This window comes from Pezoporus wallicus, unplaced genomic scaffold, assembly GCF_028554395.1.
Source record: "Pezoporus wallicus isolate ANWC-B61680 ecotype Strahan unplaced genomic scaffold, APGP_CSIRO_Pwel_v1 contig_227, whole genome shotgun sequence".
Classification (NCBI taxonomy): Eukaryota; Metazoa; Chordata; class Aves; order Psittaciformes; family Psittacidae; genus Pezoporus; species Pezoporus wallicus.
This window is the reverse complement of record NW_026635704.1, coordinates 16678859-17786923: the sequence shown is the minus strand read 5'-3', so window position 1 is coordinate 17786923 and position 1108065 is coordinate 16678859. Positions and strand designations below refer to the sequence as shown.

At 39.7% G+C, this 1108065-nt stretch overlaps 17 protein-coding genes and 2 non-coding genes across 49 annotated transcripts; 10 read left to right on the top strand and 9 right to left on the bottom strand.

The window, feature by feature from the left end:
• Nucleotides 1–11217: 11217 nt before the first annotated feature.
• Nucleotides 11218–23908, bottom strand: CHCHD7 (coiled-coil-helix-coiled-coil-helix domain containing 7). Of its 2 annotated transcripts, XM_057397833.1 has the most exons (6): nt 23768–23908; nt 21481–21655; nt 18356–18828; nt 13376–13450; nt 12725–12823; nt 11218–11943 (listed from the first exon to the last, which is right to left on the bottom strand). In XM_057397833.1, exons 4-6 carry the CDS (start codon nt 13424–13426, stop codon nt 11842–11844), a joined length of 252 nt encoding a protein of 83 aa, XP_057253816.1. In that variant the 5' UTR covers nt 13427–13450; nt 18356–18828; nt 21481–21655; nt 23768–23908; the 3' UTR covers nt 11218–11841. The 2 variants fall into 2 exon arrangements, with proteins under 2 accessions (XP_057253816.1, XP_057253817.1); XM_057397834.1 differs by lacking the exon at nt 18356–18828.
• A 4-nt stretch (nt 23909–23912) lies between these two features.
• On the top strand, nt 23913–75088 carry PLAG1 (PLAG1 zinc finger). 10 transcript variants are annotated; one of them, XM_057397824.1, is made up of 6 exons: nt 23921–24010; nt 50920–51321; nt 53491–53723; nt 63929–64028; nt 67961–68319; nt 68913–75088. In XM_057397824.1, exons 5-6 carry the CDS (start codon nt 68078–68080, stop codon nt 70174–70176), a joined length of 1506 nt encoding a protein of 501 aa, XP_057253807.1. In that variant the 5' UTR covers nt 23921–24010; nt 50920–51321; nt 53491–53723; nt 63929–64028; nt 67961–68077; the 3' UTR covers nt 70177–75088. The 10 variants fall into 10 exon arrangements, with proteins under 10 accessions (XP_057253805.1, XP_057253808.1, XP_057253807.1 ...); XM_057397825.1 differs by lacking the exon at nt 50920–51321 and having other exon boundaries at nt 23915–24010; XM_057397827.1 differs by lacking the exons at nt 23921–24010; nt 50920–51321 and adding an exon at nt 42073–43122.
• An 8901-nt stretch (nt 75089–83989) lies between these two features.
• Nucleotides 83990–86433, top strand: MOS (MOS proto-oncogene, serine/threonine kinase). The gene has a single exon (XM_057397816.1). It carries the CDS (start codon nt 84857–84859, stop codon nt 85904–85906), a length of 1050 nt encoding a protein of 349 aa, XP_057253799.1. The 5' UTR covers nt 83990–84856; the 3' UTR covers nt 85907–86433.
• A 16928-nt stretch (nt 86434–103361) lies between these two features.
• On the top strand, nt 103362–106081 carry RPS20 (ribosomal protein S20). Its single transcript, XM_057397817.1, has 4 exons — nt 103362–103517; nt 104493–104592; nt 105419–105492; nt 105858–106081. Exons 1-4 carry the CDS (start codon nt 103515–103517, stop codon nt 106038–106040), a joined length of 360 nt encoding a protein of 119 aa, XP_057253800.1. The 5' UTR covers nt 103362–103514; the 3' UTR covers nt 106041–106081.
• Nucleotides 105271–105335, top strand: LOC130593015 (small nucleolar RNA U54). The gene has a single exon (XR_008970736.1). It is a non-coding gene; the product is annotated as a small nucleolar RNA U54 (small nucleolar RNA).
• A 1949-nt stretch (nt 106082–108030) lies between the features above and the next one.
• On the top strand, nt 108031–133457 carry LOC130592995 (kinesin-like protein KIF20A). The gene is made up of 18 exons (XM_057397820.1): nt 108031–108131; nt 109398–109472; nt 111155–111274; nt 112137–112275; nt 112374–112558; nt 115962–116058; nt 116527–116721; nt 116803–116914; nt 118490–118561; nt 119811–119957; nt 120408–120573; nt 121574–121744; nt 122446–122585; nt 124284–124449; nt 129950–130067; nt 130151–130215; nt 131874–131993; nt 133182–133457. The coding sequence occupies exons 1-18, from the start codon at nt 108057–108059 to the stop codon at nt 133455–133457; spliced, it is 2439 nt and encodes an 812-aa protein (XP_057253803.1). The 5' UTR covers nt 108031–108056.
• Nucleotides 133458–135454: 1997 nt separating this feature from the next.
• Nucleotides 135455–180871, bottom strand: LYN (LYN proto-oncogene, Src family tyrosine kinase). Of its 8 annotated transcripts, none has more exons than XM_057397808.1 (13): nt 180599–180870; nt 159463–159599; nt 158232–158280; nt 158034–158139; nt 157486–157584; nt 157289–157392; nt 155639–155788; nt 154207–154359; nt 148151–148333; nt 147185–147261; nt 141088–141241; nt 139157–139288; nt 135455–137085 (listed from the first exon to the last, which is right to left on the bottom strand). In XM_057397808.1, the coding sequence occupies exons 2-13, from the start codon at nt 159592–159594 to the stop codon at nt 136883–136885; spliced, it is 1542 nt and encodes a 513-aa protein (XP_057253791.1). In that variant the 5' UTR covers nt 159595–159599; nt 180599–180870; the 3' UTR covers nt 135455–136882. The 8 variants fall into 8 exon arrangements, with proteins under 8 accessions (XP_057253791.1, XP_057253795.1, XP_057253792.1 ...); XM_057397812.1 differs by having other exon boundaries at nt 159526–159599; XM_057397809.1 differs by lacking the exon at nt 180599–180870 and adding an exon at nt 180362–180439.
• A 29595-nt stretch (nt 180872–210466) lies between these two features.
• TGS1 (trimethylguanosine synthase 1) lies at nt 210467–238857 on the bottom strand. The gene is made up of 13 exons (XM_057397819.1): nt 238690–238857; nt 237645–237709; nt 235737–235909; nt 233349–234177; nt 231783–231900; nt 230766–230852; nt 229484–229655; nt 227405–227747; nt 226383–226556; nt 225333–225476; nt 223792–224008; nt 222583–222661; nt 210467–210748 (listed from the first exon to the last, which is right to left on the bottom strand). Exons 1-13 carry the CDS (start codon nt 238785–238787, stop codon nt 210632–210634), a joined length of 2616 nt encoding a protein of 871 aa, XP_057253802.1. The 5' UTR covers nt 238788–238857; the 3' UTR covers nt 210467–210631.
• A 27200-nt stretch (nt 238858–266057) lies between these two features.
• TMEM68 (transmembrane protein 68) lies at nt 266058–306908 on the top strand. 6 transcript variants are annotated; one of them, XM_057397804.1, is made up of 11 exons: nt 266060–266186; nt 272160–272490; nt 273981–274145; nt 275543–275736; nt 292113–292443; nt 294803–294967; nt 298908–299101; nt 301173–301233; nt 302780–302919; nt 305471–305617; nt 306067–306908. In XM_057397804.1, exons 2-10 carry the CDS (start codon nt 272199–272201, stop codon nt 305573–305575), a joined length of 1647 nt encoding a protein of 548 aa, XP_057253787.1. In that variant the 5' UTR covers nt 266060–266186; nt 272160–272198; the 3' UTR covers nt 305576–305617; nt 306067–306908. The 6 variants fall into 6 exon arrangements, with proteins under 6 accessions (XP_057253788.1, XP_057253787.1, XP_057253784.1 ...); XM_057397801.1 differs by having other exon boundaries at nt 305471–306908; XM_057397802.1 differs by lacking the exon at nt 266060–266186 and adding an exon at nt 270149–270261 and having other exon boundaries at nt 305471–306908.
• TRNAV-AAC (transfer RNA valine (anticodon AAC)) lies at nt 285156–285228 on the top strand. The gene has a single exon. It is a non-coding gene; the product is annotated as a tRNA-Val (tRNA).
• A 25753-nt stretch (nt 306909–332661) lies between the features above and the next one.
• On the bottom strand, nt 332662–553012 carry XKR4 (XK related 4). The gene is made up of 3 exons (XM_057397800.1): nt 552010–553012; nt 413464–413663; nt 332662–335909 (listed from the first exon to the last, which is right to left on the bottom strand). The coding sequence occupies exons 1-3, from the start codon at nt 552846–552848 to the stop codon at nt 334963–334965; spliced, it is 1986 nt and encodes a 661-aa protein (XP_057253783.1). The 5' UTR covers nt 552849–553012; the 3' UTR covers nt 332662–334962.
• Nucleotides 553013–560161: 7149 nt separating this feature from the next.
• On the bottom strand, nt 560162–769381 carry RP1 (RP1 axonemal microtubule associated). 4 transcript variants are annotated; one of them, XM_057397796.1, is made up of 59 exons: nt 769227–769381; nt 742171–742821; nt 740685–740856; nt 724911–725074; nt 722852–722938; nt 719827–719947; nt 714839–714990; nt 714120–714198; nt 713307–713382; nt 711717–711793; nt 711583–711614; nt 711318–711447; nt 708390–708493; nt 706269–706442; nt 705428–705640; nt 703408–703585; nt 701447–701578; nt 695504–695706; nt 691762–691851; nt 689370–689502; nt 688947–689098; nt 686571–686725; nt 683660–683718; nt 683292–683336; nt 678695–678858; nt 661938–662163; nt 651342–651496; nt 650671–650749; nt 647569–647650; nt 644727–644782; nt 644528–644560; nt 638306–638475; nt 631971–632187; nt 630401–630555; nt 629044–629257; nt 627657–627847; nt 625158–625368; nt 617528–617679; nt 614380–614458; nt 612700–612831; nt 612022–612203; nt 610917–611003; nt 607158–607290; nt 605662–605801; nt 600157–600409; nt 595713–595954; nt 593175–593298; nt 591397–591545; nt 579255–579462; nt 577592–577651; nt 577102–577280; nt 576333–576555; nt 571771–571925; nt 571563–571638; nt 569538–569616; nt 569036–569318; nt 567011–567089; nt 564102–564177; nt 560162–561513 (listed from the first exon to the last, which is right to left on the bottom strand). In XM_057397796.1, exons 2-59 carry the CDS (start codon nt 742807–742809, stop codon nt 561444–561446), a joined length of 8481 nt encoding a protein of 2826 aa, XP_057253779.1. In that variant the 5' UTR covers nt 742810–742821; nt 769227–769381; the 3' UTR covers nt 560162–561443. The 4 variants fall into 4 exon arrangements, with proteins under 4 accessions (XP_057253779.1, XP_057253780.1, XP_057253781.1 ...); XM_057397797.1 differs by having other exon boundaries at nt 577102–577277; XM_057397798.1 differs by lacking the exon at nt 569036–569318.
• A 32338-nt stretch (nt 769382–801719) lies between these two features.
• Nucleotides 801720–803323, bottom strand: LOC130592815 (transcription factor SOX-17-like). The gene is made up of 2 exons (XM_057397389.1): nt 802955–803323; nt 801720–802629 (listed from the first exon to the last, which is right to left on the bottom strand). The coding sequence occupies exons 1-2, from the start codon at nt 803250–803252 to the stop codon at nt 801722–801724; spliced, it is 1206 nt and encodes a 401-aa protein (XP_057253372.1). The 5' UTR covers nt 803253–803323; the 3' UTR covers nt 801720–801721.
• Nucleotides 803324–810892: 7569 nt separating this feature from the next.
• On the bottom strand, nt 810893–812519 carry LOC130592814 (transcription factor SOX-17-like). The gene is made up of 2 exons (XM_057397387.1): nt 812128–812519; nt 810893–811802 (listed from the first exon to the last, which is right to left on the bottom strand). The coding sequence occupies exons 1-2, from the start codon at nt 812423–812425 to the stop codon at nt 810895–810897; spliced, it is 1206 nt and encodes a 401-aa protein (XP_057253370.1). The 5' UTR covers nt 812426–812519; the 3' UTR covers nt 810893–810894.
• A 2525-nt stretch (nt 812520–815044) lies between these two features.
• On the top strand, nt 815045–1101448 carry ATP6V1H (ATPase H+ transporting V1 subunit H). Of its 2 annotated transcripts, XM_057397784.1 has the most exons (14): nt 815045–815055; nt 1056069–1056195; nt 1064474–1064576; nt 1066044–1066133; nt 1070228–1070341; nt 1071236–1071340; nt 1072221–1072274; nt 1074970–1075067; nt 1077053–1077245; nt 1080240–1080418; nt 1081218–1081343; nt 1082798–1082899; nt 1088802–1088915; nt 1101115–1101448. In XM_057397784.1, the coding sequence occupies exons 2-14, from the start codon at nt 1056092–1056094 to the stop codon at nt 1101173–1101175; spliced, it is 1443 nt and encodes a 480-aa protein (XP_057253767.1). In that variant the 5' UTR covers nt 815045–815055; nt 1056069–1056091; the 3' UTR covers nt 1101176–1101448. The 2 variants fall into 2 exon arrangements, with proteins under 2 accessions (XP_057253767.1, XP_057253769.1); XM_057397786.1 differs by lacking the exons at nt 815045–815055; nt 1064474–1064576 and having other exon boundaries at nt 1056081–1056195.
• Nucleotides 939853–948432, bottom strand: MRPL15 (mitochondrial ribosomal protein L15). The gene is made up of 5 exons (XM_057397792.1): nt 948275–948432; nt 944893–945050; nt 942182–942347; nt 941619–941742; nt 939853–940525 (listed from the first exon to the last, which is right to left on the bottom strand). The coding sequence occupies exons 1-5, from the start codon at nt 948371–948373 to the stop codon at nt 940188–940190; spliced, it is 885 nt and encodes a 294-aa protein (XP_057253775.1). The 5' UTR covers nt 948374–948432; the 3' UTR covers nt 939853–940187.
• Nucleotides 951967–962823, top strand: LYPLA1 (lysophospholipase 1). 2 transcript variants are annotated; one of them, XM_057397793.1, is made up of 9 exons: nt 951967–952109; nt 952719–952750; nt 955777–955842; nt 957544–957591; nt 958422–958492; nt 959079–959152; nt 959758–959859; nt 960774–960950; nt 962406–962823. In XM_057397793.1, the coding sequence occupies exons 1-9, from the start codon at nt 952041–952043 to the stop codon at nt 962457–962459; spliced, it is 693 nt and encodes a 230-aa protein (XP_057253776.1). In that variant the 5' UTR covers nt 951967–952040; the 3' UTR covers nt 962460–962823. The 2 variants fall into 2 exon arrangements, with proteins under 2 accessions (XP_057253776.1, XP_057253778.1); XM_057397795.1 differs by lacking the exon at nt 951967–952109 and adding an exon at nt 952253–952290.
• TCEA1 (transcription elongation factor A1) lies at nt 971930–999686 on the top strand. The gene is made up of 10 exons (XM_057397791.1): nt 971930–972087; nt 977899–977961; nt 980830–980935; nt 991022–991109; nt 992153–992301; nt 994144–994200; nt 995147–995301; nt 997160–997306; nt 998231–998302; nt 999344–999686. Exons 1-10 carry the CDS (start codon nt 972019–972021, stop codon nt 999350–999352), a joined length of 915 nt encoding a protein of 304 aa, XP_057253774.1. The 5' UTR covers nt 971930–972018; the 3' UTR covers nt 999353–999686.
• Nucleotides 1006561–1047724, bottom strand: RGS20 (regulator of G protein signaling 20). Of its 4 annotated transcripts, XM_057397787.1 has the most exons (6): nt 1047183–1047724; nt 1028764–1029111; nt 1014270–1014418; nt 1010601–1010687; nt 1009567–1009801; nt 1006561–1008060 (listed from the first exon to the last, which is right to left on the bottom strand). In XM_057397787.1, the coding sequence occupies exons 1-6, from the start codon at nt 1047303–1047305 to the stop codon at nt 1007872–1007874; spliced, it is 1131 nt and encodes a 376-aa protein (XP_057253770.1). In that variant the 5' UTR covers nt 1047306–1047724; the 3' UTR covers nt 1006561–1007871. The 4 variants fall into 4 exon arrangements, with proteins under 4 accessions (XP_057253770.1, XP_057253771.1, XP_057253772.1 ...); XM_057397788.1 differs by lacking the exon at nt 1028764–1029111 and having other exon boundaries at nt 1047183–1047713; XM_057397789.1 differs by lacking the exons at nt 1028764–1029111; nt 1047183–1047724 and adding an exon at nt 1027462–1027616.
• Nucleotides 1101449–1108065: the final 6617 nt, after the last annotated feature.

Here is a 1108065-nt window from a genome sequence, read left to right as displayed (position 1 = left end):
GTAATCTTATTCCCCCCAGTCATCCAGAAGGGTTCAACACTGAAGCTCAGTCTTTACAGTCTGCTAACAGGTTCTCTCACATCCATCAGTGAAACTAATGAGCATTCACATGTGTGTAAGTTGCCAGCTCAGATCTTTAGGAGAGGTTGTGTGGATGCTTCTCCATGAATCAAGGCTAGTTTATGGATGCAATGACTGAAATATCTTCATTGGGTTATATTAGTGGATAACACTGTTAGAAGAAATACAAGAGAAATAAAAATATAGTGAGGTTATTGAAGGAAAACTACTTGGTGGTGTTTCATTTATTTTGTAAGTGTCCAGAATTTTTTAAGAAAGTGCTCTTAGGAGTCTTTTTTCCTGTCGTCAGAGTTGCCGAACTTTAAAAATAATCAAATTGAAACAAAATATGCTTCTAATTTTAAGAGAACCAAATCAAAACTCCTTTTTAACTAAAACCATGTGATTAGGAAGGAAACAAATATTGTTTCAGCTTCAGAAACCAGGAAATGATGGCTCAGTCTAAGGAATATGTGTATTAAGAAACATAAAATTAACTTGGCAAGCAAATACCCAAATGCTACTGTTTCAAAATAAAACTATTTTCTAACTCACTTTGCTAACAAAACTCTTATTCCAGAGGCTGAAGTGGTGGCATCTAATATTGGTTTGCCTGATTATTTTGCATAACATCAAGAAAAACTTATTAAACCCTACCTAAGAAAACAGAGTAGTCAGCACATGCTGGGGAATGAAAGCAGAAGCGATGGGTTAGGGTGGGATCATGGGCAGTGAAAGCAGATGCCTTACTCTAATAAAATCCACACTAAGGACCCACCTTCATAATATGATGTAGAACTGTCATTCTGGCAGCCTAGTAAGCTGTGTTTAGCACTCAGAGAGTGCTGCCTACCCAGAAAGAGCAGGACATACTAGACAATAGCTGTAATGTAAATAAGGGGAATATAAACAAAGTCTTCTCCGATATCTCTTAAAGAAATCTGATCTTTATGCAGGTCAAGAGCTCGAGGTAAGGAGTGGAAAGCTATAACCTCTTTTTTTTTCTTTTTTTTTCCTTTGACCAAGTCATTTTGAGGTCATTTGGATAAATACTGCAGGAGTCAGTGTTATCAGCAAGCTGCCTGACAAAGACTCCGTGTCAGACAAAATCCAAAGCACATGATCTGTAATGTCTCATCCAAGACCCATTGTGACAGCATATCCCAAATCCCACGCACATCTTTCAGTAGGGAAAGTGATACAGGGAGGCAAATTCTGGCAGAAAAATTTCCATTCTTATGGTGCAATCATCTCTCTTTGGAGAAGTCACACTCAATTATAAAAAGCACCCAACTTTTGTGGTTCTCAGTCTTGATGGATAGAGATGACTTACTGTCCAGAAATGTTGAAATCTGTATTGAATATGGGCTTTTGAAAGAAGAACTCTGCATATGCCAAAGCATTCAGTATCCACAAAAGGGTTTATGCATGTGAATTTAACACAGTGAATGGCTCCTCTTGTTAGAAACTCCAGACATTAACTGTGAGGCTAGAAACAGAGTCCCAGGATGCTTTCTGGGGCTGTGAGAATTTCCTATTCCAGCCCCTTCAGGACACCTTATTACTTATGAAATGAAAAGCAGTGAAGGGGGCATCCAAAATAGCTCATCTTTCTTTTGGCTTCAACATTTTTGAGTTTCAGGGATGGTTGTGTAGCACAACATGAATCCCTTCTTTCAAAATCTGGAGAAGCAGCAGCACTGCAGTAAGCACACTGCTGTACTCCTAGGGAGCTGCCCTTTTTCTGCCTTGAAACTTCCCAGTGCCACTGGCTTCACTCCTTCCCCTCCAAAACACAGCATGAACCAGATAGCTTAGTAAGCACCAAACTATACTGCACAAATAAATTTATTGGGAAAGTAGTTGATTTGGCTCCATCTAGTTCAATGAAAAGCAGTTTATTAAGTGAATTCACTTACCTAAATTTGCTGAATATGTTCTTGTAATACCACATGTCGAATGTCCCTTTTAAAGCTTGTGCAAGAACATCTGTGGACCTCCTGTGTCAGAAACATCTCATCAAAAGTATTAATCCTTCACTGAGCAGAAAATATTATTTCACTTGGGTTAGTGCAGAATTTAGCAATGTAAAAGTTGGACTAGAAATAAATCACAAGGGAAAACATGCACATAAAATAATTCTCTGTAAGTGAATAGCAGTTCTAGACCTGATAAAGGATGCAAAAACCCCCATAAATGAATCCATTAACATTTTAAATTAGCAAATTGCTCTGATTTTAGAAAGTGTCAGTTTCTTGCTGCTTTACAGAGGCAAACTGGCAGCAATAATCAGCAACAACTGACCTCATGAGCACATTCACATATGACCAGCGTGCATTTCCAGACCTGTATAAAAATCAAGCATATTAGTACCCATTTGGGTCAAACTGAGCATGAGGTTTCCCCGACGCAAGGAGCAGCTGGCTGTTTGCAAACATCCAGCTTTACAGCAGCCTTTCCGGCAGGCTGATATCCTGCAGCTGCCAACTGGAGGAGTCCTAGAGAGATACTGATGCTCTCTGCCAACTCCTGGCTGGCAATTTTTCTACACTGCAGAAAACCAAAGCACTTTGTGAACTCTTCTTGTCCCACAGCGACTCTAAAAGAGCTGAGGTGTTAAAGTATTTATTAACATAATTGATTCTCAGGGTTTTGAACATTAAAATTTAAAGGGCAGAAACCTGATAACTGCTTTTAATGCACAGGTAGGTAAAACCTATCAGTGAGCCTTTTCAGTTTTTTTCTACTCCTCATCCATGTGGGCTTACAGCACTTAATTGCAGTGTGATCATATCTGGTACTAAAATGACTGGCACACTGTCAAGAAGACTATTTAAACTGCCCAGTTGGAGATGCTAGAAAATTGTGACTCCTTCTAGGTTTTATCTGTCTGCCATTTCATACAATACAGCAGAGACTAAGTAATCCGGGAGGTTCCTGGAGCAAGTGGAAAATAACTTCCTGACACAGCTGGTGAGGGAGCCAACTAGGGAAGGTGCCCCTTGAACCCGTTGTTAGTGAACAGAGAACAAATTGTGGGTGATGTGATGGCTGGAGGCTGCCTTGGGCACAGTAATCACAAAATGAGTTTTCAATTCTCAGAGAAGTAAGGAGGGGGGTCAGCAGAACTGCTGCCTTGGACAAAGCTAGTGAAGGGTCTAGAGCACAAGCTGGATGAGGGAGCTGGGGCTGTTTAGGCTGGAGAAGAGGGGTCTCAGGGGAAACCTCATCACTAGCTACAACTACGTGAAAGGAGATTGCAAAAAAGTGGGGTTTAGTCTTTTCACCAAAGTTAACAAACAATAGAACAAGTGGAAACAGGCTGAAATTGAACCAGAGGAGGTTTATATTGGATAAAAGTTTCCTCACCAAAAGGGTTCTCAAGCACTGACAGGATGCCCAGGGCAGTGGTTGAGTCCCCAACCCGGTAAGCATTTAAAAGACGTGTAGATGCAGCACTTAGGGACAGTTTAGTGGTGGACTTGGCAGTGCTAGGTTAGTGGATGGACTAAATCTCACAAGGTCCTTTCCAACCTAAACTAATTGATAATTCTAAGAACCACAGCCTTTGTGTACTCACAGCTTTGAATACCTAAGTCTCTTTTTCAAGCACAGAAAAGACTTGCTTGACCTGTGATAGCAGCTGTGGCTTCAGCATTTGCTCCTTGTCTTTTGCTGCTCTCTCAGACACTCTACATGATCCCATCCAGCCCAGGGGTAGGAGTGTGGCTGCAGCTACACCTTGAGGTGCCCAGCGTCTAGCTGGGCCTAAAAGCAACATTTTTTCCTATTGCTGCTTTTCTATTTTGTAGCTGGACACACTCTCCAGGCTGAAGCGGTGCACCAGCTCCATTGTGAGGATCAGAAAGAGGCACCAGCTGGAGGGGCAGGAACAAGGAACTTGGAATGGCAGTTGCTGAAGGGATGCACTGAAAATATGACCATCAAGTAATATGGCACAATGAAAATAAGTTTGCTTTTAGTAGACTTTACAATCATTCCCCAGGGCTAAAGGAGTGAAATGCTTATTCCATAAATCCCCAAAAGGCCAAGGTGTGGACAAAGACTTGGTCCATCAGCACTGCTGGCTCCAAAGTGCAAAAAGTGCAAAGCAGAACATGAAGCACCAGGGGCTTTTGATATCAAAGTGTTTGGCATCCACAGACTCTAAATGTCTGAACACAGAGACAACCAATAGGCCCTTAAGGATCTACATTTTAAATCCTAGAGTCAAAGTGGTCCTTCCACCTTATATAGATGGGACCAGCCCAGGATCTTAAACTGTCATCTTTAACTTATTTAAGGAACTGCTTTTGTTTAGCTGTCAAGTAGAATACTAAACCACAGCATTTCTTAGACCATAAGTAACATCTGTGCAAATCCGTCCACCACTAGGAGACGTAGAGGCAAAGAACTGAAGACTGATATTGCAGGATACGGCAAATTCATAGCACACATCCTGCTTTAGGATCTCTCCTCTATCTTCAATCCATCCTGATCACTTCAACAATTGTTCGCAACTCCAGAACCAAGGACTGCTCAGGGTTCCACGTTTCATGGCAAGAAAAATTTTTTAGATGTGACAAAGAAATATTACCAACAGGCTGTCTCTGTGCAAACAGACTGCAATCTTTTATCATCAATGAAAAATGTTTAGATTCTTTAGGCTTAAGTGTTTGTAAGCTTGAACTGATTTCTGCTCTTAGTCTAGCTTTGTCTTAGAGCTGTGAATTGCTTTTAGTATATTCAGCGAGTGTCTCTTTCTAACTTGGACATTATCTTTTTTCCTCATTATACATCACCTAATTCATATTAAAGTTCTTCTCCCATTTTGACAGACACTAATTCAATTTTGTTGCATTCATATGAAATAAAAATCTGACCCCTGACCTATACAGTTCCCTAACTGTATAGTTTGCAGGTACTTAACATTATCCACCACTCATATTCAACAGCTTTTACTGAAAAGCAGTTAATGTTTTCTCTTCATCCCTTCCAGTAAATCTAGAAAAAGGGTTGCTTTTTAAAAAAAGTTTTGTTGATTTGTTACTATTTTAAATCTAGAGATCCATAGCACATGTGAAATGTTGTTTTGCAATGACTGAGAAGGGGTTATTCTTATTTTACAGGGCAATGGACAACATTAATATTCCCTGGCACAAAGGACAGGTTTTGTGCCAGGAAACTGTCACATGAAGTATTAAACAGAACATAAACACGGCATAGTGAAGGTGCTGAAGTACAGGAATTTAAGAGCATCTTTCCAAAAGAAAAGGCTGAATTAGGAAACCTTTAAGAGAAAAAATACAAAGTATATTGGAGAACATGTGAATTTAAAATACTGAGTGGTGAGAGATAAACATAAAGGACTGTCAGGCAAAGCTGCATGCATTTCTGTTCCACTGAGGATGTTAGACACAAGATAAACCCTTTGCTAGACGAGAATGAAACACACAATAGAGAAAAAGCTAAAACAGAAGACAATTATCTGTGGTAATGTCTGCTGTAAAAGGCTAAAATGTTTTCCAGGTAAAATAAGAGTTTGGCATTGACAGAAAATGTTAGTTACACAGCAGCTTCTAAACATTGCCCATAGCTTGTATCCACTAATGTGACCCAGAATAAATATGAAAGGAGGCAAAATGTTTTTGAAACTGTTTGAAAATGAAAGCAATGTTAAAGAAAACAACAGGGATTGAGCAATTTTCATTTTTGTTTCAAGTCTGTGTTCTGCCAAAATCACTTAAATATCAGGAAGTATGCAGTGCACAGCTGTTTATCAAAGTAAAATAGGTAAAGAGGTAGCCCAAGGGTAGGTAGACTTTTAAGAGAGCAGTAATTCATCAGCAATTAATGTTTGAGTTAAAAAAAAAAACAAACAACCCAAGCAACAACAGCAGGTTCTGGAACAACCTCTAGATAGATTCAAATTAGGGCTGGGGCTCCAGACAGAATCTATTCAAACTAAATGTTGCAAATAAACATGGAGGTTGTGAATATGACTAATCCTTTGTGGTATAAAGTACACGGAAGTTAATGCAAATACCACTATTTACTTAGAAGTGGAAAAACCCTAGATATGAAAAACGATTCTCAAAATTAATTTTAAAAGAGTCTTCTTAGGGAAAAATAGATGTGTGCCTTTCTTCATTGACAATAAGGATTATTAGTTTGGGGAAAAAAAAAAAAAAAAAAGAACCCACAACAAAAGAAATCTGTCCAGCTGACAGAAGAGCCATGCCATCCAATTTGTCTGATTTTGTCAGATATTATATAACAGATTAAGGAATTGCTCCCATAGACAGCACTGGGAGAAAGCATTTCATACTAAATGGCTCTCATGCCAGTCCTCGTAAGAGATTTGCTAGGGAAGGAACTAGTAACAAGAACTAGACCATCTGCCACATTACTTCAGCATCAGAAAGGCAGGAAACATTTTGTAGCTCTCAGCCCAACTTTAGTGTTATTTTTATTGTTCCTTCAGTGCCACAGCTGTGTACAGGCTAACAACAAATGGCAGGTTGCTGCTCAAGGAGCCAACAGCCTGAATTACAGACAACGTACCACCATAAAACAAAGGAGACTGGAAAGCTCTTTTTAGAAAGGGCTATCAGAACTTCAAGGCACTGGAATAGGTTGCCCAGGGAGGTTGTGAATGCTCCATCCCTGGCAGTGTTCAAGGCCAGGCTGGACGAGGCCTTGGGTGATACAGTTTAGCGTACGGTGTCCCTGCCCATGGCAGGGGGTTGGAACTAGATGATCTTAAGGTCCTTTCCAACCCTAACGATTCTATGATTCTAACTTAAGAGATGTTTTCATTAGCTGCCTAATTAGCAGTTTATGTAGATACACAGGTAGTTTTGGAGTTTGCTGCTAAAATAGCCTTTTTTATTAAATCCCAGGGAATTAGCTGTGTTTTGTGAAAACAAAGAATACATTGTGTGAAATGTGTATTTTGGGTTGAAAGGAAAGATAGTGTCGCAAAAAATAGATTAAAATAATCAGTTGTATAATACATATATGAGCAGGGAAGATATTCCAGCCAGAGAGAATGGAAATTAGCTCGTGAAAGATTACTAGGCATAAGGCAATTAGGGAGGATAAAGCCATACAACAAAACCTCCAAGATGAACTTTGAACTTCAAGCATCGATGGTGATCAAAGTTAAAACACAGGGTTGAAAGCAGAGTAACTGATAAAGCAAAAAGATATTACTGACATCAGGATTTTATTGTACCTGAAGAAAAGAAGTTAAAATAATAATGCAATAGGAAAACGGTGTCCAGGGCAGAACATAGCCATCAGTGTGAAGACAAGAGGTTTGAGCTTATTGAAAGGGATGCTGAAGACAGGCAAGCCACAAAGGAATTTCAAGTTAGCAGCTCAATTGCCAAAAGCCAGGTAATCACGTGGGATTTGAGGATCATTACACTGAAGGCCTTAAGACTGAAAATCCTCAGAAAGGAATTTTAAGATAGAATGTATAAACCATACTACGGGTTTATTTTAATGACCCATTGTATTTAGTCAGTATAATCCAGTACTTCCCTCTTAGAATTTTCTTCTATCAAACAGGCTGCAACAAAAATATAAAAAATCTCAAGTAGCATGTTTCTTTTACTTTGCACTATTTTCAACACTTGCAGAACTATTTCCTCCAGTTGCCTCAAATTATTTCAAGAGAACAGCCTGCAATAGTGTACTATTTTTCTAAACTTTTTTTCACAATAAGATTACTTTTTTTCAAACCTCTTTTGAAGATTTGACTATGAAGGTGCAGATACTTTCAGCATGAGTTAGGGGCTGCCTCCAAAGGTACTGGAACAGAACAACATTGTATACTCTACATTCATCCTGTCTGTTCTGCAGAAGTTTTAGGGAAACCTTCCCTATACACATGGCCTTGGTAACAAGAGCGTGAAAGTTTTATTACGAGACCACTCAGAGCCGCAGAACATGCAGCTCCCTGCCTTTCAAAGCTTCAGCTATTAAACCTGAAGAAGTTTTCGGGACACTAGAGCTAGATGACTTCTAGCACCTTCAAGAGCACAGACTAATCCCAGCTGTGGCAGCACAAAACTTCGAGCCAAACATACCAAGTACAAACATGCACTGGGAAATAATGGGAAAGATGAGATGGTAAAAATGTACAGACAGGAGCCTGGACATTCACCTGAGCCTGACAGAGAGCCTGCAGCTGCTGCTTAGTGCTCAGCTGCTATCAAATGACCACAGTGAAAAATACTCTTTTCAGGACCATATCCCAAAGCTTCTCAGGCTATACAGAAACCTCCTGCTTTCCAGCAGTGCTTGAAACTGCCCTCCTCTTCTGTTTATAGAGACAGCACCAATCTTCCCTTTCTCCTGCATGATTTCTGTGATCTCTGTGGGAAGAGGCTAAAAAAAAGCTCGAAAAAGAGCCAGTAGTAGGTGGAGTGAGTCTGTTTTCATGCAGTCTGTTGTGCAACAGCACCATCCAGCTGTCAAAAAAAATAAAACATTATTGCCACTACGCAGATTTGGTCCTCGTACCACAAGCAAAATGAAGAATTACACCTATTAAAACCCGTAGGTCTTTTTCCAGCTTCTGAATTAATTATATTGGTCCACTGTGTTGTGTTTTCTGGCCTAGTACACAAGAACATACTTCAGCAAAACAGAACTCAGCCTAGTTTTTCTGCCCAGTTAAGACTGGCAGGCTACAGCTTACCTCAGTGTTTCAGTGAAGTGTGGAATGCAAACTCTCCAGTATGAGGAAAAAAACTGTATCTTTGGCTCACCATCAAATACAGTTAACCACACTAGAAAAATTAATGGAAACAAAATCAACAATTTCATACATAAGAGCCTATGTGTTAGCTATCATAACTTACCACTCTTGAGCCTCAACAGTGAAAGCAAGAACATCAACGTTCAGTTAGGGGGAAAAATGATGACAACTTAGACTTAAGTAATGAATTACTCAAGAATCATTATGACCTGAGGAAGAAAACTTCTTGCTTTCCAAGATTTTTCATAAAGTTGTCTTATTTAACAATAACTATAAGGCATATGCAACAGAAATAAATGAGTAAGTGGCATTCTCTGCAATGGTTAACAGACTGCCCAAACTAAACCTACAAGGTCACTGCTTAAATTGCCCCCAGTTCTTCATTAAAATCAATTCTGTCATAACACCCACAGGGAGCTTACCATGTGTGACCAGTGATGACCAGGAAGTCTAATATTAGAATACTGATCTTGCATTACATGTGCCTTAGCCTGTCCTGTGATCCCACATACTTGCATTGATACTTGAAAGCAGGGAACACATCTCCTTTTCTGACTTTCCAAAGTCCAGTCCAGTCACAGTTCTTTAGAAATACTTTGCAAAGTAGTATAGTGTGCCTATTATAATCTAAAGATAAGTCTGTCATTCTTTAAAAGAAAACAAAAACAGTGGAAACTTTCCAAGTAAACACTGACAGGAAAATTTTGTAAATGCAACTATTAGCCTATGAGAAAGGGCACTTTGACACTCAAAGAAAACCTGAAAGGAAAACCTAGGATAAATAATATTAAGGAACTTGAGCTTATGGAAGGAACAATCAGCATAACCACATCAAGAGGAGATGCTGGGTTTTTTGCATAGAACTAAAATGTACAGTATATTTTCATGTAAGCCCAGAACATAAGAGCATAGCAACAGGCAAACAGCAGCACTAGAATAGTAGGTAAAGCTGCAGAAGCAAAGAACATGCCCAAAGATACAGCAGAGGTGCCAAATGACAAACTTGTGCCAAGTAGGAGAGAAGGTGCCCTTAGACAGCAATGCAGCAAAACCAGAAGGGTCCAAAGAGACACAACCCTAAGGAAGAGGGGACAGTCAGCTCCCCAAAAACTACAGATGAACAAGATCATCAAGCAGAGGCATGGAAAATGAGGAAGTATTATGGTTAAGTTTGACTAATGAAAGCAAAGAGCTCTCTAAGACAGGTTGAACAGAGAAAACAAGACCTTCAAAAGGAGCTTTATTAGAAGTCACTGCAAGACTACATCATCAGATCCGAGACAAAACAAAACTACTAGTTAAAATAAAAGCTTGAATGAGAACTGACCAAAATGCTCAAATTGGCAAAAAAGAACTGGTGCCAAATGGACAAAAAAGGAAAAACCGGTATGTAGGACAGTATTGGAAGAAGGCGACAAGGAGGTGGTGGGCAATAAAGAGCCTTTGAATCTGTAATGAAAGTTTGCTCTCCATTACACACACAAAAATATCAGCAAAATTTTAATTTTAGGCGCAGAGAAAGTAATTTAAAATAAAGAATCTGACAATCTTGATTGAAAAAAACAGTCTATTTCCCTTGCCAGGAACTGACCAGGGAACTTGTGACATGGCTCGGAGGCTGCACAGCTATGCTCGGAGAAGTCAAAAAGCATAGAGTTACACACTCCTTCCAGTAACAGAAAGGGCATGATCAATCCATTTCAAAACTCAAGATGCATAAGGGGAACAACAGACAGAAAGAAGAGAGGAGCAAAAGCAGATCTCCAATTGTTACTAGTCAGGTCAAGTAACAATGGTGAAGGTGGAAATAGCATAAAAATCCCATTAGCACAGAAATAGGCCTCCAGTGGAAAGAAACAAGACAAGCCAGACATAAGGAGAAACAGGAAGCCATGAAGTCTTTCCAAAACAGTCTAAATAGAGAGACAACACTTTTACACCATCCTCCATGAGGTCAGCCAGAGTTCTGCCAATTTGATTGCAGTGAGTCCTAAAGGATTTAACATGGAACTTGAGCTCATGACAGCCTTTTGTGTGTTTTACCACAAGCTTTTAAGCCAAGACACCAGAAGGTACTAGAGGTAACAAAACTGTTTCCAGTAGACAGCAACTCATTTACACTTAGCAGTTGTTCAGTTTAGCTAAGGAATCAGTCTCACTTAAGATTAGAGTACCTGTTCAAACTGAGCTTTGATAGTCTTGTATGAGTAAGCATTTCCAAATCTAGGGCTTCAGCTGTCCAGAGAGCCTTAGAGAGATGTACTATAGTTAAACCTGCCATGTCACTCAGTATATGTTTACACGTCTGCGAGTCCCTCCCACGTGTCCACCAGTGAAGTATCTATTTACTATTCAGAGATGATACTATTCAGTTCAGACCCAAGGAGTTCAGTTCTATTTTCATCAATCTCTCTAACCTTGCAACAAGCAAACCTGATTTATTGCAAGCTTCTGCTCTCACTGATGACTGCAGTGGCAGACTTAATGACAAGCTTGTTGGATTTGGGATTTTAGTTCATGAATGGTCTTATTAAACTGGGAACACAGAATACAACTTGTGAAAACAGCGGTAAGATCACACACAGTAAATACACATTACTAGGCAGAATAGCTGGATACCAGCAACACGTTGCACATACCAGTCTCTTAACCTGCTCCATTGTTAGAACTACACAGCAACACTCACCAGTTCTCTCCTTTCAAACAGATTTTCTGTGAGTCCCGTTAATTTTATATTTAGCATTTCAGAGCAAGTTAGTTTCTACTTCCAAAGTACCTAGACATAATTTGTGTCAATACTGTGTCTTCCAGTGAGAGGCCAAGTTCCCAAGACAGGGAGTATGAATAAAACCAAGAAGTTTTATCCTAGAAAGCTCACACATTTCCAAATTTAGGAGCTTATTTTAATCCAAGATATGGCAACTGTAAACTCCAGTTCATGAAAGATAAACTTGCTGCCGGTAAATCTTCATATGTATGGTGAAAACAAGTCAAGCAACCCAAGTTTCTAGTCAGTAGGGCTTCCCCATTGATTCCAACATTTTCTTTCTCTCTTCTGCTGAAGGCATCTCTGGTTTCACTCCATTTCTTCTCCTTTGCATCATAACGGCATGCTGAAAATAGAAAATGACCATGAGAACACCGATTTCTCAGAAATCTCTGCCTTGGAGCTCTGAATAAGATCCTTTAATAGAAGTACTCTTTATATATCAAGAGCCTGATACTCTAAGTCTGATTAGCTGATAACTAAATGTGCTAGTACTTAATTGAAGAAATCAGATAGTTTACCTTGCTGCTTCAGAAAATAGTGTAATGAGAATACTGTAACTTCACTATGTCAACTAACATCTGTAAATACTCTTTTTATAGTTTGTGCAAGGCTAAGCTAGACAACTCTTTACTACTATGGCATGCGAAAACAGAGAACAGTTTAACTGCACATAGTTCCTCATGATGCTTCTCTTCCACAAGAGAGAAGGAAATAAGGACACCATCAAATAAGAATGAACTCTTCCTAAGCTTTATCTTAGGTTCAAGTAAACATAACCCAAAACAATGGAAAAATGGGAACTTACTTCAGTTTTTTTTCCATTACATCCATTTAAAACAAAACTTATTACTAGAAACATCTGACGCAAATTCAGAGGGAAACATTATCAGGTACTGCAAAAACACTCATAATGCAAGAGGGTAAATTTAAGAGAACCAAGTACTTTGATGTGCACCTGCTTAACTCTTTCAGCAATACGTACTGAGACTACCTAGGTAACTGCAAGTTACCATAAAAACAGCAGCAGTCAGCACTTAGTCTGCAGAGTTCAGAAAGCAGTGTGTCAGAAGTAATGTACTTAAAGCAAGGCAAAGAGTAAAATTCAGAAAATCTACTGTGCTTACCCAGAATTTTCTGCAGTTTCTGTACTTCAAGAAATAAGCAGTACACTTATCCTTATTATAGTTGTTGTCATCCATGCATTTATTAGAGGCATCTGTTTCCTTTATTAGGGAAAACATAGTTCAGGGCTGACGGAAGTTAATGTACTCAAAGTCTAACAATTCTAACAAGTCCCAGAACAGAGACAGGAGGCAGCTTCTCAGATGAAATACTATCAAAGAGAGCAGAGGAACATCTACCACAAAGAATAATCAGTAAGTCCAAGCAATGACTTCATTTGAAGATAACAGACATTAGTGCTCTTTAAATAGTAAGGATAGAGTCCATAGAATAGTTGTTTACAAAGATGCTTGGAATAACACACAAAACATTTCTAAAAATCAACCAAGCTTGTCTAACCAGGATTTCAGGCTCTGGTTTTAAGGACAGAAAATTGAAAAGACTGTTATCAGCTGTATTATTCCTATTTATGAGGAATTACTTGTTATTTCACACTTACTATAATGCATGATTTTCCCAACTTCAGACTCTTTAAGAAACTTTTAATGCAAAAAGCCAATGTGAGAGTGCTACTCATAAAAAAAAAATCCTCTAGAAATTGTATTATTTAACTTTAAAACATACAAACAGAAATCCCAATTTGATCATCTTACCACTATACATGGATTTACATCATGGTCTCTAAGTTGCGCATGCCTGGACATTCTGGACAGACACTTGTACCTTGGCTAGAAACAGAAAAGTAACAGGTTAAGTATCCACTTTCAATAGTAAATCAGGATTAAGTCTGGGCTTCAGCATGTAATAAAGGCCCTCCAATAACATACAGTTTGGCTGTCTTAAAAAAAGATAACAAACCACCCCCACCACACTTCTTTTGCAAAATACTACTTCAAAAGCACTAGCAGCAAGACAACTCAAGCAAGTTTAGCCTGTCATCAAGAGTGCTTATTCCCTAACAAACTCCTGCAGAAAACAGAGCCATGGCAGTGACTCTTACACCAGCCTCTCGTATCATTGAGGGAGTGACCTTGTCTAGTAGAAGTAACTCCACAGAACATGCTCACAGCCAACACACTGGAGACACTTAAATAGTGTGTGGGAGCAACGTACAAGTAAACTTGTCAAGATTTGTGGCTACTCCTTTGCTAGATCACATCTGTATCTCCACTGAGCTCTCCCAGGCGTAACAAGTGCCCAACCACCTCCTGTGCTGCTGTGTCAGATCTTACTTAACAGAAGAAGAAATGGTTTCACTGCAAGGAGGGACCAGACCCACTTACACTGCATATGACAGCTTGAATCATGTTTTTCACCAGTTCAGTAGTTTAATACTGACTCTAGGAACTGTAAGCTTGAAACAGAGTTCAGTGCCAAGAACCCAAACTGATCCAAGATGATGACATCAATATGAACAGCAGACCCTCATTCCCTTTACAACTTCCCATGCATTGCCTCAGGCACACATATGGCCATGCAGGTATTTGTTCTAAACAAACACGAAATCTAACAAAAAATAACGTTGACCAGATGACTGTCTTTGCAGCAAATTAAAGTACAGCTGATCAAGGAAACTGCTGAAGAACATCCTTGCTTGATCTTATTGGGGCTTTCCTAAAAACACTGCTGCTAATTCTAACTTAAACCTGTTTCTGTTCACATAAGAGACTGGTAACTGCAAAACTGTAGTAAAAAGCCAGTTTTGCTTGATACTAGCAAACAAAAAAGACCAAAACAAACAAAAAAAAAACCAAACAAAAAACAACAACAAAAAAAGGCAAATACTGCTCTTACTAGCTCACAGACAGAAAACAAAGTTTTAGATTGATTTAAAGAAATCACTCCACAATACACACTGTAAAGCACAAGCCTTTATTGGCACCAGGAGCACATGGGGGTTCAAACCTCCATACATAGGTCCAAAGAAGAGTACATCTTAGGAGTTCTTTTATACCTACTTTTCATCTTGATGTAATTTTACCTAAAGGATACATTCATACAATTCGGTTAAGTTACATAACTTGTGGTTTTCTCATCCTATTGTGCTAGTATTAATCAGGATTCTTACAGCTGTTTACGTTTGAACACAGTATGAGTGATTAACTGCTAATAACTGTGACCTACGTGCTTGGTTCTTCATTCAAATTGTTACTGTATTTTGCCATTAGGGATGTCCCTGCTTATAAGCAACTTACAAAAACAGACGCAAGGCTGCCTACGTACCAGAGTTCTAATTCACTGTGTATCATTCTAGACCAAGAGAACAGGTCCTTACTTGCAGACGGGCTTGTGTTGAACATGTGTGGTCATACTCTTCTTAAATAGCTGTTATGTCAAATAAGGCCTAATGGCTTGGTCTCAATCCTCCCTCTTCTTCAAAATTGTGCAAATTCTTTTGTGCAGTCCATAGTATGTACACTTGCTGAGCTACCGTGCGAACATTCCACCATATCTACAAATTAACAATAGTTAATAAGGCTATAGTCAGTATTAGCATAAGAACGGGGTGGACCAGAAAATTCAGAAGTTGAATTGCCATAGGAGATTGCCATTTTGTCCCTCCCAAGAAAATTTTGCACCAGTGGTGTTCTCCAGTTGTCTTGATGTTGGTGATGATTTCTTTAATTTCTTCTACATTGTGCTTAACAGTCCACACTGCTCACTGGGAAGTTTCACTGACCTTATGTATCATCTTCTCGAGGTCTGGGTGATGCAACATCTTCTTTGAAAAGAATGAAATTTCTATTTCATTCCAATTTGTAGGAGAGATGTATCGTGGTATAACACAGTTATCTGTATTAGTTGATTAGTTGCTACAGGGATGGTGTAATTAAAATCACATCCAATGATTTTGGTGAAATTTCATACAGAAAAGTTGGTAGCACTTGTTTCTTCAATACAGCTATCAATTGTTATATTCTCACACGCAGTTCTTATGCAAGAACATCCCTTTTCAATGGAATATACTTGGGAGCTTGAATGAATGACAGGGATAATTTTGAAAATGTAAGTGATGTCTTCAGTACAGAGAGAGATATCTTCATTTTCAGTTATAGCATTTTCACAGATGAACCCTAACTGTTCTCTCTGAGTACAAGCCTCTATGCTTATAGTTTGTCAATTCTGGGTCTTAAATTTTGCCCATACACTGTGTCCCATCGGTCTGACTACAATGGCTTGGTGTATGGTCTCTAGAGACAAACACAGGAAACATGTCTAATACTTTGTCATGTTCAGTTGTCAACACAAAAGCAGTAATTTCCCTCTGAAATGGGTTATATGTGAAATTTACTATTTCCCACCATGCTTGATGTTTTCTCAAAATCAGTACTATTTCTAACAATAATTGTTCATACTTCTTGTCACAAAAGTCCTGTTTCTCCTTCCCTAATAATAGCCACTGCAACAGATTGTAACCAGAGTTGTGACTGAATCCAGTCTAAAGCTAGAGACAGATTTCCTTGCAAATTCCCTATAAAATTAATAATGTGATATAGGTCCCGGGCAGTGTGTTCTGCTAACACTGTTGTAAGATCACTTGCCAACTGCTGTGTTTGGGCAATGGTCAGGTGAGATGATCTGAGTGAAATTTCCAGATTTCCTAGCTCCGAGGTAACTGTACTTAATTTATTTACTAAGACTTCTTGATCAACAGAGTTTAAGACTCCCATTCCTGATCTGAACCATCCCATCAAGTCCATTCTGTGTCTAGTACAGGGTATTCTAGACTGAATCCAGGCTCCCCATCCTACAAGGCTTTGGTTAATAATATATTCCAATTTTATGGTTGAGATATCAGCCTGATATAAGTCTTCCCCTTGATATTGTACAGTATACAGTCATACATAAAGCATTTCAAAAGGGCTTAGTTTCTCTTTTAATGCCAGTCTAACCGTTATCCGCAACAAGGCTAGAGGTAATGCTTGACTGCAGTTTAAATTAGCTAACTAATTGTAACTGCCAATCAATTTGTACTATCTGACTGATCTGCTGTACAACTTGTGCACAAAACCAAGTACCTCTATCTGAAAATATGGTCGCTGGTACTCCAAATCTGGGGGTTATTTCATTAAGGAGCACCTTGGTCAATTCTCGAGCCTTGTAGCTCCAGGTTGAAAAGGCTTCTGGCCAGCCAGAGAAGGTACCTGTTAGTACTAAAAGGTACCTGTACCCCCCTTTTCTGGGTAGTTCAGAGAAATCAATATGCCATTGTTTTCCAGGGACACTGCCCTTCCCAATTGTCCCTAAACTGGGTTTATTAGTAGTCTGGAGATTATTACAGAGGCAGAGTTTGCATTGTTTTGTTATTTGTGTTACTGTGGTGTACAGGTTACATCCCACTACTTGTCTCTTTAAACTATTATATAGGGCAGCTGCTCCCCAGTGTGTCTTATGTTCTTGAACTATTTTCCATAATATTTGTTCTGGCACTACTATTTGTCCTTCAGGAAGAACATAAATTTTATTTGTAAGTTGTGCCTTTAAATCCTAAGCTAGTTTTAAATCTTTTTTTGATTAAGAAATTTCAGAAGTAACACTTCCTATCTTTACAGTTAGTATTATGACCAGTAGGTTTACTACTTCTGCCGCTCTTTGCCTCTAGATCCACCAGTCGGTTCCCTTTATCCTGATCCATGTCACCCCTTGGTGTCCTCTGCAGTGCATCACTGCCACTCACTTCTGTAACTTTATAGCTTCAAGAAGCCTCAATATTTCCACAGAGTACTCGATTTGTTTTCTGTGAGAAATCAAAAGCCCATGCTCTTTCCACACAGCCCCATGGGCATGCACTACTCCAGACACATATTTTGAGTCTGTCCAAATATTAATGTCTCTTCTGTTGGCTAATTCTAGTGCTCTTTTTAGAGCAATCATTTTGGCTTTTTGCACCGATGTTTCTGCTGGGAGGGCTCAGGCTTCAATAGCTCTCTGAGTAGTGGTTACAGCATATCCTGCTTTCCAAACTCCATTTTTAATAAAGCTGCTTCCATCAGTGAACCAGGTTTCTATTTCCAGCAAGTGTTGCTCTTTTAAATCAGGCTAGCTTGAGTAAAAAGCTTCAATGGTTTCTAGGTAGTCATGAGTTACTGGCTCCCCGATTGCTGTGGCACTCCTGAGAAAAGAGGCTGGGTTGACAGTATTAGTAGTGACTATGTCTACATCATCTTGTTCTACCAATGTTGCTTGGTACTTAAGGAACCGAGAGGGAGACAGCCAGTGCCGCCCTTTCTGACCCAGTACTGCAGATACGTATGTGGTATCAGGACAGTCATCTTTTTCTCCCATAGTGAATTTTCAAGCTTCCTGGATGTTTCAGAACAGCTGCCGCTGCCCATGAGAGTCCAGGCCATCCTTTGCTTACTTCATCTAGTTGCTTTGAGAAGTAAGCTACAGCTCTTTTATAGGGTTCTATATTTTGAGCTAGGCCCTACAGCTATGCCTTGTCTCTCATGTGAAAATAACCAAAATGGTTTGGTGACATCTGGGAGTCTGAGGGCTGGGGCCCTCATGAATTCCTTCAATTCATTAAGTGCTTGTTTTGTTTCCCCAGCCCACTGTAATTCCCTCATTTCTGTTTGCAGCAACTGGTATAGGGGTTTTACTATAATTATAGATCCAGAGTTGACACCAACCTGTCATCCTGAGAAACATCCAAAGTTCCTTAGATGTCCTGGGCTGAGGAGTTTGGTAATTTGTTTCTTTGCATTCTTGTTCTAATTTCCGCTGTCCCCTGAGACCTCATAGACCAGGTAGGTGACTTCTTGATTCGTTATTTGTGCCTCTTTCTGAGTATCTTATATCCTTTAAGTTCGAGGAAATTTAACAGGCTTACTATCCCATTCCCTACAGCTGTTTAAGATTTTGGTGGCTATCAACAGCTCATCTACATATTGGAGCAAAACTCCTTCCCCAGTGGGTGCCATCCAGTCCTCAAGGTAATTTGACAGTTGGTTTCCAGATAATGTTGGGCTATTTTTGAAGCCCTGGGGTAACACGGTCCAGGTGAGTTGGGATTTCCAACCTGACTCAAGATTTTCCCATTCAAAAGCAAATAACCTTTGGCTTTCTGGATCCAAGGGCAGGCAGAAGAAAGCATCTTTTAAGTCTAAAACAGTAAACCAAACAAGATTCTCTTTGTTAACAAAGTATAAGGGTTGGTCACTATGGGATGAAGGTCTTCTACTATTTTATTAACAGCTCTCAGGTCTTGTAGTAATGGATAGCTTTTCCCATCTAGTTTCCAGATTGGCAAAATGAGGATGTTGTGTTTGGATTCACATTCTACTAAAAGGCCAAATTTGAAGAGAAAAAAAAAATAAATCACAGGTTTAATTCCTTTCCTATCTTCTAGTTTGAGGGGGTTTTGTTTGATTCTTACCAGTCGGGTCCCAGACTTCAGTCTTACCTGGATCAGTTTGGCATGCTTTGCCTTAATTGGTGTTCTGTCAGCCCACACTCCTGGACAGACTTGATCTAAGACATCCAAGGGGATCTGCTTTGTTACCTGTGGCTGGATTAGAGCTAAACTTAATACTTCCATTAACTGATCATCTTTAGTTTTCATTTGTATTTCATCATTTTTAAACTTGATCTCTGCTTCCAACGTTTTTTAAACAGATCCTTTCCTAATAAGGATTTTGGGGTGTTCGGCATATATAAAAATATGTGCATTCCTACCATTTTACCCATTTTGTATCAGAGATGTTGCATGTATGGTACCTTCTGTTGCTGGCCTTTCGCCCCAATCACGTTTAAAGATTCGCTATCAATCAAAGCTAACTGTTGATTTAACATGGAAAACGTAGCTCTGGTGTGTACTACAATTTCTACATTTGCGTCTTCTTTCCCCAGCTTCATTACAACCAGGGGATTGTCTGGAGTTTGATCCTCCAATTCCCCCTATTCTAATTCAGCAAGGTATGGGAGGTCCCCCTCCTCCCTTCCCAATTTGGGACACTGCCTTTCGTGTTTACAAAAACCACACTGATTAGCCCTTACCCTATTACTAGGAGCCCTCGTGTTATGACCTGAAAAGGACTCTTCCGATGCATCTCAAGGTTTTTCTATCTCCTTGATAATTTATTTCCCAAGACTGCAATGGTTGCATAGGTGATTGTTCAACCTGACTTCTTCCTTTCGTTTTTGTCTCAGTTGCAGGGCGTCTAACCTTAAATCAGTATCAGCCCAATCCAGGTCTAGGGCTTTATTGAAGATTGTAAATTTCTTTGCCATGCCTGTGGGATCTTCTCTGTAACTTCTTGCTATTGCTTTACAACTTCTTAAGTCTCCCATAGAGAAATTAACCTTTAGCCTCATGAGTCCCTCAGCTTCCCTAAGAGAGGTTTGCATCACACCTTTATCTTTCAATACGGGCAGAGCCAATCAAGCTCACAACTTGGCCCGAGTTCTCTGCTTAGCTGTGAAAAGGATGGTGACAGGGAGTTTTGTTGCCTTCCCCTCCCATGCTCTGGGGAAGGGGGAGGAGTTAATACTTCTGCAGTTTCCCTGGGACTAAGAAAACCTTCTAGCATTTCCTGAGGCCCCTCCTCCTTGTATTTCAAGCACCTCTGTCCTTCTATAGGATGCATGATTAGCAGCACCACTTCAACTTCTTGCTTTTTATTTCTTTTTTTCTAGTGTTAATACAAACAGAATTTGGTGCAATGTTTATCGGGTGCAATGTTTATCCCACAGTCTTTCTGCCACTCCGGATGGTCTCAGTGTGAAAAATGTATCTGCGTACATGACTTCATGCCACCTTCATAAGAAAAGCATTAACTATAACATCATACCACAGTTAAGGATCTATTTTCTGGCCATTTTTCTCCCCCTTCCAATTTATGCAATGGCCACCACTGGTTACAATATTTTATCAAGGTCTTTTTGCTCTTGCTTCCTCCTAGGGGATGCCCGATTTCCTTCCTGTGTGTTAAGATACATCCCAGGGGATTTTTAGTATAAAATGCTGACTTTCCTGGTTTCCCATTTGCACTTGCTTTGTGATAATATCACATTCCAATGATGATTGTGTTACTTGTGCACTCACTCCATGTTACTTTCGCTTTGTTCATCTCCATTTCCCTTATGGGAGAACAGAACCACAGATTGAACTCCACACTCACACTATACCTAACTGTATGTCTTTCACATACATTCACTCATTCCATACCATGCAGTTATAATTGAATAGATAGTTCTTGTTCCAGCAAATGCTGAACTATTTCTAATTGGATTTCATAACCAGGTTGCCCTTCCCTCATATTAAATTTCCCCAAAAATGCACACTGATTACAGATAACACAAAAATGGGTGAACACTAAACGCAAAGTGATAATCCTACCAATTCTACAGCAACATCCTCTATGGATTCTTCAACATACATTTAGTCACGTCTTAAAGACAGACTAGACAGAGTAGCATTTACTATGAGACAGACATTATTCAACAGATACAAGGTACCAAATTCAAAGGCATAAAACATATCCGTACATAATAAATTAGGAAGCTGATAACAGTAGCTAGGACTGCACAAATTCCAGCCTCTATCTACATACATGCCAAATCAGGACTATAGCCTGGAATCCAGGCAGGACTTTAACCTGCAATCCACACAAACGACAATGGGGACTCTAACCCCAAGCACCTATGTACCGCTAGCAGGTCAGTGCTGCAATACCCAGCATATGACTTATGGGTAGCCCTAAGCCACAAACTAAGTGTTTCCTTCAAAGTAATGTAGTGCTTTGAAGTTGTGTACCTGTCTCAGGGTCTTGTCCGTTCCTGTGATGATCCAATGGAAACGAGAAAGTCTCTCTGGAGAATTCTCCAGGGGCACCCTGAGGGTCCCTGGCCCCAGAAGGTCTCACAGCCGAATGGACAGTCTCCTGCCTGGATTGCCAACTTGATTCAAAGAAATCACTCCACAGTACACACTGTAAAGTAAAGCACAAGCCTTTATTGGCACCAGGAGCACATGGGGGTTCAAACCTCCATACACCTGCCCAAAGAACAGTAAATCTTAGGGGTTCTTTTAAATCTACTTTTCATCTTGATACAATTTTACCTAAAGGATACATTCATACAATTCGGCAAGTTACATAACTTGTGGTTTTCTTATCCTGTTGTGCACTTGGGTTAGGGCTACCACTATAGTCTACAGGCTAGTATCAATCAGGATTCTTACAGCTGTTTACCTTTGAGCTTAGTATTATTAACTGCTAATACCTGTGAGCTACATGCCTGGTTCTTCATTCAAACTGTTATCATATTTTGCCATTAGGGATGTCCCTGCTTATAAGCAACTTACAAAAACAGATGCAAGGCTGCCTACATACTGGAGTTTTAACTTACTGTATATCATGCCCTATCAGGAGGGCAGGTCCTTACTTGCAGACAGGTTTCTGTTAAGTGTGTGCGGTCATACTCTTCCAAAATAGCAAAGTTATGTCAGCTAAGGCCTAATGGCTTGGTCTCAAGATGAAGGTTCTTCTTTCAGTAAGAGTAAGGTATTCCAGGTGACTAACCCTTAGATTTTGCACCTTTTACAAGTATACTTTCCTGGTGCTTGAAGTATTGGATTTACTTTTTTTTTTAATTCTACATGCTCATTTTCTACAAATGGGCCTTTTAAAGAACTGCATCAGGAAGACTTAAAGGGAAAGGAGCATTAGTAGAAAACAAAGGCAGCATATCACAGTGGCTTATCTAAGTCAGCAGGACAGACACAATCTTTGTAGAGACTGGTTTGTGTCTGGCAAGCTTTAGAGGTGCAAGTACCACCTAAGCAGACGTGCCTCAAGGTGTGCGGTACTGACTTCAGTCTTACTCTCTGAAAGGCTATTTGTGAGTCATAAGATGTACCATCATCAGTGCTCATTATACAAGCTGCAATTAACATTTTCAACTTGATTACACTACCAGTCTGCAACCATGCCCAGTTTAAGGCACAATGCACACAATAGATTAAATAGCTACTTAGTGAACAGGCAGTTCAGGTTCTCATGAAGCTGCTTAGTTTGAAGTAGGCAAAAGCTTACACATACTTAGTTTACCAAAGTCTGACCACTCCAGTGCCTGTTCCTCCCTCCTCCGCCCAGAAGTACCTCAGGGTTTGAAACATTACCAGCTAGAAGGGCAGGCAGGTCACGCTGAAACGCTGCAGTGTGATTGAATGAGCAGTTGGGCAGGAAGCAAGCCTTCCCCTCCAGTCCGTACCCATGCACGGGCTTCCCTTCCTGCTTGCAGACTGCAGGTCTGAACTCAACCACAACCAAAGGCTTGTCTATGCCACAGTTCTTAATTATGCTTTAACACATTAACAGTTGTAAACTGTACCACAGAGAAATGAATTTGTTGCTAGCACTCTTTAGCCCTAGGGCTTTTTCAGTTCATAAACCATCAGGATATTTTTCTGTAGGCTCCCTCCCATTGAAAAGTGTTTGAGTTTTTCTAAACGTATATATACATACAAAATTACTAATTACGCTGCAATACAGCCCAACTCGTTAAACCTTAAACCCCGGAGCAAAGGCCGTATAAAAACCTTACCGTTTTTATCACTGCTAGAGCGGGGAGCGGGAGTGGGCAGCCGGTGGCTCCGGAAGCTAGGCACCGCTGAGCCCGCAGATCAGCCTCCAGACGAGGGCTGGGAAGCAAGTCAGGTGCGCGTACGCCGCCACCGGGACCGGCCACAGCCGGCGCCCACCACCCAGCCCCTGCCTCGCCAACGGGGGAGTGTCTGGAGGAGTCCGGTGGTCCGACCCCTCAACACCCCAGCCCGGCCCCGAGCCCCTCTGCCCGTTTTCCGCGGGGATCGACCGTTGCCCCACGGCCACCGGTGCCCCAACGGCAGAGGCGCGAGCGCAGCCTCCTCTCAGCACCACCTGCCGCCAGCAAGCGGTGCCCGGGCCCCGCCGCCGGGCCCAGGCGAGAAGGCGAGCGAGCCTCCCCCTTCTCCTGACAGGGAAGGTAAAGCGGCGCCCAGCCGCAGGCATGACAGGAAGGCGGACGGGCAGGCAGCGCGAGTCGGCTGTGGCGGCACTCACCTCGGTCCCCGGCCGTGTCCGCGGGAGCCCGGGACGGGAGGGGGGCAGCTCGTCTCCAATTCGAAAGACGTCAGCGGCTCGGGCAGCCCGCTTAAGTACGGGCGCAGCCTACCCCGCTCCCGGCCTCGCTGCTCCCCCCGGCCCAGCCGTCCAGCCCGAAATATGGGAAAAAAATTACAGAAAAATCGGAGAACACTGTAAAGGGTGGAAACGGGGCGCAGAGGGGATGCTGAGGCTCCCGCGGTGAGTCTGCTGCGGGTTTGGGGGGCAGACGCCGGGGTTTAGCAGGGAAATATCAGGGTTATTTAAATTATGAAAGGGGAGGAGGAGAAGGAGGGGGGAGAGGAGAGAGGAGCAGTGAGGAAAAGTTTGTGTTAACCATCCCTCCCTTCCATCCCTCTCTCTCTCTCTCTCTCCCCCCCCCCCCATCTCCCGCAGCCCCCCACCGCCCCGCGTCGGACTTCCCCGGAGGGGAAGAGCTGGGGTGGAGAGCTGAGGCGAGCGGTGCCCCCCCTTCCCCTCCCTCGGAGGGAAAAAGAGATGATTTTCAGAAAAAAAAAAAAAAAAAAGCCCTCTCTCAGGAGTTTCCTCCACTCCTCCCCTCCCTCCCTCCCCGCGGCGCTATGTTGGTTCGCGAGCGAGCGGGCGAGGCAGCGGTCTGCCCGGGGGACGGCCGGAGGGCGCGGGGTGCCCGCCGCCGCCGACCCCCGCGGCGGGCCGGGGCTGGGGCCGCGGCTGCGGCAGTGGGGCAGTAGCAGGAGCTGCGCGGCCGCCCCCTCCCCTCCTCGCCTCTCCGGAGCCTGTGCTGTGAATGCAATGACAGCGGCTAGAGCGGCGAGAGGGAGCGGAAGACATTAGAGACCGCGGTGCCGAAAAATGAGGGAAAAAATTAATATAAATTCGCCCCCCGCATCAAACCGGCCGAATTTCGCACAGAAATTTTCCCCGTGGACCCGGCTACCCGTGGGGTGTCCCCCGGACCTGGCGGCTGCGTCTTTGGGGGGATCCGGAGTGACTTTGGGGCACTCGGTTCCCCTTTCCCGTCGTTTTTTGGACAAAAGTTTTTTTTTTCGTAATAAAGAAACGAATTTGCCTGCTCTCCCCCTCCGAGTGGCCCAGAAGCTTTTCCCTTCCCCATCGATGTGTGTTTAGAGAAAAGTGTGGATCCAAGTAAGTGCTGAGTCGTGTTGCATTGGGGAGGGGGGTTTGCTAACTGAAAGCAGGAGAGATCCGGAGAGAGAGAGAGAGAGAGAGAGAGCAGGGACAGCTTGTTGTCAGTATCATAAACAACCAAAATGGAGGGAGAACTGAGGCATATAACAAAATAAAAATCAGAAAAAAAATGCCAAAAAATACCTAAAAATCGGGGCTGCTCCCCCTTTTCTTCGTCAAGGTAACAGAATAAAACCCGTGTCTTCCCGAGACCGTTTTAAGGTTTCAGGGAGCAAAGAGTTAATATTTATTATTTTTTTTTTTGTTGATGAATTCTTTGGAAAGGCAAAAGCCTCTTATAACTCGCCACCGACAATGAGAAAACGTGAAAATCCCTTTCAGGAGAGAGAGGTAGGGGGAGATGATAGTGCAGAAAGTGCATAACTTGGGGGTAATGTGGAGTGATTCTAGATAAGATAAATGCTATATGTACTGTTTTATAACTTCCTTTTAAGATGCTTTTTTGTATGTTTGGGGGTCTTGGGGAGATGGGGGCCCCTTTCTTTTCCTCTATTTTCTTTTTGTTTGTTTGTTTCTTTCTTTCTTTTATCACCACCTCCCCCCCCCCCTTTTTTTTTTTTTTTTTTTTTTTTTTTTTTTTTTTTTTTGCGTCCCTCCCCGGGCCGGAATGTAATGCCTTTGTAGTGTCACTTTCCTGATCTAATTAGGATGTGTGAGGCAAAGAGTAAACCTTTCCGGTTTATAAAGTGCATTTTCGTTGCCTTTGAATTTCCAGTTTTCCTGGTGGCTCCCTCCTCTCTTTAAACTGAATTCTTCAGAGTAGTGTGGGGTTGAGGTAATGCTCCATAGGGAAAGCAGAGAGGGCTCAGGCACAGGGCACCTCTTCTGCGGGTGGTTGCTGATTTCCCTGGCACGTTTAGTTCACCTGTTTGTCTCCTACAAAGAATGTGTTCTGCAGTCTCCTCGTTTTAATTATGCAAAATAATGATGCCTCATCTCGCCTCACATTGAAGTTAATGCGAAAGTGCTGCTGATGTTGGTTCCACGTGGGATCAGGGACATAGCAGGGCATTTTAAAGAGACAGGTTCTCTTTTCCTAGGGTTATCATCACCTCTGCAGAGATGATGCCTCTAGCAGAGGGATGGTTCGTTGTCTATTTTTGTAATGGAAAGGCGTCAAATCGGCCCTGGTTTGATAAATTAAGGCAAGATAATAGGGGAAAACGTGCAGACTCGTTTGGATGAAAGCAATTCTTTTGTGTGTCGCAGGTCTTCAGGGGAGTTCTCTTGGTGTGTCAATTAAAATGCTGCGTTTTGGAGAGCGTTTTTTTTGGAATGGGTGTTGCAGAAATGAAATGGTCTCAGGTTGTTTAATATTAAAACCTAGTGCTGTTCTGCTGGCTATGAACTCCCAGGGAGGAAACCTGTGTGCACAGGGCAGCTTCACAGGCATTTTGCAGAAGTTGTGAAGTACGTTATTTTTACTTTGAATAAGTTAAGTTTTGTTGGGGACACCTGAGTTTGTTGAAAAGTATTGTGGAGCTTGTTCTATGCTTAAACTTTCTGAACAGTCCCAAAAGGTTTGGAAAATTGTGAAAATAACTGTAGGTTTTAATTGGCCAGAGTAGGGGCTTTTTACAAGTACACCTTAGCTGTGTAATTATAACATCACTTGGAAGAGTTGCCTCTGGCTTTGTTTTAAAAAAGAAAAATCATCCTAAGTGTGGTCTAGTTTCATGTATATGTGTGCATGTGTGTGTGCATGCATGATTTTAGCATGGGTTCTGGCTGATACAGTTTTTTTGCTTAATTTTTAACTTATAAATGTTTGACTGTAATGATGTGAAATGCTTTGCTTTTCCCTATGTATTTTAATTTTTATTGAAATGTTCTATTTAAGAAACTTGCATCACCTCTTAACATGGCAATCTGGTATCTTTATGCGGAATTACAGTGTTTCTTTTACATTTGCCTTGTTTTTGTAGTCTTTGTATTCAATTCTAGATTAAAAATTGAATACAGGTATGTGGTTCTCAAGAGGGAAGATGGAGTACTGAACTTGTAGGGAGGCAGTTTCAGCAAATAGTTTTTTTTTTTGAACTTGTGAAAGTTGAGTATCAATTGTGATAGCTCTCTGTATTAAATAGCATGTGTTTGCAAATTGTCTGTACATTTTCTGCAAGTGTGACCGAAGAAGCTGTTATGTAGTAGTTGTTGACTGGCATAGTCTTGTGGTTAGAGATTTTGGAAGAAATTTCAAAGTTTTCCAGTGACTCACAGTTGTGAAAATTAAATCACACTAGCTACTCTTAGGCTAGAAAAAAGTCTCATTAAGGAAGACAGATTAATCAGTTTGTATAAAGGAATGAAATTGAACATTTTTTTCAAAGCTGTTTTTTATGATTTAGAGATCTCTTTTATAGTTTTAAAGAATTCATACTTCAAAGTTCCTTTCCAAATATTTCATACAGTGTTCTTTTTATTGACTGAAGTAACATTATGCTGAAATGCATAGAAATTTGATAAATTAATAGCAGCACACCATGTGTCGGTGTTTTTGATGTAGCAGGGTAGATAAGTACTAGTAGATGTGCAGAACTAACTTTATTCATAAACTACTTAATGGTACTGAGAGCAGTATTTAAGAACTCCTCAAATACTGTGTCTGTGATCATCAGTATGAAGTGTTTAATGTGCTACTACATTTTTACTTAATTAAGAGCTTCTAAATCATTAATATTGTAATCCTGAAAAAAGGCAGAAGCACACATTGTGGAGTATCTTTCTTGACTTACAGTTATGCATTACAAAGTAAATTCAGGGTATCCAACCATAGTATAAAATTCAGGACATAGGGGGGAAAGAGAGGAAAGGGTGTTCTCACACAATTTGATACTCTCCTGAGCTGGGTTTAATTTTAAGGTATAATCCAGATGGGGATAATGATGGCAGAAGGTAAATGTTGTTTAGGATTGTTTTTTACAAACTTACTCTCTTTTTTGTAGAAAACTGAATTATTCTTGCAGGGATGATGTGGTGTTTAATAAAATCAAAAGTAACTTTCAAAGTTTCTTATAAGAGTTAAGATAATTATCTGTATTATATGTTGCTTTGATTCTATACATTGTTCAGTATTATTTTTTCAAGATTTTTTTAAAATCTAAACATCTGGGGAAGCAAATAAGCTGTTGCTGCCAAAGTTACCCTACTTTTTGTAGGTAAACTGGGGAGTTATAAATGTATTAAAATCCCTTTTAGATACTTACCAATCCTATTCAATAATGCTTTAAAGTTAATAACTATGGTATTCTGTAACAGTACAGCAAACACAGAAATCTAAACTGACATGCATTCATCTTTTCTTGAATGCTTAGTTCAAGTGTGTCTCTTGGTGTGTACTTTTCATTTAGTAATTATCCTGAAAAATGAGTTTCCCAGTATAGAACTTTGAGATTAAATTAAGAAGCTTTTTAAAAGTTTGTGTCATTCCAAAAGGCACTGGATACAAAGTGCAGGCATTTCTAATGGTTGTCCATCTCCGCAGCTAGTCAGTCAAAATGGTGCCCTTAAGTCTCCTCCTTTCAGTGTAGTGCAAGTGTTTTAAAATTAAGGGTTAAAGTGGGCACTGCTCATGTTCTAAATAAACCACTGTTTGTAACTGTTCATGGTTATTTTGTTAAAAGAGATGTTTTACTTCAGAGTCTAAAGCATAAGTTTAACTTTTGTATCTGGAATCTCTCACATATTTAAAACCAGTTTTTGTCAGAAAGTACCTTTTGGGAGGGTTATTGAACAAGTTTATCTGTTTACAAAAGGGAGATACTCTGGAAAATGTGAAATATGTTAGAGCAATTAGACCATTCTCAAATCAATGTAGATTTAAAAGGAGCTAGTAGCCACCACCACCAAAGTGAGAGAGCACTTGTTTTCAAGGAGATACTCTCCAAATACCTGCTACCAGTGAGGATTTAGCTTACATTGCTTTTGAAAGAAAAGTGCAGTGTCTATCCACTGAACTGTTAAGCATCTTTCGCCAATTACCAAACATTTAGGTAGCCTTAAAAAACTATTTAAAAATAATTCATATATTAGAACAAAGTAACTTTTTATATTGATCAAAAGTAAAATGTTTACATTTCTGAAGTGTAAGGGATTTTTTTTTCATTTATCTGAAGATCTTCTTAGTAGAGGGTTGTGGTTTTTTCCTGCTAATAAAAAAATCACATATAGATTTAAAGTAAATTTATATTAATTTTTTAAATTGTATGAACTTGTAATTTGAATGTGAAAAATCAACTGTCAATATAATCACTTACACAGCTGCCTGTATTTTATTTTTAATTTTTCAAGGAATATAGGGACCCTTTATGTGAAACTCAGTAGATTGCAGTTACTAATGCATTTTAAATGACCTGTTGTCCACCAGACATCAAATGTGAAAAGTTCTAATTGTAAGCAAGTTATAAAAGCCTAATATTGAACAGAACTGGTAACTGTTACTGCAATTTCAGTTTTACTTTTATTTAGATTGGTTTGTTAAAGTGTTTTTTGTCTACTTCAGTATCAGTGTTCACCTGTTCCTGTCTCATCTTCGAAGGATGAATTAGCAGAAATGAATAGAATTAGATGGGGGGGTTAAATTTTTTACAAGATATAACTTTTTGAAAACAGTTATGTGATCATAGTTATACAGTATGGGGCCTTCTCATAGGGTATATTAAAACTGTTAATATTTAAGTGGACCCTGCATCTCTTGTAAACAGTTACTGTAGGATCATGGCATTAAAATTAACCGCTGCACATAGGGTTTTGAGAAGACTACATAAGTACATACTTAACAGTAAAAAGTGGGAAAGCTTATATAGTTATTCTGGAGTGGAAGGAATAAATCGGTTTCTATTATAGCCACCTTTGTAATAACTTCTGTCCCTTTCCTAATTCACTGTCTGTTCAGAGTGTAGAGATACCTTGTCAAATACATTAAAATACATGGCCAGAGCGATGGGCTATTTTATGCATGTCCAACTATGGTGGCTTTAGTAGACTTACAAGAGGGCACAAAGAAAGTAGAATGTGGCCCAGTGTGCATAATTTTATTTATTTAAAGGAAAGATGAAAAACAGACTAAAAAAAGACCAAAACACAACACCCCTCCAACAAACAGGTCTGAACTAGTATAAAACAAAAAAGTGAGATAGATAAAACAAATGTATGTAGACAACTGTGGCTGTAATATATAGAACAATAACTCAAAGCTCTGAAGTAAAATAGCTCAAATCAGCTTTGAGAAGTCAGATGGGAATCAGGAAAGTAAAACCTAGAACTGCCATCAGATGCAATTAAGAAATAACTATGTAAAGGAACTTGGAAAAATGCAGAAAGTGTCTGTTATAGAGAACTGAATCGCTATAATCTTCTTTTGCACTTAATGTGCTAAATTCCTCTCTTAATGGAGAATATCCCTAGAAATCAGATTAGAAAGTGCATAAGGGGAATTATTTGTCGAAGTTGTTTTTTTTACCAAGGTTAGGATAACTAATAATAATCTAACAATAATCTCTTCCCTATTATGTATATAATACTTCATTTGATATCATTTCACTGTGCAGATTGCATGTAGATTTACATATGATACAGGTAATTTACCTGGTAGCCTGATGCTGTGTATCACTAACTTTCACCCTAAAAGCTTTTCTTTATGGTTGTGGGTCACATTATGCTTTGGAGACTGTCAAATCTGAAGTATTTCTCATGAAACAAGATGTAGATGGTTGATTTTGTCTTCTTCATGTTTACTGTGAATTGCCAAGTAATGAAAGAACAAGAATGTCAGAAAACTTATCTTCCCTGTTCATTTATTGAGTATCTGCTTGTATACTGCATGATATCAGATTTACTAGTGCATGGGTTCTCTAAAAAGCCCTGCAAATCATCTGATTCTGAATTAATGAGATCTTATTACACTGAATGTTTGAGCAGCAGAAAGACCATGTGTATGCAAATCAGATTTCTATCCCAAGTGTTTCTCACTTCTAATAGAACTGTCTAAATCATGGTACCTGTATTTCTCATGGACGTTACATTTATACGTACTACAGATATACACACACCCCTTTTAAGGTAACATCTGGCTGTTTAGGGATGACATTATGTCTTTGCAATAGGATTTTCTTTTTTTCTTGGTTGTCGTTTGTTTTTTGTTGTTGTTTTGGTTTTGTTTTGTTTTTTTTTAAAGAGACCTGTTTGAAGGAAAGGCAGAAAGAGATTCTGGCAGCTCACTATTAAATTTCAATCAAGCCTGTATAGTTAGTAATAAAACATTTACAAGTTTGTAAATGTTAAGTTTCTTCAAACTCTTACTGTCACATGTGGAATTTTCATTTGTACTAATTGTTCATTTACTACAGCTGCCTACATGCAAGCCTTAATACTGTATTTACCACATGGAAGTATAGGTACAATATATGTAAAAGTAGAAATTGCCTACAGCTGTTCTTAGGTTTTCATAAGATGATACACTGCAAAGGTGTGAATTTGTGGTGCTAGCTACCAGCTACTGGCTCTCTTACCCTCACAAGTACTTCAAGAAGAGTGAGTATTAAACTAAAATAAACCAAATTTCAAATCCTGTCAGGATTTTATGCTGTGTTTAAAAGATAAATATGGACATTGTTCAAGCTTATTTTGTTTGCTGGAAGTTATTGTGGTCAATACATCCAGAACTTGTTTCATCTAAGACATTAGGAAATGGTGAACCACATAGCTTAGAGAAGAGCTTGGACATAGCTGATCACAATAAATGCCAATTAATTGGAATCTGTAGAATTTTTTTCCTCTGTAACTTGACAGTTTTCTTTAATTCTTTTGAATACTGGGTTTGTGTTTAGACTTACCACTTCTAATTATACCCCAGCACAAATATATAGCTTATGGCTGTATTTTAATCAGTTTCAGAAAAAGTAATAAAAATATTATTGCATCTGTCAAAGGATGGTGTTGCTACATGCTATTTTAAATGGTGTTTAAGTACAGTTATAAGCATACCAGTACAGTGAAATCAGCTTTGTTCCTAAACAGCAAAGTTACACTATTTATTACTTAAAAAGTTAACCGGGAATCATAATATGTTAATTATCCTAATTATTCAGGCTGGTTTTAATATGTGTTGAAATTGCTTTAAAATCTATATGTGAAATATTTATATCAAGCTCATTTAATTTCTAATTACTTGTAAAATGCAATGTTTTCCCTGTTGTAATTTGAAAGGGTTTTTGTCTTAGCTGGACGAGTGTATCCTTTTCTTTTGGATACACTCGTTCCTGAGCCCAGCAGTTCTTTCACTTGTTTAAACCTCTCTCATTCCCTCAGAATGAATTTGTATTTCATTAAGTGTTGGTCATGATAATTTTTGTACTAGAAAAAATGTGCTGAGGGGTACTGTGGAATTAACTTGTGCTGATGATGCTACAAGTATAAAAATTGGGTGTAGTATAACATGGGGAACGCAAATGTAATGGTATTTAGATGATGGGAATAGTCCCAAACTGGCTGAATGTTAAACTAGCCTATGAGGAAAAGATGTCGGGTTTTGCAGCCTTGTAGTGTTAATCAAATATGTGATATCACTATTCCTTATAAGAAATACTCGAACACTCTCCTAGCATCAATTGCTGTAGAAGGCAAACAAATCTAGATTACACTTTCAGAAATGATAAGCTATGAAATAGGTTTTGGAGGGAGAGGGAAGGAGAAATGGGTTTAGAGGTCTCCTCTGTAATACAGTATCATTTTACTTTTGAGAACTTGACCACTTAAGAATATTTGAGAATGTAAGTTAAGTCCATCTTGAGTAATACATTTCAGTTTCTAGTACAGTTTTTTTATCTATGCATCATGTAAAACAAACTTCTTACTCTTCAGTGTATTTAAATATTTTTACTGAAAAGGAAGTGCATTTAAAGCAGTTTTAAACTACATTGAGTATCCATTCATTTGGTTGGAGTAGAAAGGTGCTTTAGTTTGGCAAGGTTGAATATGTATTGTTATTTTCTATTTTTCTGCAGTTTGTCTAATAAAAAATACTGAGCATAAAAGGAGACTGGATCTTTCTTCAAGCCCTGAGTGGAATGCGAGCTGTGGTCAGGAAGGGGCTCTAATGGCTTGAATCACTGCTCCTCAGTCTCAAAATATTTAAATCCTAAGAATTTGTGATTTTGGCTGCATAGTAATGGTGCAGCCTCGAAACTGATAATACATTCAGTTATCTTGAGGTGAACTCCACAGTTCTTCATTAAGCAGGTCAAATTCCCCAAAGTTGTGTTTGAATAAGTACTAGAGTACTGTGCTGTGTGTTCCAGTTATCAGAAATCAAGGACTAGAAAGTCAACCCTGAGCAAACCCTCAAAGATGTCACAGATGACCTAAACCTCTCCTATTCCTTTCATAGTTTTTGTTGTTAAAATGTGGTTTAAGGTCAAATAACGCTTTCTGTAAGCGTCCAACATTTATCGTTAAGGAGGTAGTTGGATATTTGGTGGTAGTTTTAGCACAAAGGTTTTATGTAGGTAGCTTAACAAAAAACCTTAAAGGCAGGCAGAAATTTGCTGTCAGGTTTCAGGTGCTCTGTAACTGTTACCTGAAGTAGTACTTGAATCACATTTGTTTCATTCAGATATTGAGCTAGTTTCATTATTAATTCTTCCTTTCCCAATATACATAAAAATTCACCACCACTTTTGCTGCCAACAATGATTGGAGGATTATCTATCCATGTATCTCCCTCTCCAAATCTTTTGTAACTTAGGCCTTTGTAGGAAGGTAAGAGGTCTAGTGGATGGAGATCGTAAATGTATTTGTATCCTTCTTATGAATGAACTATTACTTAGCAATTTCCTTAATTCATGATGTGTTTTGGTGTTTGGGGGTACATCTGAGAGAGTATATAGTCAAAAATATGTATACTCCCTGACTGTGCATGGCAGAGATCAGGCCTGAAGAGCCTGAGTATTCTATCTTCTTGCTTTAGGTATTTGTAGACTTGTTATGTGATGATAAAAATGGTTTTTTGTTTATTTGTGTGATTTTTTTGTTGTTTGTTTGTTTTTTTCCCTGCCACTTGTTGCATTCATCAGTTGTTTAGGAATTCCATTTCTTGGTAGTTTTTTTGTATGTTGCAGTGGCTGGCAAAGTTTTTAAATCACCTGAACTACAGAATTTGTAGATGGAAGACATAGACTTTGTTTTCCTATCTGATCTTGACCAGATTATTTGAAACTTTCCTTGGCCTCTTCAGCAGTGCTTTGCTATAAATCAGAACAATTTAAATTGAACAAACAGTCAATAAAAATGCATGTCCTGGGTCCCTCTGGCAAAGCTTGTTAAAGTCCAGTTGGACGCTGACAGTTCTTTTCACTGTGACCTTCAGGGTATGCAGCCTCTACTTCATGCTTTCCAAATATCATCATTTCCATCTATCTAATTCTGGGTGGGTCATTAGTAAATGTACAGTAGTAACTGTATAGTCTGCAATGCTAACATTTTAAGCTTGTCTCAGAATGAAATCTGTGTTAAAGTGGAAATGTTTCTCAGAGAGTGAGTGGTACTTCCCCATCTGTTTATTTCTTGGTGTTTTGTTTTACTGTAATGCGTATTTGAGATTGTTTCAGGTAGCATTCATGAAAGCGGTTGATCTTTCAGGTTGTCAAGAATCAAGCTTGTCAGGGTTGGGGGTTTTATAGGTTGAAACCAGTAATTTTTTTAACATTATTTGGAAACTGCTGGTCATTAAGGCTACATCATGGAACAGTAGAATCATGTGCCTCTCAGCAGGCGATGCTTCTTAATGATGGAACTGCAGTGTCCTAAATGTGGAAGGGGTAGACCTGCAGTGAAGGACTGGTCTTTTTCTGTTGTGCGGACAGAGAACTGCTTTACTCTGACTTTAACAAATAAATCAATTATTTGGAATAAGATCCTTCCTTCACTCACTGACATGTTCATTTTTTCCTCCGCTGTCAGAAATGGGCACTTCAGGATGATTTTTACAAGTCTATCAACTTGAAAGGGCAATCAGTGTAACCACATACAAAGTCAGAGTGTTTGAAAAGGACAAAAATCCTTTTATTAAAGATCTTGGAAAAATATTTACATGTCTAAAAAGCAGAGACAAATACCTGCTATGCTAATCTGATGATACTTTATAACTAAGTAATACATGGATATCTGTTGTGGGAGATTCATTTAGCAAATGGCTTGGATCTCTCAGGGAATGTGTGTTGTATCAATATATTTATGAAAATAATACATAACCTACCTTTAGAGGAATATAGTTTTCACTAAAGAAAACATCAGAACTTGATCAAAAGAAAACAGAAAAAAAAAAATCTGTTTTGTCCATGTACATCCATTTTTGGGGGGTTTGTTTTTGTTTTTTTTTTTTGTAGTGTAAAGGTTAGGTACCTAGGCATGGTAGGTATTCAGGACCCTGCCATTATTATTTCTATGAGCTGTACAAACACCAGATTTTTCTACTGCATGCAGATAGTGTATTCTAAAGTGCTTTCTAAGGTTAGTTAGCTTGTTGGTTTTGTGAGTTTGAATTTAGAATTAAAAGTGACACATAGAGAAGTGGTATGGTACTGATGTAGTAGCACAAAGTATTTTAGTCCAACGTTGGAAGTGTAGGTTATAAAACCTGAATGTAAATACTGCATGGAGTTGACTTACTGGTAATGGGGATTGTACCTAGGAAAACAAGTGTTTTGTTTTGTCGGAAAATACTGTTTCTCTCTGGTGTATTTGCCTTTAATTGAATTTTGCTCAGTGATTTTTTTTTTTTTCCTTCTTATTTTCATGGAATTGTGCTCATGCTTTTTCCTCCAAACAAATACAAATAGCATTGTACTCCTGCTGCGATGATTATGCGTAACACCTCTGACTCAGCAGATCAAAAGTTATGTTTATTGGAAAACAGAATTAACATCTTATACTTTTTTTCCTAAGACCACTTAATAGCTTTGTCCAAAGAGATTATGCTTTTAACATGCTAATCCATTAAGCCATCATACATCATTCTGTAGGCAGTGTTTTTGTTCCAGGCAGCTACCTCTTACTAGAGTCCATCTGACAGGCTTCAGGTTATCTCAGAAAAATACTCATAAACTCAAATTCTTGAGGAGAGAGGTTTCTTTAATTGAATGCACAGTACATGCATTATCAAATTGCAGCCTTTTTTCCAAGAATTGTTTTACATGTCAGCATGGTTTGGCCTGCTTTAAGGCATTTTGGTTATTCAAGTCAAATTGTTGCTTAAAAATGGTATATGCAAAAACCTTTTCTCAGTGTGTGCAGTGTAGCAATTCCTAATTTTGATGTAGAATACTGTGTTGTGATAGCCAAATACCTGAGTGGAATGCTATACCAGTTGTAGGAAAGATAGAGTAAAGGAGGATGAGAATTTATGCCAGCTGGATTGGAAACTCTGAAGTTCAACTGCATTAGTAGTTTCAATTGCTAATCTTGCTGCATGTTCCTCTGCCACTTTATTTTCTGAAGTTGCATTTTCCTCATTCAATGTTTATAATTGCATACTGTCACTGTATAATGTGTCACATGAACATGGGAATTGGCAGTACTGACTTGGCAGAAAATTCTGTGAAATGCAAAAAATACAACAGAAAAATGTAGTTCTGCCTTATCTTTTGATTTCAGAAATCTTACATGTTAATTGTAAGAACAGTAGATACGTATGTGTCAGCCTGAAGTTTGACTGTAGGTTGACTGCCGCTGTGAACATCAGTGACTACTTTTTAACACCTACTTTTTAGGTATTAAATGCCAGTACAAGGAATTTGCTTGGATTTGCAAGTTGAGTTAGGGTGCAAAGTTTGCTGAAACAGCTTAGAAATAGCTATTTTCATTTATTGTTACAAATGCTGATTCAGAATGGCACAGGATAAGTGAAAACTTCAGTTGTTACTACTTGATACTATTCTGGCTAGTTACGGAGCTGCATTTAATGTTATCTGACAGATTAGAGTATTTAACTTGAAAAAATGCTGCTGCTCAACTGGTGAGTTGGGACATTGCCTACTATGATTTCCTACTGGCAAGAAGTCTGTAAAGACCATTTTAAGGAAAGCTTGGTTGTACGTGAAACTGACAGAGGTAGGTAAGGTTTGACATGCTGCTTTCTTCTTTAGGGACACTAAACACCTCTTGTAATTTTTGGGCCAAGGTATTTTTGAACTGGATAAGTGTGTTTCATATAATCTAAAAGAACCCTTGGTTTTGGTGGCATTAACTCTATACCTTGAAGTATGATTCTATGGGCTTTTTGTTACACTGGTAGTCTAAACACCTATGGCCGTAATACGAGCATAATACGTTGTGTTGTTGATCACTTCCGTATTCAACTATCTGCAAAGAACAGTGCCATAATAAACTGCAGTGAAAATACTGGAAAGAGTGTGATACAGAGCAAAATGAAACATTGTAGGGCCTACACTGAGGGCGCAGTGACAATCCACAAAAGATTATCCTCACAGTGTTTTTGCTGTAAGGCTGCGTGCTGTTTGTGTGTGATAGCACTTCCTATGTAGTGCCTGTAGATTATGTTAATAAATAAAGTTATTTTCCACAAGGAGATTTAAGTATCAGTAGACAGAAGCGCTGCATGAAAGTAACTGTGCCAGTCTTTCTGTAAATTGTTTTAAAATAGACTGTTGAAGAAGGTGCTGTTCCAAACAGTCACAGTTTAAGATCCTGATAAGGAAGGAATTGTTGTAAAGTGGTTTGTTCCGAAGCTGTATGCTGAATTGTCCTGGCAGATAGAGTTCCTGGTTCTTTCAGGGCTGGATTTTCACTGAGCAATTAGATGAAGTTACCTACATTTGAACTGAATCCTGAAGCTAACCTAGCTGGAGTGAAAACGATAATGCTGAAAACTGGTACATAAATCACTTTTTGGAGCTGGGTTTTTAACTGCATTAGTGAGAAATACGTTCTTTGACTCACCGGTTTAAATTGAAAAAAACCCACCAAAACAAAGCAAAACCAAAAAACCACGGAGAACAGTTTTGTGTGTGATTAGGATAGGGTATTACTCAATTTATACGTATGACCAGTGCAGAAACAGAGAATGTCTCTAAATTCAGCAAGTGGTGTGTGTTGCTCTAAAGGCAGCAAGTGACTCATGTGACTGTCTTAGCAGCTGGGCAGCAAGATTAGAGAGCTACTATGTACACATTCCCTTACTGAGGGGTCCAAGCTGTTGCTAAATGAAGTTGTATTCCTGCCAACAACTGAATAACGGGCATAAGAAAATATAGTAAATGAGTGTGTCATCAGGTTAGTGCAGGAGTTCAGGCAGTTATTAAAGTGAAAGAAAAAAAAACCAAACCAACAGACAACCAACCAAAACCCGAAACTTTTAACTTTTCCAAGATTCATATTTAAAAGTTTTTTGTCCTTTTTTCAAAGACTCTAACTTCATATGAGATTACATGTTAATTGTCCCTTTCAATTTGCAGATTTGCAAAAATCATATTGAAAGGGTTGTTTCTGACACCACAGGAAAAAAATAACGTGAGTGAAGAATCTTATTCCAGAGAACTCACTCACTTATTTGTAAAAGTACTAAAAATATGCTTTTATCATAAAGTATTTTGATTTGAACTGAAATTGGCAAAGCATATACTTCTTGGTCACTTGCTAATTTGAGGACCTAATTTGAAGTCTTATTCATGATGTTATTCGTCATGTATTTCCTAATTGTAAGAATTTGTGAAGTTTATTCCAAATTGTCTTTAAGTTTTCCTGGCATGCTAGTATGGATTAGTGGGATATGTATTCTTTTTATTTTTTTAATGTTTCCCTAATCTGATTTTTTTTCTTTTTTTACTCGGATACTTGCTTTTCTTAAGAAAGTTGCTAAACACTTGTGAGTGCTTTGTCCTTTATATATATGTATTTACAGTTACACATTGATATTTCAAGTGTTATTTATGGATTTATACTTAGAAGTGTCATCCTGTCAAACATCTCCTTAGGACTAACCCTCATAGAGAACTCAGTTGTGAGGACCAGAGGACATAACGCCTGACAGTTGCAATCAAGTAAATTGATACACAAATCAGGAAGACATAAATATGAATCTCCTTAGTGCTATTTTTAGTGTCAACTTTCAGACCATAATTATATTTTAAAGATGAGAATGTGTTTGCCAAAGCAGAACTTTTAAATGTAAAAAGCCAAGACAGATGAGAGGTCAAGCCCATGATAAATTCCTTATAGTAAAGAGGATCAGAAGAGTGTGTGTTCCTAGCCGTCATCACTGCATCCTGTTGCCCTCAAAAAAGATAAACTGGTTTTGATTTTTATGCTTCAGGTTTTCTGGATTTCTGCTTTCTCTCTTTTTGTGCCTAGTAATAACTTGTTTCCCACCTTGTTATTCATTCAAAGGTTGTGCATTTTTCCTCAACAGCGTCTTTTATTTATATCTCTAAGGAAAAAAAAAAGGGGGGAAACATAAAATAAGGTTGTCCGGAGATACCAGTGCATGTGAAAACTACCTTCTCAAGGTGGACCATCTGCTTTAATACTACTTCAAAACACCTTGTTGATCTGTCCCTTTTAGTTTTGCATGCGTTTAGGTTTTGCATACTCAGATCTTACTGTTTAGTATTTTGAAATATTTGATTTATAGGAAATGTTCAGTTTGGTTTTTATTTTGATTCATCCTCTCATGAATGTTTTATTACTATTCTTTTTTAATGTATCATTTCCTAGTCCCAGATTGCTTTTCTACTCTGCTTTCATAATTTTTCAGTCACATATTACTCATCGGTTGCAAAAGAAAAATGTTTGTGTGCTTATTTCTGCACAGTTTGATGTTGCTCTGTGACGCAGGAGCAGTAGAAAACAGTGTATTTCTGTATTGATAAGTAGTTTACAAACAAAGCACTAGCAGATTCTGGCCAAGGACATACCTGCAAAATATGTTGATCCTCTAACTATTTGAATGCTTCAGTGAATTCCTGTGTGCTATTCTTAACACATTCCTTGAGATGAACCATCAGAAATGTTCATCTGCCAACAGAGTTTCAGGTCCTGAGTCTTGCTGCCCTGTGTTACGTGCTGCAGCAGCTTCCTGGGCTCAGACTTCTCCTCTGCGGGGAAGAGCTCTGCCGTAATGCAGGTTGTGTTGAGCTGCTTCCCTTTCTTCTGCAACGTACTTGTGTTTGTTTAGAGCACCTTTTGCACAGCTGGAAGAATTATGTAAAATAAATAGCTGTCCTGAGGGGATATTTGCGGGAACTTGGACTTTGTCTTGTTTGTTCTTTTCAGAATGACGCCCAAAATTTCTTAGCCACAAATTTGTGCTGCTCCACTGAACCAAAGAGGGAAGTATCTTCACATGGATTCTAAGGAGGAAAGCTCTTAAGCGACCTCTATGAAAATAATACAGTCTTGTCTTTAATAAATTTGTTTTTCAAGTGGCTGAGGAGATATGTCATATTTATGTGAGGTTGCCACTTGTAGGGCAGGCATGGCTTAAGAAAGGAATAGGAAAGATTCTTGTTTGATGTAATTGTCCCCTTTTCCGTCATGCCATTCTGTATTAGGATAGGGAGCTATGGTGATGTTTGCTTCTTACGGTTGTTAGAAAATCACAGATATTTTGAAGGAAGTTGAGGTGCTGTTTCTGATGCTGCTTCTGTCCTTCTGATGAGAGTTTTGCAGTGTTGCTGTGGTGGTGTGTGCCACCTGCCCAATATGATTTCCTTTGGCAGGAAGACCTACAGCTAAGAGGAAAAGAAATCTCTTGGGGGAAGTTGATGGCGCTTTTTTTTTTTTTTTTTTTTTTTTTTAATAAAGCTCAGCCTATGCTCTCAGACAGCATTTGTTAGGGCTAGAGTTGCAGTCTCACTGCTTTGCTTGCACTGGGGAGGCCTGGCAAGTTGTCTGGAAGTTGTAAGTTGATCAGGAGTGACTCTTCAGCTCTTTAGTTTCAGATGTGATCTTGGTATTTGGCTCCCTTAAGGAGTGATGAGCTTCCCAGTGATCTGAGAGAATTTCAGTAGCCTTTGGAAGGAGAAATCTTGGTTCTGCTGTCCTCTGAGAAAGCAAGCCTTCTGGGGCAAGCTGAAAAGTAAAGCATGGGAAGGATTGGAGCCTAGATAACTGAAGCACTCTTCTCCAGTAACTATAGATACTGTGGTCTTTCACAGGAGAGCAGTAGAGAGGAAGAATGTTTGTTTCTAAGCACTGATGACTGGGTAAGAATAAATAGAACTAAAGGAGGCTTTTGGAGTTGTGTTGCTTTGTTCATGTCTTAAAAAAAAAAGTAGCATCCATTTTTAGGATTCAGTGTACTAGAGGCTGAAAAGAAACAGAGCAGGCATCTGCCCTTCCCCAGACAAGCTTACAGTGTTACTTGAAGGAGGAGAACTGAGACACATGGAAAGGAAAGGGGAAATGCAGTTAAAGTACCTGTGGTTGCATATATGCACCCTGTTTGAGTGTTAATATAACAACAGCAGCTGACACTATGAATTTTAAATAAAATAGTAAATTCAGCTGCCCCTCATTTACACAGAGCCAAATTATGTTCCTCTCAGTCATCACAATGGGCACTCCTATGCTATCCTGCTTTTCAGGCCCTGGATCGCTGAAGGCAAATACCCAGTGGGATGCTAGTTCTCGGAGCTGTATGTATCCTGCAGATGGGAGTTCACAAGCCAGTTTGCTGGCTGGAAACTTATACATGGATCTTGACAATGGAACATATTTATACTGAGTTCTGGTATGCTCCCTAGCACGTTTGATGTTTTGCCTCAGGCTCTGGATACTGTGAGAAATCCTGCCCTACAGCCGCAGTCCATACCCTAGTGAAACACCCAGCTGCTTGTACATTGTTTCTGACCCTTGTGATGGAGAGACACTACTTGCCCAAGCTTCATCATGACGCTTGTACTGTAAACACCTTGATACCAAACCCTGCAGTGCATACACAGGATAAAATAAAGAGTGAGAATAAAGTAAATGGATCTTTTGGGGTATTTTTTTCTGAGGATTGTTTTTTTAAGAATCAAGTTTCTGAGGGGTTTTTTGGGGTTGGTTTTTTTTTGAGAACCTGTTTTGAGATCATAGGCTGAGTTTTTCAAAACCATTGTCTTCATAATCTGTTTACAACACAACTTTCACTGCTTTCCACTGCAGCTGCAGGCACTAAGTATTTCTGCAAATCACTCCTTCTAGACCCATGCCAAGGACCTGGAAAATTAATGGCCTCTTCTGTAGCATTCAGTTTAGATGACACAGAGATCTCTAGTAGAATCTGAGTCCTCTAGGACAGTGTTCAATTATCTGATTCAAAAGATTGGTTTCTGAATGACTATAAAGGGCTTGTGAAATAAGTAATCAAGAAATTGGCCTGATTTGGGTAGAGTTCACAGAAATGACAGCTTTACCACTATCCCCATGTTAATTTCAAGTCTCCATACCAAAGGATGGGTTCAAAGCTCTAGGAATATGAAAAACCTGCCAGAAGCTTTTAACACAGACAGAACTTTTTTTTACATTAACCTTTATTTTTTGAAATGGCTGTCCTGTTTTGAATGAAAAAAAAAAAGTGAAGAACCAAAACACTGAACCAGACACTAACTTGTAAAATTTCATCCCAAACAATGGCAGTTTGGCAAAGTCATGATTTTTCTGATGTAGAGGAGTTTGTCTTACAATGGCAAGTGTTTGGCAGCATGGTGAAATGTGATCCTACTCATTTTGCCAATAGTAAAATATGCTGGATTTGAGTTAGCATTTGTACCTACTGAGAGCAGTATTGGCTCTTGTGCAAGTTAACAGAGGAATTGACCTGCTTTCAGATCAAGCTGTTAGAGAACTGTTATCGCAGATCTTAAGAGCCAAATCAAGGCCTTGACATGACAAATACTGCTTTCAATCAACCTGATACATGCTAATCAAATTCTGTATTTGCATTTTATACAATAAGAATAATTACACTTGTGTGGATATCAAAGCCTTGTGTTCTGTTTCTGGCAGTGGTAGAACCAAAGGTGTGAAAGGTGCAGAAGCAGGGCAATCATATCTGGCTGGCTTTCTCAGAGTATTCTTGTGATCTTCAGTAATTCGCTTGTCAAAGGCTTCCTGAGCCAGGCATAGTGGGTTTGTATTTACTAACCTTTACTGGACTTTTTCTGTAGCTACTTACTGTGACCTCTAGAGCCTTTGTAAACTCTTTAGGTGTCTAAACACCCTGTTGCAAGGAGTTCCCCAGCAGAAGCATGTGAAGAACAGTACATTTCCTTCTTGAGTCTGTGTCCTTGTCATCTCATTTCACATCTCCTTATTGGAAGAGGCAGTAACTACCAGTCTGTTCAGCTTCACCTGTCAGTCTCTAACCACTTCAGGTATGCCTGCATGTCATTCAGTTGCATCTCCCGTATCTACATGTGTATTCATTCCTTCAGAGAACTCTGCTTGCGTTGCAGAGCTTGATTTGATTTTCCATGATTTGTTACCTTTTCACCAATATGTTGTGTTTGTTCATGTGTCCTCCTACCACCCCCACTGTTACTCAAGTTTATGCTCACTTGCCTGATGTAGATGTCAAGCTTACTCTAGTACTTTGGACATAGGGAATTAATTGTTAGGAAAGCAATAAAAAAGGCAGAAATCTGTGGTGTGCCTGTCTCCTGAGTACTATACAAAAGATAGATGTAGAATAGCAAGAATACAGGACAAGGCAATGAATATGAAAATAAGTAGTGAAATGGCTTCCATGGAAGGAAGGGCTAGGTAGCCTAGTAAGAGACTACAAAAGGGAGAGTACAGTAGAGGTTTCATGTCACATGAGATCAGAAAGGAATCGTGAGTGGCATAGATGGGATGAAGAGGGAGCGAAATCATTACCTCAGAGAAAAGAGAAATAGTGGGATATGGGTTCAGAACAAGCTAAAAGAAAGCAGTTGTTAATAAAATGTGAAATTATGCTGCGGAACTCCTTGCTATTGGGTGGTGTGAGTAAAAAAGCTTACATGGGCGCAAGAGGGGCCTACCAAATTAGTGTCTAGCTTGGGAAGCCCCTAAATCACAAATGGTGATACTATCCAAAATACTATATGCTTGCCTCCCTCATGATGTGCTGTTGGCTGGTACTAGAGCAAGGATGCTGGGCTGTATGGGCTTCTGCTCTGACCTGCTAGGACCATCGTTGTGTTCTGATGAGTATGCAAGCGCCCAGAACTGAAACAAATCACCCAGAACTGGAACAAATCACCCTGCCTGAGCCAAATGCCTTACTGACACAGAAGCCATGTCTGTCTCTGTAAACCTATATAGGTTCACTTGCAAGCTAGTTACATTTTTTTTCCTCTAATCACATCCCTGTCTTCTGACATGTAAATTTAAAGCCAGTGTTTGGTTGCTTAGGAACCCCTTTAATTTCCAGCCTAAAGTTACTTTCAATAAGCTTACACTTACTCTTTATGCCAGCCCTGCTGATTGTCTCATTGGTGTACTTAAGATTTTTTTTTTTTTTTTAACTTCTGGTCCGATGTTTTGTTGTGCTATCCCAAATAAATTTTTGAGAATATGTATTACCAATTTATACATGGTGTTCCAGCAAGATCTTGATAGTCTGCTATAGTGGCATCTCTTTGTCCCTTTCTGCACTGGAAATACAGCTGCTTTTCCTAATTTTCCTGTATTTTCTTTCATCTGAAGCACCTCTTTAGTGATTTTTACTAGCTGCTTACAGGATGGTTATACACAAACATTCTCCTTCTCTGCTACTTCCAGCTGATGATTGGTCACTTTTCAGCAGAACTCCCTACTTTCTGTTACTCTTTTGCTGTTACTTTTCATCCCACTTCTGTCACTGCTGACCTTAAGATTTGTTGCCATTTTTCTCATGTGTTGTTTCAGTCTGCACTGTACTTCTGGTACCTCCTAGTCTTGTATTTTCTAAACATTTTGGTAGTGCTCATTTAAAAGCATAAAAAAAATTTAAATGTTGAATCAAGAAAGACTGAAGACCAGTCTTGGCAGAGGTCCATAAATAACATCCTTCCACCTTTCAGAAAGAAATCCTTGTCATCTCTTCTTGATCTGCTCTTTTTCCTGCCATACTGTTCTTGAACTAACCCTTCTCAGCTCAACAAACTACTGTTCAGGTGGTAATGTATCAGATTTCTTGCCAAGTGAGACTTGAACTCTTGTGCTTCCTTTGTATAAAGAATATTTTGCCATGTTGAAAAAAAGTTGGATGTTTGACATGGTTCAACTTTTAAGAATCATGTTACATTTTATTCGATTTTTCTCTTTACCTTCATGTTTTCATTCTTTCTTTGAAAACATGCTCCAAGTAAGAGGGCGTGATGTCATTAGGAGTTGTATGTCCAGATAACTTTTCTCTACCTTTCCTCAGTATTGAAATAAGGCAAAAAGTGTTTACTTGGATTTGATGCTGTTTTAAGACTCCTCCATCTCATCACATGGCAAATTTGCTTTCTGTTAAATCAGAACACAGTATTTCAGTATGAAAGGTAAGGTTATATACATACAGGTGATACTTTTCAGATTGACCTTTCAGAACCCCCTGTGTTGGTCTCCATGGTTGGTAGCTAACTCTGATGCAGAGGACTGTAAACCTCTACCTGTTTTCACTGTGGTGGAAATAGTGAGTTGGAACAATTGGCCAGTGCTTCTCTCTGTTGTGATTGTAGATGTTTGGCTGACTTAGTTCTGACCAAGTTTATTCAAGGAAATCTGTGCACTGCCAGTAAAATGAACTTAGTCAGTTAGTACCTCTCATCACCCCTGCTAAGGTGAGAGCATCTCACTGTGTTGTGATACTCAGTCTGTTGTGCTCAATCTGTTCTGCCAGGCTGGTTCCCCTCACTGCCCTCCTGGACCTTGGGTCTGCAAAACAGAGGTGGTGCCAAATCCCCTTGTTTAGTAGGGTGCTGAAATTTCTGCTGTTCTGATTCTGAACAGCTGCTCACTCCAGTTAGTGCCAGGATGAAATCTGTGGTTGCACTTTCTCAGTGATTGGAGGTTGGGCTAGAGCTGCGGGAATTCTAGCCTGCTCACCCCTGTACCTGAAACAGCTCTTCTCTGCCTCCTCTTGTGCTGGCACCAAAATACTCCAAAATTAGACTGCACTGAAACAGCATTTTTTCTGTAGGGTTAATTTGGCTCATTTATCTCTCTGGTCTGGTACTGTGTGGCCAGACAAGCACAGTGCAAGAAGGAAAGGGAGGGAGGGAGGAAGAAGCACTGTACCTAGAACTGTTTCAGTGTGGAGGTACACCTAAAATGCCTAAAGGTCTGGATAGGCTGACAGAGGGCTGCCCTGTGTTCTTTTCACCGTGGCAGCTGGACAGATGTGTCCATCTCCAGCCCCAAAGTGTTCAACAAGGTGCTGTGCTAGAGCTGTTGCCCCCCTGCCTCTGAACTGCTCATGGGCACTCGAGCCTGGCACTGCTTTCACTGCACAGCCCAGTCAGGAGAGCAGCTTGTGTCTGGCTGGCTCATAGTGTTGGCTGGGCACTGCTGCCTCTGCCTATGGATGCACCAGAGCTTGCTTGGGTGGAATTACCTAATTCTGGAGGTGGCTGCTTTGCTTTTGGGATTGGGTCCAGAGATGAGAAAGTAGCTGCTGAAGCTGCTTGCCAAGGCAGCTGTCAGATCTGATGAGGGATCAGGCCTTGAGGTTAACTGGCAGCAATTATCTGTACCAGAGCTATATCCATGCTGAGTGATTCTTCAGTGTTTTCTTTTGTGTTGGTTTTGTTGGTTCTTTAAAAAGTGATGTCTCACTGCTGGTTTCTGTGGCACTGTAATTCGCGGGAAGTATCAGCGCTTGTCTTTGCAAGTACAGGCTTTTGGGTACAAACAGTGAAGTTTTGGTGACAACTGTGGTAATAATGAGACTGAAATACAGATGCCTGACATGTTCTCATGTTCTGTTTTGGGTTACAGGCTCCTCTGAAAGCACATGTCTTCTTTGGTAAAGAAACAAAATTATTTCAGAAAGGGACATGTTGAAGTTATCAGGCACTTGTACCTGTTTTGGTAGTGTTATGTTGTTTTTCTTAGCCATACCTTCACATAACCCAAACTCTCTTTGACCATTTTATAGCTGGCCCTTTAGCAGAGGTTTCTCCCTAGCTCTAATCTGTGGCATCAGCTTATGTTAAGTGGCAGGGCTAGGAGAGAACAGTGTGTTTGGGGAGAGGGATGGTAGATTGTCATTGCTACAGGTCAGGAAGGAGTGTTATGTGTGGTAGATAATATGTAACAAGTGTGCCTTAGTAAGATGAGCTTCCAGCTCTCTCTGCCGGAGAAGGAGATGCATACCTTTCTTGACTCCACCAGATTCTGTGATATGATAGGAGGCAGGAAAGAAATCTAATTTCTACAGCCGAGTTTCAGTGTGTTACTTTCTCACGTGTTCTTTATGATAGAAAGCTTGGGTGGGTGCCATGCTGTCAGACTGTATTGCACATCATTGGCTGATCATGAATCCGCGCTTAGTGTTCACAAGTATTTCTTTTTTTCTTAAAGACTGCTTGTTTGTGCAGTTGGAAACACTGGTGGCATGGGCACAAGTCTGCACATCTCCCTTGTCTGCCCTCTGGTACTTAGATTTGGGTAAGCAGGGCAGCTGCAGTTTGAAATTTGTAGTTGTAACATATCTGGTAGCAGGTTGATTATTTTTTTCTCTTTATTGCTAAAACAAGTACCATAGACCACATTAGATCTGCTTCAGGTAAGTCTGCCCATTATTGTGTGCAATTACACCAAGTGCTTTAAAGGATTACTAGATACTATATTTTAAGAGATTGGTTAGTGGTAGGAAGTAAGGCTGCCAGTGAAATTTTTCTTCTAGAGTCCAAATGCAAAGATCTCGTATTAAAATTTATCCAGTTGTTTAGCTTTTCTTAACAGAAGGTTCATAGGTCACAGAAACAAGTGTAGTATGAAATTTCAAACCCAGTAGTCACCTGCTTTTAAAGCAAAATAGTAATATTCCCTCATTTTAGAAGGCAGTGCAGTTATTTAGCTACTGCTTTGTGCTGTCAAAATATGCCCCTGTTTGTTTACATTTGTGTGTATTCTGAATGGGTTTGATTTTTGTTTTGCTAGTTTTATTTTTAGCAGTAGAAGCCCATACAGGTTCCCAAGCATTTCACCTGCTTTCCTTCCTAAGAAAAGGTGACTGTACCATGGCTGGTAGTAATCCTCTCTGTATTCAGAGCTGTTGGACAGTGAGTGCCTTGCAGTGTAAGTCTGCTACTTTGCCTCTGCTTTGCTCCGTTTTGCTTTTTAGGCCTCCTTTTCATGGGGTTCCCCGTTTTTTCTTTTTTTCTTTTTTTTATTTTTTTTTTTTTTTTACCAGCTCATCACCTGCCAGATTGCTTTCTTGGTCCTAATCCACCTATAATTTGTCTCTGTTTCCCCTTCCTAAGTCTTCTTTTGCCTCTATCTCCAAACCTCACCTTCATCCTCATCTCTCCTCCCTCCCCCATCTTTTGGTTTTGGAAGAAGTCAGGAGGCGTGGTTAGATGCCAGAAGAGCTCAGTTATTACTTACACAGGGACACTTCATCCTGTCCGACAAGTATGCTATTTGTAGCCTTGAGGAATATAGCTAAAGGGCACAGAGTTTCCACTCAAAATTTAAGTAGATTAGATTATGTATACATATTTGTTGTGACTTGGCAGGTATCCCAGTGCCCGAGGTCTTAAAACATACTTTGCTATACTCGAGGCAAGCTTAACTGAGTGTTTCAGGAGATGCTCTGTAGAGAGCAGAGGCTGCTATTTGGGGTTCATAAAAGTGTTATCCTCTCTAGATTTCATACAGCACAGGAATTCCGGAATTCTAACTGCAGTTCTGTGTAGTCCTGTATTTTGTCCTGATATTAGCTACTAATAGATGCTTTAAGGGTGGCATAACAAGATTCAGAGGAGAAGACCCTCTCTTATTTAATTCTCTGGTGGTTTGGGTTTTGTCTGGGGAAAAAAGAGAGTTGGTGTTCCTCTTTTTCTGTAATCTTATTATAATTATGGATGATCCAATTATGTGTAGAAGTCTTGTCTGTCTAACTGTATGCTACCTTCTGGCAATAAATCTCACAGGCTAATACTTTGCTGATAAAAAATAAAGTATTGGTGTTTATTAGTTTAAAATCTGCTATGGTGTGGTTTTATTGAATGTCTTTGTCGCAAGAACTGATGAAAGCATCTGAACACATTATTTTAATATTTTTATCTTGTCCTCTTGTTTAAAAAACAAACGTGAAAATGCAGCCCCAGAATTCAGGTGCTGCAAAGATGCTGGAAGGAACTGTGAAGTTAAAACAGCTGTATTTTATGGAATTCTGTTTGGTACGGCACTTTTCCTTATAAGGTCCAATGACCAATTGTTTTGATTATTTAGAAGGAAAAAATTCCATGTGAACTGTTACTGAAAATGACTAACTTGGCATTAGTGATTTGTCGCTCTCTTACAGCATTTGATGCAATACTGAAGTTAATTAAGATAGCTGAAATATCCAGTTAGCCACTTAGTGCTTCAGACATTCGTATGTGACCCGTTTTTATTACATTTTCTTGCAAATTGCTAATGATATCTGTAAATAAGTACTGCTTCTGTTTGTAGTGGTGTTTTAACATCCGCCTTGTAAATAAAGATCAGCCTGTGTATTTAATAGAAAACTCCAACACTTGATTCACAGTGACCTACGGGCTTTTGCAGCAAGGAGCTGAAGTGGTTCCTTAACTTTTGCCATTAGAGCAGTGAAACCTTCAAAGGAGGAGTGTGGTGCTGCAATTGCTAATGGATGATGGAGGATCCGTGAGAGCAGAGTAACTGGGGCTGTATGTTGGGAACTAGGGATGGTTTGGTCAGGTTGCAGGAGAAGGGCATCCTTGACAGAGGTAGCCTGGATTTAGTTAAGTGGGTTTGCTTCTTTATTGAGCAAGGATTGCAGGTTGATAAAAATTGCACTAGCTGACATGCAGTAGGTATGAGCTGCTTTTGCTGAAAATTGCAGAGGGGTATGTGAGAGAGGACCAAGACTATGCAGATCTGAAATGTCCGTCCACCCGAATTGTTCTTTTGGCATATCAGTAGCTTAGAGAAGATATGCTTTAAAACAGTTATAAACTTGTTCAGACCCATTTGTGTTATTTTTTAGAGTAGTCTTTAAAGGTAGAGGATGAGAAATAATCCTTTGAATGCTTGCTTTTTTTGGTGTTTTTTTTGTTTGGTTTTTTTTTTTTGTCTTCTGCATGATATTCTTCCTGCATGGTAAAAATAAAGATTTGCCGTAACAAACAGAAACTGCATGCAAACTTTACTGTATTTTCAGGTTCTTGCTTTTATTTTGCTTTTCTAAGTATGAAAACATAGGATTCACTCAAGCAGATAATAGGTAGGATTGTTCCTTTGTAAACCTTAAAATGGAGGTAGTGAGAGGGAATGTCTAGGCTGTTGATCAGTGGGAAATAACTAACAAAATTTAATGCGGCTTAGTCTGCAGTAGGATGTTACCTTGAACACACTTCAGTTCCTCTTATGGCATCATGTGTCCATTCTGAACTTAATTCTCAAGGTTATATCAAAACGGACTGCTTATTCTAGCAAGTGCAGTAAATGCTTGTTGTGATGGGTTAGTTTCTACTCTAAGGTTTCTTTGGGTTTTGTTTATAATGTGCTGGAGTTTGCATTTACTCCCTTTTGACTTGCTGCCCATGTACTTTGATGCAGGGTCATTCTGACTGGAGGTAAATGCTCCACACATGTTGTAGGTAGTCAGGAGTTACCTTTTTATGGTGGGGGTTGTAAGCAAGTTTGTTGTAATGTCTGATTAGTTTTGAAGAGTCTGCCAAAGCTCTGGTGGTCTCTGATTCATCTGTCTGACCCTACTTAGATACAAATCATTACAGGATGAATAGGTACAGGTCACTGCCCACATAAATGAAAGCAAACCTGGACCTGGCCTTGGGAATGAATCAAAGGATGTAGCAGAAGAGAAACACAACGGAATTCTTGATCAGTGCCCTCGTAAGTGTGCTGGGCTGTGGTGTTGCAAGTGATACTGCTGCTGAATCCAGGAGTGATTTGTATTCCCCCACCCCCCACCCCCTCTGCGGGATGCTGCACAGTGCCATAGTAGAGGCCCAAGGTAACAGGATAAAAACCCAGCAAATAGAGGTCAGTCGCATCACCTATGGTATAGTGTCCAGCTGGGCCTGGGCCTGCTGCGCGCACTGTGACTCATCAGACATGAACAATACCCAAGAAACTGCTACAGGATCCTGCAGAGGCTGAAGGAGGAAGCCGATCTGGTGAGTATTGCATGCCCAATTGCACAATAACTTCACAGGAGGTGAAACTTCACAGTTTAAAAACTACTTTTTCTGGAGCAGAGCTCTCTTGCTCAGGTAGCAACTTTCCCTTTGCCATTCTCAAACTTAAAGCAGACTCCTGTTTTATTTATTTGCTCCTTGTCCCCACAGATGCACTGTCAGTCACTCACTGGCCACCTCTGCACTTCATTTGCTGTCCCTGCATCCCTACATTTCTCTAACCGTCTCACCCAGATTAACAGCCTTTACTGTTGGTATCCTCTATCCCAAAATTTTGCATGTCAAATCCAGCAAATTCTTTTCAGCTACCCTTGTCTAGTTACCAGTCCTGCTGTACTGAAGGATTTCTGAGAAACTTTACTATATAATTTCTCTTGTACCTCCATGTCTTCTCTTTCCCCCTTATTCTCTCCACCCTCTGTGTAAAAGATCCATCCCATGAGGTGTGTCATCAAGTTATCTTCACTGCCCAAGTCTTTGTAGCTCTGCCCTGTAGACACCTTGCCCTGTTTGGGAGGCCTGGAGATCTCTAGGGGAGAGGTGACCCTGCTCTTGGTGCTGATGACAGCGGTGAGCACTCTGCCCCTTCCCTGCCCTGGGGAGCCCTGGGGCTGTGGGGAAGGCAGGAAGCAGCCCAGCCCGGCTGGACACAGCATGGAGCATTCGTGTTCCAGCTGAGCTGGAGCCATGGCACGGTTCACCTCTGTGCTCCCTGAAGCTCAGCTCCATGTGTGTGTGCAAGGGGAAACAGTCTGGAGGCTGAACAGGACCATGTTTTGAGGGATGCACGGATGTAAAGGACAGATGGCATTACATGGGGCTCTGCTTCCTCCTGCTGCTGCCTACACCCCTGCCCATGCAACATGTCCTTCAGTTTAACAAGTGTTGGTATGCCTTCCAGCCAGTGTCATCTGTCACATCTGTGCTGCTGACTCAAGGCTTCATAGTTTCTCCAGTACCTGACACTACAAATACCAGAGCTCTTGATCGCACTTTCTGATGCTTTTATGTACTTTTTTTTTTTTTTTAAATTCTTGCTCCTCTCCCTGAAATGTCATCTTCTCATTGGTCTCACTTTAAAGCTTTGCTGGTATATTTCTTTGCTATGCCAAGTCCCAAACTTGTTGTACTTCTGCCTCCTCTCTCAGCTGATTCAATCTCATTTCCTCATTGCTAATCACAGCCTTCTCCAGCTTTGGTTATGCTGCCCCCCTGCTCCAGACCTTAGTCATGCTCAGTGTGTTTATAAATCTTAATGCAGCCTCAAATATAATGCTGTGCTGTTGCGGAGTTTCATTGGCATGCTCAGTCTTTGCTCAGGGTGAAATACACAAGGAATTTTGAACTGTGTTGCTGTTCTAAAACTTTTGTTTAGTAGAGTGAGCTTGTATCTAACAACTGCTACAGAATTGTCTTAACTTTGCAGTGTATTTTACAGTAATTTGTAGGAGCCATAAAAAGAGTGAAAAGAGTGTGTGGGAGGGAGGTTTGACACAAACATTGCAGGTAAAGGAGGTGTTAGCGTATTTCCTCATTTTTCTTTTTTGTTCCTGTCCCCCACCCCCACTCCCCCCTTCTTTTTTTTTTTCTTTTTTTTGTTTTTTTTCCTTTGAGGAAATGCTCCTCTAGCACTCCTGGATAAGGCTTGCTGATAGATAGCCTTGCAGTGTATTATCACAGTTTGCCTGTTGTTTTTATAAATGAGGCCCTTAAGTCTCCTAGGAATTTTCCTAGGGAGTAATATCCTTCAGCGTAAGGACAGCCAGTTGCACATGTGTGCAGTTACAAATGTAATGCCTACTGTTTTTTTTCTTTTTTCCTTTTTTAAAAAAGAAAAACAGATCCCAAAGCAGAACGCTTTATACTCAAATGCCTATCCGACAGTGTATGACCATTTCGAGTTCTGAAACAATAGCAACCAACTTACCCCATTACGTATGTCCCAGAAAAAAAGCCTACAACAGCATATGTAGTATGTGGAAGTAATTTGGAAGGCATCTTGCAGTTTTGAAGGGAACACGGTGAAAAGAAGAGTTGGGGGAAAGGAATTTGAATGTGGTCACAAAGAAACTCATTAGCAATATTAAAATAGAGATTGTAATGAGTGGGGTGACCAGTAACATCTTTATTTTTTCTGATTTCTCTTAGCACATAAAAAAGCTGCAGCCCATGTGAAGAGGGGAATTATTAGCTAAAAGATAGCCATCAGATTTCAGAAGATAAACAAAAGGTGGATCTGAACCTTGAAATTGTCAGCTCAGCTCAGCTCAGCAAGAGGTTGCAAAGGCAGAGTGGTGAAAGGAAGGTTTCCTGGAGAACTCCCAGAAGATTGAAATGGATTATACAGTTCTGGAAGGGGACAAGAAACAGGCAATGCAAAGGTGCTAAACGTAAACAGTTGTAACAAAACACTGGTCAAGCAGCACTTTACCTCCAACACCCTGCGAAACATGAAAGATGTTCTGTATTGAGACCACTGTGTCAGTTGAGCTAATCAGAAATGTTTCCTGGACAGTATTCAGGGTCATCTGGATGAGCACTCCTTGCATGACCTTTGTTTTTAAGGTCATTACTTTTTCATTGAAAAAATTTCACCATCAGTTAAGTCAGTAAATAAATCCTTATTTCTAAACACCTGTCTGAAAAATTAATTGAACACAACTATTGTAAGACTCTTCACAACTTTTTAAAAGTAAAATAAAACTAAACCATACCTTTTTGATTGCAAATGTTTTGCTAGCCTACAGCTACTTTCCTACAGCATGAAAGGAGCTCAAGCATCTTGTTGGAGAGCACTTTAGAGGAATACATTCTCTGGGACTCTTCAAAAGCATCTCCATTTCGTGTTTCCATCTGCCCTCCAGGACTTTTTTTCCCATTATGTGCATGAAACATTGATGCATGCCATACAGTCATAAGACTGTTTTTAATTCCATCTTTTTTGTCACCATCTTCCTTCCACCTTTCTGGAAGCCTGCTCCACTGGCAGTCTGCAGCTATTTAAGGCAGAGTCTTTCATGTGTTTTTTCTCCCATTGCTTACTGTAGGCTTGGAAATCAGGGAAGCAGAACCTACTAAGTTGTTTTGGTGTCTTATGGAGGGCAAATATTACCTTGCAGGACACAGGCCTTTCATCACTGAGCACCCACTGTTGACACTGGTGAATTCTTACTGTCATAAACTGTGTCCAACAGGACTGTGAAGGAATATGCCATTGTGTTGGTAAAGTCTTAAGCCTGTGTGTTTGGGAGGTAGAGCTGGGGTAGAGTAGGGCAACAGATACGCATTTCTCAACCTGCTTCTGTGCCAGCAGGAAACCCTATCCCTTCAAACAAACCTTCTCGTGCTCCATCTGCCTTCCTGACTTGGTTGCCCTGCCAATAATAAGCTGATTACCTTGTGATTTAGTGATAAAGTTGTTTGGTGACTACATCGTTACAACTTTTCATCAGGCTGACAGGAGCTCCCAGACTGATTTTCTGTTCCTGCAGCTCCAGGGTAGAATCTGTGTGGACTTCTGGCAGGTTCTGCCTTTGCTGCCTGAAACCCAATCCAGTAGTTGTTGCCAGTCACCTAAATCCAAAAATTGTACTCAAAGTGATTGTTCTGGATACTAACTGCCTGGCTTCATCTCCCTCTGCTATGTTCAGTCATGCATAACTGCTTTTAATTGTTCCTCAATCTGGCATAAAGTCTCAGAATGCTTACAGGTTCAGATGTACATCCCAAAATGTGTTGCATGACTGAAACTGAAGCAGAGCACTGTGAATGAACTGCACAATGCACTAAATGAGAGATGGGAACAAATGCAGAGCTATTTACTTACCTTGTTCACAAGGATGCCCTCATAGCAAAATGACATGCCAGCACTCTGTGAAGTCACCCTAATCAGAGTAAGCTGTTAAGGTGTATGCTAACATCATAGCATAGACAAAGCTGGTACGTGAACAGTCAGAAATACATTCAATATTTGTGCTGTGCAGGATCTAAAAGGGTCATTGATTACTGCTTTGAAAAGGGATTTGCTTTGGTATTACGCTAAGTATTCTGCACCTTTAGTTATCCTTTCCTAAGGCTTTTGTGTTTTAGCTCATGAGGTCACTGATATAGTCACCCAACATCACCGCTGTAGCAGTAGGAGTAAAGGACATCATGACTAAACATGACACTTTTTATTTAAGATAAAATTACAATAATCTAGTAAGTATTTTCTTTTCAGATGTAACAGCAGTTAGTCAACTGTAGGGTATCTTAGAAGATTAGCAGCTGCTTGGGAATTGGGCACTCTTTTTTGCATGTTGCCTTTCTTTGAAGGCTGGGATAAGAGGCAGAGGAGACTGGCAACCAGGATCAGCATTTTAATTGGAATACCTCCAATAAATCATATGAGAATCCAAAGTTACAGAACAAGCAGTGTTAAACCCTGTCACAGCTTTTGCTCCCAGCAGTGTTGTTCAGGCAGTGTGATATTCAGGGCAGGACTGGACTTCTGCTGCTTTCTTTGGACTACCACATATTTACCACCTACATCCAGGATGTGGTGTATGTGCTGGAGACACTGTCCTTTCTCACAGTCACTTCTGTCCTTCATGAGTTGTCTTTTGGGAGTCTTAGGGAGTTGGGAGTTCTTTGGAGGCATCAGCAAGATGTTCTGGTTCAAAAATCAAAGTGAACTTTATCAAAAAGGCTTTTTAAGGAAACTGAGGAGCCATATTGTAAAAGCAAAGTCTTTGTACAAGTAAATGACAGATTAAAAGGCAGGATCAAAGGGCAGAAGTAGATAGTCAATTCTCAGTTAACGAGTGTCCCAGTTATGTTCCACAGAGGTCTGTGCAGTTCAACTCATTTGTAAATGGTATCAGTAAGGGGATGAGCAATTGGGTGAACGAGTTTGCTGTGGAGAGCCAGCTGTGGAGATGAGTAGAAAGGCATAGAAGTGCTGAGGGCGGATGATGAAACTCGGTGTAGATAAATGAGGCTAACTGAGGAGCACTGGGCAGAACAATCCTGATTATATATGAAGGTAATGAGTTTGAGCTGAGTATTACTGTTGAGAAGTAAGATTTGGGGATTTGGTTGTGAGATCATGAGCTCATTGGTCACCAAAACACAACCCAAATGTCAGAGGAAAGAAATATAGAATAAAATTGATAATGTGATTTACAAGAGTGCATGGTCCAGTTCCCCGCTTAGTGCTATGTGTGCTTCTGGAGCCTTCATCTCAGAAAGGATTTATTAGAACTGGAAGAGGCTTAGAGAGGGTCAGCAAGGATGATGAGTTACATGGGGTGGCTTCCATATGAAGAACACTTCTGTGAGCTGGGGCTTTGGTCTGGGAAAGGAATGAATTGAGGGCAACATCATGAAGATCTCTGCAGAGGAAGGAAGAGGCAGACTAACCACTGCCTTTCAGAACAAGAACGTACACAGGAAAAAAACATCACACGTTTGTGACCTGTTCTGTACTTTTGGCTGTTACCAGAGATAGAATACTGGCCTGGATGTACCATTTATCTAGCCTAAGCGTCTAGTCTCATTTTAGGATGTCTTCAGACAAAGGAAAATAATATTCCTTCTGAACATCAGTTAACTTCTGATCATATTAGTGTATAATCTCATATGTACCTTTATGATGTGTGTTTGTGTTTACTTTTACATATTCAGGATTTGCTTTTGATTAAGGTTTATCATAGAGCCATAGAATGGTTTGGGTTGGAAGGAACCTTCAAAACTCATCTAGTCCAACCTCCTGCAATGAGCAGGGTCATCTTCAACTCGATCAGGTTGCCCAGAACCACATCCAGCCTGGCCTTGAATGTCTCCAGGGATGGCGCATCCACCACCTCCTTGGGCAGTCTGTTTCAGTGTTTTACCACCTTCATTGTAAAAATTTCTTCCTCACATCAGTCCTCTTTTAATTTAAAACCATTACCCCTCATCCTATTGCAACAGCCCCTGCTAAAAAGTTTCTTCACATCTTTCCTATAAGTACCTTCTTAAGTACCTTTTAAGTACTGAAAGGCTGCAATAAGGTCTCCCTGGAGTCTTCTCCAGGCTGAACAACCCCAACTCTCTCAGCCTTGACATGGTCCTGTATGCAGATTAAACAGTAACCAAACAGAAGCATCATCACTTTAAAAATGGATGCAGATTATTCCTGGGGGGTGGAGTGGGGTGGTGTGATTCCAAAGTATGTTTTAAACATTCTAACAGTAGTGATAATATTAACGTTATTTGTATGATAGCCTCTCCAAATTGTTAGAAAAACATCTCTTCAGTGCCATATTGATCCTTAAAAAGTCCATAAAACCACAGTTATCAGATAGGTTAACTCTAGGCTGCTCTTGTTTTCTTAAATATAGTCTATAATCGGGAATCCCTTAGAACATTTAGTAACCAAAACTGAGCTCTCAGACTTAAACTGAACTTAAGCAATTTGAAACATGGAAAGCCCACAAAGAAATGCTGAATTGTATTGTGATTTTTTTTTTTCCTTTAAATTACAGACTGTTAGGTCATGATAAAATAAATGTTGGTAAATTCATGTTCTGCTTTTCCAGAAACTTAAGGAGAAAAAGGCAGGCATGGTAGAATTTTTCCTCTATATTCTGAAAAAGGTTGTGTAATGCCATTTCTAGTGTAGCATATTAAAATAATGAGTTATTTTCTAAAATTAAAAATCTGGTTGTCCAAATCTTGTGACTGTAGTATACCTTTTAAGAATTGTGAGTGGTCTTACTCAAAATCGTGAAAAAAGCCATGTCATACTTCATACTCAAATCTGTATAAATACCTATTTTCATGGGGGTTACTGTCCCACAGCAACCTAGTGTTTTTTTCCTTCAAATGCTTGCTTTATTAATCAATAAAAGGTATGTATGTTTAAAACAAGTTTGCTAGTGTAATCTGTGTATTTACTGCCCAAAAGAAAATAAGTGGATTTCATCATTTTAGTGCATTTGTTCCCCTTGCTACCCATATTTCACACTAGTTTGAAAGGTCAGGGTTTTTTCCTGCTTTATGCATATTCAGTAGGTTTCTGTGTTTGTGGATGTATTCCAAAAAAACCCCAGAACACCAACAAGGACTTTGTTAAAATTTTGAGTTGATGAAATACCTAAATTCTTGTCTCTTTCTACCTTCTATGTAATACCCTTTGCATCATAAGCATTGTTCTGCATACAGTAGGTATTAGTAATGTGCTGTCACTAATAGACTATAACGGTTGCCTGGGTTTAGTTTCAGTGCTGATGTTGGGCTGTTGTTGGGCTGTTTCCCTGAGGGGTAAAGTCTTCTGTGTTATTATCTCTAAGTATTTCTTACGTTTATACCTAAGATCACTGGATAGATATTTTCACTGTTTTGCCCACATCATTCTGTTTCCCTGCAGCAGCTTTCATGGGCAGTTCTCCTGCTGCATGCTTGGAGTTGGTTGTGTCTTCCTGAAGCCTGTGCATGTTCTTGCTGCTGTCCTGCCATGCTCTCTCGGCCAGGCTTCTGTAATATAGGCTAGAGCTTGAATTCATGAAGGATGTCTCTGAGCTTAGCTGCCTGCTATAAGGAGAAGTCCTGAAGTTCAAGATAAGATAAATACAGCCTTGTATATATTAAAAAAAAACAACCAAACTATCTGTTCTTTTGCTGTTCGTGTGTGTCTGTGTTCCCCTTACATGACACACTGCTGTGTGGTAGGGCCAGTGTCTAAATCTTTGAATGGCTGTTTACAGTAACTGTTGCCCCAATATGCAAAAGGCCAAGTGGCTTCACCCACCTCTCAGTGCCACCTTGTCCTCCTCGGGCCTCAGCGTGGACCCCTGTGTCTTCTTACAAGCTGTTCCCTCGCAAGCTGAAGGCGAGGAGCTGTAGAGCCCTGTCTTAACTTCTGGCTGCTGTCCAGTAGTGTACTTGTTGGCTCTGACCCTCTTGCTGCCTCCCCTTTGAAAGGCCATGGTGGCTGCAGGCAGGGCTCTAGGGGTTGAGATCTGTCCCTCCTGCTGTCTTGCAGTGCTGTGTTTGTAGACAGTTGTGCCAGGTGTCTTCACTGCTTGGGGCAGAAACATGTGCATACATGTCGCTTCCTGTTCAAATCACTTCCAAATTTTACAATAAAATAGGCAGGAAATTAAATGAAGTATCACTTTGTGAAAGTGCAGCCGTGAGCCCCTCCTAGCATAGGCAGGCTCCCCAGTCAAACCCACCTTCTTGTTAAGTCTCACCCCAGCAATGCCTGTTCTTCCTCCTTGTCCTCCGCCATCAAAGCCTCAGCTTGAGCTTCCAGATGTAGGAGACCTCAGGCCATAGAGTTCTCACTTTGTTTCCCCTTTCCCGCTCTGAGATGAGGCTTTCTGCTGCAAAAAGCCTAGCATTTTTCCACAAAGCCTGTGAGATCTACTGCTCTGAGTGCTAGTGTGCAGTAGGCACGTTGATCCTTGATGAGCCAGGAAGAGTGGCTGAGCTTTGCAGGGCTGCAGGTCTCAGTGTGCTGTCCTGGAGCCGTCACCACTTATGCCCTCAGCCCCTTCCAACAGCTGTCATAGCAGAGGTGTTTGAAGGAAGGAAGGCTAAATCTGCACCTCCACAAACTGAACTGCCCAGTGAGAGACTTGTGTGTAAGCCCATAGCACAAGGAAAGCAGGCAGCTAAATGGTGTCCTTCTTCAGTTGCATTAACCCAGGGGTAGATCTCTTCGCCTCTGGAAGCACTGGTGACATTTGCAAGTTTTAGCAGCCTCAGCTGTGAGGAGCAGACATGATGAAATCTGTAGTTCAGTTCTGCTGCTCTTTAGCGGAGCCACGGTACATGGCTGTGTTGACTGATGCTTGCTGATGCCTCCTTCAGCTCAGCTCCCGCAGCTATCCTTGACTGCTTGGACAGAGCAGGTTTCCTCTGTGACAACATTTTTAGTCAGGTGACTAATAGTCTCCTGATACAGAAATGAAGAAAAATGGTTACTTATGCTACAGTGATTGTGGTTCTTCCAGGCACACTCTCCATAGAGGCACCACAAGCAGTTTCTTGTCCTTCTCTCTGAATGAGCCTTTACTGTTGGCAAACCTGAGTGAGAGAGGTTATCGGGCATCCTGAGCTTAATTTGCTCCCTTACCACCGTGAGCAGCAGCTCCTGGCTTCCTTGGGCTGCACATGTTCATCCTCCTTCTTCCCTACCCAGGATGCCAGTCTGTGTTTCAGCTTTCCACTCCTCACACTGTGCTCCCAGCTAGGACATCGCCTCTTGCCCACATATTCTTCTCCCATGGCCCTGCTCCCTTTCTTCAGCCACAGCAAACTTTGTCAGCTCCTCTACATCAGCATCAGGTTTGGGAACAGCAGGGCTATGTCAGCTACTGAAGAGGGAGGTTGTCACCTCCCAGAGCAGTATGTTGATGGCAGTGGCATATGTAACAGCTCTTTCCCCACGGCGTGAGTGAAGAGCAGAACTGGGAGCTGCTGTTGCTGCAGAGCGTGTTAGGTGGTGTGATGACATGCATGGCGCTGGTCAGGAACCCTTCGCCTCATGCCACTGCCAGTAGCAGTTGGGACGGTTCACAGGCACAGCCTGGGTGGACATTACTGTCTTCAGAGAACTTGATCCTGTTCATGTGAGTACATACTCACCTGGGATCTGTGTGGACAGCACTTATTAAAGAATCACAGTTTCCATAGGGTAAGTAACTGCTTTTCATTTTGTTTCCTTAAAGAAATATTTAAAACCCAGGATGACTCTGTAATACTATTAAATTCTTAACCAGTTCCACCATTATTATGACTAATGTTTCTAGGAATCTGCTTCTGGTTTAAAATGGATTAATACCAAGATTCGATTCGATTAATACCAAGATTCGATAGATTCACTATCCTGTATACAAGGCAGAACGACAGATACAGTGTTCTCAATGCTGTGTTCTCATTATTACTCTTATTTTGCAAGAAAATAACCATGAAACTGGTGTTGTCCTTTACTGTGCCTGGACATTTAAGAAAAGTAACAAATGCAAGTTAGGAGGAGGATTATTGGTTGCATTCATGTAATATCTTCATTATCCTTTTAATTTAGATATCAAATAATGTTTTAAAACATTTTCAAGTGTAGCTGTTTTTTCAGATTTTTAAACATGAACTGTGAGTTTTGAAAAAAAGTATGTTAGTCTTTTTTAATATTAAAACTAGGAGTAAAAGATTTAGCTTATGGTTTGGGGTTTGTTTTGTTTTCTTTGGCTTCTTAGATGGTAGAAATTCAAATATTGTCTAATCTGGAATTAACAGGGTGCCTGGAGAATTAGCAGAATTAGTGCCTCACAGATACTGGCAGAGATGATCTAGGAATTGTAATCTGACAAATTACAGCAGTTGTATTTTGTTACTACTTCGCAAAAGTGTTTGGGGCATGTGCTGTGGCAGTGCTTTCTGCAGTGTGATGCTTCTTTGCTTCACGTGGAAAATAATTTGAGCTTTGTTATTTGTTAAAAGATTGTTCCTAACTCATCTAGTTCAGAAGAAAACGTAATAACACTCTAAGCAGTTATGAGAAGGATGGTTCATCTTTGTTCGGTATTCTCAGATGTTTCCTACCTCCAAAAGCTTCTGAGAAAGGTGCTCTAAAATTCAGCATTATCAGAGACAACTTTTATATTCTGTGCAGAAGAAAATGTCTTTTATCAAATAGCTGATTTATTGTCACAAAGCATAAGAATTATAGTACACTTTGTGTTAATCCTGTCAAGTGTAGCAAATGTTTTCATTATTCATACAGACTTACCCCTTTTTGTGTGTATGTTGTTGAGCTCTGCTTAATCATGGTCTAGAAGCTGAGACCACAGCTAATAGTAGGTATAGCATTGACCTCGTCTGGATCCACTGCACTGTGATTTTGCTATATTAATAAAGTAATGAATAAAGAGTACCTTCAGCATTTTAACTCCATCTGATTGCTTGCTTACTTGTTTCAGTTTCCCCTGATACAAGTCTTTCCATGCCTCTAATGGCCTGTCTTCTGAGGGCATCTGCTTTTTGCTAGAGAGACTTTAGATGTGTGGTGAGAACTGAGTACTATAAGCATGTAAGAGAAAACAATGAACAGTGTTGAGAGGGCATTATAATATTTTAGGCAGAATTTGGGAGCGGGAGGCATGTGTAGTTTTGAATAGGGAATAGTCTGTAAATACCAGTAGTGGAGGGACTAAGTCCATGAGGACTTAGTTCATTACATTTGTGTGGCTGTCTTAAATATTGTCTACATAGTGTGAGCTACATTAGCAGAAAAATCTGAATAGTGAAGCTCTTCCTTTCTGCTGTGACAGTGGAAGATGCTGAGATAGGCATTGCAGGGTAACTAATTTATAAGGGTCTTGCTGGGAGAGTGAATGAGGAGTTATTGGCATTTTTGCCCTGAAAGAAGATGACTTGGGGACCTCCAAAAGAGATGAGAGTTGTGTTCACTTTCTTGCTTCTTAGTGGAAAACAAATCTCTCACTTTTTCTTTGGGTACTGGAGCCCCAAGTAAATGCTCTTCAACTGTCAGCTTCAGTTGGTTGCTCTGAAGCACTTTTGCCTTTAATAGACGTTCAAGGACGCTAGTTTGCTCACATTCATGCTTACCGTCAGAGGAGGCTGAGGCTGTGTGAAGCTGAACTTGGTACCAAAAGGAAGAATACTTTGATGGGGTGAATGGGAAGTGCGAAGGGAAGATGGTTTGTGTGAGGGAAATGTTACATTACTCCTGGGTTCCTGCCAAATACCTTCAGCCTGCTATGCCACGTGGGGTATGTGCACACTGCATAGGGCTTCGCCCTTAACTCTCTGCAAGAGTTGGAGGGGATAAACCTTCCCATTACAGTGAGGCACTGAACATTTTCCACTTACGCCTGTGTCATCCAGGAGGCCTTCTAGCAAGAAAAGGAAGACATTCTGCAAATTACAAAAGGATGGTGGCAAGGAAAAGGGAGATGTAAGGGAAATTCCAGAAAGGCCCTCTGGATTTGCTCAGGCACACCTAGACTTGCCTCCACTGGGATTTACCTGTAGCATGTACATCATTAAAAGGCTTTATTATTTTTTAAATTAATTTTATTTTCCTTTGCAGGTCACCTTTTAAGCTGCTATTTCCTGTATAATTAAGCAGAATGAAGGCATTAGGTTCTAGTAAAGTTGGGCCTAATCCAGAAATCTTCTCTTATTCAGTCCTTCCTGAGTAAGAAACTCAAGTCAGGGCCCAACATTTTACATGTTTTGCTGTTATTTCTAAATTATTTGTGGTCTGTGGAAATTATTGTTTTGTTTTTAACTTTATTGAAAACTCCTTTGCTTTTGTCTAATTTTATCTCTTTATGTGTTACTGTCCAGCATAGCATTAGTTGAAATGATGTAAGTATACTGCAAATTGAAGTGCGTAATTGCTACTGATAATGCAAGAACGATTGATTCCTACAGTTTATAATTAACAGTACATAATGTTCTGTGCATGGGTTGGATCTATTCCTTTTAACTTTTCCTTTCTGATTTTTTCCATCCCTCGGTCTTGTTGCATCCCAGCCTTTCTGAATGTACTGGTTTCGCTGGAGTCTAGTCCGTTCTTCCTTTTGTTTTTCAGACCAGTAAAAATGGGAAGTACTGGATTCTGGTTTCGTCCAAGAAGAGTCAGCGGAACTGGTTAAGACCAAAATCTGAGGACTTTAGTGGGCAAACATCAGGTGTGCATTGAACAGAGGCTGCTTTAATTCTGCTTTAAGTATATGCTTGTTTAAAGATAGTATTATATGAGGTTTTGTGTAATGTGTTTGTTATATTTGATACTGCATATAATCATTCATCCTGCAGTTGTGAAAGCACCAGTAAGAATCAGGATTTTAAGTGATAATATGTTGAGACACAAGCAGGCAATATTACTCATAAAATTCTTTCAGCTGGTCTTTGGAAAGTGTAATATTTGAGGATCAGTGGTTTTTTAAGTTTTATCTCCATTGCTCAGTCCACAAGAAAAAAAAAAAAGGTGGTTATTTGCTATTCAGAGATCAATATTGAAGTTCTTCATCTGTTGAGAAATGGTACTGAGATAATAGTGCATACATGTCTTTTAATAAAACACTGTCATTATCAAAGATTGGATCCACACTATATTTGTTCTAGTGATGCATATTTAAGGACATTTAAGCACAGTTCAAAGTCAGCTTAATTCATTTTGATCATCGAGGAAAAAATCCTGAATTCATCTTGTGAATGTTCTGAATTACTTCTGGTGCAGCAACTAGGTTACCTGAAGTTTTGGAGAAGATTGGCCTGAATATAGAATCAGCTGGGTTTAAAAAGACCTTTAAGATCATCAAGTCCAGCCATTACCCCAGGACTGCCAAGTCCACCACTAAACCATTTCACTGAAGGCCTCATCTACACGTTTTTTGAACACTTCCAGGGATGGTGATTCCACCACATCCCTGGGAAGCCTGTTCCAATGCCTGATCACCATTTTGGTGAAGAAATTTTAGCTAATGTCCAATCTAAACCTCCAGCCTGAAGTGTGATCTTTGCATTGAGAAAAGGAGGGGGAAGTTGTCAGAGTTGTTAATTTAAGCTAGTATGCTGTTCCACAGCAAGGACTGCTTTTGGCTTCACATCGGACCCTGCATATCACCCTTCTGCATGCCCTAACATCCTGCATCTCCCAGACTTGATGCATGTTCAGTTCTTCCCCACCTGTCCCCATCAACTCACTCCTATCCTCATGTTCTTAGATATTCCCAACCGCTATGCAGCGCTCCCTACACCTCCCTGACCCTATAGCCCCATCTAGGTTCTGTCCGTTGTGCCCCCTGCAACAGTTCACTTTCTCTGTTGTATCCTACCAGCTGTGCCTGCTTCCCTTGTCACCAGCTAGGCAGAGAAGCCACTTGCTGCTGGACTCTGGACCCAGCATGGTCAAATTAACCATGCTCCCCAGCCACAGACTGCAGAGGTGGTTCTCTTGCCCTTTGCTTGCTAATGCTGCCTTGTCCCAGCCTATAGATTTGGTAGGGAGGTGAAGGAGATCACAGCCTTTTCTTGCCCCGCTGAAACTAGGTGTCCTAGCGACGCAGTGAGGGTCATGGCTGCTGCACTGTCAGCTCGGTGTAGCAGGTCTTCTGTAGGTGCCTGCGTGGTATAGATATACTCTCTGTTAAGTAGATCAGGTTGGATTTTTTTCTCCCCCTGCCCGCAGACTTCATTTGTCAGAAGACATTAGACTAAAACAAGATTTCATTCTATTTTCAGGCCAATATGCATAGAAGACCAGTGTGTTTGTTTACAGGAAAGCAAAATTAATTCTATTACCAGATTCTGATTAAAGAGTATATTGGAAAATATCTTTCAATCCACAAATATATCACAACTTTGATGTGAATGAGACCTTCCTTTTGATTCCATTGGCGGCCTCATTGACATTGGACCTGGTCTTCATTTACTTCTGTTGCAGAAAATTGTTGCTCCCAAGTCTCCAAACAACTGTTTCATTTTTTCACTTATGAGCTAGATAGTTGGTTATGAGACAGAACATAAAATTAAGCTGATCCTTTGAAGACCTGTGCATGTTCCCATTCATGGAACGGATGTCTGCAAACTTTGTCGCATGAGTGGGAATGAGTCCGAGACAAATCTGAAATCATAAGAGTCCTTAAAGAAAGATCTTTAGTCACTGGGTGTCTTTAAAAAGGTTAGTGGTTCCATATATAACTGGGGGGAGTAAAGGTGGTCTTACAAAATGTCTCACTTAAAGATGGTAGTAGAGTTTAACCTGATATTCAAGGACGTTAGGTTGGAAGGCAGCAGATTTCCATCTTGGTGTGCCAGTACTTCTCTCCTCTTGTAAAGACGAAGGAAAAGTCATGGGGAGGAGGGAGGAAGAGGCATAGACAACATCATGCTCTGTGTATGCATTTCAAGTGGAGATGTCAGTCTGAGTATTTCGTAAAATGCAGACATTAAGGAGGTGCATCCCCCTTCTCCCCCTCCCTGCCCCTCCAGCCCTCCCATCCTGCCATGCATTGAGGAACACACAGGCTCACTTTTCTCTAGGACCACACTGGGGCTCTTGCAAGGACCATTTAGTTCTGCCCCCATTGCACCTGGGCACTGCTCAGGTCTCAGCTGAGCCTCAGCAGGGAGAGAGGACAGCTGAGGCCAGGCCCAGGCCGCCCTGAGCTCTTCATCTTCCCTCATTGCCAGCAGTGAGGAGCCCGCTCTGTTCATTGAGGAGGTGGTGCTAGGCTGAGCAGCTGCGGACTGGAGCTCCCTGCCCAGCTCCAGGCTCCCAGCTCCACCTGTCCCAGCAGCTGCTGGCGGGTGGCCGGCCACTGAGGCCCCGTCCCAGCCACAGCCTCCGGCCTCCTTGCTGCCCAGCACAGCCGCCTCTGCTGCAGCAGCTGCCCTGGCTAAGGCTGGAGCGGACAGCAGCTGTGGGCCATGACACCGGGGCTGGGGGGACGGCATGCTTTTGAGGGAGAAAAGCCACTCTTCAGGGCTTCCCAGCCCTGCTAAACGCTTGTGTTGAGTGCTGTCCTCCTGTTGTCTTCCTCATTCCCGCTGCCGCAGACCTCACACTCCACCTTTCCTGCACTGGGTTTTGGTATCTGTAGTAGCAGTTGTGCTCTGATGATGAAAAAATGCTGTAAGCTACCCCTGACAAAGGAGGGCTGTTGAGTGCCATGTAATAGCAGGTGCCCAGTTGCTACTATATGTTACCAGATGATGAATTTCAAGCTGTTCACCCACAGCTTAGACATGAGTATCATGCACCTCCTTTAGCCGAAAGTGTCTGGTTTAGTTTATGGTTTGCAATGCCCCAACAGGACTAAGAGCCTCCACCCTGAGCTAGCCTGAATCTGAACATTTATAGCCCCTACATCTTCTAGGATAGCATGAGGGGAGTGGAGGTCTCCATTACTGCACTGATAAAACCCTAATCTGTCTAATCTGTCCCTAATCCATAGGATTTCTGTTGTTAATGCATCAGGTCTCTATTAGCAAAGGGTAAGTTCACAGGAGAATTTCACCTGGCATTAGCATTCAGTGTCAGTGCTTATGTTTCAGTAGAGTAGATGCACAGATGTGCAATAACCTCAGCGAGGAAGTGCACCTGAGAACATGAGCTTTGCCCCCCCAGACTGTTAGCATTGGATAGTGCCACTTCTCGCCCAGGCTTTCAAACACTTCGAGCCTTACAGATTCTCACTGTGATAAGTGTGTGCATGTGTGCATGTGTGTATGCGTGTGTCTGTGCAAACACCACAGGCGTGCCTTTAATTCCTTTGAAATCTGAAGCTGCCAAAAGCCATCTGGGTAGGTAGGTAGGTAGGCTCTTTGCCTGGTGACTCCCATAATGAGACGGGAACTTTGCTGTTCTCCATCAGTACTTGAGGGGAAGGTTGCGAGGTGTGATTTCAGGGCATATGTGGATCTGTTCTTCCTGAGCAATGCATTATAAGAGTTGCAGCAAATAGTGTTAAAAACAAAAAACAAACCTGCAGGTATTACATTAGACCAGCTGAACCTAATTTTATTTTTAAGTTTTATTCAGAAGCATCACATAGCAAGTAAACTTCAAAATCTAAGTTTAGTTACAAACTAGTTGTTTCTTATTTTTTTTTTCCAGTCCCCTTTTGCTTTCTTTTACGACCACATGAAACTTGAGAAGCCATCTAAAGCTAAATCATTTAGTGGAGTTGGGCAATTCCCAAGTGTCCAACAAGAAGGCCTGGTTTAGGCTGCGATGGCCACTGTCATTCCTGGTGATTTGTCAGAAGTAAGAGATACCCAGAAAGTCCCTTCAGGGAAACGTAAGCGTGGTGAAACCAAACCAAGAAAAAACTTTCCTTGCCAACTGTGTGACAAGGCCTTTAACAGTGTTGAGAAATTAAAGGTTCACTCATACTCTCACACAGGAGAGAGGCCCTACAAGTGCACACAACAAGACTGCACCAAGGCCTTTGTTTCTAAGTACAAATTACTAAGGTATTAAACTCTATTTATCTTTCAGATTATATTATCTATTTTATGTTGGCCGTGTTAAGCCGTGTAAAAGTATATATTTGTACGCCTTCAGCTGATTGCAGAGAGGATGTGTTAATTAAAGTAGCCATTGGATTGTTTCTAGAATTCTAAATTACCTAAGTTTGCAAGCTAATGTCTTTGATTTTGTTTCTTAATTTGTTTTCTGCTTTTGTTTTCTGTTTGTTTTTATTTTTGTTTTGTTTTGTTTTTAAATGAGCATAGAATTTTCATTTGTATAAGGAATTGTCATGAGAAAAAGAGTATGGACTGAAAATTTTTTGGCTATGGACTTTTACATGAGTACTTTCATACTTGCCTATATGTCCCTGTTACACTAGCTAAAACCCACCAAAACCTAAAAGTGTCGATTTAAGAGAAATGGCTCGTGTTTTGCTATATTTAAATTTGTTGAACTGTCTATGTAGTGTCATGCTTTCAGTTAAAAGGTTCTGTTGCAAAGCAGCCTTTAGTGTAGTGTTTAGCTGCCATTAAAAAATGAGCACATGTGTTTTTTGATCAAAATAATTACTTACAGAATATATCTGTGTTTAAAGGCATATGGCTACTCATTCTCCTGAGAAAACCCACAAGTGTAATTATTGTGAGAAAATGTTTCACCGAAAAGATCACCTAAAGAATCACCTACATACACACAATCCCAACAAAGAGGCCTTTAAGTGTGAAGAATGTGGAAAGAACTACAATACCAAGCTTGGGTTCAAACGTCACCTGGCTTTGCATGCTGCAACAAGCGGTGACCTCACCTGTAAGGTATGTTTGCAGACTTTTGAAAGCACAGGAGTGCTGTTGGAGCACCTAAAAACTCACGCAGGCAAGTCATCGGGTGGAGTGAAGGAGAAAAAACACCAGTGTGAACACTGTGATCGTCGGTTCTACACCCGAAAGGATGTCCGTAGACACATGGTAGTGCACACTGGAAGAAAGGACTTCCTCTGTCAGTACTGTGCACAGAGATTTGGGCGGAAGGATCACCTCACGCGTCACATGAAGAAAAGTCACAACCAAGAACTTTTGAAGGTCAAAACAGAGCCAATGGACCTTCTAGATCCCTTTACCTGCAATGTTTCTGTGCCTATTAAAGATGAGCTGCTTCCAGTGATGTCTTTACCTTCCAGTGAACTGACATCAAAGCCATTTACAAACACTTTGCAATTAAATCTCTACAACACTCAGATTCAGTCCATGCAGAGTTCTGCATCTGCACACCAAATGGTTGCCACATCATTACCATTGGGAATGCCTTGTCCAATAGATATGGAGTCTGTCCACCCTCCTCACCAGCTATCGTTGAAATATCCACTCGGTACTACCTCATACGCAATTTCTATGCCTGAAAAAGAACAGCCATTGAAAGGGGAAATCGAAAGTTACTTAATGGAGTTGCAAAGTGGTATGCCTTCTTCATCCCAGGATTCTCAAGCATCTTCATCAAAACTAGGGCTGGATCCACAAGTAGGGCCACTAGATGATGGGTCTGGGGAGGTTTCCCTTTCCAAGGGCTCTGTTCCTATTAGTGAACCTCTAAACACCCCATCATTGGACTTTTCTCAGCTGTTCAACTTCATACCTGTAAACGGCCCTCCCTATAATCCTTCCGTTTCAGTGGGGAACCTCGGAATGAGTTATACGCAAGAGGAGGCACATTCTTCTATGACTCAACTTCCACCACAAACGCAGGATCCACAAGATCCTAGCAATAGTATAGGTCTTGGGTCTCTGCACTCGTTGTCAGCAGCTTTCACAAGCAGTCTAAGCACAACCACCACCCTACCACGATTTCATCAAGCTTTCCAATAGGATGTACAAAGCTGGCTTGTTACTGTCTATTTGTAGAAATGCCTTAGGTGACCTTTTTTAACTTAGTGCCTACTATAAGACATTATAAATTCTCTGCTTTTGTACAGTACCAATCTCATGAAGCCAGTAAGAAATTTAAATTAACTTTTTAAAAATGTTTTGAAAGTGTTTATTCTCAGCTGTGTTTACTTTGTTGGGTTTTTTTTAAGCAGTCTCATTGTATTGTTTTCATTTTCACTGCCAATTGACACATTGAAAATGCTCAGTAGACAGTCATCCCAAGCAAACTCTCAGCGCTCATCCCTTTGTCATAACTTTTTCAACCATACCAGCTATTCCATTTTATTGATGTCAGTGGTAGAGCTACCACCACTTTTAATATATATTTTACTATTTGCAAAGAATCCAGATAAAAGTATGTATCACAAAGATTCCTGAAGATTTGGGAAAAAAATATGTATTTCCAGTTCATTTCCAAACAAATCCTCTTCCCATATGGTGTCATGTCTGATCTGCTCTATAATGACAAATCTAAATTTTTTAAATAAATAGAGAATTCAGATTTTTCTGAAAACTTGTGTGTGTATATATAGAACTCCATATATACACATATACATATATATAGCATTTGACTTGTATTGAAGTCATTATAAAAGGTGTTGAGAATTTTTGCCATTTTCTGGCTTAAATTTTTTTGGCCTGTTACAGATAACAGATGAAAAACAAAATTAGTTTAATTCTCTAAAATCATGGCTGAACAGAATTTCAACAGAGAATCTCTTCTTGCCTGGATGACAAATGTTTCAAGTTGAATTTGGAACTCTGTTGTTGTGCTTTCATGACTCTGGTATAGGGAAACAGGCAAAATGAATGGCTGATCTTGAAATATAAAAGTGTTGTAATGTAGTAATGCAGAATATTTTGTCGCAGTTTTTGTTTTAATTCTTGCTGGTTTTTTCTCTGTAGTAGTATAGAAAGAGTACTTCATAGGAATCTTCCAGTAGTGTATTCACATTTGTAGGCATCAGTCTTCTCCCAGCTGCCACCGCCAAAGGGTGGTTCAAGTCCAGCCAGAAAGTGTGTATCTATTTTCAGTTCAAAACTAGTGTGCAGTCAGAGAGTGAATGTAAATTTGCAAATACCGGGTTTTGTTTTTGTTTTGCCTTTTTTCTTTTTTTTCCTGTTGAAATTATCTTTTCAGTTGTGTTACATGGTGTGTTATGTCCTCCTAAGCAACAAGTTAGATGTTAATCACACTTTCTACACCTGGGTACTTGGTTAGGGACTTTTTGCCCATTGCCAAGATTTAAAGACAGGACTCTTAGGAGTGAAGTAAAAGCATATTGCTTACACCACTTTTACCTAATGCAATATATTCTATTCCCCAACCCCTAATAACCAAAAGATAAAAAAAAAAAAAAAAACAAGCAACCCTGTGATGCATGAAAGCAAACTAGATTTGCTGTACTTCAACAGTAACGTTCTTTTCCTTGTCATTTTTGTACAAGGAATTAAAAAATAGAGATCAAGTACATTAGTATCTCTCAAACAATAATGAGAATTCGTACAAGGTTTTAAGTGGTTAAACTAAATATACTTCACAGAAACAAAAGTTGCTCCCATTTAAGGAGCTCATGCTCCGGATGTTTTATCAGTAGCTCCTACTTTTTTTTTTTGTAATTCTAGGAGCAATATGCAGGTGTAGTTTTACTATTTTATACGTATGTGTATTTAAATTTTATTACTAAAAGATAACATTTTTATAAATGTGTTTGTGTTCCAAAGGCATTAAAATAAGGATGTATTAATAAGGAAAATACCTTTTGAAATTCTGCAAACTACTCCTAGATTTTGGTTTTAGGAGCACGTTATCTCAAAGTGGGCTTTTAGCTCTGCTTCATGACTGCTTCCTCTGGTTTCTGTGAAACAGATTGCTCGCTTACATCTTTAGTTGAATGATTTGTTCAATATTGCTTCTTTTCTCTTTCACCTTTCTAAACGAAAGAAAAACACAGATGAACAGAGCACAAGGTGAAGCAACTGAATGTAACTCTGGTTTAAATTGGCAACCATAACGCAGCTAGGAGGAACTCGGGTTTTTTCTCAATCCTTTAAATCAGTCTGAGATGAAGATAAATGAACTTAATTCCTCCAGTGGTTTGGAAAGTTGGGAGTGTTCAGCATCCTGCAGCCAGCCCAGCGGTGTGGCTGTGCAGCCTCAGGCACACAAATTCCCAATCCATTGCGGCTGTTTATCAGGCTCAGTTGCCGATTAGACTTCATTTACAAAAAGAAACCCCAAACAGACACGTTGCCAACACCTATTTCTCAGCACGTAGCCAGAATCCTTACTACTTTGTTTTGTGCCTTAGCTTCCTGTAAAGGGATTGACATTTCACTTTGGAGTTAGATGTACATTTCACTTAAGAAACAGGGACCTCAGACAAGGTATTGAACCTCATTCAGTCAGGGTTTCAGTGGGTACATGCACCAAGCATGTTTGCCACTGGACTAGGATGTATGGTAACATGGAAGCAGACTGACACTGTAAGCAATACTACCACCACCAGAGTGCTTTTGAGTATCACTTAGGCGGAGTCACTATTGGCCACTACTAAACCATCACTTTTCAAACCCTGTCTTCTCCATTTCAGATGGATTCTTGGTGGGAGGGGGGAGGGCTGGCTGATCATGCACCACTCTTTGTGCAACTTCTAGACTTCTAGTAAGGTTCTTTTGTTTTCTTGTTTTGGTTTTGTTTTTTTTTTTTTTAATATATCTATTTTTGTGTACTTGTTGCTTGTGCTTTATTTAGTAGTAAATTGTGGAATAGAGTGATTTATTGTTAATTTGGCAGTAGCGGTTTTTAAAAACCATATACTGACTGAAACATGAGCCAGAGCTGATTGCTTTATTAAGCTAATAATGAATGTTAAGAGTACATATTTTCAGGATCATTTGCCTAGTGAGCTAAACTTGTATTATAGGCCAATATTTTTTAAAATAAAAGCTTGGTCAACCTCTATGTTACACATATTACAAGATATAGCACTTTCAAAAAGAAAACCTAAACCTTTTAAGAAAATTTCTTACAGGTTATGCTTTTTATTATAAAACCTTTTATTATAATTTGTTTCAAGTGCCATTAGATTACATATATGTAGGCCTTTGGTATAATGCTTTGTGTACAAAATGGTAGACATTGTAATTTTAAACAGGTACATTTTTACAGTGTTTTCTTATCAATTTGCTATATTGCACAGAACCAGTGTGTCTTTCTTAAGGGTTTTACAATGGTTTTTACTAGGTTTACATGTTTCAAACTACACTGTCTTCTACTGCCATTTTGAATATCAGTCAAACGAAAGGAGTTTGTCCTCACCAAATGCAAACTGTGTCCTCTGGAGTTCTGTATGGTAAACTATGGCAAAAATGTTTTAACACGCAGTATTTGATACAGATCTTTTTATCATATCCTGTCATCGCTATGCTGCTGTCTGAAGTTGACTTAGGGCCTTATCCTGCATCCGTAAAGGTCAGGGGGAGCAGGATTGCATCCTTCGTTATGTCTGTCTCATACACTGGTTTAGCAGCTCATCCTGTATTCTTCTCAGTCTGTAGATAAGCCTCTGAAATAAATGTACTTATCTAGCATGTAGTAGACCGCATAGGCTTAGCTGCCCATCCTGCATCCACCCAGCGTACAGTTAAAGCCACAGCCTATATAGCGTTATGCTCAACGTACAGATAATGCCACAGTAGTTCAAAATGTATTTGGATAGTCCCAAAGCTTTTATGCAATAAGGGTGTCTTACTTTTGTTGGAAGGCAGTGTCTTTTGATAACAGTTATCTAGCCCTGGAAGTGACACAGAACTATTGCTAATCATATGTAAACACTTTTCAGTATAAGCTTCAGTGGTACAGTTGAACCAGAGTGAATGTTTATCTCCTCAGAAACACTCCTGCAATATTGTTATATTGGATCATGCTGCTAATGTAACTTGGGATACAACTCCTCTCATGGTGCTACAAACCTCCCTGTCTCATTCAGATGTATTTTTACCCATAGAAAAAAGGACTATACTAGACCTATAGTTGTATGATATATTTTTATACTGTGACTTAATTTGTCATTAATGAACTTTGTGCAACACCACAATGTATTCATATGCACTTGCAAAAGTAAAATTTTGGACATGCAAATTTAAACGCTGACAAGCCCAGCTCTTGTTCACAAACACAGGTGACTGCTAGTTAAACTCAAATGTGGGCTTTTTATATGGTGTGGAGTGAAGAACATACTATATATTACTAAAAGCCTTTGAATTTAGACAATAACTGGGGGGAAGTATATTGGGGAATGATGACACACCCAAACCTGACTTGGATTGCTGAAATTATATTTTTAGCTAGTGGAAAAATGGTTTGGACTTTATGTTTTAATGAGAAAAGTTTTGAGTCAAAAATAGAGAAAGAAAAAAAAAAAGAACACAGAAAACCCTGCATTCCAGACTGAATTTGTATATTTTTCTTGCATTTAAAATTTGCTATCCTGTGATACGGGAAATTGAGTTGCTTATCATGTATATGTACTTTAAAATGTATTCACAAACTACTGTTGTATTTGTATAAAATATAGACAAAAAGATTGCATATATATTTTTGTGTATAAGCTCTGTAAAATAGCAATCACATTATGAAGCTGCAGCAGAACTTCATTTTAAACATTCACATCCAAAGAAACAGACTATTTATTGTCCACATACCCTGACTATAAAATATACCTTGCTGCTATTAAACAATAGTGCTGCAGCTTCTTGTGGCCTACAGTGTTATGTTTGCTGTACAAAAATATGTGAACTCCACAAAATATATCAATAAAATTACAGAATGGTTTTAGTTAATGAATAACTTATGCCTGGCATTTCAATAGATAACCTTGTTCTGCACGTTTGGGATTACAGAATGCATTCAGTTTTGCTCGGTGTAGTTATTCTGACTGTGCGAAGGTGTAATTGTCTTTCTAATTTACAGATGGTAAAATGTCATTTTTTCAGACAATCTTAAAGCAAAATTATCTGCATTTCATGATTCCACCAAGGAACAAACTGGATGATGCTACTGTGTCTGTGATGAGACACATCTGAACTGAAGGAAGCAAGTCAGCTTGCCCTCAAATTGCACTTTGAAATGCTGTGAAACACTGGAAGATGAGTTTGTGGATTTTGTAGTGGGACCAGTTGTCTGAGAGATGTAGGTGAGTGATTCTCCATCATTTCCAGATTAATGCAAGTCATTTACATTGACTGTTACAGTTCGCAGGATACACTGTAAGAGTGTAGCATGTGCTAGACCTAGTATGCGGGTTGTCTCTCTGAGATGCTTTCAGGAGACACTCTGTTGCTTTGGTCCTATAGATCTCCCATCTGCCCATGACACTGCCAAAGAAGTCTGACTAATGTACTGCGGGAAGAGGTGCTAGGCAGCCAGATGAGCAGAGTAGTAAGTGGAATGTGATTGCATGTATGATATCTGTGTTATATCCAGAGACCTCTTGGTGCAGTCCCTCCGGAGCTCACCTTGTTAAATTCAGAGCCATGGGCATCTTCCCTTTCCTCATTCCTATAACCATCCCTTTCCAAAACTTGCATCAAAAAGTACAGAAAAATAGTCCTTCAGCATCCTCTATAGCTGGTGTTGCTCCCTTCCAGGAGCAGAAGAGAAAGACTATTCTGTTTTCCCCCTTCACTCTCCTTCATATCCTTCCTACATACAAGCATGCCCTAGAATAAAGGGGGGGGGGGGGGGGGGGTGACAGAGAAATCCAGAATTGTGATGCTGAGCTCCTGATGGACTAGCAAGAACCAAGCAGCTACATGCTCTTGGCTTCCCTGCTTTTCAAATCAAAACAATGTATTAAATCAGATAGAAATTAGGTTTCCCAGAGCAGCAGTTGCCACAATTGGCACAGCAAGGGCTAGTGATCTCAAACAGGCAGTAAGGTAAGTTCTCTTGCAAAATCTAGTCTGTGCTTAAAAGTTTGAGAAGTGTATTGGAGGATTAGCTGCTGTTTATCATTATGAGCTGAAGCCTTTAGCAAATAAACAGCAGTGCTGTGTTTCTGTGTGTTTCAAACAACAGGGGAGGTAGTGGTGTTGAAAGTGACAGACCCCAGCGGTACTGTGAAGTTTCAAGTTCCTGCTGGGTGCTATATCCCAGGTAATTCAATATAAGCTTTATCTACTCCTAATAAAGGTGTAACGTCTTACCTGGTATTTTTATTTTTAAATCATAATATTTATTTGTTGTAATGGTCTGAGTGTCCTCAAGAAATGAACATTTTCAGAGAAATAAGTATTTAAAAAAAATATAATTAACACTTGTGTTCTTCAGTGTCATCATCATTCCACAGCCTTGTCTCGTTGAAGGACATTTATGTCGTAAAATCACCAGATACGAAGCTAGATTGCCTCAGAGGGGACTAAAGAAACATCAACTGTCAGCTGAGCACTCACTCTGAAAGCAGGATTTCAGTATTGCACACTGTGGCTGGGTGGGAACCTTTTTAACTGATCCATAATAGTTGCCATTGACACTGATTTTCACTGTTGCACTGAACTACAGTGTACAAAGAAGAATGGTTTAGTGTCACTGTCATATAATGAGGCAGATCATAGAATAGTTTGAGTTGGAAGGGACTTTCAATACTCATCTAGTCAAACCCCCTGCAATGAACAGGGACATGTTCAAGTAGATCAGGTTGCCCAGAACTGTATCATAGAATCATAGAACGGTTAGGGTTGGAAAGGACCTTAAGATCATCTAGTTCCAACCCCCCTGCCATGGGCAGGGACACCTCACACTAAATCATATCACCCAAGGCTTTGTCCAGCCTGGCCTTGAACACCGCCAGGGATGGAGCATTCACTGGACAACCCATTCCAGTGCCTCTCCACGCTAACATTAAAGAGCTTCCTCCTTATATTCAATCTAAACTTCCCCTGTTTAAGTTTTAACCCATTACCCCTTATCTTGTCACTACAGTCCCTAATGAAGAGTCCCTCCCCAGCATCCCTACAGCCCCCCTTCAGATACTGGAAGGCTGCTATGAGGTCCCCCCACGCAGCCTTCTCCAGGCTGAACAGCCCCAACCTTCTCAGCCTGTCTTCATACAGGAGGTGCTCCAGTCCCCTGATCATCCTCGTGGCCCTCCTCTGGACTTGTTCCAACAGTTCCATGTCCTTTTTATGTTGAGGACACCAGAACTGCACACAATACTCCAAGTGAGGTCTCACGAGAGCAGAGTAGGGGGGCAGCATCACCTCCTTCAACCTGCTGGTCATGCTCCTTTTGATGCAGCCCAGGATACTGTTGGCTTTCTGGGCTGCGAACGCACACTGAAGCCAGCTTGTGCATTTTCTCATCGATATCCTGCCTGGCCTTGAATGTCTCCAGGGATGGCGCATCCACCACTTCTCTGGGCAACCTGTGCCAGTGTTTCACCACCCTCACTGAAAAATTTTTTCTTCATGTCCATCCTGAATGTCCTTCTTTTAGTTTAAAACTATTAATCCTATTGCTACAGGCCCTGCTAAAAAGTCTCTCCCCATCTTTCTTACAGGCCCCTTTCTCTGGTTGATGCGTGTAAATAATGCAGAGAACCTGAATACTCACAGTTTCTGAAAATTAGTACATTGCTAAAACTTTTGTATATGTGTGTGTGTATGTATGTATGCGTGCGTGGGAGGGTAGCAATCAAATCTGGAAAAGTTGAGACGCTTGTTTCATTTCGGTTGACTTCAAAAAGGTTAAGTGTAAGGTGTTTGTGCTTTACAAGTCCAAAATGAATCATGCGGTTTGTAAAGGTATCTCCTAGTTAACACAGCGTGTGGTTTCCCAGGCAAGTTGGGAGAGCTGCTTCCAAATACATGATTAATCTATGGGTGACAGCAATTTATCTCCAGGGCGCAGTGACTCCCGGGGGAAAGGTGTTTGTCAGATACCCTTGTGGAGTGTTAGATACAATTTCAGTAGAAAAGGTCTGTATGCTGTGCCTCTGAAATTAAGCTCCACTCTGCCTTATTGGCGCTGTGTTAAATTGCTACACACATGGTCATGGGTGAATCCTTAAGTTCCCTCACAAATTATTACATTGAAAATACAGGCTCTCTACGGTTATATGCCACAAATGAGCAGCATCTGAGCTGTAGCATAATAGATATCAAATGACAAACACAGACTAAACTCCCCAACTCACTGATGTCTGCCCTCATCTGAGAATTGTTTCCACTTACTTTGTCACTGCCTGACTCCCTACACCAATAAAGCATTAGAGGATTGCCCCACAGTTTATTTGCTCCGTTCAGCTTAGTTACTGCTTCTTCAGCAGTATTTTTACAAGAAGCTTCTGCTTATTCACTGATGCAAACCTTGTAACAACGTACTTAAACTGTACAACCCCTTTTAATCTGGGAGTCTTAAAACCCTGTAACTTAGGGCAACTTCTGATAATTGTCTGTGGCCCATCAGCATGCCCAGGCCATCATTTCAGAGCCACCACATTTAGGTAATCCTCCAGCATCTCTGCAGCTCTCTGAAGGTGTGCTGTGTGCAGGGAGCCACTGCATTGCTATGGTGATGTGTCTGACAGAGTCACAGAGCTGGGCATGATGTGCATGAATGGGACTGTGCGAGCTGCTGGGAAAGACTGACCCTTTCATATTTCCGTCCTAGTCATCAGCATTAAATCTACATACCTGGGAAAGCAGCTGTCTCCAGGCAATGGAATCACACTAGTGTTACCCTCTGGGCCCTTTGCTGTGAGCATTTCATTCTTCTCATTAAGCATTGAAGCTGTTTTGTAGTCCTTAAGTACAAGTCTGAAATTCTGCCATTACTTCTTGTCATCATCCTGTCATTCAGCAAAGTCAGTTTTACCCCAGGGGCAAGACTGTAAAACCAATACTGCATAAGGTGCCTGCCATGTGAAAACTGTAAATCTGCCAGGATAGGTACCGTCTTTGCATGGCCAGGAAGTATTGCTGTCAGTGAGAGCCTACATTTCACATTTATTACCTTTATCCCTAAGTTTGGATTCCTTTAGCTTGTCTCAAGGTGCTCTTATGCAATTCTGATATTTATCACAAGCAGCAAGTACCAGATTGTTATCCCTGGTCCACCCTGGTCAGTGGTGGTCACCAAGGCCACAGTAAATACCTCACCTGCATTGCCAGTACCTCCAGTTAGAACCTCATGCACTCAGGTAAGGAGGGCCTTCACTTCGTGCTCTTGAACACATGGAGTAACCTTACTGGGAAGGTAAAAAGCATCAAGCAGCTGCTTGGCAATAATGTGGGTTTGAAACTTACTATTTATAAACTAGGGATTAGCCTTTGTAAATAATGTCTCTCATCAGTAAAATAGCATCACAATTCTTGTAAATGTGTTTGTTCTTTGCATTTGGGTTTACCTCTGACTGCCTTAATGAAACTTTGCTTTTATTTGCTATTCCAAGGTGGCATTTGTCTCACCAAATCAACAAAACTCTGAAACATGAACTGGATTCTCTTTTGGCATGTGCTTGTAGTAAAAAGCTTCACGTTAATCAGTTGGTGTATCTTCAGAGCGAGCCTGCATGGACTGGCTTCAAATAATGGTATCACTTACATCTGTGCAACTGATCATATCAGAACTGCTTTCAGGCAACTCTGAATATCATCTGAGGTAAATGAGGTGTGACTGGAAACAACATTTGGACAGTGAAACAGTATATCCATAAGGAAGAATGTAAGTTCATCATCAGATCCTAAACTGAGGTCATAGGGACTGACAAGTAAATGAAGAGAAAAAGAAAACTTTGATTTGAAACTGGGAAGAAAACCTCTCAGAAATCACTAAGACACAGGCTAAGGGACAGTGTGGTGTTGAGAGTAGGACTGTAATTTAATTACTTAAATTTGACTCCTTTAGCGAGATTATAAAGAAATCTAGTAGAAATACAGTGCTACCTCTATACTGTAAAACAGTTCTTAGAAGCCACTGGACAGTCATGCCTTCAAGGGTTTGTTACATGGTACACCAACCAAATGTACAAAGTAATGATTGTGATACACTCTTAGACTCTCTGAAATCAGTTCCAACCACCAGCTCTGTCCTTCTCCTGTTTTAGACAAAACTTTGGCTGTTAAGAACCACAATAGTAATGCATTTTGATTAGATTGAAACTCTGGTGTTTTGTACAAGTTCTCTATTGTGGTGGGTTACATCCACAGTCCTTTAAGGCCCTTGCTATTGAGGTTGACTTCTGTCCAGCAACTCAACAGCAATAGTAACTGACAGTGATGGCAACCAAAGAGTTTCTGTATTCCCAATATCCAAGTGAAATATAAATGCATGAACTGAGCAATTCTTCTCATCTGGAAGCACAGATTAGGCTGGGCAGCTATTGCAGCATCAGATGCACAGGCATGTTTTACTTGCCTGTGCAAGTACAATGTGACGCACAAGCTTGGAACAAAACCATCACTGCCACAGGTTATGGTAGCTGTGACAAACTGCAGCCCTTGGGACACAGACTGTCACTTGTGAAAGTTCCTGTTGCATTCTCTGCTGATGGCTTTTGGTTCATACAGCTTCCTTTTCCCTCATGGAAATATGAAATGGGAGCAGAGTGATTGGAGACTGCTATGGGTTCCCTGGATACCAGTTGTGATGCTATGGGTTCCCTGGGTACCAGTTGTGATGCTGTGGGTTCCCTGGGGCAGGGTGGCCAGGAGGGAGGGGGCAGTTTGTCCCCAGCAGCCCTGCTTGCCTCTGAAAATGGCTTCCTGGACCATGCTGTGGCCATCTCCTCCAGCCACTGGTAATGCTGGAGCCAAACAGGGCTGTGCAGTGTGTCAAGGATGTCGTACAGCAGTTGTGTCTTGTGGGAGGTCACTGGGCCTGAGCCATCAATGGGTTACAGGAAAATCACATTTATTAAAAACCCGCTTGCTTTTAAATCTGCTTTAATTGCATTCATGCTGCAAGACACTGCATGTCTCCCTGCTCCAGTCCTCAGCAGTCAGCTTGAGACATGACAATGAGTTGCATTAAGGCTATTTAATCCCAAAACACAGTTGTCTTCCAGTTTAGAAATCCAGTGTATTCCCCAAGAGCAATACAACCTGCCTGGAATGACAGGGGCAAACCAGAAAGGTTTCTAACCAAAAAGGGTAACAGGAAAATTTCCAAAAAAGGGACAACTGGAAGGAGAGGGGAGAACATGGAGTTTAGAAAAAGTACCATGGAAGGTCTGCTCTGTCCTTCCAAATGAGACTTCAGCCAATTTTACTGCTGTGTTCTGTAGCATTCAGAATCCCCAGAAATGCTCCTGTAGTTGTCAGCTTAACAAGTCCACTCTCAGGCCCTTCATCCATGCATCCTTCTGCCTAGTTCCTCTCCCTCAACCAACTTTCCCTTTGAACTTCTCTGACACCATAACCTGGTGAAAATAGGGTGTAACCAGTGCTCTCCCATGAGAAGGATGAGGTTCCTGGAGAATTCACAGCACAGATGTCTCCCTGCTGCTTTTATATACTACATGGCACTGATGTCCATGCTACAATTGGAGCCCTATTTGCACTCAGAAAATAGGCATAAAATTCCTTTCTCTCTCCCCTACAGCTTATTCTGCTTACTGCAGCTTTTCATTTCCATCACAACTGACCTGCTTGGAAAACATTCTCTGCAAAGATCAGAAGTGAAGACTTCTACATACAAGCATAAAATCATAGTGCCACTCAGAAAAGGAGCATAAAATACCTGCTGTCTCCATGGCTTACTTCACTGCACATTTAAAACTACACGCAAGCTCCTTTGGTCGTTCTCCCATCCCCAAAACTTCCCTGCATGTCTGATGTCATAGAATCATAGAATAGTTAGGGTTGAAAAGGCTCTTAAGATCATCTAGTTCCAACCCCCGTGCCATGGGCAGGGACACCTCACACTAAACCATGTCACCCAAGGCTCTGTCCAACCTGGCCTTGAACACTGCCAGGGATGGAACATTCACAACCTCCCTGGGCAACCCATTCCAGTGCCTCACCACCCTAACAGGAAAGAATTTCCTCCTTATATCCAATGTAAACTTCCCCTGTTTAAGTTTTAACCCGTTACCCCTTGTCCTATCACTACAGTCCCTAATGAAGAGTCCCTCCCCAGCATCCCTACAGCCCCCCTTCAGATACTGGAAGGCTGCTATGAGGTCTCCCCACGCAGCCTTCTCTTCTCCAGGCTGAACAGCTCCAACTTCCTCAGCCTGTCTTCATACGGGAGGTGCTCCAGTCCCCTGATCATCCTCGTGGCCCTCCTCTGGACTTGTTCCAACAGTTCCATGTCCTTTTTATGTTGAGGACACCAGAACTGCACACAATACTCCAGGTGAGGTCTCACGAGAGCAGAGTAGGGGGGCAGGATCACCTCCTTCGACCTGCTGGTCACGCTCCTTTTGATGCATCCCAGGATACGGTTGGCTTTCTGGGCTGCAAGCGCACACTGAAGCCAGCTCATGTTCATTTTCTCATCGACCAACACCCCCAAGTCCTTCTCCGCAGGGCTGCTCAGAATCTCTTCTCTGCCCAACCTGTAGCTGTGCCTGGGATTGCTCCAACCCAGGTGTAGGACCTTGCACTTGGCATGGTTAAACTTCATGAGGTTGGCATCAGCCCACCTCACAAGCATGTCAAGGTCCCTCTGGATGGCATTCCTTCCCTCCAGGGTATCAACCGAACCACACAGCTTGGTGTCATCGGCAAACTTGCTGAGGGCACACTCAATCCCACTGTCCATGTCAGCAACAAAGATGTTGAACAAGACCAGTCCCAACACCGATCCCTGAGGGACACCACTCGTTACTGGTCTCCAGCCGGACATTGAGCCATTGACCACAACTCTTTGTGTGCGGCCATCGAGCCAGTTCTTCATCCACTGAGCAATTCACCTATCAAGTTGATGTCTCTCCAATTTAGAGACAAGGTTGTCAAGTCCCTCCTGGAAGGGGCAAGGGAAGAAGAGCCTTTTGCTGTCAAGCAGTCCCATCTGCAGAAAGCCCTCTGCACCCCTAACTTCCTGCACTCTCACTTGTTAACAACTCCTAGAATGCATATTAGCACCTATTTATGTAGCTCCTCCACAGCCTATCTGTTTCACAGTAGCAGGTGATAACCCAAATACCCCATTCTCATTCAACTCTGGTCTAAGTTTGCTTCCCTGTGAATTGTGATGACAAATTTCTTCTGATCAAATTTCTCCTAAATCTCAGCACAAGGGAAGATATCCATCACTGGTTTCACTACAAAACCCTCTGGCTGAGCTGATTTTGAATTCAGGTAAGGTCAGAAGATGTCTTTGGGACATTATATGGGTCTGTTAGGGTGAGCAACTAAACCCATCTTAAGGTGGAGAATGCTCCAGTTCTGCTTGCACATGTTCTGAGCACCCCTCAACTCATACAGAGAAACAAACCAAAAAGAAGAGGAAATACCAGGAAAACTACTCAGGAACTGCCTGCAGAGTACCAAGGTAAACTCTGGAGAAACAGGCATGCTGATCTTTGAAGACCCACACCAGGATCTGTACTGGCAAAGCTGACATCCAGAGGAAGATTCTGAAGGGAAATGGGGACCAAACTTTCCAAGATATTTCTCAACACATGAAGAAAGATACTTACTAAAATACCCAAAAGCTCCATAGGTCCCATAATGGTGTTCTGTTGCACAGCAGGTACAGCAGGTGCCAAACACAAAGGCAGATAGCATAAACACTGTGAATACGTGAAAGCAGGGTGAAAAGAGCAAAACCTCCTTTGAAAACTACTGGGACCAGCAAGGTGAAATCATGCTTGCTTGATTTCTGCTACAGCAGCTCTGTGAATTTAGCAATAAGCTCACTAAGCAGGATCCAGAGATAAAATACACACCTGTAATAACTGCATGGGGTGCAATGGGAAGATGACCAAATGTTTATGTATAATTCTAGCTGCTATATCTAATGGATTATACAAAGCAATCATTTGTGTTTATGCTGCTACTAAGGCTGCTGTCCTGCACAGGCAAAGCTGAGCAGCTAAACAGGACTCCTTATCCTAGTCAGTTTAAGTGGCAAGTTTCTACAAACACACTTTTATAGCCGGTTATGCCTGCCACAGCCTCATCAAATGTTAGCAATCACAATTTCAGCTGCTTCCTCTGATATGACTTTGAGCTGTTTAATGTATCTGATGATCATTTGTGCCTGAAGCCATGGTGAAATGATTCACCAATCACTGCATTATTTAATCTCAGGGCATTTTTGCTAGAGGCATTCAATGGGCAGAACATCTTTCTTTCCTCTTGAGATTAGAAATGATGTGAAATACACGTGAGTTCATACCTTTTTAGCTTTAAATCCATTTGCCTTGACTTTCTAGAAATTTGCTTCAGGGGTGGAGAATGTTTCCAGGTGAGCCTCATTGGGTTCAGCTAGTTGTGACAGACGCAGTTCATTTGGGGGTGGGTGGGATGGAGAATGGTGAAGAGAGGATAAAAGGCTTTGAAAGCCTCTTCAGAGTCCTTTCTGCCAGGAAAACTTTTCAGTCTTCTGTTTTAACAGGCGAAAACAATTAGTGACAAACTGCCTGCCTGTTGTTTTCTCCACCTTATTATGCCATCACCCATTCCTCTTAATTGTTTTCTCCATTTTGAGTTTTCCCCATCTGCGGACTTGCGACCCTGCAGCAGCCCCTTAGTTATCCCTGGCAAAGACAGCAAGAGCTCTCTGGGAGGAACTCCATCTATCAGGACCCGCCGCTTGCCTCCACGCTTGGCCTGGTGCTCCATTGACTGGGATCAGCTCCGCCTCCTGCAGCCTCTTGGCTCTGGGGGTTTTGGTTCTGTCTACAAAGCCACCTACCATGGTGCCACTGTGGCTGTGAAGCAGGTGAAGAAGAGCAGCAAAAACCGGCTGGCGTCACGGCAGAGCTTCTGGGCTGAGCTGAATGTAGCCTGGCTACAGCATAATAATGTGGTACGTGTGGTGGCTGCCAGCACGTGTGCCCCAGCCAGCCAGAACAGCCTGGGCACCATCATTATGGAGTATGTGGGCAACATCACCCTGCACCATGTAATCTATGGCACTGGAGGTGTGTGGAGACAGGGTGAAGATGATGAAGGAGGATGTGGAGGGAAGGCCCTGAGCATGGAGGAGACTGTGTGCTATTCTTGTGACATTGTGACTGGCTTAGCCTTTCTTCACACACAGGGCATTGTGCACTTGGACCTGAAGCCTGCAAATGTCTTCATCACTGAGCAGGGAGTGTGCAAGATTGGAGACTTTGGATGCTCCCAGAAGCTGGAGGAGGGCTTGTCCCAGAGCCCCCATGTTTGCCAGCAGGGGGGCACATACACACACCGTGCCCCTGAGCTCCTGAAGGGCGAGAGGGTCACTGCCAAAGCAGACATCTACTCGTTTGGCATCACCCTCTGGCAGATCGTCATGCGGGAGCAGCCCTACCTGGGCGAGCGGCAGTACGTGCTCTACGCTGTGGTAGCCTACAACTTGCGCCCTTCGCTGGCTGCTGCCATTTTCCATGAGTCACCAGTGGGACAGAGACTGCAGAGCATTATCAGCTGCTGCTGGAAGGCTAATGTAGAGGAGCGCCTAAGTGCAGCCCAGCTGCTTCCCAGCCTCAAGGCCCTCAAGCAGAGCCTCTAGGAAAACTAGGGACTGTTTCCTTTGCTGCTGCCTCTTCTTTCCCCCTGCCTTTTCTCTGAACATGATGATTTAGCCCCTGTGTGATCTAAAGGTTTTGTTGCTGTGTTTTATACTTAAGAAAAAGAGAAACTGTTTTGATATTTTGCTGTAAGAAGATTATAAATAAATACATTTATCAAAACTGTGGGGTTTTAGCATGGAAGGGGATAGAGGCGAGGATCGAGACAGCAACTCTGGCTTTCTCTGGTTGATCTGTTGTGAGCTTCCTTGCTCAGGGAGAAAATGGGGAATGTGATGTGCAGAGAAATAGCTGTTTTCAAATAAGTCTAAAAAAGGGGCTGCTTCTGGAAGGTTCTTTGTACTTAATGCCTTTTGGTATTTCCAAAATGTCAGCTATGAATAGTTCTTTGCTAGGTTTGTGTGTTTGAGCTTTTCCTCCTCATTTACGAAGGAATGAGTATGCATCACAAATCAATGAATACAGAAAAAGAAATAGAGTGTCAGTGGGTTTTCTTCTTGTTCTTAGATGTACTTAATCTCGGTGAGTATGCTCTTTCTGAAATGGAAGATGTGAACTACCCATACACTCATCTAAACAAGGAACATTTTTGTTAGTCTAAGGCTATTAAGAGTAAGAACAATCATTAACAATTTGTGCCTTTGTGAGACCTCTGTGCTGCCAGGTGTATAGCTGCAACTTGCTAGTTGGCATATTGTAAACTTTATTTAGTTTGAAGTATTATAAGAGTATCTTGTATGGAATAGGAAGTTCCCAGGTTTTGGAGGTACAGGCAGAGTATAAAAACAAAAATAATTGGGAAAATATGAAGGGAGATGTATAGATACCAAAACCTCCTAAATCGTGGTCAGGGGGGTGTTACTCTTTGTAATGCATGGGTAAGTATTAGATAAGATACTTGAAATACTGAAAAGGAAAACTGATTAAAGCAGCAATAATGATCCTCTGCCACTGCTCAAAGCACTATTGAACTATACTCTGTACTGCTTATGTTTTCTCTGCTATCTTTCCTAACCTGGTTGCAATGTGTCTGAGAAAAGAAGTACTGAGAGAAAAAAAGTAGGCAATGCTGGAGACAAAAAGCTGCTCTGATCCCTGATTTATCAGAACTGATAATTATACATCTATTGAGCTCTGAACCCTTATCTGGAGCTAGGAAGATCTGTCTGCTGTAGCTGATATTGCTGTTCAGTTCAAAGACTCCACTTCTTGACACAGGAGAGTGAGTGATGTTTCAGTCAAACTGTTTTACTTTTTTCCCCTTCCTCCCTCTTGCTTCCATTCTGGAGAAAAATCCCAAAGGAATTAAGCAGGCTTCCTGATTTTTGACACACATCTGTTCTTAGCCCTGTGAAATCCTGGAAGTGAGCAGCTATGTGAATTTGAGATGATTCTTGTAGGTCTTTATGGTATTTGGCTTGGCCATTGAAATTAATGGTTTATAAAGCATATCTAAGCTTAATTATTTCTTGCTCTTCTGTCCCCCTTAATTGGAACTGTAAAATGCTTCGTGGGATCAAAAAACCAAAGGTAAATTCTGGAATAGATTTCCTGCGTTCTCTCTGTCAAAATAATTGTGCTATAGGAAAAGAACTTAGTTTTTTTTCATGTTGCATAACAAGAATCTCTTATAAAGCTTATCATAACAAGCCAGTTACCTTTTAAAATTATTAGCTGAGGGCATATAAGATAAAATGTTGGATAAAGAAACTGGCATGCCTCACCTTAACATCAAGCCTTAGATAAAAATAATTCTCCAGTCTTCAAAAGAATATAATAAAGAAATGGAATTAAAGCGTTTTAGTAGTTCTAGATACTTATGTGTTGTATTTATTTTGACAGTCTAGGTAGCTTGTTGCTTAAACTGCTACGAACTTGCTATTGTGCTTAATGATACTTTAGTATCAATAAGTGCTACTTGAGTCTCTCTGAAAAATCAAGCACCCTTCAAATTCTCTGTTGTACTTGACAGAAGAATACTGGATGGCCAAGACCTGCTCTTGAAGGTGTAATCAGCTCTGCAGATGTGTCCGTCCGTTTTACCGAGCTCCCTTTTGAATGGGAGTAAGAACTCTGCACAGCCCTCAAAATAGGCACATCATAACCTGCTGTCATAAAGATGCTTTCTATTCTTTAGCATCTGCAAAGATTTGATATGCTTCTTTTTGGTTGCTGATGAGCCTTGAGTTAATTCTAATCAAGGAACACCTCAGGCCTGATGGCTCAGAATCCATAGTTCTATGTGATAAGGATTATTTTGCCTATTTGCCTCACTTTATGTCAATCTACCTTGAATTTTCTCCTGCCACTTTGTAGCTGGCCCTTGCACTCATGTCCTGAATAAACAAATTTGCAGAGGGTGGGGTTATATTGTGGCTCACCCTTTTGCACTTCATTTATGGATGTGCTGAGCCACACATGACCCTGTGAAACACCAGTGGGAGCTTCCTAGTTGAGAGAACTGTCACTTTTACACTCTGCTCCTACCTTTTGACTTACCCAGCCCAGGATTTTCTCCCCTAAATATGGCTGCTGAGTACCTTTAAAAGTTTGCAGTGAAGGATTTTTCAGGTACCTTTGGAAATCCAAAGGGAGCAAACATATCAGCCAGGTCCTTATCTGCATGCTGTTTGTGCTCCTAAAGAATTCCAATATAATTCAACACAGCACAACTCCTTCCAAGCGAAGTGGTATTAGCAATATATGTCAACCATGTAACTAGGACAGAGGTTTTTTTAAAGAGTTTCATGGGCTATGGTCCTGGAGAGAAGAGAGCCTCAGGATACCTGGTTCATAGTCAAGGACTGCTTCTAAAAGCTCGAGATAGGTACATCCTGATGAGCAGAAAATCAAGCAGAGGTGACAGAATGTTTGCAAGGATAAAATATTGCTCCTGACTAAACTGAAACATAACAAATAAACATGCAAGGGTTGAGAGACCAGGAGAAGTCTGGAGCAAGAAAGACTCACTGCTGGTAGTGAGGGTCAGGTTAGGGAACATCCAAACAAATGACACATGCCTGAGTTCATGGGATCTGATGTGATGCACTAAGAATGCTCACTGATGTCACTGCAAGGCCACTGTTGATGAACTTTGGAAGGTCATGGTGGTCAGGAGAGATTCCTGAGGATTGGAAGAAAGCAAATCTAACATCTGCAAGATGGCTAGAACAGAGTATTTAGACAACTTCAAGCCATTCAACCTCACCTAAATCCCATGGGAAGTGGTGGGACAAATAATCCTGGAAACCACTGCCAAGCATACAAATGACAAAAAGGTGACCGGGAGTAGTCAGGGCAGATCTGTGAAGAGGAAGTTGTGACATGGTAGCCTTCTGTGATGAGGTTACTGGTTGCTGGATGAGAGGAGAGCAATGGCTGTTGCTTATCTTGACCTTAGTGTGGCTTTTGGCACCATTTCCCATTGCATCCTTGTGCAGAAACCGATGAAGTACAGGCTAGACAGTGAAAACTGAGAACTGGCTGAGCTGCTGGACTCAGGGGCATGAAGTCAGCGGCAATAAGTCCAGTGGGAGACCAGTCACTAGCAGTGTACCCCAGAGACTGATAGTGGTCCCAGCACAGGTTAACATCTCCCTTAAGTGTCTGTCTGGTGGGGCAGAGTGCACCCTGAGCAAGCTCACAAATAGTACAGAATTGGTTGGAGTGGTCAGTACCTCAGATGGTTGTGCTGTGTTCACAGGGACCTGACCAAACTGGAGAAATCTGCTGATGAGAATCAGTGCAGGGAGCTGCAAAGCCTAGCACCTGATGGAGTGCCAGGAAACCCCATGCAGCAGCACAGGCTGGGGGCAGATCGGTTGGAAGGCAGCTTGGCAGGAAAGCACGGGGAGCTCCTGGGAGGCACCAAGTTGAACATGAGCTAGCAATGCGCCCTTGCGGCAAAGGTGGCCAACAGCATCCCGGGATGCGCTACAAAGGGTGCTGCCAGCGCTGCCAGAAGAGATCGTTCCCCTCTGCCCACTCAGACCGGGTGAGACACATCTGGAGCTCTGTGGCCACCTTGGGATTCTGTCGGAAGAAGAAAGTCGTGGATGTACTGGACCAGGAGTGCAGTGAAGGGCCATTAAGCTGATTATGGGATGGAAACCTCTTCATATGAGGAGAGGCTAAGAGACAGGTCTGTTCAACCTGGAAAGCTCCAGGGGATCTTACCAGTTTGTGTAAATACTGATGGGAGGCAGTAACTGGAGCTAATCTCTTCTCAGTGGTGCCCAGTCACATGACAAGATGCAATGGAGACAAACTGAGACAGGAAACTCCATTTAAGTGCAAGAGAAAAAGTTTTACTCTGAGTATGGTCAAACACTGGTTACCCAGAGAGACTGGGGTATCTTCATCCATGAAGATATTCAGAACCCAACTGGACACAGTACCGACCAAGCTGCTCAGACCCTACTCTTAACAGGAGGTTGGACTAGACAATCTCCAAGGGTCCCTTCCAACCACAAAAGTTCTGAAAATACAGTAACATTTATAGATGCTTGGTTTTCAGACAGCTCCTGAGCTCTCCCGCAGAAGTGCTCCTAGCATGAGCCTATTTTGTGTTTCCTCCAGGTACAATACACATGCAAGGAACACACTTTGATTCTTTGCAATGGCTTTGTTGTTTATGGAGGGATCAAGTTTCAATGATTAGGTTTTGTTTTGTTTTTTTTTTCTTTTAAAAACCTGACACTGGTGGATCCACCAGGGAGGTCTGACAGATTCCTTTATATTCTGAAAACTGTAAACCATGGGGTTACTTTAGTTCCTTGAAGTTTTCTTCCATTTATTTTTATATTTAATCCACCAGAGTTTTATCCTTTCCATTTCCTTCACCTGGACTCAGCTTCAGGTTTTTAAAAGATGCCTTCTTGCTTCTAAAGCTGGCACAAAAGCTAATGAATGTAGCAGCACATGGCTCTTTGACTTTATCACACTTGCACACCTCCAGATAAAATGTTAGCAGAAGCACATGATGCTAGCAGAGCAGCTGCTGGCAATTGCATTACAACTCTTACAGGATTCTGTTCACCCATATTTTCCCACAAGTCTTTCTATAAGCTGGTTTTGTTCTTTATCTCTCCTTCGCCATTCATATGTGTGCAGCACAGTTCCAGATGATTAGCAAGACATGGTTGTAAGTCAGGATAAACCTTAAGGGCTACTCATGCCTAGTTTATTCTCTTCATTCCTGGAACTGATCACAAGCAGCTTGATCAGCCTGAACAGAAGATGTATTGAAGACCTGGAGGAAGTGCTACAACCAGGTAATTGTAGTTTATCAACATCTTGCTATGCTTTCTGAGCATGAAACTGTGTGAAGCCAGTGCTGAGGATACTTTGTATGGCTGCTCCAATCAGGCAGCCAACCAAACGTAAAAAGGGACATCACTTTTTCTTTCTCTGGACTAAATGCCTTCACAGTGTATATATGAAAGCATAAGGAATTTGAAAGGCTGAACTAGCATTCAAGTCCTGGTGGGGTCTGAAGGGTCTAGCAAATTTGGAAGTATGAGATCTGATATTGCACAGATTCAGCTGCTGCAGCATTAGTGTAAGTGTAGGCACAGTGGTATTGTAATAATTTTTGGGCTGTTCCCTCCAGCCCTCTGCCAGCCAGGTATGCTCTATTCAGAGCATGAGTTATGTGATGCTAAGAGGAGGCTGAACCTCCCCAAATAAGAGCAACCGTGCACCTCGACTGTGTTCTTAGGAAGGAACAAAACCTCCTTTTTCCCATCTGGTAAATGTCAGATCTCTTGTGTCATCAAATAAGTTCCACAGCTTCATACTATTATTTTAATTGGAAATAAATAATTGCTGTATTTAGGTTTGTTTGGTGGTTGTTTTTTTTCTGTTTTTTGGTTGGTTGGTTGGTTGGTTTTTTTCATAGCAGGAACTGAAGTGCCATTTCATGTGGGATCCCATGTCCCAGTGGCCATGTTCTCAAGGTGAGTTGGTTTTCTGATTTTATGTTCTTTGTCCATAAGTAGCACAAGCTGCCTTTCAAACTTCCACCTCTGCAGCACTGACAACAGTTAACACCTAACCTTTGAAAACCAGGTTGAGTTCCTGCCTCATACCAGTCTGGGGTAACCACAGCCTGCATGGAAACTTCAGCTAGATCTCATCAACCCAACTACCACATCTGGCTGCATTTACTAATTTCAGAAGGGGCACATAAAGAAGGTACTGTAAAGTGCCTGCATTCTCATATCTAATCATGGACAGCAGTAGCTTTGGACATACTAACCATGTTAAAGGTGAGATATTTTGTGCTTTTTTGTTTATACAATGCCTACTAAGGGAAAGCGTGGATTAAAAGTTCTAATTCCAGGCTTTTTTTTTTTCTTTTTTTAGTAACAAGTGGCATCCACTGCCTCCAGAAGCAACCCCCCCCCCCCCCCCCCCAGTCTCCTTTTTTCCCTGAAATGGCCACTTGTGCAAAACTTGACAGGAAGCAGTTAAGAAAGAGATTTTAGGTAATTTTATCTAATTCAAACTGAATCCCCAAAAGAGCCAAAACTGGTCAGTGCTGAAATGGATTTTGGTCAAATATTGTTTTTCATACTTTTCTTCATGATGAAAAGCAGCATCCACGTGCTCAGTTGAGTTCTGTGAAGTGCAACAATTACTTTAGTGGTTAAGTAATTAGAGGAAAGACAAGAATAGATAGCTAGGAGCATGGGAAGTACGCAGTTGTAATGTACAGCTTCTAGGAAGAATGAGAAAGAAGAAGAAAAAGCATGGAAGTGTAATTTTATCAATCTATCTGTATTACTCCTCACTTACTATAGGTTTAGTGGCTTTGGTTCCCAAATAGAAATATCAACAGATTTTTCATAATAAGTTTTTAAGCAGAAGCTACAATTCTGATGCTACTCTCTTTATTTGGGGGTGGGTTGGAGCATTATGGTTAAACATATTTGATAACTAAACAAGGAGGGTATCTGTTCCTCCTTGACACAGCTTCTGGCTTCCCATCAGCTAGGAGCCTCTGGAATCTTGCTCCTGGTTTGTTTCGTTGTTTGCTTCTCTTTCCTCAGAGGTTTCTTCTGTGCTCATTTATTTCCTATTTTTGTTATTATTTTACCCTTTAGTTTTTGGTTCCGTGCTTTATCTCACCCCAGAAAGAAAGAGGTAACACTGCTATCTTAAATAATAAAAATACTATGTAACTTGGAGGTGGGCACATCCATAACACAGAAGGTACGATGGGAAGCGTGAAGACATAAGCATATATGGGTGTCTTCTATACCCTGTGGTAAGATATATCTGCAGAACAGAAAACAAAACAATGTTTTACAGAATATACCATAAATATTTGTAAATTCACTGGGACTTCAGTGCATGCTTAATATTTGACTTGTATATCAATTTTTGCACCTTTAGCATCTGTGCTTATGAATTCATCCACTAGAACAAGGATAGAAATAGGACTAGAAAATTAATGGTTATTTTTTAAATTAACTGTACTTTGAACATTTTACTTAAACTGTATTTTAGCCATTTATCTGCTGCAAATACCTTAATGCAGTGCTCAAAGAGCCTCTTTCTATGCTTCAGTTAACCCAGCTGCAAAATATTTGTCTGCCTGTCAGATGAAAAGCCTTAAAACCTGTTAAAGGAGGAAAATGGAACAAAAAAAGACTACTGGCATCTCTCCCAGTCTGCCATCAGCTAAGAATGCCATGGGACAATCTGACAGTAGAGGCACCATCCGCCTCTGGACTTCTCTGAGCACGAGACTGAGTTTCGGTCTCTACCCAGCTTGAGGTTCAATAGCCTGAGTGTTCAGCAGAGAAGGGAGGTGATCGCATTTGCCTTTGCAGGGCACCTGGGATAATAGGGTAATTCATAACTTAATAAATATTCTACTGCACATGTGCCAGGCTACAAAGAGTGAAGTAGGCTGCAAACTGGAAACGTAAACGTCCAGATCTTTTTAAGGCCCTCCCCCCAAAAAGGGTGGAAGGAAAACCGGTTTTATTTTCAAGCCATATATTTTTCTCAATCACTGACTTCAAAAACAGCAAGAGGGTTTTGAAAGTGAAGCTGGCCCCAGAGACAAGTATCAAAAGTTGCTTCTGAACAGAGGTAGGAAAAACCTGACTGTAAATATGGGAACTGATAGGCCAGGGAGGCTGGATCTTTATTTTTTTGTTAGTAGTAGTAAATACTATATATATACATATACATATATATATATATAATACACGAAGTTTAGAGACCTATTGTTCACTGTGGCCACAACCTTGTTTCTCTCTTATCTAACAGTTCCAATAAAATGGCTTGCAGATAACACAAAAGCCACACGCAAAGTGTCTGAAGGAATGTATCAGTGCACTGACATGCCAGTAAGGTGAATGCCACCTGAGATTCTCTTTGTATAGAAGGCGAAAGAACTTCACCAGATCTCCCTTAAAGTTGTCAGTCCTTGTATAGCTTTTGGGAATGAAATGATTGCTATTAGATGTTTTCTAATTTAAAGGGGAGCAAAGAATATTGTTAATAATGAATTAATCATTCCTGTCAACAGCTGACTTCAGAGGAAATCAATTTCCTTTACATTTTTTAATTTTCACACACAGTTCTTTTAAAAAAGTTGCGTATTAAATTGCAAACAGCATTTGGAAAAGGGTCCTAACCATAAAAACTAGCACTATCTGAGCAATCATAGCAAGGGTAGTAGGAAAGAGCCATTTGCACAGGGACACAAGGGAGGTGGCTAGAGGAGGCAATGAGAAAAGCTAGGAACACTGAGAGAGGAGAAACCCCCAAAACCAAACCTGGATGCTACAAGCCTTTCAATCAGTGAAGCTCTCACTGAGAACAAAGTTAATGCTGGCACATGAATTTCTGTGCTCTATTCTAGACTTAGAGCTACCTGCCCACTGGGCTGTCAGCACCCGGGTGACTTTCAAACTAAGGTCTTGAGCTAGTCTTAAAATTAGACAAGACCACTGATTCAGTTCAGAGCGATCACTGGTCTTGTTTAGTTAAAACAAGCATAGCCTTCCCCTCACTCCCAGCCTTCCCAAATCCCACCTGCCCATCAAAATGAAAAACTGGCTAATTTTAAATGCTCTACAAACCATTACCTGCCCCCCAAGTGTCTGTGAGATTCTTTTCTTTCTTTTCTTGATGATTGCATTATGTGCTAATTATGGTGATGGCTACTTAGTGGTATACTTTTAACACCACAAATGGTTTATCAATGTATACTAGTACACAGGTAATGATGGATTCTTCATTGGAAAAGATTTTTCTTCTATATACAGAAGATTTTAAGAGTACAAAGTTCAGTTTCCCATATCAAAGGTGTGTTGTTCTTTTTTTAGGAAAGAGAAGAATAAATCCCTAAGTATTAGCATGAGCCTTTGTGCCTGCCAGAACAAAGTGACTGGCTCTGCCTCACACCAGGAACATCTCTCAAGAGTATATGAGACACAAGTCTTCCTCTACCTATGAAGGGACCCTCAAAAAGGAAATATACCTGCTGCTAAGGTGTGGGAAGGGGGCCACTGATAGAACAAAGTACCTGCTGGATGCCCTCAGAAACATCTTCCAACAGTCCTAATTACTGAAAGATTATTTAGTAATATACACATTTTGTAAATACAAGAAAAGCATGAGATCATCATGCTGAAAAAAACTACAAGTATTAATATTTCTGGATTTTTTTTTCAGGAGACATAGCTCAATCCTCAAAACCACCTTCTATGTATACCACAGTAATTCATTTTATTTGCCTAAAAATCGAATTAAATGCTAATACTACAATCTCCTCAGTTTTAAACCTGTAGACAGTACTGTTCCCCTTCATCTGCGTCTGGAAAACCTGTTGCTAGTTTTCACTGTGCATGGAGGTAGAAATGTTGGAAGTGCATTCATGTGCATCTACAGATAGTTGCTCTTACAACATTTAAGTGATTGCTGTGGGGGGCAAAAGACTTTTCTATTTTATATTATTTCCTGAGAGAATAATCAAACCACATTCCATATTTGTAACAATGATGTTTTAGACACTGGTATGAAAGGACGTGTACAAGCTTCATTTTCATTACAAGTAGGAACTTCTGACATCTATTTAGGTGAAAGATGAGTTTAATAGACATGCTGTTCACTCCTGTAAGTTGTTCTCATAAACAGAAGTGCTGGGTCTCCTATGGAATGACACTACAGACTCTACAGTGGTTGTTCCTGCCCCCCTACTGCAACCTTGTAATTGGTGTGCAGTAAACTGCAGCTGCCGCTTTGCCACATTAGCTTTCCAGAGAAGTCCGTGAGCCCTTTGAAACCAAAACTTCTTAATACTTGATGCCTCTTGGATCACTTTCATGTGACATTGTGGATCCGACCAGCTGTTCTGAACAATCACAGTGTAATGATTTCCTCAGTGGCTACTAATTCCTGTTTCCAAAGCATATCTTTAACAGCACAGCATCTTCTTTAGTTCCAGGTCCTAAGTTTTATTATTCCTCTTTCTATCAGGTTTTGAGTCATTTAACTTGGCTAGTACACAGAGGGTCAGGTCACAACAGCAGAAGCTTGACTGAATTTGCTTTAGTCTTTCTTTACAGATGCTGGTGTTGGGGAGGGGATTTTTTCACACGTCCCGCAGAAGTCAGTCTGACACCTGGATGTAATCTAGATAAAACCGTGAGATGCAACTAATGTGCTGCTCTAACAGTCCTGTTCCATCAAGATTGCCATCCCCCCTCGCTTTAAATCTCACCATCTATGGCAAGCATTTGCTAAATTTTGTGCTTGGAAATGTTCATCATCTGAAACCTGGTTGTATCAAGAACATCGCAAAGAGGAAACTAATCTTAACGGGATGAGGAAACACTTATCAGGAAAAAACCCAACAAAACCATGATGCAGCGATGCTGCATCCAGAGAACTTCCTCCTTTAGTTGTAAGGCAGTGTGTGGTCAGGATCATTCCCTAAATTATCCCTGCTCCATGACAGAAGGGCAGCACAAGGACCATGAAACAATTCCCTCCTACCCTGTCTCGACAAAGAATTAGATTAGATTAAACTGGTCTGGGGAAGAAAAAAACGTGATCAGTGGCTTCATAACTGGGATCTAAAACCCAGACAGAGCAGACAGAGGGTCATGGGCAAAAGTCCATGTGGACTACATGTACTGGTAAACATAATTGCTGTAAAATTAATCAACATTTTCTTCCTCAAGGACAGACATCCAACCATGCCAACATTCCGCTGCTGGTAGCTTCCCACAGAGTCTTTGCAGGAGGTAGACATCAGGACGAAAGACAACTCCAGAGTCTTTATTAGCACAGTACTGTGGGAGTTCGTACACACTGGCATTCACCCCTAGCTCCTAAACCCTCCAAGGGCAAAGTGTCCACAGAGAAGCCAGCCAGGTAAGCGTAGCAAGCCAACTAGCATCCTGGAAGCCATTTCCAATGCAGCTGTTAGCACAGCTTGCTGTGTTCAGTCTCACTGATATTACTGGAGTAGATGCAACTTTTCAACACATGCTACAAACTACTGCAGTCTTCTTCGAGTGTCTGTTTTTGCAAAGTGAAACAGATCAGGACAAACAGTGCCAAGCAGTGCTGCCTCAAGTGGCCAAATCTGGACCGGAGAGAATCCAGTAGCTTGGAATTAATTTTTTATACTTTATTAACCTTTCCACACATGAAGCCTTCCAAGGTGATTCCCAAAATAAAAACTGGATGCAAAACCACATTTTTTTTTCTGTGTGTCCACTAGTTCTGCTTTCACTGGACTGATGCTGGCGTGTTTTTTGTACAGGAATTGTGTGCTCCCCTCTTGGTAACATAGCCTGGATAACAACAGATGATACGGTAGGAATGTGAGGGTAAATAGTGTGTGTGAACAGAATACCCAAACCAGCATGTTCTGAGAGGATGTTTGCCCAAAACCTGGTAACACCAAGAGGAAATTAACAATAACAAAGCTTGCTTAAGACAATGATCACCCAGATTAAACAGTAACCAGGGGATTAGATTTCTGAGAGCCTTTAAAGGCTTGAAAACCAGCATGAGAATTTGTGATTGTTGTTAGAAACCCTGGGGTGGCAGCAGCAGGTGTTATTACTTCTAAAGCATGACAGCATCCTCACCATTGGACACAGTCCGTAGTTGCTCTGTACAGGCAAAGGGATGAGAGGATAAGATGTAACAGTAGGGACCCACTGCTCAAGAGCACATGTGAGAACACACAGGATACGCTTCCATTGGCACGTGCATGAGCTGCACAGGTACACATGCCCACACCTCCAACAAGAAGGATGTAGGAACAGGAGAATCTGCACTCCCAAAAGTGGAAGTGTGAATTTGTAACCCATGATTCTCACAAGAGAGGGGATGTGCATAAGAACTGTGTGAATAGGTGAGTGGGATCAGCTGTAGAAGGGTGTGTAAGAAATTTGTAGGTGCTTGTTAACACTTTGTAAGGATCTAGTACAGTGATTTCGGTTGTATTGCTGGTATCGATCCACAATATGCAGTTCACTGATTACTGGCAAATTACATGTTGCTAATCACTAAACTGCCCCAGTGCTGTCAAGACTCTGAGTTGCAGTTATTCTCTGCAAAAAGTTGCTGTTTCACTATTACAGATCTGACAGAAGCATCACATCTGCAGAGCAAGGAGTGGAGAAGCAACAAATATTCTTCCAGACAAGCACAGAAGATATAATTCATCAATTTGAAAAGACAACTGAACTAAGGCAAGACAAATTCAAATAACATCCTCCTCAAAGCAGTCCAGATGTACAATCCTGTTTCAATCCCGAATGTTCAAAGGCACACTGCAGTGATCTATCACAGATTTGGTGTCACCAGAAATGCTCTAGCATATTAGCAGCTATGTCTTTTTTGTCACTGATTTGTATCAGAAGAACAAGGCAAAACAAACCAACAAAGGCGAATTTTTGCTCTAACCAGGTCACTGGTATTAGAAGGCAAATGGACTATCCCTCAGGTATAAAGTACATATTTAGAAGGAAAGAGCTTGTGGTGAAAACTATGAAGTTCATGCTGCCCACCTGAAAAAGTCACTGAACAATCAATATCTGCAACAACTTTTGTCAACAGTAAAGAACTCCATCAAAGCACAATTTTCCCGAGTTCATGTTTTCCATGGTTACATGAGCAATTTTCAAGTTAAAGAGAGCTCAGCATTTTTAGGGCGGTGTGCATTTTTATATGGTAAGCTTTATGCCAGAATTGGCATGAAAATTTACAAAACTTAAAATGGACAGGCTAAGTGTGGTATGAGAACTCCAGCTGCAGGCTGGTGCTGCTCATGCACTCTGCTATTCTGTCCCACTGCTACCTGCAGAGAACATTAATTCCCAGTTACAACTACCCAGCTACACAAATCGGTCTTTGAAAAGGGGCTATTTTCAGTTCCAGTGGGTTTTCTTGAAGTTTCAATAGCTGAAGTACCTGTAGACATAATAAATACAGATGTTCAAATCCTAGAGGGGACAAAGGGATATTAACAGGCAATACCTAACTGCTGAACAAAGAACTTGGAGGAGAGTTCTGAGACATGCTACAACTGTGTAACTTCAAACTAACACAAGAGGATCAGCAGATATCTACAATTAAGACCAACCAGATGCTGAAGCCTTTCTTAAAAGGCTTGAGAACAGCCTTCATTGGATTGCCGCTGACTGGTTTAGATACTCCAACACTGACTGACTTATTTCCTGAAAAGCCTTGAGTATGACCCTGCTTCACAGGTATTTTATGACCAGAAGTTCAAACAAAACCTTTAGAAGTGTGTTGAGATCCCAAAGGCCTTGGAGAAGAAGTGATTTATAAGTAAATAGGAATATATTTTGGCAATATGTTAATCACCATTGAAAGCAAAGCCTAGAGGCTGGCATAACCCAGTTTCCAGGGAGCTGCCCACATCAAATAATTCCTATGACAAAGCAGATTTAAGGAAGTTACTGCGAGCCCTGCCAAAACTATCCACAAGCTACCTGTCTGAAATAAGCAGAATAAATCTACTCAAAAAAATACATGGTGTTTACAAGCCCATTTGCAAAGCCAGGGTGAATACATCTGTCCTTCCTGAACCATCCAAAGGTATATCAGAGTTCAGCATTCACCAGAAGACACCACAAGCCTTCATTTCAAGAAGTTCTTGTGATACTGAGGTGCTGAGTGACAGCAGGTATGTGCTCGTTCAGTAAACACTTCAGTCACACAGGTAAACTCATACCAGGATCTACTCTTAAATTATGACCACTCAAGCACTACAAAAAACATCTAGCAGATCTCCTCAAATACCCTTTTTGTCACATGAACAAAGGAAGACAAAAAGTTAACTGACATCTAGACTAAATGGGATAGATTTGTAGAACATTATGACATTGTTTCTAGGTAAAAACTGTATAATTTGGTCTGTCACAGAGGAGAAAACAAGCAAAAAGCAAACCACGAACTCTTTCCAGGCAAAAACCAGAAAGTGTCACGAATGCACACAGAAGAATATTGCGCATGTTAAATCATGAAATTAGCTATTAAATTGTTTCTGCTACAGACTAAGTCATGTTAAAAGCATGTCTTGCTTCTTAACAGTTTCTCTTCTTAATTACGTGTCATGAGGAAAACACTCCCGGAAGCTTAATCTAAAAAGCATACGCCAACAGTGTATTGTAAATCCAAACTCACAATCTTGTAACTAAAGTTAGCATTAGCTGGGGAGCAAAGCCTACATTAAAACCAATATGTAACCAAAGGAAAACCAGGCATAACACAAAATATGAATCGGAAGGCAAGAATGACAAAATACTCAAGAGGTCAAGATATACACAATGGATGTTTACTCATATGAACAGCATGAAGGAGTGTTTACAGTCTATTTCACAGAAAGCAGAAAATTCAGACAAAACTTCTGTTCTACATTTGCAGAGAAAACCAACATAGATCAGAAAATTCTAACAATAGCTAAGGAAAGCCTTAAATGTAGGAACAGAAGTAAGTCGGGTTTTAAATAAGCAGCTCCAGATAGCTTGCATCCAAGAATTTTAAGAGCTGGCAAAGGAGTGTTGTGTGCTGTTAATGTGGATTTTCCATAAGCTTTGAGAAATCTGGGGAAGCTAAGGAAAAAAAAGAAATCTCCAAGAAAGCTGAGGTGGTGCCAATACAAGAAAAATAAGAAAGAAAGGAACAAATTCAGGAACTTACTGTCAACCTTGCATTAATCTGACGGAAAAAAAAACAACTTGACTTTTAGATATAGGAACAAGAAATAAATGAGGAAATTCTGCTTAAATTACACAGTTTAAATGTATGGAAAAGATATTTTCAGATTGACTTTTTTTTCCCCATGCAATTACAGCATACATTTGATAGACAATAGGCACAGTGTTGATATAACACATCTGCACATTAACTTGTTCAGTAGGATGCAAACTGACACTGTTGCTCACGCAGAGTTCATAGTCAATAAATTAAAACTAAGATTACAGGTCTGTGTCATCATTGAGGACTCAGACATATTTGTAACTGAATCCCACAGGAATTAGTTCTTGGCAGCAAGCTACTCAGTATTTTATCTGGAAATAAAGTTTACTAAGAACTTTCATAAAAACTCTAAGTAAATAATGTAGCAAGACAGCTGATTGGGAACCATCTGGATTAATGGAAAACTCAGTGTTTCAGCATGATCAGTGTGATGTCACGTATTTAAGAGTGATGAATATAAAACACTTATGGATGGAAAGCTTCCTCAGGAAGTAGTTGGAATAGCTGATAACAGAGTAAAACCAGGTTGCTTATGCATAAACAAGTTCAAAATTGTTAATGTAATTGTTAAATGGCTCAGAAAACAAACCCCTAGAACCAAATTCTGCGCTTATTGCAGGGAGAAAGAAGCCAGAGAAACAGGACTACCATCAGAACAGATGTCTGAAGTACTGATCTCCATTGGCAAAAGACATGGCTGCATTTCAGGGAGCAGCAACAGGATGACAACTTCTGTATCCGTGTTTATTGGAACTGCTTTATCAGAGCTAAAGGTAACTGCTTTAGCATCTGGTCCAAAGAAGTTATTAGTAAACCAGGTATTTCAAAGAGCAAGTACAAATGAGCCAAGAGCAAAACAAGCCTAAAATTGAGCCTAAAATTGTGCATAAAATTGAATAATTGGCATTAAAAAATTAACTGCATCACATGAGGCTTAAGGACCATATGAAGACCTATAATGCATTTTGTAGGGAAAAATAAAATACTAAGTAAGTGCAGCATGATAGCTCAAATTAAGTTCCTACTACAACACCAAGCAGGCTTTTCTGAGTAACTAGTAATTACTAAGCCTCCAAAGGTGGCAGTAGTTTTGGTAACATTACACATGTCCATCATTACTGGACAAACCCCCAAACTAGAACATTATTTTTAAAAGATAATCACAGCGACACTACCATAGACCATCATTTCCTAATATGTAACATCTGTCTCTCCTGTTCAATAAACCCCTCAAGTAGTGATGTAATTAGGAACAGGCATGCTCTTAGCAGAACACTGGTTTTGGGTCTGTTATCAGTGCCCAGGCCAAATCAATGACTGTTTGCATTAAAAATCTTCTCTTCAATGCTTATTCTGAATAAATAAAGCAACTTCAATAAATAGGAATGATGGCTTCAAACTGAAGATGGTAGATTTAGGTATTCGAAAGTTCTTTCCTGTGAGAGTGGCGAGGCACTGGCATAGGCTGTGCAGAGAAGCTGCAGCTGCCTCATCCCTGGCAGTGTTCATGGCCAGGCTGGATGGGGTTTTGAGCAACCTGGTCTAGCGGAAGGAGTCCCTGCCTGTACCGGCGGGTTGTACCTGAATTTGCTTTAAGGTTCTTTTCAACCCGAGTCATTCTGTGATTAAGTTTAAGGACTTAAAATTTAAGCATGAAACCTGCACTTTTACTTCAAGCTTTTGTACCCTCACCTCCACTTTCAGTAAAAATGACTGGAAAAAAAACAAGTAAGAAAATAAAGGCTTAGATGGGAACGGGCTCGCTACCACTGGAAGCGCTGAAGACTGGCTATATCAAAACCCGGCACTTCTCCCAGCAGAAAGCCCAAGCGCGCTTGCAGAGGCAACCAGCCGCTGAGGATGCTGCGGGGAGCGGGACGGACGGCGCTAGGACCCATGGAGTGCGGGCCGAGCCCGGTGTGGGTGGCGCGGTAGCCCCGCGGACCCCCCGCTCACTCGGCACAACCCGCCATGAGCCCCGGAGCGGAGCTGAGCTGAGCGCAGCCCCTCTCCGTCGCTCCCGGCCCCCTCTCCTCTCACTGCCAACACCGCGACTAGCACTCCCAAAGCCACTACAACCCGACACGAAAAACCGAGATATCCCAACATCCCTCCCACAGCGCTTCCGGGCCGCGGCTAGGCGGGTGAAAGGTCCCGCAGCTCCCGGATGGAGGCGGGCCGTTCTCTATATAAGTGCCCCGCGCCGGCCTCAGCCTCCTCTCGCCGCGCCGCAGCTTCCTGGCTCACCGCTGTTCGCTGGGCCCGCGCCACTCTTTGCCCGCCCGGGAATAAGTCGGCCAGGAAGGCCCTGCTGTCGCTATGGTGAGGTGCTAGGGCTGGGGGTGAGGGATGGAAGGGACGCCGTCTCTCGCATCCAACGGGCCTGGACCGCCGCGTGTACGCTCCGCCGCTGCCGGCCCTCGGCCGCGCCCGAGCCTCGACGCCAGGGCAGGGCTGTGGAGCCTGGGAGGAATCCTCCACTGCTGAGGCGGCTCACTGAGCCTCTGGCGGGCAGGGATGGCTGTGCCAGGACGGTGGGAGCCCAGGCCGGCCGTGAGCTTTACCTCCTCGCAGGGCTTCCTTCCGGGAGCGGGGCCGCTGCCCGCGGGTGGAGAGGAGAGGCCGCAGCCCGGCGTGAGCGGTGGTGATGGGCCGCATGCGTTCGCCCTAAAAACCGGGTTCTGTTAGAGGAAGGTGCGTCAGTTAGTACTACGGGTAGTACCTCGTCAGTGTGAGAAACAGCGTAGTGCATCCACAGCTTTATAAAACCTTATTTTCTTCGTGTTTTCACTTTTATTTTATTCTGTTCCCCTGGCCTACATTAACACCTAGTTACTTGCAAAGGTTTGATTGTATAAGGTCCTCAAATCAGTTGCCTAAGTGGGCAGAATTACTCTTTCTGGCCAGATCCAGTTGTTGTTTTGTTGATGTCGTTGCTACGTAATTCGTGGCGAGGTGAAGTTGTATGTGAAATCTGAAATGTATGTTATTTCTTTGTGGCTGGGCAGCTGGCTGTACAGAGGCAAACCAGGGAGGGGTGTTTTGCAGTTTCCACTGTGAGATTCAGTTAGATACTAAAACCACTGATTTTCTTCAGAGCACTTAGGACTTGGCTCTTCTTTTCTCTTCCCACTACTTCTTCCATGCCGCCGTGCTGCTCAGATATGCCATCTAGTTAGTAAAATAGTCCCAGTGCTATATTGTTCTTTGCGCTCCGAAAGTCTGTTTTTAAGAGGCTGCAGATAGCGTTGTTTGCATTGACTGTAATGTCTGATGTTTGTAACTTCAATGTTTCAGGCGTTTAAAGATACTGGCAAAGCACCTGTGGAACAAGAGGTAGCGATTCATCGCATTAGGATTACTTTGACAAGTCGCAATGTAAAATCACTTGAGAAGGGTAAGTGATAGTTTTGTTTTTTTAATTGGGGTAATTTGTTAAGCAATAAGTGACATGTATAGGATCATAGAATGGTTTGGGTTGGAAAAGACTGTAAGATCATCTAGTTCTAACTCCTCTGCCATGGGCAGGTTATGATATGACGTGTTACAAACAGACTGTATTTACACCAGCTGTCTTTAGAGATGTTGGTGTTTGCCTGCTTGTAGGTGACTTGGCTCACAAAGTCAACCCAGAGTGCTTCATACACTGATGCGGAGATTCTCATTTAATTTTCAACAGAAGCTAGTGTTTGGGAGTTTTTATAATGCTGAAAACTAAATGTCACAATGACTAATATGACAGAGTGCAGCTTCTGTTTTATTTCTTGTGGGGGTTTCAGTTGTCACTGTTTGAATTTATTAGAACTGAAAGGCACCGGTTTGTTGACTGGCATTTTGCCACTCTTGTTGAGAAGAGTTTAGTTTAGAAGTTAAGTATTCTTTAAGAAATTATTTAATCTTGTTTATGACCTGGCTTTGCCAGTGTTTTAATCATGTAAGTGTTGTACAATGTTTAGTGCAGGATCTTCAGGCTGGTAATAGCTTAAATACAGCTTAAACTTGTGGTAGTGGCTTTTGCCACATTTGTAATGTGACTGTGCTTTACCATGGCGTAACTCTTCCACTTGTATGTGGTTGGCTATGAGGATGACCCTTCAGATGAATGCCAGTGATCACTTCATACGCTATTCTGAGCCAACACCTTCTTTGGAATCTTCACTTTAAAAAAAGGGGGGGGGAAATATACACACTATATACTATTTTGTATTTTTTTTTTTCCCCAGTCTGTGCTGACTTGATCAGAGGTGCTAAGGAAAAGAACCTGAAGGTGAAAGGACCCGTTCGCATGCCCACCAAGGTACCTGACGTTGTTTTCCTGTCTTAAAAGTTTGGGGGTTTTCTGCAAGTATGCACATACAACATGAAAAATTGAGAGTGACCCCATGTAAACATGTAATGACTTCACAAATTACTTTGACACTTGGGGCAACTGCTTAGTGCAAAACCTGTTGAATTTGGAAGGAGCTTTTTTGTTCTTTATTTTAATCAAGATTGAGGGTGGTTTTTTAATGAATATGGGGAAGGAGTATTAACATGAGTAGAACATAAGTAACTTTACAATGACGTTGATGTCAGATAGCGTTATTAGGTGGATTGATTTGATTGTAGATTAGTCTTCTGTATGCACCAACTCAGCACCCTGTACTTATGGTTCTTCCTCAGACTCTGCGAATCACTACCAGGAAGACACCTTGTGGTGAAGGTTCCAAGACCTGGGATCGTTTCCAGATGCGTATCCATAAGCGGCTCATTGACTTACACAGCCCTTCTGAAATTGTGAAGCAGATCACTTCCATCAGCATCGAGCCAGGTGTAGAAGTTGAAGTTACTATTGCTGATGCCTAAATGATGGCCATCGCTGAATAAAGTTGATTTACAAATTTTCATCACTGTTTGTTTTCATGTGCGTGCCAAGAGTCTTGGGTAGCCTCATGATGATTTTCATGAAGAAAAACAACAGGTCATAAAATGCTGTGTGAGACGATTATGATACTTCAGGAAGAGTATACCACTTGGAAACATCAGGAAGATGAAACTTGGATATCATTTTCTCTAAGCAGAGAAAAAATCTGTGGGTCCCTGAAGGCCAGTTTCTGTTAGTATAACTATGACCTGCCTGACAGATGCTTCTATGCTTAGTTTTAAACTTACCTGTATTTTTATGGGGCGCTCTGAAAAGCGTGGGAAGAACCTGACTCTGTGACACCAGGCAGATTAAGGAGATAAGCCGGCAAACAAGTAACAGACTATAAGTGTCTAGCTGAGACTGGCTGACTTTCCTGTGTAAGCTATTGACTTTCACCCAAGTAGTCTTCCCTCTGCTTAACCCAGTGGCCTTCTGACTGACAGCACTTGGAGGAATCTAAGAAGGGCTGGCTGGTTTTAATACCCTTTCTGTCTTTGATCGTTCCTGTTGATCAAAATCTGTTGCTATGAAATAGGGTTTTATTGGCTTATAGTTGGCTGTGGTTAGTGTTCCTTAAACATAGCTAATGACCTGAAGTCCCATCTATGTTCTTTGAGCAGCTGTGGGTCTTTCAAAACCAAGTTTTTTTCAGTGTTTTGAATATCTTTTCATCTGCCTCCATATTGCTTGTAGAGACATCCAACTTTACCTTTATGTCTGGGTCTTGTACCATGCAGAAATAAAACTCCCTACTTGCAGAATAGGTAGGCTCATACGTGAAGACTGGAGCAGCAGGCTATTTGCTGGTTGAGGCCCTCCCCACCCCCCTAGTAAGCCCTTTGCTTGGCCTGTCCCAGTTCTGCCTTTGTGTAACCTTGAGCGTTTTGCAGTTTGTTATGTGCTTAAGCTCACGACAATACCGGGTGGTGTTGAAGCAGCTCCATAATGGCAGTAATAACTTTATATATATTTTGATGGAAATATTTATGTATCAGTGTCTTCCCCCACGACACATGCTCAATCAGGTACTGTTCCTCTGGATGCCAAGATGGTGATGCTGCTGCTGCTGCCTTTCTTCGTTGAAACCCCTTTGTTTTCTGGTTTTGTTTTTCACCCCCGTACCTTCATATAAACGTATATATCAACCCTGTGCCGGCAGCGCACCCTGCAGGGCCCGTGTACCGTCTCGTCCACGTCCCCCGTTACCCCCCTTGCCCACACCGGTGCCGGTGGCTCGGCGGCTGCCTTGCGCTGTGCGGCGGCGCCCCCTGCCGGGCGTTTTGAGGAAGCGTTTTGTGCCTGTCCGGGCGTGTCCGCCACCGTGGCTCCACCCCGCCGCCTCCCGTTCTGCCAATCAGCGCCCGCCTTCAGCCGCTCAAATGCTGTCGCCGCCGTGGGTCGCTGTTTCCCGCGCGCGGTAAGGCAGTGGTAGTGGCTGCCGGGCCCGCGGCTCGCGCTGTGAGGCTTCGTGCGCTCGACTCGGCGCTGAGTCCAGGCCGGGTACCGCTCCCGTTGCGCCGGTGGGGCGGTTCCCGCGGGGCTGCCCGGCCCGGTCCGGTCCGGTCCCCTTCGTTTGCGCCTTTCCCGTGTGTCTGAGCCTGTGTGGCTCATTGAGGCAGGGCACGGTGGCCCCAGGGCTGAGTCCCTGACGCCTTGGGGGTGTTGAGCCTTTCAGGGGTGAGGGTTACGGGCTGTGGCGCAGCGCTTGCCGGTGGTTGAGGGTGATGCCCACCCGAGGCTGTCAGCATGCTTTCACTTGTGTGTTTTTCTGTCTGCTGTCAGTCTGTTTTTAAGGTTCCTCCATACACCCAAACTTACTTTCTTCAGAAGTGCTTGTTCATGTGCAAGCCACCTTGATCTCTGCTTTGCTCCCTAAGTATTTTTGCCTGTTCTGTAAGAAAATGATGTTTGTTTTGGTCTGTCTTTTTTTTCAAGTTCCTTTGCACAGAAAATGGATGATGAAGGGAAAAGCTATATTTCTGCAGAAGCACCTGATACAATGGAATCAGTTTCTTTTCTCAGCGTATTGGGTAATCCTTCACCTATGGAGTCAACTGTAGAGGAACGGCAGGTGTGGGTTGATTTTGTAGTAGGTCTGATTATGGGGGTTTTAAGCTCTTAAATACTTCTTTGGTGATAACTGCTGTATTTGCCTGTACCCCAGGATGTGTTTGGTTCTTCTGCTTGCTTCTTATTGCTACAAATAGGTCATAGCCATTAGCGAATGCTGATGATCAATGCTACACGATGTGTCATAGCAATGTCTAAGCTTTTGAGAAGGAAGGACTTCAGTAACTGCACTTTGAATGTAATGCAACTGTATCATTCCTTTTAGTAATCTAAACAAGCATATAGATGCTTGTTGAAAGCTTGCTAGGTGATTGGAAATACAGCTCTGTAACGCTGTGCTGCAGTACACTTCTGCAGATTGTATTGCATCCCTGCCTTTATAGACTTGTAGGTTTCCTGATAGGCTTACTTCCCTCAGGTGACTTAATTTTGTGTGATTAGTAGAATACTGCTTGTGGGAGGGATGGGGAGAGCTCTGGTTGAGCCATCTGCTGATTGAACAAGTTGCCAAAGTAGGGACTTTAAAGCTGTATAAGAAGGAATGCTGGGATCCCTCTAAAAATCTCCCAGCTATTATTTTACCTGGATGGGGAGACCTTTGTGTAATGGTGCAGGATGGAAAAGCCCACCTTGGCAACTGAGAGCTGTTTCATGCTTATTACTGTGGGGAAGATGAAGGGCTTATGCCTAGGTAGCAGTAACAAAGCTGTCTCTGGAGACTAAGAATATGCCAATCTGTTAACATGCTCCATACACAGTGGAAGTGAAATACTATAGAGCAGCTATTAGAAAATCCAGCTTGCATTCAATACAGAGTAACACCAGAAGGTGGAAGCAGTGCAATTTATGTCACTGTTACTGCCCACGGCAGGGGGGTTGGAACTAGATGATCTTAAGGTCTTTTCCAACTAACTATTCTATGATTCTACTGTGCTCTTTTAAAATCAAGATACTGGCTTTGTCCTAAAAGAACACTAAAAGGGAAGTGGGGGAGGAGGTAAGGAAATGCTACTTAAGGGTATTAGGAATAAAGAAGCAAATAAAAGCTTAGGGTCTGGACTTCACAAGTAAGGAAGAGGTGAGGCAGTGAGATAAAAAAGGAAATAGTACATTTGAGATGTATGCTGATATGACTTGGGGGGTGTTCTATTTAGAAAGTGGCCATTATGACTGTGGATTGTTTTGTGTGTGTGTTGGTTTTGTTTTGTTTTTTTTTTTATGAATAGGCATATCAGCCTTTGAAAGTCTTCTTGAGAGTGAGGCCCTTTTCTGTAGCGGAGGTTGAAAACCATGAACCTCAGGTAAGTTGTAGAATTAAGAAATGAATTTTTCTTTTCCCCCATAGAGCACCTAATATTGTAAGCTGGGACTTTCTTTTATAAAAGTTGTGTACTGCTTCCAAATAGAATTAGTGGACACCTGGGTAAATGTGATGTTTTTATCACATGGTAGAGACATGCCCGCCTGTAGCTCTGCAAAATTCCACCAGGTACTTTATTTAAATGATGCAGTTCCAGGAGTGGCTGGGGAACCTGACCCTTGGGTTTCTTTGGAGTGCTTGAACAGTCTGCTGCCTCATCATGGTGACTTATTGCTCATCCTGTGAATTTTTTTTTTCTATAACGTCTGCAGTTTATACTGTCAGATTCAGATGCTTCAGCGTTTTACATACATACATGTACACATGCAAACACACAGAACACTCCTCCTTCCTATGCACTGTCACAGTGCTTCCAGTTTGGTATCATTCATCAATCTGAGCTGGCTGTAAGGGTAAATTGATTTACAAAATCAAATTGAGTTGTTATTCCCTTTTGGAGTGGGAAATTTCTGACTACCTGGATGAAATTCTGTACTCTTGATACAACTGTCAGTGACTTTTGTGAGTCACCTGCTGGAGAGCAGGAAGCTGTGTTCTTTGGACGTAAACAATGTGTACCTTGTCAGAAATAGCCTAACTCCCACCAGCTTATTTGTGGGGTTGGCTGGGACAACAAGAGCGATGTATTACCAGCTGGATTCCAGCTCTACAGACCTTGACTGCTCATGAGCTTCTATAAAGCTGCTGGCACATGCTGCACATGTTGGATTCTTCTGTAGCCCTCTAGGATTTAGTACATTTGACCTGCATTCCTGTTTCTTGCTACGTGGGATGAATGTTAAAAAGCACAGAAGTTTAGACCCTGGCATAGTGAACAATTGATTGGTCTAAATTCAGTACCCAGCTTCTTAGAGCTTCTATACCAGTTGATAATCAGACTTCTTAATGGAGACTCTAAGAGCAGTACCTCCTGTGTAAATGCCTCACATGGATGATTGGTTTTACCAGCTCTGGATAGCCTCTAAATACAAATGTTAGATTTAGTTACAATCAATCCTTGCAGCTGATGCTTCAAGACACCGTTCCGCTACACGGGTAGTTCAGTTTGTATTTTTAGTACCCTGTCTGGTGTGAAATACTTTTTTCTGTGATACAGCATTCTGCATTTATTGAGTGGTAGGTAATTGTACCTCACCTATACTTGAAACTGATTGTTTCCTTTATTACTGATAATGCCATCTATCAATCAAAAGATAATGATTCAAACTTAATTTTATTTATGCTAGTCATAGTTTGTTTCTCACTGAAAATGATTGAAGTGGAAAGCCGGTAGATTTTTATATTGCTTTGTTTTCACAGCTAGGATTGTGCAAGCCACACAATATAAATCACAAAGTTTCTACCTTACAGGAAACTCCAGACAACTGCCTTAACTTTGCATACACTGTCTTTCATGTGAAGTGGGTATCTCTATAGTTGTTGCATGCTTCAAGAGAGGTTATATGTAAATTTTGCAGTTCTATGTAGCTCTGGTAAATAGATGAAAACTCTAGGCTTTTGAGGTTGGTTTGTTTGTTCTTGTTGGGTTGTTTTTTTTTCAGATTTCTGTCTTCCTAAATAATTTTGTGTGGTGTTTTGGTTTACCTTGTCTTGTCTTTTAAGTGTTGTCTAACTATTGAAGATCACCAGACGGTAATTCTTAATGCACCCAAAGAGTCTTCTGCAATGAAAAACAGTGAAAAAGGAATTGGTCGTTCTGCGCACAAATTCACGTTTTCTCAGGTAGATAATAACTGATTTTTCAATTGTGCCATGCAATGTGATTTTTCTCCTTGGAATTACGTGTGGTGGTATTTTCCTTAGCCACACCCTCTCCCCCCCATCTGCTTATTACTTACTGTTGGGTTGTCAAGAAAGCTATATTACAATGGAGATGCGTATTAGATGAGATAAGGAAGGTTCTTTGGTAGCCCTGTTCTCTTTGATTAGATGCTACAGAAACTTCTTGTAGGCACCAACTCAGTGCAGTTCTGCTATTCCTCAAGATGCCCTTATCTGGGAGTGTTACAGGAAATCACATGCTTAAAGGGACTTGTGTTTAGGAACTTATTTTTGAGAGAATAGCAGCCTAACTGCTGGAATGTCCTACGCTGGAAGTAGATTTCTTAACTCTATTACCTACTGCAAGAAACTCTGTTCTTGGAGTATCAAAATACAGCTCCAGGCCATTGAGTCATTCAGACCACTGTAATGCTGATATCAGTGGTGGGTGACTGGTGCAGAGTGAGGAGGGGAGCCGTGCATCACCAGCTGAGCTCTTGAAAGTACCCACTAAACAGTATGTGCTCAGTAGCACTGAGCAGTTTGTTTTAGGAATAGGAAAATATTAAAAAATAAGGCCAAGCCTGAGTGCCTCTCAGAATTAAACAGGCACCCTATGAAAACCCAACAGAAGATGTTGAATCAGCCAGGGTTCAGGCAAGACAGGAAATGAAGCTGGTATTGCCTTCTCAGCTTGCTCTGAAAAAGTAGTCACAACTAATCAGTGCTTAATATTTTGATATCTTAAACTACTTTGTGCCATTTACCACTTTTTTTTTATCCTTTTTTTGTTTGTTTTTTGTTTTTTTCCCCCTTCTCCAAGGTCTTTGGACCAGAAACTACTCAGAGTGAATTTTTTGAAGGCTCAATGAAAGAGATAGTAAGAGCTTATGTTAATGGAGTGAATGGACTGGTGTTTACTTATGGGGTTACAAACGCAGGCAAGACATTCACTATCCAAGGTATAACATATCTGCCAAAAAGCGTGTATGACAGCCAAGTGAAAATCCAATGAGAAGTTTAAATGAACATCTACATTTTATCTTGTGTTATTTTTAAGGGACTTCAAAGGATTTTGGCATTTTACCTCGCTCACTTGATGTGGTTTTTAACCACATCAGGGAAAGACATTATCTGAAGATGAACTTCAAGCCATATTTGAGCAATGATGTTAAGAAACTAGAAGATGCACAAGTTAAGCAAGAAGAAGCCATGAAAATGGCTGTTCTTGCATCACTGAAAGAGGTCAGTGACCAAATACTTCCTTGTTAATGAAGCTTCTTAAAAGCTTCTTGTCTAACAGATTATCTTTAAAATTTCTGTTTCCCTATTGATTCTTTGGGTAACTAAAGAATCTAACTCTGTGGATACTTGGTGAACCTTGGAATAAGGCAACTGGCTGGTTTTGGAGCTCAGGGTAAACTGGAAGAACTTTCTGCAGCAGGCAGCACACAGCTCAAACAAAAAAACATTGCAAAGCCAAAGCCTGGATTTCTATAGTGGAGCAGTTCTGACACTGGTGACACTAGCCTTTGAAAAAGTCTGAGAGCTAATGAATCTAAAACCCACTTAAGGTAATCTTCTTTTGGGTCAGGTTCCCAGGCTGGATCCCAGGGCCGTTGTTCAAATGCCAGTACTATTTTAGGAGAGATGATGGCAAAATCTTAGCAGGATTAGTGAAGAAGGCAGAAGTGTCCATTTTGGTTGAAGACAGCCTTAAGGCAGATTAAAAAGTTTGTAAACATGTGATTTATGTAACTTCATAAAGGAAGTTTTCTGATACAGCAAGTGAAGTGAGATCGCACAAAACAAATTTCCCAGAAGGAATACAGCCTGCTTTAGAAGAGTGTATGTATCTTTAACTCTGGTCTCTGAAGACTGTGAGTACAATAGAGAAGACTACTGTTCCAGCCTCCTGTTCTCATTATCTAGTCATTTCTGTTTCCAGTGTAAGAAATAGGTCTCGCTAGAAAATGGGCAGCTTTATGTGTGTGACTGTTCTGTATTTCTAAGCCCTGTTGCAAGTTGTCACAAGTTGTTTGTTTTTCAGAACATTTTAATCTGAAATGTGGTTCTGTGCATTTAATTCCAAAATGCAGTAGGCTCAGCTGATTTTCATTTAAAGCAACTCTGAATTCTGGAAAGTATAGAAATAGTGATTGACTAGGTTTTCTTTTTTGTGGTCTTTAATACCAACACAGTTATAGTACTCCAGTTAGCTCTGAAAGAATATCCTTCTATGAATCAAATTCATATGTAAACTTTGAATCTAAATTCTATTGCTTGATATAAACTCTGCAAACCAAACTTTGTTTAGTCTGAGTCTGGTTAACTTTTGAGGAAAGATCTCAGTCGAAAAATCTCAAAGATGCTAAAGATTACATATCTGAGAGTTTCTGAAGAGCTCACTTGCACTGTGTATATGTGCATGCGCAGGGGTGTGAGGGTCTTTAATATAAATTGAGATGGTCAGAAGGGTAGTAGGTAAATATTAAAAATAATTTTATGGAATTTATAAGTTTGCAAGAAGGAAGAAGAAGGACCTTGAGGTCTAGAAAGGGAGGTCAAAAATCTTATTTTGATGATAATATTTTACAAATATTCCTTTCTGTTAAATCACAGTCTGATTTCACTAATAGTTTAGTTACTGAATGTTGCAGTAGGTGATCTAGATGCTGATGCATTGTAGTAAAAAGCAAGACCACCATCAGGAAGGAAAAGTAAAAATACATCTAGAAAATAATACATGATGAGACCTTCTGTATTACAATGCTTCCACAGTGATAGCTCAGCTACCCCCATGCTGCTTGATAGCTTAGGAATGAATAGTATCACTGTTCAGATGCTCACTGAAGCTTGTAATCCGAGCGCAGATATGGTTTGGTGGGCTTGGTTTTGCTTTACGTGGACTTCCGTAGGCCGTTTTCCCAGGCTCAGTTTACATGTCATGCAGAAAGAACTTGCTATTCCTTTCATTCTCTCAGTTTAAACTACTCTGAGTTACTGCAATACCCTTGTATTTAATGTTCTACTGTTTGTTCTCTCCGCACTACTGATGCGAAAACTCTTGCTTGTTGTGGTTCACACCCTCTCTTTCCTTCCCTTTACTTATTCTATTCATGGGATTAAATACTGTTTTTTCCTGGATTAAATGCTGCTTTACTTGCATTCCTATTCCCACCTGTCCTTGTATTTGATATTAAATGTCAGCTTCTGTCACTGGCAAAAAATGTTAGTTCCTGTTCCCACTTGTTTTCAGGCAGTCATCTTCATGCTCTTTTCTGTATTTGGTTTTATGATTTGAAGAACAGTATAGCAACATAGCTAATTCGGTTTTGTTGAAACACCTTTACAAAAATTTATCACATGCACAAGTACTGTGGCGCTGGGTGTTTTACGTTCTGTTTTTGACATGCCTAGATATGCCATGTGTGTCAGTCCCATACCCTGCTTTAGAACTCGGCTTTGAACTTCACAAACAGAATTAATAGTATCCATGTTTGTGGTTATACTTGTAACTACTCAAGAAACATGGCCACTTATAAATGACAATGAAATAATATACTATTTATCTTTAAAATGAAAGACCTAAAAGTACAGCTTAATAATGTTCTAAAAAATTCCATTTTGGATATACCAAGTGAGTAACGCAGGCAGCAGTAGTCAGTCCATAATGAATTTAGCACTGCATTAAAATAGCTAGAACATTAAGGTTTACTTCTTTGATTCTGTTCTCCTCTTCTACTGTAGCTAGGATGGTGCTCTGTCAAGACTGGGTTTTGGGAAATTGGGGTGAATGTCCTGATGAAAATTTGCATTGGTTTATAAAAATGAGGAGGGAGTTAGTATGTGGATATGTTGGAATATCTAAATAGTGGGAGTTGCTTTGTTACACCGGTTTTCCTATGGGTAATGTGAAGTCTGTGCTTTGACAAGCCTTGGCAGGTTTTTAAATAATTTTGTTGATGTAAAGAAATTCAGCAAATGTGTGTACTTAAAGAGACTGTGCTGTTTTCTATATAGGACTTTTAGTGGCCCTTCAGTAACTCAGTATTAATTAAACCAACTTAGGCTGTTGCTTTATTAGATGTTTAAGGTCTTCATGAAGTTGTTTCACTTTTTCTGAGCTTTTAAAGTAAGCTTGACTCATAACCTCACAGACCTGGCACAAGCCTGTGATTTGCAAAAGTGATTTGTAACAAGCAGGCAAATTAAGACTCTCTGCTGCTTTATTCTCTCTGTTGCTCAGCACCCTGCCATCTGCCCCTGAGAGAAATTTACATCTTCAGTTCTCTTGATTGACTGAAGTACTGTTCAGATTTGCCCAATAGTCCATAAAGGCATTCTGGGCTGTCGCAGTCTGACAGAGGGTCTTGTTTCTCCCAGAACTATGAAGTAAGCCTCCTATGTTAGCAGCAGTTGGCCTCCAAAACAGGTTGCTGGGATATTGGAGAGTGATTGTTCTTGTGAGGGAAAGAGCATTCATTGATTTTGTTCAATATTATTAAAAACACTTCATCTGCAGTCAGAGTAAGGGTGGCTTAACACTTCATACTGTTTTGATATTTAAAGACTGGAATTGCTGTCATTTTTAACTTCTGCTGTTTTCAGTCTGTTCATATGGATATAATGGTCTTATTTTCTCAAGGAGACAGAAGGCAACTCAAATACTATAACAAATACGTGTGATGTGGAGTCGAATTCTTCCAACTGTACCTCAAAAAGTCTTCCTTCTGATTCACTAGGTAAAATACAGTGGAAAATTCTGAGGTGAAGGGGACTATAAAAATTTAGGAATATACATGGGTAACTGTTAGTGGATTAAAAAACCCTCTGTATACGTATATTTACTTTGTAGTATAGTCGTTGAACAAAATATTAATGGCTCTACTCTGGAAGAAGAGTAAATATGTGAAAATATTCTGATACCTTTTCTCCCCGAAGAGGGAAGCTTAGCTCTGCAAAGTAAATGTATAAACTTCTGGAAATGTACTGGGGGGGCAATAACTTAGAATTTGGGCATATCCTCAGTACAGGAGGATAGTGACTGCTGAGAAATGTGAGTGTTCTTGAGTGAACTCAAAATTATGCAGTACTGTATATCTAATTGTACAACACATACAAGCCTCCTCCTTTTAGAAGGTTCTGTATACTATAAAATTTATCAATATGTTGTTTAATCATTGAACTTTTCCTTTGTTTTGGGTTAGCAGAGAAGAACTTTGTTCCACTTGATAAGTACAGGACTAATATACACCAAAAGACACAAGCATCTGTGTGGATTTCCTTCTGTGAAATTTATAATGAATATGTGTATGACCTATTAAATGTATTATCTACATCAAAAACTCAGAAGCGCAGAGTCTTAAGGATTTGTGAAGATCAAGGAGGAAATTCGTATATTAAAGGTAATACTGTTTTATAACCTTAGCAGTTTCACAGAATATCTTTGATCATCAGAAATGTATGTAAGTGGTCTCTTTTCACAGACTTAAAGTGGATTAACATTCAGAGCACTGAAGAAGCCTGCAAAATACTAAAAATAGGAAACAAGAACCGAAGCTTTGCTTGTACTAGAATGAATGAGCAATCAAGTAGGAGGTTAGTTTCTCTAATTGTAAGCATACTCTGTTCCTTTTAAGGGGAGAAAGAAGGGGGGAAGGGAGGAGAAGACTCTAGAATATGTTTCAAATTAACCGCTCTTCAATAGTAGTTTAAGACTTTCCTTGATTATTCTGGGTATGTTACGAATTTCTTTCTGGAAGAAACTTTAATAGTAGCTGGACTTGAGTTGCTATTCATGCCTTTGGGTAGCCAAAAAGATCAAATCACAGTCATTTTTGAGTGCCAATAGAGCTATACATCTTGGTAAAAGCTAATGATGCTGAGTGGGAATGGCTGTGAAAGGATGTTGAAGGAAAAGATGGTTAGCTCTTCATCACTGGCAATACAATTCCTGGAAACTTGGAGCCTGTCAGTAGGGGGATGTAGGAAGGAGTTGTGCAGCACCTTGCAGTGCTGCTAGATTACCTAGATGCTTGCTGTGTTCTAGCTGACCTTACTTGTATATTAAGAAATAAGCTCCTAGCTTTTACCCAGCTCTGGAGAGGGCTTAGGGAGAATCTGGCTTGATGGAGCAGGAGGAAATAGAGAAGGTGGTATACTTTCTGTTGAAAATGCCTTTTTACTTGATTTTAATGTTCTCTTCTTTATTTGTTCTTTAAGTGTGGAAGGGCCATGTTGTATATTTATCTAATATAATGACAGTGTTACTAAGCCTACTTTTTCTATAAAAAGCAATAAGGTGTATTGTCCTCTGTTAGCTAAAGACAGCTGCCATTGAATTTCATGCTTTTACCTGAATTTCACTCTTACTTACAGTAGTGCAGAAAAGAACTGTGTGCTTTTTTTTTTGTCAGACTTTTGTGCCCAGAATGTCCTCTTTTTTGCTCCAGAGAATATGCTGACTTCCACCTAGTTTGTTTCTAAGTTGGGATGAGTTGTTTGTTTTAAGAAACTCCAATTCTTAAGTTGTGGGTTGGTTCTAGGAGTGAAGCACTGCTTTTAAAATATGTACTGGAGAAGTTTGTCTTCTGTGCTTCCTGATTTGCTGGGTAAACTGAGGACAGGGTACTTCTGGTTCTTCTTCGTAGCTTGATGTCTAGAACAGAATAACTGGATTTTCAAAGGCTACAAATTCAACCTTTCTAGAAAACAGAATAATTTCAGAACTGAGCAAATAACTGCAGGCAAAGTTACAGGGCTGTCCAACCTTAACTTATTTTCTTCCCCAGTACCTGTTCCTAATCAGTTCTTCAGATCTACTGAGTTCAGATACTGCCTGAAGTTTGTATATGAAGTGGCTACCTGAGCACTTATCCTCTGATCAGCTGACTTAAGTGAACTGGCTTGTTTATTGTCCAAGAGAAGTTTGTAGGTTTTATGTAACGTTTTTCCCTTCCTGTACTAAAAGAAATGGAAAGTCAAATACAACTTTTATTGTTGCTTTTTGCTGCCAAATGAATGCATTGCAAAGGTAACTAATGTAAATCGGTAAATTAATTCTTGTTCTTTCTTCAGCACTGAACTTTCTGTAGCATAAAGATTTTATTTTGCTTCAGTGACTGCTTAATTTTCATAATTGTGCTTATTAAAAAGAACTTCTTCTCATTCCAGTCACAGTATATTTTCAATCAGGCTACTAAAGCTAACTGATGAGCATCAGCCGCGTGTTCTTGGAGTTTCAGAGTAAGTGAATGCTTCAGCTGATTACCAGAATGTAAATACTTCAGAAAAGTTGGTAAGGTGTAAGTGTTCTAAACTGGTGAACTTTCTTTTAATAAGCAACTACTCCAAGAGCTGAAAAGGAAATTGGACTTCCACTGGCTGCATAAAACTGACTGGAAATTGGATAGGGACAGGTGTGGAAGTGTTTCCCTGTCTCTTACTCTGTTAAGGTTTGCCTAAAAGAGCCTGTTAAAACTCTCTGTTGTACAAAAATTGAGAGAAATATACATATATTGTCTAACAATGAGAAGGTGGAGACAGAGTAGTACTATGTAATACCACACTGTATTCATAGCCTTTCACATAGTTGAAATACGTGCCTTAATAATGTGTATAGTATTAGCATGTACTTATTTCAGCTGTGTGAAAGGCTCTAATCTTACAAAGGTTTTATTTTGTGTAAATAAATTTGTATAAGTGGGTAACAGTTTGATTACGTGAATTACCTAACTGCAGGGTATTTCAAGGGCCTTCTTAATATGAAGTGAAAATGATGAAATTCCTTGATTATGCAGGATAGTTGCCTCTGATTGTAACCTATTGTACCATTAGGGGCGGTTCAGTGGCCTGAGTTCAGTAGCGCATAATTGCTAGAGGGAAACAAAGAGCTCTAAGGTGATCTTGGGAGGCCTTCTGTCTTCTTACTTGGAATAGTGAACAAATAATTCTGTAACCAAAAGAGACAGATCACAGTGTACCCTGCATACTATCCTGCAATCTTCTCAGTGCTGCAACTGGTGAAAGTGACTGCAACATGCTTCTGAGCCATCGCCCCAGTGTGCAAAACTGTCTCAGAAATTCCTCTTATCTCTCCTGGAAGTACTTCAGTATTGCAACAAAACTTAGGTTACTGAACTGAATTCTTTATGTAAGAATGCCTACAAAGTTTTAGATGAATGCTACCAGCAGAGTTATTTGGATATGCTGAATAGACTGTCTTAGGAGAAGCAGTCTTGTTCAAGTATCTTCATATACAATGGGAAGATAAGATAGGTTGGTGCTGTTACCCTAAATACAGCATAGTGCCTTGCATAGTGCCTCCTGGACAAAACATCTACATTAAAGTACAACTTATTCTGTGATCTAGGTAGGCTGAAATGAGTCACTCATTTATACTTTAGACACATAAAGAATTAAAGACATGCAGTTCTGTTCTCATACTGTTTAAAAACAAGTTTATATGCATGCTCTGGATAATTCTTTCATGCAGGTTGTCTTTCTGTGACTTGGCTGGGTCAGAGAGGTGTAATAAAACACAAGCCTTTGGAGACAGACTAAAAGAAGCAGGAAATATTAATAATTCTCTTCATATCCTTGGAAAATGCATTGCAGCACTGAAGCAAAATCAAAATCCAAAGTAAGTGATAAGTTGTAAACAACATGCTAAGTTCTAGGCTGAAACTGCAGAGAATAAAAAAGGGCAACTAGCAGTAAACTACCAAGACTTTTTAGTGTGTGTATGAGCAAAACAAAGCTCCTGTTTTGTTCTCTTCCACCTCGAAATTATACACGTAAATTTGTCAGACAGCTGACGTGTCCTGTACTTAGCTTTTGGCTTGTTCCAGTATCTGCTTTGTAACACTAGGGAACTATGGCACAGACACTATACTACTTTTTTACTTTTAAATAGTTTAATTTGTTGGAGACCTTGGAGGTCCAGGAAAGACCTTGATATGAAATAGCTAAGGCTTAAATATGAGCATCCTACTGGATCTGTTTCCTGACAACAAGAATTAAGTTTAGTTACAGCTTCATGTAACTTTGCAATTTCTTTGTTTCACACTTTTATTACTCTTCTCCCCCTAAGGATGAAGCCAAGCTATATTCCATTCAGAGAGAGCAAGTTGACTCGTCTGTTTCAGCCATTCTTCTGCGGAAAAGGCACAGCTTGTATGATTGTAAACATTAATCAGCATGCCTCCACATATGATGAAACACTACATGTAATGAAATTTGCAGCTGTAGCCAAACAGGTTCATCTACTCTTTCTGCTAATCTGCATTCTTTGTTACCCTTGGTTTGTCAAATTACCAGGTTGTATGGACTCGGGTGTGATTTGGACTTTTGATGCATCGTACTAATTCTTCTGCCTGTGGCTTCTCTCTAAAAGGCTTCTGATAGTCTTGCCAGTCCTTACCACCTTCTTGTGGTAGTAAGTAAAGATAGCTGCAGCTCTCTGGCTTGTTCAGTTCTACACACCAACATTGTGAAAAAATAGTCCAGGTGCTTTCAGATATGTCTGGGTAAACTGTATATGAGCAAATGCAAGATGATGATTCAAGCTTTTGATGAATTGTTTAACCTGTGTTCATTTAAGCATCTGTTGCATGAGGTGGCAATTGCTCAGAACTTCTTGGACAGCTTGTGGTGGCAGTAAAAGAAGTAGAAGCTGCTTCTTGTAGGGAGTGGGAAGGTGGGCTATGTTGCATTTTTTGGCAGAAATAGTCTTTTTCTAGTCTGGATGAGTTCTGACGTTTTCCAAGTCTGTAATGGCACGTTTAATGTGATCTTGGAGAGAAAAAATTCTCTAATTCTTTTCAGCTGCAACTTTCATATGATAAGTGTGCACTGAGGAGACAAGCTTCTCCGATGTGTTGTCCTATGACATAAAATCTTTAACTCGCATGAACTGCTGAATCCTAGTTGCAGTATTTCAGGAAGGAACAAATGTTTTGGGGATTTGATGCTTTTCATTACCTTCCCAGGAGACTACACAAAGACCTTGTATTTTAGAAGAAGAAAACACCTTTCTAGAGAAGCATACTTGTACTTTGTTAGAGTATTGAGGTCTTATATTCATATTGATATAGATCTTTGTCTGGTAAGCAATATGTAAAATTATACTAATATTCTTGTAATCATTAAATATAATTTAAATACAACAGTACCTTCATGACACTTCTTCCTAGTATTCTGATATCTGCAATACTGACAGCATTGGTAGATCAGTGCTTTCAATTCTGGGTCTTTCAGGTAATCCAGACAATCCTACCAAAAAGTTTAGATACCTTTTCACCCAAGCTTGTTGGAGGTTGTGGCAAACCTATCATGCAGTTTGATGCTGGTACATCTGTAGATGACTTTCCTGACAGTACTGAAACCTATGCAGAAGAGGAAGTGGACATCACCATTCTGAGTCACGAGGTAGGTGCACATCTACTAAAGACTGTACCCAAGAAAGCCAACACTATTAGCTATATTAGAAGTTTTTAACTTAAGAGATGTGTTCTACTTGGGGTCAGGCAGACATAATCTTAAAGTGTTCTAGCTCTGAGGGATCAAGTGTAGTTGTGGAAGGCTGCCTGTGGCTTTCTGCTTAAGTCCTAGATTTGGAATTCAACTGATTGCTTAATGCTAAGAGTAAGGAGGCAGCATGTATATTTAAAACAGCTTTTAGCTGTTTGCGCTCTTTTGGGTGCAGCAGGAACAAGCTAAGATGCAGCATTTCAAAAACAAATCTATGCAATCTAACAATAATGTATTGTAAAGATCAATTAGGTTTTATACTAAATGGGTGTACAAATTAATATTTAAATACCAAAAGAGTAATAAATTTTTTGATAGCAGAAACCATCAAGATAGAGAAAGATCGTATTTGCAGTAGGAACTCAGGGGTCTGGACTAGGTGACCTTTGAAGGTCTTTTCCAACCCAAACTATTTTATTATTCTATTATATTTAACCTCTTCTGCAGCCCCCCCTGAAAATACAGGTTTGTAGAAATGCCCTCTGTGGATAGCTGTGTGTATGAATATTTAATTTGACATGCATATCATGTGTTTCATGTGATGTGTTGCAAATGTGTGTTTCTAGCTTGTGTTTTGAAAGGAAATATGTTGAATTTAGGATCTCTTGAAAACTACAGAGGACCTAAAGGAGAAGCTAGTTGCAGAAAGGCAAAGTAAACTCCTGCTGGAGGTGAAGATACGTAGAGAGATGGCAGAAGCAATGTTCCGACAGCTTTTGGAAACAGAGGAAGCTTGGAGGCAAGTCATGTTGCAGTTCCCTTCAAGATTGAAAGGGTTACATATATTACATTATATAAATGCATACATTTACGTATACATGTGTATGTATATACATATATGTATATGCAAGACATGTTTACTTATGTTACTTAGGGAAGTTAGTTCTGGACACTTTCAAAGCTTCTGATGAAAAGGGAAGAAGGAACATGACGATCAACTTGTACAGATCAGCCTCTTCCCATGTACAATGGAAAATTAATGCTGTTTTCTGTTTAACTTTGTTTAATTTGTGATTGCTGGAGATTTTCTGACTTGTTATTAGTATTTAGCAGATGTGGAAAATTGCTTACAGGTGCCCACTGGGGCTTGTGATGGTTCCAAAACTTACGCTTGGTTGTGTTAATACGCATGCATGTGCTTGAGGTATTTTTAAATTGTATCTCTTTAAGCTCTCCTGGATTCTTTCTCCTGGATGATTTGTGAACTGTTCTTAGTTTACAATCTTGTAAATTACCATGGCTGCATGCACTGATTTTGCTAATTTGGAGACTTTTTTCAAGTGTGTCCAAGTTGCTCAAACTGAATTTACTTCCTCTTAACTCTTCTCTTCCTGAAATCAGTTTCCTGCTGTTTGAATTGCTGAGACTATCCCTGAGTTAAGTTGACAGCTGGACACATGGTGGTTTAACACCTGCACTGACTTTAAAATTGTTTGGATGCTTTTTTGGCTGAACATATGAAGCAGCAGTGACACCTTTTCTCTGAGGTGATGTTCTGTGTCACTGCTGGGGCAGTAGAATTGTAGAATCATAGAATAGTCAGGGTTGGAAAGGACCTTAAGATCATCAAGTTCCAACCCTCCTGCCATGGGCAGGGACACCTCACACTAAACCATGTCACCCAAGGCTCTGTCCAACCTGGCCTTGAACACTGCCAGGGATGGAGCATTCACAGCCTCCCTGGGCAACCCATTCCAGTGCCTCACCACCCTCACAGTAAAGAACTTCCTCCTTATATCCAATCTAAACTTCCCCTGTTTAAGTTTGAACCTGTTACCCCTTGTCCTATCACTACAGTCCCTAATGAAAAATCCCTCCCCAGCATCCTTATAGGCCCCCTTTAGATCCTGGAAGGCTGCTGTGAGGTCTCCACACAGCTTTCTCTTCTCCAGGCTGAACAGCCCCAACTTTCTCAGCCTGTCTTCATATGGGAGGTGCTCCATCCCCCTGATCACCCCCATGGCCTCCTCTGGACTTGTTCCAACAGTTCCATGTCCTTTTTATGCTGAGAACACCAGAACTGCACACAATACTCCAAGTGAGGTCTCATGAGAGCAGAGTAATGTGTAATGTCTTGAAATAATAAGGTGAAATGAATTTGACATTTATCTTTAAGGGAAGAAATAAAAACTCAATCCCAAAACAACAATGTGAAGGACACTGCCCTAGAAATATACTTCAAATATCAGGCCTAATTGGGTATAGTTGTATCTATTGCAACATGTTGGTTGTTGTTTTTTGTGTATGTCATGTAGAAGTTACGCCTTGCTGCAAGTCTGTAGGATTATTGGGAATAGAAAGGAGAAAAGTACTTTCTCGGTCTCTTCACTATTTATGAATAGATGAATAACTTTGATATTGCCAGTTGAACACACATTATCAAATCGTAATAGTTAGAATGCTAATGTTTTAAATAAAACTAATATGTTCTCCTTAGCAACCGTTTGGAAGATATGAAAGACAGTTATGAAGAAAAACTGGAGAGCAAATTTGAAATGTATAAAGAGGCCATCAAGAAACACGCATATATGTGTGCAATGGAACAAATTGAAGACCAGTATGTTCCCATAGAAGAATTTCTAGCTGAACAAGAGAAAGTTGAGGTATGACATACTTTCTATATACTCATATATACTGCTAAAAACTGTGTGCTAGCCTCTTAACTATAAATTTTGCTTTTCCTTAACAGAATAATTCAAGAATCTTAAATATAACACTGAATAGTCATAATAACTAGCAGTTCAGCTTAGCTGTTCTGGTGTCCAGTGCTGACCATAGGGATAGAGATATCCTCTGTCTTACACTACCTGTAGTGTATACTTAATTTTTTCCAATCTTTGAGAACCCAGAATAACTAAATTCAAGTCATCCTTATCTCTGTAATGCAATGATTGGAACACCTAGATGGGTCATGTATACAGCAGTCTGGCTCTGTGGAGATCCTTGGGAATGTAGGGTGTAGAGTAAAAAGCTAGCCTGAAAGGGCAGTGAGGAATTGAATACAGGGTAGGTATTTTTTAAATATAATGTATTTCTGCTCTGAAAGTCTACATGGAGGATTGTGGGTTAAGAAAGTGCGATAAGAAATCAAATTTTATGCAGGTTTGAACTTAATCTCTTGAAGGCACTTAAACCTAGAACTGGTCAGAGTTGGCATCGGTAAGTTGCTGTTGCTTTTGCAACTGAGTCACGTTAGCTGTGCGCAACATCAGTCTTTACTTCTAGCCTCTATGTAGATGGCTAAGTATATCCAGGCAACAGACTGGGACCTGTGGGTCTCAGTCTTTTCAGAAGGTCTGTAGTGAAAGAATAGGACTGTGGTGTACACCAGAAGTGCTTTCTCACTGCATTTTCCTGTTCAGGAACTAAGATAATCTCTTACTCCAATAGCAGGCAGGTTCCTTTCAAGACATGAGGGAAGTGGGTTTCTGTTGGAGGTTGTGATGTATAAACACTTCTGCTTTTACAGCTCTCCATTCAGGTGCTGACAAGAAACACTACTGTGTAATTGCCTCTGTTTTTTCAGGTCCTTCACACTTGTCTTTCTTCTTCGTACTCTGGTTTTATTTTCACTTAGCTAGGGCTATGAATAGCTAGGGCTTATTTGCCGATGAGAGGGGAGGCTGCAGTGCAGAGCTCGGAGTGTAGAGAGTGCCTGCGCTGGTCTCCTGAGGGGAGGGTGCACAATGGGCAGGGCTGCACTCGGTGCTCCCTGGTGGAGGTGCTCCTGCAGCAGGTGGCTGAGCTGTGGGATGCTGTTAATAGACTGCGAGATGTCAGGGAAGCTTAGAGGAAGCAGGAATGCTTGCTCCCGGCCCAAACTGTGCAGGGGCCTCGAACTTCACCTCTGCCTCATGAAGGAAAGAAGGAGGCCGTTAACCTGGGAAGCTGGGAATTAGGGCCAAAAAAAAAAAACAACAAAAAAAAGGAGGAAAAGGATAACCAAAAGCAAGGCGCTTCCCCCTAAATCCCTGTCCCCATGCAGAACCGCTTTGCTGTCCTGCAGGAGGCTAATGAGGAAACGCACTCGAGCCAGAAACAGCCGGCTGATGCAATGGTAAAGAAGATCTCTACTGGTGCCGCTAGGAAAAAGCGGCGGGTTGTAATAGTAGGGGACTCTACACTGAAAGGGACAGAAGCACTCGTCTGCCGGCCAGACCCCGTCTTAAGGGAGGTGTGTTGCCTACCAGGGGCATGGATCAGGGATGTGGCAGAGAGGCTGCCTGCCCTAGTAAGTCCCACGGATTATTACCCACTCCTGGTGATAGATGTGGGTGTTAGGGATATAGATAGTAGTAGTCTGGGGAACATAAAGAAGGACTACAGAGCCCTGGGGGAGGTGGTTAGGGGCTCTGGAGCTCAGGTGGTCTTTTCATCAATTCTCCAGGGTCCAGGGGAGGACCTAAAAAAAGCTAGGAGGATTGACCAGGTTAATAAATGGTTAAAAGGGTGGTGTCATAGTCAGGGGTCTGGGTGTCTTGAACACGGGACCCAAGTTTGTAGGTCAGGTCTAGTGGGGGCTGGTGGAGCTGGTCTGATGATAAAGAAGGGAAAGAGCAGTTTTGGTAGGAGGCTTGCCAGACTGGTCAAGGAGGCTTTAAACTAGATGTGTTGGGGGAGGGGGGCATCGTTCCATCCCAACACACCCAGTCAGTTGCCAGAACCTATAATAAATGCTCGGAGCAATGTAGAGATATCCCAGCTGCTCCAGCCAATGAGCCGGCTTCATTTGGAGCTCGGCTCAGATGCCTCTATACAAATGCCCGTAGCATGGGGAGCAAACGAGAGGAATTAGAGATGTGTGCACAACTATGGGGATATGATATAATAGGCATCACAGAAACATGGTGGGATGGCTCCTATGACTGAAGTGTTGGAATGGAAGGTTACAGGCTCTTTAGGAAGGACAGGCCTGGCAGGCGGGGAGGGGGAGTTGCCCTTTATGTTAGGGATAGGCTGGAGAGCATGGAACTCTGTCTGGGGACAGGTGAGCAGTCCACAGAGAGTTTGTGGGTCAGGGTTAAAGGGAATATAGCTATGGGAGACATTACTGTGGGGATCTGTTACAGATCGCCTGATCAAGGAGAACCTGCGGATGAAGCACTCCATAGACAGATAGGTAAAGCCTCACGCTCGCAGGCCCTTGTTCTCATGGGTGACTTCAACCACCCTGACATCTGTTGGAAGGACGGTACGGCCCAGCACAAGCAATCCAGGAGGTTCCTCGATTGTGTGGAAGACAACTTCCTTCTGCAAGTAATAGAGGAGCCAACAAGGAGAGGTGCCATGCTTGACCTCGTGCTCACCAACAGGGAAGGGCTCGTTGGAAATGTGACACTCCAGGGCAGCCTTGGATGCAGCGATCATGAGATGCTGGAATTTGAGATCTTCAGGACAGTGAGAAGAGTGTGTAGCAAGCTCACTGCCCTGGACTTCAAAAGAGCAGACTTTGGACTCTTCAGGAACCTGCTTAGGAAGGTTCCATAGGATACAGACCTAGAGGGCAGGGGGGCCCAAGACTCTTGGCTGATATTCAAGGATCACCTGCTACAAGCTCAGGAGTGTTGCGTCCCAACCAGAAGGAAGTGCAGCAGGAGGGCTAGGAGACCTCCTTGGATGGATAAGGAGCTCCTGAGGAAAATTCAATTGAAAAAAGATGCTTATAACAAGTGGAAGGAAGGACAGGTGGCATGGGAAGAGTACAAGGATGTTGTCTGGGAAGCTAGTGACCAAGTTAGGAAAGCTAAGGCTCAGTTAGAATTAAACTTGGCTAGGGATGTTAAGGATAACAGGAAGGGATTCTACAGGTACATAGCAAATAAAAAACAGACTAGGGAGAATGTGGGCCCCCTCAGGAAGCTCTCAGGAGAACTGGATACACAGGATTTGGAGAAGGCTGAGGTTCTGAATGACTTCTTTGCCTCGGTCTTCACTGCCAAAGGCTCTGACCACGCCACCCAAGTCTTGGAAGGCAGATGCAGGGACAGTGAGAATGAAGACCTTGCGCCCACTGTAGGAGAGGAACTGGTTCGAGACAGTCTTAAAAATCTGAACGTGCACAAGTCCATGGGTCCTGATGAGATCCATCTGCGGGTTCTGAAGGAGCTGGCGGATGAAGTTGCAAAGCCGCTGGCCATCATATTTGAGAAATCATGGCAGTCAGGTGAAGTTCCTGATGAGAGGAAAAGGGGAAATATAACCCCCATTTTCAAGAAGGGGAAAATGGATGACTTGGATAATTACAGACCAGTCAGTGTCACCTCTGTGCCTGGCAAAATCCTGGAGCAGATTCTCCTGGAAGGCATGCCAAGGCACATGAAAATCAACAGGGTGCTTGGTGACAGCCAGCATGGCTTCACTAAGGGGAAATCCTGCCTGACCAATTTGGTGGCCTCCTATGATGGGGCTACAGAACTGATGGACGGGGGTAGAGCAGTTGATGTCATCCACCTGGACTTGTGCAAAGCGTTCAACACTGTCCCACATGACATCCTTGTCTCTAAATTGGAGAGACATCAGTTTGATAGGTGGAGCACTCGGTGGATAAAGAACTGGCTGGATGGCCGCACACAAAGAGTTGTGGTCAATGGCTCCATGTCTGGCTGGAGACCAGTAATGAGTGGTGTCCCTCAGGGATCGGTGTTGGGACCGGTCTTGTTCAACATCTTTGTCACTGACATGGACAGTGGGATTGAGTGCGCCCTCAGCAAGTTTGCCGATGACACCAAGCTGTGTGGTTCGGTTGATACGCTGGAGGGAAGGAATGCCATCCAGAGGGACCTTGACACACTTGTGAGGTGGGCTGATGCCAACCTCATGAAGTTTAACCATGCCAAGTGCAAGGTCCTACACCTGGGTCAGAGCAATCCCAGGCACAGCTACAGGTTGGGCAGAGAAGAGATTCTGAGCAGCCCTGCAGAGAAGGACTTGGGGGTGCTGGTCGATGAGAAAATGAACATGAGCTGGCAGTGTGCGCTTGCAGCCCAGAAAGCCAACTGTGTCCTGGGCCGCATCAAAAGGAGCGTGACCAGCAGGTTGAAGGAGGTGATCCTGCCCCTCTACTCTGCTCTTGTGAGACCTCACCTGGAGTATTGTGTGCAGTTCTGGTGTCCTCAACATAAAAAGGACATGGAACTGTTGGAACAAGTCCAGAGAAGGGCCACGAGGATGATCAGGGGACTGGAGCACCTCCTGTATGAAGACAGGCTGAGGAAGTTGGAGCTGTTCAGCCTGGAGAAGAGAAGGCTGTGTGGAGACCTCATAGCAGCCTTCCAGTATCTAAAGGGGGCCTATAGGGATGCTGGGGAGGGACTCTTCCTTAGAGACTGTAGTAACAGGACAAGTGGTAACAGGTTAAAACTTAAATAGGGGAAGTTTAGGTTGGATATAAGAAGGAAATTCTTTCCTGTTAGGATGGTGAGGCACTGGAATGGGTTGCCCAGGGAGGTTGTGAATGTTCCATCCCTGGCAGTGTTCAAGGCCAGGTTGGACGAGGCTTCGGGTGATATGATTTATCTTAGGGTGTCCCTGCCCATGGCAGGGGGTTGGAACTAGATGATCTTAAGGTCCTTTCCAACCCTAACGATTCTATGATTCATCATGTAGGGGTGGAAGAAAAGAGTTTTAATAGTGCTGTCTGTACTTATAGCTGCCTTATACATTGACCACAGGGCTGTGTAAGGAAAGAACCAGAGAATAAGGTCTTGGTAGCAGTTCAAATAAGAAACTGATGAAATCCCTAAGATGTGAAAGTCTTAACTGGAGCACAACATAAAATCTGAGTGGGCAGCTTCAGAGAGCCAGAATTAGATGAGTAACTTTTCTTGATGGTGACTCTTGTTTGATTTCCCACTTTGACATACTACTCTAGCAATCTAACAGGTACTGAAAAAGAGATTGAGATTGAAGCTTGGTTCTATGAAATATGTTCTTCCTATCTAGCAAGCTAACTGGCAACAGTGTTTAACACAGATGCACTAAAGCTTCCTTTCTGCCATGTGGTTACTCTTAATACAACTTGGAAATCTTCAGACTGGAAAAGTTGACTCCTGTGTAAAGTAACTTCCTCCTTTAGACAAATTCTACCATGTGCCCTTCTTTTAGAATAGAGAGAATAAAATACTCCAGTTGGAAAAGCAACTTGATGAACAGTCAAGGAGGCTGTTGGCTCTGGGAAGTCCGAATTTGAATTTACCAACTACTGAAAATAACATGGAACTAGGTAGGAATCTAATCTGGATATTTAAAGTTCTATTTACTTTTTATACTGTGTATGAACAAGAAAACTTTTCTTTTTGCCTATAGAACTTCTGAACAAGATGAAGAGAGCCAATGAAGGACTGCAGAAACAATGCCAAGAGAAAGAAGAGGTAGCTTTGCTCAGTATTTAACAAATCTAGGCATAACTGTCCTAAACTCTGGCATGGTTCAATGCTTAAAGCTCTGCACTCTAGACAAAAACATGAAGATTCTTGCAAATGAGCATCAAATTTACCAAAAAGCCCTTGCCCATTGTAGGTGATTTTTTTTTTTTTCCAGAGATTGGCTGTGTTCTGGTTTTAGTCTGTAAAGGCATCTACTACTGTAACAAGTTACACAGTGAACATGATGCGAGTTGGAACTAGGGAAGTATGTAGCCTTGTATTGGAATTTGTTGTAAACATTGCTGTCATGGCCTCAGTGCTTTCCTTCCTGAAATGCTGCCTGCTCATGCCCGGGGGAACAAAAGCAGAATGTGGTAACAGTTTAGATCTAGAGCCAAAATAGTGCCTTGAACCAATAGCTTCTGCAAGTACTGAACTCTGCTAACCACTTAAACTGAAGTAAAGGGTAACGTCTCTGTTTCTCAAACAAGTAAGCTCTCGGCGTTCTGAATAGTGTATAGCGGTGGAAATTATAAGCTTCAGGCTGTGTTATGGGGAAAAAAATTAAATCTTTTTAGGTATTCATTTTTGGTTGTTACCTTGAATGAACTTGTAAAGCTACAGTTAGTTTCCTGTGTTTAAAGAGGATGGAGAGGAGGGAAGAGACAAGCCTTGCTCCTTTTACTAGTAACAAATGGGGTTGGGGTTGGTGAAATAGTTACAGCTGGTTCTAATAAACCATGTAAATGGAAAGTGAACTTAAATCCTTTTCTATTGAGAAAGTGTTCTCCAAAAATATCTTTTTCCTCACGGAGTTTAATGTCTCGTGTTATGGCCCTGACATTTGTTTTCCGCTCATGTTCTTGAGAGCTCACATCCTTTTCCATTTCCTTTGTCAATTCTGGATTTCGATGAAAGTTTGGCTCTTATGCTTGATATGGGGATACTGTATTGACTGTGTGGCTAGAAAGTGCTATAATGATGGGTTTGCTGCCTGGCAATAACTGAAGCGAGAGCATTTTAAAGCAGTTGGTTCCATCATTGCCCTTCTGCTTCTTTGCCTTATGTACCTGTGAATATGTGATTAGTAATTCACTACTTTTTTTTCTTGCCATTCAGCCTTTAAACATGAGCAAAGGGTATGGTTTGGGTTTGTTTTAGCAATCTATAGATATTTTCCCTCCAACCTTGGAGAAGAAAATTAATCATAAAACTTTAATTTTGCTAGTTCAGAGTTTCTTTTCCCTCTCAGGACTTAATCCATCAATATTCCCATCAGAAAGGTGATGTTTTCTGTTGCAACTGTGCTTCAGTTCATTATATGAATAGCTTTAATAAGATGAGTGTTCTTTTTAACTACCCTTACTGAAAAGGAGCAGACTGTTCTAGAAATAGGTTAGTCTGTGCTGCTGGTCTTTAATTGATAGGTCTGTGTAAACCCAGTAGCTTAAGCACAATAGCCTTTTAATGCTCCAGCTGTATTCTGTCACCAGACACGATAGGTTGAGACATAGGAGACTGAGAGAAGCAGACTTCATCCTCATTGCTTTAATCTTGCAGTTTGCACTGCTCAGTATTAATTAGAAATTCTTACAGTGTCTGTATGAGTTCTAGTCATAACAGTCTTGAACTGCAGTGTGTGTGTGTGTGTGTTTTATTTTCAGCTTATAAAATCTCTGAAGTTAAAAATACAGAAATTAAATGAAACTCTGCTAGAAGCTAATGCAAACTACAGAAAAATGGCAGAAGAGAACAGTCAGCTGAAGCATACAATCATGCTCAAGGTTTGTCAGCAATTTAAAAGCAACTTTAATATTACTTGTATCTATAGTTGTACTGGATGCTTCTCATCTTTGTGTAAAAACACCATTCATCTTAGTAATTTCTTTTGATGTAATTTTTTTTCTGTCCCTAACTTCCTGACTGATGAGGTCAGAGCCTTTGTGTTTCGCTCCTTGACTTTGTATCTTGTAAGACAAGACTTGCTTTTCAGCTTAAACGATAGACAGACAATAGGGTAACTCTGTGCCAACAATTCCTGCTAATCTAAAGGTGTCACAAATAACTGCCAAGCAAAGAAAATACTTGGAACTCTAGCTGTGAAGCGTTTTGCTGATGGCAAGCAAGGTGTCAGTGGGTAAACGCTTGTGCAACAAGACCTGAGGACTAGAGCTTCAAAGCTATAGCGCTAGTCACCTGCAGAGGTAGCTGAGCTGGATAAGATAATGGGCAGGTAAACTACTTAATACTGAAAAAGAAGAATTTTTTCCTTCAAAAGTAGGGACTTCATAAAGCTGACAATGTCTGACCTCAAATATCAACTAGATTTCTAAATAAAATGAAAATTTTGAACTCTTGACACTATATACCTACATAAGTCTGCAAATGAAGCAAGGCCAAGTATAAGGCTGCTTAGTGATATTTTTCTCTTGAACATTAAATTACCTTCTGCATGATTTTTAGTCTGAGGCTGAAAATTATTCATCTTGAACTTTCTTAGTTGGTTCTAAGACATAGGAAGATGACTTTTTGTTAACTGTAAGGATTAAAGAGCATGTTTGAGACTCTGTTCTGCCTATTCAAAGCATTTATTCAGATCTGGTTAGTAGACTTATGACTATGATAAGAGTTTTGATTTGACCAGTTTTGCTTTTAGTAATAGCAGGGCAAGCTAGGAAAGCCTCCTTTATTTGGTTGTTAGAACAACAGCAAATCTTTGCAGAGTGTGGCCAAGCATTTTATCACCAGCTTCTTAGCCAGACTTGGTCTCTAACTATATATGATGGCCCAGTAGCTTGTTTTTTCTCTAAATTACATAAAAGTAATTCAGAAGAAATGGGTACTGAGTAGCTATTTGGAATAGTAATAACAAGTGTCTTTACTGGCATAATAAAATAATCTGAAACAGAAAATTAACCTCATGAAAAAGACTCTGGAGTGTTCATATACCTAACACAGACCTATCCTCATAGGATCAAGAAATGATTAGTCTTCAGAACTGGGCTAAACGTGTTCTTGAGCTGGAAGAAACAGTGTCTTCCCTTCAAAAAGAACTTGACGAACAGAAAAAGCATTTCTCTAAGGAGGAGCCAAAACAACAAAAGCCCAGGAAAGGTTTGTTGGCTAACCTGAAATCCACAGTAGCAGCCACTGCTATTACACCTCTTGGTAAAGGCTGGGGGAAGTATGAAGGTGTTTCATCCTCTTCAGGAAAACATGTACTGTTGGCTCATAAAGCAAAGGACTAATATTTGATTAATCAAAGTGTGCAGTTACAGGGCTTCTTTATCTTAAACTGTTGGTAACATCTCACTTGTGGACGCCATCTTCACTGTTGTGTTAACTGACAGAAAAATGTTAATACAGAACTCTTTGAATCAGTATTGAATTTAGAGCTATGTAAGGTTATATCTAAACTTGTGTTTTTAATGTAGATACAGGGATGTGATTTGGGAAATAAATACGTAATTTTAATTCTTGAGCTGCTTGAACTTCTATCATGGTCTTCTATACTGGTAAATGTGTGATTTATGCAAAGTGGGATGTTCATCTTCTGCTTGTTACCATTTCAAACTAACTATTTCCTTTCATTGTTGATTCCTAGAAATCAGAAGGCTTGTAAACATAATCTCAAATAGTTAAAATAGCTGGGTTTTTTTCAGTTAATTTTCGGGGTTTGACATGGAGAATGCCATCTTGGGACCAAACTGAGCAAACTGCTAGAAGAGGCAACAAAGTGAGGTTTATCTGGGTGCTTGCTGTTTTCTGGCTAGCTCAGCATTGTAAAGGAACTTGTTTTAATATAATTTGAATTTAAGTAAGAATAAGCACTAAGTTTTGAAAAAGTTATTTATAATAAATTTTTACATTGCTAAATTAAGCTCTGACTGTTCATTTTGTGAAGGTGAGAAAATCAGTGAAATGAAGGTAAAGAGCAGATTATAAGTTTTGAGGCCAAGTGATCATAGTGATTGGCATGCTCTTGAGTTGAAAGAATCATAGCCCTGGTTATATGACTTACCTAGTAACTCAAGGAAGGAAGACTGGAGCATGATGAAGTACCTTTCTTAAAGCTATTTCAGTTCAGCGAAGGTGAAAGTTTTTCCTAACTACTGTGAAAATACCATGCCTGTTAGTGCTGGAGGATTGCTTTAGAACAAGACAGAATCCATAAATAAACGGGGTTGATCAGTCCCTGTAAAGCTGTTCCTCGTAGTGGAAGGGGACCCAGTTCAGAGCAAGAACCTCGCCCTCCCTGTGAAGACGCTAGGTGGTGCAGGCTTCCTGTGCAACACTGAGAACAACCTTTCGCTGGTGTGAGTGCTCTTGCCAGGACTTCTGAGTTTTGGGCTGGTTTGTGTAAATGCAGTGATAAGTCATCACTCTGACATGTCTTTAACCAGGCTGGAGATGTAGCACTTGAGCCAGTGCTATTCTCATGTTTTGAATGGTTTCTGTTAAACACAGCTTATCTGGCTCCAGTAGTTCTACAGGCCTATAATCCCTCCAGGGTAGAATGTCTAAAGTAATATTCTGCTCCCACACAGAGTATTCCAACTATTAATATTTTGGTGTAGTTATACAATACACTGAGTGGAGTTCCCTTGAATAAGAAAGCTTTTTTGAGCAATTTGTACAAAGACCAGCAATATTCAAACAAATTAAAAACCCCTAAATCGGAACAGGCTAAGGCTGGAAAACCTTCTGCAACACCATTTCAGATGTTCTACTGCTACACCTTGACAGTCTGACAACCATCTCAGACAAGTGAATGTTAGCAACTTTATGTAATGCTAACTGTAGTCTCTTATTCTCAGAGCAACTGTTCCACCCTACTTCCCAGTGCTTTTGGTTGGCTACAGGAAATGGCTTGAAAGACAAGGTTATGGTAGTTTAAAAGCCTGTAATGAAGGACTGGGCAATTCTTAACTAATGTTTTCCAGAGCATTGCGGTGAACTGTGTTGGTATTACATTAAAGACTTTTGAGAAGCTCTTTTAAAAGATGGCTGAGGACTGACTTTGTCTCTTTCTGCCCTCCCGATCAAGCAGAAACCCTAACAGGGATGCAGAAATAGCTGGTTTGGTCCTTTTCAGCTTCTCAAAGCTGAATAGGCATAAGGAAAGCAGAATCCCTTAATCGTGTTAGTGGTGATGAACAGATGTTCACCTGTTCCATATGAAGCTACCACTATGGATAGAACATCAGCAATTCGTTTAATTTCAAATTACTGCCATACAACTTGCTTCAGATTAAGTGTTTATTAAAACTAAAAATCACCATACAATAGAAACTATTTACAATATTTAACTGATAGTCTGCTTAAACTGCACAGTTTGAATGAAACCAATGGAAAAGAAAAGCATGAATATTTATGCTGCTCGTTATAGGCACACTAAGGCTCAAAAAGGTTTTAAGCTTCTGCAAAGTACCATTTGCCTGAACAATTGGGTGGAGGGGTGGCAAAAATCTACTGGGTTTCAATTGTAAGAACCAGTGTCACTTGGGGTGTCACAAAAAAGGAAGCTATGCAATAGTTACATTGCAATTGCACTAGCTCAGCTGTTTTGGAAAGTAACTTGATAGAACACCTCTATAGGTAAAGCTTAGCAAACAGCATTCACTTTTAGGAACTGGACTTAGATAGCAACACACCTATAGTGTCACTGCAGTGTAACTTGACATCCTATAGTGTGTTTCCACAAGTTGTTTCTGACAGGACTAGAGCTAGTTTTAGCTTTAAAACACATTTTGAAGTTAGTTGATTAAAGCAGCAAAAATATAAGGAATAGTCTTGAATAACCACAGAGGGTTAAAATTAAGATTAAAATATTTTCACTGGTAACAGTCTCAGTGACTGCAATGAAAGTATCAATTTCCTTCAAAATCCTGTGCTTTGCCATGGACTTCGGATGATGACTTTCAACACAGTCCTAGGCGTGCTGCTGCTCCTGCTGTCTTGTGTGTTCATGTTGCACTTCTGCAGCTGTAATGGCTGTGTGATGCTTTGAGAATGATTTTAAACCTCGTATGAGTAATACAGCAGTAAAACAGAATCATCTTCGGTGTAAAGAATTACATACATCACCTTTCCTTAAAGGAAACCATGACACCATTCAGAAAGTCTTACAAGAGGTGACAGTACTCCAGATATTAATGTGAAATAACAATGATAACAGATATAAAAATAATTTTCACAAGATGCTGCATTTCAAAAAGGATGATTTATGAACATCACCATGTCTTAAATCTCCAAGTTCTCCTTCATGACTTTTTCTTTTGAAAACAGCTGTTCAGGCATCTTCTTGCCCCATTTATAGAGGTCTCTTAATAACGTATTGCATAACTTAGATTCCAAGAAGGTACTGGCAAACTGTACCAGTGCATGATGGCTTTCCTTCCTTCTCCCTCCCCACCCCAAAAAGCCCTCTTCCTTTGGGATGATTCTGCAGATGCCGAACACAGAGCATTTAAGGAGAACTTCAGGCTTTAGAGGAACTGTTCTAACCAAATAAAAATACTATTTTTTCTCTGCAGAATTACTCTTTCCTTCAGCATTTCAACTTCCACACTCAGTTAAGACATCCGGACTTGTGAAGTAATTGGTTTGAGCAGTCTGTCCAAATAGCAGTCTGTGCCTACGATCCATGTCAACAGAAAAAGTGTTCTTTGCTCTATGGTTGTTGTTGATACTGCCCTTCTGTTGCTGTGTAGAAGTCACCAAGCACACTCTGTAGATAATCAAATGTTGGCCTCTCTTCTGCTTTATCTTTCCAGCATGTTTTCATGATATCGTAAAGCTCAGCTGGACAGGTTTCCATGCGTGGCATTCGGTACCCACGCTGAAGAGCAACCATCACATCCGAATTGCTCATGCCTTCAACAAAAAAAAAAAAAAGTTTTCATTAAATGATCTAAATTCCTAAAGAATTTTTTTTTTCTTTTTTATCTACTTAATTCTAAAGATCTTCACCATAAGACAAGAATATTGCTACTTGTTAGAGGTAGTTACTAATATGAGTTCAATAACAAGGCTGAGGTGTGCACCGGTACCGAGGAACTTGCTCTGAAAATCCTGGGGGGAAGATTTCTATTTCCCCAGTTGAGTGCAGTGACCTCTTTTGTGCCAAGACTAACATGACTGTGGGAGAGATAGCAATTCTTGTCTCCAGAACGAGCTTCATTCTGTTTCTGTAACCAGTCCTGCTACCATTTGTTCTGCTTCCAGTGGTGGTGAGATTCACAGCAACAGCCCACCCTGGCATCAACCTTTGTCTCTACCTGCAGAGCTTCTCACCTGCTTGCTGCAGACTATGCATACTGAGACAGAGAGTTACTCTTGCCACGTCTGCGTAATTTTCCCAAGCCTGTCACATTTCTTCATGTAAGGTAAATTGGTCACCCATTTATTCTGCTATTCTGATTCTTCAGTATCAACTTTCAGTCTAATAGGCTGTTCCAATTTATACTTCTATTTAAAATAGACATATATTCCTCTTCCAGTTTAATGCGAGCAATGCTTGCAAACTATTGAAATCTTCCAGTATGCAGTCAAGAGGCTTGAACTTCTAATTGCTGGTTGACAAATAAATCCACAGTGTCTGGCCTATTTATGGTGCTCCTAAAAATGCTCTCATACTTATGAAAAGTACTGCCCAGACTTCCTTTAGAACAGATATTTTCCCACAGTAGTACAGCAATACCATGTCTGCTGTATTGACTGATTTTGTACTTAAAACGAAAATATGGTGTTGGAGTTTGTGGTTTGTAGTGCTGGTTTCCAGGTGAGCCCATAGGTTTGCTCAGGGAAGGATAATATTCAAGGCACCCAGAAATAACCTTGTGAGCCCAGCTCAGCATAGGACACTGTCTGGGTACACAGGCACTTTTTTTCCCATTAGCATGTATCCCACCTGTGGGAAGAACCTTGCATTACTTGGCTGCATACAATTCCTATCTGATCCTTCCTGGGGACATGAGCAGTGTTTAGAACACTTTGCGAGGACCAACTACTCAGTCACATATTTTATAGCCCTTACCTAAAAGCCAGCCCAGAGCATATATTTGAACACTTTGCCGTCCAAGCAGCCCTATCACCTCTTGAAGTCAAAACGGGCTACTCTTGAGCTTAAGTGCTCTCCTGGACTAGAACCTTACTGAACAATGAGGATGTCTGGTTTGGCTCTAGCTCTTGTATGGGAAGTTGGTATGTTCTTCCATAACATAAAGTTGGCCACCATCACCCTTTCTCCTCTGCCTGAGTCTCTTGTCTCTCTGTACCCAGGGGGTGAGCCTGCTGTCCATTCAGGGACTCAGATCTGCCCCTCTGCTGTCTCTGGCTGTTCAGGATGCAGAAAAAATGAAACAGGAAGCACGTAACCACTTCCCAGCTACCTAATGCAGCAGTCACAGATGATGTACTGTGCTCTCATACCTGAACTGTATGGAGCAACGAAGAGTAAATATTCCAAGCAGTACATCAACACTACTTCAGGGTCTGCTTTCATATTTGTTTGTTTAGCTAACAGCCTATTTGCTTGTGAAAACATGCTCTCTTAGTAGTTTCACATACTACAATATTTAAAACCCCAGCAGCATATGCAGCACCATTAGAACCTGTAGCACTGCATCCTTGCTGTGGGACTGTGCTGTGGACCGTAAAGGTGGGATCTGTGACAATGCTGTATTCACTGTGGTTTTAACCCCTTCTGAATATATAAAAATAACTACATGTTCATGGTGCCTTTAGTCTGTTTGCTAACATTTACCCCAGAGTCATACATATGGTGACTATAATTTTTCAAAGCAAAGTTCTTCAAACTGGCAAGACATTTTCCAGATCACTGCTGTTGCTACTGTCGGCTGCCAGCTCTTTCCTTGTATATTTTTCTTTGCTTTTTAACACCAAAGTGTACATACAGAGTAATGGTATAAACACACGCCCATACCTGGATAAGGAATCTTTCCGTATGTAATGATTTCATACAGGAGGATCCCAAACGACCACACATCCGATTTAATAGTGAAAGATCCATAGTTAATTGCCTCTGGTGCTGTCCATTTAATAGGGAATTTTGCACCTAAACCAAAAAAGATTACAGTCTCAATCAGTCAAAGGCAAATGTAAACACTCCATATCAAGTCACTAATATGTCTTAAATGACTTGCCTATGATACCCCTAAATTAGCAAAGTTCCCAGCAACTCCTTCTATCCAAGAGTTATCAGCAGAGATGTACTGCAGGATACGCGTTGCCACCCTGCATGTCCTGTGTCAGAGATGCAAATAAGATGCCGAATGTTACGTAGCACCTTTTAACTCTAAGGTATGGTGAATTTATGCTAAAATTAGTCACCATTTTCCCTTCTGACCAGTGGTCAGGCAACAATCTTACAATTCCCATCACCTGGAACTTTGCAATACTTTAACTACCTTTTCCTATTTTAAAGAAAGTCAGTCTAGCTTCCACATACCCCAGCACATTTCACATTCAGCCATAGGTGCAAAGGCAGTAGCAAATGATAGCTTAAGAAGTCATACCTTTAAATATTGTCTTTCATGTCTAATTAACTGATTCCAGAAAATCGCATATAAAAGCAAACTCCTTACAGTTAAATAAGAAAAGTTCAAGCAACCTTTACTGGGAAATATGTTAGCTCTTCAGACCATGAAAAGTAAATACAAACAGATTGTCTCTCTGCCTTTTTTAGTCTGCTCTATCATTTTGATGCAAAATACCAGGTAAGCTAGGAAACTTTTCTGAATGGCAGAAAACACATCAAAGAAACTTGGCATAAAGAATTTATAACCAGAAAGGTTCATTTAATCAATACAGAATGTCCAAAGCTAGCTAAAAAACACAGATACGGGTTCTCTACCTCTGAAAACTGCTTTATGAGACCCCTCCATCTGTTCTATTGAACTACTGTTACTCAGTGACTGCTGAACAGCTCACCTTCCTTTAATCTCAACTGCAATGCACTGTTCACTTTCTTCCTCATACCTTAGTTCTCCCCCCTTTCGTCCTACATGACCACAGTTTCCATCCAGACTGTGTAAAAATATGAGGTAGTGTCTTTAAAACAAGAGGGGGAAAGCCAGGCAACAAACCTGCTCTGCAAAGTTACCAGAATGCAATCTGCGCATGGAAGCATAAATAAAAACTTTTCACTACAAGTTGACTACTCACTTCTTAAAAGGATCCTTGGCCAAATTAGCAAAACACACCTGGCAAAACCTAGACAAATATCTTTAATATCACAATTTCCCCTCTTGCCAGTCCTGACCCTGCTGCAATGTTACCTCCCACCCATGTGCCGAACAGGACCCAGGTTTCCAGCGTCCCTACACTGTTCAGTGCTGCTGAACATGCAAATCAATGCTGCAGCTCCTAAAGCAGCTTCAAAAGATAACCAGATCTGCTAAAGGTTTCCTTGTTACCAGCAACCACACCTGCTAGGGCTTCTTCCTTTCTCCAAGTGAAAGGAGGCGTGTATGGCACTTCAGGACGTGATGAGAAAATATGAACGTATTTTCTTGGCATTTAATTCAGAGGGGTGGAAGCTGTGGCTGTGCAAATAATTTGTGCAATTTAGAGAAAACTGATTGAAGTTAAGTTTTTTTTTTTTAAACTTTAATAAGTATTTTTTTTTAATTTTCTTCATTCTTCAGATTTATTTCAAACAAACTTTTCAAAAAGCCTGGGGAGCACAGACAGGTTGCTTGTTTCCTTATTTTTTTTAAAAGTTGCTGGCATTAGAATGGTGCCTCCAGGAAGTTGCTACAGCGTTTTCTGTCCTTGGTGACCATATTATTGTTGGATCCATCCCCACTGCCTCCCAGAAGCTGAAGTTTTAAAGACGAAAACAAAAGTACATACCTTCCCTTGCTGTGTATTCATTGTCTTCGATGACTCTCGCTAGCCCAAAATCAGCAATTTTGCACATCAGTAAGTCCGAAACCAGAACATTCGCTGCTCTCAAATCTCGATGGATATAATTTTTTCTTTCAATGTATGCCATCCCTTCTGCAATCTGTTACCAAAAACCAAGTATTTTGATATTTTAACACCACACAAACACATCAGCGGGTCTCTTTGTTCTTTCAAGGTATCAGCAAAGCCATATCCATTTATTCATTACCTCTGTCTTTGGAGCATTTTTCAGATGGAAGCAAGGAATGGGAGATTGCCAGGGAAAACCTACATGTAGATCCAGTCCTGCAATACTATACTTAAGTAGCAGCTTCCAAAAAATTGTTTGGGTGAATAACAGCTGGCAAGATCAGAGACATGTGCTAGACATATTTCCTGAAACAAAATCTTAATTAAAATGTTCCTGAGATTTCTACTAAAATATTTTCTTTTCCAAATTATTGAGTTTTCTTTCCAATTTCTAAGAAAATATAAGGAATTAATAAGTCAAACAAGGTACAGATGTTCTTTTAAGGACTGACAAAACAACAGTGCAGATAAGGTAAAAAAACCCCCACAACGTTCTATTTACTCAGAATAGGCCTCTACAATCGGGAAACAATTACTAAGAGAGGTCAAACAACTTTATTTTCTTCTACAACAACATGTAACGAGGAGTGTTTAACAACAGCCAGCTCTCAGACACAAGTAAATTTAATTTGTCTTTCAGCAGCCCAAATTGATTTCCAAACCAAATTAAAGATGATTAATGTCCTCAAAATATGCACTGGGGATGATCTTTTCCCCAGTATTTGCTCAGGCTGCCGCTTTACTTTTCAGAAAAAAAGAGAAACTGAAATAATAGTTTCTAAACTCAGAGCAATAAAACTGATGTGTAGATGGTGTTCTGACCAAAAGAGGAGCTAGGAAAAAGGGAAAATAAACCCCGTGCTTGTGAGCTGCCAGTTTTTCTCTTCCTTGTGAGACTAGTGCTGGGTCATTCCCAGGCAGGGCCGTGGTCCAACCTGTGCCAAACATACCTCTCCAGGATGTCTGTGGGTGACAGAGAGCTCACTCATGGCCTCATGCTTTGGGGAATGCACGAGCTCTCAGGTTTGCTAACAAAGCACCAGTAAAGCAGGAAGGGTCCTCCTCCAGTGCCAGTCCCTGGCACACTCATACACGGGCTCTCTCCACCTCAGGAGAAGGCAAGTGCATGGACACCTTCTCAGCTCCAGAGGTGCTTGTTTTAGCCATGCAGTAAAGCAGGCAGGAGCACCTGACTGAACCTTAAGAAAACATTAACATCACTTCTGCTTACCCATTTTTAAAAGGTCCCTGAGGAAGGTCCCCTGTGAAGGCACACACTGCCACCACTTACAACACAAACCACACGTTTGTGTGTGAGGTCTTCGTTCCTCTTTTTTGGTTTAGGCAATGGAAAAATAGAGCCACTTGCCCTCCCACCTCCTTCACTGCAAACCTCTTCTTATAAACTGATATATTCTTCAGAGCAGACTGCTACACTGCCCTTATACAATGTGAGGGGAGGTAGGGATGGGGGGGGGGGGTAGGTGTGTGGGGTGTCTCACACTAAATCAAAGAGCAACCCTGATGATGAAGGGAATGAAGAACACCTGCATTTCACTTTTTCTACAAATAAGACTTTTCATAATGCAGGAAGCAACTACTACTGAAAAATTGCCACATAGGGTCTTACTAAAGACTTACAGACAAAATAGAAGAGTAGTATTCGATTCAGAGCCTACTTTAGCTTCTCTCTCCTCCCCATGCCACTACTGGGAAGGAATAAGGGATGAAAGAGAAGGTTTTGCTGCAAGATCAGTGCTGAGATTGAACTAACCAGCTTGGCAGATATGATCAAAATGCAGACAGGTCCACTAGTATCACCAAAACCACATCACCCATCACAAAGAAATCAACTTTCCTCCTACTTCTTTGCATGGATTTAACATTTGGGCAAATTGCTGTCTGGGGAGACATTCACTTCACAAAAGAGACATTTGTGATAGCAGTATTTAGTTTCCAAGCCCAACCAAGCAAAGCCATAGGAAAGACCATTTTATTTCCTCTTACTTGTGCCAGACTCACAGAACTCACCATCTGATTAGTCACAAACGAAGAATGCAACATCAAGCAATCAGTAAGTTTTCAGCAAATACAGACTACATTTCCGTGAAACGCCAGGACAATGGCTTTGACTGCACTGAATCAGAGAAATTCAAAGAAGCCACGTATGTGCCAGCATCTGGGCATACAAAAAATTCCCCAGTAGGAAAAGAATAATGGGCAAGGAATTTTGAATGGGACAAGGAGTGGAAACACAGCAACTGGACAACTCAATTCACACATTAAACCTTTGCTTGTGGGAAAAGAAAGAAAGAAAAGAAGATTTTTTTTAATCAAGGGAATTGGTGCCAAAGCCCATGTGATGACTCTTTGTTATAATTGTTGGGTTTTCATTGCCAAATGATATATTAAAGGTAGAGAAATTCACGGAAACAAAAGAAAGCCTTTTCCCTTTTCTGTTAATGATCATTGGTACCTGTCAAGACTGTTCGGCTACATGTAGTTACTACTCAGGAACAGGATGGGTAAGGTAATTTGGGCTTCTGGAATCTGTTTTGTGTCCTTTAAGAGAAGATTCTGCCTACACTGCACAAGTGTTACTACCAAGAAGGGAGCAGTTTCCCCTTCACCTTTAATGAAGTACTGACACGCTTCCAGAAATACCCAAGTTAAATCCTTTCAAAAACAACCAACCACCAAATCTCTGAATACTGGAAACAGGGTAAGAATGCAAGAAAAGTCTTCTGGAAGAAATAAATGACTCCGTAAGTCAGCCTCCATACTGCAGGCTGAAAGTCACATTCCAAGTGAATGATGACTTGGAGCTGCAGTTCTGCACGCAGCTCTGTCACCCATTTGGGGCATGGTTTCAGCCGGCAGTGCTCCTTCCTCTCTGTTTCTGCTCTTCCTATCTATAAAACAGGGTAATTACTTAACTTGCTGGAATACTTGTGGGTCATTTCACAAACAGGTATAAAACTCTTGAAAATTCCTGAAAGAAAATGGTAACAAAATCATGGAGCAAGCAGTGTGGCTTTGAAAACATGCGTTCCCTGCTTTCAGAACCACTTTTTGTAGCTTCTGAAGGTCTTTGGAGAAAGCAGCAAAGGACTTTGAAGCAGGGAGGGGAGAACCTAATAAGTTGCCATTTCAGAATAGGACTGCCTAAGGACAAGGAAGAGCTGCACCTTCTGAAAAGCAAAAGTACTTGGTTCCAGCTCACAGATGTCCTTGGTGAAACATCACAGCTAATGCTGAACAGCACACAGAGAAATGGGCAGTCCTGTGCTTCTTTCTATTTCAGAAGGTGACATCCAGCTTCTGTTTTGATTTGGGTTTGCTTCTTTTTTTTTGCCATAAAACCAGAGAATTTCTGGCTTCCTTCATAGCTCCATTTTTAAACTCAAAACCGTGCTTGATTTCGACTTCCATTCCAAGGTCTGTGATCCTCTTTTGCAAGAGTTATCACAAACCAACCATGTTTTACAGACAGTTTGCATTGCTGTTTCTCCATGCAGAAAGAGGTTTACAGCAACAGGTGTAATTGAGTCCACTGTGCGTTTCCAGGCTGTGTGCAAAAATGTGGAGTACTAAAGAAGCCAGATGGGTTTGCTTAAGGTCAACCTAATAGGATATTTTTACATCATGCTGAGAACATATGTCATGTTAAGAAGAAAAAATAAATGACAAGGATCATGAAAAAGAGTGGAATGAAAATGAAAGGAAATGAAATGATGGCAAAATATGAAGTTTTCTTGTTATGTATGTTTGTTTGTTTGTTTGTTTGAAGGAAAGCAAGTTTTAAACAACCTGAAGGGCTGACAAGTGCAGCCTCATGGGGTAAGAGCTTCAGGAACAAGCAACCAGCAAAACCCCACAATTATTAAGTGCAAGGGCAATCACACCATAAAGACAGTGCTTCATGAGAGAAACGTGGCCAAATCATACCTGGCCAGAAACACTCCAGTACAACAAAGACAAATTACAAAGTATAAAAAAAATACTCCAATATGACAGAAATCATAAGAGCTACCCACAAAAAAAGTGCTACAAATTGTAAGTATAAGTGGGGATTCATTAGTAACAGGACAAGACCAAGGAAAACATTCACATAAAACAGATGGAGAAGACTACATACAAATACTACGGCAAAGTTTTTAAATGCCTGCCTTTGCTTCTGTCTCTACTGAAAGGGCCAAGGATGCACGCATGGTTAATGTGAGTGACAAAGGCGCAAAAACAGGGTGGAAAAGGGAAAGAAGTGGGTTAGGACAGTTCAAGTGCGTATGAGTGGTTTATGAGGCACCTGGAAACTGTCAGTAAATCCAAATCCACACATCCTGACTTGCCTGCAAAATTAGGCAGGCAAAATGAGGAAAAAATATAAGTGCTGAATCAGTATTTAAGTTGTGCCTAGTTTTTATTTGGTTACAAATGAAGTGCACTCTGGGGAAAGAACAACAGGGTGTGACTACAATTCCTGAAACATTGAGAAACAACTAGGCTCTCCAATCCCCTCCTGCTCTATTTTAAACCAAAATCCTGTAAAAGTGATTACTTAGAGATGGTTTGAAAGTTACGAGTATGCTCAGCAACAGCTCGTATCATCTTCCTAACCACAACCACCAGGCATGTGTGTGCTACACGGCAGACGTAGATAACAAATTTGCAAAAGCAGCAGGAAGAGTTTATACATGCAAAAGGTTCACTGAATTTGCACCATACTTTTTCAGCAGATCTCATCAAACAGAAGCAAATATGATTTTAAGAACTGTGAAAAGAAGAACTGGGAGCTCTTTGGGTACATATCCCATGGAATAGAAGAGTTTCAGTTGGAAAGACCCTCCAGCAATCATCTGGTCCAACCGCTTGACCGCTTCAAGCCACTTTAACCAAAAGTTAAAGCATGCTGTTAAAAGCATCGTCCAAATGCCTCTTAAACACTGACAGGTTTGGGACATCAATTACCTCTCTAGGAAGCCTGTTCCAGTGTTTCACCATTCTCTCTGTAAAGAAATGTTTCCTAATATCTAATCTTCTATTCACTTATATAGCAATAGTTATATTAAACAACTACATAATATAGTGATTTTTCTTTTATAAATCCCTAATGTTTTTTTACATGCTTTCAAAGTTTTCTCATCTTTCGCCATGGATTATAACAAGTTAGTTATAGGGTACAACAGTCTGTAAATTCTAACGCATAATAAAAACCCCAGAAAGGTCGGTGAAACAATAACCTACCAGAAATTTTTTCATTGCCTATTAGTAACATGAACTACAGCTTGCAAAAGTTGCTCAATTCTTACTCTACTTTCTTATATGCCTCACTGGACATTTAATGCTGGCAACTCTACGAGGTGGAACACTGGGCTCCAGACACTTTTGATCCACACTTTGACACACACAAATCAGTCTGAGGTCTCTCTCTACGTATTTCATTTATGACATGGAATGACCAGTATATTTTGAAACAAACTTCTTGGTTCGTAAATAAGATTCTGAAACATCATTTGACTAGATCTCATTTATTTCACGGTAATTTACTAAGAGTTTGAAACCCACCTATAGTTCTCTCAGCTTAAGAGAAGTTTCACAAATTGACCTTAGAAGTAAAAATGATGTGGTTTATTAACACTGAAGGAATCTCGTAAGCAGAAACTCACAAATGTGTACTTACACTTCCAATTCACAGCCATGTGAACTGAAAGCAGCTTTTCCACCACCATCTAAGCAGGGTACCACTGGCATCTTTAGCAGGTCACCAGCAGCAAGTTAAGCCTAATTTCACATCTTTTGTTTGAAACCTATTTTATCTATTCCCTCCTTTCAAGCAACCTTATTTTCTCAGAGCAAAACTTATCTGAAAATTAAAATATTTTTTAATGCAAAAGCCCCAAAGTTGCCCAGCTGGGGTTTTAGACTCAAAGAGAAATAAACCCCATTAATTTTGAGTATATTTCTTAAAATTTACCTGAGCAGAGAAATCAATCAGCTTCGGAAGCAACAATTTACTGCCTTCATCACTCTTCAGAAAATCCAGCAAACTTCCTGTTAAAACAGAGAAAGACCAACTCAGTGCAGCTTATTACTGAAATAAAGGTCACACCAGGTCCCCGATTTTCTTGATCACAAAATTTTTGCAGGCAAGTGTTTTGATGTATTTTCAAGTTGACTACAGTAAGGCAGTCTCTTTACGTGGTTTAACAACAATAGCATCCAAGCCAGCATGTCAGGCATCCAAGTGTTGCCATTTTCCTGGGTGTAGAAAACTCATCAGACCTTACCTTACTTCAGTGGTATTGACTCTGATAAGTACCCTAGTCTATAGACTATCAGGAAAGCTGTCTTAAGAGAATCCCACATATCAATCCTTTCCACATCATAAAAACTAAGTGGCTCAACACTTGTTTATGAAGTTAGCAGCAGAATTTCTTGAAAACAGAACAGCTCAGGAAAATATAGCACCCAAGACAATCTAAGAAGGAAACTTCACTTACTTTGTGTAGTAATGCTCTAATAAAGATTGTCCTTTTCTAGCAGCACAACCATCCTGTCAGGACCACTCACCACTCACCTTATTACCTATGTACTTACCAACTCAAGAGCCACGTAAGGCCATTTCTAAGGTTTGTTTTAATTGCCTTGCTATGACTCCAGGTACAGAAGTCAGGTAGGGAGCCCAAAGAAACCAGAGGTATTTTGGGGTTATGCTCTGCATCTTAAGCAATCACAACCACAGCAATGAATCATGAAATTAAAGCCTCACCCCTCCTCTAGGACAGGTGTTCTTTCACTTTATATTGAAGCATTCAAAAGAATAATGCTAAAATCCTAAGTTTTCATTTTTTATTCCTTCCTTTTTAAAGAACTGGGGCTAACTTAGAAGAAGCAGAAGAGTTTACTAAAGCACTGCTCACAGATCCAACACTCTTCTCACCTTTTGCCATGAATTCTGTTATAATATAAATAGGCTCTTCTTTGGTCACTACAGCGTAAAGCCTTACAAGTTTATCGTGCTGAAGTGTTTTCATGAGGTTGGCTTCCTCCAGGAAGGCTTGCACAGACATCGTTCCAGGCTTCAGAGTCTTCACAGCCACTTTTGTACTATTATTATAGTAACCTAAAAGGAGGGAATACGGTCAGTGCAGTCCAAGTCACTCTGTGCCACACAGCACTAGGAATTTGTAAAGCAGCTGAGGCTGGATTCCAGTAATAGCTGAGAGGCTGAGAGCAAGCGCCAGATGTAGCACAAATATTTATGCTAGAATTCCTTTTTATTTTGCAACTGATACAAGACTGCAGTGCAAAATAATCCATTCCTCATTTCCAGAAATCATTTATCTGAAAAAAACCCAAAACAAATAAAGCAAGCAAATCATCTTCATACAAAGTTTTCATGTACAAGTAGCCCCTAAAATATTCAGTCAAAAGATGTTTTAATGAAGGTTCACTTAACTTGTCCCAGAATCTAACGGAGTCCACAGATTACTTGCAAGATTTTAAATTCCATGATTATAGCCATTTTATGCATGTTGGTCTCATGCTTATAATCCTCTCTGTAACCCTCAGTGCTCAAAATGAAGCATTACAGGAAAGTGCAATCAAATAAGTGTTCTTATGACCAACAAAGATATGCTGCCAGGACTGCAATCCTGCAGTGCTCAGGGCAAGATTTAAAACGAGATTTCTTATCACGTAGCCCATGCCAAGAGTGGAAAAGACCATGGCTCCTTCATTTCTCTGTTTATCAAACCTGCTAATGTAATATTCTAATTATATGAAAAGCAACTTACCAGTAAAAAGCAGTGAATTACATTCTGATTTAATGTTTTCCAAACATTAAATAAATGTTAAATAGCATAAAAAAAGGAGTAGCAAGAACTGATTGTTAAGTTTATATTATGAAGTCATTTAATTTAAAAAATAGAAGAAACGAGAAAGAGAGAAGGATATAAATGCAACTTTTGTCCCCCACCATGCCCATTCAAAATTGCAAAATTATTTCTCAGAAGAGGCAAAAATTTCATGACTCATTTCCTTATTCAGCAACAATCCAGACAAGGGATATACCTCTAAATGTCCACAATTTCTTTATAGTAATTACTATCCTAACATAAGAAATCAGGGGGAAAGCAAGGAACTAATTTTCCCAGATCTTCAGGGATTGCTCTGACCACTGCAATCTTCTACCACCTTTTTTAAAGGAGGATCATCACCTGAGAAAAGCTACTATGTCTATCACAATACATTCACCTGCATGATTATTAAATCTATTTTTTCAAACGTGGTCAGGTCAAAGCTCAGCAAAGATATGCCTCTAAATGGCCTAATAGTAAGAAATGACAACTACAGGTCAAATGTGCTGTTAAAGCTCAGGTATACAGTTTACATCTATCAGAAAAAAAGAGATGTTAAATGCATTTCTTTTTGCTTAAGAAGAAAGCTTATTTGTATCATTACTACTATTCCATCCCATACCCTAAAGCATAGCACGAATTCCACTCCCAATTTGTTGAATACTCTACTGAACCTAGCAATTTTTGCGAAGCAATTACAACCAAGACACTTAACCTACGTAACAGTGTTTTACATTCACAAAAGAAATCAATCAAACTTGGGTGCTATTCACAGAAAGGTTTTATTACTGCAACAGCAATACTAAGGTTTACTGCTGTGATAAATGTCTACCCTGATCCTCTGGTGATTACACGCAAAGCAAACGAACCAATGACAGCACTAGAGATAATTGATCTTGATCTCTCTCATGTTCATTTATTTCACCAGGCATTGGGAGGGGTGAGACACCAAATCACTGAAGAAAGGTGGTCACGAACTCTAACAGCAGATACAATGGCACCTGTAAAAAAACTGACCCTTGTCAGTTTGGCAAAACTGGTATTTGCCACCTCTCTCTCCCACCCATTACCAACAAAACTACTGTATAGCTTGATCTGGGCTGAGATTCATGTCAGACCCGGAGCAGGCAGCATCTCTCTAGTATGCACCTGTACCACCCTAGCTTCACAATGTCCTAGTCCTCATGCCAGGTTGTTTATCATTCCCGTGAGAACCTCTGTGGCAGATTCCATAACGATCATCTGCTTTGCAGGCACACTCTCACCGTACAGGTAAGAAACGGCAGCTTTTGTGCAGGTGGAGCGAAAGCTGGTGACCTCAAAGTGCTTCACCAGCAGCAGATGTAAGGTTCAGTCTGCATCACAGAAGGATTCCAGTGACAGGCAGGGAGCTGTGGGAAGGGGTGGCCACAGCACTGCATCATCACCCCTGTTTCACGCAGTACCCGAGGCTTGGAGCCCATTGCTAATGTCTGTTTTGGCTGAACTGAACCTGGCCCTGGGTGTAAACCTACCACTTGCATCACAGTGCTCCTTCTGTATGATATGGATGAACACATGGTTAGTTTGCTACCTAGACATGAATTTTAAAAGACAGATAAGCAAGGAAATTCTTGCTTACATCTAAAATTTCTGAAATTAAATTCAGATTCTTTGCAACTAACATTCAGCTCACATATGTACTATAAAAACCCACTTCTGATACTGATGAGAAGTACTGCTAAGTTTCTTTGGTTCATTTTAGATCTCATTACTTTTCATAGAAGTATTTCTGTGGTATCATTTTCTCTATTTTTTTCTAACAGCTGGATAAGAAAACAACTCCAAAATGTGTATTCCTTATATTCTAAGTTGGAGGTTGCCAAAAGAGAGAAACTTTTACATGTGAGATGCAAGCAAGATGTGCCTCATTAATAAAATACATCATAATGGCTCTGTTTGGCTTGTTAACTTTTCTTTTAGCCCTGCTTGAGGATTCTCTTCATGGATTATTAATACCAGAGAGCATATGGTTCACATTGTATCAGTGCACACTAGGAACAAAAATGCATAAAACATGGACCCTGCTCTTGCAGTGCTACTCTGGTTCATCTTATCACTAAACAAGCTGCCCAGATGCACTGAACTCCATGGTCAAAAACCCTTTCATACCATGGCAAGAAGCAAGACTCTGCAGTTTAGACTTCTGTTAAAAATTAAATGGGATGCAAGCAATAGGACCCAAGTCTGAGGAATGGAATGCGACCGTGTCTCACACAGAAAGCCAGTTTCTCCATATTCTACATGTTAGAAGTCTCCCCAAAATTGTTGGTGTTTCAGGTATTTATTTTGGAGTTGATTATGATTATCTCACCAGAGTAGTATCTTGGACAACCAGGTTGCCCCACAGATTCTTGCAAGGGCTTAATCAGGCCAAGCTGTGACATGAATTTATAACAATGATGAGGTTGAGCCTGTCATTTCTGAAAAGACCTCCAGAATTGACGGTGAACACTTTGTGAACAAGCCTACAAGATGCAGCCTTCCTCTTCCCTTGCTTCTGAAGTAATTTCCTGCAAAGTTACACTGGGAACAATTTGTTTGAGCTACAGAGGAATGACACTGTTAGAAGCCAGATAAACGTCTCAGGCCATTACAATTTCAAGAGGTGCTGGGGAAGAGACTGAGGAACAGCAGCTTCTCTACATCCTCTTGCATGTTAACGCATCACTCCTTTACCAACTACAGCCATCACCTACCACTGACTGTCTCTGTACTATGCACCCTCCCTTCTGGTATTTACATACATTGGTGAGATCTCCCCAAGCATTCTCTTCTCCAGGCTGCACAGTCCCTTTTCTCACAGGAGAGATGCTCCAGCCCCTTAACCATCTGTTACTCTTTGATGGATTCTCTCCAGTAGCTCCATATCTCTCTTTAGTGGGAAGCCCAGTTCCTCTGAGTGTGACACTGAAACCACAATTCTAAGTACCTTTATCAAGAAGAAATTCATTTAGTAATTGAGCCATGGAACAATATTTCTCTATAATTCACACTATGGCTGAAAAATAACTTTGTTCTGTATGAGGACAGCATGTAACAACTAGCTCTCTAATCAGAAGAGCATAACAACTAGGCTATTTCTTAGTATCTCCACATTTCTGATGCCACTGGTTGATCATTGCAATACAGTGTTTGCTGAGACCCTGCACTGCACAGCTGACCTAATATGTCTTTTCCAGCTTGAACTTCCTTGCTTCTAAGATTAACCATGTTCCTGATTCGAGAGGACCTGGGCCATGCAAATCAGCTTGTCTTGCTTCAGAAAGGAAGCAGAGAAGAGGAAACACAGCGATCGCTTTCACAGTACATTAATTTTTCTCACAGTGCAGCAATTCAGATGCAGGGGTTAGACCCAATTTAGATGTTAAAATAATGACACAAACAAGAGGAAACATCTTGAAACAGAAATGCCCTTTTAAAGTTTTATGTCTCTGTGTATGTGTGTGCAGTAGCCACTTCCCAAAATGATCTACATTTTCAAGCAGGTGATTACCTCCTGCCACAAAGTTTCAGTGTCAGTTAAACCTCTCTTGCCCCCGGTTTATCAGACACAAAAAAAACTGTCAATGGCTGACACTCATCTTAACTAGCATTTAAATTGTCACTCATGTATCTCTTAGCTAGAGGCTTTCTTAACCCTCTTCTCATGAAGGCAGATAAAAAGGCTGAATTTGGCTTATTTGGAACAATTATAATAATTGGAATAATTATATTTGGAATAATCTAGTGTGGTGTTGCTTGATTTTTTTACATGATTTATATCAAAAGATGGCACCTATGACTGAATTAGAGCTTTCTGATTGAAGCTGTAGTTGCGTGTAGAATTTCCCACTCAAACAGTACCAGTCTGTGATTCCCTTTTCTAAATGAGGGCATCTCTTCAAAGCAATGACATTCCCATCAGACTACTGCACTTCTGTGGGTCATCAGAGGCCCCTTCATAGCTTTGCACCTTCTAGTAAGCTTTGGGTTTCACTTTTAAGTTAATTCCCTGCCTATAGAATCTTGCTTAATAGTAATAATAACAACAACAATAATGTAATCCACTATTATTATAACTGTAACAATTTTATTACTATTTAAATACAATACCCAAAAAATGACATTCAGGGAAGGGCTAAAAATTATTTGGCCTGAAAAAACATCCTAATGAAGACTTTGAGAGGAAGGTATAGTTTACCTCAAATAAAATGGTAACTGCTAACAAATCTGTAAGTGATGAATAGTGCAAAGAACTTGCACTATAGAACCAAAAAGAATACTCAGATACCAGAATAGGCAGCATTTCAAAGCAAGAGGATTATATAATATTTACAGAATGTGATTAGACACTGATCGTAGTCCCTTGCCACAGGAAGTCACTGAGGCTGAGAAAATACTGTTTATAAGCAAACAAAGCTAATTACGTTTATAATAATTCATTCTATGATTTCTTGCTGGGTATATATTAACATTTAAAACTTGTAAGTCTTATGACACTTTCATAATAGGGGACTTGCATGATAATTCAAGGTAGGGGGTAATCAATCTCTAATCTTCTCACTACATATGTTACCTACTTTCTGAGCAGCGAATTGGCACACAGTAATCTTGGATTAAGTGTCTCCATTTTTCACCCAGTATGGCAACCGCAAGCATTACGTTGCATTGTCTTCTTTACCAAAAGGCAATGAAAACTCAATACATAGTTCACTAAAAGACACGATTTATTTTTATTTCATGTTCTTTACCACTTTCTGATTTGAACCAAGTTCTGAGAGGCCCATCAATTTTGAGCATCAGGAGTCACATCTTACAATAACCTTCTACTTCGCCCACAAAACACACAAAAAAAAACCCATTGTCTTTGGCCTTCTAAATTACAGTCTTTACTATTTTTTTCCCTTAAAAATCCATTACACGATCTGTTCCATGTCTCTGTCAGGTATGCTCCCCCTCATGAACCCTCTCTCCTCACAGAAGGTGTATTTTGGACGTATTTTTGCTGTTTTACAAGTGTATCAGACCAGGTTCATATCCACTGTTTTTCTGAATGTCTCTGAAATGACACTTATTTCAGCAGATTTAAATACTTATTTCAAACGAATAAACTTACCCATCCAGACTTCTCCAAACTGACCAGCTCCAAGTTTCTTCACTAATTTAATTGACTCCCGTGGAATTTCCCATGCATCTTTATCCCATGGCTTTTGAGGCTTGGGACTAATACAAGCTTTTTCCAACTTTCTGCATAAGCCATCTGATTGTTCTGGTTTTCAAAGTAAAAATAAAATACAAAATCTATTACACTTGTGTGCCTCACAACTTGAAGCAACCATTACTTCATTGCAGGGGTGCAGTAACCAGCTGAAAATAACGTTCAAATTAATCAGGTGCTTAGATGAAAATAGAACATTTCTGGTGCTTTCACATAACTTTAAGAGCCTCTGAACTGAAATCTAGTATTCAGAGACAAATTTAATAAAGAAGCGTCACATGAATCTGGCTACAAACAAATTATTAATTTGTACCAAATAGATACAATACAAGATCTGATTACTGACAGTATGTTAAGGAAGACACACACTGGAGTCAGGCTTGGGACCTGTACTCTGAATTTGTCATTAAATTTTCTTGCAGCATGGTTTCAGACACATGTGCATGCAAGCAGAAGTAGGTCACCATTATTTTTTTCTCCAGACACTAACTAGCTATAACTTTAATACCAATTTTGAATAATTCTCAAGGTTTTCCAGCTGTGCCAAAGAATCACCACATCTGTCTAACAACTTAGAGAAATCTCATGGCCAAGCCCTCAGCATGGATTTAAAACATCACTATGTGATTTTCTGTCCTATTTTTTTTCTGTCCAATTTTTTTGTCTTCTCTGCCTTCCCAGTTACAGGACTAAAACCCACCACGTTTTAGATCTATCAACCAGGAGGTTATGTAGAATGAAAAGTCACTTTTGTAGCGAAGACATAGGTAGAAATTTGTCTCTCCTCTTTCCTCTCTCCCTTTTTTAAATAATAAATGCACACATTTCATGTGGTGCAATTTTTGTTCTTTAAAGTTAATGGAATTTTACTTCCTTCAAAATGCTATTTAAAATAAATAAATGAATAATAAATGTCTAGGAAAATGAAAACAATTCCCTACTCAACACCAGATAAAAGATGACATTCACAAATGCGTATGTATTTCTGCTAATTGTGAGTACAAATTTACTCTCAAATGCAGAATTAATTTATTTACAATGCAGGCAATTCTTACTATAGCTTCATATCATCATAACTTTGATGAGGTGTTTTATAAAGCTGTTCTTGATTTCACAAGAGCATGCCACAGAGTAAGCAGCATTAGGTCTGATTATGATAACAACATTACTTGGGTTCCAGTTTTAGTTTATCTTTGATAACATGCATGCCAAGTTTATTTAGAAAGAAAAAGATGAAAAAGTTTGAAATAAAACAAGAAAACATTTCTTTTCCCTCACAGGAAACAATGACTGTATTCTATTAAGTAATTCACTAGCTGATTTAACTTACTTTGATAATGTTTGATCATATCATTGATGCTGGGAAAAGTTATTCTTGGAGAGATGTAAAATCCTCCATTGTCTAGACTCCTAATTTTGTAGTGCTTAATAACATCGCCGTGCTGTGGATCATAGTCTCTTATGGAGAGAGAATAGCTACCTGTGGATAAAGAAAGGATGATCATTAACAGATAGCAAAAGTCTACAGTGTCCATGCGCATACAGTCAAGCCTAACAAAACCACCTTTTTCCCTGGATTGTTTTTTTACTCCTTTATTTCCTCAAAAAGCATTTTGCAAGCAACAGGAGGAAGTTACCCAATAGCCTGTCCTGAACTGGCCACCAAAATGCTTACTGTCACACTTTCTTTTTCAATCTTATCCAACAAGCTCAGGAGTCCCATTATCCAGGCAGCTTCACGTCCAATGCCCGCTTCTGAGGGAAGTCCCCCCAGCTCGAGAAGAACTGGCTGGCAAAGCAAGGCTGGGGCTGTCACATGCCTCAGGCAGAGGCTGAAATTCAGGGAGATCAGCGTTTCGGAATAGGAACACACTGGATGTCATGGGCCAACTAGCAAAAGGACAGTTTGGAGATGGTTTGAGGTACACAGGAGGAAGAGTGGATCACTTAGTCCCAGACAGCCTAACCCCGGCTGGAATTTAAGATGGGGCAGCAGAGCATCTACCCTTAACACAGAGCTCTTCGTTTCTTCTACTCATACAATTCTTGTCCACTTTCAAAGGATAAGAAACCATCTCACTACCTTCTCTCTCACCACACACAGATACAGTGACAGAAGGGGTTAGAAAGAAACATTCTGGGGGTACTTTGCCTTCCTCTCAGCAGCCTATGCTGAATTTGGGAGTCTTCCTTTGGGAAATTAATTCAGGAATCTGAATGAAATCTGAGCACAGAAACAATGATATGGGCTCATCACAGAGAGCTACCTAACCAAGGATCTGCAGTGTTAGTGCCAGAAAAGCTACACTGTGGAGAGGACAGACACATGACCCACTGAAGGGATTCATGCATCTTCCTCTGGAGGATGCAGTGTTAGGGTAACCAGATGGAGAATCTAATCTGGCAGCTGTCAGAGTCCAAGCACTGGGGCAGAACCTCCTGTTCTCTTCTCAAAGTCCCAGGTGAAGAGTCTGGAGGCTTCACTAAGCTTTCCAGTACAAAGAGCCCTGTCTCCAGCACAAACCTTTACCAAAGTGCTTCCTGAAAAATAGCAAACTGCAGTGCAGTAAACCCTCGCTACACACTAACTACATTGTAAAACTTGTAGCAATGGATATAGATCCAATAATGGAAGACTATGAAATGCAGCATCTACTGTTTACAGCGAAGTATCCGTCAACAAAGGAATCACAACTGTTAGGAAGAGAAAAGGTCTTCCACTTCATTCATTCCTGCTTCTTGTCAGTGTAATCACACACAGGGTTTTTTTTCCCTACCTCAGCTTTGGGTGTTAACCTGAAACTCTCTTCCTGGTGATTTTCTCATCCTTCCCACTCCTATAGAACTGCAGACAACTCACACAATAGGACACACAGGGCCTACTCCACACCCAGTGCCACCTGATACCTTCTTTTGTGAAGACAGACAGTATATTTTTAACTCTACTACAAACTCCAAAGTAACTCACCCCAAAGCCTACCTTTTAATGTTTCACTTTCTCTGATAAGGAAAGCTCCAGGACTGTTTCCAGGAGCCAGGAGTTGTCTTTCAGCATCTTTTCTGGTTACGTCTTTGAAGAACCACCTGAGAAGTATTTCAGAGAGTTAGAGACATTTCTCCTGGCCACCCACAAAGAATACACCACCAGGAGGAAGATGTTTGCCTGGGAGAACTTACTCTTCCGTTTCCAGGGTGTTTACTTTTGCTACATAGTTGCTGGGAATGAAGCCTTCCTTCCTTGTTGAGAGAGATTTTGCTCTCCACCATTCTCCCAGCCTGAAAAATGGAAACCAGGGTAGTTTTGTCAGGAAAGAAAAATGATAAAGTGTTATTTGGGTTATACTGTCCGAGAGCTTTGACCTCACTGGAGGGAGAAGAAGTATCTTTCCTCTGAACTTAAGCCTCCTGAACAGCCATTGGCTTCTTTAGATCAATGTTCGGTTGCTGTTACCAAGGGCAGCTGCCAAGTCACAGAAAGCTTTGGGTTGGACCTAAAAGATCATCTGGTTCCAACCCCTTGCCATGGGCAGGGAGAACTTCTACCACACCAGGTTGCTCAAAGCCCCATCCAGCCTGGAACAGCTCCATATGCGTTTGTATTTTCACATACAAGGGAGTTCCGTTACCATTCATACACTTGTGATGAGTAGGATAACAAAACATTATATAGTGTGTTAGATGACTCCAAAGAAAAACTACAATACAATCAGTACTGTCATACTTACTCCTCAATAACTTTCAATTTTTCTCCTTTTTTGAAGGACAAGTCATCTTCATGAAGGCCATCATAGGGATACAAAGCTATCACAATAACTCCACGCTCCTCTGTTTCTACAAAGGCAGAAAGCCAAAGGCACATTCAGATTATTTCACAGCCTGACATGGGCATAGCACACAGCAGAAAGATCCCTATGAAAACTTACCTTCACTGACAAATCTCTGTCCTGGTAAGAGCTGTGCTTCTGTATTTGCCTACAATAAAATATATCTTTAATTAAGCAGCTTTAGATCTTTGTGACAATCTTACATTACAATTACATATTACTCAGTTGCTTTGGTATCATCTTCTATGTCTTAAATGAAAAGGCTCCAATCTTTTCCCACCATTCTTCAAGAGCAAATTACAACATAAAAATATAGTAAACCCCACTAGATGTTGACTTGAGCAGCTCATCCCTCGGGAAGGTGTGACACAGACTGTTGGGAGGATGTGAACAGCTGTATGACTTCTGCTGAAGAGGCTTTAGACAGGGCACTTTAATGGGCCAGTTACACACACGTAGCTGCCACGCTAAAGAGCTACAAGCACAGTTATGTTGCTAACACTGTGCAAGAATAAAGATTGATTAAAAAAGAAACAATGGTAGTTTGTGATGTGTGTACCCTGACTGGAGAGCACACTGAATCATCTGTGTCAGCGGGTGAGATGGGTGAGAAAGGTGTCATTCACACCTGCAGACAGCACAGACCCTGAGTAAGCACAGTCAGGAAATATGGTTTCCTCAGCACAGTATAGAGGCTGGGAGAAAACGGTACCAGGCAATCTGCAAAACAGCAAACCCACTTGGTACCCAACAGGATTCCCCTTCCTGGCACCCTTCCTTTCTAGTGTCAGGCAGCACACACTGAACTGCATTGCCTTGTTTCTCCTGCAGCACAATGCTGCTCCCTTCACAACTGCATCCTCTGCTCTCCTCCCATCCTTACCTACACACCTAGTATAAGGGCAAGTAGTGGCCTTTGGCCACCCATGATTACTTCATCCTTTTTAAACAGAATAGTCAACACTAGGATCCCATAGCTATTAAAACCCCAACAACACTGCTTCTAAAACCAGTTCTAACTACTTCACATTTTCCAATGTCACCTAGCATTCTTCTACAGTCATACCTATGTCTACATTAAGTGTTGCCAAGGATTACTGTTTTCATGCAGAAAATTATTGCAAAGTAATTAAGTAACAAATCACAAATTTTTACTTTTATTTCTTTAAGTATTTATTCATTGAGGGTGAACTGCACAACACTAAAAGCCCAAGTGTGGACTAATGATCAGTTGAATTTTTTCATGCATGTGCTTTGGATTGAAATTTAAGTAATGCCACTCATGCTTTGATCTTGCTACTGGAATTCTCCCCTGAGACTATCTACTTACTGGCCTTTGCTGTTTATTGGACGTTGGATCCCTCACATAAATAGTTCGTTCAGTTTTACGTACTGGTTGATTCTTCAAATCTAGCCCATCTCCATCCTGATTCTCTTTCCTTTTTGATTTTATACATCCCATATTTCCTGTTGGAATAAAAAAGGTATTAAACAAAAACATTACACCATAAACCAAGCTGTTTCCCATGCAATCATCTGGGCAACGCAGCAAAAACCTGCTTCCTTTTCACACACAATAGTTCAAGGGGAGAACAACTGCAGTTTAGGAACATGTGCAGAAAGCTCTTTTCTGCTGCAAAGGAAAGAAATGACTTCTTGTTTCAATCCACAGATGAAGTGAATATTTCAAAATAGTTATTTACCATTTCAACCATTTCAGATTTATCATTTTCCCACCCCAATCGCTGGCCCTGCTGAAACATCTCTCTGATACTTCTGTGAGCTTCAGAATACATGTAAGAAATATCTAATTACTGTAGTGATAACTTATTTCTGTATTTCTTCTTTCTTTTAGAGAAAAGGTTGCTTTGCAAGATGTAGAAAAAAATCCCAGTCCAAATGATGGGAACTGCAGCTGGCATTGGCAATGCCTGTATCTCCCCACCTCACTTTGCTTATGCCGGTCTATCAGGGAGCCCCATTTGGTTCAAATCCCTGTCTCACACGAGGCTGATGACTTGTGCAGCTCCTTGGCAGATATACCGCTTCTGTGACCTACAGTGACAAATCTCCTTGTTCAAACAGGCCTGTTACAGCAGTCTAAAACAGCCGATGTGTGTATCAGTGATGACAAATCCCCACACAACTATTTCTTCTTCAGTATAATTTAGAAGGATAATCCTTCTTTCCGGATGTGCATACATGCTAAATCAGATGAGATACAGCTGTTAACATCTACATGGCTGAAACCTGATTATGGCTAATCCCATAATCTAATTATATAGTACTTCAGCAAGCATATATACATTATATTCCTTCATCTGAGGAAAGCAATTATACTTACTCCTGAAAAAGTCCACTATGAATGCTGCTCAAACCTCTCCTTCCCTTCTCCCTCCCTGCTTTCAGGTCAGTGCTCTAATGCTAGGTTCAGTCACATTTTCCCTTGCAGGCACAAACTCTCACTCCCCGCCGCCCTAATTAATCTTTAAATCCAGTTCTTTGAAGAACAATATAAAACCTAAAATAAGAGCTCAGTGCATATACAGCTCAAGTAAACAAGCCCTGACTAAAATGCAGCTGGAGAAGCTAAAACAGACTGTAACACCCTATACTACATCTCACTTTTACCATCATCTCAAGGAGAGGTAAGGTTATCATTGTAAACAGTTAAAGTAGTAGAGGTTTCCATGTGCAGGCACAACTGTATCAGAGGGACAGTGCCTTACGCACCCTACCCCTGCAGACAGGAAAATTAGCCAGATTGCCCTGGGTTCATATTAAGACTTCCAGTTTTGTAACAATACTGTTAATAATCAGAATCCTAACTGACTATAACAATAAACCAAGGCCACAAGCACTCCCATGTGGCAGGGCTCAACTTCCCACGTCACCTTCATTTAATCTCCCATCCTGCCCTTGAGGAAGCACCACATGATGATGGATGCACTGTCCTGTTGTCACGTTGGATGTTGTCTTCTAAACAGGAGAGAAGGGTACCTCCTCCTACTGTTCCTGCAAATTATCAGTCACCTATTGCCAACAAATCTTGTGTGTCCATAAGATTTCAGCAGTGATGTAGTGAACTGTGATACTGGTTTAAAAGCAGCATGAGAACTCATCGCTCCCCTTCTTGACTTCTCTTGAAATAAAAATAAAAGGAAACATACAGAAAATCAATAGGCACTGACCAGGCACCACCATCCCACAGACGCAGAAAATAAAGTTTCCTCTTTTTGTATGCTAGCATTTCATACTCATTTGAAGGCACTGGGGGGGGGGGGCACTTTCAGCCAGGATCTCCCCTTAGAAGCAAACATCTTTCACAAACATCTTTTAGTTTGTGAAAACACCCAGTGGGAGGCTTTTCCAAATTCTCAGCTCTTCATGGGTTACATGTGGAGCTGTAACTGTACATTGCCGTTCTGAAACACTGAAAAGGACTTTCTTGTTTTAATAATTTGATTGATTTGTAATTGTGGATATATAGGTGACACTTCTGTAGTTAATGTTTCATAGGAAATTTCTGTACACCCACAGGCAGGCTGGTGTTTGCACACTCACCCTAGATATCAGGAAGCCCAGAGTTTAATTACCTGCTGTATCTGCAAAATGGGGTATTTAGCCACCTAAGTGCTAACCTTTTTGCTCTTGAATAGTTCTGCTTCTACAGAACAAACAGCTAAAGCAGAGGGCATAGGTAATTTGAGCTAAGTTGTCAGGCAAAACCCCCTTCTCCTATTGCTGTAAGAAAGCTGAAGATATCTTTAGGGACTGCAGCTTGCCAGTGCCAGTGTAAACTCAGAGAAAAGCATTTTTGCTCAGATTTTTTTCTACAGTTTAAAGCACATGAACAGCTGTAACTTAAGCCTGCTGTGAGGCCATGCTGGTAGCTCAAGGTTAGCATTTGCTCATGACAGTAGCAACAACAGATTGGTAATACCTATGTGCAGGTGCTCTGTAATTCCCACAGAAGTCTACTTGACATTGTGTGAAATCACATGAACACCATATGTGAGATAACACATGTGATGGCACCAAACAAAGAGAAGATCCTGAGCCTCATCATGAAACACTGTTTTATGTTTTTTTCTGCACAGAGATGAAAGCCGATGGTCCTTATGGGAAATAGCTAGGTCTACAATAGCAAATAGCCCCAACAGTTGGAGCAAAAGCCCATACCTGCTTGAAGAGGGGTTATTGTCCCCTTCACTCCAGTATAGCCCCAAGTAAGAGCAGGACCGTAGCAAGGGTTTACCTGAAGGTAAGCCCCACATTGCACCTTCCTAAAACAGTCCTGTTCTTGCACTCCAACTCTGCTTCACAACACAAACTACAGCCTAGCAAGTGGGGGAAGTGTGGGGGCAACTCCTTCAGGGAGCTTAGGGATCCCAATCTAAATAAAATGCTAATGTAGACACATCCTGAGACTTTCAGATTCTTTACAAAACAAGCCTGTCAAATCTTGCAAAAGAAACACATAGAAAACACGTAATAACATGAAACAAAGGTTTAGCACTTAATATATATCAATTAATAACTATCAATATAGTTAAGTACATTATATATAATTTAATATTTAATTTTCTGACCTTATGTTATTTCTATATAGGCAGACAATGGAGACAAAGCATAACAAAGTTGAAGAATAGTTTTTGAGCAGTATAAACTGGATCAATGATCCACGATCTTTTGGTAGTGTGAAATGAAAGACTTGTGAGCTCTTCAAAGGCCACAGGAACTTACATTTCTGTACACGCTACCCCTCTGTAAAGCTGTGTGCACTGTGTTCTGGACTGCACATTTAAAACTCCATCAGATCAACGTCCAAAGCAAACATAACTGTCTTGGTTTCAAGAGATTTCTTCTCAGAGACTGCTCAGTCCATCTGCAATGCCAGGTAGTCGTTTCCAGTATAGTATTACACATTTTTACTGAAATCTGATCCTGGTTTTTCCCAGGGTTTCGAGTCTGGTATTCAAGTAAAAATTCATAGGGCCAGTATAAACAGCAGGCACTGATGGGAGAGTTTCAACCAACACATTGTAATGGATTTCAGAACACAAAATGCTCTATCATTATCAAAGTTAACTTTGCACACATTTGACCCTAGCAACCTATCCATAGGAATAAAGAAGCCACGAAGTACAAAATGTGTATGCTGTGCACATCTTTCTTGGTTTATACAGTAGTTGTAAGGAAAATCTGAAGGGGGAAGTTCATTCATGCATAAATAAAATACTTAACTTGGTGTAAAATGTTTATTTGCATAGCTCTCTGTTGCTGTATCACAAAGAGAACCATGGAAGCATTTTGTGCAGATATAAAGAGAACATGGTAAGCAAAGAGAAATTCAGAGAACAGAGCATAGTTACAAATGAAACTATGCTATTGTTCTTCAGAGATAAAAATAATCTAGACATCAGAGGGAATGCTGTCAGTTCCTAATCTGATGTTTCCTATTCCAACAGTTTTGCAATACAGGAGACTATTTTTCATTCATGGTCCTGCCCACACCTCTAGACGTGAAAGAAAAACATTCAATTAAAAGAAATCATATAACATAGCTGTTAATTTTCATAAATGGATATCCTAAAAGCAAAAACTTCTCTTTTAACAAAAAGCATACTATATTCCATGGCTAAAAGGTAAAGATAGCTACTTGGGTTAACATCTGCACCATGGTGACAAAAATCTAAGATCAGGCACCCTTTGAAAGCCACAGGATTATCCGTAAGAACCATCACACTGAGCCTCTGCAGCAGATTGTTCCAGTCACCAGTTTTGATCCTACATAGGCATTTGTCTGGATTTTTCCCTCTGAATCCCCTATTCCCTTTTGCTACAGCAGCGCTTAGGTTCTAATTCCAAAATGGACTGGGGGAGTGGGGGTCAGAAACTACTGCAACACTTTTCAAGGGTTAAAAGCTGCTGTGTATCCCCAAACTACTACTACTTTATTTTTTTTTTGCCACATTACCAGCAGAGTGATGTGTCTAAAGCTACAATACTTCCTACTGTAAGCAGTCAAGGTTTGTGTGACCATCACCTGTCCATCCACCATCAGCAGCATTTGAGGTTTCATTTCCTCCCAGTGCTTATGCTTTTGCATCATTTACAAAGCCAATCTCATTTTTCATATTGTTCATAGTCACAAGTATTCTCCTCTTTTCAATTCTGTTACATACAATATTTATGGTGCACACTAGAAAACATTTCCTAAAAGTCCACCTGATATGTCTGGGCTTTTCTTGATCAAAGTCCTGTCTTTGTGAAAATGATTCTCAACTCCACACACATTTTTCAATGGCTTAGAGTGGCTTCATTTTAACCTTTGCATAAATGCAAACTTAAAAAAAAGTAACTAAAATAGATGATACTGTGGCTTTTCCAACAATAAAGTAACCTTTAAAAGAATTAGAACTACAACATTAAGTAGACAAACAACTCTATTTTATCAAATAAATGTCGACTGTTCAAAAGGTCAGTAATTGTACATAAACACAAATTCTGTCAGTGACTTAGGCTTTCAACAAATATATATGTATTTTAACAGGTACATAAATGAAATAAACTTGTATTCAATTACAGGGTTTATAAGCAGTAAACTCTTCATTTAAGCCACAAAATTTCTATGTGTATATATATACATATAAAAGATGCTCCTTAGCAGTATGAATAAAAGATGCATTAAGAAGTATAAAGAAAAAAAATTTTAAAATAAAGGCCCAAATTATTCTGAATCTTAAACACTGGTCTTTATTTAAGCTTCTGCATTAAAGCAGCTTAGACAGTAGAGGCGTAAGTTCTATTTTTGACACCTTTTTGAAACATTGAAAATCTTTTTCCCTCCTCTGTTTTAGCTGTTTCATTCTGGCCTTTAATGCCAACTGGTTTGCTGCTACTTCACAAGTTATAAAGTCAGAAGTAACAGCGATGCCTTCATCAGATCTGCTGAATGAATGAGAATGTGAGACTTCTCTACATTATCCCCAAGGTCAAAGCAGAAGTGTGTTAAAAAACAAACTTGCATTGATCAACTTTGACCTAAAACTGCTTGGGAGGAAGAATCATAAACCCACTCTGCCCAAATACACAAAGTGCCCCATCCAACTTTCTACATCACCTCAATCAACTGCTCAACTTTCCCATTCTACGAAAAAAAAAAAAAGAAGAAAAATCTTAAATTTAAGGCACTAATTTATCTTAACTTTTACTTCTGACTTCCACTTCATGTTGATCTGTTTCCACATCACCTGTGGTACCTGAGTGTTGCAGTGATGTTTCATATCTTTATTACTGCGACTTTGAGGAGAACCATCTTTGAGAGGCCTGGGAAATCAGGGTTCACTTCTGATCCATCATCACATGGGGCAGAATGGCAAAGCAACCTCCAAGGGACACAGAGGAGGAGTTTAATTTGAGGAAGTAGAGTTCAGCAAAGCCTCATCAGTACTGCTTTATACATATTTGTAGTAGCGAAGATGCGCTACTAGCCCAGAGTCAGAATAACAAAAATGAATTATCTGTGGTTGAGAGTAATATGAACGAATTGAACTGGAGAGCAACTGAGGAGAACTGGATTCCTACTCCTTGCCTGTCTCAAAAATGATCAGGTTTGGGTTTGTTCAGCCTTGTTCTGAAATACGTATGTATATATATATTTAGTAATATGCAATACATTATATATAATATTTTATATACATATATACACACATTTAAATTTTGCTGTCAGTCTTGACTGCCTGGCATCTTTCATCAACTAGACCCTTGCAAACACAGAAATCCTGGGTCAGCTTTCATCTTCAGCTTGTTTCACTTCCTACATCTTGTTTTTGCATTGGGAGACCAACTAGGGGAACTTAAGCAGGAACTTAAGTTCCTCCCTTGCCTTTCTGCTGAAAGAGTTATCTATGTCTCAGTCACTGCTAGCATCATGTATCTTAATCTCTTTTAAAATTTATGTTATTTCTGTAGGTCTGAATAACAGCATCTCTATGCCCCCCAAATTGAATTTATCCCTTTTATGTGCATATATATATATACACAGAGAGCGGCACAAATCACCATGTGCTACCTGCAATGCATACAAAAAGGAGCATAGATAGCCTAAATCTACTCAGTGTTTATGACAGACTTGCCCAGTGCAGACTCCTGCTCTACCTGTGATGTGAGAAGCAGTAGTACAGTTGACAGCATTTTTTAAAGGAGAAGAAAATTTGGACAATTCTTTAACTGCTTCATTCTTTTTTTGTGAAAAGGTGAGATCAAGCAAAAGTAATATTTTGGCATACATATCTGCATAAACAGGCAAAGAAGAGAAACAAGCAAATCCCCAGTGTAACAATCAAACTCAAATACTGCTGTAATGGAAAAGTATGCAACAAACATTTTACCGTGAGACTTCATAGATCATGGAATCATAGGATGGTTTGGATTGGAAACGGCTTCAAAGATCATCCAGTTCCAACCCCCTGCCATTAGCAGGGTCATCTTCCACTAGACCAGGTTGCTCAAAGCCCCATCCAGCCTGGCCTTGAACACTGTCAGGGCTGTCTCAAACTTATTTAAATCAAAACCTCATATTGTGCAAGCGTGCACTTGTATCACAGCAAGATATCAGATCTATCTAGTTTATCACCCCTGATTAGAGCACAGGACTAAAAACTGCTTTCTGGGAAAGGAAGACCCGTTCTAAGGAGCATGATCGCATCATACAAGCTGAGGATGAAGTTTGCCATGCTCCTTTCCTAGACAGCTTAATGGGTGCTTGAGGGGATAGAACTAAATACTGTTGCTGAAGAGTTTCAGAACTTCACTTGGCTTAGAAGCTGTCTCGTAATTCTGAGTCTTAAGCACTTCCAGGGGCCAATAATGGCATTTAGCCCTTCATCCTCACAGGCAATTAGGAAGAAGTCACATCTCTCTCAGCCTGTTTTCTAGCCTTTAAAGCCCAAGACGTTTCAGGCTTTCCATTTTCACTGGTTATCCTAGGAGCCCTTCACATCTGTTTCAGCTTGAACTCATCCCTCTTAAGAACAGAAGGATGGAGTTGGTTAGGTGTTCCAAGATGACTTTGAGCAATGCCTTACAGCAAATAATATTCTTCCACCTACAGAAATATGTTGCCCAATAAATTACAGGAATTCATTTCTCATTTTCACACTTCCATCACACTAGCCTTTTATAATCATCTTGCAATCTGCTAAGACATTAAAGTTTCTCTCATTTTCATAACAGCAAACTGTTGTCACAGAAGATTTATCTCCAGCAGCATGACATTACACCCCAGCATTAAATTTCTCCCCATTATTTAGCCAGACCATCCTTTCTGCATGACATTCTCAGCCACCTGTGTTTCTAATCCCTCCTAACATCACAAAGGGACTCCTATTTTTTAATTGCAAATGAAACTACTACAGAAAAAAGTCTCAATGTAACACTATGTAACATTAGGCAACAGACAGAGCTCTTGCCAAGAGTCTGGGGAAGTGCAGCAGACAGTCACCACTACCCTGTTCAGCTTCTTTCACAACTCCTTCCTTAGCAATTGTGACCAAGACAAATTCTACTTTGTCCCTGCTATCTCAGCTTGTTTTGCATGTTTTCCTTTATCAGTTACAGAAAGTATCACCCTATCACCTTCATGCTCTCCAACACTGGCATTCCTGCAACGGTTATAAATCCTTCACATTTCTACTTCCTCTGCAACAGTTTTAAGCCCTGCACCAGTGTTTCTGCTCCTCTTCTTCAGAGTCCAGATTCCCAATGTCAGCATACCAATATCTCCATCCAACTAAACCAATCTGGATTGGCAGATACCTTTCTAGATCTCATTACCAAGCTGACCACTGCCCTCATAGACATTCTCAACACCCATTCTTCCATTCTTTGGTGCCCACTTTTCCATTGGCCTGCATATTGAAATCACAGGTAGGACTCTGAAACATTCATAACCCAAGTCCAATTCCTAATGTAAACTTCTTTTTAAATAAAAATGTAGGTTAGAACAGGGAAAAAGTGTGCTGTCATCTGACTACAGTGGAAGTGGACCATGTAATACACCATACAGCAAAAACCTCCCAGGACCTGGCATAAGAAAAGGAGGCTTCTGCTCAGAAAAAAACACCTGGAGTTGCTATATTGATGCTTTATTGATGTGTTTCTGGGAAAGGCAAACCCATTCTGAACAGCACAATTGCATCATACAAGGAAAAAATTTTTTCCTATACCACTCCCATTGTTTTTCTGCTTACTAGACCCAGCATTTTAGCTGTGCAATAACCAACATCGATTAACACACTGATATACAAAATGGAAAATAAGTGACTGAAGTTACCACATCTCAGACTTCCAAGTATGAAGTGGTCCAACAGAACTATACAGAAATCAGGTGAAGTTTGAGGCTTATGTACTTCCCTCTGCAACTTTTAAAATAGGAATGCTTTGGTAAAACTAACTGTATCAGTTCAGGTAAACAGTTTTCTATATTCAAATTATTCTAATCCACAGCTTTGCCTTGTAGTCTGCGGGGGGAGGATAAGTTTATTCAGTGCTCAGCTAAGTGATCCACAAACATTGTTGGAACTCATATATGATAACATAACATGTATAATACATATCATCATAGTTGATAACTTGAAAGGTACCTCTAAGAGGGGTGGGAGGCCTTGACCAAGAAAGAAGCATCTTTTATTTTTCTGTAAATCCACCACAACTGTAAAAGCTTGGTTTCAAGCAGGAATTTTTGGCAGTGGTGAAAAAAAAAAAAATTAAAAAAAAATAAAAAAGAAACACTGAAAATGACAAATGTCATTGTGGTAGTACAATAATGTTATAATGCTTGCAAAGGGATGAAAATAAAATCCTGAAACAAAACATTACACTGACATGAAGCAGAATATAATTTACACAAACTACTAATCCTTGTTTATTCAATTGAAGAAAAATACCAAAACACAAGAAAGTTAATCCACACAAGATTGTAATTTTGTTAACACTGCATAATAGACTTTATATACTAGGACAGTGTTCCAGATTCACGTAGTCAGTATTTTTGGCACTAATTTTAAACCATGTCTTACATTAAGCTAACATCTGTTTTCTGACCTTGTAACACTCACTTCATTTTATTACAATCATTTGCCTCAACTGCATCCTCCAGAATTTTGAATCAATATCAACAACTAATTAATTCACTTTGCCAGCCCTCAGGCAACCACATCTTCCATTTCCTCAATTTTTTTCCACTGCATTATATCTTTTGAAGACAGGGGAAAAGGTCAAATAACATCTTAATTTGACATAACAGAATAAATACCTCTCTTAAATTTTTCAAAAGGATCATATGAAATGGAAAAGAAACTGTACCAACATATTAACTAACTTAAAAGGAAGGTTCCCAAAATACTTCACAGACTTAAAAGCGTCATGCAAACTGTAAGTAAAAACATAATTGTCTTCACTGGTAAAAAACCTCAGTAATGTCAAACAGCGGCTGCATATAACCAAATCCCCATTTCCAGAGGAAATTTGGCCAAAACACTACACTGAAGAGGATCAACGTTTTTCCTAAGTATTAGGAAGTGTCTCACTCCAGCTAGTAAATCCCAAGGACTATATCTAAATTCCAAGCTGAGCATATCTATGACTCACACACAATTTTTTCAGCTTTAAATTGATGGCCAATAATGGCAGTGTGCTGAGTTTCAGTAGCCTAGTACTGCCCTGAGCTTTATAGATGTCCGTGTCTACCAGTAGTATAAGGAACCTTCTCCCCTCCCTTTTTAATTAGTAGAGCAATCACTGTGGCATAGGAAAATCAGAAACGCTCCATAAAAATGACAAGGTGCTGGAGTGAGGTCCAGGAGTAGCCGATATGACATCATCCTCACAATAAGCGATACGATGGAAGGGCAGGACAAGCTTCTCACAGTTTCTTTGGAGAGCATAGATGTGGGACCCAACCTTCTTCACTCCCAACAGTACTTACCTAGCTCCTCATTCGCTCCTTCTCCTTCACACACACACACACTTTGCCTTCCAAAACAAGATGTAAATCAGAAGCACGCAACAAGGATTTCTCTATTATCAGTCCTAACAGCCTAGTTCATACACATGGTGGTATTACACAGGTGTTGATTTCAACCTACCCATCAATGTACTTGAAACCAAAGGCACGGTCACTCAAATTACACTAAGTAAAAAGTGGCCCTGCATGAGCTAATGTGCAGCGCCCAATGACTGCATTTACCATGTGACACATGAAAGAGAAATGAGAGCTAGCTTCTCCCTGCATCACTGAGCCTCAGAAGACAACATGGCATGAAATGAGTGGGTTACTAACGTTCACTGAGTTTGGGGAAAACTAATGTGTCTCTTTAATATCATCACCAGACTATACCCCAACTAGGTCGTCAACCTATTTATTACTCTTTCCACCTCCTCCAGAAAGGCAATAGGAATGTCTACTGGCAGGGTAGCAGCTGATACTTGAAACCTTCATCTCATTCAAGTAATGCAGCCTAATGCTCAACCTCCACATGCCAAGATGAATACATTAACAGGACATCTGTTAGGAAGAATCATTAATAGCTACTATGGCTAAGGGTAGATGGTTATTTATTAACATCTTCAACTAGTTAAAGATGTTGCTGGCAATAAAGAGTCTTTTGCAGATGTGATCTCTTGCTTTGAGATGTGTCTGTAATTAAAACCCATTCAAAAAACCATGAAAGTATCGTAACATGCCTATGAAAACATAGAGGACAGAAAACTAAAAGCCAACAAGCCCTGATGAAGGTTTTCAGGGTGACCTCATAGAAAGTATAATGCTACTCCTTTAGGTTTCTGCTTTCAGTGTGTTTAAAGGGGAAAAGAGGGCACAGATCATTAGTACATATTAGCTTTTGTTTCCTGAGATTCAGCTAACCGTATGCCTATGGAATACATAATTACTATAAACCTTACATGCTGCATTTACCATCCAGTTCCAATGGTCAGAGGGCTTCTTCCTCTTCAGTCACCTCACATTTAAACACTGACACATACTCATGACCAAGCTTGCAACTTATAGTTGCAAGTTGCATAGTATTCTTGCTATAATAGCATCATGGTATGCCTTGGGCACCTGTCTAAAACACTGAGTTTCACAAAAGAAAACTAATTTTTTTTTCCATCCCCTTCAAATACCAGCATTTAATTCACTTGCAGAAAAAGTTACTTCTTCAGCAGACTAGTTTATGTTTCATTACCTGTACACAGGCCACTGTACTGGGGTATGCAATATGGATTTGAGAATGAATCTAAGCTCAGATGAAAATTTGGGGTTACATCAATCATGCTGAGTGGGCTAACACTTTTACTCAGAGCCTAGTTCCTCCTGGAAGTTTGCAAACCTTGGACAAGCTTACTTAAGTTGCAAGAAGAAGTTGCAAGAGGTCTCAAAAAAAAAAAAAAATAATCAGAGAGTGCTGAACCCATTGCCAGTAAATTACACCAGCAGAAATGAAGCCCTGTGATAATGAATCTTTACAGGGATACTAGAAGAACACTAAGCACTAACCGTGTAAGTATTTCTGTGAGGAACCACCTTGTTCTCAGTGATGTAAGCAGCAGAACCTCCCTTAACCTCAAGGGTGTAAGATTGTACTCCAGGTTCTGCAGCTTCTGCAGCTTTCAGCTTCCAATTAATTTCCCACCCAGCTTAGTAAATCGTTCAAAGAAACTGCTGCAATTTGGGGTACACGTGGGGGCACCAAAAGGTACTGTCTGAAGCAACCCTGCTGCAAATCTGATAAATAGAACTAAACCAGCTATATCACAGGCAATTTTTGGAGGGGTTTAAGATCAGGGCGGGGTTTAATAGATATGGGTACACTCTGTATAAAGTTACCTAACATATCCTGAAGGACTGCGAATGGCTACTGGTTCAGGTGTGAAAGCCTGACATGTAAAAACAGAAATACCCTTTAACTATATAGCCTTGTGCAACTACATGCTCAAGCTGTGGTGACAGTAAGAGTGTAAAAGGAAATTCGTCACTGAATGAACACGGAGTAAGAATTAACACCCAAGTTTCTAAGTATGCTTTTCACATTTGTTTCACACATGAATAAGAAGTTTCTCTGCAGTTAACCAAAATTAAAAATATTTTACATTCTATTTTTAGAGAGGAGTCAGAGTGGGAACCTGGAAACCCTCTTTTGAGAGAGGGTTATGAATAGCTGGTGTGATGGTTCACTTGATTGTTTCTACTTGAAATGCTCTAAGGGAGAGCTAGAAACCTTGAATTTTAAACGTGTGTCTTTGCAAATGTCTTTTTCAAGGGCAAGGGTGAAGACGGAGTTCCCCAAATCACCAGAACAGCAGCTATGCAAGGATATTAACTTGACTGAAGTTCTTTTATATTTGAGAGAAGTCATTCTACAGTAAACAGAAGTTCTGAGTAGAGGACTGACTTGTTGCATTTGCTCAATATGTTAACTTATTTCATTTTCAAAAACTGATTTATACTTTGACCACTGCTACTATTTTGACTTTGCCTTAACATCTCTTGTTTTCTGTTTCTAAAAACAACCAACATTACTGTATTCACAATGTATCATAACTAGATTGCACAGTATTTAGTACTTGCTGTTTTTCTAGTCCTACTTAATGGTCAAAAGCCTTACAGTTGACAGTAGATGAAGACTAGCAGTTACAACCATAGCCAGTTTCACTGAACAAGGCTCTGATCTTGTAAGTGACTGCACACAACTTTCGGGAGCTCTATAGGCTTCAAGAGACTCATATCAGGACTTTCTACATATGATACAGGACACAGACCTTAAAGAGTAGGGCACCATGCCTGATAATTTTGGCACATTTAGACTCACAGTAAACTGGAGATTTGTGACAAGAAGCATTTTAACATTCATATTGCAAACTGCAAGAATTTCATAGCATGATTACTACAATCACACTGGCTGCTCATTAAAGTTTATAACCTTTGTAACTTCAAATATCAAACCTCTAGCTCATAGGCAGACCATGTGATTGCACTGTACTTAACCAAAACATCTTAAACTGTGCTCAAGCCCCACTGTTTATATGTGACTTTGGCACTCACAGTCCATGCAGCTAACTTCTCAGGCAAGAACTAAGAATAAATCAGTGTTCACAATGGTTACCCGAGTTTGTTTCAGAACTGTAATGAGTCCACAATGAACTTACAACTGAATTCCACAAAGTTCAGCATTGTGCAAAGAAGATGTTTTAAAAATCCGTAAGACTGCTTCATTGTTGGCCATGCAATCAAGTTCTCAAGACCATATGAAAGCCATATGAGAAAAGATATAGGAGAGGAGGCTGAATCCCTGCTAAGTCAGAAATTGGGTTGATGATGAGAAATGAATGAAGAGGGAAGGTTGCAGAAGCAGAGAGATGAAAGGAGAAAAAAACACAAATAAGTATGTAAAGGATGATAAGTAATGGGGTAGAGACAATTAGGGTCCCTAGGAAAGCACATTTTCTCAATCAGTATGACAAGATACAAAACATGTAACAAAATATATAGTCACATCACTGAAAATGCATTCTCTGCTCAAAGGAGAAATTACTTTTCTGCATCATACCATGCCAAACATATTGATATATTTGCTTTTATTGCAAGAGCAAGCAAAAGGACTTTTTACCCATCTAAAGCCAGCAAGAAAAGGCTGACACTGTACATACTCAAATACATTACAGAAGAGAATACTGTCCTGACCTCAGATTCAAATAAGCTATTCAAATGCTGAATTTTGCATTTTCTGACACTTGTACCCAATGCCCTCAGCCCTGCTTAAATGTGCCATTGAGAGCAGAAACATCTCACCTGAAGCACCTTTCTCTCACCTGTTCACCAGACAAATCTCTTTTCTGCTGGTGCTGGCTCTGCTCAAGTTGGTTCTTCAAAACTTGCCCTGCCTTCTGAAAGCTAAATTTCTTAAGTTTCACTTTCTGTGGGGACAGAGCATATAGGGCATGTCAATGCTGAGGAGCACAGCACTGAAATCCTGGAATAAGAGCTGTTGCCTTAGCTCTGCACCTTCACAGTACCAAGCCTTGGTTTCTTCTTCACAGACCAGCACACATGCTGATAAATCCATGTCCTGCTTCACTGAACCAGATGTATTTACAAGGAGAGTCAATGCTGGTTCAAAAATCTTTTACATGTGCCACTACAAAGCACAGGAAGATCCCCCACATACAACAGAAATGAAACTTGACCAGAGAAGGTTGATGCAACATCGCAGAATGGCAGACAAAGGGGTAGCAGACAATCCACACTGACCATTTTCAGGATAGAAACCAACCTGCTTCAAGTCAGGTTGAGGTCACCATTTAAAATCAGACACCAACAGTGATTGTCTCTATAAAAGTAGAAAGCTGCCCTTTAAGGGGCCACAGGCTTCTTAAAACACTGTGAATACCATGTCAGTACTGCCAGGTTGGTACTCCATTGGACTTCACACCTCCTCAAGAGGCTGGGAGTACATATTTCTAGGCACATATTCACTGATAAGGTAGCACAAGTAGATTGCAAATTGTAGGTTATGAAAGGTGCTGAGGCTTATTTTTCTGGAAGGGGAAAAAGAACCGTTGCTGCACAGACATCTAGGTCCAGAGATGAAATAAACAGCTTATACCACTGACAGTCCTGAAGACAAAGCTGGAGAGAAAGAAACTACAGAATATGTTGGAGGGGGAAGCAGCTGTAGGGTGTACTGCTACATCAGGATAAAGTCTGAAACATGGCTTTTTCCTGAAAATTGGGAAGAAACAGCCACAAACAACCAGCACATAAAGACATTTGAAGTGGTATGGCTCTAAGACTCATACACTCTGATAAGCATTGTGGGCAGAAAGATGGGCACTGTTACCAAGGAAATTTAGTGGGAGATTTTCAGAAGAGACAAGCTCTCCTGATCAGGTCTACTAGTAGTACTGCTGTGTATGGCCTGCCTAGCAGAAACCGTCTACATACCAGGAGAAACGGGCTTAGCATTCACCTCAACATTCCCCAGCGCTTCTCCACTGGTGCCAGCACAGCCGCTGACATCTCTCTCACAGCCAGTGCAGACACAGCTGGAAATCAGTGACAGAACAAAGACTTCACAATACAGAAAAAGGAAGACAAAGTGCCACACCAGCAATACAGCTGGAGAGTTGCTTAAAAGGCAACTTTTCCCACACCCCTCACTTGCTGCAATGCTTTCCTCTAGCCTTTGCATAGTTTAGCAGATCTTTTGCAATGGTAGGTCTGTAGTTACAAAAGTGTACTTTGAAAACCATTTACATGTTCTGCTACACCATAATGGCACATTCAAATGAACTTTGCAATATATTTTGAACAAGCTGAACCCAGGATATCCAACATAGGATTTCCTCTTTCTCCTGCCCATCCCCTTCCTGTGTGTTTACTGAAAACTTTCATTTCCTCAGTGGCACTGACACCAGCTCTGGCGATCACTTAACCCTGTGCTCCAGCTCTCATCCATTCACACTTGAATCACAGCCACCTCAAAGCACTTACTGAAGGGTTTTAGAGATCCCATCAAGATACATGGTGAAGATAAGACTGCCCTAGAGAAAACCATTTTCTGTCCACTGGATCCAATGTCTGTAAACCTCATGTTGCTGGCAAGGGATACTCAAGCAGGCAATTTCAATAAATACACTAGATGCACTATTATCCAGATCTTTTCTTACTCAGATGATACTACCAGGAAATATTTTCTTTATCTGAATAGAGTAAAACTTAGCCTCGTTCAAACCTGCTGATTTATAAATACATTTCCATTAGGTAGGAATTCACTTAAGCATACTCTTTACCTTTTAATACTAATTTTGCTCCAAGTCCCTAGTACAGTCATAAATGGAAAGAACAGACCTGCTTAGCAGCCAAATGTACTTCTGTGCTAACTCCTGTAACACCATACTGTTTCAGTTCATGCCCAAGAACAAGCTTGAATAAGATTTCATTCAAAAAATGACCAAAAAGGTCCGTATACGTGTATCTGTACAAAGTAATGAAGGAAACATGAAAGGCAAAGCAATATATTACAGATGTCACATCAGAAAACCCACTTAACAGACTACATTTTTGTTGACAAACTTCCTGAAATGGCTTTCTGCTAAGCCAACAAAGGAGTAGTTAAGAAAGTATCCCAGAGGGAGTCCATTCCCTCCAAACTTTATCATGCCCAGAATTCCAGTAGCCCTATAAAATAGAGAAAGCTGCAGAAAACACCATTCCAGAAGTACAGCTGCATCCCATACTTCAACCCCTGTAGTAAGCTATCACATTTTCCAGTTTAAGATCACACGGCTTGCTATCACAGGCACTTTCAAGAAACGTCTTGGTCACAAGAACGTGCACAGTAAAGAGTAAGCATTTGAAAACTGAAGTAGCAAATTCTACAACATATCAACCACAATTTAGACAGGAAGAAATAGCCTTATGCTACATGCAGCAGAGACCGTAGAGGAAGAAGGACGCATTGTTCAGACTGTTTATCATTTGAGCCCTTTGAACTGAAGAAGTAAGATAGTATGCTGCACAAACACAGGAACCAATTGTAGATACTTAAGATGCCAGAAGTTTGAAAAAGATAGACAATGCTGACCTAAAGGATGGCAAATACTGGCCTGAATGTTGCTAGTCTATCCTTTTTCCCCCAAGAGAAATGAGATCTACTAATTTTCCCCCTTCGTCTTTTCCTGGTTTCCTCCTTCTCTCCCCAGAAAAGTGTTACTGTCAAAATGCCATCTCTCTTTGGATGTTCAGCTGACAAAAATAACTGATCTATTTGCTTCTATGGGTAGTTCCTTAGGGCACATAACAAATACGAGTAACTTATAAATATCTGGAGGAAATGCTTCCAACAGAAGGTGAATTCTGCCTTTCCATTTTGTTTTGTGAACCCACATTTTCAGGAATGATGCCGAACATGACCGTGAGTGATTCAGCCTCGGAAATTACAGCAGTTAATGACAATGTCAACAGGAAATGTATTTGAATCAGGTAAAAATAAATATGAAAGCACAGACCTTTCCATCCTTCCCTAAAGGACAATTAAGTTTAAACTAGGAACAGTCACACTAAGGACAGTTACATTGTATTTGCCTTTTACTAGTAAAAGCTGATTTCTTTGAGAAGGTACCAGTACTGTTTACAGTATGGCGGTCCCCTTCTTTTATGCTTCACTAAAGACTGTCTCTGTATGAATGTAACTCTACAATTTTATCCGCATTGTTTCCTGTGGCATGTCTGGTCAAGTCTGGAAGCCTTTCTCTCTATACCATCTCTAGCACTCCTACACTCTCATGAAAGAGGGGACACAAATAAATGGGAGAAATAGGAAGTAGGAATACAATCAGCAGGAGAAAAATCCTAATTCTCAGCAGGGCACTGGTTCTTCATCAGAATGAAGCTGTTCTTAGCAACAGAAATCCTATAGGGGTAAAATAACAATAAATATTACTTAACAGAGTCATGTGGTTTGGTGCAATTATTTACACACTCGGCTCCATAGCTTCAGAAGGAAATATCACCTACTGCACATAAAGCTCCCCAAACTCTCAGGGTCCCCATTCAATGGATTCTCCTCCCATTCCTTGCATTACTATGTGACAGCTCACATTCTTCAGGCATCACTGGTGCTGTAGAAATCCAACTCTGTACAGCCATGCTACTAAGACCAGAACGCTGGGAATCCTAGTCTACAACTAATGCCCACCACATGCCTTTATTTAATCAGTTACTTCTCATCTGCTTGTTTTCTGTGTTCATTCAGTTTTCCAAAGGGCCCCCTGTAGCCCTGAGAGTAAACATGGCTCTACAATTCCCTGGACACAAGAAATAAAGTCATGCAGCATATGCATATAACGGAAGGGAGGAAAGACCTCACCACCTAGCCCTCTGTGAAAAATGAAAATTGCTTCATGGTCAATATCTTTCCATTCAAAAACCTCAAAGATGCCCATTAAGATTCGAAATATCATGCAAAGTACAGATAGAAAAACATCTCATTTTTGTGACAGAAATGGAATCACATCTCGGATTAAATACTGCAGTTCATAAACTTCTCTGAATAGCTGCAGAGGCCGAATGCTGCTCTCTGATGTGCAGCACAAGACAGGCTTGTGAGCCACCCCACTGAAGATCTGGTACTAAGCTGAGCCAGGAGGACCTTAGGCCTTTTGCATTGCCTGTTTTAGGAATTTCTTCACACAACACTTGCTGTTCTGTGATGCCACTTATCTTACAAGAGCCACCAAGGCCAAAGGCAGATAGCTCACTTTTATTAGAGACAAAATGGGGGTAAAAAGTATTATGAAAGAGTTAAACATTTACTAATTCTTACATTTTCATAAATACATGCAAGAAAGAATTTCACATTTACGGAAACTCTCTTGAATGGGTAACATTAAAACCAGGAATATTAAACACCATAAAGGCAATAGGGTTTGTATGCAAAAGTTTCATAATTCATTGCACTGTCAGCAGAAGTCATTGTGCAACTCCATTGCCCAAGGAACTTACAAGAAAAGGCCTAAGCCTTACTGTGTCTTTTATATATTTATATAGGAAAAAAAAACCCTCAACTTATTTACTCAAAGAAAACAAAGAAACAAAAAGTGAACCAAACAAACAAACAAACAAAAAAACCCACTCCAAACCCCAGGAAGAAAGCAGAGTAACTCCAAGTTACAAACAAAGCTCTACACTGATCACACCATTACGGTTAAGAAAAAATACAGATCTCAATAGCACACAGAATAGGTATTTATGTTATTAAATCAAGAACTCTACCTAGTCTGTAGCTCACCAAGTTGAAATGGAGAAAGCAAAAAGCTATGAATCTCAGAAGGGATCCATAGAATGAGACATCTGTTGATCTCAGAGTTCATTAATTTTAACCTTGCTCAACATTTCATAACACCCTATAACAGTATCTGATTTCTAGCCTGTTGCTGCTTTTTCAGAGAAAGCTATTAGATTTTTTTCTCATCCATACTTTCAGTGCTATTGTAGGGATACAAAGTCCCACCACAGAAAAGGCAAGTAGCACTTACTCCACATTCAGTATTGGGTTGGAAACAGTTCACGCAAGCACAATTTGACTATCCCTTCTGAAAAAGTGAGCTACATTTTCCCAACGTAACTTTATAATTTCCTAACAAATATCGTTCTCTTTTTGTTTGGTTTGTTGTGTGGGGTTTTTTTTAATAACTCTTTAGTGCTACTATGACTTATCTACATGGCACTCATAGTTTACAGATACTTGGAACTAGCATCAAGATTCCAAAATTACTAAAGTCTCCCACGTACTTTATAGGATCAAAATAAGAAAATGCAATTTCTAATTTGCATTAAGATGGGCTAAAATATGGTAAGATTGGTCAGACTGCTTCTTTTCTTCAAAGGTGGGAATGAAAAGCAAGAGATGGGATATTAAGTTGGGCTTTCAGTTGAAACAATACAGTAAGTATTTTAAGTAACCTTTGTGCTCCCTGTGCGTATCAGCAGTAATATGATCTGGCTAAACAAGTTTTAAGTGTTAATCAATTTGGTCTTCAGTGCCAACAGAGGGGGGAGAAGCAGCAAGATTAGTTCTTGCAAACCCATTCCCTACAAACACATAAAAGATGTAATTTCAAGAGAAACTTGAACTAACTGCTTTACTGAAGGTACAACATCAGCCAGAGACCTAGCCTGACTTTCAGATCCTAAATTAAAACTGGAAGAAGAAAACCCCTCAAGACCATTCCTCAGGCATACAGTACTGTTACAATAGCAGTCAGCAAGCAACACCATGCATCAAACATCGCAAGACCATTTTCTCCTTTTTCTTTTAAGCTAAGGCACTTTTGAACACACAGTCAAGAGGCTGCAGCTTGAACTTGTAAGACGCTCCAGGAATCACTCTCCTAGAGAAAATGGTGTAAGGAGGAATACCTAGAGGCCACAGCGTTTCTCCTAAGTCGAGGCTAGTGCCTTGGCTTGAGGCACCGAGTGCAGTCTTTGATCAACTAATATTAACATGCTTTCCGGCAACAAGCAGCCAGAAGGCACCCGAGCCCTGACGATCACAGCAGAAGCCGGGAGAAGCGGCAAGAGGTAAATCATGCTTCTGAGAACGATTTCTCTTTTTTGCTCCCCAAATACCGCATATTCCCTTTAAAACCCCATCCATTCCTACCGGGAGGGTCAGACAGCAGCAGCACCTCCTCTGGGCGGCAGAAGCGAGGGCAAGCCGTCCCGGAAAGCACCTTGTACCCACCGTGCCGGGGCGGGGGCACGGATGCTGCCCGGCTGGGCACCCTCCGCTTCCTCCCAGTGCACGCCCGTGGGAGAAAGCCGGGAGCGCTGGAGCTTACGCCCCCCCCCCCGCCGCCGCCCCTCGCTCTCAGCGCTACCACCCGGTGAAAGCACTTACTTCCCCGGGTGCGAAAGTTGAGCCGGCAGCGAATGAGCTCCACGGTTACCGCCGGGGCTCGGAGAGAAAGGGGTGTCCCGGGCGGGGGCTCGGCGGGGCCGGGCGGGCTCGGTGTGCGTGCAGGACGCGGCGCTGCTCCCCGCCGGCCGCAGAGGGGGGCAGCCGGCGGAGGAACCTCGCCCGAGAGCCGACAGTTGGCTCGCAGCCGCCCCGCTTACTTCCTGGTGCTGGGCTCGATTTGCATGCGGGGCTGCTAGGGGAGTGAAGGGCGAGCACAGCGGGAGAGGCTGGCTGAGGGCAGCGGGCTGCTCCCAGCACACGGCACGGCGGCGGCGGGGAGCAGCTCCACAGCCTGAGCCCCGGAGCGAGGGAGGCTTTAAGGGGGCGAAGTGGGCCAGGAGCTGTGGCCGGTATGCGGGGAGTATGCCTCTGCCGGGCTGCCCCGGGGCCCGCAGAGCTGCTGCGGTCCAGGAGGGAGTGCCCCCGAGCAGGCTTCAGGAGGAGAAGCAGCCCCCATTAAAAGTTACGACCAAATAAAACGGTCTGGGAGGAAAGGCAGAAAAGGCTGTCTTGTTCCACCAACAGCCTAACAGTCATTAACTTCTCCAAAACTCATCTATAGCAACTTCTAAGGTCCATGAGAGGCTGGGTTGGAAGAAAAGGAAGAACAAGTAAGGTTATCTCTTTTCCTTTTTTTTTTCTTTTTCCTTTTTTTTTTTTTCTCCTCTCTTTTTTATATTATGGGGTTGGGGTTTTTTTCTCATTTTTTTATTTTCCTCTTTTTTACTTTTCTCTTTTTTTCTGTTCTTTTTCTATTCATCTTTCTTTTTCCCTTCTTTTTTCTTTTTTTTTTTTTGTTGTGTGTTTTTTCTTTTTTTTTTTTTTAAGTAATGATTTACTAGCCTCACAGGTCAGCAAAACAGGAAATGTGAATGTGTGGACATAACACCCAGAGGATGCAGCTTAAAAGCTTTGCAAGAGCTGGAGTGAAGGTGTCATGTGTGGACTGCCAGACCACCTGGATGAGTTTCGGTCACAGGGATTTCAGAGACAGAATTTCAGTAGAAAAGCATTCTGGATTTCCATATAAAATGTTAAAAAGAGTGGAATGAGTTTGGGGAACAAAGTTGTTCCAGGTACAAGATCTTTGGCACTGATGGAAAGGCCTGCCACTCACGGTGGTATGCAGCTGACACAGTCATTTCATTCTAGTATATGCTGCAGTCCTGTCTCAAGGCTGGGACTCCAGCACAAAAGCCATACTTCTATCCCATATAAGACTCAGCCCATAGAAGCAGTCAGACCATAATGTGTCACATCTAAATCAGTCCCAGATGTCCCTGGGCATCTGCAGAGCTCTGAAAAGCAGCAGGCAATAGTTGCTTGTCTTAGAATCATAGAACAGTTAGGGTTGGAAAGGACCTTAAGATCATCAAGTTCCAACCCCCCTGCCATGGGCAGGGAAACCTCACACTAAACCATGACACCCAAGGCTCTGTCCAACCTGGCCTTGAACACTGCCAGGGATGGAGCATTCACAGCTTCCTTGGGCAACCCATTCAGTGCCTCACCACCCTCACAGTAAAGAACTTCCTCTTTATATCCAATCTAAACTTCCCCTGTTTAAGTTTTAACCCATTACCCCTTGTCCTGTCGCTACAGTCCCTAATGAAGAGTCCCTGCCCAGCATCCCTATAGGCCCCCTTCAGATACTGGAAGGCTGCTATGAGGTCTCCACGCAGCCTTCTCTTCTCCAGGCTGAACAGCTCCAACTTTCTCAGCCTGTCTTCATACAGGAGGTGCTCCAGTCCCCTGATCATCCTCGTGGCCCTCCTCTGGACTTGTTCCAACAGTTCCATGTCCTTTTTATGTTGAGGACACCAGAACTGCACACAATACTCCAAGTGAGGTCTCACAAGAGCAGAGTAGAGGGGCAGGATCACCTCCTTTGACCTGCTGGTCACGCTCCTTTTGATGCATCCCAGGATATGGTTGGCTTTCTGGGCTGCGAGTGCACACTGAAGCCGGCTCATGTTCATTTTCTCATCGACCAACATCTCCAAGTCCTTCTCCGCAGGGCTGCTTTCTTTGAATTACATTTCTTCTTTGAATTACATCATTGATTAAAATAATGTCCTGTAGATGCTTACTGTAAGACCAGCCTCTAAAAGCATCATGAAGAATTCCTTCAAGTTTGCTTAATAAAATGTTGGTAAATATTTTCTCCCTTCCCCAAAATTATGTTAAGATGTTTAAAAAGAAAAAACAAAAACAAAAAACCCACACAAAACAACCTTTTTCTGAAAAGTTTATACAAAAAGGAAATATCTCATTAGTTACATTGTCTTGGGCTTCATGGGCTTTTTTGGTTGGAAATTTGAATTCCAAAAGCTTATGTAAAATGAGATATTTCTGTTTGGAAGTGCTATCACAGAGGCTCAAGAAAATGTACTGTGACTCACGTTTCCATTTTCCTCTACAGGGTAAGTACCTTGATCTTGTGTCTTTCTTCTGAGAGAGGAGGAATGGTGCACAGATACCACATCTGTCTTGGCCTCTCTCCTCCCTATTTCTTCTTTCATTATCAGTTGTTTTGCTGGGTTTAAAAATCTCCTTCTCCTGTCAAAGCATTAGTGAAAATAAAACAAAATTTAGTTTTATAAATGCAGTCCAGTAAAATACAATCTTACCTAGAATGTGAGTAATTTGGAAAAATAAAAGAAGTGCTGAATTGCCCTTAATAGGATGCTGTGCAATAGCAGGTAGAGGAGGTGTAGCGCAAACTCACCAGTTCTGCCTCAGAAGAACTGATATGAAGAAGGGTTGGAGTAGAATAAATACACCCTGCTTTATAAGAAAAAACAGAGGTTATTAACATAATTTGAAATAAGTCACTTTTTTATACATCCTCACCCCCACTGATAAAAGGAATATCTACAAAATGTAGCTTAGAAAGGGTAAGCAGGAAAAGAGCTCTCTCCCTCAGTATATATTCACCAAAAGGGAAAAATAATCTGTTCCCAGCCTCCTTACAGCTGAAGATCTGCTGTTAGGGGATGGTGTAAAACAGGGCAAGAAAGAAACTTCAAGCCTGTCACTGCAGTGGAAGTCCTTGTACAAAGGACCACGATTCACTTTAGCCAGCTAGTGTTCACACTCACCAATTGATTTTTCACTTTGGGCAGATTTGACTCCCAGATTATGTCTCTATGGCTGAATTAAGCATGTCTCCAAGACAGTGCTCTGGTACTGAGGCTAGCTGGCACTGGGAAAGTCCATGTCCATGCTTTTGGTATCCAGAACACACAGAGTACACCAAACTGGTAGTTGAATAGTCCCTGGCCCAAGTTAACTTTCAGATCAGCTCTGGAAATCTTTTGAGAGTGCTAAGTGGCCTGGATGAGGGATCAGTCCAGCAATTTGTCAGTAGGCTCAAAGGAGCATCCAGTAATATTTCCTTTGGAACCATTTCCTTTGGAACTGGCCTATGTGTGGCCATGTAGACTGCAGACCAATCCAGCTAGGTAGCTGCTGATCACTGAGTGGCATCCAGGAGCGCAAAGTGGCACAAACTGTAGGGGACAGTGGCTCTTGGAAGTAAATCAAACTTTGTCATGGACAATGAAACCACAAATTTCACCTTATGTTTTTATGTGTTTCTTAATCTCATGGTTGCTGAGCACTTTCTATGAACCCAGAAGCATAGCAGTAATGGAAGAATAGTACTGAACCCAAAAGCAGAGCAGTAATGGAAGAATAGTGGTTAGTGATGAAAGCATAAGCGGCACAGCCAGAGCAGCAGTTTGAGAGAGATCCTAAGGAAGACCTGGGTTCATTCCATTAAAAAAAAGCAGGGACAAGATTACCTTGTTCAAAAATAGGTTTAAAAGAATTTAAATTCATGAAAGAACAGGGAAAGAGAGAGCAAAGATAGGTGTAAAATTAAAACATTGAGGCATCTGGCTTTTTTGAATGAGCCAGTTTCGGAAACTCATTCCCAGTTTGTTGACATATTAAAATGTCTCTTCTCTGAAAATCCCAGCATTTTCATGGTCACTGCTTGCATAGTTTTTGTGTATTTTATTTCTTCCTCAGGGGATTACCATGAAGTAGTTAAAGTTGTTATAAATTGTTAATTACTTTGTAATAATGTAGCAATTTCAAAAGGAGTAGTGAAGAGTGGATTATAACAAAAGAGATCCAAATCACACAGACATTCTTCACACAATGGCACTGGAGAAAAAAGCAAACAACAAAACCCCAGAAAATAAAAGCAGTACATTGTGGCGTTCATTTTGTGCCATTTCCTTTCCTATTGTAACCCTTGATTTCAGAGAAAGCCATATTGATCTATGTAAGAATATTTACAAATTTTAATCTAAGAAATGTGCTCCTCATGTGATAAAGCCAGTTTGCTTCTGTTTGTTTGTTCAGGGAAAAATAATATAGGAACTAAACATTACTGTCAAGCATGAAGCAAGTTAATGCACTGTCATGTGTGGATATTCATCAGTTCCTGTTCTAGTTTCCAGTTTGGAACCTGGAAAAGAAAGTTTTCAACACTAAAGGGAAATGAAAAAAACCAAACAATCTTAATTTTTAATAGTAGTTCCATTGTGATTATTTAAAATGTATCACACATGAATTTATAACTTTGACTAATTTTATGGCTAAAATTTTGGAAGTTATTTGAAAACACTTTGGGGAATAATGCACAGATGCCTATTATGACTCAACCTGCATCTGACCTGTTCAGGCTAACACTACGCATACTCAGGTTAAATTCAGGAAATCCGGCATCTTACTTGCAGACAGTCGTCTGTGTACTGCACAGTGGTTTATGTTTTATTACACAGAGACTTTTGGCTGTCCATCTTAAATTCACCCTCTTTTATTTCATCTTGTTATTTCTGATTCCCATGAACACCCATAAAAATACAGTACATAGAAAAGGTGCCTCCCTTGAGGGAGTACTTTAATTCTGAAAGTTAATAAAAGCTGCTTCTACTGTGTCTTTGCTGATTTTAAATATTTTATTCACCTGCCGTTACCCTTTTTAAACAGAATTGCTAGTTAGCAAATCAAATGTATCCAACACTGGAAGCTAATTTGAGAACCAGTTGCAACAAGCTAGGTTTTGTTGGTTGCACAACATTGATGAGTATCTTGATGCAGATTGAAAGTGGTCTATTTGTGCTCTGCAGAGTATCCCAATTGCCCTTTGTAGAAATGACAGCTCAAACAAAGGGTTGTCTTGGTTCTCATGAATGTTATCTTACTTACAGGGGCAAGGAAAGGGGCTGGACAGATGGGTTCTTCACAGCTCATTCAGGTAAGCAACCATAAGTACAAGCTAACAACAAGTGGCTCCATGAGCCCTCTGCTTTTAAAGGTTTGTGGTATTTGCAAATATTATTTGTTGGTCTGAGGAGGCTGCCCACACTATTAGGGAATGTGCTTAATTCATGCTTCATTTAGTATACAGTTCTGTGATCACTAATATTTAATTACCTGAAAGAACAGATCTGAGCTCATTCAGATCATTTCAAATTAGCAAGTGGTGATATTTTGGTATGCTTGTTTGTTTGCTGCTTTGTACTCTGGGCATTCCGCCCAGTATCACCAGCCTGGATGGGCGCCCAGGCTGCATCTTGCCTGTCCTGCGCCACATGAATTGCTAGTTCAGAAGCAACACAGTGTTTCTGGAAGCAGCTTCCAGAGTGGGCTGCTATCGAAGTGTAGCGTTCCTTTCCCAAGATCAGCCAGTCTCTGCAGAGTTTCCTCATGGAGAGGCACTGGACCATCATTAGCATTGCTGCTGTCAAGAACAGCACAGTAGTCAAGATGCTCTTGAACAGCTGAAGTAGCAGTAGGAAGGCACATTCCTGGTCAGCCGTATGAGGCATCTCTGTACCAAGTGCAGCTTTTATTTTCTTCTGGAATGGCACAAAGCATCAGGCAACATATGTGGATGCTGAGTTAATGAAGTCAGAGCTGGTAGCACTGATGAAAACATTTGGTACTGATTGAAGTTATCAAGCCCTTCCCCTTGTTGCACAGGGTTTATGAGAAGTAGCTCTTATCTGGGACCAAAGATAATTATCACTGGAGTACCACTCACCACCAAGAAGAAGGTTGCCTGGGTTATGTGAAATCTGGAAACACCTAACTTTTCAGCCTGGGCCTGGGAAAGTGACAGCTACCTGTGTGAGATAGGAGGTGACACCTCCCACCCATGGAGTTCTCAGCCTACATCCTCTGTGGACACAGAGGACGTTTTGGAAAGCTATGCTATCTGTAATGGCAACAGAGTAAGGTGATCTTCTTACTGCTTATTTCCTGACATGGCACAGTTTTCCATCAGCTGGAACGCCAAGAGGAGCCATCGTGGGTCATTACAGATACTTTATTGCTGACATTTCAGGCTAGCTGGTCTGGCAAGGCACAGGCACTCACATCTGCCCATCTGATGCTGTGCAGCCATGCCAGGTACAAACCTGCTGCTGAGCCCATTTGGAGTTACTCAATCACCCTCATACTGGATGATCCTGCTTACCTCTTCTTGCATTTAGCAGTTGCTAGAACTTCTTGCATTACCAGCCCAGGTTAGGTCTTCAAATAGGCTGTGTGTGCTATGTCTAAAAGGATACTGGAGGGCTACTGGACCAACCTTCCAAAGCAGGCTCCTGTTTGCATGCTGTGTCCTCCACAAAAACTTGGAGAGCAAAAAGAGCAGATGGTGGAGGGGTAGAAGTGTAACAAGTGGAACTACAGCCAGTGCCTCCACCAGCTGCAGCTCACTCGTTTCCTGTAAAAACTGGGAGGTCACATTGTCAGGGACAACCTGACTAATTTTTTTCTGCCAAGTGGTTGACAGCTGTTTGCTGTAACATGAAATCACGTGTATGTTGGACGTGAGCAGTATATCAACTTTTCTCTGACTTTCCTGTTCCCAGTTGCTGTTTCCCCCTGAAGCCCTTTGTATCCCATTCTTGGATCCAGGCCCTAATGGCTTTGAAATCCCAGCTGTGCCATCACATCCGTTGCAGCTCTGCAGCTCTTTGCCTCAGGCTTTGAAATGTTTGAAATTTCAACCCTTAACATCTCTGATGCCATCCAGCCCTGCTGTGAAAGCCCCCAAATAATGCTCTCAGCTGGAAATAAATGAAAAGTAGGAAGTAACTGAAAAACAAAGGCAAAAAGAAATTAAAATCTTGAATAACTGGACATAGCAACTATTTCCAGACATACTTGAAGTGTGGAAGATGGGCACTGCTGAGTTCTTGGGCGCGATCAGGCTGAAGCAAGAATCTCATACAATGTCTTCTACAGGCAATGCCTGCTCTATTAGAAGTTGTTCCCCAGCAGCCTTGTGTTAAGTTGTCTGGTGTGCAGGTGTTTAGGACAGTATATGAAGGGGTCAGGAAAGTTAAGTCTGAGTTAGGAGATTCTGAGGGAGTAGGAATTACTGATGTTCATCGTAGTCAATACCAACCTACTCTGAGGAACTGGTTTAGTAAGTAAATAAAAGTAATCCTTGCTCTTTTCTTAGCTAGACAGGTCATTAACCTTTCCAAAGGTTATTTGAAGGTCTACACCAGCAACTTCTGCCCTACCTGGACCATCTCAACTGTTGGCAGATTCCATGTGTATATTCTTTGTATAGGTTGCTCCTAAGCTATGAAGGACTGTGGATTGGAGTCAGTGAGCGGTGGCAAACCTATGCTGGTATTAGACTTGAGGAAAAGAAGACCTTCTAGTGTGAGTGGAAGCATATACATTTCTGAAGGATGCACAGCATGATCTGCTGCCTTTGAAATAGAAAATAAGTGAACTTGCAACAAGGTGGAGGGCATTAAAGGCAGATTACTCCTCTGGTAAAACCTCTTCTCTTTTGCAGACAAGCCTAACTCTAAATAGCAAGTGGCTCTTTCCGAGGTTGGGAGCTGCTGGGGATAAGAGAGCAGAACTGGGACATACTGGGATCACAGACCTGTAGGGTTTGCAGGAGTATGACATGCAATTCAACCTGACACAAAGTATGACAGTGCAGGGGCCAGAGGGACACTCTGGGTAGTGATGGGAAGGTACCATATGGTACAAGCCTGGGACAAACCAAGGCAGAAGCCTCTGGTACTGTCTTAGGGGCATGCAAGAGTTAAGGAGCAGCATTACTCGTGTACTAACTAGTTTGCTAGTAAAGTACTTGGGATGAGAATGAATACTTAAAAATCCCAACATAACCCAGTTTTTTGCTACCAAGAGTATTTAATTCATCCTTGGCTGTCTTTTCCATGTGGGCATGTTTTTCTGCTCAAGTTTGTCCTCTACCTTAAAGTGAGTGACCTCAAGTATAATAAAGGGATACCCTAGCTTCTTTGCCATGGATTACCCTTTCTTCTCTGAAAGTATGTATTTGTCCCTGCTCAGGATGTGGTCCACCACCATAAGGACAGCAAACCTGTCAGCACCCATTTCACACATCCTTTCATTTCCATTGCCTTTAACTTTCCCAAGTCCTTTTGGTGTACCCACTGAAGTGTCTGTGGGAGATGGTGAAATGTATCTTGATACATATTGTCCACAAAGGTCAATAGGCTGCATAGTGCAGCCTGGGGAGGGGTTTCTGAGGAACACCAGCTATATTTATAGCTTGCATAGATTTATGGCTTGACTTCAGTTAGCTTGGCTGTCACTGACGGTGCTGTATTGGCAGACTGGTTGTGCCAACACTAAGGCAAAGGTTAAGGAAAACATCTGATAAAGAGATCTGATGCAAGGTAAGAATCTAAGATAAAATCTCTGACAAAGAAGCCTCACTGGTGACTGTCCACTGGAGATAGCCAACACATGTAATATTGGATGCCTGGATGTGCTCCTGTGTAACCTGCTCTCTGTGGCCCTGCCTCAGCAGGAGGGCTGGCTGGACTAGATGATCTCCAGAGGTCCCTTCCAACCCTAATGATTCTGCAGTTCTGTGGTTGCAAGCTTGTAGGTAACATCTAAGGATCTTTGTCTTTGAACAGAATGATCAGGGCAGAGGCAAGAGTCATTGGGGTAGACAGTTGGGATGGCACTAGCTACTGAATTTGTACTACAGCAAAGCTAGCTTAAATTTCATTGATACTGAATTAATCCATCAAAACTTTCTACTATATGTATCAGGGCAGTGCTTTTTATTAGACCCCTACTGCAATTTTGGTGCAGTAGTATTTAAAATGAGGTTTACTGCTGTATTGGGCCACAGCCTTAGAGGCAAGGATGGCACTATAAATACAGCTCAAATGTCAAAAGCAATTTAAAACTGAGCTCTTGGAGGAATCAGGCTAATCTTGTAGATGGCATGCATGTTAGGAGATGTCTGATTAAATAATTTTCATCCTCGTGAAGTAAAATGGCAAGCATGTGGATTTTTTTTTCTGTGGTCTGTATTGTAACATGAGATTTTATTTAACAGCTTCCACGAATAAGTCAAACAGTTCACACTTCTAACATGAGGTTCTTAGCACAACCTGCAACTAGGTTCCACACATGTGCACACACTGCTGTCACTAAGGCAGCCCTCTTGCTGATAAAGGGTTAAATTTAAGTGAGCTGGCACTCAGAAGTAAATCAAATTTGCTCACAAAAAGAAACACAGAGGTGTACTGTGTAGTTGCCCAACAAATAGAAATGCATACATGCATTAGGCATGCAAATTGCCTAATGATAAGTGTGGCTAATTTGCTGTTTGTGTGTATATATATCAGCATTTCTTCAGGTGCAGCTGTGAGTGCGCTTGTGGAATGTGCAAGCTCAGAGATAAACTGGATAAAGCCCATCTTTAACATTCTTAACTAAAGTATGTGATACACAGTAGATTCTAATCTTATTTTAATCTACTAAATTACTGCAGAGACAGTTTTTCCAACCTTATAATTTGTGCTAAATAAAACTGGTGAAAGTAATAGAAAAAACCCCACATTGTATTGGGCCTGAGAAATCAGACGGATGATACATCTTTTCCAAGTCCTTCACCTCCCAGGAAGGCCACCAAATAGGGGGTCACAAGGAGAGTGGAGGCTGTCAGAACCTCCCAGAAGTATAGCTGCTGAGGGACTCTCAAGCACCTTGGCTGTTATCACCAAAATTGCCCAACAGGATTCCATCTCTTTCAGGCCTTTAAATGATCTCAGATGGGACACAGCTGACACCTGACTCTGCATGTTCTCCTACTTCTCTGACTTCTCTTCAATTTGGCATTTAGACTTATTAAGAGCATATAGTTCTGTGAAGATTTTAGCTCTTTCTGTAAATTTTCTAATGCTTTTTATTGATAACTATTATTTCAGTACAGATCACGGGTTTGGATAACTGTTGACATTTATGTAAATGATTAAGCAGATTTATTAGTCATAAAAAGATTTTAAAAGTGGAAAAAACCCACCCACAGCAGAGAAGTATATGCTTCAAAATTTGCAGGCATAGCTGAAAATGTTAAATATCTACTTGACCTAGTAATGCACTAAATGAGAAAAACTATCAGACAGTCCCTAAAACCATATATTGGATTAGATTTGTAGATAATAAGATAAATGTTTTCTTTAAAAGCGCAAGCGTGCACACATTTTTAAACATGGTAGCTGTTGTCCCATTGCTCAGTGACATTACTTAAAATGTTGCTCTGCTTTGCCATTACCTTTGCATGAATGTAGTACATTGTCAGGGACTGGCATTACCCAGACTCTGAAGTAGCTGCCCGCCCTGATGTGTCAAATCAGTGTCTGCCAGTGATGGTGACGGGGTCATCAAACAACAGCCAGTTATCTTGTCAAGCTCATGATCAGAGGAATGGTTCTCAGCACTCCCAAAGCACCAGAAGAAACTCATATTAGCGACAGCTACAGCCTTGATGACCATTCTGAGAAAAATCTGCCATGTGACTCTTGTGCCACTAAGCTAGAGAGAGGCTTCCAGAAGATAGTGATGCTTCAAAACAAATGGAAATGTGGCTGCACAAGCTTGTGGCTACATCTGCTGTTACAAAGAAAATAAAGGAACCAAAGCCTGGGCATCACTGTCTGCTACCCCTGTATATGTGTCTCAGAGTTTTCTGTCTTAGACATCTGTGTCTGTGAGAGAATAAGTCTAATGCAAAAAGAGCAGTGTCACTCACTTTTCTGGATAACAATCTTCTGAGAGCTTCCAGTCTCATGCTCTCCATAATTTATGCACACTACTGCAAAATTAACTAGATTTTTAGTTAGCTATTTTTGAAGGAAATCCACGTCAAGTCTAACCTTCAAAATGAATCAATGGAACAGCAGCTCTCTCAGATAAAAGCTTTTTGGGCCAAGTTCTTGAGATGCTCTAGTAACAGATCTATTACAGGGCAAAGCTGGAACTATGTGGCCACACTCCTGCTATTTTTTTGCCTTCCTACCTTCCTTTTTCTTTTTGATACAGTATCCTAATTACTCTGGGCTTTGCTTTTTGAAGGTTTTGCTTCTCATTGTCTTTTGTCTCCTACCTTTTTTCCTATCCTATTATCTTTAAGACGCATTTGTACTTATCCAAGTATATCACTAAGGCAAAGCATATGAAACAAAAAGAAGAATTAATTGCATAAGTAAGTTTAACCTTGCCTGCCAGAGCAAAAATTCTGTGCTCCATTTAAAGACTGAATGGCATTTAAAAATCAAAAATCAAAGTAGCAAATATCTGAGAACTGCATGGTAGCTGTAGTCAGTAATATATTGTTTCTTGAAAGCATGTTTCATGAATAGCAGTTTTGGCAAGAGTCTAGTTTTGACAACCAACAATAATATTAACTTGCCATTATGGTACCAGGACAAACTTAAGGCTACTTGCTAATTGTACACACACAGAGAAACCTAACAAGCTGACACTTCCTGAAAGAATTAGCCCAGAATAGAAACTGCTTAGAATGACAGAAATATTAAATTATAGCACTTAATGACATTAGAAATGTCGTTGGCTAGACAGATCCTTCAGGCATGGGAGATAAAGTATGCAAAGGCTAAGCAACCCATTTACTTTTTTGACTTCTTGGCTTTCCCCTCATCTATGCAGTGGAAAATATGAACGAAGATAAATAGGAACCGGCCTGGCTACTTCTTTAAAAAGAGAAACACTGAAAATCTCTGTGAAGGAGTCCCCCGGGATTCCCACTGCTCAAAGAAACTGTCAGGCTGAACGAGACAGCCAGAGGAAAGAGGGACTTGGTGGCATAGAGGACTTCTCCACTGAGCAGCCACACTTTGGCGGCATGTACCGGGAGAGAGCTGACAAGGAGCTCCCAAGACTTTGTGAATCCGCACATGGCGAGCACGTGAACGTGATGAGATCTCAGGGGGGAAGCTTTAGCCGGGTTCCCAGGACAGATTTGCAGGGTGTCACACTCAGGATATGAAGGCAAAGAAAGGCAGAGGCAGATGTTTGTGAGGTACAGAGACACTGGTAGGGCAGTCTGATGATTATTGCTCAGCTGGCTGCGTGGGTGAGGAAAGGCTATGCAGAGGAGGGGTGTTTGACCCAGCCTCAGCTCTGAGGTGGTCAGGAAGCATCTGCACAAGACAGCCACACTGTGCACTGTCCTCTGCCAGCAGCTGCCTACAGCCTTCTGAGGTTGAGTGTGTCACTTGGGATCAAGCTCCTGTGCAGAGGAGTCGCACAGTGTCTGCCAGAGCCACATGCAGCTGCAGGCACAGCCCACAGCTTCTGAGGGGCAACACAGCATCACCTCCCTGGACACAGCCGCTCTGCAGGTACAGGCTCCATCACTGAGTCTGGCTACCCCCAGGAGACTGGGGTGAAGCCAAGCCATGAAAGGCCAGTTTCCTTTGTTTCCTTATCATTCCCCTGCATTGCCTGCAGACAATGATGTGAACCCTGAGGGTGGTTTGCTCTGTATTTAAGGAAAGGGACAGTGGTGATCTTGACATAAGCCATCCACCAGTTCTCTGACAGAGATGCGTTTTGGCTACACTGAAGTAGGCTAGATACCAACAGCAGGTAGAGGATTACCTACTCTCTCATGTGAAAGCCAGCATGCCACTTCTAAGCATGCTGCTGCGTATGCTTTGTGGGTGTTACGCTTCTTGACATTACACAGTACCTGGGTTATGTTGAAACAGGCTTTACAAAAATAAACAAACACAACAAGAATGTAAAAACTCACAGCAGCCTAACACCAACTCCCCTTCCCAGCTTAACTACTTATTTTCTGTGACAATATAAAAAACCTTTTCAATTAACTTCTCGGAAAATACCGTTTCTGTGAACTGGCTTAACTGTGCCAGTCGTCAGATATAAAGAAAACAAGTACAACCCTAAACTGGTGTATTCGGTGTGCTCTGAAGTACAAAGAGAAGTAAAGAATTACAGTGATTACACCAGACTAGGTGATGAGAACGTAATAGAAAAGTGATACTGCAATCACCAACAACTAACACTGGAAGCAGGTTAGTAAGTTAACTAAAGAGAGTTCCCAGCTATTACAGGAATTAAAATACCACCTGGAACAAAGCAACTTTCTCTTCTGTGGGGATTTTCATAGCATGGTTTACTAAGCCAGCTAAATCAAAGGTTTTAGAAAACAATAGTGTGAGAACAATTAAGAGAGGCGGATAAGATTCAGCTAATATTTGAAGAAAAGCAGGGGAAAACCCTAATTATTCAGGAAGGCTATTTCAACTGAAAGGGAAAAAAGAAAAGGCTCTACACTGCTGATGTTGAACAGTCTCAGCAGAGGCTGCAGAGCTGGATGAAAGAAGAGCCTACAGGTTAGGAGGGCCATGAGGAAATTGATAGTAAACTTTACTTTTGGTCAAGGCTAGAAAGCAGTGGTTAGAGTGGTTCCTGGAATTAATAGGTTAAAGCTTTTTCAGCCACACCAGCATTAGTTACTGTAATAGGACTTCGGGGTTTGGAGCTGGGGCTTTTCGAGGATAAGTAAACATACGTATATGTCAACCTAGAGACACTGCCTGCCCCAGAGGCTTCCCAGTCTAGACTTAAGGCATGAATCTGATGTGGAAAGCAGATAGGGAGTGGAAGATATTTTGTTGACAAAAACTGTTATGGAATAGATGGCACTGGAAGAGGACAGGAGAGTCAGTGATTGAAAAGTGGAGAAAAAAAAAGTTTGCCAATATAAAGAACAAAATTCCTGCTGCCAGAATACCTGTGACCAGATCAGGGAAAAACTCAAAGAATGAAGAAGTGCGAGAAGTGCAGATGAGAGGTGTGTAAAACAACTACAGGGAACTTCTCACCCTGGAGAAAATGTTGATGTAAATAGGAAATGAAGCCAAGGAGCCTCGCCTCCATAGGCCTGCTGAGGCTGTGCGTGTATGGTAGAGAGAAGGAACAGTGCCACAATTAAGCATGCTTGATAGCAGTTAGACATAGTCTTTATCTCATTTCACTGTCAGATCATGAAGTTAGGAGACTTATTTATTAACAGATTTGGTTCCTGGTACTTATTTACAGGGTTTATTGAAACCACGACCACAGCTCAAGACCACTGTGCTACATACTGTGTACATAGAGAGGCATTTCCTGACGCTAAGTAAAGGCAATATATAATAAGTGGCAGTGAAAAATGGAATAAACCCCTCTGTACCTCAGTAACACATGACCATTCCAGTTTCATCAGCTTCTAAGTGTCACAGTAGGGACAAGTCTGGAAAAGGGATTTTGAGGAGGAAGATGAATTTCAGGAGACTCCAGTTATTTCATGTGAAATCATACTGCTGAAACTCTGTCAGAAATTGTTACTGGAAGTTAGGCTTTATTCAGTTGTTATCTCTACACTAATTCCCCTTCACTTGGTCTGTCAGCATAAAGATGTCTGTTTAATTTTTGCTGATTATTTATGTATATACACACACGTACATATGAATCTGTCTCTTAGGCTTACTCTGAGATTTCCAGCTGATGTTTATCAACCTGATATCAGGTATATTTTTTTTCCAAGGCCCTTAGGTAAGATGAGATCAACTTTTGATAGATCTAATGTTCAAATCTCTGTTTGTACTTGCAGATAAAGCAAAAAGGAGAAAGATTTACTTTTTTTTCCGGTTTTTCAACTTTTCCTTCTTTCCCTGTTATCTTTAATTCTGCTGACTCTATGACCATAATTACTGTGTTCTGTTTTATTGTCTTCTTTTGTTGGGAGCAGGATTTGTTTGACTTCTGTTACACTTCTTTTATTGGTATTCTGGTCAGCTGTATCCCTTTATCAGCACAGCAAAGAAGAAAAGAAATCTCTTCGAAATTCTTCTGCTGGCATGCAAGAGCTAAAAAATGGTTGGGGGTAGATTAGTCTTGAGAAAGGACTTGTGACATAGACACTCCCCTTCCAGGTCTTTTCCAGGAAAGCTCCAGCAAAGACTCAAAGCTACGCTCCTCTTCTCATGATAGAAACTCCTCCACAAGGCAAAAAGCTCAGGGAAATTACATCAGAGTTTCTAACCTCCCTCAGGACGCTTTGCCTTTGAATTCCCTGCACTGGTCAGCAGGAGACGGCAATCCATCTGTGTATCTCAGTACTGAGGTGGGTAGTCACCCCAAGAAGTGACTGACTTCCCTCTCCTGATGTGGGAGAGAATCCAAGTGCAAAAGAGTGCTCAGACAGGATTCCACTGCCACTTTCTTCTCTACTTCACTATTTATGTTGTAGGGGAAAAAAAAAGTAGAAGTTAAAGAAACTGCACAACGGTTACAGGATGTCCTGTTGCATTTATCTAGCGATGCAGGCAAATGACTCACCCAGAATATTTGATGATCGGAAACTATTGTGTTTTTCTTTCTTCTCACATTTCTTCCCCAAAATATCAAACGTTCAAACTCTAAAAGGCTGAAGGCAACATCTTAAAGCTACGTGAATTCAAGGGAAGAATAAGGAAATCTAGTCTCTCTTTGAAGCTTATCGTAGTCCAGAAAAACTCGCGTGACAGGAACGTGCCTGCCCATCTCTGAAAGCCATGCGATGAGAAAGCAAACGGTATCATCCAGAAAAAAAAGTCCTGCGCAGAGCACATTCTTTGAGGTGGATCATATCCTGAATTAAGTAACATGATTATTTGTTTGTTTTTAATTAAAAAATGTCCATGAATTGTTAATCATGCCAGATGTAATTCACACTGTCATTAACAACCTTACATTGCTCCAGGTTCATGTTTTATGGAACACAACGCAATGTTATTCACCTATGAGTGTCCAGACTGCAGATCACTGGCACGTGCCTGTGCACAGCTGTGGGGACATTTGGTGTGTGCTTCCTCCCTTTGTCATATCTCCTCTGGACCAGCCCGGGAGGGAGGGAAGCCTGAATCCCAGTCCCTGCTCCAAGGGATGTATAAATTAAACAGAAATCAATTATAAAGCCTGATTGGGTTTGGCCCTGTACTACCTGTGTACCTGTTGAGTATACCTGTGCTAAGAAATTATTTGTCCCAAAGAATCTACAGTCCAAAACAGACCAGCAAAGGAAATATAATTATTCTCATTTCATACTGAAGCTATAGAGAGAGCAAGCTATGTGCAAGTCCTGAGAATATCCAGCGTACACTGCTGTAGGCTGACTGTCAGCACATGCTTTTGGAGGAAAAAGTTCATACAGGTGGGTGACTGGGGTGAGAGCAAAGACTGTCATAGGATATCTCACAATGAACCAAATTTTTGTGTGGTCATGTCTAAGAAGCAGCCAAGAAACTTTAGGCATGTTAACACAGGAGGAGTGAATAAAAGGTCAGAATGACCATCAGCTGATTTTATTTATCTTCAAGATCCAAGACTGCATTGCTTCATATTTTCTCAGCAACCACAAAGCTAGAAATTTACATGTGATTTTTTTCATTGTGTTAATGAAGTCAAGATTGTCATGTGGTTCCTCGATTACCATCAGCTGGAGAATTAAGAAAAAGTCAGATCCCATGACATTCACAAGATTGTGAGAATTGATAGGACTGGCTCTAAGCACACAGAATTATCTCTTACATGCCATGCTTATTTTTGGTACTGAGCACTCAGCTATTTCTGGGTAAACTTTCTACCTCTCTCTTTTGCTTATAAGAAAGAGTTTTTTCAGTGCTATGCAAGAGAATCAGATAGGAAATGGCAGTTCCTGTCCCAGGGATAGGCAAAAAAAAAGGTGGGAGGCAGAACAAGAACAATCTAAGCAACCCACTGGCTCAGCCAGACACCAAGCTGTGTTCTGACTTGCAAGTCAGAGCCTTGGACCCCAGCACCATTTACATACAAGATACTGTTTCGTAAAAGTCCTCTGGATTACGCAAAATAAGGCGTATCTAAAGGCAGTCTAAGAATATAATGTTTAAGACTCACAAAGTCCATGTCTTAAAAAGTCCTTTTATGGGCTTTTCCAAAATAATAGCTCCCTTAGGCTCAAATGCTTCATATGAAAGTAAAGATTTTGTTTAATTCATAAAGAAGTTGATTTGTCTGCTAGATTGTTTCCCATGGATCAGCCTGTTCACAAACATAAAACATACCGGCATCCAGCTGGGTGTTACTGCTGCCAATTCCAAGACAATAAATAGTTCAGTCTAGAGCAAAATTCAAAACTCTTATTCCACAGGGCAATAAAAGCAGTAGATATTGCCTACTGACACACTGCCAGAGTAAATATTACCTACTGTATAAGTTTCCATTCAGAGCTTTCATCAGGTCAAAGCACAATCACAGACATTATCGAGCTTTATACTGCATTAAAAGAATTTTCATGAATGATTGAAAAACATGTTAATTACATTTTCAAACATATTACTCATTGCACCTTAAGGAGCTACTCGACATCAGCGTATAATGGGTTGGTGCTGTTTTCCTCAAGACAACAGAGGTATCTGGAGATGAAGGCTTCAGGGAAGAGTTAAATGGCTGCCGTGGCATTTCTGGTACCCCAGCACAGGTGTCCCCAGCACATAAAAAACAAAGGGAAGTGTCTGAGTTCAGCACACCTACAGTGTGGCCCCTGGCAGCAGCCAAGCCAGGGGCAGGGTTTTGAGCTTATCTTTATTATTTGGTTGTAGTTTGCTTTACTAATACACCAATTACCATAGAAAGGAGGATGCGTTGGTTATACGCAGTAAAAGATTATTGGTAGGTTAGGTTAGGCAGTTTTCTCCAAATGGAAAGCTGGTGTAAACACTTGCTATAAACAACCTGCTAGAAAACAAATAAACGTGCTGGAAATAGAAGCATTTGTATATATTTACCCTAAAAATAAACCCACTATGTTCTAACCTTGTCATGTTTAACAAAAAGTCAGTTTAGCTCTTTCTGCACCTTTAGTAAATCTGCGTACCAATTTGCAGCTGTCTCTAGCAGTCAGAGCAAGATGTCCTGTGTGCAAACACACCCAGGCAGCAATCAACAGACCTGGTTCTGTCCTGAGCTCAAATACGGCCATTTCATCTCTCCCCATGTTGGCAGACAAATTTGCTATTTGAGCAACTTGAGCTATTGCAAGGTAGAAACCCCTTTATCAGTGATTAGAAAGACACAGGCTTTGCAGTGGGTCTGGAAGGTGAAGGGACTTGATCGATGGCAAACCCAAGGTGTGAAATGAGCTTCAAACATGATGACTTGTCATAATGAATACCTGCCAGCAGCTCCTTTCCTTTCATAGTATAAGAAAACCAGCCGAGATGCTTCATCTGGCAATAGCAGAGCAGCAAACTTCTGGTAACAAGATTAACAGGCTTTAGTTTTTGAATGATAGGCAAGTGTACACCAGCGAGGAGGACAACTGTGCCACAGTTTCTGGGCTCTAGGTATATCTCGGCCATTAAAAAGACAGATTTAGATTCTCTCTGAGAAAACTATATTACACAGACAGGATGTGGACCATGAAATGCATAAGCACCCTTGTAACAAGGCTTTTAAGAAATATCAGTCACTTCTGTTAGATAACCTAGTCTGCTTTCTTCAGTTTAATGCAAGTCCTTGTGGACCATCTTCCAGGGTTTCATCTGGTCTGGATTCTTTTCTTTCTTTCTTTGTTTTCTTCTTCCTTTGAAATGCCCCTTTAGAGCTTTCACAGTGAAATACCAGAAGTTTTTCAAGAAAACATCTTTCTGGTTTAATAACATGCCTTAAGGTGTCATCGCATCCAGCAGTACCACCTATCAAATTCTCCCTTCTCTCTCCTCTTACTGATTTATTCTGCTACTTTGCTTCTTTTTAGGTCAAACTCAGATTCATTTCTTTTAAGGCAGTTTTAAAAGCAAGATTTTTCTCCGTTCACCAGCTTTGTTTTCAGCTAGATGGGCACACATGGCATTTTCAGGCTGCTCCAGGCTGTAGCCTGGCAATGGTCAGAAGTGTCCCCTCCCAGGGCTGGGGAATGCATGCACAATTGGCAGAGCATCCCAGGAGAGGCTATTATGGAAGCTGTTCATTAGGGACGCTTTGAGTAAATGTGCTCAACAGAAACATGCCAAGGGATGGGAACTGCCTGGGGACTGCAATTCTACTGTGGTCAAAATGAGGCACTTCTTTGCAAGATGCATCATTTGGTGGGAGAGAAACTCTGAAGAAATGACAGGAATGAGCTACAGAAAAGCCAGAGGCAGCAAGGATGGTCTTTGGGACATCAAGAGTTAAAACTAGGAGGTTGTAATCTATTTACGGAAAAGAGCTAAGAGCTTTGTGTATGTGGTAACCAGTCCTGGCTCTTGGAGCCATCGAGGTGGCAGAATCAAACTCAGAATGCTAATTACTGTAACTGAAGAATGAGTGTACTTATTATCTGATAAAAAGCAGTTTTAGAAACACCCACAATTTTAAAATAATAGTAATAACAGTAATTGAAAACATGAACTGACAAGTCACTAACAACCTGTTATATCGCAGCAGTGCGTAAGAGCCTCGTACCTTTACAAAGCACCCTTCTGTCAATCCTTGACAAATACACATACCCCAATGTGCTCTCAAGAGCTGCTGCACAGAAGATGTTAAAATATATCACAGACCAACACCTAAATCATGGTGTTTCTTCTAGGTCTTTTTGTTGCTAGAGTAAGTTGGAACTCAGAAAAACTTATTAGTAGCTGCCTTTAAAACCGCATACAGGTTTGTCTAAACATGTCTGTCCCTTGGTGTAAATCACATTAACTGTTCTGAGCTACCTCATTTCACTTGGACCCAGATAGGTTTCTCAGGCTTATCTTATTTGGGCTCATATGGGATAAGGGTAAAACTACAGGACATCAGAAACTAAAAGACCGGCCCTATTTATCACCCAGAGGAGTGATTCAGAATGTGTGCTGCACAGAGACTTGTTGCTTGAGCCAGAGGTACCTTTTCCCCAGGGAGCTACAGCTCACCCTTGCCCACCTGTGTCCTGAAGCAAGGGAGGAGGACATGGGCGGGAGTCCCATATTGCTCCCTGTTTCCTCAGCCTCCTTGAAAAACAAAATGTTTAGCAAAGAATCAAGACACTTAGTCAAATACAGAAGATGCAGTACAGGGGGAAAGAAAAAAAACAAGAAAAGCTTTCTTTTTATTTTTTCCAGCCATTCTTGTCTTCATTTCATAGAATTAATTTTTAAAAGTAGTAGCGTAACACAACTGAGAAAACAGCCACATAAAAATTGCCCCTCCTTCTTCCGCATTGGCATTCAGCAGCTCTAGGATACCTTATCCTGTGTACTGCCCATGGAGAGTGACAAGCAAAGGAAGCAGGAGGAGGAAGAGGGACAGTATTTGCAGTCCTTGTGCTTTCTGATTTTGGAATTTTATTCTGATATAATCTATGGGATGATCTAGTCTCTAAGGACCCCCAGAGCTAATGAGATGCAAGAGCACTCACTATAAGTCAGTTTGTCTCCCTACAGTCCTTCTGTGTGCCTGGCACAAATTGCAGCTCAGCCATGTCCAGGCTTGCCATTTCCACCAAATATGTGAAAACTTAGAAGATGAGACCGATCTGGACCCTCATCCTGATTTTTCAGCCACGCAGAGAAGGCTGAGGAATTGGAGTCTGACTGTGTTAGCTTTTTCCCATGAGCTAGCACCAGGGCTGTGATATTGAAGTTCCCATCTGTGGACAGGCCCAGCATGCTTACTGCCATGCACAATGTGGTTACGCTTTGCTCTCTCCTTGTGTCTTTCCGGATGTCTGCCATCTGGCAGACCCCGCTCACATTTACAGTACTCTCCAAACAGGGTGACGGATTTGCTTGCCACCAACCACACAAACACACACATTGTATGTGGGGCTGGCTGCATGCCTGACTTCTCCCAGCTACAGCATAACCCGCCCATTTGGTACATCTCAACCTGGATGCATAATCAGCTTAGTATACAATAATAATACATTCTTACTTCAAAACAGTCTTGCCCTACTTGCTACAACTTCATTAATTTCTTCGATGGCGTTGCATCATTTCTGAGTTACACCCAGCAGCTCCACCTCGGCATCGCAACTCCACAGCTGCACTGTCCCAATCACCCATCAGTGTAAAGATGGCCAACATCCACGTACACTTGGTGCCTCACAAGATGGAGATAAATGAGAAAAAAGGTGGATAACCTATCTAGAGGACTGGTGTTTACATAGCATCTGATATTTTAGGAAAACCCATGGTACATATATAATTAACAGAGTAATATTTATTAGTAAACTGATCTCAGATTCAACACCTGTAAGGGTGGTGCATATATGCAACTCTCATGTGAGGTGACATATAGCTTTAGTTCATAGAAAATGCCATGGAAGACATTTTGGAAGATAATTTTGGAGAGGAAGCCAGGATTTAGGCGTTCCTTGTCCTGTGCTATGCCAGTGATACTCCAGTTCCCTGCTGCCTTCCGTTGCCTCAAGCCAGACTTCATGGCTTGAAGCGTGCCCTGCATTCATGTGGACCTTGTCTGCAGCTGGTGGGCCCTGCTTTCACAGTCCCATCTGGGACTGCTGGTCCCTAGAGAATGAGATACCGGTAGTTTGCCAGCCAGTCTGAAATCATTCAGCTCAAACTGAAATGAATTTTAAGTGAAGGCAAAGTGAAGTTATACTGACATGTGAAGTAGAAGAGTGCAGTTGCTGTCTGTAGAGACAGACATAGAAATAAGGAGAAGTGCAGATGGCTGGCAGTGATTTTCAATTCTTTTAAGCTCCAGTTGTCCCACCAGTTCTTCTAGCAAGAGAGCATCAGGCTGCTGAGCTGGGGTTCAGTCCCTGGGTAAGGCACCCATTATCTCTAGGTATGTCTAGACTGGTAGTTTAATTTGGACCAACACCACATTAATTTTGTGGTTACCCCCCTTACATTGCTCACATAGCTCACAATGGAGTATGCAAGCTGGACTTCTGCCAGAAGAAGCTTAGCCAGAAGATCACTTCAACCACCGATGCACGCTCAGCTTACAGGACCAAATTAGAGCTGGTCTGCGATAAAATCCCAGTCACGTGCACTGCATGGGGCCTCTGCACTGGCTGTTTTCCTCTGCAGCTCCCTTCCTAGGGTGCTGTATGACTTGCTTACGTGGGCCTAGCTGTAGTAAACTCTCCTGCAAGGCTGGACACTGACTTTAGGACTCGAATATGGGTTACCCTGGCAGGAAGGCAGTGTGACAGAAAGAAAACTGGGAATGTCTCCTCGGCTACAAGGAAGAGTTTGGGGCTCACTCCATTTGAGGTACACCAAGTGAGTGTTCAGCTGGCATAACCAGGCAATAGCAAGAAGTTATAACTTCAACTACATACTCTTACATTAATTGTTTATTTACAGCTCTTTGTGTTAACCCCCAGTGATCTTAGCTCATGTTATAGTGCAAGCAGCAAACTGCAGCACTGCTATTTTCTCTTAGGACCAGAAAACTAACAGTTACTACACCGTAGCAGCTAAGTGTCACTGCCTCAGGCCACTGACTCATTTTGGCCTGTTTTCAGTGAAAACATAACCAGGACAAGGACAGTGCAGGTGCTAGCCCACGTAGATATGAGCTGACCACTGCCTCCTTCACCTAGTTTTCTTCAGAGTCTCATGGGGAGCTTGAAGTGTTTTAGATGCTGTGAAAAGGCTAACTTGTACCACCCTGCTGCCTATTCAGGTCAGTTATTCTTTATTCTTTACTCCCAGGACAGGACAGCTGGCTCCCAGCCTTACCAGCTGAAGCATCTCTGGTATTTTATATCAACACACAGTTTTCCTGGTGTGCTACAGCTCTTGGGAGTCCCGCTGTGGACAGCACGAAGCAGCTCGTGAATTTACATCCTCTGTCATGAACTATGGAAAAGGATACTGCTGGTGGGGATTCTAGCCTTGCTGCTTGGTATGTAATCTCAACAACATGACTTGATACCTGTCACCAAAGATATCTAATTGCTTTTCTCATGTAAATGAAAAATAAAGTTTCCTGGATGGCCTGAAAGGCAATGCAAAACTCATACTGCAGACAAAGAGAGGAAAGGAAGAGGCAGTGTTTGCTTAACACAATCTGGACTCCAGCAGGAATTTGATCTTTTCTCATTAGTCCTTTATCTAGGTTATTGCAAATTGCCGTGGATTTTGCCATTCCTCTTTGCTCACTCATGATCCAAGGCAGCAGCATCTTTAGTATCAGCAAACCTGTGCAGTAACCCAGCTCTGCTCCTAGGCATTCCATCAAACACCTGCACCACCCTGGGCACGACAATCAGCTCTTTTATTGTCTCTTAAAACTCATGAACTTTCTGCAAGACTGGATACCTATAAACTGTGATCTATAAATTCTGGCTTTCTTTGTTTCTCACCCCAGCAGTTGATTTTCAGGCTGGGACCCACTTGCTCCTTGGAATTTCTCCTCTTAGAAGTTTTCCAAGGTCTGTAACCCCCACCCTTTATCACGTCTGTCCACATGCTCTGAGCTGGCCAAATACTCAGGTTCACTTCCTTCATGGTTCGTAGCTATCACAGCTGTTCCTCGCTGGTTCCTCCTGTGGGCTGAGTTGAGATCATGAATTTTCTAGTGGCTTTTGAGACTTCTGTGCTGGCATGGCTTATTTGTGTTTCAGCTAACTGGACAGCGCTACTATTGCCAAATCAGTCAAATTTCTTCTTGGCAGACCTTGATTCTGCAGCCGCTCCATCCATTTGTGAACTGGTTTTCTGCTTGCAAAGTGATTAAGTGATTTCTACACTTTGAATTTTTCTAACAAGTGACAATAATTTTGGATTAGGTCATCCTTCTAACAGGGAAAATAAACATGCAAGAAGTCAACTTGTTTCCTACTTAACTTATTTATAATAAATGCCCCCAGTGCTTTAAACAAAGCTGATAAATCAGAGTGGCAGCAGAGACAAGCAGCATGGTCTATCCCAAATGCTGAAAAACTGTGTCAGCCTCTCTCCAACTCTGTATTTCAGGCTGAAACATGAGGTGCCTATGAAGCGGTTGCAAAATAGTTACATTTTGGACATTCTTCCCTGATTTCTGAACTATTATAGTGCCTCCAGGTCTTGTTTTTTCTGTCAGCTGTTTTTGTTTGGTTTTGTTGGGTTGTTTGGTTTTTTTTTTCCTGAGTGCAAGAACTACAGATTTATTTTCAGATTAAGGCTCTTCTTTTTGTTTGTTTTCAGACAATGCTCTTTACAAGCTGCAATAAAAATCAAAAGACTGCCAGTAAAAAGTCATTAAACTTGGCTGCAAGAAGCAAAAGCGGACACAAGCAGTATCTCCTGCAGAAGCTTCAATGCAGGCATTCAACTCTGTAGCCTGAACGTCTCCGCTCTCCTGGTGCTCTCTCCTACTTCCAGTATTCAGCTTGCTTCTGAGCCACCAAGAGCCCTTGCTTGTAGATGACATCCCACTCTACATTATATGACCACAAATTTTGCAGTCAAACCTGACTCTTAACGGCATTTCTTCTAGACAGGCTTATTACTTGTATAATACTTAATACAGGTATATGACTGGTAGGTCATTTCTGTATTAGGAGAAGAACCTCAGTGAGACTAGCTTTTCTTGAGAGAACTGGGCTTGTCAGTGTCAAAACAAGCACTAAAAGTGCTTCCCACAGGGTGGTTTGTCCCACAGCTTGGGGTTTCCCACACAGCTGCTTCCTGGGGAACTCCAGCTTCCATTCTGGGGACTGTCGCTCTCCAGATGTACAAGCCTGAGCTGGAGCAGAGGAGTCTGTCCCAGCAGACAGCATTGCTAGGAACATCCAAACATTCTGATGTCCAAGGGAACCTCTTGGATAAACCCAGATGAAACCTGCATCCACAGGAATAATTCTCACACTGGCATGGACATTTGGCATGGCAGTCCCTCGAGTGACCCTCCAGGGTGACGGGCTCTGCCGCTTTGGAGTTCTTCTGGGCAAAGCTCAAGTCAGTGTTTAACCTTCCTAGGCAGACTTTCAGATTAAGTTCGTGTATACTGGGAAAGCATAGCATACAATTTGCTCCCGTTTGACATAATCATAGGCTGTCCTGGCACCTGGAACAATTTAATGAATACCTTAGGAGGGGCTTTGCTGTCAGATCATAATACTGCCTTTCACAAAAGCTCTTGGTGCTGTCACCATGGCTGTGTCTGACACTGTGACAAGGTGAAGAACCCCTAGAGCCCTAGGTAGCAGTGCACTGATATGATAAATGTATTTATTCAACCTGCATCAACTCTGCAGAGGAATATCCTCTCTGATGCCCATTCCTTGGCACATTTTTAGGATAAAAGATTGGGGAAATGTATTTCATTACTTCCAATACACCAAAGGTGCACTGCGAGCCTCCTCAATCATGTTTTGTGCAATGATGAAGCTCTGGTGATGCCATTGCATTCCTGTAATAAACCACAGGGGTTTCACAGAAAGGTTGCAGCACAGCCTTGAGAAAAAGGAAGAAAATGAGTTGAGGAAGGATCACGTTGCCATCAAACCCAGATTGCTTCCAATAGCACTTTCTTTTCCTCAAGGGTCTGAGAACCCAGAAACCCAGAGAGACATTTGGGGTTTTTAGTGAAGCCTGTGCTGCTGGGGAGTGCTTTGAAACTCACTCCAGTTTTGGAATGTTGTGAGGTGATGGGCCAAGACCTCAGAGACCTGCAGAAAGGACAAGCTCAGAAAATTCATGTGCATGCGACTTGAAGACGGGTACACAAAGGGCTGGTGGTAAAAGCATGCTTCCTGACACTCAGAGATAACCCTGTCATTACGTGGGCTGAAAAGAAATCAGTCCTTGGGTCTTATATGGATAAATCCATATTGATATGGGCTGACTCTTACATTGCAGGGCGTTTTGCAGAGCTGTGTGCGCAGCCCAGCTAGGGAATTCCTCTGCACAGGGAAACCCTCAAGCAGAACCCAGCACTGTCAGGGCTCCCAGGCAGGCTGCTGCCCTCCCCCACCTCTGCCCTGGGCAGCAGGCCGCTTAGCAGCATCCCTCAGGCACTACCTTGGGCAGTTTTTAAGACACCACAGGACCATGCTGAGTAGAGATGGAAACCATTCCCTGGGGTGGACAAGCACTGTTGGCAGACTCAGCGTTTTCTCCTACCTCCTCCCTGCATGGTTGCAGCTAGGATTTTCACTGCTTGGGTAAATCTCCAGCCTCACTATGTTCAATCACTCCAACTGGTTTCAGGCACTCTTGCTGCTACCTTTCAGCTAGGATTTTCACTGCTTGGGTAAATCTCCAGCCTCACTATGTTCAATCACTCCAACTGGTTTCAGGCACTCTTGCTGCTACCTTTCAGCTAGTGATGACTTCATAGAATGGTTTAGGTTGGAAGGGACCTTGAGAACATCTACTTCCAACCCCCTGCCATGGGCAGGGACACCTTTCACTAGACCAGGTTGCTCAAAGCCCTGTCCAACCTGACCTTAGAATCATAAAGCCACAGGATAGAATCACAGAATACATAGATACTCTGTCCTGATGGAGCAGGCTGGAATGCTGAAACAGGAGAGGATCTGAATCAATTTCAAGCCTGGGTTTAGAGCGTTTAGTCCTTTGCCACTGCACCACATACTGGCAAAAATATCTCTGTTCTGTTTTCATACAGAAATCTAAAACTTCCTCACCAATGAAATTCAACTTCTTTTAAGTCCTCTGGACTGCACCAAGATATCCCAGTAGCAGGAATACTAAGATACCTGTGACGGAAAGACTGTATTACCACCAATAGCAAATTAGTTCACACTACATGTTAGGATTACCTTCCTTCTTTGGTATTTGGAGTTGGGAATATTTGCATGTGAGGGGAGGACAGTTAATGCAAACAGTGAGTATGAGGCATATGAAAGCAGGGAGAGTAAACCAAGTGAAAATCACCCAATTTTCTACTGATTTGTTCAATGAGCTACTGCAAGCAATTTTTTCCTTCTGCTATTTATGGGGTTTCCCTCTCCTAAATGTTACCACAGCCACTGTGGTGTAACATTAATTTGTTTATATAACCCCTGGGTTGCACATAGAGCCCCAGATGTTATTTCAGAACTACTACACTTCGGAAAAGATTTTCTAAAACCTGTCCATTAAAACTTCATGGAACAGTGATTTTTTTACCGTAACACTGCCGGTGCCTCCTTCAGAGAAAGGCACAATGCTAAACTGTCCTACCATGACGAGACGGTTGCTCAGCCCCACTGATGCTCTGCTCTGGTCCCCTTGAACCTTAATTAGTCTTTAGCCTTGTAACACACTAGTTTTAACAGCATGTTCCCGTTGCTTCTCTTCATACCATGCACCAGGAAAAGAAACTCAGGGACTTGGTTTAATACTGGATTTAATTAAGACAAACCTAAGAGATTAGGATCTCAAGAGCACAGTAGAAAGTATACACCAGTATGTATTTATTACATTTAGTACAAATATTAGTTAACTTCCAAACCCCAAATCTGCATTTTTTGTACAGCTTATTTTGTGGCTTAAAATTAGTAGAAGACCAAACCTCTACGAGTATTTATTTTACAGTAGTAATGTAACTTCTTTGCAGCCTAAACTATCATATACAAAATGCTACTTGAGCCCCCAAAGGGTATTAAGACTCTGGGCATGAGAAGCACAGAAATTTAACTATGTCCCAGCCCATGTTAACTTTTTTCCTACGACATAAGCAGAACAAAGTTTTACAGAAACTTGTATCATGAACGAAGCTGTCCTCCAGGAAGCGCTTGTTGGTTGAAGTTACTAACAACAAAGAAAAATACACATAGGTGTATTTTAGGCTTAACGAATAGACTGATTCACAGCCCCGGGGAACCTCACCTGTCCCGTGCAAGTGGGAAACTGAGTATATTCTGACTTCAAGTTTTTTTGTTGGTTACAGGAAGAACAGCCACCAACAAGAGTATTCTTCTGCTGTTGGTGCTTCATGGGCTTGCAAAGCTCAGCAGAAACTATTGATAAACTGTTCCTTTTTATCAGTCAGTTCATTATACTGGAAGTAAACCTTAAACCAGTAAATATTGTACCTCTGACGTCGTATTTCAGCTTCCATATTCTGCACACTGGGCACTGAACAAAATTGACTACTTTTCTGAAGGTAAAAGTAAACTCACTGGTACTTCCCCCAGAGCTTCCTTTTCCAGGAACACCATCAGCAAGATCTCAAAATACTTCTAAAGCTACTCCCTAACTTTAGGGAGGAAAATAAAACCAAAGAATAAGACAACAGTATTTCTGTAAGCAGCAATAAGCCAAAGACAGTCAAATTTTAGTGTATGGAGTACTGTGACATACACAGTATAGATTAATTTATTCTTCATTGGTCCTAATGACTCTTCCTTGGGACTGTGTTTGTAGCCTGTAGTGAAAATTGAACATCATCATTACATTCATGTGCCACCGCTACAGTTGGTTTGGACCTCCTGTAATACTAGCACTCCTACCACCCTCCCCTGCCTCCTAACAGCAAACTTCTAAGGAATACTGAAGAGTTGATAATGTCTTTCCTTTACAATTCCTTTTCAATATTGTCCAGAGCTTGGCACTACTTTTAGTGGTTTACTGCTTAGCTCTGCTGCCTTCAGTGTCCTGCTGTACTCCAAACAGAAGAGGAGCAGCATTAATTTAGCATCTTAGAAACTATATTCCTACCCTATTACCTCAAAACCAGGCTCAAAATTGATCTTGGGTACTTCCAAAAGCACATTTCAGTGAGAGCACCATATCGGTGCCCTAGACACTTTCTTACTTGCCTCATTTGCTACTTGGTGAAGTGCCTGAAAGCCACTCTTCCCGTGAAGAGTTGCAAAACCCCAAGTGGGAGCAGAAAGCCCTCACCAGGGAGAACCAGGTTCCCTCTGCCCTCCCTGAAACTTGCACAAGGATCCAAAAGTTCTCAAAAAGAGGAGGGACACATAACCCTCTGCTTATTGAGACAAACCCCCAGTTAGGTTTCTTCAAAGCATCTTCGTAATGAAAAGGCTGGGGAAGGAGGAAAAAAATTAAGTAACAAAAACCAGAGGGTAGAGCTATGCACAAACATGCCCTGCTCTCCCCCTGTGCTACAACAACCTGGAGTACTCACTGTAAGAAACACGTCGACCTTCATCACACAAAGAAAACCTGAAAAGGTTTCCCAGTGAGCATGCAGCCAGAGAGCTGAACTGGGACTAAACTCTGGCAGTGTATTTGACCCCCTAGCTGCACCTGATGTTCAGATACTTCTGTTTCTCAAGCACAGACAGCAGTTCTTGATGCACAACAGCTTTCAGGATACTCTTTTTGACCCTCTGAACACTCAAAACCAGAGCAAGTACAGAAGTAGCACATGTGAGAGCTGCAAAGAAATCCTGAACTCCCCTTCAACTGGCTGGACCTGAACCTTGCAAGACCGCATCTTACAGAGATCTTCTCCGCCCCCCTCCCCCATATTCACAGCTCCTTTATATTTTCAGTTCTGTCAAAATTATTATAAAACATTTATTGACAGCAGCAATAAACAGAACACATTTCTGTAAACAGAAATTAAAGTGGAAAATAGCTCCAAGTCATTTTTGACCAGCCAGCTGCACAAAAAACTTAAGCAAAGCAGCAGTCAGGAAGGTTGGGTTTGGAAGAATCCACACTGGGTTCATAAGATGTCATGCCTTATTAAATCACCAAAATAAGCTGTTATTGTCTTCAGTTTGTTATTGAGAAAATTTTGCTCTATTTCAACTTTGCCTCCTGGTCCTGCTAAGGAAGCCACCTGAAAAACAAAGAACAAGAAGCAAATCGATCAATGCACAGGAGAAGAGCCAAAACCCCAAACCTTTTATTCACATGAAATACCACATAAAACACATCTTTGCTGTGTTAATACTAGTGACAATGTTCCCTGGCACCTAATGCCTTTGGTCCTCTTTTCATGTCTCATTTTACTTACAGAAGTGCTTTGTGGCTAAAAAATCCCCCTCACCCCAAGCCATGAAAATAAGAGGACTACAGAACTAAAGATAAATACCTACCACTTCTCACGCTGTGCTGAGGTGAGAGATGCTAGACTGCAGTTTGCAGGGTACTTGCTGTTGACACACAGTTGCAGCAAAAAATCAAGCTTTTTGGAAAGCTGTGCTTTGCAAGCGTCAAAATCCCAAGTTTGGGGGGAAGAGTAAAACCAAATCCTGGAATTAGGAGGAAGCATGAAGGTTGTACTGAAGACTGGTGTGTGTGTGTGTGGAGGGGAACAACCCAAACACAACCAACCCCCAAACCCCAAACAGGCAGGGAAGCTCATAAACAACAGCTGCAGTATTTTGTTGTTGCTATTGCAAAGCTGTTGTGTGCACTGGAGTCTTACGCAGTGTTGAGGGCAAGGCTGCAGGCAGCTGAGTAACTGCCAGCAGGGAGAGCTCATCAGGCAGTGCTGGTCCCAGCTCTCATGTTTACGATCACTGGAGTGAGAATTTCACCGTTCATGCTCTGCTGACCTAGGCCGGTGCACACCTTTAATGCTTCATGATTACAGACACACAGTGCTCTGCAGTGAACTTTGTATTTTGGACCAGAGCATGCAATACTCTCTCCCCTCCTGTTCCTACTCGTGGTGCCTCAGTACAACCCCTTTGAGGCATGACAGCCATACAGGCTGCCAATTTGTCACCAGGACAGACTGCACAGACAGAAGGAAGAGAACACTACTAAAACTGAGCACTGACTGCTTTATCATCACACCATCACGGATCCCAAGGACCTGTGCTGTAGTGGGGTCACTGATCCCCAGCCAGTTCTGCTCTGTGCTGCTGTTTTCCCTGCCTGCTGTAGAAAAACTATTTCTATATTCCCCATGCAGGGAAACTTCCTGGGCAGACAAAGCAATCAAGGTCTAAAAGGCTGCAGTAGATTGTAACTGATCTTTAAACCAAGAAGTCTGTGATGGTAGCAGCTGGAACTTAAAAGTTCAGGCTGCATTATTAACAAGTCTGAACTCCTTTGAGATTTGACTCGGTAGTGCAGGTTTAAATATAAACATGCTGAACTTCCTCTATTTTAGTGTAAGTAAAAAACCAGCCTACCATCATGAAGAAATAACAGATTTATCTGAATTACACTTCAAGCCTTTATTGACTTGCCCAAAAAATTACCACTCATCTAAATCAAGCATTTACTTTTCAGTTTTGTTTGGGTTCTTTTTTCCTCCCTTTTCATTCTGTTGTTTCTGCAGACAAAAACGAAAGCGTGAGTGGTTTTTTCATCTTTCAATCCAATGGTAATAGGAAAAAAAATATCCATGTTCTTGTTAAAGAGGAACCTGCCAATTAAGTAAAAAAGCAGAGGCAGGCTGACTTTTAAATAGCACAAGAATCCGAAATTGGCAAGTGATCAGGAATGTTAATTTTACAACTTATCTTTTCTTACTTGAAATCCGAAAAGCAGTTAACGTTGTGGGGCAACACTTTTTTTTTCTAGAAGACATTAAGTTTGTACTTTTAATTTATTGTGAACAAAAGCTGGAATGTCCCTTCTAGAAAGCATTAAAGGCTTTGCATTTTATACCCAAAGTTGTGTAAATATTCTAAAATATTAATTGGATTAGTCAATTTAATATAAGAACATTGAGATTACTGTTTTGAAGTTATATACTCCTGCTTTCAGGGCACAAGTTGTATCACTAGCACATCTAAGTACGACTAATGCACTGAAATCTCGATGGACACAAGCGTTTACTAAACATTTCTCTTAGAAGACCATGTAAAGCAAAATCCTTCATCAGTAACACAGGCAAGTAACACAGCAGTAAACTGCTCCTCTGCAGAGCGGCGGCATCCACTCAGGATACCTGAGAAGTACCATACGCTGTCCCTACGTGTTAAACCCAGCATAACTAAGACTAATTTCAAACAACTACTAAAAGTATTTGATAAACACAAAGGTGACAAAAATCTTAACAAACACATGGGTGTAAGCCCTGCAGGGGTGGATCCGACTCTGCACACTCCTCAACACCCCCATAATTCAGGGGAGAGAAATGCAAATCCTCTGCGACGATTCTTATTTGTGAATTGCTGGAGGCTGCAAAATTAATTACGTAGCAGTTGCCAAGTTTTCCTTGGAAGGGCGCAGTCAACGCTGATGGCGTAATGAGTGAAAACTGGCACACAGTGAGCTTCAGAAAGGTGCCAGCTTGGCAGAGGGATGCCCTCTAAAAATAACAGCAGGTTGAGGAACAATGCTTTGAGAAAAGCAAAGGTGCTCACCTATTTTTGGAAATATCAATACACACCTCTTGGTTTTGGAGTGAGCTACAGTGGTGAATAGAGAAAGGCTTCTTAATTTCTTTTAAAAAACAGACTAGTCCAAAATGTGGCTATTTTGCATTCTCCTGTACAAATACAACAATTCCCTGATGGCAACTCTCGCATCCTGGTTTGATCATTAGCCCAAACTCATGTACTCAAGCAGGCAGATATTGCCTCCTTTGCTGTGCGGGGTTGTTTCTACATGTGCCACACTTCTCCACAGGCAAAGGCAAAGGATGCAGCTTCAGTTAAGGCCTCCTTGCATCCATCTCACCTTGATGCTTCATCCTTCACTTCAGAAACTGCTGATGGAAACAGTCCACAGCTACATACACAGCTACAGATAAACCCACTGAGCATTAGAAATGTAGCCAGCAAATTTGGTCTCATGTTTAAAACAGGAGGTATCAGAAAAGAAATATGAAAACAGAGATGACCACAGAAGATTACTTCAGGAGGACAAGCTGCCTGAGGTGCAAACTTGCTTATACTGTTCAGGTGCATTTTTGATCTCAAAAGTCTTCCTGCTGGCCTCACAGGCTCTTTTCTATCATATTGAATTTCCTTCAGTAAAGTAACTTACTAGCTGTTCCAGCCACCAGCTAAGATAACTGTGGATAAAAAGTTTATCATTATTTACTTTTCTGGGTTTGAGAAAAACAAGCTTTTTTTGTGTTATGAAAAACAATAAACCAAAATGGTCTCAGGTAGCATTCTTCAAAATGTACAGGTCTGCAGGTGAATTCTGCCACTGCCATGGTGGTGCTGCCACCCTCTGACAGACCAGAAATTATTTATTTATTTATTAAACTTGAAGTACACAAATTACAATTCAGTATTCAAGTGCTATGAGATTTAGGAAAATTGAAGTCCAGAAGTACTACTTGGCCTCGGTGTAAGCTGGGATGTCTTCTGTCTTTTATCAAAGACAGGGAACAGATCTGAGTTTAAATCAGGCTGCTTAACAGCTGCCGTTACCATAGAATCATAGCATAATTGGGGTTGGAAAGGACCTTAAGATCATCTAGTTCCAACCCCCCTGCCGTGGGCAGGGACACCTTACGCTAAACCATATCACCCAAAGCCTTGTCCAACCTGGTCTTGAACACTGCCAGGGATGGAGCATTCACAACCTCCCTGGGCAACCCATTCCAGTGCCTCACCACCCTAACAGGAAAGAATTTCCTCCCTATATCCAACCTAAACTTCCCCTGTTTAAGTTTGAACCCATTACCCCTTGTCCTGTCACTACAGTCTCTAATGAAGAGTCCCTCTCCAGCATCCCTACAGGCCCCCTTCAGATACTGGAAGGCTGCTATGAGGTCTCCACACAGCGTTCTCTTCTCCAGGCTGAACAGACCTAACTTCCTCAGCCTCTCTTCATACGGGAGGTGCTCCAGTCCCCTGATCATCCTTGTGGCCCTTCTCTGGACTTGTTCCAACAGTTCCATGTCCTTTTTATGTTGAGGACACCAGAACTGCACACAATACTCCAGGTGAGGTCTCACAAGAGCAGAGTAGAGGGGCAGGATCACCTCCTTCGACCTGCTGGTCACGCTCCTTTTGATGCAGCCCAGGACACAGTTGGCTTTCTGGGCTGCGAGTGCACACTGCCTGCTCATCTTAAGTTTCTCATTGATCAATGCCCCCACATCCTTCTCTGCAGGGCTGCTCTGAATCTCTTCTCTGCCCAACCTGTAGCTGTGCCTGGGATTGCTCTGACCCAGGTGCAGGACCGTGCACTTGGCATGGTTAAACTACATGTGGTTGGCATCAGCCCACCTCACAAGCATGTCAAGGTCCCTCTGGATGGCATTCGTGCCCTCCAGCGTATCAACTGAACCACACAGCTTGGTGTCATCGTCAAACTTGCTGAAGGCGCACTCAATCCCACTGTCCATGTCAGCGACAAAGATGTTGAACAAGACCTGTCCCAACACCGATCCCTGAGGGACACCACTCGTTACTGGTCTCCAGACGGACATTGAGCCATTGACCACAACTCTTTGTGTGCAGCCATCCAGCCAGTTCTTTATCCACCGAGTGCTCCATCCATCAAATTGATGTCTCTCCAATTTAGAGACAAGGATGTCGTGTGGGACAGTGTTGAACGCTTTGCACAAATCCAGGCAGCTGACATCAACTGCTCTATCCCTGTCCATCAGTTCTGTAGCCCCATCATAGAAGGCCACCAAATTGGTCAGGCAGGATTTTCCCTTAGTGAAGCCATGCTGGCTGTCACCAAGCACCTTGTTGATTTTCATGTGCCTTAGCATGCCTTCCAGGAGAATCTGCTCCAAGATTTTGCCAGGCACAGAGGTGAGACTGACTGGTCTGTAATTCCCCGGGTCATCCATTTTCCCCTTCTTGAAAATAGGGGTTATATTTCCCTTTTTCCAGTCATCAGGAACTTCACCTGACTGCCATGATTTCTCAAATATGATTGCCAGCGGCTTCGCCACTTCATTTGCCAGCTCCTTCAGGACTCCTGGATGGATCTCATCAGGACCCACGGACTTGTGCACATTCAGAGCCGATTGAGAGGGGAGGCTGCAGTGCAGACCTTGGGGTGTAGAGAGTGCCTGCGCTGGTCTCCTGAGGGGAGGGTGCACAATGGGCAGGGCTGCACTCGGTGCTCCCTGGTGGAGGTCCTCCTGCAGCAGGTGGCTGAGCTGCGGGATGCTGTTAATAGACTGCGAGATGTCAGGGAAGCTGAGAGGAAGCAGGAATGCTTGCTCCCGGCCCAAACTGTGCAGGGGCCTCGAGCTTCACCTCTGCCTCATGAAGGAAAGAAGGAGGCCGTTAACCTGGGAAGCTGGGAATTAGGGACAAAAAAAAAAAACAACAAAAAAAAAAAGAAGGAAAAGGGCAACCAAAAGCGAGGGGCTTCCCCCTAAATCTGATGTCCCCATGCAGAACCGCTTTGCTGTCCTGCAGGGGGCTAATGAGGAAACGCACTCGAGCCAGAAATAGCCGGCTGATGCCCTGGTAAAGAAGATCTCTACTGGTGCTGCTAGGAAAAAGCGGCGGGTTGTAATAGTAGGGGACTCTACACTGAAAGGGACAGAAGCACTCGTCTGCCGGCCAGACCCCGTCTCAAGGTAGGTGTGTTGCCTACCGGGGGCATGGGTCAGGGATGTGGCAGAGAGGCTGCCTGCTCTAGTAAGTCCCACGGACTATTACCCACTCCTGGTGATACATGTGGGTGATAGGGATATAGATAGTAGTAGTCTGGGGAACATAAAGAAGGACTACAGAGCCCTGGGGGAGGTGGTTAGGGGCTCTGGAGCTCAGGTGGTCTTTTCATCAATTCTCCAGGATACAGGGGAGGACCTAAAAAAAGCTAGGAGGATTGACCAGGTTAATAAATGGTTAAAAGGGTGGTGTCATAGTCAGGGGGTTGGGTGTCTTGAACATGGGACCCAAGCTTGTAGGCCAGGTCTAGTGGGGGCTGGTGGAGCTGGTCTGATGATAAAGAAGGGAAAGAGCAGTTTTGGTAGGAGGCTTGCCAGACTGGTCAAGGAGGCTTTAAACTAGATGTGTTGGGGGACGGGGGCATCATTCCATCCCAACACACCCAGTCAGTTGCCAGAACCTATAATAAATGCTCGGAGCAATGTAGAGATATCCCAGCCGCTCCAGCCAATGAGCCGGCTTCAGTTGGAGCTCGGCTCAGATGCCTCTATACAAACGCCCGTAGCATGGGGAGCAAACAAGAGGAATTAGAGATGTGTGTAAGTTTATGGGGGTATGATATAATAGGCATCACAGAAACATGGTGGGATGGCTCCTATGACTGGAGTGTTGGAATGGAAGGTTACAGGCTCTTTAGGAAGGACAGGCCTGGCAGGCGGGGAGGGGAGTTGCCCTTTATGTTAGGCATAGGCTGGAGAGTATGGAACTCTGTCTGGGGACAGGTGAGCAGTCCACAGAGAGTTTGTGGGTCAGGGTCAAAGGGAGAACAGCTATGGGAGACATTACTGTGGGGATCTGTTACAGACCGCCTGATCAAGGAGAACCTGCGGATGAAGCACTCCATAGACAGACAGGAAAAGCCTCACGCTCGCAGGCCCTTGTTCTAATGGGTGACTTCAACCACCCTGACATCTGTTGGAAGGACGGTACGGCCCAGCACAAGCAATCCAGGAGGTTCCTCGTCTCCAACAAGGAGAGGTGCCATGCTTGACCTTGTGCTCACCAACAGGGAAGGGCTCATTGGAAATGTGACTCTCCAGGGCAGCCTTGGATGCAGCGATGATGAGATGCTCAAATCTGAGATCCTCAGGACAGTGAGAGGAGCGTGCAGCAAGCTCACTGCCCTGGACTTCAAGAGAGCAGACTCTGGCCTCTTCAGGAACCTGCTTAGGAAGGTTCCATAGGATACAGCCCTAGAGGGCAGGGGGCCCAAGACTCTTGGCTGATATTCAAGGATCACCTGCTACAAGCTCAGGAGTGTTGCATCCCAACCAGAAGGAAGTGCAGCAGGAGGGCCAGGAGACCTCCTTGGATGGATAAGGAGCTCCTGAGGAAAATTCAATTGAAAAAAGAGGCTTATAATAAGTGGAAGCAAGGACAGGTGACATGGGAAGAGTACAGGGATGTTGTCTGGGAAGCTAGGGACAGGGTTAGGAAAGCTAAGGCTCAGTTAGAATTAAACTTAGCTAGAGGTATTAAAGATAACAGGAAGGGATTCTACAGGTATGTAGCAAATAAAAAACAGACTAGGGAGAATGTAGGCCCCCTCAGGAAGCTCTCAGGAGAACTGGATACACAGGATTTGGAGAAGGCTGAGGTTCTGAATGACTTCTTTGCCTCGGTCTTCACTGGCAAAGGCTCTGACCACACCACCCAAGTCTTGGAAGGCAGATGCAGGGACTGTGAGAATGAAGACCTTGGGCCCACTGTAGGAGAGGAACTGGTTCGAGACCGTCTTAAAAATCTGAACGTGCACATGACAGTCACAGCTGAAGTGTACACCATTATGTTCACTTAGAAATGATCAGCCTGCAAAACACATCAACCCACAGCAGACCTGCCAACTCTCCTAATACCCAAACATCTTAAAAATACAATAAAGTTAATCTGAGTTCACCTCCTGGCCACTCACTCCCTGCTTTGCTCATTGTTATATTTACTCCTAAACCAGATAGGACATTGCCTGGAAGGTCCCATTTCGCTAGGTCTCCAGTCTAAAATCATAGCTAAATGAATGGGCCCAGTGGCAGTTCTACTAGTCAGCCTGCCATTAAATGTCTTAATTCAGACAAGTTATCATATTTATTAAACTGACCTCTCTGATATGATTTTCTGTTCTCTGAATGACACCAGACCGAATTAAAATAAATGAGTTTTACCCATCTTCACACCCCCTTCACTGACCAGTCATTTGTAACAACTGGACTTTCAAAACCAGAAACACAGCTAACATCTTCCCATACAGGCACCAGACTTGAAGACAGAACAAGTCTTCAGCATCTGACTCTAGATTTTCTTCAAATGGATGACAAATATGAGGTGGGAACAAAGACAAGAAACTAAGAAAAGTGCCTGCATGATGTGTATTCTTTGTATGATTATCCAAGGTCAAGAGCACGTTGCTTAATTCTGGGCTCAGGGAGTCACGCTATACACTTGACAAGGAACAAAAGGTAACTAGTATCTTCTGGCAGTATTTGGAATATAAACCAGGTCTAATACACCAACATTAGGACAGCAAAAGCTCCAACAACAGTGAAATTTCACTAAATTAGGCATAATTGTCACAAACAACAACAAAAAAAACCCTACCTCCGAATCTCCAAAACCCCCAGGAATCTACCCGATTTATAAAGTTTTGCACCAGTCATCAAATTTTCGAGTAATAAAGATGTACACAAAGTTTTCAATACAGAAACAGAATGGCTTTTTTAACTCAAAAAAGATATCTCTCAAACTGAATAATAATCAGCCATTTTACTCTCAGAATCATCTTCAATTAGCAAAGTCACTTGTATCCTGTCTTAAGAGTAGACCAATATTCTTCTAATAGATTTGCTTGCTCTGCAAGCAGGTCATAAAGATTGAAATGTTAGCTGAAAATTATCCTGCTGTTTTGACACACTAATATGCAATCCAAAATCAATACCTTATGTTCAAGATATTAAATATGCAACATTTCCAGCAGCTTAAAATCAGAAAGACTTAAAGAAAATCCCATGCTAAGTAGATACACGTAAAAGATTGTCGTCTAGCAAAAAGAGAAAAGTGTGTTTCTGAATGAAGCCACCCTCTGTAAATTTGTACAATGTGACTGTCTGCAAAGAGCGGTGAAGCACTTTAGGATAATCCCTAAGGCACAATACGGTACATGGGCAGTTAACCGTCCACGGTCAGGATAAGTAATAAACGCCAGACTCCTCATGGCTGGCTTGCTGCTCCCTCTCGAGGCAGAAGTAGAGAAGTTCACTTCTTTTTGCACGGAGTTCAAAGAGCCCCATCTCTCTCTACAAGACTAACCCTACACGGAAAAGGCCAAGCCTGCAGACATAATAAGCACTGTTTTTAGAATAAAACCACGCAGGACAAGGTTGGATGTCTTTGTTGTCTACCAATGAGGCAATGGACAACAAGTCCTCTGACACAACTAGGACAAGGTCAGCTACCACCGGCTTTCACACCAGCAGCAGAATCCCTATTCTGTGAGTTATCTAACTGTGAAAAGAACATATTTTCCACTAATTTTGCACCACTTTAACTAAAGGTTAAACAGTATTTTTGTTGTGAGGTTGCTTCTAACTGGCTGTGCATTTATTTCCATTTCTGCCCAAGATCCACTGTCAGACAAGCAAATTTGCACTGAAGCACTGGCTTACAGTCAGTATAAACATCTTCACAGAGGTTTGCAAAGGCAATTAAGTCAGCTTCTAAATCAGTTTTAATTGACAAAGCACACGACTATAGCTCAGTTTTAGGTTCAAGCCAATCAATGAAAGACTAGAGGCAGAGCACTTAACAACTACCACCTTACAAATTAAGTATGTCACACCAGCTATTCTAGGAGCTAAGCAACCTCTGAAAGCCTCACGTATGTGTACAAGCACGGAGTTAATTTCTGAGGACACAGAAGAGACAAATCTTACATTCCTCAGCTACATTACCACAAATCAAACTTAGGTTTTTAACTTTCCATTTAAATCTGAGGCATCAGATAATTTGTTCAACAAATACTGCTTTATCCAAGTTATTCACTTTCCAGGTATTAATCTCCTGCAAAATAATTTTAAGATTTACTTCATTAAGCTTTTTTAGGCCCCTCAAGTTTATGGACTACATTCATAATCCAAGTGACAACACCACACCCTAGCAGTTGTGTCCATAGGCCTTTTCCAAAGTCAGCTGTTGCAGCACAAGTACCCTGTACGGTCCATGAGAAAAGTACAATGGATGAGAACTGTGGGCAAAAGCATGAGCAGACTGAGAAGACAACTGTCTACACTAACCATTAAGGAACTCTGATGATCTTCTTTTCTGGAGATTCACAGCCCTGGAAGTGTAGTGGCAGTAACTTCAGAAACTTTTCGTCAGAGATGAAGGCAGCCAAACCCACAACTACGGACCAGACTATCCACTAAAGTCATGTTTGGGATGGTCATGTTTGACACATCTCTGTTCACATAGGATCAAGACTACATTTCCCTAAACAGTGGGCTAGATTCACATTTGCTTTCCCCACTCAGATCATCAACCTGTAAGTTTTTGTCCTTACGCTGGCATAATCTCTAGAGATAATAGATGATTTCTCTTCCTGATAGCAGCCCATAGTATGGACAACTGAACTGACCCCAGGCCTCCAACCATGTGCTTTTAACAACTAAGCCGTAACTACAAAGCTGGTTTCGTGCAACAGCAATTACTCTTCAGACGTTTGTATAAAGGAAAACCCATGGATGTACATTAAGGAACACTTAGAGCACAACAAAAGCATTCAGAGCCAATCAGACCAAGATGCAGAGGTGGCAAGACACCTAACCCAACCACACAGAGATGCCAAGATCTTCTATAGGAATAGGCACAGGCCTGTGGGTAATACTCTTGGATGTGCATGCGAGAACGTAAGTGTAAAGTTGCCCATTTATAAATCCAGTGAAAAAATGCTCATGAGCACAGCAGATACCTGTAAAGTCATTCTTCATTGTGGGAATGGAACATTTGATAAAATGCAGTGGTTACAAGTTGAAACTAGAGAAACCCTGCCTAGAATTAAGGTCCCTATTCAAAGATTCATAAGCTACTTTGGCTTTTCAACAGCCTGAAACCAAAACATAACTGAATCATCACCTGCCATTCAAATGGTGCTGTGCATAGCATGGACTCATGGTGTGCTAATACTCAGGCCATGTGAAATTCAGCCTGTTTCTCAAGCCAGCTGTTTGCCACCAATGATTCTGCAAGCCACCAAGGGGCTGGAGACACTGCCTGCTTGAAGTCAGACACAGCTGTTGGGAAGGCAGGAAAAAAACCCTGCAAAGTTCTGTGGCATGTTGCACGCGAGAAGAACATCTCTGTTCCCTTCTTTGGAAACAGCTACAAGACGTAATTAACAGAAAGTACACAGAGGGAACTAAACCAGACACTCAGTGGCATTGTAACAGTCATCTAATTACTTTCTTAAAAGTCTAAACCAAAAATGCCTAATAGAAAAAAAAAAAGAAAGCAAAACCGACCCCCACACCAGTGAAACAAATTGTGTGTTTATCAAGTCAGTGAGGCATCTATCTAATCACTGCAATGCAAACAGCTCATATGGAACGACACGCTTTTCTGGACAGCATCAGTACCACCTCTGGTGGTGTGACAATTGTCTTCAATCTACTGATCAGTGATAGCAGGGAATACAGGCTGTGCAGTGATTTCCTGCAACTCCTTCAGAAACTGAAAGCCATGAAAGTTTAGGACTCAGGAGCTTATCAGTAAGAGCTGGTTAAAAGGTTAAGATACCCTTTTACATTTTTTTGTTTTTTATAATGATGTATCTGTCTGACATTCAAGAACTCTACTCACTTTGGATCTTCTATAAGAACCTCCAATCTGCTGCTCCATGAAAGAACAGTATCAAAACCATGGAAATAATCTACTACTCCCATTTCTAAATATATCAAAAGTACTGCAAACACAGAAATAACTGAAGGTTTGAACTTAAAATGAAGACAAAACCCCAACACAGGCAGCTAAACAGACTTCAAAGTCTTAAGTAAGTTTGTGCTTATAATACCTATTAAGCCAGCTGAGCTTTTTTTAATTACCAAGTCGTCATCCAGTAACACACCTGGTCAATATCAGCATTCCGAGGTAGAAAGTACACAATATTGTTGGTGATCTTCTTGGAGAGCCTGAAAATTTCAAATGTAGAAGCCAGTAAAGGAAAAACCAAGAACAGGGAAGGATAAGTTTTTTTATATTCATTCATATTAAAAGTATGTTCTAAATACAGTTATTATGCGATTAAATTATAGCTAGTCTTCTGGGTATGTCTTAGTTACTCTTCTGAAATGCACAAACCCGTATTGTCTAAATGCAGAAAATCTGTTTCATCATTATTGCCCTAGAAAACAGAGGAAAAGGAAACCTCACTTTTAAAGTTAACCGAGCTATAGATGTATATGAGAAATCTGAATGTAGTTTATAGCTAGTACATTGGTTTGATTTTTTTTTCTAATCAATTTCGTGGAATATCTGTCACACATACATACAAAGAGTTTCTTACTCTTACAAACGTGGCTACATTTTAGACAAAAAGGGAACAGCTAAGATTTTTCTTAGGGGAAAAACCCACCACACTTCATATTTGATGAAACTATTATGCTAATGCCTTCCCAGATGAATGAGTACTCAATACCACTGTTAATAAGTCTGGAATTTTATACATTATGAAAGGGTTAATATTTTGCTTACAATCTTCTGTGATTTCCCAAGTCAGGCGCTATGACTGAGAAGTCTGAGTAAGACATGTAAAATAAGATACACCTTTCATAAATCAATTAAAAAGTGGTATCGATGACAAAGTCATCGATCATGTGACTAATTATTACCTATATATATACATACCACATGGCTATTTGATTACTTTAGGGTATTTTAATAAAATAATATAAAAGAGTTAAAACTGCTGAATTAATGCTTTTAAGTTAAGAAACTACTACAATTCTTTAAGCGATTTTTTACTTTTAAGAAGTCTTCATGACTTTTTTCAAATAAAAACTCATAATACTAAATTTTAGATGGTCAGTCACAGAATCATAGAACAGCTTGGGTTGGAGGGGACCTTCAAAGGTCATCTATTCCAACCCCCAGTCATATAGCTCAGGTTAGGGCAGGAGTAAACAAATGCAGCACATCTGAGATTTCAGCTGCTGGTCAAATCATTTCCAGTCAGTCAACCAGATGTGCAAAGCCCATGTTGAGAGGGAGCGGAAGAAAGAGAAAACCACTCGTAAACAACTGAAAATCACCCCAGCATGTAACTCTGAAAGGATATCCATCTGGGCAAATCATGGTCTTGATATTGAAGATTTCAGCCGTGGCGTAGTCCGGTCCCCCCCAGGGTGGGCTGAGGAACACAACATCTGCTTTCAGGTCAGCAGCCAGCACCATGAAGTCTCCACACACAAATTCTATCTGATCCGCCACGCCATATACCTCAGCGTTGTTGCGCGCAAGATTGAGCTTCTCAGGATCAATATCAATAGCAATCACTGCAAACCAAAGAGAGCAAACACAGAGGTTAACTTGAACTGCTAATCCCAAGTGACCACCAAAAGGATGTCTTCAAAAGAAAGGTGTTCCTCTGCAGCCAGCAGATACAAGTCACGTCTATAACCTACTATTGTGCAGTGAGCGACTACTTCAGTTTTGTTGGTCATAGTAGACACAAAGCAACAGCTCCGTAGAAGGGAAGGACCTGTCCTTGCAAGACAGCAGCAGATGTTCCACCAAGAGCACAACTGCTGCATTTACAAAACAACAAGGGAAGTCACACAGCAAAGACAGGGAAGTCTCAGCTGCTGTTACAAAGCTGAGAAGCTTTAGCTTTTGGCTGTCATACATCTACCAACATGACTCCTCCGTCTCAGCTCAAGTAGTTGACAAGTTGTCCGCTTTGTCTTAGGCTGTCTGCCTAAGAGAGGAAGTCCTCCTTGCTTCAATTGTTGCAGGAGCCTGACAATGGTGTCAATTAGAAACTTACTCTTCCCCTTTGTTGAACGTTTATCTGTGGTGGGTAACATTGTACTGAAAATCGAGTTAAAAAACCCCAAACAACACAGCACAAGAGAGGTGATACAAGGGCAGTGCATAATGACAGAAATAAAAATTTGGCCAGGAAATATGAAAAGTGAAATTTGGAAAACATTTATAGAATGGATCATAGCCTATGTAGAAACAGCAGTAGAAACTGCTGTCTTGCTCAGAAATTACTCAGAAGCATTAAATGAGCTGATTTTTTCCCCAGAGCGTTTGATGAATATTAAGTAGTCAGTGTTTTTACAGAAGCACTCTCAATCTTTCACAGCAATTTCATTTGTTGGCAACAGGAACTTAGACTAATACTAAGTTGTTATTATCACTTTTCTGTATTTGCTTCTGCTGCACCTGCACATGATCCCATTCAAGGGTTTTAAGCACTGCTCTCATGTAACCTGGTTTTGAGTACACAGACTTGGTGTAACAATTGGGAAAAGCAGGAGCTTTGTGGCATCTCTGCAGTCAGGACTGCAAACAGAACTCAACCTTTACCAGCAATCTTCAGAGCATCTGACAGACTAGTTACTATGACATGTAAAAATAACTTTGACTAGTACCACACAAATCCAACTCTGACTTAAAATAGAAATGCAGTTTTATAGGTCCTTTTTAAAAACAGGAAGCTCATATTGTAAATGTGATGAAACAAAAAAGCTTCTGTTCCTTCGGAAGCACTGAAAAAAAGGATTAAAAAGCAGTGAACAAAATGCATACCTAGATTTTTAGGGAAAAAGAGTGAAGAAACAAAATAAAGTGCTACATAGAACATCTGCTTACCTCTTTTTGAGGTCAATGCAAACTGAATAGCATTTCCTCCAACCCCACAGAATGCATCCACTATGATATCGCAGTTGAATGACTGACTAACCCGGATGGCAATATGCTCAGCTATTTTCTCAGGAGTAACAGAAAACCAGCCCTCTGCAAAGGAAAGGAAGAAGTGTATTGTCATTTCTTATTCCAAGGTCACCTAAATTAAAAACAAACAAACCAACACACACAACCGAAGGTTTAGTGTTAATCCCAACAATTTTGGCTTAGCGCATTCGACCAGGAAATACAGGCTTTGACAATGATAAACTCAGGTCAGTCCAGCAATCTGCTAAGCAAACAAAGTCTCACTGAAGCAAACAGATATGCCCAAATCTCAGTAAATGCTTTGTTGAATGTGGTGCTGAGGATCCTGGCTTATCAAGGACAAGTCCACTGAGACAGCTACAAAAAGCTTCATACAGCACAACTATGTTCTATAACAAATAAACCCAGATATGTATCCTCTCTTATCCAATGTTGTTTTCTTTACAGCAATGCCTGGTCTCCCACATAATCTACATGTTTATGTGAGAGAGCATTAGAAATGAAAGGCTTACAAAACCAACACATGCCAGACATAAAGAAGCAGTAATCCTAATCCTTTTTTACCCCAAAATTTATGATTTGGAAATGGTTTCCATGTAAACATGGAAAAAAGTAACTTTGAAAGCGACTGCTGAAAGTCAGATCAAACTAGGTCCATGAGCGTATTTGGAAGTTTCACAAAATTCTTTTATAAAATAGAGAAACAGAAAAATGTCATTGAGTTTTTGAAAAAGACCAAGCAAAATTTGGGTACAGCATGACTAGTAAACATGAGGACTAATGCAAACAGGGGTGTCTCATGCTAGAAGCTGTACTGAAGTACAAGACTTCTGTTCACCTGCCTGCTGGGGTGCATGTGCGACCACACACTCAGTAACACTCCTCATAAGAAAATCAGTACAAACTGTGAGAAGTGCCACAGGTTTGGATATATCTTATACCACTAAACACACTTTGTACTAAGCCCACCTCTGTCCAGCTTAATTCCCTCATCAAACCGAGAGAAGAGCCGGTAGCGTTGTGCCCAGTACTTGATGAGCTCCGGATCAGCAGCAACCTCGGCAGGCATAGCTTCCAGTGCAATTTTGTTCCTTCTTCTCCTTTTTCTCTCCTTCTTCTTTGTGATATTTTTTTCATCTACATCTGGAAGACAATGCAAAAGTTAACAGTCACTGTTCCTGTAGGCTAGGAATGTAATTTGTAGGCAGGTGAGAGATAAGATGCAAGATGCTCAGGTTTAGAAACACTGTTAGATGTCCTTCTCTGCTGTTTGCCAGATTATGCAGATTAGTGGTTTAAATTTAAAAAAAAGCATCCTCTATTTCAAGGGAATGGTGTTACCTGACAGGTATCAGCCACAGTCCTAAATAACATTTCAGGTGAAGAGCCTTAACAGCCTAGCCATTATCTTCAACTGATGGCAATAAACTCTATATAGCGAGCAAACAAGTGAATCAGAGACCAATTTAATGCCCTTGTATAAACAAGGAGTAAGAACCAATCTAGATGAGAGCTTTCAATTAGAAATTTAACATCATCAAATTACCGTAGGAAGGATTAAACTATATGCAGAAAACTGAATAAGCCTGTTTTCCTTTGTTTACAGTGTTTAATAGAAAAGTTCATAACACAGGTTTCCTCCTCCTCCCCCCTGAAAATAATTTCAACAACACATACTCCTCAAAGCTCAGCAATATACACTGAGAAACCCAAACCTCACGGTCTGCGCATCTACATGGAGTTAATCACCCTCATCCTTACAGGGAAAAAAAGGTGTGAATTGAAACCTGTTAGATTGTGCATAGGATCAACCATGACTCTTCATCTATAAAGAAATACTGACAATATTGAAGATCAACCTCATTAACCCTTGGACTTAATGAGTTTCTTTGGATAAACAGAATAAACAGATCTCAAATTACATGTGCAGTAAGGCAGTAAGTACTAAGTCCACTGTCAACTCGTTTCCAGTTTGTAGGAAACTGATGTACCTTGGCTGACGTCCTCTGTCTCTTCGCAGAGATAATCGGGAATATCCAGAGAGACTAGCTGCCGCCTCTCCCGCCTCCCTGCACCCTGGCCACCGGAGGCACTTGCTGTCACCTCCTGCGCTTCCTCCTCAAGGTAACCCCTTTCAGGTTCTGTCGGGGACACACTGGAAGACGGTGGCTTTTGGTTTTCAGTGCTCAGCGTCGCAGTCTGTGCAGCAGTAGTGCCTTCCTGATCCTCCGAGTCGCTGCTCACAGACAGTGACTCCGTTTTGCCCTGAGTTGAGGCTGCCTGGGATGTGGCTTCCGCTTCAGGTTTATTAACCCGCTTTAGGAACATTTCCACCTGCAATTGTCAAATATCACACATGATTACATGGTGTTGTTAACCAGTTATCAAGAGCACAGCATAAGCGTTACAGTTCAAAAGCACCTGCCACGCAGGAACTCTCTGCCGTATATATTTTGAAAAAAAGTAAAATATCCAGAGTCAAAACATTCAGGAAGTCACCAACTGACCTCCCTTTTTTCACCATTTGGAAAAAAGTTAGCTTTGGGAACTAGATACCAGCTATTTGCAACAGGAAAACTCCATAAAAATTGACTGATAAACTTACGTCCTAGTTTTGGCTGGCACAGAGTTAATTCTCTTCCTAGTAGCTGGTGCAGTGCTGTGTTTCGGCTTTAGTCTGAGATCAATGCTGATAACACAATATGTTTTAGTTGTTGCTCAGCAGCACTTATGCTGATCAACGACTTCTCAGTCTCTCACGCTCTGCCAGTGAGGAGGGGCACTGGAAGCCAGGGGGGAGCAGAGACAGGACACCTGACTCAAACTAGCCAAAGGGGTATTCCATACCACAGCATGTCATGCCCAATATATAAACTGTGGGGAAAAATTGGCTGGGAGAGATCAATCACAGCTCTGGGATAGGCTAGGCATTGGTCAGTGAGCAATGTACTGTTCATCAGTTGTGCCTTCTGAACTTTTATTTCTTTTTTGTTATTAATTATTATTATAACTATTATTGTTATTATTTATCATTTTATTATTATTTCAATTATTAAACTGTTCTTACATCAACCTGTGGGTTTTACATTCTTCCAATGCTCCTCTCCATCCTGTCTGGGTTTAAATCATTCTCAAGTAATATCTGAAATATAGTCAGACTTGCCATGGCACAGGTGACCAAGACTACTGCTTTTTAGTTCGCTACCTTTTCTCGAATCTGCAGTCATAGAAGCTGTACTCTAACTTTTAGGTTAGCATCAACAGGTAAAATTACCTTCATATATTACCTTCATCCTCATCTGCAAGACGTACCAAATGGTGCAGGTGCTGAAGGGTTCTGCTGCACAGCAGACATCCCCACATCACATACTACCCAACATGCAGACATTAGTCTATACTCTTCAAAGGCATTCACAGGTGCTCACTTGTACATTACAGTTGCTCTGAGTGGCCCTAGGCCTGGGGCAGTTGCTTACCAGAAAGTCTGAGGAAATGCATAACTTCTTTTCCTTCACACAATTAAAGTTGCCCTAGAACTATGCTGGCCTCAAGTATAAGATGGCAACGGCTGAGATTTTCTTTTGATCAAAAATCATAGCAGTGGGACTGGAGTTCTGAGGTAACAGATTTTAAAGGGGCTCAACTCAGAAAAAACTACAGTGAACAATTTTTTTCTACTTATTACTAATTTCTGAGATAAAAATAATGAAGCATAAAATTATAGTTTAAAATAAATGCAGGCAGCGGTGTAAGCAAAGATGTTGATACAAATTACTAAGAACACAGCATTACATAAATCACACTAACCTATACAAACATTTTTCTCTCCCTGCTGAAATGTCAGCACTACCAAATGCCCCCAGATGCCTTTTAAAATCAGAGATACTGCTAGTAACTATAAAAACCTACACACATCTCCAAAGAAATGATGCACCCAGATGTTAGGAATGACTTTCACATAACTTCACCATTAAGCTCAAAATCCCCTTGACAGGTTGCCAAGAATACACCAATATACTAAGGGAGCAGATAAATCTATGAATTACAGCAACACTAAAAATTAAACCTACCTTCTTCAAAGTTTTATTTTTTTTGCAAGACATTTCAGATTCCTCTGTAAAGAAGATGTGTGTGTTTTTGCTCTTCTTTGGTTTACGCATATCCAAGAATTTGGACTTGAGTTTTGCTTTTTTCTCCAAGTACTGCACACTTCGGTGGGTGAAATCAGGAATTCCACCATACCTGAAATTGAAAACCACAAACAACCCCCCCGTTAGTTGGTTAATTTCCAACCTGGAAGTTTTAACATGAAAGCTGACATCTACAGAAGATGATTTAAACTATTTCTTTATGAGACATTTTTCCGCTCCTAAAATAAAATATATGTCACCGAATGCAGCTGTGAAACAATGTACCTTCATGAAAACTTTTACATATTTTTATTTGGAAATGTTTATCCAACTTGATTTTCAGTTGTTTTGGTTGTTTTTTTTTTATTCTTGTGTATATATATACACACATATATATGTAACTTTTGATAGAAATTATTTTCCATACCAGCCTAAAGAATAGGAAATGAAAAAACGTCTTTGATTACTAAAACAACTCTTTGGTGGCTGTAAAGAACGTCCAAAACAGCTACTTCTGTCTCCTGGCAAATGTAATGAAATAAAAAGGGCAATTCACTTAAAATAATTTTTATAAAGCAGAACAAAGATTGTCAACTGCAAAACATACTTGTTTGTCTGAAACATGTAATTATATATATATACACTATATATATATATATACACCCACACCCTAAACAACTTGTATCTCACAGAAGCGCTAGACCTAAGCTACAGTCTGCCTGTGCCCTACAATGTTACTTCTACAGCACTGACCACCCTATCGTTAGGTCATACCACCAGAAAAGAAATTTCACTGGTCAGGACCCTGGCAACACTTTATTAGTATAGAAACATTTTACTAGTATAAAGCAACCTGATTCCAACATGAAATAGCTATAAATTATGATCTAAACTTACAGGACTCTGAACTGAGAGGGCCATTCATTGTCAGAGCCTTTAAGCTCTAATTTAAGTAGCTGACTGGACATCTAGCATTTACACAACTGCAAGTATCTTGCGATTTACACTTCTGTTTCAAAGTAATTTCCTTGTTCTTTTATTAGTCTCTACCTTTGAATCTCTCTCTAGCCAAAGAATGACAGTTTTATTAAGAGCAGAGACTAACTTTGGGAATATCTTCAAAAGCTTTACAAAATGGAAATGGAGATGAATGGTCTATTTCAGTAATAACAAGAAAGCTGACTTGCTATGAAGAAACCCCGAGTTCCTCGTAAGCAATTACTTTTGTCCTGTGCCACACTTAAAACCCAAAGCAGAACAGGTTTTCTCAGGATCTTCCACTGGGTTCTCATCCACATCCAGTTCATGGCTAGGAAAAAAAGCAGATGACAAGGTTAGTCTCTATGAGAAACACTCTAATTTTACAGATATACCACTAAAACTCATGTGTTGAAAACATTTAAATGTGGGCTTCAGTATGTTCTTCCACACACTGCTGAAACCAAGCAAAGCAGGGAATACCAGCCTATTCATATGCATGGGCACATACTTCTTCCAGGGTTTCTGTTTGTTTTTTTTTTTTACCCAATTCAAGATGTCCTTCCATTGGGGTTATAACATTCCAGCTATTCCAAATGACTTCTTAAAATATTTAAGATCAAGCCTACAGGGAACTGGTGAAGACGATGTTTATTTACCCGATTTCCAAATTGCCTTCAGCATCTATTATTAATGCTATGGCAACAGCCAAATATTAGAATGAAACTGGAGCTACATGATTAGCAGATAATAATTCCATCCATGCCTTCACCTTTGAGTTTGTAGATTTATTAGGGAAGAAGAGCCATCTCACCATCTTTGAGGCTATAAATTTCTAGAGAATTAAAAAGACTGTAACAAGGCAGAGATTGGCTATTTTATGATTGCCATTGCACTGAGCATTTTACTGGCAGCATAAAATATAGTTTAACAATACAGATTATTTACTATCGTTCTTGTATTGTCTACACAAATTAGACCTAGGTAAGCAAGTTGTCTGATCCAATTTAACAATCTCGTATACTTCAGTGACACAAGAATAGTACCATCACCTTGCACAGTCACCGAGGCCATACATTGCTTTCATAAAGCAGAAATATCCACTGCTTGTTACCAGGTAAAGTGATAAGCAATGATAGAAGACTCTTGTTCTGTACTGAAGTTTTAACCCACAGTCTCAATCAAATAGTTACTCTAAATTAGGAGGCTTCTAGACTTGGGCTTCTTGAAATAAAAAGTTCATCTACATTTTATGACTTGCCTTCTCTTGACTTTGATGTGTCTGCATTCAGGAGGCTCTTCATCCTCGTCTTCATCTCGGTCACAATGCAGCAACTGCTCTTTTTCATTAGAGTTTGAACTACATGACCCCTGCAAACCTGAAGATAGGTTAAGATTATACTTTCCTTTTGCCTAAATTAATTCCTTATCTCCCTGTCCCCAAAGTATGTCTGCAGCTACAATTAGATTGTTGTACATACCTGAATCTGACAATGAGACACAAGTGCCAAACACATGTATCTTTACCTGTCTCTGCTTGAGGGACAACATACCAATACAAGCTTCCAGTATCAGTTACACAGTAGAGTTAATAAACTTTAGTAAGACCAACTTCAAATTATCTCAAGCTCTCCAAGAAAAATGCCTACGAGGTACAAATTCAAAAGAGTTTCTTCCCTGGATGTATATTTTATTTTCATTTTATTAACTATGCAAAGATACGCACATACACCTAATGAGAGGATTCCAGAACTCCTTGTTTCTTGTTGGAAAGGAGATTTTCCTTTCATCTCTCCGACTCTAACTCTACTGTAGGATCCAGATGGGAACACACCTGCTTCTTCCTTCCTTAGAAGGTCACTAGAAGCAGAGTTAGAGTTCCCACCAAACTGAACTCCCAAGCTGCTGACACTTAACTCATGTGCTTCATCCCTCCTCTTAGCAGGGGAAACCATTCAAAAGTCAGGAAAGACATTACACTGCTGCTTACAGCAAACACTAGCAGGAAGAACTGGCAGGCAAATGAGATGGGGCTCTCCCTTCTCTGAACAGCCTGGCCTAGTAGAAGGTATCCCTGACTGTGTCAGGGAAGTTGGAACTAAATGATGTTTAAAGTCTTTTTCAACCCAAACAATTCTATGATTCTAAGAAAAACATCTCCAGCTCAGTCTTTGTACCTCCCTCACAGAGTCTCTTCCAGTGGTGTAAGACATAGCCACTATGCTACAAATACTAGCTCACTGCCTAATTGATAACTTAATGCTGCAAAGGACCTCTGGAAGACATTTTATCCATACTAACATGTTACACCAAAACAAGAGTTTATTCACCAATATGGCATTTTTTAGACAGAAGGCAAAAATCCTTCCAACCCCAGAACTGCAGAGCTATTTTCTTCCTCTGAAAAAGCTGTTCTTAAAATTTGTCAGTCATGAGAACAAAAACCTGAGTTTTCATTCATTTTAGACTATCAGTGAGAAAAGGCAAATCATCTGAATGACACAGCTGAATGAATTACAATACTAATACTAAGATAAATAAATATGCACTAGCAGTGCTGTCTCATCACTTTAAGTAGTACATCTGAAGATTTATGAAGTACGTGTTCTATTAAAATTACTTCTGGCTGAAGAATGCATTCAATATACAGGTTAGAGAGGATCACCCAGAAAAGCAGAGGAAAGAAAAAGGAATTAAGTATGTAGTCATTCCGCAAAATATTTGATTAACTTTTTAAAAATGGCATAATACAGACAGGCCCTTATTTCTTATATATAACCACATACAGAAATTCTGGTAAAATCAGTTTTATCTGATTCTGTATTACCTGATTGCTTAATACTTTTATTTTCACAAGATGCACTCCTTTTCCTGGATCCTCCATCACAGGGCTCTTCCTGGCTTTCACTGTCAGATGAATTATGCTCTTGAGGACCTTGGTGGGAAGCTGTGCTACACTGCTCCACTTCCTCCAAATTCAGGTTTAAATTACAAATCCCAGAGATTATTTCACTGTGGGGCTCAGCACTTGAAGGGAGTGTTTCCTCACTTCTGGTGTCAGAGGTAGAAAGCTCCAAGGTCAGCACTTCAATGTGTTCAGTCCCTGGGCTAATCAAGTCCGTTACCGTCTGCTGGGTAATCCCATCAGCTTTCACGCTGTCTCCATGTAAGCTCTCAGTAGTCCATCCTTGACTTGTCCAGTAATGAAACTGTTCCCAGTAATACCAGTACAGTTCGCTATAATGCCGCTCCCATTCTTCCCTTGTATCTGGACTATTCCAAGGCTCAGAGGCAGTGGTGGTCTCAGACAATGAGATCTCTTGATGCTTCTCCAACCAACTTTGCCAAAGAAGGCCCTCCCCATACTCGCTCCAGTACTTCTCCCATTTTTCTTTAAGTTCACTGGGTAAAGTCTCATTTGCAAGATTTTCTGAACTTTCACAGTTCCCTTCACTTACAACCTGAGGTTTGTTGCTTTTCTCACACTGCTCTGTAGCTAGGGCCAACTCATGAGAAATGGACTGGATATGATCACCACAAACTTGATTCTGGCATTCCTGCCCCATTTTATCCTCATGTTTTTGCTGTAACTCTTTTTTCTTCTTTTTCTTTCTCATCATCTTCATGTTACTTCTCTTTCTATAACTTTCTGTTGCCTAAAATATAATGGAAAAAATGCCTAGAAGTCCACAATGTTTATACAGTCTTTTCTTGTCCTCTCTCCAAGCACATTTCTGTTGTAATCCTCCCTCTTACTGCAACCCTCCTGTTAAGCTTTCTCCCCACAAAAGATTGTAGGTTTTATGGGTCTGACAGGGCCCTGCTGCATGACCTTGGCTCACATTTCTGTGGAGGTTGTGAGAAACAGCTGTGACAAAGTGTACAGAAAGATAACACAAAAGAAAGGCAGGATCACAGACAGAAGTGGAGCTGCTGAGAGGGAAATCATTAGTAGCTCAAGGATTCAGAAGGGGAGACATCAACATGAAACATTATAAAGTCCTAAAGAGAGGTTGGTCAGGAACTGAAGGGTCACTGGGTTGAGCTCAACAATAAAACAGTATCTCAGTAATATCAAAGAGCTTTTTTTCGGGGGCCATGGATATCGACCCTTACTGTTGTCAGGTATCTGCCTGGGCAGCAAACATTGTTCAGATGTCTTATTAGGGTAGTGAACATAGAATGCTCAGCTTAATAGAATGCTAAACCATTGCTATATTTGGGTGCTTTAAAAAAAACAAAAGAAAACCAAAAGCATCACTATATACTCATAAGCTCTGTAAATCCTGCAGCTGCATCTCTGTATGTCTGAAGACACTGATGTAAAAGAAGGGTGTAATATTCTTCCCATCCCATACTGATCTCCAAGTTGGCTAAACAGAAAGACAAAGGAACAGCCTCCTCTCCAAACAGGTGGCCCCTTCATTTGTGCAATACACACATTTCACTTGTTACAAAAACTCAGGCTCCTACCGTTGTCTAGTGGACAGAAACCTGTTATTGAAAGGAAATCCTAAGGAAACATATTGGTTTCATCAACAACTCTACTTATATAAAGAAGATAAAAACATCCAAGAAAGGCAAGTTTTTCAATCAGACAAATCTGTTGTTTTGGTTTTTTTTTTTCCACAAACTGCCAAATTAAATTTGGCAGGTAAGAAGGTGGTAGTGATGAGGGTCTACAACCTACATGGGCAAAAGCCTGCAAATGTACAGCTATTACTCCAAATGTCCCATCAGATGCAATCCCTACTTTTGTCGCATTGAAAAAAACATAAAGTGGACGGTAAGAAGTTAGGTTCATAGAGCTGGCATTAAGCTCTCATCTACATCCCTCATAATGCCATGTTAATACATATAGTGCAAATCAGGTCAGAACCTGTGAAAACATGCACTCAGACTGGAGTGTACTAGTTGTCCTGATGCAGACCATCAACGCTACCACACCTGCTCTAAACCAGCTCTCTCTAGTAGCAACAGCAGTATAGAAATGGAAGCATGAGGCACAGCTGACCCTGTTTAGTCAAACTGGCAGGTGGATTTTACAAACCACAGACCACAGTGCTGTATGTTGGTACAAGTACATGAGGCAGACAGCTCAAAGGCAGCTCACATCACTTCTGTGAACTGCAGTCCCCAAATAACTGAGAGTAGACATGCCCCTACGTCTGGAAACACAAAGTAAACAGAACAAATAAAGCAAATAAAGATTTACCACAATGTCTCTGTGGGCTGACTGCCCACCAAACTGAAGAGGCAATCCCATGCTTTTCATAAGCTCAGCCTCCGAGTCTAGTTCAACTTCTTCCAGGTCCAGAGCATGATTAGTATCCACCTTCAATGTGGATACATTGGGACAATGGTTCTCCTCAGATGGTTGTTCATCTCCTAGTAAGAAATTACATGAACATAAAATAATATCTAAATCTGGTTCTGACACCTCAATGCCTAAAAAAACCACAACAGTAGAACTGCCTCTTAAGCTTCCTTTCCCATTTAAAACTTTCATCATAAATACCTTCATTTCTGCCTAAATATCAGTAGATAGCCAAAACATTGCTCCCTGTCTGGCTGCGATGGAGCTAGCTTTCTTCATAGCAGCCTCTATAGGTGCTTCATTTGGGATTTGTGGCTAAAACAAATATGTTTTGACTATTGCTGAGCAGCGATTGCACAGGCTTGCACAGCCTTATAACTTTCTCTTTTCCACAGTGCTGGGGTGGGCAAGAGATCAGGAGGAGATATAGGTAGGACTGCTGGCACAGACTAGCTGAAGGGCGAGTCCATACCATATAATGTGATGGGCAGTAATAAAAACTGGCTGCTTGGGGTCGATCCACCACATTCACCTCAATAACATGCAGAGCAAACTACAGTGATGCCCAGCAAACACCACAAAAATTGGTATTATGAAAAGAAATTCTTTACAGGAGTTCTTCTGGCACGTATCACAGCAAACCTGAAATCAAAGGCACACTAAGAAAAATAGTATGATTTTACAAAAATGTAGTGTGTGAACTACAGAACTTAATTATCTCAGAAGTAACTGATCAGCTATTGAATCACTGCTTGCACATCTATCAAATTTTTAAGCAACATCATATGAACATAAAACGACAAATACCACTGAGAAAGTAGGAACTGGATAGCGATGGAAACCATGAAATACAAAGTATCTTGACACAGTTGATAAAATTGAAACAATCACAGAATTTTTTTTTGTCATGATACATTTACTGCCAAATTATCACATAGCACAATACCCTTTTGGTTTTAAATGATTACTCTCACCAGAATTCACTCATATATGCACAAAACCAAGGTTTACATTCGCCTTCTTCACTCCTCCCACATTGTGTACATTTAATCTGTGCTATTAATTATCAGCCTCTATGAATATTCCTTAACGTTTAGACTTCTTCCTTTCAAATTAAGATATTATAGGATACTGAAGCTAGCATGCCAGCAAAGGCAAAAACAGATACCAAAAGTACTATTTTCCAAATTCTTCACATATGCCTATCTGGAAGACGGAGCAAAGGAATAGTGTTAAAATTGCCCAAGCATGCATCATGATCATTCCTAAAATACAAGCATGCCAAGGGAGAGACTTACTCTTCTCATCCTCCTTACTTATCATGTAAACATACATCATAATTCTTCCCATCAGTGCTACTGCTTCTTCTCTGCTTCTGGCCCATCAGATTAATCTGCAACAGCTAATATCCTAGACTGGGGTACAGGCAGCAGGACAGTGCTGCTCCCAAGCAAACATCCAGGATTGGCAGACACTCCATTATATGACCAATTTTGAGATAGTTTAAGTTACGATTTAAGAGCAGGCTGGGGACCTGACAACTAATCTGCTCCATGTAGCAGATGGAGGCTATGTGAGGTAGTGAGTCTGTCTGGACAGGAATAAGCATCACACCTGGTTTGACACAAACTTCCACATTGAGATTACGGTATTTTGAAAGCTATGCAAGTACTAAGATATTATTCACATCTATCCCCATACAAAAGTAGTGAAGAATAAGCCAGAAATAAGAATGTAAGTAGCCACAGATAACTCACTTTAAGTATGACCGCACACTGTACCACACAGTAGATATTATTACCCTACCTGTACTGTCATTGTCATCTTTGACATAAAATCCTTTTAATCCCAGTTTATACAATTTTCGATCTCTGTAAAAATGAAGACAGACATTGATGCAGAGGGTCATCCTTAAAACTTTATTTTTTTTTTACAGTAAAAACAATCATTCAGTGGAAATAAACTCTGCAAGGATGTGGTAAAACCCCCATTGCTGGAGGTTTCAAGATGTGGCTGGGCAGGGTGCTAAATAACCTCCTCTAGGCTCCCTTTCCCACGAAAGGCTGGACCAGATGACCCTTCCCTGTCCTTTCCCACCTGGGCTGCCCAATGAGTCCAAACACATGGAACAAAATAAAATGTTGAAAAGGCAACACTTGAAAGCCCGATGGGAAATCCTACACAAGAGATGCTCTGAAAATGCTGTTCTATGCAACAACGGAATTATACTTCAGCCGCACAAAAGCTTCTGCATAAGCAGCATTTAATGTCTCCAGCCCCAAACAGCAACTATTTGAGACATCACCCAATGCTGAAAGCGCCTCATCTCCGCAAATGCCGCCGTAACACCGAGTGTGTTTGATAGCAAAAGCCCCGGTTAACAGCCTCAGCCTCTTCTCCCCTATCACGCACCGACGACTGACGCCCGCGAGCAGCATTTCCCACCCCGCGCTGAGAAACCCGGCCCTCCACCTGGCTCGGTTGGGCTCCGGGTCCCTCCGCACGCCTTTGGGGAAGCGATAAGGGGACGGAAGCACTCGGAGGCGGAAGGGAGCTGGGAGGGGGAGCGCTCGGGCCGAGCACCGCACAGCCGCGGCCCTCGTCAGAGATACAGCACGGCCCAGGAGGAAGCGGGCTCCAACCGAAGAGACCGCTACTACGCGCCGGGCCGCGTCCGCTCCGGCAAGAGCTCTCCGCGGGAACCAGTGTTTGGGTATATTCCCCCCCAGATAAACACAACCTATAGGGACGTTTTTGCCCACGGCTACGGCAGCACGACCCTTCCCCGCACCTCCCCTGCGCGAACCTGCCCCGGACACGGCGGTACCACCCGCCCGGTGCCGCTACTCACTCGACGAAGGCGCGGGAGCACAGGCAGAGGATGCTGCAGGCGGGGCCGGCCCGCAGCAGCAGCTCCGCCACCAGCCGCCCGCGCGGGTCCTGCACCATCCCTGCGGGAAGAACCACGCCGCGGAACCAGCCCGCCGCTGCCTTCCGCCGGAACTGCTGGGAGCGCCGAGCCCTCCCCGAGCCCGCTCGGCTGCGGCCGACGGGGCGGGCCGGGCAGAGCCGAGCCGCCTGGCGGGGGCGCCCGCCGGGGTCTCCGCTGGCGGGACAGGCGCTGGACCCCAGTGGGTGTTGCAGAGTAGCTGGGGTTCCGAAAGCGCGATGCCTGTGTAAGGGCAGCCGTAGTGGTGGGACTTGTGCTTCCAGGTGACTCCCTACGAGGAGTATTTGCACCTTAGGCTGGGGAGAAAGGAGGGGAGGAAAGGACATGGCAACAAAAATCTGCAACAAAAGATACAGGAAAAATCTGGCGGAACTGGGAGCGGGAGACAGGTCCGGAAAACCTGAGCAAATTATGGAAATGGCTTGCAGGATAGACGTCTCTCAGTATTATCTCCTTTTCACTTCCTTTGTGAAGACTAGATTCCAGTAAGCAACTACAAATCAGAACATCAAGGTAGTTTCACATATGATTTTGTGACCATCTGTGAGAGAAGTTTTTTTTCTATGTTAAGGTCCCCCTTGACACTTAGACATGAGAGATCTGGAATGTAGGAAAGTAATTTTGTGTGTCAACATTGTCTCAGTGAAAATTACACTCTTGCTGTCCCCAAAACCTTGCACTCCAAATTCTTGTTCCACACATAACAATTTTTCGCTTTTATTTTGAAATACACGGAGCCACCCCAGTTAGATTCAATATTTTCTTTAAATGCTTGATGAGCCAACCAAATATGGAAAAGAACACAAAGCAAACATGGTACCTAGGCATGCTATTTAGGTCTGTCACATACTATATGGTACATTTTTGATACCCTAATTACCTTCTTAAAGACCCCTTCAGTCTCAGCTTTCTGATAATGGGTCAAATCCTCTAATTACGCTGTGGTTGTACTCAGTGTCGCGGTTTAAGCCCAGCCAGCAACTCAGAATCATGCAGCCGCTCCCGGGAGGGGGGGGGGTGGGAGCGATGGGGAAGAATTACTCCGCTTCTTTTCAGAGCAAACATTACTTAGCAACAGCTAAAATGTCAGTGTGTTATCAGCATTGTTCTCAGGCTAAAGCCAAAAACACAGCACTGCACCAGCTACTAGGAAGGAGAAAAATGACTGCTAGTGCTGAACCCAGGACACTCAGATTGTGCCATTAGTCTTCTGTTTCTGCACATGTAGTCTTTGGTTTAAATTTTTCTATTCCTTTTTTTTTTTTTTTTGTGTGTGTGTGTACAGGAATATGTGCAGCTAAATCATATCCAGTTACATAGTCCTGGATAATGAGCCGGACCATTTATTTTACAAGTGGTTATTATTCATTCGCACCTTTGGAAGTGCTGCTGATGTAGTTTGAGTCAGAGGAGATCATATTCTAAGATGGTGAACACATCAGGGATATCTTAAAAAAATTAGTCTGAAGATGTATGGCTTTAATTCTTCTTTACCATTAAGTATGTTTTTCTCTTTTAATTGTGTTAGTTTATATAGGTGTAGCCTTCTGTGACTATTCATATAAGGAAGTTTTATAGTGCTTTATTACAGCTCTGTTTTCCAGTGTAGCTCTGAAAATAACTTTATATTTCTCTCTTGCTTATTAACTTTTACTTGCAAGTTTGTGGACTTTATGGCATTGTGTATGAGCTCTAATCATATACCTATTATACTAAATAGTACGTACATACTGAGTGTAGAGATTGTTTCTAATCTAAGGAGTGTGTAGCAACTTTCCATAAAGAATGCAAGACTTTTCATGCTTTCAGTGCTTTTTTTATGCTTTTCAAATGTGATGTCAAAGAAGGGCAAATCAAAGGACATGGCCATAGGCAAGAACTTACAGATGCAATTAATTTTTCACCTCAACAGCCACCACTGGCCACAGACCAGGATCCTACTGGTTTAAGTAACTGCAGGGTAACAAAACTCATCTAACAGATCTGGCCTTCCAAGAAAAAGGGTGGTAAATTAGGGATGTGCCCTTGCCTGTCTGCAGTAAAGAATTTTAATGTTAGTGCTTCCATAATAAAAGGATGTCTTCCATACAGAGGATTTCTCTGACACTGAACTTGCTCCTGCTAAGGTCCTGATCTGCAGATGCAATGATGCCTTCACTTGCGACTTAACATACAAAGTCAGGGCAAGCTCTAGCACTAATAAGCTGGCCACTTGTTAGAGCTTCTTCTTATGTTAAAAGTTTAAGTGACCAATAACTCTTATGTGCTTGTTTGGTTGGTTGGTTTTTTTTCCCTGTTAAATTCATAACAATTATATGTGTATTTCTTTCATGGTACATTTGTATTATATGTTTTAAATTTGCTTTCTCTATTTCATGATTAGTATTTTCAGTAAAATTCTATGAGGTACGTTGTTTCTCTGGAACTAATCACTGAGCCATCTTGCTTCGCAGTTCATACCTGAGGATCCAAAAGCTTTAGCTGCATTTTTCTTTTCAAAGTTTTTGCTGAATGGGAAACTTTTATTTCAGTCTGCTCTTTCTGCACTCTCTTAGCCCATCAAGTATTTTTCATTTCCTTAGTTATGACTATAAGAAACTATAGCCAGTATGTTCATCTGGAAGGTATTTCTCCAAGTTTTGGCTGCAAGTAACACTGATGTATTTGAGGAGAGACTACCTACTGAAATATAATTTCCAAATAAGAAATTTCCTTTTGCTGTTGCAAACTCATATCACAGGGTGACCACAAATAGAGAGGAATGGCACAGGAATGTACCAAACCAGGAACTTCCTTTGAGAAGAAGAGCATTATAATTAGAGGATCAAGAAGCAGCTTGTTAGTTTATATCTACATTTATGCTAGGAAATGAAATAGTCAATCATCTGAATTAAAGAGCTATTGTGATTTGAGTGTGAATTCTGAGTACTTTAGCTAATTGTTTACTGTTTTTTAATAGTGTACGACTCTTTTAACACAAGGGACTGTGGCAGAGAAGACTTGCTTGACTTATGTGGTTTACCTCAAATCAGGATCGAAGTGTTTTACTGATTTATTAATGACATATAATTAGCTGGCAGTCAGTGAACTTCACATTCTGGATCAATATTAGCAGGCCAACAGATAAACTAGAGTACAAAACACTTGCAAGATGTTAAAAAGCACCTAAAAGTTTCTAAACATCCCAATCCCTGCCATTTCTAATGCTACGGGAGCATGGTTATGTATGTGCACCCCTCTCTTACAGAATGGGCGCTGACAAGCGCACCCCCTCTTCTGGACATGCATATTTTCCTGCTATGGATGATGTTGCTCTATTTTAGTGTGTACCAATGCACCTCCCTGTTGCATGCTAGTCTGTGTGTTGGCAAGACAGTACACTATAAGTTCCCATGTGCTCCCTGAGCTGCAGGTCCTTCTGCTAAACCCTGTACTGTCACCCCTGCTCCCTGTGTGGGGTGGGGAGAATGCCATGTCAGGCTGAGATGGGGATACAATGGCAGCAGGGTGACTTCTGGCAGCATCCAAAGCAGGGGTCTGACCACTGTGCTGAGCACCTTCCCAATCCTACTTCCAAAGAGCCACTTCCCCAACATCCTACTTCCCAAACAGCCACAAGTTTGCTTCCATCTTTTTTGTTCCTCAAGCTGACTCTTTTCTCAAAAGCCTCTTGGAAATTGCCTGGTTGCTGCTTAATCCAACAGGTGTCTATCGTAAATGAACATTGTCATCGTTCGTTTCTTCATCTTATTCTGTTCTGGGGTAACCTCCTCTCAGATCAGGCAGTTTTGGATATCCTGACCACACAGACTGTTTCTGTTCACACTCCTGCCATACCACCAGTTACTATCTAGGCCATGTAATCAGAACAGATCCACAGGAGGTTTTGTTACCTCAAAACGTGGCTGGTATAGAAATACTACTATAACATTTTATATTCTTGACTGGCAAGGAGCTTCATGGGGTGGAATAAAGGCCAGATGGTCCATCATTCACCACAGAGCCATACCTGCTGACTCCTTGGATTTCATCACTGGCTTATCCAGCCAGAGGCACTGGATCTGCCACTCCCTAGGTGGTTATTTTGCATTTAAAAGGTCAGAGAAATATTCTCATTGTATGAGAGAACTCCAAGTAAGAAATATTTTAATTTAACGTATATATATATTTAATGAAACTTAAATATGTACCTACATATTTACATTTACCTACATTATTACCTACAGTAATTCTGTTAAGAGTCACAGAAGGAGACAAACCAAAGGGGCTGTTATCCCAGCCTCTTCAGCTATGGCCAACTGAAGGTAACCAAGCCTAAGGAAAGCCATGTATGCTGTGGTAGTTTCCCAGATCAATTTGAATTATACACATTCTGGTTTGTTTTCTGTTTATTTTCTTGCAATTGCCAGTATTTGATTTGCTTTTGACCATAATCAAGCACAGGACTCAGGAATCACATTTTCACAGAAATATCTATCAAATGTTTTGTATCTATCTCTTTCCTGAGTGTCTCTCTCAGCCTATCCCAAACTAAGTTTATTTATCGCCACAGAAATGGTACAACTTCTATTATGACTTCTAATATCTAAGGAATTCTGTTTTGTCCTATTACTCACAATTGCTAATGGAGCATAGCTTTCTAGAAGCCATTAATACAGCATTGTTAACACAAAGCATAGCAGTGCCTTTTCTTCTATTACGTCCTTTTTATTAACAAGCTATCTAAGCTATGTCCAAGGGATTTCCCCTCCACCCTCATTCCACACACCTTGTTTTTTCAGTGCTTTTAAAATACCGGTTCCCCAATCCAGTTCTGAAGTTTCTCTTAAAGACTGCCAAAAGTGAAGAGGCATGTGACAGGGCCATGAGAGCAAGGGATGGGAACTCATTAAACCCGATTCACCATCAGAGAAGACATGATGTTGGATCACATCCAAGAAATAGTGTAAGTTAAATAATGTGTTGTTAAATTGTTTTTATTCTTGACTCTCAAGTTCTAAAATAAAGATCTTCAAGCCCTGCCCATGTGGTGATGTGTCAAGGGGATGAGGCAGTGAAGGATGTGCTCACCAGTTTAGCAATGCTCTGCTGCTGGGAATTACCATCCCTGCAGCTCCACTTAGGAGGGAGAGCATTTGTGACTGTTCAATTTATCAGGGACAAAATGAGATGGGTTAGTCTAACACCTGAATCAGTGGGGTGAACCAAACAGGCTGATTTAGTTTCAAACAGGTCAGGAGCATCCATGTGAGCTGTTTCACTGGCTGTGCTGTGAGACCAGCTGCTTCTGGCAGAAAGGCAGCAGCAGCTGCCAGGGCAGAAGGTTTTCCTTTGGGCCCTTGGGATGCAGGAAAGACTTAACTCCCTGCCCCCCCCCCCCCCCCCCCCATCATTTACACTTAGCACGATAAAATATTTGCCATTTATGTATGAAAGTATAAACTGTAAAGGCTCTAGTTGCCTGTTCTGCAAGACCTCTCACCCTCAGTATAAAGCCAGCAAAACAATAGAGGTGAAATATTTGATGAAAATCAGTTTTTTCATTTATGCATTCAAAGAGAAGAAATTAATTATCAATAAACAGATATTCTGTTATGGTCTGACATGGATTGGACTGTTCATGCTGATGAATAGCTTCTATTTGATTTTTGCCTGCAACTACCGAAGTGCAAAATATTCCTTGTACATAGCTGAACACTTCAGAAAGGTATTCCTCCCTCTTTAGGTTTTCTTTCCTTGTCTCCTAGCACTTCAGGTTTTCTGAATTTTCAATATCTCTTAATTATTCATTTCATATCTCTTGCTGCTTTTATGCAACAGGGAAGATTTCTGCACATAACCATTGAGAATGAACTGGAAAAAAACACCATCCTACTTGAGCTCCATCCAAGCAAAGTTCTTCGGAGGAATTAAGCTATTGTCAAATATACAGTAAGATGTATAAGATGATCACTGGAGGTGTTCAAGGCCAGCAGTGATCAGCCCATCCTGCCAGCTCTCCCCAGTTTCAATACTGGGCATGACATGCTGTGGTACGGAATACCCCTTTGGCTAGTTTGGGTCAGGTGTCCTGTCTCTGCTCCCTCCCAGCTTCTTGTGCCCCTCCTCACTGGCAGAGCATGAAAGACTGAAAAGTCCTTGATCAGGGTAAGTGCTACTTAGCAACAACTAAAACATTGGTGTGTTGTTGGCATTGTTCTCAGACTAAATCCAAACCACATCTCTGTACTAGACACTGGGAAGAAAAATAACTGTAATCCAGACAAAACCAGGACAATCTGTTATATTAAATCTTACTTAAGTGGTATATTTATTGTCTGCTCTTCATTTAAGATGGAATACTATATTCCCAAAAATAAAGGTAAATGAAAACCATAATGAATTCAGCTGCTTTGATGGGCAATATGTTATTAGAGATGGCAATAAATGAAATGTGCCATTCAACAGAGAGAAGGATGTTTCAGAATGTCCTAGCAGCAATGGCTTGTAACCCTGAGAGAGGCCTGGGGGAATGTGTCTTTGGATAGTGGTGCTGGCCAAAAAAGGTTTTGAAATGTGACTAGGGAAATTTTCTAGTTGCTTGTCTTCCAGTGTTTGGAAAAGCAAAATTCTGTACTGTATGATACAATTCTTCAGTTGTGTGATTTTATCAGCAGTTTCTTTCAACCTGAAAGTCTCTAATCATTTGGCCTAAACCAAATTGATGCTAAGAAAAAGCTTTAGAAGTCCAAAGCAGAGATTTTAAATCTGAAGAAAATTCCTGGGTTTGGTCTGTCATCAGTTCCACACCAGGGTAATAACCTCCTGCTTATGCTAAAGCAAATATACTGTTGCTGTAGAAAGAGGGATAGGATTTCATATTAAAGCATGGTTAGAATACGAAATGTATGTGTGTGTGTTTGTTGTTGTCGTGATTTCCCTTATCATTATTGTTATTGGTGGCAGTAGCAGTGATTTGTGTTATACCTTAGTTACTGGACTGCTCTTATCTCAACCCGTGGGAGTTACATTCTTTCGATTCTCCTCCCCACCCCTCCAGGGGCAGGGAGGTGGCAGGAGGGGAATGGGGGTGAGTGGGGAAGCAGCTGCGTGGTTCTGAGTTACTTGATGGGCTGAAACCATGACACAGTGATCAGAAACAACACAGCTTGCAAATTTATCCTATCCTTATCCATTAGCAAACCTGTGTGTAAACAGTGTACATTAATCAATGATCTGGGAGCTCTACCGTACCCACTGAGACCTTCTCCTCCTCTCAGGAGGAGGAATTGCACAGGGGAGGTTGACATAGGTAGTTTCAAATTTATGTATTGTGGTTCTTACATATAATCATTAAAGCATTATGCATAGATTTATGAAAGGGTTGAGTTACAGGGACCAGTATCTGTAAAGATAAACTGAAAGTAGCTTAAATGTGATTACGGGTGATCAGAAGCGAGACAGTGTGATTCAGAGCATTAGTAAGTGGAATACAGAGCACAACTTGTTTTCAATTTCATCCTTGACTAATTGTTGAAAGCTGTTGCCACCTTCCTGTAATCTGTTTTCCTGATGTGAAATAAATTTGGGATTAGCTTGGTTAGCCATGAGTACAACAAGCATCAACATAGTTGGTGGTGTTTATCTTAACTGACAGCCTCAGGCACCACCAATCCCTGGAAATCAGGCAGGACAGGGAAGGTCAGGTATTGAGATGCAATCGCCATTTCTTTTTAAATGCCAACATAGTCCCTGGTGCAGTTTTCTCCCAAGCCATGTAGCAGCCTCCCATATAGTTCCTGGGCACAGGCTGGGGGACAGAATTAGCCCCTGTGCATTCTCACTGGGCAGAATGGATGAAGCTACCCTGCTTTGAGGGAGGGAGGAGAAAGGAGCTCAGCCCCATGGGCATAAGGAGCTCTTGTCCTCGGGGCTGAGGAACAGGTGTTGTCCTGTTTGATTTGCTAATGCAGGTATGAGCTACAAAGAGAGAAACTGAATTGCATGACCCTTAAGGTGAGTCTTACAGACAGCATTAAAGTACCAGTAGAGGGAAGCTTGTGCTGCCACTGTTTTTGCTGGACATGTGTACCTTTAAAAGAAAAGAAAAAGAGCTTCAATTTCCAGTATGCCAGTCTGTAGCCTAATCCCATAATGAAGAACCCTTAGATGTCTTACTGAAATCAATATGACAATTGTCTGTGTGTATCATATATATTCATATATGCGTGTGAAGTTCATAGGTATAGGCCAGAGCCCAACTAAAATCTATGAAAAAACTCCCTTTGATTTCAAAAGGAAATAGTATGAGTTGTAAGTATGAATTACTTCTTTACGTACAAGGTGAAGCCCTTGTTTGGTAGAGCAATTAATCCCATCACTGGAGTACCTAAGAAAGAGGAATAAATAAAGCTAATATAGAATAGTTAGAGGTAGCACATTTATAACACAGAAGATAATTTTCAGTCAAACAAGAATGATATTCCTGGTAATAAAATATAAATACAGAAAACTAAAGTGGTTTAATGCATGCAATAAAATCCTTATTTTGTTAGATGATATCTGGAGGTCAGAGACAGATCAGAAATGACAAATATATGAAAATTCTGCCTTGTTTCATGTTTGGGAAGAAATATCAGAAGAAAGCTCTGGAAGAAAACTCATTAAAGAAGAAAGTAGAATATAAATCAATTTAGTGATGGTTTGCCATGACAATGAAAAAACCCCAGTTTTGTATGTTTGATGTGATAAGGTAAGTAGCATGATGGTGAAGAACATGTATTCGATCAGACTCTGGTTCAACTCCTGCATGCTGGGGCGGTGTAAAGGGTGGGAGCCCATTCTCCTTTCCCTTTGGCTACCCGTTCCACTGACAGGCACATTTCTTATGCTGTTTAAAAAACAAAATACATAATTAATTAAGATAAAGCAGAAAACCTCCAAACCCTGCAGTAAAGCAAAATACAAAATAAAAACAAACCTGACAAGCACACAGAAACTTCAGAGAGATCAGAGCACATTTACAAGACAGAGAAAATGCAAGTATAAAACAAGGTGACATACCAGCCAGGATGAGTAACTGGATATAGATATCAAATGTAGACAGAAATACAGATATAAAAGATTGAAACAGACATTACAGTTTTTGTCAGATTAGAGAAAAGGGAAGTAATAGAAATAATACTATAGGGATTTTTTTAGGAAAGAGGAGAAGGGGTACTCTCTTTAAGCTCTGGTATTTAATTCTCCTGAAACCTCAATAGCAGAAATAAGGAATAATAATTTATGCTGAAGTAATAAAATAACTTCTTCCTGTAGAGAAATATGATGTATAAATAGCTTTTAAAGGAACTAAGAAAGCATGACAGTAATTTTCAGAGTAATTTCAAGTCAGTGATCAGGTGATCAGGAGAGTTTATGAGTAGGTGAAACTAAATACAGAATTACAAAACTAAGCAAGAAACTGCAGACCTCTTTACATTAATTTCTCAACAATATCTTAAAGAAATAAGATAAAAAATGTATGTCCCTTTCTTTTGCTTATACTTTTTCCATACCTAGGCAAGGTGATTCTGGAAAACAAAAGGATGCGTGGATGGTACACTTCTGGATGATATGAAGCACACCCCATCAGGGCATTGGAAATGAAAGGAAATAAGCTGGCTATGCTGTGGTTTCAGTTTGTGGCCATGAAGGAAACAAAATTGTGGTTGAAGAGTTGAATTAAGAACTGGAGACAATATTTGTCCTAAAATGAGAGGTGCTTTAACTGAATGAAGTTGATGGTTCATCAAGTAGCCAATATACTGAGTCAGTACTGACCCCCCTGGCAGGCTGCTTTCCACAACTCGGAACACCAGAGCTGATGCAAACAGAAAACATGTTTCTCTGCGTGGTCTCTACACCCTTGAAAGCATAAATAAGGGATTTTAAAGGAGAGGAAAGGTCTAAGACAAAACCAGGATCTTTCACACAGTGGTGCAAGTACCGTGGGATCTTCTGGGCAAGGTACCATTTAATCTATGGTATCAGATAAAGTGATATCTTTATGACTCTGCAAGAGCTGATATAAAAGCCTGCAAGTGACATCCTGCTAATCTTCAGGTGTTTGTATGTAAGTGCTGAGAGATTAGACCACCAAACTGTTTTTTTAAATGGAAATATATCAGATATGAGCAGACTATTCTGGAAAGACCATCCATACAGCATTGGAACAGATTTTGCAAGAAGACCTGTAGTGTTCAGGACAGAATAAGAGGAGATATAAAGCCAGTCATCAGATACACAGCATAGGGGTTCATGATTTTTTTTTCCTTTTAAAGCAGTTTGGTGCATTACAGGCACTTCACTTTCAGCACTTAAAGAAAAATCCTAGTAAGGGATTTTTCATGGTGGAGTTCACTCAACTGCCTTGCTGTTGTCAGTGGGATCAGGGCTGTCCATACCACAGTACAGGTAGCTTGTGAGTCTCTGTGAGCAAGAGGTGTTTTGCCAAGGGCTTTCAGGGATCTTTGTGATATTGGCGTAATATCAGGTATTAATACAGTGACTGCAGGGAAATGATCACAGTTTCTGATGCTTGTCTATTCCCACTAGGATTCATTTACCCCAGCTCCTTGCACCTGACAAAGCCTTAGCCATGTTCTTTTATCACCTCTTGCTTTCTTCTTCCCTCTGACACGTCTTCATCTCTGCTCCTTAGCATGGTAAATCCTACTATTTATTAGTGACATTCTTGGTTGTAATCTCTGTTAGCAGTCCTGGGCTCCTTCTCAGGCTACTTTTGGCTTCACTCATTTTGGAAAAGCACCTGCAGGAGAACCGTGCAGCTTTGAACTTGTTCAGAAGTTAAAAACAAAGAGCTGACAGTGGTCTGCAGCCTGCTGCCATGAGAAACTGATTCAGAACATCCCTTTAGTTTTGTTAGTAGAGTACTTTTAAAGTAATTTTGACTTAACATTTCCAAATGAGTATTGCTGCAGGTTTATAATGACATACGTATTTTGCTACTTTGAACCACAGCTGGTCAGAAAATTGTCTTTCATTTCTACCATTTATTTCAAATTTTATTTTCATTTTACATATATTTTTTCCTCTTGATTTGGAAACAGCTAAACATGTGAAAAGTACAGTCTTTCATTGAAAGGGAAGTCTGTGATACTTATGTCATTTCAAAAACTCAAATAGACCAAAATGTTTTCAAAGCCAAATATACTTCCTAACTCTCTAGCAGCCCAGATTAATGAAAACTTGCCTCAGATCATGCTCAAAACAAAACAAAAAAAACAAAAACCAACAAACCCAAACAAAAACAACAAAGAAGGTTTGCTGGCATCTGGAGGAGAAGGAAGATTTCTTTTAAAATTCCCTTAAATTTCCCAGAGAATACTCTTGTCCTTTAGAACCTGCATTTTTCTGAAGTACATTGAAAATGTTCTTTCAAATCACTTCTATTTAAAATGTGAAGCGATATGTAACGAGTGACTACAGCTTCTTTTAAAATAGCTTTGGTTATTTAAAAATAAAAATGCTTCCTGATCTTAACAGTTGGTTTTTATTAGGAATTAGATATGAAGAAATGTTCTATGATTCTCTGGCAATAGGGTTTTTTTTGTACAAAAGTATCATCTTGTCCAGTAGCATCTAGTTATTTTATCTCCTTCCAAGGGAAACAAATATTAGGTATTCTTCTGGAAAAAAAACATTTATTTGAGCTGCTAAAAGCCCCTGCATCTGCTGAATATTGCTAAAATGTCACCAAATCTAAGAGAATGTAAAGTCTGCAACTGTTCAGACTTTTCTTTATACACTTCAAAAGATGCTGCAGGAAGTCTGTGAGAATTATTGATTTTTAAGGTGAAAATGGAAGTTCAGTCTCACATGAGGCTTTCAGACTGGAGGAAACAAAAGTACCAGGGCTACCAAGAAAGCAAACAAAAGGACTGTCTATAGACAGATTGCCTTTCTTTACCAATATTGCATTTTTATTAAATAAAAAAATAATGCACACAAACATAAAAAAGATTTTTGAATGTGAGTGTGTGTGTTTCGCTTTTAGAATTGCTGTTTTTATTAGGAGTCATCTTTTGCATCCACATTCCTGAATTAAGTGTAAATTTCTTTGGTCATCTTCCCTTTTGGACATGCATGTGCAATGCTTGCATGTTTTTAATCACGATGACCAGAGAAGTAACAAACATGAATTTTAATATCTCCAATAGGAAGTAGCTACCTGATTGTATTGTATGCCCAAATGCCACATTATGCATAGGCCAAGAGAGAAATAAACTCTCAGCAGCAGATTTCTTAAGTAGCTTCTTTGCAAAGTGTCATGAAAAGTTTGATCACAAAAATGGGAGACTTCTTATCACTAGGACAATCTTCTGTGCTCAGCTGTGTGATGACTTCATATTCATCTTGTCAATTTTCTAACCTGAGAATTATTCTTACTTCCTTAATGCAGTCTTTTATTTTGGTGGTTTTTTTATGTGTGAATTTGCATTTCAAGTAACATGGTACATACATTCATGTATTCATATTTTATACAAACTGGTGCTAAAAAGCTGTTATTGAATTGGCTTGTAATAACTACATCAGTGTCATAGCAGCAATTTAATCAACAAATTTTAGACCTCTGTAATGAAATGAACACTCCATCAGCAAAGCATGCCATATGCTACGCTCTTGGTTTGGCTTCACAGTATTTTGACCGTACTGGCATTCTGAAATGTGTGACTGCCAAGACTCAATGATAATTGCTGAAATATTTAATTCTTGACTGCCCACTGAATATTGACTAATGTGTACTTTCTATACTGTGTCCTCAGCATGTTGTAAGAAGTTATACTGCAGGATGCCTTGCCTGAAGATGTCATTGGAAGTACTGCATTCTGAGCACCTGATCATTTATGAACAGTGTGATGCAGAAACCACACCGGAAGGACCTTTGCCTATTGCTTATTACCACTTTGCTGTTCTTATACATTACAGTTGATTTCTGCATTAACACAGGCTGGCTCTGCCACTTGGCAACTAATTACTTTATCAGCAGGACACCAGGCAAATACTTCTGTGGTAAATAAAAAGTTTAGAGCCTAAATTTGTAATCTAAATTCAGACACCAGCCTCCATAGCACAATATACAGAATGGATTTTCTATTTTTCTATGCAGTATTTCACTTACGCTTGCTTCAGACCTTGTTGTCACCTGGAAGGATTAATTACTTAATTATTTTTACAATCATTTGATGTCAGAGTTGCAAGCAAAAGTATGAACCATTTTAAATAACCCTTTTACATCAGCATAACAAATGGATGTCATATACAGTAATTAAGTCATGCCACACTGCTGTGTACAAGTAGAAAAGGCAAATACAGGTTTTAAGAACTGTAAGAAAAATGGAACAGCATAGTTTTGGCAGAAGCCAGACTTACTGAAAGAATGACCAAGACAGGATATGTAATTCAGCCCAAGGATTCAATTTCAGCTCTCTGTGATCTGTAGTCCATCTTGGTGCATTACATATGTGGTTTAAGAGCTTCAAGAAGATTGGTTCGAGCTTTGAGACAGTACCTGAGCTATGGACGTGTAAGATAAGAAAAGCAATAACACAGGCAAAGTGTAATTATTGAGGAGGTAATTGCTAGTAATCAAAGGAGAATAAATAGCAAGAAAAAGAAATAGAGAATTGGAAGACGATGGTGAGAGTATTAATACTTAGCTTAGTTGCATCCCAGTTCCAGCCATTTATCCTTTGTGCTAGCCAATAAATAATTACTGAGTACTCTTGAGCTGTGTACATTCTGCTCATAAAATCTCTCTATGAATGATGAAATATGACAAAACCTGTAGAGTGAGAGTTATTGATGAGTCTCTCTATAAGCTGCTGTAAATATATGAGGCAGTTTGTTGTCCATCCAAGTGGCTGGGCTGGTTGAAAAGTTGCATGAGTTCTGTATTCTGTCTTGTAATTCCTCAAGAGAGCAAAATAGATTTATCTCTTACAGCATACGCCTATGTCTGTATGGCATATGTATTTTCCCTTTGCAAACAGATGCCAGCTTAGAAACACACAATGCTTCTCCATGAAATAAGCTGTAGGTTTAAGATCTTGTGATTCTGCTTTTCTGGAGTATTATTTATTTTTGCAGGTGAGCCAAGTTCACATTATACACGTTTGGCACTGTGCTAGTAATCTGCATATATTTTATAAGTCTGATTTTTCTGTCTGTATGCTTCTGTCAGATATGTGATTTTATTGATATTTCAGGATGAGGCATATATAATCAAGCAATAATTTTGTATGCTTCTTCATCTCTGGTTATTAGAACGGACACAGTTTTGCTTTAGGACCTGTTTTTATTTGAGCCTTCACCCCTCCTTTATCCATTCTTACATGAATATATGTTATGCTTAGAGTATATAGTCATCAAGTATAGATTGTTTACTTGTATTATATTACAGATTCACTTAGTTTCAGCTGGTATCTATAAAAAGTAGACCAACGAATTTCTATTACTTTAAACACAAGGATGTTCTTTAATACCAAGAAGGTGAATTATATTTGTTAACATCAAGGAGGTGCATCTAGAACACAAACTAAATGTTTTTTCTGAAGAATGTAAAGCAAGCCATAGGACAACAGACCAGTGATTCCACTTAGTCCAATAAGCTCTGAGAGGGGCAAAAGGAAATGCTATTCGGTAAGCCACATGTACCTGGCTGTTTTCTGCGTCTTTTCCCTGTATTCCTGCAGCATGCAGAAATGATTAGGAGTGCTAGAGGGTACATTTCTGCCCCCTCCTTTTTTTAATGCCTCTTTAAGGACCAGTTATTCATTACTTTGTTTCATCCCTTTTGAACCTATTGACACCCTCTGTCTTTATGAGCTTCTTTGGCAGCGAATTCCAGAAGTCCATTGTCTGCTGTGTAATCAAGAATTTCCTTTTACCTTTATTTAAACTCATTTCCTACTAGTTTCATTGAGCATGCCTTAGTTCTAGCACTGTGGGAGTTGATGAATAGTTCTCTATTCACGTTTCCTGCCACCTTCCCTACAGAATAATGCCAAATCACATTCCTCTCAGCCTTCTCCTCTAGAAACTGAGGACTCTCAGGTCTTTGTGTCTCCTCAAAAGAAATCTGTTTCCTTCATCATTTTAGTTGCCTTTCTCTATGCTCTTTCTAACTGGACTGTGTCCTTATGAAATATGGCTACCTGAACTACACAAATTATTCAAGATTTGGGTGCAACATATTTTTGTATGGTGTTTCTGTCTTTTTTGTTGATTGCCACTAAAAATTCAGCTAATGATTTCAAGCAACCATCAATGATAATGCCAGGATCTCTTTTCTGATTTGTGACTCAAAGACAGCTTTCCTGAAAGAGCACTTTGCAACTAATCACAAACAGCTTTCAGTCATTGCAATTTAACAGTAAAATGAGCTGTGTGGTTACTCCACGTCTGTGAATTATTCAAGGAACTGCTCTAGAGATGGTTTTAAACTACTTTTATTGGAAATATTATTCACTTAATAAATGGAATAAATTAAAACAGTACAAATGTTACCAGAAAAAAAAGTACCGCCCTAATCGCATTTCAAAATCCAACTGACAGATACGGATTTTAATACTAAAATTTTATGCATTCGAAGTTGTTAAGAAACATATATAGGAGGCTCATCTCAGTGATAAATGTTGCCTAAACTTCAAGATAATAGGGTGCAAAGTGAAGGTCTCATTGCACCTCCAGGTGGGAGTACGAGGCTAAAGGAGGCTCAAGATTATGAGGGATGAACACCAGAGAGCTGTGCCTCAAAGGGAAGTCACTTCCTTTATAGTCTTACTAAGATGAAACTGCATTAAAAGTAGAGGCGGTAGATACACATAACTGGTTATATCATATCTTGGCAATCAGGTCTAACTTTAACTTAATCTGGTTATTTAAAGCAGTCTCATGTTACACCCTGTCGTCAGTTCAGTGAGAAGTCCACCGTTTCTACAGTTCTTGCTTACAGCCACTTTCTTTGTTTTTTTCTAATTCAACATTGCCTTGTAACCTGGATATATAAGGTGTAATCTGGCCGACTAAAATGTCTAGCACTGTTGTTACTTCCTCTACTGCTTTCTCTGAGAATGTCTTTCACTTGCTCTCTGAATGTGATTTTTTATAATACAAATGGGAATTGAGTAGGTTTTTCTTCATACTGAAGGTTTTTTCCATTGGAAAGTACAAATTTCACCTCTACTGAACACAGCAGAATAAAACAGAAAGACGATATTTATCCCACTTAATTTTACATGCTTAGATTTGTATGATCCAGCTGTCTTTGATAAAACAGACTGAGGAAACTTAACCACTGTGAAGGTTTGAGAAAAAGATATTGAAACAAAGTAAGTTTAATTTGGGCATACAGACTATGTTTTGGACATCTTGCTTTTCTCTCAAAGATGTCACCTAGTGAGCAAGCCGTGGTTGTTTACTTACTCATCTCCTGCTTGAATTAGCTACCAGAATAAAAAAGTCTGTAAACTACTATTCTGAATCCCTCAAAAAATTTGGACAATCAAAAGGGAGATATCTGAAAACAGAAGTAGAAGAGGAGTTAATTCAGTGGGTAGTCAGAAAGAGATAAATTTTAAAAGGAGGTTGAATGAAATGACGTATATTAAGGAGAAAGAGAAGGAGAGAGTAAGTTACAGTGTGTTACTATTCTACATATTTGATCCCTGTAGTTTTCAAAGTCTTCAATATAGGTAAAATTCTTTAATAAGCTTTATGTAGTTTGGCTAAAATTCAGAGTTTAAATAGAGAATGTTACAGGGCTAAGGTTTGGGGCTGTCAAAGAGATATCCACTCTGGACAAGCTATGAAATTTTTTCTTGTCTGAATAAGACTGGATGGGACACAAACATTCCATCAGAGACATTACTCCTCTTGCTTGGGTAAAGAAAATTACTAGCTGTATTTCAAGTTCCCTGTTCTCCCTGGCAATGGTGACTGGAGGTCCCCCATGGACAGGAGATGTTGGACTTTGAAGCAGTTCTGAGAAATCAGACAGCCTCATGTCTCTTGCACTTTCCCTACAGGCAACGGAAAAATATTAAAAAAAAAACAACACCAAGGAAGCAAAAGGGAGCTAAGCTTATATTCTTTGAGCAGAAAAAAATATCAACCAGATCAAAGGGTTTGCCAAGTGTTAAAAATCCTATTTTTTTTTTTTTTTTAAAAGGAAAAAGAAAAGGCTTGCTTTTTGCTTCTTTTCTGTTTGTGTTTGTTTATTCAAAACTCTGGTGTGGTTTGTTCATACGGCAAATGAAGTGTCTCTTATTTGTACTCCAGAGTAAGTTGTCTGTGTTTGCTTTGACTGAGCAATTGATTTTTAATGTTATTTACTGAGAAGAAAAAAGACAGTAAAAAATACTTACCATTAAATTCATTAGCATTAAATTACAAGGGAGAGAGGATTTACAAATCAGAACAGTATTCTTCAAACTGGAAAGCAAAAGAAAGTGTAACTGTGTACAAAAACCTCACGTTGCACCAATATTAAGATTACAGAATTACCAATATTATTACAGAATTAAAAGATACTTTTGAGAAAAATTAATCTTATTCCTGATCATAACTGCTAAAGGAAAATCATAGTGTGATAAGTGAGGATGTGAATTTATAGAAGATTTTGTGGGAAAAACAAGAGTTCTAGAAATGCTTCTCTTCAAAAGCAGTGAACAGTGCAATCCAGACTGCTTGTGAAAACTGAGGGAAGTTTGTTCACGCTTATGATAACAAATTACACATTGGAGAAGAAATATCCATGCAAAATGTGACTATCCACATAGTTTCTCTTCTATGGATCTACCAAGAGAGGTGTAAAAACAGTCCATCAGTTGCTCTTTTTCAAGAATCTTGCTTGAGAAACTGCTGGGATCTCAGGATGACAAAAAAAATGAAATTCAAAAATCTTTTAAGCAAACGTGAATGAAATGTAATATTACAGCCTTCCACAAAACATATTTGTAGATCTATACTCTTTGACTTATATGTCATTCCTTTCATAAAGGCTAATCCACTGACCATCTGGAGTAATTATTTCTTTTTAGGAATGCAAGGACTGAGACTGGTGTCTTGCCACTTAGTGGAGCTGCATAAAGGTCCATGATGGCAGCCACAAAGGCTGCATGAACACATATCTCAAGAGTTGAATACAATCTACCTGAAATAACTTATGAAAAACACAGTTATGAAATGCAAAGAAGACTGAAAAAAGTCCCCAGAACCCGAAATTGAGAAGACATATTTTGAGGAAGAGAAGGAATCACAGAATCATAGGACAGTTTGGGTAGGAAGGGACCATAAAGATTGCTTAGTTCCAACCCCCAGCCATAGGCAGGGACACCTTCCATTAGACAAGGGTGCTGTCTTTTATGGCTATGCAATTAATCAGGAAATTACAGATATGTTTAAATTCACTTGTCAGAAAAGTCTGTGAACCCATCGTGGAAGTGATGGTCAGAGGGCAACTTTAAAAAGGCACTTTTACTCGTTCAAGCCTAGCTATATTTAGACAGGGAAGATATGCCAGCCAAGGTGCTGAGGTTGTCTGAAGATCAAATGCTTTCTTGCAAGGAAGAAAATACGAAGGATAGGAAATACATAATAGGGAAACACTCCCAGTTAATGGTTTCTAGTGGCAGACCCTAAGTCTTACAGGGGGAAGACACGGGATTGAATCCTGATCTCCCCTGGAGTGCAGAGCTGCCTGCTTTCTCATTTAAAATGTGAGATGATTGTCAGGCAGAGATAATCAGAGATGGCTGAGCGGAAGTTCAGAGCAAGGATAGACAAAATGACCTTTCGGGGTCTCTGCATTGTATTTTTATCATTTTACACTATATCTCAGGTTTTGATTATATTTTTTTTCCCACAGGAATTCCACTGAATTCCTCCTTAGAAGCTGGACATAGTGTGATAATTTTGGAGGACAATAATAAGGTGGATATTTTGAGATCAGGATGCTATTTTCATCCAAATCTTGATGAACCTTTCGTGGCCATATGGCATACAATATCAGAGATGAAAATGATATTTTACACTCCAAATCTAAGACGTCTTTTCATAACCAATTGGGAAAAGTGGCAGTTATTATCTTCTACATAATTTTTAGAGATGCTTGAGGGACTTCTTGAAACTTTACGCAGTAATAGTAATGTGTCAATAAAAAAACAATTTCTAACCTACCAGATATCCAATTGTACTCTAATGAATTTTGTCAGAAAGTGTGCCTAACCTCCATCACAGGTTCCCTTTATGCTGGGAGTAACCATCTTACTAGATTTCACCATCTTTAAACATAAGGCAGCTGCCAGGCCTTTAACTCTAATGAATTAATGACCTTTTAAAATTATTAGGAATATTTTTGTGTAAGAATGAAGAAAGGAAAATCTTTTTTAACAAAGAGAAGGAGCAGAATATGAAGTGGAAACCTTGTATTAAAATACATCTAGTCCTGTGGAATTTCAAGAGATTATTTCAACAGACAGTGCAACTCTCACTATTACATGGATAGAAATACATCTGTAATGCATGTGAAACACTTAGGACCTTTCAATCTGGTTTGGTAACATTTACAAGTAATTTATACAAACAAAGACTAAATAGAAAGGACACCAAGATTTGCTAATGTAAAGTCACAAACTGACAATCTTAGGTTGACTTCTGCAGCATTAGGTGATCTCTTATCATCTACATAACATGTAGATGACGTAATTTTCCTATCATAGGACACATATCGGTGCAAGTGGGTGCAAAGTGCATCAGGATGCTAAAGGTACTAAAAATGCTTGGTTTTAACATCACTGTTGTTAGTCTCAAACATTATTAAATAGCATTTTTTATGAAACTTTAGAAAAAGAATAAAACACAAAAGCTCAATCTGTATATAGACATATATAAAATATATGAAGAGAAAGAAAAATATTGATGCAGAAAGGCTCTATACAACATCAACTGTTATGCAACATTATTTACAGGCATTGCTCTGCCCAGGATGATTAATAAGATTACTTCCACATGTGGGTGGTGTTAATGAAAGAGCTAATTATTTGTTCCAACTTTGATGAAACTGTTTACGAAGTATGACTACTATCAGCTCTACGACTAATAGTATCTAGGTAAAAGACACTTCTATTGGTTTCAAAGTAGGCCTTTACCCACAGATGTGAAATCAAGTAACGGCTTGTTCTCTTACTTTTACTTTAATGATCCTGGTAAATTCTGTCCAGGATACCAAAGGAGCTTGAATCTTAAAGAAGTCTTTGACTTTAAACAGTTTGTCCTACTGGCCATATTTTTTATGGTCAGGAGATGCTTTTTCACTGAGGCATCATCACATAGAGGCACACCACTGAGGCAAGAACACTAAGAAAAGAAAAATCTACTCAAATACTTTTTTTCCCCCTTATCTGCTACTTTTGGCTGCACATTTAGAAGAACTGTCTTTGTTGGGTGAATGATTCAAAGACACTGCTCTGATAACTCTACAGGTAATGCAAAGCATTTAAAACCGTATACATATTTTTATTATCTTCCACCAGAATTATTTCACTCCTTAGGGATTAGCAAACTCTTCCTTGTCTGTTGAAGGTCAGTAAACTAGGACTGTTTCTGACACGAGACAGCCCTGAGCCTGTATCCTGTATTAAAGCTGCTACTGTGTTAAAAATTAGCCAGATTATGCCAACTGTTAGGTATTCTCAGAAGCAAAGTAACTGTAGTCTTGAAGGTGTGCTATTGATGTGCCGGTTTCATAGAACTGCAAAATCACACAATCATAGAATGGTTTGGGTTGGAAGGGACCTCAAAGATCACCTAGTTTCAACTCCCCTGCCATGGGCAGGGACACCTTCCACTAGATCAGGTTGCTGAAAGCCTTGTCCAACCTGGTTTGCACGCTGGTGTGTCTCATCTTGAGTTTCAATAGTGCATGGGACAGACTCTCCTGATGCCGAAATCCCAGATCCATGTTCTTAGCAGATTCTGGAAGAGAAAGGAAGAATGTCAGAAGTAAATATCCATAAATGAAATACATTTCAAAGGACTGCAGCTGTGGGAAGTCCCTTTCTTTTTTACTTTCAAGAGGCTGCTTATATGCATGCTAACTTCATGAGAGATCTACATGAGCTGTTCAGAGTTACCGAGTGATGGGTTTCAAAATCCAAGAGGCAAATAAGGAATATGGAAGCCTTTATCACTAGTATAAGTCCTTCTGGAAGACTCAGCAGTTGCAGGGTGGTTGGAAGCAGTACGGATGCAGTTACAGATGGGATGTGGGCAAAGTGACAATGGCAGTACATATCCTCAGTAGACTAAGGCCACAGATAGAGATTTTACTCTGGCAGTGTGGGCTGTTATGACAGAGTACACTTAGCAGTGTCATAATAAGCCTTGGTGCAATCTGCTCTGTAGTTACACTTTCTTGGTGTGGAGATGACTGCACCTCTGGATTTATTGACTGCTAATGTGATCAGCTTCCCAGGCCATCTCAGAAAAATAACATTGAGGAGGTGAAAAAAGAGGGTCTTCTTGATATCTGCAGCATATACCACAGCCTCAAAGTTGCAAGGTTTAGGAAAGAGCACAGGTATAATCTAGGAAAAAATTGTCTCAGAGGTACCCAATCAAGAAAGAATGCTGGTTTTGAAGAAGCAGCCACCCTGGTCTTGATCTCTTCCAAACCCATGCAGCTGTTATCACTGGGGGAAAAACACCCTTCTGAATACATGTAATGATAATAAATTTCCACAGGCTCAAAAGGTGATCCAGGAAGGCTGTGAATACTGACATGAGGCCTTACTAAGTGACAGTCTTTTACAGATGGGAATAAATTGGCCAATCCCTTTAAAAAGCTGTATATAATTAAATATGAAAATATTTATATATACAGATATATGAATATTTGTGGAAATACTGAAATATAGAAATGCCATGTAGCATCCTAAGTTAACTACCAGATGAGCTACCAGTTCTTGACTGACCTAAATAATGCTAGACTCCTTCAATTCAATCAAAGAGTTCAGGATGATTAAAACAAAAATGGAGCAGATAGAAAGGTCCAAAAGTACATTAGACTGATAAGCTGGTGTATTTGGCCAAATAAGTTTAATGGATCCATTTTTATAGTTAGCAAGCATTTCTTTCACAAGGTAAGAACAAGCACTCTTCGAATGTAGATGAGCAGCCATTTAAGCCATTATGTCAGACAGCCACAACTACCTCAAAGTGCTTTGTCCAGATCAAGGCTAACATCCTTAACCAGAAACACCATTTTATCTCCTACTGGTCAACAACTTGAATAGACTGTTCTGTAGCTCAGACTCCCTTTCTAATATCTTCCAGGAAAGCACTTCATGAACTCTGGAAAAAAACTATCTATCCAGACAGGAAAAGGAAAGTTCAACCCTCAAAGTAGTATTTATTACAGAATACCCTCAGAAAAAAGTATAAGGAGAAAGATAATTTTTGTGATTCAAGTTATTTCAGTGTGAAATGCGCCCAGATGTGGATAGGAACCAAGGATTCTGCTCTGTTGAATCGGCAGTGTTATTAGGAAGATCTGTGGCACAGTGAGTAAGCTAAAATGAATGCAGTTTAACACATTACAGCATGTCTACTAAATTCAGATTCTGTTCTGAAACTTGACTATGCAAAAGATTGTACTTTTTCCTTCATGGATGCCTCTACTTTAGAAATGCATTGAGTTAATTTTTTAACAAAAAAAGTTTTTATTAGTAGCCATTGCATTATAGGTATAACCTTAGATACCAGTAAATCTAAGACAGAATAAAGCCACTGTGTTCTAAATAAGCAATTTAATCACTTAGTAGTTAGCGAGGTCTTGAAAAATCCTAGTTTGATCAGGTACAGGCTGATCACTGAAAATCTAGAAATTGAAAATCTAGAAAAAAAGAACTAAGTTCAAGAAGCACTTTGGTACGCTTTTTGAAAGGAAAAGGTGATTGAAAGACATACAGGGAAGAAAAATGCTTTAAAGCAGTCTAGTTAAGAAAGTATGATGGTTCGGGTTCTTGCATCATAAGAAAAACTGCTCAAGTGAGAAACTTGACTACAGCTTCTGACTTCTCATCAAAATGCAAGTGAGGTTTGTCACATCTCCGGATGGATTTTGTGGTTTTATTTAAGAATGAGACACTGGCGCAATCTGAAATGAAGTTACAATATTTTTTTCATTTGTCTTTAGATACATTTTCCTGTGAAGTGTGTTCTCTAATATTCAGATTCTCCAAAAACTCTAATGGGGTTTAATGTTGTCTATCTGCTGTGGCTTATTCAATATCATAAGTCATATCGCCTTTTCTTAATGATGCAGGAAAAAAACTTTATAAAATGTTCATTTTAGGCCGAGTATTTGAAGTTAGTTTCATAAATGTCCGAATGAAAATGACTTGATAATACATGAGAAGATATCAGGAAAAAAAACTCCACAAACCCAAAGAATGTCTTGCTAAGCACTTTTTTTCTCAAATCCCTGAAGCATAAAGTATCCTAGACAGATCCATTCAGCAAAACTCATGAAGGCTTTATGAACCTTTAGCCCTTCAGAATGCTGCCTTGTTTGGTATGCACATCATGCGTGGGCAAGCTGAAAGGGTGTATAAAGAGGGCATGTCACCCACACTTGATATTACAGCTCATCTACTTCATTTTCACCTGTGCAAATTCTACCCACTTAGGCAATTGCTACATATACACCCACTCAACTTCTTGCAATAGAAAGAACGCTATTATTACAGTATAACTAGAGCAAGGTTCTTAACCATTTATGATCAGGACCTGAATTTTATTACAACATTTATTTTGCGATTCGATGGTGAATACCATTTATAATGTTTAAAGTGGTGCAAAATGTTTGAGGAGTATTGGGACCACCAATGACTGCTCTGTAGTGGAAACCACAGTCCTGACTGGAATCCAGCCATGGTACCAGCTGCACAACCCATTAAGTGTCTAATGAGATAAAGTCATATTTTTGTGTCTATATGTACAGAAGTTTAGAAAATAACCATATATTCAGGTGCACATAATAGTTAATAGCTATGTAATTTGCATATGTATCTGTCAGTAGCACCACTACAGGGCAAGTACATTAAATACACTTCAGTCCTGCTGAAAGATGTACACTTATGGTCATACACTAACATTTTGACTGGTCACACCAGCACTGGGCTTGGTTCACAGTGCCTAGCATGATGCCGAGTTATCAGAGAAACTATGTGTGTTTTTGCTGAGGTACCATGAGTGTTGCAACACAGAAAATAGTGTGTAAATACTGCAAATGTTTTTGAACTTCTGTGTGTGTTTGGGGTGAATCATGTTTGCCTCCTTCTTCTCTGAGCTTTCTGACAACAGGTTGTGGCACAATTGTCACGATCTAGAGGCAAAATTTAAGTATTTCTATCCTATGAGCTATACACAGCTCTTGGGTGACTTTACTGACTGCTTATTGAGCTTTAAGCCATTGGTATGAAGGCTGAACAGTCCTCTGTAAAGCTGGAGTGAATGAAGGGAAATCAGCATTTATATTTCTGTCTTGTATCTAAGCTGACCTACTACGGAATGTAAAAAAAATGTGGTATGCTTATGTTCAAAAAGAATGTCACCTTTTTATATCTAAGTATCTGCAATCCTCTCTAAATACTATAATTCCTCATAAAATACAGCATTGCTCAAACTACTACTAAGCAGAGCAAATCATTTCCCTCACCTATCATTGTAAAAATAGCTCAAGGCTGTCAGTGCAGGCAATGAAATTTTATAGCAAGTACCGAAGGGACTAATGGAGGTTGTGGGAAGAAAGGGTGGGGGTTGTGAAATATCAGTGGGGTTTGAAAGATATGAAGGTGGGTAAGAAGGCTGGGGAGCATTCTTTTTTTTAAAAGCAGCCATGGTGTGTAAAAGAGCTAAGAATGGACAGCTATGAATTTCAGATAATGAGGCTGAGGAGAGTCAATAGAGTTTTCAGTCAATAAAGGGATGCTGAGAAGGATGCACCTAATCAGACTGGAAAGCTTTAATTAGTGACATTGTGACAAACTGGGCAAAGAAGCTAGGAACCAAAGTGATGGAGACAAGACAGAAGTTGTTCAAGTGAGATGGATTAATGTTGAGAACAGAGAGATGTGGAAAGGAAAGAGAGAAACTCATCCTAAGAGCTAATGATGGGGGAAAAAAAAGGGAGTAATAATGCAGACTGAGATTAGATAAGAAAATTAGGGAGAGAAGAAAAATTATATGAAAATCAGTAGAGTGAAAATATACTGGACACAAATACAGAGGGTGCTTGCAAAATATTAAGGGAGAGAGAAAAGAGAGGGAAAAATACCTGCTAGATACCATGTTTTTTCATAGACCCCAAAATTCCTGTTGCCTTGTCATATCTCTGCTACCAGTAACTGATCTGCTGAAAACCATTAATAATGTATGCATGACAAGAAGGCAGGATGAAAACCTATTGTATAGCAAAGGGTCACACTTCTGTCAAGTGCCAAGAAACTTTTCAGCCTCCAAACCCAAATGGTCACTTTATGTTAAGCACAGAACTATAGAATTGTTTAGGTTGAAAAAGACCTTTAAGATCATTGAGACTAGACATTAACCGAACACTGCCAAGTTCACCACTAAACCACGTCCCTAAGTACAATATCTACACAGCTTTTAAATACCTCCAGGGATGGGGACTCCACCACTGCCCTGGGCAGCCTGATCCATGCCTGACAACCCTTTTGGTGAAGAAATTTTTCTTCATATCCAATCTAAGCCTCCTCCGGTGCACCTTGAGGCCATTTCCTATCGCTTGTTGCTTGGGAGAAGAGACCCCCACCTCAGTACAGCCTCCTTTCAGATACTTGTAGAGTGTGATAAGGTCCCCATTGAGCCTTCTCTTCTCCAGACTAAACAACCCCAGTTCCCTCATGAGACTTGTGCTCTAGACCCTTCCCATGCCAGAGTCACATGCCTCTGTCTTACTCTCCTAGAGAAAAATTTTTCACAATGGGAATAATCAGCCATTGGAATAAACTCCCCAGGGAAGTGGTGGACTCCACAACATTGGTCACTTAAGATTCAGCTGGACAGCAGGCTGGGACATCTAGTCTAGGTCATGCCCCTTTCACCAGGTGATCCTTGTGGTCCCTTCTAACTCGGTATTCTATGATCTCTGTGATCCTTCAGACACTTTTCTGTTCTTGTTTCAATCTAAATTGATTTGAATAATCAAGAAGCAAATAGAAGTAAATACAGTATTTCAAAGAATACCGGCTGCAACTCTTCACTTATCCTACCAGGTATTCTTGTCAGATAAAACCTAAGGTTATACTTACCCCTTCCATAGCTTCACCCCATTGTCAGGATTGCCTGGCAGGATTTACAATTAGAAAAGGAAACATGAGCTTAATTTTTCTACACATCTTGAACTACTATTTTCTTAACACATATTGGTGTGGAACACACTTTGCAGTGCAGAATACAGGAGACTCCTAATTGTTTTTACTTTCCCAAATATAGGTGCTAAATTTGCATTTCTTCATTTATCTGATATTCTTAACTTCATGAAGCTACTAAAAAATCCTTACTAGTAGTCCTGCAATTGCATCTGCTAGACACCATTCTTGCACAGGAGAATATATATATGCATATATATAGCATTTATATATGCTCCCGATTCACAAGACATGGTTTGTTATACCAGTTTCCTTTTCCTCCATTTCTCACAGAATCTTTATATTCATCATAATGCACATTATACACTATGTATCTGTACAGTTATTTTGGAACTTTCGAAAATTTTAGCCATTATTTAATCTAAAAATTACAGACTTAAAATTTTGCATCTTTTTATTATCTTTTCCCTCTCCCCAAGACTCTAATGCCGACAGGAGCCCCACGCGTCCCCCGTCCCGTTCCCTCGCCACGCGGAGCAGCGTCTCCACCCGCGGTGCCCGGGCAGGGCCGCCAGCGCCCGTCACGTCCCGGGATTTTTATCGTGGAAGTATTGAAGCGAGAGGTTGGGGCGCGGAACCCCCTGGGGCTCCCGGGCCCCGCCCCGCATCGTCGGGCCCGGGCCCGGGCGCGGGGGCGGCGCCGCGTTTAACCCAGGCCGGGGCCCGGCCGCGGGGTCCTTGGAACGGTTGCTGCCGCCGCGGGCAGGTGAGCGGGGCCGGGAAGGGGCTAGGCGGAGCTGGTGCGGGACCGTGGTGGGTCTTTCCCCGCGGGGTACGCGGCCTGCAGTGCCGGGGTGCGTCAACAGTGACCCTTTGTCGGGGCTGCTGAACACCAGAAACTGAGGGAATCCCCCGAGCTTTCGCTGTAATAGTGTTGGGAAACGCTAATGACGTTTCCAGGTGAAGAAACAGGATAAATGTGGGTGCTGGGCACTTGCTGTATTTTGCTTGTGCTTGGCTGTGATGGGTACCCCCACTGGGCGCAGGTCCTGCTCTTCATACACCCTCCTCCAGCTTTTACCTGCCACGTTTATGGCAACTGAGCTGGGTGCTGGTGCCAAGGGTCGTTCCTTAGTTCCACATGGGAATCAAAGCCGAGTGGGAATTCAGGCCATCATATTTGTTAAGGTTGTAAGAGAATAAATGAGGAAATGGTGCTTTGGGTGAGGTACTCTCAGTGTGTGCAAAAGGGGGAATAGCCTTGGAAAACTAGGGGACTGGGCACTGTAACTGCTGGTACTTCCTATTTAAGGGGATGTAAATTTCAGTTCTGGGGTGGATGTGCCAATAAGTCATGAAGGTAATGAAAGCTGTAGAAACGTATCAGTGAAAACATAGCAGTATACAAGATTGGTGGGTTTCTGGAGGGAAATAAGGTGTGTGGTGGCAGTGTGAGACCAGCAAGAGAGTTTTTTGCCGTGGAACTACCACCAAAAAAAGTCTGGGGAATCTGTTTACACTGAAAGGCAGCATCATGGAATCATAGAAAGGTTTGGTTTGGGAAGGACCTTAAAGATAATGTAGTTCCAGCCCCCCTGCCATGGGCAGAGACACCTTCCACTAGACCAGATTGCTCAGAGCACCTGGCCTTGAACACTGCCAGGGATGGGGCAGTCCCAACTTCCACCCTTTTCAGTTTAAAGCCCTTCCCCCTGGAAGGTGAAGAATTGTAGCTGTTAGATTACTCTTTGTAATTGTTAGATTACTCCTCTTGTGAAACAGAGCAGTTGAGTTTGACAGAGGAAGTGGGAGCCTGCCACAAGAAAGCAGGTGTTCCAAAATCTCCCCAGAAGCCTCCAGCTACTTCACACTCATCTTCCCACTATGCTCTGCTAAACCTAACACCAACAACAAACTGGTGAGCAGCAAGACAAGTATTAACTGTCCTTGGTTGAAGGACAGCTACAAGGTTTTAATTTTGATGCCGTAGGTCTCTTGTGACAGCTCTGTTGTTGCACTTCTGTTTGCTGGGATTATAGTATTGGTAAGATTATCCTTATCGACAAATTATGCTTCAGCAAGGGTTTGGGATCTGAATGACTTACACTACATTACTGTATAGGAGGCTTTTGTTGGAGGGGGAGCTCCCCTTAAGTAGGGAGGCATTAGTTTTGTCTCCGTCTGACATCACTTGTAATTTTACATTATAAATATAGCTATTACTCTGGTATTTGATATGCTTTAAAGGTGGAGGCCAAACAAACATCTCACCTGTCAACACAGATGTTGTCCTCTAGAACAATGAAGTCACTCAGAACAATAATGTTTAAAGTCCATTACTAGATGAGATGAGAAAAATACAGACAATGTAAAAAATGTTTGTTGCAACAAACAAGTTGCAAACAAGTATAGTGTCTTGCAACACCTTATACTCACCTTTTATGGGTTACTCAGTATTGAAGAACATGGGAGCTGCTCTTGGCTCTGATTTGATAAAAGCAGAAGAGAAATTTCTCACTTAAATTCTGAGACTTGGGGCAAACCAGAGCAGTTAAAAGTAAGCATGTTGCAGTAACATTCTTATATTATCTTCCAGTACGCAGTCAAGCAGGTCTTTAGTAACAGCCTTGCAACAGGCACTCAAATAGTTATGTAAAAATTTCCGATACGGTGTTTGATAGAAAGGATGCTTCAAAATTGTGTTTGTGGTCTCAGCAAGGGGCTGGTGAGACATGGCCAGTAGAATGTGCCAAAAATAGAAGTTCAGTCCTGTTGTAGACTTTTGATGTTACACTGGCAGTACCGTACTGACCATGCCTTATCATATTGGGCTCACATATGGTCCAAAAGCCAGAATCAGTTTTCAGTGATCAGAGTTCAATCTTTCCTTATGAAATGTTGTAGGCAGTGTACAATTGAACTGTGGGAGCAGGAACTGAAAACTGACTGAGCACCCAACTCCCAGAAGAAGCCATGCTGCTTCTAGTTTTTCCTCAGTCAATCATTTATTCTTTCTACACTCTGACTTTCCCATTGGATTCAATGGGAATGATGTTGAATTAAATTGTATCCCACCCAGCTAGCTGGCATAAGGTGAACTCACTCCATGTGTACTCAACTACTTTGATATGTCTCATTCAAATCTGTACTGTTAATACCTGTTTTGTGGGTTTAAAAAACCCTGGACGTTTGCACATTTAAGTATTTTAATTTCTTTCTAAAGCTTTTTTCTTTTCTGTTTTTTAGTGTCTACATTGAACTTAAAATCAGAAATAAATTATTGTATTCATTTATATTGTAGTCAATGAGTGAACAAATTTAGACATTGTGGTCTTCCAGCCAGGAAGTAATTTTCTGTTATGTAAAAATTGGGATGAAGGAAGAGGAATTGGTGGGATGTTACATTGCTTACATTGATTGTTGTAAACATCCTATTAATATTATGAGGAAATTCTGAACAATGTAGGACAGAGACTCAGTGCTCATTTGACGTGGATTCTGTCACCAATGGATACTTCTTTGTCAGTTGATGGCATCATTCATTCATATGTGCTCTGTTTTAAAGAGCTTTATTTTTTAATCAAAATGTCAAGTGGTATTTGTAGTGTATTTTCATAATCCCCATAGACCATCTTAATGTTGGGCTGTTCCTAAGAGTGGTTTTGCCTGTGACAGCATTTTCACAGTTATCCTGTTCTCAGGGAGCCAGCTGATCCTGTTGGAGACCAGGCCGGTGATGAGAACACACAGTGAGGGGCTGGTGGAAGCGCAAGTTCCAAGTTGCAGCTCATATGTGGCTTAAAATGACTCTTTGAAAAGCCCCTAGTAAACCTGTATGTGCATGACGCTGCACAACTATTAAACCTCTGATTTCCTTAAATACTAGAGGTGGATTTGTGTACATGGTCTGTTTCCCATAAAATTATAATGAGTGGTATCAATTGCCTTCATCATATACCAGCTTCTCCGTAATCTTGTCAGTGATTTATCTAGCTGCTGAGTCTGCAGCTAGGGGATTTTGGAATAATCTTAAATCTCTTGCAGTCCTCTGGATTTTCCCTAGTCTTTCACAAGTTACTAAAAATGAGTATCAGAGGCCAGAGGGAACTTCAGGTGCTTTTTAAAAGAATGTTAGGTACAAGAAAATACCTGGATTTTTTAATCTTAAAATGTCGGTAAATTATATGATCTCTTGATCACCAGGTTGCTGTCAGTGATCAATATATCCAAATGACCCATACAGCAGTCATTATTGGTACATTTACTATGGGCATGGACATTTTATCTGCAACTTTAAGCTAGTTTTGCTACCACTGTGGTATGTGTTCCCAGTCTGAAGCCCCCATAACAATGCAAAATCCACTTGCTTCCTTCACTCTCTGTTACAGGCTGAACAAGTAATTCCAAGTATTGCTCAGTATTACTGATTCAATAGCCTGAGGCAAGCCCTTAGCATCACCTTCTCCTGGTCTCTGTCAGCACTGATTGCTTCATACAAATTTGGGATTTGTAGACCTTGCTCTTATTGGCAACTTTAAACAGTAACTTCTTTATTACAGAGTAGCACCACACCATCAGCTGTATCCTCATTAAACACCTTCTAAACAAAGATTTAAAGATCTGAATCATGCAGACTATTTCTTTCACATTATTGATGAAATCTCTTTTCAGTGACAATTTCCAGATTTTCCTATATCTTAGTCAGGCATCAGTCATCAGGTTATAAACAATTCTATATTAATTCTTGTGATGTTCTTCATCACATTGGTTTCACTTGTTACCCATGCTGAACATCATTTAATACACTGCTTGCTTTCTTTGAGCTCCTAATTTACTATCCTTCTGGCTTGTGCTCTACCTGTGAAACCCATGAATTTTTGCACTTTTACCCTTCCAGTTCTCTCCCCCATCCCGCTGCAGGGGGGAGAGAGAGAGCAGTTATGTGCTGCGCAGCTGCTTACTGGGGTTAAACCATGACAGTCCTTTTTGGTGACCAATGAGGAGTGCAAAGGATTTGAGATAAGGACAGATTTGTGTGAGTGTCCTGATTTCATCTGGGATAGAGTTAATTTTTCTAGTAGCTAGTGCAGTGCTGTGTTTTGACTTTAGTGTGAGAACAATACTGGTAACACACTGATGTTTTGGTTGTTGCTAAATAGCGCTTACCCTGATCAAGGACTTTTCAGTCTTTCATGCTCTGCCACTGAGGAGGGGCATGGAAAGACGGGAGGGAGCAGAGACAGAACACCTGACCCAAACTAGCCAAAGGGGTATTCCATACCACAGCATGTCATGCCCAGTATATAAGCTGGGGGGAGCTGGCCAGGACAGGCTGATCGCTGCTTAGGGATGAGCTGGGCATTGTTTTCTGGTGGTGAACAATTGTATTGTGCATCACTTGTTTTTTTTTTTTATTGGGTTTTATTATTCTCTCTATTTCCTATTATTATTAATTTATTACTATATTTTGTTTAGATTATTAAACTATTCTTACCTCAACCCACAAATTTTAGCTTTTTTTCTGATTGTCCTCCCATTCCCACTGAGGTGAGGAGCATGAGGTATGAACTAGTGGTTGCATGGTACTTACTTGCTGACTGGTGTTAAACCAAGACAGTGAGACCAAATTTATAGCTGTTACAGATACTCATCAGCAAGGCTTGCTTGCCTCACCACATGTTAGAGTCTGGTGCTTGTTTGTGGCTGCTGTTTGCTTTTTGCTTTTGCTGTTTGCTGTACTCCTTGTCATTCACAATTCTTGATGGAGCTGTGCTTTATACCAGTCCACCACTATATTCTACCCAGGGCTTCAAAAAAGCAAAATAAAAGTGGAGCATTTATTGTATATATAAATCTTGCTCATGTAAGTACACAGCTGAAGACATAAAGTCAGATAAGTCTGGAATTGCTGTACTTCATGATTTTGGCACTGACTGTGGCAATTACAAATTGTATCTTGTAGGTGCTTGTTCTGGTGCTGGAGCAGAAAAAATTACTCCTTAAACAAGTAGTAACCTGACTGAGGCAACTGAAAGCTGTATTTAGATATGGATTACTGAAACTGATTGCAATGTTTAAATCTCTGGCTAATGTTCAAGAGTCTTGAAATCAGCCAGCAATGCGGCAGTGCTCTTGTATTCTGGGGAAACCATTGCCTGCTGTGAGGCAGGCAGGAACAGACTAACTAGGGAGCTGCATGTGGCAAACATGGAGCCCACTTGGCCTTTGCCAGGGCTGGAAAATCTGAAAGAAGAGTGTGTTGGCATGGTTGTGTGGATGAGGGGCTAGGAGCTTCTTTCCTTACCACTACCAAATGCTGTCCCAGGCACCTTCAGGTCTCATGACAGAGCCTCAGCTGCCGAAGTTTTGTTTGCTGGCTCTTCAGCTGCTCACTCCAGTATTTGTTCCATTCACTGCCAGCTGCTGCTAAACTGAAAGGGAGCAGAAGTCGAGGCTGGACTCTGCAGAGGATCGGGAGAGTCCAGACCTCTGGTAGCAATCTTCTTGGCCAACACTGCTGAAAATACTTAGCACTTAATCCTCTTTTGAGTTTCTGAAAAGCCACACTTATACAGAGAAATCATTTGATCAGCCATGCTGCATGGATCCTGAGCCTTCCTTCGGCTCCAGCCCTTGTCCTTTCAGCCCCTGTTATCTGGCTGTATTATAAAGACCCACAAATACGTGGGAAAATCTCATCACTCTTTACAGGCAGTAGTGGATGGCAATTAGCAGCAGCTATATCAGCATGACAGAGAGAGGCTAAATGTTTGTCTCTGAGTTATACCAAAATAAGCATCAGGTACATCTACAAAAACTTCTTTCCTAAATTGAGAAACTTGTATGATTATAAAAATTAGAGCTGGCTTTTGTTTTTGTTTTTGTTTTTGGTTGTTTTTGTTTTTTTTTTTTTTCTTTTTCTTCTCCATGCAGGACATGATATGACAAAAAGAATTCTGCACTTCAGGACAGATGCCAATGACTGACCTAAGCTCCCTTGCCTATATACTGGAAGAATGGACTGTTGTGGAGTACCTGAAGAAATACCTTATTTATGTGGTCATCGCCTCACTAACAATGAGTGCAATATTATTTTTTTTTATAGTTCCTTTAACAATCGTCTTTTTCATTTACCTTACGAATATTTTGCTTTTAATGCATCAGAGGAGCAGTGGGACAGAAGCAGATCCCTTGAGTGATGTTTGGGATAGTGCAAGGAAAACTATAGCAAGTTTTTGGGATGTATATGCAAGAATATGGCATGGTAAGTATGACAACTTGTCTGAAGCTTTGAATTACCTAAGTAATAAGTACACATAAGTTTTAATGTATTTGTTTTCTATTTCTTCCAAATAGATGCAAAGAAGTGACATTTATTATACATTGTATGGCATCTAACCCAAAAGTTTCTGCCTCAAAGACTGACTGCAATATAAAATAGTCAAACTGAAAGGAAGAATTTAATTTATATAGGGTCAACTTCTCTAAAGTAGATAGGCAGGTGCACTTCTCTGTATACAGTATCAGAGGGAAGCACTGCAGGAGAGATGTGTGATTTATTTTTTTACCTTATTAGGCACTTAAAACTCACTTAAATTACCAAAACAAAGCAACTAGTTGGAAATGTAGTTAGCATGTTTTCAGTTGGTTAAAACTACTTTGTGTACTAAGAACTGTATGGATGAAAAAATAATGAGACACCATGTTTAAGTTTGTATTCTGCTACAATTTAAAAGTAGCGTGATTTTGCAGTTTTATTGCACTCATCCTTCAGATACTTTCAACACATCCTGCTCCCTAGGAAAATCCTCAGCTGCATACTAAGCTCTTGTTCTTCTCACAGATGTAGGTTAAGGCTGTCAGCAAGACTTAACTTTGCTGCCCTAAGGATGAAGAGTAACAGGTTATCTATGTTGCTATCCTTCCTCATAGTTTCTTCCTTTAATCTTTGAACATCCTGCAGTATCAAACTTTCTCCACCTCTTCGTAGATCTCTGCCTGCTCCATCCCCTACTTTCTCCCCAGACAGCTCATGACAGAAGCTGTAGCAGGAATGGACATGAATGTAGACAAGGTGGAATAGAGCTCACAGAAGCTGTGGCTTTTCCAAAACTTTATATACATTAGCCTCTTAGCCTGGCTCCACCTAAAACCTAAACCAAATGTAGGAAGAGCCAGGAGAGACATTTATAGAAGTCCATGTCGGTGAGGAAATTCCCTTCCACTGTTAAGTGAATACATTGAACTCCATGGAGAGAACCTGTCGTTGGGATTCTTACAGATTCTGGTTTGGACTTAAATATCTCAACCAGAGAAACTTTAAATTATGTAAAATCCTAAACTTTTCTTTCTGCCTGACACAGAATGAAGATTCATACTTCCATATTTCAGGAAAGCGTACTGACTACTTGTTTGCCTCTCATTCTGCCAATGAAGTGATTTCACACTTTAGACTGGAAAAAGTTCCTAATAGGAAATAATTTAGTCCCCTCACTGGGGGAAATGTCAGGTTAGGTGTGATCTAATGGCTAAACTGATCAACAAATTAGTCCATTGACAACCTGTGGTGTTTGAGGCACTTTCTCTTTGATACAGAGCAAATGTTCCATCCAGAATTTAATTCTTGTAAAAGCCACAGCAGAGGCTTTCACAACTGACTGAAAGTCATTTAATGAAAGACAGTAAACAGTTTTCTTTAAATTGCCAGATGATTTACAGCTGTCATTGTCAGTTATTGCTTTCCATCCCAAACAGGTTATGAGCTTCATGGTGTGGAAAACCTACCAGAAGGACCAGGCATTCTGGTGTATTACCATGGAGCTATTCCTATAGACTATCTTTACTTCTTGTCTAGGCTGTTTCTCTGGAAGAAAAGACTTTGTTTGTCAGTAGCTGATCATTTTGTCTTTCGCTTACCAGGTAAGAATACATTCTCTTGTCTTTAAGCACTCTGGATTCACTCAACTTGTTGCTAGTTTTGGTGAAATTTACATTTATTACAATTTCAAGACAGCTTTTTAACTAAAAGACTGTTTTTAGATTTTTAAAGTAAAAGCTGGTAGCTGCAGAAGGACAAAGTAGAATATCAAATATCCTGTCTTTTAAGTGAAGGGTCATAAAAACGCTGGTAGACCCTCTGAAGCCAGCAAATAGACATTATGTAATTCCTTTGGGATGAAATGTCATGCCTCAGTAGGAAGTGTAGGATAGGACTATATTAGTGACCTAGTGCTGGCTAGTCAGCAAAGGGCTATGAGTGCAGAAGATCTCAGTAAAGGCAGGATATCAATCACTTACTTGCCCCTACACTGGGTAGCCACTGCAGTGGGGTACAACATCAAATCTACCTTTTGGTACAAGCCTGGAGTAGGACACAAAACTTCTTTGAAGATTTTACTGTTGAAGAGAGGTCTATAACACTGACCACCACAATACATTCAACACATTGTAGGCTGAGAAAGAAAGAAATAATTCCATTGTGAAAGGGAGAAGTTACAGAAAAGCAAACCTCATGCAGTTTTTTGAAAACCACAGCATAAAGAGCATTCATAAGGAATAGGAGGGAAACTATTTTAAGGCACCTTTATACCACTTATCTTAAAAGGAAGCTATTTAAATGTAGAAGGACATTATTCAGAAAAGAAAGTTGTGTCCAAACACTGAAAACAAAGAGAATAAACTCAAGCAAGTTTGATGTGGGAACATACTAAGGCACTCATAGAAAACTGTAGAGGAAGAATTTGCTACAGACGTACTTAGTAAATACTGTATTAAAATATTTAAAAAGAAGGACTCGTGGAAATTGAAAAGGCTTTGCTCAGGTCGCTCTAGATGCAAAAGTGGTGAGTATTATGTGTTACCAATCCTAATTCTATGCTTATTGCGTACATGCTTCATTATAAAATGTAGCTTAGTACTGTTTCTTGGAAAGTCTTCCAGACAGAAGGAAAGGTTTTTGAGTAAAGATTTATTTTCCTTTCCCCACTGCTTTCCTCGAGCACTATCTATGCATCTACCTGTGTTTTGGTTGTATGGTTGGTATTTTGATCATTATGGAAAATAGCGTGTGGAGGCATAGGTTTATTGAGATGCTCCTAAGAAGCTGGTTCATCTTCATAACATTTGGGCAAAAACACTGTCACTTGTCATTTTGCCAATATTTACTCTGTAGGTGTTTCACTTCCTTCAAGCAAATTTGCCCTAGTCTCGGTATATGGCTATTAGATTTTCATTTATCTATAATCATATTTCTACATGCAAGCAGTATTTGTGATATATTGTTACAATAATATTTATTTGCTATTTATGTATTGCAGGTCTTAAATTGTTACTGGGAGTGACAGGTGTTATGCCAGGTACAAGAGAGGAATGCCTCATTGCCCTGAAGAATGGATACTTGGTGTCCATCTCACCAGGTGGAGTTAGAGAAGCACTATTCAGTGATGAAAGTTATCAACTCATGTGGGGAAATCGAAAAGGCTTTGCTCGGGTTGCTCTAGATGCAAAAGTGGTGAGTATTATATGTTATGAATCCTAATTCTATGCATATTGCATCCATGCTTCATTATAAAACATAGCTTAGGAATGTTTGTTGGAAAATCTTCCAGACCAAAGAAAAGGTTTTGGAGTAAAGATTTCCTTTCCTCTTCCCATCACTTTCTTCAAGCACATTAATCCGTAGGGAGCAAGGGGTTTATGGAACTGTATAGCTTTATATTGCCATCCAGTTTCTTGTCTTGACTGTATTTCAGGAGTATTCACTATAGTCCTTCTCCATATTTCATTCTATTTTCTCATTCTACTAGACTTAAATATTTATCTTACTTTTAAATACCCAGTCATTTTCTTATGGCTCTTTAATACATTATCCTTATCTTTCTTTCCTCTCATTTATTCTAGGAGGGTCCAAGATTTTGTTCTTGCCCTTACCTTTCTTCACGTTTGTGAAAGATTGCATCCACTAACAGAAGGTGTGTCTACCTCAGTGTCTGAGTTTGAATCATGTGTACACTTTTGAAGCAATTTTTCCATCTCCCTCACCATGCTTTGATTCATGTAATGGAACATGTTAGAATACCTTTTGGCTGAAACTAAATCGGACTAATACTCTCCGGTTGCAAATGGGCATTCAGTCAACGGTACCAGCCGAGAATTAGTTCTACATAAAAACATAGCACAGAAATGTGTTCAGTGTTGATGCCAGACCCTCAGCATCCTCCAGAGATGTGGTTCTATTGATCTGCACTCTGCTAATGTACACATGGCCACAGTTTCAGTTATATTTTCCGTATAGATTATGATCTACAATACAAACTTCTACCGCTGGCTCTGACTTCTTCTGTCTAATTCCATGTAGAATCACAGAATCAGCTAGGTTGGAAAAGACCTTCAAGATCATCAAGTCCAACTGCTAACCCAGAACCATGAGACTGTTTCTCGGACACAGCCTCTGGGAAATACTTTTATTTGGGAGGGCATAGAGCTGAAAGAGCAGCAACCCTTCTTTTTCCTAACTGCATTTTCTCATTATCAGCACTGGAGATGAGTTTTCTGTCTTAATTTAAACTTAGCATACTTGGCACTCTTTGTGTCTGACAGTACCAGTAGTCATTCAGGCTTCTTCTGTTCAGCCACGAGCTTTCTATTGCTTTCTCATGAATTGCACAACCATCATTTTTCTTTACATTCTTATGAATATCTCATCAATTGCAGCGCTTTTCTTTGGCCTACCACATAAACATAATCCTTGTCTGTTTATAGGAGAATCTGTACAGGAAGTTGAGTTCTTCCCATAAACCTTCCATTTCTTACCACCCCTTTCAGGTTTTTTTGTGCAGTTACAGCTCACTCTCACCCCATCCAATTTGTTGCTTCTCAAACTTTGCTTTTTTATGCTGTATCTCCTACTACAAAGTACCTAGGGTTGCAAAATGCAAGCTTCAGGTTAATAGTTCTTCATAACTTTATCTAGCTCTGAAATCTTGTGGGGAGATAACTAAACACTAGAATAAATTTGGGGGAATTTTTGGCTGAGAGTCCTATCCTACCCCTTTGTTTGTCTTGTTATGTGGCCTTTTAAAAGTCACATTTTATGTGCTTCTGTTCCCTCTCCTATCCTTTTTCTCAAAAGCGTGGGCTGGTAAATGTTAGTCACAATACTTCATATATTGTGTGGGCCTGTACACCACCATCAGAATGTGAATAGGATAAACCCTATCAAATTCATACGGGCATTTTGAATTCCCTTACAGTCTTTCTTTTTATATATTAATTTAATAATATACTCAGTAAGAAAGAGGTGTCACTTTAACAACTTAAGTGATTTCTAACCATTTTGCTTTTATACCTGCCTTTCAAGCTACTTCAAATATTTGAACACTGTATTGCCGGTTGTTTTTACTTCACTTGGAATTTATAGTGTAATCCTACAATGTAATAATGTTTCTTTCTAATTTAAATAAAAATTGAATTAAATAACTCTGAATGCCCTTAACATGGAGTGCCACCCTGATCAAAACACATCACAAAAATCCTCCCAGGCTTTCATAATTTAGAAGCACATGGAAATACCTGAATAATAGTACCTAAAATTGCTACCACCTCCTGTTGACAGGTTTGTGGATTTTGGGTTTTTTTTTGTTCTTTCATGTAATGATTTGGGTATTCACTGAAGATAAGGTTCTTGCAGTGTGAAAGGTTCTTGTGGTCAGCTGTATAACATATTTGGTAAAACAAACACTACATAGAATTATGTGTTACTTGAAGGGCAGAGAGTATTTTCTCCTTTGATACCTACTAGCCTGAACTCACCTGCACAGTGCTGCTGACTTTTGTATTACTTATTCTTGCAACTCATTCGGGGTTTGTTTAGATTAGGAAGTCTGACTGGATCCCACTGTGGTGGGCATCACTGTAATTAGCTTGCAGGCTCCACTGAAATTCGGGCATCTTTGGTATTTCTCTGAAAATGTGAGCAGATAACTCTTAGATAACTAAGAATTTCTTGAAGTGCTGTGCATTTAACAGTAGAGGGGGCAATATTAACCTTTTATGTCCTTTCTTATATAAAGTTAGGCCCATAGTAGCAACTGGATTCCATCTTTTGACAAACATGTTTCATAGAATCACAGAATGGTTTGGGTTGGAAGGGACCTTGAAGATCATCCAGTTCCAGCCCCCTGCCACAGGCAGGGACACCTTCCACTAGACCAGGCTGCTCAAAGCTCCATCCAACCTGACCTTAAACACTGCCAGGTATGGGGCAGCCACAGCTTCTCTGGGCACCCTCTGCCAGTGTCTCACCAACCCTAAGAGGAAAGATCTTCCTTTAATCTTTACTTGTGTAAAGTGTTCGACACTGTCCCACACAACATCCTTGTCTCTAAATTGGAGAGACATCAATTTGATGGATGGACCACTCGGTGGATAAAGAACTGGCTGGATGGCCGCACACAAAGAGTTGTGGTCAATGGCTCAATGTCCGGCTGGAGACCAGTAACGAGTGGTGTCCCTCAGGGATCAGTGTTGGGACCAGTCTTGTTTAACATCTTCGTCGCTGACATGGACAGTGGGATTGAGTGTGCTCTCAGCAAGTTTGACGATGACACCAAGCTGTGTGGTTCGGTTGATACGCTGGAGGGAAGGAATGCCATCCAGAGGGACCTTGACACGCTTGTGAGGTGGGCTGATGCAAACCTCATGAAGTTTAACCATGGCAAGTGCAAGGTCCTACACCTGGGTCGGAGCAATCCCAGGCACAGCTACAGGTTGGGCAGAGAAGAGATTCAGAGCAGCCCTGCAGAGAAGGACTTGGGGGTGTTGGTTGATGAGAAAATGAACATGAGCCAGCAGTATGCGCTTGCAGCCCAGAAAGCCAACCGTATCCTGGGCTGCATCAAAAGGAGCGTGACCAGCAGGTCGAAGGAGGTGATCCTGCCCCTCTACTCTGCTCTTGTGAGACCTCACCTGGAGTATTGTGTGCAGTTCTGGCATCCTCAACATTAAAAGGACATGGAACTGTTGGAACAAGTCCAGAGAAGGGCCACGAGGATGATCAGGGGACTGGAGCACCTCCTGTATGAAGACAGGCTGAGGAAGTTGGGGCTGTTCAGCCTGGAGAAGAGAAGGCTGTGTGGAGACCTCATAGCAGCCTTCCAGTATCTGAAGGGTGCCTATAGGGATGCTGGAGAGGGACTCTTCATTAGAGACTGTAGTGATAGGACAAGGGGTAAGGGGTTCAAACTTAAACAGGGGAAGTTTAGATTGGATATAAGGAAGAAATTCTTTCCTGTTAGGGTGGTGAGGCACTGGAAGGGGTTGCCTAGGGAGGTTGTGAATGCTCAGTCCCTGGCAGTGTTCAAGACCAGGTTGGACGAGGCCTTGGGTGATATGATTTAGTGTAAGGTGTCCCTGCCCGTGGCAGGGGGGTTGGAACTAGATGATCTTAAGGTCCTTTCCAGCCCTAATTATTCTATGATTCTAAATCTACCCTCTATCGGCTTCCTCTTTGTCCTATCCCTACATGCCCTTGTAAAAAGTCCCTCTCCAGGTTTCTTGTAGACCCTTTTTAGGTACTGGAAGGCTGCTAGGTCTCCCTGTAGCCTTCTCCAAGCTGTCCAGCTCTCTCAGCCTGTCCTCATAGGAGAGGTGCTCCAGCCCTCTGCTTATCTTCGTGGCTCTCCTCTGGTGTCTGATTGTTTATATTTGTTCTTGCTGCATTCTTTTCAATACTGGCCACATCATTCTTATAGGTTGACTGAAGACTGCATGTAGACTCATCTAAACTATCAGAACTGACACTGTATTAGAGTTTTATATAACTCGTATGATACATATTTCTTGCAGTATTGCAGACTGAAATGTAAAATGAAGCTTTGCAGTGTCTCTGTCTAAAGCTTCCATCATGAGCACTGAATAGGAAAGCACTCAATTCATGAAGCTTTGGAGAAAGCAAGTAGACATTTACGTTTGGCTCATCTTACCTGCTTCTCAAAGTAAGGTCTCACTGAAGCAGTAATGTTTAGATAATACCCCACTGGAAAGAACTTCTGCAGATCCCTTGGACAAACAAGTCATTTGTATGTCCTGGTTGACCTGGACTACATGCCTTCTGGAAGGCAGAGGTTTAGGTAGTTATAGAACAAGTTCACTTCATTATTGTGACTAAAAGGAAAGACACTGGAGATGCCTGAACTTCAAAGAGCCATGTCTTAGAGTCTGAGTTAAGATTTCTTAGTCTGTAGACAAGCAAACAGTTATTGTATCCATACATACAATGAGTTTTTCTCTCTTTATTGTCCCTTTTGTGTTTTTGAAACTGTATTTTAAGCATATTTTTGGAATTACTTGTCCAGAAGGTAATGAAAGAACCCCTTTACTCTGTTAAGAATCACTACCACAGAACAGAAACCACAGGATGAGAAAAAAACAAGCAAGGAAAAGACCTAACTAGAGCCTAACAAAGAACTCAGTGATGGAAGCCATTTAAAGGAAAAAACCCTGACATCCTTACAGATGGAACTTTAACATCAGTTTTTGTGGGAGCTGAGAAATAGAATTTTATTTTTATTCTGGAGTTTATTTTTTATAACAAGATTCCTTGTTTACTACTTAACTGATAATTCCCCTGTATTCAAGAGATTTTCTTAGCTGCATTAACAGGCAGTTAAGTTTAAAGCTGATATAACATTTCTACCTTTTGTTTTTTTTTATGATTCCTTAGCCCATCATTCCAATGTACACTCAAAATGTCCGGGAAGGATATAGGATGCTTAAAGAAAGAAGTAAGAACTTTAAAACATATTTTAAGTATTTGGAACATTTTCTCCACTTCTCTGATTTCTCTCACTCTTCTTTTAGATTTTGCTTTTTGGACTTCTGCTTCCTTTGGATTCTCTAACACACTTGGTGTGGCTCAGAGGTATCTACAATAGCTTGTGTGTAACTGGTTTGTGCTGTGTGACCTGGTTCCTTAATGCAGTATTATTTCAGTGATCTATTAAGTCTATTGAGCTTTGTTTTGGTAGCCAGCTAACCTAAATCCTGCAATTTCTTCTGAACTGTCAGGGTTCTTCCATATTAATCAGAATTCAAGTTTGGATAGTGTTTTATGTGACTATAATCTATTTTTTCCTCCCTTAATCTATTTCAGGATTTTTTAGATGGTTGTATGAAAGCACTCGACTGCCGTTTACTCCTCCATACGGAGGACTTCCAGTTAAATTTCGTACGTACATTGGGGAGCAAATCCCTTATGATCCAAATATCACTACAGATGAATTAGTTGAAAAGGTAAGTTAGCTCTCTGTGCAGTATTGAACTATATACTTTTCTCTCTATTGTACATGCACTGAAAACATACTTTTTTATATGAATAAAGACAAGTACACATTTACTAGCTTGTTAAAGCAATGGGTAGTTGAGCTCCCGGATTATTTGATATACAATTACCTACAAGTAAGTATTGACATAGTAATAGATGACTGAGATGCCCTCATTCTTTCATGTGTGAGCTCTATCTGCTTGGGTTGCTAACTTGGTTTCTCCCGTGCCTTTGATAACTGAAATGATGTGAAGTACATTTTTAGGTTCAGTTTTCAGTAACTAGGAAAATAAATTTCATACATAACAACTACCTTTTGAGACTCTTCTCTAAATAACACAGGGCTCTATAAACAAAGTTTCACAAAAGCTTCAGTCTTGTCGAAAGGAAAATGCTAAAAGAAGAAAATAAATTGTATTCAGTATATTAAAATATTTTGAGTACTTACAGCTTGGTGAAATCAATGGTGCCGAGGGGCATAAAAACTTTTATAGATCCAGGGTTTAGGCATTTTTCAAAATTTTTCATACAAGATGAAAGGAGGGCTTTGTGCAAAAAAAAGTCTGCTGTGGCCTAGAAGTACACAGATCAAACCACTTATTAGGAATCACTGATGTAAAAACCACCTTGGTGCCCCCCAAAAGATGCAAGAAAGCTAGCTTTTCTTCCTTTTATTTATTTTTTTTTCCTCTTTTTAGGATTTACTTCAGATTGTTCTGGGCTTCACAGCAGTGAAACCAGAAAGACGGGTTTGGTCTGTTACAGGGGAACTGCCCCAGCAACCTGCGGAGTTTGGTATTAGCAGGTTTCGAAGGCTGGAAGAAATATTAGTGCCAAGGTTATCCATATGATTGTCCATATTCTTATATTTTGGGGAAAAGTATTTTGTGCATCTGCAAAACTGAAATGGAAGTTTCCCATGACATTGATTTGCTTTACCAAGTCAAGCCTTTGACCACCCACTTAGTGGGAGGAGAGTTAGGTCTTCAGTGGCTAGTATTAGTTAAACACCCCCACAACTTAAGTGGGGTTTGAGATGAGCAGAGGACTGGCTGACCTCTGTCTGATCCTGTCCTGAAAAGGACTCAGGACATGAATCTGTCAGGAAAGGTTTGGCTACTCTTTTCTTATGTTCCCAGTGATATTCTAACATCACTCTGGGGCAGATCACTGGAGTATGTTGATACCCCTATTTCAAGTTTAAATACATGAGGAAAAACGAAGGGAAATTATTTCTTATACCTGGTAGAAATACAGAATATTTTATGTATTCTCACCACAAACTTGCATTTGAATCTCATGTAGAGTAAAACTGAACGGAATTTAGGTACAAATTCTCATATATGCATGCCATATATGATACAATTATGGGAGAATTCATGTTGAGAAGGACAGATGGAGGTCCCCATTCTAAATTCCTGGTCCCAGCAAGATCAGTTGTGAGATCAGATGAGTTTTGCCAGGCTTTATCCAGTGCTTTTGATGAAAATCTTCAGGAATAGAGATGGCACACACTTAGTGTTTGCATGTGTTCAAGGTTACTTTGACTTAGTAATGGCCAGGTTTGATAAAACTCAATAATTTCAGTCTATCCAAACTGCAGTCAATATTTTTGTTCTTTTCCAAGGAAAGTGTCACTAGGACAACTAGTTAATATAAACCACAACTTTTTTCTTAAAATAGATCTTATGTGTTAATTTCCCAATGCCTCCTGAGCCTCTAAGAAGTCATCAGTGATTATACTGTTCTTCCTTGCACAAGCAAGTCTGTAAAGTCAACTTTCTCTTCTCTTTTCAGACAAAGGCTGCCATCCAGGCTCTCATAAGCAAGCATCAAACAATCCCAGGCAGCATATGGAAGGCTTTGTTGGAGCGATTTGATAAACGTAAAAGTGACTAGAAAGCTCTTGTTTATTTCATTGTTTTTATACAATATAGTAAAAACCAATGTCCTATGGCACTGATGACTAATAATTGGCATTCAGCCAGTTTCACAAATTTCTATAGATTTGACAGAAGAAAGCAATTAATCTCTTGAAGGTTCCCCTGTGTCTTTGAGGATATTCTGAAGTCAGAAAGACTGAAGAAGAAAACTTGTGTGTAATAGCAATGCAACAGCTGAGTTCCCCCAAAGGAAATTGTGTAGCCAGGATTTGCCTGGTTCCTAAAACAAGTAAGTACATACATCTGAGAGCCTCAGAAGTTTTGTCTAAATACATGCTTCTGTGTTTTGAGTGGTTCATGGTCCATGCTCAGAGCAGATCCTCAGTCAGTGTTGTCCCACAACAGTCCCCACCCTCAGCGAGTGCCTTCCTGTTGGACCCCACGCAAGACAGTGTCAGAAGAGAAACTGTCTTGCTTTAGCTAATGAGGTACTGCTTAGGCCATTTTTCTAGAGAGACTATATGAAGAGAAGTAATCCCATTAAACCAGTTACTAGACTCCTACAAATATATCAGTTTAGTGGTTTGGTACCCTGGAAAGTAGGAATGCCACCTCCAAGACTTTGTCCTAACAGGAAAAAAGAAAAAAAAAAGTCTCTTAGAGAAAAAAAAAAGCTTTAGTTAAGTGTAGCGCTATGCAAGTACAGATAGAGAGTAGTTTCAAGTGTGAGCTGGTACATCATGTCTTATTAAACCGTACGCTACTGGTGCAGTGGATGAGGCTGCCCCCAGCCTGAGAATCCCTGCATCGCAGTGTGTTTGCAGTACAGATGTGCTATACTCGCCCACAGCTCCCAGCTAGCAGGGAGCGGGCTTGGGGGAGCTTCCTTAGGTAGTGCAGCCCGGAGGCTTATCGTCACTGGGGGTTTGCCCAGAAATGCAGAACTGCAACAGCGTCGTCCCCCTATGGATTGAACTTAAATGCCTGTTTGAAAAGGTGGGCAATAGGCAGCACTGTCTTCCTAGCACACCTTGCAGAATACTGAAACATGCTACAAAGCAGAATGTGTTTTTACAAGCTGTGAGATGTTGTTACTGGTGGGAATGGGAGAGCTTTGTGTAATCTATCCAATATGCCATTAAATGCAACCAAATCTGTTAACCTCAAACACCAAGAAAGGTAATTTTTGCGCCTCATTTTTCCTTTTTGTACTGTTAATACCTATGTAATCTTTCCCCTCAATGTCCTAAAACTTTGTGTAGCATCTAAGGAATATATGCAACATTTGCCTGTTTTCATTAGAAAACTCAATCTAGTGTCTGGATTAACATGAATTCTTCCTCCTCCCATGCTGCTTCTCCAGAGATTTCTTGCACTAGTGTGGCAGTTAGGGACATGGTTTAGTGGTGGACACCTGATGCTAAAGGCTGTGCTGCAACTCAGAACAGAGTACTAGCCTTGGGTGGGTGATACATAATCAGAGCACTGATTATCTTCCCAAGCAGAGATTCAGCCTGGATCTCTGTATCTCAGTTGTCATTTGTTTGCTAACAACGTTCATGTTTTTCCTAGGCTGTTTCATCTTAGAGCAGCATCCCTGTAGTATCTGCAGCTTAGCTTAAGCGAGCTGGAGTAAAAAATTGACATCTATAGTAGTTACCCCTTTTTACAATTATTGTAAGAATGTTTTGAAAGAGCTCAAGGGGAGGTATAGTAATATAAGGAGTTTCCGTAGTGTAGTGGTTATCACGTTCGCCTAACACGCGAAAGGTCCCCGGTTCGAAACCGGGCGGAAACACTACCTTTTTTCCTCAGCAGGTCGAAGGCGGCGATCCTGCACCTCCGCTCTCGAGACCCCACTCGGAATAGTTCGTGCAGTTCTGGTGTTCTCAACATAAGAAGGGCATGGAGCTGTTGGAGCGAGTCCAGAGGAGGGCCACGAGGATGATCAGGGGACTGGAGCACCTCCCATATGAAGATAGGCTGAGAAAGTTGGGGCTGTTCAGCCTGGAGAAGAGAAGGCTGCATGGAGACCTCATAGCAGCCTTCCAGTATCTGAAGGGGGCCTATAGGGGTGCTGGGGAGGGACCCTGCATTAGGGACTGTACCGATGGGACAAGGAGTGATGGGTTAAAACAGAAACAGGGGAAGTTCAGGTTGGGTATAAGGAATATACAAAGATATATACTGTGTGTATATTTATAAGGATATATATAGTGTATGTCTGCTGTTAGGGTGGTGAGGCACTGGAACAGGCTGCCCAAGGAAGTTATGAATACTCCATCCCTGGCAGTGTTCAAGGCCAGGCTGGACGGAGCCTTGGTGTAGGGTGAGGCATCCCTGCCCGTGGCAGGGGGATTGGAGCTAGATTTTAAGGTCCCTTCCAACCCAAATCATTCTACTGTTCTATTATTGAGAGATGGGAGTGGGTTTGAATGACATATAAGATGGTGATTTTTCTAATTAAAAAAAAAAAACACACAAAGACATTTCCCCCAGAAACATTGTAATACCCCTGTAATAAAGAGCAGTTTAGAACAGTATTACAGGAACTAGAACCTGCTATTACTGAAAACAGAATTTCTTTCATACAAGTAGACTTGCAATTGCTGATCAGGTCACTCCCGTGCTATACGTATTTTCTGTCATTCCAGCCATAAAAAACAAAAACATGAACTGAAACCAGCACGGCCAGACCAGACCCTTCCTCTCCACTGCCTGCCCGCACCCTCTCGCTGGCAAGGCGCGCCCCCTGCCGGCGACTCCTCTCCCGCCGGAAGCGCCGGGCGGTGCGTGGCGGACGCGGTCCGGGCTGCTCCCGCGCCCCCCACGGCGCGGAGTTCCCCTTCCCCTCCCCTCCGCGGCTGCTCTCGTTCTCCCAGGGCCCCGCGCCGCCTCCTCCGCAGCCGAACAGCACGGTGCCGTCCCGCCTGCGCCCCGCCGCGGGGAGCCGCCCAGGCCCGGCCGCCCCGCGGGCACCCATCCTCCGCGGGGGCGGCGGGCGGCGAAGTAAAACCAGGCCCCGGCAGGGACGCGGGGCTGGAAGCGGAGCAGCCGCCGCCAGGGCAAGGTGAGCGGGTGCTGCCGGCGCGTCCCCGCCCCGGGCCTGGCCCCGCCGCCACCCCGCCGTTCCCGGGGCGGCAGGTGGCTTGCCTCGGCCACCACCGAGCTCGGGGTCTTGCTCCAGTTACTGTCGGGACGGGGAGTGCGGGCAGGGCGCGATGGGGGCGGTGCGATGGCAGCGGCGGAGCCGCCGTGCCCTCGGCTGGAGCAGCCGGGCTGGGGCTGTGTGCTCCTCTCAGGAGAGGGAAACTCGGTCCCCCTCCAGCCTCCTGCAGAAGGAACCGGTGTCCCGCTATCACAGGAGCAAGGAGTAGGCCAGTACCCGCTTCAGAACAAGAGCACAACCACCCTCCGGCTGTCGGTTTCTCTGCAGTGGAGGATGTCGTGAGCAGGATTATCAGGATCTTACGTTCTTTGTGTTTCTGGTGGCATTGCTAACTCTGGTAGAAGCACCCCCGTAACCGGCTGATGCAGTGGAAAGCAGTGCATTTATATTTATTTGCAGGGTCATGTAGGTGTTTGCTTTGCGTGTTTTTCTAGTTTGGAAATCATAGAACACCAGGTTGGAAAGGACCTCAAGGATCATTTGGTTTAACCTTTCTTGGCAAAAGCACGGTCTAGACAAGATGTCTCAGCACCCTGCCCAGCCACATATTACAGCATCTGATGTTGGGGCTGATTGTTCTTATGATGAAATATTTTCCTCTTGTGCCCAGTCGGAATCTCCCCAGGATAATTTGTGCCCATTGCCATATCTTTTGCATGTGACTTGTTGTAAAAAGGGAGTCTCTGTCTTCTTTGTAGCCACCTTTAAATACTGGAACATGGTGATAAGGTGTCCCCTAAGCCTTCTTTCTTCCAGGCTGAACAGACTCAGCTTTGTTAGTCTTTCCTCCCATGGCTTCACAGCCCTTTGATCATCTCTGTGGCCCTTCTCTGGACCCTTTCCAGCCTGTCCACAGTGGGGACCTTTTTTTATAGCGGGGACCAAAACTGAACACAGTATTCCAGGTGTGGCATGACAAGAGCTGACTGGGATAGTGACATCTCCAGAGGTTCAACTTATACATTTCATACACATGCTAAAATCATGTTGTGCATGGTTTCAGAGAATCATAGAAGGGTTTAGGTTAGAAGGGACGTTAAAGATCATCTAGTTCCAGCCCCACTGCTGCAGTCAGGGACACTTTCCACGAGACCAGGTTGCTCAAAGTCCCATCCAGGCTGGCTGCCAGGGATGGGCAACCTGTTCCAGTGCCTCACCACCCTCATAGTGAAGAATTTACAGCAGTATATGTTGCTTTCTGTAATTGCTGCTTGTAGCATGATCAGTAGGGTCTCAGTTTAACCCAGTGTCTGTGCACTACAGCTGCAGATTACCGTAGTTTAGTTAAGGATTTTCCCCGGTCGCATGCTAGAAGTCAGTGAAAGGAATTATATTTTAGCCTTGTTTCCGCTTCACAGACAGTGTAAAGCCTTAACCATAAGTGTAAGTCAGTGTGCACCATCATTAGTCAGATGACAAATTGCATCTTTTTCATCTGTGAAACTGTATGTAAGATTTTCTATTGGAAAGTTTGAACTTAAAAGTTTTTACTTTGAGCTACACAACGGGAAATGTGTTAGTGATGTCAGTTAAAATACGTTTTTTAAGGATATGCTCGTATTACAGAGGGATTCTGCCTGTAAGTCAGCTAATGGTGAGACTTAGTAGTACTGCACCCCATTGAAGTTTTTAGATCTGGACAGTGACTGATGTCAGAAAACCTCTGACAAATAGGGCAGGATAGTCTCTCTTTGCTTAGATGAGGTCCTAATCAGGTTGACATGGTGGTGTTTCTAGAAGACTGTGCTGCTTTATCTCACTCCTTTATCTGCTCTGGGCAGCTGTAAATTTGGAACAGACCAAAATGACAATATCTGTTAGTAGTTGTCCTGCGTTCAGCTGTAATGGTTATTTTTCTCCTTCTTAGTAGCTGATGCAGTGCTGTGTTTTCAACTTTAGCCTGAGAACAGTGCTGATAATACACCGATGTTTTAGTTGTTGCTAAGTAATGCTTACCCCGATCAAGGACTTCTCAGTCTCATGCTCTGCCAATGAGGAGGGGCATGGAAAGACGAGAGGGAGCAGAGACAGGACACCTGACCCAAACTAGCCAAAGGGGTATTCCATACCACAGCATGTCATGTCCAGTATATAAAACTGGGGGCAGTTTCCTGGAAGGTCCAGATCACTGAGTATCAGTCAGTGGTGAGCAATTATATTGTCCTGTTGTTTTTATAGGGTTTTTTCCTTTCCTTCCCTTTTTGGTTCTATGTTCCCTTGTTATTTCCCTTATCATTATTATTGGTGGTAGCAGTAGTGGGTTTGTGTTATACCTTAGTTACTGGACTGTTCTTATCTCAACCTGTGAGATTTGCATTCTTTTGATTCTCTTCCCCATCCCTCCAGGAGCAGGGGAGAAAAAAAGGTGGGGAGAGAGCGAAGTGGCTGCATGGTTCTGAGTTACCAGCTGGGCTTAAACCATGAAAGTGGCATATATGAACTATGTTGGACCTTTACTTAATATGGAGCATGCTGTGCTTTTTTGGATCATGGAGACAGAATCTGTTTTCCCTTCTTCACTGCTGTTATCTTTGTTAGTGTGTTCAGTGTGGCAGTCACGTACATCACTTAGATATATTTTTGTGGCTGTACAATGGGTGATCAAAACAAATGCTGGACCTGTTGCAGAGGGAGCAAAATTACAAGAGATAAAGGCATGAAGAAGGCCTTTATCTGGTGGACGGTAAGTCAAATATAAGTGAGGTTGGCTACCTACATTTTGGGCTATGCTAGCAAGGCTACAGCCATTAGATCGAGGAAGTATTTATAACCCTCTTCAGCACATTTAGGACTACAAGTCAAGTTTGGACCCCCACAATACAAGAAATGCTGAAAAACTGGAAGCGGTGCAGAGGAGGGCCACCAGCTCTGTTAGAGTCTCAAGCACATGGTGTCTGTGGAGAGGGTGAGATAGCTTTGTGTTTAGCCTGAAGAAGAAGGCTTAAAGGGGATCTTACTGTGCCTCTTAATGAGTGGTTATGTGTGTGGGGGGGGGAGTTAGACCTTTCTCAGTAAAGGGACATGAGACAACTGACACAAATTGCAGTAAGGGGAATTATAACCAGGATAAGGAAAAACATTTTCACCATGAGGGTGATCAGACACTTGTGCTTGATTGGGGATTGGGGGTCCAGGGAAGCGGTGGAATATCCATGCATGCAGATACTACAAACTGGGCTGGACACTGCCCTGAGCAACCTGATCTGACTCCTTAGTTAGCTAAAGGTTGGACAAGTGCTGTCCAGTGAATCTTTATAATAGAAATTATTCTATGATTCCCTTCAAGATGACGAAACAACATTGTTCAGAATGGAGTTGACTGTTCCTAAGAGAAGGCAGCACTTTAGATGTTAGCTCTGTGGCTGACAGCAAAGAGGAGGTCAGATCTTAATTTCTGTTACAGGTTAGTGCATAAATATGCAATTTGCAAACAGTGATGATGGCATTTGAGGTATTGCATCTAACATTGCAGGCAAAAGGACAAGTTGCATTTTGCAAGGCTGACATGTGTGGACAGGATGTTAAATTTACTTGATGAGGATTTTGTTCTGGAGAAAGCCATAAGCAAAAGGATAATAGATGGGAGAGTATAACTGTAATCTTTAAAGCTATATAATCACCTCTGAGTTTTGAAAAGTTTGTGCCATAATCCATGATCTGTATTGTTTTCTAGCTAGTAGGTGGAACTGCTGGAGAAGTCCAGGCATAACAATCTGATAAATATTGTAGTGTTGAATGCTACTCTTAAATCCTGCTTGATATCACAACTTGTGTTTCTTATATTTGCTGTGGGTGTTTGCTGCTTGACAGGTTCTGGAGTTTGGCTCTGGTGACCGCAGTGAGAAAGGGCTTTCTCTTGCTCTCCCACATGCTCAGTTTTTCCTGTCCTTTCCCCCCTAATTCACACCCCCAAACACATGTACATGAAATCAGTGAAGTGCTTGTCACTAATGCTACATGCTTATACATCACTGAGGATAAATGAGCTTCTTCTCACATTGTCTTCAGGAACATGCTGAGGAGTGAAATGTTGCAAGCCTGAATTAGTGGAACAGGCATGGATCGTGGGAGCAAAGTCCTTGTCACACGATCAGCTTTCTTGTCAGTAGGGCTTAACTTGGGCAATGTGGGTACAGGCTGATTTCAAAACAGAAGGAAAAGGAGCATCCTTGCTCTGTCAGGATTGGAGGAAAAATTGAGACCGGGAAAAAAGTGAGATGAGTTCTGCTGTAGCACATGTTTCAACATCTCATAGCAAATGTGGAGTAAAACTGATCTGCTTTGTCTTTTTTGTGTTGTCATTAGAGTTCTGGTAGTATTAGTTACCTTCTGAATTTCAGTCACGTACTGCTTGCAAGAAAAAAGCAACACTAAAGGAGTGATAGACATACGTCTATCTTGACATGGGAACTCTGCAGTCATACATGCTCTAAGTCACATTTTAATTAAAAAAAAACCAAACGTTTTAATAAAAAAAAAAAAACCACGCAAAAACTCTGAGCTTAGATTCTTTCAGAAATTCCTGTTCTTAATCCATTTCTGTCTACAAGCCTCCATTATAGTTTCAACATGTTTTTGTTCTCAGTGTTGACTAGTAGTTACTTCAAGTCTTGACCAAACCTTTAGTCTAGATTAGGATAATTTTTTCCCACAAGGTATCATTTACAGTGTACTAGAACTGTAGCTAAAGTACCCAAGCATACAAGTTGTCTCATGTTTGTAAGATGAAGTGAATAGCAAGTTTTCCTCTAAATTTTACTAAGCTAAGAAAAAAATGTTGCTCTGGAATTACAGAAGACCTGAAATTCCAGCCTAGAGAGGTCTAGCCCTGAAAATTCTTAGGAGCTGGCACTGGAGAGGAAAGATAGGTACAGTAAAGCCAGAGCAGTTAAAACTTTTAAAGGACTTTTGTATTTGTTTTCTTTGTCCTTTCCGCTGCCTGTGTTGTGCATTGAACTTGGTGTTTCACTATCTGTAAATTTCCAGGTACAAGTAAAGTTCTGTCCAGGAGTGAGATTTGCTTATTTAAGACGATCTTCTTCCTGAATTGTCACATGCATGTGGTTAGTGGAAGTATTCAGCAGGTATTATAGCACTGGATTTGAAATTGTGCCATTCCCTCTTGTAATAAGTGCTTGGGAAAAGGTTTTGAATGTACCGTGTATTACGTAGAACGATGTCAATTGTTGGTAACAGTATTAAGTGTTCTGGATCTGCATCAGTTGAACATTTTTAAGGAGATAAAATCTTATCCTGAGATTAAGCAATTGCACTGTCTTTCTCAACTAGAATTGTCAGCATTTCCACCACGCGAAAGAAAAAGATTAAAAAAAGTCAAGTAAAAGTTTTGCTGTGTGAACCACTATGTTTCTAATAGGTGCTGCTGGGATGTGGGGTAAATGGTACATGAATAAAATGCATTAGAGAGGTTTTTTGTATGCTAAAGCAGAATAGGCAGGTCTGCCTTTTTTTAGGATTTATTACTTTACTTTTTTTTTTTTTTAATTTCACAGGAGATGATAGGTGGAAATGAATCCTGTGCTGCAGGGCCGATGCCTATGTCCTACTTAACCTGCCTGACTTACATTCTGCGAGAATGGACTGGCGTGGAGCATATTGAAGATTATCTGAGTTATGCAGTCTACCTTTCATGGGTGCTTTTTCCACTTGTAGCAGTTTTTCTACTACCAGGAGTTCTTGTCATCCTCTTCTACACTTCCATTCTCCTTCTTCATATTTATAAAAGGAAGAATGAACTAAAGGAAGCGTATTCCAATGATTTCTGGGATGGTGCAAAACAAATGTTGGCTACCCTATGGGATGGACATGGAAGAATATGGCATGGTAGGTGAGATCTGATGTTTGATTAAAAACCACTGAAGCTCTTATTCCTGGCTTACCTTTCAGGATTATCGGTATATATCTGATTGTGCAGCTGTTGCATGAAATTTAAAATTCAGGCCAATAATATTTCCCATTTTACCAATGAACACCAGTGGTGCTTGGGAGAAATAAAAGCCACTGAGACTTTTTTGGATGTAAAATTTTTTGTCTTATGCATTTATTCCTTTGCTGCTGCAAAATGGGAGCATTCATCCAGTTGAATATATAGGCATTTTTTGAATTGTGTATTTATTGTTTTTTTATAACTACTGAATTTCCTCATTTGTGGAGGACCTGAAATGTCTATGTTAAAAATTAGATCAATTTACTATATTATTTCAGAGTCAGTATATAAACACTCAAAGTTAAATGCCAGTTCTCTAATAGCTGGTATGTCAGGATGTTAGTGTTATTTAATTGCGCTTAACCGGCCTTTTACATGTAATGCCAGATGATGGCTAAATGGAGAACTTAGTTCCCTCACTAGTTGCTGCTTCAAATTAACTTTAGAGCCTGTTACAGAACCCTACTTTTTTATTTTCTTTCTATGTATTTTTGTCCAACTACTTTCTCTATTACAATGTCAAAACTGAGGGCTCTGTTCCTTGTCCTTCTACTATTATTTCTTTATAAAGACAGGCTTAATAAATGATTTGGCTTTTCTTTCGAAGGAAATCATAAGCCTCTTTCAGAGCCATTCAGCTAGACACAGCTAAAGGAGAAAGAGATGTTTAAGAGCAATTTACATAAAGAACAAATCCTCCTTGAAAATCATCTCTATTTGTTCTCTAGTCAAAGGGAAGTGGGTTTTCAAGGCATTGATAACCAGATGGTGCAGCGGCTGTATCAGATAGGCTTTGTAAGACTAAGATGTAACTTTCAAATCTAGGAAAGTACACTAGATCAAAATCAACAGCTACATCAAAGAGCTTAAAATGCTCACTTCACAATAAAAAGCTATTTACTTTTTTCATAAGAAAATGATTTTTTTAAGGCCTTGTCTCTTTTCATCCTTAGTAACTTTTTATAAGGTCTGACTTTTTATTTGTGCAGAAAAGATTCTTATCCAGTTCCTCATTGACAGTTGTGACTTTTTTCTGCCCTGCCAGCTGCTTCCATGTTCTCTATGCACTTCTCTTGCTAAAGAGTAAAATATTTTGTGATTATTTTTTCTCCCACTTGATTAATCAATAGATGATAGGAAGAACTTTTTCTCCTGAAATCTCACAGCACTGGGAAAAAAAAGACCCTAAACAAAACAACCCCAACCCCCAAAAGCTCCAAGCACCAAAGTGGTATGTGATGCATGTAACTTCATATATATTATGTAAATGCTAGATATAGGTATCATTCTGGTTATGACCAGCTGTCATGGAGCACAGTCGGTGATCACTTGGTTCACTATGCTTGCAATATGTTGCAGCTCCACAGGTATAGAAAGAAAAATAGAAGGAGAAGAGCCAAAAGTACCTATAGGACTAAAAATAATTCACTGGATTGGGAATTGCAGACTTTACTAACTTTGGAAGAAGTGACAGGGTTTGGGGTTTTTTATTTGGTTTTTATTATTTCTTTAAAAAAAACACAACATACTGTAACAGTACTGCTTGACATTAACTGAATGTTCTATACTGATGCATTCTGATATTTTGTGTTAACTGAATATATTCTGCACTGTTAACTTAATTAGAGATGTAAGTTCAGTAAGAAACTTGTCTGTGTTTATGTATATTTCAATTAAGCATGTAAAACCCCAAACAGCTTTTAGTACTTAGTGATGGAAAACTGGAGCAAGTATAACTCTGAGAGAAATAACAAAGATAATCTTCATACGCTGGAATAAAAGGAGACATATAAATGGATGTTGTCAGGTCACATCTTCTTAAATAGTTACTGGTGGCAATGAGCTTTGAAAGGTAAATAATAACTTGAAATAGTTGTTTTGTGTCTCCTATCCAATCCTGATTGTGATTTCTCTTGAATGATTGGAGGACTCTGCAGCCTTGAAGACAGTGAACTGAAAAAATAAGGAAAAAATATATACTTCAAGAGAGTGAGACTGGGTGGTTTGTTTTCAGAGTTTTTTTTATCCTTTTGTTCTTCTTTCTTTAAATATGTCTCTTCTGCTTTAAATTAAACCTGTATCTCCTGTGAAAGCAACTTAGTAAATACTGCAAGTCACTTCTTGAGTTTTTAGAGGTTGCTTTGCTGTTACTACTTCTCAATAGCTATTGATTTCAGTTTACCAACATGCCGTTAGTTTCTTTTGGACGCAATTGTATCAGACTTTGACATCTGTTATGCCTTTAACTTCTAACAGGTTATGAACTTCACGGTGCTGAAAATATTCCTGAAGGTCCAGGACTTATTGTGTTTTATCATGGAGCTACTCCTGCTGATTGTGTCTATTTCATGGCTAGACTTCTTATACAAAAGAAGAGATACTGCCACGTAGTAGCTGATCATTTCGTCTTTAGATTACCAGGTAACATGCTTCATTCTAAACAATCAATTTGAGAACTTTTAATTTTTTTAAATTTTTCTTTTTAATGGTGTAATCAATAAAAATTGTACCACAGGAACACAGCTCTCAACAGACATTCAGACAAATTTAGTTAAAATGTTGGAGTACAGCTGTCTCTAACATGCTCTGTACAAACAAGAATGAGTTTAGGAGACTGGCCCATGCAAGGATGGGTCATACTTCTAGCTGAACAACACCTTCCAACAGCTGTAGGGTGTTTAGAAACAAAGAGAAGCAGATGATAAGAGAAACAATTGTCTCTGTATTAATTGGTAGCAAGGATCCAAGTAAGATGCTTCTTTTTTTTTATTAATATAGGCAGAATGAGCGGTGTTACCTGATTAAGAAGCAAACTGCTTGGAAGCAGTGTCTTAAAGTTGACAGTAATAGTCTGGAGGGACGATGTATTTTTGTACCCACCCAGTTGAGTATGATTGGCAGTAGAACCTGCCCAGGAGAAGACTCTTCCAAGTAGAATCTTTTTTTGGAGGAAAGCTGTAGAAGTGTCCAGCAAGTTTGTGTAAAACATGAGGCAAAGCATGAAGAAATTGAAAAACGTGTTTAGAACCAGATTTTTGGCCTAGTGAAAAACACTGCTGATTGATGAAATGAATTACATGAGGGGGTTGTTTTTTGTGTATGTGCAATCCCGGAGTACCCAGTTCTTTTCCCAATTTAAATTTGTGACTAAAACTTTACAAGAGTGTTCTGTAGTGCACTGATGCTTTTAGTGGAAACAAAGATGTCCTTTTGTCAGCATAGTTTTATTTCAGCTTTAATCCCTGAAAACTGACTTTTCCATACTGATAACAGCATGACTTTGCCTCTACAACTGCATTTGCCAGAGGCTAGGATTTGTCAGTTGATTATCAAATCTTTGGCATGCAGCTGACTAATGTAGCCTATTTTGTAATTTATATCTGGCTCCATATTATATATATTAATATTTATATACAGTTGTTTATCAAATGGGAGATTATTTTTTTGTTTTTCTCAATTTCTGCTTTAAAATAAGGTTCTAAGTGTGAGTACACTTACGAATCTCCCAAATATCGTTTAGTAGCATTGCAGAGACATCTGGCTAAATGACTGGTCTTGAAGAACTGGCTTCAGCTGTACAATGTCCAGCTAACAGCTGGTTTCTACAGGTCTTCCTCAGGAATTTATGCTGGAACCAATGCTACTTAATGCTTTTACTGCACACCTGGGTGAGGGGCTGGAGTGTGCTTATAGGAAGTTCACCAATGATACCAAAGTGAGGGAGTAGTCGATAGACTGGGGGTTAGAGCTGGTGTTCAGAGTGCCTTCACAGAAATGAACTGGCAGAAACTTCACAAAGTTCAGCACATACAGTTGTGAAGATTGCTTCATGCCAGGTGCACATCACATGTGACAATACCGTGGGAAAAAGGGTGGCTTTGCAGGAAAGGACATTGGCACTCAAGTGGACAGGATCTTGCAATGTGATGTCCAGTTTTGGACTCCCCAGTACAAGACACACATTGACACAATAGAGCATGTTCAGTGGCTGATGGGGTGCTGGAGTATACAGTGTATGAGGAGAGGCTGAGAGAACTGGATTTGTTTGGTCTGTATGAGATCAGGGTGGGGGAATATATTGCAGTCTTCAGCGACCTAACGGAAGCTACAGAAAAGAGGGAGTCAGACTCTTCTCAAAGGTGCATTGCAATAGAACGAGAAGCAGCAGAGACAAATTGCAACACAGGAAATCAGATGTGTGATTAGATGTGTGGAAAGGTATTTTACCATGAGGGTGATCAGACACCTGAACAGTTTGCCTGACAAGTTGGGGTATCTCCATCCCTGGAGACTTTCAAAACTCCAATGGGTGAGGCTCTGAACAGCCTGATCTAGTTGGACCCGCTTTGAGTGGGAGGTTGGACTATATTGCCTTCAGAGGTCCTTTCTAACCAAATAATTCTCTGGTTCTGAGAATAAATTAGGGCTATTAATGGAAGACAAGCCCAAAGAGTCCAGACAGTGTTCTGGATAGTGTTTCAAAATCCACACAGTAATCTATGACTGGCAACTCAGATAGATGCCACTTCTCTTGTGAATCAAACCAGAAAGACTGCCATAATTTTATCCTAGTACTAAGACTGCCTGATCTTGATTAAGTCTTCAGAATAAATTGGATGCATTTTCAGAAGATGTTTTAATTAACTGGAAGTTTATTATGGTCACTGCAGGAGAAATGGGGTGGTGGTGTGGGGAGTGAGTTTGGGGAGTCTGTAGGCTGTTGAGCACACTTGGATTAGATGATTTAATGATACTTACGAATTTCAGATCCATGGCAGTATCCAACTGCCAGTAGGCAGTCTTATTGCATCTGCTGCATTGGGTGCTGCTGTCCTAAATTAGCTGCAATTAACTGGAGTGTGTTTGTAAAATGTTGCTGTGCCTCCTAAGGCATGCATGAGCCGGCAAGGCCCATAGCCCTCTTTAAAAGATTGCCTGCTATCAGGCATTTCCATAGCAATAAAAGGACAGTTCCCCTCCTGTAACGTTGCAGAGAAAAGGAGATGTGGCTTCTTGCCTGCTGCATACACAAGGTGTTGCAAAGTGTCTTGTGGACTGGATGTTTTGCATGTGTGGTTACCTACAATTGTGGAAGGTTGGATTCAGTGGTCTAAATGTACCTCCTTGTAATCCTAAAGGTCAACCACAGGAAAACAATGACATCCTTGTCATCTTGTTTCCAAGGAGCTGATGGCCCCTTATGTTACAGTCACTGTAACAAGTAAGAGAATTGTCTATAGTGCACATAGTGAGATAAGTGTTGAAAGTATTACCGGGTACTCTTCAGAGGGTTTTCAAACATTGACGCAGACACAATATTGTTGAAAATAGAAGAATATACTAGGGCAAAGGGCAGAGTCCAGGTTGGACTGTGGAACAAAATTAATTTTTGACTTCTTGGTACTTAGTAAAATTAGCATCCTTTCATGTATTTCCCATACTGCTCAGTCATCTAAAGTTCACATTTTGGTATGCAGTACTCATAAATACTGTATGATTTAAAAGCAAGTGAACATGAAACTGTATGATTTTAAAGCAAGTGAACATGACTGATTTCCTGCAAACAGAGGTTTATGCTAGTTTTATTGTTTCACATTAGACTAGTCGATCAGGTATGTGCCCATTTGATGCTTGCAAGCAAATTTTTCATGTTCTGCTATTTCTTGGAAGAGTAGGGTGAATATGGCATTTGAAATGCAAAATTATATGAGAAGTTTATGTAACTTTACAGTTAAAAGCTTAAGAAAACGAAAAGTCTTATCCTAAAATGGATAAACCTAATCCAGGCTTGCCAGATGCCTCTTCATGGGAAAGGCCATACTCACTGACTGAACCAGGGAGTTACTTCCTGCAGCAATTTGTAACATAGAGAATGCTGCATTTTCTTTGTTACTGTCCTTCTTGTGCACAGACTGCTCTTTGTTTGCCAAAATTAATAGAACAAAACCCACCAAGATTTGCTGGTATTTTCTCCTGCTGCACTTTATTAGGACTGTGCTATGTTTGAAAACTAGAGCTTGGGCAAAGAGTCAGGACCTAGTGTGCTGGAGCTGACTTAATTCCTTTGAAGGGACCCATGAAAAATGTCACAGAGTGCTTGCCATTTTTGTCCAGTTTAGCCCTGATTGTGAGATAGCACCTGAATTTACTGTGACAAAAAGCCACTGAAACTCCTAAATCTTCAGTTTTTTAGACCAGAATTTATAAGGAGAACTTAATGCTTCAGTCCCTCTAGAAACATTTTGATTTGGGGTTACAGGTTATTAGACAAGTAAGTTTTAGCCATTGTGTTCTATGCTGGGAATCTACTCGCTGGTACTATGAATGAACATTTTCTGAAGTAATATTATTTAACCTACAGGTTTTAAAATATTACTTGATGTACATGGAGTTATGCATGGACCAAAAGAAGAATGTGTCAATGCTCTGAAGAAGGGCTCTCTGATAGCCATTGCCCCAGGTGGAGTTCGGGAAGCACTCTTTAGTGATGAAATGTATACTATTATTTGGGGTCATCGGAAGGGCTTTGCTCAGGTGGCCATCGATGCAAAAGTGGTAAGTATGGACAAGTCACAGAAGAGAAGCAAAGAGTGTTCTCATTAACACTTTCTTCCAGGGAAAGCTGTTTTGATTGACATATATTTGGTGTTACGTTCAGCATGAATATGGGCTGCTTGCTTTCATAACAAGATTTCAAGACTGGTTTTGTTGCTTTCAATAAGAAGGCTTTGGAGTTAGCTAAGAATAACGTCAGGAAATCCAGAGTTTAAAAGAATGAGAGATGAAATCCAGGGTGGTTTCTACATTACAAGCATGTGCTGTTTTTACACGTACGTAGTCAGGATTCTGATAGCTCAACCCCTGACAGTGGTTTGGGAAGCAACTGTACATTAGTATTTCTGTTTCCCCTATCATTGAAGTATATACTGTGACCCAGCACAATTTGGAATCATTGGCACTATGTACTTACTGTATTGACATTTTATGGTAGTAAGGGATGTCTAGGACAAACAGCAACAGCAGGAGATGCTGTTCACTAGTGTGAACTGTCTCCCCAGTTCAAATATATAGCATTGTGCTTGGTCTCAGGCAGATGATTAATCATATAGGACCAACTGTGAAAGGCACGTAAGTGTATGATATATTTGAATTGTAACTATTTTAATAAGATTACAGAGTCCCCCTCATTCTATATTTATACTTGTGTGCATATGTCTGTAGGTCTGCATATACCTAAATTAGAAAGTAAGTCTCACACCAAGAGATTTATATTTAGGTACTGTCAAAGAGAGACTAGTTAAATCTCTCAATTTTATACAGAAATTGGAGACTTTTAAGACCCAATTTTAGGTGTGTATCACTTCTCAGGAGGAAAATAGCACTGTTTAAACAGGATATTTTCAACAGATTTAGATTTTACTGATGTATTGTAATAGCATATGGAAGACCATACTTGGGATTCAGCTATGGTTGTACTAGTTATATTTATTTTATTGAATGTGTGTTCAGTTCCCTTTATGCACTCACAAAGGTGTTGCAGCTTCATCCCCCCCAAAAAAGCCCTGAGAGATGCAGTAGAATAGGAATAGTGTGGAGGCAGGCTGAAAGTGGGGAACATAGCTTTATTTAGATTAAAGATAAGCTTTTAACTCACTTTAATCAGGAGCATAACTCCTTATGGAAATAAAAGTGTGTCTAAAACTGGGATCTTAAACTTCTTGAAGTTGTCTCATTTCAGTAATTTGTTTGACAGAATTTTTGTCACATAAGCCAACTTAGTACATAAAAAGAATCTCTACCTTTATGTCAAAAGGTGTTCCAAATAAGGTGGTGCTAGAATGAAGAAGTTTGTTACCATTCAGTTTAGGCAACTGCAGTTCTTTTTATTCTCTATATTTGCACTGAATTATTTACAGACTTCCTCTCCTGTACCACCCCCCCCCCCCCCCCCCCGAAAAACTTAATACCTGTGTGAAAAGTTTCATTTACTAGCTCATCTCCATATAAAGTTCTGTATTTCTGATGATGCTACGTACAATGAATGCATACTATAAAATGATACTAAAAACTTCATGTAGTAGTCGATCCCCTCCTGGTTCTTGTAAATCTTGACAGCTGTTTGCAAGTTCAGAAACACCAACAAAAACTTGAAATATTCAACACAATTCCAAATATTTATCAGCAGAAATAAATCATGGACATGTATTGAATATGACACAGCATGTGTGAAGCAACACAATCAGCATAACAGAAATGAATCAGACAAGTTTAGCATCCCAGTCCTGTGAATTCTTCATTTTGAGTGTAATTAGGTTAGAGGTTTAACCACTTAAATCACAACTGTGCAAACACTGCTAGATGAGGGAGGCCTGGTTCTGAAATCCTGGACTGCTTTGAGAAAATGGACATGCTGAAACAATAACTCACTGAAATCTCATGGTATTCTCTAGCTTGAAACCACATAGCAGAAGGTTACAGCAGAATAAGAATACTTGATTTGCTCTCTCTATGTCCTTGTCTGAGAAACACTTCTAAAGTTAATTTGCTTATTGGGTTTAAGTGAGGTAGAAGTTTTTTAGGTAGTGCTATCTTCATTAAATTCTTACTTATTTTTTTTCCCTCCTAGCCCATCATTCCTATGTTTACACAAAATGTTCGAGAAGGCGTTAGGACATTAGGAGGAATAAGTAAGATATTTTCTATTTTTTTGTAGTTTATTTTTCCATATGTGTGTAGCCTTTCTCTGTAGAAATTATCCCCATATAAATTTGAGATTTGACATGGCTTTGTTTATGGAGGTTTGCTCTCCAGTTGAGTTCAGACATATTCAGGATTTAATATCCGCATTATATGTCGTATTGCCTCACCTAAGTTACTCTCCATATAACTTTTTTGCCTTCAGAGAAGCAGCAGAAGTAAGGAAAAATGAGCTGAAAAATGGCAAATAGATTTTGAGAACTTTTTTCTCTGCTTATATCTGCTAGACCAACTCTAGGTTTTCTGCTGTCTGTTAAGAAACAAAACAAACAGGGGTTTGCAACTGACACATAATGGCTTTAAATGTTCTCCTAAAGCTCTGTGCTTACGCATCTGCCTGTACTTCGAGTGGTTTAAACATACTTAATTTGTAGTTGGTTTACTATTTAGCACTAGACCTGTCGTTCCTTACAAAACCATGCATTTGCTTGCTGTCTTTCCTCATCAATATGAGACTTCCAGCCAGCAGATGAATAGAAGGGTATATATCTGAAGGGTCCACCTCTGGGATGATTAAATGCCCACATCTCTGCTGATCTTCTAGTGTTAAACCCCCTTTTGTTCTATAATCTCCAACTTGCTATCTAACAGAAAGGGTCTGAACAGTCTCCTCCATGTCGCAAGTTCTGCCTTGAGTATGGCATTATCATCTTCATCAGAGGAATGCATGGTAAAACACTTGCTTCTCTACCCTTGTAATTAAAAGCTACATATTACATGGAGAAAGCCAAGCCATCAGATGTAAGTGTGCAGAATAATTCACATATTCATCAGGTTTTACAAGAATAAACAGCAATTAATTATTGCTGTGTTCAGGAGAATCATCCCAAACAAGAGAAAGAATATTAGCACCCATTCTGCAAGCAATCTGGTCTGGGTGCATTTGGGCTAGATGCTTAGAAAGTGGCATGTGGGGAAGATGTGTCGTCTTAGAGCTGATCAAAATACCTTTTTCTCCCTTTTTCTATTGTTTCACTGCGAGGAATGTGTGATCTGAAAGAGCAGTTCAGTGTTTTAACATGGCTGGCCTTTAGTCAGATAAAATTATTTCTGATCCTCTAGACCTCAATGGGACTAAAGAGAACAGTCTTCCAATACTGGTTTCTTATGCTAACCTGTAAATTTAGCTGAACTTTCACCTGTATTATCTAGCATTCCCTTACTCTCCAGAGACGCAGCTACAAGATTTTTCTCCTTCCTTTGCAGCTGCTCTTTGAAGGAGAGATTTCTCACTAGGTTAGGGTGGAAACATGCCTGATGTTAGCATTAACACAGCTTTTAGGAAATAGCACTTGAGATGACATGTTGTTTGAGAATCTGAGTCAGGGCTGGATTACTTGACAAGCCAGTTTCAGTTTTAAGACATATTGGGGGAAAATAAACATTACCAAATAATCTCTCCTTTTCTTTTTCTCTTTCCTCCCCACCTCCCTCCCTTTTCCTTCTCCTGCTTTCCCCTACATTTTTTCACATTAGAAATATTTAGGTCACTGTATGAACGTATTAGATTGCCAATAGTTCCTGTGTACGGTGGGTTTCCAGTCAAGCTTCGCACATTTATTGGAGAACCCATTCCATACGAACCAAATGTAACAGCAGAGGAGCTAACTGCAAAGGTAAGAGAGATATACATATATATATATATATATTTAAAATGTTCAGTGTAATGATAGAAAACACTGGAATATTCTGGTCATTTCTCCCATGGAGCTAGTTATAGAAGTTGGTGGAATCATGGAAGGCTTTGGGCTTGCTTAACTCTGAATGCCCTTCTTAAATGCTCTTATTTTATTACTAGACCTTGCAGATTTTCCAGCCTTTCTGAAGTCAGTACTGCATCCGATATTGCTTTAGGGACTGAAGAAGTTCAGTCAGATAAGACTGCTCTGGTTTGATAAAGACGCTGTTCAGAGTTCGAGGATTCTGTGTTGAGAGAAACACAACACAATAAAGAATCATAACTAGTTTATTAATACAGGGAAAATATAGAGTTAACAAAACATACAGTAAAGGATATTTCTGATACTTGGTTATCTTACCGACCCCAAAGACCATGTAATGATGATGAGGAAACCAGCTCCAAGAAACATCATCGCAGTGTGAGGTGGCAGGCTCAACCCCAGCAGGCGTCCCCGCAGAAGCAGCGTTGACCTGGATGATATGAGGTTCTGCCTCCCTGCATTGCCCGAGGCTCGGGCCTTTACGCTAGCGAAAATGCACACACATTCTGATGTAGGGGGCCAGCCTACGTCGGAAGAAGTGGCCAGCGATATCTAGAAAGGTGTCCGAGGGTTGGGACTTTTCTGGGGAGGAGCCAAAGTGGGACCTTCTGGGGAGGAGCCAAGCTGGGCTTTTTGGGGTGGAGCTACCACGAACAAACAGTACTTTTCTGTTTTTGTGTGTTCCACCATGGACCATTATCTAGTGTCACTGACACAGCCGCAAGTGCTTTACCCAGAGAAAGTGTTCTGGTTCTTGGTCTTCTCATAAAGATACTATTGAAGCCTTTCAAATACAGTAAATCAGTGTTCAGAAGCTGGTGGAATTTCATGCAATAAAAAAATTAAGGTAAATAATTTCACTGTTTTGAATAGTGTGTTTCTGTTTCCACATCCTCCAACTTCTCACCCAACAAATTAACTTTGGAATGTTCCTCTAGCTGAGATGTAGGTGGTTTATAGAAATGATTGTCAGGTCCTCATGTTCATTCAGTTTATTAATAGATTTCACAACACAGAGACATAAAACAGTTAAGTGATAGCGGAGTCAGATGGAGGAGGCTGAAACAGCCATTTTTGAAAGCTTCACAGATGGTCACTTTTAGCATTCTGAAAACTTCAGAGAAAGATGCTTTTCTTCTTGACCATGCAGGTGACAGTTCAGTTGTCTCTCCTCATCTGTTTACCCTCTGGTTAGATCTCTGCAAAATGACATCTGAAAATATCTGCATTATCTTATGCCCTGGTTATGGAAAACTGATTGTTTCGTTTGGGGGTACAGTCTGACAGGACTTCAGAACTAGTTGCTTTCAGGAAAGAATGTGTTTAAATGACTCTAAAATATGCTTTATCATCTTATATTTGTGCCACCCTCAGTTGCTTCTGGCTTACATGCAAATTCTGCCAAATAAGGTCCCTAGAACGTGAATCCCCTAGAATTATAGTTAGTTAGAGTGATTTTAAAGTTGTATCGCATGTTTCAGGCTATGGCACAATGTGCATTTTCCCATTAGATAGAGAAAAATTAAGCTCAGGTTTTTTTTTACCCCATAGAAACTGTAAATCTGTGGAGACATTTAGGACCAGATCTATAGAGAGATGTGGGTAGAAGCCTTCTCCAGGATTTAACAGTTGATCACATACTTCATATAACAGCGAGCTTGTACCAAGAACCAATTTTCCCCTTGCTAACCACTGGTTTACAAGGGCAAATTGTTCTGTCTCTGGCCTTAAGAATTCAGTAATCTGTGCCTCTCCAGGCCTAATAGGAAGGTCGCAGCAAATCCTCACTGTAGCCTTTGAATATTGCCCTGATTTTGGATGTTCCCATAGGGCTTTTATATAATAATAAGAATGACTACTGTTAACTTCTTGGCCTGCTACATTTTTGAGTGAAAGTGAATGCTGCTGTCATATGCACTATTTTAGGTATGGTCTAAGCATGCTTTACAGGACCAGCTCCTTTAGGGAATTTGGTTGCAGAGTTCATTACTTTGTACAACCCAAACGTGCTGAGACACAATGTGTTTCCAGTGCTGCTTATGGGCATGTGTAGATGCAAAGTTCCTGCATACTGGAAAAGCGTTACTGATGCAAACTTACTTGGGCATAGGCAGAAGTTTCTGAGTTGCAGCACACCACTCTGGTGCTGATGTGCTTTATAGATCTAGGTCTCTTGATTACTCCATTGTCATTTTAATACTGCCTGTTGCTAATAGAGCTTGTGAACACCAGATACCAGAGATAAATGATACTAATTTGTTGTTGTGTTCATTGGTAGTGATCTCACAAATGCATCCTGTGGGCTTAAATGTGGAAAAATAGTATTTTGAACTTTGAGTAGTTTTGTGATGCTTGAAGGGATGAAAAAGAACCTAGAAATTGTGTTGATGTATGAACAATATAAAGAAAACTTAATTTGACCAAGAACCTTTTTCTTTCCCTACAGACAAAAGCAGCACTCCAAGCTCTGATAGAAAAACATCAGAAATTACCAGGAAATATATTTAGGGCTTTAATGGAACGATTTCAAACACAAAAGAAAGAAGATTAAGGTCTTCTGAATGAACTGCTATTTAGTTAAAATATTCTTAAGGTCATATTTGTAACTTATTAATTCTTCTAATAATAGATTTTAAATACTGTCCTAATGATACTGCTGTATATTTTAAGATACAAAACACTTTCCTTTGCCCTTCCTGCTGCCTAGAATCAAGCTCAGGAACCCAGACTTCAAATCATTCGTAATGGGGCAAAGTTCAGAAGTTTAGATTTTGACAAATACATTCCTACCTTGAAAGTGTTGGTTTTTGTGTTTTGGTTTCGGTTTGCTTTTTGTTTTTTTGACACTGCAGGTCTTTATGTACATGGTCTCTTGTCTATTTTGTTGTACTGTCCCCCCAACCCCACCACCTATGGTTACTCTTTAACCTGAATGTTAGTTCTGCTGTAGAGCTAGATCCTTACTGTCTTGATCGTCATCACTGTAACTAGGTTTTGCAGGCCAGATTAATGCCGTACAGCGTTTATGAAACCTTTCTTCAGGTTGTTACTCTTGTGCTGCTGGGAAACGGTCAATCTTCTGTGGCCTGTAGAACTTCTAGCTATGCCTGCAAAACCTATAGAGGAAAACATTTAGTTTTACTGGGTGACTTCAGAAGGAGTTTGGAGGAGTGAAAATTGATTAGAGAACTGCAGTGAACCAAGGAAGCTTGTTATGACTCTGTATCATTCCAGTGCTGTGAATGAGAACCCTCAGCACAGCTGCTATTCCAAACCAAGCCATATTAGATATCTGCCTTTGCGTAGAGAGTTGTCCCGTACACTTCTCAGTGAATCTGCAAATTCCTCTTTGAAAGAATGAGCCAAGCATTTAAGCTTTAAGGAGTGGAAATAAGAGTACTGTTTAGTAACATGAGCTCATAAATTTCTGTTTTGAAGGAAAGAAAAGATTAGTACAATGTTCCCTTTAAAAGTACTAGTTCTTTTGCAAAACAGGCTAGACATTTCCAAATAGCCTTTAAATCTAGTATAGGTGTAAACTGTTAAACATCCATATTCTTCAAACACTGTTATTTATGTAAGTTATTAAATCAGGGTTGAGAGGGAAGTCCTATATATTTCCCTTAACCGAAGAGAATTGAATGAACAGGAAAGAGTGTGCACTTACAGTAAATTATATTCTTATATTTTGTCTGAACTAAAGCCTGTGCTTTTATTGTCCAAATAGGAAATATTTCCTCTGATTGCCAGAAAGTTTAATCTACAGTTCTTAAAGTAACATCTGGGAACTCTTTAGTTTTGGGATAAGGAAAAATTGTTGAGGAAGGCCAAAGAGATTTTGTTTTATTACATGGTCTCCTTTCAATATTGTTGGTGTTTGAAATTTTCTTAAAAATAAAGCAAAAAAAACCAAACCCAAACAATAAAAAAAACAACTTTTGAAAGAGCCGTTGTATTCAGTTTAGTACCATTCCTCCCACCATTTAATCATGTGCTTTGCTTTATACTCTTTTAAATGCATAAATTAGAGTACTTGTAAATGATGCCCTATGTTAGAAAAATATCACTTTATGGGAAAGAGGCTGTAAGTTATGGTTAGCAAAAAGCTTACTTATTTTATGATGTTACTTTGTATCAAAAGCATTTTACGTGGTGTTGAATTAAATTGCTCAAAGCTTCTGGGGAAGAATCATGTTATACGAATGCAAATGCCTATTCTGAATTGTATTAACTACTTGGGTTTTATTCGAAAGCAATATTGTGTTCTTTTTAATTTATTGGAATGTTTTTAAAAATAATGATGTTAACACAGTATGTCATTTAAAGTGATACTGCCAAATTCCTACACTGGAGTATAACTTGGGTATGACTGTTCTTACTGTTCATCTCAAGGAAAATGTACATCAGTCTATATTGTGACATTCTCAAAGGCAGCTGAGCATATTTTGTGTAGAGTGTGCATATGTGTGAAAGAAAACTCAGTCTAGAAGATTCTGTCAGATATGGATATTTGTGATCTGAGATTTTGTAAAATTTATTTTACTAAATATGTGGGCTTTTTGATTTAGTTATGTCCCTCTTAAGTGTTGAAAAATGAGTATAAATAATAAAGGGCAGTATTGATACTCTAAATGTTCATATTTGTATAGGGCTTTCATATTTATTTCTATATATTAAAAATGTATAGAAGACACCTTTCGAATAAAATTGATAGCTGCAATGGGCTTCTGAAGTTTTGTGTTCTGTTTGAGCTAAATGAAATATAGTTCATGGCCTTAGACACGGGTTTGAGCAGCACATATTGTCCTTGAGAAGTTCTTCTTGCCTTGTGTCTGAATAGGAATGGAAGAATCAAAGCCCCCAGAAAAATGAATAAAAGGGAAAATAACTCAGGAAACAGTGGAACAGAGAACAAAAGACACACAAACAATAAGGTCTGAGTTTTAGTAGCTGTAATCAATGCTGCTGGAGGCCTTAACAGGCACTGCGATGCCACTTAAGTTATGTTTAAAATTCTACAACAGAAAATACCTCACAAATCCTGACTAGTAAGATTTATTTGTCCACATTTGGTGTGTGAATCATTACCTACTTCATGTCATTGGAAAAGGGGGGCAGACCTGGAGAGAGACTCTTACAAGAAAGGTTATAGACCAGACTTCCTTTTAGCTGATTTGGTTTTCTATGTGTCAGGAAGAAATTTGAAAGAAATTTTAGCAGCATTAGACTAGACTCCTGATAGCCTGGTTAGCCCTTGGATACACTGAAGATGTTCCAGGTTTCTCCATGCAAACAGCATAATCAGGATATGTATTTATATTTTTGAAAGCAGAAATAGACTGACAGCTGTACTGGCAGGTATTTGTCATTATCTCAGCAAGACCCAAACCTCCTACTGGCCAATTTACTGTCCTGTTGTGTAATAGCAGAGCTCAGTCAGAACATCTATTATTAGGGTGCTTTCATATGAAATTAATCATTGCAAATGCAAGGTAGAGCCGTTAATCAGCATTGTCAACATGATTGTGTGGCTCATCTGGTACTTGCTATACAAATATACCATTATGTTGTTTCATCCTATTACTCTGTGGAAAAAGATGTAGCTCTGGTGACACTTAATGTGTTAGCTTTACAGCGCTTAATCCCTACTAAGCTTGTCATAGACTCAAGAGGGCTTTCTTTGTGTTATTTTTGCACCAGAAAATCACGGTACCAGAAGTAAATATGGAATTGCATGGAATTGCTATGTGAGAGTAAGTAGCCCAGAAAAATTAAAATTAGTAAGATAATCTTCCAGAAAATGTCTGCTGAAACTTCATGAGACAATCTGACATCACTTTCTTTGTTTTGACTTCATGTGTATGAAGGTCCTTGCCACCAACAAAGGTAATGTATTTCTACAGTACGGATCAATGTTGTTGCCTTTTTGGATATTGTTCTTTAAATTCAGAACTAGCCAAATGAATGATAGTCACAACACAAATTGTAAAGATGCTCAGATGGTTAGAGCACCTCTCCTATGAAGACAGGCTGAGAGAGCTGGGGTTGTTCAGCCTGGAGAAGAGAAGGTGCAGTTGAGACCTTCTAGTAGCCTCCTAAGTGCCTAAACAGGGACTACAGGAAATCTGGAGAGGGACTTTTGACAAGGGCGTGTAGTGACAGGACAAGAGGGAATGGTTGTAAACTGAAAGAGGGTAGATTTAGATTATATATAAGGAAGAAATTTTTTGCTGTGAGGGTGGTGAAACACTGCAACAGGTTCCCTAAAGGAGTTGCTGATGCCCCATCCCTGGCAGTGTTCAAGGCCAGGTTGCACGGGGCTTTGAGCAACTTGGTCTAATGGAAGGTCTCCCTGCCTGTGGCAGAGGGTTGGAACCAGCTGATCCTTAAGATCCCTTCCAACCCAAACCATTCTATAGTTCTGTGATACTTTCCTCATTAATGGGTTATTTGCAGTATTTGTTGTTTTTTCTTTTTTGTCAGTAATTTTGTTTTGCACAGACAGCTGCAAATTTACCACTTAACTACCTTGAATTTTGTCACAGCATATGTTGAATGCGCAGCATATGTTGCTTCCCGAAACATTTTAAAATTGTTATAATGGTCTCTTCCTGTCAGAAAATTGGTCACAAAAAGGTAATAAACTTTTGAACCATAGGGAGAATTTTTTTAAACCAAAAGTGTTTGCTCATACTTCTCTCTTTTATGTGTGTCTGTCTGAAACGTTAACAAGAAGGTAAGATGCCATTTGGAATTAACATCAGGCTGCCTGTATAAAGCAGACCCAGTATTTTTTTCCCCACCATGGTGCTGTATTGGCTGTTGTCAAGCAGATCTATTCTGCCAGGCCTTGTGTTACAGCCATCATGAGAGAAAGGCCACTACTCCCTGCTGTCCATACTAGTTACTATAATGAGAGTACTGCATGATTCTTCAGATCACCTTTGGCTCCTATTTGCTAGCTAAAACCACTGCATGCTTTGAAAATATGGATGTCAAAGTTCTAATGAAATACAGAGGGTAGTGTATTATTCAGAGAAGATCTAAAAGTTAAAATAAAAGACAAGAAATTGAACCTTTTTTACTTAATTCTTTTTTATGGGAGACAGAATGTGCCAAACATCAGGAAGGGCATGAATTTACAATATTGTGTTATCTTTACAGGGAATTTGTGGCAGATGAACTGGGATGAGTCCCATTGCAGATGTGGCTGATCTTCATATATTCCAGACTGGACTTTGCTTTTCTTTTTCTTCCAATAGTGTTTTCTCATGGTCAGTCTACGCTATGCTCAGAGTAGCTCGTCTTCAGTCAGTTACTTTTTAAGTAAGTGGGAACAGAAATGGAGACCCCAGTGAACGTTTGTTATTTCTTCTTTTGAGCTACTTGAATTCTACCAAAGGTACCCAGAAACATTTCTGAGCTCCTATTTCAGTTGCTGTGATGGAGCTCCCAGCTCTCCAGATACTTCTTTAATGATCAGATTTCTCCTTACTATATAAAACAACTCTCCTGACAGATCCACCAGAGCTTTTGAAGCACCCTGTCCATTCAGAAATTGATAAACGTTCTTTTGCCCATCATGCAGTAGATTGATTTTCTTAACTAGTGGCCGCAGCAGTTGCAGGCTTGCTCAGTTAATATTTTTACCATAGATTTCCACATTCCAGACAGACTTTTTGGTATCTTGATCTTGCTTTGTGAGAACAAGCTTGAGGGAAAGGCTGACTGCAGCTTGGCTCAGTCCCTGAAGGCTGTAATGAAAATATAAACCAAGCCCCACCACTGAAGCAAGCAAGCACCCAAACCCCAAACTAGTTTTGGAATTCTAATTCTAGACAATCTTAAGTCACATTTCTAGAAACAAAGCTTCCTGGCTCCTTCTCCTTGCAAAACCTGGCATGGGTGCAGAATCACAGCAGCTCTGATGTTGTTTGCAGGACCAGCGTTGCCATCAGAGTGGAGCAGTGGGGGGGGTGCTTGTTTCAGAGGAGCAGCCTCAGGAGAAGACCTCAGTATCCCTTGGGGCCTGTCTGGAGCAAACTGTAAGCCATTAGACTAGTGGAAGATGTCTAGTAGTAGGCAGTGCTGTATTAGGCTTGCTCATCAGGTAGCAGCACATCAAGGGTTGCTATTTCCCCTCGAAAGCAAGCTAGCAGTCATTCTTGCTACCTAATTCCTCTTTCTCTCAGAAGTCTTGGTCGATATTCTTTCCTGCAAGACTCCCTGCTCTCCATGGCGATGCCCAGGATCGTTCAGGACAAGGCATAATCACACTAAGGCTTTGTCTTTGAAGGGGAGTGAAACAAGCTTGAGCACCTGTGGGTGCAGTTTCAAGATTTGCCTTTCAGTAGCGGCAGTGCATGGGGCTGCACTACAGTGGAACTGCCTTTGCAGAACAGTTAGAGGAAGGGGCAGCAGCCAGGCTGGCCAGCCACCCTGTTTCCAGTGCCTCGAGTGTCCTGAAATACATTGTTCAGCCCAGGGCTGGCTCAGGTGTGGCCAAACAGACACAAGAAGTTACAGCTGAGGAGCTAATGGGGTTAAGTCCTGGATTTTATGTACCTCCCACCACCAACTCTAAGTTCCCCACTGGGAGTAAACCTTGTAAGTCAAGACTGCTGTTCTAGCAGGTGAGAGAGCTTTATATAAAAAGCCTCTGATATTTTTCTGTCATACATACAGTATCCACATGTACCATTTCCTGGAGACAATAAGCTTTCTGCATAGCAGCTGTAATAAATGAACCAAGAGACACTCTTACACTATGCAATTTATTCTACCTCTGTGGTGCAACAACTGGGTTGTGCATAGAGCTGAAGATGTGCTGAGCACACCACTTTGAATTTGGTTTGGTTACTCCATGCTCAGTGCTTCATTTGCAAAGCTCTCCTCATGACCCAGTGGATGTACAGGTGAACAAGCATTTAAAATTGAAAGATGGCTTTTGCTGCTGCCCACAGCAAGGTGAGTCAGAACTTGGCATGTGGGCAGGTAAGTACCCACAAGTGCCCAAAACCATACTTCAAGGAGCAATGGGAGTATAGAGCTGACCTAAAAAGGCAGCTGGAAAATCTTATCCCTTGGAATGCATTAAATCCATCTTTAGTTTCTTAACTCTCAGCATCTTCTGACCATTAATGGCTACAGGACCAGATTAGTCTGACTTTATTATTTACACAGCAGCATAGGTACGTGTATATCTGTGTATGCCTGCTGCCCTGTTTCTTTGGTATAAACAGGAGCAGGGAACCTATTTTGGCTGCTGTTGCAAGGCAAATAGCAGACCATTATTATTCAGTCCACCTGAGCTTTGCAAATGTCAAGACAATATCATTCATGCTTGCTTTGTCATTATTATGCTTATTCCTTTTTTATTAGCTGGTGAACCAAGTAGATGTGCAGATTTCTAACAGATCACCTCTTCAAACTGTGCAGCAAAACACAGAGAGCAAATAATGATTTCTGGAGCCCAAGCTCCTAATTGTACTGCTGATTTCTGTAAGCATAGGAACATTTCATCACAGAGGAATTTTCCCGCCTCTGAAGATCCGGGACCCATTTCCCGTGTCTAAAATAGGAGACAGCATCCGTGTCAGCAGCATGCTCACAGTGAGGCGAATACAGCCAGAAACACTCAGGTTCCAGAACAGCGTTGCCACCTCAACAAATACTTGCAATGTGGATATTCCTGAGCTCCAGAGTAAAGCGCAGAAGACTAGCAGGTTTGACAATGAGGGAAATGGCACACTCTTACATGAAGGTGCAATTCCACCTGTGGAGGGGGAACTGCCGGAAAAAAGACTGAAAGTTTTCTATCGGGGCTGTCCTTCAGAAGGAGCTTTATTTCTTTGCAAGCTGTCCTGTTTTGACAGTCCCTCCACCTTTCCAGGCAGCGCGCCAGGCAAATGACTGCAGCAGAGACCGGCAGTCGAACGAAAACATGTGAGCCTGTAGTATTGGCCCTTTTGGGACAGAATAAGGACCTGCTTCCATCAGGTTTAATCAGATTCAATACTCAAGCTGGGAACGACTACTGCTTTGCAACTGGGGAGAGAAAAAGACATTTGGCTGAGCACAGGCTGGCTGTGCAGGAAGAAGGAGGTGGTGATTCATCCCAGTGTAAATGTGCCGCTGCTGGGGTGGGGCAGAGTCAATTTTAAGAGGCGCAGCAAGTGTTGGCAGCTGTGTGAAGTAAATGAATAGACCAAATGAAGAAAACATGACTGTCGCTGGTTAACTCACATGCCCATGACCCAGATTCCCCTTCCTGGCATCCCATGATGCCCTGTGCATGTGCAGGGTTTACCTTGTATTTCATAAGAACAGCCAAAGGTTTCTTTCTCCCAAGAATCCACTTGTTTCACAGCAGCCCATCTGGAATGGAAATGTTTGATCCTGCACAGGGTGCTGGGCTTTTGTCTTTTTTTCTCCCTTTACATTACATACATTTCCCCCCTTTTTTTTAGTGAGCAATGCTGCCCATCACGAGCATTTTTCAATAAAACATCACTGATTTCAGCTGCTGCCAGCACAGAGATGGGTTGATATTTAGCAAGGCAGGTTGCCTTAAGTTAGAAAAGCTGTCAAAATGCAAGATGGCTCAGTGTGGCTCAAATAGCGCAGTTATTACTCTTTTTAAGCTAAAAGGCAAACATTTTTATATGCCTGATCCCTGAGGATATTTGCCCTGGCCAGCCTGAAAGCAGCCTTTTGGGGTCAGGTCTGCTCACTCCACACTTAAAGATGCCATCATGCATAACCTGGAAAACCCCAAATATTGTATCACCTCACTGGCTTCTGAGGGTAAGTGAAATAAGGATCTTATTGCAGGGAAGTTTACAGCATGAAAAGGGAGGGATTGATAACATTTGGCCTGCATTTTTTCATTACCCCCCTCCTCACCCCCAAGGCTTATTGCCTGAAAGTTTGCAGCCAGTATTTCCGATGCCAGGCACAATAAGGGCATAGGGAATTTAAAAGATTGCTGCCTTGGCACAAGTGGAAAACCATGTTGCTGAAGAGCATCTCTGAGCACTCACACAAAATACTGCATCCACGTCCTGACAGCTTGCAGGAAGAGCTCAGCTCCATGCTGTGTGGCATCCAAGGCAGCAGCAGTACAAGCTCCAGATAGGGAGCAAGTTATTCATGCAGCCTGATCTGGCCTGAAAAAGCCAGTATGAAAAACTCATCTTCACAGCTTCTGCTTAAAAAGCAGATGTATGGGATGTGGAAAGTGTCAGGACATGGAGCACTGCCCTGCCATGGATCATCTCTGGCAAGGCAGCAGTGATGATGCCTGGCTTCCTTCCTACTATACCTGATCAGCTGTACCTCCTTGCTGGCTCTTCCTGCTCTCGCTACACGATCTGATCTGTACACTTACACCTTGACACCTAGGCAGAGTCTTTGTATATTCATCCCCGGCAGTTACAAGATAAATAACAGATAGATCATGAGCCCAAAAGCTTCTCTGCTTTCTTCCCCACACACCATCTGCCTTCAGAAGAGGCAGAGCATTTCCCTTGAGATCTGGCTTCCTGGATGAATCCAAATGGCACCTCTTTAGTATTTCTTTTGAATCGAGGTAGTACATAATGCAGGGCAAATTACTGCTTCTGATAACTCAGGTTGCAGAGAAATGTCAGGTAAAGTCTTCAAGGCAAACTGTAATGAAAGTAAGACTTTTATGTTCTTCCAAGATTTTTTGTTTTTCTCTAAGGCTGCCGTGGTTTTAATTCCTCTTCCTTTAGGAAATATGAGAGCTATGATCTCAAAAGATGTTGCACATGTGCACACAAGAAAAAGTACTCCAAAAGATAAAAGTGCAACCAAACACTTCCCTTCCTATTTTAATTCTGCTTCAGGCAGGAAGGGAAAGAGAGTCTATTATTCCTGTGCACAGTCAGAAGCATACTGTGGCATAGGCTGCTGGCAAAAAAGAACTATCTATGCAAGAAAAGCTAATTGAAGAAATGTTTTATGAGATCTATATTCAAAACTGTGTTGAAAAAGTTTCATTTAAAATTGAGGTTTCTCACGTCCTACTTGCATGCACTGCCAGGGTAATGGCATACCTGATTGGAGATACAATGCAGTGACTTCTCAGCCACCACTCAGGGGAGGGATGTGCCGTACTGGACCAGATGATTAGCCCACATCTCCATCTAAACTGAGGCAGGCATGAGGTGAGGACTGCAAATTCCTGCCAGACAGCTTGCCCTTGTGCAACTCTGCAGGGCTGCATGGTCAGTGGGACAAATCCAGATCATGCAGCAATGCTTCTGTCCCAGGCAGAAGGCACAAGAACATTTTAAATAGGCAGAAGCTGCAAGTAACATCATGTAGGTGACTGGGTAATGGGATGAACAGGAGCAGAACTGGTCCTTTCTGTTCCCTGCTCCCCAGCCCACATTTTGAAGTCTCACCATGGTGAGGAAAAGCAAATGGTGTGTCAGAGGTCCAGCTGAGCACTGAGAACAAATCTGGAGGACCACACTCTTTGGATCGCCAGATTTCTATGAACATTTGCCATTAACTTGGCTATATTCTGAAGATGTCTGATTCTAGCAATCCATACATGGAAATCAAAGACAGAAGTTTCATTCCGTAATTCTTTCTGCCACAAAGCCTCATAGACATGCTCTGCAGGCAAGGTAAGTTAATTCTATATGCTATACAGTACACCACTTTAAAGAAATCCTGTCCTACTCTGGTGTTGTAGAAGCCGTTATCGCTGAAATCTCATGTCTTACCAGCACAGAGTAACAGTCTGGTATAGGGTGATGTGCCCAAATGTAAAAAACTGATAACTACTTAGATACAGGAGAGCTGCATAATTATATCTTTAACGACCAGGTGGATCAGATAAAAGATCAGAAGCCCAACCTGATTCATTATTAGTTTCAAGTCACACATAGTTGTTCATGACACTTTAAAGAAAATATAATCGTGAGGTTATTTATTTGTAATTGCCAATGATGTCCTGCCTGTTATCGGTTGGGGCAAAGAGGGGAGAGCTATAACCCCTGTGTGAGCACCAGTGCTTCTCATGGGAGCCAAACCAGCCCATTTATGCCTTTATACCATAACACGGAAATCAAGCTTCAACCTTGTTTTTCCTTTACAAACACAGAATACATTGCACTGTGTCTGCTGCTCACATGGATATGATATTTGGAGATGCTCATTAAGGGGTGTAATTAAGGCATGTTATGTGCTTTATGTGATAGCAGAATTTAAGTACACGGCAATTATTTGCATTCCTTGGCAATGGTGAGTGCTGTAGGACATTCTGGCCCAGCTAAGGCAGGCTCTCCTTGTTTTGAGTTTTTTTTTGGTTTGGGGTTCTTTTTTAGGCTTTAAAATAGGGACTAGGTGGCGTCACACACAAAAGCCAAAGAAATTCCAGGTTACCACAACAGATCCTGGGGTGAAACTGTAGGCAGAAGACAGCACAGGGTACCTAACAAAGCACTGCCAGAGAACATGAATTAACATGGGATAATTTTCCTGCTTTTATCAGGACATTGTTAGGATGTTAGATCTCTGACAAAGCCACACGCCACAAAGCTCCTCTCCCCCTGCTGCACCAACGTGGTTGGCTTGAAGCAAAATCGGCACAAAAAGGTGACAGCATTTGAAATGTAGACTAAACCAGAATGGACGGCAAGAACAGCCCAAAGCAAAAACAAATCCCCAAAGGAAAACATCAAAGCAAATATCAGAGACAAATGGGAATTTAAAGCAAATGAACAAACAAACACAAAAAGAAAATGCCTTAAAGGGAGAATCTTGGAATAGTTACAAGTTCTCAGACAAGAGAAAGAAGGATCAGTAGGGACAAACATGCAATAAGGAAGGCCTGAGCTGCATAATGCTGCTCGCTCAATCTCAAGGTGCCTCCAGATGTTCCCTCTTACTCTCACCTATCTACAAGTTGTGAAATAGCTGGTTTGCAGAGAGTGGATAAGCTGAGGCTGGTCATGGTGCCTCTGGTATCACACTAACCCAGGGAAGAGAAATGACGTTCATTTCACTCTTATGGTGGATCCACTGGCATGTCAGAAGAGTGCATGAAGTGAATTGATGGAATGAAGTAGGGCCAATGCTAGTGAAGAAATAGAGAACTACTAACAGTGGCTGCTGCCAGATCCCCACTAGTGAAGGATGTTACAACTTATCTCAGGCCAGTGCCTAGATGACCTGTGGAATTTAATGAAGATCAAATTCTGAATATGGACTGCTATAGTCTTCACAGACACAGGAAATTAATTTACTTAAAACTATGAAATAGTTTGAAGACTAACTACAGCATCCCACAATATCAGTAATGATCCATTAGCTCAATTCTAGTATTTATAACAGTAATGTACTTAAGCTTATCCTTCCTTGTTTTGGGACACTGTCAGTGATCCTGCCTTCCATAAACTGGTTTACTTGGTTAATGATGTAAGTCCTATGACCAAACGTAGCGATCACACAGAAGTGGAAAGCCCTACATACTTCTTGGGTGTGATCATGGCAGTATAGTTTATACTTACAGAAGTTAACAAGAGCTCAATTAAAAACAAATTACTTGATTACTAGAAGACACAGTAAATATGAGCATCCCCTTGTCCTCTTTTTTTTTTTTGTGTGTGTAGTCTCCCATGAATAAGAAATATTTTCATCTTGAAAAAAGCTACTGCTTAAGAACAGATACAAAGCCTATGATACGGATGGCCTGATGTGGCTGAGGTTAAACCATGACAGTTTGAAATAAGACAGCTACCAATGGTGTGGGCTGCTGTTCCCTCCATTATGCTTTGTTAAGCTACAATAACAAACTAGACCCTTCATACCTCTAGACAAACAACAAGATACTGTGATAAACAGAACCTTGAAGAAGCTATCACATAGCATCCCTACCTGCAGTTAAATTCATATACCCAAGATGTATACGTATGTATTCTTTCCTTTCTTTGAACTCATGCTTATTATTTAGTTGTTAGGTGGTTGTTTTCTCCTAATCTTCCTTTCCTGGTCACTTGCCAAGAAGTAGCATCATAGAGGGAGTGGAAGCATGGCTATGGGATGCTGCCAGATCATCTGTCCCAAACTGTTGTCCATACTGGGTCAGCTTTTGTCTTGTGTTTGGTAATAATTTCAGGTGTGCAAAAGTTAGCATTCCTTTGCTGATTACCAGGGTTAAAAGTGTTTTAAAAAAGACTCTAGAGCCATGGTAAAATGACCACAGTGTACTTTATTTAATGATTTTGGTACCTTGTGTTGCAATAAATTAAAAAAAATCTACAAAATCCAAATATATAAAATTTTCAAGTTTTCCTTTTAAGTTTTACAAGAAAAATCAAGTTGTAACCAAGGAAATTTGTTAGTATGAAGCACTACTTTCAACTTCATTTCATCACAAATTGCAACTTACTTAACAGACCAAAATAACTATGGTACTGCAGTACATCAAATACTTCACACACTGTGTTCTTTACTATAGCACATGTAACCTCTGCCACGCGGGGCAGGGGTCTCTAGCCAATAAAGACACTCTTCACAATCTGAACTCTAAAGGAATGTTTGTATACATGGATTCAGAATATATATATTTACACGAAGATTTCTTTCTTTTTTTTAATAACTATTTTGATTCTTCATTTCAAATAAAATACCAAATACATTTTTACAATGTTTACAAGTCAAAGCACAAGTTCTGCAATGATTATCATTCACCTCAAGTCACTGTGCTTGTACTGGGGGGATATCTACACTGTTCCATAAACACAAGTATGATCTTTCGTCACTTCATTTCCGCAAAGGTGACTAAGGAGTATAAGCACAGTAACAATTATTTTAGCACAATCAGTGTATAATGCAACAGTTTTCAACAGAGAACTGAGAAACTATTGGTCCATTCTGTTCAATTTGCTGTTTATCTGCCAACTGTTACGTTAGTCTCTGCCACATAAATTGTGTACAAGAAAAGAGTTAACACAACTTGAATAGGAAAGAGCACACATTTTTTAAGGCAAATTAATAAGCAGCTTATGGTGTTTTTTGTTAAACTATACTCCAACAGAACCTAAAAATAAAATGTATGTTCTGCAGCTGTCAATAACTATGTGTTGTTAAATTGATCTCCTCTATAAATCGATCAACATGGCTTTGAACCTGGTTATTCAAAATGGAAAGAACTCCCCCCAAATCCCCGAATATAGAAAGTGCATGACTTCATATGCGCCAAAACAAACCAAAAGGCAGCTGAGGTAGTTAGATGTAAAATGCATTTATGAAAAATAACTGAACAAACTAAACCCAGGACAGATACAGTAAAAAATCAACTCATTTGGAATTAACTTTGTATCATTCAACAACTTAAAGCAGGAAAGTTTATGATTTCTGAGAAGAAAATGGATTTGGTAATAATAACATAGGAATGAACACAGAATATACTCTTGGAATTTGAATTTCAAGTATTTGAGTCTATTTTCATGTGCATTTTTTTCAGGCTTTTTTAATAGTGTTAGGAAGTCATTTAGGCGTCATACAAGATCTGGTTGACCTGTGGGACTGCGGTTCCTCGAAGGCAGAAATACACTGTGAATGCCTGAAGATGGGCTACCATCTCAGCTTGGGTGGGCTTCTACACACCCATCCTCCACCAGGGTCACCTGAGAGTCACAGGGCTAGGGATACTGTGCCTGTGCCTCCTATGGACTGATCCAATAGATGTCCTGGGAGCCTGCCTAGGATGTGTCTGGTCCCAATGTGGGATGTGCCCATGTGCTGGGGGTCCCCCATGTGATGTTCCTGAAGATCCTGTGTGTACACACCTAGCCTAGCAGTCTTTAAACTGATGGTCAGCCTCCACCTTGGACCACAGAATCACAGCTCCTCTCCGGCCTTCCTGCTCATGCTCAACAGCATTGCGTTTCAGCCATCACTGTGACCTTTCCTCATCTGGAGAGAGGGGCAGTGTTCCCCCTCTTGGAGACAGGACAGTCTCCAGGAAAGTGTTGGCTTGAGTCCACTAAGGATGAGCAAGGATTTGGGCTCACATCATGATCTCAGAGCGCCAGCTAACAGCCCCTGGCACAAAGGCAGACCCAGCTTTTCCTGCCATTCCTGCCTAGGAAGAGGAGCAGGTAGTTTTCTCTACTGAAATTCACAACTTGAGTGTGCAGATGCAAGAAAAGACTTCAGGCTCTGGGAATGAATTTCAACACAAAAAAACCACCACAAACAAACCCTACTTGTAGGAAAAAGACAAATTGAAGATGTGTTCCTGACTTCAGTATCAATAACTTTATACATCCTATTACTGAACGTGCAATGTGCTCGCTTTTCTGGGTCCTACAGTTTGATCCCACAGCTGATGGTTACAACATGGGTACGTGCAATTTGTTATCATGAGATCTGCACTAGGTGCCTGGCTTGAAGAAATCACACTAGGGAGCATAACAACCTGAAATAGCTTTGGTGAGGTTTGTTTTTGATTGGCCTGTGAAAACATAGTGTTTGAACTCTGAAGCATGTGCGTATGGTTTACATGTAACTTATGACACAGAAAAATGCATTAGTACTTTTATTAAACAAGAAAAACCTGAAATTAATTTTTTCCTTTTTCTTAATTTTACCTTTCTAAGCTTCCTTTATTTTGATTACAATTTTCAAAAGTGATGTGGGATTATGACCAGCTTCATCTCTGGCAGCCCACAATGAGGAGTCACTGTGATGTTCGCAGTGAGCTGAATTTACCTACCGCAGTGGCAGAGCTGCTGGTAATTGCAATTATATCTGCATATCCTGCACATTGTGGCCTTAATTTTTCCTGCTCTTGCCACAGAACTTAGTGGAAAACTAGGAAACTGGAGTGTGAGATTTCTTGATGTGGCAGGGTATTGCAGCTTTCCTCAAAATGTTTGTCATGAGTTCCTGCTCCTGCTCAGATTTTTTGAGGCGGGGAAAGAAGTGGAGCTGTGAGAATCTCAGTTTCCCAGAGAGGTCAAGGGTTTGTATATTTATGTAAACCTAGTCAGAAAAAGATGCTCTGATTTTGAAGGGGAAAGAATTATTTTTCAGGCCTTATTTAGTAAAACACAAAGACACCAAAAGTCACACTTGAAATGGATGTAAAAATATTTTTCTTCATGTGAAACAACATTAAAGGCAATCCTTTGTTCTTCCCTATGCATATCAGTTTGCAAAACTAAAACTGCATCTTAGAGTACTGCATTGCACCATGTCATAAACTTATGTTCTTAGCACTAACCTTTACAGCCTAGGCATCCAGCTTGATATTCCAGTGTTTTGGTATTGTGGGTATTTGACATACACAGGCATCCTCTTCACTGTGTCATAACTTTTATTTGCTGCCTTTCCTTTTCACAGAGACATGCTAGAAATAATAACCCCCGACTCACAAACAGTATCTGCCCCAAGAAGCAGCAGTTCCTCTTCCCATCCACAGTTCAGTTGTGTCAGTGGCAGCCATTAGAGAAACTGGAAGAAGAGAGGATCTACCACCACCTGCCTGATCCTACACTCATGCCATCGAGGTGCCTCCATCCTCTTCCTGTGAGACCCAGCACTAAAGAAGTTTGTCAAGATCCAAATCCTATATCCATTTTCAGGGGGTTCTGTGGTGAAGCATGACAGGGTGGTATTGTGGAGGGCTGGGGTAGCAGGCTGGTGGGAAAATCAGGAGGACTCTTTCTTGAGCTTAGGATAAAATGTCCCTCCCTAACTTGTCCAGTTTTTCCCCTTCTGACCTGGAGCCCAGTGACTTGAGCCCAGTGACTTAAGCCTTATAGAGAGATGTGGATTGTTTTTTGACATTGAAATATATAGCTTAAAGGATACTTTTAAAATATAAAACCATAAAATATAATTAATATATTAATAAGCTGTCTGAAAATTTAAACAACTATTTTAATTTATCCTGGAATCCAGGCAGGTATCTGGGCCTCATCCAGTGACTAACAGAACTGGAAGACCTAGAAAAGCTTTAGTATTATTTCCAGTGGACTGTTTTTTAATACAAAGACTTTTTACATGAGACATTTCCACAGACATTTTCATTGACTTAGCCTAATCAGTATTTTCTGCACAATAACTGACAGTTTCACTTGATAGCAAAGTTCAAGTGAGCCGTAAACTAGTTATTAAAGAGATTCCTTAAAAGTAAATTTTACTTAGGCATTGTGAAATTTAAAGCCAAAATGCCTACATGCTTACTCCTGAGGCTTGTTGGACTCCAATAAACTAGAAAGAAAGTAATCCATTTGCTATGGTGGACCTTCAGGGAAGCCCTTTATGATTATAAACTGCCTGTAACCCAAGCAAATCCCAGTATAATAAATGCTTCTGTCCAGAGTGCTGGTGTAAGTATAACTTATTGACATGTTCACCAGGCAGAATTTCTCAGTCCTTTAAGAATGTCTTTTAGCTTGATTTTTTGCTTAGCCGTAGATCATTCAAGAAGGTTTTGCAAGCACAACTGATACCAAGTCTGTCTTTTAGGATCCTTTGACTCTCATAAAATTGCTTTGAAGGCTCACCAGTTTTACTAATAGCCTATAAGCACTTATGTACACATTTCCTCTAAACAGATTAAATTCACTAGTCAATCTGAAAACAAACTTTGAGTTCTGTATCTTAAGAGATGAATGGTGGAAGAATGCACAAATGAGCCTTATCTGAGTATATACATACGTATGCTGTAATAACTGGAAAATCTGTTCTTTTTAATTACTGCTGGGTTTATAAATAGTTTTCATAGGAATCCATTCAGAATGTCTAATGTTAATTAACTGACATTCTCCTTGCACATCACAAATTTCAAGAGAACAATTACTGTGGAAGAACAATTAAAGTTGGGTTTATTTTCTTTTTCTTTTTATTTTTTTTTATTTTTTTCTTTTTTTAATAAAAGAAGATTACAGAGACCTGCACAAAGTTTTAAACCACAGCTGCACTCTGGAAAATTGCTATAAAATCAGCAAGGTTAGGAACTGTGTTTATTGCTTCCCAGTGGGTACCATTTCCAATGCACTCAGCTTACAGTGAGAAGATGACTCTCCCATTTGTTAATGCCATGGGTCAAATCCAGAAGTCCAACTGTGTTTTGCATGGCTCTGCAGTGTGAGAAATAAGAATTGTTAAGTTAGCATTTGATTAAAGAGTCAGGTAAGCAAGCATGGGAGGAAGAACAGAGCCAGCTCCCACTGTTGAAGCAGCCTTATACGTGGAATGGTACCTGCAGGAAAATACAGTGATGCTCATTTGTTAGAATAGACATTAGCTTGTTAATAATAGACAACTCAAAGAATAGACAGAAGAATATCTGTTGCCACAAGTAAAACAAATTACATAGGGGACAGTCTCTGCCCTTGAGAATCAATGGGAATTGATTTGAAGGAACTGCAATCCTGTTAAAGAACTGCAGTGGGATGATAGATCTTTGCTTGTTAATCCAACATCACCCCCAGTTACTGCCTGTTCTGTGATTCAGAAATGATCTCAGAAACAAAATATATTTACTTCTAGGTTGTTCTGGGCATATACCAGGGCTTTGGAATGATGAAGTAAGATCAGTTGAGCAGCAAGACATGACAGCTATCTTTAAAAATGTTCCTGCTTTGCACTTGATAAAATTCCTTCAGTATTTGCAACTTTAACTTGCATTTCCTTCTCTAATTATAGAGGTTATCTGAATAGCCAAGTGTTAGACAAAAGAATTTCTAAGTTTTGTACTACAATGTGAGAAAAAAAAGTCTGTTAAATAACCTGAGCTTTGTCTTCTCTCACTGAGGTTTGCGTCTGAGACTCAAGCACAGGAGGAAAATGAAAGTAAGGAAAAAGATCAGTAAATTTTGCAAACTCGTTTGAGTGAATCTTTGAAGAAAACAGATGTGTTATGATATGCTACACTTACAGATCATGCATTAAGATATGGATGCCTCTATAGCGATTTCAGCTGAAATCAGGATGATACTGTTCCTGCTTCTAAACAAGCAAGAATCGATGCTAACTTCTAATATAGTTGGAATTCTTTCACCAGTAATTTCCATGATGAGTTGAGTGACAAAATACCTGAGCACGAACAAATACATAACAAATAGGTTACCTACTCTAAAGACTCACAGCTTTTCCCTAATTATAATAATGCTTCTACCACATCATATACTGATCTTCATCTTTGCTAGTGTTTTTCCTGCTCTACACCTTTACAAGTGCACACCTCCACATGTATGCACTTCTCAGCTGTGCATGAACAAGTTAATGTGAGGACTATTCTCACTAAAGGAACATGCACCTGCAAATTCGCTATCCGCTTTTGGACGTACTGCATGAGACACTGAGAGCCTGAGAAAAGGCACAAGCACTTGAACAACACCAAGCCTACAATATTCCATATATAGAAAAGCCCATCTTCTGAGCCTATTTTAAAACTTATGTGTTTTTTCCTCATTTTTTTCTTTTTTTTTCTTTTGTGAAAGCCATCTGAGACTTATCCTCTGTGAAGAAAATAATAATAAAAAAAGTTCTTTGACCGATAATCTACTATAAAGAGCTGATTTCTACATTTAACAATCACTGGCGTAACAGCCATACAAAATCCTTGTCTCCCAGGCCTAGGTTTGAGACACTTCTGTATCTTATTGCTAATAAACCACTCCTGTCAATAGCAACGAAGTTATATCTAAAAAGTATCTTTCATGTCTCCCTGTGTGTTCCAGTTCGCAACATATACAGAATTTTCTCAGTCAACATCTTTCCTTGAGGAGTGAGTAATTGCACCATAAATAGTATTTTGGCACTAAGGTTTGTTGGTATGTTGTGTTTTTTTTCTGCTGTTAAAAGACTCCTCTCCTCCCTTTATCCACTGAAACAGCAGGGGCAGCTTTTCCACTGTATTTCACAAACATCTCTTAATCTTGACTGGAGGAATCATCCCTTTGCTTTTCTGTCTTTTTGATCTCCGGCCTCTGTGCTAGAGGTCCCAGTGGAGAAGCCTCCACGATAAAATGTGTGCAGATTACTCATTGAGGTACATACATGTGCACCCCCTGCAGACAGACCAGAGGGGGCTCTGACAGCACCCTGCTTGAAAACTCCTTACCAGGAGGGGGTACAGACAAGATGTAAGCTCTTGCCAAGTCCTGTGTTGCTGAAACTGTGTTCCTCCAAGTACCAGAGTTAGGTTAAATATTAAACCACTCACTCATTCCTACTGATCATTATAAACTGCAGGTGTACTAACCTACATCCTTTCTGCTTATAAAAGGGCTTAAATGCTTTGCTTTGGTACAGGCAACACTATGTGTTTTTTTCCTTCTGCTTAATGTGTCAAAGTAGCTATAATCCACCTGTGTGTCAAAACCAATGAATAAAGATTTTCTCCAGTCCAACACCCAGCACCATTAGCGCTATTGCTAAATGTGTTTTGTTACAGTCATTTCTCCAGGATACACTCTTCCACAACCAGCACAGTAATCTCAGAAATTAAATTGTACTGCTGCTGGGTAGAACAACTCTTTGTTGATATAGATGACCAGAAGGAAATGTGGCCAGTTCCCCATTGATGGTAATGAGAGCTGTCTCAATCCCAGCAATCCTCTTTTAAATACAACTCCTTGTATGTACGAAACAAATCAAATGCATGAATGATTCATAAGATGAATGATGAAAGCTCAGCTAGGATGAATTTGCTAATGTTGCATTTCTTCTAGATCACTCTTTCCAGTGTGGGCACCATGCTGAACACAGCTAACAACAGCTTTCTGTTTTTCCCCCTAACTGATTAATGTTTGCTCATAGGAGCTTGATTAGTGTATTACAAGTCACAAATTTACAAGATTAAAAATGTCTGTTGAATTAATTAGCTGCAAATCAACCTAAGCAAAGTTTGACAAGTTCCAAGCTGTTCCAATAAAATAAAAAAGGAGGAATCGATAGCAGCCACAAGTACATGACAATATGCTGGCACTGTGAGACTATAAATAGTGGCAGCTGCCCTCTCTGCTGACAAAGGAAGATTTTTCATTGTTCATATAGTGCTGTTTAAAGGCTAAGTCCTGCCCAAATAGGTACCACAATCTCACTGATGGCTAAAGTGTTCTCAGTGAAATATCTCATGTGGGCCAGCTCGATAACTCAGAGGGAACTGCAGCTGGAAACAAGACATCCACTTTGTCTTCCTTTTCAGCAAGGGCAAATGCCTGCAGTGCTGAAGCCGGGACTAATCATAGCACATGTGGACACTGGCCGGCAGGAAGGTTATGTGTGTCCCAAAATGGAAATGCAGGGAACAACGTCAGGAGTCATTAGTGTAGTCATTAGTGACTACTTTTGAACTTTCCTTCTGCAGCTACTCACCTAGTCTCTGTGATAATTTTAGACCTACCTGTCTATAACTCTGACACTGTTGAAAAGTTACTATAGTTTTTCAAACACTATCCTTACTGCTGAATGGTCACTCAGATCAGGAACTCGGGACATATACCTGAACTTCAGTGCAGCAAATGCCTTCACTGGTTAGTAATTTTTTCCTCAGCTTCCTAAAATTTAAAATCAATCCTTATCAAATGTTGTCTCAAAAACAGTCTGGGACACACAGATGATAATGCAGAACACATACTGAAAATAGAACAGTAATTAAAATTTCAGAAATAGTTACTGTGTATGCATGGTGCATTTAAATTGATGGGGTATTGTTTTCAAACACATGCATTAGAAATTTATCTTCAGTACATTATCCATGAAATAGCAAATCCTTCCTTCTGAGAGCATGTATTAGGCAACTGCTTATGTGATGGATAACAAACACTCTTCAGTGTTTTTCAGTTGAAATTCAAGTAAACCGACCTAATCATTGCAGTTTATTTCCTTCATAAACTACTGACATTGGTAACTGATAGTGAAACAAATACAACCAACACTATATGAAACAAAGGTTTAATTGATCCTTTTGCTATTTGCCTTTTCTTTTTTTCTCTGATCAACTGTGATAAATCCTTATTTATTTTGCACAAGTCTACTCTCCCCTCTATTCTTTTACCAATGCTTAGGATGATGAAATATAGCATTAGACATATTTCCTCCACAACTTTTCATTCAAGTGCTGGCATAATACACAACAAAGCTGTCTCCAATAATGACTGGAATGTGTTTTGCAATATTGTTCTTTTCTTTGTGCAGTCAGCTCTTGATTACCCTTGATGATGATGCTCCTGGTGCTTTTTTTTCTAGGCTTAGAATGTAAATGAACTGTAAGAACAAATCTTAATAGAATCTCAGGACTCACTGTCATTTGTATATGCACACACACACACACATATATATATGTATATATATTAAAATGAATTTGATACTGTAAATTTACTCCCAAGTATGGGATATGATCCTGCCATTTTTATTGTGAGAAAAAAAACACTTTCACAAAGAGTATTTTTTATAGCCTGCTCCAAACTGTGGCCACTGAACTTGCTTCTTGCATTCACCATAACCTCGTCAATTTGTACACAACTGCAGCTCAAATGTATCATTCAGAGAAGCCATGTCTGCTCCACATGCTTCAGCCTTTTTGTAAGCCAGCATACAGTCTTTTTGCTCTTTACTCAGCCCAGACTGATCTTTGTTTGGCATAAGAACTGGCGTTTCAAGGGAGGTGCATCAAAGGCTCAAGGAACAATGGATAAGCTACATAGTGTAGCTCTGGTGCACACACGAAGTCTGCCTGAGCTCCAGTGAGAATCCAGGTGAACGTGGCCAGAATAGCACACAGTGCATTAATAGACCTGATGCAAGGCAGTGTATAGAGATTCAGAATTTGTCACAGTGCTAACCATGTTCATATAGCTTTTGGTCAGGTTGGAAGGTGAGCAGAGTGATTTTTCATCTGCCCCAGATGTTTACTGTAGACATTACTTGGGCTGGATGCAGGCAATGGCACTGGATGTGTGCAACAAGTTTGGTCCTCAATACTAAGGAGACCAAATGCACCAAATTACTAGAACTATATTTACATTGCACAGGATAACCTTTAGATTTTCCATAAAGAGGACGAACAGCCTCAGAATAAGAGGGAGGGAGTATGCCCTTCTCCTCAGTAGTGTGCAGCCCTATAACCTTCCCCTGAGAGATAGTAGCTAGAGAGATGAATCACTGCTAGCTGAAGAGAGAACTGAGCCTGGCTCTCCCCTTTGTCTCTGCTTACCACAAATCTACTGCTGGAAAAGCAGTCATGAGTATTTCTGTGTAAAGGTCTATCTGGTAGCACCTCAGAGGACCAGATTCCTTAAGCTGTGATGGGTAGAATACCTGCTCAGGGGATCCTGGCAGGCTTAGGTAGGACATAGGAGATAAGCTACTCTGTGCTGTGAAGACCATGTTCAGGAGCCAAATTTTAGGTGCTTGAACACCTAGAACAAAATGTTGAGGAGCTCCTGGTTAGTGCAGTTTGGAGGATCACAGGATAACCTGAGGCCCCTGACGTGCCTGCACTGACCTCTGCATGTGTACTGCAGCATGCGAGATATCTGGTCCCTGTGTGTCGTGGCTTTTGTCCAGCCCATGCACATGCTATTCCTATCTCTGCGGTTTTTTGATGCATGAGGTGGGGGAAGAGAGTGCTGGACTATGAGCAGGCTTTGCCCTGAGTGGACTCGTAGCACCCACACAGAGCCTATGTCATGCTTTAGCACTGTGTTACATCTCTGAAAGCTCTTCGAGACATTCAACCAGCAGCTTGTTTACCTCAAGGAAATCACTTATCTGTGAAAATATGTTTTGCAGTACCTTTTACACACAAGGTGGCTGAGTGGACACACCTCTTTTTCACTAAAATGCTTTTGTGAGGTTTAGTTCAGTACAAGGAAAACCCCAAGCCCTATGCTTTTTAAAAGAATGTGGACTTTCCTACAGAAAACACATCTAGTGTAGAAAAGCTGCTAGAATGCCTAGGGCTGCAGCATTCCCAGAAGGAAGATCCAGCAGCAATTGCTTCCAAAGATACTGAAATAAGAGGTCGGAATCTACAGATACAAAAAATGTATGTATCCGTAGCAGTCATGTTTTCCTTTCTATGAATGTAGCATCTGGTTATATTGACAAATCCGATACATTTTGAAGTTTATCCCAACCATTCCTAGAAATTAGATTTTGGCTTTAAGTTTTTTGTCTGTTTTTATTTTACAGTACCTTGCATATAGAAGTTAAGATTTGATCTATTAGTTGGCCACTTATCTCACAACTTCTTGTAAATCTCTATTGATATATACAGGATCAATAACTCTGTTGTAAGCTTCTCTTACCTCTCTAGCTCATGCAAATCACTCCATAAATGTGCTGAAGAGGACTTTTCTCCTTGCATCTTGTTTATCTCTCCTCTTTGCTTCAGGATGCAGAGTAGGCACATGGCTTACTAATGGGTATATAAGATCCTCTGCATAAGAATTAAATGCTAAGCATTCAGAAAAAAAACACAAGTACAGGAACTAAGCTTGCATGTTAAGAATGGGTTCCTTTTAATGAATGCACTGGTCAGCAACTGATTTTTGTTATCACTGGAAATGTGTGGTTTCAGAGACATTTTTCAAAATCTCCTTAAAAGGATCATAAAATGACAATTTGGTCAAAATGGGTATGTCTATTCTTAAATGTTTGAACTAAAAAGTAAATAAGAAGAAATGTTAGCACTAAGTTTAGAGGATGTATTTATGGTTGAGCCAAGCGATGATATTCAGGCTCTTTGGTATGAAGCACATCTGCTGAATTTAGTTTGGAGCTAGGAAGTGAAAACTTTCACTACCATGGTCTGAACCCTTGTGGTTATTCACTCAAGGCCAGGAGCCTGATTTTCTCCTATTCATACCAGCGTAACTGTGAAGAAATCCCACCAAAGACCTGCAGTGAGGTCCCTATAGTAAAACAAATGGTCTCGGGGACCCCTCACGTGATAAAAAAAGCTTTGTGAATGACCTGTAGATCGGTGACACTATTTCCCTAATCTTGTGTGTGCAAGGCTTTATAAGGTCATGTCCATCTCTCCTGTAATGAAATCTGCTCATACCAGATGCGAGGAATCATCTCAGGAGCAGATCACTCAGCAATTTGCAGCCAAGTAAAAATGATGATGGAATTTGTTTAAAAAAAAATAAAAATCACTATATGGACTGCAGAAATCTGTTGTGAGGTTTTTTAATTCACAGACTTAAAAGAATCTGTTCTCATTTTGCATTTTGTCTGTTTTATCAGCATAAAGAGGAATGGACTCAATGCCATAATGGAAAGACATAGTTCTATAGACAATCAAGGGCTGATTTCATAACATAGTGTCTCTGGTATATAAATGGCTGTTTGCCACTTACTTGCTCCATTTGGCTTTCTGCTCAGAGCATGGGCTTCATGAGAGCTAGTCTAATTGCTACAATTAACAAAATTAAATGGCTTATTGTGTATTTAGACAATTCTTCCCACATCCCGCATTGTTATGCTACAAAATCAGTAATTACAGTGTTGGGCTTGTAAATTCATGGACATGTGTTGTGATTATTTTTATCATGCACCTCTTGCAGGGACTCAACCTAAATAAGCATGTTTAGATGGATGCAAAATGCAATTTACTCTGCTTCCCAGCATGCACAGGAGAAAGAGAGGCAGCAGTAGGACCCCAGCAACCTGCTGAAGTCTTTTCCTTGGCATTGGGCAGGCAGTGCAGGGGGTGCAGAGTAAATCATAGCACCTCAGTCACTCCCAACTGCATGACTTCAGGGGTAGAGCAGAGAAAGGGCAGTGGCTTTGGAAGCTGAATTGCTGGCAGAGCCAATTAAAACTCAGTACACCACCACTTTTAAGGCTCTTTAAGGAGTTGTATGAACAAATCACAAATACTTCAAAATTGTTTAATTTGAGTTCTGAAAAAAACCATCAGGCTAGTTGTGAATATTTGATGGCCAATAAAAAGTAAATGAATATATTGTGTGATTGGCAGTCTCTTTCCAAATAAAGCAGCACTCACACTTTCAGTACCACTCATGAATGGCTCTTCTGGGGAGATGATGATATATTAGCTAGACTACCGTACGCTTTAAATCAATTTGGGTTTAATAGTTATACACCACATATTAATAATTGCAGTTCCAATAAAATTTTAATTTACCTCCTTTGCTTAAAAGTTTACAAAATCAGGCAGCTGAGGCCTAGCATTTAATTTTGGAAGGAAGATTTTCTCCAATGTTATAGAAATTTATCAATAGAAAATTTGTTGATTTGCCAATGAAAACATTGTTTATATGCCATCAAGCCCATATAACTCAAGCACAGAAACATTGTTCTAGCACAAGAAGCATATTTAAATTGAGATAAACAAAAGTGGAAATGATTTTTCTCATTAAATATGCAGGAAAAAAAGTATTGCACATATTTTCAAAGAATTCATATATATTTTTAAAATTATCCTATTACAGAACAAATAACTTTTGAAATAAGACAAAAGGCTTATCTTACATTTTCTTCTATGTTTTCTGAATGAACATGGATATGCATTACTTCTCCTTTACCTAATTAGAGTAGCGAATATTAGTTAAATTGTCTTTTCTGTAGGATACAAATCCAGAACTCTCACAATTTTAGGCCCAAGTCTTTAACCAGATAAAGTACCATTAAATCTGCTGGCAATTTTTTTTTGATTCATTAGAACAACACTTTCACAATTCTTATTTCTAACAAATAGATGTGATTGCTTTTCCTTACCAGAATATCCTTATGAACTCTTTTATTCTCATGTATTGTGGAATGAAATTTAAAAGACCTGATTTTTTCATTATTTTAAAGTAGAAGTTCATTTTTTTTACTTTTTTTTTTTTTTGGTTTGTTTTTTGCTTTTTTTTGCTATTGCTGTTTTTATTGAACTGTATTGATTTTAAAACTGTCTGCGGTAAAAAGAATAGTGCATATTAACTGTCCATAAGGCCATCATGGAATTTCAACGTGGACTATGTTGAATCGTAACATCTATAAAAAATTATTACAGCTTTTAATGCGACTATTCACAGCAATGCAAATTGAGAAACTGTCCGTGCAGTCATCTAAGCGCTAGGATTTCAATGGCCAATGTTCTCAGTGCAAGTATCACTGATGTTATGAATGCAACAGAGCAAGGTCTTGGAGAGCAAATTCTGACTCAGTGTAAAATGACTTCTGTTTTCCTCAAACAACTGGACTGAATTCTGAAGACAAAGTGTGCACATGTAGTGCCTCATATGGCACTGTGCACTCAGACCCTGCAGTAGTTTGCTTGACAGAAACATTTTTACAAACATTGTTGAAAATGAAAAAATAAAAGATGAAGCAAACATATCAAACCGTTTCCAAAAGCAACCCTCCCATCTTGGATTACAAAATTAACCATGTGCCTTGTTTGTAAACAAAACCAGCAATTTCCTTGCGTGAGCTAGCATTTGATTCTGGAGTGAAGGCTTTGCTGAATTTGATGGGACAAAGGACCTGCTCCCAAAATCTTTTTTTTTAGCACTTCTTGCAGTGGTGTATTTTCTGACAAAATATGAGTGGTTTTCACTGAATGATCAGCTCTATCTCCATGGAGGGAAGGGCAATCACTTTGTACAAAGCTTCAGGTCTGGACTATCAAACAATTGCTTTATTTAAAAAATTATTATAGAGGCAGCTGGCCACTGCTTAATTTGAAAATACCTAAGAAACCCTTGAAGCATGGGTGTTTTCTGATCTGTGTAAAGTTCCCTCTGCCTTGCAGATTCCTGCACTTTCACAGATGTTTTGTTTTGAGGATCTTGCCCCAGCAAAGAACAACAGGAATTGAACATTTCACTAATAAAAAAAGTCAACATTAAAAATGGCTAGTTGAACGCATACAAAGAAACATAGGCTGTGTAACCTCGGCCATTTCATAGTACAAATATTAATTATAGGAAAGACTGAAATTTACCCAGCAGCATATACAGCAGTGACTATACTGGATCTATCTGACAGTGAAGATTACAGTACCAATCATCAGGTCTTCTCCATCCTGACAATGCCATTTACAACAGTAACTCTTCAGTTCTGCTTCGCTCTCCTAAAACGGATGGAAATAGTTATAGCAAATTGTTTCTTATGGAATCACTGGGTGTCTTCACAAGCCACTTACAGTTGAAGCAGGATCCACGGTGTATAGAGTATTCTAAAAGTACCCATGTAGGCTTTCATATGGCATTACACTGCAAAACAAACCCATAATGTGTGAAAACCAGTTTTATATCAACCTGCAGAAGCCAGTTGATAAAATTCATGGACCAATTCTTAAAATCTAAGCTACAAAGAGAATGAAATGTATTAAAAGATTTGAGGTTTATAAAAAGTAACCTGTTGATATCATATTTTTACTTTACAAAAATATTGAAATAATTAATGAGTTTTTCACTCTGCACCAGCTTTAAAAAAAATACTATCAAATTTTGACTTGCACCTTTAATGCATTTGAAAGCACCATCAGGGGATACTTTTAACATAAAGGAAGATACCACTGACTAGATTTAGGGAGGTATTTAAAACCCAAAAGCTTGCAGCAAAAGCACTCTATTACAAGAGATTCAACCTAATTTTTAGACATATCTGGACACAAGTCTTGAACAGGCAGAAGAGGTCTTCCACATAACTTGCTTAGATTATACATCATTGAATATACTTACTAAGAGGTGGCTGAAAGCCTTTAAAAGACATCACTTTCACCTTGGGTGAGAAAATCAGAGCTGTCTCTACAAGTTGAGAACTTGACTGGTCTTTCCTGCTTCTTGTTCTGGTAGGGCTTGTGCCACTTGTTACCTGTCCCTCAGGCAATAGCAACTTTGCAGTTATACAACGTTTGGCACTAGAAGGGTATGGCATGTCACAGTCTCTTGTCACCCCTGCATACATTCACACACTGAATCATGCATTCTCAGTCCTGAAACAGAGAAGTTTCAGTGTGTTCATCTGTTTGTTGTTTCTTCTGATACATCTGAATGGGGTCCTCCAAAAAGTTTAGAATACGAAAACTATACTTCCCTGTTCTTTTACATATATATATATATTACTTTTGTTTTTTTGCAGATTGAACACTGAATCATGATTATCATTTAATTTACATCACTACGTGCTAGAGCTCCTTATTTCTCCTGAAAACCAGAAGTGAGCTGCATAGGATTTCTGTTGGAAGTAACATCAAGAACTTGAATTGCGTTTAAAAAGACTTTGAAATTCCACAGAAAACAAATAGTTCTGGTAGTATTAATGTTTATGACCCAATTAATCAGAATTTAGTTTACTTTCCATTGACAGCCTTACAAATATGATGATGTATTTTTCATTAAGAACTATTTGCATATCTATTCTAACCTGAACGGTTGATTTATGGGAGGGTTAAAGACTACTATGTTCCTGTTTTTTCCCTGGAAAGCAGTTTTCATAACAGCAACACTGTGTGCTACACTTCTGTTTTTTTTTGAAAAAGTTTTGAAAAATTTGTTTTTGCTGTTGATTATGCAAATGTCAATCATTCATTTCTAAAATAAAATGCACTACTGGCTAAAGTTGAAGGCTCTGGTCACAGCCTTCCTACTGGGCTGATTATAAGTACTGTGCAGTCAGAGTTTCACAGCAGCACGGCGTCGTGGGTGAATTTCCCCAGCTGAAGTAACTGATCTGTATGTGTGGGCCAGGTTTGGGTTTTTTTGAGGCTTTCAGGTGATGCTGCTGTATCAGTGTCCTGCAGACAGACTGCACACAGTGGATCAAATGATAATCATGATGATAGCCAGACTAAGAACACTACAGCTTGCTGCTCTATTTGTAGTACGCAGTTTAGTTATTCCTACAGCCCTACAGTCAACCCTTATTTTGGGCTGTAACGTCATCGCTTCTTCAAGCTGTGTTTTTGTTTGCTTACAATGTGGTTTCATATTCCAAGCGCTCCTGGATAAGGGCATCATCTTTATATTGTAGCCGTGGAGGAGCAGGGGAACATTCAAATGCTAAGATCGCCTTCCTCAGGCTCCTGTCCAACACGTGTCTCTCCCACGCTGGGTACCTGTTCCTGAACAGATCGATTTTAATGACAGACTCCTCAATCCTTGGTGGCCGGGATGAAGGTGTGGAAGGTGCGGTGGGTCTCACCTGAAACACAGGCACACACCCATCCCTCTCTGCGAATTTCTGATCCCGCTCACTCGTGACACTCCGGTTGTTGGAGATGGACCGCAGAGTGTTTGTGGCCACTTCTGAGGGTAGGGTGAAGGCAGTGGCAGGGTCCTCACAAGCACAGCTTGGTGACTGCCCAAACCGGGGTCCATTGGGGTGAAAGAAGGCATAGTACATTAGCATAAAAACAATGCCTGTTAAAAAGCTGCTGAACACTACACACAGTGCTGGTATGGCAAATGCGTCAGAGATTGGTGGGGCCTTGTACAGATACCAGAGAGCACTCAAGGCGGTGTTTTCTAAAAGGATCACAAAATAGTAAATGAAAAGCCTACAGCGTGTCCTTCCTTCCTTGACATTGAACCAGCTGAATATATAGATTATCCCAACAACCATGTCGAAAACTATCTCCTCCCATTTAGTGATGCAAAACTCTGTCTCGCAGTGGACGATCCAGAAGGTCATGATGCACCAGTGCAGCACAATGAAGATCCCAAAGTACAGCTGGAAAACTGAGGCAAACAGAGCAAAAGTAATGACCCTTGCTGCAATTGTGAAGAAATGCCAGCAAAACTGGATTATAACAGCCATATAACTGATGGGTTTCTTGTCATCACGGGAGTCACGGAGGGCCTTTTGGTAAGAAGCCAAAGCCCAAGCCAGGGATACAAGAGATGCTGCAGCAGTAAGACCTAGGAAGAAACAGGAGATGTAGTTAAGACATAATTAGTATATCAGCACTTGGTTGAAACCAGTGAGATCATTGCTGCTTTAAATGTGTACTCTACTACTGACATCATACAATCTCTGCCTCCTCCTTTAGTTCAGCCAGCATGAATAAATGGACCTTTACTGCTGAGATTTCATTGCCCTGCAATGTTGGATGATCATAAACAAGAGTTTGTGGCTATTGAGCTACACTCTGAAATGCTTCTCTTGCAGTTTCATGTTTTAAACAAATTAATTCACAACTTTGAGCAAGTTGGAAAAGGTTTCTGCTAGCTGTGTGATTTAACAGGATCTACTGTTGTTATTGTCTTAAAGAAAGAATATGAATTTTCTGATTCATTTGGATAAGTCATTAAAAAAGCCTAACTAACTGTCTTACTCTTGCTGATGGAAAAAATATTGCCCATTTTGATATTTCCACCACATTTACAGAGAATTTAAATAAGTTGAAAATGTCAAAACTTTGTTTTTAGAGTTGGAAATGAAATTAATTTTAGAAATGTTGGAATTTTCTACTGAGTTAAAATTCTGAGTACAGATGCTCCTGTTATGTTCATATAACCGTTCTATTTCCCATATATCATGAAGTTGACTATTTATAAGGCACTGAGCTATAGTATTTCTGGAAAACCTGACAAATATTTTTCACAAAAAGAATTCAATAAAATTTTTTTTCTCATGAGATTTTCAAATGTTATTTTTGTGAAAATAATTCCTATTCACTTGAAATCACAAAACCCACAAAACATTTTTTTATATAAAAACCTTTATATGCTTATTTTGAATGTGTATTATTCTTTTTTCCACAAGGGAGTTTGATTCCTGTCGGTAGATAAACTTTAAAAAAAGTTGTTTTGTAGCTGAATGTGATTTTTAAACTAACCTTTTACTTCCATCACTATCAGAAAGATATCTTCCGTTCCCATTTAAGAAGTGATACAGTTCAGTGTGATTATTCATATGCTTAACGCTTACACAGCATTATGTTAGAAATGAATGATAATTTTTCTGTACTAGAAGATTAATTTTTCTTTACTTACAATTCATATGAAGCTGCTTTGGATAGAAATGGGAATTAAACTGAAATGCAAAACCCCAGCCTTTCAAGTGTATTTATTATGTAAATACAATTGCAATAAATACGTTGTATATAGAAGGAAAAGATATCAAACATTTTATACTTAAAACTAGTTTTAAGAAAAGCTTTTTATTTTCGTCTGCTTCTGTCTGCTCTTAAAAGCTGTTTACTCATTTCAACAACCTTTGGTTTTGATGCATAGACAGTATTTTTTCTCCCTGCTCAATAGCTTTCTTTAGAACTTAATCATCAAGGGTAGATTACTTAAACATTATAAATAAATATTATAATTTGTTAATAGAGAGTGGTAAATTTAAGCCTAAATACATGTTGCTATTCACTTTTGAAAAAAAAAGAGAAGTTTATTTAAAACAGAAAAAAGTAGGTTATGGAAATAATACCTGATGCTGAAGGAAATAAAATAGTTTTAAGCAATCCGCCTGGCTTAACACACTAAGATTTTGCTCAGTAAGTAGGACAGAGGGATTCATTGCTTTCATGAGGGACCGTGTTTGCTAGTGTTTCTCCCCCAGTCAGTGCCAGGGTGCTAATTATGTTGTGAGCTTCCATAAATCCATGAATTGAAACCCACTTTGTTTTAAAAATAGTAATAAGAAATCAGCAGAAAAATAGTGCAAACTTAGAATTCCAGGGAGATCTTTTAATAGAACTTCATAATTTTTTCTTCCCACACAGACTCCTGGATGCCAGATCACCAACATTACTTCTGCAATCCTCCTTTATGGAGAGAATAAACTATCAGCAATAAAGGCAGGAAGGAAACAAGGTATAAATCGTTATTTTCATTTCTGACATGTATATTTGCTTTTCACATTTGGCTGCCTTTCAGTGACCATTATCTCTGGAGACAACACTAATGTCTGAAAATGTAAGTTCTCATTTTCCTGTAGGAATGTTTTAAGTATTGAAAAAACACAGTTCATTTCCTTTATGAAATGAAAAGTTTGGAAAGGTACATGAAAAGGATAAAGGATAAGAGACTCTTTTAATAAAAATGAGCCACTCTGAAGAACAGCTCAAAAATAGCATTATCTGCACAGGAAAGAATAACGTGAGAGAAATCCACATATTTTCTTTGCAAATCTAACAGTAATGACCTCACACACTTCCCCAGAGGTTTGTAGAGATACAATCAGTTTTGCATTAGGAGGTGTAAAATCATTCAATAATGCACACAGAATGTTCCAAATAAAATGTTAAAATTCATGAGAATTTCCAGTTTTCTAATGCTAATTAATTCATAGTCATTGTCTGGGACAGAAGAAAAGCAGGTACAACAGCAATATAAATCTGTTATTTAAACAGTCATTAACAGGGAAACATCCTTTGCTTTTACAGAACAACTCGGGGGTACTGGCATACAAGAGAGAAAAGGGGACAAGAGAATGTATGAAAGGAAAGGACTCCAGTTAAAGTGTTTTGTATCTACTCTTGTGCTATTGGCAATGACATTAGGGATATAGAATTAAGATAAGGATAAATGCTTCATGGGCACCATCCATTTTTCTTTATTGATTAGACCCAGCACTAAAGAATTATTGAAAGTATAATTCGTAATGAGAACAATAATGTAAAGGTGATGCAATTGGCAGCTTGCTAATAAATGTCACTATATAAATGACTGGGAATGGTTAGAGATAAAGTGAATTATTGTAGCACTGAATGGATAATTCATTAATCAGAACACACATGCATTTACTCAGTATGTGCTCATATAAACCTCTTTATCCCTATTTAAGAAGAACTAAAATAAATTTCTATTACTATCAATCCAAAACTTTAAAGGCGGCAACACAGCACCAGGAAAAAAGGATGTCCTGTAGACCTAATGGAAAATAAATTACTTGTAACAAAGCAGATGGTTTAATTTCTTAAATTGGGAAGGCTTATTTACCATACAGAAATGAACAGAGAAGATTGGACTGTGATCTGTTCATGAAGAACAAGAACCAGATTTCCCACTTGTTCAGCTGCAGCCTCCACACTCTCCTGGTGCTGCAGCAGCTTTCTGGTCTGTATTTGAAAGTCTCGCATATCAGAGGCTTGTATTTAGTATCTTGATCTAGGAAGTTAGGATTAACTAGCATTCTCAGCTAATATATAGTCAAGAAACTGTATGTTCATCTGCTACAGACTGTTAAAAGTCCAGGAAAGCAGAAATTCTGTAAAATGGCCTTAGGAAACGTGAAAGCATGTTCTTGTTTCTTTCTTTTCCAAAGCTGAACCTTCAATTTATGTTTTTTCCGCAGTGAAAATGATTTAGTCTCTGCAGCTCTGTCCTTAAGAGGAAAGAAATGCAGGCTTTTCACAGGAAAAGATCATATACTGCAACAGACAAATAATGCTTTTGTTTGTTTCTAAAATGGACACCTGAAAAGCTCTTAAATAGGAATTAGTGGGGAGAATACCTACTCACCTGTAGCCTTTGTAGCTTAGGCCACTGACAACGGTCTCAATAATGAGACTAGCTAATAATGCACTGTATCAGGACAACTTGCTATCAGGAATGAATTAGAATATATTTTGAGTGAAAAAGACAATGATCAAAAAGATCTTTTTGCTCTTGATCAATTGCTCTTTTACTCTCTTAATGGCTTCAGTACTTAATTATTTGTATAAAAGAGTGACAACTTTGTATCTACAGACAAGTTTCAGATGCCCTCAAGGAAGTGCACACCCTGTCTGAAAACAAAGAACAGAATAGCCTTGATTAAATCACAATTTTAACTTCTTTCCTTGGAAACAATTCATTAATCCATATATAAAAGACATTCTTGCATTTTATAGAGGTTCTCCCAATTTATTTAACTTTGAAGAAATCAATTCAATGTGTAAGCAGCACATGTGATTTACTAGTTTGTATTTTTCTCCCACTCCCATAATATAATCTTTAGACTGAGACGTAACTGAAAAAAATATGGGTCTCATTGTCACACTAATTTTACCTTACTCCTGATTTGTACTTGAGAGACTAAAGGCATATTCAGGTCCATAAACTACTTCTTTTCTAATCACATAGAGTAAGCACAATACATCTCAGGTCAGCTGGGAATCCTAAAATCAAATGAACTGATAGGAGAAAGTGCTTCTTGACATTCAACCTGATTTCAAAAATCAAACTCCTGCCAAGGTTTTTGCACTGCTTCATCCTCCTTTTTAAACTTGCACTCATTTCACCATTTCCAGAAATAAATTTATGTAAAAGCAGGAATACCAAACGCAGCAGGATTTCTGGGCATGACAACATTGCCTGGGATTTGGGACTATGAAATATTTTTTAAGGAAGCCTGTTTTTATGAGTTTCCTATCCAGCTGGAGAAGTGACATTATATGCACCCAAGCTTCCAGATGCTTTTCTGAACCAAGGATCTCTAACATTTATTGTCACCTTCAAGGTCTTAATCTGATAGGAAACAGTCTTAATCTGATAGAGACTGCGTCTCTCCAGCTTCAGAAAATGGCTTGCTCTATTTACACAGCTTTTCCCATGCTGCTCTGCAAGTATAGCCACAAACCTGACATCCACGTGGAGGCCTTGCATGCAACTTGACAACAGACTGTGAGTCTCTTGACCAATTTTTTGTTATCATACGCTAGTATGGCAGTGTATGACATGGTATACATACTGTGCTTCAACACATGGTTTAGTACACGGGATGCTTTGCATGCATCAGGGGCAGCTTTGATCATACCAGGGACTACGTTTCCAGGTTCTCAGTATGCATTTCGTGCGCATGGATGTCATTCCCTGACCAATAATGTGAGATGAAAGCTAAAGAGGAAGCTTGCTTTTTTATGTTTTCCTCTTATCTGAAGGGATAACAATACAAACTCTTGCCCTCACCTGGGTTATTTCTCCATAAACATGGTGCAAAGAGAATTCTATTACTTTCCCACATCAGTAAGATTGTCTTTTATTAGCGGTCCTAAATCACAGTCAAAGATTATACTTTGCAATTGAAACAAGCTGCTTAAGGTCAGAAAGGGATTTTTCTTAGGTGCCATTACATCATGCCTAGACAGAAATGACACCTTACTGAAATATGCCACTTGTGTAGTTTTAGACTTGGGCTAGTTTAGGTTTAGCCTGTTCACTGCCCACAAACATGAGAGTGCCAGTGTCCAAGGATGAGTTTCTGGTAGCTCCTGTTTCCAGTGTTTGCCACAGGCTGCATTCACAACTGGGAATATTCAAGGCAATATAGATGGTTTCATCAGCTCATCTACCAACATTTGGCTTAACTTTCTCTCATCGTGTACTGGGCTGGGGTAATACAGCATAACAGATGACAGGAACTCTTCCTTGTTGAAAAGTAATTCAGATTTATGCCTGATATTACTTCCCCTATGTGTTACATAATGTTTACAGAACATGTTAGCATATATAGGAATAATTTCTCCCATGATTCCTTTCAGCTACTTTCTATAGACAATTCTGGTGAGACAACTTCCAGCTGTTTCTTTCATTTGGCTCTACATAACAGCTTAACATCGCCCTGGAAGTCTAGAAACATTATATGTATTAAATATTACTGTCAACTTTACTTATTTTACCTACTCCCATTTTTTTTTTCAGCAGAGGCTTGGATTCTGTGCAGAGGACCAAAGTCAACTGACAAAAGGATGGCTTATTACACATCTTTAGCATATTCTTAGGGTGTGTACCAGACAACTGCTTAACGGTTTACCTTGTGCTGCACTCAAGGTCATATTCACCTCAGCAAATCTAACTCCTATATGCAATGCTGAGATGCTTCTGCTGAGCAGCAATCCTGTTCATAGCTTTAAACAGATCTACAGCTGAATGATGGTCATGATTTTATTTTGAGAACAGTTTCCCTTTGCATCTCCCCTAAATCCAAAGTAATTTTGTTGTTAGTATCTCAGGAGTTCTTTTGGAAAATATGAATAAAATCTATTAAAGTCAATTTAGCATGCAGAAACCACAAGAACCATGAAAGTTGTATCTCTGCTGCCTTTCAAGAGACAACAGACAGTAATTCAGGCCTTTCTTTCTTCACAGACAGCCCATGATGAAAGGGTTTTGGGGCACAATGATCAAAAGCTCTGCTACCTTCTCATCAATCTTAAAAGTAATTGACTGAGATACTTGAACTGAAGTCCCACTGCCAAAATATATTACCTAGGGCCATTTACTAGTGGACTGAGCATCCTGGGTGAGCTCTTCTCCCTCACAAGTATATTTTCCTAATATTTGTTAGTTTCTTGTGCTTACAAATATGTGTTATAACTTCGAATTCAGGAGTCCTTATTGGTTACTAATCAAGTCCAGTCCTTCATAGGCAGGGACAACCACCAGGTACTCGTGTATATCATGCAGTTTGTACACTGCCAGGCTTGGCAAGACAGCATGAGATCATTTTGACTGTTAGGGAGCTAAACATAGACTTCTGTACTTTCACAGCTAGACTTCTTGTCTGTTAGGTAATTTGATATCTTTATATTCCAGTGAAGTATGTGCAGCATAAACATACCCACTGACTCCAGGCTCATTTCCATGATGTCTACATTTCTTCTTAGGCAAAAAGTGCTTTTGACATCTTGAGGTCGCTGCAAGTAGAATCAAGGGATTATGTAGAGGCTGCAGCAAGCCCAAGCAGAGCAAAAACCCTGGCATTAGCTCTTGAGGGAAAACAACATTGTAATAACATAAGGCTAAGCTAACTATAGGGCACCATTTATGGGAGAAGGCTCCACCTGCACTGCTTGGATCAATGCACCAGACATACGGACACCTTCCATAAAGTCAACAGCAGAAGCAGCAGCAGTTCTCCCTGATACCCAACAGAAGAAAAAGATGTAGTTTACTAGACATATAAAAAATCCCATTAAAACCTAAATTTTGAGGAAATGCCTTTCTATTGATCCACATTTCTGTAATTTTACCTTATTTTTCTGTTAAGCTTTTATATGCTTTCGCTTATGCAACCTCTGGACAAACTTTCTCTTGGTATATTCCACTGATTCAGAGGAGCCAGCTGCACAGATTTTTCATTCCATGGCTACTAATAAAATCAACTGGAATTCTTTTATTGGAAACACTTTGGAAAAATGTTCATCAAGTGAAAAAAAACAAAGCAAAACTGAAGATGTAAACAGTAAATATCATTTACGTGATTTCAGTCTTTTATGGAACAAAATATATGCTTATTTTGAAATACACAAATACTTTTTTTTAAGACATTGTCCTTAGTCTACAACAGTGTATGAGCACGAATAGGGAGAAGATGAGTATTAGATCTGGGTTTTTGGCAAAGTCACTATGGTGACCTATCCCAAGGTGTGTATGCTGTCATTTCCAGCTCACAGGGCGGTGACTACAAGAGCCCAGTGTCTAGCTGCTGCAGGTGTGGACTGAACCCATACATCAACAGATGGCAAGAAGCAGAACTTCAGCACAACTCTCAAAGCAACGATGGAATCACCAGAACTAAAATAGTACACGATTTGGAAATTAATCCACTGAAGTAAAAATATTGTGGTGCTAGAAGCTGTATTGGTTTCCTTATCAATTCTGCATGAAACTGGTTTCTGATGCACTGGGTGTTGGTGCCCAGGTGCTGGCTGGCCTCTGCAAGGAGAGGCCAGGGACTGCCTTTTGCTGGACACAGCTGATTCCAGCCAGCTCTAGACTGAACCACTGCAGGACACAGCTGAGCCCATTAGCTGAGATGGTGCTGTCTTTGGTAGAACATATTTAAGAAAGGTCAAAAGAGCCTAATAGGCAGAGGAAGAGGGAAAGAAGAAAAGGAGAGGACAACAGCATAAGCACCAGAGTGAGACCAGAAGGAGGGGGACGAGGTGCTCCAGATGCCTGTGGGAGAGGACACGGGTGGAGCAGGTATTTCCCTGCAGCCTGTGAAGGACCACGATGCAAAAGATATCCACCCTGCAGCCCATGGTTATTTCTTGAAGGAAACTGTAGCCTGTGGACTGCCCACATTGGAACAGGTTTATCTTGAAAGAACATTCTGTAGGAGCGACCCCTTGAAGGAGTGACCCCATGCTAGAGCAGAGGAAAAGTGAGATGAGGAGCAGGAGAAACTGCCATGAACTGACTGGAGAAGTGGGCTGGTGAAAGATGTATGTTTTAACTATTAACCAAGGTTTCTGATGTGTTTTCCACCAGCATCCCACAAGCAAAACAGCTTGAAATGACTATACTGCAATATGGTGGAACATACCAGACATAGTATCTGGTAGATCCAAAGTATCTCTTCTAAGTATTTTTTTTCAAGGAATACCAAAGATTATAAAATACACACAACACAATACAACCAGACTAGCTCTAGACATGTCTGTTGATGATTTGGAAGAGGAAGGACTACATCATTATTTCAAATACACCAGAGATTTATTTTGTCTTAGATAATTGCACTAGTCCTGGCCAGCATCCAACATCGGCTAGAAGCCAAGATGTGTTTTAGCATGAGAAATATCCTAAATACCTTATATTATGTCTTATTACAAATGGGACCAGGCCACTGGCAACAGAACACTGACTCCATGCAGAAAGATAGCATAGGGCCATTACTCCCCTTAAATCTCCTTAAGCCATAAGTGTAGAATTGGCTTTTGGTGGTTCATAGGCTTGTATTGGCTTTATGAAAGCGGATAAATTTCAGCCTCGTTAAACAACCGATATTTCTCCCACTTGCCTGTTAAAGTCAGTCTGAAGTTAGTATCTTGTTTGACACAATTTGTCTAAGAAATATTTTATATATATAGCATTTGTCTGGTTTAAGCATTTCAAGCTTCTCTAAGCTTTTCGGCTCTGAAAAGGTTCTGAGGATAATGCCTGATACGGTGCTCTGGGACAAAGGCAATTAGTATCACTCTGAAAAGGAAATCGATTTAGCATTTGTGCAATCCGTTTTCACAGAAGGAAAACTGAAGCTGTCAGATTTGTCTAGTACATGATACTATTTAAGTTTCCTTTGTATCAGACTGAAATAGTGTAGTTCTTATTCTTTGTCATGTTTCTTTCATTTTTAAAAACTTCAAATAGTTTTTCACAACAATTCATTAAATAAACTTCTTTTTCTGTTAGTAGAAAAGCAAAGAAAAGCAAAGAAAACCTCCTCTTCTCCCTCCCAAAAGAAATTCCATATTTTCACATACTCTGCAGATAATGTAAATCAAAGTAAAGTCTGAAAAAAAATAATTTGCGGAGTTTAGAGATTAATTCTTGTTCTAGCTCAAGCCCAGCTTTTGATCATTTCAGAGCTCATATTTGTGTCTTTGTCTTCAGTATTAGTTACAAAGCTGTTAGTTATCAGTACAGAAATTCTACAGCTGTATCTCTACCTATCTCTGAAATAGCTAGAACATGTCCGCATGATATGCATAGGTAAATGCTATATATACATTTTGTATGCATGGTATATTTAGATTTATATACCATACACAGAGAGATAAAGTGGCACAGTTTGAAGACTCCAAGCAAAAATAATGACTCAACATTTCCTCTGTGAAGCTTTTTCCTTATATATCTCTGGTTTGTGCCAAAAAATGGCTCCTTGTTGCAAGATTAGATTAGTCTAATTTCAATTTCTGGTGTTTTTCTAGAAAATTGAAAAAGCTTTCCTGGCTCCCACCTTTAAACAATTTTTTATGTATAAGTAACGAGAGTGATAGAATAATTTCTTCAACCTTTTTCCAATATTCTGGACTGATCAGTTCCTTAAAGACTTATATCCCAATGGTTGACCAATGGCCTCTGAGACAATTTTTTCTTCACTGTGAGGGTGGTGAGACATTGGAATAGGTTGCCAAGAGAAGCTGTGGCTGCCCCATCCCTGGCAGTGCTCAAGGCCAGGTTGGATGGGGCTTTGAGTAACCTGGTCTAGTGGAAGGCGTCCCAGCCCATGGCAGGGGAGTTGGAAGGACCCCCTTTTTAAGGTCCCTTCCAAACCAAACCATTCTGTGATTCTATGTCCTACTCACTGTTAACTACTCTCACATCTCTGTGGAAAGCCTGGGAAAACTTAACCAGTCACTGGAAACCTAGCCAGCATTTATTATGCATCATCATTTATAAGGCTATCAAACAAGATGAGATCAAGGACAGGTATTTGGTAGGTGCTGCTAAGCATTTCCTCACACATTCTTTCCCAATTTTCATATTCGTCTAGAAGACAGATTTTTCACTTAATGTGAGCTCCACTCACTCCTACTTCAAGATCTCATCTGATTTCAAGTCCAGTGAACTTTAAATAAATAAATAAACAAACACATTATTCATTATAGGTCATTCTAACTTGTAAGCTTGTCAACGAAAGATAATGGCTCTGGGTAACAAGTCCTGATGTTCAATATAGAAAGGGTTGCAGAATTCTATACCTAGCTTCTAATTCTTTGTTACCCAAGTAAACAGTTGACCTTTCTATTATTTTATACTGAATTAATGTCAGGATAATCTATGCTTATTTTTAGCTCTGTGCATTTGTATCTTCTATCATTTTTCAATTATTTCTTTATGCATCTGCACATGAGTCTGCTCCATGGTAATTTTTAAGAATGACTAGCTGAGTTTAGCAGAATTTGAAACAGAAATAGATATCTCAAAGATATTAAGTTCTGTGAAGTTTAGGGAAAATGGCACTAGAGAAGAGCCCAAAGAAGTGTTCCCACTGAAAGAAAAGCAGACTTCAGGCATATTTATGCCTGAATTTTACAGTGAACAGTACAGTGTGGCAATCCAGAGGATGTTAGGAAGAACTGGAGATATTTTGAAGGCAATGGTTAAGGGCAGGGTAGGAGTAAGAGATATTGTGTGAGAAGGCTTTGATGACATTGCTGTTTATTTCTGCAGTGTGCATATGCATGCACATATGTATATGCATATGCATAGAAAGAAGCCAGTTGAAAATGAGGCTTCATTATTTTTTCCTCTTATTGAAATTATATGAATATATGAAATTATATTAATAGTCACTAATATTATATTAATAGGCACTCTTCTGGAATTCACCTCCACCTCCAATATTTAGTTAAAAGTGAACGTTCCAGTGTCTATAGACATGCACAACAAGGTCACCCGAGCTGGAGATGGTGTAGAGTTCAGACTGGAAACAGAAAAGTCAAACTCAAGACTCAGATTATGTTTCAGAGATTACTGAGCATCTACCTCAAAGATCAGATAAATGGGTACCAGTTTTATACCAGAGTGACTTTAAATCAGATTCTCTGCAGACACAAAGGGAGAAGTGGCAGTCAGCTGCATACCTAACATTTATTTGATTTATTGGTTGGTGATATGGTGTAACAGCACATTAGCAAGGCAATTCTTCTGACACAGAAGATGATCAAGAAGTTATCAATTCCTATGGCTGGCACATTCTTACGGAGTAACAGTAATAAAGCATTTAATATACAGTAGGAGCCTAACTAAATAATTTGATACAAAAATCCAATCTTTTCTCAACAACAGCAACAGTAGCAACAACTGATAAAAGCCCAGAAGAGTAGCTCTAAACCTATCGGTCAATACACTACAGTAACAAAATGTCTCCACTCTGGCCCATCTTAACCATCCTGATTGAAGAGGAAATAGAATAGAGCATGTGCCAACGACTGGGGTGGAGTGAGGATATGCTCTTTCCCTTCAAATTTGCTAGTTTTCTGGATGTGCAGCAGTGAATAACTCTTCATAAAAAGCTTGTCTCTGCTACTACTACATTTAGATAACTTGGCCCTCTCAGCCAATTAAAACCAGTTATTTCCTAGAAAAGCTCTCTGAGCCACATCACAAATACACTACCAAGCAAAGAATCAAAACCAATGACATGACAAACACATTTCAAGATTTGAAAGGTAATAGGGAAATATGCTTCAGAGTTCACAATCACAGTTGTAGGAAAAAAAAAAGTCACGATCAAAAGGAGTGTGACCAGCAGGTCAAAGGAGGTGATCCTGCCCCTCTATTCTGCTCTCATGAGACCTCACTTGGAGTATTGTGTGCAGTTCTGGTGTCCTCAACATAAAAAGGACATGGAACTGTTGGAACAAGTCCAGAGGAGGGCCACGAGGATGATCAGGGGACTGGAGCACCTCCTGTATGAAGACAGGCTGAGAAGGTTGGGTCTGTTCAGCCTGGAGAAGAGAAGGCTGTGTGGAGACCTCATAGCAGCCTTCCAGTATCTGCAGGGGGCCTATAGGGATGCTGGAGAGCGACTCTTCACTAGCCACTGTAGTGACAGGACAAGGGGTAACGGGTTCAAACTTAAACAGAGGAAGTTTAAATTGGATATAAGGAAGAAGTTCTTTACTGTAAGGGTGGAGAAGCACGGGAATGGGTTGCCCAGGGAGGTTGTGAATGCTCCATCCCTGGTGGTGTTCAAGGCCAGGTTGGATGAAGCCTTGGGTGAGATGGTTTAGTGTGAGGTGTCCCTGCCCATGGCAGGGGGGTTGGAACTAGATGATCTTAAGGTCCCTTCCAACCCTAACTATTCTATGATTCTATTTTAGTAAACGATCTTCCACATAGAGATGAAGTAAAGAGGGAAAAGCTTTTTTTTCGAATTGCAGTTCTTTTAGAGCAAATGCAAAATAACTTTCCCCAAACACTCAGGCATTGGTGGGAAAGAAATATTTCACATTAATCAGAAATCCATTCGCTATGCATCTAGATTGTCTCTACAAATTTTAATGTTAGGATAGCAAAAAAAGCCGTAGTTTGAGATATTAGTATTAAATTTGAACTCTAAGCACTTTATGGCCCAGTTATACTCTGATGAATTTAACATTTTTCTGCTACTATTACTGAGTGTTTTGGAACAAGATATGACCACTGATACTAGCTAGGAATAATGCAACAGTCTTGCAATAACCTATTATACTTAAATTATTAATACTATGATTTTCTTTTAATCTTCACCTGATTTGGGAGGCAGGAGACAGAGAGACTTTGTTTTGTTTAGGATTAGAACAATATATGAGTACAAACTTCTTTGGCAATTTTCGTTACTCTGTTTTTGAACAGCAAAGTCTATTAAGGCGCAAGAGTGTGAATCAATTTATGCCTTCTCAGATAACCGGCGCTTCTCCTCTCACAAAATAACTGCCATAACTGATAGCTTAAACACGTCATTCATTTTGGTTCTGCATCTTTTCCTTTCAGTGTTTCTGACCCTAAAAATCATCTTCCCAAATGTTCCCTGTGACACCTCCTTTTCTTCCTGGCCACCTCATCTGCAAGGTTTTCAAACTACCCTGTTCCCAGTGCTCCTCATATTTATTGTTTTTCCACAGGTTTCTCAGTTCCTGTATCTGTTTTCTGTAAAGGTGCTCCCGCCCTGTCTCCTTCCCTCCCGTGCCCATCTCACCCAACATCTCCACAGTCCCCATGGCTGTCCCACCACTGGGACAAGGTGCCTAGCTTGCTGAGTTCAGATGCAAGCCCTGGATGACAGGGGCATTGAAACCAGAGCTGTCTGGCTCAGGAATGTGTTGTGGTCCATCATAAACCCTAGACAGCTACTGTCCTGTGTTCACTTCTCACAGCAGCAGGCTGTCCCAGCAATTTCACTGCTCTGTTTTCCAGCCTCTACGTAGTCACAGACAGGTTGTAACTATTTGTTGTTTTTTAAGCCTTCCCCCACAGGTCAGCTCTTCTGCTTTCCTTAAGCAGCCAGTTTTCCAGCTATGAATTCCATAGGAAGCTAATTTTCTTTTTAGTTTTAAAGGAAGTGTTAGTTTTATTAACTGCTTCATGTTTGAATATGACATCCTTAAGACAAAGATCTGTTTGTGGGACTAATACCAATTGAACAAGGGTATTCACTGATACTTACTTTTTTCCAGAGCAACCCTTATTACCGAGGGCATTTCAGTTCATTTTATTCTGTTCTGACTAGTGCTCCTACTTGCTGAATTATGTCATCAAAATAACCCCTGCCCTGTGCCTCCATTCCTATTACCTCTCTTTCTCATAATGAGGTGAGAAAAAACTGAATACAGTAGTCAAGTAATCAAGCTAAATTTCCATAGAATGTATTTGTAATTATTTGCTGTCACTTTGTATTTCTGCCTGCATTAAGATAATTTATGCTATTCACAGCATATCTAGCTCAATAAATTAATAATTTAACATTAAAATAGATAAAGTTATAGGCATGATCTCAATACATCTTTGTGCAACTGCAAGAGTTCATAAACTGAGTATAGGAAATACAAGTGATGTTCGTGCAAAACACATGCCTGCCGATATTCAGTTAGTAAAACAAATTATTTCTGTCCCCACTATAAGATTCCCTCTCCTTTATCCATGCTGAAAAGGTGACAGAATTACCACTATTGTATTCCTAAGCTCTTCAAGCTGAGCAACATATTAGCTCCCAGAATACGCGTATTCCTGTGAATGGGACATTTCAACAATGCTTTGCAGGTATACCACCTTTTCACAAAATATTTTAGTATTTTCTATAGTCATTACATTACTCTTAAAATAGCTCATGAAGAATGTCAGTTGACATCCATGTTCATGACTGATGAACCAGGGGAAAAGGAACTGAATGATTTGCCTGAAATATCAATGTGCAAAGCCTTTTCAAGAGGAAGAACCCAGAAGTTTGAAAGCAGAATCTATTACCCTAGCCACAAAGAGCATGCCTTCAGTGGCACCTCAGTGTCACTTTGCAGCAGACTCCTCGGCCAAGCTCTCAAACAACAGATTAGCTGTCTGTATTGATACGGTGCTTATCAGTGGACTCAAACATCATTGTCATGAGCCAGTATTACAATCTGTGTCTGAACTGCAAAAGCTAGTTTATCAGCATAGAGATGGATCTTTGGAAACTTGTTTCCTGAGCAATCAGATTACCAAAAAGATAAACAACTTGCATATTTGGGAAGCCAGTCAAGTCCCATTCAATCTACCAACAGTAGCTGGGCTTTGAAAACAAATCAAAGCAACAAGGAGAAAATGTTTTCAAATTAGCCTCCAGCAGCACTGGGCAGTGACAGGGATTTCATTCTTACAAGCACATGGTTAGGACAATTACAATTCATATCGATCACAATTAGCTTTTCTCCAAAGCTATATGAATGAAACTATCTTATCAGCTTAACAGCTTTCTACATCCTAAATCAAGAAGTGCTTAGTTTATTTTCTTACACCTGCAGGTAAAAAGTCCTGTGCCTGTGCTCAGTGTTTAACCACTCTTTTGAGCACAGTGAAAATGCCTGCCACAAACACTGACATACCTTTGGGTGAGTATGTGAGACATTTTCTTGGAGCTTTTCCAGCCTTAGATGCCATTCACAAGATTATCACAGAGGTGGTAGATTTGCTCAAGGCTCCACATTTGTGAAAATTTCTAATGGCTTTCATGCCAATTCACCTGCAATAACTGTTAGATGATCTAATTCTTCTTAGATTAGTTTTACAGAAGCATAAAATTTCAATAGTTTTCCTCATCTGAAAGAGTCTTGAGGGCCAGGTCTTTCTGAGCATAAATTCTATGGATCATTAGTAGAATTTGGCTCATTAAATCCTTATGGGCCTTTTGGAAATGTCTTCTCTGATATACTTAGCACAATTATTCAATCAAACACTGTGACTTGAATTTATTATTTCTGGCCGATGGCACATTTCAACACGGTCACATCTGGTACTTCTGTACTTGTTGCCATAGGGTATATACTCTGCTGTTTAAATAGCAATTTAATAGCAGCACTGGCTAAATAAGGATATTGGTTTAAATCCATATTCTCTGAAATATTCAAGATAAATGGAGGCAAAGATTTGTTACTTGTCTTTAAAAAACTCTTTTGCATAAAAATGAAGAACTGAAATCAAGCAGCAATTTTATTGGTGTATTTGTAAGTATAATATTAACAAATTTCCTTAACTTTATAAAAACTACTGCACACTAGGTACCACCAACCTGAACAGAACTATTAGTGCATCGTAAGAATGTCCTCAAAATAGAAGTTGATAGTATGAGCACTTATACTCACACAATGTATGCCAGGCTATCATACAATTATTACTCTGCACAGTGTATAATTACAGAAACTGAAGAATATTCTGGGCTTGCAGTTTCTCTGTTGTTGGACTGTTTGGCAAATTTGACTGGCAGCTTCTCTGTTAATTTTGCTTTAACTAGCAGAGAATCATGTCGTGCAGTCACTTTGAGTGACAGCTGAAGAAAACTGACCACAAAGTGAGCACCCCACAGTGCATTTTAAAAATGCAAACTCCGTTCAGAACAAGGAATTGAAGTAGCCAGTTTGTGGAATAAATGACTTCATAAGGCATGCATGATAAAGAACTGAGTTAAAATGGGTTGCCCACCCAGGTAGGCCAGGCATCCACAGCACAGCACAGGATGCATTTACATCCCAAAAGCAAACACTGCATAACTTGGCTAAAATGCCAATTCATTAAATAAATTATTAATATAATTAGTTTGCTCATCTTTGGTTTCTTGGGATGAAATTAACCAAAGAACCCCTTTGCACTTAAATAATCACACATATTTGCCATAAGAAATGTAGGTCCTCAGCCCTCAAAGCAGCTGGAGGATGGAATGAGGGAGTTTGCCAATATGTCCACCCGGTATAAACTGAAGCAGCTTGAAGGTGGCTGTCATTTGCCTTTGCTGGCAACAGTTTTAAAGGATTATTGATTCAGCTGATGAGCTTTGGAGGAGTGTAGCCACGTTGCCTTTCCCGTGGTCATGCTCTTTGCAAAGGGGGAACAGCTACTCACCTTCCAGAGCATCAGGGGATCGTTGCACACTGGAAAGCTCTCCTGAAGTCCCTGGTTGTGAATTAAGGGCTGCTGTGTAGTGGGAGTAATTGCCGGTGTTTGTGAACTAGGTCAGCCAGCCAAGCAATGCAAGGCTTTTCCCTCAGTTACAAAGCATGAAAGTCCCAGAAAACCACCTAAGCTAAATGTTTGAGAGAGAAGAGGATATGGGAGGGAGGAAAGAAAGAGGAGCAAAGGTTTAACTTTGTAATCAACTAGAAAACACCTGTGATTCTTTCTTATGAGGAAAAATAAGGCTCTCCAGACCTGCTTTCACTACAGGCACATAGTCAGATGGGAGGAAAAGGGTACTGCAAAGGGACAAAAAGAGCTGTTTCTTCATACAATTCTATTTCTTGCGTTGACTGCGCTTGCCAGCATTTCACCTTAAGGGTAAAACTTTTGTTCGCTGAATGGTGACCCATGGTAGAACAAGGTGCAAAGGCAACACATAACACAGTAGGATTTCAGTCATCTTAAATCCAGCATAATAAAGATTCTGGTTGAAATTTGTAGAAAGTCTTGTTTCCAGTTTCCAAAGTAACTTAAACTTGGCTCTTTGGCAGTATTTAGGTACTTACCTCCCCAGTGTTAGTGAGAATCAGACATTAAAGCTTCAGATGAAATTCTATGGGCCACAGTCTCCACATTTAACAGTAACAGTGACATTAAATTTACTATAAGACCCCTCCCACAGCTCAAAATAAACCCTTACATTGAATCCTCAGCACCAGTTCCAATTCAGCTACAGTTTCTGCAGTGTAACCTGAGGACACATTGACCTGGTCTCTTGCTGAGAGAAATTCACTGCCTATCTGGGAAAATTACTTTCCCCAAGACTTGGACTATATTTTCAATGGTATTTTTCTTTTGCTAACTTTCATGTGTTCAGCCTTGCGTGTTTTCAGGGGCAAAGAGGCTCTATCTTGCTAAGATAGTTGTAAATTCTTTTCGGTCTTTGGCCGGTCATGCACCCATGAACTTGCTTCCCCTCTGTGCTGAAAATCCTATTTATACAACAGAAATTAATAAAAAATCCAAGATAAGGTAAAAGCACCATTAGAATGACCTTTCAGGAGGCAAAACACATCATTCAGAAGCCAATATATTTCTAGAGTAAGAGTCCTTTGATAAATTGCAGCCCATGGTTTTCACTACACCCTGCAAAGTGAATGGAGGATGTAAGGACCCTTTCCAATACTGAAGACCTAAGCACAGTCACACAAGAATTTACTTTTCTTGCCATCAAGTGCACAAGTGTTGCACACTAACTAGCCACAGGTGAAGACAGAACTACCTACCATGAAATCCAGGCCAATGCAAAGAAGAACTCTGTGTATTCACTGTGTATTCAAAGTACAGCGTAGGTATCACTCTGGCATATCCTCCCAGGGTCACTTTACCAAAACAGGCTCCCTTTGCACAGTCCCCCTCTGACCAGATATATTACTAGCAAAGATATAGAAAAAAACAAGTAGACATGGCCAACTTTTCTTGTGGATTAACTGAATACAGAGGAACAGAAGAATCAGTGACACAGCAAACTGCCAGCTGAAGCATCAATTAGCAAAGGCAGAAAACACTGAAAAATCCTAGAGCTGAAATTACTGTTGCTCCCTTCTTGTTTGTGACTATGTTCTGCAATCCAAAGGAACACCGTGCAGTAAGTTTCTTTAAAACAGAATAATTATTGTTACTTAGAAAAATTTCAAAAGATGTCAAACATCCTTCAGGAATTTTCAAGGTTAATTGTCAAATCCTACATGACACCATGCCAGGTCCTCTGCAGTAAATATAGGCTTTTGATCAGCAGACTGTCAACTGTATTTATTTATAAGTCAGTATTCCTAGAAACACATCTAAAGGCTATACTTAGAGGTTGTGCCACAATACTGCAGTGCTGCAAAAACTGGTCACATATGGGAGTAAACAGTTTTGAAAGGTTAACCCTCCTCAGATGTGATGTGCTCTGACATCCTGTGGATGCCAACTAGCTGCAGACAACACCAGAGAGGAAGAGTTGTGGGGATGTCAGGCAAGGAGACAGCTGCTTATTTGGATGAAAATTTATAGCTTAACATGCAAGGATGGAAAATCTGCAGGGTATTGTAGGAAGGTCAATGATATGGATGTTAAGACGGGGAACACGGTCACAACTGACTTAATCCTGAGGCGTATGCCTAAAATAATGAATATTTATTCTAAGTAATCAGTTATTTATATTAGATAGTATGTAAGTGTACTTGTTATAAATATATTTTAAACACAAAATTAGTTAAAAAAATAAAACTCATCCAGACAAGTATGCAAAAATTCTCAAAAAGATTGTCAAGGTCTAGTTTAGTGCAGACTTAAACATGTCTCACACTCATCTGTCCTGAGACGATTTCCTAAGCAAAGATGAGCTGAGTGTCAGTAAATCCAGTTTGTGATGCACTCCTCTTGCAGCTAATAGAGCCTACACTAGCAAACAAACCTTTCAGTTAAAGTCTCCTCAATATTTATGATTGAAACTCAAACATCCTTGTAAAGTAATCTGTCTCTACTCTCATTTTATAAATTAAAACCTGAGACATACACACACTCCTTTAAGAAATGTAGCTTATTTAAGCAGTTGCTTTGATACGTTGGGCGCTGATGAACCATCTCTTCATCTCAATCTGTTCAGGTAGATAGGTTACATATTTTTAAAAACTAAATGCAATATGACTCAATTCTTTGTGCCTGGTATAAGATATGTAAGTAAAACTTAATGGACAGGGATGTACAGACAGCTGGACCTTGATTTCTATGGAAGTGCAACTGTCCAAACCAACACTCTGGGAGAAGTTACAAGATGAATCAATCCATTTTCCAGGTCTCAGGTCTTTCCTTTTCTACAAGGCTTTATTTTCTCTTGCTAAGAAGAACAGAGAATTCCAGGGTCAAGAATATTTTACAGAAAGCATCAAACTTTTTCCCTTAAGTCCATTAATAAATCTTCAAATGCATGCCGTACCCTGATATTTCAGAAAGCGTATACCATGGAAACAAATAAGATAATAATAAAATTAATGACCCTTATCCCCACCAGCAGATATGGTGTAACTGATCATATCAGTCACATCTAGTCCAAGGTGAAAATATATGGCTTTGTTAATCTCCATTGAATGAAAGAGAAAAAGCTGTATGGCAGTGTTTATATATCCTTATTCATGCTAGATAGCATTGTCGTATTCTCACAGTAGCAGCACTACTCAGGATCATTTTAAGAGTACCAGAAGCTCTTCTTAATGACACTTAATGTACGAAGAATATGCAGTATTCTTTTTCACATAAAAGTGTTGTGGTGTTTATAAAAGTACAGTTCAGACAGGCAAATAACCTGTCCATGGCATATTAACTCTCTGCAGATCCAGGCTGTTCATCTCGCTTGTTATTCTGAAATGTAATAGCAATAGTATGTCATCATTAAAGACACTAATTAAAAAAAACTCAAGTTCAAATTCACACACTTGTTCTCCTTGTAGGGTATTTTTGTAAACAGTCTAAAAATAAAATGTTTTTTCAAAACAAAGCCTTGGAATAAAATATTGCCCTTAAGGTTTACTAAAAGAGAAAGTAAATTCAAAAGAAAGATGTTCTGCCTTGTGCAGGCCAAAATGGAAGAAACAGATAATTGCAAACAGGCAGATGCAGGCTTAACAGTGAATCCAAGACATCTCTAGTGTCCTCTTTTCAGTCCAGCCTGTGTGGTCTGCGGTTCTATGCTGCTGGATGTGACTGGGGCTGTGCAGCCCTGCAGCACCATTTCCCTGTGTATCCATGTGCCTCCCACCTTCGCCTAATCCTTCTGGCAGGCTGTGCTAGCTCACCCAGCCTTACACAAGCATGACTGACTCCATGATGGTGTTGAGGGAGCAAGCTCAGAGCTAATGGTCCTGACAGGACCAATGTTAAGGTTAGGATAAGTTTCAGATGGCTGATGTATTTTCTGCAGGAGTCCATATCATCCTGTAGGCAGTGGAATTAGGGTGACAGAAACAATGCCTTGCTGTTGAGAGGTGATAAGCATCAATGACTCCTGCAGGAGTGGATGTTTGCCTGTTTAATTGATGGAAGTATTAGAAACCATATAATATTTAGGTGGCTGATTCAACAACACAGACACCATCTTGTAAGAATTTCTGACTTTGTTAGAGTCTTTTTAAAATACCTGATTATCCACAATGAACAGGGGCGATGAATCATTATTTTTATCAATGACAAAGCTAAGAAAAACCTCTCTCATACATATATACTGATAGAAAAAGATTAAGAAGATAGGAGTTGCCATACTGGTTCATACAAAGGTGCATGGAGTCTCCTATCTCCAGCAATGGCCCTGGATCAGTCATCTAGAGAAAAGTACACAGACAGGACAGGCATACTTTCCGCTTTCCACAAATGTGGATTTATGTTTTACCTTCTGTTATGGTTTTTTTTTTAACCTTCAATTACCTATATTTACCTTCAATTCCCTTTCTCCTCTACATCTGCTTCAGGCTTCTCTTTGGACTTGTGTAACACTTAGCACTCAGAACATCCTCTAGCAAGCAGCTCCACACCATATATATACCCTCTAAAAAAAAAAGCCAGATCTGTTTATTCATTCTGAGCCTACCATCTGCAGAATTCCCCTCTTAGTCATTAGACCTTGTACCAAAAGAAACTGCAAATCACTGGTCACTTATAGCACTGACAGGTTCTTATTTGATGCATATAATATTAGCTTTCAGTTTTCAGAAAAGGCTAAAACATGGCTCACATGTATTCAGCATCTTCAATGTAATAACACATGTATTTTTATCCTCCATAGAAAAGGAGCTGCCACTATGACAGAGACTGTAGAGCTGGATCAGGTACCTTAGGACTGACTCATCCCTGGTGGAGGGTGGACAAAATCCTATGCTAGGTTTTTACTTCTGCATAGTGGGCTGTTCCAGCCAGAAAGATGAGGGAAAAAAATGATACAGCTTTTCAGTAAATTCCCTAAAGATGAGACCAAAACAAAATGTCTGCATGTATAACACTTTTTTCTATGTATTTACTAATCTTCATTTTTATATACTGTATTCACCAGTGAAATAGTTAGCAGTGGTCTCAGTTCAGTAACTACCACTAAACACCTGGCAGCACATGGACACAAAAGAGATATTCCACAATGCTCAACATCATTTATTCACACTTTCCACAAACACATGTGCACATCACTTTCTTGATCTGGAGTTGCTTTAATTTACTTAATAACTATAGAGATTGGGAGCTTTAGAAATAACTAAACTGAGATTCTGGAAATGTGAGCCTCAAACAAGAGCAAGTTACCTTCCAACTCATCTGAACTGAGCTTCTGGCAGGAGCAGCAGAAGCTTAAATGTGAGATTTTTCTTACTTTATTCTCAGTTTCTGAGACTGTACACTTCTCACAGCATACACTAATACATCAGACACATCCTGTTGATGAGGGAAGATATTGGAAGAGAATCAGGTCTATTTCAGTCATAGACCCTCATGTATTTCTTGCAGACACAAGAAAATAAAATGATAAAATTGAAGCCTGCAACATACCAGTTGCACAGTATTGTGCAGTAACTGTTATTGTTTATGAGTCAATGAAATTTGAGGCATCAGACCTGCTGATGTAATTCATAAAAAGAATCGAAGAAATTAAGAAAACAGTTTAAAACTCCCTACATAATTTGAACATGTACCTTTGCTACAGGCTCACATGGAAGGCAAAAAGAAGCTATTAAGCCTGCTTACCTGAAATTCTTTATTACTAGATTAACTAGGTGACCCTGTTTTAGCACAGAAGTTGGACTAAGTGACCTCCAGTAGTCACTTCCAACCTCAATCATTCTGTGATTCTGTGATCTTCTCCCACTCCCTCCAGGAAATAAGAACAGAGAACTGAACTCTGTTTGTAAGAGGAGCAATTACGTTGAATTGGCTGAAGAACACTGTGAAGTCAACAGAATCTGTAGAAGACCAGCTGCCCTTAAAAATCCCTAAATGCTGCTTGTTTGGACAATTGTCCTAGAATCAATTTTGTCAATTAGGCAATTTTTTAAAGTGTTTGCCCTAGAGCTGTTACAGTATTATATATTGAGCAAGCAGTTCCAGTTGGCTTTGAAAAAGTACTGGTGTTATGTACTTTAGCATCAGGGCCCATGCAACCAAATTTTATTTTCCTTTAGTGGTTCCATGCACGTATTTCTATGGGTTATGTCGGAAATTTACCCACGGGTTTGCAGAGGGGCTCTTTATGTATATGTCATAGGGACTGAAACTGTCACTGTTATCTCGGCAATGATTGCCAGCTTGTGCCTTTCTTTCACTGCTTCGCAGAACCTCACCACAAGTTACTTCTGCAATAAGAGCAATGTACACTGAAAATATGTACAGACTATATATATATATATTCAGTATGTTGTAATATTGCAGCACATAGTAATGAACACAAAAAAAACTTTACCTACATAAGCCTTGCCCATAACTCAGGAAAAAACAGAAGTCTCAACCTGGAAGAATCTATGCTGTTAATTTCCATTTTATAGAGTCTGAATGGTATTCTATTTGAATGGAATACGGTGCTCACCTTAGTTACAGCAGCAACTTGCTCAACACATCAATTTTATTCTTATAAAGAAATACAATTCTTCAGCAGAGGAAACGGCATGTTTCTGATTTACTTGCACTGCCTGCATGACGTCCTAGATGATGTAGTAGAAGTTTTCTCTTTCTTTATGGTGAGCAAATGTAGCAATCAGACCCTTTATATTCAGGCAGGTTTAGATTCTTTATCAGAAAAGTCCTGATATATTTCAATAAAACTTCACTGAAGGTATATTGCAGAAAGGCTAGTTTTGTTCTGCTGCTCTGTTTGCCATTAGTTGATGGCCAGGACATCTGGGTCATAAATATATCTTTCAGTCAGCTGACAGGACATGTTTATATCAAAAACATATGTAGGGTTCATTGCTTTCTTATGAAGAAATATTAGATATTGCTTTATTAAGATGCATAGCACAAAGAAGTTTCTGCCCCATGGTCTGGGTATTTTCAATTATTCAATTTCACAATCAGTCTAGTCATCCTCCCCCAACAATAAATGCCCTGACAATTAAGAAATTAAATAAAATTTTAAACACTCCACCTAGCTCCCTCTATAAATACCTTATGCTAAAGATGAGCTTCCCAGAGTTTGTACTAATACAAGCCTTAACAGATCATGTAGGAGACAGTTGAGAGCTCAAAAAGTTCATCATGAACAGTATCTGGCCCAATGCACCTACTCATGTCATTGGAGTTGCAGTGCTTCAGCAATACCAGCTGCACCAGTGAGAAATGGGTTGCATCAAAAGATTCAACTTAGAAGTGGTAACAGCTGTTGTTCTGGCATATTACTTGAAAGGGAGAACATGGAAGTCTTGTTTCCTGAGTTATTTTGGTAACCGTGCCTGCTGTGGGGTGTGCAAGAAGGTGAAAGGCTGAACTCTGCAATGACAGCAAGAGATTGCACTTAAGTGACCGCCTAAAAGCAAAAGAAATTGCATTGGTTATAGGTGGTCAGAGCAGGAGGAGGCCAGTATATACACCTGTGGTACAAATCATGTCATCGTGGTTTACTATCAGTAAAATCCCTTGCTATCCCTGACAGCTTTTCTCCACTTATCACCTTTCAGTCTGGATTGATTCATACATCCCTCCTACAGAACACCACACAGCTGGGAGTACACCACATCTACTAGTAATCCATATTAAACAGACCTCATGACAGAAGACCAATTACTCACAGCTAATCATTAGGTCCTGCCAGAGGACAAAAACAGACAATGTAAGGACTGTGTCACCTCCCCTGTTAGGACCTGCAATGTCTCTTTCATAACAGTTCACAGCTTCTCACAGATCTAGAAGAATCAAGAGTTTGTAACTTATTCTTTCTGCTGCCAGGAACATATGAACAGGTCAGGCAACTTCTTTTCCACATTCGGATTCCAATCAGAGAATGCTCCATCCTTGGCGGTGTTCAAGGCCAAGTTGGACAGAGACTTGGGTGGCATGATTTAGTGTGAGGTGTCCCTGCCCATGGCAGCAGGGTTGGAACTAAATGATCATAAGGTCCTTTCCAACCCTAACTATTCTATGATTCTTTGATTCTATGAAAAACAAAAGGCAAAATCATCCTGGCAACTCCTCTCAAAAAACCTCCATAAAAGAATTGGAGGAAGAGCAATTCAGAGAGCAGTTAAGACTTTCACCATGAAGTGCTCAGAGTTTTTGTGCAAAACTGCAAAGCTTTACCCATTCCCTTTTAGGAGAAACACTGACACTCTCCAAAACCCATGGTTACATGGCCTTCACAATCTGGTAGGTGAAAGCCATTCTAGAATATGCATTGATATAATCAAAATTTGACTCAGTGACTGGTGTCCTTCCTGTACTGTTTTTAGGGCTGCATAGATCTGAGATATCTAATCTACAAAATAACTAAATGAGGAAAACCTAGCTAATGGCCACTTTGAGCAGCCTTTTAAGTCAGTTTGTCTGTGAGCAGCAAAAGAAACCATTCTTGATGTTGTGAATAGCCAATGTACATGATATTTCCTCTGACTATTCATCTGCAAGTCTTTGAGGAACAATAAAAGACTAATGAGTTGCAGAAATGTTCAAGAGAACATTGTATGGCCTACTGCTTAAGCAACAGTGGTAGAAAAACTGATCCCATTCACCATTCTAATCATTCACCAAGAATATGACTTTGATAAACAGATAATCCTCGTAGTGCTGCTTCATGACCAGTGAATTTGGGATTTTCTGAATTAACTAGATTGCAGAACAAAAACCAGAGAAAACTCTGCTGCTGTTTGCCCAAAATACAACACATAGATTGGTGGTAAAAGTGTTATAGTGTGTCTATCTTGATTGTAAACATTATTCACTGGAAATACTAAATGGAAAGGTGAGCTAATACTCATCTCAGCGCTACCCATCTAAAAGTGACAAAGATGTATTAGTGGATATCCCACCTCCCTCCCCCCCCCCCCCCCCCAAACTATAGTGGTCAGTCGCATTATTAGTCTCTGTTCTGGGTTAATATAGTATTTACTCCTGGCAAATTTTAACAATGGCTCCTTAGATAGGAAGACTTAAATGCAAAGAGTAATTAAGCATGCAATAACTTTACGAGTCCTCATAAATGGCTGTTGAATTTCTAATTCAAATGTTTCTTTTATTCACAAACCCCTAAGTGTTCTTTGACTACCAGGTAAGCATTTAGAAGAAGTAATACAGTATTTATACAATGTGGATGACCTCTGGTACAGTTGCTTAATTAAACAGTGAGGTTTACAGAGGCACAGCCCAAGGCACAAAGCTCTGTTTGATTTAGGTCCTGGCTATCAGACAGCCATCAGGGTCTGGAAAAAAGTATGCTTAAACCAAGAGCTCCTTTTTATTAGTTGGCAGGCATATCTGCAGTGAGGTATATTCAGTGAGAGACCCTAGAGTCTGAAAATTCATTTTTGCTTTTTAGTGAGCAGAATTAGAAAGAATTCACCTAAGGGTCTTCTGTCAGATTTATGCATGGGTCCTGTTTACATTTTTATGTTGGTACAGTTTCTGAAATAAGTGTCAGCTGTGCATTTTATAATGGGAAAGTTTTATGTAGTATTTATCAATGAAGCACTATGTAGCTGAAGTCTTTTGATACTATTATAAGGATATCCATACTGGCCAAAATTTGAAAGACTCAACTGGGGACCTCTATAGCTAAAAAACCCAAACAAACTACAGCCTCAGCTAAAAAATGCAGATTTGCTTGGTAGCACACGTAAGAAACACTGTAAGAAATAGGTGCAAGATGACCTACTACATGCTACCTAATGGGATGCACAACATATTATTGATCCAGGTCTTAACCAAAACCAGTTAATACCTTAGGCTGATATATTTCTATTGCAAAGGCTTTCAGGACCTGTGGTCCTTATGTAAGAATACTTAATTTTTCCAATTATTCCAAAAATAATACTATTTATGTTTTCCAGTGTAAGCTGACATCATAGTTATAAAGGCATTTCATGGAAATCATCAATTCACAGCCTACTTAGAGATTACATCTTTCTCTTACTTTCCTCTGAGGATTTTGTAAGCTACAGAGGACCAAACTAGGTCAAATCTAGAAGCAGCTTAAACAAAAATAAGATATTCTAGTTTAATGTCTCAATGCTGAAGTTTAGGTCTCCCTTCTATCTAAGTATTTCAAGTAAGTTGAAATATGAGTCTATAAAGAGACTTGAAAAGCGCTTTTCCTAACTTCTGGAAGTTTAATAGAAAAAATATTTGAAATGTAAGCATATTTCTCCATATATATTAAAAGGTTCTGCTAACATTATGCAGTTATTACATTACCCAGTGTGACTTCAAACAAATGACTTCAGGCTCCTCTAGGAAACTCAGGTACAACTACAATTGATTTATGGAAATAGTTAGGTGTACAGTGGACACACAGCTTTAACTTGGCTCATAAACGCGATGAATACTTGATTAGCAGCTATGGCAGTCAAGCATTTTCCCGATTGCCAGAAACAGAAGAGAGCACAATGTTGTCTTCTGTCCTCTTGCTCACATCCTTGTCCATTTTTCTGCAGGCCACTGCAATACCGGGGCAGTACGCCAAATGGCTGGTGTAAGCCTTTGAGCCCTCATCCAGCTTTAGAAGGCCCCTTTAATCGCAAATCCTTATATTATTATCATGTCAGGTATTAAATTGATACAAATGGGTATTGCACTTGAGCTCAGTCAATAAGTCCATAAAGATCAGCCAGTTTATCACGCTTGTGCGTGTGCACTGACTAGTTCTTCCTTCTGTTCCTCTGTACTTTGCCCACTGTTTGTTAGTGATGCCATTGCATAAGAAAGCCTTTTCTTAGCTTTGGAAAGGTTAGAAGAGAAGCTGCCTTGATTTTCTCATACCCTGGTGATGTAAACACAGGTAGTGCACTACCTATGGGCTGTACGGATGTGAGACCATTCAAATGCATCTGTTTAGAATGGATCAGATAAGCATGTCATGAATTGATTCATTGCTGCCATTGCAGCTATTAAGAGGACTTATACAAACCAGGTGGAATGCTTGGAATTGCTAAACAAAAGTTACATCATTCAAAGGTAGTGTTCAGTCTCTCTAGTGCATTTTTAAAAGGACTGTCAGACTCATTTCTAAGAGCTTCTTTGATAGTGCTGATAATACTGTGATTAACCAGGTTCTTTACAGACAGACTCAGCAGTTTGCAGTCACATAAGGGTCACCACATATATTAAGAGTTTCTGATAAAAGCTTTATTTATGCCAACCAGTTACTCATCTAAGGCTGTCATTTACATTTGTTTTAAGGTAACAGCCATCTGTACATCTAAATATATTTCAAATGTGGATTTCTTGACATTGTCCATATCCTGAGAAGTTCGTATTTGACGGTAACTTTTATCGGGCTACAGCATTAGAAAGGTTACTGGTAGCTTCCTGATGTCAAAGAAGTCTTATCTTTCCTTCCTGTCTTGCACTCTTCTTAAAAATGCCCTCTTTAAGAATGAACCAGGAGCTTATTAATACTCCCAAATATTCAAAGGTACAAAGGCCTTTCGAAGATAAGGTAAGGATTTCAAAAAGACAATTTCATGTTCACATTTAACATAGGATGAGCAAGAGGAGTGGACAGAAAGACACTCTAGGTCTAAATTTGAAGCTCAGTGAACATGGATTTTCAGTGAAACTAAAGGAAAGTGAGATAGCTATCTAAGGAAAAAAAGAAATCAACTCAACATAGCCCATATAACCATCAGTTCTATTAGCCTCACAATTTAGAAACACATTAAGCAGCTATGAAGAAACAGAGGGAAAGACTGGTGATCATTTTAGCCTTATAACTAAAATTTGCTTACGCACACAAGCATCATTAGTACAGACTTTCTCTGAAGATATCTTTTAAATAAAGCAGCTCCAATCCTGAAGCTCTAGGAATTCCAGTAGGGCTAGAGAAAATCATGCTTCAGTGACTCAGTAAATCTGGGTCCGAGGTGTTTCGTACCAGACTATATGCTTAGGCATCTCTCAGTATACATCTCTAACTCTTCCAAGGTTTCTGTCACCTTTTTTAGCATCATTCTTTGAGTAACAGAATAGTCCAGCTCTGGGCCACTTTCAATTTTTCTTGCATCTCACTAGGATTCCATCTAATGGTATTTGAGTGAAACAGAAATATAAAATTTGAGACCTCAGAATTATTCTAGGTGCTGTAGACATTGGTGACCCAAGGGACCCTGGGTTTTAGACTTTGTGCTTGGATGGAAATGGGATATTCACTTTATTTAGCTGAAATCATCTTTCCTAATGTAAAATGGAGGTAATAAGAAGCAACTATGCATAGTTATTGTGAATGGAAAGTAAATATAGAAAGAGTTAATTCCTTAAATGGTGCAGGGAAAGATACTATCATGGATTATGACTACAGCAGTCTGGGTGACCCATATCTCATGGTAGAGAGCTAAAGTCTTAACTAGCCAGAGAAACTCCTAAAAGGCTAGGGATGGTAGGTGCTGCAGCATCAGCAACATTGTCTTCTCTGAGAGAGGGATAGCATGTGACAGCATTTACTGCTCCAAGCACAGTGACTTGCCTGGATGGAGAAACTCATAAGGACTATGATTTAAGTAGGGTTTATTCTCCCTCTGTACCTGAAACAGTAAACAATATTTCAATATGAAGAAGCTGCTGGACAATCATTTCAATTAGCCACCACCTCAGCTGACAGACAAAAATTACTTCAAAGTTCATGCTATTTCCTAAAATGCTGGGTGCTGCTGTGTAGATCTAAGATGAAAATTGGTTAGGCTAGGGAGGGCACCATCCTATCAAGGAATCTGTTAGAAACTGCTTAGGAGACATAGCTCACACTATATTGATACCTTCACCCACAGTCACCCAAACACACTGTGATGCTGTGTGTTGCAGTTCAATCCCCAATACCAAGGTAGGTGCCTTCCTCTAGCCTAGGTGAAGTACAAAATGAGGCAAGTTAGATGGTTAAGGAGCAGACCCTAACAGCCTGTATGCTGGTTGAACCAGTTGGAAATGCTAAAGAGCTGAGTTACAAAACCTCCTGCACTTAGGAACTTTGAAGAAACAAGCATTTGCAACCAGATGAGGCTGAGATGGGTTCATGCAGTCAGAACAGCAATGACCAGGAACCTGCAGAGCAACAAGGGCAACATGGCTGGTTTGGAGGTTTTTTTCTTCTTGTGAACTGAACAACTTCTTTGGATCAAGAAGTCTACACTGTGCCTTACAACTTAAGAAATCATTTTCATCTTCAAAGTGCTGTGCAAAATAACTAATCCTTGCTGAGCCTCTGTATGTTCAGTTGCTCAGTCACTACTGAGATGAGTGCACCATGCAGGTTTTTTGGTAAGGAAATTTACTGTCTTAATTTTATCTGAGGTGCAAGCAAGGTAAGGAGGAGATTAGGAAGTGAGCACAAGGTGTTGCAGTGACTCAGAGCCTGAGACATCTTGGAGGTACTACACTTAACTCTTTGCATTACTCTATTCCCTACCCAATTCAGGACACTCAAACTGGAAGTAAAGTAAAAAGGGAACACAGTAAAATGTTTGGATTCAGATTTTAAATGCCTAAGCTCAGGGAAACTAAATCATTACCCATTAAGACTAAAATAAAGACAGACCCCTGTTCAGACCAGACCTGAGGTTAGTCTTCAAACAGCATAAAAATATATACTTTTAGTTCAACTGCTGATTGGCTTTACCAGTCAAAGCTTGCTTTTTGTTAAATAATAGCTCACACTGTAAATTAGGTATGAGTTTTGCCTTGAAAACCATTTTTTCTTCTGTGAAAAGACTTGAGGAAAAAAATGCAATACAAACAATGATTTGACATTTATCTCAGCACCTCCTTTACCCTCTCTAGGTATCAGAAGCATAAACCAAGCCCCTGCCTTCACCTTGTAAAGAGCTGTTGCTGAAGACTGAATACCTTCTTTTTCTTCTTCATAATGACTGTAAAGTTGGCTAATCCATTTCTAAGACATAAGTATTTGGTTTTATTCATTCTGGCACATTCAAATACTCTCGCTGAGCTTTTACATTTGACCTGCTCTAAGTAAACCTCCAATTTACTAATAGGTTTCTGATTAAACATGGCTTCTTGGATGGAGAGTGGAAATTTCTCCTCCAGAAAAACAGGGATGAGGTCTTCCAGCCACCTCTACTCTTCCCCATAGGGCTCCCAGGCTCCTACTCCATCCTGTTCACACATTCATTGTGCCAGGAGCAGCACTTGTGCAGCTTTGCGGATGGTCGTTTGGCAATATGATCTGGTTGAAAGCTTACATTTTGTTTGTGCATAGGGTTAGTTTCAGCAGGATCTGTGTGGCCTCAGGAATCCTACCGCTAGACAACGGAAATGTAGTAAAAGTCTGCCAAGAAGAGTGCAGGAGAACCGAGCATTTAATCAGTAATGTGACTATAAATTAGCATAAGTGCCTTGTGATACTGGCCCTAAAAAGGAATTTTAGGTCACAATTGCTTTCGCTTTCCTACTTTGAGCAAATACTAATATGCTTTGAAAAGAATTATTGTGTTGCTGCCTCTGCATCTCAGTAAACCTGAAAAGCTGAAGCACTTCTGGGGCTTCAGCTATTTCATTTCAGTGATCACAGGCCACTGTTGTCTGAAAGACGTACACAGTCTTCTTTGGCAAGGCTAAAGTGTGTGAACAGCTAACTTGAAAAATGCCATTTGTACAAGAAAAAAAATAAATAACTCTTTCCTTCCATAATGTATGTTTAAAGACATTTATCAGCATTCAAACACTTCAAGCAAAGAGCTTGTTTAAGGATTTTGCTGAACTATAGTCTAAAGGAGAAATATAGATTTGAAGCATCAATACAGTCATCTACAAAGAACTGACCAATAACACATGGAGTGCTAAAGGTGATTTTTAAATTATTTTTTTCTTTAATTGGTTTATATTTTTTCAAACTTGTGTTTTTAATGGCTGAAGGTCTGGTCTCACATACCTCTTCCTCAATAGCAACACTGGCTTAATAAGTTCTTGTTTTCTTTCTCCCCCTTTTCCCCCATATGCCTTAAACTTCACCCCATCATCAGAAACATCTGTAGTATTAAGGAAACCTTTGATAAAATCAAGAGTTTAAAAACTCTGAACATTTAAGTTATCCAGTTCAGAAAGTAATGTCATAAGCTGCTGCGCCAGCACAAGCGCAAGTGGTCAGCTTCAGAAGGGGACAGGAATAAATATGGTGCTTTGAAACCTCCCTTGTGTATACAGGCTGAATTTGAATAACCAGTTTATGAGACCAGAATAGACATTAAAAGTTGTGCATGCCTTTCTACTGCATAGGTGTACAAATGATGTGCACCTCATCACCTACTGGTTATAGGTGGCCAGAGCAGGAGGAGGCCAGTATATACACCTGTGGTACAAATCATGTCATCCTTGTTTACTATCAGTATGATCCCTTGCTATCCCTGGCAGCTTTTCTCCACTAAACACCTTTCAGTCTGGATTGATTCATATATGCCAAAAATTTTTAGCATTGTTCTTTGCTAAAAAGTTGCTGGAAGAACAGTATTGCTGGAAGAAAAACATGGAACAGGTTTTGTTTCTTTCAAATCCAACCTACTTAATGTACAAATTAAAGGTGTGCAGCTTTTTCTGTCAATAATGCAAATTCAGGATATTTTTATAAGTGACACTAGTTTCTTACCTCAGCAACTGTAAGAATTGTGCTCCTGAAATTTAGAGCTAAATCCTGGTTCATAGAAAGGTCTCTTGGTGCTCTTTGACTAAGTAGGGAGCATAGTATCTATGGAATACAGTGAAGGAACTTCACAATGTAACTCAGAGCATCAGATCTTGTAAAAGAGGTGGAAAATGTTATTTTTTTCTAAGCATAGGTGGAAAACCTAATACAGTTAAAAAATCAGAATATGTATGCTTGGTTACTTTACATTCCAAAATAATCATGTGAGAATGAATTGACAAAAAACTGGGGGGAATAAAAAGGCAATTCAAGCTGCATGATGACCAAAAAGGATTAGGTTGGCTGTGGTTTTTGTAGGGGTTGCTATTTTCTTCCTTCAGAGGAAGGATTGAGATCAGCTGTGAGTCATGTCATTATCTACAATTCTTTTAACAGCAGCATGGAGAAAAGCTGCCAAAGCATTTAAAATTAATTCTATCAGGCTAAGAGGAGTATGTCAAACTGACTTCTTTGCCTGCAAATCACAAAATTATCTGTAGTTAAAATTAGTTTCTAACCATCCTGGAGAGGGACAAGATGAGCTCCTAAAACTACTGTATGCTGTGATGAGTCTGCAATGTAGGCTGAGCCCATCAGCAGTACTTGCAAAGTCATCTGCTGTTGGTAGAGCTGCATATATGGTGCGTATGTGATAACTGCTGCAGCACAATAGAGATGATAACTGTAACTGTAAATTATGAATAGCAGGTTATTATCATGAAGCAAAGAAAATAATCTAGACACCAAATTATGTTCTCTTTTTCCCTTCAAAAATCAGCATAGCACAACCTATTTAACTTTTGCATATAGTAAAGTTAATTTTTTTACTTATTACTACTAGCTGGATATGTCAATAAAATTTCCCTTAGCAAATTTGGTTTTCAGTCATATCTATCTTCCGATTACTGTCTTTCAGCACAGGGACCATTACAGTCAATTACATTGTTATCTGACTCAAACACGTGGACAGCTCAGCCAGTGACTTTAATTACTTTCTCATCAAAGCCATGTTGGACCAGCTCTGAAATGTCTTCTCTGCCTCCTAGGACATTGTAAAGGACAAATGATTTTTACATCCTGTTCATCAAACATGACAGAAAATCTTTTAGTTTAGTTATCCCAAGTCAAGTTCTACAAAAAATGGTATGTATGCCTGGATTGCCAAAGGGCCCTTATCCTTTGAGATCTGACAGGCATTGTATGCCCTTAGCTTCATGGATGATTTTCAGAAAAGGCAAAAATGCACACCTTCACTCACAGTCTGAAATCAATGTATTATCAGAATCCTTTACTGAAATTAGTTCCTTCACAATACAAAAATATTTTCAAGTGGTCTCTACTGGAATGGAGATTCATGAGATCCTGTGCTTACATGCTCGTTAATTGTGCTCTCCTTTAGCCTTGCCAGAACTACTGGATGGGGCACATATGTTTTTCTCAGATTGAGTAGGACTTTGGCCCTAGCTGTAACTGCCAAGACACTGATCTGCAGGGTTAATTTCTAGGTTGTTTCAGAAATTTGAAACATCACAACAACAAAAAAAGCTCAAACTGTTTGTTGATTATTTTGAACGTGCAATTAACTTAATAATACTTAAGTACTTCTTATTGTTACTAAAGTCCATAAGCACACAGATAAAGAGATAAACAGAAAGCAATTACAGGATGTTCATAGCATCAACAGAGGGATGTTGCATTATTTTTGTAGAAAGCAGGGCAGATACATCCCATGAAACGCATCTCAGATATAATCAAAAGAATTTCCCCATGGGGACCTAGTTATAATTTTTTTTTTTTTTTTAACCAAGAATACTTATTTCAACAGAAGAAGGTGTATGGCAAATGTCAGATTTCTTTTTGATAGCTGCCAGTCCATGCATTTAAGGGGGGCATTTCATCCAATGTTTGAATAAAAATAATCATAGCCTCAGACAGAATAAAATTCTATGAAATTATAGTCTAAATACTGTTGCCTTTAGAACAGACAAAACTGCAGCTGTTCATTTCATGAAGAACAGATTTAAACACATGCAATCAGGGTGAGAACTGCTCTGAGATGTGATAGCTCTCTGATTGCAGAAGAGACAATTACACCTATAGGGTTTCTAGAGTCAATGAATCACTGAGGTTGGAGGGACCTGAGTCACCTTGTCATACTCCTGTTCAAAGCACGATTAACACTGAACACAAGCCAGGCTGTTTAGGGCTTTTGAAAACCTCCGGGAGGTGGGGGGGTGGGGTGTGTGGGTTCACAACCTCTCTGGACAACCTGTTCCATGATTAATTCTTTTTTGGTTATATTTTTTTCCCTCTTCTATACAGTCAGAACATCTCCTGTTGTGCAACACAGAGAAAAACCTGCCAAGAAGAGGGAACAATATTTCCTACACATTTTTCCTAAGTCTCTCTCCTACTGGCCACTGTCAGAAACAAAGTATGGGTATAGCAGAAACTTTAGTTCCATCAAGTGCAGTGACTCATGTTCCTATGACAGAACCTCCACCACTTTTCTGTATAGACCATTGAATAGTAATTACTAGTTCCTTTTTTTTAACAGTGATGTATAGAAACATGCAGCAAAAAAAAAAAAAAGGGTCTGATCTACAAAGAGATTACAGAAGTTAAGGCATTAAATGTCTTACATGTGGTAATTTGGAAAGTTGAATTTCATTTTCTTGACAAAACACATGGGAAACATAACAACAGAACCTGGTGATTTACAGAGCAGGGCTCGGGAATAGAAAAAAGCATTGACAAGGTGCCAAACATGCATTTGTTAGCAAATGTGTCACTATGAACTGGAAATTAATCATCTCCCACTGCTCTAGTACTTTTGCTCTTACATACATGTTCAAGAAGAAGAAACTGTGAACGGCACGATGGAGGTGGGGATGCATGATTACAACCACCTCCACTCTGGGAGGCACCCAGGGCTTGCTGAAAGAAACAACAAGTTTAGACCTGTAGGAGTGCAGCTTGGAGATGATGCCAAAGCTGTTGAAACTAGTGACTTGACTGGTTTGATAACAGATGAGCTGGAAGCATGTGTATGAACCATAAGGGGTTTGGGTAATGAAAAGAGTGCTATCACATAACATGAAGATTGGTTCAATGGGACTTAAACAGAATCGCTGTCAGGGATTAAAGTGGGCTGGTATTGAGTTTATGATCTGAGCACATGCTCTCAATTTCTTCAGACAGAGTTCACATAGACTAGCAGAGTAACCTCAAATGTTCCATTTAATATGTCAAATTCATTTTGGAGTTTATGTTGCATATAGAGGCATATGGGACACTGTGATTTCTCTACTAAGGCTTAAAAAGAAAGTGCTGCACTACCTTTTGTCCACTATTCCTTCATAACCTCCACCTTCATTTGCTTTTTACTTAGGATTTCTGGCCTGTGCTTTAAAACATGCCACTTTAAAGAAAACTATTCACTTTAGGATAATTTTGTAGGGAGAAACTATACCTTTTATTATAACAATTCACTTATATCCTTAGAGCATCACAATTACATTATTATTTTGAATTTATTTAGAAAACAGAAAAGTGGATTGCATGCCATTCTTGGAACTGGGATCCTTATCTGCTCTGTCAACCCGTACACTGGCAGTCTTCACTTGTCACTTTCAAAAGCAGAGATCTGAAGTAAATGTTAAGCAAAAAAAGTCAGTGGAACATTTACTCAAATTAAAAGAATACCCAAATGCACTCCTAAGTCATTGTTTCTTATAAACACAAAATAGTAAATACACTTCAGAAGTGTAAAGTAAGCACAGCTCTTTTTTATTTTAATTCCTTAACTTTTACATTTTAATTTGATTTCTAAAACAAATAGTGGCGGTGGGTTTTGTTTGTTTTGGCTTTTATTGAGGTAGTGCATGGAAGCACTTACGTTTATGCAGTTATAAAAACCCTGTAATCATTAGGTACTGCAACAAGGATATGGGAACCATGCACAGATTTCACAGTCATGCTGTCGGCTTCCTTTTTTACTCTGAAAATATTTAAAAGCCCTAATACCCTTTTCCTCAAAACGTCATCTGTTCACATACCATTTTCACTTGAGAAGAGATTACAAAACGAAGGCAGAGTATAACATGGAATAAGAGAGTAAGAAAATGCAAATCCTACTCTGTTTACTGAAACTGCATGCACTAAATAGGCAAATTATTTGCTGCAAATATGTAATTTTTCCCCTGAATATGCAATATTTTGTCAAGGAAGCTGCCAAAACTTTTACATGGTCACAGAGAAGCAAGCTTCATATACATTTGTGTGTGGATCTCAAGTTTTAACATCTAGTGTATGCCATTAGTGCATTTAGTGGTGACACTCAACGTGGTTTAAGCAGTCACCGCCCTCCCTGCCCTGAACCGGTTCCCACCTCCACACCACCTCCACTGATGTCATGGCACACGTGAAAGCATGGCTCTGCAGCAAACTGGATCACAGGTGTCACCCAGCCAAAAGCAAAACTATTTCTGTCCAGGTTATTGTTCTGCAGAATCAGTTCTGCACAAACACAGAGTCAGGTTTTTTACAGGAAATTATGGAGTGACTGCTCTTGGAGCACATTGCTGGGCACATGAAGAAAAAGTGACTGGAAAGAGCCAGCGTAGTTTGACCAAGAGTAAATCATACCTGGCCAACTTGATTGCCCCCTATGCAAAAATGGTGAAGATGCTGGGCAAAGAACACCAATGGGTATAATTTACTTTGACTCTAGCAAGGCTTTCAACTCTGTCTTTGACAGTATTCTTGTATTCAAGTTGCAGTGTTATAGTCTCGAGGGGTAGAAAACTGGGTGGGCAAAGAACTTGGTTGGATAGTTGGGCTCGGAATGTGGTGGTTAAAAGGTTGTACTCTGCACCACAGGAGCCTGTCCTGGGACATTTTACATCTTTGTCAATAACCTGGAAGATGCAACATTGCATACTCATCAGATGAAGGGGGACCAGTCAATATACTTGCCCAGTGAGGAGATACTGCAAGACCAGGGCTCTTTCAGTCTGGAGAACCTATGGGGAGATTATCAACAAGATGGAGCCAGGCTCCTTACAGAGGTGCAAGGTGGGAGGATCAAGGCAATGGGCTTAAGTTGAAACAACAAACTGAAATAAAAAAAAACCTTTTTCCTCATGAGGACAGTGAGGCAGCAGCACAGGCTGCCCAGAGCAGTTGTATGGTCCCCATCTTTACAGATTTTCAAGACCTGACTGGATAAAGCCCTAGGCAGTCTTGTGACCACACTGCTGATCCTGCCTCGAGCAGAGGTCCCTTCCAACCCTGGTGATGATATTCACACCAGAGTTAGGGAGAGCTTGAACAGGTTCTGCTACAGACCAAGCATGTACGAAAGTGTGTGTTTTATCCCCAAGATCAAGCAGTTTGAACATATGTCAGTAAATGAAACACAATGCTTTCAGCCCTTAAAAACACATTAAAAAGGAACACAGTGGTATCACAATCCATACATTGACAGCTACCAGACAAGCAATACAAAGAACTTCATTAAAGGAGTTGGTATTTGTCCCCTTGTCTCTATACAGTCTATATTTTTGTATATTTACATCTGAAAGTATGCAAAGATATCTCTGCTTGAGAGGTTTACCCCAAGCAAAAATTGCTCTGTACAGTGCTTGCTACTGTATTGCACACATTTCTTAGCTGTCTCAACAGTGAAGAGAGTTAAATCTTTAAGAAGCTGTTAGAGGGCTAGAAATGGTTAAAAGGGTGTGGAGAGGTTCCGATTATGAAGCACTGATTATCAGAAATCAGATAGTCAAGGAAGCTTGTCACACTGATGCCAAGTGATTGCAGTACTCCACATGCATAAGACTATTTTGGATCTATTAGGAAATAATTGTTCTGTTGTATTTGTGTGCACTGCACTTCAAAAGATGGATAAAATGATGTATTAAGAGAAAAATTAGCGTCAATAATTTACAATTCTAACAGACCCTCCCATAACGCTTGATGCATGTATTACTGATGTTCCTTTCACATTATTTTGTAAGGCAGGCATCTGTGATCCTCACCTTTTCATATGAAGAAACAGATGCACTGAGATTGAATGGCTTGCCCCGGATCACATGTTAAATCTGTGATGGAATCACAAAGAAAACCCACATACTAGGGCAGCATGTCCTGTGCCTTTCTAAGCTTATCTTTCACCATCTTTTACTGCTAAATTAGAAGGTTACTGGGTCAGAGAAGCTGTTTTCTTATCTGTCTGTAAACCACCAAATACAATCTACCTTAGGATCAGAGTTACTCCTCAACATGCTATCTGTGTGCAAACATGGGTATCAGTGTTCATCCTCGTAAGACAGTATTTGACATTGGAATGGAGCCACTGCGTGCGTGCACCTGACTCTGCTCTCCTTATAATTTAACTTTGCACCATCAGAAAAACGGAACTCGGGGAAGGGAGAGCAAGACAAAAAAAAATAAAAAAAAACCAGGGAAATAAAAGGAACACCACGGAGAATGCAGGACAATGAAAGCGCAATGGAAATGGAAAGGAATATGGAAAGAGAAAAAAACATGAAGGTAGAAAGAGGCAGGAGTATAGGAAGGGGGAGAGAGGAGAGACATAGGAAGCAGAAGTAAAAGGTGGCCAAGAAAGAAGATAAGAAGGAAAGCAGAAAAGCTAAGTAAAAAGGAAAGCATATCAAGAGGAAAGATACAGCTGAGAGACATCGCACAGGAATACTAGAACCTGGTATCTGATTATGCATATTAATTAAATAAAGTTACAGAACTAACTAAACTACCTTTGTTTTAATGTCTTATTCCATGCATTATGATGAAATAAAAATACAAAATGGTTTTAAAGTTATGGCCACAATTTCCAAGTTGTATTAGAATAATAAAAATATGAAAAGCAAAGCTTAATATGGACAGTCATACCAGGCCCTACAAAGTCCAGCTTGACAAACTTGTGTTTGGTATAACAAAATGTGGAACATTTATTACATGGTTCACTGCATCTTAAGCAAATCCTTAACAAAATGCACTCAAATTACTGTATTATACAACAGAATGAAAAGTGCATCATGGAGGATTTTCATGATACTTTTTTGCTAGGCTTTTGCAAAATGCCTTTGAAATTCCCCCCAGAATAGATACAGCAACTTTTCCCATGTGCACCACCATAGGAAGAGCTATTGCATTTTTTATTTAATTAACTTAAACTGTCATAACTTTTTTTTATGATACTGTAACTCATTGGGAGTTTAAAACATTTATAATTTGATTTTTTTTCAACTTGATAGAGCAATTGGAACATTAACAACCATAAAGAAAGAAATCTGAGATTTGCTTGTCTATATTCTTTCTAAGCCTAAGCAAATGAACTTAGAGAATGTATTTTCAAGTGAAACATACCATCATGTATAGATACTTCTGTATCCAGCTGGAAGTAAAGTATTTTCATTAAAGAAAATTCAAATCTACTTGGCAGAAGTTTTGAAATAGACAGATTGAGAGAAACAGATACCATTACATGGTGGTATTAAAAAACACCAGCTCAAAATCTGTCAAATTGAAGAGATTAGTCAATCAAGAAAAGAAATGTGAAAGTTTAATTTAATGGAGAAAGAGAACTTTATGTAATTATCTCTTCCCTGGTTTTCCTTTCAGCTGCAGATATACTTTGCTCATTTTCTCTCTGTCATTTTTGGAGAAGGCATTTCAGCCTGTCTTCCCATAAAAGTCTCATACATCCTTTCAATAAAGTAACAGGAGTGAAAAATCACATCTCTATCCATGTTCAGATAGTGGGTGAGCGCTATGTGCCTTTGCCGAAGGTTCAGGGTTTCTTACACACGTACGCCATTTCTAACTTTTCCCATTTAGAAGTATTGACTACTTTCTTACTTCTGGGTGAAGTATTGCCTTTCTTCTTGCAAGAGCAAGGACACTGACATTGATCCTCATCAAGCTTTAATTTAAAGAGGACAATATAACGGAAACATTATGTGCACACTTGTCCGCTCTCAGCTCCATGATTCATCATAATCACAGAAAGTTTAATATGTGTTTTCAACTGAGAATGCTCCTTCTGGGCAAATGACAAATTTGGGTTTTTTTTGTTTTTTTTTTGAGCTTTGTCCTATAGAACACAGTAGACAAAGATTAAACAAAAACAGGGTTAAGGGAAAATCCTCTGTACATTGATCTCCTAGAAACTTTGTTGTCACTGCTTTTCAAAGCTGACCCAACATAAGCCTGCACTGGGGGTCAGATGCTACCAAAAGACAGGAATTTCATCCGGTTGATCCTTGTGCCTGCTGGGTGAGGTGAAGCTGTGGGACAAGGAGAATTTGTTATTCTTGGAGAGTAACAAACAATGACCAAAGTCATAGAAACCCTGGGAAATCCAGTAGCTAGACATTGCTCCAAGGCTGACATCCAGCTTGATGCAATACATTTTTCCTCAGCTTAAAGTACACAGAGGAGAAATAAGAGAAGCTACTGTACGTGACTGGCACAAAATGCTTCTGCATCGCATGCTAAACTCACCCAGCTACTGCAAAGGCCAGGAGCAGCCCAATCTGTTTCTGTCTTCAGAAACAGTCTTCAACTGAGAGTTACTGTCTGTGTTTAGAAGGCACTTTAGAAAAGTGAATTATTCTTTTACTCCACATCTCAGTGCCTGCTTTCCAAGTCCACTGGGAATAGATTTGATTTTGACTGGGACCATTCAGTAATAATAAATGTGAAACACAGTATTTTGAATCCTAGTTCCCCAAATGTAGGATTATAATTTATGTTTTAACCACACTACTAAAACACCTCAGCCAGGTTCAGACCAGCTCCTTCCAGCCTGCTCAACAGCGGGGGCCTGTCTCAGAGGCTCTGGCAGATACCGGACTCCGAGCTCCCTCACAGCTAGGTCAGAGCTGCTGTCAACAAACCTACATCACCATCACAAGGGGGACTGAAGCAAGGTCAAGCTCCTTATCAGTGATGGTGATGTCACAACAGTTATTAGGAAATGCTCGTGGCACTCACTGTGCGATGGCTGTCTTGTGAGGGGTCTGCGGCAGGGCTAAATGAAGGTGATTAAAAACACAGTTACAGTCATTTCTTAGGTTGGTCCTAGGATTGTTTTCTCTCTGATTAACCCTCTCCTACCCTCACCTAGGCGTCAGTCATAGTAATTTTTAATCTGCTTATAGTTTCAAGGGGACCACATGTTGATATTGGGAAAAAGAGGGAGGATACATTCTAGATATTATCTCACAGGGTTCAAGAGGGGCAAGTAAGGAAGAGAAAATGGCTTCAGAGATCAGCGCATGAATATTTCAAGGCTTGAATTAAATTTGACAAAGGTACACTACCTATTTTAAAACCAAATTAGAATTTTCAAATGCAGACTCTGGCCTCAATTTACTTTAGAAACATACCCATTGAGATCAGTTCAGTTTAAGACAAATACAAAATAAATGAATAAATTGCTGTTCCTTGGGGCCTGCTTTGGTTAGTCTTGGTCCGATTTTCCAGAAGTTACCATACTATGGATGTTATTTTCAGTTATGGAAGTGTTTAAGCATTATTTCATAGCAAGGGTACACAGAAGTAAACAAACGCAGTTTAAAAATTATGTATGTCCACAGCCTGCACATTTTCACATTATAAAGGTGGGAAAGGAGTGGATAGCAGTTTGATTACAGCTGTGTATGCCAGCAGGAAACTGAGGGTGCATATCTGGTGAATTAAAGATTAGATGAAATGGATTTATTTAGTCAATAGTACAATTAATCATATGTGTGCATATATACAGGTCTATAAATTATTTCTAGATTGAATTTTTTCAGTAGATATATACACACAGTTTTGCAAGCGCGCACTCAAACCCAACATACCTGATGCTCACAGGACAAAATGGTCGCAGTAATTAATAGCCCGAGTGGAAAACCTACTCACTGCTACCTGGCTGATGATACCACTGACCCACCCCTTATCAAATGTCTTGGGTTTAGGTGAGATGCAGAAGCCTGCCGACCTGGCTGGCAGCAAGCAGGCAAGGTCACACACAGGCAGGCTCTTTGCCTGCGAGAATGACCTGACTGGCTTCTACTGTCCCCCACCATGTGCCACATCAAGACCACCACCAAGGAAGCAGGTGAGGAGCGTTTTTCCTGTCTCCCCTTCCTTCTCCTGAGCTCAGACTCCCCCTCCTGGCTTCTACCACCACTGCACCCTTGTCCCCTTCCCCCTGTTTAATCCTGGCCCAGTGATTAAATGTCGCTTCAGTGTCACTGTTCCCCACAGAAACTTGGGTTCAGCTTCCCAGAGCTCCATCACAGCACCTGCTTGTACCAGTATGGACCTGCCTGTTGCTGGTTTTCCACATTTCCCCTCTAGCAGGCAGCTATCCAAACCAGGTGTCACCAGAGTAAGGTGACAGTTTACAACATGGGGGTGTTAAGAGATGTCACATCCTGGACTCCCCTCTTGTGTGGTGCTTCTCTGGGTATCAGGGTGATGAGATGAGCTGCCACCTTACCTATAGTCACCTGCTGGCAAATTCCCCCAGTTAGCAGTGTGGCCAGCTCCTCTGGTTTTATCATTATACGTATTTTAATCAGCCCACTTTTAGTGTCAAACCCTATTTCTATTTTATCTTGTGAAATTTCCTGTTTTCAGAACAGTCCCTGCTCAGAGGAGGTAAGGTGCAGGCACTGCTGACAGCGCACACTGCTGCCCTAGTAAAATGAGCATCAGCTCCCACTGTTTCCAGGGAGACAGAAGGGCCTGAGAGAAGATCTATTTGGGGCTTACAGAAATAACTGTAGAGAAGATGGGACTGGATGAGGTAACGGAGAAAGAAAATGGGCAGCGAGAATGGTGGTGGATATAAAGACATAAGAATTAGAAGAAAAAATCTTGATGCAGGGCAGGAAGATGTCTAGACTGGTGAATAAAATAGGCGAGGAGCTACGCTCTGGCCCTGAAGGCAACTTCACCTCCATCCCTATAGTTATAATTTTTCTGCTCCACCTCTATCTCTGCAAAACCAGAGACCCTGGGTCTGTGCGAATGCCCCAAGTAGCATAGCCATTGCCTGGCACAGTACTGATGGCTTGGGGGACACTGTATACCAACAGCCACCACACCCTGGTCCTGTTGCATGTACTTGGGTATATACAGATAGAGCTACACCTATGGGGAATGTGAGAAATGACAGAAGAAGAGGGAAATACAGGCCACAAAATAAAATGGAGGACAACAGAACTCAGGACCAGAAAAAGTATTATTTGGACAGCTTTCCTGTACAGTCTAATTGGTGTGTGATGCAGTAAGGCAGCAAAGTAGATCTCCACCTAAGCAAATGAAAACAAAGCAGCTTTACAGCAATGGACAGGAAAGCCACTTAAATGAGTAGGGGTTGATCTATTGTTCAAGTTTGTACCTGAGATGACCATAGACAAATTTGAAGTCAGCTTCACGCTAAAAGTGAAATTACAAGATAAGAAAAATCAATGCCATTAACATTTCCTCAGGATTTGTAAGTCAATCTCATGATTTCTTTCAGAAATAACACGCTCTTCCTTAACACCTTGCTTTGGCACTGGTGAAAGCAATAAAAAGGATCAAATTATTCCTCTCAGTAGCCTGCTACTATCAGTGTGCAGTGTGTGTGACTGTAGCGTATTCCAAAACCATCATTCATTGATGAGTGGCATGGCTATCAGATTACTAAAACAGAATTGACATGCTACAAAGCATTTTAAGTTCATGAAAAATTTCTTCATGCTTTCCGTGCTCTTGTCCGTGTTCCTGCCTACCTCTACTTTTCTCTTTTTTCCCTGAGGTTATGGATGAGATCAGAAATGAAGGCTAAATAACTTTTTTATCCTAGATTGTAAATTCAGCATTACAGTGTCAATTAGAGGTGCAGGTGACTGGAAGAGGCAGTAACAATCCATTCCATTCTCATATCAGTAAAAGGGGCAATACCGGCTCTGGCTGGGATGCAGTTAACTTTCTTCATATCAGCCTGTATGGTGCTGTGTTCTGAATTTGTGGCTGAAACAGTGCTGATTCTTTGGTTATTGCTGAGCAGCGCTTGCACCAAGCACCAAGGCTTTCTCTTTTTCCTGTTCTGCTGCACCTCTCCTCTCTCTCAGTGAGTAGGCTGGGGGTGAGCAAGTGGCTGGAAGGGGACACATCTGGGATAGCTTACTTGAGCTGACCAAAGGGATATTCCGTACCATATAACATGATGCCAAGCAACATGTTACATGGTATGGTATATAGTAGAGGAAGACGCAAGTTGTGGATTTTGGCTTCCAAAGGTGGCCATTGCTCAGAGACTGGCTCGTGTTGATCTGCATGTGGAAATTGGTGAGTAATTACCTTTCCAACATATATATTGTTTTATATATATATATTTCTCTTTCTTCCACTTATTAAGCTGCCTTTATGTCAACTGTCAGGAGTTTTCCTGCTTCTACTCTTCCTGCTCTGTCCCCTGTCCTCCTGGAGGAGGCAGAAGCAGTAAGCAAGTGGCTGTGTGGTTGCTTGGCCACTGGCCAGGTTCAACCCACTACACTGGGATTTTATCCCAGCCTTGTAAAACTTCCACCGAAACGGAAGGAATGCTATGCACATCTTTCTGTCATGCATAGACACATCAAATAGCTATTTAAAATATTATTTTGTTAATAGAAAGGAAAATAAATACAAAGGCAATTAAATGACCATCTTGGTTGCTAATTTTAATGTATCTTTAACCAAAGTTACCTTCAACCAAAGTTACCTTCAACTATATCCCAATATTTAAAATAACCATGCACCGCAGAAAAGCTACATTTCCTAACCAACCTTTTACCTTTATGATAATGTCACTAAGCAATATAACCAACTTATTTTGATGTCCATATAGAAAAATCTTGCAGTGACCCATCAAACAGTTTTTTTCAACAGAGATTAAAAACCTTGGATATCTAAAGGCAGAGATAAATTTTTGCTCCAGTTGCTACTTGCTACAAAGACTCAGGAATAAACCAGCAAAAATTAATGTTCTTCCTTAAGAGAAAATTTTCTTCTCAGAATAAGTGTATTTATTGGACTGGATGTAGTGTCTTTGTCTTCTAATAATCTTTGTGAAATTAAGTTTGTACATACTATACTTTTTGATCAATACTGAAATATTGCCAAGAGAGACTGTGGAGTCTTCATACTTGAAGACACTAAAACCCTGACTGGACATGGTGGAGGGCAACAGTTTCTAGGTGATGGCCCTGCTTTGAGTAAGGGGTAATACTAGATGATCCCTAGAGGTCTCTTCCACCCTTATTGTGTCTGTGATTTTGTAATCTGCTGTTTGTTTCTTCTCTTAAGTATTTGGGAAAAAATTCTGAACCTCTGTTTTTCGTTCAGTTTTGCATCCAGCTATCCAAACCACACAAACCTACAAACATAGCTTTACAAATCCTGTAACAGATTCATGCATGCTTCTGTGTAGCTGGATTTGACATTCCTCTGCTCAGTTCTCTCTTTTCTTTTCTCCTGGATGGTGCACAGTAACACAATACTGCAATACCAATCAACTGTATCCACCAAACACCAGAAATGGCAAAATCCCCTTCTTGGCTTGACTTACATTCAGTCATTCTTTCCATTCTCCAGGAGGTGTTTTAACTGTGTCTGCATGACTGGTATCAGTAGGGATCTTCTAGGACCTTGTACATGGTAGATCCAGCAATTCAGTGTAGCTGGCTTGTACAAGGAATGAAATGAAGCTCTTTTTGGCCAACAGTGCTCCAGCCTCCTGTTAGCAGTCACGTGTATTTTTCTGTTCTAAGATGGTGTCTGATCCCAATAGAGCTGGATCATCTGCAGCTGAATAGCTGTACCATTTGAAGTTGTACTAAGCAGATATTTCTGTGTGCACAGTCTGTCTTCTTCTGATCAGCCTCCAGCTCTTCAGAGCTTTCATCTTGGAAGGCTCACTACTGTATTGTGCAAGGCCTTCAGAAATATCCTTAGGGTTTTCTTCCTCCTAAGTTCTCTTCTGTCATTTGCTTCACTGTCACCATAACAGCTTAAACCTAATCTTTAGTGTTTCTGTCCCATTCATCTCCTATTTTCCAGCCATGACTAAATCTTGCTGTTGCTTTCTGTTGATAGATACCCTGGCTTTCAAAAACAAATCATTTGGTGATGTGTTAGCCATTTATTGATTTAGCAATTGCATTTTCAGACTTTCTCGTCATGAATGAATTTCTGCCCCTCCACTGGGATGATTCCTGTTTCAGACTCGGTTTTTCTCATCCCTTTCTCATCCCTTAGCATGATCTGCAACTTCTTGCTGTTTTTTGCATATCACAATCAAATATGGTCATCCTGCTGGTTTTGTCTTTTCTAAGCTTGCTCCAGTCACCTTGCATTTCATCCCACACACCATCAGTGATGAAGCCCTGTTCTACCCATGTTTATTGCCCAGCTTGTCTTGTTTATACCACCAGCATCATCCTGTACAGTTTTAATAGGCAGCCTGGTGAAAGGGGACAGAGGGCACCAGCTATATACTGATTGTGAAGTGACCAGAGTGGTGCATCCCTGCCCACTGTTTTAAGTAGATGACATGTCAAGGGGCATTTCCTGGTCGTTCTCCCATCCTGTATGCAGGGCAGCAGGGCTTCACCCAAAACAGGTACAGAGGAGTGCCTCCTGTTAGGCTTATAGCTGCCTTAAACCATTATACCCACACAAATAGCACAAAGGGAAAATGAGGATCACAAAGAGAAGGATGGATGCTGCTACAAAGCCATGCTGCTAGTTAGGTGAATATTGAAAAACTAGCTTCACATTTTGACCCAGCTGTAATGTAGCAACAAACAGTTTCTGGTTCACAGGTGTCTGGATGGGGATGATGTCTTAAGTTTTGCTTTCAAAAGAAAAAGTGTTTGTGTCACCAAGGTATGGTGAAGGGAAATCTAAGGCTATTGAAGTTGAATAAATAAATGTAAATTTGGTGGAGCTGACCTTGTGCCAGTTCTCATGCCACAGGGGCAGGTACTCCAGAGCACTTGATCTTGCACTGAGCTCTTCAGCTCTCACGGTGTTGAGTCTCTTAAGTTGCTCTTCACTTTTGTTCCTTTATCTGGATCCTATTGAGCTGTGGTTAAGAGGTCTGCAGTGCTAGCCAGCTCTATCCACCAGAAAAGAGAGCAACAGTAATATGGCTTGAAGCCTTTTTCAGGAAAGCCAGTGTAATTATTACTTATACTAACTGCAAACCGAAAATACTCTGCTCCCTACCTCAATGAACTTACTATCTTATTGAGGACAAGACCTGTCACATTACTCCTCATAACTGTCATCATGATTATCTCATCTACTGTCTTCCATTTCTCTCTGCTTGTGCTTTCTCAAAAATACAGCTTCTCATTGTCCACCAGCCCACATCTTCTTGGTGCTTTTTTGTAGTCTCTGGTCTTTTTCACTCACAGCAAGAATTTCATACCTGAATTCAGAACAAAACTATCCTCTCTTTCATTCTCAAATCTCAATTTCACACGACAGGCAAAGCAGATGACAACCTATGAAACTGTTTATTATATTCAGTGGTAGCAAACAGACTGTTTATCTGCCCTTTCCATTTTTTATGTTTCTACTTTGTCCTCTGTATGTTTTAACTCTGTATGGGTTACTGCTCTCAGTACATGCAGGAATGGCACACAGCACAATCTGGCAAGCTTGACAAGTATTACCTCAATGCAAAACACTAATTAAAGAGGAGTAAAGAAATCCTTACAATAATTTCTACATATTCCAATATGTACCCACCTTGTTTAAATGCTCTTCAGCTTCCTGAAACCTTCCTATAAAGACTATCATGGTCTGTTATGTCTGATTCCAATTTCTCATCTTTATGTTCTCAAAGTCACACTTTGAATTTCATCTTCAAAAGGCAAGATATCATGAAAGAGACACTGCTGAAATTGTAGCTGTAGTAGACCATTTGTGAGAAGAAAACAGGATGCTTTCATGTATTAACTTATTTGACACAAATGCTCTGCTCTGTACTGAATTCATGCAGTTTGAATCAGACCTGGAAACTAAAATCTTGATTTAACAGCATAAAGTATTCCAAATTTCCTGGAGAAGTCTGAACAATAATGATCTTTTAGCTGAACACTGCTTGAGTCTGGAAAGCAATCAGTATTTGAGTTTTGAGTTTGTTGCGCAACCAGAAGCAAGAGCAGGCAACTTGAATTTTAAAGTGAACAATTTGCATTGTACTGTAACCACTTTGTTGCTGCATACCATTGTAGTGTTCTTGCATACCATTGCTCTCTTCATCACTGGGAGCTTGATTTCTCACTGCTTTGCACTTCTTGCAGCGGTTTGTGGCTGTGTTAAGTGGGTATTTTAAAAATACCGTTTTGCTTTAATCATATTTCACACCTGCTTTGTGCAGGGTGCAGAGAACAGTCCTTTTATATCACTCTAGCTGTCCATTACATGACATCATGATCTCTTAATTTACTAAATATGTCATATTTGGAAGCATAAACTCATACCTATTTCAGGAACCAGTGGTTTGATGCGTTAAATAGGCATTTTTAAAGTAGTTAACTTGCTTGACTCTTGCACCCCCATCTCCTTTTCCTCATGTTATCATCATAAAGGGGATATAAAGAACTTTAAATAGGCTAGATGGCACCTCTGGGTCTGAGGGGATACCCTGCCAGCATGCTCCTAGATCATTTACTCTCATCTTGTTACATGGAAGCTGGAGGTTCCTCTATTCAAAAATGTAAACATGGCAGACACCAGCTGGTTCCTGAGGTCGTTATTAGAGAAGACAGAATATACAAGAGATAGATACTGAATCTCAGTCCACAAAATCGTTAACAAATGAATGCATTTTCATTTCTGCAGTATCATCTGGACCATTAATGACAGGGTGAGATTAAAAGAAGGAAAAAAAATGATTACTTTAATCAGAGCTTTGTGAAGTGTGTTAATTATCTACAGGGGACAAGATGCTACAATGAAAGGCTGTGGTTTAAACTCCCTTTTCTGAGACTCTGGAGCCTGCATTTGTTCTGAGTGAGCAGCATGTTGGGTAGGGACTCTGGGGTAAACCTAGAGTGGATGTGTTTTGTGATCAGTGGACTGTGTAATGAAATACTGATGCAATATATTTTCCTTTTTCTGCAGGGGAGTCCCTCTGGGGTTGGATGTAGCTACATTTGATATTATAAAGAACTTAAAACTGGCAATAAATGTGTGCATACCTTCCTTAAAAAAAAAAAAAACAACAACAAAACACCAGGTATGAATTTTGATGAATTTTATGTGTGGAGTTGTTTTTTTTCTTCAAAGCAATATAACAAATCTGCCTTGCTATGCTTTCTTCTAGCAGTCTGGAACTGCATTATATGCACATCATGTCTTAGCAGCCCCAGCAAGAAAGCTAAAGAAGCCAGTGGGGATGAGCAGAGCAGCCCGAACACTGCAAGACTACATGACTACTCCTTTGCTATAACCTCCTGCTCACTGTTCTCTGTATCCAGTTGCTTTCAGCTTCTTTTTCATCCATCTGTACTATGTGTTTCTGGAGTATATTTGCTATCACAGATGTGAAAGACAAGGTTTGACCTGGATTCCCATTTGTTTTTTTTAGCATCAGAACTCCTATGCCCAGCAGTATCTTTTCAACCCTCAGCCATTCCAACAAAAGTCACCGGAGCGCTTCCAAGCCTCTCCTGCCTAATGCTCCCCAGCATCTCTTTCAAGTAGGAGCTTAAAACTCTAGAGTTTATGCTTTGAACTGCTAGAGTCATCTTCTCCTTCCTTCATGCTCCTCTGAGCAAACAGCCACAGCTGTACTCAGCAGCTGTACAACTCAGTGCCGCGGATGTCAGCGAGGACCTGGGCCACCATCCCGCAGGAGGTTCCATCAAAGCACTTTTCCCTCTAAGGGAAACTCCTTAAAAAGGCGTTTGCAGAATGCTTACATCTGTGTAACCAGGAGCTGGGATTGCCCTGGTCAGGAACGATGCACTGCATTGTCCCTCACTAGATGGCACTGCGATGCTGCTGTGGGGGAGCTCTTGCTTCGGGTTTGTCTGAATGAAGCCTAAGCGAGCTATAAAGGATTTTCCGTACCCTTTTGATAGTGAAAGACAAATGGGATCTGCCAGCTGAATAGTCCTGTTCCCTCTCTTTAATAATAATAAATAAGTGAATAAAGCACTGTAGAAGGATTTTTCCACGCTGTTCCTTCTAGCAGGCATGCACTGACTGGTGGTTTCTCTCACCTACAAGTCTGTGTGGCAAATCACCCTTCACAGCTCACTTGCCTTAATTTTGAACTGTACAGTGGAGTTATAACAATGATTTTTAGGAGACCCTCGTTCTCACAAATAGTTTGCACCTATCAAAATTCCTCAAAATGGATGTGACCTGTCATAGGGACCTTGTTCTAGAAAACTTCCCTGACAGAGTGAACATGCACATCCAGCAGCTGACAAACAACAGCATCCCTGATGTAAGGGGGAGAAGCTGGAATTTCTTGATTCCACACACAACCAAACCAGCTGGACACAAACTGCTCATTACAGATTGTGTCAGAGAAGCTGCATGGAAGACAGGCTGGAAATAGATGAAATTTCATTTGGTTGCAGAGGAATCACCTTTGCCTGAAATGGGGCAGGGGGATGTTAAGTAAACAGCAGTGCCAGAGGCAGTATCAGCCTTTTTACATTACCCTTTTCAAAAGCGAAGAAATAAATATGCTGTATTAGTAAGACTCTGAGCCCGGATATCTGAAGGTAGCATTAAGCCCTCGGATTAATTATAAATTAATACAGTGTTTAAGCATTAGAAAAATGTACGGGATTAATTGGAAATGTGACCTGGGATCATTGGTCTAGAAGCAGTCCACAGCTTAATGAAGCTCCTGGAAAAGCCTCTGTTGTGATAACCAAGAAGCACTCTCTGTGTATGACAAGTAAACAGTTCAATAGTAGAGGTGGATGAGTAAGATTTCATTTCTATTGACCTATTTGGCAAAGACTATGAAAAGACATTTTTAAATCCATCCTGCACAGGAAATTTAATTGCCATTATGGTAATTTTTGAGGGTGTTCCACCTAATTATGTGTCTTCTGTTGAAGGAATATAAAACACTGATCCCAAGAAAACTTCTATTAGGATGATGAGTTAGCATTTACACACACATCTTTGTAAGCCTGTATTGGTAGCATGCCTGTGATTTAAATCTGACTTTGTAAGGAGTCTGATCAGGGTAGAGACATAATCTGAGGAGGAACAAAAAGTCATTGGAAGGCATATGGTCAGTTCTCATGAGCGTTGAGAGGGAGTTTCGGGAAGGAGTGGCTGCAGTTGTGACAGGGAAACAGCGCTGGGTTTCCTCACTACAAGACAGATTTTAGCAGACCTTGGGACGGTCTTGCTGTTTCCTGAACTCTTCTTATTTATCAGAACTCTTCTTATTTATTAGAACTGTCACAATTGTTAAGATGAGTTTTTAAATAAGCTCACATTATGTAGTCACCTCAACAACTGGCTAAAGAAAGCAATCCTGGGCAACATTTACAAATGGGTTCTTCTCTACAGCTTTTGTATACTTGTCATCCTAATCAATACCTGAGTAATTGAAATCCTCCAGGATCAAAGCTGTGACCCCTCTTTCCTGATCTACTAAAGCCTGTAGAGGAGGACAGCAACATCCAGAGTCAGATGATTGTTGTCCTAAATGCTAACTAGTCTACCTCAGCTGTGTCAGCCAAAGTAATCCCTTCCTTACAACTCCATAACATCCTTTCGTTTTCTGCTTCTGAAATCTAGGTATCATTTTACACATTAAAAATAATAAATCTGCTGGTGTTTCTGCATGCAAGATGAAATTTGAACATACATTTTTAGGCTCTATAGCTATTTTTATAATTTTGAGAAAAATCCAGTCTCATTTCTTCTCTGGTCCTGCTTCTCCTGGGAGTGAAATCCTTGCCCAGTGTGAGCAATGACAAACTTCAGGTGAACTGAATGACTCTGAGATTTTCCCCTGTTTTTTATACTATTCCCAATAAAATTAGGAATAGCATAAGATTCTTCCAGAATCTACGATGAAATTAGATTATTTTAAAAGTCTGAAACTAATATTTACAGTAATTGGTTTTTTTTTAATTTTAATGTAAAACTATAGAAAGTTTTGAATTCTGTAGTTCAGTAACAAATCATCACATAACTGTTATAAAATGAAGGTTTCCTGCAAGCATATTTTTTCAGATGTTCAAATCTTTGTAATTTACAGGAGAAAAATATCCTCAGTCCCAAGAACTTGAAACTTAAAACTTCTTTTTTGCAATAGAAGCCAGATCCCTGACTCCACCTGGATCCTCAATGAAATCAGCAGGTCTGTATGGTGTAGGAATCTACCCAAATCCCATTTCCAGACTTAGTATACACTCATGATAAAAGAGCAAAAAGGTGGTGTTAGACACAGGTGGCCTGGATGGGCTAAAGGAATGTAGCAGTTATAAACAATCTGGCATATACTTTAAAATTCTGTGATCTTTTATTTTTTTTTTTAATTTTTTTTTTTTAAACTACAAATTCAGTATTTGCTTTAAAAAAAAACCAACAAAATTTATGTGGCTTTTTTAATGCATTTAAGCGCATGTAAGGTGGTAGACTTGGGAATGATTTTCATGCATTAGGAAAGAACTGAAAAGAAAGCATGTTACTACTGAAAACAAAAAACCAATGGTGCCTCACATCTAGTACTAAAGGAACACGTCAGACTGTGAAAGGCTCTGTATATTAAACATTTTAATGGATTCCCATTTTGCAATAGGACAGCTCTAGAAGTATCATAACATGGGGCTGATTTATATTCATCAATCTGCTCTTTCCGATAAGAAACATTTTTATTTAGATATTTTTAAGGTGTAAAATAATTTGTTTTCTATACTTTTTATCTTAGAATTTTGCAGTTTGCACTTGATCAGTTATTTTTACTAAGCTATTTATTAATTCTTAAATGTTGACAATTTTCCACTCAGTTTGGGGAATTAAGCAGATTGCTAGTGATCAGAGCTTTTTCCAAGAACAGCTTTTGGTGTGCCTTTTTCTCTCCTTTGTCTTTATTTTTGGTAGTTGAAACATCATATCTTTTGATTAAACAGCTGGAAGCTGCTGAAGTGAGGGAAGTTAGGTCTCTCCTTTCGGAATTACTTAATGAAGGGCTTTTCCATTATTTGTGTCACTTGCAAAATCTCTCACAGTAACAATATCTATCTGTAACATAAAAAATTCAGCAAGCAAAACTAGCTATACATAATCCAGGCTCCCTGGAACCATGTACCTTCAATTTACTGATTATTTTTATCCAATATACTTCAGAAACAGCTTCACAGCTCAGGCCTCCTTGGCTCTATTAGCCTTCTTTTTATTTGATTTGAAATCACTCTAAAGGTAAGAAATCATGCTAGCTGCTAGATACTATCTGTTAATTGCTCTTGCAGATAACGAGCACCCTAAGGGGCAAAAAATGTTAGGAGGCCTATAGAGACACATCAGAAATACATAATTTATGCTTCTTCCAGCAATTAACATTGCAATATTTCTGTGTGCACAGCCTATCTTCCTCTGTTCAGCCTCCAGCTTTTCATTTTTGGATAGTTCACCATTAAACAAACTAGTGAAAGCTCCAAAACTTTCCTCAGGGGGGTTCTGTCATGTGCCTCAATTATTTGATGGTGAATTTCCATTTCCCTTCTCTTTGTTCCTTTCCTCACTTCCCCACTTGCAGTCCAAAATACTTGCCAAATGGTGAAAAGTGTTTAAAAGAATTAACTTGGCATCTTGTACAGCTTGATTGCAAAGGAGGAATTATTAGTACAAATGAGCAATGCCTGTAGGACCTTTGATATAATTGTTGTTTTGTTTATGCTGACAAGGTATAATGTTTGCATTTTGTTACTCAATCGCTATTAAGATCTTGGAGCCAGTAAAGATATTTCAGTATACAAGAGGCATTTATAATTATTAGAAAAGGGATTGTAAAATGTAGTGCAAGATCTGCACATGTCATGTCTCCCTGTGAGAACCATTTAAACCAGACTCTGCAAGGGGGCCAGATATTTCATAGTCTATCCCTGGAAAACCAGTGTCCTTATGCATGCCCCTTTGATAGTGTTTGCAGTACAGGTACTTGCAATCAAGCAGTTCTAGCTGGCTTGCCTTGCCAGTTTTAGCTGTACTTGCCTCCTTTGCCCCAGCAGTTCTCTAAAGCAGCTGAAAGGTGCTGGTTATGCCTGTGTTTATCTACTCAAACAATCTCGCTGATGAAATCTCATGAGTCTTCTGATTCACTGAATTCAGATTGTGTCTGCCAGTCCGAATTAGACAAACCAGTTGCCTGAGGATATTCCCAATGTATAATATTGGAGCATTTCCTGTACAAGGCTGCAAGGCCTTGTGGCAGGTGGAACAAGCTGTTCCTCAGGGAGCAGCACTCCATCATTTTTGAGGGCAGCTGAGATACTATAACTCACCTGTAGATGTGAGGAAGAAATGAGGGTGGTAAAATGAGGGCAGAACCGGTTGCTGAGAGGTGGCAGATGCACCATTCCTGGAGACATTCAAGGCCAGGCTGGATGTGGTTCTGGGCAACCTGATCTAGTTGAAGATGTCCCTGGTCATTGCAAGGGGGTTGGACTAGATGATCCTGGAATCTCCCTTCCAACCCAAACTGTTTTATGATTCTATGACCTGTAGCAGTATCAAATCATAGAATCATAGAATAGTTAGGGTTGGAAAGGACCTTTAGATCATCTAGTTCCACCCCCCCTGCCATGGGCAGGGACACCTCACACTAAACCATCTCACTCAAGACTCTGTCCAGTCTGGACTTGAACAGTGCCAGGAATGGAGCATTCACAACCTCCCTGGGCAACCCATTCCAGTGCCTCACCACCCTCACAGTAAAGAACTTCCTCCTTATATCCAATCTAAACTTCCCCTGTTTAAGTCTTAACCTGTTACCCCTTGTCCTTTCACTACAGTCCCTAATGAAGAGTCCCTCCCCAGCATCCTTACAGGCCCCCTTTCAGATACTGGAAGGCTGCTATGAGGTCTCCACGCAGCCTTCTCTTCTCCAGGCTGAACAGACCCAACTTTCTCAGCCTATCTTCATACGGGAGGTGCTCCAGTCCCCTGATCATCTTCGTGGCCCTCCTCTGGACTTGTTCCAACAGTTCCATGTCCTTTTTATGTTGAGGACACCAGAACTGCACACAATACTCCAGGTGAGGTCTCACGAGAGCAGAGTAGAGGGGCAGGATCACCTCCTTCGACCTGCTGGTCACACTCCTTTTTATGCAGCCCAGGATATGGTTGGCTTTCTGGGCTGCAAGTGCACACTGAAACCGTCTCATGTTCATTTTCTCATCAGCCAACGCCCCCAAGTCCTTCTCCGCAGGGCTGCTCTGAATCTCTTCTTTGCCCAACCTGTAGCTGTGCCTGGGATTGCTCCGACCCAGGTGTAGGACCTCGCACTTGGCATGGTTAAACTTCATGAGGTTGGCATTAGCCCACCTCACAAGCGTGTCAAGGTCCCTCTGGATGGCATTCCTTCCCTCCAGCGTTCAACTGAACCACACAGCTTGGTGTCATCGGCAAACTTGATGAGGGCGCACTCAATCCCACTGTCCATGTCACCAACAAAGATGTTGAACAAGACCGGTCCCAACACCGATCCCTGAGGGACACCACTCGTTACTGGTATCCAGCTGGGCATTGAGCCATTGACCACAACTCTTTGCATGCAGCCATCCGGCCAGTTCTTTATCCACTGAGTGCTCCATCCATCAAATTGATGTCTCTCCAATTTAGAGACAAGGATGTCGTGTGGGACAGAGTTGAACTCTTTTCACAAGTCCAGGTAGATGATGTCAACTGCTCAGTGTCTCATTGCTGCAGCTTTGCCACACAACTGCTGTGAGTTCAACCATGAGCTAGAAGTGCAGAATGCTGTTTTCACTCTAAACTAACTTTTCACTTAGTCCTGGGTAATAGCACATGAAAACTTTTTGTGGTGGAGGAATTAAAAATTTCTCCGATTCTAAAGCAATGCAAACTCCTGGCCTGTGCATGGAGCCATGCAAAAGATCTCCCTGCAAGTTTTTCGAGCACCTATCTTGCAGTGAAAGTTGTAGAAAAAGTGAATGTTTCCGTCTCCCTTGATTTTAGCCATCTTAAAGTGAGCCACTGAAACTAATTACCTGGACCCCATTTCTAGTCCGTGGAGAAAAGTGAGCATATGTATAGGGTAAATCATCTCACCTATATTAGATGCTCCTCAGGGAAGAAAGAATGTCCTTCAGGTGTCTCTCTCTCTCTTAACTGGCTATGAAAGTAGCCTAAACAAGACATCTAACTTTTAAACAGAATTAAACAGTGATAGTAATTCCAACCTTAACACACAGTTTCCTTAGCAGCAGCTCGACAACTCAGCAATGTATTTAAATACACGCCCAACTTTCCACAGCGGATAGCTTTAATCACACGGGCTGGCTTAAGTATCTTGCTACATCAGGACCTGATGGTTTCTTGAACAGAACACTTAACACTCTGCATGGCTGCCTCTGTTAGACTTCAGGATGCTTGTTCATGACACTAATTCTTTTCAGCCTTCTTAAGCAGTAGCACTGGTATTTCAGAGGGAAAATTGAAAAAAAACTGTTCTAATTTCTTGGTATTTTTGAAAGCAATACGTTTACTGCTGCACTCTGTGCTATGAGTCTGACTATGAAATTTAATTATTTCTTCTTTCCTTTGCCTAAACTTTTAAAATTTATTTATTCTCTGCTGTTATTTACTTAGACTGTCTTATCTTACTCTGTTAAGTGTTCTGGGACACAGATGGTATGAAATGCTCCACACATAATAAAGACTCATTGTTCAAGCAGCTCCCATGGTAGTTGATGGTAGAGATTACAGTACTGGGCCATAAATTGTATCAGTATTGTGAAAGCAGGATATTGTTGATATTTGATGTTCTCTATAAAAAATAAGAAACAAACCCCCAAAAAACTTGTCATTTTTTTGGGGCATCTTCCAATGATTTCTTCACATGAGAATCTAGGGAGCATATACAGACAGTTGCCATCACTATGTTTGGTGTAATGTTGATTTCAGGCAAACTCTACAACTGGCTGAGGAATATCTAGTTTGAAACAGTTTATCTCTCTCGTTGACTTAACTATACAAGTTCTTGCATAAAACTCCCACTGCCGGCAAGAAGAATTGGGTATTCAGAGAAGTATCTATAAGAGGGTGTGGATCAAAAGCCCACTGAAACCAGTGGAAAACCAAGCCCCCATCCAAGCAGACAGCTGAAAGGAGAGCATTGCTAAAACAAGTTCATTGGAGACAGCATGGATTCTGGAAGAAAACAAAACAAGCCAAAACGAATGCCAGCTCGTTTATTATACAAGTCAGAAGAAGAACCTGAGCCAGATGATCAATGATGTTTGAGAGCATTGGCATATTCCACCAGAATCCATCTAAAATAATTGCTCACAGTAACTCTGTGACAGTGGATAATGTCTGAGAAGCATAACTCAAAAGCATTGAGTTAAACTGAACCTGAACCTGAGCCAAAACCAGAATGAACTGTTGTTTAACACAAACTGAAACTGAATCCCAACCAGTAGTGTGAAATCCTCGTAGAATTCCCTTGTGGCCTCCCCAGCATCAGATGCCCATGCTGGGAGCCCAGTACACCACAGCTTGCTCAAATTGCCCCAGCGCAGTGGGGCAGCAGCCACTCCTGCAGGACAGAGACCTGCCTGGCGTGCTCATCGAGGCTCGCAGGAGTATTGCCATGGACACACACAGTAGGAGAGACTATCTGCAGGTCTTGTTGCAAGTTACATTTGGGGGTAAGCTGGAGGTGACCTGTGTGGATGCTACTCCCATGGGCAGGAGTGGTGAAAAGCTATGCTTCTGCAGGCTGCTATGGCTACCACTCACAGCGCCTGTGCTACAATTGTTCTAGAATGCTACCTTGTCTGGATGGAAAAAAATACGTACCATATGTTTTTTTTCAACATAATGTTGCAGAAGGACTCAGCCCCACAAAGTCTCACAATGGCTTTGATAGAAGTCATTGGTATAAGAATTAAAACATAAGCTGGTGGGTCGGTTAATGTGCTTGCCCTCTGCTGGCCAGTACCCTTCTCTTTCTGTCTGCTTCTTTCTCTCTCAGAACAGCACATTTCTGCTATTTCAGATCTAGCTTTTTAGTATCCTTAGGTTATGGTACTTCATGGTGCAAGGAGGTATAATTTTAGAATATTTCTGGTTTCATGCCATGCTTTCTTGATCTGCTTCCTTACGTCATTTTGTTCTTTTTCTCTTAAACAGAAAGGCAGCAGAAACCAGGCACTGAAAAAAAATGAATACTGCTCCCTGACAACAAAATCTAGAGCCAACTGTTGCAGTCAGTTTTAATTTGCATTCCCTGGTGAAACCCTGAAGCTTACTGGGACATGGAAACTTGCAGGCTAGAGCAATTTATAATCATGCACAAAACTAGTGGTTTTTTTACTTCTTTTCCCTTGCAATTATTCAAAGAAGTTTCAGACTTCTGCCAAACCTATATAGCTGTTAGGACATCCATGTGCAGGGTGAATTCTCAGCACTGAGTGAGCAGAGGTAGGCAGGTTTCTTGTGCCCACCTGGAGAACAACACAGATCTAGTGCCTGTTTGCCTAGAAATTGATAAACTCAGTCCTGAGTCCCTTCATACATAAATGCATAGAATCACAGAATGGTTTGAGTTGGAAGAGAGGTTAAGGAGCTCATCTAGTTATAGCCTCCCTGCCACTGGCAGGGACACCTTCCACTAGACCAGATTGCTCAAAGCCCCATCCAACCTGGCATTGAACAGAATATGGGGCAGCCACAACTTCTCTGGGCAAGCTGTTCCAGTGTCTCACCACCCTCACAGAGAAAAGCTTAAATCCACACCCCTTTGTCCTATCACTCACTATCGTGCCCCTGTAAGAAGTCCCTCTCCAGATTTCTTGCAGTCCCCTTTAGGTACTGGAAGGCTGTTCCAAGGTCTCTCCAGAGCCTTCTCTTCTCCAGGCTGAAGAGCCCCAGTTATCTCTGGACAGTTTGTCTATTCTTACCTCAATCTGGGTGCAGTCAGGTGATATATTGCTAATTTTGGTTGATTATTTTTTTGTGTTTTGTAGTTTAGTATTGTTTTGCTTGTTTCCTTGTGTTTCATTGCAGGAGAAATAGTTTCATGATCTAAATACATCCCTTCTCATGCAACACCTGACATTCTTTTAACTACTGGGAGAGGCCATGATAAAAACACACCATGAGTTGCACCATTACAGCCTTTTTAATGGCTTTAGAGGGCTGAACATATTTTAATGATTGTATACAAAGTCACTTAGCAGCTAAAGCATCTGTTTTTGACAACAGAAATACTGGTTGAAAGCGTCACCTCCCTTTTCTTCAAAATTTATGACATTGTCTTTAAAACCATCATCTTCTGCAAATGACAGAGAGGGGAAAGCGTGTTTGGGAGGGCAAATGGAGGGGAGGACAGGAAGAAGGAGGAAATAGGATTTACCACTGTGGATTAATATGCCAGAGAATGGCTGGACAGTAGTGCTTAACTTGAACCAGCATCAAATAGTCACTGTGAAAAACTAATAAACATTTTAGCACACACTGAGGTGCTAATGAATTTGTGTGCATGTTTTTGTGCCCATATGGGGGAAGCAGTCAAAACATAAATATTAGTTAATTAATGCTATCCTTAAGGAAAGATTTTGTCCCTGTTGGCCATTTTATCAGGCAGCAAAAATGTAGACCCACTTATAAGTAAGTTCCCAGTCTGATGAGCATGAGATACTTCAATAAAGAGCAAAAATGAAAGAAAACCTCACTGAGTTTCAGACAATCCTATTTTTGAAAAAGAAATACATATATTCAAAATCTAGTAATGATTTTAGGGTGCTTATTAATGGAGTCAAGAAAACATTATAAGTTGCAAAATACCTTGTGACTGGACTATTATTAGCCACAAGACTAGAAGATATCAATGATTTCACAGGATATCCTAAAGAGACTCACAAATGTTTTCATGGCTTTCAACAGTATATAATTACATTTTTTTAACAGGTGAAGCTGTCATTTGGGTCAACAGATGTTTAGACAATTCCTCTGTAGCCATAACATATTTACAAACACATAACTGCAAACTTTTTTTTTCAGTTAGAAATGCATATCCATTTGAAAAGCATATTGCCCATTCATATGCTGAACTACAGACCCCTTTTCCTAACTTTAGACACCCAATTTTTTCAAGTGTTTGTCAAAGTAACAGGTTTGCTGGTGTGTTACAGGAAGAAACCAAAATAGCATCCCAAAGACTTATCTAAAAGTCTGGCATTCTCTTCATTATATTCCAGTTTTTCTCAGACTTGAGATCTTTATCTTATCTCCTTCAAGATTTGGCAGTGGAGACATTTGGCAAAGTTTTCGATACAATTCTTGGGACCAGGAATTTGGTATCTGAGAACCATCCTTCCATAGTCATAACATCAGGGCTATTTCATTTCATGGAAGGTATGGCCCATACATAGAAAAAATGTGTGAAAGTCTCTTAAATGGAATTCTCTTAGTTGAGGACTTTGTTCTACAAATTGCTCATGTTAAGATATTTGTCTAACCATCTTCTACAATAACTTTCATTTTTACTTTTAACTTCTGCATATGCAGTGATGTGTCTCTTCTGTTTTAAGGCTGCATAAAGAATCTCTCTAGTTAGCATCAAATCTGGAAATCAGTTCACAGTGTGTACAGATATCACGACTGTCAAAACAAGAGATATTTTAAAGTGTCTGATCTTCCTAATTTGTTCTGCAGAGCCAGTTTAAATATTTCTGAATGTATAATCTGAAAGACTTGGTCTTCATGACTGTTCCCTATTGTTGAGATGTCAAGTAGGAGTCAACACACCGTAATGCAGAAGAGTTCCCCAAGTGCAGTAGCAAACTATCATAAGACAAGTCAGCTTCACTGGACTTCCAGGCAAGCTGTTTCATTTGTGTTGCTGTTAACCAGTGCAAAACACTTCACTTAAAATATCAGAAATTCTATAATGAACAGTTCAGGAATATCCTGCCATGAAGTAAAGGGCTTCTTCTACCCCAGGAAAACAGAACTCTGAAAAATATAAGTGTGTAAATACCTCCAGAATATCTGGATTGGAAGCATTTGCTGTTAGAATTCAGATGCTGCTGCTGCTGATTACTATTATTATTAAGGTTCTTCAATCCTTGGCCACCTTTACTGGTTGCTTGGCCTCAGTGGTACTTTACAACAAAGGCTAATAGTTTGAAGAGAGCACTTTCTCGATACACAATTTTGACTTTGTCACTATTCAATTTACTAGTCCTTTAGCTTTCATGTTAGGTGGGGTACGGCTCATGTGCTTTCCCAGAGATCACTTGCAGCTCTGTACATTTTATCCAGTTGATCTTTTCAGAAGAGCTTTTTTACAAAGCTCTGTTTGTTCTCATTGCCTTACTTGCATCTCAGCTTCAGAAACAAACACAGAACTCTATCTGTGGGGAGACAGATTTTTCTTCCTCTTACATTTAAGCTCTTTCATACTGGGAAGCCTTTCATACAGAGATGAACTGGGACCCCTTTTTAGATTGCTCTGGGTCTTGGCCCATGTCCTTGTTCAAGCCTCAGCTAAAAGTGAATTTTTACAGGCGCTTGAAGTCGTTGAGTATTGAAATTTAAAGTGGAATGCTGACACCACCTTCCCCATTACAGCATTTAACTGCTTCTGTCATGCTGCAATCAGCCTCTTATTGTAAGCGTCTGTGTTGTGAGCCTCTCTGATCTAAACATTTGTTAGCTTAAAATGTCAATTCAATTGCAATCCATTATGCTCTGCTCAGAAACCCCATCTGGCTCCAAAGGTTGCTGCCACATGATGTGCTGCTGCTGCAAAGCCAAAGGCTCTGATTCTGCCCTCGCTTGTACCACTCTGCATGTCTAGGAATGGCACTGAAGTCACTGAAAGTAAACCACCGCAGAGCAGGTGTGGGGAATGTGTCAGCAGGTGAATGGCTGCATCATGCACTTTTTCCAACTTGTTTTCCCAGTTTTGCTGCCACCACCAATATCTAGGAAGTAAAATTCAAAGTCTGAAAAACAACCTCATCAAAGCTAGAAAACACCTTTGGATTTTTTCTCCTGGAGTGATTATAACCCCATTTCTTTCCCACTGAATCACCATTCAAGACACTTTTAGGCTTTTCTGAGACAGCACTTTAAAACAAAACTGACTCCATAAGGGTAGAAAGTAAACCCACACTTTTTAAATGAAATGCCAAGAGAAAGATGTAAAATATTCATCACCTAGAAGAATTGCTTTCTACTGCAAACCATTTTAGTGTCTATTGTGCTTGCAAAATACCTGATTAAAAACCTCTAGATGCGAGTCCTCCTCTTGTGGTGTGCCTATGAGATCTGCTGGGACTACAGGGGGCTGTACTGGGACTCCTACTGGAGAAAAGACAGAGGAACCATTTTCAGTTTACTGTTGCCTTGGACTCGAGTTTCATGTTTTCTGCCTTTTGCTGAGTAAAACCAGCAAAGAGCCCAGTTACCTAGGAAAGCAATTATGTTTTGTGTTATAGATAAGAAATAAGGATGAAAAGCTGCTACGAGCACCCAAAGAGTAAATGCTACTGTACCACTTAGGGTCAGGATCAAGATCACCAGAGACCAGTTTTTTGTGGCTTTGGGACATCTTACTTATTAAGCTTCATTACCAGGAGTGACTAACCTAGGAGTTCAAAATGAACTCTGAATGCCTTTCTGTGCCACAAGAGACCTGGGAAAGATGCAATTTAACTAGATGGTGCACAGCTCTTTCCTACCTATCCACCTTTCCAGTGATAATGAACCACTCAATACATTTTTCCACAGAGCAGGAAGGAGAGTATGAGAGCACCAAAGGCACTCATTAAAACCTGAAAACAGCCTGAAGTTGCATAAGCCGTCTGAGGGCTTCAATGCAGGGGTGGCAGCAGATGGCTGAAGGAGGGGTACACCCCACCATTTGCTTGCCCCTGTGATGGGGACGACCAGCACAGCTCACGAAGCAGCCTCCCAGCTACCGCAGATTTTAGCACATCATAAAACAGTAAACTGAGATGGGGGTCGGTTTATTTAATTTCACAGACTGAAAACTGCAGCAAATCAAAAGGGTTTTTGTGAGTCATTTGGTTGTCCCCACTGCTGGGGACACAGCAGCAGCCTTGCTAAGAGCGATACAGCAGCTGGCAGCAGGGGCTTGCTGCTGATGATCTCTGCTACACGTGGGTCCCAAAAGCCCTGTGACTCCAGGATGCTCCTGATCAGTTCCATGGCCACTGTCTGACCCTGCCATAGGGTTGCTGGGTCCTGCTGGTGACATTGGATGGGTGCTCCAGGAGGGTTCCTCTGCCAGAGCTCCTGTAAAAGCCTGTGACAGTCCTAGATGGCTGCTGGAGGGTGACAGGGAGGACTGGTTGTGACTGTGCCAGGAAAGCCACCTGAGAGAACACTCAGTTCACACTTTTTGACTCAATTATGTGAGAATGGAAGAATTTCTCTGCTCCTTGAAATGTCCACAGGATTGGAAAGAGCATGCACATGCAGTGTCTATTAAATGTAACAGGCTGAGATCAATAGTGATTCAGTAGCCTCATATCATGAGATTATTCCTGCACAGGCTATGTAACTCACGAGAGCACACTGGCCATCATGCACACATAATATGCTAAATGCCCCCATCGAAACTAAAACTAGAAACTCTCTCTGCAACTGTAACACAAAGGCATTAATGATCTATTTTTAAATCGCATTCATTATATGTGGAGAACACAATATAGTTTACCACTTTATTAACTGACACACTACAAGAATAAACACCCACAGGAAAAAAAAAGAAAAGAGAGAACTGAAATTTATTTCATTATGGTTTAGTTAGGGAAACCAAAACCTAACAAAATACATTTAATAGGTTTGTATCCCCATTAGGTTTGGTAGAATGTCAAGCCTAACACAAAAGAAAGCTATTTAATACCTTTTTGTAGAACACTGGTCCTGTAAACCCCAGTCTGGTGAATAGTCTTTATTCATGAAAGCAATTCCACTCACTCCAGTGAGAAGGTGCCCATAGGGGTGACCCTCCTGGGCCAGACTGGACCTTTCATTCAAGTCTCACTGTAGCACTGGCTATTTATTGATACTTGAAAAACTCTAAGCAAAAAGCAAGAAGGCAATGTTTTTTTTTTTTTTTATTTGCAGTTTGATATCTAACTAGTGCACGCAACACAGAAAAATGTTAATATTTATAAAATCGTCTATGAATACTGATTTCCATAGGTGATTTCATCACCTGTAAGAATATCCGATATACAACTAAACTTGAACTTCGTGGAGGACACATTTTATAACATGCAGTCCCACCCTGACCTTCAATCTTCAACTAAAATCACTCTCAACAGAAAGGATTATTTTTCTGGCAAATCTTGGCAAAAAAAGTAATTTTGCAGATACGCCAAAAGGTGCAAGATGAGTAAGAAAAAGGACATATCATGCACCAACAAAGGAAATGGCTAAAAAAACCTCAGATTCATGAATTTGGAGTGAAGCTGGATGTGTATATTAGCTCCCTGACTGAAGCTTTAACAGCTACTGCATGATAAACTCACATTAATTCTTACCTTTGAAGTACTGTGCAGTCTTTTGGTAAGACACAATCACGACTGAAATTTCACATTGCTATATTAAACACAAGAAAGCTTTTTCTGTGCCAAGCATGCATCACTTTTTTCCCACCCATGAACAAAAGTACCAATCATAGCAAACACAGTAACCCAAAATGAAACTAGGGATTTGTTCTCTGGCAAACGTGCTTTTAGCACAACAAAAAGGAAACAGAAGGATATGGTACTAACTTGCTGACATTTCCCAACAGCTAGATTTCAGCGTGTAGGCAATATATCACGCTCACAGAAACTAAATGCACTGCTTTGTGTCTTGAGCTCTCTGTACCACTATATATATATTAGCAGCTTTGTAGGCCACTATTAAATTTAAAGACCTGTAGATAACCTGACTTTTTTTTTTTTTCATTCCCCTCAACAGGAAGGAAGTCAGCACAGTTTGTTTGTTCCCCATGCTACATGAAGTTTAACCATGCCAAGTGCAAGGTCCTACACCTGGGTGGGAGCAATCCCAGGCACAGCTACAGGTTGGGCAGAGAAGAGATTCAGAGCAGCCCTGCAGAGAAGGACTTGGGGGCGTTGGCTGATGAGAAAATGAACATGAGCTGGCAGTGTGCGCTTGCAGCCCAGAACGCCAACCATATCCTGGGCTGCATCAAAAGGAGGTGATCCTGCTTCTCTACTCTGCTCTTGTGAGACCTCACCTGGAGTATTGTGTGCAGTTCTGGTGTCCTCAACATAAAAAGGACATGGAACTGTTGGAACAAGTCCAGAGAAGGGCCACGAGGATGATCAGGGGACTGGAGCACCTCCTGTATGAAGACAGGCTGAGAAAGTTGGGTCTGTTCAGCCTGGAGAAGAGAAGGCTGTGTGGAGACCTCATAGCAGCCTTCCAGTATCTGAAGGGCGCCTATAGGGATGCTGGAGAGGGACTCTTCATTAGAGACTGTAGTGACAGGACAAGGGGCAACGGGTTAAAACAAACAGGGGAAGTTTAGATTGGATATAAGAAGGAAATTCTTTCCTGTTAGGGTGGTGAGGCACTGGAATAGGTTGCCCAGGGAGGTTGTGAATGCTCCATCCCTGGCAGGGTTCAAGACCAGGTTGGACGAGGCCTTGGGTGATATGATTTAGCGTTAAGGTGTCCCTGCCCATGGCAGGGGGTTGGAACTAGATGATCTTAAGGTCCTTTCCAACCCTAACTATTCTATGATTCTATGATTCTAAGTTTGCTGATGACATCAAGATGTGTAATGCAGTTGAAATGCTGGAGGGAAAGGATGCCATCCAAAGGGACCTTGTCAGCTTCGAGAAGTGAGCCAGTGCAAACCTCATAAAGTTCAACAAGTCCCAGTGCAAGGTCCTGCACCTGACTCAGGGCAATCCCAAGCAGAAATACAGGCTGGGCAAAGAACAGATTTAGAGCAGCCCTTAAGAGAAGGACTTGGGGGGTGTTGGTTGATAAAAAGCTCAACATAACCCATCAGTGTGTGCTCGCAGCCCAGAAAGCCAACTGTTTCTTGGGCTGTATCAAAAGGAGTGTGACCAGCAGGTTGAGGGAGGTGATCTTCCCCCTCTACTCCACTTTTGTGGTACCCCACCTGCAGTACTGCATTCAGCATGAGTCCACAACATAAGAAGGATGTGGACCTGTCAGAGCAACTCCAGAGGAAGCCACAAAGATGATCAGAGATCTGGAGCACTGCCCCTGTAAAGACAGGCTGAGAGAGTTTAGGTTGTTCAGCCTGGAGAAGAGAAGGCTCTGGGGAGACCTTAGAGCAGCTTCCAGTACCTAAAGGGGGCCTACAAGAAATTTGGAGAGGGACTTTTTTACAAGGGCCTGTAGTGACAGGACATAGGGGAATGGCTTTAAACTGATAGAGGGTAGAGTCTATCCATATTAGATATTTGGAAGAAGTTCTTTCCTGTGAGGGTGGTGAGACACTGGCACACGTTGCCCAGAGAAGTTGTGGCTGTCCCATCCCTGGCAGTGGACGGGGCTTTGAGCAACCTGGTCTAGTGGAAAGTGTCCCTGCCTATGGCAGGTTGGAACTGGATGAACTTTAAGGTCCCTTCCAACCCAAACCATTCTGTGATTCTACGAAACTGGAGTGAGGCCAGTGGAGGGTCACTTTTCTGGTTAGGGGCTGGGGCACATGGCGTATGACCTGGGTTTGTGTAGCCTGGACAGAAGGCTGGTAGATAGAGAGGAGTGTGAAGGAAAGGGAGACATATAGTTGCCATTTTCTCCTACCTAAAAGGTTAACTACAGAGAAAACTCATATAAACTTAAAGTTGCACAGTGAAAGGACAAGAGGCAACAGCTACCAACAGCAGCAAGGGAATTTCTGATCTGCTGTAAGAAAACAAATTTTCACCAGGGTTGTGAGCGCTGGCTGGTACAGTTCACCTAGAGAGGCTGTGGGATGTACAGAAGTACACAAAACTCAAAGAGACACAGCCCTGAGGAACCTGACCTATTTTTGAACATGGCTGTGCTTCAAGGAGGGTTTGGACTAGATCAGCTAAAACTAGATCACCCTACAACTTAACTTACTCTTTAACTCCTGGACAACTTAAGAAATGTTATCTCTCAATTTGTAGGAGTCTGAAATGTCACCCACAGGTAAGATTATCAGCTTGGTACTGGGACAAACTGCATCAAAAAGCCCTGAGAAACCAATCTTGAATTCATTTGCAAACTGAAGCTTACAAATCACTTACAATTCTTTCCTTTCAGACCAGCATATTTTTAAGGTGTTATAAGACATGTGTGTGAAGTTGGGCTCACATATGTAAATATATGACAAGATTTTTCAAAATTTAGTTAAGTAGGTACCCACCTAATATATTTAGCACTGATTTACTGAAGCCTTTCAATAGGATTTTGAACCTTGAGACATCTGTATCTGAAAATGTAGTTAGGATATCTAATGTGTTCCGAAGAAAGAGAGCAAAAAGAGTGGCAGTAAAATATACAGTAAATTTTCCTAATACTGTTTTTAACGACTTTTTTCTATTAAAATGACATATGTTGATTTCATGCTGGTATGTTATGATAACTTACTGCCATTCATTCAGAATGGTCTCCGTAGTATATTAATTTTTCTTGTGTTCTAATAAATGGGTGATGAGTGGCCAAGCTCCACAGATGTTATTTTTTTTTCACCACATCACAAACTCATATTGATACATCTATATAGTACTGTGTGATCCTGTGGTCTTTTTAGGAGTGGCTAATAGGAACTAAATAAGGATAAAGATAACAGCACAAACTCGGTAAAAGAGTCACCAAAATATATTATTTAGGAAAAAATGTTGGAGGCAGTTCCACTCTTGTTCCTGATGTTTCGAGACTTACTAGGGTTTTTACTGCACTTAACCAGAAGGAAGAAAAGTGCTCACAAATATCTTCTCTGGTTGACTTTCAGAGATTGAGGTCCTGTAAACTGCATTTATTATGGATGTGCTAAGAAACACCACCATCATTCTGCCAACTCTTTATGTTCCTGACAGTACCTGAAAGGGAGCTGGTATTCAGAAAAGATGGAAATATTAGTAAAAGTGGTATGTGTGGATGCAATGACAGACTGATAGTTCAGAAAAGGATCCCCGATAAATTCTGTTTGCATACAAAATTACTTTGGGGAAAGATAGTGGGTAGTTGTTAAGAGTCTGCTGTAGAATTCCAGAGTTAAATTTGGATATGGATAGAGATGTTCAAACTGTTATTACAGGGAGAAATTCTGCACAGAATTGTCTCATTATGACAGGCTCCCATTTTGCAGATATAGACTGAAGAACAAATGCCACTGAAGGCAGCCCAGATATTCCAGAGTGTGACAACTGACAGCTTTTCTGACAAAGCAGAGAGACTTCTTTCTAAACTTAGTCACAGAAAGTATCGAGGTTTTATAGGACAGCTAATTGTGAAAAAAGAATAACCCACATAAATGCTGGGTTAATTTAGATAAAATGCAGGGATAAACAAAAATAGATCTGTTAGTAAGTCTGTCTATCAGAGTTTTAAGGAAGTGAGTGAAGGCAGCAGAAGTTAATTGTTCAGTGACTTCTCTGTGGAGGAGACTTGAATTTTCTTTAAGGCAAAGAGAAGAATTTCTGGAGCACTGCAAAGCAAAAAACTTCTGGGAAAAGCAACAAATGTAGCAAACCTGCCTCAAATATGATGCCCACATGAAATGGAAAAAAGATGATAAGCAATAAAAGATGTGCACTATAGGTCAATTTTCATAAGAGATCTTGAAACAAGGGCTCAAAGAGCCAACTAATAGGAAAAAAAGAACAGAAATGAAGTCTGCATTACCATAGACGGAAGCAAAGTTCAAAAGCTCCTTGTTTTCACCCAGTGTATGTAGAAAACTTCTATTTCAGGATTCAAAAAAAGTTGGTGTATGAAATCCTGCTGCTGGTGACTGCTGGTGAGATGCACCTTGAGTCTCTCTTAATTTGGAACTGGTGCCATGTGACTGGAAATGGCACAATCTGGTGCATTTCACAAGCACCTAGCTAAAACAGGCCTACAGTGCAGGGTTCAATACAATTCAAAGCTTTAAAGCAGCTTTTAAAGCAAAAACTAATTGAAAATGAAGGTAAACATAAATGAAGATAAAAACCAACAGATAACAGCAAAAAGAGTAGACCATAAGAAAGCCACAGAGTATAGGCTAACTTGATATCTTTCTTTAATAAGCCCTTTCTCAACACATAAAATGTGGTAGATCTAATTTATCAAAACTTTGGCAGAATGGAGATTACCATGGTAATGGGAAAGTATTGGTGAGGCTTGGGAAGGTGGGAATTAGTAAAAGTTAGTTAAGGCAGGTAAAGGAGCAAGTTAAAGGAAGATGTTGCAGGGTTAAGTTGAAATGCCATTGGAAAACTCTTGGTCTGGAATATGATGACTATTACCTTTTTCAGTATTGATTACCTTTGGAACCAATCTTGCCTGAATATTTCTCTTAATGACCTCAGTTTTGAAAAGTGATATACTAATAAGGCTTTGAAAGACATCATTATCAATTTAGAAAAGGAGAATGATATGTGAAAAAATCAGGAATACCTTGCAGGCTGGATAAGAAAAAATGAGATTAAATTTCATTACGTGCATTCAGTTCCTAATAATTATTTTTTTTTAATGTAATTGAAGCTTCATCAGAGTGACACGGCACCAGAAGAGCCTGTGTGTTTTAAAGGATCATGAAAAAACTAGGATTAACCAGCACAATGCCTGAGTCAACTGGGAATTACAATCATACCTAGCGAGATATTGCCATGAGTAATATAAGAGCTCTGGAGAAATGTAATCTGGAGTACTCTGTGCAGTCTTGGTCATCCATATTCATCAAAGATGAATTCAGACTGGAACTGATGAAGGAAAAGTCTATGAAGATAATCAGGAGAACGCAGAACCTCTCATGAGATGAGAGAATGAGCTGCAGGAGGAATGATTTGTAGTTTCCCATCAAAGTATCCCCTATTCCCTAGTCCATCTGCCTATCACTATAGTCCCACTGGGCAGAGGAGAGCAGTGCAAAGCCGCCTCTGGAAGGATGCACATTTGGCTTGGCTGGTGCCTGCTGTCTAACAAAAAGAATAACAGTTGAAGTCTGCCTTTCTTTTTAGTGGACGCTCTCATTTGTGTTGTTTTTTCCCTCTGACTCAGTTGCTTTTTTCTCAATATTTAAAGAAACATAATTATGTTTGAGATGTTGGCTGTTCCTTCATATTTGATTGAAATAAATAGTGCGGTGGATCAGAAGTTCTTAAAAGTGAGGACTGAAGGACAGAAATGGACTAAATAATCACACGAACTTAATTTCCTTAGGGAACAAGTGTAAAAACAGGGACAGCACAAGAATAAATAGGGACAGACTGCTGATGAAATTAAAAAGGCAGGGCAGCAGCAGCAGGTCTCCATCAGTCATAGAATTAAACTTCTAACTGGTATATTAGATACAAAGGGTATAACTAGTTTTAAGATTGTAATTAGGTTATGAAATGGATTATATGACACGACTGCCTTCAGGAAGTTCTATCCTGTTCTGTCAGAAACAAGGGTGTGCTAATATGATGGCTCTATCTTAATGAGTGCAAGGTAACGTTTTAAGGTTTGCAGATACAGATCAGTTTAAAAGTCATTTGCAGGAGACACATTTACTCCATTGTATATCATATTTGTTCACCCTTGTCACAGAAAAATTGTTTTGCCAAGTTGCAGGCATAATCTGTGACTATTGCTTGCTTTGGTTTTCTTTCTCTCTGAAAAGGCTGGATGCTGGACTGCAGTGGTGCAGAACCTTGGCAACACAGAGAAAAGCAGTGGCAGCTTGCCCAGAACTCGAGTGCTGCACCTTATTTCCATACAAATATACACCAAATTGTGTAAGATTTTACATCAGAATTCCTTTTTTTTTTTTTTAATTTTTATTTAAAGTCCACTGCAAATGTAGGCAGCACTTTGAAGAGCAATCCAAAATTGCTGTGAATGCAACAAAAAACGCCATGTAAAAGCATAGCATTGTCCTCACAAAGAACTGTAAAGGCTTAAATGTATTTCAGTTTATTGCACTGATATAAAAAGAGCTTGAATTCCTGATGCCTGATGATTTTTTAATGAAGTAGCTAACACATAATTTTTGTTCTGCCGGATAAAGTTAGGACTTATCAGCCATGTCATAAACCGATAGCAAGTCTGAACTTCTTGCTCAGATCAGGCAGGAACAGCAATTTGCTTGGAGTAGAAGGACTGGAGGGAGAGTGATGCTTGGTGGCACTCTGAACTTTTGCATGTTGGCAGCGTATGAGCAGTGTAGTTTCCATCTGAGCTGGTAGAAAATAGGAAAATGGTTGGCCAGGGAGATTTTGGGTAAATGCAGTTTCAGCAGAATCCAGCAGCCCTGTGCTATGTGGTGACTTCAATGAGACTTGATGAATTTATAGATTGTTCTGAAGTTCTCGTTTGGCTGCTGCACTACTGTCAGTCTACACTGAGAACTGCAGCTTTATATGGTAGAAACTTTACTTAGACTTTGATTAAACTTTGATAAAGACTTTGATTAATAGTACTGTATGGAGAAGTCAGAACAAGCCACCCCAGGGGCTGATGAAGAAAAAAATGTCAAGTGCTGACTAGCCAGCATAATATGCAGTAAACAGGAATGAGAAGTTAATCTATAATTTAAACAATATATTAATTAATACAGAATAAGTAATGAAATCTGTGGTAAATCCAGGGAATAATCTTGTCAACCTGCTCATCTACGAGCAGCTAGAGTACCATGCCCTTGAATAACACAACGGTAACTGTATGCTAACTGATAGGAGTCTCTCTCCGATCAGATCATCAGCAGGTGCTTTTGCTTGCTGGATTTTACTAATTTCAAGATGAGAAATCTTTCTAAAATCCAATGACAAAGTGGGAAAATCAAAGGAAGCAAAAGGAGAGTGCCAAGGGGGTTACTGCCAGTCTGCAGGTGTGGTTCCAAACTGAGGTGAGACAGAAAGGGACAGGCCTGACCTTCCCTATCCACCCTGATGCCAGGTCGCCCCTGCCTCCCCAGGGCTGGCACTGCCAGTTGTGTGACACTCTGCTGCCCTGGGGAGTACAGCTGGCTCCTGCTGAGCCTCAACCAAGTTAGCAATGGGGAGAATAAGTGTCTGAGGGACCCAGTGTATGGCCATGGGAATGCCAGTGACACGACAGAAGCATGCAGTTTGGGTGAGGTGCTGGCAGGACTTTCCATGAATAAATCAAAGATTTTCAGGTGAAGGCAACAACTAAGCAGGCTTCAAGTGACTGTGGAATAACCCCACTGAGTCAACATGCCAGTCCAGGTCTGTCTATCCCTTTGTCAGCCCTAAGACCTCTTGAACCACAGGAGCAAATGTAGTGAGATGTGGCCATTATGACGGATGTCCAGACACAACCAAGGAAGGGTCTCATAGCCGCTAGACTGAGCTTACTGTGTCAGCAAACATGCCTAATGTTTAGTCTATGGCAGTGTACTGTGGAAGTGTTTGCTTTTTAAGGCAAAGACTGTGAAACTACAGTTTATTCACTAATTGGCTTAAGGGCAGAGGCATTTTTAAGGGAATTGCTTGCAGCCTTCTGAATTTATTGGGGTAATCCAATAATCCAAAGACTTTCAACTATGATATTTCAGTTCCCTGTGACTTGGAGGCAGATCCAGTGCAGGACATAGTTGCCCAGCCCTCAGAGAAGAACTGAAAGCATAAGACAAAGGGCCCAGGTCACAAGGAACTTCAAGCAGTTGGCATATGTGGGCTGGCACGAGTTCAGTTAGCCCACCGTGGCCTCCAGGCTACTGCTGTAAAGACTGTTTCTAGTAGCTGAACTAGCTCATCTGCAGCCTGTTCAGACACTTTTGTCCACATATATGCCCTTATGCAAACAGGTGGATGCAGGATGAGCATCAGTTTCAGCAGATTTTCTGCCATTGCTTCCCACACATGCCTCATTGCCTCATATAGTTCCCACCTAGGATTGGTGCAGCTCGTGACTCCCACCAAAGCTGCTTAGGATGTGACTTTCCTAGAGAGTAACTAAGGAGAGGAGAAACAAAAAAAAAAAAAAGTCAAAAAAAGAAGAAAGTAATGCAGCTTGGAGGTGCTGCTGGCTCAGCAGAGAAGCTGCTGTGGAAGTAGTGTGCTCAGAGCATATGAAGAGAAAGGAAGGGAAACAGACTCCCATGAGGAAAAGACTGAGGAGCTACTTATTTTCAAGGCACATCTGTCTTCTAGAGAGTAGACATGTCTTCAAGCTCAAAGAAACTACCAGGGTGGAAAAGGTGGAGGTAACGGGGGCTAGCACAGTTCCAGCTTAGTCCAGCATCATACTGAAGTTGGCTGTCTTTTTGAGGAACTAGCATTGAGAAATCATCAGTTTCCCCCATATGCCATTTCATTCCTTGCAAACTAAGAGGGACCTGATTGCAGGTTGTGAACAGAATAAGAAAGAACATTGCCTCTAATGGTGCCAGTTTTGACATAATCTTAAAGAATAACCAGATTTTCAGATAACAGTTTAGATACTGTTTTATCAGTACCCAGATTTCTCTGGGTGCCTATGCAGTTTGGAATTGACACTCCATAATGACTGTTTATGGCCTCCTGCATAAGCAATGTTCTGTTGCAGCAGTCGTGGTACAGTGGTACACAACCCTTGACAGAAGTTTACATTGCAGGTTTTAAACTCATGCCTGGGTAGCCCAGGCAAGAGCTAAAGGATCCTTGTGGTGCATCCCCTGGGCATTTGAAGTCACCCTCGCTGCAGTGTATGGAAGACTAAAAGTGAAGGGGTTTAAAGTGGCCCTCACTGCAGTGTATAGAAGACTGAGAGGGAAGGATTTGTAAACATTGCGCAATATTTTTCTTGATCTTCATAAGAACGCATGTTCGTGACAGTAACTATTTCTTACCTTGATTATCAGGGCTTAAGGTCTGAAATAATAAATAATCCACACCTCACCAACACCCAGTACAAAACAGGGAATCTTCAGTCACATTGACATCATTCTCCTGTTGGGAATGATGCTACTTTGGTGCATTCGGAATGGAAGACATACGACTTCATAAGTAAAATATTTAACAGTTTTTCCTGTGGTCATTAATGCCTTGATATTAGAAATATCCTGCTTATAGACCAAGACATTTCCAGCATCATTCATTTCCCATGCCAAATTTGTGGTTTGTGATGGAATTATACTTTTAAGAACACGGACTAGTGACGGAATTTCTCAGTTGTCACGCTAACTTTGTCCTGTTGGACAGAGAAATAAAAGAACAGTAATAAAACTCAAGTAGCATTCTCTAAACAAAGAAAATCAATCAAACACTCTGTTTATTGATCCATGTTAGAAATCTCTATAACAGGCTCAGTGAGTGGACAGCTAGGTGAAGCATATACCTCATGGCCAGGCCTTTTAAAACACCCAGTTGTCTCATGATGCCACTGAACGAAATTATACTCTCCTTATGCAACCTCACAGCAAATCTACCATCCTATAGTGCGATGCATTATCCTCACCATTTCTTCAAAAAAGGAGTGGAAAGGGAAAAAGGATTTTCACAGCTGGCAATGTACATATTAGCTTTCATCAGGAGAATATAACGGTACTACTGAATAAGAAAATGTTACGACCTTGTTTAATTTTCTTGCCTTTTTTTTTAATGGAGCTTTTTCTCTTTGAATGATGGAATAAAATGGGGGAAGAGAAGACAAGTAAATATTTTCAGCCTTCTCAGCTCAAATCCATAATTACAGCTTATTTCTTTCTGGTTTCTGATACATAGATTTCACAGAGATGATTGCAGGCTTCGGGAACTATTTTTGCCTTTTAAACTGAAGTATTTCAGGTTTTCTCTAATTAACCACTTGCAGAGTACATCACAGGCTTAGTGCCTACTCACCAGCCACATTTCTCATAAACAGATCTGTTACCACACTAAAATGAGGGCAAGAGGCCTTCTGCATTAATAGTTTATGACGATAGCTAAATTACAGCTGACCATACAGTATTCTGGCTATGATCTTCTCTTATGCCTCTCTCTGGACTCTCTTTTTCTGGGGGGACAAAGCCTCTTGAAGCGATGACACCTTCTCCTGGATGATAACAGTTTAGACTGGTTGGTGTGGGACAGCAACATTTTGAAAAATAGCTGTAGGAAGTGCTTAGGCAACCTTCCTTATACGAAGCCCCAGCTAATTAAAAAAGAAACTTGGGCTTTCTTTTCCCCTTAAGGTGACAGAATTTTACAGCTAAAGAAACAAGACCAAAAAACACAGGAAGCAGAGCAGCTGTTACCAGGCAGCAGTTCAAAGGGGAGGAAAATGAAAAGCCTCTGATATATCCTCATGAAACTGCCCTGGAAGAAGGTCTTCACAGAGTTACCCACTTTTTTCCTAGTCCTTTTTCACCTGGTCAGTGTTGCTGAATGTTATTCATAAGATTCTAACTTCTTGGAGCAAGGTGCTGTCACCATTTTATCTTATACAGTGGCCAGCCCAAATTGTTTCTTAAAAACAAATGGTAAAACTGCTGCATTTCCTTCCTGTTTCTTTCCCTCCACTCCTTCTCCCCTCCTCTCTTCATTCCTCTGCACCTCCTGACACTTTTTCACTTTCTGGATCCCAAGTTCTCATTCACCTCATTCTCTTGCTAATAATTTCTGCCCAGGTGCAGCCATAAGGCAAAACAATGGTGCAATACAAAAGGAAAGCTGTCAGGTAGACAAAAGTAGCATCAAAAAAGCAGTAGAAAAGGAGAAATTCTGTATCACTGATTGACAAAACCCTATGGCAGGCCATATGCATGCATTTACCATTCTAAAGAAGTAATCATGCTTGCTGAAAGTGTTAGAAGGAAACTCAGACTTTGAAGGAATGAGAATTATTGTAATGCTCAGATGATGACTTGTATTATTTCAGCTAAACATGGCAGAGAACTGATGGACAGGTATTCCATAGACACTGGCCTTTTCTTCACAGAATAGCTGTTTTCCTGTGTGTCATTTTATGTTTTGCATAATACCACATGAACCTCATTACTGCAGTTTGGAAGGTTTTGCACATTCACAGAAAGCAGCACAGGGAGAAGAGGAATAGTTTGATGCAATTTTCACATTGGCCCAGTGGATAATCAGAAGAGCTCTTCTATTATAAACACATGCAGAAAACAAACCATTATAAATCCTACCTACAACCCAGGGCCAACAAAAAAAAACAAACCTAAAACTCCAACAATACAGGCTTCTGACAGAGTCATTGTTAACAGCTTAATAGCAGCTAGAAGGCAAGATCTGGTCTTATGTCAGGAGTACAAGGCACACAGCAGTTTGAAAGAAGGATAAATACGTAGTTATAGAAATTATATCTTCCTGAAATGATAAAAAACAAATAGAATAAATGACTGCCTACCTTGGAGAGCTTGGAGTGTACGAGTCTGTACAACAATACAGAGTTGCAGGACCAGCTGTGGTGCACTTTCCAGAAATGTGGCTAGCAAATGCAGCATACTCACATCTGCATACTCATACACCATTTTCCAATAAAACCTCCATCTGTCATTCTCTCCACTCTGTCGACTCCGGATGCCCAAGTATATTGTGTGGAAATACCTAGAAATAAAAGAGAGACATTATAGAAATGCAGAATGAGACTTTACAGGTAACACTTCTGCTTGAAAATTGCCAACATTTTTTCAATGTACTTAAAAATAATGAACATTTATTTAAAAGAATTATTGTATTGCAATGATAATAGTTGATAATGAGAGTAAACTACATTGAAGACAGTTTCCTTCATAAAAAACACTTAAAAAGCTTAGCATTGTCTTATTAAATAGTATTTAAGAACTCAGTTTTCTGAACTGAAATATTAAAGGCATGTGTTGATCATGTGGCCTCCCTCAGGTGTTTCAAATAATGGGTGAAAAAGGCTGATTCTGCAATGGTGTCTTCAAAAAACTCTTCTCTGAGCAGCTCTATGTGGACTTGGAAGACCACCTGCACTGCAAGCCAGGGGTGGTCTTAGCCTGAGGCTCTACTATGGCTGAGCTCATTGTCCTGTTTTTCCACCTAATGCATTGAATATCATGTTTCAGATACTGCCAAATATATAGTGCTTTTTCTCATAGTTTATTTTAGGAGGAGAGGAGATGTAGCTGTGAGTTCCTATTTTAGGAGGAGCGGAGATGTGATTGTGGGTTCCCTTGGTGATTAGAAATGACTCACTACGATAGCTCTCATGTAGCAGCAGCAGGGAGAAGAAGCAGAAGCCAGGAGCCCAACAGGCTGCTGCTGCTGGCAGTAGTAACCAGCAGTTGAGAGAAGTAATGGTCAGAAAACACGTCAGCTCTGATGGCCTGTGCAAGACTAGGGGGAGACAAACAGCGTTCAGCAAATTAAATAGATTTCAGTGGGTGCAGGAACAATGTGTGGTTTTAGAAAACATGGTATGTCTTCTGATGGCCAAGCTACCCATCTGCTGTGATTCTTTTCATGACCTTTGAAGAGCTTGAAGTGGTGTTCGATGACACACTTGCGCTACAGCACAACAACTGCTCTGGGTGGCTGTTGATCTGCTCTGTTATTCTGATCTGCTGTCTGTTATTCTGTGTCAGGAATTTTAGGCTCCCACTAGGCTCCTACAATTTAAGTTCAAAACTAGTTAAGGCTGGCTGAAAAAAAGGCTCACATAATGAAAAATTCTGAAGATTAAGATATTGTCTTGTGTCAGGATGTCCTGCATCCTAACATGATGCCCTGTTGAGGTACTAACTGATGTGAATCTCTTTTTCTTCATGTTTTTCAGATCCTTGTCCTGAAAGCATTTCTTTCTGATCTTTTTGACATGATATCAAGCACCTTTTTTTCCTAGTGAAATTATGTTTTCTAATAAGAATATTTGTAGCAAATTTTAACCACTAGCAATATATAATCATAGAATGGTCAGGGTTGGAAAGGACCTTAAGATCACTTACTTCCACCCCCTCTGCCATTGAACTGGTTAAGATCTAATGTTTCAGTATTTATCCTCCTTTTCACAATTTCTTGTCTTAAAATGCTCTTTATAACTGGTGGAGCATGGTGAATTGTGTAATCTCTTTTTATATAGGCTGCATGCAACCTTTCATCCCTCTTTTGTTTAGCTGTAACTGCAGGTATCTTCTGCTTCTGAGAACATATTTGACCTCTGACTGGCAAACAGCTCAAGACTCACTTGTCCCCTTGAAGAATAACTGTTGTGCTTTTACCCACAGAACCCTTGTACCCAATGCACATGCCACCACAGAGCAACGGCTTTACTCAGAAATATGCATCAAAAAAACCCCAGGGAGTAGCAAAGAGAAACAGCTGAGAGGCCAGATCTGAGACTGCAGCATTTCTCTTGACAATGCACATCATAGCAATATAAAAGGAAAACACATTAAATTCACATTTAAATTAAAATCACACCAGGTGGCTTTGAATTTTATGAAAGTCCCACGTGGGAGTGAAGCAGCAATGAAGCACTCGGAGGCGAGACCACAGAGGTAACAGTAAACAAGACAGCAGCCCTACCTCTCATGCAAAACACTGAGCAGTTCTAAATGGGTCAGAATATGATGGGATAACAGGGGCTTTCCAGTGTCCTCAGGGTTACTGAAGTGAAATGGCATGCTGCCCAGATATCAAAGAAGTCACTGAGCTGGAAAGGCAACTTTTGCAGTGCAGTTCTGCTAATGGGGTCCATTGGACCCTCAGGTTCTTAGTCACAATCAGTTTAATTGTTCCTAGACCTCTCATTAGAGTTCTGCAGCACAACAGGGACAGGTAGGACTTCTGCAGTTTGGGGTTTGGGTGGGGTTGGTTTGGGTGGGGTTGGTTTGGCCTGCCTCACATGTCCTCTCAAGGAGCATACCTGGGAATACTGCACATAGCGCAAGCACAAAAGCATCTTCAGCATCCTCCTTTCGAGATATCACTAACCCCTGCTATAAATACCTAAAGTAGCTTTGGCTGCCTAGGATTGTGCCAGAAGGCTCTAGCTCTGCCAGTGGAGCCATCTGCAACTTGAGTTCTACAGCATTTGTGCAAAAAATACTTTTCCTATTGCTGTGCCAGGCAAGGTCCCCTGGGGTTCTTTACCTGCTCTGCAGAGTGGTTGTGCATGGCAAATATGTTGTGATTAATGAACCCATATGGAAATATTTCCTCTCCCATTGCACTTTATCGTGAAACAGTGGCAGTGAGTTATTGGGGACAAGGGAATCATTGCTCTTTGCCTACTCATCTCTCTGCAGTTTAGACACAAGAGGCAGAGGAGGAAGATACTTTCTCTTTTAATGCACTGGGGACCAAATTTCAGGGTACAGTGAGTGGTATTTCTTTCTGTCCTATCAATTTTGGCCAAATTAATTGCAGGTTGAAATGAGCATTTACACACATAATTAATGTCACTGATTTATAGGCACAATCAGGTGATTAGACAGCTAAACATTCTCATTTACATCCACAATTAATTGCACCAGCAATTGATGTTAGGTGTGCAAATTAGCAGTTATTAAAATAGAAAGATGGTCTCGTAAAAAGCTTCATATATCAAAGACACCTTTTCCCCAGTAATATAGAATTAAAAAAAGAAAAAAAAAAAAAAAAGGAGAAAGTGCCTTTCTTAAAAGGAGAAAGTGCTTTTCTTGTTGTGGTTTCCAAATATAGCTTAACACTGCAGTAATGACACATTCCCTTTTATATATATATATGCATTATGTAATTTCATCTTAGACACCCTCACTGGAGTCCTATTGTTAGCATATGCTATACAGACACATTCAGAGGTAGTTCCTGCCCTAAAGAGATTTTATATTTTGGTCTCCTGGTATCATTTGGGTGGAAACTCACATTTTTCTGTGACTCTAGGTTGAGACTCTTGTGTACAGATATTCCAGAAAGATATAGAAGAAATAATAACAGCTCTGCATTGGAAAATATCTTAGGTTCACTGTAAGGCAAACTGATGCCAATGAAGCTGAAATACCAGATGCGTATGTTATTGTCTTGGTTGTGACTGCATCCAGAGGCCTCACCTACAGTCTTCTAGAGGTGCTTTACAAATATACAGAAACTGACTATCCATTTCCCCAGAAAGTATTTAATTGGGATCAAAAGAAATGACAAGGAGTGAAGAAGTCAGAACACCAAAAGAGAGGAAAAAAAGGAGGAATGGGAAGTATGGTAACACTACTGCCATCTAGTAATGCCACTACTTCATCTAATAAATCAAGAGAGTTCATTAAAGTTTCTGATTTCACTAGAAAAGTAAAAAAAAAATAGAAAAGTCAACCCCCCCAAAAATCCATAATTTCATAGCTCTTATGTTTGTGGAGAAAAGCTTAGAAGTAACTGAGTTTCCTAAAGATTTTAAAGTTAGAACTGTGAAATGCACTATGAAAAAAGCAATATAAAATCTTATTAATGTAAAATTGCTCCTCTTATTTTTTTCTAAAGAGAGACCATTGCTTGGGTTTCAATGCTGATATAAACAAGCTTACTATTCAGAATGACATCAATGGAGTAGGAAGCAATTATATTGCTGATAATCAGATGGCAACATAGGTATCACGATTTGAGGCTTAAGGTCTTTTCTGCCCTCTGGAGGAAGTGGAGAATGCTTCAGCATGTAATTATTTTAATTTATTTCAGTACATTATATAGCACAGTATAAAGACAACTGAGCATGCATAACCCCAAAGGATATGGATTTGAGACAAGATGACTAGTGACATTCTTTTTCTGTTATACTAATGAGAGAAGGCAGTAAAGTAAGAAACAAACAGAAAAGCAAGCTAGTCCTTGCACTGCCCACAGGTGTTGAAGATGCAAGTCAAATAGAAGCAAAAAGTTACCTGTATTTGTAGCTCTTGAAAAAAAAGTATTTCTGGTTCTCAGGAAAAAGATACTAATTCTGATGAGACAGTGGCTCTCCAGGGTTTCAAAGTGAAGAATTCTCATTTTGCTTCAGGTTTACATACAATCTTGAGGATGGTCAGCACAGACTGATACCTACATTTGAAATACTTCTAGTGACACTTCAATTGCATAATTAAAGCACGCCCAATTGTGCATTTAATTGAGATGTGGTAGTGTAATTATATGATAATACCAAATATTTATAGGACTGCTTTCCAAGTTTAAAATGCTTTACAAACATTAATTGATTAACTGGGATGAATGTAAATGATCTCAGAAGGTTCATTCCCCGGGAACTGGCAGCTGACCAACCTAATACCTGCCTGAAGGATCAAGGTATAGTATAGCTTTTACTTAGCAGACTCAAATCCAGGTGAGATTTCATAAACTCATGGTGGGATAAGTTTTCCTTTTCTTATGTGCAGAAAAATCTCACTCTTTTCTCCCTTATCCTTAGAAAGGTGATATTCTGTCCTAAATCTGTGGATAAAAAACTCTTCCCCAGCTCCTAAATACAACCTGACTATCCACTCTTTTATAAAAGGCCTTTGGTGAATACGCTGGTATCACTAAAACTGAAAAGGCTTTTGGCACTGACTTAACAGAGCTCGGGATTTTACCCAGTTCACTTTATAGTAGCTGGGTGTCACTTATGCTCATTACTTCTCTCTATGAAATGCTTTGCAGACGCTATTCTTTTTAGTACAGACAGCTGGGGCTAATGATAAGTGGAACAGAGAAACCAAATCCTGATTACTGGTGGACATGTTGTTCCCATGTGAGTGAGACTGAACTGTTCTTGCTGCATATAGTTTGGCTCAGTCAACATCTTTCAGGCTTCTGAGCCCCTCTGGGCTTTGATCCCAAAGTCTGCCATTTGCCCTTATTTCTTTTCTTCCAGCCCCATAATTTATTTCAAATCTTTAGCTAAAAATTGAGATTGTGGAGATTAGGAAGAGTTATGTTCAATCGTTTTTCATTTAGACAGCGTGCCCAAGTATGTGCATATGCAAGCTCAGGGCCATATGCAAGTCCAGTCTAACTATGGCTTAAGCACCTCTTGCTAAAGATTTTCACCTTAATGAAATCATTCATCTGACGGTAATATACACAGCTCTAGAAAAAAAATCTTCAGTTTAGGAGTGTCAAAGAACTACATTGCTACCATGTGCTTTGTCTAAAAAGTCTTTAGAATGATACATATGAATGAGAAAACATTTTCATTCTTTGTAGAAATGAAAATGTTCTGATTTAATGCCTCATGTAGTCCATGTTTATTACAATTGCCTAAATCACACAGAATCACAGAATCTTAGAATGGCTTGGGTTGGAAGGGACCTTAAAGATCATTCAATTCCAACCCCCCTGCCATGTGTAGGGACACCTCCTACTAAACCAGACTGCTCAAAGTCTCACCCAGCCTGACCTTGAACACTGCCAGGGATGCGGCATGCACAACTTCTATGGGCAACCTATTCCAGTGTCTCACCACTTTCATAGGAAATAAGTTCTTCCTTTAATCTATATCTCCCTTCTTTCAGTTTAAAGCCATTCCCCCTTGTCCCATCACTACATGTCCTTGTACAAGTCAGTAGAAGTCATTTGCTTATGTCACATAATCTACTGAAACATTTGCAAGAAGAACAAAAGTCATTAACGGCTAGTTGTAGCAGTCCTAGACATTTATTCTGATGTCTAATTTACCCCTGTATCAAACAGTACATTAAACAATCTAGTAATACCATAAACAGTTGCTCTTTCTGTGTCTCAGGTGCGAAGAATAAAAATCAGTACTGCAGAGCTAAAAACCAGTAGAATAAACAGCAATTCAGATAAGTGGTATTTTCTTCTGTTGCTTAGCTACCAGAGAAAACTTAAACTGTATTTGTATCTCAACAGTATTTGCTGTGTTAAAAAACAACAGATTGTTCTATTTTGCTTCTTGTGTGTCTTGCTATTAGGTGTGCTGGAATACTCAGAAAACTCAAAGTTTCTTTAGCAGGAATACTTCTTTCCTCTTCAGTACATGCTAAAGTTTACTCTTTCTGTTCTGAAGAAATGCACAAATCCCTTCAGTTTTAATGCCTTTTCCTAGGAAGGAACAAGCAGCCAACTTTTAATTTTCTAATCAAATTATTTTTTTATGAGAGTATTGAGGTTTAATGTGCAAAAGGAAACTGAAATACATTCTGTAGCACAGCAGTGACCAAAGCTTGTCCAACCAAGCATGGTTCTCGCAATTTACCAGCAGCCAAAAGTCTGGGCTTAATTTACTTTAAATTATGGGTGCAACATCCTCATCTGTGTCACTGGGATGAGATCTATGTGAATACAGATCCCACTGGGGAATATTTCATCATAAGAGACGTTAGAAGAATTATTTCCAGAATATACCTCCATTACAAGGTAAAAAACAAAACCCAACTTGTATTTAGTTTTCCCTTGCAGTATTTAAGATATCAGAGAAATATCTTCTTTACTTCCTTTAATACAAAGCAAGCCACTTTATGAGCATAAACAAAATAATTACATCTGTTTCATTATACCTATAAAGCATTCCCCAGCATCTTCCATGACTGGGCGATCCTTCCTAAACAGCCAGAAGTTGTATTACAGAGCATTTTATGGTCATCTAAATTTTTAAGGCTTCTGAATTTAGCTACTATCTAGATTTCCCTGATGTAACCAGTCATCCCCAGGACTTTCCTTCCTTTCCTGACATGGCCAAACCACAGACCTCCAGTATGTGAACCACTGGTGTAGGGAGAAGGTAGGACCAGGTTGGACTAGGTATAGGTTTAATGAGGAGAAAATAGGGTGATCTAAAGAAATCCTTGGTGCCCCCTGCTCTCCTACCAGCCCCTCTCACCTGCAGGTTACGTCTGCTTGGCCCCACTGCTCAGGCTACAGTGGGATTCAACACTGTGTGAGGCAAAGGCCCCCTCCAGGAAACAAATCTCTCTTGCCATGTGCTGCCACGTCACACAGAAGTACCCCTGCAAGTTTCCCATTTAGTTCAATCATTTCCCTTTTTCTATTTTCAAAACTGGGGTATTCCCAGTATGCGTTTGCCTCTCAGGGCTCTCCGTCAGCCCGGTGGCATCCCGATCAGCCTGTGACTCCCCATACTTCCAGGCTGCCCCTGTCATGTCTGTGGTACTCATCCTCATGTCAGCTTTCTCCTCTGTAGTGTTAGTGCTCCAGGGCAGATAGAGCTTGGTGACTGTGGATCCGTCGGGCGGGCAGCTGATGGTGTCATGGCAGGGACAGGGATGGCTTAACCTTGTCATGGGTCATACAGTCATTGGCTGCTGCTCCTCAGGATGCTGTCCCGATACTTAATCATGAGTAAACATTAGTGCATTTTTGTCCTGTCACCTTTGGGCTAGAATTAAAAAGGAGAATGAAGAAGTGACATGAAAAAAATACATATATTCATAGTGTGCTGCAGCTGTCTGTAGCTTTGTATCTCAGAGTATCTTCACCAGGCATTGCCAGTGGTGCTGCATGACAGCTGCCCTTCCTGTTTCAATCAGGGGACAAGGCCATTTAGACATGTTCAGCAGAAGAACCAGAAAGTTTTATTACACTCTCATTTCCTGTATGGCACTGCACACCTCTATGTTCTTTAACCTCAGCCACTGCTTCATCAAAAGTTGATGAAATCACTTTGGGCCTCAGAAACCCCTTGGTTTCCACCTGTGGGAAGCACTGGAGTTTCTTGGGTATCATCAAGACTGCAGCCCTGGAAATGATGCCCACATGAGACCAGTTCTCTGAGGGCAAGCAGCTTCCCAAGAAGGCAGAGATCTGCTCTGTGTTCTCTGAGAAGCTGAAGGCCTTCCCATTGTATCGGAAAGGTACATATGGGCTTCCTGAAGCAGCACTCAACTGAAACTGTTAGGTAAACATAGCTTTATTGATAAATGCCAGGGCACTCCAAAAAGCTGAATTAAAATCCTGATTCACAGTCTGCTATGTGGCTGTCCTCTTTCAGTTTCCTTCCTGCAGCCTTACACACTTTTGAGCATGCCAAAGTGGAAGGCTGCCTCTGTCCTGTGGAACAAGAGTTGAGATCCCCAAGCCAATAGCGGATTACACTGAATTTTTTTCTCTTCTTCTCCTCCCTTCCTCCCGATGTCATATTTTCATTTGCTTCTAAGCCTGTCTGAGGGTTAGTCCTCCCAGAGCACCCTGGGAACTGAATCCTCTGCGTCTCAGTCTGAAGATATCAAGAAGAATCAGGGAGCAAAAAAGTACAGAATCCCCCATGGAGCTTCGGGCATTCCCTGGAAAGCCAATTAGTCATGGCCAAGTCATGCAGCTGTTACAGTAATATAATTATTATTATGGGCATCCTCATTTCACCTGCCCTTGGGGCAGTAGCAGGAGCTGAATTGTTTCCCTGTTCCTTCCTAGGAACAGCTATGACAGAATTATAATGGTAGTCCTTGGAAATGGTCTCCCTTGCGACACTGGTGAGAAGGATACACCTATCTACCAACCACCTATTTGACTAAACTTGAAGTAAGCACCACCTGCAAAGAAGTGGGCACAGCTGGAGAGCAGTGCCTCTGGCTTCTTCTCAGCTTGGGTACTAGCTGTATTTCCCAGCGCTCTGGAGAAGTAGATGGGCAGCATCCCATCCCCCTCATAAGGATAAAACCAGGATTAGGCATCAAGAGCCCTTTTCCTACCTTACCACATACTAGTTTCCACAGGAGCAAAGTGTACAACAGCACACTCTGAAAACGAGTGTCTCATGGCTGGAGACCTTGCAGTTTGGAGACAGGCTCTTCTCCTGGGTACCAGTGTTTATTATTCATGCTGCACACAGGGAGATGCTCAGGCCCTTCTAGGGGAGCTGAGAATCTCCCAGCATCCGTCAGACCATTTCCAGAGGGACATGTGCTATTTATCCAGCTGAACAGTCCACAAGGGAGGGTTCAACATGGAGAAGGAACACTAGAGCAGCTAGCAGCATAAATAACCTTGAGCATTCCTGTACCAGTTCATGGCTACCTTTGTTTGGGAACCCTTCATAGGTGAGCTCTCAAACTCGTGGCAAAACTCACCATCTGGAAGAGGGAATACCTTCACACCATTATTCACATTGCTTTCTCTGATGTCTTTGACAAATTAAGCATATTAACCTGCCTGCAGAATAAGCAGCTTGCCAGTGTCAACTTCCACAGAACAAGAACAGGCAATTGTGATTTCCATGGTCCAGGAAAGTAAAAAAAAAATGCATTTTAAACCAGAGAAGATGCCTGCACAAGTAAAGAAAAGCAACAGTAGTACAAATACTAGAGAATGAGTATAGCTAGGGTAGAGGCTATGTTCTATCCCCACAGACAAAATCTAATGTGTTTCCCTCCATATGCACATCTTTCTTTAATGCCACCAGAGTGTGCCAGGATGAATCTGGGTTGTGTCACTCTGGGGGCTTAGCACGTAATCTCACACTGTGAAACAGCAGGAGCAAGCTGCCTCTACTAACCAGTAAAAATGAACTATTGCCAACCTTCTCCTTCCTTCCTCCAAAAAATCTTCCAAATTGCTTATAAGAGGTTTTATAGGACCTGCCTGCTCTTTCTGGCTCAGAGAAAACACACAACTGAGAATTCTGTTTGGAAATATCTATGCTGTAAATAACTTTTTATTCATCCTATTTATATAGCAGTCTATGCTTCAGCTTTTTCTTCTGAAGTACTCGGGAAAAGCTATTAGCAAATCCTCTGATATAAAACTCCTAATAAGCTGAATGCTCATTGTTTGGTTGGAGCAATCTACAAGCACTCAGGAAGCTATGTGGGATTAGTCACTCATTAAGATATGGACAGACAGTGCTCGTGTGATCTTTATGTGATATTCAAATGGCTGTCAGTGTTATTTACCAGGAATTCAGGCTAACTTCCTGTTGGTGCTTATAAGTGGTCCTGACTAATGGAGAATGTGCTTTAAATAATGCCTACTTAATGAATTTTATGTAAGATCCAATTCAAAACCAAAGTTTCTAGCTAATGGTATTAGGAGGGCTGAACAGTGTCTCACAAAGAAATGGTCCTCTATAACAAGCTGAACATGGCACCATGCACTGTATCTGCGTGCTTTGCAAATGTAGCATTCAGAAATCTTTGGAATAAAATTTCTGGCTTGGGTTTTGCCTAGGGGAAAAGCTTTAGGGCAAATGATAACATTTTAATTTCAGCCCTTCGTCAATTCCCATAGGCTAAATCCAAGGGCCGTCAGTGAGAAAAAGATGCTGAGGAATCTAGTGAGAATTTTGCCAACTTACAGATCTCCCAGTTTGCCCCTTATCAATGTATTATAGAAAAAGATGAAGGAATATAAGAGGTGACATGATGGCAGCAACACACAAACCAAAGGAGAAAATAACATGAGCTAGCAAGACAGCAATTAGGCTTAAGACTTGAAAGCAAACTGTGGTCATTACAGATCTACATTTTTAGTCTAACTGGAATTCTCAATTCCAATATAAGCTCCATCTTAAAATATAGCTCAAAACCCAAGAAGCACTGAAGGATAGTAAAACACCTATGAGAAAAATGCTTCAAGGAATAGCTCATATCAAGGGACATGAATTTATAACAAAGCTTGAGACTGACTGTGAATTCAACAGCCATTTTTTTGTGGAGTTTTTCAGAATATAAGGCAGAGATAACACAGCCATGCAACAAGAATGAAGAAAAAGATTCCCTGGACAAACAGGAAAAAAGAGACCTGACCACATCAGTGTCTTTTATACTGTATTTCAAGGACAATCAAAGGGTAAATGAACACAAAGGCCATTGAAAGAGATAGCACAAAATAGTCACGGATGTCAGAGCCTTATACACGTATTACATGTTACCTATTAGCTCAGAAAAGATTCATTTATATGCACCAGCGGCAACTATAAAAAGTCTATTTAAGGACAAAAATGACTTTAGAAAACTCTGGATGATCCATATGAGTTAGCCTACATAGGCAGCTGCCTCCATTTAATTGAAAATATGAATTTTAAATGGTTGATTTAAGTGGTTAAAATCTTGACTTATAAATGGCTTGCTTTGGTTTAGGATTGATTAAGAGATGATTTAAGGTAAACTGAAATAAGCCAGTAGCTCTGAATTACTCTTTACACAGAGGCTTGAAAAAAATTAGCTAAGGTTTGGCCTCTGAGCATCTTTTAATATTTTTAGTTGGGCATAAGATCAGTAAAGTTTTGCACACAAAACACAATCATATTTGCATATAGATACATATTTATAAGTTTCCCATTCTCGCAGTTAAGGCATCTTATTCCAAAAGAGAAGGATATAACATCTGACAGAAGGCTTGTAAAACTTGGGAGAACAGACTGTTGAAATCACAGAATGGTTTGGGTTAGAGCACCTTAAAGATCACATGGTTCCAACCCCCTTGGGCAGGGACAACTTCTACTAGACCAGGTTGCTCAAAGACCTGTTCAACCTGGCCTTGAACTCTTCCAGGGATGGGGCAGCCACAGCTTGTCTGGGCAAACTGTGCTGGTGTCTCTCATAGTGGAGAAATGCCACAAATACAACTAAACAAATACAAAATCTGTGTACATGAAGTTCCAAACTGTCATATGTATACGTATAAACCAAGAGCAACACTTTAAGTATCAAGTCTGAGTTCACTGTCACCTGAAAGTCAGTATAATTAAGAGCCTGATGTAGCATAGGAGTGCTATCAAGAGGGTGAAACTGGACAGGAGTTTGCCAGGAGTCACAGGGCAATCTGCTCCTCACCAGGGTGAGAGGGGAAGTGACAGAGCTGGAAGGCTCATTTGGGACTTTTAGAGAGAACTTGCTCCCCACATGACATCCAGAACTATTCCTTTGCATCTGGGCAGGAAATATTCCCCTTTGCTGGTTTTCCTAAACACACTGAAAGTTAAAAGAGCTCCAAAGGGTATCTCCAAACACTGCTTTCACTGTGGTATGTCCACTGACACTGGCAAACTTTGGGTTATCTGCTTCACCCTTCCATTACGATGTTAATCACAGAATCATAGAACGGCTGAGGCTGGAGGGGGCCTCTAGTCCAATCCACCTGGTCCAGCAGGGCCATCATTTAAAGCCATTTGCTCAGGGCCAGGTCCAGACAGGTTTTGAGTATCTCCAAGGTCAGAGACTCAACAACCTCCCTGAACAACCTGTGCCAGTGCTTGGTTACTGTTACAGTCAAAGAGCATTATTTCCTGATGTTCACAGGGAACCTCTAGTGTTTTGTGCCCGTCACCTCTAGTCCTGTCACTGAGCACCACTGAAAAGAGTCAGGCTCTGCCCCCTTTGCACCCTTCTTTCAGGTTTATAAGATCACCGCTGAGCCATCTAGCAATTCTAGCATCTGTATAATGAGCAGATAGCTCTTTAACTACCCATTCCTGCCACTGAAAATCCCTCAGACACATGGCAGGTGCCAGAGCTGGAATTCCTTGTTCAAACTGACACCCCATCTCCAAAATGCCACCTGCTACAAGTCTGATTCTTGGCCTAGACTTTACAGATTATGACTTCTCCAAGGAATATGTGATACCTGTCTTCCTAGTTCATTGCATAGTGAATAAAAATGGTCTAAAAATCCAAAGTGCAACTGAAGTTAAACATTATGCTAATTATACTACTGTTAATAATATCTATAAGGCTGTTTGGAATTATTTGCTTAAAATAAAAATAATTTCTATTAATTCAGACAGCAAATTGCATGAAATTCCTTTAACCTTTGGAAACCATTAAGAAATTCAGTATTTTTGGCTAATTGTGGTGGCAATTTATGGGACCTGAATGACTTTCATGTTAGCTAGGTAAAATACTAGTCTCCATGACATTCGCTTCCTCTGTGGATACCAATCACTCAAGTGCAGAACTGGGGTTTCCTGTGTGTGCGGCAGCTCTGACTTTAAGTGAGTATGTAAGGTGAAGATGGACAGGGAGGTAAGTAAGCCTGATAAAGAAGGTAATAAAATCTATGAACTGCTCTTCTCAGTTTTGAAGACACAATTAAGAACTTGCTTTATCTGCTGTTATATCTGAGACCAGAAGGTAAAAAAACTTGTAGAAAAAAAAATTATTTTTTTTTTTTCCTGTGGAGAATATTGTAATGAGAAGCTTTCCCTTTCTAGACCTACCAGGTTCCTTCTAGCAGCAATCTGCTTGCTGCTGGTTCCCAGGCCACACATATGCCCTTGTTTTCCAGAGGAAATTAGAGAATATAACTCAGAAGATTGCTTCTGTACAGAAATGTGCACATAAAGGAGGAGTAAAGAAAACATAAAGGTATATACTGAACAGGTCCTCCTGGGTGAAGCAAAGAAAATGAGGGGCTAGTGATAGGTTAAGTCTGTAGAAGACTATGCAGGTGGCTTCCCCACACACACAGCTATGTGTCTTATGTGTCCCTTGTCACTTGCACCATATTCCTGGAATTTTCAGCCTTCCAAGCTCTGCTGGGAAATAAATTGTTTAGGTCTAGTTGGGATTACTAAAGCTAGCTCTACCAAAGACCTGTGTATTAGTGTTCAAAGATGCATATAATTTCTTACAGCTAGAGGCAGCCATTTAGATTTGGCAGATGTTATTTTATTTGTTCAGGCTGAAAGGTCACTATAATTCTGCCGGCTTTACTTTCTGTATTTAAAATGTCACCCCAAACAGGTAGCTAAGGTTACGCATTTGCTTCCTACATGTCTTTTTACCATTTTCCATGGCAGAGAAGGTCTTTTATGTCCTAGGAATCCTAATTAAGTTTGAGAACTGGTCTTTGGAAAAAAAAAAATAAAAAAAACACTCGAAGGAAGTGAAGCACCTTTTAAAAATGATTGTCTCGGTTCCAAGGGTGTTCAATTTCATTGTTTTTCTAAGGGCTTTGACATGTTTGCTTCTGGCAGCATTTCTTCACTCTCTCAAAGCATCTCTTCATGCAAGAAGACGATTATAATGATCTGAAAGACTTCCTGCTACTGTCCTCCATTTCTGCGCTTACATTTACTTGTGTCTGCAATTTGCACCTACAGAGATGCACAACAAATTTGACCCTGTGCTTTGAATGCCATTTCAAAAGAAACAATTAAAGCCACGGCTATATGGAAGCTTACATTGATCTATCTGTTGATGCCCACCCTCCACAAATCCTGGCTGTGCAAACCCACTCCCTCCCTTATGCCAGCCCCTGAACATGGCTGAATCTGTGCTGAGTTGTTTCAATGCGTCACACAGGTCAAGAACTACCCGTTTTTCTCATTTAGTTTTGGTTAATTTTCTGTCATCTTAGCACGCTGAAATGGCTCCCTGAGGATAACAGAGCACCAGAACCACAGGCAGAGGTGAAAGAACATTAAGCCATGGGCAGACAAAGGCAGGATATCATCCAGCACTTTGAGAGAGTCCAACTGCCATGGCAGGGCAGCTTCATTTATTGGAAAGACCTTGGTGGCTTCAAGGATGCAGTTTTGCCTTGCCACATTTCCCCAGGGAATATTTCGATGTTTTTTACTAATTAGAAACCCCCTACCTTTCACTGACATTTGAAATGTAGGTATCTAAATGCATTTCAACTGGCATGCTGGTCTACTATGGCTAACTATACTCCAGAGGCTCCTGTCTGCTTATTAACTAACTTATACCAGGAATGTAACAATAATAAAGATCTCTCTGTGCATTGCTTAACTCAATGCACTGCAACTTTTTTATTTACTTATTTATTTATTAACTGAAGAGTTAAAGCTCTTGTTTTGTGTTATAAATTACTTTAAAGGAAGAGAAAAACATTCTGGTATGAAGCAATATTTCTGAATTATTTTCTTCATCCATTCTGTTTTTCCATCTTGTCCTTGTCAAGATGAACATGAAAGAAAAAATACCAAAAGAATCTCTACAGAAGAATATTTATTTTCCTTGTAAAATACATTAATGATAAATCCTGTCTCTAAGGACCTTTGATTCTTTCTTCCTTATTGTTGTTCAAGGTCTAAACCAGACTGCAGGCTGCCATGATACACTTGCGAAGCTCTGAAACCCTAGGTCAAGAAAAAGACCATCACTCTTTTAATTTGCTTTCAAAATTAAGTTTGGAAAAAGTCTGCAGAAAACCCTTTCCTGTGCCAAGGGTTTCCTTTTGCATTGACTATTTAGGTATTTTTTCAAATAGGTTTTTATCTTATTATTTCCTTCCTGAATGCATGGTTTGAACATGCATGTCAATGTGACCTTACAACTTCCTATGGGAAAATTAGCTGCAGAGAGATGGCACACAAATAAAGAGACACTGACAAAAACTCAGTGGATTTTCTGCAAAATACATTTACTGTTTCTTGGCAGTCTATGCCCTCAACTTCCACCTTTGGTTTAGTAGCATATGCTGTGATTTTCTTACCTTGCACTGAGTGGTCCAACCAAATTTCATTATTTGCAAAGTGCACTCCATTCACTAATGTGTTTCTGACAAAACATAGCTCCAGATTACCTTAAGTTAAATGCACATTATAGCTACATCTTCACAGAACACTGAAACATACCACTTCCCAGAAGGCATTGGCAGAGGCCCAACTCTTACTGAAATCACCAGGACTGAGACCTCTAGCTTCCTTTAAATATTGGGTCAGATCAATAACATGGGACAGGCTGAGGATTTATATACAGGCATACGTATATATGCATGGACACATGTCCCATATATAAACACTCACATGCCATACCGTACTATCATACATCTGCTGGACACTCTACAGGAGACTGCGTGCTTGTGACCTAACTTTTTTTCCGTGAAGCAAACCGAGATTAAACAAAACTGTTTGAGGGTAATGAAGACAAAGAACTGAGGCAGGTCTGATATAAGTTCTCCCAGCTAAATCCATGAAAATGGTAAATCCATGAATTTGAGCCAAAGGCAAAGAGTAAGCCCCAGGCTTCTTCTCATGCCAGCCCACCTTGTGGGATGCAGTGCCCTCTATGGTCTCCAGCCTTGTGCTTTACTTCCCTGGGCTGAATGGAGTCCATTCCTCATGCTACAATCTGCTCCCAGTCTGCTCCACCTCATTCCCCCACAGGGGTGAATCTGGCATTTAGCATTAAATTGCCATAGCTAAGCTTCAACTTCTTTGTTTAAAAGAAAAGCGGATTAGCAAGAAGTGAGCGTGGCCTTTGCCATTCAAAAAGAAAAGCAAACAAATATGGAAATAAACAGAAAACCAACAAATCAACCACAAAAAAAAAAACAAAACACAACCATCCTGAATGAGCCAGCCTGAATCCCTTCACTTAGCTGGCTTTCAACATTGGTTTTTTTTCACACTTTGGACTTGAGCAAGTGTATCAAGCCAGCCTGGAAGCTGACAAAACAAATTTCAGCACTGGGAATCTGGCCTGTGTTTGCAACGGGTGGACCTTAACTAGGCACAGGGAGTGCCAGAAGTCATAAAGACAACTGATCCTCTTGAGACCTCCAAATTAATTTTAATGAACTGAGGAATATGACTAAGCTCCTGTTAAGCTTTTCGCATTTGAAACTGCTGTTTCAAGGCAAAGCTGTGGGGTTTCATCCATCTCTATTTCTTGACTGGATTTGAACTCTATCCTGGTGACAAAGGGAAACACTTCAAGCAGGAGGGAAATGCTCTAAATGATAAGCATCAGGAGTGAGGAAAATTCAGTCCTAATTCTCATTCCATATAACTCTCACAAGCTTGCAGAATTCCTCAAGTGGAGATAGGCTAATGATGTTCTCAGTACAAAAGATAAGACAGAGATCCACAAAAATAACCAACTGTGCTCATAAGAGTTGAGTGCAACTCAATTTAAGCACCTACAGTCAAGAGACTGATGAAAATCTTCACTACTCCTCTGGGGAACAACCAACCGGTGTTATCTCCAGTTTCATCCATGAGAAACATCGGAATTGCAGCAACACCCAGAGCTGTTACCTCTTCTTCCTTCTTGTTGTGCATGTTCTAAACCAGACTGCAGGCTGTCATAATATGCCTGTGAAGCACTGAAACCCTAGGTCAAGAAAATGACCATCACTCTTTCAATTTGCTTTCAAAATTAAGTTTGAAAAAGTCTGCAGAAAACCCTTTCTTGGCCCAGTTGAACAGCTCAGTATCTCATTCCTGCGCCTGTCCATATGGGATATATCAAAATTTACATGCCCACCACTCCCATATAGACAAAGTCCTGGTTCTAACCTCAGTCGCTCCTGCACACAAAACACCCCTTGGTCCCCCATGCTATTTTTCTGTCCCAAACACACCTAATGATCAAAAGCAGAGTGTGCTCTTACTGCAAACCTTTCTTGTGGCCTTCTGGCTAAGTAACTCCTAAGAGAGGTGAGAGTGGGGCTTGAGTCACCACAGGCTGGGAGAACTTGCAGAAAGCCCATGAGCTCTCTGCACAGTGCTCTACCCCTCACACTGTAGGCGATGCAGACTGAAGGAGGTGATCCTGCCCCTCTACTCTGCTCTCGTGAGACCTCACCTGGAGTACTGTGTGCAGTTCTGGTGTCCTCAACATAAGAAGGACATGGAACTGTTGGAACAAGTCCAGAGAGGGCCACGAGGATGATCAGGGGACTGGAGCACCTCCCGTATGAAGAGAGGCTGAGGAAGTTGGGTCTGTTCAGCCTGGAGAAGAGAAGGCTGTGTGGAGACCTCATGGCAGCCTTCCAGTATCTGAAGGGGGCCTATAGGGATGCTGGGGAGGGACGCTTCGTTAGGGACTGTAGTGATAGGACAAGAGGTAACGGGTTAAAACTTAAACAGGGGAAGTTTAGAGGAGGAAAGGAGGAAATTCTTTACTGTTAGAGTGGTGAGGCACTGGAATGAGTTTCCCAGGGAAGTTGTGAATGCTCCATCCCCAGTGGTGTTCAAGGCCCGGTTGGGCAAAGTGTTCTATGACATGGTTTAGTGTGAGGTGTCCCTGCCCAGGGCAGAGGGTTGGAACTACATGATCTTAAGGGCCTTTTCAACCCTAACTATTCTATGATTCTAAGACAGTTACCAAGAACCAGCAGCTAATTTTCAGCATCCAGTAGGCAACCAAAAGCAGATGAGATTTCAGATACCTCCTCAGTATTTCCTCCTAAGTATTCTCCTGTGTTGAAGGTAACACTAGATAGGCCATTAACTCTAATGGAAAACAGTAGCTTTTTCTCCTTACACATCTTTCATCCTCTTTATATGGAAATGGTACTGTTCAGTAACATTGTAGGTATATTTGGAGGGTAATTAAATTAGGATGTGCAAAATACTAGCTCCCTGGATGGCAGGTGCTATATAAGTGAAAGAGATTATATTTAAAATGTCATGTTAAGGGATTTTTTTTTTCTTCAAAAGATTACCTCACAGAAATCCTCACTGTGTTTTAAAGTTGAAAATTCATTAACAAGTTGTCAACACCAGCCCCTCCTCTCAAAACCCTCTCTTTCCCTTCCCACTCTTTCCCCAAAACACTAGCTATCTCGAAGCGTCTAGAATGGCAAAGGAAAACCTGGCATTTTTAGAAGAGGAAAATAATCAAAGTAAGCAACAGGAAAGATTTGTTTCTTTTCAGGCTAAAAATGCTTTTCTGTCTCACACATAGAGTTACCTTGTACACAAACACACATACAAACACCCTCGTAGAATGCATATGTACATGCTTAATAGCTAAATTTATGCACACAAGTAAACTTATGGTTTAAATGGAACAAAATATTGTTTCAGTAGCAAAGAAATGACTGGGGACCTTGTTCTTCCATTTTAAACTCTTTTTAAGCCTCATTTTTCTACGTGTTCAATTAGTGAGCTAACAGAGCACTGGCAGCTCTTCGAAAATGCCTAGCTGCAAGTAAAGACCCCACCAAGTCAATTTTGACCAGGAAAATAATTGCTTCATAGTAGATACTGGTTATAAATCAAAAATGCATGATTCCTCTTACATTTTGGGAAATAATAGCCACAGAATGGACAATTTCTGTCCCATTTCCATTCAGAAAAAGTCATGCCAATCTCAGGCACTTCCTAATGAAGACTGCTACCCTCCACCTGTATCACATCAGACACTATTTTCTCCCTTGTCTCATCTTGTACATTACAGTTCCCAATGGTTATTAAAAGCATCTTGGCCAGCCATTATTTTAAATTAGCATCCCCCATAAGATGCAATATCCTCCTGAATTCCCCCAAGAACAATTGCAACTGTAATCTGCACTTAATATTGAATTTTCACCAGAGAAATTCATTAGCTATGAAGGGTATAAGACTTCCGTTATGCATGCTTTCATTTCATTCATCCAAAACCATCACAGTCCTTGGCTGCAGCAAACAAATTTGGCCTCTTCCCAATAATCAATAGTTAATGTACATACTGAAAAAAAAGTCCTATGTATTCAAAAAGGGTAAGTTACAGTTGGATGCAGAGTTTGTATCCTGCTTTGGCAACAGCTTATAGGTTAAAAGAAACTATTTGTTATATACATATACACATACCCATTACACTTACAGCCTTGGCAAAATTTGGGAATATGACACAGAACTGACATAAAAGTACATCAAATGGTGTACATCAAATACACCATCTTTGAGATCCCAAATACAAAAGAGCCTGAAAATTAGTCTTTCAAAGCTTAAACTGAGAAGCAGACAATGGTAGATTGACTTGAGCAGTGCAGTATACACAATCTAAATAATTTCTCACTGCATGTGTTAAGTGTAATGAAAACTTGAAAAATGGCTTTTCCCTTTAAAGTTTTTTCCACTAAGGAATGTAGCTACATACAGTATAATTCATAGAATCATAGAATTGTTTAAGTTGGAAAAGACCTTTAAGATCATCAAGTCCAACTATTAACGTAATACAGACAAGTCCATCACTAAACCATGTCCCTAAGTGCCATATCTACATGTCCTTTAAATACCTCCATAGTCCAGAGGAGGGCCACGAGTATGATCAGGGGACTGGAGCACCTCCCATATGAAGACAGGGTGCGAAAGTTGGGAGTGTTCAGCCTGGAGAAGAGAAGGCTGCGTGGAGACCTCATAGCAGCCTTCCAGTATCTGAAGGGGGCCTACAGGGATGCTGGGAAGGAACTCTTCATTAGGGACTGTAGTGATAAGACAAAGGGTAATGGGTTTAAACTTAGGGGAAGTAGAGAGAGATAAGGTCTCCCCTGAGCCTTCTCTACTCCAGAGTAAACAACCACAGTTCTTTCAGCTGTTTCTCATAAGACTTGTATTCTTCATCATCTTTGTTGCCTTTCTCTGGACCTGCTCCAGCAACTCAATGTCTTTCTTGTAGTGGGGGGCCCAAAACTGAACGCAGTATTTGAGGTGTGGCCTCACCAGTGCTGAGTACAGGGAGAGCTATACAGGGAGAAACTCTCAATCCCTCTATTTTTAAAATACAAAAATCCTGTTGTATACCTTTCAAGAATGACTGTGCATTAACAGAACCACTGAAATCAATTATCACCATAATCTAGGACTCTTGATAGTTAAATTACAACATCTGACATAGATGGGGATAGGATGCTTCAACACTTGACATTATGCATTCTGGAGTAAACAGACTCAGAAAATATGTTAAGTTCCCCTGTATATTAAACAGTGTAATTTAAAACTGATTCATTAACTTGGATAGGTAAATCCCCACACTCTTCCACGAATGCAGTACTTTTCTTGCTTTTTAATTACTGTATTAAAACCTTTCTTAAAATCACATGCAATGAAAACACGGGACCAGAAAGAGAAAGGCTTTTCTAAAATGCAATCACTCGTGAAAATTAGAAGACTTCAACTTCATAACTTGTAATATAGAGTAGATTTGTCAGGAGGTTGAAGAAGCTACATCATCACCATTCTTCTTTTTTCTCTTTAGCTTGTGTTTCTCCAGGCCATATAAACCAGACCCAAACTGGGGCTATATCTATAGTTGAGGTGTATTAATGCACTGTATGGCTGATGAATTTCAGAGGTAAGGTAGCCTTTAAACTGAAATCATCAGGAGCTACAGAATCATTTCCTTTAAATAATTTTTGCTCAAGTGCTTTTATTTGAAAATTTTGGATACAAGCATCTATATGCAAAGTAATAGACCAAAAATCTCACTGTCCCACTTTACTATACAAAGATACTAGCAGTTCCACCCATATCAATGCAATTACACCAGTATTTGACCTACACTTGCATAAAGCAGGGTGAAAGAAGTACATCCTAGATCCAAAACTTCTCTCCTATTTTACAGTTATCTTTATACTCCTGGATTATTTCTCATGAGTACAAGCTTGCCTTCTCCTCTTCTTCATGCTTTCTGTATCACCACGTCCTAAGATGACATTACTAAGCCCAAATTAAATAAAAGTTTCATTTTGGCAATTATTAACTTCCAGGATCTTTATATCTCAATGGGGATCAATCTGTGACCTTTTAATGTATGTATTCCTAGTTTGTAACCACTATTAATATCCTGAATTTTCATTCAAATATGATTACAATTATGTGACTTCCTCATAATGCATCTGATTAGTCTTCCAGTCCACATAAATACCTATTGCTGTCAATAGTTAGATGGATATAAAGAATCTACATGAATCATTGAAAAGACCAACTTCCATTTTGTAGTTTTCAGTTTATAACTGAAATATTTCAGCGATAAAGGCAGTAGATTAAGGGCATTACTGGAATAGTGCTCCCTTGCACTCCTCAACCTCCTCCAAGAAATACAGAGTCAGATGGAAAATTCAGGTAGCAGTAATAAAAATATTGTTTGAACTAGTGTACCTCTATTTTGTTCTGTTATAAACCTGGAGTTTACACACTTCACCTGCAAGCAAAAAAATACAGTAAAGGGATGTGTTTGGCAGCTGCCTTTTCTATTTAAAATGTCAAGTTCATATTTTCAACTATTGCCTTCAATTCTAAGGCAGCATCATAGAATCACAGAATCACAGAACAGTCTGGGTTGGAAGAGACCTCAAAGATCATCAAATTCCAGCCCTGCTGTCATGGGCAGGGACACCTCCCACTAGACCGGGTTGCTCAAAGCCCTGTCTAACCTGCCCTTGAGCACTGCCAAGGATGGGGCACAGTAGTTAAACTATTCTAGCTCATGAGTTAGAAAAATCACATCTTCCATGTTTGATTTACAGGAAGAGCATGAGAAATCTTGCAGGTTTTTCACTTGTCTAAGTCGTGCTTTTCTGTGTGTTCAGATCTTAGTGGTGCCAGCAATTTGCTTTACAATTCAGATTCATAAATTCATTCACCAAGTTCTTTAGTTGACTATACTTTTAGGTACTCTTCCTCAGGAAAAAAAAACAAAAAACAAACAAGTATTTTTACAGATGTTTGGATCATTTTATTAGCTTGCTGGTGTTCTATATTTTATCAGAAGATTCATTTGCCCTGTGTGTTCCAGATAGCTAGAAAACTTGTGTAAGAATTATAACTGAATGAAATTTTGTTAAAATACTGTTTGTTCTGGAATAAGGAATATGGGTATTTCATTTCACTGATGTGCATTTCAGTTTCTTGTTTCATTTCTTTGTATGATACAAATATTTAAACTGCCAGAGTGCCCAGCTGTTGCACACAGAGTATACACCAAGGACAGTCACACTGTCATGCTGGTTAGACTGTCTATTCTGCCTGCCTTGACCAGCATCCAATGACAAACTCTTCCTTCTTCAGAGTAAAGTCCACACATGCAGACAAGTCAGTTTTCTTGACTTCTGCTGAATCTTGAAGGTTGAAGTACTTTGCAAATAAACTTAAGAAGCTTCTGTGGCAGCTAATGAGGACATAATTTGCTAAAACAGTGAAGAACTCGCACACTTGAGTGAGCTGGTATAATTTTCTCTTCCAAAACACATTATTTTGTGCAAGTCTGATGAATTTCAACTGCCACAAATCTTCCGATTAAGTGCTATATTTACCCAGCCAACTGAACCTCATTACTGTGCCCTGTCTCAGTGTGCTAGGGTTTTAGTCTTCATGTCATTGGGCTTTTACTCAGAGTAAAAACAAGCAGACCCAGGCAGTAGGCTTCTGTAGAGCATTTGTGATCATCTTGACACATACTGGAGTGCAATAGGCTCAAGATTATTTTTTTTTCCTGCTCCCTCTTGGACAACACAAGTGGGAGACAAAGACTGAAGATCACCCCTTCAATTGAGTTATTCAGAAAACCTTTGTGAGCAAGTTTTTCAGGGAAGAATATCAAGCCCATATTGTGTGCGTATTTAATTTTTCATATTTCTGGAACAAAAAGGCCCAGTTCTGCTGGGCTTCCTATGACAGATTGTCTGTACAAATATATGAGTTCCATTTTTCTTACATTTGATGATCTCAGCTAAGTTGAAAAAGAAGACAGAGTTTCACTGTATTTTTTCTTTGGGATTAATCTAATACTCAGTTATTCTCCAATCTTGCCACATCTCATTTCAGTTTTAGGTTATTAATGCACATGTGCATCATCAGTCTTTGTACAATGCCCTGGAGAAAGCTGGTAATTAACCTACTTCCATACTGACCATAAGCCACCTATAGCTCATCTTTGCTCCCTTCAGTCAGTTTACAGCCTATAACATTGCTTCATTTTGTGCCTGCCTACCTTGATTACTTTATTTAAATATCTCTGACAAAACCATATCCAGATCATAGTGGTATAGCTGAATTTGTCCTCGGTGCAGTAGCACTGTGACAGCAGAGCTGGTTCCTAAGAAGCCTAGAAAGATTAAATCAGATAATATAAAAGATAAATGAAGTTTCACACAGGTATGTGAAGAGCTTCTTTTTTTTCCTCCTCAGCACACCCTCTCCATGTGTTCCTTGTTGTTTATCCCTCCAATAGTGCTTACCCTCACTCTTACCCAGAGAAACTGCCATTATCTCTCTTCTGACTCCAACCTGGTGCCAAAGGAGTCCTGCACTGCTCTTCCGTGCAGCATCCCCCAGCCGCTGCCTTGTGCTTCACACCCTGCCAGAGGCTGGGAAAAGGAGCAGGAACAGAACTGCAAAACGAGGTGCCTTTTACTGGAACAGATGATCTAGGCTGTCTTTTTATGATAGGCAAAGTCATCTGTTGCTTGAAATGGTCTCCTGCCCTAGACAGCCTCCTACTATGATGAATGCCAGACATGACATCCTGTTAGAGGTTTTTGGCAAAGTCTTTTCAAAATTCTAGATAAAGAACTGGCTGAAAAACACTTTCTTCTATTTTAATAGCAGATTTAAATTCTATGAGATTAGTAAAATCAGATTTTTTTCTTCACGGAAGCCAGACTGATTTGCACCTATTTTATCAACATTAGTTGAATGTTTTATTTGCTCTACCTTGCTTTTTTCAACTAAGGTTCCTGATCCTAATTTGAGGTCAGGGCTTTATGTTCCTAAGGTCACTCCTAATAGAGTTGTTTATTTGTTTGTTTGTTTGTTTTTAATAGAAGTATAGTTTTTGTTACGCTCCAAGGCTGTAGGTAGGTAATTGACTCTAGCATGAAGCAACATTTTTATCAGCAGCTCAGCTACTTCCTTCTCAAACATCCCTGTAAGTCCTGCATGAGCGTGGCTAGGCCCACTACCCAATTTCAGTTTATCCTACTGCTCCATTTTTGAACATCTCAACTCCCGTTACTCCCAGTTCTCACTTGCAAAAACAAATGTTACAGTAAGAGTACACGCATCATCTTCTATGACAGGCACTAATGCAAAGTCATAACGAAGATGCTTTTAAATTACACATCAGACCTGCCTTCCTCTGACTCAGGGCTTTGACTGCAGCCCATAGTGCTGTGGGGATGCAGGATATCTGTGTTATACTCTTCACGTGACACTGTAATTCTGTGAGATTTTTACCTTACATACAGGAATGCTAGGAAGGAAAGCATTGTGGCGGCTGGTATAGCAGACACAGGCTGGCTTTTTTCTGGTCTCTTCTGGTCTATAACATCTATTACATGGTTGGCTATGTTTGCAGGAACCAGGCTCAATGATCCATGAACTGTCATCCACTCCTGTGGGGAATAATTGGGGATAGCAGGTACAAAATCTCTGCTATTTTAGAGAATTTGGGATTCTTGTTCCCTGTTTCCCCTGTGTGCTGCAAGAGTTGCTGTGAATTCTTTAGCTTATCCCAAGCTTTCAGAGGTGTTAAAAGGTTTGCTGGGCTTGCAGACCTGTCTGGAACTCAGAGATAATAAAAAATAGCAACAGAATGGCTAGATGAGAGAACAAAGGGCTGCAAGCCAGAATCTGTCCTTTGCCAGATGGTCATCTTAATAATACTTTGCATAAATGTAGCATTAGGAATTTGTACTTTGGCCTCTGAAGTGGATACATATCATTAATACTGGTCTACAAATGGGGAAGCTGAGGATTGAAAATGTATATTCAGTGGCCACAACATCACTGAACACATATGTGAGTAATGCCGAGAATTTTTACACGTAAGTTATGCAGAACAGGTCTTAGTGGCTACACTGCATTCATGGAGGTCCTTGGAGTAAACCATAATGCTCAAAGAAAGCACAATATGTCTCAGCAGCCACATTATAAACATGAGCTAAAGGAGGTTTCTGACTTTAGACATAGAGATCTAAACAGCTGCTTTTGGGTATTAGAGTTTGCTTCATGGATAAAGAGTGCTGTAATTCAATCAAGAGTTACAGCCAAGCAGTGTGGTAGAGTTCAGCACTGACACACAAACAGTGAGATACTTCTAAGACAACGATTAATGGCTTTAAACTGAAAGAGGGTAGATTTAGATCAGATATAAGGAAGAAATACTTCATTATGAGAGTAGTGAGATACTGGAACAGGCTGCCCAGAGAAGCTGCAGCTGCCCCATCCCTGGCAGTGTTCAAGGCCAGGTTGGACAGGGCTTTGAGCAACCTGGTCTAGTGGAAGGTGTCCCTGCCTGTGGCAGGGAGGCTGTAACTAGATGATGTTTAAGCTCTCTTCCAACCCAAACCATTCCATGATTATATATGGTTCTATGTGCTTCACCCAGAGCACCTCAACAGGTCAGTAAATTTTTGTGAACATGTTTAGCTTGCACATTTCATGGCCAAATATAAGCTGGTTTCTGTCCATGCTGCATGCAGAAATCAGCTTATTTTGCCTGTACTCCAAGGCAGAAACAAGATGCCATGGGCATATGACCTTGGTCTTGGAATTCAGTTAACAACCTCATCTTTCTTTAAATCTTATCATGTAGGTCTAAGCAATGGACCAATATGGATGTATGATTTTCTTCCTTTCTAGTTGTGCATTTTCATCTGCCCTAAAACACAGAGAGTAATAATATTTTCAGTCTCTCCTACAGTAACCTCTCAGTAGACTTCAGAGTTTCATTATTCTCATTTGGTAGTGAATATAATTTGGAAAGCATGCAGAGCTATGCCTTTAAAGCATTACTCTGTAAGACATCTTGCCAAGAACGCTGCAAAATGTCTAAACCCAAACTCGTCTTCACTTTAACTCCTTTATGTTCAATGTCATTTGTCCCTCGGCATTCAAGTCCAATTTGATACAAAGGATACTTTAATAAGGATTTAGGGCACTGTTTCTGAACCAAAGGGTCACAAACACAGAAAGACAGTGAAAAGAAATCAGGGTGACACAAAGTACTGTAAATTTTATTATAGTATAAAACAGAGAGAATGCTGTTTTCCAATTCTACACACATATGCCAGCCATTCAAGGTCAAATAATCTGTTAACCTCTTGAAACAGACACATGAATGTAAGCTTACATATCCTTCTTGTTACTATGGATATATTCTTTGCACTCACATTTACAGTTAGTGGAAAGAAATCATAAAAAATTGATTAAGACCTTGGCAAGTTGAAAAGCCTAGGAACACTGTTCCAGTTTAAGTAGAGAAAAGCCTGGAACTACTTAATCTGCAAGCAGCTGCTGAAAATGGTGAGTTAATAGGAAAGACTTTTCTTCTTTTTTAAAAATAAACAGGCTTAAATAACTTTACATAGCAATATTGATCACTTTTATACTTTGGAAAAAAGTAGCATAAAAATAATGAATCTTTAAGTACCGTAGATATAAAAGTCTCAGTAAGTACAGTTTAACTGTAATATACTACTATGTCACCCTATTTATCCTAATGGGTATCTCCTAAACACTTTACTGAGTACAGTGAGAAAAAAATAATCATGGTGTAAACAAAAGTAAGCAGAAATGATTCTCATATGGTATGTACAGCCAGTTGACCCCACTTCAGCTCTGAAGTGCCTACACATCTGGAAATGCTGCTTACAGAAAGACCTTCAGGGAGCCAGCTGAAAATTGTATTATAATGTTTTGTATATATCACCTGTACTTCCAGTAAGCCAGTCATAAAGCAGCTAAGTACCAGTGAAGTACTGGGACATATTTTTATAATCCAAACATTAGAAGCATAGACAGGAGGTTACTAGGGAAGAGAAAGGACCTGCTACAATATTAGAAGCAGAGGTATTAAGAAATGAGGTAAATCTGAACCCTGGCAGTGTTCAAAGTCAGGTTGGATGAGGCTTTGAGCAACCTGTTCTAGTGATAGGTGTTCCTGCCCATGACAGGGGGTTGGAACTGGATGAACTTTAAGGGCCCTTCCAGCCCAAAGCATTCTATGAGTCAGTGATTCTATGAAACTTTCTATTATATATATAAAGTATATATAAAACTTTCACTGACTCATGAGAGAAAATGGCCTGGGCGTGCAGTGACAGAGTCGCTTTGTTTAACACAAACTACTTGAGGATTACACACAGAAAAATATGGTATCATACAGAGTTTGGCATCTGTTTTTGCAGCTGTCACACTAGCCCTGCAAGGGAGCATTCAGAGCTGCAAAAGAGGCCAAAGGGGACTGTATTCCACACAATCATCACCAGGAAAACAGGCTGCCAAGTGGGTATTTGAGTCAAATTTATAAACCAACTTGCTTTAGAACAGTGCTTCTATTTTTAACACACAGGGATGAGCCAAGAAACACTGAAATAATGCATTACAGATTACAGAAAGATACAGTATTGCCCTAAGTTTCTCCCTAGTGCTCTTAAATATTTGAGCTTAGAGCCTATGCTCAACTCTGGGGTAAGCGCGTGCAGCTTCAGTTAGAAAAGAAATACAATGGAAATTGCATACAATAATTCCAGTAAGTTCTTTTTTTAGAAGTATCATTCCCTCTCAGAGACTTAGTAATTTATAAATTATTTTGGCAGGCAGTAATGATTAAATGAGCTAGGCCTTCACTTAAATAAAACAAGCCATGTCTTTTAGTTCAATGTTTCACATTTTGCATTATGCAAATGTCACATGAGAGCACTAAGATGATGTTCCTGTCTGCCCTAGACAAGGCAACACCTGACTCGAGTTTTCCAGATACCTATTGGATAAATTTAAAAATTCTAGACTGCAGAAACCCAAGTGCTGCTTTTCTGAGGATTCCTTCATTCGATATTTAATATTTTTTTAAATCTCAAATCTCTAGATTTACACACGCATCACTTTTTTGGCTTCTGATTTAGAAATTCTAAATAACATCCATACAGTTATATACAGAGCAGTTAGTATCACTGATTGGGAACTATCTTTATTTAATGGGTTTCTCAATATTTTAAACTGTTTACACAAACTTACACTGTGGATTTGCATTGTGGTTTTTAATAAGATCAAAATTGTGTCTGTTAGACAATATAAATTAAAAAACCCAAACATAGAGAACTACCTTATAACACTGAATAAACATGTAAATTTATCAAATTATGCATTTTTTTTGGCCTAAAGTTCTGATTGTCTCTGACCTCATTTATGGCTTTATCCAAAGTTTACTGAAATTTGTGTGTGCAAAGCTGCAGCACTGGTGGAAGATCTTCATATTAAAACCATGCAGAAATTAGCTGTCTCCCTGTTCTATCAGCCTGTGTTAGCACAGCTTCTGGAACATCAGGTTCAGCAAATCTTTCATTTCCCATAATAGAGAATGTTTTAACAGTGCAACAGGACAGCTTTCAGCATAGGCACAAGCATGTGTGATCTCTTCACACTGACAATTCATGCTCAAAACAGCTATTTGGAACAGCTAGAGAGCTGCTTTCCTCCATCTGACCCTCACTGTGGTCCCTCATGCATGCCAGGTTAAAATCCAGGGTTTGAACCCTCTCCTAGCTGCTGTTTAAATCCCCAGCTGAGACCTTTGTATCTTGACTCTTATTTTTTCAGCATACTACAATTCCAAGGTCATATAAAGGTCTTCCAAGCACATCATCAAGACAAGGGAGCTTGTTTTGGTCTTTATACTCTGAGAATAGGCTTGCCTGCAGCAATCTTATTTCAAGTATCCTCACTCCCAGGTCAGTACAGCCTATTTTTGTTGTTTTCCCTGCCTCCATGGCACACATATTTACCCTTGGACAACACCTAGTTCTGAACCTCACCAGTATTCATCTGTTACTTCACAAGTTGTCAAATGACTACTCAGGTGCCAAAAAAACCCAACCAAGTCTCTCTGGAGTCTTAATTTGAGTGTTAGCAGGGAGCTGAAAATTACCAGTAATGTTCCTGCCTGCAGCTACAAAAAAATAGTGAGAACTGACACTTTAATGATTGCTAAGAAAGGCTGGGTAGCAAGTTTACTAGTTGCTCTCCATTCCACCTTCACTGCCAATGCTAGATGCTTAAGCACTGAACCTACATTTCTGCAATTTCTCTCTTGAGGGTAGGAATCTGAGCTAAGAATGACACTTTGGGCAGCAAATGCCCATGTAAAGTAAGTTGGTGAGGCCCAGTGATCTGCTCAGGAAACTAGAATATTGCCCACATTGCTGAGAGCATTGTGGGAAGTTTTACACGCAGCTAATGCTCTGCACTAGTCCACAAAGCTTATTCTTAGACATTTCAGCTCAGTCATCTTCTTCAGCACCTGCTGTTTGTACCTTTTACCTCCCTTAGTAACTTGTAACTCCTCTATAGCCTTTTTTAAAGATGATGATCTCTGCTCAGGCACTCATTTTTAGGTCCCTGTTCTCAGCCTTTGAGAACTTACTGCCTCTTTGATGCTGACTTAGCAGCTATATTCCATACAGCCATAAACAGTGCTTGCTTTGCTGAATGCTTTTAAATCAATTGTGTGTGCTTTTCACTTTCAAATCATCTTCCCACTCACACTTGGTGTATACAACAGCTTTCCTGTCAGGCCAACAGCTGGTTCACAATCCACAGACAGTGCATCTCAGCATTCGCCTAAATAGGCTGACTTTCTGTGACCACCTGATAAACTGGGCTGCCAAAACCAAGATGAAAAATACTTCAAATGTCAACTTTACTAATCTGCTGAGGGATCTAACACTCACACCCTTCTGATATTTGCATCGTCTGCTATTTGCCACCACACCACCAGTCAAGGTCCACTAATGTTATGCTCAAAGTGCAGTTGTGTGCAACCATGCTCATCAGATACTCTGTGACCCAAATACTAACTCCATGCTGTCACCACAGAGAATCATCACTCTGCTGCACATTCACCATGAAGGTTTTTCATCTTGAGGACCAGCACAACTCCAACTTCCAGTTGTAGCTTTCTTCTCTTCCTTTCTCCTTCCGCTTTGTCTCAAATCCCACAAATTAATCTTTATGGTCAGTTTAGCTAATGCAGGAACTTAGTGGCACAGCAGCATATTGCCAGCAGAGAGAGTGGGTCCCCATCTGCTTCTGTGTTGAAAGCCTATCATTCAGCTAACAGATTTTGATAGATTGCATTACCTTTAGTCACTCCTAAATTGCTGCTGGCCATGGCCAATGTGTAGCCAACACCCACAGCTGGGCTTTTAGGACAATCTGTGTTGGCTATGTGGCCAGGTGCACATTATGATTAACTGCACAGGGGATGATTTGCTGGCCAGGGAGGCTCTAAACACACTGAATATTGCCAAGATTCTCATGGTTTGGTTTGGCCAGTTGTGCATATGCTAAAAATAAAACAACAGCAGTAGACACTGGGAAAAGCACGTAACTTCAGACAGAAATCTGTAGTGACAAGTATTAAAATCTCACATTGAAAAATTTAATCTAGGACATCATAGGTCCAGCTGAACTCTGAGCCCAAGAGCACTTCCCATCTCCCAGCTCTGGCTATGAACTTTGGCTGCATGTCAGCCCAAGGCCGAGGATGTGGATGGGGCTGGGACAGTCAGCCTGTGTCCTGGCAGGTCTGTATGACTGGGGGTTAAGGCTGCAGGGCGCAGCACTGAACACATCCCTCCTGTGGTTTAGGCACTATGTAACATAAAACTGAGTTTGGGAAGCAACGAAAGCAGGAGAATTTCTATCTTCTGTACAAACGGTTTTCCCTTTATGAACTTTGACATCTTTTAATTATGGTGAGATGTTTTCAATAGCAGAGGAGATACTTGGGATACTAAAGGGATACTAGAGAGGTACTAGGTTTGGTAGAACATGGATGACTTGAGAGATAAAATGAGCAACAACCCTCAAAAGATGAGGCATTTGAGAGGCATTGGAGTAAGTGCCTACAGCAGTTTATGAACAGATTCAGAGATGATGGTTCACAGTTCACCTATAAAACTGTAAACATTTTTGAGAGAAAGATTAATTTCACAAAACATCTTGGGAATGTACTGCTCAGCTGTAATATTCTGCTAAAAGTTAAACGTATTTGTATTGTCTAATGCAAATATGTCAGAGAAAAAATGTCTATACTGAAATGAGTAATCACTACACAGCGCTCTCCCTTTAATTGTCTATTCCCTACTGCTGTTTCAGTGATTCAAGAATAAATATCAAAGAATAAATAAAGTAGATGCGAAAGATTTCCTGATACAAAATGATTAGGCTGCGCTTTATAGATCTTTCTAGAAGATATATATATTCTTTATAGAAATCTCAGATAATTCAATCGTTACATAACCAAGAATCTCATGGCAATTCGGGAACTGCTGTAAGATGAAGACTGATCTCTCTCCCTTCTGCCCAGCCTCACCCTAGCTTAATCATATTCTATTTCTGACTTAAGTTACAGCACTTTACTGGCAACATATTGGGCACTGATAGTATCTTGAAGACAAAGGAAAACTTCCTCTCTGAAGCACTGCAAAACTGAGTCACGCATAGTAATGCCCATCTTTAAAATAATTAAAATCACTTGTGATTTACACATGCATTTCAAAGAAAAAAATCATTACAGAGTCTAAAGAAAACAAAATCTGCCATCTTTCTCTTTGCACGGCTCCCAGGAAGGCAATGGGATATTAGGTACATGCGCATCTTAGTCTGACGACTTCACACACCATGTACTGTCTGAACACACTGAGCACAAAGGGATGGCAACAGCAACAGAGGTGAGCAGCAAGCTCACCTGTTCTCACCATCCCTCCAGGCTTGTTTCTTTTCCATTTTTCCCACAGGAGCATCCAGAATGTGCCCTTGTGCTCTCTTCTGCCTCCAGATAGTGGCCTCTGCTGAGAGCCACTGGAACCAGCCTTTTCCCTGCTACACTGCATGCCTGTGAAAGAGGTGGAATTTGAAGCAGTCTACTAGCACTCGTACACACAAATGGGTGGCAGCAGGACTTCTGCTTATTATGATATGCCTTGTACCATTTCTATTTGCACCTTCATATCTTTAACAGACCCTATTTCCATCACACATTAAACCTAGTGATATCATAATTTGAAAGTAAAACTCAGAATTTACCATTCCATTAAACCCGTTGATAAGTCATTAGCCTTGCTACAGATGTATATTTTACAACCTGAAGACATCACTCTCCACCTAGAATGATCTCCTGAATAACAGAAGCTAAAAAGAATATCACCCAGCAATTAGCCAAGAGTGTACAGACCCTGAACTCACACTGAACTCCGGTCTCATATAACATTTATAAACAGCAGCTGTCACAGTGCCTCATCATTAACATGTGATTGACATGAGGAACACAGCTCATCCAGAATGAGGCAACAAAATGGCAGTGCAAATGGCACAAGAACCTGATATACATGTATCATCCATGAAACTATATTCTGAAACTACACATCCCAAAACTACACAACCTGAAACTACACATCCCAAAACTACACATTCCAAATAATAGCCTTAGAGCGCAAAAAGTGCAAAGGCATCAAAGGTAGCATACCCAGACCTGTACATATATGACCTGAGACATACAGGCCATACCAAGGGAGCTTTAAAAGGGCCCACCTAGGCTCTTGGTAGGAGCAGAAGATGGAAAACAAAAGCCTCCTCTTAGTTTTTGAAAAATAGATACTTTGTTACCAGTGCTCTAATTATACTCTTAACTTGACTTAAGTCCAAATGAAACCCTGAGCCCTTCTGTCATTAAAGAGCACTTATATTCCTGTACTCTTTAGGTAAGCAGCTAATTTGAAATGGTTGGAAGATAAATTATTTGCATTAAGTTTAATGACATTTCATTTAGAAGTCTAGGAGACTACATGAGACTAGTTAAACAGATGATAGTGTAAGCATTTTTTTCACTCACTGATTTATTAGATTCAATGCAATTCAAGCAGCTTGCCTATTAGAAAAGCCTCACGGCATAGACCATGAGCATGTGCTGCCACAAAACAGAAGGCTTCCTCCCTGCTGCAAGGCCTGCCACAGGCACCATGGGGTGAGGTCTGATCATTGCTGAGGCTAAGAGTGGATTGTCTCATACCTAGCTGAGACCAATTACACAAGTATAAAAAACTCAGTGATGATATTTCCCTTTTTAATAATACTAATTTAAAATTTTAAATTCTTGATTGTTTTTCATTTCCTGCCTTCTAGAGCAGTAAATAGAACATAAGTAGCTACTGCCCATTTAAAATTGAATTTTTAAGTTTAAAAATACTGCTTTTGCATACAGGTTTCTTAAATGTGTCATGAAAAAAAAATTGCAAACGTTCTATAGTTTTAGTTCTAAAAGCTTTCAGAAACTCAAGTTTTGACTTGCAATTTCAAATTTTTCAAGATTTATTTTATTGAAAGGTTTTTTTTTCATTTTCTCAAGCTTGCTTCAGGACATGAAATAGACTGACAATCTAAACAAGACCTACTGTGACCTAAATCAAAGGCTGAGTTATGCAGTTAGGGCAGTACTTATTAATGTTTTTTATGTTACACATTAAAAAATAAGATACGATATAAGTTAAGGATATAAATGTTTCCTGGAGCAAAACCTCAGACATATATGTCCACCTCCCAGCTGAATGCCCTACCCACCAATATACAGAATCACAATCTGCATGTCTCTGAATATTTAGTTTTTCTATGATAAGGACTCATTTTTTGTAATTTCAATTACTACAGCATTTTCAAATAGGGCAATCTACCAGGAAAAAAGAAGGCACAAGTTTCAGCCAGTCCTGTACCCTATACCACAACATTTCTCATGTTAAAATTAATTTCTCTGGCTCCTGCATAGCAGAGTCAGCCTAAGTAGCACATCAGATATGGTCTCAGTGGCCACGATAAAACCTTCCCATCCTGATCCGCGTTTTCCTCTCATGGGTGTTGCACACTGACTACTGCAACGATTCCCCTGCCTAACCTTACCTTCTCACACAGAGCAAGACTTTCTACCCTACAGGTCATGAGCTACGTAGTCAGCTATTTGGCAGAAGTGTTGGCTTCGCTGGTTTTCCTCTTTAGCACCTCTCTAGAGTGGGATGTGCCATTCACTTCCCCACAGACACCCCACCACTGCCATGGTCAAACACTCAGCAAAGGGTGTCAGGGCACAGCTAAGAAAAACAAAGTCCATGGTCTAGGTCACCTCACAGCCAATAGCCACAGCAGGAACTGGAGAGCAAAGGCAGACGGAGAGGCAGGCAGGTGCTGATGCTGCAGCATACTCACAGCTGGGAAAAGGTACACCCGTTCGTCATGAGCAAGGAAAGGAGAATACAGCTAAGAGCAATTACTTTAGTATAGTAACCAGTTTGTTTAATGCTAGGGCACTGTGAGGCTAATAAGTGCTCAGCTGGCAACAAGTCTCCATTACAAGTGTTCAGCCAGTTAACTCCTATCATCACCAACCTGTCCAAATTAAACACGTTTCTGATGCTTCTAAAACAAGAAAGAAAAAGTATATCACAATAAAAGTCCAGGCACTACTCTCAGGGTGTGGGACCAGAATCCAGGCAAAAAGTGCAGATTGGTAAACGAGGTTAGAGTAACATTGATTTTTTTAAAACTCTATCCTGTAAATTATTCTACTTAGAAAAGAAAGTATCATTAAGCAGATTCTCCCAAGTGTTGATAAGGCTCCCTCTAATGTGCAGGGGGAAAACAGGCTTTTCCTCACACCACTTCTGTTGTTCCAGTTTTGCTTCTGCTAATTACTCTTTTTAAAAAGTAATTTTACATTATGTTAAGAGACCCCGACCTTCCCTAGCATCTTTGGCAGCCTTTTAGGTTTCATAGTTGCATTCTGTAAGCCCTAAAAAATATGCAGGTTACTTTACTAGGACAAAAATGTTTGTGTTTCCTTGGGACTTTGCCTGCTTTCTGCTTTGGCACATGAAGTGTGCAAACCACGTGTAACAGCCAAAAGGGACCTAAAAAAAGTGCAGGATCATTCATAAAGCTAATATAGACACAGAACACAACCTCCTTTTCACTGTCAAAGTGCTGAAGGCATCTTCCTGTAAGCAATGTTCATGGGAACATCTTCAAATATAAAACTGCATGCCAGGTCCATGTTAACAGGCATCTCTGGAAATGAGGTAGAATTATCAGTCAACATTTTACAATGCAATATGGAATTTGTAGCAAAGTGAAACAGTCTTCCAACACACTTCCACTACCATCTGGTTTCTGCTGCTGGGTGGGGGTGGAGGTTTGAGCATCCTATAAGGGAAAAGAAATATCAGCTGTATTACTGATTTGAATTAAATGAGTTGCAATCAGACTATGCACTCTCATGTCATACTGTTGCAGTTTCTCTGCAGTAGGAGATGGAGAAATCCACAGCATGCCTGGCTTGGTGCCTGCTGAAGTATTAGGTAGGGGATACTGTCCCAGTTGCAGATGAACAAGTAGGGGGGAAAAAACACAGAAATAAGCTTAGGGTGGATCAGGGGGGAAAAAGTGACTGTCTCAATAAGAAAGAGAGGCTGTTGGTGTCCATAAGCACTATATACAAACCAAGAAATCAGGCTCAAATCTGCTCTTCACAGAAGTTCAAAGAGGAAAGATGATCCAAAAAAAGAAGCAGAGCCAGGATAAGCAATGGCAGGCAGCATTGAGGTCTATCTTAAGGCCTGCAGAAGGCAAGACTAGGAGCTAAGAGGAGGAAGGAAGAGGCAGTCAGTGATGTTCAGGAGCAGGTCAAAGCAGGTTCCCAGCAAACCCACAACTTACCGGAGTGTCTCTTATAGCAACAACAGTGCTTTGGGCACAGGCTCTCCAGGGAGACCAGAAGTCAATAACCTGCAGAATGATTGCCCTCAGCTAGCAATAGCTAATTACAGAGACCATTCAAGGCAGACATTGACATATGTGTCAAAGTTCTTTTTTTCGCTAAGTTGCCTTTGACAAATTTACAATTTTCCCAGACCCACCCTATGTCATTTGAAATCCCAAGAAAGAATGTACGCAAAAGATCTCAAAACCCTACTGCTCCCAAAAGAACCAAGGTATAACTGTCTCAGTTAAATCTACTGTTTTGTCATTTTTATACTGTCTTATACCTTATTGCATAATCCATTTGTGAGTCAGTACAATTCTGAATAGCCACCAATGAGAAACTGAGTAAACATCTGATTTAATGGGTTCTATAAAAAAGTGCTATAAGCGTTGTCCTGTACTATTTGTTACCCATATGTGGGAACTAGTTTTATCACATCCTAGCATCCGCAGCAAATTTTTGTGGATGATCTTTTAGTAAAATAGCCTAGACAGCAATAACCAGCGTGGGACATATTTCCTAGAGCTCTGAATTGGTGGCAAGGAACATTTACAAGCAATACTTAAATTACAACATGCAAGGGAGAGACCAAAACAAAGCCTTATCCTCTTCAGCAAAATGTTAAATGAAGCCTTTTGCTAAAGCATTGATCTTCCCATGCTTTTTCCTGACTTAGTGCTTTTTTTCTAGAGCTCTTCTATCAACTTGCATTCAAGTTTTACCTGAGTAAAGCTGGCCTCAAAGTGGTAATACCAGGCAGCTTGCATTAACAATGGATTCCTATACCTTCCAAAATGTTTTTCATCTTTCCCTTTTCAATGACTTTGGAAGGAAGAATAGAAAACAAAAGTCTGTCTTAATTGCTGATACCATTTTGTGATCAAGTATTGCCCATTTACAGGGCATTTTTAATGCTGCATACTTCTGCCCTAAACTGACCCAATTTTGTGTTATAACAAGTGACAAAACAAGAGGAAACAGCCTCAAGCTGTGCCAGGGGAGGTTTAGATTGGATATTAGGAAAAATTTCTTCACCAAAAGGGTAATCAGCTATTGGAACAGGCTACCCAGGGAAGTGGTGGAGTCATCATCCCTGGAAGTGTTCAAAAACTGTGTAGATGAGGCCCTTAGTGACATGGTTTAGCAGTGGACTTCGCAGTCCTGGGACAAAGAGTGGATTTGATGATCTTAAAGGTCTTTTCCAATCTAGATGATTCTATGATCTTGATGGCACTTGGTGTGCACTTTTTAGAACACTGCACTTTCTGGGAGAAGCCAACAGACAGTTCACAGTGTGACAGTTCACAAGCACCTGAACATATTGCACCACATAACACTAAGCATGTGTTTTCTTGACAGAAGATCTACCTACAACTCAGATTTAAAGAAAACCATCATCTGCATGGGGACTTACTGCTTTTCACTGCATGGCTATGCTGGACCTTCATTTTCCACACTCCTACTCTATTACTTAGTCATGGATAATACTACTGTTCGAGCAACATTAGATAACCTATATTTCAATAGTTACAACTACCTATGAAATGGAGGCAGGCTTGGAATTGAGTCTCAGATCTTCATTTGCTGTGTCATAGTGGGCAAGACTGCTGTCATGGCTCTGGCTTCTCATACAGAAAAATGTGAGGATAAATACTACACTTTTATGAGGCTGGAGGAGAGCAAGGGCTTCACTAATTGAAATAAATTAAAAACTGACAAGCTGCCAAACCAACTGTGAATCCAAGAAATCTACCCCATGCGTGCTTCTGAAAGATACATTAAGCATTTTTGGGTGCTTACTTCTACCAGTCCTTGTCATAGGTGGATGCAGAAAACTTTAATTTCAGAAACCCTCCATCTCCTTTTAAGATTTCATGACCAGCTGGAGGCACCTGGAATGAAATGTCCTGTGGTGCCTGGAAAGAAGAACCTGTGACTGTGCTTCCCACAGGTTCAAATGACTGAGGGGAGAAGTGTAACCATTTCTATGCTCCACAGGCAAAATTAGCCCCAGAATGTGCAAGGCCCATTGTAAGAATTTGAAACAAAGTATTCTACAGCAGAAATGAGAAAAAAGAGAGAGAAAAGTGTTTTCTATGTGTCCACCTTAAGGATTATTATTATTTGTTTCTTACTGCATGGAGGAAACGTCAATTCAGGACAAGAAATGCTCTAAGGTGATTCTACGTGATTTTTCCAGGTACATTGGCACAACGCAAATTATCCTCATTCCCTACATTTTATGGGATATAATTTTCCTAATCTGCAAATTTAGCAAACATTTATACTCAAAATTAAAAAACTAATTTCTACTCTACAGCAATTATTTCCTGATCATGCTATTTCTAGGGTTAAGAATTATTAAGTTAGGATTTTTCCCTACATTTTTCTCCCAGTCAGAAACAATTTTTGTTCTGTTGTTTTGGTTTGGTCATTTGAACATAAGTTAAAGACCAGAAAAATTTCATTTTAAGATGTTAGTTTGTCCAGAAGGAGCCCTGTCTCTAACCAGAGCACTATTGGCTCATCACAGATAGAAGGCAGATACACATATTGAAGTAACATTGTGGGGGGACACATTTGGAAAAAACAGTGCAATGCTAAAACACTAAATGAAGGAAATACTGCAGCCCTGAAGCATTTTGCAGATGCGAGTCAGCTCTCTGACAAGTCCTTTTGTAAGTGATTTAATGGAAACATTTACAGAATATTGTGTCACCTTAATCAGAGGAGTTACCACATGTAATATGTATCTATTAATTGTAGTAAAACTCTTATCTTTCAGTCTTGATCTAGTGTTGTAAGATAAATTTGAGTAATAGGTGTGGGTTTTTAATTTTAACATCTACTGATGCTGACAGAAACTGGGATCCACTTCACCACTTTTTCTAAATTGTAGTAAGAAAACTGTGCTAAAAGATCTTGTATATGACAGACAAAAAATGTAAAGAGAAAAACATTCAAGGAGCCTGGTAGCAGTTCAAACAGACAGCAGAGTTCATAGACCCCAGGTCTCTGACACCCAAGCCCAGGCTTATACCATCTTATCTCTTCTGCCTCATTTATTCACACCAGTTTTTATAGTCTGATGTTACAGAATCCACATCAACAGCTGGGGCTCACAAACTGGATATATCTTTTTAATAAGAAATGTTTAAAGTCTTTAATTGTCAATGGTCATACATCTTGCACAAGCTTGCTTTCTTTTCAGAACATGAACATACAGTGCTTTCATTTATTAAGTTAGTGATCATTCATCTAAGGCTAGGGAAGGTAATAATGGCACTCATGATAACAAAAATCAATAGAGCTACAGCTACAGCTCCTAACAACTTTAAGTCATTCATTAGCTAGAAACACAATGCCAGCCAAGGAAATACATTGGCTTTCTACACTTCTCCTGTAGTTGTACCCATCACTTGCTACTTATGGGTCAGAAGAGAGGATTCTGTGGACTCCGTAAATGAATGCTTTCCTAACCCTATTACAAATAATGGAATGATTTTGCTGAATAGACAGAGGGAGAAAGATAATCAGTGTGTTTCCATACAGCCACAGAGACTTCTCTGTTTCCTTTTCCTTGGATCAAATTCCTTTTCCAAACTTCCAGCCAGGTTTTCCAAAGGCCTCCAGGAAGAACAGAGTAAGTCAGTTTAATAAATTCAGATCACATCTTGACCTATAAAAGGATGGTCAAAACATTCAGGCCATATATAGTTTACACCTCTAATATCAGAAAGTGAAGAGTGAGAGTGCAAAAGGACAAGCCCTCCACAAGAGGAAAAGCTTTTGGAAACTAGACTTGTTGCTTGAAACGTACTAAAATGGAAACCTTGAGTTTGAACCCTTTCAGAAGGGCAGTGAGAGTAAGGAGAATTTGACAATCTCTATAGGGTATTCCTGGGTAGGAGGACACTCAAGTACTGTAAGAGCTAATAAGGTCAAATGCATTGGTCACAGACCTCACCACTTTTCATCTTGCCTTGAGAAAACCAAAACACACAATGTGGTAGCATAAGAATGCATCAAGAGTCAAGATAGGACAGGAAAAGACATAGCATTTTGAGGTCGTCTTCCAAATTTCTGAGCAAAGTAGCAGTGTAAGCCATATCCCATTCCATTTTTATACATGCAGTTCTTTTGATCAAGAAGCAGAAACTTGGAAAATTTCCAGAGACACCTTACCAGGGAATAACTGCCTAATTGTTAAAATATATATACTTTAGTTTAAATTGATTTGACTTTTTCTCACTTGCAACAAGTATTTTGAGCTCAGATTTTTTTGCAGAACAAGTTGGAAACTATGGAGTTCAATAGATACAGTAAAAAAAAAGGTGAGATACCAATAATCCTGATAATATGTTTCTCAGAAGACTATGAAAGAAAGCTGGATTTGATTTCTTGCCAAAGAACAGAGGAAAAGTTCTTTAAACTAAATCTTACTGGATCAAAGATGACATCTGACCACTGAGAAACAAATCCTTTACAGTTTAGTAAGTAGCAAAGCCTAAATAACTCCACCAGAGCACCATATATTAACACACACCTGACAACTTTGCCAACAAGAGCTCTTACTACTTAATCATAGAGGAATTTTGGGCTTAGCCTCCCAGACAGACATATAAATATTTCCTGAGAAGAAAAAAAACCTAAAATTTCTACGCAGAGTGCATACACACTTTGTTTCCTCATACCTCTCTACACACAGTGTAGAAAGATCTGAACATAGTCAGGTATTTCATTCTGAGACTGAACACACAAATTCAACTTACTCATCTAAGGCTCAGGCTGTCTGTATTAATTTAAGCTTGATGTTCACAGTGGCTGAGTTCCCTCAGCTGCCTCTAGAGTCAAAGAGCCCAGCACTAATAAATAAATAAGCCAGTAAATCAGATTACCATGGCTGGTCAGTCAGATTTACTACTAGAAATGATAGACGATATTTTCCTAGTGTAGCTGTCCACAAGGAGCAGCTTATGTCCTAATCTGGGACTCATTTAGGGAGTCATTAAAGGAGGAAGATTTAACTTGAAGAATGCTCTTGCCCTAGATACCTACAAACACATTTATCTCGGAGTCCAGGTGCCCCTGTTAGTTGGCACTGACTTTGTAAGAGCCCATAAGAATACTCATAAAATCGAGAACATATTTCTAAATAATTCACGTTGCCAATCCTTAATTATCCATTTGCAGCACCATTATCATATTAAATATGTGACGATATATGCACTCTTCATTATCTTCAATGTCATCCTTTATTCTATTTATAGGCCAAAATCTGAATCTTAAACAGACATATCAATTTCTGGGAAGCTTTGTCATAATTTTAGTCATTGAAATCTTGATCAGAGTTTGGGTTAAAAAAAAAATGAAAACCAAACCAGTTTCACTGGAAAAGCATCCTATAGGCAAGAACACAGAAATTCTGCTGTAAGTTGACAAAGCAGATTAACATTTCTTTGAGCTGCCAGCACGAAGCTGTGTCTAGCATCCAAAACCTAGATTCAAGAGACCCTGTAGTATCAGAAATTCTCAGGCAGGATTTCATCAGAGGCACCACCCTAATACATCAAAATTTAATGTATGGAACATTTCACAATTCCTCCCACACGTGCTAGTGCACATGGTTTATGCAATGTGTCTCACTTACTTCAGAATCACCGAGCTGAAATTGCTGAGCCATATGTGGCTTGAAAATAACTCCACCGTGGCTCCAGTTTGGGAGATACAGGCTCCAATTAATAAATCGTATGCCTGGCAGGATGGCTGCTGGGTAACATTTTTTTGCTATGGTGTAAGATTGCAGCCTAGCCGTGCCCTACAAGCAGCCTTTGGAGACTGATCTGACACTCCTGGGACACTCTTACGAGAAGCAGTATAGACTGCTTCTCAGCATCCCTGCATCTGCCTTCTGTCCCAGCAGTTGGCTCAGATAGCACACAAACCTCTGAAGAGCCAGGAAAACTTCTACTGAAAATTACACTCAGTGTGAACAGACTAACTTCAGCAGTGGAACTACTCAGTTCATGAAGAGGGGGGTGAGACTTAGAAAAGGTTGCATGGAAAGTCAAGTAACCACCAAAGGGAAATAAAATAAAGCGATCCCTGCTGAGAGACAAAAGTGATGATGGAGTATTCCTGTACCTCTTGAGTTCGTGAATATTTTAGTGTATGTGATACAAAAAAATCATATTGCTGTACGGTTGGGAGTTACCATGTCAACATATAAAGAACATTTGAGAGCTAAATGCAGCTTTCATCTGTATAATCCAAAAGTTAATGTCTTCAGCTAGTCTGAACAGCTAATTTTCTGAAAACCATGATCATGACTTCTCAGAACTCATTTTCAGTATCATACGGATAGATTAGTGGCATAAGTATTGCAGTAATTGAAACCCTGACAATTTTTTGGTAGATACTCCTCAGATGCAAATCCAAAAAGCAGTTAAAAGGTGAGGCTCAGGAGACCTTGAAAGGTCACGGAGGATCAAGGCTAAGTCAAAACTACTTAACTCCATGAGAAAAATGGTGGATTTAGGCAAAACAGTATATATTTAAACTTTGCCTTTTTAACCAGTTTCTTCCTGTTTGTTATAGTCTAATGGGGAAAAATACTTTATTTTGAAGAAGCTGTTCTCCATGACTGTATTTTCACAGAAATCATAGGTTTGAGAAAAATCTATAACCAAAAGCCTCTTCAATAATACAACTGCTAAACAGGCGAACCCATTATCTATTGACCCAGCTAAACAACATAGTGACTCATGTGTTTCCACTCTGTTAGAAGCTTCAGTCAGACCAATAATCCAAAAAGAGGTATTCATAGGAGAAAATCAAAGACACTGCATGGTCATCTCATTATAGTCAGCTCTGTATCATCGCTGCACAGTGTGAGAGCATGGCTAGGCAATCAGGCTGAAGAAATAGAAGGTCTAGAATCATTTACTTTTTTCACTTCAGAGAACTTGTGGTTACAACTGTACTAGCGAATAATGTGGTCTGAGACCCTACCTGTAAGTCAACTATCCACTGGGAATGCACTAGTGACCAGTCATGCCCATGCCTCTCTGATCTGCTATGGAAGTGATAGTTGTCCTATGCCAAAGCTTTACCAGCGATGAGGCTACTAGTAAGGGCAATCATGTCGGTTCTTTGACCTTGCTTCATTATGAGTACCTACACAGTCAGTGTAACCTGGTATCCAGATCCTGATGTTTGCAGGGACATGACACTGACACCTTCAGCTGTCATGCACCTGATATCCAGTTTCCAATACTCATAGGCCTGGGTCCTTGGACACCTAAGTTTCTCCACTGATCAGCTGAAAAGCCATTTAAACTTGTTCCTGCAGCCCTCCCTTGTGTTCTGAGACACACAGAACCAGGTAGTCTTGGAAAGGGATCCTGGTTCAGGTGAGAAAACATATATTTCAACAGCAGCCACTCCCCTTACATCCTGTGGGCATGTCCTGAGGGTACCAAAACCACTTCACATCCTTCATTAGGTATGTCACACTGGGGAGAACGGGCAGGAATCTTGCCACCCAAAGCACAGCAGGGAGTACAGGTACCTACATGCAAAATGCAAAGAGGGAACATGAAACTGAATTAGTTTTTATGACAGATCATGGGCTACTTAAATACTTTATCTGAATTAGATGCTCAGTTCCAGCAGTTACTGATGCATGAGGACAAGATGTGAAGACAGAGATGTGACATTCCTCCTGTCCTTGCAGCCATCCTCACAATCTCAGGTACTGAGATTCCTCCCTCTCTTGTGCATATCTCTTCCTTTTAATTTCTGACTAATTTACAGGACTTCTCACTCAGCTAACCCTTTTCTGCAGACCTCTCCTTGAAATGTCTCCTGTGCATGGTATGAGGAGCCTGTGCACAGGATGTACACAGGATTGTGAAAATCCCATAGTATGCAATGAATGAATGAAACACATGCTATGAAAATATAAAATGGGTGGCACTCAGGCTATCCCCTAGTACAGATATAAAAACCATCATAAAGTAAAACTGTAATCAGGGCAGCTTAATTTAGTAATGAATTCAGATTTACTCTGAGACCTGCAGTCAGCAAATTCCAATTTGACAAAATATTCATGCACAGATATTCCTACCACTAACCTGGCTTTAGCATAAATGATATTTAATGAAAAATGAGTGATGAGCAGTAAATATTGATAAGAGAAACTGGAAGAGAAGGATGAATACAAAATTAAATTTATCATAAAGGAAAAGTGAATAACCTATTCTGACAATTATTTTTTTTCTTGTATTTTATTCACCTGTGTTGTGGGTTACAGAAAATCAGTAAAAGAGCATAAGAAATACCAGAAGCTTTGGAACTTTGCATGTAGAAAGACTTGAGGGTCACTGCTATCCTCCTGGACCTCTGCAGAATTTTGATAATTTGATGCAATCTGGAAGCGCTTCAGTGCCAAAGAACAGTGGCTGTCTTCCATCACCCAAGTCTACTGATCTAGTTTACAGGTTCAGTGACTTAGCCCTTCCTCAAGATTAATGTTATTCTTGCACTTATTCTTCTAGAGGGAGGTCTTTTCCTTAACTGTGATTACAACTGAGTGAATAATTGTAGGGAACAATTTAGCCCCATGTTTACCTTGCAAAATACCTTCCAGCAGACAGTAATTCCCTTCAATTTAGAATTCAAATGTATTCAATGCATTATTTTTTTTCTTCTGTGGGTTAATCATTAAATTATTTGCTGTATTTGATATCTCAACTGGGCAGTTTCACTTGGCAAACAAGTCACACAATCTTGTTTCAGTCTGTATTTTGGTGCAAGATCTTCACCTGTGCCAGTGTTAAACAAAAGCCCTGCTTCTATTTGGGCATATGACTTTTCAGTAATACTTCTGAAGGGTTACATGGGTAAAACTTCATTCTTCAGAAGCTGAGGAAGGGGCAAGAAAAGAAGGCAAGGCTGACATGCTTCCTGAAAAGCTGGAACAAGTATTAGGTGAAATACTTACAAAGTGGTCTTGAAAGAGAAGACTTAAAAGGTTGCATTTAGAAACCTTAGTCCAAATGTCTGTTAGGACTCCAGCACAGATGCCTTCTAACACGGCAACACTGAGGCTCCTTAGGCACTTTCAGGTCAAAGACCTTCCTTGGAGGCAAGAGATCTGCACTGGAGCAGAGTGCCTCTGGGTCTGGCTACATGACTCAAGTACAGTCATCTACAGCATTCAAGCTACCTCAACCAAATCTACCCTGCACTTTGTTCCCTTTTTTTTTTCCTCTCTTTTTGTGATTTTTGTTGTATTTTTTTTCTTAGGTTGGCAGGCTTCCAGCAGGATGAATGTTCCCTCTCTGTTTAACACCTCCCTCTCTGCACTGCTTTCCTGGGGAGAAATGCATAAGGGAAAAACAGCGCCAAGAGACTGTGATTTGCCTTTACGTCCCTGTGGTGCTGCCCCCCAGGGTAATGAATCTGGCTAAGAGAAAGGGCTGATTAGCCGATGCGTGTATATTGAGACCATGCCGCTTGCAAACTGTTGAGCAGGCATCTGCCTGGTGGTGTGCTAAGTGATCAGAGACCTCACAGACAGGGATCTGAAGGTGATAATGCACCAGGTAGTGGAAACTTCTACATGGCGGGTGAGAACAGCAGAAAGGCCACAGCAAATCCCAGCAGTGGAGGATCCCATCCAGTGGACCATTACCATGTAGGACAAAATTATCACTGTGCATTGGCCTTCATTGATGTTTAGTCCTGGACAAATCAGACTTGAAACTTGGAAGAAACTTTGTCAGACTAGCTGTTACAAAGTCATTAATACTTTAGCTGGCAAAAAAAGAGGCCAAGAATCAGGTAAGAGGAATGTACATTCCTCTACATACTAAGGAACTTTCCTCTGTCAGGCTGTGATAGTGCCCTTGGTATAAATATGTATTTGGCACTTGTCTTAGAAAAGTCGAATACTATTCAGGGTTGTTCCATTTGGGCATTTCTGTGCCTGGAACCGCAGGAAGAGAGCTCGTGCTGAGTAAGATAAGAACTTACACACTGAAGGGCAGGACATCATATATGCTTAAGAAGAACCAAAGACCCTTAGGACACATTTCTAGGAACTCATAGGACACACTCCTATCCTCATGGATTTTATTTTTCATCTTCACTCGCTTTGTCAGAGGAAGTGATTTTAAATAGTTGCTTAGCATTGTACTATCGGATAAGCATTTAACACTGTAGTAGACTGCTTTCTTATTTTGGGCTACACACTGTCTTCCATTGTCTCATTCATCCTCTCCAATTGCTGTCCTTTTGGTCCTTCTCTGGATGAAGGTGCCTCCATCCTACTGCCATGTAATATAAAATTTCTTGTTTATTTCCTCCAGTTACTTTTTATTTGCAATACCATGTGGTTCTCCACATCCTTCTTTCTCCCAGTTCTGTCATGTTTTAAAAAAAGAAGGAGTCCTAGGAGTCCTTTACTCCTGAGTTTGACATAAATCTCTGTGTCACACAAATGTTTGTGAAAGCAGTATCAGGAAGATCCAAGGTGGCAATGCAAACTGTTGCATTTTCACAAGCCTTATTCACAAGCAATATCAAGAAGATATTACTTATTTGCTAACTGTTAGCAATGACAGAGCTTGCTAATAGTTGCGTGACATTCAATTTGTTGACAAAGTCTACACATAAATGTATTTATTTTTACCTTTCCTTTTACTTTTATCTTCAGGTTTTTTAAATCTTCATTAAATCAAACACTAGGCATATTAAACAGAAACCTTGGCTAAATGCAAAACTAAACAACAAGTAATATCACTTTTAGGAACAGTGGAAAGCTGGCTCTAAACTGCCAAGAAAGTATTTGTTATGACTTCCATTTAAAAATGGAACTATCAAAAATTTATCTATTTTGTGGAATTATGTTGACTGACAAGTTGCTTTTCAATGGAAGAAAATGAAGATGAAATTTTGATAGTACTTGATTCATGCTTTTTAAGCTATTAAGCTTTAATAATAATTAAGTGCCTACAGCTGACATAATTTTAAATTTTTATATAGGTTGTTGCATTAGTGAAAAAAGAAAGCCATTAGCACTTATATTGGAGACAATCAATGAGAAGAGAAAGGAATGTCAGTCTCTTGAGAAACTGAAATTTGGGGTTTCTTTCCATTTCACATTAGCACAAATCTGCCACCAACCTACGCTCCAAATGTTGGAATTATGCACAGATCTGAAATGTCTGTTTCCTACCAACTCTGATTTCTATTACTGCATCAGTCAAAGCATTCCACTCACTAGCCACTGCTCCCTCCACAAGAAAAAGCCTTAAAGAAATAAGTAGAAGTCTTTCACAAGCAACATGAGGTGGCACAGGTGGACCTCAAAGGCAAGTCTAGCACTACGTCCAGCTCCTTTTTGGGATCTCCCTGCAGCCAAACCTCTGTACATCAGCAGAGTGTCATCTCCAGCACATGAGATCCAGACAGAGGTGTCTGACAAGTAGGGCTCACTGATGGCAAAAGAGGGATTTTTCTTGTTTTCTATTGAGTCTCATTTTGGTCAAAATGGGACTAAATGCAAATGTTTCAAAGTTTCCAGAGAACTAGAATCCCCCTGATCCTTGCAGCTGCTTGGTGAAAGTGACTTTTTCATCAGACTCACTGCTAATGCCATAAGGGAAATGCTCCTCTTTTGAGCTCTGCTTTGGTTTTGTGGAAGATTTCATCAAACACAGCACCTTCCGAATCAGAGAATTCTGCCCCCAGGAATAAATACTTCAGGATGAAACTTTAACAGACATTTCCTGCACTCAATGACTGCAGTATCATACGAGTAGAAAGAAGCTTTATTCAGCAATTGTGACCCAAACTCAGTATTTGCACTCAAAGGCAAATTGAACTGAGACATCTGTTCTTTCTGCCTTTATAATTGTGGTGTCCTGTTGTTTCCTTCACTAGAGATTTTGAATCTCATCTGGTCACTTTTTAATCAAGACTACTTTTACAGCATAATTATGTACTATATTTGACAGTTAATCTGGTCCTGAAATACTACCTCTTCTGGAAAGATGCAGGATATTTCACATATAATGCATAAGGAGATGAAAGTCAGCTTAAAATGGGAGTTTGCAAAGATCAAGCATTTCCTACAGTCAGCTTGCTCTAGCATCTGCTGTGAGCCTCACAACTAGCAAAATTTCCTTTGTTATCAATGCGCTCTTTGACAAGTTAGGTATGTACGACAGTGCCTTTAAGAAGGATGTTTTCAGAGATATCATTTTGCTTATGGTTATTTTAAGTCAAAATCTCTTATTTAGTAAGGTGCAGCCACTTAGCAGAAGTTCTCACATTGTCATAGGATCCTTCAAAACACCTCAGAGTCTCTTAAACCCAGCAAGCTGTCATTGATTGTCACCTAATCCAAACCTCAAATTTAACTCTTATGCATAATCAGAGGTTTTCAATTTATAAAATATGTGCTCCCATGGACTTAATGTAGTAAGGTGGAATGAATATGATCAGGAAGGAGTAAATTTGTACTGCATGAAGAACTTTGCTCTTTGGGGTAATTGCACTGCCTGGGCCTACCCAGCAAAGAACCACATCTCAGTACTGCCCTTATGTATAACAAAGGCTAATGTCATGCCTGGAAGCATCTAATTACCCAAAGGCTGAGAGCTGGTACCTGGTTTAGATTCAGTTTGTTAAATTAAGAGTGTCAGGAAAGTCCTATGAATGCAAGTAGACACGAGACAATCTGCAAAGATGGTCAGTAAACAAGAGAAATGTTGTCCTCTGTATGGTTCCTATTTTGGAAGGCAAAATCAGGCTTGTCAGAGTCTGTTAACTGAATTATCCTAATACTATATGGCACTTCTATTTAAGCCAGCAGCACATTAGCATGGGAAACATCTTTAGATGAAAATAAAACAAGAATGATGCTTATCACTCATTTTGCTTCTATTTATCTCCTTTGTTAATCTAGTGCCATCCGACTCGACTTTATGTCAAGATCAGAAAACACCTGTACCTAAGCAGTTTATGATATAGAATATGCATGTGTACCTGGAAAGTAAACATGCACTTGGTTTTATCTGTTAATCTTCAAATCACAAATAAATAAGATGAACAGTACCTAGAGTGCAAAATGAGGATGATGATAGACAATATTGTGTGCACGTAAACTGGACTATAGCCAAAGAGCCCTTATGTGGAATAAAAAACCTATGACCAATCCACTTTAGTACTGCTTTCTGCAGAGAATCACTTACTAAGAGTTACAGCCTCCTCACTGAAAGCACTGAAGATTATTTTCATTGCAGAGTTCTTGCATAAATACAGCAATTGAGAGAAGCATAGCTCAAGTTTGCCTCTTGCAGTATGATGGAGGTTTTAAAACTATCTACAAGTACATAGAATGATGGTTCCCCCTTAAGAATAATCAGTTTCTCGTGCGTTTATTCCTTTTATGATCTTAGGATTCTGCAGAGAGATATAGCTTTAACGATAAGAAGCCTGTCCATTCTGAGTGATGATTTAGAAGAAGAAGTAAAATTAATGCTGCATGTATTCCAGAGTCTTTTCTCAGCTACTAAATTACACACAGTTCTATCAGGGAGATGGTGTCAGCACTTTTATCTTAAAAAAAAATCCTCACGTATAATGCCTTGTTTCTGAAAGCACAACAAAGAGAAGAAAAGAAGATAGAAAAAGAAGAAAAAAGAAAAAGAGAAAGTCAACCTAGACTCATTGAAATAAGACAACACTAAAGATCTGACTAAACTGAATTCATGTTCTGCTATAATTCTTTAGACATACACGACCATAACATGCATGAACCATAGTCTGCAAGTGCGAATCATCATATTATCACTAACAGCAGATATATTCTTGTTGAGGAGTCCTTTATTTGAACAGCTGACTCATTTCAGTAGGGTCTTGACAGGAGGATATCACTACTCTATGTTACTGCAGATGTAGAGATAAAAAATATAACAGTACTGTATGCAAAAGGTATGATTCCCTGAGATGAGTTTATTGAGTCCTTAGGGTCACTGTTGAATTATGTACAAAAAACTCAAATTGCTACATTCCATAATTTGCTCAGGTGTTTGCATCTTTCCATGAAAAATGAGTAGGTTTTTACCTTTCTCAAAACAGGAGGGGATGAACTAAATGTGCTTTCCTGATCTAGCTATAAAACCCCAAAACATGTTTTTTCATTATAGAATCAGTGTATTATACTTGCTACGCCATTTTGTTAAATCTGTGGTAGTATCAGGCTGATGTCTAGGTTATTTAGCATAACCAATCACAGTCTATCCATTATGCTAAATGAATAATAATATCTTCTGGGCTATGAAATGACAGAAATTCATAGTTTCATACACTTTTAACAGGTTTTTGCTGATACAGCAATTTAAAGTTCCACGGTTGAATACACATTCATCTTTCAGGGAACACTAAAAGAGAAGAGAAAATGTGTAGATGTCTTGTCTCCTCCTTTCCCTTCAGGAGAAAATTAAATTAGAATAGCAGTCAAAATAATTTCCAGTCAAAATAAACATGTAAGTATGGTCACCTGCACACTATTTCTTTGTACAATAATTAAAATGTCATCTACCTAAGACTAGAGAAATATTGCCCTTTTGATCTAGGATGCGTTGCTTCACAAAAGGGCCAAGCTACTCCTTCCACAAAGGATGAGCGTGATTGCACCTTTTCATCTCACTGGAGAACCTTTTGTGAATACAAAATAAAACCAGACCATTTAATGAAATGATACAAGATGTTGTCATATTTTATGATCCCTGATTTTGCACAACTCTAATAGCTCCCCCAGTGGCATCAGGAGGCTTCTGCTCCCATCAACCGTTTGAGATTGGATCCCTCAGCCATATTAAAAGAAAAAATCAAGTCCTGGGGCTGTAAGGAGCTGAATGGGAACTATCTGAACGGACCAGCTGCTGCCAATATGCAAAATGAAATTCAGAAATCACCATTAGGGTTCATTTAGAGTAGCTTTTGATAGCAGCTACTCTGTACTTAATGAGCGTTGGCTTCTTTTAAAACATTAATCAAAACCCAGTAAGTCACCCTAGGTATGAAAATAATGTCAATTACCAGCTTTATCAAGTTATACTTACCAAAAGTAGGTCTTTGTAGGTACATACCTTATCTTACTGCCCACAGCATAAATAACAATGGCTATGCATAAAGAACTAACAAATGCTGGTCTTATATTTATTGATTTAAAAAAAAAAAAAAAGAAATTAGTCACAGCTTGAGTTTGCAATATTACAAACTAAAGGGCAATTAAACCATTCATATGCAATTTTAATTCTGCTTACAGAAGCTGAGTAGCCCAGCTGGAGCCCTGTCTCTGTAATTCTACCACAGGATGGCTATATTGTATTAAATAAAGAAAAGGAAAAAAAAACAAAACACCAACCAAAAACCACGCTGAATATCTGAGACTATCACAGAACAGTAACTGCTTCTTCCAAGAAAGCACTTAGTCTTTTAAAACCAATGACATGGCATCCCTAAAATAAATTAACTTGATCAACATCATCAATAGAATATTTAGAACTCAGAAGTCCCATACTGTTGGTAAAGTCAATATTTAAGAACAGTTTCTTTTCAAATTGGAAAGATAGATGTTTCTGGGTAGGAATGCATTCTCAGAATGCATATTGGAAGGGAGGAAGAATTAGACATGGTAGTCAGATTTCTCAAATTAAGGTAAAAATAGAGACCCCAGATATGAAATGCTGTAAACAATAAATCCTGCATATGAAGCATTCATCCTGGTCAAAAAATATACAGAAATCACAGTTTTAACAGGATAACACCACCTGTCCTTCTGCAGCCAGCTTAAAGCTCACCTAGGGCTATGAACCTGGCCTAAGTTATATATCATGTAGTCTTTGTTTATTCAGCAAATAGCCTTCTCTGTCCTACCTCCTCAACCCCAGTATCAGATGGGGTTTTTTGCTGGAAAAGCTCTTGACCAAAGCTCAGATCTGAGAAGTCTGCAGAGAATAGGTGACTTGGCTATTCAGTGAACTTTTTACATTATCCCTCTCTGACTGTCAATTTGCTTTATATAGTAAATCAAAAGGTTAAGGATCAAATGAAATTGCGCAGAGAATTACTTCAAGGCTCACAGCAAAATCATCAGTACTTTATACAAAAAGTCAAAAAAGCAGAAAAACCTTTTAATTTTAGGTGTCTAGACAAATTATTATTTTAACCAGTAATCAGAAGTGAATTCCACCACCATAAAAAGATGTTAAAATCTTTAAGAGGCACAAAGTTCAGTCTTGGACTACACAACCTGCCAAATCTTACATTAATGAATGGTCAGGAGCAAACAGGCATGTCAAATATTTTACACTAGAGCCATTAAATGTCTTGAAAATACAGTGGTAAAATCTTTGAGTTAATACCCACCATTAAAAGGAAAAAGTGTACAAGTAGGAGTGAGATGCTCTAAATGTTAAAGTTTTTGTACAGCTTCTCCATACTATCATTGAAGGCCAAACCTCAAAGAAGATACAGGAGCTCCCTGTCAAACGTTAGATTAATCAGCACCCAAAATGAAAGAGATTACACAGATTAGTAGTAGTTTGATATTTTTTTTCTGATTGAAAAACATCTGTATAACTACTTTTAAGTGCTAAAGGTTATTGTGCATTGTAAATTATAATTAATTTCAACCTCCCTTAGAAATGAAAAATATTGATATATGGAACTAGGATAAAAAGAGATTATGTGTATGTGCTTATAGGTTGGAATCTCAGTGTTAGAACAAACAGCATGAAGTCAAAATATTTTTCTGTTTTTGTGGAAGAGCAAATCTTATTCAGATAACTCTGGACAAAAAAGGTAAATGTTTTTAACAGCATATAACAATTTACAGATAAAAGAAACGTCTATCACTGATATCCAAGGGACCTGAGACCAGGAAAGGCCAAGCTTGTCCTCAGCCTATGAAGGATCACCATATTTAATTGACTTATCCAGTTCCTTAAAAACAGGAAGCATAAATTTGATGCTTAATGGGGAAAACCATAACACTCCCCCATGTCCCAAACACACACAACTACTACTTCTTCTTCAACCCCTCCTAAATAGAATCATAGAATAGTTAGGGTCCCAGGGAAGGACCTTAAGATCATCTAGTTCCAACCCCCCTGCCATGGGCAGGGACACCTCACACTAAACCATCTCACCCAAGGCTTCATCCAACCTGGCCTTGAACATCGCCAGGGATGGAGCATTCACAACTTCCCTGGCCAACCCATTCCAGTGCCTCCCATTACCCCTTGTCCTGTCATTACAGTCCCTAATGAAGAGTCCCTCCCCAGCATCCCTACAGCCCCCCTTCAGATACTGGAAGGCTGCTATGAGGTCTCCACGCAGTCTTCGCTTCTCCAGGCTGAACAGCCCCAACTTCCTCAGCCTGTCTTCATACGGGAGCTGCTCCACTCCCCTGATCATCCTCGTGGCCCTCCTCTGGACTTGTTCCAACAGTTCCATGTCCTTTTTATGTTGAGGACACCAGAACTGCACACAATACTCCAGGTGAGGTCTCACAAGAGCAGAGTAGAGGGGCAGGATCACCTCCTTCGACCTGCTGGTCACGCTCCTTTTGATGCCCAGGATACGGTTGGCTTTCTGGGCTGCAAGCGCACTCTGAAGCCGGCTCATGTTCATTTTCTCATCGACCAACACCCCCAGGTCCTTCTCCACAGGGCTGCTCTGAATCTCTTCTTTGCCCAACCTGTAGCTGAGAGCCCCCTACATGTGTAAGCTGTTCATGCTTTTAAGCTAGTATTTCTCTATACCTTAGGTTAGCAGTCATTTAGGAATAATATTCAAAACAAAACCATTGGCTTGTGGAGGTGGTGTGATACATCAAAATGTGTCAGATAAAGATCTGTTGCTCTCTGTCCCTGAACATCATGATAAACTAGTGGAGGTGAAATATAGAAATATATCTGTATCCACCAATGTAATTTGCTCTCCGGCTATATTGCTCAGCCAGAACAGTACATTAAAAACAGGGCAGAAGGAATAAGTAGGCTGCTGCACCTTCTGGATGAAGGAGTTCATGTAGCGTCTGAGAAAAGGTTGTATATGTGACTCCTCCCTCCAGCAATAAGGTTCATTATACAAAATTTCTCCTTGGCAAGGGTAACATGAAATTTTGCCATTCGCAATATTCATACCGCAGGAGACTCATGCCATTTTCATTCAACCATCTGGCCACAGAACATTGTTTTTCAGGGTATTATCCAGTCTGCTCAAATTTAGATATTGCATTACCTCAGTTTTATGTGTTTGGCAAGGGAAGGCAGCTGAGTTTGCCCAGCTTCTCTACAAGTCAATGGAGAGATTTGGGTACCTTTGAAAACTTGCAAAAGTATATCCAGTCTTCCCACCTTAACTATTTCTCCTTTTTTTTCCCACCAATATATGGAATTCGGGCATTTTCAGACAATATCAGTCTGGTTAAATGAGAGGTTTAGCTTTTCCACTGAGATCATAGAAAGCTAAAGGAAAATTTTTGATGTCTCCATTCACTTAGTGCACAGAGTGGTGACACTTCACAGAACTGCATTGGCAATAAAAATATGTTAAAGTAGTGGAAGATCTGGATGCCAGGCTATCTTCAGAGCTGAGGTCATGTCTCAGGAGAGTGGTCTAGTGAACACTGTACTGAGAATTCTTCAGACACCATGTCACTATGTCCAGCACAGTGAAAGGAAGCAAGCACTGCAAGAATTGAAGTCCAGCTTATTAGTTAAAACTTTCAGCTGTGAGAAGACTTACTTATTTTCACACTCCCCCTTAAACCACATACTTCTCATATTGCTTATCACCAGGGGCAGAAACTTAGATACCATCCCTTTCTTCCCCAGTATTGCCCTCATATAAAGTGAAGCCAGACAAAGACATCGCATAGTCCAGTATATGGAATTTTTTGGTTCAGGTACCTTCCTGCCTTATCTTAGATTGCAATATACCTTTTGGCACTCAATTCTCCAGAAAGAAAGGCTCTTCTGTGCATACAGACTGATGAACTGTTAGTGCCTAGGGAACACGCAGACTACATAGAATCATAGAATCATTAGGGTTGGAAAGGACCTTAAGATCATCTAGTTCCAACCCCCCTGCCATGGGCAGGGACACCTTATGCTAAATCATATCACCCAAGGACTCGTCCAACCTGGCCTTGAACACTGCCAGGGATGGAGCATTCACAACCTCCCTGGGCAACCCATTCGAGTGCCTCATCACCCTAACAGGAAAGAATTTCCTTCTTATATCCAACCAAAACTTCCCCTGTTTGAGTTTTAACCCGTTGCCCCTTGTCCTGTCACTACAGTCTCTAATGAAGAGTCCCTCTCCAGCATCCCCATAGGCTCCATACATAAGAGACATCTAATGAATTTCAATGCCTGATGAATTTAATAGCCTTACTAAGTAAGCAAACTGGGTCAGTGTCAAGGATTCTGCAGGGTTTAAAGCATTCAAGTTCCGTTGTAGGCAGAATTTAGGCAGACTGGATCACAGCCTCACTTTTTCATGCCTTAAACCAAGAAGCAGCAATGCATACTCCAGTCCATAAAGATATTATAGCAGTGACAAGTTTCACCAGAAGTCAAGTTTCTGACTCCATATGTGTATAAGTTTGCTTAAATTAACAGTAGTAAGCTGAGATCTGATGTAGAATCACAGAATCAGCTAGGTTGGAAAAGCCCTTTAAGATTATCAAGTCCAACCTTTCCCCCAGGACTGCCAAGTCCACCACTAAACCATGTCACTAAGGGCCTCATCTATGTAAACTCTATATAAAATAAGCTGACAAGGTTTTAAGGGTTAAGAGTTACCGAACACGAATAACTTGTTCCCACTCAGCTAGTTATGCTATAGAGCATGTTTGCCATGCTTAGAAGCTTGTTTATCAAAAGGATAAAAATGAATGAAAAATTCTCACTCTAAAGGCCAGATACTGGTTATCCTACTGCCTGAGCTAGATCTCATGAGCAGTTAAGCTTTTATACTGTAGAAGGACAAGGGAATATACCAGATCTATATGTGAAGATCTATCATTCTTTCAAAACTCTGTGATATTATGCCTTGCTCACACTCATTAAAATAAATGATGCTTTCCTTTACAAAAACATACTGTATTTACTCTGGATCCCTCCTCCCAAAACAGAAGACTTACAAACACAAAATCAAGTGCTCAAGTGACAAATCTGCTAATTTAAACATCTTTGCAACACAAGCCACTGATTTCTTTCAGTCTATGAACTCACCCCAGGGAAATTAAGACAACAAGTTGCATACAAGTGGTATGCACTTCTAAGAGACTGGAAAGGCAGTTTGCAGTATAGTTCTCATTCTCACCTGCAATATCGTACATAGAGCTTGTTACTCCTTTCTAAAAGAATATTGCTGAACTAATGGACATGTTGAAGGAAAAGAAATGATAGCGCTTTTCAGAAAAGAAAAAACTTCTGTTCATGAGTATAATTGGAAAATACCAGTGCTGTCAGCTCAGTAAAATAAATAGGCATGATACTAGAACAGAGTATGTAAGTAATTGATGTTTTGCTTTGCCTGCAAAAGAAAGGGCTACATTCACAAGACTGAGAAACAGGTAAGGACCTACATAATCTCAGTTCATTCCTCAATTTTCCTTGACACAAACAGAAGAATTCAGATCTTACACTCTTCCTTCCCTCTCAGTGCATATCAGGTTGAGTTAGGGAACAATTTCCAAGAAGAGAAGCTCAGATAAGCTCCTCCCAGGACATTGTGCAGACTGGTAGTTAAGGTGTTCCATTCCAAATGCAAAAGATATGGGCTGAAAACCTCCCACAAGAAGAGGGATTTAAATCCAGGCCTTCCAGACTTTGGTAAATATTGCTCTCAGTTACTGTGCAATAAAGAACCACTGTTTTGCAAAAATTTGTAAATTAAGTAAAATAGTTTTGGAATGATCCATTTTTCATTACTTTTAAATTCATATTCATTAAAATGGAGTAGAATACAAATATGAAAAATAGGTAGAAGAAAAAGTACAGTGTGAAAATAGAAATTGTAAACACAAAGTTAAAAGGTACTCACTGGAACAGAAAAAAGAATACCACTGAATATTCAAAACACTTACTGTAAATGCTTTTTTGACATGCTATGCAATTAAGTTCAGAATTAATTTCCCCCCTGAATTCTTGAGGTCAGGAATATAAGAACCAAAGTAAGTAAACCATTTATATAGATAACAGAAGCTAATCAATTATGGTACAATTTTTTGGCAGCAGCATTGATTTCCAGATTTAAGTCAAACATAGATCAATCAGAAGGAAACTGGAAATAGCCTTCACCTTCTTCTTCAATGGTTTATCACATTCTTTTTCTGGAAACAAACAAACAAACAAACAAAAAAAACAAACAAAAACCAAAACCCCCTAGATAGTGTCTGAGAATAATTAGACTTTCTCAACATGGGGTGTGATGGAAAATTACCATGTCTATGATCCCATGAAATTTTGTTGTCAGATACCATAAACACAACTTCTAGCCCTTTTTAAGAGACAAATTATTTCAAGTCTAAATTTTGTGTCAATAGCTTCTCTGTACAAGCAGCCAAAGTACAGTCAGTGCCCTTTATTTGGAGGAAAGTTCTTTGCTTCATGACCATTAGTTTAAAAAACAAAACAAAAGACACACAGCAAAACAAAACCAAGCAAACAAAGAAACGAAAAAAAAAGGTATGACTATTAGGAAGAGTTTATAGCTTTCAGGAGAATCTCATGGGCAAGTGGTTTTTCAGATGCATGCTGGAAAGATTATCCTGGGAAGACTGAAACATATATTCATGATAGAAGGAGCCCTTCTTTTTTATTCCAGCCATAAAATACCTGAAATGGATTCGTAGTGAGCACATCACAAAATAGATGACACTGCAGTCAAATTTGCTTTTATCATTTAAGTATATGATCTTGTTTGGCAATGTTATACCTCTGAAGTGAATTCAGATGTAAGTCACAACTTTGCCTTGCTACATATCTCAGCCTATTCTGCTTCCGTTTTCAAGTCTGACTGCCATCATGTCATTTTGCTTTTCATTGTGATCCCTAAGAGGAGACAATAAAGCTTTTCTCTTTACAAAGAGATTATCATCAATAAATTTAAATGCTGAAATGCCACTGATCGTAAGAATACAAAATATTTTTCTAAGTAAGAGATTCAGACAGCATTATATTTTTAAACAGAATATTACATCTTACTTTCCATAAAATCTATTTGAACCAAATATAAATGAATGCAAGAGAAACCAGATTATGGCAAGTCTAGACAAAGGCTGGATACAACAAAAAAAACAGAAGCACATTTAATACTACAGAGCTATTCTCCCAATCTTGAAATTTTATAAATTTTAGCATTTTCTTCACAAAGCATTTCAAAGGTAGCCCATTAGATACACACTGTACTGCATGATCTTTTACCCACCCAAATGGAAAAAGACTGTATGAATATACTGTTTGACCCTCCATGGGATGGAATATATGGAATGTTTATGCATCTATGTCACAAATCCCAGCTGGCACTCTCTTTTTCTGTCTGAATCTTCTATTAACATGATCTTACAGAAGCTAGACCAAATCAAGGGACATTATGATAACACTATGAAACAGTCAGACATTCCGGTAATCCGAGGCAAGTTTTTCTCATAATGGAGGAATCTAAGCCATAAAAAAATAAGAGATAATGGGATGATAGCCTTAGCACACCACTTTTTCTTCTGGGAAGAGAAAGTAAATAATACTGTAAGCTGCAGTTGCTGTACAGTTACCCCATAACTCTGTTTGCTGGAGCTGTTCAGTGTGTATCTTGGAAAGAAAAACTGTGACAACTGAAATGGGAAGTTAAAAAAAGCCTTAATCATGAGCTTGACTTTAAAACAAATACCTCAAAACGGACTTAAATTGCTTTTTAAAAACACTGCATTGATAAAAATTAAAAAATCTTCATAATCAATTCTGAATTGAAAGAAAAGGAAAAAAAAAGCCCCAAACAAAAATGACCTTCCTCTCCTGGAGGTACAACTCTGCAAAACCAAGGTGGATCAGGAAATGCTCTGGTGTTCTTAAATTTTCATTTTCTTGCTAAATATTTGGCCCAAAATTCAAGAGTGGCTATAAAAGTATGACATATTGTACTGAACTCAGTGGATCATCGCAGTGTGATGGGGTGAGAGTCCCAGGAAAGGATAACACTGCTGCTATATAGAATCATAGAATAGTTAGGGTTGGAAAGGACCTTAAGATCATCTAGTTCCAACCCCCCTGCCATGGGCAGGGACACCTCACACTAAACCATCTCACCCAAGGCTTCGTCCAACCTGGTCTTGAACACCGCCAGGGACGGAGCATTCACAGCCTCCCTGGTCAACCCATTCCAGTGCCTCACCACCCTAACAGGAAAGAATTTCCTTCTTATATCCAATCTAAACTTCCCCTGTTTAAGTTTTAATCTGTTACCTCTTTTCTTGTCACTATAGTCCCTAATGAAGAGTCCCTCCCCAGCATCCCTTACAGGCCCCCTTCAGATACTGGAAGGCTGCTATGAGGTCTCCACACAGCCTTCTCCTCTCCAGGCTGAAAAGCCCCAACTTTCGCAGCCTGTCTTCATATGGGAGGTGCTCCAGTCCCCTGATCATCCTCGTGGCCCTTCTCTGGACTTGTTCCAACAGTTCCATGTCCTTTTTATGTTGAGGACACCAGAACTGCACACAATACTCCAGGTGAGGTCTCACAAGAGAAGAGTAGAGGGGCAGGATCACCTCCTTCGACCTGCTGGTCACGCTCCTTTTGATGCAGCCCAGGATACGGTTGGCTTTCTGGGCTGCAAGCGCACACTGAAGCCGGCTCATGTTCATTTTCTCGTTGACCAACACCCCCAGGTCCTTCTCCACAGGGCTGCTCTGAATCTCTTCTTTGCCCAGCCTGTAGCTGTGCCTGGGATATAGGATCCATACGGCTGGGTGGGAAAAACGGAAACCCTACACCAGTCTCTGTGGTGGGTCAGCACAGATTTTAAGCAAGGGCTAGCATACTATAGCAGTCATATAAATTAAACCCCAGTTTTAGTCACCTGGATGTTCATAGTCATGAAATGACCTTCTTGCAGGTCTTCCTGGATTGGCACTACTGACTGGGAAAGAGCCATGGAGTATCTCAGTACAGAGAGCCATGGACACAAAGAGGTGACCAGAGGAAGAGGTTCTGCTGTGTGAGTCTCACACTCAGCCTCCCCTAATGGCAATAATCATTGCTGGACACAGAGTATCTCACTCTCAGAGAGTACAATAGCCTCAGAGCAAAGAGAAATATAAGCACCTCCTCCCACTCCCAAGTAGTCTGAGTCTCTGAGCAATCTCTAGGAGTCATTTGAGAAAGGACTGCAAAGAGTATCTCACAGGGGATTTGAATATTAAACAAGCAATATTATTCTGCCTGGCCCTGTAGACTATCAAGAAAATTGTTGCAATACTCCAAATTGTCCTACATACATTGTGACTCGTGTGCTAAATATCTATTTAACCTGAAGTTCAGGTTGCTGAAATAATTAATACAATCTTACATTAAACACAAATATGACAGTCTTAGTAAAACAAACTAACCTAAAACTTCAGGACATTATTTTATTCCAAACACACTCAAAATTCTGTTAAAATTTTGGAAAGTCATCTTATCTGTTGACACTAAGCTCCAGGAATACACAGTTCCTGCTGGTCACTGTAGAGTCTGGCACTGGCACAAAAAAAATAACCTTAATAAAAATTTAACAGAACTTTCACATCATTTTAGTGAAATCTGGTAGTTTTACTTAATAGCCCCACACGGTAAAGGAGAATCTCTTTCAGCATCATTCTTTAGGTGAAGTGCTCCTTTGAGCAAATACTTACATCTGCAGGAGCTGGGTTTTGTGCCTAAATGTCTTGTAGTTTGGTGAAACACAGTACTGACCTGTGCGCTTCTTCAGTCAGGGACATTTGGTCAATTTTCGTCTATAAATCATATCTGTTCATGATTTTCAAAGTGTGAATAGTAATGAAGTTGCATTTATGATGCTTAATTTGATTTTTAATTTGGCCCCTGTAGGTCAGTGCCTCCAAGAATTGCTGTTGCTGATAGGCACCATCATGTGAAGAAATCTGCATTCAGGCCAGCTGTGTTTATGTATCATTCACACTGGTACCATACAATGGAGAAAATCACAAATTTGACTCTAATTGCAGCAGCTGTGTTCAGTGAAGTGTCCAAATTAGAAGCGACCTATAAAAGACTGCATTACTTGTTAAAGGAATGTGCTCTGGGGAATTTTCTACACAATGGAATATTTTGGGAGCAAGCTTTCAAAACAAATAGGAGATTATATATGAATAAAAACCATGAATGATGCATCTACCCATGAATGAACTTTCTGAATGTATCATTGTGCCCTTCGATAGAAAATATTTCTCAAAAGTCTCAAAACATTTGAGTTTCAAGCCCCACTAAAACTGGCTGAAGGAGGACCTGACAGGAAAAAAAAAAAGAAAGAAAGCACATTTTTAAAAGACAAGGGTGAGAATATTCTGCAAACATTGAAGCTAAAGCTCTGCATACTCTGAAAGCAAAAATGTAAATTCTGTGGCATAGATTGTCAAACCAAAAAGCATTACCTCATCAGGAGATCTGAATCCAGGAATTCCAGCCAATTTGCTAGTCTACCTGGTGGTTTTGTCAGCTGAATGCTGGCTTTATTTATAAATTACATCTAAACTCTTCTGTTGTGCCACACATACCTCACTAACAGAAGTGTTTACTGAAAATGCTGTTCTGGAATCAATGAAACTTGCCTTGTAAAAGATAAAACAGGAAAATTCACGTATGTTTTAGGTATACTTTAAAACTTTTCAGTTAATTTTTTATTCAAAACATTGTTTCCCAGAAGTTTCACTGTTTTATACATATTCAAGAAAGTAGATTTGTGGAGGCTTTAGCATTCAACGTTTTTTCTATTTCAGTATAGCCTGCACCACAATTATAACCTGGCACTTGCATCACTGACTGCCTAAAATACTGATAGAAAAAAATAAATTAAAAATGACAGAAGTCTCTCTCAACTTCCACAACAAAAATAAAAAAGTTTTTAAATTTTGAGTGAATCAGACTCTGACAAGGCTTGGAATATGAATGATGTGGGCCTGGGTTACAGGCCCAATTGTTGCAGAAAGATTTAAATAGAACATTCAATTTGTTGTGGCTTAGTACTGAAGCATTCTGGGCATTTTTTTCTAACTAACTCCCAAAACCACAACTGAATTCTCTGTCTCCTAAACATAAATCCCACCCTTAAGTAGGTCATTAAGGTTAGCTGTATATAAAACAACCTGCAGTGTAAATCAAGCTGTATGATAACCTCCCCCCCCCCCCCCCCCCCCCAACTTAGCAAATATTTTCTAGATGAAATAGGGTACTTTTCTGCTTAAAAGACTTCCTAAAAATGTGGTTTGGTCAAAATGAAATGGCTCTACAAAAAGTGCTTTGTGTGGTTTCACCTGAGACCCATCTCAGTCTCTCCCAATGGATGATGGAACTGAAAGACAAGAATTGGGGATGTTCTAGAAGACTCAGATCTCAGTGATACTGGGAATTGCAAGGAATAACCCGGATTTAATACTATGAAATTCAGTATATACAAGCATGCTCGGTTAGCAAGTATCAAGTATACCAATAAATGAGTAATAGCATGTTAGTCAGCAGTTAAAGCAGGACCAACAGTATGATGATGTTGTACCTGTGCATCTAGAAGTAAACCTTCTGATATGCTTACTTAGTGCTGGCACAGCTAGAATACCATGTCTGCTGTTTCCCAAATCATAGTAAGACAGTGATAGGCAGATTAGGGAGAGTCCACAGGACAGCAGCAGAAATGGTCAGATCAGATATTTGGAAACATCATGACGGAAAAACGGAAGAAATATATTGGTTCAACGTGGATACGGAAAAGAAGGGACATGTAAATAGTAATGCACATATGATGACAATTGTTAATGAAGATAGAGCATTTTACTAAATTATCTAAGTCTGATGCAATATTAATATGTAAAGCATACAAATAGGAACTGTATTGTGGGTATTCACCCACTATGGTCATTAGGACCTTCAGCATATTATTTTTTCCCTAAACTCATTAATGATTCAACCACATAAATTTGAGACTCTGAAATACTATTGTGCACCATATGCACAGAACATAAAGTTATATAAACAGGTCCTTGGAAGTTTTTCTAAGGTTAGGATTAACCCTCAGCATTCACAGGAAGGAGATGTGTGTGCCTGAAAGACATAGGTGCTGAATGAGTAGAGAGGCCCATGAACAAGCACTATATTTAGACACAGCTTGGGCTGCTGAAGAAGAAAACCTATATTTCTGTTGATGTCTCAGCTTGTAATAAGCATCACCACCTCCACCAGGAAGGGCCCTCTTTCTGGGGCAGGTCTCCATCACGTCACTATGCATATTACTGCAAATTGCATGACTCCAACCATGCAGCAAAGGTGGCATGATTCAAGGAAAATTGGCGTATGTTTCTGTAACCTTTCTGTTCACACCTGGACAGGCTTCAGTCACATATCTTATGGTAATCTAATCTCTGCCTCATACTGGAGGGCAAGATAATTTTTCAGCTTCTGGTGAAGATCTTAAAGTACATCTTCCAGCTGCATCTTCAGAGAACAATTCATGGCTGCAGTCCCTCTCATGAGGGAGTCTAGCTGAGTCACAATCCACTGGTGACTTCTTTCAGTAAAGACTTCCATAAATGGGGCACCCCACAGAGAATAAAAGGATAACAGCATCTCCTGTGCTTGAATAAGAAGCTGGAGCTTTTATTCACATTTTAACTTGCTTCCTTAAAAAATCCTGATTATGTCCGGAGTGTGGTCTTATCTCACTCAGGACAAATACGCCATGAGAACAAAATTCATTTTCACTGTGATTCTCTGTTAGCAGCAAAGATGTCTTGCTTTTTTCTGTACCTCGTCTCAACGGGAAAACAGCTTGTGCAACAAGTGCTAAAAACACAAGCAGTTTAAATCTAAGAGAAAGCACTTCCTTGCACTGAATAATGGTCAAAACAATGGATTTGTGAGAAATATACCTTAAAGTTGACTTCTCTGGAACTGTTGCAAAATGTGTATGATATGTTCACTCGTTTGAAGAAAGGCTGCATTTTGCTGAAATACAGATGTGATTTCAGCTTCCTCATGTCTGAACAAAAGGCAGAGATTTTTTTTTTTTTCCATTTGCAGTGCTGTCATTAGAATATCAATTTTAGGAAACATAAAACAAGAATAGAAATAAAAGCCTGTGATTTATAGAGAAACTGGTAGGCATAATTTTAACTTGCCACTTTTTGAATCTTCAGCTACACGGGTTTTATTTTTCAAACACAACTAGCTAGTTTGCTCATTTAATTATGTATATAATTATAAAGCATTGTTGTGTATTCAGTCTCTATTACATTCACTGTGTTTAGTACACTGTAGTTGTTTTTCATGCTGCAACATTACTTCAGAACTCCCTGGAATGAAATGTAATCTTGGATGCTTTTTCACTGCTGTGTAATCACACACTATTCAATCATTTCAGACTGCTATCTACTTCTCACTCTCTTCAGCAACTCTAATGGACGATGCTTGTCCCAGGTTTATTCATTGCAACTTCATGAGGTATTGCACCCAATAATACATGTTTCCATCTGACTAGCAGTAAGTAATATGGAAGCAATACAGACATTTGCATCAATTCAGCTCACTCACAGCAGTGCAGTTGATCTGACACAATTCTATATACACAGTGTTCATTTATGTGAGTTCAATTTGCAGTCTGTATTTGATTTCTCCTTACAAAATTTGTTGTGAAGATTGCTGACACTTCCTTTTTCACCAGCTTGTCAGAAAATTACAGGTAAAAGACAATGTAAATATAAAATCCACATACATGTACACAACTGTAATAATTTTTTTGACAGGTTTTGTTTCCTTTTGAGATGAACCAAAATTTAGAAGTGGAAGAAAAAGAATTGTCTTTGAATTCATGTAACAGTGAGTCAACATCTACATGTTTCAATTCTAGTATGGCTACTGAGACTTATGGGAAAACCTAAGGGCAGGCTTTTCTCTCATAGTAAATCTTGATAGACCTAAAATAGACTTTTTCTTATATAGCTCAAATCTTTGGAACCATATGTTAACTCAAATATGTAAAGTGCACATGAGTCTATCACAACAAATCAACGAGTAACAGATACAGGGAGAAGACAAATACAGTGTGGAGATAAGAAAACAATACTCGCATCAGTTAAATATTTACATTATATTTGAAAAATATATCATATGCACCCCCGTTTACACAGTCTTATTGTTTTAAGATAGCTTTAAAGCACAGGAGGCTGACATGGATGAAGGTATCAGGAAACTGAACAAAACCAGAGACAAAATCTTTTCATTGAACAATGTCTGGAGCTATTAATTGGAGAATATTGCTACTCGACTATATCTAGCCTAGCAAATACTTAGGGTTTTTTTTTTTTTATTCCTCCCTTTTGGAAGCAGGCAGAGAAAGAAAAAAAAAGGCTGACGATGAAGATGAATGGGGCTATCACCGGAAGCCTGAGAGAGTTCTGAAAAGGAAAAATCACAACATCTGCAGTTTGTGGGTTGTTCATGAAAGTAGCTGAGCTGAACAGCATTTCCCAAAGCTTGGGAGAAAAGATTAACGTTTATGTAAGAGCAAAGATGTGCTATGAAGATGACTTGTTTTTCACCATTTGCTTTGCTGACCCCTAAGCAAGCAGCTACATAATGTTGTGTTTTGAATAAATTACTTCTGATTTGCTTTAATTTACCCACAGGTGTGAAAACCAGGACCAAGATAGTTGAAGTGGAGCATGAAGTGCAAGAGGCATACACCAGAAGTGAAGTCCTTCAAAAGTCACATAAAAAAAGAACACGGTGACTGAAGCACTTCTGAAGTACAGTTAAAATAACCTTAAAGGCTGTAAGCAGCAACAGGAATAACAAAAAAAAAGCATTCTCCCTGCATTTCCCATTGCCGTTTAACACACACATAAGGATGGATGGCTTCTATTAGCATCACAGGAGAAATCCATCGACAGTTGATAACACCTAGTCCACTGTGCAAAGGCCTCAATCACACATCATTGTTCAGTACCCCCTCCACTCAAGGGCCAATATAGAAACGTAGTATTCAGAAACCTGTATTAAGCATTAAAGTTTCACACGCAGTGCATAATGCAAGGCAAAACATCTCAGTGCAGTGATTCAAACCCCCAACAAATTTAAACAATGAAGTGCCCAGAGCTTTCTCAACAGAAATGCTTAGCACAGAGATGCATCTGACAGCCCATTTCTCTCCTAAGCTAAAGCAGCTGACTCAGTGCTACAAGCATCTCGGGTCATCAAAGATGGAAAGCCTCACTCTCTGCCTAAGAACGGCCCCACCCCTCCCCCCCACTCTGAAAACCAAGCCAAGAAACCCTTCCTATGTCAAGTAAGGCAGTACTTTAAATTATATTTTAAAACAGCTGTTTTATACTCAGCTGAGACCAGTCTGTAAGGTAACATCCTCGTGATTAGAATCACACCCAGACATGGGAGACATCCACTTTTTTTCCTTTAGCATAAGGCATTTCAAAGCTAAGAGTGTGCTGCAACCACCAAGTTAAAAAAGGTTGAAAATCACCTTCTTCTGACTGAGATTGAGACTACTGAATGAATCCAGAGATTCCACAGAGTTGAAGGCAAAGACCCCAAGGCTCCTTCCTCCCAGCATGGTTCCTGCTTGAAACACGTGAATGGTATATAAAAGACAGATAACATCATTACTATCTCTGATGGGTCTATTTAAAAGGTATGCCTACCCTGTGTCCTTATGTGAAAGGTCTGAATCCATTATTAATTAATTCAACAGTTATCCTAGTGTATTAATAGCGTGTGGTAGAAGTACTGCAGATGCATTACCATGCTGCATCCTTTAGCTGTTCTTTAAAACCTCTTGAAAAGTGCTTTTGTCATAATCAGAGTCATTAAAATGCTCTTATTAGCAGAAGACCTAATGATGATGTTCATTCTCTGCAACTGGAAAACCATTAGAGACTGGGTTCTCTGAACACAACAATTTTGAATGGCGCCAGTGCTAAAACTAATGTTAAGTCTGTCAATGCTCAGTGTGAAAAGAAACAACTTTAGAGCCAAATCTTGTTATAATTCCTATCAGTGCCTTGAAGTGATGTAGGCTATAACGGTACCCTCAGTTGTCTTCTATCTGTGGAGGGAAGTCATGGACTGAGCAAAGGAGTGGAAACTTGGGCAGGGGTAAACTGGGAATTACTGCTGCAGTTCCTCTTCCCCATTTCCAGTCACGCTCACTATGGATTGCCACTGAAGACAAGCATTGGAATAGAGTAATCTTGCCCACCTGCTAAATTGAACTTGCAAGCACAAAAGGCAGAAATTGAATATTCCTTGCTCTCTCCATGGAAAGATGCTTAAAAAAAAAAAGAAAAGGAGTAAGAAAAGACTTAGCACATATACTTCTGAAACACAAAAAATGCAATAATCAAGTGCTTTAGGAGACACTTGATCATCTTTTACCACCTATGTAAATCACACTTCAATACTAAATAGCCAAACTCCCCAAAAGGCAGATATTTTCAGACCTCTCGCAATCAGATTTGTGTTTACTGACATCTACTGGTTGTTCTGACTCATATATTAATCTGCCAGTGGAATTAGAGAGGTGGGTCACTTCTGCACTGCTATAACTCCAGTGACTAACAGCATTAGCCACATACGGGGAAACTGGCCCTTCTTGTCCCTATGTACAGTACAGAAAATCTAATTTACAAGTACTACTTCTAAAAATTATCTTTCTAAAAGCATGATTCATTAATAAGCTACTTATTAAAACACCTCTCAAGTAAAAGGACACACAGCAGAATTCAGTAGCCAAATTCAGCCCTCCCTAAGGGCTTTTCTCGTTTGTGAAATCCAAGCAGAATCCAGGGAGAGTCCTCCTTTAACCAGGCAACAGATACTTTACAAAGAAACACTGCTTATAGAATACAACTAATAAAGTGATCTACTGGTCCACAAAAGTTGCTTAGATGATGTTTCTCTCATAGTATATTTTGCCAACTGATACAGAAACACATCGTTCAGTATAATTCAGTATAATGACATGATTCACTAACACCCGTGTACTATTTAGGATATAATACTTTCCCCCCAGCTAGTAAGTAACAAAAAAATTTAGGCAAGCAAAGAATAACCAACATAGACTGAAAAACAACAGATGATACATTTATTCAATGTGATAGATGTTGCAGGAAGTTTTCCAAGTGAAATCTCAATGGCTTTGTCACCTCACCTGAAAGACAACAATTTTAGGGAAGTTTTATTGCACATCCTTGTATTGTGCCTCAGTGGTGGTTAAATGTATTCTGGGAAACACCACCACCTCTTGACTCAGGAATACTGTCTGAAAGAAGAGGAAGTCTAGGTTGGCCCTTCAAGTAAACATAGCCAGTCAATATAAATGGCCAAATTTGATCTACTCACCTTTAAAGAATTTCAGAATTTTCAAAGATTTTCTTTGTAATTACAAATTCTGTTAGGACTTAAATTAATCATTCAAGAGAACTATTCAGAAGCTTAGTTTGTTGAATACTAAATTAACTAAAGCATTCACAAGAATGTCTCACAGGAGTTCACAGGAAAGAGTTTCTCTTTAAGATGATTTGAGAAGAGCCAATGGATGACTCAGTCTATGACATTTTTCTACCAAAACTTACTGTTCTCCTAAAATCAGCCAATACTTTCTGATGCCATCAAAAGTAGGACAAATAGCAAGGCTCAGAATAAAGTAGCATTCTCCCATTAGTAATAAGGAGATAATTTTGCTTCCCTGAAATTTCAGTTTTTCCTTTCTCTTTTGCTCACTGAAATCTTCCAAAACTGGTAGAATAGACAGTAAAATATTTACTTCCATTGCTGTCCTTAAGTAGGTACCTTTTAAAATATAAACACAGAGTACTGGATAGGTATCTGCTTTAAATAAATCATGCTTTCATGAGATTCATTTCTCAGTGGAAGAATTTTAGATACCTGGCTTATTTAGGTCAATTTTCCTAAATTTTAGAGAGGAAGACCTACTGATCTCTTGCAGATGAACAGTTGAGATAGAATAGTCATAGCTGAAGAGCAATGCAAAAGAAATATTCATCAAACTGCAGGCAAAACATGGGATTTCAGGCAAAGTTTCACTGGAACCCAGGAGAGATGAGGAATATTTAAATAGACACTCAAGAGTTGGACAGTTCACTATCAAAAGCAGCTCAGCTTCGGTTCATACATTCATAGTCTAGAGATGAATCAGAAGATGTCAAATTAATATTCCAATAAGCTAAGAAGTGTATATATAGGCTTATCTATATTCTGTACCACATGCCAAGAAAGGGTTTCCAAAATTCTGTGATCACTCTTCTCCAAAGCTATACAAAAAAAGTTTTACAGTGTCAGACAATACTGAATGCCAGAAAGTTCTCACAGTGTTGCATCACAAATAATATTCCTTTCGTTCTTTTCTGTTAGGTGCTACCTGAGATGGCAAGGGCAAATGAGGAAGCTTAGTAATATGAGAGATAAATGTTCCCTTTAAATATGGAAATGCTTTCTTCAGCTCCCAAAATAAATTCTCAGATGAACACATATCATCCTGTGAAGTTTAATTAACTACAGTTTCTCTTTTATTTTTTTTTAAGCAGCCTTTTTGGAAGAGTGTGCAGAAGCTTCTTCAGTTGGCTACTGAAATGTTCAAGATCTAATTTTCCCTCTGTGAGAAAGATATACCAGTTCCTGAAAACTTCACTGTTTAGACTCCTTTAGCATGAAACCATGAGCAAATTATAAACAAACATATTTTCATGGATAAAATTTCATGACCGCATAACCCTGTTAACAGAACTGAAAGAGGGGTAATCCACTAATTTAACCAGAGTATCAAGCATCTTGTATTTTGGCCTGATTTTTGTTTCTAAGTAACCTTAATTTTGTCATCTAATCTTTTAGCCATATTGCTAAAACAGAATTTTTGTTCAGAATATAATTAAAGTTTTCTGTTTAAGGACAAAATGCTGAGATAAAATGTCCATTGTTAGAACAACAAACATTAATTGCTATTCTTCTTTATTACTGGGAGAGAGACAGACAGCACTGGCTTCATTGCAGTAATTTTGGGGAGGTTCTTATGATTTCAGTTTACGAGAGAGGCACAAAACAGACCAATAAAGCATGGCACATAGATTGCAAGCAGCAAAGCATTTGTATTTTAACTTGAGAAGCATGATTTTAGCACTATGAACAATGCATGATTATAAAAATATTAAAGGAGATGAATATGAAGAAACCCCACTTAATAATTTCTTGTTTTCCTGTTTCTACAAGCTGTCCTGATGACTTCCTCAAAAACAAGATGATAAAGCATATAGGCTGCATACCTTGAAGTTCACCAACACCTTGAAGATCTGTTAACTAAGAATCAAAAGCATTTCAAAATCAAAGGTCATTGATAGTAACTCAGTCCTCCAAATTCCCATCTAAAGAACATCAACACTATCTGAAAACCCAGTCAACACAGATCCTGAGTTTCAACCAGAAATTAGCAAACAGCTACAGCAGATCAAGAAATATATAGGTAATACACTGTTTAAAGAAACTCCAGCTAAGACCAAAAATCACAAGGTAAAATGAAAATGTAGTGCTGTAGATGGATATATAAGCTAATCCTAAATAAACTTAGTGGGATACCAGAAGTAGGGTAACAATGTTAACTTGGCATACTACGTTGGCTAAAATGCCCAAAAGGAGGGCTACTGTGACTAATACAGCCTCTTTTCTAAGTAGTCACTGCAGAAAAAACTGTTCTCAAGACCCAGACTGTCTTTGCACATTTTTTGTATATAGACTGCATTGCACTTTTTTTGTAAATAGATGAAGTGTATTTGTTAAGCAATGTGTTAAGCAGGAACCGTTATTACAGGCACAATATATATTTTAAGACATATCATTGGAAATAAAGGTAGTAAAATTAACTCTTTTTAAGCCAGTGCCTATTTTAGCCTTCTTCAAAGATGAAGATATACAGAACCTTTAAGATAATATTGAGAAGAAAAAGGGAATGATGCCTGTCTGAAAACAGAAACAGGATACTTACTTTCCCATTACAGCAAGAATCTTTCCCCATGTCTGATTCTGAACAGCTCAAAATCCAGTAAAACCAAAAATCCAAGTAGTAACACCCTATCACAGATTTCTTGGGGTAGGTTGCCTTCTGGAACTGCTAGACTAACTACATGTAAAACTAAATATTATTTTGCTTGCTCACCAAGTACATTAACATCCCTGTTGTTGATTGTTATTCATTAATAAACATAACTTTGCTCTACAGCCTTTTATTGGTAAATCTCAAAGCACTTTTCAGTACTGGTATTTAGCTAACTCTTTATTCTGGGAGACAGTGAAGCACAGGAGAAAGTGATTTCTTTTTTTCTCTGGCAAAATACAAAAGGGACAAAGAAAGAAAGAGGAGTAATTAAGCAAGTGTGGTATTACAAACACTATCCAAGTAGCAAGGTCTTTAACTTCAATGTCCAAATCATACTGTTTTCATTCATCCCTAATAGAAAGACCTCCTGAAGGAGCAATGAATGACCTGTCAAATTTCTGCTTAAAAACATGCAGGGTCTTTTAGAAGAGACCTGCTTTATTTGGACAATAGTGGGGATGACAATGTCTAACCTTTTAGCAGTAAACAGATTCACAACTGAGCAATAATAATCTAAGAAGAATTTGTTAGCATGGTTTGTTTTCAGCAAGCCATACAGAACTGTATTGGAAACCTAGAGTATTTCACCATCTGAAGGAGTTACAGAATGAACTCTAGCATGTGTCTCATACTCAGAATCCTGTAATGTTTCAAAAGGTGCCTCTTGTCCATGTTTATTGTTTCTCAGTGATCACAGATGAAGAATATCATAGCCAGAGATACAGCTTTTATTGTTAGTCCTGTAAATAAAGCCTGGAGTTTGAAAAGTAAGCTGTGCTCCTTGTGATCACTTATCAGCAAGATTTTGACATTCACAACTTCATAAAATAACTTTGCTGATGACACAAGACAGACCACTGTTCTTGTTATTCTGCAAGGCATCATCACTATCGGCATCACTGAAAGGGTAAAAGGTTTCCAAAAGAATGACTCTTCTTACTAAAAGGAAGGATCTCCAATTTTATTCTGATTACATACACAGAGCAGACCCATGAAGAAAAGATCCTTTTAAAAAGCACAAAAAAGCCACCATCACCGTCTGAGCCCCTTTTAAACAATATAGACATTATTTAATCTTGTTCTTATTGTAAATAGTACCCCCAACTCCTATTAGAGCTTTTTCTGACATTATTAAAGACAGTTCCCGCCCCAAGGAGTGTACAATCTAATGCAGAACAAAGAATCCCATGAAAAAAAGCTCTTGTTTTAACTAAAATTAACAAAATATGTTTCTCATATCTGTTTTGGATGTATAATAAGAGCCAACTTAAACCAAAATTTTCTTCAGAATATTTGAAGATGAAAAAAGTAAAAAGATTTTTTTTTTTTTAATGCAAAGGAGCTACAGTACATTATTATAGCAAAATATTTACATTTATTATTTGACACTGACTGATTGCCATTGGAACAGGTAACCAAAACCTGAAATAACATATAATCTATATGCAAGAAGCTGACAAAAAATTGTGCATGTCCTCAGGTTATCTATACTCAGACATACACGAGACTGCTAAAAATATAATAGCAGGACGATCCTTAGAAACATAATTTTTAAAGGTTGGTAACACATTGGATTGCCTTCACAAGAGAGAACTGCACATGGGTTTGTAAAACTATAGAGTTCTTTCTGTCAAATAGATGTTAAACCCTTTTTGAAAGTACTTATCTAATCTGAAGGCTATTGTATTTTATTTATTTTTTTCAGCTTCAGATATCATGGTGGATCACTGAATTTATTCCCAAACACAACACTAAAAATGCAATGCAGTGACATGGCTAATATCTGAATTTCATTTAAATACATTCTGAGATTAGATTGCTACTATTTTCAACTTCAAGAAGCAAGGGGACACTCTGCTCTTGGATGTGTAGTTGCTATTCCTTTTATACCTTTTTAGGTATAAAAAATGAATCAGTAGGAGCTACGTGAGTAAAGAAATGAAGTATACCTATGTGGAACCTCTCCACCTCCAAAACTGCTCATGATAAGTAAGAACGCACAGAGCTAACCTTTCAGAGAGGACGAGGTGAAGCTACAATGAGAGGAGATGTTAGTAAAGAAGAAATCCATGAGGGATACCAAACATCAATATAAATTCTCCTGGAAAAAAAATGACAGTTTCTGCTGTGCCTAATGGAAGCTGAACTTCTCTATAAACTCTGCCTCTTCCGTGACTGCAGAGTTCTGCTAAATGTCTTAACCAAGGTAAGTGGAGGTAAACACTTACACTGCAGCATGCTTGGCTATCGAAAGGGACTGTGGAGCTGCTTCAGAGTGAACTCAGTGACTGAACAAAATATTTGGGATCAATTAAAAGTAACACATTTCTGTGCAAAACAGTAAGAGCAAACCTGCCAAGTCTTGTGCAACCTGAGACAGTTTTATTTCTTCAGCCTCCTGTTTTTCCACTATGGTAGCAGCCACCAAGGGAGCCTGTGCCTCAGTCTGGCACGCTGAATCTGCCTCCCTAATTTGAGCCCACATAGTACTAATACTTAATTCTTCCCTGGCTCATCAAAAGACCCTATATGCCAGACACAACTCTTCAGTGAATTTCATGCTCCATAACCTATGTCTTCCAAGGCTGCAAGCCCCTAGCAGATGGGTCCTGCCATACTCAAGGGAAGAGGCGCACCGATGTGCTGAAGCGCTGCAGAGTGTGAACTGACAGGGCTTTCTTTAAAGAAACCCACAAGAATACAGATTTTCCTCTGTTACAGCCTAACATTATGATCCCTTTCCATTAAGTGACCTTGCAAACCTGAATCACACACAAATGCACCAAGGTGCACATTTCCAAATACGTGATATTTGGATATATTTGGAATATATATTTGGAAATATATTTCCAAATATAAAACAAAAAGGTTACAACTGCTGGCTCTATTTCTAATGCTGATTCTGTTGGCCTTTACGATACACCTAAATATACAGCACAATATAAGCAAAGGCATTTCACCAGTGTCAACTGGTGTAAAACTGTACTTTTCTCATAGTACACGTATATTGCACTATGAGCACTTGTACTCATATTGGCACTACATTCATTCCTGGGAGATGATTTTCGGTAAGTTCTCTGAATTATTTCCTACTAACCCGCAGAACAACTTGCCCCTCCTTCCTAAACACCCTCATTGTCGAAGACAACACAAAATGACCAGTAAAAAAAGTGGAAACAGCTGGTGTCCAAGTCACAGGGCAGTTATGCTAAAAAGCAACAAACTGTCCTACCTCCACTTTCAGCCTATACTTTCTGATGTGCTTATTAATCCAGATCAGAAAAAAAGACATATGGATTGAGTTTAGGAATTTAACATATGAACATAACTTGCCCATAAATAGTCCCAGACTTTATTTTGAAGAAAAGTGAACACCACACAAAAAGGAAAAGGAAGGCTCCAAGATTAAACTGAAAGGCTGTGCAGATGAATCTTACTTTGCAGTTCCCCTCTCTGTAAATGGTCAGGGATAAGATCTGACTCTTAGAATAGATTTTCAGACTTAACTCAGTATTTCCTAGTTTGGTCAAAGCAGTTAATTTAGAACCCCCCAGTGACTAAAATATAATCTACAGCTTTCATTTTACAAGCTATTACACAGACTGAATGCTATAATCATTTTTCTTTGTAATATAGGCTGCTGGAAAAAAATTTCTTTTTTTAATTGTTCGCAACTTGAGAAGCAGGTACTAAAAGATATTTTAAACATTCTTGATAAAACCCCACTAAATCAGCCCCATGTCGCATCATGTATGCTCAGTACATCTGCATGGTGCAGAGGCTCTCACATCAGCTATAACACAATGTATATCACAACTTCATACTACCAGAGAGGGTACACATAGTGTCCTAGGTATTTAAACCTGGTATAGAATGACTACTTCACTAAGGCGGTGAACTGTACCTGATGGAGGGGGTGGCAGGGATAGGAAAGAGATAAGAGCTACTTTTTCTGGACCCACTTTCCAGCTCACGCTCTCAAAAGAAGTATGTGTTGCTGCTCCAAATAATGAACTTTTCAATGCCAAAAGAGGGGCATCACCACCACTAGCCACATTAACATCCTTTGTGGGCAGAAATAAGCAAAACTGTAACTCCAACAGACTGAATTTGCATTCTCTCTGCAATCTGAATTGCAGTTCTGTCCACAGGCTAGAGAGAGGAGCAGGATGTAAGTCACATGCCAACAGATTTAATGTAATTTGTTTTATTCTAATGGGTAAGCTAGCACAGGTAATTTTGAGATCAATTTTCTTCCCAGCACAATTTTGGAACAGACCTGCAGTAATTCTGTTTCAGTAACTGGCATTGCACTTGAGGAGAATGGCTGTTATTTAGTGAGGGTTCAGACTTTTATCTTGTCACACATTCCACAGTCCACTCAGCTGGGTCACGAGTGCAAGAGAAAGTGTCCGACAGAAAACCTAGAGGGTACTAAGGCTTTGCCCCAAAGAAACAATGGAGAAAATATATTCCACAAGGGTCAAGAGAGAAGAGAAAAAAGATAAGGAAACAATCACGTATATAAACTGAATGTTTAAATCTTTTTTCCTCCTGGAAATGTAAAATGACAGTTTGGGTGAATGGCTCTCACATGATGCTGTCACCCTTCACGCTGCAACTCCAGCTGAATAATGTCTAACAGAAAGCTGTTTTCACCTCACCTTCAGGGCTTAGATTCTTGGAGCATACTTAGGTAACTTCTAACAGACAAAAGTTAAAGGCATTGAAATCTGTAATGCAAGGAATATTCTAACTGACAAACACCTCCTGGTTCATTCCTGTATACTGCTAATGCACTGCAGTGTATAGAAGTAGTAACTATAAGCTTGTGAAACCTCATTATATCAAAATGCAATAAATCACTGCCCCTTCATACTAGTGAGAAAATGTGGAAATGAAATGCATGATATCTGATGTACTGTCATTCACAGCACTATCTATGTGCTGTTATGTTATCCCTAACATGTATAACCACTATTAAGCATCTTCACCAGCACAGTTTTCAAGACTGGGCTTCTGCTCAGCAACCTCTTTGGCAAAGGATTGTATCACAGGCACAGTTTTACATAGAATAATCTTAGCTATTATCTCTTGCTTGAACTTCTATTAATTTAAAAAGTAATTTTGCTTCCATCTTGCCTTGCACCACATCTAAAAAAAAGCCTCTACAAATCATACCTGCTCAATGCATGCTAGGTCAATTCCTTGCTATGCATCATGATCACATCAGATATATAGGTTATTCTATGCTATTCAGAAAGACATTGGAAAGGCAGATCAAAGCAACTCAGCACCGCACAGAGATACCAGACTAAAGCTGAATGATCTAATCCTGACCTATACACTTTAATTGCACAGCTTCTTCTAATACCTGGGCTACCCTCATCACACACTATGCAGTAATTCTTGACATGAAGAGCTCATGTCCTGAAAAAACAAAGGAATAAATGGAAAATGGGAAAAGAAGAAGAACAAAATACTAGTATTCCTCAAGCACCTGAAGCCTGCCATGAGCACATTAGCATGTGCTAGGACATCAGGGTTAATAACAGGAATTAAATGACCAGGATAACAACAGGTACAAGTTTTGCTAGGCTCATGCAGTTTGTCAGGGTTTGTGATTACTTTATATATTGCTTGCTAGGCAAAGGACATTGATGAAGACTGCAGTGGTAGTGCAAGTATTAAAAAGTAAGTTAGTTACTACTAAGCAATATCATCACATGGTTTTAAAAAGTTGTCTCTCTCTGTCCTAGCTATAATTATTCTGCAAACATTCGGCATATACTTATTTCCATAATAGTTCGATTCTTCAGTAAAAATATTACTTTGTTAACACCACTCTAGTACAACGAAAAGCAGAAGTTTCAGATGGATGTTCAGACAATTCTCCAAAAGGTCAGATAAGTCAAGGCCAGCATTTTAAGGAGGAGGATTGTTAAATTCAATGTCAGGAATGCAAATGTTTTAGTTACCTGAAGTTAAGCAGTAGCTCAGCAAGATTTAAATGATCTCAAAGTGTCTAAATGCTGCAATTAAAGTTTCTAAAGCAATAACAAACATCAAGTTCCTCTGTTAATGTAACCTTGGCATTTGCATTGAGTAAAGGTACTACATAGTAAAACCAAACCTGTGTAGATGCCAGGAGCCACTCTCTAAGATCAACAATAAGTTTTGTTTTGTTTGCTTCTTTGCTTCTGCAGAAGTACTTATGTGTATGTGTTTTGTAGCTATTCTGGTACTAGGATTACTACCCCATAAAAAAATTGATGGATTATGCTGAAATTTAGGACATTTGTGGTGGCTGGCGAAAAAGCTTTTCAGAGGTCTTGCTTAGAATGTTGAATTATGCCCTTGAATTACGGAAACCTTGTAAATGGAAGTTCTGTGAAAGGCTAGGTGTAGAGGAATGCACCGAGTGCATGATAAAGGTCTTTTTCCAGCTTGCAGAGCGAGACTGTAAGGGTAATTTATCACTCAGATTAACACGGCAGACTAGCATGCTATGTGGCATACATTTCTCAAATCCAGAGAGTCACTGTAAATTATCAAGACATATATCCAGGTAAGTCTGCTAAAGCACATGGACACAACCATAAGTGATAAGAGGAGGATGACTCTGTTGTGAGCAGGATGCCAGACTGGGGAGAGAGGGCACTGGAGAGACAGAAGCACGACCTTGCCAAACTGAGCAGGTGTCCCTGCTAGCCTCGTTCCCCAAAAGCTAGGGGAAGAGGGAAGGTCACAACGTAGGATTACCCTGGCTCTGACAACTATCATTGCTGGTGATGGCTGTGGCAATTTTTTGGGCAAGGCAAGGCTCCTTGTCAGCAAAAGATGAGCAGGGAAGGGGGTTTGGGCTCAGCTCTGCTCAGTTTCATGCAGTAAGTGGAAATGGGAAGGGAAGATACACTCGAAAGATACACTCAGAAGATAGAGTGTGGAAAGCTCTCGGCAATTATCATCTTCCAAACAGATATCCAGTGCCCACAAGAATTCTTTGTCTTTGCTTACATGGACATTATTGCACTATGTTAGGAAGACTACAAAGATAAGGGCTCAAAGTATACTTCTAAATATTATAGAACTATTTACATCATGTATGGTCCATGTACATAATAATAGCAGTTATTGATCAAGAAATTTACTATGACTTAGTTTTTGATGCTTCCAAAGTAAAATATCTATTGTCTTTTTTTTTTCTGAGCTGTTACACTAAAAATAATAGGTCTTTCTTTTTTGGGTTGGTGATCTAAAATATTGGGTGAGTACAGAAAATCCTGTATAAATCTCAGATGAGTGTTGAGGGGAGGACAGAACTGATCAGAAGAAAAGAGTTTACTGTGAATGGCACAAAGCATTTTAGCCTGGATTAGCAAAGAGTTTTACCTAGCCCCAGTCTGCAGGTTCTGGGAAATGACCCACTAGAAAAAAAAAATCTGCCTGGCTCTACATCTTGGACCACTTTGTATTCCATAAAACCTAGTGGTACTTATGTCCAGCAAGAAGATTTGAACTTGTCTACTGGATTTACATCACAGTCACTTATTAAAGACTTATCTTGTAACCTGATCCGAGCTAATGATGTGTAGGCTCTCTCTCTGAATCCTCCTGCTGTGTTAGTGCTACACATGAGCAGGGAGGCTTTTCTCTGCACTAAATTGCATGACCAGGCCACCCAACATTTTTGATCATACTTCAGGAGTGGGTTTCAGACTGGGATAACCACTGCTGACTCCCTGTAACCTTGGGCAAATTGCCTCACCTGTGCATGGCTCATTTCAGTTAAACATGAATAATAACACTGGAGAGCACTTTTATGTCTTTGGATGAAAGACTTAATATAGTACAAACATTTTATTTAATATCAGAATACAGCTTTCACAGTAACATCTTATATGGAGTGGAAAATGATGATCTTATATAATCTCTTGTATACGGGCACTGACAGCTTATCCTTGAGGGTCTGGCAAGAAATAACTATGAGAAGGTAATGGCTGTGAAGAATATTTTTCTCTAGCTGTGACACATCCCCTAGGACACAAAGGTCTCAGCAATTAGTTTTGTTTCTCTTTTGAGAAAAATACATTAAGCAGTATGAGGGAAATCCTCTCATCACTTGGGGGAAATACAGCCAAATCCCATCTGCTGTTCTATGTGGGCAGAATTTTTTTCTCATTCCAGTCCCTAAATGGCCATATCAGCCCCTTCAAGATAAGCAAAATGAATGACACAATAAATATGCACTATTTTGGGATAAATTTCCTCACAGGCCCTGAGAGTTAATTCTGGACATATTTTGACCACAACCCAAGCAAGAGCTCAGGCTCGTATTTAAGAAGTGGATCAGTGCAAATCTACTCAAACTTAGGAAGTACATCAGTGCAAGTCTACTCCCATTCACACACCCAGGGCAAACTCCTGGATGTTGGGTGTAGAAGCTTTGCTTCCTCCATCTGGATAGAAGATGCTCACTGAGCCTGGCGCACACACCTCTGGATATCACATGGCTGTGCAGAACCCATGCTGGAAGGGCTTTTACATGATATGTCACAAAAGCAGAAGGAATTTATAGCACATGAGCTTTTTACATTCATTTAAAAGTACGTACGTTAGCAGAACACCAACCTACCAGCAATCTCCTTCATTCAACACGTATTTGGGGCCAAGAAATGCTCCATACCCTAGACCACCAGCTAGACTTAATGAACCAGGCATTAAGTTAGACTCGATCAGCCCAGAGTGTCTTGAAGGGAGTTCAGGCTGGAAACCCCAACTGAGATGTGGTTCCACATTTATGCAAATGATTTACCCTCCCATTGGGAAAAAAAAAAAGAGCAAGTCATAGGTGGGTACCAAGCAAATATTTGCAGGCTGGAGGCTTTAATGAGTTGTTTAAAGTCTTCCAAGTCTTCTCTTCAGAAAAAAAACAGGTTATAACACAAGATAGCAGAATATTCACTGGGAATCTGAAGTATGAAAAGCACACCTGAAGACAACAAAAGTATAAAGAATGTACAAGAAAGAGCAAACACCTTTAACCTAATCACACTGCAAACACTTTTAAGGTGAGGCTGTGCTCCTCTAGTGTATTTCTAGATACACTGATGTGTCTTGGTGAAAAAAAAAGAAAAAGACGTATATAAAATAAAAATAACCTTTCTGAAAGTATTTTTCCCTAATTTTATAATCAGAAATTCTGCTAGAAGAATGGAAAGCCAGTTCAGAGATGTGTTAATTTAGAAAATGGCAAGAGAATCATAGAAAGCCCATTCTATTTTTATCTGCATTTTAGTAGCGCATTTTTGGTAATATTTTGGTTATCCACTTTATACCACCAGCTGCCAAGTCAATAAACTGTGAGGGTCACACATGCGAGCTGATAAACACCTAGAAAGATTTAAATTTAATGTCAGCTTCTCCATTAAAGAAATATTCAAAGTATGGGAACACAGAAATACTGAAGGCTAAATAAGAAGTATACTGACATGGCTGGTGTTCCACAAATAAATAACCTAAGGAAATGTATATCTCCTTAAATGTAGAAGAGATAGTAAATAAATATTATTACCTGTAAATAAATCTCTTGCAAATGCTTTTGTAAAACAAACAAATCTTTCCAACCCTGTAAATACAGGCATTTATTTGCATGCTGCTGAAGCCAAAAATTTTGACTAATTTTGGCCATTAGAGTGTACTTACTCTGCATGTATTTGTCCTTTCCTTTAAATAGAAAGCTAATACTCCATTCTCCCTCAAAGGCTTATTAGAAGATAAAATGCCAAAGGATAAAACAAACACAAATTAAATGGTGGTAGGAATCCCAAGAGAAGAGTAATTCAGTTTACAATTTGGGGGGTTTTAATTGCTGGTAAATTGCACTTCCAAAATCACGTTCGGAGGATGAAATCGTTTCTGCTCTGCTTTGTAAACCATTCTCACATTTTTCAGGCATGAAGCCAACTGATTATAATGACATACAGAACTATGGAACTCATAGGATCTGCACTGACCATACACACATTCATTATTCAAAGCATGTAGTACATTTGTCAAGACAAAAAAAAGCTTGCTTCTTAGAAAAATTTTCATTAAAAAATAAAATTTTTGCTTGCATAGGTCCAGCCCCAGCTGAAACTACTGGAAAGTATGTAGTTAGCGAATGGCAACTTTCCAAGACACAACCCTGTTTTCTCATTTAAGTCATAACTGATGCCTTACGTTTTAGAGCAGGACTTCACTGCTGTTAAGGTCAGCTTGCAAGTACCGAATACCAACAGTGGATCATCGGTGTTTTAGTAAAAAACAAGCAAACCACAGCATGTAGTGGCTACAAGAGTTGGAAGGAAGAAAGGTGAAGTTATTTCAATGCTCATGTGACAAGCCAGTAAATAATAACAGTGAAAGGGAAATAAATAATTTGTAATACAAAAGAAATTATTATTCTTGAAACATCTGTGCATCTATGTATTGAAGTATGTTAGTTTTAGGCTGGAATGCACTGAATGTTAACAGAGGTCAAGAAAAATAAATCATAGAATCTTAGAATCATTGAGGTTGGGAAAAAACTTTAAGATCAAGTCCACCACTAAACCATGTCCCTAAGCACCACATCTTCACGTCTCTTAAATATCTCCAGGAGCCATGATCCTACTACACTTAATGTTCTTAGGTCTTAAGTGTCTAACTTTAATCCTTAGAGAGATAAATGTTATAAATGAGGATTGTTCATAAGAGATCCATCCCCTGACTGAAAAGTTATCCACACCAAGCTGGATCTTATAACAATGTTTTGTCTTCAGTTTGTGTTGTTTTTTTTTTTTGTTACTATTAACAGAATCAAACTATTGTTAGAGAGTAGGGCTCAATCACATGAATACTTACAAATAGCATGAGTCATCTTGCTAATGGCAGTAGAGTTAAATAAATGAAAGTCACAGGTGCTACACTGAAAACAGAGATGGTGACAAGGTAAAAATGTGTTGCCTCTGGGACTGGTCAAAGGTCTGCTCCCACAACTTCTCAGAGACCAGGGGACAGAAGTGAGGAGCAAGCGTTTTTAAGTTAACCTATTGTCTCTTTTGGCGTAGTTATTCAGCTCCTAAGACCTGCTAATTATAATTGGTTTATACCTGATTGTTCAACCAGTTTACACACTGGCTAATTCTGGGATTCTGCCAATGCCAGCCATCAAAAACAAGCAATGCGACCTCTACCCCAAGAACAGTTGTTATTGGGTTGGTTTTTGGTTTTACTTTTTTTAAATTGTTTTATCTAAATTAAAGGAATTGGGAAAAAAAGATTAATATTGCAGTGAATTAAATTCATTGCCCTTTAACCATATAAGGATTCTTTTTATGCCAAAGCAGTATTTGCTATTTTACTGGCATTATGAAGGGATGGCAATGTTTATGCTAATTTACAGTGCACAGAAGAAAAGGTCTTTTGATCAGAGCTTTGTATTTTCACCCCTTTGATTGACTGTCAACTATACTAATTATCATAGAACCATTGATCATCCTTTGCTGCTAACTAGGAAATGTTGACATGTTTTCTCTGGCATTATTTAGCATGCAAATTCAAGAAGAAATTGTGATAGACCTAATAGGCAGAATTTTCATGTCCACCTCATTTAAGGGACAGTCATTAGCTTTTTATGAATAAAATAAAGTTCACCTGGGCAAGGTTTCTAGAAACAACATATAAAGAAATAGAGCTGTAGATAGATAGTACAAAAATGTTTCCTATTTTTTTTGCTGATTCTGTTCCTTACCCAAACCCAGCTCCTGAAGTGAAAGATTAAGAATTTTATTTTCAAAGAAAGTTATTAAAAGCATTTCATAAATTAAAAGCATTCAAGTTTATTCTCATAAACTGCAAGTTCGTCATAACTTTTTCAAACAGCATCTGTTAATACTCTTCCAAAGTCCACTCTGCTTTAATAAACATTGTATTTTATTTTTTAAAGTAATTTTTTATTCTTTATGTGACAATCCAACATATCAGAGAAAAAGAAAAAAAACCACAAAACATGAAACACCTCAGAGAAGGAACTAGAAACAACACTTATCCACAGTTTAAATAGGTGCACTGTAGACTGTGGAGTTGCACCTACTACACTAGTGAGAAACTTATCATACCTTTTAATCAGTATATGAAAAGTTTGTGTAATGGCACAGAATCAACACAATAAAGCCCTATTTACTTCCTTGGCAGCTTCCTTATTAAGATCAATACCAAAGAAATTACTTAAACCTACCTGTTAATTATTTAAAATCCACTTAAGATTCCCAAGGTTACTACTATTTTAGCAGAAACCCCCTAAACATGTGAAATGCAAGAGGCGCTGCGAGCAGAATGTTAAGAGATGAGGAAACCTGATGTGTGTTTCCAGCACTGGCATTCCGTGAGGGGGTTTACAAGCCCATTTGTACTTCCTGCATTGCATATTCTCTTTCAGATTGCCAGTGAATTAATAATTAGGATCCAGAAAGCCGTAACTTGGTATGGAGTCATACCAAAGAAGCTGTAAAAAAAATCATGAAGTCAAGATGGAAGTGCTTAACCTTATGTCTGCATGGCTAAACCACAGAACCAGGTGCAAGCAGGAGAAAGAGGCACAGTTAACCCACAGAGGGCCAACACAATTCAAACTTATAAATGTGCCTTTGAACAACGGTAATTTTTTATTAAAATGCCCTCTAATAGCCATGAAAATCCTACCTCAGAAGTTAACTTATCACCATTACAGCACTGTATAACTAAGCACTGCATAACTCAGAGCAGGACTTCACAAATTCCTCTGAATATGTTGGGCCCATATTGCTTCTTCAGCACTATGAAACCACAGTAGTGTCATGAAAGAACCCAAGGAGCATCAGCACAGAGGTTCACTGTCATTTATTAGAAAAGTAAACACTGCTGACAATATAATACAATAGATATTTTTTTAAATGTAAAGCCACAAAAATAGACGATTTTCTGCACCTCTTTCTGCTGTCCCAGATTCAAAACTAGAAGCAGGCTAACTGCAGAAGATTACATTGCAACCTTTATGACCATGAGCACGAAGGGTTTTGTGTCCTTCGTAATACAACTATATAATTCAATGTTGTGGAGATGGGCCTAGAGGCATCTCCCTCCCTCAGTTTTCCTTGCATTGGGTGCACCATTAGGATAAACCAGCCCAAAAGTTACCCCATCTAGAAGTTCCTTTGAATTATACAAATCCTGAAATAACAAAACAATCACAAGAGCTCTTCTCTCTCAGACTTTTATATTGTTATTAACAGAAGGAGCTGGATCATGCCTGAGACACCTCTGCATTGCAGGAGTAGTTAGAGAAATCAGACGCATTTTTCCAACTTACCTTTGGGACAGGACAGTCATTGTTCAACAGCCACAAAGAGGATGCAACCATCTTTGCTGCGTGGCTGTGGGTTGTAAAAGGGTATGTACATGATGAATTAAAGGAGAAAAAACATAGTGAGAAGAAGTAAAACAATCTAAATACAGTCCAGGTGTCTTTCCCAGTATCTCCTGTCCAACCCAAAATTATTGGTTTGAATCCATGGTCATAAGTAGAAGAGACAAGTGACGTAAGTTCAGCCTGTAGACAATCCCTCAACTATACATGGGCTTTATTTTAAACAACAAACTCACAGGTTAAGAAAGACATTTAGTCTTTATGGAAATACACCTGAATTATTGGTCTAATGGGGGATAAATGCATCTCTGGGGACGAATGCTTCTCTGATGCACCCTACCGCCTCTGCTTCCACTCAAAGTTGCAAAAGTTTGTGAGCCACAATTGCAGTCCTGTTTGGTTAGCAGCCTCAGCTGCCTTTACCCCTCTCTGTCAATTCAGACAGAAGATAAATGGTAAGTTTCTATTGCATATTGTAATCTGCTTTTAACAATATTCATGGAAAAAATTCATATTACCAGCATGTTTTATCAAATGATATTCTTCCCTCACAGAAAAGCACTTTTTCTGATATCTTTGAAAACGGCATTAAAGACGATCCTTTCTGATTACTGTCAACACTGAAACGTCTCATGTGGTTCTATAACTACACTAGGTTTGAAATCTCGATTTTTTTAATTCCTCCTACTCCCTTCAAGTCATTTTATTTAAAAACATTAGAAGTTTCTTTAAAAGCAAGTGAAAAAAAATAGAAGTGTTTTTTCTTCCTCTCATATTTTAGAATACCCTCTTTTTCTTTGGTCAAAAGCCCCATAAAATCATGGTATTTCCCTGAGACCACTATCACTTTTATTCCATATTTAATATGAAGAGGATTGTTTCTTTCTTTTTAATGATTAAAGTCTTTAAAAAAACCCTGGTGCCATTAGGCACGTATAACAAAGTTTGTTGTGCCTTTACTTCTAGGTATCTAGGCCTTTGAAATAAAAAAAATAAAAGAAGGACTTTAAAAAGCAGTTTGGGAGATCAACAAATGTAGCAGACTTTGAATAACAATATATGTGCTACTTTCTAGAAACCAAATTCTATCTTCTTGTAGTTATAAGAGTTGGCTTGGTACTGCAGGCAAGTATGAATGTAAAAATTACAGAAGAAAATAGCTTAAAATTTCTTATAGCTGTGAAGCTGGTATTTTCCTGGTATTTATTAAGTTAAATCTCTACAAACCAATATGGTTCAGCCAAGGAAACTGAGGGCCAGAGGATGGGATAAGAAACAAGGGCAAGAAAAATTCAACACATAGATTAAACCTGCAAAATTGCCATATTCTTAATCAACATTTTATTCAACCAGTTTACTCAGAATTTTAAATTATGATTTTGATAGAATTAATTGCAGGAGTGAAAACATGTTACTATCGTAGCACAGAGGTGCCCTTAATGAGGAGCAGCACCCTATAGTGCTTCTCTGTGTGCACAGATGTACCAAAAGTCAGATCCTGTGCCACTCAGTTTACCATTTAACCTGGTAATTGAAGCACAGGGAAGAGGATATTGTCCCTATATTAGTAATAAAAGCAGAGGGGATGTCTGGAGGTTTTATAGGGGCAGATGTGGAAATTTATTCCCATCTAAATTTTTTAATACCACTCAGTTCTTTAACCACAAAATCAGTTTTAGTCTTGTTCACACTGCAGAGACAGCCTGGCTACAGCAGGAAAACTTAAGCCCAGCTTAGTATAACTGCACTGGGTCTGGCTGTTAACCTTCCCCACAGGAGCCCTCATAGTGCTGTCCTTTGTATTTGAAGCTAGAACAGTGTTGGTAACACACCAGTGTTTTGGCTACTGCTGAGAAGTGCTTGCCCAGGATCCAGGCTGTCTCTCCAACTTCAGCTGGTTGGCGGGAGGTGGGCAAGAGGTTGAGAGGCGACATAGCCAGGACAGTTGAAACCAACTGATCGACTGGTCCATACCACACGACGCTGTGCTCAGCAATAACAGCTAAGAGAATGGAGGAGGAAGAAAGACATTCATTATTAAGGTGTTTGCCTTCTGAAGTCCAGTGCACGTATTGAGACCCTACTTCCCAGCAATTCGCTGGACATCACATGCTGATGGAAAGCTGAGAATAAACCTTTTGCTTTGTTCCCATGCACGAACTCTGCTTTTCTTCATTAAATTGCTGTTATCTCACCCCACAAGTTCTTAGTCTTATTTCTCCCCTGTCCTGCTGAGGAGGGAGAGTGAGATAGCAGCTGATGGGCACCTGGCATCCAGTCAAGGTCAACCCACCACAATAACACATAAATACTGATAATGTGCAATGTTCTGCTAACATATATCAACAGAATCGTGACACTTTCCTTCCTTTATCATTAGAGCTTGTTTATGCTAGTATAGATAAAAGAATGGCAAAAGTTTGCTGAAGGATCTTTATTTTACAGAGTCTTCCAAAGAGAAATTCCTTTGAAGATGGTTTGGCAACACAACTACTTTTAGTAGCCTGTACATACTCCATAAGGCAAAACTTCTAATTGCAGAATGACCAAAGTTGATTTGGAACTCACTGAGTGACAGCAGCTATAATGGGGTTCCATTTAATTTCACCGGTCAGCTTTTATTATAGACAGACATTTTAAGGCAAGGGTATTATTCTGAGCAGTTAAAACCTATGCCTGTTGAATTGTCAATAGGAGCATATAGTGCTTAAGAAGTGAAAACAGTATTACATTTCGTCATCAAGCTACGATGGCATTTGGCCAAATATCTTTGCTCTCATTCAAATACTGTATTAACTAATGTAATACTATTGATTGTTTTTCACTTAGGAACATTGTACAAAATCAGATTTCAGATGCATAAATAACAGATTTTTTTTCAGCAGTTTGTGACAAATAACACAGTCCTTATAGCTGACCTTGTTCTGTAGGGACTTGACAAATAACACTTCAGGTCCTATTCACTGCTACTGACATAACGTTTTCCCCCATCTGTAAGTACTCTAACAGCTAAAATGTGCAATTTACTTTTATACTCTTTATGCCTTTATACTTTTTCTAACATCAAGATGTTGGAATAGGCTACTTAATCCCTCCAGGATCCTTCAGAGAAACCTTGGTGTTGCCTCTGAAGAGGCTGTATTTTATGCCATACAGTTTACTCATGTAGAAGAAAAGACATAATGAACTTGCAGCGTTCACTGTGGCGGCAACTAACCCTGTGAGTTACCCATTCTTTCCTTTCCTAATTCTGACTTTCTACATGTCATAAAACTTGATCTCACTCCCTACTGCTAAGAAGAGGAGAAATCCAGAAGAACACATTTCACCTGCCTGTTCTGCCTGGACAGTGTAGAAAATGACTGGGCTGCAGCCTTACAGCTTCAAAGCCCATGCCTATCCTGCTTGACAGCAGAAGTAAAGGCAAAGTTATGGCACACTGTATAAGCCATCTGCCTTTCAACAGCACAATTGCACTATGGCTTGCAGGCAGCTTAAGCCTCCCAGTCCTCTGCTGGCATATATACAATAAATCCTCTGTCTCAGCCACAGGTTTCAAGCAGTTACAAGTCCATGGACTTGTTGCTGCTTTGTATTTATATTGGTCTAACTGGGAGTATCAGCCCATTGTCAGAATAGGTGGCATGGAAAGGATTGGCTGTAAAACTTTGTAACTACCATTTGATTTTTCCAACAAAAAAGATATTCATCAAAAGTTAAGATGATGAATACTCTGAGCTGTGACCCACCCACAACTTATTTTTTACATCAGATGCAGCATCACCTTCAACACTAATAAACAATAAACAACAGAAACCATAATAATATTATTAAGCTGGACATTTGTGAATTGTGAATAGAGTTTATATTTGTGAGCACTTTTCAAGGTCAACTTTCCCCACCTGTCCTAATGTCTAGTACAACATCATTATTTATGTGTATCACACCATCACTGAGAAGTACCAACCAAAACCAACACTCTCTCAAAATGGTCCCTGTATGAATATGCAGTGTAAGAGCCTCTACTCAAGGAATTTCAAGCTAAATCAGTAAAATGAAGTACATGTTGAGATAGAAGGGGAGAACCAGTACTTAGATTTGAGTAAAGTCTTAGCAGTCTGATGTTTACACTTTCCCAAAGAGAAACCACCTCTGGCAAAATAACGCCTGACTACCACACAGCCAGAGATTGAATCACAAAATGCAATTGCATTGTCTTTTATATATAAGTAGACACCCTGAGTCTTTGTCTCTTGCCTTGCTTCTACATACTGTTCCTGTCTGGAAATCAATATTCTATGTTAAAAACATAAGCACGTCCACATTTCTTTTCTCAGCATGAAAGCAGCTTAAGGGGTTCTCTCTACCTGCAGCTCATTTCTTGCCCTTATACTAAAGTTTGTCATCTGCTGAGTTCTGCCGGTATGGCTGTTTATGGGCTATCCCATAAACCAGGTCACAAAACTCAGCCAGAGTAAAAACAACCTTCTTCCAAACCCTGCAACGAGGATGCGATTCAGGAGAAATGTTTAAAGTCTCAAATAAACTTTCTGAATAAACTCAAGTGCTGAGAGAATTTCTAGGATGCACTATTATATGTACTATCATTATCCTACATATTGATAATACTCTGAATCTCCAAAGCTGACTCAAAGTAACATTTCCAGTATTTAACCTTACTGATTTTCAGGATAATCTAGATGACAGGTGTGGTATGGTTGCCAGTGTATTGCTTACAGATCCTGTATGTGTTAATGAAATTGCTGTTTCACTGAATACTTCTGGGTAGATAGAACTGACCAAGGTTGTGTCACATCTCTCTCTACCCAGGAATAAGGTCCCTTGCTAAGAAGACTTATTTAAGCGGGAACACTTCAGAATAATGAGATACTTCAGAAAATCCCCCTTGGAGACTTCTCTGAAGGAAACAGACTAGGAGGGGTGGAATTTCCTCAAAAGCAAAACAAAGAGCAGATGTATTGAGGGATTTCAGAGGCCTCAAAGCACAAACACCTTGAAAGGAACAGAGATTTTCAATGTCACAGGAAAAGAAAGCAAGCCAGCTGTGCTGCCTTTACACAAATGTCTACTGGAATTACCAGACCATGAATGAGGTAAATTGGCAACACAGAGGAATAAGAAGGCATCCTATGTCTCAAAAAGGAATAGCAAGGGGACGAGTCACGTATCCCAGGCATGACTCTCAGTAATACTAATCATACTCAAAAAGAGGTGAAGAAAACAAATTAAGGAAAACACGTGAGAATCTGCTGCTCTGCTCAAATCTATACACTCTTTTTATCAGTTAGAGAGGATTGCCTTTCTCCCATCCCAACAGTTTTCTTTCTGGTCAGCTCAGCTTTCAGATGTCCTTTGACCAGATGATCTATGAATATAAAAATGACCACACCACCAGGACTTAAGGGGATGTTTAGAGTGTCCTTCCGTAGGGGTTTTGTCTTTTATCTGGAGCATGTTTCTAAAGCAAACCTCCCAGCTGTTCCCATTTACTTTAAGGAGGCACACTTATCTATTGATCATAAAGAGGTCTGAGGGCATGGAACCAGATTTCTTTGCGATCTAAAAAACCTGAAGGCCATGCCACAGAGTGCACCTAGCCCACCTGAACTGTTAGGGAGCTAGTCTAAGGAGAAACATGGAAACGCTGGCAGCATGGACATGATGACTTCAGCAATGTTTCACTCCAGAGACCGGCTCCTCTTGCACTGCCATACTATCTACTGCAAGCACATTCTTACAGATTTCCACAGCTAGATATCCTAGGACTGATCACAGATGCTTTCCTTTCAGCACAGGGAGGCTGTGCTGATCTATGGGACAGGGAGACTATGCTGAAGAATGTGTCTGAGGAGTTCCAAGACTCCAGAAAACTTAAAAGCTTCCAGTGCAGTGGGGCAGCAACCTGGCATGTGGCAGTTGACAGCATGCACATGCAATTTCTTCTAATTTTTGAAGCTAATGTCCCTTAGTTTTCAATATACTCATTTCAAAAATTCCACTTCCATGCTTACATCTCACTCAATTGAAATAACTCTCTACTATTTTAGATTTAATCATAATCTCCAGAATAATGTAATTCCTATTCAAATACACATATTCTGAAGATTATCAGAGACTGACATCAGAAAGATTTTGGTAAAGAATTTGGTTCCCTTTGGTTCCCAAGGGAACTCTCCCATGGACTAAGAAGAAAGGATGAGTGAGACAATCCATCAACATAAATTTAAGCTGTATAAATATTTTTATCTTGCAAGCTAACTCACCAAGAATTAAGTGTTCTTCTGCACCAATTGTGACAATACATTTTATTCAGAGTTTTGTTGGGTTAACTTTCTTCATTTAAAAATTTTCTTTCAGAAGCCAACAGCTAACTTGTTAAAGGAAATTTGATTAGTCTTAAATAAGCTACTTGTTATTTCACTACAATGCAGTGCTAATGGGAATAACATAAAGGATAATGGAATTAAGAACTTGGTAACAGCTCAAACAACATCCCATTACATCAGACTAATTTCTGTGTGTTTCTGTAGTAATCGGTTCTGCACCACTCCAGTGTGCTTATGCAATCAGAGCAAAGAGCTGTTACCAAGGAAACCAATCAACCCAAGACCCCTTGTGTGTGAAAAATGCAGATATTTAACACCAAAAATCCCATACAAAATAACTTCAAATAACAACCCAGACAGGACCTACCTCTGACATTTATAAGTTCATGCAAATCTGGCAATTGCTGTTCTGACCTTTTGATTAAATCATTTTGCCACTATGGACTGAATAAGAAAATTTCTGTTAGAAAAAACCCAAAACACAACAGAACAAAACAAAAACCTAAAAAGTGTATTGGTCCAACACAGAGAAAAAATTATTATTATTATTTACAACAAAAATGCAAACAACAGAATTGTACCCCACAATTAACTTGTCCATTGTTTTTATTAAGCATACAGCCAAAAAAAAACAGGTCTGCTCTCAGTGTTGGCCAGTGGAATGATAAACCTATTGCACAGAATGAACTGATACAAACCCTTGCTCATCAGGATTTGAGTTTTTAAAAATACCAGCTAATTTTGCTAACAGATGTGGCTAACTCCAGATGCTCAGAAACAGAAAACCTAGCTCTTTACACACATAGATGAAATTTAAATCAACTACTTTTATTTTCTTCTTTCTTCTGTAGTCCTTTAAAGGTTGTTTTGGGAAATATTGTCTGCAACTGTAAAGGCTAAATTTCAAAGCAAGTTTGCTAAGCTGTACAGCTCACATAACTGAAACTTTAAGAAAAGCTTTTTGCTAAGAGAGAGAAATTGCTGCCCATAGACACTGAGAGTTCTTAAATGAAAATTAAGTCCTCCAGATGTAATTCGTGAAAGCACAGGAATATTGCTTAAAATATATGTATAGATAGTACACAGCTACTTTTAGTTGAAGTAAAGTCCATGTGCTTTGTGGCATATAACCTTGAAAATGAGTCTGTATTTTAATATGCCTAGTACAATTTACTGTCTCTAACAATCACCAATACTCTCCTGTTGTAGGACTCCACCTGTAAAGGACACACTGGAAATGATAGAAAGATTAAATTGGAAATTAATTCCTTATTGAACAACAGACGGCCTAAAATGGAAAGATTTTGAACATAAGGAACTAACAAATACTAATCAAGCTTAACAGAAATGTGCATGCTTCAGGGGACTTAACTATAGCTCTAAATCATTTGTGTTACTAAATACGCACACTGCTTTACCGAAATCAAACCTTCCAGTTAACTTCATTTGTGCCAATAAAAAACTCACAAGATATACAGCGAGCCTGCTCCACTGGCAGAAAGCAAAGTCTGACTTAGGAGGCAGTTACACAAAGCCCCAGGTCACCCTCAGTTTTTCAATGCAGGAGTAAAGTATGTTTTATGCAGGTATCTGTCACGTCCAAGAGAGAGACATCACATTAGAAACCAATCCATCTTTCTTGAATTGCTTAAGCAGTTTAACTTAAGCCAGTGTTGTATTTGATGTTTTGTTATTGTTAAATTCAGCGCATGTCAATACAAAAAAGGTGCCTGTCTTAAGGTTTTCTTAAGCTACGTTGACCCCAACTGCTCCTTTTCTATTGTCTTTAACTCAGAGAGCTTAAGTGGTTATCTAGCAGAAAAAATAAATAAAACCCACTTAGAGGACATAGTTGCTACTATCTCCTCCTCTTTCATCATAAGTTTTATTTCATTCTGTTCTATCATGTATCATGGACCAAACCCTGAAATGGATCAACCTAAAGTATTCTACCCTTTGGACTTACAGGTTTCTGCAAGATCTCAGGGCTGCAGCCCATCTCTCCCCCCGGTCATTCTCCAGCAAAACATCTGGGTTTTGCTTTCCCTCACATGAGGCAGATCTCATCTTCTGAAAGGAGTTCAGAACAGATCATAAGGAAGCCACCTTGGCTGGTTTTCCACCAGCTGAATGAATTTCTAAAATTAGGAATCCAACTATGAGAAAGAAAAGAGGAAAATTGGGATCTGGGACCACATGTATTGCCATAAAATACATCAAATATTTCACTCCTTGTAATAGTCGTTTGTTTTGCTAAAGAGATACATCATCATTAACTTTATTTTTTTTAATCAGGAAAGACTACTGCATGGAGTTGAAAGCTAACTGTCTCTAAATTACTAATGTGGAAGCTAAGATGGGGGAAGTGCTGGCCCTTTTAAGTTAGCCTGGGTTGGAACCAAAAATAGTGTTTTCTGGTCCCTACATCATCCCAGTTTTATCTGAAATTCACAGTGCAGTCTGCAGGATACTCTTAAGATGCCCAGGCTAAATATGAATGAAGTAGTTTGGGTACCATGCTAACTAGAGGCAATGGCACAGATCACAGCATGGCCAAATTCACCATGCTCTGGAGCAGGCTATCCGAGATCAGGAGTAAATTGTGTCATTTTGCAGATATGAGCTTTTTGGGGGGTTATTTTGTTGTTTGTTTGTTAGGTTTTTTATTGTATCCAAGCTAATTAAGCTCCATAACCTCAACACTGCAATAGAGTAGCTACATTTATCTCTAGTTAACAAAGCTGTTCATGCTACCTCAGCTAGAATAAAGTGCAGTACACTCTAATCAGTCCTTCCATGCTAGCACAAACTGTAGTAATATAAATTTAATTCAGGAACATAAGCGGATGAGCCCTGGCAGTATCGCAAGTAGCAAGTCTAGTAATTCATCTTTATCACATTTTATGCTTATGCTCTTTCTAAAATCTTTTTTCAATGAAAAAACAAAAGCAGCATCAACTGTAGAAGGCATCTTCACACAGAAGTGAATCAGCAAAAACTATTTACCTCATCTGCATGCTGCTACAAGTCCATGTGTTTAAAGAAAGTACTCTTATAGCCATCAAGCAATTTTCATAGATTCATAGAATGACTTGGGTTGGAAGGGACCTTAATGACCATTTAATTTCAACCCCCTGCCATGGGCAGGGATACCTTCCACTAGACCAAGCTGCTCAAAGCCCCATCCAACCTGGTCTTGAACATTTCCTGGGATAGGGCATCTCATCCATCTCCCTGCAATGCAAACAGGAACTGGTTCCTATAAGCAGCCAGACTCCGGGAACCCAAGTCACACCACACAATGCATTATTACATGGAGAAAGATAAGTACTTAAGTGTGAAGATATTATCAAAAAAGTGCCTCCCCCTGATAGCAAGAATGTAATCACAGCTGACCTGCATTCAGTGAAGGTGTTAATGGAAGACATAAAACCAAGGGTTTTTTTGAGCTTACTATGTTAATAACACACACATTTTGGTCCATTAGGAAAAGTGCATTAGTTTCCAGCATTCTGCAAAGGCAATCCTAAATGGTGAAAATTCATCCTTTTTCACAGCCAAAAACTTAATCAAAATATTTTATTGCGACACTTGCAAAATAAAAGCAAGTATTGCTTTTTATATTAATGACCATTAACTCATTAAACTGTAGTTCATTAAACTGTGGTTTATTAAAAGCAGAAGATGAAGACTGGCTAAAGAGTAAGTTCCAAATAAAATGACTAAGGATCGGTACATTCATTTTTCTGTGCCCAACTGGATTATTAAGTGCACTGAAATCATTAACTGACATGAAAATTAAGTTCTAAGGCTTTTGAAAGAGGCCTTGACAAATGTTCCTACTTTCAATAAAAGCTCAAGCTGAAACACTAGGTAAGACAATACGTATTAAGAAAGTTTACAGAATATATGCACTTGATATAATGGGAGACTAATTCACTAGGAAAAGACTGGCAGTATTACTTACTTAAACCAAAATTTAAGATCTCTATGTGTGACTAAACACAGCACTGATTAAAAGTCAGTGACCACTGCTGAACTGGCAATGACTCATTTAGAGTTGAATTCAGATAAGTACATGTTTACAAGGCCTGATGAATTACAGACCAAAAAGGGACTAAATAATCATAAAACTGTTATCACAGGACCATAGGGCAAGACTTGCTTTTGTATGAAATGACAGTAATTGCTGCTGTATGTGCTAGCCCTCTATTGAAGAGTGAGAATGTTTTAATAACTGTATTTGAGGTAGGATTCTTACTGGTTGGTCAAAATTCTAGCAATAATGTTCATTGGCATTTTTTAAAATATAAAAACCTCATGGAAAGTCAACTGAAATTAATGACAGATAATGAAGGTCCTGTGTACCTGAAGGAGGAATTTTATTAGACACCTATTCCTTACAAGAATGGCTATAGTAGCACACAGGACACATCAGGACAACAAATATTTTTGTTGGGATTTGAAAGAGATTGCATGAAATAGCTTAAATAATAAAAATTATTTATGTAAGCTTTTACATTAATCTATGTGGAATCATCAAGCAGATCTGCTTGCTAATACCCTTGTAAGATTTATTTTAAGTGTTCACTCAGGAATTTACATTTTGTTTTTATCAGGCTCTAGGAAAGCTTTCTTCAGCATTAGCCTAGTTTTTACACTGCATTTCTTCAAAATGTTAAGTCAGACTCATAAAAAAAAAGTAATAGGTTTAGAGCATTTTGTCCATATAGATTTTTCCACTGTCATATCAAGATACGTAATCTGTATGCGGTTTATGTAAACCAAACTTCCCGTCTTAATTGGCAAAGCGAAGGCAAATCTCTACAACCTTTAAAAATGATGAACTGCATGTTCAAGAGACCAAGACCCAGTTTGCCTTATGTTGATTCTGCCTAAGCAAGTCAATTGTAGGTGCACTTTTGGAATGAAGTCCTAGAGACTCATTTTTTTATAATACGCACAGAATTTCTAACGTGGACCCTAATTTATACAACTATTTTAGTCAACACTGAAATAAAAAATACTGAACTAAATATATATACATCCATATGTATGAATGTATGCATATAAGCACACATATATACCCATGGAGATATATCTATTTGAAAAGATATGGAAAGACCTGAGAAACCAGGTGGAACTAAAAGATGCATCTGAATTCCCTGAAGCTTGTTTTGACTTCAGAAAATGTAAAAACTTGCTCTTAGTGAGGGCTTTTCTAAATTAAAAATGCATTCACAGTATTTAACTCACTGCTGCCACTTCTGATTCAAGTCTTTGTTTTGACCAGGAAGCAAAGAGCTAAAGTATTGCTGGAGTCAGCAAAAGACTGCAAAAACGGCAATCAAATGACTCAGCATTTGATAGCAGATGACTGCTAAGACATTTCATATCTGAATCAGAAGACAAGTTATAATCTATGTAGATGAGAAATAGGAATATTCCTCTTGCAGTGGACAAAACTCTTCCTTTTGCCACAGCACAATGTGCAATTAGCTAGTAAGAAGGTGTGAAGAAATCACAGTGAGACATATGCAATGATGCTAAGACTTTCTTTTACAAGTACTTTGTTTGCATCATTTACCATGAGCAATCAGAACCTCAGGTCAGAGGTCTGTCTAGCCCCAACACCATTTTCATCTCTGGCTTCTTTGCAACAGCGCTAATAATTCCTTCACTGCTAATTGCTATGTGGATACCTGTGCACTTGGAACTCTATTAAGAATATTGGGCTCATTTCATAAGCAATTGCAAATTCATCATACAGTAATGATTCTGGCTACTGTTAACCTGGATGGCTTCAACAACCAAAATAAAGTGAAAACCTTGACCTCCTTCCATTATGTGGGGCCACTAAATTAAACTTCATCTGTCATCTGTGGAGTTACGCAGCAGCTGCTGGAAGAACATCTAAGTTATAAAAGTCTTGGAACTTGTACCAGAAAACTGCAAGAGACAGCCTTCTACCCTCATAACTTGCATTCTGACTCTGGCGCATTCAGTGCTGACAAGGGAGAATTTCCTAAGAATTTCCTCCCTTTAAAAGGGGCTACAGTGTGTGTGTGTGTGTGGGGGGGGGGGGGGGGGGGGGGGGAGAGATGGTGGGACTGCGGGGGGGGGGGTGAGAAAGAAATAAGAAGAAAGTAGTACTTCTGCATTTCTTTTAATATGCTGTAACTACTCCAGCTACATGGCACACAACTGCCTAATAAAGGGAAGGAGATAGAAGGGTAAATTTTCATTGTGGTACACAGGGATTTAATTATATGTCTCCCATAAATGTTAATGGGAATCACGTGATTCCATCCTTCCACAGTGCAATTAAAATTCACCCAAGAGTATCAATCATTTCTCAGACCAGAAAAGGTAGTTTAACACAGCTAAATGCTGAGGTTAAATAAAGGTGTGCAGAGCAGAGAGAAGCATTGAATGTGAAGGCTGGTTTGGGAACATGCCCAGGAGAATATGAAAACCTCAAATTCTGTCAATCTCTGAAGGGCTGAGATGGGGACAAAAAAGAGAAGAGACAACAGATTGTTTACAAATAAGAAATCCTGGTGCAAACAGTCTCTGCAGATACAAACCCAATTTGGTTTAAGATTTTTGTGGCTAGGAGAATATTTAAGGTAAAAATAACAAGGGGGATCTGAAGCCTGCAGTAGTAGACTTCCCTTGTCTTACCCATTGTAAATGTTGTAGGTGAAAAAATAGCTGGAACTGTGAATGCCAACAGGCAACTGATAATTGGGTGTATGTGTGGGGGGAACGAATGTCCAAAACTGAACTTCAGAGTTCTCAGGCAGAAGCTTACTACTTGGTAGCTGCAACTGGCATGAGCTAGGAGAAAATTTCAGCAACACCTTGAGCTAAACAGAAGTGGCATGTCCTGAATCCTCCTATTAACAAGGAGACATGAGGCAGAGTCACCAATTAGGAGGCCGACCATGCGTTGTACTTCTGCACAGACTGTTTATACTGGGAAATTGTGATTTTGCATTCTGGAGAAAACTGCTGCTGTCAGAAAGAGGTGCTGCTGAACTCAGAAAGAAGGGTGCCTGGAAAGAAGGTGAAAATCTTGGCTGGAGGAGACATCATGGAAGTCAGGGAAGATTCTAGAGATCAGCTTCAAGGAGACATATGCTGGGGAACATTCACAGTTCCAGCTATTTTTTCACGTGCCCAGGGACCTTGGCTGTGGGTGCTTGAAATGGGTAACTGCAAGCAGCAACACAGTATGAACCAATGCGACTTTCTGCCCAGCCTTCCCAGGGTGGCAGTGACCCCTCTGTGGGGAAGTCTAGACCTAGGCAGTGTAATGCTGTGGGGAGAGCAACCAGGGAGTGTGCAAGATAATCAGGTAGGGAAAAAAGCTCTGCTCTTGTTGACTCTTAAGCCCCAGTATGCACATTCACTGCAAGCTGCTATTTATTCTGTCTCATCCATGAGAACAGACTACTGCACTTTTTGATTCCCATGTTAATAAAATTTCAGTTTGCTTCAGCTATACTGCCCTCTCTAGTATTCAGGCTAAAAGAAAACTTTTATTACATGTTAATGGAAATTCTATTTGCTTTCAAGTGATAAGTGCCTGTGGTTTCTGGTAAAAAAGATCTTGAATTTTATTCCAGCTTATGACCCTAAAGTCCAGGACCCTGCTGTGCAGTGCACGGAAGAAACAAATCATTGGAACCACACCACTGTGAAATCAAAGCGAGTGAACACTTTGAGAAGGAGAAACACTTTTTTCTCAGCATTCCAGTGAAAAGTGAAGCTATACAAGAAAATATTTGTTATTACTTACCTCAAAGGGATAAGGCTAAAATTGTTACTCTCTGTGAATTAGATAAAGACCTTAGAGACAGCAGGTGTTATAAAAGTATAAAGTACTATATTAAAATTAATCATAAGTGTCTTAGAAGTGAGCCCTAGCAAAACCAGCTTAGACACTGAATGGATAAACTCTGAAATAAGCTTAGTACTATTTTTACTATGATTCTCTTAAAATACACAAGAACACATGCCTATTTTCATTGTCATCTTAAAATCTAGAACTAGGTGGCAAGCAAAAAAGCCATAAAAATGCAAGGTTTCAGAAATTTTATTTCTGTCACACCTACACACAATCAAAACTTAGAATCATAGAATAGGTAGGGTTGGAAAGGACCCTAAGATCATGCAGGTCCAACCCCCCTGCCATGGGCAGGGACACCTCACACTAAACCATGCCACAGAACGATTTGCCCAACCGGGCCTTGAACACTGCCAGGGATGGAGCATTCACAACCTCCCTGGGCAACCTATTCCAGTGCCTCACCACCCTAACAGGAAAGAACTTCTTCCTTATATCCAATCTAAACTTCCCCTGTTGAAGTTTGAACCCGTTACCCCTTGCCCTATCACTACAGTCCCTAATGAAGAGTCCCTCCCCAGCATCCCTATAGCCCCCCTTCAGATACTGGAAGGCTGCTATGAGGTCTCCACACAGCCTTCTCTTCTCCAGGCTGAACAGCCCCAACTTCCTCAGCCTATATTCATATGCTCCAGTCCCCGGATCATCCTCGTGGTCCTCCTCTGGACTTGTTCCAACAGTTCCATGTCCTTTTTATGTTGAGGACACCAGAACTGCACACAATACTCCAGGTGAGGTCTCACGAGAGCAGAGCAGATGGGCAGGATCACCTCCTTCGACTTGCTGGTTATGCTCCTTTTGATGCAAAAAAAACCTTGCCAAATAAAAGCTGGGCAAGGGGAGGTAGGAAAACGGAGAAGGCACACAGGATAATTAAGAGGCTAGGGATCTCCCTGGAACTTGACTTGATACCAAATAAACCTCTTCTCCATACTTGTGCTGGAACCGTATGATTTCATACTACTGAGTGAATGTTTCAGTGGGTCAAAAATAAGTACATAGGATCTTCCCACCACTTCTAGAATCAGTCTTCCTTTTCCTAGCATCATGAGCGTTTATCTATATGAAACAAGAGAGCTCCAATCAGGAATAAAATGGAGACAGACATATTCTAAGGGAGTCCCAGATTCATGCCTATACTCTGCTCATTTCTCTCTTTGATTGACGAAGTGCACACAAACCCTTTCTGTGTCCAACTCAAGCCAGACTGTTGAACACAGATGTACAAAGTGAATCTGGATCAACTATGCTATTACTACTAGCCTTTCTTGCTCTTGAGCAAGAATTTCATTCCTGACTTCATAAAAAATCCCACCAACTAGATAACAATGATTCTGGGCTTCATACATTCATAAAATAAGACTACATTTCTAGCATATTTATATGTTTAATTAGGGGGTTCAGAAATTATGCTGACAGACATTTGTGTAGGGCTTTCCTCTCCCCCTATTTTTGTCACCTCTGAATAGTACCTGAACAGGTGGGATAGGACTTTGAGCAACCTGGTCTATTGGAAAAGGTCCCTTCCCAATGGCAGGGGGGTTGCAAGTAGGTGATCTTTAAAGATCCCTTCAAACCCAAACTGTTCTATGATTTTTAAAGTTACCCCAAATCTACTCTTCTTGAAAGTAACTGGCTGGTTTCAACCGCTGACAGAGCTCTGCAAATACAGGTAATAAGAAATGTATTTTGACCCCTATTTAGGCCAAAGTGTTATGTATTCTCTGAGTATAAAGAAAAAAATATTTTTAGAAGAGCTAAGCAAGCAAAAAAAGTGGAGTATTTACTGATACAGAGATTGCATATTTTTGGTGAAGGTCATGAGATAAAATTGGAATCCATTTAAAATAGCTTGTGCTTTGATTAGCCATTTTCCAGCCCTGCCTTCCTTCACACAGATTCATTAATATACCCCTAGAACTATCATTATCCCAATATTCAGAAGGCTTCTAATTCCAAATTAAATGCATTCAGCATCGCTGTTACTTCAGCTGAAAAGGGAGTGCAGGAGTACATATATAGTTTTCTCATAAATATTTTGCTGTAGTAGCTGCCTGAAATAAGATGTTTTCCTTGTCCTTCTTACCAGAATACTGTGATTATTTAACAGTAGAACTATGAGGACCTTCTAAGAAGATCAAATACCTCAACAAAAGTTCACCTCACTTGCCGTAGCTCCTATTCCCTTTCCTTACTGCAAAATACCATTACCATGAAGGAGATGCACTGCTTTTTTGGACAAGGCAATCTTTTCCACTCAGCTGTTCCCTCCTCCTTCTGTACAGGAAGTCTTTCCTAATGTTCACCCTAATTTAAATATTTCTTGTCCCTCTGTGCCACTGAGAACAAATAGTTACTTTGTCTTAAAATAGCCATTTGGAAGACAGTTACTGGTCTTCTCTTTCCTGTATCTTTACAGTACCCCTGAATACTGTTGTGAACTAAACATTGAAACAAAATCATAAACAATGACAATAGCAGCATGTCTAAGAAATGACAATACAGGTAAATTCTATTGTTTTAGGATCAATAACTGCATGATTACAAGGCACAATTCTGCATTATATCCCACCTTCAGAACGTTTCATGTGCCCTTACGCTGCCTTGAAAATATCCAGGCATTGGAAGCTTTTCATTTAAAAGCTTTAATACTAACACAAAGCCAGCAAGGTTTTCCAAGGGCCCTGAACTCTAGTCTCACAGTAGCTGAAATTAATATTTTCACTGAGTGGACTGGGAACCTACTGCAAAGATGAATCTTCTTGGAGATCTCAGCCTGAACTATAATCTTTTAAACTACAGACTATTAATTAAACAAATCATAATTTGCTCTCTCAGTTTAGCTTTAATCAGGAAAGATTTCTGAATGTGGACATAATCTTACTGTAAAGCTGCAGTATTACTAATTAAAATCAGTGAAGTGACCTCAAATTTACAAGAGGGCAAATGCCACCAGAATTTGGTCTCTTGCATTCCACTGTTTTACTCATTCTAAATCTTGGACAATAAATCCAGAAAGACAGTAAATCACAGCATATTCCAAACACATAAAAACCTTCAGCTTGCCAACTGAAACACTAAATGAACATGCAAAATTGGTTTTAACTCATTACTCATGATTTTAAACAGAACTGGTAATCTATTTTGAGAGGTATGAATGTCATCTTTAAAAGATTGCTAGAAAGACTTCTGTGAAGAGTGATAATGTGTAATATATGAAGGAATCCAAAAGAAGCATTAACCTGTGGGTTTTCTTTTGTCTGCTGTATATCTGTTCTTTTCATCACTTCTCATGAGACCCACAATAAAGAGCAGAAAATAGTGTCACATTATTCTCTCTGAGCTTTTAAGAAAATTTAAGATACTTAAAGGGTCAGTAGTGAGATTATCATTGTCAAGAAAGGGTTTTCTCAAGGTATCCCCCACAGAACAGAGAATTAACACAGCAGATTAGTGACTCGGTGCTGCGATGTTAGCATGTGATACACCGCATCGTAGCACGCTACTGTTTCAGTGTTGCCAACTCATGCAAATCACACAATAATTGGTATTTTCCCTAAGGCTGGTATAATGAGATTACACAAAAATAATACATCTTTAAAAACTAATACAATTCTGAGCCATATGCTTAGGAAAAACCTTGAACTAATTGTTCTCCTTGATCTTAAAAAGCCAACAAAGAGAAGGAAACAAATTCTAATATTCAGTAGAGTTAAAATTTCACAATTTTTAAGCCAATGGAGATAGACAACCTAAAGATCAAGTTGTCAATATTGCATGAATGTCAGTTCACAGTTAATGATTCCATTTCCAAGCCACAACTGCTGTACCCATTTTCTACTTATCTCTTCATCACATATTAGAATCATAGAACCAATTAAGTTGGAAAAGACCTTTAGGATCATCAAGTCCAACCTTTTTTATGTGGATTAGTTCTGGATTAGGAGTTTTGTTAATCTTAGGTACAGAATACAAATTCAATATGTGCCTTTGAGGGGAAAAAAAAAACCCTTATGATTTAATTGGAGTTACTTAATTTTACTATTAACTGGACACTGTCTGATGTTGCCTAACCAGTGAAGGACAACAGGGTTGTGTATCCTCCCCCTACAGTGGAATGCCATCATGGAAAGCCAGTGAAAGGGCCATGTCAGCAAAGGACTGACAGTGTGAGAAGGGGCCTGAAGGGATTCATTGTGTGAGGGGTCTGAAAGAAGCCTCATCAACTCAAATCTCCAATGCAGAATTACATTGCATGAGCTAGGGCACAGCAGTGCTGACAGCAGACACCTACTACTGAAAGTGTTTTGTGGTTTAAGCCCATCAGATATTGGATGCTATTGGCAGTTTTGCTACTGTGCTGTGCATTTACCATACAGGCTTCTTTACTTTTCCAAAAACTGTTTAAGTTACACAATGGAATGCATAACTGTAAGTGTCTACCAATGTGCTCATCCTCTGTACAATTACACTGATTCTACAACAAGCAGAGCAAGAGATGCTGTTAATTTCCTAGAACCTTTTAACATGACTGCTCACTTAATTTAAAAACAAAGCAGCAGCAAGTAACTTACTCTCACTATTCATGCCATGACTGCAGATTAATCAACTAATGCATTGTGCCTTAAAGTCTTTCAGAAACAAAAGCTAGTAAAGCATGGATTTGCCTATATTACACAGATACCCTCATATATATTTCTAGAAACTAGTAACAGGCCAGTACAATGCAGAATGTGAATTTTTAACTATAGCAAATACAGATAGTAAGATATGGAAATTGATATAAAACTGATTTGGCCCTAAGTAACCTGGGAATTGACTTCTCCAAATGATTTAGTTTCAGCTGGAAGCAGCTAAAAGGCATAAGCTGAAAGCACACACTTCCATAAACCATGCCCTCAGGATTTTCTTCCTGTGTGGTCCTGGCCTTCTCTCTGTCAGGTCAACAGACTTAGTTCTGCCAAACTTAGGGCATATTACAGGCTACAGCATTTACTCTCTAAGCTGAGCTGACTGGGGAGAGAGTTTAGAAATGATTGCTTATAGGCTTTGATCCTTTTTGTCTTTATATACATACATTGTGGTAGACTGGTGTATTCCCATCAGCCTGTGTTTAACATACAATATTTAAGTATTTCAAGTTTGTCAGCAATATAGATTAAAACCCAAGAGGAATATGAGAAAAGAATATTCCACTGGTTTTATCTTTTTTTTTTTATAGGTAGATTGTAAGACCTGGGGGCATAGAGACATTTCATTGGACATTTTCCAGTGCTAGCCAAGGAGCAGACAGAAGCAGGCATTCAGCACCTGAAGTGCTTAAACCAATAATAAATCTGTCATTTTAAGAAGTTTCATGGCATCCATACTGCTTCCTGAAGCATATTCAGAGAGATGTCTTGCAAAAATTGATCCTACTGATTAATGCTAGACATTTAGTTCATTTGTCTTTCATACTTTTTTTTTCTACTGATAGTCAGTAGAATCTGGTCAGGCTTCTGCCCTACTTGATACATGAGAGGACTTCATCTGCCTCGGAAATAATGTTTAAAAGGAAAAAAACCCACCAAACCTGTATACGTAATGCTTTTGAATAATACTTGGCACCAGTGATAAAATATCTCGAAATCATTGCTTGTTGGATTTTGTTATTATAAATTTGGAATTGAGTTTCCATCAGGAAATATATCTGCTTAAGCAGATGAATTATTGTATTTAGGTCCTTTCAGTTAATAATTCATTGCTTCTGAGCAAATGCAGTAATTTTTAAACTATTATAATGAGACTTTAACTACCTTTTACTGAGAAGCAGTTAAACATTATGCAAACAAAGATTATCCCATGCTATTGGAAATTGTTTCTCTTCTAAATCTTTCTCCAGTCACATGCTACCCTTAGACATGACTTACCCGCTTTTGGCAGATCTACAGCAGAGTCTATACATTTGACTTTCCAGAGAGTACCTTCCTAAGACAGCCCTCTTACAGCTGCAGAAGAGCCCAATATTCCTTAACCTGAGAAATCAGCTAGATCGTAAACCTTACAAATAAAAACATTTTTAGCAAAATTAATTTTATTAATCATATTAACGTACCACTGTACTAATATATTATGTATATTGTAAAGCATACACAAAAATATAAATTGAAAAGGATGAGATAAAGATAAAATAAACACTATTTTTAAAATATTGTTTTATTAATGGTACAAAATGTATTTTCTTCCTACACCCAAATGGATTGTCTTGTGTATGCACCCTAATTTGGAGACCACTGAGATAGAGTACCAAACTACTAACACACAGGGTAAATGCACACACAGTACTCAAGTTTTGGGCTCTCTTATTAAGTGATCCACTCATGTGCACCTAGCTCTTTCTACTCATACACCCAGGTTTATTTTCAGAGACACCAGGGGTATATACTCAGGTTTCATCACAAAATAGCATCAGGGTGTGGTCCAAGGGTGTGCACCTGAACACTTTTGTTTTTTAAACCTCCTGGGTTCATCAGTTAGATGTCTTCACCTTGTACTAGCCTCATTTTTCAGCATGCCATAATGAGTTTTACATCTGCAAGGGACATCTCTCTGGAGATGTTGCTGGGTGATAAATACAGGAACTCAGAACAGCTATTTGGAAAACAGAAAAAGCACTGACACAAAAGCCAGGTTCTATCTTATCTTCCCTAACTTCAGTGCTCTCCCTGAGGCTCCTGTCTGGTCCTTCTGAGTCTGGCCATTTTAGTTCATCTTTCTCCTGCAGGAAGCAGGAACGGAGAGTCATGATCGCCTTCAAAATTAGCTAGCTCCCTACTTTACCTCCTAAATGCCACCAGAAGGGCTATCTAAGGCCACTGACATGTTCCTTTGTGTGCCAGTTGTGTCAGGAAGAAATTAACTCTTTAAAACCATGTACACTTCAGTAATCAAACTGGCTAAGACACATGAAAGTGATAGGATCTTCACAGCTCATTAATGACTTTTACTGTTTCTTGGTTGCGACTGGGAGTGTGAACACTGGAACTGCAAAGGCTCCAATTCAGTCTTCTATAGGAGAGACAAAAATTCTGGCTTTCTGCTAAGTCCTTTAAGATGATTCACATATTACTTTAGGTATCCTCACAAAATATCAGCTAATTTTTCAAATGAGTACATTACAGTCTTACAACTGGAATAAAGATTAGTCAGAAGTTGCTATTTCCAAGTATTAAAAAAGATTATGAACTCGTAACAACTCAGATACGATGTATTTGCTCAAAATCCACCTCATTAGAAATGCTATGTAAAACTCCTCATTCCTGGAATGCTTCATAAAGAACATATTATGAAATGTTTTATAATCAAAGATTGTAATCAAGCAGTTTTAATCAAAGTGAAAATGAGAACTTTCTCCAATGACACAGTGTTCTGATGCCAGGATTTTACAGGTTACATCACACAGCTCATATATTCACTCGCTCACCACCTCTGGGTGTCTCCCTCCAACACTGCCAGGTCCCAGGACCTCATTTTGCTCCAGAGGGAGCTGAGCAACTGTAAGAATTAGTCAGTGAAAAAAAACCCTCTTGATTTCACCAAGCTTAAGCCCCAACAGGCAATGCATAATCTTGGCAGCAATGTAACTATCAAATATTTTCCTGAGACTGAGGACAGTGGGATTTTTGAGAACAAGACGTTAGTGAGTCTTGTAGATAATCCATATCTCTAGAAGTAAAGAATCAGTGTTCAGATTCTCTTGCACCCTCTTGCTTGCTTAACAGCACCCCTTCTAGACAGACAGAAGGTAGGCAGATCAGCAGACTAACCCTACCAGCAATTCACTTCACAGGCTCCACGTGAAAAGCTGTGGACTGGACTGTCCTTTCTGCTGTGTTTCACATACAAGTCCCTCAGCGTACTGTCTTAGGTATATTCATGCAGTTTTCACTTGTGAATCTGCTGTCCTCTGGACTCAATTAAGAAAGTGAAGTGAGACATCTTCACTACATCTCATCTTCGACTTTGACGTGCTTTAGATGCTCAAGCTAATTGTTACTGATACTGACAAATTTTCAAGCCTTATTCATACCTACCTACACATGTCTCCATGTCCCCAAAAGAAATCAAATAAATGGCTTGAGATAAAGTCAGATATGCTCTGAAAATAAAAACAAATTGATCTCCGCACTTTTATTTATCTTGGGTCAAAAAAACAAAGGCCCTAGTGTCTAGAAGCTCTCATACTCTTGCACCCATCATAGCTCTCTGATCTGCAGCCTGATCGCATTCCACTTCAGTATTAACTGTTTTCTGAGAAGATACAAACTTTTGATAAGGCTTTCTTCTGATTATTCTAGATATAGCTAACAGATACATGTATTATCCCCCCCTGCAAAAAAAACAAACAACAAAAAAAACCCAAAGCTCAAAACATCCAGGTTTTAAAATCCTCCACACATCCCTGAATCAGCTAGCCTTTAAAGGGGACTATAAATTAAGTAAATACTCTCTTTAAAGAGTTAATAGCTCTGTTTCAAGGACTAGAATTTAAATTTCCAGCAGGAAAACATTTGGCTAACAGAACAATGTCTATTATACAGAAGACAAAGAGCAGAGTCTTCAATGAAGATGCTATTCATGTATCCAAGCCCCTGAAACCAACTTTACAGATGACCACTTGTATGGTTTTTATTTGTGTCTGGTTCATAAAGCAATGAGCTCTTAATGCAGCAGCTTTTAGTTTAGCCTTGAAAGGGTGCTCAAGAAGGAAGAGTGCAGTTATTTACCAGCCTGCAAGTTCTTCCAAATCACAGATATCTAAAAGATAAAAGCTCAAATTCACCCCACAATGCATGAAGAGCCATCTGTAAAGCTGCCAACATAATTGCTCACAGAGCTCCCCAAAGAGCCAGATGCCACCACTTGAACACGTTCCCGACTTAGTCATCTGAGTACTGAAGACAGGAGGGAATAGCAGGAAGTTGAAGGGTCAATGGTATGCCATTTATATTCTGAAAAGATGAAACAGATTTTTGGAGAAAATTAAACTGAAAGGACGTCATGCCAAACAGAATGTGCTTTAGCAGCACAATTTAATACTAGAAATAAATGTGTGTGTCATTCTGGAGTTTTTAGAATATGAAAGGCATGAAAATTGTGCTCTGATAATAATACAGAATGAAAATGTGGCAAAATTTCCTCATAATTAAGATGTAGTGAAGACACTCATGCAACTTGTTTTTGATTCTCTGCACTTTTCCAATCAGGGTTTTGTTTCCAGAGCTTATTCTTGCAGTAAAATTAAAGCAGACATTTAAAATCTCATTTTCTTATGCACCTGTTTCTCTGTTTTACTAGCAGTAGCTGCTATAATTTCTGTAAGAGCGTGAAGGCTGATATTTGGTCTTAAAAGCTCCTGCAACGGAGAAGTGGATAAATAGAAGGCCAAATATTCTAAGTACAATTAAATCGTGCATTTGATACTGTCTCAACTCTGTAGCTTCTTTGTATCATGTGACCAAAACAGAGCACCAAGTCCTGGAATCTTAAGGAGTCCACAAATTACTAACCACAAAAATAATAATAAAATACCAATCACGAAAAACAGTTGACCAAGACAGTTGACCAAGATAAATAAGTTAGTCTCTGTGTTAATGGAGGAAGCAGCACCTCTGAGAGACAGCAGCTCAGTCCTTACCCCTCTTCCCTGATATCTACCCTGTCTTCTCCCAGTGGGGCACCTGCCCTTCTGTTCTTTGCTTGGCAGCACTTTGGTCTCATATGGCATAAAACTGGCTTCTCTTTTTATGCTGTTCTTTATAATCAGCTGAAGAAAGATGAAATATCTCCCACTCCACCCCCTTAGCTTAGACAGAGTCAAGAAGTCCAAAATGTCAAAGGAGTTCCAGAAAGCATGGGACAGATGAAGATGATGGCTCAGGGAACCCTTTATGGCCGAGGATTAGGCTTGTCATCTCTTTCACCTCAACTTTGGTCCTGCCAGGTCCCTTCATAGCTCATTGAGGTGACCCGTGGCCCAGGCTAAAGTGAGACAGTACCCACAGGTTCTGCACGGGAATCTTCACCGTTGAGAGACCTGTGCTTCTCCACTTCTCTCCTCCTTGACATTTGCTTCTCCATTGCTGCGCAGATATCAAGTCACATTCACCTTCTCCTCTCCATCCTGACTGCCAGTGCTGTAATCATTCTTAACTCACATTTTTTGATCATGTAAGGCCACTGATTAATTTGCTTTTTCCTTATACTAGGGCAGAACTCTTCCCTTCACATCCCCATCCCATCAATTCCCTTTCAGCTTGTAATAAATATTGGGATAGATTCATGGCAGTCCATGATTTTTGACTAAACAAGAAACATTAACTGGACTTCTCTTTCCTCCATACCATTTGGGTAATGTTTTAATTCTGTTCTGTTCTTGTAATACCAGAAATACGTGGGATCTCTGCTGTGATGTTCAAAAAGGTACCATATATAGCACCTGTGGCAACACCAACTGTACCATCATGTGCCTTAATTTTTAAGGCCGCACAACTACTTCCCTTTCTTTGACAGAGCATGTTTTATTAATGAAGAACAATTTCTAGCCAAAGAAATAGAGCTGCTTCTTGACTGAACAAAATTCTAAGACAAAAATCAAGTCTGAGCTACTAGTCACAATTACAGCCTTTTCTAGCCTTACAGCATTGCTCATTTCAACTTTCTATCAAGTTATTGAGGGTTTGCCAGTACAAGGGTCACTCAAGAAAGTGAATCTGAATTAATTTTTAAAGTGGATTAGTCAAAAGATATTAAACCTCTGTGTAGACACTTTCACTCAAAATTACAGCACACTTAATTATCTAATTTGCTCTGGAAATTAAGTTAAATTGAATCAAGACACTTTTAATTCTGATTCAGAGTATCCACAGGAGAGTTTAATGCCATTTAATTAATCCACTGTGGGTTCACACTTCTATTTAATTTGGATTACCTTTTCAGAGGGTTTCAGTATACAATAGCTCTGATGCTGGACTTGGGCCAGGATTTTCAGAAGATGAGAATTTTTCATTTAGAAAACAGAACCTGGGCCAGTGATAGAATTAAAATTCATGATAGAAAGCTATCCTCATTTGATTTCTTTCTGTCATTTGTGAAGTGTTAAGCCTGATGAGTTAAAAAAAAAGTAGTCAGCTGATAAATATCTTCGTTGAAATATTGTATTTAAAACTTAGAATTAAATTCAACTGAAATTAGTTCATTTATTATTGGAATCAGTAGTAATACCTACTATTAACAAGCTAGATAACATTTAATTTGTTTTTCCTTGCCATTCTCATCTGTTCATTTCATTTGGCATATTTTTTGTCTAGTCATTTTTCACTACACCATTGGAGGTTCAGGCTCTCCTGCTTCCACAAAGGTCCTGCAAGGCAGAGGTCAACCATAAGAACACTGTGATGCCATTACGGTTTGAAACAAGTGGTCCTGTTGACTGAAAGCAAGTGGACTGAAAAGTTCTCATGATGGACTTATTTGGAGAGTCTCATGAACATGCAGGTCCCACAGAGCTCTCCAGCAAGCCACCAGCAGAGGTGACCTTCCAAAGAGATCTGCACCCTTTAAGGCAGGTGCAGGTATACATGTATGCACAAATGTGCATATTATTCCTCCTCATATACATTGGATGGTATTAATAAGGTTCATACTGAGACTTCTCAATTTCCATTTCGTCAACTGAAATGAGACACAGTTATTTAACAATTCTTGCCTTAGCCATTATTGCTGGGACACTACTGCCAGGCCTCAAGTTACCATTAGACGGAAAACCATACCACTAATGAACTGGCGCAAGTACAAAAGGACACCATTTGTATTGATGCCTGAAACAGCAAACCATCGCACCAAAAGTAGCACCAGAAAGGTGCCTGCAAAAATAGTGGGAAAGGACAGATGGGGACATGGCTAATATTATCATTTTTAAATCTCGGCATAATTATGCTCATGCCAATCAAATAGTATGCAGAAGGGAAGGTCTGTGTGCGTTTGCAGGAATTTATAGAACCACAGAATGGTTTGGGTTGGAAGGGGCCTTAAAGATCATCTAGTTCCACCCCCCTTGCCATAGGACACCTTCTACTAGACCAGGTTGCTCAAAGCCCATCTAACCTGGCCTTGATCCATATGATACACATATGTTTATTAATAAGATGCTGGAAAACTGCTTTTCTGCAATACTTTGTTGTGAGGATTTTTTCTGGATAGAATTATCTCTTTAAAAAAAGAAGAAATATTATTTATATCACTGTCTAGAACAGAAATGTTATTGCCTACTGGCAGAATTCAAGTGTCCCTTAAAGAGAAATTTTGCAGTGACAGCAGTAAAGTTGAAGTAATGCAATAAAGCACTGGCAGAAGACATTTAAAGGATGCAGAAATATATTAAAAAGGACTATTTTAATCAAAGGCTATTAGGAAATTCTATTCCATTTAGTAGAATAGCTTTGAAAAGAATTAATTTTCCTGCAAATAGTACCAGTAAAGATTTTTTCATATTTTCCAAGTACTGCAATAAAAATTGCTTCAAAATGGAAAAGTAATCATTAGCATCACTTCTTAGCCGCAAAAACCCCAACAACTCCATGAACAGTCTCAGCAAATTTAGCAGTTGGCGATTTTAGATGAACACACTTTGGTCAAATATTTTTTTGCCATACTGGTATTTACTGAGAGCTGTCAATAAGAAAACTGGTTCTTATTTTCAGTTAACTTATAATTATGCTCTTTTTGACTTCAGCAAATGAAGGAAAAGTTGTTTTAGGAAAATCTGTCACATCTGCTCTTCTAACACCGGCAACACTGATGAACAATTCATTTATTTTTTACCAACTAACGCTGTCACTTGTCTGCAGTTTTGAAAGCAACCTAGGAAAAAAAAGTACTTACTTTTCCCTTATGAATGAAGTAGTGTGCATACAAAAAGGCGTATCTGTCATCTGGATTTACTATACCTCCTCTTAAGGAATTGCATAGGGAGGACTGCAGCATGGATCGTATCTTAGCCATTTACCATTCAACTCTGCCTACCTTCAGTACCTTCCACTCTGGGCTATGTTACAGGTCACTGTCAGTTCATTGCTGTTAACTTACTCCAGGCACTCATCACAAATCTCTTAACTGTAATTTGGTAGTGCTGCTGTAGGCACGATGGTTTCAGGATAAAAGGGGAGAGGAAGTATCTTTTAGTATTCCTGCTGATACAGCTGGGAAAAGCAGCCAGTCGTTAGGATATGCTGTCCCTTCACCAGACCTCACATAATTCCCATGCAAAAGGACTCTCTGTCTAAAAAAGCAGACATGTCTTCCATCAGGGCCAAGATGGCCTACTTGATTGTATTAATTTCCTGAAAATACCCTCATCATTACCTGCTATTATTTTCCAATTCAGTCGTATTAGCCATCATTGCCAAGATATGAATTTTATAAGCACTTTAGATACGGTCTCTGCCTGAGAAAGTTTACAGGTTAAAGATCCAGCCCTGCTCAGCAGGCCTTCAAACAGGGGTACTTAGTGTAATTACCCACAGAAACATATTTTAAGGCAAGATTTGGAAGGTCAATGAAACAAATACATAAGGGGAGGGGGTTGGAAATTATGGAGAGGGACTGAATTTCAAATAAAGTGGGAGCCAACCATGCATTTTTCTGTCATAAGTAAGCCTGTATATACCCAAGTAAAAAATGCCTGGATTTTGTTTGTGTATCAAGCTTCATTTTGGACTAGTAAATATCTACCCAGATGAGCAGCAATACAGAAAGAAACCTCAAACATTTTAGCATGGATTAGCTTCATAATTAATTTGCAGGAAGTAAGAAATAGTGATCACAACTCAGCACTTGCCTATAAGAACTCGATCATCTCATACCTTGTTTACGAAGTCATTAAAAACCCTATTCTATCAAAATCTCCAACTGTTTAAGAAAGAAACAGAAACACGAGTTAAATAGATTTTTGCTTAACAAAGCACAGACAGTACCCACATCTGACTGCAGACTGACAATTTTCATCTATGACCACCTAATATTAGTATTCATCTATTTAAAATACTAAATTATCTATGAAATTTTTAAAAAAACTCATGAGATTCTAGAAGGAAAAGCCCTCCATAGACACTGTAGTTTATATTTATGAAGCATACCAATTAATTGGTAGCATCATCTGTATTCATTCTTATATATAAGGCATTTATCTTTGTACCACTTAACAGACTAATGAGATATGTCAATTCTTTTGACTTTACAGAAAGAGAACAATGGCTTTTGCAAAAAGACTTAAATAGCTCATGTATTGCTGAAAGTTGTGAAGTCTGGTAAAAAAAAAACCCTCTCCACCTCCTACAAAACCAAAAAGGACAGCTGTCTATGGTGCAGAATGGTTATTCTAACCTCAACACAAATTATGTGATACATTCCATAGGCAAACAGATATGAACACCACAGGTAGGTCATTTCTGAACAGGAAAGGTAGCACTCCCACCTGAAATATGGTAGCAGTGAATAAGAAAAATAGGGGCAGACAGGGGGAATATCAAAGGATGCAAGAAAGGGACAGCAATAATAGCCCAGGCTAGAAAGACAGAAGTAAGGAAGACAGGAGGGAAAGCCACTTGGGGAGATATTTACAGTGGCTGGCTTCTTTCCAGGCTCCTTAGGTTCCTCCTACAGGCAGCAGAAGAGACAGGCTCTTCCAGGACAATAATTCAAAGCACCAAGCAGCTATAACCAGTCTTCTGCTGTCAACTCCCCTCCTGGGGGAGACTCCTTGCTTTAAGCTGAATGCAAGATTAGGTTTCCTAGGATAAATCCAGTCTTTGTGAATTCCCATACCATAGATTTTTAAAAATGTCGATCTCCTAACTCACTTTTTAAAGGCCCTGGTAAAAAATTTCACTTGAGTGGCAATATAGTTTGGCCAATGCTGAGTACTAGTAAGCACCCTATCGTAAACCTTGCCATGAACAGAGAGAAAATAGACAACCACAGGCTGATGGTAGCAGGTCCTAAATCTGCACAAAGCCAAGCAGTACTGTGTGGGTATGCTAGCGTGGGACTTGAAAACAGCACAACACCTAAGCTAGTAATTTCCAAGATTTTGATCCCGGAAACACTGACTGGCAACCTTGGAGACTGTCTCAGTGCATGCTCACAACACATGCGTGGAGCACTCCTTTTTAGATCCCAGGCAGAGGCAGGGTTGACACAAACAACTTGACCAGCTATATTAATGCTGAGATGTTTCCACAAGTCAGAAGCAGTCCTTTTTTCACCTTACATAAATACATAGTCTAAAATAGGTTCCCATACAGTTTGAACATTCCCAGGCTGAGTTAATGGCGAAACTGAATTTCAGATGGAATTCTGGGTGTAGATGCTCTATTTTCATTGTACGTGTTCATGTCTGTCCCCACCCCCCCCCCTTTATTTTTTTTTTTTTTTTTGGCATCGTTTTCAGTATCCCAGCTCTTCCTCCAGCAAATCAAGAATTATCTAATGACATTTCCAGTCCTCTACAGCAGCATTATAACTAATAATAATTCTTTCTTGTTTGGGAGATTATGAGATAATATATTGTAAGAATAATGAACTAATAATTGTAGTACTACTGTACTTCCTAATAACTTTCCAGTTATATATAACTGTTATGTATAAAATGCAGTTCAGTAGTCTCCTATCCAAAAACGTGCAACTAGACAGCATAAGACAGTTTCTGACAATATCACATTAGCTGTTTATCCAAGCAAATGCCATCTCAGATTTTTCTGATAAAGTAGATCATTTATTTTCCTACGAGAATTCACTGCTGTATGTTTTCTTGGTAAATACTTTTCCTTTCAATTTTGGTTTCTTTTCTGTTTAAATTTTCTGCCACTTCAAAATATCAGCACATGTTTTTCTAAAAATAGAGAAGTGTAAGAACATTCTTGGACATCTTATTGCCCTCTAATGTCTGTACACACTATTGTCTTTCCTGCTTTCCCAGACAATCCATAACTGGGGAGAATATAGCTCTATTAACCTTGCTATATCAGCCAGAATGCCAAAAGCTGTGTTATAAATCTTCATCTTAATCATTTATGATTAAATATTCAGATGAGATTATGTGCAACCTAATTCTACACATCCATCTCTCCTTCCCTAATTAACGACAGACAGCAACAGAGGGGAAGAACATCACCTTTCAGAAGTAACTAGGCAAAACCAAGCTTTTGTAGACAACTTTCATTTCTAAGCACATTTTCATTTCTAAGCACACTTATGAAACAAACATGATTAATGAAGTTACATATTCTGAATTATAAATCTGTTGCTTTACCATAGACTGCTAAATATTGCCAGTGTTAATCCCAGTGCCCCAAAACTTTTATTTTCATGAAGCACCACTGGTTTCAGTTCTTCCCCATCTGTCAGAGAATTTGACATGCATACAGTGAAAGGTACATACAAGGCAGCCTTCTAGGGCTCAGTGGGTAAAATTCACCCTTGCTCAGAAAAGCAATCTAAGATTTATGAACCGCTAAAGATCCCCTTAGTTTTTACTTAGAACTGCTTCAGCTTTAAGGACCAAATTTGAGCTACTTAGACCCTAATTTTGAGAGAGGCTGAGAAAGTCTACCTCATATTGAAACTGAAGTCATTGATATATATCACCAGATTTTCAGAAAAAACAAACTCAAAAGCTACTAAAGGCACCACTTAAACTGAGGCAGACAACTTACCTGTAAATCACAGAGTCTAAATGAAAGAGACTTCACAGGAAAAAAACATGAAGTCTGTCCTTCTGTCCGCCTCAAACTGACTTCTCAGTACATTTTCTAGAACTGTGCAAACAATAGATTCTCTGGTTCAGTGATAATTAAAATAAAAAAAAGAAATCAAGTTTAGCTCAATTAAAATCTGGTCTTGTGGAAAGAGAGAAGCAGGAAAAGAAAAAATATAATTGCATAGTTTTACATCAACCTGGAATAAGTATGAGCCAATTCATAAACAAAAGCACCAAATTTCAAAATCACAAGCCACATTTTTAGCATGAAACTGCTTTCCCAAACAAACATGTAGACATTTTCACAAAATTACTGGAATAAAGCATCTTAAAGTTGCCCCTTTTCAGCCAAAACCACTTGCTAAATGCAACCTAAATCTGCGATTATTTCCCCAAATGACATTTTTCAAACTTACTTGGGGAGGAAGCAAAAGGGGGAGGGGAAAATTGCCTGGCTCCATCCTCTGCTGCTTTTTCTAATTGCATTTAAATGATCCGTGCAACTGGTCTCCTACAACTTCCCCAAGGGTTAATATTTCACAGTCTAGCTAATCTCACTATTGACATGTGTCCTGTTTTTCAGTAAAAATTTCATTCGCCTAAAGCACACTCGGAATAATTTTTGCTGACTTGTAAAAAATTTTTACGTTAGTTTTAACATCACAAAGCATGCAAATACAGGATTATCAGCAGAACATACAACTCTGGATGCCTTAGCAGTGCAAACTAATCTACTCTCCAAAATGCCTCATGTCTACTCATGAATCTAAATCTGCAGGTGAAATTGAACAATTTTCTGGTCCAACAATATTTTGTTGTATCTTAATGAATGGTAGTTACCTTTCTTTAAAAAAAAAAAAAAGTAAGGAAGAAGCCAAACATGATTTTTCCATGTTACACATGCTTATTATTTTATTTTTTTAATCATTTATTTCTCTGGCTCACTCATGTGACTTCATTTGTTTGTGCTTAATAAACTGTGGCCCTGATTCTTCAGCTGCATATATATATATATATATATATATATAAAAGTATATATATACACATATACTTAACACAGGTGGTGTGGTGTCTGCAGGATCAGAGCTCTATATACATTTCCTCACTATGAGGGCTGCTGAAGCACTACTTACCAAACAAAAATCCCTACTCTTTGGGGGGGGGGGGGGGGGGGGGGGAAGTGCCACTGTTCACACTGATTAATTCCTTTTGCAACTATTACTAGCAAACTTCCAACACAACTTATTGGCCTGGTTCCAACTCCCCCCCCCCCCAACATGAGTAATATACTATTTTGTGAATTACTGAGCTAGTGTCAGTAGGCTGATCAAAGGAGTCAGACAGGCTATTAAATGCGTGGGGACTCCATGTGGATCCTAAAGCAAGGATTCCCCTGCAGATTGGCATGCAGGGCAACTCACCCAGTTACCTCTTGCACCTTAAACTGGTTTAACATTAAGTACTACTTAACCAGTTACAGCTGTGGTATTCTGCACAAGAGAGAATACACTCCAGATTCAGTCCAAAACATCAATTTCTCTTTTTTCCTTCAGGCTAACTCAATTTCTGAAGCACCTAGATTTATGTAACACCAGGGAAAAGGGACACCTCCATGCCTGAGGTTAGAAAAACTCTAGTATGAACCAACAAACACGACTGAACATAGCCTAAAGCAAGCTCTTCAACACTGCTTGACATATACCTGTGTCAGTACAGTTTTGGACAAGGAATATGTAACATGGCTCAGTGAAGCAATACTGTTCTGTTTCTCAATTAGTCTCATTCTCCGGCTGTTGCACTCATTCTGCAGCAGCAGGTGAAAATGTTTGAAAGCACAAAAATTAAAACAAAGCCATTTCCACAGTAACGTGATGTTATTTTTACATTTTCACTTAAGAATACTACAAACTACCACACACACAAAACCCACCACCACCTGACTTTGCAGAAACTGACAGAAGTCCTTCACTGTTACCCTGAAAACTCCAAGCAGGTAATCTTGCAAAGTACACAGCACATGGTCAAGTAAATTACTCCAAGCTTTTGCTTGGAGTAATTTATCTCTGCAGTCTGGATCTAATTGATATAAAGTCAGTCACAACCTTTAGCTATAACAGTTCCCTTTGTCACTATACAGACACCTAACTGAACACTTGACTGCTCATGGCTGCTGAGTAGCCAGTAAACTCTCATCAAGATTGCATATCTAAACTGAGGATTATACCTCTTGAAAAAGCTTGGTCCCGCACATATATCATAGCAAAGTTTAAGCAAAATTTCCTGGCACGCTGCAACGTATGCAAAGCTCTAATTTAACTACAGTCTCGGGGTATGCCACAGATACACAAGCTTGAATCCTATCTGAGAAGATATTTAGTGGAAACTTAAATCATCGACTCTGAAGTTTTTTAAACCATCTGATTTCATAGCATGTGACAATACATCTCCGTGGAGCAAAATCAAAATGTAGAAAACCTCAATTTGTTTTGACTGTATTTCTACCAGCATATTTTTATCTGTTCAGATCATGCCTGGAGAATAAACAAAATCCCAATAAGCTCCAACCAGGCTGTGAAATGCAAACTTCTATCTGATATAAAATTCAGAATTTTGAAAACAAAAGGAGCTATAGGTTTGAAATTCTGGCAAAATGTCAATGCACTGATTTAAACAAAAGTCTCAGAGATGGGAGGAGGAGAAGGAAGAGGCTAAGAGGAATACAAGGACTTACTTAGTGCACCATGAGCCAGAGCTCATGGTGCACTAGGTGAAGCCATACTGTGGCCACACAGTGCCCTTCCCACCATTCAGGTGCAGGGGCTCTACTTACACTCACTAGCAAGTTAATTTCTTTTCTACTACAAGGCCCCTTCCTAATCTCCTTCTTGTCCAGCCTTGCTAAAAAATTCTAGGGTGCACCAGAAATTTTCCTGTGCCAGACAGAGTACATCTATAAAATTCAACCCAGTTCTGGGAAAGTTCCCAGGTCAGTCTGTCAGTACCGATCTTTAGTAAATCTTGTTCCACTTTATTCAACTCCCGTCTTTAACTGTATGACTTTAGAAAACTGTTTAAAGGAAAGGATACTTACAGCTTCACTTAGCTCACAGATCTCTATTTGCTGAGTAATTTTATTTCTCAGCTTCCTAAATATGCAGTGGTCCTTCAGTCCTATGGTACTATCTCTGTCTTAGTAGATTCAAAATATAGATGTAATTCACCATTCTTTTAGTATTCTGTAATGGAAATTATTAATTTCCTTTGATTTTACAAAAATAAACTAATTTACTGTAGTTTTCTCTGCAGCTGTAGTTATTTCTGTTTTAATACCATCATGTACATTATCTGTCTTCCCTTTGCCACCCTGCTAACATAATAATCTTTACTGAAAAATGAGGGAAAGCACTGAGCCATATCTAGATTGTCTTTAATATCCACCCTCACAAAATAGCAGCTCTCTTTCTTTCTTTTTCTGTCCCTACTACATAGCTGAAGAGCATTTTGCTATTTGTAATTTCTTCTGTAAAGCCCAGCTCACCTTGTCTTTGGAAATTTCCACTTTATCTCCTAACCTCTTGACCTCTGAGACTTAGTACTCATCAGACAACTGGGAAGGAAATGGTGCAAGGGGGGAAGTTGTCTCTTGCATATTCCTAATGGTGTTGCATACATACACTTTATTTTAGAACCACAGCCTGCAGTCTTTTCTTCTTTTTGATGTTCAGATACCTGTCAGTGTTAGCATCATTAATTTCAAAGAAATTTAGGATTTATTTATATAATTATATCTGCAAGTTTCTGCTACCAGTCATTTCTCTCCTTTATGAAATTTTGCTCTTTTTGGGAAAAAAAAAAATTCAAACAAAAAAACCCCCACACTTAGCAACTTCTTTATTTCCTCAAGAAACATAAAAGAAAGATATCTGTGACCACTCTGTTGAACATTAGTGGGCGTTATCAGCCTTCCATAGCGTCCTCACTGCTTACTGAGAAATTTTAAAGATTCCAAAACCAGAACATTGTAACACACCATACTGATACATTAGCTACTGGATGAAGACTGTCAGCCACCACATGAAAACATCTATGATGATTACTAATAGGCTGTATTCTCAAACATGCATTTACGCTGTTAAAATCTTCCACGATGATACATTTCCACGGATTTCTGGAACATGCTTCCCTTCTCACAACAGGACTCCAGCGAGCCATTACAGAAGCATAGTCCTAGGCCAGGTAAACTTCATTTTCAGACATTTTTTAACATATTATAACCCACTCTTTCAAGTTGTTATATCATTTATACTCAGTAGTATACCAGCAGGTCTCTAGTTTCAATTCTCTTTTTGCAGTAGCATACAACATTCAAGCCCTTTTCCAGTCATAAATTCACCTGATAGAAGTTCTGCACAGATGCTCCTACTTCTTCCTTTTTCTGGCACAGGTTTTTGCCACATCTGCATCCATGTTTCAGCATTTCCTTAGGGACAACACCCAGCCACTGAACAGATCAAGCCCAATCCTAGCAACAATGTGTTATCGACACTGCTTTCTCAACTGCTTAAGAGTTTTCCTTGCCAAACAAATTAAATTTCTATATCCACAGTTCTATCTTCATTTTCCCCATTTTACTCCTCTTCCACTAATTTTAAATATATATATATATACACAAAAGGTATAGGGATATATGAATTTCCCCCAAACGATATATATATAAAAAATGTATATGGGATATATGAATTTCCCCCAGTCATCCCTCTAATTTCTCAAAGTCTGTCTTCCAGATGTGTCAGCACCAACTTGAGGCTAGTTTCTCAGTTAGACAAGAGTGCATCTTTAGACATCTCTTTCATCCAGCTGCACAGTAATGGGTGGTGCTTCAAAACACATTCCTTGTAGCATTATGAGTTATGAATTGATCACCATTGCTCTATTATGTGTGCACTCTCTTATCCCATAGGAACATAAATTTCCAAACATTTTAAAGACACATCTACCACTGACCTAATATTTCTTGCTTCTACATGCATGCCATATGATCAGAAGGCTGTTTCTAAAATGAAAATCTCTGGTAGTCCTGCTGAAAGACAAGGTTAACCCAGAAGTTAAATAACAAGGCCAGCATTACCTTCACCCAAAAACAGAGGAAAATTTATGCCATATTTGTGATGTACCAAGCACAGGCCAGCCCAAATACAGCAGAGCCACTCCATAAAAAGGGATGCAGTAAAACAGAAGTCCTACCACTGAGGTTTTTCCTACTACTATAAGGACAAGAACATCAGAGTAAGAAGGAATTTATCTATTTTTAATAATACCTATTGAAGACAGAAAGAAACACAAACCTTCTCAGAACCACCAGTAGCTAACATCCTGTGGTGCAAGGTGTTGGCCTACTAGTGGCAAAGGAAGATTTAAAAAGTAAATCATAGAATCCTAGAATGGTTAGGGTTGGAAAGGACCTTACTATCATTTAGCTCCTCTAAGCCCCCTGCCATGGGCAGGGACACCTCCCACTAAACCATGTCACCCAAGGCTCTATTCAACCTGGCCTTGGGAATGGAGCATTTACCATTTGCTTGTGCAGCCCGTTCGGTGCCTCACCACACTCAAGGTAAAGAATTTCTTCCTTATATCTAACCTAAACTCCCCTGTTTAAATTTGAGCCATTATCCCTTGTCCTGTCATTACAGTCCTTAATGAATAGTCCATCCCCAGCTTCCCTGTAGGCCCCCTTCAGATACTGGAAGGCTGCTATCATATTTATTACATTTATGCCACACCTACACACAATCAAAACTTAGAATCATAGAATCATAGAATAGTTAAGGCTGGAAAGGACCTTAAGATCATCTAGTTCCAAACCCCTGCCGTGAGCAGGGACACCTCACCATGAGCATGACACACTAAACCATGTCACAGATCACTTTGCCCAATCGGGCCTTGAACACTGCCAGGGATGGAGCATTCACAACTTCCCTGGCCAACCCATTCCAGTGCCTCACCACCCTAACAGGAAAGAACTTCTTCCTTATATCCAGTCTAAACTTCCCCTGTTTAAGTTTTAACCCATTACCCCTGGTCCTGTCACTACAGTCCCTAATGAAGGGTCCCTCCCCAGCATCCCTACAGCCCCCCTTCAGATACTGGAAGGCTGCTATGAGGTCTCCACGCAGTCTTCTCCTCTCCAGGCTGAAAAGCTCCAACTTTCGCAGACTGTTGTCACACAGGAGCTGCTCCAGTCCCCTGATCATCCTCGTGGCCCTCCTCTGGACTTGTTCCAACAGTTCCATGTCCTTTTTATGTTGAGGACACCAGAACTGCACACAATACTCCAAGTGAGGTCTCACAAGAGCAGAGTAGAGGGGCAGGATCACCTCCTTCGACCTGCTGGTCACGCTCCTTTTGATGCAGCCCAGGATATGGTTGGCTTTCTGGGCTGCAAGCACACACTGAAGCCAGCTCATGTTAATTTCTCATCAACCAACACCCCCAAGTCCTTCTCCGCAGGGCTGCTCTCAATCTCTTCTCTGCCCAACCTGTAGCTGTGCCTGGGGTTGCTCTGACCCAGGTGTAGGACCTTGCACTTGGCATGGTTAAACTTCATGAGACTGGCATCAGCCCACCTCACAAGCGTGTCGAGGTCCCTCTGGATGGCATTCCTTCCCTCCAGCATACCAACTGAACCACACAGCTTGGTGTCATTGGCAAACTTGCTGATGGCACCCTCAATTCTACTGTCCATGATGCAGACAAAGATGCTAACCAGGATCAGTCCTAACACCAACCCCTGAGGGACACCATTCATTACTGGTCTCCAGCTGGACATTGAGCCGTTGATCACAACTCTTTGCATGCGGCCATCCAGCCAGTTCTTTATCCACTGAGTGGTCCATCCATCAAATTGGTGTCTCTCCAGTTTAGAGACAAGGATGTTGTGAGGGACAGTGTTGAACGCTTTGCAGAAGTCCAGTGCCAACTGCGTGGCCCTCATCCATTAGTTCCGTAGCCCCATCACAGAAGCCCACCAAATTGTTCAGGCAGGACTTGCTCTTAGTGAAGCCATGCTGGCTGTCACCAACCACCTCATTTTCCATGTGCCTTAGAGTGCTTTCCAGGAGAACCTGTTCCATGATCCTGCCAGGTGCAGAGGTGAGACTGACTGGTCTGTAGTTTCCCAGGTCTTCCATTTTCTCCTTCTTGAAAATAGGGGTTATATTTCCCTTTTTCCAGTTGTTGGGAACTTCACCTGACTGCCGTGATTTTTCAAATATGATGGTCAGTGAGGTAAAATTTCCAGAAAGCACATTGTCCTCAGCAGACAGATCCCATGGCTCAGATAGCTCAGGATGGGTAGGCACAGCCTTTCACACACAGTATCACACAGTATGCTAGAGATTGGAAGGGACCTCAAAAGATCATCTAGTCCCAATCCTCCTGCCGGAGCAGGAACACCTAGATAATGTTACACAGGAATGTGTCCAGGTGGGTTTTGAATGTCTTCAGGGAAGGAGACTCCACAACCTCCCTGGGCAGCCTGTTCCAGTGTTCTGCCACCCTCACCAAGAAGAAGTTTCTTCTCAAGTTTAAGTGGAACCTCTTGTGTTCCAGTTTGTACCCATTACCCCTTGTCCTATCATTGTTTGCCACTGAGTAGAGCCTGGCTTCATCCTCGTGACACTCCCCCTTTATATATTTATATACACTAATAAGGTCACCCCTCAGTCTCCTCTTCTCTAAACTATAGAGACCCAGCTCCCTCAGTCTTTCCTCATAAGGGAGATGCTCCACTCCCTTAATCATCTTAGTTGCCTTGTGCTGGACTCTCTCCAGCAGCTCCCTGTCCTTCTTGAACTGAGGGGCCCAGAACTGGACACAATATTCCAGATGCGGTCTCACCAGGGCAGAGTAGAGGGGAAGGAGGACCTCTCTCGACCTCCTAACCACCACCCTTCTAATACACCCCAGGATGCCATTGGCCTTCTTGGCCACAAGGGCACAGTGTTGGCTCATGGTCATCCTATCGTCCACTAGGACCCCCAGGTCCCTCTCCCCTACACTGCTCTCTAACAGGCTGTTTCCCAACATATACTGGAACCTGGGGTTGTTCCTGCCCAGATGCAGGACTCTACACTTTCTCTTGTTATATTTCATCAAGTTATTCCCTGCCCAACTCTCCAGCCTGTCCAGGTCTCGCTGGATGGCAGCACAGCCTTCTGGCGTGTCAGCCACTCCTCCCAGCTTAGTGTCATCAGCAAACTTGCTGATAGTACACTCAATTCCCTCATCTAAATCATTGATGAATATATTAAATAATACTGGTCCCAGTACTGACCCTTGAGGCACTTCACTAGTTACAGGCCTCCAACTAGACTCAGCCCCATAGACTACAACTCTCTGGCTTCTCTCCTTCAGCCAGTTCGCAGTCCACCTCACTACCTGATCATTCAGACCACACTTCCTCAATTTAGCTGTGAGGATGCTGTGGGAGACTTTGCTGAAGTCAAGGTAGACCACATCCACCGCTCTGCCATCATCCATCCACCGTGTTATTTCCTCATAAAAGGCTAAGAGATTGGTCAAACATGATTTCCCCTTGGTGAAGCCATGTTGACTGCCCCTCATAACCCTCTTATCCTTGATATGCCTTAAGATGGCGCCAAGGATAAGGTGTTCCATCACTTTCCCAGGGATGGAGATGAGGCTGACCAGTCTATAGTTACCTGGGTCCTCCTTCTTGCCCTTTTTGAAGACTGGAGTGACATTTGCTTTCCTCCAGTCCTCAGGCACCTCTCCCATTTCCCAAGACTTGGTAAAGATGATGGAGAGGTAGGTAAAGGTACCACTAGGTAAAGCAGAGGTAGCTAATATACTGAAGCTGTGCTTCAAAATAATAGTTCAATGAGTTAAAAAAAATAGACATGATTGTGAGAAGCCAGTTAAAAAAGAATAGAGAAAATATTCACAAGCTCTAAAGCTAGTCCTGGTCAACAATTTGGATTCAGAACACAAGCAGGCAAACTCTGATTTAGCATGTAATTAAAAAATCCTCTCTGAATTATGTAACTTTCATTCACTTCTTCAGTAGATATGAGAACACTGCAATCACTTGCCAAGTTTGATCCCACCATGCCATGGGGCAAATGGAGACCCTAAACTGTCACATTCTATTTAAATCATATGTAGGCTAAAGTGAGTGCGATCGCTCGGTATATTAAATTACTACTAGTGTGTTGATATTTCCTCATGAACAATCTATGGCTCTGAATTATTTATTGAGGAGGAAGTGGCTTTTGAAGTGAACATTACTTCTCTCTGAGCTAATGCCTGAATATGATAAAAATAGTTGCCAAGAGAAAAAGGAAATTAAAAAGATATTTCTGTGACTGACAGCTCACAGATTTTACCTGACTCCTTCATGTATTTCTTCCCTTCGTGAAGTCTATACACTAAAATGGTGTTCACCATTCTAAAAAAGAATAAGACGTCGGACAGCCTGTGTCAGGAAATTGCTTGTAACAAATCATAGATACATACACATCCAGTGATGGCAATCAATAGGATTCCTAGACTATTCCCATGGCTTTGTGCTTCCTTGCCTCTAGAAACCAATACTGCTCACAGAAATGCAGCTTCAAGGGAGCCACAGAGCAGCCTTCCTCTGGCATCAAAAGTGGTGCATCACAAAATTAAAGAGCTTTGGGTTGTAGCGGAGATAAAAGGACACTTAACTGAGCATGGAGTGACAGTAGGAACAGGCAGAAGGACCCAATTCGCCTAATGATCTTTCAAGTTCTCAGACACATTTCTCAAACTCTTGCCCCCTCAACAGGAGTCTTCACAGGTTTCTGAGGATGGGGAAGTGAAAACACAGATGAAGCAGTGGCAGACTGCCACATAATAAGATAAATCCAGTGTAACACATTCTGCACTATGATCAAATTAGAATCTATTTAGTTTAAGAGGTATTCTCACAATAAAATGCACTCTTGAGTGACAGTTGCAGAACTTAAACCAAAAACAATTACTTCAAATGAATGTAAGTAATCCTTCTGTCTTCTTTTCTCCTTCCCCACAACCATTAAGATTGCTATTCATGAAGAATTGTCCAAAGAACTGTCATGCCATCAGAAGGCATATTTTGACCGTATTCCTATTATTTGCAAATAGTTTATATGCACTAAACACAGATCAGATTTTTCTATAAATTTTCTGTGAACAGATATAAAATGCTGATTTTATCCTTATTTCAAGGTTATTCTTCAGTTTTCAGGGTGCTGAAGTTAATTCCTTTAATAACCAGTCATTTGTGCCTACTAATTAGAAATATCCAAAACAATTTGCTATTTAAATCATATGTCATTGCTCCTGATCCTTGACTGGATGAGTAATGAAATTAAGTAAGACCCATATGAATTGTGAATATTACTACTGAATATGTAATTAAGGTTTTGATTAATATTCTGGTACTCAGGCTTAAAATACACCTTCCATAAGTATTTGCACTGATAAAGCTCAAGCTCAAAAAATCAGCACAAGTCATTAACACAGCCAAACTGAATTCATAAGTGAACTTCAAAAGCATACTTGTAAGCTTTTTTTATGATGATGGTTATGAACAGTGTCCTTTTAAGTTGGACTCCTATATAAGTGCTAGCTGTCAAAAAAAGCTACTGGCCATCTCTCCTTTTTAGGTGCTGGTATATATATATATATATATATATATATAGGTTTTGCTGAGATATTGAAAACATCCTGTGTTAATGTGTTAATACAAGTTGATAATTTAAATGCCAATTGTTTCAAAACTCAAAGAATCATCTGATGGAAATTGAAAATCATTTAAGACATAGCATTATGTTAACAAAATGGAAATATTATACTTTTTTTTGTAATGCACCTCTATTCCTTACTTAGAGTATCCATTAGGAACATTCTTTATGTCATTGCTAAAATACACTTAATTCAGCTGATAGTCAATATTCCTGAAATTGTTCTTCCCACCCAATACTTTCTGCGCTTAGAGAAAGCAAATCAGAGTACCTGATACTTAATAAATAGGAACATATGGATATATCATTCCAATTTTTGTTATGGAAACCTCTCATTTGTAAAACACCACAAATAAGATTGATAATTTATTAATATGAATTCTGCAGCAGTAGGACCACAAGTACCAGACCACAAGTCTGGTACCTGTCCTATTAAAAGATGTTAGCCCTGTAGAAAAGCTCTGGCTAGGAGCACAGAAGAGGTTGACTCCCTTGTCAGAATCCAGACCCTGTGTAATAAAAAGATGGCCAATGTAGGAACAGTTCTACTCAAGGAGAAGGACTGAGTCCAAGTCTGGAATTGACTTTGAGATGAGCTAGAAAAGGTATCTGCTCAAAAACACCACTCTATTTGAACACACTTTTAAACCACAAGTACTAGCAACTCTTCATCACTTGTATTACAGAAGCATCCTAAAACTTGCACACAATATCAACCTCCTGCTGTGCTAGGAATTTTTCAAAGGAACAGAACAAAATCCTTCTTCCAAACAGCTTACCACCTTACCAACACAAGTGAGGCTGGAAGATGTTAATGCATTTCACTGGAAGAGTAAGAGACACAAAGATTAAAGACTTCCTCAGGGCTGTCTGAGACAAATCCCATGTGAAGAAACACCCACTGCCCAAATCACAGGTTGATCATGACACCAGCATTCTCCCTCTATTCTTTTACACTGTATAATCACCCGAAACTCACAAAACAAGCACAAGGTCCCAGGTTATCAGTCTACCTGGCAGCATCCGAGTAATAAGTTGTGAATGCCCCATCCGTGGCATTGTTCAAGACCAGGCTGGACAAAGCCTTGGGTGATATGGTTTAGTGTGAGGTGTCCCTGCCCATGGAAGGGGGGTTGGAACTGGATGATCTTAACCTTTCCAACCCTAACTATTCTATGATTCCATGATTCTATTACAAATCCAACCTGGGAAGGTAACAATGGAAAACATTCATTTCAACTACAGCCTTCTCAGCTCCTGGGCTTTTATGCTCTGCTTATCCAAACCCACAAATAGGCTCTACAAGGGGCTTAGACAGCCTCTTCAGAGACAAATTTATGGATTGATGGTTGGGTGGCTTGTTTTGAATCCTTTGCTAGTTTTCTTAGCAGCCTTCTTGATTTAATCCAGGCATGCAGAGAACCAATTGGATCATTAATGGAGTAGCTCTGCCACAGAGGTGACACTTCACAGAATGAAAGCAGGTTATAGAAGAACCTACATCTCCAAAGCTTTATTTTTTAGGTAGAGAAAAAAAAAAAAAATGAATGGGATACTTAAAGACCAAATGTGGCCCTTAGTTCAGTGAGGCAATTTTCATACTCTGTTATCATGAGTTCTTAATTAACCCGTGTGGTAAAAAATGGTTGTTGATTGTAAATGCAATCCCTCCCTTTGACACGTGCATTAATGCACTATTGTAAAAGTTCAAAGCCATTATTATTGAGTTGTCTCAGCCACATTAATTATCCTTTGTGCTGTATTTGGCTTCACTTGGGTAAATCTTCTTTAATTGCCCAGTCTTCACTTACAGAACATCTTCATTTAATATACTATGAACTCTGTTTACTTTCATGCTTTTTCCAATAATTCTGTACTGAATGTAGTTTTCACCATTACTCCTGGAAATGTGCTGCACTCACCATATTCATCTGCTGTCACCCAAATGAGTCAGTGGTTTTGAAGCTGAAATGTCCAATGCTTTGAAGCTTTGGGCTAAAGTTGATTCTATCACCTTCACTACGTTTAAAAGAATTCCTAACCTTTGTTACCCAGGCCATTTATTTTTTCCAGAGCACATGGGATTCTTAAAGCAGCAAATGTGGGTAAGTGAAGGAAACAGAGAGCAGAAGAAAAGGGTGAAACAGCTACAGAGTGACACATCAAAAATACCTTTCCTCTTTCTCTTTTTCTGAGGTTGACTGCATATGACAGCGAAAGGCTGATGAAAAAAATGAATAAACCAATCCGTCAGCTGACTCAGGACATCTACAGATACTCTGATAAGCTAACCAGGTAGATCTGTAACTAGCTATGCTAACTATGCAGATCTGTAACTATAGATCTATAACTATAACTGTAATCTATGTAGATCTGTATTATGGTGTTGTCTGTGATTATACTATACATGCAGAATGAGTGTTTGTAAATAGAGATACTGGTGGTGTACTTTTAGGATAAGAGAAAGAAGGTTAAAAGGCAGGAAACAAAAATTAATTAAACAGTAAAAGACAGGTTAATCTGTATCTGGTCCCATTTCAAGGCCCTAAGTACTAGGTCTTCCTGTCTGGTGTCACAAACACGACATTTCTATCAGCACGATGACAACAGCTCCAGCAGGAAGGACAGTAAATGTCCCCAGTCTAAGCCTCAGTTCAGAAAGCTCTCAGGGAGATGGGATCTGAGCCCTCACAGCTGGAAAGGACAAAATCTGAGCAAATACTCTAATCACAAGGGACATTTCTCTAGTACTATTAAAACTAGTCCGAGTCACTAATATTTGTCAGGGATCTCATCACTAAGATGCTCATCACTGCTCATCAAGCACGTTAAAAAATACTTGCCTACTGGATCCACTCAGGGATTTTGGGGCCACTCCAGCCTAGCTTCTGGTTTGGAATATGCTTAAATGAGAAATAGGAAATCAGCCTGTCTGTGCTGGGGAGGTTCTGGGCACAGCCAAAATGCAAAATGCAAAATCCTTTAGGACACTCTGAAGTTGAACATTATGGTCTGTTATATTTAAATTCCTCAAGAAACTTCCTAATAAGACCCCTCAGCACAATTTTCTAGCTCATATTTTCAGGTCTATATGCCTGAAGAACATCTAAGTTCTGCTTTGTGCAGCTAAGTCTTGCTGCACAGAAAGATTTCCATATAAAGTGAGCATATAAAGATTAGGGTTGAAGAAAAATAAAAGACACAACTCCACCTGTACCCCTCTAAGATAAAAAAGACCACACATTTACAATGATAAAGCTTATTGTTTTACACTAGCCACTATTATACCATTAAAGCATCAGCACAGTGGAGTTTTGTGATTTTTTTTTTATGCATGTATAGATCCCTCTATAGAGATCTGACGCCTAGTGCTGGATATTACAAAGTACTTTCCCAGGACTTGATGAAACTAAGTTACTGATCTATGTACCACATATGGAAAAGCACCACGCAAAGAAGTTGGCAGGATCCTAGAATAGATCAGATGCTTACATAAAAACATCCCATAAAAGTGAGCAATGTCAAAAACCGTGGCACTGCTAACCTTCATTCTTAAAGGTGGAAATCAATCTGATATATAGCAGCTGTTAGGGACAAGGAAAACTGTCCTTCCATCTGTACGTTAATTCACTTTTTATTCACTGTAAACAATCTGCATCTTTCTCTAAAGCAGCCGGTACCAGTCCTTGGTACATTAGTCTTGCCTAAGTCACACCTTCCAATTTTAGAAGTTACTTTTGTTGACACATCATTGGCTGCCAAACTTGCTTTGAAAACACCCCACAAAACAGTCTTGCTCCATTTGCTGCAACTCGTGATATCAAATCATTTGTAACTGATAGCGTTAACCACCCCCACTGATTATACCTGCCAATCAAAGAGATTTATATGGCTCACCATACAAATCCTACACCATGAACATAGTAAACAGCGCAAGCATGTTTGTCAAAGGAAAAGTAATGGAAATAATAACATATTATAGGAATTATTTTATCTTGGGGGAAAAAATACATTATTACCCATTTTAGCCATTCAGGGAAGGAAACAGAATGAGAGGGAGAGTGGTAAGAAACCACTTCAGCAATCAGAGCCCACAGGGAGATGATAATTCTGGTTACGGTTGTCAGAAAATTCAGGTTAAATCTCTTGGAAAAATATATACCCAAGACCTATTATTTTTTAATTCTAAAATTTATGAAAAGATACTTAAGAGTACTCTCTTCCCTCTAAACTGATGTCAACCTGACACCCCACATTTGTATTTATCACTGTTCAGATGACTGCTCACTGCAGAGTTTATCTAACATTTTCTCTGTGTATCTAACATTTTCACTGTGAGTTTTCCCAGTCACACAACTCTTCTGTTTTCCTGCCTCTTTCTCCAGTCTCTCAAGCGGTCACTTAAAGAATTATTCAAATAATCTTGGTCAGTGGCTGAAGGGAAATAAATGGGATTTAGGTACATAATGTACAAGATTAACAGGTATTTCTGTGTCTTTTCAGAACCTGCTTCTTTTTATATGCCCATTCAGTTCTCCCTCATGGTCTCTTTCATATCAGCCTCCTTTCATTTTAAAAACCAAGCGAATCAAATCAGTTCTCTTTATAGCCTGTTTGCCACTTCCACTCCTATATGTCTACTTGACACAAAGTATACAACTGACAGCTGTGCTAAAATAGACAAAAATGGCACCACTCTGTAAATATACTTTAGCAACCACAGATTTCCACTATACCTTAAAATACAAGCAAAGAGCTATTGATTTTACCTGTGCCTGATAAATTCCCCCCAACCAACCTGTTTACTGAAACTGTAAGTCACTGTTGTGATTCATCTGCTGTATATTAAAAGATACTTAATTGGAAAAGAGAGGTGGAAGAACGAGATAACACTGTTATAAGTGACATAGGTATTGATTTCATTTTAGTTTTACTAGAAATTTGTATCTTTGCAGCCAATTCAGTCCTTATGGACAGACATTAAGGCTAAGTCAGCTGACAAGGAGAATACTCTTCCAAACACCATAAACTGTGATGTAAATAACCTGGAGATATGGAGCAGGATAACTGAAGCTATAGATGGTGCTGTGATGCTATGCTTTCTTGCTTTCCCACAGGAGCTGGGGACATGAAAACTGACCTTTCAGCACTAAACAATTTCCCCAATGTAACACAGAAATTTTAGCCAAAAAAAAAAAAAGCTCATATGGTTGCCAGAACTTTCTGCAAGTTTACAATGTTTAGAAGCAAATCAGAAAGTGAAACACTTCTTCACTTCTTTGAATTTATGGCATGTATGTAGAGTCATTCCTGCATTGCATAGGAGAACTCTAGAATAATATCTACAGAGGGTGACATGAAATCCTCTAAAACACAAGCCTTAAAATCATATAGATTTTCCACTGTTTTGGAAAAATCCAAATATAAATTCTTCCTATATATAGTTTCTAGAAAGCATTCTGTGTATAAAGTATTAGTTCTCCTACTTAGCCAACTGAGCAACCAGAAATTTTAGTGCTTAAGCAGTCCTTTGAAAATGCGAAAACTTATGTAACTGATAAATATTCTCTATAGAAAGATTCCTTGTTAATTATTAAAGTACAGTATCTTTCTTCTAAAACATATCAGCATCTTTTACATGTAGCTTAGGTTATTAGAATAAACCTAATACCAAATCTGATTTGTATGCAGACTTGTAAGTGATTTTTAACACAGTAAATCTTTATTTTTGTGTTTCAAAAAGAACTTTGAAAGGCACAGCCTTCATCTGCATATCACTGTCTTCAGAAGGAAAAATAAAAAGAAAAAAAGGAAAAAAGAAAAAAAGAATATTTATTCTGCTGAATGTATTAGCAAAATTAAAATGTAGCCAGGACACCTACAGGGTAGGCTGCCCCTTCTAATCCTGCTTTCTGAGGGGAAGAGAAAAAAAAGAGAACTCTAATTCCTATTTTTGACAGCCCATCACCTTTTCTGAGTCCTGAAGACACAGCAAGCAAAATAGTTAGCCAGTAGGACTTTAATGCAGGCACTGCAGTAACTCAATAAAACAAACATGGTATTGCTGAGTGGTAGCATTTCGCTACACTAAGAGACAGATGGGGAGGATATGCAATAATCTTGTCTAGGAAACAGCTATGATTCATAAATTTGGACTCAATGTGACAAATTATCTGACAGATTTCAAAGCAGTGAGAAAGCTGATGTCAGATTGAGATATCACATCTCTCTGTGAAGACCAGCAGCAGCTGGAATTATTGACCACCTAAATACACTGAACTCCTACGCTACTGCTGAACAAAGGTGTCAAAACCACTATGTAGAGCAGAAGTGTGAAAACAAATGACACTGTTTAAGGAGGGAGCTGATCTGATTTAAACCCTGATGATGTTTTTCTTAATTTGAACTACCTTGCTCACAATCCCAGTTTAGGGGCCCAGTAATGCTCACTAGTGTATCTAAGATATATATATATAGATATATATAGATATAGATATATATATATATAGAGAGAGAGAGAGAGAGATCTATCAGTATTGACCTTAGGAAGTTGTAAGGACTTCTCATACACAGTACAAATAACATTTCCTTTTCTTTCGTTTTTTTTTTTTTTGAAATTGTAAGAGCATCAACTAATTGCAAAGGTGAAGCTTATGAGTGATGAGCACAGGCAATGAAAATTCTTTGGCTGATGGTCCAGCTTTGTGAAAAATACTTCCACAGGGCACCAGAGGGACTGCAACTCATTCTGCTTCCAGAATACAGCATCACCTCTACAACACTGCTCCAACTCTTTGGGTTTTTTCCAAATAAGAACAAGGAAGGAGAAGGAAGATAATGATTTCTTAGTAGTACACATAAACAGATATAGATAAATCATAGCATCACTTCTCAGGGAAACAAACCCACTTTGGAACAGACACCTGCCCTGGACAACTGCCACCTGGAAGGGCCAGTAATTAACCTAGCACCTCCTCTGCCTTCTCCAGGTGGATTCCCACACAGCTGGTAAATCTCAGACAAAACCCCTCATTTTGTTCAACTTAATCATCTCAGTATCATCTGAGCTACCCAGAAATAATTTTAACGAGCAACTTCCAGTCCTTGCAAATGATTCACCCTTCCTTTGGCCTTGTTAGTTACAGAAACTCGACTGTTCTCTTTCAGACACTTAAATGCAGCTTTTCAGACAAAATGACAGCTAAAAACCTCCAAGGGAACCTCCAAGCACCCTGAGCACCAAGGCAGCCTGCTCACACCACTCCCCTACAAGGTACAACAGTTGTCTCAGGGAGCTACTTCTGGCTTTCCAGACACCACAAGACAGGCATCATCAAGTCCTCCCATCTCCTTCTCTCACCCACCCAACTTCCTACAACCCATTCTCCCCACGGGCTGGCTCTCAGGACTTCTTCACCCAGCTTCAGGAGCACGGTTCTTGCATTCTGCCAGCTCAAAGTAATCTTGTCCAGAAAAAAGGCTGTCAAGGACATAAACCACATCCACAGATGCCAAGTGAACACTATTATCGCTTACATCCAGTCATCAAGTCCCGCTATCCCCTGCTAAGCCTGGGAAACCAAAAGAATCAAAGGGATGCCCAAAGGCATGGTTACATATTTTGATGCCAGGCTCAAAGGGCAATAGTTCATCTGAATCCTACTGGCCCATATAGCTCTACATAATCCTTCCAGACTATAAATTAAAGCATCTTTTGTCCTTTTATTAATTTCAATGGAATGCAAAGACACTGTGCATTGTGTCTTCCTTCCACTCCCCAGAGTCTGCTAACAATAAGCCATATCTCTCACAGCACCTATGTGGGAGAATGGTGTCCACAGTGTGGTTTCCATGCCCAAGCAGAACACACTGGAAGTATGGAAAAGGATATGTATCTGAAACTGTCCCTGAAGGCAGGTGATCATATTTTAATATGAAATGAGCTGCCAACAAAGCCCTAGTAGCTGCACTCAGCTGTGGCAAGCAACTCCTCTGAGACTTCACTGGAATTTTAACTGAGGGATAGTGTTATCAGGAAGTCTGTGAACATCCGAGTCACTGGAAAAAAAAAAATAATATTTATATGCTTATTCTTCAGAATGGAAGAATTCAGTCTTCTAAAATTTGTGGGAGGAAAAAAAAAAAAAGGTCAATTTCAAAAGAAAAAAAAAAGATACATATTTATTCAGAACTGATTAGCAGCTTAGCTGCTCCTGCAGCTCCCCTTCTTTACACTTCAGGCAAAAATTGTTTTAGCGATGTTAGATTGCCTATTTCCAGCATTGTTCCATGCCACATTAAAGACCTCATTCATTTCCCATTAGCACATTTTAGTTAAAATTAACACATAATCAATTTCAATGATCTGGCTTTCAATATACAGCTGCGTCAAAGAAGGAGTTAGTCTCCGAACACATCCAACTGGGAAACACTTCAGGTCATTCTTCAGCCTAAATGCTCAGGAGCTATTTGCTCAGGGCAGTGCCAATGTTACACTGTGGAGCAGAAGTTTTGGGCTATTAAGTGTCCAAAGAGACACAGTATTTTCCAGAAAATTACAGAGATCACATTAGTTCTGATACATGTACAGAGTTTCTCAGAGTTCGTTTTGACCTTTCCTTTTTGGTTCTGATTATTAGATGACTCCAAAGGCTCTCTCTTATGAGGAATATACCTAAGGAATTAAAATATGAAGTGACTTTAATAAATTCTGAAGTGCTGGTATGCAAGATTGCATACAACTGACCAGATAATTTTTATGTTGGTGGAAAATTGCAAATAAAAACTATTAAGTTACTGACTACTAAAGTTATCTAGAGAATTAATATGAAGTGACTTTAATCAATTATGAGGTACTGATATGCAAGACTGCATACAACTGACCATATAATTTGTATGTTGGTGGAAAACTGCAAATAAAAACTACTAAGTTACTGACAGACAAACAATTCCATGGCTCTGTTTCACTGAAAAAAAAAACAACCAAACTATAAAACATATATAACGTCCTAACATGCCTTGTCAATTTAATATTCTGGTAGTCTTACACTACTGCACATAAAAGATGAAGAAAAGCTACATATGATCAAAAGAGGCTCAGATAGCTTTAAATATAGAGAACTAAGGGCTCCTGCAAGGAGAAATATTACGTTAAAAGAGACTGTGCTTCCTCAAAAAGCAAGCAGCTGGAGAGCATTAAATCCCAAGCACTACATTTGACAGAAGTGCTGTAAAGTATCATATCACACACTGCTCCACCCAAAGCCCTGCTTTTTGTGTTTGCCAATACAGTCACGATGCCAGACTTTGCAAAACTCTGTTCTGTGTCACCCAGCATGATACATGCTGTCTTCTATATGGATGAGTAATGAGTATCAGCATGAATTTCTATGTACAATTTGAGCCACTGTACCTACTTTTCTGTCTCTGCAGGACCGGGACTAAACATTACATAAAAAACATCTCTTTCAGAAAGTCCTAAATTTAACTTGTGTTCAGCTGAGGAGGTAGAGCATAGAGGAGTATGCAAGCATTCAAGATCCGGGCCAAAGCAACACTTCTAGTTCAAAATCCTGCTTTCCTCTCAAGTCATGTCATAGTTAGTATTGAGCACACCCATAACTTTAAGTTAGTTTTCCAAGTTTAGAAAACTGCAATTGTTATAATAAACCAACAAATTTAGAAAACGAAAGATACTTAGTTATAGTATCCCAGGATCTTCAGTCTATTATCTAGCAGCACTTGGATTACTTGGTGTTTAAAGTCCACAAGCAGAACTGAGCTGTACTGGAGACTGCGCTAACTGAGCAAAAGCCAGGCCCTATCCAAAACAGTGGGACAGAGATTAAAAACACCAGAGTTAAAAGTAGAGAGTAACAACAAATTAAACTCCTATGAACTAATTGGAGGGGGGAGAAGGGAGGGAGGGAAAAGTTTCCAAAACAGAAGCATGAGAGAATTCCTTTCCACACATCAGACAAGAAAACCTGAAGTATTTTCAGATGTTACCTTAGCGCACTGTCCCACTCTACGACCTTCTTCAACATAGCATCTATTCCACTATCTTATATAGATAATTTAACTCGGTATATATTGTGCATTCTGAACTCTGCACTTTTCAGGCAGCACTAAATGTATTTGCAGGGCATTCAGCCTATGAATCTTTCCTGGAAATATGCTTAAAATACAGGAAAACATTACTTTTGTAAACTGTGACGTCACCTCCCTTTTCAGTAAGTGCCCTCCACAGCCTACATCAGCACATCCTTTCCATAGCACACATTACATCGCTTGTGGATGCTTTCGAGTGCAGCTACTCAAAAGTTCATATAGAAGTCATTTCCTTACTATACCTCACAGACAAAAAGCACACGCATAGCAAGGAGCATATTTACAGGCAGCTGTGTACAACGGAACACAGCAACGGCTGTTCATTAACGGTTTCTGGAAGTAAACTCTTCATTGTCAGTGAAGTTCCCCGCTGGCGGCAAGTCTGTGCTGGCCACATGTGAGGAGACCGGGGGACGCACAAGGTTTTCCCCTTTTCCCCCGCCTGCTCCCTTTCTTTACTTCCCCGCGCAGGTTTCCCAGGAAGTTTCGGGCCCCTCCCGGGGAGGCGGTCCCCCGCGCGGCATAGTGCCTTCGGAGACGCGGCGGGGCCCCCCTCGACGGGGCGGAATACTCCGCGCCCGGGGCCACCACCGGTACCGCGGGGACCCGGAAACCCCCGAGTCCCGTCCCGGCGAGCGCTGTCCCGAGGAGGGACCCCGAGGGGACCGGCGGCCACAACTCGCAGCCCCTCCTTCGGCCGCGGTCCCCTTCCCCGCGGCGAGGGGCCCAGGCCCCCCGGCCGGCTCCTCACCTCCAGACCTGCCCGAGCTGCAGGATGTGGACGAGCGACTGCAGGAGCCAGATGCAGAAGGCGCAGGACGCCGACCTGCCGCTGCCGGCTCGGGGACCGGCGGCTCCGCTGCCGGCGGCGTTGCTGCTGCTGTTGGTACTGCTGTTGGTGGCGTTGCTCTTGCTGGCGGTGGACGCCTGCCGCTGCGGCGTGCAGGGCCGGGCGGCGTCGATGTCCGCGGCCGCCGAGCTGCTGCTCACCAGCAGCTTGCTCTCGGCGGCAGGGCAGTGCCCGGGGGCGGTGGCGGCGCTGTCCTCGGTGCTGAAGTCGTGAGCGAACCAGCGGAAGCTGAAGACCTGCACGGAGAGGGACCCCAGCAGCACGAAGAAGAGAGTGAGCCCGAACCACCAGCGCTGGCCCCGCAGGTAGTAGTCGACCGCCAGCCAGATGTCAGTGCCCACGTCCGCGAAGTACACGGCCAGAGCGGCCAGGATCCAGAGGCAGTCCCACAGCGAGTAGCGCCGCTGCTCCCTGCCCAGCCGCAGGCACAAGGAGGACGAGCCCCCGCCCGAGCCCCGGGAGCCCCCGCCGCCACCCCCACCGCCGTCTCCACCTCTGCCGCCGCAGCAGCAGCAGCAGCAGCAGCGGGAGCCGCCGCCCGAGCCGTCCCCGCCGCTGCCGCTGCAGCACCCGCCCCCGGGCGCCTCGTCGTCGTCGCTGCCGCCTCCCGGCCCGGCGCCGGAGGGCAGCCCCGGGGCCAGAGCCTGCACGGAACCCGAGTGCTCGGAGTTCTGCAGCGGCGTGAACGCCACCTCGCCGCCCTTCTTCATCTTCCGCCGCCCGTCCGACTTCGCGGCCATGATGCTTCCCTCAGCCCCGCCGGAGAGCAAGCGGGAGCAGTGAGCGCTCCTTTATCCCGCGCCTCCCCCTGCTCCTCCTCCTTCGCCTCCTGCCTCCCGCCCTCCGCCGCGGACCAGCCGCTCTCCGCGTCCCCTGTCCACGCTTCGCGCCGGGCTGCGCGCCCGCGGGCGGCTCCTTCGCGGCGGCCGCTCCCGCAGCGCCGCCTGCCTGCGGGGAGCTGCGCTCAGCCCTCCCGCCCCACCGCCGCCTCCGCGGGGGCCGGCGGTGCCGGGGCCGCCGCCGCGCTCTGCCCGAACCGGGAGCAGGCAGGGCAACGCTGCCCGGAGCAGCGCATCCCGCCTCCCTCCGCCTCCCCGCCCGCCTCCTCCCGCACCCACCGCCGCCACCACCCAGCTGACTGACGCCGGGAAAGAGGATGACCTCATCCCTCTTCCCTCGCTGCCGCCGCCCCCCGCCCTGCACCGGCACCGGCACTGGCGCAGGGGCGGGGAAGGGGGCGCTCGGCCCCAGGGCGGGAAGGACCGGTGCGGCCCGGTGACGGTGGGGGGAGGCGGTGGTTTGGCGGCCCGGCCTAGAGAGGTGGGCGCGGCGGCGACAGGGCAGCGACGGCTTCGCGGGGCGAGGGAGCGGGTCGGCGGGGAGAGGCGGGGTGAGGCCGGCGCCCCCCGGGGCCGGCGCCGCGGGAGGGTCGCGGCGCTGCCGCCTCCCGGTGTCCTCGACGCTTTTTGGGGTGAGTCTGCCCGGACCGGACCGGAGTGGAGAGGCGGGACGCGAGGGGATGCGGACGGGGCGGCGAGGAGGGCGGTGGTCCCCTTTCACGGCCACCCGCCCTCGGGCTTCTCTCTGAGAGAGGGGACCCTCGGCTCGAGGGAGCCGCCGCAGCCCCGCCGCGCTGACAGGACCGGTAAGCGGTGGTGATGCTTAGCCGTAACGCCCCGCCCGGAGGCACGACCCGCTCAGGGCGGGCGGCCGCTGCCGCGCTGTCCCGCAGGAAACGCTGCTGTAGTTCCCTCAACTTTGTGAAACGCGACTGCGAGGTGGAATTCAGGAGTTGCGCCGTGACTCACTGTCTTAAGAGGCGTTCGGGGGAAAGTGAGGAGACACCCGGGGAAATCGCGGTTTAGGCATAAAATTCACTAGGCGAACTCACGATGCCTTTCACCGCCCCCCACCCCTTTCTCCGCCGCTCCGGCTGCTCCCGAATCGCTGCCGCCCCTTTGAGCTCATCATCCCGGTATTTCAGCAGCGGAGGTGGCCCCGCCTGCCGCTTCCAACTTCGGCGGCGAGCGGCAGTGGCTGGAGGAATCCGTCCAGGGCGGAGCGGTCCCGGCGAGTATCCCGGAGCATTCCCCGCTGCCCTCGGAGCCCGGCAGGGGACGCAGGTGTACGGTGGCTACCCGGGCCCTGAAGGCCACCAGCCTCCTACCCCCGGGAGTTACCCGGTTCGCGATGCCCAGTGCCGGACACAGGGTTCGGCATGCGGATGGGGGGGCCGTTTGCCCTTTGGCCCCCTCTCTGTCCCCCTGCGTTTCCAAACGAACGGGATGAGTAGCCGTTTCACCCCTTTCAGGATTTTGGGGGAATGGTGGTTTTTATTCGCCTCTGGAATATATTATAAGCATGCCCTTCCCCTCCCCCCCCCCCCCCCCCCCCCGAAATAGAGCAGTGAGATAGTTCAACCACCTTGCTCGAGTATCTTCATAAGAATGACAGTGAGATTACGATAGGGCAGTTTTACATTATGTGCCTAAATATAGCTCCTTCATGTCATGTCAACTTCATTAATGAAGAAGTCATATAGACAGCTGAAAAATATGCCTTCTAACTCTTCAATGTACATGGGAAGTATAAAGTTGCATTTTAGAAATTACCTTTTGCTGATGCATACCCCAGATTTCAAGAAAAGACTTCAGTGTGCATTACTGTATTATTCAGAGTGCTGAGCACACCAGACTCAAACTTTGGAAGGTGAAGAGTGCACTTAAAACTAATTTGGTTTGTTATTTTGCCTGTTATTACACATTACAAGAGTCTTTAATTACATCATCACATAATGGTTCTTAAATAATACACATTTGCTCCGCAATCTCTGTTACAGTGGTATAGCTGTACTTTTATTTCTGTTCCTTTTGTAACCCCATATTAATTTCATTCTCATTACAATCCCTATGATTTTTACTGCCTTAGACTTTTAATACAAATTGCTTCTTTCTTAAGGTATCTTTTAATAATTCAGTCAGCACCTCTATATAATACAATATATATTAAAATTACCTTGTCAGCAGAGAAAGTGCTTAATAATGAAGGTAATTTAGCTGCAAGTTGGTGGGTTTATATATACCAACAACTTTCCAGTGTTACTCTATTTATAGTTCCATCCCTAATAAAATGGTTTAGTGGGCACTTTAAGTTACTTTAATCGAGTCTGTTTGACATATACAGGTCTAAAAGATACTACAAATAGTTAGTGTCATGCATGAGTGGGGGTGAGGAAGCAACTAGAGCTGAAATGCTAACCTGAACTGTTTGAGCTGGGCACTCAAAGGTGTCAGATTCCAGGTGAGAATAAAATGGAGGAGATGGAGGTCCAACATACTAAAAGGCAGAAGGTACCTCTGAGCAATGCAGTAGGTATTTAAGAACATTAATGTTGTCACTTGAGCTGTACATTGCCTTCAGAGGTCATGGTAGCCTGCTTAAGGCCACCCACTGCTAGCCAGCTTGGAGGAGGTAACTTCTGGGGCCATGTTTCCCTACACCCTTTCCTTCCTGCCCCAGGGGTGGGACAGATTTCTTGGTGCATTTACCCTCAGCCACTTCACTCAGGGGCAGAATTTGACCACAGGGATTGATCCGTTGCCCAGGAAGACTCCAGTTCACCACAGCAGGCTTTAGGGCATACCTGTAAATACACTGGGCACTTTTAAGATGAAGCTGGACAGTATGCTGGGTCATCTAGTCTAAGTCATGCTTTGCTAAAAAAGGTTGGGCAAGGTGATCCTCAAGGTCCCTTCCAACTGGTATTCAATGATCTGAAAGGTGTTCAGTTTACCAGACATTTTAGCTGTGAGGGGAAGAGTTTTACACTTTCTTCACTATATTCTTCTGTTTTGTCTCATTCTCTCCTTGCCTTGCCTCTCCTCTCCTCTTTCTCCTTTCTCATTTTTTTTTTTCTTTTGCTTGGTTGTTTTGGTTTTCTCTTCTTGGATTCAGTTACTGTTGCATTTGTGAGGGCAATAATATCCTTTCACACTGATTATCATGTTAACAATAGCTGGCTGTTAAATGAAGGCAGTTCACTAGATGAACATTCAAACTTAAATTAAATTTAAAGTTACATGAGATTTCCAGGGCAATGTGTTCTGTTTTGGTTTCTCACTTAAAAGATAACAAATGGAAAGGATCCCAAATAATATGTAAGTGCTGAAGAAATTGCTTCCAAGAAAAAGAACCAAATTTCCTCTTTGTTAGACTGGCATAGCTTCTGTGGAGCTGTATTGGCGCCAGAAGAGTTTGGATACACAGAGTATACAAACCAGCCTGCATTCAACAAGCCAGTGTTGCTACTAGACCTCAGAAATTAGTAATTACAAAATATAATTGAAGGGCAAAAATGTGATTACAGACATCAATACATATTTTATAAACCAAGTACAGACACATTCATTTCTCATGTGAAGCTAATTTTTCTCTGAAGGAGATTTTATTCTTGGCTTCCTTTTTCTGTGCTTTTCTTTAAAGAAAACATTTTTATGAGTATCAGAAATACTGCTTTTGCTTTGTTCTGAATTGCACCTCCTGCTTCCCATTTCCCTCTTACAATATCATATCACCTTTGTCTACTTTAAGAATAACTTTTTTGTGTGTGTGCTTTTCTGGTTTTTCATTGTAGACTGCTATCAACTCAGACCTGAATGTCCAGAAACATACTTCTGGGTTCCAAACCTCTTATTTTTGAAGTATTTTTTACTTCTTCAGGTTCCTGGCAATGATACTTTTCCCAGTCTTTAGCTAAATTGTATAGAGTGCCCTATCAAAATACACTCAAGCTCTTGCTTGTAGTTCTCTCATTTTGCCATTAGAATATCATTATATGCTACAGGTCTAATGATTTTTTTTGCGTGCATTTGTTCCAAATGATTCCCAAATCTATTTTCTTTTGTTTGGCAGTACTTTTGACTATTGCAGTTTGGTGCTTGATGTTTCTTTATTTTCTTCTAGCTCAGAGTACCAGAAGCATTAGAATGAGCTCATTGTACCTGGATTTGACACCCTATGGCAGTATTTTGGCAGAAAAGACTGTCTTTCTCACTATAGTCAGTCCTTGGTGAACAGTTCTGCATGACGAATGAGCTGTGCAGAGACCTGCTGTCCTGGCAGGGCTGGCAATGGGCCAGTCTCCTGCTAAGCAGAGCTGCTGAGCACCCCCCCTTAGAAATAATTGAAGTCCTGAGCCATAAGGAGTCCTCTGGTGATTTCTTCCAGAAGATCTGGTGAATCTCTTTCCCTTCCTTCCTCCCTTCCCTCCCTCCCTCCCTCCTTCCCTTCCTCCCTCCCTTCCTTCCCTCCTTCCTTCCTTCCTTCCCCCCTTCCCCCCTGCCTCCCTTCCTGTCTGCCTTTTCTTTTTTTCTTTTTTTCTTTTTTCTTTTTTCTTTTTTCTTCTTTTTTCTTTTCTTTTCTTTTCTTTTTTTCTTTTTTCTTTTCTTTTCTTTTCTTTTCTCTTTTTTTCTTTTTTCTCTTTTTTCTCTTTTTTTCTTTTTTCTCTTTTTTTTTCTTTTCTTTTCTTTTTTCTTTTCTTTAACTGCCTTCTGATACACATTTTATTTCTCTCCCTAAGGCTTCCAAAGCCTTTTCCTGCAGTGCTTCTCTCTGTCTTGATGTGAAGATATAAAGCTGGGGTTACCTGATGGAAAATCTGATGAACATCTCTTTTCTCATTCACCCTGGTGTAGTCTCACCATTATGACTTCCATGCATCTAATTTTAACTAGTTTTCTATGATAAAGCAGTGCCCTAAGGTTCATGTGCACATGAAATCAATTTCTTTAGAAGCAGCAAGTAAATTATTCTACAAAATGTTCACAAGTTTTAGATATTTTCATATCTCCATGTGTTATCCCATTTTTACCAGACAGACAGGAGCAGTCTCATGTTCACAAGCCTTGATCTTCACTGGGGACTTCAACCACCATGATATCTGTTGGAGGTGTAACACTTCAGGCCGTAAGCAACCCAGGAGGTTCCTTGAATGTGTTGATAGTAACTTCCTTCTCCAAGAGATAGAGGAGCCAGTGAGGATGGGGGCTATGCTGGCCCTTGTTCTAACCAGCAAGGAGGGGCTGATGGGGAATGTGAAGATCAAGTGCGGCCTTGGCTGCAGTGCCCGTGACATGGTGGAATTCTAGATTCTTAGTGCAATGAGGAGCAAGCTCACTACCCTGATCCTTTAGGAAGACAGACTTTGGCCTCTTCACAATAATGCCCTGGAGAGAAGAGAGGCCCAAGAAAGCTGATTAATGTTCAAGGATCACCTCCTCCAATCTGAGGAGTGTTGCATCCCATCAAAGAGGAAGTTTGTCAAAAATACTAGAAAGCCTGAGTGGATAAACAAGGAGCTTCTGGACAAACTCTAACACAAAAAGGAAGCCTACAGAGGGTGGAAGCAAGGACAGGTAGGCTGGGAGGAATGCAGAGAAATTGTCCAACATCCAGGGATCAGGTTAGGAAACCTAAAGCCCTGAAAGAGTTAAATCTGCTGATGTGGCTGTGTTCAAGGCCAGGTTGGATGGGGTTTGAGCAACCTTGTCTAGTGGAAGGTGTCTCTGCCCATGGCAGGGGGTTGGAACCCGTTGATCTCTAAGGTCCATTCCAACTCAAAGCATACTATGGTTATACTATGATTATCCTCCTCTAGCCACTGTCCTCTCACACAGATCTTCAAGAACAGGCTGCAGCAGTGAGAGGCAGCAGAAGGCAAACCCTTCTGTCCACTACAGAAGCCTTGCCTCTTCCAACTGGTTGAGTTATCTCACTACTCCTTCCAAGTCTCCCATGGGTGCCAAATGCCTGGGTTTTTTGTTGACTCAGGCAGTCTCTTTTCCATCCTATATCTCTATTCCATGCAGAGGCATCAGTGGTATCAGTATCTGCCCAGGCTCTTCATAGGCAGGGCATGGTGCTGGGAGTTAAAAAGCAAGGCAGCACCCTTGCTGTGCAGCAACAGCAGAGTGCACACAAGGTAGCATCTCTGCAATGTCTCTGTCTTTGGCCGGTAATTTTTGTCCAAAAATTGTCCCACTTGCAAGGGACAGAGATTAAGTGACTTCCACGCCAAACACAGCAGATATCACTGTACAGCATGTAGAAGAAGCAAGTCTGGAATTTGGCACTGGTCATAAGCTAAATATGCTAACTGGTGTGTCATCCGAGCAAGACCTGAGAAGGAGGTTCTTAGGATATTTCAGGTTTTCCTGTCAAAGTGTAATCCCCTTGTAATATGTGCTTCAAGCACCCATCTTAAACAGGGGAAGTTCAGGTTGGATATGAGGAAGAAGTTCTTTACTGTGAGGGTGATGAAGCACTGGAATGGGTTGCCCAGGGAGGTTGTGAATGCTCCATCCCTGGCAGTGTTCAAGGCCGGGTTGGACGGAGCTTTGGGTGACATGGTTTAGTGTGAGGTGCCCTGCCCATGGCAGGGGGGTTGGAACTAGATGATCTTAAGGTCCTTTCCAACCCAAACCATTCTATGATTGTATGATTCTATGGTGCTCTTGAAATGAAGCCCTCTGCTGTGGTGGTTCTGTTAGTGAAAGGGTCAAGGTATTTGCATGGTTCTGAATCCAGAGAAGCGAACTGAAAACCTGATTTGTACACTGTATAGGTAGAGAAAATAATTTTCAAATATGGAAGGGAGCTGCAGAAGGAAGGTATTCACTGATAATAATGAAAAACAGATTAGGAAGGCATTATTTACACTTGATAAATCAGAAATGGCATCAAAGAGAGCTAGTATTACAAACTATTAATGAAAGACATAATAATGAAACAAATCACATAATAGATCACAACAAAGTGATTCATTGTAATGAATACTGATGCTAAGTAAGTGAACTGTGTGCTCTGGGGATACAATTTCAAATCCATTCCAGTGTGTGTGGAAGATGTGTGAGCAGAAAGAGCACTTTTAGGAGAAACTCACTGTTCCATTGCTCACCCTGATCACATCCACACCTTGTATTAGCTCTCCCTCTGATGACGTATAAGGTAAATAAAAATGAAATTACCTGCCAAGACCCATTATATATGTGTTTATTTTTGTGTGTGTCAAAGTAGAAACTGAAATATCATCATCTATGAAGATATCAGCAAACATTCCTCATTTCACAGAATAGCGTGAGTAAATAAACATTAAGCATATGAAAAAGACAGCCAGGCAATGTTTCATCAGCACAGATTAGAAACTCATTTAATTCCTATAATTGTAGAAAGGACATTGCTGTTACAGAACATGGTAGTGTCTTGAGAGTGAAATGGGACTAAAATTCAGATCTTCACGCAGATTTTTATATTTTGGAGGTACTACAGAAGGAGCCTTTGATTAAACAGAGAGATGTCCTATGTAGCTTATACACAATATTAGTATTCTGGTCACACACATGAAACTTCAGGTGGTGTGCAAGTCGTGATTTGATTTCAGACTCATCTGTACCCTAAACCCTTCCTGAGTCAATTCTGGCAATTGTCAAAGCCTACCAAATCAAGCATTACTTTGTGCATTTGTAACTAAATATGTTTCTATTTATTATGAATTTTCAAAAACAATTTTCTTTTTTTTTTTTTTTTTTTTGAAAGTAAAGACATTCACAGATATAGCACTGGAAAGACAGTTAGATGGGTAAGAATGGGCACTGCAAAAACCATCAAGCTGAGCAGGGTGCTGCCTAAGCCTGCTAGTAAATTATTGCAGTGTTACTGGTAACAGCCTCTCTTAAGAGACCTTTTGGATCCAAAGGGTCTCAGCTGAGGTTCTGGCTCAGCTACAAGATTTTACAATCAAATGTCAGTGGGAGGCTTACTGACACAGGGTGAATGCCTGAATAACAAATCCTTTATTACTTTCTGTTATGGTCTTATAAAAAAAGGAAGCAATATATGGGAAGGATGAAGAGTTGTGGAAAAGGATTTTGAGAAAATCTAAAGTTTAATAAATGCTGAAATTGAAACAGATTCATCAAATTAATAAATATTGACAGATTTGACCCATGAGCTAAATTTAACTTACCCACAAATTGCTACTGAAGCAAAAATGTTTGAGTATGCTACTACACTTGCCTACCATTATGAATGCTCAGATCAAGTTCACAGAGCCATGAGCAGATTTAAATTTCTGTTTTCTAAATTTCAGTCATGCAAAGTTTTGAGCATCTCTAATAGGATTGGAATGCAGTGTTCACATTAGACATGTTTAATTTACTGTGATGTTTTTAATACATTGTTTTGACATTCCTTCACAGCAATTATAATACCTTCAGAATTATAAAATACAAGTAAATCAGATCAGCATGAATTTGGGGAAACAACACACTCAGAAAGAATCAGAAATCAAGGAGCTGCGGATAAAGTTGCACTGTGGTGTGGCCGTCACTTTCATCCTCAGCAAGCCACCTTAAGGGAAAAACAAAAAGCTGTCACAGACAGGGAACATATAAAACTTAACAAACAGACAAATCATAAGAGCCTGCTTCTTCACCTTTGGATTTCTAGGAGACTTTTTACATTGGTTTATACAGAAGCAGTAACCAACCTGAAGAAAATGGTGGGGTTTTGTTGCTTTGGGGTTCTTTTAGTATCCATATATGCATAATTTAAAAATGAAATTAACTTTATAAATATATTTATGAAATATTTATTTTAAAATTTGGTCATATAGGTGACAAGTAGATTGTTTCATTGAGCAGCATGAAATCAGGATAATTTAGAGTAAGGAAATCTGTTCTTTTATAGCAGGTTGTTGTCCATGTATTCCATTTCAGGGACTGTTTATTTCTCATATCAACTTGTGGGGAGTTGCATGGTGGGCCTAAACCCTGCTCTGTAAGAGCCTATGGAGATTTTACTGTTGATGGCAAATAGCCCCAGTTCAAAGTTCAGGTAGATCGACGTTAACTGGAACCTATTTTCCAAAACTGGAACCTAATTTCGAAAGAGAGTTAAAAAGCTTCTAATGCTTTTGCAAGTATTATGACTACTGGATGTGATGTCTACTGAGGAGTTAGTATGCGAGGGACTGACAGCCAATGTAGTGTTAATGTAGCTCACATCTGAAGCTGCGCCACTGAATAACTGGAAGATATATGGCTGAAGCTAAACAGTTCCAGGATGAAACACAACTAATCTGGGCAGATAAAAATGAATATCTTTTAAAGATAGCATTTGTACCGGAAGAGTTTTTTCTTTGTGTCTTTGTGAGATGAATGAACCTATTCCACATTTACACAGTAGGCTATGAGATGATACTGGAACAGATTGCCCATAGAGGTGATAGATGTGCCACCCCTGGAGACATTTAAAGCCAGGCTGGATGTGGTTCTGAGCAACATGATCTAGTTGAAGATGTCCCTGTTCATTGCAGGGGGGGTTGGACTAGATGGACTTTGAAGGTCCCTTCCACCCCAAACTATTCTATGATTCTATAAGAGGCTCCATGTCTGAGCTGGAACAGGGATGTGAAACACAGTTTCCTGTATCCAGGGAGTGCCCCATAGCCTGTGGGTCACTGAGGTCCCTGGGGTGGATCTCCTAATCTCTTCTACTAAAACTGTTCCATTTTGAGCAAGTAGATATGCATTAAAGTAAGGATATGACTCTAACCCACCAAGGACTCAGTTAAATGTCCTAGCCAGCAGTCTGTAGAATCAATCTGTGTCAGTCACAATGATGTGATTCAAGTTCTTGCTCCAAATGGGTCTCTTAAATGCCTTTCTGTTTTTACCATAAGATTTTAAATAAAAATAATAAAAAAAAAAAAACAGAAAAAATGTTGCAAGCTATCTTTTTTAAGAATTTTTCTCTGACTGGTGTGGTCTTATAACTCTTATAAGCAAAAGAAGTGGAGTGGAGTGACATCAACTGAAACTCATATCTATCTAGAAGATTAGATAGTACCTGAGCATGTGTTTGGAAGAAGTTTAATGAAGGGAAGTTTAATGATGTTGGAAGAAGTTTAATGTTGCTGAGGTTGGTAATGGCCTCATATTCTCATGACTTAGACTGCAGAGTGCAATTGACTATCCAAGAACTGAAAACAAATGTTCCTTTTTGGGTGCAGGGTTGGGATTTGGCTTCTATGAATTGTCAAGTTTACAGGAACATTTTGGGGAAGGATAAAATTAAATATTCTTGGCTACCATTTCTGCTTTCAGACCACTAGGTAACAGCCCTCTTTCTAGACATAGGGAACGTGTAAGTTTTCACGCTTGTCTGTTCTCCAAAATCTTTAAGCTGTCAACTGTATACTGTAGCAAACTGCCACTCGAAATGTACCTTTCAATTTAATTTCCAACTTCTGAAAATGTTTTGTTTCAGTTTGATGCAGAATGAAGTGGATCTTCTTTTTGTACATTAGAAGCCTTTTACCCCAGCACTCCTTTATCCAAGTAAATGTCTAAATTTAGATCATTACCCTCCATTACATTATAAAAATATTTCTTCTTTACCCTATTTGCTGAATATATCTTAGATCCATACTAAGCAGACACTGAAACAGAAGTATTTTAATATTGCTTTTGCTCAATAAAATATACTTTTTCTCCAGTTTTGTATCTATACTTCCATACCCTACCATCCTCCCACTACCACATACTGTGATTCCCTCCCATGCTTGTTTGCATACCCATGATATGCTTGTCAGAGCTATTTACACACTAATACTTGTGTAATGGTTCACCAGACAGCTTCTACCTCTTGGAAACGGAATGCTAATATCTTCTCTTGGCACAGGTACTAAATTGTGTCTCTCCCTCCTACAGTCCTCCAGTTATAATAACTTGGGAAAATACAGTGTCTTCCTCTGTTCTTGTGACAAATTAGTTTGAAGTTGGCCAAACGGTTCAAAAGTCACTGGGGATGGACTTGCTATGAACACAGCATGGTTAAAAAATTCTTACTGTTTTAGGAAACCAGAAGAGAAATAACTGAGAAACTAAAAAGACTACTACTAATTCTACAGAGTGCTGAAGAACTGATCTACTGACCTGTTACAGTTGAAGCAGTACACTGAATTCCTAGATGCATCTGTTATTTCTACTTTTTCCAGAAACCATCCACTTGCTGTAGAAGGGGAAAAAAAGAGCAAATTTAATATAACCAAAACACAAATAAAGTATAAGTTTTCTGATTTCATTTCCAAATCCTGTGTGGTTCAATACTTCCGAATGTATTCAATATGAATAATAAAACTGAAAAGTAGATGATTCAAATTACTACCAACTTGTCTCAGTTTTACAGAGAAGGTCTTTGATTTTTTTGACAGAAGATATAAAGGAATATTTTTATTACAACTTAACTCATTTTTTCATATTGAACAAAACAGGCAGCAAGACAAATGAAACAGAGTGCATGGTGATATTGAATACATTCTTGAAATCCCATTTTGCTCTTTTAGGTGCTCTGAAATGCACTCAAAGTACACCCCTGATAGGCTTTGATCTTTAACATCCATCAAAACAATAAAAATAGGTAGACTTTATCAGTAGATGTAATTTCTTTAATGATAACCCAAGCCCTTAAATAATAGGAAAGCAGAAATTCTACTACTCCTTTTTAATAAATATATTTACACTTCTATAAACCAAGTGATGAATCTGAACGCTTCTCATATCCATATTTCTCCAACAGTCATGATTCAGAGTAGCATCTCCATATAGGCCAACAATCATCTGTTGCAACATTAAGAATATATTTACTGTTCTGCTATAATCTCCTATTTTGCTGTGTGAAAAATACCTCCTTTCTTGTGCTGTAGAATTTTATTTCATGGAATATTAAAATATGAAGAATTTAAAAATAAAACTTTATGCTGTGTTTGTGCTGACACCTTTAGTTGTGTTTGCCAATGTGAACACTTTATGACAACATTTAAAATCTAATTACAATCATATTGCTAGTAGCTGGAAACCTTTTGGTATCCTTTGTAAGTCCTAAAGATAAAATACTATTTTTTAGCATTATTTTGGTTTTCAAATGCTTGGAAAAATTACTAAGTAGGTTAAAACCAATAAAAATATTTTTATTTGCAAGTAGGCTAAAAGTGTAGTAGAAAATATTTGCAAATTATATCCATTTAGATAAAACCTTAAGGCATAATGATGTTCCTAACTTTTCATGGACATTTTCTAACAATTAACTAGTATAACTATGCCATAAAGGTGTCTACATTATTCATCCTCAATTCGGGAGAGTAATTTGTTGGTATTGTGAAATACTTTTGGAACTTCTTTGATGAAATCTTGTGAATGGTTTAATATATCATAGACTCTACTTGGAATATATGACCTTTCATGAAATCTCTGTAATTTGGAGTCAATATTATCAGCAATAAAAATTTAGTCTCTCAAATTTACATGGCACTTCACAAACAGATATAAATGCATGTTTGCTCTCTTGAAAAGTTTAAAAGCTAATGTTTTATCCTTTAGTGACAAAACTCCAACAGACCTTACTGAAATCTTCAGGTATGGAAAAATCTAGAGGCAGCTAGGAAAGATTAGCAAACAGATGAAACATTTCAAAGAGGTGTTATGTTTGAGAATGCTTATAAGAATAACAGCTGATGTGACAAAAGACACTTGGAGATAATTTCAGATAAAAATTCAGAGGAAGGTAGTCATGGATGTAAGATGAATCAACCTACATCAGCTGTGCTCAGAAGGCAGCATTAGTAGCTGAGACATTTATCAGGATACAGAAAGCAAAGATACTTATGTTGTTGAACGTTCAAAACCTAGGAAATAAAAATTCAACCTATATTTCCTCTGCAGATTTCTGTGAAGCTCTCACAATCATAGAAGTCTGCCAGTGTGGAGTTTCTTTCCCAGATCAATTCCAAATTATGTGATTGCATGTACAGCAGCTAACACAAATACGATGAAAGTCAACAGGAGTATTTTATTTATTATAGATCAACAGGTTTGCTGGGTTTTCCTTTTGAGTTTTTAATACCATAATATATACAACTGACTGGGTAGTTACAAAAAAACCTGTTCAACTTTTGCCTAAATATGACCTGCTATTGGAGAATTTTGCTTGATTCATCCAAGATATGATAAGCCCTTGCTACCTATAGTGGCACATGTACTTAGGTAAATCAGGTTATATTAAACATAAACCTATTTCTTTCAGACACGTTAAGCAAAATTCACCTGACTATAATATCTCAATCCAACTGGACATTTTTGAATCGAGTTGTACATCGCCTGCAAATTCTGTTTATATATTTATATATCTTTAGCGGGTTTTAGACCCACTAAATGTAAGCTCAAAATCTTATATGCCCTAGTCTCCTTTCTTATGTTTTTTGTAAAATTCAGGTTTTTAAGAGATTACATGTAATACACTGTAACATAGAAACTGTTTCCATCATCATGTGTGGGTACGTACTGTAGCCAAAGCCTAACATCAGGGCAAGATCTGGTGCACAGTAGTTTTCTTCTAATAGTTTGACTTTCACAAGAAGAAAAGCTGTATGTCTATCAGAGGGAGCTACAGTATGCTATGACAAGGGTCCCAGCGTTGCCCAAACATTTCTTAGATAATGTTGAATGCATGGAAATTTTAGCCTGCAGTTTGAAAATTCAATCCTTTGTTACTTAAGACCTTTAATAAGAGGTCTTAAGAGGCTGAGCAATGTTAGAAGGATAAAGCCTTCTGAGGTTTATGCTAATGAGATCTCTGTTAGGAAAAAAAATAATCAAGGTAAAGTCAAGGGAAAAGTGATAGAGACAGAGGGGGTGTAAGCAAGAGGAGTCAAACTGACCTCATTTGTAAACAGATTTGTATTAGCTAGCTCTAGCTGTAGCATGACTTCAAAAACCTTTCCAAATGTCAGGCAGATCTTTAAGCAGAAGGTTTTTACAAGGCTAGTGAGTGCATGCAGTATACTCACCGAATCCTTTTCCATCGTGACCAATTTCAATCGAATGTAGGTTGCCCAAGTGTTTTGTCTTAATCTTGAATGTATCAACCTTTAGTATGAAAACACACTTGTAAAAAAAAATATATATACTGATGTCTGGAAACTTACACATTTGTTTAAGTCATTTCTGAGAGTAATTCAAATGTAATAATACTGATTCAAAATAGGTGGCTGACACCTCATATAGTTTATTCTCCTTACTGACAACCTGTGGTATAGATCCCCTCCTATTAGGTCTTAGTTTAAACATGAAAGATTAACTTTTCAACTTCTAGGATACTCCTTACCTCTTTCCTGCCTTTCATCTATCAGGCAAATATTTTTGCTCTCTTATGAATTCTCAACTGATACAAACTTCTAAAATGTTGTCGGTATACGATACATAATTATACATTCAAGAATGTAAAAGATAAACGCTTTTACTACATGTACCATTTTAATTTAAAATATTACCTTGTTTCATATTGCAGGGTTTTTTTATATTAGACATTAGACATAGAAGATATTTGACATATAGACATATAAGACATTTGTCATCACTGGCTACCCATTGACTTACCTGGATTGCTAACTAGATTTCTACGCACCTACTTTTCTTTTTCAAAGAGCAATGACAACTCCTGTATAGTACTAGGCAAAGGAAAATACTACTCAAGACACTTTCTTACTTGCCTATAGGTAACTAGGTTTATTAACCTCAGTATGTGTCCTGGGTTCAGCAGTAGCAGTCATTTTTCTCCTTCTTGGTAGCTGGTGCAGTGCAGTGTTTTGACTTTCAGCTCGGGAACAGAGCTGATAACAAGGATGTTTTAGTTTGGCCAAGGACTTTGTGAGCCTCATGCTCTGCCAGGGGGGAGGGGAAGCCAGGAGGAAGCAGAGACAGGACACCTGACCCGAACTGACCAAAGAGGTATTCCATACCACAGCACGTCATGCCCAGGAGGTAACTGGGAGTTAGCCGGAAGGGCTGGGAGACTGCAGGGTTGGAGGAGGTATCGGTCGGAGCTTGGTCGGGCTTGGGGGGCGAGTTATCGGTCAGCTGGTGCTGAGGTGTTGTATTCTCTTCCCTTGTTATTTCCTTTATCATTATTATCATTGGTGGTAGCAGTAGTGATTTGTGTTATACCTTAGTTACTAAACTGTTCTTATCTCAACCCGTGGGAGTTGCATTCTTTTCGATTCTCCTCTCCGTCCCTCCGGGAGCAGGGGGAGGGCAAGAAAGGGGGGGAAGTGAGCAACCGAGTTACCTGACTAGGTTTAAACCACGACAGTATGGAAGACAGTAGATGGGTAAAGAACTTTTAAAAAATATTCACAGACATCCTGGATGAAAAATGCAAGTAAAAAGATGTCTAGTATTGCTGGAGATAATGAGGTAGATTGCATAAGGAAGATATTTTAGCTGGAGTTTTAATTATTCAGTCATTACCTTTCAAGAAGTCCATGGCAGAAATATATGGAAAATATGTTTATTTCTTGCTACATAAGGGTAACCATCATTATACTCCATGGAAAATGGAGGAATTCTTTTGCTAGATTAATGTTTGTTAAAATAGAACGTTCTGATAAGGTACTAGGACATCATGCAGAGAACTGTCATTCTCATGCAAATATCTGTACCTGAACTAGGGGTCTCTGAATAGTAGCCTAAAGCATGATGGATATCAGAATCAGGTTGATGTGCATGGTTCCACTTTATCTGGTTATAGGCTTACACACTCAGTGAGGCTCACAGCACCAGTTTCCATGGTAAAATAACATGATGGGGTGTAAGAGACTGATGTACTCTCAAGCACAATATTCAAAGTTTGTGCAACAGTGATGGATATTGCACATATGTGCACGTGCACAAGCAAGGCATGTTGTGCATTTCAGATCAAGAAAATGCATAACTTGGCAAATGAGCAGGTGTAATATGAAGATGCATTTGGGACAGAGACAGGAAAGCAACAGTTAGCTAGATATGGACACATCCTATAAAATGTATGGACTCACCTTTCCTCTTTCAAAGGGGTCTTGATGCTCCAGTGACTGAGAGAGTTGAAATACCTCAGATTTGTCCTCATTCCCAAACAAAATAATGTGCACCTTGGCATCAGTCCCTGCTCCCCTTTTGTCACCTGTGTATACTTTAATAGTATATTCTGTCAGATTTCTTGCTTGACTTCTGTCTTTATGTAAGTTATTTCTGTCATTCTTTTTTTTGTCTTCTTCAATAATAAAAGTTACTGGGATTTCTCTCTGTATTTCTGCCTTATTTTTACCCACAAAAAGAGCTCTGAAAAACAAAACCATGTTTTTGTGGTAAGGAAATCATATGTTAAATAAGATAAAAAAAAATCCTGTGAATTTATGTGGGACATTTAAAGATAGACTGATTTTAAAAATATCCATTGACTGAACCACTCTGTGACAGTTATTTTAATTCAATGCCTGCTTAGTGTTTTCAACTATTGTACTATAACTAAAAAATGACTAGCTTTACCAATATACTTACTCATTCACTTCAAATACATAGATAGGATGCTCCTTTGCAGCTTCTTTCAAATGCAATTTTTTGATGTCCAGTTTGCAGTCTACAAAGGAGGAAATAAAGTATAGTGAAAACGTTGTACTGTATGTCAGGGAATCAGGTAAAGTCTGCCATAAGGATGACTCCAGAAGGACACCTCCGTGAGGACACTCTCCACCAATGACTACTGCAGACCCTGAGGGACACCCTCCATGAGATATCACCATGAGGGCAACTCCATCAGGACACCTCCACGGGGTACCTTCAAGGGGATGACTCCAGAAGGACACCTCCATGAGGACACCCACCTCCAATGACTACTATGGACTCTTGGGGGACAGTCTGCTCCGATACCAACTACAACCCCTGAAGGACTCCCATCACCAACGACGATGACAGCCGATCCCTGGGACACCTCTGGATCCACGGTGGTGACTCTCCCTCTCTCTCAATCTGCACCTCTAATCCTTGCTTCGTTTCCTACCTTTTTTCCAATCTGTCCTATTGCTATCCCCTTTATTACAATAACTTCTCTTTTTTATAATAACTGTCTCTTTGTAACAAACTTACTAACCGATTACGGTACTTGACCTTGTTTCTGTCTTAATTTCCCTCTTGGGATCATGACCTGAAACAGGGTCTGGCACTGGGGTTTTCCCCAGTTGGACCCTGACAGGGGCTTATAGGCATGTGGTCTATATAGACATGCTGTCAATAACACTGGCCTCAATCTCTTACCACTAGTTAGTCATGAAGACTATTAATTTTCCATTCTCTTCTATTATTTTTCCCTTCAGTCCTTTTCAGCAAGCTACATCCTAATATCTTTTACTTACTATCCAAGTTCCTTTAATTCTGCCAAGAGGAGTCTAACTTAATGGGCTCAGGCTACTCAGGAGACCTGCCTGGACAGTGCACGGAGAAAGACAGAAACTTCAGGAAGGGATCTTGAATCACTTCATCTTAAAAACCTGCTCAGATACTGGAAGAACCATAAATGCATTAGAGCAACACTCTACCCGATGTGACCAGTCCCGCAGTGTGTACATCACCTTATATGCTAAACAGCTTTTGTGTTTGGGGTTTTTTGGTTCCAAATCTTGTTCCAAGCTAGTCTTAGTCCAAATAAGTCTAGACACAATATGGACACCCTTACTGATCTAAAGTATTTTCTCATCTAACTCCTTTGGAAGAAGTGTATTATACATCTGCCCAATACTTTCTTCATTACACACAGAGCCAATCAACCCCAAAGTCCCTCCTTTGTCAATCTTACTTTCAAACCTGTCTGGAAAACCCTTGCCTGTCACACTGTCTGTGGTGCCCTTTAGCAATTGCCATGTTCAGTGACTGTGTCAGATACACGGCCATAGTTAACTTTCACAATTGAAACTGTGAGAAATAAAAGTAGTGAGCTATATGCCTTGTTCTCTAATGGCACCATGTGTTAATTTACAGTTCATTATCTGAATATTCTTTAGTAGCCATCCTAAAGGTGAGGCAAAGAGATCATAAAATCATAGAATCATAGAATTTTAATGAAATTCAGTGACAAAACTTCTGATTGCATAATAAAGTTAAAATCCCCCTCTGAATGTCACAGGGAGGAAACAGAACGGGCAAGGAAAACAATGAAAATAAATGAATGACAGAAGGAAAATTAAACAATATCATTTTCTTATGTGAGTTTTAATTATTCTCCTGGTTCATTTATTTAATAAATCAGATATTAATTGCAGAATATAATTATTCATCTTAATTGTCTGTTTTTCTTTCTTCTATGGAAAGGAATAGTTTACTTTCTTGATGAAATAATGATACAGCCTTTAGATCCAAGGATTTTAACATGTCAAAATATAGGAGTTTGCTTTACAAAATAGTAAGTTTTAGCAAAAAGAGTCAAAGGAAATTAATCAGGATTTAACTCTGGCAATAATTTCATTGCTTTTAATGGGAGGCTAGCTTTATGATTCACATAATTGACTTTAGAGAGCAGCAAAAGTACTTTACCTGTTTTACTGCTGAACACAAGAACAACTTTATCCAGTTCTCCCAACTCCACAGCATCCACGGTAACTAGAAATGACTAAAATAAAATTATTTAGCATTAAAATCTTAAACTATATTACTGAAGTGTATAGAAAGATTTGAAAACAATACATAGGAATTACAAGAATAAATTAAAGAATAAATTTTAAAGTACTTTAAGACAGAGTACCTCTTTGTCCTCTCCCTGCTGGACATTCTGCAACGACCAGAGAAGGGATCTGTCCCCAGTGTCGCCATGAGTACCATATATACATGCAGTCATATGTAACAAATTTCTCTCACTCAAAATATTTCTAGAAAATACTGTAAGATGATATGTAACCACTGAAATACCAAGCAGAAAGAGATATTATCAAGACTGTGCCACAACCTTGCACAGGTATTTGACAACATAGCAATGTGCAGTCACATGTAATTAAAATTCAAATTCTCAAAAATGATAGTAAATTTTTTTTTCTATTTTTTCCATAATTTTGTCTTGTATCTATAAATATTGGTGATACTGAAAACTTTACATTAAGCTAGAGAAATGAATGCCTATGCCTGAAGTTGTTCGTAATAGCACATTATGGAAAAAATACGAGTCTGTTGCCTTTTACTATTTATGTTGAACACCTAATAGATAAAATCCTAACAGGTCTCAGACAATCAATTACTTTTGGGATCTTTACAAAGAGTAACTTTGGCTGGGAAGACAAGTCCTTCAGATTTCATCATCTAAGAGATGGAGAGAGAAGCTCCTAGCATGGAATTTGGAGCTACTGCTACTGCTTTGAACTTCAATATGATGGAGCACAACCGCTGACTATTAGAGGTTGCTCGGGAAGAAAGGTCTATCTCAGCTGAAGCCACCCATAAATTTGTGTTGTTTGTGATTTAGGTAGTGCTTATAGCTATTTAATTGAAGACAAGATGACATCTGTACACCTTTGAAAGTACACAGGGCAGCTGTTTATATTCATTTGCATTTTACTTATAGAAACAAATGATGTGACAGTCCTGAATATTTACCTCTTTTAATAACCTAATCATCTCCTTTTTATTCCTGGAGATGCCACGGTGGAAGGGCGTGAGCCCTGACCTTGCAAAAGGCTTCTATAGAATGAAGCTCTTCTCAGAGCTTAGATCAGTGAGACAGCTATCCCATACAGGACTGTGGGCATAAACTGATTACTTGCATCCTTTGGAAGTCAAAAAGACAAAGTCCAGGTAAAGCAGATAACAAGCTGTTATCAGCTTTCAAATCTAATGACCATCTAAAATACTGAGTTCAGTAAAAGAACCACCTCTGTTCTATGGTCTTTGCCTGCTGCAGTTGAGCAGGTGCATGGAAAGAAATCCATAGTGCAAAAAAGGGTATTTAGTTTTACCTATAAAGGTTAAACTTAGTAAAAGCCGAAGTAGTAGGGGATACAGCTAAGTTTGAAAAGGAAGTAAAAAAACTGATGCTGTGTAAAGAGCAGCAAATCATGGCTTCGTAAGATACAAAAGTTTAAATACAAGGACTGTATGGAATATGGTGGGTTGTGGTATAATGAAGATGAAGAATCAGGAAAGGAAACTGTGTATTTGGTAAGGGGTGCTATGCAGCGAGTGGGTCACTACACAGAACAAAGAAACCTGTGCAGTGTTATTATTTGCTATAATTCTGATTTTCTGAACATTTTATTTTACTTGACCTCTGTTTTGACAGTCTCCCAGATCTGAAACTTGAGAATTGAAGCTGGACCAACCTAAAACAAGTGAAAGGATCGCATTTGGAAGTCTTGTTTGTTGGATCCCTGTGTCAGAGAGCAGCAAGAGTGGGCCTGTCCCATGAACGTGGACAAGACAGGAGCTGAGCAGGACCCCAGTGCAAGCAGTTCTTTCACTGACTGAGCAGCAGTCCTGTGGTATCTGCGTGTGTAAGGCTGAGCTGTTAACAGTCCCATATGCAGCAAACAGTGAAAAAGATCTGGGAATCATCCTGGTGATCAAGATGGGAACAGCAGGAGAAAGGACCAGACACAAGACTGAAAGTAAGGCTACAACGCAGTTCCAAGGTTTATCCAGAAGACAACATCAGAGGGAGGACTAGCATGTCTGGTGTAGCTCAGGCATGATCTGAAAAGGACACTCTGTGCCCATTATGGCTGGAGGTTCCAGGTGAGTCTGGCTAAGGCAAGTAAGATCTATTGTCTTACTGTGGCCTTAACATGCTGAATTAAATGAATTTTGGATCAGATTATACAGTGGATAGAACAGGCAGAGTACCTTGTACACAGAAGGGCAATTGGAGGAGACTAAAGGCTAAAATGTTCAAATGGTAGTCTTTTTCAGGGGATCACACCATAATAGTGCAAATGTGGGCAAGTAACCTTTTATCTCTGTAGTGTATTGAATAGCTTGGAAAGATAAAAGATGAAAGAAATCTCTGAACAGAAGTTTACATATAATGATAACATATATGAATGTTGCATCTCCATTAATTTTATAAAATTCTAATGATTTCATAATCTCAGTGGGAATTATTGGCTTTGTGTTAACTTTGTGGAAATAGCTATTTGAAAGTAGCATAATACATCTTTTTTTCACCTTTTTGTTATTTAATTGTTTTGCCTTAAAAGCTATAGTACTGCAAAATTCACTTTCTGTACAGACGTGTATGAGAGGGAAAGAGAACACTGTTTCATCCTGGGGGATCCTTGAGGTGCAAGCATCTCAAAGGAAGGTATAGTGAAGAGGAACTATTTATTTATGTAGTCAGCTGGAGGCCTCTCTCCATTAATATACCCAAAGGCACAGGAGTGCATAGCCATATCTAAGGGTCTGCACAGTACTTTATCAACTGTTTTGGTGGTTTCAATTAGCTATTAGTATATGCATCATCAATATCCCAAATACAAAATAAGGAAAAGATAACTAAGAGGTGAAATACTAAGGCAGTCTATGAGTGACAGAGCTGTATCTGAAATTGAACAGCACATGGCTTCTGGTTAAGGTGATTAGAATCAGCCACTTTCCATTCCAATTAACACAAGATTGGGTTTGCTTTTAGCTGAGAAAAAGAAAACCAAGAAAAAAATAGATTAGATTTAGAGAGCTGACAGAAAAGCAGATCTGTTTTGTACCATAAATTTCAAGTCAGTGTGTAAAGGATCCCTTTGAGCTCCATGTATGCCACCTGCTGTGGAGCTGCTTAGAGCTTTCTTGGACATAAAATGGCAAAGATTTGGGAGAATATGTTTTTTCACTGTCCTATTTTTTTTTTCCCCACTGTGGTTACAAATCCCTCCTTGAAGACTTCTAAAGCATGTATGGGAAGAAATAAGTGCAACAGATAAGCTATTTTGTTTGGTTGGCTTTTCTTTTATCTAAACACATAGGTAATATAATACCTATTCGTTTTTTTGAGATTTGTTTAATCTCTTGATCTCAAGCATTTTACAAAGAATTAAATATTAAAAAAGAAAAAAAAAATAAGGAGATTTATTTTTTAACCTAGAGGTCAGTGATAGAGCCAGAGTCCGAACCAAGATCATGAGGGTTCCAGTCTCACTGGCCATTTATCACGCACACTGCATCTCTCTCTCACCATTTCAGTGTGCTAGTAATGTATCCTCAATATTTCTGCATGTGACAGCAATAAGGCTTTTGCAAAGGGCATATTTATGTGCTTTATGGTAATCTGAAGGTCCTCTTTGTTTCAATCTTGTGTATGATGGAAGCCATTAAGCCCTGTTCTGTACCTGTACTGTACAAGTCTTCAAGTGAAAATAACATCTCTAAGCAATATAAAATCTAAACCCTAAATAGAAAATTTAAGTTTTCAGTTGCAGGCAATTTATGAAAAAAAAAAACCAAAACAAACAAAAAAAAACACAAACAACCCTAAAGCGCTTTTAATTCTACTGAAATTATTCTCATGCTTACATTTAGACACATGCAAACACCTCACTGAAACAGAGCCATAAATTCCAGTCCAAAAGCATATTTGGGTTAGTCATTTAACACCTTCTTCGTCACTCTTTGGATGAATTGACTTATTCTTTACTAAGGAAACTCATTTGTTTTCTGCTTAAAACTCAGGCACAAATAATTTGAATATTAAATATCATTATTTAGTCTGTTTACTAAATTGAGGACTGTTCTGTCATATGGTGGCATTCAGTAAACATTAGAAGAATATGGAAGATATAGTGGATTTCAGCTGAAAGAGTTTCTTTTATTTTGCTTAACAAAGGTGGCGTTCGCAAGGAAATTGAGCTAATTTTAACAGGCATAAATATTTGTGGTGGATAAAGGTAATAAAGCTGATGCTTATATGTAGCTTTGATCTGTTATTTGCTGAAAATCTTTGGAATGTGCAAACAAAAAAAGTCATTTAATAGTGAATGAGCTATAAAAAATCATATTGTCAATGCAAATAATATAAACAGCTGAGAGCTAAACAAAGGAGACCAGAAATATTAAAATATTGCAAGAAAGGCATGTTTCTTACAAACTGTTCTTTGGAGCATATAATAATAGTTCTGTGCAATCAAATGAATATTTCATTTCCCACTTTATGGTACAAAAATTAAGCTGAGTGGGTAGTATTTTCCTTCATACATTTTAAATTCTTATCCAGACTTTATGAATCATTAAAAAAAGACAATAATTTTTTTTGTTTTGATAAAGATTTCAAATGTCGTATTAGGACGTGTTAACCTCCTGGATCACGCTACCACTTTAAAGTAGATTTATACCTACCACAAAGTGCTTCTCTTAATGGCCACTCTACAGGGAATTCAATCCATCTGTCTCCATTAAAAGAAAGAGGAAGTGTTTTATTTATGGTGAGACGAAAGGTATCTAGGGTTGATGTGTTCTGCATTTTAAAGTAACAAGGATACAACTGGGATATGCTGTTTTCCAAACTCTGGAGACCAAATCTCACTTTATAAAGCGTTCCCAAATCAGATGGTAAGTGTATCTAGGAAGCAACGAAACAAGGAGTTAATATCTCAACAGAGATATATAGGTATATGCATAGCTAATTTAGGAAGAGAGGAACTTTTCTCTAAAGGGATCAGCATGGACCTAGCCCTATTTGCATCAGCCTTGGTGCTAAAAGTCCCGCTGAGTTCAAAGGCAGCAGAACCAGGTTGAATGTAAGCACTTATGGAACTATTAGCTTTGTACTCTAGGGCCATTCATTGTAATTATTCTATCAAATTCAAATTACATACTGCACTGATTTCTAAATGTGCACACTTACTGTTAATGCCATTTAAATTGATATGCATTATTAACTATGACTATTTGTTGTCAAAAAAAAAATTATAGAATACCCTTGATCATCATGAACTTGAGAAAGCCAAAAATTAAAAATAAAATCTAGTTTGCAACTGAATATTTCAGTTCTGCTTTTCTTGACTATTTGAACAATAATATCTGCAATATTTACAGCACTACATGATTATTTTCTCTAAAAATAAACTCAAAATTTAAATATAGACAAATGTATAGATTATTTTACATCATATGTTATTTGGTTCTTAGCCCGATGTTCCACTTTTTTTTCCATGGAAACTAGATTCGACTTGCCGTTGCTTCCATAAAAAACCATAACCAACTTGGATAAAATTTCTGACAACTTTTCAAAGTCTGTATATTTTTCTTCTTGATATTTTGTGAAATAAATCCTCCATCTGCCTTCTGAACAAACAAAATAAGGAAAACAAAAAGAAAAAAATAGATTAAAGATGTTTCTGTTCTCAGATATTAACTAGGGTACCTGAGATAAAATTCCCAAGACATATCTCAGCCTACATGGGGAGCATTAATATTATAAGCACTTCATCTGGGTGCTGACCAGCTCCCTGCGTATATTTCCATTTCTTACTATTACAAAGGGGGAAATATTGTCAGTACTAGTAAGTGTAATGATGTATTGTGGTGAAAATATTCTCACATTATTATTTCAGAACTAGTGAATAAAACAGTCAATGTAATGGCAGAAGAGATACCTGAATTCATTTGCTCTTTTCCTAAAGGCCAGGCAGAAGTGCTTTTTCTCTCCTGAGTTTCTAATTAAAAAAAAAGATTGAAGACCAAATTAATACTTTTATAGAACAGTGTCTAAATGGTAATAAATGCCTGTATTCATCTCTACTGAGGCAATTGACTATTATATCATTTAGATTAAAGATTTAACTAGGAAGTATACAATGTGATTTTCTACTTAAGCATCATCTCCTACATATCATCCTATTTAATGAACTGACTCTAGAGCTAGCTTTTTACTATAAAATCGCTGTGACGTGAAGATTCAAGTATTTTTCATTTTAAATAATTTCTGTTTCGTGTAAACAACTTACGCTCTGGATATATCAGACATAATTAGATGTATTTAATGCCCATTTTAGCAGCTGATGTTCCTCCCACTGCTAGCAGCTCCCACTGATTTCAGTGGGATTTGTTATAGACCAAAACTACTTATAATAATTTGATAGAGGCCTGAACTAGAGATGAAAATCCTTATTTTGAGAGCAGAACCAAGTCTGGATTTGTCAATTATTGTATTATAAACCTCACTTTCTTCTTTTACCAAATCAGTGCATTCTAGTAGAAACAGAAACATACACATATACATGCAACCTTAAACACACTAAATATTCCTATATTTTATTCAGAAAAGTCCCAACTTACAATCTAAAAGAAAGATGAAATTATTTGCTTTTCCACCATAATAGCTTCCTCTTTTTCTCTCCAGATTTCAAAAGATCAAAAGTTAGGGATGATAAGAGCAGAGGAAATGGATTGCGCTGTGGCTCTACTCATTCTCAATAGGCTATTGCTGGACAAGCACCATCATGCAAACTAAACTACAACAAGCAGAGATGCCCTCATAGGAGGAAAAAGAGCTAAAATATTTTCTGTAATTTAAGGGCTCATATACAGTCTTTATTTACACCTCTCAGGGGCAGGATCATAAGAAATACATCAGCCTTAAATGTGCATTCTGGGCTTCGGCTACCCACTGATTCGGTTGGGGTGTGCTGTGCGCACCAAATTGTGCTTGTATTGAAACCACAGCAGAGTGGGGTAGGGTACACATTCCCTTCTTGTCTTGACAAAGATTGCAGTCAGTCATAAGCAGTGAGGTCAGGTCAAAACTGCTCCTCTGTGGACTGATTGCTCACATGGTGCCCATTAAAAGTGTGTCCAGATTCTGGCAAAAGCTATCCGAACAGCATGGCACAAATAATGTAAAACAGTCTTCTGAATACAATGGAGGCATTTTCTCTACTGTGTAAAGACAGTTTGCCCCCACTATTTACCTTATTTTCACTATGCCTAGCAAGTAGCCAGAAGAGGTATTTGAAGCTTAAAAAATTGTTTGTGTAAATGGCAAAGTACAAGACTCAGGCATTAGTTTGTAAAAAGAACATAAAAAATTATTTTCCATTTATGCCACTGTAAATCTGGAGTAACAAAGCAGAAGTTATCTTCTGGCAAATAGTAGTTATTAAATGGTACTAAAACCCAACAGTGTTCAGATGCACTAATTGACAATGTTCTACTGAAACATTTTAAACCATAACTTGTTTATAGAAGCAAATCACATAACTGCATTCTGCAGCTTTGAATTAATTTCTTAGCAAATGGTAGCTTGAAGATAATATCGACCTGTGGCATTCAGAGTTACTGAGGCAAATCTTTTTCCATCACGTCTGTCTTTTAGCCATGTTTGAGCCATAAACAAGGTTTCTGTCCCTGAAGCTGCTGACTCTTTCACAATAATCTTCTCCAGAAGCCAGTCAGTGCCTTTCCCTTTTTCGACCACTACTTCTTTCAGAGTCCCAACATCTACTGCTTCTATTTGAAAAACATCCACCTGAAAAATTGAGATTCAAAACCATATATGGAATCAGAACCACCAAATTTAATTAACAGCATATATTAAAATGTGAAAGAGGGAGGAAAATACAAATAACTTTTTTCATTAATTCAATAAATACCAACAGAATCAGAGATTACAAGTTTAAAGATGCTAAACACCTGCATTAAGCAGTATTCCCTTTGTAGTTCTGCAATTTGCTGCTAAACCACCTGTTTCCCTACAAAGATCAATCAGTTGCTTCTGCTCAATTCCTGAAGGGATTCTCCTTCCCAAATTTCACACTTAATGATTTACAGGGGTACCATTCTAAACGCCTCTTACTCTCAACAAAATAGATTCCCCCAAGGCTCCTGTTTGAGGGATGAAATGCAGGGAGTGATAAAGACGGAAGTAAACATCACAGAGCAGTATTTTATTCTCTTAGAAAAGAATGACAAATTTGGTCCCAGATTTGAATTAACTTGTAGGATTAATTTTAATATATGCAATTGAAATTACAGAAAGGTAGCAAAGGTATGTTTAAATAAGTTTTACTATACTCTATCAGTTAAAAAGTCCACAGTAGTTTTAAAATATTTAGAACCTGAAATGCCTAAAGAAAATCGTGAGATGTCAGACATGAAACATTTTCACAGTATGTGATTTTGGCTTTTTGTGGGTCCTACACCTACTTACTCAGCTGGAAAACAGAGATTAATTTCTTGGCATAGAGACCTTCCACTTGTTTTGCTTTATAGATTTATGAATTATCATTTCCTTTCTATTAGGGTTGATGACTGGTAAAATCTAGGTTATTTGTTATTGAATTTCTAGCATGATTTAAAGATACAAAGATATTTTTGAGGGGATTGGTTTGCAGTAACAAGCAAACCCACTTGAGTCCTGGGAAGTCCTCCCAACATAATTCACACTGAAGCTGCTCAGCCAGAGTAAAAGGGCAGTAATCCTTATACAAAGGATTATGCAGAGATGAAACAGAGAAAAGCAATTCTCTTGCTCCACCAGCCACAGTTATGCGTTTTCCCTGGACAGTTTTTCCTGGTGAATAATTGATAAAAGACTTTTGTCACCAAGACCGGCTTGACCAGTTTGCAACATAATAAGATCCACCATAAGTTAAAATATTGAACTCGAAATTGCAGATAATATTTGACCACCCATTTAAAAAAGAATCCCCAGAAATATAAAAAAAAAAAAAACTTTTTAACTTTTTTCTTATTTTTCATTAATGTATGTACATGTTAATGTGAATGTGTGCGCTTGTGAGCTACACTTTTAACAGTTTACTAAAAATAATCACCAACCTGTCACTGAATTACTGCATAGCTTCTTCTAGACTGAAAGGTAGTGTTATTCAAAAACTGCTACAGTGTATTACCTAACCATCACAACTGGACTGTCACCCCTAAGTTGTCATGTGAAATGGGAAAATGAGAACAGCAAACTGACAATGATTTCAAATAAAAAATGTTAACGAGGCACAGGAATAACTATACTTCCTTAAAATGAATCGCGTTTATCAGCTGCTTAGTGAATTTAGACGGGCAAAAGTGTAAGATGAAAGTGAAGGTCCTCAGTATAATGTCCTGTGACAGCAGGGGAAATACATTGGGCTGAAATTCCAGATGGAGCACAGGACTGCAGGGGAAGAGGCTTCTCTTCACATTTTCCAAAGTTAAATCAAACCAGTAATGTTCAGTGTCAACACCACATTTATATTTTATTGCCTATTGGACAAATTTGATGATTGAATACCATTAATCTGAACTCTTAATTCACCTTAACTGTGCCAAAGTTTGATCACTGCTTTGTTCTATTTTTATTTGGATTGGTACAGTTATAACATCATGCTTGACTAAAAAAAAATGTCTTGTTAAATAAAATGTATTAAAAATACACAGGCCTAGAAGATGGGTGAAAACCACGCTACTTTATCATTTGTCGATGTGCAGTTTTAACGATCCTGTTTTAGAGACGTAACGTCTCAGAAAACCATGGTCAAATTTGCAGATGATTCAGCCATCTAAGAAACTGCAAGTTGAAAAACTACTAACGAAAGTAGGAATGGTGACAACGGGGATAAACTCACTTCACAGACAAGATTACATTTTCTTTTTATGTTTTCTTTACATTTGAAAATCTACATCCTGTAATTCTAGTCAAGAAACCAAAAAAAGAACAGAGAAAGAACAGCTACTATAATTGCTACAGCAAGATGAACAGTTTGCTATAAATAATTTATTTGCCAAATTTAATCCACTTTCCTCCTCACAAGCTATCTGAAAACAGACATATTATGACATGTATTTCATTACAATTTTAAGAAATTGGATTATTATTAATAATTTAGCTAATATTTTTGTGGATTAATTTCAGACCACAGATTAGTCATAAAACATAGGAAATGTTGAAGTTGTTGAACGGTCTTGTATGCTACATGATACTCCATCTCTCACCTGATTCACAAACAGGGAGCTTTAAAGCTAGGGGAGGCTTACTTCCTCTGCAAGAAGAGTCAGAGAAGGAGGAACCAAACAGAAGATAGTTAAACCTACAGAGTATAAAATCCTTTCATTTTCCCTTAGGGAAAAATGTTAATTGGTTTTTAGTTACTACTAGCAAATTAGGTTTGGATGGAGAAAAGTCACCTTAAATATTTATAATAATACATACTTTTTAATTCAGCATAATTTATATTGAATTTTCTCAGAATAATATTAAAACAATTTATGTGTATGTACAGCCCACTAAATTTTATTAATTAACACTGTCTGGAGAGAGAAAGATATTTTCCAAGACTAAGCAGCTGAGATGGACAATGTGAGAGCCATACTTACTCTGTGACCCGGAAGAGCTGCCTTAGCAAAACCAGAACTGACACTTTTCATATTTCTTGGATAAGAGAATAAGCACAGAAAAATTCCTTAAAACCAATTATTCCAGCAACCCTTCCAGACTATTACAAGTTTAATTTTTGATAACTCCTTTTCAGATTCTCTTCAAAGTTGCATTTTTTTTTTTTTATCCTGGGACCCATCTTTTCAGCATTTCCTTTAAATCTATGATGAAGTTTGACTTAATATTCAGTACGCTTCAGTGTCAGTGCTGGCAACATATCACTGTCTGCAGCAGTTGCAATAGCTCTTGTAACAAAAGCAGCATTTGAACAGTCATTGTGCAATATTTACCTTTATAAATGCCAATCATTTTATAGGCTTCGTATTTAGGGTTGATGATTGGTTAATGATGATATTCCCAACTGAACAGAAAATGGCAAGTCACGACACACCATATGCTTCATTTCATCAACCTGTATGCACAAGTGATTTCCCACACTGCTAATGTTACTATCATTTTAATAGGCTTTTATTGAAAAGGAGTTAGAATGTCTAGGTAAAGGACCTTTGCTATTAAACTTAGCAAACTTATTGATTTGCTGCCTGATTATTTTGATCTCACTTCTTAATCTGGAGAAATTCCACTGAAAACAAGAGTTTTAGCACTGGGAGGCAAAATAAAGGCCATAGTAACACTGAGACCAAATCAAAAACAGTGTCTGAACACTCCTGTAGAAGCAAGCAAATGATATTTGCTTCAGACTGTGGCTATTTCAGCTGTGTTGAATTGAACTCATCCACCCTGTCCCAAACGCTTGTCACATCCCCTTCTCTCAGATAGAGATATTCACCTTTTTAGCTGTGCCAGCATAACCACATGATCAGCTTCTCTCCAGCTAAATTTTGTCAAGATAGATGAAGTGAAAAAGCCTAAATTATTAACAGTATTAATTGCTTAAACTAAATAAACATTTGGACAGAGTAAATGAATGTCACTGTCCCAGCACGCTGAAGAAATGGAAACAGCGGGTGGCAAGCAGCAGTGGTGAGAGGCACTAATAGCACACTACTGTCTTAGCCCCGCTCAGTGGATGGAGGAACAGTGCATCTGACTGTGACTTCAGCACCATGTAGTCTGTGTTCTGTCCAAATGTTTCTTTAAAAATAGGTTTTCCAATGCATTTGAAAAAGCCAAACCCAAATTCCTCCTAAATTTACATCTTTTCTTAAATAGATTTTTGTTTTATGTTAAATTCTCATCCAGAAATTAATTGAAAAAAATTATCTTTATGTTTTTAAAAAATTAATTTAAATTACAATGAATGCATAATTAGAAGTTTCTGATACCCTGTAATTACCGTGGTTCATCCATCTTCAACAAGATTATTGAAGAATAAATGATAGAATAGGGACACTAAAAAAGAACAAACAATATTTGCTCTGAACAGACCATATGTTAATTTGGTTAGTATAACTGGAACGGAATCTTTTTGAAATAGGATTTGTATGCATAGAACAGCAACAGGAGTAAGGAAGAATAGCGGTACATTGTAGTAATCAGCATCTATGACCATTCAGCTAATTTGTAAAAAGATGTTTCAATTAGACCTCAAGTAAAATGCATTTAATAAAATGCCAAAGGACTGCTACAGAGACCAATATCATCAGTGTCGTGGTTTAAGCCCAGCTGGTAACTCAGAACCACATAGCTTCTCGCTCACTCCTTATCTCCCTCTGCCTGCCCCCCAACAATGAGCCATAGCCAAGTATGTAAACACACATATTACACAATGGAGCATAAAAATGAAACCAAACCAAACAAAAAGCCCTGAAGACAGACATCGCTTTGCACAAATTCAAACCCATATGATGCAGCCTGATTATTGGACTGATTTACTAAGTTTGAGATCTGGTTTAGCAGGCAAAGAAAATAGGATGGATGTAATTTTCTTCACCTTTAGTAATACATATGGTTGTGTAATGTTTTGATTAAGACACCATAATCCAATATTTAAATTATTCTCAGGTAAACTCAAACTGGCTGATAATGGGATAATAAAATATCTAACTGGTAAGTCTCTAAGTACAATTGCAAGTGGAGAATATTTCCAAGCACTTTTCATTGTAGTGAGGCCAGTCAATAAGCTTATGGTCTTTAATATTTTCATGAGCTAACTGCAAGAATAGAGATAATGCAAAAACAATTGATAGTTATGACAGTTGAAGTACGGTGCTTTGGGATTTGTGAGCATTAATAAATCACTGGAAAACCCGCCTTCCAGTGAATCAAGCAGCCTAATCTATTTAACTTGTCAAAGGCATACTGATTTGCTTACTGTCATAAGTACCTGTCAAAGGCAGCAGAAATTTGGTGTGAGAGAGCTATCTAGGCTAACAGTCAAAAGCATGACAAAATCCAGTTCCTACAAGTTAAAGCTTAACAAATTTAGACAGAAAACAGTGTGAATATTAGAAGAAAATAAATAAATAATAAAAAAATCATATTTAAGCTTTGAAACAATTTTCCAACTAGATGAGCACTTCATCACTGAAATCCCTTCACTCTGAGTTAAATACATTTTCTAAACTATTTAACCTGAATTGAAGTTAATTCAGTTCTTGCTGCATCGAGGAAAATGGTTGAATACTTCATTTGCTGAAAAATGCAGTCTTGGATTTACCATAACTATTTTGAGATTTTTGACAAATCAAGCTAATGAAGTCAGCTGTATTTTATCTTTAAAAAATCTTGTTTATTAAAAAAAAATGAAATAAATGTGGCATAGGATTCACTTGCTTAACTTTGCCTATCTAAACTAAGTATAGTCAGACAATTTCCCCGTAAAATCTTGAGAAAGCAGCTGGCACTCTCTGAGGGTAATTAATTTCATTTTAAGATAAATGTCCAAATAAAGAGAGAAGGTAATCACCTGGAAACATCTACTTCACTCCCTTTCTGCAGAAGCAGCTCAAATCATCACATTAGAACAAATGTGTACCCTAAAGTCAACTAAAGCCAGGTGAGATGTATTTCAGCTTTAGAAATGAAATTTCAGTAATTTATTTTGGAGCTCTATGCAGACAGAAAACCACCCTCTCTCAACTCATTAGATTCAGTGTTAATTAATTTTGTCCAACTTTTAATTTTTGGCAACAAATTTTTACTTTTTTTTTTTTTCCTGAAAGAATGTCAAGAAACCAAAATTAATGATTTGCACAGCTCTAATCCATTGGGCAGTGTTAGGCTGGAGTTGCATCGAGTCTGAGGGCAATCAAGAGAGACTCCAGGGCCTTTGGATGACTGGTTAACAGATCAGAGTGCTCTCCTCTTCCTTCCAGTTGTAGGGAATTGTGAGGGAAGAAACAAGAATAGCCAACAGTTAAATACCTGGCTCTGAGCCTGGTATCACTGGTGGAATTTGGTTTTTTTTTTAGCATGGGTCAGTTTACACACCACCAGGCCTGCTAGCAACTGATGTGGTACACATGTCCCAAAGGTGGAAAAGGATCTTTGTACAGAGTTAGCAGAGCTCATGAAAAGAGCTTTATACTAGATTTGGAGGGGGAAAGGGATAAAACCAGGCTCACTAGAGATAAGCTTGAGGGCAGCATGCCAGACAGCATGCTAGTGAGGTCCTTTGGTCTGTCATCTCAGTAGAGGCAGGGGATGGAGATCCATGTGGCAGCAAAGATGCAATGGTTCTTGATGTGTTAGAAACCACAGAAGTGCCTGAGAATTAGAATTAGTGTAGGAACAGGGCTTCCCCCCATGAAGAGTTGGCAAGACCAATGGGCCAGTTGAAGTGTTTCTACCCCAGTGCACACAACATGGGCAACAAACAGGAGGAGCTGGAAGCCACTGTGCAGCAAGAAAACTATGACACAGTTGCCATTGGGGAAACATGGTGGGATAACTCAAACAACTGGAGTGCTGCAATCGATGGCTATCCCCTTCACAAGGGATAGGCAAGGAGGGAAAGGCAAGTGTCCAGAGTTTAATGATGGTGAGGGTTGAGTTTTTATGGGTAAGAATTAGGGGAAAGGCCAACAATGCAGATATCACGATGATAGTCTGATATAGCACACCCAACCAGAATGAAGATGCAGATGAAATATTCTATAAGCAGATGGGAGAAGTCTCACAATCGCTAGCCATTGTTCTCATAGGGACTTCAACTTGCCAGATGTCCAATGGAAGTACAATACAGCAGAGAGGAAACAGTCCAGGAGGTTCCTGGAGCATGTGGAAAATAACTTCCTGACACTGCTGGTGAAGGAGCCAAATGAGGAAGGTGCCCCACTGGTCCTGTTGTTTGTGAACAGTGAAGGACTTGTGGGTGATGTGATGGTTGGAGGCTGCCTTCACCATATTGATCATTAAATGATAGAGTTTTTGATTCTTGGTAAAAACCTAGCTGGGTAGCTAAGTCCAAAGAGTAGTGGAGTTAAATCCATTTGGCAGCTGCCCCCGAGTGGTGCTCCCCAGGGAATTTGGGGTCAGTTCTGTTTAATATTTTTATCAATTACTTTTTTCAATTAGTTTATTATTTTTACAAATGATGTGAATGAGGGGGTTGTGTGCACCCTTAGGAAGTTTTCAGACAACACCTCCTATGAGAAGCTGCTGAGAGAACTGGGGTTGCTCAGCCTGAAGAAAAGGAGCCTCAGGGGACACCTTATCACTTTCTAAAGTGCCTGAAAGGAGGTTGTAGTGAGGTGGGGGTCAGTCTCTTCTCCCAAGTAACAAGCAATAGGACAAGAGGAAATGGCCTCAAGTTGTACCAGGGGAAGTTTAGAGTTGATATTGGGAAAAAAAACTCTTCACCAAAAGGGTTGTCAAGCATTGGAACAGGCTGCCCAAATAAGTGGTGGAGTCCCCATCCCTGGAGGCATTTAAAAGACATGTAGGGCCATAGTTTGTGTTGATCTTGGCAGTGCTAGGTTAACAGTTGGACTTGATGACCTTAAAGGTCTTTTCCAAGCTAAATGATTCTATGATCCTATGATGACCAGAGCATTTTAGTGTTCATGTCTGTACTATAATAACTTTGCCAACAGCATACTACTATGATTGGATCGATGGCATTTTGCAATTACTTAATCATGTCAGATAGGCTTTCCATAAGATAAGGTTTTTCTGCAGTCGCAAAACATTAGCATTCTAGATGGGATGGGATGTGGACACTGCATACGAATATTGAGTTCCTGCTAGTGGCCACAGGACTCTATCTCACAGTACACTGTCTCACAGTACACTGTCCCACATTCTGACCGTTCTTAGTATATTCTGGAACACATTGATTTTTTCTTGAAGTAATTTTTTTTAAAATTGCCAATGCATAATCTGTGAGTACTGAAATTGAACACCAACAGTCACCTTCCACTGACAATTTTTGTATGTGCTGCAGTTACCATGGTACCAACCTGAGCAGTTAATGTCTAAATATAGGGCAGGATAAAGGATATATCTTTTCGACAACTAATAGAATGAAGTAAATATTCACAGAGATTTTACTGCTTCAGTAACTTAGAAGACTTAAAATACTGTTCGCTCTCATCATACCGAGATTAAAATACTTAAATATCAGTCATAACATATTCAGTTGTAGTTTACTGGCTTTGGTCGAATTGATCTGAAAAAAAAGCCATTTTCGAAGAGGCAATCTGTGGGTAACTCACAGCCATATGACAGAGTACACAGCAAGTCTATAAAAGACCACATAAAGAAGCATGAAGAATTTTATTCGCTTAAAAATGTTGGGTGCCAGAAGCAATATGGAGGTATTGTATGGATTTCACAAAAACGGGCCCTGTTATTTCCAGAATGTCTGCACTGAGTATACTTTGTTCAAGAAAGTGTTTGTAGCAGGTAACATTTATCAGCCCTAAAGTGACTCATGAAGTATGAATAAATACTATTAGGATTTCATGAAAGCTGAACTGTAAGAAGTGCGCCAAGATTGCTTTGTCTACCCTCACAGTTTTAGGAGAACATCAAACAAGGCATCAGTGTCATAGTAATTTTAAAGAATAAAGTTCTCGCAGCACTAGTTCTCACGCTCGTTTGTCTGAATAGATCATCAGAAGCTCAGCTGCTCTCTCAGACATGGGGTGAGCTACAGGGAACTTACCAGTGAATTAATAATATCATGCACATCACTTTATCACTTATTCATTACTTTGTTCAGCCTGGAGAAAAGAGTCTGGGGAGACCTTACAGCAGCCTTCCAGTACCTTAAGGGGATGACAAGAAATCTGGATAGAGACTTTTTACTTCCAGTACCTTAAGGGCTGACAAGAAATCTGGATAGAGACTTTTTACAAGGGCATGTAGTGACAGGACAAGGCAGAATGGCTTCAAACTGAAACAGGGTGGATTTAGATTAAATCCAATTTTAATTAAGGAAAAAATTCTTCACTGTGAGGGTGACGAGGCACTGGCACAGGTTGCCCAGAGAAGCTGTGGCTGCCCCATCCCTGGCAGTGTTTAAGGCCAGGTTGGATGGGGCTTTGAGCAGCCCAGTCTAGTGGAAGGTGTCCCTGCCCATGGCAGGGGGGTTGGAATCAGATGAGCTTTAACGTCCCTTCCAACCTGAACCATTCCATGATTTTATGATCTGTCAATTCTCTGAAGGTTTCACAGGTGTAAGGACTTTGGAAAGACACAAAACAACCTTTCAGATATAAGTTAATTCAGTCTTTTACTATCATGTAACTCAGCTCATGTAAATAAAAGATCTGTTAAATGAAAGAAACATATCTCCAATCCACTGCAAATTCCCCTGAATATTTAAACGTTTTTATGTATTTCTGCATTGCTAAACTGTTGCTTGTGGCAGCCCTGACATTCTGTGAGATTAACACCATATTTTGATGTGATTTCTAACAGAAACACTGTTCCAGTTCACTAGCTGTTACTGTATAGTCAGGGGAAAAATTATTGCAAGGAAAAGCACATTTTAAAATGTCAGAACAACTGTTAAGATTCAGAAGGCAGATTCTGTCTGTTATACTCCAAAACCCCCTAAACCACCAAGTCCAGACTCTCTGACTGCAGGGGTGCTTGGCACAATATGTGATTGGGTTGGTATAGAAAGAGATGCTCTACACTTGAGAGTCTTTTTGGAGAATATAAGTAAAGAAAAGAAAACATTGGGAACTTTCCAAAACATGTCATCAGCAAAATGTTGCTGCAAATGCAGGAGTCACGCTTGCAGTATCAATTTATGCTTTGTCAATTAACCAAATTATTTTCACTGAACAAGGAGAAAATCAATACTTTTCTGTGTTTCTCTATTACTTATCTACAAGATATTTCTTTTTAGGGCCCTAAAATATTCCTATGCTGATATCTATTTTCAGAAATATAAGGATACTGTGTTACATTCGCACACTGTTCCTATAAAATGCCAAGTAAGTAATGAAGAGATAGGTACAGGCTAGTTCTGCCTCTTACTCTGTAAAACAGAAAAATTCTGTGCCACACTAATACTATAAAAACACCTTTCAGGTTATAAATCTTTCTAGTTCATTTCTGTTCTCTTCAGGAACACTTGTGTTTATGCATCCCTGGCTCCCTCTTCATTAAAAACTACCAGTCTGGAAATCAGATTGCTCACTTGTGGAATTCTGATTTAAGGAGAAATCCAGTAAAATTTACATTAAACTAACTTTACTTCATAAGGACAAAAGAACTGCAGCTCTAAAATCCAATTAAATCAGTTATCAATAAGCCACAACCTGAATTACAACATTAGGGAAGACAAATGTGCCTTTGTCCAAACTGAGTACCCTCATACAGAAGTATTTTGTCCCTTAAAAATAAAGATTTAAACTCTCCCCCCTTTCTTATGAATAAGCATTTCAAGTAGGCAAAATCCAGTAAGATAATGACCCTCTTCAACTCCCACTGAATTAATGAAGCTGGAGGTAGTTACGAGCTGAGCTCCTAATCCTACATATCACGCGTCTGCTTTGGTTATCAATCTAAGCTGATTTGCAAGCTTGCTTCCGTAGAGAAATTCTCATTCATCTGTGAGCCAACACCAGCAGAAGGAAATAATTTACTAATTGGTATTTCCAAAAGGGGAACAGGTTAGAATACCGTATTCAGTGTATTCACTGAGATTTCAGGAAGGTAGAAGAGTACACACACTATAAGAAAGACAGGTAGGACCGTCTAACATAAAATATGATCAGTGTTTCTGGTTGCAAGACACTGGTGTTTCTTCTTCTAAACTTTAACTCAGAATTTCCAACTCCAATATTCTGTAACAGATTCTTTTTCAGAATCTTAAATTGTTTTAATCCTCAAATTTGTTTTCAAAGAAAGATCCACAGAAAATACACTTTGTTTTTTCCATGTTTAAAACATCCTGTGACCTTTTCAGCTGAAAATTTCACTCCTCCTGTCCAGAGCTTCCAACAGGGATTAGGGTTTTTGTCAAATACATGCATCTTGCTGTAAATCTGTCCCACATTTCTACAGCACATTCAGACACTAAATTCCCTCTAATTTCAGTCGATAATAACAATGTCACAGGCAAATGCATCTCTGGCAGCTATGATGCTCTTTCCTTAGTCTATGTGTATGAGCTGCAAGACTCACACCTGCCCAGTGAGGGAATAACCATCTTGGTAGACCTAAGAAAACTATAAAGGGTAGCAGCTGACTGTCTGGAGGGAGACCAAAAGCCAGATTGAGGGGTAGACTGGCAGTGGAAAGGCAATAGCCAGGGAAAGGAGCCTTAGCCTGAAGAACAGGAAGAAAGGAATTGTTAAAGGGAATTGATCCTCTTTTTAGCTCTATTGTGCAGCAAATACACAGGAAAAACACTGGCATGCCACTGAAGACCACCAATATTTGCAAAAATTTAACCTAAAAGCAAACTTTATTGTCGGTATTGTTAACATCAGCTATATAAGCACCAGTATTTCCCACATAAGATAGAGATATTGATATACCCATGTACTTAAAATCACAGAGCATCACAAACTGGGCTTTGTAGAGTCTGTCCTACTGCCATTAAGTCCATGTGAATTGGAGTGGATTCTAAACATGCAAAATATCATGCATAAATTGTAAGTGTACCTTTCCTTTAGTAAAATTATCATCTCCTTTCCTGATGAACTTTCTTCTGCCAGTATCTCCCAAAAGGCCTTGCAGCATGATATACACATCAGCATCAGTTTCTGAACCATGGGATGCTCCCGTAGTAATATAGAGAACATAGGTTTTCACTGTTGGGAAAAAGAGATCAAAGGTTTACCAAAGCTTACTCAGTTAAAAAATGTGTTATTTAATACATTAGTACTATTAATTTTTAGTCCTTCCCACTGTGATCAAAGGGCTAAACTATATTATAATGCTTAGAAAAGCACATAGAAGCATTGTAATTAAAACCTAAGAACCACTATTATAAGGAGTAATAAGCTAAATAGCTTGTGAGTGGGCCTGAAACACAGGCAGAAGAGAAAATGAAAGAACAAGAAACACATCATAAATTGTTATAAAAGCATGTAAATAATACTCAACCGCACACTTGTATACATTTAAATATGTAACAAACAGTCCTATGAAACATTTCCTGGGCGATGGATGATACTAAATTATTCAGAAAACACATCTCTGCTCTGAGGCTCATGGAGTTCAAATGAAGCTGAACCCTGTCACAAAGACAGCAACTTTTGTATTTCCTCCGGATTATGGTCCAGTCAGCGGATGGCCACTCTACACTGTACCAGCTGCAGTTAGTGGCCTCAGCAGAGGATTTCCAGAAATGTTGTGTGTTCTCTGATGTGTCATCTTACAACTCTTCAGCTGAGCATTTCTTGGTTGACTGTTTGTGTTAAGTACCCATTTGTACTCCTAGAGAAATGCATAACACCCTGGTGATCTGGCCCCCCAGAATAAGAAAGAAGCCGCATCCCCGAAACATTCAATTGAAAAAGAGGGAAAAATACCAGGATAAAGTAAAGAAAACAGTATCTGTCCTCATGTTAAACGCTCCTTTTTCAGAGGAGCAGCATTTGTAAACATTTAAATGCCTGTGTTCTTCCAGAAAAAAAGAAACTAAAAAAATTAAAAGACAAAGAGCCTTCCCAGGGAATACCCCAGCATTACTCTTCTCAAATTCGTATTCAGGGAGCTTCTGCCCAAGTGCATTTTTTTGAGAATAGCTTTGAAAGCACAGCAGAAAACGCGAGGAATACACAGATTAGTTGGACTATTGATCTAAACCCTTAACTCCTGGGAAACATTTGGAGGAGACTATGGTATTCTTACAGCAGAATACCCACTTAGGATAACAGCTCTTCCATTCGTCACTAACTTTGGTTATAAAACTTAAACACAGAGCAAACTAAAAGAACCCAGTCTTGAGGTGGTGAAGGCATAACTTGCATGAAGGAATTTGATGATGTTTAACTTCTAGGTCACAGAAGAAAAATGCCTGAAATTCCAGGAACACAAACAGATGACCTGTTGTGAGGGGCCATGGATCTCCTTCTTATCTGAAATTACACTATGAGAGTTATTTCCTCTGTATTTCCTTTGTTTCCTCTGGGAAAGAACCAAATCATATTATTGAGAAGAAGCTGAACTCTGAGTACTGTTCAAAACTTTTTTAATATTTTCAGGGCTGTATGCTTGCTCTTTTATGTGTCACAAACTGATACCAATCAGACTTGAATGCACAATGCTCAGTTACAGGGTCTGAGATATTCTTTTTTAAACACTGGAGGGTTTGGACCTGGCCGTGCATCACTAGCTAAAATGAATAGAAAATATCTGCTAAATCCTTTGGACTGCTCTGCAAATCAGACATCATTACTGAGCAAATTTTTTGTCGTTTCTGATTTTTGACAAACCTGCTGGAAAAGGAGAGCCAAGTGTGAGAACTGGAAGCTCAGCCACTCTTCCTCCTTCGTCTGAAAAGTTGCAACAAAATGGAAATTCGAGAACACTTTTGCTTTCTCTGTGTTGAAGCTTTACCTTAGCAAAGAGCAAAAAAGAAATGCCTTCAGCATCTGTTGTGCTCTAATGGAAACTATAGAAAATGACATACTACTAAACAGCTATGATGCATCATCTCAATATTAAAAAAGAAGAGAAAGTTTTTAAAAAATGTTTTTGAAAGCAGACTTTTAAAAGAGAAGGAAAAAATATCTTTCCCAATTAAAAATAATGAAAATGCTGTCAACAGTATTGCTGTAGAGACTGCAGTAAGAGGAAAAATATTTGGAATGGTTAAAAAGGTTCTTTTATGTAACCTATTCATCTAGTATATGGAAGAAAAAGAAGAGTCAATATGCCCATTTCAGCTTGTGAGAAATGTCAATATGCCACAACATTTTTCAGTGCAGAATGTTTTCTCATTCGAAGTAATGGGAGGAAGAGAATGAAGTGTTTCTCGGAAAAACTGGAAAACAGAAATTTAGAATGCTTTATGGTATATGTATATATATGTACATATGTATTGTATGAATATATAGAGTATGTTATTCAATATTTTTAATCTATGAAAAGCTGTATGTAAAGTAATAAAGGGGTGATACTAAGTAGCTTAGTCTTACTATAAGAACATATTTTAATAATGTGTCTTACACTATGATACTACCAGCTATACTAATAGAAAACATATTTTCTGAACCCTGATTTGAAAAGGGCTTAGAGAATTCACTCATGCATTTTTCATTACCTAACTCCCTAAAATGACAAAATGCTTAACCCAGTAAGCTCAACCATCTTTGGTTAGCAAGTGTCATTGGGAGATAGTGGCATCATTTTGTCTTCAAAACACTCCAATTATTTTTCATTATGAGAGACAAATTGAAAAGGTTTTTTGGTTGTTTTTTTTAATAAAGTGTAATGTTAATACAATTTCCCTTTCATACTAACATCTACATTCCTGAACAGTTCCTTGAAAATCAGATTTCATTTACTGTGCTTTATTTTTCAAGAAGTGAAAGAAGCAAGAATAAAGATGTTAGCTATTACATGCTTCAGAAATAAAGCGTATCTTAATTAATTTTTTTCTGGACATTTTTTTATAATGACTTCAATTTTCTCAAGAACATTAAGACAGTTATTTTGTGGTTATGGTTATAAAAGTGAATTCTGAATTTAAATATGGAATTCAACCAGCTGCACCTGCATTTACTTATACTAGAAGGGGGAAATCTTTGTGAGTTGCAATCTTGTAAGAGCAAAATAAAATAGCATAGAAATTAACATTGTGGTTCTAATCAGCAGTGAAAACAAACTGCTGACTTGTCTTTAATAACTGATATTATCCACAACCTCTTATACCAACCTAGTTATTTCATATAAAGATTCAGTCAGTCCTGCTATGGAATTTGTGGAATAACAAAGGAAATATCTTCCTAAACCCCTAGCAATTTACATTTCTCTTTCTAATCCTACATAATTTAAATGTGCATCTTTACCTTACTTATAGAAATGATGTTGATTTTTTTCTAACTCAGCTTTGAGTCATTGTTCTGAGCTAATGAAGTAAAATAGCCTAACAGATGTCACGGCTTTTAAGTCAGGTTTCTGTTCTGAATTTTTTACTGTGATCCACTGTCTCCTACAACATCCAAGAGGCATTTTATCAACAGATTTTTTAGATGACTAATTCATCTGGCTATGAAGATTAAATTAAAAACCAAACTACCATTTAAATATTGGGGGGCTTCACTCAATATTACCAGCTAATGGACAGGAAAATTGGTTTTTTTCCTCCATTTTTTAATGAGAACAAAATACAAACATTAATGGACAGAAGTGTGAGTGCAGTTTGAAAGAAAGATATTCTTTCCCTTAGACTTCTTTTTATTTTGCCAGCATAAGAGGATAGAGATATTTTTTGTATAGTGAAATGCCACAGCAATTTCAGTGCAATGTCAGATTTTAGCTTCAGCATCTTGGACATCAGAAGAAAGATTGTCGTTTCTGCTATTCACTTCTTTTTTCACATGCCAACTTAAAAGGCAGACATTTTCATCAAAATGCATTTCTAGTGTCTGGTTTAATTATTTGCTTTGGATCAAAACATGTAACAGCCAATTTGGAGTTATGTAAATATTATAATATATGCCACTGGGTACGGTTCTGAAAAGACACTGCTGGATATGCTATAGATGATAGCACATCTGTATATATGCCCTCCAGAAATCCACCTAAGTTTACAAGATTTTTGTTATCTATAGCTATTCTACTAAGTGTTTTGAGCAGTCTCCACATTATACAACTGTTGTTACTGGAGCACTTACTCTTATAAATTAAAAATTATGTCATTTCAGACAGAACTAGAAACTGGAAGCAATAACCATAGAATATGAAAAAAGGAGAATTTTACAATAAGGACACAGTAAGTAATTTCTTCAGGTTTTGATTTTTTTTACCTCACGGCAATACCAACTCTCTCCTTCTTCAGCATCTTCAATTTCTAAGCGAACTTTGTATATAGTATTGAATTTCTTATTTAGTTCAATTGAAGTTTCATAAATCTGCCCATTTTTAAGGGATCCTTTGGGGAATATGACTGAAGTACAGATACCTTTTCCACCGCATACACTTAGAGATACTTTAGGATTCATGGAACTACAGAAAATATCACTAGTTGTGACAAGGACATCCCAGGTCCCTATTGACAGAAAACAGCAGAAAAAAAATTATGGATTTGCTGAATATCCAAAATAATACAGCAATTTGTAACAGGCTGAATTAGTGAGTGCAACCTATCCCCACCTTTGCACTGAGCTAAAGCATTTGCACTTAACAGGTTCACTCATTATCACTGATTTAGTGAGAAACAGATTTGGACAGCAGCTCTTCTGCAATGATAGCTGACCCTTTAGAGATGGGCCACTCCAATAGCGTTATGCAGATAAGACTGCCAGTTCCATATTAGAGATTTATGAAGAGTCATGCCAATTGGCTGATTTTTTCCCATCATAAATGTTTCTTCTGCTGATTTAAATTTTGTTTCTTACTAAAAAGCAGCATATTTTCTACTAGGTAGTACTGGTTATAAAGTTTGCCTTTGGTCAGGGCAGGGTAGCTTTTGTTTCAACTTTTTGAGAAGCTACTTAAGTTAGAACAGGAAAATATGCTCCATATATTCTATAGCAAGATGATGATGAGATAAACTGGTTTGGTGCTTGAAATGCAACATTTTTATCACAGATCATCACAATTATCTATTTCTTCTGTGAAATGATGTTTGCCGAGAGATTTAAAATAATCTTATATAACAGCACATAAATTTGCCTACTTTAGGGACACAGAAAAAACTCAAAGCCAGCAGTTTTACTTAAAAAAACCCAAACCACACCAAAATCTGCAAAATTATATTGAAGAATATAATGAATGTAAAGAATAGTAGCTTGTGCTCAAACTAAAGGTCTGTTCTGAGGCACTTAGTCTCAAACATTCTAGATGAATTGGCGGTCACCTGAGGGCTCTTAAGGACTGCAGACTGATAGCAGGCAGGCTTATGAGTAACTTCTTTATCTCTATACTGAACAGATATTCAATTAAACCTCCAATCAACAAGATAGTTTTCATGATCAGAAACTTGTACCCACCAAAACAAAATCCCACTGATTTATCTAGTTTTCATGTTTTAATTCATGTTGATAAAATATACGAAAAACTGAGGGCTATCGAACCCATGCATTCCATTTTTTAAATCATAACTCCTACAGAGCGGTTTTGGTCACCTGGGCTAGTGTAGAATTGAGCATGACCATTTTTTTATTAAGATAACAGCTCTGCTTATGTAAAGTAGGGCAAAGTATGTATTTAATGATTTCAGCTAGCCATTCTGTAGAGTAGGATATTTTAGAGTAATGGAAACAGTGACTTTCTGAGTTTAGATCTATAGTCCTGTAAATTCCAGCTTCTTAACCACAACAGGCAAACCTTTGTCTCCTACTATAAACTAGTGCAAATAAAACTTTATTACTTTAGATCAGGTGAGGATCTGTGCCATAAATTCAGGACTTGGTGAATGTAAAAAGTTGGTACTCACCATCTTTAAAATTATCTCAATTAAATTCATGTTATGACTTTATGAATAATCATAAATAGCTACTATTTTCATGTCTATGAACATTAAATACAATTATATTATAACTACATTATACCCATGAAAAAATGGAAGTCAAATGAAAATTTATATCTCCTGTGTGTAATCCAAGATTTTTTTAGCCCTTTAGTACTGAAATATTAAGCCTTTAAACTATCAGTGTATAGCTGCCTAGGAAGACTGAATGGAAGGACTACCTCTGTTGGATCATACAGTACCATAAGCTGCTATAACATGCAAACTATATTGGTAAATCTGATAAATATATTGATAAATTTGTCTGACACAATTTAAGAGCAGCTACATTAATCTTCTTCTTGTTAGTTAAGTCTAAAAGAGTGTATTTGGTTTGTATGCCTGAAGGAGGCTGTGTCCCTGTAGGAAGCCCACACTCGAGCAGACTCCTGTCAGGACTTGTGGCTCCATGGAAGGATGAACTCACACTGGAGCAGGTTTGCTGCAGGACTTGTGACCCATGCTGGAGCAGTTCATGAAGGACTACAGCCCGTGGGAAGGACAAGTTGTGGAGGACTGTCTCCCATGGGAGAGACCCGATGCTGGAGCGGGAGAAGAGTGTAAGATCTATAGGCACCTACATTATGCTTTGTATTTTTCAGGTGGAGGTATTACCTTTGCTATTTTCAAGTCACACCTTTTGTCTTCATAAAATTGTTTTAAATACTTGCTACTAGTTCTGTCATTTTTTTTTCCCAGTTCCTTCAGTATTCTGGGGTTCCCTTGGTTGTCAGTGTTTGACTGAAATTTTATTTGCAGTTCAGATTTGGTGATTTCCAATAACCTCATTCCCTTTAGTAATTTTTGATTTTCTTTCCTTTCCAATGTTATGGTTCCTTAATGAAAACAGAGATAAAGTGTTCTATTTGTTTAGGATTTTACCTTCATCACCTCAGTCTGAACTCTATTGTTCCTGCATAGTTACACATCTTTTAGGGTTCTTTTTATAACTAGACTCCTGAAGAATCTTTACTATTTGTTTTAATTCTATTATAAAATCAAAGTCAGCTTGACATTTAGTAAGTACCTTGTATCTGTATACTTTGTGACCTCGAAGGTACAGTACTCTTTGCTGATCAGTCTTTTATTTCTCCTTTCCTTATAGGCTCTCTCACTTGTCATATTCTTTCTAAAGTTAGACACCCAGGCAGAACTGATTTTCAATAGACACAGAGCTGAGTATTAATTATAATAGACTGGAAAATATTAGCAAGTCTGCACTCAGATTTTTGAGGACTATGTGTGTATGAAAAACAGAGGAAGGAAAACATTTTTACATAGCTATGTTCAGACACTAATTAAAGTGCATAAACAAGGATGCAAGATTTCCCTCACTTTTCACATTATCAGCAAAGAAAGATGCAACAGACTGACCAGTCTTGGGCTTCTGCTCTGAATTAACCTCAGGAGACACCTGCCTCGCTCTGTGGGTTATGTAGGGCACCTATGGAATCCATTTTTTTAGAGACCTGGAATACTTGCAGTGGTACAATAGAATTTGTTTTGAAATATTAAGCCTTTAAACTACCAGTGTATAGCTGCCTAGGAAGACTAAATGGAAATACTATCTCTGTTGGATCATACAGTACCATACGCTGCTATAACATGCTAACTATAATGGTAAATCTGATAAATATATTGATAAATTTGTCTGACACAATTTAAGAGCAGCTACATTAATCTTCTTCTTTTTAGTTAAGTCTAAAGGATATTCTTTTATTCTGAAATTGTCACTAGTCTAGCTGCTCATCCTATGCTTTTACTTCCATAGTATTCTGTCTCTCTTGTCTTGTCACCACTATTTTTTTTATTTTCTTAGATGATATAAGATATTCACTAGTGGACTAAGTACAGGTAACTAAATATGAAGATATACACTATAGCTGTGCCTGTGGCTATATGTCATGTAAAACTCTCTGAACATACAGTGAAATATCCATGAGCATAGAAATTAAAAAAGATCAATTTACAAAACTGCTGATATGGAATGCAAATTCACACCTTCAGATTAGTCAAACTTTACATAGTTTGGTCTACCAGTTCTGATTCAGATTTCATAAATGGACCCAAAACCACACTTTACACCTCTTCAAAAAGACATGAGAGAACTAAAAAATCCAGTACTCTGGCAAAGCATAAAAGGCTTATCATGTTTTCAGTGTCTATGTTGTTTCTGAATTTTGGTCTTTTTTTCATTAGATAATTTGAATAGGATATTTTGTACAGGTCAACTAACTGTTTCCGAGAACTTGTGCCATTGATGTAAGAAAAAAAGAAAACTGCAAATAAAAGCAAATGCTTTCTGCAAATATGTGAACATACGGGAAAATCTCATTCTGCTAAAAGAGTTTTTGTATCTCTTCTTGTGATTTCATCACTGTTGCAGCAGCCTTCTGCTCTGCATTAACTGCCATATGGAACAACCTACCTCTTTCTGCTTCAACTTTTTTCTAGCCTCAACTAAAAACACAGTTCCTTCACTGCTTCTATCACTTAATATCTTCCTTCTTCTCTAGTGTTTCTTCCCTGAACTTTATAATAGTATTTACCAGCTCTGGAAAGTGTTTGGAAAGGCAAATTTTGTGAGACATGAAATTCGCATTTAAGCTATATTATTTCTATGGTTTGGTTTTAATCTTAAAAGTAACACACACACACACACACACACACACAAAACTCAAACAAACAATAAAACAATTAAAACAAAATCTGAAAGGGGCTTTGATGATTTTGGACCTTACCATAAATCTTCCCTGTCAACTTTCCATTCCTGACTTTTCCAAGAAGTTTCAACATTCGTTCCATCTGTGCATCACCAACTCCACTGTCTAACCATTGCTGGCAAAGAAATGCATATTCACCATCAGTCTTGCCTGATTCATGGATGACAATTTGGTCCAGGTACCATCCAGCTCCATAACCCACATCATGGTGCTCAACAAGCACTTTGCTTAACTGTCCAAGGTCTACTGCTCTCATTTCAGAGATACAAACCTGAGAAGGCAAAGGTAAAATGAACAGTAAATTGATTCAACTATATATTTTATCATCTTTAAGAAGATTATGTTTGGAGAGTCATATTCCTTTCAATGCTGAAGTATCTTTTCCTTTCTGATAGTAAAACAAGGTATTATCATCTGACATTTGAAGACCCCCAGAAAATATGTGGACCCTTGAATATGTACATTTTCCTAGTTCATGACCATTGAATTCCAGGCTTTATTATGAAAAACATCCCACTATTTTTGGTCAAAAGAAACCTCTGATCATTAAGTTACTTACAGAAATCTCAAGAAAATTGAAATTCAACCAGTCCCTCATAACTGAAACAGAAAGTTTTTCAAGTATCAGGATAGGCCTTATAAACAGAACTTTGGTTTGGATAAAGCATTATATTTTTAAACAATTCAAAGTCTCTTATATTCTAAGACATCCTATTTTTCTAATGGGAAACTTCATATTATTTAACTCTGATCAGAAATACTGACATTGTTGACTGTACAAACAAAGGAAGATACTGACATTAGAAACTCTAACACTGTGCACGCATACAGGCAAGAATTGATGTGCTCTTCGGATGTAAATAGACATCTGTTTAAATATTGCTACGGCTACCAGTAAACAAAAGCTAAATGGAAACTACACTAGTGCATGTTGGGATGAATAAATTATGTGAGTGAGAGAATGAATGTGTTCCGTGCAAGAGATAATATGAGTGGGTGGCTAGATACATGGGCATGTGTGTGGGTGACATTAAAATACCCCAGATGGATAGTAGAAACAGGCGCTATAATTTTTATTTGTTGCCAACCAATTTGCCACCAGTCAGGAAAAAGCATGAGGATCAGAAAGCAACAAAGGAAGAGATGATTTTTAGAAAGAATTATGTCATCTGGTCCATTCTCCTGTCTGTGTCAGGCTGTTCTCTACAATGTGCTGAGAAAAAAAACACATCAGAGTTATTATTCCTATCACAGCCTTAGGTCTTCATGCATTCTTACCTTGTTACATCCACAATCTCCCCAAACAGTTACCATGGCAAGTTATGCCCCTTCATGTAACGCATATGTAGCCCAAAATAAGATCTAGCTGTGAGGAACATCTTGTAAATAACTTTTTGGGAGCCCTCATTGCTTTTTAATTTTATTCTTTGTAGTTCTGAGCCAAATATAATTTTCTTGTCAGTCTGAATGACCCTTGACTTAGAGGAAATAGCCTGTATTGCTAATATTCATATTCCTTCACAGCTAACTCTATCTGAAAAGAAGGACCTACCATTAGTCTCATTCTTTGTGATAATAATTAACAGTCATTAGACAACAGTGGTCATAATCACCCATTGTTATCAATGAATTCTCATAATAATACATTAAATTGCCTACTCCCTCAGCATTAGCAAAAAAGTACTTTTGGTTGATGTTGTTACATTTCTTTTTTTTTCCCTCGGTAGAAAGACATTTGGAACAGCATTAAACACGCTACTGGAAGTGTAATTAATGAAAGTTAAAAGGATTTCATTTATATTATCTTACTTTAGATCAAGTGTTAGTGAGGCAAACTACAATCTGCATTTATTTAACCCATTAAACTGGGAAAAAAAAATCATAAAATTACTTAAATAAATATAATCTGGCTTTACTTTCTGCGGTAATTAAGTCAACTTGACTCTCTTTACTTACACTTTTTGCAATTTTCTGCCTTCCTTATATTCCAGTCTTTTATCAGTCAAGAGAGATCCTATTTTTGATCTCAGGTTTCCTTAACTTTGTTTTCTTTGCCTCTCCATTCCATATTTTCCAAAGATATTGCTAGCATAATCCTGTTTCTCAAGGCAGCTTGCCCTTTACATCACTTCCTTTCACCTTCTATTCTTAGATATTCTCACTAAAACCTCATTCCAACTTTTTTATTAATCTACTTCTACGCAAAAAGAACCTGACTGGTAGTAGCATGTCAGCCCACAGATCTAGTCCAATATATTGTTGCCAACGCTTACCAATAACAGATTTCTAGGGAAGAGTTGAAAAACAGGGCAAATACATGGAGATGCTTCTTGAATATAAAGTCTCACAGACTTAGCAATTTGTGGTTCAGAGATTTCCTGAGCCAAGGACAGTGTCTTTGCACTTAACAGCCCTCAGTGGAATGCTGTCTTCCATGACAATGTGCAACGGCTTTTTGCACCAACATGCATTTTACTGTCTGCAACATCTTGTACCAGCAAGTAAAATGTATTAACTATGCACTGTGTAAAAAGCCACCTCCTTGTGTTTTGAATCTTCCACCTGCAGGTTTCATTTAATGCTCTTGAGCCCTTGTATTTCTTGAGAAGATAGAATTTCTTATTTTCTCAGTGCCATTTTATATTTCTTATATCCCTCTCCCCTCCTCTCACCATGCCTTTTCCAGGCCAAAAAAATACATCTAATTGTTCTATGTATGGAAGTTATTTCTTATCACTTGAGATTCCTCTTGCACTTTCAAAGACAAGTGAATCAGAACAAAACACAGCATTTAGTATGCATTCACACCAGAGAACTTACCTGGAGGCATGACTGTATTTTCTACTTCAGGGTGGTTATGATTTTTCATTTTTCTAATAATTCCTAAATACTAGATCTGTTTTGTTTTCCCTTTGTTTTACCTTTACTGAATACTGGACTGACATAATTACAGAGCTATCCTAATGTTAAGGTAACTTTCCTGTTTCACAGCCATCATTTCGAATGCAAATTCAAGGGTTTTCCCCCTTGAAGCCACTAGCTACAATGAATTTCATCTGCTGTTTTATTACCCAGTCACTCTGCATGAGGTCCTTCTGCCAACAACTTCCATATTTATTACCTTAAATAACTCAGTGCCATCAGAATATCTTGCCATCTCACTGCACAACCCTTTCCCAGGAACTATTGCACAATGAAAAAAAAAACATAAAATATCTAAGCTGAAGAAAACTGTCATTGTCCACGGTACAAAAATAGCTCACCTGAAAAAAAAAAAGAGATGCTTGCAAAGACACTCAGCGCTCTATTGCTTAGTATAGTGGCTCTGATTTCTTTAATGCTGAGTGCTTTGACTGTGTATTGAGGTCCAGTTTGAAAGTGCCATGTAAATTAATTTTTTTTAGACTCTTTTCCAGGTTATGTCACAGACTCTGTACCTGTATGTCTTTTATTAGCTCTCCTAATTGCCTATAAACGTATGCCCTCAAAAATGCCAAGAATTAACCTGAATTTTTAATAATATCGTCCAGGCAATCAACATCACAAACCTCTTCCAATCTTTTAATAGCACAGTTTGAACTAAGGCAGCAGGATTCTGCAAAAAATGACATCTGAAGAGACTATAAGAAAAGGGTAGATTTAGATTAGATATTAGGAAAAATTTCTTCACTGCGAGGGTGGTGAGACACTGGAACAGGTTTCCCAGAGAAGTTGCAGTTGCCCTATCCTTGATGGTGTTCAAGGCCAGGTTGGATGCGAGCAACCTTGTCTAGTGGAAGGTGTCCCTGCCTGTGGCAGAGGGGCTGGAACTAGGTGATCTCTAAGGTCCCTTTCAACCCATACCATGCTATGATTCTACGAAAAATGTGCCTGAATACTTTGAGTGGGAAGACTATGGCCACATCATAATATATCTCCCAATGCATAATAATTTTAGTAGGTACTAGGACAATATTATTATTAATTTAGCACTATGCTATTGCCATGGAAAGGAGAGATTAAGTATATTTTTAAAAGAAGTATTTAATTTTCCTTAGTATTAAATGAAAAGGGAAGTAAATTAAATTGAAATACATATGCTCTTTTCATTTTTGCCTAAACTATAGGTTATCTTCATTTTATGGTGGGAAATGAAAAACACAGGAAGGTAAAATGATACGTTCAGGTCATCAGGTAAACCAGTGACTGAGCTTAGAAATTAATGTAGGTGTCCTGCATTGAAGTACTTTATATACTATATCACACAGCCCATTTAGAGAACAGCTGTCTGAAGGTGGTAGCTAGAGCTAAGCTAATACAACTCTGACAAAGAACTAAAAAGAGAACCAGAGGCGGTTATGGCAAAGTTTTTAAGAGGTTGAGAATGTATTACTGAAGAATCGAAAAAAGATACAGGAAAGTGTAAGAAGAATGATTAAAGAGACGTTTTTCTAGACAAGGAACAATGAACAATCCAGCAACAAAAGAAGTGCACAGAAGATAGAGGTCTATAAAAGCAAGAACAGCAAAGAGAAGGAAAAAACATTCACTGTTTCTTCCAGTAAAAGCAGGGAAAGCAGATGAAAGTAGTATGTGCAAGCTTTACAGAGGTTGCCGACCAAGTACAGTCCATACTACAGCAGGAGATTGTGGATGCTCATTACACGTTTAAAAAGAGTTTACACAAATTCGTGGAAGAGACCATATCAATGACTATGGAACAAAAGGATGACATGGTTAGTTTCTGTGTTTCTAAACTGAAGAAAATATTTTGACAATATAAAGATAATGATAGAACTGTTTAATGGCCAGGCTAGGAAAGCCATGGGACAGATTGCTAGGAAAGCTACGGCATGTCAGCCATGAGAGATCTGAATAAATGGTATGCAATAAGTATAGAGGATTTACTTTACTGTACAGGATCAATTGAGCTATTGAAAGGTCTCTTTAAACCCTACCTATTCATGTCTGTCCAGAGTCCAGGGTATGTGCCAAGTGTTGCGTAGATATAAACCTTTATTTGGTAATTACCAAAGGTTGACCAGAAAATCTCTCCTAGTATTTATCTTGAGCAGTCACAGCATGCTTAAAAGCAGCTTTACCTGTTTGCAATTCTTTATTTAAATGGATTAACTAACATATACTAACTGACACATTTAAAATCTTTCAACTGTATCTAGACAGATCTTTTAAAAAAATGTATTTTAAAGGAGCAGCCACAGGAAATAGCACTGATATTTCCATACCAGTTTCACAACTAAAAATTAAGCCATGGATTTTCATGTATCATTAGGTTCAATTCCAGTTTCTAGGAACAGTTACTGATAGCTTGTGTGTTTTAAATTTACTTACTTGAACTATACCTAAACCATAATCCCAATTCAGGTAAAATGTCTATACTTTGTAAGCAACACATCTTTTCCACAGGTTACCATGGTGTAACAACAATTATATTTGATAATTGAAAAGAAATACGGAATTGGAAGAAAGTAATAAAATAAAACACATTAAGCAAAGATGTAAGGAAAATAAATCAGTACTAACCTGTCCACTTTCAAAATTCGACTGTTTTAGTCTCCTTTTGCAGGAGTCTCCCTGTTCTCCAAATACTGTGATAAATACATCTGCATCAGTCCCTGATGCAGGCAATGTTCCCGTATGAGCACTGATCGAGTAAAGAACTTCTGTCATGAAAAATCAGTGACAAAAGACATTATTAAATTAGACTATTTAGCAATGTAATTTCCAAACATTATAAATCAATTTATTTTAGGTAAAGGATTAATTTCAAGACCAAGGAATGAAGTTATAGTGATTGACATTAATGTTCTGCCTGAGTTTCATATAGATTGCTAGCTAACTCACAACAGCAAAGTATAGCATTAGAAAGTAAATGACCTTTATGAATCAATGCAATGATCCATTCTTACATTACAGAAAAAGAAAATGTACTAGAGACTTATCTACCGGTCGCTGGAATCAACTAAAATAAAGAATCACATTGATTGTATCAGGCTTTGTCAAAAGCTTTGAATTCTCATAGGATTGAAAGGTCATAATTTGAGTTAGGATATATCAACTCTAACAATATTTTACCAAATTAAAAAGCACAGATTTAACAGATGAAATGTGCTTTTTTGTTCTGGATCAGCTGAATTCTGGTTTAGTCGCACATTTTGATAATTACGGCCAATATTAAATAATATGTTCAGCAAAAATGCCTCAGCTATTTATACAGATATGCATTGCTATTACTATTCTTCACCACAAAGGATGGCTTGCCATGACTTTTGGCTGATAAGTTATATGGTACATATTCCTTGAGGCAGCATGGCAGAGGTTTGTTTTTTTTATGGTTTCTGTAAGGCCTATGAAGAATTAAATGTTATAATAGACAGTTCAGATATATTTCCATTTGCAGTCTAGCCTTCAGTCAGATATTAAATGCAAAAAGTTTTAAATATTTTAACCAAGGCTTCTGTTCATAGAGTATAATGAATAAGAATTCTTTTCTAAATATTTTATCGAATGTAATCAGAACAAAAGAAGATGTTATATTTTGGATACAATGATGAAATGAAACAGAGCTTCTGGGGCAGAAGTAGGGCTTGAAGAAAACCTCAAAAAAAAAGATTGTTTATCCTTTTTTGATTCATGCCATTATGACTTTGCACATCCTTGTTTAAAACTGATTTAGTCCCTCACTGATTGTAAATCAGATGGTTTTTAAAAATTTCAATGGAAATATACTAACTGAGCTTTGTGCATTTTTCAGGCTTCCATATTGCTGCTTATCCTAGTGAAAACAATGCATTATAGTTGTTTTAAAACAGAAAAAATTCTTAAGCAATAACCATTATTAAAAACCCCACAGCTTATGCAGGTATATTGAATGAATTTTTTAAAAACAATTTTGAGTGGCTTTTTTTAAATATATATAAAATTCTTTGCAATCTTGCCCATTCCATTAAACAGGTCACAACTCTGTGTGTGTGTGTGCATTTGCTTATCTGTTTAATTTTTTTAGTTCAGCAGCATACCCCTGAGTGGTGGCTTGTCTGGTCTGACTGCTGCTAGTTCTGTCACAGTCTCATATCCACCTTCTCCAAATAGATACTGAGCTTCACTGTGAAAGCTCAGCTCTTGTTTAGTGTCCAGGTCTTTCAGCAGAAGCTGCAGGCAGAATCAGTAGAAAAATAATTTATGTGAATTATTTCATTTCTGATTTCTATCCCAACAGAAACAGACATTTTTTCCTATTATTAACACCTGCAAACACTTTATTAGAGCTCCCTGATCCTGCAAAATAGCTACAGGAGCTGCTGCAAGCCGCTGATTCTGCACCTGATATTTACAGGTATATTCGTCATTGCATATTGGCACAGGCGTAGGACCTATTTGTAAAGAACCAGCGAAGGATACAGATTAAATTGACCCATATACACTTGCAATTTCAGAATGTCAAATGAATACAGTTACATCAATCTTAATAGCATATGCCCATTTTGCAAAAACATTTGTTTTGCTGCTTCTTATTTGTTTACATGTGAGTTGCTATATATCAGCTAGGACTTTCAAAGTTGGCAGAAATTAGGTGTCCAGTGGCCTTCAGGGCTCTGTGGAAATAAGTTATCTGAAAAATGAATTCCAATACAAGGTGTCAGCTTAGGCACAGCTTCATTCCACCTGACTTAAAATACTCAGTGGAGGCTAAACAAATTAGGCTCCAAATATGTGAACTTAGAATCTTTAAGCCAACTGCCTTGGGAGCCTAACTATCCTAGCTACTGAGACAGTCAAAGTGAGGATCAGATTCACCGGAGGGCAACTCAGGTTGTTAACTTCATACTAGGTCAGGTTATAAAATACAGAATAACAAACTATCAAACATATGCAGAAACATTTCTGGTAACTATTGCATGCAGGGTTGAACCTGATACATGCTAATAACTGCAAGTCTGCAGAAATTATTTCTTCAGCCTTTAGAATCTCTGTGTGTAGGAATATTGTACCCAAGACATTAAAAAGAAATCAAATTGAAACAAAACCTTGATTTCATCAAGACATTAATTAACTAAAATTCTTAAGCAGGGACTGCAAAATCATTGTGGTAACTTATTACCAGTACTAACACTAATGCCAGGAACATTGCAGAGGAAACACTGAGTACGGATTTCCTTACATAAACTTCAAATGCAAGCTCTGAAATGCGTAAGTATTTATAGAATTTAACTATGTAATTGAAATTATTAGGAATTTGACAGTTTCACTCTTGAAATTTTTACCATCTTGCCTTTGATTTCCTAGAAATGCAATGATAAGGCATTCTCCATTGCTGCTCATGCTTTGTGGCCAGGGGTTCACAAGATCAGGCACAAGGCTTTCAGATAAAAGTAAAAATTTCCCCATGACCATTTTCAGAATTAAACCATTAATTGCTGAATAAAGAGTGTTCTTCTTTAATAGTATTAAATTCCACTAAAATTATAGCCAGTTTTTTACCCATTTTTTCATTTGCAGTAACTGAATTTTCTCACACTAAATGTCTAACTTCTTCTCATACAAACATATCCTCCCTAACATCTATCAATATAAACTTCCTTACCTAAATCTCAGTAAGTATCACAAACTCCTATCTGCATTAAAATTTGACTAAAGTTTACATTCATATGCAGGCAGATGACCTGTAGAAACTGGACTTATAAAAATGACATGTAAATTTATGCAGACTTTGGTCTTAAAATAAAATGTGCCTGACAAACTCTTGTTAGTTGTAAGATAACATCTAAATGTGAATTTCATCTCCAAATCATTTAGTGTTTCTATATTCTATATGAAAGTAAAAATTTTTTTATATTCTATCTTGGAAAGGGCCAGAAACTCTATTTTTAAGCAAGAAAAAGCAACTCATTCTATGGTACACAAACCTTCAAAAGTTACAGAAAAGATATAATTTTAGCTCAGGTTACATTATTTTCTACAGAAGTGTGCAGGAAACCACAGGACATCAACAGGAAAAACTTCAGTACTCTGAAGTTGCTGTAAACACCAAAATAGAGAAAATGGGGAGTGGCAAAAGGAATGTAGGGATTTTATTTCCCTTTTAGCCTTTGCAGTTTCATCTGTAATCTGTATTTTTCTGAAATTTCTGAAACTTTGGTCATTACCTCCTTCACCTAAGGAGAAGGCAAGGAAAAGAATTCTTTTCAGTTGAGGCTGGCTTTGACCACTCATTCATAGTGAGCTTACACATACTCTCTGCCTCTTGTAGTCTTATTTCTACACATCATCTCTTTTATTTTACTGCACTGTAAGTGTCCTATTAAAGCAAAACCAAGTTGTTACATTTTAGATTTTGCTTCCATGTATAAATGATGTATAAACAGGCTAATAAATGAGTAATAGATGTTATAAGCATATTGCAGGCACAAGCAGTATATATTATTGTGGCTTATGTCGTTGTGGGTTGTAAGTGCATCAGTAGAAGAGACTACATAGGTCTATAGTAACCCTTTGACTTCTTGTAGTTTGCAACACTTTATAGCTACTAGTAAATCAATTATTAAATAACTTTTAAAGTATGTAAAAGCATAAACTAAAATCACTTAGCCATTTGCATAGGGTTATCTCTGAAATGAAAGCAGAAAGCAAGCTACTATATTTATGAATTTTCTGCCTTGCTTTGAGTCAGCAGTTCCTGAGTCTGAAATCATATATTACATAATCACACAATGGATATATCGAGGGTAGCGTCAACATGTTGGATGCTTTGTCAAATGGCCTGGAGATGTGTGTTTAAAACAAAACATTAATTTTTGTTACCTGTTCTTTCCATGCTTGTAGTCTAATCTGAGACTACAAAATTAGCTGACAAAGAACACATCTGGGGAGAAAATACGAACAAGATAAACTTCCCCTCAATTCTTAGAGCTCATAAACCCAGACTTAATGTTCTTCTGAGTACCATAAACCCATTCAAACTTTAGAATGGAGCACAGCTGTCTCTAGCATTTGCCATCGGAACAGTTTCACGATTGTTTATTCATTTAGAGAATCACCCTTTGCTCTTTTAAATCCATAACAGGCTTAAGGTACTGTGTGGCCCAGTTCAGAAGACCATTCTTATATTGACTTTTGAATAATTCAGTGCTAAGTCCACAGTGCTTTTTGGCTCTTACCTATAGGCAGAGCTCATTGACACAGTTTTTCTTTGCATTAACCTTCAAGTTTAAGTAGTCCCCCAAAGCCCAAGTATTATCAGGCCCACCTTATGTTCGGTCTTTCTAGCTACGCTGGGGAAAGGTAGACATTTAAAATCTAGTTGAATTATAAAGACTGACAACATTAATTCATTTCTCAAACCCTTTTTATGAGAGAGCCTAAGTACATATTAAACTACAATCAGATGTTTAAGGCTCACTGATGAGTGTGTTGCAATTAATAAATACTAAAGGATCAGCTTAATCAGTTTCCAAAATGTGGTTGCTCTGTGTCAGGAGACTGCTGGTATTTCCTGGGAGGGATTAACATTTCTTAACATCATCAGAAAATGTTGCCTTCCGTGTCATGACGAGGATCGGCACATCAGTAAATAGGCATAGCTAAATGCACTTCAGCAGGTGCAAACAAGGTAGATCTGCCCACAAAGAGATCTGGAAACTGTCAGCAATCATCTGTAGATAACAGGTAAGTGAGCCAAAAGATGCCTTGTTAGTGTGCTGCAAAACTAACAGCTGTCTCTCAACAATACTGGTATTATGAAGAATATTACAAGTTTATATGTAGTGTATTTAGCATACCTTATGAAGTTTAATTCCTCTTTCCAAGCACGGACCAGATAACACAAAGGAAATTTTTATTATATCTCCAATATCATCAACAGTCAACTGTTACAAAAATAAAGGAAAAAAAAGCGTATGTAAGAATCTGCATGACACACTTTAAGCTCAGGTAAAAAGACAAGTAAAGTAAGTAAAAATACTAGTCAAGGACATTAATCTTAAGGTGGGGAAGTCCCATTAAGATTGCAAGTTAATTTGAACTGCCATTTGTACCACAATTTATGTTTATTATTAACTGAGAGAATTGGCTGCAGAGACTAGGCCAACATATGAGAAGCAAGAAATGTATGATTGATTCTGTATTTCCAAACCAAAACACGTTACTATTCTTTTCTGTCACTTTCCTATTTATCTTCTCTCCATCACATCTTTATTTTCAAACTTGAACTGAAATTTTGAACACAAGATGATTTTTAGCCCTGGCTATTGGTTCTGTTCTCAGTTACTTTAGTGATCAAAAGAAAGGATGACTGGTTTCCACAAGTTGTATCATACACTTCTGCTTGTAGCTTATCACCTTGCAGCAGTTGAGCAAGAGATGTTTATATTGCCTGTCTGCAAAAGCTGGATGATGACTTTTTTTTTCCCATGTTTAAGAATAAAAACCTTTTGAAATCATGACCAAGGTTCACACACCTGTCCAGAAGCTGTCATGAATTTCATGTGCAAACTACAGAACAGATATTTGCCCAGGCCCAAGCTCATTGTAAAGAGGGACAGCTTCTAAGTAGTGAAAATGTATTAGTTGAGGTCTGAGAAGCAGAACATAAAGGAAGTGTGGAATAGATTTGTTATTTATTGCCTTACTGTTGAGGCCTACTAGTCTTAATTCAAAGTTAATGAGGCTTTCCATGTCAAAGTTGGCATCTGCTCAAGAGAGCTTTCATAAGTGATATGTATTAGCCCACATCTGAGATCTCCAAGTGCTGTTTATTTAAGACATGGAGATATAAACATTAACTTTGACAAATAAAAAATCATTCCACATAACTTCATGTACATTGACTACAACTCTTATTGAAACAGTTTCATGAGATTTGTGTGAAATAAAAAAGAAACTGACCAAAAATGGACTATCATTCAGATTCTGAACTTTCTGTGCAGTGGATTTCCCTTTTCTTCCAAATACAACAACTTGAATATCAGGAACATTTTCTGGTAGTTGTGTGCAGTGCACCCATGTTTGCCATCGTCCCCTGCTTTTAGTATCAAAATTTTTCATGGGAAGAGGTGCAACAGATGTTTCTGCAAGGAAAACAGACATACATTTAGATCCATGTCTAAGTTATAAGGCAATATAACCCAAAAGATACAAGATTTCTTTGCCTGGTAGTGCTGGATCTAGCACAGGCAAGTCAGGCAACAAAGCTGCAAACCCCTCATTACTCATTTTAACCCAATGGAGGTGTAGAAAACCAAGCCAGCTGCTTCATGAACCCATGTCACACTCGTGCATAAGCCATGTCTATCTTTTCTGTATTACTCTAAGGATGGGATACATGCTGCCAGAGGAGGCTCTTTCAGTACTACAATTCATTTCCATATTCTGCATCTCAGGTATAAGTTCTTCCTCTTTGTTTATAGAAAGCACGATTCACCTTGGTCCAGGCCCCTGCCCATCACCACTGGAGTACCAATGCTCAGTTCTGCATACATTGTGAAGCAGCCTTGCACTGGTTCTGGCCTGCTCTGCCATGGAGCAGTGATTCATGCAGAAGAAAGACATTTCTGCTGGTATTACCTTTGAGTGGAATTGCCACTTCTACAAAATCTGTCTTGGAGCGTTTATTTATCCAGTCATTGTGAACAAAAACATGCGCAGAAAAAGGGTAGAACACTTCTTTTATAACAATTTTTTCCAGGAACCACTCATCTGATTGAAAATAAGCAAGGCATTATTAATTAATACCTTTTAAACAACAAAATGTTCTGTGTATGCAGTCAGAAGTTTCTATCTTTAGAAAATCAATAAATATTTTTCTTTTGTCAACCTTCTTGTAGAAATAAGACTCTTGAAAATATATTGGCTGTGTGTATATGTGTTTTTCTTTTTTTCCCTACACTCCAAAATATTAGACAAAGCAAAGAAGTCTTAAAGTTTTTACAGATTTTCTGAAATTGAACATAGGGATATATTTGATTTAATGACCTATTATTGTCCCAATGGATGGAAAAGCTCCTGTGTGAAATGCCTAGATACAAGAAGTCCCCCATAGGAAATTTTATTATCACTGTCCTAAAGGAAAAAAGGATCAGAAAATCCACTCAACACAACTTTCTTTCTGGTGTGGTTCTACGCTGTCAGATAAGCACAGCTGAAGGTTTTCCCTTGATTGAGACCATTGTTTTGGTTATCTGCAAACAAAGCATTTGAAGACTCAGATCTCTTTTAGTCTTGGTAAACTTGGTTATACTCCAAGCCTTGGAGAAGTCAATGAAAATTTTGCCATTCATTCTAAAGTTGCCATCTAGGAAATACATGAGAAATACTCTCCAAACCAGTTTTTCTGAGTTTAACCTACAGAGTCATCTTATAGTCATGTTTTATTGATAAAGATAAAAGAACAAGAGACTCAGCTTATCATGCTCCGGAACAATCTTATCGTTTTCAATCATCTACATTATCTGCAGAAGTAGAATATCTGCAGAATCTCTGCTCTGTTGCCTTTAAAAAAACAATAGGCCATAATTGTAGACAAAGTATTAAAGAAAATATTGATTCATGATGCTCTTTGCTGTTGCTTTTTATTTTTAAGAAGTGAACAATTTTCTTTAACTCCAATAGCTGCTGTGGAGTCGGAAGGAAGACAAGAAAAAATACTGCAGGAAGTGCAGACTTTTTATCTGTCACTCAACCTCACATATGAACAATCCCTTAAAAAGAATATATTTCTCATGGGTTAGAAGAAAAAAACAAGCTATGAGGCCATTTCTTCCATGTTCCACTGCCATTCTGATGAACTGACTTTCTCTTATCTTTACCTAGAAGCACTGAATCCTAAAAAAAAATTTTTTAAATGAAAATGTCCATCATCTAAAAATAAAGAGGATGAAAATAATGTCAAAAATTGCAAAAGCATGATGCCATATTGCTTCCTGAAAAACAAAAACTTTGTTGACTGTAGTCATAAATATATAGTAACTTTCATGAGGAAAAGTTTCACATATCATTTTATATTGTTACACTTCCTAAGAATCCTTTGCACGTTTTAGTAAAACCCAGCTGGATACGTGATGCATATAATTCAACAGAAATAATGAAAAGCAGAAAATAGAGATAAATTTCAAATTTTCTAGGACTTCTAAAAAAACACTTTTGATTTTTAAACTTAAATTTAAGACATTTCTCAAGCTCTAGGATCTCCTAAGTCTGGTAATCTACATTATTATTACCATACATTAACTAAAAAACATTGCTGACCTTTTTTCAGACTCTTAAATCCAACAAGAACTTGGTTCAGCTTGCCGAGATTTACTGCTTTGATTTTGAAAATATCCACCTGCAATATGAAAATAATCAAAATCATATTTTAGTTAATATGTATCTGTTTTTCCTGGCTTCACTTGAGATAGAGTTGATTTTGTCCCTAGTAGTTGGTGCAGTGCTGTGTTTTGGCTTTAGTCTGCGAACAATGCTGATAGCACATCAATGTTTTAGTTGTTGCTAAGTAATTCTTACTCTGAGTCAAGGACTTTTTAGTCTCTCATGCTCTGTCAGTAAGGAGGAGCACAAGAAGCCAGGAGGGAGTGCAGCCAAGACACCTGATCCAGGCATTATGCCTTCCTCTCTATTTCCTATTATTATTTTTATAATACTAGTATAATTTACTTTTATTTCAATTATTAAACCATTCTTAACTTATGGGTTTTTATTTGTTTTCTAATTCTCTTCTCCATCCCACTGTGGAGGGGGGAAGTTAGTTGAGCACCTGGGTAGCGCTTAGTTGCCAGCTGGGCTTGAACCACAACACTGTATTTGAATATTTATCAGTTTAGCCTTGTGTGTCTGGCCATTGTTTTGTATCTCAATGGAAGCAAATTTATCTCATTTATGCCACTCCATTGACTTTGAGTTTCATAATTAAACATTACATGCTATAGCTGATAGTTTCTGATCCATTTAATATTATGAATTATGAATTTCAAAATGCTGCTATGTTTAATAGGAAGTAATTTTGGAAACATCAGATACCCACACTAGGAGTAAAGAGTTCATTTCTAGTACCTTCATGGGCTGAAATAACCAAATCAGATCAATTATTCCTTGTGTTGAAAGTTTTGATCCAGAACCTAACTCCCAATGAAACTGATGAACAGTAAGGGTCTAATAATTCTGAAAATCTGAAGCAGTTTAATGTTCACTAAAATTCATGGTTAATTTGGTGGAATTAGGCAGGTAAATGGGAATGAAGGGAACAGTAGCTGGGAAGATTTTAATCACTGTGCTATTGGAATGGGGATTTTTCATTTAAGCTAACTCTATAAGAGGTAAATTTTTCCCCATACAGCAGACTTGAATGATGAATAGATGCCAGGGAATATTCTTTTTCTTCTCTAATGGAAATCTTTGCAGCATATTCATGTTCTTCCATATGCATGCCTGTCTTCTTTGTGCGCTCATCTTCCTTTATAATCAATGGGAAAGCTCACATAAGTATGCACACTGACACTGAGAACACACATTGTTTAATGTGTGTATTTGTTGAAATGGGCCTTTTTGAACTGGGCCAGAAGACATGAGGTTTTGAAACATACTATTCATGAACGGATTCATTTACATTTTTGGGAAACCGTCTTCAGAATAAAAACTCCACAAGTAAGACTGTTTTATTCTTGTGATTTTATAAGCTATCTTTCCAAGACGAATTTGTCTTGGAAAGGTTACATCAAAAATGCAACTTGAAGACAAAAGTTGCAGACCCATCTGGGGCTTTGAAAACAAACAAAAAACTCTCTTGCATAGTTTTCCATAGTTGCTGCCAAGTACAATAACGTACCAAAAAAATCATGCTACCAGTAAAAACCATATTGACTACAAGAGTCAGCTAGAAAAAAAGAACAAAAACTAGGAGCAGAGAATTAGGCATTTGAGGGCCAGGTGAAGCAAAGAAAACTGGGAGAGAATGAACATCCAAACAATTGCTACACAAAATTTTATCTATAAGATAAAGATTAAGGTGCTATAGCTCGGGATATAGAAAAGCCCTTTGAGTTTCAGATGAAGGATTTAGCTTCCTGAACAGGCCTATTAAAAAACTGACACAAAATCTGGATTATACAAAAAAAAGTCCTTGTGAATTTGCAGATGAGCTGTATTTCTACTGGAGTGAGTATTCACAGAAGTCAATTATATTGTACGCATATTTTTCTCTACAAGTTTTATTCCTAAATAAAATTTAACATATATTTTTGCAAAATAAAGTCTTTATTTTCTTATCTTTAAGATATACTATATGTAACTATTTTATATATATCACCAAAAAGATCAATCTATAAAATTTCCTACATTACTCTTTAAAGCCATGAGTGCTACTATTCTGTCATTATTTTATGAAGTCTGAGCTAGCAGTTTTATCTGTTCTTGACAAATATGACATTGGACATGCATATTCTCTTCCATAATAGAGAAAGAAAATACAGGACTGCAGAGGACACAACGAATAACAAAGATTTAGTTTGGTTTGCATATAAAAAACATGGTGTCTTCTAGAACCTTTAGAAGTGAAAAACAAATAAAATAAACAGAGGCATGATTTTAGAATAAATGAAGCATATTTCAAGCAGATTTTTCTAAATTTCTACATCAGAGAACAAACCAATCGGGGTTGGCTGTCAGCAATGAAAAGTAGGCAGTTTCCTACCCTCCCCAAAAGAAGATTCCTATATACTTTGCTATGATTTTATGATTCCTTTAAAACAAAAAGTCTTCCAAACCTAAACGCAGAGCAAACAGTAGGGTCCAGTAAAGTATAAGCTAGACAACTCCTTTTGATATGAAATAGATATTTCCTCTGAACTGAAATTTGTTTTAGCACTTTGTTCTTATGGCAGTAACTACTCCAGGAATTACTCTTCTAGGAAAAGCTCTTTAAGCCTCAACAAACAAGAATATGATTGCAATGTTCAAAAGTTAAAATGAGTGCAAGACTTGAAACATGAAAAAAAACAAAAAAAAACCTCTTCAGGAAAGTTAATAAGAAAAAACCATGGTCTAAAGTACGTAGAGGCAAGATATCCTAGAGAAATATTAACAGTGCTTTCATAAACCCCTGACACATCCCTGGCCTTAAAACTATAGAATATTAAAATAGAACTTTTACTGTATATTTAGTCCAACTCAAAATTATTTCATCAGCTTAACTTTCACTGTTGCACAATGCTGATGATGCTTAAAAGCAACACATTACCTATGGAGACAATCACCTTTTAGTTACAAGAGAAAATTATGTCTATGTGGAGCATAAAACATTGGTATTTTTGATATACTGTCCATGAAATGCTCTATGTAAACAAAAGTTTTACCAAAAACACACTCAGAGATTCAGATATATTTTTTCTCATTGTTTTACCTGCCCTCTAGCAAAAGTGATCACGCTGTTTCTCGAGTTAAGCCATCGTTTCCCTGAGTTGCTTTTTTCTCCTTGCACGCATAGATATGCCTCACCAGTTGCATCCGCTTTCTTCAAGTCTCCCGTGTGCAAATGGACTGCATATTCTACAACTTCAGAAAAAATACAGATGCAAAAAGAAAAAAGTCACGAGTGCTCCTTGCCCAAAACCTGCATTGTCAATGGCATAAACAATTGACAGTTTCATCTGAATTCCACACTGTGCCACAGAACAAAGAATACAGGTTTCTTCAGTCCTCGTGACATACATATCCAGAACACATCTGTTGTGGTTTAAACCCAGTCACGCAGCTTGTTCACTCGCTCCCCCCTCTTCTTGCCCTCCCCCTACTCCCGGAGGGATGGGAAAGAGAATCAAAAGAATGCAAATTTCACGGGTTGAGATAAGAACAGTTTAGTAACTAAGGTATAACACAAATCACTACTGCTACCACCAATAATAACAATGATGAAGGAAATAACAAGGGAAGAGAATACAACATCTCAGCACCCGCCGATCGATAACTCACTCCACCCCACCTGACTGAGCACCAACTGATACCTCATGCAACCCCGCAGTCCCTAGCTCTTCTGGGTAACTCTCAGTTACATCGTGGGCATGACGTGCTGTGGTATGGGATACCTCTTTGGTCAGTTTGGGTCAGGTGTCCTCTCTCTGATTCCTCCTGGCTTTCCCCCCTCCCTGGCAGAGCATGAGACTCACAAAGTCCTTGGTCAGAGTAAACATTTGAGCAGTAACTAAAAACATTGGTGTTATCAGTGCTGTTCGCAGGCTGAAAGTCAAAAACACAGCACTGCACCACCTACTAAGAAGGAGAAAAATGACTGCTACTGCTGAACCCAGGACAACATCCCTGCTATAAAACTCCCTGTTTGGTAGTCTGCAGAAAACAGATTTCTTCTGCTCTGACACAACTTACCATTCCCAGAAAATCAGCAGTACTGGCTGCTGCTTGGGAGACAGGATCTCCTATGTACTGCTCCCTGCCTCCCAAGGTAGGAAATTTCTTTCTAAGAAATACTTCATGTTTACATGCTCTTTGGAAAGTCTAAGTTCTGCTTTTTATTTACTCATATTTCTTTGTTTCTTTCTTCCTCTATGTCTATTGTTTTCTCCTTGAAATGAAATGGGAGCTCATACTTTTAGGGTGGTTTAAAAGAATTCTATGACCTGATTGTCGTAAGCTTTAAACTCCTAGAAATATCACCCAATGAAATAACACATCAGTACTATCAAGCTTACTAGTCAGACCATAATGCCATTACAGTGTTCTTGAGTTAAAACATGCTAATATGGAACAGAAATAATTAGCTAGAAATTCTCTCAACATCAGCTTTGTTACATAAAGAGAAAAACCTCCTCACATTTTGCATGATTCTTCAAAGAACCTCCGGTGTACTATGTAAAAACACACAAGTAGAGACCAGGTAAGGGAAATTTGAGTTTAAAGAAAAGCATTTCTTATTTTCTCAGCTGTGATCATCATATAGAGATTAGAAAAGGCACCTATGGCACCTGCACCTTGCCTCTTTCATATGTAATTCACAGGGGAGTGACATGATAAGACCAGACTGCATTCCAAAGAAACTTCATGGAAAACTCCTATGGTCCTTTTTCAAATGATCTATTTTAGCCCTGAGTTCATCATGGAAACAGTGAACAAGGAAACACTTAAACAGGAGCAGATCACGATCTAAATATTCATCATTATTTGCACAATTTTAAGGAGAAGCCCAGAGAAAAAATGTGAAGGTTTTTTTGTGGATTTGGGTTTTTTTTTCCTCCTAGTGTCGTAAGTCTACTCTTAGTTGGATTACAATAATAAATCTGTAAATCTGTGTTCATTTGTATAATACTGGTGCTGTCACGTTAGGAATCTAACTTTGGTGGCTATACTAGTGCCATTGTTTAAACCCAGTCAGCCATAAATCAGCCATGCAGTCTCTCTCTCTCATTCCCCTCCTTCTTTCCCTCCCCCCACTCCCGGAGAGATGGGGAGGAGAATCGAAAAGAATGTAACTCCCACAGGTTGAGATAAGAACAGTTTAGTAACTGAGGTATAACACAAACCACTACTGCTACCACCAATAATAATGATGATAAAGGAAATAACAAGAGAAGAGAATACAACTGCTCATCACCTGCCGACCAATACCCAGCCTGACCAAGCAGTGATCTAGCCCTTCCGGGTAACTGCCCCAGTTCTACCTACTGGGCATGATGTGCTGTGGTATGGAATACCTCTTTGGTTAGTTTGGGTCAGGTGTCCTCTCTCTAATTCCTCCCTGATTCCCCTCCTCCCTGGCAGAGCATGAGACTCACAAAGTCCTTGGTCAGAGTAAATATTTGAGCAGTAACTAAAAACACCGGTGTTGTCAGTGCTGTTCCCAGGCTGAAAGTCAAAAACACAACACTGCACCAGCTACTAAGAAGAAGAAAAATGACTGCTACTGCTGAACTCAGGACAACTAGAAATATGATCCTTACGTAGTCATCAGGGAAAGGCAGGTGCTGTAGAAAACACTTATGATGGCTTCCCATATATGCTAGGGTTAGAGACTTTAGGAGTCTAAACTTAGATGGTCTGAAGGTTCCTCTGATGCCAACCATAAGCATCATTACTTTGGCCTAAGAAAAAAAAAAACATAATCTTGCAGAAACACAGGTTTGTAAAACACAATTTTCTAATTTTTTTTGTAAGGAGCAAACATTTTTATCCACTGTAAAATGCAAACTCACACTTGGAATGTAGGCAATAAGCAGTGCTCATATACCAAGAATGTATTCAGGAGTGCTTACAGGATCTCTTGAACTTTTCTGTCACAAGCTTCAAGATTGATTTTTTTTTCTTGTTTTAATGACTGAGCACCCTTAAAACCCAACATTTTACAAGTCCTGAGTTATTTTCAACTACTACAAATTATTCAGCCCCAACTCCCACAACCCTCATCACTGGCACAGTAAAGCAGACATAGACATCTAGACTATGTGACAATTACATGCCAGAGAAAGTCTTCCAAACTCTCTCTGTCTCTGCCACTTACCCCTACCTGGGACCTGGCTGGTTGTATGTCTGCTTTCCCAGAAAGCACATGAGTGCAAAGAAGGGAAATGGTGCTTTAGACAGACATGAAACCAAGGAGAAACTAAAAAGTACTTGCAGTCTCACAATCAACAATTCAAGTCAGAGAGCACTGAAACACACATAATTCAAGTCTGAAATACATATTTTGGTATAAAATACATGACAGGATACACAAATATCTAAGTATACATTCTGGAAACATCTGATATTTTCAGTACAGTTTTATTCTTCAGTCAGATTTATTCCAAGATAGAAATGGCCCAATTTAACCAATCCCTACATCCTTTGAAAAGATATAATTATGAGAAATTTCTGGTAAGGTTGAGAATGATTCTTAGAACCCAGAAGCGAAGACTGTCATTTATTTTCATGTGTAGGTGATAGGAAAACAGGGAGAAAAAAAAAAAAAAAGCAGTGTTCTGAGGCTATTTATTTTTAAGTTTTTCTTACAGCTCTTTTCACAAGTTGGTGCTATTCATATTGAGTGCTATAATCAAAAAGCCTGAATTCAAATATTGTGACATCTTATTTAACTATTTCTTTATATGTCTAAAGTAAAAAGGTCACATAACTGGAACAAGGGTTCTAAAGGGTGGTTCTGCATACTGATTGAAAAATTGATATCTAAAAGGATTCATTAAATAATAAGGGCTGTATCAGTTCGCTAATAAAGCTGTGCTTATTGCAATAAACTTCTGAAATGTCTTAATTTCTCTTTATCTTTTACTATGTTGGGATGACATGTGAGAAAAATCTGTTTTCTGAAAAGTAACTTCACTGTGGCACTATTTCCTTCAGGGACTTCCCATGAGATTTTTATTTTTGGTTTTGTTTTACTTTTTCATTATTTAAACCAAGAACTGGAAAAGTATTTGCAATTGATGGCATCACTCATGTTTGATGATAAGAAGTAAACCAAGAGGTTTTCTAGACTAGGGCTCTAACATATCTCATCCCTTTCTTCAAGGCAGTTAAATATGCACTGCCAGGTGACAGACAACATAGCTACTTTAAAGTCAGTGTAGCTACTCACAATTTATCTTATGGGAGATCCAGATAGTTGGAAGTACATGAGATGTTAAGCTGACTCTTGGCCAATGGAATATTTGGTTCCAGCAGAGTTAGGATATGAAGGTAAGATTCTGTATTAATCATCTAGAGTGTCGCCTTGCTTGTGTAGCTTGGTCATAAAACCAGATTCATTGAAGTCAAAAGGCTGCTTGCATGAATAAGATCAGAAGAATTTGGTCTACAGATCTGACCACTCATGTGGGATAGATTAGAAATTACAGTGTTCACAATCATCTTTACTGCTTTTGTCCAGAATCATTAATATACTTAATCATGAGCGTAGGTTTGATCACACAGGTAGTACTCAAACGAGATAAACACTGAAAGGTAGAAACATACGTAATTTTTGAGTCGGTATTTTCTGCTGAATCTGCTGAGTCTATTGATGCATGATTTAAAGTTCAATGTAGTCACATTGAACTTTAGTCACAGCAAACGTTTCCCATTGACTTTCAGAGGTTTTGGATCAGAGAAAGAACTTCCACTATGTAAGTGAAATAAAAATGTACAAAGTAACTCCTATGAAGAAAAGCATAACATGGACAGGATACTGGGAAATGGGGTAAAAAGCTTTAGGGTGAGTGGGACCATTCTGACTATCAGATAAGCAGCATAACGCAACAATAAAAATCTATGAAAATAAGATATTCTGTACAACCTTGCCATTCTTTGTCTCTCCCCACGCCTATTGATAAAAGCTCTATTTCAGATGTAAACCAACATAATGTGAAACTGAAAGTTATCATTAAAAGATCAAAGTGATCATGGAGCTCATTAGAAGGCAGGGAAAAAGAACATGAATTAAATATGATGTTGCTTTGAATTTCTCTTTTTTGTTATTGTGGAATTTACTACATACTATAAATATCATTTATTGTGATAATTCAGTAACATTTGCCCACAGAACTCTCAGTAGCCTTTCAAGGGTGAACAGTTTAAACGATACATCCTTTCTCAATGTCAGAGGTATAGTTAAACATCCTGCACTGTTGTGATTTTAGTTTTGTAATAAAACCAGGCAATGCAGGTAATTTTTCCAATGGGGGAAAACAGTAAGAAAAGATGGGGGGGGGGGAATGAACTATCAGATGAACTCTTCTGTTGGAGCTCTCAAGACCTGTTATTGTTTTTCTCTATAGCTTGTCAGGTTCTCCTTGGAAAGATAAGATAGTAGAGGTGAGAATGCAAATTGGACAGGGTGCTGTATTTCAGAAGCACCTATTGCTGTATATATCTCCTGGTACATGCCTTCAACTGCAGTCACAAATCATGACATTCTAAAAATCAAGAAATTATCTAGAAATTATCAAGCAATATGAAGTCTAACAGCAGTTAATTGTTGTGTGATGACTTTGTCTCAGTATGTTAATATACGCATCTATGTCCTGCACATAATCATTACTGAATTAATAAAATCCTGAAGATTATTAATTAGAATATATAGTTATTTTTGCCATGATAAATCTTATGGAATCACTTTGTTTAGAAGAGAAGTAATTATATTAGTATGGTCTTCATTACAACCAGGCGATTGACATTACTGATAAAAATTACTGTTTATATTGATAATGGTTACTGTATATTTGGATGCTTAGTTTTTCATATTTACTTTGCTTTCTATGGAGTCATATACATGCAATTTGCTTTGCTATGATCAATATTTCTCAAAACTTTTGTTGTTATTTGAATTTATTCTATCAAGACATTAAAGACATAACCATAAACATTCTCATTTATCTCATCATTGCTCTCATTCAGAGCAATAATGAGTGCAAACACATGAAAATGATTTTTTTTTTATATTTTTTGTCTCTAGCATTGAAACTGGAATACAAGGAAGAAGCTGATAGAAATTTTAGACTGATTTAGTACTGGGATTACAAAGAATAGATCTACAGTAGTAGATCACCACACTCAACAAATTGGTTTGTGAAAAGCATCCTAGGCTAGTAGACACTACCCATTTCTTCATAATTTTCCAAGAAAAACACCTTCATTTTGTAATATACCTCAAAACTGAATTGCTTTACAAATCAGGATAATACCAAGAGGTAGTATCTCAATTTGGTTCTTAGAATAATAGAAGCTTGGAGGGGTGTAGTCTACAATTTTTTTACTTGAACCTATGGACTTTCTACATGTAGTTAAGTATTTCACAATTTCAAATTCTCAATATATTTATGAACAATTATAATTTTCCCAATTTTTTTCATAAATAAATTGGGAAAATAGAGCTTTTTACCAGACTCCAGATTTATAATATTCATGATTGCATATCCTGTATATATTGCATCCAAAGTCATTTTGAATCTGACATATCAAAACCCTAAAATCATAAGATTTTTTCAGTAAATAAATGCAATGTTATTAATTGTTTAAAATTATGCAAGCCCCACACAAACCCAGAGATTTAAAAAGTCTCCAGTGTTTTATTTGCTCAAGTTTCAGCTTTTAATGGGATGAAATATTTAGGAAAATCTCCTTAGAGAATAGTGTGCAAAAGTTCACATGGAATATTTTAGTCCTTTTTCTGGGCCACTTCCATCTTTTTCTATTAGTTTCTGTTTAAGCAGAACATCTTTGTACTATAGCCTCTAGCAAAAACCTCTTAACTGTCACTAAAAGCTTCCATATGTGATCTTTACTATCCCCATCAATCCTCTTTATTTTAATGAGCTGGATAGATGGGAATCCTGTTCTTAAATAGCTAGTGACCAAGTTATCAGTATGCAATTGGTTGTTTCTCTCCATATTCCTGGGTGGGGGGAGTGGCTGGCAGAAATAACTTTATTATCTCTCAGGCATCATAAAATTCATGTTACTAACAGGAATGAAACATTCAACATACAACTTCATATATGTTTTTGAGAAATATTTCTTCCTGTGCTATAAATTCTCATGTCCATTAATAAAACACCAGTGAAATTTAAATTCTTGGATATCCCTTTCCTCTTTAATTATTACACACTTCAAAAATTCTATCTCTGTTTTGAGGGGGTCTTTGCAATTCTTTCATTCTTTAAAAAAAAACCTATTTCTAGGTCAAATACATTTTTAATAGGAAGATTTAGGCAATATCACACAGTAGATTATACTTTGTACACATCTTCAGCTGACACAGTGTTAATTTGAAGAGAAAACGCATAAACAAGAGCTAAAACTGGAACATCATCTAACATGAAAGAAGCAAGATCCCATGTTTGGTGTCAGCAGTCACAGCATCTGTCATTATCCTGATACCAGTAATTTGTTTTCTCAGCTTTCTTTTGTGATAAATGCATGCGCAAAAACATCAAATTCCTTAATACCAAATTCTTGTGGAAATCCTCACACATTATTTTAGTCCCAGAAGAGATATACTGGTATTCCAGTGACAGATCCTGACCCCAGTAACAAAAAAGGGCCTAGCTTACCAGGCAAAGGCTCCTCATCTGCATAGAGAGCTGGCAGCTCCACACATTTGTCTTCGTTAGGGTTGAACCAGCAGTCAAAAGCTAAATACATTTCTTCCTTTGTGCCTGTGTGCTTCATATGCAGTAAATCCAAGTGCCATGGCTGGTTTAGCACGCTATGCGGGCCGGTTACCTGAACTTTGTATATTGAGCCAATATCTGCCAATTCATCCTGCGTGAGGAGAAAGAAAAGATGAATGGATCTCATTCTAACTGTGCCAGACCAAATGTAGTTGACAGCTGTAGTTGAACAAACTTCAGTAATTAAAGAATTGGGGCAGATTTATAACTACTACTATTTTTCCCCTTTCTAATCAATACAAAATTGATTTACTAATGTGAATTTGGAGGTGGAATACTTGAGATTTGATATCTGGGAACGAGTGATGGCAGTCACTGCTGAAATTTATGCACAGAACAAGGCACAGTGTTCGTATATATTACACCGATTCAGCAGACTATTTGCAGGAACAAAAGCTTCAGTCTATTTTAAAAATTTTAAACACTACTAGAAAAATTTCTTACAATTTGTAATATACAAATGGTGCAATTAATTATAAATTTGAAGGAGAATTAATCTGATTTTGAGAAAACATCTAAGAAATCCCTCATCTTCACCCTACATTATGTTTTCATATAGAGGCTGTCTATTAAAATCCTCTAGTTCTACTGGGGACAGTACAGCATCTCTGTGAAATACCATTATGCAAGTAAGCGAAAGGTAGAGGAGGCCTTAGATAACTTTAATTATTAAAGGAGTAGTTTTTCACTGTAAGGGAAAAAGAAAGGTGAATACAGAAGTTGTTTTTTCCTCTTCCTATTCTCCAGTTCTCATACTCTTTCCCCTGCTATTTCATTTCAAATACTGCCTAACTAGAAGTGCATGTGACCTGACTTCAGCCTTTCCTCTGACAGTGCACTTCATGTTTCATACTATTTCTTCACATTTACCAGAGGTTCTTAGAAATAACTTAGGAAAATCTTCTGGGTACTCCTCACTTTGGATCATGTTTAGGGCCTAGACTAGTCTGCTTAGTTCCTCTTTCATTAAAGAAAAAAGGACCATCGAAAACTAGCCAATTGTTTCTTTAGCTCAATCATTAAGCTCGATTTACCTGGCTGGTAAGAAGAAGAACCAGGAAATAGTTTCTTCGTTCAAACTAAGGTTCCTTTCTGATGAACACCAAAATCAAAAGTAACCTATTTTCATTCATTATTTGGGCTTTTTCCTATTGGTTTCTTTACCCCTTTTTTTGAACCCTGATTTATTCTTACTACCTGCTTCCTCTGTTCCAGCAGTCAATCCTGAAGAAACATCTTTCAGGATATAGCTTCATGAACACATTTCTGTCATGCAAAGCTCACTTGTCAAGTTCCTACTTCCCTGCCTGCCCACTTTCTCCCATTCCTTCAGTCTTGCCTTATGTTTGCTTCTGCAGCTGCAGGATGAATTAACTAAGGTTAAAACCAAGGCTGAAAAAACAAATAAGGTTAAAACTTCATGTTTTCTTACAGAGATCAGCCATTTCCTTAAAACCCACAATGGACAACAGAAGGATGGAACAAGCTGTACAAGAACAGAACAAGTAGCAGTCCTTCATTTGAATATTGTCCTATCTTTTAGCACTTTGTGGCTCAGGCACTTCCTGAGCCAGAGGATGTGTCTGCAGTGTTTACCTTCAGGTCAGTTCCTTCTACTGAACTTCAAAACCAGAAAAGCATAAGAGTAAAACAGTGTTGGCACTAGGAAGAAATTACAGCTGCAAGAGGGAAATAAGAGCACTGGGAAAAGAAGCAGGCTACAGTTCAAGTGGACTTCAGATGCTTGTCAATATTTCAGTTAATGGGTAATAGGAGGAAGTCAAGATAAACAATTGAAGGGTAGAAGTACAGAATAAAGGAGGAGAAAACTTGTGGGTAAAAAGAAACTGATCAAGAGGAAAAGGCAAGAGATACAGGTAAAGAAAAGAGAGAAAACGTGCAAGATAGCTCAAAGAAATATGGTGGCAGGGATGAATAAATTACATGAAAGAGAAAAATTAACTTTCTGTAGATTTAATCTCATTTATGATTCTTCCTTTGCCATTATCAGCCCCAAAAGCTGCATAGTATCCCACAGTATCTCCTAAGTTTACAAAGTACTTACTTCTGTGAGATCAACAAAACCTTCAAATCAGTACCTGCAGCATGGTATATACTGCGATATGCACCAAGGGACCAATTTGCTCACTTAAGCATTCTCAGTATGAGACACTGGGAGAATCTGCTTATTCAAAACCCATTGTTCCAGTGACAGTGTTACTACCTACAAACAAAAATGACAATCTGTGCCAGACTACACAGAAGACTTAAAAATCAGCTTGGTATTTTAGTTGAAAGAAACAATTTATCTCAGAATTAAATGTGTTATTGGCTACATGATTCTTAGGCTTTTCTTTCAGTAGAGAAAGTTTGAATTACTTTGATTTGAATTGCTTTTCCTGTAACTTGAAGTGGCAACTTTTTGTGACTCAGGTTGCCATAAAAGATAAAAGAAAGGGATACTGGATCCTCTTCATTGCTCAAGTCAGATCCAGTGATGTCCATTATCCAGAGACCTGACGTCGTCATGTTGATTTCAGGAAGTTTAGGACTGGAAGTCAATCTTCTGCCTTTAAAAATTATAAAACAGAAAGAGGAAAGATGACAGAATGGCATAATATAGCAGGACCATAGCCTTTATAGTACACAAATAAAGCTTTATTTGCAGGTTATCTTGTATCTATAACAACAGTTCACTAACACATCTAAAACTTTAGTAAAATTTTCGTGAAGAATTTAGCAACTTAATCTTAATTCTGTGTTTAAAATTTAGTTTCAGAAGTATTTTATTGATGCCCTGGTATTTTCCTTGTCATATTCAGAAGTAATTGCTAAAAGAACATTCACTCACCTTTTAGAGTTCTAAATAATTGTTCTTAAAAAAGCAATCAATGTTACTAAAACTAATTTATCATTTAGACGCACCAGCCATCTGTACTGTGTAGGGACCTAAAGCAAAATGTATAATACTAATGAACTCTGCTTGTAACTAGATCTTAGCTATATAATACATACTGTAATAGTGTGAGGCTGACACATAAACCTATAATAAGCGCACAAAAATATTTGCCATATCCTCAGATCAATATTATTATCTCCCTCCCTTTTTCTTCATTAATTGCTGTTTTCCTTCATTTTCATTCTGTTTTAACCAAAGGAACAGCTCAGTAAAATGTACTCTTTGCAACACAGAAACAACACGCTACTGAATAACTGCTATCTGTATTGGGCACCCACCCTCTATCAGTTTAAAGCCATTCCCCCTTGTCCTGTCACTACATGCCCTTGTAAAAAGTCCCTCTCCAGATTTCCTGTAGACCCTCTTTAGGTACTGGAAGGCTGTTGTACCATCTCCCCACAGCCTTCTCTGGGCTGAACAAGCCCAACTCTCTCAGCCTGGCTTCACAGGAGAGGTGCTCCAGCCCCCGATCGTCTTTGTGGCCCTCCTCTGGACTCACTCCAACAGGTATTTCTTATGTTGGAGGCCCAGAGCTGAATGTAGGACTCCAGGTAGGGTCTCACAAGCATGGAGTAGAGAGCTTTCACTTCAATGTGCTACATTTAATTTGGAAGGCAAGCATTCCATAGACAATATATTGACAGGATGGAATTTTATCCACTTTAACCTTACCAGATTTGGGTTTGCTATAACAGTAAGATCAAACCGAAAATTCACGTTTTCAATGGAAGAAAAATACTATAGAGAGCTGAAAGAGCTATGGCCAAATTTATATATGTGTATGCATGTATTTGCAGAAAATCTTACCAGTTGTCACAATCTCACAAACAGTCTCACATAATCCCAGATGAGTATCAAGCCAGTTCCACAAAGGGAAGACCCATTCTTTGTCTGAGTCTTGTGATTCCTTGACTGTTACCATCTTGAGGTACATGCCAGCCCCGTACCCTTCTCCGTCATGTCCTATGACCACTTTTTGCAACTGACTCAGAGAAACAGCTTCCACCAAAAATGAATCCACCTACCAAAAAAAAAAAAAAAAGCAAAAAAAGGGGAAAACTTAATTAAAGTGGATCTGAATATGCTTGAACTTCAGGGAAAATACAGTCTTGGGTTCAGCTGAAGGTTTAAAATTTGTGTGAGTTTTTTTATATTTGATATATAACATCCCCTCCGAATCTAAGAAAGCACACACTGATTATACCTAACATTGACTCCCACATTCATCATTAACCACACACTGTAATTTCATTAGATCTTTAGACAATATGGATCATTTCAGCAATCACAAATGGGGAAAAGCGAAAACAACAGAAGGGAGGAAGTTAAAGGTGGAGAAGAATTTAAGCAAAAGACAAGAGATCGAAAGGGAAGCAGAATGGAGAAGTCAGAGTAAGACAAAAGAGAAATAAACACCAGCATCAGTGGTTGAGAATACAGACAAGATAAGGAAAAACGTGAAATGCAAAGAAAGAAATTATATGCCTTATTAAATTCTTGCTTGTTTTGTAAAAAATCTAGGTTTTCTCTATATGGCCCAGTGTTATGGATTCCACCTAGTGAAATAATTTCACGGAAATCAAAGACTGTCCTTGATAATGTACATCTTGACAGTGAACTTTTTCAGACTTCAGCGTTCAGTGAGTGAACCTGTCATAGGAAAGCCTATTACACAAGAGAAGAATCTTATTGGTCATCTAAAAACCCTGGTTTTATGTGCATTCTCTTGGAATTCTTTTCTCATGTCTAAACTTACTGACTGGACATTGAGTTACTGTTTCGTGTAGGATTTTTGTTACAGAAATATCTTTGACTGCAAAAGTTGCACAGCAGTTTCTGTAATTTACTTTGAATCACTGATTTTTAATTCTTTGCTACCTGTGCTGTCTTGTCTTTGGAATGGAAGAAGTAAGAAGCATGAACACAAAGGTTCTCCCCAAAAATCTGCTTTCTGTGTCCTATGTGGAGCCTTTATTTTCACATACAGATGTTCTCGTTGTACAGGAAATAATACTGGCATTGATCTACTGTCAACTCCTGAAAGATAAATTGTGTTTTCAAATTCTTGCCCATCTGTAGCAAGATGCATTCTGAAAAGCCATTAAGTTCCAATTAATGCATTGCGAACACCTGAGCATATGAAACAGCACATTTGTGCTACTACCTTATTCTTTTGGAATTTTCTTCCTTTTGATAAAGACGTATGAAGTTTCCTCACACCCGTGTCACCTCTTTTGCCATAGAGATTGATATAAACATTTGCAAAAGTTTCTGCTCCCCAGCGGTCACCAATATGTACAGAGACAACATACTTATAGACTGTACAAAAAGAAAAGAAAATTTAAATCAAACTGATTATCTACAAAGTGTACTTAAAAGAAAACTGCAACGCAGAGTATTTAGTAAGACTACTCCTTAGCTTTATTTCTGCAGTGGCCAAAAAAACTGCTACACAATGATTTCAATAGATTAATTTTTATGAATCCAATCTCTTCATGCTAAGCACAATGAAGATGTTCCATTACTTTCCATTGAAATTCAAAAGAAATTGGACTTGGACAATTTAGACTTATGCAGTTTAGAACTACTAAAACCTAGATAAATTCTGTCCAATTCTATTTTACTGTGCAAGATCTGGAAAATAAGACCTCATCTGATGTTTTGGGGGGCTGTCAGAAACTGAATTATTTTTGCAGCAGATAATAACTATCACAAGTCAAAGAATAACACACTGTGTAAAGTTTATGCAAATTTGAATAGCAAAGACAGATGTATCCAGATGCTGTGCTTCATTACATATAAGTATAAAAATTTATAAAATGCACTTATTAAGGTACATGACAGGAACTATAAACTTTTTGCCTTTACAGTGCTCTTGCATAAATGCATTTCTACACAGTCAGATTAGATTTTCTTCCAAGGAGGATTGTTAAATTGCACATATATTCATAGTCATACAAAAAGAATGACCAAAATTTTTCAAATGCAATTTTTAATGTGCAGTCCCGCTGAGTGAACATTTAAATAACATAATGCTGTAGTTTCTTTTAAGGTTGTGAATAGCTTTGAAGTATTCAGGGACCAGAACTTCTGCAACTTCAGTTTGGAAAAGCAGTCATGTCTCTAATCACTGTTGTCTCACGTGTAACTGCTATCTTTTCTGAATAAATGCAGTAATTCCATAAGTCTTTACATTCTAATGCATCTTTGAATATACTCTGAAACTCTCAGCGGGTCAAAAAATTGTCCTCAGGGAAAAACAAAAACCTGGGTTTTTTAGGCTTAGTTCTGATGCTTATGTTAATAACTAAAGCTATTATAAGCTAAATTTAATAGTGCCTTGGTTTAAGTCCAGTCAGTAATTCAGAAAAACCACACAACTAGTTTGCTCACTCCCCCTCCTTCCTTCCCCCTTCCCCCCCAGGCAAATAGTAAGCCCACCACAAATCATTTCCATTCCTTGAATATGCACTTTATCTTTAAAAAGCATATTGTTCATTTTGCACACCTAGAATCACACATGACACTTAGCAACAGTGAAAACCAACATGCAGCTTAACTGGAAAATTACAGTTTCTTAAGTGGTCAGCACTTTTGCTGTGCATATATGAAGACAGTTGCAATAGAGCCACTGAAGAAATCAAATCCTGACAAAGTGCTATATTATATCTGTGGTACTGATTTTTTTTCAAGAGGTTAGTTTACACTGTTTATATTTCCTCGGTGTTTTTTACCTTGTAAAGTTTTCTGGTCCTTCCTGACTGCAGGGAATTCTTTCACTAGCTCATCTCCTCTGTTAAGAGAGAGCCAGCAGTTACAGTCAAAGTTTAGTTCTTGTTTTGTATGTAGCCCTTCTAAGTGTAAAGTCTTCAAATGCCAGCCCTGAAAGCATGGCACATCATCACAGCTGACCCGAATCTTGTATACATCTCCCAGATCTCCAGTCTCAACCTGCAACAAATATCATGAGGAAGAAATGTCAGCATACTGATTAACTTACAGAGAAGTGTAGACTTCCTAAACTTAACATTAATCAATGGGACAGCTGTATTGAAGGCGGGCGTAAGTGTGATGAGAGAATCAATCCTTCTGTTATTCATTGTATGATCATGGGTGAGATTGTCTCCCTTATTTTCCTCCGTTCCCTAGTTGGTATCGTAAGCATGGTACCCTACCATTAGGGTGAGCAAAGGTTAAAATTAGTAACATCTATCTATGCATTTAAGTTCTTCAAACAAAAGGTAACATGTAAAGCTTTGACCCTACTGGATAAAGAGAGCATTAACTTAAAGGTTCCAATATCAGCAGCCAAGTTAGGTATTAAAATTAATGATAATTGCTATGAGCCTGGAAAGTTTTAACTAAATTCTCCTTTCCAAAATGGTTGGATTTAGAATATGAAATTACTTTATAACAAATTCTTTGGAAATGAGAGAGGCTATCTCTGCATAAAAGTAAATCATGAATGTGATAGAGTAACTGTAGAACGACACAGCCCTTTTCCCATACTACATATGGGAAACTCAATAGCTGGCTGCTGATTGTGGGTTTCTGTGAGACCTAGTTAAACAATTCAACCTAGGGTCACAGGAACTGGGATGATCAAACTGCAACAAGTGCTAATGATCTGCATGACATTAACCACTGCCTGGTAAGTCTTCTGAACACCTGGAAGTGGAGTGCTGCAGTCTTTCACTGGGCAACTACAAGAAAGGGTGGGAAGCGATTTTCAAGCAAAACAAGACAAAACTATTACTTTAAAAAGGTAACAGTTTTAGAAGGATCAAAACAGAAGGAGTTGCCAGTAGCCTTCTTCTTCTCCTATATTGCTTGCTTGGTTGTTTTTTTTTTTCCCCAGACTAGTCACAATATAAGCTTTGGTAACTGTTGCCAGGAAATAAATCCTTTGAGCCCCTAGTGGCACCACAGTAAGAAACTGAAGTTAGTCTCACACAGTCATGCCCTGGGACCAGCAGCATTACCAGCAGACTGTCTCCTAAGACAGAATACAGACCTTATAATAGATTGATTCATTCTGCTTCTCAACAGAGCTTTGAACTTGACAACCCTTCACTGCTTACCTAGCTTGCTTAAAGCTAGTTCATATGCCTTTGCACAGCAGCTACATATGTGCAGGGAATTATTTGTATATTATTATTATTCTTATTAGGGAGGAACCATTTTGGAAGAGAGTTGACCACCCTCGTTAATATCTGTTATGCAAATAAGAAATAGCAAAACATCACAGTATGAAGAGGAACAGTTAAGAGAAAACAAAGCAATCTGCCAAAATAATTTCACAAGAGCTAGAATTGTTTTTGATGTAGAATATATGAACTGAGGTTTATGGTAGGAAGGAATTGCACTTCATAACTTAACCCTTCCAGTCTGAATTTCTTAAGTGTCATAAGTGGTTGCTATGCCACTCCTACAAAATTTCAAGATGCAAGGCATTGTTCTTTAAGGATGAGGGAAGAACTCTTAGCACTGTCTCTACAACAGCTCCAAGGCTGCAGGGAATCTCTCCGCTCCTGAACTGTAACTCCACAGTACCCACAATAGCCACACAGCAACAGCTTTACTCTGAGAAAGACAGCACCAGACTTGTCATCTCTCTAAGTCTAGCTTGCCCTGTATGCCATCATGTATACAGAATTTAGTGCTGTCCCAGACTATAATGGACATTTGAGGAGAGATATACCTTTTGGATCTACTTCATCCTCAAAGGTTCCTGACACAGTCCCCAGTGTTGCACCATCAAAAGGAAATACATGGGCAAAATTCCTCCTAAAATATGCATTCATCTCATTAAACTTAACAGGAATTATTTAGGTTCATTGAGAGAAGAGTGCACAGGTTCTTCAACCATCTAAACTACGGTTCCTTTGCAGGCAACAAAATCTTTGCTGCTTCTCTTTCAGAACCACACTACTGACTCGTAAAGTTACTGCCTGCAGATTTTCTTTCCTGTAGATGGACCTCATGGTTGTATCACACAGCTACTTTAAATGCCATGCACAACTTCTTCCATAAAGCTCTCTGGTCTGGAGTTGCAACATTACAGATTTTGCTTATATTTATATGACAGGGCAAGCTGTACTTCACATTTTACTTTGCGTTCTGCCACACAAATTTGCAATTTCTCTGGGCATAAATACATGTTGCAATCCTTGTACAATCCTTGAAGGAAATGCACAGATGAGTTATATAGGAAAAAACATTCTGAATACAGGACCAACTATTTAAAACCCACTATTTCCTATTTTGTTTCTAGAATCACAATTTCAATTAATTCCATGACTGCCTTTGAACCAACAAGCACTAGTAATCATGCTGTCTATGATCTGTGGAATTAATCACCATTTTCAACCAAGTATATTAGATATTTAACCCCTTTTCACAGGTGTGGTGTTGCCCCCCTCTGCCACACCGCCCCCCCAGTTCTGGCCATTATTAGCCTTTCTGTTCAGCTCCACACAGCATTGCCATTATATCATTCTTGTAAGCCTTTTCTGAACTCTTTAATACAATCAGTTTTCCTTTGGAATATGATATCCTATCTTTGATCGCATAATTAGCTTTTCCCTCCATCAATGCCTATTAATTGATGTAACATGATCTTCATGTTACATCAAAGACAGACAAATAATTCATCACAAAGTATATATCCAGTGAATATCCTAGTTTTAAGTTTGCAGAATGTTTGCAAGAGGACACTTTACCTTGGTTTTTAATCAATATTATAATTTCCTAATTAATTTTTCCACTTTTATTTCTTCTGAATAGTTTTATGTAATATTCAGTACTTGGAAACTTAGCTGAACTGGATGTAATTTGTCTTACACTAAACATAACAATATTTTTTCCATTTTTTTCAATATGATTGAAAAAGCATATCTCTTATGATTAAGAGAATGTTCTGGCAAAGACACTGGGGTTTTGAAGCTCTCAGGGACAGGTAACTGATGAAGATGATTAGAGAATTTCATAACATTTTAAATCTTTTCTTTTGTGACTTACACAGGGCTTCTCCAAAGACATCATGTCTGATGTAATTAAAGCTGTAAATAGTAAAATTTATTGTTTAGATGCACATTTAAATTAAATTCCTTATTACTTTCCTGTTAGAAAAATAATTAAGAAAAGTGTGCATAAATTATTCTAGTTAAAAATATGTGGTTAAAGGACCCTAAAATGCAGCTGAACAGCTTTTAATCAGGAAGTCCAGAAATCCTGCTGCTTGTGGTTTGGAGCTTAATCTCATACTGTGAAAAGCACATGGAGTATTGCATTATGTGATTTTCTGTCATAGCCCTTAACACAAAATATATTCTGTATTTGTTGAGTATTTATGAACAGACCTACTTGAAGAGCTCTGTTGTTCATTTCATTCTAACTGTACTAGTGCTTCAGACTGTAGTTTTAGGGATCCCAATTCCATGATCTGCCAGTTGATGTATCTTTGCATTTTATGATTCTCTGGATAATAGAATGGGCATGATACACTAGGACTCTCCAAAGACATGCTCTGAGAAGATTACTCTGTAAGCCATCAGAAACACTGATGACTGCGAGAAAGAAATATATACTTTACAAATTTGCTTATTCCACGTGAGATCAACAACTGATTTCTATTATCAGCAGAATATCAAGGAAAAACATTCTTCTACTGCACTATCTGTTTACTTTCATTTTCCCAGTTATTTTTCATAGGAGATGGCATGGCTCTTTGCCATGCTATCTTTAGTGTTTGAACTAATAGCAGAATCAATAACTTTGACATATTCAACTATTTCTCAATTTATTCACTAGAAATAAAGAATTATAATTAAATTTATTCTTATTTAAGCAGCTCACACACTGTACTAAATGCCTGAGACCACTGAAACCCAACAACTGTATGAGGCAGCATGCTGCTATTTTATCTCTTTTAATTTATTCTTTATGCTTGCTACATGCAATTGTATTACACCTGTTCTTTCATAGGAGCTGGTTAGAAATATTTTGGATCAAAGAGTCATTCTGAATATGATACACATCTGTGCATATATCTGTGTGAGAGCACCTGGAAAATCAGGAATTACATGCCTTCTTGCTCTCAGTGTGTAATAAATATACCTCTGAGATTAAAATCAAACTTATATCTCAGGATAATATAAACTGCATATAGCACATAACCTGTTGTACTTTTTACTGTGCTATATTACTAAGGATATTTGCCTAGGTCCAGGATCTCGAGGGGGTTTAAAAGTTCATTTGCTTCTGCTTGTTGGAAAACTGAATTCATAGCTTGTCCTCCTGGTAATATCATGCCTCCTGCAACCTGCTGCTACAGTGGGAGAACATGAGCAAAGCTTCTGTGTTCTTCTGAACAGCTTTAGTAAGAACAAAGAAAAAGAGAGTAAAACAAAACTGGGTTTATTAGCTGAACCACCAAGAGAAGACATGAAGGTATTTATGGAGATATCTGTAAATCCCCAAATGCTCCTTTATATCAGGCCCACTATTCTAATTTCCTCAGAATGCCACAAGAATTGTAAACCACTGTAAGCAATGTGGCAAAGAGACAAAATTTCATGCACAGTAAACAATGCTCAAATAATATTAGCCTCTTCATATAAAACAAGAACACAAATAGCTAAGGAGGAAATATAGACACTCACCCAAAGCTAAATCCAAAGTATGAGCAAGCATTTAGAAAGCTCCTGGGGTGGAAGCCCAGTACGATCGTTATGGTACTATGATACCTAGGATAGTAGACCGCGAGGGACAACAATGACTGACACATAACAATACTAATTTCTCCTGGCATCGTACACAGTCACTGAAATTAGGCAGTCTTGACAAGGAATACATGCCATTTGGGAAACTACCAGCAAGTTGGCTGTAGCAGAGGTCTGCTTTATGTATTGATACTTGCCAAAATTCAGCCAGCTGGTTTGGTTTCTCTATAGACAGATTCTGCCTCTATTGACCTCTTCAGTTAATGTCAATGGCTCCTTTTGTCATTCAGTGTGTTTTCTGTCTGTTTTCCAATAAGCAGCTGCTTTCTTGTCTTTAAGATGTGCCATTTTTCTTTTCATTTACTCCCTGTAAAGTACCTAAATTGCTTTAGTTTGTTATTTAAATTAAAAACACAGGTCATTACTGTGGATCTGGTCATTAAAATAAAGCCTTGATAACATTTTCTAAATGCAGACTTGCCATTGTTTTCAGAATGTTTATTGCAGCCATTGAAAAGTATTTCTGAGCTTTATAGAACTGCCTTGAATTGTAAGCTATTTCTCTCACGACTGGCTAGAAGCTGTACTTCATGCCAATCAACAGAATTTGTAGTGACTTAGCCTAGGAAGCCAAGACAGAATTTGAACATTAAAAACATGCCTCAGATGAATCCTCTCAAAGCAGCAGGTTGCATGACAGGTGGACAGGTAGTCATGACTGTGTTAGGATTGATTTTAATACCAGCCAGATATATATGCTATTGCTTCAGGGTTCATGACACTTTGATATGCGTGAACACATTCTCCAGTGATATATGATTATCCAGAAAAATCCCCTGCCTGGTGGCTTAAGAGACAGAACTATTTTGGCAGAGTGTATACTGCTTTACAAAGGCCAAAATAAAGGGAAGAGAAGCCTACTTCTGTTCCTCAAGAATACTGTCCAGTCCTTCATCTTCTGCATTCACAAATAACTGTATGTTGCCTTTTGTACAAACTGCAATGCAGGACTTTTTAGAAAATCAGAAAAAATGCAAGATGAGCTGGTGAAGATAATAAATGGGAGCATTTTTCTCCATGATATGCACCCTTAAATGCACTTTGAAAATTTCAAATAGAACACTGCAGCTGGCTGTAGTAGAACTGGACTACCAGCAGAAGATGACCCAAAATCTGAAGTTATAACATTCCATCTTTGTAAATGAATACATCATTAGTACCCATCAAACTAGCATTCCATTTACATATATATATATATTTCTAAAAATACAAAATGATATAAAATGTATAGGCTAGGGAGGAATGCCATTATAAGCTCTGTGTAATACTGTATACTTATGACTTACAATGAATTCATCTGTTGCTCTGGGTAGAAAGCACACATGTCCTGGGGTCTGTGGAGAAAGCAAAAGCTCATCACTTTTTCCCTTTGAGCCATAAATCACAAGGGTCCTTTTACACTCCTGTGGCTTTGGGGAATCTCCGTCTGTTTTAACCTGCACTCTCCACAGTTCTGCTAAACAAAATGAAAACATCTTTAGGATCAATGTAACAATTAAACATTTGTAATATCAATGGCAGAGAGCAATGGATGTATTTGTTATTATTTCAACAAAGAATTTAAATATTTCTATGAGCTCACATCCTATTTAATAAATAATGACAAAAAAAGACAGTAATTCCTTCTCTTGAAGATAATTATAACTTAAACCAGACTTGATGAACAGAAGACAAATGTTGAAGCAGGCATGAAAACAGAAATTAACAACAAGGAATCAGGACAAGGGCTCTTTGCTTAGTTTTTTGTATTCTTTATAACAAAATAATTGCTCTAATTACAACTTAATTAATTAATTAATTAAACTTAATTAATTTACTAGTTTTCATTTCTTAAAGTGCTCTTATGTAACATGAAAAGGAAAACTACCATTTTGAAAGATTTGTAGGTGGTCTATTTGTAATAACTGGTGGCTAAACTGATGGCTAAGTTTAACAACTTGTTAAAAATGAGACTTAAACTCAGATTTTTCTAACCTTATTTGTCATACTCTGCCTGCTCATTTGTTAGATCAGATCATTCAAAGCTTTAGGGAATTCCAAAGAGGTGTTTGCACTGAACTCAACTCACAGCTTGGGTGTTTCAGAGATTCTTTTTTGGCAGGTGACCTTGACTCAGAACAGTATTTTGAGTCAGAATGCAACCAAGAAGCTATGGAAAACCATTCCAGGTATGGAAAAAATACTGTGTCTTAAATGGACGGTATAGACTAGAGTTACTTAACTGCTTCAATGTAAATCTTCCCCTGAATTCAAATGAATTATTTGAAGAAAAGACACTTGATCTTGCATGACAAAGGGAACTTAACAGTGGAAGGAAATCAAAAGCATTGTTTAGACTGGGACCAGTACCGTGACAATATGGTATTAATGGGATTAATAGAAAAGAACTATTTTTGTGTTTGTTTTTGCAAGCCTGCAATGCAATGTGCTGACAAAATGAATTTTAGAATAGTTTAATCCAGAAATAAATCTGATGTGTTTTTTTTTTTTCACAGTACCATGTGTTTTTTTCATACCTTTTCTTTTTGCCCACCTGCCTGGAGATGGAGACTGGCTGAAAACCTGTTCTGGTTTTCTTGATTTATAATTTTCCCTTGATTTTCACATTGTTTTCTTTACCTAATTCTGTTTTCCCTCTTGTTACAAAAGCTGCTTCCAAATTACAGCTGACTGTTCCCTGACTCTTCTGGGCTCAGGTACAAAACAGCAGACAAATATACATCTCACAGTCAGTTCTCAGAGTAACACACTAGCTGAAAAGATCCTTCCATATGAACTCTTTTTTTGAGGTCATTTCCAGGAATGAGTCAGATGTAGTGGAAGATCCTCATTTTGCCTAATGAGGAACTTTTGTTGTTTGATATATGTGCCAGCTTCGAATTTTATCTCCTTGTGCCAGGTTGGCATGTGGTACCCTTCAGGGTGTCACACTTGGTGAAGTCAAGCATCGTTTGAGCTTCTGCTGTTCCTGAGCACTCCGACTGTTTATGAGCAGCTTCAAATTTTTACAAAGGCTCCCAACGTAGCCCTGAACCTCTTATCCTCTCCAACCATGCCCCGTTTTGAAGGCTGTCCCAGGAACACAGCAGAGAGGAAATTAAGATAATTACTGTGTTTCCAGGTGAGCTTTTTTTCCCCTCTCTTTGTAATATTTTTTTGCTTCAGGAGAGAGCAAACCCCAAGTTAAGAGAAAGCACGGATGCATAACTGCCTGTTTCCTGCTCAAAGAGGCAGCAGGTTTAGAGAAGGTATTTCAGGCAAGGTGATTTATTTTAATTAATATCCATTATTATGTTTTTAATTGTTATTTCAGAAGACAGGCTAAGACACCAGTTGGGAGTTTTCCAGGAAATAAATCAGTGGTTAACAGATTTAAAGCCTCTTAGCATCTGTGACTCTGTTCTCCTACATTTACTTTTAATGCTTCTACAATTTGCTAACTGAGCTAACCCAGACTGACTACATTTTCTCTCAGTTCAGCAAATCCATTTAACCTGCTCATGCCAGAATAAGAAAAAAATATTTTGTCTAATATTATACTCACTGAGACAGCTACTTGGTAAAATGGTAAGAAAGAGACTGATGCCAAATAGTTATTGTATTCAGTGATTTCTATATCTCTTTCATCTATATCTCTTTTCAGGATATTCTGAAGCTCTGGAAATCAGATAGCAGGGCTTAAACACCTTGTGTTTCATATTCATGGCCACATTAAAAAAGATGCTTTTTCCCTGGTAATACTGATCTGCTTGCTTAGTTTCCTTTCAGAGTGACTAGTTTGTTAGTGTGTTATTGTACTTTTAGCTGATTTGTAAAGGTATAACCATTTTCATTGTCTGACAACTGCTATAATGAATGGTAGGGGAAAACAGAACACTCTGCAAAATAAAATGTTTCGGAATTCTCTCTTTTCTAAAATAATTTAACTAAGGGTCATTTGCTGACTTTCATAAATTGAATGGGATCAGTCATACCAATTTCCTTCCAGAAAGTCTTTTAACCACTGGTTTGGAACCTGAAAGATGCTTTCAGTAGAACTGTGAAAATAAAGCCTGAAGTGACTTCTGCACATAACAAACTGGGCAAGGTAAAACATAAAGTCAACATTTCATAAAATAATCCAGGAAACTGAAAATGAAGCCTTTTTTTCCTGTTTTTTTTTTGTTTTGTTTTGTTTGTTTCTTTGGTTTTTGTTTGCTTTTTGTTTTGTTTTGGGTTTTTTTATGTTTTTGGGGGATTTTCTTTTGCTTGGTTGTTTTTTGTTTGTTTTGGCTTTGGTTGGTTTGTTTTTATTTTCATTTGTTTGGATGGGTTTTTTTTAATATGAACAATTTATGTCTTTTTAGAGGATTGTCACCATCATTTTTATAACACATTACTCCAGTTCTTTTTTCTCTGGTGTGTTTTTGTTTTAAGACCGAAAACGACATTCACACTTTGTTAGATGTAGGAGCAGGCTGCTTACTTCCTGGGGATTGTAGGAATTTCTGTTGCCTTGAGGCACAGCAGCCAGTCTGATATTTTATTTTCTTAGGAAATTAAGCGTCCAATATATATTGTTATTGCATTTTAGAAGCAGGACCAAGCCATTTACAGGTTGGGAATTCTCCGATTATTCTTACTGAATTAACAGATACTTGTAAGGTAGAGAATAATTTAAAACCAAATTAAGTCATGTGAGAATATACTGAATATTTTCTCATATTAATTTTCTATGTATCTTAATACTAGCAACCTTGCACAACACAAGAGCCAACCTATCAATATCTATTAACTGAATTCTGTTCATGGATGTTGAACCATATTTTATTCACCACTCACAAAAGCCCACAGTACCACAGAGCACCCTACAGGAATCACACTACAGGAACCTATCTCCTTTCAAATGACTGCAGTGTGGACAACATTGGAATAAACTGTGTCTTGCCTCCTTGCTTTGAAAGAAATGTCTTAACCTATTTTGAAGCAGAAAAGGAAATGAAATAGAGAAAATAGAGAATGAAGTAGGAAAATTTCCCTACAATGTATGAAACTTTTAGAGAGTGATGCAAAGTCCTGTCCTCCCTCAAAAGAACTTCATTATTTGAGAGCTGAGAGAAGATGTCTGCTTTCTCTACCAGGACAATACACTTTATCTTTTTAGCTTCCATCAAAAGGTGGAATCACAAGAATACAAATAAATCCATGTCTATGCCTTATTTGCCAGAGCAGATGTAAACTGGAGATGTACAAAGGTTGCTGAGAAAATCTGTTATGGGCATACTGCATTTTGTCAGAATCCATAGCCAGCAGCAGTGTTCACAGAGATCTGGGATTTACTCTTCATTGAAGGTAGCATAATGCCAGCCTGGCTGAAAAAGGACCATGAGCCCTCAAGTAACCTATGTTGCAATGACGACTTTCAAACTCTCTTCCTTGGCTATGTGATTGAACAAGTTGCTAGCCTTAACCAAACAGAATGAGATTTCTGACCTTCAGAATGTCTTATAAAGTGTTCTGTTTTATAACTTTTGCTTTAGCCTTGACCTAAGCACATTGATCTTATCCGAAAAATAAATAAACTCTGAATTATGCCAATCAACTTTTTATGGCTTTCTCTGAAGCCCAGCTGCAGAGTGAAGCTCACATAGAACATGACCACATGAATACATTAAACATTGGCTCCCTAAACCAACACTGCTGCTTGCCTCTTATTCAGTAAATGTACATTGTACGGAAAGTTTTCACTTCCACTGTGAATGGGACTGCTTATCACTACTATCTGCTCTACCATGTGAAATCTTCACTGTTACAGCTGCTGGGAGAATTTAAGGCAATTATTTTTCTTTCCAAGACTCCGCATCTTTGAAATTTTCTCTTATCAGCTCTAACCCTAGAACTGTGTCATGATGGATTGACAAAGAACTGAGTACAAGACAGCTTTCCAAACCTGTTGTGATTATTACCCTCCTATGAAGCTCAGTCTTTTCACATGCAAGGTCTATGATATAACCAGTACGAAAATACAACTTAAACTGTGAACAATCCTGAGATCAGTACTACTGATCATCTTTTCTACGTAAGGCATAAAAGCACAATTTCTCACCTATCTCAGTTCCCCACTGGAATGAGCCCCTGGAGGAAGAAAAGATGGCTAAAGAGCAATTCAAGCTAAGCTGATGCATGGCTAATTGGCCGAACGCTTATTAAAATGTTCTCCTTTATACCTTCATCATTCAGAATCTCTGATCTCAACCTAAGACATCCACACATACTCTTTGGGTTCTCCTGGATGTTTTGACAGTGTGATATTTCACAAACTGATTCAGAATAAGCCACTCCTTTCTCCTCATAATCAAAATATTGTGTCTAACTGCTCTTGACATATACAGGCTCTCAGCAGCTTGTGCATCTGTGCCTGCTTATTATAGCATAATGGAGAATGAATTTGCACTGGAAAAAAACTTAGATTACTGGTAAAATATCATCTATTTTCTGAACATAATGTGAAATAGATATTATGGTTGCATCTCTGAACTCTGCACTTAGCAGAATGCAGAATCCTATTGCAAATCACTCATGAGAATCAAATTTCTCTCTGGGAAAGCCTTGACTTACCTGAGTTAATCAGTCTCCTCTTGTCAAGGTTCTGTTGCCACGGAACAATAATGCTGTTGGCTAAACTGTTTGATTGTATATAAATGATTTAATTTTCACTGACACTGGAATTAGACTGAGAGATGTGGACTCATGCTACAGAAGGCAAGTCACTGTTTTCAGAGACAAATGTAAATGTTTGGGGGCATTTTAAGTTAGTTTCTCCCATCCAGTTCCCAGACACACTTGCACAGAATATACATTTACAGTTAAATTTTTGCAAAAATACTTTTGTTTGTCTGTTTCTCTTTTCTGGTTAGGGAGAAACCCAGAGATGGTATCTCAAATTTTAAACACTTTGGAGATGCAAGCATATTACAGTGATGAGGCTGTGTTTGTAGGTATAAAAAATGGGTAATTTTTATTAAAATCTTTGTATTAATTCAACTGAATGCATATACTATATTTAGCTTCACTAACGGATATGGACTTTAAACCTGCATTATTTCTGGCTACTTCAAGAATACCCTGATGGATTTTGACCTGAAAATGTTTCCACTGACACTTCACAACACATTTTTCAACTTGCTGATATTTGCTAGGGGACCTGTCCCCATGTATTAAATGACAGTGATATTGGCATAAACAAAACAACACTTGAATCTCTTCTCAGTGGAATTCCTGGCTGATTTCAAGATAGAATAGTAGAAATATGAAGAAAAACAGAAATAGTATATGAGCAGCATGTTTTTCTCAATTACTTATAAAGGCCTAGTCCTTCCTGTAGACTATTGCCACAATTTATCTTCATTTTCTCTCAAAGTTGATAGTATATGTATACATTGAGGTCATGTGGTTACGTATTTGTCACAATACTGATTTGCAGATTGAATTCAAACAGCAAAAATAACGGTGTAGAAGACAACGTTTACCTTTAAGGAATGTCTTTATTGAACTGTCATCCTCTAAAATATGAGCAGAAAAAAAAATAAATGTAAGCAAGCTTTATTATCACTTTTCTTCTTAAGTTAAAGTCTTATCCAAAAAGGCTCTTCAGTAATAAATAGGCATTAAGTATATACAACACCAATATTAAGTATATACAACAATATTCTTCAACAAAATACTTACTATTGGCAGTTAGCTCCCTCTCAGTCTTCCCATCATCTTGATATTCATCTAACCATCTTTCATTGCAAAAACAAAAATATTAACATTAATAAAAATTATCAGTATATTACAAGTAATCTGACAATTACCTTCTCTCTCCAATAGTAATTTTTTATACCTTTAGTCAAATTATGCATTGAAACGACTTTCTAGATTGAATTATCTTTTATAAGTTCATCAAAGTTAACCTCATTCATATTAGGAGAATTTGGCTCACTCTGATCCAGGCAAATAGGAATTATCATGGTAGCTATGCGAAGTACTACAGTACTATACAAATTACATTATAAGAAATACTAAGTATTTACAGGATCAGAGACTCACCTGTGTATTTGGAGGGGTGATCTAACCTGCAGTGCTTAGCTATATCCATTGTACTTAAAATTATATATAACCTGTGCAGGTCTGGAAGTTTCTACAGCTTCTGTAGATCTGCAGCAATTAACTGAACTTCTCTTTTTACTTCTCTTTTTTGTTATTTGGATGAATTTAAGGTGCTTTCTTGAAATATCATTTCACTATAAACATATAACTATACTCATTCAGTCGATCCCCTTGTTCATATAACACTTTACAGTCTTTAACAATCTCACTTATTCAAAAATACATAAATATGTGTTCACTAACATCTACTATTCTATTGTCTCCATGTTGAGGTTACATGTGCTTAAACTGAAGGATCCATAATACATTTCACTTCTCGTATGCAAACAACCTCTATGAATAAATCTCTTATGCATGAAGTCTAAAGTCCACTGTATTTCAACTATTGTTGCAATAAATAGCTTGATTAACTTCTGTGACCTATCTCGTTATTTCCTCTTAAGAAACAAAAGATCACTAGCACTTTCTAAAAATAGAAATCAAACTTTGACACATTGGCAGAGCACTTACACTGCAGGCAAAAAAATGACAGAAGTCCTCTAGTTCTATACATAATGTCCCTAATCTTTTTCTAAGAGCTTGATAATTTCCTTTTGACAAGGCAGTTTTGCAGACAGCCCAGTGTATTAAGTATCCCACCCTTTAGAGAAGTCTCCTTGACTTTAAAAAATCTCCTTGAAATTAAAAAAAAAATCCTCTCATTCATCTACTCTTCCAATAACCATCTTTAATGCACACCAAACCAGTTAAAAAGCCTAACCACCAAAAAGGAAAACTAAACCAAAAGCCTGGTCATTAGAATAATAATTCTGAGGGGAGTAAATACTTCTTAGCTACTCATTTCCAGGAACCTTGCAAACTGAAATCCTGTTTTTTAGTAAAGAGATAGGATTCCTAGAGGAGGAGAGCTGTCTTTAATGAATACCTAAAGATTTTCAAGACTTCAAGGCACTGTTCTCAAAATAACATGGAAAAGATTTCAGCCATGTAACCCAAACTCATAAATTCTGGGGACCACATACTACAGAATATAATTATCTTGATCTAAATCAGAATTCTGCAAATTCTACTATATTAATTATCCCAATATGATAACAACTAAAGCAGATCAACACTCCACCCAACTTGGTGTCATCTGCAAACATACTGAGAGTGCACCCAATCCCATTTGTCCAGATAATTAATAAAAATATTAAACAGAACTGGGCCCAGCACTGAACCCTGGGGAACATCACTTGTGACCAGCCACCAACTGCATGTAACTCCACTGACCACCACTCTTTGGGCTCAGGCAGCCTGCCAGTTTTTTACCCAGTCAAGTGCACACCCATCCAAGCCATGAGGAGCTGGCTCATCTCTCAGCACATGGGGATGGCCTGCTTGTGCATCTTTATGATTTCCTCCTTGAACAATGTCAAGCCTTCCTGGACTCCTTTGCCTTTCAGGACTGCCTCCTGAGGGACTCTGTCAGACAGGTTCCTCAACAGACCAAAGTCTGCCCTCCAGAATTCCAAGGTACCAGTTCTCCTGATGCCCTCCTTACTTCTCTGAGAATCAAAATCTCTATCATTCCATGATCGCTGTGCCCAAGGCAGCCTCCAGCCACCACATCAGACACAAGTCCTTCACTGTTCACAAACAGCAGTGGGTGCCTTCCCTAGTTGGCTCACTCAGCAGCTGGGTCAGGAAGCTAATATCCACATGCTCCAGAAACCTCCTGGACTGTTTCCTCTCTGCTGTATTGTACTTCCATTGGACATCTGGTAAGTTGAAGTCCCCCATGAGAACAATGGCTAGCGATTGTGAGACTTCTCTCAGCTGCCGCTTCATCCTGGTTGGATGAGCTATAACACAATCCTACCGTGGTATCTGTCTTGTTGGCCTTCAGCCTGATTCTTACCCATAAACACTCAACCCTATTGTCACCATCATTAAGCTCCAAACAATCTAAACCCTCCTTCCTTAACATACAGAGCTACCCCACTGCCTCTCCTTTCTTGCCTATACATCCTGAGGAGTTTATAACCATCCATTTCACACTCCACTTGTGAGTCATCCTGCCATGTTTCCGTGATGGCAACTATATCATATCATATATTTACACATAACACTTCTTAAAACATTGAGAACTGAGAGCTTATTTATTTATGTGTGGTCTCTGTATAATTTAGATTTTTTAAAAAATCAATGCACTTTTCCTCCTATGCAACATTTGGTTTGGGGCTTCTTTGCACTAGGCTATGCTCCCTACAGAAACATTGTTATTTGTCTTCAATGGCAAAATCCTGCATTCCTTGTATCTTGAAAACCTCTGGGACAGTGCTCATTCATTTAGGCTGTGTGCACATATCTGTTCTCCAATTTTTTTCCTCAGGTTGCTGGAAGTGTAACAAATGCTTTTTCTCCATTAATGGCGTACCTATTACAAGGAAATACAACCTCCTGATCTTCCTTTCCTTCCTTATATTTGATAACAATCTTGTCCAGGAACCATCCATTGCCTGCATTGTAATGACAAAAGTTTATCATGCAAAATAATACATTTTTGTATTAAAATTAAAAAAAAAAATCCAGCAGAAACACATCATAATAGGACAGAGCTAAGCTAAATAGATAAGATATATTAACAGAATGAAAGCTTTATTATTCTGTGTCTCTCACAAGACGTACAATGTTAATTCTTCTCTGCCTTGCTGTTTTAATTTTGAGAGAAGTGAGGTTTTTTTCCTTAGAGAATGAGACCTCTGTGAAAGGTGGAAATTTTGGTTGTTTGGAGTGAACTTGTTATTGCACATAGAAGAGTATTAATTAACAAATCATTAAGACTGTTGCTGTCATTTGCAAATGGAATGGGGCTGCAGCCTTGGAAGGGCTTTGTATAGGTGCCAGTAACTGGAAAAATGGAAGATCCAAGGATCCAGGAACAGCAACTGGATAGTCTGAGTGTCTAAGGCCAGCTACTGGAGTCCTTATAAGTCAAACTGGATAGATAGATAGAGATTAGATAGATAGATAGATAGATAGATAGATAGATAGATAGATAGACTTACCATTGATGGACTGTCATTCTGATCAGCTGGAGAGGGAAATAGGATAAGGCCACAGATGTTTGTGTTTGTGTATGTGCTGAGTTCCTGTGTTGATCTGTGTGGCCAGCCATGTGCATACATATATGTGCTTTGTAAATGTGTCTCTGTGTGTGCCACCTGACAACACATACTCAGCCTTGCTACTAGTGGGACCAGCAGGCACAAACCTATGCAGCCTCACTTCTGTCAGGCTACTGATTTTTTTCTCTCCCTAACAGCAGTAACCACTTCTGCATCCGTGCTGATCTCTTGGATCACTTCCAATAATCATCCTAGTGACTGGTACAGCTCTTCTGCAAAGCACTATTCAAATATCCTGTTCTCACTGTATCTGCACCACTCACAAGTTGTCATGTTGCTTATGACATTTTGCCTTACTCACAACATTATTTAACAGCACATTGTAGCAAAATAGCATGAAGGATGTTTCAGTCAGAAGCATACAACTGTCCTATTTATTCTCATGCTCTGCATCTGAGTCTGGAAGTCCCTAGAAGGCAGCAGTCTCTGTCCCATAAGGAGGACTTGCCCAGGGAGTGCATGGAACGGAATGGTATTTCTTCTTAAAGACTTCAGGCCCAGGGCACATTAGGACACTTTGCAAGCTTCTTCCATCACCCTCTTATATTGTAGATATTCTTTAATTAGAAAGAACCTACTAGCCTTCCAATTAACCACATTAACCATCAACCAGGCAGGTCACTTTGAAACAGGTCAAAAAAGAAAAGAAAAGCGTTGCTTGTGTAAATGTACAGGAATGTATTGAAGGTTTCTATGGAGGAGAAAGTTCTTTCAGAAGATAAGACACATCATCTTGTGACCCACACCTGACCAATACCAAAACCTAGGACAAAATCCCTTTTCTTTCCTCATTCACAATGGCTGAAGAAGATCTATGCACTGCAGTCTAGGAGCCCCAAAGAAAGCATATGTTCTATGATACTTTCAAGACTCAAGGTCTTCTGCCCTATCATGCAAGCGATATCATTAGAAAAAAGGGAAGCCTCACCACTAAAGGAACCTTCATTCTTCCTGCTCAACTCCCAAAAGGTTGGGTCTCTAGATAGCCCCTGTGCTGACTCGCCTTCCTTTTCCAGCTCTCAAACCCCCAGGTTACCTCAGGCCAGGCTTATCTGGGGCTAGGTCTGGATACACTTTAAAAGAGGTCTGTGAGATCTGTCTGTTCTGAATACAATGAACAATCATCTTAATCAAAGAGGCATAAATTTTATTATAGAAAGTATTCAAGCCATTGTCCTCTTTAGACGATCCTGCAAATCCACAGATGTCTATTGCCATAGAAAAGCTTAAGATGATAGCTGACTCTGGTTGCAGATTTGTAATGCTGTTCCAGTGATATGGCTATGTTGCTTATTAAAGGAAAGACAAAGGAAGAGAGCATAGTATGGTGTCCTGGGGAAACAGAGCGAAGGTAGGCTCCACCACACTACCTTCTGTGTTATGCCTTGGCCTACTAGGATGTGAAACTCTCAGTTATACGATCATCTGTACTGCTGAAAGAAGCAAACTAGCAAACTACAGAGATACTAGAATCAAGTTTACACCCCGTACCAAGGCTGCACTAATAAGGCTACTTCTGTAATAGAATAATTTTGCTCAGAGTCTTAGACAGTACAGTCAGCAACACGGATACTGCTCCAAGCCATTTCAGAGTAGGGTAAAAGTGCTTCTCTAATCTTGGATCAGTGTAGCCCTGAACTGCCTTAAAAATCCTTCTCTTCACTTGGCTCCTTCCTAGAGCCTTCCTTAATCTGCAAATGTATTTGCAGTATTTGCATCTTTAGTGCTTTTAAATACTAGCTTTGTCTTCATTTACGTCATTCCAGAGGTGCATAACTCAAGGGCCTGTACCAAAAACACACCTCATCACAGAATTGTCTCTTTTTGTTTGTTTTTTTCTGAAAAATGTGCAAGCTGAACGCTATGTCATTCACTAAAAAAGCTCCACATTACTTGCACAGATTAGAAAAAAGCATCCAAATCTTCTACCGTTGCCCAAAGCAGCAATGGGCATTATGCTATAGCTACTCAAAATTTGTTTAGTAGTAAAGCAAGTGTTCACGATCTTTAGTTCTGTTCTGGCCAGTCTTCACAGTCTGTCTAATGAAGGATTATTTTACCTGTGTGAGCTATGCTTTCATGAGTTTTCTATGTAATTAAATAGGATTTTCTTATAAATAAACTTGAAAACAAAGAGTAGGATGACAGTATTTGACATTAAACTCATGTCCTTTTTGCTTACTATTACCACTGTTTTTCACCATCCCGCCACAGTGACCAGTCTGCAGGAAGACTTTTTATCACTGCATGACCTTCTGTCACATTTTGTATAAAGGATGCAATATAAATAAAGTGCATTGTGTTTAAAAAGGGCTTGAAAACAGATTGGTCTCTGGGAAGTTAAATTCTACCTGGACCGGGTCCATCACGGCTAATCAGAACTTTCTCCAAGTCTCCCAGTGAGACAGCCTTTATGCAGAAAATATCCATCTGTGGAACCATACAAAGAAAATGATAACAGCTATTGCTTTGATGATAACAGTATAGAATAGTTTATTTTCTCTCTCCTCTTTTTTTTTTTAAAATTAATAGTAAGGATCCTTTAAAGCTTTCTAAGGTAAATAACATCTCAAGATTACTCCATAGAGACAGCACTCAATTCCTTTAGCATGACACAATGATCAGTTACAAAGAATTATTTGGTCATCTCTGTATTACTCTTTCTAGTCCTATCTGCCTCACCAAGACTGGAAAACACACTTGGGAATAAGGACTTAGAGCTTGCTTCTAAAATTCAGTGATCTGTTTGAGAGAAGAAAAAAGGTTGTTACCATTTTCTGTATATGTGCAATGTAAGTAACTAAGAGTACTCAAATTCTCCTATCCAATGTTCTCAATGAATTACTGATCCAGAAGATCAGTTATTCATATGAGGTAATTCTGCAAGTAATTTTGAATAAAGAAAATATATGAGAAAATGGTAAACTGCTTGAATAAAACTAAAGATATTTAGACTTGAAGAAACAATCTGCTAGCTATAAATTACTTTTATTGATCAGAGATAGCATTGCTATTACTTCACCTGTCCTTGTCGAAATTTTACATTATTATTCTTAGATCTGTGGAGCTTCCTTTTGCCAGCATCTCCTCTTGTCCCAATGAGGTTGATATAAACATTAGAATCCGTTTCAGCACCAGGTTTAGCACCCGTGTATACATGGACCTCATACACCAACACTAGAGGAAGAAAAAGCTTGAGATTATCCTTGTAGTGTGCACATGATTCAAAAGCTTTCCCACCAAAATTTTGCCAGAAGACTGCACTGACTTTCAAGTTTGAAATTAGCAACAACTACACATGCATTTGTCACTTCCACATTCAAATATTATAATTCACTGCACAAAAATAAGAAAATACCAAGCTGAAAAGTGCAATATGCTGAGTATCGCTGTGCATTGCTCAGCAAAGCAGCTCATCAAGGAAGTGTTCCCTAGTGCTCCATTTTCTTCTCTCACTCCCTGTTGACTATTCATGATTTCAGGACCTGATTCACAAGGTCTTTCTTGGCACGTTATCTGGAGTTCAACTAACTGTGCCTAGTCATGGTCACAAACAATAGCTGTTTTCCACTGGTACCAAAGCATTTTCAATCTCCAGATTTATGCAAAACAGAATTTTCTGGGTGGTCAACCTTCATTTCATTTTAACAGGAGAACAGTAATCATGAATCCTAGGGGGGTTAGATTTTCACATCACATACAAAGGTGAGCAAGTAGATTAATGGGCTCCCTCATCTATAATAAGCAGACAATTTGCATTTGAAAGTTTCAGTATTTATCACTAGTGGATGCTAGCCCTTTTAAAACAGCTTTCAGTGAAAATATATTTATAACTTTTTCATGCCTCTCCTTCTAGTCTAAACCAAAGTCTTACACACAAAAATCTACACTTATCTTCAAAGAATTCTGGAATATAATTCAGAGCTACTGTATTAACATATTTTGCTCCATACTAATATTGTCTTTATAATTATTCAGATATGCAAACTTATTTAAATATATATATTTGTAGTACTCACATGCTCTTATATTTCATTTATGATTAAGAAGAAAAAAAATCCTGTTTGCATCTTACTGGCAATTTTTCCATGCAGTGTTTCTATTCTAATCACAGCTGGCCATTTCTGCTGTGATGTAGTAGATCACAGAGATTGCTCTTTCACTAATGGGTAATTTTAATAGTTCTTGGGAGTGAAGAGAGGCAGTAGAAGCCCTAACACACAATTAAGCACTCCTGTTAAGAAGAAACTAGGATGAAAACAGAAAATTATAACAAAATGCTTGAAACCGAGCAATATTCTACAAAAAAAAAAGAATTAAAATACTATTAAGCTTAAACCACCAAATAGCTTGTAGAATCTGACATTTCCATCAATTTTTAATTCACTGGACCCCAAGGCAGCTTATAAAGTTCAAATGTCCACCATCACTGAAGAACAGCTATTTCTGATTCCCGGTAGAGAAGCTAAACAAGTAGTAAAATAATACTGCAAATAATTAAGGGAAAAAAAATAGCCCTACATATATTAAAAGGTAAGCAGGAAGTGTTGATGTTGACTGTATGCTTAACCAGATTAGGATATTTCTTTTAAACTGCATCAAATTGTCTTAAACTGGTAAAGAGAGCGTCTCCAACTCTTTATCGCTATTACAACTTTAAGTCAAAATAGGTGTTGTGACCCTTGGTCTATTATTTTCTGTAACTCCAAGCATTCATTTAAGTTCTTATGTCCATACATTAGTGTACCAACCCAGCCCGGGACATATAACTGACCTTAGTAATACACACACACATCTTCAAAAATTTGGTAGAGCATTATAAAAACTAATTTCAGACTTTTAACATAAAAACTTCATATTAAAACAAATGGTAGGTATGAATTGCAAGTAACAAAGATAAATGGACCTGATAATTAGCATAATTGAGCTATATATCCAAATGACATTTTATATCCTCTTAGTCTAATCACACCTGTGTGCAGATTAGAAGCAGGAGAATATAAAACAAACAAAAAATTGGCCAAAGGACAGAGGATAAGGGGAGACAGCAAACTATGACAGGAAACATGCAGCAAAACAGAGAGTCACACTACCCATGAAAGGGCAAATATGAGTCGGTGTGGAAGAGAGGTCACACTTCCAAAAGAAAACCTAACCGTGATATTAATCTATGAGCAGCCATTTGAATTACCCATGGAGCAAGATCGCAGATTAGTAAAAGCAGGGACATATCCACATGAAGTCTCCTCCATGCTTTTACATTCTTACTTACATTTTCAGTTTCGATAAAGAAAAACATCTGTGGGAGCTAAGGAAATGGTAGAGACTTTATGTAATGAGTGTTTATATACAAAGATTGGTGTCTGCATTACTTATACCTACAACTAAATTCTGTGATCAAACCTGCAAAATTTAAGTACCTATGAGCACAATTTCAAAGCATATTCAAGGTTTTAAGAATCCTTTAACAATAAATTATGATAAGAAGAAAATACCAACAAGTTCTTTCTTTCCTGAAGGGAGAACACACCAGAACAGAATAAGAGATAATTATAACACAACACAAAGATATTAACAGATAAATGAATTAGAGTTCCTTTTGCAGTACTGTGCATCTCTGTGGTAACCAGAGAGATGATAATGATCTAATCAAATACAGCTTTCTGTTGCTACAAGACTAAATAAATCAGTCTGAAGTAGAAAACATGCACATGTTGAAATGTAAAGAACTGGAAAATATTTTCCATAGCTCCTTGGGTCTATACGTCTTTGCCATTTGGAAAACGTTAGGTCTGGCATTTATTTAGGTTACATGATCTGCATTATTTTTAAAGGAACCTTCTTAACAAAAAAAGATCAATTTGTGCTTTAAATTTTTGTACAAATTGACAATACAGGCTGCTATATAAGGATAATAAATGGAATGTTCATTTCCCTTATTTGTTACAATACATTTTATAAGAAATACATAAAAATATAAGCAACAAAAATATTCTCCAAAACACATTGTACATGCCTACTTCGAACATGTCACTATGGATAAATGAACGTTCACTAAATAGATTGTGGAGGCTGTTTGTACAAACGGACACCTAGGCACAGACCAGCTTGAGTGGATGGAATTTTTTCAACCACTGTCAAGCAGTTCCTCTCAATTGCAGAACAGCTACAAAAGGTGCAAGTGTTAGTGGCCCCTGAGCTACAGATTGCTTAACTGTAAGAATAAGAAGGATGATGTCACTCTGTAAAAGAAAAGGCAAGGTACACCAGTAGTTTGATGAGCACAGGGAACAGATACCGCTGAATCTGGAGAACAAACCTACCAGTCAAATGCGCTGCTGAGACAGCGAGACTCACCATGTGTGAAATTTGCCAGTTTGTAGCCTTCTGTATCTTCACAAAACATAGGATATTTTGTGCACAGAGTAAAATAAAAAGACCCTAGAAAACATGTTCAACCTCTGTGACTCTGGTTTAATTTCCTTTGAGAAACTCTTACTCAAAGGCTTCCATTGCTGCCACATCTGAAATGGAGTACTGCTTCACTGCAATAAGTAAAGACCATCCCAACCTCCTGAGAATTAGAGCTCTATTGCTCAATCCTCTGCCCTTTAGTAGTAATTTAATTTCACTATATGCTGATTTAGTGAAGCTACACTAGCTGAACACTGGGGTGACAAAGTAGAGAGGTAGGCCCATAGGCAACACAAACGAAAAAAAAAGAAAAAGTTGAAAATAGTATCATAAACCAAACCACTCAACAGAAGCCAGAAAATAGTGTTTCAGCATTTCTGTTAGACTTGCATCCAGACACCTGTCTAATGTGGGGCACATCAAAATAATAGAAGAACACAGTAACTTTAGTAAAGGATAGAAGAGTATTAATTAATACAGAATAGCAGGAAAAAGTCTCAGCTAGAGCTCACAAAAAGAGAAAATGACCTTTCAGAAAATAAGTGATTGAAATCTTCAAATTGCTAACAGGGTAACTTTAGATAAGCTCTATAATCAAACAGAAAACTCTGTGATGTGGATGCGTGGATGAAACTTTTGAATAAAGGGAGCTAAAATGTTTTCAGACAGAGGTGGGAAGCTTCTTAAAGGCTCCATGAAAGGCAGACATTAAAGCAGTATAATAACTATGTTGAAAAACGACATATCAAAATATATCAAAAATACTATAGGAGTCACTGAGCAGTCAAGTGTACAAGTACCAAATTTATACTTGCTCAGTCCATAAAAATGCTATTACTGCTATCTCTTGAGACATTATCATGAGGCTTCAGGTGTTTTTTTAAGTCCCAATTCCAGCCTCTGGCATCTACTGATAACATGAGAACATGAACCACCTGGAATAAAGGGGAGAGAGAAAAGCAGGGTTTCTTTTCTCTGGTTATGAAGAAAAGGTAACTTAAGGGCATACTGAGGGCAATAGAATGCAACTTAGAGAACCCTTTTATCCAGACTTCTTATTCTGGGCACCTGAATTAGGGTTTCTAGTATAGAAGGGTGCTATGTTCCTGATACTTTCTCAATGGTTAGAGTTAGTTTTGCCCCAATCTGCAAGAACAGTACATAATTCTCATTACCTTCTGAGGGAGTAAAGCACAAAATTCAGTAACTTATGTAAACAGTAAACAAGCATTGCAGGTTGCTTTGCATTAAGGACTAAGTTAATATTTTGATATGCTTTGGGAGAAGAAGAAAATAATCCTAGTAGGAGGATTTCTTAGTGAGAATAAGAAAATGAAAATTTTCACTGCAGAAATGTTGGTCTTTTTCTGCTTAGTATAACTACGGTCCCATTGTCAGTTCTTTTCAAAGTGATTCCACTCAAAGTATAGTCATTATTTTAGAATTCTAGTTATGAGCAGATTAATTCAAGATAAGTATACTTAGCACTTATTACTCAACATACATTAGATAAGCTTCCTCTGTATTACAGCTGTCTGAGCCTAATGACACTGGTGTGCCTACAACAGCACATTAGCTTGAATCATGAAACAATCTCCTAGTTACTTCTTTCTGTTTTGCAGCATGGAGGGAAAAAATAGATTCTTTTTGGATTAAACTATATGAAAGGATATGTTCCAAGAACACAAAGACAATGATCTTGCCCCAAATTGGCAGTCAGTCTGTGGGAGCAGTCTAAAACGAGGTTAGAGTAACTTCCCCCCAAACACACATAATGAGGATATTGGACTTTTAGGTCACTGGATTTTTAGCATCACCCACTTCACTGCACAAATCCACTCCCATCAGGATGCTAGTGTAAACAGACATATCGGCCAAAGAGCACAAAACCTAGAGAGATGGTAAATTATATACATCATTTAAAATTGTCAAAGTCTTGCTGTTCAGTCCTGCCTTAATGATGGCGATCCAAGATACTAGAACAGTGTTACACAGTACTGTTCCAGGTTCTACCTTTTTTCCATATGACGTGTCTGCTTGAATGAAATGGTCATTTTGGCTTGATTTGTTAAACAACAAGAAGTGGTTTTATCACTTAGTTTTACTACCTGGGTTGCACAGTGACTGGCATTTTGCCATGGCAGAAGGGTACAGATACAGACTGCTGCAGCATTAAGGATAAAAGGGAACGATTTCTTAATGGATGGTAGTGGTTAAGAGGGACTATATTCCTCAGAAGTGCTGCATACATTATTTGAGAAGACATACATACAAAAACACTATCATATGAAGACATTTCAATTAGAATTAGAGTTCTCAGGCTTTCTAATCTCCACAACTGCAATTTGCCGCAATATTCTAAAAGAAATAATTCAGGAATGTTATTCATAACATGTAAGAAAATTACCAGCTTTGCAAAAACACACTTAGTAATCAATTTTACAACAAGAAACAGAAGTTTAGCTATTTACCTATGTAGTTGGTGCTTTCTGAGTGATTAAACAAGGATACAAACTTTGTAGAGATAGTGCTTGAGTCATAACTAGTTTCTTTGGTCCTCTTTTGCACTATTTCAGTCAATGAGCACATTTCTAACCTTTCTGTATTTGCCTGCACATTTCTCCAAGTGGAAGAGAAATCTAAATCTTTTGAGCTGGGGTTTTTCCTGTCTCAACCTCAATATTTGTCTTTTATCTCAAGTTAGTGCACTTATTCCTTCAACTACGTGAGCAAGAACAAGGCACAATTACTGATTTATCTTCTTATCAGAAGTTTATGTTCACATAAGAGAACAGTAAGAAAATTCAACACTTCCTGTATCATTCCCCTCTTTAGATCAAAAACTTCAGCAATATCTGAAGACAATCCATGTTAGGATGTGTGGATCTTGCACACTCGCAAAGGAGCACAGACAGATACTGGTAGAGGGGATTTCAACTAACACCCTGCTGTTGCCTCTCCCAGGCCCATCACAGGAACCATCAGTCCGTCTCCACAAGCACCAGGGCACAAGGGCAGGCAGGAACCCAGATCAAAGATTCAGAGGAAGGGACACCCTCTCCCAGCACCTGCAGGGCTGTCCCAGGAGAGTCTCAGTCCTAGTGTCTGGGCATGAAACCTATCATGGGTCAGTTCTGGAGTATTTATGACTGCTGAGGTTAGCTGCCTGGGGATGTGGGTGATATGAGACAGAGTGGTAGAGTATTTTGGGTGTGCACAGGACTTATTATGAGATGTGTAGAAGAGGAACAAAAGTCAAGGGAAGAGATGGATCTGATTTGAGAGGAACAAGTGTGGGAAAATAGAGGAATCAAGGGATCAAAAGAAAACATTGCTGGTTAGTATGGTTGGCTGTGTCCAGTATCTGATCAGTGCAGTCTGTCCCATCTTCCTATTAATTTGCTTTCTAACTTTTTCTGGGTGAAGGACTCTGTTCTCTGTGTGTATGTATGTGTGGACATGGGGTCTGAGTGCCATAATTTGACTGGGACCCAGCTGCAGGCCTGCATGAAGGCAACTGGTGAGACTGGAGGGAGTGAATTAAGTGTCCACGAGTGTAGAGAATGAGGTCAGTCTCATGCCTTTATGTGCAAGACTAGTTGAGTAGCTGACTGTTGGAGGGGCCATAGGAGTCCTGGCCAGCTCCCAGAGACACACTGAGGCATGGGTGTCTCTAGGGGTGAGATGGTTCTGCATGTGCATTTGTGTGTGTATGAGATGGTCTGTATCAGCAGCCAAACTGGGGCTGCAGCCTTGGGGGCTCACATATCCAGGTGCCAGCAGCAGGGGAGACTGGGATCCAAGGACATCTGCTGAGCAGATGGAGTGTGGGAGCTCAGCTGCTGAAAGCATTCACCTTGCACATATGCATACACATAGGTATCCCACCAGTGGACCTCCATCATTCTTAGCCAGAGAGGAGAACAGATTGAGGCTGCTGGTGCTGTCTGTGTTTGTGCAACTGCTGTCTGGGTTATCTGTGCAGTTGGCCACATATACATGTATATATTTGTAGCCTATAGATGTGCTTTCTCTGTATATGCTGACCGGGAAAACATGGTCAGTCTCATTGCTGGTTGGACCTGGGGCCATACAGCTGCAGCAGCCTCACCCACAGTCAGCTGCCAGATCTGGTCTGATTGCCCTAACACTCCTGTGTTACCATGATGTTACAAAGCTGGGTAAAAAACATTCATAATGAAGCTTCTATCTTATTTTCATTGAGTGACACTTAGTATTTACCCAGTTCAGAGCATGACCACTAATTTCCCATACCTATCACTTAGAGAATAGTCGAACAATTTTTCTTTCATTTTGTGAATCACAACGTAACTAGGGGATGAAATCAAATCAAAACATAAACAAATGAACAATCCAACACTTGTAAAGTTTGTGAAAATAAAAATATCTGGAACTGCTAGGAAAACATGAGGCTTGGTAGAAGAATCAGAGAAAAAAAAAAAACAGGATGTAGCAGGGTATAATTTATGATTTGAAGAAGAGAAGCTAGAAAAAAGAAAGACGAGGAATAAAAAATCAGCTTTAAAGTTTTCATTCCCTATTGGGTGCATAGTAGAGTTTGACTTGAAAAAGGGAGAAAAAGGCTAAGGAAAAGGTACCCTTTCTTCTAAGAGAGAAGTTGAGGAATAAAGTGTTAAACAAGAGCAACTAAAAGCTAGTGCCTTCTGAGTTTAGTTTATATTTGTTCATTTTGTTTAGTTTCCATTACATCACTTTTATAGTTAAGCAAATTTAATACCACTAGGAAATACCAGATAGAATTGAAAGTGCAGGATACAAATTACTAAATCATATAAAATTATCATCAAGTAATTAGTACATCATTTGTTCGGCTGGCAAAAGTGACTTGATGTGTTTTGTCCAGTACTCGTAAGAATTAGCTTTTAAATGAGAAATCCGAATGGGTAGTGTTTCATTTGCTTGTTCTTGAGAAATTAAATAGGAAATCCTTGGGAGGCCTTGCAAAATTTATATTGACGTTCAATTTAAATGTGCTTAAAATCAATAATTAATTTGTAAAACTTACAATTTCTGGAAATTTCCAAATCCTAACATTTCTTTTCTTACAAACTTGAGAAATATATCTTAATAAAGATAATGTTCTTGTAAAAGCAAGGAAAGATGCAGTAATATAATGATTAAAATGTAAATAAATGTGCTGCTTTAAACATATTCCCAGCCTTTGATAGAACTGACTTGATTCTTCCCGCACAAGTACATAAATGGAGTGTGCCTAACAGAATACTAGTACGTTTCTGTGAATGCAGATTTCAAAATGTGTAACGCAGATTTGAGTTATTGATGTTGAATTAATCGATCATAGAAACTAATTGGCTCCTGCACTATTTTTCTATTGCACCAGTATATTTATGTCACTGTAAGAAACGGTAAATGGTACTGTGGTATGCATTAATTAATGATCATAGGGCATGGCTCATCCTGATCAGTCCCAGTTTTTGAAATCCCTTATTCAAGTCACTAAATACTCTGCAGGAAATGCGAGATGGCCCATACATGTTTCTCAGCATCTTCTGTCCTCTATAACAGAGATCAGTGGTCACCTTTGGCCTTAAAACATCCACATATCACTAGTCTTGATGCCTTTCTCAGAGAATTATGTTCCTTTGAGTTAAGGTTTTTCACTTCTTTGATATTTCCATCTGAAATGGTTTGATCATCACTAAGTGCATGATGACCCTTTTTTATGTTGAATCACTGATTCCTTGCAATATTCACTGCTTCAGTTTGAATACAATTTGCCTGAATGGTAGCACCTATCTATATAAGACCTACCACTGTCAGACAGTGTTGTCTATCAGCTCATAGTTGTTATTCTATTAATGTAAAAAGAATTCTACCCATAATGCTAAATTATTATACTGCATTCTTATTCCTTCGCAGAGGCCCAGGACTTTTTAAATAATAATGTTTTATGATAGGCTATTTCCCGCTTCACTTGAAAAGAATAAACTGTGTCAAAGCTGCAGTAAACTTTGAAGTACCTAAGTGCCACCCTGCAGATAACAATTTCTATGTGAATGGCTCTGACTTGAGTCTGATTTGGAAAACACGTGTGTGATGATTCAGATCATGGATTTCTGGTAAAGAATATTTTATGCAGCACAAGAAAGGATGATATGAAACTTGTTAAGAGGAACTGTATGTCACATAACATTATATACTTTGATATGCCTTAATTTCCTGCCTCATGTCTTGCTCTAAAGAGTAGTAGTTGCCAGTGATTTAGGGACACTGAGAGATCAAGAATTTTATCAGGGGAAGATGCCTAGTGAGACAAGGGGGGCACAAAATCACAAAATGGAATATAGAAACCTTTAGAATTAGTTTTAAGTAATGTTAAGTTTGAAGGTTTTGTAACAGTAGCAATGGAAAATTACTGAGGTGCATGATACATAGAGAAAAAAAAATAGAGTACAGCTAGAGAACATACTGAGAATTCTCACAAGATAAATCGTTATAGTTGTGACATAGTTTAAGAAAAACAGTCTAGAAGAACAGGACACAGGGATAAGGAGTATCTGGGAAGCACAGGTGTCCAGGATGGGCTACAGTTGAACTAACTGATAAGTAGGAGGACAGGAGGATTATTATGTCTCTGGTGCTAACAAACCAATTAAACTAGTATGAGCATCTACTGAGCGTGCTTCAAAGGCTGCCAGAAGTGATGAAGATTGTTGGAATAAGTAAATGATCCTCAGAGACCACCACCACAATTCTGTACACATGCGGGGAACTTTCTGGAAAATGATGTAATCCATACGTAGCCTCATGTATGTATGTATATATGTATGTATGCCCAGGGACTACAAAAGGACAGTTTGTGTGGCAACTAGGGAGATACACATTAGAAGGAGCTATCCCCCATGTCTCCCGGCGCCGCAATAAAGAATATCTGCTTGTCAGCTAGAAAACTTTGTTGGCAAGTTTGTTCCTGGAGTTTTCTCTGAATCACTAGCCATAGCTATTATTCTGATCTGGGGGAGGAAAGGAGTGGGGTAAAATGATCACTTCCTGCTTCTGTTGAATTAGAAAGTATTTGTAAGGGATTGTTTCATGGTTACCCTGTCTTTTGGGCAGTCTGCTCTGGAAGAAACATAAAAAGCTGTCATAAACTCACAGGCTATGGTCAGTGAACACATGATCTAAAATACTGAGCACGTACCTGGCAAAAGCTCTTTTGCAGAGTTTCTTATTGTCACTTCTCTCCATGTATCACCTTCACCCTTGTCTTCTGCAAGCCAGCACTCTATGGGGAGACATATCTCTTCATCAGAAAGAGGGGCTACTCTTTTAAGTCTGACTTCATCCAGGTACCAACCGGGATCATTTCCAGTGTTGTCATGGCCAATGCGGATTTTATATAGTTGCCCAAGATCTCTGAGATTAATCTGTAATGGAAAAAAAAAAAAAAGACAAATTACAGTGTCTTTTAACAATCCCTCTTACACCTGGTATGCAAGTTAAATGTGCAGCTGACATAACCTAGTGTAATTGGTTGGGGTTTTTCAGAAAATGAAGCTTTACTATACGATGAATCTGAGAGCAATCAGGCAAAAGCATATGGAGTAGTATGAAAGTGTAATTTTATTTACTTCACTACCATATTATTTAAAGTGACTAAAGACCTCAAACAATTCAGTCTGGTTTTAGATCTCTTGACAGAATCCAGTTTGTGGTGACAACAAACTGAACAAGTTGAAGTACCATCAATCATTGCTACATGAAATAATATATTTTGCAATCCATATAGTTACCATCAGCAGAGTCCTATTAACTATTCCTGCCACTCATGAGTCTGCTATGGCCCACTTTTCTCTTTGTCTTCTATTTTTATGCACATTGGTGTCAGGGTTAACTGTTTCTCTATGTGCTGATGCTACGCTGAAGCAAATTTAAACAATAAAACATGAATATGTCACATTGATCACTGCAGTCCTGAAATAAAAGCCACTTTGTTTTGGGCTGCAGAAGTTTCTTGAGCAATGCTGACAGCAGGAACCTAAACACAAAACCAGGGTTAACCACCTTCATTTGAAGTGATTTGTTTGAAAGTTCATGGTAACGGGAAAAAAAATTACAAAGAAAAAAAAAGAATAAAGAATATTTTTTCTTTTACCATTATACCAATTTTGTAGTTTATCATCAAAACAAAAGCAAACAGAAAACAGATTGACAAACAACACTGACATTGTCCCAGCATTCAAAAAGAATGAGGTAAGAGTTGTGTTTAAAGGTCCCTTGTGTCTACTCTGGAAAGCAGCATTGATAAGTCTGCCCCAGAGTCAGAGTTTCCCTTTCAAAATTTTTTTGCTAAGGAAGACTACAATTCAGTGCTCCTTTGCCCTGTGGAGCTGGGAATGGTCAGAGACACTAAGGACATATTCCTTTCACTCTTTTGTTGAGATGTTTTCCTAGGCAATGACACAGGCTAGTGTAACAAACATTGACATTTCTTGGTTACAAAGACCATTACAGGAGAGTCTTGCTGCCCTAATGGATCGCCATTTCCTTGCATCCCTGAGGCAAGCCTGGCACAACTCTGTCTCATATGATGTTATCATGACACATTTGCTAGTGGTATAAAGTATGAATAGAGTCACACTTATGGCCAAAGTAGTAGGTTTTCCTATATTAAAACAGTATGTTAGAGTTGCTAACTGAAGGTATAATTATAACATTAATGCAATAAAACAATGTGAATCAAAAATACACTGCTAATACTCACAGCAGAATTACAGCAACAGATTAAAAGCTCTGTGAAACTAACCACAGATATAGCCAGGATGTAGGCTATTCTGCCATAATAAACCTGTCATCCAGCTACAAAGCAGAGACCTTTGCAGTGGGCAAGTGACTGCTAAGGTTGCCTTGCAAATAAATATAACAATATATTAGAAATCTCACCCTTTATCGTGAACTGCATAAAGCATAGTATCAGCGACCAAAAAAGGTGGTACTCCTCTGAGATCTAGATACTGGCAGCTATTTGAGGTGCAGAAGGGCAATTTAGTAAACAAAACATTGCAACCTGGTGACCTCGTGCCCATGATGAAAGTCTGGCATAGCCCCTGTTGAAAGAGGAGCGTCACAGCCATCTTTGCATGCAGTATTCATTACCATGACTCTCAGGACCAGGAAATTCTGTCAAAAAGCCTCTTTTGTCTTCTGAAGCATTGTCCTGGGTTCAGCAGTAGCAGTCATTTTTCTCCTCCTTGGTAGCTGGTGCAGTGAAGTGTTTTGACTTTCAGCTCGGGAACAGAGCTGATAACAAGGATGTTTTGGTTTGGCCAAGGACTTTGTGAGTCTCATGCTCTGCCAGGGAAGAGGGGAAGCTGGGAGGAAGCAGAGACAGGACACCTGACCCAAGCTAGCCAAAGAGCTATTCCATACCACAGCACGTCATGCCCAGGATGTAACTGGGAGTTAGCCGGAAGGGCTGGGAGACTGCAGGGTTGGAGGAGGTATGGGTCGGTGTTTGGTCAGGCTGGGGGGGGGGAGTTATTGGTCGGCTGGTGCTGAGGTGTTGTATTCTCTTCCCTTGTTATTTCCTTTATCATTGTATTATTGGTGGTAGCAGCAGTGATTTGTGTTATGTTATACCTTAGTTACTAAACTGTTCTTATCTCAACCCATGGGAGTTGCATTCTTTTCGATTCTCCTCTCCATCCCTCCGGGAGTAGGGGGAGGGCAAGAAGGGGTGGGGGGGGAGTGAGTGAACAAGCTGTCTGACTGGGTTTAAACCATGACAAGCATCTAATCAGTCATTTGGCTGTCAAGCAAATGGAAACATTTTAGATAAAAAAATCCTTTATGTCTAGGATGGGCATTTTATGATTTAGCTGAAAAGTGAAGCCATAACCTTCTTAATTATATTTATTTTATCATATTATGCTAAAGTGAATTTTTTTTTCCATAAAGAAGTCTAAAATGGGAGACATGTTTCCAGGTGAATCTGCAAAAGGTTTCAACATAGTATCATGGAATCATAGAATAGTTTACGTTGGCAGGAACATTTAAAGGTCATCAAGTCCACCCCTTTTGCAATGAGCAGGGACAGCTTCAACTAGATCAGGTTGCTCAGAGCCCTGTCCAGCCTGGCCTTGCATGTTTCCAGAGATGGTGCATCTACTACTTCTCTGGTCAACCTGTGCCAGTGTTTCAACATTCTCATAAAAAATTTCCTCTGTATATCTAGTCTAAATCTACCCCTTTTCACTTTAAAACCATTCCCTTTGTCCTGTTGCAACAGGCCATGCTAAAAGGTCTGTCCCTATCTTTGTTATAAGCCCTTTAATACTGAAAGGCCACAATAAGGTCTCCCCAGAGCCTTCTTTTCTCCATCCTGAACAAGCCCAACTCTTGCAGCCTGTCCTAAAAAGGAAAGTGCCCCATCCCTCTGATTTTTTTGTGGTCCTCCTCTGGACTCACTCCAACAGATCCATGTTTTCACTGTGCTGAGGTCCCCAGAGCTGGGCATAGCATTCCCAGCCGCGTTTCACCAACAGGAGAGGGGCAGAACCACCACCCTCAATGTACTGGCCACATTGTAGCTGACGTTTGGCAGAACTGGAGAGAATTGCTCACAAAAATAAGCAGAGGTAGTAGGACAGAAATTTGGAAAAGGAGAATGAAATGATGAAACCCATTCGTCACCATATCAGCATGTGGGGACTCCCTGTTACTGGATAAGCAACATGGCAATCCATCAAACTTAATCAAATGGAATTCCAAGAAACATCAGCACAGAACGGAAAACTCTGCCCAAACTGGTAGGTTCTCCAGGAGATGTTCCTAGTTGCAAGCAGTTCAACTAGATTCACTAAATTCCTGTTTAGCAACTCTAAGCATTCCTGTTTAAAATTAAGCAAGTTATGCCTATGTGCTAAGTGGGAATTTGTTCAGAGTCAAATGCATTTGCTTGCTTTTGACTACAGAGAGGGAGAATATAAAATGTCTCTGTCTACTAGACTCACAAATTATGAGGTTTTTGGTATGGTAAACTATGCAACACATACAGGTAATGGCATATTTCTGATACTGAAAGGTCTCAAAAATAATTTAAAACACAGAACACTGCCAAAGTAATAACATGCTTAATAATACTTCTGTTTCTGACTAATTGTTAATGGATGTTCTTGGGGGAAAAAAATCATGCTATTCTGGGCTGGAAATTAAGGCAAGAGTGTCAATGGCAGAGAGCAGATCAACTGTATATGATGTTCAGGAAGACATAATACAATTACAAATTTCATTTCATCTCCATTTGTAGTTTTGGGGGGTTGAACAATTCATCTTGCTGTCAGATCAGATATCACATTGGTCTCTCAGTGGTATTGACTTGCTAACACATTACTTTTTGCCAGTCGAAATCCTGCCAAATGTGTGTCAAATTTTGCTCTTTCAGTGAAATGCAGATGAAAATACTCTCATAACACAGTAGAGCTAACAATGCTCTTTTGCAGAGATAAACATTCTGTCTTGAGGTTGATCCTTCATTTCCAGTACTGACTAAATTGCCTTGAACTTCTGCATGACTTGAACACAACCTGGCATTTACAAATCTACTTTCACAGCCAGAACATTCTGTAAAAATTTGCAGGGCAAAGTTGACTTTGTTGCCCTCATAAAAAACATGCTTACAAAACCTCAGTCAAACTGTTCTATATTCTGGCACCATGGTTGAAAAAGTAACATTCCATTTCACATGGAAACAGCCTTTCTGACAGAAATGTAATAAATGGCCATGCAAAGAAGAAATGATGGGTCCCAGGACTAAAGCACCTTTATGGAAATCAGGCAACTAGATTCTATTCCTGGATCTGCTTTAGGCATTCTGAAAAATATTACATCATTCACATGCCCTCTTTGCTTCACTTCCTCAACTATACAAGGACAACACCTGTATACAACACATCTCTCACAGGGACACTGCAAAATTCTCTTCATAAGTTTTGAGATCCTCAGAAAACATAAATCCAATATTCTGTACTTTTTTCTAGAAGTTTGTTTATTTTTCCATAACTCCATTGAGAGATAAAAAATTATCTATTGTAATTCTGTGGCTAACTTTGAAAATCTAGCAGGTTTGCTCAAGCATAATGTGATCTCACAGTTACCTAGTATCTCATATAATCGAGCAATTTCTGTTGCTATTGGTGGAAGTTCTGATGCAGACAGAATAACAGAGAAATAGCATACATTATAAATCTTCTGAAGAACATGGTCAGTATAATAAAGACATTCCTCCACTACACTGTAATTAGATGCTGCAGGAACTCAAACTTCCTAAACAACGAGACAGGGATAAGGAGATAGGTCTACGCTGCTCTATACAAACTTGCTAGTCCTAGCAATGTACAGCTGAGTTAGCACAATAGTCTCTCAGACTGGCCAGTCCTGCCTCTCAAGGCACATTGCTGCTGGTGAGCACTGAATAGCAGTGCTGCAGCAAGAGTAGCAGTTTGAGGCTAATCTTTGCCAGCCTCTGCAACAGAACACTGACAAAACCATCAGACATCCAATTCTCAACCAAAGCACATGGTCAAAGTATTCCAGAGGTTCAAATGTCTGCTTATTAATAATATTAAAAATTGTTTTGCAAAGTTCCTTTCTCCCTGTAAATTCTTCGTCTGGATGTAGTACAGTTTCAACATGGATGGAAATTCAAAGTCATAAAATTTAAGAGATACCAGTTTGGAGGTATGAAGCTGCCATTCTGATGTGACTTACAGCAGCCATGTAGAGAACATAAATGACACCTAAGACCTAAACTCCTCCAGTGGTAGCAAACAAGGGCTTGGAAACACACATTTCACTGAGGTAAAGGAATCTAGAGATCACAAACATCATTTATAGTGATCTTTCTAGGGATTTCCTGCTAGAGAGACTTCAGACAAATACCAGCCTCACACTCTACTCTGCAAAAAGTTCTACAAAACATTTGAATCATTATTTAGAGCTCACTTGGTGGTTGACCATGAAACGCCTTCTGGTGCATCAACACACCAAATCCTATGATAAGCAGGGTCTGTGCAAGGTCCCTTCCCTTTTGAGCTTTTGTGAGAGATTGTCAGAGCTTATTAACCTTAATAATGTCATTGTGAGTACAATGATAGTAGTAGTTCTATTCCTATTGAAGTATTTTTCTTCACTGTTACAGGCAATAATATCAACACCCATGTTTTCTTATTAAAACAATTGTCCTCCAATTTTGAAAGGCCACATTTTCAAACAGGTAGCCTTGCCTCAACCACACCCACATTCTGAATGTTTGCAAACAGTTACACAATATTAACCTGCTAATCAATATAACTATATGCTTTGCTCATTGCTACTATTTATTTTCTGTAAAAGTCTAAATTCTCTTCTTACCAAAGGCAATAGGAACATTCTCATTAAACCATGCATTAGAAAACCTAGTCTTACTTTTTGAAGTTGAAGCTTAACAAAGCTCATATTTTACAATTTGTCTGTAAGCATAAGTTGAAATCCAGGTTTATCAGCAGGAAGTTCTTCCTGAAGAGGGTAAAAGGACTAAATTTTAATTCTGTTTCTATAGGAGTTATTCAAATATTTTTTTTTCAGTCCCTAGCATACCTATGAGCGGAGTCAGTATGACCTGTTTTTCATATACTTAAGATGTTTAACTAAGTGAAAAAATTAAGTGAGAGTTCCTTGGACTAATAGGAGACTGTTCAGTGGAAAGATACTTTGCTAAAAGCATGGAAGGAATACACGTAATGATGCCATTGCTCTTTTACATACCACAATAAGCAAAATAATGTCACTGCATACCTGTTATGCAGAAAGTATCCTACAATCTCTTTGAAATAAACTCAGCGTAGCATGAAAATCATTTAGATAAGTCGATACATCAGAGGCAGCTACACCAAAATCCCAATGTCTAACACAACCACTAGAGGCTAGGCTTGACAGGCAGTTATTAATTTCACGTAAGGCCACCTCATTAACAGGATTTCAGAGAAGTCACGTGCAGCAGCTTGATTCCCCAAAGAAAGAAAAACCATTGACTGCATTAGTTTAACTTCTACAGTATCTGCATATAATGGAGAAATATTTGGAAGTACAGGATGCTTTTAAATTGTTAGCATGCAGCTGGTAAACATGACAAAAATATCGTAACTAATGTACCAGTAAAGTACCCAGGGCCCAACCATGGTGCTTGCATTTTCCAGATGTCTTAATTCAGCCAATTTGTTAATTGTGGCCAAGATACTTGGCACAGTTGCACACCAACTCAAGAATTAGAATATGTCACAGGTGCTCACAAAAAAGGTGGATACAGACATATAAGAAGTAGGCTTAAAGGCCACACAAAAGTCAGCATTATTTTTTTACCACACAAAAGTCAGCATTATTTTTTTCCCACTTCGTATTTGTTTCAGTCACAAAAATAACCTGGATAAATAAGTACTGCTCAGTGCACAGTGACATTTAAACACTTTCTTTTCCAGGCCACTCAAGCTCTTTTCATCCTGTAGCTAGTCCAATATCAATACTCACTCACTTGACCTTCCTATACAGGCTAACAACGTGCCACTATTTACTAAAATGGATACCAATTATCTGTTACCAGGTTAATTAGAGAAACCAAATGTCACATTGTTGTTACCTGCTAAGCTAATGGTACCAACAGACAGCTTGGTTTTTTCCATGCTCAAGTACAGCAAAAGGGAAAGTGTTTCAAGAATAACATTAAAGCTCTGGAAGAACTTTTTTTCTTTTTTTTACTCTGTAGTTAATTAAATCATGCCAGCACCAAGTATTTACAGTATTAGGGTGTCAGTTCTTGAAAGTAAGCAAAAAAATCATGTTAAAAGAATGTAGCCACTTATATATATGAGGATTTTCTGAGTGACCTGCAGTTTTCCAAGTCAGACCAGTATTTTTACTAGACTCAAAGCTTACTGCAGTGCTTTGATGGGGAGTTAGAACACTGCCTACCACAGAATGTCAACTGGAATACAGCCGAGCTTCGGCTGTAAGAAAGCTCAACAAAGGTCAGGCAAAGCAAGAAAACTTAATCTTTACTTAACTTCCATCACATGCATCTTACCAATGTATATAAATACCTGATGGGAAGGGCTAAAGAAGACAGATCCAGACTTAGTGGTGTCCAGTAAACACTCAAGAGGTAATGGGCACGAGCTGAAATACCATAAATTCCACTTAAATATATGAGGAAAAAAAATGGGTGAGAGAGGTCAAATGTTGGAACAGCTTACCAAGAGAGTTTGCAGAGTGGGATATATTCAAAACCTGACTAGATAATGACCTAAGCAACCTACTCTATCTGGCACTGCTTTGAGAAAGGGACTGGACTAGTAAATCTTCAGTGACCCCTTCTAACCTCAATTGCTCTGTAATTCTGCATCACTCAGTGCAATGTCATCACCTTATTGACATAATTATCTCTAGAGTGAGAATCAGACTCAACATCACTAGTACTAAGAAATCCCTATAATGTACAGTGAAATATTTTTTGCAGGAGGTAGGACTGTTAAAGGGCTGCCAAAGAGCTGGCCATATAAATTAAGGGCTATCAGAAATTTTTTACTCTATCATCTTCTGTTTTGATGCAAGATAAATTGATCTCATCTTGTTTAGCATAAGGACTGTGCTGTATAAAGTGTCTATTATCATCAGAGTTGTATCAAGCCCAAACAAAAATACTTTTTAAGAGCGAGAATGAGAGAATAAACCATACGATAGTCATACCACCCACTTCTGAAAAGTGCTCAGATACTGAGATGACTGGATGCATAAAAATGTGAATAGACTAGAAAATGGCTGATAGTAAGGCAAGATAAGCGCATGAATCAGTAAAGACAAAAAATGGATTTGGGCACCTGATATGGGAAGCTGGAGCACCTTTTAACAGGGAGACCCTTAATAAAGGAAACTAGTGTCACAAAATTTCAGAAACAACCACCTGAAAGCTACCAGGGAGCTAAACAAACAGCATAACCCAGGAGAGGAGTGACTCAGAGGCAGACGGGGGGGGCTATTATGTTATCATCATGGACTTGCATTGACATCAGGTAGAAAAAAAAATGACATTTTATAGATATATGGATGCAAGATTAAACCTGAAATTGAGTGCATAAAGTTCTCTCAAGAAACTACCTTAAAAAGGAAAAATGTATGTACATATATATATACTCAATATTGCTGTACTCCATACTGCAGAATTACTGAACAAGCAGCACCATGTTTACTCACTCTCATTTCTTGAAGATGAGATGAACTGTGTTTTCCTCCCAGATTGTTTGTGAGCTCTTTATGTTACTTCTTTGTTGTTTTCTTGGAACAAGATGAATTTTGCTTCATGCACAGCCTGTAGCTGATGAAGTTGGTTTTACATACTTCTTCCTTTTACCCCAGTACAGAATGAGGTTCATGTTGTTACCATATACATTTTGCAGAGAGATGGACAGTTTCAAGCGGAGTTAAAGCCAGCAGTATGGCTGTTTTATGCTGTTTTAAGCATATCTGACTAAAGCCTTAGTTTCTCCAAGTTTTATTCAACTAGACCTAATTGGCCAAACAGAGACACCTGGCAAATAGCAGAACAGAAGCTATGCCCAGCTTTTAGGCACTGGCAGTCCTATAGTTAAGAGAGGTGACAGCTACATTAATGCTTGCGGTTACTTCTGCAATCATCCCACTTGAGAAGAATTCTCAGAGCTCATTACAGGCTCTTTTATTTTAACAATGGGAGGAAAAGCATGAAAATCAATTTGTTTCAACCTGTTTTTATAACATTTTGGTTTACTTTAGAGATCTCTGTTTTGACTGATGAAAGAATGAATATTGATCCAGGGTGAAGGAGAGAAAGACATGCAATGAAACACAACAGATCCTTAAGAGTAGGGCTGATTTTAAACAAAAAAGTTTCAATTATTAATGCATAGATTATTTAAAATGACTGATAATTTTATTTAAACAGGAAGAAACCAAAATGAAAAGCAACAGATAAACTTCTAACATCTCCATGCGATGCAATACAGCATAAGGTGCACTTGATGAACACAATTCTTTACAAACAAGGTACAAGTAACTGGAAGGAAAAAGGCTGAGATTTATATAATCTCATCACAGGAAAACTGTTCATTAAGTTTTATGATCAATTATCTCTGCAAGTATTAGTAGGATCTCTGCTTTTCATCTACCTCTAATATTTTCTGGCATTTTGCCCTGATAGAGTATGGCAGTGTTTAAAGGACTGTTTATACAGATGAAAAAACTTGAATAGTGTAACTGGATATGGCACCAGCTTTACAAGTTAGAGAAATGGACTTATGCATCAAAATTCACACCAGGGGTGGATTCCAGCTTTCAATTATCCTAAAATATCATGCACACTCCATGTCCTATACTTACAAACATGGAACAACTATCTTCCATACAAAAAGAGCCATCAATTACAAAATATAAGATTAAAGTCATGATTTTGAACGTTTCTTAGGAAAAAAAAACAGCACTCTTACTAGCTTAATATCATAGAATCATAGGATAGTTAAGTTTCAAAAGGGCTTTAAGGCAGGGACGTCTCACACTAGACCATGTCACTGAAGACTCCGTCCATCCTGGTCTTGAACACTGTCAGGGATGGAGCATTTACCACTTTTTTGTGCAACCCATTCCAGTGCTTCATCACTGTCACAGTAAAGAGCTTCTTCCTTATATCTAATCTGAATTTCCCCCATTTAAATTTAAACCCTTTACCCCTTGCCCTATGTCCTGGGTTCAGCAGTAGCAGTCATGTTTCTCCTCCTTGGTAGCTGGTGTAGTGCAGTGTTTTGACTTTCGGCTCGGGAACAGAGCTGATAGAGATGTTTTGGTTTGGCCAAGGACTTTGTGAGCCTCATGCTCTGCCAGGGAGGAGGGGAAGCTGGGAGGAAGCAGAGACAGGACACCTGACCCAAACTGACCAAAGAGGTATTCCATACCACAGCACGTCATGCCCAGGATGTAACTGGGAGTTAGCCGGAAGGGCTGGGAGACTGCAGGGTTGGAGGAGGTATCGGTCGGAGCTTGGTCGGGCTTGGGGGGCGAGTTATCGGTCAGCGGGTGGTGAGGTGTTGTATTCTGTTCCCTTGTTATTTCCTTTATCATTATTATCATTGGTGGTAGCAGTAGTGATTTGTGTTATACCTTAGTTACTAAACTGTTCTTATCTCAACCCGTGGGAGTTGCATTCTTTTGATTCTCCTCTCTGTCCCTCCGAGAGCAGGGGGAGGGCAAGAAAGGGGGGGGAAGTGAGCGAACGAATTACCTGACTGGGTTTAAACCACGACAGTTCTTTTTGGCGCCCAACGTGGGGCACGAAGGGTTGAGATAACGACAGATTTGACTGGATTAATAGTCACTCGTCACAATGCTGATTTATTGGGTATCAGAGTTGTTCTTCTTGATCTCACAGCTTCAGACCGTTGTAACTTACTTAGAGCCGGTATTCGCTGTGTTAGTGTTTATCAAGTGTGGGGCCTGGGCTAAGGTTCTTGTCTCACTGTGCTTTATGGCAATGGCTTGTAATACGGGCGGGCTCCAGCAGCAGGGCGGGACGGACGTGGCCGTGGACTTGTACCTGGCCGTCCGGCTGCTCTTCACCGTCCTGGCCCTCACCCTACTCTCCATCTTCGTGAGGCTGCGGGGAGCCGAGGGGGAGCGGCCCCGGGAGCCGGCGGCAGCCGAACCGGCCCGGGAGAGCGGCCCCGGGGACCAAGCGGCGGCGGGAGCGGGGCCGGAGGACGCGAGGGGACGGCTGCCGGTGGAGGAGGCCGGGGCGGTCGAGGAGCGGAAGGAGGCGGCTCCCGAGCAGCGGGAGAAGGCGGCGGAGGAGCCGAGCCCCACGGCCGAGCCGAGCCCCGCGGAGGAGCCCAGCCCCGCGACGGCCGAGAGCATCCCCCGGAAGCCCCCCGCCGAGCCCCAGGAGGATGCAGGAGATCACGCAGCATTTCCCAGCAAGGCAGAGGAGGAAGAGCTGGACTCAGGAAAAGAGAAGCTGGCGGTGGGAGAGCCGGCAAGCACAGCAGCTACACCAGCCCCAGTGACAAGTACAGCAGCATCGTTTGAGAGTTCTGAAGGCGCTGAATGGCCTTTGGGTATCCTTGGGACCTGCCTGCTGATTGTGATGGGGATCAGCATGTTGGCACACACACAGGCTGTGTTCTACCCACAACCATTTTGTCTGATCTCAAAAGTTAAGCAGAGTCAGGTTTGGGTCTTGTCTGGGATTAGACAACAATATAGGGGGACCAAGAGATTTTCCCCAAGGCTGGAGAGTCATGAGTGGCAGGGTGTGTGGGACAGTATGGGCAAGTATCTAGTCCACTGGGCCCCTCCAGTGCTTTGGAAGCATTGGAGATGGAAGGCAGCTGTATGGAGTCCCCAGCAACAAGCTGCAGAAACTGCTGAAGGGGACAGTGAATTATTTTAAGCCTGGTGGGCCCATGGCACTTCAGGCCATCAGAGCAGAGATGCAACACAGAGATGGACTCATGATCGAGGGGTGGACTTAACAATGGACACTATTGCCCAGGTTATTCACGAGTGTGAACACTGCACACAGTCTCTCCTGCTCTGGAAGACTGTTACAAGAGATGGAGCCTGACATGGACCAGATGGAGGCAGCAGCTTTATAGGGACTGGTCCATGCACTAAGATAAGAGTGCACCGAGATAAGAGTGATGGTATATTGAAAATGTGGGATCTGAGCATGACGTGAATGGTATGGAATAAGGGGTGGATAATGTCCTGGGTTCAGCAGTAGCAGTCATGTTTCTCCTCCTTGGTAGCTGGTGTAGTGCAGTGTTTTGACTTTCGGCTCGGGAACAGAGCTGATAGAGATGTTTTGGTTTGGCCAAGGACTTTGTGAGCCTCATGCTCTGCCAGGGAGGAGGGGAAGCTGGGAGGAAGCAGAGACAGGACACCTGACCCAAACTGACCAAAGAGCTATTCCATACCACAGCACGTCATGCCCAGGATGTAACTGGGAGTTAGCCGGAAGGGCTGGGAGACTGCAGGGTTGGAGGAGGTATCGGTCAGAGCTTGGTCGGGCTTGGGGGGCGAGTTATCGGTCAGCGGGTGGTGAGGTGTTGTATTCTGTTCCCTTGTTATTTCCTTTATCATTATTATCATTGGTGGTAGCAGTAGTGATTTGTGTTATACCTTAGTTACTAAACTGTTCTTATCTCAACCCGTGGGAGTTGCATTCTTTTGATTCTCCTCTCCGTCCCTCCGAGAGCAGGGGGAGGGCAAGAAAGGGGGGGGAAGTGAGCGAACGAATTACCTGACTGGGTTTAAACCACGACACCCTATCACTACAGTCCATGATAAAAAGTCCCTCTCCAGCATTCTTATAGGCCCCCTTCAGACACTGGAAGGCTGCTATGAGGTCTCTACGCAGCCTTCTCTTCTCCAGGCTGAACAGACCCAACTTTCTCAGCCTGTCAATGTAGAGTTATTTAAGATAAACTTGATAAAGTGTTGAGATCAGTAAGACCAACATCACCCCAAAGAGACTGCAGGGACAATAATGAAGCAAACTCATAAAGCCAAGCATGGAAGAGCTCTTTTTAAAGAGGTGCTAGGTCCTGCCACTCTCACTAAGGCTTGCGATATTTTGAAAGCAGATCTACCAAACCAGTCAGTATTTTTACTGTCTTTATTATTACTAGAAGAACAGAACTTGCACCTAAAGATGCAGAATTATTCTGTATTGAAGTAATAAAAATTTAAAAATTGTAGCTCGCTTTTACAGAAGCTTATAGGCTTCTGACTACTTCTCTTTGACACAGAATGGAATATATGGCATGACCAAACATTAAAAGAATACTTATAAAAATAATTTCTTTATCAAACAGTGTGTACAGCCATAAGAGAGAATTTGTCATATTTCAAAGAATGATGATGCAGAATACAGGGCTCTGGAGAATATAATTTATAGCATAATTGAAGTTTCAGTGTCTTCAGCAACATACTGCCAAAATCAGTATTTTTTAAATACTGAGAAATACTTAGGGACTGTGATGATACCAGAGGAAATGGAGGAAACAGATCACAGTTGTGATGAAAGCTGTAACTTCTGGTAGATTGATACCCCTCTATTGGAGGAAGAATGACTCTCACCAGAAAAAATTATTCCCTAAAAACTATGTCTGAGTAGTAACAGAAGCAGAAAATCATAGCCTAGAAGTAGTTTCTTTGAACACACAGGAACAATTATAGAGCAGAAAGGGAAATCCATCAAATTTACATTTCTTTTCTTTCCCATTCCCTGACCTTCCCATCTGGTGAAAAAATTTTCTAAGCCACAAGGGCAAATATAATGCAGTTTACACACAACTATCTTGTAAGAACCTAGAACCCAAGACCCCAGGCAGAAACAAGGACTCTCCCTATCACACAATAACTGTAAATTATCTTCAGTGTATTTCATGTGCAACCACCATATGGAAATTTCCAAGGGCGATAGCCTTGTTTCATTCTACCTGCATTACACCAGCCTTCATCACAGACAGCTGAAGTTAACGGATTTATGCTGGCTGTACACAGCAATGCAAGCAATGTCAAAATCAAGTTCTTGATGAGCAACAAAATCTCAGCAGTATATAGAGGAGCACCATTACCATTTATAGAATCACAGAACCATAGAATAGTTAGGGTTGGAAAGGACCTTAAGATCATGCAGTTCCAACCCCCCTGCCGTGGGCAGAGACACCTCACACTAAACCATATCACCCAAGGCCTCATCCAACCTGGTCTTGAACACTGCCAGGGATGGAGCATTCACAGCCTCCCTGGGCAACCTATTCCAGTGCCTCACCACCCTAACAGGAAAGAATTTCTTCTTTATATCCAATCTAAACTTCCCCTGTTTAAGTTTGAACCCGTTACCACTTGTCCTGTCACTACAGTCCCTAATGAAGAGTCCTTCCCCAGCATCCTTGTAGGCCCCCTTCAGATACTGGAAGGCTGCTATGAGGTCTCCACGCAGCCTTCTCTTCTCCAGGCTGAACAGCTCCAACTTCCTCAGCCTGTCTTCATACAGGAGGTGCTCCACTCCCCTGATCATCCTTGTGGCCCTCCTCTGGACTTGTTCCAACAGTTCCATGTCCTTTTTATGCTGAGGACACCAGAACTGCACACAATACTCCAAGTGAGGTCTCACAAGAGCAGAGTAAAGGGGCAGGATCACCTCATTCTACCTGCTGGTCACGCTCCTTTTGATGCACTTTTGATATACTCAAGTTTTAATAGGTTTCCTTTTTTTCATTATTTGAACATATTGAATATTAATTATTTACTTTAGATACCTAAGTTACTATACAGTTAACTGTACTTTTTATCAGACTAGCATTCTTGATTTTTATTAAGATAATCCAGTCCAGTTTTGTCTCATTCTCTTTTTATAGGCCATTTTTCTGCCATTTCTTCTGATTATACCTATGACCAAAGGGATTCTGAAATGAGATGGTACTTCCCTCAACTGACTGAATAAATGAGTAAGAACTTGCTGTCAGGTACCATTAACCATCTGAATAAATATCCAAGATGATCATCTCACAGGATCATTAGGGTTAGAAGGGACCTCTGCAGACCATCTGGTCCAACCTCGCTGTCAAGGCAGGATCATCTAGAGTAGGTTACACAGGAACATGTCCAGGAGGGTTTTGAATATCTCCAGAGAGAGAGACTCCACAGCTCCTCCTGGGCACGTGTTCCAGTGCTCTGCCACCCTCAACATAAAGAAGCTCTTCCTCCTGTTGAAGTGAAACTTCCTGTGTTTTAGTTTATTGCCATTGCTACTTGTTCTGTCACTGGGCACCACTGAAAAGAGTTTGGCAACATCTTCCTGGTGCCAGAATGATTTGAAAAGTAATACTTAAATTTAGTCTTCAGATAAATACTGATTTCACCTTCCTGTTTTGACATATAAGTTAATCTTAAACCAGCATTATCTGAAAACTTTAGCCAAGTTACTTTCAATTCAAATAAATATAAGGGAAAGACCACCACTGACTTCACTCTTCAAAAACTTTTACATATTTTTACTTCAAACTAGAAAACAAAAAATTAAATTAATTAATTAAATAAGCAGATAAATCAGAGAAGCTTCCTCTCGTATCTGTCACTGATTCCCCAAAATCTGCTTATTATGCATAATTTATTTCAACCTAAATGACGTATCACAGATTTAGCAATTGGTACACTTCTGAGTATACAGCAGGAATTGGAAGAAATTGTAGGACTTACAGGAAGTTAGAAAAACCCTGGGAAATGTCATGCTTTTGAAGCACCTCTCAGAGGTTTCTCTGAAGAATAGAGAAATCCCTCCATTTGCTTGGAGAAGTAGGACACCACTAGCCTAAATCACTTGAGTTAACCTACTCAGTGTGATTTGACTCTAGTTATTAGCCAGTATGTGTCCCCCACTCCTTCCTTCCTACTTTCTCAAAGAAAAGGTTCCCATGACAGTGTGCTTCAGTGGAAGTCTGAGGAAACCCATGGAAGAACTTACACTGGACACTTCCAAAGGCAGATATGCAACACAAGCCATAGCCACGACTCTCTTTCTTACTACATCAATGCAAAGAACAGTCAAAAAAGCTTTTTCTACCTCTGCAAATGAACATCTAGTTGAAAGTAGCATATCAAACAAAGGCAAGGCAGGTATGAAGCAGATTCTGAGAGAGGCACGTCTGTTTGATGCAGTTATGAATACATATGCTGATTCAAATCTTACTGTCCTAAAAGTCAGCCACTCACTCAGAAACAATGATCCTTACGTATTTGCTTTGTGTCCTTTTCATTACTGTTATTATCCAGTTTTGAGAAAAGCTATTTTGCATATGGTTTTCATTCTCCAGTGTTTATATAACAGCCATACTGTACCTTAAATATATCTTCACTGTTGGGATTAAACAGGTGGTGTTTCCCAGATCCCAATATAATAGGACCAGAAGCTTTGTTTTCTCCATAAGCATAAAGGGATACTGTGGCTGTTGTGCCAGCTGTTTCAAAATCCCCAGTGACTACAGTAATCTTCCAGTCTTCTTCTGTAAAGTGAAAAATAAAAATGCTTTCATTACTGTTAGTCATATGTAGCAGTTTACTTGAAAGATATAAATAAAAGCATAGTTTAGCCCAGGGACCATAGCTACTATCAAGAAACGGTTAGGGTTGGAAAGGACATTAAGATCATGTAGTTTCAACACCCCTGCCTAAAAGGTAATGGTGGTGGGAGAGTCAACAGAATATTGGTGAAATACTACATCATTCAAACTCATCTTGGGCAAGTTATGTAACTTTAAAGACTTAGGAGGTTTTCAGTGTACTGGATATATAAACACAGCCTGCTGAGATTTCTAGTGACAACCCTATGGGTCATCACGGGAAAAGCCTAACCTTCAGAATCAGGATTATGATAACATACATAACCAAGAAATGAAACAAGAACAAGCAGTAATGCATCCCAATTAAGTACAATTTTGTCTCATTTTATGTTGATATGACACATCAACAAGAGCTCTGTTTGCCTGGATGGAGGTATGACATTGGAATTAGCATGAAAAAAAAAAGGTTTTGGAGAAAATTCTGACACTAGATGAGGACTCATTAGAAAATCATTTTATATAAAACTTCCCTGACACTGAAATGTCATCTCTTCTCCCATAGAATGAACAAAAGTTTTTTAAATATCTGTAAGCAGCTTAACAAAATCTTATTTAAAGAAAGAACAATACATAATTTCTACATCTGAAAAGCTGGGATTGCACACTCTCCGCCCCTTTTTTCATTGCAGCTTTTGCCTGTATGAAACAAGCTCCACTCAGCAACTGAAATTCATTCTGTAGAAGGCAAATGACAAATGAAATACCAGCCCACAGTCACCTTACAAATAAATGCCACACTGTTGTCCTGGGTTCAGCTATAGCAGTATTTTTTCTCCTCAGTAGCTGGTGCAGTGCTGTGGTTTTGATTTTCAGCCTGGGAACAATACTGATAACACCGATGTTTTTAACTGTTGATAAGTAAGATTTACTCCGACCAAGGACTTTCTGAGTCTCATGCTTTGCCAAGGAGGAGGGGAAGCCAGGAGGAAGCAGAGACAGGACACCTGACCCAAACTAACCAAAGAGGTATTCCATACCACAGCGCATCATGCCCACTATATAAACTGGGGGCAGTTACCCAGAAGGGCTAGATCACTGCTCGGGTGGGGCTGGGTATCAGTTGGCAGGTGATGAGCGGTTGTATTTTCTTCCCTTGTTATTTCCCTTATCATTATTATTATTGGTGGTAGCAGTAGTGATTTGTGTTATACCTTAGTTACTGGACTGTTCTGATCTCAACTCATGACAGTTACTTTCTTTTGATTCTCCTCCCCATCCCTCTGGGAGCCAGGGAGGAAACAGAGGGGGAGTGAGCGAGCAGCTGCATGGTTCTGAGATACTGCCTGGGTTTAAACCACAACTCTAAACTGCAGTTTTATCAACAGAAACCTGTCTGGTAATGCCTGCAAGAATTAAATTTGTTGTCTGACAGAAGTATTTATCTTGGCCCCACCCCATTATCCTTCAATAATTTGCCCAAGAAAGACTGTACTCTAGCAGGAAGTTTTACCTCCAGTTTTCCAAATTTTTGAGGTCTGGCTGACATCTGGTTTTGGAAGGTGATAAACTTTTAAATACACAACTGGGAATTCAGAAAACAGCAACTGCTCATTTGGTCTCTTCAGTCAAACCTTGAAGGTTGAGGGAGGTAATTCTCCCCTTGTACTCTACTCTTGTGAGATCCTACCTAGAATACTGTGCTGAGTTCTGGGGACCCAGTACAAAATAGACATGGACCTGATGGAGGAGGTCCAGAGGATGGCCACAAAAATGATCAGAGGGATCTAGCACTTCCCCTATGAAGAGAGGTTGTTGTCCACCCTGGAGAAGAGAAGGGTCCAGGGAGACCTTCTTTAAACCTTTCAATATATAGAGGGAGTTTATGAAAAAGACAAGTACTTTTTACCAAGGCCTATAGTGACAGGATAAGGAGGAATGGTTTTAAACTGAGAGGGTAGATTTAGGTAGGACATAAGGGAGGAATTTTTGACAATAAGGGTAGTAAGACCATGTGGTCACTTTCTGTGGTGGGTGGGTGGACTAGATAATCTTTAATTTCCATTAGAAATGATCAGACTCCAGCTTGTAGTAAACTCTTTTATACCTTTGAAAATGTACATCCTCACCACTTTCTCTGTAGACCCACTTTCTTGAGAAAAGTACCACAGCATCAGGCTACGAAAGGACCAATATCAATTAGAATGTGAAAAGCCTCTACACACTGAAGGTGGAAACAAAGAGCTAAGGCAGGGGCTCAGTGCCCCATGGAGGAGCTCATTTATCATAAAAGTCGGCCTCTTCTGTTTTCAAACAGTATAATATTAATTCCTTAAAGACAAAGTTCCTTTGGACCATTTTACCAGAGAATAATGACCAGTCAATTTACAAGTGCTTGTGAAAAATGGAGTAGCCAAAGGGTAAAATATAATGCACTCCCCCTCCTAAAAGGTCAAGTCATTCAGAAACAAATATTCATTTTCAAGCAGGCAAAATGTATTCTTTGTTGGACTTGTTCATTGTCTGATTTATTGTAACTCTGGTTTTGATGGCCTTGTATATTCTATTATCCTCTCCAAGTTTCTCTTTCATTAAGCAATGCAATTTTGAAACAACACAGTTGGCTCTCTTCAGACTGTATATTCTAGCTAGCTCAACTCCCACTTCCAAAGGAGAGGTGTATGTGTCAGGAAACTATTTTGCACAGAAGCACAATTCTCAAGGTTAAAAAAGGAATCAAACTTCCACAAAAACATGATAAAAAGGAGTTTTGGTTTGCACTCCTCTATATTGACTTTGAGGCTTTTTGGGCTTTTGGAAACAGACAGGACTTTGTGTTTGAAAGACATTGTGGGTATGGAAGAAGAATCCTAAAATTTCTTATCTCTTTGATGCCAGAAATCCTCATTACATTACTCCATACTTTCAAATAGAAACTAGAAATAGTAAGTATTACAAACACATCATTCTCATTCTCTTTGGTATAAAATGCTGGGATTTGTTCTGATGAGGTAGATGTACTTAATGACTCATGGGAAAAAACTAGGTGAAAAATATCTCAGATCATCTACTCAGCCTCAATTGAAGCAGTCTCTGTAGGTGTGGAATGCGTAAATTCAAGTCTCTTTCCCACTGTTATATATTTTGGTAATTGCCTGAAACAAGAGGCTATTTGATGTGTATGCCTTTGGCTACCTAACTTTGAGACATTTGCAACAACCCACCTCATGTTTCCATGAAACAGGTCCATTTTGACAAAGGGTAAGTTTTGTCAATGACAAAGCTGACCAGCTCTTCTGGGCAGCACAAAGACATTTCTCTCACAGGGTCAGGATGAGAGTGCTGTGAGCAAAATGTTCACTGCAATACAAAGCCAGTCTTCCCTGAAGATAAGCCAGTTTGATATACACTTAGTTTACTTCTACTCTTTGTAATCTTTTGTTAGGTTTATGAGAAATTTTTTATCTGCTGCGACTTTTACTGCACAACCAGACAAGCACAGTTTAAATGACACTGCACAGAGATCCAACTGTAGGTACAGAAAGGACAAATCAGGTTGATTTGAACTACATAAAGAAGGATTTCTATGTGCAGGCCTTGTGGAAGCAAAGCATGCAGAACAGCTAAGGCACAAAGTGATCAGCAGATAGAAAGTCAATACTTTCTGAAAAAGGCATAGAAATGAAGACGGGCAAAGATACTTGTGATTCATAATAAAGTTAATAATAGAGTGGAATTTTGATATAATTTGTATAATTACTGGGTACAAATTTTATCATTAACTACTTGCCATACGGACACTAAGACAAGGTATTTGGGTCATCATGGATATCTTGACTGACATAATAAATTATGAATACACATTTTCAAACTTTCTCCCAACAGCTTCTAAATTATTGTTAGTAATATGCATGAAGCACTTCTCACAGATGAGAAACTGTTATGTGCTATTAAGGAAAGTAATTTAATTGCACTGGCTGCAAGGACAGAAAAATCAAGCTGAACAAATATGAAATCACAGGTAAAAAGGAAAACGGAAAAGTTAATGTTGAGAACAAAACTATATATAGCCCAGGAGAAAGAATCATATAAAAAAATGAAATTAAGATAGATCACAAAAAAGTCCTAGAAAAATAAGAATTTTCAGTCAAACAGAGAGAAAATCAATGTTATGGAAAGAAAAATGGCAGGATAAAAAGAAAGCATAAAAAAAAAAATTATTGTTTAAATTAAAATGTGAAGTTCAGAGTTTACTAAAATATTCAAACTGTATTGTAATTAATGCTGTAAAATAAATAAAAATGGCAAAAAATATGTTAAGCAATTAGTTCTGAAATAGAAACTGGCTTCATTAGACTGAAGACTAGAGCAGCATTTACCATTTGCTTCTTCTTGCATTTTCAGCTGCTGATTTATTTGAAATTCTGAAAAAAAAAAAAAGTTAATTTAATAAAGGGTCTATCCTTTAACATTAAAGCAAAGGTTTGAAAGAAGAGATGAAAAGTCATTCTGTGCTTCTAGCCAATACAAAAAGTTTTCGTTCTTCATTCCTCATTGCTGTCTCACGACCATGTACACACATTATACAATGCAAACACAAAGGATATACTCCCAGAAATATAACAAAGGAAGCTGCAAAATTGTTAACCCTGATATTTAAAGTGTAAATTAAATTCAGCCCAGATTTCTTCGGAGAAGAAATTAGAAATTACTGATCTTACTTCCCTAAAGTTAGAATAAAACTTACCTTGAGGGTACAGCTCAATTTCTGAATGAATCACACCTTGGGACATAAATGGAAGCCACCTAAGAATAAGAAAGCAGGTAGGAATCAATTTTTTCTCCATCATATACCAAATAACTGAATGATCAACATCTTATTTTCAAGCTGAATACATGCAACATAAATACCTCTAAAATTTTGTTATTTGATGGATGTTAAAGTAGAAATTATTTGACCCAACAAAGATTTTTATTTGTGCAAATATAAGAGCTGATTGAGTGCAAAATATACCCGTGCCATATTAAGAGACTCATGTGGCATGACTGTACTTATTTGTATAGCTAAGCAGAAGAATATGGCACTGAACTATTTTTCAGTACTATGGATTGAGTGTTAAGTAAAATTTGTATGTACCTATCACATTGTTTCTTAAAATCAAAGTTCAGTGTTAAAAACAAAGATTGAAATAAATATTGCTCTTCTTTATTCCTCTTAGAAATTGAGGAGAGATTTATAAATCTGAAAAAGTACAACTTGAGGCAAACATTGGTTAGGTTTCTTAATCATGTTACTCTAGGCTATGGATAATTTTCAAACCTTTTCATCCAGAACATGGATTATCAATTGTTTTAACTTCTCCCTGCTTGGTGAAAAATCAGCTGCTTTTCTACTAGTGAAAAAAATAAATCAGCAAGTTTCTGGGCTGTTGGTTTTTATTTACTTGGTCTACTTCCATGGACTCTCCAGGAATGACCTAACCCATTCCCTCTCATGCGAAGCACACTGGGAATCCAGTATGACATGGACAGGATGACTTCAGAGCAGTTTCTGCAATCTTAAATGCTAAAAAATATCAGTCTGTAACTAGCAAATACTAACTGAAACCCAGTGAGGGCTGTTGGATGTTCAGAAACTAATATCAGATTTTTTAAGTCAGATAAAATGCTGATGTTTCCTTGTCAAATGAGAAAAAATACAGCATTTTTTTCATGCCCTGGATAATAAAATATCAACGTAAAATAAAGCTGTGAGGCTGAAATTTAATAAATTTGAGAGATTTCTGAAGAGCAAAAACTTCCTCTCTCTTTGAATAGAGAGCAGTGTTTCAGCTTTACATTTTGGCCAACATGGAAGCTGCCCTTGCCCCTCACCACTGATCTATTTTAACCCTTTTTCTGTGACTGTTTCCTTATACAAAAGTCAGGAATGAAAAAAATCTCTCTCTCTTTTTAACAGTGTCTGTCACTGGATAATTTTTCTGATCAACATCTAGTGTTAACTATCACAGAATTAATACAGCAAAGTGCCCTGACTTGCATCATTCCTAAGCTGTGTTGCCCTAATATGCATTGTCCCTGAGCCGTGTTATCCACTGGAGGACAGCCATGAAACTGAGATGATTTTTCATGATTGAGGTAGGCAGCTGGCCTGAATCTAAATCTGCTCCAGGGAGTAGATCCAAATCTTATATGGCCTTATACTACTAAAAACCTCTTTTTAAACCTCTCTTTAGTCCTATGCTACTAAAACCCCTGTTATTTATTGAAGAAAGATCGCAGGTTTAGAGTTTTCTCAAGGTGAGAGAACATCTTTATTCCTGTTTTTGACGATATGACTACCAAGAGTTGGAAGATGTTCAGTATTATATATATAAATTCATGCAAATCCAGACAAAAAACCTAGGCATCCTTCATAGATTAAATATTATTAATTAAATTCATAAAATTTCTCCCATCTCTACTCAGCACTTGTCAGACCACACCTGTATTTGGTTTTGGTCCCTTTTATAAAAAAAATATATATGGACAGGCTGGTAAGGGTCTGAGAAGGGCCGCAAAGATGATCAAAGGACTGGGAAGCTTGCTGTATGAGGAAATACTGAGAGACAATTGGGTCTGTTCAGCCTTGATAAAAGAAGGCTGAGGGGAGACCTTATCACCGTGTTCTGGCACTTAAAGGGTAGCCGCAAAGAAGATGGAGACTCCATTTTTAAAAGGGGTCACATGGAAAAGACAAGGGGTAATGGGCACAAGTTACTTTTGGGGAGATTCTGATTGCACACAAGAGGAAAACTTTTCAGAATAAGAACAATCAGCCATTGGAACAATCTCCCCAGGGAAGTGGTGGATTCCCCAACACTGGACATTTTAAAGATTTGGCTGGACAGGGTGCTTGACATCTAGTGTAGGTCATGCTTTGCCTAGATGTGTTGGACCAGATGATCCTTGAGGTCCCTTCCAACCTGGTGTTCTATGATTCCATAAAATATTATTAATTAAATACTATTCATTCTAGTGCCTTGTCACATGATCACATTGTTTCTCTAGGCTTCCTTCATTTCACTTTAATGATGCACATACCAACAAGATAGACTGCAAAACTAGAAACTCTCAATGTGGGATTGCTATCATATTTATCCAAACACGCGAAACACGTATTTATCAATTGACTTTTAAGATGCTTTTTTTTAATAACTTCAAATGGAACAACCCACAAAATAATTCTTACTTCAGAATCACATTTTTCTAACTAGCAATGCTGCTGCCCATAGAGAAAGCGAACTCCACTTCTGAGTGGCAAATCTGTTTTCTTTCCCATTTAAAAATACAATTAATTTTCAATCATTTTGTGTGCGTTATCTTTTCTTCCTGAATAGGTAAGTCACACTTATAGCAGTGATCCTTGTATGATAAGGCTGCACTGTACGATCTAGAAACACAGCCACAACATAAGCCTTTAACCTTTGTTATGGAACATGAAGGATATTAACTCCAGCAATTTTCTCTAGAACAACATATTTTTGTGGATTTTATGAAACTGAAAAATAATCCAAATTTGCCTTTCTCTGGAAAATTCATATTTAGCACAATGATTGGGAGAATAATGTTGGTGATACACATTTAAGAATATATAAGAATATTGTTGTAAAAACTACCTTGCACAACTGAAAACATATTCCAACTTGTTCTCAGCTTCTCTAACAATAACTTTGTCACAGTACCAATACTGGGACTTGGCATTAGCCTCACAGCGCAACAGCACCTTCTGCAGTTTTCCAAGAGATACAGCTTCCACTTCAAAAGCATTGACCTAGAAGACAGAGGAGACAGCACTCTGCAATTTGCCATCACTAAGTCAGACTAGAAGTTCAAGTGTTTTAAAAGCCTGATTAACTCTCACAGTATACAAAGATTCCCGTTGTTTTTAATGACAGCTGAACTGTTGTCAGAGTGCTTGCATCTGAAAAGTCAAAAGTCTTTTGATTACCTATCAGAGCAAATGAGAAAACAAAACCAAAAACAGACTGCAGTAATAATCCCAAATAAATTGTTTTTTCATCCACCACCCAAAAAGCTGCATACAACCCTTCACCACTGTTTTAATACCTTGCATTTACAATTATTCTCCAGGTAAGAACGAGTTGAAGTTATTATTTCCTTTTTTAATATTTATTTAAAATACAGACTTTCTCATCTTTTTCTCATTTTTGTCTCACCTCCTCTATTTACACTTTATTCTGTTGGAAGAAACTGAAATCTGATATACCACTTTCTTCTTGTTATTCATTTAAGCTTGTGCTTACAGCTGGTAAAGATTGTTTTCATAGGAGCATGAAGCTGATCAGGTGAAGGGTTCAGGCTGGTGATTTTCTGTCACAGTAGAAGGCTTACAGCATTCTTTCTCCAAATGTAAAGTCCAGATAACTCAGTAAAAGGAAAATGAAGGAAAGAATTACACTGGAAAAATCCTATGTGAAAAGCTCTCGGTTTTTAGCAAATGGCAGAGTTGAGACTGCCCATGCAACTTTACTTCTCCTTCGTGTATATGTAATATATGATCACAAGCTATTCTCTCACCGCCTCAAGTTTTGCACAGGCGGGACTGCAGCTTTTCAATATTTCTTTTTATCTTCACTATCTTTATGATTCCATGCATTATTTACTGCATCCACCCAAAGAGTTCAGTGAAACAGAACTGATTTCCCAGTGATTTCACTTTTGCAATTTTACAGGCCATCTACCCAAATTTCATTTTACTTATATAGTTAAAACACTGAGGTTATTGCCAAAACCTGCCAAAGATGTAAAGTAGTTGGGGTACTCAATCAAGAAACAGAAGAGTTAGTTTATCAGCATATTTAGAATTTCAAAGAGCTTACTAAGTGCAGAGCAGAATTCTCTGAATAAATCTCAGTTACAGCTGTGGTTGCTCAGAAAAGTTAAACTGATTTTGTAGCAAAACAGAAGCATACAAAAAATAGTCACTCAGGGAAGCTTTATTTTAAGTGATTTGCCCAATATTATGTAGAATATCTGTGTCAGGGATAAAATTAAGTTGTTTAAGTCAGCTCAACTGCCTCTGTCATAAAATGCCATATCGCAGGCCTGTTCTGCTGCTCCATACAATCCACTGTCTCACTCACCCATTTTCATAACAAAATGCACTTTGAACTACAACCCTTAGGCCCTGTATAAATAGTATCCTGAATTTACTATCAAGAATAACCCCTCTAGAAAATTCCACATAAATCCTGAATTTCAATTTGAAAAGAACTTTATACATTTAAAATTATATCAAATATCTATTTTAAAATAATATAGCTACATCTGAGGTTTCCCAGCAGGTTATTTCTATTCTTGCCAATTTAGATACTAGTTTTTATTTTGTAATTAAATGTTCCACTAAGACCTTCATACCATTTTTAGACACACTAATGCTAATTTTCGACACCTCATAAAGGAAGATACAAGCTAAATAGAAGGTCATAAGAAGGCTACTGGAAGGGCTAAGATTAAATTCAATAGTTCCTGAAATTCAACTGTACAACATTGCAGAAAATCAAGATGATGAACATTTTATTCATGGAGGAGTTAGGAGGTAATTTAATGAAAAATTACGTTAAAGCTATCCTGTATTAATCACAATACTAAACATTAAAAAATATATATATAATGTATACATTTATACATTAAAAAATGCATAACAAACAGTCCTACTAAGATCCAAGATCCCAGAACCATTTCTGTGCACTTATTAGGAGCCAGCTCAACAGAGTAAGTTTTAAATTCATAGGCAGCTCTTCTCATCATCCTTACAGGGGTTCATCAAATAATTTTTCTTCCCCTTTTCCTGCCTGTATTTTTACTCATTCTAGTCATATCTGGATCAGTAGAAAATTATTTTCCTTAGTTCCTAAAAATTATTTTGGTAATAATAATAAAGGTAAACCTCTATGATCTTTTTTATTAGGTACCTTTTAAGGCACATACAAGTTACTTATATGACTAAACAAATGGTTTTTCAGACTTACCATTCCTCTCTGAAAAGTCACGGGTATACCAGTTTTATGTAGAAGTCTCAGACCAGAATCTCCTCTTTTTCCATAGATGCACAGATAAACTGCATAATCTGTATCAGTTTGCTCAAAGTCCCCAGTGTAGACATAAACATGGTATATGACAACTTTCAAAAATAATCAAAAGAAAAAATACAAGTTATGTGTAACACAACCAGTTTTATTCACTATTCTAGCTTAACTGAAAAGAAACAGTGCCAGCAAGTCTTATTTGCAATTAATTTTCTGGAATATATTCTCCAGAAATCAGTCTATCTGTCTTTAACATTGCTAAAACCAAATATATGAATGTACAGCAAATGGAATATAATTCAGATTACATTAATACTGAAAATGAGGTGATATACACGTAACTATGCAGTTGAAGTCCACACATACTTGGATAGACAGGCTTTCCAGCTTCCACTACTGGAAGTTCACAAAGAGATTGTCTATTATCACGATTCTTTGACAACCAGGTGTTTGTTGGAAAATTCAGTGTTCTCTTGCTCTTTAGATGTTGCAGTGTCACCTAGAGAAGAAGCAATTCCAGCTGTGACTCAGTTCACCCTTTCTAGTGCTTTGCTTCTTAACAGTAAAACATATTTTTGTACCTTTTCTTCTATCTCAGAAAACAATACCATAACCAGAAAATATGACATACAAAAATGTAGTACGAAAACATTTTTATTTGGGCAACTACTTTGCAACTTGGCTCATCACTAGGGAGGATCTTTACTCACACCTGTGATATAGCAGCTGAAACTGCCAGCCTTTATTCTTTGAATACACTCTGGACTTTAAAATTATGTTATTCTTGGAGCAAACAAAGCTGCAATTGAATATTGCTTTTTTGCCCCTAAAAAAAAAAGGCACCAATTCTGATTTCTGTAAGTGAGCCCCCTCTATGTAACACTGGAGTGCTAAAGACTGAAAACTTTCTTGTAGGTGAGGTTAGGTGAGACTGAGCTTTGGAAGACATGGAAAGATTGAAACTTTTTTCATATTAAAATGAAAACAGGATGAAACTCTTCATTTGCATCCTTCTGAACTTTGGCAAGGAGAGGTTATGTTGAAATATTAAGTCAGTTTATATTATATTTGGCTCTTCTACAGCAGGAAGAACAAAAAACAGCCGGAGTACCAGCACCCTCTACATATTTCTCTGAAGTTAGTTAAAATTCAAAGTCTCTAGTTATTTGCCACTGTACATTATTATAGCTCTTTTACTTGTTTCTTGTACCGACAGCAGTCTTTCCTCTCTTTTATGAGAGCAGTTTTTGTCGGTCTTGAATTACAACAATGTTCACTACAATTTTTTCCATAGGCCTTCACTAGCAAAAGGAAATCAGTGCCAGAAAACTTTCTGCACTTGTGTTTTGAATGTGCATATTGCATGCATAAGCCTTGCAAACAAAATTATGAAAACAAGTATTCACTTTCAAACTCTAACACGTAGGAAATCAGGACAATATACACCTTTATTTCACTTTTACAATAAAATAGTTTTTATAGTAAAATAAACACTGCTTTTAACACCAAAGGAGGTATTTATTCTAACATGAAATACAATTGCAGCAGTGATTCTTATCTTTAATGTTTATTGGCAGAGCTCCCACTGCTGATTCATAACAACTGCAAATATTAACGGCTTTGTCAGAAAAATATAGCTTTCAACCTGATTTCTTTCCATGAAAATAAATATTTTAAACACAGGGTTACCCTATGAGATTTGGACTAGTATGTTAAAGAAATATTTTGTAACTACTGGAATGGAGAGTAGGATTCCTGCAACATTTTATCAACTGAAATATTTCTACTTACATTCAGTTTTGGCACAGTAACAGTTAAAGCTTTTGTGTTAATGCAAAATCCTTCTGGTTGCCTAAATCAGGCTTTTCAAGATTAATTAACTGCAAAGGATAAACTTGTGTTTTTTACAGATTCAAAGTAAGAAACAGAAGACAAATACTTAACCGCAATTTTGAATTAAATCTTACATGGGGGGCCAAGTGTCAACAGAAATTTAGTTTAAATTTAATCTGGTGAACATCCTCAAATATGATGAGAAAAATAGAGTTAAAACACAACCACAGAGCAAGACTTAATTCATCAAACTGAAAAAAAGTCAGCAATTTCTTTCTCTAGCCTACCCTTAAGCAAACTTTGTTCATTCTTCACATGCAGTTGTCATGGAATAATTGTTGCTACATCATTTTCACATTTTTCATAGATGGAATTTATAGCTAAAATCTCCCTAACATACACTGAAGAGTGCAGGTAAGCTTTCAGAAAGCAAAACTTGTTAGAACCAATCAATACACTAAAAATGGTATCTATAAACTACATGAATTAGAAATAATTGCATAATAATCCTGCGTATTTCCAGTTCTCAGGAAATGGACTGTATCAGTGCTTTACATAGAAACACAGAACCATAGAATGGTTTGAGTTGGAAGGGATTTTAAAGATCATCTGGTTCCAACCCCCCTGCCATGGGCAGTGACACCTTCCACTAGACAAGGCTGCCAAAGCCCCATCCAACCTTATCTTGAACACTGCCAGGAATGGGGCAGTCACAGCTTCTCTGGGCAACCTTCTCTGGTGTCTCACCACCCTTTTTTGTCATCTCTAAAGCAACCTAGCAATACAAAGCAATAAGAATGTATCATAATCAGCATTTTTGATTCATAAAAATATGGCTTCAGGAAAAGATGGGCTTTTAGTTCATATAAAAAGTTCATATAAAAAGAAATAAAACAGCAAAAAAAGTCACCAAAACAAATCTCACCCGTTGTAAGTTCCACTCTGAGTGTTCATTCTGTAATCCATCAAGTTCAATTCTTATCTTGTAGATATTCCCAATGTTTCTTATTTTGACCTGAAAAAAGCCAAAACAATGCAACTATAACTACATTCAAAAATACATATAAATTACACTTTAAACTTTTCTGTTAGAGGCTGTATTTTAATTCAGGAAGGCCATGTCTAATATAATAACACTGTATCCAATTCATGATAAAAGACATTTGAGTCACGGTCTCCCACACATACGGAAGTAGCATCACAATGGCAAGCACAGGCCTGTGAATTCTATGGCTAAAACTGTACAGTTACAGGACACCTTGCCAGAAAAATACCCTAAACATTTCTCTTCCTGTATTTTCAATCATCACATGTGAAGTAAATTCAAAAACCCTGTTTTCATTTATGCACAAACCCCATTTGCCCTTTATTTCTACATTTTGTCATTCATCCATTTTGTGCTATATTTCTGGAAAAAAAATATAGCTACACCACATTGGGAGGAAGAGAGGGAGGGAAGAGATACGTACAACTACATCTTTATCTTTCTAATTGGTTATAGATTTCTCTGAACCACTGTAGTATCTGAGTGTACAGGAACAGCACACAGTATTTGATTGGCAGATTTTGGCTTCTGTTTTGTCTAAGCATATTTCTGTCTATGCTCCAATTTGACAAGGTTATAGCCTAGTGAAATCACAGTGCTTGCCAGAGAAATGAGTTAGTAGATTTGAACTATTCAAAGTTTGGAGAGTAAAAAAATGTTGGTGAGGGCCATTCTTGAGAGCAATAAGAATATAAAATTTAATTCACTAAAGTACAGATCGCAAATTTTTCATAATGGAGCACAGCAACATGATCATAAACCCTAGTGTGTCAAAGTGAAGGACAGAAAACTCTTGAAGTCCTTAAAGAATAAGCTTTGAAAAGCTGGCAGACTTTGGAAGTGACTGATGTGTTTGCCTTCTCACTATGATTTGCAGTTACTTGCACTGTCACTGCACTTTCAAGCGTCATACATGCTCTTATGAAATCCCCAATCTATGCAACCCCATCCTATGCCACTTATCTGGGGTTTATTTGAAGTCTAGCCATTATTTAAAGTGAACATAAATCATTTTAGAGCATTTCTAATGTAGCGCTAGGGAAGAACAAGTGCTTTAGAATGTTATTTCTCAAAAAACGATTCTATTAGCAAAAGCTTGGTAACAGCCTATTCCTCTCCATCATTCATATTCGGAACAAGTATTTTCACTGTAAAAAAATTATTTTCTTTTCATTCTCTTAGAAACACCTACTAGTGTATTATCCACTCACTCATTCTTTACCTTCATTAATAAAAATACCTCTTCTCTTTTCAGAGATCAGAATTACCTCACTTCCTATATCAGCTTTTGGGCTGATACACAATATATATATATATGTGTGTATATATTATGTATAATACACTTTCATGTTACAACATTATCATGCTTTAGTCAAAGATTTCTAGAAGCAAACAACTTTTACCCTTGATTTCCTGGACACTGAAATGCACTCAGTGAATCACAAAGGTTGTTTGAGAAAGAATCTGTGGAATTCACACCTGTATTTGTATTTGTATTTGTATAGTTGCTACATTGACCTGAATTTCATTAACAAAATAAATACTAACTCCAGGCTTGCAGCACCGATGGGACAATATGATTCCTGTCTGTTCCATCAGCTTAAGAAAATAGCTTTGTTTGGTGGAGTCAGTTTCTGGTATCCTTGCTTATGCTGCATATTTCTCTCTATAAGTAGTCTTACTAGAGGTAACCTGGAGACTTTGGGATTAAAGCAGTAGTAAAGTAAGGTCATATACACAGCTTGACTTAAAACCCAACTATTGTCATTTTCTGCATTTCACAAAACAACTGAGTTCTCATGTAACATGAGATACTGTCTTCTCATTCACAGAGGTGGTGTTCACTGAATATACAGTGCTGTCATGTTGTCTGTTTATTCTAATGAATCTCTCTTTAGCCTTTTAGTTAAAAAAAAATACATTATAATTTCATGTATCAATACAAAACATAAATGCACTGGACTTTGTCAGAATACAAAGAGTAATTTCTGCCTCAAACAAGCAGAGGTCTCCCAGACAAAAAAACTCAGGTAGCCTTGGTTTTCTTCATGCACAGTCTTAGAAAATATTTTACTGGCAGTGACTACTCACCTGGCTAAGTTAACAGAGGGAAGACCACAGATTAATTCTACTCAAATTTTTCATAGTTGGGCATGCTGCTGATAAGTGAAAGGTTAAAAAAAAAACTGATTTAAAATTGCCTCAGTATAACAGGCTTTTGAAATCTGTTTTCTTCATTGAAATCCTGGCCAGAGCTATGATTAAACTGATTTCTTAAAAAAATAGAATTTGGTATCTTCTGCTGTGGAAAATATCAGTGGAAACACATCAAGCTCAAAGATGTAAATGGTAAAAAAGAAGATGAATCTTTTTAAGTCTTACGTTCCTACTTTCATTTCAAGACTTATCCTGCTAAGCAAGAGCAGGATAAAGTTTGAAGAGAAAAAAAGAAAAAAGAGCTCTTACTCAGAGGCTTTTTCTTTGTGGATTTATCTACTGCAGACTAAAGAGTGAAATGCACTTTGGTGACATTTGCTGTTTCATGCCTGAAAGCAATAGTGTCAAGAGAGATGTAAAGAATCATAGTAGTAGCCCCAGGTGCTGAAAGATTCTGCTCTCAGAAGATCAATATCCCCAGCACACAGCCATAGTGGGTAATATCTATTTTAGAGAAGAGAAATTGGTCCATCTCTTAAGAATGTATGGATTAACACTGCAAACATGCCATTACCCAAGGTTGCTTATAAATTATTCACTAATTAGGAGAACAGGATTCCCCACAGATCATGATATATAGCTTACATGCTTTTAAAAGGAACATTACAGTTGGTTACCTTCCTGCCTATGCCCTATTCATAGAGAGTGTTATTATTAATATTATTGAGAGTAGCAATCTTGGTTTGTGCCAAAATTGTATTAGAAGAGTTGATGAGTGTGGAAAAAAAATCTGCACAAAATGTGATGAACATAACTTCTGCTTCAGTTAGCTGAAGACAGGAATGTGTTACATGCATCTCAGACAGATTTAAGCAAAACAAATTTTAGCCCCTTTGGTAGTTTCCTCCCATCCTATCTAGACATAATTTTCTTACTACAAGAGAGGTGAGGTTATTCTTAAATAATAACAGAACTCTGTGTTTTCATTTGATTGGGCTTTTAGCAATTCCATAGGTAAAACTTCAGGCATTTCCGCTATTTATAATATGGAGGCTGTAAGAAGGTTTTTCTTCCTAAACTGAACTAGTTCCACAGTATACGTTTTATATTATGCTTGAAAAATATATACATGAAGACTTAATTACCAAAGACACAAGTCTTACATCAGACATAGTTTGTTTAGGAGTGGACAGTTTCTAAAGCTACTTTCAAATCAATTGCCTTAAAGAAATCAATTTACTCCCTCAGTTGTCCCATTTGGACTACTGTGTGAAGGACAGGGGGTTGAAAGAAAAAGTATTTCCTTTGTATGCACCAAGCTGATTTAATGCAGAATTCATAGAGATTAGATAGGGATTTATTTTATGCAGTAAACATAGGAGAAAAACATTTTTTCTTTTCACATGACAGAATAATATTTGGAAAGGTACATATTAAAATAATGTTCTTAGCCTTAACTAGCTACCTGAAATTCATCCTCCTGCCTGGGAAGAAACAGCTGCTTTCTGTTGTCCTTGCCAAGAGTTATTGGTCCAGCTACTCCTCTGTCTCCATATATCCAGAGAGAGATATTTGCTTCTGTTCCTGCATTTCCTGTCAGCATTGACACTCTCCATTCATCATCCGAAGGAAGGGGACACTCACCACCCTGGGGATTTCGCATTTCCTCTGTGAAATACAGAACATTAGTAGGAGACAAAAATCATCATGAAGCTGCCAGTTGCTGTTGTATCTTCAGCACATAAGGAGACCATAACAGAGAGAGGATTGTATTTTTCCATGGCAAGAGAGATAGTCTGAAAAGATTGATGTATGTTTCTTGTCTAGACCAAAATGTGCTGATCAGTTGAGCTACAGGAATCAGCTGGAAAAGAACAAGTATCTCTCACGTGCACTGTCATCATATTATTCTTCATACATATTCTGATGTAGAGTAAGGATCTGTGATGCAGAACTATGACATTTAGAAATGAGTAGAATTGCTTGTTAATACTCCTCTAATGCCTTGTATTGGGACATTATCAGCAGAATCACATGTCTGAGAATAGAGGCAATTTTTATTTCAAATAGAATAAAGAGAAGTCATTCAGGAAATTAACTTTCTTCAAGTTAAATATTAATTAAATACTGTAAAATACTCAAAAAAAAAGCACAATGTAGCCTTGCCCAATTATACCTGTGCATACAGTGCCAGCATTTGGGCTAAGGCTGGTTCTGTATGAATAAGACAGTAGCAGCACAGTACCACTTTATGAATAAGTTTCATGGATTTAATGGATAAGCAAACATAATTTTGGAAAACAGGTATTTCACTTTAGAATAACACCTAGTGATCTTCCATCTCCCTTAAGAGAAATACATATATGCGCAAAGATTTCAAGAGACACATCTGCACATGAGAATTGAAAAAATAGACTCTCTTTGGATAAAGAGTAAAGGAATTTAGTTTTGAATATTCTAATCAATGTGGAGTTTGCAAACATTGGGTGTCTGGAACACAACTTTTCAATAACATGACCACTGATCATGAAGTCCTCTCCAAAACAGGATCACAAGACCACAAGAATTTATAATCTGTTCTGACACAAGAGGCAGATATAAATCCTATATTTGAAAAGACGAACTAACACATTATCTGTATACTGTGCCCTGCAGGGGTTCCCAAACTGCTCTCCATGAGGCCTTTCCATGCAACTGCAGAGACTTCTAATATGCTAACCATAATGACTATAATCTGTGCTGCAGATTCATTTTCTTTTGTATCTGCCAGCTCATCCTTCATCCATTACACAGCTTTCTATGAACCAAGCTTTTGGAGGCCAGAGGCTCCCAACACATAATGATATTTTCTTACAATTTCGCAGAATTCATAAATAGCCACTGGTATGGATTTGTTGAAGAATTCCCACCGCATCACTATGTATGCTCCTGCTGCACTATATACCTTGCTATTAGAGCCCTTTTTTTATTTGCTTGCTTAAAATACTGCACTGGGCTTCTCTGGGCTGGAGTTTTCCTCCTTCACTTATTAAACTGCCTTTACCTCAAAGCAAAATAAAAAATAAAAAAAAGAGAAAAACATTAAAAAAGCACCAACAATCACTCACCTCCAGAAGAATGACACCCAGCTGGTCCCCAAGGAACAGCTGCTTCAGTTTTATTTCTGAGCATGACAATATATGGTATGGTGCATCTCTTTATTCAGCTGGGGTCCATCCATCCTACCATCAGTAGGTTCCATCCTAAGCCCTTGCTGTTGTCACCCTCCCCCCAGCCTACTCACTGGGAAGGCAAAGAGAGAAACTGAGGTGGACTCAGTGCTGTGCAAGCACTGTTCAGCAATACCTAAAACAGTAGTATGTTATCAACACTGCTTTGGTCACCAGGCTAAAACAGCACCAGAACAGAGTCCTGTGAAGAAAATTAAGTCTATCCCAGCCAAGCCCATGTCTTTGAGCAAGTTGGTCTAGTGGAAGGTGTCCCTGCCAGAGGAAGGGGGGTTGGAGCTAGATGAAACTTAAGGTTCCCTTCCAACCCAAAACATTCTATGATGCTACTAATATAAAGCAGTACCTATGACAGAAATTTGTAAAATTTACCTGTGTTTTGCTGCTAGCATTAAAATATAAGTTTGAAGGTAAAGTGAAAAACAGTTTTGAATCCTTGAGACCTGCTTTTCAATAAACTTTTATGAGCAACAAATTCCATATCCTGCTGAAACACCTCTGAAACAAATTGGGTAAGCGAAGAAGGATCAATTCAATACTGAGACATGGTCTTGATCTTCCCTTTAAATTTCCTTAAATGTCACTTTTACAATAGTAAATAAATGCCTTTTCTCTTAAAATTTGGACTTAAAATTAATTACATAGTTTCTTGAGTCGATTGTCCTATAGGTTAAATCAACACGGCAACTAAAGAACCAAACCTGAATTATGATGCACTAGCACTGAACTCTTAACTGATGTGGAATAACTGCACAGGTAATTGCAAAGGTATTAGGATCGAGTATCAGGTTACATGACAAGAAAGGACTAAATTCTGGAGTCAGGGAAATTTCAGCCTTGGTAAAGATTCTAAAATTAGGTTAATTTTTAAGAATTCAGAACTGCAATAGTATGGCTTTTACAACAGTGTTTTTAACAGTAGTAGTAGTAGTAGTAGTAGTATGACTTTGGAATTATCTGGATACAGTAATTTAGAAATAGGCAATAGTGTCATAAAAATTGCTGGGTTTATTAGATTATTCACCATGACTGAGAACAAGCTATTCTGAAAGAAAAAGGAAAATCCATACACTCAAAACAAAGCAAAAAGGCAAACATCTTGTATTTACCTGACTAAAAACTTAATTACACCTTTCTTTCAGTAACTGAAAGAATGATAGCAAAATAGTTACTTGGATAATAAATATTTTTGAGAACTTGACTATATAACATTCTGTAACTGTAGTTACCTAGCTTCTCACCTCTAACTCTGAAAGCTAGAGATTCTTCCAGCTATCTAAACGCACACCTTTCTTATACAGAGATGAATATTTTCATGAAATGCACAGGTGTTCAATAAGCATAAGGAATCCCAGGCTGCTCCTGTGCTTAGCACAAGATTTCCATACCTGGGCTTAAACCACGACAGTACCCTAAGCAGCTACGGCAACCTCAGACTATTATCTCTTGGAAACAATTACAATGCACAAACAATTCACAGGCTTGGAATGCTTTTTGCCTCATAATTTACTGGCTTTTCTTACAAATGGAAATCAGTGGCATTGATTTGCTACAGGCTAAAAATATTCCAGTCTGAAAGGAGCATTTGATGGTTACCCTGCATTAGTCACGGGAGCTTACACACTTCATGACACCATGCTGTAAATCTGTTCCGACAAAAATTCATTCTGATAGGTCTGCATGAGAATGGTGAAGTCACAGCCCTTCATGCAGTTTCATAAAAATAACTTTATTTTTAATTTACTTACCCTAAATCTAAAGCAAAAAGAAATGATCTTCTGAGACATGATTGTTATGACTGAGTGACACTTTTGAAGGGAACCATCAGAAAAACTAATCTATAAAGCAGAAGCTTGGACACTAAAGTTGACACATGTTTATTACACCTTTTTGTATCATCATTTCCAATGTAATCCAAATGGAAATGAGATCAGAATTGATTAGAATCTTCTTTTCTCTTGTAAGTAAAATATATTAAATATTAATAGTAACTAACAGTATCCCAGACACACAGGAAAGGAACATGGTAGGTGTAGAAATAATTTCTCAGATATGTTAATTGTTATTTTTGAAATTTTAGTGTCTTCTGCTTCATCTCCTTTATCCCTAGACTTTGCGGTCCTCTAGCTATGTATATAGTATTTCCCTTCTGTTTTGGGCAGTGCTTTTGATCCGTCTTGACTCTGTAAAATGGCATCTTGCTCGCATTTTAGCTGACTTGTTTCTGATGCTCATTCCATCCCATGAGCTGTTAAGTAAAAGCTGAGACCTACCATTATCCTTCTACAATGAAAGAAATTTTTTGAGGAACAGAGAACTCACACTGCAACAGGAGAAGCCCCAAGTGCTGCGGCACAGTTTTCAGTTAAATTAATGCTAAATCAATTATTATATGTGAAAACAACCACCAAAACACAGCTACTGGTTAGCAGACACAGACATAAAAAAAGATGGCCTGGTCAGCCTACGGGTTAATCTGCTCTGTTTGCATTCTAAGTGTACTCAATACAATTACCCCTTTTTCAAATGTTATCTGGGAATGAAAAAGTAAGTGAGTATTTAATGATTATCAGCTTAAAATTAAGGCTCACCTATACATATCAAAAGTCAATAACCTTTAAAGTGTTCTAAGTTAAAATATCTTACTAAAAATTAGCATCTCCTTTGAAGGGCAGAGTAACTCTGATATTTCTATTCATCTTGCATAAGCAGAGTGCAAATTTATGAATGTTAGAAATACTCCTTACAAAGTGCTATAGTTTCTGTGTAACCAATTTTACAGCAGATACTGCTTCTATAAAACGATCATTTGTATCCAACACTAAAAACATCCAGCTTCTTTGAAAACAGGTTTGATGGCTTGTGTGTTGTTGCCGTGGGTTTCAAATACAGCATATCTCACCAATTGCTGACAACCCACAACACTTTGGGAAGGCTAATACAGTGATACAACATGAATTCTGATAGATTAGAAACTGAAAGTGAGTATTTTGAGCTAAGAATGGAAGCAACATTGGAAGAAACAATTAATAGTAATTAATAATAATAATCCACACTTATGATTTGAACTAAGAGTTCAAACAATTTTTTTTTTAAGTCCTTACTAATACTTCACATTATACCCTATGAACAAGTATGGCATATTTGATGTCTTGTTCACATTGCCAGCCTTTTCATGTACTCTTTGAAACTGCAGACTGAGGACCAAGGTCAAAATCAAATCAGCAACCCACCTGAATTATTTGGTACATGAATGCCTTTGAGACTACCTCCAGCTGACTAAACATGTCTCTCTTAGTGGAATCTCTAATATAACCTTGTCTTTAAAGCTCACTCAAAGTAACAGATATTTTTGCACCATGTGGATGTGCCTCAATATGCTGTGTGAAGCTCAATAGTCCCATTTATCCCTTCTGCTTTTCATGGCAATGTGACATGGTTCAGGCCGTGCAAACATCATCCTTGGGTACATTGAGATAAAAGAGAGGCATGAAGTAAACATAATCATCCCCTCTCCTTAAGAGATAAATCATTCTCTGTTTGACACATCTTCTTTGGTTACTAGGATGCCAAATACTCCTATAAAACTTTTTGAGTTTGGAAAACATTGTCTTCTGTGATTTATGCAATTTCTGTTGCTAAAGAAGAAAGTGGTTGTTTATTCCAAAAAAAAACCCCATCCAGTAGACTGTCATTCCAGAAGCATGATGAGAACATTGTTTATCTACTCCTACCTGCTAAAACACGGGAATAAAGCTAGCATGCAGTGCACCAAAACCTTCCTATTTCCCTCAGTGAATCATAAAGCAGAATATGTAAGAGAGAGCATAAATAAGAAATATTCTGTTACTTTCAGTGATCTTTGGATTGGGCTCTGTGTCATAGCAACCTCTTCATTTCCACAAAAATAGCCCTTATGATAGATGGCTAGTTACTTTAAAAACAAAAGCAATGCAAAGTTATTCAACTGACAGATTATTGCCTTATCAGTAAACCACATTCTAATGCCCTTTTAAAAAACAATAACCAGTAATGTGTTTTATGTTGTGTGTATGCATGTATAAATCAACAGTCTAGAAAAGCTATTCATTGGCCTTTCTGGGATAAATCACTGCAAACATGCATGGAAGACATACATAACACAATGGTGTACCACAGCTACTTCATAAACTGTTTCTTACTTGAGGGTGGAAAAGTTAAAGAACTTTGAGATATTGGCTTCTGGGCTTTTGCTGATTGGAACTGAGATTCACTGAAGTCTTTTATCTCTTGATTGGGACCTGCAGATGTTCCCATAGGCTTTTCCCGGCCAACTGAAACAATGAAATGTAAATTTTGTCACTAGCTTCAAAACATTTCCTTTTTCTTGCTTGGAAGCTTCACATACATTCAGTGACAAGTGCTAATAACAGATCTCACAATTGTTCAACACAGTGGACATTGAAATTGTTACTCTAAGTATTGCACAGCCAGTAGCAATAGGCTTTTATATTTAGTAGCTTGCCACAAAAAGGGTAAAAAAAATCTGGCATGCCAATAAAGCCCTTTTGCTGCTTTGAAAATCTAAGTAACTATTTAACATGGATGTATGAATAAAACGACTAGTTAAAATGCAGTTTTCCCTAAAATAAACTTCTCCACCCTCCTGATGTTTTCTTTAAGAGTGAATGCTCAAATGAAAACTGCCAGAGGCCATTTCTGATAACAAAGTACCAAACAGGCAATCTTGGTTGTTCTCATGGAAAATATTAGCTCCCTTCATCTTACTTTTACTGAGCAACAAGGATTCAGGAGAACTGAAGCCTGTAACAAAATAATATTTAGCTTTATTTTAATGGCATCAGTAAGCCCTGCTTTGTTGAGAATTCCCATTGAAAAGACTGCTCTTCCGAAAAGTAACAAAGAAAAATATACTTTCCTCATTTCTACAAGGACACAGTGACCAAAATATTCTTGTCACCTTGCAACAAGTAGGGACTGAATGGTAGGGGTGCTGTTACAGTGACTTTCATAATGCTTCTGTGTGTCTCAGTAACAATACACATAGAACAATTAACAATAAGACTGGTTGTACATTTTGATAATTTCTCTTGAAGATAAGATCAAGCTCATTCAAGATGAGCTTGTTCTGCTTGTGCCTGGCAAAAAACTTGACTGATTTCTTCAATTTCAAATATCCAGTTTAGCTTTCTCATGAGATTTTTCATTTCTTGATCTCTAGCAATGTCCACCAGAGAATACAAGTGCTTAATTCCACTGTTTTCTGCAGTTATAATCCAAGTCAGCTGGCTGTGTTTGGTAACTAATTGTCATAGAATCATAGAATAGTTAGGGTTGGAAAGGACCTTAATATCATCTAGTTCCAACCCCCCTGCCATGGGCAGGGACACCTCACACTAAGCCATGCCACCCAAGGCTCTGTTCAACCTGGCCTTGAACACAGCCAGAGATGGAGCATTCACAGCTTCCTTGGGCAACCCATTCCAGTGCCTCACCACCCTCACAATAAAGAACTTCCTCCTTATATCCAATCTAAACTTCCCCTGTTTAAGTTTTAACCCATTACCCCTCGGCCTACCACTACAGTCCCTGATGAAGAGTCCCTCCCCAGCATCCTTATAGGCCCCCTTCAGACACTGGAAGGCTGCTATGAGGTCTCTACACAGCCTTCTCTTCTCCAGGTTGAACCTGGAGAATTGTCCAACGAATTAAAATTGTCATTCTTCCTCAGGAGAAGAGACCAGCACCCAATCCAGTTGCCATGATCCAGAGTGTGCAGAGAGCTAATTTCTGAGTCCTAGTTAGTTGACTAAAACAGGTCAGCTCCCTAGGGAGGAAGATTTTGGACCACAATAGCTCTCAGATCTGACTATGGGACAGAAGAATCACTTAATGAATATACTAGTAAAAAAAAAAATATTTCTTCCACATCATTTACTGCTATAAAAATAGAGAAAAGTAGAGAAATTAGCTAAGTATGCAGGAGAAATTGTGTGCATACAGTAAGTTTTTCAGCTTTAAAATTACCAAAAGAGGATAAGTAAAATGGTTTAAATTTAGCTTTTACACTTTTGCTTTGATTTTTTTCAGTTAGAAATACTAATCACTAAGGCAAACTGTACAATGTTAAGAAATCACATACATTTGATGACCTGTGGGTAGAAAAAAATGTTCTTCTCTCCAGCATTAATGACTGGCTTAGTCTGGCCATCTGGCAGAAGACCAACATATATCCCTTTATGTTGCACTGATTCTAGACTTACAGATCCAGTTTCCAAATTCTTCTCAATTCTAAAGTGACAGTATTCATCACCTGTGCCCTGAGAAATTGAAAACAAAACATGAATTTAACAACTGAACTGATGGAGCAAGGCAAGTTGGATTTTTTTTAGGAATTAAATATTACTACATTCTAATAACATTTCAGATTAATTTTAGGTTCTTCACAACATGCTGCACTAATACACACACAAAGACATACCTGCACCGTATTCCTGTTTATTCCTTTGTGACCAGAAAGATTGATCACATAATTTGAGTGAGTGAAAGACCACATATGAAAACATTAATTTATGTTAGGATTTAGGCAAAGTCTAGGATATATTCAAAGGATTACCCCACTTAAACAACTTTCAGATGATTAGGGAATGTGAAAATACCTAATTTGAAAATCCGAGCATATTTATATACAAACTGGTACATAGCACAATTTGCTAATGCTGCCCATGTGACATCTGTAAAATATGCTTTTGTTCTTTTCATGAACTGCAACTCTTAACTTTTTTTCCTCCATTTCATGGCACTTACAAGATTAATCTCAAAGCCTTTACACAATCAAAGCCTCAATAGGCCTCTACACCATGCCACCTTTTAATAGCAACAAATTAACATGTCTGTTGATTTTAAAGCACACAGGACCACACACAAATGTAGCAGCCACAGTAATATGGCTGAGACATCAAAGCCTACCTAGTTTTCAGAATATCCTTCTGGCCAGTACCAAATACAGGCTATAAAAATCCTAGTATAACATGTTCAGAGAAGAGCACTCACTCTCATATTACACTTTTAACCTCAAAATACACTAACTGCTAAAGAAGAACATGCAAGTTGTACATTAAATACTCCTTTCAATCCAGACGTCCTAGTGAAGGCACTGCTGAAAAACTAAGCCTATATTCAAATATGGTACAAATATCTTAATCTCTGATCAAGCTATATTGGAGTCAATGACAAAGCTCTCATGGACCTCACATCTGAGTTCTTACACAGCTCTATTCCATACTCATGTTGAAACTCCCAAATAAAATTATGTGAGATATTTTAACTTGGATAAACAGACTCAAACTGCAAGTCAGTGCAATACCCAGTTGCTTACCTCTTAATGACTCTTTAGTGGAGGTTATCATCAATTTATTTAGATTCAATACCACTTTAACCCCCTATGTTTATGTTCTCACATATTCAAAACTATTATATCAGTTCATATCAGCAAACAGTTATGGGATTAGTAAACATTGAGTCTAATGAGCAAATACTGATGGCTCATTCTCCTTTTTGCTCTCAAATGTAAATCTGCAACAGTTAAACTCCTAGCAGATAGAGAATGTTATGAGTCCCAAACTCAGAATATTTCAACCACCCACCAAGCTGAGTTTAGTTATTACTAAATATGCAAACTACTGGTGAGGTATTTGAAGAATAAACTGTATGTGGTTGCCTGATGAATTTTAAAACAAAACAAAACAGCTTCTTCATTTCAGACAAAACAATCATTTGTAAAAGCTGGGACACCAAGATTGCTGCAACAATTTCCAAATTCACACCAGCCTAACTGTGGTTGTTTAACAAAAATCAAATTAACAGAACAGAGTCTTGACAGAGTCATCAACTCTCTCACAACACATGAATTTTAACTACATCCACGTTCTGAGTAAACATCTAATCTGATCTTTACAGTCAAGTGTCAAATAGGCATGACAGCATCTCTCGCTGTATCTTTCTATCTTTCCTTGCGCAAATGAAGTAAAAGATCTGAAAATTTTTAAATCTGAACTATGTTTTCTCCAATTTTTATCCAAGCAAGTAAAAAACATTCTCTCCTATCACTGACAATTTACTCAAACTGTCTCCACAGAGAAATATAAACAAGAAATGCTTACTGTTCCATTACACTGGTCATCTTTGATCTTCAGATACATCCTTGGGTTTCTCACACTTTCAAACATGCAGAGTCCAGAGCCAATTTTATGCACCTTCCAGTAGGACTCTGGCTGCTGCGGACCTGCTCCACTGCAGCTCCCATCAGGTCTAAGCGACAGAGCCTGACAGAGGCTTGTCTTAAGCAGAATGATGGCACCATGGTGAAACACACCCTGCAGATCAGAGACAAGAAGTCCTTCTTCAATAGCACAGTTTTTCTCCATATTAAACTTTGATATTGATAGTGCTCACACTGTTTTATTTCAAGCACTTATTCATGCATAAAACATAGTGAGTCCCAAGTAAACCAAGAATGTCTTCAGTCTTTAAATATTTTCTGCTTTCTGTGCAGACATCAACCTAAAAAGTGGAAAATCTTCCCTACTCTGCAGCTTCCCTACTTTTTGTTGTTCAGCAGCGCAAGTACAACATCCAGAGCACATGGTCAAATTAAGGAGCTTATCTCTTTTTCCTCTTTTTGGGTAATTTCCCATGCAGCTCTCCTGTAGGTACCTACCGTCCTACTTTTCCAAGCTTTACTACAAAGCTGAGACACACATCTCGTCTGCGTTATAGCCCACCCCAGTTGGTATACCACCTGCAGTATTGGCATCTCTCGTCCCAGGAGGGCAGGAAAGGGAAATGTGGCTAGTGCCACCTACTTGTTAAACTGTAGTTTAGCTCCACCTGGTGGAAAAGGATCACTCTTATAGCTTGCAATCCCCTGACATTTGATAAGAAATCTTCTTTATAACAGTAAGCTTTAGAAGGGCCTATGTAATTTGTCTCTGACAATCTTACCTTGACATGCACAACAAATTCTTTGGAAAGTCCAGCATATCCTGTCGTTTCATCAGGTACTTTGCCGTGAAGATTGAAAGTGATGGTGTGACCTGGGTTCCTGGCTGACTCAAGAATAGCACAACCATTCGGTTGAAGGTGAACACAGAGCTCACAGCATGCTTTGTCTTTGCTCTAGCATAGCCAAAGTGGAACTAATAAGTTATATGAACTATATGGCAAAATCCAAAACAGAGTATCACAATATAGGTTCTGAATTTTTGAGTTTCCACAGTACTGACAGTCAAGTATAAAAACATCTTTATATTTTTCAGATTTGAAGTCCTAATACTTAAGTCCTAAAATTGTGGACTCTCTGGAATCTCAGAGGAAAGGTTCATCTTAAATTCACAGAGATCTGAAGATAACATGAAAGATACCTGGGTGCCTCAGTGGGAGATTGGTTTAGTGTTGCAGCCTACATATATGAAGTATAAAACTGACATAAACAGAAAATGAACTACAGGAACTCTCTGCCACCAGCCCCCCTCCTTTTGCCTCTGTGTTTATCCTCATTTTTTTATACTGTTAAACACCCAGGGAGACATAAGTTTTATGTGAAAAAGTAAAGAAATTTGCTATCCATGTTTGCCCGTTCAGGTTTGAATACTCTGTGATTCCACTGTATAAAAGACACAGTATACAAAACACATAATTAAGTATTTTATCAACTCCATCATCATTCTCATTTTTAAATAAAAATAGGTTTTTAATGAATGTAAAATGCTCACAATCATCCCAATAACTTAAAAGATTTCTAGCTTACATCATCTAACATTTTATCAGCACTTTTAAGACTTCAAAGAATCAGTATTTCTAGGGAAAATTTTCATTTCCATGGCACTTTCTAAAGAAAAAGCCTCATACTCAAAAAAACTTGTCTGTCAGATTCAGTGTACCTTCAAAAGTAAAGGAAGAAATGTATGGATTTCTGAAGAGCTTGTGAAAAGAGTGAGCCAATATGTCCTCAGAGTATAATTAGGTATGTACCATAAAAAATTTGTAAATTTTGTGTTGCCTTTTTGCTTTACATTTACTTATTTTCATTCCAAGGACCTCGGATAGTTTTAAATGACAACATTTTTTACAATCCATGGGAAAAGGAACATCTTACACAACTAAAAATAATAAAATTGAAATCCAGATTTTCCATAGGTTGCTCAAAATCATAAAGCATGTCAGTAGCAAAGCAGGAAAGAGAAAGTTCAAATTTAAGTACCCAATAAATACAATGAAATATACTGCAATGTGACAGACTGCAAGGGATTCTCTGTATCAGAATTACACTAATGAACATGAGCATCAGAAAGTCCTGCAAAGAGGTCTCACAGTTTGCATGACAGCCTGACACTAGCCCCACTGAAAAACCTACTAACTCTACTGGGAATATTCTATACTCACCCATGCTAATGCACATGATGTGAAAGAGGAGTGGGACCAGCTCTGTGTATGAAATTATTAACTGGATAAATAAGGGGAAGAACTTGAAAATGTGAAAGGGAAACAGCTTCTTTGCTCACCATGAGTTTTATAAAGAACTAACTTCTATAACTCAACTTGCCTACTTGTATACTGCAAGTGCTGAGAAAGAAAGGCCATAGTAAGACTTTGAAGATGGGAGGAAACAAATCAAAGTGGGTCTAACCAAATGTGGTGTATATTAGTTGGCTTATGACAGGCATGTTACTTAGAAAAAGACATAAAGAAAAAAAGGACGTTTAAAAATCAATCTTTAGAATTTACACGTATTAAAAAAAAAAAAGAAAGAAAAAAAAGAGGAGAGATAATAGGGCATTGCAGGTACCTTGTCAGCATGTGGCAAGCTGATATAAATTACAGCTTGGAATGGCCTGCTATTCCTGCGTCAAATAATTTATTCTATTGAAAAATCTTAGCAGAGAATAAAAAGTAAACTGAAAGAAAACAAAGCCCTGTATCTAAATTCACCTGTTCATTGGCAATATCGTGGGTACAGTTCTGCAATTCTTAATTCTTTATCTGATTGGAAACGCAATTATTTATTATTTGAATCAGGCAATGGCATGTAATTATGAAGCAGAAATCAGTAACAGCATTTCCTACCTTTCCGATTACATGGTCATTGACAAGAGCAAGAGCAAGACGTGGAATCTGATGACTGCTGAATATACATATATTTCTCCTTTTGACATTTACATCAAAAATGCCTAAGAGTTAAATGAAAAAGATGATAGAATTATGAAAGTATTTTAATTCATATTTGCATTTAATTACAATTGATAATTTATCATTTTCAAGGGAAAAGAATAACTGAATTGCTTAATTCAATAGATCAAAGAATCCCCTCATTCCTTCAGGAAAGGACATCCAGAGACTACTGTCTGTTTCACTGCCTTGAGGAGAAAAACCCTGAGAGCTAATAATAAGACACAATTTTGGTTTATTGGTGTATATGCTTAAAAAAATCCATAAAAAGGAGCTGAGGACTCTGGCATAATGAATTGGGCTTTTGCAACAAATTTACGTAATAAATAACAGATGATGTAGGGAACGTAAAGCTCTCAGGTAGGAAAAGGGAATTTATTTTCTCTATATCCATATCAGAATTTGTAAAGCAAATCTTTCAGCATAGCTCATGGCTTCTAAAATTCTAAATCAGGTCAATTTTCCAAACAATTACCTCTTACAGCTACAAAATTCTGATGAAAACTAAAGTAGCGCCATTTTTATTGCTCCCTGCAGCAACACCTCATATTTTTAAACTGTTCTACCAGTACATTATGTTGCCTATTTGTAAGTTGCAGCTGCTCCTGAAGGAGTCCATAATGTAAGATTTTCAGAGTGTCACTGGGAACATAAGAATCATGCAGCCAAGGATCATTGTGTCCATTGGGATAATGCCACAAATAATAAAATACAGATGGGGCTTCCAGTCCCTTGCACAAGACAGGAAGGACACATAACTGTAACAATGGGTCTCTGCTTTCAGAGAGAGATAAAGCTTCCTGAGAAATCAAAACACCCTAGACCAAATCATCATCTGGTATAAGTTGCCATTACCACTTTGAAGGCCTTTGAGTTACGTTGCTTTAGATCTGTTATCTGAAATGCAGAGTTTTGTATTAGGAAAGATAGGCGGATAATTTATGTCAGAGGACTTTATTCCAAAGCATACACAAGGAAGCAGAGCCCCTAAATGAAAATTTAAACAACCTTCCCAAGTCAGTGCTTGTGGACTTCTGTTGCACGTTGGCTATTCTACAGGCTTTGTAAATTACTCCACAAATAACTAAAATAAATCTGACAAAAGAGAGAAAGATGTTGTTCTGAAGGCACAAGAGTTGGATGATAGGTGTCTGCATTCATTTTGTACTTGTGTTTGCTTTTCACTCTGATCTGTAAAAAAAGAATGCATTGTTCTTCCTGTATCTCTAACTCTGTTATAAGAGCAGCTTGTTCAGAAAAATAAAGCTCTTTTTGATTACCAGTTTAATTCCTAATTATTACTAAATCTTTGGGAGGTTGCAGATCACACTACTAATTTTTATGGCTTCCAATTAAATTTATTAACAGTCAGTTTATACCAATTTTGTCTTTAACTTTCTAATATATTTAATTATATTTATCATCTTTACTGATATTTATTAGTCATGCATCACATTTTACACTTAAACAATTGTACATATTATTAATTAAATATTGTGGAGATAACATTCATGAATTTCACATCTAACATGTAAAAACGTACCAAAAAGGTAGAGAATGCAATAAAGATGTCATATTTGTGTCTGAAAAATACCACTTGAAATGCATTAATTTATAGAAAGGACAGTGCATCTAGATGAAAATCATTAAAAATTCTGCAGTGTGAACTTGAATTCTGTATATTAGAAGATTATGAACTCTGTGATGTCTAAATGATCTAATTTGCCTTAATCAAATCAGATACAATCCATCAATTGAAGACACATCATTTAAGAGCAGCAAATAAGTGCTTGCTGCATCAGTACAAATTAGAGACCAAACTCCTACAAGCAGGTAGTTTGTTCTGTCCCCAGTTTATGATTCTAAATGGATCTCCTTGGAGGAAGGACACTATCATGCTGTGCAACTGCTTTCAGGCATTTGAAACACTTGCAGACCCTAAAGCCACAGATAGAAGATTTGAGTTATTTGCTATTTGAGTCATCAAATGCTTTGAACTCAAGCGCCAATACTGCTAGCTAGTAAGAAGAGCTTTAGTAAAATAGATTAACGCCCACTTTCAGTGTTTGTAATATTACTGATCTCCCATATTAGACATTTGAGTTTTCTGGTGCAGCTTTTCTAGGTGATTTTATAGGCTATTTAAGGAGTATTTATTACACTGTTCTCCATACACCCTGGTGTGTCCCAAAAAATTCTGTTCTGTCACTTCCAAAAAGAAGTAGGTAAGGTCCCTGACAAGATGTCAAAAAATCTGACCCATTCCATCTCTACAAAGATAACAAAAATATGTGTGCCTAATAAGATATATATTATAGTTAAGTGTTAGTAACGCAGTAGGATGGAAGCTGGTAAAGAGGAGAAACATTAAAACCAATGACAAGGATGGAACTAAATGAATTTATGCGTGTATATATATATACACACACACACACACATATATATATACTCCCTACTGGTGAACTATACGTGGAAATTTCCACTTGCTAGCTGAGATATATTTAGTTACAAAGGACTGTAGCTGTCCTTGCCATGGCAGTTCCATGGGAGCACTAAACTGCAGATGACAAGAAGTTTCTCTTTGGTAAGGGAAAGCCAGTGATAACATAATATATGTGATATTTGATGTGCTTTATATGTAAGCCAAGCATATAATTTCTGAGTTCTTATAGCCATTAATACATGTAAATATTTTAAGTAAAGAAAATGTTTATTGTATTATCTAGTCTTATTTATTACAAGAGTCACTACTGGAGATCACAGTGAACTACAAATTCCTCCTTTCCTGTATCTTTTATGCACGCATCCACTTGAAAAGTACTTTACCATATTTGTTTTTCTTGTCACCAAGAGCATCAACTCTGCTATCCGGACTGAGGCAAATGAAGCCACGGGTGAGCCTGTTGTAAAACTGAAGTGTATTGCCGCTCTGAAATTTCCACTTTTCGGCAGCCCACTAGTTTTGTAAACAAGCAGAAAAGACTTATAAGAAAATAATACACAGGAATTTGACATACATAACAACTGACCTGATTTCATGCGAAGCATAATTTGAATGGTTTAAATAAAAAATAAAAAGGTATATTCTTACAGTTTCTTCTATCTTGAGTTCCAGCTCTTGTCCTGTATAGATAAAAAACATGTAATTAATTTACAGAGCATCCTCATCCCATTTGACACACTTGCAGTGAGGCTTGGCCCTCTTTCCCAGCAATTTTCACTTACTTCCTGGAAACGTGCTGGCATCTGTCACAATCAGTTCTCTAGCAATACTGCCATCATCCTGCCCCTGGTCCAGCCACCTAAAAACAGAACCCATTTCTGTAATATAACCTTGATTGGCAACTCCCAGAATACTGTATATGTGGCACTTGCATACTGATACTTCCTGTTCTATCTATTAAAGTTCCAAGGCTGACAAACAGCAACACAAAAAATCCAGCTTTTGGCAAAAATGTTTTTGTTTTTATTTCTTCTTGATGAAACTTTCTGGATGGAGGTACAAGGGCCTAAACCAATTATTACAAATCAGAGAACTCATATTGATCCCATATCAATAATAAAAGGTGCAGTGGTCTTGATTGTTCTTCCTGTCTGCAAGAAGGCTACAGCAGGATGCAAATTGTCCCATGCCCTGAAAATCCTTATACAGGGAGACAAATCCAACATTGGCAACACTTTTACCATGTCTGAACTATACTTTTACAACATCATTGTACTTGCTTCACATACACTTAACGTAAGTTAACTCCATTTGACTCAAAAGGATTAACACACTGTGAGAGCAAGATCAGCAAGCTCTAACAATAACTAGTGTATATCCTGTATTTTTCTGCCTGAAATGGATTTGAACTCTCCCTAAATTATGTATGAAGCTAGCATTATAGATCTCTTCATAGCAGTTCATCTCATCTAGAATACAGAATCAAAATTAGGTCAGGCAAAGATGAGGTGCTGTGTCTGATAGGCAGAAAGCCCTTACTCACACATAAATCAGTTTCAGTGTACACATTGCTCACTCTGAGCTGTCTTGGGCAGTTATTTATTCACTCAGAAAAGTGAGAGGAGGAAATAGAACTGGGGTGCCACTGCAAGCTGCAGCTATATTCAAACGTGACTGGACTTTGAGATTCTTAATATTTGCCCTGATCTTTATCAAATATAATTTTTTCACAAGGTGTTGAGAATTAATCGGGAGTAGATAAAATCAGAAATGAGCTACAGAACAGAGAAGATACACAGCAGCAGCATCTGCATGGGAAAAGGCAGGGAAGTTAAGATTGCTTCATATTTCATTGCAGCTCAGTGACAGGCTGCAAGGCAAATGAGAAAAAGAGATGCGCTCAGGTAGCTGTGCTTGCAATAGCCGTTCCACAAGATCTTAAAGTCTGGTCCTGAGCTCATTGAACCCCAAGTTAATCTCCACACTAAATTCAGTGAAGTAGGATCAGTCTGCTAGTGAAACAGCAGCCCACTCTTCTGAAACACCTTGCATCACATGACATGGAAGAATGGATGTACCTGCGGATGTCAGATCCAAGGTGCTGCATATGGGGAATGCGTCAAAAAAACACATTTTGAATAGTTCGCAAGCTGCAAGAATGGAAAGTTCCAGGCAGAGCTTTTTATTACTTTTTCATTAGATCAAACGCACCAGAGGTTTGGGACAGGTACAACTCAGCTGTAAAAAGTAGTGGACCCATTTCATCTCACTTTTTAGGAAACACGTATTTCCTTTGACAGGACATTTCAGAAGAAAAACCATGAGTAATTACAAATTTATTAAAAATCTAACCCAAATAAAACACCACCAACCTGTGACAAAGGAAAGTATAATCCAAATCTGTTGTAGGATCCTTAATTACAACTTTGTCCAGAAACCAGCCATTTCCTTAAATTACATACACAAAAAAAAATGTTATTTTATGAGAGACAGATTTAATGAGGTCTGACTTCCCATTGCTTTTTCTTTTCTATTGGAACTGCAAACTCTGAAACTCCTGCACCAGTTTGCCACAGTCACCACTGTCCTGATGGATGGAGAGAAGATAGTACCTGCTCTAGGTACTGCAGAGCTTGATCATGGGCGTGCAAGTTCCTAGGTGCCTCCCTGGCTGTCATGGCCCTGATTGCTGCCCTTCCTCCCCCCCTCACTTAGTCATTGTATGAGACTTGTTTTGCCAATCAAAATGTCAAGAAGATTAGATAGCAGCTTATCATGGCTCAAAATAAGTTGCTATGTTTTATAATATTTAGGCTCAAGAGTATGAAAAACAGGCCTTGTGACTGCAAACAATTCAATGCATATGTGACTGCATATTCAATGTCTTCTCATGCAAACACTCCCACCTTTGCAGTTTTTCCATGGGGATTAGTAAAAAATGACATAGTAGTAGAAGATGGTGTCCTTAACATAATGGTTGAGAGTATAGGGAAAGTGAACACAAAACATTTGAAATTTATGATAATACAAAAAGGTATCTGTGTCACTTGAACAGTTTCCTTAGAAGCCTTTGTCTTTCACTTCTAGAATGTTCTCATACATTCAGTTTTAGAAATAAATATTGTATTTCAAAAAAAAAGGTTAACGACTGCAGGCAGTATTCAGTGACTATATAGGTTTCTGACCTGATCCAAGACCATTGTGTCCTATAACAATCTTGTACAAATGTCCAAGGTGCACAGCTTCCACAGCAAAGATGTCAGTCTGTAATCAATCAAGGAAATCTCAGTAAAATCTAAAAAGCAGAGCATTCTTCAGCCAGGGAATCCCAAAGACCCATAAACCCATAGAACTCTTCTGTCAGTATCATCCTCTAAAATACCAGAAAATAAAAAGGAAAGAACCAACCAAGAAAGACAGATTTCCTGAAATAAAAGAAGTAAATAAACCTGATCACTTTGCTGATGGGAGTAGTTCCTTTGAGATGAATGGGGTCAGTCAGAGGAGAAACCTTCTGAAAGCTCAATTGGCTAAATAATTACATATTACAACAGATTTCAACATTAGAAATGCAGATATAAAATGTAAAGTTTCATTTTCTTTTTACTTATCAAGTCAATTTTTTAGAAGAATTAAAAGCAAAAGTATACAGCTTACCTATTTTATAAATTAGAATTCTGACTTCCAAAAGCAATGGTATACCTTTAGAAAGTATTTTTGGCTTAATTATGGCATTTGGGAGAAACATCAGAATGCAGTAATTATCTGTTTTCTAATTGCACCTTGCCTGGGACAGCCAGGTGCATCTCAGGGATAACCAGATCATCTCAGGGATAAATCATCTCAGGGATAACCTGAGAGAGACAAACCAGCCAAACACATCAGAAAATGCTCTTTCACTTACTTGTCCTTTTACAAATGTCTTGGATTTCTGTGACCGGAGCAGCTGCCTCGATCCTGTATCACCTCTTTCTCCATAAACAGAAATATAAACATCAGCCTCAGTTCCAGCATTCCACAGTTCTCCTGTTGTCACATGCACTTCATAGAGAGTCACTGCCAATAAAAGATGACAGCCTTTCATATCACAAACCCTGTTGCAGTTATAGTAACATCTAGCTGTGAATGTGCCTGTAGAGTCCATATACATCTGTGTCTAGGACAGTTACAGTATAAAACCTTAAAATCCTATTCAATAGTAAAATAACATACAAAGTTGCTCTGGTGTTACATCTATGTTTTTTGTCCCTGACTGTCACTGTGGGGAATGCAAAGAGAACTAAACCTTAAATGCACAATAGTATGTCTTTGTCCTGCAACATCGTTTGAAATCATCAGAAAGCTAAAAAGTAAATAACATAAATCCAAGTTTAGTCTCAGCATAAATGGTGAGATCAAAGCTATAACAAGCAACTGAAGCATTTTGAATGTACTGGTTACCCAAACAAGCAAAAAAATTCGTTTTCTGGGACCTAAGAACTAAGAAAGCTGCATTGTTTTATTATTTTAGCAATTCATGCGGTAGAATAGTACAAACTTCCTCTGTTACATTCCATTGGAAGTTCTTTAAAGGATGTAAATTTGAGAGAAAACTCCTAGAATTTAAATTCAATAAATTGGTTGTTTAATAGAAATGGATAATGCAAATACTTATAAATTCAAAATCTAATGAAACTGGAGTAAAGACTAAGATGCATAAAAACATGTATCAATAGAAAAATGTGGTCATTAAAATGCAGATGTAAAACCCCATAAAATTCAGAATTAAGATTAAAAATGCAAATATAATCTTCAGTAGAAACATGGGAAAGGCAAAGTTGACACCAACGTGCAGTAATAATATTTTGTTAGATCAAGTGGGATTCAGAGAATGAGAGGGGGAGAGAAAATTTCATTTTCTGGCACACGAGCTCTTCCTCCAGATGTAGGCATCCCTTGGCTTCTCTGTCTTGCAACTAGAAAAGAGTTTTTGGACCATCATGCCCAGAAGAACATCCACATTATCATTATTCAATTATCAGTTATATAAAAACTTACATAACTACATTATGAAGCCTGATCGTAATCCTCTGAAGGAGTTTTGGCCCACATCTCACTCTTCTGATGGACAAACACCTTCTTTTAACAACTATTGAAAATTTATTCTCAGTCAGTCTATATCTGCAGTTGTGTTCAGTGGCCTGTCAGCGTTAACAAACAGCTTTTCCGTTGATGGTTTTTTTTTATGACTATCTCACATTTATTTACATGGCCTTTATGTGCACATTAGTACACAAGCCTTCTTTAAACAATTTGGTTTGGATAATGGCAGCAATATAGCTAAAACTATAAGCACTCTGCAAAGGTTATTGCAATGTGCCAACATGGAATGCTAGTTTGGTTCTAGCATCGGAGCTAACTCATTTTGAGATGATGACTGGCTACCTCTAAACTCCACTGAAGTACTGTATGGTAGACATATGCTATTAATAAATCCAGAATAGAGACTTAAAATAGCTATCTTAAAAAAATAAGACTTTTTTTACCTCTCATAAACCTAGGGATCATCCCTGTTTTACAATAAGTATTTATGAGTATTTGTAACTCTTACAGCTTTTATCCTAGGGAATAGTGACTCTCCTAATGGAATAAAGCTGCATCAGGGAAAGTTCAGATTGGAGATTAGGAAAAGGTCGTTCACTGGTGGTCAGTCACAGGAACAGGCTCCCCAGGGAAATGCTCATGGCACCAAGCCTGTCAGAGTTTAAGGAGTGTATGACACTCTTAGTCATAAGGTTCAGTTTTAGGCAATCTGCGAGGAACAGGGAGTTGGACGTGATGATCCTTATGGGTCCCTTTCAGCTTGAGATATTCTATGGTTCTTTCTTTCAGATATTCAATGGAAAATTGTGCAGAACAGAGATTAAGAGAAGGAACTCTTATTTTCATTTATTTTTGTCTATAAGTGTAGGACATTACATTTTTAAACACATCATTCTGAAATTAGAAAGTGTAAGGGTTAAGTTTATTTACAAAATTTAATTCATAGGCACAGGGGAAAAATTATGAGAGACAGAACAAGGGGGTAAAACACACATGTTTTTTCATAAACATATGTTCAGCTATTATTACTTGGACAAAAGCCAGCTACATTTAAGGCTCTGAAGCTTTTCACAATCTTTAGTTAGCAGCGTAGTCATGTACTATTTTTTCCCAAAGTACACCTGTCTCAATACTAAAAATAGTTTCCAGTTAGCAACTGTTAAATAATACTGTATTTTACCCACACCATTTACCATGTCACCACCTTATCTGTTTACTTCCTCATATTTTTATTTACAGAACAGATCATGGCAGAGGCAGAGAATTCATTTCTCCAGATCAACAATCCCATGTCTAAGGCCACAACAATCCTCTATTCCTACAATTTCCTCTTTCATTAACTATCTACTTTTCAGTTTCTGCAAGAAGAAAAGCAAAGGTCCATGAGCCACCAAACACTGTACAACCCTGATTTATCCCCAGCATATAATTAAAGATTGTGTTATAAAAAATGAGCAGAAGGGGACAAAAGTAGGATAGTTGAGGATAAAAAGTCAAATGAATGGTGCTGCTCAGTCCCTCAGCATTACAGCTACAAAGTCTCTATGTAATACTTCTTAACAGTTTAATTCAGACGTTTTTGCTTTGAATAAAAAGGCTGTTAAATCAGAAAGTGTTTCAGCCTCTTTTTATTCAGAAATTGGTTTTAAAGTGCCTCTCATCATCTCTCTCTCAGATTGAATCCAGACCTCTTCACTGTTCTGTTATCAAACTATCTTCTCTGAAGTTAAAAGCTATGTTCTCTTTTCACTGTCTCATGCAGAAATATAATATTGGCGAAAAGACACAGAGGCTTTCAATTACTAAGTTATAGATGAAACTGCCTTCTCCAAAGCCTTCAGCATGACCCCTCTTATACTGAGGCTGACAGAAACGCACAGAAGTTCTTTTCTTTCTCTATTGGGCTCAGGAGAAATTGTTAACTACAAAATGCAGATTGAGAGGATGGTTTAAATGTGCTGTTGCCCTTTCCAGTGCACCAAGATTGCTTGATAATAAAAACCTTTCATTATGTCTTTATCTCAAAAATAGGAAAACAACCTACTCTGAAGAGCCTGAAAATTAGAAGGTGGGTAAGGTCAGTGTCCCAAAATATTAAGCAAAATAACATTGGGGAAGAAAAGATACTGCAAGTAGGAGAATTGAGAATATTCAATATAACATGTTAATTATCAATAATTAACACTTATTTATGGGAGGAGAGGTTGGGTTTTATACCATTGTGCTTGTATGACCCCCTAAGCCAATAATATTAATGTCTCCTAACCTAAGAGACCAAACCTCTCAGGAAGCAGGCTTGACTGCCTGAGAGTTTTCCTACCCTCAAGGGCATAAAGATGATAACCACTCAAGATCAAAAATCATTGTAGTTAGGGCGGGTCAGCCTCTCTCTATGGCATCTTATGAGCCATTTACAGCTGCTAACTACACCACTGGAGGAAATCTCTCCTGCTATTCTTTTTGTCTTAAAGACATATTAATGAAGCACAAACCTGTTTTTCTGCTCTCCTTTTCAGGTTCTTAATCTCAGTACTCAGTCATCCTATACAAGGATAAACACAGCTCCAGGCCACCCAGCTCTTTATTACAAGACTGACAGCTGCATGGTGTGTTTCCCCACATCCATGGGCCATTTCCTAGACTTCTGCCCCTCGATTTCATCTATATCCTTTTCCTCTGCACCCACAAGAGCTGTTACCATTGAAATACCTCTTAGCATTTCAGTTTTGCAGGATCAATACAAAGTACCATGAGCATACCACCAAGCACTGCTATAGTATCAAACATTCTGGAAAAGAGGTTCTGTAGTTTTTAGAGAATTTTGAATGGAAGTTTCTCTCATCCCATTAATCTTGTCCTCTGCAGCTGATATGGTTGTTTGAGGTAGGGAAGAGATTAGGCTGTGGAATCTGTCCCAGGTGGATCTCACTCTAGTGAAAGCTCCAGCACAAGTAATAATGATGGTGTTATGAGTTTTCGACTTCTATTGTCATACCCTACAGGATGGGAATCTGCTTCGACATTCTTGCTCCCCCACCCAGGATAAACTAATCTTGCTATACCCTTGTATTTCCTTAGGCCAGAAAAGAACAATGTCATTTGGACAGAAGGGATGATTCCACCCCTTTCCCATTGCTGAAGCAGAGAGACCATATAGTGACAGCACCCAGCATGGTGCACAGGGACTGGTGTGATAGAGCCCGACATTAAAACAGTATAACAGCAGCAACACCCAATATTATTTTTATAATTTGACATCATCCACCTTAAAATTATAATACAATATTTATGTGACTAATGGAGCTTCTTTTATCAAGTTGAGCCTTCTGGAATATTGTTAAAGTTTTGTTCCACACCCAGAAATTAAAAGTATTCTAGAAGCCTGTCTTAGCCACTTAAAAGAAAGAAACTGAAATAGCAGCTACAATAGTCATACCAGAGCTATAATCCTCAGCTATTGGAAATAGAGTTTGTGATCTGACTCCTGTATGATAGCTTCACGGTAGTTATGCATATGTGAGGTGTTGTTACTATTGCCTCTATTTTAAAGCAAAAACAAATTCTTAAAATCTTACCAAAAGAGGAGTCTTTTTTGAAGGACCTGTGAAAATCAAGGCATTAAAGACTCTCCCATCTCCTTTCCAGTGATTCTTAACCTTTTACCTAGGTATGCCCAGTAGCCATAGAAAACAACACCGAAAAAGCGTTGTAGCAGCCAAAAAGTAATAGAGGGCCTAATGAAAAACAGTTAACTCACCTCTACCGGCATCAGTCTATGTCATGACTTGGCTAATGTAGTATTGTGCTTACCTGGAAGAATAGGCTGGCCCTGCTGTAAAACAGGAAGCTCCATAGATATTTCCCCATCAGCCAGCCATCGATGTGCAGGGAAAGAAAACTGCTCCCCTGAGAAAAGGTTCAACAACTGCACCTAAACAGCACCAAGAGTAACAATTTAAGTTGCTGATCTCATTCCAGATAGAACAGAACATGACACTTCTGAGCTACTGTTGAAACTGTGCAGGTAGAACTCACAAAATCATGGGGTTGGGGCATGTTTGCTCCCTGGATACAGCTGCCCCTAAATCTGACTTTTCACTCAGTCAGATTTGAAAGTGCAGAGCAGAGCAACTCAAGTGCGGACAAGAAACAGGGTTTATCAGCTCGGATGCAGTACCACAAAATACAGCTATGTTGCTCCAGCTGGTATATCCACGTGCGTGGGCACTAGGTGGCATGGCTTACCAAATACGAAAGTTCTCACTGGGAAGCTTGGCAACACTTGCAGTTCTATTCCTTTAACTTATTTTCTTATCAAAAAAAAAGAATTAAAAGAACAGGTTTTGATTGTTCAGCACTACTTGTGACAAAATAACCATTAATATGCTAGCTCCACCACCTGTCTTCCCCACAGTTTTTTTCCATGCTCAACTTCTAGCACGTAGCAGCAAAAGGACCATATGCACACCAGCTGAAGAAGGGAAGGAGGTCTAGTCATTTCATACTTCGAAGCATTCCTTAGCAAGCATTTCAGAAGCTGCCGTATACTAGAATAATCCCTGATCATGCTAACTTATACTAGTAGCTACATGAGATTTTCAACCAGCAGAGAGAAGCAAAGACACTTCTACCTGTAGTTTCAGTCCTGCTCTGTGCTTTGCAGAATCTAGTATCCTAAATTCAAATATTGAAAAAAATTAGAATTACCAGAAACATTTTTCTCTCTTACTGCTTGAATACTAAAGTTTATAGAAAGAGATTCATCTTGTCTGAAAATCCTGGCACATCTTGGCCTGTTAACATCTACTAATAGATATTGAAAAGGGAACTTCGATTAACAAAGCAGCATTTTTATGGACATTTTCAGGCCCAATACCCTCTCTGTACAGAAACAGACACAGAAGCCATGGGACACTGGTGGAAGACTAGCATGGCTAACTACCAGAAGAGCTCTGCAGTTGTAGAGCACACTTCCTTAATTTCAGATCTTCCGGAAAAATTTAGGTTTTCGAAGGAACAATGATGTTTCAGAAAAGACAGCTGTAGGCTTTTTCTTATCTATGAAGTCTAGATATCAGTGGTATTACTCCTTTGGTCTTCTTCCAAGCAAAAAGCTAGGTTACTTGTAGAGTGTTTTTGGTTAAATATATTTCTATTCTTTGACTTTGTCCAAAGTTGGAAAGCGGAATGAACTAACCCTGGTTGATGAATCACTCCCTAGAACCTTTCTCTGACTGACTGTTATTTTGTAAGGAGACAATTAAAATTCATAAGCCAATAATCAATGGAACACACTTGTGTTAAAGTGTTAAATCCTTCTTTTAAAATGTTACTGTTGATTTCAATTAATAGAATCTTTTTTTGTCAGATCTCTTTCAGTTTAAATGGGTATCTTGTACAAAGCTGGCAGTGCAGCCTCTATTCCTAGAGGATGATGTACAACAAACCCACAAAGATCCACTTGTTGAGTAAGATTTTATGATAATCAAAAGTTCTAGTACCAACATTAAGCGTACAAATGAACCTTTTCTACAAGAGAAAACCCACTGTTCTCTTCTAGCTTCTCAACTCAGGTATGCTTTAGAAATTGCTGGTAACCTGTCCCTCAGTAGACAAAACTATGAGGTATTTTCCACCCTTTCACTGCTTACACACACACATTTATGAAAAGAAAAATAGCACGGGACAGAAGAAAGAAGTATCTTAAATGATATTCTGACTCCAGCATTCCCCAAAGCACATCACTGGTGGAAAACAAACAGCCAGGCTTTAAAACCAGGCAACCCTCAGCTGAATTGAAAGAGATATGACCCTACAATTCTAGCATGAAACCTCTTAGAGTGATACTGCCAGTGGCACAACATTTTAATGTAGACATGCAGTGGCTGGAGGTATGAATTCAGGGTAATTTGCCTAAACTTCAGTTAACGCTGTCCAGGCATTACTTAGTCTCCTTCTGAGTCTCAGTCTCAAATGAAAACAACTAGTTGAAGCCTTAAATAGACACAGAGTTTGAACTTTGATCAATGAATATTTAACTTCAGTGGACATTTTGTAATAGATAGAATTACCCTGAAACACAATTATAATGAGTTTACCAGCAGCTTCTAAAGCCCTTCGTAAACTGCTGTATCTTAACTGAAGGATAAGAAACTGTGGCACAAAGAGGGATGTATTTCAACCATGCATAGCTTATCATTGGCACACGTAGGTACATCACCAGTGTTAAGGATAAACATCAGATTCTTTCATTCCCAGTCCAGAAACCAATATGCTATGTTTCACACCTGAAGCTTGAAACAGAACTAGCTCATTCACTTTGGTTTATTATCTTTACCTGCATCAAAATATTTTTTAATTAAGGAGGGAAAAGAACCTGTTATTATCTTCTGCTCCTCAGAGACACAGAACTAGAAAATTTTGCAGTGTAGCTCTGGTGCTGTGCAGAAGGACACAGGATCAATCACAGATTTGAGGAGGACTTGGCTTGACTGTGTTCAATGACTGGGTTTCAGCAAACTAGACAGTCTGTAGCATACAAAGACTCCAGAAGACTCAGACTACAGCTGCCAACTTAAGCAGTTTTTCTTGCTGTCCAGCCGCACATTTTAAAGGAAACATGATGTATTTCTCTCACTAAACAGCAACTAAGACAAGACCAACATAAGGTGCCTTAATTTCCACATTACTGCAGTCATAAATAATCTTTTAAATGAAGCTGCAAGCGTTTGATGAGGCTAATATACTTATCCCAGGGATTTTTTCTCAGTCATATTTTTACTCCAGTCATAGTAACTGCTTTTCGAAGGATAAAATTCTTTCTCACTGTTTTTACCTCTTCGCAGTGCCAGGCAGGGGAGTTTCCGGTATTTGTATGCCCTATGCGTATTTTGTAGAGATGTCCTATGTTTCTACTATTAACCTGCAAAAGAAACACAACAAAAGAAGCACAGAACATTTGTTAAAAGGAAAAGACATGCAACAGCAATTCATTTGGTAACTCTCAAGTGACCTATTCTTTTTTTTAGAGAAATGAAATATTCTGATATCTAAACAAGTGTTTCCAAGTTTTTTTTTCCCTAGATAATCATTAGAATCTTGGCTCTTTTAAAGGACAGCCATCAAAAAACCTACTGGCCTGCCAATCCCACTTACGTGACTTCAGGATGCTGCTGTAGCTAGTTTGTTCCCACTGAACATTGGCCTCAATGGGAAAAGAATACAGACTGTATGTATGAGTGTATGCAAATGTCTTGACCCTAAAAACTGGCTCAATTCACCACCTATACCACTGACCTGCTACAAAACATTTTCTGTCTCCTAAGTACTTCCCGCATACATCTGAGCTTCTTCCTACCCATCCAGGAGGGGGATGCCTCACAATTTTGTACACAGTTGTGTTCAGCTTTGAAATCACTTTTAAAAATAATTTCAACTAAATTAACTTAAAAAGCTGTATTTGAAAGATTAGCTCTTGGGCAGGCTGGATGAGTGTGTCCAGCACAGATAACAGGGTGCTAAGGGAGCAAGTTTGTATGAAGGTTATTCAAACAACTAGTTATGAGCTTAAGTGTAGAAATAGAAAGCTTATCTTCAAGGAACTGGAAACACACCATGAGTGTCTTTCTTCCCTGCTGTATCTTATTAAATTATTATTATGTAGGCTGGATTTGCTGTCCTTCTGTTGATTTCTGTAGAATTCAATTTTGTGTTTTCATTTATAGTGTAGAGGTGGATATGAACTGAGTTCCGTGTATCCCAAACCTCACTGAACTTGGCGTTACAAACAATAAAGAGACAGAAAAACAAGGACAGACCAAAGTTAAGAGAGATCTAGCATAAAGCATAAGCAGAGAGGATTTTCTCTTTCTATACATTTCAGAATAGGCACTCCTTAATTGTATTCATTGCTATGGCTACTCACCTAAGGGGAGCCCTCGGTTCCAAGCCAGGGACTGCCTCCATACATTGCATTTAAAAATTATCAGAGGTGAAATTAATTGCAATAATGGGAGCAGGGAACAGAGCCAACATCTGTTGTGAAGAGGGTATTTTTACCTGTCAGACACCTGGTTACATATTTTGTCCACTCCTTTCATTTTTATATCAAGAGATTTTTTTATTATCCAAGGTGATGGATTCTTCTGAGAAACTCCATCAGGCTGAAGAGGTCTACAGAACTGCATTTCCTACATATCAAGCAGCTAAAAGGATATTGTGGAAAAAGTGAACTCTTCATCAATGCTGCCATTAAATGCTTTTTCTCCAAAGGCGACCTTTTATGCTGGATACTAACAATGGAAACACCTGTTTCTTACACAGCCCTATAGCTGGCACCTGCTAGTGACACTCACTGGCAATACCATATATACACTCAGGCTATGCAGCTTTTGATAAGAGATCTATTCTGGCTCACTTACAGCATCATGACAAAAGACTGCTGGGGGAGAAGTTTGCTTGTGTACCTAGGAGCAGAAGCAGCTTCAGGTAGTCAGACTTCATTACAGGTATAAAAATTGCCATTATTTAAATACATGGCAGGTACAAAAGTTAAAAATTTACTCCATGTCCTGATTCTTCACTTCCTCATTTCATTTTTAATATTGTAGCTCCATTTCAAATTTAAAAACTAAATATCTGTTGTCTTCTATTTCCTGTACTTTCTTGGGCATTATGTAAATTAACCAGCAGTTCTTCTTAGACAAGAAATATGTTGAATCAAATCAGCTTTGGATAGGTGAGTGGGAGAGATACTAAATTTAGTTTTACATTTAAGTCCTGTTGCTTGTTTTCAGACATGTGTACCATAAAAAAACTGCCATCAGATACATTTTGAAATGTCACGCAATCTGGCAGGATGCAAGAAAGCGACACAATGAATATATATTACTTACTGTGAAGATGTCTTCATTTCCTCTCTGAAATAATTTTCCCTCCTCTCCATCAAGAAAAATGGGCCCTGAACTGCTGCGATCCCCGTACAATGTAATATAAACTTTTGAGCTTGTTCCTGAAGATGGCATATTGCTGGTGAGGACTGACACCTTCCATTTCCTAGCTATCAAAAGAGAAAAAGACTCACTGAATTACTTAAACTCAAGATTTTTAAGCAAAATGCATTTCAGTAATTAAAATTCTAAATATATTATGTCAATGGATATAGAAATAAATATTTCACAAAATTACAGCAGGTAAATATTGAGTTTGCTACGTTGGGCTCTCAAAAATCAAGAAATGTCACGTTGTATTCATACTTTTTACTCTGCATATGCCATATGACTAAGTCAAATTTGCATGAATGTAAGATCACTTTTCAAACAGTTTTGAAATATTGTAGTAAACTGTATTGAACGCGGATTTCTGTTTCCTTGGGATACATCAGGCCTGTTCAATGACAGCCATGAGAACTCTCATTCAGCTAGCTCTGGAATTACAAACTCATGACTTTAAGCATTAGGTTCTCTCAAAGCCCATTAGCTCTGCTGAAAAAGACCTCTTTAAGAAAGGTTCCATATCTCTGCCAAGGTGTGATGTTACACAAGATGTTACACAGGTGTAGCAACTTATTTGGAATGCATTGAAGGATTACCAATATATTCTTGAATTATACCCTTAAATAAATTTCATAATTTTCAAGGCAAAGTTTTTGTATTAAAGCTTTAGTTTAGTGGAAGCTGAGTATCAATGTCATAGAATTAAGGGAAATTATATCGCTGACGGATGGCTGATAACAGGAAGGAATATTACGAAAACACCCTCACTCCCAATGTTTATAATTAGCTGATACCCATATCAAATGGTACACATTTAGGAACACACACAAAGCTTGCTAAGATTGCTTTCCACCACTGATTAATATCACTGTTTCTTAAAAGAGAGCTTCCTTTAAAGTATAGCAGCAGTAATAAAGGCCTGACTGTGGAAGCCCCCTATCATCTGGATGACTCACCTATGCTACATATGTGACCTGTATTACTGACTTTTCCCTCCATCACAGTGTCTTTGATCCTGCTAAAACACTAAGACATAGTTAAAATGCTAAGTAATAGTATAGTGATGATGACTGAGTTCATCACGATATGCTGAATTTTGTATTTATTGACTATTTGAGATACTTAAAAGGGATCTGTATGTCTGAAACCTCAGGCAATAAGCTATCCTGCAGTTCTATTGTGAGGTTCAACAAAACCACTTTTGTCTCAGGTGTCACTCAGTATTTTCAGCGCTAGCTATGGGTATTTTCTTAAAGGAGTCAATGGATTTTGTTCTGATTCACAGAATGATTCTGCAGCAGAATATTATTTAGAATCATAGAATCGTTAGGGTTGGAAAGGACCTTAAGATCATCTAGTTCCAACCCCCCTGCCATGGGCAGGGACACCTCACACTAAACCATGCTACCCAAGGCTTTGTCCAACCTGGCCTTGAACACCGCCAGGGATGGAGCATTCACAACTTCCCTGGCCAACCCATTCCAGTGCCTCACCACCATTACAGTAAAGAACTTCTTCCTTATATCCAATTTAAACTTCCCCTGTTTAAGTTTTAAACAGTTACCCCTTGTATTTGAGGACTAGTGAAACCAGTGATTTGAGGATTTGTGCTAAGTTTTCTATGACATTCTTGAAAAAATACAGTAGGATGCATATTATCACTTGGTCATGTTTAGCCATCTCCAAAAACAAAAGACATCTCAGAAGCTGATAATTAGGTTGACCTTGGTGTGGTGCATGGCAGTATCTTTGTATTTAGAAAATAACAAGTTGAGAATATGTTCTCCATAACACTTAGCAATATATTTGAATAATTACTACTGCTTTTAAGAAAAAGCAGGAAAAAGTCACTGTAAAGGCATGTTATGAGATCTAATATATTATTGATTCTTGATGGTAGAATCTATAAGTCTTGTTTGTGTCTTGCTATAAGCATTAGGCTATACTTTTTGAGGAAATTTTTACTTTTGTGTGCCCATTGTACTTTGTGTGTAAAATGCACATTCCTTGGGGTATGGAGTATTCTAGAATCAGTAACTATTAAAACATATATTCTCTCATACTTTGAGAGGAGAGATGGGGAGACATTAACTTAATCTTGGTTCATGTTTGATGATAAACCTTAAGACCTTGAAATTCCACAATAGTGTTCTGAGATTAACTTATTTCTTGAAAAAAATTCTTGGTCCATGACCGGAGTAGCAAGTGTGAAAATTTTAGAAGACAGAGACAGAATCTGACAGCAGTAATATTGTTTAAGAGCACACATCTAAAATTCGTTATTGTCATGAGAAATTTGGAGTATAGACCACTCATGTTTAAAGAGATACTCTTACAGCAGCACTTTTCTGAAGTGAATGTGCAGCTATAGTAGCAATGTGAATATATAGCTACTGTGAATGTGCAGCTATAGTAGCAATGCCCATGTATCTTACACCAAAGCAACACTAGGTAATGTTTTTGAGCAATTTTAAATGAGTGGACAGTTATCTCCCAATATATACAGCTAAACAGAAAAAATTACTAGCATCAGTTTACTGCAGATACACAGCACAAGGTATCAGACTTGTATTGTTCAAGTACCTGATTTCCTCCCTGATGATAAGAATTCATATTTGTACACAAGGAAATTACAGTAGCTTTAATCTACTCAAATATTATATGAGAAATCAGTAGCTAAAATGGAGAAAAGAATTATCCCAGGAATGCAGAGAAAAAAAATAACTAGCTAGATGGGAAATTACACATTTGTGCAAAACATGAAGTATTAGTTTATAGGGATGCTAGTAACTTTCTCGGGAATCAGTGTTGGAATTTATCTGGATTTCATATTTTCATCAATATATGGCATAAAGTAGGTAATTTCTGTAACACAGTTGCTAAGAACTGTCAAAGTATAAGAGGATCAGAAAACTCAGAGTAGTAGAAAAAGGATAATATATATAACTGCACAAAGTACAAGGAAATGCATTTTGAAAATACTACTGAAACTTAATGCCATGAATAGGGCTTTTATCAGTTTAAAAAAAAAAAACCACTCATCGATGTGACTGTAAGATGCAGGAGAGAGATTTCTAAGTAGATAAATTTTACTGTCAGTGTCCCAGGGTCCAGAGAGACAACCTTTCAAATATTGCATGAAGTTCTATTAACTATAAATAAAAAAATAAATAAATACTGAAATTAGGAAAGGCCCTGATAAGGACAACCATGATGATTAGAGAAAATGGAGAACTGTTTATGTTGGAGAAAAAGTTGAGAGAATGTTTGATTTTATCAATAGATAGACAAACTGAGACTTCCTGGGACTGTGATCTGTGCTGTGTTGGGTTTTTTATTTATTTCTTTTTTAATAGTAGCAAGACAAAAATTGAAAATTGGTATAATCTATATAATGCCCTTGAATGTCTGCTGAATTTTTTTTTAGCCTGTTCTTTACACATAGAATCATAGAATAGTTAGGGGTGGAAAGGACCTTAAGATCATCTAGTTCCAACCCCCCGCCATGGGCGGGGACACCTCACACTAAAACATGCCACCCAAGGCTTTGTCCAACCTGGCCTTGAACACTGCCAGGGATGGAGCATTCACAACTTCCCTGGGCAACCCATTCCAGTGCCTCACCACCCTCACAGTAAAGAACTTCTTCCTTATATCCAATCTAAACTTCCCCTGTTTAAGTTTTAACCCGTTACCCCTTGTCCTGTCACTACAGTCCCTAATGAAGAGTCCCTCCCCAGCATCCCTTACAGGCCCCCTTCAGATACTGGAAGGCTGCTATGAGGTCTCCACACAGCCTTCTCCTCTCCAGGCTGAACAGACCCAACTTTCTCAGCCTGTCTTCATACGGGAGGTGCTCCAGTCCCCTGATCATCCTCGTGGCCCTCCTCTGGACTTGTTCCAACAGTTCCATGTCCTTTTTATGTTGAGGACACCAGAACTGCACACAATACTCCAGGTGAGGTCTCACAAGAGCAGAGTAGAGGGGTAGGATCACCTCCTTCAACCTGCTGGTCATGCTCCTTTTGATGCAGCCCAGGGTACTGAAGCCGGCTCGTGTTCATTTTCTCATCAACCAACACCCCCAAGTCCTTCTCCGCAGGGTTGCTCTGAATCTCTTCTCTGCCCAACCTGTAGCTGTGCCTGGGGTTGCTCTGACCCAGGTGTAGGACCTTGCACTTGGCATGGTTAAACTTCATGAGGTTGGCATCAGCCCACCTCACAAGCGTGTCAAGGTCCCTCTGGATGGCATTCCTTTCCTCCAGCGTATCAACCGAACTGCACAGCTTGGTGTCATCGGCAAACTTGCTGAGGGCACACGCAATCCCACTGTCCATGTCACCAACAAAGATGTTGAACAAGACCGCAAGCGCAAAGGAGGCTGATGTCGTAATAGACTGATGTAGCAATCCTTGATGCATATGTATTAGTCAATGATGTAATCTGTGTTGAATATGTATTAGTTACGAAATTTTTAGTGTATAAATTGTGAACGCGATGTGACGGGAGTCGGAAACAGATTTGGGTGCGTACCCCTGGTTCCCGGCGCCTCAATAAAGCACCTCATATAACCATCCCGGTGGTTATGTGTTTGTCTCGATGCTAACAAAACCAGATCCTCTCCTACAGTGGGCCCAAAGTCTTCATTCTCACAGTCCCTGCATCTGCCTTCCAAGACTTGGGTGGTGTGGTCAGAGCATTTGCCCGTGAAGACTGAGGCAAAGAAGTCATTAAGAACCTCAGCCTTCTCCAAATCCAGGGTAGCCAGTTCTCCCGACAGATTCTGAAGAGGGCCCACATTGTCACTAGTTTGTCTTTTATTTGCAATGTACCTACAGAATCCCTTCCTGTTACCTATGCTTGTCACTGAATAAGTCAGTTTATCCTGATTATTCAGAAAGACTCTATGCTTTTTGCAGTTAATTTGCAGAGCTAAGCTACCTATGTAAAGTAGCTCATATTACTCCTCATGATGTTTTTCTCCCTGTCAATCAGTACGTTGCTCTAGTCACCAGCATTGTGAGGCTTTTTTCTTCAGGCTTCTCCTATCTTACCTAATGGAAGCATTTTTATTTTATCTGCATATCTCAACCACTTAATAGTCTATATCGTCACTGAGCCAATAATGAATCTGTAAATGCTATGACAGCATGGTACATTTCACTATCAACCTTTTGTCCTGTCCTGTTCTGACCATTTTATTCCTTCTCTTTCAGTTCATGTACTGAAATCAGAAGCATGTCTTGCAGCTAATATAACAAACATTTCTCCACTTGCTGTGGTCTCTGCTAATTGTAATGTCAGGCGGTATCTCACTTCTCATCTTTTGAGCACTTAATTTTCCCTGTAACTGTGTAAGAACCGATTAAAGGTTCCTGAAGTTTTTGAACCTTAATCTGAAAAATTGCAAGTGTGAATGCAGCACAGGATGCTGTGAATCTGACAGAAAGACTGCAAGTGATGGAGACAGATATATATCTGTTAATTTGCTTATCTAACATTTAGATACTATTTACAGCATAGAAGCCTGGTACTCAAAATACTATATGGCCTTTAGTTGGATTCTGGTAATTTCGAGTTTAATTTTCCAAACATAGGTTTTATTTCTGTGTTGACATGTAAAAAGATAAAAAAAACACCATTGAGACTCTTCATCTGGAACTGCTCTAAAACATGCAAAGGAGGATACCGAGAAAAACATAAAGATGCAGGAAAGAACATCAGAAACAAGGCCAGCACAAGGAATAACACACAGCTATTTGGTGTGAAATATATTAGATGATACATGTTGCTTTAGAGTTGTAATGACAGTTTATTACATAGAATACACTGCTTCAAACAACAGAAATATAACAGTTATTTATGGGAAAATATATCTGCCACTGGACCCTAAAAGGTACTGAAAAGTGCTTCTAGGTTTCCTATCTGTACTGCAAAACCCCTTTTGCTCCAGATCTAACCCCTACTTCCCCTACACGTGCCTTCTGTCTCACAAGGAAACAGTCACAGCATCTGGGCCAAAAGGGATTTGTGTCATCCTTTAATTAGGTTCCAGTCTGGATAAGCAAAGGATCATGTTCCAGGGCTTATAGCAGCCTGCACATGCCAGTTAGTCCCGACACAGCCTGCAAGATTACAGAATGGCCAAAGTTCCATTCTCTAACTGAAAAAATAGCCCTTTCCTTCTTCAGGTGTTTCTCTGACTTCAGTGATATTGAAACTAGATACTAGGCAGTGTTAGGGATTATAATCCAACCAACAAACTGAAATACTCTGTCTAATAACAACAGACATTAAATATTTCCAACTTTATATTTAAAATCGTTTACTGAAAATTGTAAACCATATGTAAGTGCTTACTACACACATATAATATTAAAAAATGTTGTTAACAGTATCCAAACTAATTCTAATAACAGATTGAAAGAGCCTGAAACATATTACATGCTTTGGATTCTTACAGTACGACATATTTACAACAATAAAAAAAAAAAGACATAGATCACCTTAAAAGTACAGAGGTTAAAGAAAAACACACCACTAAAACTCATAGAGTATATAGAAAAATTTGAGAGAGTAAGCTGTACTGCCTCAGAAGGGATCATGGCAAGGGCAGTCAGGAAGTCCACTGATACAGAGTCTGCTTTCTCAGTTCCTGTGGAATCCCAGTGGCAATGAATACACTTCTTTTTTAGTATCTGCTCAGTAAAAGATGCAAACTTCATTTTGGGTCTGGATGATCCTATATGCAGACTGAAAGATCTCTTTACACACATAAATATTTTGAAGATGGCCTTTAAAAACTGAAATAGCAATTTTATAATGTTTATCTATATAAAATTAACATGACTTTTGTTTCCTACTTTTCTTTGTATTACAGCATTTGAATAGTATTTCCTTCTTTTCATTTCAAATTAAGCATGTAATTTGATTTTGTTCTGGAGAAAGCATTTCTAGTGAAAGGCAATTCTTAAACCCTTTCTTAAATGTCACAAAATATAGGAATCTTATCTTAGAACTCAGGGGGGTATTTCAAATTTCAGTTCTCTGTTCTAACAAGCAGTAGCTGTTTCTCTACAAATGAGATCTTGGTATATATCTGAATATCTCTAAACAGATAACATTTCAGAGAAAAACTTTTTTAACCCAGAAATCACTGTCTTAGAAGAACAGCTTTTCCTCCTATGTTGGTTCCCATAAAACTCTAAGTAATCATATGTATTTCAGCATTGATATACAATTGTGATTTATATTTATCTAGGTTTGGGCTGGATTCACATTAAGATTTTTCCTAGGTGTGTCGTTCAGCAGTTTATTTTGTGATTTTATTTTTTTTTTCTGAAGATGTTTTCACTAATCTAATATTGTAGAAATTCCAAGATCTCTATTATAAGTCTTTCTCATGTTTACTGTTTCCATTGTCAATTGTACAAAAGCAAACTTCTTTCACTTCTTCTTCTTCTTCTTCTTCTTCTTCTTCTTCTTCTTCTTCTTCTTCTTCTTCTTCTTCTTCTTCTTCTTCTTCTTCTGGAGGAAAGGCATTTTCATTTTTCAGATTCTCATATGCATTATGTTCAATGTTATTTAAAGAAGTGTTACACTTCAGAGATGTTTCAGAATGACAGGTTTCTGCTGGGTCTGCCAACCTGGGAGAATATTTTTCTCCAACAAGATCAATTTGGCTTATTCTTAGAGTTTGACATGTTCTTCGCTTTCTATTGGGTAGCTCACTATTTGTGCCTATCACAAGATCACTGGGTATGTGTCTGGATACATTACTTTGACGTTTGATGACTTCCATGGGTTTTACATTCACGCCCTCTGTAACATGTAACTTCTCTAAACAGCTTGTGTCTTTCAGAGTTGATGATACAAATATTCCAAAGTTGTTAATAAAATCTAGGGTGTTATTTGCATAAAACCTATCAAAAATATTATTGGCAATCTTATTGATACAGTTATTCTTCAGAATCACATGATTATTTTTGTCTGTTATTAAATCTTTGCCTGACCATTGTAAATGTTCACTTTTTTTGGCCAACAAACCTGGATTCAGCTGGTTCTCAATATCAGATGCTTTTTGGTAGGCATACCCTCTCTGTTCCTCATTAATTGGTGTTATGGTCACCATCAGTATTGGACAATGCTGGCCACATATAGCATGGAGTTTATCCAGAGAATCTTCTTCCTGAGGAGCACTTCTGTTAGCATTACTAGCATCAGTTGGCTGGGACTGTATGGGTTCATCACTTAAAGGCTGTTCCAATGGACATACCTTGTTGTCAGGCAATCTAAATTCTACAGATGCAAAAGGTGAAAAATTGGTATCAGCCTGTGTGGAATAATGTGTAAAAGATGGTTTGTTCTTTTCTTTCTTTGCTGCAGGAAGGGAGGTGATCTTACCATTGAAGCTAGGTTTGCTTTTTGTATTTAAGTCATCCCGAAAGGGGTCTGAATCACTATTATGAGGCATATTGAAATAATTGCAGAAATTTTCAGAGGGTTTAGCCATGTCTTCAAGTTCTGAAGAAGAGTTTTCATTGAGGTCTGGGTATTGATTCAGATTGCCAAAGTGTGAGTAGGGAACATCATCACTGTTAGTATCAAGGACTGTGTCTGTTGATGTTGTATCCAAATTACCATACATTCCAACCCGTTCAGGTGGTGATCTTCTTATCAAATGATTTTCTTTGAGAAGCCATTTACCTTTATCTATCAATATTCCTTCATCTTCATTAGGTGGTGCACTAGGTTGACAATGTTGCTTTGGAGATTCCCCTGAACGGTCAAGAGTATAACTTGTCTCTTCTCTGTTAAGAGTAGATTGCGGCGTTGGTAAAGAAGTATTTTCTTGTCTCAATATAGTGTCATCTTTGTTTATGTTTACTGCAAATTCTTCTGATAGTAGTGAAGAATGTGACAATTTCTCACTAGAACAAGACATTGGCTCTTGAGAAAAATAAATGTTTTTTTCCACGACTGCAGAGTGGAATTCAGTATCTTTTTGAAATACTTTCAACATATAAGGAAATCCTTTGTGAAAGTCAGGTTTAAATGAAGCTTCTGTGTTGCCATAAAGTCGTTCAATAGTTCTTTTTACATAGCCAGTGTTATAATGTTTTTCAAGCATTGCTTCCTCCCCACTTTCATTGGTCAGATCACTGGATGCTCTGAAGTTATAATCACTTTCTTCAGTATCTGGTCTGTAATCTGACCAGTCTGAACTAGCAGGACTTTTTAAGCATTTTTTCACTTGAGAAGAGTCTAAACACATTTTATTATCTGATTCTTCTACTTGCAATTCCTGTTCTCCTTCGCTCATATCACATTCTGTAATTTGTTTTGATTCATAACAAAACGATAATGGAGAGACTGTAGATAACCTCTCAGAGGTTTCCTCACCAGTTTCTGCATCTTCTTTGTCTTTATGTACAGAATAATCCTCATTGTTATATTTCACAGAGGTTTCAGTGGCAAGTTTAAATTGGTTATTTGGGGTTTTGTCATTACCCGCTGACTTGGGATCAACTTTCTCATTTTCACTTTTATCAGTAGTAATATGTATATCTTTTTCACATTCTAACTCAGAAGTATCCTGATCTAAAATATGATGTTTATCATTAGAAGTTATGCTATAAACTGTTGAGTTAGGCTCAATTGAAATTTCTGACTCTTCATTAGTGAATGATGTATTAGTATTTTCATCTTGAGATTTTTTATATAGGCTATCAGGCATTTCTTCCTTTCTTTCATGTGGCTTTATAGCTGGCGCAAGGCTACAGGTACCTGAATTAGTATTGGCATATTGACTATCTAGCTGTGTTTGGAGAGCACTCAAGTCTAAAGTCTCTGCTTCATTACAAAGATCTTTCTGTATATCAAAACAGTTTTCTAATTCACCACCCAGTTTTAGAGCTTCTTCACAATTTTCGCTGTCCTTTGGAACACAAGGCTCAATTGACTTTTCATTTTCATGCAGACATAAACCATTATGAATTTCAGACATGGGCATATTCTCATGGCAATGTGAGGAGTCCTGCTTTTCGAGTTCCTTCCCAAAGGTTAATAAGTTATTTTCTGTTGATTGTTGAAAATGTGAGAAGGCGGCCTTCAGTTCATCAACTTTTTCTATGACTGCAGTTTGTTTCAGAAACTGCAACTGTGTAAATATTTCAGAACAGTTACAGGTAGTTTTTTGTGTATCATCTCTGATTGTCCCAATCAAATTCTCTCTCAGGTTCAGTACAAGTAGCCAAGTGAGGAGGACATTAGAGGAAGAACTAAAAGCTAAAGAAGAAAGATCTGAAAGGGTGCAAGCTTTTCCTACACATCCATTGTGTTCTTTCTGGAGACCAAGCAAAGCTGATTGTAGTTCATGCAGTAACATGATAGACATGCAATTATTCTGAACATCAATTCCCATTTTCTCATTGACAACTGTGCAATCAACTTGAACAGCAACTTCAGACTTTTTTCTTTGACATAAGTTGGTATCTTGCATATCAGCTTCTGACATCTTTTTATCATTGTCAGATGTTTCATGAAGCAAGTGTAGCTTACCATCACAACAAAATTCTGACTTTAGTGAACACCTGGCTGTTTCTATTATAGTTGTATTAGCATGAATCAAGGGGTCAGTTTGTTTTGCATCTGAATCTTTGCCTGATTGTTCTGAAGCTCCCAAATCACAAATAGGCTTTAATGTTCTTTTTGTTAGATTATGTTCAAGCAGATGGTTTTTTCCAGTCACATGTCCTTTATTTGTGATAGATTGTGTTTCTTTATCTATAGAAGCAACAACAGGAAAATTACAGGCATTGCTGTTCTCTACATTCCCTTCTTTTTTATGTATAGGGGGTAAAACAGAATTTGGTAAAAAGCTTTTCAGCCAAGTTTGAACATGGTTTTCAGGTGAATGCTCAACACCCTCTTCTTGAAAATGCTCTTGTTTCAGAGCCTCTTGTGTGATAGCACTCTCTGACATATTTAACTTATTTGCCCCTTTACTTAGACTTTTCTTCATCCCCTTTTGCTTTTTCTCTTTCTTTGATGGGAAATTTTCCAAAACATTCTTCTCCTTTTCTTTTTCAACATTAAGATTCCCTGGCACTTCTGACAATGGTTTTGAAATCACTGATGTGTTACATGTCTGTTCAAAAGAATTGTTTGTGAGACGTGTGCCTTCTTTCTCAGTACTCTCTGTAACCTGACTGTGTTCAGAGTTATTATTTGAATCAACTGTCACTAGACCATCTTCACTCTTTGCAGATGAAACTATACTATTTTTTTTGCCTGACTTCAATTTTGAGTTGAACAACTTGTTATTACTTCTTGGGTTTTTATTAGATGATAATCCATTTTGCTCCACTAAATCCTGATGGTAGAACTCATCTTCAGGACATACATTTTTACCTGAATTGACAGAGCCATCATTGTTTTTTCCAAAAAATTCCATTCCTTTTTTCTGAGGCGTTTCAGAATAATTATCCATAGCCTCTGCTGTGGAATCCTGTGGGGGTTTGTTTGTGATATGCATTGCCTCACTTTTAATTATCCCTGAAATTCCTTTATCTTTTTGATCTTCATATGTACTTTGTTCTAGGAAGTTAGTCGATTTTCTCTTCTTCTTCTTTCTGGTGAGGGAAGATATAGTTTGGCTGTCATCAATGAGACGTGTTGTTGTCACAGATTCAGTCCTGACGATGGTTTGATTCTCACTTTCAGTTACAGTAGGAAATAACCCAGGTGTTGGATTTATTTTGTCAGTAAGACCTTTACTATGTGGAGGTACCATCATCTTCATCTGGCTATGTCCAGCAGAGGCTGAACGCACTGCATCTTGAGAAATAGGTAATAAATCTGAAGTTTTACATTGTGTTTCCTCTACTGAATGACTTAATTCTGAATAGTGAGTGAAAGAACTCAGTGATCTTTTAATTTGTTTAATATTGTATGACTTATGGATGTGGTCTGCTGAGGCTGGTCTGGCTGCCTGGTAAATTTCTGATGATGGTATGAAATAACTGATGTTACTTTTGCAGGTTGATACCAAACTATTATATGTACCTTGATCCACAACTGATTTCTCTAATATATTCTGTGCTGATTCATCCTCATCAGGCACTTCTAATGTATTCCTCTTTGTGGTTTCTATTAAATCATTGTTTTTGTGGATTACTTTAAAAAACATTTCTTCTTTTATATTCTCTGAAGGAAGCTTAAATAAACTACTGTCACTCATCTCACTAAACTTTGGATTACTGACACTTGATTTTTTTCTGCTTGAATGAGCTACCATGCAATACTCAGATTTATTTTCTCCATTCTTTATTTCCTCACTGTAGGAAAACTGTCCTACTGTCTTCTCCTGAACCTCTTTCTCAGAAACCAATGTGACACTTTCAACTACCGCTTTCTTTTGTCTAACACGCCTTGGCCCAGGGGTAGGAGGCCTATAAAAGCGAGGCCTGATGTTATCCTCAGGTACATTGCCTACATCTGGATCTGCAGAATTGCTTTTCATACAGGTGTTACAACCAGCAGTTTTTAAATCAGACTCTGATTCTCTGTCTGACACTTCTGCATTGAACTGCTGTAGTGAGTTTCCTTCTTCTTTATTGTAGCTCCTCAAAAACAGAGCATCTTTTGGTTTTATATGTTCTGATACATTTACACTGGATAAGGAGTCTTCTGCATGCATTACAGAATTGCAAGTGGTGGTATTTTTATCAGCGCGACTAACAGTGGTTGTCCATTTAATGGTTTCTTCCTCTTTAATTTTGAATCGAACTTTCATTTCCACCGTGATACTGCCATCTTGATTAAGGTGAACAGATTTCTCAATGTCATCTTCATACTGTGCCACAGATGATAAGTCTTCACCAATAACTGACTGATTTCCTCCTATGCCATTATGACTGGCAGGAATACAGGAAGAATCTGAGTTGTTATCATTCAAGTTATTATCATTGCTGGACCCTTTATCAGAAGAAACTGAGAATACCTGAGATCTTGAGCCAGAGCTCATTTCAGCTCTCACTAGCAATAATTACATTGAAAGAACCCGAATTCATTCAAGTAGATGGAAATTAGAGCAGACAAATATTATGCATAAGGATCCAGACGGTGAGACAGCAGATAGGCAGCAAAGGAAGAGAAAAGAAGAAAGGAGAAAAATTAGTCAAAATAGGTACAATAGGTTCTTTCTAATACTAGAACTATAGTCTTATTTGAAGCTCCTAAGCCTAAAAAATTACCAAATAATACTCTAATTTTATACATAGTTAGGAGCTGGGGGGGCTGTCTTGAACCATTCAAGGGATTCACAAGCCCTCACTTGTTTGGGCTTCAAGCTGCCAACTTCACGTCTTCTTCATGCTTTAGTGAAGAAATAATTTTGCATTAATTCTTACAGTTAGTGCTAAAATGTGTCAGTCAAGGTGAACATGTATCTCCCTGGGCTCAATCCAGCTATCTACAGCATATGAGTAATTACTGTAAGTAGTGTCATTGACACATGAATAAACGGTTCAGATCCAATCCCTTGGACTGCCCATCTATAGAGATGTAAACATTGAAGCTCTCGAAGTTCTTATAAAATCTGAATTTAAATCATGACATTCTGAGATACGTTTTATGTTACAGTACTGTAGACGATGACACAAAACTCAGCAAAGCCAATGAAAATACTTTCAGACTTCAATAAATAGTGAGTATGGCCCGATATGTGTTTACATACATATTAAATACTCACAAAATAGGTTTTAATAACTTAATATTTTAATAAAATATGTTTGCAATAACTTGGCTTTTTAAAAAAATCTATTTCTCTCTAGCAGTTTTCACTGAAGGGATGAGACAAAAGAACATGAGATAAAAATAAGGTTTTGCTATCTTCCAAAAAGTTCTGCATGTGCGAGGGAAACAGTGCAGGTCACCCACACAAAGATATCCGGAGCTACTACTGATACCTACATATATAGAAACCACCATCTAATAGGCAGATTTCACTTATCTTTAACCCATGGAATATTACCTTATCTACATTGCTTGAATTTAAACTTTTTTTCTTTTTTTTATCTCAAGTGAGTCACAAATGGTCTTATATCAAAACTTTCACAGTTAGCATATTATCATTACAGCTACAAGTCTATAATTTCAGGCAGAGTGCCTTGCAAGTTTCCCAGGCATATGCTTTACCATGAACTGAATCAGAAATAAAAGTTTGTACTAACTCCTCTAATACAGACAAGACCTTATGCTTCCCAAAGTAAAAATCTCGCTTTCTCTGTCTCAAGAAATGGAATTGGAACAAAGTGCCTGCAAGTTGATTTTTCAGGCTCTTGCTTCATCAGTGATGTCTCCTACACAGGATACTTCCAAATTTCTCAGGTTAACGACAAAAAAGATTGTGGTGTTGTTGGGGTTTTTTTCTCCCTCCTTCTGTAATTGCCCTTAACTAAGGATTGGAAGAGGGAGTTTATCAGATTCTGAGCTATTCACAACTTCTACCATTGCAAGGCTCAGTCTCTGTCTCAAAGCAAAATTTGGGTAGGACTTTTTTGTTTCTGTAGAACTTTCTCAAATACTGTGCAAGTCAAAGAACATGAAGGGTGAGAAAAACTAAAATGATGAGTTTGGTGGGGACATAATAAACTGCAAGGGATGTGGAAGAAACTCATTCAAGTAAGTGGAAGTCAAGTCTCTCATGTATCAATGTGCTCTGGGACACAGTCAAGTTTGCTGTTGAAAGCCTCAGTACGGAAACAATTACAATATTCCCTGGACACTCCAGTACAGCATGCAGCTCTATCAAGAGTACTATGTACCTCTGTATTAAACAAGGTTCCCCCTAGATAGTATCTCTGCCCTAATGCTCAGGATTCCCACATAACCTAAAGCTCTGGTACTGCAGCACTTTGTTCCCCTCAACCTCGGGCTATTCAGCTAGCCTTGCTTCTCTCCAACAGCTCCTCTTGTCATTGATCATTCCCTGGCCACTTCACATTCTTACTGACCTTCTCAGTAACACAACTCTATCAGTAACCTAAGGGAAAGCACATATTTGTTTACCATTTCCCAAACTTATCCAAAAAACTTATATCACAGCCACAAGGATATAAGAAAGGCTGACACTCTGTTTAGACAAAACCAGCTTCAAAAACATGATGAATTTGTGAGTGAAAGGGTGCTGTAATATTTTACCTGCTTATGTGGAGCATGGGACATGGGAAAGTGAAAGTCATGACAATGACAAGTCAAACTCTACTTCCTAAGGTAAGTTCTGAAAACTGCACAAAAATTTTGCTCAAGAAATTCAGTTATTTAAAACCCTGAAGTGGCCTGAGGTTTCTCTTTACCACTGCCATTATTAACTATGACACAAAAAATTTGACAGCAATGACAATCAAATACGTTAATATAAAATATACTTACAGATTTGCACCCACGTTCTAAATAAGTCTCTTTGAAAGAAAATAGGCATACTAGCTGAGTATTTAAAAACTTACATTTTAAAAAGAGCAATAACACTTTGATCTTTCTTACGCTTATAAAGGAGTCAAAACAGATGGCCTTTTGGAATATCGTAGATCATAGTAAGATTGTCATGGTTTATGTCTTATACTGAGAGAAATAAACCAATTAATAAAATACAAATTAATTCAAAAAACTTACTATTTTCACTCTCTGACTTGGCATTTGCTTTTGGGTACACACGATTTGCAATTCCAAGCAATTTAGCAGGCCGTGAATACCCAAGAGAATCATAATTGCTTGGTTTAAAAGGCTCTCTCCCCGCTGCAACTACAGCTCCAGAGCACAGTATTAGGGCCTGAAGATTAGAAACCTGGGAAAAAAAAGAAAAGTAGTGTTAAATTCTCTGCCTTAGTAACCACTAAAATAATGTAAGAGATTTATCCTTTTCATACTTTAATATCTTAATTTCTTAGGCTTTACACTAGTTTGCAGCAAGCTATTAAAGATGTATTACAGCACAGAATTAATTTTTCAATTTCTGTAAGGCAATTCATACCTCTGTGAGGGTATGTCTAGTTATATCAATACATTAGAAAAAGACTTCAAGAAGGAAGTTGGATGCACATGAAGATTTTCTTATAATTTAGATGTTTGCATATGTAATTTGGTTTCATCATTTCACAGTGACTCTTCATAGCCACAAAATAAGAACATGCATTTGGAGGTAGGTATACATATGAACACGTATTTGGAGGAAGAATGGGGCAATTCAGAATACATCACAAGTACTGAACCTGTACAGACACAGAGGAATGGGACACAGTCACAGAACAATATACACTGGAAAAGGTTGCATAGTCTAACCCTCTGCTTAAAGCAGGTCTGACTGGATCAAGGTGCTCAGAGCCTTGTCTCAGTTCTGAATTTCTGTGTCAAAATATACTACAAGATAAAGCTTACAAACTGCATTTCACTGACTTATAGGTGATATGGACAGTTTCCTAACTTAATGTAGAATTTCACCAAACAGTGGATAAACCCCAAATTTTCCTTGAACTCTTGGAGCTCTGCATGGAATTCCCTTTCTAGATACCTGTTAGGTACAATCAGAGGTGCTTTTCTGTGATTAAACAACACACAGATAAAACACAAAGTAAGAGAAAATTATATAAAACTGCATGTGAGCTGAAAATCAGGTTTTTTAGTTCTGTAACATCTAGGTTTAGAGGTACAGAGCTTGGTCCATAGTTTGAAACCTAGACAATAGATGTCATAGTTCCAAGTCATTAATGGCAAACCACTCTGCATTTCTGTAATGATAAAATACATTTGGCTAATAGACAAATACTTATCTATTTTTAAAACATTAAAAGTTTCTTTGCAAATGGGTAAAAATATAGAATTGAGAGCATGCTTGAAAGAGGTCTGATTAAAAAAAGTGGTTTTTCAGGATGGCTTAAAATAAAATGCCCTCACTTGCTTCTCTCTGATCACAAGATTTCAGTATTTTTCTCCAGGCTAGCAGCTTTTCTGAAGGGGAAAAGAATAGAAAAGAAACAGCTGGAATTCAGCACGTCAGATCTTACACCAGGCCACTGTCCCAAGCTTATAATTGATAAAATCACCTTTGTAAGAAAACTAATCTAGAAGCAATCCTATTGTACATATTCATCTTTATTCTCACCTTTCTTCCATCAGTGGTGTATAGTTTCACAACTGGATATTGCATTAACTCACTCATGTAATCCAGAAAGGCCTCAAAGGTTTGTGTATTTTTCTTTCCCAGAACTATGGTGCGCCTGAGTCTTACATCTCCATTTTTGAAAACAAGCATCTTCTTGGGAGTTGTTATTTTACTTTCTCGATTGCCAAATCCACCTTCATTTTCCCTTGCTAATTGCACAGCTCGACGGCGACCACTGACAGGCCTACTGATCTGCCAGGGAAGTGGCTTTTTGCTAGCCTGTTCCAGGTTGATGGGCTTCATTTTCCTCTGATGGGAGCAAATATAAGATTTTCCATCTTCAAGATCCTCCAAATTGGTGATGCTGTGTCTCCCTTTTGGTGTACTAATATTTCTTACTCCAAAAGGTAATGGGACCCGTTTGGATAAACTATCCAGCAAGGCATCAAATGTTTTGTAAGACCGATTGTTAATCACCATGTTGATCCCGTTAAACTGAGGATCTCCACTTTTATAGAAACAGATCCGTTTTGCCACAACAGGTTCAGTAACATTGAAATGGCGCATGATTAAACTCTGCTCACTCTCGGAGGAGTTAGGCTGATTCACCGAGTAACTAGTTGAAGGTGTTTCACTCATTTTGACAGCAATCTGGAAGAAAGAGGAGACTGGTGTAAAACTTATGACTAGTAATAACACGGTTCTAATTTTGAAAAGTACAGAAAGAGAATTTATAAGAAACCACAGCAGCAAGTTGTTCCAAAAATCACTGGATTTAGATAGATCCAAGCTGTTATCTCTAAATTCCACTGACTCCAGTACTGTCAGATTAAGTTAGCATAGCTCAATTTGCAAGTATTCCCAAAACTCCCTAGTGTAATTTTAAATCTCTTATCACTTTGGTACAAGAAACCTGTCCTTAGAAGGAGGTATGTGGTCAGTCCAGTTTTATTTCTTGTGGACGAAGCTAACAACAATATTTTATGTTTGAGATGTTAGAAAAATCTTTATTAACAGGGAGAAGCCTGTGCCTAGGCATGAGCCATATTCAGTCCAAAATAACATAACTGAAAGACAATACAAATCATTCTGATCTCATATACTAGTTTTATACCAGGGCAAATTCATTGGAGTCAGAGAAAAGGCTCCAGATTTTCTACACTGTAAATTGTTGCAGGACAAGGCCTAAAAAATATGTTTTAGAAGTAAGTTGCATCATAAATTCACAAACCATTTGTTTTTCTATCACTAGTTTTATATTTCATGATACATGAACTTCTACAATATTTGCATTCACACCGAGGGAAAAACTACTGATCAAAAATGATCAGTTCTTTTTAGTAAAAGTCTTTAAATTCCTTATAAAACAACAACAAAAAAATCTGATATTCTTCAGTAGAAGTAGCCTTTAAATTGAAACGTTTAAATACCAGTCTTCTAGAATACAGGTTAGTTCTGACAACTATAACAATAGTGCTCATGCTTGAAAATAAAATAGTCTCACTACAACCTCTCCATTTGAATTCAGTCTACATACAGATACTGTGATAAAAACCCTTTAAATGAATAAAATAATTGCTTTATCTTAATGCTTGGTTTGCTTTTAGTGGAGCACAGGAACACAAGATAGAAATGGCTAGTCAACTGATCAGCCTCAGGGAAGCAGTTTTAGTAGGGTTTTACTGGAAAGCAATAGAGCAGTCTCAGAGAATGCTTGTCATCAAAATTATATAAATTAGTTCTTTGACAATGTCACCTTGAAGTAACTGCAATACCGACTAATGAAACAAACTCTCTGGCTACTACATATTTTTCCTAATGAAGCTGTGGAAAGCAGTATTTTCACTATTTCACTACTACATACATCAGTTCTGAAACTGATAAGAAAATGCTGCCATTTTTCAAGACAGTCAAGGTTCAAATAGAGGTATATTTGACAAGATTTTTTTCTTACTGTGTTCTTACAGCTTTTCCAATAATGCACTGTTTTCAGCTTGAGTGTTTCGCTTCCACTAAGCATTAGTAACTTTTAAAATGTGCATTATTTTGAACAATGATCAGAGGACAAGAAAAAATTCTTCTTTTAATACATTATTTATGCTGCATATCGTACTCTCATTAAGTGCTAAAACTGAAAAATAACCAAACGAGTCTGCAGTAGGATGGTGTACACAAAGATTGATTTATGTAATCATAATTCCATTAAATAAATAAAAATACAAATAAATTGAAAATCTGTACATATTTAATTAAAGATTTGCAGGAAAACATTTTCAGGCTTGGCTGCAACAACTTATATAACCTCGTCCATAATGGCTAATGAATTGGCTTACTTTCTTTGTTAAGGAGGAGCTGTACTTCAACTGAAGTCACTGAAAGCTGTATTTGTTATGGTTTAGTGTGAGGTGTCCCTGCCCATGGCAGGGGGGTTGGAACTAGATGATCTTAAGGTCCTTTCCAACCCTAACCATTCTATGAGTCTATGATCATCTTTTTGACACATGCATTCATTAGTTGCCTAAATTTTCATTACTTTTCTAAACTGAGAAGTTGACAGGTGAGTTAAGACTAAGAACACAATTTGAATCAGCCATTCTATGTTTCATGCATCATTCTGTTTATACTGATATTCATAGACTATAAGTCTATGAATAGATATGATTCTATATCATAGAATCATGGGCAGGGACACCTTTCACTAGACCAGGCTGCTCAAAGCCTGATCCAGCCTGGCCTTGAACACTTCCAGGGATGGGGCATCCACAACCTCTCTGGGCAACTTCTTACAGTGTCTTATTCCTAGCGGAAACCCATAAGAGCATTTTTATTGCTAGCTGCAACACAAAATTTTAGACTTGATTTGCAGAGGAAATATTCTATGCCAATGAAAGCAGCAATGACAGTAGTAAAGTTGGTGAGTGAACTGAATGTTGGGTTCCTGCATTTAACTGCCAAGATGACTTCAGCTCACTAAGAGTCTAGTCCAGGATCTCTTTGAAAGGGGAGAAATCTGTCAAGTCATCATCATGGCCAGAAACAGAAATGAACAGACATAGCTCCTCAATTTCTCTGTACTACAGCTTCTCACCCTTTATGAAAATGAAGTGGAATTTCATCTACCCATATGATTATTCACAAGAGATATTCACAAGATGGATTTTCTCACAAAACTACTGATAATAATGGCTTTTGACAAAACAATGCATTTTACGTAAAGATAATTATTACATTGAGCCTTGACAGTGTGGAAGTACAAAATCCAAAACAAAGAGAGAATACACATACAAACAAAAAGACAACTTTCATTATAAATATGAAATAATTTGAATTCACAAAAGTAACTAAGATAAAGAAGTTTTTTTAGCAAAACATAAAATTAACAATAAACCAGATAGTCTTGGAAGAGAACTGAGAGTTGCATAGAACATCATGTGTGAATATTTTCTAGCATTGATTTTAATAGTGGAAATTGCATCTTTCATATATCTTCTGATTGCATTTTACATATAGAAAACATTTCAACAAATGAATAAACAACATATTGTAGAAATTACTATTTGATACTACAGGTCATTGCACTGTAATATGTCATTTTATATTAAATAGTATCAATTTTTATACTTCAATGACTTTACAATGAGGAAATACCTTATATTACATGATACAGAATGTCTATTTAGATAATTTGGCACTTACAGTATAATTAATATTTTCAAGAAAATCAAACAAAATTCAGAATTGAATCCCTTTGCCTGTACCCTCATAAGCAAATCCATTAATTCAAAGTTCATGCACAAAGTTAGTCAATTTTATAAAGACACTAAGTTGAATGTTTCATTCTAAATATATAAGATTGTGTCTAATACCATATAGCTCATAAATACTGCAAATAATTTCATCATACTCACCCACAGTCACATCCTATGTATATAAAAGAGTAGTTAGCTTGTTTTCAGATTTATAAATTGTACATGTGTTTGTCTATGCCATATGAAATGAACATCCTTAGTTGTATTCCAAGTGCACTCAGCTAGAAGAAACATCATAATCCATTTGCTTAATCTCAGCTAATGTTAATCACCAGACCAGTTCATCTTAGGTAGCCATTGTTCAGAGCAGAGTATCTAACATATCATTCAGCAAGTTCTCTTATATTAATTTTAAACACTATTTACCTTTTAAAATTTTCATTTATGTAGTTTTCTATTTATTTAGATTGCTCAAGAGACTCACAGTACCACATAAAATAAAAATGTGGGTGGGGAGTGTAAATCATCTATCTTCTTATCAGTGTAAGGTTATCCTTCAGACTAAATCCTTTAGTCCTATAAATTCTGAATATGTTAAAATGGAGCTTCTACCACTCAGTTTCTGAGACTATTTATCAACTATCTCCTGGCATTAATTCTTGCTTTTGTTCAATCGTTTGGTCAAGATGATCAAAGGGCAATGCAACAGTTATGTGTGTGAATACAGTTTATGAATGGACAGGAGAATTATAGCTAACTGTGGCTTAATTATACCATAGAATGTGGGTTTGTTTTGTTTTCTTTTCCAGCGGAAATACATCTCTGGATGGTAACTGTTCCATCTAATTGCTAGCAGATGTATAATCTGATTTTGAGCTTCTTTGCTTAATCAGGATTACACCCAGCTCTCAAAACTAGGTGTATGGAACAGTAACAAAAATACTGCTCAGTAAAGACTGCTGTATGCAATAATGAATTTTTAACTATTTTCCTTAGAATAGAATTCAACCCTCATAGAAGTTTTAAAATACCACTTCAGTTCCACTTTCATAAGATCCATAAGCATAAATATTACATTGTTATCTTGCACACATATCTTGATATAAACATTGCTTTCTTAAATATGATATTAATATAATTGAGTCTATCTTAGCTAACATACTGCTTACATTCCAGTCAGTATTCTGCTGTTTACATTTGTTCAGAAGATGAACAAGTGCAAAAGCTATGTATTATTCTGATGTCTTAGAACTTGACCACTTATACATGAATTTATTATAGAGCTGGTTTTCTTTGAAGTGCAGGATTTAAAATACCACTGTTACCCTCATTAGCTTCCCAGTGCATGCATAGCTACTTTCGATAACCAGCTAATCCATCAGTAGTTTCCATGTACCACTAGAATTTGAGACCCAAGAGATAATACTTATGAAACCTGGTGAAGATGATAAACAACTGTCACCATTTGACTGTGTTAATGTCCCTTGATTCTCTGAGAATTCAAAAGGCTTATAATGTTTCTGACCAGACATATGTAACTTAAAAACCTCACTGCATTCTTTCTTGTACTACAAACACTCCATACATTCTGAAAAGATAGAAGATATCATCATCTATATACTAAAAATAGGATCAATAAGAATTATGTTTAAATTAGACTTAAAGCTAACAAGCCACAAAAAATTAATACAGTCCTATAGTAATCAGCATAAAAACACTTTTCATCCATTTTTGTGGGCAACCTGACTGATGTCCGTGAAACTCCTAAAATGATGTGATAAGAATTTAGTCTTAGTATTTGGAGAACAGTTGCTTTTTTTACATAAACCATTCACAAAATAAAACTGGGGAATATAAAATTAGTCCAGAAAATTTAAGAAAGCAAAATCAGGACACATGGGAAAACACATCAGTGATTGTAAGTGGTTTTGTACTTGTAAGCAGGATTACAATTTTCTGAGTTGCTGTAATTTTTACTTTTAAATTACATGCCTGCTTATCTCCAGAACATCTTCAATTCTCAGCTCTGATGCTAAACATTACACTCAACCACAGGCATCAGTGGCAGTTTTCCTTTCAACTCCAAAGGGTGTCCTCCAGGAACAGTGGCATTGAGATGGCCAACTGAAGGTCCAGTGCCTGCAGTTAGTCGAAAACACCATTCCATAAAGCAAAAGGCCTGATCAAACACCCTAAGCAAATACTTGGCCTGCAGTCCCTGGGCTTAACAAAAGCTCAAGTGGAAGTTTTCAAAGTTAAGAGAAAGTTTCTAAATCATTCTAAAATTTTTTGTAAATCATTCTGAAAAACAGCCCAGAAAATTATAGTGTCAAAGTAAATGCAAAATAGATTTTTGTCATTGCTTTTTCTGATTTTGATTAATTATTCTTTTATTTCTATGAACTTCACCTTAATAACTGAACTGATTAAATGCTACAAGTACCTAAATATAACCCAACACTTCCCATCTCATTCTACTAATTTTGTGTTTCTCAAGACCAGCATCATATCAAGGAAACTGATGCCTAAGAAAGAAAAAATATGTTAGCAATTACATTATCACATTTACTGATATATTCTTTTTCCCTTGGCAGATAACCAGCATCCCAGGTTGAGAAACATAAGCAGCCTTTCCTACAGCATTATCCTGAGTCAGAGCAGGGTCAGAACCCTGTGTGATGTGGCCCTCCCTGCCTGGCAATCCTATGGCCCTTGAATGACACCCTTTGTTTAAGTTAGAGCCATATGGAACAGCAGTTAACCCTCGACTATTTTTATCATTCAAGCGTGAGTCACTTCTTTAAAACAGGGCAGTTGCTACACCAGTTAAACTATTACTGTTGACCTCATGTCCCAAGAAAATGCTGATAATGTGCCTTATATTTCCAAGTCCCTTCAACCTCTTACACCTCTGCTTTTCTTTTTTATAAATTGGACTGCTCAGTAGGCATGGAACTAAGAAACTGCTATCAAGCTAAAAAGGAAATTATCACATTAGAAGCAGGGGCCTGGGTCAAGTTCCCTTCAGTGTGCCCAGCCTGTTTACATCCATTCCAGTAAAGTCTTACAAAAAATGTGTCACTATTAATATGTTACTACTGATAAGATTTTTGAGCCATTGCCTTACAACTGCATTTTTATGTTTGATATACTTGAACTTCTTATCAAGTTAATCCCCACAGACTTTTGTTCATTAAATTCTCCAACATAGATTTGATAACCAACAGCTGGGGATGCAGAATGAGAAAAAAGTAAATTTTGTTTTTCTCCTCTGGGGAGGAAAACAAAACAAAACCAGAACCCTGCTTTTGAGAGAGCTCTGCCTGTATGGTTAGATGGACTGCAAAACTTCTGTTTGAGCTGTTCTGGGTTTTGACCAACCACTAAATTTAACTCTAATCCAAATGCCTGTTTGTGTTCAAAAGGTAGTTTCCTACAGGAAATTTCTGGCCTGGCAGAAGTATAAATTGACCCATCATCTTTAATTGGGTTAGGATTTCATTCTGGAGTGTACAACTTGCCTCAGAGTTAAGTGTATAATCATTCTCAGCTTAGTTTTCCTTATTTTTTTATCTCAGGTGTATTTAACCATCTACAATGACCCTCTGTTCTGTAAGATATGTTAGCTGAAGGGAAGGGTCAGCCATATTTTATTTTTTTCTGAGTATGGGCATCTGAAAAAAGAGCCATCCTAATTCACATTTTGCTTTGTATTCTGTCTACATAATTCACTGCAGTGATACAGTGCTTACAGAGTGTCTTGAAGTCTTTAAAATTGAAAGAGTGACTAGAAATGTTTTCCCTATCTCTACTTTTCTTCTCCTACAACGTCTCAACAGTTTCTTTTCTCCCTTGAATATTTGACCTGCTGAGCCCTTGCACCAAATTAATAATGCAGCCACCTGTGCTGACCTTAATACATAATAAGTCATACAAAACAATTATGTTACAACTACAGATCAAATTGGTGCTGTCAGCTTATTAAAGATTGATTTCTTGCTCTTTTAGTTAGAAAACTCCTATGTGAACCTTAAAGTTTTGCTGAAATTTTCACTCATAACAGCCAAGGTTGTGACAAATTTGGGGTATTTTTTCTATTAACTTCCTTCTATTTCTTACCAATCTGTTAGTTTATAACTATAGTTTTTTGCATCTCATAGAGAGCATGGTCAAAGAAAAGAATTAAGTAGGCAGTACATGAGTTCCCTGGACAAGCTGATATCATCTTACCTTGAAATTTAACCCCACATGCCTGTATCGGAAATTCTGAGCAATGACCTTGCCAAACTTCCTATTTCACAGGGACAGTGTGAAGCATAAGTCAAAGAAACTTCATAGCAGCATAGTGACTGTGAAGGACAGATCTTTTGGATCCTCCTGCAGGACATCATAAAAACCTTTTCTGGGGTCTGTTATTTCCTTGATGGAGTTCAGAGGCTGTTTTTAGAAAGAGTTCGTGGATTGAGGCCAAGAAGGGTAAAAGACAATTCTTAGACATAATGTACACCTTTGCCTCCTACTCACACTTTAAGGTCTTTTAAGATCAAAGTTAACACCCTCAAACACTTGCTCTGATCTGCTGCCTACTCCTATAAGCGCCCAGGCTCCTGAGGCTAACAGTACAGCTTTGCTGCCTGGCAAGGGTATAGTTCCAGCTCTGACACCACTAAGCTGCTTAATGTCTTATCTTCGGTGCAGCGCACTGCCCATCACTGTTTTGTCCATCTATCTTGCCTGAAGAAACCTGGCTATCCCCTCTAACAGCCCAGGCAGCAACCTGTTGCTGTCCTCCACTCCTCTGGCTAGTAAACAGCTCTCCTACTACTCCAGAGGTCCAGTTCACTGACTGATTTAGAGCAAGGATTTAAATCCATATATCTTAGCTTTCAAGATAGATAGTGAATTAGTTCAACACTCCTCCTTCTATCTAGGTTTTGTACAAGAAAAGGCTGAGCTGCATACAACATCTAATTCCAGAGCAGATTTTATAGCTACAAGCACCCAGTGGCAAGAGACACATAAAATTAAGCCTGGGTTTAGATACCCATTTATTTAACACACATGGAAATAGTATAAAATATGAATCCCAGTCTAAAGGCCCTGCATCAGCCTGGGATTCAGGAGGCAAAATATCTAACTCAAAACTGAAGATCCTTGGAGGAAACAAGCCTAACACCTCCAGTGTTGTATTGCTGTGCCTGAACCCCCGGCATTAGTCTAGGTACTCATAGAGTACTTGGACAGTTACTCAGATGTGCTAACTGTAGGTGTGGGCAAGATCTGAGAAAATAGAGGTACTACTAAATTGTATTTGACTGTCCTACTTGCAGTACCAGATGTAAAAAATGGAGCTGAGTGCATGTTCCTAAACTCAATCCAGGATCCCCTCAGTGAGATTTAAACCTGAGGATGGTCACCACTTCTATTACTGTGGCCCTCCAGAATACTTGCTTTTCACCTTTCTGCATTTATTTTCCCTTACACTTACATAAAAATGTTACAAGTAGATATTTCTGTATATGCACGTTTATATCTAAGTATTTATACATACACATAGACACACACACAAACTCTACTCGGATGTTTTCAGTTAGATTCTATCCTTTGGCTTAAGTTGTCATTTCCAATGTCTTGATTTTATATTCCCAGACCTGTTGTTTCACTTTCATTTCATTTTGATTTGGAAGTACATTTCTCTAAAATCCCTCACATGCAGAGCTAGTATTTTACCAAAGTACAGACTTTATATGTATACTGACTTGGAGTCAATTAGAGAAATTAATTTTTTTTTTTTAATGAAGACATTGTATTTTTAGCATAGTGCCAGTTCCTAATAACAAATGGTACTAAAAAGGGACATTACATGGATAAAGATTTTTTAATATATGCTTAATAAAAAATAGGAAGGCAATGTCCACCTCTTTCAAAAATAATCAAACCATAGTAGGTGTTACCACTACCAAATTTTCCCTATCTATCTATCTATCTATCTATCTATCTATCTATCTATCCATTTCTCTTTTCCTATTTATAAATGAAGCCTCAGATGTTGTCAACATAACTTTTTCTACACGCTGTAATGTTGATTAAAAATTATACATTTTAAAAAACGTACTACTTCCTTTTAATTAAACTTTTGATAGTAAGGTGGTGTATCAATTTTTATTTTATAAAAATATTTTGGTATTGATGGTATTTATTTTTAATTAAGTTAGAATTACATTAGCAAAAGCAATAAAAATATTTCTAAGTAGAAAGTCCATGAGTTAAGTACATGACTATAGACAGAATGGTAAAAAATATTGCTGCTGTCTTCAAGCAGTTCTATCAGTAAAAACTAAGAGTACTTTAAAGTTCATTATGTGAGGCACTGGAATTAAAGTAGGTAAAATTTGGGGATGTTTCTTAAGGAAAGCCTATGTTGTCAAAGCTATGGAATAAGTGACCCACTAATATTTTTTCCTATTTCTTAGGTTCCTTTAGTCAAAATCTTTGGTTTGTGCTTGACACAGACACAATCCACCATATATCACTTGCAAAGAAAAGGATCTGTTAGTTTCCTGATCCTTGTGGTCATTCTCCAGTGAAATAACACCACAAAGCCAAGAAATAGCAGAGGAGTTAACTTAGAAGATGACATACCACCTTCCATTAAAAACTAAGGAGAGGTCAGCGGTGAAAAGGCCTGGCCATCAATACAGTTTTATAATGTTTCTGCTTCTGCTGCTTCCTTACAGCAAAAAGTTGTATTTTCAAGCTTCCTTCTTCTTACTACTACTGTCCTTCACTTGAGAAAAACAAAAAACTCCTCCTTTGTCCCTTCAAGTATTAGTTTTTGACATCTTCCCTTTTTGTCAGGGAGTGAAGATCTCAGAAAAATCATAAACCAAAAATTAAAAAAAATATACTATTCTATTTCTGCTCTTTCTGCTTTACTTCCTGCATAAGGAAGACTGCCACACTGCATCAACACTGCATCAACACTGCATCAACAATGCCTGTACCAAGCCTCTAGCTCATATTTGCTGTAAAGTACCTGGGGAATGTGACAGCATCTGGAAAGGAGGTATGCTTAGATGCTTCACTCCTTCAGGATACAGCTGTGTTATATTGTGCTATTCTGTGAAGCACATTCATGCTCTTATCTTCACTCCACTGAATACTGAACAATATCTATTTTCTACTGATTTTCTCATTTTAAAAGTACAATTTTAATGAGTACATTTCTAATGTTCTTTTCCCTTAGCTTCTTCCTGATATTTTCAAACAGTAATTAAGAAAAAAATGCCCAGATTTTCAGACTATAATGAAGGAAAGTAATATTCTAATATATACCTAATGTTGTCTAAAGGAAAGCTAAATTGGAGAGATATGTTCATACGAATACCTTGCAACCTTGCAACAATGATGACATAGAGGTATGTATTATACTGACAAAGAAGGTATGCTTTATAATCAATATTTGCCATGTTTAAATAAGAATCTAAATGCAGATTTATGTAGTTTCATATTTCTTAAGAGCAGCAGTGACTCCCTCTTTTTGCAGGCACAACCATCTCTGTCTTGAGAGATGGAGAAGACAGCACAAAACCTCAGAGAATGAAAAAAATAATGTTAAAATACAAAACCGCCTCCAGAGCAACCTGGAATCATAATGTGGTGTGTTTGACAAACTGGAGGGAAGGAATGCCATCCAGAGGGACCTTGACACACTTGTGAGGTGGGCTGATGCCAACCTCATGAAGTTTAACCATGACAAGTGCAAGGTCCTACACCTGGGTCGGAGCAATCCCAGGTACAGCTACAGGTTGGACAGAGAAGAGATTCAGAGCAGCCCTGTGGAGAAGGACTTGGGGGTGTTGGTTGATGAGAAAATGAACACGAGCCGGCTTCAGTACCCTGGGCTGCATCAAAAGGAGCATGACCAGCAGGTCGAAGGAGGTGATCCTGCCCCTCTACTCTGCTCTCGTGAGACCTCCCCTGGAGTATTGTGTGCAGTTCTGGTGTCCTCAACATAAAAAGGACATGGAACTGTTGGAACAAGTCCAGAGGAGGGCCACGAGGATGATCAGGGGCCTGGAGCACCTCCCGTATGAAGATAGACTGAGAAAGTTGGGTCAGTTCAGCCTGGAGAAGAGAAGGCTGCATGGAGACCTCATAGCAGCCTTCCAGTACCTGAAGGGGGGCTATAGGGGTGCTGGGGAGGGACTCTTCATTAGGGACTGTAGTGATAGGACAAGGGGTAAAAGGCTAAAACTTAAACAGGGGATGTTCAGGTTAGATATAAGGAAGAAATTCTTTACAGTAAGAGTGTTGAGGCACTGCAGGCTGCCCAAGGAAGTTGTGAATACTCCACTCCTAGTAGTGTGCTAAGGCCAGAATGGATATGGCCTTGAGCAACCTGGTCTAGTGTGAGGTGTCCCTGACCATGTTCCAACTCATCGCAGGGGGTTAGAACTAGATAATCTTAAGGTCCTTTCCAACCCAAACCATGCTGTGATTCTATGATTCTATAATCCTCATGTATTCCAAGATTCTATAATCCTTATGGATTCTACTCTGAATGTGTTAAGAAACCACTTGCTAGGAGTTATTTGAATGTTATTGAAATAAACCAGTTTTTGCAAAACCACCTCTGACAAGGTCACCTGCCAAGGTCAACCTACAGCAATCTCTCAGGAGCCGCGACAGAACAATAGGCCTACTGCAAAGAGCAAGCAGGCAGGCACATGGGCTCTGCTGCTCTATCTCAGCAGATAAGCAATCCTTGTGACTGCAAATTAATCACAGGGAGCAGCTAGCGGGAAAAGGGATGTAGGGGAGATCTCCTCATGTTTTTCTTAGCAGGCTGCCACAGGGAAATACTCAGATGCCAAAGGATGTCTGCTTACTTAGAAGAGACTGATCTAAAAAGAAGTGACATAATAGAATCTGGTCACGCAAACTGTCCCCAAGCAATTAGACTTTTTCTGATTTAATGCTATTTTAGGTTTATTTGTGCTTTTGGAAATTGGACTTACCCCTTGAAAAACACAGGATGTGTTATGCCACATTGCATATCCACCTATGATAATATCATAGGAGACTGTAGCTATTGCATCATTTTTGTAAGATATATAACCTCAAACTGAACCAAGTTACACTTTTGCCTTTGTGAACTACAGAGAAAAAGAAAATGTAGTAAGTTTTGTCCAGAAGGCTTTCTGGATACTAATCCTTAACTTTTATCTCCCTTCAGAAACACCGTTGGGCATGGGGATGATAAATAATTTTTGTGTGGCCCCATTTCAGGGCTGAAAAGCAAGTTTTCATTTAGATATATCTTTCTTTTTACTGTCATTGATATTCCTTAAATTACAAGTTTTCATAGACTTTTCTCAAAGTAAAAGTTTAAATTAAGAGATCATTTCTAACATACCTGGCTTTGTTTATACTGCAATAAATAACAACGAAATTGTTTGCAAATGAAAAAAGAACTCCTTATCAAGGTGTAACTTAAAACAGCTGCAGAGGCAAGGTTAGATGAGGGAATACTAATTAATAGCAACATGTTTGTATTCTGAAAAGAAGCTGATTCAAAATAGACTGGGCTTTCATAGAATCATAGAATAGTTAGGGTTGGACCTTAAGACCTTAAGACCACCTAGTTCCAACCCCCCTGCCATGGGCACGGACAACTCACACTAAACCATCTCACCCAAGTCCTCATCCAACCTGGCCTTGAACACTGCCAGGGATGGAGCATTCACAACCTCCCTGGGCAACCTATTCCAGTGCCTCACCACCCTCACAGTAAAGAACTTCTTCCTTATATCCAATCTAAACTTCCCCTGTTTAAGTCTTAACCCATTACCCCTTGTCCTATCACTACAGTCCCTAATGAAGAGTCCCTCCCCAGCATCCCTATAGGCCCCCCTTCAGATACTGGAAGGCTGCTATGAGGTCTCCACACAGCCTTCTCTTCTCCAGGCTGAACAGCCCCAACTTTCTCAGCCTGTCTTCATACAGGAGGTGCTCCAGTCCCCTGATCATCCTCGTGGCCCTCCTCTGGACTTGTTCCAACAGTTCCATGTCCTTTTTATGTTGAGGACACCAGAACTGCACACGAGAAACATTTCTAACAGCTTTGCAAACCAAAGTGCTAAACAAGAGCTGTACCCAAGGCCCCTCCATACATGCAGTAGCAAAGGGGATACAAGGAGGAGCCTGAGGCTGCCCCATGTAGAGGACGGAGTTGACTCCAGCCAGCTCCATCAGATCACCACGGGACACAGCTGAGCCCATCAGTCATATGTGTCACATCTATGGTAACATATTTAAGAAAGGCTAAGGATGTTGGACAGGTAGGGGAGAGTGGGTGACAGTAGTGCGAGTAATAAGGCAATAGAAAGGGAGGGTGCATTTCAGGTACTGGAGCAGAGATTCCCCTGCAGCCCCTGGAAGAGCTCGCACTGGAGTAGGGATTTGAACTGTGGTCTGGGGAGACCTCATGCCAGAGCAGGATTTTTTCCTGAACTGCAGCTTGTAGAAGGACCCACACTGTAGCAGAAGAAAAGTATCAGATGGAAAGAGAGGCTGAGAGGATCTGGTGTGGACTGACTGTACCCCCACCCCATCTCTTGCTGCACTGCTCAGGGGTTGGTGGAGGATTCTGCAGTGAAGGACTGAAGTTGAGTCTGGAAGATGGAGAGGAAACATGGCAGTTTACTGTTTGTCTTTGTTTCTTGCTACCTGAATCTATTTTCAGTGGCAATAATTTTCCATGAATTAATTTTGCCCAGGTTGGGACCGCTTTACCCATAACAACAATGGGCATGCAATTTCTCTGACTTTATCTCAACCCATGCGGTTTCTCATGCTGTTTTTTTCCCTGCCCTCTGAGGAGGGGAGTTTAGCCCTTAGCTGAGGCTAACCCATTGCAGTTCCACAGAAAACACAGATCCCTGTATTCAGAAACTGCAGCTCCTCAATTGCACAATTCACCTACCAGAAAATCAAGGTGTTTTCTGAGAATTACTGCCTCATAAATATTCCTTTTTTAAACACAATGCCTGATAGCTGTAGATGTAGATAAGAGACAAATGAGGCTGAAAATACTTTTCACCTTATCTTCAAAGGATTCAGAACTAAAATCCTCACTCTTATAAATAAGTCTTTAGTTACAGCAATATTTCTCTTGGTACTGGTGGATTTCAGACAACCAGTCCAAAAACTGACACAAACTATGTCCTTTGGCCAAGTAATATCATTCAAGTAAATGCAGCTAATAGTATGACCAAGGGTTTGCAACCTTAGGCCACATAATTGGAACTCAAAGTTCTCTAAAGTGAAACTGTTTGGAGGAAATGCACTGTACAGTGTACTCCAGGACTTGAAATGCTCAAAAATTCCCCCAGCCACTTAAGTTGCCAGATATCTTATTCTGATATTTTTCTAAATGAAATTTCAGTTCTTTGGTTCAAAGACACTTTCCTTTTAGAAATTTATCATATGCTTAAAATGGTAAAATAAGAAAAGATCACAATCAAAATAACTCATCAAATCACCTAAATGAAACATTTCAAACCTATCAGAGCTTTTCCTTCTTGGTTGGTTCCCAATTCCCTTTTTGCCCTCTTTTGAGATTTTAACTCTGACTTTTCTGAAAATAAGAATAAAAAAAACCTGAAATCTCAAAAATGCTTGCATGATGGCAAAAGGCTGTGTTTAGAATTTAGCAGTGCAATCAGCACTATAATCACATCTTAAAAAGTAAATGCTGTTCTTCATAACTTCTAAAACTAGAATATAAAAATCGAGGATGTGGAAGACTGCCACATGCCAGCCAGCATCAGATAGCATTACTATCTTAATGCTCTTGTAAGGGACTTGCACTAAGTTGTACCAACAGAAGATGGAGTGCATCTCTCTATGGTGTTATAACCATGCCATTCAACTTATCTCTACAAGCAATTCAATATTACTGATGCAGGAAAAACTAAATCGTGATTTTAAAAGTGCATACTTATAGTAACAGAGATGCTCAGAGGAAAGACAGCAAACATTATTTGGTATTAAAAGTACTTTTACAAAATGCTTATTGAACATTGCTCAAGGACAGATTAATATTTTTATGCTAGCAAACAGAAATGTCTCTTTAATGCAAAGTACATGTCAAATCACTGCTTCAATCTTTTCCTCTTCACAGCAATGTCAATAGACAACATATTTCAGTTAAAAAAGGCAACTTTTTCTATTTAAAGAAAACTGAATTTAAGTTCACATGAAGCCCCTGTATAACAACTATGTACCCATCTAAGAATCAAATTTATCCGCTACATTTGCTTTGAGAATATGTGCAATAAGAACAACGAATTCTACTCAGATCAGAATCCTAGTGTGAGATCAATGAACAAATACAGATAAAAAAATCTTTGTACCAAAGTTCATGATAAAGTAATAGCAGTGTATTTCCTGAGCTTTTATCTTGTTATTAGTATCCTAAAGTAAAAACTCAGGTAGCATAATTAATTATTCACAAGAGAAAGGGATATACCAAAACAAGCTGCCTCACAGGGACAGAAAAGACACACAAGAGATCTGTGACATGAGGGCACAACAGTTTCCATTCTAGGGATGCAAAGCTAAAATGAATTAATTTCAGCAAAAAGAAATACTAATGCAAAATCTGTATAAGGAAAATAAGGCCTTTGGTTTCTCCTCCAATCTTCCACTGTTTATAAAAAGGAGGTACTTGAGTAAACTAAATTATATCAACAGTGGATTTAGCCTAGTGCTTCCAAGAGCTCTCTCTTAACGTCTAGGAACAAGACTGACTTGATAAAGCATGAAGTTTGTAATATTTCTTTTGTACATTCTGTTGCAAAATGTTCTAGGTTGTTTGATGCTCAGACATATTTTCTATCTCAGCCCCCACCTCTGTCAAGGCACACCTCAAAACACATAAATCTGATAAGTCTTATTTCACGGTCATTTGCGATTGTATATTTGCTCATATGTTTAATACCAGACTGACAGAGCAGCTGTAAAGGGGTACTTTTGAAAGGTCATATAACATTATTCATATCACTTAACTTCATTAAGATATTTATAACTGACAACAAAATTTGCTCCTGTGCTAGTGTTGACTAATAGTGTCCCCACCCATAAGCCTTTTGCAGCGCCTCATTTCAGTTGGTGTTTGATGCCAGAGCCTTATCTATAAAACGGAACTACCAATTTCTGGACAAGAACTGGAAAAATATTAGCTCCCTCCGTGCTGAGGTAAATCACTTCCCAGTGTATTGACTTGCAGACTTCAACATTTTTCATATGGTTTTCACTCTCATTCCATCTATAAAAGAATGTTAGTTTCAGGAGAACTAATACTTGTGTGATACAAACCTAGAACTGCAGCTCAATTTCCAGAAGTGGTTGGTAGTGCTATTCTTTAACTACATATAAATGAAAGCAACTATTTATTTATTTCACATGAATGATTAAAGTGTTTCTTAAGCCAGGCAAAAAAGGAAGAAAATCACACTTTTTGCATGTGTTCAGATTACGTGAATAGTTAAACTTTAGATAATGACTTTAGAAACTCATATTATAAAGCTGCAAATATATTCATGATTCCCTTGTTAGCATCATAGCACAAACAGATCCCACAGGCTTCAGTTCCAGTGGAGGCCCAAGGTTCCAGTGGAGACCCCTTTCTCAACTATGATGAATGCTGTGAAAATTCTTGCATTTTAAAGGCAGTTATACTATTTCATTACTCCAAAATACATGAAAAATGAGGTTAGAAGATACAGTCAAATGCACTGAATTATACATTTGGAATAAAAAATATTTTCCTCTTTTACAATGAAGAAATCAAGTGCTGGTTAGTCCTTTAATATCCAGACTAAACTGTCTGTCGACCAAGCATGATTTGTTCTAAGAACTTCTTGAGATGCAAGAAGCAGATATCAGTATCCTTTCACATCATTATAAACAGGTTGTTAACACATAGTTTGTGAGGGGGTTGGTTTGGAATCACAGAGCAGCTGATGCTGGAAAGTGCCTCTAGGGAACATCTAGTCCAACCCACTGCTGAGAGGAGTCAGCCAGAGCAGGTTGCCTGGAACCATGGCCAAACAGCTTTCAAATATTTCCAAGGATGGGACACCACAATCTCTGAGCAACCTGTGCCAGTGTTTCCCCACCCTCACAGTAAACAAGTTTTTTCTTTATGTTCTGGTGGAATTTTCTGTATTTCAGTTTGTGGATGTTACCTCTTGTTTCACTAGATACCTCCGAGATGAGTATGGTTTCATCTTCTCCCCTTCCCTCCCATCAGCTATTTATATGCACCAGCATCCCCCTGACTTTTCTCAAGGCTGAACAACCCCAGCTCTCTCAGCCCCTTTCTGTATGTCAGATGCTCCAATCCCTTAATCATTTTAGTGACCCCTTGCTGGACTCACTCCAGGATATTGGGAATTGTTTTTTTCCTTTTATTTTTTTCCTTCTACCTTTAGTTTTGGAAATATCAATTTCACATACAAAATCTCTACTACAGCAGGGTAAGCTTTATTCCAAGAGATTTTTCCCCCTTAGGCTACAGAAAAGTTCTTGGCAAGCCAACTGGTACAACTTTATTGCAAAAAATACCTGTGAGGGAAAAAATGTTTAAGTAATCACACCAGCACAGCAGGGAGCTCTGCTTCAAGGCATTCATTTTTTCATCCACATCCAGGTAAGAGTCTAGAGGTGGAATCACATTTTCACATGTCCTTCTCTGGTATCAGATGAGGGCTAAGGTGTTAGGACCACAGAAACAGCCCAGAAGCGAGAGCTGCCTTAGGAAATGGAGAAGGAGAGATCCTTCCTCTCCATCGCAGCTGGAGTTGCCTACCAACATCTTTACACAGTGTGACACTGCACAGAGGAACTGAATGCAACGATTTTTAACATGGACATTAGCATATAAGAGAAACTTGTTTAATGACTAGCCCATTTCCAGAAGTCCAAATAATCCTTCCTAAAATTCTTTGTAATCCATAATCACATAGCAAGTAAAGTGTGAATGGCGGCAGCATTTGTTTTGAGCTTTATTGCCTGCAGGTTTTAGCACACAAAATCATCAATTAAGACTATTAGATGGCTGACACACACTCACAATCTTTAACCCTTATTAAACCATTATTACACAGTGTGCAGGCAACTTTCACAACAATTTGTTTCTCATTTCTCACTGAAATAGCTGCAGTTCCCAACTATAAAGGCTGATGCCTGAGCAGCTTGCAGAACAAAGCTAATGAACATTCAAATACTGGTTCTTCTAGTTTTGGAAAGATAGCAAAGAGCATGCATCATTCAAGCTGCTATGTGTCCTGCTGCTTCAAAAAAACCCTGATGACTGATTTATCTGACCACAGATATCCCATCTGGCTTAGTGGGCACCCTCCCTTTTGATGAAATGGTCACAGTCTTATTTCTTTACATTTTGCCATGGTGGAGAAGCCAACAGTTTAATGTCACAGCCTAAACCACAAAATGCATTTTGGTTTGTCTAAAGTTTGCTTATTAGTGGGGAAGACTTACTTCAAGCAAAATCCTATGTCTACCAACAAGTGAAACTGGAAATACACTTTGCATTTCTCATTCAATAGGAGAAAAACGTAATAAAGTACTTCTAATGTTCTGGGTTTTCTACAGAGGTGCAACACTAACAATCATCTTAGGTGCAAAAAAATTACACAGACAGAAACTCAGTTATTGTAAAAACTGGAATTTGCTGTATGTGAGCAAGATAGTCAAAGATGATCAAAATCCCTTAAATATTCTTCAGTCCAAATGTGCTATGTGAATAGAGGTCTTATATCAAAGGTGTGAAAATGCACTTGTCAAGATAGTGCATGTACATTTCCCAGTATTGCAATGAATACATTTCATGTGTCACATTTTGTTTTCCTCCTCTCAAAGGCAGAAGGATGCACAATGCAAGCTTTTGCTTTATAGCGAGCTTTAAACCAGGCTTTAGTCTTATACACAACACCACAAATTGTTAGTAAATTCAGGATTTGAAAACCAAGCTTTCTTCTTGTGAAAAACCATGTTTTTTCTACTGAAACCTTGTCCTCAGAAAATGGAGTGAGAAAGGTAGAAACTGTTCTATTCATGTATTTGAGCTAAGTCTAAAGAAAAAAAAAATGTTATTCCCAGCACAATTCCAGTCTTTCTTTTTTTAGAGAGTTCTTTTTTCCAGAGGGAGGATGTTATTGCTTTAATCTATATTTAAGATGCTCTAAGTCCAGGCCATCAAATGTCTTTTAGATAATCTGATCCAAAATTCTATGGGAAACGAGCAGAAGGGAAGCTGACATGTTCACAATACATGGTGCTGCTGAGGAGGTCTCCAAGGAACTCCATGCCACTTTCGAAAGCAATGTTGTCTGTGTTTACCACATGCCTACAAAGAGACCAACATTCAGACCACAGTCCACCAAGACAGAAGAAATCTAAAATCAGCAAGGAGTACAGGAAAAGTCCTCAGCTACAAAGTTATAGGGAACTTAATAAATACGGGTCTTTAACACAAAGAATATGACATCATGGGCAAGAGCTTCTCAGTATCTCTTGTTCACCACTATTATGTCCATCTTGCTCTGCTTCAACTTCAGTTACCTGGAGGTTTATCCACAAACTAACCCTAAACTCTATTCAGTTTTCTGGCAAGAAATGTAGAGCTGTAAATGACCAAACCAGGAAGAACTAGGCCTAATGCGGATATAATAGCTCCTACCATCTGAATAGCTCTCCTTCTATTATGATATATTATACATTTACCTGACAGAAAGACCCAGTAGAATAAAATACCTCAATGATGTCTGGTAGATTCTTTTTTGTAGCCTGGCCTGCCTGAAACCAAAATTAAAGGGTGGCAAATGTTTGAGTAATCAACAAGATCAAAGCCTAAAGTTTAGGCAGGCAAATGGTGTGGAACGTTGAACACCTTCAGCTGCTATTAAACTTAGCACAAGCTGGCTAATGTAGCAGCTCTCAGCTGTGGTCTTATGACATTCTTTCTCCCCTGGACAAACTTTTCTAGCTGTTACTCTTTTCAGTCTTCCTGTAAGATGTGCCTTCCACCTGTTTATCCATAGCAGGTTTTGCATTATTTCTAATTGCAAAAAAATTTCAAAAGTTGTTTTTGAAACAACCAGAGTCAATATCACTCAGAAAACTAAAACTAAAGAGAAATATCTAGATTTCTGATCTGATATATAACAAACTGATTAAGCAAGTTTCTTAACCTGGACAAGTGAATTTTTGAAGTGGGAGAAAATAACATAATTAGTAAACAGTAAAGTAGTAAGTGGAGTGGTGCTCTAAAAGAGAAATATCCTAAACAATGCAAAAAACATAACATGCTTTTACCTAAAAGTTTACAATTCACTACAGGATCCCCTGCTTGAGGAATTCTGTGTGGCTGATAAAAGTATTCTTAAGAAAATAATTGCAACTTCAGCTGATCAGAATGAGAAAATACATTTAATTTCAAAAGTTTTGTATTGTCTTTTTTTTTTGGCTCTTTGCTCTTGCTTCAACCTTTTCTTTCTCTAAATTTTATGGATTTTAAGTAAATTTAGGGCCCTGACTTGAACAGTGAAGTGTATTGTTTGAATAAAGCCCTCAGCACCTTCCTGCAGAGACCTGAGGTCAAAATATATTTTAGAATAAAGCGTGAATATGATGTTGAACATATTACACTGGCTCTTTTACTGGAACAAAACACAAGTTCTGTTCTGAATTTGTCAAAATGTACTCCATGAATCTGGGCACCTAGATCACTATGTAACAATAGGACATTTGCTGACTAGAGAGACTAACAAAAGATGCACAGTAGATAATCATTTAGAATGGGACCAAAGCATCCTCACATTGAGAAGAATAATGCTTTGTAAGAGAGAGCTGTCAAGGGAACAAAAAGACAAACTCAAAGCTGAACTATTTTTAAGATGAGTGGGCCTGCATATTCAAACAGTTAGGAAAAGTACAACATTTCTACTGCTTGGCAAACGTAAATCACTGGGAAAAAAAAATCCGAATCACAGACTTGCTGTTTTCAGCTGCAGGTGGCAAGTAAAGAAGTTGTGGGAGGAAAATATTTTCTATGTTGCTCCATTGTCTTTGGTCTTTTCAGTTATATTGTTTCCTGTTAATTTTTATACTTCTTATAGCTATGTTGTTATTGAAGCACAGAAGATATTCGTGACATCTTTGTGGCGTTTAAAAAGATAAAGCCCAACACTGAAGTACCTACAATCAACTAAAGGTATCACAATGAGTAATGATGACATGAAACACAGCAGAGTGTGCTTTGGCAAAGGGGCAGAGGAGGCACAAACTGAATAGAAATTATGCGGAAAGCGCTGTTTTAATGGAGTGTTACTCTGAAAGCCTGCTGCTTAATGTTATGTTTCAAAAAGCTCACCCTAACAACTGTGGCAGCAGGTATCCCTGTGGCAGGTGCCCTTGCCCTAGCAGGAATGGAGGCTCTCCAGCTGCAGTTTTGCAATGCTGCCATTGGTTATGCCACGCTAACCACCCCGGTGCAGGCCAACCCACATCACATTTGTGTAGTGGCTATTGTGCGGCAGGTAAAGACACCCAGCCAATGAGGGTTAATGCTACTGTATTTGAACATAAATCAGATTTGACCAAGGGTATAAATGGAGTCCCACCAGGAAAGCAGTTGGGTTGGTCCTCCTTGGAGCAGCAGGTCTGCTGTTGAGACTCTCTTTGGGTCAGGACAATGCCCAAGGTAACGCCTTGATGCTTAGAGCGCTCACCTTATTGGTGAAGGATTTCACATTCTGGGTTGCACTTTCAAAAACTTAAGAACTGAACTTATGTCAATTGTGTGGTCACGAATCCATTTGACATTCCAAGTCTGTTATCCACCAATTGTTGATGGAGTTCTAATTGGTTTTGTAAAATAATTTTTGTTTTAAGTTTATCATTGGTTTCACTTAATTCACAAGCTTCCTCAACAGTCTCTTAGACAGGTCTACCTTGACAGGTAGTCTTCAGAAATCTTTCAGGAGCAGAGATGTTGGGTATGTGAATAGAATAAAACAATCCTCCTGGGTCACCTGTCAGCAACAAAACTGGGAGGGAAAGGATGGATGAAAGAGAGGTTGCTTTAAGTCATCATGATAGAACACTATGACTATGACTAACTTGGACCTTCACAGCTACATGTGATTTATGTGCTACTGTCCTCTTATACCAGGGTGGCAAAAGCAAGGTTTTCACCTTTGTGAACAAAAAAGCTTTGAACTTAAGAACTCCAGGATCAAGCCAGACCAAACATCAGTTTAGCCAGAATCTCTGACCATGGCCAGCAGCAGAGTGAAGGCCATAAACACAGCATCTGTGGATACTTTCTTTGGCCCATCAGACTTGCTACATTACATGACCAAATGGCATCCAGAGTCTGAGGTTGTTTACGGACCACAAAGTTCAACAGCTATTGATGAATATATTCTTGATTAGCCGTTCCTTATTCCTTCATCTGTTTATACATTTGAGCATCCATGATAGTTGTCGTGGTTTAAACCCAGTCAGGTAATTCGTTCGCTCACTTCCCCCCCTTTCTTGCCCTCCCCCTGCTCTCGGAGTGACGGAGAGGAGAATCAAAAGAATGCAACTCCCACGGGTTGAGATAAGAACAGTTTAGTAACTAAGGTATAACACAAATCACTACTGCTATCACCAATGATAATAATGATAAAGGAAATAACAAGGGAACAGAATACAACACCTCACCACCAGCCAAACGATAACTCGCCCCCCAAGCCCGACCAAGCTCCGACCGATACCTCCTCCAACCCTGCAGTCTCCCAGCCCTTCCGGCTAACTCCCAGTTACATCCTGGGCATGACGTGCTGTGGTATGGAATAGCTCTTTGGTCAGTTTGGGTCAGGTGTCCTGTCTCTGCTTCCTCCTGGCTTCCCCTCCTCCCTGGCAGAGCATGAGGCTCACAAAGTCCTTGGCCAAACCAAAACATCTCTATCAGCTCTGTTCCCGAGCCGAAAGTCAAAACACTGCACTGCACCAGCTACCAAGGAGGAGAAACATGACTGCTACTGCTGAACCCAGGACAATAGTTTATGGCAAGGATTTTACAATTTTAAGATTTGTGGGGAAAAAACAATCTTTTCCTTTCAAATTTAACCACCTGAAACCTACAGTGGCCTAGTTCTGAGAAACAGCAATTAATTCTTAGCATCATTCTGGATTGATTTAATCTTATATGATTTTACTCTTCTTTCTCATTCTTTTTAGTCACCACTTTCCCTCTACTAAACCAGCACAACACAGCTGAAGTTAGATTGAAGCGTTGCACAGACCACCTCTTACTATCCAATACAGCGAAGAATGTACACATTAAATGGACCAGAAATGAATTCCTGAAGTATGCCACTAAATTTAATGACTTTCATGAAATCTGAAGTATTATGGCCAGCAAAGCAGGACAGACATACAGAAGGAAATTATGAGGGTAAAATTTCTAAAATACTCTAATTTAAATGTCTACAATAAAGCTGCAGTGCACACCTTCACTTTCTTGGGAAATATGTTCTATTTTACCAACTGCTTTTAAAACACCAGGTGACCTCATGTTTTGCCTGGTTTGGTTTGAGTTAGCTCTTTGAACTGTGCACAAAAAATGTGCATGTTAAAGAGAGAATGAAATTCTGCAACTATTTACTCATTTGAAGGATTTCATGATGAAAACAAGAAAACAGAGCCCAGTCTTAAAGATCTTATGTGGTCTATCTTTAGTCATAGTTCTACTGTTTTCAATAGAACTGTGTCCTATTGAACACAGTTTTCAATAGTTCAGTTTTCAATAGTCCAATCACAATGTAATTTGTTCCTTGTACCACAACAAATACTTTTTCTCTGCTATACTCAGGTAAAATCTGATGGATGGCAATTTCTGTTACTGAGCATTGTACAACTTGGACTTGAGAAGTCATTCCCTGGTGATCTTTATCATATTTCAGAACACAAAGTGCAATCAAAAGCTATATGGCACCAACTGTGCTGCCATGTTTAGTTTACAGTTTCTAAGGATACTATTTATTTAGCATGTTCTGCTGCCCCAGGAGATACCAAGGCAGTAGTATACATACAAAGAAACAGAAAGCAGGTGTTGCCATGGCACAAACTTCAAATGCTCTGAACATTCACTTCAACAAGGAGGGGCTCATTAAGACATTTTTTAAAGGGCTGTAAGTATACAAATAAGCCAGTTGCTTTTTAATGTGCAAATAACAATGTTTGCATCATAGGAAATAACATAACAGCAATTGAGAGTGTGTGCTTTGCTACCATTAGGTTAGTATATAGCTTCAGCACTATATACATGGATATAGCTATGTCATTCCTCTTAGTATTAGCAATCATGCCTAGGCATGCTCCACAGAAGCAGAACATACTTTCCTCTTAAGCCTAGCAGTAAGAGTTAAATCCACCTAGCCACTGTGTCTGTAGTCCCAAGTCAGGTATCTAGAAACCTCATGGGAGAATTCAACATCTCCAGAATTGTTAGGTTTCTCTTTAAAGGCAAACACAAACTTGCTGTGTTTACACACTCAGCTTTAAGACATATGACAACTCCAGATCTATATTTGCATAGCATAGCTGGAGCAAAATCAAAAAGAATGTACTGCTGAGTTCATTTCTGCAATGAGTCAGGTCCACACCATTCCACATCCCAGCAAAATGCATTCACTACTGCCTATTCTGAAATGATTCGTAGTTTGTCTTGATGGATTTTGTCCTACCTGGCACAAATAATTTCATCTTTTCTAAAAAAGAATTTTCAGTTTGACTCAAACAAACTTCAAGCCAGGTCTTTGTCACTCAAAGCAGTTTAAAAGGTTAGAATCATTTCTGTATTGGTTTCATTTTAATTTACTGTCTCCAAAAGAGAGTGCAATGACAGTGTTACCCAAACCTGCTGTTTCGTATACATTCTCTGGCAATGGGGATAAAAAAAAATAAGTATCTCTACAAAACACAATCAAACAAATGCAAAGAAAAGCAGGGTTTTCCAGCCCAAGACTTTGTAAGCTTGTTTACAAGAACTTCTTGCAAAAATTCAGCCATATTAAAATCAACAAAATTGATGTCTTTACACAAGAGCAACTTCTTCAATCAAACATGTCTTTCATCTTACTAAACCACTGTATGTATTAACCATAAATTGATTTTATGATTATTGATTTAAGGTAAACTTACTTCATGCACTGTTAAACAAAAATAGAGAAATTGCCTGAAGAAGTTACTCCTACCCAATTTGATTACCCTATTCTCCTTTGCAACATTAATCCTGATGGTTCTATATGTTTTAATGTTTCTAAACTGTGTCACATAGATTGAAAAATAACATGTAGAGGGTATGGCAGATAAAAACCTTCTCTTTTCTCATCGCACTTTGACTCTCCATGTTTAGACTCTGGGTGCTGAGGCAGAAATGATGTTCAACAAGTTGCTCATACAGTGCTTAACACGGTAAAACCCTGATTTCATTGGCAGGATGTCGGCTTTGCTGTACATAAATAGATACAACTTCAGTTGTATGCTACTGTTTATATTTTTTATAACATTATAGTTTTCCTGTGTAGACAAGGATGATGTATCAGCATGTGCTGAGTGAAAGCTCTGAACAGTTGTTAAAGCAAGAATTGTGTAATTAAAAAAACAAGATGAATAAATTCCAATGGAAAAGAACATAACTGCCTCTGCCCAGTACAGAACACCTCAAGCAGACCTCTGAAAATCAGTAGTAAGGGCCAGCTAATACAGCGTGCTAACCATAATGTCTGAACTAAGTTTCTAAAGCAAACACCTGGCATCTCAAGAGCTTCAAGGTTTTTCCTCCATTAATCACAAAGAGCCACAGCTTGTGTATTTCATCACTCCTGTTCCTAGAGGAGGTACATAGCCACAAGTACAACCTCCCAGAATTAGAGTTTAGGGGACACAAGGATGTGAGTAATGTGATTACCTTTACTAGTCAAATTTAAAAATATTGGTATGCATTTTTTCTAAGGTTGATAGAGAAAATGTCAGGTAGAAAAATGAAAACACCAACAAATTTAACATTTGTAAAGATGTTAGAAACAAATATTTTGACCCAAACACTTCTGAAAAAAACCCACTCACAAATATAACATGCTGCAGTGCAATCAGAATATAAATTCATCCCTACATACTATTGCTCTATAGAAAAAATCATCAGGGGAAAAGTGAAAGAGATATTACCTGATGCTCTGGAAAGCAACTCAATAGGCACCAAGCTCTCAGAAGTGCTATGACATTTTGGAGAAAAATCAGTCACATAGATGGTATTTAAGTGATGGATACTGTTTCTTTCCATGGACACATATTCCAGCTACAGTGTGCTCCAGACACTACCATCCTAGCTGAAACTGAATGTTGATGTTAGTTTTGTATAATTTTCTACAGTACCTATAGTAACAGCAAACACAATATTGAACACTTAAGCAACAGAGTGCTCCCTTATCATAGTTTCAGTTCTTAATCTTTGAGTGCTATGTAAATAACTGTATTCTATAACATGGGTCTTCTGTATTGTAAACTTTCCCTTGTACAAACATTTTCATTCACAATAGAGCTCAATGCTGTAGAGAAATATTTGACCTAAGCCTTTAAAAACATAGTTCATTTAAGATCTTATCCTACATCTCCAACACTCACAAAACAGCTTATGGGTATCATAGTGAGTTTGGCACCTCTTAGAATCTGACATTACTTATTAATGAAACAGACCAATTACGATAGCAAAGACAGCATGCTAATCATTGCAAAAACATTAGTTAACAAACATTTATAGCATTTTCATAAGGAAATTGTATTAGATGTATTAAATGTAGAAAAGGCACAAGAGAGGCAAAGTATGTGAGGATACAGTGACTGAGAGAAACATCAAATTCCACCAACCACAATGGTACCAAATTATTTGCTTAATTTAGATAACTTTTTGCTGTCTCAGGAAAATACATGAAGTTTCAGGAACCATGGAAATCCAAGGCCAGATTTAGAAGATTTTAGGAACAGTTCCAAATCCTACACTAAGGCCAAACAACCTATGCAAATTATCAAATTACATAATAAAAATCCAGGTTATGTTACTCATTTTGAATTACATGACAGGCGCAATAAAGTGTTACTGAGAACCTTTCTGAGAAGCACTGTAGTTTAGATTATTGTTTAATTTAAATTGCTGCAGTTACATGAAAACAGAGGAATGCTCTGGTGAATCAGGGCATAATATAATGCCTAAAATACACCACATAATATACTCATATTTCAGCATGTAGATGAACAACTTCTTGTCTGAAAGAGAAACTGATTTTGCAGAGCAAAATACCAAAGCATATACTCTAGCCAAGTCCCAGGGTTCTTTTTCTTGTCTTTTAAATATTCTTTGCAGGTCTTCTTCCCGGCATCAGAAGACAAGAAAAAAATTAGAGATGCAGAAAGTAAATCAAAACTATATTATTTTTTTTCTTTAAGAGTTCCAAAATTAACAGTGATCTGCCATTAAAACAAATAAGTAGGATGATAGCTATCAAGCTCTGATGATGAAATTTTATTTTTTAAATAGAGTAAGGAGTCCTCCTTCTCCCACATTATCTCATTATCTCCTCCTCTTCAGATCTCCTCCCACATCCTACCTCTGCATTCCAACAATGATTAGTTGTAACATTACATGTAACATTAGTTGTAACATTACAATAATTAGTTAGTAACAGACTATTTCAAATGCAGGAATAATGTGGCCTTTACCTAACCTAGGTAAATGACAGCAGAATCTGGGTAACAGCATAACTCTGCATCTGCCCCAAGCTTTTCTTCTGTTTAAAGAGAGGACCTGCTGTTCAGATGGGATTATGGAAGGCAAGGTGCAATGGGAGGTAGTGTGTGTACAGCCTGTGTCTAGGCAAGACCACCAGTTGTCTCAGTTTTCTTGTGACTTTTGTCGCCTGTGGTGTCTTCCATGAAATCTGACAATAAGTGAGAGTCTCAGCTTCATTATGAATAACTACATCTCCACTCATCTTACTCACAAAGACAGTTCTGATAAGACTAACCCAGAAGTGCCCTGACAACTCACAACCCAGGTGCAAATAAATCTAAAACCAGAAAACCTTCTTTTAATACCATGATTTTCAGATGCTGAACTGGGGATTTAAAGAAGTGTGGAGGTGGTAATTCTAGATTTTTTCTGTTAGTGGAAGGGAATAATATTTGATATATATAAGAATATCTATCACAGATCTCTCTGGGATAGATAAATGATTCAAGTGATATTTCCTATTCTGATTTCCTCTCTATTGTTTCTCACAAGGTAAGCACAGCTTCATATAAATAGTGCATGTAAAAACTGTAGTAAAATCTTTATCAAGTAGCATACAGAAAAACAGTCAGAATATTAATGTGTTCAGAAAAACAGTAAGCTGAAATTGTAGGGTATGGAAAATGTGCACAAAGTGACAAAATCCTGGAGCTCTCTATCTGTGGTCAGTGACCAGAAGCTTTCACAAGCAGTATCTGCTTTCCTTACTTACCCGTTTCCCTGTTGCACAGGATGATGCAAACTACTGCAGTTGAAAAACGCATGACGGACAGGATTTACAAAGAGCCTTAAAGCAAACAGAAACGGTTTTAAGCAGTGCCACCCGGAGGTGCAAGAGAGCTTTTCATCTCCCGTGGCATCAAGGCACATCCAGCTTCTACCTTTTATTCCATCTATAACAATAGCATAAATGAAAAATTCCTTGATTGGCTTAGAGTCCTGTAATGGAAATGGTCCCTCAGAGCACTCACCAGTGGGTGGTGGAAGGAGTGTAATCTTCACTGAGCCAAGTCCTATCCTAAATTTAAAGTGTAGTTTACTTACCTGGGCCCCAGGTAAGGGCATAACCTCATGGTTCATTTAGTCAGCACAGGGAATCATTCTCTTACCTCTATCACAGGGCTGGGTGTTTGTGCTGCACTATAGCAAATTCAACATTCCGACTTCTCTTCCTTGAATATGCTACCCCAATGAAGCTACATGAAACTGACCCGCTGGCCACCTTAGTGGCCTTCCACTGTAAACACACCAGTCTTTCTTGTAATGAGGTCTCCAAAATGGACACAACATTCTAGCTGCAAGTCAGATAAACTCTGACAGGAATTATGCTGCATTCATGTGAGGAAACTGCAGAACCCCTTGAGGTCCTCCTCCATCTGTTGGCACTCACTGATGTTCAGTGTAACATACATACATGCCTTAACAAAAATCAAGTCTGAAGAGGTCTATCCCTAGGTAGGACTCCATTCCCTAAGAAAAGCTTATGTCCAGCACCTATAATAAGTATATAGTACATAATATAATATGATTTATAATACACGCACTGACCACCCCATCAAAGCCTGTTTCCAAGAAAAACTCAAAGCAGCAGCAACTTTTGCAATGCAACCTGTGTTACATTGTCATATCACAATGTGGTGGCACAATTTGCTTCTAGAAATATCTCTTGTGGCCCCCCTATATGGGCTTATCACATAGCAAACACATCTTAGAGTAATCTTTAGAAAAAGTCTTCACAAAATCATATAGAAGTAAAACATAAATAATTGAAAAGAAAAAAGGAGAAAATGTTGCCAGAAAACAAATTACTCCTTCCCATTATCTTCACTATTGATTCAATGAGGTAAATGTCAACCTAATGTAATTAAAAAAAAAAAAAAAAGAATGAAAGTAAAATAATGATGGAATAAAATAAGTAATATGTGGTGAAAAAAGGGAGTTATTTGGGTAAGTCTACTGATGCAACAGAGCAATGTAATCTGACAAGAGACAGCTCCTACTTAGCCAAATAAGAATCAAGAGGAGCTGTACGGTCAGCTGATAATTAGAAACAAGTTCACTGGGTTTGTACTTACTAATTTCAAGCGAATAGAAGGTTTAACACTTAACTTTAACACTTAAGAGCTCAAGGTTGTATATAAATGGAGATTCCCATTCCTCTGCTAGGCTTCAGCCCTCATGTACTTCCCATCCAGCAATTGTAGCAAGTCATCCCATTGATATGCTGCACTGTAGCAAGCACCATGCCTGTTTTCAAGAGCAAATTATAAAGTGACAGAGGATAACAAAGTCAGTGGCACTTTTAACATGTTTCAAGTTGTCTCTTGCAATAAGGACACAAGTCTCATACAGCAGCTCTTTTCCTCCAGCGGAAACCTGTGTTTTTTACCAAAAAATGTAATAGGCTGCTCTGTGTTTTTCCACATTCCAAAATTGCCAGATGGTTTTGAAGCTGATTTCTAAATCTTACTCTTCCTATGTCTTTTTAACAAGGTCTATCCTGAAAAATACAACAGCATGAAACTTAAAAAATATGAAGAATCAAGTACTGCCAAGCCATTCAGTGTTGAGATTTTGATGGCACTAACAGGGCTCACTGGCCCAAATCAGCTTCACCCAGGACCCTGCCCAGGGCCCCGGATCCCATTTCAGCCCCCACCCCAGCAATGCTGCAGCAGGGCCAGTCTCCATCCCCTCAAAGTAGCTGCCCCTCTCTACCTCACTTCTGGCCAGGGTGGTGGGATGGGTCAGCCTGGGAACACCCCATGGCTCCAGATGCCCTGGCCCCAGAGAGCTACCCCTCCATGCCACACCCTGACGTTCATAAGCAGTTAAACAGACAACCCCTTCAGCCTACTGAGGTAGCTACAGCACTGTCTAGCTACTTAAAATCAGTGAGTGGCATAATAGCCACAGTTGTGAAATTCCCCTAAAAGCCAGCACTAAAGTACATGAGCACAGCAACATTATCACCTGTCAGATGCTGCATCTCAAGTCTCTGTCACTGAGAGTACTTCAAATGTGAGAAAGATGAAGGCAGAGTAATATGAGAAGGCTATTTGATTACAATGACAGTTAATCTTTACATATATCCTATTAAAGTTTACAGTTGTTTTTTGTTTATTTAGAAGGTTTTTTGGCTCTCTCTGCAGTGTAAGCAGCTATACAAGACAGACTGTTTCAACAGTCCTGTAAACGTATGCTACCAAAAATAAACATGTTAATTATGCTCTGCAGGTTCTGCTCCACCACAATGAAAGCATAAAGAAGAGAAAAATGAACACAGGCCCATATGGCACAGACTTCTACAACTGCGGGAGAAGTGTGCTTCTGAAAGAGAATTACACCCAAATCAAAAATATTTAGATTCAAGTTGCATAAAACCAGACATTTTTTGTATGGCTTTAGAATGTCTCTCATTTGTCATTAAAAGGTTATGTGCAGATTTAGAAGGACTTTAACATTAATATTAGAGTCACCCTTATGCTTTCTGTGCTGTAAGTAATAAAGTTTCTAAATATCACCTTTTTTTTTTTCAAATAGTGAGATCAGTAAGATGCCTTGTGAAATTTTCAGTTGCAGGTACACGTCCAGTGGCAAAACTACCATAAGCAACACATATTGAAACCATGAATCTGAAACATTTCTTAGGTCTATTTTTACCAATGATATAAGCATCAGAGTACACTGGAATAGTTGAAGAACAGATAAGAGAGAAGGCAGGACACGGAATTCCAACAAATCTGCTTTCAAACACTCCGCTCCTCTCTAAATTAGGGCTTGTTTTACCCTTACATCTCGATTTTTCAAATAGTTCAAATAAATAGTCCAGAAGACACTAAGCTCCATCAGAATACTTGACTCAGCATCACAGTGGAACCCAGTGCTTAGATCAACACAATATTGTTCAATTGTTGATTGAAGGGATGCCACCCTTCAATCCAACCAACAGCTGGAGCACAAGACCAAGCATAGAGAAAACATCTGACTTTATTGTCAGAGGAACAGGACACTATTGGATTACCACTGTTTTAAGGGAGAACCTTCCTGTTGCCAGAATACCTTCTTCTCCTTCATAAATCAGTCTTTGCTTCAAAGAAAATATATAGTTGGACAATGCTGATCTGAACGGTTTCTTCTTCCTCTTTAGCTGGAATCTATATCACAGATACCAATCACACACCCTTAGAGCTCCATGACAAGGCAAGGAAAGGAAAACAACCATGTTTCAACTCCAGAATCCTACTAAGTAGTTTCCATGAGTCTGGCAGAAGACGGCTTATCCATCTAAGAAAAGGTAGAGATGGGATCCTAGCTCACTGCCAGTGAAGAAAAACCTTTTCTCTGAAACAAAGAGCATCTTCCATTGCTGTAGAATGATCCACAAAAATTCCACAAGCATGTACCACAAAGGCTCTCGGTTTTGCCTGTACCGTGCTTTCTACTTCACAGAACAGTTCAGCTGCAATGAAGTTAATGAAAGAGCTAAGAGTTTCCCATTACTATGTTATTAAAAGAAGTAAAGCATACATATCACTTCAGTGCCATTGTCTACAATGGTTGTATGTTTCTGTCTATACAAACACATTATAAATCAATCACCTCACATTTGAATAGCTTCCATTAGATGTAGCAAGCAGAAAGTTTCTTCCATTAATGCCTTCCATTAGGCCTTTTAAATTCTCCCCCTTTGCACCAAAGTGAGCAAAGACACTACTTAACCCTATGCAAGCCATTCAGCTGCTTCTTATACTCAGTCTCGTGGCTCTGAGATCCAGCTAGCACCATGCCAGCTGAAGCACAACGTGCTCAGCCATAGTACATCTTCACATTGCGAACAGCAACTAACAAGCTTTTCAAGTTAAGCAGAGACTGTGTTTAAAAATAAGCAGTAATTCACCTGAATAAAAAGCATTATGCATTTACCACAGACACAACACTTACATCATTAATTGTAATAAATGCTAAGAGCATCTCTTTAATAGTCTGCTCTTGGCATGCATCTTTTCCTATTACACACACAGTTTCACCATCTTTGTTACCTCAGGACAGCAAAATCTAAAGGATCAAAACCTGAATTTTTTGGTGTGCAAACAGTAGCATGATGGTGAAAGTAGTTTAATGCACACAGCCACTTTTCTGTACAGCTAGAATAAGCTGAAAAAACACCTAGCTGACAGCCATGTCATTCAGTAGGGAAACACATTAATCTTGCTTCTGAATTTCCTTATGTCTGCAAACCGTTGATAAAAGCAATCAGGTTTGGCATACAAGTATATTTGTTTAAGTCGTGACAGAATTTCAGACCCTACCCTTTGCCAGACCTACTCCTACAATTTCAGAGAAGCTCCTCAGTCAGAAATGCATCATCTTTGTCTCACCCTTTCTCAAAAAGTGCCTTTCAAACACTCAAACACTTACTATATTGTTGTTACCCCAAATCCTGACCTTCAGTAGTAGTTGTTAGTCCACTTGAAAGCAGACCAACCATCCTCATCTCCAAAATTATCATACTCTGTCATATGAGAAAGATGTTGCTGTATCTAATTTTTAGATAGAAGTCACCGAGTCATTGAAATACACAAAAGGACTGAGCTCCAAAACCAAAGGTCACAACTTTTAGCATATTCCTGGTACTCAAAAATATATATACATTTTTAAGTCCTTTGACTTCATTATTTCTTGGTTTTCATTCCAGTACTCTGGAAGGGCCTCCACTGAGGTGGAGAACACCAAGGGATTCCACTGAGATAATTGACCACTCCAATAGCAAGTGAAAGATATCAAGGAGGATCTGCTTTTCAACACGCAGAGACATGAAGTGAGCCAGTATTTAGGGCTGTATGATTAAAAATATATATATCAACAATGTTTAGGAAGAGCAGACTGATGGAGGCAGTCGTGCAGTGCCAGTGTGAAGGCTGAAGACTGTGTGGCTGTCCCAGGATTATATTCATAGTACAGAAATGTACTAAATTTAATTTTTTCACAAGTTACATATGGTGAAGACTAACCTGTTTGTATCACTGCTAAGGCTTAATTTGTCAAAATAGCTTTATACCTAAAACACAGAGCTTTAGCATCATTACGCTCATAAAACATCCCTTTACAAGCTTTTCCCTTAGTTCATACCAATGAAAAAACAATTTCAGATCTTATTTCACCTCTTCATACACTCCTTCACTTTAACATGTACAATATATATTGCAAATTGTTTAACGTAACTCTTAGCCACTTCATACAAACACATTTCTTCACACAGATCAACAATTTATTAACAGCAACTATTAACATCTCTTTCTAGCTGTATCAGACATCTCTAGACACATTCTAGAGCATTTCTAAGATGAGCAACATGTCACAACAGGTTGAATAATAGTCACAGGCATAGAAGCAGTATCTTGTTTGCTCAGTTGCACCTAAGTCACTGTAAGTCCTACAGCCTTCTTTACTTGCATTGGACAGAGATATCATAGAATCATGGAATAGTTAGGGTTGGAAAGGACCTTAAGATCATCTAGTTACAACCCCCCTACCATGGGCAGGGACACCTCACACTAAACCATACCACCCATGGCTTCGTCCAACCTGGCCTTGAACACTGCCAGGGATGGAGCATTCACAACCTCCCTGGGCAACCCATTCCAGTGCCTCAGCACCCTTACAGTAAAGAATTTCCTCCCTATATCCAATCTAAACTTCGCCTGTTTAAGTTTTAACCTGATACTACTTGTCCTATCACTACAGTCCCTAAAGAAGAGTCTCTCCCCAGCATCCCTATAAAGATATCTCTGATGTTTTCAAATATCTTTTCCCTGATCAAAAAAGACAAACTAATACATGATTGATAAGTTAATACTAATAGTACTGCACATTAAGAAAGTCTTTGTAAATCTCCCAAAAGCAGTGCTTTGGGGAAGTGTATTCCTTGAAATCAAGGGGAGTTACTTTCTACAGCTGTAATGATAGTACAAATATAGAACAAAACCCCTGCAAGCCTTGCAAAGCTATTTATAGCCCTGGGGTTTGCCCTAGTGGCATCTCCCATGTTCAGTTACTGAATTCAGGTTTTAATGGTTTTAGTGCAGAAATCTCTCTTTTTACACTACCACTATATTTCCTATGCTAACGAAGTCATTGCAAATAACACATTCATGAAAACCTGCCTATTTAATAACATCTGCTTGCCACGATGACTTAAAACCCTGGATTGTTTCTCAAATGTTTATATATAGACTGGCTGCACAGCTCTAGATGCTGCAGCAAGTCTTCCACCTGCTGGACAAAAGGCAGCAATAAGCTTCCTTAACAGGAAACAGATGCAACAAATATCTGCGAGCTACACAATGACTCCCCCCCCAAAAAAAAAAACAACATCAAGGTTCCCTTGTTCTTGTCTAAGTGCACTAAGTAAATAAATAAAGGTGAAAATGCAGCCATCTGATTAAAAGGGTACAAAGAGGTCAAGCACTTGTGGCCGAGCAGGACCTGTTCTACTTTCCCAGTATTCCTGTTTTAATTAAACTGTTCCTATGAGGTCTCTCTATTTGTGCTTTTACAAAGAACCCTCATTAATTGAACCAGAAATGCTAGAGGTCTTTGCCGTTGTGGCTGTTCTGGAATGATAACTGCCTTAATAAAGCAAGTAGAGAAATTTCCCTCTTCGATTTCTTTGCCTAGCGCAGGTGGTTGGCTAAATCAGAATATGATGTATTCTGTAATACTAAACCAGCTGAGCAATTGACATATCTGTGTCCAAGCAGATTCAGATTGGATGCCAGGCTAAGCATTGAAGGCTTTTAACTCCCAAATCAGCCCAGAGGGAGGCCTATTTCACTTCTCATACATTCCTTCCCTTTAATACATACAATATGTATTACAAATTACAAAAAACTCCCCTGATGCTCCCAGCAAGATAAGTAATACCCCTTGACTGGAGGGGTGGGTGGGAATACTGCATGTTGCTGAACCTGTGTCTCAAGAAGACATGAAAAAGGCTTTCAGTAGTGTTTGGTAGCTCTCTACCAAACTCCAGGATGTTGTCTACTGATGCAAAGAAACAACAACATGATCTTTACTAAAATTCACTTAGTTCTTTCAAAGCTCAACCAGTTCTTTTATTATGTAGCTTTCTTTGAGACTCCAGCAGCATTGTTCCCTGAGGTATTGCCTAAGCCTTGAGCAAATCAAGGATGCAAAGAGGCTGCAGGTTTGCTTTGGTGTCATCCACTCTCCTTTAAAACCTACACATTACTGAGATCGGGGAAAGTTGTGAAATTGCAACTAAAGTTAGGAAAAGATGGCTTACAAAATCTCGTGGGAGTATTCAGAAATCTTAAATGGGATTAGCAGGCATCACCAATAATGACATCTGAGCCATAATATGGGCTTTATAGTTTTTGATCTTGATTAAAAAAGCTTGAGAATTTTGGCAAAGAAAAATTACGCTCATTACACTGCCTTTAGCGATAACAAATACAAACAGGGCTCAGTGTAATGAAATTTATGTTCAGAAATTAAAGACCAAACAAAAGGTGCTGATGAAGCTCATACATTATAAGACCTCATATGTTATATGGCCACAGGCACCACAAAAGAGTCATCTGCTTATATATGTACACTTCTGCAGGAACATGCATATAGAGATGCATATATTAATCAGCTACTTTAAAGGGTCAGTTTCACAAAGCTAATTATAGTTTAGTGAAACTAGTTGCAAGAATTTTTTTTTTTAAAGGATAATAATTCGGAAATGAACCAGTTGCTCAAGGAGCCAAAATCTGAGACAAATAATTTTAAAAGTAAATAAGATTACATAGAAGAAAACTAATGACATGCATAAAAGCCAGCAATAAAAAAAAAAAATAAATAAATAATGAGAAAAGATTTAGAAAGATTTTTAATTAAACTAAGAGTAAAGTCAGTGTAATAGTTTTACAATAAATCTGCAGTCATAATGCGAACACAACAGAAAGGTACAATGAGTAGTTCACCAACTTGTTTTATGCACAGATAATCACATGCAGTCATACCATAAGGTTGATGAAATTCTGTTTTCTTTCAGTAGTAATGAAGAAGGCTTCTATAAAAAACTTACCAAAGCTGGATAATTTTTCAACAGCTAGGAACCGTGAGTTAGAAAAACAAATGTCAGAGGAAGAACATGTCACAATTTTCAGATCAGGGAAGGCTGCAGAAGATTCAGGACACTATAAAAAAGCCAGTTTGTGTTACAATTAACGAATATAGTTGGAGTAACTTCAATGCCTGCAAACCTCTTGAAAATCCTGGATAAAACAAAACAGTGCCTGCAGCAGGACTCAGCCAATAAAAATGCTCAGAATGGTAATTGCATGCTAATTTATGTGTGTTTACTTTGGATCATGGCAACTGGTTTGGCAGACTTTTTTGATGGCATTACAAGTCCATCTGATAATAACAAATAGTGTCAATGCAACATATTCAGATCATCAGATGAAGGCACTCTCATACCTGCTCCACTTGTACCCTGTGGTGGCCAGCTGAAGGCCAGCCTGGCTGTGTAATTCCCATCTAAAAGTGGTGGAACGTGCTTTTAAGCAGGATACTGTTCAGCACTGGACTAACAGAGACACATAGTACCTGGGCATAAACTGTGTTTTTAATGGGATTCCATAGGACCAGCTCTTATCTCCTCCAACTTCACACTTCTGGAAGAAAACAAAGTCATTACAGGAGATGTGAAGGCTGGGGAAAAAGCAAATAACAGAAAGGGCATAGTTCACTGATGCAGAGCAATCAAGATCACATGGACACAAGCATTCCCAATGTATTTTAAGATAAGCAAATGTAAAGTCATACACAGGAACAAAGACAATGACTTTTGCTTTGGTACTCAGAAAAACTGGAAAGGGTCGTCAAATGAACATGGATTTTTTAGACAGTTGTGTGCCCAGAGGAGCTACTCTAATTCTGGGATGTTTAAAAAGAGGACTATGAAGCAGGAGCAGAAAACAAGAGCACTAAAGTTCCATTATCTCTCTGTTTGGCTGTGCTGCATAATTTTCAGAAAAGCATAAACCATTTTCAAGGTAGTATGTTAAAAAGGACATTGATCAACAACAATGACATCAAAGACAAGTATACAAGTGATTTAGAGTTTTGATGGTGCAGGACTCCAGGGATTCAATCTTTTCAGGTTAACAGAGAAAAGCTGAAGCAATGATTTGATCACATTCTTTGAGTACCCAGGTGGAGAATACTGCACTGCAACATTTTTCAGGCTAGCAGTAGATACAGCAAGACCCAAATAGCTGGAAGTTGAAGCCATATATTCAGAAGAGATAGAATATAAATGTTAATGATGAAATTACTGTTAACGTACCTGTCAGTTAAAACACTTTTTTCCAATATTGAAGTGTAAATATATAAAACTGTAGGCTTATGCTGAATATTGAAGTAATGTAAAAAACTGATGCACTTACATAAAGTGCTAATACATCGTATCTTGTGTTATTCAATTATGTACTAGTATAATTTTCACTTTAGGACACTGTTTTAAAATTACAATTAGATTAACAGTATCAGATTATACTGTATCTAATTATGAATTATATGAAGTTGGCCTATTCTATTAAAACAGACAAATGGTAATAACATTAGTACAAATAAATGGATTTAAAATCAAGTGCCTAGATAAGGTGTCTGTCAAGATGCAGTTCAATTTTTGACCAAGGCCTACTAACAATGTCAGTTGGTTTTGTGTCTGTTTTTGTGGTTTAACTTAGACTTCCAAAACAAACCCTCCTCAACCACAGACAACATCTGGAAAATAATACTTATAAAAGATACTTTTAACAAAGGAAGGGAAAAGAGTCCTTAGAATAAAATTCATGGGAAAGCTTGGATAAAGATTTTGCTGTATGACTCATAAAAATTATATTGGGAAGATAATGTGTAGCGTAAGTAGATAAACATCCTGATTTACACACCTCAGGTACCTAAACTCTCAGTATTTCATTTGCAGAAAGAAAATTAAGTATCTAAAATATTGTCATATTTTTTAATGTATCAACACGCGTGCATTGAAGGCACTAAATGCTCTTTACTAACAATATTTTGCATCATTTCATAAATTCTAAATTAAAGCCAAAACAAAAAGGTTAAAATTAAAATATCATTCCTGTCCTTAAAGATCAATTGTTTAGCCTTTTTTAAACTTCCTGTTTTGCTATATAGGAACTCTTCTTTATCACACTCGATTCACGGAACATGCTACTATTGTTTTGCTTTGCTTTACTCCCCATCAGCAAAAAACTACTGCACCTGAACAAGACACTAAACCCCTTTTCCATGCATGTTTTCTCACAGAACAAACTGACATCAGTAGATTGTTTGCTCCTAACCCTGACACCCCCCCGACCTATTTTTGAAACAAATTTTATTTTAGGATGTCCTGACTCTGATACTAAATTGGAAACCCTGGTGTGAATTTTATAGAACACTATTTCCTTTTATAGAGGATGTTCACAGCTAATCTGTCATCTACAGGGCAGACAGAGGCCAGGAACCTAGGAAACCAAGACAGGTGGCCTAGCAGCAGCCTGAAACCTGAACTTTTCTGGCATTTTGTGCTAATTTAAATTGCAGGGAATCTGAGCATTTTCTCACTGTACCTTAGTTTATTAACGCTATTAAGAAAAAACCCAGCCCTGTAACAGAATAGGCATACATTAATCAGAAAAGCTTTTTTCCTCTCAGACAAAGATGGGCAGCAAATTCCCTGTTTCCCACAGACCTTTTCTCAAGAAGTTATGCCAGGAAATGGAAGAATCCGTGTTTGTTCAGGCTCCCTCCCCTACCCCCAGTGCTGCAAACTCCACTTGTGCTTCTATATCTTCAATACATTTTTTAAAAGTACATTTATATGAAGTCATCAAGTGATGCAAATCCCTCCTCATTCTATGCTTAATAATGCAATTGGATGAAATTATTATTCTATTAAGTATCCCTTTTTAATCATTAAGAACTTGTTAACTACTTACAGTTAAGTTTTGTTCATTGCCCTCTGACTCAATGGAAATACAGGGCACAGAGGCATTGTCACCAAAGCATCCACAAACGGAAGGTCTTCGATTCCTCCCTCTCCAGGAGACACGTTGTAGTATCTAGTACCACACTAGATACTACACTCACTAGAGTACATAGTACCGCACTCCTAGTATCCTGGTAAGACTGAGTGATTCTGAAAGCAAAGCATACTTTGTCCTTGTGCAGACAAGATAGCTTGGATATGTGGGATCTAAGTCTGTGGGAGTGATCTTGAGTTGAGGGAGGCAGCAGCAGAGAGAAATGGCTTACATCAGTCCACACGGAGATACTGTGCCAAGATTGTACTTAACTCCCTGAGCTGGTTCATTTAGGAAGTAATCAAGAATGGGATTTCTACTGAGCCCCACCACGTGCCTTGTGGCTATCTCCCAAATTATGCAGTGGAAATCTTTTCTTACTTCTACCTTTAACAAAAAGAGGCAGAGAAGCAGCAAGTCCTTTGGACTTAAAATGATTTACAACAAGCTACTCAGCTCAACACTTGCAAAGCTACTGTATCCATAGCCTCAAACATCAGTTCAATAAGGAGCATGGGTTTTTCCCACAACCCATCAGAACAGTATGGATCACTCAAATATGCTCCACAGCACATTTTCTCCTTCTCTGTCACATCAGCCTTCCATTATATTGAAAGTCTTTATTTAGTTGCCTAATTTGACTTTGAAGGCATCTGTTCACAAGTCTTCACAGAAACATTCCTCCTTGAACGCAGTGCTTTACAGACAAGCAACAGGCTTGAACTTGCTTAACAACTGTGCTGAACTCAAACCTAAAATGAAGAGGTACTGCTAAAGATACAACCCATAGTAGTTAACTTACTGAAAGATTTCCTGGTTTAAACACAGTAATACTGTTTTCTACTGTCGCCATATTAAGGGCAGACACCAATCTAGTAGCTGGGGAAGGGGCCTGCAAAACATACAATGAAAATACAAATGTGTGTGCTTATGTGTATGTTTGCAAAATATATGGAAGCAGCCCCATCAGTAAAAATGATTGTTACTACACAAAATAACAGTTTTTATATTCATTATCTACAATACATAAACTGTTTTATTAAAAAGGATGGGCTCTACAGACAAAGCACAGAAAAGCAAGATAACATGTACATTTTGAGAAAATTCCTGACTTCCTGTTCCTGGCAACTTCTCTCTCTTCCCAGACATGTAAGACAAGCATAGCTAGACTGACTTCAGCATTTTATGGTTTATAAAATCAGAGTCCCAAAATCTGCATGTATAGAGAAAAAAACACCAAGAAATAAACAAAAAAAAAAGTTTTCCCCACTACGTTTTCGTACACTATCTCACCCGTTAGCAGTTTCTCATAGGAGTGGTTTTTACTCAATGAAGGATTACATTATTCAACAATCCATTTTGGATTTCTGCTTATAACACCAATGTACTGTGCATATCTATCTAAAATTGCTGCATCATTCTGAAACTGTATCTTCTTAGCAGTTTTTCAACATGAAGTTAACTTTGGCTTTTTAACTTGGAAGGTTTTTGAATACAAGAATAGGATGTCTGGAAGACAAACTTTATGAACTTGAGAACCATGAAACTTGATCCATAAATGCTGAAGTAACAGACTTCTTCCTTGTCCCTTCTCCCAGTGGCCTTAAATCATTTTCTGCACAAATTTCCTCATATGTTCTTTAAGGTAAAAGTAATAGTTCTACTAATTAAAGGTTGTGCAATAGTTCGAGGTTTTCTATTTGATGTGTTGGGGGCATCCTGTTTGATGTGTTATATATGTTATCTTGAAACATGTTTTTAAATCAGTTAAATATAGTTTTACCAGCAATTACATCCTTACTGTGGATTAGCATCTCCTTTGTTAATTAGAACAGCCCCTAGTACAATCTTGCCAAGTATTTTAGGTCTGGAGCTTGTGAGCTCCTAAACTACCATCAACTCCACAAGTTTCTTAATTTACACCTGCTGAGATAGGATCAGCAGACTCGGGTTTGTTTAAATGAAAATTTCTGTTTGGATTACAGACTGAAGCTGCCTACCCATGGGTGTACACACCAGGATAAACAGCCACCACAGGTGGCCACTCTCCAAATGGAAAAACATTACAGCAAGTTGGCTGTACAGATAAAATAAAGGAAGGTATAGTACAAGACAAACATTTGCATCCACTGTATTTCAAACAAAATTACAAAGCTAATTTTGTCAAATTCAGCCTCGCATTCCCATAAGCATTAGAAAGCTCTTTGAAGACAAGCTATGGTAAAGATATATGTGAGAACAGTTATATATAGACCAAAGCTTCCAAACTGACTAGCAGCCATTAGCCTATTTGTATCAATTTTTACTTTCAAAAGACCAAGTGTTTATTTTTGAGAAAAACAAATCAGACAAAATCATTTTAGTGTGAGGTGTCCCTGCCCATGGCAGGGGCGTTGGAACTAGGTGATCTTAAGGTCCTTTCCAACCCTAACTATTCTATGATTCTATGATTCCCACATATATATGACATAAGTGCAGCTAAGAGTACTTTAAAATTAATAGGAAGTTGGGTTTGGTTTTTTTTTTTGGGGGGGGGGGGGGATTCTTATTAATAAGCTTTGACTTGAAGGTTAGTTTTCAGTGCATCTTTTTAATAGGAAGAATCAAAAAGTCTGTTATTCATGAATTATGAAAAAAAATTAAAATGTTATTTCAGAAAATACCTCAATGCTGTTTTAAAAAAAAATAAGAAAAAACATTTGTTTTGTAAATTAAAAGAGTTAGGTATTATAAATCTGGTTGGACTCAGTCATCTCAAAGGTCTTTTCCAACCTAAATGATTCTATGATTCTATAAAGCCAGGTTTCAAACTAAAGAAATCTGTACTAAGTAAATCTTTATGTGATATCATCACCTTTCCCGCAAATCCATTTATGACAAAAACAACTAAATTAATCCAATCCAAAATATTTTGACTACTCTTAAGAAAATGTACTCCTGACTTACATTGCCTACAGACTTAAGTGTTCATCACATCTGGCTATACACTTGATTATACTGTTGTTTTTTCTAATATGAATCAACTGCAATGTATGATTTAGAGATTTACTCCCTAGTGCAATGTATTTAAGTAAAGTTGGCAACTAGGAACATAACATGATAACCTGGCCATGTGAAAGGTGTAAATCAGCAATTACAAAGGTTTAGTTGTGAAAACAGCCAGTAAATCTTGAGGCAAGCCAATAACATTTTCCTGTATTTTCTCAGCAATTAAGTGAGATCCTCTTTCCTAGTCTGGAGTGCATGTAGGTTATCAGGTGTGTGTGTACTTTTAGGATTAGCTGTGTTCAAGGCAATACAATTACCTTGAGGAACTGGGAAGTCTGCACAGTCCAAGTCCAGATTTTCCATGTTCCATTTTTCATGCCACAAAATACTACACAGCTCTTTGATTTCCACTGACTGCTGCCTGAACATTCTCCTGCAGCAATAATTATGATTCATGGCTAGAGCATATGAGACAAGGCCAGTGTCTCTGGGTCTAACATATACTAAATTGACAGACTTACTGTAAGTCATCTCCATTTCTCAATCTATTGACTAGGCATGAATATGGAAAAATTCACAGACAAGAAAAACATCTACAATGCACAGGCTTTAGCAGCAGCGGAAAACTGTTCTATGACTATTGTGGTTTTCCCTGTAATTCACTCATTGGCTTTCCTTATAAAGAACAGTTACTGCAGTGGTCTTATAACTGCAGTAGTGTGGTCAGCAGGACTAGGGCAGTGATTATCACCCTGTACTTGTCACTGGTGAGGCCTCATCTCAAATGCTGTATTAAGTTTTGGACCCCTTACTACAAGAAAGACATTGAGGTGCTGGAGTATGTCCAGAGAAGACCAAAACAGCTGTTGAAGGGTCTAGAGAACAAGTCTCACAAGGAGTGGTTTGGGTACACTCTAAGGACAAAGTGTGGCTCTGAATGTATGAACCTTCATACAAATGAAAATATTAATATAAAAATATTAATAAAAATGAAGATACTGCTATAAAATGGAATCATATGGAATGTGTGTCACAGGAATGGCAGTGCAGGATGGTAGTGCAGTGTTGTAGGATGACAGTGATTCAACAGCATGTGACTCTCCCTGTGAAATACTATGTGAACTATTTAATAAACTAATTTCCATGAAATTACACGTCACCTCACGAATGACACACTACAGTCTCTACCATTGCCAAGTGTAGGTGTCTGCTCTTGTACAGATGTTCTCAGGATGGGGAAGAATGTGTGAGGTTACTGAAGGTTACTGATGGATGAACTGTGGAAGATATCTGAGGGGACTGAGTACCTGGGATTAATTTAGAGGAGGAAGTGGAAAGGGAGGTGGTGGAGTCATTTGCTCTACAGATGGGTAAGGGGAGTGCCTGTAAGGAGGCAGTGGATAGAAACTCCTTGTGGTGTTTAGGTGTTGTACTTAGTCCCATTCTTCTACACAGTCTGTTGCTAACCATTCCCTCACCGCTGGGATCCAACTCAAGAAACAAGAAAGCAGCTCTACTGTCACACTCTGCTAACACATTTAGAGAACTTCATGCTATTTTGTTGATAAATAAAATTATCAAAATGCATGTTATGACAATCCCTGAAATACCTTTTGTTCAAACTTAGGATGGTTTATGTTGTGAAAACAATTCCTTACATCTAGTACAATTCAATTTGCATTGAAAACGTTACTAAGATGCTTTTTAACAGTACTTTATGTTGGGGCAAATGAATTGAGACAAATCATTTTGCCCTGTGGCCAAGGAGAACAGCTGATCACCATCCTTTCATGTGTGAGTAGAAATTGAAGACTCAATCATAACAAATCATGTTTTCAGACGCCTGCTCCACCCCTATCTTAGCTCTTTACTCAAGTGTGATGTGAAAACATAGGTGCAGTACTCACCTGCAGTCTCATAACTACTTCATATAGTGAAATAGTTAACTCTTGAGTGTCAGACGTGTTCTTCTTCATACTTTCCAAAATGACCTCTGCTTTTTTTCATAGCAGCTTTGTTGACCCAAATCATTAGGAATGTGATGAGAAACAGTGAGATTAAGGTAATGTATTTTATTTTACACTGCAGGGGATTAGGAGTGTAACTACAGTCAGTTATGTCTCAGCTGAGGCGCAGTTACTCCCCATTAAGGAAGAGCAACTGCTCAAACTGCTCTGACTGCATCATCCATAACCTGTAGTATTCTGCTGGATAAGTGTCTTGGTTCACATACCACTGTTGCCTTAAGATTCTCCCCCTTCTCTTTTTTAATAGCATTCATAAAGTCACTTATTCTTTTCTTTACATTTGCACATTTATTAATTGTGCTTAATTGAATTTCTTCTTGTTCATCTCAGGCTATTTCTCCAAATTACCAGGATAATTTTAACTTCTATCTTTATAATTTATAATGATTGCAGCCCTTCCTAGGTTGACAAGATCCAGAAATTTTGTTAGTGTAGTCTATATTCATCTGACTCATTATTATATGTACAAAATAACAAAATTGGCCTGGTATAAGGATTCCATCTAAAATAAGGTTTTGAATTTGTAAGTGAAGGCACTGATAGCTATTCTTAACTGTGATTTAATCTGGACCACATCTCAATTTAAAAGAAAGTAATATATAACAATAATATAAAGTAATTATAAATAATAAAAAGAAAGTAGTATATAACAATGTATATAAATAATAAAAAAAAGTAATATATAACGATATCACAAGTTCTACTATCATGAAGATGTATATAATGCTTCTCCCCTAAAACACTCAAACACACTAACATAGGAAATCATGTTGAATTCACAAAATTTGTTCTTGAAAAATCTGTTTACTCTTAATTTCTTTATTCTCTCACTACTTGCAATGTTAATTGCTTGTTGTAGTATCTTTTTGGTTATCAAAGTTAGGCCAAATATTTTGTAACCCTCCAGGTCAAGCTTTCCTTAAGAAAAATACTATGCCCTTTTTTATTCCAGGGAATCTTCCTCAGGATTGTGTCATGAATTGTCACAATTACTAACACTAAGTTATCTCCAATTTTTAGATTTCCCCTCATTGCATATCTACCGCTTTTGAAACTTTTACTATACCTACCAGTATAAAACTATTGACTTAAAGGCCTAATACCCTTCTAGAGCTAATTACCTTCCCACTTGAATAATTCTTCCCCTCAGTTTTTGGCTACTCTTATTTTTCCCATTAGCTGTCCTTCCTCAGTGCTTTCTATTTAAGATGATGCTATAAATACAGTGCAATGCTTCAGAGGATGGTCTCTTTGCTTTTGCTGTAAGAGGAGAAAAAACTTGTTTGACAAATGAGCTTTCCAAGTTTTGACACATACCTAAAGCTGACACTGTTTGCCTTCCTGTTATCAAGGATAACAGAGGTAAACTTTGGAAATCAGTTAGTTTCTCTTACTTTAAAGTAAATCATGAGAACTCATGGAGATTACAAATATTGGAAAATATCTGTAATTCCTGGATATTACTGTAGTCCTAATTTAGGAAGTATGAAGAGTCAAGTTAACGTGGTTTGTTTATATGGAACGTCACAACGCTCTTACTGTTATTCATCATTTGGCACAAAGGGAAGCTTGGAGTATTTCCAGGAAACCTACAAACTGGAGTAATTTCACATAACACTTGAGACAGCTGAAGAGGTAGCACCAGAAACAGGATTTTATCTATCTCAGACACTGAGATTCACTCCCAGATATCAATTTAAGAACACTCCAGGCTTATGATAAATTCAGGCCCAAAAGGGCTACTTAAGCTGCATTAACAATCATATACTCAGGCCAAAACCCTGCTCTCAGCCATGGTGCTGCTCCACAAGAATGCAGGTCTTCAATAGGTCCTATGTTATATCTGCCTGCCTTGTATTACTGTCTTGAATACCAATAGGACATCACAAATGGTATCAGACCCTTAAGTTTAGACAAGTCTAGCATTATTTGGATCACAAAATCCATTGATTAAGAATACATTGAAAACCTTGAGAGAATATTTCTCAGGCTGCAGATGTGGACATTACACACAAGAATGATTACAAACTTTTCCAAAATTCAGGGATATGCTATGGCTTTATGGCTAACATAAATGCAAAGACAAAATTAAAGGCAATTTTTCTGTCACCTAGCTACCAAATGTTTAAAAGTTTTGTTCCTTTTTTGAGATGTTCGTTTCTTTTATCCCTAGCAGAGGTAAAGATTCTCTAAATAATATTCATAAAAATGAATAGAATATTGTAAAATTCTTAATTAGGCCAAAAGTCTGAAAAAGCAGCTGAAAAGGTTAGTACATACCACAATACATATTTGTCCATAAAGACAATTTGCTAAGCTTCTCTCCATGAAACAGGAATACAATTTTCCATGTGCTGGGAGATCATAATGGAAAGTCTGTTGGATTTTCTTTCAGATCTCTGACCTCAGTAAAATATAAAAATGTTCACATTGACAAAAAAAAAGATCTAGTAAGTTAAAAAAGCTCTCTAATAACTTCATTAAAAAGTATTTATTGTGGTCACAGATCACCAACATCGTGTTTCAGACTTTAACCAAAAAAGGAGTGTCACTAGCACCACTGTTACAGAGATGAGCCATAATCTTTTTAGGGCAGCAGAAAGTCACAATGAAAGGCAGGTTGCTTGTCACTACCCAGCATAACTGAATGTATTAAATGGAAAAGTGAGTAATGCAGGACTCAGAGCAGTGAAGGGATCAAATCTTTCCCTGAGGAAGAGGAGACTGCTTAGTTGCTAGGCTGCAGAGGTGGGCAACAGTGCAGGTTACACTGCAAGAGGAATCCTGAGAATTTCTAATATCTCACTTCAGGAAAAACCCTAATCTTAGATGCAGCACTAGCCACACTTGCCATCAGCAGATCACAACCAAAGCATGCTAAAAGCAGCCAATACCTCTCTGTAGAAGAAATTCTTAGCCATAGTATTCTAGTGTTGTGTAAAGTGAAAAGCTATGGTATTGCATAAATCCAGACTAAAGTATAATAGATTATTTGATTCTGAATTACAAAGAGCAGCTACCTGTCCTGCTAACATTTAGAATCTGTGCAGTCATTTCTGCAATACTCAGGTCATGTGAGCAAAGTAAATTCTATGAAGGCTATCTGGGAAAAGTAAAATGAAAATACTTGCCCAAGGATATGTGTTGCAGCCAGGGACTGTTACACAAATAGAGGAAATAGCACAATTATGTTAAGGTTGTCAGGCAACAGAACGAGCCTGAACATGCTCTGCTGTGTTACCGCAGCAGGCAGCTTCTCTACAGCAGTAAGCCCATATTGATTATTGACTCAGCTATTGATATGACATATATTTTGATAGCAATAAGTAGTCATTCTGGATTACTTTACGTATACTGAGTCAATCCAAATAGCTCATCCAGACTGGCAGAAGCATTAAGGTTGTTAGGAATGCAATTATATTCATGTCAAATTTACCCCTAAAGAGTTTCAGTTGTCTGTCACATTGGATTTTTCAAATTGTCCTGAACCTAGAGAATTATCTGTAAATACAAGTGATTTGCTCTCTGCTTCTAAACATAGATTATATACAATACATGGCAATTTTTTTCCATGAAGTATAGAAATGAAAATTATGTTACTGCTAATTGTTATCAAGTGTTATTTACACTTTCTCAGCCAACTACTGGTCATGTTCCCTGGTGAGCCTTCCCCTGAAGGCAGGCAGCATGGCTGTTCACATCAACTTAACTACATTCCCAGCATGAAGCTTATTGAGAAAAGGCAGTTATTCAGGCTTCATTGTGCGTATTTGATTTTTCTTGTTATGAAAAACTACAGCAGCAGATTTCCAATACCAATAGCAGCCTTATCACTTTTCACACCTCCTGTGGGGATTTCCAGAATATGTATTTGTAGGTATACAACAGTGGATTATCCCCCAAGACATTGTCCTGACCTATACAGAAGCAGGGGAATCGATAAGCTAGGGACCAGGTTAGGAAAGCCAAGAATTAAACTCGGCTAGGGACGTTAAGGATAACAAGAAGGGATTCTACAGGTACATAGCAAATAAAAAACAGACTAGGGACAACGTAGGCCCCCTCAGGAAGCTCTCATGAGAACTGGCTACACAGGATTTGGAGAATGCTGAGGTTTTGAATGACTTCTATGCCTCGGTCTTCACTGGCAAACGCTCTGACTGCACCATCCAAGTCTTGGTAGGCAGATGTAAGGACTGTGAGAATGAAGATCTTGGGCCTGCTGTAGGAGAGGATCTGGTTCGAGACCATCTTGAAAACCTGAACGTGCACAAGTCCATGGGACCTGATGAAATCCATCCGCGGGTCCTGAAGGAGCTGGCGAATGAAGTTGCGAAGCCACTGGCCATCATATTTGAGAAATCATGGCAGTCAGGTGAAGTTCCCAATGACTGGAAAAAGGGAAATATAACCCCCATTTTCAACAAGGGGAAAATGGATGACCCAGGGAATTACAGACCAGTCAGTCTCACCTCTGTGCCTGGCAAAATCTTGGAGCAGATTCTCCTGGAAGGCATGCTAAGGCACATGAAAATCAACAAGGTGCTTGGTGACAGCCAGTATGGCTTCACTAAGGGGAAATCCTGCCTGACCAATTTGGTGGCCTTCTATGATGGGGCTACGGAACTGATGGACAGGGGTAGAGCAGCTGATGTCATCTACCTGGACTTGTGCAAAGCGTTCAACACTGTCCCACATGACATCCTTGTCTCTTAAATTGGAGAGACATCAATTTGATGGATGGACCACTCAGTGGATAAAGAACTGGCTGGATGGCCGCACGAAAAGAGTTGTGGTCAGCGGCTCAATGTCCGGCTGGAGACCAGTAACAAGTGGTGTCCCTCAGGGATCGGTGTTGGGACCGGTCCTGTTTAACATCTTCGTCGCTGACATGGACAGTGGGATTGAGTGCACCCCCAGCAAGTTTGCCGATGACACCAAGCTGTGTGGTTCGGTTGATACGCTGGAGGGAAGGAATGCCATCCAGAGGGACCTTGACACGCTTGTGAGGTGGGCTGATGCCAACCTCATGAAGTTTAACCATGCCAAGTGCAAGGTCCTATACCTGGGTTGGAGCAATTCCAGGCACAGCTACAGGTTGGGCAGAGAAGAGATTCAGAGCAGCCCTGCGGAGAAGGACTTGGGGGTGTTGGTCGATGAGAAAATGAACATGAGCTGGCAGTGTGTGCTTGCAGCCCAGAAAGCCAACCGTATCCTGGGCTGCATCAAAAGAAGCGTGACCAGCAGGTCGAAGGAGGTGATCCTGCCCCTCTACCCTGCTCTTGTGAGACCTCACTTGGAGTATTGTGTGCAGTTCTGGTGTCCTCAACATAAAAAGGACATGGAACTGTTGGAACAAGTCCAGAAGAGGGCCACGAGGATGATCAGGGGACTGGAGCACCTCCCATATGAAGACAGGCTGAGAAAGTTGGGTCTGTTCAGCCTGGAGAAGAGAAACGTGGAGACCTCATAGCAGCCTTCCAGTATCTGAAGGGGGGCTATAGGGGTGCTGGGGAGGGACTCTTCATTAGGGACTGTAGTGACAGGACAAGGGGTAACGGGTTAAAACTTAAACAGGGGAAGTTTAGATTGGATATAAGGAGGAAATTCTTTCCTGTTAGGGTGGTGAGGCACTGGAATGGGTTGCCCAGGGAGACTGTGAATGCTCAGTCCCTGGCAGTGTTCAAGACCAGGTTGGACGAAGCCTTGGGTGAGATGGTTTAGAGTGAGGCGCCCTTGACCATGGCAGGGGGGTTGCAACTAGATGATCTAAAGGTCCTTTCCAACCCGAAATATTCTATGATTCTATGATATCTTTTTTGCCTTAGCTTTGCATGTGGGTTTTTCATTCTGCTTTCCGAGAATACTTGTAGTGAAATAACAGGAAATTCTGACTGAAAATAGAAGTGGTAGGACTTGTATCTTGACAAATTCTAGCAAGTTTTCCATGCATTAAATAGAGCTCTGCAGGTTTAACCGCTAATTCAAATCAGTGGTGAATTAAGTCCATTATTTTAAAAGCAAGCCAGGTCATTGTAAATCAAGGTTTCTACATCAATACTACTTGTATTTTGAAATATTGCACTTTCAGACACTATACACAATTCAAAGGTATGAAAAATCAATGCATATTGCATTCATCTGCTTCACCTTGCTCATGGAAACCACTCACTGTTTTATCTGCTGATTTTACATGAGCAAAATTGCCATACATTGACATTTTGACAGAATATGCATGTATCAAGGAAATGTATGTAGTCTATTTCACAGTAATTTATAGAAATGATACTTTTTATTAAAATAATCAAAGCAAACAACAAAACCAAGGTTACATAACCTGACTGTACCTTAACTGTTCTGCATTTCATGTATTTAAAACCAGAATTTGTATTGTATCAACCAATTTAAGTCCATGAATCCACAAATATTGGCTTACCTTTCCAGTTAATTTGACCACAACCTTTAGCCACAAAACCATATTTGAATATTCTTTATCTTTGTTCAACAGGGGACAAAATTTTGTTTTAAACAGGATGTGTGCAGGATAAATTTTGTTTCTAAATGGCAATAACAAGAAGCTTTAAAGTAAATCAGGCACTGTAAAGTAATTCCACAATGCCTTGGAAAGAACCCAAGACTTGCTGGTACCTAAATATATTCTCAATGGGTAAATGGAGCGGTCACCCTCAATGTGAACAATAACTATATTCCCCTGATAACTCCATGGAATACTCGATGAAATGAGTTTTCTCTCTGATAAGGAAAAGGATGGAAATTGATTTTCTCTGAACTGCTGCTTATTAAAAATACAGAAGATGCTAGAATCCTGCTTTAAACAACTACATGGTAAATTTTATTTCAACTAAGCACTTTGTTTCCATTACTTCAGCATTTTTCAGTATCAGGTACATGGAACTATTTCGTATCACAATACAGCTATGATATATAAATGCATTATTTAATAATGAGAGGAGATATCCATAGCAGGTCAAAGAGTTTTACTTTGCTCATTACTGTTGACTACAGGTGAAATGCATTCCTGTAACGTTGTTCTGAAATGGTCTGAAAACAGCTGGAAAATGGAAATTTATTTCAGTATGAAATTCCTGGAGACTGCATCAGGTTTCAGGACAACTGATGTTTTACATTTACTTTCTCAAATAGTATTTCTACATGTATATGAAAAAGTTCTGTATTTTTCCTGATGCTCTTCACTTTGAGATTCTTTTGACAAAAGGACTCATGAGACCATGATGAGCATTTCAGTTTTATCTGTGTCAAGATATAACATACAACCATACAAAATGGTTGATGAGAAGCTTAACTTGACATGGCAGTGTGTGCTCACAGCCCAGAAAGCCATCTGTATCCTGGGCTACATCCAAAGAAGCATGACCATCTGCACTACTGCATTCAGCTCTGGGGTCCCCAAGAAGGATGTGAACCAGTTGGAGCAAGTTCAGATGAAGGCCACGAAGATGATCAGATGGCTGAAGCACCTCTCCTGTGAAGACAGGCTGAGACGGGGGCTTGTTCAGACTGGAGAAGAGAAGGCTTTGAGGAGGCACATATAGCCACGTTCCAATACCTAAAGGGGCCCTACAGGAAATCTGGAGAGGGACTTTTTACAAGGGCATGGAGTGACAGGACATGGGGGAATGGATTTAAGCTGATGGAAGGTAAATTTAGATTAGGCATTACTTTACTGTGGGGGTGGTGAGGCACTGGCACAGGTTGCCTAGAGAAGCTGTGGCTGCCCCATCCCTAGCAGTGTTCAAGGCCAGGTTGGATGGGGCTTTGAGCAACCTCCTCTAGTGGAAGGTGTCCCTGCCCATGGCAGGGGGGGGGAAACAGATGATCCCTTCCAAACCAAAGCACTCTATGATTCTATAACCTTTGTGTGAGCCAGTCTCTTTTTCTCAAAAGTTTTAAACTTACATAATTAATATTAAAAGAGCTGTGGCACTTTCAGTTTGTACAGATACTTATAAGTTATATTCATGCTTTAATTAAATCTAAGACAAAAACCTCAGAACTACATTTAATCTCAAACAATACAAAGGATAAAAGAAATAATGAGAGCATGCTACAATGTACTACCTGGTTTTCAGTTGCAAGGTTTTCCATGGGCAGTAAAACACCCAATGAGAAATCCCGTCTCTACACAACCACGTACCCACTTAATTAAATATGGTTTTAAATCACTGGGGTAAACCAAGGTGCTTATTCGTAATTGACCTGACAAAAAGATATTAGCAGCTATTAAGGACTATGCTGCCATAGTTAAATTGGTTTTGCTCCACTAACTATCCTTGGCTTCTCCACTTTATACTGCAGTCTGTAACCCAGAATTTAAAATCTATATATAACTTTACATTAATGTAGAAATCATTCCACATAAGCTATAAATGTACTGGCTGCTAAAATACATAAGATATTTCCCTTGTCTGAAAATCCATATTCGTTTCAGAAAGACAAAGATATTCAATAAATAGATCAATAGTTTTAAGAATAGCTGCAAAGGGAACAGTATCACTGTCACTATATTAATATGGAAACTAAGAAAAGCAATGTGGCCTCTGTAAAACAGCTCTAAGGATTAAAACAAAACAAAATAAAATAAAAATAATTGTATATATTATTAAAATATATAAGAGTATTCACACCCCAATTTCCAGCTTACCTCACTGGTGACCTTTGATTTATCATGAAGAAGAAAGCACGGTTCCAGTAAGAGCTGTAAGAGTTCCAGAGATGTGCTGATAACCTGAGTTGATTGGGACATCCAGAACCACCAGAGACTGAGAGGTACAACACTTACCAGCCCATAAACTCCTCATGCAGCAGCTCCAGGAAACCAGAGATGAATCAGAGTAAGGTTGAGTACTTCAGTCTGCACCACCCACACTTTGACATCACCCAGCCACCCAGCAAGGAGCCAGGCAGCTACGCAAACCAGCTTGGTACCCAGAGCACAAAAGGGTAGCAATTAACTGCACTGCACCTAACTGAGAAAGTGCTTGGTATAGCCTAGAATACAGAACAAAATAGATTATCCCAATGCAGGATCTTTTGAAAAAATATTTGTCTTACACTTGAACCAATACAGCAGTTATAGTCCCTTTCCTGAATAAATGCCCACTTCTGATAAATAGCCCAATGCCTGAGTAATGATGTTGAACTTGGTGCAGATGCATGCAAAGTCATCTCAGACCTTCCACTTCATGAACATGAAAGCAGTTTTCTACAGTTTTAGCAACACATTTGGAGTACAAATTTCTCATCCCAGACAGCTGGCACTACCAGAGTATAGAAGTTTCATCTGAAACTGGTCAGATGCTTCTGAAAGTAAGGTTAGAGAAAATAAGTGCTTTCAACCATATTAAATGAATATTAGGACCATTTTGCAGCACAGTTTTAATATTTAGCCTGGAACAAGCATGGTCTCAGTGTCAGATGTGTGGCTACCATTGTCAACTGTGAAAAGCTGCCCAAGTTCTACAGCTGAAGCTATAAAATAGAAACTGTAAACTCTAAAAAGCATGATGAGGAGCACTGGACCATGAAATGTGAAGCAGGAAGGCAGGCAATGGAGCCACCTCATGGCTAACAGCAGACACCAACAGTGGGAGGAGGGAGAAACGAAGAGGAAATATGAGGGGCTGCAGTGAGGTAGGAAAGAGGACATGGTTTCAACAGGAACAGAATGAGAAGATACTGAGGGACAGGGATAAGGATAAAGAGAGAGGGGAACTATGAACAGGAAAGAAAAAGGGGTGTAAAAAACACCCAAGCAATTAAGGAAAGGAGCGGACTACAGGTAGATTTCAGACAAAAGGAAAAAACTTGGCATTTTGAGAATGGAAAGAGGATATACACACAAAGTAGGAGTGTTTAGGCTGTTATGGAAAAGGAAAAATGCTTGTGAGAGCAACAAAGGGGACATAAGTCCAGAGGAGGCCACAAAGACACCCAAAGGGCTGGAGCACCTCTCCTGTGAAGACAGGCTGAGACAGCTGGGATTGTTCAGCTGGGAGAAAAGGTTTGGGGGGACCTTAGAGCAGCCTTCCAGTACCTAAAGGAGAACTATGGGAAATCTGGAGAGGGACTTTTACAAAAGCATGTATTGACAGGACAAGGGGGAATGGCTTTAAATTGAAAGAAAGTAGAGTCAGGTTAGATACTATGAAAAAATTCTTCACTGTGTGAGTGGTGAGATGCTGGCACAGGTTGCCCAGAGATGTTGTGTCTGCCCCCTCCCTGGCAGTGTTCAGGGCCAGGCTGACTGGGACTTTGAGCAGCATGATCTAGTGGAAAGTGTCCCTGTCTATGGCGGGGGGTTGGACTAGATGAGCTCTAATGCCCCTTCCAACCCAAAGCATTCTACAGTGATACTATAATAAACTAGGAAAAGAGTGCAGTAGATGGAGACTGTAGCAAAAGGAAATGTACAGAAAAGAGAGAGGTAGAGAAACAGTTGTATTTCAGAAACGAGGTTTGAATCAATTATTCCATAGACCCAGCATTGCTTTGTTGTCTTACACTATTATCTCGTTAACGCACTGACAACATTTGGTCCTCAGTCTTTACCTTATGGCAGGTCAAAATACAAGCTCATATAGCAGGAGAGGATGAATGCTGCTAATTGATGTGGCAATCCTCAGTTGCTGCTTCATTTCAGATTATGGATAAAGTTCTAGGAATCAGTATTAAAAGGCTGACAACAAATGAAGAAGGGATGAGCAAGAGGAGAGATCAAATGAGGCAAGAGAATGGTCACCTCAAGCATGAGGCAATTTAATGATACTTTGGAGAGCTGCAACCTGTGAATACTACAGTCACAAAGCTTTATGTAGTAACAAATTTGCTTTGAGACTGACAGTATTGCACCAGTCTCCCCTTGCACCAAGCAATCAGTTTGGGGTGATGTTCAGAAGCACTGAGCTCTCACAACTGCAACCAAAGGCAAGCGGAATTTGACTTGGGAAGGAAGAAGTGCTGTGAGCCTTACAGTTACAAAGCATTTTGGTTTCAGTCTTCATGTATCATTTCTGTGTAAGATATGGATTAACTGGTTTGGAGGTCCACAGAAAACATGTACATCATTTACAATTAATGTCTGTATAACACTACTCACTAAATATTAGAGCTGCACTTGTAAGCTTAGCTCTGGAAGTTCTCCGTTTAACCTTAACTTTGTGATTTCCTGAATTAAGTTTACTTTCCTTCATTTTCTTTTACTGGAAGATTATTTAAAATTTCATAACATAATTCTGCTAGGCACTGCGGCTATAATAATACTGTATTATACCAAAAAATGAGTCTTAAGACATATGTAATGACTCGATATAAGAAAAAAAAAATACAAATAAAATTCATATTATTTTAATGCACCAAAACATCTGTTCAGAGTCTTAAGAGTGTTTGTCTTTGCTATTGTTGGGGGAGAGGGGGGGAGGGGGGCTAGAACAGCAACATTTGTGCAATGGCACGAGCAAGAACACCTCCTGTAGTTCTAGCAGTCAGTAACTGAAGAAGTATGACTACCATGGTGGTCATTACAGGGGGTGCTAACCTAGGAGCCACAACTGGATAATCCAACCTGTTCAACTGTAGAGCTTTTACTGCTGTTAAATTTATACTAGCCTATAATTGTAACATCTTCAATGTTTCGTTCCAAAGAAACATAGCATATTAAAATAAATGTGACTATTTTGTTATTAAAAGAGTGACATACAGGCAGTCTTATTACACACCTTCATAGAAATGCAGAAGGGTTTGCATTGGAAGGGATCTTAAAGATCATCTAGTTCCAAGCCCCCCTGCCACGGCAGGGACACCTTCCACTAGATGAGATTGTTCAAAGCCCCATCCAACTGCCAGTGATAGGGCAGTCACAGCTTCTCTGGGCAACCTGTGCCAGTGCCTCACCACCCTCATAGTAAAGAGCTTCTTCCTAATATCTAATTAAAATCTGCTTGCTCTCAGTTTAAATCTATTCCCTTGCTCTATCACTCTTATGTTTTTGTAAAAAGTCCCTCTCCAGCTTTCCCATAGGTCCTCTTTAGGCATTGGGAGACTGTTACAAGGTAACAGCTTAGTATCATAAAGTTGATACAGGCCTTCACACTTCCCTTGTTGCAAAATTGAGAGGAAAAAAAAAAGTTACAAAAATCTTGAGGCAAACACGATTTCAAGAGAACATTTGCAATTTCATTCATATGCAATTTAAAAGTGTCACTGAAGTCAGTGGACGTGATCAGGGTTTCTCCTGACCAAATACAATTACACTTCCTGATTTAAATAAGACATTAACTCCTCAAGTGCATTTCTAGTAGGTTATTTGCTTGAAAATAATGCAGCTGGCTCTTTGTATGTAACAGGTGTTCAGAAAATAGTCATAATCACGTAATTTTTATAAATCCAAGCATGGATTACATAAATGGAATTTTTGCAGAATTTCTTCATCCATGACTCAGTAGTCTAAGAATCTAGCGCAAGCTGAAGCACATTTACAAACAATATTTGTATAATAAACGTCAATGATATAACTTTTGAACTGTCATTTGCAAATCAAAATATTTGAAACTCTCTGCTACAATTATTGTAGTTTGACCCCAAACTGTGTCTTCAGAAGAAAGACATCAGAAGTGCTGTTAGCTTTGTGCTTCCCTGACACGGCTATGATGAGAAGGAGCGGTAGTTGCACTCTTGCATGGGCAGAATTGTCACAGAGCAGTATAGCTGAACATGCTAAAACCCCTCCTGTTTTAATGGCTGATATTGTCAGCTGATTGAGAGCAATTAAGATGAGCATTTGGGCTACATTTTCTCCTTAGCAATATAAGCCTTAACCCCATGACATAAGACAATGTAATGCTAGGTGAAGGTAGGTGGCAGAAAGTAAAAGGGTTTATAAATACAATAACAATGCTCTTTGTGAATCATTTGAGCCCAACATAAATCACTGTTTAAAGCAAAACCACCTTCATGTCTACAAGAGTGCAAATCCAGTTGGCTTCCAGGCACAATTTAAAAGCAGCCTCTGAAACTTACCTAGCTTCTTCTGTTAGAGACTACAGTTTCAGACAGCAGGTTTTCCCCAGTACATTAATGGCAGCTGCAAATTCCAGCTGGCACTTATAAAAGGGGAAAAAAAATACAAAACCCGCAGCTAGGTACAGTTCTGTACTCCAAGAGACAGACAGCTGCACAAGTCTAGCCATTCAGTTATGAAATACAGCCACACCTGGGAACAAACTTTTTAGGAGCTGGAGACCATTTTAAAGCCACTGTCATGCTGAAAGAAACTGTCACACAGTATCTGCGTTCACTTTACTTCACCTTCGGGCATGACTGATTTAACTGTAGATTAGTCTCCTTAAAAGTCAAGCAGCCAAGAAGAATGACATATAAAAGCTGTACATAAATTTATTTTTCCTGAAGTACAAAATATATATATATAAATATAGTTTAAAACAGCTAATAAAGCCGTGTTCTGGGCAAATAAGTAACAATGCTGATGTTGCAACAATGAAGACCATTTGGGCATGGAGGTAAAAAAAAAGGTGAACATGTCGGCACATCAGTCCAGTTTGAACCACGCTTTAATCTTCATGACAGTAATGTACTTCCGCCCAAAGAGGGATTGTGAAACTGTCCCGAGAAGATTCAAATAAATTACATAAATAGGAGCGGGGCTGGGGGCCCACCCGCAAGTCCAAGCCAAGAAGAGCCGTGTTCCCGAGGAGGCCCTCACACGTCGGGGTAGCCGCAGTAGTACACGGCGGTGCTGGCGTCCGACACGGCCGAGGAGACGGGCCCCACGCTCTCGGCCACGTCGTGTCCGGCGAAGGTCAGCCCCAGCTCGGGCTTGCAGGCGAAGTGCAGGTACTGCTCGAACTCGGTGCGGTCCACCTCGCCCAGCAGCTCCTCCGGCGGCAGCTGCTCCAGCTGCTCCCGGCACGGCGCTGCCTCGGGCGGCGGCGACGGCTGCCCGACGGCCCCCGGCGGCAACGGGCCGCGCCCCGGGCCCGGCGGCTGGCACGCCTGCCCGTAGTAGGCGTGCAACGGCGCCGGGCAGCCCAGCAGCCCCTGCAGCCCCTGCAGCGCGGGGCCTGGGCCCAGCGCCTCGCCGGAAGGCAGGTGCCGGCGCAGCGCCGCGCCCGCCGGACTCTCGCTCGCCGCCGCCGAGTACTCGCCCGCCGCCGCCGGGTGCGGGGCGAAGCCGTAGGGCACCAGCGCGCACTCCTCCTGCAGCCCCGCCGCCAGGAACGGCGCTTCGCTCTCCACCGTGTCCAGCGGCGACGGGTCCGGCGTCGGCAGGCTGTACCCGTCGAAGCCGGCGCCCAGCGGCGGACAGTCCCGGTAGTGGCCCACGCCCGACACCGCGTAGCCCTGCTCGCCGTAGGGCAGGCTCAGGCCCTCCACGCACATCCTGCCGCTGCTGCCGCCTGCCTCGGTGCTCAGCCCGGGCCCCGCCGGCTCCGCCAGGCCGTGCTGCAGGAAGCCGCTCTCCACCCGCTTCAGGCGCTTCACCTGTTTCCGCCGCCGCGGCCGGTACTTGTAGTTGGGGTGGTCCTGCATGTGCTGCACCCGCAGCCGCTCCGCCTCCTCCACGAACGGGCGCTTCTCCGACAGCGACAGCGCCTTCCACGATTTACCTGCGCACACGACCACCGTCAGACCGGCCGCACACGGGCGGGACTCCGCGCCCGGCCCCGACGGCGCCGCCGTCTCGTCCGCAGCCCGGCCCAGAGCCCCGGGCGGGCGCCGGCTTCGAGCTCTCGAACCCGCCCCGCGGGACCCCGGCATATCGGGAACTCCGCACACCTGGAACCCCGGCACAACGGGAGCTCCCGGATCCGCCCTCAGTCCGTGCCCCGACACCCACCCGAGTCCCCCATTTCATGAACCCGCCCGCCGCATTCTACTACCCGCCAGTATCCCGAGCCCCCATCCTCGCCTGCCGGCACCCCTCGCGCTCACCCAGCATCTTGCTGAGCTCGGCGTTGTGCAGGTCCGGGTTCTGCTGCGCCAGCCGCTTGCGCTCGTCCTTCGCCCACACCATGAAGGCATTCATGGGCCGCCGGATCCGCGCCTCGCTCTTGCTCCGGCCGCCCGACGCCCCTGACGCCGCCGCCTCGCCCTTCGCCTTCGCCTCGCCCAGCGGGCTCAGCGACTCTGCCCACGGGCATGGGCCCACGGCCGGCATCATAACGGGCAACGAGCACCGCCCCTGAGCCTGGTCCTCGCTGCTGGCGTAGCCCGCATCGGGGCTGCTCATGTCTGGCTGCGCCGCCGGGGCCGAGAGCTCCGGTGGGGGAAGCTGGTGCTCTCGTCGCTCGGGCCCCGCTCGCTGCTGGCAGCCGCTGTCGCCCGGCCCTATTTGAGCGGCGACGAGGCCAATGGGGCCTCGGGGGCGGTGGCGCGGCGCCGAGCAGTGGCGGCGGCTCCCCCTGCGGTGAGGGGCGGCCCCGGGCTCCTCCCGACGCGGCCGGCACCTGGAGCCGTCTGGGGTCCCCCTCGCCCTTACCCCCATCCTCTCCGAGCGTAGCACCGCGCACGGGGAAGGTTCTCTCCCCACCCGACTGTCACTGTCGATGCCCGCGGCATCCCCTCTGCTCTTTCTGCCGGTGTGGCTCGCCTCCTTGGCCAGCTGGTTCCCTTGAAACGCGGTGTGTTCAAAATCAAGCCAACCCTTAGTTCATTGGAACATTTAGAAAGGTTGTGAAGGCGATACTGTATAGTTTTCTTTAAAAAGATGTGGCTTTGGGTTTGATTTTGAAAATTATTTTCCTTACTGTCTGCCTGCTGTCATTGCGAACGTGGTCCTGAGAAGTGGGACACTCAACGGAAAACACCATTGAATGTGTATTTGATGTTGTTTTCCATCGTGCCAATTACACTATTTCTCACCGTACGTCTGGGAAAGTGTTTTATTAGGGCCACATTCCATGCAGTTTGCATGCCTAGATTTGTCCATGAACGAGCAGCCGAGCGACCGGCGGCCTTGGCAAGACCAGTGTGACCTCGCTGGGCCGTTTTTCAGTCCAAAGCTCAGAACATCGGTGCCTTTATCCATGCAATTACTGCTTGTTAATTAAATAGTCGGGGTGGGCAGTTACGCGGAGGATTGGGAAGAAATACTGAATAGCTCGTGTACACAATAAACCGACACTGGTATTATTGAAGGCATCGTACAGTTTCTTGCTCGGTCGTGTGTGGATTGAAGTTGAGACAAAATAGTTTCAGGTTAATTCTTAAGGGAAGATCAGCGCTGACGTGAATTATACAGACTTTCGGCTTCCCTGGGGAGCGCGGAACTCGGAGAGCCGATATAAATGCCTGCGGGCCGGGAAAGGGTGGGGGAGGGTTAAATACTGGAGAAACGATCGACCAGCCATTTAACGATAATCATAACGGCGATAACGTTGTCAGCCTGAGTTCGGACAGAACGTAGATTAACATTTATATTTAAACGCCTGAAACTGCTGGGAGAAATGTCTTCTCCGCTCTAGTTTTTAACACTCAGGCACAAAGGATGACTTGTATTCTTTAAATACTCATTTTAAACTTCCCCAGTGAAAAACCAGGCAACCGTTCCGTTCACTGCTGTAACTGGGAGTCGATTTTTAGGGAAAACTCTGACAACCTCAAGGGCGGGATCAGAGTTGAGGTCAGGATCAGCCTCACCGCTCCTCATCGCTTTTAGCGGACTGCCTTCAAGCCCGGAGCCACACCGCTGCTCTTGGCGGCTGCCTCCGCCTTCCGTGCCCGCCGCTGCACCCTCTGTCCCAGCTGTTCGGTAGCGGCACCTAAGGGCTATCGCGGGGCTTGGTCACCAAGAGCGAACCAGCCCTGTTAATCGTGGAGCGGCCGTCCGCTGTCCCTTTGAGGAGCGCTCTGGAGAGACTGGGCAGGACACCCGCAACCCACCGCCCACCCCTCACCACCACCCCCCCCCCCCCCCCAGCATTCTGGGGCTTCCCTTCGGCGGACACAAAATGTCTCAGTCAATTAGGTTAAATGAGCGCTGGCCGGGTCACGGCACAGTCCGGGAAGCGACTTTATCCCGCTATGTGAACTGCGTCAAGCGATTCCCTCACGGTATGTCAAAACTCGACAGTGTGAGCTGCTAGGGCTTGTCCCGTAAAGCGGCTCCACGGTGCATCGTCGCCACCGGCACCTCCACCGAGCAGGTACGGGTAATTTCCGAGAGCCAAAAATATAATCACAGAATGGTTTGGTTTGGAAGGGACCTTAAAGATCATCTAGTTCCAACTATGGACAGGGACACCTACACCTGCCATTAGACCAGGTTGCTCAAAGCCCAGTCCAGCCTGGCCTGGAGAACTGTCAGGGATGGGGCAGCCACAGCTTCTCTGAGCAACTTGTTCCAGTGTCTCATCACCCTCATAGCGAAGAATTTCTTCCTAATATCTAATCTGAATCTACCTCTTTCAGATTAAAGCCATTTCCTCTTGTCCTAAAAACTACATGCCCGTGAAAAAAGTCCTTCTCCAGATTTCCTGTAGTTCCACTTTAGGGGACATAAGCTGCTCTGAAGTCTCCCCAGAGCCTTCTCTTTTCCAGGCTGGACAAGCCCAACTCTCGGCCTCTTCACAAGAAAGGTGCTCCAGACCTCTCTCTGATCATCTTTGTGGACCTCCTCTGGACCTCCTCAAGTAGATCCAGAGGTTTCAAATACAGATTCAGCAGCATAAAGGAAGGACATTAGGAGAGGTGGCGGATAAATCACCTACTCCTCAAAACAAAGTTTCAGAAACAATATAAGGGTGTAATTGCACCCGTTCCTCAGCCGTGGGACGCCAGAAGCGGCTGGGAACAGGGCCGTGCGGGGTGGGGAGCGGATCATGTGGTCTGTGCTGGCAGCTCCGGGGCGGGCAGTTCCGCGCCCCTCGGGGCACGCACAGGAAACAGGTAACTCGTCTTCTCCCTCATGTAACCTGTCCTTTTACAGGGTAGAAACTGCTTGTTCCCTACAGCGTAGGAATAGCTTAAATTTCTTTTCTTTTTGTCTTTGGAAGATGTGGGCTTTGGTTTTGGTTTTGTTTCTGGTTTTGGTTGTTGTTTGGCTGTTTGGGGTTTGTTGTGTTGTGTTTTTTTGTTGGTTTGTTCTGTTTTTTTTTTTTAATCCCAAAATAGGGGATATATTCAGCAGCAGCCAAGCTAGAGAGAAGTCACTCAGCGGTCAACAGGAACAAGGAAAATTACACAGCATTTGCTCTGGAGCAGTATTTGCATTTAGTTGAAATCTCCTTGTGCCACAGACCTCCTGTGAGCTTCTGAGTCAATCGTTCTGGGTAAAATACTGTCGTGGTTTAAACCCAGTCAGACAACTCGTTCACTCACTTCCCCCCTTCTTTCCCTCCCCCTACTCCCAGAGGGATGGAGAGGAGAATCGAAAAGAATGCAACTCCCGCGGGTTGGGATAAGAACAGTTTAGTAACTAAGGTATAACACAAATCACTGCTGCTACCACCAGTAATAACAATGATAAAGGAAATAACAAGGGAAGAGAATACAACACCTCACCACCAGCCAAACGATAACTCCCCCAGCCCAACCAAGCTCCGACCGATACCTCCTCCAACCCTGCAGTCTCCCAGCCCTTCTGGGTAACTCCCAGTTACATCCTGGGCATGACGTGCTGTGGTATGGAATACCTCTTTGGTCAGTTTGGGTCAGGTGTCCTGTCTGCTTCCTCCTGGCTTCCCCTCCTCCCTGGCAGAGCATGAGGCTCACAAGGTCCTTGGCCAAACCAAAACATCCTTGTTATCAGCTCTGTTCCCAAGCCAAAAGTCAAAACACTTCACTGCACCAGCTACCAAGAAGGAGAAAAATGACTGCTACTGCTGAACCCAGGACAAATACATACAGTTAGAGTATCATCTGTGAGGGTGGTGAGACACTGGGACAGATTCCCCAGAGAAGCTGTGGCTGCCCCATCCCTGGCAGTGTTCAAGGACAGACTGAATGGGGCTTTGAGCAACCTCGTCTAATGTAAGGGGTTCCTGCTCATGTCACGGGGGTTGGAGCTAGATGATCTTCAAGGTCCCTTCCAGCACAAACTGTCCTGTGATTCTATGATTCCATGATAAAAGAGTATCAGTTGTCAAGAAGCCTTGATGGACCAGCACACTGCATTAGATGAGGAATCAGATGCCATATTTAAGAGGTTCTGTTAAAAGAGAAGGTGAAAGAAACTGTCGCCTTCTTGCAGATGGGAAGCTGCAGCAGAGAAATAGAGCTCTGATCTTGCAGTCATTTAATTAGTGAACACATTAATTGCCTATTTAACGTTAAGTAAATGTGAGTATGTACATCCTGGATTTCACAGCCCTGTCTGTAACACGTTACTTGGCACAGCAGCACCGTGGTGGTAACCCACTGTTGAGCCCCAATGCACACCACTGCCTCAGTACAGACCTCAAGGGGAGGCCATCAGCGGTCCCCCTGAGCGATTTGTTCCAAAATAACACGTAAATAAGTAAAACATCTCTATAAAGAGAAATTCTGCAGCCTATGGATTGCTCTTTTTCTAGTTTGAAAAGCACGCAACTACCAGAAACAAACAACGGACATAAATCTGCCCAAAGCTAATGCTGTTTTCTCAGAGCCCAGCACCGCCGCTTCCTGACATTTGCAGTACCAGCTACCCTCCGTTAGTGAGTGAGGGCTCATTCTCACCACCTGACTTCTCGCTGCCGGCTGCCCCGTGTAGATGAATCCTGAACTGGTTTTAGTTCAGCGCCTTTGAAGTCTCTTTCTGTCAGCTGAGGCCTACTGACTTTTCTACCGACAAACCTAAGGAAGAAAGGGAACACACACACAAAAAGGAAAAGGAAAAAGAAAATGAGAAAGAAAACAAATAGGAAAAGGAGTCCAGCTGCAGTGTGACACCCACGTAAGGAGCTTGTTGGAAAAAATGGAGATACGAGTACGGACACCTTGCAACACGAGGAACTGCTAACACAGGGACTCAAAAAAACTGAGCTGGACACCGTTTAGGCCCGGGGAGCTGCAGGGAAAGAGCACTCCCTGTCCCTGGGGAAAGGGGCCTGAGGAGCTGCCTTGCTAACGTGTAACTGGAGAGCGGCTGTGCTGCCAAGGCTGGAGAGGCGTTTGAAGGTGTCATCCCCTGTTTGTGGTTTACTTTTGGGAGTCAACCAGAACTGCTAAACGCAGAGCAGATGCGGTTCCGGGGAGCGGTGCGGTTCCGGGACAGCAGCAGCAGAGCCCGGCCCTGCACAGGGGGCGGCAGTGAGGGAGCCGCGGGGCACTTTGCTTCTCCTCTCCCACTTGCAGCCTTCTTCCGCCTCCTGCCGGGGGAAGCAACCGCTTCCCCCGCGCCAACACCGGAGCCGAACCCTGGGAAAGAGGTCATCAGTCGGGTTTGGGTCCTTCTCTTAATACCCAGTTATCAGAGGCATTCAGGGGACGTGCGGAAGGTTTGATGTTTTCAGAAGGGCTGCAGGGCAGATTTGGGTGAACATCATCTAGAATGTCAAGACACGCCCTATGGAAAAACAGGCCTGGGACGGAGCTTCAGAAAAATTTGCTTCGTATGTATTGGCAGTGCATAAGCCTGCCGCATTTTAGACGTGCAATGGAAGGCTCAGGGAAGAAGGGAGTTCTTCTCACGGGAAGGACTACACTTTTGGATACACGCAGGAATTAGATTTCAATCTGCAAAAGCTCTGGGCAAAGGGTTGTTGTAAGATCTACCTATGCAATACAAACCGATTGGCACCCAGGACTGCTATGGTATTTTCCAAACCTATGCATTTATTTAACACTATTTATTGCCAGTCACTTCAGGTACTATCATTAATCAAAGGCAAGTAGAAGGCTTTCGACCTTTGTCATGAGCCCGCTGACAGTTACAAGTTCTCCGCAGCTTCCAGTTGTCCAGCAAGTTGGGATGAAGAAGAAAGGAGAGGAGCAAAACCTGCACCTAAGTGAAAAACGACAAGAAATGGTGGCCAAACTTATCAAAAGCATGGTAATGATTGATTCCCAACACCAACTAAAGTGATTTTCCTTCAGAAAATCGTGTGTGGGAAAGGCAAAACGAATTTAATTCAATCCTGTAGGTTAAAAGCATATGATAAAGGGAAAATTCACCCAGCATGAAACATAATTTCTCATGCGTATTTCTTTACTGGATTTACATGCCTGTGTTTAGGAGCACCTTTTCCAAATTTAACGTATCTAGCAGACATCTAATGCCCTTGCCCTGAGGTACCATCTCATTCAGGAACACATCTGTTTTCTGGAGTATACATCGAGGAATAAAGACAGTGGCAGGGTGGGTATTTAAGCTGTACCTTCTGGAATTGAAAGCTGTTTGAGAAGCTAGAGGCTAGATTTAACAGAACACTAAGGGTCTGAATTCATTTTAATTCAAGACTACTAAAAGTATGCAGTTGCCAGCGAGGCAATGCTTGAATTTCACTGAGCGAGGCAGTCGTCATCTGGGGCTGTGGGCACTGTTTCATCCGTCACCAGTGCAAACATCAGCTTCTTTAAAGTGATCTGGAAGCGTCCCCAGCTGAATTTCCCTTTCTTGTGGAAGACCGGTTAATCAGTGGGCAAGTCTGCCACTTCGGGCCTGGCCCCCTCCTCCCAGGACTCAGCTCCACAACTTTATCTGAGGAAGCAAACGACCCAGATAACTGCTCCGTCCGATTTCAGTAATGAACAGCACGAATTTATCATTCCAACACCACAGCTGGAGTCGGTCCTGACACTAAAATCTTGCCCCCTCCTTGTCCCCTCTCTCTGCCACGGAAGTTTAACTGCAGGACGCATATTTGTCAACCCCAAAGATGTTTCTATTTATAGTCGTGATGAAGCAGTTTGAAGGATTACTTTAGGAAGGTAAAGGTAAGACTCTCTGAGGTGCGGCTGAAGGAGCCGCTGCGGGAGGTTCCCGAGGGGGCTGCCCCTGCCCAGCATCCCCCTTCAGAGACTCGTGTCGAAATTTTTCACCTGCTTTTAGCACCGATTTACTGCTGTCGTTCCCGCACAGCGGGGGTGTGCTACCCCCACGGCCAGCCTGCTCCAGGCAGCTCCCCGGACACGGCACACAGGTTCGCCGGGGAGGTGCTTGAATGACCGGGAGCTTCGCTGCCCATTTCAGCGAGGAGCTCTTCTTGATGGCATACCGTATGTCCACGGTTACATTAAAAACAGACCCAAACTTTAACCTACTTCGGTAAGATCATTTTTACAGTTTTTACTCCTCAGCTACAAAATAGGTCGCCCTTTTTATTAATTTTTAAATTAATTCATATTAATCAACAATCTGAGAAACCACCAAATAAAGAACAGCGTGGAGTAGACACTTTCTGAGCCCTTAAAGTTTTGTTTGTCATTCGAGCAAGAGAGACAGAAGAAGATTGTCTACAGAGAGGATGACAGGATGGAATGCTTACGGCAAGGGACATTAGCAAAAGTAGTTTAAAAAGCAACAGTGATCGACCACAAAGTACGATAACACCCCTTGGAGGAGATATCAGCAACCAGTTTTATTATTTCCCTTTTATTTGTAAAAGTGCAAAATTATTCTGTACAAATCCAACATATAAAACCCAAACCCAGCATTCTGTACAACATTACAATAGCATGTGGATCTCTAACAAGATCTCCGACTCTGTATTCCACGTGTGTTACTAACATCATGATTCCACAGCAGGAACAGTTTGACATGTCACTGTCGGACGGTAGTGGTAAAACCTGCACCACCTGGACAGCGAAACGGCGAGTCGCCTTTTAAACCTCGAGCAGGTCACGGATACCCTGTCAGTTCTCAAGATTCAAATAAATTACATAAATAGGAGCGGGGCTGGGGGCCCACCCGCAAGTCCAAGCCAAGAAGAGCCGTGTTCCCGAGGAGGCCCTCACACGTCGGGGTAGCCGCAGTAGTACACGGCGGTGCTGGCGTCCGACACGGCCGAGGAGACGGGCCCCACGCTCTCGGCCACGTCGTGTCCGGCGAAGGTCAGCCCCAGCTCGGGCTTGCAGGCGAAGTGCAGGTACTGCTCGAACTCGGTGCGGTCCACCTCGCCCAGCAGCTCCTCCGGCGGCAGCTGCTCCAGCTGCTCCCGGCACGGCGCTGCCTCGGGCGGCGGCGACGGCTGCCCGACGGCCCCCGGCGGCAACGGGCCGCGCCCCGGGCCCGGCGGCTGGCACGCCTGCCCGTAGTAGGCGTGCAACGGCGCCGGGCAGCCCAGCAGCCCCTGCAGCCCCTGCAGCGCGGGGCCCGGGCCCAGCACCTCGCCGGAAGGCAGGTGCCGGCGCAGCGCCGCGCCCGCCGGACTCTCGCTCGCCGCCGCCGAGTACTCGCCCGCCGCCGCCGGGTGCGGGGCGAAGCCGTAGGGCACCAGCGCGCACTCCTCCTGCAGCCCCGCCGCCAGGAACGGCGCTTCGCTCTCCACCGTGTCCAGCGGCGACGGGTCCGGCGTCGGCAGGCTGTACCCGTCGAAGCCGGCGCCCAGCGGCGGACAGTCCCGGTAGTGGCCCACGCCCGACACCGCGTAGCCCTGCTCGCCGTAGGGCAGGCTCAGGCCCTCCACGCACATCCTGCCGCTGCTGCCGCCTGCCTCGGTGCTCAGCCCGGGCCCCGCCGGCTCCGCCAGGCCGTGCTGCAGGAAGCCGCTCTCCACCCGCTTCAGGCGCTTCACCTGTTTCCGCCGCCGCGGCCGGTACTTGTAGTTGGGGTGGTCCTGCATGTGCTGCACCCGCAGCCGCTCCGCCTCCTCCACGAACGGGCGCTTCTCCGACAGCGACAGCGCCTTCCACGATTTACCTGCGCACACGACCACCGTCAGACCGGCCGCACACGGGCGGGACTCCGCGCCCGGCCCCGACGGCGCCGCCGTCTCGTCCGCAGCCCGGCCCAGAGCCCCGGGCGGGCGCCGGCTTCGAGCTCTCGAACCCGCCCCGCGGGACCCCGGCATATCGGGAACTCCGCACACCTGGAACCCCGGCACAACGGGAGCTCCCGGATCCGCCCTCAGTCCGTGCCCCGACACCCACCCGAGTCCCCCATTTCATGAACCCGCCCGCCGCATTCTACTACCCGCCAGTATCCCGAGCCCCCATCCTCGCCTGCCGGCACCCCTCGCGCTCACCCAGCATCTTGCTGAGCTCGGCGTTGTGCAGGTCCGGGTTCTGCTGCGCCAGCCGCTTGCGCTCGTCCTTCGCCCACACCATGAAGGCATTCATGGGCCGCCGGATCCGCGCCTCGCTCTTGCTCCGGCCGCCCGACGCCCCTGACGCCGCCGCCTCGCCCTTCGCCTTCGCCTCGCCCAGCGGGCTCAGCGACTCTGCCCACGGGCATGGGCCCACGGCCGGCATCATAACGGGCAACGAGCACCGCCCCTGAGCCTGATCCTCGCTGCTGGCGTAGCCCGCATCGGGGCTGCTCATGTCTGGCTGCGCCGCCGGGGCCGAGAGCTCCGGTGGGGGAAGCGGCTACTCTCGTCGCTCGGGCCCCGCTCGCTGCTGGCAGCCGCTGTCGCCCGGCCCTATTTGAGCGGCGACGCGGCCAATGGGGCCTCGGGGGGTGGGGACACCGGGCGGTGGCGGCGTCTCCCCCTGCGGTGCGGGGCAGCCCCGGGGCTCCTCCCGACGCGGCCGGCACCTGAGCAGGTCGAGTGTCTCTGTGCCCAGTACTGCCCCCTTCCCCGTGGAACTGTGAGGGGGGTCTTTCGGGTGAATGGATAGTGCATTCGTAAACGGCGCTCGGAGTTCATTCCCGCTCCCATGGTGGCAGCAGAGAATGGCCCGCCGAGGTCCTGCGCTACCGGCATGTCTTCAGGTAGATATCCACCGGTTACCTGCCCAACCAGAAAAGGAGAACCCTGACCAAGGGGAACGTGACAACGGTGGAAGGTTCAGACTGCTTCCATCAGGAGCCAGATACCCTGTAACTCCCGGAGTGATACAGGCGGCTCAGTTGGTGGGCCGGCTTGGAAAGAGACTGCGGAAGAATAAGAGCAGCCATCACCCTGCAGCCTCCTGCCGTCTGGTGTCACCTTAACGAATTTCACCCCTAAAGCTCTAAAATATGGAATTCTAAAAGGGTGGGGTACTATATCCACCGTAAAGCCTATAAAATACATCCGATCTCACTTCTTCATACTTCGTAATAAAGTTACTCAGTATCTGCCAAAAGTGCAAATATTTACTGTGTGTAGGGTAAACTGACCTGATTATTTTTTACGTGGGCTTTGCTGCAGGCGTTGCTTGCTGCATTGACTTCTTCAGGAGCTCTCATTTGCCCACCTAAACAAACTTTAAACACAAACAGAGCTTGAAAAGAGTCCTTCACTTCAGAATAAACACAAATTCTATCTCGCTACCATTTATGTTATTTTTTTCCGCACACAAATAAATGCAAAATACGGCGTTTTCACGGGCGCTGTTTAATATTTGCACTGTTATGTGGTGCTATTAAATGCATCGATGCTTATTTGAGAAAGAGCCGAGCTTTAAACTGAAGATCAAAGCGGTTTATTTGGTTAAGGACACCTTTGTTTGGGTGGCCACTTCGATCAAATAAACCAAGATTGTAAGGATCCTAGCTGAAATGAAATGAATGAAAACAGTATCACCATTCACTTACTGTAACATTGAAAATGCCGGTTTGGGCAGAGTAAAACCCGCTCCTTTACATTTGAGAGCCAGTCAAGTGTATTCCCAATATATCCTAAATATTCTAAATGTTTTTCAGTTTTCTATGAAGAAGAAAACCTCAGCGACTATCGGTACCTGCGCAAGATAAACATCGGGAGGACAACTACGGCGGCACTTGTGCATTCACACTTTCTGCTTCCCCCTGTTTGTTAGAGATTATAATATATACAATCTATATATTTCCAACCTAATGGTAACCCTGTATTTATCCTTGTTGCGACAAGTCGAAACCGTTGCCAAAATTCTGGTAGCTGCCTAAAATCAAGCAAAGAGCAGCTTTTAGTGTTATTTCCCCCTTCCCCCGTCGAAGGGGAAACGAGAGGCAGCGATCGCAGAGCTCTGCTTTTCTTCTGTCAGATGCTATGAAAAGCAGCGGAGGCGAAAACAATGTTTCTACACATATGGATGTATAAATTGACCTCATACAAGTATTTAACTATCCCATTCTTGCAAAAGTATAATGCGTTCAAAACCGACTGTGAAAGAAACTCATCTGGACGTGTTCCGCTTGCAAACCGACCGTCAACACAGAGCTGTCAAAAATAACCAGGAATGCTTTTTAGGATTTTTTTTTTTTTCTATTAGTTTTCAGTCCCTCGCCTTTGGGGGGCCTCAGGGCACCCCTTATGCTGGTGCGCCAGTGATTTTGATTTATGGCTGAGGCAGTGATATTTCCCGACCCGACGTACCGGGACGCAGAGCCCCAGGGTATGACACACACGGCCGGTATCCAGAGAAAACGCTAAATTTACCAGAATTCGAACCGCGTCTGAGATGAACTCCCACAGGATGACAGTGTGTGTGTTTTTCCCTCCTGAGACCAGAACACTCAGTTGAGGGGGAAAGTGGGATAACTCCCAAGCGAAACAAAACCTCAGAGGGTCACAACGCACTGCCCGGGAGAGCCTCGTCCCTTTCCCAGCTCCCGCCGTGTCACTGACCTGGCCAAAACCGGCTGCCCTGAATTTTTTCAACCTTTTATTTCTTGTTAAAACGCCAAACTGTCCCTTTCACTCTACTGAGCAGGAACATTCTCGGCAGGCAAGGGAACAAATCCTGCAAGAGCTAGTACTGGAAAAGTTCAGCGGGTTAAGGGACCGCTTGCAAACACGGTTTACAGCAGTTTGGGGGCTGTCACTTCCAGCATAAAAGAAAATGTTTTTCTATATAATGAACACGAGGCAGTAAACTAAGCAAACTGCCCTGACTTTGTTCGGCAGATTTGTGCAAACCGTTTCTACAGCTCATTGATCTGGGATCAAAGAAAGAAAGGTGTGTTTTGAATCGAAGCCGAGAAAGTAAAAGCTCCCTCTTTTGTACAGAAAATGTGGGCAGTTTGTGACCCTTTCAGTGCCCCTGGCGTCATAAGTAGATGATCTCACATATTTTCTCGATTTCTGTTTTGACTCTTTAGGGATTCTTGAATTGTAACATTAAAACACCCCTCACAGCACTGGCTCCCACTGTGGTTGCGCTCTCCACTTCCACCGCTCTTCCCTAAAGCGTTTACTGAAGAGCTTCGTCTGACACTCCCGAAACCTTCGTGGTCGCACGACTCCCGGGGTCATTCGTGAACTTTCCCAACCTAACAATGCCGCCGGGAGTTCATCCTCCTGATTTATTGACCTTTTAAACCCGGCGGGGCACGGCGCGGGGATCCTCCGGCCAGAGATGTGTTTCTATTTCAGGTCGGCTGCGGCCCGCGGTGTTGGAAGTGGTGCTCCCGGCGTTATCAGAGCCGACCACAAATGCCACATGAAAAGCAGCAAACATCCGGAGGGCTTCCTGCAAACCAAGCAGTTTCTCAAGACAAGAGCCTCCCCCCCCCCTTTAAAAAAAAAAAAAAACCCACGTGTGTTTAAAGGCAACACGCTTTGCCTCTTTAAAGTAGCTCAAAAACACTAAATGAAACCAGCCCAGCCCGATAACGCTGCACAGGGGAAGAGATCCCCCGAATGAAGGCATGAAGGCTTGCCGAGAGTTAGGAAAGTGTGTGTACCACCGAGGTCCTCGTCAGGAATGACTCTACAGCCAAGTAATAGTCCCCAGTTAAATAGTTGCTGCTTCTCATGAGTTAGTTTTATCTGCAAATTGCATTCTATCAAACGGACCCAAAACCCCAAACCAGAAAAAACTCGCCGCTCACAACCAGAGCGGGAACGCTGCCGTGGAAACCCGTACATCGCCAGGGCTGGGCGGCTGCTGGGTGAGACAACACCCCGGGGCAGCCGTCGACCCCGCACAACGCGGTACCTGCAGCTTTGCGCGGCTGCGCTGCGGAAGCTGCTGTCTCCCCGCGTGTTAGGGCAGAAGGGCGTTTCCCACTCCTAGGTAAGAGCGCTTTTGCCTCCCGATGGACACGAGTGGGGTTCCCCCAACGCCGAACCACCCGCTCCGGGCAGCAGATTGGAGGCGAGACGGCCCCTGCGCTGCAGCCGGCGGGCTTGCGGCCGGGGCAGGCAGGGCAGGACTTCCCTGGGGGTCTGACAGCTGTCCCGCAGCCCTCTCTGGGCCGCCTGGGCGAACTTCGGAACCGATCGGACTGGAGGCACTGAGATGCCGTTCATTTATCCGCAGAGGGGCTCCGTCTCAAGCAGACACCCCGGGGTCGGTGCAGGGACTGCAGTGCTGTCCCTTTAGCGGTCAGAGCCGAGCACACGGGACGTTGCAGAGTCCTGGACCACCTTCCCATTCTCCTATCCTTTTTTCTCTGTGGTAGGAAATACTTTATACATATACAAATACAAAAACGACATCTTGACATCTGTCATTCTTCCAAGTACATAGGGGCACGTACCATGTGTCACGGCACTGAAAGACAGTCAGAAAATTTCCTTGTCTGAAGGAAATGGCTTTTCTGTGAAGTTACTGAGGTTTTGCACCTCTGCTGAACCCTGGCAGTGCCCAGTATATGGAGCTGAGGTACTGGGGAGGAAAGAACCTCCACCGTGCCTGCTCCTAGGAAGGAGTTAACTCTGACGCCGCCGGGACTGCTTGGGCTTTGGTTTGGCTTTCATTCGGCTGCAACGGTTTCCCTACATCAGTCTGAAAACATAAATCATATGTATGGGAATCAACGGGAAATGGCATGTTTAACTCACACGAGTGCGAGGTACTTCTGTAATATCTATTCCAGTTAGACAGTACGTGGACCCAAACAAATTCTGATAAAATCAACGGCAAATGCTTCTCAGTTTAAATTACATTGAAAGGAAGCCTAGAAATAGCACTTTCCTCAAACCGCTAAGAACACAACCTAGATCTGAGTCTCATCACACGTTACACTCATAAATGCTCCTTTAACATAAAGATTAATTATTGATCACAGACCTGTTTCATTTTCCTCTGTAATATGAAATTCCAACAATTTGATTACACAAGGATATTCTGATTTCGGTACCCCTCAGTTTAAGAATTAGTCACGAAGGACCACAAAGCAGTCCAATAGCCAGAGCGAAATAAACCCCCCAATACTGAATTTCCAAGAACAGAAATTCTGTTAGCTTCCATACTTAAGCACAAAGAAGTTAAAAAAAAAAAAAAAAAAAAAAAAGAAGAAAAAGAAAAACCTGCTTTATACAATGCTGGAGCCACTCCAAAAGATCAGGGATCTGAACTAAACAATTTGGCCTAGCCTCTCCTTATACTTATGCTGGTTTTATGTCAGCAGAGCTACTGCAGAGTTGTGCTAATATAAGATTTATTCTGACATGCTAAACGCTAAAGTGACAGCTCAGCAAAGGACAAGTCACGTAACTGTACTGTTAAAAAGCTGACCCTAGTTACACTGGAGTGAAAAAGATTTTTTCATTGGCATCATTCAGCTTCCAGAATATCCTTAACAAGTCCAGAAGAATGAATATCGAAAGATAATCTCTAGGAGGTAGGCTCTGCTACCATATATAACACTACTTCAGTCTTGTAATGTGTATCTGTATATTGCTCTTTTTAGTAGGCAGCAATATTTCTCAGCAATTTCAAAGTGTAAAGTTCTTGGTCTTTAGCCAGAATTAAGCTGTTATGTTAGACAAATGAGAAACTAGCTCAGCCTCGAGCTGGGCAGTTACTGCTCCAGCATGCCAATTCGTTAGGGTCACAGAAGAGATGAGCTAGGATTTTAGCAGGTGGAAATAATCCTACACTAGCAGTTTAACAGAAGTTAGTGATACTAACAAAACTATTAAATGACTAAATCCATACGTCAGTGGCTTGCCATCTGCAGTTCTGATGAAGCAGCAGTGTTGAACAAGTAAGATCAAAGAGTAATTAAGAATAGATTTAAATCTTCAGCAGCACTAAAGCTGAATAAATAAAACCTTCCAAGATGGACAATATGATACATTTATTTTGAAATATATTGCCAACCCCTGAAATTAGACAGTGGTAATGTTGTTTAAAAATACTTGTTCTGTTACATCACCTAAAAGGGCATTTGCTATAACCAAAAGATATGAGCACAAAGTTTGATGCTGGTTTTGCCAATCAAAACATCAAATTGTTTAAAGCTGTCATTTGAAAATTTGCCCAGTGGAAATGCTCTGGATTTCCACTGTATCTTTGCATCTTTGCAGTTGCATTCTGTGATTGAGTGCACTACAACTTTTGATATCTGACAATTACCTAGATAAATAGACTACAAAAAGGAAAAATCAGGCAGTTGGGAGCTTTGAGAAATGAACTTGGTTTCATTTCCTGATGGCTGCAGCTGTGTGGTTTTCCCATATTTATTTTCCTTGAGTACTCTTAATGCATAAAGTGATTTTTAATTTTTATATTAATTATTTTAATATTAATGTATGATTTTAATATAAATTAATGTTCCAGCGATGTTCCATTGAAACATTAAATAAAGTTGCAGCTTGTAAAAAAACACCTGCACATCTTCCAAATCCAAAGCAGCAAATCTGATCCTGTTTCTAACCCATTTTACCAAACTTGCACCATTTTCAGTGGCAGACATCTGCTTGCTTTATAGGGCACAATGAAGTCTACAGTTTCTCTGCCTAGAACCCATTAATATTGAAGATTCTGAACACCTTTGACTACCACTGAGCCATGAGAGAGAAAGGAAGAGCCCCTCATGGGATCATGTCTGACACACCTGGCAACTAAATGTGAAAGACAACTAAGCTGCAGAAAGCTCCAAGCTAGGTTGAACAATGCAGGTTCATTTGGTTTTTTTTTTTTGATCCAGTCGTTATTACTTGGGCTTGAGGTATGTTTAGAATTATCTAGCTGCAGTTCAGCGGTCACACTTATTTTCTGTTTGAATCAAACCTAAGACTGAAAGTCCCCCTTCCTCCTGCTTTGTCCCCTTAACATCACCTTTTTATCTTCACAACAGCCTTTGGAGGGTATTTACTGAAAGGATGAGAGAGCACTTATCACACAGAACTGAAAACTTAAAAAAAAAAAAAACCAGACCCAGGAATTTCAATAAACTTACACCGTAGATAGATCAAGAACTAGAGATCCTCACTCCTACTGCAAACAACCTGTAAGATCTAAGACGATTTCTACCCAGCTGTCTCCAGTTTACCAGTCCCATTAAGACAGGACGTCTGTTTAATGGGGGTCTAGATTTAAATGTGAGAACATTCAATTTAGAAACCTTGCTTCAATGGCAAACTTAATGACCTTCTCAGCTTATAAAAATTCAGTCAAATTTTAGGAGACTGTTTAGTAGTACCCAGATGTACCATGTTGACAGCTCTCTACCATTAAAGTCTGGAGATACCTGAATTAATGAAGCAAAATGGATGACTACAGAGCTTTAATTTCTGGGTTTACATGTTTACAAATATAAGTGTTACAAAATCAAAGCATATTCATGGGTTGTTTTTTATCAGACCTGAATCCTGCAAAAAATACATGTAGTATGTAGCTCAGCACAAGATAAACTGAAAAATGCCTAAGAAATATTAACCAGCTACACTGGTGATTTGCTAAGGCCAGAGCTGGAACTGAAGCACACCAAAATTATCTTACACAACTGCAGCCGGTCTCCTGCTTTCCCTCCTATTTAATGAAAAATGGCAAGATTTACAATTGCAAGCCCTATGCCACTTCAGGAAACAAACACAATGAATGAGTGCTGACGGTTGCTAGCAACACTTAAGGTGCCAGTGCATGTGGGTGTTCAAGTACTGCGGCAGTCCATTTAAAAATCAAATGTGAGCTAAGCCAAGCCAAACCACCGAGGTAGTTCAGTTGACAACCACTCAACCACTCACCAGAGGGAGCCCATTTTCCCCAAAAGCCAACATTTGCAGTACGGCCAACCTGCTACCTGCTGGGGCCTCAGAACTACCCCTCTAATAACTTTGCAGCTGCTGGGAGCAGTAACTACCAGCTAAGGGAGTCATGCAGACATACCATGAACAGGAAAGTACAGAGCTCTAAAGGATTTTGTAGCTGCTTGATTAATACTTTCTACAGTATGGAAGGTAATTTAATGAAGAAGATGCTGCCTTTCAAACGGAACATTTCAGAGGGAAGCCAGTCATATATCTGCAGCATGTCACTGACAGTTGTAGACTGTCACATTTTATGTTGTCCTAAGTAGCTTTCTCAACTCTGTTTGTTAGACTACATATGTGATATATTGCTGTTGAATACTTCAAGCTAGGTTCTTGCAAGAGAAGTATTACTTTTTCAATAGAAAAATAAACATTTTTCAAAGAAAGACACTTCTCACTTTCTCTTTCCTCAAGAGGAAGAGCCAGCCTTCTAATGCATTAGCAATTCTCACATATTCTTTAAAGACCAGCTGAAGAAACTAGAATAATCTAACTCACATTGCAACTAAGCACAGAAGAAAAAGCCTGATCTCACAGCTAACACTAGAACATGTCCTTTTCAGGAAGGACCTGCAGCTCCTTCCAGGGCCAGACTGTGTGTGCACGCTCACTGTTTGGAACAGGGCATATTATAGAGGCTTCTTGGCAGCTTCCAGAACCTGACAGAGCTGCAAAAGTTGCTTTTTGTTTTTGTTTTAATCTTAGGCCAGCTAAACAAAAGATCCGTTTAGCAGTAAAACCATGCTGCTGCCTATCTAAACAGGAAAACCTTGCTAGTGAAGATGAAGTTACATCAGCAAGCATGTGTTTCTGGCACTAAAAGATTACCTACTCTTGCATACCTCCTGCTATCTGTCCTTTTTTCCCTTCAATGTCCTGAAATATTCTGAAGTTGCTACTTTTGCTTTTAGTGTCTTCCTTGTTCTTTACATGTCTGTTTCTTAATTCCCAATTAATAGATTTCCTCTGCATTTTCCTTTCTGCAGATAATCCTAGCCAGCAGTCAGTAGATGCCACAGCACAGATCTGACCTTCTGGTAAGTAAACATAGAGCCCCACTGACTATCTTCTTTCTATAAAAAGTAAATCTACCTGTTCTATCACTTTTTGTTGGGGGTGTATAGGTTTTTAAATCTCCCTTTTCCAACAATGCAGCCACACATTTTTTGGCCACTTGAGTCAATAGCAAAATCCAAGCAACAAAGTTCTGATCTGGTGTACATAAGTTGTTAATTAATAGTTGTATGAATTATTTTGAACTAACTCTCAGGATTTTCTTTGCATCCTGTAGCTTCAGAAACATTTTGAAGTACAGTCAGCTCATTTGTACTTAAATATGTGGTTAAAGAACTAAGGCTGGATATATCATCTCTCTTTGCAAGGCTTCCATACTAACAGAGGCTTACTAGCCCATCAACTTTCCCTAAATAGATACTGAATCTTAACACAGCACTGGCTAGACACTAGCCTATCAGAACCTCACTTTACAGGAGCATGTTCAGAGATTAATCTGAACCTGGAACAAGTAGATAAGATAAAGTTACTCAGTTACTAAATTTTATACAGACATAAGTACGGAATCTGCAGAATCCCTTTGACAGATGCATACAGGGTTTATGTTTACATCTCAAGAAATCTCTTGCTGCTAAGCACAAAAAATGGTAAAATTAATCAATACATTTAATTAATGTATTTAATTACATTACATTAATGTATTTAATTACATTACATTAATACATTTAATTAATTAATTAATCAATACATTTTTTTTTTTTTTGCCACTAAACAGTTAAGTTACAGAACATTTGATAGGATGCTTATTGGTTTTATTTATGTGTTTACAAACCACAACCTCTTATGTCATTGGCCCAGCCTGAAATTTCAAGTTTCATGTTTTGAAGTTTCCTTAATTAAAAGCAGTTACTGCTGCACGTAGTTACTTGCAAGCAGTTAGCAAACATACATTGTCATTTTCTTATGCCAAGAAAAAGATAATTCAGTTATTTTTTTCTTTGCCAGAGATTTTCAATAAAAAACAAATTTAAGGAATCTGTATTTGAAAGCTAGTAGGTAGTGGTATGTGCTCTGAGGCTGTCCCAAACAGAAGCAGAAGATTACTTGCACAAACCTTGCAGAAATGCTTTCACAGTTAATTACTTGTACTTGCACACATTGAGTTTATTGGATTAAAATCATAGTGATGAGAAGAGGTATATGATACATTTCTTATTGTAGTACTACCATCAAAACCTAATAATGTGCAACAGTGACTGATTAGATAGCAGGAATGGCACTGCTTGAAAAAAACCTCAAATAACATGCAATACTGATGTATATGGTTGCAAAGATGTATACTTATTTAGGATTAAAAACTCAATTATTATAAAGCTTAGGGACACAGACTGCTTATTATTGCCAACTTTTACAAAGTACAGATTATTTTTAACACATTATTATTACCCACATAAAAAGAGTTTATAGGTTCACATATATTTAATGTGATTTCATCCACAGAATAGCCATACATTAAGTTCATAGTTTATATAGGTGTAGGTCAAAATCTATCCCACAATACTGAATGAAGAGGTGAGTAGACTTATCTGTATCACAGAATTTGATAGCAAATATTATAAATAAATTACTTTTTCAGCTCTGTAATTGTCATTGATATATCTTAGTAAAGAAGTTAGTTAAATACATTTCTACAGAAAAGGTTTAAATGATAATGTGATTTAAATACATTATATGGCACCAGAAGTAATTTGGATGTATCACTGGGAAGATCACAAAGTGTTCAAGGTTACGTTTTAAATTTCTAGCCAGAATCAATAAATCTATCCTGGTTACTTTACAAGCATGATGCATTCACTAGGGAAACTTTTCTTTCAAGAACCAATTATTACCTTCTCCACTGTTAAAAATAATTAAAAAATGGCTAACCATCTGGAATCCCAGCAAGAGGTTTGGAGGCAAGGTTAATAGTGTTCACACACTTTTCCAGAAACTAAAAAAAAACCATTCAGAGTCAATTGTATAAATTCCACAGCAACATATTATTAAACCCTCAAATTTCTTAATCTGAAGTGATTAACCACCTCTTTGGATAAATCTAGGAGGAAGACCTCTGACCAGGCCTCAGTTCCATGGAATAACTGCATGTCTCAACAGAACTGTGGTCCAGCAAGGAAGAAGCTGAGAACTACCATTTCAGAAGATTCTGAAGGGTCTACATCTGAGAACACCAAGATCACAAAACTAGCTGCAGATTAACTCCTTTCTCACAAGCTGAAGTGGACAATATTTTGAACATCCACTTTAGCAAGAACTAAAGCAAGATTCTAAGGGGTGATTCGGAGAAAACTCCTTGAGAGTTCCTATGTGACTGCAACACTTGATGATTATTAGAAGTTGTGTTTATCAGGCCTCTACCTACTGCTCTTACCTAATAATTGAGGACATTTCCAAACCTCTTTTTTTTCATACCATTGCACCACAAAGGATATTTATATGCTATTTTTCATCCAACAATTGCTTCATAGACATATGTTAATATTGCTAACACTGTTCTGGACCTTTGGGAACTCAGGACAAACAGATGCCCTAACTAACCAGTCCAAAGTTGCATCAGAGCAGAAAAAGGCTGTGGATTGTGTGCCTCTCCCTTTCCCCTCTCCAGTTTTAAGCGCCTTTCCATGCTGAACCTAAAGGTACTGGTCTCAGACTCCCTTTCTGTCATGTTTCTACTAAAACTGGGAGAATCAGGGCATCATTAATTAAGGCTAGCAGATTTACCTTCGGTAGGATGACTAGTCAGGGATTAACAGACGAATTACAGCCAATTGGGAAAAGAGTGATCAATGGTACAAAAGAAAATTAGGAGTTAGGAACTCAAACCAAATTTAAACCTTCACTTCTACTGCACAATCTGTGAGGTATTCTGGAACTGCAGTTTAATTCTTTTTTAACCTTGATTACCTTTTTCCACACTGATCCTAGAAAACTGTAAAGTGGCAAATCACATAGATAGGACAAAAATGGCGATATCTGTATATAAATAAGCACTTACTCTTTAGTACATAATTACTATGTAATCAATACTACTGTACTTGATTGTTTTCATTATTTTCATGACAAAAAGTGCACTGCCAAGCTGAAGCTTGATTTTCATAGAATCATAGAATAGTTAGACCTGGAAAGGACCTTAAGATCATCTAGTTCCAACCCCCCTGCTGTGGGCAGGGACACCTTACGCTAAATCATATCACCCAAGGCCTCGTCCAACCTGGTCTTGAACACTGCCAGGGATGGAGCATTCACAACCTTCCTGGGCAACCCATTCCAGTGCCACACCACCCTAACAGGAAAGAATTTCCTTCTTATATCCAACCTGAACTTCCCCTGTTTAAGTTTTAACCCATTACCCCTTGTCCTATCACTACAGTCCCTAATGAAGAGTCCCTCTCCAGCATCCCTATAGGCGCCCTTCAGATACTGGAAGGCTGCTATGAGGTTTCCACGCAGCCTTCTCTTCTCCAGGCTGAACAGACCCAACTTTCTCAGCCTGTCTTCATACGGGAGGTGCACCAGGCCCCTGATCATCCTCGTGGCCCTCTTCTGGACTTGTTCCAACAGTTCCATGTCCTTTTAAGTTGAGGACACCAGAACTGCACACAATACTCCAAGTGAGGTCTCACAAGAGCAGAGCAGAGGGGCAGGATCACCTCCTTCGACCTGCTGGTCACACTCCTTTTGATGTAGCCCAGGATACAGTTGGCTTTCTGGGCTGCAAGCACACACTGAAGCCGGCTCATGTTCATTTTCTCATCAACCAACACCCCCAAGTCCTTCTCTGCAGGGCTGCTCTGAATCTCTTCTCTGCTCAGCCTGTAGCTGTGCCTGGGATTGCTCCAACCCAGGTGTAGGACCTTGCACTTGGCATGGTTAAACTTCATGAGGTTGGCATCAGCTCACTTCACAAGTGTGTCGAGGTCCCTCTGGATGGCATTCCTTCCCTCCAGCATATCAAAAGAACCACACAGCTTGGTGTCATCGGCAAACTTGCTGAGGGCACACGCAATCCCACTGTCCATGTCACCAACAAAGATGTTGAACAGGACCAGTGCCAACACCAATCCGTGAGGGACACCACTCGTTACTGGTCTCCAGCCGGACATTGAGCCATTGACCACAACTCTTTGCGTGCGGCCATCCAGCCAGTTCTTTATCCACCGAGTGGTCCATCATTCAAATTGATGTCTCTCCCATTTAGAGACAAGGATGTCATGTGGGACAGTGTTGAACGCTTTGCACAAGTCCAGGTAGATGACATCAACTGCTCTACCCCTGTCCATCAGTTCCGTAGCCCCATCATAGAAGACCACCAGATTGGTCAGGCAGGATTTCCCCTTAGTGAAGCCATACTGGCTGTCACCAAGCACCTTGTTGATTTTCATGTGCCTTAGCATGCCTTCCAGGAGAATCTGCTCCAAGATTTTGCCAGGCACAGAGGTGAGACTGACTGGTCTGTAATTATCCAGGTCATCCATTTTCCCCTTGTTGAAAATGGAGGTTATATTTCCCTTTTTCCAGTCATCGGGAACTTCACCTGACTGCCATGATTTTTCAAATATGATGGCCAGTGGCTTCACAACTTCATTTGCCCGCTCCTTCAGGACCCGCGGATGGATCTCATCAGGACCCATGGACTTGTGCACATATTTTAAACAAGTGCCAACAGCTCTGACTACAAGAAAAACAAACTAGAAAATAATGAATTTTCAACTGATTCTGCTAATGGATAAGTGAATAAATCAGATGTAATTATTACCGTTATAGATTCTGTTTGATGCCAAAACATATAAGATACAAAACTCTTAGGAAAAAAAACAACATTTAAAATATTGAAAAATTAATTTTACAAGGAAACACTAAAACTTGGATAATAGAAACAATCTTGGCCATTTGGTAAGAAAACATTTTTACCTGTTTATAAAAATAAAACAATTGATATTGCTGACTTGGTATAGCTGAAATTTGAATTTGGATTATTTCTTTTGACCTTTTGTCATTTTGTTTCCACAGTGATTCCATACAGACTGATTTCAGGCTCTTCACTTAGGGATTTGAGATAGTTTATTAAAGATAAGTATGAAGACTCCCATGGGAAAAAAAAGAACCTTTTTTTATTTTGCATTTTTAAACTCTGGGTTGTGCCACTTGCGAATTATTAAACTAGAGCTATAACCCCCTCGAGCAACATCTCCATTTTTGTGATAAGGATTCCTTTGTATACAATTTACATAGAAGTTTTGATATAATTCAGGGTAAAGTCCTCTATAAATATGTATAGTCATTAGAGACACACATGCTGCTTGCATTAAGTTTCACAGATATATTAGTAAAACTTACCCAGCTAAAAAAACCCCAACACAGTAATGTTTTCATAAGTATTTACTTTGTAAAATGAAAATCAGAGATTGTTTATCAACAGTTCACTATCAGAATGGAAGGACAAATAACCTGGTGCTTTATAGAATCATAGTCTCGTAGAATAGGTAGGGTTGGAAAGCACCTTAAGATCATTTAGTTCCAAGCCCCCTGCCATGGGCAGGGATGCCTCACCCAAGATCATGTCACCCAAGGCTCTGTTCACATGGATCAACCAGTAAGAAAAATAAGGTTTTTACCAAGCTGACTGATAGAAGATCCCAGCAAATGAGGAAGGCATCAAGAAATTTCAAGAACAAGACTGTAATTAAAATTATCTTGAAAACTACACAAATGGCCTAAACAGAATAGGATAAAATTCAACATGGACAAATGCAAGGTATTTTAGTGAGATAGGAATAATCTATGTTAAAGGTGAGGAAATTAAAAGCAAGCAGCAGTACTGAAGAAAAAGATTTGGGGGGTAGGTGGCAATTTAAACACCAGTCAACAATGCCACTCTGCTGGGAGGAAAAGAAGAGAAACCCCTCCTCACAACAGGCTATGTAGATATGTATGTTCTCTACAGCCTGTGAAGTAGCCTTTCTTTTCTTCTAGGAGGAGGCAAAATGACATTCTTCATGTTCCTAGATGGCTGGTGCAGTTTAGACTTATATCCATAGAGGACAGGACAGAAAATCATGACATATTTAAACTTCATTAAGGAAAATTTAGCTTTAACAGTAAGAAAAATAGTCTAAAGAAGGTGAAGATACCAAAGTGTTAGAATATGTTGCTTATGGGGAACACAAAACACTTTAGTTTTTATAAATAGAGACCAAATAAGTTTCAAAAACAGGCTGGCAAACATCTGTTACAAATGGCAAACCTACAATTGATCAGGTCACAGAATCATGGCATGTTTGAGGCTGGATGGGACCTCTGGAGGGCATCTGGTCCAAACCTCCTGCTCAAGCAGGGACACCTAGACGCAGTTGCCCAGGACCATGTCCAAATGGCTCTTGAATATCTCCATAGATGGAGACTCCACAACCTCTCTGGTCAACCTGTGAGAGGGCAGAATAGTCAGCCCTTGAAGTTCTTTCTATCCTTAGTTTTCTAAATGTTAATGAAAAATTATGATAATTTTTAGATTTGACTCTAAATGTTATTTTTATTTCAGTCCACATTTAAATCCTTGTTTTAACATTTCATTTTCATAGTATGGCATTGTTCATTTAGAAATTGGTATTCAGAAACAGCAGAGAAGACAAATCATGTCCCGTGTTACACTGAGCCCTCAACAATACTTAATAATCCTTATCAAGTAGATCCTTAAAACAGTGAATTCACCACGCTAACCTTAAAGTTTCTTCCATGGAATAAAAAAAAAAAAAAGTGTTTCTAAAATAAAATTCAATAATTAAAATTCAATAAATAAATCTTATACCCAGGAACTATGCAAAGATGTAATCTCTCAGCAGTGTTCCCTTTGAGAAAAAGTTAAAATTCTGCAATTCTGATTTTACATTATGCACTCAGATTACGCTAATTCCTCACAGTTTTATTTTCAACCTCATGCATAAAGTACATTAGTCCTATTGGTCAGTCTTGCAATGAAGAGAAGGCAGGTGTGCCAGTCATTTTAGATATCAAATGAGCTATTTAGTATTTCCAGTGAACAGGACAGAACAAATCTTCTGCATACACATGTTAACAAATTGCTCACAAAATGTGGTGAAAAACTAATATTGAAAATTATAAGGGATACAAGAAGTAAGTGTATGTTGAAAATCTTATTTTTCAAGTGAGCTTAAGGAATTTTTTGTAACTCAAATTTAACGTTGGAGTTAAAAAAATTAAAATCAGTACTCAAGTTTGAAAGCCATCATGAAAAGAAAGTGACAGAGATAACTTTCAAGGAAGCATACAGTTTCTTCCTCTCTTTTTAATAATCCAGAATCATATATGTTTAGTATTGACCTTGCAATTTGTATCTAAATTCATGATAGATCACAGGTGATTAACATCTCTATAAGCATCTCTATTCTACCATAGTTCTGGTTTAAGATATTTTGCTACATCCTAGAATACCTTTCCTAAATAAACTCCAGGAGGTAAATACTTAAGACAATAGCAAATGGGGGGTGAATGAATGTAAGAACATCAAAGGATCTCTGAGGGAGCTGAACTACAAGAGAAGCTTTGAACCCAGGTTAAAATGTCACAGGGTGCTACCTGAGCACTGCATTTATCAATTTAATTCCTTCAGAATCAACAAATAAACTTTGTGACAGAGGTAAAATTTAAACCTCTATTTCTTTCTTAAAGCTATCTTTGAAGTTACTTCATACCTTAATGTATAACTACCATTTGACAAACATGTAAAAAAATTTCCTTCCAAAGTAATGAAAAGATGCAATCATACCAAGTCACAGACACACCTCCCCACAAGAAAACTCAATTATCACCAAATGGCAGAATAACAGCAAAATTATTTTTAATTTTATTAAGAATTTCAGGAAATAGATACCAGTTTTCTACTCATGTAGTGTACCTCTCTTCCCAAGATGAATAGCAACAGCATTAGGGAACTTTATCTAACAAAGTAAATAACACTGAAGAAACTCAATTCATGACAAATTCACAGCACTAAACAACATGCCCAGATTTATCGGTCAACCTTTTAAAGTAGGAACTTAAAACTGTGCTTGTGAATCTAAGTATTAGCAGCTAAAGCCTGGCTTGCATTCTTATTTGTAGTTTAAACAACAAAGATTTCACTCCTACCAGTTGTTTATACAGTAAGCCATAACTGAGATGTGTTTCTAAAAGTCCCTCCCCCACCCAAATCACTCTTTTTACTGAGGTATCTGAACACTATTTTTTAATTTGTTAGGTCTTGGTACAATCCTATCCAATGCAAAATGCTAAGTCTCAAACCCTCCCTGTCTACAAAGTGAAAGGATGGGCAGACAGCCCCAGTTATTGTTTTGCTTTTTCCCCTCCACTTTGACATTGTCTGAACTCCAGCAGACAATACCAGCTTCTGATGTACAATGAGGAGGGCAAGGAAAGGGAAGGTCACTTTTCTCATGCTTCCCATAATTAGAAGAGGCAAAGAAAAAAACAGGGGCCTGTGACTATGCAACTGTAAATTAGCAAAAGTCATATATTTTTCAGAAGATGGAGGCATAGGAATAAATACACTGGATGGATATATCGTCATTCAGGATGTTAACTATTTAGAAAGGGTACCAGTTTTGTAGTGAGAATTCTTAGTTCTCTTTAAAAACCCAAGTGACTTGTGTTTCTTTTTTCTCTCCCAGAGTGCACCAAGAATGCTCCCAAGAGCTAGAGAATACAGTAAGTTTTAAAAGTTCTGGTAACAGTCACAGTTTTAATAACTCACTGCTATACTTAGGCGTGTACATTCACAGCACCAGCCACCGCATTTTCCACTTGCTGAAGAGACTAATGCCAAATCCCCCATAAAAATGTGGCTTCAGCAGAATCCTATGACTTTACGTTTGCAATTCTATTTCAGCCTGCTGCCCTTAGGTGTTTGGAATCAAGTCAGCCAGGATTTTAACTGGGAAGAATGTAAAATACACAGTAGTTATTACTGAAACAGACATGGAATTGACATTGAAACAGTAGATTTCTGGAATCTTGTTTGTTTTATACTGTGAGGATGGTGAGGCACTGGAACAGGCTGCCCAAGGAAGTTGCAAATGCTCCATCCCTGGCAGTGTTCAAGGCCAGGCTGGACAGAGCCTTGGGCGACATGGTCTAGGGTGCGAGGCGTCCCTGCTTATGGCAGGGGGGTTGGAACTGGATGATCTTAAGGTCAGGGGGGTTGGAACTGGATGATCTTAAGGTCCTTTCCAACCCTAACTATTCTATGATTCTATACCAGTTTGGGAATAAGAAAACACATTCTGCATCTTTGAAAGAGTGAAGGAGCTCAGTACCCCAGGCAATGAAATGTAGAAGATTAATAGTGAAAATTCTTAAAGGGCATGGCTAATTTCACCCAGGTTGTAGGAACTGGAGTATCATGGTGGCCTGGAGTAGAGTACAGTTAGAGAGTTTTATTCTATAGTCTGTCATGATCAAACATCCCTTCCTCGGAGAAGCTGTGTTGATGACCAATGACAATGTAGCATGTTTGGTAACAGACTTATAAAAAATGGTGTGAAAATGAAGCAGCAAAAATCCATCGGATTTAGTTTCTCACAAGTAGTTATAAGAGAGGAGTTTATGAAAATTCATCTTCAGTAGAAATTGCACAGTTATACAAACAGAATGCATTTTTTCTGCAAGTACGACGGAGCCTGGCAAGTCAAGACTCTTCATAAAAGTTTTTCAGCCCAGATTCAACAAATATTATACTCTAACTCATTCTTTGTTATGAAAAAGAGCCTTTAAATTGGACACCACGTGTTCAAATGCTACCTTCTTGAACTCTGACAAGCTTTACTGTTTGGTATGGTTTTCTGACAAAAAACTTGTTCTAAAGCTCTTTAGGAGAGAGATCACTGAATTTTAATCCAAAGAGTTCATGGACAATATATGTATATTCTTGTTCGAGAAATACCTGGCAACAATGCTGTATTGCAATTCCAACCAGACTATCTGTGTAAAAGATAAGTAGATTTAGCCAAACATGCCTTTATTCAGGACTGCGACACATACAGAGAATCCTGATGAACTTCCAACTTCAGAAATTAGCTGAAGTTGGAAGTTTATTTTGGAGCACCTATATCAAGAACAGCAAAACATGCCACAAAGGTACTAACTGCTCATCTGCCTTACAAAATTGAAAAGGAAAGTTTCACTTTTAAATCTAAGAAGGAATAAAATAAAAGAAAATGAAAATGAACTGTCAGATGCAGATCTGCAAAAGGAATCTAACAGCTAATTACAGAGCCTTTAATTTTCACCACCACAACAATTCTAGGATGTTTCCATGTCTGAAAAATTAAACTGTCTCTGCCCTTTTAAAAGGAAAAATCTGTCAATATTATTCCACTTCTTCTAGTATATCCTAACCCTGTCATCTCAACTTCTTAATTTGACCCCAAAGTGATGTTAGAACATTTATACACTAAATAAAGTTACTTTTTAAAGTAGAGCCACATATATTAAGCAGAAAAGAAAAAATCAACAAGGACGCAAAAAGTTACATTTGCTTGGCTGACAGTTATGTGCTTGGTAATGGGCTGATAACCTACTCCAGCACAGAGCTGAAAACTGCACCCCAGAGAGCAGAGATGGGAGCTGAATACCAAAATTAGAACTATCATCTTTTATCCAGGTGGAAGACAGCCTTTCACTAGCTACGTCCTTTTGGGTGTCTGTTCTACTAATTTCTCTTTGGTTGATGCTTTCCTACTACAATCTAACCATGTCTATGTGGATTATTTAGCATATTTCCACAATTTTGTTCTGCTTGTTTGTTAGAAATAGGATGATACATTTCTGAGTTTGTCTAAGCATATGCCCATTCTAGTCACTAAGATGACTATTCTGATTTTGCTTTTGTTCTTCTCCCTGTTATTCCAACATCACAATTTTCTCACTATAGTGTATTTACAAACCACATCTCTTTCCTATCAACCTGGTGTGTTTCTATTTTCTTTATTTCTTCTTTTTATTATTTATTTTATTTTTTCTATTTTTTTCCCCATTATTCTTCAGCCTGGATTGCTTGGGTTTGTAGAAGCTGACTGATTTCTGATTACTAATACCCAATCTTGAAAAGAGAACTCTGAAGTTGTGCAATCTTTAGGCTTGATTCCCCTCTTCTACAGGTAATATTATTTCATAAAACAAAATCCTGAAATTAGATCTTTCAAAGTTCTATAAGAAAAGCACACACTCTGTGAATCTATTCATTGTAATATTGCTTTTTACTACTGGCTAGTCAAAGGGGATGTAGCTGGGGTGCTTAAATGGAAATAGTTTGATTACTATACCTCATATAATAAAAATTTAGTGTTTCACAAATGCAACACTAATGAAAATTTCATAGGTAATAAAGAGTAGGAAACAAAGGATACCTGCCATTGGAACCAGCCAAATGCCACCAATATACTAAATAAAACTTGGAAAACTTTTATTGACTAGAAAGCTCAGCATGTTGGAATAATAAGGAAGTTTGGAATTTCCTTTCTCATTTGGAGTATCTTTGCAGAACTATCAGCTGGTAACTACATCAGACTGTTCTATGTATAGCTTTGTTGATTTACAGAAGTCTTTAGAAAGCACACGCCCAGTGTTTTGCTTCACACAAATAACCCACCCTTATGGACAAACTGCCTAGGACACCCAAGTTTGGAGGAGAGACAACACTGCTCTTAAAGTTTAGGTCATTAAAAAGGATACTAAATTTCAGCATTATCAAATTGAGGTATTCTAAGAGAATTAATTTCTAGTTATGAAAGCTATTCCTCAGACTTCCAAAGAACAACTTGCAACACAAAGAACAGTTATGAAGAAAAGGAAGAGTGCACTATTTCATTCCAATCCCTACAATTAATGTAATTTATCTGTTTTATTTTTTAAAAATATATTTTGAGTTTTTTAATAATGTTAATTTTTTTAACTGTTATTTTTGATAATGCTAATTGAAAGCAAATGGAAATATGAAAGCAAATGGAAATATTAAATAAATAATCAGTGTTCTTCTTCAAATATTCCAAGTTATTTTAATGTTTCAATCATTTGCATTACAGCAGCTCTTTCAGAGAAGGGGCATAATAATGCCTTTCTTCAAAACACATCCAGGAAAATAAAAAGATACACTAGCTATAATTATTCCTTTTAAAATGATACAGAGTTAGAAGTTAGATGATTCACTTCATGTCACATTGGAAAATTGGTGGCAGAGGTCCAATTAAAACTTGGTAGATGAAGAAAGAAATGCAGTCAAGTGACAGTCACACAAGAACCTCATTAACATCAATATGTGGTGGCTGCTTTGCATGGCAGTACGTCATCTCACCCACCCAGCTTGCTTTTGTCTTTCTTTCTCCACATGCACAAATTTTGCCCAGCTGTGAATGGGAGAGGGTGAGCAAGGCAGGAGAGAATCAACACTGATTTCTGAATCACTAAACACACAGTTCTGATATATTAACATTGCTAAAGTAACAGAGTTCATGTAGTAATTCAATTATACTCTCTTCAGAAAATTCCTAAAAATGTTGAATGCAAAGCTGCATTTCGAACTAGATCCTGCATGGTCCCTCTAGCCACAGAGAAGTGTTCAACATTCCTATTCCTGTTCAGCATTTCTGCAAATCTGCAGATTTTTTTTTGAAGTTACAGCAAGCTTCAAGGAAAGAAGTCACAGATCTACAGATAACAGAATGATTTCTGAAAGCCATTAGCAAGACTTCTCTGTTAGCAATAAATACTGTGTGTATGATGAAGGGTTTACTTTCCCAGAAGTGCTTAAGGGACTTAAGATTGCACAAAAGGGCTGTGAAATGTGTTTCCCTCAGTTCTGGCTCTTTGGTTCCTGAAGCCTCAGGTCACATTCAACTCATAGTTCCTATCAAGCTTTTCCCAAAGGACTTTTGGGCTCCTGCAGTAGCCAAACTTCCCTGAACAGGAAACTCTATTTACACTGATGTCTTAAAGCCGGGTGCTCATCCATAAAAGGGAAAAATAATACTTTTAGGAGCTGTATTTTTCTTAACCTTTAAGAGACCACAAGTCTAGTCTAAAATGTACATGCTGTAAAAGTGAGGTTTAACAAAACCAAGAAAAACTAATTCCGAATAAGTAAAAAACTGTCATTTGCCTGAAGTGCCTGCAGCATTCTGAGGGTGTGCAGTATCTTCACAGGAATGTGGAACAGAAAAATGCAAAGCAATCAGTCGGTTTTGTATGTCTTACATGAAAGAAATGCGGTCTATAAACATAATAATAATACATTATTATCTTTTATCTGCATGGGTTTTGATGCAGGAATTTATTTATTTATTTATTTATTGAATAGTAAATGAACAAACTTCTGTTTCAACTATCCTTTTATAAGGGAAAACCAAAGCCTGCCTTGAAGAAGAGCCCTTACAAGAAGTCCTACCAGGAACTGAAACTAACCATCTCAATGGCAATGTGACTCCTGAGCAGAAAGATCCTGTAAGATCTGTTTCATATGTGGTAAAATACAGCAGGCTACTGGGAAGGTGAAGTAGAATGAGCTCCTTTTCCCTGCTTGTATTACATATTTCTGTTCCTTACCCCCCACAATATACTGTTATTTCAGAAAGAATGTATGCAACTTCATTTGTCAAGCAGCTTTTTGATATTTTTTTCTTTTAACTGTTATTTGGCATACAGGAGAGTAATCAAAAGTCAAAATGAGGATTCTTATTAAAAAAAAAGGCTCACTGTGTCTTCATCTGAATCTTAAGATGCTTTTTAATTTAAAAATAAGCTTATCTTCATGCAGACATGAGTTTTGATTTGCATTTGGTTACTTCAACACCAAGATCAAGCTTTCCGGCATTACTGCAGCTTATAATCACATCCTCTGTTTTTCCTTCTCCATAACACCTTTTGTTTACTGCTTTCTCTTTTGTCAAATCTAAAGCTAGTGAGCCTGCCAACTCTGAATCAGTTTCTGTAAAATGCCTAACACTTTACAAACCATATCAAACCAGAGCATCTGTCCTGTGCAGGATAGGTGTGATGAAGGCTACTTTGAAATAGTGAGAAAAATCCTTCTAAAAAGCTGATGTAGTTGCATGAATCTACTGAATGCATGAATTTACATGAATGCTACTGACCATAAGCCAGAAAATGTGTCAGGGATCTGAGTTTCCATCCAAGAAGCTTAAACTGTGAATTTTGCATTCAGAGATTTTGTTTTGAGAATGCACTGAAGTTTTCAGTAGATGTTCCTTAATTACCACGACTCTCCTTGCAAAATCATTGCATCGAACTTTATTCAATAAAATAATTTATTCTTATTAATATTTTCACAGAAATTTACTTTCCAAACACAAACTTCATTTCCAAATGTCAAACTTCATTTAGCTCCAGCAAAAGAACTGAGGTACAGATATGGTATAATTTGATTACAAAGTGAAATTTCATCTTTTAATCTAGCTGTAAACAACAATATGAAAAATAAAGGTGCTGTTACAGCATATTCTTAGTGATGACATTATTTTGCTTGAGGTCAACTATTACAATTTCTGGTTTAAAGCTGAAAGTTGAAACATGCAGTCACCTTGCTTACTAATAATGGTAAACAGTACCAGCATGAACTTTTCCAAATTACATTTAGTGCAAGATTTTTACGCTTTTTAACTGTGACTCAGATGGACAAACCTATTTAATTCGATTCCAAATGCTAGACAATTCTTGGCCTCAGACTAGAAGCCTGGAGACATCACAGTTATATTCTAGGAGATTAAAGAAAGCAAAAGGACACAGGGGTTTTCCATAAATTTCTTTCACTAATCACAAGGACTTGACAATGTAACATCTCTAATCTGTCATCTAGGAAATGAGTAAGGTCCTAAAAATAATTGGGAGTATCCCAAGGTGAATAAGTGGAGGTCTAAGAAAAAAAAAAAAAGATATATTATATCTGTATAATGTTACTGGTTTCTTTATCTTGGCATTTGTCCATCTCTGTCTTGTTCTTGTGTTGAATTCTCTTATCTGCCCGAGCCTCATCATCACCTCAATTCTACAAGCTCTTAAAAGAGGCTGGTTAGATTTTTCATTACTTCCTATTACTACATTCTTATTTAAAGCTGAAATGTAAGAAGAGATAAACTTACTATTAATAGCCAAAGCATTATTAAAATGATATTCTCCCTTCAGATTTTAACTGTCCATAATATTGTACATGAAATAAGAAACAAATTTTTCCATCTAGATTTATTAAAAAGAGTAATACTTTTAATTCTACTAGATTGTTCTGGTTTACACTCATTCTTTGGAACTTCTGACTATTTTCCTAACTTTAAAAAATAAAGCCTGTGATACCAACTACATAAATTGGTATTCTCCAAGCACAGGCCTTTGGGTTTCAGTTACAACCTACACAACAAAACTGAAAATGGTTAAATACACAAATGGTGTTACTAATCTAAAGTTGCAGCTGAGCATGTGTATAAGGCTTTGTTCTTTTAAAACTCTTAAGGTACATAACAGACTTGATTTTAATGTAATTTGTAGTTTACTTCCACTAAAACTAGTACAAAACTCAAAACACCGATACTGACTCAAAACTATTATTTTACAATGACTGGGGCTGGGCCATCTAGTCTAGATCTTGCTTTGCCACGAAACATTGGACCAGATGATCCTTGACGTCCCTTCCAACCTGGTATTCTGTGATTCTGTAATCGTATGACTGAAAAACCCAACAAAGTTGTACAAGATCTGACAATTTTATAAAGACTTACCTCTGTCATAATTTGGACCAAAACTATGGTCATCATCCAACTAAACCATAGATTTGCAATCTAAATAATCTAGCACTTCTCCACCTCTCACTGGGGTATTAACCCCTGTACATCTTAGTCCCAAATATGTGCTTTTCTATGCAAATATGCAGTCATGTTATAAGTTAGCTTTTGACTCTCTGCAAATGTTTGTTGCATGTTTTCAGCCACAAAACAAAGAGTGCCTAAACCAATCACCCTTTAAAATGGCAATTGCCCATTAAGGAGGCACATTTATAAGCAAAGGTGGAGGTATAGAATGGATTTGTTTAAAGCCAGTGGCCAAATTCACATGTAACAGGACACTACTTACTTCAAATTTTCACTAGAGATAAATTTGGAGTAGGGATTTTAGAGTAGTTTCAAGTATTCCATTGTCATACATAGAGAATTGTTTTATTGGAGTCTTTTCAGAAATACAAGATCCCAGTCATTTCCTCTTCCCTTTATTTCCTCATTCATTCTTATCTTAATTTATAGCGATGTATTTATAATAATAACTTAATGATACAGACACTGGTTAAGCAGCAGGAGCCAACTGAAAGTAACTTCATCTGTCACATGAAAACTGTCTTTTGCACTGATCCTTTACCTGGGTATGGGAGGTAACACCAAAGCAAGTGGTCTCACTAACGAACATCAAACCATCCATAAAACTGCCAGCCTAAGTTGTCTCTAATTATGAAATCTCCCAAGAACTAGATAACCACTCTTTTTTAGGATTATATCAAAAAAAAAACAAAACATAAAACAAATCCTGCAATTTCTTACTAAAATCTTTAAACTCTTAACTGACCAAAAATAATAATGTCTTACCCCTTCCCTTCCTGACTTGACTGTAGAGGTGAGTAATACTCAGGTCTATGACGGTTTTGACAATCAGACAAATTGTGTAGAAATTATTATTTGCCCCTTGGAAAAAATACTCTGTTCAAAGGGAGGATCTCTAACTTAAGCAGCATAATACAAGATTTTCCTTTAAAACCAGAAGTTATGATCCTTATGAGAAATGATTTCAACACATCTGTAAAAGTCTGTGAAAATGTACAGCAAAACTCTGTATGCAATTGTATCAAGGACAATGAGAGGGTGGGATAGAAACTCTCCTCACTTTTATAATACTTATTAAAGTGTGTGATGCATAGATATAGGAATACAAAAATACTGGTACAGCAGCTGGGAACCACAATGAACATGAACTTGTATGAGTAAAAGAAATCCTCATTTCAGAATGCTGTGACCTCAATTTATGGAAGGTTAAAATGTAGTACTTGCAAATACAGCTGTAGCAGAAGCCACTTATCTGAACCAGGGACAACTTTATGCTGCCTGTGCAACAGGGATGCAATATTTTATCCGTTCCAAAAGAGATGGTTTCCAGAATCAAACACCTACTCTTTTCTTTTGCTGTCTGCTGGTGTAAGTAAGACAGAAAACAGGCTTTACAGGTGGCTGAAGTCCATGTGTCCACCTCTCTTACCCTTTCATATCCAGTGTTACCAAATCTCCTTTTTCTTCATAATTAATAGGAATTTCTTTCCCTTCCTTCCCAGCAGCTCACGAAGTTAGGATCAATACAAGACTGTAAGGAAAGGTTAGGAAGTGCTATAAAAGGTTAAGATCCTGTATTTCAGCTGAATGAGACCAGAAGAGTCCTATTATACCTGCCTGTAGTCTCCCCAGAGCTTCCATGGCCCTCCGAAACTCACTTCCCCACACACCTCTTCAGCCTCATTCTCTGAAATGCCAGCTGATCACTTTCCCTTCCCATATGAACCTCTGATTTTCCCAGTCCAGAGCTTCAAAGTCTCCACTGATGCCTCCTAATCCTTTTCTCCCTCTTTCTTTTTTCCCCCAAGTCTGTTTATCCCCTGCTGCAGAAACTGTTTGCAGACACTGCTACAAGGCCTCAGGTATGTTCCAGCATACCAAACTGAATCTCAGTTCTGATGGATCTGATTACCCTTTATTTATAAATATTTAATCCTAAATATTTAAACTAATAGCTACCAATGCACTGACATTTAAAAATATTGTATATAAATATCATAAAGGGATAAAGGCAGTTACAACATGTATCTGCACTACAATCAAAATGTAACTCTAGCTTGTGTTGACAGAGTCTGCTTAATACAGTTTAAGCCAGGTATCAGTATCACTGAGTATCAAGCCCAGTGAAGTTCAACATCAGCCGCTAAATCAAACTAAGTTTCCAAGTAATCAGTGGCTAAATCCTGAGTTACCAGTTCCTAAACTGGCAAAGCTTCGATACATTTAAATGAGCAACCACGCCATCTTCAGAAAGAACTAAAGGTATATATAGGCAGAAGGAAAGAAGTTAGTCACAAACATAGTTCATATAGTGATATGGACTCTACAGAGGGAAACTTGTCTGCCTGAATTAAATTAATTCACATTTCTGTAATATGGTCAATGTAGATTAATTATTCAGATGATAAGTCCCAGATCTTTTTTATGCTACACAAGTATTCCTCTATAGGTCTTCTAAATATGGTTTTGAATTTGATATACATTCTAATCGGGATGTCAGCCTTATATGTATTTATTCTTACATAATGTCATGCATGTGATCAAGCCAGTAAGACAAGAAAGATCTAGAGAACTACAGTTTAAGCTTACGCATACAGAAGGCTGCTAAGTACTCTGTCAGAAATTCAAGAGGGAAGAATTTCATATATCAGAGAAAAAGCTCTCTTTAAGTTTTCATTTAAGAGAAGCAGCATTATAAGTCTTCAGACTGAAAAAAAAAAACAAACCAAAATGTTGCCAAACTGCTTTACTGAGGCAATGAAGTCTAAATCTAAGTTGTCTCCTCAGAAATGCTCATGGCTTCCCAGAAGACAAACTCTTTCATTTAGCCGGTGAAACTGGAAAGTAATAGCCACAGTTTCTCACTCATCTGAGTGGACTTGGCAGTTAACATGCTTTGGCAAAGAGCTAAATTGTTTCAGTATCACTGGCCTTCCACATGTGAGTGTTACAGACATGTCTGCATGAAGCTGGCCAACCAACCAATTTATGAGGTCCCTAATATGACAGGAAACCTACAGATCCCTGAACATAGTAAATACCCATCCATTCCTGAGTTTATCTTTTCAGGCAGATAGACACGCAGTCATTAAACAAACTAGCATTACGTATGTGTTTAAAATACAAGTACAAAAACAAAAATGTAAGAGCTCTTATGTTCATGAAGTACTTCTCCACTTCAAAGTGGTGTTAACATTGTAGCCTGAGGATCCTTTATATTAAAAGATAATAACTGGAGAAAGAATCATACAAATACTGTGCGGTACCTGGTGAGCAGGAAGCAGCCATGCATGTGACCTTATAAATGGTTTTTCAGTCAACTTTTAAATTTCCTTCTTTCTGCAATGAGACTTGGTTACTGCACAAAAATCAAAGTAAAAAGCTCATCTTTTTAACTACTGTTGATACAGCCTATTAACCCACTCCATCAGGAATATACCCTACCAGACACGTATCTAGCTCAAATGAAGCTGAGAATCTGGACCATCATAACACAATACACACACACGTGCATATACATATATATATATAAATCATAAATTAGATTTTCTACATCATATGTGTCTTTACAATACACCTGTACCAATCAGCTATTCATTTTCTAAATTAAGATGAATGGGAATATTTATTAAATATTAATAAGTCAATTGCTACAATTTCTTTAACATCTTACAGAAATTGAGACCTGATTATTCCTCATCACCAACAGGCATGTAACATACCTCAAGAACAAGAGACAAAATGGAGTCAGAAACATGCATGACAGACAATATCAGGCTTGTTCTCAGGTTTGGGTGTTTTTTTTAAGATTCTATATGGGATAAAACTTCCTTTCTAGTACGTTTTTTACCTTTTATACCCATAAAATAGTTCACATGAAAGAAGCCTTCATAACTTTTCAAATCCCCAGTATAATTAAAATGAAGCCAAAGAACAGAAGAACGGATTTTAAATATCCTGCTCCCTTTAGGAATAATTAAAATTTACATTTATTGCAAAGAAATATTAGATTATTAAAGAATTTATATTATTTTTACCATAAGATTTTGCTGGTTTTACAGAACCTGAAATAGAAGCTTATTCTCTTTCCCTGTATGACTCATGATCTTGTCGATCATGACAGAAGAGACTAAAAATACAATACATTACTGCATGCAGTGTCTGTAAATCCCAGGAAAGAAATCGCTTTAGACATTCATAGGGCTAGTCTGGCGACCAAGTGCTGGTGAGTGTGTCAGCGAGAGGCTGGAAAGCGGACAGTTTGTGCTGCTGCTCTAAGGACAGGAAGCATGGAGAGTTTCTGCAGCGGTGGTTGGCCTGAGATAATACCATTGTATAAGCAGGCTGAGCGGCCTCTCCCAGCGCTGGGAGCCCAGAGCCTGGCGTCTGGCTGCCTGGCCCCCAGCCAGGCCGGCCCTGGGCTCTGCGGGGAGGGCGGCTGGCCCTCCGGCAGCTCCGCACACAGCCCGGGCCACACCTCAGCTTGCAGAGGAAATCTGGCGAGAGCTCCAGACTTTATGACTTCTTCTTTACGAGCCCCCACTTTTTTTTTCCACTTTGCTCTGGAAGTGGTGTTCACACTGGGCTCTCAGGGAACTATTTAAAGCCGCAAGCAATAAATGAGCCGATGACAGGGTTATTGGAGAAAGTTGTACTTTGCTACCCCAAAATGAGTGTTATATTCCTCTCACTTTTTAAGTGATGGCAAATTACTATCACTGCCACCCATCATACAGAATAAGTACTGGAGGCAGAACAGGCATGTTCTCAGATCTTTTTCATTTTTATTTAATTCTACCAGGTTTATTTAATATATATGTTCTGTTTAAAGCATTGTTCTTAACACACAAAGGAGTTCAAGGATGTGGCATCAGCGTGTTCCCACCCACCATTTGCTCTGAGGGTGTTAGATTCTCTGAAAAAACACACGCAACTCCCAGTGCAAGTATTGTGCTGGTTGTATTTTTAAATTGTGTCTTTCAGTAATGGTAAATCAAAGATATTCAAAGTTGAGTAAAAGCTTACCCTTTACAAAATCATGTGAAAAAAAAAAACAATCCAAAACTGCTACCAACCAACAAATAAAATATAGCACAGACAGCATGTGCTATCTTTGTTCCACAAAAGCAGCATTTTACAGTCCAGGCAGCTTCCTCAACAGCACCCATCCTATGCCTTTCAAACATATATTTGCACACACATATAAAAGCTCACCGTGCTGGATTTAAGGATCTCCTTAAGCATTCTGTTAAAAAGGCAGCAAATGGAACAATACTGGATATAGCTAATCAGTGAGAATACCAATATTTGCTTTTTCAAACACATTAGATATTAAAATTGATGGAAATTAGTGTAAGACTAGGAATAGATTTCTACAGCAGCATTAAATAAATCAATTCCTGGTTTTATATTAGTATTAAATAATTACTCAGACAGCATGGGGTATTTCTTCATAGCTTAATTTTATCACAAAATAACAAATGCTTCAGCAGGTGAATTACCACCCTGTACTTATTTTATAAGAATATTATATAGGACCTTATTACTAAATAATAATAGTTTAATTGGTATACAAGTAATATTTGAGACAGCACCAATTCTGGCTAGCTACATAACTCTAGTTCACTTTATTTTTGCAACATTATTTTTCATGTGTTTAGCAAGTAAAAATCACTATAGCAGCAAGACTTCAGTTCCTAAACAGCAAAGGCGGTCTTATGCTTAAGGCACTACACTTAACCTGGATCTGTGCAGAAAAAGACCTTATCCATGAGATGCATAATCTATATATCAAAAATATCAAAAGTGAAATATCAAAAGTCCCCAAATTCAGACTATTATTGCTGAGTTTAATGATAGTTCACAATCTGAGACAGATCTCGAAAATAAACAATGTCACTAGCTTTAAATGTAATGTTTTAAAAATAGGGGGTTTACTTGTATTTTCAATTTTTAACCTCACATTTTCAAGCTGTTCTGTAATCGAGAATGTGAGATGAATACTTTAGTATCACATCGTATTTTTTAAGTCACAGGACATTCAGAAGAAAAGGCTTCAAAGGAAATCAAAATAAAAGCTTATTTAAAGTTTGGATTGCTTAAACCAGTTCAGATATATTCTAGAAGAATATAATAACAAGTGAACTATCTCATGTTTCTCAGCCAAACCAATATGCTCATCAAACCCCAACTCATTATAAAAAACGTAAGATTTAAAATAAATTATTATGTTGCATGTATCAACATATCAAAATACTTAAAAAGTGATGTAGCAACATAAAAATTACAAGTAATTCTGGGCACCCTGACACATCTTAGAAGTGTCATTTTTGGAGATGATTGCTCAAAAAACCCCATTGCTTATGTTCAACAGTTAGAAAAATAAACTATTACACAGGTTTCTTTTGATTCCTTTAGAAGTTTTAGTAGATAGGAAGTCCCAAAGGGTTAACCTCTTCCTTGTCACACCTATTGTTTCTATGCAGTGACAATACAGAAAACCTGGTAGCAGCCTAGACATGACCCTGTAGTAACCCTGATGTATGCACTTCTCTGATTGTCTCCTTTGGACTGATCCAACTGCTTGTCCAAAGATCCAGTAAATATTTGCATGCACAGAGTAAGGTAGTGGCACTTTCCATACAGAGCTGGTAACAAGACACAACATCTCAGCTCTGTGTCAACAGTGAAAAACAAACAGTGGCTGCTAGTGGAGAACATCAACTTTCATGCAACAGTCAGCACTCAGGTACTCATGACCGTGACCTACACACTTTATCACATTTCGATCTGCATTGTGAAAGCAGAGACTACAGCAGTGGCTGTCCAAAGTGTGGCCTTGAGGGCTCACTGGTCCCAGAGGAATCCTCTTGGTCCTCCTCTCTGTGTTCCTTCTCAATCTATTTCACCACTTTCTGCAAACACGATAGAAGCCACATGAGGGAAGATGAGAAACATCTATGTAATTGCTGATCTGAAAAACATGTGCCAACTCTAAAATTCAGCTTGCAATACAAGGGCAAACATAAAGTTTGCACACATACTTTGTGCATACTGTTTGCACTCCTACTGTGGTAGGAGTACAAGGAATTAGGCAGCAAGAGGGACTATAACCTTAGGCACTGAACAAATTAAAATGCAGTCAAATTTAATGGAACTCCAGAATACTGCATTTTACCACATGCACCTCTTTTTCTGTCCAGGAAGAATCCTATTTAAACAATAGCAGCAATGTTTTTTCTAACTGAGCTCAGGCTCCTCGTCTGCCTTACAGTTCTACCATCCGCCCCGAACAAATGCAGAACAACTTGTGCTGCAGTAAATTATTTGTGCCTGAAATAGTATGAAATACTTTGCTGAAGGGAAGTAGCTCTGTACAAGAGCTTAAAAAACGGCCTTTGTAGAGTCAAGAACCTATCTAATCTGAGATGAAAAGGAATTAAACCCAGGTCTTGCATAGTCCTTAACTAAGACTTAATTAACCTTTATTAATTGTCAGGTTTTCTTCAGCCTCTTGCAGAAAGCACTTTGGGCTGCAGTTTCATATTGATCTGCTCATATACTACTTTTCACTAAGATCCATGTTGCTAAATATCTTAATATCAATGTTTTAAAAAGGAGGTCAGAAAACACTATCTTTTTCTTTGCCCACTCTATTTCATTTATGTAAAATGAAGATTTTCATAGTTTGACAAAAAACACAACCTAGCCCAGCCTAAGGGCACAGACAGCCCAGGTTTGTAAAACTCCAGTGAAACCCTTGTAGTTTTTGGCAAGTTTTAGATCTCTACTGGAGCAACTCCAAAAAGGCGTTTTATTACAATGCATTGCACAGCCCCAATGATGATGCAGACTGTGTTTGTATAGAATTTAAAAGAATGAGAAAGCCAGATTTTTTCTGTCCCCTTCTACAGAATTTATTAAGAGCTGCTTGTCAAACCATGCAGAAAGGAAAAAAAAACATCATCAGCAAAGCAGGTAGTTTTCCAAGAGATGAGGGCTTGAAAGAAGGCTCTAGGAACCATAATCAAGTAAGAGAAAAGGTGTAAAAATAAATATTTATCATGAGCTCAAGAAGGATTAGAATAGTAAACTGGAATTCTTTCATCTCTCCACTTTTACCCATGTAAGTCTCAGGCAAAGCATTACAGAGTTCAGGTGTGACAGCTTGAGTGATAATTTTAGAGCAAAGGGGTTGGCAAGGAATTTCACGATCAATGTCTTGCAGTGGTTGGTGGCTTCAAGATTGTCAGGAAGTAGCATGCTAAAGAGCAGAAATCAAAATTCACATCTGCAAGTAACAAAGATCACATAGCACTTTATAAGGAGCAAAAAGCCCTGCAAAGCACGTGACAGAAAAATGATTGACCTGCCACATATGGGGACAGTGTGGAACCTTGACAGCACTGGATTTATTTCCATGCTCTGGAAAGTGGCATGCTATTGCAACTGACTTTTTTTGATTGCTCTATAATCTTTTCACTTAAACAGCATACAATTCCTACAAATTCTCTTTATACTCATAAATAATTTCATACTCTTCCTCTTTTTATAACTCTCCTTTGTCCCCTCTCCAGCATTATGGTTCCCCCATTACTATGCCATCTCTTTTTTTTCAAACTCTTTGCATTTTAACTTGCCTTCATTTCTCCAGGATTCTAGAAGGAGAAGAAGAAAACCATGAGAACTGTCTCCGTCCAACTTAACATAGTTCAAGACTGGTTGCAGAAAAGGCCTTCCTTAATGTCTGATACTGTATTTTGTGGCACAGTCATAGCGGCAGCAAGTCTGACTATGTTAGCTTAAAATTTCGTGAAAATTATTAGCATCTAAAATTCCTTGCTTTTTTTCTCGTGAAAAGTGTAAGAGGTATAGAGCCATAGTGATTCTCTGCCTTCCTCCACACAAGAGAAAGGTCAAGTCCCTGTGCCAAATAATATACCTTCTAGATTATTGCACTTTAGCATTAGTTAAATACCAAAACACCACAACATGTCTAAAGAATGAGCCAGAAATTCAGATGAAATTTTCCATCCAAACTATTTAATAATGGTAACATTAAGATCTTAACCTGGGAGATATGGGCACCTGGGCTGGGGCCTGATGAAATGCAAATTGTGGTCAATTCCAATGTGATCACTGTGCTGTGATCCAAGAAGGGAATTACAGAAGAAAATTCCAGCCAGAAAATAAAATTTCAGGTTCTCTGCCCACTCAAATATATAGCCTGTAGGGTATTTTTTTTTCTTGTAATACTGCAGCCCATATTAAAAATGCAGATGTTTTTTAAAATCTTTGTTCAAAACTTGACATCTTATTCTTCAGAAATAAAACTAAAGTATTAGAAATTGTACAACTGCACAAGATCAAAGATACTTAAGAAGAAGCATAGCCTTGATGTGACCTTAATAGTGGCAAAAGCCATTCTGAAGTCCTGGACTGTGACATTGCCTTTCCAATTCTGTTTGATCTCACATAAGAGAATGGAAGGGAAGAAACTGAAAAAAACGTGGTTTGTAGTATGATGGCAGAAGGGAAAAACTTGGAACTGGCCTGTCCTGGAAAAGGTACTGTTGACCTAGGAACAGGTGAATTCTGAATGTCAGAGCATAGAGTGGGGCTTGCAGGGTAACTGTGCTTCCCAGGAAGTCTGTATCTGGAAAAAAGAGCCAACAGTAAAATGAAAGATTCAATTATGCTGATTCACTCATACAGAGGACAAAGCTGCATTTGGGAAGGGTGATTTTTTTTTTTAGTAGAAAATATTCCTATTTAAATAAAAATCAAAAGAATAGCACAAAAGCATAACGAGATACAAAGGATATAAATAAACTTTCTTTTTAAATGAAGCAGAACTGCAAGAATGCAAATCTGGATGATGGTTTAGGTGATGAAAAAAATATTTACATGTCTAAAGGCAAAAATAATCACTTAGAGGATGTATATTTTCTGCTTTTCAACATTATTATGAATTGAGACAACCCTGTACTCAGACCGTATCCTTGTTTAATGCAAACTGAAATAAACAATATCAAATTTGTAACACCTCTGTAACAGATGATGATCTCATTCTCTGTGCACTGCATATTTTTATAGCCTTTGTGTATCTAGCTATAGGAGCCATACTACATGTACTTGCTTTCTACCGAATAGTAACTGGCTTTCAAATACCTTATCTGTGCACTGAAATCAGGCAAGGGGTAGGCAGACTCACATACTTGCTGATAGACATTGCAGCATTACAGTGTAAGGAAATAAAGTAATGCAGGATTAACTGAAATCTTTTTAGAGGCACTACTCTTAAGTTTTCTATTGCTCTAAGCAGCACCTATAATGTGGTAGTGCCAATTTACTCTTCTTGCACACTAGACGTACAAGATTCTGGGGGTAAATATTTCTTTTATTACAACATTCACATTTAGAATTATATGCATTAGTTAACGTGCCAGATATAGGCTGCATACTATACTTTAAGCCTGTTTTCAGTTGCACTGGGGGTAACTCCTTACGCAACAAAAGACCTAACAGATTGCAGATACATATGAATGAATAATTGTTTTGCACAGCATATGAACGGGTCACAGCTTACTGCAACTCATGTCTAGCAATGCTCTCTAATCACTACTTTCGTTGGTTTTGTCCTATAACCAGCCCCATGACATAGCTGTAATGGGTAATTAATCTTTTTTCCTATATTTAAGATATGGCATTACAAATGTTTTATTCTTAAAATTATTTTCCTTATAGCAATTTTATTTTAAAATGTCACCAAAAATACTGACTTCATTGACCTGCGGAGTTTATTTTGAACTTTCATGTATCATTTCCCTATGTTCTTTTCAGGACATGCTCATCACAGTTTTGTCTTTGATGAAACTTGAAAATATTTTACTACCCAGTAGAACTGCTGGTACAAAAGCAATCTTCTATCAGAACATTTGTGAACTTTTACTTTTTGTATTTGTTATCTCCAGTTAATTTCTAGTTAAGAGGCACAAAACTCTAATTTCTTAATTTCAGCCTAGAGAACACACACTGTCCTCCCAGTTTATGTTAAACAAAGCCATAGATTTGTATAGAAAAGATGCTTATTTTGAAGAAGTAGGCAGATGATCCTAGTCTGGAAGGCATGCTAAGGCACATGAAAAACAACAAGGTGGCTGGTGACAACCAGCATGGCTTCACTAAGGGGAAATCCTGCCTGACCAATTTGGTGGCCTTCTATGATGGGGCTACGGAACTGATGGACAGGGGTAGAGCAGTTGATGTCATCTACCTGGACTTGTGTAAAGCATTCGACACTGTCCCACACGACATCCTTGTCTCTAAATTGGAGAGACATCAGTTTGATAGGTGGAGCACTCGGTGGATAAAGAACTGGCTGGATGGCCGCACGCAAAGAGTTGTGGTCAATGGCTCAATGTCCGGCTGGAGACCAGTAATGAGTGGTGACCCTCAGGGACTGGTGTTGGGACCGGTCTTCTTTAACATCTTTGTTGGTGACATGGACAGTGGGATTGCGTGTGCCCTCAGCAAGTTTGCCGATGACACCAAGCTGTGCAGTTCGGCTGATACGCTGGAGGGAAGGAATGCCATCCAGAGGGACTTTGACACACTTGTGAAGTGGGCTGATGCCAGCCTCATGAAGTTTAACCATGCCAAGTGCAAGGTCCTACACCTGGGTTGGAGCAATTCCAGGCACAGCTACAGGTTGGGCAGAGAAGAGATTCAGAGCAGCCCTGCAGAGAAGGACTTGGGGGTTTTGGTTGATGAGAAAATGAACATGAGCCGGCTTCAGTGTGCGCTTGCAGCCCAGAAAGCCAACCATATCCTGGGCTGCATCAAAAGGAGAGTGACCAGCAGGTCAAAGGAGGTGATCCTGCCCCTCTACTCTGCTCTTGTGAGACCTCACCTGGAGTATTGTGTGCAGTTCTGGTGTCCTCAACATAAAAAGGACATGGAACTGTTGGAACAAGTCCAGAGAAGGGCCACGAGGATGATCAGGGGACTGGAGCACCTCCCGTATGAAGACAGACTGAGAAAGTTGGGTCTGTTCAGCCTGGAGAAGAGAAGGCTGCGTGGAGACCTCATAGCAGCCTTCCAGTATCTGAAGGGGGGCTATAAGGATGCTGGGGAGGGACTCTTCATTAGGGACTGTAGTGATAGGACAAGGGGTAATGGACTCCGACTTAAACAGGGGAAGTGTAGATTGGATATAAGGAAGAAGTTTTTTACTGTAAGGGTGGTGAGGCACTGGAATGGGTTGCCCAGGGAAGTTGTGAATGCTCCATCCCTGGCAGTGTTCAAGGCCAGATGGGACAGAGCCTTGGGTGCCATGGTTTAGTGTGAGTTGTCCCTGCCCATGGCAGGGGGGTTGGAACTAGGTGATCTTAAGGTCCTTTCCAGCCCTAACTGTTCTATGATTTTATGATTTTCATATTCACATGTATTCTTTATGGGAGGTGCTGCTCTGCCTAGTCAAGGATCCATATAGTAGCATTACCCCTACAGGTTTATACAATCCTCTAACAGTAGCAACCTGTGCAAGTCTTTTCCCAGGTACATATAGAAATTTTGGCACATGTTTAATATAAGCAGGCCTGGTCTTGTGTTCTCAGAGCAGGCAAGTCTCCAACAAACCACTGAACCAGAATTTACCTGGATAAAAAAAAATGCATGGTTTCATTACATTCTTACCTACTTACATACTTGCATACAGAAAGAAGAACTGAAAATCCTTACTCAAAGCTTAGTTCTTACATTCTCAGCTTTTTAATCCAGCTGAAGAGTTAATTTGATGTGCCATTCAGTTCTATCAGCTCTTCTCTCAAGAATTTTAGGGCAAAAATGAGACCACAGGTCCAAAGTCATGAGGCTACAAGAACCAATTTTCAATTTTGCAAACAGAACTGTTGGAGGGACACCGCAAGTACCATTCCCTAGCCTTTATAAATTACCATTAAACACAACTGCGGGAAGAAGACAACAGATCAGCAGCCACCACCCCAAAAAATAGTCTTCAGCCTGCTCATACCAAAGTGAGCATGCTGACATTTTCATGTGGTTGACTAACTTTTCTTTATGGCTACCATAAATTCAACTTGTTATAATTACTGTCAATAAAATTAATGAAACTACAGGCTGCTCAACAAAAGGAATATCAATCTGTAGCATTTTATTAGGTCAGTAAGACCTCCATTTATCACTGGTACATTTTGTGTAAGGCAGGGATTTGGCTCTTGATTTGTAGCTGTTGTAATTTCTTAAAGTTACATTCCAAGGTCTTAGAAACATCTCATATATTGATTCTGCTTGCTTGATCAAGAAAAAGCTTCTCAAATTAAGCAGAACTTCTAAAACACTTTCTGAAGGCTTAGAATACTTCTGGCCTCGAGCCAAATGCAAAAAAGAATAGCACTTTAAAAAACAAAATGCAGCAAATTTTAAGTAACTGATGATTTGGAAAAGCATCTTAACTACAACCCTTCCTAAAAGGAGTTATAAGGTTTTCCACTTTGGAGCAGCAGGCATGAAGAAGTCCATACTATTCTAGTTTCCTGTTTACTATATATGAGTAAGGAGAATGCTGCAAATTTTTTCATTTGTGATACAGTCTTTTCTTTCTTATAATTAACCTGAAGTCACACAAAGCCTTTCCAATATTTAAAAAAGCCCATGATCAACACATATGTATAGAATCATATCTTTTACACAGAATGTCAATCAGAGCAACACATCTGCGTTTTATCTTCCTGCGTTACATGAAGAAAATGATTCTTCGTGATTCCATGATCAACTAATAATAGAATTGCTTTACAGACACTTTGACACTGGTTGATAGTTTGGTGTCAGAATCTAATTCTTTACTCTGTACTCTGTGACAACACTAAGAAACATACTGGAATTTCACTTTTGAAACTTTGGCTGATCTTACTTTCAAAACTACCTCAGTTGTTTCAGAACCTGCCTTCCATTTTCAGCCATGTCCTATGCATTGAAGGATTCAAATTTCACTGAAAGTCAGAGGGTCTTAGAGTTTCTATTATGTGATACCACAAGCATTACTCTAAACAAGAAATAATCCCACAACAAAACCCAGTTAAACAAATAGCTTCACAGGTTATACTGTGTAGTCATCTAACAAAAAATATTTGCTTACTTTCTAGAATCTTCTGACCTTGCTTTACTAAAAAGCCAGTTTTGGCAGGTTATGTCTAATGATCACAAATTTCTGTCAGCAGTCTAGGCTTTCAGTGAAAAAATCAGCTGCTGTTCACTGGAATGATAAAGGCATAATCCCATTTGGATTTTCTTTTCATCACTGTCGCTTACTCCCATTTCAGGCAGGCTAAACTGAATAACACAGACTGCCTACCCTGAAGTTCTGTACTGATGCAGGTATAATGATGGAAGTAAGTGGGATAGTACTTTGTGAAGATATACTACCATGGGGAGTTTCTTGCTTCAGCACAAGTATCTCAAAGTCAATGACTGCTGAAACTAGTTCTTTGTCTTACAACTTTATTGTAAAGAGATATTTTTTCACTTGTACATAGAGTTATACAAGATGTATAGAAGCCATCTTATTTAATTAAGCAGCAGAAACATAGGGGTTTAAAACAATAAAAACTGGCGTGGGTTGGAATGTTTAATAGCATTTTTCACAACACTGTAGCAGCTGAAGTGTAGTATTATGTGCCATGAAGAATCTGTGCTAAAAATCTAGATATATACGTTATTAAATTGTTCAGGCAGTGAAAAAAAGTGAGATATGTATTCCTCTTTTTTGAATGGGTTTGAAGAGATGAGGCTAGAACTCTGTCACCCATTTGGAAGGTGGTCTTATATGTGCAATACAACAGCTCCACTAGATATACTGCTTGTTGCAGACTGGCAATATAAATCTTTTCTTTATTGCTAGAAAATATGAGTGCTACCATTTACTCCTTTTAGTGACGTTAACACACCCCAGAAATTAATTATATCTATTTTCTGTTGCACGTATCATTTAGCCAAGGAACAGCCTGTTCTTTTACAGACCCACACTTTTAGGATTAGAAAGAAAGTTTCTTTTCTCACTTAGCAACACTGTCTGCAAGTAGTACATCAGGTATTAACACTCCCTTTTCAGACCAGTCACAAACATAATGAACGTTAAAAAAGCAAAGCAGATAAGGACTTCATGAATTCACACTGCATTTTGTGAAGGCTGACATTGCAAGCATCCCTTTCAGTAATCAACTGGAACAAGGTGTTTGCTTCTATTATGTGTTTCCCAGGTGAACTTAAAGAAGCCAGGCATTTTAAAATATTAAAGCAATATCTAACCTAGTTGTATGCAAAACTATCTGCTGTAGGACAGGATGCTCCACAAAACTGAGTAAGGATCACTAGTGTCCTGCCTAACCATAACAGAAGCCGTGACTGGAGTTACCACTGTAATCAGTGTTCCATAAAACAAATGCAGGAAAACTGATTTAGGGACAACAGATAATTTTTCAAGCAGTAAACCCAGAAAGTATTATATTAGAGTAAAAAATCAGATTTTTTTACTATGAAAATCACTTACTGTTGTTGAAAATAATCTCAGAGGCTCCTCATATGAGCAGCTAACCAAAGGTAATAACAGAGGACCCATGACAAATAAGCCATCTCTTCTCTCATGACTATTTGCCTCTCAACTGCAGAAAAACAAACCCTAGTTTCTTCTAGTTTTGGAATGCTGCTGGCACAGTCTGTCCAAGGAAGCATTAGAATTGTCTTTTGTTTTTCAGTGTGTTCCTCAATACTTATTCCAGGTGAAACACATTTTAAGACACCAAGAAAAAGACTTAGGTTTTGTACTTTATGTCTTGGGAGAGTTTATCAAGCAAAATGACGTTAAAAAGTGCTAGGTTATGTCCTCAGAACGTATGTCCTCCAATTTAGAACAATGAGGTTGTGTTTGGAAATTATACCTGTCACTTTAAAATATGCCTCCTCCTGATTTAATGCTGATTCATGGCACAAGACCCAGTTTCAAGATTACATCACAATGACAGCAATGCTTTTTAAATGACAGGTCAACTAAACCTTAATGATTTTAGTGAAATGCCGTTACTTGTAGTCTTCATCAAAACTTGCTGGGTTTATGTATGTATGTGCTTTTAAAGAGAAACAAAGATTTCAAGGTGTTTTCCTCCTGCTGAAGGGAAAACAAACACCTTACTGTGGAAATCACTTTCCAGTAAGTTAGAAAAATGTGAAAAACAGTGAAATCATATGGGGATTCTATTGGGTAATTATCTCTAGTCCCAAGGTAGCAGCACTTAGTGGACCTGGTGAGGTGCCAAGTGAGAGAACTAGTACAAATGGAAAACAAAGAATTTTTATACTTGAAGGTTTACAAATTAGTCGGTCATAATCAGTTTATAGCAAGACACTTTTTAAATTAATCTTTTGTTTTCACCCAGGACTCTTATAGAATCCTAGAACAGTTTGGGTTGGAAGGGCTTGTGCGATAAGCTGATTTGCTCATCACTTTTAAAGATGTGAAGATTCACATATATTCAACTTCGAGTGCAAAATACAATTTTGCAGTTGTCCTGCAAATTCTACTGAAGAATTCTGGCAGTAGATGAAACATATCTTTAATTTTAAATTCCTCTATATATTTTCACTGTTTAAAGGAAATACACAGTTACATTTAAAGTTCAGATTCTTGTATGCCATGAAAAACATGTTGAATCTAGTACAGAATTTGAGTCAGTGCAATTCCAGTGCTGGCAGTAAGCCATTTTCTAAGAGCCCTTTTTCTGAAGACTTGTGCACTGGGTTGCTGAAGCTGGTTCTCTAAAGGGTCAGAATGAGGCCCACATGAGGCCTGAGCTGAGTGGAGGAAGATTCCTGACCTTCATTTTCACCTGAATTGTGCTATGAATGTCAGGCTTATAGAAGAGGGCAAATTGAACGCAATTATTACATCTGAAATAGCTGTCTGTCACTTATTTTGTTACTTTGAAAATGCTGTTTCAGAGACAACATCTGTGTTATCACAGCATTTTGTTAACAAACCCAAAATAGTAAGCAGCCTCAAATAAGGAAGGAGATAGGGATCATATTCCTGCAGGAATTAAATGCCACCACTCTGTAAGTCACCTGATAAGCAACTGATGTGCCCAACAAAATAAAGTACTTGCAAACTATTATTAGCTTCCAGTTACTAGCAAGATGTTATGCAATTTCAATACACTATATATTACAGAATTGGGATCAAATTAACTTTATAAGCAGAAATTTCAATTGGATAATAACTTTACTCTTGGAAGACATAATGCTAAACGAGGCTATCAGTTTTATGGAGAAAATCCAGAACTGAAACCACAAAGGTTATTGCAGCAGATCAGAGTAGTAACGTAGTGTTTTCCTTTTTACTAGCAGAAACCTGCAGTGGGAAAAAAATATTTCTCAACCCAACTGTTTAAAACAAGGCATAGGCAGACAAAATAAGCTGTGCTGAGATGACATGTCTACTGTACATCTTCTGGCAAGCAGGCCCCAATATTCTAGACCACACATAAACAAGTGTCTTTTTACAGAGGGACAGAATGTCTCCAGTTCCAAGTCATAGCTTTCAATAACAAAGCAGGGAAGTGAAAACTCCAGTTTATTTACAAAGTGTATGTGCTACAAATGACAGAGATAAAAGCATTTCCGAGAAGAAATTCAAGGAACTTATTAGCCTGTAGACTAACAGTATTCTCTTTGATATACATTAAAAGTCTAGGTACATGTGTGTCACAAGCCAGTTGTGAAACTATGGCAAATGGCAATTTGAAACCTTATAAAAAATTAAAGGGTATAATAAAAAAAAATTAAAAGTATCTGTTTCTATATTAAAAAAGTGAAAGTAGTTCCAGGGACTACGTTTTCAGCTTTTGAAAGAAAAAAAGTCCAAAGGTTTTTCTTAGCTCAATATTTTTATGGGTCATCTGCAAAGACAACATAAAAGTCAGGAGGAAGAAAGCTTGCAACAGGAAGGAGAACGTGACAGAGCAGAGTGGAAGGAAAACATCAGATGGTCCTCCATAGTTTGCACTTCCTAAAATCTTTTTGTGCAATTCTTTCATCCTTTAAATTTCTTTTCATCCCTTGTTAGCACATAAATTACAAAGATTTAATTTTTCACAAGTATTTTTATCTACAAATATACTGCAATTTAAAGAAAAAAAAAAACCAAAAAAACCCTAACAGACTGACAAACCCCATGATGTGTTTTATAGGTGTTCAAACTAGATTATCATATTTTCTAGCTTGATAATCCATAAGAAAATTTAGGCTATGAAACTGTCCTATAAAATCTGTTCTTTGAGTTTTCCTGGCAGCAGAATGAACTTACCAAGAGTTTTGGCATCTTTTAGAGCATTTATCTGCACCACAAGAAGGCTGATTGACACCAGTTAATTCATACCAACAGGATTTAAAACATCAGCAACAGGTGTTTCTTAATTCAGCATATCCAATAACCACTTTTTCTAATAATTGCTTATGGCACACTCTATATACAAGAACATTTTTACAACCATAGTTATATACTAAAAATGATGCGGAAGCCAGCTATACCAGTTTTCATCAGCTTAGAAGCTGGGGTTAGCTGACTTGGCCTTGCCTCTTTCTTGTTATTAAGGCCCTATGGAGAACAGCTGGATGTGCTGCTAAAAGAGAACTCCAGGATGCCCTTGTGTCTGGCTATATTAAAGGAGAAGTTATCTAGCCCCTCTCCCCAGCTACAACAGAAGAGACAATAAACAAAACCCTTTCATCCCTAGAAATCACATTTTCTCTGTGGAGGGCAGAATGGGGCATAGCTGAATGCCTGGGTCAGACTCACCTTCCTGCAGCACCTCCTTCTAGAAGCTTCTGCAGAGGTCTCACCTTGCTGTTCTTCAGAGGCAGCAGCCACTCACTCACTGGCTTTATTATGCTTGTAATCTCATTATTTCCGTGTAAACTCCATTCAAATCCAGAAAAAACCAACATGAATGTGCAATAAACTTCCATCCTGGGGAGAGTGACTGCATCTTTCCTGTCAGCATGCAGATGCTGAGGGCCGTCGGGGCTCTCACCTCCCCAGCACTTCACCATTGCTCCCCTTTGGGATCATCCTTCATGCTCTTTTGCCTCTTTTCCCCACAACACAGACCTTTTCAGACAGCTGTTACTCAGAGGAGCCTCTCCATGGCCCAGCCACCAGTGGGTGCAGAGGGCGGAAGGAGGGATAAGCCGTGCCAGCTGAGGTGGTTCCAGGCATTTACTGCTCCAAAATGCAACCCAAAATGAAAGCAGGCAGGACTAACCGACTGCCCTTGGTCACCGCGGGTGTCTTGGCCAGTATAAACTGGACCATACGACGCCTTTGCTAGAAAAAAAATCTGAGCGGATGGGGCTGCATGTTGCCCTCCATTACCAGAAGCCCAGACACCATTTGCAAGCAGCCTCTGCCAGATTACTGAGGAGAGCAGGCAAACATTGCCCAGAGAAGCTGTGGCTGCCCCATCCCTGGAAGTGTTCAAGGCCAGGTTGGATGGGACTTGGAGCAACCTGGTCTAGTGGAAGGTGTCCCTGCCCATGGCAGGGAGGTTGGAACTGGATGAGCTTTAAAGTCCCTTTCAACCCAAACCATTCTATGATTCTCTGTCCAGTGTGTTAAAATGTGCAGTCTGATTAAAAGTGATGCTGACATATGAAATAAGATACAAAGGAAGGGTTGAAGGTTCCCCCATTTTTGCTCTTAAGTCTGTGATTTGACCTCTTTTTTTCACATGCATTCCTCCAAATTTACTATTTGAATAAAAAATTGATTTTGTGAGAAGTTTCTAATTAAATTTTGTTATTAAAACCCCCACATTAAGATAGGTACTTAAAAATTTGGCACCCAGCATGCTTTTTTCTGTCGTAAATATTTCAGTGGAGGAAAACACAGCAATAGAAATTCCTGGGATTTTCTCTACAATTATAAAAAACAAAAGGATATAAAGTTTATTTTATTTCACATTTGGATTTCAGTTAACAAAGGCACAACATAGCATAAATCGTTTTGGGTATTATGTGTAATGTATTGCCTTATTTTTTGACAATTGTGCATTGACTGCAGCTGTTTTATAGGAAACTATGTTTAAAAAAGCTAATTATATTTCAAGTATTCCAAGGGAAGTGGCCAGAAGAGAGCATAAATGACAAGGATATTCATCAGACAGTGGCAGGAGCAAAAGCATGTTGTGATTGGGATTTTAACACATTTCAGAAGCCTACTGCATGAGATAGTTTAGTGATTACGTACTCACTCATCTATTTCCCCTCAGTGTTTATGTTGGAAGGATGGCACGTTATTTTGACAGAAACAAAGAAAAGAAGAAGTTTGCAAAGGAAACTGTAGAAACTGGTCCTGATATGGAGTAATTTAACACTGAAACATAGAAGTAATATGCACAAGTTGGATGTTAAAAAAATGAATGTGCAGTACTAGTGGCTTAATGCTTTAAAAGTAGATTGTGTATTCTTACTGTCCTGAAGGCAATGTGAGTCTTCCCATCAACTATAACAGACTCCAAATTACAGGATATGTGTAGATCTTTCTGGTTGTTCTGCGAGGATGGAGTTTGCTTTGTAAGGAGAACAGAGTATTGCCTTCAGACCAGAGGCCAGGTCTGTTTGCCACTGTAGACATAGGTGTAGGTGCAGGCATTGCCTCTACTGGCATTTCCCTTCCTCTTTCCAAATTGTGTTGTTGAAAGAACATATCTGGTTTACTCCCTGTATTTCTTCTGATTTATGCAATTCTTTGATCATCACTAAGTGGAGCAGTAAAGAGATCATTGACGTTTTTGTGTCACTTCATGGCACTCAGGACAGTGTAGGGTCCATCTCCATTTTCTTTTAAAAGAAAAGCAAAGAACTCTCTTTCTGGATGAACTCACTTTCCTTAGCAAGACAGGATTTCCCTATTGACTATCAAAAACATTGGTCAGCACCTTCTCTGAAACAGTGGAGTAGTCAAGTTGCTAATAACAGATTGACTTCCGATGTACAAGATTAAAAAGAAGAAACGAAACAAAACATGAAGGTCTTAACAAATAGGAATTGGGGCAGATAGAGTATTGAGTCAACATCTTTTGCCTCAGTCCTCACAGCTGTATACAGGCACTGTAACAGGGTAGTTGAACTCACCTAATGTAAGGAAGGCTTACCATGAGTATAAAATCACTGAAAGCGCCTGTAATGTTCTTCATATTGCTCCAGTTCAGATTGGAAACTACTTCCACTCCTACCTAGGACACCAGTCCTGATATCATGCTAATGACAGATTAACCACAAATAAGGATGTAACCCCAAATATTACAAGCCTGAGGCACCCACTACCTGCTGTTAAGATCACAGCCATACAGATAAATGCACATTTTAGGTAAAAGGTATGCTTAAGAAAAACATTCGTCTTCGCACAAACTCACAATACCTAGGAAATATGACAACAATATGCTTTTATGAGTTTTGGCTGACTTGGATTATGACTGTAGCAATTTTCACAGAAAATGCTGTATTTCAGCTGAAAGTGAAAAAGGAAGATGACACAGATGGATGAACTCCTGAAGTAAGAGAAAGGGAAAAGTCCCTGGGTTGGAAGATAATCTAAATACAAGAAATAGTTCCTGGACGAAATCAAGGTCAGCATTCTGCAAGGTAACTGCTTTTCAGCCACTCAAAATGCTATGCTATATATTTAAATTTAAGAGTTCCAGACAAGATCTCACGGCCATTACCATTACTGACATTACTCCACTGACTCAGAGTTAACAGCTTTCTTAAACTGGTACATGTGAGTCAAATTCATGTCTGAAAGCAATTGTCCTTGCCCAAAGCTGAAAATAAGTTCTACTGTAAAACAAATGTAATTACGTCTCTGCAGGAAGGAACACATCCAGAACGATCATGAAGTTGGTTGTAATCAATGACCTTTTCCGAAATACCTTGAACCCTTTCTTTTGTTGATGGGACTTTCTAAAAGTATACTAGGAGCCATAGGTTTCTGGCTTGTACCCATTCTAAACATTGCTTATCGCACAGTGCTACAATTTGTTATCAGATGACCCTGTGCTCATATACAAACACAACCACTATCAGGCACAGACAGGCTATAATCTGGCAATAACTTTAAAAAACAGAAACAAACACAATGTGTAGGGAATATTAATAAACTCAAGGAATTCTGGCACAGAATAAGACTACTAATAAGTATTTGGATGGAAGTACAACTAAGACATGATAAAAGTCCACATTAATTTCAGTCCTATTCCCTATGACATAAACTATTCTAAATAGCTACCATCACCTGAAGGGCTCACTTTAGAGCAGTTCAAAAACCTTTGCCTTATCTAGCTTTTGCAAATGTCATCATTACTTTGTTTTATAGGATTCTATTGTGTCTAATGAGTTAATACATAGACATTTGTACAGAACCAGTCATTTAATTATTACCATTATACTTGCTTTTGAAGAAAGGTCCTACAAGAAAGATTCTTCCTTCAGCAGATACCATACTAGCATACATTACAGGATAAATTTATTAAATTTCAGAATTCTTCAGTACCTGTAACAGGAGCCAGTTTTTTTTAAAAGCACTTCCATATGGCAAGATATGCAAAGTAGTCTAGTTTCAGAAACTACCAGCAACTACCATGGTTCACAATATGTTTAGGTTCACAGTCTCTCATAATACTGCATTTTCAAAAATGGCTTTTCATTGTTCTAACCTTCAGTAGAAAGTCAATGAATTGTTGTCCATTTATTCTAAAATGGGGATTAGTTCCCTGCCTCACAAGAATACAGTGAAAGTAAAATCCAGGAATGACTATGCAGCTATCAGACACTTTAGAGATGGGTACTAAATAACCAGATGGATAAATAAGAACAATCTAACTTCATGGTTCTTTTGCCAGCATAGCCTCTGAAGAGTATGGTGACTTTTTGTTAATTAAAAAAATTGCCTGTGTCAAAAGGATCATTTATAACATTCATTGAAAGCTGTGCATGACTTTTTCAGGGGCATAGCATACAAAAGGCAAAGGTCATAAAATTCTAATGTATGCTGAAATGTTTTTTTTTGCAAAGAACAATGTATTTGCCAAGATGCAAGTTATCTTCCTTGGCCAGTGCATAGGTAGACTTAAATGCCTCATTTTTTCATCCCTTACTATCTATTCATCGGGCACAAACCAGGAGGAGGACCAAGCACACAGCCTCTCTTCTCACACTGTATCCAATCTTGGGATCCACAGGTCACTACACAACTACACAGCTAAAAGTCACAACTGAAAACTAGAGCAGGGCACAGTTGATGGGACAGACGTGTTTAATACTGAGCCTGAGCAGACAGTATATACATTTTCTCTTCATAGTGCTCTTTAGATTGTTCTAAAAGATTATCATATTATCTCCCTCTCCCTTTTTGGATCAAACCTTGCAACAAATTAATGTTATATTACCAAAACCAAATCCAGAAGCTTTGGTCAGCTTTAATGCCACATTAATGTGTGGCATTAATAAGGATCACTCAGGAATTATGCTTACCAAGTGTGGAAATAAATGGGATTCCATTTAAATGGTGCTTGTTCTTTCTGACCTTATCCTTCATGAGGCAAGAGTTCCTGGAAAACTTCAAGCTTTGACATTTTAGAGATAGGCTCATTTAAGAGAGCATGGAAGATTTTAAGCCACTCAATACCAGTATTCTTTGATACGTGAGGCACGTTCCTTCTTTTTTAAAGATCCCAGTAGTTTATTTGCAAAATTAGTTGAAAAGAACTAACATTGTTCAGAGAAGAGTTTGATTTTAGAAAATCCAACCTCTGGACCATTCATCTAAGTGTTTTCTTACAGATGCTCTACTATCATCATTACCATGATGTCACTGATTACAATATCCAACTGACTAATCAGGAAGGAGGCTATGCCTAAACTGGATGAGGTTATGACTCTAAAGTATTGTTATCTTTTTCTGCTAAGGAAAGTTTGGTAGGGGAACTCCCACTCAGGAATTCTTTCTTTTGCCAACTGAAGGGAGGTTGAGGTGCCAGTTCAATCAGCTTTATCACATACATTGGTAGATTGCACCCATGCTTAGGCTGTGAAATAAATCCACTCATTGTCTCTTATTACGGTAAAATAACTGGATTTCAATAGCATCCACAAGTCTCATAGCACCTTTACAAATGTGGGAAAATACAGTTCTTCTCTAGAGACGTTAGTTATCTAATACTATCAAAAGGTGTTAAGGAAAAAGAAGGCAGAGAAGGATATAATCACATTTACATACATGTATATGCAAGCATACAGTTTTGATTAAAATCAATATGGCTAAACTTAAGCATACAAGATTACCAAGACCAAAAAATTATGTGATAGGAGGAGGATTCCCATATAAAATAATTTAGTAAAATCTCTTAATTAACTAATATTATTCAGCTGAATATGGGTTACGGAGAGTTTGTAAAAAGATAATTAAAAAAAAATCGGATGGTATAAGGTACATATAATATAAAAATAGGTATTTTTATCCAGCAATTCTATCAATCAAGAAAAGTTATCGAAGATCCGATAAGACTTATTTTCCAAATAAATAAAGTGATTTAATGAAAAATTAATTTTAAGAATTCAGTTAATTTAAAAAATATATATTCAATTAACCATACTACAGTCTTATTTTCCGATTCTTTTGTCTGAGTAATGTCGACAATCCATTTGCTAAACCAATTAAATTTAATTACCTTATCAATTCAAAATAATGTTGATATATTCTAAGATGCCCCCATAAGATGTTCCACTGATTGGAAACTGATTGAATAGAATTGGAATGCTTCCCTAATTTACCCACTGGAGTATGTTACCTGCTGATACCCTGAATTCTTTATGGTTGTGATCAAACTGAAAGCTTATGATTTTCATGAACAAAATTTTTATGAAGTTCATGAATGCTGGAGTTTAGATTAGTGTCCATTAAGAATCTCCTTTGATCCTAAAATATGATAATAAAATGGTGTCTATATGCATGAGTTCGATAAAAAACATTTGTCTCCTTAAGAGTATATAAACAATATATTAGTCTTACACTTAGATGTTACTAACTTGTTCCATGTGGTTTTGATGCTAACTGGGCAGAGTGTAAGGGGAGCTACACTTTTCTCTTAAGGAAATCCAGTGTTTTAATTAAAAATAATTATTCAAGGCAACACAGCTAGGTCTGGTCAACTAAAGTCAGTAGAATCATTCTTTTGACATCCCTATAGTCATATGAGTTGTAAAGGCTCATAGTATTGCACTTTTTAGTCCCTATGAAAGCATCAGGGAAAAACAGTATTCTAAGTGGAGAATTCTATTGCTATGCTGGGGATGCAATTACACTGGATTTTGAATCACTACCTTAATGTGTTTTATCTACTGAACTTCTGCAATATTCTCCTTTTTTAGTGTTTAGAGCAAGGAGACATATTCCTCAACTGATGTAAACTGACATCAGGGCTGTTAAAGTTTTTATAATGCTGATTTCAGCATCCTGAGAGATGGATTCACAGGTTGAAGAAAAGCGAACCTAAGAGAAACAGGAGAGTTTTCCTTTCTGTTTTTCCATTTCCCCCACCCTTCTTTTTTTCCTTCTCTTACCTATTTCAAATAACATATCTAAAAGAAAAAAATTAGGTGTCAGAAGGAAATTACTGAGTGATCTGCAGATGATAGTTGTTTGTAAATGTAAAGGTAAGGATATTTCCATTTACGGAATTCAAATGCATTCCAAGTGGCACAGCCAGGATAATGTCAAGTTTTTTTCCGTGATAAGGCTAGAGGCAGGAAGCCATGAGAGGTCAGGAAGGAAGCACTATCAGGCCTGAGAGACGACCAAACTGCAAAGGGAGTAGCAGAGGTTCTTGTATTTAGGCTATGTAACAACTGCGCTATTTTACAAAGATAAACAGCTACAAGTGCAAAATCCCACCTACTGTCCCTTTAAACTTACTGGGGAAAATATATATATTCTTTATTTGTGATGTTTGTCTGTTGCTTCTAGCTGTTTTATTAGGGGGAAGAGGGAAAAGGAGGGGAAAGCAACAGGGAAAGTATTATTTCACATAAACATTTCTTCTGGGATGCACACTGGTTTGTTTATAGCAATTCAGTTTGACCCTGGGCACGCCAAAGGAAATGGCTTTAATGCTGGTTTTGATTTGTCATGCCAGAGCTGAATGTGAGTGGTTTAGTTTGCAGTGGTAAGTTTCCAAACATCACCAGCATCACCTGCTTCCCGATATATTGTCCAATGGGAAAAAGGTCAGAGAGCAAGTTAAGGAGAAAGGGAAAGCTCTTACAAAGTTTACCTGTAAAAGAGCTACAGTGAAAAGTCCAAGGCTATTGCTCTTTATCACAGCACCAAAGGTTTTCAAAGTAGGTCTGGGAATCCAGCTAAACTGGGCTGACAAGTAGTTTTCCCATCTTGTGAAATGAGGGGACTTAAATTTTATTCCAGTTCAGTCCTGTGATGAAATAAAGACATTTTACATTTTTCTTGGAAAATGAGATAGACAAACTGCAGGAGAACCACTTGCCTTGTAGAGTGCTTGTTGCCTTGCTGTTTTACCTACTGAGGTTGAAGTGCTTACTCTGCTGTTCACATACATTGGAGAAGAGAGGGGGTTGGGGGAAACCTGGCAATTTGACTTTTGGTAGCTTTGAGATGTTATCTCTGAAAAATAACTGATGGTGAAACAGACTACCTTAGAATAGCTGATACGTGGTGGGACAGCCATGAAGGAGACGGTGCATCCAGACCAGACCCAGTAATCATGATGATGGATCAGTGCTAAGATTTGTCCTAGATCTCATTAATTCTAATTATTGACTGGTTCAGCTCAAGTACCTTAGAGTGCGCTAGTGTCTTTCTTGGTTCCCCTAGGAATTTTATAGGATTTTCATGCTTCTCTGATATTCTTTGCTAGCTCTTAAAGTCAGTTAGTGTAAAAATAAATGGCCACATCCCAGTGGTGCTATGACTTTCAGGCATAGAGAGACTTCAGGTTTGTTGCTACTATTTTATACTTATATAGTTAAATGAAAGCCAAACAATTTACTATTGTACTAGGCCATCTAAAACATGAAGGGTGAAAGCCAGGGCCCACTGCCTTTAATGAAAGCAGGATACCAAAAATAGTAACAGCTCCAAAAAGCTGTCTAAAAATACAATTACTCACAATAGTAAACTTGTGCACATGCTTTGGGATCTTGGGCCAAGTAGTTTAGAGGAACTCATTCCCAATTAACTGGTGGGATTGCTCAACTGCGCTCCCTTAAGTTATGGAATAACAACCAAGAAGCTTATCCAATCTACAGGAAAAGTGGGAGCTTTAGAGCTGTATATTGGATTTTACAATTATTTTTCTATAGGAAAAGAAGTGTCAACAGCAAAAAGAAAAGAACATAAATCCAACCTGACTCTTTTTTTACCTCAACCATAGGACTATCATATTTTCCTGTTTTCTGGAGCCTCTTTTGGAGCAACTGGAACAAATTCTTTTCATGAGTATGAGATTCATTAAAAAGAAATATGGAAACATTTGAACATTTCTGTAAGACCATGCAGGGTCCCAGCCTTCCTGAGGAGGCTGCGTACTTTGAGCAATCTGCTTCTTCCATTAAATCCAGCAGTACTATGATAGACTGCTGGATTGTTTCTTCACTGTCGATCTTATTTTCAAAGCAGTGCAATGAAGGGGAAGGGAAATAGCTTTTTCTGAGAAGGTTACAACTGAGCAAATCAGAGAACACAAGTCAAACAGCATGTAGAAGGAGAGGAAGATTTTGTCGCAATGCTTAGTTTTGGTAGGTTTTGGTTACTTTTTTGACAACAGCTGCTTATTGTTATTTTCATTAAGATTTCATTGATTGCATTGAATTTGAGAAATGGTATGGAGAACTATTTCGATTTAAGAAATAAATTTAATTTGTAAATACAGAGATTTCTAAAGATTGCAGCAAAATGACAGAAAGGTGCTATCGTTAAGACAAATAATAGGTTGGAAATCTGAAGCTGGAGTGCAGTGGCAGAGGTGAGGGAGGCATCATCCCTGTTCCAATGCCTCTGAAGTGTGGCCATCCAACAGTGACTACCGGTGATGTACCAAAACTATGATAAACCGTGTAAAACATAATTGCTTATTTGCCTTGTCTCTCATGCCTTGACACTCTGTGTTCTTTAAGACAGAGGCTCTCTTTTATTATGTTTATATAGGCCTTATACCTTAGAGCCACTCAGCAATATAAATAAGCAAATATTGAAAAACAAAGAGGTATGTGGAGACTGCTTTTATAATTCATAATTATCACAAAATATTAACTGGAACAGCAAAAAGATTCAAGAAGTACAAGGAAAACAATTTTAGCTAACATTTTTGAGTTATCAGAAGGAGATTAAAGGCAATTTAAATGACATTTCTATTTCAGGAGTGTCGCCAATTTCAATATTTGTTGCATTTTTAAAGCCCCAGCTCCCAAATCTCAGACATCATTACTTTGTAAAAGTTTTCAAAAGCTCACAGTTGCTGATTGGAACAAAAATATGTCTTGAAAGACCTTAAAAACCTTAATAAAAGGAACTCAACAATTTGTTTTTCAAAGTTTCATTAATTCAAATGTACTTTCTTGACCTGGTAGATAGTAGATCCTGGACTCAGGTGTTTTGAATAAACCAGACCACCTATAATTGCTTTCTTTGAAGCAGTACCTGACATGCAGAAGATGAACCCAGATCAGAAACCTTGTAGTTCAAGAAGCCTTGGATGGAAAGACTTAATCCAAATAATGGTTGTATTATGAAGGAGGTACCCAAACCAGGAAAACTGATATCTGAAAAAGAAACATGAAGTGACTAGATCTTCATACTGAAAAAAACTTGAATATTGTGATAGCCCCCTAGGTGATGGGTTTGGTCTGTACAAAAACCCAACTTATAATCAAACTAAAACTCTGACAAAATGAACCTTCTTGCGGGGGAAGAGGCATGGACATTGCTTATTGTCCACGTGCCTAGTCAAAACTAGTCAAAAGATAGATTCCTTTCTGAGCCCTTTTTTAGGCTGAAATGCTGAAATGCCTTTAAAATGCTTTCTCTGTCCAGTTGGAACACAAAAATATGTTTAATCAGAAAAAGTCTTGACCAGTTCAATAGAAACATAAAGAAAAATTCAGTAGTCAAGAAGACTGAAAATCCGTCTCAACCACTGCTTAATTTCACCCCTTTTAAGAGTCAAAGCTTATTCCTGATGGAGAAAGGTGACAGAAATTCACTTTTGTAAAAATACATTACCTACCTGAGTTGCCAAGGTCACTGAGACCTCTCCTGGTTTGAACAAGTACCGCTGGGTACTTACTCAAGAACCAGACTGGGAGGTAGCTTTACCTTATGAACTACTTTTTAGGTTGCTAAACACACCAGGGAGGTGAAAGTACAGAGCTATGTTTTACCCATTTTATAAGCATGCGATTCCGTTACCTTAATGGTATTCATACAGAAGTAATAGAGAGAAGAACTTTGTTCATGGCATTCCACTTGTCTAAAAGTAATTCTTTGCTCCTGCCTTTAACAACAAACTTATGCTACATTACTGTAAGGCACTTCCATAATGGCAGAGTTAGTGGAGCATGACAAAATCTGGCCCAATTTACACTGAGTTTTGAGAAAAACTAGGACAATTTCTGGCATGATCAAGAGATTTTTATTAAATCGGGACTGATGTGAAATTGAGTTAGTCCACCTAAAGCTCAGAATGAATTTTTACACTTACTTGAACTTGGACATCAAAGTATATAGCTTAAGAGCAGGCCAAAATAAATAACCTGAAAGTGTATCCACAAATCCTACAAGTCAGAGCTAACAAGGCTTTTAAAAAGCTCTGCCAGCTGCCCTTTGTAATACACACTCTTTCCATGTATGTAGCAGCTATATAAAGTTAATGCTAATATATCATGAAAAGAATAACCTTTTGTTTACAGTAAGTGATATGTTCAAAGGCATCAAGTTTAGCCTAATTTTTCTTTCCTTAAATTAAATCTGAGTCCTTTACCTGCCCTCTACAGGTACTTTTCTTGGTGTACAGGTAGCAGAGTCATAGGCTAGAGTCAGAGATTTATTCTCTACACATCTAGTCTGTGTCTAATTTGACAAGCAGAGAGTTCTCAGTGTTGTGGTCCAAAATCAAATCATTTTCCTTTCCAAGCTGAAATACATTTTTCATAATATCCAGCAACAGGTATTCCAGAACATGTGCTGTAATACCTGATTAGAAATAGTACAGTGAAGAAAAACTCAGATGACCAAACTGGAGGACAAATGGGCTGACCTTCTTGTAAAAAAAGGAATGATACAATGCTGTTCAGAGGATACTTTATAAATGTCTTAATAAAGAAGTTTACGTAAATGGAAATAGGTTCCATTGCATAAATTCTTTAGTTCAATGGCTAAGTACTATGGGCTCTTCCCTGATGTTATCATCCTTGTCTGTTGTCCTCCTAGAAGTCAAATAAAAGCTGATTTACATGTTTTGAATCATAGCTATTGGATTTCATTTGTAAAATATATTTTCAGACCAGATACAACTCTTTACCTGCTCCCTCTTGCGTACTGTTACAGAATGGTTTGAGGAATATGCCTTACTTCACTTATAGAACCAGAAGAATACTCAACTAAAAACATAATTTAAAAACATCTGAACAGCTGTATTAAGCATTATCATTCTTCTGTTAAAGACTCTTGTCAGAGGTGCTCTAGTGGATACCTTGGCAGCAATTTAAGATACGACAACAGTTTGCCAGAGATTACTCTCCCTAGAGCATGTACTCACTCTTCAGCAACTCCAACTTACAGCATCTTATTTGAAACAGCTGAGTACTGCACGGTGTTATGAATTGGAAAGGCTGAGGTGCAGGAACATATCCCTTCTGCTGCCATGCCACAGATAACAAACTCTGTGTAAGTCCACCAAAGCTAGATTTATCAAAGCGCATAAAAGCCTTTCCAGAAAGTTTGAAATACTGAGTCATCTACCTCTCCCCAGAGTGGCTTCTGCTCTCCTCTAGTTTACTGTAGGTTAAACCCCCTTTCCTTCTGCTTGAAGACTGGAGCTGGCTGAATGAGGGGTATAAAACTGTATGGTGAGAGATTTAGTAGGTGTGTTGTTTGCCATTAGAATTTGGTTTGGAATTTTAAGGAGCTTTCAGGAGACTTAGCAGATAATGATCTGAAGCCACAAAATTCCTCCAGGCGTCTCTTCATCCCACTATGCATTATCTGAGGCAGTAATACCATCTTCTCTGCCTGCTGGCTACTTGGTGGCTACTTCTAAGTAAAAGGGTTCCGTAATCTGTTCTTAAATGCTTCTGTCACCAGATTGCTTTGTGTTTTTAAGCAAAGTGAAATTCAGCGCTTGAGAAAAGTGCAAGGATGTTGATATAGTGGAAACTATAGTAACAAAATAACAGCATTCACAAACTTTCCATGAGGAAGTGAAAATGAAGTTGTTACGTACCATTCCAGTGTCAGCTGTCATCCACACTCTCCACTCAAATGAAGACCAGGGTTGCACAGTGGAGTGTGAGGTGGCCAATGAAAAATCAGTCTTTCTTGAAGGATGCTTGGACTGCCTTGCTTTTTGAAAAGAGGAGAAGAAACGGCACACCTCTCAGCCTCTAACACACCCCATGGACCACTTACTCCTTCTGTCTACTTCCTGAACTTCTAACACCTCTTCAAAAAAAGCTATTTTCACAACATACCAAAGACCATCATATTTGAATATTGCTAAACATGGGAGGTAAGAAAAGGACACATGGAACTGGGAGAGTCTTACAGATAAGGCCATGGCTAACTGCTCACTTTCTGACAGTACAGGTCCCCAGCTGAACTGACCCTTGATGATATAACACTGAAGGACTTCTAGGCAGGTAGGTCATGTGGGGCTGTTCAACTTAACACTTTAAAATTTCAACTAGGTGTCAGTAAACAGCTGGTGCAAACACAGAGTCTCAAACACTTGGCAAACCAGGCCACAACATGCTGCATGAGATTTATATTTAAAGCATATTTAATTTTAATTTTAGCCAAATGTTGAACATGCACCATGTTTGATGGTCCCATGTCCCATGTCCGTGGTGGGTATGATACACAGAATTACTGTCCCTCTGAAACAGGCCACTATTGGGTGGACAGGTAATAGAAAAAGGGATTATTTCCACCCCCCACCCCCCCCTTCTTTTTTTTTTCTAATAAAATCTGAAAACTGAATGGTAGTGTGATAAGCGAGAACATAGGTTAAATAAGCAGAGGACAGTTTAATTTGGAAAATTTCCTCTGCTCCTCTGATATCTGTGATTTTGATGAAGTCACAGATACCATTTTGTCATTCATCCCTTAGTCTCACCCCAACAAAAAGGCAGTTTATTGCCTTTCCTATGCTTCATAAGACAAAAATAGAGATTTGCTCCCTTAAGGTAGCACTGAGCATAGAAGACTGAAAACTCTTGGCAGAAAAGCAACTGTCATAGAATCATAGAATAGTTAGGGTTGGAAAGGACCTTAAGATCATCTAGTTACAACCCCCCTGCCATGACATTTTCTCATCAACCAATATCCCCAAGTCCTTCTCCGCAGGGCTGCTCTGAATCTCTTCTCTGCCCAACCTGTAGCTGTGCCTGGGATTGCTCTGACCCAGGTGTAGGACCTTGCACTTGGCATGGTTAAACTTCATAAGGTTGGCATCAGCCCACCTCATGAGCATGTCAAGGTCCCTCTGGATGGCATTCCTTCCCTCCAGCATCAGTCACTTCCTCCTGGGATGACTAAGTAAGTAAGTAAGTAAGGTTACTTACTTAATTAATAAGTAAGTAACCAAGCCAGTCATGGAAGTATTATCCCTCATTCCAGCCAGCAATAACAGGAATGTGGACTACATCTCATGATCCTGAATATAAAAAAGCAATCTACCTACTGATACCAGTGTTACTATCCTGGGAGAAATCCTAATCCATGGAAGTCACCTTCCTTTTGTTATTTCTTTAGTACATAATTACAAGTGAAGCTTAAATATTGCCCATTCAGGCTGAGATTTTCACATGGGAACCCAAGACATCATCCTTTTTTTTGTTGTTTGGTACTGAGTTATTTACTGTGATATATTCCTGAGAACTTTAACAGGAAAGAACAGTAGCTGACATCTGGCAGAAATATAGACAGTTATATAGATTTTAAACAGAATGATCTATCACTATTAGCAAATATATACCAGAACAAAAGGCATTAAGTAGAAGCCTAAATGGCAAAACATAGATGGCAGGAAGAGATCAAAGAAATCCTGCTCTTTGCTATATGAATAGAATAGGTGAAATTACTATACAAGGAAGAGTCTTATATAAAATTAGCATTGATATGTTTATCCTTGTTTTGAATACAGCTTTGTTTGAACTGAGAAAAAAATTATAAAGCAGCCAACAGTGTTCAAAAGTGGGTATCCTTTATTGCTGTATTATGTTTTCAGGAAAGATTGATTTCCACCCTCTCATTTTCTTACCCCCTGCCATTAAACATAAAGGTTTTTTTCTACTAACACATTTTCATCTGTTTGAAATCATTGAATAGAAACATTATATAGAAGTTTGAGCTGAAATGGATGGAGAAAAATATTTCTTAAAAAGCACATTAAAAAGCACATTTTAATAGAACATTATATGCTCTATTTAAAAAAACCCAACAACTAAAAGCTAATGCTTTCATGTCACTAAGAGTAGGCAAGCTATATTTAGGCAGCTGTGAGGTTCTTGAGGAGAGCTTGCACAGTCCTGCAGCCACTCCTAATTCACATGATCTGCAACACATGCTGCAGTAAGCAATGCTCATGGGGGTGAGGGCTTCAGCCCCCATGGCTCTTGTGGGAAATCTTTCCTGGGACTTCCTCCATTTTTCTCTGCTAAAATGTATATAATTTTTAAGACCTTACTTGTGAGTTGAACTGTCCAAAATCTGGAATTGTATGAATATACCACTAAAATACACAAATACCATAGGACTGTCCTATTTGCACTGTAGTGTACTATTCTCTATCAGGCAAAACCAAGGAGCACACTAGAAACTGTTTAAAAAAAATAGGATAAATATTAAAATCATAAGATTGTGAAAAAAATCACATCAGTAGGTTTGACTGCAAGTCATGAAGACAATAAATACCTAACCTCCTACAACTTATTTTAGATGACTCTCAGATAAGATCGACAAGGATTTTATTTCTGTTCTTTGAAGAATCTTATTTTACGTTAAAATTCGTATGTGTGGGTTTATCTCACTAAATATATGAAAATGTAGGACTGGTGACACCATTGAAAAATTCTACAGGAAGAGTTGCTAAGATAAGCAGGTTTTGTTTCCGTTTCTCTAATGTCTGGTGTAAGAGGATTTCATTAATGAAAGTGAAATTATTAGGTCTTCCATATTTTCCGAGTATACAAAGTATAATAAAAGCAATGCACATAATGCATTTTTTGATTTGCGGTAGGGACAAACTGATGCAAAGCAATAGCCCACCTAACCCAGTGTGGTATTACACATAAAAGGCTGATATTATGATTTAAGAAAACCTGAAAGATCCATTTATAGAATAATATACCCAAGGGAAAGTCCTGTCCTAATTGCTTTCAGCATAAAGTGGCCTTCTGTTCAGAGGCAGCAGAGTTAGGTACATATCAAGCCCCTGGTATTTGCTGTTCACTTAATTATAACACTATCTGAGTTAACTTACCAATAAAAAATGACTGACACTTTTTAATGAATTATGGTGTGTTCTGTGGTTCAGTAAAAATTATATGTGCTAGTAACTTTTCTCAACAGCTGTTTAGAAATTTTCTATCACTTCTGACAGAATATACAGACTTATGGATACTAAAGCATTTCACCAGAATGTCAATACTGTATTTTGAAAAACTAAAGTACTTTGATCTAATGAGAACTTTCATGTCTTTCTGTTCAGATACTTCATCAAGTTGCTTTATATTTTATTTTAATAATATTATGCAATACAAATAAAAAAAGGACTTGAAAAATCCTAAACGTAGCAAGAGATGTCTACATTTCCTCTCTTGCACAAAATCAGGATTTTTGCTCCAGGCCAGATGTATTTCTTGCTATTATATGTTTTATAGCAGGGCCTGCATGCCAGCCTGAATTTACAGGGTCCTATCAGCAAGTTTATGATGACAGCAAGCTGTATGGTTCAGTTGATACTCTGGAGGGAAGGAATGCCATCCAGAGGGACCTTGACATGCTTGTGAGGTGGGCTGATGCCAACCTTATGAAGTTTAACCATGGCAAGTGCAAGGTCCTACACCTGGGCCAGAGCAATCCCAGATACAGCTACAGGTTGGGCAGAGAAGAGATTCTGAGCAGCCCTGAGGAGAAGGACTTGGGGGTGTTGGTTGATGAGAAAATGAACATGAGCCGGCTCCAGTGTGCGCTCGCAGCCCAGAAAGCCAACCGTATCCTGGGTTGCATCAAAAGGAGAGTGACCAGCAGGTCAAAGGAGGTGATCCTGCCCCTCTACTCTGCTCTCGTGAGACCTTACCTGGAGTATTGTGTGCAGTTCTGGTGTCCTCAACAGAAAAAGGAAATGGAACTGTTGGAACAAGTCCAGAGGAGGGCCACGAGGATGATCAGGAGACTGGAGCACCTCCTGTATGAAGACAGGCTGAGAAAGTTGGGTCTGTTCAGCCTGGAGAAGAGAAGGCTGCGTGGAGACCTCATAGCAGCCTTCCAGTATCTGAAGGGGGGCTATAGGGGTGCTGGGGAGGGACTCTTCATTAGGGACTGTAGTGACAGGACAAGGGGTAACGGACTCAGACTTAAACAGGGGAAGTTTAGACTGGATATAAAGAAGAAATTCTTTCCTGTTAGGGTGGTGAGGCACTGGAATGGGTTGCCCAGGGAGGTTGTGAATGCTCCATCCCTGGCAGTGCTCAAGGCCAGGTTGGACAGAGCCTTGGGTTCCATGGTTTAGTGTGAGGTGTCCCTGCCCATGGCAGGGGGGCTGGAACTAGATGATGTTAAGGTCCTTTCCAACCGTAACTATTCTATGATTCTATGATTCTATGTATGTATATGTAACCTACTTCAGGTCTTGAATTGGATTGTTGATGACAGCATCACTAGGCTCCCTACTTAAAAAATTCTTTCCAAAAGCCATTCAGAGAAGGTGCTTGAAAGTAAATTGTGTGAATATCTCCTAAACAAACTAGTTCTGGCCTCCACCCTGCAAAAAGCTTGACAGTCTATGCAAGGAAATTCTAGGCAGTATATTCTGTAGAAATTGTAAAATCTTGGCGTATTATAAGGCCTTTGGAAACGTTTTTCTTTCTTATCTCTAGTTATGCAAGTTTGCTAACTTTTTTTTTCTGCAGAGGTCTTTGAGTCCTTGGCTGCCGGCCATAGCAAAACAGCTGAACATCTTGATTATCAACAACTTCAGCTGTATTTCCATCCTAGAAATAATTTCTTTCCTGACTCAGGTGGTAATTCAGCCATAGAATAGCAGGAAAATTAACTTAGGCTTCCAAAGGAGTATAAAACTTGTGACAACCATGCTTCACTGAGAAGTCATCTGAAGTGTAGAGTTCTGTTCTTCAGTTTTAAAGACAAAAGTCTCAGAAAGTGCCTGATAAGTTCAGTGTTTTTATACAAATATGTCTTTAACTTCTTGAGGTCTTCCTGTCTTAACAATGATAGCAATAGCAGTCAGTATATAGCTTCCTTTTAGTAAAAAAAAGAATGTGACTATCAGAATCTATCAGAAGTTATTAATGAAATATGTCTTTTGAGGAAAAATCTCATGCAAGATGAGAAAGACATACTAGTTTGAAAGCAAGTATGACTGAACACTTGGTATTAAATTCACTCTTTATTCATCACCACCAGCTGTTCCTATCTTTTGAAAATTGGGTTTAATAATACAAGTCCCTGATCAGCAGGTCTGTCCTACAAAAGCATTATCCTTCAGCATCCCTAAAAACAAATTACTGTGCATTTAGAGAAAGAGAATGAGTAACACAGGAAGAAATGCCACCTAAATCTCCCCCAAGATTAATTGAAAATGGAATATCATTTAAAGTAATATATCCATGACTTTAGCTGCTTTTTCAAGCAGGTTTTTTTTTTGAGTTTCAAATTCTGCTTAAAATGCCATACAGACACTACTTCTGTTTAAAAAGTTGTATGAATATTAGCTCTGACGAGCAGATGCAAACTTCTAAAAGATGATGTAATGGACAAACTTTCAGGTTTTTAATTTCAAAATTACAGCTTTTATAAATTTTGAATAAAGGCTGGCCCTCATTGTGTAGGTGTTTGATTTCATTGGTTAATCAGAGGTGAATTAAGAAGAGAATCTAAACAACAATTAGAAATCACCATGCTCCTTTGAGGAGGATTCATTGCCTTCAATTCCATGCAGCTGTTTTTCTCAATAAGCCTCGCTAGCACAGGTATTTCTTATTATTTCTATTAAAACAGAATGTTGGTATATGACTACCCCTAAAGGACATCGTTTTAACAGCACTGAATTCGTCTGTTTCGATATGATCACTGATCATAAAACTGTACTCATAAAACTGTAATCATAAAACTGATACGGCCTAAAAGGACTAGACAGCTTTGTCAAGTACTCTTAGCTTCTATTTATCAAATAACCAATTTCATCTAAAGTTAAATTACTTGTTTTCTTACTGGATTAATTTTCAACACTTACCATAAAACTTTACAGTTCAGGCTTAGTCATCTAATTCTGTTTGGGCTAAATAGGCAGTTAATTTCATAACTTTTTATGAAGGAACAGGAAACATAGGATCACTACAGATCCCTAGGGTCCTGGCATCCAGGTGCCTGCTCTTAAGGGGTAAGATTTGTTTCATCAAAATTTAGTCATTAAGGATAGTTATCTACTCCAAGGGTCCTTGAAGCAGAGGGAGATTCACTCCCCTGAGTTAAGACACCTATCTTAGTCTCAGGCCAAGACCCAGATCATCTCTGGCTGTAGAAGGACTAATAAGCGTCAGAAGTTTCTTATAAAATAGATTCCTTTTTTAACTTACAAAACACTTAGGGCCTTTTTCAGTGCCCAGCCCATGAGAAAGGCTGGGCCTCAGGGACATGTTTTGGTTCACTGTGCTGAAAAGAATGAGCTTAACTAACCAGAGCATGGTAATTAGAAAACAGGTGGGTGAGAGAGAAAAGGACTGGGAAATAGAAAGCAGTATCGTACAACTCTGTAGGGAAAAATTGTGTCCCTGTGAAAACTAGGCTAATAAACAGACCAATTAATGTAGCCAGAAAACAAACAAACTCTCGAGTGTATATGAAATTTTCCCTGGAAGCTTCTTATGTCTGAAAGGATCCCTGTTTTGTCAACTTCTTTAGTTGTCTTAATAAAACATATTCCCTCTATAAAGTTTTTTCTTACCTCCCTAATCTGTGAATGTTGTAGTGAAGGTAGTGAGGCTATATGATTTTTTTTTCTTTCCCCTGTATTATTTATATAATGACTGTAAATATAAGTTATCGATACAAGCTTTTGATCTCTTGAGGCTTCCATAAAATCATTTTTCTTTATAAGCACAGTAATTTTAACCTTGGTGTACTCCTTTTTAGATTCTTCAGGATTTTACATAATCAGAATCTCTCTCCCTAAATATGAAGCAGGTCTAAGGACAAGGTAGCAAGTAAGAAACCTTAATTAGATGCCTAAAGCTGGGTAGTGTGAATGCTTTTCATACTATTAAATAGTGAACTGTGAACAGCTTTAAATACCATTAAGAAAGGCATTTCAGTGGATAGTCTAATTTGCAGTGGCAATGCTGTCATCACAGCAGTAAGGCTATGAGACAGACAGGATTAACACAGAAGTTCAATAACCTTTTATTATTAAGCTATGTGATATAACTATGGGAAAAGCAAAGAAATTGTTGAGCCAATAACCTCTTTAAATATGTTGAAATTGCAAAGGTTCTCTGGGTAGAAGCCACTAACACAAGTTGAAGGAGAACCTGAGAAAGTCAAGGGAAGGGAAATACATAAAGGGTTACTACCTACACAGAAACCATGTCTAGGTCAGGAAATCCCAGAGCCTTAAGTGTGTGAAGGCTGGGACAGCATTCAGTAAAATAACATATATGTTTGCCCTGTTCTTACAGTTCCCCTTAGGCATCTGCTCTTGGCTGCTGCCAGAAATGGGATATAGTGCTAAGCAGACTCTGATCTGACCTAGAACAGATGCCGTTATGGACATATTTATGTTTTTAAGAAGTAAAACATTGAAATTAAATATAGTTTTATTTATTAAAAAAAAAAAGGCACCAGATAGATACATTTCACAGTTGAAAAATATTTTCCAGGTGACATTTCAGAGATCTCATTGGTCTCTGCATGCATATAATGTGGGTAATTCTTCATTTCTGAAATAAATTACTTTATGCCATATCTCAAGAAATACCTAGTTAATAGAAAGCAATAGATCTAATTCAGGAGATAGATACATTCATGAAAGGCATAACATTTTCTAGTGAGGGACTAGATGCATTCTGTTTACTAGCAAGTACTTCAAAGCCTTTAGAATGCATCCTCACCCTAATTGAGCTTGCTAGTCCTCTAAAAAGTTTAGGAGATGAAAGCAAAGCTAATCCACAATTTGTTCACCTTCCTGGTTATACATGCAGCACCAATACAATGCCTTCTTGATTAGAAGTGAATCAGGTACATAGTGCAAGGAGATGCCATCAATAGAAAAGATGCAGATTACTATTGTTTTAGTTAGGAATGAACATCCTCTCACACCTAATCTATGCAGTGCTATCAGGTGCTAAAATATTCTCTCTACAGTACAGCAGCAAACAAACAGGGTCTTTATTATACTGCTCCAAAGTACCTCAGATTCACTTGTGATCACAAGCTGTTACAAGAGGAATGTGAAACAATAACATCACAGCCCTGGTGAGCATGTTCACAAGATTTACCTGTCAAGAGGACAGTGGATGTACTATGTTGAAAGTCAGAGATGATAGCTCATTTTCTTGTTTTGTCTTATTTGCAGAAAACAGGACCATTTGAGGGGCTTGCAGCTGAAGAGAGAGAAATAAAGGGTAGAGAAGTCTCTTTTCTTAAGTTGTGACCTGATAATGAATTTTAATGTATAGTCTATGTGAGCTGTAGTTTAGGCTAGCTGAAAGCATAAACTGCATAATGATTGCCTTATAACTCCATTTAAGCACTTGACAGATTGAACAGTCGAAGGCCTTCAGCTGGTGGAAACTGGAGAAACAAGGACAAGAACTGTATTCAGTGATATCAGCTATGGGTTTGGCATAAAATTTTTGTCACTTCCTCCTTTTGACCTATCTACTTCTTTAACCAAAATTTCAAGGTGATTTTTTTTTTAACCTAATGGGAAGCCATGCTTGAAGCACAAAAAAGAAGTTGTCTTTGCACTGACTGTGCTCTACCTGCAAAAATCAGTAGAGAACAACTATGAGAATAATTCCTCTTTGGAAACTAGTAGCTACTGTGAAACCTAACAGAAATGAATTGGCCCAGACAGGCCTCCTACCTCCAGATACTACCTTCAGAGGAAGAGGGACTGCAGGCTTGGGTGACAGACACTTAAGCAATGTCTTCGTTGTCTTAATAATTATTAATATCCAATAGCAAGATACAAAATTCACCTTGAGAGTAGGCCTAATAACTTCTGCTGTAGTGCAAGTAGATTAGATCAAAAACTGGACTGTACTACAAGGAAAGACTGAAAAAGGATTGTGTCTTCAGGCTGGAGAGCAGAAGGCTGAGAGGAATGTGATCGAGATCATCATAAAGAGAGCAGATAAGATGCATGTGACAAAGGTGAAATTATTAATCACCACTTCTGCAGTAGCAGAATGAGAGAAAACACTGAGGTTATTAGAAAGTGGGTTTAAAAGAGGTAAAATATTTCTTTGCACAGCAGGCAGTAAACTTTGGGAATTTGCTGCCACAGGAGGCAGTGGAGGCAGGCAGTGGCAGCAGGTTCAAAAAGGGGTTAGAGAAATTCATAGGAAACAGCTCCATAAGCAGGTTCTGAAGGGCACAGGCAGAGACATGCTCCCAAATATCCTTCATGCAACAGCTGTGGTTGTTGGGAAGTGTAAGGGGAAAGCACCACAGAATGTGGTTAGGCTTGAAGGCTTTTCTCCAAACAGCTTTTCCTATTGTCCTGTTGGAGACGAACTGTGGACACAGACCATGCTCTGAACTTTTAAGGCATTTCTCATGTTGTGTCATGAGGACTGAATAGGAGATTCTTCAGTCAGTGCATCTTCCTTCCTCTCAATTTAAACTATGAGTCTTAGACATATAGGAAGTTTGATATCCATCAGACTACTACACCCTTCTACACTAACCTCAAAAGAGCATGCACTTATGCTTAATCTTAAACACTACAAGGAATTCTGTGAGACCATAATAATTTCAGTGAGGCCAGTCTCACAGGCTTGAAGTTTAGCACGTGTGTACCTGGCATTCTTCTGTGAAAGAGAGAGGACCTAAGAATCCACATTAGAAAGATAACAGATAAAACCACAATGAATAAACAAACCAAAATATCATTAATTGTTTTCTATTACAAGTAGTCCCTCACTTGGCTTAACTGATGTCTCTCTCCTTTTCTTCCATCTTTTGTCTTCAGTTGTTTGTGAAGTAAGTAAAATTTGCCCTTATGTTTCTGTTCTCTCCTTTTCTGTCTGACCTTTCATTCATTCTTTCCCTACTCACACTAGCATTACAGGTCTAAGGGAATTAAGGTCTTATCTGAAACATGTAATGCTTTAGAGAACTTTCACAGAGTCTTTGCATCTCATCAATGAAGAAAGCACATGGAAATTATTACTGTTCTAAAGGTGCTCATTGAAATGCTTGCAGAGTTCTTTTGAGATGCTTGCATGGAAATGCTGTGTAAACTCCACTTACTAAAATCCAGAACACACAGAGGATAAAGATGAGTTACCAAGGTCAGTAGCAACATGGTGGTTATTTGTTGTCATTTTTTGCTTGCTCTTTCTAGGTTTTAAAATTACTGATATTTAATTCAGACTGTTTTGAGCTGAAGTTCTCAAGCATGCCACAATGGATCCATCCAGAATCATCCCTCTGAAAGGGAGTTAGCAGCAAATGCTTTGAATAATAATGAAAGAAACCCCAGTTTTTCACACCAGAAAATTTCCACCTAGCCCTCTAAATTAAAGGTAGTATATGACAAGTTTTGCTCCCCTTGTAGAAAAATATGATCATATTTCTTTGAATAAACATCTTATCATTTTTTGACATACAGGAACAAAAAGATGAAGAAAAAGCAATGATTTCTCACATTGTCCAGCCAAGATCTGCTGACTGATAACATAAGCAGGAAGGTGGAAGGAAAAGACATGCATGCCTGCTGTTAAAGAAAAGACTATTTGCACATAATGCTCTGGAGAAATTATTGAACATTTCATGCACACAAAATACAAGCCCTGTCACTTTGCCAGGGTCAGTGAGACCTGGGCTAATCTACTGAGTCAGTTCTAGTTATGCAAGTTAAACGGTTTAGTGGTTGCTTTAATTAGGAACCCCATTTTATTTACACTCTCAAGAAATTGTAGTAAAGAATGTTCCATGCCTATGCTTACCAGCCCCACTCCTTGTCCAAACCCTCACCCCTCCAAAAAGGCTCTTTGCTTCCTTCCACTCATGTCTGGCAAGTTGCCAGAAACACATTCCAGAGTGTAACAAATGTAGGTATCTCAGCATAAAAGTGGGATGCAGCACAAAGCATCCCTTCTGTGAGAATCTCTCAGAGCACAAGGACAAGAAAGGCTAAGAAATTATTGGCACTGTAAAGAAAACAACAGGATTTTAAATTAAAGAACAATTACAAAAATTATTCACATTTTCCTACATCTGTTAACAACATCACTGCAAATGTTTTCATTGTGACATCAATCGTTCTTCACATAATACTCCTTTCTCATTCTTATCTCACAAACATACCCACACCTTCTTCCATGCTGCTCTTTCTAGCAGACAGTAATGACCTTCCACAATGTATTTGTCCAGTTTCACCCTTACCTGACACAAATCCTGGCCAAAGGAACTTTTTGACAACTTTGTTTCGTTAAAGTTCTGCGTATCCTGAGGACAGAATCTCATCAAACAAACAACTCAAACACTAAGATGGCCAAACCTAATCTTATTTTCATACCACAGCCTTATTGCCACTACTTGACTCTCTCCTGAGGATGTTTCTTCTGCCATTTTACCACTGTAGACTAGCAATAACTTAATTAAAACCCACAGACCCTGCTGCTCTAAGTAGATATAAAAAACCTCAGTAGGGACCTGTTGATTTTTTCCAGCTTTGCCCATTGAATTCATCATTTATGAGTGAGGCATGCATTCAGGGGGGCTGGGATCAACTTCCACACATTTCATGACTCACTTAGCATGTTTGTAAGTGCTTTCATCATCAAGCAGCAATAAAAAGTAGCATCTGTCACATATAGATGCAAGTATACAGAGCCAATGCAGTATTTCTCAGAAGCATTGAATCCTGACACTCCGAAAAAGAAGGCAAAACTATGACCATTCCTGCTACAGGAAGAAGGAAAGAGGTGTCTTATCTAGAACAGGCAAGAAGAACCCTGAAGATTTCAGCTAGCCATTCTGCAAGGAATCCTCTTTGCTGCCACTGCCCTGAGGACATGAAATCTTCTCTTGGTTAGAGGCGCAGCAACTGTTTCCACTTTGGTCTTCTACAAGTCCAACACAAAGAAAACATTGCATATATGGTCACTCTTCTGCCTTAGCAGTTGCCTGCCTTGTCTTTACCTAAAGCTTGCTCTAGCTATATGGATCTTTCAAAAATATTTGAAGGAGATGGCTTTGATTTTCCACTTACTTAAAAAAAACCACAAACAACAACAAAATGTAGAAAACCAGGGGCTTTTGATGGAAATTGGTTTTACTAACCCAGAAACAGCGAAGTCTCCTCTCCCCAGAGCCCATACTTATCAGAAACTTTAAAGAAAAGGATAGGTAAGAGGAAGACATCAGAATTTTCACTTTCAGAGATCCTGGTGAATCTCTCAAGATAATCTGACATGGACCAGAAGGTTTCTATAATCACACTGGAAAGTTGTGTTGCTAAAACAAGGCTTTGAAGAGTTGCAATGAAAACCATTTTGTGACCTAAGTGGTCTGACAAGGGAGGCAGCTACACTTAGCATTACAGCAGCTGACCACAATGAAGCCACCAGGCAAAGTACAGTTCAGATCGATTAATACCATGGTCAGCCATGTAACTTCATAATTTGTAAACATGCCTAATGAATCAAGAGAATGACGCTCCAAGATGGACTGAAATCCAAAGGAAAATACAATAAAATTTGGGCTGCAGCAAGACCAGACATCCTGTTCAGAGAAGTTCTTCTGTGCAGCTTCCTTTCCCCACTTCCTCTTGGCGCATAGTCCTGTCCTCAGGCCATTAGACCACATCACTTCCCTGGTAGCAGGTTATAAATACTGAGACAGATAGGTACCAACATGATACTGATAACACTTCAATAGCAACAGATCTACATTATCAGCTGTATCGCTTGCCTAAAACCTAACAGAGATTTGATGGACCACCCCTTGCTGCTAAGGACCAGTTTCAAATTTACACCTCCCTTACTGTAAGCCTAAAAGGTTTTTCCCATGTTAATAGCAACTCAACCTTGTGATTTTTCCTACGTGGTTGAAGCATAACGCTGTGCAGGGCCCAGGAAGATCTGGCTACCCACAAAAAGCATATGATCAGTTTTTCAGTCTTTGGTTTTGTATTTTTTTTTTTTGAAAGTACATTTAAAAAACCCAGACAAACAGTGCAGCATGTTTTAACACTGCTTAATATGGGATTCTTAAATCAAAGCACTGCAAATCAATAGTGAAGTACCTAATGCTCAGCTTTATTGATTATGTCTACAACAGACTTAATTCACAGGTTAACCATGCTGGCTCCCCAGATCTCATCTTTGCTGAGCGTAAACACAGCTTGCACACAGTGGAGAGAATCTTCCTATCACGCTTTTGTTCTTTAAGGTGATTAATCCAATAAAAACCCATGTGGCAAGTGCTAGACAGTTTTGTGGTGGTGTGGTCCCAGAGAAAAAGGTTTCTCAGTCTGAACTGGGCTTTCAGCACACACCATAAATAAATGTGTTCTCATTTCTGTCGCATAAAAAGCACCATGAATCGATGCTGTCACGTGTTCTCAGATCTCCTTGCAAATTCCTCTGAATTATTTAGACTTTTTCCTCAAAACAGAAAATATTTTTTTTAATTGAAAACAATAACATCAGCAAATTTCCCATCAACAAACCACAAATTTAATGCAAATCTCTGTGTATGATTAAGAGAAAAATGTCAATATAGGAAGAGTTTTCAGAGGACACTATTTGAAGGAGGAATCCAATCAGCAAGATGTCGTCCAGCTGACTGAAGATGTGAAGAAGTGAAGGTGTAATCTGTGTGCTGTAATCAGGCTTTTGGCAAATTCTTTTTGGTACCTTCTTTTCTAGCAGCATCTTCTTTTTTTGGTACCATCTTCTCTAACAGCTGTGTAATAACTAGTAGGATGTTGTCATCAATTTGGGGTAGTGAGAGAAGATTTCTGCTTTGCAAAATTCTGTATGAGTGAAGGATTTGAGTGAAGAGGAGGAAATGGATGGAAACAGCCATTCAACAGTACATAAGTGTTTCTTTTCACAGCTGTGCCAATCAAATTTCTCCCAGATCTTACCTGTATTCCTAAAGGGATTCTGTGAGGAAACTGCTTCTCTTGGTGTACTGTACTGCTTTCTGGAATAGGTTTGCTGGATGATCAGTTCGGAAGGGGAAGAGTACAAATCTGCATCTTTACAGATTGCACTCGCTGCTAAATACACACTGACTGTGCTGGTTTACTGCCCCACCACATTTTTGAGATTGTGGATATGACAGTAAGTTCTACCACATGCACTTTTCTACCTTAGCACCTATATTTTCACCTTCTGTAAGCAGCATTCAGCACCACAGTGTAACAATTTACAAGCCACAGCAAGGACTGCAGCAGTTGACCAACAGTACAAATAAAGACACTGGGGTTTGGGTTTAACTGTAAATGAGGGTGACCATATAAAAAAATATTGAAAATCTTGGAAAATCTTACACCCTGGTTCTGTTAAGATCCACCAATTAGCTCAGCCAGTAACAGAAGGCTGTTGCAGACCCACTCGGTACCTGCACCAAGCCTCTTTTCACATATCATATAATCACTTTGTGAACTTTGGCTCAGGCATTTCTCTGATGCTGTCAGGGATAAAAGAGTCCTGTCTGTCAGCTCTCCATACATCACGTTTCCCCACCTTCCCCTATCTTCCACCTGAGCAACATTAGGCATTCTTAGTTTCTGTTTCAATATAATGTCTTATTCAAGGTTGGCACATTGAGTTGTACTATGAGCACAGTTCATCCCTTCCCTGTGATGACCTAAATTATTTTTAGGATATCAAGTAAATTAGAGATTTCATTTCAGAAAATGCCCCAATTTTAAAACTAGATGTTGAAAACCATCTGCAGAATCATGATCCTTATTATTACTGTCACACACTCTATAGATTAAACCTTTTTTTCCTGGAGGTGGGGCAAGCCCTCTATTCTCGAAGGCATTTTCCTCCTAAAGGCAAGTTGTTTCCTTATATGTTACATTGAATGAGTGGAAGAAAATGGACAGAAAGCTGCACAGGCCAGGCACTGGCAGTCCTGTGAAGAATGGGGAGAGTTAATTGTGTGAAGTAGTAGCTGTGGCTCCCTAAGAAGGAGAAAGATGGAGGGGAAAAGAAGGGAGGGCAAGTGAAGCCCAAGACAGATTACGATCTCTTTCCCTCTTTCTTCTTGTGGCTGCAGCTGGGTCTCACCCACTCTCCTCCTTGAAACTGTCAGCAAGCCAATGCCTGGCACAACGGCCAAGTAATTACTGATGACATGCGAGAAGTATTTTTTCCAGATTGGCTTTCCTGCCTTTCTGAAAGAAAAATAAGTGAAAAGCTGTACCCCAACAAACATGACAGGAAAAATAACAATACTTGTGTGGGACTGATACTGGAAACATGCTGCTCCTCCAGCTGCAGGCTGGAGGGAACTACTACCAATCTTGCCCTTCGTTGTCTCAGCAAGGAAGGGAAAGATTGAAGGCAGAATGGGAGAAGGGCTCCTTTCAAAAGTCAGCACATCTCTTTAGTCAAAGCTCAATATCACACCAAAAACAGGGAGAAGGCAGCAATATACAAGTTACCAGGCTTGGCAGTAACTGAGACTGATACAACACAGCTTGCATTTGATTTACTGAAAGTAAAAGAACAGTATCATTCTGTCCTCTCCTCTCCTTTGAACCTGAGTTATATGACTCATCCTGCCATCTGTTAAAGACTAATGAACTCGTGTCTGTGCTGTCACGTGAGCGGGTCCCCGCAAAAGATGATTTCTGCAAGTCTTTCTCAACTATCAAGCTCTACACTTTAAGATAGGAAAATCAAATTCTAAAGCTCCACCCCATATTGCAGAACTGGCCTTAATGCTTTGTACAGACCTATCTTGCAAATGTTATCTGATGGCTTATGAAAAAGGCTGTTTTATTCCATCTGACAAAATCAGGTGCAGAGATCCCACTATCTGAAAAGAAATCTACGTGCTCAAACAAGATCTCATTTCTACCCAGAAATGTGCTTTTTCTTTCTTTTCGCAGAAAACTGTTCCTCTATAACTCTCAGTAGAAGCCACAGAGAACAGATTTCTAACCTTCATCTGATGCAACCTGTGAGATGTTTGTAATCTCTCTCTCTGTGGACAACACAAAGAGAACTATGCCCATTAGATGGATGAATTGATATAACTAATTTGGAGGTCTTGGCTTTTTTTTTTTTTTCCACTATAAGAACCTTGTTTCTCTTCCCTTTATACCTACACATGAAAGATTTGTTAGGACAGTCCTTGAAAAGACTGTTTGGGTTACATAGTTAGGGTTCCTGGGATATATGCATATTAAGAATGCTTTCCAATTCATGATTATGAGATAGAAAATTTGAATAACAAGTCACTGTATATGCCAATGGATAGGCAAAGGAGTTGGGATGTTATTTGCCACCGGCAAATAATTAATTAATGAAAGATAACAAGAAAACCTCTCATGTTAAAACTACAAAAACTCCAATTTGAAAAAAAATAATTGTTCTTTCATACCACAATGTTTGCTACAGTTAATTATAATTTTGTGAAACTTTCTATTCTAAAACCCTGTTTTTACATGCTTCTCATTAGAAAGCATTACCATTTTCAGGGTAGTTTTTCATTCTTTTCCAAAGTGAACTCCTCACTGACATTTTTGCTAAGTTCTTCTGAAATCACTTCAATTATGTTAGAGCTATGCAAGAATAAAAAGTCCCATTAAAAGAAAATAGTCTAACTGGGCCTATGAGTTTAATTCAAAACATCCTGCATTTGAAAGACTCAGATCTGGGGCTTAGTCCTCCAAATAAGACCAACCAGTCAAAGCTCCTATAAGAATCAGTGGGACATCTCCTTCCAAAAAAGGCCTGGTGAAACTTTATAATAGTTTATGTTTCCTTGAAAAAAATATGCAAAATCTGAGTTTGCTCGTACAGAAGCAAGTTATCAAAATAGCATGCTTTAAGATGATTTAAACTAACCCATTGTCCTTAACACCACAATAGAGGAGAACACACACAGCTACTGTTCCCCAGCTGAAGGATAATAACTTCCTCCTAAGGGATGGTGCCTCCTTTGAATGTGTTAACTCATTCACTTTCGATCACATACCCTTATCTGTGAGCAGCTCACCAGAAGGTGTTATCTGTGGAGCACTGGTACTTACCTGGTTCTGTTCCCCCAAAATCTTACCCCCATGTGTCTTCTGGTTCAAGTCCCTGGCTCATGCTCCTAATAGATGGGACTACTCCCTGTCTACTTGGGTGCTCGTCACTGCCCAAAGAGCTAAGCTGCCTCCCAGGCAGTTTCTGAACCACTATAGTTTGCCCACAAAGTGTTTAGTGACAAAGCATAAATCAGAATTCAGGATGTGGTTAGTAATAGACATAATCTGCAAATGGTCTTGTAGCAGAACAGGGTTAATATGGCCAAAAAGGGCAGCTCTGTGAGACAAGCATTGCAGCATCTTCAAAATAAGAAGATAATCAGATGTTGTAACCATGAAAATACTCTTGCCTTTGTTTTCTTTTCTTTTTAAAATATATTCTATGTGTAAATTTATGCAGCATTATGAAAACGTTAACAGAAATGTAAGAAATTGCAGAAGCAAAGCTTTATGCAAGATAAATATGTGTTGCCCATGAGAAAGTTTGGACCTTATCCCTCCTACCCTCATTTCTGAGAGCTTTGACACACGTAAATTGGCCTTGAAAGAAAACAATCATTGAGGTAGTTATTTAAAAAATCAAATAACTCTTCAGAATACTCTTCAGAATATTTAAACAGACCCTAAATCAGGTAGTGCATTTATAGCATGCAAACAGTCAAAATCTGCCCCCCAGCTACTTACAAAAAAAGCTGAATTTTACCTATTAACATTGCCCTCTCTTCTGCTCTGAGATCGGGTGCTCCTGGTGTGTTTCTTGCCAGGTAGTCCAACAAGCCCAGTTCCGCACACTGGGAAAGAAACTGCCTGGGCCTTTTGCAAGAAACAGGTATTGTTGCTACACTGATGTGCACAGAGCCAAGGGTATGCACTTGTTGCCGTATGTGATATATAAGCTTTTCATCTTTAGTTCAACCTCTGTGTCTCATACTTGAAATAGCCAGTGTAACTCCTAATGTGCCAACCAAGGTACCACTAACTATCATCCCTCTTAATAACATTTGTTCTGGTAAGCGGGCAGTATCTAGGGTTTGGTTTTTTTACACTGCTCCCCTGACACTTTTTAGGAGCACTTCCACTGGCCCACATGGTGCTAAATAAGTAGAGTTTGGCTTATCATACTTCAACTCTGCAAATAGCAGGTTCTTTTCTAAATGGATGGTTTCTTTTTTAGCACGCTGCTTGTTTCTTACTGCAATTTCTCACAAGAAAGAAAAGGTGAGCAAGGAGACATAAACAAGAATTTGCTTTTTGTAAATTAAATCCTAGTCTTGCTGCTTCAGCCACAGTGTGCTTTTTGCACAGTCTCATTGAACACAGAGGAACTGGGATGCAGGGACTGTATCTCCAATCTAATGATCAGATGTAAAAGATTTCTGTATGGTAACATGAAAGAATCAAAAGGGGATAAACAAATAAATAGAGAAGCATGTATGACAGGCTCTGTATTCTCATCATCTTCTATTTTACTCACATCAGAAACCTCCCAAAGTCTTTACTCGGCAAGCATCACATCCTCTTCCATGAGCCATATTCACTTGCACTGCAGCAAACTTTAAGTCATAAGATTGTAATACGGGCTGGCTTTACACAAGATACAGAAAGCTCACTTGGAATTTTACATATATTTGAATCATAAAGATTCAAATACTGCAGCTCTTTCTCTCTCCCCTTCCTTCCAATCCTTATTTTTCCCCAATTTGTAGCACTTGCAAGTTGGGTTTCAGGGTGTTAATAAAGCACAGAGCAGAATATTGGAAGGTGTCCAGTTCTTCACCCCACCCAGATGAATACCTGGAAGCACACTGTTACCATGGCTATCCTGACAGACCGAAATCAAGTGTGGCCTCAACTGGAACAAATGTTGAAAAGATGAAATGATGCCCTCTGAAACAGGTAACCGCAAGACTGAAGCAGAAACAATCTGCAGTTTTATATCTTTCTGGTAAATAATTTCTTTTGACTCTACAAGTCCTTTATAGTAGGACCAGACATGCTGCAAGCAAGTCTCAATGATATCTGCTTTAAATACACTTAATCTTGCCATTTTCTAAATTAATCTGATCATTTTGGCAAAACAGAGGATTTGATCAAGTTCAGGATTTAGGATTTTGCAGGAGTGTCTAGTATTACCCATGCTGCCCACTTTCTGACAAAACAATATAAAATGACTTCATTTGTGTGTCAGCACTAGAACTGGCTGAGGATTTTGCAGAGCATAAGATGTTTCATGTGTATTGCTTCTACTTCAAAAAGCTTTCACCAAACCTGAGGCAGGCACCCAGTGGAGCTCTCCAGCCACTTCCACGCACTAATTCAGAGCCAGGGACACTGGTGCTCTCTTGGGTCCTTGGCTATAGTTCCAATGTTCTGCAGTGGAGGACTCCATGCTTCCAAGGTCTGAGGTTTGGGAACAGCACCTCCAGCTCATTTAGGCTAGAGGCACCTCTAAAACTCTTGGCTCCAAAATAACTATCCCAAAGCATTCTGGTCCTGTACCATGAAGTGAAGGGGCTGATAATTGAGGATACCCTATCAACCACTATTTGCCTCCTGAATCCTCAATCAGGTCAATAGTTTCTGGGTGCCTCACTATAGTAAAAGTCACACACACACTTCCCCAAGGTCCGGTACAACCTCAGGAAAGCTGACATGATGGCCAGTGTCATGGCTGAGTGTCAGAAGAGAGGTGGCAGGAGGTAAGGAGGTTTTCATGCCAAGCTGTTGGCCCCTTCAGTGCACCATCCTGTGATGTGTGAAACATGACTTGGATGGAAATCACAGCAGAGAAGACGACTCACAAAGCAGCAGACATAACCAGCCAAAGTAAAAGTTGGTACTAACTCAAAAACTTACTTTCCCATACTATCTGGCTCTCACCTGGACTCCTTCGCATGCCTGAGGAACTGCTTAACTTTTGCCCCCTCATGCAGAAATATCAGGCATAATGTTGGACCCTGGTCTCAGAGCTGGGCAAAAGCAAGCCATCCAGAGGGTGAGAAAGGCCATTACTCAGTCATTACCTTCCTCTGTTGTCTGCATCAGAGGACAAAGCCCTTCTCCTTCAGGGTGGTAGGGTTGGCTCATTTGTCCTCTGTGACAGATGTAGCTATATCTCTGGAGACAAGGTTCCTCCCGGGTCTTCCTCCACAAGGACTGGCTCCATGGAGTCCCTGCCATCAGCCTCCATGTGTCTGACTGTATTGATTTAGTAGTCCATTGTCCTGTAGGAAAAGTGCTTAGTGGCAAATACCAGAACATGGTCAATAACACACAACCTCCAGAGTTTGTATTAGAGGTTCAACACTAGGCCTTGGGCACCAGAAACACCTTGGTAGCACCACTGAAAACCAGGCTGGTGAAGTGAGTGGATCAAACTGGGAAGCATCAGAAGCAGACTAAGGACACCTGCTTTGCATGCCCCAGGTGCCTGCTGAAATGTCATGAATTATCTGATATTAACACGTTAAGACAAGACCCTGAAAATCTAGTTCAAAGGTGTGATTCTGATTTCAGGTACATGATTTTTGCACTTCTGAGAAGCCACTGATTGCAGTTCAATTGCTCCTGAATTTTAGAACTGTGAGCTTAGGCTCCAGCCCTTTAATTTTTAAACCACCAGCATCATGCTGTCACCAACCCCAAGCCTGGAAACACCAGCAGATCATGGCAGATGTGTCACATCCTCTTTCCCCTTTCTGAACCCACTCCCTGCTACGCACATATACTCCTTACCACAGCACGAGCAAGTCCACAGCAGTGAGATGTATTCTTGTAAAACAAAATAGATGAGGTCTGAAGAACATAAACAGCAACGCGCTAACCCACTCCATCGTATGATCCCAGGCTCCAAACAAAAGGGCAAGGGTGGGGCCCACAGACCAGTCCAAGTGTCGGGTGGGTCCATGTTTCACGAAAGATAAGACCATATTCTATTAAAAAAAGCCTTTTGTACAGTTGCTCTTTGCGACCCTAAAGGGGGAAAAAATTATCTTCATGCACAGACTGCAGCGGTGTGGGGCGGTGCACACACATACACGTACCCTCATAGTGGTGTTGCCAGGCATTGGGGATGTGTACGTTATTTACAAGTTGGCACTGCCAAGGGAATGCTGATGGAAACTTCATCACCCAACAGCAGCGCAGCAACAGATTTGCCCTGTGGTATGTTTTTATCTTGGCTTGTTTTATTTTGTTTTTAACCTCTTTCTTTGGTCATTATTGTAACTGAGAGTTCTAGGATTCTGGTTTTTCTTATTACCAGGATTTAAAAGGGCTGGACATTGATGTGGATGAGAATATCCACCATAATAATTCTAGCACCAAGAAAACATGAAAGTCTTCACTCTTTAGGACATCACTATTCAAAAGACCCACTCATGGTCCTGATCCACAGTGAGTCTGTATTATGTGGGCCTTGCCAATGCCTCAAATGTGGGGTGTCCCACACTACTCCAAGTCAGTTCCCAGCCCCCTGGGGTGCAGCAGCAGGGCCTGCCAGCCCGTCTGAGCAGGGTCTGCACCCAACAGCCTGCACCCTGGTGGGACTGAACGGGGAACCCCACTGAGGAGTCCAGCTTTAAAGCTCAGGCCAGCCATCCTTCCCATCAAAGCTTCCCCTGGGGGCAAGTGCTCTCCTTCTTGTCTGGTACAGGATTTTTATCTGTTTAAGAGGCAGAGAACAGAGAATTGTCTGAATCACAAGTATAAGCACCTTGACAGTTTTTACATTCTTTTGCTCTTATGTTGTGTCCACTGCTGCTGGAACTGCAGAATTTGGGTTCACATCCCATCTTGAAAGTAAATTTCTTTAAAGTTCATGGAAATGTTTGAGTTTGGTTTCAGTCCAAAAGGAGCCAGGTTTAAAATACTGATCCACACCTGGGTTCAGACCCTTCAAATGTTTGTGACTGCTTAGATACTGCAGCCTGGGTTCAGCCCATGTTAGGAGTCATCAAAAAATGAGTAAGATTATTGAGATAAAAGGAAATTAACACAATCCCATAAAATAAAAATAATAAATTAATTTTTTGAACAGAAAGGCTGAAAAATGTATGCGATTGACTTTCTGAAATCCACATGCAAAACTTAGAAATTCAGTCAAGGATTTTACACCTACCAACATTTTATTCCCTTCAGGAAGGCTTAATTATGCCTAAGCAAAATGTATGTTTCTTAGGAAGGAACTTTAAGTGTTTAGGAAGGCACATTTGCCTGTTTATCCTAAAGAAAATCAGTCCATCAAATTTAATGACAAGTAATATTGTCCCTAAGAGAAGTTCTGTAATTACCCGTCTATCCCTTTCTATTCTTTGTAATTATTCACATGCAATTATCTCCATCCTGCCTGATGTTTTCCTAAATCCTGCATGAATACAAAGTAAAGCAACAGTCAGACCAGGCATGATAGCTCTTTAAATGCCTGAAAGGATTCCTGCAGTCAGTGAGAGGATGGCATGGAAGGGGTTACACTATGTGGTCGAGTTCCTCTTTTTGTCCCTGAGGAGAGGAAAGAAGCAGAATACCTCCAGAAGCTAATGAAACATGGAAACAATTTGTGTACAAGCAAAATCCAAGGTTTATCGTCTCTCACTGCCAATAATAATACTTTATTTCCTATTTGTGCTGTATAATGTTCAAGATGAAAAACAAGTGATATTACTAGGTAATTCCCAAATATGTCATTTCACAGGCAGTGTGGCAATCTCCCTGAGCTTAGCGTGTGGAAATAACTCTTCATCCATGCAAACAGGAGCCAGGAGCTACCTTTTTTATTTTAGTTTAAGTATCTTTGAAATCTCCTGGATGGAAAACTTCAGGAATTTTTGCTTCCTTGAGGAATCAGACTTTCAAATCAAGCTCATATAAGCCTACTTAGAGCTGTCCATCTGCAAAGTAAATCCAGTTAAACCTTCTTTACTGATAGAATTTAAAGTCTTATTTTTGTCCCAAACCAGAGAACATGCGGGCACAGCACAGAGTAGGGCACAAGGTTGATTACAGATCAGCACTGATTATCAGTGACAGTTTCCTCAAGAAAGAATTAGCATCAAAACTAGTCCCAGCTTTACTAGGATGCAGTCTCATTGACATTAATGGAAAATCCTGTCTATTTTAACTAGGTCTGGATGTGCTCAGGGAAGAAGCCGAAACTGCCTGCCAGAACAATGCACACAATGTAGCATTGGGGCCCCCCACGAATGACTGCTTGGATAATTAGAGCAGGTGTCAAAATCCCTTAGAATAGCTGAGAAACAGTACCTCCCAGCCCAGCTCTGGTGTCAGATCAACAGAGATAAAACAACAAACGGACGAGGTCCCAATGGGTCTCCCCAGGCCGGCAGGGCTCACCTCCCTCCGGGAGCTTGTTTGATGCTCCTGAAAGCCAGCCTCTCTGCTGGAGTCATACATCCCTTCACTGGGGACAGCAGTTTGAGAGCCTGATCTATGACCTGGGAATGCAACCGAAGGCCAACAGCTTTCCTGTAATGTGTATCCAGAGGTCAGTTGCAGTTGAGACTTGCTTCACTGTATCCAGCAACTGCATATTGAGAGACTGCCTTGATCCATCTGTGTTTTCAAGTTCTCATGAAAACCTCAGTGGGCTTGCCTTGATGAAATAAGGTATAAAAGCAGCAGTACCCCTATACACATACACTCACTCTGTGAGAGTCTGCTACTCTGATTTCAAACTCACAGCAAACTGGGAAACTGCTGGCAGACAATACCTCCTGGCTTGGCTGATCAGCACTGGGAGCAACCTGGAATATCCCTGGTACTATCTGCTAGGTGCCTCATCTGCAGCAGGTTAAAGCCTGAGAGAACACGTTGTTAGTGTCTGTACTTCTTCAGAATGGTAATGGTGGGGCACCAACCAGTTATTACTAGAAAAATTGTCAGATTTTAAAAAATAGCCTGAGCATCATCAGTACAATGCTGCAATCAGGCCAAAAAGGCAGATGCAGCCGCTGCCCTGTCATAGCTCTCCGTGACCTTTGCATGCAGGTGCCTCACCATCAGACATGAGCACTCTGCACTAGCACATGATGAGCTGTCAGACCAAGGGCAGTGTCAGCCCAGTGTCATGGGTTTCAGCAAGGCTGGATGCAGGTTCATGGATGGCTCACAACAAAGCCTGGGTCACTGGTTCATTATGTAGCAGTTTCTTTCTGGTATCTCTCGCAGCTTGAGTGGTCTTGCTATCATGCACGTAATTCCAGCATGGTCATATTCCTTATGATGAATTGGAAGCTCCAGTTATAAAATGTCTGTTTCCTGATTCAGGTGTAAGATGGTAAAAAGTTGCAAGTGGAAATAACAGCTATGTTCCCAATAATTTCCTAGCCCTCAGACAGTCCAGGATTTTAACAAGGGGAGAGCGACATTGCTTAGCCATACTTATACAAAGTCAAGAAGGGCGAGGACCTTCTCTCCCTCTCTTCCATGGTCACCACTGCAATACAGCTTTAGCACATCTACTAAATGCAGGCTTTGGAGATGGAGTTAGGGAAGCCATCTCGGTAACAAAGGATACATCAAACAAGAACTCCCTATTGTCAACTCCCTCTGCTGAAACCAGGAGACGCTATTCAATAAAATGCCTAAAAAATCACATGAGGCAATCTAATGTTGGAAGTTTCTTGCTTATTCCTTGGACCCAAACAGCCTTGAAGTTCAGATCTAGCAATCACCAGTTGCCAGTAGCAAATACATATTCCAAAGCAATACAAAGTGTACTCGTCACAAAAAAAAAATACCAACAACTCACTCTAGTATGGGTCTTGCCGTCATTAAATGCCAGCACTGTTCTAGTCACATCTACACAAGCTATCTGGTATGAGAGAAAGCTCCAAGGGCAAATCCAGACTTTACAGACCCATACAGGGCTAGATACTATGGAAATGAATTGCTAACACTGCTGACCAGCTCCATTGTTTAAAGCAGTGCCCTCTCAGACTTCAGCAATAATTCAACAGTGAAATAAACAGCTCTGATCAGATAGCTAGGGAAATTAGATAAAGGGCACAATAGCTGTGAAGATAGGAATACTTAATGACGAGTCATATATCAGTTTATTCCTGATTTAACTCCCTTCTGATTACACTTTGTTAATACTTCACATCTGTATGACAAGTCAGAGGGAAAGGCAAAGATCTTTTGACAGAATCTGTCTTCCCCCAAGATGACATGTGCATGCTACCTTCATGACTTACTGCCCACCCATCTCCTTGTGACTCTTTCATGTTACTTACTTAGAAATAATGTCTGCGTTTCAGGACATAGCAATTTCCTCACAGCAAGTTTTCATACTTCAGTGTGCTCCCGAGATACCAAACTATTCAAAAGTGCTCTTTTCCTCTACGTCTGTTCCCACAGAAGTCCCAGGACAGCACCTTTGAAAATCTTTCCCCCTTATAGCTTTCAACATAAGCAGGATAAACCCAAGCTTAACACTTATTTTATACTCTCACATATTTATTGCTTTCAAAATAAGTCATTTAACTAAAAAAAAAACCAATAAAAACTCCACGACGCTTGGATATAATGGGATTAATGAGATCACCAGGCTGTTTTAACAGTATACTTTCCAAAAATGGTTGCTGTGAATGAAAGAAGCTGTCACAGCAGAAGTAAGCTCTCAGGCAGTGGGAAAGAAGCAATCTCCAGCAAATCTTGCTAAATGGAGCTACTGTGGAATTCAGGATGCACCGTACACACAGCTGGCTATAAAACTCTTCAGATCATCCAGCTCTGTCTCTCCCCTCGAGCAAACAATTCTCTTTGCATTTCTTGCAGCTCTTATCAAAGGCAAATAGGCTGGGTATTTCATAGTACTCTAGGGTTCTTTTGAGGATATTCTTAAAAGACCTGGTAAAGCCAGAGGACCCCAGCCCAAGGAGGAGAGGCTGCTCTCTTTGCAGGTTTGGGGCACTACTTTTCAAGCTAACACATTGTGAAATGTGTCCTCTTCAGATAGTCTTGAGAGGTAGGTTGATACCAAGCTAAAACATGCATATCTAGGTTTTATAACCATTGTAAATCATTTCAGTATCTGTTTGGTTATCATAAATTCAATATTGTATCCTTTCAAATTAGTAACTTTAACAAAGGAGAGGAAAAAAAGACACATTTAACTAATGATACTGAACTACTGGTTTTCCTTTGCCTTTCTTATGGACGTGCCATGTAGCTGCTATCCATACATTCCCACCCAGTGTCCTGTTTTTTTTGCTACCATGTGCCTTAAGAAGCTATGCTTTAAATAGCACAGTTAATATCTACAGTTAAATAAAATCAAATCACCTTCTAAGTTTTAATTAAAAACTAACCATAGAAATCTAAAAAACTTTTTAAAGACTTTTTTCCCCCTTGTAGATCTGAATCTTGGTACCTCAGCTTCAAGCATATGGGATCTCCTTTCAGCGCATCTTACCGTGAGTTCCCTGGATTTGAGGACTTACTACCTGCAGTATTCTTACAAGCAACACTACATTTTAATCACCATTAACTATTCTCAATCCTAATTTACCTTCAGTGAAGTAATTTTAGGGAAATTACCTTAGCTTTTTTCCCCAAAGGTTCTACATTTTACAGGAAGGAAAATTCAAGTGAAGTTAAGAGAGATACATCACAGAGGGAGAAGGCTTTCCTGAAGTGACGAGCAAATCTTAACATTGCATAAAAGTCCCAAAAAAATTCCTCAGACTTACTCAGCCTCCTTTCTCTCCAGCTCTCAAAGAATAGATTCTCTTCTTCCTACAGATCTGATGTCGTAAGCTGGAGAGAGCTGTAAATAGTGAGAACCCATGAAGAATTATCAAATCAAGTTTCAGATAGATTCTCTTTTCCAATCATAATGATAAATGTGTTGGTAATAATCTCTCTTATTTGCTCCAGTATAAATGTAAAGTGAATTCATGAACTGTATTAAAGTTACTTTGGAATTACACCCCTGTAACTGAGGCAAAGGTTTGACTCTATTTCTTGATGACGTATTACCAATATAGAATGTCTTAGAATGAAAAATCTAGAAAACCCCATAGTATTTCTGCTCAGATATATTAAATGCAAAGTTAAAGGCATTAAAAAAAAAACCAAAACACTACAGTACTGGTTGAGCAATATGGAGAAAGTCACTGGCTTTACTTTACATTCAGAAACTTTTTTTACTTTACATATCAGAAACCAGAATCATTTGTTGTGCAAAGGGTTAAGCAAAGGCGATCACTTCAGTGACAACTGCAAATACAGCTTCTGCAAATTGCATGGCAAAGTTCTGCAGAAGAAAGTAAAATTTGAAGATCATTTGAGATGATAGATTTGAACCTTTAACAGTGTTAACTGTTGTTAATTTTCCACAAATTACTATAATTAGATATAAGTAAGTTTTGAATATGCTTTGCAAATACTCCATTATGGCCAAATCCTGCAACTCTTATTTGGGTAAAGGTATTCCAGTTGGCCTATTGGGACTCATCTCACAAATTTGTGCATCAGAATTAGGCTCCAAATGCATTTAGGATTTGTAGCACAAAAGTCCTCACAATACTGATTATTCTTTTAAGAACTCTGCAGCGTATCAACAGGAACGTGGAGCATATCTTGGGTTGCATCATTAGCTTCAGTTTCAGGAATTACTAAAATCCCCTAAGCTGCAATTTGTCATGATTCTCATTCTTGGGAAATCCTTTAACGGGCCTGTTAAAGTCATTAAGCTAGTGTCCTCGATTTAATCTTTAAGGCTGCCCAGCCAACATTGAGTCACTGTAGTCTTCTAGGTCAGACAGGAAAAGAATTTACGTCATTGCAAAACGCCACTGCGTAAGTGTCTCTGAAAAAAATGGCAGCCAAGTGTACACAGTTGGATAATCAGATGCTGTGAATAACATGCAGCTCAACAGGTGAGCTTAGGGAATTTGGCACTTCAGAGCTGAAACGAGCGTGTCCTTATGTGGGTGATAAAAGATCCGAGATACACTTTCTCTGACATAACATATTTAGCAAACTTATCAAGATGTTTCCTCTGTCCAGAAAGTCAACCAGCCTATTAGGAATGATAATTTGGCACACAATATGCTCGAGGGACAAATACGATAAGGGATGTTTCATACAAAGGGGCTTCCACTACTAGTCAGTTATGTCAATCTGCAGCTAAAAACAGAGCGGCATAAAAATAAACTTTAACTCTTCACCCTGGGTAATTAAGCTGTTTTCTAGCAAAATAAGCACAGCTTAAGCAGGCACCAGGAAAAGACAGCTACAACTCTGCTGCAATGCTTACTCTTGAAACACCAGAAACAAGCATTTAAGCAGGGCACTGAATTCTAGATGTTTTCCTGCTGAACATTTAACATTTCCCAATTCCAGATGAAGCGGAGCAGAACCACATAGCTCAGACTGGGACCCCAGTTTTCCCAAAACCTGAAGACCCTTCAGACCAGAACTGTTCCTGTTCGGACACATTTTTAGAAAAGTCACAAACAGGAAGCGCATGTGATGCTGTCCACAGGCAAATGGACGGAGAATAAATCTGTGTTTAGGCATACACTAACCTTGAACCTTACCCCAGTGACTTGTACCTGCCCCAGCACTAATCAGAAGACTTTTCTCATGAGTAGCAAAAGCCCACATCCTTGCAATGATTTAAATGATTCAGAAATGCTTCTAGCTGTGGCTGTCCAGAATCCTTACCCTAATCCCCAGAATAACCTCACTGCAGCCCAGAAATCTTTCCTACAGATGAAATAATAATAGCACATATTTGTTCTTTAAGGATGTTAATGGTTCTGGTCTTCACTTTATCTCTAAGAGCTTTATCTCTCTAACTATAAAGCTACCTCTGTTTGAGTTATCCTAAACCTAAGCCCAAATCCAACTGAAAGCCCACGTAACACCTGGCTACCACAAAATTCTTCAATTCATTGTTCACCCCAATTCTCCCAGCAAGACCAATGATACAGCATCCAGTAACAACCTCAAATCATCATTCTCCTTTTACAGACATTTTAAACTAACTATCATTTAGTGGTAGCCCAAAGACTTCTACCCACAAGAAGAAATCTTCCTTTGACAGTCCCTAGAGGACCTGTGACTCTAGCAGGACTTAACACAGACACACATCTTCCATACTACACTGTGAGAAACTTTATCCAGCCTTAGTTTGAACCCAAGATATTTTAAAACTTGCCCTCAGATATTCTCACCTGTCAGACTGAACCTTCACCCTAGCCCTGCAGGGCTTGTAGGATCCAGCAGTGAACTGTCTTCACCTTTGTAATACTCAGGGCTAAGGCTTAATCATAGCTGAGTGGCCCTGTGTAGCTTGCAGCATAAACAATGGTACAAAAAACATTCTTTGAAGCATATAGCTCTACTAATTCTTGCCATCATCCTTACAAATGTAACCAGGCTACAGTCGTATCTTGAGTTTAGAGTTTGTGTCTGGGACAGAACTGATTTTATTACTGGAAGTGCAAAGCTACAGTTTGAGGATGAAGACTAAGCTATAAAGGGTGAATGACTTCTGCTGAGTTCCGGAACAAATATGAGTTTGCTGTGCCCTGCAGTTAGAGTTGGGTTTATGTTCCGGTTGGGCACAACAGGAGATGAAGAGATCCCTTTATCACTGAGTTTTACAATACCTGGAGGTCTATTATGAGAGCAGGCACCAAGAGAGATGCCTGAAGTGGATAAGATGCAGACTGGTGTTGAAACAACCAGCACTGACAAGGTTGGGTTTAATGGGCTATAAAGGTGGGGCTGGAATTGGCTGGAGCAGAAGGTGGTGTGTAAAGCCTAGCAAAGGCTAGAGACACTAGCAAAGGGCTTCCAAGTTTGTTAACAACGGGTCTGTCAATCATGTCACAAGCATAAGTTAAGCTCAGCATTGGAGATGAACTCTGAGTTTAGGACAGCAGGAACTAAAATGCTAAGGAGCTTGCAGGATCCCACAGGGACAGATTGAGGGCTACAATCACCTCAAAGCAATGGCTAAAGGTAAAGACATCAAGTTCCGGGTTTATAAGTATGACAAAGTAGTTATATACAGTTATAAAGCTACCATGAATATGTTACTAGGGCCGGAAGCAGCAGTTTTGCCCGGTGGTTCAAATACATTTCAAAAAGTCACTGTCTATACTTGTCACTAGAAAACATGCAGCTTTATTAGGATCCAGCAAAAGAAGCTATCTCTAGGCTCATTATTTTAGCTATAGTGTCCTGGGCCCTACTCCTCATCCGACACTTTAGTTTTAATCGCACCATAGAGTTTTCTAGCAGTCACAGGGCTGACTATGGAGTAATTCACACTGGTGTCTCTAACCCTGTTCCTAGGTCTGCAGGCTTTGCAAGATCCAGCAATAAAGCCAGCTCTTCTTTTCCTCCCACCCTGAAGGAAAACACTTTCCCCAGACAAAATGCTGGCCTTGCCTATATGACAGTGACTCGCAGCACTAACAATAAGCCTACTGCCTCTGCCTCCTCTGGCCTTTATCCCTGTGGATATCTTGCTCTTTAAGCCTTTCCCCAGTGCAGAAGCAGTTCTCAAAGTGGGATATGTTTTTTTATGAGGAAAACAGAATCAGACTGTGGACTAAAACAGAAAGCCTGAACATTTCCACTTTGATTTTACCTCTCCCCTCACTTCCACTCTTATTTTCCTATTTCTCTTCCTCTCCCCTCTGGCCCATCAGCACTCTCATCTCCTCCAGCTCTACAGCATTCCCATCCCAAAACATTTTGCAGTGTGCATGATGTGGTAGGGAGTGAGTTAGGTCAGAGGATGCTCACTAGATGGGTTGTAGCAGCTGGCTTGTTTCTCCCTTCACTGCTCTCTTCCCTTTCCCCATCATGCTGCAATATGGAGCTTTGGGAAGAGGGTTGTTACAGCTGAAGGCGCATGGGGTTTTTGGCAGTGCAAGACAGTGCTGAGTACAAGGCAGGCTGGAGGTGAAGAAGGAGGAGCCACAAGCAGTCACACACAGATATGCAGGGAGAACAGTCAGAAAGCAAGGAAGGGTTCCAGACTATAAAGAAGTGAGATTCGAAACTGGAAAGTTTGCATTTCCCTGGTTTGGGGAACTAACCTAGAGTGCAAGTGACCAATACTGGGGTTTCTGATCTGCCACAGGCATCTTGTGTGACCTTGGGCAGGTTTACTTATGATGTCTGTGTACAGCAGCTATCTTAAGTGATTCAGAACTACCTTTATTTTCTGAGGTGGTGTGACAGAATTTACTGTCATGATTTACTGAAACTGTAAGGTGCTCATCTAGAACTGTAAGGGATGCTATAGCCGTGAATTATCCAATCCTATTTACTTCAGTGTATTGGAATATTGTTTAACTAGCCCTAACAGTTAGCTTTTAATATCCAGCCCAGGGTGAAAGCACTGAAAATCTGGGCATAGTGAGTTCTGGGCCCTTCTTTTCCAGTTTGCACTAGGAGACTCTAAGGCAAAGATGGGTATGGTGACAATAAAATCATCCCTGATAGAAGGTGCCATAGAGCTGGTAAAGCCCAGCAAAGAGAGTGGCTGAGATTTATGCTCAGTGACTCTCTTCCTTAACCTTTAGGGAAGCAGGTCTGAAAACACTGTAAAAACAAAGCAATCTAAAGGCAAATTCTGATGCAGCTAGTTATTTCTCTAAAAATAAACAGACATTAGCATTTAGCCTAATCTTTAGCTAGGTGAACTTGTATTCTTCCTACAGATTGATAAGAATGATATTTAAAGTACATGACTATTTAACAGGAAAGAAGTCTTAATTTTCAAGAATAACTTCCTAGACTTGAAAAAAGAGGTTGCCAAAGACCAAAGAGGAACAAACCCTTTTTAACAAAGCTGATGAAGAGCTTAGAGCACAAACCTGATGAGAAATGGCTGAGGGAACTGGGGTTATTTAGTCTGGAGAAAAGGAGGCTCAGGAAAGACCTTACCACTCTCCACAACTACCTGAAAGGTGGTTGTAGTTAGGTGGGTTCAGTCTCTTCTCCCAAGCAACAAGTGAAAGGACAAGAGGAAATAACCTCAAATTACACCAGCGGAGGTTTAGGTTCAATATTAGGACAACTTTCTTCACTGAAAGGGTTGTCAGGCATGGATCAGGCTGCCCAAGGAGATGCTGCAGCCCCCATACTTGGAGGTATTTAAAAAACCTGCAGGTGTGGCACTTTGGAACATGGTTTAGTGACAGACTTGGCAGTATTAGGTTAATAGTTGGACTCAGTGATCTTAAAGGTCTTTTCCAACCTAAAGGACTATGATTCTGACTTTCAGCCTTTCAAGCAAAGCTGAGAGCCGCAGTGTCCTGTGCTGGCTTCCCACCTTGGTGGCTGTGCATGCCAATCCACAGCGCCTGCGTCTGGCACCTCACCAAGCACATCATTTACATGCCAACGACTTTCACCCTGTTCAATCACAGATAATCAGGCTACCTGGTAACAGAAAGGGATGGCTATTTAGGAGTCAGGCCTATATTTTTCACTATCAAAAACGTAAATAGCCGATGTCATTTTAAAGCACTGTAGGAGGGGAGGGATCAGTGGGAGTTATCAGAGGAGTAGAAATAGCTGTAAAACTTGGGCCAGTCTGTCTCTCGACCACAGCACCTAAATTAGCAGTGAATATGAGCAATGAACAGGTTCTCAAGAGCTCCCAGGAGTTTCCACAGCTTCTACTTTTCATTTCCATTCATTCTGTTAACTCTTAAATGAGGTACATAGGCAAATGCATCACTTCCTCCTCACCCTTGCACTTGATCAAAATCACAGTCAGACTGAAGGGCTCTTTAGATCATTCTCATGGTCATTTGGCCAATCACACTAGCAATTACTTCTACTGCATAAGTTCCCTTCCTTGAAAGATTATCCTGGCATTCCTGCTTCAAGTACTGTGCAAACTGTCTTCTTATGGTAGCAAGAACAGGCTTGTCCACAGGACAAGCATGAACTTGTTCTCTTTGCAGTCCTTCCTTTCTTTTCCTCCCTCTTTTCCCCATTAACATTGCACTTCACTGTGGCAGACAGAAATCTAAATCATGAACTGCTTAGCTCTTGGGAAGAATTGTCAGATGAGTTAAATAGTGTTTACTGCTAACTAAAGCCTTCACTACTACAAGGGACAGTCTGGATATGCTATGGATTTTCATTTTGGAACTGAAGCACCTTAACACTTCCTCCAGCTAGGAATGTTTTTCCAGCTGAGACTCTCCAGAGACTGCCATAAACAGCTATAATTTGAGCACACGTTTTATACAAAAAGCACCACTATTTTCACATTTTTATTTAGATTCTGGAAATCGTTAACAAACCTTCTAAGATCAGCTGAACAAATGTAAAGACACATTTCTGTAGCTCCTGAGGCCCTGAAGTTTCCATTTTTCAACCTGTGAGATTACAGAAGTTTCTAGCTTTTGTTCAGGTGTTTGCAGGAGGCAGTGGCAAAATTTGACAGGGCAGGCACACTTATAAAAGCAATTTATTTACAAGGAAGCTCCAGGTTAAAAAAACCCAAATGGAACAAAGTGTTTCTGGTGAAAACGGTTGCCATTTTGTGTCACTCCCATTCAGACACTAGAGGAATGCCAGCCACGGCACTCACTGTGGAAAGCCTCTGCTTGACTGGCAGAGTACATTATGTACAGTCAGGATACTGTGTCCTGGGTTCTCATACCTTTTCCTGACCTGCAGCTTGGCTATCAGCCTGCAGTAACAGGAGATGCTCAACTCCTTGATGACAACAAACCGTACTTTCTGATCTTTAATGGCTGGTAGACAAAGTACAATATGTGCTGTAAATTGCATTTTACTTAGAAGGAGAAACTGTCCAAGCAGTGCATATAAGGTAGGCATAGAAGGCAACTAGGCAAAACCAGGTTATGCTCACAGAGCTCTTGGTTTCAACTTTACCTCAGTGTTATTTCAGTGTTACCTGAAGTATCTGACCAGTGACCATTTCAAAAGGTACTGGCTATCAATGGCGTTCATTCAAGCACCCACAACAACCTCAGCTTTACGGCACACAGTAGCTAAGCCTGTCAGAGATCTAAATAAAGTAGATGAGTGAATGCAACCGTCTGTCACATGTGCATTGTGTGCAACAAAGGTAAATTTAAGTTGAGCTAAGGATGTTTTAAGAGCAAGTGTGCAAAGCTGAGCTTCTGAATAGGTATTATGTCCTATCAAGGACTCATTGTTTAGCAGATCCTATATCTAACAATGCCTCATTGTGAAGGCTCCAAAGATCAGTGCATTAAATACCAGTTTTTCAGACCCCTTCACATTTTCGGTGTCTTCCAGTGCTGCAAACACTTGGATATTCTTGCTACACTCATACCTATATGTGTATCTGTTGCTGTGTCTGTGCTATTCTGCGAATGGGAGAAACAGCTCAAATCAATGGGTCCAGTTCTTCAAGACTTTTATTCTGTCCCATTCCAAAGAAATCTCCTTTTTGGGATATTGGAAAGCTACTGCACATGTGAAAAAAAAAGAAATCTGGATTTCACTAATTATTTCACCTGGATGGCTACTTCGGACGGAGACCAGGAGAAATAGCACTGTGTAAGGCCGTGGATGAACATGCATTTACACGTCCAGGCTCTGTGTGTGCAGCTGGCGGGAGGATATGGCCTTCTGTAGGAGGAGAGATTCCGGTTCATTACGCTGTATGTAGGAAGTGGCTGTCACGAGCACAGGGAGACAAGCACCTCTTCCTTTCTGACAACTAAAGTATGTGAAAGCACTGTTATCTGATTACCAAAAATGAGTGGAAGACTGATGACAGAATCAACATCATGGTGTAAAAGTGCCAGCGGAGAGATCTCCACGCTTCTGCTGCAGAGAAGGTGAGACCTAGCTCTGGAGTTGTAAAACCAGTGTAAGGAATTGCAACACTTAATTCTCAGTAATTCCAACATGACATAGGTTCATGGGGCAGATCTCTGACATAGGTGGTAGTGGTGGAGTGTCAACAGTTCTCCCAGCCATTAAGGTTAATTAAAATAAGGATTTGTGCTTTCCTTCTGGCACAGCCTCCAGTAAGGGATGAATCCCTTGGGGCAGGTTGGAGGAAGAGGAAGGCAGAGTGAAGGGGGGGTGAAGGGAAGGTGAAGGGGAGGAGATCATTGAAATCACTGCTTAGAGATGACAGGGCTTTCATGACTCTGGCAGCTCTCTGAATTTCAGCACAGGTACAGGGAATCTGTTTGGTTTCAGAGAAAACTAAAACCACTGCTCCTTTTGCTAGCAAAGAAAACTGAAAGATTACTATAAATGCCCCTCATCTGCCATTGAGAAGTAATATCAATAAATGCCAGAGAGCAAGTTAGACGGAAGGATTTCCATGGGCTTTCCCTGCGGGGTAGTTATTTTCAGGTTTGTGCCCCAGAATTTGCAAATGTGAATGTCTGCTCTAACTTTGTGCCAACGTCACACCAATGCAGGACATGCAATTAACTACCAGCACCGCAACAAAAGAAAATGTTACAAGCCAGTTTTGCACTGGGTAGAAAATCAGCTTCTGGCAGTTTGAGCTGCCTGAGCTCAGCTGGGTTTCTGAGCAGCACATGCTGTATTCAGTGTATCCTCTACAATAAAGACATCCCCTTAATCAAAATCTGTACATTTTATATATGCCAGAAGTTCCTCTATAACAGCTGAAAACTAGTGATACTTACGTCACTTATTCCTCTATGTGCTAGACTTGCCATTTTCAAGCATCTCTAGAGACTAAGGGAAGACAGGGTCTGTCTACATAAGGATACAAAGTTCAAAAAGCATGTCTGTAAAGCACTAGAGGCTGGTGTAGAATAGTGTGACATCAGCTGTGAAATCAGCCTTGTTAAAGCACAATTAAGGTTGAAGATGTTTTCTTCACCTGTGTATTCTAGTGCTGTTGTCACCATGTTAAGCTAATTAATTTGCAAAACTCCTCCTTTTTAGGATAATTTCCCATTCCAGAAATCAGAACAGTAGAGCTACTGCCAATTCCCCCTTCCTCCACTCCCAGCAGCCTTACATTAGCATGAAGAAGGAAAAAAGTCTGAGTTTATCTGCGTTCAACTGTAGCAATCCCCAGTACTCAAATGTTTCCAACCAGATTTTACTTCCAGGTTATAACCAGTGAGAGGTCTGACTCTGAAATTGACCCCAGGGCAATGTAACATTTAAGCTGGGCATCAGTTTTGAACTGCAATTTAAAATGAAACGGCAGCTCTTCAGAGCTGCTCAGAGCAGCCAAGGTTTTTCCAGCTTGGGCTAGCTTAAAACAGATCTGACTGTGATTTCAATTTTGTCAACACAGAAATACTCTCCACTATGTCTTCCCATGGCATTCAGCGGCCCTGAACTTCTGGCACTCTCCTTCTTTCTCTCAAAATTGTAGGGTTTTTATCTGATAGCTCTAAGTGATCTCAATAACTACTCAGGTCTAGTTATTTCTTGAATTCATTGCTGGGAGATCAAACATTACATCAGAAGAATTTAATCCTGTTCCAAATTAAGCCAAGGACAAAACTCCCATTGACTTCTGTGTGTGCAGGATAAGGGCATAAATCCTTGAAAATCTGAGCGTCCAATTTTCAAATTAAAACATAACGAACTTAATAGTCGTGGATTTAATGGCTGTTACAATTCACGTTTTACATGAGATTCTACAGCTGGGTTACTAACACTTCTAAAACTTTGATGCTCCGAGGGAGGGTCATTTTCTGAGAGCTCCCATCATTAGCTATCAGGCCAGTACACAAAACACACAATGGAAGTGATACTGCCCTGACTGCAAACAATGTCTTTGGAAAGCTTCAAACAATTTCTTTGTAAACAACTGATCAGGGTAATTACATTTTCTAATCTTAAATGCTGCTGTGACATTGTTTCAGGTAACACATGAATCATGCTAAAGGGTTTTCCTCTGCTAGCCCGGGCTACCTTATCTAAGCAAGCTCTAGCCTAAGGATGGAGACCTAAGCCTGATGAAGTATTGTACTGGCACTGCAGGTAGTGGCTCCACTACCTGCCTGTAAGACTCCCCCAGTCCACTGCTACTGTTGGGCAGACAGATCACCAAGTAATTAAAAACCCTGAAGAAAGAGTGGAGCTGTGCCTAATGCCTCATGATCCCAACTCATTCTCCCTAGGAGACGAGGTGTTAGATGGGACAACCTTGCTGCATATCTGAATGATGCTAAATCCAGGGGAGAGAACTATGGCTTCACTTAGCAGAAAACAAACATGGCATTGATGACTTTGCACTTGCTAATGAACACAAATGACCTAAAACACAATGAGTGTGTCTCCCACCACCTTTAATCCAAGTTGCAATGTAATAATGTGGTTGCCAAGTCCTCACCACTGCATGGGATTGTGCTAACAAACTAGTCCAAGTTTATTTCACAAATTATTATTAAATTCTTGCAGAAGAAGCAACTTTAGATTTCTGGTTTGTTTAGTTTTGCTTTTAATGGCAGTTACAATAGAAAAACTGAAGTATGACCTGCCCCTACAGTATTCTTTTATTCTTCAATCTCTTGTCATAGATGTGATCTGTACACTGCTTAATTTTTGTTATCATTGCCTTGGATATCTACCAGCTATGATTGTCATGATTAAATCAGTATTAACTTAATTACAAAGGGCTTTACTCAAGATAAACAGTAAAGAAGTGATCCAGAACAGTGAGAACTGCACTGCTGAGGACGTCTGGCAAAGGCCCTGCAAAGACTTTGAGAAGCTTTCTTTTTAACTCACATACATAAGTGTATCTTTTTTCTTTTTTTTTCAATCCAGATGTGTTGTTTTTGTTAAATCCCAAAAATTAGATCAGTCTGTCACCTCCAAGTCTGACCCTTGAACCCAGCCCCATCAGAGCTTTGGCCATTATTTCCCTTTACTCCCATCATCAGCTACATTTTTTGCTTCACTCCAAACTTGATGCCACTGGTGGTCTGCCATCTGTCAGACACTAAAAGTTTTCCTAATTTCCTCCTCAGAGTGCCATGAACAAAGGACATCGGGATGCAGCACACTTACCATGTTCATCTCCTGCTCTAAGGTATTCACTCCCATTCTGCAGGATGAACACACTATCATTTATATAATTACTTCAGGGGGAACCATTTACTCTCTGCTCACCTCTCTAATTTCTCACCTCTCTTATTTGACCTTGCAGAAATTTAGTTATGATTTAGACACCGAATCTGTCCCAGCTGAATTCAACAGCAAAACTGTCATAGATTTTAATATGAATTTTGGTCATTTCTAATTAGGATAGTAATCGTATATTGCTGACACAACAGCTTATGAGCCAGACTTTTAAAAAGTGTTTTAAAAGACCTCAAATATTTCCTCACATTTTTGAGAGTACTGCACAGCAAATATATGTAAGTCACATGTGAACAGACAGCAAGGGGCATTTCAGCATTTCAAGTGAAAAGCTGAGTTTGCCACAAATTACACAAGATTTGCTTAAAAGTTTAGAACCTGAACTAAGTTTTTCAGAGTCCCTGGTCTGTATATTCAGCTGTTTGATACACGACTTGTGGCCAACTACTATCTATTCTCCAGGGAGAAGCTTGGAAGAACTTCCATCAGGTGTGTAAATGTCCTGGTTTTCCTCAAAGTCCTCAGTAGACTCCATTAGCATTCTCCTGAATACTATCAACAGAAAAGGAGACATGGCATTCAGTACATTCAGTCCTCTGGTGGGCTTTTTCTGCCACCTGTGATAAAAACAAAATACTTCCAGATAACAAATGTTTCCTGATTTCTCGTGCACATAAGTCCAGAAATTTCTCTTGTTTTCCAATAGCAAGAAAAAGCTATTATTACACCCTTTCTCACTATCAAGATCTGAAACAGGGTCCTGTTTGTGACATGTTTTCATGGGTTGACACCAGAAAGGTCAGGATGAACTAACTAATCCCTTATAGTGATAATTTTTCATATGCCAATTTCTTATATGACAATTCTTGTATGACATTCCTTGCATTTTTTTTTCTGATATTTCTTCTTTAAATTTTCCCTAATGATAGAATACCTTCTCCAGAGGCCTAAAAATTAACTTCATTAGGGTTGTGTCCTTTTTATTCATTGGTATTCTCTTAATTTTGGCCATTTGAAGACAACTCTTTGTAATCCTCTCTGCTGCTTTTTGGCCTAACACAGGGTAAGATGCTCTTCTAAAGGTGCTAAACCTAGCCTCATAAATCAGATAAATCCTATCTGACACTAGCCACTCTATGAAGGCTGGTTATAAAACTCTGGTGGTGCAGAGTTGTAAGAGAGCGGAAGTTATGTGATGCAGGTGAGTTTCTTGTCCATAGGCTTCTAGCAAAAGTCAGTAAGCTAGAACTCAAAGACAAGTAGAAAGGATCTTTCTCTGTCAGAAAGGATGATGGATTTGCTGATGTATCATACACTGTACATCCTTTCTGGCAGACAGAAGCTTCATAACATTCAACAGAACAAAGGCAGTGTCCTTCACATGGGACAGAAGAAACCCCTGCAAGGAGAGCAGGACCTGAGGTAGAGAAGTTGTTGAGCATGATTCAGCAGTGCGCCCTTGAGGTAATGAAAGCTAAGCACATATTGTGCTGCATTAGCAAGAGAGCTGCCAGCAGCTTGAGGAAAGTGGCTGCTCCCTTCCAGTTCCAATGGGGCCACATTTGGAGTACTCTATCATGTCCACTTTTGGGTTTCCCAGTGAAAGGCACTAACAGACCAAGTCCAGTGTAGGGCCATCAAGACTGTGGGGCATGACATTCAAGGAGGGCTAAGGGTTTGCCCAGTCTGAAGAAGAAAAGGCTGTAGGTGGAGGGTGATCTGATTGTGATCTTCAACTGCTTAAAGGTGTCCTACAGGTGAGATGGAGTCAGACTTCTTTCAGAGGTATGCAGCCAAAGAACAAGAAGCAGTGGCCCCAAGCTGCATCCAGGGAAATCCTCAGCAAGTATAAGAAGAAAATGAAATCAGGTAAGAGTGGTTAAACCCAGCCAGAGAAGCCGGGGAACCTCCACCCTCAGATGATTTCAAAACTGGGTAGGAGAAGGCCATGGATAACCTCATCTGGCTCTTAAGTTAGCCCTGCCTGGAGCAGAGGGTTGGACTAGATGACCTCTAGGGGTCTTTTCCAATCTAAATTATTCTATGATTCTAAAAATAAGGTAGAGGTTGCAAGGAAAAGGACCTAAATCAGATTCAGGAGTGGCATGAGTTTTTCCTGTGTTGAGAGGAGAGAGCAAGCCTGCATGCTGTTGCTACTGCTGACCTCTTAAGGGCTAGATGATTGAAAATCACTTCTGGATGCAGCGGAGCGTGTGTTCCTGGCACAGTGCTTACATTGAGCCATTCCCAAGTTTCTCTAAGCAGTGGCCTTATCTGGGTGGAGTGCTGTCAGTCAGGCATTTTTTCCTTCAATTTTGCCTCACCCCTTGCCATCGCAGTGTGTTGAACTCAGCCTGTTAAAAGGACCCACCAAACTTCCACACTCCAAGAGCAGGAATGTGATTCTTGCAATAGTTTTAATTTTGTTAAATACGGTTTTCATTTCTTGGGAAATAATTTGTACCTTTGATGACAGAAATGTTGCAGAAATAAAATGTGCCAATTACAAGCAAATTCCTATGTCTAACCTGAACTAGAACACGAGTCAAGAAGAAGGACCAAATGGACTTGCGCTAGAAATAAATGTTCTCCTCTCTTTCTAAAAGAAAGCTAAAACAATTTTACTTACCATAAATAAAGAGCCATACATTTAATTCAAATGTCTTCAGAAAGTAAAAGGCTGGAGTGACACATTTTTCATGTTGGGTAATTAAACTTGTGGAATGCATACTCTGATTTCTAATTAAAAAAATGTTCTGATACATTGCTTGGAAGAGCTTTACTCCACCATCAGCCGCTGACCTGACACACACAACCCCCTTACCTCTGTGGAATAAAACCATTTTAAGCTAATTAAAAACAACCCAAACAAACAAAACTACCAAACAACAAAATGAGTTTGATTTTCAGACTACTCTGTTGCAGACAAAAAACATTTTAATCTGATAATACCTGCTCAACAGACTAATAAAGCTGTCTTTTCTTAGCAAAAAAGTTTTAGAGTCTGGATTTTCTTGCTGTAAGGATGGACATGTAAATGAACAACCTTGCACATGCAAGTAGTTCTAGTAATGTGGCTTCTCTTTGGTTCAAGTCGTTCCCTGCTCATGTTTCACAGGTTTGTGGCATATGAGAAGAGTAACAAGGTATGGCAACAGTAACAAGAAAATTCTCTGACTAATAAATTCAATAGACAAACAGCATGTTTGATGAACTGTCACTCCATTGTTTCAAGTCCCCAGGTTTTCCCATTTTGAATAATCTACTCATTTTTGTCTCTCCATCAGAGATGTCATTTTGTGTTGAAGTCTCACATTTCCTTATATTCAGAATTTGACACTGGCATGCCACAGGTAGTCATTTTTTACTTGTAGAAAAAAAGGCAAAAGAAACATCTACACAACAAAATTATAAGCTGGCCAGAGAACAGGCTTGTAATGGGGAACTCTATCATCCTGGTCCTCGTTCAGTCCATACCACTGCCTTTTTGTCCAGGTGGAACTCCAGCTCCAAACATCCATATTGTGTTTATGAGGAGCCAGACTCAAAATATCTTCTGGGGCTGAAATATCACACCTGATCTGTCTAGACTGTGGGAAAGAAAGCTCATATCACATCACAGTGACCACACCACAGATGAAACCAAGCCTGCACCAGGTGTGAACATGGACAAGCTAAGCCTCAGGTAGGTTCTTGGAAGCAGCCTTACCTGGCAGTGGTAGCAGCCTCAAGCTGATTAAAACCTCAAACACAGTTATGAAATGTGTCCTCCATTCAGCAGATGACAATTCTATGAACTTCATTAAAATATTTTCTGTTCAATCTGTTGTCTGTTCAGCTTATTTTGGGGTTCTTGCACTATTTTCTTGTGCTCAAGTGTCTACTCTTTGAAATACGTTAAGGTGAGCACTTTGAGACAGAAAATTGCCTTATTCATTTTCACGGGGACCCAAGTCTTAGCATTTTCTTGACCTTTAAAAGAGGGAACTCAAAAAGACATGCAAACATTACCTGTGATGAGACACAGAAAGAAAATACTGCTAATGTTAGCTCACATGTCCCTAGCTCTTGCCTAAGTAGACTCCAGTGTCCAACAAATCACAGAGAATTTAGTGCATGCTGCCACATCGCAGTCTTTTTGCAATGCATGGCAAAACTCCCAGTGTTTTCAATAGGAGTAGGTTTTGACGCGAAGTCGGCAAGCTTGGAAATAAATAAAATCAAGCAAAAGTATTTTTAAGTCTTCATGTTGGAACAAAAAGCATTTTAGAGGCTCTATATCAAAAGTGAAAACTGAAGCTGGAACTTAACTCCAGCTTCATGCGTACTTCTAACCTTTACGCCAGTATACTGACCAGTTTCTTTAAATACAATAGAAACTCTGCCACTTTGAAGATAAGCCCTCACAGTTAGCTTAAAACAATAATTCTGTACTTTCTTTCCTGTTTCTAGATGTATTTTAAGTATTAGTATAAAATGTCAGAGTCTGATAGCAGCCAGATCAGTTTGTATAAAAATCGACTGCCTGTTTGTAGTATATTACGGGCTATATTTGACACAGGAAAGCACTTAATCATGAATGCTATCAGCACACCACACCCATCTTTGTAAGTGCCTTATAAACTAGATTTATCACCATGAACTCAAACTGGATAGAGACAAGTAATGATGAATAATGCAAACCCCTTCTGCAGAGGTAGGGTTAAAGGTGTATTATCCACAATATGACTGCCAGGCTACAGTTCAGAAGCCGTGCTCGTGCCTATTGGTGGCACAGAGGCAACTCTCTTTCCCTTTGGATTAATGTTAAGAGGACTATTTCTACTGGAGGTATCAGGCTCAGATAAACAAAGTTCAGGTAAAAGAGAGAAGTATCTGTCTCACATATATGATCACACAGATTCTACCATTTTAGGTATTTTATATCTCTCGTTGTATTTGCACCGCAGAACTGACAAACCTTCAAAAACTTCAATAAAAACCACAAAACCCTTTGCCATGCACTAAGTTTGATTTTATTTCACATTCCTAATTTTTTGTTTTTATTATAGCTTTTGTGCTCTAATATGCCACTTTTTGAATGCATGCACTTCAGAAACAGCCTGAAAAATGTACACATTACATGGGGGATGGGAACTTCCTCCTTTTCTGTGTTGACTCATGCAAAGAGTACTGTTCCCTCCTACAGAGGCTGCCCTGTGGCTGGCTCCTCCGTGTTTCTGTGCCTACCACCACGCAGAAGCTTTTCCAAGCTCATGTATAGAGTCAGCAATAAAGAGGGAGCCAAACTAGGGAGGCCAAACAACTTCAGCCATTCCCCCACCTGTCCTCTTCTGCTCTCCTATCTCTTCAACTCCTGGAGCAGCCCTCACTGGAGAATGGAAGGATCTGGGCAGATGCAGGGGCTGCCTCTCCACTGGGCTGCCTGTAACCCCCCTGCCTGCTTCTCCCTGCCACCACCATGCTCTGTGACAGCCAGCCTGTGGGGGACATAGGACAGAACAGTCAACAGGGCTGGTGCCAGAGCAGAGATGTCCTTCTCCCCTTGGCAGAACATGTCAAGAAACCAAAATAATTCCAAAAAGAACAAGTAAAAATGCTTCCCAGAAATCACAGCGTTTGCATCTAAGTTTTCTATGCGTTTTGGATCCAAGTTTTGACAGTCACTTCGAGATGTGCTGTGAACATTCACACTTCCAGCACATACTCACCACCGAATACACACATAAAGGAGCCCCATTACCTATTAATGATATTCGTTCACAGCAGCCCAGTTAGGAGCTACACAATATTATCTGAGCTACTGGGTATTGTTTTGATGAAAAGAGAGGAATTTTAGCTGGGTATTATTAGTGTATTAGCTCAATCTAGCTCAACCACTTTTACTTACAGTGGAAGACAAAGCTTTTTACCCTGTATATCCTCACAACTTCTTACACAATGTTTATTGCAATAATATTAAACCCTCAAATGCTTTGCAGGTAAATGCATCCACAAGAATGTTGTGCATTTGTGAATCTCTTCAGCATTCACAAGAACAGGAAAGATACTGGAGAGCATGGAATCATGGAATAATTTAGGTTGGGAAGGACCTTCAAAGGTCATTTAGTCCTATTCCCCTGCAATGAGCAGGGACATCTTCAACTAGATCAGACTATATATACACATGCTGGTTCAAAAGAAATGCCGAAGTAGTCATAAAAATATACCTTAGGAAGAACATTGTTTTGTCTCTGGTGAGAAAACACTCTTGTGTTTCCAAGGATCTATACCTCATGTGACAAACACCTCCATCAGTGGATGGTGCCCATTGTGCGGTGGTGAAGGGCTTCTCCATGGTGAGTCAGAGGGCAGAGTGCCACCCACCACACTGAATCACCAGTACTTCCCAGAGCACCCAGGAGTTCCCAGGTGGCCTGACCTTGCCAGCCTGGGAGGAGGTAATATGGATGAAAACGAAATAAAGACAGAAACTGCAGAACTGAATTCAAAGGGTGGAGTGATATATTTTGGATTTCAATAAATTAAGACCATTCTCATTTGGAAGCATGGTTATTTCTCCACCATGAAGAGCAGACACCCGTCCACTCAATAACTTCACTTTGGATTTTTCTGATATAAATAATTTTTACTAAATTAGCACTTCCTTAATACACTTACTCAACTGCATAATAATAAGAAACTTAACATGAGCCGGCTTCAGTGTGCGCTCACAGCCCAGAAAGCCAACCATATCCTGGGCTGCACCAAAAGGAGCATGACCAGCAGGTCAAAGGAGGTGATCCTGCCCCTCTACTCTGCTCTCCTGAGACCTCACTTGGAGTATTGTGTGCAGTTCTGGTGTCCTCAACATAAAAAGGACATGGAACTGTTGGAACAAGTCCAGAGAAGGGCCACGAGGATGATCAGGGGACTGGAGCACCTCCTGTATGAAGACAGGCTGAGAAAGTTGGGGCTGTTCAGCCTGGAGAAGAGAAGGCTGCGTGGAGACCTCATAGCAGCCTTCCAGTATCTGAAGGGGGCCTATAAGGATACTGGGAGGGAGACTCTTCATTAGGGACTGTAGTGATAGGACAAGGGGTAACAGGTTAAAACTTAAACAGGGGAAGTTTAGATTGGATATAAGGAAGAAGTTCTTTCCTGTAAGGGTGGTGAGGCACTGGAATGGGTTGCCCAGGGAAGTTGTGAATGCTCCATCCCTGGCAGTGTTCAAGGTCAGGTTGGACAGAGCCTTGGCTGCCATGGTTTAGTGTGAGGTGTCCCTGCCCATGGCAAGGTGCTTGGAACTAGATGGTCTTGAGGTCCTTTCCAACCCTAACTATTCTATGATTCTATCATTCTGTGAATACAAAGGGAATGGGAAATGGTGTCTAACCCCCACAAACTAGTGATGTGCTTCACAGAAAAAATAAACATTGGCAGGCTCAATGCAGAAGATCTAATCTGCGTGTAGTGGCTTCTGTGGCATTTCTAGTGCAGGGCAAGCAGCAGAGAGGGAAAAATCAAGTACACTAAACTACAAATATTTTGAAGGTGGAAGTAGACCCTCATAAAGCTATCCAGATTGCTCACCTCTCTTGTCCCAGCATTAACTGCACGAGTAAAAAATCTTTTATGGATCCAGTGTAGGTTACCTATATCTGTCAGTATCCAGAACTGTCCACCCCAGCACCCTACAGGTACACTGTCAAGACATTTGATGTTATTGAACTGTCAGTGCAACACTGCTGGTGGCAGAGGTGGCTGGGTTATGTGATGTACTTTGTGAGGAATGTTGACTTTGACCCAGTTGCAAAAATCATGGAATCACAAAATCAGTTAGGTTGGAAAAAAACCCTCAAGGTCATAGAATCCACCTGTTAACCTAACACTACAGTGTCCACCACTAAATCCTTTTCACTTAATTTCTCAGTTTTCACTGTTATTGTTATTTCAGCTTAGTCACAGAGTCTCTCAGGGACAAACAACCCCCAAATTCCTAATATTAAAAAACAAACAAACAAAAGAAACACAAGCAGAGAGGGGAAAAAAGCCGGGAAAAAAGGTAGCTGTCCTTTGTGCACTACAGCAGTCAAAGCAAAACACCCACGCTCCCTGCCGCTTTGTACTTCATTTTTACATCGTGCTGCGTCCAACAGCTGGAAACTGTCTCGCCATTGGACTGTGCACAGGGATGTGCCAGAGATTCTCTCTTACTCCCTTGGGTGGGATGTAAAGAATTCCCCTCCTCATAGCTGACATTCCTGCTGCACTGAGACAATAACATGCAAGTCTTGTTCAAACATTCATAGGGAGACACTGTAATTTTTTCCCAATGACATAAATATGAGAATGTCCATTGGATATGAAACTTCCTGGCCAAAACCTGTATTAAAAACAGAGTAGCTCATGCTCACCACCTGCAGTTAAGAGGCATACTTTGGTGTTCTTCTTCCACCTTCACAAGAGTAATTAAAGACCAGCGAAGGGGATTCAAATTCACAGCATAGCTATTCAAATAAATTTCACTCCTGGAAGATGCAGGAGTCAGTAATACAGCAAGCACAGACACAGAGGTCTGTTGTGTTGCGTATTGTTCTTAAGCATAAGCCTGCCTGATGGTTTACCAACAGGTTTAGAAGAGTATGTCATCTTGTCTGACATATCTGTGCTGCAGTGGTGGGGTGGAATTAGAAGGGGGTGGTTTAGGGTTTTTTTAGGTGATTAGTTGGAAATACATGCATAAGTCAGAACTAGGTATCCAGCACAAGCTGCCAAAGTGGTATTTCTACTTTGAAGGTATTATTAAGTGATAACTGAAAGCAAATATCACTGTTAACACTGTTGTCACTGTTAGGTGAAATTCTAGTGGGACCCAATGCAGGCAAGAACAGAATAGGAAGAAAATGGCTCTGATCTTTCATTCAGGTTCTAAGTATCAACCCAAAAAATCTGAGATGCTTGCATTTGCGATTCCAGAGCAAACTGTAAAGAAATAGAAGCCTTAGCTTCTAAATTAAGGTTTGGGGTTTGGGCCAATTTTCAACTGCCTTGCCAGGCTGAGGTTGTCAATACTGGTGACTATTGTCCACCTACATTACGAGACTGTATGTAATCAGGGAAAGCATTAGAGCTCTTCATGTGCCAAAGAAACGTTGGTGTGTCAGACCTTTTTTGTGGTGTGAAGTAGCCACCCATGATTGGGTTATGCTTTATTACACTCCAAAAGTCTTAGCAAGCTTCTCCTTGTACCTTTGCTCACATAAAGCTTCGTCCTTTCTATGCAGATTGCCCCAGTAGGAAACCCTTTCTCCTCAAGATTAATTAAATGCATCAGCTTTTCATTCTGTGGGGTTTAGATATTTTATTCAGCTTTTCCATTCTATTCAGCTTGTTCCTTTTCTTTTGCCCCGGAATCTAACAGAGGAAATTTGGAATTACAGGGTAGTGGATCCAATTTATCTTGTACTCTGTGCAGAGGGAGACTATCTTGCCATTCAAAAGTAGATCTATAGAAAATAACAGGACTAATTGCTCAACAAAGTAATTTTTGCTTAAAGTCGTTTACTGGTATTGTAGCTCATGAGTGAGAGGTACAGCTCATCTACAGAGCAGCCAAAGTTCTATTGGTAAGGCCAGACTCTTGGAATATCCCTTAAAAGCCTGGGCTCATGTCTCAGGGCTACTTCACAGTGGTTCAGCCTTTCTGGTTTTACACACACAAAACACAGCAACTCCAGTCCCCCCACAAGGTCTCGGTGTCATCATTGCAGAGCAGGAATGATTTTAAACTGCAGAAAAGTGTAGTGGTAAGCGAACACCATTTTTCATTCAGTCTATCCAATCCCCATCCAAGAGCCAATGCCCTCCAAAAATCGACTCTGCATCTAACGACTTGTCCATACAGGAATTTGGATTCTGGATGTCTGGAAATATATCAACACACTTCACACACAGATAAGAGCCCTAACTTCTGCAAGAAAATTATATGCAAAATATCCCAGGGTAAGCTTTGGGATCTATTTTACTATAAAAAGATAGATTTGTAAGTACACACTTACAGATACTAGAACGTCCTAAAAGGGTCTTGGTGCACAGTATAGGCTAATTTTAACAGAACAGGCATCATCTGTGTTCAGCATCTTTCCAGGCAAATCATTGGCTTCTAGCCAAGGAAACGTCTTTAAACAAGAAAAATGAAATCACTTACTGGAACTAACCTACTGATTCAGTTTTGGTCACTTTCACCACTCCGTCCAATGTCCAGGCAACAAATGACTCCTTTTCCTGAGCTGGTCAGGATTATGAGATGCCAGCAAAGGCAGGTTCTGCAGGGCTGCGTGGGAATAGGACAAAAGCAGTAGGTGAGGAGGTCATTGGAGGTTTGGGCTGGACTCTGCTGAAGGAGAGGCTCTTTAGGTGTCTAGTCTCTCATCAAAAGACAAAACCGGTTGCAATGCACAAACACACACAAATGATAAACTAATTTTTTAAGTAACACTTACTTACCTAGGACACAATAATTTTTATGCACACCTTCCAAAAACCCTAAATACCTTCTTACTGTAAAACATACCACACAGATAAGATAGCCCTTTCTTTGTACTCTATTTCTGTAGAAAAACAGAATCAAAAGCCAGATTGAAATGTAAGGAATAGTGGTGTAGAATATTATATAGTAAGCACATGATCTTTACAGAAAACTTCATGTAGCACAACTGTTGCAGCTCCACAACCCACTGAAGGCACGGGTGTTGTGCCATGACTGCTGGTGAGGCTGTGTCATCTGGGTCTAGCAGTCACAATTTCAAGAGACAATAAACAAAATCTCTGCCTTGTCTCACTGCACAATGAAAACAAAAAGATTTCTGTAGCATTTTTGTTATTCTTCCTCCTTCCTAATGAATTCACCAGAAACATTTCACCACGCTTAGATTTGATGTGGTAACCAAACCTCTATTAAGGGAGAATTCTGTATTGCTCATTTTTTTTGATTCAGAATTGGGCAGCTAGGATGCTGCAAATGGTCCTATTTGCCCACTCTTAATTCCACTACGCTGATAGCAACTGTCCATCAGCATGCAAATGTAATAAAAATGTCAGCTTCATCTTTTGTGTTTACAGAGAAGTAATGCATAATGAATTAATAAATTACTCCAGTGACCACATTCCAAAGGGAGAAGTAATTTATGGCTATATCCCACTTAAATTTTCTGCAATTTCTCCTTTCTGCCTCTGTATGTTCACACTTGATTTTGATCCTCCAGCTGACATTGCTGTGACTAAAAATCATCTAGTGTTCCCTATCCATGTATGAGCCCCCTACATTAAAGAATTGTCTGTTTAATAAAGAAAGTCTGTAAAGATCTTGTCTCCCCCCTTTTTATTTAAAGCGTTTTGCTTTTATTCCTGTTTGAAAACCCAGAACACATTCTCACTGCAGACCTCTTAGGTTACATAGGGTTGGTTTGTAGATTTTGTGAGCTTATTCACCAGTAACTTGTGCAGGAGCTTGAAATGAGGAGCAGGTAAGGCAAGGGCTGGGTGCTTCTACCCACAACACTATCTTTCTAATGGAAATGTAAAGCAATGCATCAGCAAGAAGGTTGAGGAAAACTTATTTCTTAGATCAGGCTCTGATGCACTCATTTAGCACTGACCATAGACTTAATTCTGGGTGTTTCTCCAAATACTCTGAATCACTTTATCAGTGGTTCTGTGGGGGTGAGCAGCTCTGACACACTCTCCTCTCTGCAGCCAAAAGAAGGGGAACCAAGGAATAGCCACGATATGCTTCTAATCACAGCAATTGCTGCCTGCTATCATTACAGCCATTATATGACTCAGTGCTGGCTCCAGGTTGCTCTATAGATAGCATCATAGAAGCATCAGTAGATGTTGCACTGAGGACACATTATGCCAGACTCCTCCTCTGTTGATAATGAAGATCTGGCCACAACTTTCAACATGATAGAGAAACCAGATAAATCCTGCTCTAAAATGGAAATCAAATACTCGTGATCACCTGAACATTTCTTCAGCCCCCCCTTCCTTCTCCTTTCTAAAGATGATTTTTTTCCATGAGTCTCCTTTACATAAGCATTTTACAGAGAGCTATACCTGCTTTTTGTGTTATAACCCTGTCATGCTTGCTGCTCCCCCCTTTCTTGTGCATGTATGTGTGCTTTTGTTACTTGTATTGTATAAGGTGCCTTGGGATATTCGCATCCTGTGCATTGTGTGGCATTGTGTTGAATAGGAGGTACAGAAATTAAAAGCAGGTCTCCTCCTACCCACATATGCCTTTTCTTTGCAGGTTTTCCTGGAAGTTTTGTGCGGGGAGGGAAGGGAAGAGGTAAAATATGACTTGGCTGAGACTGCCGGATGCTGAATCAGCTGCGATTGCCTCACGTTTTCCTTTCTGTTAAAATAAGGGGGGTACAGTGTTCAGAAATGCCCATCTGACTTCTCTAGAGGCCCTACCCAGCCCATCACGTCTCAGTAAGTTACTTTTTAGAAATGGTGCATATGCTTCTAAGTCCCATGGGCATTTTCAGGGAACATCTTTATAATGCCTTCGTCCTAGGTCCAGAGATTATGGGCTGTGGGGTTGCTGGCATAGCCACACTCATCAACCAAAACAAAACCCACTCCAAAACCCCCAAGACACACAACCTCTTAAGCATAATTTTGTTCTTCTGAACTGCTCTGGTTAAAGACACCTGAAGTGCTGGCTCCTTGTTGCTTGCACCTACACACACTGGCACAGATTGTGCTGGTGAGGCTGGTCAGTGATGGCGTGTGTGGTAATGCATAACTCAATGAACAGAGGAGCACTTCAGGAGCAGCAGACAAGGAGTGTGGCATCAAAATCCTACAAGCTGAAGAGAAAGCCATTTTCAGAAGACTTACACATCCTGAGGTTGCAGGCATGTGAGATCAGGCACTGGTTAGAAGATAATAGAAGTTCTCTGGAAGCATGTCATCCTCATTTTAGCAGGAGTCACTATTTTGCTTCTACAGCATCCCTGTCTTTAAGATAAAGGAGGAGTTTGATACCTTTTAGTTACAGAACACACAACCCTGTAGCATCCAACCACATACATGTTGCTCATCCTTTACAAGACTGCTTCTCTGTCGTGCACTGACTCATGCAGGTAAAGTTTCATCCAGTCTTGTGCGCTTACTAAGGTAGCTACTGTGACCAAATGCTTGACACCTCAGCAGCAGAGCAGAGAAAAATGGAGTATTAATGAGAGCTGGGACCTCCAAGGTGTACAAGAAATTGGTGTCTGACAAAAAAAGCCTATGCATTCAAAGGTGAGAAAAGCAATTGCCAATTGCTGGTTTTCTTCTTCCTCCTTTGCAGAAATGTCTATATATTCACCTGATACGGCTAGTTTTCAAGGTCTTGATAGCTGGTTTCATACACTCTCCTAAAGGTTATTAATTCTTCCTACTCTGTTCCCAGTTAGATGGAGTGCCTTATAATATAACTTCCTCATTAACATCAAGAGCTGTGATTATACAGTTGTGTTACCAAGGGCTTCAAAGACACAAAGCCTAAATATAATCTTACAGTACCTTGTTACAATACAAAGCACATCCTCTAATACATTTTTTTTGTTTGCATAAAATGCAGCACAATAATGGTTCACTTGACCTTTGCCCCGCTGTATAGTTCATTTTAACATTGTTTGAGGAGCGCAGAGCTTGCTTTTTGCAGGGCACAGGTGCTCCTGCCCCACACTGTGGTTAAGGCTCAACCCGGCGATGTGTTGTGCCTCTTCTCCCCCCCCCCAGCAGCTGGGCTCAGGGGATTGCTTTTGTGGTCCACCAGGAATTTCCTGTGATAGAATATCAGAAACCTACTGGTGACTAGTAGGAGGTGACTTCACAGGGCAAAAGTTCTCTCCCTACAATAAACATTCTCAGCGCCGCTGTGGAGATTTCCTACGCAGACCTGACAGCCGCCAGCTACTTGTCATCTCCACAGAGAATGGCTCAGGGAAGGCATCGTCATGTTTTGCACGCGTCGGTCACCTTAAAACCGAAGCTCTGCCCTGCTGCCATGTTATTAATGCCTCCTGAGGAAAGGGAGAACTCAAGCTACCTATGCCAATTCAAAACACCCCAACAATATTGATTGAAAAGACTTTTAATGTACAAATGGATGTACAAATCCACAGTCAAAGACAAAATAACCTGGTGTCTATAGGTACCATGATACACATACAGTCCTGTGATACATACTATGTGTCATGGCATCTGTAAGTACCATGGTACACACAGTCCATATATAATGTGTATCTTAATATCTATACATGTCATAGCGCATATACAGTCCATAGACACCATATATCCTGGTATGTGTAGGTATCATGGTACACATACAGTTAGAAAACTAAGACAACAATTAGGAAACACTGTACTCTCTCTGTACACAGGTTTCCTTGGATGAAAACCAGAGGGATATTCAGCCACCAGATCTCTTGCAGGGGACTGTCATTTGGAGGATCCAAGTTGTAAATCTGAGCTTGACACAAATCCCTTGGCTGAAACTACTAAAGGGACTGCTGGGGGCACTAGATTAGTTTGGCTCACTGTAATAACGTGCGACTGGGCAGACTGCAGTGGAGCTTACAGACTGAAATAGCTTTGGGGAAACAATACATTAATTTCCTGTGGAAAATACATCTATTAAAATGGAGATTAGTCTTGGTTGAGTCCAACATGGTAATAAAGCATGCTGCAAAGCTTGGAAGAAAACACAGCTCAGTGTTGGTTTGGAAGTAAAAAAGTGCTCAAAAGTAAAGTTATCCTCAGAATCAGGGCTGTGCCAGGGTCCTCCTTGGTAAAGGCAGTGAGAGAGAGCAAAGATTTCTAGAAGATATCTTTAAGGTCTCTCACCAACTCGTCCATATACTCCAGCACTTACGCACACAGCCTGCATCTATGGCCTTCACCATGCACTTACTGAGCAGGTTTCCTGTTCACTGGACAAAATTCCACCCAAAATAATACTGATTTATTTTGCTTCTGAAATCTCATCATCAGCTAGTGGCCATTTCCATGGGTAAGAATTCACCAGGGCTGGACAGAACAGATCAGTCTCACATCTCACCTTGCTCTGCAATTAATAGCACTGCATCAGGAAGAAGAAAGGAGAAAAAGGCAGTGACAAACCTGTAGGAATACTCAGCAACACTGGAAATGTTTGATGCTGCACTCCTTGATTGATGTTCCTGAAGGGCTTCTATATTACCCATCCCTGGAAGTGTTCAAGTCCCGGTTGGACAGGGCTTTGAGCAACCTCGTCTGGTGTAGGATTTCCCTGCCCATGGCAGGGGTGCTGGAACTGGATGGTCTTTAAGGTCCCTTTCAACCCAAACCTTTCTATGATTCTGTGATTCATTGACATTTGCACAGAAAGCACTGACTAGCCTGGTCAGAGCAGCCTGTGTCTGTGCACATAGGTGTGAGGACCAGGAGGGCAGCACTTCAGCTCCCTTTAGCATAGCAGTGGGGAGGAGCAAAGCCCTGCTTTTAAGAGTTGCTTGTCCTTATATGCTCAGATAAACTTCTCTTCCTCCCAGGCATGTACAACCTTTTAAGCAGCACAATTTCTATGAAAGCTCTGGCCATCCCCCTCTCGGAGGGCTTAATTCAAAGAAATAACATCCACCGTACCCCACAGCCTGTTAATGATGACTGGGAGATGAAACCATGTTATCTGGCCTCAGTGCACTCACCAAACTTTTAGTGGCAAATAGATGTCCATGTTGAGGGAAGACTAAATCCATCTGTCAAATACTTCTCTTTTTTTGCGATCGGGGCTGATACTTTTAGTCTCAGTGACTGAATTTCCAGTCAATCACTATGTACTCAGGAGGAAGAAACCAGTTTGGTTAGCTTTTCTTCTGTTTCTCAGCAAGCAGAACACTGTATTCCATTTCTGTGGACCGTGACATCCCATGGCACATTTAAAAGCCTTATTCAAACTGCAAGACAGCCATATTTTACACTCAGCAGGAGGCTCTAGGAAGCAGTATGAGGCCAGGGTTATTCTGACTCTGGACAGTTTGTCAAACTGGGAGCTAGGAACAAAGCTTAGGACATTCTCTACCAGTTCATGTGATCTTGAAATAAATAAGTAGAAGATTGCCTCAGCAGGGATTTTCTTTATATTAGAAGAGACTCTGCACAGAGAAAGGTTTAAATTCAGAAGCAGATGAACCTGCCCTTGTGCTTTTTTTCTAAGTCTCCATCCTTTCTGTAGTATCCCAAAACCTGTGGAAACACTGAGGAGAGCTCTGAAATAAGCTGTGTTTCATTTTCGAGTTCACACTTGAAGGGAGCAATTGAAAAGTAAGATCTCAATTTATTTCATGGACCAGGTTCACTGCTATCTGCAAGCTCCTGTTCTAACCTGGCACATAACTCACCTGCTGATCCATAGTTCTCAAAACCATAAAAAATTCATCGGGTGGTGGAAGAGCTTGAGAAGCCCTTTAGGAGTCTGCTTTGCATTTTATTCTGATGGATATCTTCAGAGAGAAGAAGACAGAAATCACAAGAATCCCTTCTGCCTTCTGAAACAATAAATTGCATTTATTGAACTCTACCACAAAATCTCACACATTGCTCATCACATAAAGGCAGAGTACACGACATTTCCCATGGCTATCCAGTTCTGGTATGCTGGTGAGGGGGGTTATACAATTCCACATACCAGGAGCCCTTTCTCTTCTTGTCTTCCACAGAAGTTTAAGATAAATAGGAATGGAAAAGGCTCTGCAAGGTGGACGATATCCTTGCTCTTTGACTGTAGCCATGCAAGGCCAGATTTAAGCTGGGCAAAGTCTGATCTTCTGAGTGTGCTATAAAATATGATTTTTCTCTAGCTGATATTGCTCATAACTGTGTTATATAAATTAGAGCTATCATCCATGAGAAATAGCATCACCCAACCTTAGTTATGCTCTTGATTTTTGCAATTAATAGGCACAAGGGTCAAAGGGGCTTCTTGGGCAATCTATTACAAAATGCTCTAAGATGGCTTCTTGTCTCCTGAAGCTTATTTCATAGGATGCAAGCAGCCAACAAACTCAGCAGTAATTTTTGCCTTTGCACATGACAGAAACTTTAAAGAGTCTGTTCTTTGTGCCATGCAGGAGAGAAGACACACAGATACTGATTCCTTGCTTGTATTAGCAAAATCTAATAGCAAAATTCCCACTGAAAATCTAAGCTAAACTTAGGGGAAAAGTTTTCATCAAGTCAATATGTAGAAAAGAGGGCTTGGCTTGGAGTTGGACTTATCACTCCATGGGTACATCATGGGAGAAAATAAATCCATTGACTTTGGCAAATAACTATTTCCATCAACAAGGAGCATAATAAACTATATGACCTTTTTGATCCCAGTGCGTACCACAGTCAGTGGGTGTAAGGGGAAAGACTGAGGCCAAAAAAATGTTTCTTGCCTTTCAACATTCCTGAAGTTAGTACACTCAATCTGGCTTTGCTGTGGGGGGCAGATCTCTTCTGAGAGGTCTCTAACTTGTCGCAGATGTTACATTGCGTTGGGACATGGGGGGAAGATAACGGTGACTGTTGTTTTCTGATCTTATATAGGTTGCTTTTCTCCTTCACATTTGTATTGTTTCCTCAGAGCTGTAACCAGAGGAGTTGAGGACAACACGTTCTGAAGCCCTTGCTGTGCTTTCTGGAAGAAAATGGAAAACTTCCCAGAGTCAGTAGTGTATTTCCCATCTAAAAAAGTATCTGACAGTAGTGGACTATAGGAAAGCAGCAGAGGTCATGGAACAACCAGGTAGCCAAATCCCAAACCACAAAACCTTGTCCTCTGCAGAGCTGAAAACAAGACAGCCCTTCCCTAATACACTTCTGTTGCAATACTGTGCTAAAAATTTCCCAGGCTTGTGGATGTGTCTGGAGATCCTACACCACTGTACATTCACAACTTTCCTGAATGCGAGGTGAGGATGAATTAGAGGACTCACTGATGGTAAAAGCAACTTAGTTTGCTTTCTGTCTTAGCTTAACACTGCCTATTTACAACCAGAAGGCGACACAGCTATATGGCAGAAATGTACTGCTCTCACTTTTTGTGATCCTTGAATTGGCCACTTTGCGCTTGGGTCATTGTGAATGGTTCATTACTTGATTTTAGGGTGAAAAAGAGAATATATGCCTTTTCCTCTTTCAGTAGGACACTGTGTCATGTCACAAACATGGACTGCACATCACAATATTGGTTTCCCGAAACACTTCAGTTTGGTTATAGAAATTAACAAGAAAATGCTGTGTATCTGTACTGTATCTGATTTCCCAAGGCTACTTGTTCCAGTCTTTTACAGCTTGGTGCTGATTTCATGGAATCATAAAATCAGAATGATTTGGGTTGGAAGGGACCTTAAAGCTCATCCAGTTCCAACCCCCTGCCATGGGCAGAGACACCTTCTGCTAGACCAGGTTGCTCAAAGCCCCATCCAACCTGGCATTGAACACTGCCAGGGATGGGGCATCCACAGCTTCTGTGAGCAACCTGCTCCTGTGCCTCACCACTGTCACCTCAGCTTTCCCACCTGGAAGACTAGATCTTAGAGTACCTTCAGTTCTTTAGTTTGTAAGCAGAGCACTAGAGGAATAAGTTTACTCCTCCTAAACAGTAACTTCATAAGCAGCTCAGTGGGGCTGTTTGCAGAGTACAAACATTACATTACAGCATAATGTAATTCTAAACTTCTAAACCCCTTGAAAACTGGTCCAGATATATAATGATTAATGGATACATTCCATCACTGTTCAAATCCCGTAAGAGAAGAGAAAGAAGAAGTGTCTTTACAAGAGACTTTACTTATTGCATTGTTAGCACTTCTTTTCCTGACAGTCTTAAAGGGTCTACCACCACTTTATTATTTCGGCATAACAGAAGAATTCATCTTACCATTTCTGAACTAGAGATATAGTCAAAGACTGCAGTTTTTAACACCAGGAAATGTAGAGATAACAGAGTAGCAGCTTTCCCATTTACTAACCATTATCTTTCAAAGCTCTCCTTTCCTTCCCCCCACAGCTGATGCCTCATTAATCTCCACGCGTGACTGAAAGCGTTAAAAGCTTTCATGAGCAATTAATTACAGAAAGATGTCTGGGGGCATTTCCCATAGTTTTCAACAGCTCTGTCTGTTGTGGTGCAAGGCACGTTTTGAACTAGTCCTGCTTTGGAACACCCCCCCCGAGACTTCTCCCAAACTGGAGACTTCTGATCTCAGTACCTGACCCACAGGGAGCCGATTCTCCCCGGGTGCCCTGGGTAACATCTCCCCCCAGCGGCCATTGCACCGCCGTTCTTCTTCCAAGTTTCTGTGCATTGGAGGGAAAGAAGCCTACACGCATTCCCACACCCCGCTTCAGCGTTATTCCTGATTTCTGGTAAGGCGGTGGAGCTGATGGGTGCACCTCCCGCTGTGTAACTGTTTGCATCCTCCTGCTGACAGCGATGGGTGCCGCCATACCCACAAAGCTCTGCACGTTACCACTGTGATGGCAAAACTCTTCCAGGTGGATTAAAGGCAAATTCAGTCCTGTGAGTTGAACCTTTGCATGCTGCTTTCTTCCAGCTTTGTACCCATCTCCACTTACATTCTCAAGTGTTTTCCACTTACCGCTCCTAAGCAAGAGAGATAGATTTTATTGACCAGTGTCAGAAAGAAACAAGCACCGATGGCACAAAACCCACAGATCTGAAAAACCTCATTAGTGCTTGTGGTTTAGCAGTAAGCATATTTTGGTGGATAAACCCCCTTGGGAGATGCCAGGAAGTACCAACCATCCTCTTTCTTGAGCAGTAAAACACACGGCCCTGTGTGTAGCTGAGTTACCTCCTTGTTTTCCACTGAGTCACACAGGCAGGTGCACTCTTGTAGCTCCAACTAGGGCAGAAAAGGGGCTGGTTCCTCTCCCAAAGAAAATGTGTAGCAAAGAAGGAAAGCGGTGCTTTTCTAGGCAGTTTGAAAATGGTCCACATCTGCAGAATAAGTTTATGCAAACCAGTATTCTTTATGTTTGCCTGAGTAATCAATAAAAGTCACCATCAAATCACACATGGAACAAACTAGGAAAAAGGGTGAATGTTCAAGTCACAAAGAGTTAGGAAATCATCTTGTTAATGAAAATCTTCTCCACAGCTGAGAGCAGCTCCCAACATTTTTTATTGTCTGTATTGTCTGTGCTTCATATTATCTGTTTGTGACACTGATCAACAAAATCCGTCCCCCTCATTTAAGAGTGGCAAGTGAAAAAAAAAATGCAGAGAGTAAGTGCAGACAGAACTAGAACAAAGCAGCATTCAACTTACCGAGCTGAATTCATATTAAATACACTTGGAATAGTTTTGAAAGTTTTAGACCTGTTGATGTGAAAGCAGAAGTTATTCTAATTTTTCTAACTTTAGAGGGCTGTCAACTTTGTATAAATCACACCATAGCTGAAAGTGCTGGTTTTACAGCAGTATTAACACTGCTGCCACTGAAGAATATTTTTTGTGAAAACTTTTCAATTTTATTTTTCATGGAATCATGGAACGGCTTGGATTGGAAGGGACCTTAAAGATTATCCAGTTCCAAACCCCTGCTGTGGGCAGGGACACCTTCCACTAGACCAGGTTTCTTTTGACAGGATATTTTTTTGATTTGATTTCGTTGCTTCCCAATCCAGTCAGTATGTTTATGTGCATCTTCCCAACACCACCAAGGGCAGGAGACGCATCCAGAGCAGCACCTCTGCTGAAGCCTGGCTTCTCTTGCTGGAGTCTGGAAGCTACATTGGCTGGTGTCTAATGAGAAGGGTTCATATTTAAGCCCACTGATGGGGAGACATAGTCCTCCTCTCCCAGTCTGGCTGCTTGTCTTCACAGGGCTTGTGGGACCTTCTTCTCTTTGATACTTCCACTCCTCCATCAAGCGGGGATTGAAAGTTCAAATGGTTTCAAAAGAAATGGTGAGGGAGCCAAATGGATACACAGACAGGCAAGTGTGTGCTGTTATGCAACACTTCTTTCCTTTTAGACTAAAACACAGGAAAACTTGACCATAGCATTCCATAAACCTGATTAAGGGAATCAACTCTGACTGTGAGGCTATGACAAGAAGTCATCATATTCTTGGAATGTCAGCTGGCATTAGCGTTAGCTACTGAAGCGTATTTCCTTTCCTCTCCTTTCCAGGTGGGTCTGCAACTGAGAGTTCTGCTCGGTACTGAAGCTGTGGCTATGCCAGCATCGCCAGCTCTTTGTCTGTGCCTCCCTAACGGTGACCAAGGGGCTGCTACTGCCAGCCTTCCACTATAGGCTTCCAGGTCAAAAGTTTTACTTGAAAACGCTGTAAAGATTATACGCAGGGATGGTGTATTTTCGGCTGCCAGGCTGCAGTTTGATGAAATCAAAGGTTTATGTGCACTTTACTTTTCACTGAAACAATAGCCAGGGAGTAGCTTGATGAGTGGATTTTGATTTTCATAGAATCATAAGATCATGCGTCATCCCTGGCAGTGTTCAAGGCCAGGCTGGATGGGGCTTTGAACAACCTGGTCTAGTGGAAGGTGTCACTGCCCACGGCAGGGGGCTGGAACTGGATAAGCTTTAAGATCCCTTCCAACTCAAATCAGTCTGTGATTCTGTGATTTTATATTCTCACTTTGTTCACTTTCTTTTAGTAAACATTTTCTGTTCATATTAATCATTTGAACCAATTGCTCAAACATACAAAAAGAATTTCAGTCATTCCTCAATGAACTCTGAAGTCCCATCATTATTTAAATTATACTGTACTGTATAGCTTAACGCATGAGCCTGTACTTTACCACGATGTCTTTCTTTGGACTAGTTGATAAGCTTTTATAAGAAAGTGGAATCAGGAATTTTCCAAAACTCTTGTTTCAAAAAGGGGTCAATAACACTATAGTCAGAAATTACCACAAACAGCTGCCACCTTCTGATAAAGAATATTAATGGATAGAGATACAAAGGTAGTTTTTCAGTGTAGAAACACGCATTTCCTGGTGCATTTCTGAAAAACAAAGCAAAATAAAACCAAAACACCCCAAAGAAACAAAACCTAAACAAAACCCCAACAAACAGCAATCTCAGCCGTGTAAAATCTTTCACTTAATTTTCATCGATTGGTATTTTTAGAACACAGCTGTGTAAAATTCAAGTGAATATGCAGTGGGGATATATCCTGAGTCACAAGAAAAACTAAGATCAAAGAGGTACATTTAGCTTTAGCTTTCATGTAACTTGGCTTTTGCTGTGACTGAAAGCACAAAATGCCTTTGTACCTCAGTTTGCAAGTGTATGATCAATTCAGTTGCTTTATGAATATAATACAGGTAAATTGGTAGAAAAACTTGTAATATAAAAAGGAAGTATAAATTTAAGCGATCCACCTCCTTGGATATTTGGAAGTACCACTAAACCTCTTGCAGTTTTGGATACAATCCAAAGAAAAGATGCAAAGTTGCATACCTCATTTACTGGCTCCTACATAGTTCTGGTGAAGGCATGTGAGTCTGAAAGATCAGTTTCTTCTTCAGTATGATGGTAGCTGGTTGTATAAGCAGGCAGAGCAAGACTAGTAATTGTCCTGGCTGAGTTTGCCATTAAGCAAATACAGGAAATACAATTATTCCTGCACTACCAGGTGGTAGCTGACAGTGGTGGTCTTGCAGGTGGACTCTGCCAGAGGAGAGAAAACTTCTCCAAACCCCTTTGCTAAACCAGAAGGCAGGTCACCTCTTCAGCTCCCAACCTAGCTGCAAAGACAGCAGGTCAACCCAGTGATCCAGGGCAGGGGAGAAAGCACAGAGCTGCTCCGTGGCACTGGAGGGACCCTGCTGGAGTCATGGAACTCTCCCTGTGCCACCACCTCCAGGCTGAGACATTGCTGGAGGACTGTAGCCACCATGAAAGGGAAGTTTCCAGGAGAGTTTTGAGCACAGGGAGTTGCTCTGAGTGATTTCTTCTGCCTATATTTGTATGCGCTCTCATGTCTGCGCTGCTGGAGCTCTGTACCGCATGTTGGTTTGGAGCAGAGCAGACACATGGACTGATCTCTACCTTAGGGCATCTGCTACTTGGGTGCTACTGCTACCACTGTAAGCAGAGCAGCACAGGACTCACAAAGACTATACAAGTTGCCTGAAGTGTTGAGTAAGTTTTCCAGAAGTGATGTATACTGGTCCATGGAGACAGAGCTGTAACAGATTCCCTGTAGGGAAGCCTTATTCGCTGTAGGCACAAGAAGTTTGGTACTGGAGAGCTTTATTTTTCCCCACAATGATGCTTTGAACAAAGGCAGGAATTCTGCACTTGTGGTCTGAAATAATGAAAACAATTGATGTAGTCTGACCGATTAACAAAGCTCCCATTACCTAAAAAAAAAAAAAAAACAGAAAAAGAAAAAGAAGGTGAATCATTATATACTGCATTCCTTATAAAAGCAAAGATCACATTCAAGCCTTCAGGGCTCCCAATATTTAGCCTTCAAACTGAAGAATTTGAAGTCTCTTTATTACTTGAACCTGGTCAAAGTCATATTTACCTGTTCTGTGACTCTTGTTCATAGTATAATCATAGTAGTATAATCATAGTATGCTTTAAGTTGGAATGGACCTTAGAGATCATCTAGTTCCAACCCCCTGCCATGGGCAGAGACACCTTCCACTAGACCAGGTTGCTCAAACCCCATCCAACCTGGCCTTGAACACAGCCACTTCATAAACGCTTATTAGCTTTTCAGTGCAAATAGAATTGTTTAGAAGCCAGGTTTTGTGAACTTCTAAAATAACTATTCAAACTGACTATGCAAATGAACAATCCTTTAACCTGCATTGTAAGCTACGTCTGGAGAGACAGCAAGGATGGCTGCGAACACAAGTGAGAAAATGCAGCCTTCTCTTCAGGTAAATACTACCAGGCAACAGTACTGAGACACTTGCTGCACTGCACTGATGGTTTTATGTGTGCATTTGGACAGTTTTGCTACCCTCATTCCCAGGCATCAGGAACGGGCCGGTGGGTCCGAACTGGTTTGCCCTTTGCAGCCCTGGGACAAACTGTGAAAAGCTGTAATGTTGGAAAAAAACAGGCCATGATAATGTAGACTAAGAGTTTTGTGTACACAACATCAGAGCACCTGAATCCCAGACTTATGGAAAGATGATGGCTATAGTGAAAGCCCATGTTGCTCAGAGACCAGAATATGCTGCCTTTGATGGAGATCTTTGCCTCGGGAATTTGTTATCCCTCTCTCCAGAGGCACATCCTATCACACACAATTAGCAGATGAAAAATCAGTGGATTTTAAAATACAGAACCTTTATCTTTTTCATTGGCTAATTAGAAATATGCCACAGATACAGACCCAGAGCCATATGTAAAATTGTGAGTCAGATAGAAAAGATTATCTGAAGGAGAAAAAGCCTGCCTTTTCCGTTCAACAACACAGGGCTTGTGCAAGTTCCTAGTTATTTCATTCAGGAAGAATCAAAGTTTCCTTTCAGCCACAGAAAAACATTGAGCTCTGACTCTTTGTGTAGCCAAACGCGGTGCTAGCAGCAAACAGCACGCTGAATCAACCAACTTCCAATATTTCAAGAAACATTTAAATAATAAAAGTCATTTAGAAGACAAAAAATTCCTCCAGTCCCAAGGACTGCTCCAAGATGGCTTCTTTAGGGCATCAGTACAGGTTTGCCTGTGAAACTGAGTAATGTGAGGAATCACTGAAAATGTCTGCAGTCTACTTTGGGAGTCAATGATTATTCTTACAAGGACAAAAGACTGCTTTCACACGGGGGTGGCTGTTTCCCAAAATTTATATGGCTACCTGTTTTGCCAAAGGTCACATACAATTCTCAGAAATGTTATACCCTTGAAATGTCAATCTAGGCAACCGAAGAAAAATCAGAAACATTCTGGAAGTCTTTAAGGTAGGTTTTTCTCTTCCTTTTTAATATACAGTTTGCTAAGGCACAGCACTCAAAATCATTTCCAGCAGGATCTGCCATGATGATAGAATCATAGACTCAACAAGGTCAGAAAAAAACTTTAAGATGATCAAGGCCAACCTTTATCCCAGAACTGCCAAGTCCACCACTAAACCATGTCACTAAGGTCCTCATCTACACAGGTTTTGAACACTTCCAGGGAAGGTGATTCCACCACTCCCCTGGGCAGCCTGGTCCAATGCCTGTTCTATCACCCTTTTGGTGAAGAAATTTTTCCTAATATCCAGTTTAAACCTCCCCTGGCATACCTTGAGGCCATTTCCTCTTGTCCTTGTTACTTGGAAGAAGAGACCAGCTACCTCCTGATGATGAAACAGATGTCAGTGCCATTGTAAGATGTTACACCTGGTCAGCAGAAAATTCTCCAACTCAGAGAATATCCCATCATGCCTGATTTTGGATTCTTTAAGACTGGATGAGTAAGGAGAATCCAAACACCAAGGTCAGCCATGATTTTTTAAGGAAAACAAAAGGAGCATATTCTGAACTTTGATTGCTGTCTGCCAGCTCACAGTTTGCTCAGAGCAGCTGCAATAAACAGCTCCCAGGAGACCAGATGCAAAACCTTCATGTTTTGAACAAGCTTTCAAGGTACCCTAACTTCATCTTTTGAAGTGTACATTAGAAACACTGGGAAAAAAAAAAAAGGCCAAATGTGATGATTAAGTCAATTAACTGTTCATCTCGAAATTTAAGCCTTCCAGACTTAGAGAAGAGTGAATAGAGAACTAGAATTCAGGGAATTCCCACAGGAATAAATGCGTCTGGTCACTAGGTGTCAGCCTTGCCTGCGCAAGCACACCGGACCTTCTCCCAAATCCCCGTGAGCAGATGCAACAGCTCTCAGCACTACAGATGATCACAGCAGTCCTGATATTTGGGAAAAGGAGCAGAGAAGGATATTGTTTGCGTGGGATGTTTATTTATGTACCTGGTACTCTAATATTTGTTACCATCAGGTTTGGAGGCTGGAAACAACATCATGTTTCTTTTTCCATTCATGCCGAGGAGAGGTGACTGGAGGTAAACTGCAGAGACAGCAGAGGCGTTATGCTTCTCAAACAATGAATAAATCAGCAGCGTATAAGCAATGAATCAGTAACTGCTTTGCAAGCCTCACAATATTTACCGTTTATCCTAAAGCACCAGTCCCTGGAATAATGCCATCACATGAAAATGCTGGCTCCCACTTCCTAAATTTGCTTGTTGCCTTGCTGGATACAGGAACAATGCTTGGAAACAAGATCCATGCAGGGCTGAAAACTCTAAGGACAACAAAGAAAACCTAAACTGTATTTTTTAAATCATTTCTCAAATACTTATAGTTCATAACAGTACAGTCAGCAAAAAAAACCCGAGCAATTAAACATGCAGTGGAGCTTCAGTGGTGTTTGCAGAACATTTGTATGTTTCTGATTCTGGAATCTTTTCAGATGGAGGCTTTCATACCACTATTCTCATTTTCCCAAGTCTGCATCTTTTCCTTATCTAGGGCCAACTATAGTACTATGGCTGCATGGCAGTGTCTATAGGGGTCTGCTGTCACTGCAGTTTCCTAATACACTGCAAGCAAAGTCATCCAGCTCAGCTGAGAGCAACAGTTCGAGCTGGGAAAACACGCACTTTGCAAAAGATAAGATTTCCACAATAAATAAAGACAAAATTACAGCATCCCTGCGCTTTGATTCCCTCAGATACATAAAAATGAGGCAGAAGAACTCACCCAGGTAGAATTTTGCAACATGTTAATATCCTCACTAATTCATTCCATGATCATTGCACAGTGATTACCTGTCTTTGGTGATGAACGTGGAAGGGCTGGAGCCTTCCAACACCAACAATAACAACAAACCCCAACAACGAAGTCACAATTAGCCCAGACATTTCACAAGTCCTAGAACCCAGGGAAGCAGCAGTATCCCACCAGCCAAGTCCAACGTAAACCCAGTAGAATAATATTTTGACTGGAACAGTCTCAAGCCTAGTACAGGGCCCATACCCAGATTGCCTGCTGTGGAGATTAGTGCCTTGCCAAAAATGAAAAAAAAAAGGAAAAAAGAAGGGATAAATGATTGCCTGTGCACTAAAAACCAAACACATCGATGAGGTTTCAGGGATCCAGGAATCACAGGAAACAGAAAAATGGTGAGTCCAAACCTCTTTCATACAAACAACACAATTCATCACAGTAGATAAAGGTGAGGCCCTAAAACATACTGGATTGCAGGTTCCCAGGGAGCAGTGAGAGAATATGTGTTCAAATATCTCAGTCACCTTCTCCAACCATTCCAAGCACCACTTGCTGAAGCAGATACCTTGGGGGGAACACTGCCTTCCTCTCTTGTTTTTACTTTTGCAGATCCAGGTGACTTTAATTTCCATGCTTTGCTTACAGAAGAAACACATACATCACTTAGCACAAATATCAGTCACATATTACATGAGAGCTAAAGAAGGTAGGGGGGCAGATTTTGAATGGCAATACCAATGCAGGGCTGGGAACTGAGAGTCATTCATCTCGAAAGAGTCAGTGGCTTCTAGGTGGGAATGCCAGCAATTTCTGTGTCCTGGGAAAGCTGCTGTCTCCAATGGTTGTAAAATAACACTGAGTATCTGACTGCCAGCATATCACCTCTTGTGGCACCAAAGGTGTCTTCTGACTTGTTTTTCATTAAATCAGCATGCTTCCCTTCAAAGACAAATACAACCTAAAAGACATAAAGCTTCAGAAGTGTTTGCAGACATAAGACATTAAGCTTCAGAAGTTCCCAATGGCAAGCTGGGCAATCCACATTGGTGATACGTGGATCCCTAAGGAGAATGTCCAACTATTAACTTCAAGCACCTCAGGTCACTGAAAACACAGAGATTCAGCTGCAGATACATCAGTTTTGGGTATATACAAGTGTGCTATATGTTAAAACTGCTACCATGGCCAGTGGAGCTTGGAGTGCAATTCAGTTGCTCAGATGTCCACTTCAAGCTAAACACAGCAATTCTCCAGACTTCGCTCACTGTATCAGTCAGATTCCTACTGACCATGAAATGAGTTTAAGCAATTGTCTACATGTGAGCAATGTAAATTTAGACTTGCATTAATTCTGAAATTAAGTCAATACCTCACTATCCTAAATTTATAGGGAACTTGGATTCCAACTTTTGAAGCTCTGAACCACAGTTACATTAAATTAAGTGAAAAAAAACAAACATCTCCCTTCTCAGATATTAAAAGTGAATTGATGTTAAAACATTAACATCAAGAAATGTCAGACTTTCAGGTTAGCCTGCCCATGTTTAGAAAATAGAACCCAGACAGGACAACCCTATCGGGAGACAGAGTGAATCTTACAGAGGCTGGGTTTGCAAAACTCAAGGGCAGACCAATTTGGGCATTGATGCATTGAACACAAAATTCCGTATCCATTCAGACTTGAATCTCGAGTGTGCAATTCTGAGCTCAGTCTACAGGCACCCTTCAGTGGGTGCTCCTTGACTCTGGGTAAGCTCTGAATCCATTACTCAAGGGGCCTTCCAACCCCGGTCACCATGTGTCTTGGAAGCTACAAGGTTAACTAGTAAACAACACTGCTGTTGACATTTTTAACAACAAAAGCAACACCAGTCCAGGAAACTCAAGCCATGAAAAACCCCCTCGTATAAACAGATGCAGGAATGATCAACACTTTTCCTGCTCCAGAGGCACATAAAACAACCAGATTTTCAAACCCAGAGTGGGCCAGACAGGATGACACTGTGAGAATGATTGAGCCCTGTAGTTCCCACCACTACAGTGGGAGAAATGAGAAGAGACCTCGGGAAGATACAGATGCAACAAAAGGAATATTAGCCAAAGGACACAGAATAGATCTGAGGACAGTTTGCTTCCACTGAGAAACCAATGCTTACTTTAGACAATGCCATGTATTTCTGCTACAAAAGACCAAGAGGGGACACCTGGGCTAGGAGATGGAGCTTAAAAAGTTCATGATTTTCCTCTAATGGGTAAGAATTCTGTCACACCTGGACTTGTAACTACACCTCTTCATAGACTGAACCATAACAATAAAGTAAAGTATAGACTGTGGGTTCTGTCCTATTCCCAGCCGATCACAAAATTTTAAGAAATAAATCTGCGTATGGAATATAAAACTGACCACTTTGGACAGACACAGCATCTTTCTGATTTTAGATATGTGTAAATATAACACTTAAATATTTAAAATGCAGAACTTGTGCAACAATTTCAAATTAGAGACAGATTTTTACAGAACCCAAGTGTTCAACAGTACAAAATTAGCTTTGCGTTAGCATTCTGAATTTTAGCAATAAAATGCAAAATAATAAAATAGCAATGGGAAGCTATCTTCATAATTGATCACTTTTATATGACTTCCTGAGCACTACCATGAATTATGCTTGTATGTCAAAACAATGCTGGCATGCTGCCAGCGAAGATCTAGATCAAGGCCACAGATTTATTCCCTCACGGACATCAAAGAATGGCACCGTCAACTCCAGTTGTTAAACATAAATGCTATAATATGAAGTATACCAAATTAAAAGGCAACATGTTTTTGTTATAAGTAAAAGGGAAAATGTATGCTTTAACTTGCTTCATTTTGAGTCTGCAGTCAGGTACCTGCAAGTATAGTCTTGATCAGGTGCAGTTAGTAGAGTCTCTCTCATAGGAAATCTGTGATTTCTAATTATCACAGTATAACAAGGCACATACTCATTCAGAGGCCCTTATTTTGATATCAGTCTCACATATGTAATCAGTTTTATCAAGGAACCATTCAAAAGTACGATGTTGACAATAAAAACTGACGTGGCTTTCAGTATTTTATGGCACAAGTATCATTCTCCTCAGCTACTTGATAATGCTTTTCTGGTTACAGCAGATTGGGAGCTTCTCACTGTGCAATACATTGGTGCATATAAAACCCCCTATCAAAACAGGATATCCAAAGCAATCATTTATCTGGTGAACATGAAAACATGGTACATAGTCCTAAGTAAAGAGAATGGCCTTAGATGCCAGTGCGGCCTTAGTCTTGCATCAGTGAGTCTGATCTTCACATAAACAACAGTCCATTGGGAGACTGTTTATTACGGATTTATTAGAAACCTTGTCAATAACTTATTCGTGCTTTTGATAATTCTGTGTTTGGTTGCCAGGAGCCTTGTGTTCCTGACGAGATAAAGTGAACAGGAAATCCTCTATAGCCTTGCCACTTTTTCACTAGTAAATAAAAATCAGAGCAACCATCATAAAACACTAGCTAGTGTAAACAGAAGAGGTTACAAGAAAAAAAGACAGTGTTGCATATTTTAAATAAAGCAACATACAGCCCTTTTTGCCCTCTCCAATTATAAGATGATAAAAAAAATCACCTTTATAAAGCAGAATGACCGGATTTTGTGGAACGTGGCTGTTTTGGCTCCAAGGTATTTGTAGTGTTGTAGTATCAGAGCCAGGATACAGCTGCCTTGTGACTAAGATGTCGTTCACTGAATAAGTGCTATCCAATCCCTCAACGTCACCAGACATCTGTTTCCTGTTTTCATTCTTTCTTTCACTGTTATCATTTTATCCAAGTTACCCTTTCACCTGAAAACCATTATAAAAACAGAAACCAGTGCATGCATGCGTGTATCAAAGAAGTTGATTTAGAAAACAAAAAAATTGCAAAAGCAATTTGTTCATTTTAATACAAAGAGCAGGAGTGGAAACAAAGTTGCCACCCCCCCCCCCCTTCTTCTCCCCAAAATACACAATGATACATAAACACTTTTGTCTTCTGGTCTTCACTAATATGACTAACTTCCTTCTTCGCTTCCAGTTAAGTAGCTTTCCTGTTGAGTACCACCACCTCCACAAAATACAATTGTGAATTGATTCATAAAAACAGAAACATTATGGCACAAATAAGGGAAGGCAATAAATACTCTTCCCCCCCTCCTCCAACTCCTTCCCAAATGGAGGCAGTGTAGTATTGTAATAACAAACAGAGAAAAAAAAGTATTGCTTGTCATTTAAGGTTCCAAACCAACAATCATCAGGATGCAGAACAGGATACATCTAAAGTGAGAAAGTTATTTACCTCACATTCAAGTTAACACTAGCTATACTTTTCTTGGCACACAGTATTATTCTTAAGGTTCCAAAGAAGGGTTGTGCACCTTATAAAACATGACTCTTAACACCACTAAGACCAAATTCCTGCTATTCACAATCCAATTTTATGTTGGCGTTCTTTTGCTGTTTCACCTATACTTAAACCACAAGTCAGGAGAACTACTATTACTGATAGCATCTAAACACACATTAAGAATGAACAATAGAACCTGAAGAGTAACTAGTCAAAAGTTAGGGACTTTCCATTGTTAAGCTCTAAATTTCAGATTAGTTAATGAGCATGAGAATGGGAGACTTAATTTGTGTTTACAGATGCTGCTATTAATTGACAATGCAGTTTGTTGAGTGAAGCAAAAATCTGGGCTGGCTGACAAACACCAATTACAAAATTCATCCTCCTCTTGTTATTCTCTGAGAGAAAGATTATTAAATTTGAGGCACACCAGCAAAATACCAGTGTTATACAGAAACAGGAGAGACAGGAGATTAGGGCACTCAAAGGGCTTTCCCAGGAGATGGACTGGTTTGGCACCTACAGGAAACTCTAAGTAGCATTTCCAGAGGCACATGAAAATTGGGAAGCAAAATGACTTCTTGTGTTCTGGTCTTCCAGGTTGTTTCCTGCATCCTAATAAACAAATTATCCTATTTTAAAGCCAAATTCAGCTTCTATTAGAGTTCATGTAACTATGAGGGATCTCATTAACTTCTGAGGAGTCAGAGCAACTTCCGATAACTTAGTTTCCTCTCTCACCTTTCAACTGACTTGTTTCACCACCGCAGACGCCAAAACTAATCTTGCGAGTGAAACCTAGAATACTCTTTCACAGCAATAATACAGCACTCTGCAGAGACTGACAATACACACATTTGTTGGAAAATGTTTTTCAAGATTTTAATGACACCAACCTGATACATGGATAAAAAGAATTTGCTCATAACTTCTCACATCATCTTAATTCATTTGCGTACTGTCACATATGCAAGCTGAAAACTGATCCTAATTGCGTACTTTGTTCATCACATCCTCATCCTTCCCAAACTATGGCCACTTTCTAGTATTCATTGACTCCAGATTCTGCTACGCATTTCCATTAATGACATTTGTGTCTGGACAAGTTTTAAATTCTGACTGAATAAAAAAAAGTCACTGATTTAAGATAGATATATTTTTTTTTTCCTTCTAAATTTAGACAGAAAGTTCTTTTAAACTGTATACCCTACCCTTCTCACTTCCACCTGAAGGAATAAGACAAAAATCAAGACACTCTCAAGCTCTACTGCTATCAATGGCAATGGCAAAATGCAAAACATTGCTATGGTATTGAAGAGGATAATGAATTCTTCTGTACATTGTTACTTCTAGTTGGTTCTAATTTTTCCCATCTGAAAAAAGGTGACTACCTCAAGAGGTATTCAAGCTAACATTATAAATTATGTGTTAGAAAACTGTATGTAGTATGATTGTAAAACTAATAGGAGTTCTGTACAGCCACGTTTCTGATTTTAAATGGTGGGGGGGAGGGTATAAACTAATTATTATGTCAAGTTACTCTTTGGAATCATCCTCTGAAATAAATGCAACATCACAACATTCCATCCAATAACGTAACTTGCAAATCAATGCGAGAAAGTGCTCCAACATGCACTTTATGTCAGACTCTGTGCTGTTTCCAAATGTTAAGACTTTTCATACAATGCATTATGACAATAATAAAGTTGAGTTAGCGCAGAAGAACAAAAATTTATGTTTTGTCTAGTTTAACAGGAGTCTTAAAAAAACCAAACATCACTTGGTAACCATTATTTCATACCCAGATGTTTCCTGTACACCTGCAGTTGTCTCCAGTCCTGAAATCATGAGCTATAGTATTTTAACAGCCTCTCATCAGTTGGTTTTAGAACTTTCTTGTCTGTCATGCTCACGATCCACCCTGGAGCAAGACCAAAAAATATCTGCCTAGGATCCTTGCGCATGCTTAACATTTTGAAGAGTTCATCCTTAGTTATGTCTGGTAAGATGTAGCCGTATTTCTTGGCAAGTTCAAGCCTGGCTTCTGCAACCTTAGATGGATCTGCCAGGTACCCACGATTCCTGGCATCTGTATAGTAACGAACTAGATCTTCGGGTGGAAGCATTCGCTTTGGAATAGGCTGGCCACGCAGGAAGAATGCTATTGGTTTACATAAAATTTCTGTGGGCAGACATGAGAGAACATTAGATGCTATGCTTTATAAGACATACTTAAAGACATTAATTATACTTTCTTAATTTGATATTTTGTGCTGAATAAATTTTTCAACTCTTACCACAAGTATCAAGCAAAACCCCCAAATCTTCAGAATACTCTTGTTCAGAATGAGATAGTGGTTTAACACTTTCGTTTAATCAAACACCTCTGCTTGAACTGGTATTTACAGTGACAGTCTGGATGAACTACTACTTCTAATACATTTAGAATGTCTACTTCGGAAAGATACTAAGCTAGATGCTACCATTTATTTAAAGGGCTGACTTTCAGGTTAGAAGCAATGCATTTGCATGGCTACTTACACAGCGTACCAACAAATGTAAAATTTGGTGTTCCTGTTAAATACTTTTGAATCAAGAATGAATGGCACATGCACCTATTTAATCATTTGTGAGACTATCCTCTTCTCAAGTTTTACTGAATTTGGCAAATTACATTCCGGATGTTTTTAAGTTCAGTATTTTGATTATTTTCCCAATTGGAAAAAAAAAAAAGAAAGAACTTGTATCACTCCAGGGATAACATATTTTGCACACTAAAAATGTCTATTCCTCCTGTTCTCAGCCTCATTCACACATGAAAGCTCCATTACTGTCAATAAAAACTGCATGAATGAATATTAGGCATGACGCTGCCTCAAGTAAAGCAAAGCCTCATTCTTCAGTGAAAGTGTTCTGAAAACAATAGCCATTTTGACTGGAATGATTCTGAGCTTCTGTAACTTAGTTATTTCCTCATTTTAACTGGAAAGTATTTTAAATTAAAAATATAAACATGCACAGTGTTTTCCAGATCTTTTTCTCCTGAATCTTCTCAGTGTTATTAAACATGTGAGAAAGAAGACAAAAATTAAAATAATTTTTTTTATTAGTTCCTCTACTTACAAAGCTTCTTGGACTTCTTTAACTGGCTGATTGGTAAATGACTGCAAACATTGCTAGGGCTAAAGAGCAAAACTGAGGATGCACTACAGTTCAACATTTCTATAACAGTGTTTTGTTGAAGCTTTTAGAAGAAGTGGATGAGAAATTCTTACCCAAACTCCTTGGATCATAGAATGATGTTGTTACAACACCTCCATTTTTTTCTACAGCTGCAATTGCTAATTCAGATGCCCTCTGCGCTTCGATATTTACTTTTGCTGCAAAAATATCAGCACCCTGTAAATTTCAACACAGAGTAACATTAAAATAAGTATTTCATGACATACATTTATTCTTCTCTGCAGAGTTGTAGAAACATTGAATCCAGCAAAATATTATGGCTGTTCCCTGCACCAAGACAGGTAACCAAATTGCTCAGTCACCTGGGCTGAATGAAAAAACAAATCCTTTGCCTTTCCAAAACATGCATACATTTCCTTCAGTACATTCTAGTCTTCTGCGCAAAAGACTTGTTTGACCTCTTCTTATGCGCTCCTTCACCTTCATTTTTATAGTCTCTCAGGTTTTAAAACACCACCCTGGGTTTTTTTTTTTTTTGCTAACACACAGTGCCCTCTAGTGGATCTACTACCACAAAAATTCCAAGGCAAACTAATATATGAAGCAAAGATGCTTCCAAAACGCGGCAAAGAACCTGACAGTCTAGTATGCATACCTCCTCCACCAGCTGGATACCATAGTCCCTTTTGAGAGGTTGCACCGTTACACCTCTGGCATTAATAAGCTGTGTTAAGTCAATCGGTTGCGTGGGGTCAACTCTACCCAAATCAATCAGGTACTGCAGCCTCTGTAGACTGAGCGGTTGATACTGACGTCTGCAGCTGGGGAGAGGAAAACAAAAAACAACCAAACAAAACAATCAGGAATTTACAAAACTGAAGCTTTAATAGGAAGTGGTCAACTGAGGTACTGCACACTGTAGTCCATTTTCTACCTACTCCTAACACTACCAAGGAAATGTTTAAAACACACCCATCCATAAGGCAAATACAAGCCCTAGTTACAGCACAGGATTCCATTATGCCTTCAAGGTTGCTCATACAACCCCACCTTCAGTATGATATTAATAAATGAAGGAATCAAAGTGTCAGCATTTCCTGGGAAGCCAACATGGTTCTAAATAACTACCATGCTCAAAGTGAATCAAGCTTGGTAGCTTCACTGATACATTCAGAAAATTCCCCCCCACAAAAAAAAAAAAGACAGCAAAACACAATCAAAACCAAATATACCCTCTCCTCCCATATAAAAGATTACCAAAACAAACCCAGCACATGCTACTGCACAGCTTGCCTATATCCAACAAGACTTCTTCAGTCCATTCCCACTGTACCTGGTATCTCACCAGTACTAAATGGAATCTTCCTCTAAGTACCACAAAAAAAAGAGAAACATTGCAAACATACACATTAACCCGTATCCCAGAGAAAGCTGGAATATTTCATCAATAGTCATCAGCTTCAGCAGAATCTAATTTTGGGGTTTACGCAGTTCTAAATTTAGAATACAAGCAAATCCTCAGAACAGTTTTCCCCATCTCAGTGTCTATGCCTCCTGCATTCCACTGATGTCAATGCTTAAAACTCTCATACAGTTTGACCACTGCTAGTGGAAATTGGTGAGTGGTAACAGAAAAACTGAGCAGCAGTTTATCCTTTACTGGCAAGCTAAGTAAGAAAGACAAGTAAGACAATTTGCACTGCCAGACAGTTCCTAACAGAGCAGAAGTTCAAGTAGAGGAACACCACTGCAGATAGTGAGAAGAGCAAGGTGAAGATAAACAGGCAAAGACATTGCTCAGTGTGCTCCCATCCAGCCATGATAGTGTCTCTCCAGTGCACAACATGTTCACTAGGAAAACATTCACAATTGCCTGATGTGGAAATTTTGCAATCAATATCGAAAAGAAATTACAAAATACATTTTTTGTTTCCACATGCTGTCAGATGTGGTTAAAAAGAGCAAGGCTATCAATTTCTTGTCACTGCAGAAGCTTGGATTTTTGGTGTTGGTTATTGATGTACTTGTGCCCACTGTTAACATAAGAAGCTCAGTGTCTGCACTGTGCAGCATTTCCTTTGGACTGCAAATCTACATTCTGTCTTCTAAGGTGCTTCTCATTTACTCTTATAATAATGTAAACAAACAGGAAGAAATGACAGTGCTTGGAAATAAACTTTGAATTACATTTCAAAACTAGTAAGACTCACACAGAAAAGCTTTAATAACCAGGACAGGTCTGTAAGTTATGGTGCACACATGAAGCATGTAAATACAAAAATGCACAACTATTTGAAATTATATCAGCAGATGAAACAACCTGTAAGTTTAACAATTCACAAGCAAATACACATTAGCCTTTTCATTCTTGAAATGTCTGCTAGGTGTGGCATATTTTTGTTACTACTGCCTATAACAGCATTGTATGGGTGCAGAAGTTTTCACGACCACACCTAAAGCAACAAAATGGTTAGTGACCCAAGTAACACACATGCTATCTTAGGAAACAAAACCAGCTTTAAATAACAACAAAAAAAAAACCCACCACAATTATTTTTTTAAAATTGTCAACATAAGGGAAAGAAATTAATAGAACAGTGGCACACGGCGCTCCAGCTAAGGACAGTGACTGCAGAAAAAGGCATGTTAGAAGAATACTTTAAAACGTTAAAAAGCTGGAAGATGGACACAGTACAAACAAGCACAATGTGAAAAGAGGACAGAGTGTCAAATAAGGCAATGTCAAACAAGGCAATGCCCAAGGAGAACAACAGTGAAACATGACTTACTGGCCTCATCCAGCAGATTTGATATCAAAGTGCTTGTTAAGACCCTAGGTAGAACAGACTGAGTACAGACAGACAAAACACTGCAGTGTTGAAGGGCTAAGAAAGTAGAGTCATGAAAAGAAGCAGAATTGTTTAGCTAGCAGCAGATCACAGATTCAGGTGAATACAGCAAAGAGAAATAACAAAGCAAGGCTATGGATTACACTGTCATGCCCAACATCCTTGCTGGAATCAGTGGGGCTTTTCCCAGTTGGTTCGATAGGTTACCTGCTGTGCTGACACGCTGAGAGAAACTAGCACACATAGAGGAACAGTGTCAGAGGAGAAACACATTCAGCTGGTGGGAGATTACGCAAAGAAAAGGGTTAATAAGCAAAGCTGTACACCAACAGAAAATAAGTTAATTCATTAAAAAAATAATCTCACAAGAAGTGGGAGATTCTGCTGGTAAGGAAGCTAGCAATCTGAGAGGAATATCTCATTTTCAGTTAGGCCTGTTTTGACATATTAGAATCTGGCTTCAGGAGAAAGATCAACAAAAGCAGATCAATTTATACGTAAATGTGAATGAACTTACCTATGTCCCTCATTAAACCCATATTTTGGTATGACCAAGTAAAATGGAGTTTGGCCACCCTCAAAGCCTAATCGGGGGCGATTTCCTCTTTGTCTTTCTCCTTTGTGACCTCGACCACACTTCCTACCTCCGTATCTTCCACGACCACGTCTTTTCTCCTTGAAAACAATCAACAATACATTTAGTCAACTACTTTGAAGAGAAGTATCTATAAAACGTAAGATTTCAGAGACACAAACAATTAAGCAAAAAGGTGATTCTGGAGGAAAAATTAAGAGACAGCTCTTTTCTAAGGGGAAAACCAGAAAGGATTCAACAGGTTTTTTGCAGAGCACACACAGCTCTAGGCAGGCACCACAAACAGTCTGAAAGTTTACATGAACACATACTGCTATAGAAGGAATACCAGTATTTAATCGTACCTCTTATACATCCAAGTCAGAGAATTTTCCTGAATTAACTATTGACATTTCCTCCTATTTCATGAGAAAGTTACTCAGTGCTCAGGAGTTTCCCAAAACTGACAACGGAAAAAAGAAATCAAAGAAAAAAAAACCCAAATCAATTCTACTTCAAAGTGCAGAAGAACAGACTATGTATGTTGTGCACGTATAGGGAATTCTTTGTATGGATTCAGACTTTCTAAACAGTCTGCTAGTGTTGCAATTTCTACTGACAACAAATCAAAAGAACAGATTTTATTTCAGCCTTTATTATTTTTAAAAGACTATTATACTAAGTTATTAGTTTCTCGAGCACTTTAAAGTAGCACCACAGCTTTAGGTTGCAGTTGCACAATCTTCTCGCACCACCAGAAGTACTTGCACAGCTAAACGGTGAATGGGATCAAAGAGATAAGCACAGGTAAACCTTTTTAACTTTTAATTTAAAATCCAGGTCAGTTGCACCCTTCAGTACCATTCAACACTCAGATAACCAAGCTTCAAGCACCCTAATTCTATGAATCACTCCATGCAGTTAGACTGCAGCACAGAATACTGAATGGCTATTCAGTATATTTCACTCAAATCTGAGAAATGCTCATTACATCATGGAATTTGATTATGAGCCTAACACTACAAAGACACAAGTTTGATGGCTTATGCTCTTTATTGTGTCTGTAAATTTTCCAAAGTTATTACTTAACATGCAATGACATACTAGTAGAAGAGTCAGTATGGACATATATTAATGATTTTTTTTCTGCTCTATTTGAAACAACACCTGACTTAAGATACAAACCTACCGTTATTAATGCTAAATCACAGAACCGTAGAATGATTTGGGTTGGAAGGGACCTTAAAGATCATCCAGTTCCAACGATCCTGCCACGGGCAGGGACACCTCACACTAGACCATGTCAGCTCTGTCAAGGCTCTGTTCAGCTTGGCCTTGAACACTGCTAGGGATGAAACATTTACCACTTCTTTGGGCAACCTGTTCCAGTGCCTCACCACCCTCACAGTAAAGAACTTCTTCCTTATAACCAACTTGAATTTCCTATGTTTAAGTTTTAACTCATTACCCCTTGTCCTGTCACTACAGTTCCTGATGTCACTACAGTCCCTCTCCAGCATCCTTGCAGGCTCACTTCAGATACTGGAAGGCTGCTATGAGGTCTTCACGAAGTCTTCTCTTCTCCAGGCTGAACAGCTCCAAATATAGTCAAGTGCAGTTTTATGCTAGATTAGACCATCCCTGCCACCAAAGGAAATTGACTTGTCCCCAGCCCACATGGGGCTTATAGAGCTTCTTGCACTTACACAAGCTGTTGTGCAGCTCTGTCCTGGACAGGTCAGGGAATTAAATGTTCATCTAACCTGATTTCAGGTAGTTTAGTTCCCTGTTCTGGGTCACTGCACAATCTCTAGCAGCAGCCCAAAATACACAGTGGGTGTGAGCACCTGGAGGCAAAAGGACTGCCCAGATGCACACCCCCTCCCCGCTTCTGGCAGTTGCCCATACAAACACCAGATTACATGGTGACTTTAGTTAACACAAGTACACTGGGAACATCTGGTCACAAAGAGAATATAATCAGTACATTGACCAGATTTTAGATTGTCAGAGGACCTTGTCAAAACTCAAGTTTTTTTGCTGCAACTTACGTTTGTGAAGTCAAATGCTCTTAAATCCTCTTATTTGGGAACTTCCTTAATCACAGAATAAGGTTGTCAGGCACAAAAAGAAAAATACCAGAGAAACAGAGTCGAGGTCACTTGTACAAACTCTAACTGAAGGCAAAGAGTTAACAGCAAAAAGGGGGGAGGAGGGAGGGGAGAATCTCATTTCCCAGGTGAAGTCCCAAATTACCTGCTAAAGAGCCAGTGAGCATATAAAAATCTCTATTTTTGAGCTGAAAAAAAAGTGGCTTCCAAAAACCAATAGCTGCCTTGAAAAACACAGGTCCTGAGACCAAACACTGGCAGGAAAGCATCGGTTCTAGTAAACCTCAAGTCCAGACTATCTCACATCTTCTGGACGCTAAGCCTGAAAATACCATTTCGAAGCCTGGATTAGTTTGAAAAACCTTAAGAATCACCACTCCAGTCCTGTACAGGGTGACTTCTAGATCTGCTTGACCCTGGCCAAGATGGGCATTCACAGATCCAAGTGAAGCAACTTGACAGAAGAACGCCAACAGCTGCAGGGAGAGAAGAATTTCCTTTATCTTGCCTTGTCAAGGCAAGAGGAGTTTCTGGGTTACAACTAAGCAGTGCTCACCAGCTCTGCAAGCATCTACAGGGAGCCTTAAGCACTGACAGGGAAGTGCTGATTGGTGCCATTTCTCTATTCCTATGACTTTAGCCCTTGAACCTCATTCCCCTCTTTACTGATATTCCCCCCAAACCAGGAGAGTTTCTTCCTAGTTTCTTTTATTTAGTGTTCTATCACTTTACAAGACAAGGAAGATAAGATCTAGTTTTGGTTTTGATAAAACAATAGTAACAACAAATCCTCCTGGCATCACACTCCTTTTTAAGCTTTTTAACTGTCCTTTTTCAAATATATTACTCCATTCCATAAGTACCTGGTACTCCTTTTTTACTGTCTCCATACAGATCCCGACAATGGCCCTGAGGCTTAGTCAGGGCCGCTCATCAACCTGTTCTCTGTGCGTATGGCTACTCATGCACCCGCTAGAAGCACGCAAAGGGCAAGAAGAGGGCCAACACACACAACAGTACCACTCACTCCTTTGCCTTCCCACACCTGTTCCGGCGAGGCCGCTCTCCTGAGCCTGCAGCCATCTCCCTAAAAGCTCTCTGAGAACCCCCCAGGCTAACGCTACTGGGGCCAGGTATGGCGGCTGCCGAGAGAGCGTCCTGTCACCGCGGGGAAAAAGCACCCGTACCCCACCCAACAAGCTGCAGGCACTCACCTTCTTTTTGGAGCCTGGGCTCGGTCTTAGGTTGGCCAGACTGACCCTAGGAAGCGACCGCAGCAGCTCCAGGGCCTTGCTCCCGCCATTCCCGCTCATGTCCGCTCACCTCCCAAGGGCGGCCGCAACGCTGGTCCGCGCAGTTGCTTTACGGCAGAACCATAAACCGCACCTCCCGCGACTTCTCAACAGTGTCGTGCAGGCTCCCCTGCCAGCCGGGGTGTAGAGGGAGCTGCGGTAGCGTAGGGCAGAGACTGGGAATCCTGCCCGGTGATCTAGGGCGCCCGAACCGTGGGGCGAGAAGAGGTGCGTCGTGCCCGAGCAGAGGGCCCTGCCACCTCCGGCTGAAGCCTCCTCGGGGCCGGGGGCGGAGAGGGATCAGCGCGGCTGCCGCCTTGGGCCTCGGCTGGCTGCTGCCGCCTACGCTCTGTGCTGGGATGAACGGGGAAGATGCGGAGAGTCCGGGGCTAACGTGTGTTAGAACACTCGTGGGTCCCAAACTACGCATCCTTTCACAGTATTTACTTTTCTGTTAGTCACAGATCTCAGTCACATAACACCAAGCCTTTACGACCACTGGCCTGCATCTAAAACCAACTGACAGAACATCCCTCAAAAGTGCTACACCCTGCATCAATCCAACAAAGTTTAAAGTGAGATACTTATTGGAAATGTGCATGACTATTAAAGACATGGAGCTCTTGGAGCAAGTACAGAGGAACACCACGAAGATGATAGGGGGCAGAGCAGTTTGGGTTGGAAAGGACTTTAAGATAATACAGTTCCAACTCCCTTGCCATGAGCAGGGACACCTCACAACAGACCATGTTGCCCAAGGCTCTGTCCAACGTTGCCTCAAACACTGCCAGGGATTTACCACTTCTTTGGGCACCCTGTCCAGCTCCTCACCACCCTCACAGTAAAGAACCTTATAGCTAACTTGAACTTCCTCTGTTTAAGTTTAAATCTGTTACCCCTTGTCCTATTGTTACAGTCCCTGATGAAGAGTCCTGCTCCAGCATCCCTGTAGGCCCTCTTCAGATACTGGAAGGCTGCTATGAGGTCTCCATGCAGCCTTCTGTTCTCCAGGCTGAACAGCCCCATCTTTCTCAGCCTGTCTTTGTATGGGAGGTGCTCCAGTCCCCTTATCATTCTTGTGGCCACCACATCAGCGACTGTGGTGATGAGACAAGGGCTCATGGCCGTTGATGATCTTGAGGTCCAATCTTAACTATTCTGTGATTCTTTGATGAGAGACTCTCCTTGTACTTGACCACTTCTGTTATTTTAATCTAAGAAGTAGACCTACTGGAAAATCACACAGCAGTTTCAACCAGTATATGGGTCTGGTGGAAAGTGAGTTACTCTCTGAAGCAGGGGGTGCAGGGTGTAGACAAAGAACTGAATTCTAGAAGCTGCTGCTGAGGAGTTAGCAGAAAGGCCAGTTCCTGTTGTGAAAATTACCCAGTACTCCTTGGTGCAATATCCTGCTTTTGGTCCTGAAACTTCTGTTTGACCACAACCTTCTTCCCTGTTGAATGTCTGTTTCAGATTACATCTTGGAGGACAGGTCACATAACAGCTCAGCCAGTTCTGAGAGTAAAGGCGTGAAACGGAAATAATGTTGCAGAAATTAGCAAGCAGAAATTAGCAAGTTTCACCCAGAAATCTGTACAGCTTCTTACCCCCCTTCAAAAAATTAATAAAAAAAATAATACAAATTGCAATGTAACAACCCACAGGAAACTCAGGTATGGACAACCATCTTATCCAAGTCCGTTTCAGCCTCCAGGATAGGGAAAAATAGACAGTTTAGAGCATGGTTTGCCTTGTAATGCTCTCTTTAATCAGAACACTGAAATTAGATGGAGAAGTATCACCTGTATGATAGACACCTCACTGTAAAGAGACAGCCAACTTGCAAGTATCTGAAAGATCCATCAATCAGTTTTCAGCAGCTCAGTTCCTCGAACATTTGCCTGTAAGGGGCAGAGTGCATGCTCAGTCCACGCAGTGCTCACCTCTCCTCAGTGCCCCTCAGCCTCACTGGCAGCAGCTGGGAATTCAGGGAAGTTCACTCCAGCTATACTGACTAAAAGATTAAAAGCTTGGTCTAATTATGAGCAGAGTACTGATCTCCTAGCCCAGAGGTTCATCACCTTATGGAGGTGGTATATTCACAGTAAATAGCAAAATAGAGAAGGAACACAAAACTTCGTTCATGCCCCAAAAGGATGCTCTACAGCAAGAGTTAGGTTCAGCATAATTGGGAAGCACCTGACATAATGGGAAGCTCCAGATCTTTTAGGAATCTTTTATGCGTGAGCTGTATTTTCTTAACAGATGTGAATTGGGTGCAGTAGGTGAGGCAAGAGCACACACTAAAGTAGAGAGAAATCAAAACACAAAGGGCTACCTGTGAAAATAACCGAATTTTAGCAATAACAGGGACCCCCTGGCATAAATGCAGCTTGATAACCATGGCAAAAGAGGCTGTGTGTTTAATGTTATACAGCTGGCACAAAGGCTTTTCCAACATACTTGATGCAGCCATGCTGATAAAAATATAAGGGTTGTTGAGCAAAAGCTTTATGAAAAAACATCTCTGCCTGGTGTGGAACATGCTAGTGGGTAGGATGTGAAAGAAGCACAGCGTGCTCTCAGCTGTTGTTTGAGCTGCCAAGAAAGCATCCTTGGTAGCCAGATACCACCCGGCAAATACAATGAGTAGATTGACTTTCCGGGAGCAAGTATCTGACAAAGATGTATGGAACATAAGACAAAGAACAAAGTCTTTCATTTTGATAGAAATGTGTTTGCCATACTTGCTTGGAGTTGGTCTAAGTATTTGGAATGGACTGGAATGATCCAGTAATTTCAATACAGAGTGCCTGAATAGCCTGATACATTTCAAGATGAATAAGAATCATCGACTCTTTGGCTGTAAGCCAAAAGCTTTAATTTGGTGATGAAGGCATCTGATCTGATGAGAACAAACGAGTTCCCTCTAACAATGCTGCTGTTTACTGCATTTGCGCTGGTTTTCCTGTTTCCCATTACTTACTCTTTTGTATTTAGCTATTTAAGAATACTCTAATATCTCTTTTACCCTAAGCATAAAATATGCCTATACAGCATAAATACGTACAGCTCATAGATATGCACAGCCAATAAGCATAATGATTTTTACAGGAAACAAACCACAGACATGTACAAATCACAATATACAAGTGCAAAATAATCTGGCATATATATATCTATCTGTTTGAAAGGTAGTTTTAAAGGTGCTCAGGCACTGGAACAGGCTTCCAAGGGAAGTGGTGGAATCACCGTCCCTGGAAGTGTTCAGAAACTGTGTAGGTGAGGTCCTTGGTGATATGGTTTAATGGTGGACTCGGCAGTCCTTGGGTAAAGGTCGGACTAGAGGATCTCAAAGGTCTTTTCCAACCTGGTTAATTCTATGATTCTAAGGTGAAAGGCAGTTCAAACTCTGAACTCCATATGGCCGTCTTCGTGCTGCTACCCCGGCGACAGCCAGGCCCGCAGACGGCCACCGGGCACGGGTGTATATGTGGGGCTCCTGCCACCTGGCACGGGGGTATATCTGGCGCTCCTGCCACCATGCCTAGCTCCCTGGCTGCTGCTTCCCCGTCTGCGACACTCCTCCTTTCCTTCCCGCCCACCTTCCTCCTCCCCCCTGGCTCGGCGCCAGTCCCGCCTCCCCGCTCCTGGCCGGTGTCCCACTGGCCGCCTCGCAGCCCGGTGTATGTGCGGTAACAACATGTCGGCGCCGCTCCCCGCCATCGTCCCGGCCGCCAGGAAGGCAACAGCTGCTGTGAGTGCGGATCGGGGCGAGCCAAGGGCAGGCGTCGGAGGCTAGGGGCCCCCGCCCCCCTTTTGTTCTCAGCTGTGGCTTTAGCCCCGGGCGGGGGGCCTCCGCACCGCCGGTCGCGGAGGCCCCGCAGCCTGAGGGCGAGGCCGCGGTCAGGCCCGGCCCGGCTGAGGGTGGACGCCTGGTGTGTGTGTGTGTTGGGGCGGGGGGGATTATGGCGGGGCGGTCCGGCCCGGGCACTTTGACAGGTCTCTCCCGTTACTTTGCTGCCTGAGGTCCCGCTCCTTTCGCGGCTGGAGTCCGCTCTGGGCACGGGAAGGTCATCGGTGTCGGCCCTGTGTGCCGGGCATGGGCGGGTGCGTCCGCTGATGGCGGCTGAGGGGGTGGAGAGCTGGAGAGAGGGGGATCCGGGTTGGAAGGGAGCTGGGGTCTGGGGAGCCAGCATGGGGGAGAGCTGGGATGGGATGAGTGAAGCAGAGTTTTCTTTTGAGAAAGTCCTGTGGAGCTCCTAACTGTGTGATCGTGTGCGGGCTACTGTGGTACGAAGATTAGGTGTGGTTATTGTTTAGTAATCTTACACCACTACGTTTTCTTGTTTTGTTTTCCCTTTAGGTCATTTTTCTTCATGGATTGGGAGATACCGGGTGTGTATTCTCGTCTACTGCATGCTTAATAGTTGTTGTAGTTTCAAATATAAGGCTGCAAGCTTTAAAGGTGTGAGTCGTTAAGAGTTACTTAAGCTTGTTATTTAGCCCTTAACTAAATGCAGGGGCTAACAACAGATGAAACTTCATGTGTGCTGGAGTGATGGTGACAAATATTTATGCAGAATTTCCCAGCATAAGTACTCAAAAGCTTTTTCTTCTCTCTTTTCAATCGCCTGATTTGGTCTGGATGTGATCCCTCTTTTGTTTCTGGGTCAAAGTTGTAAAAAAAGTCTGTAGATTTCTCATCTTTCACTTTCCTGAGAGTAGGTTCCTGGTTATTCCTGTACTTGTCTAAATTTAGAGGGTTGTTTGTTTTTCTTTCTCCTCTCCAGACCTGTGGGTTGCTTGTTTGCCAGTAGTTGCAGTTAGTCCATGTTTTTTTCTCCAGTGTGTCATATTTGCATTAAAATCCAGACTCACTTTTATCTAAGCAAAGTCTTAAGTGGTTGCCTAATATCTACAGATTTCTCTTTCTGAAATACAGTCTTAAGAGTCAAAAAAACCCTCACCCAAATAAGCTGTGAAATACCGTGCTTTCCTTGTTCCTGTTATTTCCATGTTTGAGTAGATATGGAAAGAGTAGAGAATTTATTGGGGGCATTCTAGGTGTGGTGTAATGTTTCCGTTTGAAGCTTGTGTGTGCTGAGATACTGAATTAAAAGGAGTGTGTTGACACCTTTTTTTGGTGGAAAACCTGAAAGAAATTACACTTAGATACTGAAAATAAGTAGCGTGAGCACATTGTCTGAGTCCTTCCTTACAGGTGAAATTGCATAATACTGGTTTTGTTACGTGAAACTTGTACGTTGCCTCTGGGTTAAAACTTGTAATGTTTAAGACACAAACTTTTTCTGAGGAACTGAAAAAAAAGCCAGCTTTCAAAAATGAAAGTTGTGTAACCTGGGCACTTAACACATTAAAAAGAGTCAAATCCATACAATTGGCAGCATTCTACAAGTGGAGATGTTTGCTCTGTTGTGCTGACACACCACCTTGTTTGCAATATCTCCCTTACTGCTGGTAGGACGCAGCTGAGGCAGCAGAACTGCCTTGGTGTCTTGGCACCAAATGTTCAGCAAGTGATTGCAGAATCTTTTGACCCTTTGGAATTCAAGTCCTTGCAAATTGGGTTGATGCTGGTTTTGGCAAGGGAAAAAAAACCACAGATTTGATTAAATTTGTGTTAAAGAGATTTGCTCTATAACATAAATTGTATTTCATATAAAATGTGCTATTTCCATTTTGGTGACAAAGCTAACACAGTCTCCATCTCTGAGCATACTGGAATGTGTGCATTAACACGTCGTAACACCTCCCTGGAAATACAGTGATTTAGCTCCATTTGTTCCTTTTGGCTACTGCAGATCAGATTAGCTAAAGCTGCCTTTGACATCCTGCTGTTTTTTTCCAAAGGAGCTGCAGTAGTGACCCAAAAAAGGATTGTCTGAAGAGAACAGTTTTATCAGTTCCCACAGTTCTACTTCGCGTGAAATTTCAAATTGCTCACTTCAGTTTACCAACTGTATTTTTCTTATTCTGAGAAGTGTCTAACAGAGGTTATGTTCTTTTTCTCTCTTAGCTCCTATATAAATGGCACTTAAAGATTGGTACATACTTGTCAAAATCTGAACAAAAGGTACAACACAGAGGCTTGTTCTAAGGAGTCTGCCTACTGTGTATACAATGTTGCTTTCCAAATTTATATTTATAGCTGGCTTAAGAAAGTCCCCAAATTCTTACCTAACTACTTCTCAGTCGTATTTCTCATTAAGATTCTTATTTGGCCTTCTGTGATACTGCAAATATTATGCAAGTAATAGCACACACAATTTGTTAATAGTATATATAAAAGTATTGGTAGGAAGTAGGCTGACATATACAGCCAGTATTTCAAATGTTTGTGCTGTCTGTGTGTTTGAAACGTCTCTAACTTTGGGTAACATACATTAACTTTTTAAGATGATACTAAATTTAAAACTAAATCAGACGTGCTTTTATGGCTTACCTGTTGTTGGTCTCATTGGTTCAGTTGTGTCACTGATGAATTTGTTAAAGGTGTTCTCTGCTTACAATCAACTTTGCAGTATCTAGTTAAGTGGGTGAGTTAGGAATACTGAATAATGAGAAAAATCAGGAAATACAGGTCCTATTGTGTGTTCTGGAAAGCCAAGTGCAGGCACAGGCAGTGGTTCTTCCCAGGTTCAGATTTGGGTCCAGCTTGCTTCATGTCTAGATGAGTCCTGGAGTGAGTCTTTCAGAACTGTTTATTTAAATTGTGCTTTCCAGTTTCCTGATTTGTAGGAAGCTTGATAACTCGTCTGCTATGCAGATCTTGCTTGTTCCGGGCATTCATACAGCATGTGCTTGATGTTAAAAAGCTACCTACAGTTTGGACTGTAGTTCAGAACTGCTTGAATCTAAGAGCATTCAAGCTGGCCCAGGGCTAAGGGATCTGATGGATTAGGTTGGCTCCCCATTGAGTTAGCTTTGATGGCAGCTCGCTATGATCTCACAGCAAGAAATGTGGCTTGTAAAAACAAATCTGTCTGTGAAAGAAGCTGCTTTAACTCTACAGGAGCAGCAAAGCAGTCTCTGGGCTAGAGCTGCCTGGAATCAGATACCTGCGTTCATGTCTTGTGGTGCCCAGGTTAATAAATCCAGCCAAATAGAGAGCAGGCTTTGCCTAGAGCCAAAGTGGTATTTCTACAGCTGTGCTGCAACTGTAGTAATCAAATTAGATAAAGTCTCCCTGGCTGTATGCAACAAACACTCAGAGGCAGAACAAACCCTTTAAGTTTAGTACTGTATTCATAGCATACTGCAGTTGATGTAAAAATTCCCTGGAAATGTGTTTATATTGATCTAATTTGGCATATTTTATACTTGGTCTGTGCTGTTGCACCAACACAGAAATAAGAGCTAAGCCAAACATAAATTGCATTTAATGTATTTTTTGTTAACAGGCATGGATGGTCAGAAGCACTTGCAGGTATCAAAAGCCCCCATGTAAAATACATTTGCCCACATGCGTAAGTTTGTAACTTCTCTTGTTTTACCTTTTTCTGTAGAGTTGTATGTTAAGATGCTCTTGCAGATGAAGTCAGAAGGGATTTGAATTTTTTAATATAAAACACCACTGTAAAATAATGTTGATGCTAATGAGTATTTTTTTATTTTTGGGAACTGCTGTGTGATTTATTTAGGGCAAAACTGCAGTTTTATTCATATTTTTCTTTTATTACTAATTCAGACTGAAAATAGATTTGGAAAGTTTTATGTGCAAAATTATAGATTATTTTGATTTTATGTTTTCACTGGATTGGGTTGTTTGTTTCTTCCCCTCCCCCCCCAACAGTAATTTGTTAAAAGCCTGTTTTAACAAGGAGTAATTTTCTGTATTCTACTGATGATTAGATATACTTTGTACTAGGTACATGTACTTAAACTTAAATGGGCTTATAGTAGATGAGACTTCTGTTACCTACAACGAATTTCAGAGGTTCACAGGGTATTCAGATTTTCAGTAAATAAGGTCACTTGGGCTGTCTTCTTGCAATCTGAGAAGTGAAATACTTCTAAGCAGGGTCAGGAGTCAGTAAATAAAACATTGAGATCTATCTAGTATTTACTTAATGTTAGAAAAAAATAATTAAGTATAATCTTAATTTATTTTAATACAAAATTTAGGTTGTCTTCTGCTCCAACGGTTTTGGGAGATGTGGAGCAGGGATGATAGGGAGATAAATAGGCAATGTTTTGGTTTGATTACTGGGATGTGATTTATTTATTTATTTTATCATATGGCCATGCTTTGCTGAGCCATTCAAAAAGAGCTTAGCAGTATCTGCTCTTTCTTGTTTCTTGCTCTTTGTTTTCTTTCAGTTTTTCCCTGCAGAACTTACAGAATCATAAAATCATTCGCTGGTTTGGGTTGAAAGGATCTTAAAGACTACTTAGTTCCAACACCTTCCACTAGACCAGGTTGCTTAAAGCCCCATCCAATCTGGCCTTGAACACTGCCAGGGATGGGGCAGCCACAACTTCTTGGGGCAACCTGTTCCAGTTCCTCACCACCCTCAGTAAAGAATTTCTTCATAATATCTTATGTTCCTTAGTTTCTGTAGATAAAAACTATAGCCAGATTTAATCTGTAGTGTGGTCCATTGAAGTGGTTGTGGAGTGTCTGAAAAGATGCTGTGAAGCAGCATAAGATTGGGAATGAGTCCTCCAGTGAAGGCAGGCACTGCTTAAGCAGGTTCAGTTGTTGAGATAAGCATGTGTGGCCAGGCTTGTATCCACGGGTATGCTACATTTAGCTGCTTCCTTAGGTCGGCTGATGCTGCTATGCAAGGTGCCTCTATCCACTGAGTATTTGTGTAGAACTGTGATAAATAACTGTTACTCAGAAATAACTGAATTGTATATATAAAATATGTATATGATTTATATGCAGTACCCCCACCCCCCCACCCCCCCTACGTACAAAGCAGCCCATGAATGCTTTGCTTGCTCTCCGTAGAAAGTGGCTAATTCAGCCCTGAATATTAAATGTGTTTGGGCTGGCAGGTTTCAAGAGAGATTTCTTGAAGAGACGCTACAAAGTAGCTAATGTTAATTATGGTTTGAAAGAAAGATGGAATTAGGGATATGTAATTTCATGATATAACTGCATCTGCATTATTAAATTTCAGTATATATCTTATGTCATTTGTGTTCATTCTTATTGTTAGGCCAGTTATGCCAGTTTCTTTGAACATGAACATGGCTATGCCATCATGGTGAGTATTTGTTCAACTGCGGATGATTCTAATCAAAAGATATCTAGGGGTTTGAACTCACTGTTCTTAATTAAAACATGAACAACCTGACTGGCTGGGTTTAATTACGTGTAAGTATAAAAGGGTTTTTGCTTTAGTTCTATTCTTTTAAAGGGCTCTCATGAGTACACTCTAATTCTCTTTATGTATCTATGATAATGGTTATTCTTTTGAACTAATCTGTGTATCTTATAGTATATATATAGAGAGAGATTATATATATCGTATAGTCTGTAGTCTGTATTATGTATGATTTCATAGTAGTAGTAGAGATGGAGTGGAAGTATTATTGCTACTAGTGAGAAATATTTGGCAGGTTAGTTGGATATCTAGCAACTGTTTTTGTTTTTTTTTTATTTTAGAACATCCATTCTGAATAGAAAATAAGATAATTTCAATGGGTTTAAACCCATCCTTTTGTTTTTGTTTTTTCTCAAGTAACTTGTGTTTGTTTTTCCTATATTTTTTCAAACAGTATTCTAATTTTGTACATGCAGTTTATAAACTGAAATTCCTGCTGATATTTTTGGAGTAAATGCCAAAACTGAGCTGCTTTATCTGCAGCAAGTTACAGAAGATATCAAAACTCAGAAAAGCTTTGTTGACTAGATGTAGCCTTTTAGTCATATTCACAGGTTGTCCATTATTTCTTGTAATCTATGGGTGGTTGGTACTAAATAATATATTAGCTAGCATTTTCATCTGGAAATTATCCCAGTTTTATTATTTGTGTTTTAGGGAAGTGGAATGGATGCTCTAATGAGTAATGCTTTTGTTCATATTTTTGTAAGGTTTGATATCATTGGACTTTCTCCAGATTCACGGGAAGATGAAGCTGGGATCAAGCAGGCAGCAGAGAATGGTATGCTTAGGAAGTACTTTCTATGTCTTAAAAGCGCTTCTTAGTATTCTTAAAAATGAAGTATCAGTCTGAAACTGATTTTAGAAACACAAAGTTATTAGGGAAAATAATATGTATATGTTGTATTATTGGTGATCAAAGTTTAGCTAAGTGCATTGTTTGGGTTTTTTGTTTGGTTTGGTGTTTTTGTTTTTAAAACCAAATGAGTAAGTAGAGCAATTCACCCACATAAACACTTCATACTCTCAAATATGAAATGTACATGGGAACCAGTGTACTCTTAAGAGCTTCTGAGTAGCATAGCAGGTTAGAGCTTTATGAGCATCCACTTGTGATGCTGGATGGTTAGAAGAGGATGCCATCCTCTTGGCCCTGGGGCTTTTGCAAGACTTGCCTGTTTTTCTCTTTGGAAATGGTATACAGTGGCACTAGAATTCCTGATCATGCTCTAGATCTTTTGATACTTTTTAATGTATAGAGGCTATATTTTCCTTTCACTAGCTTTTTGTTGACATCAGGGAAGTCTTTCATCTTCTAGACTTTACATAGGACAGTGTTTTTTAACTACTGGCCTTTTACGTTACAGTTAAAGCACTGATAGATCAAGAAGTAAAAAATGGAATTCCTTCTAATCGAATTATTCTAGGAGGCTTTTCTCAGGTAAGGTATAGTTGAACTGTCTTTTTCTAGGGAAGAAACCTAGCTTTCCTCATACAGGAAATCCAGACAATGAATTGAAAAAAGCTGGTATTACGTGCTTCTAAAATTTTAAGGTGTCAGTTTTGTTTTGCCTTAAGAAATGAATGTTTTCTAGTTTTATGCAAATAATTACTATTCCCTGGAAAATAAACATGCATGGGAAAAAAGATACTAAAATGAATAGTCTGTTTAAGTCTTAATGCACATAATGTATGTAGCTTTGCTTGAAAATCTTTTTAGTATTTTTAATGTAACATTAATTTGGTAGATATTTGATGGTCTGGATTTATTTGGGAAATCTTCCCTTCATACTTGAAAGACATCCTTGGTAGGTAGGTTAATAGATTATTTGGTCGATAAACCAACTCCCCAGTCTCCATGCAAGTAAATTAAAGTATTAAAGTAGTGATAATGGGGGGGAGGAGGTGCAGGGAGCAAAATAAAAGTTGTACAGGAATACTTGTTTTAGTGTTGGTTCTAAGGAAGAATAGATTGGAATAAAGAAAGACAAGCATTAAAAGGAACATTACTATCACCATCCTAATACTTCTATCTCTTTATCTCAGGGAGGTGCTTTATCATTGTATACAGCTCTTACCACACACCAGAAATTAGCAGGTGTTGTAGCCCTCAGCTGTTGGCTTCCTCTACAGGCTTCTTTTCCTCAGGTACTTGTTTTTTTCTTGAGCTAATTTGCACTTGGGAAATCGGTATATCTGAAGATTGTATCTTGTGCAGGAATTAGTGGCCATCGTTATTACCAAATATTGACACTTGTTTGATAACTCAAAAGGCTCTGAAGTTCTAGAGTTTGAAGGGAGCCTATAGGGATGCTGGAGGGGGACTCTTCATTAGAGACTGTAGTGACAGGACAAGGGGTAACGGGTTAAAACTTAAACAGGGGAAGTTTAGGTTGGATATAAGAAAGAAATTCTTTCCTGTTAGGGTGGTGAGGCACTGGGATAGGTTCCCCAGGGAGGTTGTGAATGCTTCATCCCTGGCAGTGTTCAAGACCAGGCTGGACGAGGCCTTGGGTGATATGATTTAGCATAAGGTGTCCCTGCCCACGGCAGGGGGTTTGGAACTAGATGATCTTAAGGTCCTTTCCAACCCTAACGATTCTATGATTCTATGATTCTAAGTAGAGAAAATGAGGAAATACTCAATAGCTATCTCTGGTTAAAATTACATTCCTAGGAAACTTAAAAGGATTCAGCAAATTTTCATTGAATATTAATTTTCTGTTTGCCATTTGTTCCATCTGCAAGACACTGTCTCATTAGAGACTAGGTATTTAAACAAACAGGTTTTTCTACTTGTCCAAAAATCATGATGTTCTGTTCTGAAATTAGTGCCACAGTTTTATTTGCAGGTTTTTGAACTTAACGTGTCAGGCACAGAGCTTATTTCATAAGGAGCTTGCAGACTATACTTTGAGGTTTTGTTGTTTTTTTTTCTTCAGAATTTAACTGATTTGTCATCCCACAGGGCATAGTGCCATGGGGTTATTTTATCTCAAAGTTATTAGTCATACTTACTATCTCTTTTTTCTCTTCTTCCCTCTGAATTCCACCCCTAACAGGGCTCTATCAGTGGTGTCAACAAGGATATTGCTGTTCTTCAGTGCCATGGAGACTGTGACCCATTGGTTCCTTTAATGTTTGGTTCTCTCACTGTTGAGAAGCTGAAGAGTATGATAAATCCTGCCAACATAACCTTCAGGACTTACTCGGGCATGATGCATAGCTCATGTATTGAGGTGATTTTCTTAATATACAGTTTTTTAGCTGGGAGGTTAATTTCCCCCTCCCCCCAAACAAATATGTATTGGGTGGGGGTTCTGGAGGGTTGTCTGTGGAATTTTGTGTGGGGTTTGTTGTTATTTGTGTGGTGTGTTTTAATAAGTGCTTGATGCTACTGACTTATTTTAATGAGTAACTGAATGCCTGGCTGAAAAAGCATCCAAGGCAAAAGTTTGTATGACTAACAGGAATTTCTTCCTAAGATTGTAGTTTAGGGACTAGGCTAGTTAGTCTATAAAATACTGTTTTTTTTTTCTCAAATTTTTATTATTTGCTAAAAGGTATAAATAAATAAATAAAACACTGAATTAGAAGGCAGATTCTCACAGCATAAATCCAACTTTGTATTTTGGAGAGAAGAATCCTGTTAGTTCTATGGTTGGAGCCATCAAAGGAATAGGGAGGGAGGGGAGGAGTGTTGATGGTACAGAATAGGAAGCCTCAGATCCTATGTTTATGGGTCTGGTTCAACACACAGTTGAGCTGATGTAATGGCTTGCTGCTGCCAGAAAGGGGTGGACTAGTTCCTTCTGCTCATGACCCTGTGGCACTCTCTTCCTTCTTGTACCGGATCTGGGGCTGATCAGGTATTTCTTTGAACCATTTGAACTTGCTAAAATGGCAAAAGCTGCTGACCAGTTTTGGCAGCTGACATGAATTGAAGCATCAGAACTCGCACAAAGCAAACGGTAGGAGCAAGAAACAGAAGAGGAGACAAGGAACAGATCTGCCGTTTGTCAGCAGCAGTAACTTTGTTAATTTGGATTGCTGCATCTTGTGGGAACTGTACCTTTGGACAACCTCTTTGGGATGCACATAGTTGTGTTTTGTTTAGGCAGTAATATCATTGAGTTGTCACATAAAAATAATGGGCTCTTTCTTACAGCATAGTCTTAATAAAAATATTAATTATTTTTAATACGGATTGGTTTCCCGGTCTAGTTTGCTGTATTGCTTTTCTTTAGGGAAGAAAGTATCATGAAGGTGAAAATGAACATTTAGGTGGAGGAGCTGCTGGATTTTCACACTTCTGCTGACTTGCAGAAGTTTAAAGTATACACAAAGGTGCAGCTTTAGCCACATTCAAATCCTATCCATGTTCAGTCTGGTGCTATTCAGATCACCTGATAATTAATATGTAGTTTGCTTGCTCTACCTCAGAGAGAGAAAGAGAGGGTAATAAAGTAGTCTTTGCTCTCTTTCTTGTATTCTAGCCTCTGAGTGCACAGTGCCTTGAAGCGTTATCAGCCTTGACTTGCTGTGTGCGAAGTGGTACAACTGTATCAAGACCTAATTACTCAATACTTGTAGCCCAGCTACTCATTATAACTGGAATGGTGAACATGATTTAGTGTATCTGAATATATATTAGTATGGAGCTTCAGCTAATGCATACTTTTATCTTTAAACAGGAGATGATGGATGTAAAGCAGTTCATAGACAAACATCTACCTCCCATAGACTGAAATAATACGTGAGAAGCCTTCTGTATAAATACACCAGCATCAACTGTGGTAGAGTGTTAATCTTTTCATATGTCTGATAGGAAGCATTACTTCTATACCTGCAGTGTTACTACTGTGTTGCAAATTTATACTTAGGATGAGGATTAAATAATGTACAAGAAATGGTTATCTTTTTGGTATTAATCATCCACTGGTGGGACTATATGAATGAGGCAGCTAGATAACAATGACAGAATATAACCTAACATACTGGTTTAAAACATCTGATTTTTTTTTTTTTTATTTTATTGCAGAATTAAACTATTTGTACAAGTAATTAAAAACTAAATTTAAGTGAGCAACATAAATGTGACCAGTTTAGTTACACTTGAGACATTATTTGTTTTCAGTACTCATTGGAAAGGTATTACAGCATTTCCTGCATAAAGTACACAACATGTAACGCAGTGGGCATATTATGGTAGAATAAACGGTGCTAAGGACAGAGCTTTATATGTTAGTTGCTACTCCAGATAAGGAGGGTGATTCTCCTATAGTGGTGTCCTGGGTTCAGCAGTAGCAGTCATGTTTTTGCTTTGTGTTAACTGGTGCAGTGCTGTGTTTTGACTTCTAGCTTGAGAACAGTGTTGGTGAAGCCGATGTTTTCGGTTGTTGCTAAGTGATGTTTACCCTGACCAAGGACTCTATGAGGCTCATGCTCTGCCAGGGAGGAGGGGAAGCTGTGAGGAAGCAGAGACGGGGCGCCTGACCCGGGCTAGCCGGGGAGGTATTCCATACCACAGCACGTCATGCCCGGGGTGGGGGGTAACTGGGAGTTACCCGGAAGGACAGGGGTTTCCGGGTGGAACTCGCTTTCTTGGCCTGTGGTATCGTATTCTCTTCCCTTGTTATTTTTCCTTATCATTGTTTTAGCTGATAGTAGCGGTGGTGATTTGTTGCTGGACTGTTCTTGTCTCAACCTGTAGGAGTTGCACTCTCTCGATCCTCCTCCCCGTTCCTCCAGGAGCGGGGAAGGGGAGAGCCCCGGTGCGGGGGGGCGGGGGGGGAGATGGACACGGACCTCGATTGTTGTCAGCTCGGCACCACTCACTGGGAGTGAGTGAACAAGTTACCTGACTGGGTTTAAACCACGACAAATGGCTAGAAGTCAGTGTATTTTGACCACCTCAATTTTTAACTGTTTCATATTGGTAGATATTGTTTAAATTCTGAAGGGACTCATTCCATGTCAGACCATGATTTGATGCTCATTGTCTTTTGGTGGGTTTTTTTTTTGTTTGGTTTGCTTTGTTATTTTTTTTTCAGTTACTGTAAACTGATGTCAAATGCTGACTTGGAACAGAATTCTGAAGAAGTGCATAGAGTCGGTTCAAGTTTCAGTTCAAAATTCCTGGGTTTGTACTGAATATCTGAATATGTCTTGTGCTTTAGTCTGTGTAGTTTTCATTTGTGTAGATATGTTGATATATTTCACAGAGTAATTCCAGAATATAGTTTTGATTTTTCTGTCTGCTTTGGAGTAACTAAGTGAAAATAATGCAGCTGTATAGTTTTATCTATTGTTGAAGTCTCATCTGTAACACAGGCATTGACTATAATTTGAATTGTTTTTTAATAGAAATACAAGTGCAATTAGGATGTAACTTACTTTAAAATTGTACCATGTAGTACTTTCTTTCATTGCTTATTGAGACTTGGCCTAGGAATATGAAGGCCTACTGTGGGAAAAAATAAATCTGCAAGATACAGAATGTCTCTTTCAGAAGCTTAAAATCCTAGAATGCACTGGGTTACAGAAATTGATGCACATTCAAAAGCGTTTTGCAGTTAAGAGCCATAATTCACTTCTGGAAACAGCTGCTTTTCTGTAGAGCTCAGAGGCTGTCACCACACAGGAATGTTTAAAAAAACACACTACAGTTTTTACTATGTATTAGGCTGCATAACAATGTTCTATACTACAATATGTTTGCGAGCAAAGAATATTCCTTTTTGAATGCATCTCTTGTGTCAGCAATGTGCTTCATACCTGCATTTAAGGTACTTTCTCCTCTCCAAGCTTAATCAAGTGGTTCTCTTACAGTGTATATGGATTTATGTCCACAGCATCTGCAACACAAATGCATAAATGGGTAATTATGCATCTATAGCCCTTCTTTTTGCTGCCAGAAATCTGACTTGTTCACCTGGCATGAGTTCTTAATTTTCAGTGCTGGGTTTTATTTTTTTCATATGTATTGCACTTCATTTAAAGGAAGTAATTTTTCTTGTATAATCCAGTCTTTCTGGATTATTAAATGTCTCTTAACATGTAAAACTGGAAAGGAGTTTTTTCTAAATGGTATTGAAGTACACTTAGATATTCCATCTGTGTGGTTGAGAGGGCATGTCTGTTAACTTTTAAGTTTAATTAGTTTTTTCCCTTCAGTCACTGTTCTATACATCTGCCAATTTGTCTTTCAGTTAATTTAGTTCGCAGAAGAAACGGTAATATTCTTATTGTAGTTGTGCCAAAGTTCTACTGAGAAAACAATATGTTCTAGCTTGGAGTCATTCCTAAATTGCATTAGCTAATTTTGCAGTCCTGCTGAATCGCAGACTTGGTAAGCAAACCATATGAAATTTCTCCTAGTTTTCAGATTTCCTATCACCCCCCCTGTTGTATAAATAATTCCCTGAATATTGGCATGTTTCCAGCATTCTTACCCAAGCTTCTGGGTTTTTTTCTTTATTTTTTGTTCTGTGTTTAAATTGTTTGCAAATACTGTTCAGCTTCTCATTGTGTGCTCATTTCACATATTCTTTCTTTTGTTAGAATGAATTTAAAAAAATATTTCTAAGATTATTAAAATGAGATCAGGCCTAGCTTTATTCTGTGTTAGCTTTGTAACACTTTCTTTACTTCATGAACTGTGTTCACAAATTGTGGTCAGTTTCTAGTACTTACGAATTTTAATCCAAATCAGTTTCAGCTGTTGTCTCCATGATGATTTCAGATGTTTTTCTAGAAATGCTGTATGTGCTACCTTTATTCAAATATTCAGCTATCATAACAAGATTTTTTTTTTCATACTGTTGTTTTGCTGCTTGCATAATCTACAGAGAGCTGTGTTACCAAAGTAAATGGAAGCAAATGTTGTGACTTAATCTGAATTTCTGTATTCTAGGAAGAATTCCCCTCAAGTTTTTATTTGCAGAAGTCTATGTGTATGTTGTAGTTGGGGGTTGTTAAAAATCCCAGAAGCTAGAGGAAACTTCAAGGATGTATCCTGTCTCCTGTATTACAGTGTGTATCTTGAGCTCCTGTCTTTTGTACCTTCCCAGCTGGTTAGAAAGCTGCGTATATGATATTGTAGCTGAACAGCTTCACTACCTGAAGGGATTTGATGCTGGGGTTATTGCCGTAACTGCATGTATTTTTAGGCTGAATGATAGCTTGGTCTGGTGTTGGGGTTTTCATAATATTTTATTAAAATGGAGAACTCACACTGTTAATGTTCTAACTGTGCATGTCCTAGCCTCAAAACCTACAATATGAAACTGTCAAATAATGAAATTTATTTGTTAGAATGTTGGACTTCCCCCAAAAGGGGTGATGCCTGACAAACCTTTTAAAGCATGATACGGAAATACTTTGTTTGCAGATCAGTTTGTTTCAATGGGTATCTAACTCTGTAATGCATTTTTGATTCCAAAATGGTATTTAAATTTGACTGCAGTTTTGTGTGGTCAGGAGCCTGACTTCTTGTTGGAATACGTTGCCCACTTTTTAATAAATATGTTGAGTTATGTATCATATGCCAAATCTTTCAGCCATTCATGAGGTAAACCTGTGCTGGGGTCTGTACTGTGATGAGTGCTGTACGATTTGGTCTCTTCCTCTTGTGTATAATCACAACACAGTAGGTTGGTAAAAATATTGTACACTGTAACTGGTATTAGAACTGTTAATTAAAACATGTTCTCTCTAATGGAGTGTACTGCACTTCATTGAAATCATTAAGATGCATCTTTTATGTAGAGATGCTATTTGTGTTGATGGATATGACCGAGAACAAACTGTATGTTAATGAAGCCATATGTACAAGGCCTGTGTATCTTAAATTTTATAAAGAAATACTGAACACTTACTCTTTGTGTTATGAAGTATAAGCCATTTGTATTTAATACAAACCTCTGAGATGTAACTTACTTAGTTTACTCTTTTTATTTATGATTAAGAAATTCTTAACTTTGGAAATTATTTCTGTAGTAGGGAAAATTGTAAAATCTTTTCATTTTTATCATTGTGAAATAAATTTCAAACGGTGTTTGGGCAAGTACTAAAGACTTTTTCAATATTTACCTGAAGGAAGTTGAGCTTTCATGTGCTGCAAAACAGGCAGTTTAGAGGCTTCTTGCAGATACTTTGGATGGTAATTATGCATGATGCTGTAATACAAGAGAACAATGCTTTGTAGTTACTGAATCTAAAAGGGGGGAAAAAATCACATACCAAGTTATGTTTTGCTGCCTTATTGAGAGAATACTGAGTATGATCCCCCCCCCCCCCATGTTCTGGGTTAATTTTAACTTTTTTTTTTTTTTTAATTTGCCCTAATTTGGAAGGGTAGAGGAAATGAAAATATCTTCTAGTAGCCTTATTCTAGGACACTTAAGAGTTGAAGTCTTCTCACTATTTTGCTACACCTTTCTCTGGGGTTTCTGCGGTTTTGAGGAGCCTTTGAAGTTATATTAGGTTTGGCATGTATGCCAGTTAACATATTTGTTAAAGAAGCAGTTTTCAGGTCAGGGTTTACATGTGCTTTTTAGGTTAAGTGTAATATTTGAAGCTGATCAGTGGTACATGTAGTGTGGAGCCCTCTAGAGAAAACTTGAGATTATCTGGGACGACAGCCTGAGGGAATGGGGTGTACCCAGAATCATAGAATTTTGGTTTGGGTTGGAAGGGACCATAAAAATCATTCGTTCCAACCCCCCTGCCATGGACGGGGACACCTTCCACCAGACCAGGCTGCTCAAAGCCCTGTCCATCCTGGCCTTGAACACTGCCAGGGATGGGGCATCCGCAACTTCCCTGGGTGACCTGTCGCACCATCTCACCACCCTCATAGTGAAGAATTTCTTTCTAATATCTAATATAAATCTACCCCCTTTCTGTTTAAAGCCATTCCCTCCTGTCATGTCACTACAGGCCCTTGTAAAAAATTCCAGCTTTCATACAGTAAAGGTAGACTTCCCCTCCTCAAGCAGCTTAAAGCAAATAAAAGGCTGCTTGTCTCCATAGACTGATGTCTGAAAGTCAGCATGCAGAACAGTTAGGAAGTTCATGAGTATATGGAAATGCACGATAAGATGCAGTGCTGTATATGAATATATTGTGGCAACTTACAAGTATAAGAATAGCTAGTAAGAACAAAGAGTGATACTGTACAGAATAACTTCTCAGTTTATATTTTATGGAAACCTTTGAGTAATGTTCAATTTCTATTTACTTTCAGCCCTGGCACCCCTGAAGAGATAATTGTGAGGAGAAACATTGCCTAGAATTAGCATAATAAATAAATTACAATGTTCTATTGTATTAACCTTTATGCAATATAGTATGAGACCACTTGTGTAAGTGAAGGTGACTTTCAAAAAGTTTTCAGAATGATTGTTGGTTAACTTGGAAATAGGATTCTTTGAAGAATAATAGCTGTAGGGAAAAATAAAATCTTTCTTCTCTCCCTCCTCTCTCCCCCCCCTTCATTGCTTGCCACTCTCATGTTACCACCATTTGCCTTTGGGATAACAGGTTCTATTAATTCTCTTTGAGTGAAACAAATGCCTTTGATGTAGCTGATTAAAGCTGATTTAAATGAAGTACTTGTATAATTTAATGGACATCCACAAAGTGAATCAGTAGATAATGGCTGTCTCGTAGTTCCAGTTACTACAAAAGAGCAACCCATTGCTTCTGTTTTTTTTCTTTGCAAAACTTTTTCTAGGTAGTTTGCTGAGGTGTAGTGAACCTTGCTTCAGGCATCTAAGTAGGAGGTGCAGCTTCTGTGTGTGGAGAAGGTAGACTTCCCTCAGGATTGTTCAAGGTTCTTTTTTTTAAAAGGCTACTTGTTTGTATTAAGAAATGGAGCAGACGGAGTCTGAATGTTCCCTGGCTGTGAACATGAGCAAACTCTTCAAGTAGCTTCTGCTTGAAATCATTTGCTAGCTATGTTGTAGCATTTAAATTTATCTGGGGGGATCTTGAAAAGGCTTAAATATTTTCTGTATATGCATAAACAATAAGTGGAGGTTACCCCAGAAGAGAGAACTCTAATAACGTGACCTTAAAAAACAAAATGTTTTCTTACATATTCTGTATTTGTTTGCTTCCAGTTACTGCTTCTAAGTTGAAAAAAGTGAAGACATTTTGAATGTGAACTTAATAACATAGTGTGAACACCAGAATTTGAAAACTATACTTGGTATAACTTCAGACCATGCCATTATAATCTATAGGAAATGAATGAGTAAATTAAAAATCTCTCTGTTGAATAACCATAGAAACAACTAATCAAGATGCTTGTTACTGTTTCAGAAGTTTTTGAGGGAAATCTTGCCATTACAAAGAACTGAAACTTCCATTTGCTATAGCTCCACTCGTGTATCATGGTTGGACTCATCTCCCCAACTGGGGATCATTTGGCTGATTCAGACTGTTTCAACTTCTGTTTTGGTAGGCCTAAGTCACTGGTATACTGAAGGCTCAAGTAAAGAGGAGAGGTATAAAGGGTATAACACATGGTTACATAAAACCTTTGGAAATGCTGTGAATGTTGTGTTTTGCATAGCTAACACTTGATTAGAGGAGCTTTTCCCATACAGAATATTAGTTGTGAAAATAGAGCATGAAAGTGCATTCATAGGAGTTCAGAGATGCTTTGTTACACATATTTTTGTGTGTGCTACTGTTTGCACTCCTCCATCTAACCCTCTTCACCCCCCAAAAAAAAAAATTCTCAAGATGCTTTCTCTCATCAAATGAGATTAGTAAGAACTACAGTGTTTTGTATGTGTACCCTCTTAAGAGAGCCATGTCTACTTATTAAGTCTGGGTTATCGTGGAAGATGCAGTTAGATGCAGGCTCTTTGCAGCAGCAGGTGTCTTGATACCTTTTGGAAAACGTTGCAAAAGAATACTGAGAATATGCTTTAACAGGTAAAGGCGGTGCAACAGTGTGTTATTTAATCTTTCCAATGGGTTTATTTAGGAGAAAGAAGCTAAAAAAAAAAAAAGGTTGCTTAGTTTTAACTTTTCCTTGGTCTCTTCTGCTGTTGTTCTTTGGACTTGCAGCGACATGCTGTGGGAGAAATTGATGCTGTACAAAGCTGCTTGTTTTAGAACCAATTAAAAGGGAGCAGTCATGGAGACTGCTGTGTATTTCTTTGCAGTAAAGAATTGCTGCCCCAAGGATAATAGAGCAGCTAATATGAAGAATCTGGTTAGTACTGGTTCAATTAATTGAGTATTGTTCTGATATTGTAGCATACAGTACAAGTAATGTGAGCTGTGTTTTTTTTCCTTTTAATACATCTATTTGCAAAAAGATATGCATTACCATCTGCTTAATCCCTGATTTCTCCACTGAAATACTTCCCTGATGCCATGTCTATTGTTTTGTTGCTAGGTGTGACATGCTTTCCTCTTAACAATCCCACAGCAGGCTTTTTATAAGTGCTATATAGCAATTAATTTACAATGATCATTTCCTTACCTGATACATTTTGGATGTTGATAGAGTTCATCTGCATTTTTTAATGCTTTGCATGCATTTCCAATGAAGAAGGTGCTGGATTGTGTTTTTAAAGAAATGAACACTGTAAGACTTCATTCTAGAACTTAAATATGTTCAAAGTCATCATACTGAGTTGAGATTCCTAGCTTTCCAATAGCATTATCTCTGACCTCACTTGCACCCACTGTAGAACACGAACAAGCTTGTTTACCATCTAGTGTAGCCGTAGCTCTTAGCTGCTAACTCACTGTGTACTGCTTTTATCAGTGATGTGGTTGTAGGAGAAATGGTAATAAATTTCATTTGAGGTTAACACCTGATTTAACCTGAGTCAATTATTGCAGGTGTGGGCAGAATGGCATTAAATCTGAACTGGTGCAATCCCTTAAATGTTACAGCCAGCACTTCTGGGTTTGTTTGGGTTTTTTCTCTCCAAAATCTGTTGCTGAAAGAATAGTTATTCTTTTCCTTAAGAATTCATTCCTTTGTTGGATTTTCTTATCCCCTTGGGCAGAACAGCCAAAATTTCTGAATTCTTGTCCAGTTCATGGCTCAGATTTAACCTGTGGCAAGGTCCTATCTAGGTCCTAAATAATTTTAGTTGCCTCTGATCTGCCTCTGTATGTGCAGCCCTGTCAGCTGGCAGGCACTGTGACCACTGTGTGTATTGACCATGACGTACAAGTGCCTAAAACCCACCTGTCTCTGTGGCTTCAAGACACAAGACAGTCTTGCTGTGAAGAGTGCATGACACAGGTGCAGTGGCAGTTTGTGCTGTCATCGCTTCTTTGAGTGTTGTTTCAAGGAAAACGCCTATCTTACCTGTTCTCCAAAATCTACATATTTTACAGTCTTCGGTTTACAACTTGGGCGTCCGCAGCATTTGGCTGCTTACTAATAATAGAGCCGCGTGTTTAAGCACCCTCCCAGATCTCAGTAGGGGATAATCTTTCTATAACCTTCATCTATGCTTGCAATTTTGTTAAAGTAGATGCTTCTGTTTTACAGTGAAAAAAAGTGTTTTAATGTTGCTGCTGTTTTCGGCATGTAAGAGCTGTAACTCCATGATTGGAATCGTTACTGTGGTACACCATATAAACGTGAGGAACTTTGTAAATGTGATACTGGAACATAATGCCCCACTGGAACTTGCATACGGTTCAGGTTAGTATTCAGGCTTAGAAGCACTGTAGCATGTTACAGTGTGACACCTGGGCAATGCAAAAATTTATCTCCAGCTCTGTTGTACTGACTCTACTAAAATTGCAGTGTGAAATCCTCGCTCCATTTTATACAAAAGTAACTATTTAGAGAAAGAGTTTTAAAAAAAAACTTTTCTGTTACAGGGAAGAGGGGATTTCCCATCCACTTCAACCTGACAAGATCAGGTGTTTGCTGGCTGAGGATGAGATGCGGTGGCGGTGAGAGGTCCCGGCACCTTTTAATTGCATTTCTGTTGGGTTTGGGGCTCTCTGGGGGCGAGGCTCGGAACGCCAAGCAGCCCCTTACTTCTCCCCCGCCGCGCTCTCGGCCTTCTATAGCGCTGCCTGGCTCCTGCGGCCGGCGCTCGACGCGCGCTGCCTGGCGCTGCCGCTCGGGCTGCTGGGTCGGGTCGGGGCGCTGCGCAGCGGCCTGGCTCCGCTCCTGCCCGCTCAGCTTTTTGGAGGTCCCGGCCGCGCGTCGAGAGACGGCACGGCACGGGACGTGACGGGGGGTCTGCGCGGCTCCGCTCACTTCATCTTCCACCCACCGCACCGGGTCCAGCTCGGACCGCCGCAGCCATGACCACGGAGGACGAGATCATCCGCATCGCCAAGAAGATGGACAAGATGGTGCAGAAGAAGAACGCGGTGAGCGGGGATGGGATGGGGCGGGACGGGAGGTAGCTCGGCAGCGCGGAGACACCGCGGGCCCCGGCCATCCCCGCGCTCCTTCCCTTCAGCGGGCCCCGGGTCCGTCCCCGCCCCTCCCGGCACGGGGCCTTTTGCCCGGCTCCGTTTCAACCTAGAAACTGCGGAGCCCCCGGCACGCCCGCCGCGGGGTCCCTAGCCTTGTCAGCCGGGCCTCCTCCCCGGCGGGTTATTCTGGCCATCCTCGGCGGCGGTCGGGGAGCCGTGCCTCTTCCTCTCCAGCGCGATATCGCGCCCGGCGTCTCCGACCGGGAGGAGGCTCCTGTCCCGGTGCCGAGCGGCGCGCACTGAGCACTAATCTGCGCTTCCCTCCTCTCCCCCATTCATTAAAATCGCAGTAGTGGTGAGGCACGGGCACAGGTTGCCTAGAGAAGCTGTGGCTGCCCCATCCCTGGCAGTATTCAAGGCCGGGTTGGACGGGGCTTGGAGCAACCTGGCCTAGTGGAAGGTGTCTCTGCCCATGGCAGGGGAGTTGGAACTTGGAAGAACTTCAAGGCCCCTTTCAACCCAAACAATGCTGTGATTCTGTGATAATACCAGCCTTGCTCAAGAGACAGCGTTGTTTGGGTGATAATACCGGCCTTGATCGAGAGCAGGACGTGAAGTGATGGGGAAGCCCGGCCGACTAGAAGAGAGTGACTGCGGAGCGGGTTTCCTTTAGATGGGTTGATTGCGCTTCCAAGCATGAAGGCTGGAGCTTTATGTGGGGTGTGTATCTGGGTATGAATGAAGAATCCTAATAAGTTTAGCTCCAGAATGGAGGTAGACTACAGTTAGGTAGAATTCAGTTAGCTTACTTCAAGTGGTATTCTCATACCCTTGATATAGAGCTTACTTAGGTAACATTACAGTGTTTATGCTGTTGCTACAAGAACATCAAAATACATAAAATCAGAGTGTGCAGTAACAGCCAAATATCTGATTATGGTTACATGTAAAATAGCATACAAGTATATTGCAAAGTGTGTTTACTGCTTATCAGCAAGGCGCATAGTTGTTCTCTTGTAATTTGTGTATTTATGATCCTGCTCTTCTTGCAAGCTGCTATTTTAATACATAAAGTTAAGCTTGGTTTTTGTTGGTTTTTTTTTCTGTGTGTTATAATAGTACATTAAATGCTCAATATTAAGTGAGTGGTGTGGAATTTCAATTTATAAAAGGGTTGTTGGTTTTTTTTTCCATTAAAGATAATAGAAATTGTAAGTATTTTTTTTTTATAACGTTTGCATGTTTATAGAAATACTGATGGCATTAAACCAATGGAATTTGTTTCATTCAGAATCCAGACAAATTAACTGCAAGGGCACACAGGCTATGCTTTGCTTTGTTTCAAAATCCTTGATGTTCTGTAATATTGCATGGTTTAATTTTGATGCCTTTGAACCCTCTAATGATACAATGTGGAGGCAGGAGCCTTGTCTAGTGAAAGGAATTTTTTATTACCAACATTTATTCATTTGATTTATTTTTTCCTTTTGGTCTTCTCCCGCTTTCTTTTCATTTCTATTCTCCATGCTTTTCAGCACGGAAGAATTCACTGCCTCACTTTCCTGACTTTAAAAGTAGTGTCTCTTTTCTATGAGGTGTCAAAGGGTGGAAATATACTGACTGAAATCTTTAAATACTATGGAAATGAGAATGATAAATTGTAGTCAGTTCATATAATCATAGAACAGTTAGGGTTGGAAAGGACAGGTTTACTTGGAAGACTTCTGAATATAGAAACAAAATGCAATTCCCAGTTAATACAGGAATGATTATTGGTGCTGGAGAGCAGCACTGCAGTGATACCAGAGATGTTCCAGGTGACCACAGTGTATTTCTCTATAATCTTGGAGGTTTAAGAGTTTGGATGTAATTCCTAGCAGCAGCTGGGGACACGTATTTGTACTGTAGCATGTGTAACCTACTGACCTTTAAAATCTATATGGAGCAGTGCAGTGTTTTTGCTGGGATCAGGGTAGGTCAATTTACCAGACTCGGCAGGCACAGCTGGTCCAGCCAGAGCCAGCACTTGGGTCTTCATCTTCACCCCTTTCCCAGGCTCAAGAGTGACGGGAGCACCAGAAGCAGTTGTGATTTTGTACTTCGTTGGGACGGAACTCGTTTGTTCCACATCATTACTGCATACAGGAGGCTCTGTTGTTAGTCTGAGGCTGTCTCAAAAACCTTCTGAGGTTGAGGGCTTGAGCTGCCTCTGTGGCCAGTAGTGGAGATCCGACATTTTATCCAAAGCACGTGTACATAAAAACACTTAGTTGTAGATAGGAGAGGAACTACATCAGTATTTAACTGAGATATCTCTGTGCTTTTCTTACAAGCATTTGTCATTTAGAAGGTATTTCTTCTTTAATTGCACAATATGATTTCCTACTTAATCCTGCCCTCCAGTTAGAATTTTAACTTTAGCAAAATTAAGGTAATTTCTATGAAGAGGTACTTCATTGACTCACAAATTTGAAGCTGAATGAGAAATTCATTCTTAACTAAGTACCTGCTAGATAATGGTGCTCCTGACAACCTCTTGTATTCCTTGCTCCATTTTTACCCAACAAGAACAGGTATTTGGTGTAATATCTTTGAGAATGATTTGAAGCCCCTCAATTAAAAAAATAATTAAAAAAAGGGATTTAGTTGCAGGTGTGAAGATTTCCTAACTATTTTAATGAAGTGATATAGGCAGTTCTTTTGGTTTGAAGGACAAAATAATAATGAAATGTTGTATTTAATACAATGTGAGATAAATATTTCTGCTGTTACTTCAGATACTTTGAAATAGATACTCCTCCTTCAGAATAGCTGTGATTGGATTAAAACACGTGTAGTGCCTTCCTTATAGCTTTTGTTGTACATAAATGCACTTTCATTAAGCTGCTGTAATGAACAAGTATGAAAAAAGGGTTGGGTTAAAAAAATCAAGAGCAATTGAGTAAGTTTAGAGAAGATGTAAAATTGTCCATGTTATTATTAAATGATTGCTGCCTTAAGTAGAACAGAATTCTAACTGAATGGCTCGGCTGTCTTGAGAAACATACTCCGTTAGCTTTAAAATATGAATATGTGACATCATTCTGGTGTTGTGATTTGACCAACTGTGGGAAGCTGAGAGGAGTAGTCTACTAAATCTGTATGAAGCTGACTTCGTTAGTTCAAGTAGCAACCTAAACTGAAAGCCAGCTGTCCTAGTGGAATAGGGCATTGCCTTTCATTTACTATAAAATTATAGAAATGCTTTTTAAAGAAGATTTATAATAATGTGGTTTTGTGTTGTTTTTTTTTTTAACATTACGTTAGAAAAATAGGAATTGCAAGATTTGCGGTGCAGTTTCCAGTCTGGTTTTGCAAAAAGGAAGGACTTTGTGCCAAGAAAAGAGGTTATGAAAAACTATTCAGTTGCCGTGAGTTTAAACTCAAATTAAATTTCATTTTAAAGCATCTAATTCTTGGTACACTTAATATAGTTGATTAGAGTGAAAACCTAGAAAGCATTAGTGCATCAGAAATTTTGGTAATTTGGTACAGAAAACAGTATGAAATGTAGGTAACATCTGTGTAGATAATACCTGGATGGGTTTTTTTTTACTTGTTGCCTGGTTTGTTAACCTACAATGTATCAAGTTACTAGTTTTGGAAAACATTTAGACTTGGAGTAATAAAGTTGCTTGACATGTAGAGTTGGAAAGGGATTTTGGAGGCAAAGGAATTCTGACTAGACTATTTCTAAGATGAGGTGAGGAGAATGCTACTTTGCATTGCAGCATCATTGTTATGCTGAAATTGCAGACTACAATAACCTTGGTTTATTTTGAAATACTGTTCCCAGTTTGCTAAGTATTGGTTCAGAGGTGTTATTGGATTGTACGTTTGAAAATGGCATGTTGACTTTTGTCATTCATTTTGTTTCAGCTAAGAAAGTTTCCTTGAATTTGTTTTGTAGCAGTGAGGATAATTAATTTGCTTTACTTGGATCTGTGTTTGCACAGAAGAGACCACATTTACGGCTGTGTAGAAGAAATGGTTTAGTATGTTAAGTCAGTTTAGCTCCTGAAAACAGCATAACATTGCCCAGTCTTGGATTATTGCTGCTATAAAAGTTTTGTATATCACGAATAGAAATTAAATAAGACTTCTTTAGTTTTGTAAGTGAATTGAATTTGTGTAAGGTGGGACATAGTGAAAAGTTTGTTTTTTGTTTTTAGAGGCTTCTCTGCTATCAGGTGTTTTTAAAAAAACAGAGGTTGTAGCAGACATTTGAAAATATGCAAAGCTGTGCCTGTTGCATGTGGCCCAGAAGTTCCACTTTCATTGTTCTCAGCTTCTGGGTGGTTATTTTATGTGCTGTCTTTAGTGGTTAAATTGTAAAACCTTCAGATGCAGCAGATTACAAGCATTTACTTGCAACAGGTGTCATATTAGAAGTTGAGTAGGGATAATTTAAAAATAAAGGCAAGGAAAATGCATATTAAAGTAACCAAAAATAGGATGTGTTGAGAGAGAGGTAAGGAAATAGGAATCAAATTCCAAAGATCTGCAGGATGGAAATTTTGTGGGGTTTATTTCTAAACCTCATGAATCAAAAAACCAAAACAGAGCGAAGGTGGCTTAGCCTGAGTGGTCTCTTGTGTGCAAAGCGTGTACAGTAAGATGTGGATGGTGCAGAGTTTTGCTTAAGTAGAGGCTGTAAATTATCAAGGGTAGTTAGAGATTAAAGTAAATCATGAAGCTAACATTTATGAAAATTTTGGTTTTAAGTAAGGCCAACATTGCCAAGGAATGAATTGTTAAGAGTAGCTGTGTATAGAGTTTATTAATACCTAACAGTTAAGTCTCTGAAATTGTCATCTATCTAGAAAGTTGCTGCTTAAACAGTGTTAATTTTTGCTTTTCCTTATGGTCTTAGCATAGGAAAAGCATAAAAGAAAAGCCCACAATGGCTGAATAATAAACAAGGGGATTAGCTCAGATGTTACAGCACATTAGGGTGGGCTCTGGCTTCTAGTTTGCAACACGCTGATGCTTTGCCAGTCTTGTATAGGCTGTAGAGTGTTTTCTGCAGTAATCTGTATTTCATTGAATTAATACTCAAATTTAATAGTTGAAAATAAGACTTGAAAGACAAGTCTTGCTCAGCTTTTTTTATTTAGGCATACCCACAAAGATATCTTTTTCTCTGGGGGAAACTATAGCTTTGTCTAGTAAAATAGTGTAATCTGATCATGGTTTTTAAACCAGTAAACTACTTTGGCTTTACCACACCACTGCAAGAATGTTTGCTATATATGGTTTCTATATATTTATATGTATGTATATATGCACGTTACTGATGCACTGTGCAGAGCTTCTCAACTCCAAGTTCTTGTGCTAAAACATCAGATTGTTCTGAACTGAAAATTGGTGCAGTTTTCTGGGTTGTTTTCTGATGCTGTTAAGTGAAGTGCCCTTGAGGCTGTTTTCCTGAGGATGTGTGTTGGTTAAGTAGTAATTGACAGTGCATTTCAATTACATGGCATAAAGCTTTTCTAGTCTTTGAATGAATACTTTGATTTCTGAGTTAAGACCTGTTAATGCTTAGAGTTTGTGAAGGAGAACTTTCCTTGGCTTAGAGTAGTTCTGTGGATAATTTGGGAACTGTTGATTTGAATCCAATCTGCGACCTTGAAAGCAGATAAGAAAGAGTATGTTGTTGTTATGTTATGTTTAAAGTACTTGATTGCTACTGAATTTGACTTTTTTTTTTTCTTTTTTTTGCAGGCTGGAGCTCTTGATTTATTGAAGGAGCTTAAGAATATTCCCATGACCCTTGAGTTGTTGCAGGTATTATTTTCTTACGGTTGTTATGTTGCAGATATTAACTCTGATGACGGTGAAGCCAGAAAATGTTGAAGAAGATTGCACTATTAAAGTAGATTCCTCTGCTGAAACTCCTTTGAAAAATGAGTGTTATATAGTATATATTATACTTCATATATATATGTTATATATATTATATAGAGATGTTGTATTCCATATTGTGTATATATATACACACACATTGAGAAAAGCACTGCTAGATGATATAATAGTTTCATTATTCCTGTCTAATATGAGAAGTGACATATTTTCCTGTAATATGACTGTTGTTTCAGTCTGAGCTGTCAAGCTCCTCTGAACAATTTACAGGTGTATGGAACAGGAAGGTGCACATCAGTAGTCTGGACTTGTGCTTGTGTCATTCTTGAGGGAATTTTGTCACGGAAAGCTGAAGTGGCTACAGACAATAATATGACTGTGTCGTGTCTAATGAGCTTTATGTAAGCAAGTTGATCCTTGCTTAGCTAGGGAGAGAGCCAGTAGCCTTCCTCACATGTGATTTATCCAGTGGTCAGAGTTGCAAATCTATTTAGCAGCCACACAGTATTAAAGGCATCGTGTCCCTCGTGCTAATTGTGGGTAGTGCACAGCTAAACAAACAGGTTTTACTGGAAATTGCATACAAGTATGCAAAACTAGGCTGTAATCTGCAGTCATTCTTAATGACTTCTTGCCGGCTAATGGGATCTGGGAAACCTAGAGATGGTTATTCTTCAGGGCTTGATTTGATTTTGCTTTGGTCCAGGAGCTCCCCAGTTCTCTGTCCTCCTGCTCTCTCACAATTTAAAAGTTGCTAACACCTCTTTCTGCTTCAATGGTTACTTCATCAGCTATGTTCCTTAATTTTTTTCATTTGCTCTGGTTTAGAGAAGACTAGCTGCCACCATACGCTTTGTGTTGGGTTTAGTCATAGGTTACATATGCTATTGCTCATACGAACTGAAGGCTACTTAGCCTGAAGCTTGAATGCTTCAGGGATGAAAACAGCTGTTATGTGCTGTCTCTGAGCCTCTTTACTCAGCAAGCAGATGGAAGGTGGTCTAGAATTTGAAATGGGGAAGAATGATCCATTAAAATGCATTTTGGACTGGCTGAAAAAGGTTTTTATATACCTACACACTTATGAAATGTCACAGAGAGAAAGCAATTCAACAAGTAACAGTGGGCTAGGCAAAAATACTGGAGTTTTCTGCTTAAAAAGACTCTGACAAGAGCAGCTCTGCAGGATGGAAGACTGAAGAAATTTCAAATGCTGACAGCTGATTTATCTTTAAAGCACTGTAATTTTGAGAACATAACACTGATCTTTCGCAATTACCAGTGTCAGTTTGCAGGCAAATAAATTGGTGGGTCATTCCTTCCCCTCTCTTTAGGCAAGGCGAGGTCAAGTGTTCTATAAAAGCAAGCAAATTAACTATGTTTATGTACTGCCTTTTTAGTAAACTGTTAGACAGTTACCATAATGTTTCTCTTGTGTGATCAGAAGAAGAGAACAATTTATCCAATTAATTTTGAGTTTTACTTGATTTTTTGAGTTTTATTTGTGTAAATAAGTCTGTAAGTTGGTGTCTTTTACTTGAGGAGAGTAGGCTGTGGTTGTGCATAGTTATCAAGGGAGGGTTGGGTTTTTTTTTATAGATACCTGAATGAGAAAAATGAAATAGCTACTGAATATTTCAATACATTTCTAGTCATGTAGTGCATCCATGGTGCCCCAAGGAAGTGTTGTGTGGGTTGTAAGGAGTAATTTACAAGAACAAATAATTTCCATTCTTAGCAAGTCACAAAGATTGAAATTTCCCTTTAAAGGAGAAGGAAATTTAGGATGAACTATTGCAAAAGTAAATAGAAAATTTATAGTTAGTGAGTCCCATAAATGGTAAATGCAACAAACCTGGTCTTTTAAGAACAAAATAATTGTAGTTATTAGTCAAAATATGAAATGATAATAAAATCCTTATTTGTGGTGTTAAATGCTTTTCTCCTCTCGTGAAACTAAAAGTGTGGGAATGTTTTACTTGTTGGGTTAACACCTTAGTCAGAAGTCTTCTAAAATGAAACTGTTGTTGCCTTTGAGCTAAATTTATTATCCTAATCTTCCCAGTCTTAAAAGGAGTGAATTGTAAATGAATCTGCTTTTCATTCTATAGGTGGCAGTAGTGCCAAAGGTTTAAAGCCTGTCACTATCTTAGCCTTTTCAAAGGGGTAGGCTAGTCTTAATTGGTTCTATCTAAAAGCAAAACCCTATGTGCTTAAGATTTTAAAGAATCTCAGTATCACCAAAATTATTAGGAACCTAAAACGTGGTCTTTCCCAATTAGTATTGCCACTTCTATTGCAGCCACAAAACAGGAATTCTAAGAGTCACTGCTGCACAGAAAAATAAGGCTTTGAGGCTAGAATCCCTGCTAAAAACTATATAATGTGAAGATGTAGGTACAGTTTTTGCGCTGTTAGATGTTTTGTATGTTGTACTTAGTTTAAGTAAGTAGTTCTGCTGAGTTGTTTTTGAGTGGTTTGGGAGCAAAAATCTGATTGACTCTTCTTGCTGCCCTCTCCTCCCTCCAACTTCTGTGATGGCAACAAATGGTAATACTATTGTATTTCTTTTTAAAATGTCCATGTTAAAATAAGTTTTGTGAAGGCTGGCATGACTTCATCCTGATATTCTTCTAACCAAAGCAAGAACAAAACAACCAAACCCCACAGCACAAAACCAGGAAAAAGTATACTTTAAAAAATATACGTAAAAGTACAACTTTATGTATGTTTGCTTGTTAAATTGTCTTCATGTCACCTCTCATAGCGGGTTTTTTTTTCTTTCTTTTGCAGTCTACCAGAATTGGAATGTCAGTGAATGCAATACGCAAACAGAGCACAGATGAAGAAGTTACATCTTTAGCAAAATCTCTGATCAAGTCTTGGAAAAAACTGTTAGGTATGGTGACACAAACGTTCTTCCATGTTCTCCCTGTTCTTGCATGTTTTAACTGTATGCAGTCTCAATGCAAAACCTAGACACTACCTTTATTTAGATATATTTGTGCTCCTGTGTAAGTATTGAAACTTTCTGCACTGAGGTAGCTGGTTTTTACTCTTTGACTATCACCAGTGCAGTACTCTGAAAGGGCATTGATGGGAAAGGTTAATGTGTTTTTACTGGGGCTGGTGAGCAGTAGGAAGCCAGTTTCTGTGACATGACTCATTTCTGAAGTCTCATTGCTTGCTGTTGAGCTAGAGTGACTGTATAGCCAGTACTAAGCAGTAACGAACCTGTTCTGGACTATTTCCTTTGTCAAATACAACAGGTGCTCTGAAAAGCTTGTGCAGAATCTTGTATGAGAGTGTGGTGGCTTTGAAGTTTGGTTATAAAGTGATGTGTGAAGAGGAAGAAAACAGAAAAAAAAATAGACGTTAAAAGTCTGTTAGAACTTACAGGTAGTGGGAAATAGATCTGTAATTTCTAAAACCTGCATAAACAACTTACCAATTAGTGACTTAATAATTTTTGTTTAATTTTCCTTAAGGCAGTGAATGCAGTTAATGGGAACTTTCTGTTAGCAGGGTTTTATTCAGGGTTATTTTGTAGTACTTAATGGGTTTGAAAATATTCAAATCTCAAACTGAGTCCAGCTGTTTTTGTTCACACGCTGTACTCTGTGTCATTTCTTTGTATCTCATTTCTTTGTATCTCATTTTAGGTAAACTAAGATTTAGGAAGGTTAAAGTTTGAAACAGGTAACAGTTTACTTAATGTTCTGCTGATGGAAATATGTGGCATTCTGTCTAAATACCTGGAAAAAGTTAGAGTTCCCTGCCATTTGAAGTCAGCTTCATTTTCATCAATGGTGAAGTATTTTGTTGGGTATTTTATTACTCTCTTGTAAATGGTTTAGAAATTACTTTGTATCCATCTGACAGTATATGTATGTAGAAACAGAATTTGTCACTGCTGTCATAGAATAGAATAGTTAGTGTTGGAAAGGATCTTAAGATCATCTGGTTCCAATCCCCCTGCCAAGGGCAGGGACACTTGCTACTAGACCGGGTTATTCAAAGCCTCATCCAGCCTGACCTGGAACACTGCCAGGGATGGAGCATTCACCACTTCTCTGGGCAACCTGTTCCTGTGCCTCAGCACCCTCACAGTAAAGAACTTCTTCCTTACATCCAACCTGAACTTCCCCTGTGTAAGTTTGAACTCGTTACCTCTTGTCCTATCACTACAACTACTACAATCCTGTCACCTTCTACATTCTAGTAAGAAGCAACACTCTCTACAGCAGACATAATTTTTTATCCTTAATTTTAAAAGTTAGATAATAGTAAATAGGTTAGTTTTAGTAATTAGGTAATGCTAGATATGGTGATAAAATATTTTTTAATTTATGGTAATGATTTACAGATTAAATGTGTACTTCATAAAGGATCTGATCAGAGTTCAGTGGCAAATAGTGCACATTATGTACTTTTTATGTTTATATTTCCACTTAGAATTTGAAGTCCAACTGTATTCTATCCAGTGCATGAAATGGTAAGATACATAAGTGGAGAAATGGACTTATATGTTGAGTTATTCTAAAGACTTCTAAAAGCAGCAGCTGGATTAAGTAAACTAGCTCTCGAGTTACTAACCTAAATGAAAATTCAAAAAAGGCCCTATCAAAGTTATTTTTTCTTTTTAATCTAAAGGTTCAAATTTGTGATACTGTGACTTAGTTTTGGCAACAAAGTAGAGGAAATACTCTTCCTCCCTACCCCTTCCTGAATTAGCATTTCTGGGGATTGCCGTTGGATGATACAGCTTTTTTTAGGGGGGGGAGAGGGGTGAGCAGTGGGTGAGGTGGTGCTAATGAGCAAAGGAATGGGTGTGTATTTGTTGAGGCTGTAAAAATAGCCTTGTCTCTTCTTTTTTTCTTTTTTTTTTTAACAGCGCATCCTAAGTCAGTAAACTTGTCTTTCTATATTGTTTCTAACAGCTGACTGATCCTTAAATGTTCAAACATTGTGAAACACAGGGAGTAGTATTCCCTCCAGAGAACCAGAGTGTGTTCATGCTGTGGAAATCTGGAGTAAGACTGTGGTGCCTGGTGGCTGCAGCAGGTCAATCTGGGTGCAGACCTCTGCTGAAAGGGGTGGTTCCGGCTTCCCTCCTGTGCTACAACTGATGCTCAAGTAGCTATCCAGGAGACCAGAGCTGGGAACTGACCAGTTAATGGCTTTGTTCGTTTCTTCTGGCTTGCGTTTCAACTGTGTCAGTTTTCTGGTCCAGCCTGTTTGCAGTTACTGTTTTCTGCACAGAGATTGTGGCAGTAACCTATAGTTGGAGCAAGGTGGACCTTCCCCTTTTGGTGGCTCACACATTCAGATCGTTTTAAGACAGTTGGGAGGCTTCTTGCATTAGGTGAAGTCAAACATATGATAAATTGGAAAGTAAATAGCAAATACTTGACATTAATCAGAACTGAATACTTTCTTCTTGAGGCAATGGGTATGTGACTGTTTGTGTTCTAATTTTTGTTGTAGGGAAGGTACTATTGCATGCACACTATTGTGCCAGGTCTAGCATAGTTTGGTTGTGCGCTTCCTACATAAAAACAGATTATTCCTGAAAAAACAGCAGTGCTTGAATTCAAAACTTAGTTAAATTCTCCTTGATTGTGATTCAGACCTTATAATAAGGCATAGTAGGGCAAAAGTTTCACCTCATTTCATTGCTTAATAATTAATTAGAACTTGAAATTTCATAAGTATGGAAGGTAGGCTCTCTGGGCTGCACAAAGTATGGGTGAGAATCTTACAAAGTACTCTTACTCAGTTTTGTCATTAGTTTTGACTTTCTCAGAAGAATATGAAATACCTTATGTTGAGCTGCTTGAGAAATCAGTTTCCATTGTGCTGTTCATAGTGCATGTAAAATGGTATGGATCAAAGATGGCAGCAGAAGCAGACAGCTGTTAATCATACCAAGCACTGTACTCAGAGATCTGAAGTCTTTGTGAGTTATTTTTATAAATGACATTTTGAATTTAGGCAAGAATTGTTGACTGTTCAGGCTGCAAGTACTGTTTAAGTTCAATGCTATTGGAACTTATCTTTTAAGAACGTATGGGAAACATGAGAAGGAATCAAAGTCAGGTTGTGAATCACCAGATGTTTATAGCTTGACTAGAGCCATGGAAGGCTACCAGTGTTTCTTAAGGGGTGTCAAAGGCTGCCCAGCACAAGGCTTCCAAGTGTTGTCTGAAGTGACTCACTGAGTGAGCTACAGTGGGAGATCACTTCTAGATGTTGCTGTAAAAATGTTAAACCACACAGCTGAGTTGGTCACAGTTTACATAAGGAAGCAAATTCAGCTCTCAGAATAAAATACTGTGGAGTTATAACACAGGATTTGCAGATGATTGTTTTGCCAAGTGGCTGAATATATAGGGCATGCTATGCAGATAATGGATTTATGCACACCCATTTTAGGTTGAGGAGTGTTTCTTTTTATTAAAAACCAACAAATTCTTAAAGGAATTTAACATTCTTCATCACAAGTAGTTACTTGCTGAACTCTTTAAGAGTATATAGTGAAAAAGAATGTCCAGATCTCTAAGTAGACTTCAGTAAGTTTATATACTGAACTGGCAATACAGAATTACTCCAGTAAGTTTATATACTGAACTGGAAATGCAAACTGATCGGACAGTCATTTTAACATTAAGTGCATGTGTGATACCTATTGCTGGTACTAAAAACTAAAAATAGTCTCATGAGCATTTTGAAATGCCTATTCCAAAAAAAGTGCATGCCTGAGTAATTTTATTTTAAAAGAAAGTTGAAGTGCTTGATGTTGTCAAGAGACGGTAACACCAGCCAGACTTCACAGGAGTGTTTTACTCTTGATTACTTTGTTCATGGAATCCTTTGTTATTTCAAACCTGGGTTTGATTCTACTGGAGCAAGCTGGAAAGGTCTAAGATTATCTTACAGTTATGTTAATGCTGTGTCCTGGGTTCAGCAGTAGCATTCATTTTTCTCCTTCTTAGTAGGTGGTGCAGTGCTGTGTTTTTGACTTTCAGCCTGGGAACACCGCTGATAACACCAGTGTTTTTAGTTACTGCTCAAATGTTTACTCTGGCCAAGCACTTTCTGAGTCTCATGCTCTGCCAGGGAGGAGGGGAAGCCAGGAGGAAGCAGAGACATGACACCTGATCCAAACTAGCCAAAGAGGTATTCCATACCACAGCACGTCATGCCCACTATATAAACTGGGGGCAGTTACCCAGAAGGGCTAGATCGCTGCTCGGGTCGGGCTGGGTATCGGTCATAGAATCATAGAAAGTTAGGGTTGGAAAGGACCTTGAGATCATCTAGTTCCAGTCCCCCTGCCATGGACAGGGACACCTCACAATAAACCATGTCACCCAAGGCTTCGTCCAACCTGGCCCTGAACACTGCCAGGGATGGAGCATTCACAGCCTCCCTGGGCAACCCATTCCAGTGCCTCAACACCCTCACAGTAAAGAACTTCTTCCTTATATCCAAATTAAACTTCCTCTGTTTAAGTTTTAACCTGTTACCCCTTGTCCTGTCACTATGGTCCCTAATGAATAGTCCATCCCCAGCATCTTTATAGGCCCCTTTCAGATACTGGAAGGCTGCTATGAGGTCTCCACGCAGCCTTCTCTTCTCCAGGCTGAACAGCCCCAACTTTCTCAGCCTGTCTTCATATGGGAGGTGCTCCAGTCCCCTGATCGTCCTCGTGCCCCTCCTCTGGACTTGTTCCAACAGTTCCATGTCCTTTTTATGTTGAGGACACCAGAACTGCACACAGTACTCCAGGTGGGGTCTCACAAGAGCAGAGTAGAGGAGAGGAGCAGGATCACCTCTTTCGACCTGCTGGTCACACTGCTTTTGATGCAGCCAGGGTATGGTTGGCTTTCTGGGCTGCGAGCGCACACCGAAGCCAGCTCATGTTCATTTTCTCATCAACCAACACCCCCAAGTCCTTCTCCACAGGGCTGCTCTGAATCTCTTCTCTGCCCAACCTGTAGCTGTGCCTGGGATTGCTCCGACCCAGGTATAGGACCTTGCACTTGTCATGGTTAAACTTCATGAGGTTGGCATCAGCCCACCTCACAAGTGTGTCAAGGTCCCTCTGGATGGCATTCCTTCCCTCCAGCGTATCAACCAAACCACACAGCTTGGTGTCATCGGCAAACTTGCTGAGGGCGCGCTCAATCCCGCTGTCCATGTCATCGACAAAGATGTTGAACAAGACCGGTCCCAACACCGATCCCTGAGGGACACCACTTGTTACTGGTCTCCAGCCGGACATTGAGCCATTGACCACAACTCTTTGCATGTGGCCATCCAGCCAGTTCTTTATCCACTGAGTGGTCCACCTATCAAATTGATGTCTCTCCAATTTAGAGACAAGGTTGGCGGGTGGTGAGCGGTTGTATTCTCTTCCCTTGTTATTTCCCTTATCATTGCTGTTACTGGTGGTCACAGTTGTGATTTGTGTTATACCTTAGTTGCTGGACTGTTCTTATCTACATTCTTTCAGTTTTCCTTCCCATCCCTCTGAGAGTGGGGAGAGGAAAAAGAGGGTGGAGTGAGCCAGTGACTGTGTGGTTCTGAGTTACCAGCTGGGCTTAAACCACGACAGCTCTCATTGGGTAAAGTTGTTCAAGGACATCTAGTAACTTAGTGGCTTTGCTCAAAAAATAGTTATTGACAAAAAAAGTTCCTAAGTTACAGTCTAATAGTGTTTAAGGGTATTGTTTCCTATTGATTAGAGTACATGTCTTTATAAGATATGAAGTGCAAAGGTTATTTCAGTAATTCCATTTCCATATCAAGTATGAGCTTTGGAAATGATCTTCTATCAAATGTATGTTTGGAACTGTTTCATGTGCACTTAGTAGATCTTTATTTTGTTCTGATTATCAATAGAGAGATAATAGCACATGATGCAAATTATATCGTACTGTATAGGAGAAAAAACACATATAGGAGAGTTCATATGTCATGCTCTTTTGTCAATTGTGATAATAACAAAATCATGAACAGTTTGCAATTTTTAAAGATTTTTATTTATAGATTTCAGATATTTTTCCTCCCTATGCTACTACTAGAAAGAAGCTTTTCTGATCTTCATGTCTTACTGCATCTTGCAGAGGAATTGCCAACAAGTGTAGCTGCTTGTGCATCTCAAGATTATTTTTGTCAGGGTCTGGGAAATGTGGCCTAAAGAGATATTAAGTAGAGTCATTGTTAAATTAATAGCTATGTCATCTGTTACCTGTTCTAATATCTCTTTCTTTTAACTTAATACTCAGAAGACTTTCCAAGTTTTGGGGGTGATACCTGAATCACTAACCTACAGTAATGTGCTAAATGAAATTCTTATGTTCTTCCAGGGAATAAGTAGCCACCTTTCATTGATAATTGTGAAAAAAATCTCACTTAAAAAACATTCTTTATTTAAAGTTAAATTTATAAGTTAATGACATAGAATCATAGAATGGTTAGGGTTGGAAAGGACCTTAAGATCATCTAGTTGGCCCCCTTCTGCCATGAGTAGGGTGCCTTGCCCAAGGCTCTGTCCAGTCTGGTGTTGAACACTGCCAGGGATGGAGCATTTGCCACTTCTTTGAGATATGGAACGTGGCATCTTTATATTTTCTAATTTTTCTCTTGCTACTAGCAAATATCGTGAGTTCACTCGTAATATAATTACGAAAATCTACAATGAAGCTGTTAATGGCTTCTAACATTCAGATTAATTAAATTATCTGGCCATATATTATTACATTAAAAATTGTGTTCTAGTAACAAAGAACACTGTTATGTCATGTTTGACCCCTGAAGAGATTATTTCACTGGAAAAGCTAGAAGTATCTTTCAAATTAATTGCAAGTCCCAGGTAAAAGCTGCAATGCAGTAGTCAGAATTTGATAGACTTAATCCAGTGGCTGATACTCAGTTCATGTTCCCAGTGTGGTTTTTGTATTTTAAAGAAGCAGCATTAATGTAAAGTAGCGTCTCTTATTTAAACAAACAAGCAAACAAAAACCCCTTAAAGACTTTTTTATGGCTTTCTGAACCTGGAGTAGCTAAAACTGTAATGTTCAGTTTGTTCTGAAAAAGAGTTTTGTTATTTTATAATAGCTGTATGAAGCTGAAAGAGTAATCGTGTGTCTTTAAAGGGACTTATAATTTATATCATATAAATATTTATGATAGTCTGTAGACTTCCTGATGTGAATCACTTGCTGATTGGCATTTTTAAATATCTCTCACAGAAGGTCCATTTTTTCCATTTTACTTTGTTAGAATTTCTGTGGTTGGTTGTATCCTCATTAGCTGTTATTCTTCCTTTCCAGGTTTCCTCTCCTTGGTGCTTTCCAATTTGATCCGTAAGGGTGAATGACTTAAACACTTAGGAGGTTATTTCTGGCACATAGAGAACATTGTTAACTCTATTTTCAGATTTCTGAAACTGGATTGAACAGAAGTATCTGTAAACTCCTCTAAGCAATTAAAGAAATTGTGATTTTGAAGACATACTTGCTGAAAATGTTCCAGTGGTCTCAGCTGCTGAAGTTTGACCTTGGATTGAGATGCGCTTGCATAGACTAGTCTGCAGGTGTAGAAAGAACTGTGCTTTTACCTGTTGCTTTATCCCCATACCTCAGGTATACCCTGCCCTCTGTAAGGGAAAGAAGCAGTTGGGGTATTGGCAGATGTTCTCAGCTGCCTACCTTCTCTGAAACAGTGCTGAGCTAAATGGAAGTGTTTAATAAACTAAAAAGAGGTGCCAGCTATGCCATAGTGGTGTGGTTGATGCAAAATAAGCAGGAGATACCTACGTCAGCTATGAATTTGACAGCTTGTGTGCCAGAAAAATATATGGAGGTAAATGGACTGAAGAGGAGCTCAGCTCTAAGGCAGGTATGCTGCTTTGCAGAACCTGAGGTGTACCCCAAGATAGCTGTTTGATCTATCAGTTTGTCTTAAAGCCCCTGACAAAAATGATCATGTAAATGATGAAGGTAAATGAGATTATGTGCAGATTTAGAAGATTTTTTTAAATCGTATATCATGTGTTTGTTGCCATAGAGAGTAGTCATGTGGATCTGCATGTTAAAAATGGGATTTGTCTTCTTTCTCTTAGTATTGTGCTTTTTAGGTATCATAGAAAAGAACTTGTGTGATCTGTTCAGTTTATATAGCCTTGTTTACTTTCTTAGTGAAATTACTTTTAAAAATAATAGTTGATAAATGGATGTCTGTATTAGGATTTTTTTGAATAACAGCTTTAGCTTATTAAAGACAATCAGTCCAAGTGCATCATCTACTGTGTTTAATTTTCCTATTTTTGTTTAATGGTGAAATTTAGTAAGAATTGAATATAAAGTTACAAACAGTAGGTGACCTGTTGAAGGCTGAGGAAATATTCTGGAGAAGTATCTTTGTGTGCTTGCCTGATTTCTGTTTTGTAGGCATCTCTTTAGGTACAGCTGGAGACAGACTAGTAAATGGGTGCTTGCTCTGATCCAGTACGGCTGTATCTGGTCTCCTTTTATGATGATGATTTTTTGACACAGTGATACTTTGTTTTATAAATTCCTTAACTAAAAAGTTAAGGAAAGGATCAAAATCCTGTTCAGTTTAATATCTTTTCTATATAGCCTTAAATGTAAATCGTTACTATTAAAAATAACCCAGTAATTTTCTGTTCTCTAGGAAAAAGAAAAAAAAGCTCAGTGCTTTAATAAGAGATCTGATTTTTTTTTTTTTTTTTTTTTTTCTTCTGTACCATCAAGTTACCCACAGAAATGCGGGGATGGAAATGGGGATACTTTTAGATGCTTAAACAAGGATTTGGCTGGTTTGGAGCAACCTGGTCTTGTGGAAGGTGTGCCTGCCCATAGCAGGGGGTTGGAACTAGATGATCTTTAAGATCCTCTCCAACAGGAACCGTCCTGTGATTCTACGATTCAGATACCTAGTTCGAGACATCTTTGTGGGAAAGACTGAGCCTTATCAGATTTCCCTCCTTTTCCTGATCTGTTAGTTATTTTAAAAGTTTGTAATATGTGCTTATCCCAGTAGTACAGTCTGTGGATTTAGACTGGTAATAGCAGCTTCGTGAGGGCTTAGAGAGAGGAATTCACAAAATCTGTCAGTGAGTGATGCCAGTCTTGCTAGGCTTTCTCTGTTTTTTCTTCTTCTTGCTACACAGTGGAGAGTCAGCCTTTCTAGAGAGTGAATCAAAGCAGGAGCTTGATTTAGCCACTCTGAATTCCTCTTTACAATAGAAGGGTGTATGTGTTCTTTCGAGGCTAAAGTTAAATGTTGTGTCTGCCTTTTTTAATAAAGGCTTTTGTTTTTAGTCTTTATAAAATCACTATTAAACATAGCCTGTATGGGAAAGGCAAATACAAGTATTTTTAATCACAAAGGCAAATAATTTCAGAGCTGTCACAAAAAATACCCTGTGTGTGTCTGGAAAACTCCTTAAAAAGCATGTGAAAATGGTCTTTATATTTTTTGGCAACTGTGGTAGCTTTTGCACCATGGTTTTGTTTGGTTCAGTCCTTTAGTAGAAATCCTGTGAATATGTCTAAAGAGAATGGCATGGTTTTAGTAGGAACTTATATTTAAAACATGGAAGACAAGCTCTAGGGACCTGATGCAGTAATTTAAGAACTTAACTGTTTACGTCATGCACCTGTGTTGGCAAAAATAAATCATAAAAGTCTACGTTTTCATCGAGTCTTCGCTGCCAGTTTAAGCAGATGCTGGACTTGACTTGAAGGATCTAAAGTGTTGTCATTCTCCATTTGCTGGGTTGGCGAAGGTGTTGGGGAGTGGAAGGCTGTACTGCAAGAGAAGGTCAAAGCAAAGAGTGGGAGCTGATAGCATTTCCAACTGGTTTGGGAGAAATCATCGAAGATATTTAACCACTGCTTTAAACCGGTTACTATTTCTGGGTAAAAGAGTTTCTCATGTTTTGTATTTCCAGATGGACCTTCAACTGATAAAGATTCTGAAGAAAAGAAAAAGGAGCCTGCATCTTCCTCACAAAATAGTCCTGAAGCAAGAGAAGAAAGGTGCAAAGTTCTTCATGACTATGCAAATTGATCTCACTCAGTGTAAACATTAAATTGGTTGGTCAAAATTTGTCATATTAGAGACAGCTTCCACATTCTTTTCTGAAATAGAGTTATGTAAGAAATGGTGTTTTGTTAGGGGAGTAAATCATGCTGCTGCTGACATTAAAGATGAAAATCTCAGGTCAAGATACAGCCAGACTAGTTATTGTTTATTCCATCTGTCTCATCTGTCAAATACTCCTGTCTTTCTCAATACTCAGTACTTTCTCTCTTAATATCACTGAGCTTTGAGAACTGTAAAACAACTTTCAGCCACAGTTTTTTGGTAATTGCATACGTTAGAGGTTTAGAACACTACTTTTGTCTGTTAGCTTTTATATTCAATAAACAATCCCACTCTGCACTTTTTTTGGTAAACACAAAATATGTGTTTTCAGAAAAAGTGCGGCCATGTTAACAACATTATAGGAGCTGAAGAACATTTGGAAAATAGTACCAGCGGGCCCATTTCTTCTATGCATTTCTGGTTTTAGTGAATTAGTTTGTAGCAGCCATTTTCAAATTGAAATTAACCTCTAACCATTTGACGTGATGCAAGCTGAAAACTTTCTAGTTTACAGTTTGCGAAGCTGCTTGTTTGTCATCCTGGTAGTGCTTCGGTACAGTAAGCAGACTGAATGCAAGGCATTCACTGCAGGGTGCATGTTAGTGTTCTCTGTCTTCACTGTTTTTTAAAGTTCCACGGGGGAAAGAAAAGATTTCATGTTAATGTAAAGAACTAAAACTTGCATGCCACAAAATGGAATGAAATACCTGCTGCGTCTCTATTGTGTGGAGTACCCTGGTGAATATTCTAAAGACACTTCTAAAATTGTATTGACGCTAGAGCTATAAGTAGCTTTAAAAGAGTGGCTTGTGTTCTTTTTGTTTGGAATACCATCAAATGGGTATAGCAAAAGACCTGTGTTTTGTCCTGGAACAAAGTTATTTGAAGAGGGGGGAAAAACATTAATAGTAGTTTTCTTTTTGCCTTTTTTTAGCAGTTCAAGTAGCAATTCCAACAGCAGGAAGGAGGAGGGTAGTGCTCCCTCAAATTCTTTCATTCCTTCTTTTCCCCGGGCTCCAAGCACTTCGGATTCTGTACGAGTGAAATGTAGAGAAATGCTCTCTGCAGCTCTCAGAACAGGAGGTGAGCTTTTTGTAGACTATTTTTCGAGTTTTAACTATTTCCTTCTTCTCTATTTCAGTCCTTCCCACTATTTTTCTCAAGTCCTGTAGGGTAAAATAAACTGTTTATGTCCATTTCTGTGTATATACCCATAGGCCATTTCCCCTAGACTGCAAGTAATGAGAAACCTTGACAGCATGGGAATGTATTGAAATACATTTTTGTTGCTGATGATACGGGACATTTTGTGTCATCTATTCATCTGATATCTTGCCTACAGTGGAACTTCTTTTCAGGAAGGTTATTGACTCCTTAATGCCTCATTTGAATTGTTTTTCTTGGAAGCTGCTGGGTTTTTTGTCTTCTCTCTGACCAAGAATGCCACTATGCACACACCTACCTTTCTTAAATCAGAGACCCTGGGGGCCCTCACTTTGTGGATTTTGAAGGCTGCTTTTCTCTTTTTCAGTTTAATTTTGAGGATTCATTGAGATAGGACTCTCTCACAGTAAGAGTCTTGCATTGCTCTATCTTCATGCTTTTGGGCATCTGTAAATTCCTTGACTGTTTTGTCTCCTCCTTTCCTCCCTCATGTACACTTGGGTGTCTTTAAGCTGACAAATTGAATGATAACACTAGATGAGGAGCAAATGGAAACTGGACTCCTCAGAATGATCTGACTTTTTTCTTGTGGGTCCTTTTCTACCAGAACTTATGACCCAGTCCTGTTCCTCTGTTCTTAGCTTAGCATAACCTGACCCAATGTAAGCAGACTTCTGAGTCTTCCATTTTTACCCTCTTCACTCTTTTATTCTTTCACTTAATTCACAGAAATTTGGATATGAACAGTAATCAAAGCTGACTAAGGGCCATGAATTTGTGGTCCTGTGGATATGTAGTTCAATGACTTCTAAAATAATTTGTGACAAGAAATTACATATAGCATCTTAGTATTCATAATTCTGTGTAGCCTTAATTTTAGCTAGTTTTGCAAGAACTCCTTTTTGCTATGTTTTCTACAAGACATATAAACTGATCGTATGTGGATTGAATACAGGTATCAAAAAATAAGGTTATTTTCTGGTTTTATAGCCTTCTGCATGAGATTGAAGGAGAGATGGTGCTTGGATTACTGGGTGAAGTACACCCATGTTAAAATGAGAAGGAGGAAAATACATACTGTATCTAATTTGTCCTAAGCTGTCTTGGAAAGGCAGCTGTTTTTATGAGTAAGGGTTTTGGTCAGAAACAGTAAACAATTATCTTGAGATAATTTAGGTCGAGTGTTGAGTTTTCTTCAAAATTGCTATGGTTTATTTCCTCTAATTTACATGTTTTATGACACATCTCTGCTTTGCATTTAAAACAAAAATCTAATAATACTGTTTCTGTTATTTAATTACTGTGTTTCTAATGAAATCTTTCTCTTGCATGCAAAACAGTAATTGCTTATACTTGTATTGTGTGGACTGAAACAATTGATGAAACACAATACAAAATATTTTCTGCTTAGAGTAGCCTGTTCTATGCTGAGGAGATGGGTATTTGCCAAGCCTATTAGAATATTAAAAATTCTTCCGTATAGCGGTGATTTTTGTTACTGTGTTTGCAACTGGATGTCAGAACTTTTGTTTTTGTGGAAGAGTTAGGCTTTTTCTACTTTTTAAAACTTTGGTTGCTCTTCATTTCACTTATTTTTGTTATTTCAAGTGGTAAGTAGATAGTAAATTAAACTTGCCTATACAAAAGGAAAACTCAACTGCAGTTGTTTCATAATTGGCTGAGATTGAGTTTCAGGTGGGTTTTCAGGGATGTAGAACGCTGATGAGATTGTCAGGTTACTAATATTCTGTTTTTTCTCAGATGATTACATTGCTATTGGTGCTGATGAAGAAGAGCTGGGTTCTCAGATTGAAGAAGATATCCTTTGTTGCACGTCTATGTGCTCTTTAACAAGAGTATATTTTAAAAGCATTAATAATGTTAAATATAATTAACTGGACCTATAAATTGAATATTTTTTAAGTTTTATTTAAAAGAGAAAGAGCAAGCTTTGTCCAACATATCAGTGCAGAAATTTAGTCTTTGGCAAACCAGCACAACCTAAATGGTTTGTCTTAAAACATGTAGGAATGTGTGTAGGTGAGTGTGTGTGGGTTTTTTCAGTTCAGTATGTTTTCATTGCAGCAGCAGTATTGTATCTTAGTGAAGCATTCTGACATAAAATGCTGGGCTCTTCTATGTTATTTTAAAATTTGGTAACAGTTTTAATATTTTTATAATGTCTGTTTCATTTTCTACAAGTTTATTTCTAAATTATTCAGAATTTTCAAAAGAGTTGCTCTCTTGGCAGTGTTTGAATAGTTACAGAGCAGAGGTCTGAGCGTCTTTTTCTTTTACCTTGGGTTTTGGATGTTTTTTTTGGGGGGAGGCATATTCTTAAGCATAGAAATAGTTTAAGCTTCATGATTCTAACTTGCTAATGTTGTTTGGTAGTTACAGTCAGCCACCATTCCTGTTAAGGAATTCCCTGCAAACCTGTTTTAAAATTCTATTAGTGAGCTGAATATTTGGTTTAGAACTCAATTAATCCTCAGGATGAGGTCAAGGCACCGGACATTAATTTATGGATGACTTTTTGCAATTTCAGTTGACATCCTACTGCCCAAATACTCACGTTTCACTGACCATGTGCTGAGCTATGATTAGGCTTCAAAAAGATGTGAAGTCTTCTGTGTTGAACAGAAAAGTAGAAAGAGGGGTTGATCAGCAGTGTAGAAGTACATTGCTTTAGAAAATTAGACTCCATAAAATAATCCTTTATAGTGCTCTACTTTACTTGGTTTGTTCCTTAAATCCAAAGCACCTATTTTTCAAGAATTAAAAAACACTGATATGAAATACAAAAACAGGGTACGAAGTAGAATATCAAATCTCAAGGATGCGAAGAATCCTAACCTAAGGAAAAATGTGTTATGTGGGAACATTCCTCCTGACAAGTTTGCCAAAATGACAGCAGAGGTAAGCAAAGCGTAGGTCTTCAGCTGTTTTTCTATTGGACTTAGCCATAAAAATAATGTATTTAAGTTGTCTGCACTTTTCAAAGACTGTGGCATGTTTGTGGCTTGCACAGTCTGTGCAAGGCTGTGTTGGGACAGAGGGAATGAAAGTGGTGTCTTAATGTTTTCTAAATGCCTGATTTTGTCTGTAAGTCAGAAGGCAGATAAGCTGTTGCATGCAAATTTCCTGAAACATGGTATATTGTGCCGGTTTTAAAAGGCCATGTGATGTATCAGTGGTAGCTTTTAAGTTCAGGAAGACATAAATATGGCTGGCTAATGACTCCAAGGTGCTTACATGTTCACTTTTCTGGATATGTAATTGTTAGCCTGTCTTGCCATTTGTTTTTTGAATGCTAACCTCTGCTGTTTTACACCTGTGCAAGGGAGAGCACTGTGTTTTAAAGATCAGTCTTTCTCCTGTTGGCATTTTCAGTGTTTATCTAAAGCTTATCTCTTGAATCTGCCTTTTGAATTCTTGAAGTGAATTTGAAGAAAATTCTTAACAATAAATGGAAAAAGCCATAAATGGTAGGGGAAAGAAGCTAGGAGAATTGACTTTTAAATCCAATTAAATTTCTGTTGAAAGAACATTTTTAGCATGTGATTAGAAATTCCTGTTTACATGCTCACTGTCTTTACAAATTCCTTCTGAGATGCTTGCTATCTTTACAAATAAAACTAGATATAGGAAGTCAAATGAAAAATTGGATTCTGTGGGAGAGAAAAATGAAAGCATGGTTAACATCTGGTTTCCGTTTTATAGTTCTGCTTGTACATTTTGGATTCTACCCATCCAAATGAGGTGTAAAGCAGTATCTTGGAGACTGAAAGAAGTGGGATTTAAGATGATGTAATGAAAATCATGGTTAGCTTTTTTCTGAAGGAAAGGATTTTTTGGGGTGTTTTGTTTTCTCCTTTCTTTAGCTTTGTGTAAAGATTAAGGCAAACATACTGATAAAAGAATGTATATAAGAAAGCCAGTAGATTGTATCTTTAGTGCATACTTAGAGATTTTCTTTCCACTGTGTGTATACACATATATACAAATATATGTTTTGTGTTAACCAGTGCCCTTTCTTTGTATCAATTAATATGTTGAATTAAAAACTCAATGGCTAACACCAACCCCTAGCCCCCTTTATGTGAGATGTGGAATAAAACTTTACTGAAGAAAAATGGAACAACTTGGTTTTTGCTATGCATACGTGATTACTGTACATTGAGGAGATCCTGCACACTAGAACTGTTTTAAAGGAAAAAGAAAATTGGTGAATCTGAGCTGTTCAGTTAGTATTTTGAAATGAAGTGTATATAACTTTTTGGTAACATACGGGAAGCTACAGCTTTACTATATTTCTCAGTACAAGTATGGAAATAGTCAAAATAGTGTAAGCTTTTCCTAGAATAATCTTCTGTAGGTCAGTGAGATAATTATGCAAGGATCTAACCTAGGGAAATGATCTTTTTCTTCTTCTCTAGAGAACATTTAAGTTATCCTCTACCTTCTCTCTGTATTACATTTCTGAACTTCAGAAATGCATTTACATAGAAATGTTTCTAGGTGTTTGATATTACAGCTTTTACTGCTTTTCTTTTTCCAGCTGCATTAAAAAAAAACAAAACAACCACCAACTTTTTGTAGCTTCTGTGCTGTGAAATGTCCCAACTTCAGTTTTATAAAATTAAAAATTTGTAAAATTACTTTGCCCTTCAGTAATGTTGCTGTTCATAGATTCTAAATAAAAAAAAAAAGGTATGGGTAATGGCTTGTTTAAAGCTAAAACTCTCTACTAAACTCTCCTCTTTGTCCGTAACAGGAAATGGCAAGTGATGAGCTGAAAGAAATGCGCAAAAATCTGACCAAAGAGGCTATTAGAGAGCACCAGATGGCTAAAACAGGAGGTACCCAAACTGATCTCTTTACATGTGGCAAGTGCAAAAAGAAGAACTGTACATACACCCAGGTACGTGGTTATTCAGGCTCCTTGTTTTCCTTTTTCAAAGCTTAAGTTCTATATAAACATTGTCAGAGAAAATGTTTTAATTACAAAATGAACTTTTAACAAAACGCTAACAAATTACAAAGTATGTGAAGATAGTTGGGTCTACTTAGTTGTGCTTATGAAAGAATGTTTGTTGTATTGATTTACCAAAGATTTTATGTAAATCCAAACTGATTATATAGCCTGAAAGGTCTGTTTCTTTGCACTGCTGAGTTTTTGTGTTAATTCATTTATTGCATCTTGTATTAATACAGTTTTATGTGGAGAAGGGCTAATTTACTGGTTTTGGTATGTGTATACTTTTCTTTACAGAGGGAATAAATAGCAGAAAATAAAGATGCATACATATAAAATACACATCATGTATATAAATCTACCATTTGACTAACTCTAGACCTTGATTTCCAGTAATTCCTACAACCTTTTTCTGTTTTAATTAGGAATTATGTGCAAGAAGCAGGGATTTAATTTGTTTAGCAGCACTTCAGGGCATGTAATTTTGATCATAGGGTCAGGTGCATTTGTAATATCGTGTATCAGATGCTTTAAGTAGCAAGGTGTTTTTCAAATCATGACACTTTCAAGCCTTTGCATCAGTAAATATATGTAAAGCTGTACTGAACATGTAGTTTTACAGCAGTCTTTTCCTAGAAGTATGTGCAGTTTCTATGCTAAAATTGATATTTTAGTGCTGAATCTGTCAAAATGTGTTTATGATGGCTTTATAGTCTAGAGAAAAAAATAACAGTTTCAATTTATATGAAAATTTAACTTATATTTTTATTCAGATGTTAAACTTTGATTTTAAACCTTTACATGGAACATATACTAACACTTGATGATACTGATTTTCCTTTTTTGCTCTGGCTTTTGCGTTTATCAAAGGTTCAAACCCGCAGTGCCGATGAACCCATGACAACGTTTGTTGTCTGTAATGAATGTGGAAACAGATGGAAGGTAAGACTGATAGACTGCTCCACATATTTGGTAGCAGACAGCCAGGCTCTGTGCTTAATTTTGGTTTACGGTAGACGACAACTGAGATTCTGTTGACTTTTGGTTATTGCTTAGCTCATTAATGATATTACATGTTGATAGTGCAAAATTGCTTAGGTTAGAGAAGTATTATTGGCTGAAGATGTGAGATCACTCAAGTAGGGCAGTGGCAAGACATTCATTTAACCCTTATGATGTTTAGCTGTAATACTGCTTTGCCACACAAAGTAGTGGCAAGTTAGTCACTGTGTTTTTCTTTACCCAGAGATATTCTAATTCTTTTTAATCTGTGCTTTGATGAGTGGAATTGGCCTTTTTAGACCTTTCGTCATTGTCTTTTCTGTTGTGGGTTGGTTTTGTTGTTTTTTTGGGTTTTTTTCAACTCTGGAAAGGAGAGGGGATAAAAAGAGATGACTGATCCATATTCCTGTGCCAGGATGAGTAGGGCAGTGATAACTTGATTTTTTTTTTTTTTCTTTTCCAAGTTTGGGAAATGGGAATTGTAAAACTTTTGAGGAACACATACTCCAATAAAGTGGAGAAACACTGAAATGAAGTCCTATAAAACGTACAACTTCAAATGCAATAGCATGCAATATGAAGCATGTACCCACATTCCCTTACTTTTGTTAAGAGCACTGCAGAGCTATGTTGCACAGCATACGTTAAGATTACAGCAGTAATTTCATGCATCTAGTTTTATATATGTTACTACTGAATATTGTATAAATATATACTCCAAGATGCCTAAATAATTGATAAAGCTTAGAAATTATTTGATGTAGCACCTGGAAGAATTTATTTGTCCTTAAAACCTTCTGTAAGGTGGCGGTTACAAAAGCGTGTTGTATAAAGATGCTTGAGTGAAGGAATGGGTATGATATAAGCAAATGCTTTAGTAATTTCCATATCCAAAGTATGGTGTCATATTTTTGTTTCTTCTTGCAAAGATTTAGAAATAAGCTGTATGAAGATCTCATAAAAATTCTTTTCTTTTGACAGTTCTGTTAGAAGAAGAAATTGTCAAGACATCTGGACCAGTATGAAAGAGGATTTTGTAATTGGCTTTAAAAACTAGGCTAAGCATCTAGCTTCCTGCAAGTGAGAGAAATTTGGAGTTTATTTTCTTTTTCCTTTTTTTTTTTTGTTTCGTTTTGTTTGTTTTTTTTTTTTTTAAGCAGCATACATGCCTGAAGTTAGCCTTTGTTTTGACACAGCCATCATTTCCTTAAATGCCTTCCTGTAGCTGATAGTCATTAGGGCCAGGTTGCTCAATTGTATGGTGAATGTTAAAATATTTTTTCATTTTTATAAGTAAGTTGATATTAAACTTTTACCAACTAAACATTTTGGTAATTGGCTTGTTTTTTTCTAACTATGTGAATAATGTACTGGAATTTTTGTTGTCTAAAACATATCCCTGGATATGTATTTTACCTTTCCACATTTGTTCAGTTGTAAGAATAGAATTTGTTTCTTGCTAGTGTTCACAAGTTTTGCAAAGAGAAAAGGTGTCTAACTTCATCTAATTATGTTAAACTCAGTTGTTAACTAAATCACAATTTAGTTAACTCTCCAGTTTGTACATACTGCTTCTGAATTGGGACTAAATTTGTGATCATGGGGTTTAGAAATTTATTAGTGGATATGATGACCTCTTTTGTTCATTAAGCTTGCTTATGTAACCAGCTTTGATCAATGCAATATATTTTATTGCCCAAAGCATGTATTTGACATTCTATCAGTAGGTATTATTCCTAGCAATGTCTTAAAATAGTAGGTTGAATCTGATTTGGGTGTTCAGTTTTGCTTAATGTATTCGACAACCAAGTTTTGTTTAGACCTTATAAATAAGCAAAGGCATTGTGTTGTAGGCTGTCCTGATAACACCAGCTAACCAATTCATCACAATATAAACAGGCTGGGGAGGCAATACTAAATTCACCTCATAGAAATAACATGGATTTTTGTTCATAAACTGAATTTTGAGATGTAGAGTATCCGATCTCAATCATAGACCTGCAGGTGAGAATATGTTATTAAAGTTATGGTCTTTTCCGTATGTGGAATGGTACAAATACTGCTTTGTTAGAGCCTGCTTTTTAACAGTGCACATGTTTAGAAGTATTTTCAAATGTGCTTTCAAGGCAAAACATGTCAATGTCTTTAGAAGAGATTAAATTCTTTCATTATACTGAAGTTTATATTATTTAATGCATCAAAGCCTGGGGGTGAGGAGGTCTATCCCAAAATGTGTGAAAGATTCTTGGGGGGGATGGGAAGAGTGTGTGTGGTTTCTGGAGAATAAGTTCCTTGACTGTAAAGGGGAAACAAGATTTTCTATGTTGAATATTTTTGTGTGATGGTGGCAGTTATAACAAATGAGTTGGAAATAGGATGATGACACTTGAGCTTTGGAAGACAAGAAATGTTTGGTAAATACTTTACAGAGCAAGCTTTTCCAGTCAGCCTGTACAAGAAAAGAAATGCATTTAAAATAGAAGCTTAGTTACAAACATTTTTTTAGGCAGAAAATTGTTCAGCATTCAAAGTTTCCTGCATAACTTTATAGAAAAACATCTTTAACTGCATTTATTTGATGTTAACACCTTAATTCAGAAAACGTTTTTTCTGCTAACAGAATGGGTTTATTTTTAGCCTGTGTGTAGGTCCTTTGGCAGGGTTTCTTCTGAAGAATTTACTTAAAGATACATAATTTGTTGTTTAAGTTAAGACAGCAACAAATTCATGGCAGATGTTTAATATCAATTACAGTGCTTTGTTTGGAGACCTTTTTAAAGAAGCAAGTCCAAAAAATTGTGTTAAAAATTAGTGCAAATTGGATGTCAAGCAGACCTCAATTTTCACTGATGTTCACAGCACATATACAGGGCAGGCACAGGTCCGTTTACGTAACCTTCCTCACGCTATGTGCCCCTTAATAATTGTGCCTGATTTTGACACTTAAGAGAACTACCCTTTGAGAAAACACAGTAATTGTCTTTCTATACTTACCAGATTATATCTGGACTTTACTAATAAAGAAGTACAACAGCAATAGCACTTTCTGTGATATAGGGGTATCCAAGTAGGTGTTCAAATCATAGAACTATAGAATGGTTTGGGTTGAAAGGGACCTTAGAAGTACAAGTAGTTCCAACCCCCCTGCCATGGGCAGGGACACCTTCCACTAGACCAAGTTGCTCAAAGCCCTGTCCAACCTGGCCTTGAACACTGCCAGGGATGGGGCAGCCACAGCTTCTCTGGGCAACCTGTGCCACTGTCTCACCACCCTCATAGTGAAGAATTTTTTTCTAATACCTAATCTAAATCTCCCCTCTTTCAGTTTAAAGCCATTCCCCCTTGTTTTACAGGTACGTGCCCTTGCAAAAAGTCTTTCCCCAGATTTCTTGTAGACCCGCTTTAGGTACTGGAAGCTGCTCTAAGTTCTCCCTGGAGCCTTCTCTTCTCCAGGCTGAACAACCTTCACTGTCTCAGCCTCTCTTCATAGCAGAGGTGCTCCAGCCCTCTGGTCATCTTTGTGGCCTCCTCTGGATTCACTGAAACAGATCCATGTTCTTCTTGTATTAAAATGTTGTTTCACCTAATGCTACCTTATGTCTGAGTAACAGCCTTCACCTTTTCTCCCTTCTGTCCCCAAGGTAAAAAGAACAGTTTTTTTTCTCACAGTGAAAGACGAATTCCAAGAAGTAGGTCCAAAAAACATCATGGGTGCCTAAAGTTCTGTTCATGCTTTGTTTTGATTACCCAAATCCAGAAGTAAAACTGCACTGTAGCAAGCTTCGGGTGCACCTCTGTTCAGAAGGTGCTTCAGTTTTCTCAGCTGTCTGAAATTGCTCTCCTGTGTCTGAGAGAATGTGAAGTCTAAAGGATGTATAGGAGAAAGGTGGAGAAGGGGGGCTGGGACAGCATCTCATTTCTACAAGCTGGCTGCCTTATCCGTTGAACTGCAGTTGTGCCACTGCTGACCTAGTACATTCAGATGTTTTATGCAATGAAACATGCCAGCAGAACTGGTGATGAATCTCTCCTCTCCAAGAATAGCAGGTTTGTTTATTACCTCTATGGACATCTTAATCCTCTCAAATGAAAGAGAGACTGGCATACAATTTAACCCTACAATTACCGTACAATTTAAGCTAGTTTTTACAGTAATCTGGTAGAGAAAAAGAAGGGGCTGTGTTCCTTTTAAAGTGTGTGTGTAGTTCTTAAAGGATGCTGTCTTTCTTCTTTAAGGAAGGCTAGAGTTTTCTGCTGCTCAGGAAACACAGCTTCCATATCCTTTGTTAGAAGGCATTTCCTCATATATAATTGTTAACTTGCTCAGGAGAAAATGTTGGGTTTAAACTATCTTTTACCAAATTAATCTTTTTTACTAGTACTAAGCAGAAGGTAAATATCTGCTTAATGAGCTTGGCTTTTGTGAATCCCACTTGGAAGCCTTTTATTGCACTTTCCAAGTGTGGCAAAGGAAGTGTCTTGGTTTTATCCAGAATTCAGGATTCCACTTGTCACAAATGTGAATTTTAAATTGAAACTTACAGCCCGTTCCAGTTTAGGTAGATCTCAGATTCATCAACATGAACTATTTATTCTGCAAAAAGTGGCTGTATTACCTTTCCAACTTTTTATAACAGAACAACCCCATGTACCAGTACAGGTTGGGGGCTGACCTGCTGGACAGTAGTGAAGGGGAAAGGGACCTGGGAGTCCTGGTGCATAGGAGGATGACCATGAGCCAGCAATGTGCCCTTGTGGCCAAGAAGGCCAATGGCACCCTAGGGTGCATTGGAAAGAGTGTGGTTAGTAGGTCGAGAGAGGTCCTCCTCCCCCTCTACTCTGCCTTGGTGAGGCCGCATCTGGAATATTGTGTCCAGTTCTGGGCTCCTCAGTTCAAGAAGGACAGGGAATTGCTTGAAAGAGTCCAGCACAGAGCCACAAAGATGATTGAGGGAGTGGAACATCTCCCTCATGAGGAAAGACTGAGGGAGCTGGGTCTCTTTAGCTTGGAGGAGACTGAGGGGTGACCTCATCAGTGTTTACAAATATGTAAAGGGTGAGTGTCAGGATGATGGAGCTAGGTTTTTTTCAGTGATGTCCAGTGATAGGACAAGGGGCAGTGGGTGTAAACTGGAGCCTAGGAGGTTCCGTGTGAGCATCAGGAAAAAATACTGTGAGAGTGACAGAACACTGGAACAGGTTGCCCAGGGGGGGTGTGGAGTCTCCTACATTGGAGATATTCAAGGCCCGCCTGGACAAGTTCCTGTGTGATGTACTCTAGGTTACCCTGCTCTTGCAGGGAGGTTGGACTAGATCTTTTAAGGTCCCTTCCAACCCTTGGGATTCTGTGATTCTGTGATTAGTAGTCATTCATATAAATAAAACTGAAGAGTTTACCTTTTTAAGTACAATTTCATACAGCTGTATGTTAGCTTCTGTTTTACTAGATCATCACTAATCTTGATTTACCATTTAATCACCATTTAAAAAGGCTTGGGATTAATTTAGTTACAACATTAGTACAGAAAATCTTTCATTAATGTCATTGAAGCAATACTGATGCCTTTCATGACAGAAGATGTGTTCTTAAGTACTATTCAGGGCACACTTGTTCAAAAATCACTTGACATTGTGCTAGTCTCATCAGTTTCTTTTGTTTTCAGATATCCTTTGTAATCAGGAAGTGCACAAGTGCATGATGTTTGTGTGATACATTTTAATCTGCAGATAGTAGAGCCCTTCAGAATATATATATATTTATTTTCTTTTGTTTGTATTGTGCTAATGACTTTGGAATTTAAAGGTCATTATATAAAGCACAATATGTTGGCTGAAGGAGCCCATGCAATTTTAATACTGCTTAGCAAGCTGGTGAAAAGAGCAGTCTTTAACAGTATACATGTTCTGTGGGAGTTACTGGTTTGTGAAGTGCAAACACTAAAGAAAGAATACCAGTGGACTGGAAAGTTAATAGAGCTTAATGATACCCTGCAGTTAGATAAATGCCAAGACAAACCAACCATGCTTATTTTCAAGCCAGGATAAATTGATTTTGTGATAATTTCTTACTTGATGAATTATAAATAATATCTTGTGTCAGTATGATTTTCTCCTGCTGGTCATGTAATACCTTCTCTATAGGATCTTTTCTTTTCCAGACTGACTCACTTTTGCCCTGAGAAAAGTTGGTGCATAATGAGCAAGTATATAGTAATGAACTGTAGTTAAAACCCTGCATTCTGTGTGGGTGGAGTTTTGTTTTCCTCCTTTTTCTTTTTCCTTTTCTGCCCCCCTTCTTTCCTGCTTCAATTAAATCCAGCATTAAGCAGTCTCAGAATCACAACTTATTTAGGGGAGTGTGTTGTCTGTTTGGGCTTTTCAAGAGATTCTCTCGGGGTATCTAGGGACCAGTGTTCTGCTGTTGGTGTTGGGCATAAACTTAAACCATAGCATTAAAATTTGTTACAATTTTTCAGGAAAGATGCACATTGCAGAAAGAAAAGGAAAATTGCCTAGAGAATTCTGATTGCTTAGAAGTTGTGGCACATGGAAAATAAGCTTAGAAATTATTTTCTTATTTTAATAATCATATGGTAACCACAGAACTGCCCAAAACAATATAGTTCTCTCCTCTCTCATTTCATCTTTTTGTTTCTTGCAGAATAATAGAATGTATTGTGTGAAATAAAGAATGAGTGTTTGGCCTGTCTTCCAGCTCTTAATGAGGTATCTTTGCAGGGAAGAGAGATAACTTAAAAGAAATGAAATCCTCCATTTTGTGAAATGACACACTTTGAACTTCTTTTGATACGCGTGTCTGATCTTTCTAGCAAGCTGTTAAACTTACTTTGTTAACCTAAGAATTTTAGAGTGCTTTTACCCACCCTGATTAAAACAAGTATGCCAAGCGTATGCTGGGCTGCATCAAAAGGAGCATGGCCAGCAGGTCAAGGGAGGTGATTCTGCTTCTCTGCTCCACTGTCATGGTACCCCACCTGGGGTACTGCATGTAGCCCTTGGGGCCCCCAGCACAAGAGGGATGTGAACCCATTGGACCAAGTCCAGAGGAGGCCACAAAGATGATCAGAGGGCTGGAGTTCCTTTGCTGTGAAGATTGGCTGTGAGAGAGCTGAGGTTGTTCAGGAGAAGAGAAGGCTCTGGGGAGACCTTAGACCAGCTTCCTAAAGGCAGCCTGCAAAAAATCAGGAGAGGGGCTTCTTACAAGGGCATGTAGTGATAGGACAAGGGGGAGTGGCTTTAAACTGAAAGAGGGTAAATTTAGATTAGGTATTAGAAAGATTCTTCACTATGAGAACGGTGAATCCGAAAAGTTGTGGCTGCCTCAACCTTGGAAATATTCAAGGCCAGGTTGGATGGGGCTTTGAGGAACCCGGTCTAGTGGAAGGTGTTCCTGCCCATTGCAGGAAGGTTGGAACTATATGATCTTTCTGATGACTAGGAGACCCTTCCAACCCAGATCAATCTGATTGTATGGTACATGCCGCTTCATAAATTTGACTGCAAGTTCCCCATGAACCCTGCGTTAGCAGTATGTCTAGTTTGCTTTGTAGAAGTTACTACCTACCGTTTAATACTTTATGTAAACTGAAATTGTGTTGGTAGTGCTTTGGGTATGTTTACTAGAAATTCAGCTGAGATAACCAGTGTTGGTATGTTAAGTGGTGGTGACTGCTAACTAGACTGTGTCTTAAGTAGCAGTATATTGAAGGTCTTCCTCTTAACTCAGTCATCCAGTGTTGTGCTTCAGAGGATAAGAGCACTTTGATTTGCTGTTTAAGTTTTTTGGTTTACTTTTTTGTGCTGACAGGTTGAATAGTTTTTTTGTTTTGGAAGGAGATGATGGAAACTGATCCGTAGGTATTGTTAACTTACCATGGATTGAGTATTCTACTGCGGTGCTGTGTAATGAAAAATCTCATCATTATTTGTTTAATAATGCAAATGATTTAAGGGGAGAACATGTCTCCTGCTGAGTGCATTGAGGAAACAATTAAACTAATATTCTAAATTTTGCCTTGTTATTCCCATTGTCTTTTATCAGAGAAAGTCTCCATTTTGTGCTTTTTTATAGCGCTGGAATTAGGCAAAGAGTAGGCTTTAGAAAGGTTACAGTGAATGCCACTGAACTGTGCCTGCCTGGTTCTTCCCTTCTAGGGGTATTGTTTTTTTCTTTCTGATTCCCATATGTTCTTTTCCTACCTATATGTGTCATTTGGTTCATTTAAATAAATGTACAGGAAAAAACACGATTCAGTGGAAGTCCACTGTGAACTCCAAACTTTAATTTAGTGGAATTGTAGTGAATCTTGAAATTTAAAATAAAGAAGTTGTTAGAGTAACATACGTAGTTATACATAGAATAACGTACATAATCCACACATAGATTGTGCAGATTCAATTTACTTTCTTCCTAGTATTTTCTGTGATTACTGATTTTTGAGATGCAGTCAGAAATAAAGTGTAATGCTTTGGGGATACTGTAAATGAACATGGTTTATTAGTGGATAGAGCTGTTGCTTTTCTTTTGGACAGTCTGAAATAGTGCTGTATCAGAACAGAATAGTTCTAGCTTCCTTCTTTTTCTCAATTAAATATGTGTGTATCTGGAATAGAAACCTTACAAGATCTGTGAGATAATGGGACAATTTAATATGTACAAAATGAAGATGGCTGATACTGCCATCCACTCAGGAGCAAATAGTGAAGGGTTTTTACATCTACCTACCAAGGGAAGAGAAGATTATGTGAGAATTCTTGTGCTTTGTTTTGGAATTTAAATGCCCAGACTCTTCTTCCTCTGAAGTAAATAATTTAACTTTATAAACTTCAACAGTATGAACTTAAAAATGCATTCAGAAAACTCTAATAGTAAAATAACAATTCTTCAGCAAAAGATTTTTATAGGCAGCATGATTTCAACCATTAGCTTCCATAAACTTGAGATTGCCATACCGATTTCCATTAGTGCACTATATGTGCATTAAATATACCAAGAGAAGTGGACCGTACGTAAGCCAGGTATATGTGGAACTTTTGTCTCATGTAACCCAGATATTGACAGTACAGTTTTCATTTTGGGTACAGTGTGGGTGGGGCAACTGGTTTGGTTTTCCAGAAAATTCTAACAATCCACTTATAAATAAAATCTAGTCTTCGTGCTCAGTTGGTATTTGTGCCTCAGACATACGCTGCTAACAGTTTTGCTTCTGAATTGCATGCTGTGTTTGAAGAAAAAGAAATACTGCAGTTTTTGAACAACATTTTCTCATCATTCTCCTCATTCTCTTTTGCAAAGACACACTGAATTTGATCAGAAATTGTAGTTAGCTGATTGTGTCAGAGCCTTGTGCGGGTTTAAATCATTCAGTCTGTAGTAAAACTTGCCTGAGTTATTTTCAGGTAAATATCTGATTAATTCTAAATTCCCTGTGGATTGATGTAGCCCAGAGTTCTGTTTGTTTTAAAATAAATACATTTAAGAAAAAATTCTATGCTTCAATGGATTTTTCAGATAAGGACTGAAGCAAGTCCTTATAAATAGCAGAGTTCATAAACCGTGGGTAGGAGTCTCTGTGCATTAAGGTATAAATTTGAAGCTGTGCGTCATCAAAGGTATGTTGTGAGGGTTCCAGCATATTTCGGTTAATAACTTCTCTTACTCTGGAGTCCAGACTGACCTGCATATTAAAACAGAAAGTCACGTAAATAATACTGGCGCATAGTACATGTGGGGGTTTAGGTTTGTTTTACTGTTTGAAAAGGCACTAGTTTATTTAAACTGGAAGAGGGTAGATATAGATCAGACACTAAAAAGAATTTCTTTTCTGTGAGGGTGGTGAGGCACTGTAACAGGGAAGCCCAGGGAATCTGTGGCTTGCCCCATCCCGGGCAGTGTTCAAGGCCAGGTTGGATGGGGCTTTGAGGAACCTGGTCTAATGGAAGGTGTTCCTGCCCAATGGAAGGTATCCCTGCCCATGGCAGGGGGTTTGGAAGTGGATGAACTTTAAGGCCCCTTCCAACCCAAAACATTCTGTGATTTCAGCTGGTATCCTTCAAGAGTGTAAAAACTGATAAATATACTTGGACAGAAAACGACTGTGTTGAAATTTGGAAGTAGTAGTATCTTTAGTATGGATACAGAAATTTTCTCCCTGAGGCGACTTTACTCTGGACAAGGCTGGCTGTGATCCCATTATTACTGAAACCTGAGAGACTGGTGGACTATTTCCAGACCAACTTCCTGCTCTGTAATAGAGAGAATTTGTAATTTTTTGTGACAGTTCGTTTCCTTGGGAGTTAGTGCTATTGTAGAGACTGAATTTGGAGCAAGCAGTATGACGCAGACGGAAACTGTAACCCTGTTTTAAGCTGTTGCTTAATCAAATTCCTGTTTGAAATCAGGGTGAATTGCTGGGAACCACAGATACGGCTATATAATGACTCTATGCAACATACAAATGATGTTCTCTTCTTTTTTTCTGCAAGGCTCTAGTGTCAGTAGAGAGACATCAGTATTGCTGGAATAGGCTGACTAGATTTAAAGAGCATTTTTATAAATACGTAAGTATAGCTTGCACCACAAACAATCAAGTTTGAGTTTTGCAATGATACTGGAAGGTTTAAATTTCCAGTCTACTTGGCAGGATTATATTCAAACTGAACTGAGGTGTCTTCAAAACTTGACACGTTCGCTAACAGCAACAGTGATGAGTAGTTCTGAAATTTTTCAGGAAGTCAGCATGTTTGTTCTCTGCCGTATTTTGTCAGCTACTGTTTGAGTAATTTGTGCTTTGCAAGTAACACTACTTGTGGTTGCTGTGCTTTTGGGGAGATGCACACATCCCCTTTTAGTGCAAAGAATAAAGAAACTCATTCGTGCAACAAAATTTGATCAGGGATAAAGTGATCATCTGTGTATTTGTGCCTCAAACTAAAAATTTCACACCAGAATGCCAGGGTAGCATAGGCAGAGCTTTTGCAGCCAGTGAAAGTAGCTTTGACTACTTTAAGCAGTTTTGAGGTGAGATCCTCAACAATGGGTCTGCCTTTTTTCCCCCTGAATTCCTACTTGATGACAATGGAATAGAGGGGCAATTTTTCCCTGAGTATTGTAGCTTTAAACACATGATATAACTAACTATACAAAGCAGCATCAAAGAACATATTGGGGAAAGTTAATATACCTCTTTTGGAGAAAGGATAGAAATATAATCTTCATAAATTAGTCTTGCTTTTTCTTCAATGACACTTTTGTTAGATTCTTGTTTCAGTTCCTCACAGGCCATCCAGAAAAGCATGTTTTCCTCACTGAATTCTGTTCGTAGAAATTCACGAAAAGCATTTCTGCCAGCTGGAGTAAGCATCAACTTGTCAAATGATTGAGCCCAGGCATTTACTTCTTCAAGAGTAGGAGCAGGGCTTGAGGAGGAAGAAGAGGACAGGAGGGGGAATGAGAGGACAAGAAGAGAGAAATGAATGACTGTTAAGCTGTTTGCAGCTACCATCACGATGGAACAAAATCACAAGGTTCATGGGGCTCCATTCCTCACTGGACCTTCCTAGTGCAAACTCTAGTAAACATACTTATAAGATACTTTCTCAAAGTGTGCTTATCAAAAACTCAGATGCAGATGATTGCTAGTGCTTCAATGCTGAAATTGCAATTTATTGCTCAAAGTAATTGCAACAAAGAAGTCCCTCTGAAAAAGCTAAGCATTTTTTCTATACCCATTAGTCCTTGTTGAATCGTTAGAAACTGAATGAAAATATGTTGAAAGAAGCAATGATTCAAAACCCTATAAAAGGTACCCTCCTGTCTGTTACAGGTGCTCCTGCCTGTTTGAGCAAGAGGCAGTACCTGACTCTCAAAAGGATTTGAGCTCCTCTTTATTATTGTTGTAAGGCTAAGCATTGCCAGTTACCTTCATTACATAGCTGCTGGGTGGGAACAGGATGTGTTTTAAAGTTATTTCAGGAAAAAAGGGAGACTGTTCACAGTGCTGGTTTTGATCTGCCATGCTATGAAAGTGGGGATGCAGTTACATCCTCTGTATAAATAAGGTAAAAGATTATAGATCTTGGTTCCTTAAGAAGTAAAAGACAGGTAACTGCAAATTCCACATAAACGACAAATTCAGGTAATTCACTTTAATTATTTAGTATGTTTTGTAGGTTTTATGTCATTTTAGGTTGACAGAACACTTGGCAAAGACCATACCTTTCCTCGCAGTTTGGAATACCCTCTGCTTGCAGTTCATGAGATGTTCTCCTTGCTCTCTCTTCATCTTGATTTCTAACAGTAAGACTGCAAGGTAGCAAACAAAACTTCAGCCAGCTTTATAGAGGAAGAGATGCCTTTCCTCTGATATTTTGAAGAAATTAGGTAGCAAAAGCTAACAGTAGCCACATTACCCATAGTTACACTCTGACATTAATTTTACACTTGAATAAACCTGGCAAACTTTAATGTAGCAGAATGCTATTCAATATTGTATCACATACATTTTCTGTACAGGGGTCATAGATTCATAGAATATCTCAAGTAAGAAGGGACCCATAAAGATAATTATGGCCAAGTGCCTGTATATATATATATATATATATATATGTATATATGTATATATATATAAATAAAACCACATGTGTTTATATATATATACACACACGTGTGTGTGTATACATATATGGGATATGTATCTATGAATAAATGTACGCACATGTACCCTTTATTATGTAGCAGATCTCTCTATTGATGCTTATTATACTGTGTATGCCCAATGTAATTTTTTTACTTAAGTTAGATCTGATGCACTGGTTATGAGTTAGATTTCAAGGCTCATATAATCACAGAATGGTTTGGGTTGGAAGGGACCTTAAGGATCATCTAGTTCCAACCTCTCTGCCATGGACAGGGACTCCTTGCACTAGACCAGGTTGTTTGATTTGGTTTTGGCGTTGTTTAATCTTTTTTCTTCTTGGCTATGTTTTATATCCATAGGACATGATGCTTGCCAAGACTCTGGTTTAGAGTGGTGATACCATGTTACAAAAAAACCTAGAGTTCAGAAGCTGAAGCACAAGTTTTAAGCAAGCTAGACACTTCCGCATGTGATGTTGGAACTGTAAGCATCATTTGGATTTCAGATGTAGATCTAACCAGACTGTGGTAATTGATTGCAGCTCTAAGAAAGTGCTAATACATGCTTAAAAATGTGAGGACTGTGGCATGAAAAGCAGATAAATAATTGCTCAATATCATTTTGAGTTCGACTGGAAATGAGTATGTCTCATTTGAGACATTGTGGTTGCTCCATCCCTGGCAGTATTCAAGGCCAGGTTAGACAGAGCCTTGAGTAACCTGGTCTAGTGGAAGGTGTCCCTGCCCATGGCAGGTGGTTGGAACTGGATGAGCTTTAAGGTCCCTTCCAACTCAAACCATTCTATGAGTCTGTGATTTCAGTTCATCATTTCAGAAAAAGATTTAAAAACTAAGTAGTATTGTTAGTTCTCTGTTCTTTTGGGATATATAGGATTCTGGCCTTTTTTTAATATGAAAAGTGGTATATTATGTACTCCTCACACACAGGTAAGAAGTGATATGCTTGTCAGTTATTTTTGGATTGAGGGGAGCCAACAGATCCAAAAGAAAAGTGTCTTCATAGGATAATGCATGAAAGGGGAAAAAATACAAAAGCAATAACAGCTCCTTTAAGAGAACATGTCATTCCTCAGAAAATGCCTCTCAAGACAGGCTCTTTCCCAGGTAAAGAAAAACAGACTAGAGCAATACTGCATCTTCTTAGGATTTGGAAAAGTAACAGGTTGGAGGCTTGAGTTGTGGCTGTAGGAATGAACGCCAGCTCTGAGCATCCAGCTGAGACTCATTTCACTAATTCTTCACTCTAAATCTACTATTAAGAGTATGCTGAATATTGGATGTTCAGCAACTTAGCTGCATGACTCATGTAGATTGCTATTTTTATTCCTATTCATAATTTTTCTGTTCAAAGTGCTTGAGCTATTTTGAGGAAAAGCGCTATGAATAGGGAATATAAATAGCATAATTACGGTTTGTTTTGCATTTCTTGCTACTAGAAAACAATTGTTCTCAAAAAAAAATCAAATTATTTTAAAGCTAAAACAAGCTGCTCTGTTTTGGAGCCTATTCTGGTTTCCCAGGTGATTCTGAAATGCAAATAGGAACGTTAGGCATCATGAAATTCAGGTACTTTCACAGACCCTATTGAGTAAATTGCTTTCTTTGAATTGTTTGAATAGAGAGGTTCACAGAAAATGAGCATCCTGGAAAATATCAGGTAAAATGGCAAAAAAGCAGTTTATCAACAATTTAAAAGATAATGCAAATTTTATGTACTCTCAGTAGATAAATGTGCCTGATTTTTTCCCTTTTATGGAAAGACTTGTGTTTGTGTAATGCAACTCTAGACTGAGCCACTTGAGAGTCCATTTTATGGAACCTTTAACCATTCTGTAACCATTATGTATGATTCTATAAGATTGCACTGGACAGGTATGCAGATGACACTGGAATTTGTATTGGGATGCTTTAAAATAGGTGCAATCCTGTGAGACAGCAGACTCCGATCCCATATGGGTACAGTACTTAATGTTTCCTTAAACTCTCCCATAGTTTACCTCTAAGCACCTCCTGAAAATCTTAGTAGGATCACAGCCAGAGTACTTGGCATCCTGCAAAAGAACTCCAAGCACCCTTTAGTCCTTACAAGATGTTAACTATTTGCATTAGGGAGGGCAGAAGTGGGTATCTCTGCTTCTGATGAGCTGAGTACTAATAGCAAAGGAGTGATCAGCCTTCTCTTGCCTTTAATGGCGTACTCCAGAGCATTTGTATCAGCTCCTGTTGGAAAAAACGGTGGATTAGTTGCCTAGTCTGGGCTATAATGTTATTTCTGACTTCTGCCCTTCACCTCAGTGCCGGGTTTGCTTGCTTTGAAGTATGTATGTGCTGGATAGTGCATTTGTAGGAAGCATTCAACTTGCTCTCAGTGTTTTGATTGAACTCCTACAGTTGTTTAAGACTTTTTATTTCAATGCAAGTTCTGCCCATTAATTAACATTTGGCCTTGAACGAGATACAGGACTTTGAGTAGAGGAAGCTTGTGTTTTGAATGAAATCACTTGGATCTGGAGGAGCTGGTAAGAGAGAGGTGTGAACACATCATTAATTTAAGGAACCGAGTGATTCCTTTTCCTCTTGCTTTGATTCCTTGATAAATTTTCCCCCTTAACACTTGTCATGGGAGTTCTTCTGAATTATGTTTTGCTTAATTCCTCATCTTCAGCAAATACCCACAATGTTTGAAGTCTCTGATCCTAAGGATCAGCTGGCAACAGTAATTAATGACAACAGATCCAGTTGTGTTTGAAATAAAAGAACAGTGTCGGGCACCTGGTTGTTTGCTTTCTGACCTACAAATTCTGCCACCTTCTCCTAACTCCACTTAAGAGTCTGTGCTGCTCGTTAAGTCCCAGTCCTGAATCTAAAGCAATAACATATTCTGGTATTGCTTTCAGTTTTTAGTGGAAACCCAGCTCAAGGCTGAGAAGAACCAGTCATGCACAAAACAGACCTTCTATTACACAGTATTGACAACAAAAGTACAACAGAGATACTGTACAGAGATTATTTAAAAAAAAATATTATTTCAATGGCAGAGTAAAAAAAAAAAAGGAAGAGTAAACTAGAGTAGAAGGTTGTGCATAGTACTAGAGCACAATAATCTCTCTTAGTTCCAGACTTGCAGAATTACCCAGGTGTTTTGTTTGGCTTGTGTTGTCTATATGCTGGCTATTGCCTCCCTCCCCTGCTGTTCTGTTCCCCAGAGGCTTGAATGAGAGGGGTTACCAGGAGCAGCTGCAGCAGCAGCACCAACAAAAGCAGCAGGCATTGGACCCTCGATTTCCTGCGCTGAGCGGAGCCTGTGCAGCACCTGGGGTCTCCTGGGTCGCAGACATCTGCCGTTTGCGCATCTCCATCCGCTCTGATCCCATGGGCTACAAGACAGCAAGAAAAGGGGGAAGTAAGAAACATATATATCTCTTTTTTTTCCTTTTATTTGCCTTAAAAGTCTTACCAAGAAGTGCTGAAGGCCACAGCCCCAAAGGAATTGAAAAGCTAAATGCCGGATTTTTTTTCTTTTCCTCACAGAAGCTCTTGGGTGTTGAATGCTTTGGAAGATATACTCATTTGATTTAAGTGCTCTGATGGAAGGCAAAGGGCTAATGAATTCTGCACATGGGTGGGAATACAAAGAGAAGGGAGTGATCATACAGAGAGCAAAAAATGGAAGTGAGGGCTCTCAAAGAGATCCATCTCTTAGTACAGTGATATATAAGCCTAGGAGTTGCCAAGCATTTCCTGAGGTTTTGACTTAAAGGCCAGTCCTAAAAAAAATGGTACAGGGTAGGGGTAGTTAGAGCCTATTTTCTTTCTTTGTTTCTCTCTTTTGATTAGCCAATGCACAGGCTGAGTGATTGAAGTTCTGAACTGAGACTTCTGGGCTCCTGAAAATCTGGCCTTTGGTGATATGTCTCAAACCTGCTGGATGCCCTGTAGCAAAGGGGAAGGGCCAGTGCTTATCTGTCCATTATAGGTCTGACTGACACAGTTTCTTTAATGTGTGTTTCTCTCAAGGAGTTGTCAATTGTTTCTCTAAGATGAGGAATTACTAATGGAGAAAGCACAAAAAAGCACACAACTGGATGCTAGTATTTAACATGCAGGGTTTTGGTCGCCTCCCCAACTGAAGACAGCATGAAACAATTTTTGGTGGAAGCACTGGTCGTGGTTTTTGCACTGTTCTAGGACACCTTTTTGGAGCCTGAATTCTGCAGACTGTGCAGAGAAGGGGTGTTAATGACAAGTACCCTTGAAGTCCCTGTCCCTTTCTGACCTCTCTCTCTATGAGCTTCAAACCTGCTCTACAACACTTAATGCTCTCCCTATTATGCTGAGTGTTGTGCCACGTCTAAGTGACAGATGTCTTTTATAGATGAAATGCCAGCTTGTACAAAGATGAGCATCTTTCTTTTGGTTGTATTTGATTTTTGGATACGTTACGAGTCATCCTCCTGTGTCATGGGTTCCCTGTGTGTATAGTTTTTTTTCAGGTTGCTAAACCTTTTGAGGCCATGACAGCTGTGGGGGAATTAAAATTGGCTGCTACTGATTTTGAGTTCTTTGAAAATTGATAATTGAATACAAGACATGAAAGTTCGTAATATGATTAACTGAACACTGGAGGGTTAAAAGTTGTCTTCTTTTCTGAAATGCTCAGCCAGGTTTAGGAAATATTACTGTTGTAACTTGAGGGAGAATGCACAGGCATTGCCACAGACTCCAAAGAAGTGTCAGGAGAAACAAGGAGATTATTTCATCAGAGTGCAGCATTACATTGTGCAGCATTACGTTTTGCTGGAATGGTTTTTATGCCGAATTTGTTTCTTACAAAGCTTAATACTTTTTATTTCTGTGAGAACCACCCACTCTCCCAAGAGGAAATGCATGACACGCTGAGAAGAAGATGCACCTGTTTTGCAGGGAGAATAAAATGTAAGAACAACAATACAGATAGAAATGATAACCCATTTTGTAACTCTGTTCACCTAATCTAACAAGCAATCTCTAAATGCCCAGAAATAGAAAATCAGAGCAAGAACATGGCTCCTAAAACCCCCGCAATCTTTCTTGTTTGAAAATGTGGAAGAATAAAGGCGAAACGTAGAATATATTTGTAGATCAGATTTCTTTCCTTCAGAGTTTCAGATTTGCAGGAATAGAATGAAACCCTAAATACTATTTCCCTACCAGATACCTACACTTTTTAAAATAGCGGATCTTTGTATTTCGATTTGAAAATGATAGCATATAAGCCATTATTGGAGTGATAACATATCTAACAATATTTCAGGTTGCTTTGGACAGTAAACATTACTGATTACAAAAGCATAGCTTGGATTCAGACACTGCGCAGTTTATACAGGCTAATCCAGCTACTCTCACTTTTGAGATGTTTTATGTGGATAGTTCACACATTCAATATCTCTAATCCCTATTACAATTGAACTGACAATGGTCTGAAGTAGAAAAGCCTGTTCCTGTTTGCTTTTCTTTCTAAGAAGAAAGGTAAAGGATGGCAGAAGTAGGAAGAATACACTCTTCCTCCCTACCTCATCCCACTGCGACTTAATTCAAGAGATCTTCTGGATCCATTGTTACCATTTCAGGTTCTTCAGAATTGCTCTTTGACATCTTTAATAGATAGTATAGAAGTAGCTGTATGGCAAAAACTGTCCAGCAGCATCATGTCTTTGTTTCACTTCTGAATCATATGCCTTACTTGTAAGTTTTCTGGTGCTATGGGTTTTTATGAATGTTCATCATTGCATGATACTTCACACAGTTTGCAGAAAATGAAGGAGTGAGCAACACAAAAATTCAAGACACGCTTTTTCAGATTAAATAATGCATTTTCATTTTTATTTGTCAGATGTATACCAACTTGCTGAGTAAGCAAGTAGATTTGGTCATTTATGTGATGAAGACTTTCTTTGAAAGATATTTTTAGATGCTTTCATAACAGAGCTGTATTAGAGTAATGGGAAATAAGAGAAACAGGACTAGACTAGAATATATCCATTGGCTTAAATACAACTCAAGCTCTTGAATTACAGAGCTCTTCAGTGATTATTGGGCATGTATTTCCTGTGGCAGTTTTCAGTCATATTGTACATTTGATAGAGGTTTGGAGTGGATCACAAACCAATTTGGATGTGACTTCTGTGGGGTATTAGCAGGAATACTGTGGTAAGATATAGGAAATAATTTACTTCTCTGTGCAAGTACTTGGGCATTGCATCCCAAGAAGGAGCATCTTTTCTATCTAACAAGATGTTTAGAAAGTATGATTTATGCAGAAAAGCCATAAGAGTTTGGGTTGTTAATGTAGAAAGGGGAACTGAGAAGCATATTGATCATCTGATCAGTAAAAGGTTATGGTGTTCTATTCCCTGTTTCTTTCAGAGGGATATAATGAGTTAGCTTGGGCTAAGTAAAATCTAGGCTTGATTTTTATAGATAGCAAGGTAGGGAGCTGAGCACTGGTGCAGGTTATTACAAAGTTGTAGAAACTCCTTTGGCAGATAGTATTAAGACAAAACCGTATCAGACTGGTCCAGTTCACAGCACAAGCAATGAGTAAGTGATCCATCCCAGCATCATTTTTCTAGCTTAATTCTTCCCTCCTTTTTTTTTTTTTCCCCCAAGCTATTGTCAAGCACATCATTCTGTCTAACCTTTCCACCTGGACCAGCTCCCTTTGGCTACATAGGAATGATTAATCTGCAGAAACTGATGCCTTACATTAGAAGTCTAGGTTTTTTTGGTTCACCCTCTAACCTGAATTGCAAACTAAAGTGAAAATGTTCATGTTTGCAGCACACTTTGTTTCAAGGGTGTATCCCAGCTGTGACTGTACTGAGATCGTGCACTGCTAGACATGAGCCACTGAATGCACAGGAAGAGATGGGCTCTGCCGAAAGGACATGTCTTAATTTCACGTGTATATTAATGGATATATAGTGGCTTTTTAAATTTCTTTGCTTTTTACAAAAGAGATGTAATTCAAAAAAAGACAAAAAAAGAGGTAAACCAGGGAAACCCAAACCCTACAGTTTTGCAGCTGTGCATGGTGGTGTAAGAAGTTTACTATGAGCTCCCTATCTGCTGCTTTTGCTCTCCCATAAACTGCTTCTTGGCTGGAATAGAAACAAAGGCACAGACACTGAGTTTGTGCAACTCATCTAAGGATTGTTTTTCAAAGAAAAGTACCTTAAAAAGTATTAAGGCTGTCCAAGTATGACTGTACACAGCAGTATAATGCTCTTGGAAGGTGTATGGAAAAAAGTCATAGAGATGAGATCTTGCAGTGAGCTAATGATAGAGCCATTAATGGGATGCAAACAGAAAGCCTTGTTTTATGTATGTAGTTGTTTTCCTGCTATCTCTACTATACCCAAAATTTCACTATGGGTTTTCAGAGTTCTCCATCACGCTTTGCTGCTTCTTGCTGCAGCATCACAGCTGCGTAATGAGCCTTTCCAGACAACTGCTCCAATTACTGTTTTGGGTTGTTCTGTGTGCAGGAGTGGACAGTAGATTTATGAACATCTCCAGTGAATATTATTTGAGTAATTTACAAAAATTCCTTGTTTCTTTATAGCACAGCCCACACTAGCAACAATTTAAACAGTTGCTTGGCTGACTCGTGGGTCTGTGGGAATGGAGGTGGCTATTTTTTTGCCCTCAGTAGACTTCAGTTGCTCGAGTGCAAAAAGGAGAGGATTTGTTTTTTTTTAGATCTCCAAGTAAAAAGATCTTCTGTTCATATAATGTTACGGTTGTTAATTTGGGACATCAGATGGTCAGACTGGGTGATGTACTGTGTAAAACCAATTAGTAAACCTAGTGCCTGTGTTCTTTGCATCAATTATGAGATTAACAGTATGTATTTGTTGAAGGATTATTCACCTGTGGCTCCTACTGCTATAGTAGATGGTACCAGTGATTAGCTACCTCTTCAAGTTCATTCTCGCACATTATTAATCCAAAGAGCCTCAACAAACTGTAACCAAAACCAGTGGAAGTGTGACTGCTAATTGTGCAAGAGGGCTTTCCTTATTTGCTAGACTGATATTGTGGGTGATCAGGTTGTTTTAATAATGAAAAAATCTGAGTTGTCAACAATATTTTGATCTAACGGCTTACTTTGAAGTTGTAAAGGAAATGAAATCTGTTGACATCTACATTTAGCTACACAAGTGGTGGAATGAAGAAAAAGGGTAAGAGGCACATGGGTGTTGCTCCCCCACCAGCTCCTGTATGTCATTAAGTACCATAAGAGGTGGCCTAAACTTGACCCCACAACCTGACTGTGATGCTCAAATAATGATCTCTGTTTCCTTAAACCAGTAGCATGATGTTGCAGAGAAATGCAGTTACAGAGCTGGGCAGGGAAAACCTTAGTAGTAGCAATCAGTTGGAAGACTTTGGAGCTTTAGGAGCTCTGAAAGCTGAAGTGTGTGTAAAAGCAAGTGCATTAAAGGATGAGGCACAGTTTGGAGCTGTTATTTGGCTGTAGAACAAAAGGGTGCACTCCTGAGGAGAGCAAGGTGTACAGCCATCCGCCTACACGTGGCCCTGTCAGGTAGATCACTTAAGTCTGACAGGAGACTGGTTTTCAGTCAATACAGCATTGAAGTGAGAAAGAATTTGTGATTGAACTGGGCAGATTTCTTTCCACAGAGAAATTACATAATGCAGTTAGAAAAAGTAAATAAACTTGGTGCATTTTCTGTAAACACCAATGCAACTGTTCTTCCATCAGCCAAAATATTCTGTTCCTTATTATCAGGTGTGCACTTTGAAAATGGCAATTGGTAAATACAGCCTGTTGTCACACCAGCCCCCCCAGGACAGTCGCTTATTTGGTCTGAATAGCTCTGACATAAAATGCTGACAATCTGAAATAAAACTGAGATGGAGCTCTTCTTGCCAAGGTTTTAGTTTGCATGGCATGCAATTAGTATCTGCTTTTAAATGGATTTGCTACTGGCTAGTGTCAAGTATTTTCTGTTTCATTTCCCGGGACAATCAAATATAAGTATGTCTGTCAACAAAGAGGATGTTTTCTTTGGGACATCAAGATCTTGTCATGATAAGAGGCAATTATACATGCAATTTTGAAGTATTAATGCTGATTACGAGTAGCATGTGTCAAATTTTCAGTTGCTGAAAAACTACATCACTTCATTGTGGCCAGTGAAGAGGATTTATACGAGCTGAGGATCTGATCTGGTATTTCTATTTATGCTGTAGAGAAAAGTGACTTTGTATCTTGGGTTGGACTTAGTACCAGGTGGTGCTATGCAGAAGTGTTATGAATTGTCTGAAATGCCTTTCTTCAAAATATAAATGTTTTGTTTAAAAATCCTCCTTCTGCTTCCTGGATGCATTTACACAGATGGTTACAAACAGGGGGAGTTTTATCTTACCACTGAGAGTGACCTTTTCCATCTAAATAAGAAAATGCAGAGGGTGAATAAACTATTGTTCTCTATTTCCACTCTGAATAGTTTTGTATTTATTCTGAGAGAATTCTTACTGTTTTGAGTATAAATTAAATGTAGAGATGGATGGTTTTAGTTTTTCCACAGCAGTTTAAGTATGTTCAAGCTTCTAGATACATTTCTTTAAATAGTTTAAGATTCAGACCTATGGGATTCTGTTCTGTTTTTATTTATGTAATTTTAAATTCAGGAAGACTAACATCTCGCAGGTTCAGGCTCAAATTACTGCTCTGTTTGGGGGGTTTTTCTTACGTCACTTGGGTAGCCTCACTGAGCTTTAGTGCTTTCCCTCTTTAAGATTGAGGCTGCTTCAAAGTAAGAGAGGAAGGTGCAGGAGGAGAAGTTACTTCCGAGTCCCAGTGGAGGGATTCATCAACCTATTTTGTAGCAAGTTTAGCCCTGAATATACCCGTATTTAAAAAATCTCAGCTGCTCCCTGGTCTCTTGTTCTTCTTTAATTCTCTGTTACCTTAAAGTCCCTTACTAGGTTGCTGTACTACAAGACAGATCCATACCCTAAAATTTGTCTTGCTGAGGAAGGACAAGCCAATCAAAAATGGCTTTTCTTTCTGTAGGTTATCTCCCTGACACCAAAATGGAAATGTCATTGCTCTAAACTCCCTGTGCCTCCTTTATCTTCTCAGATTTCCAGACCTCTCAGAAGGTGCTATGAGAACGAGCAAATTGTGTGAGAACCCTCTGTGCTGGATGTTCTCTGTGCTTTGAGAACTGGGGTCTGCCTTCTCTGTCCCCACCATCTGGAGCGGCTACGTGCTTTGCTTGAAAATGGGTTGCAGAAGAAAACACAGGGGATTTAAAAACTGAAGATGGACGCTCTCTTGCACGTTTTCTTAACGGTGTGTATAAATATCTTGGGGGAAGCAGTGAAGAAGAAGGAGCCAGGCTCTTCTCACTGGTGCCCAACAAAAGGGTAAGTGACAATGGGCACGAATTGAAATACAGGAAATTCCATTTAAACATTAAAATATATGGATCACTGTGAGGATGATCAAACACTAGCACAAATTGCCCAGAGAGGTTGTAGAGTCTCCACCCTGTGGAAGTACTCAAAACCTGACTAAACATGGCCCTGAGCGACCTGCTGCACTTGACCTTACTTGTGTAGTGGGGTTGGGCTAGATGATCTCCAGAGGTCCCTTCCAGCCTCAACCATTCTGTAATTCTGTGAATCATTTTTAGACTACCAATGGAATGAGGTGAGATACTTTTAACCAAAGGACTTCAACCTCTACGACCTCCAGCACTGTTTCACCTCATCCTGGGTACAGTTTTAGCCAATTGCTGGATAGAACATAAAATGTATTTGAGTCCAATTACATCAATTTGACTGTACAAAGTAATGTCAGCAGTATCAAAGACACCTGTGTCTGCTTGGTGAGGGCTTGGTGGCCATGATTTAATAGAAAATATATGACTTTCTGGTTCATATGTAGAGGGAAAGACTAAAAGGTTCTATTCTGCGGGTTCTTGGGTAGTCAATGGGATCTAATTTTGGTAATATCAAGTCACTGTGCATCATCAAGTACCTGAACAGGACAGTCAGTCAGTGTCCAGAAGGCAACAGAGCTTCTGTTGCAGAGGTCCTTGTAGTGGTGGTGTTGGCTGGACGAGATGAGACTCTCTGAACTGTGCACAGTTCTTAGACCCAGCTGGCCCATGCTCCTTGAGACCGCTCCAGCAGATGCATGATCCATCCCTCGTGATTATCTTGAGCTACACACAAATATCTAACTACATTAACCTGTGTACAAGAGACTGTCCTAAGTGATCATTCCCGCATCTGCAGCAAGTTTCTTCTGACCATTTCTGAGTCACTGGCTACTTACAAGTCTCCTCTATACAATCTATGTAGAGTTGGATCAATTTTGCAGCCTTGGAGTCTCTGGAAGGGCCATATTCTCCACTCTGGATGTTAGTCAGCACATTGAAACATAAACTTGTCTAGGCACAGTGGGTCCTGCCTGGAGGAATCCACAGAACTGTCAAAATTAGTCAAATACTTAATTGAGAAAGGGAAGTAGGAGTTGAGTTGGTCAGCTCATCTCTGGTCAGTTCACTGTTTCAAGTCAATCTAATGTAGCATCTATGCAAATGCCTGGTGCAGTTTCTGAGTGTCTCAGGGAGAGCAAGGTCCTTCTCTATATAATGATAACAAATTTAGTCCATCATAATATGTCCCTAAAAAGCAATAAACCAAAAATAGAGGAAAAATAATGACACATGCTCTTGCTTCTTATCCAGCTATTAGCATCTATGATTCAGATATAAAGTACAAGCTCTTATTACTGAATGCTAATGGGTAATTAAAAAAAAAAAACAGAAACCCAGGGATTTAAGCAAGCATCCAAAAAAGCTACTTCTGATAACAGTGGAAAAACTATGGTACGCCTTAAGAGTAATGTTGATGTACTGGAATACATATGTCTGATGTACCTTTTCCACTCCAAGGCATGCCTGTCTGACATTCAGATTATGAGGCAGTTCTGTATGTACCCTGATAAATGCAAAGGAGTGTGAAGGTCAGGAACAGAAACTGTTTCCCTGGCTAAAAGGACTTCAGGTTATATTTAACTTAGGTGTAACATTTGTAGTATTTGCTAATGTCTCGGTAGAAATAGGTGGGCTACCAAGCAAATAGTCTTCAAAGGAGGAATGTTTAAAATCTAAGCCACAAATGTCAAATTTAAAACCAAAACAAAACCCCAACCAAATAAACCCCAAACAAAAGATACACGGAAGATTGTAGACAATGGATTTTGTACTTTTATCCTCTTTTTATGCTAAAGCACAATGACATTTTCTCAGCTCAAAGTGCAGATATTCTATTAAATATGATTCCTTAGGCATAATGTTTCCTCCTTGCACTCATTACACTCAGGCAGGTGGACAAGCCTTAACTTGTCCTCAGGGCTGATCTGTGCAGCCCCAGCATGGGGCTTTCACAGGAACTACACAGCCTGTGAACCCCTGTGGTAGTGAGTTCCCAGATGGGGGTCATCACAGCCTGGCTACTTCTCAGTCAATAACTGAGGCCTGATCCAAACTGCATGAAAGAAGGAAAACCACCTGTTGGTTTTAGCAAGCATTAGGTGAGGGTACGGAACTCTGGTCATTGCTGCTTTCTCTTCAGATCCCCCCAATAATGATAACCAGTGAGCTAGAAAAAAGAGATTCTGTCCATATCTGCGAATGTCGTAAGAGGCTTGAAACTGGGGGTAAGCCCTACGTAAGTCTCTGAATCTGTATTCTGTTAGTTTAGAAATATTTGGGACTGCTCAGCGTACTCTCACTGAAGCCTGTGATAGTTTACTGTCAACTGAAATATGAACAGAAAGCTCCATGCTCATGCTTCTTCCTCTTCATTGACAAATCTGACACGCAGGCTTTCTGCATCAAGCAGTGCACTATTTTAGATAGAGAAGAATTATAATAGATGTTAATGATCTCACCCACACATATGCACAGGCTTTAGGCATAGTTATTGGATTGCCCACTTAGGGAGTTAAGAGCAAGAGCTCTTTGAAAGTGATTTTTTTGGCATATCACAGTGGGATGACTGAAATGGTTGAGGCTTTGTGAATGCACGACAGAGGTTACCAGAGAAGAGACTGACAGCCACACAAAATTAAACAGCTTCTCATATCCTTGTTGCACCCAAGTCTGTCAAAGGCTTAAGTGGATAAAATTGCATAGATAAATTCTATGAGCTTAAATAACAATTCTGAGATGCTTTTATGTAAAATGTCCAGAAATTGAGTGCCTTTACCTGGTTATTTAATTTATTTTTCCAGAGGAACAGTAGCTGGAAAGAGCTGTGTTCATTTATCCAGATTAAAGCATTGCTTTACATTTCAAAAGGAATGGCTGAAAGCTTCTCACACCCACATAGTAACCGGTTAATGGTACCTTGAGCATGTCACCTATAACGGAGGTCTTTTTCTTACCAAGAACTTAGGTATTTTCTATTCCTTTTTCTCTGGTATTCAGTGCTGCACATTTGGCCATCAGATCAGCCCACTGTCTGCAGAAAACTTCCTACACTGAAGTATTTTTCTGAGTAAAATCTGCTTTCGTGTCAAGAAATGTGGTTACTTGGGGTTTCAGTATTTTGCCTATTTTTTTAGAGGGATGCACTGTATCTTCTCCGGTAGCATTGCAAAGTATTGCTTTGGATTTTATCACAAGATACTTCACTGAAGATATTACTCTAACATGCAATCAGCAGGGTCACTCATTATTTCTTCAGTAACATGGGAAAGACATGGGAAGCTTTTCACCTGTTGGATAGAAAGTAACTTGGTCCAGCCATTTATGTAGGTACTGCAATAGTGGAGCAGAACAAACACAAACATGGGTGTAACTTTGTTGCATGCTGAGTCCCTTCACAAACCAGGTTGTGAACTGCAGTTACGTTACACTCCTGTCAAGTCCCGCTCTGAATAGCCCAGGCTGTTGGCAGCCCTTGTCTTCCGTGGCAGCTGGAGTCAGCCTCAGTGGATATATGTCAGTTCACACTGGCTGATCAGCTCTCCTGGAAACAAAAACAAGCAAAAAAACCCTGGGCTTTTCCAGTGTTGGGAGTTTTACTGCTGCTTCAGCCCTGCTCTGGCTGCCTTTAATGTCAGAGGAAGTATTTGCTTCCAGTTATTTTTATGCAGCTTGCTTTAAAAAAAAAAAAAAGCATTCATTCATCCTAATATTTTACAAACCTCTTCACTATGCAAACAGTGAAACCGGTGCACAGAGCAGATTGCTCTGCTCACTCCCATCATCTCCTCCTGAGCGCTTGGTTGCATTGTGCTCAATTATGAATGGTCTCCAAAAAAGCCCATTTTACTGTACTATGAAGTGACTCATATCACACAGAAGCTCTGACAGCTCGCACTGGGTATGGCAGTCACATGGCGCCGTATTAGCTGGTGACTCATTTCATGTTGTACTCGGTGCCGAGATCTGACTCACATCGAACTGTGTGAGGAGCTGACTGACACTGTACTGGGCTGAAAGATGGTTAGAACCGGGATGACTCACCCTGGGGTGCATTAAGTAGTGATTCACGTACTTATTGATTCTGATTGTTGCGATTCACTTCGGATTGTACTACACTGGCATCTGGCTGCTTGGGCAGGGGATACTCTGCAGTAGCAACCGTCTGCCTTGCAAGCTCAGCTGTAGTTGCCAAATGGCACAGCATCAGCCAGGAGGAGTATTACCAGACCCAACTGAAAGCTGGATTTGACTTGGCACACTGTTGTTTGGGTCATGACACTTCCTGGGCTGCTTTGCTTCACCTGGCTATGACAGATTCTAAAAGATACCTACAAAGTTCAAAGTCATGAACCTGTAGCCAAGAATGCTCTTGTTTCTGAACACTAGGAGATCTCTGCAGTGTTTCCAAGACTTGCTGCCTCCTTGGGATAACTTTTCCTAGTGATGAAAAAAAGATGGGATGAATTTTGATAACTGGCTGAATCTTTGTAGTTGTCTGCACTTCAGGTTCATCACCTTGAGACCTGGACTCCAAGAAGCACAGAAACCTTGTACTCTGACAACTCCTTCGTAGTACTTTAAGCAGAACCCTACTGCTCCCTCTGTGAAATGCGAACTGTTCCTTTCAAGAGGTGTGTAACAGCTGAGGGGATGCTTCCACAATTAACTGTTTGTGATCCAGAGCACTACTACTAAAAGAAGTAATGATGGGGAGGGAAGTAGATAAGAAATTAAAGGGGAAATAAAGTAGCTGCTCTCTCATCTTAGAGCATTTTACAAATCACAGTGCTAGTTTTACATTCAGTTGAGTTGAACATGCTCTTAGTTTAGAAGGACGCTCCTGATTTTAACCTGAGCACAAGTACGACTCCTAGCTGATAGTAATTTTGGTGCTCTGTGTATCTGAACTCATGGTTACTGGTTTTGGTCTCGTAGTCCAGCAATGCCGTCACCAGCACCACACTATGCACCTCCACAGAGCGTTGGGCCTGATGCTGATGTTCATTTGTGCAATGGGCACAAAGGTACAAGGAGACTCCTCACCCTTATGTCGTACTGGCAGCAGTTAATGAAAAGTTTGATCTTACATTTTTCAGCAGCAAACATGAAATAATGGAACGGGCACACCAAGTAAATTACATCAGTATTAAACTACTGTAACTCGTACTGGCATGTACAAGGATAATCTTATTTCACTTTCTGCAGCTGTGTCCAATTCTCATTACCTGCCGATGACGAAGCTCGGAAAGAGCTCTTTTTCTCACCCGAGGACACATGATGTGGCAGGCTTATGCTGGAAGAGTCTATATGGGAACTCTCCTTATTGCTACTCCCTAACTTTGCGGGGGAAGCCTCCAACAACGGCCGCACCGCGGGACTCCCCTCACGGAAGTGGGTGAGGGGTGATGGATGCTGCCTTGATTTCATCCACACTCGTGAGAAGAGGAAGAAGAGCCCCTGAGTGCACGGCGGGAGAGAGCGATCGACCCGAGCGCTGGGTCGAGGGAGGCGGCGCGGAGCGGGGCTCGATCCCGCCCGGGGGAGCGGCGGCAGGGCCGAGTCCGGGGGGAGCGTCTTGCTCTCGCTCCCGGGGCCGAGGTGGGCCGGGTGTCACACGCTGGAGACTCGGAGAGAGCGGCACCGGGAGCCCGTGGGCAAGGACAGGGCGGTGCGAGCTCCAGCGCTGCCGACGCTCCGGGAGACCAGAGGAAGCGCCTTTGGCGCCCGGTCCCTCCGCTTGCTCCCGGGTAGGGCGCCGTCGGCAGCACCTCCCGTCCCGTCCCGCTGCACCCGGGGCGGCACCAGCTGCAGCACGGGGGTCGCGGCTGCCGGCAAAGAGCCCGCACTTGCCCGGGGAGCGGTGCCGCGGTGCCCGGCGGGCGAGACCGAGCGGTACTTACGGTGTCGGCGGCGGGGCCCCGCCGGCATTCCTCGCCCGCTTCCACTCCGGTAGCGGCGGGCTGGTCGCCCGGGGACGGCTGCTCGCCAGCCCCGCGCATGCGCCCGGCCCTCGCGGGTTCGCCTCACGACGCTGGCCGAGGGTGCGGATGGGCTTCGTTGGCCGTGGCCGGAGCCGGGGGCAGCAAGGGCGGCAGCCCGCTCTCCCTCCCCTCCGGGCCAGGCGCGACGGGGCGATCTGGGGCAGGGCCGTCCCCGGGGAGGCGAGCACAGGGCAGTGCTGAGCTTCAGGGGCCGTTTGCAACGGGAGTAGCGGCCGCAGCAGCGGCACGGCGCCGGCGGCGTGGGGAGGGCGCGGGGGGAGCCATGGGGCCGGCGCCGGCGGGGGGGAATGCCGGAGAAACCAGCGTGAGAGCGTGTGAGTGTGTGTGCGCGCAGGGGAGGTGGTGGGAAGGGCTTGCAGAGGCGGCGATGCCGCCGCGGGGCTCGGTGCTCGTGTTTTAATGTACATAGATGCCTTAAAGAATAGGAGTCGTGCTTATAAACCCGAGATTGGAGCACGCTTGCATTTTAAGTAACTGCAGGATGCATCCTCCCTCTCCCCCAGCCGTCTCTTGTCTTCCTTGGGCGCACAGCTCGTCGCCAAAGGGCTCTCTCGGTCTAGCTCTCCCGGTTTACCGGGGCAGATGCACCCCGGCCACGGGAGCCCCTGGAAGAAGTGTGCCCCGGGCAGGGGCTGTCGGGCCCGGCTCTAGCCCTGCTCCTCCGGGCGATCGTCTCTGCAGCGCCCTTACCGACACTGCCACATTTTGGGGACTATTCACCGATAACGCCCCGCCACCGCGGCCTCTCGGGCAGACCCAAACCCAGTCTACTAGAAGGGCGCAGCGCGCCCGTCGGCGGGGTAAGGGTTAACGGGATGGCCGCGGCTGGCTTGGGTCACCGCTGTCCCCAGGCAGAGCGACACGGTCTTCCCGTGAAATCGAGACTGTCCAGCTGCACGAACGCTTTGCGCCTTCCCGGGACGCCTGTCGGGCAGCCCTGCTGTCGGGGATGCTCCCTTCCCGCTTGTGCACAGGCTGCGGAGCAGGGCGGCCTCAGGAGCCGCCTTGCTGGAGTCGCTGGCTTCGGGGAGCGTTCTGGGGAGCATGTAGAAATAGGAAGCAGCGGGCTTTGCCCGTGGAGTGTTGGAGACTCCCACGCCGGTGTCGGCTGGGGGCACGTGGGCGGGAGCGGCTTTCCCGGTGTGGGGAATAGGAAGAGGAGGAGGAAGGGGCGGACGCGGCCCCACGAGCGGTACTCACGGCGCCGGGCGGCTCGGGGACAGCGCGGGGCTGCGGCGGCGCGGCTCCGTGGCACGCTGGGCATCTCCGGCGCTCCGGGGAGAGGCGCCTGGGCGGCGGCGGCGCCGGGGTCGGCGGCTGCTCAGCCCAGCGGCCCCGCAGCAGGGCGGCGAGCGGGCAGCGGGCGGCTGCCTCGGTGCCTGCCAGCAGAGCCGCCAAGCCCGTGGGGCCGAAGCGGGGCCCCGTGGCGTCTCGACGGGGCGCCGAGATGAAGCGCGTGCAGGGCCGGCGGGAGGCGAGCTGCGGCCGCAGAAAGGGGCTGGAGAGCAGAGCTGACAGCGGGGCGAGGGGCCCGGCAGGCCTTGGAGTCTGCGGCGTGCGGGGAGGTGTGGGAGCAGGGTGACGGGGCGGGGGGGAAGAGAGAGAGAAACACAAAATAAGCGTTACCGGGGGAGGCGGGAGCCCTGCACAGTCCAGCCCCGAGCGGAGCCCCTCCGTCGCGGTGCTATTCCGACCCTCGCCCTGATCGGCGCCTCTGTGCTCGGGGCTGCCCCTCGCTCCTCCGCAGTCACGCTCTCCGGTCTTAACTTTCCTAAGCCGGCCCTTCAGGAGAGGACTAGAGGAGACTTCTCGTACGGAGACGGTGCCCCGTGGGGCTCAGGGCTGGCCATAGTGTCGGAGTAGCACGGGGAAGAGGTTGGCTACTTACAACCTGCACCCCTCAAGTTAAAACAGCCCCAAAAAGCAGCCCCCAACCCCGCACCGGGCCGCCGCCGCCTGGCTCTGTCCATGGTGCTGAACCCGCCCAGCTGCTCAGCGAGCACGCTCTGCTCTGCCAGTGACAGGGCAGCATGATTGCTCCGTCCTGCCGAGTATCAGCGTCCTGAGAGAGAAAGACACCTTACTAGAGCATGAGCCCAGAACAGGAACAGACAGAAATCGCTTCCGTTCGGCCTCTGCCTCCCTTTTCTCTAGCAATGATTTCTGCCTATTTCTACTCAGGGCTCCATTTTTGCATCAAGCCCAGCCCTTCTCAAAACATTCCCCATTTCTGGCCTACAGCCATTCTCTAGACATCAAAGAGACAGAGAGGGACTGAAGTATGCACAGCATGAATAATGCCCTTCCTACAGTGATGTCACCGCCCTTGAAGGCTAAAGCCACTGCTGCTGCAATGAGAGAACATGGCTGTGGTGCTGTTTGTGCCTGGGGAAGGTGTTCGTTAGAGCTGAGACCAGCAGGGAAAGATGCCATTCCTGCACATATGGAGAGCTTGCTGTTGCTTAGCAGCAGAGAGTTCCCCGAGGTCTATTCAGAGAGGTGAACTAGGGTGGAAGCTGGACAATTTTTCCAGGAGAGCGGTAAAAATAGAACGCCCCACCCCAAAACCCCACTTAGTATTTGACTGTCAGGGTGGCAAGGTGCCCTTCTGCAAATCTCTGCCCTTTTGGTGGTGGCACAAAGCACACAGCTGGGATCTTAAATGCATTACTCTGCTGAATTGCAATTGTCGAGGCCTGGACAGGACCCGTGGAAATGTTGTAGGTTTGCCAATTAAGCTTAAATGATACCGGCTCACTCCTTGGCAGAGAAAAGGGAAGAAAATCTCAGTAAATGTACCATGGTAGTTCTTCATGTGCCCTGAGACCAAACACCTGTTTAACACCACTGGCCTTTGAATCCAGCTCGAGTCACTCTGCTAGGAAGTACAGTCATTTCCCAGACCAGTGAGTGGATGTGACTCCCCTAAGGCCTCTCTGGACTACAGTCCAAGCTAGCTTTCTAAATCTTAGCAGGAATGCTTGAACAAGTTCAGGTTTAAAAAACTGGCATAGTGTAACCCCTTTGGAAGGTATGGTCTTGCTTCATCCTCTGCATTCCTATCAGGAAGGGCATGATGAACTAATACCTTATCAAAGATGGCTATTTTTTTTTTTGTTTCAGTACTGGTGATGCACAGTGATAGTGTATAGCACTGTATAAAGAGATGGTACTCATGCTCTCCTAATCTTCTTCCAGTGCCTGGTGTTTGTAGCCAACTCTACCTAGCTCTGTAGGCAGGTACATCTGAATCATTGCATATGTATGCAGCCACCTAAATCCTTGAAACAGCTGAGCAGTTTAGAGGGTTAAAGTGCTCTCAAAAACAGGCATCTTCTCTTTTCTCCCTGAATAACGGATGCAGGCTGATGTTGAGCTGTATAGAATCATAGAATCATAGAATTGTTAGGGTTGGAAAGGACCTTAAGATCATGTAGTTCCAAACCCCCTGCCATGGGCAGGGACACCTTACGCTAAATCATATCACCCAAGGCCTCATCCAACCTGGTCTTGAACACTGCCAGGGATGGAGCATTCACAACCTCCCTGGGCAACCTATTCCAGTGCCTCACCACCCTAACAGGAAAGAATTTCTTTCTTATATCCAACCTAAACTTCCCCTGTTTAAGTTTTAACCCGTTACCCCTTGTCCTGTCACTACAGTAAAAGACAGAACTGGATAAACAGTTCTGTATAAGACAGAACTGGATAAACAAGTGCTTGGACTTTGTTGAAATGGGTTTTAACATTGAGGGACCTTAAGAGCTGAAAGACACAGACTGAATCCCTTCAAACGCCTGGAAGGAATCTGAACATGCATTTCTCATGTGTGAAAAAAAATTCCCTGATTCATCAGAGTAGCATGCTATGCTCATGCATGTCTGTGACCTTACTCTTAATTCCCATTGCTGCCCTGCTTTGTACAGGTTAACTTCACTAGGACAGAGAGAAAGCAAAATGTAAACACCCTGACAATCTAGTTAGGCATGGGAGTATTTGGCCTGGGTCTTGTTTTTGTTTAAAAAAAATATGTTATGGAAAATGGAGTTTCCATGCAAAGTGTGTGTTTAATAAAATTATCCCATATAATATCACTTTTATTTATAACATACAAGGTAAATATTAAATCAGGACTAAATTTCAGTATTGATATTAGCTACTAGTATGTAAGGCATTAGGAAAAGAAAATCTCTTTAGTTTAAACCATGACATAGACTCCCCTGAACATTTCACATTAAGTCTATGTAAGTTATTGACAAACTTTAAGGAGGGAAATCTATCTACCATGCAGTAGTTTTTGTTTTATTCCACATCAGAAATGAATGGCTTGATCTGAGGGTGCCCTTGCTATTTAGTATTGTCCCTTTGTATGTTTCTTAGACTCCATTCTCTCTCTTTCTGCAGACTTGTCCAGTTAATATATTTTCCTAATTTTGTCTTTGTGGAAATGAAGAAAGGTGTTGTTATCATTGTTATTATTATGACTACAATAATATTTTATTATTATTGCAAACTTGTATGACACCTTTTCTTTTATTTGTTCTCATTGAAAATGTTAAGAACAGCTTATAAGAAAGGCAATATAGAACATGTATCTGTATTTTAATAACTTTGTATTCCACATTCTTCAACAGTCAGACTTCAGTGGGTGACCTGATGCACACACCAGCTCTTTTGGGGCCTGTTTTGCTTTTAGGTGTTAAATCAGATTGCTGGGCTTCATACCTGAGCTTCTGCTCCTTGCCCAAGGAGCGGTCATACATATTTGTGTGGTGAATTACAGGTACCAGTCTATTTTAGTGTTTCCTGCTCACTTCAATTATTAAATTGAGAGTTTCTAAACTGTTGAATGGAGCTGATTCATAGTGAATTAGGGAGCAATTCAAACAGAAAGGAGAAGCCATTTTTTACTATTTTCATTGACATGAAAGTGCACTTGTTACAAATCACTTTGAAGACTGATAGGCTTTTCTGGGAGTGAAGATATTTTCTGGTGTAAAATGAGTTTCCAGGGACTTTAGTTGTACTTCAATTTTCTTCAATATATCAGCAGTATTCTAGTGTTTGCTTCATCTTATTTTTTAATAAAAACTTAAAATGTAAAAAAAAAATTATAAAAATTTAAAAGATGCATTTTAAATACCCATATGTTAAAGTGAACATAACACCAGTGATATTATGGGAAACAGCTTTGTTAACTTTTAAATGTTTGCATTCTTTGAACATCGGTTCCTTACAGGTGTAAGTAACTTCTCTTAATGAATCTATTGGAAATTGACTTCAAATAGAAGATGTAGGTTCAATGACGATGAGAGGCAAAATAAACCAGTCTTCTAACATGCAAAACCAAACACAGACCTGCATGGTTCCGCAGAGCATTAACTGACTTGTCCCACACACAGAGATGCCAGTTAGTACTTGATTTTTCACCAATGTTAATAGCAACGTGTTAATTCACCAGTAGAATTTATTCTGTGTAAGCCCAAAGGTGAAAATCCCACTGGGAAGTTCCTCTCAATGCAATGCCATTCATACTGTCAAAATGTATCTGTTGGGCTGCATATATATACAGCACAGGGTTTCTCAGCCTTTTGCTGGAGGACTAAGGTCTTATTCTAAAACCTGTGATTGCATTATGTTAGGACTAATGCTCGAGAAGTTATCGTCATGGCTAGACTTGGCTTTGATCTCAGTGCAGCCAGAATTGTTTGCTATTCATGGCTCTGCTTACTACTTTTCTAATTATTTCAGCACTGTAAGGTTATTTTCTGGGGTGATGTACTTTATCAGGGTTGGCCAATCCCAGATGTATGTTCTGCCCAAACTCTCTGCTTCAGCATTTGTGTTAGTCAGCGTCTACTCTGAAGTCTTGGGAAGTCTGGAAATTAGCCTCCGCTGTCTCCACTCACAACCCTGTTTCTTTTCCACTCCTACATATCACATCCTTCTTACTTCTAAGGAAGAGGAAGCATAAAGAGAAATAATCTTTGAGATGGTATTAAATGTTAGAAATAGAAGATGTTTTCCTGTAGTAGGACTGAACTGGCTTTATAGCATCAGTGTCAGCTCAGAGGCGACTCTGCTCCCCATTCTGGCCTCAGTCCAGCTGATGCATGCAGACGCTGTAGTGATTGTGAGCCCTCGGATGGAGTTCTGTGGCACAACTTATGTGCTTAAAATCCTGGGTGACTCAGTTTCTGGCAGACTGATAGACTTGGTGGCCTGGGCAAAGGAGGTCTGATTAGGAATTGCAGTATGACACACAGAAAAATGAAATCTTTGCTGAAGTACAGCTGCATTAAGAAACTATGCCCTTCATTTCATTTGTCATGTATGGCAAATTGAAGCCTCGCTGTATTCTATATATTGATAATTAGTTAAAAATGTAATACTAACTACACTTCCGTTTTTAAATCATGAGGTTAGCATACATCTATAATTCTATCCTCCTTTTTCTTTTTTCCATAAACCTTTGAATTATTTGGAATCATTAAAAAACCTTATGGATTTGGGTTGATTTTAAAAGAAAAATTCTCCCATCACAACAATATTATGTTAGTTTAAGTCCCAGCGACGTCATAGAACCTGTAACAAAGGTCTGGGCAAAACACTGACCAGAAGAAATTAGCTTCTACATATAAAAATTGTGATTTTCCAGCTGATGACAGGAAGCTGCTCAGTAGCTCTCGTGACAAGCTTCCAGAAGGTGTCACTGTGCACCTACAGTTTGAATGGGGACCCTCTACAGCTGAAGGAGGGTGCCAAAGCACTATTCTTTGTGCGGGGTCCTCTTCCCTGCCAAAAACGGAAATTAAATGAACTAAAACTGAAGACATAAATATTTTCCTCTTTTCATGATTAGCAAAGGAAAAATATCTTTATAGGATCAATGTCACTCAAGAGGTACCCATCCAGCCATAACCTGCAGGTATACTACTGATATTCTGGGTCACGCATAACCTAATTATTACACAGACTTTTTACCACACAGGTGCTTGGTAAGTAATAAATATAGTTAAATTAAAGAAGAATCCAAAACTGACATGACTGCAATGTGGTGTAGGTCTAGAAAGTCTTTTGTAGTTACATTCCAGAGCTGATTCAGAAACAAAGATTAATGGGGCAATTGGGAAGCAATGTTCCTGAACAGCTTGAGGTTTCACAGTAGTTCAGAGTGACTCTGAAAGTGCAGTTGCACAACATGGCTGCACATTAATATTCCAGCTTGACAAGATTCCCGAGGAAGTCACTGTGACTTCTGCCACTGACTTTTTATCAGTTTTTTGACCTTATAAAATATGAAGGAATTGGAGGAATTATGCAGCCATGTTTAAAAGCTGATGGGAGAAAATCACTCAAAAGATGTAGTGGAGAACATGAAAAGAGATCAGAGCTAAACTACACTATAATTCATTCAAAAAAGAAGAACAAAAGAATAAAGATCAGGCAATAAGAGACTGCTATAGAGTATAAGGTTAAAAAGAATAGTATCAGAAACAAGAATGTTCTTGGCTGATGAACAGCAAACTCTATGTTCGTCTCATTGCAGGACCAGTTTGAGGTGGTGGCCAGGCGTACTCCTCTATCATCTTGAAAAGACTTTTGAATGATGATGGGAGGAAGAAGAGCTGATCTGATACGAATGGCAGTGAGGAGAAGGTGTGAACGTATTTGGGAAATGGGAAAACTTCAGGTGATATGCACCCCAGTGTACTAAGTTATTAATGGTTCTGAACAAGTACTGATTTAGAGAGGTCATGATACTCCTGTACCCCTGCAGAAGTGAGGGGAAAGGCCTGGGAAAGGCCTGCAGAATCTCTTTAACTGATCTTTCTTTCAGAGATGCCTTATGTGATCTTACCCACATAGGAGTGTATGCATGGATTAGAGAGACTGTGATTGCAGACAGCACATATTACTGGCTAAATGTCATATTTGCTTTAGTTTTAGGGGCAGACTTACAAATAGTATCAGTTGCCAGGTCTTCCTTGACACCACAGATAACCAAATTACAGATTACAGATATAGAGGACCTCAAGAGAAAAAAACGAAGGAAAAACCCCAGAGCTTTCCAGAAAGACACTTGGTATGCTCCTGTGGAACCATATTTCTCCCATCTGATGCTCAGAGGGACTGACTCTCCCTTCTGCCGGCTGGACCTTTTCTTCTGGCCACTCCGGAGCTGTCTGTTATGTTTCCCTGCAATTGGAAACACAGTGCATTTTGCTGTGGATTCTACATGGGTCCTGAGAGAGGGAGAACAGCAGTCCATATGGGCAGAAATTTGGACAAACCTATTTTTATAACCCATCTTTATACATTGTTGTTCAAACCAACTCCGTAACAGATCACACTTCTGATGGTTTCCCTCTATTTTACTACTGATTTGAAGGACCATGTTCTCTGCCTGGGCAAAGGAAACATCCCTCCCAATCTCCTTTCCACAGTTCATTTTAAACTTACCTCCTGACCAAACAGAAAAGACAAAATGGGACTGAATGTGTTCTGTCTGCAGTAGCCTGTAATTTCTTCTCTGATCTGTAATACCTTTAACTTATTTCTCCTGATCTGGAAAGGCTGGTAAGAATCAGTAGAGTTTGGCTTTTTATTCTGTTTAAAATGGGCCTGCTTAGAAGCCAGTATGATACTTAAGAGTTTTTTTATGAGTCTGAAACAATTTTATAGCATGCCATTGTTGGTCAGGTAAATCATTCAAGCAGATGCTATTTTTGTACTTAAATAAAGCACATGCATTTATCTGCATGAGGTCTGTATGGCAGAATAAACACAGTGCAGTGAGGAAGTCTGGTCTGTCATAAAAATAACAACCATCTTTTAGAATCAAACATTTCAGTGAACATAAAGAAATGCTAGTTTGAAGAAATGTCCTTGGCATTTGTGCCAGGCTGTGACTCACTTCATCAGTCTTCGGACTGGAGGATTATCCAACTATTCCATGCCAAACCATCCAGAAGATCTGGATGCAAACTGATAAACACTCTCACCCTCTTATTTAGAGACCACATTAAATACAGATGTTATAGATATCCCATTTACTGACACGCAGAATTCTGGGTAATGTAATTTGTCAATGGAGCAAGAATTTCCAAATGAAAAAACAGGATGAAGGGATGGACAGGAGCAACTTGGCCACTTTTCCATTGCAGTCTCAGCACCTGTGCAAATCTGAGCACAAGCTGCAAGTACCAAAACACACAAAGGGTTTGAGTGCCAAAGCTTATTTTGGATATTAAACTCCAGGATTGGAAAGGAATCCCTAAAGGAAGGTTTTCTTCCTGAAAGACAACTCTCCCAGAAGAATGCTTGTGTTTAAACAAATCAGTTTGGTAATAAAAAGACCGTGGATTTTACAAATTCAAGCACTGCAATACAAATAAGTTAATAATTTAAAATATTATAATCCTCTTACCTCTGACAATAAACACCAATCATTATGCAGTTCGTGAAAAAATACTTTATCCCATCTCGGTCTAAGCTTGATCCATTGTTTTTTTGCTCTTAACTTGCTTACCCTCAAAAGCAACAGTGAAGTCAATAGAACAGTAAGAACTGTTTTCTTCTTTAATGAGCCCTAAAGTAAACCACACAAGATGTCACAGCAAAAATCACAGCTACTTCCTGAAATTAGGCTATGTTCACAAATAGAAACGAATGAATAACGGAACAAAGTTGAGCCCTTCTCCTTTTTCTGTATGAATCTCTCAGCCTACACCTGACATCTCTAGACTCCTGAGAACAATTTTAATCCTTCTTGTGAGTGTAATTAAGCACTTGCAACAGTGAATAAGGAAAACTGACATGACATTTTGTAAGATCGTTGGCTGCTGCTTGGATGGCGTCACTGGGCAGCTCCTGGTTTGTTGCAATCTGTTCCTGCTTTTAACAAATGATGTAACAGTTTAACCATGCCAAGTGCAAGGTCCTACATCTGGGTCGGAGCAATCCCAGGCACAGCCACAGGTTGGGCAGAGAAGAGATTCAGGGCAGCCCTGTGGAGAAGGACTTGGGGGTGTCGGTTGATGAGAAAATGAAAACGAGCCGGCTTCAGTGTGCGCTTGCAGCCCAGAAAGCCAACTGTGTCCTGGGCTGCATCAAAAGGAGCTTGACCAGCAGGTCGAAGGAGGTGATCCTGCCCCTCTACTCTGCTCTCCTGAGACCTCACTTGGAGTCTTGTGTGCAGTTCTGGTGTCCTCAACATAAAAAGGACATGGAACTGTTTGAACAAGTCCAGAGAAGGGCCACGAGGATGATCAGGGGACTGGAGCACCTCCTGTATGAAGACAGGCTGAGGAAGTTGGAGCTGTTCAGCCTGGAGAAGAGAAGGCTGCGTGGAGACCTCATAGCAGCCTTCCCGTATCTGAAGGGGGGCTGTAGGGATGCTCAGAGGGACTCTTCATTAGGGACTGTAGTGATAGGACAAGGGGTAACGGTTAAGACTTAAACAGGGGAAGTTTAGGTTGGATATAAGGAAAAAGTTCTTTACTGTGAGGGTGGTGAGGCACTGGAATGGGTTGGCCAAGGAAGTTGTGAATGCTCCATCCCTGGCAGTGTTCAAGGCCAGGCTGGACAGAGCCTTGGGTTTCGTGGTTTATTGTGAGGTGTCCTTGCCCATGGCAGGGGGTTTGGAACTAGATGATCTTAAGGTCCTTTCTAACCCTAACTATTCTAGGATTCTGTGATTCTATGCTATGGTATTTTAGATTATCTGTTTTGAGAATAACAGTAAAAGTATACTGTTGAGGACAATCAGCCTCCTGAGCTGTTTGCAACCCCATCTAGTGGGAGACTGAAGATCTGTATAATTACAGACCTCAATATCTAAGTTTCTCAAAGTTCCAGCGCCCAGCACAAGGCTAAGCTGAGGAAAAGACCAAAACATTTCAGACATCAAAACCAGCCAGTAAACAGGCTCAGACTCACTGCAAGCCAGGCCTGTCCTCCTCACAGATCTTTGCCATTTCCCAAGCATTACCCTTCAGCACACATTTTGGAGCTGACTGACGGAAAAATAACATTCAGCCTGCCTCAGCGTTAAGTCTGAATGCTTGAGATTAAATATACACTTACTACTATTGTACATGAAAAGTGGTTTCACCCCTTGTGTTGCCTCCAGTCTCTCCCTTGCATTTCCTGGCTTGGCAGGGCTTTGGGCTTGACCGGCTCTCAGGAGCATGCACATGGCTGTCACCTAGCAACATGGAGCTGCATTTTGAAATGATGGTATTTGCAGTAGGATATTCTGATCTCTTTTTTGCATCTTTCTTTTGACTAGAAGAAGCAGGCTCATAAAGAGATGCAAATAAATGTGAGCAAAAAGCTGTCCTGTTATTGCACAGAAGGGGCCAGCAAAATGTAGGACTGAGTAAGCTCTGAATGGCTTGAAAGAAACATTTATTTTCCCCTAGACTCGGAATTTTTTTGTGGAAAGAAATTGCTGTGAAAAAACCTGTATGTGATTTATGACTTCTGTGTCTTTGCACCAGTCATAGGAAACAGGTATCAGTTAGCACACATTGTATACAAACAGGCAAGGGTAAGGAGTAAATTATTCTTCATGCTCACTACATATACAGCAGGGAGTAATGGATTTAAAAAGTAGGTTAATGGCTTTTTAATGGTAAGATAGTGAAGCACTGGGGCAGGCTGCCTAGACAGTGGAGTCTGCGTTAGCGAGGTTTTAAAGAGCAGGCGAGGTAAACATGTGCCAGGAAGGGCTTAAGGATGGTTGATCCTAGCAGCAAAGGTCAGACGACACTTTCAAGTTCCCACACAGAACTGCCTTCAGTAATACTGCACCCTACACCACTCTCAGGTGATGTGAGATGCATAGAAGGTTTTACTAATTAGAATGGACTGGTTGACACTTGCAGCCTGAGCATGACTTATTCTGGCACTCAGGGATTCCTTTGGCACTCAGAAATTCCTGAGAAATCTGAGCTAAAAAAAAAAAGAGAGCACAATTCCTCTTTCAATTGGATATGAGGTGTATTGGAAATAAAGCAGGATGTGATGGCAACTCTGTGCTCAGGTGATGTCTACCACATGATGGCCTCTAGGAGAAAACACAAATCAGAGCTGCACCAGCTGTATTATGTCTTAATCACTCTGGGGCTGGTGATGTACAAAGGTACTTCATTTTGGTTTTGTGTTTTACTGGAAATCATTTACTTTCATTAGCCTGGGTGTGAAAGAGATGGAGTAAAGGTCAATTATTCCTGATTCACAGACACCTTTTTAAGACTAGATACCTTTTTAAGAAGGCCTTCATGATTTTCCAGAGAAATGTTGCTTTTCCCCGGTATTGTTTATCTAAACTGTTTATTCTTTATGGTGGAAGGATAACCTAAACTAATACATTTGTAAATCTGAAGTTACCCATATCTCAAATTACTTGATTCAGGTTCAGAATGAGTGGGTTATTTATTAACTAGCATGACATTTTTTCCCCTTAAAGAAGGTCATCTTATAGTAATGAAAACAGTTGCTGTTATTCAGGTCAGTCTAGGATTGTTTTGCTGAAAAATTTCCAGAACTAGTGTAAAAATAGTTTATATATATTTTTTTTTTTTTTAATTCATTGAATTCTTTCTGTCAGTAATATCCTAATCAGCCCAGAATTCCCCATTTTTCATTTCAAAGGTGGACAGCTAAAAAGAAAGTATTAGGGCTATTTCAAAGGTAAAATATGTAAATCACTAAATTGGAAAAACACATGGCTGCAAATTAGCACAAAGTGTCTCTGAGGACTAGAAAATTTGCACACCATTAATGTGCAAGTAATCCACCCATTAATGTGTAGCACATGATTATTTTGACAACTTTTACAAAAGAATGCCCTCTGATTGCTGTCTGCACAGCTATTGCTGGCTCATAGACAAGGCTGAGCAACACAGCTCGCTATTCTCACAACAGTGTTTCTGGATGCAAAAGAAAAATATTTATTAATTTAAAAATATTATTATGCCATGTAATTATAGGACAGTTTAAAAAGAAAGACACTGTAAAGAGCTCTTTGTTTCATAGAATGGGGGCCTCTGCAGACTGTCTATTCCAAACCTCCTGTTCTCTGGCACCCTAGGACTGTGACAGGAAGGGTTTGAATTATCTCTGAGGATAGAGACTTCACAACCTCTCTGGGCATCCTGTCCCATTGTTCACCATCCCCACAGCGAAAAATAACCAAACAATTTTCTGCCTGATAGAATAATTCCTGCATAAGCTGTGTTCATCTGTTCTTACATTCATGTATGACGCTAAAGATAAAAACATGCTATATTTAAAGGAGTTATATTTAATGGTATAAGCTGCCTGGGGCAGACTAATCTAGTACGGACATTCAGAGGAGGCATGGGGAGATGAAAACCCCATCCAAACATGAAAGGTCTCTGCAAGGCTGTCCAGGAGTAGCAAGCAAGTGGTGAAAATGAGTCCTATCCAGTGATACTAGCCAAACCAGTGACTTGTTGCATGTCGTTCAGGGCTAGGTTTGCTAAAGGGTGTCCCATTCACAGCACACTGTGCTCCTGCATGGCTTCCAGAGGACCCACAGACCTGAACTAGGCACTGGCATGTGCTTTCTCATTCTGTGTGAGAAAAAACCCAAAACCACCAACACACTGCACGGGGAGCTGCCTCACAAGGACAGAGGAAACTCTCAGTCACAGGAAAGAGCATTTGTGCTGCATCTTTCAAAAGAAGTCAGGGGGACTGTTTTTGCACTGTATGTGCACTGCCCTTCATTTGTGAGCCACAGTCCCAGATAGTACCCAGCTCCCACCTCAGACCTACATGTCTGAATGCTGCTGTTAGCATATAGGTTGGAGATACAGAAGGCAATAGGCTCAGATCCTTTTTTCACTCTGAATTTGCATGGGTTGATCTCCCAGATTGGTGGCCTAGCCACTGGAAGTGATCTGTCAGCCTCAGCTTTGAGAAGTGTCCTCCCTGGCTTGGACCCAGCTAAAACCAGATGGAGGAAAAGGAGGATGACTTTCCAATCAGCTGCAAGGGACCTCCCTGTGGATTTTGGACTGGGCCTCACTGAATATCTGTTAAAAAGGGGAATGGAAGTATTTCCTATTGCATTTCAGACTCTTGCGTGCTAAGTACCTTAAGCACAGTAAAGCATCACCACCCTCTCTATATAAGGAATACTAAATTATTATATAGCAAAGAATGATTTCAACGCAAGGGAAGGAAGGGACCCCAGACACATTGTGGTCAGTAGTTAGGTTATTCTTCTGCTGTGTATGGCTTCCAGTCAGCTCAGAGGAAGGTTTTGAACCTGGACTTTCCATAATTTGGGCAACACCAGTATTTGATGGGCAGTCAAATGCAAAAGCACTCTCCTGTCCTGTGGCAGGACAGGACTAACTTCAGGAGCATGTCTGTGTCCATGATTCACAATAGAAAAAAGAGTTGTATGCCTAATGTTATTTGGTATTTCTGTTGATGGCCACTTCTCCAGAGTGGTGGCTTGTTTAGTCCTATCCCTGTGTACTCAGTCATGCTCACACATATGCAGACACCTAGTCCACAGCTCAGACACACGGGCTCTAGAGGACACCAGCACACCTAAATGCAGTATAGAGTAATGGTGGTCATTGGGGTGAACAAGGCCTGTTATAGATCATGCTGGTTTTAGCTATAAGAGTAACCTTTAATAGCTACTAATGTTTATTTTGAATTCCAGTTGTGTATGGTTTACTTCCATCTTACCGGTTTGTTTTACTTCCCTCACCCAACACAGAAAACTTTACTCAATCAGCAGGTTCATGCCCTGATGAACATAAATCACTTGAACACAAAATGTCTTTAGCACAGTTACAAGTAATATAGTTAAACTAACATATTTACCACTTTAGATGATGAGATGGAAAGGAGGACTCTAACCCCCCAAATGACTACTGCAGTCCTCACAGCATGGATGACCTGACCCTAATTAGTGCTAAAGACCTGGGTATGGAGTAAGCCTGAAATACTGCCTCCTGTGCCCCAGGAGAACTTTGTGACTTCTGAAAGTGGCAATTAATGAAACAATTTTTTCCTTGAAGGAGGACTCTTGCAAGCAAGAGAAGCCACTTCCACTTTCCACTTGACCCCTCTTGTAGGGCTGGGAGCTGACATGCCTTAATCTTCCCTATAGGTCTGCGGACGAGATACGCACCAATATTTTGCTGACCACTACATGTCTCCAAAGGATTGATACTTTAGGACTGATAGAGTCTGTAAAATATGCAGGATTGACCCTTTCTTGACTAGTAAAAACACTTCAGACACAAGGTAAACACTTGTTATAGAGGGTATAAGTCAAGAAGACGAAATTAACCAGTACAAAAGACCACAGAGATAATGTTCTCCAGTTTGTCCTAGAAATAATTTTGCTTACCTTTAAAACCAACTGTGTATGATTTTATGTCATTATCTTAATCTATAACTATTCAACAAAATACCCAACTTTTTCCCTACCTAGAAGTATACTGTATTATCAAAGAAGTGATCAGGTAGACTGATTTATATATTACATAATTTAGTGGTCCTAAATACCCTGTAATACTCCTATTTCTCTTCCAGAATTCTGCGTCCCTTTGAAATGTTGCTCTTGAATAGAACAGAGCATCAAACATGCCTCATATTTTACATCTGTTGTATAAGAATAACTGTTTTAGCACAGACGAAGAATGTTAGCTGTGAAGTGATTCAATCCACAGGCATACAGTTTGCGTCCCCTGCCCAACTCAAACATACATAAGAAATAGATAAAATGTGACTATTAAGCTATGTTTCAGCCTATTTAACTAAGCACAACACCTGTTCAAAAGAACAGAAGGAATGTGTTCTTGGCATAAATTACTGTTTGATTTGTTCCTAGCACCCTATGACAAAATCACAAGCTTTAAGACATACAAATGTTACCCTGACTAAGTATGAAAACCAGACTTCACCAAATAAATACTCCTGACATGAAAAAGTACTTGGGACAGATTATATCTGAAGAGGGTGAGTATATTAACTAATATCAGGACTTTTCCTACTCTTATAAAAGATAAAAACAACATCTGACTTCAGAGGGTCTGTTAACAGTAATTAATGACTGACAGCACTCATCACTTAAAGACATTTGAAGAGTACTTGGCAAAGCAGTGCATTCAACTGCATACTGTCCTTTGCAAGTAACATCTTTTATGATTTTTTACTTTTCTGGACTTGTTTTATTAAACAAATCATGATTCATAGCAGTTGTTAAGTAATTTAGATGAGCGATGCATGGTCACAAGCAACTTCCACATTACATGCAATTCATGGATTCATGTTTGTCATCTCCAAACCCAAAGGATTTCTTCAGAGCTGAGATTACCTAGATGTCTTATGAGGAACAGCTGAGGGAACTGGGTTATTTTAGTCTGAAGACACGAATGCTCAGGGAGGTGAGCTGGAAGCCACGGGGATCCCACAGGCCATCCTATAGTAGTATTCAAGCAAGGCAAACAGTATGGACAGAGATGATCCAAGCAAGGTCCACTTCATAAGGCAGTGTCACAGCAAATCTACCCTTCAGATCAGGGTTAAGATCAGGTCCCCAGTCACCAGATAAGCCCATGCTCACAAGGGACAGCTCAGATCAAGCCAGAAAGTCAGCTGAGGTGGGGTTAAGGTCTCAACCAGGTGGCTCCATCACCACATAAGGCATGGCTCTCACTCAGCAGATGCCAGTACTCCTTCAGCATGGCTCAAGTAGACAGTGAACAGGTCCTCGGGGATGAGTTTAAATAGAGTTGCTGGGTCCATGAGTGAGGGTGGAGGCCCCAGGTTAAGACTGGTCGGCCCATTATCACCTACTAGTGCCCTCAGAGGTGTAATACATATGCAACCTCTCACCATCTCCTTGTACAGTGTAATGTTTCTGGGGTGTTTATTTTGTTAACTTGCAAAAAGTTCATTGGAACCACACAAGAATGTGTCTGTATTAGCGCCAGGTTAAGTAAGTCTTTACGTCTTTGTGTCCAGAAGCAGTTTATTCACTTTTGCTTTTTACCACTTCTATAACACAAGATGAAAACATGTCAGAGGAAAAGGCTTTTTAAGCAATGCAAATGGAGATTAGAAATAAACAACTCATTGAGTTAATTTAAATGTCATGAAGAGAATTTAAAAGGCCTTTAAACTCTGCCTACCACTTTTCAAAAACATTTCTCTTGTAATTCAGTTTCTCTTTGAAAGCGTGTTCAAGAATAAATAAACCTAATTCAAGTGTTCTGTTAAAAGATTTTTTAAAATCCCAATTTATTTAATATTACAACTTTTTTACTATTTGGCATGTAGAATTATACAACAGCTTGCTGTTAGAAGCAGCCACTGCTCACATTCAGAAACATAAAATTCAAAATCTCACAGAAGGTGGAAATGAACATGGGAACTAATGAGGACTGGGGAATCAGTCTGATCAAAGACACAAATGATGGGTCTGAGAACATAGTTTGTCTATAGCGACCAGTGTCATGTATGGAAACATTTTACCAGAAAGAATCTGAACTTTCTGCAGGCTTCAATGCCATCAGAAAATAATAAATAAAGAAATTTCAATGTGATCTTGGCTATTCTGGGAGTGTAAGTGACAAACTGGTCTTGAACCTTACAAACTTCCAAGTTGATTTCCTAAGTACTAGGAAATCATATAATCTCCCTGACTTGGCTTCCTACCAGTAAAAATGAAAGGTATTTCCTTCCTGTGTGAAGTAAAGCTTGCAATTTATTTTAGTTCCCCAGTCTCAGGGCTGTACACATTTCTAGACGTCTAAGTTTTCTAATTTCCTATCACTAACACAGTCCTTCTAAACTCATGAACTGCTAGTAGCATTGCTTACATTACATATGTGAAAGGATCATCTGCTGATGAGGTTTATTAAGTTCTGGAGACATGCTCTCCATGGCATGTAACCTCATACAAGAGCTTCCACATGACAGCAATTTCACCTGAAGTGGTTACAGAATATCTCCTGGGCTGTGGCTGCAGGCTGTCCCTGCTACCAGAGACACACTGGCAGAGCTGTAGCATTTAAGAAACATAAGCACAGAACAAAGTGAATGGGAGAGATAGCCAGTGGACGAAAGGAACTTTGGACACTAAGTGGTCCTGAACCTTGCAGTATCATTTAGGTCCTTCTGTAGATAAATCCCTTTGCAGAGCAGAGAAATAGTAAGTTGTCTGTGTAGTAATAAGTGAGATCCCTGACTCAGTCCTGTGCACCATGTTCTCAGAAACTCAGCAACAAACAGCTATAAAAGTAATCACCAAGCTGAAAGGAACCTGGGATGAAGGGTGGCTAAATGAAAAATGACTGGAGACATGAGCTGTGAAGAACTCAGTACATGGGTTTAAAAGCTACGACTACCAAGGGTTGAATTCAGGAGCCATTATGCCTGTGACAAAACCCCCTCTGCTTTGAGACAGTCAACATGTCCCCAGTGCTAAATGGACAGATAATGAGACAGAATGACATGAAATTATAAAAGGAGTGCAGTTGGTTCATTATCGGAAACAGTTTCCTGATAGTGGCAAAGGAGGCTGAGTATTTCTTCTGTAGTATTTCCTCTCAGCAAAAGTAACGAAAGTTATTTAGGATTTTTGATGAGTGTATTTCTGTAATTCAAATTAAATGGCCTCCTGGAAGCAGATGTGCATTAAGTAAGCAGATAGGGTGGAGAAGACAATTCTTGCTTTAACTTGAACATCTGTAGGGCAGATGTGGAACGGGGAATGGCTTCTTCCCCTGTCTTGTCTTTCACCAACCCTGCCAACTACCTTGACTGGCTGCCTTATTCCCTCCCCACTGTGGTGCTAAGGTTGTCTGAGAAACCCCCGAAGTTTGTGGTTCTGAGAATGTGTGACTTTGCTGCCACATTCTCTTCTCTACTATGCACTAGAGTGCACCACTTTGCACCAAAGTTTCTATAAGATATGGTTTCTTGCACCTGTCTCTCTCTCTTTCTTGAGCTGCAGAGTGTGCTACCCACTATAAATATCATTGTTTCACCCCTCAGGCAGCTTTCGGGCTTTTGACAAAATCTACATGCTACATGCCTGTTGTTAACCAGCTCTACAGGTTCACTAAAGGGATTTACTGTCACACCCAAACAGACTTTAGTATTACGCTGTGTTTGATTTCATTTGGATGTCCTTTGTTAACTCTCAGTAAAAACCATCTGAGGTAGCATGAGTAAAAAATGTAGACCTCTTCAGTGTTTAAACACCATGAAACAACATGCTTTCCCTCACCCTTTAAGCCACAGATTAGCTTCACAAAGTATGAATCATTTTTATGATTTAGACGGATATGTTTAATATGTTGTTTGAAAACAGACACTTAACAGGTAGGTAGATCACCACCTCCTTTGTCACTGTGATTGCAACACACTGAGGAAAAGAGGGCATAGGACAAGGCTCAGAAATAAATAAGAACTACATGAATACTGATGTCTTGGTGACAAATAGTATATGGCTGTTATACATGACATTAACTATTTCTTTCTGCTTCTTTCCAGATACAGCATTTCACCCCTCCTTCAGGACATTTAGATATCCCTGGATTTTGTCTTACCTTGAAAATCCACTGTGCTCCTTTAATATTTTCTTCTTCTTCATTTTGAAAGGTCTCCTTTGCTTGGCAGTTGTCTGCATGGTAGCTGTGAGTCCTGAAGTACAGCAAAACTTGCCTCCACATTACGAAATAAAAAGGCTGTTCCTGAATCCAATTTTACAACGACCTTTCTTGGAAAAGCACCACTTCTATTTAACAATGAAACAAAACCAAATCCCAGACATTGGGCTGAACGACAATAACATAGAGATGGCTCGTCCTTACACTGATGGGCAAACGTCAGGGCCTCTTGCAGCTTGCCAGTTCCTCCTGCAGCCTCCACAGTTCTGGAGACAAACAGGATTATCTGCCCTCAGATATCTGCAGCGCCTCATCCCCTCAGCATCGTGCTAGTTTAGAGATTAGATATACGACTTCATAGGTTTTAGTAAATTGAATACATGTCAGAGGAACAGGCTGTAACAATAATGAAACACATTTTACCACCTTGAAGTGGATGTATTTCATTTGCAGCTTGAAGGAAGAAGCAACTCAGCATGTAGTTCTACTCTGCAGGCAGCATGAAATGGAGATGTCTGTCTTAGGTCAGTGGCACCTGTCAATCACATCCTTCTCACTGACTGAACAGATGGTCTACTGGTAATCCTTCCGGCTCCAATGAAAACACCACACGAGTAGCAGCCATCTCTGAGGATAGAGACAAACTAAATATAAAGACTAAGACTGCAGGTAGATTATTAATAGATTATTTCTCTTAGCTTTATAGAGGTCTGCCAGGACCTGGATGTTTGTCAACATCCTCTTGCTATTTATTTTTGGTGCTTTCTCTTTTGGTTTCTCTTTTGAGGGAAAATCACATACACACACAAAAATAAAAATAGGAGGAATATTAAATTATTGTGAAATTTTAATTTAAAGAATTTTATTAACATTATTTATAGCTTTGGTCATTAGCAATGCTGTTGCAATGAAAACTAAGCAAATAATCGTGTTCCTTGTGTGGGAAAGCATTTGGGAGCCTTTTAAAACATCTTATCCTGGAAAGCAGAAAGTCAAACTCATACATATGTTAGTGTGCACTAAAAAGAATCAATCTGCTAATATAATAATAATTTCAAAATACTTCTAGTTTTAATAATTTTATATTTTTAGTACTTTTGTTAGAGTTAGCTGAAGCTTTCAAATGAGAAGTTACCATAAATGGGGAGGCAAGAAAGCTTCCATTTTAAACGTGTCTGATGGGAAACTATCTATTTTGAGTTTACATCTTTTTCCAAGTTGAAAAACATGTGTAAGCCAACATTTTTTTTTCTGCCAAGAGTCAAAGGTTTTGACAGTTCAGCACAGTAGATATAAGGCAGATACAATGCCATCTGCCTCCATTTAATCTCTTATGAAAAGGGGTGTCTTGGTCATATCTACAGTGCCATCTGCCTCCATTTCATCTCTTATGAAAAGGCATGTCTTGGTCACATCTCTGCCTTTTTTTCGGAGAAATCAGAATCAACTGTGTTGGAAAAGACCTCAAGATCATCAAGTCCAATCTTTACCCCAGCACTGCCAAGTCCACCACTTACCCATGTCAGTAAGAGCCTCATTTACACAGTTTTTGAGCACTTCCAAGGACCATGACTCCACCACTTCCCTGGGCAGCCTGTTCCAATGCCTGATCATCCTTTCAGTGAAGAATTCTTTCCTAATATCCAATATAAACCTTCCCTGGAACAGCTTGAGGCCGTTACCTCTTGTCCTATTTCTTACCTGGGAGAAGAAATCAACCACCTCCTTTCTCCATCTGGCTTTCAGGTATTCATAGAGAGCAATGAGGTCCCCTCTGAGCCTTCCCTTCTCCAGACTAAACAACTCCAGCTCTCTCAGCTGCTTCTCATAAGACCTGTAGTACAGGCCCTTCACCAGCTTTGTTGCCTTTCTCTGGACCCACTCCAGTGCTGAGGAGAAAAATGAAGAGCAACGACAGAACACTTTTTCCAGCATTTGGCTTGACAAGCTGAATTGCATTAGAAGTCATCTTACAGGAAGAAAGCTGTTGCATAAGCTCTGGTAATAAGACTCACTTTGGCAGAGTTACTGCTGAGGTTTAGGTAACCACCTTCTTTTCTGTCCTCTAGCCAGGCTTACTGTCAGCAGCATTCCCTTTTTCCTTCATGAAGTTGCTGCTCTGACCTAGCCTCTTCTTGTGAGAGAGGAGGAAGTTAGAGGATATTTTATTTTTTAATTTAATTTAATTTAATTTAATTTAATTTAATTTAATTTAATTTAATTTTTGTTTTATTGCATTGTATTTTTTAACCCAGAAGTGGGCTTTATTTCACCTCATCCTGCAGTGCTGCTTCTACACATTGAGGTGTGGACCCCCTTGTCCAGACAAGAGCTGTTGGCACAAAGCAGCAGAGACTGACAGTGAGAGAAGGAGAGATGCTATAGGCTGCAAAGAGGGACTGGAGACTCTTAGACCCTCCGGCTTTCAATATGGATGTATATATTCATGAGACAGACACCTGTTCCTACTCCTTAAAATAATGTACCCTACTATTTCAACTCCACCTGCATTTATCTCTCAAGGGTATAAATAGTTGTTTTGCACTGGTGTTCCTGTTTCTGCACAGCACTTCACTTTGAATTTTCTGACAATTGTTCTATTCTACCAGGGAAAAAAATTGAAGAAATATTTATCATAGAATCATAGGATCATAGAATGATTAGGGTTGGAAGGGACCTTACAGATCATCTAGTCCATTTATTACAATAAAATGTTAGTTTATTTTTCTTTTGAAAACACCATTCCTACTGAGGATATATGTGTGGTTCGTTAACTAAGCATGCAAAACTTAGTTTCAAAGAAGTGGTGGAGCAATCAGAAGATTGCCTGGTATGACATTTGCAAAACTGTGGTGCAGGTGAATTTCTACTTTGCACTACTTTTTTCTTCCATACTGGAGAGCAGTGCTTTGGGGAAAAGAGTATTTTAGATTTACAACAGCACATGCTTTGTTTTTCCCCATGTGTGTGACCTTCAGCTAGTTTCTTCATATTTCTCTGCCTCATTTTATCTAGAAAACAAAACCCCTTCTACATTATATTAGTGTTGCATGGGCTTAGACACTGATTCTCAGAATGGCTTCAAGCTTCACACATTACAAAACCAGCTAGATTCCCTCTAAGGTTTCCCCCTTGCAACCCACATGCACACTTGTAGTTATTTCTCTGCTGTTGCCCCTCTCGTGCTATAGAGTCCCCCTTGCTAAAAAATAACAGGTTTAATTTAGTGTCTGCACCTGGCACTAGTTCTGTGATAGCAGAAACATGTCCTGCTCTTCTTGCAGTGCACCCATGGGGACTTGTTGTTGAAACAAGTCATGTGAGGAAGCCCATGCCTAAGTCTCACATCCAACCCTTGTCATACAATGTACAAGCTGCTCCTTTCCACATTGCCCTGGGAGGATGGGGTTTAAGCCTTGCAAAAGTAAAAGTGAGCACTCAGAAGATCTGATCTGAATCCTTGGATGAATAACCTTAGGGTAAAATGAACTCTTGTTTTAGGAATGGTAGCTCTCAAAGATGAAGCTAGTCTCTATGCTTTTCTAGCGGATAGGTACCACTTTGAGAATGTTCTCTGTTACAGATTCTGCCATCTCTGATTTTTCGTCAATAATATTTTGTGACTTAAGGAAGTGTGTTCACTTTTCCTGACCTTCTACGTGTGCTTTCCTTGGGTAAACTTTCCAAGCCATTTCCTCCATATGCTAAAAACTTGTACAGGCATGCTGGAGACAGCCAGGTGATGTACACAATGCTGAAAGGTTAAACTGCAGGTGTGCAAAACACTTATGTAATTTGCAGAATATATGAGACATTGTTCTTATTAAAGAAGGAAAGGATAATAGAAATATAATCTCATGATCCAGCTGTCTGTAGTCTTACTGGGCAGATGACTCATCTGCATTCATTTTTCTAGTGTTAAACTACTGAACATTTTTATTCTTTGTGATTCAGGCAATTGATGAAATTTATTCCTGCATGCTGACATGCTTTCATTTTCCTCTGTTTCACACATCAGTAAATTCATCTAAACATAGCAACTTCAAATGAAGATGCACTGCCATGAGTTAATGGATAAGCACTGACTTGACCAAAATTAGCTAAATGAGAATTGTTTTGCAGCACCTGAACCCTGAAGGAATGAGGCTTACCAAAAAAAAGGAGCACAGAACTTCTCAAAATATAACCTTTAATAAGATCCAGTTCAGAGAATCAACCAGCTTGAATAAGGCACCATGAGGTACTCTCTGAAGCTGATGATAATTAGGATGTATTTGCGCTGGTTGCTGAGGATTACCTCTTGCTGTCATAGTGGTGACAGGCACATGGGACAGATTCCTGCAATGACTGTACAATGTTTTTCTTTCTCAAAGCTTACCCTTGCAATAAAGTTCCTTTACACCAAGCTTGCCTCACGGGATTCACACCAAGTGAAAATTTTCAGATGTGCCTGATGTTTGACAGACAGGAGATGGGAGCACATGGAAATCTGTAGCATACCCACCATCCTCTGGCAAGGTGTTTTACAGTTCAACTGTGCACTTGTCAAAGGAGTAGCACTATCATCAGCAAAGTTTTCACTACGCTGTTTACCTCCTTTCTCAAACACCTGTGAGCGTGAAGAACAGCACGGACTCCAGCCAGATGCTTTTTGCCCTCTGTTGAGAAGACCCTTCTGCGCTGTGAATGCTGATCATTTCTTCCTGCCCTCTGTTGATGTGTCTCATTCATGAGTTATGAATCAATGCACAGATCTTTCCTTTTAACCCAGGAAAGCTGTTTTTTTTTGTTTTGTTTTTTTTTTTTCTTCTTAAGAGCACCTCCAGAGGCATGTCAGTGAATGCCTCTTGGAAATAAATCCAAGTGGATGGTGTCTGTCTGTACCAGCCTTTCCCACACACATGAAGAACTCCTGAAGAGCTATGAAACATGATTGTACCTTACAAAGCTGTACTGACTTTTTGTCCATGTTTTGCATTTATTCCATGACATGGAAGAATATGTAGATTAAGTATATTATTATGTAGGTATATTGAGAAACAATATATTGTTTTCATTCTCTAATAGGGCACATTGCATTCACTAATTTGATTATTGTGTTAGAGACCCTATTAACTTGCCCGGTAAAAATGGCATGTTTAATGTTTGGTAGTTCCTTAAATGCTCCCTGGTACTCCTGTTTAAAAAAACAGTAATTACTATTACAATTATTTCTGCTATCTGCCCTTCTCTCTCTGCTAAGTCAGTAGGGGCATACTTTCAGACAGTTTACAGAAACTAGGAAAATATATTTTACTGCAGCTTCCCAAACACCTGTGAAATGAATAGTAAAGTCAGAGCTTACCATTTATGATGAAGCAACATGCTGAATCACAGCTTTTCAAAGCTCTTTTCTATAGAAAACGGAAAGTAGCAGTCTGTCTTCTTTTAGCCACACTGAATGGATGGTGCTAGACTCTTGCAGGTGATGCAATTAGGCAAAAATAAATAGTGTGTTATGAAAAAAAAAGACCGTGGATGACCTAATGCATGCTCCAAATACGAGATCACACTGGGCACCGAATTGAAACCATGAGTTTATTTTTTCTCTGCTTGCTATGGAGTACTGAAACAATACCAGAAACAGGGACTAGAAGTGAGAGAACCACAGTCCTGTGTGTAATTGTACTTGGGTTCAGCCAGAACTAATTATAATTAATCAGTGGCACAGTAATGAAACTCCTTCTTGAATTAAAAAAAAACACCGATAAAGGTACTGTGCAGGTATAATTTAAAGAACAGTGTATCCCCTAAATGGATGTCCTGGAAAATACAAAGACCATAACAAAATGACAATTTAACTGTAGACCTCTCTAGGGAACTCTATTTTGGCTATCTATATTTGGCTATCTATATTTGGCTATCTCAATCAAACTCCTCGATCTATTTCTCTTTCCCCTGCCTTTCCTCCTTACATGTTAGCAGAATTACCCTTCAGGATCATTTCTGACTAGGAGTAGTGTGTCTGTGCACTTCATCACAGTATGACTGGAAAACTTCACTCAGCAACTGAAATCAGAGAGATGTTTTTTCTTAGAAACATGGAAGCATAAGCCTGTGGTTTCTGAAACACTTGGGCTTTTAGTCTGAAAAGTTTCCTGCTCCTTTTGCTTATAGAGACAAAGCTCAACATATGTAGGTCATTTTTTACAAAAGGAAGAGGTTGTCCAGGGTCTATTTCCCACCGAGATATGGCTTGGGAAGAACGAAATGGTGTGCCCCCAGCGCATGACCCTGTCCAGCTATAAGGAAGAAGTGTGACACTGCAGGCTGTGAGACCTGGCACACCACAACACAGCACAGGCAGTCAGACCTGCCTACCAGAAACGGGGGTTCAGGAACTCCTGCCTGCTCTCCAGTTGTAGGAAAGAGCAAATTCGCCCCACTGCAGCACAAGAGGCAGAAAGCAAGAAAACACTGGGAACTGGAATAAAAGAATGCAGAGCCCAAGGAGGCATTTCAGTGCCTGGGGCATTGCCTGCCATCTCCGTGGCCCCTTCCCCTCCTGGGCCTCTGTCACAAGCTTGGCGGTCCCTCGCCCAGGTGGGAAACAGGGAGAAGCGCTGAGTGGCTGCAGGAGCTTGCCCTGAGCAGAGCTTCTAAGCCCTTCTCAGCTAGCCTTGTGTTCTCTGTGGAAACACTGAGCTGTTTCTTATTGGCAAATAGGCACCCACACGTTGTGTCCTGCAATCAGTCTTCTCAGGATGGGATCAGACCTCCATATAAAACTATATGTATACAGGTATGAGTACATACTCATAGAATCATAGAAAGGTCTGGGTTGGAAAGGATCTTAAAGCTCATCTCATTCCAACCCCCTGCCATGGGCAGGGACACCTTCCACTAGACTGGGTTGCTCAAAGCCCCATCCAACCTGGCCTTGAACACTGCCAGGGATGGGACAGCCACAGCTTCTCTGGGCAACCTGTGCCAGTGCCTCACCACCCTCACAGGGAAGAACTTCTTCCTAGTATCTAACTCTACCTTCTGCCAGCTCAAAGCCATTCCCCCTTGTCCTATCCCTACAGGTCCTTGCAAAAAGTCCTTCTCCAGATTTCCTGTAGTTCCTCTTTAGGTACTGGAAGCTGCTTTAAGGTCTCCCCAGAGCCTTCTCTTCTCCAGGCTGGACAACCTAAATTCTCTCAGCCTGTTTTCACAGCAGAGGTGCTCCAGCCCTCTAAGCATCTTTGTGGCTTCCTCTGGACAAGCTCCAACAGGTCCGCATCCCTCTTGTGTTGGGGGCCCCAGAGCTGAACACAGTACTGCAGGTGCGGTCCCATGTGAGTGTAGTAGAGGGGGAAAATCACCTCCCTTGACCTGCTGAACAAACTCCTCTTTTAACGCAGCCCAGCATACTACATATATATATATATGCATGTATGTGTATATGTATAAAAGTGGGTATATATAAAAGATACCTATAAACGTGTGTATAATCGCACAAGGCCAAGGCACACGACACATACCGGACCCCAACCCTGCACGCTCTTGACCTCTCTAACCGCTTCCGGGCGGAGCCTTGCACCACCCGCCCCCACCCCGCCCACCGCGCGGCGCGCTGTCCCTCGGAGGCTGCCGTCGTGGTCAGGTGAGCGGCGTCACATGACGGTGGTGGCTGCGGGGCCGCTGCGTAGCGGAGCGGGGCCCGGCACGGCGCCCGGTGAGGCGTAGCGGCGGGGCCTTTGGTACGTGGGCTCCGTGGGCTTGCCAAGGAGCGGCTGCGGCCTCCTTCCTTCCTCCCTCCCTCCCACGGCCCTCATCCGCAGGCGTGCCCCCTGGGGTGAGTGACCGCTGCCGCGGGGACTGAGGTGCGGATGTGCCGCTGCACTGCCTCTCGGGGAGCTCTGGTGGGCCGGGGGTGGCTTATTGGGTTCCGCGTGGCGCGGCAGCTTCTCTAAGGGTTTGGGCTCCCACGGGCCCCTTTGGAGGTGTCCGTGAGACGCTGCAGGGAGTAGCAGGACAGGGCCAAGTGTCTTTCTCCTGCCTGTCCCAGGCGCCTCTCTTCTTCTCGGACCTCAGTATTGCTTAGTCCTGCAGCCGGGGTTACCGACCCTGCCCCACTCTGTGACTCGAGGAGCATTTAAGCCACTCTGGCTGGGTCGGGTAAGAGCCCGGAAACGTTCAGTTGAAGGACACAGTAAATGGTGCCGTTGTTGTGGATGTCTGCTCGCAGAAGTAGTTTTAACTGCTGCTCCATTTGTTCAGGGTAGTTTCTTTTTTTTGTTGCTGTTGGAATTACAGTTTCATTCAGTCATGCAAACTGTATGCTTGTTAAGGATGGGGCAGATTGTGTCAGTTTGCTCCTGCTTGCCTCTGTGAAGGGAGCCAGAAAAGGCTGGACATAGCCTGTGTGGAGAGGTTTGATGCAGTTTAGATTGTAAGGGATGGTGCTCCAGCCTCTGCAAACACACTTCTTGTTTTGGCATCAAAGTCAGGAGGAGATTAAACAATAAAGGAGGGAGAAAGGAGTGGTGAAGGTCACTGTCTGTGGTGACACAGCTTCTGTTCCTGTTTCTTTTCCAGTTTGCTTTCTGTACAGAGATGACATGAATTTTCTTGTTAGGCAATGTAACATGAATTTTAATTTACATAACTTGTGTTTTGTTTAATTTTTATTGTTGCTGGTTTTTTATTTTTTATTTTTTTACAAAAACCTTTATTTTCTCTGAAAGTACTAAGTACATTTTTAGGGAATGGGACACTGATTTTTATTCTTTAAAATATTGGACAGATACTCTGCTTTTATATACTTGAATAAGAGGCCTCAAATCTGACTTACATTTCTAGGTACATTTTGATTACCAATTAAGATGGATATCCGAGGTGCTGTAGATGCTGCTGTCCCAACAAACATCATTGCGGCCAAAGCTGCTGAAGTTCGGGCAAACAAAGTAAACTGGCAGTCATATCTCCAGTAAGTGAAACCTTTCCACATATTTTATTTTCCCTCCTTCCTTCTTAAGTGTTAGACTTTTTGATATTTTGGGTTCCATTGGGACATTAGGTTACAGTGAGGAACATTCTGTCTTGGTCCCATGGAAGTAGTTGGAAAAAATCTGAGTGGTGGGGGAAAATTTTCTTATGATTTATTGCCCAAAAGGGAACTCAACTTTTGTGAACTGAACACAAATAGCAAATAATAAAAGTTGGCATGAATATGTGGTAAAACCCTGGAATATATATAATGGCACTGGGAGTAGTGAGAGAACTATTGTCCAAAAGGGACACAGGGACAAGCTGAGGAAAAGAGATACGTGCATGAGGTAGGGAAACAGCAGGAGAAGAAACAAGCTTTTATTAGTCCTCTGTACTCTGAAGTGAAATGCAAGTTTCTTGCAGCCATGCATTCCTCATGACAGGTACCTGCGAAAAACATTGGTAAAGTGTAAATGACTATTACCTCACATGTAATAGCAAATTACTTCAGTGTTTGCTGCATTGTAACTGAAGTGGTAGAAATCTTGATTCTAGAGGTACACACCATTCTGATGATGCTTTGTGATTATCAATGTTACACAGAATAACCACAGAAAGTTTGTTTTTTTTTTTTCAGGCTGCTGTGATACATACATAATATGCTATATATTAAAATGAAGTTGCAAAAACATACACATGCAAACTGAGAAATGCAAACCCAGTAGCTTACTAATGACTACCTACTTTGCCCTGTGCTGTGTAACTCAGTCTTGCCTATTCAATTCATTGAACTGTGTTATTTTTCCTCTTTGTGATTATGTATCTGCATTATAAGTCTGCACTGAGGAACTGATCTACTGCTGCAGCTTCATTTTTATAGGCTGTTCTTCAGATGGGTCAGTTCCTGGTTCAGTCTGTAGTGTGACATTAGTGGCTTTGCAGGCAAGAGAGGAAGGTTGTTGTGGTAGCTTGACAGTGGCAGATACTAAGCACTTTTCAGACAGTTTGTAGTAGCTTTGTTGTTACTGTGTGCCCTGTATCCATCTGGTTGGAAGTGTGTCCTGAGGAAAACTGAGCAGCTGTTCCTGTCCTAGTGGCAAATGAACTGCTAATTTGCAGTTAATCAGGTTGAAATTGGGAGTACAGTTGTGCACTGTCAACATAAGCGAATATGTGATAGTGGTTTTCACTGCTTTTCTAGTGGTTCCGACTGAAGGGCTGGTGAGATTCATCTGCTGCTTTCATTAGTATAAGGGATGGTTCTGTTTTGCAAGGAGTTGTATTTTGAATATATATGTAGTATTAATTGCTTGACTGTGCTTTATGTGGTCACCATTTATAATTTTCCTTCATTCTTGGGGCTCGCTCTCTAGTGTTGAATAAGGATGGGGGAGTTTTGTGTACGTATTTGTCAGCAAACTTCTATGTAACTTCTTTTGACCAGGAGGTAGGGTTGATGGTTCTTTTTTTGACTCTAGAAATAGAATTTGACTTTTGTTCTGGAACCTATGGAAGAAGTATATAGTAGTTACTTCCTATCTTTGATCAGTTAGCCAGGTTTTGGGTTCTACTGTAGTGCATCTGGCTAGTGTTTGTTATCCTGCTGTGAGACTGTTCAGTGCTTGGTGCCCTTTCTAGGTCAATGACAGTGTGTTCTGTTTATTATTGCTCTGAAATGATTGTCTCTTGTATGTACTGATAACATCCTGGCTGTCTGGCTAAGGCAGCTTCTAGGATGAACTTCAGTGGTCCCAGAGGGGTTGTAGAGCATTGTGAAGATTATAGTTCCTTGGCTGAGGAGTTTCCTTATCATTAGTTATTATAAAACATCAAAGGAACTTTTGGTTCTTCTAAGGAGGAAGTAAAATTATACCTGATTTTTGACATGTTCTTCTTACAATGGGCAGGTTTGGATGTGATGGTGTCTTTGAGGCTGGGGCTTTAAACGATTTATTAATAAATCAGTAGTGCAGCTATATTGACTCATTTCTGGAAGGACATAGACCTGTTTGACTGAGTCCAGAAGAGGCCACAAAAATGATCAGAGGGCTGGAGCACCTCTCCTGTGAGATAGGCTGAGGGCATTGGGGTTGTTCAGCCTGGAGAAGAGAAGGCTCTGGGGAGACCTTAGAGCAGCCTTCTAGCACTTACAGGGGATGTACAGGAAATCTGGAGAGGGACTTTTTGCAAGGGCCTGTAAGGATAGGACAAGGGGAAATGGCTTTAAAATGAGGAAGGTAGATTTAGATTAGATATTAGGAAGGAGTACTTTCCTGTGAGAGTGGTGAGGAACTGGCGCGAGTTGCCCAGAGAAGCTGGGGCTGCCCCGTCCCTTGTGTTCAAGGCCAGGTTGGATGGGGCTTTGAGCAACCTGGTCTAGTGGAAAGTGTCCCTGCTCATGGCACGGGGCTGGAGCTAGATGGTCTTTAAGGTACCTTAGAACCCAAAACATTCTATGATAAAAAGCAGTGGAAACTTCTTGCTTCTGATGTACCTGTTAGGGGCAGGTCAGAGTGGCTTGTTCTAGTCTATGGAGTAGAATGAAGATGGTGATTGTGAAGGACACTTCTCTTGCTTTCTTTTGAGCCTCTGTTCTAGCAGTGTATGCATTTAGTGCAACAAGCTTGTGTATAAGTGTATGGGGGTGTACTTTAAGTCTTCAGATGTTTTTACATTAGAGGAAATATGTTTGTTTTCTTTTAGTTAATACATGAACTGAGGCATGGCATAATTTTGTTCCTTAAACTATAGATAGCTTTTAATGTAGTTGGAGTCAAAGAACGTCACAAGAAATTCTAATGAAGTATTATTATTTTCTTTTTAATCTAGCTATGCCAGTTGTATGTGTATAAAGATGCTTTAAAAGTTGCATCTGTCACAACAGCATTGGAGTTTGATTTGCACAGGAAGGCATTCTGAAGTTCTTTTCCACTCTGTTCTTCAATGCAAAAGTAGAATGGCTTTCTAATAGTTGGTCAGACTATAGTAGCCTGACTGCTCTTGTAGAGTCAGTTCAGGCTAAAGATTAACTGGCATATTGTTTATTCCATCTCTGAAGGTTATAACTGTAAACTAAATGTCAAACTACGCTAACACAATGCTGATTTTAGGTATTTTCTGTGTATGCTGTTGGCGCAAAAGGGACAGATATAGGTATGGCAACTATGTATTTACCAGTTTGCCACTGTGTTCATTGCTTGCCACTTTTTTTAATGCTAAAATTAACACTTTGTTTGTGTTTAATTCCAGTTAGGGTATGTGTCTGAGGGAACAAAAAATATCAGAACATGCAACAGTGGAAGGTGATGTGTAGGTCTACTTATCTTCTGGAAACTACATGTAGCATGTAGTTAAGGCCATTCTGTACAGACTTTCATGCCTTTGGATCTCGAGACTTCTAGTGGTTTAGAGGTATCGATGCCTTCTTCTAGTTGAAAATGCAGTGGGTTGCTGTTGTGTACTGTGTGGTTGCTTTCAGCGTTTGCCTTCTGGTATCTGAATGTCTTTGGGAGAGTGTGTTAGTTTGCCTGAAGCAAATTTGCTTTTGTTTTCTAAGAGTAGTAACTGAGTTCTGTGAAAAAGTGAACTTGTTTCAGAGTTCAACCTACCTTTGAATGCACTGTTGGTTTTCTAAGTATACAGCATGACAATGTTTCATTTTTAATCAGGTGAACTACCTGATGACCACCTTGTATGTAGCTTTCCATGTGTCTTCAACTACTTTACATATATGCTTGTGAATTCTGATGTTAAAATGCCTGTTTTATTTTCTTGAGAGTGGGGGAACTTTCTAAAGTGGGTTAAAGTATCTTGGACTTTAAAATCCAGTCTTATCTTAGAAGAAAGAAGCTTTCTCAGTGGTAATGTGTGTGGTTTTCTTATTTATTTTTTTATTTTTATTTTTATTATTTTTAATTTTTATTTTTTTAATTTGGTCTAGTCTTGTAGAGTACATTCAGTCTCTTTTACTGTCTTGATTTTGTAATGGTAAAACTGTTGAGCAGTTGGATAAAATGAATGCCCTTTAGGTACATGAAAAATTCTGTAAATACCTGGATAAAAGAAATTATGCCTTGTTATGATGTCATCATAAAGAGTTTCATATTTGCTGCAGGTGTCAATTTTTAAAAATATTAACAACAAACAACCCCCCAAATTAAAAAACAATCAAAGCCCCCTAACCTTCAGAATGGCTTTTGTTAAATCATTCAACCAAAAAAAGGAACAAGTGCTACTGGAGGAAATGCATAATAAAAAGAAGGAATCACAAGTTTCTGAATCATCTTGAGAGACCAAAAGGTTTTAAAAATTGTAGTCTGACAAACTAATGCATTCTAAATCTTACACAGATTCAGTTTTCTTTCCTGTAGCTAGTGCTCTCAAGGCAGGCCTTAATAGCCCTCACAGAGTTTTAAAATGTGATTACAGGACTCCTGGTCTAAAATCTCCATGTCTACAGTCCTGTAATCTGTAGTGTACAGATAGATAATAGTATAGATCCTCCTGGAAACCATGCTAGGGCGCATGAAAACAAAGTGCTTGGTGACAGCCAGCATGGCTTCACTAAGGGTAAATCCTGCCTGACCAATCTGGGGGCCTTCTATAATGGGGCTACAGAACTGCTGGATGAGGGCAAAGCAGTTGATGTCTTCTGCCTGGACCTGTGCAAAGCATTTGACACTGCCCCACACGACATCCTTGTCTGTAAATTGGAGAGACATCAGTTTGATAAGTAGACCACTCAGTGGATAAAGAACTGGCTGGATGGCTGCATGCAAAGAGTTGTGGTCAATGGCTCAATGTCCGGCTGGAGACCAGTAACGAGTGGTGTCCCTCAGGTATCGGTGTTGGGACCGGTCTTGTTCAACATCTTTGTTGCTGACATGGACAGTGGGATTGAGTGTGCCCTCAGCAAGTTTGCCGATGACACCAAGCTGTGTGGTTCAGTTGATACCCTGGAGGGAAGGAATGCCATCCAGAGGGACCTCGACACACTTGTGAGGTGGGCTGATGCCAACCTTATGAAGTTTAACCATGGCAAGTGCAAGGTCCTACACCTGGGTCGGAGCAATCCCAGGCACAGCTACAGGGTGAGTGGAGAAGAGATTCAGAGCAGCCCTGCAGAGAAGGACTTGGGGGTGTTGGTTGATGAGAAAATGAACATGAGCCGGCTTCAATGTGCGCTGGCAGCCCAGAAAGCCACCTGTATCCTGGGCTGCATCAAAAGGGGCATGACCAGCAGGTCGAAGGAGGTGATCCTGCCCCTCTACTCTGCTCTCATGAGACCTCACTTGGAGTATTGTGTGCAGTTCTGGTGTCCTCAACATAAAAAGGACATGGAACTGTTGGAACAAGTCCAGAGGAGGGCCACGAGGATGATCAGGGGACTGGAGCACCTCCTGTATGAAGACAGGCTGAGAAAGTTGGGTCTGTTCAGCCTGGAGAAGAGAAGGCTGTGTGGAGACCTCATAGCAGCCTTCCAGTATCTGAAGGGTGCTGGAGAGAGACTCTTCATCAGGGACTGTAGTGATAAGACAAGGGGTAATGGGTTCAAACTTAAACAGGGGCGATTTAGTTTGGATATAAGGAAGAAGCTCTTTACTGTGGGGGTGGTGAGGCATTGGAACAGGCTGCCCAAGTAATTTGTGGCTGCCCCATCTCTGGCAGTGTTTAAGGCCAGGTTGGACAGGGCCTTGAGCAACCTGTTCTAGTGTGAGGTGTCCCTGCCCATGGCAGGGGGGTTGGAACGTGATGATCTTAAGGTCCTTTCTAACTTTTAACTATTCTATGAATCTATGAAAAATGTTATATGCAGACAACTGAAGCTCTGTCAAAGTGACTTTTATCTGTTGACAAAAGACTGTGTAGGCACATCCTGGAAAATAGGAAACTAAATGGTTATTAGCAAGAGGGATGGAAGGATGCTGTTATTTCTTCCAGTGTTTACTTAGAGGTGCTGGGAAGTTCCTGTCTCTTCGAAGACGGGGTGAGAAAAATGTGTAATGGTATGAGTTAGCTGGTGCCAGCTGTCAGAGGCTGCTCTGCTTTTTTTTCTTTCATTTGGTTGCTAAGGTTTGCTACATAATCAGTTTTTTGTTTTAAATTGATGTTAATGGAGATGAAATGCATTTGAAATTACTAAAACTATTAATCAGATGTATGAGATCCCTGATAAAATATTAACAGCTTGTTTACAAAGCTGTCAAATCCCTTGTGCTGTTTTGTCTAGTTTGGAAAGTGTGTTTTTGAATGGCACTTAGAAGGCAATAAAGAGTAACCCTAACAGCTTTTCCCCCCAAGGCAACATCAATCCCAACAGTTTTGTTTTTTTTTTTTTCCTTGTGGTCTAATGTAGGATGAAAGTGAAAACTTCAAAGCTGTTTACCTTGACAGTTAGCAGACCTCTTCTAATAACCTGGTTATAAAGAAGCATGTTTCTTCCTGTGATGAGGCTTTTTCAAGAATTAAAGCTGAAAATGAAGGATTCACCTTATGTCATCTTTGAAGTAGTTTCTAAATGCCAATATTCTTATAAACAAGCAGCTCATCTTGTGACTTTCACATCAATATCATCCAGGAGTCCCTGGCTTGGCCAGCATTGATTGAAACATGGAAGACTTCTAGTTATGGAACATTAAGTCTACGTTTGTGGCAGATGAAATATCCTCATCTTTCAGCAACTATTGAAATCCATCTGTAATAGGCAGGAAAGAACACAAGTCAATCTAAAAGGCTTGTTGTAGCAGCATGGTTATCATTAGCTAATTTTTAATCTGTAATTAGTTAAATTTTGGTAGAAACTAGTCAAGATTTACCACTGTCTTTCTGAATCTTCCGTCTGGGATGTCTTAAATGCCTTTCCTCAGTGCATGTGAGGATATTTCTCATAAAGCAGCTGGAATACAGAAATAGTGTACATGGTACTGAGCGACTTATCTTCTTTACTTGAAAAGTAAATAGGTAAAAGATGGCTCTGTGATGAGGCCATTCTCAAGACATAACTATAGGAAGAAAGATAAGAACATATTTTAAGTCTTGCTTATGTTTCCGTGTTTCAAGAATCCAGGGGAGTCAATTAAAAAAAACAACAACAAACGAAAAAACCAACCCAACCAGAAACCCCATCAAACAAACAAAAAAGCCAACCATAAACCAACACCACCACCTCCTGCCTTCCCACCAGATAAGTTTACAAGGATTTTAATGTAACTTCTACTTAGGGAACATCTGGAACTAACCCAGAGTAATAGATGGATTAAAAGAATCTGTGCTACATAGCTTTGAAAAGTGGAAGGGGCATTTGACTCAGTGGAAATGTAAGAGGAGATGTGTCTTGGAAATAAATGAAACAGAGCAGTGTCCAATACTTTCATCCCCTGTGGCTTTTGTATTGATGATATGCACAATTTTCTTCTTTCCTGAAGCACTCCTGGTATTAAGTAATAAAGCTAGTCACCTATTAAAGTCTTGGATATTTTCATGACTACCTGGTTTAAAATTAGTTTTCTTACCTGAAGAGTACCTGACTGTACTGTTTTGGCAAGTTTATTATTTGTTGCGATGGTAAGTTGTGTATTATAACAAAACCCCAATGGTATTTTGCCAGCTCTTCAGCTGAGTCAACAGCTTTCTGAAATAGTACTATGATGGCAGTAACTCAGCAAAGAGAAGATCAAGTAGGGGTCTGTTAATCTTATAGGTGTCCACAGCAGTTTACTACATCAAGCCCCCTTGATATGTGTTAGAATGAGCTTGCATGCATATCGTTTTTTAAACAAGCAGGGAAAGCTGTAATGTCATAATTGGTGAAAGCTAAAAATACATTAGGAACCAAGTTCTCTGTAGTCCTTAAAAGTCTCTTCAGTGCTTATGGCAAATTTAAAATAGCAATTAATTTTCTTTTTCAGCACTTCATTCAGGTTGGATTAGACTATTATTCATATTCTGTATTATACTTTTCACATAATATGCTAGCTTTGCGTGTTTAAGTTCTTGCAACTATTTCCACTGCTTCACCATTAACCTCTGCAGGTTGCAGGTAGACATCGGCTTCACTGTGGACCTCAGTGGGCTAGAGGGGGAACAGCCTAGCTTGCCCACGGTCTGCAGCACAGGCTGCAGGGGTATCTCTGCCCCAGTGTCTTCTTCTCTTCCTTGTACCCACCTTGGTCTTAGCAGGGCTATTATTCTCACATACCCTCAGTTCTCTCTCCTGGCTGTTAAGTTTGACATAACTTATGGTTCATGTTGCTTACAGTTTCATATCTTCTTTTCAGAGGGCAGATGATTTCAGGTGAAGACTGTGAATTTATTCAAAGATTTGAACAAAAAAGAAATCCAGAAGAAAAGCAGGAGTTGTTGCAAACAGAAGGCAATCAAGTAACTTTCTTTTAATAATCTACTGGGGAGGAAGATGGAAGGAAAATTTCCTAACTCTTATTTTATTGTTTGCTGTATATGGTTAAGATGTTATGAAAGAAGTTTAAAATTTGCTATTATAATTCTTCCCCCCCCCCCGATACAGGTTGGACATTCCTTTAAAAACCTATTAAATAATTACTGAATGTCATCTGACTTTGAGTCTGTAGTGGGACAAGCTAGCTCAAGTCTTTCCTCATCCCATTTTACTTAATCATGCACACTTGTACTTGAGTCATGTTTTTATTTTGAGCTTTTTTCCTTATGTCTTATTGATGATGGCTATTAACAGTGAGATTTCTTCTTAGTTAGCTGAACAGTTATAATGTGGTTCTAGCAATAGAGTTCACTGACTGCTGAGGTAGCTTCAGTTAAATGTAGGTGTCATTTTAGTCCCAGTAAGATAGGAGGTATCTGTACTGGACATAGTTGATATGAGATTGATATGTGACCCATGCCGTTTGGCTTATTGGAGTCCAGGCTGGATGCCCAAAGACACTTAAATAATACTTGGAGCACTGGAATGTCAGTCTTGAAGCCTGAGTTTCTATCAGTGTCAGAGATCAAGAGGGTTGGGGAGGCAGAGGGGAAGGTGAGGTGTAGCAGATGGACTCAAGATGCAGAACTTCCGAGCTCTTTGTTCTACTTCAATTTTAGGCTGTTCCATGTAGGCCTGTGTGTTTAGTGGTTTTTCTTCTTCCACTTCCCCTCTTCCCCCCTGAGGTTGTATTGTGTGACTGGTATGTAGTGGACCATAGTTTGCATAGTTATAAAAGCAAATATGGGGTACATGATATGCCACAGTGTGCAAGTTCAGTTCCATTTTTCTTTCAGTTTTAGTTGAATGTGGTGAAGGGAAAGAGAAAGTGTAAAAGGTAGTGTGAATGTTTCAGCCTATTATATCAGCCTGTTGCTGAAATTGTAAAGTTTTTCAGGAGGCAGAAACCAGCTCAAATATGAGCAAGGGTTTGTCTACAAGGCATAGGAGTAAACATGATAAGAGTGACCTGTCTTCTCTCCCTCAAGTTGCTGAAACCTTCTTACGCCATGTCTGGGTTTGTTGCTGTTTTGTCAATTTATTTGGTTCTTCTCGCTGCCATAAGAAAGAACAGGGGTGGAGATTTTTCTGATCAGTCTTTCAACAAAACACTGTGCTGACTTTTGCTAGTGAGTATTTTTATTTCATTTGAAAGCTGTAAACCAATTTGTAAAGGGTAACGATTGACATGACAGAAAATCTTCTTTGTAATGTCAAATGTATTCAGCTCTTATGGCAATTGAATAAAATGTTGGGATGCTCAATGCTTGTGTAAGGCTTCCTTGTGAATTAATGAGGTCCTAGTTTATATTACCAAAAGGAATGAAGACAATTGCTAATATAAATTTTAATGTCTCTTTTTTTTTTGTTTTTGTTTTTTTCCTTTTTAGTGTGCTAAAACATTTATAAACTTGATGACTCATATCTCCAAGGAACAGACGGTTCAGTACATTCTGACTATGGTTGATGATATGCTGCAAGTAGGTCAATAACCTGTCTTATTTTCGAGTCTTTAAATGCATGCTTGAATGTTTTTTTAGCCTAATTCAGGTCTCTTCAGATGTTTGTCATGCTGTATTAAAAATATTCTCATAAATTTTCAGATCTTGTCTTCAGAGAATAAATGTTAGACCTAAAGTCGCATGGGTTATATTAGTCTTATGTGAATATGTATATGTTCATATTCTGGAAATAAAACATACCTGTATTCTTGTCTGTTGGCTTTCAACCATGCTTCATGTGAAACTTGGATGTTAAGGGATGATTTGTAGCCTTTCTTGTTGTATAGATAGGGTATGACTTCTAATTTGAAGATGTTGAAGCTTTTCCTATGAAGGTGTTAATTTGGCCACCTTCAGCAAGATGTAGTTTCTGCAGTTTCATGTTTCCAGTGTAACTTTAGACTGTTTAGGACAACATGTTCTGAAATTCTGCATCGTTGAGTTATAAAATGGGAACAAGAGCTGGGTAGAGGGGGGAAAATCCCCTCCCTCAACCTGCTCATGCTTCTTCAGATGCAACCCAGGCTATGGTTGACTTTTTGGGCTGCAAGAACACATTGCTGGGTGATGTTGTGCTTCTCATCAACCGACACTCCCAAGTCTTTCTTCTCAGGGCTGCTTTTGAGCAATCGCATCTGCAGCTTTGTCACTCTAACCCTCTTCCTCTTTTCTTTGACTTTATTTTTTCTTGAGTGTGACAAACATCAAGAAGCAGAAAAAACAGAAGGGAGCCTTAGCGTCATTCCTTGATAGGAGACTGAGTTGGGAGTACCTATTTTTGTTTTATGCATTTAATGACTTTGTCTTCGTGTATGAAAACTGTTTATTATGGTTACTTCTGTGAGGAATGGGTCTTGTTTTCTGTGTGAGACATATCGGTGATGACCAAGTAATCATTTCAGTTGCCTGTCTTTGTAAGTTAGTATGTCTTGCTTTGCTTAGGTGCTTTGACATTAGCACATAGCCTGTAGCTATAGTATGCAACAGCTGATAACCTCCTGACCTGTAGAATTAATACCCCACAGATAAAGGCTTTCACTGGTCCACTCTTGAACAATTGCATTAGTACTAGGTGGTCACGGAAAGTAGTGTTGAGTGATCTCTTATATGCCCTATTAATTCTGCATATGTGTCTAATGAACATGTTTTCTTGACTGCACTGACATTTCTGTGTTCACAGTCTTACCCAGCCACAGAAGTGGCATGTGTGGCATTCTTAATGTTAAACATAATGACTTCAAATTGTCAGGAGAATAGAGATGGATGTATGTATTCTCTTTTGTTTGAAATTGGATGTCTTTTTCACTTTAGGAGTTCTGCTTCAGTGTCTGGAAGGCTGCACTGGCTTTTGCAACACTGTATAATTTCATTATTCAGTGATATCTTGCTGCTGGCAGAGCAAGAGGGCTTGTGTGCAGGCATCTGCATGGCACCATCCCAGGGCTTCTTAACCCTCCATCTCTCCATGGGGCAAAACTGCAGTGAGACTTCTATTTTCTTTTGGTCATGTTCAGATGGTGGAACATGCTGTCAGTGATTCCTTATGGAGACTTGCTTGCACAATTTCAAGGTGTAACATTCTTGTCAGAAAGCAGCATATTGACCAATGACTCTGAGTTTAGTGTGGGGGTCTCTGCAGACTGCCTGGGCAGAAGAATCCACAGTAGTGGATATGAAGTCTCCTGTCTTTGCCCAAGTAGTTTGAATTCAGTACACACAAAGGTTTCAAGTGAGAAATTATTCAGGGAAGTGGTCTTTCGTGGTGCCAGTGACTCTTCATGTGAAATTATTTTGAGCAAGGATGTTCACTGCAGTTTCATGAGACAAACAATATTTGAAAGCTACTTTTGATAGCTGAAACTTCTAGAAACTATCACAGGTTAACAATATCCAGCTTTTATCTGTATTGATGGTGACTGTGGTTCTTCTGTTACCTTCCTATGCTTTTCCTGTGAGGTGTAAAAATCATATCAACTGTGTTTTGAGCACACAGAAGCTGTCTAGATGTCTAGGATTGTTCCAGCAGTGCTACTTACAGATTTGATCATTGTTCTAGGAAAGATTTCTCTTGGAGGCTGGCAGAAGTGGAATTAATGTGGTATTGCCTTATAAGAATATCACTGTTCTGCTTATTTCTGAAGGTGGAGTGTTAGCATACTGGAGTCCCTGAGGAAACAATTATTCTATTCATATGATAAACACTTGGAATACTTTCTCTGGATTAGTGATCCCATCACACTGCAGTCTATTACTTACGAAATCTTTAAGAACCTGTGGTGTAGTTGGTGCAGATAGCAGTACCACCCAAGTGAGCTTCATGTGCTTCTTCAGAAATGACAGACGCTAAATTATTCAACTGCTGATGTGAAAGCTTCAGGACTTCCTTTTTATTGGTGCAGTCATGAGCTGCCTAGGAAGGTGCAGTTTTGTGTGTTTCAGGGCCATAGGCAGTTCTCCATTCCTTCTGTCCTGTCTTTGCCCTGCACCTTAACAGCAAACCAAACTAGTCTTCTGATTGACAACATGTTGAAGTTATTTCAGCTTTTCTGCTTCCAGATATGTCTCCTGCTTAGTTATGTTGTAAAGTGAACTCATTGATCTAGTTATTTCTGATCTTTTTAGCTAGACTCTGTGTAGCAAAAGTGTAGATGCTAATAGTGATTTACTTGATTGAGCTTCCATTTTTTGTCAGACTGGCACTCAAAGAGCAGATGCTTTCCACCAAGACCCTGTATTCTTGAGATCTCACTTTTTTTTTTTTTAATTTCATTGTTTGAACAACAGATTTTGAGAGGGATTGAGTGTTGTTTGACACCCGCCGTATAGAGCATTAATCACTGTAGGGGTTATGACTGTTGGATAAGTAGTGACACCTCATCTTCCCTAGTCAGTGATCAGGACAGCAATTTGCAGCCCATGTGGTGCAGTAACTTTGATGCTTTCAGTGAAGGGTTGTTGGTAACTCATGCTTAGTAAGATGACAGTGTTTGGAGCATGAATACCTTCAGGTCATCTTGTGCTTAATGGATAATATTCCAACAAGCAGGCTTGCCTAGCTGATTCTTGGCCCATGAAGTTAATAATACGGTGCTGAATAGATGGAGGACAGCCCTGCAACTAGAGGAGTTTGAAAATTAAATTAGTTAGGGAGTGGAGACTGAGATACTGTTCTCTTGTGGGTTTTTCTATTACAGTGATTCAGGACTTGTGTACTTGGCTATAGTAGCCTAACTTTAATTCTGTTAAGAATTAAAGCTTACTGGGAATGCCGAGATAAAGAGGTAATCCAGGTATTTGATTTTCTGGAAGACTGTTTGTATTCTAGGCTATTAGGAAGTAGCAGAGCTCCTCTTCCTCCTCCAGGTTTGCGTGGCCTCTTTGTTCTGCTTTAAGGGGAACCGTAATAGCTACATATCACAGTGGTTATTAGGAGAGATGCTTGAGGAAACTGCACAGTGCTCAGGTTCAGGTGCTTAATGGTCTCTTGTGGTTCAGTCTAGAAGCCTTGGAGAGCAGAGTTCTGGTGGCTATGTCCTCTCCTAGGTATGCAGGTTGCCTGAGATAACAGCTGAATCAGTTGCAGCCTCTTCTGGTAGAGAAGAGCTCACTTCCTATTGAGAGGAATGGAGAGGAAGGACTAGCTTACATCTCTGATTTTGTAGCATACACAGCCAAGTTGAACAGGCTTTTGTGTGGAAGTAGCAATGTGGGGAAAACTTTGTATGGACCTGATTAAACATAATTGATTGAAGAGTAGTATTCCTCTGGCAAATGACAGTATTTAGCTTCTCTCTCATTTCTCTCATTCTGCTTGCTTCATCAAAAGGATATATCCATTGTTACTCAAGCAGGTGTTGGAGTGCTGAAATCTAACTAGGGTTTTAAAGGTTTTTTCCCTGCCCCAAATGTCTAATCTTAGCGGTGAACTTCTGAAATGAACTGTATCCAACTGTCAGTCTGAAAAATAACTATGGGCTGTTACAAGCCAGGATACACTCTGGTAATGTGTGCCAACACAGAGAAGCAAATACTTTATGTTGAATGCTTTTACAAGTCTCTCCCCATTTTTACAGGAAAATCATCAGCGTGTTTCTGTCTTCTTTGATTATGCAAAACGTGGCAAAAACACTGCGTGGTCCTATTTTCTCCCAATGTTGAATCGACAAGATCTTTTCACTGTGCATATGGTAAGTTTTAAATGAACCTGTTCCTGAAGATGGTAGAGAAAAATGCTGTGTTTATTTTTCTTCAGGAGACTTTTGGAGTTTGAAGCTGAACTACTGCCTGGAGTAGAAATTTTTCCTGTTGCAGTCTAGATGAGCTGTATGTGGGTGATGCAGGCTTTGCTTGGCCACATTTTAGAAAGAAAAGTTATGTTGTTTATTGGCATTGTTTTTTATTCTGGGAGGTCAAAGCAGGTTTTAAAGGCTTAGAAAAGCAGGGATTTTGGGATTAATTAAACATAGTAAGACATAACTAGAAAAATAAGTTTTGTCATAACTACCAGTGCTCCTCATGCTGTACAAATATTAGAGTTTAAGTTCTTATCCTGTGAAAGGGAAATACCTTTATCTTGACTAACCTTATTCTCTAATATGCTCAAACTGGTACAGTGCCACTCAAACTCTACTTGAATATGGTTTGTAAGTGTACTGGGTTAGGGTTAGGGTTAGGGGAAAGAGTGAAGGGGAAAGAAGGGAGGGAGTGGAACCTGAAGTGAATCCAACAGAAAGGAGTGATGCAAAGCAGTCACACAGCACCAGCAGACTGATGCCCAACTAGTATAACTCATTGGTCAGCTCTCCCACTGTGTCCCCTCCCAGCTGCTTGGTTGTCACCATCCCCTTTACACCCCTATCTACTCACTGAAAGTGTAGAGTGAGAAACGGAGAAGTCCTTGATGTTGTTCGAGTACTGCTCAGCACAGTGGTATGTCATCAGCACTGGTTCAGTCACCAGTCTAAACCACAACATCATGTGGTCTGCTATGAAAAAAACTTAGTTTCCAGAGCTTATAGGACTTCTCATTGAATCCTGAAGTTGTTGCATTTGAAAAATCTGTTTATTGAATTCTTTTTCAGGCAGCAAGAATTATTGCCAAACTGGCTGCTTGGGGGAGGGAACTTATGGAAGGCAGTGACTTGAATTACTATTTCAACTGGATTAAAACTCAGCTCAGCTCACAGGTAAAAAAACTACTCCTGTTTAAACAGTACAGTGACCTTGGAGACTTTCTTCAAGAATATAGATGTGTGAATAAGGCATATTTTTGGCTTTTCTTTTTTTTAAAATGAAATTTTACTTTGTCATTTTTAAAGCTAAATATCCTTTATTCAAACACATAGTTTTTAACTTAATATTTTGCATTTTCTACTCCAGTTCTTGAAATGTGAATTAAAAACTAAGGTCTTTTGTCTTTTCTGTTGGTTAACCTTTTTTTTTCCCTGGACACCAAGGAAACATTTGAAGGTTTTCTGTATCCCTGTATTGTTTTGTTTCTCAGAGCTATTTGCTGGGAAGAAAAATCACATGGCAACAGGAAGTGAACATCAAAACTTTTTTTCAATTTACTGTAGGACAAAGCTTTTATTTTCAGTCCTGTCTCTTGAAACTAAAGAAATCCTGACTTATTTGGATTATAAGTAAGCAGTATGAGCTGCTTACTGCTGGTTAGTGTTTCAAGGATGAATCGTTCTCCTTTATATTTATTTTTGGAGATTTTGCCTTCAATCCTTATCAAAACCCAGTGATTTGTCATTCTTTAAGGTAGTGTCATAGCAAAAGAGAAGAGTTTTCAAATTCTAAGATGAAAATGGATAAAAGTCTTTAGTAAATTCACAAATAAATAAAAATTCTGATATACCAGGGTTGGGTCCAAGCATATTCTTCTAGACACGATGGTTTGTGTGTGGAAATTCGATACAGTAAATTATCATAATATATTACACAGGAAAAGAATCTATTAGATTCTTAATATTTTTATGACTAGAGAGATTGGAGAGTTGAAAGAAACTTGGTGACAACTGTTCTGTAAGCATGATTTTAAAATTTAATTTTTTCTGTTAGAAACTGCGTGGTACAGGGAGTTCTGTGGAAGCAGGAGCAGTCTCCACAACTGATGTGAGTATATCTTTGACATATGTCAATTTGCTGTTTTGGGCAGGTGATATCGACTCACCAGATGAAGGTGCAGAGCTGTTCTGGTGTCTGTAATAGAAAGTACTTCGAATCAGAACTGTACAACAACAGAGTGCCAGGTGATGGCGCCAAGAAACAAAAGTACTTTTAAAATACTGATTTCTCAGAGAATGCTGGCAGTGGAAGCATTTTCCAGATGGGTTTGGGTTTTTAAAACCGTAGAGGTTTTAAAGCTTGAAAAAATAAATGCAATTAATTCAATATTTCAAAAATACTCTCTGTTTAGCACTGAACTTTTTAACTTGTAGAAGAAACCTAACACTTAAGAAGCTCTTGTGATGTGAAGAACTTAGAAAGGGCACGTTAGATATTAAAAGCTAACATTGCCCCTCAACCAGTGTAGCATGAAATGGCAAGAGTGCTTTCAGAGCTGTAAGCTTTTCATATTTAAATAGCTTGAATTTGGGTGAAAACAGCCCTTTTTTGGTATTTATTTGTACTAAATTTTATGTAGTTATAATGGTGGTTGAGCTTGGAAATGAACTGTAGCAGGATGACAAGCACAAGTGATCATCGTAACTGGATTTTCTGTTTTGTTGTGGCACAGCAAGGTGGTTTATTGTGGTTTAATGTTGAGTAGAATTCAGTTTGGTCTTGTTCCTTTTGCAACCTGAAAGTGTTCAGTTTTTCAGAAGACTTAAATATGAACCTGAAATTTTTCTTCTACATGTAGTCATCGCTTTAAAGTTGAATTGCCACCTGACTGGAGTTTAAAATAGAAAAGATGAAAGGCTGTTATGCATGACCTTGGATAAGGGGTAAAACTGTGGCCTGAACATAGGAGTTGAAGTATTTCAGTATTTCATGTACAGAATAGCACGCAGAACCGTTAGGTTTCATTAGGCTGGCAGTCGTTGGTCATACAGCCTTAAAAGAGTAAATAGTTCTACAGCATGCAACACCACTTGCTATGGAACTGTGAGCTCTTCTAACTGTACCACTGCAGGGTTCCAAAGCAGCAGGACTGATAGTGCAGGTATGTTCTAGGATAATTAAGTTGGGTATGTGTTATTTTGACTTTGTTAGTGTTCTGATTGCAGATGTAGCTTATGCAGGATTCCCAAGCAGGTCCTGACTAATTTATTTCAGAGTGAATTACAGCTGCAGTTGTAGCATTTTACACAAGAGATGAGGGCTGGGATCTATTATGAAATTTTAATTATAACAGTATTGAAAGAGAATGCTTTTATGACAGACTCTTTAAAAAAAAAGCTCCAAGTCAGTAGTGCACAAGTTAGTGATGCAGATAAATTAATACATTATTTGATGTGGGAGGGCTACCTGTATATTTATAGCTGGTTAATTTGTATGGTATGTGAGAGTGAACCCAGGAAAATGGATGTTCTGTATGATGATTTGGGCCTAGATGTTCAAACTGAGGTTTTCCGTAAAGGTCTTAATCTCTGATGAGAGACACAGAATGAGTTAATCTTTATATTTTAAATTTTATTTATAGTTTCTTTTCATGTGGTATTGCCTAACTTCTTCACTCCGTTAAATGTTTGAAAGGCTTGACCTTCTATTATGTGAGTGATCTACCATAAGATTTTCAAGACACTTAGTAAAGAAAAAGGATTATAGAGTTAAAAAAAAACAAACCACAATATTTTATCAGCAGCAAATCTGAGTATTGGTGAAGATGATGTCAAAAGTTGACTGAGAACAAATAAAAAAATGCTGCTTTGCTTGTGCCTTGGGATCTCTGTTGCTGTAGTGGGAGGACAATGTTTTGGTCAAAACCCATTTTTGAAGTGCTGCCCATTTTCTGTATTACTGCACAAAAAAAAAGGAATGCTTTTCAAGATGAAAAGCTGCTTAATGATTCTGTTCTAGTGCCTGTTCATGTAGGAATCTGAATGAAAATAGAGTGCAGTGGTGCATCTTCATGCTTTCCTAATGGGAAAGTTTGTCTTTTCTTAGCACGATATACTATGCTAAGCTTTTAATGAAGAAAAAAATAAAATGCAAAGCTAAACTTTGAGGATGATTTTGCATAATCATTTTTATAATGGTGTTTTGTTTTGTATAAATACACCTCTCATTATGATAAGCATGGTACTTATGGTTTGGCACACACATAGGAAGATACACAATTGTAATGACACCACTGCTGTTTTGTGTTGGAGAATGGGTGTAGGAAGAGCCTGAGTTCAACACCGATTTTTCTACAATGACTTCTAGTAAACTTCTTCAAACTGATAACCAGCTTGCTGATTTATTTCCCAAAGTTTGCTCAATAGAATAACAATTGACTCGGTGGGTGAAGACAGAAGACAGCCTTCATTCATAGATACTGCAAGAAGGCATATTCAAATGGGTTATAAAAATTTGTTATGGTAATATAAAATGGTATCACTTGCATAATGCTTCTTTCCTTTTCAAAACTCTTCATTTATGTTTTACTTCCCACTTTTTCTTGTGAGATTATTATTTATTTATTTATTTTAAATAGAGGGATGTAAAGCATTATAATAAGAGTGAGCATGTTTGACTTGGAAATGTCATTGGAGAAATGCATGTTGAAGTATGCCAGTAAAGCCCAGTCTGGAAAACTGAACTTTGGTAGTTATTATCTAACTCTTCTTACAAGAAGTGATATGTTCTTCTCTTCACCTAGAGTTCCCAGTATGTACAATGTGTTGCTGGATGTCTACAGCTGATGCTCAGGGTCAATGAGTATCGCTTTGCGTGGGTAGAAGCAGATGGAGTAAATTGGTGAGCATGTATTTCAATTGATACGGATATACGTACACACACAATAGCACATTTCCCAGTGACCTCTTTTGGAATAGAACTCTCTTGCAAAAGACAGCTGATCTATTTGAGTACAAAGCCTGTTTGTTTTCAAACATTACTAAAATCAAATAGACAAATGAAACTTGCAGATACAGGTACCAATGTTGAGGAATGACTGAGAACTGCTTTAATAAATATCTGAACAGAAGTATAACTGTTTGTCTTCAGCTAAAGGTTCTTTGTTTATTATTTGAGTAAGGACTAATGAGTTTCTGCTAATCTTTGTCTTTCAGTTTGGAGTTCAGTATGTAAATATTTGTGAAAGGAGAAACATGTTCTAGAGCTATGCTCAAATTTTTTTTTTTTTAATTCAAATGGCTTCAAGTAGGTAATTATCGTCATAAATAGCTCTGCGTAAGAATAGGAAGTTGTCACCCTATTTAAGAAATGCTTGTCTATATGTAACTTTTCTGTTGTGCGTGCCTCTATTTGGGTTGGTGGAAAAAATACCCCCTATGCTGAAATGGAGAAAAATCAGAAGTTGTCTATGAAGTGAAAGTTCAAATGATGGTCACGTGTGTCAAGGTGACACTATGGAAACAAACTTTTCCACCAAAGAAGCTTTTTATTGTTATTTTTTTAATATTGTTAGCTATTTTGGAATGCAGCTGTAAATTGCTTATTAAATTTTCAGAACTTCAGCTGAGCAAGGCTTCTGCATGATTTCTTCTTGGAGATCTTGTGATACTATTTGTTGTTTAGCAGTGCTCTGTGTATCTGTGATGTGTTGTATTTATTAGCTGTTTTCTGACAGCTCACTTGTTAAATAATGACTACTTTAGCTCATTTCAGACACTCCTGTGAAGAGATACAGTTAAGGAAACGAGTTGAATTTGCATAGATTTTGTTGTGTCTGTTTACTCCTTCTCCTTCATAACTCTGAAAGGGTAGTTATGTGTTTCTCCATTTCCCCTAGAATGACAAATAATGCGTAAACATGCCAGTAGAAAAAGTCTCAGTGAACTTGAAGATGGATACAGTACATCAGTTCACATGGGTGTCTCGGGTTCAGCAGCAGCATTCATTTTTCTCCTTCTTAGTAGCTGGTGCAGTGCTGTGTTTTTGACGTTCAGCCTGGGAACAGCACTGATAACACCGATGTTTTTAGTTGCTGCTCAGTAACGTTTACTGTGACCAAGGCCTTTCTGAGTCTCATGCTCTGCCAGGGAGGAGGGGAAGCCGGGAGGAAACAGAAAGAGGACACCTGACCCAAACTAACCAAAGAGGTATTCCATACCACAGCACGTCATGAGATAAGAACAGTCCAGTAACTAAGGTATAACACAAATCATTAGTGCTTCCACCAATAGTAATAATGATAAGGGAAATAACAAGGGAAGAGAATACAACTGCTCATCACCCACCGACCAATGCCCGACCCGAGCAGCGATCTAACCCTGGCCAGTTTATATACTGGGCATGATGTGCTGTGGTATGGAATACCTCTTTGGTTAGTTTGGGTCAGGTGTCCTCTTTCTGTTTCGTCCCGGCTTCCCCTCCTCCCTTGCAGAGCATGAGACTCAGAAAGTCCTTGATCATAGTAAATGTTACTGAGCAGCAGCTAAAAACATCGGTGTTATCAGCGCTGTTCCCAGGCTGAAAGTCAAAAACACAGCACTGCACCAGCTACTAAGAAGGAGAAAAATTACTACTACTGCTGAACCCAGGACACTGGGAAAAGCTGTCATGGCTGTAAGGCTAGGGAGAAAATAGCTGTATCTTCAAAAGATGGCTTTCTGAACAAGCTGCTTGCACAATGGTAAATACTAGTACAGTATTACTGTGAAGTAAATACTGTGAAGCATGCTTTGTATGCTCATCCTCAGCAGCTCTTTCCAATAAACTCCTGTTAACCACTTTTAATGTTTCAGGGTGGTTCAGTGTATGTTATGTTAATCTTTCAGTATCATGGGGGTCTTGAGCAACAAATGTGGATTCCAGCTCCAGTATCAGATGATTTTCTGTGTGTGGCTGCTGGCATTTAGCCCTCAAATGTGTGAATATCTCCGGCGGTATAATATTGTTCCAGTGCTGTCAGATATTCTTCAGGAGTCTGTCAAAGAGAAAGTAACTAGAATCATCCTTGCAGCATTTCGTGTAAGTATATGTTGACTGCAATCCCACTGTGCTTCTCTCTCAAATGCGGAGGTCTCAGATGTTGCTGATGCACAGCTGTTTCTGCTGGACTGTATCAGTAAAGTGGATTGAAAGCTTAATTCTACTTTTTAATTTTTTTATGAACTGAGTTTTGCTACAGGTAAAAGATATGCTATTTCAGGTATAGAAGTCTGTTATGCAATGTCTTTCTAAAATAGTCGACTAAAGAAATCTGCTAAGAAGCACTAGTGATTTCCCTTCTTCAGTTCAAGATTTCGTTTCTACTGGTACTAGTGTAAAACACTAGCTACTAATACTTGATAAACTTATCCTTATGAAGCTTTAATTAAAAAAATATTATTTTAAACACATTTGTCCAGCTGACTGACTTAGAAATTATTTGTATCTGCTAGTCCAAAACACTTTTCTTGGTGGCTCTATGAAGATTAATGAGAATATCGATGTAAAAGCAATTAGTTGACTTCTTGTGTCCATTGCTGGTCCTATTTAAGATAATTTGGAATAACTGAGCCACTGAGGCTCAGTGTTTTCAATGTGAGAGTACCAGTTTATGTTCGTTAATGCTAATTGTGCATGTGCACATAGTTTTATGTGTATGCTTGTCAAGTGTCCTGTATGTAATACAGGAATGTTATAACAGCTTGTAATCCTGTTTTAAAACAGGATTTTTATCCTGAATAGATGTAGACATTGGAAACTGTTTTCCTCGGTGTTGATTATGTTCCAGTAGGAGATGTTGCAAGCAGATTAGAATGGCAAGAGCAGAACTGTTGCTTAGTGACTTGTTGATTAGCAATAATAAGCTATGTGGAGGGGCTTACTCTGTAACTTAGTCTCTAGCCAAAAGCATCTGCCACTTAGAAAAATTTCTGTTCAAAGCAGTTGGTGGCATGAGGTATTCAGTAGGGGCTATTCTTGTTATGCAGACCTCTGTAGATGTCCTAGTGTTCTTTAGGATCTTAATGTTAGGATTACACATGGGTATATAGCAAGAGAACTTGGGAAGGGCAGGGGCAAGCTGAGGGGCTCAGTGAGTCCTAAAAAGTAGGAGAAATAATTGCCAGTTCTTAAATTTTGTGTGTTTTACAAGAGGAGACAAAAATTAAACATCCTTTTAATGAATAAAGGCTAAGAAAGAGTAAGATGGTTCTGTTCCAGGCTTCAGGGAAATTAACTTAGCTTTTTTTTTTCTTCAACATTAAAGACTAGTGTTGGCATGAAAATGAGGTTATAAACTGGGAGCCAAGAAATAATAGATTAGAAATTAGACATCAGACCTGTGAGTTCTAAAGGGAAGTTAAAATATGTAGCAGAGGCAAAATAGCCCTTTTCATTTTTTTATTTTGGGAGGGGGGAGGTGAATTGCATAAAGGACTGGGCTTGATGACTCCTCTGATCATCCCTACTGCTTGTGCATTACTGAAGGTATGTCGTGAGTCTTGGAAGCTTACATATGTCTCCTCTACTACTTGATTTCTCCAAATCTGACCTGTTTTGTTTTTCTTCTGTAAAGCAACTTTGAATCAATTATGTTACCTATTAAAATATGGGGGTGTTTTTCCCTCATTTTTTGTACTTCTGTCTTTTATGTGTTTCCTACCTGCAGCTCATTTTGTACCTTAAGATTTATTTTTTTTTTTATCACTGAATAGTTTACTGATCCATTCTGTTTAGTTATGTGTTCGTGTTTATACTCTCCTAACTTTATGTGCTCCTTTGGCTTATTGAATATATTGTTCTTGAAGATTCATTATTTGTTCTTTTGTGCTCATTAGCACTTTAACTCCAAATAATTTAGCATTACTTTCTGTAAATTACCTTTTACTTCTCAGTTCTCTTACTGAAATAGGAATGTGGGGTTTTGCACATTAAAGCAGGACTATGACTTCCTTTCAGTATGCAAGTTTTAACATTTACTTGCAGTGTTCTTGCAGCTGATATGGTGTCTGATATCTTAGAAACCTGAAGAGTAATGGTTCTGTGACATGAATGAGGATGGTGGAGTCAAAGTCCTTCTGTATTGTTTCTTTGCTTATGCTGGTAGATGTTAGGCTTTATATAAACACGTGTTCTGTTTGTTAAGGACTTTGTCTTTTATACGGAATCCATGTTTTCAGCTTTATCAAAAAGCGCAGGTGTCTAGCTCTGAACAACAAAATTTGAGGCTGATTAAATAAATGAGACTGAACTTGGCTATTGCATTCTGTGAGTGTAATTCCAGTCTTACCAACAAGCTTCAGTTTGAGTAAAAATGTTTAGCTGGAATACTGCCAAATTCAAAAGAAGCTGTTCTAATCCAGATGGTAACTCTTGAGTTGGAAAGGTGACTTCAGATTGTTTTTTGTTTATGGGTATTCTTTTTTTGGTGGGGGTTGACAGGGGGAGGCTTTCCTGCTTTGTGCTATTGCTGCATAGAAATATAAAATGATAATCCCAGATAAAAGTAGTTGCTTATAGCAGATAATCTGGGATTTGGGATATAAACTTGGCCTTTTTCTTTGATTAGTCTTTGTAGTCAGCCCAATTTGATCTGGAAAATGATGAAAGCAGGTGCATTAATACTTTCTAGTATTGAAGGTAGGACACAATCTAGGGGGGAAAAAGTGTAAATGACCTAAGTTGAATTCAGTAGTGGTTTTGTTTTCCAGCATATAGGGTTGCTTTACTTCCACCTTGCAAGACAGAGCCTTTTTTTTTTTTTCTTTTTGTGATAAGTTCCTGTTCATCTGCTGTAGTGACAGGTACGGATGCTCCTCCTGCATTGTAAGGTCAGTCCTAGGCAATTTATGCTACTAAACGTAGGTTTAAAGCAGCCACTGTGTGGCAGGCTCATACTTTACTTCTTTGGAATGATTATTTTGGGGAAGTGGCCAATTCTGTCAATAAATTAAAAAGCAACAATAAGAATTTCTTAAAAATAACTGCTTTGTTTCAAAGTAGTCTGGTCTTAAAGTGATTTTTTTACTTCCCTAGAATTTGTTAGAGAAATCTACTGAGAGAGAAACTCGCCAAGAATATGCTCTTGCCATGATTCAGTGTAAAGTTTTGAAGCAGCTAGAGAATCTGGATCAGCAGAAATATGATGATGAAGACATAAGTGAAGATATCAAATTTCTACTGGACAAGCTTGGTGAGAGTGTGCAGGACCTTAGGTATGCTTTGCAGTGAGAACTTTTTTTTAAAAAAAAGCAATTATATGAACATTGGTAATTTTTTGTTTATTTTTTAAGGCTAAATAACATACAGAATTAGGATATATAAATGCTAGTTGATAAGGTAGAGCATACAGAGATGCTGGTTGTAGATAAAAGTTTCATATTCTAAGTGTGTATTTACAAGCTGAATAGGAAATAAATCTTCACTTTTGGCTACATCATCTTTGTAACTGATAAATTGTTAAAGGATGTCAGAGGAATCCTATAGAAGTTCCAGTCTAAGCTGAAGACTACCTGATTAGCATATATTTTGCTGTCCAGATAAACTGAAGTTTTTGTTAGTGTTTGCCTAGTTCTTGCTCTTATGCATAAATTGAACTGCATATTGTAGTTCATGTCAAAGGTTTAATTGGATGAAAGACAAGGACTGGGGTCCGTGGTTGAGGATGTTAAATCCTAGAAAAGGGGCGAAACAGCCAGTTAAGTTCCTTAATGCTGTGGTTGTGTGGCTTGTTTTTTCCTCTATTTGCTTGTTTTTCTTCAGGAATTGTGTTTTGGAGTGGGTGGTGAGGTATGTTTGAAAACAAATTTTTCTCTTTCATGCCTTTCGTTATTTTTAAAGTGTTGAACTTTCAGACAGGGCACAGTTCTTGTGCTCTGCAGAGAGATGACTTTCATATTTGTTACAGCAAGTTGTGTTCCACCTTTGTCTTGATAGGGACGAGCTTGGGCACACAGTTCAAACTATGTTCGTAGAAGCTTAGCCAATACTTCATTTAGGTCTTATATGTTGCAGCTCCTTCGATGAGTACAGTTCTGAGCTCAAGTCAGGAAGGCTGGAGTGGAGTCCTGTACACAAGTCTGAGAAGTTTTGGCGGGAGAATGCTGTAAGACTAAATGAGAAGAATTATGAGCTACTCAAGTAAGTTTTTAAGTCTTGAATAACGGAATTCTTTAATATTTTCTGTTTAACTGAACCTGTATCTAATGTTTTGTGTTTGAACATGAAGTAATGTCTAGAATGAAAGCAAGTCAGAACATCTTGCTATTTTTAGAATATATGGTTCTTATTCATGGCTAGTTTTGTTCAGAAGTAGAATTGTTTATTTGCTTTTACTGGGCAAAATGTATGGATGATGGTGGAGGTTGTACATCTAACTTAACTTGCATACAAATTTGTGCTGTTGACTCTTTTTATGCTTTCACTTGAAAAAACAGCTAGACTAACTGATGCAATTAAAAAACTTTTACCATACCTTAGTCTTAGTTTTGTGTTATTGTTGATCTGTGTAATGATCTCCTATCTTTTGAATACTTGTGGATTGAAGCTGTGTCAGCACTCCATGGAAGATCTGACTTGCTGCATTTCATTGCAGTCTGATTATTTTGTCTTGAGACTGTATTTGATACACATAGATTGTTAGATTAAGTGAAGCTGAAGCTCATCTTTCTTTTTGGAGTTAAGGACTTATTTGCTGGCTTCTGAAAGTATGTACTCTACAGATGTCTAGGCTTTAAGCAGCTTGTAAGAGCTCTCAGATATTTAATTGTGTTGTTATTAACTGCTAATGTGTTGTTCTTCTTGTTGAGCATTTTCTAATAAGTGCCAGACCTAACAGAAATTGGCAGTCTTGAGCTGAGAGTTGTTCATGGTTGTAAAAACCAAAGAACTCGGTGTGCTGCTTTGTTCTCAACTGCCACAATGCCTTTTAATTTTTAAATAGTTCTGTGTGACAGTGTTTTCCAAAAAACTTTGCCCTTTTTCATCCTCTCCTGCAAGAGCAAGGTTACTGTTAGAAGGTGAGGGGAAGAACAGAGCTGGAGAAAGGCTGATAGATAGCAGGCTTGTCATACCCGCCTTGCTGTGTCACCAGCAATGTCGCCTTACCGCTCTCTGAATCCATAGCGTTTGATCCTGGGTGCAGGAGCTGGGAAAAGCATGCAAGCAAGACTGGGGTCTGTTGTATAACAAAAGCAGCATCATCTGTTGGCCTTGTGTAGGCATTGTGCTTGTGTCCCACCCCTGTTCCAGTCTGTAAGTGTTTATACGTTTGAGAAGTACAGCTGATCTTGAACTCAAACCTGCTGGTCTTGAAACATCCGTATAAAAAAAGGGGATACCTTGTAAACCTTAGGTATAGGTATTTGTAGATATAGCTCACTAAACTCAATCTAGTGAATGCTTTAATTCTGTTAACTAGGGCGGGATCTCCATTGTTTTAAGTGCAACTGCATATTTGGAAAAATTTCTATTCTAGCTTTGCTGTTTAGGTGACTTGTATTTTTATGGTTACAGACTTTTTTATTTTAAGCTTAAACCCAAAGCAAAACCCCAAACAGAAACCTGGGACTTGATTGTTTCAAATCCTTTCTTAGAATCCTGACAAAACTTCTGGAGGTTTCTGATGACCCACAAGTGCTGGCTGTAGCTGCTCATGATGTGGGAGAGTACGTACGACACTATCCCCGGGGGAAACGGTGAGAAAAATGCCAACATGTTGTTACTTATGAGACTAGCTAGAGTATATCCTTTGCTTGTGGCTTTTTTTGTGCATTTATATTAAAATATGCTACATAGGGGTTGCAGGTTGTGTTTAAGTTTAATTCACTAGGAAGGTGCGAAAACACAAACTAGATCAGGTGAGAAAATACAGACAAGATCTTTGGCTTAATGTATTTCAGTGTCTCTTAACAGTGATGGGAACCTATGACTATAAAGAAATCTTGAGTTGTTTAGACTAAAGCAAAAGACATGAACCAGAAGAAATTAGAAGAACTACCAGGAATTTAAGCAACATGATTTTTACCTTCTATTATGACTTATTGAGCTTACAGTAGGGATGGACTATGTCAATGATTAAGTCTATTTTGTGAATTAAAACTACAGATGCAAGATTTCTTTTCTCACAAACAATTGCTATTGTAATTTCAGTGATGCTAGCACGTATTCAGTTATCAGTCTTCTGTTTTACCATGTTTTCTTTTAGCTACACAAATACACATTTTAATGAAAGTGTTAATGTTTATTGTCAACCTGAATTCCTGTCAAAATACACAAACAGACATTTCTGCATATTTTTTTTTTTAAACCTGGGAGCAGAGATATTTGCTGAATAATTGCATCTCTAAGGTAAATGGAGACCACTGAAGCAGAAAGGGGCTTTTGGATTTTGCAGGAATTGTGCTCATCAGTCACCCAAAGGGACATGTGACTTAATTTTTGCAGCAAAGTAGTGGTCTGTTTCTGATTTCTGCATATAGTTTAATGGGGAAGATGAGAATGGTCTCCTAGGCTTGTTGGGAATTTCATGAACACTTCAGTCTGCTGTCCTGGTAGTAGGAGAAACATGAACAACAGACTGAAACTTCATGCTGTATGTATGCTAAAAACATTTATTCACTTAGAAAAACTCACAGCCTTTGTAGTCTTGTAAGCATCTTGAACTGAAGATATTTTTAAAATATTGGAACAAATTAACTGGGTTTTGCTAATTAGCTCCTGTGTCTTCCAAAAGAGTTTATGACAACTGCTATTTGGAGGGAAAACAAGATACTCTTCAGTAAGGTGTAAACTTGCACTGCTGCCTGCAAGTAGCAAATATAAAGAAGCTTTGCTACTGGATGCTCCTGTTTTGAGCTGAAACCATTTTATTAGTGATTTGCATAATATTTAAACAGTTTGCACACATCTGTCCAAATGTGGCATAATGCTTGGGCTAGTTTGGCCATGCAGTTGCTGCACCAAAGCAGTGAAGTCAGATAAGTGGATGAACAGGACTTGCATCTCCATCTGTAGTTGGGAGAAAGTACTGCTGGTGGGACCACAGCTCTGCTCAACTGTCAGGGTGTTAAACCTATTCAGAAGTGCATCAACCTTTGAAGAGAGTGGTCACTAGCAAATAAAAACTATTATACTACTATTCTGACCCACACTCTTTTATCAAATTCTTATACTTCAGCTGCTTTCTACTTACAGACTTGGCTTATTTAACTTTGTGTTCTGATGGACAAACTAAAATGCATCAATCTCTTTCTTTTAAATAATTTCCTTTGTAATATAGTGTATTCTTACTAAGCATGACATCAGCAATTTTAGGACTAAAAGCTTAAAATACCTGAGCACTATATATGTCAGTTCCCACATCAATTTCTTACCATGATGTATAGAATCATAAGAATAGTTAGGGTTGGAAAGGACCTTAAGATCATCATGTTCCAGCCCCCCTGCCATGGGTAGGGACACCTCACACTAAACAGTGTCACCCAAGGCTCTTTCCAACCTGGCCCTGAACACCACCAGGAATGGAGCATTCACAACTTCCCTGGGCAACCCATTCCAGTGCCTCACCACCGTTACAGTAAAAAACTTCCTCCTTATATCCAATCTAAACTTCCCCTGTTTAAGTTTTAACCTGCTACCCTATGAAGAGTCCCTCTCCAGCATCCCTGTAGGCCCCCTTCAGATACTGGAAGGCTGCTATGAGGTCTCCACGCAGCCTTCTCTTCTCCAGGCTGAACAGCCCCAACTTCCTCAGCCCGTCTTCATACGAGAGGTGCTCCAGTCCCCTGATCATCCTCGTGGCCCTTCTCTGGACTTGTTCCAACAGTTCCATGTCCTTTTTATGTTGAGGACACCAGAACTGCACACAATACTCCAAGTGAGGTCTCAGGAGAGCAGAGTAGAGGGGCAGGATCACCTCCTTCGACCTGCTGGTCACGCTCCTTTTGATGCAGCCCAGGATACGGTTGGCTTTCCGGGCTGTGAGCGCACACTGAAGCTGGCCCATGTTCATTTTCTCATCGACCAACAACCCCAAGTCCTTCTCCGCAGGGCTGCTCTGAATCTCTTCTCTGCCCAACCTGTAGCTGTGCCTGGGGTTGCTCTGACCCAGGTGTAGGACCTTGCACTTACCATGGTTAAACTTCATAAGGTTGGCATCAGCCCCCCTCACAAGCGTGTCAAGGTCCCTCTGGATGGCATTCCTTCCCTCCAGGGTATCAACCGAACCACACAGCTTGGTGTCATCGGCAAACTTGTTGAGGGTGCACTCAATCCCACTGTCCATGTCACCGACAAAGATGTTGAGCAAGACCGGTCCCAACACCGATCCCTGAGGGACACCACTCGTTACTGGTCTCCAGCTGGACATTGAGCCATTGACCACAACTCTTTGCATGCAGCCATCCAGCCAGTTCTTTATCCGCTGAGTGGTCTACTTATCAAATTGATGTCTCTCCAATTTAGAGACAAGGATGTCGTGTGGGGCAGTGTCAAATGCTTTGCACAAGTCCAGGTAGATGACATCAACTGCTCTATTCCTGTCCATCAGTTCTGTAGACACCAAATTGGTCAGGCAGGATTTCCCCTTAGGGAAGCCATGCTGGCTGTCACCAAGCACCTTGTTGATTTTCATGTGCCTTAGCATGCCTTCCAGGAGAATCTGCTCCAAGATTTTGCCGGGCACAGAGGTGAGACTGACTGGTCTGTAATTCCCTGGGTCATCCATTTTCCCCTTCTTGAAAATGGGGGGTCTTCGGGAACTTCACCTGACTGCCATGATTTTTCAAATATGATGAATAGTGGCTTAGCAACTTCATTTGCACAGCTCCTTTAGGACCTGTGGATGGATTTCATCAGGTATAGTTTACTCCTCCCAGGTCTGGCTGGCATTTCACACTCTTATTGCATGACTCACTTTGAGAGTGGAAGCTCTTCATTGGTTTAGAAGAATAACAGAATGCAAATGTCTTAAATGCTTTTTTCTGTTAAGTGTTTATCCTTAACTCTTAACTGGATTGTCCTTCTGCCTTCGAAGGTTGCAGAGGTGAATTCGAACCTAAAACTTCTTGAGTTTACCTGCTGCACGCAGTGGAGACTTAGAGTAGCAGTTCTGGCTAACCTTTCCCTTTGTCTGACAAAAGAAAATGTTTGTTAAACTTAAGTGCTACATTTTTGCTTGTCTGTTCTGTAGTGGTGTCAGCTTAAATAATTTTAACTTGCCTTTAAAATTGCACATTGAGGGTCAGGTTCTCAAGGCAGTAGCACTGTGGACTTCTAATGAGGCTCAGCCACGTGTGTTTTTAACAGTGTAACAGCAGAGATGCAGTATGGCATTGGTGTTTCCCGTCACTGAAAGTAAATGCAGGCTAGACATCAGCCTCCAGTACAACTTCCATGTGGCCCAAGGGTTACTGCTATGCAAGATAAACACTTTCAGTCACTTGAATGCTGTGAACATGGGTTTTATGTTTTGCATGTACAAGAGATTGACTCCTAGAGCCATTCCATTGTTTTGTTTGTGATTTAGAAACAGCTTAACTGTGTTCCCTTTTTTATCTTGGTCTCCTTTTAGATATGTAGTGTGGATTTTATATTATTATTGTCTCCTATAATGGTCTAAACTGTTTTCATTTGTCATCATCTTCTGTTTCCTTTTCCTCCCTTTAAATGGGCTGTGTTAAAATCTGGCTCTTCAGCACTCAGAAACTTTTTTGACTTGTCACTGTTTTAGCTTGGTGCACTGTTATTATGGGGAACTGCAGAAGTTGTGCACGAATCATAACCGGCTCACTGGGGTCTGTTGCTGTTGTAAAGTAAGTGGTAGCTGAGGACAGGGAAAACAGAACAGTAGTGTTTTGCGCAGGTTTGGAACTTGAAGGAGTGGTATTAACTGTGAACCTTCCTCACACTTTCTTTCCTGTGGGTATAAAACACATGTCTGGGAAGGGATTTGTACCATTAGGCAGTGTTATGCAAGAATGCTGTTCTCTGGCTCGTCATATTCTTAGCCATAATTTCAGTGATGTACTGTCATCTGAAATATCCTATTACCATTTGTGATTATAGGCTTTTAACTTTTCATTTTGATCCTTGTGTGTTCTTAATGTAAGGAAGCTTTTGAGTTTAATGCCTTATTTTACCTCGGTTCCTGAAAATTCCGTGTTTAAGTCAGTGTTGTAATGTGGAAAAAATTCTTGTTTGTGTTTCGTAGTCTTGTCCTCGTGTGCAGTGGTTTTATATTTAAGTCATAAAAATGTGAGGCAGCTTAAGGCATAAACAGGCTTTTTTGACTCTGTTACATTGCTAATAATTTTTTGAATTCTCAGCCATGATTTTCCAGCTTAAAACAGTTGCACTTCTCTAAATGCATTCGTGTTGTATGCAGCATCCTCATATGTTTTGATATTTCTGGGAAATAATATTCCTTGTGTTCTCCAGGATGGAGTCATGAAGTGAAACGGGAAATTCTCTTTTTCGTACCCATGCTACATTTTTATACTTGTTATGCAGTTTGCAAAAATGTGTTGTGCAGCAGTAATGCATTAATTTGGCCATGAAAAGAATAGTAATAAAAGCAGATAGCTAATGCAAGTTTAGAATGGCAGGATAACACCAGGTTAATAGTAATGCAAAGCATAGTCTCTTCACAGGATATTATGTTTAACTGCTCAGAGACCTGTGAGAGAACTGATGTAAAAAACCATATGTTAGTCAGTGAGTAATCAGTTCATATATTCCTTGCAAATTCTCTCCAACCTTTCTTTGTTATGACAGACCAAAATGTTGCATGTAGAGTGTCATCTGGGTGGTGGTAGTTTTTCAAGTTTTAAGTGTATTGCTTTCCATATTTTTTTAAGAGATGATATATTCATGGCATGATAAAAGGTTTCATCAGTATTTTGTGTGGGATTTGCTATAGCTATTAAAAAGTTACGGCTGACTACTGTGGTAAAGTTTGTAGTGAAAGATGAGCTCAAGCGTGTGATTTTTCTGGAAATGGTACCTTAGCAGCCAGTTCTGCATCGTGTACAGGAATAGCTGTGGCTCTAGTACAGTTTGAATGTCAGGAAACACTGTGAGGTGTACCAGCTGGGTGATTTAACAGGTGTTAGTGTGTTGACAAGCATTTTTTCTGGATTAGGCACTGCTGGACTGGACTGAGGCTTTAGTCTTGCAAAAAATGGAGTGACGTGGTTATCATCAGTTTATCGAGGGGAGGGCATTACCTCCTCCTAAGTAATCATAGCTAGTTCAGTACCCTGCCAACTGTCTCAAACCAAGCTGGATGAATAACCTTCTATGAAAAGGGCTTCTTCCTGGATCGTTGTTTATTTCAAAACTTATGGAAATAAATAGTGGGTAGCAAAGAGGAGTCCAGTACAAACACTTTCTGATGCTGTCAACTCTTGAAAAAACATTAAATTCATAGCTAGTATGAGAGATCTGCATTGGTAATGTGTCAAATAAGACGTATATGTTAGGAAACAAGCAGTTTTAACAAATATTATGTGACTTAACCTCTTAATGCCTTGAACATGAGATGATTGGGTAGGATAGCTGAAGTAACGTCAATAAAACTGCTCCCCTTCTCTCTTTCAGAGTGATTGAACAACTTGGTGGTAAGCAGTTGGTAATGAACCACATGCATCATGAAGACCAGCAAGTTCGTTATAATGCACTACTGGCTGTGCAGAAGCTGATGGTTCACAACTGGTATGTGATTAATTAATATATATGATTAGTTAATATACTACTAACACTGAGAAATATTTGATGTGGGGAGAGGATTCAAGACAAGAGATTTCTTTAAGGGGGAATAACAGTTTTATATGGTAAGACTGCAATTTTAAATGATAGAGCAATATGATGCTGTTATGTAAGATCTTAGCTAGTTTTTCTGTGTATTTTGGTTGCAGTTTGAGTAGCTTCACCTTGCATGATTGAGTGTCACAAGAGTAATTTACTGTATTTCATCTTATCTGAACTGCTTAATGTTCAGCATGAACTGTAATTTAGGCTTGCAGTTGTTCGAGTACTTAATTGACAGTTGCTTTTCCAAATGCATGCCTGACCATTCTTTTGTATTGTTCTTTGCTCTAGTGCTTTTCCCCCACCTATGCTGTTATTTTCCTGTTGCTGTTTTAAGGGGCGTAGGTACAATTTTTCTTGAACTCCTGGGGTAGCAGAAGCTTATGGTCTGGTTGATTATGTGAAGTGGAAAATCATTTGTTGGTATCTCTTTCATCAGTTGCTGAGAATAGCATTTGAAGTGAGGTTTTTCTTTCATTGTTTCTTGACTAGTTCTCTAATAAAGCTCCAAAACCCCAAGTTCTGGTTTGCTCTGCCACAGAACTTGCTGGTGGGTGATGCTGCCTTTCCACAGAGCACAGGACCTTTCTAGTGAAGAGTTGAAGGACCAAAGATCTGAAAAACTTCAGTGTTTGTGAAATAACTTAGTTTAACTTGCCAAACTAATTAATTATGCTAAGCATAAAGCATGGAGAGTTACAAATATTAATTAGGATTTCTTAATCTGGTTATTAATTATGATTTCACCAAAGGTGACATTTCCAATTTGGCATTACCTTAGAAAGATAAAACGCAACAGTACATCTGAGTATATTTAAACATAGATGTTGAGCTAAAAACAACTAATTTGATTTTGAATTTAAATGACCTTTTATTTCTGAAGAGCTTGGTGATTGGAAGTACCTACAATTTCTGTCAGCCTTCTCACTTCTGACACAATATGATCTTTTTAAAAGGCTGAGTAGTGGTGATGCTAACAGTGTGAAAGTGGTAGGGAACAAGGTTTATCAAGCACATTCTGACTACTGAAGATGGTCTAGCAAGGCTGACAAAAACTCGTGTCCGCTCTCCCTGCAGTGTATCTTCTATAAAAGAAAGATGGTTTTCTCCCTTTTTCTTCTGAAGAATGTTTTTTTTACTCTCATGCATGTTAGCTTTCTAATATAACATTAGTTTTCTAATATAACGTCATTCTAATATAACAATATATTGCTTCCTCCCTCTTTCATACTGTGGGAACTTTCCATAGCAGAGAAACACACATTTAAATAACCTACTGTATCAAATTCAGAATTAATATTCTCCACCTGTAACAACAACTTTGGTTAAAAATACTGAATGTATTGAGTATTTTTTAACCAAATACGAGTGTGTGAAGATGGAGACACAATGTGTGGCTGAGTGCAACCTAATTTGGGGTCTTTAGTGAATGTTACACTCCAATCTGCTTCTCAGTTTGTTGATATGCTTATTTCTCACTGTGCTATTCTCATATTTGAATCACTGAGTATTATAAACCAACAATAGCTAAATAGAGATTACAGTGTTGAAGGCTTAGTTACTGAATTTACCTTCTGCAGGGGGGACAGGTCTTGTGTGTCCTGATGTCTTGAAAATCTGGTAATAAAAGTACAAAGCTCTGGTCTTTCTCCAGCATAAATCTCACTGGTAGTAAGTTTTCCTGGATGCCTAACCTGGCTTTTTCTCATTTTCAAGTTAAGCATACTAATTTTAAGAATATCACATCAGGTCTTCTAGATTTGTCTTGGTTTTTTAATGGTGTGAACATTTCTGTGTGTGCTTTTCAGTTAGTGAACCTTTAGACTTGAGGCAGAGATTACAATTGCATCTGGTTTCAGACCTTCAGACATGTCAACAAAAAGGATCTGTTTAAGTGCCATTTTCAGATTAATATTGTCATCTCTCTAGGGAGTATGTTCTTACTTAATTCTTACTGCATCAGGCCTCTGGGACGCATTGTCCTTGGTTCATATTTGACAAAGCATGTGCCCCTTGGAATGCACATGAGGTAGCTTGAACTGAGGAAATGACGCATTGTTTGTATGTGGGAAGCTAGATCTGTCTTTGTATAGATCTGGCTTTTGATGTGTGTCAGGATCTCTTCTGTTTTATAGCTTGTGTGGGGAGAAGAGAGAGCAGAGCCTTCTGACTGCTGCACAGTGCAGTTCAAGTGTCTACTTATTTAGCTTTGCTTTATCGTAAGATGGGTTACTCAGCAGCTTAAAGGTTTTGCTTATCTTGCTCTTCAGAACTGGGGAAACAATAAGCCTTTTTCTCCTTGCTTCCACATGTGTTGGAATTCAGTTACTTCATTCAGAGGAATTGTTTCTTAACTTGAGCTTAATTGGCATGGAACAACTCCGCATTACTATTTGTGACATTAACCTGACTGCCTCTGTCCTGCATTTCCTAGCCCTGCAGGCTAACCAAGGGAAGGGTTAGAAAATGCTTGCTTTGCCAGGCTCAAGCTTTGGAGCCTAGAGCAGCAGAACAAGGAAAACCTTTGGTACCTGACCCAAGTGTCATGGGACAGCTAAAGTGGCATTCTGTTTAAAAATTAGCTGTATCATTAAACTGCTAATAACTCAATTTGAAGACAATTAACTCCTAAGTAATTTGAATAGTTAGGTACAAGCTGCTCAAGTTGCTTTTCCTTAGGGGTTTTTAAGACAGGGCTAAATGGGGTGAATTCAGACTGTCAGGCATTCTATTAAATGGTGAAGCTGGGTTGGCAAAAGCAGTAACTGCTGTCAGCCTTTCAGATGAGGTAAGTTCAGGTGAAATATTCTAGTTACATTTGCACGTTAAACGATCATGCACTTGATGAAGCAGGGAGCAAAGCTATATTTGTAGCCTTGCTTAATGTCTTTAAATGGTAATTAATCCTGTGTTTTAATCTCACTTGCACTGTGTTAGTCGTGGCACTCCATGCTGATGGTAAAAACCTGTTATTGGCAGATGGAGGAGTTTGGCATGGCAGTGATGGTGCAATTTTTTTGTGTACGTCCTATTCAAGTCGTGCTTTCACTATCTATGAGAAACATCATCTCCTTATTCCTTGCCTTTGCTGATGTTTGGTGGCAATACCTAACTTGACCATTTTAGTATTAGGAAGTAGCTTTGGGAACCTTGTGCTGGTTGGAACAATGTTTTTAATGATGTGTACTTTAAAAGAATCAAATAATTCTAAGTTGACAACACTTACATATATCACTTTAAAGAAACCCAATATGTGAATCTATACAGATGAAGCACATGTCTTTCATGTGCTTCATACACAACATTTTTCTGAACTTAAGGGATGGGATGCTGTGACTCAAAGCACCTACAGTTAGAAGCCCAAGTCCCTTCTGTGAGCTGTGGAACACAGCACTTTGTTTTCAGGGCAGTGCAAAGCAATTTCAGTGCCTGAAGTAGATCAGTGGGAATAATCTCTTGTCTTTAAGATTTGTGAACCTGTAGTCTCCTGGCTTCATTCTAAAGTCATTAATTCTATCCTTCTATTACTTCACTAAAATAAGAGCTAGATGAATTCTAGATGTTCTGCATTTAATGAACTAATTTATATAAGCTAATGAAATAATTTATGTTTGACCTTACCAGTCATCAAGAGCATAGTGCATTAGACTTGCTTGTCTCCTAGCCAGGTTAGGCTCAGGAAAAGTTTGCTCATGACTCGTGTAGTAAGTGCACCATATTACTTTAGTCTTGCTCTGCCAGTAGCAGTGCTGTTTGGAGCTGGGGACCAAGGATCAGAAATAAAAAGAGAATCATTGGAGTATCCAGCCTAGCTGACATGCAGAGATGGATCATGTATGCTCTTCTTGTGAATGTAAAATAAAATGCAGTGGCTTAACCTCTGTAGCTAAAATGAGCTATTTGCGTTCACCACACAAAAAAAGGTGTGGACAGGCTGGAAAGGGTCCAGAGAAGAGCCACAAAGATGATCAAAGGACTGGGAAGCCATGTGAGGAAAAGCTGAGAACTGGGCTTGTTCAGCCTTGAGAAAAGAAGGCTTGGGAGACCTTATCACCATGTTCCGGTTCTTAAAGGGTGGTACAATGGAGACTGTCTTTTACAAGGAGTCACATGGTAAAGAAGAGGCAATGGGCACAAGTTACCCTGGGGAGATTCTGACTGGACACAAGAGGAAAATTTTTCAGAATAAGAACAATCAGCCATTGGAACAATCTCCCCAGGGTAGTGGTGGATTCCCCAACACTGGACACTTTAAAGTTTCGGCTGGAGAGGGTGCTGGTTCATCTAGTCTAGGTTATGCTTTTCCTGGAAGGGTTGGACCAGATGATCCTTGAGGCCCCTTCCATCCTGGTATTCAGTGAAATAATCTTCAGTATTCATCCAAATGCTACCGAAACCAGAGTGGATCTGATTACAGGCTTGTTTGATTTTCCTCTGGCTGAGTCAGGGTAATGGTGGAACTCACACCATCTTTCAGCAGTTTCTCCCATTGACTAAAATACTGGCCTGTGTTGCCCTACCTTTCTGCTTATGCCATTACCTCTGTGCTCAGGTATGACGCCTCATCTCCTCAGGATCCTTTCACCTCAGCAGGCTCTAACCTATAAACATCCTCTAAACAGGCAGCTATTTGGAATAAAGTCTTCACTGCTAGTCAGTGAATTGATACCTACATGGAGAGTATGGGTATGTTAGCAGATGTTGAACAATGGGAGTCAGGATGCATCATTGGTGCATGATCAAGTATGGTATTGGAAGTAAAATTAATAAATAGCATACAGAATGAAGCAACAAATTAATATAAGCTTTGGATATGCAACAGATTCATATATGATTTTCAGAGTGCACGTCTCAGACAAAATTACTTGCTTTCTATCTTTTAAAGTATCTAGTTATGTAGAGAGACTTTAAAAAAAACCTGAATCTGCCTAGGATTTGCAGTATGCTATATTTAGAAGCTGTTTTTCTATGGAGTTAGCATTGAATAGTCAGCATTTCTTACTATTCTTTGGCATAAAGTTTGTTCTCCAAAGCCCATGTGTCTCCTAAAATAGCTTCTCTACTATGCTTGCTTTTAGTAGAGAGAGGTGCAAGGTGTAATGATAATTACTGGCAGCTGTGAAGTTTGATCCTTCCCCCCCCTTCTTTTTATCCCTGTCCCAAAACTCAGATGTGTATTGCTTAATAGAGTAGGCTTAAATCTAGGGAGCAATACATACAAGATAATGGAATCCACTGTATTTATTTACCCCATTTCTTTAGCCTTCATCATCAATACAATTCCTTTTTAGTAGATAACAGGAGTAACTAACAAGTTTGATAAGATAGTGTGTCCCTGATAAAAAATAACATTTTTAACAGGACAGTTCCTAGCTAGAATGAGACAAATTAGGCAAAAATCCAGTTAGTGATAGGCACACTTGATACATAGTATGAGTGTTTCATCTTTTTATTTGAACATAAATATGTACTCTTGTAAAGCTTCCCTCCATACAGGTAGGGACTGTGGTTTGTAGTGTGTGTGTGCTCTCTGGGAATTGTACACTGTGACCATGTTCTGTTACGGGATCTACATCTATGTAAAACACACTTTAATATTTCTGGAGCTTCTGTTAACATGGAACAAATATTTTGCAAATATTAAACATCCTGTTCAGTTTGAATTTTCTTTTTTTTTTTTTTTCCAAATAAATTATTTTCATAGGCTGTGCTGAAATCATGTCACCAAAGAAGTAACTTTTTTTGGGTAGTTTCACATCTGATTGCTATTACTTTAAAGATTTGATTTCCTGATAGGAAAATGGAGTTAAACTCTTCAGTACATTTGTTTGTTCTTTTTGTTTGCTTGTGCTGGGTTATCTTCAGCACTTCTTACAGTCGGTGTTGGTATAATAGACAAGTATTTTATAAGTTTTAAACTTTTTTGTTTTTTTTTCTTGAAATACTTCACATTGCATTAATCCACTGAGTCAAGGGAGAAAATTGTATTCAGCAAAGAAGTGACAGAAGAGAACTGCAGATTCCCTGTGTGATAGCACTCCAGTTGCCCCCTCTCAGTCCAACTGTGAAAGTAGTAAACTAAAGAACATAGCTGTACTATTTCTATTTACTACTGTGAAGAGCAGTGAATTTAATGTTTAAAATATACATATGGTATATTTAGTGTATATATATATAGTATATATATATAAAATAATGTACAAAACTATGCAGTGGCATAATTTCCGATCCAGCAGTATGATATTTTAATATTATATTTCAAGAACTAAATATTAACATAGCTCCAGGTTTGATAGCACCTGGTTTCTTTATTTTCTTTACTGACTAGTGTGGCTGTGGCTCTGTGACAAGGCAGATAAATCTGTGGTGGCCCCTCTCCAGCTGCCTTTCTTCTGGCCACCACTATTGTTAATGTGACACTGCAGTAACCAGGTTCAAGGGAGCTTATTACCAGAAAGCAATTCACCTGAACAAAAAGTACTGTCTCACCAAACAGTTGGGTGAGTGCTTCATGAGAAAGGCAGGCATTGATTCAAGGGTGGCTGTGTCAGCTTTGTCCCCCCCCCCGGATTAGATGGGGACTTGAGAGACAGTTGCAACCTTGCCCTCATGTTGCTACTTCATTTACTACTTCATGTTGTTACTTCGTCTCCTGCTCAGAAGGTTCCAGGGGTTGTCACATCTGTACAACAGAACAGTTGTTTTTGCAGCAGTGTAACACAAGATGAATGCTTTCAAGGGGCGCTTTAAACTGCTTAGAACTGGGAATGCATCAGTTGTGTAGCTTGAATACCTATTTGTGAAGCCATGACAAATTGCCAAAACTGGTGTTTCTCAACAAATCCAGGTTATTGGATTGCTAGTGGAAATGCAATATAAAGATGGCAAGACTGTTCTGTCTGTTTAAACATTCCATCTGCTGCCTGTCTTGTGAAATTGTTTAAGTATTTGTCATATCTTTGATTTGTGTGTAACAGTGTATGTTGGCAATGTTTTTTGAGTGGCTTGAGTCATGTGACAGACTTCATATTGTAACTTTATTACACTTCTGTACCCTTTCATGAGGCGTAGACTTTCTTCATAACTGGCTTTTCAATTTAATTTTCAAAAACAGGGGACTCTAGGTTTATGTTTAGGTAGAGAAAAATAAAGTCAGTAGTTTTATCTTGTTCTTTGTCAAAGGAAAGCATTCTGCCTCTTAGGAACCTTAGACTACTAAAACAAGCTAGAAATTACAGGTGTTCCGAACTGCCAAATATTTTTTTGATAACTTGGTTCTTTAATAGGTTGGAAGCAAGAATTTAAAATAAATGTTGTTAGAAAAGAGAGAATGTGGCAGTTTCATCCTTCCATTCTTCTATGTTTCATCCACTTTTCTTCCCTTGCCTCCTAAAAAGAAGAATTTTCAGTTCTTTATAGGACAGGGAAATCCTACAAAAAACTACACTAGAGTTCAGAGTATAACACTGAAAGTAGTACTAATAAAACATCAAGGCTTGTTCCCTTTAGCACATGGCCTCTAGAAATCTCTTGTATGCACCATAAAACTTCCCCATCTGTCAGAGATTGATTGTCCTTTAGTATGAAATTTTCAGGTAGGGTATTGTGTCAGTTTACAGTTATCTCTTTATTTCGTACTCACTGAATTTGGTGACATACATGTTGGATCAGTTTCTTGTGCCTTTTCCTAAATGACCTATAAATATTTGTTTCAATTACCATGACACTTAAGTGTATCTTAGCTTGAGGGTGTCAGTGTTTCTCATATACCAACAAAGCCAATTAAATGGAATGAAGCAACAAATTGGAATAAAGATTCGAGATACAGCAACTTCATGTATTCACCTCTAAGTTTCCTTTTCTTCTTGGAGAAAGCACTCTGGAAACTGCAGAAAAAGTGTGTTTAAAGATAGGCCTGAAAAAGGGTAAATTGCTGGTGTGGAAATCTCACTTGATTATTTTAATATAAATGAAAAGATAATTTGCAAATAGAAATTACTTGTACCTCACCGTCAGACTTATGAATAACCAAGAAAGTGAGAAAATGTGGTGTTTCAAGTTCTGTTGTTCTGAGAGCTAGTTGGGAAATGGAGGCTTGTGTAGTTACTCTCAAAAGTGGTGTCCTAGACTAGCTTGTTTTGACACTTTCCAGCAATGCAGAGGTAATATTTTGTGCTCTTGTAAATTTATACTGAATCAGTTGTTTCACGTTTGAATGTATAACTGTAAATATAAGCTTGTCTGTACCAGCTTCATCTGCTTTGTCATAAAGATGGTTTTCTGTTCCACTGTGAGGAAGACAGTCAAAAGTAGAACTTTTTGTTCCAAAGAGAACTTGGACCTTTGCTCAATGAACTTTCCATCTTGATTATTAATGCTGGAGGATAATTGCCACCTCGTTCTGTGTTGCATTTCAGTACTGATTTCAAGTTAGTGTTACTGGGAACTGCTGCAAGGTACCTTAAAAACATCTACGGAGTTCACATCTACAGTTCCAGCAAGGGTCAGTACACCAAAATGATGTGCTTAATTCAAGTCTGTTTGTGTCAGGGAGAACAGACTTTTCCAGATGCTTATTGACTTGAGGGAGCACTATTAAGCATGTGGTAACTTCCCTTTCTTGGAAAGCAGTTAAGGAATAAAGCATTATATGTAAGCATGCACAGTATTGCTAGTACATAGAATTTCATTTCTCTTCATCACCTTAGAAGATTTGAAATTAAAATGAGCCTTATGTAATGGCTGGAGAGTTGGTGTTTTTGTATTGAGAAAGTGTTTACTGCTTCTGATTGGCTTTTGAAATATTATATACAATAATACAATGCCTACTCGAGGTAGAAGGCAGCTTTCTAGTGGAGGGAGTTGGTGACTGAATTTATTGTTGGCCAGGACTGTATTTTGCTCTTTTTCCACAAATTTGTATTTGAATTTTGTACATCTTGTAGAATGCACACTGACATTCTGCAGATCTCCTTGGCCTGGTTAGAAGTGAAAAATGGTATTAGTGGTAAGATTGTGTGCTGAAAGACAGTAGGTATGTAGGCCCCAAAGCTCAGCTATGTCAAAGTTAGCAGGATATGTTTTGTCTTAGTCTATAAAATGAGCTGATCAGGCACGCATGAATCTCTGCCAGACTCGTATGTTGTGTACTTTTGTTTCCAAGTGAACCATCTTAGAAACTTGGTGTGCTTGCAAAAGACCAACCACAATGCTTTTTATGGTAAAGTGGTCTTTGTCTGAAGTTATGAAGGAAGGACTAAGAAAGTAAGTGTAAGAATAGGGTAAAGTGGTCCAATTTGTGGATTTATAGCTTGCAATTTAAAAAATATCTCATTAGTTTCCATTGTAGCATGCATCTCTAAGCTGTCAGATGCTGTTTTCAATATTTTGCAAAGTCACTTATTATCTTGGTGACAAGATTTACTGTTCTTTCATTGTACATGCTCTTACAGTGTGATGTGTTGAATGCTTGCATTCCTAATGGTAATTCAAATTTTGTTGAGTAAGCATGAATTCTAAAATCCTATTTTCCTTTTAACTAACTAAAAGTGCAGGATAAATAAAATCTTAGATGCTTGACTTGTAATACATGGTGATGGACACCTATGTCCCACTTATGTGTGAAGATTGAAGCTTACAGTGCTACTTAACCTCCTGATGCAATGAAATACCAGTATGTAAAAAAAAATATACTTACATCTTCTTGCCCTTTTAGTATGTGTTTTAACATATGGAGAACAGGGGCCTACTGAAGCTAATCTCAGGATCTTGAATTTTAGTGGAAGATCAGAGGGAGAAGTGACCAAAGGCCTGGCAGAATAATCTGCCAGTCTGCTCTCCTAAGGCTGCACATGAAGCTTTCATTCTGAAACGTTGTCTAAATCCCTCCTATCAGTCTCTTACCAATCTCTCTCATCATCTGGCATTGGCCAGGCAAGAACTTGTCCTAGGTTAACCAATGATAGTAGATTTGAAATAATAAGCAAGTAGAAAATTAACTGGTACTTGCAGCAGCAGATGGGACAAGGTTTGTGCATTTCAGTGGCCCTTTGTGGTGGCTAAGGATGGTTTTCACCTGGGTTTGTAGCATGATCATGTAGAGCAATAACTGCAAATATCTCCTCTGTATGGGGAGATAAAAGCTTTTCCTTGTCCCTGGACTTAAACCTCACACCTGCAAATGAATGACTGAAATGGCTTTGTAGGGAAGATACTGTGATATCTACTGCATGTCCTTAGAAATTGAATGTATCCATTAAGGCACTCAGTACCCACAGAATATGTGACTGCTCTGCCTTCTCAGAGATTTTGCTGAATACACTGCATTATGATTGGATTTAGTAAGTCTGGAGCATGCATCTGAACCAGTGTAAGCTATGCAATAGTTATGCTGTTCTGGATTGTTAGTTTGATTGATTTTCCTACTTCTGAGTACTTGTGTGAGAAATTCACAGTCAAAATGGTTCATGTGTGCTTTATAAATAAATAACTTTGCAGCCTTTTGATGCTGTTTGCAGAGCCAAGTATACAGCAAGTTAAGCGTCAGTTGCTTTCAAGGCTGGATGTCGGAGAAGTACTAGAATCAGTACATGCCTGAAACAAAGGGAGAAAGAACACTTGGGGGAGCAGGAGGAGGTTTGGAAACCCTTCTGCAGTTGCTGGCTGTTTCTGGGTGGCTGTCAAATTTGTTTATTTTGGTGGTACAGCTCTGAGTCCTGCAAAACCACAGGAGAGCAGCTCATTTCCTTCTTTGCCACCCTACTTTGAGGGTGGTAACATACCTAATATGATCAAGAGTCATATCTGTTGAGTGCAGCCCAGTTATTAAAAATACTGTGATCCTGCTGCAACACCTGATAAAGCTGTGAAGGAAGGTGCTAAATCATAACGTATGTGCAGCATCCAAATTGTGGTATTTTCTTTGCTAGGGGAGTTTGAAGTTAACATTATAGGAATTTTGTTTTTCTAGACACTTAACTTTAAAACTGAGAAAAATGATGTTGGGTGGTACAGTTGTGATCCTAAACTTCATTGTGTGGTAGGATTTGTAATGCCTAGGATATAGCCATTCAATAGGACACTAAAATGAAAACTAGTTTTTGAAATGTACAGTAAGAACGAATATTTTTAACTCTAAATAAAGCACAAGTGCATACTCTTGAATTATCTTTTGAGTTCTTTTTAAGGCTTCATTCTAAACATAATTTCTGTGAACTGCTTCCTATGTTTAATCTGTGTAGGTTGAAATACCTGTTTAGTGAGGAAAAACTGCATGCTAAGTGTACAATCAGCAGTGGAAAAAGTGTGTATGCGTCACAGGTCCTGAAACCTACCTTTCTGCTGGTACAATGGTACAATTATTGAAGTGTATTTTCTGTAACAAGCAATAACCCAGGCGCTACTAAATACCACTTTCAGCTTGTGATTCTGTGAGATGTTGAGGTGCTTTCATGGGAGACAGTGAAAGATGGGAACATTCTCAAGGATTGTGTAGTATTACAGAGAATGTAGGTATTGTTGTTCAAGGCAAATGCTAAGAATATGGAGGGCATTTGTTCCAGTGTTAAGATGATAGGTGTAAAATAAGTGACAAGCACTTCAAAATACAGGTGAGGAAATTGTTGGTATGCAGTGAGCCTGGCTCAAATATCTGTTCTTTTTTCCAACTCAGACGTACAGTTCTTTAGTCAGTGTCTATTTTGGTTGGCTATGGGTTAAGTTGCCATTATGTCCATCGGTATTACTTGTGCTCATGCAGCTGGATTATGGGAAGAGAGCCTTTGCCACAGCTTCTAACATGTATATTTAGCGAGCAAAATCTGTGGGCTTCATGGATGATTTGTCACAGTTGCCAGAACTTCTAAAGATTACGACTGGACTGCTTCTTTTTCCAGTGTTGTTGATGTTTGGTTTGTACCTTATTTTCAGGACAGTAGATGATGGATACCTAAAGCTTAGGTACTCTCATAGTAGTTCCACTTGACTATCAACAGTAAACATTATTTAAGGGTTAATTCTAAGCTTAAAGCTTTTTCCTCTTTCTTTATTCCATACTCCCCGGTCTTCAGAATGTTTCTCAATCTAATTTTTTGTTGTATTTCAGGGAATACCTTGGAAAGCAGTTGCAGTCAGAGCAACCTCAAACGGCCACTGCACGGAGCTAAACACTTTCGTCAGTTCATGCTTATAACTACAGTATGTTTGTCTTTAAATTAATATCAAAGGAACAATGAAATCACGTGTTCTTTGCCTGCTGCTAGCACACAAACTTTCCAGCTTTCCTCTGGTGATTTTGGTAAAAATCTGTTTGTTCAACTGGTTCTGATGATTATGCCTGTTAGCTTCTTGTTATATTCTGAATGTATATGAGGAAATGTGGCTAATATATTGTGTTGTTTTATGTATTTATTCTCATAATAAAGAATGTTATTAAAGGATGTTCATTCCATGTTATAATTGGTCTAGCAAAACTGTTCCTTCAGTGGGTTATCAGTGTTATCACTTCTCAGGAAAAGCAGGTAGTCCCTATATGTCTCCAGACAAATTAATAAAACTTTTATTTAGTGTTCTGTAGGAAATGTAATAGCCCGGAAAGTGCTGATTATCAGTACTAAAAATACACCAAGTCTCAAAACAGTGTTATAATTGTATATGAAAGCAAGCATATGGTTTTTTTTTTGGGATGGGGTTAGAGACTACATTAAGAAAATCTGGATATGAGAAAAGGAAAAGAAAAAGAAAACACTCCTTTAGTGAAAACTGTTAAAATTATTAGTCAAGCTGTATAACATCACAGTTAAGGCTGATCAGAGATCAGGGCTTCTTTCTGTGTTGTTTTGGTTTTTGTTGTTTGGGGTTTTTTCTAATAACATGTTCAGGAACTGATGAACTTGGAATTTCATAGAGTGTTTTTGTTATTGAAAAGACTTGTAAATATTAGGGTTCTGGGGTCATTCTAAAATCCATTGTATTTCCTTTATATAAGCCAAATAATTTGGTTGTTGATATTTTCTGTGTTTTGTAGTCCTCATAGTAAAAAAGATGTAAGCATCAATAAATCAAATATGATACTGGACTGCCATGTGAAAACAGTCTTGTTGCATATATAGGAGCTTGGCCTCAGGTACTTGCAACACTGAACAGTTAATGTTCTTGTGATTAATTTTTAGAATGAAAATAAAAAAGATGAGAAAACAACTCTACTTCCTCAGTAGTTTTGTGTGGTGCAAGTCTCTGAGGAAGCTTGGGGTACTTTGTCATCAAAAAAGAAAAAAACAAATTGGAAGAACTTTTCTTACCCAGTCTGGATTTTCATCATATATAACTGTAATTTGATCACTGCTGCAAGGGCGAGAGAGAAGACATTTGGGGTGACAACTTGATTTCTTGGCCTGCTTAATCAAAATTGGATTGTGTAGATTAATGACTAGTATTTACCTCTATGTATAGGAGATATGGGCTTTGATATTGAAGTTAGTATCATGAGGATAGATGCTGAAGCTTGTAAAGAATTAAGCTGACTTTAGTTGGAGTGGAGGTTATCTGAATGTCTCTTATCTTGGCACTGCATGTTCCCATAGTGATGACGGATAATAGTGGTGTGGGAAGCTACTGGGAGTTCAAGGGTGCGCTTACACTGCCATTTTTATCTTGGGTCAGTTGAATGCTCCTGAAATGAATCTGCGATTTTTTTCCGTGCTTTTTGCGCTTCAATTTCCATTGCATGGTGGGATCATTGTATGAATGGCGTTTGTCGATAAAGCTAAACTGCCAGGTGTATATCCTGTGTGTCTTGGCTACTTGGCAGGTGTTCAGTCCACTGGACCAGGTAAGATTTTCTTTGAAGCACGGCCCTTTGAAATTCACGCAGAGTGAAATCTGTATTCTTAGCACCAAACATCTTGGTCTACAAGTCAGATTCTCGTGTCACACTTGCTGATTTAAGCATAGCCTGATGCTTACCTTGAAGATGCTGTAAAAGGTTGGTCCTCTGGTTACAGCTGCACGGGAACCATGACAGGGCATTAATGGGGAAGTAACACACTCCCATGTTGAAAAAAGAAGTTTGTGTTGCTTCCTTGTCTGAAGGGAACACTGAAGCACTGCTTGGTAAGGGGGTTTGGGTTTCAGTTGTATGAGTAAAGATGGTGAATGCTACTGATGGCAACTCCTGCTATTTTTTGGGAGCTATTCATAGCATGAAACAAAATTGCTTACAGGGGTTGTCCTGAAGCATCTAAGTATTGTGTTCATGTATTACGCAATTAAATTCTCTCTGTAGCTTTGCTAGTATTACTCTGTGCATAGTTTAATTCTTTGTTATGTTCAACTCTGTTTAGTTAGAAATCTGTTGTAGGCAGAAGGTGTATTTAAAGAAATGGTCATGGTGTTTCGCTTACATTAGAGTGCAGTACTGATACTTTGGTGCCTGTGAAACCTGAAAGCCATGACATTTCCAGCCCCATATGGTAACATTCACGTGGCTCAAGAGAGAAAACAGGGCAGAACTCTCTTGGAGCTTTTAACCTTTGAAGTCAAGAAACTTGACCAAAAGCTTTCATTGAATTTCAGTTAATTCCTAAAACTTTCTATGGCATCTGGTTTTGTCTGATAAGTTATAATGAGCTTTAGCTTTTGCTGCTGAGCACTGTTTTTAGTGTTCACCTGTTTGTGTTGGCTCACTTAACTTGCTCAGCCTCATTCTTCCAAACGGTGGCATGGGTTAGATACACAGATGCCGTGGTGGCAGGTTGAAGCTTCAGGGCCGTGTGGTGACAGTGTGGGTAGAGCTCAGTGATAGGAAGTGTGTGCAAGCTTCTCCTCTGGTGACATGGAGTTTTGGAGATGATGTCAGATTAGCTGCCATGAACCAGATGACTACCTTACTTCTTAGGTGAGGAGATAAGTTACCTTCTCCCAAATTAGGGTAATCGGTCTTCTCTCTATGAATTTTTGTCCATTTTCCTAATTTTTGTTTTCACTCTTATGTTGCATCCAAGAATAAATGCAGTTTAATTTTCCTATAATGGAAGTAACTCAGTCTTTGAAATCTTTATAAGCTGGCTTTAAAGTTTTGCATTGAAAGTTTCTTTTGCTTTTCATGATATATCTGCTGAAATGATTTTCTTTAAACTTTGGTCTTGGTCTGAAATCTAAATGGAAAACTGAGTAAGTTTGCAAGATGCGTCAACTGTGAAAAGAATTTAAGCCTGTCACTGTTCAATGCAGGAGGGATGGAGGGAAAGCATGATGAAGAACAGTGCTGACATCACGAACTAAGGCAGGAAAATGCTCTATAATCATATGCCTAGTGCATGTTTATTATTCCAACAAGCCATTTGAGATCCTAAGGCCTGCAGCTGGATGAAGAGGAGGCCAGATCTTGGTTTTAGCCAGTGAGCTACTCTGCTAGTAACAAAGCAGGGCTGAGCAGGAGATAGGCTGTACCACACTGCATCAAATCTCTTTTATGTATCTCATCAGAATTGCAAAAGTGTCATTGTGCACCTACATGAATGAAGGAAGGTTGCCAACAATTCGTAACTTGGGCCTGCTGGGTCAATATGTTTTTTTTTTTGTGAATATGACATGCTAGTTTTAGCCCAGTAGGTGACAAGGGGTCAGAAGGAATCTCATTGACTCATCTCTATCTAAAAGCTTTTGCTTTTCTCTTTTGAGTTATCATTTTAAAACCATGTGCTTTGTCAGAGTTGAAAACAGAGCTGATGGTCTCATGACGATCAGGTATGTTATTAACTTAATTATATTCATTTCCTCTTAGACTCCAAAAAATCTGAACTGCTGTTGAACTTTTATCGTTCAGTATCATTCAAATACCACAGAAAGCAGCAGCACTGCTTGAAGATGTTAGATGTAGCAGCTAGAGAGTTACCTGGGAACTTTTCTTACTTTGAGGTATGCATATTTCATAGGCACAGCCGGTTCCAAGATACCTCAGCCAGTGCTGAATACAAATGATGTGCTAAAAACTCTCAGTACCCTTTGAGAATGTTTTCTCATGACCTGTACCTTGGCTTTACTGCTGCTTTTAAGCTAAGTTACTCTATAGTAAGGAGCCTCATAAAACCCAGCAATGGCATAATGGCTGATTGCTATGCAGAATGTCTTGTTTCTGTTATTTGGTTGTATCCACGAACATTTCTGTGCGAAAACTAAAACAGTGGAAGGAACAATACAGTTTTTCATGAGTTAATTTTTGGTGCCATTATGTGCCCACTCGTGGTATAATTTTTCTCTTCAGTTAGTTTCCCTTGTCTGGAATCTGTAAGAGACAATGCTATAAAGCTGAAAATTTAAATAGCTTTTTCAGTGTCATCATAAGCTATGTTAAGAAGGCTGCAGGGATAGATCCAGCTCTGCCAAAAAATGGGCAAAGAAATTGGGTGGCTGATTGTGGCAATGACAGTTAAAACCTATTGATTTGGAAACCACAAAAGTGCTAGAGTGTCAGATGACTGTGTAGCAAGAAAATGTGATGAATTGCAGGCTTAAAGGTCATTGTTCTCTAGATAACGTCCATGAAAAGGAAGTGTGCAAAATGACCCTAATCTGTCAGGTTCAGGTATTCCAAGTGCATCTTCAGATTATAAATTGTGCCAGTGTGGGGGTCACAGCTAATAGTTTGGTTGTGGATGCGTGCAAACACAGGGCAAGACACTTTGGTCATCAGCTGAAAAGATGAAATCATTTCGGCATAAAATATTGAGTAGAAAAATAATCTTTAGAAATGGTCTTCTTTTTCCTTTCAAGATTTCTGTGTTGCAACATGTTTTTCATATTTTTTTTTATTGTTTGTCTAGGACATCACAGGATGTTTTAATCTCAAAGGATTCACGAAGGATCACTTTGTATCTGACTTCCCCAACCAGCACACTTCAGCTGAGCTGGCCCTTTTCTGCTGAAATGTGTGAGACCACTGGTGAGATTCTAAAATCTATTTGGGATGTCTTCAACTGGTGAAGTCCTTTTACAGGAGAAGTTGTTTGTGTGAAGTGCACAAATTTTGCCTTCTGTTGTATTTCTGAATGTCACTCTTCTCTCAGTATTCCCATTAGTGCCATATAGTTCTTTCTAGATTATATTCCGATTCATTTTACAATCGGTAGTATTTCCCAGTTGAAATACATTTGTGGTACTATGTTGAACATACCCCATCTCTTCATTTATTTCTGCCTCTTTCTTCCTTGTTCTGCAGTGGCGCAAGGCTCTTTCAGCTGGTGCCTCTTTGGTCACGTAATTAAAGACTGTTTTTCTCAGGTGTTTTTATTTAATCTGTAGATGCTGAGTTAACTGTTCTGTATTTCCTCAGAATTCCATATAAACTCTGTTTCCTGATCCAACTTTCGTCTCCAACTGCTCAATGCTTTATGCAGGGAAAACCTCTTTTGAGTGCCTGTTTGAACCTAATTAGCAGAACTTCTTCCTATAGCGTCATCTTTATTAGGTCTTTTTCAGTGCTGCCACAGTTGCTATCTCTGTCCATTCTCTCTCTCCTTAAATCTATTTTTGAGAAGTAAGGAGCATTAATTCCTTGTTTTTTAAAGTCACTTGCAAATTTTTATGTTGGTTATAAAAATTTGGGTTTGTAAGTTTGTATTCTGAAGATATGGAAGTCTTTTACATCAATAGGGATGCAAACATCTGTCATTGGCTGTGAGACTATAGCTTCATGTTAGGATAGTTTGAAGTTTTGTTATAGGCAGATACGGCAAATCACCATTTGGGTTTAAAAAGGCCAATTTATACTGTGGAGAAATCGTATATCACCAGATGCAATAAATATAACACTTGAAATCAATAGATTTTTAAAATGTTCCTCTCTACTTCCTGCCCCAAGCTGAGGTGAGGAATGGATGTTGGGAAATGATGCTTCCAAAGAGTGTATTCTTGAAGACCGTTTTCATGCAGTGCTTGTAATAAAAGTATTTTATATTCATTCTGGTCGTATCTCACAAGATCCAGGCTGTGCAGTATTGGCAGCCTGGTACTTGAAATTTAATATGTATGCCTTAGACTCCATAGCCTGACAAAATTAGATAATGTGTTCTCAATTTAAAATAAAATTCTGAAATAAAGTAATAATGAAGAAAAAAAGGTAACTTTTTCCTCATCAGTTCCCTTTTTGCCATTAATCAGTAACACTGAAGCGTAAACCACTTCTGGACAAACACTGACATGAGTGCAGCTTGTGTAGGTGATGCTAATAACTTATACAAAAGCAAGTTAAATCTTAGTCTTTGTCAAAATAGACTGCTCTGCACCATCTACTCCTCCCTCTGCTCAAGCTGTATTTAATTTGAAATGCCTGTGATGTGACATCTCTAGCCATTTGTTTCTCCCTTGTGCCCAATCTGTATTCCACAGAAGTAACTGAACTGGGGACGTTCATCAGGTAAATGGATTCCAAAAGAGAGAAGCAAATGGATGATGATTTCTCAAGCTGTACTTTAGCTGTCAGCAGCTTGTATGGCTTTGCAAGGGACCAGGAGAGTTGTGCAAGGATTGATATTAGTGGCTGTATTTCGCTCTGCATAGGCAGACAGCTACTGCCTTGCTCACCTTAGAGAAATCCAAGAACCCTTGAGAATATATGAGGGTAGGCTTAGATTAGATATAAGCAAAAAACTCTTCCCTGTGAGGGTGATGAGGCACTGGCACAGGTTGCCCAGAGAAGCTGTGGCTGCCCCATCCCTGGCAGTGTTCAAGGCCAGGTTGGATGGGCTTTGAGCAACCTGGTCTAGCGGAAGGTGTCCCTGCCCATGGCAGGGGGGTTGGAACTGGATGAGCTTTAAGGTCCCTTCCAACCCAAACCATTCTATGATTGTATAATTCTATGTGCTGAGGCTTCTGTGTAGTGCATGTGTAGCAGTTTTGCTGTTGTCCTGAATGTGGCTGATCCTACTTCCATGCTATGTCTGGATACAAACGCTGACTCCCAGGGGAGTGAAGAGCTGCTTGCTGTTCCCACTTAACCTTTTGGCTTTCCGGGAGCTTGGCAAAGCAGCAGAAGGGGTTGCATGGTTTGTACTAAGTA

What these genes read in the sequence shown, in the direction of transcription:
- TMEM68 (XM_057397804.1), top strand. Translation starts at nt 272,199, where the DNA reads ATGCCAATGACTGACCTAAGCTCCCTTGCCTATATACTGGAAGAATGG. An exon ending in TTGCTCTAGATGCAAAAGTG is followed by an intron (nt 275,737 to 292,112) that starts GTGAGTATTATA and finishes TTAATTTCACAG; the next exon opens with GAGATGATAGGTGGAAATGA. An exon ending in TTTCGTCTTTAGATTACCAG is followed by an intron (nt 294,968 to 298,907) that starts GTAACATGCTTC and finishes TTTAACCTACAG; the next exon opens with GTTTTAAAATATTACTTGAT.
- LYPLA1 (XM_057397793.1), top strand. Translation starts at nt 952,041, where the DNA reads ATGTGCGGTAACAACATGTCGGCGCCGCTCCCCGCCATCGTCCCGGCC. An exon ending in AAATACATTTGCCCACATGC is followed by an intron (nt 955,843 to 957,543) that starts GTAAGTTTGTAA and finishes TCTTATTGTTAG; the next exon opens with GCCAGTTATGCCAGTTTCTT. An exon ending in TTCTAGGAGGCTTTTCTCAG is followed by an intron (nt 959,153 to 959,757) that starts GTAAGGTATAGT and finishes TCTTTATCTCAG; the next exon opens with GGAGGTGCTTTATCATTGTA.
- LOC130592995 (XM_057397820.1), top strand. Translation starts at nt 108,057, where the DNA reads ATGATGAAGGGAAAAGCTATATTTCTGCAGAAGCACCTGATACAATGG. An exon ending in TTCTTTTCTCAGCGTATTGG is followed by an intron (nt 108,132 to 109,397) that starts GTAATCCTTCAC and finishes TTTTATGAATAG; the next exon opens with GCATATCAGCCTTTGAAAGT. An exon ending in TGAAAATAACATGGAACTAG is followed by an intron (nt 130,068 to 130,150) that starts GTAGGAATCTAA and finishes TTTTGCCTATAG; the next exon opens with AACTTCTGAACAAGATGAAG.
- TCEA1 (XM_057397791.1), top strand. Translation starts at nt 972,019, where the DNA reads ATGACCACGGAGGACGAGATCATCCGCATCGCCAAGAAGATGGACAAG. An exon ending in TGGTGCAGAAGAAGAACGCG is followed by an intron (nt 972,088 to 977,898) that starts GTGAGCGGGGAT and finishes TTTTTTTTGCAG; the next exon opens with GCTGGAGCTCTTGATTTATT. An exon ending in TGCAGCTCTCAGAACAGGAG is followed by an intron (nt 992,302 to 994,143) that starts GTGAGCTTTTTG and finishes GTTTTTTCTCAG; the next exon opens with ATGATTACATTGCTATTGGT.
- MOS (XM_057397816.1), top strand. Translation starts at nt 84,857, where the DNA reads ATGCCATCACCCATTCCTCTTAATTGTTTTCTCCATTTTGAGTTTTCC.
- RPS20 (XM_057397817.1), top strand. An exon ending in TGTAAAATCACTTGAGAAGG is followed by an intron (nt 104,593 to 105,418) that starts GTAAGTGATAGT and finishes TTTTTTCCCCAG; the next exon opens with TCTGTGCTGACTTGATCAGA. An exon ending in CCGTTCGCATGCCCACCAAG is followed by an intron (nt 105,493 to 105,857) that starts GTACCTGACGTT and finishes GTTCTTCCTCAG; the next exon opens with ACTCTGCGAATCACTACCAG.
- LYN (XM_057397808.1), bottom strand. Translation starts at nt 159,594, where the DNA reads ATGGGATGTATAAAATCAAAAAGGAAAGAGAATCAGGATGGAGATGGG. An exon ending in CCAATAAACAGCAAAGGCCA is followed by an intron (nt 158,281 to 159,462) that starts GTAAGTAGATAG and finishes ATTTTATTGTAG; the next exon opens with GCAAATACAGAAGCACAGCT. An exon ending in GTTTGGAGAAGTCTGGATGG is followed by an intron (nt 148,334 to 154,206) that starts GTAAGTTTATTC and finishes CCCTCCTTTTAG; the next exon opens with GTTACTATAATAATAGTACA.
- MRPL15 (XM_057397792.1), bottom strand. Translation starts at nt 948,373, where the DNA reads ATGAGCGGGAATGGCGGGAGCAAGGCCCTGGAGCTGCTGCGGTCGCTT. An exon ending in GCCCAGGCTCCAAAAAGAAG is followed by an intron (nt 945,051 to 948,274) that starts GTGAGTGCCTGC and finishes ATTGTTTTCAAG; the next exon opens with GAGAAAAGACGTGGTCGTGG. An exon ending in GGGTTTAATGAGGGACATAG is followed by an intron (nt 942,348 to 944,892) that starts GTAAGTTCATTC and finishes TCCTCTCCCCAG; the next exon opens with CTGCAGACGTCAGTATCAAC.
- LOC130592815 (XM_057397389.1), bottom strand. Translation starts at nt 803,252, where the DNA reads ATGAGCAGCCCCGATGCGGGCTACGCCAGCAGCGAGGACCAGGCTCAG. An exon ending in CGAGCTCAGCAAGATGCTGG is followed by an intron (nt 802,630 to 802,954) that starts GTGAGCGCGAGG and finishes TCGTGTGCGCAG; the next exon opens with GTAAATCGTGGAAGGCGCTG.
- TGS1 (XM_057397819.1), bottom strand. Translation starts at nt 238,787, where the DNA reads ATGGTGCAGGACCCGCGCGGGCGGCTGGTGGCGGAGCTGCTGCTGCGG. An exon ending in TGCTCCCGCGCCTTCGTCGA is followed by an intron (nt 237,710 to 238,689) that starts GTGAGTAGCGGC and finishes TCATTTTTACAG; the next exon opens with AGATCGAAAATTGTATAAAC. An exon ending in GGGAATTAAGCTGGACAGAG is followed by an intron (nt 225,477 to 226,382) that starts GTGGGCTTAGTA and finishes TTTCCTTTGCAG; the next exon opens with AGGGCTGGTTTTCTGTTACT.
- CHCHD7 (XM_057397833.1), bottom strand. Translation starts at nt 13,426, where the DNA reads ATGTCCAGGCATGCGCAACTTAGAGACCATGATGTAAATCCATGTATA. An exon ending in ATGTAAATCCATGTATAGTG is followed by an intron (nt 12,824 to 13,375) that starts GTAAGATGATCA and finishes TCCCTAATAAAG; the next exon opens with GAAACAGATGCCTCTAATAA. An exon ending in GAAACTGCAGAAAATTCTGG is followed by an intron (nt 11,944 to 12,724) that starts GTAAGCACAGTA and finishes TTCTATTTTCAG; the next exon opens with CATGCCGTTATGATGCAAAG.
- XKR4 (XM_057397800.1), bottom strand. Translation starts at nt 552,848, where the DNA reads ATGGCCGCGAAGTCGGACGGGCGGCGGAAGATGAAGAAGGGCGGCGAG. An exon ending in CAGCTCGGGCAGGTCTGGAG is followed by an intron (nt 413,664 to 552,009) that starts GTGAGGAGCCGG and finishes TTTTATTTCTAG; the next exon opens with GTATTTCCACACAATATACT. An exon ending in TACACTCCAAGCTCTCCAAG is followed by an intron (nt 335,910 to 413,463) that starts GTAGGCAGTCAT and finishes GTTTCTTCCTAG; the next exon opens with GTCTTACTGCTGCAGCATCT.
- PLAG1 (XM_057397822.1), top strand. Translation starts at nt 68,078, where the DNA reads ATGGCCACTGTCATTCCTGGTGATTTGTCAGAAGTAAGAGATACCCAG. An exon ending in TCTAAGTACAAATTACTAAG is followed by an intron (nt 68,320 to 68,912) that starts GTATTAAACTCT and finishes CTGTGTTTAAAG; the next exon opens with GCATATGGCTACTCATTCTC.
- RGS20 (XM_057397787.1), bottom strand. Translation starts at nt 1,047,305, where the DNA reads ATGTGGAGGCAAGTTTTGCTGTACTTCAGGACTCACAGCTACCATGCA. An exon ending in TCCCCGAGCCGCCCGGCGCC is followed by an intron (nt 1,014,419 to 1,028,763) that starts GTGAGTACCGCT and finishes GCTGTCTTGTAG; the next exon opens with CCCATGGGATCAGAGCGGAT. An exon ending in CTATCCTTTCTCCAAAAGAG is followed by an intron (nt 1,008,061 to 1,009,566) that starts GTATATTAACTT and finishes TTTAATATGCAG; the next exon opens with GTCAGTCTGGACTCCAGAGT.
- ATP6V1H (XM_057397784.1), top strand. Translation starts at nt 1,056,092, where the DNA reads ATGGATATCCGAGGTGCTGTAGATGCTGCTGTCCCAACAAACATCATT. An exon ending in GAAGCAGATGGAGTAAATTG is followed by an intron (nt 1,075,068 to 1,077,052) that starts GTGAGCATGTAT and finishes TTAATCTTTCAG; the next exon opens with TATCATGGGGGTCTTGAGCA. An exon ending in AAGAATTATGAGCTACTCAA is followed by an intron (nt 1,081,344 to 1,082,797) that starts GTAAGTTTTTAA and finishes ATCCTTTCTTAG; the next exon opens with AATCCTGACAAAACTTCTGG.
- RP1 (XM_057397796.1), bottom strand. Translation starts at nt 742,809, where the DNA reads ATGAGTGAAACACCTTCAACTAGTTACTCGGTGAATCAGCCTAACTCC. An exon ending in AATGCAAGAAGAAGCAAATG is followed by an intron (nt 678,859 to 683,291) that starts GTAAATGCTGCT and finishes TTCACTTTACAG; the next exon opens with AAGAAGACTGGAAGATTACT. An exon ending in GAAAATTCCAAAAGAATAAG is followed by an intron (nt 629,258 to 630,400) that starts GTAGTAGCACAA and finishes TTTTTTTGGTAG; the next exon opens with GTGGATTCATTTTTGGTGGA.
- LOC130592814 (XM_057397387.1), bottom strand. Translation starts at nt 812,425, where the DNA reads ATGAGCAGCCCCGATGCGGGCTACGCCAGCAGCGAGGATCAGGCTCAG. An exon ending in CGAGCTCAGCAAGATGCTGG is followed by an intron (nt 811,803 to 812,127) that starts GTGAGCGCGAGG and finishes TCGTGTGCGCAG; the next exon opens with GTAAATCGTGGAAGGCGCTG.